This window comes from Lepidochelys olivacea (assembly GCF_965140295.1).
Source record: "Lepidochelys olivacea isolate rLepOli2 genome assembly, chromosome: 7".
Lineage (NCBI taxonomy): Eukaryota > Metazoa > Chordata > Testudines > Cheloniidae > Lepidochelys > Lepidochelys olivacea.
Genome location: NC_140417.1, coordinates 103,324,574 through 104,443,298, shown reverse-complemented (window position 1 = coordinate 104,443,298; position 1,118,725 = coordinate 103,324,574). Strand labels below are relative to the sequence as shown.

At 41.7% G+C, this 1,118,725-nt stretch overlaps 8 protein-coding genes and 1 long non-coding RNA gene across 19 annotated transcripts; 4 read left to right on the top strand and 5 right to left on the bottom strand.

The window, feature by feature from the left end:
• Positions 1 to 114,834: 114,834 nt before the first annotated feature.
• Positions 114,835 to 116,282, bottom strand: LOC311523251 (uncharacterized protein; the record flags this gene model as incomplete). The annotated part of the gene is made up of 2 exons (XM_084633023.1): positions 114,835 to 115,349; positions 115,919 to 116,282. 2 exons carry the CDS (start codon positions 116,280 to 116,282, stop codon positions 114,835 to 114,837), a joined length of 879 nt encoding a protein of 292 aa, XP_084489149.1.
• Positions 116,283 to 275,881: 159,599 nt separating this feature from the next.
• Positions 275,882 to 284,947, bottom strand: TEX36 (testis expressed 36). Its single transcript, XM_084632994.1, has 4 exons — positions 284,823 to 284,947; positions 282,162 to 282,293; positions 278,537 to 278,617; positions 275,882 to 276,384 (listed from the first exon to the last, which is right to left on the bottom strand). Exons 1-4 carry the CDS (start codon positions 284,871 to 284,873, stop codon positions 276,154 to 276,156), a joined length of 495 nt encoding a protein of 164 aa, XP_084489120.1. The 5' UTR covers positions 284,874 to 284,947; the 3' UTR covers positions 275,882 to 276,153.
• Positions 284,948 to 310,151: 25,204 nt separating this feature from the next.
• EDRF1 (erythroid differentiation regulatory factor 1) lies at positions 310,152 to 358,210 on the top strand. The gene is given in 26 exon segments (XM_084632953.1): positions 310,152 to 310,325; positions 314,789 to 314,997; positions 315,984 to 316,050; positions 321,127 to 321,252; positions 321,800 to 321,924; positions 322,375 to 322,534; positions 324,736 to 324,837; positions 325,143 to 325,264; positions 326,860 to 326,971; positions 328,488 to 328,635; positions 328,722 to 328,830; positions 329,201 to 329,312; positions 336,290 to 336,547; positions 338,289 to 338,360; positions 338,452 to 338,602; positions 340,796 to 340,984; positions 342,098 to 342,298; positions 342,764 to 342,982; positions 343,987 to 344,210; positions 346,453 to 346,611; positions 346,960 to 347,109; positions 351,362 to 351,515; positions 352,358 to 352,473; positions 353,785 to 353,951; positions 357,369 to 357,503; positions 357,505 to 358,210. Coding segments are annotated over 26 exon segments (3,738 nt in total). The 5' UTR covers positions 310,152 to 310,208; the 3' UTR covers positions 357,539 to 358,210.
• Positions 358,211 to 369,565: 11,355 nt separating this feature from the next.
• Positions 369,566 to 404,189, bottom strand: UROS (uroporphyrinogen III synthase). 3 transcript variants are annotated; one of them, XM_084633824.1, is made up of 10 exons: positions 404,051 to 404,189; positions 398,781 to 398,869; positions 397,191 to 397,274; positions 390,715 to 390,811; positions 386,043 to 386,117; positions 383,579 to 383,653; positions 377,550 to 377,633; positions 376,901 to 376,986; positions 374,500 to 374,598; positions 369,566 to 370,655 (listed from the first exon to the last, which is right to left on the bottom strand). In XM_084633824.1, exons 2-10 carry the CDS (start codon positions 398,841 to 398,843, stop codon positions 370,530 to 370,532), a joined length of 789 nt encoding a protein of 262 aa, XP_084489950.1. In that variant the 5' UTR covers positions 398,844 to 398,869; positions 404,051 to 404,189; the 3' UTR covers positions 369,566 to 370,529. The 3 variants fall into 3 exon arrangements, with proteins under 3 accessions (XP_084489950.1, XP_084489951.1, XP_084489952.1); XM_084633825.1 differs by lacking the exon at positions 404,051 to 404,189 and adding an exon at positions 399,825 to 399,899; XM_084633826.1 differs by lacking the exon at positions 404,051 to 404,189 and adding an exon at positions 399,241 to 399,440.
• On the top strand, positions 404,104 to 424,679 carry BCCIP (BRCA2 and CDKN1A interacting protein). Its single transcript, XM_084633823.1, has 7 exons — positions 404,104 to 404,289; positions 409,365 to 409,439; positions 410,264 to 410,344; positions 412,461 to 412,559; positions 414,555 to 414,742; positions 418,475 to 418,652; positions 423,996 to 424,679. Exons 1-7 carry the CDS (start codon positions 404,167 to 404,169, stop codon positions 424,164 to 424,166), a joined length of 915 nt encoding a protein of 304 aa, XP_084489949.1. The 5' UTR covers positions 404,104 to 404,166; the 3' UTR covers positions 424,167 to 424,679.
• Positions 424,680 to 469,156: 44,477 nt separating this feature from the next.
• On the top strand, positions 469,157 to 533,958 carry FANK1 (fibronectin type III and ankyrin repeat domains 1). Of its 5 annotated transcripts, XM_084634674.1 has the most exons (11): positions 469,157 to 469,357; positions 506,154 to 506,331; positions 508,703 to 508,827; positions 519,354 to 519,435; positions 524,919 to 524,993; positions 525,370 to 525,435; positions 529,243 to 529,408; positions 531,334 to 531,477; positions 532,182 to 532,259; positions 532,346 to 532,390; positions 532,493 to 533,958. In XM_084634674.1, the coding sequence occupies exons 1-11, from the start codon at positions 469,342 to 469,344 to the stop codon at positions 532,592 to 532,594; spliced, it is 1,077 nt and encodes a 358-aa protein (XP_084490800.1). In that variant the 5' UTR covers positions 469,157 to 469,341; the 3' UTR covers positions 532,595 to 533,958. The 5 variants fall into 5 exon arrangements, with proteins under 5 accessions (XP_084490800.1, XP_084490802.1, XP_084490804.1 ...); XM_084634676.1 differs by lacking the exon at positions 525,370 to 525,435; XM_084634678.1 differs by lacking the exon at positions 531,334 to 531,477.
• Positions 533,959 to 535,966: 2,008 nt separating this feature from the next.
• On the bottom strand, positions 535,967 to 882,279 carry ADAM12 (ADAM metallopeptidase domain 12). The gene is made up of 23 exons (XM_084634670.1): positions 881,951 to 882,279; positions 847,032 to 847,165; positions 777,715 to 777,788; positions 662,866 to 662,944; positions 657,436 to 657,512; positions 637,141 to 637,324; positions 628,423 to 628,488; positions 627,397 to 627,468; positions 625,383 to 625,552; positions 623,467 to 623,551; positions 616,973 to 617,121; positions 589,739 to 589,916; positions 586,049 to 586,138; positions 583,819 to 584,014; positions 574,030 to 574,138; positions 573,735 to 573,933; positions 570,441 to 570,518; positions 562,845 to 562,953; positions 557,767 to 557,902; positions 557,018 to 557,126; positions 556,350 to 556,532; positions 545,202 to 545,332; positions 535,967 to 542,244 (listed from the first exon to the last, which is right to left on the bottom strand). The coding sequence occupies exons 1-23, from the start codon at positions 882,066 to 882,068 to the stop codon at positions 542,187 to 542,189; spliced, it is 2,784 nt and encodes a 927-aa protein (XP_084490796.1). The 5' UTR covers positions 882,069 to 882,279; the 3' UTR covers positions 535,967 to 542,186.
• Positions 881,446 to 916,565, top strand: LOC311524005. Of its 3 annotated transcripts, XR_014712462.1 has the most exons (6): positions 881,446 to 881,682; positions 884,072 to 884,159; positions 885,522 to 885,592; positions 912,353 to 912,431; positions 913,177 to 913,345; positions 915,636 to 916,565. It is a non-coding gene; the product is annotated as an uncharacterized lncRNA (long non-coding RNA). The 3 variants fall into 3 exon arrangements; XR_014712461.1 differs by lacking the exon at positions 885,522 to 885,592; XR_014712460.1 differs by lacking the exons at positions 884,072 to 884,159; positions 885,522 to 885,592.
• On the bottom strand, positions 912,425 to 1,084,022 carry LOC311524003 ((E2-independent) E3 ubiquitin-conjugating enzyme FATS). 3 transcript variants are annotated; one of them, XM_084634673.1, is made up of 9 exons: positions 1,083,946 to 1,084,022; positions 964,642 to 964,736; positions 959,370 to 960,468; positions 938,394 to 938,687; positions 934,295 to 934,488; positions 932,836 to 933,037; positions 916,477 to 916,540; positions 914,263 to 914,362; positions 912,425 to 912,562 (listed from the first exon to the last, which is right to left on the bottom strand). In XM_084634673.1, the coding sequence occupies exons 3-9, from the start codon at positions 960,439 to 960,441 to the stop codon at positions 912,524 to 912,526; spliced, it is 1,965 nt and encodes a 654-aa protein (XP_084490799.1). In that variant the 5' UTR covers positions 960,442 to 960,468; positions 964,642 to 964,736; positions 1,083,946 to 1,084,022; the 3' UTR covers positions 912,425 to 912,523. The 3 variants fall into 3 exon arrangements, with proteins under 3 accessions (XP_084490799.1, XP_084490797.1, XP_084490798.1); XM_084634671.1 differs by lacking the exon at positions 1,083,946 to 1,084,022 and adding an exon at positions 1,008,717 to 1,008,950; XM_084634672.1 differs by lacking the exon at positions 1,083,946 to 1,084,022 and adding an exon at positions 998,615 to 998,691.
• Positions 1,084,023 to 1,118,725: the final 34,703 nt, after the last annotated feature.

The window sequence follows — 1,118,725 nt, the reverse complement described above, 5'->3', positions numbered from 1 at the left end:
ATTCTCGCCAGTAAATTGTAGGATTTTTCTAGGTTTTTACACCATACCCCTCATTGTGGTGTCTGAGCACTTGAAGTTGTGAATTGTGGCCTTGGCCCTACAAGTGCTTGAGTATCTGGAATTCAGTGGAATTACAAATGTACTAAGTGTTGGGGGGGGGGGAGGCTGTATTCATATGCAAATGACAATTCAATCTCCTTGTGAAAGAACGCAAAAAAAAAATCATACCATAAGCTAAAGATTCAAATTACACTGGATCCAACTGTGAACCTCTGAGTAGATTTGAAGTGAGCTACCAATCTTGCCCTAGTACCCAATCCAGCACTCTTTGCTCTGACCAAACTCCCACTGAAGAGAAGGCTCCAGCTCTTCAGAATGGAATTTCACAATGTGGACAACCTCAAGAACATAAATCCAAATACGTCTCAGGTTTTTCATCATTAACAACTTTGCTAATTATCAAAGATATTTGGGACAGATCTTCAGCTGGTGTAAATTGTGGCAAAATGAAGCTATAACAGTTTACACCAGCTGAGAATTGCCCACTGTGTTTAAACACCTATTTTTTTCATCCAGCATCACCATTTCTCCTTGCTTTATTGTACACTTAATTCACATGTGTTTGTATGCATTTGTAAAGTACTATCTCTGCAACCTATGGTGCTGTAGGAATCAACAATAATAAATAAAACTGAGTTTTTGACAAACACAGGAACATACATTGAGGTCATAAAGACAAAAAAGTGATTTTGCTAGAGGAGCAACTCAATGCTAGGTTTTAAGAGATACAACTGTTATGCAAACACGTTTTCAAAATTAGCAAGGGGAATATAGCAACTAGGGATGTAAAATAGTAAACGGTTAACCAGTAAGGATTAGTCTTACTGGTTAACTCAGCCTAACCGTTAACCCCCAGCCCTGGGTGGGCCGGAGCAGCCCCACCCCGTGGGCTGGCCAACCCCAGAAGCAGCCCCAGGCTGCGCCAGCCAACCCCAGCAGCAGCTCTGGCCCTGCACCCACTGGCTGGAGCAGCCTCAGTTCCTCTCCCTTTAATCGATTAACCAGTTAAACGATATAATTTTAATCGTTTAACCGGTTAACTTTTTAAACCATATTTACATCCCTAAGAGAAACCATCAGGGAAAGTCAATTGATTTTTCTATACAATATCTGTTCTTTCTATTAAACATTTTTCAGATTTTGCAACTGTGAAAGAATCTTTGTAATGAATCACTGGAGAAAGAGACGTATCTACAAAGCTCGAAATAAAAATGTCACAAATCAAATTCATCATCAGAGGAATGGTGAAGGAGTTGTGAGACTTTTTAACATAATTGTTTTGTGAAAGAAAATAGACTGGTGAAATACACTTAAGAATTACAAGTGTCGGTACTTACGGTGAGAATTACACAGAGTTTGGTGTGCAAGGTTTATTTAGAGTTCTCTTTTGACTGTCAAGCAGGGTTCACTTCACTTTCTGGAATAATGCTACACACTATAGCTGATAATGGGCCCTTGATATTCACTATTCTAGTCCAGTGTTGGGATTTAACTACTTACTAAGATCTAATAGAAAATCTGGAGTGACTATAGCGGTAATAGTTATATTTGATTAATTATAATTATTTTCAGTAAGTGATTACATGCCTCTCTTACAAATAACTTTGCTTTCTACTAACAGTGTATAGTATTCAGAAAGACCAGGATGTTCAAATATTGCTTCATGACCCATATGCTGGTTTCTAAGCAGCTGAATGCAAGTCACACAAGGCACCCCATCAGCTGGGTACACAATCACACTTTCCCTCTACACTTCATTGACATGTCAGTCTGAGTGCAGCACCTCCTGTTACATTGGTGCTTTTCAAAATCTTGCAAGTAACTTAAAAAAATACAATCTGTGTTTCTAAAAAGATGTTGATTTGCATACGCAAATATGGACCCTGTTTTTGCAAAGATTCAAGCACATGGTTAATTTTATACAGTGTGAGTAATCTTACTGATTTCAGTAGGACTACTCAGAGTGCATAAAGTTAAGCATGTGCATAAGTCTTTGTAGATTTGGCATCATGGTTTGTTGGATATTATAAACGACCTATTCTACTGCTGTGAACACCTATATAATTTGAGGATTCTAAATGTATGTATAAACAGTCTGACATAAATTCTTCATAGTCTCTAATGAGATGAAGATTTTGCCTGCTGCCACTGGAAAGGTAATTTACTTTAGATTTTCAGTGTAATCTTGAATTTAACCCATGATCTCAATATCACAATAATTTGGCCATTCTTAAAGAAACAAATACTTCTGGTAGCCTATAATGAACACACACAGTAGGATTAGAATATGTTTGGAAGAGATGCAAAAATTTACTTAGAAATTTGTGGTCATAACCATTTTTTTTCCCCATAAGAGGAATATTTGACTTTTTCCATGTTGATATGCAAACTCATATATGATTTGTGTTAAACTGTTTGTAAGTGCAGGGACAGTCAGCAGGAATGTGAATTAATCAAGGTATTTCCCTAAAGAAATTACTGTATGTAAATTTGGAGATCCGATAAATGAACTTAAATGTTTATTTATCCAACTAGGTAACCAATATTTAACTATAATTTAACAGATTTAACTTTTAAACATATTGGGCCAAATTCATCCTTCTATTCATAATTTCAGTGGATTTAAACCAAGGATGAATTTGTTCCATTAGATAAATATTTGGAAAACTATTCTAGAAGTGGTGTTGCTGTAACTGTGTTGGTTCTAGGATTTGAGAGACCAGAGGGGTGAGGTAATATCTTTTATTGGACCAACTTCCGTTGGTGAAGGAGACAAGCTTTCAAGCTCCACAAAGCTTTTCAGAAGAGTTTTATGGAGCCCAAAAAAATTGTCTCTTTCACCAGCAGAAACTGGTTCAATAAAAGACATTACCTTTACCCACCTGGTCTCTCTCTTACTCTAGATGTAGGCATTTAGAAGATTAATTATCTTTCCTATGATTTTGGTCTCGTTCCAGATTGACAGTGGTGTAGTAACCTCATTGATTTCAGTTACTTTTGATTTATTCTAGTGCAAGATCAGAATCCGGCCATTAATGTCAACATTAGTAACATTAGTGCAGCTTGTTTCACTAAATGTGCTAACAGGATGGTTCAGTCTTTATGCCATTTACCTTAAGCTTGTATCCTGTTCTGAAAGAGAGCCAGAGTGAGTAGGAAAATCTTTTTTTTACCAATAAGACACACTATATGCCATCTTATCCCATTAGCGATTTCCCCCTTTATTATTTAGTGTTGTGTCTGATTACCATAATGTCTCTGTTCACAAATCTAGGGCAAAACTCTTTACACATCTGGAGTTACATAACATATAAGCAACAACATTTAACTCAATATAAATAGATAATTATCATGTAAACAGTAAGTTACATAGTGGGAGTATGAGGATGGGAGACAAGAAATACGATAGATTTGAATAGATTTGTCTCTTTACTTTTTCAAAATCAAACTAAATTTTGGTCAGAATAGAGAAAGAACATGAAGGGAACATTGATAACTACTTTCAGCTACTTTCAATATTTGTTCTCCCCTCCTTCAATGGAGTTACGCAGAGCCAGTTTCTGGGGGTTAAATATTACTTAGTATGTTATGATGAAGAGAAACTGATATTTTAGAGGTGCTGGTAGGGCATTCCTTATAACGGCCCCTGGGTTCTGGAATGCTCTTCTGCACCTGGTCCAAAATAACCTAGATGTGTTGAGTTTCAGAGCACACTGAAGGACCCATTTGTTTCACCTGGCCTTTTAGGAGCGATATGTGGACCAAGGTGCAGGCCAGTGTATGCGGGGATAGTATTTGGTTATGTGCTGCTGCTTGGTAGAAATGATATGCTCATTGTATTGCATTCTGCTCTTGTACTTTCAAACAACAGGCAGCTCACTCAGCATATGTGTGGATGGATGTGTGACTCTAAATCAATAGAAAATAAAAATAAATTTTAATAATCACTATCTTGTAGCATAGTAATAATACATTACTAGCGACTTCCGCATAGTATGCATAAGGGATTATTGCACTAATTTTTCACCTCTGGGGACATGGGCTCATATCTGAGTGTGATCTTTGGTGAAATGAGGCTGGTGGTGTGCAATACTTCCTCAGTAGATACAACGTAAATTCCCTTCTCCCTTTTCAAGGCATATGATATGGTAAGCAGTAAAGGAGAGACTTAGGCATGGAATCACAGTGAGGTTGAAGGCAGGGGTCTGTATGGGGAAGTTTACATAGCAACTACTTACGCAAAGAGTTGCAATCCTTCAGTGTCATTAACACTGCAGCATTAAACACATTCTAAAAGCAATAAAATAAAAAAACCCTCACATATATTATAAATACAACAATTTCATTCAATAGTACGTTGGCCAATAAGCTAGCAGTTATTCTGTGAAATAATTCCGTTTTAATTATCATACTTATCACACTAGTTCAAGGACATCTGATATTTTTCAACAAATGTCCCTGTTATTTCCACTTGCCAAATTTATTCCCATTGAGAAAGAAAAATACTTGCATGCTGAGAACTATTGAATTGAATCAGTGGTTAGAGAGGCAGGCAACACATATTACTTCTGCCTTAACTACAAACATTGAGGTCTGCACTAGTGGAAAATTCTCAAAGCCATTCCCTTCTGTAAACATGAGTAAAAGGACTGTCACCACCTGAGAAATGTCTCTTTTGACAATCCTGGCTTTTTTTGGTTGTTGTTCAAACAGGTTTCTCTGCTTTGTCTTCCATTTGTCTTGTATTTTTGTGCAAGACAAGACACAATAAAGGTCTTATAAAATGCACACATACAGTTTGTGTAACCCTTCCATAAATTTTTTTAATTTGGTCATTGTGAGAGCAGATAGCCCTGAAATATCTAATGGTTCTGTTTAATCCTTCCAGGAAAATTATATGAATGGCTCCTGAGTCAATCTATTTGGTTTAAAGTTTAAAGGGCAATTGAATGTACGATTTTGATAAATGTGCCAGGTGTTTCTAAACAAACAGTTATAGATAAACAAATGTTCACGCCTCTGCCTCCATAAACTGTGGACTTCCTCAACTAGGTGATCACAGTGGTCCCTTCTGGCTTTGCAGTCTTTGAAACATTAAACTTTCCTTTGCACCAGCTTCCAACTAGTTAGGTAATAGAATGCTTTCGTTGTACTTTAATATCTTAACATGTTTATGCTCTGTAATCTCTAGTTCTGCCTTTGTGATTGTTTTATAAATTACTCACTGAGATATTTGTAGCTTGTTAATAATATAAAACCAATACAAAAAAATTTGATACAATGACAGCAACAAAAAACGGTGAACTGGGCCTTCCAAAGTAATTTGCAATTCACCAAGACACTGGTCTTAATGCATCATAGGTATTACTGATGGGTAAAATGCAACATTGGGACCATATTTTTCAGTGGAGTAAATTAGGCACGCTGGCCCTGATCCATCACTGCCCCATGCCAGTTGTTATTATTAATTATTTGAATTATGATAGTGCCTAGGGGCCCCAAATGAGATCAGGGCCTCATTGTGCTTGATGCTCTACATACCCCTAGTGACACATAGTCCCTGTTACGTAGAACTTAGTCTGAATAGAGAAGACTAGGTTTGCCAGTTTGGTTGGAGGTTTCATCACATGACATAATCTTTAATTAAAAATTAATCTTTTGTTCCTGGAGATTCCAGGACAATCCTGGAGGGTTGGCAACCCTAAAGGGCAGGAGGGAAAAAGAGGGGCATACAGAAGTGAAGTTATTTACTTAAGGTCTCAGAGCGGGTCACTGGCAGAGTTTGGTTTCACAAGTCTATTGTCCTATTCACTGGACCGTGTGTTTCTACAGTCTTTATGTCAGTGATGGAGTTCCACCAGTGATGCCAATAGTAAAGGCTGCCTACACTTTCCATTGTAAGACCCAGTTTTTGGTTGCTAATCATTGTTATTTATATTGTCGTAGCAGATAGAGGCCTCAAACAAGTCAAGGCCCCATTATATTGTGTTAGGCACTGTACACACATATAGTAAATGATAGACCCTGCATTATTTGCATTTGCCTTACTCCATTTTCAACCCACACTACCCTACCTAGTTCAGTGACTAGAGGGATTTAAGACATTGTCAATTAAATGCAACAGTGTCCAGTTTTTATCCATAAAGAGCCTGATTCAACCCCACATTACACCAGTTTTATGCCAGCGTAACTCATTCTTTCCAAATGCTGGTGGGCTGCTGGATTAAAATAAAGAATAAATAAAGAAATGTGTACAAAACCTGGGATATTTTACAAATGTGATAAAACAATCACATCAGTCACCGTCCCATGGGAAAGGATTTTTGGGATTAAAAGGCCTTTGTGCCCTTCAAAACTCAGTCTGTATGTCAGAAGGCATCTGTGCTGAGTAACAAGCAGCAGGTAGTTAGAATCAGCTTGCTCTGTCCCCAGCAATAACCACACCGCTTCCTTCTGAACAAACTGCGGGTGTCAGAAAGCCCAAAATAGAACGCACTGCAAGCGTCCAACCTTGGTGTCACAGAAGCATGTTCTATGGGTCTCAGAGTATGGTGCAGGAAGAAAAGCCACAGTCTGATGACATACATATGAGGGTAAAAGACTGAAACTGACACCTGATGATCAAGGACAATGCTAGCCTGCACACCACATTAACCTGATGAAGGAATTCCCCGTTGAAGATAGCAAGCCTAGGAAACTGCTACCTGAACTAGCTAATGTAATATCATATTTGCTGGAATTTAATCACAGCCAGTCAGTCACACATAAACAGTCTCTTTCTTAGGATGCAGTTAGAATCTGAAAAGGGACTATAAGAATCCCATAGCTGGATTTGATGTTTATGATTTCTCTCAGTGAATCCTTATAAAACATGCTCGGTTTGCCAGTAGAAAGATGTGGTGGCGTTTTTCTGACAGCTAGCCCTGCAAACTCACTGTGGGATCTGAAAGTCAAACTGTGTTATTTCTGGTTTATGTGTCATCACCAATAAAAAGATTATGCAGTAGAGCTGATTGGAGAATGACAATTCTGTTCTGTTGCAAATTTTGAGGCTTTGAAATTGGTTTTCATTCCAATGAGAAAAGAAAACAAAACCTTTTGTATGGGTTTTCAAAAATGGAATGGTGTTGGAATTAATTTGAAGACTGAAATCTCAGCTTTTCAAGTTGGGAAGAGGTTGTGTGTGTCCCACTCCTCTGGTGGTAAGGATACTGTCCTGGGATGTGGGAGACCCAGGTTCAAATCCCTGATCTGGAGCACTCTTTTTCATCCCAGATCACTTCTAATCAGGCAAAGCAGGGACTTGAACATGGGTCGGCTATTGCCCCTAACCACCAGGCTATAGAGCATGAAAGAGTCTGGCTATCCCCTCCACCTCCCACAACAGTTAACTACAACACCTCTCCACAAAAGAACATTTTTCAGAAAAATAAAAATTCATTGAAAATGATCCAACCAGGTCCATTATGCAGCTAGAGCTCAGGCCTTGTTGACACACTAAGGCTTAGTCTGAACTTACCAGTTAGATCAACATAGCTACATTTGGCAGGAATGTGAAAAAACACACCCTAGGCCAACTTTTAGTTATGCCAGCCTCACCCCCAAAATAAAAGCACCTGTGTTGACAGAAGAATGCTTCCGTCAATGTAGGTGCCGCTGTTTGGGGTAGTAGTGCTTCTACACCCATGGAAAAATCCCTTCCACTGCTACGGGCTGTGACTTTACTATGGGGTTATGCCAGCATAGTTGCAACAACATAGCTAGGCTGGTATAGTCTCTGTAGTGTGGACAGACCCTAAACGCTTTTACCATCTTGACAGAGGTAAAGTGGTGCAACCCTAGTGTGGACGCAGTTATACCAGTATAAATTATTCATGCCTGACAAGGGGAATAAGCTGTGCTAGTAGAAGGCACCACACTAGGGGTTGTCCTGGTATAATTATATTAGTAAGAAAACACACCCCTTACTGACATAATTAGACTGGGACAAAATCCGGGTGCATAGACCAGGCTTTAGTTAACCATTCTATTGTTGAGGGCAAGAGTCCAGCTCATTTCCCCACAGCTGCACTGGCCCCCAAAGACTAACAGGAATAAAACAGTAAAGTTTAAAAAAAAAAAAAAAAAAAGTGAGCTAGGATACACATGCCGTGCAGACAGGATGAATAAGAAGCAGTTTTGACACAGCCACTTTTCTGGCCATAATTGTGCTTTAAGCAAACCAGCTGAATCAGAGTCTGGGGATAGAGAAACGTAAGGCTGGGTATCAATGTGCATAACGGTAGTGATTTCACTGACACAGTTCCTCTCAAATTGCTCTCCTAAATGCAGCATATAGACACTGAAAAACTTTGGAGCTAGAAGCACCTCCTCGTGGAATATTATTTGTGGTCCCAGTACAGGCTGATGAGAATTCTCCTGAAATTAGTGATGACTAAGACTACTCTCTTAAGGTCTGATCTTATCCAAAGCATTTAAATTATCTTCTTTGCATTTCCGAATACTGCAACAATGAGATTCTCCAAGCACTACATTTCTTAGGGAGAGTTGAAGTCTTTTGGACAAAGTCCCAGATGGTTGGAGTCTTTTGGCCTTTCATTACACCTGGAATATGTGTTATATAATAATGCTCCCAAAGAGCATTGCATGTTATTTCTCATTGTTTAAATATTTTGCAAGTATTGTATAAACACTATATTTTACATTACCCTTCCTTTTACTCAAGGGTATGGCAGAAGCAGGAAACTCAGAAATAGGGTTGAGTTTTTGCACATTCAGCGATGAATTTGGTGTTAGCTTGACAGATGTTGGAGGAAATGGAACACCTCTTCTTTCCATCTGAGCCATCAGATTGACAGGCTACAATATTCATTTGTCATCAACATGCACCGAGATCCTGAGCAAGCTTCCTATGATGTCAGTAGAAAGGCTTCCATTGACTTTGTTGGGAGTTGGATCAGGCCCCATTTTCCATTTTCAATTATGTCTCAAACATGATATTTGTATACCAGCAATCAGCAAAGTGTGCAGAGTTTGCAGCTTTTTCACCCATATTTGGCTCTAGTCTGTATGGCTCAAGAATTATATAAATAGGACAAAATCATGGCCCAGTCTCCATAGTTTAATTAATTATGTATAGGTGTTCTCACAGCTAGAGTGTGTGTATATATAGAGAGAGAGAAAGAGAGAGAGAGAGAGAGACCTATAGTGGCAAGAGTGGCTTTAGGTAACATCATGCAAGAAGTTTATTTCTATGATTCACAAATCGAACAGGAAATTTAATGAAGCATTTGGACAGGAAGGACAAGTTACACGTGGTCTTCACTCTAAATTTTTTAGAAGGATTTTAACACAGTGACCACACATAGACACACAAAACTGTACATGCCTCACATTCTCATATATAATACTAAAGTTGTGACAGACTATTACAGTTAGGAATTATTACACACACAGTATGTTAAAAGAACTTTATTAAGTCAAGCACTGTATGAAACAGGGATCTGTGGAACAAATACTATTTGATCATATAAATGAAGACTGGTTCTGAGTGCCTAGACACAAAGGGGCAAAATTAAGGTTGCACAGGTAACTTTAATTCTGGCGTTTCCTAACTTCTGAGTGCTTGACTTTGCAACCTTAATAATATTCTTTTAACATAGTTGTTGTCTGTGTGAATGTAATTTCCTATGTTTTTAAAAAAGCAAACTGAAAAAAACAGAAATTCCATCATGTAGCTTCATATTGACCCCCATCATTAGTCATCAGCAGGGCTGGAACCTTTAAGTTCCCAGACTTCTGCAACTTAGTAACTGATAACAGTAGCACAGCGGGATCTGTGAGTCATGTCCGGGGCCACCGGCCTCGCTGATCAACTTCTCCCACTCCCTGTTCAGCGGCATGCAGGAGGCACTGGAAGGGAGGGGGAGGAGTTGGGATGGGCGCGCTCAGGGGAGGGGATGGAAAGAGGCAAGGAAGAGGAGGGGCAGGGGTGGACCAGGGGTGGGAAGAGGTGGGGTAGGAGTGGGGCCTTGGGGGAAGAGGTGGAATGGGGGTGGGGCCTGGGGCTGAGCACCCTCAGGGAAAATTAAAAGCCAGCTTGGGGTCCGCAAAATTTTTAAATGAAAATGGGGATCCTTGGCTTGCTAAAGTTTGATTGCCGTCATCTATGAGGACCAGCACTAGAGGGAGGATGGGACATTTTGCCAGAGAGTTTCACAGTTACTTGCTGACAGCTGAGGAATGATGAGATTTAGGAATCTTGGGGTTCCATTCCAGGCTCTGGAGGGGAGTGTGCTCCAGTAGGCCCAGACTTTTCTGCCCATTTCCCCTAACCATGACCCCTTCTGCCACATTCTCTCCAACCTATTCCAGTCCTGTCTCTTCCACATGTCTGGCTTCTTGTCCCAGCTCCATTCTCTTTACCTTGCTAATCACTCCTCAGGTTGCCTCTTGCCCAGACATTCCCAGTTCCCCCACTCCATCTCCTAGTTCCTTGTCCCAACTCTTTTTGACAAGCCAGTCCCATTTCTCCCCTTTCTAACTTTTCAGCCAATCTGACTTTCTCCCTCCTCCTGGCCTCTTCCTCCAATTGCTTTCCCCACCCGCTAGTTTCCAGTCACAATCTCCTTCCTTGGCTCCTTGTCCAGTCTCAATATGTCTTCCCCCAGTCCTAGTCCCAGAATCTTTCCCAGAAAATACCAGTTCATCCCCTGGACCCTGGCTCCTCATCAGATCTCTCTCTCCTCTCCCTCTCATTTCCTTCCCTGTGCCCCACTGATTCTCCATCCTAGTCTCCTGGCCCAGCCAATCCAAGTCTCCCCTATAGCTTCCAGTCTGAGTTTTCCCTCTTCTACTCCTCCCTGCCAGTATCCAGTCCCAGTTTCTGCCCCATCTCCCCTTGGTTCCTTGTCCTAATCTACTCCACAGGTCCAGCTCTCATCCCCTGTGCATTCACATCAGGCAGCTTCCTCCTCTGCATTCTCTGGACCCAGCAAAGGGCAGGACAGAGTCATTGAGAGCACAAGACAGACAGTCTCCCTGCTCTGAGTTCAGGAGCCTAGACCAAGCAAAATCCACAGCCGCTCATAGCTGCAATTGCAGGGAAAGTCCTTCTGAGCCCCGGGGAGGAGCATGCTCATTACAGACAAAATCATCAGTGAATTTAGCTGCTAAAATATAAAGAGGTCTCCACTGAGCATGTGCAAATAGAAATTTTTCAAAGACTTATAGTTTCACCAATTTGGGTGGATTTTCATAATGCAATCTTTTATAACTTTTATGTTAAAATATTCTCAATTAATATTATGTTGTTAAAGGCAATAACAACCCAACTTAGTTTCCAGGTTTGAGCCTCTTGATCGGTTACAGAAAATTTAGTAGAGGACCACTGGGTGATACTTGGAATGATACAACCAAACTTTAGTAAAAAGAAAAATGATTAATTAAGCAAACAGGTGTGCAATTACTATTTACACAAATGCTATTATTGGACTCACACGTAAAGATGAAATGGTGTATAAGTGGGGGCTCCATCCACTGACAACAGTACACCTTTATAATCCTGGAACCTAACAGTATCCTTTGGATGTTAATTGGAGCTCTCCTGAAATTTAGCAAGGCTACTGCTTTTATACCGCATTATAATACTAATTGACATTAAACTGCCCTTTACCGTAATTATATTTCTGCCACCTTCTTTATGACTCTTTACATTACACATGATTTAAATTAACGTCTGCACCAATGTCCTTCCCATATTATCAATATAGATAGCAAATTAATAAAACATTCGCAAAAACACTCATTGAAATCCTTGCTCACACAAGTTATGACCAAAACATAATGGCAACATAACCCTTGTTCATATTCTTGCTAACTCTTATTTTCTCATAACACTCTGTCTCCAACTTATCTTTAAATTTTCTCACACTAGCAATTTCAATTACCCATACTCCTCTACTCTTAGGCTAACTTAGGCCTAAAACCTAACTTCTACTTATTTCTTAACCCAAACCATCCTATAGGCTACAACAGGGACAGCAAAAGGTACGTCCCTGACAAAAATGGCAACCCCTCTGCCACATTTCAAGTCCCTGCCCCAAGGAAAGGGGTGCTAAATCACCAGAATTGTTTAATGCAGGCAAACAACATATTTTCTCCTAGCCTTGTTCTTGGAGACAACTGAATTGCCTTGGGTGAAACTGTCCAAAAATATTCATCCTGAAGCCGACACCCAACATGCAACATTTCATCTCAAATGGTTAAAGTTTGACAAAGTTATAAGAAACTGATAATACGGTCTTATAATGGGAAGTGTTGGGCAACCTTCATAATAGACAGAGCTGCTAGCCCTACCTATACTAACCTCAAGAAGGGTTTGGAGGAAAATTCACAAGAGAAAGAAGTCTGCTACCTGTAGCCAGAGCTTTGACCTTATCAGACCTCATAAATTAACCAGCGATTGGTCAGTACCTGGATGTGAGACTTCCACAGAAAATCCAGATGCTACAGGAAGTGGTATGGGTGATTCAGTAGGTGGTACCATTCCTGCTGAGTCAGTAATGAACTATGACTTAGCAGGTACTGTGCTTTTGGAATATCTGCCTTTTGGCTGTGATGCAATACCAAGGTCTTGACCATTGTGGTGATTAAAGACACCCCAGTGCTTTCCCACCAGAGTTAGGTGACTTGGCTTTGGTGTGGTGCCTGAGGAATTTGCGTAATTTTCTTCATCCCACTTCACCCTCTGTAGCTTCAGCTGGATTAATCCTGTCCTAAATCACTGTAAAGCATTGCAGTGTAGGATACAGCAGCAGTCTGCAGGAGCTATAGCAAGAAGCTCAAGATGGTTGAGGACTGAATGGAATAGGAGTGTAAAAAGAGGGAAGCACAGAAACCTGGGTGGTGTGTTAGTGGGAGGTGTGGGAAATAATGCAAGAATCCAGGGCAGGAAGGAGGGTTTGATGGAGGAGGACCTGGAGGCTGGGGAGAGTTCAAGTGGAGCAGGAAGTTGGAACAGGGTCAGGTGGAAGCAATTTGTAGGCCCTTTGTTAGCAGACTAGACTTTATATTGGGAAGACCAGTAAAAGGACAGGTCTCACTGTGAGAGACATCAAAGCCACTCACAGTTAATGGAAATATTACACAGTGACAGGAATTTCTGGAAAAAAATCTAGAAAAATCCAGTTTTACAAATCCCCGTGTTTTGAGTAAATATTGATTTAGCTATCTAACGAATTTGAACTAATCACAGCAGTTTCCTTTAATGTCTGCCATTCCAGATACGTGGTTTATTTACTGTAATGTAATACATCTTGAGGGAATGTTGTATGCAGATATTAGCAATTAACTCATTAATCTAAAAATCACAATTCTTGCAATTAATAGAGCATTACACAGTCACTCTAATTACAAACTCTGCACAAAAGGCCAGTCTCACAGGGAACATGTGGCCTCCTAATTAGCCAAGATTTCAAAGGCAGACAGAAAATTGAGATGTTGAGGGTGAGACAGGGAAAGACGTGAAGACACTGAGAGTGTATGTGATGGAGGGAGTGACAAACACTACATCTCAGAGAGAGTTTACTTGTTGACAGACTGTGGAGTAGATATTCATTCAGAATTGGACACATATGCCAACGTATACCATACGATTAAACAATCTATGGTTTTGGGGAACACAACAGGATAGAGTATGTCGCATAAGGGAGTTTCACTGTGCTTGTGTAGGCATATCCCTTAGCTTCTTTAGTTGGGGGCAGTTTAGCATGGCAAAATTGTCTGCAGACCACATGTTTACAAACTGAGAATGGTGGATGAGTTTAAAGCAGCCTGCACTACAGGGAGGCAATGTGTTCTAGTGGTAAGAGCAAAGGACTGGGGGGTCAGGATACCTGGAATCTGTTCCTGACTCTGGACTTGATCCCACGAGATGCTGAGCACTCTGGCTCTGATCCAGCAAAGCATTTATGCAGATGCTTAACTTTATGCAGATGAGTAGTCCCATTGATACTACTGACTTCAGTGGGACTACTCACATGCTTAAAATTAAGCACATGCTTAGGTGCTTTGCTGGATTGGTGTGAGAGAGCTCAGCATCTGGCAGGATTGAGCCCTTTGGCACTGAATTTCTATGTATCCTTGAGCAAGTCACTTAACCTCTCAATGCCTCAATCTCACATCTGTAAAATGGGAATAATCTCATTTTTGTAAAGTGCTTTAATAGCCATGGTAGGAAAGCACAATAAAGTCCCAGCTTTCCTATTAAACTATTATTGTTACTATTAGGACAGTGCTGTTCTACCCCTGTGTGATCTGCTCCTTAGGAATCAAGAGAGAACAAATAAAAATGTACATATGGTAGTCACAGGGAGCATGAGTTTCCTCTCACTTACACCAGCATAAATCAGAAATTACTTCACTGAAGTCAATGGAGTTGCACTGGTGTGAGTGAGAGAAGAATTACATCCAAGTTGTTATTGCAAAGGCTAGCAGGAGATGTAACTGAATTAATATGTAGATAATGTCCAAATTAAGACATTTAAATCACTAATATTTTAGCCAAACATACTGGAGGCAAGATAATGGAGTGGCTGATATGGGATTTGATTAATAAAGAACTAAAGGAGGGTAATGTAATTAATGCAAGTTTGGTTGATAAAGGTAATAGCATTGATGTAATACTGTTAGACTTCTATAAAGTGTTTGACTTGGTACTGTGTGATATTTTGATTAAAAAACTAGAACAATATAAAATTAACATGGCAGATTAAAAAACGGCTGATAAATCTCAAAATGTAACTGTAAACAGGAAATCATTATGGTGCACAGGTCTGTTTACAGTGGAGTCCCACAGCGGTTAGTTCTTGGCTCTATGCTATTTAACATCTTTATCAATGGCCTGGAAGAAAACATAAAATCATTACTGATAAAGTTTGCAGATGACACAAAAATTGCGGGAGTGATAAATAATGAAGAGGACAGGTCACTAATTCAGAGTTATCCAGTTTGCTTGGTAAACAGGGTGCAAGCAACCAATATGTATATTAATATGGCTAAAGGCAAATGTATACATCTGGGAACAAAGAATGTAGGCTATACTTGCAGGATGGGGGACTCTACCCTAGGAAGCAGTGAATCTGAAAAAGATTCGGGAGTCAGATTGGATTATGAGCTCCCAGTGTGATGCCATGGTCAAGAGAGCTAATGCAATCCTGGGACTCATAAACAGGGGAATCTCGAGTAGGAGTGGAGAGGTTATTTTACCTCTATACTTGGCACTGGTGTGACTGCTGGTGGATGACTGTGTCCAGTTCTGGTGTTCACAATTCAAGAAGGATGTTGATGAATTGGAGAGGTTTCAGCGAAGAGCCATGAAAATGATTAAAAGATTAGAAAACATCCCTTATAGTGATAGACTCAAAGAACTTGCCCTGTTTAGTTTAACAAAGAGAAGATGCGGGGATGACTTGATTACAGTCTATAACTATCTAAAAGGGGAACAAATATTTAATAATGGGCTCTTCAAGCTATCTGGGAAAGGTATAACAGAATCCAATGGCTAGAAGTTGAATTTAGACAATTCAGACTGGAAATAAGATGTAAATTTTTAACGGTGAGAGTAATCAACTATTGGACCAATTTATTAAGGGTTGTGGTAGATGTTCCATCACTGACAATTTTTAAATCAAGATCGGATGTTTTTCTAAAAGCCATAGTCTAGGAGTTATTTTGGGGAAGTTCTATGGCCTGTGTTATACAGAAGGTCAGACTGGATGATCACAATGGTCCCTTCTGGACTTGGAATTTATAAATCTATGAGTCTGTATTTAACGCACAGTGTGGCCACGCGTGTCAAACTCAGATTCCTACAGTTAGATCTTTATTGGTCTAAATGACATAAAACATACCAAGCTACCAACAACAGTATTCCTACATTAGCAAGGAGGGGCAAACAGGGGATTAAAATTTGGTAATATCATGTCTTCTTTGTGAGCCTTCTTGCAATGGGACATTTCATAGACTGGGCTGGCAAGGGCCAGCTTCCCTCTGACTAGTCTTTTAGGGCTTTCTTTGTTTGTGCTTGGCCTTCCTACCCATGCCCCTCTAAGAATGGCCAAGGAATTTAATAGTTGTGAGTGTCCTCTGCCATGACCATTTTGGCAGGGCTTTACTTCACTGTTCTAGATTGGGACAGGGCGTTTTAGTACTTGATGACCTTCAGCACTGCCTGTTCTGGTTTTTGAGACAGGAAATTAAGTTCTCTTTTCCTTGTTACAGTGGAGCCAGTTTGTGTGCCTGGGTTGCCAGTAGAAGCAACAGAGGATGTAAAAACAAGTAGAATCCAAGCCAGAAGCATTAGCAGCTACCATGTACTCTTCACAGGAGAGTCTGATGGGAAGTTTTCTTTCTGCTCAGCATCCTGCGAGATGCCTTTTGAATAGTGTTCCATTTCCATGCTTCCATCCTTGTGCTATTCCAACTTTTATCTTGCACCTTCTCCAACTGAAAGGTAATGTGACTCCATCGTCTCAAGCTTTTGTCATTAGCAGACCTAAAGATCTGCTGCATGGAGAAAGGCCTGCTGTGGCTTTAAAATGGATATATAAAAATGCGGATGATTTTTTTTCCTTTCTGTTTTGTGTTTCGTCTAGAGTCCATTGAGGATTCTAGCAGGCTGGCAATTTTAGTCTTGAAGAGCATATTTTTCCTTCATGTTTAGTGATGGTGTCTCCAGAGTAAACTCCTCGGATGATCAGAATTTTTTCAAGGGACACCTCTCACCATCCACTGTTACTGAGAAGATATTTTCAGATCAGAATGAGTGATTCCTAAAAGAACAATATTCTGACAAGAAGTTCTTTGGGGAAATTGCCAACAATGTGAAAATCTTCCAAGGGAATGTACATATACGTACAAAGGAACACGGTACCGTAACAAAAATAATATGTATACTTCTGAAACACTCAACAAATGAGAAGGGGACAGGTTGTAGCAGTCAAGCCACTGGTTGCCTTGAAGGTTCAGCCAATCACAGCTCCCACTAGCCGCAGTTTGCCGTTCCAGGCCAATGGGCGTTGCGAGAAGCGGGGGCCAGCACATCCCTTGGCCCATGCCGCTTCCCATGTTAGTCTGTATTCACAAAACCGTGTTAGTCTGTTAACCATGTTAGTCGTGTTAGTCTTTATCCACAAAAACAACAAGGAGTCCAGTGGCACCTTAAAGACTAACAGATTTATTTGAGCATAAGCTTTCATTCTAGAACCCACAAAAGCTTAGGTCCAAATAAATCTGTTAGTCTTTAAGGTGCCACCAGACTCCTTGTTGTTTTTGTGGATACAAACTAACACGGCTACCCCCTGATACTTGACACTATGCTAACTATGTTTGCAAAATCTCAGTTGGAACAATGTCAGCATTTAACTAGAAACGCCGTGGGATGCATAAGCCTCATTTACTCTTCTTTCTGCAAACCAGCCAGCTAAAAACATTTGCAGAAGAAATGAACTACAGCTGCTCATGTTCACTGTGCTCTACTCTATCCAAAAAGCTCATACAATTATCCCAGTGTCAGTATTGCCCTTAGAAGAACCTGTTTGCCTTGGTCAACAGCTTAGGCCCTGCTTCAGCAAGGTACTTAAACATGTGCCTAACTTTACACACAAGACTAGTCCCATTGGTTCTTGATGACTCCAGGCATCAAGCAGTACTTGCTAAAAGGGAGGAAAAATGGAATAGAAAAAGAATGAAGAATAATAGTCCAGAAAAAAAAAAGCCCCATGAATACCTACAGAGTTCCTTTTAGCTCGAAGTATTGTTATTGGTCTGCTGTTAATTGAACTACCAGCGATTTGTACCGCCGCCATGGGAAAAGGACCGGAGAGAGCCCCAGCACATGGAGTAAACTGAGGTTAGAAGCAGATGAAAGTTTCTCTTGGCAATGTGGAGCAACTGCCTTAAAATAAGTTTACAGCCTTACAATATAGCTGGATTATTGTTTTCCAAGAATTTGATATGTGGTTCTGATGTATTTTTTTAAATAACAGAGATTGTTGGACAAGGTGATAAGAAATTAATATAGTTCTTGTAATAACTAGCAAGTTTTGAGTTGTGAAAAAGGTGACTATTATGAAGTAAGCAATGTTTTGTAGTGCTTAGAGCAGGGGCACTGGGAGCACAGACATCTGGGTTTCATTCTCAGTTCTGCCCCTGCTCTCTCTGTGACCTTTGGCAACTGAGTTAACCTATCTGTACCTCAGGTTCCCCAGCAGTAAAATGGGGTTAATATTGCTTACCTAGCTGTCAGGCATGTTGAGAGCCTTTGATTAATGAATGTTTGTGGAGCACTTTGAGATCTCAGGATAAACGGTGCTATAGACGTGCAAGTATTATTAAGAAGGAACCTGAAAGTGTGTGGAAAAGCCAATTTTTCTTTTTCTTTTAAAAAATAATATTTTTGGTCCATTGCCAATGCAATTTCTTCTGCACAGCATCTTGATGCAACTTAGGGATAGTTATTCAAAGGGCAGGGAAACCTTTGTAAATCTTAAACTACCTCCATTACTGTCACATTATTAACTTTAGGCATATGCTAAATTTTACCAGGATTATCCCCACAAATGAATTATGGGAATAATAAGGTTTCAATATTGTTCATTCAGTAATTAATCTAATCTTTGCAGGCAAGAAATTTCATTTAAAGTGCTAGTAAAGTATATGTAAAATATTAATCAGTATGTTGAACTATTAGCAGATCGTTGGATGTGATCCAGTGAAGATGAAATATGAATACCTAACAATATGCAGCTCTAAAAGAATAAAAGAATTTTAGCCAGTCTTTTTAAAACCCCTAGTAAGTTATAAGTGCACTAACAGAAATCAGTCTCAGATTTAAGAATATAGCATTGCATTTCCTATTATATAAAAGAAATGAAGGAGAATATAATCTAAAATATAGTTTAAAGTTCAAATGGAGCATTCTGTCTTGGAAGAAAGAAAAGATGATAAAAAAGAGTTGATTAAGTCCAAGCTGGCAGTTATTAGACTAGCAAACACAAAGTATTTATTTACATAATGGTTTAAATTAGATTAAAAACCATAACTTATCTGGAAACACTGTATTTAGTATATTGGTGGTTAAATATGGTTCAGAGCAGCTCTTTCAATTAAATTGTTCTTCCCTCGCTCCAGTATAGTATATTAAATATAATTTCCTGAAATGTAACAAAAATCATTATTTTGTTTGCAAACGGCTACCGTTTTTTTTTTAAAGGGAAAACATTTTCAGTGATCCTTGTGTAGCACTGCATATTTTTTCATACTCATAGTCAGGATGCATAATGCAAACATGCCTACACCTTTTATGAACCTCTCTTGATAAGCTGGAAGTGTTTTATGGTAGGAGCCTGAGGTCTTGTCCATATTGAGGATTTGCGCCAGTGCAGACAGGCAATGCTGCTATTTGCAGCCTACTCCAACAGAGCCTACTCCACGTTGAAACGGTGGTTAACTACACTGGTGCAAACAGCAGCATTGCCTGCCTCGGTTAGGGGTTGCATAAGTGCAGCTACATAAACCCCTCCCCACTGATGTCTGTAACCAGAGCAAATCCTCAGTGTCTTAGCTTCTGAGCAAGGCCAGGGACTTTGAAGAGGGAAGGGTTAAAGCCTCTGCAAGAGAGGTCTCATTGCAGTTCTATTAGCCTCAATAAACAGTCACACTGGATGCTTTAGCTGGACTGACTTGCTTATGTAGTGGGTTTTTATATGGATCTGGTTAATAGGATGACCTTAGATTTATGATCAACTACTTGTTCCAGGTATTTTTAGTTTTGGGGGATTTTGTTTTTAATAAGTGTACCTATAATGAGAGTCAATACAGTAAACTTAATGCAAGAGTGAACATCAGATTCTTCTTGCTGCTGTAGAAGCAGATATAAATTCATAATTAGATCGAATACTCACATGTTTAAAGACTGACCTAGGAATGTGCAAGGGATTGTCTTCATTAGCAGCTGAATAGTCTGGGTCAGGTTCTGCACACATTTCCCTGTGTCAGTGAGGTTCTTTGCATCCCAGGGATTTCTATCATCACTCATCCTTCAGGTTTTCACCAGGGTAAGCAGGTTTAATTATCATCATGGATTCCATAAGAGTTGTGCATGGGAGCTGCTGTGGGGGGAAGCACTTAACCAGTGTGCTCCTCAATGGCCATGGCCAAACCTCCCACTTTGAGAACAATATTTCCCCATCAGCTGCCCAGTTGTAGTGAGGTTGCAGTGACTTCGTGTCAACTTTTCACCACTTGGACCCTCTGCCAAAGTTTACACTTGCATAAGCCACCATCAACTCCTTGTGAATACTCCCACTGTGCATATTGCCAGGTATTCTCCTTTTGAATGTAAATGGATAACATAGATGGATAATATAGGTTCCAATTTCTCTCGCCTCTTTGGTGGATGACTTTTCTAGCATGGAGGTGAAGTAAAAGAAAACAGACCATAGTTTAGAAATATATTCCAGGAGCAATATGGATGGTGAGCAGTGAACAGAGAGCAGTTAATATTTCTGTATGTTTAGGGGTAAACTCTGGAAGTGTTCCCTGGGGTTTTACCTCTGTGACTCCCATTGACCTTAATGAGAGTTGCTGGTCATCACCAAGCATATGCAAGGGACCCATGTTGACTTGTAAATACAGGCTCTTCTGTGCCCCACAGGGGCTGAGAATAATTCAGAGACAGTGTCATTTAGTCCTGATGGGCAGGCATCATCCCATCTTGTTCTGCAAGTGACTCTTCTGGCCAATTGAGGAAGAGAGAATGATGGATGTTAGAAGGAATCAGGTTAAATTCTCCTCAGCTGGAAGAAGGGTGGCTGAGTCATGGGACTTGTGAAGTTAAAAAAATGGGGAAGCTCCTCGGGGCTTCATTATGGAAGTGAAGAACCATTGTGGGATTAAAATATAAAGATGAGAACTGTCATCTATTTTTGGAAATATTTTGCTTGCAGGGACTATCTTCAAGGCTATTAATCAGTGTAACAAGAGGGGGAAGAGACTCTCAAAGATCAATTGCTCCTTACAAGAGAAGTAGTTCAAAATAACTGTATATGTGTTAGGGCTCTTTTTGGCATAATTGAACAGTACCAAAAGAGTCAAGTATATTTAAGGGATAATCTCTCCAGCTCTGTGGTATACAAAGCAATAAATGCCTGTTGAGATTGATTAATCACTGAGACAGTGCCAAAGAGTTTAATCCACCCTTTAGTACAAGTATCCTGCAAAGCAGCAAGGATTATTGCTGTTATTCAACAAACCATACAACAAGGAATGAAAAACCCAATCTCTTTTCTCCATAGCAAAATCTGAAAATACTGAGCTTCTATCCATAGGCGCCGACTTCTACAGGCGCTGGTGGGTACTTGACCCCCCTCTCTCCCTAACTCCACCCCTTCCGCAGCCCCTCCTGCCCCCCTTCCCCAAAGTCCCCACCCAAACTCCATCCCTTCCCACCCCCACTCCAACTTCTTCCCCAAATCCCTGCCCCGACCGCGCCTCTTCCCTGCCTCCTCCCCTGAGTGCGCCATGTTCCCGCTCCTCCTCCCTCCCTTCCGGAGCTCGCTACAGCTGTTTGGCAGTGGCAAGCTTTGGGAGGTAGGCAGAAGAGCGGGGACGCGGCGGGCTCAGGGGAGGAGTCGGAGGCGGAAGAGGAGGTAAGGTTGGGCAGGGCGGGGAGCTTGGCTGCCGGTGGGTGCAGAGCACCCACTAACTTTTCCCCGAGGGGGCTCCAGCCACGGAGTCAGCGCCTATGCTTCTACCTCCATCTCAAACCTACCCATAACACACAACATCTCGGCAGACAGACAAGGAGGGAGCAATTAAGTCCTTTGGCCCGATTTGCCACCATGTTGCTCCTGATATGGTTATTTACACCTTTGCAAAAGGAATGTAGAATGGTACCAAACAGAATGGAAACATTTTTCAGGACTTTGCACTCGCAGATGTAAATGACTGCACAAGGTGCAAGGCACTGGGAAATCGGGTACAAAGACTACAGACATCTGTCCCAGTCTGCACTGGGCTCAATAATAATAACCCTATGGATAGTCTTCACTTTGCTTGTTCCAAGTTCTCATCAGGAAACTGGATGGGATCTCCCCAGAATATTACGTGCACCCTACAGAACGTACTGTATTGGTCATCATGATTGTTTTAATGAAGTATGTGTCTAACAATGTACTGGTAAAACTGATTAGTGATAGGAATCATTAATGCACTGTATTTCCCACAATATGTTCTCTTTCCTGCCTTATTCCTCTCTGTAGTGCAGGAGGTAGATAGTAGAGCATTGATGGAAAAAGAAGGCATGGAAAAAGATCATTTATACTGGGGAATAGAACAGTATTCTTTTGAAAAAGCTTCAACAGGAAAGCCACATTCATTTCCTGTCAACCTGTACAAAACAACATCTGCCCCTTTCCCTCCGCACTAAACAAACAGTCTCCCTTGAGACCTATAGAGAAGGTCTTTCTAACATGCCACAAACACTGAACATGTGTGAATGAGCCTCCATCATTAAGTGAGAAAATGCAGGGGGAGCAACAAAGTTGAATTAAGAGAGAGACGCTAATAGAAGGAAACACACTGAGAATGAAATCAGATGTAGTGAAACCCCCTTTAATGGAGCTAAGCCACAGAGTTTGGCTAGAGATCCAAGCTTTTCACAAATTTCAGAGTCCTGATTAAGAGTTTGGTTTGGCCTGTTGGTGTCCAGATACCATGATGATGGGCACATTAGAGATACTCAGCTAGATGAACAGATTAGATATGAAACACTCAGGAGGTTCGGATTGGATCTGGATCATGTCTGTTTGGATGCTGGGACTTATCTCACTTAAAATGAGATGGGATGAAAGTTCAAAATTGTTTAAATGTGCAATTTTCAAGGCAGTTTAGTGTGAGGTTAATCATTGTGGGGGGACTTGCACAATAAGTATCAATCATTATTAACTTTACTTGTGAAACCTCACCTTCTGTACACAAAAACACAACACCACAATGCTCAGGGAAGGGAACAGCACACCGTACAATCAAATGAAAACAACATTACAATAAAACTTTACAAAACTCCCAAAAAGGTGTGGGAATGAAGAAAGAGACCGAGTTGGGAGAAGAGACTGAAAAGTTCTAAATAGGAGAATCAACACAGGTCATATGGGCAGCATCTCTGGGGAAGGTGTTGTGTAAAAGTGGGCGGATGAAGGTCAATTGGGAGCTTTCCACATCCTAATGCCAACCAAACCAATAGCACATTTCTTTGTCAACCTCTAACCCAGTGGTGACATAAGTGGTGTCAGAAGACACATATCTATTAGGATGGGGTTCAAGGAAGTAGTTTTCTTTCCAGTTTGACTGGAGATCTGCCCCCACAATTGCAATGCTGGGCAATGGCCCTAAATTTAATAAGTTTCTGTAATATACTAGGGTAATAGGCATAGACACTCATGCACACACATTCACACTCACAACATTGATAGAGTAAGTGGAAAGCTGATCAGGCTAGTGTCCTGTATGCAGAACTCCCACTGAAGTGCTGCACATTCATTTCTGCACATGAGACCTGGTCGAATGCTCACTGAAGTCAGTGGAAAGACCACCCCCTTGACATCAGGGGATACTGGAGGGGGTTTAGGGACAGTTTTCAAGATTGAGACCAAAATCGGCCAAAAACATGGATGACTGACTGGCCTAATATAAAAAATATGTTCTTTATTTCTTTTTACATCTCAACTCTCAAAAAACTACAAAACAATCTAATGAAGGCTGTTAAATGATTAAATATATATATATTACTTATAACTAGGGCTGTTGATTAATATCAGTTAACTCACGCGATTAACTCAAAAAAATTAATCACAATTAATCGCAGTTTTAAACAATAGAGTACCAGTTGAAATTTATTAAATATTTTTGTATGTTTTTCTACATTTTCCAATATATTGATTTCAATTACAACATAGAATACAAAGTGTACTCTGCTCACTTTATATTATTATTTTTATTACAAATATTTGCACTGTAAAAATGATATACAAAAGAAACAGTATTTTTCAATTCACATCATACAAGTACTGTAGTGCAATCTCTTTAACGTGAAAGTGCAACTTACAATGTAGATTTTTTTGTTGCACAACTGTACTCAAAAACAAAACAATGTAAAACTTTAGAGCCTACAAGTCTACTCAATCATACTTCTCATTCAGCCAATCGCTAAGATAAAAAAATGTGTTTACATTTACTGGAGATAATGCTGCCCACTTCTTATTTACAATGTCACCAGAAAGTGAGAACAGGCATTCGCATGGGACTTTTGTAGCTGGCATTGCAAGATATTTACATGCCAGATATGCTAAACATTCGTATGCCCCTTCATGCTTCGGCCACCATTCCAGAGGACATACTTCCATTTTGATGAGGCTCATTAAAAAAAATGCATTAATTAAATTTGTGACTGAACTCTTTGGGGGAGAATAGTATGTCTCCGCTTCTATTTTACCTGCATTCTGCCATATATTTTATGTTATAGCAGTCTCATATGATGACTCAGCACATGTTGTTCATTTTAAGAACACTTTCGCTGCAAATCTGACAAAACGCAAAGAAGGGACAAATGTGAGATTTCTAAAGATAGCTACAGCACTTGACCCAAAGGTTTAAGAATTTGAAGTGCCTTCCAAAATCTGAGAGGGATGAGATGTGGAGCATGCTTTCAAAAGTCTTAAAAGAGCAACACTCTGATGCAGAAACTACAGAACCCGAACCACCAAAAAAGAAAATCAACCTTCTGCTGGGAGCATCTGATTCAGATGATGAAAATGAACATCCATCGGTCCGCACTGCTTTGGATTGTTACCGAGCAGAACCCGTCATCAGCATGGACGTGTAAGTTTGAGTGAAAATTAACCAATCTTATGCCACTTTGAAGGTAAGCTTGCCTCATTATATTCCATCAATATGATTGAACAGTGTCTTGAATTAATATATTTTCCCCATTAATAAGGGATAATGATATATTAAGCATGAACCAACAGTGTGGTTATAGGAATATTATATTTACAACTTAAAAACAGAAGTATACTCCGAAGAGACTTGCAGTAAGTACATGTATTCACTGACATAATACAAAGTAAATTAAAATAGACTAATTAGATTGAAAGCTACCTCGGGGCTCAATCCTGTGCCATTAAAGTCTTTGTGGAGTTTGCTGCATTGACTTTAAAGGGAGCAGGATCAGACGCTAAGTGGATATCACTATATCTAACTTCTGATATCACTATATTTCAGCGTCTTACTTTACAGTGATGTTTGGTTGCTCATGTATATACTTTTCTTTCATAACATGAGGAAGGATAGTCTTCTGGTTAAGGTGTGGACTACATTCATAGACTTTAAGGTCAGAAGGTACCATCACGATCATCTAGTCTGACCTCCCGTACATTGCAGGCCACAGAACCTCACCCACCCACTTCTGTAATAGACCCCTAACCTGTGACTGACTTACTGAAGTCATCAAGACAGGTTTCAGAGTAACAGCCGTGTTAGTCTGTATTCGCAAAAAGAAAAGGAGTACTTGTGGCACCTTAGAGACTAACCAATTTATTTGAGCATGAGCTTTCGTGAAGTGAGCTGTAGCTCACGAAAGCTCATGCTCAAATAAATTGGTTAGTCTCTAAGGTGCCACAAGTACTCCTTTTTTTTTGAAGTCATCAAATAATCGTTTAAAGACTTCAAGTTACAGAGAATCCACCATTTACACTAGTTTAAACCTGCAAGTGACCCATGCTCCATGCTGCAGAGGAAGGTGAAAAAACCCCAGGGGTTTCTGTCAACTTGACCCAGGTGAAAATTCCTTCTTGACTCCAAATATGGTGATCAGTTAGCTCCTCAACATGTGTGCAAGACCTATCAGCCGGACACCTGGGAAAGAATTCACTGTAACTTGGAGCCCTCCCCATCTAGTGTCCCATCACCGGCTGTTAGAGATATTTCCTGCTAGCAGTCACAGATCAGCTATATGCTATTGTAGGCAGTCTCATCATACCATCCTCTCCATAAACTTATCTAGTTCTGTCTTAAAGCCAGTTAGGTTTTTTGCCCCCCACTGACCACCTTGGAAAGCTGTTCCAGATGGTTAGAAACCTCCTCTGATGGTTAGAAACCTTTGCCTAATTTCAAGCCTAAACTTGTTGATGGCCAGTTTATATCAATTTGTTCTTGTGTCCACATTGGTGCTTATCTTCTCTCCCTCCCTGGTATTTTTCCCTGTGATATATTAATAGAGACCAATCATATCTCCCCTCAGCCTCCTTTTGGTTAGGCTAAACAAGCCCAGCTCTTTGAGTCTCCTCTCATAAGGCACATTTTCCATTCCTTGCATCATCCTAGTAGCCCTTCTCTGCACCTGTTCCAGTTTGAATTAATCTTTCTTAAACATGCAAGACCAGAGTTGGACACAGTATTCCAGATGAGGTCTCATAAGTGCCTTGTATAGTGGTCCTAATACTTCCCTGTGTCAACTGGAAATACATTGCCTGATGGATCCTAGGATTGCATTAGCCTTTTCCATGGCATCTCACATTGGCAGCTCAAGCCATAAACCCAGGTCTTTCTCCTCCTCTGTCACTTAGAGCTGATACATCCCAAGCGAATAGCAAAAATTCTTGTTGTTAGTCCCTAAATGCAGGACCTTGCACTTTGCACTATTAAATTTCATCCCATTTCTATTACTCCAGTTTACAAGGTCTTTCACATCTTCTTGTATGATTAAGGTTAAGATTTTGTCTCGGTTGTATTTAGTAAAAGTCACAGACAGGTTGCAGGCAATAAATAAAAATTCACAGGAGCCCATGACCTGTCTGTGACCTTTACTAAAAATAACTTGGGGGGGAGGGCTGAGTGGGGAGGGAGGGGGAATAACAGCTGAAGCCCAATGGGAGGGGGGACTGACAGTCCAAGCCCCCCCTGCCACGGGGGAGGGAGGAGAGCACAGCCCCGGCTCCAGCCCCAGCCAAAGCCACGGGGTGGGTGGCACACAGCCCTGGCTCCGGCCAAAGCCATGGGGAAGTGTGAGGGGGCACACAGCCCCGGCTCCATCCACCAACATATTTGGTGAAGAAATCTATCAGATATCACATACAGGAAAATCTGGACCCTACTGTTATTAGTACCATTTGCCTGCCAATCTATAACTGGGAATTGAAAAAAGAAAAGGAGGACTTGTGGCACCTTAGAGACTAACCAAATTATTTGAGCATGAGCTTTCGTGAGCTACAGCTCACTTCATCGGATAAATTGGTTAGTCTCTAAGGTGCCACAAGTCCTCCTTTTCTTTTTGCGAATACAGACTAACACGGCTGTTACTCTGAAACCTGGGAATTGAAAGTCTCCCACAATCACACAATGTCCAGTAGTATTTATTTTGTTAAAAAACATTAAAGATCCTGGTGGTCTGTAGCACTCCCCCTGCACTATGTCAGGGGAACCTCTAGTAGCTTTCCCCCCAAAAGTGATTTTGCCCCAAGCACACTCACTCTTATCCATTCCATCACTTCTAATTTCTTTACAGTCTACCTCATCATTAATATACAACACTGCTTTACCACCTTTGCCTTCATTTCTGTCTTTTCTGAACAGCACATTTCCTTCAATACCTGTACTCCAGTCATGACTACTGTTCCACCATGTTTCTGTTATCCCTGTAATATCTGGTTTCAGTTCTTGCACCAGTAGTTCTAGTTTCTCCATTTAGTTACCCAGACTCCTTACATTAGTATACAAACATCTTAATGGTTGCTGCTTGGCTTTGCCCACATTCCTTCCTGATTGGGTACAGTCATTCTACTGTCAATATTGCCTATATGACTGGTATCAGCACTATTCTTCCTCTTGATGTCCATTCTCCTATCCACTGCTGTTCCTTTCTCCGTTGCTGTATCCTTTCTTACTTGATTTTCTTCCCTCTCAATGTCAAAATCAGGTGTGGAGATTACATGAGATCTCCCAACCGTTTCCCTGAGTTCCTAGTTTAAAGCTTTTTTAATTAGCTGTGCCAATCTCCATCCCAGAAATCTATTTCCCTCCCTACTCAGGTGTGTCCATCCCCTGAGAACTGTTCTCTGTCCATGAATGCCTCCCAGAGGCCAAACATCCCAGAGCCCTCTTCATAGCAACACTGCCTGGGCCATCTGTTGATCATTATAAACTTGTCTCATCTTCGTTCTCTTCCTCTAGGGACAGGCAGAACCCCACTACTCTGTTTGCTGGCGCTTGTGCCATGGCACCTGTGCCGCTGGCTGACTGGCTGCCCTTATAGGACTCCTAATCAGGGGAAACCCTGCCTCCTGATCAGGGAAGACCCACCCCATAATCAGGGCTTTGCTTCTCTCACAGCACACTGCCCCCTACCAGCCTCTACAAACTGTACAGGGAAAGAAAAAAACCACAAAACAGAAAAAATGAACAACAGCCCCCAAAAAACTCACTCACTGCCCCTGAGGACCTGGGGCTTGCCTCCTCCCTTCTTCTGCAACAGAATTCCCACTCAAACTCAGGTCTTTGCTGGCTCCTGTGCTGCTGTGCCTGTATCCCAAAGCCCTGCAACTAGACTCAAGAGATCTAGGTTCAGTTCTCATCTCTGCAGTAGACTTCCTGTGTGATCCTGGGCAAGTCACTTAACTCTGTGTCTCAGTTCTCCATCTGTAAAATGGAAATAATAATGCTTTCTTTCTCCCACCCTTTGTCTGTCTTGTCTAATTAGACTTAAAGCACTTCAGAGTAGGATGTATCTCTCAATAATAAGTGCTATGCAGCACCTTGCATAATGTGGCCTTGATCTTGGTTGGGGCCTTTGAAGCATCAGCGTAATAAAAATAATAATACAAGAACACCATTTTTGTAGTAGAAAAGATATTTTTTCACAATTAAATACCCTTTTAATTTAATGCCTACTTAATTGGATACCTCTCTGATATGCATCTGGGAAAGAAGCATTTCCATCTTTGTCAATCTAAAAATGCAGACATTTACTAAAAAATAATTACTATCAAAAGAAAAGTCTGAAAAATTATAGATTTGTCTTTTTTAATCATTTGTGTGTGTGTGAGTGTGAATGGGTGAGTTCTGCAGTAGATTTCAAATTCTCTTTCATTGAACACTTGGCAGTAATCTATATCAAAAGATTTTTTTCCTGTTAAATAGTCAGAAGTAATCAAATTGTAGGTAACATCTACATTTGGGATAAGCTCAAAATTAATATGAATACATTTGAAAAGGGTATTCTTTTTTCATCATGTCAGATTAATATAATATACTTCTAATTTGTATGTGAGGCCAATGAAAGACATCATCAGTGAATTCAACTCTCGCATAATTTTTGACTAGTCTATCTAGTTCATTTTTGTCTGAACAAAAACTAAAAATACCAAAGTATTTCACTATTTCATAAACAAGACATATATGGACCTTATCTTTTGTGGGGAAATATTGGAAAGTATTTAATTTTTCAACTCTCTAGACTTTATGTTTTTGTATTGGGAGCCAATTTTACTAAATGTAAGACAACTATCTCCCTGCAATGTATACTGCATATAGGCCCCAATGCAACTCCCAGTCAATGTAAAGACTCTAGCAACAGGAGTTGGATAAAGCCCATGATGAGGGACAATTATAAGGCCATAGTTTTGTTATCCTACTTTTTTAAAGTAACTATTTTTCTATTAAGAATAAAACATTAAAGAGTCCTTCAAGCTAAAGCGGAAGGAAAAACTTACTTATTGCCATTCCTCCAAGCAAATTATGGTCTTGAAACAGAGTGAGCTGGGCTTTTGAAAAGGGTTCATGTCCCAGATGCATGACCTGTGCCTGACTCGCAAGCTCTTTCCTCCCATTGAGAAAGTGCTGACACAGGGCTTCCCCCTCACCAGCAGCATTGTTCAATTTGTTCTCAGCCTAGTGACACCTGATCCCTGGGAACTACAAGTCCCAGAATTCCACTGATCTGGGAGGGAACTAGACACATGTCAGAGCCAGGACTTGAACACTTCTTAAAGACCCAGAACACTGTGGAACCTAATGCATTGCACAGTTAGTAGTGTTCCAATAAAAGAGCAATTATTCACATTTTTTTCACTGGCCACTTTTCTTGATCACCCAAATTGTCTTTATGAAGCCAAGCCCTGCTGTCTCCTCTCCACCTACAATCCTCTCCTTAAACCCTCTCCCTGTTCGTATGTATCCTTCTCTGCCCAGGATCTATGCAACTTCAACAATGGAAATGGCAACAGCTGACAAGATTTTCCTGTCCCCTCTCTTGGATTTTGCTTTTGACCCAAAGGTTTATTTTTTGCCTTCTGCTTCCAGCCCCTCAATCTGTCCCCTTCATGCCATCTGTGCCTCCTGCCAGCCAGCCTCCTTGTCTAATTCCCTCCTTATTTTTAATGTCCACTCTCCTCTGGCTTTCCCCTCTCTCCCTTCTTTCATGTTCTTGTATTCCTTATCTTTAACCCCACTACCAAATACCACTTACTTTTCTATCATTCTCATTTCCTTTCCCTTTGTCTTCAGGATCATGGGCTGCGCTCTTAACTCCTGTTGCACTGACTTCCTCTCCTCTATCTCTCTCCATCTCCTCAGTCTGGCTTCTGCTCTCTCAACTCCACCAAAAAGGCCCTCATACCAGGTACTGATGGCCTTCTTCTAGCCACATCTAAATGGCACTTCTCTCTCTTACTCCTCTTTGATGACATCATTGATCATTTCTCCCTGTTTCTGGTTTCTGAAGCTTTTGTCTTTTGCATCTCCTCCCTTACTGACCACTCTTCCAGCATCTTCTTTAATGGCTCGTTGTCTTCTCTTCTTCCCCCATCTGTTGGTGTCCCAAAACTTCTGTCTTTAGTTCCCTCCTTTTCTTGTGCTCTGCAGCTTTCTCATAATCCAGGGCATCAAATCTCTGGCCCTAACCTTTTACTCTCTGTCCAGATTGCTGCCTCTCTGACATCTCTTCTTGGATGTCAAGCCACCTTCTCCAGCTTAGTCTCTCCAAAACTGGAATTCTTGTCTTTCCTCAATCTCTCTTCTCCCCTTCCTGTCTCCCAACCCACAAGCTCAATGTAACCTCCCTCTCCATATAGCTACTCCTTTTCTTTTTAGTATCACCTACATTTGCCTTTTCCTTACTATCTCCACTGATTAAAAAAACCCCGTGTCTGTGCCCATTTTTCACTCTGATTATTATAACTTCCTCTTCTTTGGGATTCCCTTCTCTCCTGTTCTCACCAGTGTGTCCCAAATGCCAGAAACATTATTTATTATTATTAGTTGTATAGTAGTAATGCCTAGAGAGCCCAGCCTCTTTGTGCTAGGCACTATATAAACATATAGTCCATTCCCTGAAGATCTTCCAGGACATCTTCCTTCCTCCTTCCCCACTCAGACCTCTTCACCGCCTTACTGAGTCTTTCCATTGTTTTCTTGTCTCGTATCACATCAGATTATCCTTGGAACAATCTCCTGGCCCTTCGCTGTCAAGTACTCACCCCCCATCTTCCCTTACAACCCATCTCCCTTCTCATAATTAATAATCCTCACACTCTCCCTCTCTGCACCATTGTCTGTGTCTTACCTTATTTAGACTATAAGCTCTGAGGGAATGCGTCTTATCTATGTTTATAAAATGCCTTGTAAATTTATGATACTGGATACACGTTTCCTTTATTGATTATAATCACTAGCATGGAGGTGTTATTTACAAAAGAGTTCATAAAAAAAAGAATATATATTATTTTGGGAGTTTCCCTATAAGTATGTTCACGTCACTTCACAATTTCCCTAGTATTTTGGAAAGGAACATAACAGACTGGCGATCTCTCTTGCATATCAGCAGACCTACCTCCATATGCAGCAAATAAAGACCTATCTGTTAACCTCATGTTTGTCTTCATATTACCACAAACATATTAAGTGGTACCACTAAGTTAGGCTCACATTTCCTACATTTCAGCTTTTACAATTAGATCTGAATGTTGCATAACATCTTGTTAAGGCATTAATCTTTTACAGTGACAACAGTGCAGTCTGTTTATTGAGGTCTGCATTATATTCATTCATAATACCTCATCTGATGTAAGCCTTTTCACTATGCCATTCAAGTCTATCTTGTGAATGCATTTATCATTAGCTAAGGGCTTTATTCATCAGTATTTCATCTTGTGAACATATCTTTATTTTTATGGGATTCTCTTCAGTGTCTGAACAGAATTTAATCAGCAAAAAGTCCCAAGATCTACAATCATAATAATACTCAGCATTTTCATAGCATTTTCCAACTCAGTACCTTAAAGGACATTACATACGTTAATTAAACAGGGTCTACAAAATTCCTGTGAGATAGCTAAGGATCCTCCATGTTTGGCAAGTAAGGAAACCGAGACACAGTGGTTAAGTGATTTACGTAAAGTCAAGAGAAGGTCTGTGGCAGAGTGGGCAACAGAGCCTTCATCTCTTGAACTTTATCCACAGGACTATCCTTGACCTGTATAGCTGATGAACACACAGGTATTGAGGGACCCAGGATTTGGGCTACTGCCTATCTGAATATTTCTGTTTCAAGGTCATACGGTCTTCTATTTAGTACTGAAAAATAAAATATTTATACCTGCCTCAGTCCAAGAAAAACCTGGTTGGAAGGAAATAGAGTCAAGTCTCTGCTAGAAGGGATTCCTCTTCTTTTGATGACTATAAGTGTGCATTAACAATATCACATCAACAAAAGTCTGTCTGTGAATAGGGACAGCCTGCAAAATAGAACTCCAGAAATACAATTGGACTATAATCCTGTTTTTGGTTTTGTTCTATTTTGTTTTGTGCCACTTTCACTGTCCTAAAAGCTGCTGATTTCATTTCCTTTGTTAATGATATCGTTTTCCTGCCTTGGGTCATGAACTGTGGAGCACCATTCCTGGATTTGGACATGCCAAGGAAAGGAAAATCAATTTCAAGTCTCAAAATCTAGCACCATATGTGCAAATTGTGACTAAGTACCAGATCCGACACTCCAGGGCAGATATACCCAAACTTTGCACAACAGGGGAGTGCCCTGGCAACTTGCAAGTAGTCCAAGAGCTGATCTTAATTTGAATAAAATGGAACAGATTGCACTCTACCCATGTTTAACACAGACAGTGAAACTATTGGGTACATGGAAGAAACTGTACAAGAAAATGGCATCCTTGGCAAAAAATACTATAGATATAATCCTGCCAAGCTCAGTACAACCTTGGGTTATCAAGTGCCATATCTTAAGTTTGCCCAATGCTCTTCTTTCAAACATGAACCAAACTTTCTGACTCAGGTCTATTTTGTAAGGCCTTGTCTACACATAAAAGTTGTATTGTTTTAACAATACTGATATAGTTAAAGCAGTAGTTTTAATTCAGTTATACAAGTATTAATGTGCTTATACCAGTATAGCATATATCTGTATGGCAAGGGGAATAAGTTATCCCAGTATGAGGCACCTTTAAAAAAGTATAACTACACTGACACAAGGGGATGTTCTGATATAATTATATTGGTTAAAAAAAATTACAACCCTAACCTATGTAGTTATACTGGTAGAAAATCTTTTTGTAGACCAGGCCATAGCATAAACTGTGTCCAGAATCTCTCGTTACTGTGACTCCAGGCAATACCAATTCAGTGTCGGCATTGTTTTAAGAGATGGTTTGTACCTACCCTAACAACAATAATATCCAATTTTATATTCAGTAATAAATCATTATATACAAAAATGTTTGATTGCTTTGCAATACAAGGGTATTACAAACCTTTCCCAGCATGTAGCTTATAGGTTAAAAATGACAGCTGCTCAGCTGCAAACTGTCATGCTCAGCAAACAAAGTGGAAAACTATCCATGCAATACAATTGAAAAAGCTGCTGGCAACTCACTGCAAACTCTTTGGTCATGCCTCATGTGATAAATGAGAGGCGGGGTAGCTCTCTTTTGTGGGCACCCATCGAGCCAGTTAGCTACAGAATCCCTCTTGGTAGTTATTCTCTACTTGCTTTGCCTGTAAAGAGTTAAAAAGTCTCTCTGCATAGGTAACAGGAAGGGAGTGGGCACCTGACCAAAAGAGCAAATGGGAAGGCTAGAATTTTTAAAATTGGGGAAAAAAACTTCCTTTTGTCTGTCTGTTGTTGTTCTCCAGAGAGAGGGGACAGAGCAGAGACAGGGCTGGGACTATGCTGTAAAAAGCTTTTTGTCAGGTATGGAAATCATCAGATCATACCTAAAACCTACTCATTTGAAGCCCCAGATATGTAAGTAGATCAGAAAATGTCTAGAAAGATGCATTAGTTTTATCTCTGTTTCTTTCTTATTGGCTCAAAGACTCCTCTGGGTTAACCCAAATGCTTTTGTTTTGCTTGTAACCTTTAAGCTGGAACTCAGGAAAGTTATTCTTGATGTTTAATTTTTGTAAGTGGGTTTTTTAAATCTAGCAAAAGCCTAAGTTCCAGATGTAGTTTCTTTCTTTTTGTTTTTCATAACATTTACCTTTTTTAAGCACAGGATTGGATTTTTGGTGTCCTAAGAGGGTTTGTGCATATGTTATTTAATTAGCTGGTGGCAACAGCTGATTTCCTTTGTTTTCTTTCTCAGCTCTTTCCCGGAAAGGGGGGTGAAAGGGCTTGAGGATACCCCACAGGAAGAAATTCCCAAGTGTGCCTTCCTGGATTCCAAAAGGGGGTTTTTGCACTTAGGTGGTAGCAGCATCTACCCATCCAATGTCAGAGAGAAACTGTAATCTTAGGAGTTTAATACAAGCCTGGAGTGGTTAGTATTAATTTTCAGAATCCTTGCAAGCCCCCAACTTCTGCCCTTAAAGTGCCAGAGTGGGGATTCAGCCTCGACACCACACAGGAATTTTCTGCACTGGAAAATTACATCATGTTAGCACATATGCTAATTTGCATGATAAACATAATGTGTAGACACGGACTTAGTCATGTGTAACACTGTGCCAGCTGGTGGTGCATAACCTTAGGGTGGCCCTTTTCCCCTGCTGCCCTTTGTGAGCGGGAAAAGTTCCTACTCAAGATCTGTCAAACCCCCACACACATCTTTTCCTCCTTTAATTCCTCCTCAAAACTCACCTCTTCCATAATGCTAACAGTAAACTACAACCTAATAATGGATAGGCAAGTGGTAAACTGTGATCACTACAACTACCAGGTGGCAAAAACTGTGCACATCCAAATATATTTATTTGTTACCCTGTCTCCCCGACACAGCCTCGCTTACCTCTTTGTCTCGTCCATCTGTTATGTCTTGTCTGATTGTAAGCAGCTTGGGGCAAGGACTGTCATTCACTACATGTTTGTATAGCACCTTAGACAATAGGGCCCAACCTGGTTGAGGCCGCTAGGTGCTACCACAGTAGAAATGCTAACTAGTTATAACAGTATTCACAGTGGTATTAGGTAACACACAATCTAGCTCACAGTGATTTTTCTAGCATAGACAAGCCAACAAAGAGGCACTATGGAGCAGGGGACCCAAAGTCTGTTTACGCAGCCCCTCCACAGCCTGCCCCTGCCTCAACAGAACTGTGCTTAGGGTGGCAGCATTCGGTGACCTGCACTGAACCACAAAGAGTCACAGTCAGAACTATGATTAGGACTCAGGTGTTCCCGGCTTCCAGTCCTGGGCTTATATAATCCAGGGGTCAGTATGTGTTACATAGGAACATAAATACTAGATCAGATACCATAAATACCAGATAGTCTAGTATCTGATTTCTGACCGTGGCCAGCACCAGATGCCTCGGAGGAAGGTGTAAGAACCCCACAGTAGGCAGAGGTGGGGTAATCTACCCCAATATAAATCTCATCTTGATTTCTAATAGTTTAGAATGGTGTAGGCCCTGAAGCACAAGGTTTAAATATCTCTTCTGAATTTTTAATTGTCATTAATTATCTTAACTGGATAGTTTTGATATTCATGCACGTATGGATATGCATCCCCCCTCTGTTCCCAATTCCCAGAGGACAGACAAACGCTAACCAACAACTCTTTTCTTTTCATCGAGTTTTCTCTAAATTTGAGGCTATTCTGCACAACTCTCATTTATGCCAGTGGGAGTTACATATGTGTCTGAGAATAGAATTTGGCTGCTGAACAATATTTAACTACTAAATTTAACATATTGTATTGTGACATTTGCAATATTTCCCCTAAAAGCTCTTCTTAGATTGAAGGCAAGTCACTATCTGGAGCATGCTGGCCCTTTTTCCTTGTTGACTGACAGCTAAATGAAATCAGTTCATTGCTTATATGTTGTATGTGCTGATACTGGTAGATACCCAGTTGGCTTTCCTGGGGCTTCTTGCAGAGTAAGGTAAGGCTAGAATCATCGAAATGTAGGGCTGGAAGAGACCACAACAGGTCATATACTCCATCCCCCGGCAATGAGGCAGGATTAATACACTGAGACCATTCATGACAGGTGTCTTCCGAATCTGTTCTTAAAAACATCCAACAATAAGGATTCCACAACCTCCCTCGGTAACCTGTTCCAGGGCTTTATTACCCTCATAATTAGAAAGCTTTTCCCAATATCTAAGCTAAAATCTCCTTTGTTGCAAACTAAACCTACATGAGTAAAACTACAGAATTTGTCCCTGTGTTTAAATGAAAATCTTTGTCATTGCAGAAAGGTGGTGGGTTGGTTTTTTTTGTTTTTTACATCTAATTAGGCAACACTTATTCACTTGTGAAGCACAACAAAATTTGGCACAAAATCTGTTTGATTTGCAGTTGATTATTTTATAAGAATTCCCTTATAGTACCATACACCAATACCACACAAACTGTTCAAGCCATAAACAGATAGGAGATTAGTGATGGGGCAAACTAAAATTATGAGACATGGTCAAATAAGGAGTCAATGGGCAACATGCTCTCTGTCTCCAAAGTGTAAGTGATCATATCTCCTTCGGGCTGGAGAGAGGGCTGTAAATTTCAGGAGATCAGGTATTCTTGTGAGATTTCCAGTCCCTCCTGCTTTTCAGTGGGCCAGAGTAGATGTCCAGATGTCAAGTGCAGCAGTATTCAATATTTAACACCACCCCAACAAAAGTGAGACAAAATGTTTTTAAACCTCAAAAACAATTTTAAAAAATTGCATCCATTTCACTCCAGTTCTTGGTGAATGTTTAGATTGGGTTTTGTATTATCCAAACTGGCTCACTCATTGCTACAGTAAACCATTATAACAGTAAATTATTCCAGATCCAAACACCTACAAACTTTGGGTATGTTTTAAATCTACATTTAAATCTGCTTCCAGTTTTTGCAAATATCCTCTCCTGTGTCTTTAAAATGAACCAAACAGAATTGTTGGATCTGAACACCCTGAAACTTTGTGGTGTTGGAAAAGTGGATCCAAAATTTAATGGCTTTAGCTCGTTTCTGTATTTAGGTTTTAGTCAGACTGTTCTAAATCAGTGGATTATATTTGCTCCCTTCTAGAGAGGAAGGATGGCCCTGTGGTGGGGACTGAGACTTGTGAGACTGAGTTTCAGTTCCCTAATGCCATCGGCTTCCTTTGTGACCCTTGGTATGTCATTTAGGACAAGAGCCTTTAGTCATCTAACTCCCATTGATTTGAATTAGGTGCCTAACTACCTTTGAGGATGTGGGCCTTAGTCTTTCTTGGTAAACATTTCAAAAGTGCCCTACGACACAGGATCTTAAGTCCCATTTTTAAAAGTAACTTAAACACTTCACATCTCATTGAAAGTCAACAATACATATACTCATAAATGCTACTGAAAATGGGACATTGGTCAGTTAGGAACCTAAGTGCTTATGAAAATTTTACTCTTTGTGCCTCAGTTCTCCATCTGTAAAATGGGGATAATAGTACTTCCCTACCTCACAGTGGAGATGTGAGGATAAATACAGCAAAGTGTGTGAGGTGCTCAGATACTATGGTAGTGGTGGACCACGTAAATACCTCAGATAGATCCAAGGTGTATCAAATCCTCAATGCACACTCAGCAAACTCAGTATCTTAAAATACAGTTAATACCTACGGCAACTCAGAGATGTTAAAGGTAGTTTTAATGTAGGTATTGTAGTTTTAATGTCTATCAATGTAGCTCTCAAGAGAAAACTAATTAATAACAGTAGTACCGAACAGGCAAATAAAAATAAAATCCATTAAAATGGCTAAGGTATTTACTTGTTGTATTTACACCACTGAGTGCTATTCTGTAGATCAATAACTTCCCCTTCACAAGATAGAAGCAATTTGTGCAAACTGATCCCAGTTTTCTCATTAATATGTAAATGAGGCATGCCAGTTGTTAGGTTCGAAGAAAGCTGTCATGTTTATTGTGACAGATTTAATGGATGTGTTTGGATTGTGCAGTCAATGTGTTTTCAAGAGCATGTCTTATCTTTGTTTAGGCAGTAAATCAAACATGTAAACAACAATTCATTAGCATCTGCCAGAGGCTCAAAGCTACATTGTTATAGTTTAAAATCTCCCTAGAAGTGAAAAAAGTATATCTGACTTATTCCTGATTAGTCTGATTTTTTTCCCTTCTGTTTACTAACTTGTAAGCCATAAACGAACCACAGACTCACTACGTTCAGATAGCGCTAGGGGTCAGACATAAACCAACACAATGCCAGCTCTTTCAAAGCGAAGATGGAGACCCCAGGCTAAATATGAGGATGCATCTGCTTACCCAACGGTGAACATAACCCTCAGCTTGTCATAATGCTCATTTTTGTGACTGGCCTCTTTAATGTGCATGGTGATGAAGATCATTCAAGGCCTTGTCTAGAGTGAAGATTTGCCTTGATAACAGCCACCAGTGAAAATCAAGGTATAGTGTGGGTTTTCCTGCTACGGATTAGCACTAGTGCCGTCACACTTATGGATTCCCACCAGTGGTTGAAATCCCCAGTGTACAAAAGACCTAATGTTAGGAAATCCTAGTATAAGGGAAAATGGGTTGGGTGAAATATGAACACGTAATGGGTGGGAGAAGGAAGTTCTATGGATTTTACTTTGTATTACTACAGGACCTACTATCAGAGATCCCAATGTGCTTTAAGCCTCACAATAGCCCTGTGAAATAGGCAGGATCATACAGATTTTATAGGTAATTCCGATGAAGCACAGAGTTTAAGTGACTTGCCCAAGTCACAGTGATGACCTAGTTTCAGTCAGAAACAGAATGTGAGAAGGACATGGGCCTGCTCTGTAATGGATTTATGAATACTATATTAGGACTTGGTTATTGGAGTGTTTACTGTATGAATATGTGGCTATCATTTAATAGCAGGTGGTTGATAAAATAAGCAGGAAGCAGGACAATGGTTTAAGGCAGCTACCCCCTATGAACACTTAAGGGACAATGCAAGAGCCATTCTCTTTGACGTTCTAACTCTGACTCACAGCTGAGCCTTTGTGGTTTTGCAAGCGGGGAGGGGACAAGCCCAGAAAAATGAGACAGAATTTCTGGCTGGATTTAAAATCCCTCAGAACCTGGGGAGAGAGAGCTAAGGTAAACCCAGACTCCAGAGGTTGAGGTATCTGTGAAATTAGACCTCCTGAGGTCTCCATATTAGGATGGGTAGGACTCTAGGTAAGATAGCCATGCATGTAGACATTTTGTTGTTTGAAAATCCTTTTTCTTTAATGTTTTACTTTGAGCCTAGTGTTAAGATTAAACAATACTTTTGTTTAAGAAAGCTGCTGTAGGTGATAGTATTCTCCACTAGTCACAGGCTCCCAAAGGGAAGCACTACAGGTGCCCAGTCTAGTTGGACCTGCTGGACAAGCACAGTGGATCCACAGCATACTGTAGCCCAGGGCTCGGTTTAAGGGCTTGTCTACACTTGAAGTGTTACAGCGGCACTGCTTCAGCATAGACACTACCCCTCTGCCAAAAGAAACGGTTCTTCTGTCGGCATAGGCAATCCACCTCCCCGATAGGCAGTAGCTAGGCAACGGAAGAATTCTTCTGTCAACCTGGCACTGTCTGCATAGGGAGGTTAGGTCGGTTTAACGATGCTGCCCAGTGGTGTGGATTTTTCACACACCTGACCAACGTAGTTAAGCCAAACTAATTTTCTAGTGTAGACCAAGCCTCAGAGTGAAAGAATTATGTAATCCCACCCCAAAAAGGTAAAAATTACAAGGCATCTGAGGGGTGCACTCAGAGAGAGGTCAGAGGTGCAGCTAGCGCAATAACTGTGACAGAACCCATGAATCCTGGCTTCCACTGTTATGTGCTCACCACTTAAACTACACTCTCTCCCAAAAGAAAAGGAGGACTAGTGGCACCTTTGAGACTAACACATTTATTTGAGCATAAGCTTTCGTGAGCTACAGCTCACTTCATCGGATGCATGCAGTGGAAAATACAGTAGGGAGATCTATATACATAGAGAACATGAAACAATGGGTGTTACCATACACACTGTAACGAGAGTGATCAGGTAAGGTGAGCTATTACCAGCAGGAGAGCGGGGGGGGGGGGGGGGGGGCGGGGGGAAACCATTTGTAGTGATAATCAAGGTGGGCCATTTCCAGCAGTTGACAAGAACGTCTGAGGAACAGTATTCATGTATTTGTGAATACAGACTAACAGGAGTGCTACTCTGAAGTCTCCCAAAAGAGAGTACCAGCTTGAACTAATTTTGTTTATAGCTTTCGTTTCTTTGTGACTCATTGCTAATGCTAGGTTTAAAAGTTTCCCCAGTCTTTTAAAAGTGAAATGAATAGTCTGGAAGAGTTTGGTACTCAAGAGAATAGAATATTGGCTAGAGCCAGGCATTCTACAGGCAGATGCTGTGTAAGCAACACAACATAAAACACAAGACTCTTTCTTGGGCCTCTAGTTCTGTGCTCACCTAAACATAGGCTGCAAAGCATGCAGTGGCTTGTGCTGTGGACAAATGTCAGCTGGAGATTAGGTAGAAAACCGCAAGCTCATTTAAATATATGACTTTCAACTGAGCCTCCAGTGATGACTGCATTAACTCATTATATCACCCCCAGTTCCTGTGCAATTTAATAGAAATAATCATTTAGAAAATGGTACTTAAGAATCAGCAATTATAGTACATAAAATATTTATGATTTGCAACCAACCTGAAAATGTTCCCTTAGCTACAGAGAAAAAGTGTGATTTCTTTCAGTTAAGTCTTCAACCATTTTTTAAAAATTGGCAATGGGCACACAGTACTTCATGTATTAGCAATTTTACTGGGATGTGCCAACTGTCTTCATGATTTGGGGCATAACTGCTTTGCTACAGCTGAATGAGGAGATGTGCTTTAAAATACAAATGTCCAGTTCCACATGGACACTGCAGGTCAGCAGTGCTGCAGTGCAGGTGCTATCCCCACAGGAATCTGGGATGAAATCCTGGCCCCATAGAAGTCAATGGGAGCTTTGTCATTCAGTGGGGTCAGGATTTCACTTCTGATATATTAGGCAGCAGTGGTTTGGTTTCATTTGGAAGAAGTGATGAGAAATCTTGACCTACATTGTATAGCATGGGTGAGATTTCTTTTGCTATCCTATGTCCTCATGGGACTTAATCAATTATTATTATTTTAATATGGGTAACATAGTGAAAATGAGATATTGAAAGTACTGTCTAGAGATAGACATCAATCAGCAGGTGCTCTGTCATACTCATCTCATCGTTCCACTTGAAAAAGGAAATGTATGGCATTGTGTGTAAGGAAATGGATGCATGCACATGTATCAGTGATGGCATTGGTATTATTCTACTGCAGTAATTAAGAGTCAGACAGATAGACAGACAGACGCACAGAGTCTGTTAGGCTGGTGAGACGTGATTTTCCTTTATAAAAGCCGTGTTGATTCTTCCCCAACATATCATGTTTATCTATGTGTCTGATAATTTCGTTCTCTACTATAGTTTCAACCAATTTGCCTGGTATTAAAATTAGGTTTACCAGCCTGTAATTGCCAGGATCACCTCTGGAACCTTTTTTAAAAATTGGATTCACATTAGCTATCCTCCAGTCATCTGGTACAGAAGCTGATTTAGGAGATAGGTTATATACCATAGTTAGTAGTTCTGCAATTTCATATTTGAGTTCCTTCAGAACTCTTGAATGAACACCATCTGATTCTGGTGATTTATTACTGTTTAATCTATCAATTTGTTCCTAAACTTCCTCTATTGACACCTCAATCTGGGACTGTGCCTCAGATTTGCTACCTAAAAAAAATAACTCGGGTATGGGGAACTTCCTTACATCCTCTGCAGTGAAAACTGATGGATAGAATTAATTTAGCTTCTCCAGAGTGCTCCTTTAGCAGTTCAATCATCCAGTGGCCGCATTGACTATTTGGCAGGCTTCCTGCTTCTGATGTACTTGTAAAAATTGCTTTTAGTTTTTGTGTTCTTTGGTGGTTCTTCAAATTCTTTCTTGGCCTGCGTAATTATACTTTCCCACATGACTTGCCAGAATTTGTGCTCCTTTCTATTTTCCCCATTAGGATTTGACTTCCAATTTTTAAAGGATGTCTTTTTGCCTTTGGTTGCCTCTTTTACTCTGCTGTTTAGCCATGGTGGCATTTTTGATACTCTTATTTTTTATTTGAGGTATACATTTAGTTTGAGCCTATATTATGCTGTTTTTAAATAGCTTCCATGCAATTTTCAGGCATTTCACCCTTGAGACCATTCCTTTTAAGCTCTGTTAAACTAGCTTCCTCATTTTTGTGTAGTTCCCCTTTTTGAAGTTAAATGCTACTGTCATGAGTTTCTTTGGTATTTTTACTCCTACAAGGATGTTAAGTTTAATTACATTCTGGTCACTGTTATTGAGTGGTTCCACTATATTCACCTCTTGGACCAGATCCTGCATTCCACTAAACCAAGAATTGTGTCTCCCCTTGTGGGTTCCAGGACAAGCTGCCCAAGAAGCAGTCATTTAGTGTGGCCAGACACTTTATTTCTGCATCCCTTCTTGAGGTGATATATATCCAGTCAATATGAGGAAAGTTTAAATATCCCATTAATATTGCATTTTCTGCCTTTGTAGTCTCTCTAATCTCCCTGAGCATTTCGCACTCACAATCAATTAGTATTCTTTGAGGGAGTCAACAAGCATGTGCATAAGGGTGATCCAGTTAATATAGTGTACTTGGACTTTCAGAAAAACCTCTCATGGATCAGTAACTGATTAGAAGATAGGAAGCAAAGCGTGGTGACTTTTCACAATGGAGAGAGATGGGGTCTCTCAAGGATCTGTAGAAGTCCATAAAATCACGAATTGGGTGTAGAAAGTGAATAGGGAAGTGTTATTTAAGGCTTCACATAACACAAGAACTAGGAATCACCCAATGAAATTAATAGGCAGCAGGTTTAAAATAAACAAAAAAACTTCTTCATACAACGCAGTCAACCTGTGACACTCGTTGCCAGGGGATCTCGTGAAGGCCAAAAGTATAATTGGGTTAAAAAAAGAATTAGATAAATTAATGGAGGATAGATCCATTAATGGCTACTAGCCAACATGGTCAGGATACAACCCTCTGCTCCAGATGCCCCTAAAGGTCCGACTGCCAGAAGCTGGGACTGGATGACAGCCGGGGATGGATCACTCGAAATTGCCCAGTTCTGCTCATTCCCTTTGAAGCATCTGGTACTGGTCACTGTCAGAGACAGGATACTGGGCTAGATGGATCACTGGTCTGACCAGTATGGCCTTTCTTTTATATATAATTTTTTTTTGTAGAAGCCCCCAGAATACAACTGTGAGCTTTTCCTTATTGGATTTAGCCTCACTCTGAAAACAGTCTCATATTTTCCCCATCTTTTCATTATGAGGCCACCTTTTACCTCTTTAGATACATTAACTTCTTAGCATTGGCTTTTTATAGTACTTTACCAGAGGGAGGATCATTTCATGGTTAGGATGGACTTGTGATCAGGGCACTGGTCTGAGACTCAGGAGTTCTTGGTTCAACCCTTGGCTCTGCCACAGACTTTCTATGCGACCTTGGGCAATTCTCAATCTCTTTGTTCGTCAGTTTCCCATCTGTAAAATGGGGAAGATATTGCTTCCTACCTTCCACCCTTCGCCTGCCTTGCCTATTTAGCATGTGAGCTCTTCAGGGCAGGGACTGTCCCTTATTATGTGTCTGTTCAGTGCCTAGTACAATGGGATCCAATCTCAGGCAGTCTAGGCACTATGTAACACAAATAAATAGTATTGCCACCAGCTAGGAAAACTAGCAAATGGACTTTCTAAATCCACTGCCAAGGGACACTTAAGCACTATCTATTCATATACACTTGAGCCCACTTACATTCTGTTTATGATATGTCTGATCTTCACTTGTCCAGGAAGGAAAAGCCCTCAGGTCACAGCTGAACCTTAGCCTCCCACAAGACAGCATAATTCAGGCTCTCTAAGCCAGTTGGCCAACTCCAGCCTTACATTTATTTGAATTCCTTTTTTCCCAAGGAACTTACAATTCTATCACCAGAACTTCTTAACAGTACATGAATTCTAAATTGTAATAATTTGTTGCAACTAGCTGCAGGCTTTTCTCTCTGTTAGAAATATCTGTGTTATATCCTTCTTTTAAAATTTGGTTAAATAAAATAAAATAAACGTTTACAAATAATGTTTGCTGCTTAATGTTCTCAGCGAGAATATCTATCTGCAAAAATAGAAATCCTTCTTTCCAATTCATCTGAAGGAAGTGGTTTCAGTTTCTTATAAAGTAATAAAGAATGTACCACAGATAATGTTCTAATGGTGCAAATGAGTGCAAATATAATCAAAATGATAATGGTGGCTGTTGTACAGATGGGATAATAAAATCCATCCCAATTGGAAATCGTATCTCAAGGCAACATTCTCTCTTCTGACTTTTTATAATAATTGTACATGTAAGAACAGGGCACTAAGAAGTGGTAGAAAAAAGGTGCTTTTTTGTTTCATTAAACAGATATTGTTTTGATAGCCCATTGTGCCGGACCAAAAACCTCAATTTGATTTTAGGGAGGGATCAGCCCCTTGAAGGAGGAAAAATGAGTCAGAACTAGGGCCAGTTCAGACCTCAGCCTCTCCAGAGCTACGATTTATAATTAAGTCAAATTAGCTGTTTAGGTTTGCCTGACTAACATTCTCGTGCCATTGAAGCCACCACAATTCAGAAGATTAGATTAGATTAAATGCGGAGCTAGATATACACAGTTTTATATATTAAGTCCTGGAGCCTTTGGAAGAGGACCAAGGGAAAGCTTTCATATTTGTAAGTGCTAGAACCTGCTGGATAGCCTGCTTCTGTCATCACACCTCTTAGTGTTTAGCTGGAGTAATCTGTAAAACAAACCAACTCTAAAATAAAACCAAGCCTAAAGGGGAACCACGCAATTATTGCAATACACACTCAGATCACTCACCTCCACTCTCTGGTGGAGAGAACTAAAGGAGTGCAGTGGCAGGGCAGGGAGTGGGTGCATAGGTGCTGGAACTAGGGGTGCTGGGGGTGCAGTAGCACCCCCTGTCTTGAAGTGGTTTCCATTATATACAGGGTTTACAATTTGGTTCAATGGCTCTCAGCACCCCCACTACACAAACTGTTGCAGCACCCCTGACTGGGTGGAACAAGCAAAAGCCACCATCTATAGCTTCTATCCACACCAAACTCATGGAAGATTGCCCCATATAAGACAGAGATGACACTGTTACCCTCATCTTACACAAGCCCCAGTTTTGCACTCTCCACCCCCACCCAGCCCTATCAGAGGAGATCAGCCTACTTGCAGGGGTATCTGTGTTCCCCGAAGAAGGCCTGAGAAGTAGCATGGAGACAGTAGGTCTCACCACAAATGTAACCTTTTTAGGATGTCACCAATCTTCGGTCTAGATTGGGAGGACCACACCCCCTACTCAACTCCATGGAAGCCAAACTCTCCCTTTTCCCTCCATCCCTGAGGGGATGATTTGGAGGAAATTCCATGAGAGAGAACTCATGGAGTTTCCCAGATTTTTGTTGTCCATGTTTTTTCCATGGCAGCAGCATGATTTGCCCATAGGGTTTTTCTAACAAACCAAGTCACAAATGGATGAAAATGGTTTCACATAAGCTTGACCATTTCCAGATAATATTATTAAGTTTTTAAGTAATAGCCCTTCTCAGTGCTCCAATGCTGAGCCGTATTTACTCTGTCTTAGCCTATGTAATCAGACTGTGAATGTGGCAGCTTCCTATCTTTTATTATATTTAAGACTTCTTAAAAGCGTTGTTTCTAGTGATTGGAGTACCTTTTGCTATACATTACTTACCAGTTTTCAGAGTAACAGCCGTGTTAGTCTGTATTCACAAAAAGAAAAGGAGTACTTGTGGCACCTTAGAGACTAACCAATTTATTTGAGCATGAGCTTTCGTGAGCTAGCTGTAGCTCACGAAAGCTCATGCTCAAATAAATTGGTTAGTCTCTAAGGTGCCACAAGTACTCCTTTTCTTATTACTTACCAGTCTTTCTCCTCACTTCAGGTATAATTCCCGTCCTTTACAAGCTTATTTTAGTTTAATCTTTACCACTTTTTCGACACAGTATTTACGGATGGTGCATAAGTTGCTAACTGTTTGGAGCCCATTAGAATCTATGGTGTACATATATAATTACGGAATTTTAAAAACACAAATGACTACCTTTGGGGCCAATAGACACAGCAGTTACAATCTGTCATGTCATCTCTCATTCACTTCACTGCATTTTTTCTAAAAGGAAATTACCATGTAAAAACTATGCTTAAAGGAATAACATCAATAAGGATGTCTCCCTAATCAACAACAGCAAAAAGATCCAACAGGAGAAAAAATTATTTTGGGTTAAATAGCAAAGGCTAGCATCTGCCCTCAGGTGCTCAGATTACTTGGTGTTGCATAAATGTGTTCATGGACAGGAATTTGATCCCATATTTTTGAAAAGAAAAATTTCCTTATAATGTTCAAAGTGAAATATTTTTTCAATGTTGTTTTGTTTTTCATCATTTACACTGTTTACTTCTCCTTGCATGTTGATCCTGCAAGGCTGTACCAAATGGGCAGACCCAACACCGAAGCAAATCCTTGCTGACTTCACTGGAATCTTATGAGATGGCCACTCTCTTGGCTGATACTCTAAGGACTGAACTATGATGTGAGCTGGGTGAAATTTTCTAACCACAACATTTTGTTGGCAAAAAAATGCAGATTTCAGGTCAATTGAAACATTTTGCAAATTTGTGTCAACCTCCCCCAAGTTGTTTTGGTCAGAATAAATAATTCTGAGAAAATCAAAAGAGTTTCATTTTGACATTTTTGAAATGAAATATTTTGATTTTTTGATTCAAATGGACTTTTTTTTTAAAAAAAAGTTAAAATTTATAAGTTGCTCAAAACTGAAGCAAAATGTTTTGTTTCGGGTTGAATGAAACATTTCATTTGACCCCAAACATTTTTTGACTTTCCATTTCACTGAAAATTTGAAAATATTTCACTTTTAGTTTGACTCAAAACAATTTTTTGTTTTCAGTAGTGCCAGTGAACTGAAAAATCTATTATTCATCCACTTTACTGGGAACCTCCAGAACTGAAATTATCAGACTCTACACCGTGCGCCAGGCTTTGCAGGTAGGAGCTGTAACAGACTCATCCTTTGTGGATCACGCGCAGAAGGGGATGCGTAATACACACTGACCTGTGGACTATACGCAGGCACAGAGGTCCATCTCTGTAAAGCTCCTTGCAGGATTGGGGCCTTAGTCCGAATAGTAAAGCAAGACTGGTCTGTTTGTCTTATCAGCTTCATATTCCGATTCTCCTGCAGCAGCATAATGCTTTTCTGTTTGGGTTGCAAATGCTGCAGGAGAATGTTCAAATTAAAAAGAAACTTACTTAAAGGATTTAAAAAATAATTTTGATTCTCTGTTTTTCACCCAAAAGCAAATTGTGAAGCCATGTCCAGTCCATGTGACTATTCTGTTCTATTCTATTCTATTCTATTCTATATAGGTTCTTATACCACACCCTGTTGAATTCACATTCTTGTTCTCACTGTACTTTGTTATGAAGGAGTGTATATTTGATAATTGAGTTGTGTTATAGCATCACAATAATATTTCAGAATCCTCAGATGAGACGTGTCAGAGTACTTCAGAACACAGAATGACACCCTGTTCAGGCAATTTCATTCTGCTGAGCATTTCCTCCCATCCTCATCACTACTGAGACAACACATCATCCAGTCACAGTGGGGATTGCTAGCAGTGTTGTTAGCTGAGGAGCTAAGTTTGGTTGTGTCCAGTTGGAGTAAGCCATGGACCTGAGAATCTTTTCATTAACTTAATTGGGGCTTGCATCAGGCTCGATATTAGGGGCAGGAAGAATGGGGTGGCAGAATGAATTTTCTACTTGCCTGTAGGATGTGGGAAGACAAGCCCTCCAAGGACTTCCTTTGCTGGGGGGCAGAGGTCACTTAGTGTCAGTTCCTCACCACCATCAGATAGGTCACATGGTGGAGCTTCTGTTCCCTGACAAGTCCCTACTATTGTCCCATCCTCCTGTCTGGTCTCCCAAACGCGTATCTTGCCCCTCTTAGTTCTGACCATGTTAAATGCAGCCACTAAAGTCATCCTCCTTGCTCAAACTACCCTTCTTGAATCCCTTCACTGGCTCCCACCCATGATAGCATCCAGTTTAGTCTCTGGCCTTCCCTTGTGAAGCATCATGTGATCCCACCCTCTCCTCTCCACCAGTGTTTCCACCACTGTCCACCCATTTGTCGATCTCTCAGTCATCTTCGTGCCTCCTACCACACAGCCTGATGGCCATGTTCTGACCTTCCTGAACTCACCCACTTGCTCCTGCTGCTTTTAAATGCTTCTTAAAAATGGCCTTCTGTCATGCTGCCTATATTGAGTCTTGTTGATTTGTATATAAAGTATCTTTAGTTGTTCCCCTCCCATGGTCTCTGCATACCTGTCTGTCTGTCCACACTTAGATTTTGAGCTCCTTGGAACAGGGACTTTCCTGTATATCTGCAGAGCACCCAGCATTTCATGGATAAATACCCTGTCATCTGCAGCACCCCTCTGACCTGCCTCAGCTCACAGACATGCAAATGTTTTCCATGAACTTTCACTATCACTAGGGCTTGAATTCTTGAGAGCCATTAAGAAATAATTTTATTTTTTCCCTCGGGACTAAGATTTTTCCCCCTCCTTAATTGTATCATTTTATGGAAAGGTTCAGATAGCTCAGAGTAGGGTGATCTACCACCAAACCAGCCTTAAGAATAATTGAAGACAGTTGGCCTTTGACCTCATTCCTCGCACTGCATGCCAGGAGTGGTGTTATCAGGGTAAACCATCACACCTTGCCACTTGTCTGAATGCTTAATTTCAGACTAATTTGAAAACAAAAGCTAAATTAGATTGTGGTAAAAAGATGGCAAACGCTTGCAGGAACACTTGCTAAAAAGAAAAAGAATCAAAAATATAAAAGAATTAAGTTGTTAAGTCAGGATGAATCATTTGAAAGAGTAGAGAGAATTGTCCTATACAAAGGTAACTCCAGCCTAGAAATTAATCTTTTGTACAGGAAGAAATGAAAGTCATTAAATGTCTTTGTCTTATTTTAAAAGCAGCAATATCCAGTCTGATTGTAAGTACTTAAAGTGGGATGATTAAACGGAAACCTTATCTTCAATGTTCCAAGGTGAAAACTGGAGAGAAGTTATCCAATTATGGATAATAAAGAACAGGGAAAATCTGAGAGCAGAAATACTTGGTTGGGTAAGTTATATGAGAACACTTTGTAATCAGTCATACCTGACATACCAAATACAAACAAAAGGGAATCCAATACCACATTTGAGAAGTCTCTGAACTGTATAATTGTTTTGGATTTTAAAACTGTTCTAAGCTCTCTTCAAACCGTTATAAAGCAATGGCCTAAGGCACTTATAGAGACTGATATTCAGTTAAACATCTGGTTACTGTACAAGGGGATTGTCTTTATTTTCAAACAGGAGTTTACAAGCAGATTATCAACTGCTGGCTGATTTATTTTACAAGTGTGAGACCCTGATCATGCAATTCACTGTGTGCAGGCAAGCTGCTGTGCCTGCGTGGAGTCGCACGACAGGCAATGGGGCTCCAGGCAGCCACAGTGGTTCACACGGAGCTGACTGCAGGATCAGGACCTTCTATTTCTACTACAGGTTCTTACGTGGCCCCAATAAACTTGTTAGCCAAGCACCTCTCACACTTTAATGGGTTTATCCTCACAAACTTCCTATGAGTTAGGGAAGTGTTACTATCCCTTTTATCCCTTGTTTCAATGTACTTTCTCCTGAGATGCTTGCTCTTCACTGGTCGGTATCCTGGTCATGACCCCTCACATACAACTGCTTTGCAATGTCCACAAAAAAGACATGGTGGCTGGCCACAAGATTCCTTCCTGAGCAGACTCTTCTCCCCAGATGGCAATGAGATCCAGGGCCTCAGCATGGCTCCAACCAGCTGTGTGAGGCCTGTTGTGGGCCTTCTGCAATCATGGTTGTATCACCAGAATAATGATACACAGGGATCCTGGATCAAACAGGGAAAATTTGGCTCTGTACCATCTTTTAATGGGGGCAAAGGTCATCCTGGAAACTTGGTACCAGGGCAGGGAGGGCACACAAGTAAACAGACAGGTTGGTAACGGCCAACCTGCAAAGCTTTGTGGGATAGCCATTGGAAGCATGCAAAAGGTGGTACATGGCAATTACGTGCATACAAACAGAAGATTTGAACTTACTCAGCTGGAAGCAAACCGAGTCCACTTGGCAAGAAGATTTGCATTCCAGATAAATGTGGAGTTAATGCACAGTAATAGGTTGCGTCATATGTATGCAAGCATTTCAAACTGGATTAACTCAAGCTGATCCAGTTTAAAAACCCCATGAAAATAAGCTCTGAGATACATAAAATCATAGAACTGGAAGGGACCTTGAGAGGTCATCTAGTCCAGTCCCCTTCACTCGTGGCAGGACTAATTATCTAGATTGTTCCTGACAGGTGTTTGCCTCACCTGCTCTTAAAAATCTCCAATGATGGAGATTCCACAATCTCCCTAGGCAATTTATTCCAGTGCTTAACCACCTTGACATTTAGGAAGTTTTTCCTAATGTCCAACCTAAACTTCCCTTGTTGCAATTTAAGCCCATTGCTTCTTGTCCTATCTTCAGAGGTTAAGAAAAACAATTTTTCTTCCTCCTCCTTGTAACAACCTTTTACATACTTGAAAACTGTTATCATGTCCCCTCTCAGTCTTCTCTTTTCCAGACTAAACAAACCCAATTTTTTCAATCTTCCCTCATAGGTCATGTTTTCTAGACTTTTAATCATTTTTGTTGCTCTTCTCTGACCTCTCTCCAATTTGTCCACATCCTTCCTGAAATGTGGCACCCAGAACTGGACAAAATACTCCAGTTGAGGCCTGATCAGAGCGGAAGAATTACTTCTCGTGTCTTGCTTACAACACCCCTGCTAACACATCCCAAAACGATGTTTGCTTTTTTTGCAACAGTGTTACACTGTTGACTCATCTTTAGCTTGTGGTCCACTATGACCCCCAGATCCCTTTCCACAGTACTCCTTCCTTGGCAGTCATTTCCCATTTTGTATGTGTGCAACTGCTTGTTCCTTCCTAAATGGAGTACTTTGCATATATCCCTATTGAATTTCATCCTATTTACGTCAGACCATTTCTCCAGTTTGTCCAGATCATTTTGAATTTTAATCCTATCCTCCAAAGCACTTGCAACCCATCCCAGCTTGGCATTGTCCGCAAACTTTATAAGTGTAGTCTGTATGCCATTATCTAAATCATTAATGAAAATATTGAACAGAACCAGACCCAGAACTAATCCCTGTGGGACCCCACTCGTTATGCCCTTCCAGCATGACTGTCAACCATAGATAACTACATTCTGGGAACGGTTTTCCAACCAGTTTTGCACCCACCGTATAGTAGCTTCATCTAGGTTGCCTTTCCCTAGTTTGTTTATGAGAAGATCATGTGAGACAGTATCAAAAGCTTTACTAAAGTCAAGATAAGATATACCACATCTACCTCCTATCCACAAGGCTTGTTACCCTGTCAAAGAAAGCTATCAGGTTGGTTTGACATGATTTGTTTTTGACAAATCCATGCTGTTACTTATCACCTTATTATCTTCTAGATGTTTGCAAATTGATTGCTTAATTATTTGCTCCATAATCTTTCTGGGTACAGAAGTTAAGCTGACTGGTCTGTAATTATCTGGGTTATCCTTATTTCTCTTTCCATAGATGGGCACTATATTTGCCCTTTTCCAGTCTTCTGGAATCTCTCCCATCTTCCAGGACTTCTCAAAGATAATAGCTAATGGCTCAGATATCTCCTCAGTCAGCTCCTTGAGTATTCTAGGATGCATTTCACCAGGCCCTGGTGACTTGAAGACATCTAATTTGTCCATGTAATTTTTAACTTGTTCTTTCCCTATTTTAGCCTTTTCTGATCCTACCTCATTTTCACTGGCATTCCCTACGTTAGACGTCCAATCAACACCAACCTTCTTGGTGAAAACCGAAACAAAGAAGTCATTAAGCACCTCTGCCATTTCCACATTTTCTGTTATTATTTCCCTCCTCCCCGCATTGAGTAATGGGCCTACCCTGTCCTTGATCTTCCTCTTGCTTCTAAAATGTATATTACTAAAGAATCTCTTACAAGTTTGACTCTTGAAATTATTTGGCTTGTGTTTCCATCTTTTGAATCAGAGAGCATATAAAACATATTTTGGAGATTTAAAATGACAATCTGAGGGCAACCTAGAATTTGACTCCAGAAACCTGACATATTCTGGCCAGGTAAATGTGGCAACACAGGATTGCTGATTGGGGTGGGGAATGAGAGAAGGTGGGGCAACTGCTGCTGCATCCTGGATTGTATAGTGAAAGGAGGCCACAGCAGAGAAGCCATGTTTAAAAGTAATTAGGAAGTGCACATATAGCTAAGAGGGGATACGCTGCCCCACCTACAATGTTTCCTCATCTTCCTTATAGATTTGAAAATGATGCCTAATTACACTTAAAAATAAGTTCTAGGCAGGCAAACGCTACAAAAATAAAGTCCTGGACTTCTAGACCACTTCATCTCAACCTCCACCCCAATCAGCAATCCCATATGCCATTCATTTACATATCTGGGTGCTCCTTCAGATGGGAGATAAACGCCACCTAACATTTTTGGGACAACCACAATGGGTACTAGACTACAGCTGTTATACCAATAAAATAAAAAACAGCAGGATCTTATTAAAGGGGAAAAGGCAAAATGCCACATTTATTGTGAATACACAAAGAATCATAGTAAGCAGTTAGTTATAGCTATAACATTCCATTCAATTTCATATTTATTCATTCATACACACACACACACAGGCTCTGCAAGGTTGTTATCATAGTTACCAGCCTTAGAGTTGCTCATGCCAAGCCACTGGTCAGGCCAGCAGGGCCTTGTCAGATGCTCATCTGATGCTCCTGGAAGTTGGTTTGCAGAATCAGACCCCCAAGTTCTCACTTTCTAGAGTCCATTTTTATAGGAATTTCTTCCTATGCCAGTCTATGGGAATTGCTTCATCATGCTGTTGCTGAATCTATCAGCAGATGGCACATTCCTGACGGCTCTGTGCTGCCAGATGTTATCTTGTTCTTTGTTTCTCCCATTCTTGAGTCTGTTGGGTGGATTCCAGTCTGCCCTCCGGAGGTCCTCTGGTTATTTCCATTTGACGCCTTCTTCAGCCGATGGACACTGGATTCTTAGGCTGGCACCTCCCTGATGATTCAGTTATTATCCACACCAAGCATCCATCCACATACATCCTCTATCTCTATTTTAATCACAATTGTTAACAAAGTGAGATGAATACAACAAAAGGGCGGGGAGTCTCTGGGTGCTGTTTCTGAGTATTGATTTGAGTCTTTCTCTGTGTGAGTAGTTGTTGTTACATAGAATTGCTTTGCGAACAGACTCTGTCTTAGAATGTACTAACAGAATTAGCAGCTTGCAAGTTTCACACAGAGAGGGAGAGAAACAGTACCAAAAACCAAGAGACCTCTTAATTAGTAATACCCTGGAATTTAAACTATGGGGAATCAAACTCATTTGTGATTTTAATACAGAACTTCTTTAATATGATCCAACATAATCCCCTCTGTCTTTTCCTTTGCACAACCTTCTTATCTTCAGAAATCCTTTGAAAAATAATTTCTTATTGTTTTCTAGATTAAATGTCCATAAAAGACATGCTAATCTGATAAATCTTGGGACATCTGTTCTATAACCCTCTTGTTAAGATCACAGAGTTATGATTTCTGGACATAAATGTCTGCAGATTCATTTGCTGACTCTGGTGTGCTGCTACTGTGCACATTCTTGGGATATTTGCCAAGATGACAGCTGTCGAGAATCTTGAATCTTTTCTGTCTTCATGATTCTCAGGTTCAGACCTGACTTGTATATCTTCTCTTCTCTCTCTCACCCAATTATTCTGATCCTGGTACTGTTGAACTCAATAACAAAACATATGTATGTACATCTTGCTACACAATCAGCTGTTTAATCCCATTTCAAGGAATAAACTAGAGAATTCTTACCTGAAAATCATGTTTTGAAGAAAATTGCCCCTGGATCTATATAAAAAACTCAACTCATTGTCACATTCAGTAAATTCCTTAATAACACCACCAATCTTAAGAGTTTTAGGTCAAATTCTCAAGAGTGGTATGGAAACCTGCATGCCAAAAATAGTGCCCACATTTTTGGATGACCAGGTTTTTTGCCCCTAAAATCTTGGTGTTGTGTGTGCAATATTATGCCCGTGATTATTTGTGATTGATTCAATATCACTTGGACAGCTAAGTACATGGCCCTACCCATAGGCCAGGTGCTTTGAGGTCCAGGTGACCTTACCTGTATCTGCAAATAATTGCAAGTGGAAAAAAAACCAGGCTGAAAATGTAGCTCTTAGTATTAGCACAATGTACATTGATTGAAAGAGGCAGGCTGTCTTATAAACATATCGGTACTATGTCTGAATCTGTTTATACGTACACACACACACACACACACACACGCACAAAACAGGGCACTGCTTCAGCTGAGTCTGCTTCTGCTTCTCCAGCCTATGGGAAAGTTACTGCAGAGGGCTGTCTTGAGGCACAAGCAATTTTAGTGACCATTTGCAGGCCTTCATAATTTCAGGGCCCATGCAATTCTATACGGATTTAGGGCCAGATTTTGACTTGCGTCCCCATTCAGACCTGAAGGACAGATTGAAAATCCAACCACCGACATCTGGGATTGAAAGTTACCATTATCCAGGGTCCAGGACTTGATATATTAGATCCTGAATGAGTGCTAAAATAGTACTGCTGCTTTGAGGGACCAGTGACTATTGCAGCATCTTATAGTTCACCAGCCACCAGGGCTAGAAATTACTAGCCTTGGAGGTCTGTGAGGTATCCGACCTTGAAATCATTTAATTCAGAAGGTACTGTCTTGTCACTGACAAGTTCTACCTTGATTTTAGGGACACTAGTTTGGAAAATGTCACATAGACAATCAGAGAGTTTGAAAATCAGAAATCCCATTTTTCAAGATATAGTAAGCCTCTCTGTCTAACTCTGTGAATCAATGAGAATACTGGTTGCTAAAATCCTGCCAAAATTGGGAACTATGAGCCAGATCTTTAGCTGGTGTAACTTGCCATTGCTCTACTGAAGTCAATGGGGCTATGACAAGCTACACCAGCTGAGGATCTGTTCCATATATAGGTGCGCTTTTGCGGGGCATAGGAAGAAGGGTATGGAAGAAACAAGGACACAATCAAAATATCTGAAGGTGAAGCATGGTATCACCCAATAAATTACATTTTCAATACTTTTATTGTTATTGAAGGTTATCTATGTAAGATATGTAAGGAGTTAAACAAATCTAAGAGGGATACAGGCAACCAAATATTAACTACCAGCCAAGTCCCATGTCACTGCTTACTTTTACAAGCTGCTCCTGATCTCACATTGAAGAGGAGCAGTAAGTGGAGAAATATTAGACTTTCTTCCTTTTTTGTTTTTTAATCCTCCATTTTCTCTGCTTGATTTGATTGGGCTGTTGTATAGCTCCACCAAACAACGAAACAGGAATGACTTATAGTAGCAGCAGCATGAGACTCAAAGACTCTCAAACTTATTGGAGGTAGCAAAATGGAAGTACAAATATCCCCTCTCCTTTAAGCACTGTGAAACCATACAGACATGTTACCTGGCCACCATTCACTTAATAGAAACATCAAAAGAATGAACTGAATATATTAGCTGACACCCACTCTTTGTGGTTCAATTGTTTACAGCCTGACAGGGCCAGAAGCGCTTGCAACAGCACAAATATTTCAGGACGAGGACATTTGTCTAGACGTTGGTCCTGGCTATTGAAGGAACAAGGGACATACTCCGGCTCCCAATTTACTGAGGAGAGGCACTAACATGTCAAACCTAACGCTATTCTAGAAAATCACTCTCAGTGATGAGTAGGAACCTGAAAGGAGAACCCTGTTAAAAGAAGACAAGATCCTCCATCCTATCGTTGCTCTGGGATTTTGTTTCCATTTGGCCTTATTAAAGGGGAAGAACATGAATAGAGTTTATTCTGTTTATTCTTTTTGAGATTTGCGATTTGGAAAAAAAAATCCATTCTGAAATGGAATAAAATAAAATAAAAATGAAGTTTCCCATGAAATGAAATTCCAAAATTTTTGTTTCTGGTTGATCAAAACATTTCATTTAAATAAAATTAAAGCATTTCATTCTGATTTCAGCTTTTTGATTTTATATTTATGTAACACAAAATAAATGAATAAAGGAAAGAAAAGTCATCTCAAAATGGAAAATCCAAACATTACTGTCATGGCATGATCTCCTATGCATCCTTTCAGGCCTTAACTACAGACCACACTACTTAGGTCTTCTTCACCACTGCCTTTTAAAATTTTGTTATTTCACCAGGCCACGCCTATATATTTACATATATTTACAAGCCCCAGCCAGCTCCCCAGTTTGCTTCTGGGGAAGGGAAGGGAACTGAGCTAGGCTGCCACTGCCAGCCCTGCCTAACTCTACCTTCCTTCTGGCTCTCAGCTCCCTCCCTTCCCGGGCTTCCTTCCTCTATTACATGCTCGGAGCTGTGGGGTTGCTTGCCCCTCTAATTAGCCCCCCAGCTGTAGCTTTACTCAGCTGACTGACTTTCCAGTTAGGTCTCAATTAACCTAAATTGATGGCAATCTGAGTGACAGGATGTGCTGAGTCAGTGGCTGATTCAGCGCACCCTGTCACAATTACACTCCAAAAAGGCTGTTTTCCATTTCAGCCTTATCAAAATGCTTTTTTCCTCCCATTTTCTTTCAAAACAAACTTTCATGTGAACCAAAACAATTCCATAAAATATTCTGCCTTTGATGAATTGGCATTTTCTGAGAGAAAAATGTTCCATTGGAAAGTTTCTGACTAGCTCTAAACAGGAGAAAAAAAACAGAGAGAGCTACTCAATGTGAAGAGAAAAAAGGGACTTTTATGGCAAAATACCATAACGTATAATTCAAAATGATAACCTTTCTATAGTTTTTTAAACCATTCTACTGAACCTAACAGATAATTTTTTTATTTATAATATATAGTTTAGAATCCTATAGAAAAGATTTATTCTCTAATAAATTCTATGGGATTTTTTAGAGTCATTTCTATTGAACTGTATTAAATATGTACCAAGTCCTCTTGATTCCATCCCTATTAAATTCTAGATTACTCTTTCATAAGGGTAAACAAGTTGTTTTGGTTCCTTTTTACAAACAAACAAACAAACAAACCAAAAAACCCCTAACACCTTTATATCTCCTAGGGGATCATTTACATTGCTGGACCATAGAAAGCCTAAGCTGTAATTGTCCTGATGGTGTACTTGCAGCCACCATCCTTCTAGCTGAGGAAGACTGGATGGGACTCCTTTCACAGCTCCTTAATGCCTTTCCTTAATTTGTTATAGGAGCTACTGTTCAGCAATACAAAGCATTCTGTCCATCCTTCCTAACCCTAGGTGTTGCTTCAGAAACACTTTAATCCTCTGCCAACCCAATGAATGAAAGACCATGGCCAAGAAAGAATATGACCTGAGTCCCATATGCAAAGGTACCATTATCACAGCACAAAGGACAGCTTCCTCCTTTTCTTTTACCTTCATAACCCAGGTTATCTGCTCAAGTACGCACAGACTAAATGAGGTTGTTTGGTTTATGGACACAAATAGATCTCGCTTTTTTGACTTGCAAAATGAATTCCACTGTGACTTCAATAAAACTTAAGTATGCTAATGTTCAGTCAACCAGTTGTCTATTTATTTCTGTTTACGCCAGCAGATCCATTAGCAACTTTTTCTTGTTTTCTTTTAGAATATTAAATGGTTCAAACATATTCTAAAAATTAGTTGATTAGCTTGTTAGGGCACATTTCTACTGCTTGTTCCTTCTGTAGCAAAAGAGAAAATGAAGGTAATTTTGTTTGCAAGGAACGTCTGATTGGAAGCTGACTGTTGAAAGATGTGTCATGTCAATGTAATGAGGGAGTGTAATATCTTAGTTTGCATCAATATGGAAATAACTGTGCAGTTTGACAGACCTGATGCTAAAGGCAGCACCAGAGCACTCATTATGCATTCAGCCTCTGATTATGAAAAATAGTATGTTTTCTTTTAAAGAGGAATACACATTATCAATCAAACAGCACCAATTATTTCCAAAAGGGATCACAGCTAAACAGGCGTGGGGTCTCTTCAACTATAACTGCACCTGAGAAAACCGACAGATATCAAAGTACATGATAATTTAATTTTATGACAGTTGAATTAATTAGGCAGTCTAAAATCCTGTTTCCTGATTGGCCAGTGGCTGCTGTGCTCATTGCTAACATGACACCATGAATTGGAACTACTTTGCTTTACTGAATCACATCACCGTGCTGTGCCTCACGAGTCAACCATGAACAGAGGCCCTGCCCCCCCGCCCCACCTTCTTGGCGGAAGTTCCTGCCATCACAGGATTTCAGCATAGCTGTTTCAGAGCTCCCACTGCTAAATAGCCACTCCCTAAGGTTTGGGGTTCACCAGAACCATTTTTTCTTAGCCTTCTTATCTCCTAGTTCTTCCTTTCCCTTCCCAGCCTTCTCTTTCTGCTCTCTCCTTCCCCATCCAACATGGAGTACCTCTACCTCTGGGTGGGAGCTGTGCAGCTGGCTCCATCACACAGGAGAGCCTGAACTCTTGCCCAGCCATAAGGTCCAGGGACCGCCAAAACCTATTCTGTTCACAGGATCCAAGCTCTCACCCAGCCTTTCATGGACTGGGTGAGGAACACCACTCAGGAGAAGATAGGCCCACCACAAAAAGGAATCAGAGGCTCCTGAACAGTGACTCAGCTACCACAGAGCCAAAAACAGTGCCAAGTTCAGACCACTGTGGCAACACTTCACGTTTAGCAGCAGGGGGAGCCAGCACCTTTGCCACAGAAAGTGAAAGAAGTTCAGAAATCAGAGAAAAGCAGCTCCTCTGCTTCTGGTAAGGATAGAAGAGTAACAGACCCCATTCTCCACCTTCCCCAGTCCTGTTTCTACACCCCTGTCCCAGGTGCCTCATCTGTTGGGGGACAAAGAGGTCGCAGAGCCAGTGCAGTCAGCCAGATGGGGATTCCCATAGCTCTCTACCACCTCCAAAGCCACTGACTCAGGAGGCATTTCCAGGCATAAGGGGGTGTGGCCATAAACTCCTGTCTTCTAGCAATTGCCAGCTGTTGCAGTGACTTGTTAGCAGCCAGGTGCACTGTAGAGCAGCTCTAAGGCTCTGAGAGCAGAACTGGCTCGTGACAAGCCCCAGGATCAGGGGAATGCAAAGGTAGCATAAAGCCATATTTATCTCTCCATTAGCTTCTCTACTATGTACAGCTTACCCAGGCCCAAGAATTAGGAGTTACTTGGTTGCACAGATTATAAAGTCAGTAGGAACCATAGTGATCATCTAGTTTGACCTCCTGTATAACACGGGCCGTGGGACTTCCCTAAAAGTCCCATCATTCGGCCCTCACCACAGGCAAGATAAAGAGAACAGATGGGACTGCCTGGACATACAAAAATATAAACATTTATGTTAACAGAACTGAGCAATTCAGAAAAATCAAACTTGCTATTACTGTACATTAAACCTAGGTGCAGAGGACAGAGCACTCCCCTGGATCCTAGAGCTGCCTAGTTCCCCATGTGTGTAACTGAATTATATGAAGCCAGACAGTTTCATACAATCAGAGGTTATGCAGGCATTCTTCTCCAGAGCAACCAGTGCTTGCATGGCTAAACAGCCATCAACATTGGTAAAGCAGCTATCTGGTCCTTCAGACACACCTATAGGGATTATAAACTGGCCTTGCCATCATCAGCTGATGTTGTCTATGGCAGGATGGCACTCCACACTATGAGAAAACAGCATATCCTGTGCAAACACTGAACCAAAAGATGGACCCTGCCCCAAACATCTTACAATCTAAATGCCTTGCACCCCAACCCCACTTGAAGTCAATGGGAGCTCTGGATGCCAGCACCTTTGAATATTTAGTTCATTGTCAGTTATATGGTTATTAATATATATTGTTTGAGATCTTCGCTTTGGAAGGGTGGGACCTATGGACAAGGTCAACCTCTATTTGACAGCTTTAGTTGTATGTAGAGACTGCAAGAGAGGAATTCAAACCACACCCACAGACACACCTTTCTCAGAGAGGGAAAACTGACAAGTAGAAAAAATTGCTCTTTTTAAATTCAAAACAAACATATACAACTACTCTTTTTACAGGATTCACCCAGCTCTGGTCTAAAGCAGGCAAAACACACAAACCGCAAGAAATATACAATGAAAAAAAGCAGGTAAGAAAAATGATATTTTCCTTTAGATTTACATATTTCATTTATTTTAGTTGGTCTTATTTATTGTCATTTAAGAGCAGGAACAAGTTGGGTGAGGATGCATTACTTAGTACTGCCACAAATTATTTTATTGATTCTTCTTTCTTAGTGTATTCTTTGCAATAATATTTGTACTGTACTGCTTGATAATCTCCATAAAACACGGCAGGGTGTGTCCCCTGCTGCGATATATATAACCACTTCTCAGGTAGCTGTGGCCTTTGTCCTTGTCCTTACCCCAAAGCATGACAATATCCTTGCACAACACACACACCCTGTCTCATCTACTTCCTTCATTTCTTTGTTGAGCCAAAGTTGTTATATTTATCTCTGAGCTGTAGTAGTTCTTAGCTGAGATGTGATAAAGAAGATGCTTTCTCTTCTCTTTATTTGCAGCATCTGTATTAAAATGCAGAATTCAAGCTGGGAGACATCTTGACAAAATGGACACCCAGCTACTTATTACATGCAAAAGGAAGACAAGATGATAAGAGCAAAGTCACTAGAAAATGTGTATGAATGTAGGTAATTACCTGCAGTAAACAACATGAAGGAGGGCTAGAAATGCTAAAATCTTTTCTTATTTGAATGGTTTGGCTTTGTATGCTTTATGCAACAGGGGTTCAGAGACAAAAGGCTGAACATTAGAACTCTAAGAATGTGCTAATAACATTTATGTGTAATATCTCACAAAGGAAAAATCACAGCTATGTTTCAGGTTTTTAAGTCGGGAGCAGGCAATACTATATAAATTAGAAACTTTACTATCCCCTCTCACACCTCTACCCCCAACTCTATTTCCATTCCATTGATTTGTCCCTTAAGAGCTGCATAAATGAAAGCTGCATTTTCTGTAAATAGGAGAAGTCAGGTGATCATGTAGGATTTCAGTCTGCTTTTGCATTCTAAGGTCTCTAATGTCAAGTTGTCTGTAATTTGTACTGAACCAGAAGCAAAATACTGCTGTGCTGTCACTGGAGTGTCACTGACTTCTCTGCAAAACTGAATCTCTGTGACATTTACACATCCTAAAGACCTGTCTGAGCTTTGCATTCCACTGAGATGATGCAGGAATTAACAGTTACTTGAAGCTTCAAATCGAAGCTCTTCTGGCATTTTGCAGCTATAGCAAGGAATAAAAACGATAACTTGTAACTGACCTTCTGTTCTGCTTCCTGAGAACAGCATGTGCTGTAGATCTATACCTACAGGACTGCGCTGGAGATTTAAAGGCACTGCAAACATTTCTGAAGAAAATCTATTTTACGTAAATGAATTTTTGCCATTTATTTGGGGATAATGAGAGCTGTCTACTTTATAGTGAGGTGAGGTGTATAGATATTCCACATACAAATTGCCAAACATAGTGCTTCCTTGTTACCAAGGTGTCGCTCAACAGAGACTTAAAAAGGAAAGAACGCAAATCAAATTAACCTCAACTCCCACCAAGGAATCAGAGTAAAATTAGTACACAACTGGAGTATAGTGCTCTGTTCAAGCAACAAAGGGTCTCATTGTTTATAAGCATATTTGCATATATGGAAAACAATATCACCAAATAAACAAAAGGTTCAATAAATACCTTTTTAATTATATTGTTAGCATAATAATAATAGTTCACATTGCATTGCTGCAATACTGAATGTTTCCTCTTATCACCATCAATTATTGTAGACAGACCTGTTTAAATGAAAGTATTCCCCACCCCCATCATGGTCCATCTTGATCCCTCTCCATTCAATGAAGTTGCAGTCATTTACAGTACTCATGTATTGCAATAGTTTCTATGACAACAGATGATGATGTTAAGAGTAAAGAATTTTGACTTGGGTTTATGAATAGGAAGATAAAGGGAAATGGACTGCAGTGGAAAAGCTTTTCTTTCAAACTTTTAGCTGAAATATCTAAGCTATTAATATTTAACAACAAATAATTATAACTGCACGAAAAAGCAAACAAAATCAAACTGTTGTTTACCACAGATCTTTTTGTAGCAAGGAATATTTCTCTTCAAATCTTCACTTGGCTGAATTAGATTAGCTTTTGTGCCTCTCATGGGAAGAAATCTCATTGGAGAACAGGGGTCCCTCACAGATGATGCTCTGCTCAGGCCCAGAGGGAATAATATTCAAACACATTTTTACGATAATTTCATGAGCAAAATTCTGCCCTGATTTACCTCAGTGAAATTTGTCAGTGGAGATGCACAGAATGCAAGTTAGGGTAGAATCAGACTCATTACATTTATTATCTTATCCAGCTCTGTATTGCACTTTACATCCTGGGATTTGGCTTAGATAAGCTGGTTTAGGAGGAAGAAACCACAATTTCCCCTTAGCTATGACTGTCTGGTTAATATTATTGCTCTGATCTCTGACTCTGTTTACTAGTGATGCAAAATTTACTGACAGAAGAATTTTTATGAAAGTGAAACGAGACATGTCCAATTTTGTTATGGGATAATCTGTGCGAAAACATGTGCCAGCGTTTGTAACCTTTCTCATACTTGTTCTTTGTTTTCTATTAAATGTCAACTCTGATAGACTAGCTTTCTCATCTGAAAGGGCAGGTTTTTACTTCAATAAAAACAATACTTGTTAAAAAGAAAGACAGGACCTCAATAAAAAGCCCAAGCATGAATGAAATTTTCAGTCTTAATTGGTACAGCTACATTGCGCAGTTTTGTTGCTGGCATATGTTAGCAGAGAATATTTGTTGACAAGGGATTTTCAAGGTTATAAAAATCTTAAAGTTACTGGAGAGTGTGTAAATTAAGTCTGCTACAGGTAGATAATGGTCCCGTGATGCCAGAACTAAAAGTGCTGGAGCCTTCAGGTAAAACTTACAAGAGTATGGACTATGCACTGGGGGCCAGATTCTCAGCTGGTGTAAATCATTGGCTTCAATACAACAGTTTATTCTAGCTGAGGATTTGAATCTTGAGGTACAAATACAAATACAAATTGTATTGTACAAATACAAATCCAGACTTGTATTTAATATGTATAATACCCTTAAGTGCAGCAGGTAAGAAAAAAAAGGAATCAATAGTGTAGACTTTTAAATGTACAATTCCTCTCCAGACAAATGTTGTGCTACATTGAATGCCAAACTCCTTCCACTGGGCTGAACATTTGGCAGGGCACGCAATGCACACATTGCTCCAGCAGAGTCACACCTGAAAGTGATGTAGCCAAATGAACGGGGCTTCAGCTACAATAAATGTTCACACATGGAAATACTAAATGTTAAGTGGCATGTTATTTACTGGGCTTGGGGATCTGGAGGCAAAGAGATTCTTATCAAGCTCACTCCTTTAGCTATGATGAACGCAACAAGAGAAGTGTGCCTTGGGTCACTGTTGTGATAGGGATACCAAGTAAAATGAAAGCCAAACACACAGAACAGTATTATAATTCATATCTTTCTGTATTGAAAACCCAGCACTTGCCTCAGCCTGTTGTCTTGATGCTGAATTCGAAAACTTTTGTCTCTTTGTCTCCTCTCCAAGATGTTCTAGATCTTATTTGTCATTGTCCCTTTACATCAGGCTAACCATACTGCCTACCAGCTCCCTGTTAAACCTGAAATAGTGACCAGAGCTCCAAACTAGCAAAGTTGAACTGCAATGAAGTATGAAGCTCTGTACAATCTCCTCACTCTGCTGAGGAGCACAACCTGGATGAAAGGATCTGACAAGAGCCAACTAGCAATGGTGTCATTGGCAACAATGTAACAGTACTGAGGTAAGTGGGACTAGCTCTAGCTAACTTTTTGCCCCTGAAGTACCTCCATAGAAAAGCTGTCTGAAACAGATTTAGGAAAAGCTTGTAAAGCGTTTTAGCATGATGGAATTCTGCAACTTTAATGTAAATGTTATTCTGATTTAAAAGCTTTTGATTAGTATGTTATTAACATTAATATGGCTATGGGGAATGTTTAACTCTTCCCATGCCAAAGTAAAATGATCCCTTATTACTGAGTAAGGCATATTTACAAATATGGGAAAGTATAAAATCGCTACACTTGTATATTTCTGCCTGCTGTATTTTACAAATTTCAGTGCAATTAAATCCACCTGCTTTATAGGTTTTGTGGCTAGGCAAAATATCTTCTTCTGCGTTCATTTTTAAGCCAGCCTTACTATGCCTACCTCTTGGTCAGTGGCTATCTTAGCTTATTATTTCCTAAAATTTACCAGCCAGTTATATGTAATCAGTGAATCCCTGTGTTGTGTCTTTTGAATCATCTAGTGGTTGAAAAGGGCACTACAACATTTCTACACCAAGGACTGCAGTACCTGGTCATATGACTCTGGTGCTGCCTAAAAGATAGCTGTGGTTTTTTTGTTCATTTGTTATTTTGGAGGGTTGCGTTTCTGAGCAGGGATGAGTGAAGTGAACCCAACAGAGCTTGAGCTTTTGTGAATAACCTGCATTATCTTGAGGGTATGCAAAATTAGTTCACAGTTTGCAAAACTCTTCTTTTAATTTAAACCCATGGTTTTTGTTTGTTTGGTTTTTGAAGGGAGATTTAATTAAGGAAAAAGGTTTTTCTAGCTGAGCAGAGGCCTGTGCTAGGTATGTGAAATAGAAAAACTCTTCCACCACCATAAGTTAGGCTGGAACAACTAGGTACCAGAACAAGGTGCGTCATTTTCCACCTTCTCTACATCTCTCTTCTTTCTGTAGTGTCTTTCCTAAGTCAACTCAATAATGACAGAGTTGCATTTCCCAGTTTACAGTGTTAGTGTGTGTTCAAATAAAAAATTAGATGAAAAGAGTTAAACCAAACATTGTTCTGAGTTACAGGAAAACAAAAATATAGGGATGGTCAAAGCATTTCTTAAAAACTGGGTTTTTTTCAAACTTTATTGTTTGTTTTACTAGTGTCAGCTTTCCATTAAAAAAATTTATTTTCCATTGAAAAACTGTTTCCCAAAATCAAAAACTTTTGGTTTTCAGCCAGAAACCAAAATATTTTGGCCAAAACCGCAAACATTTTGATTCAGACATGCTGCCATGGTGCCTTATAGTTAAATTGCCTCATGCTCCCATTCTTCTCTATAGGCTACGTTCCCCAATTAGACTACATCTCCCATGATGCACAACCCCTACTCACCAAGAGGGGAGACAAAAGTGTGTCATGGGATATGTAGTCCAACTAGAAAACCTAGCCTATAGAGGAGAACAGGAGTCTGAGGCACACAAATTGTAACTCTCTTGAGATTTAGAGGTGGCATTTCTGAATCAAACTATTATAGTTTTCAACTGAAATATTTTGCGTTTTGATTTTTTGCCAAAAAGTTACACATTTTTAGTGTGGGGGGGAGGGAAGGTAGGGGGAGAAACAAAATTCCTTTCCCCATTTTCCAACCCACTCTACAAACACACTTATTTAAGTTGTTTATTTTTTCTATATTTAACCCAGACAATAGCATCTTTCTGTGCTTGCCTGATACTTGACAAGGTGAGGTTAGGGTACAATAGCTGTGCTTGCAGTTGGGGAAACTACTTTGACACTCATTTATTGAAACATTATCAAACACAGGCAAATACTTGTATTTCGATGCTTCTTGTCCTTTTCAGAACAACAGTGATCTGGAGGTAACTTTAGCACTGATTTCAAATTATAAACATTCTATCTACTGGAAACTGAAGACACTTGGCCACTGTAAACTAAACTACCAGACCAGGTGTTGGGCTTGCAGCCAACATGTCATGTTTTTTTCCCCACACTGTACTACAAAGAACCTCAGTGCTGATGGGAAAGATATACTTCCTTTAGGGATCAGAGATAGTTAATTCTTTATAGTTGCTCATTTATTACTACTGCACTATGCCAAATTTTGTATTTCTGTATACTTTAATAAAGTCCCTAACACACTGCTGGTGCTATGCAAATTACTATTTTCATTCATTAAGAATTGGGCCTTTAACTGACTTTTCAACTACTTTTTCAGGAGTGAGATGTTTGCCATTCTTAAGCATTTAGATTACATGCTTGTGTTTAGTTTCTAAATACTAACAGAATTATTATTGATATAAGGGAAGTTTTTAGATGACAGACAATAGAATGTCAACAAATGTGAAATCTACATTTTGCACAGAAATATCTCAGTATCAAGTTTAAAATCAGCTATGCTCTATTACGATGCCACAATTAAAAATAATAAATTTACAAATATATTAATAGCTTCTGCAACTCAATAATAGAGCACTTTTCATCCATGGAGCTCAAAGTGTTTTTACAAAGGAGGTCAGTATCATCATCTATATTTTACAGATAGAGAAACTGAGACAAACTGAAGTGACTTGCCCAGGGGCGGAGCCAATAATAAAACCAGGTCTCGTGAGTGTCAGTCTAGTGCTCTATCCACTAGGTCACACATTTGAACTGAGGCTTGCAAGATGCTGACAAACCTCAGCCCATGCTTGTGAACAATTGCCAAACATGAGGTTGTTTACACAAGATGAAACCCGCACACCCCTTTTCCACATCCCCAAATTCTCCTTGTCCACTCCTAAACAACTCTAGCATGCACACACCACCCTCTTCTTTCCCCTCTTACCTCAGTTGTCTTTCAGAGGGACTTGTTGAAGAGACCAAGGCATTCTTGGGAGAGCTAAAGAGAGACCCATGGAGGATGACTGGAGGCAGGAAGCAGCCAGCTGTGGTTGGGTTTCGCTTGCAGGTTCACATCAAAATGGTTGGTTCACATTTATATACCAATAAATGCCGCTTTTACATAGCAGTTTCAATACATGGTTCAGTTTGTTAAAGTTTCTGATCATCATTCTGTAGACATGACAGGACCACTGAAGCAAAATCTACAAAGATAAATATGCTTTCTCTCCAGCCATTTTTTTAACATATACCTTTTGGGGGATATTAAAAAGCTCTCCACAATCTACAGTTAGTGTGAAAAATAAAGCCTTTGTCCCTTTTATATCTCTTTTTTTAAAAACATCCCTTTAAAGGGCATTCAAGTTTAGCAGCATTGAATCTATCTTCATGAATTAACCCTCCTGAATTTGAAGAACATATTAGATCCCTAAAATGAGGTGATGCAATAATGCTAAGGTCACATCCAGGACAAAGGATCATTCAACTCTAGTTGCACAATGCTGCTGTGAGTTCTTACACAGCTACCAGGCTCCACTCTAAAAGTGGCTGCATTTCAGAGGTGGAAGGAGTGATTCTGATAGAAAGTGAGAGATTTGAATCAAATGTAAATTAGTTTATGAAACTTCTTGGGACCCCTTGGGCTGACATGCACTATAGAAATTGTTTCCTGGACAATCCTATAGCAGTCAACCATGGGTGCTGGTCTTCTTCATTACCACACAAATGCATGTGTCACAGGATTGCCTGGAGGTGACAGTAGGTGTCTCACAAAGTGAACTCAACTTAGTTTTACAGCAGTGAATTGATAGTTCACTCAAGATAGATGCCTGGGATTTAAATTCCATGACATAAAGCAGTCTGCTGGTTCAACCAAAAATGGGTACTCAGAGTTTGGCCTTTGATCAGGCCAGATTTCTTGGGTAAAGTCAGGGGAAATCCTCCCTTCCCTTTCCTAACTTCACCCAGAACTGCCCCTTGAAGAAGCAGCCAGCCCCTTTAATCTTACCTGTTGGTCCCTGATTGGTTTCTGCCTGCTCCTGGCCTTTCTAACTGCTAGAGGACCAATTCTTGTTGGTTCTGAGAAGCTGGTCATTGGAGGGCTCTCTAGGCAGCCCTTGGAGCTCTAAACTCACTGTTCTTTTTCTCCAAAGGACACTTTCTTTGGAGTTCTTTGTGGCAGCCTCTAGTAGGGGACAACAAATACCTGGTACACCCCATCCCATCTACCCTCTTCCTATAAGACCTGCCTCAAGAGGCTGGGTTCTTGCCATCTGAAATACTAGCCAGTACTAAAGGAGAATAAACCCTGTGTTCTGAAATAGATTACACAGTGGATCAATGCCCTCTTTGTCCCTCAAATTAGTATTTCCAGAGTCTTAATTATCTGAAAACTTAGTGTTTTCAACAGAACAGCTGATCACTTAGTTTATTCATTCAGTTTATTCTTTGCAACCAAGTGAAATAAAGATTTGCAGATTTGGCACTCAGTTCAAATACCTACGGAAATAATAATGAAAAGATAAGTGATGTTCACAGTGTTTGGGATTTGCCTATTAAAAACATAATCTTCCCAGATCCGTACTATGGGATTTTAATCTGGATTTCTGGCTGATAGCAATTAAAAGATGACAGCACAGAAGTATTTTATTTAAAAGAATAATTGTTCTGATGATATTCAATTGAAGCGCAGCCACCAGTTTGAAGCTGGTCACATGCATAAAGTGCAGGGACTAGCTTAGTTACATAAGATCACAAAGGGAGTTAATAGAACTGGGATACAAATCCAACATCTTTTTCATTCTCACTCTTTCATTCTCAGCTCTAACCATTAGTATACACTGACTCCCTTTGGTAAGATCCTTTGTATTTCCAATTTCTCAGAGTCTCATAAATGAAAGTCATGTACTTTTATCTACTCATTCCCTTTAATAAGCATCACAAACATTCAATGTGATTAACTGGTAACAAGAAAGAGACAAAGTAGGAATATTCATATTAGCATATTTTTCTTTGCTCAAAGAAATGCATTACATACGTATGCAGTACTTCAAATAATAGATTAAGCTGCTGAAAGTGTTAAAGCACAATTACATTAGAAAATACAGTGACAAGGCCAAATTTATCCTTGGTGTAACTCCCCTGAAGTCAATGGAGTTATACTGGAGATGAAATAGGCCCACTGTGTGTACATAAAACACACTGGTACATTTAGAGATTTTACTGTCAGAAGGGATCACGAAGATGGCATAAACATAGGTCACAGAATTTCACCCATTCCTTCCCCCGCCCCCAGCCAACACCCCCACACCCCTGTAAAGTCTTATTTGTTTTAATTCATTTGCAGCTGTAGGGGTGCTGCTGCATTCGTTCTGATCCTGTGAGGTGCTCAGCACTTTTACAAGGTACTTTTACAAGGCACCCTCGGCTCCCATTGACTCAGTGGGATTTCTCTCTAATCCATTCATATCACACTCATCACTGTAGTGTCTGGAAATAGGCAATGAAGGACATGGTAGAACATAGATCGAGAGGGATTCCACTTCAACTTTTACCTGTAACACAAACATTCTTTTTACCTACTCAGTGAGGTTGACATAGGGCTTGTCTACACAGACCAGCAGTGCAGACTGCACGGTAGTCCTGGCTCCGACTACATGAACATGAACTAGTTATTTTATTAGTCTGTGATAGCTGGGTCTACACAGGGCAGTTACAGCACAACACTTTAGTGTACACTGGAATACCACCCCTCCACGCCCTGTGGTCCACACTGTGGGGCTCTGCAGACAAGCTCGTAACCTGAGGCTTGAAGTACTGAGATTTGCTTTATTTTAAATTATTCTCCCTGTTATTGTCCTGTGGAATAAACTCCTTTTGAGTTAGGACACTGTTGGATAGATTTTGGGGGCAGATTGAATGGGGCATGTTCATGAAAGGAACTAATCTTCCGAGGAAAGGCAGAGAAGGAACAGGAGGCAGCTAATCCAGGTGACACTCAGAAGATACCTCCCTGACAGTGGCAGCAGCCATGTGGGAAAAGTCAGCTGACCACAAGGAGTGGCAGAAATATGAGAGCCAAGCGTAGAGCAGATATAACCTAAGATATCACTAAACATATTCCACAAAATATATAGGGTGTGCAATACAGCTGAGTTAGGCTCAAGTGTGCCCTGAGTAGTGGGCACTGCAATATGGCACTTGTCCAGGAGAGGCCAAGGAGGGATCATGCTTATAGAGCAAGCTCTCCCCCAGCTTTCCAGTGCATGGGAAGCTGCACCATCAGCTGGTGCTACTGTTCCTCAAGTACACCCAGGCTGTTCAATGGGCTGGTATGGAAGTGGGGATTGGAATAGAGGCCATGCTCCCACCTCCTCCCTGAAACCTTTGGGCAGCATTCAGCCCTGTGTACAGAGAACATATCTGTGTTTGTATGAGGCTCCTTGCACCTCTATCTCTGCCCACCCATGTACAAACTGCCCCTTAATATTTCTGTGGAAATTATGTTTGTATGGTTTGACTTAATTGCTCTTATGTAGCCTACTCCCTTGTATCGATGATGCTTAATTTCCTCCCATGAGTCTTAGTTACATCCCATAAATGTATTCCTAAAGCACCTTCCCTTCCAAGAGCACCTTGCCTTCGAGGCTCTCAAAGTGCTTTACCAAATGCATCTGAAGAAGGGGTTTTTTTTACCCACAAAAGCTTATGCCCAAATAAATCTGTTAGTCTTTAAGGTGCCACCGGACTCCTCATTATTTTTGTGGATACAGACTAACATGGCTACCCTGCTGATAAAGTGTTTTACATGCATTGATGAATTAAGCTTTAAAAAACAAGCTTGTGAGATGGTAAGAATTGTTATCCCCATTTTACAGGTGAGAAGCTAAGCACAGAGATGATTAGTGGCTCTTTCTACTGTTTGTGGAAAATCCAGGATTAGAATCTAGATCTTCTAACGCCCAGTCCTTTGCTTTAATCAAAAAAACAACCTTCCCTTCTTTTTGTACTGCTCCAAATCATCTCTCTCCTTCTATGCTATTTGGACCCCACAGCCACACAAGTTGGGGAGCAGCTGAAGAACACGTCATTCTTCTTACACATAGCTGTTTCTCTCTTCATAGTCCTGCATAAACATTAATTAATAAATCTTCACTAATTTATGAGAGATTATTTCCTCACCTATAAAATGGAGATAACACTGAGGCCACAGCACCACTCTAAACTCTCCTCCACCTCTAACCCACCCTCACTCACCTGGTTTGAAAACCAAACTATATTATACAACAGCATAGACCAGATATTTCCTAAACCCCAAAATCTCCTGATGTTGCTAAATCTGAGATTCCCAAAATAATCTGACCATACGCTCAGGAGACTGGTCTTTTTAAGGCAACCTTTCAGAGGGATTCTTATATTTGCAAGGTTATTTTGTGCCTCTGGTAGCAGAAATCTGAAACAGATAACTTGAAATGAGGTGCATCAACCATTTCAGCTCTGGGCCAGGTGGACGTATATGATCTAAAAGGACGTGTTTAGAAATATATTCTTTAGACAGATCTAATCTTCATTTGTGTATCCAGTTACTAACTGTTAATCACGTCTACTTCCTCCAAATTATCCAACCAAAAGGATACTTAGCAATTTGGGAACATTCCTATTAGATTACTAATACCAATATTAAGTGAAAGAGCTTGAAGAATGCCACATTAGTTTCTGATGTCTGCCTTCTGCCATACTTCTGGCCGGCAAACCTTGGCAGATGTGACACCATTCTGTCCAAATCTAATTCAGTGTTTAAGAATGCACTCACTTTCCTGGGACCATCTGTTTACTCTTCTGCTAAAGGAACTCCAACCTCTCTGGCAACCAATAAATCCTGAAATGTAGCAATTTTTTGGAGTATTTAGAATCTGAATGTCATCCAAATGGTTCATTATTGATATTAAAACCGATTTGTGCATCACCAACCGTTAAAGGAATGTACTAAATATCTCCATGAATGAGAAACCGAGTAGTCTATCAGAATACATTTATCAACACTAATGTTACCATTACATGAAAAACAGGTTCAGTAGCTGTGCCTGCTATTTTAAAGCCTCACCTCTGTCAGTAATTATTTATGTTGTTTTTTTTAAATTTTTGCAGCACCCAAAAGTATACTGGGTATGTTACAAAACAAGTAAAAGAAAACTCTCTGCCCCAAAACATTACTTGAGCCATACTGAGGCACAGGGAAGTCATATACAGTTGAATCTCAGAGTTATAGACACCTCGGGAATGGAGGTTGTCCGTAGCTCTGAAATGATCATAACTTTGAACAAAGTGCATTCAAGCTCCAGATCCAGCAGCTGACACTTCAGGCCAGGTTTCAGTAACAACTGAGCTCCCTACTCAGCATCAGCATGAGTTTGCAAGCTTGTCCCCATCCCAGTGGAGAGTGTGTGTGTGTGTGTGTGTGTGTATAAAAACAGCTTGTGGTGTGTGTGTGTGTGCCGGCTCTGCTGGTTGGAGTCTGTCTTGGGCGGGCAGCCCCAGCATCTTGCTATAAGTGGCTGCCTCACGCGTGGAGGGTGGGTGGACAGGCAGCCCAGATGTGTCTACCTTTAAGATTCAATTCAGGCACAGTACAGTGTTTGCTTTTATTTATTTATTTTTGTCTCTGCTTCTGCCTGATTGATTATTTCCGGTTTCACATCATGTCTGGTTGACCAGTCAGTCCATAACTCTGGTGGTCGTATCTTTGAGGTTCTACTGTAGTGTAGAATCAGGAGACCTAGGATCTACTCCTAGCTCTGCCTTTCATGACCAATATGGTAATTTCCTGAAGTACCCTTGGGAGACCTTATCGAATTAATTTTAAGTATCTTTGGGATCCGTTGTATTACATTAATTATTTATGTATTATTGTTGGCTGGGAATGTATGAAACCTCTTGAGGTGGGAGATGTGAGGATTCAAAAGAACTATATTGAATATTGTGCCAACTAAGAATGGACTTTTGGGACAAAAAAATGTCAAGTGGTTTTCTTGGGGAATCTAGGAGGAGATGAGTGCAAATTTCCCACCTCTGGTTAGGCAAAAACCCAGCCTTTTGCAACTACACCCTGAGGAGTGAACCATTGTCTACTGATACATAAGGCCAAGTTCTAAGACCCCAGCTGTATCAAGAAAAGACCAAACTATTCATGGTTGTTCTGGTTCTGAATCTGAGACGGTTTTGAATTTGTAATTTGGGGAAAACCCAGTTGTGAGTTTTGAAGGATTGACACTTGCCAGAGGTTGGAGCCTGGTAGGCTTTTTAGCATATGTGTAGGTTCTTTTATTGTTTTTAATATGTTTTCTCTGTAATGCTTAAAAATACCTTCAGAATAAATGTGCTTGCTTAGAAAGAACAGTGTGGTAACTTATAACTGTGAGCAATTATTCTGTTCATAGCCTCTGTGTCAAAAGCAGAATGCAGACGTTGGCCTGTTTAGGGAGTCTGGCTTACTGGGACTATCACAATGCAGCCTGGAAAAATCCTAATCAGGAGGGAGAGAAAGAGGCAAGTCTCTGCCGAAGGGAGGAGCTGGGAGCCTAGAATGGGTGCTCTTGAGGGACCACTAAAGGGGAATATGTGTGTAGCAGGCCCGAACTATAACACCATGGAGCTGCTGGGTAACCTTGGGCAAGTCACTTTGTCATCACTTTGTTTTTGTTTCCTCTTCCTACATTTGTCTATTAGACTGTCAACTCTTCAGGGTACTTTCCCATGTATTTGTGCAGTTCCTAGCCCAGAGGGGCTTTGATTTCAGTTGAAGGTTCTAGGTGACAGTGTATTTACAAATAATATATCATAAGTATGTACACACACACGCACAATTACCTTTGATCAAAAATATTCACTTTCTGGATAAGAAACTGGTGTATAACTAAATTCATAAGATACATTTTTAAGAACCACTTTGAAGATGGAATTTCACATATGAATCATAGGGTCTCTCTCTAACTAAGCTGCTATGCTCTCTACCACTAACAATTTTTGACATTCTAAATATTCATCTTGAGTTTCTCATGATGTTTTTCATGAACTCTCAGAAGGTTTGAAAAAGCCGTCATCAGATATCCCACATAAAAATTCTGATAATTTTCCATGAGGATAAATATTGGTAACATTGTCTTGCCAAAGCACAGTTATATCTGGACTCATTCTGAAATGTCTCCATCTTTCCTTGTGTCTTTCTGCTGCATTGACCATCTAAAAATTCTGACCTAAATGGTACCTTAGACATTAATGATGAAAAGCAGAAACCTCCTGCCTCCTGTGGCAACATGGCTAATAAACTGAACTATAGTCCTGTACAGACACATGTGACCTGACTTTGAATTCAAAGGCTATTTGCTTACTTATGAAAGGGCACCAGCCTGTTTGGCTTCATCTCTGCATACAGATTTTCCTAACACACAGGTGGATTACAAGATACCCTATGTTTGAAATACTTGTTGTTTTTAAATAAGCTATTCCCCTAATTAGTGTGTGGCATCAGCATTTAAAATACTTTCCTGCTGCCTCAATAGCATGCTCATCTTTTATACTTCTCATGTATACACACACACACACTTTTTTCCAGTTAATTTTGTGCTGGTGAAAGATTCCAGACTGATAACTCTGAAGACTGAACTCCTTTGTTATCTACAGAGAAGGTACGGCATGGGTAAAAGCAATACAAGTTTCCCCATGTGGCTCCACCATTATGGCACCTCCTAGTTTGAGGAGGAAACATCTCTAGGTTTGAGAAGCGAGTTTGGTTTCCATGCCATTTCTTCTCTGACTAAAAGGGTGCTAATGAGATAATGCCAACAGTGGCATTTAGGATGTTGCCACCTCTGTACTAGAAAATGGACTGAGGCTGCCAACATTTAGAGATCTCTCCATTAAAGAAACTGGCTAAATTACAAGGGGCATGGTACAGAGTCAGCAAAGAGCCATCCAATCTTAAGTCAGCTCACAAGCGCTTGTAAGGGAATGCATTAGCAATGTAACAATGGGAGGCAACGGGGTTATACTTTTAAGCATCTCTCTGTTCCTTCAGATAATCACTCTCTCTCCTCCTCTTCCTCTTCTTGTCATAGGCCCCTTCTTTTCATGCTCCCCACAACTGTGCAGCAATATACAGTAGATTTCCTAATGGTTCTGAGAAACCTGACTTTTCTTATCACCACCAGCTTTATCCATCATTAGGACTATCCTGGTTTGACATAATTTTCCTCAGCCTGTTAAGTGAGCAAGTGACTGAACCAACTGGTTTAGCTGGGATGTAATTAAACCTGACTTCCTGCTGTTTTCTGATCAACTGCTTTCACCTCCCGCCCGGGCCATGCAACTCCTGTAGCTCAACTCGCACCGCTCTTGTACAATAATTTCCTATTCCTCATGACACCCACAGACTTAAGACAAATGCCCATTTCTTGTGGCTCCCTGTGCCTTGTTGCAAATCTGAATTCCACACAAAATCAATGCAACAGAAACAGTTTTAAAAATAAATGAATCAATTAATAAGCAAATAAATAATCATTAAGGTTCAGATTCTATCCTCCCCCTTAAACATTTGTTACTCCAGGAATAGTCTTAGGGACTTCAATGTGACCCCCTTGCAGGTCAAGGTACTGCTCAGTGTTTTTCACCTCAGGGGTCTTAGTGGGTTTTATTATTTGCACAGTTCCGCTGGCCATTCATTTTGCTAACACATGAACAGGTCACTTTGCTAAGCATATTGGTGTTCTATGTCTCAATGAATGCACTTAACAAACTTAATGTAATGCAACAGACTCAGAGGGTGACCTTGTGGCTAAAGCATAGAACTAGGAGTCAAGAAGTCTTCATACTGTTTTCTCCTCTGCCATGGATTTCCTACATGATCTTGGGTAAGTCACTGTCTGTGCCTCACTTTCCTCATCTGTAAATTGGAGATATTAATTTTTACCCATCTCCCAGAAGTGTTGTGAAGCTTAATGAGGGCCAAATTCTGCCTAGCCAAGGATGGGTGAATTTGGGATTGGGGGCAGAGGGTATAAGAAGTCTTACCCCCTTGGAAAGGGACCAAGCAGAATCTTGGTTCCTGAGCTATATGAGTTCAACAGCCTGGGTGTTTCCAACACTGGTGGTGATACTAGAAATCCCAGATGGTGAGGAATGAATGCTGTAATATCATTGCGTGTCACCAGGTGGTACTATTATAGATAGCTCTCACAGCTAGTTCCCATGGGCATTAAGAACCCATACACCCACCACCTTCAGCTCCAAGTGCAAGGAACACTGGTACAAGCTGCCTTCTCTACTATGTACACACTACTGTGTGCACATTAAAACAAAACAAACACACAATTCTTCTCCTATGAGATTGGATTCATTTCTTCAGTGCGGCCTAAAAGGATGTACTGCACACCAACCAAAACATTACATGGTGTCAAAAGCATTGAACTTCAACAGCACCTTCTATCCGTAAAGTATTATTAATTTCTTATTTCATTTTTTTCCTGTCAAAATGACAATTAAAAGCAGCATGGAAATCCTTTTCTTTCTTCGAGACAAGAAAATAACAGATTTAAGACTATAATTTGTTGTGGAAGCTTGTGTGTAATTCACATTACCATTATTGGGAGCATTTACACATTGGGAGTAAAATATACAGTCTAAATCTCTAACAGCAAATACAGGAACCCAATGTAAATGATAGTTTGCAGGATTTTCAGGAAGGTCTCTCTTTTTTTCTTTTAAATGTGTTTTAAATGTTTCAGATAAAAGCACTTAAAAAAATATATTGATGAGCTACCTTCTACTCCTTTATTTCAAGATTTCCCCACCCACTGTATTAAACTTATAAATACGTATGACAGATATTGAAGTGGAATCAGACAATGTTATTTTAAAGGTATTCGATATATTTCCTTGGAAAATAGTAATCACAGTTGTCATAATGGTGACAACAACATGTGAACTTTAGATTGATGCTAAGCATTACTTGGATTATACAGAGGATATGTCTTATACACATTGGTTGAAAGAGGGGTTTTTCAGAGTATCAGAACAAAATTTAAAAACAAAAAGGTAAGCACTGGAATACTGATTTTTTTGTAATCTGGATGATCAGAGCAAGTGAACTGGGATTGCTTTCAAGGACAATGAAACCCCAGAAAGATAAAAGAGCTAAACATTATAGAGCATATCTTTTTTTAAATATCCAAACTTGATTTTAAAATTGTCAAGGATGGAGAATACACTGTGGCCCTTGGTAGACTCTTCCAATGGTTAATTTACCTAACTGTTTAAAAAATTTACACTTTATTTCCAGATTAAATCATCTAGCTTCATTTCCAGCCATTAGAACTTGTTATACCTAGGTCTGTTAGAATGAAGAGCACATTATCAAACATTTTCCCTGCCATGTAAGTATTTTAACTGTGATCAAGTCACCCCTGGACCTTCTCTTTGTTAATCTAAATAGATTGCGCTCCTTGAGTCTATCGCTATAAGGCATGTTTTCCAATGCTTTAATCATTCTTGTGGCTCTTCTCTGAACTCTTTCCAATTTATCAACATCCTTCTTGAATTGTGGACACTAGAACTGGACACTATTTCACAGCGCTGGCACCAGAGCAAAATACAGAAGTAAAAAACCTCTCTACTCCTACTCGAGATTTCCCTGTTTTTCATCCAAGGATTGCATTAGCCCTTGTGGTCCCAACATTGTCCTAGCAGCTCATGTTCAGCTGATTATCCACTCGAAGCCTCATATCTTTTTCAGAGTCACTGCTTCCCAGGATAGAGTCCCCCATCTTGTAAGTATGACCTATATTCTTTGTTCCTAGATGTATATGTTTACATTTAGCCATATTAAAACGGACGTTGTTTTCTTGCTTGATAAGCGGGGTGCATTCTAGATCATAGAATCATAGAATATCAGGGTTGGAAGGGACCCCAGAAGGTCATCTAGTCCAACCCCCTGCTCGAAGCAGGACCAATTCCCAGTTAAATCATCCCAGCCAGGGCTTTGTCAAGCCTGACCTTAAAAACCTCTAAGGAAGGAGATTCTACCACCTCCCTAGGTAACGCATTCCAGTGTTTCACCACCCTCTTAGTGAAAAAGTTTTTCCTAATATCCAATCTAAACCTCCCCCACTGCAACTTGAGACCATTACTCCTCGTTCTGTCATCTGCTACCATTGAGAACAGTCTAGAGCCATCCTCTTTGGAACCCCCTTTCAGGTAGTTGAAAGCAGCTATCAAATCCCCCCTCATTCTTCTCTTCCGTAGACTAAACAATCCCAGCTCCCTCAGCCTCTCCTCATAACTCATGTGTTCCAGTCCCCTAATCATTTTTGTTGCCCTTCGCTGGACTCTCTCCAATTTATCCACATCCTTCTTGAAGTGTGGGGCCCAAAACTGGACACAGTACTCCAGATGAGGCCTCACCAATGTCGAATAGAGGGGAACGATCACGTCCCTCGATCTGCTCGCTATGCCCCTACTTATACATCCCAAAATGCCATTGGCCTTCTTGGCAACAAGGGCACACTGCTGACTCATATCCAGCTTCTCGTCCACAGTCACCCCTAGGTCCTTTTCCGCAGAACTGCTGCCTAGCCATTCAGTCCCTAGTCCGTAGCTGTGCATTGGGTTCTTCCGTCCTAAGTGCAGGACCCTGCACTTATCCTTATTGAACCTCATCAGATTTCTTTTGGCCCAATCCTCCAATTTGTCTAGGTCCTTCTGTATCCTATCCCTCCCCTCCAGCATATCTACCACTCCTCCCAGTTTAGTATCATCCGCAAATTTGCTGAGAGTGCAATCCACACCATCCTCCAGATCATTTATGAAGATATTGAACAAAACCGGCCCCAGGACCGACCCTTGGGGCACTCCACTTGATACCGGCTGCCAACTAGACATGGAGCCATTGATCACTACCCGTTGAGCCCGACAATCTAGCCAGCTTTCTACCCACCTTATAGTGCATTCATCCAGCCCATACTTCCTTAACTTGCTGACAAGAATACTGTGGGAGACCGTGTCAAAAGCTTTGCTAAAGTCAAGAAACAATACATCCACTGCTTTCCCTTCATCCACAGAACCAGTAATCTCATCATAAAAGGCGATTAGATTAGTCAGGCATGACCTTCCCTTGGTGAATCCATGCTGGCTGTTCCTGATCACTTTCCTCTCATGCAAGTGCTTCAGGATTGATTCTTTGAGGACCTGCTCCATGATTTTTCCAGGGACTGAGGTGAGGCTGACTGGCCTGTAGTTCCCAGGATCCTCCTTCTTCCCTTTTTTAAAGATTGGCACTACATTTGCCTTTTTCCAGTCATCCGGGACTTCCCCGGTTTGCCACGAGTTTTCAAAGATAATGGCCAATGGCTCTGCAATCACAGCCGCCAATTCCTTCAGCACTCTCGGATGCAACTCGTCCGGCCCCATGGACTTGTGCACGTCCAGCTTTTCTAAATAGTCCCTAACCACCTCTATCTCCACAGAGGGCTGGCCATCTCTTCCCCACTTTGTGATGCCCAGCGCAGCAGTCTGGGAGCTGACCTTATTAGTGAAAACAGAGGCAAAAAAAGCATTGAGTACATTAGCTTTTTCCACATCCTCTGTCACTAGGTTGCCTCCCTCATTCAGTAAGGGGCCCACACATTCCTTGGCTTTCTTCTTGTTGCCAACATACCTGAAGAAACCCTTCTTGTTACTCTTGACATCTCTGGCTAGCTGCAGCTCCAGGTGCGATTTGGCCCTCCTGATATCATTCCTACATGCCCGAGCAATATTTTTATACTCTTCCCTGGTCATAAGTCCAACCTTCCACTTCTTGTAAGCTTCTTTTTTATATTTAAGATCCGCTAGGATTTCACCATTAAGCCAAGCTGGTCGCCTGCCATATTTACTATTCTTTCGACTCATCGGAATGGTTTGTCCCTGTAACCTCAACAGGGATTCCTTGAAATACAGCCAGCTCTCCTGGACTCCTTTCCCCTTCAAGTTAGTTCCCCAGGGGATCCTGGCCATCCGTTCCCTGAGGGAATCGAAGTCTGCTTTCCTGAAGTCCAGGGTCCGTATCCTGCTGCTTACCTTTCTTCCCTGCGTCAGGATCCTGAACTCAACCAACTCATGGTCACTGCCTCCCAGATTCCCATCCATTTTTGCTTCCCCCACTAATTCTACCCGGTTTGTGAGCAGCAGGTCAAGAAAAGCGCCCCCCCTAGTTGGCTCCTCTAGCACTTGCGCCAGGAAATTGTCCCCTACGCTTTCCAAAAACTTCCTGGATTGTCTATGCACTGCTGTATTGCTCTCCCAGCAGATATCAGGAAAATTAAAGTCACCCATGAGAATCAGGGCATGCGATCTAGTAGCTTCCGTGAGCTGCCGGAAGAAAGCCTCATCTACCTCATCCCCCTGGTCCGGTGGTCTATAGCAGACTCCTACCACTACATCACTCTTGTTGCACACACTTCTAAACTTAATCCAGAGACACTCAGGTTTTTCTGCAGTTTCGTACTGGAGCTCTGAGCAGTCATACTGCTCCCTTACATACAGTGCTACTCCCCCACCTTTTCTGCCCTGCCTGTCCTTCCTGAACAGTTTATACCCATCCGTGACAGTACTCCAGTCATGTGAGTTATCCCACCAAGTCTCTGTTATTCCGATCACGTCATAGTTCCTTGACATCACCAGGACCTCCAGTTCTCCCTGCTTGTTTCCAAGGCTTTGTGCATTTGTATATAAGCACTTGAGATAACCTGTTGATCGCCCCTCATTCCCAGTATGAGGCAGGAGCCCTCCCCTCACAGACATTCCTGCCTGTGCTTCCTCCCGGTATCCCGCTTTCCCACTTACCTCAGGGCTTTGGTCTCCTTCCCCCAGTGAACCTAGTTTAAAGCCCTCCTCACTAGGTTAGCCAGCCTGCTGGCAAAGATGCTCTTCCCTCTCTTCGTAAGATGGAGCCCGTCTCTGCCCAGCACTCCTCCTTCATGGAACACCATCCCATGGTCAAAGAAACCAAAGCCTTCTCTCCGACACCACCTGCATAGCCATTCGTTGACTTCCACGATTCGACGGTCCCTACCTAGGCCTTTTCCTTCCACGGGGAGGATGGACGAGAACACCACTTGCGCCTCCAACTCCTTTATCCTTCTTCCTAGAGCCACATAGTCCGCAGTGATCCGCTCAAGGTCATTCTTGGCAGTATCATTGGTGCCCACATGGAGAAGCAGGAAGGGGTAGCGATCCGAGGGCTTGATGAGTCTCGGCAGTCTCTCCGTCACATCACGAATCTTAGCCCCTGGCAAGCAGCAGACTTCTCGGTTTTCCCGGTCAGGGCGGCAGATAGATGACTCAGTCCCCCGGAGGAGAGAGTCCCCGACCACCACCACCCGCCTTCTCCTCTTGGGAGTGGTGGTCGTGGAACTCCCAACCTCAGGACATAGCATCTCATGCCTTCCAACCAGCGGAGTCTCCTTCTGCTTTCTCGCCCCAGACATATCATCTGGTCCACTCTCCGCAACGATACCTGTGGAGAGAACATGAAAGCGGTTAGTTACCTGTGTCTGTGTTACTGGAACCCGGACATTCCGCTTACCTCTTCTGGAGGTCACATGTTGCCAAGCTTCTTCACTGGCCTCTTGATCTCTCTGTGGCAGTGACCTGTCATCTCTGTTATTTATCGCTCCCCCAATCTTTGTGTCATCTAATCAGTGAGGATTTTATGTTTTCCTCTAGGTCCTTGGTAAAAGTGTTACATAGAACTGATCCCTGCAGACCCCATTAAAAACACATCCGCTCGATTCCTTGTTTACAATTACTAACTAAAGAACAATTTAAAACTCCCGTTTTCTTCAACAGCAGTTTTGCCTGAACCAATCTTGGGTAAGAATGTCAGCTTTTGGCTATAAGATATTATATGTACCTTCATTGTGGCCCTACTGTAATTAGAATAGCAGATGATTTAAAGTCAATCAAACCTAAAAGGGATGTGAACTAACCCATACTGATACCAAATTCTAAAATTACCTTTGATTAGCTATTAAGTTCCATGGGGCAGGGTCTCCTCTTCCTCTGTCTTTGCTACTGCACGAAGCACACTGACTTCACCTAATAGCAAATAATGGGTCAGATCCCCTACTGTTGTAAATGGTCATAGTTCCATTAGCTTCAAGACTTATATCAGTGGAGGATCTGGTCCAATGACTTGATATATATTTTATATATATTGGTAAATATAATTAACCCTTGATTTTATTACCATAGCTCAAGATATGTTAAACGATATGAGCTGCTTGCAAGTTTCTTTATTTTTAGTGTTGGGGTAGTGTCTAGGGGTCCCATACATGGTCCAGACAGATGGACAATCTAAGTGCAAGAGGAGATAACAAGTGGATACAAAGACAGACAGATAAGGGAGCACAAAAAGACAATACTGGTCAGCATGACAGGCACTGTATATAGTGAGTGCAGCAGTCATGTTATGTGCTCAGGTGACTGAACTGGGAACAGTGGTCCTATGTAGCTGCTTTATGCAACAGAAGTTGGTCCAATAGAAGATATTACCTGACCTACCTTACCTCTTTATGCATACATAAGCAATGCAAGCTTCCCTATACTCTTCCACTGATGTGCCTCATTCCTGACTTGAATGGACCACCTCCAAGGGCTAGGATGATAGTCCAATCTCCTTGTACTCCTTGAGTTCAATCTCCTCCTCATTCATCAGGGTACTCAAGCATGTACCTAACTTTAAACACTGAGCAGCTTCATTGATTTTGTGAAACTACACACTTGCTTATAGTAGGCATATACTTAAACACCTTACTAAGCCAGAGCCTTACAGAGAAAGCTCTGAAGATGTTATGAGTGAGGATACTGAGAAAATAATTGAGTTATCCTATAGATGATTCTGTCATACCTGGATTCTGTCAAACAATTTGATTGGGTAAGAGGTACAATTTTAATCTAATAGTAAGGCACCAATGTGATTCTGCTCTTGTATGTGTGATCTATAAAGTATTTGGAGATCCAACACTATGTAATTGCAAACTATTAGTAATAATCAGTTTGTGTTAATTTTATCACAGGCATAAACTTTGCTTTCAAACTGAATATAAAAACCAATATATAAGAGCTGGATAACTTACTACACAGACTGTAATATGGAAAGCAACTCCTCTTACAGATTTCTTTCCACTTATTTTTACTAAATTTGGAAAATACAAGTAAATTAACTTTTTCAATAGACAAAATACAGGAATCAGATAATAAATCACATGGAAGAAGAGGTTTGTTTTTAAAGAAGCATATCAAATCATGGTAAAGTCCACAAAATTGAGCCCACTAGAAACAGCAAAGTGGAAAGAATATTGAGCATATGTCAGCTTATCTTCTTTTAATAAAAAAAGTAATTCAGAGATTCTTACTATAATTAAATATAAAACCTTATCTAGTATTATGAAAAATAAAACATCACAAAATATTGACTTTAGGGAGCAAAGATTTCAACATTTCAGTACTTCACCTGTGAAAGGAGAGACCGGGGCTTTTATTAATTAATACAGTAAGACAACAAAAAGAGACTTTATATTCTCATAGTCAAAAACTTACATTACTTATCTTTAATTAAACGAAGTTTAGTGAGAAATAATACTGAGGTCTGGAAACACTAACAAGAGAATTTAATTGGAAAATTAATCTTTTATTATGTTGTATATCAATTGTTGCAGAGATCAGGAAAAAACTAAAATTTTATTTTTATCCAATAGTACATTACCCATTCATTTGCAAATCTCACTGATTAGCTATCGGTCACATGTCATCGTGACATTGACTAGAATAGTTGTAGTTAGCGTAGAAGTAGTTTTCAAAATACAGGACTTTTTTTGAGGCTGTAAGATATGATGCAAGTCAGCTCAGTCCTCACCTGCATCAACTATACATATTGTGTATCTGAGGAGAGTTGTGGGGAAGGTGACACTACGTCATTTTTTTGCTGCCCTGATCTTGAATTGGCTGGATGCCCCTTGTGTAACTAGAGCACCTACAGGGTTGCTTGAAGTCACACTGCCTGCAGTCAGAGGCTGTCAGCTGAGGAGTTAGTGGAATGCCAATATTCCCCTCCTTTCCCCATCCCAAACCTGGCATCCCCCCTTTTCACTCATCCCTGCCCTCCACGCTGAGGGAGGCAGTATTGGAAAGTCTGCAAATCTTTGCATCATCCAAAGGTTCCCCTGTTCCAGAGGAAAACCACAGATATCCCTTCAGGGCTGCTTTGCAGCTTGAGCTAGAGTCAGGACTGAAGCCACTGTTTTTAAAAGAGCATCAGCTGAAATCGGTGAAGTAAAACAACCCAAACAGTTGAAACCTTAAGTGACAGAGCCACAATAGAAAGATTCCATAATACCCCACATCTATTTGTAGATTTAACAAAATTTTCCATACATTCAAGCGTATAGTGAATGAGCACATTATTTTGGAGAAGTACTCCAGATAGCGCTTTAGTGCAATCATTCAGTATCAGAAAATCCTTCATCTCGTTACAAGCTTACGGCATTTTCCCTCTCTGTATATTGTAATATATTTTTCAATTTTATATGAAACCATCTAATTTAGACACGTGTGTCAAATTTAGTTTCAAGAGTTTTTATTGGAGAGAAGAATCTTCTCCAATGTAACTTCAGAAGTGGAATGTCGTGAAGAACTGGAATTAGATTTCTGTTCTGTTAAATTTAACTGCTTCTAAGCCAGAGACAGTAAAGCCAACCATGGAAATCTGCTCTGCCATTATTAGCTCCACTTAGGTTAGCAAGTGACTTCCGGTCACTGTGACCTCCGGACAGTGGAGTTCAAAAGTGTTGTCAGAAAGGTCATTCCTGAAGGGAAGGTTGCATTGTGGGATTGCAGCTGGAAGACTGCTGATTCCATTTCAGGTGTGTGTGCTCATGCTGCCCCTGTGTTGATGGAACTATAACGGGGCCGTTTATGCTGCTTTGAAAGAGGTAATAACTATGCCGGGGAAAATATGATGGGTTTTGTCAGTAAGAGACAAAGTAAGTGTTGAGACGTGCCAGCATGTGCCAAAAGAGGGAAATTTTGTCTGTGCAACTTTTTAGCATACACCAGGCATTAGATCAGTGGTAAGAAAATTATCCAAACCACCTCCCTCTTTCCCTTTCTGTGTCTTCTTTAGTGGCATAGTGACAAAGAAAAAAGTGTCCTGTCCTGTGCTGACGCTGGCCCTTTAAGAGGCAGAAGGACCAGTATCCCTGGAACTCATCAGCTGCCTCCTAATTGGTTTTAAGAGAAAGCACCTGGGGTGAGACAGTCTGTGCAGGATGAGAAAGGGAAGATGAGAGCACCCTGGGAGTGAGAGATCAGCAAGGAGAACTGCCAGAGCCCAGGACACTGTAGGAGGTCCTTGAAGGAAGCTGTAGGTGGTGCCTGGGGAAAGGATAAAGGCAGAGGAGCAGCAAAAAGGGTTTTCTGGCTGACCTCCCCAAACAGGAGAGCTGGATCCAAGGGCTAAGGGCAGGGTAGGGGCTTACCTGCTGACATTTCCATACTGGAGAGCTGGAAAAGGTTAATGGACCAAGGGCAGGTGCTCCTTGGGCGAGGGTGAACTCCTAGCAGAGAGGCTGGGTGTGTGTGTTCCAGCTGGAAGAGCTAGGGTGATTGTCATGGCAGAAGAGGACCCCAAAAGAGCCCATGTGTGGTGGAAGGCACCAGAGTGTGGTTTGTGGGCATCGTGGCATGGGATTTTAAGAACTATGTGCACTGAGAGAGATAAATGGACTGTTTGGGGACTTTTGTTACGAATTACAAGAAATATATTTTGCTACCAAATTGGCCCCAAGGAGGGGTATCATTGAGGCAAGAAAGCCTGCATAGAGTTACAGGGACACTGAAGGAGGGAAACTGATGCAGGTATGCCCATCATGCTGTGGCCTGCTATAGGACGGTACCCAAGACAGGGCTACCCTATAACACCCTCCCTTAAAGCCAAGAAGATTAATAGATTCAAACAGTTTAAGGCCAGCAGGGACCATTGCATCATCTAGTCTGACCTCCTGGGTATCACCCAGTGTGACAATCAAAGTCCAGATATCCCAAGGAAAGAACAGAAGAGGTTCCCCCACCTCAAAGACCCCCCGCCGAGTTAACCCTACTGATTGCACACTGGATTATTGAAATATAAATATATATTGAGTAAGTTTCCTTATGAAATCTTGAAATGCACTGAACTTAATAGTCATTATGAGATATGTAGACGGTTGTAGTTATGAATGTGTGTATGTATATACACATAGAGCATTGTAATGGTAACTGTGGTGAGGCTTCAACATCACCTCACACCATGGGGGTGAAGCAATCAGGAAGGGATGGGCTACCTCCCCAACCAGACAAGACTGGCTCCAGGCACCTAGCCATTGTCCAGGCCAGGAAAAAACAAACAATGAGGAACCACTGAAGCAAATGGAAATAGCTTGAAACTGAAAAGAAAACCCCAATCTCCAAAAACTAAGAAAGGAGGGAGTGTTCCCCACTTTCAATATCTATAGTGTTTGAGGGGGAAAAGCCCACTGCAAAACCTTTTAAAATAGACTCAGAGACTTTAAGGTCAGAAGGGACCATTGTGATCATCTAGTCCAGTGGTTCTCAGACTTTTGTGCTGGTGACCCCTTTCACATAACAAGCCTCTGAGTGCGACCCCCCCTTATAAATGAAAAACACTTTTTAATATATTTAACACCATTATAAATGCTGGAGGCAAAGCAGGGTTTGGGGTGGAGGCTGACAGCTCATGACCCCCCATGTAATAACCTTGCGACCCCCTGAGGTGTCCTGACCCCCCAGTTTGAGAATCCCTGGTCTAGTCTGACCTCCTGCACATTGCAGGCCACAGAACCTCACCCTCCCACTCCTAAAATAAACCCCTAATCTCTGGCTGAGTTACTGAAGTCCTAAAACCATGATTTAAAGACAAAGTTACAGAGAATCCACCATTTACACTAGTTTAAACCGGCAAGTGTCCTGTGCCCTATGCTGGAGAGGAAGGCAAAAATCACCTTAGGGTCTCTGACAATCTGACGTGGGGGAAATTCCTTCCCAACCCCAGATATGGTGATCAGTCAGACCCTGAACATGTGGACAAGACCCACCAGCCAGATACCCGGGAAAGAATTCTCTGTAGTAAGTCAGAGCCCGCCCCATCTAGAGCTCCATCTCTTGCCATTGGGGATTTTTGCTACGGGAAGTTGCCGATGGGCCACATACCATTGCAGGCAGTCCCATCACACCATCCCCTTCATAAACTTATCAAGCTCAGTCTTGAAGTCCCCACGGCTTCCTTTGGAAGGCTGTTTCAGAACTTCACTCCTCTGATGGTTAGAAACCTTCACCTAATTTCAAGCCTAAACTTGTTGATGGCCAGTTTATATCCATTTGTTCTTGTGTCCACATTGGCATCTAACTTAAATAACTCCTCCCAGTCTCTGGTGTTTATCCCACTGATGTTTTTTTAGAGAGCAATCATCTCTCCCCTCAACCTTTTTTTGGTTAGGCTAAACAAGCCAAGCCCTTTGGAAGGATTGTGAACTGAAGATATCCAGAAACTGAGAGACAGCATCTAGGGGGAAAGCTGTCTAGGAAATGCTGGAGCCTCCCTACAGTTAGGGGTATGCTGGGAAGCTAGGAGGTATGCTGGAAAACAGTTCAAAGGCAATAGGTAACTTGGATTAGAAAAAGGATTTCTATTGAATTTGAAAGTATAAAGACAGAGGTTGCATCTTTATGTTTATTTTCTGTGTTGTTTATATGTGTTTGCTTTCCTTGCTATTTCATCTTCCAAGCTGTGATTTTTCTATTAAATAAACGTCATCTATTTAACCCCGAGAGGTCTTTGGTGTGCAAAATCTGTGGAATGTTGTGCCAAAGCAAGCTGGTGTCTAGGGAGCTGGTCTCACCACGTCCAGGGATGACGAACCAGAGGGGGAAAGTCCAAGCATTTGATAATTAAGAACTCGGGGTAGATTAATTTGCGGAGACTCAAGACTGGAAGAGCTGTTGAGGTCACCCTGCAAGGAGTAAGTAGGCGGGGGGAAGTCAGCATGAGAACTTTATGCTTGTGGGCTGGCTGCTGGTGTCAGGGCTCTGACCCACAGCAGCACAGCATTAAGTCACCTAATATTACAGGGCAGGCAGTGTCGGAACCCCTTACTGGGCTGAGTGATCCCAAAACATCACAGCCAGTTACCCCTGCATCATTAAAAGGTTTATCATCTCCATGCAGTACTAGGCCTATACCATTACTAGGGCTTCTTTTGGTCCCAATATTTTTTTTAAAAAAAACCCTCCTTATTGCTCTTAGCTCTGCCTCCCATGGATTTTTCCCTGAAGTCTTTAGCTTCCATTATGAATTTTCTACACTTCATAACTTCTATTTGATATTGATTGCTATTTCCCCGTTTGTCCACATTTATTACATATTGTTTTATTCCTAAGCACTGCCTTCCCTTTGCCACCAAACCAGGACAGGCTTTTATCTAAAGCTGTCCACTTTCTTGAGTGTGGAATCACGGCTTTATGGCCATCTCATAAACTCTTCTTAAAAGAGCTACCAATTTTCATTCAAATTTTTCTGTCTAATTTTGTCCTCCCAGTCAATTATTCTCCATTTTTCTCAGTTGTTGAAAATTATCCTTCTGAAGCACCTATTACATATATATTACTGATTAGGGCTGTCCTCTGTTTATGATGGCTATCTGAACCCAAGTTAAAGAGTGTCTTCTGTTTGTGATATCAGCATAAGCACCTTAACAAGAATGCAACAGTTTCTGCCAAGATGTGCAGGAACTAATGGACACAGCATCCACAAAGGAGCTGTGGTTGGTGCTCGATGATATGAACGACCACACAGACCAACTGGAGGAGGTATGACTTGTGCTTAGGAAATTTCAGTTTAGGCATCATGAATAAGGAAGAGAAAGTGTTACTAGATATATGTACTGCCAATCAAGGGAGAGCCAATACATGGTTACAAATGATTCACCCTTTTTTGGCCACACATATAAGCAGAGTCTGAATGAGCTCTCCCCTGATATCTAGTGATGAGCTATGGGAGAGAAGTTCAGAAGCTGATCTCATTTGCATGGGCACACCCACCCTGCCTAGGTGCTCAGCATGATGGGATTGCTTGCCCAAACGATCACTTCTGGCTGCTGTTGGATCCCTAGTCTCCTTGTTATTGGAGCAAGAGTAATAAAGCATTGTTATCCTTGTTATGTGAATCAAGGGCAGTAGAACTGTACTTGGCATACCCCGATTGAGGGACTCACCCTCAACTAAATGGCACTCAGTAGGCAGGAGACATGGGTTCCAAAGCCCAGTGAGCTGAGAGAGTATGGGCCCTGCTTAAAGGTCTTAGATGCTATTTGGTCTGTCCTCTCTCCACTGTGTAAGAAAAGAGACTCAACTGAGAGTCCTGTTACACATTGCAGAGCTGAAATCACTGATACCTAGGTCTAAGCATTAGAACTGCTTTGGGGCAGTGTCTCGGATGCAAAAGATGCCTAGGTAGTGGTATGTAATTATCCCAGGTCACTGGGTGGGGGCTTGAGCTGGTTTTTGTGTTGTATTGTTGAAAAGGAACCCCTAGATACTGAAGCTCGCCCTTGTTGCTGCCAACTCTGACTGGCAGAAGGGGTACAGACACATCAGTGGTAGAAACATAAGCCAGACTGATATGATGTTGGTGAGGAAATCTCAAAGTCAAGCTATAGACTGTAAAGTGATACCTAGGGAGACAGTAACACTGCAACATGAGCCTCTTGTGGTAAAGATAGTGGTAGATAGTGTTGTGCAAGGAGGGAAAAAGCTCAAGGGAAACAAGGTTAAGACTAGGGGATATTAAGGGAAATGCAGAAAAGTTTGTGCAAGCAGAACAAGATAAGTATTGGGACACAGATTTGCCATTAGCTGAAGAAAAGTGGAAACACCTCAAATGAATGTGGATTGCAGTATTGGAAAAGGTTTGTGGGTGGTGCACAAGGGGGAAACTCAAAGAAGGACAGGAGAGGTGGTGGACCGATGAAGCGCAGGTAACAATCCAAAACAAGAAATTGATGCATAAAAAGAAGTTAACCCATCAAGTGCAAATGAAAGTGAATATAAAGAAGCAAAGTGAGCTGCCAAGCAGGCAGTGAAGAAGGCCAAAGAGTGCCCAAATGACCTGTATGCTGATCTTGTAAACTACCCACAGCTGGCTGGCAAAAAGATCTATAGAACTGCAAAAATGAGATGCAAAGGGAAGGAGGGTAGTATTGCAACACCATTTATAAATGACGACAAGGGAGACTATTAGTGACACTTGAAGAAGTGAAGGAGATCTGGAAACAATACTTTGTGGCTCTTAAAATGAGCAAACCCCTTTTGGGAAAGAATTGCCAACATGTGATCCTAATATGGTGTCTGAGTCTGACATAATGGCAGGAGAGGTGAGAAATTTAGTCCAGATAATGAATAATGGTAAGGCAGCCCAACATGATGAAGTGACAGTGGACCTGGTGAAAGGACCTGCATGAGAAAGGCATGAAATGGACGAGCAGAGTGGTTAAAGCCAAATGGTGAGACAGGAGAATTCCCAAAGACTGGTGCAAGTCTATCTTGGTCCCAGTACATAAGGGAAGCAAACATGAATGCAGAAATCATCAAGGGATAAAGTTATTGTCTCATGGAATAAACAAACTGAAATGCATCTTGGATTCTAGGATTAGTACAATGGCAAACCCCTCCTCGAACAGTCAGTTTTAGGAAACGACAAGAACCATAGATGCCATGTTTGTAATTTGGCAAGCGATAAAGAAGCCACTACAGTACCAACAGGATAGCTTCTGGGCTTTTGTAGCCCTAGAAAAGGCACATGATAAAGCATACAGAACAATGCTCACACCAGTGCTGAAAAACTATGAAGTGTCTGGGGATTTAATAATTATGGTGAATACACTATATAGATCAGTGATCCCAACAACATGTTTTAGAATGAGAAGCCCGTTTGAAGTGTATATCAAATTGCATCAGGAATTGGCCATTGGTCTGCTACTGTTTATCAAGGCCCCAATGGGAAAAGGTGAGAAGCTGCTTCTGACTCAGTTGTGACCCTAACAGCATTCCAATGCAAGAGGGCAAGGGGCTCATTGGTATCTGGGGGTGAGTTTCAGCTTGCCTGAGCAGTCTAGCCCAACTCATTAATACCATAACCAATATCAAAAGGTGTCATGTAAGATAGCAGAAAGCTAACAACACACAGATCATTAATATTGCATTGTGTATGTACGGATCACACACTCAAAATTACAAACATATTGGAAATTATCAAAGTGTGTCTTCCAAGCAGGTCTAAAGAGTTACTCCATCCTAGACAAAGGAAAATCTCCAAATACTTTAAAAGACAATGGGAATGCAAGTTACGTTTAATCTAAACCAACCCAGAGCTGTGTTTGATTTAAAGTGAATGTTAACTTCAGTTAATGTGTCAAGTTACTGACTATTGTACCTTTAAAAGAATGAATGAACCTAAATATCTCTCAGTGGTCTAGAAGAGGGATGGACATTGCAGTTCACATGGCTTGGGAAAATTTTGTGACTGGGGGTTATATTGCTAGGTGTAACCAGAGTGTGGCTGGGATGTAACAATCAGGCTGCTGGAATAAGAGCTCCTTTACCCATAGACACTCAGTGCAGACTTGTATGTGGGAGCATTCAGACAAGTGGCCGACCCTTTTGAGGCACTTTGGGTTACAGGGCAGGCAGTGACAAACACTCACTGGTCTGTATTGCACGTCAGAATATGACACTGCCATATGCAGATGACACAGTAATAAGAGTGTCATCAAAAGAAAACAGAAGCATCAGTAAACCAGTGGTATAACCAGCTAAGCAGGCATGGGATGAAAATTAACATGACTAAGATCGAGGTCATGTGGGTTAGCAGAGATAGCACAGAAAAACTGAACACAGAGATTAATGGATTACGACTGAACCAGACTGACCGTTTCAACTACCTTGGTGGCTGGCTATGAAAGACAATGATCTTGAACGTGAGACACGGTCCAGGCTAGGAAGTGCTGGAAGAGAGAGAGAGTGGAATACATCTCTCAGGTGTTGTGTATGACAAGCATATGCCATGGAAACTGAAAGTCCAACTGTATAGAACAATGGTTTACCCTGCATTGCTGTATGGTGCGGTATGGTTCAATGCCTACCGGTGTTTGAAATTAGATGTCTTTGCCGCAGAAGAGGAGTTACATATAGGAGCAGATTTTGAAATGAAAGCCAGTCTGTGGTGTGGCTGACAAAATCCAGGATGCAAAATTTTGCTAGTTCAAACAGAGAGGATCAATGAAGAGGCCAAAGAGTGCTCAAATGACTGCTGATCTTGTAAACTACCCACAGCTGGCTGGCAAAAAGATCAGAGGTTCTGGTGAAGATTGCATGGCAGGAGAGGGTGGTAGGAAAGAGACTCCACCAAAAGCTGAGGAAGCATTGGATGGATTGCACCCATGTACAGACACGCAAAGATGGCGGATGCTTGCCTGATGACCTAACCCCAGGTAATGGGATAAAAAGAAGAACACTGTCCTTTGTTTGCTAGTATTGAATATAATCAGGTCATGATTACTGATCCCTAGGCAAATACCATCTTCCAGTCCAGTGATGAATTTATGCATCATAATGAGCTCCAGAATAGAGCTACCTCATGCTGGTTGCACTACCTTTTGTGTTTAAAAACTGACAAATTTTACTGCTGACAGTATGCGCCCTCCAGCATGTGTCTCCCCAATTGGAATCCATTTTAAAAAATTTTCACGCATTACAGACAGATGCTTGAAGAGTAACTCAACCTGACAAGGTAATGGGATAGAGCAGGGTTCTGAAGCTTTTTCATAGGGTGGACCACATTTTAATAGGGAGATTGTGTCACCACTGACTAACCGCTATTAGTCGCAATAAAAGCTGACCCATACAGTAGCTGTTTGGTGGTCTCTGTTCTCGGTGCATAGCTCTCCACATCACATAGACAAACTCAGTTGGCACCCTTGCGGACAGTCTCAGCACATACCCCAAGCGTTAAATAGGCATAGAGTCTGAAGGCAATATTATTAGAACAGAATGAGAAGACTTGAAGCAGACCTAAATGGGTCTAGGAGCCAGGAACTACCGAGTGCCAAACTCAACTATGTCATGACCTTAGGAAGTAATTTCACCTCTCTATCCCAGGGCCTCACCCATGATCCCACAATTTGGTCCTGCTTCCATTTAATTCAATTTGGTCAGGGCCTGTCTCTTCCTCTTGTCCTTGTTCCCCCAAATGTCTTTCGCCTCTAAGTCAGCAAGGCTTCTCCACACAGTAACCTATGGAACTCTCAGCCTTAAGATGTCAGACATTATGTAGAAAGTTTAAAAACGACACAGATAATGGGAACATCCACAGTCACATTAGACAGGATAAAGAAATAGATGGGACATGTACCCTCATGCTTTAGGATATAAGCCAACCACTAATTGCCTAGGGTTCAGGAAGAAAATTCTCCTGTGGGTATACTATCTCATCACTGACCATTGTGTGACACGCTGAAGCACATTTGGTAGAAGCCACTGTCAGACAGGATACTGGACTAGATGGACTGCTGCTCTGATCCAGTCTAGCAATACCTATGTGTATTTGTGTTTGCATTGTTTGCATACACTTCTCCCTTGTTGCAATGTACATTGAATATACTGCAGTCTGGGACGATGTTTCACCCTTCATCAGTCTCACATTTCATAGTAGGGCTTTGAAATTTTTCATGAGAAGTGTGAATGTTTTTAAAATTCAGAATCATGACTCTTAAATGCTGCCTGTTAACTTTATATTAACAATATCTGGGCTAATAAACTCTAATGCTCTTGTGCTCTGTCTTTATTAGCCCAAGATATTTTTCTTATATATCATAAACTATCAAGTTATTACATTATAGCAATAACCTCATTTATTTTGAACTAGTGACCAGTTGTAGTCAATGGCCAGTTAACTGTGTCTAAGGCTATCCAATCATGTCTTCTTACTTTGCCCCTGCCTGGTTCAATGTAGGACAGGGTATGCGTCCCACAGCACATTTCCCATTTTACAGATGGGGAGCTGCAACAGAGATTAAGTGACTTGTGCAAGGTCTCACAGGAAGCATGTGGCAGAGCTAGCATGTGAGCCCATATCTCCAAGTTTTATCAAAGCCATCCTTCCCTTCCTTCCTCTAGGCTATTAAGACCAAGGAAACACCCTGCACCTCTGTCATTATGGCTTTTTACAAAAGAGGTTTTTAATGTTTAAAAACCATATTTGAATTAAAAATATATTGTACATGCCATTAACATTTCCTACAAAGTATTGAATTTACCAGGAAAATATTCTTATAGAGGCAAGATAAAATAAATGAAAAGACAGCTCTCCCTGTGTTTCACATTTCTTTTTTCTGAAGGGCTAATAGAAGATTAAAGAGGAAAACCTGATAGCTGCAGGAACAAGTATGAGCAGTCACTTGTCATTTATAGTTAGCACAAAAATATATTATAAAAAATATTACTTGTAAAATTTCCACTATAAGTATTTTATTCATTCTAAGGAACCCCAGTCCAGGTACTTGCCATGCTGCATTGTCAAAAACAATGTCCAGCATAAATCGTGTTTGAGAGCGTTCACAAAAATCAGAGATAACAAGTGCACTAACACCTTATGGGCCTTATAAACAGGGTAGGGGCATTTCTGGTCTCTCTTTAAAAGTGAAATACAAATATGGTTTAAGAACTACTTATATTTAACTATTACCAAGAAGTTAGTGATTCTTCGCTTATAGTTTTTTTTCCCCATTCTTAAAATTGCTGAGTGGATGTCAGGAAGAAAGAAAGTTTTTTTGTCTCCATTCTGTCTCTTGAGGGGCTATTAACCAAATGCTGAAAAAATGGCAATATGAATGAGTGCAAAAAGCTGCCATCTGCCCACAGGTGGGGAATTCTGGACCAGATCTACAGCTGGTGTAAGTCAACATGGTTCCACTGAAGTCACTGAGATAGTGACATCTCTGTAGTTGAGCTATGGTGATTTATACATAGAGCAGATCTGGCCCTATATTTCTATGTCAGGAATTTGTACATTTAGCAGAATAATTAGAAAAAAAAGTATGTGGGTACCAGAGCCAGATTGGCTGGTGCAAGGAAGCTAGCGAGTCCCACTGAACAGCCCACAAAATTCAGAGCTTGAATAGGGCCCTTTAATAATACATGGATACAGCTTTTGTTAATATTTTTGCATTACTATTCGTTGATAGTTTTTACATTACTTAGGTCCCCTTTGACCCTTTCTACAAGTGATAAGTGGACAAATAGACTGGGTGTTGCCTTCCCAGAGTCAAGATATGAGATGTCACTAAGACTGGATAGGCTTCTGAAGTAGACAGACAAGGATCTATTTGTGATGGTTCATATGAGCACTAAGGACAATGTGTCACAGAAGATCTTCAAGATAGCAGAAGACTTCAGGGAACTTGGAAACCTGCTGAAGAAGAATGTCCATGAAATCTTGAGATTCTTCCCGTCCCACAAGCAAAGTTACACCACCACTTAACTAGCCTGAGGTTAAGGTAGAAGGCTTTGGTTTTGTGGAACATTGATTCCCCTTCTACTGGGAAAGGTGCCCGTATAGTTTGGATGGCCTCCACCTCAGTAGAAAGGGAACCAATATCCTTGGGGACAGGCTGTCTAAAGTAATCAGGCAGGGGGTTAAATTAACAACAAAAGGGGCAGGGTGAAAAGAGGCAACAAATGACCAATCATTTAGAACAAAATTAATCAAGGAACCAAAGGACTTGGAGAAGGAATTCTTTAATTGCCCATACACCAATGCTAGGAGCCAGGGTAACAAAAAAGAGGAATGGGAATCGCTCATTTGTTAGCAAAAATTCAGTCTAATTGGTATTACTGAAACCTGGTGGGATGATTTGAATGTTAAAAAAATCAATGCTTATAAACCATTTAGGAAGGATCAAGGGAGCAAAAGGGGAAGGATGGGGAGGGACATTATCTCAAAAATGGCATTTGCTGTTTTCAAGTCACTGAAAATAATCTTGAATGATTATGGATCAATGTCCTAACAGATAAAGCACAAGATGATCAGCTCCTTATGAAAGATGATCAACTTGGAAAACAACACATGTAGTCATGTCAGACGGTGATAACACTCTTTCCATTCTACTAGTATCTCTGGAGGATATTCAACAACAACTACTAAAGTCAGACATTTTTAAAATCAGCAGGTCCAGATGTCTTGCATGCAAGATTTTTAAAATAGCCTGCTGAGCAGTTGACTGGACTGTTAATACTTACTTTAAATAAGTCTTGGAACACTGGAAAAATTCCAGAAGACTGGAAGAAAGCTAATGTTGTGCCAGTGTTTAAAAAGGGTAAAACAGGATGAGCTGGGTAATTATAGACATGTCAATCTGACACCGATCCTAGGCTAGTTAATAGAGCAGCTGACACAGGATTTGATTAATAAAGAATTGAAACAAGGTAATGTAATTAATGCCAATCAACATGGATTTATGGAAAACAGATCCTGTCAAACTAACTTAATTTTAAAAAATTAGATTACAAATTTGGTTAATAAAGGTAATAGTGTTGATATAATATTCTTAAACTGCAAAGTGTTTGACTTGGTACCAAAGCCACTTTGATTTGATATCACTCATTTTAAATCAAAATGGCACATGTGAAAAGCACTAAAAGCTGGCTAACTGATCCGTTTCAAAATGTAACTCTACATGGAGAATCACCATTGAGTGGATGTGTTTTGAGTGGGGTCCCACAGGGATTGGTTCTGGGCCTTACACCATTTAACCTTTTTATTGGTGACCTAGAAGAAAACAAAATCGTTGATAAAATTTGTAGATGACAAAAATTGGGGGAATGGAAAATAATGAAGAGGACAGGTCACTGATGATACAACAGAGCATTCTGGATTGCTTGGTAAGCTAGGCACAAGAAAACAATGTGCATTTTAATCTGACTAAAATGTGAATGTATACATCTAGGAACAAAGAATATAGGCCATGCTTAGAGAATGGGGAACTCTATCCTAGGAAGTTGGGACGCTGAGAAAGACGGGGCGGGGGGGATGATGTTGTGGCCAAAAGGACTAATGTGATCCTTGGATGCATATACAGGGGAATCAAGTAGGAACAGAGAGGTTATTTAACCTCTGCATTTGGCACTGGTTCTAATGTTGCTGGAATACTGCATCCAATTTTGGTGCCCACAATTCAAGAAGGATGTTGATAAATTGGAGAAGGTTTAGAGATGGGCCATGAGAATGATTACTGGATTAGAAAACCTGCCTTATGATTAATTGAACAGATTGAGCTCCTTAAGTCTAACAAAGAGAAGCTTAAGGGGTGACTTGATTACAGTCTTTATGTACCTACATGAGGAACAAATATTTGATAGTAGGCTTTTCAGTCTAACAGAAAAAGGTGTAACACAGTTCAATGTCTGGAAGCTGAAGCTAGACAAATTCAGCATGGAAATAAGGTGTAAATTTTTAAGAGAGAGTAATTGACCATTGAAACAATTTACAAGGATTCTGGTGGATTCTCCATCAGACGATTAAGTCCATATTGGATGTTTTTGAAAAGGTAGGAATTTTGGGGGAAGTTCTATGACCTGTGTTGTGCAGGAGATCAGATTAAATCACAATGGTCATTTCTGGCCTTGAAATCTATGCATTTGCTTTTGTGCTTCCTTCATTTTCCCCTCCTTTCACATACTTTTTATGCTGTACTCACTCTATCTCCCTTTACTGTCTTCCTCATGTCCTTTCTACTGCCTTGCACTCCCTTAACATCCCCACGCTCCCCAGTTAGAACAGCATGAGAACATCCTGTCCAGACCACCTCAGAGCATGGAGAGTGGAAATGGGATGAGAGAGATCACAGATTCCTAGAAGATTAGGGTTGGAGGAGGTCATCTAGTCCAACCCCTTGCTCAAAGCAGGACCAACCCCAACTAAATCATCCCAGATGCAGATAGATGCAGTGTGGATTAGCAGTGGGAAAGCTAAATGAATGTGTAGTTATATCAATATGGTGATGTGTCTACATTGGTCTTATACCCATATAACTCCTACCAAAAGAGAGTTACAAGCCAGCTCAAAAGTGGTTTAATTATTTTGATTTAAGTGGTGAGATGAATTGATGTAAGACAGTTAGGATATGGACAAGGCATCTTCTGCTAGAAAAAGTGATGTTTCACCAGTTCAACCTTCTGTTATAGGCACCCCCTCACTCTTTTGCTTTCTCTCCAGCTCTCTTTCTAACTCCCTCTCTCCAGATTTCATCTCTCCTCTTCCGCATCCATTCACACTGACTCTCCTTCCATTTTCCAAAGGAGTATGGTGGGGAGAAAAAGCATTGTCCCCCCACCTCACTCAGCAAGCTAAGCCCAGCCCCAGGTGGGAAAAGGCAGCATGGTTTCCTGCAGCACACCCTACCTTTTACCTCCAGTGTAATGAACAGCCTTGGGTAGTAAGGTATGTTCCCTTAGACCGAGGAGAGTTGACACCAGACTAGGGAGGTGGAAATTCTTCCACAGTCCAGTCATTTCTCTAGCTAGCAGAAGCAGAATGAGACAGGGTTCCTCTTTCCTCTACATTGTTCCAGTGTGGAGATCTAAGCTCAGCATAATATAGTATGCCTGGTCCCATCACGTCTTTATGCCAGAGTGTGATATCAATGTGGTCAACATGACTTTGGGATTGCTGTGTTAGTGGCAAATGAGTTAGGCAGGTCATCCGACAAAAGCAGCAATAAACCCTTTATGATACTTTGAATTGTCACATATCCTATGTACGACCGAAAATACAGAACCATTTTACAAATATTTGAATGAATTGGGATTATTTTTCACTCTCTCCACACTTGGAAAGCCTCCTGTCACAGTATCAAGAGACCACGTGCTAACTACAAGCCTCATCTGAAAAGAAAATTATATTTTTTAAAGAAATCTCTTAAAATGAACTAAAAATAGTTTATCTAAGAAAAGTAATGTCTGACTCCTCGGTCTTCAAGGACTAGAAGCAAGAGGTGCATCCTACTGGAAAGTTTGGATGCTTCCCCTTTTCCTTCCCCGTGGGAAAAAGCTGCCGCTTCTAGCGCTGAAGACTTGCAAGGTATCAGAACCTGGATTTGTGCAGGAAATGGCCCAACTTTATTATCATGCACATTGTGTAAAGAGTTGTCACTTTGGATGGGCTATCACCAGCAGGAGAGTGAATTTGTGTGGGGGGGTGGAGGGTGAGAAAACCTGGATTTGTGCTGGAAATGGCCCACCTGATGATCACTTTAGATAAGCTATTACCAGCAGGACAGTGGGGTGGGAGGAGGTATTTTTTCATATTCTCTGTGTATAAATAAAGCCTGCTGCAGTTTCCATGGCATGCATCCGATGAAGTGAGCTGTAGCTCATGAAAGCTCATGCTCAAATAAATTGGTTAGTCTCTAAGGTGCCACAAGTACTCCTTTTCTTTTTGCGAATACAGACTAACACGGCTGTTACTCTGAAACCGATCTTAAACATGTCTGTGATCTAGATCTGAATATTATTACTCCTGAGCATCAGACGGTGGCTGGGAAACACATATGGGCGAAAGAAGCAAACATTCCTCTGGTAGATGAATTTGGTGGTGGTGGGGTCGGGGGGAGTTAAAGTATAAGGACAGGCATTTGTAACTATGCTCAGAATTTTGGGAGATTAGAAATAGTCCTGGAAAAATTGGTAGGATGGAAGATAGTATATAAATATAAGCAGACATTAGAAATATCATATCTACTCTGGAGTTAGCATAATAAACCACTAGTGACAAATTGTGAGTTCTGATAGTTTGGTGCTGATTCCTGTAGTGCTCTCTCAAATAACACTTCCACTAAAGCCAGTGGGAATTTTGCTTGAGATACATAACTGTAATTGGGAAAACTTTATCAACAAGCAGAAATATAACTAATATTGCACCACATATACGATTAAAATTTCTAGACTGAGAGAATCGTAGGACTGGAAGGGACCTCGAGACATCATTTCTAGTCCAGTCCCCAGTGCTCATGACAGGACTAAGTATTTCAGCGTTTCTCACATGCGACCACTGTGGCCGCATGAGGCCACCAGAGGCTTTTCTTGTGGCCACAGCCTCCTGGGCTGTGACTGGGGGAGGGGGTCAAAGTAGCAGCCCTTCCCTCTCCCTGTTGCTCCTGGATGCACTGCCTTGATGTTGATGTTGGTTGCTAGGGCCACCAGCTAGGGTTGGGTCCTGCCCACCTCTGGAGACACCTGGGGCACAATGCGGGAGGACCAGGCAGCCAGTGAGTTCCCCACCTTCCCTGGGTCAGTGGGGCTCAAGCTTTGGGCTTCAGCCCTGGGGTGGTGGGATGGCAGGCTCTGGCCAAGTGGGAACTGATATACACCCCATGAAATCCCCTTTACATTTTAGAGAATTACCACCTACCAATGCATCCCAATAAGCCTAGCTGTATACAGTAGGAGTCTTCGAATTAGCACATCTGGCTCTGCAAAGAGATTGATACTTAGAAGCTGGAGAAGCTCTGATACCCCATTTTAAAAGGCTGACATGACAAATAGTTGCATGTGATCATCTCATGAGGTTAATAACAAAATTGAAGAGTTTCATGGAAATAGAATTTCTCTTTTCTCAAGGGAAGCAGAGAAGTACAAGTGAGTAGTGTGTGTAATTGCTCAGAGGGTACGCCGATGTAGCTGGGTTCAGAACTTTGTTGTGCAGTTAGTTTTGTTTTCTGCTGCTTGTCCATATTTGATATTATATCTAGGATCATGTAGCTTAGTGAATCAAGCACTGGACTGGGACTTATGTTCTATTTCCAATGGCCTGCTGAGTGACCTTGGGCAAGTCATGTCCCTCTCTGTGCCTCAGTTTCCTCCTCTGTAAAACAAGGGTGCTTTCTATCAGGTAGAGGATCTCATATTCTTGTTCACTTGCCATATTTTCAAGCTACAAGGCTGCTCTGGATAAGAAGTCAGCTATGGACATTTCAGTCCCTTTCTTGTAATATAAAGCTAGGTTGTAGCATTGCAGTTTAAATAGCATGCACTGAAGGTCCTTTGGAGATGCCAACAGTGGCTTTTAAAAATGCTCTCTAGTGGTTTATGGTTATGTTCCACTTGAATGCTTCCCCATCCATGAACATATCGGTGTAACATTTCATATGTAAATATTATTGCAATTTGGACTTATCTTTGTTCCACTCGTGATTGTGACCTTGATGCAAAACTCATGGCTGTCCTTGTAGGAATGATGACCCAAGCACTGTCTCACTAGCATGACATTGTATGGTTGTCTTTGTTCCTCATCATAGTATTTAAGATGGGATAGCTGGTCACCAGCTCCTTGATCTGTATGATGGTTGCATCATGTTGAAGTAATAACTGTGACCATCCTACATCTTTGTCTAGTAGACTTCTCAGGCTCACACACATCCAAGAGGCTTGGAAGAAATGTCAGTATTTACAAATCCTAACAGGCGCTGAACTGACTTGATATCTTTAGTATAGGCATTTACAATATTGCTTTTATCTTTTCGGTATCAAGTCATAGTCCTTGGGAGATCAGCAAGTGCCCCATGTACAGTACTGCAGTCAAACAACTTCATCTTTTTTTTACTTCATTTTAAAATTTATTTCTCTGGCTCTTTTTAGTAGACAGATAAGGTGTATATGAATTTTGGGGGAGGGGGTAAAAATGCTTTTGGACTGTTTCTAGGGTTTTACGTGAGTCCTCCAGCTCTTCTGCTGACATATCCAGATGTTGCTGTAGCATGTGGCGGCCTCTGCTCATTATAGCTAATAGTGTAGCTGCTCTTATTTTGATTTCCTTTTTTCCCCAGTCCCATTTCACTTTTGTAGTTTTTCCATTGTGATCTAAGGAATTTCCATTTGCTAAACATATCCCCTTTCATATCCATCAGCTGGGAGGAAGAATCTGGTATGGTGCCATTATGGTTGGCTCTGGTATTTTTGTTTGGAATGTTCTTAGTTTCTCATTTCATGTGCCTACAGGAAATGATTCACATCTGACACCATGATTAGGGTTCAAGCATAAAAAGCAAGAGCCAAGACCGTGCAACATTCGGGCTTTATTCCTTCCCCCACGTGTCCAGTCCTATCTCATCAAGCACTTCTTCAAAGTAGCATTCTGAGTTCTTAGCCACTACCCTGTACAAAAGCATTCTATAACCCCACTCTTAAGAAGTTATCTATCATAATATTGGGGGTGCTGCAGTGGTCTTAAGCTCTATATTGCAGATAGAGATGAGTGAGGGACTGAGGCTCTGCAGACCTCTTATGTTTAATTTAGCTCTAGAAGTCAAGGAAAGATATGGGGTGGGAGTGGTGCCCACTTTGTAAAGTCTCCCCCCCACACACACATGGAGTTTACGAAATTAAACAGACCCAAAAAAGCCCAACTTTGTTCCCTTTAATTTAAAGTTGCAAGTTTTCAATCAAGTGAAATCCTAGAAATAGAACACTGAAGATACCTAAAGCCAAAATTCTCAATTTGGGTGCTAAAGATCAGCATTTACATGTAGGGGCCCAGATTACCATCTCCTGTCATAAAATCCATGGAAGGAGATTCAAGCTGAGGAAATCTTCCTCTGACATCACCCTGTTAGGAGGTTGGGTTTTGCCCCCTCTCCTTAACCCCCACCCCAAAAAAATCTGGCAGATCCCAGGGGTCGATTCAGAGACCCTAGCCTCCACCTTGGCTCTGGCACCCATAAACCTACTGGCACAAAGTCCTCATAGGAGCCAAGTCACCAGGGACAACCCAAGCCATAGCTACCACTGGTATTAAGGAGTAACTGTGTGTGCTATTTGCATTGCCACCATCATTTTCTTAGCAGAAGTCATGACCCTTAAAACTGTTTCACAGATGATGGTGGGGTATCCAATAGTGCTATTGCCAATGGAGACAGAGCCCTTCAAAACTTTAATCTGCAAGGATAACTTTGAAACCCCTCAAGGTTCAAGTGGGTTCAAAATTGTTTTGAACGCATCTATGATCTGTTGAGGTTCCCAGAATTGTGAGTTACTGTGTTATCCATTTCAGCCTTTGCAAATGAGAGCTTTGCAGCTGCTAAGCTCCCTGACACACCAAGCAGTGAACCCCAGTTCCTCAGACATCTTTCTGCAGTGCACAGTTTCTTCTTACTATAAGATTGCAAAAGCTTATCAAGTTTGCTGCCCCTTTAAAGAGACAGTAAACAGCAACTTCTCACTTTAGCTAGTGTTAGGCTATCTCTCCACTACCACGGTAAGTCAACTTACACTACGCAACTCCAGCTATGTGAATACTGTAGCTGGAGCTGATGTACCTTAGGTTGAGTTATCACAGGGTCTACATCACGGGGGGTTGATACAAGAAAATCTCCTGTCGACTTACCTTACTCTTCTCATCGGGGATAGAGTACAGGAGTTGACTGGAGAGGGATCTGCAGTCAATTTGGCGGATCTTTACTAGACCCACTAAATTGACCGCTGGTGGATCAATCTCAGAGCGTCGATCCCAGCTGTAGTGTAGACCTGCCCTTAGACACTATTTCAATCAAAACACTAAGCTGGTTTAAAAGAGAAGTAAAGTAACCTTATTAATAAAGGATATAAGTTTTAGTCGTATAAGGTAAAGAATAAAGGTAGAAATGGTTATACACAAAAGTATAAATACGCTTCAATCTAACTTAAACTAGAGTCCTTTGTTCAAAGAAGTTCTCATCAGTCTTTCTTTGAACATGGCTGGCCAGTTTTTTTAGTAAGGACCCTTCACAGAGCTCAAAGTGCTTGGTTTCTTTGTTCCCTGAAGTAAAGGAGAATTTAGGGGTTTGCTCCACTTTTCTTTGTCGTCCAATAGCCTTTGAAATATTCTCTTCTAAAGTACATGACACCTGTTAGATACAAATTATGCCAACAGTGAGTTGGGGTACACTGAGCTGGTCATGCCAATGGAAACTCACTCCTAGATAATGGGGAGTCCCTTGCCTTCTGGCATAGGAATGCTAGTAGGGTCACAGTATCCCTTTGCTTGTGCAGAAATAAAACCCAATTAATGACTCAAAGGTTAATGGAAGATTGACTGAATGTATCTACAAATAGTTTACATTTTGTTACAATTGCTTTTCTTCCATGATTCATTGGGGAGTACTTTGTTCTTGAGTTCCCTGCCCCCGCCCCCTTATTCCCTTGCTTCTGCAGTACAAAAAAGAGTTGAACTGGCTACTTAAATAGCTAAATACATCACTTGAAGTGTTACATTTTAGAACTTCATTGTTTTTCCAAATTATTTTCACTTCAGAGTGGGAAAACAGCAACATTACTATAGGATTTGATTAAACTTCCCAGGTTAATGTGCTCATTGTCAGGAATGATCACCACAAGTATGCAGACAATGAATAGTCCATAAAGGTTCATTCCTTTCACAACATATTCTACTCTATGAACACATCAAAATATTTTCCTCAGTATAAAAAGGGAAAACAAGAGTATTTCCTCTTTTTAGAGTAAATGTTCCTGTCATTCCAAGTAGAGTGAATTCCTTAAATTACCAGTTTTTCATCTTTCCTTCAAGACCCAGAGGCAACTAGAAAAATCTTTCACTTGGCTTAACTTTGTTGAATTTATTTAACCAGTAAATTATTTGCCTTCCAAACTAGAAGAACCAATATACATTTATGTTCCAGGAATGGTTTGTTTTACTTTATGAGTGAGGACCACAATAGTAGCAAAGCCAAAGGACATTTAATTAAGTTATATTTGCTTTTTCATGATCTTTTAGCTCCAGATTATAAATCAAGAATCAATGAGTACTTAATTTTCTCTATTGCATTAGAAGTAATTGCTTCATAAATTTGCTTTAGTAATCCAAATATTTGCAGAGTACAGCACAAAAAAGTTGTTTCACTGATATTACTAACTTCCTTTATATTTCATTAATATAAAGGATTGGGCTATACTGAGTAAGTTCTATTTTAAGGTGCTGAACACCCTGAACACCCTACTCCAGTAAATGTCAATGGGAGTTTTGCTACTGATTGAACTCAGCACTTCCTAGGATCCACTCCTAGGTTCCAAACTTGCATGGAGAGTGAGGTGGGCAGACCTCTGTGCCTGTGCAGAGCCCCATAAGTCCTCACAGTCCTTTACATTTTTGTGGGAATGTACTTCTTAGAGCCTTATATGCTAGATTCTGTATTCTTGGACTTGAGTTTCAACATTATCAACAGAGCAGTGTAATGATTCCTACATCCCTTTCTTTGGAATGCACCCACTAACAGAGAACCAGGAGATACCTCTGCCTTTTTGTATTGGGTGCTGTGTAGTGACACTACACGTCCTTAGTTTAGAATATGTGTCCTTGGTTTCCCAAATATGCAATATTTGCTTGTTTGTACAGGATGTTGAAGAACTTGGACCATCAGAGAAAACAAGGAATCACAATAGTGCAATGATCCAACCCATGTGCAGCTGCACTACAGCATCGCTTTGATGAAGGGAGCTAGTCTGAACTAGAGAGGTTCTGGTGAAGTCTTCTAGTAGGAAGAACATCACCAGAAACTGCTGTTCTTGTTGCCACTGCCACCATCACCAGAAAAAGAACAGCCACAAATTCATTCTGAAAAGTATCAGCTCTTCCCGATTCCTGAAGAACCCAATCCAGTGCCTATTGAAGTCAATGGAAAGCCTCCCACTGACTTCTGTGGGATTTGAATTGAGTCCTAAGTTCCTGTAGTAGCATGGGTCAGAGTCAGTGAATGGGAATTGAGGATGTTCAGATTGGACTTGTGGGCAGATACTTGGCTTCAGATCATCCCTTTGGTTTGCATAAAAGGGATAGAGAGCTGTCTTCTTCGGATTTCCCTTGCCTTGGAGAGACCCTGGGTATTGAAAAGACAGTGTACACCACTGTCTCCTGGATCTCAGTTACACAGGAGGTTCTGGACTATCACTTCTTCCATAATTGATGCATCTACAATCTGAATTTGGGGCTCTTTCAAGTTAGACTTTCAGGGCCTTATTGTGGAGTCCTTATGAAGTCCTTTCCCAGGCAAAACTTGTGCTGAAGTCAATGGTGATCTTGTCTGATGAAGAACTTCAGGATAAAGCCTTCTATATCTTGAGTATGGGGTTGTGGTGGAAGAGGTGAGGTCAGAATTGTGATGGTCAAAATTCTCATGTGACTATCTCAGAGAAATCCTGATAAGGAAAACATTATTTCTTTAAGAGAAATGTGGGGAGGACTGAAGAGGACAAAGAGGCCTGAGGTCAGAAACAACTGTTATATTGGAGGAAGATCTCCTCTGGAGTGCAATGAAATAATCAAGATTTATTTATAAAATATTGCTATTAAATAAACATTACAGAAACTTTTGAATATCAAGCTTATTTATAGCTTAAGGCATGAAAACCCATATTAGTATGTTGAATTATATGAGTTCACTGTTGCCTGCTGGCTGACAACACATCAAATTATTTGCAAATATTTTCTGGAACAATAACCTTGAAGGATGCCAGCGCCATTCAGTATAACCTTATCACAAGACAGGAACCAAGCAATGAGGCGAGGTGTGAAGAAATAGAGTTTTTAGTACCAAGTGACCTCCAACCTTCTACTTAAAAACAGAATTCATAACCTACCTCCCTCAGCAGGAAAGGGTGCTTGTCTTTTTGATATTTGCACTGATTCTGTGCAGTGGTTTCGGAAGGTGTGAGTGATGTCTAGTTGAGAAACTGTGCTTTGGGCAGGAATTTGTGAGTACATTAGTCACATTTAAGTGGGTTTATCTCCTCCAGCCTGCAATACCAAGCTTCTGCAAAAATTATGTAATCATTTTAACAAAGTGTTCTGTAATTGACATGAAAAAGGCAAAGTAAAATAAAAATGAATTTCTCTGTAAGCAGAAAGGCTTATTCATTTTAACTGCAATTTGCAAGAGGGAAAAGGAGGGAAAATCACAAATACAGACTCTTTATGAAAATTGTGGCCTTGTTGAAATTATAAGCTTTATGCTATCTAAATGAGTAATGCTTCCTAACATAGACTATTTTCTCATTTAAGTGTCTGAGACATAATTTTATCCTTTTATTGTCTGCTGTATTTTAACTTCCAGCTGTCTGGCTAAATATTTTATTTTCTCTCCATCAAATAGTTGGTGCAACAAGCATTTGTTCAATTAAAAGACTAATTATATGCAGTGTGCTCTCTGCTTAAGTGCATAAGGCCATCTAGTCACATAAAAATCATATAGTACAAATACAGCCCCACTAGAATGCACAGGTTGCTACCCCAAATTTTTATAATCTAAGGACCGAACGGAGGAGTGTCCTAGTTGGGTGCATGAAAAGGGGGAGGATGTCAGGGGCCACAATCCTAGTTATTGCGTGCTGCTTTTGTGCACAAACCAGGAAAGTCTAGCCAAGCTGACAGCACTAGTCTTCCCGCAAGGAAGAGATGCAGGATTATGGCCATGGTCTACTTCCACGCCAGCCTGCTGAGCTGATTCAAGGCAGAGGACAACACACGCTGCATCCTATTACTGGGTGTTTACAATAGCCCTCGCTCTGTGATGCATTTCTCCAGTGTACCAGAAGGGCTTCTGGCATCTAGAATGCTTCTGGGCGCTGCCACTTGTGAAGAGCACCTCTGCACAACCCCCATCCTCATGCCCGCAGTTACAATGTAGCCTTTAGTTTGGAATACAACTATTTGCATTTTTGCCAACCCCAAGCATTCAAAGATCATGAGTCAGACCCCAAGAGGAACTAGTTTAAAAATAATGAGATTTCAGTAAAGTTTGGGAATCCTTTTCCTTTGCCTTCTGGTTTTTGAGTATTTATGAAGCATTTGGGTCACACTTCCAAGTTTTTATCTACAGTCATGAGGGCTAGAAACATCCTATTTTGTTGCTGCTGCTTAAATGAAAGCTGGGATTCTCATGAACTCACTTGGCACAGGAGCTGGGGCTTTACAAGAACACTAGATATCATGAGAGTTATGATAAAGTCATGAGAATGGGCACCAATGAGTGTAAGCTTGTAAGAGAATGTACCATGCCCTTTGAGACCCACTGCTGGAGGCCTTGTGGTCCTACCACATCCCACCCCAGGAAAGGAGCCATGAAGGTGCACAGAAGCAGCCAGAATATAGCAGGCTCAGTTAAAAGGAGATGCAGGGGCTGAGCAGGTCAGCTCCTGCATGGCAAGACCTGAGTGGCAAAGAAGGGTACTCTGCTCTGGCCAAAGTAGCCCAACAGATAACCAGAAGTTTAGATCTGGCTGCATTTTGCTTTCTGCAAAGATAGTGCAGACCTGAGAACAGTAACCCTAAGGGACTGAGTGGCAGGGAAGAGACTAGGGGGAACAAGTCTAGGGAAAAACAGTAGCAGCTAACTGAAAAACTTAAAGGGAACAGTGCTTGACTGCTGTTCATAGGGACCCTGGGTTGGGACCCAGAGTAGTGGGTGAGCCTGGATTTCCCCCATGAGCCATTGGAGAAGTAGCCTAAGCCCTGAAAAGGGAATAAGATTCGTTACTAAAAGTCTGAGAAAGGGACTGGAGTTTAAACAGGCCAAGATATGGGGCTGAAGACCCTGAGAGGGCCAACCATTTGTTGGTCTTTACAACCCCGGAAGGGGACTAAACTTAAGGGGAGAGCTGGAACAGTGAGAACTGGTGAAGATAAAGTCTCGAGGGAGAAATCCCCAGGGCAGTACTCTAACAGGGCAGGAATGAATTTAGCATAGAAGAGGCTGAGAACTGAGTCCAGAGTCAGGGCTAAAGACACGAACGAGGGCACAGCAATATGCTCTGTTGGAACTTTGTTACCCTGGAAGAGGTTCATCCATTGTTGACTGTTTGATTTAGCTGGAGGACTGAGCCACTGAAGACCCACCGGACAATGTCAACCATCTGCAAGAGGTTCCAGGAAAAAGAAAATAGCAGCACCACACCCAGCTGACAGGAGGCACTCACCTTCATCACAAAGCTATAGTAGATCTATTAAGGACATCTTTGTTAAGCAATAGGTACCATAGCAGTGAAAGATATTTGAGGACACACAACAGTTCTCAAAAATACAGTTAACCTTGACAAACAAGTGTGAAACAGCTGAAGGTCATCCTACAGGACCAAAAAGACAGACCTGGTCCATAACTGGGGCTCCTAGAGCTACTGCAAAACAAATAAAGACAATACAAGGGAAAATGTAAATGGTGAGGCTATGAATGACGTAAGAAGGTAGTGTTGCAGTGGTGAGCTGGAGCAGGTTCGCCCCGGTTCACGCAAACCGGTTGTTAAATTTTGAAGACAATTTAGAACCGGTTGTTAAAGGGGTGGGCAAACTCTGGCCCACGGGCCACATCTGGCCCACAGGACCATTCTGTCCAGCCCTCCTGAGCTTTCGGCTAGGGAGGCTCCCCTGAGAATCCCTTTTTAATTTTTTACTCACCTGGCAGCGCTCCGGGTCTTCGGTGGCACTTCAGCGGCGGGTCCTTCACTCACTCCAGTTCTTCGGCGGCACTTCGGCGGCAGGTCCTTCAGTGCCACTGAAGACCCTGACGACTGAAGGACCTGCTGCCGAAGACCCAGAGCGACTGAAGGAACCGGTTCTTCAGCTTTTGTCAGTTCATCACTGGCTCTGTGGCTACATAATCAAAAGTACATCTCTGGTACCCTAACAGCCTTGCTTTGAACCGTAACTGTTAGGCACCAAACTTGGTTAATGCACTTCTGCCAGTGTTGAACAAGTTGCTATCCTTGCTTCCTTGCTCTGGAATCTCGTTTAATTCACTAGACACAGTACCTGACTAATGTTGTTAGCTTGGTTTGTGTTTAATTGGTCACATATTGGCTTGACACAGTGGTGCTAAAGGATCTCTTGCTGCACGTCTGTTTCACTAACACCCGTCTGTTCGTTTTGCTGCATATTCACTGGGGTGTACCTCAGATTTGGAGGAAGTGAGGGATACTGCTTGCCTTTCGATTATTGCAGCATGTTGCTTAATGGTAGATCAATTTAGAGGCTGCTTGAAGTGTTGTTGCTTGTTGTGCTTATTTTTATTACTCCCAGCACAGTTTCACCTCTTACCTTGCTAACACATGAAAAAAATATGTTTGAATAGAACATCTTAAGAAACAGTACAAGTATGTGGTAAACATTGTGGTAAACATTGCCTTAAGAGACCACAGCTAGTTTTAATTCTTGCCTTTTGTTTTCTATTGTCTGTAGTCAAGGACAGATTGTAGACTTGATGGGCCAAATTCATCACTGATGTAAACTGATGTAAACTGATGTAAAAGAAGTTACATCAGGGATGCATTTGGCTCTGTTTACTCAAAAAACCCTAAACAGCTGGATACTTTTATGACCCCTAATTATGTTTGTTGCTATGCAAGTTAAGATAATGATAAGGGAACCTCATCTCATGCTTCGAGGCATATTTTCATCACCTGTAGATGTCAGGAAGGAATACACCCCCACACCCCCACCACCCATGTACAGCTCTGTGCAATTAGCTAGATATCATGGTGGTTTGTTTTCTATTTATTTTTCTCTTCCTCTGAAGCATCAATTATTAGCTGCAGCTAGAATCAGGATACCAGATTAGATTAGCCAATGGTCTGATCAAATAGGGGAATTCCTAGGTTCCTGCACTGGAAAGCAAAAATCAGCAGAGGAAGAATACTTATTCTTGTGCAATTTGGAAACAGACTGTGCAGTGTTTTAAATGACTGAATAGCCTGTCAGGTGCCAAAGGCTAGGATGAGGCAACACTGAGCTTTTAGCTACATGAAAACTGGCATTGAGAGTGTCCAAGTTTGAGCAACACATTGCACTTCTGCTTAAACTCTATGAGCAACATCTGCATTCTAGGTCTCCTGGGTCCTAAGGATTATATTTGTGGCCAACCATCATGTTATATTAGCATAGGCAGCATCAGCCAGGAAAGCAATTGAAAGGCACTGGAAATCTGCCTTGCTACCCACATCCAGGGACTAGCTCTCTGATAATCCTAATAGAGAAGATAATGTTTGCCAAGAAAATAGAAGATAGTCAACATTTTGTTTCATTCTCCCTCAACTCTTTCTGCTCTATACAAGACTTAATCAAAAGTTAACAAACATCAGTCTCTCTACACAACACAGCATTGTCATTCCAGTACTTAAGAGTATGTCTACACTATGAAATTAGGTAAAATTTGTAGAAGTCGGTTTTGTAGAAAGCATTTTTATACAGTCGATTGTGTGTGTCCCCACACAAATACTCTAAGTGCATGTAGTCGGCGGAGTGTGTCCACAGTACCGAGGAAACCATCGACTTCTGGAGCATTGCATTATAGGTAACTATCCCACAGTTCCCACAGTCTCCGCTGCCCATTTGAATTCTGGGTAGAAATCCCAGTGCCTGATGGGGCTAAAACATTGTCACGTGTGGTTCTGGGTACATATCGTCAGGCCCCCCCTTCCCTCCCTCCCTCTGTGAAAGCAAGGGCAGACAATAGTTTTGCGCCTTTTTTCTTGACTTACCTGTGCAGACGCCATACCACAGCAAGCATGGAGCTCGCTCAGCTAACCATCACTGTATGTCTCCTAGGTGCTGGCAGACATGGTACTGCATTGCTACACAGCAGCAGTTTATTGCCTTTTGGCAGTAGACACTGCAGTATGACTGGTAGCCATTGTCGATGTAATCCAGGGTGCTCTTTTAACCGATCTCGATGAGGTCGGGGTGCCTGGGCAAACATGGGAGTGATTCAGCCAAGTCATTTCCCTTTTAAGTTTCATTTCATGGTGATTCAGTCCTACCGGCAGTGCACTGTCTTTTAACCTGCAGCCAGCAGAAGACGATGGCCAGCAGTCATACTGCACCATCTTCTGCCGAGCACCCAGGAGATGATGATGGCTAGTGGTCGTACTGCACAGTCTGCTGCCAGCAAGATGTATAAAGATAGATGAAGTGGCTCAAAACAAGAAATAGACCAGAATTGTTTTGTATTCATTTTCTCCTCCCTCCCTCCGTGAAATCAACGTCCTGCTAAACCCAGTTTTGAGTTCTATCCTTGAGGGGGTCATTCTGTTTCTCGCAAAGCCACCCCTTTTGTTGATTTTAATTCCCTGTAAGCCAACCCTGTAAGCCATGTCGTCAGTCGCCCCTCCCTCCGTCAGAGCAATGGCAGACAATTGTTCCGCGCTTTTTTTCTGTGCAGACACCATACCATGGCAAGCATGGAAGCCGCTCAGATCACTTTGGGAATTAGGAGCACATTAAACACCACACGCATTATCCAGTAGTATATGCAGCACCAGAACCTGGCAAAGCGAAATCGGGCGCATAGGCGACATCAGCGCGGTGACGAGAGTGATGAGGACATGGACACAGACTTCTCTCAAAGCACGGGCCCTGGCAATGTGGGCATCATAGTGCTAATGGGGCAGGTTCATGCGGTGGAACGCCGATTCTGGGCTCGGGAAACAAGCACAGACTGGTAGGACTGCATAGTTTTGCAGGACTGGGACAATTCCCAGTGGCTGCGAAACTTTCACATGCGTAAGGGCACTTTCATGGAACTTTGTGACTTGCTTTCCCCTGCCCTGACGTGCAAGAATACCAAGATGAGAGCAGCCCCCACAGTTGAGAAGTGAGTGGCAATAGCTCTGTGGAAGCTTGCAACGCCAGACAGCTACCGGTCAGTTGGGAATCAATTTGGAGTAGGCAAATCTACTGTGGGGGCTGCTGTGATGCAAGTAGCCAAAGCAATCAAAGATCTGCTGATATCAAGGGTAGTGACCCTGGGAAATGTATAGGTCATAGTGGATAGCTTTGCTGCGATGGGATTCCCTAACTGTGGTGGGGCTATAGACGGAACCCATATCCCTATCTTGGCACCGGAGCACCAAGCCGGCGAGTACATAAACCGCAAGGGGTACTTTTCAGTAGTGCTGCAAGCAGTGGTGGATCACAAGGGACGTTTCACCAATATCAACGTGGGATGGCCGGGAAAGTTACATGATGCTCACATCTTCAGGATCTCTGGTCTGTTTCAAAAGCTGCAGGAAGGGACTTTATTCCCAGACCAGAAAATAACTGTTGGGGATGTTGAAATGCCTATAGGTACCCTTGGGGACCCAGCCTACCCCTTAATGCCATGGCTCATGAAGCCATATACAGGCAGCCTGGACAGTAGTCAGGAGCTGTTCAACTACAGGCTGAGCAAGCACAGAATGGTGGTAGAATGTGCATTTGGATGTTTAAAAGTGCGCTGGTGCAGTTTACTGACTCAGTTAGACCTCAGCGAAACCAATATTCCAACTGTTATTACTGTTTGCTGTGCGCTTCACAATATCTGTGAGAGTAAGGGGGAGACGTTTATGGTGGGGTGGGAGGTTGAGGCAAATCGCCTGGCCACTGGTTACGCACAGCCAGACACCATGGTGGTTAGAAGAGCACAGGAGGGCGTGGTGCACATCAGAGAAGCTTTGAAAACCAGTTTCATGACTGGCCAGGCTATGGTGTGAAAGTTCTGTTTGTTTCTCCTTGATGAAACCCCCCGCCCCTTGGTTCACTCTACTTCCCTGTAAGCTAACCACCCTCTCCTCCTCCCTTTGATCACTGCTTGCAGAGGCAATAGTCATTGTTGCTTCACATTCATGCATTCTTTATTAATTCATCACACAAATAGGGGGATAACTACCAAGGTAGCCCAGGAGGGGTGGTGGAGGAGAGAAGGAAAATGCCACACAGCACTTCAAAAGTTTAAAACTTTAAAACTTATTGAATGCCAGCCTTCTGCTGCTTGGGCAATCCTCTCGGGTGGAGTGGCTGGGTGGCCGGAGGTCCCCCCACCACATTCTTGGGCGTCTGGGTGAGGAGGCTATGGAACTTGGGGGAGGAGAGCGGTTGGTTACACAGGGGCTGTAGCGGCAGTCTGTGCTCCAGCTGCCTTTCCTGCAGCTCAACCATATGCTTGAGCATATTAGTTTGATCCTCCAGCAGCCTCAGCATTGAATCCTGCCTCCTCTCATCACGCTGCTGCCACCTTTCAGCTTCAGCCCTCTCTTTAACCCGCCACTTACTTTCTTCAGCCTGCCACCTCTCCTCCCGGTCATTTTGTGCTTTCCTGCACTCTGACATTGTCTGCCTCCACACATTCATCTGTGCTCCGTCAGTGTGGGAGGACAGCATGAGTTCAGAGAACATTTCATCACGAGTGCGTTTTTTTCGCCTTCTAATCTTTGCTAGCCTCTGGGAAGGAGAAGATCCTGTGATCCTTGAAACACATGCAGCTGGTGGAGAAAAAAAAGGGACCGTGGTATTTAAAAAGACACATTTTATGGAACAATGGGTACACTCTTTCACGGTAAACCTTGCTGTTAACATTACATACATAGCACACGTGCTTTCATTCCAAGGTCGCATTTTGCCTCCCCACCACGTGCCTAGCCCCTCCCCGTGGCTAACAGCAGGGAACATTTCTGTTCAGCTACAGGCAAACAGCCCAGCAGGAATGGGCACCTCTGAATGTCCCCTTAAGAAAGGCACCCTATTTCAACCAGGTGACCATGAATGATATCACTCTCCTGAGGATAACACAGAGAGATAAAGAACGGATGTTGTTTGAACACCAGCAAACATACACTGCAATGCTTTGATCTGCAATGATTCCCAAGTACATGCTACTGGCCTGGAGTGGTAAACTGTCCTACCTTGGTGGACGGAATAAGGCTGCCCTCCCCAGAAACCTTTTGCAAAGGCTTTGGGAGTACATCCAGGAGAGCCGCGAATGCCAGGGCAAATTAATCCTTTCACATGCTTGCTTTTAAACCATGTATAGTATTTTAAAAGGTACACTCACTAGAGGTCCCTTCTCCGTCTGCCAGGTCCAGGAGGCAGCCTTGGGTGGGTTCGGGGGGTACTGGCTCCAGGTCCAGGGTGAGAAACAGTTCCTGGCTGTCGGGAAAACTGGTTTCTCTGCTTGCTTGCTGTGAGCTATCTGCAACCTCATCATCATCATCATCTTCCTCATCCCCAAAACCTGCTTCCTTGTTGCCTCCATCTCCATTGAAGGAGCCAAACAACATGGCTGGGGTAGTGGTGGATGAACCCCCTAAAATGGCATGCAGCTCATCATAGAAGCAGCATGTTTGGGGCTCTGACCCGGAGTGGCCGTTTGCCTCTCTGGTTTTCTGGTAGGCTTGCCTCTGCTCCTTAAGTTTCATGTGGCACTGCTTCGGGTCCCTGTTATGGCCGCTGTTCTTCATGCCCTGGGAGATTTTGACAAATGTTTTGGCATTTCAAAAACTGGAACGTAGTTCTGATAGCACGGATTCCTCTCCCCATATAGCAATCAGATCCCGTACCTTCCGTTCGGTCCATGCTGGAGCTCTTTTGCGATTCTGGGACTCCATCATGGTCACTTCTGCTGATGAGCTCTGCATTATCACCTGCAGCTTGCCACGCTGGCCAAAGAGGAAATGAGATTCAAAAGTTCGCAGTTCTTTTCCTGTCTACCTGGCCAGTGCATCTGAGTTGAGAGTGCTGTCCAGAGCGGTCACAATGGAGCACTCTGGGATAGCTCCCGGAGGCCAATATCGTCTAATTGTGTCCACAGGACCCCAAATTCAACCCGGCAAGGCCAATTTCAGTGCTAATCCCCAGGTCGGGGGTGGAGTAAGGAAATTGATTTTAAGAGCCCTTTAAGTCGAAAAAAAGGGCTTCGTCGTGTGGATGGGTGCAGGATTAAATCGATTTAACACTGCTAACTTCGACCTCAACTCCTAGTGTAGACCAAGGTTAAGATAAATCCCAGTCTCTCTATGTTATTGACTTTGCCCATTTCCTTTTGTTTCATTTGCTCCCACCATTCCCTTTTCCCACCAGTGCTTCACTTTTATCTCAAGAAATGCAAGTCTGCCATCTAATTAATTGATTGGCCTCCACTTGAAGCAAAATCCAACTTACTCTCTATTAGAGCTATGAAAAGGATAGAAATTCTGCTTTGTGAAGGATTTTGACATTTCAGCATTTATCTTCATTCTGATCAGGAATGAAACCCAAACATTTAGAAATTCTCCTAGAAAGAAAATTAAAAAAAAAAAAGAGTCTGCATCAATCACAATGTTCCATTTTGATAAAAATGGATAGTTTGTTTCAATTTTGCCTTTATTTTAGAACAATCATGTCAACTTGAAAAATTTGAAACGTTTGCTCCAGAAGTGTCGAAACAGGGTGCTTTTACATTGTTGGACATCCTTGGTATTTCTCTACCAAAATTTTGGCAAAAAACAATTTTTCAAAGCATTTTGGTGAAGATACTTTCTCCAGTGGAAAATGGTTCCATCCGTTTTTCTGACCATCTTTACTGAGACAATTTATTGGTAATTGTACTTCATATCAGGGAGTTTCTACTCTAACGTTGTTAATGAGGGTGTGCGTGTGAGAGACAGACTATCAATTATACATGAGAGCTTTGACAAAGCACCTATTACAATATGTTTACTTTTTATTTTGCATTAAATCTACATATGAAACTTCAGAAAAATGTATACAGGATATTATTTATTACAGGGACAAAATGTGAGGTCCTTTCTCTCATTGATCACAACGGAAATTTGCCTGAATAAGCACAGAGTAAAAACTGGATCTCAAGAGCTGGCCCAACATTGTTTTCTGTTTTTTATACTACTACATGCGTGCTTTACAGACAAATGGAATGACTGGTCCTTGCTGCAAAGACAGATCACAAGGAATTCCATCCAGGATCCATTGTGTCCCCTATCTATAGACACCTGATGCCATCTACATCCATTCATGCAATTGCTAGGGGCCAGCAAAAATTCATTGCGTTTTTTAATCTTTCTTGATCTTTCATATTGAGATTTCCAAACTTAAGCACTTCCACACAAAGTAAAGAGGCAGACTGATTGGTGGTATGTTCACAATATAGAACCTAGACTGGACCTGCAAACTCTTATTCAAATAAGTAATCCCAATTCACATGGGCCTCAGTCCTAGGACATGCTGAGGTCCTGACTCTTTCAGAAGAGAATGGAAGTTGAAGGCTCTCACAATGTCAAAAGACTGCACAGCATCTTGCAGGACTGAGCCCCTAGAATGAAACCCTGCTCATTCTATTCACGCAGTCCCATTGTGCCTGTTACCGCTTTGAGGCACTGAGAATGTTATTGCCCTCAGTGGAAGCAGAAGCAGGTGAATAATTGACTGTGTTGGGACTACTTACGTGAGGTGAGCAGGATTTGTCCCCCGACTAGTCCCAGTAACTTCAGTGGGATTTCTTGCCTAAGTAAGGATAACACACATGTAATGCTCAGGGTTGTAATTTTTATAGGATTCAGGTTAAAGAACATACATATCAAACAAACATCATTTCACTGGTGATATAATTCCAGAGTCAGCATATGAAATATTTTACTTGTCTCCTTAGCAATTATTGATGAATGGAACAAAGCTGCAGGTGAACACAAAGGACTGGCTGTTCGTATTTCTGCCCTGCCAGCATGCCAGATTGTATAGTAAGCAAGTCATTGTGCCTGGAACTAGACCAACAGAATGCTGACTGATAGGTATTTGGGAAGTGAATTCCTGAAAATGAAAATAAGCTGTCACTGATTCGTGACCTGTTCTATTAATTACAATGTGATGTCTTTCTTCTCTAGCTGAATGCAGAGGACTGAATAAGAGATTTATTCAGGCAATATGGGTTTGATCATTTGAGGTGCTGAGCACCTGGAAAGATCAGGCACCTTGTGAAGTGTATGTTTGGGGGACTGACTGCAGGATAAAAGGACCATCTCCCACAATCAACTGTTTGATTGCAGGAGGTCAGAGCTAAATAACTTTGGCTGAATTTTTTTAAAGGGCTGTATAATTTTATGAGCAGTTTATAATATAGGTGGATGTTAAAAACAGTCACATCTCATGATTCAGGTTGATTGATGCCAGTATCAAGGAGGACATTTCTTCCTCACACATAGCCTGGCACAAGTGGCCTCATTCACTACGGTGGCTTTTCATTTTCTTCTGAAGCACAAGGTACTCGTTTGAATGGGATACCAGTCTACAACACTAAGCTCACCTTCATGCTTCGATGGAATTGCAGAGCTGTGTTTTTCTTCCCTCTTGTCTAGTTTGCTAAGTTTTTCTACATCACTCATGAGCATAGAATCTCAGCAATGAACTTACCTAGTTTTCCTAGAGCTCATCCTTTCCATTCATCAAAGGCTGCTTCTGAATACAGAAAGTCTTTCATTGCCTGTCGCTTGTGGCGCTGGCATGGCCTGGTGCTGCTATAATAGTGTTTCCCATTTGTGTGTTAAGACTCACTCTTTTTTTACTGCCACCTTCAGCACTAAGTCTAGGGAATATGCAAAGCTCAGAACATAGGTTATAAGTTGTGAGATCAATTGTGCCTGATAGCAACAGTCCTGCATTGGGAACGGTGCAGAGATGCACCGGTGCAGGTGAAATTCCAGGGGAATCCTCAGAGTTCCCAAGCACGTAATGGGAGCATGCTCTGCTGGTACCATGGAGAGGGTATGGATCCATAGGCCTGCCTCCTCCTGGCTTGCTCCTCCCAGGCAATAGGATGGAGCAGTTCTTGTGGAGGTACTGGGTACAATTTTGCAGAAGCATCTTTTCTAATAAATATTTAGTTCTCATTAAAGATGCTGGCTCCACAGTTTAGAAGACTGACAGCTGCTATTCAACCACTGTAAAAGGATAGCACAGGCAATGTCACCATAAGCTTTCCCACACTGACCTGCCAATGCACCTTCCTCCTTACCAGAGACCATCTCTTAGGGTAACATTGGCTTTGTCTTCACTAACTAGTTAACCTGTGTTTTCACTTAACTGTTGTCCCAACTTTACCCAGCCCTGGACCTCACTGCTGAGATTGTCAGAAATGAATGTCACTTAATGCAAGCTCTGGTGATCTTATGATGTGGACACTTGTCTGCCAGGAACTGGACCATCAAAATTATTTTGTACAGGTCACTGAACAGCCAACAGATAGTGACTATAACTCACTGCTATCGAGCTGGCCTGCATTCAATGAGACAATGTAGCAGCAAAAGACTTCCTTTCACCATGTCACTGCCAACCACCACAAAGCGTGCTTTACAAAACAGAGTAGGCAGTGTTCCTGAAGACAATGCAATCTGAAAGACACAGGACAATGGCTGGGACAACCCTTTAATTAATGAACAGTGTGGTGAGGAAAAACCTGGAAGAGGTTACTCACCTTGTGCAGAACCTGAGGTTCTTTGAGATGCGTGTCCCTATGGGTGCTTCATTGTTGGTGACTAAAAAGCAGTGCCCCAGTCAGAAGGCTGGGGCTTCGGGGTAGTATTTACTGCATATGATAGGACAGTATGTCCTAGGAGAATGTCTGCTATGGCATTGTGAGTAATAGCATAGTGACAGGCAAAAGTGTCTGTTGGTGTTCATGTGGCAGCTTTGCAAATGTCAGCAATGGGAACAATATTGAGAAAAGCAATGGAGGTGGAAAGCGAACAGGTGGAATGTGCTCTGATTGCAGTAGGAGGTTGTCTATTGTGTAGTTCATAGGAGAAATGTATACATTGTGAGATCCAAAAGGTGCAGTTTAGAGATGGCTGCACTCCGGGATCTTTCAGTCATTGAAAGGAATAAATGTGGTGATTTTGGAAAGGTTTAGTTCTGTCCAAGTAAAAAGCTAATGCTCGTCTAGGGTGTGCAGAGCTCCCTCCTGTTGGTTGCGGCAAGGTTTTGGAAAAAAGAAAGGAAGGTGAATTGGTTGATTGAGATGGAAAGATGATGGAACCTTGGGTAAAAATCTTGGATGTGGGTGCAGTGTAACTTTGGCTTTGTGAAATTATGTATGGGAGATATGCCATAAGGGCTGCAATTTCGCCGACTGTCAGGCTGAGGTGATGCTGACAAGAAAGGCAGTTTTAATTGATAAATGAATAAAAGATCATGTTGCCATTGGTTCAGATGGAGGTCTAGTCAGAGAACGTAGGACAAGGCCAAGGTCGGGTCTCGTATGTGGGGATAAAGATTTTGGAGACCCTTCAGAAAACATTTTGTGAGTGGGTGCGTGAAGATGGAATGGCCGTCTACGTGGGGAAAATGCACCGGAATGGAGCTGGTGGGTAGTCTTGATCGTTTAAGGTGTAATATGTAGTCCAGGATAAGTGGTAGTGGGAGCATGGATTGCGATTGGATGGGAGGCATACCAGTATTGGAATCTGGACCATTTCTGAAGGTAAGTGAGTCTAGTCGTGTTGCACCTGCTATTCAGAAGTATCTGTTTAACTGCATCTGAACAGGTTATTTCCAAATCCTGGAGCCATGGAGGACCCAGGCTTTGACTTGGAGCATTTGTGGATTGGGGTGGAGGACGCGCTTTGCATCCTGTGAAAGGCGCCATGGCATTGGATGGAGAGAGATCGGTCGACATACCATCATGCAAAGGAGGTAAGTATAACAGAACTGACGTTGCCATGTTGAAGCTATAAGGATGACATGAACTCAGTCCTCCTGTATCTTGCGGAGTACTCAGAACAGAAGGGTGAAGGGAGGGAAGGCATACGGTAGTGGGGCATCCCATGTGGTGAGGAATGCATCTCCCAGGAATTCATGTCCCAGTCTCACTGTCGAGCAGAACTGAAAGCAGCAGGCATTTTGTGGAGTAGCAAAAAGATCTACAGTGGGGAATCCCCAGTGATTGAAGATGAGCCGAAGGATTCACATATCCAGTTCCCACTCACAGTTGTGGGAGAATCTACTGCTTAATGAGCCCGCAGTGGTGTTTTGGTGTCCAGGGAGTTATACGGCTGAGATGGTGATGTGTTGGATACATCAGTTCCATAATTTCAGTGCCTCTGAGCATGAAGGAATGGGACCTTGCCCCGCCTTGTCTGTTGATGTAAAATATGCAGGCAATATTGTCTGTCATGCCTCTGATGATGTGATGTTCCAGTAGTGGGAGGAAATTATGGCAGGCATTGCGGACCACTTGGAGATTGTGGACCACTAGGAGATTGAGGTGTAGGGTGGATTTGTTAAGGACCATCTGCCCTGCACTGTATGATTATGAAGGTGTGTTCCCCAACTGATTTAGGAGAGGCATCGGTTGTGAGAATGATTGTCAGTTCCAGCTGAAGGAAAGGAACCCTGACACACAGACATTCTTGGGCTGTGTCCACCATAGTAGTGAGTCCTTGACCCTCATTGGCTTGGATACAATTTTGTGGAGGCTGTATTTGTGTGGGACATATACTATAAGGAACCATACCTGAAAACATCACATGTGTAACTATGCATGCTTTACACAATCATGGCTGCTGCCATGTGGCCTAGTAGCTGGAGACACATTCTGGCAGAGATCTGGGGGCAGGCTTATACCATGGATACAAGATCCTCTATAGTCAAGAATCTGTGAGGTGGAAGGCAGGCCCTGGCTTGTATGGCATCTAGTTGTGGGTCGATGAACTCTAGGTGTTGTATTGGTGCTAAAGAAGACGTGTCCATATTCATGTGGAGGTCTAGGTTCATGAAAAGGTCCACTGTCAATCGGCCAGTGTGAAGAGAGTCAGCTTCAGATGAGGCCTTGAGGAGACAGTCATCTAAGTATGGAAAGATGACGATGCCTTGTTTCTTGAGGTAGGCAGCGACTACCACAAGGACTTTGGAGAGTACATGTGGGGCTGTCAACAGTCTGAAAGGCAGTACCTTGTACTGATAGTGATCAGCACCCATGGTGAACCAGAGAAACCATCTGTGGGCAGGGTGTATTTTGATATGGAAATACATGTTTTGGAGATTGAGAGCTGTGAACCAGTCCCCCTGTTTCAGTGCTGGGATAATGGTGGAGAGGGTAACCATCTTGAAGAGTTGCAGTTTGATTAACTTGTTTACATTTTGAAGGTTCAGGAGGGGTTGCCAGCCACTGGATTTCTTCTGGATCAGAAAATAATGGGAGTAGAAATTCCATCCCCTGTGTTGGAAAGGGAATGGCTTGATGGTGCCCAATTGCAGAAGATGATTTATTTCTCCCCTTAGAACGGATTTGTGAGAGGGGTCCCTAAAGACAGACAGGGAGCAGGGGTGGCAGTGCAGAATAGATAGTCAGGGAAGGGTGCTCCATTCCCTTCCTATCTCTAGAACCCATTTTTCTGAGGAGATTAGTCTCCAAGGTGGAAGAAATTGAGCTAATCGGTTGCCAAACTGGTGGGATATTGAAGATGGTTCAAATGACTGGAAGAGGAGGAGACTTCTTGGGACTTTGACCATACCTTCAGAATTGTTGCTTGGCTGGGGGTGCATGAGAGGTAGCCCCTTGAGGAGTGAGCTGTCCATATTTGGCAGAGGGCCTTTGTCTTCGGCATTGGGTGTCATAGTGCCATTTAGGAGCGTACAGTGGTGGTTGGGATCATTGGGGGAGATACTTTCCCAGAGATCACTTGCTCAGCATTTAAACACCGGTGCCAAGGAGGAATCTTTAAGGGAGTGCAGGGAATTGGTATAAAGGGAAGTGTGAAATGAGTGCGAGAAGCAGGAAATGAAGTGGAGGTGAAAACAAGGAGACTGAATTTGCGGCAGAAGACAGGAAGTCAGGGAAGGATTTCAAGGAGTCGGAAGCCAACATGGCCAAAGTGGTAGGAGAAGTTGACTTTACCATCAACCTTTTGGATAGACTTGAGGAGAGAGAGCATTCAAGGACAGAACAAGGGTTGTGGCTTCAGAGGTAAGAGGAAAGGGCGGATGAATGAGGAGTTAGGGCAGGTCTACACCACCACTTAAGTCAATCTAACTTACGTTACTCAGGGGTGTGAAAAAAGACACACACACCCCGAGCGACGCAAGTTACAGTGACCTAAACATTGTCCACACTAGCTCTATGTTGGTGGGAGATGCTCTCCCATCAGCATAGAGTGTCTTCATCAGACGTGCTGCAGTTGCACCAATGTAGTGCTTCTAGTGTAGACCTGCCCTTAGATAAGGCGAAACTGAGGTTGCAAAAAATGTGAGATGGGGAGGTGGGACACTCTACATCCCAGGGGACCACGCTGTGACCCCCATATTCCTCATTTATATATAATTATGATATTTCATATAAAGCAGGCCCTGTGAGGTATCAGGTGAAAGGTTATGATCTGCTGAAAATCATTTTTCTATCTAAATATGTATATCATTAACGCATATGAAGTTATGAGAATGTGTCTTATGGTGGTCACTAAAATATGCTGTAGATATGTGAGGCACCCAGATACTAGCTCTCCAGAGACAATAACAAGGGAAGTAACCAACACCTAGGTGGGTGCTGAACAGACATCACCAGCTATTGTCCACCAGAGGAGTTAAAATTCAATGACTCACTCACAGGAGACACACTGGGGTATTGCTTCACCTTGGGATGCCGCAATGCCCACCAGACATGCCTAGACTTGTGTTCTCCAAGCACATGGACTAAGGGTATAAAATAGAACACAGGAGCCACATGCTGGGCCTTTCTCCTGCCCCCACCTATGCTGCAAGCATCAAGGACACTCAGAAGACTTCAACGGAGCAAACTGGCCCAGGTTTAAGCAACAAACCTGTATATTAAGGACTGCAATATCCAGTGGGGTGAGAAAAACTGTTTAATCTAGAGGTTTCCCAGTCTAATAGGGTTGAGAGTTTAGACTGTGTGTTTATATTTATTTTGGTAACCACTCAGACTTTTTGCCTATCACTTAAAATCTATCTTTTGTAGTCCATAAATTTGCTTAACTGTTTATCATTATCAGTTAGTTTGCCTAAAGTGTTTGGGAAGGGTGTTTGCTCAGGTTTACAAATGCTGGTATATATCCATTTTCCATTGATGAAGTGGTAGGCCAGTTAATAAATTTGCAGTGCTCATCTTGAACAGTGCAAGACAGTATATCCCAGAAGTACAAGGCTGGGAGCCAGGGGGATTTGGCTGGTACCTCTCTCTGAGTGATTCATGAGTGGCTCTGGGAGCATTCATGCAATCTAGCTGGGTGTGGGGCTCCATGTGCGGTTGTGCTGAGTGACAACAGTGCCCAGATGGGCTTGCTGCTTGTCACTAGCAAAGCATTGAGTGAGACAGCCTAGGCTGGAGAGTTAAGGGGGCACAGCATGTGACATTACACTCATATTCTTTATGGAAATATGCTTATGATATGGACATGACATAACTGATGTCCTTTATGCAAGATGACTCATGTAAGGGATAATTGGAAAGGTTATGATTTATGGAATGTGTTTATCCAATTTGTATGCATGTATCATTTTTGTATCTGAAGCTGGGAATATTGACCATGTCTCTGTATTTCAAATGTGCTACGTTGGATGAGGCCAAACAATGTTAGTGGCTTATTGAAGAAATGCACACAAGCATAAGGCTTACTGCAGGAACTGAGTGTAATACAAACCTCTCAGAGATAGCGCTACACAATGGGAACTGTTGACCCAGGTCAGATAGCTCTGTACAATGGGAACTGTTTGACCCAGGTCACAGCAAAAAAGCTTTCCAGCAAGTGTAGGGGGGAAGATATAAAAGAGGGACAATGACAACATGGGGGTCCTCGCTCTCCCTACAACAACACACCTGAAAACACCTGAGAACAAAGACAACTGTGAGAAGTGATGGTCCCAGGCTAAGATCTTTAGCCTGTCTATGAAAACCTGGGAAAGCCAAGGCAACTTTTGCCTTAAGAATCTGTTAGCCTGTTTATCACTCAGGGTGAGAATTTGCTAATTTGTATCCTACCTATCTAGTGTGTCAACCTCAGTTTGTGTGGTTTTTTTTTCACTTAGTAGTCTGCTTTGTTCTGTTTGCTATCCCTTGAACCACTTAAAGTCTGCCTTCTATAGTTAATAAAATTTGTTTTGTTTATTATTAAACCCAGTTTATGTAATTTCTAACTGAGGGGGGACAAGAAGTCGTGCCTCTCTCTCTTCACATTGAGGAAGAAGGCAGAATTTTATGAGCGTGTCCTGTACAGATATTTCTATACAGTGCAAGACAATATTATTTTGGGTTTTATCTCCCAAAAGGGGTGTGCATGTGAGTGCTGGCGGAGCCCTCTCACATAGAGCTGACTTCAGTCTGTGGCTGCAGCTGTGAGTGTGTGTGTGTTGCAAGAGGCCGGAGAAACAGGAAGTTCAGCAAAACAGGGAGTGGGAACTGAGGCTGGTGGAGTAGGAGAGGCTCAGTGAAATCCCAGTATATCAGGTGGCATCCCAGAATGGGGGTCCAACCCATCACACAACGGTCCCACAGTCCCAGGTTACACCCTGGGGATACCATCAGGAGGATGGTGATTTTATCAGTGAAAGACAAAGGAAGTAGTGGGTTTGAAAAAAAGGGGACCAGCTCTGTTCTGGAGAGAATTTAGACTGAGATAAGATATCTAGGAGAAGATGTCAGATTCATAGATTCATAGATTCATAGATATTTAGGTCAGAAGGGACCATTATGAGATTGAGAGAGAGAGCATGAGTGTGTGCTCTGGAGTGACAGAAGGAGAGAGGGACAAGTTGGGGGCTGCAAGGAAAGCTTCTCAACTTGTTGGCAATGAAGTAGTAACAGAAACCGTGAGAACGGACATAAATCACCTAAGCTGTCCAGTCTCCCATACATTAAAATTGAGGTGTTTTTTAAACTACAATGCAATGGATGGAGAATTGGAGTGAGGAGCATAGGAGGAAGTCTCCAATCCCCCTTGCCTAATAGTAAAGTAGCTAGGTTTGACCATTTATTTCTAGTTATTAGTCAACAAATATATGCAGCCATATGCTCAGTATTACATTATAGGCAACTGAAGAGCAAGTGAGGGCTGGGGAATCAACCTCATAATTTATACTGGCTACTGACCATCACTAGAAAGGTCAGTAGCAGATAGTTCATGGAGCACATTTTGTCATTCCAAAATTTTAGACCAGTTCTAATCACTAAAGCACCATAAGCATTTATAAGGCCATATTGTCCTTTACACTGTTCTGGCAACGTAAAGGAACCTTAAAACTTTTACACCTCTTTTATATTCTTGGGGAAATTCACAAAGATAATGGGAACAATTTACTAAGCAGGCAGGCTGCTACATTCCGCTCTGCCTGAAGGGACAGAGCCTGCCCCATGCCTACCTCCTCAGAAACATCCCAAAGCCCTGCCCCTCCATGCTAAGTGTGTCACAATAGCGAGCGAGAGGAACAGAGTGTGTGTCTCTCTCACATGTACGACTATCCAGCCCCCATCTCCTCCTGGCGGTGATTTACATCTCTACCAGCTGCTCCAGGTGCCCAAACCGACCTGCCTGTACTGCCAGGAAGGGGCGTGTAACCGCTCTTATGGCTTCCCTTTGCTTCCCCTTCATAAGTAATTTTTCTGCGGGGAAGCAAAGAAATCTGCAGGGGGACATGAATTCTGCGCATGCAGTGATGCAAAATTCACCCAGGAGTAATTGTTTTGAGGCTATAGTGACATCCGAAAGGATAGCCAGAAAGAAGAGATGAAGGCTTAGCTGTTTTGAGACCTGAAGAGCTCTGTGTATCTTGAAAACTTCTCTCTCTCTCACACACACACACAAGTTGGTCTAATAAAAGATATTACCTCACTTACCTTGTCTCTAGTATCCTGGGACCAACACAGCTACAACACTGAAAGCAAGACACAGAAGCTAGCAAAAAGCAGCAAGACATCCAGGCTGTGCATACCAGACAGCTCAAGCAAAGTAAAAAATACTCTGTTTACTGACTGCAGCGAACAAACATCTTAACAGAAGCTGGGAAAATAAGTTCTCTCTCTTACACAAGGAAAGCTGACAGTTGCACACAGTCAGACACCACTATAGAAACTGACATGCTAAATAGTGACTTATGTACTAGGTTTCTACACACACCCACATATTACATTCTGATGTTTAATGTTCACAAACGATTAGATACAACATGTATATTTATGGTTTGATAATCAGCTGTCATTAACAGATTAGTAAACAACATAATGTTCATGTTTAGGAGGACTATGCAAACTAAAGAGAAATTGCCAACTTCAAAGAACATTTTTCTCCACACTTAATGGGCTGGGGGTGGGGGTGGGGGTGGGGAGGAAGAAGGAGGAAATATTCTGTGTAAATTAATTATGAGAAATTGGCAATGCCTCCACTACTGTATAACTGTAATTATCTCATCTCGATGCGTGGGACTTTAGTCATGAACCCCCAGCTATTCACATCAATGAAAGTTAAAATATACATGGATGGGTATGTTCTTAACTCATTTTTACTTGTCCTCCTTTATCTGAACTGGGAAAACTTGTTCTTTTCACACAATGTTTTGCCAAGATAATCTGGCCCACTTCCCCCACTCTGCTCCTGTAAACAAAGTGTCTCTCAAACTTAATCTGGGGGGCAAAAGTGCTTCTCAGCATGGGAACCTCCAGTTAAAGTAAACTAGGCAGCTTGTTGAGTCAAATGTGGTTCACCTTTCAGTTTTCATACTTCTGTGCTAACATTCATTGAGGAAGGCTGGCAAAGACTAATAAAACAGATCCTAATCCTCATTGCTTTTAGAATAATATGGCTAATCATTTTAATGTTTCTATTGACTTAGAAGAGCTAGGTATTATGTAGTGCTTTCCATCAGTAGATCTCAAAACGTTTTACGAAAAGGACAATAATGTGCCAGTTTCAAGGCAGGTGCTGGAAAGAATCCAAGAACAGACCTTACAAAACAGAGATTTAGAAGTGCTCACATTCGTCATTCTGTCAAGATGACCAGACACCAAAGGAGAAGCCTCACCTGCCTCTCTAGATGACTGGAACTATCGAGACGAGCTGAATGGGCAAGATGCAGCAAAACGATAATACCTCATTCACTGAAAATAGAAATACTTCAAGAGCAAATCAGAGCCATTCTGGAATAGAACCCTTTATCTGGAAAGGCAGAGACCCAGTTTACTGGCCAAACAAGACCAAAGATATCTGAGACCTGGTGAGCAGATGTGATACATGTGGTGAAATACAAGCCAAACAGCAAGAAGAGACCATGAACTAACAGACCTTGGAGCAAAGTGGGAATGGACTTCTTCACTGCAAACCACTCATTACTGTCAATTATACAGAGTTCTGGGAACTACATGACCTGTGAGACACTACCGCAGTGACCGACAGACAAAACAATGAAGCACTTCAGCCGGTGCAGTATCCCAAAACTCTAATTTCAGACAATGGACCTCAGTTTACTTGCAGTGAGTCTATGAAATTTACCTAGGAATGAGAAGACAGTCATATTGCATCAACACCTTACCAGACAGTCAAATGGCAAAGCTACATCAGCAGCTCAGTGTGCTCGATATCAAGACACATGCATACCTTTGCCTTAACATTACTACAACCTGCCATGATGGAAGGAGTGGAATTTAAAAAAAGTAATACTCATGCCAAGGCCAAAGCCTACTATGACCAACAAGCTAAAGATCCCCCAGAATTACACCCTGGAGACACTGTCAAGATCAAATTATTTTCTCAGGACAAAATCATGTAACTTGCTTCTAAGTGCATGTGTTGAACAGTTAAAATTTTGTTCATATAACATAGAACTGGGTGGGCACATATTTCACCAAAACCACAGAATTCATTCATCCCCTAAGAACAGGACAAATAGGGACATGGAGGATGGTGAAATATGCACTTCTGAGACTTGATCAGCAGGACATGAAAGGAACACAGGCCAATGAACAACCAACAGATATTGGAAAATGCTCTCAAAACATCACTCCAGAGCAGAGGTGGGCAAACTACGGCCCGTGGGACCATCCTGCCTGGCCCCTGAGCTCCCAGCTGGGGAGGCTAGCCCCCGGCCCCTCCCCTTTTGTCCCCCTTCCCCCTCAGCCTCAACGCGCCATGCTGCCAGTGCTCTGGCCCGCTGCTCCTCCTGGGCAGCGCGGGCGGTGTGGCTGGCTCCGGCCGGGCAGCACGGCTGTGAGCTCCTGCTGCTCTGAGCAGCATGGTAAGGGGGTGGTTGGGTAAGGGGCAGGGGTCCTGGGGGCAGTCAGAGGACAGGAAGTAGGGGGGGTTGGATAGGCGTGGGAGTCCCGGGGGAGCTGTCAGGGGGTGGGGGTATGGATTGGGGTCGGGGCAGTCAGGGGACAGGGAGCAGGGGGGTTGGATGGGGGTGGGGTCCTGGGAGGTGGTTGGGGCAGGGATGTGGATAGGGGTCGGGGCAGTCAGGAGCAAAGGGAGGTTGGATGGGGCGGAGGTTCTGGGAGGGGTCGGGGGCGAAATGGGGGGCTTGGATGGGGGCATGGGCCAGGCTGTTTGGGGAAGCACAGCCTTCCCTACCTGGCCCTCCATACAGTTTCGGAACCCAACTTGGCCCTTGGGCCAAAAAGTTTGCCCACCCCTGCTCTAGAGGAACCAAGTGGAAGGAAATCTGCTGTCATCCCAAGAAAACCTCATACTTGCTCCAACATCAAACCATCTACTCAGAGGAAAAAAGAACTTAGTTCCCAAGCAAGTAGAGTTGGCAATAAAAATAAAAAGCTGGCATTAGGTAGTTTTATTTTATATATAACTACTCAAGGGAGTACAATAGAAGGGTAAATATGTAATCAGATTATAGCATTCATGTTTAATATTGCTATCTCAAATGTGAATGAAGGATGTTGAGAGATAGGCATTATAGTTCGATAGTACACTTATGTGTAGGGAAACATCTAATAATTTAGAGAACTCTATTTCAAGAAAGTGTTTGATAGGAGAAGATTGTGGAGGAAGGAATAAACCCTGAATGTTGCACTATCTTGGCTCTCTTTTCTTATGCTTGAATGCTGAGCAACCAGATCACATTCCTCTACAGAGCTTTGGAGATCTGTAGAGCATGTCCCACAGCTCATTAAGGATTCATCAGTTCTGTAGTGACTATGCATTCCATTTGTTCCTGTTTGCTTCATCTGCCTTCCAGGACACTGCAATGCTGCAGAGTAACCAGCTCCCCTTGTCTTGCACTCTATTACAGAGCTTAAAAGGTGTCAAGGTTCCTCCCCCACTCTGAACTCTAGGGTACAGATGTGGGGACCTGCATGAAAAAACCTCCTAAGCTTATCTTTACCAGCTTAGGTCAAAACTTCCCCAAGGTACAAAATATTACCCCCGTTATCCTTGGAATGGCCGCTACCACCACCAAACTAATACTGGTTACTGGGGAAGAGCTGTTTGGACGCGTCCTTCCCCCCAAAATACTTCCCAAAACCTTGCACCCCACTTCCTGGACAAGGTTTGGTAAAAAGCCTCACCAATTTGCCTAGGTGACTACAGACCCAGACCCTTGGATCTTAAGAACAATGAACAATCCTCCCAACACTTGCACTCCCCCTTTCCTGGGAAATGTTGGATAAAAAGCCTCACCAATTTGCATAGGTGACCACAAACCCAAACCCTTGGATCTGAGAACAATGAAAAAGCATTCAGTGTTTTACAAGAAGACTTTTAATAAAAAATAGAAGTAAATAGAAATAAAGAAATCCCCCCTGTAAAATCAGGATGGTATATATATCTTACAGGGTAATTAGATTCAAAAACATAGAGAACCCCTCTAGGCAAAACCTTAAGTTACAAAAAAGATACACAGACAGAAATAGTTATTCTATTCAGCACAATTCTTTTCTCAGCCATTTAAAGAAATCATAATCTAACACATACCTAGCTAGATTACTTACTAAAAGTTCTAAGACTCCATTCCTGTTCTGTCCCCGGCCAAGACGACTACAGACAGACACACAAACCCTTTGTTTCTCTCCCTCCTCCCAGCTTTTGAAAGTATCTTGTCTCCTCATTGGTCATTTTGGTCAGGTGCCAGCGAGGTTACCTTTAGCTTCTTAACCCTTTACAGGTGAGAGGAGCTTTCCCCTGGCCAGGAGGGATTTCAAAGGGGTTTACCCTTCCCTTTATATTTATGACAAAAGGTTTGCACAGTTCTTGTCCCTTGCCCCACAACTCTTTGCCACGCACACATTGATTAAAGCGTGATTGCTGTAAGACCAACAGACTTCCCAAACCAGATGGGGGCCATCCAAACTTTAAAAACATTAATAAAAGAATTTGCCTTTTCATTGGGTATAGTTCTTTTATATATTTTGCTTAGTATGGGCATTAAATTTCAATATTATTTCATTGTATGTAAAATGTCTCAGGTGTTACAATTAAGCCGCTCTTTTAATTTAGAGGATCCCAAAATAGATAGATGCTGAGTTAAATTACTAGAGTCATTTTTAGGCACCTACAACTCAAATATAAGAGTAATTTTATTCCAACATGAAAAGCAAAATTCTAGAACACCCGGAAAAGTATCCACATTCTTAGCTGAAAATGCTTGCTCCATGCCAAAGGTCTAAGGTGTGGAATGGCATCTTGGTTGCAACAATAACTATGGACTTGATATTAAGTGGCTCCATAATCAGAGAAATATTTTAAATGACTTATAACTCAAATCCAGTTTGACCAATTTTCTTGCTATTCTGCAGTGAATCCATTGCTACAAACACACATACATCTAACTAAACAAGCCACACACCCCTGAAGAGGCAGGACTTGTATCCTAGTCCTACAGCTCCAAAGAGACAAGCTAAAGGAGGCTGTCCACGGTCAGTTATAAGAATGCCCGTATGTTCTCTCTAAACTACAATCTCTGCAAGAGGGCAACGTGGTAATTGTGAACAGGTGTTTGTCTGCATGTCACCTTGAATGGAGCAGGACCATCCCCTTATCTTCAACATTCCTGTGAGGGAAGTTCGTTCATCATAGAAATGTAGGGCTTGAAGGGACCTTAGAGGTCACCTAGTCCAGCTCCCTGCACTGAGGCAGGGCCAAGTATATCTAGACCATCCCTGACAGGTGTTTGTCTAACCTGTTCCTAAAAACCTCTACTGATGGGGATTCCACAACAGCCCTTGGAAGCCTATTCCAGTATTTAATTACCCTTACAGATAGAATATCTAACCGAAGTCTCCCTTGCTGTAGATTAAGCCAATTATTTCTTTTTCTACCTTCAGTGGAAAAGGAGAACAATTGATCACCATCCCCTTTCTAACAGTCTTCAGATACATTAAGGGCAGTTATCAGGTCCCCTCTCGGTCTTCTTTTCTCAAGACTAAATGTGCCTAGGTTGTTTTTTTAAAACTTGCCTCTCAGATCAGGTTTTCTAAGCCTTTTAGGATTTTTGTTGCTGTCCTCTGGACTCTCTTCAATTTCTCCACATCTGTCTTAAAGGATGGCACCCAGAACTGGACACAATACTCCAGCTGAGGCCTAACCAGTCCTGAGTTCACTGGGACTGCGATGGGGTAGTCTGCCGCTGAAGGCAATAGTGACCTGTGGCCAGCCCACTCCACCATCTGGCATGGCCCGTTAAGGGTTTGGGAGGGTCCAGTAGATAGAGACCTAAGGGTCCTGGGAATGAATGGCATTTGGGAAAGGAATCTTGACACTGTAGTTTTAAGGTCCTGAAGCCTTGCAGAGAAGGCAGGGCAAGGCTCCTCTCTCACCCAGCCAACTGGGAAGGAGTTGGAAGAAGGGAACCAGCATAAAGGCTATCTCCTCCCTCACAGCAGATAGACACTGTTTGCAGAAGGCTGACCTGCTGAACTCTCTGGAGTAGAAGGCTAACTGGAAAGGATGTTCACCTGAATGGAATTGACAAAAGCTTTGCAGCTGATTTAAATCACAACCCCAGCTCCAGGAAGAGGGCTGGAGGAGGAATTCCTGCTTGAAGGAGGGAAAAATCTGATTATCCTAAAGAAAGAACCCTGAGACAATTCCCAGCCCCAGAAGGAGGGCTGAGGGGGAACTCCTGTCAGGAGGATGTTGACTGTTCAAAAGGTGAAAGACAAAGGGACCACTCACAATACAGCCCAGCTGCTGCAGAGGAAGGCTGGGAATGGTCTTTGAGAAGACACCTTCATAGCTGGTTAAGGAGAAGCTGTGAGGAATTACAGATCCAGACAGGGACAACAGAGCCCAGAGACCTGAGGAAGACAGGAGCAGCTCAAGCAAGTGGTGAAGGGATCAAAGAAACAGACTTTATCTATCTAAAACAGGGTCCGTTTGCTGGAACGCAGAGGAGAAAGTGGACCCAGGTTCTCCTACCTTTTCCCAGACCAAAAGGAAAGGTATGAGCACTAGATATGGAAGAGGCAGAGAACTGTGAGCCCCAGATGGGATTGAAGAACAGGTTTAAAAGGCCATTTGTCTTTACAGTCTCATTTTTTAGACTCAGTGTTAACTCCAAAAGGGGAATGAACTAAGACATACCCTGGCCAAAGGGCTAGGCCATGTACAACAGCAGACCATCGTGGCACCAAAGTGACGAGCTACACTGAGAAAATCCCTGTATCACACCCAGACACTAGAAGACACTCTACAGGTGAAAGGCGCAGCTACAGGAACATCTACCTCCTGTGACTTAGATATAACACTCCTGTTAATACACCACAGAATGATATTAGACTTTTGCAACTGTATCACATTGCTGACTCATTCAGTTTGTGATCCACTATAACCCCCAGATCCTTTTCAGCTGTACTACTGCCTAGCCAGTTATTCCCCAGTTTGTAACTGTGCATTTGACTTTTTTCCTCCTTCAGTGTAGTGCTTTGCACTTGTCTTTATTGAATTTCATTTTGTTAATTTCAGACCAATTCTCCAATTTGTCAAGGTAATTTTGCATTCTTATCCTGACCTCCGAAGTGCTTTCAACCCCTCCCAGCTTGTTGTCTTCCACAAGTTCTATAAGAATACTTGCCATTCCATTACCCAAGTCATTAGTAAAAATACTAATACTGGACTCAAGACAGAACCCTGTGGGACCCCACTAGATACATCCTCCCATTTTGATAGCAAACCATAACTACTCTTTGAGTATGGTCTGTCAGCCAGTTTTGCACCCACCTTATGGTAATTTCATCTAGACCATATCTTCCTAGTTTGCTTATGAGAATGTCATGTGACACTGTCATAAGCCTTACCAAAAAAACTCCCCCACAAGCCAAAAATCCCCAAGTTATAGTCTAAGTTCCCTGTAAGCTGCGCGGCCATGCAGCAGCCTATTTAGCGCCATGCAGGTGCTCAAAGAACCCACCCGGGGACTTGCTGGGCAAGGGGCGCCCCTCCCCTGGTCTCAAATCAGCCTGTGGCCCAGACCTGCCACAGCCGGATCAGGCCCAGGCATGGCACTAGTCCCCCATGAGTTCCCAAAGATAATTGCTAACAGTTCTAAGTTGCTTCAGCTAGTTCTTTAGTACCTTAGGGTGGATTTCATCAGGCACTGTCAAGCAGGCTGTCTACACGTAATGGCAGTGTGTAGCGTACATACACTGCACACAGCCCTAGCGTTGGTATAAATAGCAGTGTAGATGGCACTGCTTAGGTGAGTAAAGACATGCTAGCACCTTAGGTTATATACCTTACATGGCTCTCCACACACTCAAGCAGTACCTCCCATGTCTACTCTCCCATTTTTAGCAGTGTAATGTCCCACTGGCATTCCACTGCCAGAGCCTTTCCCTGCTGCCTCTCCCCTGCCGGAGTCCTTTCCTACCACATGTGGCTAAACATACCCTACATGCCACTGCCAGTGTAGACAAGGCCTAACTTATCTAAATAGTCTTTCAAATGTTCTGTCCCTGTTTTGGCTTGTGTTCCTTCCCCTTTGTTGTTAATATGATTTGCACTAAGTATCTGGTCACCATTAACCTTTTAAATGAAGACTGAAGCAAAATAGGCATTCAACACCTCAGTCTTCTTGATATTGCTTGTTATTACCTCTCCTTCCCCATTAAATAGAGAATCTGCACTTTCCTTAGTCTCTCTCTTGCTCCTAATTTATAGAACCTGTTCTTACTGCCTTTCATGTCCCTTGCTAGGTGTAACTCATTTTGTGCCTTAGCCTTTATGATTTTGTCCCTACATGCTTGTGCTGTTCTTTTGTATTCTTCTTAGCAATTTGTCCATCTTTCTCTGGGATTCCTTTTTGATTTTCTGATAATTAACGAGCACCTAATGGAGCATATTGTCCTCTTACTATTATTCCTGTCTTTCCTTTGCATAAGGATAGTTCGTGGTTGCACCTTTAATGTTGTCTCTGAGAAACTGCCAGCTCTCCTGAACTCTTTTTCCCCATAGATTTTCTTTCCATGAGACCACACCTACCAGTTTGGAGTTTGTTTAAAAAAAGAAGGAAAAAAAAACAGGCTTTAAGTCCATTATCCTTATTCTGCTGCTCTCACTCTTTCCTTCCCTTAGAATCATGAAGTCTATCATTTCATGATGATTTTCACTCAGATTCCCTCTACCTTCAGATTAAGAACCAATTTCTCCCTATTGGTCAGAATCAAGTTTAAAATGTCTGTCCCCCGGTTACTACTTTCACCTTCTGAAAGAATCATAGAATCATAGAATATCAGGGTTGGAAGAGACCTCAGGAGGTCATCTAGTCCACCCCCTGCTCAAAGCAGGACCAATCCCCAACTAACTCATCCCAGCCAGGGCTTTATCAAGCCTGACCTTAAAAACCTCAAAGGAAGGTTGTTGTCCCCTGTTTTTCCAACAGATTTCTGGGTAGTTAAAGCTCTCCCATTACTTAACAGATCTTATGTTTTGGATATTTATTCGTAGAAATCATCCACCTTGTGACAGAATGCTGGGAGCTAGCACCTATTGAATCCCGGGGACAGGCAGGTGGAAGCCCACCTGCGACTGAAAGCCCTCCCCCAGCCTAAGAGGAGGAGCTACTAGACCCAGGGTTCAAATGAAAGTGGGTAACAACAAATGATAAAACAGGAATGGGTGTAAGGATCATAGGTTCAAAATCAGAGGTCTGGAAGGGGACATCGAGGCTGAGAGCTAGCACCTATTGAAATTCTGGGGTGCCCCGCCTGTATCAGAAGTGCTCCCCCAGCCTAAGGGAGGGATCCACTAAACCCAGGTTTCAACTAATTCCAGGGGTCAACAAATGATTAAACAGGGTCAGGAGTGAGGGTCATAGGTACAAAAATCAGGTATCCATAGGGGGGACAGTGAGGCTGGGAGCTAGCACCTATTGAATTCTGGGAAGGTGTGGGCGCAAGCCTGCACGTATCAGAAGGCCCCTCCTCCAGCCTAAGGGAGGAGCCACTAAACCCAGGTTTCAACTAATTCCGGGGGACAATAAATTATTTAACAGGGACTGGAGTGAGTGTAGTAGGTACAAAATCAAGGATCTGGAGGGGGACACCAAGGCTGGGAGCTAGCATGTGAGCCAGCACTCTGATCACTCCAGCACTAATTGGTTCTGTCAGGGAGGTCTGACTGAGGAATAAACTGCAGTTATCTAATCAGACTGGCAGGCCTGGTTTAATTAGCACATTAATTAACTGAGGGTTGATAAAAAAGCACAAGCAGAAGTGCAGGGAGGGGAAGAGGGCTAGCTAGGTCCAGTCTCACAGAGATCTCAGGGAAGTGAGATTTCTCCCCCTCTCAGGCCCTGGGAAAAGGGCTGAAAGCACAAAGGACACCAGAAACAGCGTTGCTGCAAGAGACTAAAAAGGTCTTGTTGGAGGGAATGTAAATAAATGACATGGTGTAGATTCCCAACCAGTGGAGTCTGAGCAAGTTTTTGTGGTGTGAGGAGACACAAGTGGAGAGCGCTGTGCTATACACTTCCTCCTAATTTGGTGGTCTATGATAGACCCTTACCATGACATAATCCCTGTTTTTTCCCTTTTTATCTTCACCTAGAGACTTTCAACTGGTCTGCCTCTCACGTCCTTTTGGACCTGTTTCCGAAGGACGCATACTAACAGTGATGAGTGCCACAGAATAGCCTGTAAGGAAGCTAGTAATTCTGTACTCAGGGCAGGGTCTAGATCAATGGTGGGTAATCTGCAGCCTGCACATGGCCTGTCAGGGTAATCCGCTGGTGGGCGCCGAGACAGTTTCTTTACGTTGACCGTCAGCAGGCCACAGGGACATGCTGGCTGCTACTTCCTGCAGCTCCCATTGGCTGGGAATGGTGAACCACGGCCACTAGGAGCTGCGGGTGGCCGTGCCTATGGACGGTCAATGTAAATAAACTTGCGGCCTGCCAGCAGCTTACTCTGACTGACCTGCAGGCCGCAGGTTGCCCACCACTGGTCTAGCTGGTGTGCAGTAAGTAGGACCGAGGGCCACATGTTGAATGATGAAGTTAAGAATGAAAGCTGAATAGCCATCTATCCTGTACACTGAATGAGGTAAGGGTCCTGTGGAAAAAGTGGTATATGATCATGTAATTAAAGACTATATCATAATGTAGGTGTGCAAGGGAGCCAAATTATGGTCGCCTGAGTAACCTTAATTCTGGCATTTCCTAATTTCTGAGCGCTTGATTTTGCAACCTTAACATTCTTTTAATATAGCTTTTTTTGGATGTAATGACAACAGTAGTGTCTGCTGACCTGGCCTGGTTTTGTTTTTTATGCTTGTAACACTCTGAGATCTTGGGCTGGATTGTGCTCCAAACTACTTATTACATGGCAGCAACTCTGAGGGCTTGATCCAGAGACCATTGATGTCAATAGGAGTCTTTTTGTTGTCTGCAGTGGGCTCTGGATCAGGCCACAAGAGAGTAGCTGGGATACAGGTATGCAAAATGGGCAAGCATTAGTTCCCTGTTCCCTTCTTTCAGGTCAATTTCTTGCTACCATATCAACTAGTCTGTGTACTGAGTAGTTTAATCCACCAGCCTCTGTTTTAGCAATTCCCCCATCTTCTCTTAAAGTGCAGTTCATAACCCATGTTTTCTATGTTGCCCACAGCTAATGTAGCATCAGTCACTTGGCCACTCCAGGATGCAATATCATGCCAACCCTAACAACCTACCTGCGTCTCCTTGTCTATTGTCCCCACCTCACACCCTCTTATAGCACCAGTGCCCCTGTAGTAACTGCTTTCATTGTGAGACTGTGTGGATGATACTGTCTAACATTCATGTGCATTGTTGTATGAAAACTGGTTGCTTTGAAAATCATATACGTGGGAAGAGGGTAACTCTGGCTCAGGTCAATAGACAGCAGAAGTAGATGTGTTCTTAAAACTTGTTTACTACTGTCAAAGGGTCAAACTCAGAAGTGTGTAACATGCAGAACATAAAAGTGAAGTACACTATCTTAAAAAATTCCGAACATCAAGACTGTGCATATAATAAAATAGTATCTTAAAAAGGACTCCATAGATAAATGCTACCTATTTTCCTTTATCTGATAGTTAAACACAAAAGAGTAATAACAAAGATTTATGATAAAACAGATTGACAGCCTAGTCTGTGTATTGAGATAAGCACATGTGGGACCATACTACAAAGGCATCTAAGGCAAAGGGAAGCAAGTTACATCAAATTAGAAGAGAAGGAGGGGGCGGAAGATCACACTTAGGGGATACGTTAGTGACTTTACTTGTCATACAAGTGCTTGAATGGAGTGACAACAATTGAGTCTCTCCCTCTGGATGACTGAAATCTGCTTCTTGGGATAGGGCTGATTATATCTGTGACACTGTATGTACAATACAAAGGGTCACAAAAATCCAATTCCACTGCTTTTAATTCATTCCTATGACATGCAGCTGACTTTTTTTTTTTAAAACTACACTGGGGCTGAAAGGGTTCACTTTCATTTTTTGGAAAAGCTAGCTGTTCTACCTGGGAGGATAAATTCTCAAGCAGATGAATTCTCCAAATAGCTTAGTAAGTTAAGGTAAAAGAGATAAGAGCAGAATTGTTTCCCTGTAGGATGCAGGGGTCAGCCTTTAGATGGACTGGTGAAGTAGGAAGGGATGGCCAGGTCATCTGCTGATAGCATATAGATTGTCTAGATCCAAAATTCTATATTGAAGAGGGTGCAGGAGCCCAGAGGCTGTAATAGTATCTGCAGCTTGGCTGGCAGGGTGACCCAATCCCTATCTTAAGGACAAGGAGCAGGAGGATTCTGTCCTTTCAAATGCAGCATAAGGCTTTGCACAGAGGAACTTTAACTTCAGCTTTGTTGCCAGGACCAGGATTTGTCTCAAAGTTTATCCAATCCTTCTTAAGAAGACCATTAACAGCATGTAACAAAGATTTCATAGCATGGAGGAAATAACTGCTTTGAGCTTTCCCTTCTATGTGGTAGAGGACGGTCCAGTGATTAGGGCATTAGCATGGCACTTGGGAGACCCAAATTCAATTCCCTTACTGCACTACAGACTTCTTGTGAGACCTTGGATAAGTCACTTGTGTGTAGGCATGTCTGCGCTGTTAAGTTGACATACAGCCACTGCAGTTATTACTGTGATTTTTCATGTCTGTACTACCTGCCTGCTGTCAGTAGTCTGCATCCTCACCAAGAGCGCTTGCACTGACTTAAGAGGGGCACTATGAGAAGCTAAGAGCATGGAGCCCTACTGCAGCCCAGGCTCTCAGCTCCCCAGCTGCCAGACTCCAGCTGGTTAGCTCTGTGGGGAGCTGAGAGCCCTAGCGGTAGCCGGGATCACAGCTGGAACCCACCCCACACACATGGGCGGTGCATATAAGAGGCTTGGGGAGACTAAGCCTCCTCCAGAAAGGCTGGCTATGCAGGAGGGCAAATGCAATGGATGCAGCATGGGTCACCACCCTTTGGAGGTACATCAGCCTGCCACCTTTGGAGTGCTGGAAGCAAAGCTTCCTAGAAGTGGGGGAGACACCGGCGCCTGGTCCGTGGCCCCACCTGCGCTCCACCCGAGGCCCCGCCCCTGCTGAGCCTCTTCCCCTGAGGCCCACCCTTGCTGTGCCTCTTTCCCCTAGGCAACCCCCACCTGCCGCTCGCTCCTCTCCACTGCAGAGAATGGCGGGCGGGCCTCAAGGGAAAAGGTGGAGAGGAACAAGTGAGCAGGCAGGCCTTGGGGGAGGAGGTAAAGAGGAGCAAGTGGAGGGCCTTGGGGAGGGAGCGAGGGCAGGGCCTTGGGGAGGCAGGGCCACAGTTCGGGCACTGGTGGTCCCCCTCCCCACTTCTAGGGAGCTACTGGTTCTCGTGTGTAAGCCCCTCCAATGGAAGACTCACGTGCCACCTATGCCCCCACCCACCCTGGGGTGACAGCCTGAGCGGTGAGGCTGGCCTAGGGTTCACAGCACTGAGCCAACCAGCCTTTCTTGTCAATTTCACATATGGCTCAGGCTCTAATGGAGAGGCTTACAGCTGAAGCTGTGAAATTGACAAGAAAGGCTGGTAGGCTCCTGCTGTGAAATTGAGCCCGCACCAGGCTCACAGCTGGGGGAGTCACTCTGGAGTGGGGGACAAAGGCTCCAGCTATGAGCCCAGCGCCTGGCTGACAGCTGGCTGGAGCCAGCTGTGAGCCCCAGGCTCTGCTCAATTTCATAGTAGGGAGCTTACCAACCTTTCTTGTCAATTTCACAGCTCCAGCTATGAGCCCCCTTTTTAGAGCACAGCTGTGCAATTGGTAAGAGTGACAGCCAAGAGCCAATATAAGTAATGCAATGCCTACATGGACACTGCATCACCCTAACTACACCACCTCTCATGGAGGTGGAGTTATTATGTTGGCGTAGTATGGAACTTATATCGGCGAGAGCAAGCCTGTAGTGTAGATGCCGACATAAGACCGCTTATGTCAGCCTAATTCTGTAGTGTAGACCAGGCCTTTGGGTGCCAGTTCCCCATCTGCATAATGGGGATAACAGCGTTTCCCTACATCACGGGGTGCTGTGAGCATAATTCTTTAAGAATACAAGGCACTCAGACTACTGTGATGGGGACCATTGGAGTATGATAGCATCAGCTAATGTAGGTCAGTTGGCAGAATCCTATTTGCCCAGCACACACTCTGCCTGCAGCAAATCAATGTTAAAAATGCAGGATTACTGTTACACCATCGGATGGCAAAAATCCTTTCATTATTTTTTATTACCTGTGGGCCAACTCCGGGATGCCTTACTCAGTGAGGCCATGCTTCCAGGGAAGTCACATCACTCAAGAGTGCAAAGGTAGCAATTCCACAGTGTTGCCAACTTACGATTTAACCATGAGTCCTTTGATATCTGGTGTTTTTCTTAAACCCTCAGTTGCTGGAATCAAGCAGTTGCATAAGAATCTTAAGTTTCAATTAAAAAAAAAAGTTTCTAGCCTTTATTGTTATTGAGAAAAGCTTGCAAACATGAAGTGAGATCTAAAAGTTCAGAAACAAGAGCCAAAAAAAACCTGAAAAAAACCCCAAACCCCACAATTTAAGGGCACCTGACTCATGGTTTCAGAACATTTGGATTTGGCAGTGCTGATGAGCCAATTTCTGCCCTCAGTTATCCCTGTACAACCCCACTGGAATTGAGTTTGGCATGAACTTGGACTGTGTCAGAACTTCCGAATTCACCCTTGCATGCTTTGCTGTCTGAGTATAGTGTAGCATACAAAGCACTGCCCTCTGCCCACAAAACTATGTTGAATGTATTATTTCTTCCTGACACAAATCAGCATGACTAAACACTCAATATAATTAGCAATGATGATTGAAGGTTTGCAAGTGAAACCACACTAACAAGAGAAATAAAAGTGAGACAACTGATTCATAGGAATGGCAGCCTGCAGGGGCAAGATGAACAAGTGATGACTGGTGGAAGATTCGCCTACTTACCATATGTTGAATATTTACAGCTTTTTTTGAAGGAATGATCCTGAGAGACAAGTGCTAGCAGTCTTAAGTCTCACTAATGCCAGAACATGCTTGTTCAGAAGTATCAGTGCCCAAGGCAGCCTACAGACAAGTTGTTTGATAATGACCATCAAGACTATTGATAAAGCTGAGCTGTTCAGACTCCCCAAGTGAGATCAGGCTGAAAGCAAGTCTTAGGCCTGGTCTCTGGGAGGAATGGGGGGGGATCGATCTAAGTTATGCAACTTCAGCTACGTGAATAATGTAGCTGAAGTCGACATGCTTAGACCTACTCACCACAGTGTCTTCACTGCGGTGAGTCGACTGCTGCCACTCCCCTGTCAGCTCTGCCTGTGCCTCTCACGGCGGTGGAGTACAGGAGTCGATGGGAGAGCTAGACTAGATGCGATAAATCGACCCCTGCTGGATCGATCGCTGCCCGCTGATCCGGCGGGTAGTATAGACATACCTTTACATAGTATGGAGCACTTTTAAGAAAGCTATCAGAGTAGGCGACTTTGAGATCAACCTGGAGCACTCTTTGGGTGACCATTAGCCTGAAGGCAATACAATGAACTGTTCAGAAATGCTTACTTACAGAGTGAACCTGACAAACCAACAAGTGTTGAGAGATGGATTTCAGTGGAAATAGCAAAGGACTCTCCTGAATTGTATGTTAATAAAACATGCTTAAAACAGTAGGAGACATTACATGCAGCAGAGTACTGTCTGTTTCATGGTGAAACTCTGTCATCCATGCCCAAGACATAAAACTGGACATAGCTCTATACATAGTTCTACACATAAACCACAATCTTTTGTCGGAAAACAGTGATGAAAGCATGTGGAAAGCATTCAGAAAAGTGGTACTGGTTACAGTGGTGTGTCCTCCATGGTGAACTAGGGGTCCTGGGGATGCTGCAGCACCCCCTGACTTGAAGTTTACAGTTTGGTTCAATGGCTCTCAGCACCCCCCCATACACACTGTTCCAGCACCCCTGATGGTGAATGGACAATCAGTGAGACATGTACTGAGGTAATCCGTATATCCTCAGAGGTGCAAAGACAAACTGATACTGGCCATCTGCTATTTCAGCAATTAGATTGCAAGCATAGGCACTGACTTCATGGGTGCTCCAGTCCTGGAGCACCTACCAAAAAAAATGAGTGGGTGCTTAGCACCCACTGGCAGCCAGCTTCCACCCCCCCCCCAGCTCTGGGGGAAAGGGGGAAAAGCGAGGGCGTGGTGTGCTCGAGGGTGGGGTGGAACTGGGTGGGAAGAGGTGGGGTTGGGTGGGGGGGTTGGGGAAGAGGTCGGGTGGGGGCAGAGCGGGGGAGGGGGGTTGATTACCCCCAGGACCCCAGGAAGCCAGCACCTGTGATTGCAAGACAGAGAAATGATTCAGCATCAGCTCCTAAACCTCGACATGAAAAAGACAGGCTAGACTACAACTCCTTTGGCAGGCAATGGCTCCAGACAATTCAAATTTACTGTCATGAGAGCAAGACATTGGTTTAGGCACCCGTAAGCATTAGTGCAGTGCAGGATTGGAAGTAATTCTGTTGAATGAGAAACAAATATGGGACTATGAAAAAAATATTAAGGAGAGAATGACCATCCAACTGAATTGTTTAACACATAGCCTATTCTGTTTGCACTGCAAGAGAGAGGATGCTAAAACAGAATGGCGGGGCAGTATAGGAGTTATGTCTCCTACTGAAATTGGATGGATTCAACAGTAGGGCTGGCTGCAAGTTTTCCATTGAAGCGTCTTTGTGATAAATGGGGGGGGGGAGAGCTCCCTTTGATGGACACCCAGACAGCCGGTTAGCTGTAAAATCCCTCTTGGTAGCTGTTCTCTACTTACTTTACCTGTAAATGGTTAAAAAGTCCCCTAGGTAAAGAAAGGAAAAAAAGGGCATCTGACCAGAAGAGCCAATGGGAAGGCTAGAACTTTTTAAAATTGAGAAAGAAATTTTCCCTTTGTCTGTTGTTCTCCCTCGGCTGAAGAGACGGGCAGCAGGAATGCTGTGTAAAGTTTGAACCAGATATGAAAACCATCAGATCATATCTAGAACTACTTTTAACAACCCAAATATGTAAGTAAATTAGGAATGTTTAGGATGACGCGATTAGGTTTATTTCTGTTTATTTTTTAAGGCTGGTGGACTCCTCTGTGCTAACCCCAGATGCTTTTGTTTGCTTGTAACCTTTAAGCTGAACCCCCAAGAAAGCTATTTTAGGTGCTTAATTTTGGAGTTGCTCTTTTAAAATCTAGCAAAAGTCTAAGTTCCAGATGCACTTTCTTCCTTTTTGTTTTTAATAAAGTTTACCTTTTTTAAGAACAGAATTGGATTTTTGGTGTCCTAAAGGGTTTCTCCACGTTGTTTGATTAGCTGGTAGCAATAGCTAATTTCCTTTGTTTTCTTTCTCAGCTCATCCCCAGAGGGGGCGTGAAAGGGCTTGAGGGTACCCCACAGGGAGGAATTCCCAAGTGCTCCTTCCTGTGTCCAAGGGGGTTTTTTGCATTTGGGTGGTGGCAGCGTTTACCAAGCCAAGGTCAGAGAAAAGCTTGGGAGTTTAATTCAAGCCTGGAGTGGCAAGTATTAATTTTTAAAATCCTTGCTGGCCCCCACCTTCTGTACTCAAAGTGACAGAGTGGGGATTCAGCCATGACAGTCTTTTCAAAACAAAAACTTTCCCCTCTGGTTTAACTACCATGGGGCATCATGGAAATCATCTGGCTAGGGAGCCCTGCCCCAAAAGACAAATGGGGGCATAAGGCACACAAACTACCACCCCCAAGGCATAGCATAGCAGCTCAGGTGGACATATATTAATCCTGAACCAAGCTGAAATAAGTTTCAGCTCAACATACCAAAATGAAACCTAGATTCAGGAATGTTGGAAGAATTTGTTCTGATCAAAAATGTTGAAGTGGGTCATCTTCCATTCTGTCATATTTTGACTTTTGTCCTGATTTGGGATGAAAAATTTTGAAATGTCTGAAGTTCCTGTATTATGAAATTCGGATTTTGGACCAGCTTTACCCAGTTAGTGCCTCTCTGTCTAAGGGCTTGTCTACACTGGCACTTTACAGCGCTGCAACTTTTTCGCTCAGGGGTGTGAAAAAACACCCCGCTGAGTGCTGCAAGTTTCAGCGCTGTAACATACCAGTAGAAACAGTGCACCAGTGCTGGAAGCTGTGCTCCCAGCGCTGGTAGCTACGCCCCTTGTGGAGGTGGGTTTTTTAGAGGGCTGGGGGAGCTCTCTCCCAGTGCTGTGCCGCAACTACCATGGCAGCGCGTTAACGCTGTCAGTGTAGACAAGCCCTAAGTCTCAAAACTTCAAAGCCACAGCTTCTAAATCCCACGATATTCAGAACCTTGCAAGCTCTCACCAACGTCAGCGCGAGAGGATCAACAACATAGTGGGCCAAACTGTGCCCTTAGCTACACCACTGCAAATCTGGAATAATTCTATTCGCTTCATTCCTGATGGTGAAACAGAACAGAATGTAACTCTGTTTGTCAAACAGGGCAGCATCAGCAAGGAAACATTTTATTTTCCATCTTTTAAGAGGATTTTACAGATCAAGAAGCACAGGGTGTGAAACCGAAAGTGTCCTTTTAAAAAAAATAGGCATATTACCGAAGATACGATCTCTGAATAATTAAGTAGCATGGTGATCAGCAGCAGTGTTACCATTCTTAGCCAAACAACGAGATTTCATTACATCCCAATGCCCTATCGTCTTTAGGCTGCAGTGCTCATCAAATCACTACTTTTATCTCTATCAGGGCACTGTACATTTGTTTTGTTACACTTCTAATATCTCTAGAGAGCCTGTTTTACACAAAGAGAGTCATAGCCTGAGTACTTTGTTGTTATAATGAATTCCTCTGAAAGAGACGTAAAGCACTCAGAAAATTGCAAACTCCAGTTTTAGCCATCACGGTTTCTACCAGTTTTAATAAATGTTTAAAAATAACCAACAAAATCCACCCTGAAAGCAAACAAACAATTGTATTTATCACTTCAGCTGTAAAGATGTGCCTGCTCTTTAGGTAATCAATTTCTCTGAATTACTAATAACAGTTATAAAAGCAAGCAAGGCTCCCAGTCACAGCAATTCAACAGTTGTAAACAAGTTGTAATTTGCATTAAAAATAAAGTCAACTATCCCAGGATACTTGGATATTACTGGCTACAAAGTTAGCCTACCTAGGCTTATAGATATAGGATTCATGTGGCATCAAGCAGCCCATTTACAGGTCTATCAGCACTTCTCTTTTATATACCCCTATTTCTGAAGGGTTTATAACCACTGTTAAACTGGATGTAGCATAAAAGCTCTCAGAAGCACAGATATTATGTACAAATTGTTCCCTCTGTGGAGGAGAGAAACCTGGTGAACTAAACCTGGGAGACATGGTCAGACTAGAGGCAGTTCTGCAGCACATACCCCCAACCCCTTCCCCAGGCCCTGCAGAAATGTTTCTGTATGGCCATGGTCTGGGGAGGCTGTGACCCAGGGACCACTTGGTGCCACCTGGCAGAGGGCACGGGGTGCATAATGGTTACAGGGATCCCCTGGGTCTGGTAACTACATACTAGTTCAAAGAGTGTCATGTAAGGTCTAATAAAAGTTTGTCATACCGGTCCTCGATCATTGTGAAGTGTACATACAAATATGTATATATACACCCTGAAAATTATGTTCTTAAAGTCTATGACTTGGGGCTGGTCATCTGAAAAGGTGACAGAAAGATAAACATTTTTTGCCTGAAAGAAACGTATCTGTTAAATGTGTATTGTATGGTTCACAATAGGCACCCATTTGCAGTCTGAGCAAAATGCTAATCAAGTGACTGCAAAATCTCTAGCAGAGACCACATATAGGAAAACAAATTCTGGGGTTATCCTGTTTACAAGTGTAGAGAATAGATTTTTGGACTATAACTGCAGCAACTGAGAAACTACATCTTTCCACTGAAGAGGAAAGAGGACAGCGTGTTTTGTGAACTGGAGCTCTCTCCCGTCAGCTGAGAGTGTCTTCATTAAAGCACTACAGTGGCACAGCTGCACCAGTGCAGCATTTTAAGTGTAGACGTCCCTAAGTTAGTTCGTACAAAACGGGCCTACTGATATGGTTCCATGTTAAAATGATTGGTAAAAACAGAAGATTTGAAACCAGAAATTAATTACCCAAAAATTGGTATGTTGGATGAGGGGCCTAATTGGTGGACAAAATGAGGGAATGAACTGTGTCATCCACTTTCCACTTTGTGCGGTTCTTAAAAAGAGTCTTTGAAAAAATCTTAGCAGCTCTCATCTCACTTCCCTGACCCCAAGACAGAGGGAGCAAACCAGACTGAAACATTTTCTTCTCAAGAGGAAGGCCATCATGCCTTGTTCTTGTTTAAGGGACTTTGGTTTTGACCTTTAAGTCCTGAAAGTCATCATATCATCATGACTGCCAGTCCTCAGCCCATCAGTGGACACCCAGTTGTTAATACTGCAGAGCCATGGGAGTGCCTGTTTTTGTCTCCCTTCCCTTTTGTGTTATTTTCTGCTTCCGCTACTTTTTCCTCCTAACCTCTCTCACTTTATTCAATGGATCCCAAACCCAACTGCATTGCAGGCACTCCCACTTCCAGCCAGGCACTGTGTGGGGAGAATGGGCCCAACAGGATGTCATCTCTGACTGGAATGGGAGCCAGAGTCCATGCAGAGGTTCCGTGGCCAATCTGCTAACCTAAAGTATCCATCCATCCATCCGTTCAGTGTTCCGAGAACATCAACAAAAGCTGTATTTCCCCCTGTGACAGGTAGACCAGGTGCCAGCTCTTGCCAAGGCTTTAGGTGTCAGCTGAGCACTGATAAATTCATAGCTGGAAACCAGACAGCTCACCGGTATGTTAGCATCGTTCAAGATAGGTGTTAGACTTGTAAGGATGAGAAATGGACTCGAAGGTCCAAGACAACTTTGCAAGTTATTGCTGGATACATAATAGCTGCCACTACATCACAACTGTGGAATTCACTTCCCCTTAAAGAACTTTGAAATACCTTGAGAAATACCTTTCTAAGTCTTGGTTACAAAATTATGGCATAGTATGTAATAACTGCAGTTCATGGCTAGCCCTCAGAACACTGGAAATAGCTAATTATTCGTGAAGACAGATTTAAAATGGTTGTCATATTAGTACTAATAGGTGGCAACCTGAAGCTCTTACATTCTTTTCATTCTAAATGTATAGGTCTGCCACCTGCCACTCCTGCTGTCCCAAAACACTTATCAAATGCTACTTGGTTATGGAAGGCAGCGTAGCCTAGAACGAGGCTCTGTCTCGGAAGTCAGGAGACCTTGGTTCTATTCCTGACTGTGCAACTAACTGCCTGTGTAACTTTGGACAAGTCACTTCACCTCTCTGTACTGTTGTTTCCTCTGCCTGGTCTGTCTTGTCTATTTAGAGCAGAAGCTTTCAGGGGAGTGAGTGTCTTTTACAGAGGCCATGTCGACACTACCACTTAAGTCAGCAAAATGTATGTCTCTCAGGGGTGTGTTTTTTTCACACTCCTGAGTGACCTAAGTTATGCCAGAATAAGTGGCAGTGTGCACAGTGTTATGTTGGCATGAGAGTCGCTCGTTGGGGGTGGTTTAATTATGTCAAGGGGAGATCGCCCGTTGGCACACACTGGCTACACGAGAGATCTTACAGCAGCACAGCTGCATCGGTACAGCTTTGCTGCTGTGAGCTCTCTAGTGTAGACAGAACCTCTCTTCACGATCTGTAGTTGCAGCACCAGTGCTGGGAGAGAGCTCACCCAGCACTGTTGTCTAGGTTCCTTCCCCACTCTGACATCTAGGGTACAGATGTGGGGACCTGCATGAAAGACCCCCTAAGCTTATTCTTACCAGCTTAGGTTAAACGCTGCCACCACCAAAGTGTTACGCTGCCACCACCAAAGAACAGGGGAAGTGCCCACTTGGAAACGTCTCCCCCCCAAAATATCCCCCCAAGCACTACACCCCCTTTCCTGGGGAAGGCTTGATAAAAATCCTCACCAATTTGCATAGGTGAACACAGACCCAAACCCTTGGATCTTAAGAACAATGAAATGTAATCAGGTTCTTAAAAGAAGAATTTTAATTAAAGAAAAAATAAAAGAATCACCCCTGTAAAATCAGGATGGTAAATACCTTACAGGGTAATCAGATTCAGTACATAGAGAATCCCTCTAGGCAAAACCTTAAGTTACAAAAAGACACAAAAACAGAAATATACATCCCATTCAGCACAACCTATTTTATCAGCCATTTAAACAAAACAGAATCTAACGCATATCTAACTAGATTGCTTACTAACTCTTTACAGGAGTTCTGACCTGCATTCCTGCTCTGGTCCCGGCAAAAGCGTCACATAGACAGAGAGAACGCTTTGTTTCCCTCCGCCCTCCAGCTTTGAAAGTATCTTGTCTCCTTATTGGTCATTTTGGTCAGGTGCCAGCAAGGTTATCTTAGCTTCTTAACCCTTTACAGGTGAAAGGGTTTTTCCTCTGGCCAGGAGGGATTGAAAAGGTGTTTACCCTTTCCTTTATATTTATGACAACTATAAAAAATCCACCCCCACGAGGGGAGCGGCTCCCAGTGCTGGTGCACTGTCTACACTGCCACTTTACAGTGCTGAAACTTGCATCACTCAGGGGTGTGTTTTTTCACACCCCTGAGCGAGAAAGTTTCAGCGCTGTAAAGTGACAGTGTAGATTAGACCTAAATGTTTGCACACTGGGGGCCCTAGTTCTATTGTAACACAAATAAGAAAATGGGGATTTTTTTTTGGCCTTTTCCATTGTAGTTCCCCCCTGCCCAAGAGCGTTAGGCTCTTCTCTTGTTCCGGAATGGTTAATACGATGGTGTGCCACATTTATGGAAACAAATCAAACAACTCTACCAGAGAACAAATCAGAGCAGACACAAGCAAACAAAAAGAGGCAGACTTAGCACCCAGTCTACCAAGGTTAATTAGGGTTGTTAAGGTGGGAGTTTAAATTAATGGGTGTTGGCTGGATTGCAGGACTGTGCATAGGGGATTTCTTATGGGACCATCATCTAGGCTCATCTGCTAGGGAGATGAAAACACACAAATACATACACACACTCCCTCCCCTTATTCCTGAGCATTGAGTCATGAGAAAGCCGAACCCCTCTGATTTTTCATTGCCACAAACTATTTTCACAGGCACCACTTCTTATCAGACGCTGCTGCTGTTTTCATAACTCAGACAGTGTCTAGGAAAATGGAACATGCTGCTTGTTTTAGGGCCACCATTTATGTCACTCTGTCAATCAACCTTGATTACAGTATTCATAGTGCTCCATCATGGATCTGTGATTCTGGAATTGTAGGGTGTTGATACAGCCACAATGGGCCTGACCCAAAGCCCCTTGATGTAAAGGGGAGTGTTTTCATTGACTTCAAAGGCTTTTGGATCAGGCCCAATAACACATGTTTTCCTTTAGCATAATTTTTCTGTGCGGATTTCTTTGTTTTCAATGGAGCCACGCTTACATCCCTATTTAAGGCAGAAGGGTTGCATGGCAGTAACTGTATTTTACCAAAAAAAGGAACAGGAGTACTTTTTTTTGCGGACACAGACTAACATGGCTGCTACTCTGAAACCTGTACTTTACCAGATGGTCTGTCAAGTTTCCCTTCATCATGCCCAACTATATCCTCTTTTTCCTAGTGTGTGTCAACTTTGAGTGATAGACAGGTAGTCAGGATTTTGCAGTGTAACTGATTATTAGGAATAATTCATAGGATAAAAGCCTGTTGAACATGTTTTGTGTAAACTGTGCACTACACACAGAACTGGATTAAAACTTTTAAAATATATATAAATAAGGCTTTATATGTACTCACTGACTGCAATCAGAAGTGTCAATCTAAAAGTATTACAGGGAAGTTTGGGTATTTAAAAATGTGAAGAGACTTATGTATAAAGAAATAGTGTACAAATTTATACTTATGTATAAATTCATAAGTGTAGCCCTTTGTATAGTTGAAGGACTCTGCGTCTAGTTTGTTATTCCATACCGTATTCAATTTTTATAAGTTAGTAGTAAAAAATAAAGCTTCTAATACCTTTACCTGATTTTGCAAAGCTATCAATGTTATTCAGTAAATTGGACATGTTCACATTACTAAACCCTGTTTTCATTTTAAGTGTAAAAAATATAAAGTTATATATGCTAATTTATTTACACTAGATGTGTGCACATTATCTCTGCAATGGGAGTATTAGTAACACATGAACTAGACTCTATTTTCAGTGTTTAAATTTTCAACTCCAAATGATGCTCAAAGATTTAAAGCTCACAACACATTCAGTCCTTTTCATCATAAAACTCTTTTGCACTGATGATTTTACAGGCCTCAGCTTGTATGCAAGCACTTAGTGGAAGACCAACTGCATAACCTTTTCCCCTTACAAGCATTCCTGAGGCTAAATAAGACTTTACCAGCTGCAATAACACCCATCAGTTATCTTTGCGGTAGTGTAAACAATGAAATTCTTATTATGTACTCAGAATCCACAGAGCCATTTCCATGGTAACTCTGTTTTCATAGCATATCTTTAATGAATAGTAATGAAAGAAATACTGCATTTACAACTTCATTACTAGTAAAAAAAAAAAGTAGTAAATTTGAATTATTGTAGCTGTCATTTTTAGAACATGCTGAAGATCATGCAAGAATTTCAAGGCTGTCATTCTGAAGTGACAAAGTAAATACAAGCAGAAATATATACCAGGCACTGTTGTTCTTAATTTCACTCTTCAGTCTGCTATAATGGTAATAATTTTCTGATATAGAATAAAAGTCTGAGTAACAAAAAAAAGTCTTATTTGAAGTGAAGGGGCTTATGTACTTGGGAATAAGTTGGTTACGTGTGCCTATGAATTTTAATGACTTGATCCATCATATTTTAATTACATAAATCATTAAAGTGCTGACTTACATAGGTATTACTTCCAGGAGAGATAAAATGCATGGTGTATAGGAGATGATGGTTACCTGCAAGACAGGATATGCGGAGAAGGAGATCACAGCCAGACAGTTAGAGGAAAAATGCAGTATAATCTACAAAGATATTGCAGATATTACATCTAGTTACAACATGGAGTAAATCCTAATCCAATTAAAGCAGAAGTTTCCATCCTGACAAACTCACATTGTAGGGTAGGACTCAAGGGAAGGAAGAACTGCCGGAACACAAGACAAAAATGGAGATTTTCAGAGTTGTTGCAAAATAAGTTTCATTACTTGAAAATATCTCAGTGCTAATAACTGAAAGTGCCCTCACTCACCAGATTTTCACCACCCACCCAAAAGAAAATTTGAGCACATGCAATGTCACCAAAAGCCTCCTTTTGTCAGACACAGTAAAGATGCTGCATTCCAGGAGTCCTCTTCTATGCCAACAGTAACATGGCAGCTCCCACCAAGAATCTATTCTACCTTTCACAGTTATGGAGTTAAAAAACAGACTTCTCTGAGTATTGCCAGCCCTCATGATTTTAATCACAAATCTCTTGATATTTGGTTTTATTAAAGCTCCAGTTCTTGAAGTTGTGTGAATACATGAGAAGCTCAGTGTTTATTTTTTTAAAAAGCCCTCCCCCTTGGAGGTGGAGAAAGGCTTGAAAGGATGAGTGGAGCATGCCTCAAGGTTCAAAAAAGCAGCAGGCAAATAAAGAGGACCTGCCCCTTTGCCCCCCAAGATGTATTGTTTTAATAAAAAATTCATGATTTGAAAGCCAATCTCATGATGGGGGGGGGGGGCGGGGGCAGCCTTATTAATGATTTTTGCACAGTTGGAGTTGGTAGTAGTGTGATATTTCTAAAGTGTGTCTTGAATGTTTATTTTACTTTCCATGGACCGAATCTGAGTCCTGTCTGTTGTATAGATTTTGAACTCTCAGGGCACAGAATGTCATTACCTATCTATACAAGACCTAGCCCAATGGGGCTCTGATCCTCAACTAGGTTCCTAGGCATTTTCATAATACACATAATAAATACTCATGAGGTATTGAGTGCCTCATCTCTTATTGACATCACTGGGACTTGAGGGCACTTAATGCCTCAGAAGATCAAGTCCCAGACTCTGAGAGCTGCTGCGTGCCCTCAAGTCCCATTATATGACAGCACAGGAAACTCAATTCAACAGCTTTAGTGGTAGCTACAAAGCAGGCAAGTGACTCAGAGTCTTAGCCTGCACTATCAATGCTTCCCTTGGATCAGCCTGCCTGCTCCAAGAACTATTGGTCCTCATCAGGTCAATCTTCTCCCCACCTGAGCACAGGGACTACAACTGTGATTAGCCCTTATATAGACCATTGAGTAGGGGATGGCTCTTCACATTCCTTTTCCTGTGCACACTGGCGTGAGGGTCTGGCACAATCCAGCCCTTACGGTATAGTTAAGCCCCTTCATTTTCAGTTTAAGCCAATTTTTACAGGAAAAATCCTGGGTTTTACAAAAAGTATTATTCATTTTTTTTCCCGATTTTCACCCTACTTTTGTATCATTCAAATATATAAAAATAACTCGTTTTATTACAAAAATACAATACATTGCATGAGATATATGTATTATGATAATGTATTAGTCTGTGTGCATATGCAAAGCTGCCTGTTGAATTGAGGCTACCTGTATTAGTCTAGAAGATACACACAATAAACAAACAAGAACGCACACAAGCTCTGAAGTGCATGCACATCTGAACATACTGATGAATCTCATGCTCACCAGGTACACATTTCAAGCTGTTAGCAGATAAAGGTTTAAAGATCTGACACACTAAAATGGGAAGAAAATGAAAATCTGTAGCGGAATACATTTCAGAACACAAGGAAGTTTTAAAAAAACAAAAACAGGATAAAAGAATAAAGTTGAGTGTATGCGCTGCAAATGGTGTGGCCCAATTATTAAATGTAATATTTATAGGCTAATAGTTCTAACTGTTTATTCAAATGAAAAGTTTTACTTGGGGCTTAGAGATATATTGTTTTCTTAAACTCAGAGGTGGCATTGTGTTTTGAGTTGTTTTAGTTCTGTAGCAAACCACACTGAATTCCATTCATCAAAGCATTAATCTACTGAATACGTTTTCCCTGGTCCTTCTGGCTACCAAAATAAACCCCCATATTTACCCAGAAGAATTATTAATAGTTTTTTACCACCAATTTTCACCTGTTTTGGTTGTACAAATAAACAGATAAATTCCCAGGAAAAATTAAATTAAATAAAAAACCAAAAGGCCCTATGTATAGTTAAGCTTCAGTTTTCCCTGAATACAGACAATTAGGTCCTAGCTGTGGAAAAGGAACTCTCACATGGGCAGAAATTGCACCCACACAGTCAATGGGAGCAAGCAGATCTTGTTGAGGATTAGGGCCTTGTTCAATTATTTCCCAGTGTTTTTGTGGATCTACAGCAAGGCAACAAGAAAGAAAAGCATTTCTTAAAAAGTAAGGAAAATATAGCTGTAGAATGCAAATATTGGCAGAGAACTCAGGAGCAGGAGTAGCATTGGAAACTACTCAGTCCTTTTGGTTTTAAGATCAACTGTGCCCTTTTAAATGAAATCTTTTTAACAGGGCTATAATCCCAAGTGTGTTATCTGCTTCAGAAGAGTAGGCAGGGGATGCAGATGATAAAGGAGACTCTGTGTGTGTGTGTGTGTGAAGGGATGCAAATGATAAAGGAGACTGTGTGTGTGTGTCTGTGTGTGTGAGTGAGAGAGAGAGGATTTGTTAGTTCTTGAGAGTGCTGATTTGGGAGAAACTAGCAATGGTGAAAAGTCATTATGGAGGGAGGCTGGAGATGGCAGAGATTGAACTGGACACAGGGATATTTTATAGCCCACCTGACCAAAAACAAACAACTGGACTGTGAAATGATTGAGCAAATAAAAAAAGCAATAAAAAGGAAGAGTGATAGTAATGGGAGTTTTTTTAAATTACCAGAGCAGACGCTGGAGTACATTAAGAGGATGAAATAAGGCTGGAGGTATGTGTGACTCTGGATTTTTTATTTTTAAAAAATCATTAAATGCTCTAGTAATACTTATCTGAGTAAGAAACAACACAGAATATAAATGCCTCAGCAGTACTTAACTGGGTGTTAAAAGCTGCATGTAAAGAGCTGCGCACAAAAAGCCATTTGGAGTGCACCACAACAAAAAGTTTATTGGTCCCACAAAACCCAGGAACACCGGGGCATATTCCTGAGTGTCATCTATTATCACTTTGTCTATTAACTGATCATTAGCATATATACAGACATCTCTTTTCATAGAAAAAAGAACGAGGAGTACTTGTGGTGCCTTAGAGACTAACAAATTTATTTGGGCATAAGCTTTCATGGGCTAAAACCCACTTCATCGGATGCATGCATGCTTATACTCAAATAAATTTGTTAGTCTCTAAGATGCCACAAGTAGTCCTCATTCTTTTTGCTTATACAGACTAACACGGCTACCACGCTGAAACCTGTTTTCATAGAGCACTTCTGTAACAGATCTTACATAATGCCTCAGATTACTGAATAATTTAGAAGAAACAAATGGAAATCAGGGAAGTAGAGAAAGAGTATAATGTACCATTTAGGATTAAAACTAACAGAGTCAGACAAAGGCAAAGAACAACTAATGAAGTAAACTCAACCCCAGCATGTCCCCTTGTGTCTGAGTGCGATGTTAGCGGGGTTTTCCATCTCCTGAACCCCCTCCAAGCATTCTGTCTTTGTGCACCACTCAGCCCTCCAGCTGAGAAGCAGCTAGTCCAAAACCCTTCCAGGATAACAAGTGTCCAGTGTAGTCCAAAGTCCAAAAGAATCAACCTATCCTCCTGGCTTTATGCTCAACCCTTTCCTGGGACTTCATTGCCTTTCATCCCCAGCTCTGGTATCAAACACTGTCCTGTTCAACCAAAGTCTTCCTGAGCCTCCCACATCCTCTAGCACTTAACCTCGCACAGGAACCCACCTTCTCATCTACTGCCCATGGCTCCATCCCCCTGACTGAACTCTCTCAGCCTGTTTATAAGGCCCAGCTTCCAGCTGAGTTGTCACCTGATCCTTTTAGTTCCCCACCTCCATCTCTGGCTGACAAGTAAGTATCACATTACTTTCCACGTGAAGTAAGTGTAACTGTCTTTAACCCTTCCTCACCAGTGATGGGGGTTCCAGCCCATCACAATAAACACTTCCTTTTTCATTTTGAACGGTGATCATTGGCTTATGAATAATGGAGATTAAAAACACTCTGATTTGGGGAGAAAACAAGCAGCTTTCAGCAACAGAATGTCTAGCACGAAAACAGTTGTCCAACATCTCTTTCTCCACTGTCAGTACCTCAGCTGACAACAGTGCAGTGTGGGAACTGCCTGACAATGAGAGGACCTGCCCACCATACCCATCTTGTAGTTTCTTTCTTTCTTTATACATTGGATAGCTTGCAGACACATTCTAGTTTGTCACCTCAGAATTTAGAAGAGAAATAGGAGGGACAAATATGCAGATGCATTTTCACAGTATCAATATCAAACCCATTCATAGATTCATAGATACTAAGGTCAGAAGGGACCATTATGATCATCTAGTCCGACCTCCTGCACAACGCAGGCCACAGAATCTCACCCAGCCACTCCTGCGAAAAACAAACTGTTATGGACCAAACACTCACCTGAATGCACAAATGCAACTTCAGGGACGTTCTAATATGCACTAAACAGATAATGCCTCTCAAGGAGCCTCTCCAGGGGCCACAATCACCTCTTCTTATCCCTCCTATACCAAGAAACTATCTGATGAGGGGCAGGAGTGGCTGGCATAGCACAATGCAGCTGAGGCTTCCCTAGTCCTTGCCTTAAGGAACCTTCACATTCCCTTTGATGCTCTGGACTGATGCAGAGTGGACACAGGAGAGTCCAAGGATCTGGCCCATATAGATTAAAGTTGAAAACATTCCCAGTATGAGACCAATCCTCACCTTCATTGCCTCTAACATCCCAGGAAGAGGTGAAAAAACCCTCTGATTTTCTCCTCTGACTATGAAGAATTATTGGTTTTAAATGTTTGAGGTTCATGGAACTTGCCATTATAAATTTGTGGGAATTGGGAAAAGTGGTAACGTTTCACTTTCTGAAAATTGTTTTAACTTATTTTCTCAGTCCACTTGTAACTTAAAAATGCCTAGATGTAAAAGCATCAATCTTGGTTTAGTCACTAATCCTCACAGAGCTCTAGGGAATACAACTATTTTTCACTGGGGAGCAATGGAAACATTTTGAGTTAGAGGCGGAATTTTTAACATCTGGGAGCTATAAGAGGCTCTCTAACATGTTATAGCTTCCATGAGATGCCTGGCATGTGTTACAATCACCACTCTGCCTAGTCTAAGCTTCTATTTAAAGAGACACATTCACCTCTAGCCTTCTGTCATGCTAACAGATCCCTCAAAAATCTAAAGCTCTATGTTTATCATGGCAATTTCTACTAAATGGCAGGAATAATTCATAGTGATTTTTTCTTCTAAGGCAGGAGGGGGAAAAACATCAGTCCAACCCCATCTGTACTCTTGCCAACTGACCTCAGCTGCCAGATCTCCTACCTTGATTTCTTGCTCTTAGGGCCTGGCATTTTCACATATTCCCTCCCCATCTACCGCATGGGAGACAGGGGATGCTGTAATCTTCACACATACCCCACACTACTGCATTTGCTCTTAGCTACAGCACCATTGGAACATACTAATAATTCACTTGAGCAATCACCACTGCCCCTAACTCTAGCCCAGTTTAGATCATCTCCTTGATCATTACCTGGACTGCTCACTGCATGCTACTCTCTTTCCCTTGGTCTTTTGAGAGCCTCAGCTCTTCAGGGCAGGAACAGTCTCATGCTATATTTATGTACAGCTCCAAGCCTGATAGTTCCTCAGACCTGATTGTGGCCTCTAGGTGCTACAGCAAATGTAATACATAACAAAATGGAGTCCATATGAATAACATTTGTATGGAGAATGTCTCTAGGCACTGGGGAAAGTCTGCAGGGAGATGTCCCCCTATGCCATCATATTTGGTAAGTTGCTTTGGCCCCATCTCCATGCCCTGGGTGTGAGGCACCAAGCCTGTAATCCATCTCATCCCCATAGTGAGGTGATCTCAGTTGATGTCTCTGACATTGAGGAGTAGATGGTGTTGTTCTCCCACACCCATCTCTACAATACAGGCAGCAATGAGACCTGAGAAAACTAAGGAAGAAAAACCACCACAAAAAGTCATGAGCCCAAAAGGCCAGTCCTTGCTTACAGACAGCCCTCAAACCTGAAGCAAATACTCACCAGCAACCACACACCACACAACAAAACCACTAACCCAGGAACCTATCCTTGCAACAAAGCCCGTTGCCAACTGTGTCCACATATCTATTCAGGGGACACCTTCATAGGGCCTAATCACATCAGCCACATTATCAGAGGCTCGTTCACCTGCACATCCACCAATGTGATATATGCCATCATGTGTCAGCAATGCCCTTCTGCCATGGACATTGGCCAAACTGGACCGTCTCTACGTAAAAGAATAAATGGACACAAATCAGACATCAAGAATTATAACATTCAAAAACCAGTTGGAGAACACTTCAATCTCTTTGGTAACTCGATTACAGACCTAAAAGTGGCAATTCTTCAACAAAAAGCTTCAAAAACAGACTCCAACGAGAAACTGCTGAATTGGAATTAATTTGCAAACTGGATACAATTAACTTAGGCTTGAATAAAGACTGGGAGTGGATGGGTCATTACACAAAGTAACACTATTTCCCCATGTTTATTCCCCTCCACCCCCGCTGCACTGTTCCTCACACATTCTTGTCAACTGCTAGAAATGACCCACCTTGATTATCACTACAAAATGTTTCCCCCCACTCTCCTGCTGGTAATAGCTTATCTTACCTGATCACTCTTGTTACAGTGTGTATGGTAACACCCATTGTTTCATGTTCTCTGTGTATATAAATCTCCCCACTGTATTTTCCACTGCATGCATCCAATGAAGTGAGCTGTAGCTCACGAAAGCTTATGCTCTAATAAATTGGTTAGTCTCTAAGGTGCTGCAAGTCCTCCTAACATGGCTGCTACTTTGACACAAAAAGTCATGGAGCTTAAAGGAAAAGATGGGGAAAAATCATGGAATTTTCAATAGTACGGAGAAGGGTTGGTGCTCTGGTTAGTATTTGGTGGGGTGAGTCACTGCTATTTATGTGTAGTGTGGAGGGGACTCAAAAGGAGTTAGACCAGAGTAAAACTGGTAACAGTGGAGAATTAGGCCCCCTCAGCTTTTATTTAAAAAAAAATGTTGCTCCATTAACAAGGGGCTTCCAGCTGATCAGCTATGAAAGTGAGGGAACTTGGTTCTCACACACTTAACCTGGTATAACTCAGTGTACCTAAATTGTTACTTCTATTTTACCCTGCTTTAAGATAAGAGAATCGGGGCATGTGCGGGGAGGGAACTCCCACACTAGACAAATGGTAAATTAAAAAAATAAATAAATACATTAAAAACAAAGTTTTCAAAAACAAAAAAAAAACTTTGCTAAGTTGGCATTAAGAATGTGTAGACCCACTGGGACAGATATGGCAACTTCCTGCAATATCTGGGCGAGATCTAACTATGTTAAGTTCATGTATCATTGTGGGCCAGGATTGTATGGGGGAGGGTAACCACATCTCCTCCAGAAGGTAAGAACAGTGAAGGGTGATGAGGCAAAGTCACTCATGTTGTAACACCTCCATAGAGCTACCATCACCTGGAGAGGCTTGCCTATACTGTACTAATTCAGACTGGATTCTCCAGAGACCAAATGGACAAAGGATAAACTGCCTGAGTTTAAACTGTGATCCTCCAAATGGACCAACCTTCAGACGAGGAGGCCCCCCCAACTCTTAGGGAAATGTTAGAAGCACTGACACCTGCCAGAGCCCAAGGCTGGAATTGGGATGACTTTCAGTAAGCTTTTTAGTATCCATGTAGGTTCTTTTAGAGTTTAATGTGTTTTCTCTGTAATGTTTTCATTTTAAGTATAAGTGTGCTTGCCTAGAAAGAGCAGTTTGGTACCTTGTAACTGCAGGCAATTATTCAGTTCATAGCCTCTGGAGAGAAAAAGCAAAGTGCAGATGCTGCCCTGTTGAGGCAGTCTGGCTTGCTGGAAATATCAAATATAGGCAGGGAACCAGGCAGCATGGAAATATTGCTGGTCAGGAGGGAGAGAGACATGGGTCTCCACCCAAGAGAGTTGATGGCTGAGGAGCTGGGAGCCTAGAGTGGGTGTCCTTGGTGGACCATGGGGGGGAAGGTGGCAGGAAGTACTAAGGTGCCCTGAACTGTGACATATGGTGATAGCAGTGGGATGTCTACGACAGTGTGAATTGCCATAAATGCCAACAGCAGTGAAAGGAAGTACTGTAGAAGGGAAAGCACAAGGACTCCTTGGTTTTTTTGTTTTTTTTTTTGCTGATACAGACTAACATGGCTACCACTGAAACCTGTCACCATGCAAGGCAGAGAAAAGTCTGTGTCTTTTGGGTAAAGGAACAGTGAAGAGAGAGACAGGGGAAAATGAATTATGAACAGGTGAAGAGAAATCAGCTTGTTGAGCTATGCGAAGAAAGGCAGCTCAATGCAGGGGAGCTGACAAAGGTGCAGCTAGTTGACTTGCTGTATTCTGATGACCAGAAGAAAAAGAATAGTCCAGATCCACAGAGAACATCCAGCCCACTGGCAGAGGATCAGCGGATAGGGGAAATCTTGGAGCCAACTCCTTCGAGGGAAGCAGAGAAAAGGCTGACAGAGGCAGCAACTATGTGCCATTGGGATGCTGTACTCATCTACAGGTAGAACAAGAAAGGACACAGCTGGAGAGGGACTAACTGTGTCTGGAAAGGAGAAGCAGTGCCAGCCTGAGAGAGAAGAGAAGGAGAACCAGCACCACAGCACCAGCACAAGGAAAAAAAGAAGCACCACCCACTGCTAGCTCATGAGAGCAAGGAGGACAGGAAGCATCAATACCATCTTGAGATGGAGAGACTGCGCCAGCAGGACCCAAATCTAGTTTGTAAAGCCAAATTCCCATGTACCTGTTCCAGCGGGTGGCATGGATTCCAAGTTATTTCCTCAATTTAGGGAGGGGGTTGACAGGGATTTGTTTCTAAATGCTTCTGAAATGGAGTGTGATTGAACAAGGTGGGATAGGATGACACACAGAGGTGAAAGTAAGCCGGTACAGTCTGGTATGGCGTACGGCAAGAGCTGGTACACCGTGCTGGACCGGACTGGCTTCCCCAGGCTGGTAATTTAAAGGGCCCGGGGCTCCCTGCAGTGGCCAGAGCCCAGGGCCCTTTAAATTGCCTCCCAAGCCTCACTGCCGGAGCCCTGGGGTAGCGGTGGCAGGGCTCAAGTGGTGATTTAAAGGGCCCAAGGCTCCAGCCGCTGCGGGGAACCCCGGGTCCTTTAAAGCGCCCCTGAGCCCCAGGGCTCCCAGCAGCCTCTGCAGCTGGGAGCTCCAGGGCCTTTAAATCTTTAAAAGGCCCCACCTCTTCCGGTTGAGGCCACGCCTCTTCCGGTTGAGGCCACAGCCCCGCCCAGGACACCGGCATACCAGTAAGTCCTTTAAGTTACTTTAACCCCTGACAACACAGTACAGTATCTGGCTCCACTATTGTCCAAAAGCCTTTGTCCCTGGCATTTTCAATGTTATGGACAGGGAGGACTATACAGATTATGAGCAATGTAAACAAGCTTTGTTGCAAAAGTGTAAACTGACCTTTGCAGCACATAGGAGAAGGCTTCAGGGAGTTCAGAAGAGAGAGGACGTGAGCTATGCTGAAATTCCAACTCAACTTAGAGGTTATAGAAGAAAGCGGAGAGCTGGTTGGGGGGTTACCACAGCTGATAAGGCCTAAGAATTAATGAGTTTAGAATAGGGCTGTCAAGTGATTAAAAAAATTAATCATGATTAATCGTGCTGTTCAACAATAGTAGAATACAATTTATTTCAATATTTTTGGATGCTTTCTACATTTTCAAATATATTGATTTCAATTACAACACAGAATACAAAGTGTACAGTGCTCACTTTATATTTATTTTTGATTACAAATATTTGCACTGTAAAAAACAAAATAGTATTTTTCAATTCACCTAATTCACGTACTGTAGTACAATCTCTTTATCATGAAAGTTGAACTTACAAATGTAGAATTATGTATAAAAAAATCCTGCATTCAAAAACAAAACAATGTCAAACTTTAGAGCCTGCAAGTCCACTCAGTCTTAGTTCTTGTTCAGCCAATTGCTCAGACAAACAAGTTTGTTTACATTTGCAGAAGATAATGCTGCCTGCTTCTTGTTTACAATGTCACCAGAAGTGAGAACAGGCGTTTGCATGGCACTGTTGTAGCCGGCATCACAAGATATTTACACGCCAGATAAGCTAAAGATTCATATGTCCCTTGATGCTTCAACTGTCATTCCAGAGGACAGGCATCCATGCTGATGACTGGTTCTCCTCAATAATGATCCAAAGCAGCGCAGACCAACACATGTTCACTTTCATCATCTGAGTCAGTGTCACCAACAGAAGGTTGATTTTCTTTTTAGTTGGCTTGGGTTCTGTAGTTTCTATATCAGTGTGTTGCTCTTTTAAGACTTCTGAAAGCATGCTCTACACCTCATCCCTCTCAGATTTTGGAAGACACTTCAGTTTCTTAAATCTTGGGTCGAGTCCTGTAGCTATCTTTAAAAATGTACATTGGTATCTTCTTTGCATTTTGTCAAATTTGCAGTGAAAGTGTTCTTAAAATGAACAACATGTGCTGGGTTATCATCTGAGACTGCTGTAACATAAAATATATGGCAGAATACAGGTAAAACATCAGAGGACATACAATTTTGCCCCCTCCAAAGAGTTCAGTCACAAATGTAATTAATGCATTATTTTTTTAGTAAGCATCATCAGCACAGAAGCATGTCCTCTGGACTGACGGCCAAAGCATGAAGGGACACATGAATCTTTAGCGCATCTGGCACATAAATATCTTGCGATGCCAGCTACAACAGTGCCATGAGAACACCTGTTCTCACTTTCAGGTGACATTGTAATTAAGAAATGGGCAGCATTATCTCCCATAAATGTAAACAAATTTGTTTCTCTTAGTGATTGGCTGAACAAGAAGTAGAACTGAGTGGACTTGTAGGCTCTAAAGTTTTACATTAGTTTGTTTTTGAGCGCAGTTATGTAACAAAAAACCACATTCGTAAGTTGCACTTTCATGATAAAGAGATTGCACTACAGTACTTACATGAGGTGAATTGAAAAATACTATTTCTTTTATCATTTTTATAGTGCAAATATTTGTAATAAAAAATAATATAACATGAGCACTGTACACTTTGTATTCTGTGTTTTTATTGAAATAGACATATTTGAAAATGTAGAAAAACATCCAAAAATATTTATAAATTTCAATTGGTATTCTATTGTTTCACAGTGTGAGTAATCACAATTAATGTTTTAAATCGTGATTAATTTTTTTGAGTTAATCGCTTGAGTTAACTGTGATTAATCGACAGCCCTAGTGCAGTACCGAGACCCAATGCAGTACTCGAAAGGCCAGTTGCATTCTAGCCTCACAGAGTTAACTGTGTGACTGAATCTCCAGAAGGAGTCTCACATCCAGTCTGCCGATGGCATATAATGTTCATGCCAAGCCATTTACACCCCACACCACTACCCACATGGCATGCAGCACACTCCTGGGTGCAGGTCCATGGGCTCAGTAGTGGGAGCTGAAGGTGGTAGTCAATAGAGAGACACTCATTGGACGGAGAGATCCTGGGACTGCTAAAACTACAGTTAAGCCTCAGGTCGTGAAACCCCATCTGATGCTCCCAGAGTGTGAATCTGGGAGAAAGTTCCTGGTGTAAAAGCCTTCTCTCTGCCTATGGCACAGATTTCTATGCAGGCCCAGGAAGAGTCAGAGTGCTGGTTGTAGGTGTGTTGTCAGATATTCCATAGTCTTTGCTTTTGGGGAATGATATTATGACTTTGAAAACAGGAGGAGTGAATCAGACTCCCTCAGGTAGCTCCTGACTTGCTAGGGACTGTGAAGGCCAAAATGTAAATGGGTTGGCTGACAGGGTGTGTATCCTTCCTGCCAGTATCCAAAAGGAATCAAGGTACCTTCCCAATTTATGCAGACAAATACCTGTGGACAGGGAGGATGGGACAGTCTTTCTCCAGGGGAATGAAGAGACCTACTGACTTGAAGGGAAATTATCTGAGTCCTGAAGCCCGAGACAGAGAAATAAGCTCTCTGCCTACCCTTACCAGGGTACCAGAGGCAATACAAAGCATAGAATCGTATCACTATAGGGTGAGAAGGGACCGCAAGAGTCATCTAGTCTAACCCCCTTCTAAAATGCAGAATATGTTGTATCTAACCATCCAAGACAGATGGTTATTCAGCCCCCTTTTGAAAGCCTCCAGTGAAGGAGCTTCCACAACCTTCCTAGGCAGTCTGGTCCATGGTGATGTCAGTGTCTCCAGCCAGAACTAGGCACACTGAGGCAGGTGCAGTGTACTGCCAAATCTCCATGATCCCCACCCAAGTGCTGAAAATGCTCAACTAAGTGTATTACAGCTGCTTGGGAGATGATAAAGGTAACTACAGGGAAGAAGGAGAGGGAACTTCTTTCCACATTCTGCCTCGTGGTCTGTCAAAATGTAAAGCACCCTGTGCTGGGTGGGAGAGAAAGTTCTGCTCACCTTGACTCAGTATGTGGGGATCAGTACTCCTCTCCCTAGAGAAGCAGAGGTTAGGCCACTGAAGGAATTTGGCTATCGGGGAGGTTTGAAGAGTCTCCTTTGCCAGATTCCTCTGCTCTTAAAAGCAGTGCAAGGTTCAGAGCTGCTTCATAAGTGCGGGAGGCAGTCTTACCTTATTTCTCCCTTTGGTCCAAAGAATTTCTGCTTGTAACACTTCTGAGAGAGTAGGGAACTTCAACCCATCGCTGGGACAGCCGATCCCTTGGGGGACAAAGGGAAGCCACGCACAATCCCAAGACCCCGGATGGAAAGTGGGGTGGGAGAACCCGTTTTCAAGGTGTGAATGTGGGTGTGAACTTATGTTAAGCTTAAAAGATTCACACATGTAGTAGGAGACCACTTAAAATGAAGTGGGCAATTAATATTCGTGCAGTCATCGGACAAAGGAAGGTTAGTCAGTAACAGGGTATGGTACAAGTTGTGGTAATGGCCCATAAAACAGTGCCTGTTAAGTCCATGGTTTTAATATCCAGCAGAGTTATGAACTTAAGTCCCCAAGCTCCTCTTTTGAAGTGTTGTGCAGGTTTCCGTTGAGGATGAGGACTGAGAGATCAGATATGGAGTGGTCATTCTGGGAAAAGCATTTGTCCATGGGCGATAGGGTGGTTTTGTCTTATTGTTCTGTGAAAGTTCATTTGAGAGCATGGTGATTGTCTTTTCACCCATATAGTTGTTATTGGGGCATTTGATGAGGTTCAGCCGATGTTATGATAGGCAGGTGTAGGACCCATGGAAAGATATAGTGTGCGAGGTATTGATCATCACAACAGTGGAGATATGTCTGCAAGTTTGGCAGGGGCTGGTGCCACTTTGAGCTGGTGTATCCTGGTCTGTGGGGAGTTTGTTTCTGAAGGTGAGCTTGGCAAGGTTGGGATGGCGGGGCGGGGGGGAGGTGGGGGTTGTTTGAAGGCCAGAAGAGGGGGTTTGGGAAAGATTCTTTGGAAATCTGGTCCCCATTGAGTATGGATTGTAATTGTTTGATGATACCCCATATAGGTTCTAATGTGGGGTGGTAGGTGACAGCTAGGAGCGTGTGGTTGGTGTGGTATTTTTTACTGTACTGAAGGAGGATCTCCCGTGATATTTGGGTGGCCCGTTCCAGGATGTGATCTACTGCTCTGGAGGAGTGTCCTTGTTTGGTGAAGGCTGTTCTGAATGTGTTAAGGTGTGATTCCCAGACTCTTTCTTCAGAGCATACTTTACAGTATCTGAGGTGCCTGGCTATAGATAACAGATTTCTTGGTGTCTGGGGGAGTTATTGGATTTGTGGAGGTAAGTCCGGTGATCTGTAGATTTCTAGTAGATAGTTGGCTGTAGGGTTATCATCTGAATAGTTGAAGGGGAGATTATGAATGTTAATGGCAGAAATGCCATCTAGGGAATAAACCTGTAGGTTCTCCCAAAATGTCAGTCCAAGCACCCTTGTTAAACCAACTTCTTTAGAGCAGAGATGTGATGCCCACTAAACAACCATCTGAAAGAAAAGCTTTACAGAATATTGCAGGGTTAGGTTTTTTTAAAATCTCCCTAAACGTAGCCTGCCATCTGTGCATACGCAGAACTTACACTGACTTCAGTTGGAGTACCACATATAGCTTCTCTTGTGGTTAAATGCATTGGACTGGGACTCAGAAGTCCTGGGTTCCATTTTTCACCTTGCCACAGACATCCTCTCTGAACTTAAGACACAGAAGGCATGTCTATACTGCAATTAAAAACTTGCATCTGCTCCATGTCAGCTGACTCGGGCTTGCAGGGCTAGCGCTAAGGAGCGGTTTAATTGCAGTGTAGATGTTCAGGCTCGGCTGGAGCCCGGACTCTAGGACTCTGCAAGGGGAGAGCCCAAACCTCTTCCTTGCAATTAAACACCCCTTAGCACAAGCCCCAGGGCCAAGTCAGCTGGCACGGGCCAGCTGCAGGTGTCTAAGGTGACATTTATCTGCACCTTTAGGTACCTAAATACCTTTAAAAATCTAGCTCTTTGTCCGTCTCTACCTCAGTTCATAACTGTAAAATTAGGATAATTAATTTCTCCCACCTTTTTTATTATGTTACAGTCTGAGCGCTTCAGGGCAGGGATCGTCTCTTACTAAAGTTAGATTCAGTGTTTTGCTCAATGAGGTCCTGACAGTGGTTGGGGCCCTTAGGCCCTATTGTAATGCAAACAACAATGTAACACAACAGTAACATTCCCAGCCTCAAACCCCTTACCCCTGTCTGTTTTCTCCCCCTCCCTACTTGGGAGCTGCAGCCCCGCTCCTGGCCCTGGCTTTTTGGTGGGGGAGGGGGCACACGGACAGGGGTAAGGGTGGGCAAGACCTTGAAAAGTTTGGGACCACTGATCTAGGGGGATCAAAGCTAGATGATTCCAGTGTAGACATACCATAAGTTGACTAGCCGGGTCAACCAATACTCTACGCCACTGAAGTGGTACATGACTTTCTAGTGGTTCCCACTGAAATCTGTCATTTTGATGAAGTTGCAAATCTGTTTTGCAGAAAAGTAATAATTTTTGTACTCCACATTTCAATAACAGGGCACAGTAGCCTCCCCCACCCCTGAACAAAAATCAGATTGTCCACCCAGACTATCATAATACTGCGGTAAACATTGATCCTTCATTGCTGAGAGCAGAATAATGAACAGTAGCCAAGATTGCATGGCTACAAAAGATTTCATTCTCTATTTGTCAAAAAGCATTAAACATCAACTATTTATTCTGTAGCAGAGGAAAAGGGAACAGACTTCAGTGTATCCCTTCACTAGAGGTTGTCCCTAATTGTCATGCAGAAATTGCAACAGAGGTTACTGAGAGAAATTTGTTTGCATTTATTAATCAAAAGGAGTCAAAGGCACAAAGATATCATCAAGGCTCCCTTATGCTAGGGGAGGCAGACCACTAACATTCCTGATGAAGTGTTTGCAGAATGTTTGCAGTCTGTTCACAACCTTTTTACTTTGCAGGTGCAAGCCTTTCTATCTGTTACATCAAAGAAACAATTGAAAATTAAACATAGTAAACACTGCCGTACAGGTTTTAATCTTCCATTTTTAAAGGACAATGGGAGAGGTATAATTAATTTCAAAGCAACGTTTGGAGTTCTTTCAATATTCATTTGTGCGCATTAGCATGTCATTAACTGGGTTTTCAACACTGATCCTCATTCCCCCCCACACCCCCTTTTTTTGCCCCTTTTGTTAAAAAAAAAAAAAAAAAGTTGAGCTTCTCTGGAGATGTCTTTCCTACTAAGCATCCATGCATAGATAATTATCTTGTACAGTGAGATTGATTCGGAGAATAATGCATGGCTTTTGAGGGAAAGCCTCCCAATAGAAAATAGATTAAGAGTTCTTTTCAGTTTTGTTAGGAACTTATAGGGGCACAGATATTTTCACTGAGGTCTGCTATCATGCCTTGTGAATACTGTATTTTATTATATCCATTGTGGTTACCTTTTAATATGTTAACACTTCTAATAGCATTTTCTCCGTTCTTTTCTCTAGTTTTAAAACCCTCTCTTTTATTAAGATGCAACAAATGAAGATACAATCAATAGACTTATTTTGTTTGGTGACTAACTACTAAAAGGATTTCTTGTAGGTTTAATTTTAAGCATGGATCTGTTTGAATAATGTCTAGAGGATAATTTCAGCCTTCCGTCAGCAGCATTTCCTGTAGCATTTCCGATCTTGCTCCTAATAACATCCTCCCCTTAGGTATATTAATTTTATACATCCTGAATAGGAGATTGAACAGTTCTCAGACAGCTACACAAGGTCACTGACATTAACAAAAACAGAACCTTTCACAGTGCTTTTATCAAGTCACACTACAGTTTACATTAACATTTGTGGGCCTGAATGGCCAGTGTGCTTGCAGGGGCGTAATAATATACAGTTGTTTTCTAGAATTGTTCAACTTAATTTGTATTGAAAATGTTAGTTGGGTAAACAATGAGCCTTTCAGATGTTTTGGCTGCCTTTCAGCTAAAACATATAATTCTGATGTTTGCAGTGAAATGTGAAATGTGCTATAAATGTATGCAGGCTGTCAGTCAACAAAGAATGATAGCAGACTATGCTGTCAAGAATTATGCAAGGATAACTAAATAATTTGCTTCTGCTGCCTCTCATCCACTGGCAACCCCATCTCTAACAGCCTAAAGCTGAGTTGACTTTAACAGGCAATGGCTCAATCTCTAAAAAGTCTATTCCTCCTTGGACATCCAATACGACAAGCACCCCACTCCTCCTCCTGTTGGGCTCAATGGCAAAACTCCCACTGAGTCCAGTGCAAGCATGGAGCCCAATCAATCACTCTGTTTTTTCCAAGAGTATAAGTAGATATGATATTGGAGGGAAATCCCACAAGGATGTGACTGTCTGTGTGAACACATGGATCCCTGCTAACCCTTGAGATAGGGCAGTCAATTTGGTATCTCTGCTGCTTCTTGCTCACACACAGCTATTCACCACCTTCCCCTTCATCATTTCCAGAAACATTGGAAGATGCTAGTGAAGAACGATGATTCATTTTTTCTGCCTCATTAACATTAGTGCCTTCACATCATGAATCAATGCCTTGCATTTAAATAAAAATATTGTGCATGCACTGTCAAAGTGCTTCTCAATAATACTTTTGAGAACAGTCATAACAATAGTTAGTATGACTGATTCCTTAAAGTATAACCTAGTGCAAGGACAGATGACAGCTCACTAATGACAATACTGCAGAGCAGGCTGGCAAGTTTTAGTAGGGCAGCCAAAGGGAGATGCAGGTATCACATGATTAAGTAATCACCAGAACAGCTTATGTTTACCTAGGTCTTTTTGAAAGGTGTTAGGAAATGCACATGAAAATACTAATTAAGCTATAATGGAATAAGTGGAGGTGACTGATTATTACATGAGCCATGAGAAAATTTAACCCTTAAAGTCCTTCTGTGCTTTAGATATTTTGGGGGTTGAGAGGGGAAGAAGAGTAGTTAGAGACAGAAATGTTTATCTTACCAAATATTCAGGGTACTGATATATACTGTAATTATTCCCATCCTCACTGATGAAAGTATTGGATACTGAAATAAAAAACACTACTGTCTAGTTTACCCTCTTTGGGGAACTTCTAACCAACATCAAGGAGTTTCACTTAAAAAATATAGCTACGCACAAGTATTATCACTGCCATCTGCCTACCAAGGAAATTCCCAACATTACAGGTGCTACCGAGGTCTCAGTATTGTAGGTCTCTCTTCCTGTTTGATCACCACCAAGTACATGGAAGCCAAGGACAAAAGAAATAATCAGCTGAAGGCTGGGGTTGATTCTTCCTTGTATCTGAATTGGTTTGCCAACCCTCCTATGGGGGGCCAAGTGCAGCTGGGAATCTCAGTAAGAATCATTACAAGAAGAGAGAACCAGAGCTGGTCACTTTAAATGTTGCCTACACAGGTTAATCAGTCACTGAACTCTATTATTTTCTATTTAATCCCCTTACATTTTAAAGGGTTTTAAAAAAAGATCCTATTTAAACTAAGTAGTTCCACAGATTGAGGGTAAGATGTTGGGCTAACCTCTATTCAACTTCCTCATTCAGGTACTCCGAGTGAAGTCAGACTCTTAATATAAGCAAATAGAGTATGATTTGGCTAACGGTTTCCATCATTCATTGTTAAACTCCAATAGAAAACACTGTTTGAGGTTTCAGAGTAACAGCCGTGTTAGTCTGTATTCGCAAAAAGAAAAGGAGTACTTGTGGCACCTTAGAGACTAACCAATTTATTTGAGCATAAGCTTTTGTGAGCTACAGCTCACTTCATCAGATGCATACTGTGGAAAGTACAGAAGATCTCTTTATACACACAAACCATGAAAAAATGGGTGTTTACCACTACAGAAGGTTTTCTCTCCCCCCACCCCACTCTCCTGCTGGTAATAGCTTATCTAAAGTGATCACTCTCCTTACAATGTGTATGATAATCAAGGTGGGCCATTTCCAGCACAAATCCAGGTTTTCTCCCCACCCACACACACAAACCCACTCTCCTGTTGGTTTGAGGTGTGAGCTCAAAATAATTTTATAAAGAACATGACCCTGCAAGCCTCCCACAGAAAGGTTGCAGGATTGGGCCCCAGATCGATAACTAAGGTATTCAATACACTGTTCTCAGTTACCCCGTGCAACCCAGTATGATTGCAGCAGTGAGAGAAATTATTTGCACCAGGAGTCTACACTTCTTTTTAGTTGCTTAGAGTCTTGCAAGTGACCCTCATTGTGCTCCAGATTCAGATACTCATGCTGAATAGCACCTTCCTCCATGAATGGTCCCATTGATATCAATGGGATGACTTGCCTGAGTAATTGCTCACTGGCATGAGTATGGTCTCCACCATCTGGCCCTGTACAGAGCCCCCACTGGTGAGACACGTTGTGAAGGGCGATTTTCATTTATGAACATGCAGAAGTTAGTCTTTTTAAATTCCGAATTAGCTTCTCCATTCGGATTCAGTGCACATTTCACAGACATATTCCTTTCTTCCGATGTTGTGTTATGTGAGAGAACTTAATTACAAAATCTCAACTGGGCTTCATTTTCATACAGAGCAAAAGCAAATGAAATAATGAAATTGCCTTTTTTTTTTTTTTTTGGTCAATGGGGTGTCAGTATGATGAAATGAAATGAAATATGCCAGGATTTTAACAAAAACACTTGGTTCCTTCAAAACAAAAGGATTGTTTTAGCTTAAGGTGTTTAATTAGGTACAAACATCCTCAGAGACATCTTAACAAGTGGTTTTCACATCCACACATTTTAACATTCAAACTGTAAAAGAACTGATATAAGAATCTTCCATTTTAATTCACAAGAACCACCAAGCTTCTTATTACAAAAGAACTGATTTTGCAGCATGAACAAGCTCTAGAAAATCATGGCATTTTCTTCATAGGTTTAAATTTTCTCCCATGAACAGAAGAGAGTCCACTCCCCACTCCAATTTTTTTTTCTAGCTATTGGATCCAACTTCTGACTGCAGGTCCCATGTACTTATAAGGATTGCTACTTTAACAATTTACAGACACAAACGTGTCTCTTGTAACTGTATTTTGTTTAAACAAGTCAAATCGTTTCAGAAAGTTTCATTTGTAGTTCTCAAGAAGCAGTGTAATCTAGTGGATAGGCACCGGCCTGGTATCCAGGAGATGTGGGTTCTATTCCCTGTTCCACCACTGATCTGCTGTGTGACCTAGGCAGCTAATTGCACGAATGCAAGAACACATTCAGCACCAGAAAGAAATGTCAAAGTTTAAAGGATCTACAGGTTGGCAGCAAATGTTGAAGTACAGAGAAGACTCATTGATAGTAAATAAGCTCAAAAACACAGCTCAGCAAATAAAACCAGTTTAGTGGGGCAAATCTGTGAAAAAGCAATCAGACATGACAAAAGTTTAAGAAGGGCCATAAAACTAATGAGAGATTTAACCAAAGCAGTAGAGATGACTGGGGCTTGATGTCAAACACTCATCTGGTTAGCTCTCTCTTCGGTGTCCAGGAATTTAGGCAAAGGAACTCTTGGTGTTGCGTTTCATCTGTAACAAAGGAAACTGCCAATAGAGGGGAAGTGCTGAGGAGATGGACCCAATCCTTGTCCTGCTGATGTAAACCAGGAGTAAATTGAACTGAAGCCGAAAGAGAGAAAGACTATTGTAGCTGAGCAGAGTTCAGCCCAGTGATTTTTGTGGGCTACAAGCACATTCAAAGCTTCCCTGTACCTTATTTTCTGCAGTGGGAATTGTAATAGAAAAATGTTCAGTGTTTGCCTTCCCATAGCCCCTCTAGGCACGTTCTATTAGACAGCAGTTCTTTTAACAAATATGCAGAACAAATCCAACCCAACTCCCTTCTGTAGAACAGATAGAAGTTTAAGGAGCAAAAGAGACAGAAAGCTGCTCTCTTGTCAAGGTTCCTTCCCCACTCTGAACTCTAGGGTACAGATGTGGGGACCTGCATGAAAGACCCCCTAAGCTTATTCTTACCAGCGTAGGTTAAACGCTGCCACCACCAAAGTGTTACACAAAGAACAGGGGAAGTGCCCACTTGGAAACGTCTCCCCCCCCAAAATATCCCCCCAAGAACTACACCCCCTTTCCTGGGGAAGACTTGATAAAAATCCTCACCAATTTGCATAGGTGAGCACAGACCCAAACCCTTGGATCTCAAGAACAATGAAAAAGCAATCAGGTTCTTAAAAGAGAATTTTAATTAAAGAAAAAGTAAAAGAATCATCTCTGTAAAATCAGGATGGTAAATACCTTACAGGGTAATCAGATTCAAAACATAGACAATCCCTGTAGGCAACACCTAAAGTTAAAATAGACACAAAAACAGGAATATACATTCCATTCAGCACAATGTATTTTATCAGCCATTTAAACAAAACAGAATCTAATGTATATCTAACTAGATTGCTTACTAACTCTTTACAGGAGTTCTGACCTGCATTCCTGCTCTGGTCCAGGCAAAAGCAGCACACAGACAGAGAGAACCCTTTGTTTCCTCCCCCCCAGCTTTGAAAGTATCTTGTCTCCTAATTGGTCATTTTGGTCAGGTGCCAGCAAGGTTATCTTAGCTTCTTAACCCTTTACAGGTGAAAGGGTTTTTTCTCTGGCCAGGAGGGATTTAAAGGTGTTTACCCTTCCCTTTATATTTATGACATCTCTACACCTGTGGATTCCCTCAATGTGGGTGAAGATTGGCACACAGTCAGCTCCTATGCCATCTGCCTCTGTAGTCCACCAGGCCTATAGTCAGAACAATACAGCATTCCAGCTATTCTACTGGTCAACTACAACCCAGCTATTCTCTACTGATGAACTACAACTGGGTAGACGTTGCAAGCAGGCTTACTTTATATTAGCTTCTAGGCTGCTGTAAAAATGTGCCAGGACCTGGACTAGCATAGAACTAGCTCCTGCAAAAGTGAGCAACAACCGGTTTCTCTGTCACCCCATACTACACACATTGGATAATGGGCACAGCAGGAAATCTGGTTCCTTGGCCTCTAGTCTGTATCTAATTCTGGTCTCATTTACAGCTGTTTTTACCCTAACATAAGTTTGACTTTAGGGGAGTCACTCCAGTTTTAGACCAGCGTAACTCAGATCACAATCAATCCCTTTACTTAATTAGGGTTTGTGGCAAAGCAAACTGGGAAGATAATCTAGCCAATTACTCAGACAGGTAATGGTTGAACATTGCCAAGATTAAAATTTAGGACAATGAGGACAAACAAGTCCTCTGAAACATTATATAAATTCACGTAGTAGATTTCTGGAGCAAACGCGGATTACTGATGCTGGAGCCGGTACTATATGAAGATAATGTTATACACTGGTAAGTGCTTAAGGTTCCATCCCTGTAGAAAAGGTGCTTGTATTTGTGGAATGTTATTTACAATGTAATAAATGCTGCATAAATCCCATTGTGAAATCTATATTGTTCATTGTTTTAAGTCCTCTGACATGTCATGTAAGGAAAGTGGTGAATACATGACAATACAACACAAAGAAAGCCAGGAGAAAGAAGGCACAATAAAAGTAGTTTATAGTTTACTTCTTGATGCCAATAACTATTCTTCTTGCATTAATTTTTAGTTTTTATTACTACAAGATGCAGTTATTTTATAAGTGGATAAATGAGGAAGGTCTTCAAACAACATATGGTAATGATGCTGTCACATTGTAGTAATATTGATGAATGGATCTAATTTTATGTCCAAGTCCAAACATCAACAAATCTTTTTTAAAGGTATCATTTTGTTGATTTTTAAGACATACAATAGCTTATGGGATAAAGACAAAGGCAAGTCCAGTAAGTAGACTCATTGTGAAGTAAAATAAATAGATGTAATTACTATGACACAAACTGTTTATATAAGCCTTTCATGGCCGCACGTGAAGTCAGTAGGAATGACTTCAGTGGGAGCAGAATATGACTCATTAGGAGGAATGCTACAAAAATGTGATCAATGACTCTTCCTGTCAGAAAAAGAAGTTAGCATATATGGAGCATTAGCAGCCATACTATAGCAAACGATGAAATTAACTAAGGGGATGGATGAATTTGTTTAAAGCACTAAACTGGGACTCTGAACAGTTCCTGATTTTACCACAGACTTCCTGTGTGATCCTGGGCAAGTCACTTAATTTATCTGTGCCTCAGGCTATGTTTATACTGCACTTTCATTGTTAAAAAACTTTTGTTGCTCAGGGATGTAGAAAAACACACCTCTGAATGACAAAAGTTTTAATGAAAAGCATCGGTGTAGATAGCGCTTCATCAGTGGGAGACAGTCTTCCGGCGACGAAGGTACCACCCCTCACTGTGGGTGGCTTTATTTTGTCATGTCTCCCAGTGGCAAAAAGAGGCTACGCTGCACGCCTTACAATGGCCCAGCTGTAGCAGTACAGCTGTGCCGTTGTAAAGTCCATAGTGTAGACACAGCCTCAGTTCTCCATCTGCAAAATGGGCATAACATTTCTTTCATCTCATCTACTTAGCTTGTTGCTTCTTCCAGGCAAGAACTGTCTCTTACATACCTTTGTACAATCCCTAACACAATGGGGCTCCTATCTCAGTTGCAGCCTCTAAGAATTACTGTAATATAATGACAGGTTTCAGAGTAGCAGCCATGTTAGTCTGTATTCGCAAAAAGAAAAGGAGGACTTGTGGCACCTTAAAGACTAACAAATTTATTTGAGCATAAGCTTTCGTGAGCTACAGCTCACTTCATCGGATGCATTCAGTGGAAAATTCAATTGGTGGGAGTTTGTCAATCTTATTTAAACCACCGGTGATGGGACTGTGTGCCCTTAAAGGCAGTAGGGCTCAGCAGTCAGCCGACCCCACCATCTGGCATGGCCATTTAAGGATTTGAAAGGTCCAACAGAAATACTGGAGGATTTAAAGAGGGATAGACATGGAGAGGAAGAAGTCCCAAGAAGTAGTAGTGGTTGACAGAAAGGCGGGCACGGTTTCTTTAAGGACCTTGGACTAGGAGCCGGGCAGAGTGGGTGGGGCTAGGCTCTCCTCTTCCCCAGTCAGTCAGGGACTTGGATAAGGAGACCAGCATAGTCTGCCTCCTCTCTCAGAACAAGGCAGATACCAGCAGGGGAAGGTACCCTGCTGAAATCTCCAAAGTGGGAGAGTAATTAGGAAGGGTGCCCAGCTGAAGGAAGCTGGGAACAAGAGGAGATAGGTTACCCAAAGGCAAGAGGTTGGAGACAGCAGGAGACGCAAGCTAGCAAAGGCTAGCTTGAGAGCCTGAAAGCCTGGAGAATAATTAAAGAAAAGGACCCAAATGAGGGAGAAGCTGGTAAAGGCCTTACAGCTGGCGAAATTCCAACTCAGCTCCGGAGAGGAGAGCTGAGGGGCTCTAGAGAACTTGATTAACAGAGCACTTTACCTATGTTTATGACAACTATCAATAAATAAGACCTTTGGAAGAACGGGGTTCTTCATTAAAGAAACTGTCTGATAACCTATCTCCTCTTGTTCCCAGCTTCCTTCAGCTGGGCACCCTTCCTAATTACTCTCCCACTTTGGAGATTTCAGCAGGGTACCTTCCCCTGCTGGTATCTGCCTTGTTCTGAGAGAGGAGGCAGACTATGCTGGTCTCCTTATCCAAGTCCCTGACTGACTGGGGAAGAGGAGAGCCTAGCCCCACCCACTCTGCCCGGCTCCTAGTCCAAGGTCCTTAAAGAAACAGTGTCTGACCTTGTTTGTAACAGCTGAAGGCAAGTGGGGCACAGCCCACCTGCCACACTATGCCTAGCCAAAGGGGATTCTCTGGGATGACTGCCATTCATTCACACTGCCCCTTTGGGAACTATGGTAATACAGATAAACCACCAACAACTTAGTTTTCATTGTAAGCCTTATTCAAGCCTCCTCTCTAAAATCCCCCAAAAGAATAGTCTCTAGTCCAGTTAGATGCAGGATGGAGAAATTTTCTACAAACTCTGAAGTGACTCAAGGAAAGTGGTTCTGGAGTTATAAACAACCTACACAGAGCTGGTAAACACAGTTTCAAGACTCTTCTAGCTTTGTTTGCAGCTGCATAGCAAAAAATTGAAAGGAGAAACAGATTATATCTACTGCACTGGATCCCACTAGCTGAGGCCTGTAATTTTGTACAGTGACGTCACCCATCAAAATTAAGCTATTTAGTAATTTTTCCAGAAAAGTAAGCCTTTTCCAGAAGGCTTATTCTAAGACTAATGGAATATTATGGATCCACAGATAGTGACTCCAGAGTTCAGGATGCACTGAGATTTGCACAACTTTAAATCTTCCATTTCACATTTTAATGATTGCAGGGATTAGGGATGGGGAGAGGAGACGGCTGGGCACAGGTATGAGAGGAGAATGGGAAGGGCAGATAGGTTGGGCAAGGTTTAGTGAAACAGCTGATTTGAGCTGGAAAGTGTAGGGTGAGGGTAGGAGCCGGGGAGAAGAAGATCACGTGTTGGGGGAAGGAGAGGCCTGAGTTGAATGAGAGGTGTCTAAAATGAGGTATCAAGGGCTCTGTACAAGACTCCCCATCCCGATACACTCTCTCATGGCACAGAGTAGCACTGCAGCATCTCTGCTTCAGCTTCCCTTACTTCAGCTATAGATCTGACGTGGCCCATGGGCCAAGCCACTACAGACAGTTCCCCCTATCCCAGGGTAATGAGTTCTTTAGACAAATCCAACAAAAGCACAAAACTAATCTTCAGCCCAACCAGGCTCAGCTTCCAGCTCCTTTCTTTACAGGCAGGCCCCCAGCCATCTGGACTAGGCCCCACTCTCCTACAACGAGCTCAGGCTGAGCAGAGTCCTCAGACAGGTCCTGACTCCCAGCCAGGCTCCTTGCCCCCTGTAGGCACAGCCTGCCTGCTCTTCTTCCCAGTCACCTCCCAACTGCTGGACAATGGGGCTTTCCTCCTCCTAGGTGCAGTGCAGCAGATGTAGCAGGGCAGGCAGGACTAATTGAACAGGGTTGACTGGCTCCAGGCTTGCCAGCCCTGAAAGGGGCAGATCACCCTGTTGCAGGCTCCCTATGCTGCTGCTGGCTTGGTGTTTCAGGAATGGTTGATGCCCTATTGTCGTGAATCAGCGGCCCCCTTCCCCAACCCAGGCCTTCCAGAAAGCTCCAGTTCTCCCCCAGCTAAAACCCTCTTCACCCTACAAGTTCCTGCACATATTCAGTAGATATGAAGCTATGGAAGTGCAAACTAGGGCCATAATAAAATGAACATCATGGGCAGACAGAGCTTTTTCCATGTCCAAGAAAGGCACTTGGCCTCTCATTCTCTGTACATTAAGTTCCATTTCTTTTCTTCTAATCAGCCCTTGAAAGTCAGTGCTTCCAAGAAGCCTTCCATTGCTGATCTTGCTGGCTAACACACAAAACATACTGAGTAGAGTAAGTCCATGTATACCAGACTGCACTGCCAAAAATGGCTTCAGGGAGCATCTCCCTGAGTGATACAAAAAAGATTTTACAACAGGATTCTTTCTAAAATACAGGAAATGGTAACCTTCAAGTTGTGCATGAAATAGGGTCAGAAGCCGCTAAGGAATCATAAGAGACAAGTATTATATATAACCTGACCAGCAGAGAAATGGACAACTGGAATATAATAAGATTATGACATTGCAAATGTATCCTGCTAAGATAAGGGCATATTTTAATGACTGCTGTGAATCAATGTAGAAATGGTTAGCCAATCAACCTGAGTTTCTGGACCTTATGATTTGGGACATGCTGGGGATGCTTTGCTTTGAGCTTTTTGGAAAGTTCCATATTATCACGTGATTGAATGGAGATATAAAACTCTGAGCTTCATTTTAATTTCAATACAATTGACTTATTACAGTGTTACAATAGAAATATGCATGGAGCCCCCAAGCGTTTTTCTTTTCCTGCTAAAGAATGTTTCACTCACCGTTTGGACAGAACAGCTCTCTTGCTAAATTGTTCACGATGCAACTTATTACAGAATAGAGGTACCCTCTGGGTACGATTGAAATTTATATGCAAGGAATGCCAAGTGTACGGGATAAACCATAGGGAGGTGGCAGAAGGCAGATAAGCAACCTAGGAGGTTTAAGTTGCAAGATCTTAAGCGATAGAAAGATTCATTCTATAATTTACATTACAACCAGTTTCATTTTCAGAATAGATAATGAAGGGCTCATACAAATAAGTATTTGAGGCCCAGCCCTCAGAGGTGTTGAGCATCTTCTGGAAGGTGCTGAGCAACCTCAACCCCCTCTGAAGTCAATGGGATGGTTGGGCTATTTAAAATGATCTATCTTTGCAACACAAGGGGACTAAAATCACAGGTTAATAGCTATTACAGATAATCAGGAGAGGAGGGGAGAAGAGGAGACTTGAGTTCATAACATTGGTCCCATTTTGACAAAGTAACCTGGTACTTCACTGGGAATGTGAGTTTCAGTTATGTTATTTTAAAGGAAAACTGTATTTTAAAAATACAGATAACTTCATCTAGTGGCAATACTGTGGAAGCAAATATCTGAATTTTAAAAATCAAGTTAAGACACACTAATTTAACTTAAATTTATTCTAAAATCAATAGTTAAAATCAGTACAATCCCTTATACTGGTTTAGTTTAAATATGTCCCCAATGCGTGCTACACAGGGGTTTGCACTGGTTTAATGATATTGGTGTAAATTCACCGCTTAGATTATGCCAACGTAACTGTAACCCACACACCTCCTGGGTATGGTATTCTGTCCCATCTAGTGGGGAAGTGGGGGGGGGGTGGGAGAAGGGGAGGAGAGAGATCTCTCTCTTTATATATATACACACACACACTAAGCTCCAGAGGCCTCAGGTTTGATCCCGCCTGATGAGGACCGGGGTCTGTCGGTGTTACACAACTTTCTCCTGTAGACATGTCCTTAATCTGCTAAATGACACTACCTTTGTCACCAACTATGGGTCCAGTCCTGATCTTCCAAATGGGTCAAATTCACCCCCATGATAATAATTCCATAGCTGAAGTCTTGGTACAGTTGATAGAATTATAGCAAGGATGAATCTGGGTGATATAAAGCAATGGGAGTTTTGCTTGAGCTGAGGAATTCAGGATGGGGCCACAGTGGTGGCAGACTTGGCTTTCAGCAGGGAAATACTGCATCAGGAAGATGGCAGACATCAGCACTTGTCACATTTAAGGAGATATTAGAGATAGACTAAGATGGGGAGAGTCTAGTTATGAAAACTCCTCAGGTATCTTTTAGTTGGAGTCAAGTTCCATTTTATCCACACCAAACTGAAGTATTTGAACTAATCACTGCAGTTACCTTTAATTTTCCTAGCCCAGCAGCACTGCAAGAGGAGATAGAAGAGTAACAAAGAACTTCTTAAACAGCCCTGCTTGGAATTTAGTTAACCTACATGCTATGAAACAGGCAACAATATTTGAAAACATTCAGTACAATTTAAATCATCTGGACATTAAGGAATTCATTCTCTCCTCTTCAAACTCCAGCAACTCTCATAGAATGGAAAAATCAAAAGCATGCTGAAAAAGTGGGGGCTGCAAAAGGAAAGATATAAAACCTTCAACAGAAGCCCTGAACCTCCTAGCATAATAGAGGGCACAATATGTGGCAGAGAAGCTAGAAGGAAACATCAGGAGAGTGCGCAAGCAGTGAGCACAGTCCATAAAGCCACAATGAATGGTAATGACAGGCAATAAAATACCCTTTTAAAAATCCAGCAAAGGATAAAAAGACTGTAGTCTGTGGCGCTGACTGGCAATGCTGTAGCTGCAAAACATAAAGCATGGCAAGAAAGCACAACTAAAAATTATTCAATCATACCAAATGTTTGCAGTGAATCTAGGCCAAGCAAGCAATCAAAATCAAATAGAAACAAGGTATATATAATCCAGCAGTAAAAAGATTGAGAAACAATACTTGCCAAGACATTTTAATACTCCTTAAGCTCACAATTTTCAAAATCATTAATAGAACCATAAAAAAGTGAGGAAAGCATCACAGAACAGTTTAAACAAATGCATGGTTGTAATTCTACCCCTAACTTACCAATGTTTATGTAATTTCTCTCATGTTACACAAGAATCCTAGAGAGAGCATCGTAAAATACAGTGTATTTTCCTTACTGGCTTAAGTATCTTTCCATCTAATTATTCCTGATGCTTCAGTTATGGAAAGGAAATCCACACATCCAGGCAATATGAAGATATTTTTGCCCTTAAGGTGGAGTTCTATTTGGGCAAGTGCCACAGTCTTATTCCAAAGCCCTGTTCCTGGGTCATATCTACTCACCTCACTGATTAAAGCCTCAAGCTTTCAGACTACTCACAGTATCTAAAGTTAAGCACCTGCTTAAGTCTTTATAGGACCAGTACCTAAATACATGGTGGGTTTGTTGGGTTTTTTTTTTTTTTACTACCTTCTACTCCTTTTAGTTCTGTAGAGTCAACACAGCTATAGGAGAGCAAGTGGGAATATTACAACATGTGGGTATCAAGAATATTGTTAATTACATTCCTAATGCAAAATCTTTGTTCATGGTGATGTGAAAGAACACAAAATGACCTTCCTATTCCAGGTTGAGGTTGCAGGGGTAACAACTCGGGGAAAGTTGTTTGTCAACTCAGCAGTCTATTTAAAAAAAAAAAGCAGCCAGCCCGTAGTCTAAAAACTGCTCTACGACCTTTTTAATTTTATATGCCAGCAGTCTGGTTCCATTTTGGTTTAGGTGGAGCCTAGTCTTCCTGTATAGACTTCTCCTTTCCCCAAAGGTTCCCCAGTTCCTAATAAATCTAAAACCCTCCTCCCTACATCATCATCTCATACATGCACTGAGACCCTGCAGTTCTGCCTAACTGGCGCTTGGAGCTGGAAGCACTTCAGAGAATGCTACCATTGAGGTCCTGGATTTTAATCTCTTACTTAGCAGCCTAAATTTGGCCTTCAGCACCACTCTTCTATCTTTTCCTATGTCACTGGTATCTACATATACCACATCCACTGGCTCCTCCCAAGCACTGCACATAAGCCTGTCTAGATGTCTTGAGAGATCTGTAACCTTCTCACCCAGCACGCAATTCACGATGAGGTTCTCTCGGTCATCACAAATCAAGCTATCTATATTGCTAGTGATTTGAATCACCCATTACTATTACCTGTCTCTTCCTCATAACTGGGATTCCCTCCCTGGAGAGGTATCCTTAGGGAGAAGGTACGTCCCAACTATGACATCATTTCTTTCTGCTCCAGTTTGATATTCTCCTTCTCTGAGATTTTTATCCTCCTGGACAGCACACAGGCTGTCAGATTGGGGGTGTGTCCCCTCTCCTGTGTCCCAGAAAGTCTCATGGTGATGACAGAGATGAGATGAGGTATATTTGTTGACAGTCCCCCATTGCGGACTCTTGAGGACTAAGGCATCATGTTTTCAGTGCGGGGGTCCTTAGCTGTGACACTAACTCCCTCAGGTGGTCTGCCAGTGCCCTTCAGAGCTCAAGGCAAGGCACTTCTTTTGGATCAAGTATCTGACATGCTTGTTGCTGGAAAATTTTCATTTAGGGTGGCACAGTAGAAGGAAGGGGACTGTTTGTGCTATATAATGCGGGCAGTTTCATGTAATCCATTTTAGGAGTGCAAATGCCATAGCAATAGGTGTGGTAAAAAAAAGTCATTCAAATATGCATGAACAAGGGAGAGAAAGGAGGAAGTACACAAGCAGACAGCTTCTAAGAAGGCAGGGAAGTTTCAGAAGGAGGCAAGACATGCTTTTGTTTAGCTGTAAAGATGTAGACTTTTTCCTGTCTGGATCCATGCTCACTGTATGTATCCATGCTCATTGTATTTTCAATGTAGAAAATCAATTAAGACAATAACTAAATGGCAATCCCATTGAGAGATGTTTACTAAGTGATTAAATGTTTCAACCTCCTAATGTTTGCATGCTTTGGGATGGGGCTTTGAAAGAATATATGCACATAGAATTAATGTTCAAATAATTCCCCACTCTCTTGGAACCAATATGTAATTATGAAATACGGCAACGTTTTAGGTTTGAATATTTGTCTCAATTTTTCCTTGGCAAGATAAAACTGTATGCAGTTACTTGATTTCATACATTTGAATACAAATCATACGGCCAAGCAAAGGAACTCATCTCCCCCAACTGAGGAGAAAGCCCCTTCAGAGCACGTCTACAAAAATCCACTTTTTGCCCGGCCTTCATGCTAGGGCCTGCAGAAGGGTTACACTGCTCCTTGCACAGTGACACTACTCTGCCTCTGTCTTTGGGACAGGGAACAGGGTTTCTGCTCTTGCTACTTTATTCACTCAGTCACAATCTAGAGGTGGGCCATAAAGCCCCTAATCCAAATCCCAAGCCAAAGTAGCTAAGGCCCATCATGCTGTACTCATTAATGACTAGTAGTAGCTCCATCACCATGATATCTAGGTAACATTTCCTACCACAAATTTTTTCTGCCATCATAGACAGTGAAGTAGATGTGAACAAGAGCACAGCATGCAATACATATACATCTTAACCCACTGGACAAACAAGCCTCCTGGCAACTCTCAATGCTGCCAGCAAAGATTGGGAATAAATCCAGTCTTTAAATCAATCTCCCTCTACTAACTCAGCCCATTAGAGAAGAGAAATTCTCATGTCATTGCCCTCTGACTGGCCTACGGGTAGCTTTTGTGTACAACAGATAGAGTTCATTGCATTCTCCCTTGGATAGCAGTCTAATCAGAGAAGTGGTCTGAGAGGGAGAGATCCTGCATTCTACCCTCCATTTACATTGACTGTAGGCATTTAGGACCAGATTCACCAAAGCACTTCAGCATGTGCTTAACTTTAAAGTGCTATACATTCCTACTCCAGTTTCTTTCTGTAGTTTCTCCAATACCCCAGCTGGGAAACAGTGAGCAAATCCTGACTTTTAAGTGGAAGTCACTGAGTGCAAAATGCTGTTTTTGTAGGGAAAGACATTTTGTCTCAATACAGTCCATTGGGGAGGGAGGAATAGAGAAGAAAAATAGTGAATTCTCTCTCCCTCACCCCCCAGGTAATATATTGTGTTATGTATTTCAATGAGATTTGGGGAGATTGAATGGACTTCTAAACAACACCTACCCTAGACTCAAAAAAATGTAACTGGGACATTCTTTGCATGCATACGTAGTGGTGGCTATAGTTATGAAGAAGTTTACACAATTTCCAAGAAAACAAAGAAGTAGGGAATAGGGGAAAAAAACAAAACAAAACATTCCTCTTTACTATTCAAGGTCCATGAATGGAGTGGGGAATTTGCACTCTTCTTTATTCATTAAAATAGAAACTGCCATCACTTTAATGAACAGCCTGAGGGTGGACAAAGTGCCTTGAATAGCTACGTACCATAGAGTACTTGGCATCCTCTCACTGAAACATCATGTGGGATTGCAATTGTGGGGTTTTTCCAGTGAATAGGAAGTGATCAAAGATACCACTGCACCAAAAAGAATTAAAACAGGCAACATTGCATCAAGTTACAGCCAATGTCAATCATTATATGCCTGAATGCACAATATCCTTTAAATAACATTATAGACATGCTGTGGCATTCAAAATATTCACTGAATTTCAAATTAAAATGCAAAAAGCATGTGCCCCACTCCTCTGGCCAGAATAGTGAATTCTAGGCATTTCTTTCCAAATATATCTGCAATACAATGTCCTTCGTCAGCTCAAGAACATGCGTATTTTATGTGGGGCTGGATGATAGGAACCAGTAATACTAAATGGATGTCAATAGGCTACCTTTGGATTTTGACCTGATTGATGTGAAATGCTGAGCACTAAGTATAACTAGTAAAGATGAAGTTAAAGAAGGAGGGAGGGAGGGGAAAAACCTAATTATGGAGTGATCACCTTTACTACGGTGAAAGAAAACAAACAATGCAGGACTTGAATTCATTGTTGTGTAGATGAGAGTTCCTGGCATATAATGCCAGACAGATCTATTTACTGGGGAAAAGCGGTGCTTTATTTACATGCTAAACAGCACTACCTCCTAGCTTTGGTCTGTAGGGGGGTTGAGGGAGGAGCCGCAAAAGGTATTGCACATTACCCTGTTTCAACAAAGAAAGGGGAAAAACAAGATATACAATTAACAGGAGAAAATCCTCATAACATGCCATTCCACTAAGGTGAAATGCAGCAGATTCTCCCAAACATTATGGGGAGCCCTAAGTCATTTCTCCTTTTTTAACATCTCAGTGAAGACATAGCAGGGGGAAACTTTATGAGTCTAGAAATGGCAAGAGGAAAGGGGAGCACTTAACCTTGAAAACCTCTATGAAAACAGATTGCAATTCAATCTTAAGGGAAAAAGTAAAAATGTAACCTCTGGCACAGTCTACAGATACAAGACATGAGCAAGGTAATGTACGCAGCACACTGCACAATAGTTGGATGAAGGATGGAGAAGGCACGTTTAGAGTCAGTGAAAAAACAATTAATGTAGCCAAAGAAAAAAGGAAAGCTCATTCACTATCACTTTCATTTTGGAGCAAGTGGGCCAGTCCTGCTCTAACTCCCATCTTGCATAAACCAATGTTGCCAAAGTGTAGATCAGCCCAGAATCTGGCTCAGTACTTGCCTCAAATAACCTAAATCTGGAATAACCCACAGCAGTTGAACAAACGTTCCCATATCATAGTGATAAAGCCAGCATTCTGTTAAGCTTTGGAACCCAGTAGATCCTCTGGATGATTTTAAAGTGGAATGCTTTGGTCTCCAGGTTTATAGAACCTTTTTAGGTGTTGCTAAATATAGGGATACTTAACTTTTCTTATCAAACTCCCATACATTTTCCAAATCTGCAACTGATGTGTTATCTAGTCTCCCTAAATTACTTGTACTTACAGTAATATACCACCTATGGCTAATGCCCATTTATATGAAGTTCTTGTTTGCCACCATCCTCTATATGGACGTCTGATCTGAATGCAGATCTCCTCACAGACTTCTTCTTAACCAATGACTCTGTGTCTGGGACTATTTAAATTAGCCTAGTTTTGGCATTTCTTTTGCTACATTAAATGAATTTGATTTGTTTGCAGAGATAATCCACTCAATTGTTGTAAGAAGTCTGAATTTGCTCCTTGATTGAATTGTTTAGCTATAAAGCTTTTATTTAATATTTGCTTAGAGTCTGAAAAATACCACAGCCTTATATTATGTGTTCATCTTTCCTTAGAATTGAAGAATTAATTTTAAAACATCCAGTAAAAGATTAGCCCTATGAATAAGAAATGGAGAAGGAAGAAAGTGCTTAATAGAGTAAAACGTAGAACTGATTAAAGAGGTAGCATGGTCTAGAGGACTGAGAGCCAGGAATTTGTAAGTTCTACCTTCTAGCTCAGACAGTGACTCACTCTTTGCCTTGGGTAAGTTACTGAGCCCCTCTGCAATGGTTCAGTATCAGATTTTAAAATTTTATTAAATATAATTTTTTTAACATTAGCTAATACATAGGTCGGGAAAGAGTGTCTGTACATCTGGGTATAGTGCTTAGATTATCCACAAATATAAAGTTTGTTTTTCAAAGTCACTTGCCAGCCATATTTCACAGGGGAGTTATGAAAATTAAAATACATTTTTAAAGCATTTCACACAAGTACAATTCTCATCAAAGAGCAGCAGAGAATATAAGAGGGCCAAAGCAGCTATGGATGAAGTGCACCAAGCATCCCTTTGCATTTCCCAGTCCTGCTGCTACCTGTGGGGCCAGTCCCCTTGTACTGATATTAAATATTTGAGGGGAATTTGTATAAGAGCTTATAGAGCCCTCGAGGATCACACTTGCGCAGGGATCCAATATGCCAGTAAAGTATGCCAGCTTTAGAACCAGATTGGGTCAGTGATGCAGCTCGAGGCAGCCATGCCATATGGGAGAACATGCCCAAATTCTGCATTCTATACTGAGGCTAGCATTTCACAGAAGTGTTAATATAGGACCAATAGAGGGTTTCCAAAAGGGGCTAAGGGAGTTAGGCACTCAACTCCTTCCAGTGCTTTCAATATGAGTTGGGAACCTACTTGACTTAAGCACCTTTGAAAATCTCAGCCTGAGAGAGGAGAAACAAAAAAAAAAAAAAAATACAGGGTGGAATGTGGAAGACAGAGCTAAGAACATGGGGAGCAAAGAAAGAGAACAGAACAAGAGACCTAACATCAAGAAAATGGGAAGGAGTTTTCCCCCATAGATTATAACAACAGCTAGCTCTGGTAGCTAACTGAAATGGTGTATTTGATGTCTAGGACACAAACCATCGTAAAAGACAGTACACTGAGAAACAACTGATCAAATTCAGTTCTTGGGATCCTCCAAAATAAGGGAGAAAATACAGACTGCATGGACTTTTACTTTTTCCTTATGGACCACAAAAAGAACAAACACTAAACTATAATATAGGCAGTGCAGGTCCTTAATTTTATTCTCTAAATAATGGCTTTATATTTGAAAGCTTAGTGTGCCTTTACTGCACCCCAGGTCACAATTTAATCTCTCTTTAACCTTAATTTAATGCCCAATTTAATCTGAATATGACAGTTAATAATTAAGAGAATTCATGTGGTGCTGCTTAATGTTTGGTTGTGTTGGTCATGTACATCACGTATGGTACTGTATTTTTTTAGATCATGCAATGTAGGGCAAAGTCCTGCAAACTGCTGAGCATCCTAAACTTCCGTTTGAAGCACCTCAAAGATCTCTCATCCTCTCCAGGATTGGGCCTTAAATGAACTACATCATATGATGCATTTGCCTCAGACAAAAACTATAGTTTTAACACATCAAGAGAAAAATTCTCACTGGAAATAAGTAGTAAAAAAACTACTGAGGGGTGACAGTTTTAGGTTCCAGGTTAGAATTTGTCTAAATAGCAGATTTTCTATTAGAACATCTGTTCATTTTGCTCTTTGATAAACTTTATGTATACTGGCAATATCCACCAAGCAGACAAACTGACAGAAACCTGCAGACATATCTCCACTGCTACAGTGATCAATACTCCCCATAGCACACCTTTCAAGATTCCTGGGTCCTACATGAGCCTATCACATCATGTGGTGTATCTCATCCAGTGCACTAAATGCCCCAATAACAAGTATGTGGGTGAAACCAGACAATCACTAAGCTCTTGAATGAACCCACATAGAAAAATACCATGTAACCCATGGGCAAATACTTTTCACAAAACCATCACTCCATATCTGACCTCTCAGTCCTTGTCCTCAAAGGAAACCTACACACCTTCAAAAGACAAGCCTGGGAGCTTAAATTCACAACTTTGCTAAACACTAAAAACCATGGTCTTAATGAAGACACTGGACTTATGGCTTACTACAACAATCTGTAACCCACTCACCCCGCGTTTTTTGTCCTATGAACGGCAAAAGTGTTAATAGTCCACTTCACTTTGAATGGTCACTCACAATAGGCATGATCTACTTATGCTAAACAATCTGTTCCATCATGTGACACTGACTACCTTTCCCAGACCTGAAGGAGAGCTCTGTGTAGCTCAATCACTTATCTCTTTCCCCCAAAGAAGTTGGTCCAGTAAAAGATATTACCTCGCCCTCCTTGTCTCTCTAAACTGACACCGTCAGAAGTCCAATCTAAACTTATATGGTGCATTGCCTTCGTGTTACATGGGAATGTCCAGATTCATAGTCCATCTTGGCCAATAGCCTGTGTGAGTGGCTGTATCAGATACTTCAGAGGAAGGTGCACATTGGGATACTCTGCCTCCAGGGAATGTTCCTCCTTAGTTTTTCTACTTAACCCATTGGGTTGAAGTATTCTCTAGAGCAGCTGTGCAGGCACTGCACTGGGACTTAGGAGACCTGGGTTCTATTCCAGGCTCTGGCTCTGCCACTTGCCGAATGTCACCCAGCAGGCCAGTCACTTCATCCCCATGTGCCTCAGTTTCCCCATCTGTAAAATGGGACTAATAACACTGACCTTCTTTGTAAAGGTCTTTGAGATTGATAGATGAAAAGTGCTATCAGAACTAGTTAATATTATAATCTATGGGAGAAGATTCCTTCCTATTTTCTTATAGGCTATGTTGGCAGTGAGATAAAGCTAAGGCAGGTACCATACAGCCTCACTTTCCTTTCAGCTTTATAGGGCACCAAGCACCTCACTTGATTGGACTTAAGTTGTTAGCAAATTTTCCCACAATGGGTTTTTCCATTTATTCATTTTACTTTCATCCAGGGGGCAGATTCTGCTTTCAGTTATACTGGTATAAATCCAACATTGAAGTCAACAGATTTTCACCAATGTAAGTGAAGAGAACATCTGGCCTAAGGTGTATACTGCAGACTGACATGTGCAAGTGCTGTAGTTTGTATTTGGAAGCCACAGATGTGCATTTTGTGAGCAACATTTGCAAAGCGTCAAATAGTTTGACCATTGCATGTTGTCATAGGGTCCCACTCCATAGCAAGCCCCCTGTGCCCAGAAGCAACTCACCAGCTGGCACCCTCCTGTGGATAGATGTGGTGTTGCTTGTCCTTCCCCTGGGTCACCGCCTCCTGTTAGCTCTCTCTGTCTGGTCTTCTGCGGCCTAGCCCTCTAGCCAGATCACTTAAAAGTTCAGTCGCCCTCCAGGATATTCAAAGTCCAAAATACACACTCCCTCGTTAACACAAACAAAATGTCTTTCACCCCTCCTGAACTGAGCTCCTCTTATGGAACACTGGGCCCTCAGATGGCTTCCCTGGAGTGTGGGTAACTCAGGCAGCTATTGCCTCTGTCCTTAAGCCAGGACCCTCCAGCTCTCCTCCTGGAGCTAGGTGTACTTCAGATAGTCAGCAGCATCACCAGCCTTCCTGCTGGAGCTGAGTAATTTAGGCAATTAGTTCTTCCTTCCTCAAGCCAGGTGTCCCCAGCTCCTCCCAAATGGTGTCTTTTAGCCTGCTATGGGGCCTTAACTAGCTTCTCCCTCAGCTGGCCCTACTTACTCCTCAGGTTCAGCAGATTTGACAACCTTCTACTATGGGTGTCTGCCCTGTCACAGGTGCCGATTTTCCAAAGTGCCGGGGGGTGCTTGACCCCCAGCTCTGACCCAGGCCCCGCCCCCACTCCACCTCTTCCCCCAACACCCCCCCGCCTCTTCCCACCCTTCTCCACCGAGTGTCCTGCGTCCTCACTCCTCCCCCCTCCCTCCCAGTCTCCTGCCTGCATGCCACGAAACACCCGTTCGCGGCGGGCGGGAGGCACGGGGGGCGGGGGAGGGGAAAGGAAGAGCTGATGGGGGACTGCTGGTAGGTGCTCAGCACACACTATTTTTTCCCCTGTGAGTGCTCCAGCCCCACACCACCCACAGAGTTGGCGCCTTTGTGCCCTGGTATATGGCAATTGGCAGCACATATGCTATTTCCCATCTCATTCCCAAGTGGTTGGGTGAGAGGCAGGGTGACCATATTTCGCAAAGAGAAAATGGGACACTACGTGGGGCTAGCCTAAGGCCTCCCCGCTTCCCCCCATGGGCCTGGCCCAAGCTGCTCGCCCAAGCCCCCCTCCCTGCATGAGGCTCGGGCTGGCGTCGCTGCTCACCCAAGCCCTGCCTCCCCCCCGCGTGGGGCTGACATCACTGCTCGCCTCCTGCACTTTCCTCCGCACCCCATTATTGGCAAGAGCAAGTGGGACAAATGCCCACTTTTGCCAAAAAAGTCAGGCTGGCCGCGACAGGGCTTAAAAAAGGGACTGTCCCGGACAAAAGGGGATGTATGATCACCTTAGTGAGAGGGGATCCCTGCCCAGCCCTCTCTGCAAGGCTCCTGGAGCTGGGCCCTTAAAAATACAGTAACAGGGTTTCCTCCCAACCACCATTCATTCCCCTGACCACTTCCTCTCTATCCATATCCCTCATAGGTCCTTATATTGGACCTCTGAAACCTTTAAAGGGCCTTGAAACATGCTGGGATGGACTAACCACTAGGTACTCCTGCCTTGAAGGGGCAGATTGCCCCATCACACTTTTATTTATATTTGTACTCTTGCTTTGTAATGTACAGTAGGGAGGCTATTTAAAATATATATGTTTGTCTAAAACTTGTTCCTTAGCTTTGCACAGAGAAATACCATAGGCTGAAAAGCAGAATAAATAAAACTGCATTGTACTTAACAATCATGCCCTGCAGTGATTTATACATTAAAACTGTTTAATCTAAAACAAGATTAAAAATATTGCACCTCACTGAAATATTTTCCCTTAGTAGAAAGCACTCAGATGGAAAATTTCATACATTGCTACTGATTTTGTGCCTGAACAGTTTTCACATATTTTTCTAAAACTTAGTTGTGTCAAATGATTTATTCTCCTCTAATAATACAGTACAAGTAGCTAGGAAGATGCAAGTGCTGAAATGGTTGATGGCAGTTAGCCAACTAAGTGGTCTACTGTATTCAGATTTTTTGTGCTTACCCATACTAATCCTTTTTCTTTTTAAATGGACTAATGCTCTACACAGCAGGAAGTGTGTACTAGCTTGTGGTATGCCACAGTGAGAACTTCTAAAATGCACAGTTACATACTCAAATTTAGCCAAATGTGAACTGCAGGACATATCTACTAAGAATCCCGGATGAGGGCGAGAGAGGAAAAACCACCCTATACTCTTCCCCTTTTAAGGAATTAGGTATTCCAGGCAAGATGTCACATTGTGCCTTATTTAACAACCTATAAAAACACACCTGGTGCAAGGGGAAGACCACTGAGAGGAAAGGTATACTGCTTTACTGCCATCTAATGGTGATGGTACATTGCAATTAGCTAAAGATAAGTGGCAAGTTTTTATGCTTGTATAAAAAAAAAGTTATAGGCAGGAAATATTCAGTTTCACAGTGCATGAACTGATTCTGTTACGTATATGCTGCTGCTGGCTTCAGATTCTTCTGGCTTTACATTTTTTGCTGTTACACATATTGGCATCTGGTGATAATGAACCAATGGCAATACTAATATCAGAGCTTAATTTGTGCCAGGGCTCTTCCCAGGGCTAAGCCCCGACACCTCGAGGCTTGGCAGTTCATATCCCCAGCACCTCTGGGCTTGCTGCATCAGTCATGAATGTAAAAAAATTGCTTGAGCCCTGGCACCTCTTTCATTACAAATTAAGAATTGACTAATACACATGTTCAGAACACATTAATATTATAGGAGAGGAAGCAGCATGATTTCCTGTCAGAAGAAGCAAAAACGTAATACAAAATATGACCACCTACGCTTATTTCTAGAGTAGTAAAAAGAGTATCCTAAAAAGATATGGGTGAGGAAGAAGACATGCAGCCTCAGATATCACAACAATTTAGCATGATGTTAACACAAATGCAATGCTCAAGGGTAGACAGAGTTGGAGACTTGTGTAAATAGTAGAGCTCATTATAAAAACAGTAACATTTGGCAGGAATTTTTCAAACTTTTACTTGATTTTTAAATTTAAAAAATATATATATACCTATATTTTGTGATTTCAGTAAAACACTGGAATCATTGAAATATTTTTATCTGCTCTACAGATAAATAACTGAAAAGATTAATTGAAGGGGGAATTTCTTTGGTCAAACTCAAATTTTCAAAAAAAAAAAAATTATAAACTTAATATCCAGAGCATTGTCTGACACTAGTAATTACCTTGCAACTAGAGAGGAGACAAAGTGGTAGCACGACACAGGCCATTCAAGCTGCTGGCGGTCAGTAAAAAAGACAAAATACTGAAAAATATGTAGCATGGAAGCATCTTACAATGCAGTCCCTAGTTATGGTATGCATACTGTGTTAGCTACTTCTGCTTCCTTTGGAGTTATTGGGCATTTTGCCATTGGCCAACAATGGGAGCAAGATCAGGCTCTTAGTAATGGAGTATAATATTGAGTTCAAGGTATAAATGAAGGCACAACATTATTTTAACAGTAGCCATTGGAGCTAGTGAATACTAACCCCTGTTGTGGTGGGATATAACTTAGTATAATTTTGCCCCATGCCAGAGGCCAGGAAATAAAGATCTTACCAGCATTCCCGTGTGTCGCAACTTTATTGGAATTAATTTCGGAGAGCTACATCAGTCACAACAGGCAGCTGCTATTTTTCCAATGCAAAAATCTCGAGAAACACTGCTTGTTTGTTTTTAATCAGTTGGAGTGAAGACCAGGGGCAGCCAGAATTTATAGGCATCCTTGTCAATTTCAGCAGAAGGCCCTTAATTGCTACTCACAAGAACAGAGGTCATCTCCTCTGTGGCCAGTACATCAGGTGCCCCACTCTGGGCTATGACATCAGTTCAGGAACATGCATTTGTCTATATGGGATTTTTAAAAATTAAATAAAAAAAAGAAAAAACAATGTATCCAAAGTTGCTAAAAAAAAATAAAGGTTTGCGTATTATATCTCATGCTCCCAGTTTACTACACTTGTTTAAGGAAGTTTGAATTCTAAAACATTTGTTTAACAAATAAATGTACAACTGAATGGACCGCTTTTCTGGATATTTTTCAGAATTTAGGACCCAATCTTCAAAAATTACATAGGTGAATAATCCCATGAATTCAAACAGGATTAATCTGTTGAGTGAAGACTCTACAATAAACACAGATTTGCAGCGTTTGATGTATGCTCACTAGTTAAACTCTAGAAGTTTTTCTCCTCCATTGTAATTTGGAATAGTAGCCATGTGAAGTCCATGGCTGAAATGGACAGAACAACATGAGGTGCTACATTAAAATTCTGTGCTATTTCCCCGCTCCCCTCCCCCCAAATACAAATTAATATCTAGCAGTAAGTGAACTGTTTTTGGCAGGCTTATAAAAAGGTTGAGAAGCAGTCTGGCCAACTCATGATCTAATCACAAGTCTTGTGTTATTAAAGCCCAAACTCCTACAGTCATGTGAAGGTGTGAAAATTATGAAATGTTGAAACCTTTTTTCTTTCAAGAAAAACTGTGTTTCTAGCCCTCTTTGCAGTAGAGAAAGACAAGACTCTTAGCAGCTCAAAAACCAGAAAAGCAAATAAAACAATCCCACAATTATTACTTTTAAGTTAACTTCATGATTTTTGGGGGGGGGGAGGAGTGCTAACGTGTGATTTTTAAATCCTTAGGGTTGAAAATACTGAGGGAGTACATGCCAAATCTCACTCCCCTTGCATGTGAGTAATCCCACAGTCAATCATTTACAGTGTCTACACCAAGGATTTTAAGAGATTCTCCCATCATTGTTCCAACCCTGATGCAACTCCACTAGCAACGTTGAAAGCTCTAATGTAGACAGAGCTCAGGCTTTTTTACCACCATCTCATCTAACCCTGTCCTGAGTGGGTCTAGACAACACAGTGGTAAAAATGCCAGCAGCCAGTGTACATTAGTGCTTCCAACTACTACCAGTATTGGTGGTGGACTTGAACCACTGCTACAGCAAAGTTGGGAGAACTTCTGAAAATCCTCACTCCGGACAAGGCCAGAGGGACTGCTCCTGTAACGATGGTGGCATCTGTGCTCAATAATCCAAATCAGAGCTGGTGACTCACAATTTATTAGATAAATGTAATCTGTTTTTCTGTTCAAGTCCATTGTCCAGTTGTCCATACTCATCTTGAGTTTATCCTTATTCAAATGATCACTGAGTGCAACAGGAACAAGATTGGCTTAGCTTTTCACTACTAAGTATTCTATTATGATCATAACCCTGCCACAGTTACATGATGTACGTTACTAAATAAAAGGAGAGGTTTGAAATAAAGGCTTTGCATACAAATTATAATGAAGAAATAATTTCAGTTACTGCAATGATATCCTTGTTTTTAAATCCCTGAATGTCATTCAGCCAAAATTACATATTAGGAAAAAAATAGAGCCTCTAAAGAGGATTTATTAATTGTGTGTAATATGAGTACAGGCAGAATGGGAATAAAACTCAGATGACTGGACGCAGAGGAGGCTAATACTGATAATGACTATGTGCAATATAACTACTTTTTAGTCACACTCAAATGAAATTATTTTTCACAAATTATATTTATACAAAAACTGGGAAACGTACCACAATGCTCATAAGCATTGTAGATGCTGAAATCCTGGGGTGATCAATTTTTATGCTGACCAGACATTTTCTGCAAAATTCTTTCATATCACAAATTTTGACAATTGGGGACTCTATTGCTGAGCAGGTGGTAACACAGATGTTCATGTGGTTAATGGGATGAAAGCTTTTCCTTAAATTGATTGAAATCAGGGCCATATCAGCCATTTCCAGGGCAGAACCCACAGAGGAAGCCAAGGAAAGCAAGGAAGATTCCAGGAGATGTCCTCCATGGAGGATTTCCAATTAATGTTGTTTTAAGAGCTATACATCACTGCACAACACTAACCACTAACAAATGGAGTTTATTGTCCCTTATGGTGTTTCTTATACATTTCCTGTCTAGTACTGGCCACTGTCAGTAACAGGATGCTGGACTAGAGGACCTCTGCTCTGATCCAGTCTAGCAGTTCTTATGGTTCCCTGAAGAGGAGGCTCTCCCCGGAAGTAGAAGGAATAAATATTGGGTCAAAAGATGTGTGCGTGTCAGTTCAAGAGATTAGAACAGGGCCTCACATATTCAGCTATTTGCTAAAAGTTAGAGGCCTGATCTGAGAGGTGCTAAGCATGTGCAATTCCCATTGACTCCAATTAGAGATATAATGTAATTTTTAAAATTGATATACATATATATTCTGATCTACTGCATTGCCAGGCATATGTTACTGAACATTCTGACCTCGTGTTAGTATCCAAAAGTGCATGTTGTAGTGGGGATGGCAGCTGTGTGAAATGCCACTTGTAAAATCAATATCATATTATTTACTTACCTCACAGTTAGATTATATGACCATCCAAGATACATAGAAGACCAGTGACAGAACATCTTTGGTTGTTTTTTTTCTGATTCTATTAAAATATATTTTCTTTCTGCAGCAGGAATGAGGAATAACTAATGAACAGTTTCATACTATCAGTTAAACCTGAAAGAAAGCTCTCACTTTTTCAGCCTTAGATGTATGGGTGCCGGACTGTGTACTTGTGATTAGCTTGTTCTGGGAGGCAAAGGTGGAATAGAGACTGCAGACTTTTAGACAAGGACCTATTCTTAGTTACTATTGCAGCTATTCAAAGTAGCATCATCTTTCCTTTTACAATATCAGTTAAGCAATGTTGCCAAACACCACATCAGCTTCTCTGTCAAACATTTCATTCTTCAGTACTCAGTGGAAAGCTTGAAAGCTACAGTATGTTCTGCCAGGGTCCTCTAGAAAGCTGCTTTGCATTACTTTGCTTAAAAGGCTAAGAGGACTGCCAAACATAATTTGTTAAATATAGTTTTTGTAATTAATTTTTAAATTTTTTCCATTGTTTGGAAAACTTTCAGAGTCTGGAAAGGTTTCAGAGTAACAGCCGTGTTAGTCTGTATTCGCAAAAAGAAAAGGAGTACTTGTGGCACCTTAGAGACTAACCAATTTATTTGAGCATGAGCTTTCGTGAGCTACAGCTCACTTCATCGGATGCATACCGTGGAAACCGATGAAGTGAGCTGTAGCTCACGAAAGCTCATGCTCAAATAAATTGGTTAGTCTCTAAGGTGCCACAAGTACTCCTTTTCTTTTTGAGAGTCTGGAAAATGTTTTTTCTTTAACATTTTTGTCTTCAATCATTGGGCAAACACTGGGTTTTGCCCTTCCATCATTGAATAAGCCTGAATTTAGAGAAAGGCAGTTCCACTGGAAATTTTGAAACTGTTTCCTTGGGGTGGAAATTATTTTGTTTTTTGAATCCTGCAAAGCTACTGTGATATTTTAAAATTTTCATACTTCAGCAGCTAATTCCAGTTTGGTCTTCATCTTGGAAATTGGATGTGAATAAATAGTCTCTCATAAATAATATACATTGTTAATAAGAAGAAGTTAGAAATCTAAATCATCAGCAGACCATATACTCTCGAACATTTACATATATTCAGTGATCATTTAGTTCATGATCTTTAGTGACTATAAAGGAAACAGACAGAATATTATACCAAACAGATGTACCATGATGGAAAAATCCCAGGGAACTGAATAGAGATAAAATCTATAGAAATGTAATATGGCTCTATGGAAATTACTCTAAAAAATTGAATTGTAGAGTGTATGAGGGCCTTTCCATAGGTTTTTTTCCAACCAACCTACAGCAGGTATATTCTCTATTAAATTCTATTTGAATGTTGTTGTTTTTTTAAAGTGGCATAGAAAGATTATAACTGTCTATGAAATTATTTTCCACCATGCCGACTATGAACACTGTCAAAGTTTCAGTGTAACTACACCTATATTTTCCCCTCTGTGGTCCCTCAAGGGCACTCGCTTAAAGGTTCCCAGTTCACTGCTCCTGGGTGGGGATGCACATCTCTCTCCCTTTCTGACCAGGGGTTTAAGTCTGCATAGGTCCCTGAGCTATACTGGGATATCCCCAGCAAGCCCGTTTGCCTAAATTGCCAGCAACTGTGCTTTGCATTCTCTTCAAAGGCTATGACCAGTGTTCTGCCAGCCGTTGCAAGTTACCACACAGCTCCTTCTAAGCAAGTACATTTATTGTTAAGGTAAAACCATTATAGAAAAAGCATATAAAAACCAATATAAGAGACCCTACACACACACACAAATGCTTTCCAGAGGTCATCTGCAACTCCTGCATAGGATTCTGATAAGTGTCAGTCTCTCAAATGCCAAAACTGGGTTTTCCCCTGCTTACAGGTTCACACCAGTCTTTAGATCAGGAACCAGAATCAAGGCTGGGCAGATCAGCTATTTCTTTATACAGCTCGGGCCTTTGATCTCTAGTTTCTGAGAAGAGGTAATCACCAGTCAATGGCCTTCTCCTGTGGGCATAGCTTCTTTTGCATAAACTGAGTTGTGGGTTCCATTTAACAAGTATTGTCCCAAAAGTCCATGCTTGTCTAGCACATTTCAATATAGTCATTTGAACTCTTTACACCTCCCTAGTCTCATATTCAGAAACATTATTTTACAAAACTGGATCCATTCCATCCTCGTGACACATAAAATTGAGACCCTTGATGTTGCCATATATCATAAGACAGTCTTTTAAAAACACACACACAGTTGGACTCCAGTGAGTAAGTATTTATCAGCTCTTCAGAGGAAGCACCTTGTCTTCTTCCTATCTGCAAAAGCCACCGTTGGCATTACATAAATAAGTACAACAACATAACTGACTACTGGTATTTTATATCTGTATTTAGCAACTTAAAATATATACATTTATGAAAGATATGCACAGATCAGTCTTTGTTTCTCTGTGCCTCTCACACACGATATCCCCCCCCCACTGTATACTTCTCCCCATTTTCTATTTTATAAAATAATAAAAGCACTTAAAACTAGAAAACAGCTAACAATCATCAGCTTATTTTGGCCTTGATTCATGACAGATACTGTTGTCTGGTTGTTTATTTTCTTTCAAAACTCTCTAGGCAAAGCACATCCATTAAAAACTCAGTGGGCTAGATCTTCAGATAAACTGGCAACGCTCCACTAAAGTCAGTGGAGTTAGGTCAATATATACTAGCAGGGAAGCTGGCACAGTATCTAACATGATATTAAAAATGCTAAACTCCTACAAAAAGTTCCCCACTCCAGGACGAGTCCCCTTTCATCACCTCCCTCTTCACCCAATCATTTATCACACACTCATGCCCCTACTAGAATACCTGGGAGGACAGGACAGGAGAGCATTCCTGCATGTCCCAAAGCAAAACAAATCTGGGATCTGGCAGACCAAAAAGGAGGGAAGAAAGTACAAAGGACAAAGAGAATTCCAAAAGCCAAAGTCCCTCATGGAGAATACCCCCACCTGTTTCAACTGAGGGTATGTCTACACTTACAGAGTTTTTGCACTGTAAGTTCCACCGGTGATAAGGAACCGGTGAAAGTAAAGTGCTGGTTTATGTACTCACTCAATTCCTCAGGCATCAGAGAGAGTGTTCACACTCCCAGGTCTTCCAACGCAGATGAGAGCAGTGTTGTAGGGCAGCTATCTCACAGTGCAGCTCTCTCAACAGATCTTGGGGGGGGGGGGTAAGGGGGTGAGCGGAAGGCATTCTGGGTCCCTGCTCAGTGCCCCGTGCTGCTCTGCTTCATATCTCAGGAGCCCCATTACTTCCTGGTTTCTTCTGCAGCATTTTTTTTTTTTAAAACCTCCTGTTGTCTGGCTGTTTTCCCCACCACATCTACGAACAAAGGGAAAGGGAACTTCAAAACTTCCCAGGGCTCAGTGTTTTCCCCAGGAATTGAAATTTGGGGCTGGGTCAGGGCGAAGGTGGGCTGTATGGCACCATAGTAAAAACTGAAAAAATGTTTCATGACCATTTTATTAGATTTTAAAGTCATCACACAAATTGAAAGTTGGCTACTCAACCCTTCTATGAAGCACTAAGTCTACATCCTTCTTGGTTTCTTGTTATAATTTTGCACAACTCTGTTAATGAACTTCTTAAATGCAATGCATTCATCTTTGGTGGCTTCTTGTATGTCCGGTACGTCCATTCCTTCAGTTGATATGCTCATTAGTTCATTCACATGATCAGGCAGAAGGTGACTTCTTTCAAAACACAAAATTCTATTCAATGATGAAAAAGAACGCTCAGCTGTAGCTCTTGTGCTGGGAGGAGCAAGAGATGAATTCCTACTTCTTTCAGCCAAGGAAACATAGCATAAAGATCAGGTCGAGCCATCAGTGAGGATAAAAAAAGAAGTTGAAGTCAAATCTTCATTCATTCGTCGTATGATATTCCACTCTGTGTTCAAATTCTCTATTCTGTCCTGAGTACATTGCAGCCCCATTGCTGGTAATGCCTCACTCCACTCAACTGTTGGTGTTTTACAGGAATCTGTAAAAGCTACGTAGAGGTTGAGTAGAATCTAGAAATCACTACTGTAGATTTTTAAGAATCAAGTCTGTGTACTTTTTCAGTTGTCTTAAACACTTCTTGTCCTCTTCACTTAAGGATTCAATATAAATGCCTTCATTAGTCAACTTCTGGACTGAAGTCTTTGCTTCTTCCAGTATTTTTTCAATGGATAGCTCTCCGATTGATCCAAATGTAGCTTCTTTTGCTGGACAAAGATCTACTACCGTTGTAGCAGATGCCTGGATGGCATTGTTTAATGACCCAAGTGGTTTCAACAGTAGATTTACAAGAGAGAGAATGGCAATAGTCTTCTCTGAATGTAGTAGCAAAAGTAATCCACCAGCCTCACTACTTAGACCCATCCCATCTTGGCAGATACTTTCCAAAGCCAGTAATAATGGCTGGAGTAATTTTAAGACAATAGCCAAGGATTGCTCCTGAAAAAGCCAGAGGGTTTTCCCAGGTTGAACTAATTTGAATTTCAGGCCCGATGTATCTTCTATATTTTCCAAGATATTCAGTCTTTTTGGACTCTTACTGAAAAAAGAATATAATGAAGACATTAAATTGAGAGCTTTTTAAAATGTCTTTTGAAGAGTCTGCAGCTCGTACAAGCACTAGTTGGAGTAGATGGCCTCTGCAGTTTGTATAAGAGAGACTAGGGTTACACTTCTCCCTGAGCAAACTTGTGCTCCACCAGGTCTTCCAGAGAAGTTTGCAGCTCCATCAAATGCACACGCAGCCATCTGTTTGGGGTCCCATTGACAAGTGTTTAACTCTTCTAAGATGTGGGTTGTCACAGATGCAGCCAATCTGTCTTCTATAACTTGAACATCTAGAAATGCATCTACTGGCCTATCACTGACATCAGGATAATGTACACAATGACTTAACACTTGATGACCATTTGCATCGGTGCATTCATCAGCCATGTATGCAAATTTTTTGAATGTGGTGAGAGAGTTCTTCACTTTTTCAACTGTTGAGTCTTTCACTGTTGCACCACATGCGTCTAGCCAGTCAGTTGAGTTTCTTGCAGAAAGATAGTGAGCATTTCCTGGTCTTGTTCGGAACCAGTGTTCAACTTCAGGATGAACAAGTGACAGTGCACTTAACACTGGCCTCCCAGTTTGTAGTGTGTGGTATCTCTTGCTTAAATAGAAAGTATGATGCCACGGCCATGTTTGTTCACATGAACTGTGTTGTGTCTCCAACATTCTTAACAGCCTCATTAACACTCACTGGTGTTGTCCTTGGTCAGTGGAGACTCAGAGTTCAGAGGTGCTTTCACATGAGTTCATCTCCCAGGTGGGAGGCAAGAAGGCATCTTGCTCGTTCCTCCAGCTGCTCACTGTTCGCTCTGGCCACTGTTGTTCGTTGTGCCACCGTTCACTCCATCGCTCTGTTGACAATGGTCCTGCGCCGTCACCTTCTGCTGCCACCTGCCACTGTGACCTCTGCGAGTTGGTCTCTTGAGGTTTCACCCAGCTCTCAGTGATTTTAGCTGAGCTCTCAGTGTGGGAACCTCACTACTAGTGTAGACTGGGCTGTCTCTTCCACAGAAACACTGTCCCACAGTAGGTCTAAGCACTTAGACCTGATCATCAGTGATTTCAGCTGTAGTGATCACTTTACAAAACAAAGATGATCTATGGAGCCTAATAAGCTCTCTGTTTAAACAGTGGAGAGGAGCAGGTCTAATAGTACTTGTGACTCAGGCAGACCATCAAGCAAAACACCTGTCCCCACCCTCTTTCTCTCTCTCAATGCCCTCAATCAGCACAGGCTAAGTACAGTTCTACTGCCCTTTACTCATACAATAAGAACAACAACATTTCATTATACCTCTCCCCTCCCGCCCTCCACCTGCATTCAAGTGATTTGTAACCCAACCCTAGCCAAAATCTATCAATCACTTGGGTAACACAGCTCTGTTTGCTGGATACCTAGGTAGATTAGGTGTGAATGTAAATACAATCTGGTCCTGAAGCCTTTCCCCCCAGCCCATCACTAGCTGTCAGGGAGAGCTCATTTAGACTTTGCTTACAAATCATAATTTGAAATTATTAGGTTGGCAAGTAAGAAATGAATGCACTGACATGGTCATAAAAACAACAGCTGTATAAGGAAGCTAGTCTATGTTCATACTTCTCAAATCTATTATACTTTTTCAGATACATGTATTTTATCATACACTATATATGCTTTTAAAGTGTGTATTAATGTTTCAATTTCAATTCAAATTTCCAAAAAAAAAAAAATATCACTTAATTGGCAACACTGCATGTAACTAGTTCACAAAACTGGGGGGGGGGGAATGTGTATTGGGGAAATTCAGGGGGGTAAACACCCCCATGGGAGTGTGTAGGGAAATCCCAGTCTGGGCTTACAGAGGGAGGGGCGGACGTCCGTGCATCTGAGCAGCAGAGATGCTGGCCAGAGTGGTCATTTCTGGAACTGTGGGATATCTTCTGGATGCCAAAGGGTGTTTACACTGCTAGAACGTGTCTTCACTTTCACAGCAGAGCAAAAAGAACAGCGGTAAGAACTGTACACCTCTTGTGAAGATGGTTTTCTTTTTGCAGTGAAACTTCTGAGTTTCATCGCAAAAAGTCATTAACGAGTGTAGAAGCTCCTGCGGTTTTAGCGCAAAAAGGGGAATTTTTGCACTTTAAATGTAAGTGTAGACATACCCTGAGTAGTCAGTCCTTGTGGAAAAAATCCTGTAGAATTTAAAAGATAATTATGTCACTCTACTATAGAGTTCTGTAGGATAGTCCAAAAGTCATATAGAAAGGATCTTAAATGGTGAATGAGAGACTAATATGTATACAGCCTTATTGGTGTCATCCTAATTAAATTCTATAGAGCATTCCCACAAACGTGATATCAGGGGAAACCAAATCAGGATCTATCAGTCAAAAGCAAAGATCGTGGGCAGGGAAAAGATGTCTGCACTGTTGAAAATGTAAATACACCACAAAAGGTGGCTTGTTTTCTATTTTAAACCTTATTTTCTGTGCATGTGCCCCACACCCTGCCTTCTGCTCCCCACATACAAGCCCTTTAATTTAGGTTTTGTGCAGGGAACCAGAATTTTTACATTTATAAAGTCTGAGGAGTCAAGCTCTGGTGCAAGCTCAGATTAGCATGATTCTGATTTTTAACCAAAACATTCCCTATTGTTCACACCAAATCCTAGCCCAGTTGACTTCAGTGGCAAAATTCCCATCAAACTTCAGTGAGCCTGGATTTGGTCTACAGGGAATGGACAGGAGCGAAGCTTCTCACCTCAGGTCCCCAGAGATCTTCCCTGTGCAACTGTAATCAAAATAATTCATTAGCAGTTCTAAACCTCTGACGCATGACTGCTGAGAAAGAAGATTTGCAAAAGCTGTGACAAACTTACAGCTCAGCTTTAAAAAAAAACAAATTAAAATCTGCTGCTAGAATTTTTGCCAATTTTTTTTCTTTTAGCCTCTAATGCAGAGCAATCCATTTGACCATATAATTATTGCTGAGAGAAAAAAAACTAAGGAAATAAGTACAATTTATGGGGATGAATCAGGCTGCAAAACAGATGAGAAATGCAGCCAAAACACTGAAAGGAAAAAAAGACAGCAAAATCACCATATACTCGTGATAAAAATGAAGGCGTTAGAAAAGAATAGTTTTTATGTACACAGATTATGCTGCTAACCATTTTCTGCTGGAGCAAGAAAAATCTTGGTAATCAAGATTATCTGATAATTACCCTTCTTGATGCATTAAATTCACTCAGCTTCACCTTCAGGCATTTAACTGCAGAAAGTAATGACATACTTCCTCATCTTTAATGGTTAAACTCTATTTCCGAGAAATCGATTACACATGATGTCAAGTAGAATCCCAAACAATAAAGCATCTTTAGAAGATGTGACAATAGAAGAAAATGCTGTTTGGAAACATAAATAGCAGTTGTTTGCACAAAACACTTTAACTCGCAGCCTTTATTAACACAAATGAAAGTTCAGTTGTCTTTGTTAATTACCTCCCCTCCCCACCATTGTCAGGATTAGCTGCATGAACAAAAGTTCCCAAACCATCAACTCATAATACATTAGGCCAGTGGTTCTCAAACTTTTGTACTGGGGACCCCTTTCACATAGGAAGACTCTAAGTGTGACCCCCCCCTTATAAATTAAAAACACATTTTAATATATTTAACACCATTATAAATGCTGGAGGCAAAGCGGGGTTTGGCGTGGAGGCTGACAGCTCACGACCCCCCAGGTAATAACCTTGGAACTCCCAGGGGGTCCCGACCCCCAGTTTGAGAACCCTTACTTTGTTCTCAACAACTTTGAGCTTTGAACTTTGTTTTTAAAATGAATATTTTAAAGTGATTTTTATTATTTTAAATTATGCTAGTGCTTGAAAATTAGTTTGTTTAGTTACACCTACTAAATAATAAATCATCATCCTGATGCATGAGTATTTATATGTATAACTCCAACGAATGTTACTAACCTGACTGATGTACAACTAAACTCAGAGAGGGTGCCACAGGATTAGCCTATTCCCATGTGGAAGACACCCATACCACATGGAATTTACAATCTGCAGCTGGGTAGGGTGTCCCCTTGGGGCAGAAGGAGAACATTGTCCATTATCTTTGAAAACTCATGGCGATCCGGGGAAGTCCCGGAAGACTGGAAAAAGGCTAATGTAGTGCCCATCTTTGAAAAAGGGAAGAAGGAGGATCCTAGGAACTACAGGCCAGTCAGCCTCACTTCAGTCCCTGAAGAAATCATGGAGCAGGTCCTCAAGGAATCAATTCTGAAGCATTTAGAGGAGAGGAAAGTGATCAGGAACAGTCAGCATAAATTCATCAAGGGCAAGTCATGCCTGACTAATCTAATTGCCTTCTATGATGAGATAACTGGCTCTGTGGATGAAGGGAAAGCAGTGGACATGGTGTTCCTTGACTTTAGCAAAGCTTTTGACACTGTCTCCCACAGTATTCTTGCCAGCAAGTTAAAGTAGTATGGGTTGGATGAATGGACTATAAGGTGGATAGACAGCTGGCTAGACTGTCGGGTTCAACAGCTAGTGATCAATGGCTCTATGTCTAGTTGGCAGCCGGTCTCAAGTGCAGTGCCCCAAGGGTCGGTCCTGGGGCTGGTTTTGTTCAATATCTTCATTAATTATCTGGAGGATGGTGTGGATTGCACCCTCAGCAAGTTTGCAGACGACACTAAACTGGGAGGAGTGATAGATATGCTGGAGGGTAGGGATAGGATACAGAGGGACCTAGACAAATTGGAGGATTGGGCCAAAAGAAATCTGATGAGGTTCAACAAGGACAAGTGCAGAGTCCTGCACTTAGGACGGAAGAATCCCATGCACCGCTACAGACTAGGGACCGAATGGCTCGGCAGCAGTTCTGCAAAAAAGAACCTACGGGTTACAGAGGATGAGATGCTGGATATGAGTCAACAGTGTGCCCTTGTAGCCAAGAAGGCCAATGGCATTTTGGGATGTATAAGTAGGGGCATTGCCAGCAGATCAAGGGATGTGATCGTTCCCCTCTATTTGACATTGGTGAGGCCTTATCTGGAGTACTGTGTCCAGTTTTGGGCCCCACACTACAAGAAGGATGTGGAAAAATTGGAGAGAGTCCAGCGGAGGGCAACAAAAATGATTAGGGGACTGGAACACATGACTTATGAGGAGAGGCTGAGGGAACTGGGATTGTTTAGTCTACAGAAGAGAAGAATGAGGGGAGATTTGATAGCTGCTTTCAACAACCTGAAAGGTGATTCCAAAGGGGATGGATCTAGACTATTCTCAGTGGTAGCAGATGACAGGACAAGGAGTAATGGTCTCAAGTTGCAGTGGGGGAGATTTAGGTGGGATATTAGGAAAAAAATTTTCACTAGGAGGGTGGTGAAACACTGGAATGCGTCACCTAGGGAGGTGGTGGAATCTCCTTCCTTAAAAGTTTTTAAGGTCAGGCTTGACAAACCCCTAGCTGGGATGATTTAATTGGGGATCGGTCCTGCTTTGAGCAGGGGGTTGGACTAGATGACCTCCTGAGGTCCCTTCCAACCCTGATATTCTATGATTCTATGAACATCCATCACCTTCCTTGTTACACAAGCCCTGTAAAAAGCTAAATTCCTGATGGTGCCTTTAACCCACAGCACCCTGCTAGGTGCTGAGAAAAAGCCCCCTTAAAAGTGGGGGTATCTCATGGGAAAGTTTGACAGCACACCCCAATGGGGCCACACTAGCAGACAACGAGGGAAATTGTTAGGCTGGGTGAACACTATTGAATTATGTCAATCTAACTAGGTTGCTCAAACCCCACTGTAAACAGTACTATGTCTTGGGGAAGTGGATTACCTATGCCAATAAGAGAAGCTCTTCCATTGACAAAGGTAGCATATTCACTAAGCACTACAGGGATGCTGCTGCAGCGCTGTTGTCATAAATATAAAGGGAAGGGTAACCACCTTTCTGTATACAGTGCTATAAAATCCCTCCTGGTCAGAGGCAACATCCTGTTACCTGGAAAGGGTTAAGAAGCTCAGCTAACCTGGCTGGCACCTGACCCAAATAAGGGGACAAGATACTTTCAAATCTTGGGGGGGAGGGGGGGAGGGCTTTTGTTAGTGCTCTTTGTTTACCTGGTTGTATTTTCCATCCTGATTTTACAGATTTTGATTTTTACCTTTCCTTTTTTTTTCTTTTTTAAATAAAATCCTTCTTTTAAGAACCTGACTGATTTTTCCATTGTTCCAATATCCAGTGGTTTGGGTCTTTGATGTTTTTGTAACCAATTTGTTAGGATATTATTCTCAAGCCTCCCCAGAAAAGGTGTGTGTGTGTAGGGCTTTGGGGGGGGGGGGGGGGGGGAAGATGTCTACAAGTGGTCTCTTTCCCTGTTCTTTGTTTAAAACGCTTGGTGGTGGCAGCATACTGTTCAAGGACAAGGCAAAGTTTATACCTTGGGGAAGTTTTTAACCTAAACTGGTAAGAATAAGTTTAGGGGGTCTTTCATGCGGGTCCCCACATCTGTTCCCTAGAGTTCAGAGTGGGGAAAGGAACTCCGATAGCTGTAGGTATAGACAAGCCCTTAAGATCCTCTATGCCAGTCATTGGGCTCACTAACCTCCACTCAGAGGGTGTTGGCCAAATCCTAATCTCACAGGGATGTGTGTGGTGGGACAGCTGTCCAAAACAATACATAATTTGTAGAAGACTCCAGAGATTCCCCTGCCCCAACTCCCACCTACTAGTAATTCCATGTGAGTGGGTTATCTAGGCACCAGGTTTCTGTGTGTTGCATCAGCAGAAAGACAACTGACTGTATGTGTTTAAACTGAGAACTAGAGAATGACCCTTTGTCCCAGAAGTCTAATACTTTAAGTTTCTTCTACAACATATCCTGGCCCTTTCAGAGAACTGGAAGACCAAGAACTCTGTGAAAGTTTAACATTTCTCCAAATTTAGTTTGCACGACTCAGTCAAAACTCCAACCGACTTCCACAAAACTTTAACCTGAATAAAGACTTAGGCCAAATTCTGCTCTCAGTCACACTGGTGTGAATCCAGATCTACTTGGGACCTCAGTGGGAGCAGAAATGGGCCCATGTTATTTTTTAGCCCACAATGCAATCAAGTAAAATGTTTAATAAAGTTAAAACAAAAAAAATTGGAGTTCGAAAAAGAAATTAAGAACCCTGGGTCTGATTATTTTTCCTACCCCAGTGCAACTCCACGGAGTTCAATAGAGTTACTCCTTATTTAGGGCTCAATTCAGCAAAGCTCTTAAGTACATGCTTAAATCAATGAGATGAAAGTTAATGAGATCAAGGCACTTGCATAAAGTTAAGCATGGGGCGATAGGAGAGACTACATAGGGAAGTTGTGGAATTGTTTCAAAAAGAGGTTGGATAGCTGTCTGTCTTGGATGGGTTAGACACAACAAATCCTGCATCTTGGTTAGGATTAGGCTAGAGGACCCTTGTGGTCCCTTCTGACCCTATAGTTCTATGATTCTATGTACTTGCATGTGTGCTGAATCAGGGCAAGGGGGTGGAGTAAGGGAGGAGAATTGTTAGCTTTTTTATTATTTTATTTTTAAAGCATGTACTGTACACTATGAAACACAGGAGTATCAGCTGCTCCATATTCCGCTCTTCAGTTTTAAAAGCCGATTTAAAATTACCCCTATAAAGTAAAACAGTTACTTGCTTAATTCATTTTAATAAGCTTATGTCTACGCTACTGCTTATAGCAAGCAAAACTTGTGTCGCTCAGGGGTGTGAATATTCCACCCTCCTGAGCAACAGAAGTTACGCTCAGACACATGCTAGTGTGCACAGAGCTTCTCCCGCCAACACAGCTTATGCCACTCACGGGGATGGTTTTCTCACGTCGACGGGAGAGTTCTCTCCTGTCAGCATAGAGTGTCTTCACCAGACGTGCTGCAATGGCACGGCTGCGCTGCTGCACGTGTAGACATGGCCTTAGAGTTATTTGAAATTAATCCATGTATTTTTGGAAAGCCATCAATCCATTTTTAATTAGACAATAGAAATATTTATATGTAAATCAAACAACCATCCAGGAACTCCAGAAAATGAATAATTGAAATTGCTCTCATTTCCTAAACAGTACTGCAGATCACTTGTAGAATGGACAGATTGTGTTACTAGTGTGAATAGTGTCAGTTACTAATGTTAGGCTATTGTAAGTAAAGTTGTTATAGACTTGAGTTATTTTAATTGTTTATCAGGGTCTCCTGGTGCCCAGCGATTGAACGCTTCATTGGTGATTCAGAGCTGGATCCTGCCATATTGAAGTTGTTTCCCCAAGTGTTTGCTCATAGTCAGCACTGACATTACTACAAATTACTTGTAGAATGGAGCTGACACGCATGAATCAGATACATTTTGCTCGACTCAAAAAAGCAAAGTTTGGTCTGAGAGAGATTGTTTATCAACAGTACTCTACAGCATCTATATTAGTGACACGTCCCAATAGCTTTTCTTGAGCTCGAGGGTTGTGCAGGCAAGTAAACCTGGTCAGCACAGTTACTTCCAGTTTCTGATCACAAAGTAAAGTATATGCATATGTAGTGATATTCTCTCTCCCCTGTGCAGGATTCACAGAAAGGGCCATTAAGCAACTCTTTCAATTCCCTCAGATAGAATTTTTAGATTTAAGGCTAGATTCTGTTCACTTTATTCATTTACTCAAGTGCCAAGTTGCCTTACTCCTGATTTGGCCACTAAATTTGGCTTCCCTTCAGTCACTTTGCTCGTATAATCACAAAGCATATTTGCACCACATTTCTTTCCAATGGATGGAACAAAACTAGCTGTTCACACTATCTTTGCAACTGATCACAAGCTACATAGAAAGAGATTAATCCTTGGATTCCAAATACATTCTAGAAATCTGGCTGCAAAGTAGTAAACCTGGACAAGGCAAAAAAAGTACTGTAACTAGTATTATGTAGCAGAAATCACTATTTTATATGGATGAATTGTTCTGAAAGTATTAGCAAGGTTAATAAGTGCTTCATTGGCAAAATTAATGTCCTAGAATTGTTGCTATTCAGTTCTCACTTTGGTACCTCTGATTTGAGAAATTAAAGGTGGTTTGTGAATTTATTCTGTACGGTTTTGGTTTTTTTCCTTGCATTCTTTGGCCCTTTAATTCAACATAACCACGCACACATATTGGGTGACTATTCTGTCCCAATGCAGAGTGAATAATACATTGGTGATTAATATAAATTTGGATTATATTAAAAAGGGAGAACGACATGCCACCACTTTTCCATTTAATTTATGCAAAAGAAAATCAGAATTATGTGGGGGCGTAAGTCCAGGCTCCATACATTTCTGATTACAATTCTGATCTTACTGCTTTCTCACCTCATGAGTAAGTTAAAGATAATAAGTGAATGCTAAAGGACTAATATGAAATTATAATGTAGACTATAAAAACTTCCTAATTACTGCAAGGTATTTTAAAGAGGAATTAGACTACATTTACCTCTGGATTATGCACATGGTATCCTGTTTTATACCTTTGTTCACACAGTTGATGGGTGGCCTTGGTGCAGGAAACTGCAGCAGAGAGCTAGAACACGGCTGCCCAAAGCAGCTGCAATTTGACTTGTGAAGGGAGGGGTCCATTGGGAGCCAGCACAACACCCAAAGAGTGGTGCTGGGCCAAAAAACAAAAAGGTGTGCTGCTGCTGTGGACACTCCCCCATTAGGAATAAAAGTTGCTGCCCTCTGCTGGAAATTAATGGAAGATGAAGGCGGAGCCACTACAGATGGTGCCAGCTTTGCTGAATTTGGGCCATGGTATTTTAACCAGGATGCGGCAAGAGAAATCGTTTTCTCCACTCTGTACTTCATGTCACTTTTTTTTGCTATGATCCTTATGTTCAATTCATTTAACTTGCAAACCTATTTCAAATTAATTAAAAAAAAAGTACTTTCAGTCAAAAGTATTTTGTTTATGCTTTTTTAAAAAATTGCCGGAGTTGATAAAATTTACCGTGGTCAGTTGCACCTTTCAGAAGATGTGGGTGCATTGAACGTATTGGCAATATTTATTCATTCTGCCATCTGTCCCACTATCTCCATGTCTTAGGCCTGGAGAGGGCCAAAAATCACCTGAGCATCATAAAATTAGTCCACGGCTGTCAGTGTAACACATTGAGAACACAGCTGCTGTCCTGCTGCCTGATTTAATGAGGTTCCTAAAGTATGTGGACAAGTATTCAGTTCTCTTGGTTACTATGGAAACAGAAGAGGGAGCTTTGAGCAGGTGTCAGCAGCATTGCAATCAATATGAATCAGCTCATAGCCCATCATCTGTGGGGAAGTGTTGTCCAGGGTACTGCAAAGATATACTTAATTCAGTCCTCTTATTTGCCCACAGATATACCCTGTACCATACTATATAGCTTCACAACTTAATCCCAACTTTGCTTCACACAAATTGGACTGCAACTCAGTTTTTCAGTATATAAAAAGGAGGCTCTGAACTTTAATTATTACATCAAGATAAATGCACTATTCCTTCTGTTGATTTTACAGCCTCATTATTTTGTGAATCTGGTTTCCTTTATTCCAGATACATGCTCATCTTCCCAACACAATTTCCTCCCTCAGGTTATTCAAAGTTATTCAAAATCAAGGCCCATGAAGGAAAAAGATCATCCCTTGTTAGCTGGAACAAATGCAAACATCTCTGAATTTATCATTGCTTGTGGCCAAATTTCACAACTTAATTGTACTTGCGTACATAACATTTTGCATTTACATTTCTGAAGTCAAATGCTATTTTGCTGGTGCAATTCACACATTTTCATGGAGCAAATATTCCAGTGCAATCAGTAAATGTTTCGTAGAGAAGCATCAGTACTAGATGTACATTTCCTTACAGGAGCTACTTTTTAAAAAGTCAGAGTAGCACTACGCTAAGTGAAATAAAGCAAATATCTTATATTTCTCCTGTCATTCCAAATGATCCAGGAATGCTTTACATCCATAGATTTATACCACTGTAGCCAAGAGCAGAATTCGGCCCTACATATTAGAGGCCAAAATTATTAAAACGACCTACCTATGGTTAAGCTTATATGGGGTTTCTCTTCACATACAAGATGCTGGAAGGGATAATTTACTCGCTTAAGTATGTCTAAAATACCTAGACCCTGGAGGAACAAAGTTGACTTTGCCAACCATTCTTCCAAGAAACAGAAAGTTTGGCACCTGATTTCAATGGGAAGTTCAAGTCCCAAATTACCAACTATTTGTCAATTACATTAATCTTCAACTACAAGAGGAAACCGCTTTCTTCTCCCCCTCTGCCCTCACCTCCCTTATAGACATGTCCAGACATTATCTTTAAAACCAGAATATCCAGGACAAAAAAGGTACGTATAACAAGGATTAGTCACACATGTTTACATTACATTAGCTATTCATCCTAGCTTGAACTCAGATGGGTCTTAACAATAAAGCAAATAGTTACATTGTGTAACAGCCAAAGCGGGTAATCAAGACCATTGAACAAAAAGAGAGAAAAACAGAGGAAATTAAAGTGTTTTGTTTTGAGTGTAAGTAGACTAGTGAGCAGCACAGGATTTCATAGCAAGCTGATATAAATTGACATTTAGGAAAATATCAAATTGCTCCTCAAAAATAGTTACAAAAGCTTTTTTTTTTTTTGGCAAAGGGGAAAACCACTACATTATGATAATTGCAAATATCTTAATTTGCTCCAGAAAAAATCTTAGAAAATAGGGTCTACATTACAAGTAAGAAAGCACCATCCCATATGAAAAAAGGGGAAGTATCAAACCTGTGACTGACATGACATTTTATCACTCATTAAATTCCTCCCTTCCCCCAACAAGATAGAGAATGTCACCTAGGAAATTCATTGGAGTGGTAAGAATTTCTGACTGTAAAAACTAATGACATCTTTTTTTGCCACAGTTTTGAGCAGATGTTACAGCTTAAGATATTCAGAAAGATGATGTTTTCATCTGAGCCCTTAGGAGCTATTTTGCACAAAGTGATGTACGTTACACACCATTGTAGGTGTCACTTTGAGTCATGTCACTCACTTAAGTTGTGACATACTGTAAACACGACAGACAATTCTAAAATTCTAAGCATTTTTATTTACCACTGACAAATTTATTTTACACAATTTAACATAGTAATATTTAACATTAAAGAATATCGTTTTTGCTTGTTTTTTCTTTATTAAGGCATTTTGATAACTAATTTTAATTATGTAATCTTTTAGGTAAACGTTTTAAGCCATCCAGCTTGGTAGGGACCAAGACACATCCAAAGACTATTTAGTGACTTCAGTGAAATGAATCTTTGATCTTAGTCCAGTTCCAAGTAGCCAGTTGCCCACATAAAAACCCACCTGTCAGCTGACAGTAATTGACAGACATGATTAGTCAGCAGAGGAACTAAGGATGGAATTGGCATAAGACAGAAAAACCTTCTCATTCTTATGGGTTTTCTCGCCAGGTTAGTGCTGAGGCACATTAGCAATGCATCATGAGGAAGCTCATAGTGGCAATCCTGTTATGGATTTGTTGGCATGACTATCAACATGGCAGCTTTCATCAACACTTAGTAATTCTTTATTTTTAACAAAGTTTTGTTGTCTTCTGGCTAGTTTAAAGACCTGGGTGTGGATTAACCAGGAAAAGAGAACCTGCAAGTGGGAAACAATATTTAGGGCCAGATTGAGAAACCCTTAATCAAGGCTGGTAGTACCATACTACATAATTAGTCCCAGTGACTTCAACGGGGCAACACACGGAGTAAGGTAGTACTTTGTGCAAGTATCCCAGTCTGGCCCTTAAAGATTTAATGGAAAAAACTTTTGAATACAGCAAGCACCAGATCTGTCCACAATACAAAGATATAGTTGTCCCCAAAGGCAGGAATAGAGGATCAGTTAATATATCAACTGACCTAGTTATTAGGATTATTATTATTTAGACTGCCTTCACATCAAAATTTGATTTCCTTGGCTTAGGCCTCAGAACCTCTGTAGTGCTCGCATGAGGACTGGTCCTCATTTAAGAAAGAAAACAAAAACAAAAGGAGCTGTTCCTGCAGTCTTTACTTAAGCAAACTGCCATGGTCTTTTTTGCTTGAGTAAAGACTTCAAGATAGGCCTGGTGGAATTGCCCCAGTCACTCATCCAATGAAGTGAGCTGTAGCTCATGAAACCTTATGCTCAAATAAATTGGTTAGTCTCTAAGGTGCCACAAGTACTCCTTTTCTTTTTGCAAATACAGACTAACACGGCTGTTACTCTGAAATCAGTGTTTTAGGGGTCTATTGCTTTTAAAAGAAATTAACTGATTGATACCAAACTAGCAGGAGGCACTAAGCATCTTGCAGGATGGTAATTGTCTGAACTGCCAACTGTACTCCCTGCTGCCGTTTCAGTGCTTCTTGTAGATCTCTTAGCTGAGTATGGACTGGGTTAAGGTTCTCAGATGTGACACAAATCAGAACATGCACAGGCATGGCTGGAGATGGCTTCCTGTAACAAAATGCTAGCACAAATGAACCAATGGTACCTCTAAAAAACACATTATGGATTAGCTGCATTGATTCCAATAGAGAGTTCAGCTTAAAGCTTGATGATACAATGTGGCCCTCAGTTCTTTCCTCACTGGTAATTTCTGTCCCAAATATTTCCCCAACAGGTGAGTTGTCTAAATAAGTTCACAGTTCAATTTCTCTATCCCATGTGGAGTTGCACATGCACTAACTTTTAAAAAGTTACTAAACATTCATTTTATTTTGAAGTTGTTATAATATACAGAATTTAGATGTGTTATGGAAAATGAGACATCTGTTCCCATCCTCTGTATAAAGACACTATTCCAACATATCTCCCTGCTTGGATGTTAGAAGTTAACTTGACAGCTCTTCCTGAAATGGAGAAGTTTAATCTGGTCTCTTTCTTTGCAACTTTTAGGATAGTTTGTTTTACACTTCCTTCCCCCCACCATAGCTATTATCTCCTCTTTCAAGTTATTTGCTTTCTCTCTGTCTCATACACTCATTATACCCAATCAGAAAGCCTTGAAGAGCTCTCAGTCTGCCTAAAAGTTCTGGTGGTGCCTAGATTTGCTATAAAACATGCTGTAATTAGTTAAGTGATAAGATTCCCCAAACAGACATCACTGGGATCAGTCTCTATGACTCCATATTAAGGGAAGCATCAGCCCATAATAAGAACAAAGACAACAGGGAGTGATGTGATCAGATGATGTCCTACTGAAATACTTGTTCTTATGAAGTCCAAGAATACTACTTTTAAGTAATCTATTCTAGAGAGAGCACAAGACTTACAAACAGAAAGGGGAAAGAATACTCTGATTTCTTGAGCTGAGCTTTCAAGACCTCAGTGACTGCACACTAACTTATAATCTCCACTAATTTACTGGCTGCCCTAGAGACATACTTTGATCTTTGGGAAGATCTACTCTGTCTACTTGCAACAGGCAGTAAAAATGGTCTCCCCTTATACTCTCCAAATAGAGTGCTCATAACATCTAGCCACTAATTCATCAAGGAATGCCCCACCTTCCCCTCTACATTCATGGAATAATAATTATTCACCACCAAAGTGGGGAGACAGAGTTGAGTATACTAGATTTTACAATAAACCTCCTCCTGCTGTCAGCATGTGCCCTTTTAAAATGAGGGTCTATATATTTGTCTTCCTGAATTAAGGCCACATCTTGCGCTTATGATGGGAAATAAACATATCCTACTTCTAACAGCTGGCTGTGTGATTAGTCTTGTCATCTCAATGAAAAGAGGATTACTGTTAACCAGGCTTCATAAAACTATAGCTTTATATACGCAGGAGAACCTATTTATTTATTTATTCCATATACATTTCTAAAATAAAAAGTCTCCCGGATATTACCGCCCCTTCATTATGGTTTCACCTCCTAGCCAGAGTTAGAACAGTGAAACATTTGCAGCAGAATGAATCACACCGCTCAGCTAATCAGATCACTTGGGTAGATGAGCATTCCATAATCAGACACAAGAGAACTGGATTGTACCATAGCCAGATGAAGTACTGAACTATTTTTTAAACATATGGGATTTCACAAATAGACACATTTAAAGTAACCGTGGTGCTAGTCAGCTTGGTCTGTACTGCTAATGCTCTGTGCTTCAGCATCTCCTCATCCCACCATATCCATGTTTAACATGAAAGGATAAAGGTAAAACAAGGTATAGCGAGCTACAGAAACTATATACTTCCTAGTTACACTGCTCCAAAACAGATTGCTGGGTTACCATCCCAAACTGAAGAACAAGACTTTGCACTTTATTTTATTATTTACATGTATTGTGACAGACCTAGTCAAGGGCCAGGATCCAACAGTGCTAGGTACTGTACAAAGACAACAAAAAGACAGTCTCTGCCCCAAGGAGCTGACAATCCATATATAAACCCAAAAGGTGAATACAGACGGGGATAGCACCAGGAAACAAACAAATATTGGTCAGCCTGACAAGTAGCAACCTGAGCATGCCAGTTGCCCGAATACGGTTGATCCTCCAGTGAAAGATCCTAGAGCTTTACTAGCATTATTTAAGTTTTGCAAACCCCCTGCAAGATAGGTAAGATAGAAAGTGCTGTATCCACCACTGGAATGTAGCCATTTGGGAATGAAAGGTAGCAGCTGTTTAACAGTGAGTAGTTACAGTAGGTTAGGAAAGAGAGTGTAGATGAATCCTTTCTCTTATTGAAGGTGCAGGGATTTAGGTAGACAAAATGTAGTTATTCAGGATGGAATTTGGCCAGGGTAACACCCATTCGTTTGTGAAAAGTTGCATGGCACTTCTATAACAACCACACATAGCCATTTAACATTTCATTCAAAAGAAAGTACATCCAGCTGCACAGTAGCCAGTGCAGCTTACTCGTATTTTCACTCAGCACTAGCGGTACAATCCAGCAAGGTACTGAGTGCCCTCATCTTCCATTAACGTCAATGGAAGGTGAAAGTGCTCAGCATCTCCGGAAAAAAAAAAAAAATCAGGCTTTAGGTATCCCAAGTTGGGCTCCCCAAAAAAGTGAGGCCTCCGAATTAGAAGACAATTTGGAAAAGGTTGGCTTAAATAATGAGTAAAACTCTCAGACAAACATCATTAAGATTAGACAAAATTAGGAATGTTACAAGACTGTAAGGCAATAAAATCAAAACCAAACTTAACAGCATTATTTAGCATATAGTACAGATCCAAGCCGGATGATGAAATAATACAAAGAGCGGAATTGTTCCCCATTATAGCTCCTGAATTTGTAAGGCATGATGAATTTTAAGCACATCAAGTGCAGAGAATAGTAGAAAGAAGTGAAGGGAAAGAGAAATCAGCTATTTAGGTTGTAAGAAGTCCCATAGAAGGCACGTCCCAGTGTTTCTAAACTTGATTCCTCTAGAAGAAAATGAATAAAATGTTTTGGAGCTTTAGTGATAAGGCATAAAGTAATCAGGACTCAGATGCTTCCTCTGTATTAGCTTTGTGTAACCCAATGCTATTTATCCTTGAACAGCAAACCAGCCCAGAGAATCATAGAAGATTAGGGTTGGAAGAGATCTCAGGAGGTCATCTAGTCCAAACCTCTGCTCAAAGCAGGTCCAACACAAACTAAATCATCCCAGCCAGGGCTTTGTCAAGTCCGGCCTTAAAAATCTCCTTAGGTGGTGCTGGATTTATGATGGGACATTCATCTAAGCACAGGCTTGCAAGATCAGGATTGACAGCTATTCCAATGTACCCATCGGGGAATCACTTGCTTAACAAAACACTAATGCACATACATGGTGTCCTGGCTGGCTGCTCTCAAACAGTCTATTAGGGTGACATGCTGCCCATTCACAAGCTGGTCAGTACCAAGGGGAGAGGTGCCAGGTAAAGATGAATTTAAATTGGCATCTTTTGTAACACCGCAGGTGTCTTTTTCCACCACATGCCTCTTTATACTTGATCACACCTGTTGACATTTGCACATAGAGAACACATACAGGAAAGGAAAGGAAGGGGAAAATTAATGGGCACATCCGCATGTCAGAAAGCTTTTATCGGAGAGGGTTTCTTGCAAACCTTCTGAGAGTACCCTCCTCCTGCTGACTGGCCAAATACATATAACTGGGGTATACCACTGGTACAGTAGGCAGTCCAATGGCAGTTTGTTGCTCAAGGGGGCAAACTGAAATACAGTGGCAATCATGCAAGAGGAAGAGCACAAGTTCTGCACGTCCCAAAAAGTGAACATCTCCTGGAAGGGGCTTAACAAGAAGTGGTGAACTCTGATGTTTGTGAAAGTAAAGAGAAGTCTGTTGACATATGAACATCAGCCTGAGAAAAAACATTGACTGTTGAATGCAGAAATAAAAACTTGATAAAGATTACTCAGCCACCTCTGAGCTGTCAGCCCATGAACAGTACTAGACAGCTGCAGCCATTGTTGATCATTCAAAATATCCTCCAAACACAGCTCATTGTCGAGGATCTGCAAAGTGTCCAGGAGAGGGTGACAGCATTCCCAGGGGATTTATGTCATGTTATTTAAAAACCAAAACAGACCCCTATGCACTCACTTTCCATGACAGTCACTACACAGCTGAGATTCACCCTACCCCACTATGTAGCATCTGAGAATTCATCGGTCTGGTCCTTTGTGTCCCTATATTTATTGATCTTCAGCTCCTGCTCTCTGTTAGCGTCCCAAGCCAACCACTAGGAACAAACATTACTGCAGCTGCAGATTTCCCTGGAATTCTCCCATCCAGGTGTCAACAAAGGCCCACTGCACACAGCTCATCAAGGCCTTTGTGTTCAGGCATAAGCAGCAAGAAAGTAAAGCCAATGCAACATTCAGGCTTTATTCCTTCCAGGTACTGGCCTCATCAAGCATTTATTGAATGAAAAATTCTCTATGTTCCTAGATATTACCCTATACATCAGCATACTATAGCAACCCTTTGTTGGTGAGCTCTCTCTTGTAACACCCTAGACAGCACTGCTCCCATAAAAGCTATGCAGACAAGAGTTTCCCTAACTGAAATGGTGGGTACCATGGTACAGAGTGGGAAACTGCACGGGCAGCATCCCAAGCCTGCAGTAATTGCCACCTGTCATTACCATGTATTTGGGTGTGGAAAGCCACCTGCCTTGACTACCAGCAGATCTGGACCACTGAAGAGCTGTCACAAAGTAGCTTCTGTGGGCTGTTGTCAAGCTGGATTTCCATGCCTCCTGCTGCCAGATATGAGTTAACTGGCAGAAGCAGAAGGGAACATGGGGCCCTATAAATTCTTGTGGGATAATAAAAAGCATCTGGGTTACATTTAAGAAACAAGTTAAACAAGTTTACATGTGAAAACTCAGTTTAGGCATGAGCAAGGGGAACAGCCTACTTACCCAGGTCATAATAAGAGAGGAGGAAGGAAACTTTCCTCCTGGACGGGGGAAAGTGAAGAAATATTTGTATAGCAATAGTGCCTAAGAGCCAGAGCCCAAAACCCCACTGCGCAAAGCGGACATGGTGAAACACAGCAACTCTTTAACAATACCCGGTAACACCAGCAGAGTTTAGGAATAGAAGAACAATTTAGCTAACTGAAAGGGCAAAAGAAACAAACATTTAATTATAATCACAAAAGACATGTACATAAACAGAAGATGAGATAATATATTTTGCAGGTCAGATTACTGAGACAAAAGTCAGTGTCTGTGTGTGCTAACTATTAGAGGTAAATGGTGTGATTTTGCTGTAAACATAACGTATTCACCTCCGGAATACCACGGATCCTCAACACCCTGACAGGCTTTAAGTACTGGGGCTCTATCCTGCTCTCTGTTACTTTGGTGTAAACCCTGAGTAATGCCAATCAACTCACTGGAGTTACTGTGGATTATACTGATGGAACACAGCAGAATTTGCCCTGTATTTTGGCACGTATGGGTGAAATATTATTCAGTCTTGACATTGCATTGCTGTAGATTGTCTGTTGATGCAGGGCCAGACTTCAGTGAAGTTGACATGATTAAGAAGAGTGGGATTTAGCCCATTGTGTGTAACTGATCATTTGTAAAATTATTTAATATCTTATCAAATTTTAATAAGTTATTTAATAAGCCATTCGGTCTCTGGAATTTTTAATATCTTAACTTTCATAATGACCTTTGTTTTGGGGGGAAAATAGAGAGGTGAGTGCATCTAGGTACCCATGCTAGGACAAGCACAGGGAGTGAGGGGAGAAAGCTCACTCCTCCCCAATTCTGAGGGGCCAGAGTGGCCCCCAGAGTAGGTCCCTCAGGGCTGTCCTTAGCGGTACTCTGACCTCTATGGGCTTGGCAACAGTCAGGGAATAGCTAGCACACAAAACTGTCCTGATTATGCCTCCTCGCACCCACCATGGCCTCATTCCCTGTCTATCCCATTCTGAACTCATCCCAGAATGCTTACATTGTAGTGGACTCTGTAAGGATCATGCAAAGCTATGCTCTGGCCCCCTCCATCAGGCATTGTAGCACGGGCTGTTCACCAGGGGGTAGCAACAGTGCAATCCTGATTCACACTCGGCATAAGTGGGGTGGAAAAATCATATATTGTTTGTGCTGTTTTCAGAACAAAAACCAAAACATTTTCATAGAGTTGCAGCTTTGACCGTCCATTGTAGGAAGTATTCATATTTGCCATGTTAGACATTTTCTAGTTCTGCCTTGCTGCACTAGATTGCCTTTCTGCAGCTGTAAACACCTCTGGTGTGAAATTTAATCTCTTCACTGAAAGGCTGGGAAAGAGAGAAGTTATATACCATTTGCAGAAACTGGTTTCACACCAAACGAGTGTGTGGAATATACTTCTTCCACATAAGAGAAACTCGTGTTAATGAACGGTTGTGTATTTGGAGCTGACACAAAGCTCAACACAACAGAAAGTAAGAACAAACATTACTGGGAGGATGAAATTACGGTAGCAGTCATGCTAGGAGTCAGTAGAAATGGCACTAACTGGTATGGTATTAAGTGATGTTACTGAATAAGGACAACTTTTAGAAAATGTTGCCAGCAGTTCTTATCCTAAATGGACAGTTACATTTAATTGGGTTTAGGAGAAAATATGGCAACAGAGTCTCATACCACAGAGCAGAGTACTGTTAATTTTGTCTGCCTTTTGAATTTTCAATGAGCTTTCTACTATAAATACCATTTTGCCTTTGTAAACGGTGAGGACAACTATCTTACTAATGCCCCCTTGTGGAATATTCCAATCATCATGCTGATCAGGGGTATTTTAGAAAGGTAGCATTAAATATCGTATTAATGGATTACATACATTTATCTGCTTGACAGACTACACCACATGGATTAAAAAAGGAGTTCACTTTTTACACATAAATCATGACTATATTAAACTCACAGACTAGTATTATTGAGCATCTGCCACCCAAAAAACAGTAAACAAAGCCAATTATTTGTGTTCATTTGTTTTTCCTGACCACTTTGATAATTTGTTTCAAAACTACATTGACTTTTCACTATGGTGTCGAGTTTCATTTAACAAACAGCAGCTAGCAAGAATTAATGATCCAAAAATGTCACTATTTTAAGCTTATTGGCCCAAATAATCATTTTAAACTATGTAATTAACTGTTTTGTTTTATAGTTCTACACAAGTGCAAAATCTGAAGATTATAGCTGCTCTCTGTGACAGACAACATTCCAGCTTCTAAGTAGATCTGTGGTATCCTCAACACTCATGCAGCACACCCTGTAAGTGTTTACTACTTGACAGGTTACTGCTCACATGTGACTTACAACTCATTCCTTCTCCCTCCTTCCACCCCTGGTTGTCCATTAAGTAATACCTGTCCTCCTTCTAGGACTATATCAAGGAATAAACAACAGTAATAATAATTTTAAAAAAATCATACCAAACTCAGCAATATTTCTGCTGGGAGATATTGGGGAAGGAAAACCACACCTAATAGTAGGAGAACCTCAAGAGTTCAGTGTTTCCAAAGGCCTGGACATTTACCTGTAGAGTACCAAAAGTTATGGTGGTAGCCTTATCAGACCATGCAACCGTCTCTTCTTAAACAGAGACTCTTCTTACATCTTCTTAACAGATGGCCCCCTAACCCTAACCCTCCATCTCCCCCTCCCCACACCCAGCATCTTCTGAAGTGGATGGTAGGCCCACTCTCCCTCTCATACTGGGGTTTCTTTAGCTTCTTCCATCAGGCAATGGGGAAGTGGCAGTCTTTATGTCCCATTCCCATTGGAGAACAGGTGGGATCTACCATCTTCTACAATAGTAGAGACATGTCTTCATAGTACTCCTAGCTCTGCCGAAGGCTGTCATGAGAAGGAGAGAATTTGGACAAATCACTCCAGTTCAGAGTAGAGTAGGAGTGACTGCTCAATTCAGAACTAGAAGAGATCTGAACAAGAATGGATCCTAGGACTTTTGGTCTAATCCCTCAGTTAAGTTTGGATTCAGGGCTCAAAATCTAACCCCAACCCAAAGAGTTTCAGACACACTCAGATTTTGGGGTCCCATTTTATATTGCTCCTTATAGGACAATTTTTCTTCTACTGGGGAAAAAATCATTACAGGTACCACTTTAAAAAAAATGACTGAAGAACATGCTGTATGAGCACTTTAATAGCTAGAAAAGTAATGCTGGGAGTGAAACATAAATGGACAACAAAGGGCACAGTATTATTGAGATCTCAGGAAGAGGCACTCATAGATCTGCATTTCTAGCAATGAATTGAAGTTTGCCTCTTTTTAAAAAAAATTACAAAAATATTTTGAAACTTGAATTAAATCATTCACACCATTAGTTGGCTTTGATCTTTAAATTCTTATTGGCTTTTCTGACTCTCTCTCCCCTCCCTCCAGCAAAATAAGATAATTAGACAGAAGCAAATAAGATGTAGATAGAAAATAGAACAGACTGACATGTGCAGTACATGCCGTCAGCCATATGGCATTCCAGATATATTGTTACAGATGAAAATTGTACCACATGCTGTGCTGTACATTATCACTGGAACGGTATACGGTAATTCATGTGCAGAAACTGATACTATCCTCTGTGTTGGCTAGTAGATTTCTGAAGTTTTCCACCCAGCATTTTATTTTAAATGACAGTGTTTTCTATTAATGAGTGGGCACTGTCAGTTTCTTGACCCTGGTCGGGAAGGATGTCTTTTTGTTCAAATGGCAGCCATCATTTCTGTGAAGCGATGCATGTAAAAAAGCCAGTAAATGCAATTCACCTCACACGAGGCTGTCACTCAATTTGACATCTACATGTTGGAGTATTTTCTCAAAGTTTTCTGCATGTGACCTGCAAGTTAAAGATCAGGGAGGTTACCTTCATCCTGCCCATCCATGTGTCAATCATCCCCACCTAAAAATGAAAGTTACAAATAAGCTGCAGCTACTATTTATACTCTGCTGCCTGTCTCATCTTTTTCATGTCAGTCTTGCGGTTTCTCATTATAACTACATCATGCTTCCTCCCCTCCTCCATCCCCACCCTGTATATCACTGATTAAGTTCCTTTGTCTTTCTATTATTATGCACCCTGCTGCTCTGCCAGGTTTTGTAAAGTTCCTAATGCCTTAGCAATTTTATTTCCTCTAGTCACATTCAAAGGAAATGCTGAAAGATATTAAACACCGTCTTCCATGGTTAAGGGTCAAATGCATAGTCCCTATTGGCATACAAGGTGTGGAGTACAGTGGAACCACTTTGGCTCTGTTGTAGCCGAGTATTGGCCACAGAGATGCCTGTGAGACCTAATATCTCTGTCCATGGCAGAATAGAATGGAGGGACAGCAGGTGATGGCATGGTGAGCCAGGAGATATGCCACAACACAGAACCAGGAGTTTGAACTCCCTTTGTAAGGTGTACTCCCAGGCCTCATATGCTATAGCAGTCCATAGCCTGTACCAGGGGACGTGAAACTGTTGTAGAGGCATTTAGTGCCAAATCACTGTATTCCTCCTCCTCCCTGCCCCACCAGGGCTTTGTCAACAAAGGAGTTGGGGCTGGGAGGTGAGACAAGGAAAGGGAGAGGGACATAATTTGGCCTAAAGTACAAAAAGAAATCAGCTCCTTCACTTGAGGTTCTTGTGGTAGAAGTATCCTGCACCATGAGGTCCTAAGATGCTATTTCATTTCCTTCATCATCAATGTGCCATTGTTCCTTAGGAATATATCATTTTGTGCATGCAAAAAAGTTACAGGGGGATGATGATGAGGACAAAAATCAAGGACAAGATTGCCATAGGCCATCTCATCCTCCTCTAGCCAGCATAAGAGCCTCCCTACAGTACATTGTACAGAGGTTTGTCCAGTCTCAGTCCAATGATTCAGTATTGATGAAGCTCCCTCCCTTCCTTATGTGAAGATATCCCAGGTTATTAGCCATTACTACTGGAGAAATTCCTCCCACTACTCAGCCATCTCTCTTTAATATTAAAGAATCACCAACTCCCAACAGCACTCTACTGTTCTGTTACTTCCCATCCTGCTTACCACACCCCTGCCATCAACCATCATAGCTTGTTGTAAGACACTGGCAGTAGGCAATGTGACCTAGTGGCCTGAACAGGAGTCTTGCTAGTGGTTGGAGCAGAACCAAAAAGTCATGGTCAGGAGACAAGCCACTGGTCAGAGCCAGGAGTTCTGAGGAAGGTTGAGACTAGGGCTGATACAGGAGCTTGGAACAATGGCCAGTACAGGAAGCAGGTCTTGTGTAGCAGCAGGCACAGAATACACTGAGCAGCCGGTGTGCTGCTGTTGCTACCAAGCCTAAGTGGGGAGCAGCTGGGTCCAGTCAGGGAGCACAATCCCATAGTGAGAGTTTATTGAGCCCAGCCAAGCTCACTGGGTGGGTAGGTGGGTGCACTTGGAGCCAGCTGAGTTTCTAACACTCATGCACAAACTGAATTTTGCCTGATTTGGCTCCCTCTGTGAATAAAGATCACTGGAGAGGCGAGAATGAGGAGAACAGCCGAGATTCTTCTTGCACTGTGGAAAGAGGTTATGGAACTATGGCTTGGGCCCAACCTCATTTCAAAGATCCATGGGGGGGAAAAAAAAAAAAAACCACATTCTGCACTGAGTCAGGAGCCATCTTTTAGGCTCATCTGCTGCTCTGGTGGCCTTCCTGCCATTCTGGCAGCTGCTCTGCTTTTTGCTGGGTCCCCCACAACTGGACAGAGTGGTGATGGCGGGGACCCAGAGGCAGCCAATACTGAGTTCTGTTACTTCCCATCCTGCTTTCTGCATAGATGCTTGAGAGCAGAGGGCCAATGCAGAAGACATGAGTACTCCTTCTCTGACCCCTATCACCTTCCTTCATTCTAGAGTCCACAGAGCTCCAGCCACTTGGACCCTCACAGAGAAGTACCTACAAGGATATGGACTGAGTAAAAGATCACAGGGGGACTCTGCTGCAAAGGGAGAGAGCAGATCCACACAAAGGGCCTCTTCTATGTGGGCATCAACATGCAGCCTTCCAGCCCTTTGTAATTAAAATTATTCCCAGGCTAAGACCATAGCTGTAAAATGTTGCAAACAGTTTATGAACCTCAGTATATGTGGGTATATACTTGAGTATGTACAGATATGTGGTTTTCCTATACTAGTGCTTTAAAAAAAAAAAAGCCAGAACGCTTTGCAGCACACATTGAGAGTGTATCATTGGGGTATTTTGCAGGAACGAGGGATATTTAGACAAACATTAATGCAGACAGAGCCCTTACACAGTAGCACCTGCCTCCTCTGGAGCTGGCAACAGGCAGCACAACACACCAGTAGCACACTTTGTATTGATTTCCATGCTGTCTCTCAATCCACACCCACCTGCAAATGCTACAGTGGGATGAGGAAGCCCATTGCAACACATTCCTTCTATTACTATAGGACAAATTTAGTTCATTTTCAAGGACTAATCCTGGAAGTGTACATGGCTCATTGAAATTGTGTTTTTAATAATTATATAAACACTTAATCTGTAAATGTCCACACACTTTATAAAAGTAGATAGGCAAACTGAGGCACACAGAGGCTAACTTGACCATCACACAGCAAGTAACTAGCAGACCCAAAATTAGAAACTAGGTATCCCCACTGCCAGTCTCTTCCCCTATCCACTGATGCTATGAATAAAAGATGATTAGCGCTGGAATGAGATTATTAGTTAGATTTGAGCTCAGGGCAGTATTATGGCACAATCTGTTATCTCAGTGCTTTATATACACGTTCTTAGAATTAGTGTCATACAAGCTGTTAGCTATGCTATTCATGTTTGAAAATGCACTTTGATGATAACGTTCTATTTTCCAGCTGCTTGAAACTTTCACGAGAAATTTCTGCTAAAAAGGTGCGTCCTAAGGAAGAAATGGACTTTTTGGAAAATTGGTAACATTCCTCTTAAGCCATTTCTGAATTATAGGAAGAAGAAAGGTACTTTTCACGCATGTGTGCTTTTTTAATGTGCTGAGTTGCACTATTCTGGTTTTACACACAATCATATCTTATCTGGAACATCACACATTGAAACAGAGATTTGCATTTATTTCAGCAATTACACATTCAAGTAAAGGACAGCTTAAAAAAAAAGTCCAATCACACGTAACCTCTCTTTGATGCACCTGGCATTCCACAGCTTAGAGGAATTATATTGAGATATCAGATCTGACAGATATCCTGAGATGTGTGCAGATGCTTTGAGGCAATTCCTTGTGCATACACTGATTCTGGTATCTAGAGGCATTTGCACAGTCCCTCAAAATGCTGATTTTGTATATTATCAACATTATTGATCACTTAACTCAAACACCACATACTAGAACATCTGAATTCCCTTTTTTATTTCCTCAGAAAGATAAATTCAATAAAGAGAATCATCTGAGTACAAAATTCTGGTTGGAGTTAATGTGCAAAACACTGGAAAATACAGTGTAAAGAAGATTCCAAAAGAGATGCATAAGATCTCTGTATGTACTAGCTAAAATATACATATTAATTCATGAAAATACTGAACAGCTTCCCACCTAAGTTAAATGGATCACCCTACGCAAGAACTGATTAAATCCTGATGAAAAAAAATCTGGTCATGCTAATCAACACAAGGCCTTTATTCTGGACAAATGGCTACCTTTATTGGTGGGGAAATGTGTTGCAGTTAAGGTATTGGACTGGGTGGGATGCAGTAGATCCAAGTTCAATTCTTGCTTCTGTCTGACTTTTTGTGTGGCCTTGGGCAAATCTCTTTCTCTCTGTGTGACTTTGTAACCCTCTTTTAAAATGAGGATGAAGATTTCTCTAGCTCACAGGCATATAGCGTGGATAAATCTGTTCATATCTGTGAGACACTCATACTAAGCTGATAAGAACCATGTAGAGACCAAAAGAAGTGGCAGATTGACTTGTTTCAAAACGGAAACAAAAATTACTACTACTTACTACATGATGTATCAGCTTATTTGACATTATATACCTAAGTTATACACATAATGATGTTTCTTCTGTCTTAACACATTAACTTAACGGATATTTATATGCATTGATAATCAGAAAAAATGTAAACCATGACATCCAAAATTAAAGCTTTTGCAACAAACAAAACAGGTTACTTTGTTTATAGTATACAGTGTTGGCTTTAATACCTAACAACACTACCCATGCACAAGGGGCTAAGTTAAAAATGTTGTAGGAAACAACTTTATATTTCCATGTTTAAATATCAGCCATATCATTTTTAGAATGTAGTTTTCTGCATGTAACTGAATCTACATTAAGTGACAGAACATTTTATGTTCATATTTTAATAGATGTTCTTTTACTACATAGTTGCTATTTTAAAGACAAGTTTATGCTAGATGAGCTAAATTCTGCAGTCCTTGATCAAACAAAGCTCCCATTGTAGTAAATCGGAACTTCGATCTGTTAAGAACCACAAAATTAGAGCCTATATTTCCAGTTCATATTTACTGATTAAAGAGTCTAAGCACCAATCAGTTCCCCAGAGAATTTATGTACAAAACTCTCTAGCCCAGTAGTTATCCCAGTCAGTTGCTTGTGAATCAGCTGGAGCAGAGTGATGAATTGAGAAATAGAAGGAGTAAAATATTGCAGTGAACTTTTAAACTAAAATAGCAATAAAGAGTTAGATAATTAAATGGGAAACAGACCCAAATGTCAAATAAGAAAGAAGACATCAAAGAGAAAGCAGCAATCTCTGATAAAGATCAAGAGAGAAAAACTAAAAAAATTTTGGTATATGCTGACAAATGACTGTAGTAAAATATAACAAAGTAATTTGATTTAGCAATATTCCTACAGATTGTCTGAACTACACTGCTGCAGAGATCAAAGGCTAGAGTCAGAAACAAAATACCAAAAGAAATGACACACATTCTTCTGCCTCCCCCTCCCCCCAGTTCTTTTTTTGTAATTCATATTTCAAACCATAGACACAGAGGTTGAAAATGTATAAGAGTGTCTGGAGAGGTCACTCCAACAACTGAGCAACCAGGAACTTTTCGTTTGGAATTTATTTTTGTATTTTTTTTCCCATTAAGAAGGTGGTCAGAAGAAATGCCTAGCCGGTATCTAACTCAGATCTTCTTTAGGCTGAATACAAGATTGCTCTCCAGGATGCATGGTTCTCCTTTGGATTTTCAAGTGTAACATGATCAAGTGGATACGGTTTTCTGTATTTTTTGAACAATGTTTCCTTGTTGTTAATGGAAGTTTTCTTCCACAGGCAAGTTGAACATAGTCCTCATTATGTGCAGATTAATTTGCTAGCTCTGATGACTGAACTCCTCTATCAACAGTTGCACTTCATCTGTATTCGCTCTTATGTTTATTCTTTCTGCTCTGCAGATTTTACCATTATATTAATGCATATTCCTTCTGAATATCTTTTGACAATCAAGGCTTTTTTTTTTTTTTTTTTTTTTCAAGCACTGTTAGTAAACGGAACATTTATAGCTGATTTAAAGCAAGAGTGCACAAAGCAGAAAAATAGCTCCTCCAATTGTGTGTGGGTTTTTTTTTTTTTTTTAAATAAGCTTAAAAGTAGCAGGAAAAAAGATTAAAAATAAACCACCACCAAAATGAGCCTATTCCCTTGGTTGGTTGATATCCAGCCCTCAAGCCAGGCTTTTGATGCTGTAGGAAAAGTGGCTAGCAGTTCTAGAATAATATAACTGATTATATTCTCCTCCTACATAAGACCAAAGAGGATTTGTATAAAGTGCAATTCATACTCTTCCCTTTAAATAGAGAAGACAAGTTACTGGGCTCGATACAGGGGTGAGTGGGTGAAATTCTAAGGCCTGTGTTGTACAGGAGGACCTGTATACAGGATGATCTAATGGTCACTTCTAGCCTTAACCATTTGAAAAGTTTAAGTGTGTGTACAGACAGCATAACATGGTACTGACATGTTACTTTTGAGAAACAGACTACGTGATCTGCATTTTTGAAATAGTCTCCTGTGACACAGTGTTCCTGATCTGTCCTGAAACACAGTTCGATGGGCCACATTCTTTCTGCAAATCCATTACAGACTGGAAGTTGCACACATATCTGAGGGTGCAAAATTTGTCCCTTCAAATTGAAACTAAATGTTGCCAGCTAACGTAGCTTAGCCATTTTGGAAGCTTCACTAATATAAGATGACTCAGACAGTTGTTAAAGGCCTAAACTATAGACAAACATTTTCCATGGCAACATAAGACTGTGCAAATTCCTGGCCACATTGAAGTCAATGGTAAAATGCCCACTGACTTCAGCAGAGTCAGTATTTCACCCTCTCTATGGAGGGCAAGTAGGGAATGTCACATCCACTCATAGAAACCCCCAAGAGTAACATAGTTCGAGACTGAAGACAGCTTCCAGGGTCAAACTCCTTCCAGTAGGAAAATGATGTTAATCTTCATCTAAACCACCTCTGTTTGCAAGTGGGATACATTATATGTAACTGGATTCAAGATAAACATTTAGCTGCTCACATTAAAGGGGCTGGAACAAGCATAGGTTTTAATTGCTGCAATTTAGGAAATGTATGTATTGTGAAAGTAGAGGCAATAAGCTGCACTGGGGAAAATTGACCACAGTAGTTGCTGATTGTTAGCATCTGACAATACTGAAGTTTAATAGAGAATTACCTAGAATTATTTAACTTACACATTCGTACTGAACATGGGTCTGTAGATCTGGCTCTCTTGGTTTGAAAGGTATTGCTTTAAAATTAAGAAAAAGTTATAGGTATTTCTTCCACCACTGAATTAACCTTCACTGTTCATTAGTCCTCTGTGATGTCTTTCCTTGGTGCTTTCCCTCCCAATATTTTCAAATTCGTTGTTTCATTTTCTTTCCCCATTTAGGCAGAAGACCAAAATCCAACATATGGAGTAAGCAGACACAATGTACAGTAAGACAAAATTCCCATTGACTTCAATGAGGCTTTTGCCTAAGGACTGGTCCCTCTCCCTCCCTGCTTCCAATGGCTGTCAAGTGAGATTTTTACTTTAAGACTATACAAAAATCCATTGTTGTTCTCCAGTCTTCTCTATTAGATATAACATTTTATTTTCCATCCTCTGCAACTTCAAGCATACAGTTTTGTCTTGTGAAATAGTGTTTGGTTTGGTTTTGTGCACATATTGCCTTGAATTTATTTAGGGAGAGGAGAGGGATGGTACCAAAATGCAGTATTACAGCATGTTGGATAGATAAATTGATCTAAAATACCTGCCTGTGTCTTCAAAGAATATATTTTTTACTTCATTCCTACATCTAACAAGGAGTTTAGTATATGTATTGTGTTACAGAAGGATAAGGTGGTGGGAAATTGTTGCTTAATGGTAGTAATTAAGTCTCCAGTTTAGAAGGCAACTGATTATTAAGTGTTGATTGTTTCAGGTGAAAGAATGAATACAGCATTGTATGTGACAGTTCAGAACTTGAAGTTCTAATAACGTAAGAAGATAAGACAAAGTAGAACAGAGAAATCTCTTCCAGCTTTTCTGGTGGAAACATTAGGACAGATTCTGAACTCAGACTGGTATAGATACCTTCAGTAAAGTTTATTCCAGTATAATTAAGATCAGAATCTGGGCCTTGAACTTTGCTTCCTCACAAAGCTGAGAGCCAGTTTTTTCCAAATTACATACTTCCTAGTATGACTCATCATCTATCAGTGATATAGACCCAGTTCAACCTTACCAACTGCTATGCTATTGTCATTTTTGAAGTGGAAACAAATTGCTTTTGAAGTCTCTCTCACAGATTGGCCATTGTTTGGTTAGGCCAGGATTCACTGTTTCATTTCTCACCTCCTTTAGCAACAGTTCAAAATATTTTTTCATAACAATGGCTATGTAGGTTTCTGGAGTCTCTTTTCAGGCACATTACAACTTGGGTTGTATGAAGTTGTAAGAGAAAAGCAACTATTTAATGAACATTCTAGCTATTTGGGGGAGGAGGGGAAAATCACAACTTTGTTTTGGGTGATTGCTATGGGGCTGTAACAGGGTAGCTGGCCCCTTAAATAAAATTGGGGTCAGTGCTCTTTTTCCAGTCCATCTGCATCCTAGTCTGGTGTAATGAGAAGTGGGTGGCTGCCCCAGGGAGTTACAAGTGACAGCATCTCTTAAGAAGAGAGAGTTCAGAACCCTTAGAGTGAGAGTTTAGAACAGGAGACATTCTAGAGTCCTGAAAGTGATGAAGCACTGCAAGGAAGAGCTGGGCTGGGAGCTTCATAAAGGGAATACCCCTGAAGGAGGGAGCAGTGAGAGTTCCCTAGCTGAGCAGCGGAGCCAGATCAGACTGATGAAAATAGGTAGTCAGGGGATAACTGCAAATTTCACCAGGTCAGACAGCTATGTCTGGAAAGGGCTGAAGAACAATGGAAAGGTAAGCTCACTGATATCGCCAGACAAAAGCTGGAGCCATACCTGGTGAGCCGACAGGGCAGAGAAACAACCCTAGCTAAGGAAGATGGGGTGGAGTCAGGTGTGGGGAGAGGCACGGGATGGGACAAATGTATGGTTTGGACTGGACTGGACTCTGGTTTATGGTAGTAGGACTTTGGGTAATAGCCCTTTTTCTGGGGTAAGTTTATTTCTATACTTTGAAGAATTGAGGGAAACTGAAGTGAAGGGGGTCACTTAGAGGGTTTCCCTGAAGCCACAAGGGTGGGTGGTGGTGACCAGGAGGAGGCCACACATTTACAGAGGCATAAGTGGTACTGAGAATTTTGTGTTGTCCCTCTGTGGTATTGGTGAAGCTTCCTCTAGAGGGCCAGTGCAAATGGAAACAGACCTGTCAAGTTATACTAGTAGGAATAGCATCATCCAAGTGAGTTATGTTAACTTAAAAAAAATGCAACCGCTATAAATAACCAAGGGCATGTAAAGGCAGGGTTCCTGACATCTCTAAAATGAAGCCTAGTATTTAGTTCTACTTAGCACTAGGGCTTTCAAGCGATTAAAAAAAAAAGTTGCGAGAAGTTGCTCTGGTAAACAATAGAATACCATTTAAATAGTTTTGGGGCATTTTCTACATTTTCAAATATATTGATTTCAGTTACAATACAGTATACAAAGTGTACAGTGCTCATTTTATATTTTTATTACAACTATTTGCATTGTAAAAATCCAAAATAGTATTTTTCAATTCACTTAGTTCAAGTACTGTAGGGCAATCTCTTTCTCATGAAAGTTGAATTTACAAATTTAGAATGGTGTACAAAAAACTGCACTCAAAAACAAAACTATGTAAAATTTTAGAGCCTGCAAGTCCACTCAGTCCTACTTCTTGGTCAGCCAATCGCTCAGACAAACAAGTTTGCTTACATTTGCAGGAGATAATGCTGCCTGCTTCTTGTATACAATGTCACCTGAAAGAGAGAACAGGATTCTCATGGCACTGTTGTAGCCAACGTCAGAAGATATTTATGTGCCAGATGCGCTAAAATTCATGTGTCTCTTCATGCTTCAACCAACATTCCAGGGGGCATGTGTCCATGCTGATGACAGGTTCTGCTCGATAATGCAAGCAGTATGGACCGACGCATGTTCATTTTCATCATCTGCATCAGATGCCACCAGCAGAAGGTGGATTTTCTTTTTCGGTGGTTTGGGTTCTGTAGTTTCCACATCGGAGTGTTGCTCTTTTAAGACTTCTGAAAGCATGCTCCACACCTCATCCCTCTCAGATTTTGGAAGGCACTTCAGATTCTTAAATCTTAGTTTGAGTGTGGTAGCTATCTTTAGAAATCTCACATTGGTACCTTCTTTGTGTTATGTCAGATCTGCAGTGAAAGTGTTCTTAAAATGAAGAACATGTGCTGGGTCATCATCTGAGACTGCTATAACATGAAATATATGGCAGAATGCAGGTAAAACAGAGCAGGGGACATATAATTCTCCCCCAAGGAGTTCAGTCCCAAATTAAATTAACACTTTTTAATGAGCGTCATCAACATGAAAGCATGTCCATTGGAATAGTGGCCGAAGCATGAAGGGGCATACACATGTTTAGCATATCTGGCACCTTGCAATGCCATCTACAAAAGTGTCATACAAATGCCTGTTCTCACTTTCTGGTGATATTATAAATAAGAAGAGGGCAGCATTATTTCCTGTAAATGTTAACAAACTTGTTTGTCTTAGCAATTGGCTGAACAAGAAGTAGGACTGAGTGGACTTGTAGGCTCTGAAGTTTTTTTTTTTTAAAAAACAGTTTTGTTTGAGTGCAGTTATGTAACAAAAAAATAAAATCTACATTTGTAAGTTCCCCTTTCATAACAAAGATTGCACTATAATACTTGTATGAGGTGAATTGAAAAATACTATTTCTTTTATCATTTTTACAGCACAAATATTTACCAAAATATACACTTTGATTTCAATTAACACACAGAATACAATATATGAAAATGTAGAAAAACATTCAAAATATTCAATTTCAATTGGTATTCTATTGTTTAACAGTGCAATTAAAACCACAATTAATCATGATTAATTTTTTTTAGCTCATCATATGAGTTAAGTAGGCTGTCAATTAATTGCAGTTGTCACTTCTGCAAACTGGAGAATAAAGTGACTCCCTTAAGTTATAGTGTGTTTTTCCACCATCTTGGCCAACAGCAGATATTGAACCAGGGACCTCCAGAGCCAGAAGCATCAGTTTCTGCAGCTCGAGTAAAAGAGCCAGGCTCTGTAACAAATTCATATCCGGAGTGGATCAGACACAGAGCAGGACCACAACATACACTGAACAGAAAGTTAAGGTAGCACACCCTGCTGAAGTGGATCCCTAAATACGAGACCATAAACTCAGGCCGTGCTATGCCTCTTATAGCATAATATCTTGGCATCTTGTTTCCCAGACAGGCAGGCTGCCCCTTCATACGGCCCTCCCATCACAGGTCAGAGACCCAAATAATGGGGTTTGAGGAATTTTGACCATTTATAACACTTGTGGTTATTCAAGCAAATAATAAGCATCAGATCTCATGTTCTGGACTGTAAGAGGATTGCCTATAGGTCTCAGAAAAGAATTTTTCCCCACAGCCATGCACAGAGCTGCTGAATAGTCTGAACATTATAGTTTGTTTGGGTTTTGTTTTCCCTTACTCTGAAGCATCAGATATTAGCCTCTGCCAGAAGCAAGATATGAACAGAATGGACCTATGGTCTATTCCATTGCAGCCACTGTAGATCTGTGCTAAGGTAGATATTTAGTATGACAGCTGATGCTAGCTATGCTAAAAGCAACTTCTTATTTCAGTGCTGGTGCAGGCAGCCATAGAGGAGTTGGTCTCTGTTAATTAATCCAGTGACTTGGTAAACTCAGCATGTTGGGAAGCAAGCATACTCTGGCACTAAAGAACTATGACTAATTCCTGGCAACCAACATCAGAACAGGAACCGCCAAACTAGAAATAATTCTGTGTGAGGGACTTAATCTCTTGTTTTCCCTCCTCAGGGCCAAAAAAGTATGTTATGCACACAGAGCAGAATATGTCTGAGCCACTATCTATTGGAGATGCACTAAAATAGTCTCAGTATTGCCAACCTCAAGCATTGAAGACTCATAATTCAAAACCCCACAAAATTATGGGACAATTAAAAAAAATACGATTTATATATTTGGGGTTGGTTTTCCTTTCTAGTCTTTGAACCTTTGGAGCACATTCAGGAAACATTTTCAAGCTTTTCCCCCACAACCATGAGGATTGGGCACTTATTTAAAATGAAAGCTGATATTCTCAAATAGCATGAATCCAGGAGCTAGGACTTTCAGAAAACACCAAATACTACAAGGCACATAAGGCAACCCCCCTTTTTTTTTTTTGGCAGAACACGAAGGCACCAACCTGTTGTTCAGTGAAGGGGGCACCGAGACAACCTGAAAGAACCTATTCCCTCTGGAAAACAAACCAACCAACCAAAAACCTTTAACAAGGCAATATTTACTGCTGAGAACTTAAATTCAACTTTAAAATAAACAAACAAACAAACAAACAAAAAGGGATCAGGAGCTGGAAGGGAGGATCAAATTTACAGGAAAATATAATGTACAGTAGCATTATAGGCTTTTAACTCTGCTTCTTACCACAGGTAATTATTGCGATTAGACAATATCCCTTTTACTACTAGTCACTTGCCAGTTGTGATAAGAGTGCAACAAAAAACATTATGTTAATTTTGACACCAGGAAAGCAGCAGAGATATCTTAACCACAATGAGGGAAAGTGTCTCACTTTCAAGCAGCCTCAGGAAGTAGGTATTAGCAGAGTTCACAGGCTACTGTTAATAACTGTAGTATTATTCATGCTTTCCCTCCCCTTTCTCAATGCCCTTTATTCCAGCCAAATGAAAATAAAAAAGTCCTCCTTCTCTGAGAGAGCTCCTATGCATCCTGAAGCACACCAGAACCAACCAACTCACCATCAGGACTGAACCAGAAACACTTTCATTTCCAGCCCAAACTCCTTTTAGTAAGCTTACTACTCTGTCTCACAAGAGTCTGCCGGAACCTAAAGTCCCCAGGTGTCTACCATCCTTCCAAATTGTTAATTGGGTTAAAATCTAAACACCCGCCCTCAGTTAATAGCAGAAAATTAACATATAGCAATCGCTCAATTCAGGGGCTTGCTACAAATGCCTGGTTTGGAATTCCTTACCACACGGGCTCCTAGTAAAGACAAAAACCCCATCTACTGAAAATAAATATACAGTAGCAGCTTGCAGATAAATGCACAAATTGTGATTTCCCCGGATAAGTTATGGTAAATATCTGATTTTAGGATTATTAGCACCTGATTCTATATTTCCAACATCTCTACCAAGCCAGAGAAACTCAGTGTATAGTTGTCTTTCAGTTGGTCCCTACTTTCCCCAGTAGGGGCTACCCTGAAGTGGCTATATGCTAGCTTGGACTGCCTTTGAGTGCCCTGAAGATGATGGGAGAGTGTGAGCCCAGCTCTTGGGGAAAGCTGTCTGTGCAGCACCAGCTGGAGATGATGGAGCTTGGTTTGTACTTAAATCAAGCCAACTTCTTTGTGATGTCACTGTGACTCTGGAACACTCTGTTTCCAAAACATAACACAACACCTTAGAGGTTTCAGCCCACTTCTGCCACAGATTGGCAAAAGAATGGCAAGTGGCCTTGTTCTACACCCTTTGACTTTAGTGGAAGATGGTTAGGCCAATACTTAGCTCTTCTGAAAGTCTGATTCTTAAGTCTTTGAATGTTCTGTTGTTCTTCCTAATCCTTCTTTCTGGCCACCTTAAAGTATGGTTCAGCTCTCTAATAATGACATTGTGTGGCTCTGTGTTTGTGTGACTATGATTTCTGTATCAAATGTGCTCTGTTTGCAAGTTCAACAATGATTTCTCTGTCATCCCTGCAAACCAAGCCTGGAATCTGAAACTCATATTAAATTATTTCCATCTTGTTCACGGCCACCAGTAATAGATTCTCGGTGACACCTGTGCAACCTTATTGCTTTGAAATGATGACCTAGGTGTCACCTGGATAAAGCCATTGCCTTCATGGTGGGGTATGCATGCATGGGTGTAATGGATTGCAGCATAGGAAGTAATTCTTTTGAAAATGTACAAGACATAGGCCCAGATCCTCAAAGGTATTTAGCTACCTAACTCCCTTTTAAATCAACAGGAGTTGGGTACCTGAATACCTTGGAGCATCTGGGCCATAGAATACAGCCCACTCTCTCCTAGGGCTTATTTTTGCTGCATTGTTAAATCAAGCTATAACTCAAGTTTTGTCCTTAACCCAGTTCCCATCCAAATCTCTAGCTTGAATTAAGTGCTGCTTTATGCTCAAGATAGCTGGCCTGTCAGGGATGGGTGGGTAGGAAGGGAAGTTTGAAGCTCAGCTTCTACAGATGGTTAGGCTAATAATGCAATGGGGATGCAACAGCATGAGTTACAACTCATTGCTGTGAATCCAGTCACTCTGTGTGGCTCAAGTGTTTTGTGATGTGGTTGCTGTCACTCAGTTGGCTTGAGAGGAGTGAGTGTACTGATTTGGGCTAACTCTTGCAGTGAAGGCAACCCCTAGCTGTATTGCCTTTGCAAGCCTAAAAGGAATCAAAAGCAGTAAAAATCCTGCAAGTTATTCTGCATAGGTGGATCTCTGCTTTTAGGATGATAATGGGGCTCTGCATGGACACATGAATCTGCCCCTGTGAGTATCTTGCAGGATCAGAACCTTAGCCAGTCACAGCAGAAAACATGCTGTGGGCTCTCATGGCTATTTTTATTTTTGTTGTCTTACTGAAACTTGAATATCTAACTTCCCAATGAAAGTCTGCATTTCACAGTGTGTGTGTGAAAACTTAAGCACAATTGCTTCCTCCTGGTCTTGCTCCACCAATAATAATGTTCCAAAGGATAATGTTCCAAAGGATCTAGCATGATTGAACTAATTTAATCAAAACAGAGGAGTTTTAGGCCAGGGAATGCATTCTAAGTGCACAACAGGGTGAGTCTAGCTCAGGGATGGGTAAAATTTTGGCCTGAGGGCCACATCAGGGAATAGAAATTGTATGGCAAGCCATGAATGCTCACAAAATTGGGGTGGGGGTATGGGAGGGGACGAGGGCTCTGGTTGGGGGTGCAGGCTCTGGAGTGGGGCTGGGGATGAGGGGTTTGAGTAGCAGGAGGATGCTCTGTTCTGGGATTGAGGGGTTTGGAGAGCAGGAGGGGGATCAGGGCTCAGGCAGAGGGTTGGGGTGTGGGGAGAGGCTCAGGGATGCAGGCTCTGAGTGGCGCTTACCTCAAGCGTCTCCCGGAAGCAGTGGCATGTCCCTTCTCCAGCTCTTATGCGTGAAGTGGCCCTCAGCGCGGGGCCATGCCGTGGCTTCCAGGAGCCGTGTGGTGCGGCCCCCGACCCGGCGACCCGGCTGGAGCACTGGAGCAGGGCCAAGTTGTGTGGTGCGGTCCCTGACAAGCTGGGGTGCCGGAGCAGGGCTGAGCCGCGTGGTGTGGCCCTGGATCCAGCTCCCCAGTGGGAGCTCGTGAGCCAGTTTAAAACGGCTTGCGGGCCAGATCCAGTCCATGGGCTGTAGTTTGCCCATCCCTGGTCTAGCTGCTTTCTTGGAATTAAAGTGGAAGTCATTGCTTTAGGTGTATCCATCCATACAAAATGTTAATCAAAGCAGCCCAATAAACTATCTCTGTTTAAATTAGAGAGGAAGGGATGCAAAATAATGTTGATCTAATTGCCTTGCTAGTGGATTTGATTAATCTGGCCTCAGTGGACCGCTCCAGGGTGAGGTGGGAGTGTAGTGCAGTTCCTGAGAGGAGGTTTGTTTAGTGATGCATGATGGGTAACAAGCACGATTTGTTTAAAATACAACTGTAGTGATAACTTCCTCTCCAAAGATGGCTTCCGTCTGATGCAGGGGATTTTTTAATCTGCATAAACTTGTTTTTCACTTCAGTTTAGGTGCTCTCTACATTTGTGGCTCTAAACCCTACTACATGTGAGGCTTCTAGGAGTGACAGGGTCTTGTACTCCCCATAGGTCTGAGCTAAAATTCCTATTGATTACATTGGAAAAGATTTGTCTATTTATAGTAAAGTTCAATTCTTCAAATAGGACTTTATAAAAACTTTCATACTTCCCCATTACTCAGGTGGCCAATGTACAGATTATTACAATATTGAAAGGAAAAGTACTCAGGAAAGAACTTGACTTTCTAGATCCATCATACCTGTTTCTTTTTCTTAATCTAATCACACAACAGATGTCAGTAACTAAATTTAGAGATTACAAAGGACTATTATAAGCATAGATATCTTCCTAGCTCTCTAGGCTTTTATACTGTGCTTATCACCATGGTATGTGAGCACCTTTACAAATTCATTAAAGGGAGCTCACACAGTTCTAATGCCTGGTCTGGGGGGATTATTTGTATTGATTTGGTGAGTTTTGACGGTCAATGAAGTAGGTCTTACATTTCACTCTGAGGGCATCAAGGTTCACGTTCATTCTGATCTTTCTGGGGAATAAGTGCCAGAGGCATGGCTGGGCCATTAGCTAGATCAGCTTTATTACATTGTCCTATCACCACTTCGTAGCCTACATAGTTAAGCTGAAGGAGCCCAAATTACTCTCTGCCATATTCCTTAACAAGTAGGATAAATTGTTCTGGAATATCCGGAAATGTGAAAGCCCCTTTGGGTAACATTTGGTAAGCAAGGACTCATGTTTTTAGCCTATGCATAAATTTCTATGGGCAGCCCTCCCTTCCCTGTCCAGGGATGATTTGCATATTGAGTCATGCAAAAGTTTACAGCAGCACCATCTACTGGGGAGCTCACTGAAATATTTTTATTACATTGAGTTTCCTTTGTAAACTTAAAACTTTCAGCACACGTTTTTTAAGTCGAATGTTGTGCACTGAGGTCACTGATATGCAACCTGTGGCTCTCAGGAAGTCCATGCAACAGAAAGGAGCCACTTTCCTCTCTGTGTAGTGTCAGATGAGGCTGCAGAGGGAGCACTGGCTAAACAAACTGGATGACTCCTCAGCCCTCCAACCTGCCAGCAAGGAAACTAGAGAAATGCATTCTTCTTTCCCTGGAGGCAAATGGAGGTAGGGATAGGGGAAGAAGGATAGTTCTGAGTTTAAAGCACAGAAGCAGGGGTGCTGGAACACTCTATAGAGTGCAGGTGCTGAAAGCCATTGAACAAAACTGTAAACCCTGTATAAGATGGAAACCACTTGGAATCAGGGAGTGCTGCTGCACCCCCAGCACCTCTAGTGCCAGCACCTATGCACAGGAGTAATGGGGTTTCTGTTTCTAGTTCTGCCACAGACTTCATGTGAACTGAGGCAAGACACCTAATCTGATCTTTTTTCAGAAGCACTGAGCATCTGCAGCTCCTGTTGAAGATACTGTGATCTTTTGGTGGTTAGCAGCTCTGAGACTTGGGCTATTAAACTCCTTGTTCCGCAGTTTTCCCCTCTGTAAAATGGAGATAATACCTATTTTCCTCAAAAGGAGTAAGGTATTAATATTTGTAAGACATTATGAGATCATCAGATGGAAGGAGGTCTAGTGGATAGGGCATGACAGTGTGATTCAGAAAACTTGGGTTGTATTCTCAGCTATTCCCTGGACTCATTGCTTGACCTTGGATAAGTCATTTAAGTTCTTTGCCTCAGATTTACCATCTGTAAAGGGAAAAAGATACTACTTGCAAGTCCCCCAACATATTCAAACCTCACAACTCAACCAGAGAAAGCAGGGCATTTATAAAGTCTTGCACTGATACTGGACTAAATATTAATGACAGGACTTGTGTGTGTATATGGATATATAATAGGAGAGACAAAAATCAATTCTAATTATTTATACCTACAAACACACTGATTAAATGAAGGGACCTAACTGTTGAAAATGCACTTGCATCCTTCTAGGGACCAATTCTGCTCCCATTGGAGTACCTAGAATTTTACCACTGATTTCAAAAGCAGCAGGATTGGGCTCTTAAACAGCTGCCCATGTCCCCAGGCCCACCCACTTTATTTCTCTGTTCTTATATAGCTGCATAAGCCCAGCCCGCTGAAAACTTTGACTTGTGTGCAAGTATAGCAGCAAGCCTGTCTTACTTGTGTATGTGCCCCTCTTTCACAATGTAGCCACAATTGCCCCTTCTACCCACACTCTAAAGGAATTACCTGAATTAATTTGGACACTGTTCCTGTCACCAAAGGAGTAAGTTCTTACTGAAATAGGAGTTGGGCTAATCCATCTTTTGGTTCCTAAGAAGTAAATTTGCAGGAAAATTGCCACTCTCATTTAGAACAAAAGACAGTTTAGTAATGTCAATATATAACAAAATGGGCTGAAGTGCTAAAATGACTGCTACTGTGTAATTAAGACTAAAGATTTAAGGGTTATAAAACAGATATACCTGTGTTCCACTGAGGCTTATTCACTAGGCGGTCTAATTATTTCTTAAGAACAATGGCAAACCATGTCAGATGTCTTCCTGCTGATCTTAATAACATTAAGCTTCTAAGGGACACCTTCTATCTTTCAGTTAAATCAGAAATGGCAAACAGAGTACTTAAAGGGGGAAAATTGCAGCTGTTTATTTTCTCTCACAATCACCTCAAAGCACATAACACAACCTGCAAAGTATTAAAGACTCAAACTGAAGAGCTTTAAATAAATAAACAAGAAAATCTCATTATGAAGATTATATGATTCTCTTACTGAATTTACAACTTTTTTTTAATTATTTCAATGTTTCTGGTTAACTTGATATTATGTGTTTGGTTTTTTTGTTACTCCAATTTCTGTAGAAGCCTTCCCATGGGTCTAATAATGTATCCGTTCTATTTCTGCTATAGCTTCTTTGAAGCAGGTTGATCAGAATCAAGCAAAGGAATTCAGGTGATGCTATACATGGAATTTCTATAATGGCTATATAACATTTTTAGTATTTTTCTAAACAATTCTTTATACAGCCTAACATTTGCTTTACTTTTTTTTTTTTTTTGACTGCTTGTGCTCACTGAGTAGAGGTTTTCCATTAAGATTCTCACAGAGACCACAGATCTTTGTCCTGAGGGGCTGCATTTAATTTAGAACCTGTCAATGTGTCTGAGTAGTTCAGATGTTTCCTTTCAGTATTCATTAATGTGTTTTGTCAATGCTGAATTTCATCTGCCATCATGGTGGCTATACACCTAACTACCCTGGGTCCCTTGGAAGTCCCTACATCTTCTCTAGTCTTGACTTGCTAAGTAACCTGGTGTCACTGGCAAACTTTGCCACCTCATTGTTCACTTGTTTGCAGGGCGGGGGAAAAGCAGGGGGGTGGGTGGAAACTCCCTCTGAATGCGGGTGGTGGAGAGATAGGAGGTAGAGTGAGGGGGACTATCCCACTAGTGGTTCCCACAGCAGTTCCTTGGTGGCTCGTGCCCAGTGGTAGTTCCCTGGGCAGCAGCATCAGCTGAGGTGAAAGTAAGCTGGTACGGTCCAGTATGGCATATGGCAAGAGCCGGTACGCCGTGCCAGACTAAACCGGCTTCCCCAGGCTGATGCTTTAAAGGACCCAGGGCTCCCTGCAGTGGTCAGAGCCCCGGGCCCTTTAAATTGCCCCGGGGCTCCCAGCCACCTCTGCAGCTAGGAGCTCCAGGGGTAATTTAAAGGCCCTGGGACTCCCAGTCGCAGCCGGAGCCCCGGAGCCTTTAAATCTTTAAAGGCCCCACCTCTTCCAGTTGAGACCACGCCTCTTACATTTGAGGCCACGCCCCCGCCCAGGACGCCAGTGTACTAGTAAGTCCTTTAAGTTACTTTCACCCCTGGGTAGCAGGCGCCTTATGCCTTTATGTTCCTCCTACCAGCTTCCCAGCAGCAGGCCCAATGTTGTACCCTGCAGCAGCCACTCTAGACTCTCCTCTGGATCCTGTTCTCATCTCTACCCTCTGCACATGCATAGATTTGCCCCCCTGATATTTCTGTTGGGGGGGTGTTAGGCCCTCATCCCCTGAACCCTGGTTCCACTATCCTTGCCCCTTTGTCAGATCCTTAATAAACATAGTATGCCAAAAATTGACCCTTTTTCTGAGATGTTGTTTTCTGTCTCTTAACCAGTTTCTAATCCATGACAGAACTTCGCTTCTTCCCCATAACAATTTTAGCTTTCTTAATCATCTTTCAAATGCTTTTGAAAAGTCCAAATGAACTACATCAGCTGGTTCTCTGGTATCCAAAAGAATTCTAGTGAACTAGAGAGGCATGATTGTCCTTTAAAGAGGCTGTACTGGTTTGCCCCAACATTATATGAACTTGATACAGGTGTCCTATAATTCTGTTATCACTAGAGCTGATTGGAAAAGGGGATATTTCTGTGGAAATCTTTCATCAAAATAGGGAACACTTCCAGCTGAAAAAGAAAAATACGGGTTTTTTCAGAACTGTGTCTTTTTTGTTTTTGAGAAAAAAAGTGTTTTCTATGGAAAACTGTTTTTTCCCCACAAAAAAACTAATGTTTCTGTTTAATAACCCAATTTTCCATCCAACTCGATTTTTATGGAAAATTTTGGCCCACCATAATTATCATTTCAAACAATTATTCTGATACCAAAGTAACACACTCTAGATCACCCCCAGTACCATATTTAAAGATAGATACATTTGCTACCCTCCAATACTTTGGCATGCTAGCTAATTTTAATGAAAGGTTGCATATTTTTGGTAGCAGCTCAGCCATTTTATTTTAAAATACCTTCAGATGTGACAGGGTCAGGCCAGATGGCTACAGGAGAGCAATCCTATTGGGATCCGGGCCACAGGAGAGTAATCCTTTTGGGATTCCACTGCTAAAGGATCCGCCCCCAGCCTAAGAGGGGGATCCACAGGACCTGGACATGAAATAAATACGGGAGACAACTAATGAAATAACAGGGACAGGAGTGCGGACAAAGGGTCAAACGAAGGGAACCGGACGGGGACACCGAGCAGAGAACCCCGGACAGCACCTACTGCTCCTCAAAGGTGTCAAGGGAGTCAGTGGACGCCACCCAGAGGAACTCTGCCCAGATACATAAACGGACCGAGGATCGGAAATAGGCCCCACAGTCACAGGAGATTCCATCAGCCAACCTCCTCACTCTGGTTTTATAGATGGCCATTTTAGCTAGGGCCAGGAGGAGGTTGACCAGGAGATCCCGTGACTTTGTGGGGCCACAGATAGGGAGTGTATAAATAAGAAGGTGAGGGGAAAAGTGCAACCAAAAGCGTAATAAAATATTGGTGAGGAGCCGTAATAGGGGCTGCAGCCTGGCACACTCCAAATATATGTGTGCCAGAGTTTCCCTCACGCCACAAAAGGGGCAGGTATCTGGGACGGGGTGAACCACACCAAGTACATGCCCGTGCTAATGGCTCTGTGAGGGAGCCACCAACTGATATCCCCGGCAGGACTTGGGACCAAGGTGGAATATAGGCTGACCCACTGGGGCTCCTCACCCTCCAAAGGTGGCAGGAGGTCCCGCCATTTTGTATCGGGGCAGGACAGAAGGGTGAGGGTGTGAAGGGTATGGAGCACGAGCGTGTATAGATGTTTCCTTGGCACAGTTTGGAAGCAGCCACCTCACGGTGAAGAGGTAGGGGGGGGTCGGTTGGGTCCACGGGGCAGGGTTTTTTCAGATGAAAAGGTCCTGCGGGCCTGGGGTGGAGGGTGGGCGGGGCATGCCCTTGTGCAGGACCCGGTCGAGGTAAACCCGAGCAGCGGGCGGCAAAGTGGCCCTCACCTCCTGAAGTACGTGCTGGGGAGTACGAGGTCTGGAGAGCCCCATGTGCTGAGCGAGTGTCAAGGGATCCAGCCAGTCTCCCTGGTCGTAGTCCAGGAGGTCTCCGACTCTTGTGACTTCTGCCAGGACCAACCTCTGGCGCACCGAGGGGGACTCCGCCATCTGCACACGAAGCTGGGGGTTGTGTAGCAGGGGCTCCGCGAGGAGATCTGCCCCCTCGGTGGCCGCCACAGACCTGGTCGTTGAAAGCAGTTTCCAGGTCTGGAGGAGGTCCTGGTAGAAGACCGGCAGCCCGCAGAGGTCTTGCGGAAGACCTCTCGGATGGAGATAAAGGAGCTGCCGGTCATATTGGAGCCCTCGGAAGCGGTGCAGGAAGGCGTGTGCCAGTATGCTCCATGCTGGACTACCTGCACCATAAAGGAGCCTCTGCAGGGCCTGTAGGTGGAAGACATGGACCCGAGTGTGCAGACACTTCAGGCCCTGCACTCCATCCTCCAGGGGTAGATGGAGAACCCCTGGAGGGACCCAGTGCAGTCCTGACCAAAAGAATTCCAGAATTGACATCCAGAAGTTGGCCAGGAAACCCGGGGCTGGGACCAGGGTGTTGAGCCAGTACCAGAGCATGGACAGGACTAGTTGATTAAGCACCAGCGCTCTTCCTCGAAGGGAGAGGCACCGGAGTAGCCCTGTCCATTTCCGGAGCTGCTCTATCACCCCACCCTCTAAATTGTGCCAGTTCTCTGGTGGAGAGGGATGCGTGGCAGAAAGGTAAATGCCGAGATAGAGCAGCGGACCTGCGCTCCACTGGATGGCCTGAAGTGTGGGTGGGAGGGAGCTTGCCTGCCAGCCGTCCCCGATCACCAGATCAGAGCTCTTGACCCAGTTGACCCGTGCGGAAGAGGCTGCCGAATAGATGGCCTGGCAAGCCTCCACCTGCGCCAAGTTGCCCGGGTCCTGGACCACGAGGAGCATGTTGTCGGCGTACGCTGACAGGACCAGCTGCAGCTCCGGCTCCCGCAGCACCAACCCCATCAACCTCCTGTGGAGGAAACAGAGGAAGGGCTCGATCGCCAGAGCATACAGCTGGCCTGAGAGGGGGCACCCCTGCCGTACTCCTCGCCCGAAGCTGACTGGTTCGGTCAGGGTCCAGTTGAGCCTGACCAGACACTCTGTGGAGGTGTACAGCACCCGGAGAAAACCCATAAACTGGTGTCCAAAGCAAAACACTTGTAGAGTGCTTAGGAGATACCCATGGTCCACCCTGTCGAACGCCTTCTCCTGATCTAAGGACAGGAGGGCGAACAATAGACCATCCCTACACCCAAGTTCCAAAAGGTCCCGGACTAGATATAGGTTGTCAAAGATGCCGCGGCCCGGGACGGTGTAGGTCTGGTCTGGGTGGACCACGTCCGCCAGCACGGAGCCTAGCCGCAGCGAGATTGCTTTTGCCACGACTTTGTAGTCCGTGCTGAGGAGTGAGACGGGATGCCAATTCCGTAAATCGCAGAGGTCCCCCTTCTTCGGAAATAAGGCAAGCACGGCTCGCCTGCACGAAAGAGGGAGGAACCCACTCTGCAAAGATTCGGCCCAGATGGTAACTAGGTCTGGGCCGAGGACGTCCCAGAACACGTGGTAGAACTCCACGGTCAGCCCGTCCATGCCCGGAGATTTATTGGTGGGCATGCGACAGAGGGCTTTCAAGAACTCGGCCAGAGTGAGAGGCAGCTCTAGCCGGTCTCGGTCGCCCTCGCTGACTGTAGGGAGCTCCTCCCAGAGCACTCTGCAAGCGTTAGGATCGGTTGGATCAGGGGAGAAAAGGCTTGCGTAGAAGGCTCTCACCCTCCCGCATATCTCCACCGGATCCATGAGAGGGGTGCCATCTTCTGCCAGAAGGCAGGTGACGTGTTTCTTGGCCCCCCTCCTTTTCTCCACGGTGTAGAAGAAGCAGGAGCCACGATCCATCTCCCAAAGGAGATGGATGCGGGATAGAACAAAGGCACCCCGGGCGTGATGGTCCTCGAGGGCCCGGAGCTCCTCCCACTTCTCCCGGCACACTCCGCAGAGGGGCAGATCCTTGGCGCTGGCAGCCAGACACCTCTCCAGCTCTAAGACCTCCTGTTCCAACTCCTCTATCGCCGCATCCCTTCGTCAGCTGGTGCCCTGGGTGTAGTCACGGCAGAAGAGCTGGGCACACACCTTCCCCAGGTCCCACCACCATTGCGCTGAGGGAAAGGCACACCGCTGCCCTCGCCAGGCCAGCCAGAACTCCCGGAAGGACATCATGAAGCCCACATCCTCCAACAAGCTATTGTTGAAATGCCAATAGGCCAGCCCCGGCCTCTCCACGCAGAGGGAGTCCGTCATGGTGACTAAATGATGGTCAGAAAATAGGGCCAGCCGGATGCTGGAGGAGTGGGCTCGTGAAAAGTGGAAGCGTGATAATTAAATGCGGTCCAACCGGGAGTGGCACGACCGATGGGCCTCCACCCGGACAAAGGTGAATGTGGAAATGTCATCCAGGTGGTGATCGCGCCAGACGTCCACCAGGGAGTGGTGTTCAACTATCTCCCAGAGGACGTCCACGGTGGCTGGGCACTGCTCGGTCCCCGAGTGGTCCCGCTCCTCGAGGGTGGTGTTAAAGTCTCCACCCAGGACCAGGCACTCATGAGGATCCAAGGTGCAAAGGAAGGCGGATGCCTGCTGATAGAATTGCAGCCGCTCCGGGCCCGATGTCGGGGCATAGACGTTAACAAGCCCCTCCAGACGGACCTGGATGTGCAGCAGATAGCCCGGCACAGCCTCGGCGACCCCCAGCACCTCAGGCCGTAGGTCGGGGAGAACAGGATCGCCACTCCAGCCGTATGAACTGTGAGATAGCTAAAGTAGACCCTGTCCCCCCATTCCAGCTGCCAGCTGTCTTTGGAGGCCGGATCCATGTGGGTCTCCTGCAGGAAAACCGCAGAGTACCCCCCTCCCAAAGGAAGGAGAGCACCTGGCACCTGCGGAGACCCATCCTACAGCCTCGGGTGTTCAACATTGTGACGGTGAGAGGTGCCATGAGGAGGGCTGGGGGGGATTCTCGCTGGCAGGGACGCTCGCGGCTCCCAACGGGCTGCGCAACAGTCTGTGACCTACCCCGTGGGTGAGTAAGGCATCATGGAAGAGGCGGACCCGCTGGTAGGCCACGGCAGCCTGTTTCCCAGTCCTTTTACCCTCCCCCATGAAGGCCCTCGTGGCCCGGAGGATTTGATGGAAGTCCCCCCATTGCTGGAGAGCGAGCTGCACCTTGTTACGGGAGCCACAGACGTCCTCAAGGAACTCCCACAGCTCCTCTCGCAGCATATGGGGGGCCGGGGTCACTAGCCCCCTGCTTTCCTCCGGAGGGACCACTGACACAGCCCTGTGGCCCACTGAGACAGGCAGGCAAGGGTGCCCAATGGGCTGGTACCATGCGGCCTCCCTCAAACCCCGGCTCAATTGGGGGCAGCGGAGGGAAGATAGCAGCCCCTGATGAGTCGGGACAGGGAAGGGGGCCCTCCGTGATGCCGGGCTCTGGCTCCATGGCCAGTGCAATAGCCACGGCATTGAAAGGTGGACAGCCTTCAGTGGGGTCCCCGCCGGGGAAGGAGGTTGGTTGCCCCACGCCCATGAGGGACATCCCATTGGGCTTGGGTCCCAGCCGCATGGCACCGGCCGTCTCCTCAGTGGGCTCGGTGGCCGTCAGCAGGGTGCCACCCATGGCCGGGCAGATGGAGGAGCCCAGGGAACCCTCAGAGGCGGGAGCAGAAACAGCGGTTAGGGGGAGGGAGCATGGAGAAGGGGGGGCCTGGGTGAGGTCGCTCAGATCAAGGCCCACTGGCAGAGGGTCATCCTCCCCCTGGGTGACCGGGGTCAGACCCAGGGCCTCAATCTCCTCATAGATGGAAGGGAGCTCTCCTTCCACCATTCCAGAGTTCTCCCCGCCGTGCCTGAAGCGACACCCGCCTCGGGGCTCACAGGGGCTCCAGATGGTAACGGGGCAGGAGGGGCTCCATCAGGGGCCTTGGAGGGAAGGGACTACAATGGAGGGGCGGTACTGCCCTCCCGTGCTGCCACATCTTCCCCAGCTGGTATCAATTGATGGAATGCACCCGCAGGCAAGGCAGAAGGCTCGGCATCAGTGCCCCCCTTTCTTGTCTTCCGGGGGGCTTCCACATCGGTGGAAAGGAGCGGAGCTCAAGCCTTCCGCTTGCCCCGTTTCCCCTGGACTAGGGCCCAGCCCTCCATGGCATCATCTGGGGGCCGGTTAACAGGGGTCGGGTCGGGGGGCAGGGGCGATGGCTCAGGAACTGTGGGAGGCAGCGGTGGGGCGGCATGAGGGAGGGAAGATTCCCCCTGGGGCGGGACCTCTCCTATGTTTGGTGGTATCCCTGCTGCACCCTCCTCTAGGGGCCCCGCCGGATTGCAGGCAGCAGAGGCGGGGCTCTCCCACTCATCTGGGCGCGCTGGGGGAAGTACCCCTTGGGCCCGAGTGGGAGCACTGGTGGACAGAGGAGGAGGAAGGGTGGCTCTGGGCGCCGGGCAGCCAGGGGCACCGGCAATGACGGGGCTGGCATCCTGGCGGGGCTCGGGGGTCCCGGATGCCCCTCCTTGCTGGGCCAGGGGTCAGTCCCTCCTGACATGCCCCCTCGCCTGGCAGAGGTAGCACCGGGCCTCCCCTGTGGAATAATGCACCTGGTAATGGGCCCCCTGCTAGGGGACCAGGAATGACCCCTCGAGCACCTCTCCGTCACGTGACACCGGCGGCAGCTGAAGCTGCACTTGCTGGCGGAACGAGAGGATGTGACGGAGCGATATTGGTCCTAGGTTAAGCAGGTTCCTTTTCCCTGGGTAAGGGAACAGGGAAGGTTCCAGCAGAATCAAGAACCTTCTGGAGACAATTAAGACAGGCTGATTAGAACACCTGCAGCCAATCAAGAAGCTGTTAGAATCAATTAAGGCAGGCTAATCAGGGCACCTGGGTTTAAAAAGGCGCTCACTTCAGTTTGTGGTGTGCCTGTAAGGAGCTGGGAGCAAGAAGTGTTAGGAGCTGAGAGTGAGAATGCATACTGTTGGAGCAAATCTGCCAATAAGCGCAAGACCCACAAGGTAGAGGAGGAACTTTATCACAAAGATACCATTTGGTCTAGGTGGCTTGTTCTTTAGTTTCAGTTCCAGCCTTTCCTCTCTTTGTACATAGGTATGTTATGCTGCCTCACCTTGATCAATTACCTCTGAACTACTGTTGTCTGGCATCTTCCCAACATCCTTAATGGTGAAAACTGATTGAAAGAAACCATTTAGCTTCTCTGACATATCCTTATCTTCCTTAACTGTTCCATTATCTCTCTGGTAGTCCAGCAGACTTGAAGACTCATAATCTTTCTGCTTTTGGTATACTTGAAAGAATTTCTTTTTTTTCTCTCTGGTAATTTGATCTTTAAATTCCCTCTTAACCCCACTTAATTTTCCTCTTATTTCTGCTGGCCCTAGTTTTATTTTCTACTGGCTCAATTTGGGCTGGATTTCCATTTCCTGAAGAATCCTTGTTTGGCTTGAATAACCTTTTACTCTTTGCCAGTAGGGGGAAAATCTGTTATTCTGCTCTGATTGGGCAATTAAGATTTTTCAGGGCAAGCTAATCAAAGTACACTGACAAGTGACTGACTTATGGCCTTTTCAAAAAGTGTCACCAGAAATCTGGCTAAGTAAATTCAGTAACATCAGATTTTTCTTCTAAGCCCCATTAGCCAAGTCTGAGCTAGTCTGAACTTCTCATCAGGTCACTTGGGTTCTCTGAATAGTCCCTATGTGACTACTGAGATGAGCACCAGAACTCTGAAGCAATGAACTTTCCAGTGGGTTCACTCACTTTCTTATCTCCCTGGGCTGGAATACCAGGGAAGGAGAACAGCACAGTCCTAACAAGCATGCTAGCTGGATGTAGAATAAGTACTGAGAAACTTTTTTTAGTCTGAATATGTCCACAACCCTGGCCTTATACTAACTATTAACAAAAACTACATCCACTCAGTTTAATATTAATCTTAGCCCTATTTGTGTATATCGTGTTATCACTGAGGAAGTGCTGGCTTTCCCAGTTCCTTGCAGTGCAGTTTATTGGTGTTTCTACATTACTGTGTGTCAGCTTGTACTATGCAGCGTTAGATTATTTTTTCAGGGGCTTCTTTAAAAAAAAAAAAAAAAAAAAGTACATGTCCACAGGGAACAGAGAACTAAAATAAACATACCATACACTGGAGATCCAGTGTTTAGATAAATATACCATGACAATTATTCCTTACCTTTGGCTTAAAAGTTACATTTTGGTATATGACCAAGCTCTTGTTCTTACTGCACAATAGCAAATGTTGGCATTATTAATTGAAAAATCATTGGGCCTAAATATCATTAATGTAACTCTTCTAAATTTAGTAAGCTTGCACCAGGAATGAATTTAGCCCAATATAGTTTGTTTGACAAGAGAGCTGACTGTTTAATGTAACTAATATGTAACTAGCCAGTTTGGCCTAGGATAGAGTTCCTTCTATATAACTGATATGGGACAAATTCTGCTCTGACTTACACACCTGAAATTCTGATGATCTCAGTGCAGATGCGGGGCTAGGGGTGTAAATAAGCACAGAATATGGCCCCGTTGATTCTGAATTATACAGCAACTGTTACAGATTTATTTCCATCTTTACATGTTGTCATTTAGAATTTAAGATGATTCTTTCTCAGGTCCATTTTTACTCCATTATGAAATTTTATTTGCCATAGAGGGTGTGAATAGTAATAGGGTTTGTAACTTTGTCACCTAACTTGAAATAATTTAACATACAACAAACTGAAAACTCAAAAGGTACTATACACAACTATGTAGAAATGGAGAGGAAATGTTTTATTTCCCGCAAAAGTTTCCAAGAATTCTTCATTGTTATAAGACCATTAACCAGTAATAGGCCTGAATCTACAATCCTTACTCAGGAAAAATTCCCATTTACATCAGTCAAATTCAGTTTCAAGAAAAATCAGGTAGGCTTTCTTGAAGTCTCACCATTTATACTCTTAGGTCACAAGACTGAGCAAAAGGACAATAAAGGGCTAGAAATATCCTCCCAAATCATTATTCTTGTGAGTGAGGCTTGGTGGGCGCGTCTTGAAAAGGTAACTTACCTTTAGTTGGTTGGCAATATAAAGCATGCTGCATCCTTAAGTAGAGGTGGTCTGAAGCTACAGAGTGTGGATCCAATTTTGGAACCTCCCTTTTCCAAAGTTTGAAGGTGTTCAGATGTGGGTTGTTGGCTCAGCCCTTTACTTTGGCCAGCTGCTAATTTGGCATCTGAGACTATCACAAACTTCATCACCTTCTGCTCCAAACGCAAGGCTCATCTCTTCGATTTGCCTTCTCCAATATAAACACAGAACAGTGTGTACATTTTTAAAAAACAAAAGTCCTCATGCCAAAACACTACACTGCACACACAAATCTACCTCTGGGGAGAGGAGGAGAGAAAATAAAAAGACTCAGACTCAAAGGCCCAAAGGGACCATCGTGATCATCTAGTCTGACCACATGCATATTGTAGGCCACAGAAGATGCATAACCTCTCGCTGAGTTACTGAAGTCCTCAAATCATGATTTAAAGACATCAAGTTACAGAGAATCCACCATTTACTGTAGTTTATACCAGCAAGTGACACATGTCCCATGCTGCAGAAGAAAGCAAAAAACCCCAGGGTTCCTGCCAATCTGACCTGAGGGAAAATTCCTTCCAGACCCCAAACATGGTGATCAATTAGATCCTGAGCATGTGGGCAAGATCCACCAGCCAGGCATCTGGGAAAGAATTCTCTGTAGTAACTTGTGCCCTCCCCATCTAGTGCCCCATCTCCTGCCATTGGGGATTTTTGCTACTGGCAGTCACAGGTAAGCTACATGCCACTGTAGGCAGTAGGGTGACCAGATGTCCTCATTTTATAGGGACTGTCCCGATATTTGGGTTTTTTTCCTTATATAGGCTCCTATTTCCCCCCCCCCATCCCAATTTTTCACACTTGCTATCTGGTCACCCTAGTAGGCAGTCTCATCATACCATCCCCTCCATAACCTTATCAAGCTCAGTCTTGAAGCCAGTTAGGTTTTTTGCCCCCACTGCTCTCCTTGGAAGGCTGTCCCAGAACTTCAATCCTCTGGTTAGAAAGCATAAACTTGACAATGGCCAGTTATCCTTTTGTTCTTGTGTCAACATTGGCACTTCACTTAAATAACTCCTCTCCCTCCCTGATATTTATCTCTCTGATGTATTTATAGAGTAATCATATCTCTCCTCAGCCTTTGTTTGGTTAGGCTAAACAAGCCAAGCCATAGGGTGGGTGCTGAGCACCCACCGGCAGCTCCACATCAGCACCTTCCCCTCCCCCCAGTGCCTCCTGCCCGCTGGCAAGCCCAGCCAATCAGCGCCTTCCTCTCCCTCTCTGTGCCTCCTGCCCACCGCACTCAGCTGTTTCGCAGCATGCAGGAGGCTGGAGAGAGAGGGGGGAAGATCGAGGGTGTGGCGCACTCGGGGGAGGGGGCGTGAAGAAGCAGGGCAGGGGTGGAGTGGGGGTGGGAATAGGTGGGGTGGGGGAGGGGCAGGGTGTGGCCTTGAGGGAGGGGTGGAGTGGGGTGGGGCCTAGAGCAGTGCCAGGGAATAATGGGAAATTGGCACCTGTGAGCCAAACTTCTTGAGTCTCCTCTGGTAAGGTAGGTTTTCCATTCCTCTGATCAACCTAGTAATCATTCTTTGTACTTGTTCCACTTTGAATTATCTGTCTTAAACATAGGAGACCAGAACTGCACACAGTATTCCCGATGAGGTCTCACCAGTGCCTTGTATAGTGGCAAATAACACTTCTCTATCTCTACTGGAACTACATCACCTGATGCATCCTAGGATTGCATTAGCCTTTTCAACAGCCTCCTTACATTGGTGGTTCATAGTCATACTGTCATCCACCCATACACCTATGTCTTTCTCCTCCTCTGTCACTTCCAACTGATACATCCCCAGCTTACAGCAAAAATTCTTGTTGTTAGTCCCTCAGTTCATGACCTTGCACTCTCCACTGTTTAATTTCATCCCATTTCTAGTTTTCAAGATCCTCCAGATCTTCTTGTTTGATAGTCCAGTCCTCCTCCATATTGGCAATACCTCCCAACTTTATCATCTGCCAAGTTTATTAGCACACTCCCACTTTTTGTGCTGAGGTCACGAATAAAATTATTAAATAAGATTGGTCCCAAAACCGCTCCCTGGGGAACTCCACTAGTAACCTCTCTCTAGCCTGACAGTTCACCTTTCAGTATGACCTGTTGTAGTCTCCCCTTTAACCAGTTCCTTATCCACCTTTCATTTCTTATATTAATCCCTATCTTCTCAAATAGAACTAATAATTTCCCATGTAGACCTGTATGAAAGGCCTTACTGAAATCTAGGTAGATTAGACCTACTGCATTTCCTTTGTCTAAAAAATCAGTTATCTTCTCAAAGAAGGAGATCAGGTTGGTCTGGCATGATCGAGGGATTTTGTAAAAACCATGTTGTATTTTATCCCAATTACTGTTTACCTCTATATCCTTAACTACTTTCTCTCAAAATTTGTTTCAAGATCTTGCACTGAATTGAGGTCAGACTAACAGGTCTGTAGCTTCCTGGATCACTCTTTCCCCTTTCTTAAAAAATAGGTACTATATTAGCAAGTCATAGGGTATGACCCCTGAGTTTATGGATTCATTAAAAATCCTTGTTATTGGACTTGCAATATCCTGTGTCAGTTCTTTTAATATTTTGGATGGAGATTATCTGGGCCCCTTGATTTGGTCCCACTAAACTGTTTGAATTTGACTTCCACCTCAGACATGGAAATTTCTATTTCCATATCTTCATTTTCATTAGCCACCCTGCCACTACCCCTAAGCTCCTCATTATTCATTAAAAACCAAGGCAAAGTATTTATTTACGTGTTGGCACATGCCTAGGTTATCTTTAATCTCCATTCCATCCACAGTGTTTAGCAGTCCCCCTTCTTCTTTCCTGACTTTCTTTTTATTTATATGGTTATAGAACCTTTAGCTCTTGGTTTTAATACCCTTTGCAAGTTCCAATTCTGCTTGGCTTTTGGCAGTTCTCACTCTTCCCATATGTTTTCTGACTTCCAAGAGGTAGATTTCCTTGCTGATCCTTCCCATTCCTTATAGGCTTTCTGCTTTCTCTTAATAACTTGTCTGAGATGACTTGCTCATCCAGTTTGCTCTGCAACCCTTCCCTGTGATTTTTTCCCCCTTGCGTGTGATGCATGCTTCAGATTCTTTAAGTCAAAGTTGCAGGTGCTAATTTCAAGCCACCACCACATTCAGCTCCTTGAGTTCTTCAGTACAATCCATTTCCCTGACTAATTTCCTTAATTTTTAAAAAGTTTGCCCTTTTGAAATCAAGGACCTTAGTTGCAGACCTATTTTTGTTTTCCTTCCATTTAATTTAAACTGAACAAGCTCATGATCACTCAAACCAAGGCTGTCCTCTACAAGGCAGCTCTTCTATGAGGTCCTTGCTTCTTACTAATACTAAATGTAAAATGACATCACCTCTTCTTGTTTTGGTGATGAAATCCTGTCACATCCAGGAATATCTGGGCCTTACCATTATTAGCAGCACTTGTCTTGCAATCTATATTTATGTGATTACGGGAGACTAATTTCCCAATTCCCAGTATTGTTTAATTTAATTAAAAATATTAGATCTCTATCCATATCCAAATTGGATCCCAGGGGGCTGTAGCAGACCCCAAGCACTATCCCAATGGAGCCTCTGTTATCTTTCTTCCCCAAAGTGATTCTGTTTTATCCATTCCATCACTTCTAATATCTGTACAGTCTACCTCGTCATTAATATACAATGCTACTCCACCACCTTTCGTGTTGTTCAGGTAAGACCAAAATATACTCTTCAATATCTGTGCTTCAGTCATGACTACTATTCCACCATGTTTCTGTTATCCCTATAATATCTGGTTTCACTTCCTGCACCAGTAGTTCTAGTTCCTCCATTTTGTTACCCAGGATCCTTGCATTGGGGTACAGACATCTTAGTAGTTTTTGCCCAGATTCCTTGCCTAATTAGGTACAGTCATTCTACTCCCAGTATTGCCTACCCAGCTGTTAGTGTCATTGGTATTGGCACTATCTTTCCTCTTGTTGTCCATTCTCCTACCCTCTGTTACAGTAAATGGAGAAAGTATCATCTCTACTTGATTTTATCCTCCTGCTCAATGTTGGAATCAGGTGTGGAGATTACATGAAAATCTCCCAACTGTTTCCTCGAAATTCCTAGTTTAAAGCTATTTCTTAATAAGTTGTCCTCCATCCCAGAAATCTATTTCCCTCCCTATTCAGGTGGAGTCCATCCCATAAGAACAGCCCTTTGTTCATGAATGCCTCCCAGTGGTCAAACATCCTAAAGCCCTCCTTATAGCACCACTGCCTGAGCCATCTGTTGATCATCATAAACTTGTCTTGCCTTTGTTCTCCTCCTCTAGGGACAGGTAGAAGCCCACTGAAGATCACCTGAGCTTCCATTTCCCTCAGCATTTTTCTCAGCCTGGCATAGTCTCCCTTGATGTGTTCCAGTGAGAATCTAGCTGTGTCAGTCCTTCCCCCATGAAGGACAATCAATGGATTCTTTTCTGCTCCCATTAGGATCCTCCTCAGGTCCACATTTTATATCTTTGTTCCCAACAGACAGCACATCCTTCTGTTGACTGGCTTAGCTCCGGTGACAGGCCTATCTGTTCTTCTTAGTACGGATTCCGCAGCCACATAGACCTGACTCTTCCTGGTGTTGGTGCAATTCTCCAGACTTCCCCCTTCTGTTCTTTTGGGCTGCAAGTCCTCTTGTCTTTTGTTCTTCCTTGCAATCTTCTGCGAGTCATCCTTTAGAGCTCTAAACTCTGGCTATCTCCATTGACTCTTCCCTTCTTCTTGTAGGACTAGCTGCTCTTAACATAAGAATGGCCATACTGGGTTAGACCAAAGGTCAGTCTAGCCCAGTATCCTGTCTTCTGACTGGCCAATGCCAGGTGCCCCAGAAGGAATGAACAGAACTGGTAATCATCAAGTGATCCATCCCCGTTGCCCATTCCCAGTTTCTGACAGAGGCTAGGGACACCATTACTGCCCATCCTGGCTAATAGCCATTGATGGACCTATCCTCCATGAATTTATCTAGTTCTTTTTTGAACCCTGTGATAGTCTTAGCCTTCACGACATCCTCTGGCAAGGAGTTCCACAGTTGACTGTGCATTGTGTGAAAAAATACTTCCTTTAGTTTGTTTTAAATCTGCTGCCTATTAATTTCATTTGGTGACCCCTAGCTCTTGTGTTATGAGAAGGAATAAATAACACTTCCTTATTTACTTTCTCCACACCAGTCATGATTTTATAGACCTCTATCATATCCCCCCTTAGTCCTCTCTTTTCCAAGCTGAAAAGTCCCAGTCTTACTAGTCTCTTCTCATATGGAAGCCATTCCATACCCCTAATAATTTTTGTTGCCCTTTTCTGAACCTTTTTCAATTCCAAAATACCTTTTTTGAGATGAGGTGACCACATCTGCATGCAGTATTGAGATGTGGGCATACCATGGATTTATATAGAGGCAATATGATATTTTCTGTCTTATTATCTATCCTTTTCTTAATGATTCCCAACATTCTGTTCACTTTTTTGACTGCTGCTGCTTATTGAGTGGATATTTTCAGAGAACTAACCACAATGACTCCAAGATCTTTCTTCAGTGGTAACAGCTAATTTAGGCCCCATCATTTTATATGTATAGTTGGGATTACGTTTTCCAATGTGCATTACTTTGCATTTATCAATATTGAATTTCATCTGCCATTTTGTTGCCCAGTTAGCCAGTTTTGTGATATCCTTCTGTAGCTCTTCCCAGTCGGCCTGGGACTTAACTATCTTGATTAGTTTTGTATCATCTGCAAATTTTGCCACCTCACTGTTTACCCCTTTTTCTAGATCACTTAAGAATATGTTGAATATGACTGGTCACAGTACAGACCCCTGGGGGACACCACTATTTAACTCTTTCCATTCTGAAAACTGACCATTTATTCCTACACTTTATTTCCTATCTTTTACCAGTTACCAATCCATGAGAGAACCTTCCCTCTTATCCCATTCTTGCTTTCCTACCTTCTGTTACTGCCTGCTGTGGCCCTTAATTTTCCAACTCAGCAAACCTGTTTCTCAGCTCTATTTCTCCTTCACTAGCAGGTCTTCTCCCCCCGCCCCGCCCCGCCCCGCAGCCTGGTTCTTGTAGTCACATATTTCTACTGGCCACTTTTCTCAGTCAGCAGTCTCCCCTTAGAGTTCTCCAGTTCACCTTGCATCTGCAAGTCTTGGGTTTTCCCATCAGTTTTCCCCCACATACATGTCAGATGTTAATCACATCACTTAATGCACTACTGGAAAGTGCTCAGATACTACAGTGATGAAGGCAGTATAAGCATCTCTATGGAATAGAAAAGAAAATATAATTCTCTACCTTTTATTCAAATGAATATTTCAAACCTTGCATTCTGGCAAGTCTCTTTTCCTATTTTAAAAAAAAATCTAGAATTTCTCTCTGCTCACATTTTTAAGAGAAGTGTCCTCCTCCTGCGCCCACCCTCAACTCCACCCCCAACTCCACTGTTCTGGATGAAAAGACTTGAAACTATTCCTAACTACATGAACTGATATTTGTTTCATTTTTCAGTGTTCTGGTTTACAGAAATATCTGTAAGATTATAGATTTAAGATAACAACCCAATGAAAATCTTTGCTAGAAGTCTGTAGAAAGATCCATTTTTTGTCAGTACTGTACTCTTAATAGTTGTTTAAAGTGTTCAAGATACATAGACTTAACCCTGCAAAATACATATTTGGAATTAATCTAACAAGTGGCTGTCACTACTGCTTCACATTTAACTGATAAGTTACCAGTTATGAGGAAGCCAGAAAGATGCCTTTCTATGAAGGCAGTTAGCAGATAGCAAGGCGAGAAGGAATACTTATAAAGCCAGGGATAGGGGCTTTGGCTTGGAAGAAGCTATAGTGTACACAAGAAATGAAAATCCTCATTTTACATTCATGCTGCTTCTGCAAGAGGGGCCTGCTCCCCTGGTGCTTAAACAAAATCAAACCCCTCCCCCCACACTTGTATATCTTTCATGAAATACTCCTTCCGCTGATATCAGGGGGTAGCCATGTTAGTCTGTATCCACAAAAACAAGGAGTCTGGTGGCACCTTAAAGACTAACAGATTTATTTGGGCATAAGCTTTTGTGGGTAAAGCACGACTTCTTCAGATGCATGGAGTCCTTCCTCTGAGAAATCTAGTTGAAACCTAAAGAAAACAGCATCACCTTTTTGACCTGCCGTGCTCAGAGTGAGGAATGGAGGCAACCTGGCAAAAACAACAACTAGGAGCGACATCCTAGAGGGGATTTCTTTTGTTACTATCACACTACAGTATTTGAAATAATTCCAGGATTCAGGCTAAGATCCTTGATGTGAGAATATCTGTAATTCTGAGTTAAAACATCAAACCAAACTATAGCATGATTTTTTTTTTAAATCACACATCCTTCTTCTGTAGAGTTTCTAGATGGGTCTGTCAGAAAAAATCCAAAAGCTTTTCTGAACCTCAAACAGGTTCAAGGTGTGCTTGATATTCAAATTCTAGTGCAAGCCTTTTTATTCACGACATCTTCACTATTTCACTTTTGTTCTCTTTATGTACCTGCATGGTACTTTTAAGTTTTGCTAATACAGTTGAACAAATTCTTCAAACCAATGCAGCATTTCTTTCTTGTGAAAGCAAAGCTCGTCAGCTACCAGTCATGTGCTATTGAAGATAGCCAGCAGGCTACTCGTGACTCTAGTAGACACTCACTCTGCTTTTAGGCCAACAGGAACGTTATGGACTACTTTCTCCATCTGTTCCTAAAGCAAATGCCAAGATGATCAAGGTATTAACATATGCCCCCGAAAACAAGATCAAAGGATTGACTTGAACTGTGGTGCCAGAACTGGAGTTCTTGAGTTACAAAATTTGGATAAATAAAATACGAACAAATGTCTTCTAGATTTTTTTAGTTTCAATTAAAATCTTTATTTTGTTTGCATTTAAACACTTTCCTGTGGTATTTGCAACCCAACCATTGCAGCAGTATGTTACTAAACCAGAAAGTGAAATTAAGGGCTTGTATACATAGTGTGTCAATGGGGGTATAATTGGAGAGTTCTCTAAAATGTTGCACTGTACCTGACCCATGTACTCTTCTTATGTGTTCTAAAAGGTTGCTAGAGCACAATAACATAGTACCATTTCAAATCAGTGTGCACTAGGTACCATTTAGAGTGCATCAACAGGGTCTGTATGGGGCAGTTAGTGCTATGCTATAGACCACTCTACAATTTACAGTGCTTTGGTAACCATTGCTGCACTGTGTCAATAAGCCCTAACTCAAAACAAAAGCTAAACTGATTTGTCCACATACTATGTACAGGCAAATGCAACAGTTAGACAGCCTCAATGATGAAAAGTAAATTTAGGTTTAAAAATATTCTTCCCATTTTGTTATTACTTACATTGTGGTAGCACCCAAGGGCCTCAGTCAAGGTAGAGACCCCATTGTGCTAGGCCCTGTACATAAGGTGGTCAACTTTCTCATTTGTGAAAACTGGACACTGAGCACCAGAACCTCCCCTATCCCCTGCTCTGCCTCTTTCCCCAAGGCCCCGCCCCTTGCTCCAACTCTTTCTTTCAAGGTCCTGCCCCCCGTTCCTCTTCCCCCACAACGTCACTCACTGCTCTCTCCACCACCCTCCCCCTGCCAGCTGAGCAGGGCTCTAGGGGTGGAGGGATGACTGGGGCAGGACATTGGAGAGAGAGCCAGCCTCCGGGGGTGAGTAACTGGGACAAGATGAGAGAGGGAGAGCCAGGCTCTGGGGACGGGGTGGGATGACTGGGGCAGGATGGGGGAGGAAGAGCTGCGCTCCGGGTTGGGGGGTGACTGGGGCAGGGCGGGGGAGGGAGGGAGAGCTGTGCTCCGGGAGTGGAGGGTGACTGGGGCAAGGAGAGCCGCACTTGGGACGGGACTAAGGTGACCAGATGTCCCGATTTTATAGGGACAGTCTCGATTTTTGGGTCTTTTTCTTATATAGGCTCCTATTACCCCCCCACCCTCTGTCCCAATTTTTCACACTTGCTGTCTGGTCACCCTAGGCAGGATGGGGAGCTGCTGGTATCTCTCTTCTCTGGAGCCATTCCTGAGTGCTCCACTGCTCATCCAGGCTCCAGCCGCGGTTGCCGCTCTTCCTGCCTTCCGATGGTGGAGGCCTCTTACTGCAGGTAACGGGACTTTCAGTGTTCGGTCAGCATTGCTGAGCAGACACAGCCAAGTTCCCTTTTTGACTGGACTTTCCAGTCAAAAACCAGACACTTGGCAACCCTACCTATACAGATATCTAAAACTGCACCTTCTCTGAATAACATACAACCTAAATAGATTAACCCCTACCCCCAAACAAAAGGTTAGGGAAAGGGGATAAACATCAGGGGGATAAGCTCAGGTTAGTTACGTTATTAATATGTATCAGCTCTATTCAGTTGCCTTCTTTTTAGCTACTGTTGGTCCCTTTTTAAAATTGTACCTATTAGCCCATTGTCTACTTGTTTTTAATCTGACACAATGGCCCCAGCTATCACACATCAGGCCTTGCTGGACAAACTAAAAAAAAACAACCTTTAAAAATACAATTTTCCCAGAGGCTGGGAGAAGATGCACAGAAAGGCAGGTTGTCTGAATAGGGGGAACATCAGACACAGAATCTGAGAGGAGACAAGGACTGGAAAACATAAGGAGGCTGCAAGAGAGGTGGGTTGGCAGGCCAGGAGGCAGCATGAAGAGGTAAGGAAGTCCTCTGAGGGTGTTGGAGCAGCCATTAGAAAGCAGGCAGGAGTCCAGTTTAAGTCCCAGATGGGCTCAGGACATTACTCAGAGGCTGGAGGAAACTTTGTCTGGAGCAGGAACATGCATGCCTAGAAATGAGATACAGGAGGGGAGAGAACACCAACCCGTACCCACACATATCCATTCCCCTAATGTCTGTGGGAGGGAGCTGCTTCTCAGCTCTGAGAGGTTCCAATTTCTGGGCAAGCCCTAGACGGGATTGAGGGTCAGGTGAGGCTCAGTGTAGGGAACTCATCATGCTCATTCCTAACATGCCACATGGAGGAATGTGGAACTGAGCAAGCAGGAGCCAAAGTCTCTCTCTGCCTCCTTGTGAGACCCTCTTCCAGCCTAGGGCACCCTTGACTGCTGTCTTTCAAACAGCCAGAACATGTCCTGCCTTTGAAGTCTGGTGCCCAAGAAGGAACAACAGCAGCTGGAGGGAGGGGGGATTTGCCAAGTGTGGATTCCTGGTGTGTATGTGTGACAATGTCTTATGGGAGCAAGTTTTCAATCATTTTTCTTCTGCAACTAAATATAGTCAGAGGATGCCAGTGGTTTCAAAACTTATATTACAATGTAAAGCACTACATCTCCTTGACTGACCAGAATAGGCTGTTTCTGTGCAAAAGTCTTGTGTATTCCACCAATCCAGTGCACAAACAGTTTAACCTTTATCCCAAGGCATGTACACCATTTTACTCCTAGAAGGATGAATTCATGTTAAGCAGTCAAATCAGTAACAACCTGACCTTTAAACACATCAGTGTTTCTTGGAAAAATATTATGGCTGTGATGCCTACTGTGGTAAACAATATTAGCTGCTCCAACCCATTGTTGAGTCATGCTGTGCAGCGGCTTATCAAAATAAGGGGTTGGAAATCAGCAGGGACCAGAGATCTTCTGACAAACTCCACAGGATATGAAGAACAATGTAAATGCAACAGTGCTGGCAGATATATTTCTATATTACTGTTCCAGAGATAACCACTAAGGTGAATCATTTCCCACAACCTACAGTACCAAATTATTTCAAAATCTGAAGGGACAGTATTTATTTCATTGGTAGCTAGCAATTTGCTTAGCTGAAGATCATTATATTTATGTGTCTGTGAAATCTTCACAATAATTATACATTTGAGCTGTCTCAGAAGTGCTATATATATTCTCATTAGTCATGTGCTTCCAAGGATATTATCATTTTTTCTCCAACAACCTTTGCAATGTGAATGTAAAGTACTGTACTGTATATGAACCTGGATTCTTATAGTTTTCTTAAATTTCAGTTTAATCAAACAGCAGGGTGGCCTATATTCAGATGCAAATGCTTAAAAAGTGCTATGAAATATCTTAATTTCCTTAAATGACTTTACTGTTGAGCTTATTTAAAACAAACCACAGTGTGCAGTAGGGAGAGGAGCAAAAAGGTTTGCTGTTCCATACTGCTTAATTAAAATTGTTCCAAAAGAGGTCACAGAATTGTTCACATGGGGGTAAGGTGATAAAAGCAAGGGAATTCCTAGGTTCTATTCCCACTTCTGCCAAATAGCTGAGTTAATACTTCATGGGGTGCTGAGAGGCTTAATTATTGTTTGCAAAAGCACTTTGAGATCCTCATAAAAAGTATTATAGAAATGCAAAGCATTATTGTAAAGGTTTAACTACACAGACAATGTGTGATATTGAGAGATAAATAAACCCAATGAGTCTGATTCATTAGAGTCACATTAGGGGCTTTATGCTGGAATTCACAACCCCCTTGCCTGGAAGGGAAGATCTCCCTGGTTATAGCTCTCTACAATGGTTTTTGATCTTACCAGGGTGTAGGTTAGTTCTCTTCTTGTTCTCTTCTCTTTTTAATGTAATGGTCATAGAAGGTGCCAGACCGACAGTCCTGGAAACAGAAATCCTTTGCTTATGATTAATAATGCTGTGCACTTAGATCTTTTCATCCAAAGATTTCAAAGTGCTTTAAAAACATTAATCACTGTCACCATCCTCCCCCCCCCCACGCTCTATTCTTACTCACTGTATCTGAGCAGCTCCCATGAGTAATAATAAAATAGCAGTGATAACTTTCTCTTCCTTCCCTGCCAGAAACAAACAGGCTTGATGGTAATTTTTTGGGGGGGTTGATAGATTTTTTCCCCCTCTTTCTCCTGTTATTTGGACATATGTAAACATGAAAGCGAGGGTATTGCTTGGAGAAGGAAAAGTAACACTATACCCATTTTACAGATGGGGAACCAAGGCACAGAGGTTGTGACCTATTCAAGGTTACCTAGCAAGTCAGTAGAGGATGAGAGAATAGAATCCATGAGTCCTGAGACTCCTGCTGTAAACATTACAACTCCCTCCTCCTTTCCCAGCCCATGGAACAGATACAGCACAGTATAAGCAACAGCTGTAGAACCTTCCCCTTGCTCCCTCCATGTGCTTTTATGGGTGTCAAGGTTCCTCCCCCACTCTGAACTCTAGGGTACAGATGTGGGGACCTGCATGAAAAACCTCCTAAGCTTATCTTTACCAGCTTAGGTCAAAACTTCCCCAAGGTACAAAATATTCCACCCGTCATCCTTGGATTGGCCACTACCACCACCAAACTAATACTGGTTACTGGGGAAGAGCTGTTTGGACGCATATTTCCCCCCAAAATACTTCCCAAAACCTTGCACCCCACTTCCTGGACAAGGTTTGGTAAAAAGCCTCACCAATTTGCCTAGGTGACTACAGACCCAGACCCTTGGATCTTAAGAACAATGAACAATCCTCCCAACACTTGCACCCCCCCTTTCCTGGGAAATGTTGGATAAAAAGCCTCACCAATTTGCATAGGTGACCACAGACCCAAACTCTTGGATCTGAGAACAATGAAAAAGCATTCAGTTTTCTTACAAGAAGACTTTTAATAAAAATAGAAGTAAATAGAAATAAAGAAATCCCCCCTGTAAAATCAGGATGGTAGATATCTTACAGGGTAATTAGATTCAAAAACATAGAGAACCCCTCTAGGCAAAACCTTAAGTTACAAAAAAGATACACAGACAGAAATAGTTATTCTATTCAGCACAATTCTTTTCTCAGCCATTTAAAGAAATCATAATCTAACACGTACCTAGCGAGATTACTTACTAAAAGTTCTAAGACTCCATTCCTGGTCTATCCCCAACAAAGACAGACTATAGACAGACACACAGACCCTTTGTTTCTCTCCCTCCTCCCAGCTTTTGAAAGTATCTTGTCTCCTCATTGGTCATTTTGGTCAGGTGCCAGCGAGGTTACCTTCAGCTTCTTAACCCTTTACAGGTGAGAGGAGCTTTCCCCTGGCCAGGAGGGATTTCAAAGGGGTTTACCCTTCCCTTTATATTTATGACAATGGGGAAGAAACTTCAGAGGTCCATCCTGAGACTGGATCAGTCTCCATTCCATTTATGGTGTCTCTGAATTTGGCAACTGTGAGGAGGATGTTTTTTTTTGTGAAGGCTTGAAAGCAATTCACCTAAAGTAGGTTTGCAAAAATGTGCAGAGAAGCTAGTATCTTCCCCATCCTGTACTTTAATTACTGCATTAGTGTGATCTTTGCCTTTGTGTGGAAGGTAGCAATGGCACACAAAGCAGCTGAAGTGTATGTAAAGACTAGGATTATTACATGGATTAGTACATGTTGTTAGTGGCTCCTTGGGTGAGACACTGTATTGATGCAGACTTATTACAATGGCACCTGGATCCTGTTTGTGGACTCTATAACACAAGTAATAAATATATAAGTAACATAAATCATTGCTTGTACCTGCACTATTTAATAGGATAATGGCTTGTGGATCCCCACCAGTGATGGAGAGGTGAAAAGGACTCTGTATCCTATTACCAAACCCTTGAACCATCCAGACCCTATAACATTCAGACCTGATTTTTGTCATGTGTCTTACACTGATGAGAGTTAATACTAACCTCAGTGACAATATGAGAGATGGAAAAATGGGGGCTATGGAGAAGCTGCATGCACAAAAGCATGAGGGGGCCAAATTCCAGTGGACACCCATAGGATTGCAATGAGAATAGCGGAGATCCTAACCTGTGTAGGAGGCAAGCAGCTCCATTCTTTGCAAACCTGAGCTTTCAGGGGGTCATAGAAGGTATCCTGAACAGAGTGGATTTTAAAGCTAACATCTTCTGTTTGGCATTTTTCATGTACCGAGTGCTCATTGCCTATTGAATTAGTGCTGTCAGTTTTCAGACTATTCATTAAAGGCCCATTCTTTCAATGGAAGTTGAGGTTGCATGAAAGTCACCATCTTAGTTGACAGTTCAGGGATTGAACCAGCAACCTTCAGAACTAAAACTATCAGCTGCTACAGCTTGAACTAAAAACACAACTCTCTTTACGTAGCGCTGTAACAGGCTCATATCCTTTGTTGTTCAAGCGCAGAGGAGGACCTGTAACAGGCTCATTTTTGGGTTATGGGTGCTTGGCACTTTGCAGGATCAGGTCGTATTTTTTTGCCTTTTGAGCAACAAGGGTAGTTGTACCATCTTTCCATCCCCTTCCATAGCCAATATCGCCTTTGCATTTAATACCTAAATCATGCATTTGTATACAAAGGCCCATATCTCAGACATGGGGACAGGTTTCTCTCACACTCAGCATGATTGTTACTGTTGGGTGTTGGATTGTGAAGTCAAATATCTTTATCTGCTGCTTATATGAACTATTACAAAGCTCATTTTTAGTGTTTACTTTGTTTTGTTTCTTTGTCAGGGGCACCAAGATGGCTGGAAAGACACACAAGAATAAAAAGAGGTATGTCCTTAGAAAACAATAATATATCTCCTATAGCATATTGTGTGTGCATGGTGGGCGGTCTAAGAATACACAGAACAGTACTACAATATATTGCAATAATCATGATCTGATAATTTTTGACTTTGTGTAATGGAAAACCATCTCCTGAACATTTTACAGTAATTAATCCATATCCCATCTGAACATTGCCCCTGCTTAGGTGACTAATTAATGTAAGGTTTCAGAGTAGCAGCCGTGTTAGTCTGTATTCGCAAAAAGAAAAGGAGGACTTGTGGCACCTTAGAGACTAACCGATTTATTAGAGCATAAGCTTTCGTGAGCTACAGCTCACTTCCTCAGATGCATATCGTGGAAACTGCAGCAGGCTTTATATATACACAGAGAATATGCAGGAAATAGCCCAGCTTGATTGTCATGCACATTGTGTAAAGAGTTGTCACTTTGGATGGGCTATCACCAGCAGGAGAGTGAATTTGTGTGGGGGGGTGGAGGGTGAGAAAACCTGGATTTGTGCTGGAAATCACTTTAGATAAGCTATTACCAGCAGGACAGTGGGGTGGGAATAGGTATTGTTTCATATTCTCTGTGTATATATAAAGCCTGCTGCAGTTTCCACGATATGCATCTGAGGAAGTGAGCTGTAGCTCACAAAAGCTTATGCTCTAATAAATCGGTTAGTCTCTAAGGTGCCACAAGTCCTCCTTTTCTTTTTTTAATTAATGTAAGTTCACTCATTTGGGTGCATCAAGGACATAACTGTGTCTTGGTAGAGTATCAACTTCATCACCTCACAATTTAACAGGCATTTGTGATTAGCTCTGTGCCATGCAGCTGGTGATCAAATGACTGAATTTCACTGATCAACCAACTGCTGGTATTGGGATAGCCTTGATCCTCCAATTGATAGCATGTACACAGGTGAAGCAATCCCCTTTCCAATTGCAGGATTTGGGCCGTTGTGATCTATTTGTTATTGGCCTTTCAGAATCCATAACCTGTCTTTAAAGTTAGTCAAGAAAAGAAATCTATTAAGTGAACCATCTAACAAATATATTTTAACTAGTTATTTGATACATGATTTCATGTTTATATTGTTTGTGCACCAGTGCATGAAATATTAAAATTAAAAGACATAGGGACTGCTGAGAGGAAAAAGAACAAAACAACTTTAGACTCAGAAAATTTTCATCAATATGTAGTACATTTGCATACTGGAATCAGAAGGAGCCTGATTATGCATGTTATTGATTCTGGGTTTTTTTTTTTTCATGATAAAACTGACAGATATGTAGAGAAGGAGAAAGGCTTGGCAGAGCTTAAAATATGAAAGGTTTATATTCTTAGAAATCTCAGTTATGCAAATATGGGGTTATTCATATGGATTTTACTAGACCATGGTTGTAACAAAGCCCTAGAAACATTCTGTTATATACTCAGGATAATTTGGTAGCATGTTTAATAAAAGAATTCTGCATAATAATGACTTTTTCTTCATTATGAATGATTTCCACTATATCATCTTGAACAAAAGAACAAGCTTAAATTCCCACTGCATCTAATTTATTATTACAGCTGTAGATATTGTTTTGTGTCAGAGTGCATAAAATATTTCTAGAAACATATTGCAAAAAACCTACAGGGGAAAAATAGCAAAATATAGCTGGTTTTAGAAGTTATTTCATTTTTATAATCAGCATGTTAGCTCTGGAGTAAAGCTGTTTAGGAAAACGTAATGGAAGTTTTCATTAGCAAAGGTTTTCACAAGTACACTTTATACATTCTCTGCACTTTTGATGCAGAACAAATATGTTAAGATAAGCTTGATATGGGGGTAGAATATTTTGGAGGATGTCAGTAGTCGTGACATACATTTTTTCACGTTGTAAGTACTAGTGTACAGATCACAGAGTGGTGAGCAAGTTTTAGGGTTACCAGACAGCAAGTGTGAAAAATCGGGACAGGGGTGGGGGGTAATAGGCGCCTATAGAAGAAAATGCCCCAAATATCGGGACTGTCCCTATAAAATAGGGACATCCAGTCACCCTAGCAAGTTTGGGACTGTTGAAATCAATGGAAGATAGGCACCTAAATATACTTGTGGATCTGGGCCTACATTTTTATATTTTGGCAACGAGATCAGAGTCTAGACATTTTTAAATTTAAGAACAAGATGAAATAAACTAGATAATTCAGGTGAAGAGACTGTTTCCACTGCTGACCTAATTCACAAATGGCTTTTAGCAGAATTTGGTAGTCCTAGACTGTATCATGATACAATGACCTAGAATGGTATCACCCCCTCCACCAAGGAGGGTGACCATGATTCTGGTGACAAAGGAGGAAGTGGGGGTGTCTCCTTGCCATATCTCAGCAGAGTCTCTCTTTTGTGGTACTTTGAGGGTAGAGCCAGTAGCAGGGAAGGGGTAGAATGTCATTCTGCTGAATCACACCCCATGAATACCCACTTACATAGCTGCTCAGGAGTTAAGGCTGCACTAACTCTGCATAGCTGGGTAGGGAATCAGCCAATATAGAACTGTACTCTCAGGAGGGGAAAGGCAGAGCCAGCAGAACAGCAAGGACCCCAGTCCTTCACACAGATGCTTCTGTATCTGGGAAACTAGGGTTTGTCTTCAATGTAGATCTTTCAAATCCTCAAGGTTGGGAGGCAGTGTAGCTCTTACTGTCTTCACTCCCCTAACACTCCCCTTCCACCTGAGGGACTTAATTACTTGAGATCTTGGCAAGGGTCATCTTATTCTTTTGATCCTTCCCCCAACCCCCCCCCCTTTTTTTTTTTTAAAAAAAAAGGTTTTATTCTCTTGTGGAGTTACCCAGCTAACAAAGACCCTGATTCTGGAATTGAATCCATATCGACAGAGCATGTGAAGCCCAATTGACTTCAGTGAGGCTGTACATGGGAGGTAAGGGTCTCCCCACATGGACCCAGTTGCAGATCAATGCTTAGGTTTTCATACTGGCATCCATCTCCATAGTATGCACATTTCTCTGTGAGAGGGGATCATATAGCCCATGAATATGCATAGATATTTTTTTCTAAATAAAGAAGTACAAAACCAGAATTAAAGCAAAAAAGACTCTAGTTTTCTTGCTTGTTTGTGAAAAGGAAAATGATGCTTAACAAGAATTCCAAATTTCACAGGTAGTTAGTTAACCCTTGACTTAAAATAGGGTATTTAGATACTTTAGAAAGTCTATAATCTGTAATATAAAGACACACTGTAGCAGCTTTAGACGCGTAATGTTTTACTGAACCCATATGGAAATCAAAAATTTAAGCTAACACTGAAATTGGAGTTATTATCCATAGCTTTCTCCAAAAATCAATATGTGTATGTTCTAAAGGGGATCCTATTAGTTCCCATGGTTAGCGCACATCCAAAACTTGCAGAAACATAATTTAATGTTGAATTAAAACTAAATTCATAGGTAACTTATTTTAAATGTTATCTACTTTATAGGATTTTCTCATTCTGATTCAGTTAAATAGATGGGGCCGGGTTACAGAGCTTCATAAAGACAAAAGAGAAACAATAGCGAAATGAAAGATTTTGAACCCTGTAACAACATGAAAACTCAATTTAAAAACACCTTAAAGTCTATAAGTCTCTTAATCTGAGTCTGAATCAATTTACTTGCATTCCTAGTCTGATTTACACCAATGTAAACCAGGACTAACTCCACTGGCAACAGTGGAAGTTACACTAACGTACAACTGGTGTGAGACTCAAATCAAGCTCTTCTTTCCTTATTACTTAGAACTGTGGTATGTACAGCTATTTGTCTTCTTGTGGTATGTAACTATTACCAGCTACAAAATATTTTTAAGATGACCGTTTAAGGATATGGTGCTTTGTCTACTCTTACTTTTGTTATTAGCTTTAGACACCTTTGATAAAAGGTTTTGCTCAGTAATACTACAGTCTTGTTAAAAATTAGTCTTTAAACCTGGTACTTAACCCGAAGCATGAAATATTATGCAATATGTTGATCATGCTGCTTTTTAATTTCTCCTCCACTGAAGAATCATTGTTAAAGAACCACTGTATCCTATGAGAATCAGGAAATTAAACTTTATTGTCTTTTGACTTTCCCCATAAATGGATACAGCCATACACCATCTGACTACCATGTAAGGGAAAGCCCAGAATGAAAAAAAAGCACTGCCAAAGTGCCACTGGGGCATTGATTAATCATCCAATAAGATGAGAAGCTCTGTGTATAGGGCCATTAATGCATGCCTATGATGCCTTTCGAGGTATGAATGACCTGCAACTGTTATAGAACCAATCCTCCAACCATTCACTAGTGTTGGACTTGGAGTTGCCACCTCTGAGCTATGAAAAATCAGGGCATCTGAGAAGATCCTGTGCCCATAAAACTGGACAGCTGAAAGTGTATAATAAGCACCCTTACAGATCTTCTCAGCACAGCTACCTCAAAAAGGGATAATCTTGCAAAAACCTGGACAGGTGGCAAGCCTAGCTGCACTGCTCACAGTAGCAGGCCCTGTGCTCTATGGCAGTTATGGTTTGTCAGTCTGGACCCATAACACAGATCTTTATTTCTGATTTTTTTAAAATGAAAAAATTAAACAGTATTTACTTTCACCTAAGGAAATAGCAAGTTTGCACTTGTAAAAACTGCCTTGCATTTTTAGAGAATATTAAAGGGGACGATGAACATTTGCTATTTCTAGAAATATCATTGCTGGAGAAAAGCATTACAAGATATCACTTACAATATGGAGCAGAAATAACTGGCATTGTTTAGAAGGATGCACAATACTACTTCAGTTCAGTGCTGCCAAACTTTTAGCGAGGGGTACCCCCAAAAGCTTTCCATCTCAGTTAGCAGTATGTCTCCCACAGGTAGAAAAGGAAGAGAGAGGGGCCTACATAGCAGGCTGGATTCACCTTACCCAACCTGTTTGCACCTCTCCCAAAGATGGTGTAATGACAAGTTGATTTCACCCTATGGGCTTAAGTGGAACCTAGAGATTTGGGGCTCTTTTGCATTGGAATGGAATTCTCCCCCAAACCAAAAAATATTCTCTTGATATTTTCTCATTTGAAATCTCACTGCTCAGCATACTCAAGAATTTTTAAATATAAACTAGAAATTTCACTTACAAATCTGTATTACTCAGATATAAGAAATTTAGAAAACATTGATCGGAGGAAAGATAGAGTTGACCACCTCTGCTGACTTGTCATAAATATTACACAGCTGCCTGAATGAATCATAAGCTGGGTATTTTTTTATGCTTCATCCACACCCACAATTGCCATGCATCCAAATTAAGGTCAGGCAGGATTACTACCCTGATGAATAGATTTCCCTTTAATTAGATGTTCTAGAGATAAAGCATTGGAACATCTCACTATTTTAATACTTTGTAGGGAAGGTAGGAATAAAATAACAAATCTGGGAGGAGGTAACTGTATGGACTCCTTTCTTGCTCCACAGTAGAATGGTTTTCCACAATTTGCCAGCTAGTGCTTCCTGGGCAATGCAGCAGACAGGGAGTGTCTGAACAACAAGAGAAAGTTCACAGGTAGCTCAGGTGTAAACACACAAATACTTTCTCTGAGGTTTCTACTTATTTTAGGAATTCTGACTTGACCAAACTAATACTAACTTGGTCCAAGGCCTGAGCTACACACATATCTTGCACTGGTATAACTGTGTCACTTAGGGATGTGAGAGAGAGATTTTAAAATAAAAAAATACCAGTACAAACCCTAGTGTGGACACAGCCATACCAGTGTAGAAGTGTCTTATACTGGGAATAAGCTATATTAATATTAACCACATTTATAACTGCATCCAGGCTAAATTCATCCAGAATGCAGGAGACCTCAGTTCAATTCCTCCCACAGCTTGATGAGAAGGGATTTGAACAGTGAGTTCCCTATTTCAGGGGTTTGTGGATTGCAGTACCACCTACAATTGGTTGTTAGATACCTAAATCCCTTTGCGGATCTGGTCTCAGAAGACCAAACATTCCAATAGATTGGGCTTCTCACCAGTCATTTAAAAATTACATATAGTTGCATATATTGTCTCATCTATAAACATATAAACATGTTCTTTAGAGTATCAGTGGGAGTTGGGAAATCACCTGTTTTACTCAGCCCAACTAAGACCATTTAAATTCCAGTTTGGATAGAGAACATGTTTCCTCCACTTTTTCCTCTGGCATCTATTACAATCCTGTTTGAGAACTTACTGACACACTAAACTACTTTTTTTTTTTAAACAGTTTAAATCAAAATTTAAGCAAAGCAAAAATAAGTTAGAGAAACAAATTTGAAATCTTTTGATTGTTGGAGAAAAGCATATCAACCCAGAGACTCATTTCACTATATTCATTTGTAATAGTAAACCACAGATACACATTCTTTCTGTATTTGTAATGTTTTTCTTCCTTCTGGTGAAGGCCTGAGATTACCCCTCTTGGGTAACAGTGTGGGGTACTTCTCATATCATATAATTGGCATGTACATTGGCTTTGAATCAGTTTGGGGGTGAAATTTGTTGGCTAAAGCTTTGGAAAATCTGATTTTAGAGCTGTCAGACTGGTTCTATTCACTCTGAAACAAACAAACAAAATTATTCTTTTTTAATGACCCTATGTTACTTGGCCTTTTATCTGTTTTTTTCCTATGGTTTAATGATATTTTGTATTTCAAAATGTTGTGCAGTACCTCAGTAGGGGGGCACTTTAGAAATAAAATCATTATTATATTATTATTTATTTCAACATGTGCTAAGGAAATTACTACATGCTTCTGGAAATCTTCCAATATAATATATTTTGATGTGATGTGAGGAGATTGTCCATTGCATGTTGGCATCCATAGATCAAAAATAACTCTTGTTGCATCTTTCCAACTCAGTGAATTCAAGGTGGAAATAAATGTATTTAGTAGTCAAGTCAACCTTTCCTAGAAGTTTGTGCTTTAGTTGCCTGTTTTTCACTATTTTGCATGGTGATGTGTTTGTTTACAGATTGTTCAAAGATGTGTACATTTTGGTTTTGGAACGATGATTTATGAGTTAAATATATGAGTTAAAATGCTCTGCAGAAGGAAAGCATGTTGTTTTTGGAACTAATCTTACAATTCTTCCACACGTTGCAATCCATAGGAGGTCCTTGTGCAGAAGGCTTGTAGGATCAGCTTTTAGTTTATTTTGCTGGTGGTGGTGTTTAACCATAAGAAGAGTTCTTTCCAGACCCCATCCATGCTAAGCTCTATAAAAGCCTTCACACAGCTTACCATTCTAAACCTTTTCCTAAATTATGTGGTCCTTGTCCTACTGGCCACTGTTGGAAGACAGGATACTGGGCTAGATGGACCTTTGGTCTGACCCAGTAGGGTCATTCTTATGTACCACTATCAATGTTATATGTATTCACATACACACATTGTGACATCCCTTTCTGTCCATCTCCTTCTTTGTTATGCTTACACTTATTTTACACCATAATATAGACTTCAGTTGCTTTATTACATAGTTTCTCTCATGGGCCATATCCACCATAATTAAAACCTGGGCGGAGGTGTGTGTGTTGCGGGGAAAGTAAAGAAAGGAATCCCCCTTTCACACCCATGATACAACACAGCAAAGTTCATCTGCATGTCTGAAACTACAGTGCATAATCCTGACATGGTTCCTGTGTGGGGGTGGGTCCCAAGAATCCAGCTTCATTGTACCCACCAGACTGCCCAGCTCCCATCAGCTCCTGCACATTGTCCCCAGGGCCGTCCCTACCCATACGCAAAGTATGCAGCTGTGTAGGGCACCAGGAAATTTGGGGCATCACATTTCCTGGTGCCCTGCACAGCTGCATGCTGCTCCGGCCTCTGCTCTGCCTCTTCCCCCCGGCCTCCGCCCCAGCCCTGCCCCCACTCCCCTGAGGACTGCTGCAGGGGTCAGGCCTGCACTCACCACGCGGTAAGTGGAGCGCCCCAGCCCCAGCCTGATCCACTCCTCTGGCTCCCAGCCTTGGGAGTGCTGGGGGGGGGGAGAACCTCCCCCCAGCACTCACCGGCAGCAGGGCTGGGAGCCAGAGGAGTGGAGCAGGCTGTGGGCTGGGGCCAGAGGGTGGTTTCCTCTGGGGCCAGAGGGTGGTTTCCAGAGGGTGGGGCCAGTGGGGGGGGGCTGCGTAGGGCACAAAAATGGCTGGGGACAGCCCTGATTGCCCCCTATGTTACTGGTTCCATTGCTGGAGGAGCTTCTGCAGCAGCAGAGACAGGGACCATGATTTGTGCCCAAAAGGCATAAATCAATTTCAAATTATACTGTACAAGTATATTTACTGTGGCCCATATCCACAAAAGGACTTAGGCACCTAACTCCACTTTAGGCACCTACGTCCAAAATTTAGGCACCAGAGAACCTCAAAACCCCTGCTTGGCTGCTGCCTAACCCAGTAGGTGCCTAAAATCCCTCAGTGCCTAAATTTTTTCCCCTTGGTGCCTACGTTTCTGCCTTACACCCTAGCCATCTGAGTGAATATCTCATGCCTAAGCCCCAGATGATCCTCAAACCAGGTGAAGATAGGTGGAGGGAAGCCTATCTCGACCAATCTGGTAGGTGAGCTCAGAGCAACATTTAAGTCCCCTTGTGGTTCTGGGCCTGCCTCTCTTCTTCCAATATTGCTATTTTAAAAAATATAACTATACAAAGACAGCTATATTTTACCTCCCAATGTTGTGATTCATTACTTTATTGTGACTTATGTTTCATAGTAATTTTAGTTTCCAGCAAAACTGAAGAATTTTCAAACAGCAAGATAATTGCTAATTTCAATGAACCTGCCAACTGTAAATATTTGCAACATGTTCCGCAGTATCCATTTTACATAGATATTTATTCCATCGTGTGTTTGAGGGGTAAGAATAGTTCAGACCCAGAGAAAGGATATTGATCAGTCTCAGTAGTTACTAAATAAGGAGTTCTGCAATTAACATGGTGGTTTGACTACATGTGTTTTTCATTCTCAGGAATAGATGTATAAGTGTAGCACATTTTCAAGTGCTGTTTTGGATATCGTCTACAAAAAGGACGTCTGGTATCTTGATCACCTATGAATGATGTTTGATAAATGGTAAAACCATCATGACTGCTAGGAATGTACTCATGTGCCCATAGACAGAAGTTTTGTGAATTCTGTTGCCTTCTTTCTGGTTCAACCTTCTTTCGTCCTACGTTCTAGGAAAAAGATTGAAGGAAAAACTGATGAAAATGTACATTTCAGGATCACAGTTTCACTGTTAAAGTTTGGAATGTTAGGAAAGAAATCCTCTACTTTGTCATGGAGCAGTTAAAAATTAAAGAAGCACTTACCAAAGTGATTATGAGAACCACTACTGATCTGCTGCAAGCAGTTAGGTTATAAATAATATTCTCAGACGTACCAATATATACCTTTCTGGTAGCATGATTAACTATGCTGGTGCACAGACAAAGGAAAACCAGAAACAGACATCTTGACTTTTGATCTATTATTATGAATAAAATAATAATTATTTACATTCCTATAGCACTTTATCTATTCAAAGTGCAGTACTAAATCAATGAATCCTCATAACAGCCCACTGAGTCAGGTAAATAACATTATTTCTGGCTTACAGATAAACATACAAAGTGTAAAACCAAGTTTTTCAAAAGTGTCCCTTACTTTTGTGTGCCAAACTTGAGACCAGAGAGTCTGATTCTTCTTATGTGATGAACCCACAACTCACACTGAACTCCCACTAGAGTTCCTTGTGATCAGCGTCTCTGAAAATTATCAGGCATTGATTATAGCACACTGGGCAAAAGAATTAAAGATTTTCAACATTAATGAATGCTTTTGGAAATCTGGGCCAAAGAGTTGCCGAAGCTCACAACTTCAGTAATTTCAGTAGCAGAGCAGGAATCAGAACACAGGAGTTTCTGACTCCCTACTCTGTACACTATCTAGTAGATCATGCTGTCTTTTTTGTTGTCATAGAAACATATCAACATTCCAAAAAGGAAAAAAAATCAAAATTAAAATTATTACACATGCAAACATAAAAGAAAAAAGAGGAAACTTTAAAAATTCACTCAGAATGGTGGTTCCCTTAACACAGTGGTTCTCAACCATGGGTACGCAGAGGTCTTCCAGGGGGTACATTAACTCATCTAGATATTTGCTTAGTTTTACAGCAGGCTACATAAAAAGCACGAATGAAGTCAGTACAAACTACAATTTCATAGAAACAAAATGAGAAAGTAAGCCATTTTGCTGTGACACTTTGTATTGTTATGTCTGATTTTGTAAACAAGTAGCTTTTTAAGTGAGATGAAACTTGGGGTATGCAAGACAAATCAGACCCCTGAAAGGTCAGAACCACTGCCTTAAGATACCTTTAAACACATATCCTATAAGCTTCTCTAGTCTACTAAACTTCCAGGCAGAGCAGCTACATAGAGGCCCCTATAACTCTTGCTCACCACAGAGGTAAGCTCCATGTTAGCTCCAAATAAGCTGGGAGAAATGGGGTTGTGCCAGAGGGGCACATGATCTATGCTTGTGCAGATCTAGAGTCTGGAATAGCAAAGCAGCCTTTATTACAGCCCCACAGACTGTAACAAGGTATGCTACTATCAAAGCAGAGTACATTAAAACACAATATGGAACTTTTAGTGCATGGTAGCAGGGTCCACATGGACAGTTAGTGCATAGCAGGCTAGTGCGCTGTAGATTTACACCCTAGCTTGCCATGCACTAACTGTTCGTATAGACATGTCCAGAGAGGCTGTGCTGCAGTCCTGAAGCTTGTTCATAGGTTGTTTCTTACAATCCCTGCTTAATTGCCTACAAAAAGACCATTTATTCTAACTTTTTGTGAGAAGAGATGAATTTCACCAACACAGCAGTGTGAGAATACTTCCAAAACTCTTGCTTCCAAAACAGAATGCCAGATTTGCATTTGCACACCAAGCAATCACTGTGTCCAGATTAAAAATCAGTATAAAAACACTTTTGCAAGTGGTTAACTCATAAACCTGTAGACTAAGAGAAAGTGACATGATTTGGGCTGCTATGCTCCACAAGAAGTCAATTATGTATGTATCACTCCGGCCAGATACATGTTATTCCGGGTATCTGTAAATGTCATATTATATTGTTATGAGGATTCAGAAGACATACCCATATGTCATTACACATAAGAAGTTATGTCCCAACAATCTGTGCATGTTATCATTGGTGTTTACTGTGCATTTTCTGTCTTCACCTTTTTGAGCATCCATGAATTTTGCAAGAATATTGTGTTTAATCTCTGGCAGGTTGAGAGATATGAACTTGCTGATTTTCTCAGTGCTGGATACTCACAAAATCAAAGTACTCTCCCACATTCTGTAAACAATTCCTGTTGTCATGGGTTGAAAATGGAAAGTGATTTTTTACAGCTTTCTGAAAAAGAGATAAAGAAAAGATAAGTTATAATATACCTTATGCCATCTGTGTGTGCTATAATCTTAGTTCGCATTTTCTGACAGATGCAAAAATTATGTTTTTATTAACAAAGGCATTATCTGTTAAATCTTCTTCCACATGGCTTTATTCCTGCAAAACTGGCTCTCTGTATTTTTCTCCAAAATATCAGAATTTAATATTCTGAACATGCACACGATTAATTGCAAACTTCCAAATCAGAGAAACCATATTCTCTATAGAAGCATCAAGATATTACAGAAATGTAAAAACTTTTTTGTGTGGCTCATTAGTGAGCCCACAATAAATGAAAGTTGAACTACACAAGGGAACTCAAAACTGAGTTAATCTGAGATTTATGTGTTGAATGTCATCCAGTAACCAGGCTCTGGGAGCCCATTAAACACAGAATTAGTTTTTAAACTCACCTTTTGCGCATACTTTTTATCCATTTTGTAAACCACTACAAAAAAAAAACGACTAAAAAAGCATCTGAAAATGCATGAACAGAATTGTAGGAAAGTAATAAATTTAATAATTTACAAATTAATTGTGCATTATATAAAGTTTCAGTCATATGTGTATAAAATGGTTAAAATATGAAATTCCAAAAACTATTCTGGACTACTAGACTTGTCCTTTTTGTTTCCCTAAGCACCATCTTTCGGTTTTGTGTTGGTAACTTTCTGTTCATTTTTACAACTTCTCTAATGATTTTTACACTTAATACGGAGGCAGGAATATTCCAGTTTATAACTGTAGATCTTCATCTCCAGAGGGCGTATCGAGTTTTACTGTGCTATAATACAAAAGCTATTTGAAATAAATTGTGGTTTGTAACAGAAAATATAAATCAATTATAAAGAAAAATATAATTATGGTCCCAATCTTGAAGAACAGGCAGATGCCAGAGTCTACCTGCATGGAATCAGCTGCAGGATCAGAGCCTAGATTATAACTGAAGATCTCCATTTGGTACACTTTATAGATCTTGGTTTGGTCTTGTGCTGTGTGCCTCATGACCATATAATCTCTTATATAAATTCAACTAGTCTGTAGCCACACATGCTTTTTGCTTAATTATAGATCTATAGTACTTTTCAAGGGTCCAATTCTATAGCTACTCCATGCATAGAACTCCTAGTGAAGTCAATGGGATTTTCATAAACAGATCAGCTACACCATGAATATCCCTCTAAGCCCCAATTTTGCAAATAGTTATGCACCGGAGTTGTGTTATGCCTGTGAGTACTCCCACTGAGTTCAGTGGGACTACTCACGTGTACTTGCTTACAGGATCAGGGCCCTAGGTAATGTCTCCTGGATGGATAAAATGCACAGAGCTACCACTGAAACACATCAGTGTGGTTAAGACCCAGTCATTTACACCTTTACAAAGGAATAGTGAGTTTATTTATAGTTTTTATATGGTGTGGGAAAATTGAAAAACAAAAGATACATATATATTGAATAATGTCTCTGGGAACTATTTAACAAATTAACTACAGCAAAAAAAAGCTATAGTAAAAATAGTTTTAAGATTACAGCAAAGTAAGAACAATGAATAATATAATCTAAGTACGAACTGTATTCCTGCCTCTGAAAAAAGTAATTAACCTCACAGCCAGGAAGTTCCCTTACACAGAGAGATTAGAGACAGTCAGCTCTGGCACACAGTGACCTTCCAACTCCTTTCAAACTGAAACAGTTTTCATCTGCAGGGTTTTTTTTAAAAGTCAAAGCAACACAAACTTTCTCAAACTGTGTTTTTATGACTTCACATTCCAGTCTCTTTAATATATCTTTCTACTGACATTGTTCTAATCCATCATAAATGGATGAAAGGGCCATCATTAATTCTTCGGGACAGTGAAAACAGCTACACAAAATAAATGGATGTCACAACAACATATGAAAGGTCATATGAGTATGGACCAATGGCCCAGCTATCCTGGTATTCTTTCTCCAACAGTAGCCAATGCCAGATGCTCCAGAGAAAGGTATAAAATCCCCATAATGCACTGTAACCTTCTAGTCCTCTCCTCACTATTCCCAAACTCCCCTCCTAACTACTCCCTTTTAGTCAAATTCTGCTCTTAATACACTGAGGTCAGTGAAGTTACTCTGGTTTTAAACAAGTATAAATGAAGTAGAATTTGGCCTCTGGTCTCATGTAATATGAAGATGCCACCTCCTCAGGGAGGACAAGAGAAATCATCAAGAAAACTACAGAGTTGTTCGGTGGAGGGGAAGGAATTTTGCCCTACGGAGAGCCAGAGACAAACTGATGACAAACTGCAACAAAGGATGCAGTTGGTTGTCTCTCTCAGATTAAATATGCCAGCTTCCAAAAAAGCATACTGGATAAACCCAAACAGTGGTGTTCAATGAAACCAAGACATTCAACGCTTTAGGAAAGTGGGCTAAGTTCCCTACTTTCTGAGGGACAGGGATCTGAGTATAAGACAGCCTGCCTTCTAGAACTGGAGCCCAGTGTGCTATGTATGCTGCAGATTCTGAAACTTTACACTAAGTAGAACATTAGTCTAGTTGAGGAGTAAAGTTATCCAAAACTGGCACTATGTGAGCTAATTATGGCTTTCTTTTGCTTTAGTATGATATCTTGTTAAAATGATAACATTCACCAGATATTAAGAGCAATCTATAAATAATTAATATGAACACAACTACCATTAATTCTGCCTTTATGGACTCAGAAATCAGGACATTCTAAAAATTAAGATTGTTGACACAAAGTAAATGTGGCCCCAAAGCACATTCTATATATTTTATGGTATGTACTAAGTGTTGCCCTTACAAAAAGCATAAACAGAAAATACTCTACATGAGCAATGTCGCACAATTAATGTTGTGGGTACAACTTTAACTTTGAAATTTCCTGCATTTGGAGTGCATTCAGGTTCCACTGGTCTTTTAAAAGAAGGGAAAAAAGCAAGGGTCTGCATGCATGGATTCAATTGTAGGATCATGTGCATGCATGAAACTGTCACCTTTAAATGTTCATAACTTGAAAAACATTGCACTGATTATTTTGAAACTTGGTTTGATTTCTTACTCTCAGTGAAGTATTTTAAAAAAATAAGTCAAGTTTGAAATTTCTGGCTTTAAGGGTTTCAGTTAGCAAAACAAACTTCCTCAAGGGAATACATATTTCCTACACAATTCAAAATTGCTTACCAGATTTCAATCAAACCTTCATCCATACATATTTTATCCACATTTGTTGGACTGAGACCAATTATAGTACATTTCAGCACATAAAGAATTTGTTTCAGAAAGTTATCATCACTAACAAAAATAGCAATAATTTGAACAACAGTATATCTTGGGATAAATTTTTCCTTATCACAAATGACAAACAACTTATTCCCTTAAGCATGAAGACTGAAAGCCATTACACTTTTTATGTTAGTTCTTATTCAGATAATTTAGTAAGCATTTACTCAATAACATCCCGCAGCAAGGAGTTCCATAAGTCAATTATATATCCACAATAACTAACCTGCTCCCGAATTTTGTATACTAGTGGCAATCTCTTCTCAATATACTGAACCTCTTCTGGATTTTGTACCTGTTTTAGCATATAGTCTGTGATCGATTCGGGTTGACTATGGAATAATCCAAGGTGCGGGAACTAGAAAATATAAATGTTTTGATCCAGAAAACAAACACATCAGCATCAGAGAAGCAGTTATTTTTATTATTTTTATTTTCATTTATTTTTATTATTTGTATTAAGTAGCACTTGGGGCCCCAGTCAGGATCGGGATCCCACTGTGCTACCACCATACAAAACACAGAAGAGAGCACAATCCTTGCCTTGAGGAGCTTCTGATGTAGATACATAAAATAGATGAAGGAAGGAGAAAGGGATGTAACATACAAAGAGCATATTTAGAATGATGGGTTGCAAACATCCTGTTAGTTCTGCAGGGGTTTTTCTGAAAGTCGATTATGTAGTGGTAGTTAATGTTGCAGGAGCATCCTTTACACAGCCACAGCTGCAAGGTTGTTATCTTTACTATTACTGCTGCTCTTGCTGCTATATGGAAAGATACTGGACATGATGGCACTAAGCACCTTGCAGGAGATACTAGCACATTATAGGTTCAGGATCTTAGAACCTGCATGAGGAAGCAAAGCACTCGTGGAAAGTGTGTGTACATACATTCACAGTGCTGAGGAGCCTAGACCTCAGCAACAGTAAGATCAAGCTGCTGCTGCTGCTCCTCTTGTGTAACCTATAATTGAGACAAGTATAAGGTAGAATTCTCCTGGAGGAGAAATAGAAAATTACCTATAAGTAAAAAGAAAGATGAGGATTCAAGGCAGCTTAGAAACATGGAAAAAAATCTGTTGAAAATGTGCTCTGAACGTAGAGATTTTTTGTGAAAGTCTAAGAAAGTTGCAAAGGAAAAATGGATCTAGGTTTATAAAGTGATGTTTAGTATGTCTTTACAGATTGATTTCTAAACCCATATGGAACAGCACACCAGAGGGTGATGAGATTGTGATATTAAAAGTTATTCAATCAATTTCAATAACTGTAAAATTAATCTCACTTCTTTCTATGTTGCTGTCCTATTCATGAAAATGTTGCAAAAAGCTTCCAGTGGGAAAGGGGAAGCACTTTTAAAAAATGTTTCATGTGGATTTAACATCAACAGCTCCAGCATGTAACTTGATAATACCCTTGTCATCACAAACTAATTACAAATAGAAATTAATAATAATCATAGAATATCAGGGTTGGAAGGGACCTCAGGAAGTCATCTAGTCCAACCCCCTGCTCAAAGCAGTACCAATCCCCAATTTTTGGCCCAGATCCCTAAATGGCCCCCTCACAAATTGAACACTCAACCCTGGGTTTAGCAGGCTAATGCTCAAACCACGGAGCTATCCCTCCTTTCCAAATCACTTCACTTTGGGGCAACTTTTTGAAAATGTAAACTAATTAATCCACATGCTGTGATGTAAGGAAATAATCATGATTATCTCCATTCAGAGAAGTGGAAAGAGAGAGATTAAAGGTGCTCTATAAAGAAAACACTGGTGTTGTGTTTCTTTCTGTTTCTTTATCACCTATAAAAAAGATCTGAGCACACCAGAAATATCAGTAATGTCAAGACTTCCCAGACTCTTCCTTTTTTGGTTGAAAAATTTGTTTGACTCTGAAATGTATACTGTTAGCTGTCTTGGTCCTTAGTAGGAGTAGAGGAATTGAATCCTCCAATATCTTTTTCATTGAAAAGTTTCAGTTAAACAAGTATTAACAAAAACAAAGTTAGAGATAGGGCACAATTTTAGTCAAACTAACTCAAGTAACTAGGTTTCCTTTTCTTGGTATTGGTAATGTCAATATCTCAGACCACAGAGTAGGTTTGGTTGAAAAATTCTCAACAAAACTGTTTTTTAAATGGAATAAAATAAAACATTTTGCATTCTTTCCAAAGAAGATTTTGTTTTATCATTCAAATATTTTGGCCAAAACCTTTTGGTTAGTGAGTTTTCTGCTGAAAACTGGAAAATTCCAGGGGATCTGTCAAAGAAAACGAAAGGCTTGTTTTTGTTTGCTTCCATCAAAAATTGTCAGGGGGTGGACAGGAGGGGACATAGTCGGACCAGTTTTAACAGATGCCTGCCAGGGTAGACAAGGCCTGGATGGATTTCTATAAAGGACAAAGACAAAAGCAGCCTCACAGGCCTTCTTCCCCTGTCCCAGGGAGAACGCAGCCTCACCGCCACGCTTCCTCTTTGCGGGGCCCGGTTAAGAAACGTGCCCACGGCCGCCGAGCTGCTCAGGGGCAGGGAGGCCGGTGGGGCTCAGGGCCGTGAGCCAGCCGGATGCTGGCCCGCGCTCTTTAAAGCCAGCACGCTGGCTGACCGGGGCCAAACCCTCCCGCCCGCTGATGGGGCGCTCTGCCAGCCCCGGGGCTGCTGCGAGCCTGGAGCAACCGGGGCGGTTGCTCGCCCGCTTCCCAGCGATGAGCTGCCCCCGCCGGGACCAGCGCGTGCCGCTGCTGGTGCCACGGCACCGGGCTGGGCTCTGCGCCCGCTCCCCACGGGCGGTTATTCCTGCCCGGCGCGAAGGGGGCTGGTTCGGGTCCTGCTTGGCCGGGGACAGACGCCGGGTCGCCCCCGCGCCCCCCCGCCGGTCTCTCACCCAAGCGCCGTCCCGCGCAGTGCTGGGATTGGCCAACCTGCCTTTGGGCATCGCTGGGCCCGGGCTGCCGCCGCTCCCCGCAGTGCTGCGCCGCCAGCCTGCGGCCTCAGCCGCCGGACAGTGGTTGCCATAGACACCGGCCCGCCCCGCGACCCCTGGAACTCCGGGGGCCCGCAGTTCCCCCGCCAGCGGAACGCCCCCCCCGCGGGCTGAGCGAGACCCCCCATGTTAAAGGCTGGGGAGGCCCTGCTACGGGGGAAGGAAAACGCCCTGGATTAGGGGGACCCCACGCCTTAAAAGGGACGGAGGAGATCCCCAGCGGATGAGAGAGGTTCCCATTTAAGGGGATTGAGGAAGCCCTGCATCAGGGGATGGGGGCGACTCTCACTTATAGACCATAAGTGACAGCCTCCCCCATAATCGTAAGTTATGGTTGGGGAGACCTCAGGGAGGAGGTGGAGATCCTTGTGGGTGCAGGAGACCCCCCTCCCTCATTCTGGCACAGGGAGAGAGACCCCTTTTATGGTTGGTGAGACCTTGCTATTCATCACCTGTAGGACCCCTTATTCTGAGGGGGGGGTACCTGTGGGGGTGAAGACTCCATCTTCTGGGGGTAGGAGAGACCCCCCCCCCATTGTGTGGATGCCTTCCCCAAAGTGAAGGATCAGGGAGAATGGGGGGGCTTATCCCCATACAAGGAGGATACATTTGTTCTAAAATCCTCTCCTTTGGGAAAGGAAAGGTCCTATACCTTATTTAAAGGAAGCTATTTTAAAATTCAGGAATCAGCTAAGAAAACATCAGTGGGGTCATTTTCCTTTGTCCTTCTATGTACTTTGTGATATGAGTCTGTGCAACACTTTAAGTGCTTCAGGCTGTATGTACACCAAGAAGCTTTGTGTAACATCAACCAAGTTATATTATGAATCTCCTGCATGTTCATTTATGTAAATCAAGCTGTCATGGGGTTCTGATATTTCAGTGAGGTCCAGGTCAACACACAAGTGAAGACAAAACCATTTTTTCCTGTGTTCCAACGCAGCTGCACAAAAATGAGATAAAAAAACAAAATCTTGGACAGTCTCTTGAAAAAGGCAATAGAGACTCTGAAACATGTTTAATTTGTTTAGAACCAATAAAGTATTTTAAAACAAGCATTTCAATAACATTTTACAATCTGGATGATAATATCTGTAGAAAAAAGAAAGAATTCTAACCCTAAAAACAAGGACACTTGAAAGCAGTATGGCTGTCACAATGTTAGGATACCATGTTAGTCATCCTGTGGAACTCCTTGCCTGAGGAGGTTGTGAGGGCTAGGACTATAACAGACTTTAAAAGAGAACTGGATAAATTCATGGAGGTTAAGTCTATTAATGGCTATTAGCCCGGATGGGTAAGGAATGGTGTCCCTAGCCTCTGTTTGTCAGAGGGTGGAGATGGATGGCAGGAGAGAGATCACTTTACCATTACCTGTTAAGGTTCACTCCCTCTGGGGCACCTGGCATTGGCCAGTGTCAGTAGACAGGATACTGGGCTGGATGGACCTTTGGTCTGACCCAGTATGGCCATTCTAATGACTGAAACAGAAACAATACAAAAATTCCAATCAGATAAAATATTACTTGATTTAGAAAAAATATAGCTATAACAGTGATTAATGTTAAAAAGTCAACATCTAGCTTTTTTATAAGTAAAAATTATTTATAAGCAGAACATTAGCCGTGGAAATAAGCTCTCTCTCCCTGCCTTTTTTTTCTTGCTATTTTTTCCCCCTATGAGAGTGTTTGTGCACTCAGCTGTGGCTACTTCCACAATTAAACTTTGTTATACTAATTGTTGCCATAGGATAGTGCTGTGTATAAAACAGGTGCTGTTTTCTCACCAATGTATTGTCTGTGAGATAAATTTCTGTGTACTTATATTGAATTGTTTTAGACTTACACACATCTTAATTGAATACATTGTATACAGTGTTCATTTTAAAAAATCTCAGTTTCTTAGATGTGCAAAAAAAATGGAAAACCAGTTTATAATGCAGATGAATATGCAAGGCTACTTGCTGGAAAAAAAAGCAAGAGATTAAGGAAGTGTAAAAGATGACCTACCAAATTTCAGTATTAACAGAAGTGAAGGAAAATATTACATACTACAGCCCCAATTCTGCAAGAATTTATGCACATGCTTAACTTAATGCACTGTGAGTAGTCTGATAAAGTTCAGTGGGACAACTCCAGCATCACCAAATCCAAGTGTTCAAAAATCATGAGTAAGGTCCAAAAAAAAATCATGGTATTGACTTAAAATAAATCACAAGATTTAAAAAAATAATAAATTTAAGGGCCTTGTATTTATTTACCTTCTAGCTTTGAGCCTGTAAAGTTAACATTTTCAATCTTTTCTCTGTAACTATGAGGGCTAGAAACTTATTTTTTTAAATAAATAAATAAAATAAAAGCTGAGAGTTTCAAAAAATAACAGGACTCCAAGAGCTGGTATTTTAAGAAAGGCATCAAATATCACAAATCTTGTGATTAAAATAGTGAGATTATGTCATTGTGCATAGTCAAGCATGTGCATACATTTTTGCAAGATCAGGACCTAAATAAATACTCAGCACCCAGTAAGGACGTTTTCATCATACTCAACATCTTACCAGTTCAAGTGAATAGGAAGGAAGTAAACAATATTTTGAACCACCACTGCTTTTAGAACAATTTTAGGGAAAGTTTTCAAGTTAGATTATAAATGTCCATATGAACAATGGCATAATTAAGTTATGAACCTAACAATTAAGTTAAGTGCAGGTGAGCAGATAAACAGAGATCCACACTGTGAAAATTAACATTAATAGGATTTTAGTGATTTTGAGATAACTATTATTATAACCATGAGTCAGATGGGGAGATGCAGCTTTATCTTATTTAGATGACATCACATCTTTGATCTGAAAATTTTCTTTGACTGTTCTCCAACAACACTTGTTTATGTATGTGAAGATTTATTTACTGTTTAACCATCTGTTTAAAAGATTTATCTAAACATTCTCCCATTTATTTGTAACTTTTAAGAATACTTTATGCACCACAAATTTAAACCTTCCCCAATCTACTTTCCTATTTTCTTTTTCATTAGTGCAAATTTATTTAAAATAGATCTGCAATGTACAAACACATCTTGTTTTCCACCATTGATTTTGACAGAATGAAATTTTATTGTGCTTTTCATAAAACTTAATTTATGTGATACATAGTTTTAAAGTTATAGTCAAAATACAATATCCTTTCATTACTGTATGACATTTGTTCCTTAGTTAACATATTAGCCTGCCATTCTATGTTGAAAGCTATAACAAACAATTGCATTACTTCTTGTGAATATGTACCTTGGTAATGTTGCTAAAAGTGTAGAAAAAAACCTGCTGAAATGGTAAAAGAACTTAACAATAGTAGGCAATGATTGGCTTCCCCATCCAGTCCGTAGTTCCACCACGCAATGTGAGTCCTTGAAGCAAACTCTACCATGGATGACTCAGGATGTCCTGATTAGCTCATTATTTCTGTTTAGGCAACTTGAGGCTGGCATCCCAAAAATCCATAGGTCCATATCATGCCATCTGCTTTTAAACCTGTGATTCAAAACAAAAGCCTGCAGCTGCCTTTAAAATGTCACTCAATTTACTAGAAAACTACAACTCTGGCAAAGCTGGTCTGCCCATGATTAAGTTATATACTCATTACAAAACTCACCCCAGAGATGGCACCCTTGTGACAATGCCAGTCTTGGAGGCTAAGGATAATCAACGAACACTCATCACTAGTAATCTATGAAAAATAGGGTTGTGGCACATTACTACCACTGCCTGTGCTGTATGTGTTAAAAGTGGAAACAGAAAGGACCTCAGTTTCTTGTCCTTTTGGAACGAAACCTTTCATGGGCACTATATTTACTTTTAAAAACAAATTATTCATCTCATATAGCAGAATTTATGCAACATGAAGCTCCCTCTTGTGAAATTGGTGATTTTTGGCACCAACACCTTCAATTCTAAAATTATACTCTAAAGGAAAATCCTTCATAATTAGAGATGTAAATGTACACAAAGGGTCCAGTTCAGTCCTCAAATACATCTGTGTAACTCTCACTGAAGTCAATAATCAAATCTTGAGAGTTTGCTGTTAGCATTAAGGAGCCCAGGATTTGGCACACAGAGAATTATATGTGACTCGCTGATGGCAGAATATGGTCCAAACATTATAACAACTACAATGCAAGGTAACAGGTAAATAAGAATTCTATATTGGATGTACATCTTTCATCAGTCTTTTAAATTATTGAATTATTATGTTACTAAATACAGAGAGAAAGAAAATAGTGGTGTGTTAGGTGATCGTATCTAAGTTTAGACCATATTCCAACTAAAACCAAAGAAATTAAATGAAAAAACCTATATGATTTTAATTAAACTGGTGTAATTTGGGTGTGGCTCTACTGATTTTAAGGTAGCTACTCCAGAGTTACGCTGGAGTACCTGAGATCTGAATATCATCTTTTGCCTTTTCTCTTCTTCTTACCATGACATTTTTATGCTGCGCACCACAGCTAGACCAGCTTATGACATCCTTTGTATCACACAATACCCTCTTTCTTTGAGTTCTCTTTTGCTTAGCTTTCTTTACTACTCTCCTTCCAAATGTTGTCAAGGCCTATCCATGAGCTGGGTTATTTTATTGTTATTATATTGGTCTGAATGAAGCTTCTTATATTTCATAAAGTCTACCAAGGGATCTTTTGGAAGGCAAACTAGCAAGTAGAAATCAAAACCATTTGTGATGAATCAAGCATTTCCCTTTTGTACGTTGATTTGTCTCTTTTCTATCATTTTGTTGTTGCAGATTATGACATTAATTTTTCCATTTAGTACTTTGAAGGGGTGTGCATACAATTTGTGCCAGACCACTCTTACAGTTTTATTGCTAAAGTTTAAATCATGTTTTGTTTTGTTTTAAGGGAGCTGGGGTTGGACTTTCCACTCAGTCCTTTAGGACAGGGGCAGGCAAACTTTTTGGCTTGAGAGCTGCATCGGGTTTCTGAAATTGTATGGAGGGCCGGTAAGGGGAGGCTGTGCCCCCGGGGACCCCTGCTGCATCCACCTCCCCCCCTGCTCTCAGTCCCCTGACCGCCCCCGGACCCTCTGCCCCTAACTGCTCCCCGTGGCCCCATCTAACCCCCCTTCTTCCTGACTGCCCCCCGGGATCCCTGCCCCATCCAACCACCCCTTCTCCCTGACCACCCCCAGATCCCCTGCCCCTAACTGCCCCTCATCACCCCATCCAACCCCCCTCTCCTTCCTGATTGCCCCCCCGGGGACCCCTGCCCCATCCACCCCCCTTGCTCCCCGTTTCCTAACCGCCACCCGCCGCCCCATCCAACCCCTCCTCTCCTTCCTGACTGCCTCCCCGGGACCCCTGCCCCATCCAACCATCCCTTCTCCCTGACTGCCCCAGACCCTCTGCTCCTAACTGCCCCCCCACCCCATCCAATCCCTTCTCTCCTTCCTGACTGCCCCCCCAGACTCCTGCCCCCATTGAACCCCCCTGTTCCCCGCCCTCTGACCGCCCCAACCCATATCCACACCCCTGACCACCCCCCAAACTCCCCTGCCCTCTATCCAACCCCCACTGCCCCCTGCCCCCTTACCGAGCTGCCTGGAGCACTGGTGGCTGGCAGCGCAGCTGCACCAGGACAGGCAGCCGTGCAGCGCAGCACAGAGCACTGGGTCAGTCCGGGCTCTGCATCCCCCCCGCCCAGAGCATTGCGCCGGTGGTGTGGTGAGGTGAGGCTGTGGGGGAGGGGGCACAGCAGAGGATAGGGCTAGCCTCCCGGACCAGGAGCTCAGGGGCCAGGCAGGATGGTCCCGCAGGCCAGATGTGGCCTGCGGGCCGTAGTTTGCCCACCTCTGCTTTAGAACATTAGAAATTGTTTCTCCTATATTCCTTCACACTGTGCCTATAGTGGATTTGCTTGTGCTCAAACCATAGGCTTGTTCCTCCTCTCAATCACATCTGATTTACACTAGTGTAATTCCATTAACTTCAGTAGAGTCACTCTCAATTTACCTGGGTGTAAATAAGAGAACTGGCCCCATATCTTCAGGCTGTTCTAGGGTTTTGACAGCTCTTTCCCTGCTCCATGCTTCTATTGCAGCAGTTAATGTAAGAACGAAGAAGAAGCTGTTAAAAATCATTTGGCTAGTTTAGCCAGTAAGTGTGATTCTATTATATTTATAGTGTCTAAGGAGACATGATAACACCATTTCTATATTAATGCTTCTTTCTCTATCTTCTTGTTACCACACACTGGCACAGCAAGATTTAGATTTTGTAGATAGGGGGCTTGAATGTTGAAGGATGAATGTTGGGAAACATTGTGGTTTATATTATAGGAAATATAAATAATAGTAATAAAGAAAACAGAGTCAGGGAAGGCTCTACACTATAGCTGTGGATGAGATTTTCAGTCTTAATAGGTCTAAGTTCACTTATGTTGTCTCAGTATCTTTCTGAAATATTTGTAATACTTGTTTAGCTCTATCCTTTATAGGGGAGCAATTAGAGTTCACTTATCCATTAGTGCTGTATTATTGGTAACACATTACACATTAGACACAGTATGTCATGAAAACAAGACACTGAGCAAGGAAATAAATTGGAGAGAGTTCAGAGAAGAGCTACGAGAATGATTAAAGGATTAGAAAACATGCTGCACACCGTGATAGTCTCGAAGAGCTCTTTCTAATTAGTTTAACAAAGAGAAGGTTAAGGGGTGACTTGATTACAGTCTAAAAGAATCTAGACTTCTTTTAGATATTTAATAATGTACTCTTCAGTCTCGAAGAAAAAGGTATAACATGATCCAATGGCTGGATGTTGAAGCTAGACAAATTCAGACTGGAAATAAGGTGTAAATTTTTGACAGTGAGGGTAATTAATAACTGGAACAATTTACCAAGGGTTATGATAGATTCTCTATCATTGACAATTGTCATAAATATAAAGGGAAGGGTAATCACCTTTAAATCCCTCCTGGCCAGAGGAAAAATCCTTTCACCTGTAAAGGGTTAAGAAGCTAAAGGTAACCTCGCTGGCACCTGACCAAAATGACCAATGAGGAGACAAGATACTTTCAAAAGCTGGGAGGAGGGAGAAAAACAAAGGGTCTGGGTCCGCCTGTGTGATGCTTTTGCCAGGGACAGAACAGGAATGGAGTCTCAGAATTTAGTAAGTAATCTAGCTAGATGTGTGTTAGATTATGATTTCTTTAAATGGCTGAGAAAATAGCGTTGAATAGAATGAATATTCCTGTCTGTGTGTCTTTTTTGTAACTTAAGGTTTTGCCTAGAGGGATTCTCTATGTTTTGAATCTAATTACCCTGTAAGGTATTTACCATCCTGATTTTACAGAGGTGATTCTTTTTACTGTTTCTTCTATTAAAATGTTTCTTTTCAAGAACTGAATGCTTTTTTTATTATTCTAAGATCCAAGAGTTTGGGTCTGTGGTCACCTATGCAAATTGGTGAGGATTTTTACCAAATCTTCCCCAAGAAGTAGGGTAAACGGTTGGGAGGATTTTTGGGGGGAAAGACGTTTCCAAACAACGCTTTCTCAGGAACCCAGAGAAACGTTTGGTGATGGCAGTGGAAAACCAAGGGTAAAATAGTTTGTATATTGGGGAAGTTTTAACCTAAGCTGCTAAAAGTAAGCTTAGGAGGTTTTCATGCAGGTCCCCACATTTGTACTTTAGAGTTCAGAGTGGGGAAAGAACCTTGACAACAATATTTAAATCAAGACTGGATGTTTTTCTCAAAGATATTCTCTAGGAATTCAGAAGTTCTATGGTCTGTGTTGTACAGGAGGGCAGATTAGATGATCACAATGGTCCCTTCTGGCTTTAGAATCCATGAATCGCTGAAATCAGGAAAACTATATTTTTAAGTAGGGCTAGCAAGCGATTAAAAAAATTAATCGCAATTAATCACAGGATTAAAAAAATTAATCGTGATTAATCGCGCTGTTAATAATAGAACAGAATTTAATTAAATATTTTTAGATGTTTTCTACATTTTCAAATATATTGATTTCAATTATAACACAGAATACAAAATGTACAGTGCTCACTTTCTATTTATTTTTATTACAAATATTTTCACTGTAAAAAACAAAAGAAATAGTATTTTTCAATTCACCTCATACAAGTACTATAGTGCAATCTCTTTATCATGGAAGTTGAACTTAAAACTGTAGAATTATGTGCAAACAGATAACTGCATTCAAAAATAAAACAATACAAAACTTTAGAGCCTACAAATCCACTCAGTCCTACTTCTCGTTCAGCCAATTGCTCAGACAAACAAGTGTGGTTACAATTGGCAGGCGATAATGCTGCCCGCTTCTTGTTTACAACATCACCTGAGAGTGAGAATAGGCGTTCACATGGCACTGTTGTAGCCAGCATCGCAAGATATTTACATGCTAGATGCGCTAAAGATTCATATGTCCCTTCATGCTTCAACCACCATTCCCGAGGACATGCGTCCATGCTCGATACTGATCCAAATCAGTGTGGACTGATGCATGTTCATTTTCATCATCTGAATCAGATGCCACCAGCAGAAGGTTGATTTTCTTTTTTGGTGGTTCAGATTCTGTAGTTTCTGCAACAGAGTGTTGCTCTTTTAAGATTTCCGAAAGCATGCTCCATCCACACCTCGTCCTTCTCAGATTTTGGATGGCACTTCAGATTCTTAAACCTTGGGTCGAGTGCTACAGCTATTTTTAGAAATCTCACATTGGTACCTTCTTTGCGTTTTGTCAAATCTGCAGCAAAAGTGTTCTTAAAAAGAACATGTGCTGGGTCATCATCCGAGACTGCTATAACATGAAATATATGGCAAAATTATGCTCTTGTTCCTTGAAGTTGTGTTGATGAGGGTGGTACTTTGAGAAATTCTGTCTACACAAGACAAATGCAGTCAGGATGACTCAAACAGCACAGCTTATGCCTGCTGCAGAACAGTGCAATGTGGGCTCCTTTCTACACCTGTCTCCAGGCACACAAGGGAGGTTGACCTCACCAATTTACGGGCCTTGGAGGTTCATTAAGTGCACTAGCCACATTTCCTTTTGTACTCAGGAAGCACTATCAGCAACACGGTCCTTTTGTCATACATATGAATGTACTGTGGGAAAATAGGCTTAAATAGAGACTGGGAGTGGCTAAGTCATTATGCAAGGTAGCCTATTTCCCCTTGTTTTTTCCTACCCCCCACCCCCCCAGACGTTCTGGTTAAACTTGGATTTATGCTGGAAATGGCCCACCTTGATTATCATACACATTGTAAGGAGAGTGGTCAGTTTGGATGAGCTATTACCAGCAGGAGAGTGAGTGTGTGTGTGTGTGTGGGGGGGGGGGGGGTGAGAAAACCTGGATTTGTGCTGGAAATGGCCCACCTTGATTTTCATACACATTGTAAGGAGAGTGGTCACTTTGGATAAGCTATTACCAGCAGGAGAGTGGGGTGGGAGGAGGTATTGTTTCATGGTCTCTGTATATATGTCTTCTGCAGTTTCCACAGTATGCATCCGATGAAGTGAGCTGTAGCTCATGAAAGCTTATGCTCAAATAAATTGGTTAGTCTCTAAGCTGCCACAAGTACTCCTCTTCTTTTTACTGTGGGGAAAAGACTCCCTATTTCCTCATATAGTTCTAATACACTCACAAAAGACTATCAAGAATCTATCCCCAGACTCAACATAAAGAACTCTCTAGCTTATTGAACTCATTCACTCTAGCTTGACAATGCCATATAATTCCATAAGGGCCAACTCCAATACCCAATGAAGTCAACAGAAAGACTACCATTGACTTAATTGGGCTTTGGATCAAGCCCTAATATTCTCCACCTCTACAGCAATCAGTCAGTGGGCCCTGTGTAAAACCTAGCAGAGATATCTTAAGGCCTGTTTATTCTTTGTACCCTCCCCCCGCCAGCATCCTAGTTATGGATACGGAGGCTTCTTTCTAAACTTTACAGGCCTCCCCTAAGCAGAGACTGCAGATGTGCTCAATTATGATTTCATTATGCTGACAAATGTCTACTCTGAGAAACAAGGAGATCACAAAAGTCAATTACACACAATCTAAAAGCAATACAATGCAGGTCGCTGCAGGAGAAAAGCTAGTATATTAATTTAATATGAATAATAATTTCATTTTCATTAATAAACTCACTGTACTCAAACGTATTTAAACAATGCTATTTTTGAGTATTCAGTTAAAATACATATCTTTTCCAGAAAACATCTAACCAAACATAGAGCAATATTTCCTCACACGCTTCACAATGACCCATCATTTCTCTAACCTCTCTCCCTGTGTCCCCATGTATTTTGTAACCTCTGAGATGACCACATTAGCACAAAAGGAAGGAGAGGCCAACAAAATTACGTTTGTGTATGAAATGCAATTTCTGTGAAGTTAAACCTAAACTGTATAAAATGAGCAAACAAGTTACAATATTGTTTTTATGTGAAGCTATTCACGATACAATTTTAAATTACATTTTGAGCTTAAACTGTGTCAGTTTGCACCACCTACTGGTATTTATTGCTTACACTCAATCTTGAAACATCTGTCCATGAAAAACCTTCTAAGAAGCTAGTTACATTTGACAGATCTTAAATAATCCTTAGGATCCCAACCATTTCCTAAAACAAGCTGGTTGGAAGCCAGTTCATCTAACAAAATTAGTATATTGTACAGCTCGCTTCTGAAATACAGGAATGATTAAAACAATAGTGCCAGCCAATGAGATACAAATGTAGGTTTTCAAAGGCACTTATTCTGGGCGTAATTCTGCTCCCATTTAAATCAGATTTTAATGGGAGTGTGTTAGGCCAATGCTGAGCACCACCTGTGTATTAAAAGGAATACAGGAATCAATATATATTATCAGTTGTTAAAGTAAAAGATTCAACTAGGCAACCAGAAAATTACAAGAATCCTAAGAAAACAAGATAATAAGTTTAACATGTTCCACAGCAGTTAAAAAAAGAGAAATCACCCATTGAAAATATGATAGTTTTATATTAATAATCATCATGTCATTAATGTCCTAGGGATGGGGGTTCCACGACCACCGCTCCCAAGAGAAGGAGGCAGGTAGTGGTGGTTGGGGACTCTATCCTCAGGGGGACTGAGTCATCTATCTGCCGCCCCGACCAGGAAAACCGAGAAGTCTGCTGTTTGCCAGGAGCTAGGATTCATGAAGTGACGGAGAGACTGCCGAGACTCATCAAGCCCCTGGATCGCTACCCCTTCCTGCTTCTCCATGCGGGCCCCAATGATACTGCCAAGAATGACCTTGAGCAGATCACTGCAGACTATGTGGCTCTGGGAAGAAGGATAAAGGAGTTTGAGGAGCAAGTGGTGTTCTCGTCCATCCTCCCTGTGGAAAGAAAAGGCCTGGGTAAAGACCGTCGAATTATGGAAGTCAACGAATGGCTACGCAGGTGGTGTCGGAGAGAAGGCTTTGGATTCTTTGACCATGGAATGGTGTTCCAAGAAGGAGGAGTGCTAGGCAGAGACAGGCTCCACCTAACGAACAGAGGGAAGAGCATCTTCGCAAGCAGGCTGGCTAACCTAGTGAGGAGGGCTTTAAACTAGGTTCACCGGGGGAAGGAGACCAAAGCCCTGAGGTAAGTGGGGACGTGGGATACGGGGAGGAAGCACAAGCAGAAGAGCGCGAGAGGGGAGGGCTCCTGCCTCATACTGAGAAAGAGGGACGATCAGCGAGTTATCTCAAGTGCCTATACACAAATGCAAGAAGCCTGGGAAACAAGCAGGGAGAAATGGAAGTCCTGGCACAGTCAAGGAATTATGATGTGATTGGAATAACAGAGACTTGGTGGGATAACTCACATGACTGGACTACTGTCATGGATGGATATAAACTGTTCAGGAAGGACAGGCAGGGCAGAAAAGGTGGGGGAGTTGCATTGTATGTAAGAGAGCAGTATGACTGCTCAGAGCTCCGGTACAAAACTGCAGAAAAACCTGAGAGTCTCTGGATTAAGTTTAGAAGTGTGAGCAACAAGGGTGATGTCGTGGTGGGAGTCTGCTATAGACCACCGGACCAGGGGGATGAGGTGGACGATGCTTTCTTCCAGCGACTAACGGAAGTTACTAGATCGCAGGCCCTGGTTCTCATGGGAGACTTCAATCACCCTGATATCTGCTGGGAGAGCAATACAGCGGTGCACAGACAATCCAGGAAGTTTTTGGAAAGTGTAGGGGACAATTTCCTGGTGCAAGTGCTGGAGGAACCAACTAGGGGCAGAGCTCTTCTTGACCTGCTGCTCACAAACCGGGAAGAATTAGTAGGGGAAGCTAAAGTAGATGGGAACCTGGGAGGCAGTTGCCATGAGATGGTTGAGTTCAGGATCCTGACACAAGGAAGAAAGGAGAGCTTTGACGGACCCTGGACTTCAGAAAAGCAGACTTTGACTCCCTCAGGGAACTGATGGGCAGGATCTCCTGGGAGAATAATATGAAGGAGAAAGGAGTCCAGGAGAGCTGGCTGTATTTTAAAGAATCCTTATTGAGGTTACAGGGACAAACCATTCCGACGTGTAGAAAGAATAGTAAATATGGCAGGCGACCAGCGTGGCTTAACAGTGAAATCCTTGCTGATCTTAAACACAAAAAAGAAGCTTACAAGAAGTGGAAGATTGGACAAATGACCAGGGAAGAGTATAAAAATATTGCTCAGGCATGCAGGAGTGAAATCAGGAAGGCCAAATCACACCTGGAGTTGCAGCTAGCAAGAGACGTTAAGACTAACAAGAAGGGTTTCTTCAGGTATGTTAGCAACAAGAAGAAAGTCAAGGAAAGTGCGGGCCCCTTACTGAATGAGGGAGGCAACCTAGTGACAGAGGATGTGGAAAAAGCTAATGTACTTAATGCTTTTTTTGCCTCTGTCTTCACAAACAAGGTCAGCTCCCAGACTGCTGCACTAGGAAGCACAGCATGGGGAGGAGGTGGCCAGCCCTCTGTGGAGAAAGAAGTGGTTTGGGACTATTTAGAAAAGCTGGACGAGCCCAAGTCCATGAGGCTGGATGCACTGCATCGGAGAGTTGGTGGATGTGATTGCAGAGCCACTGGCCATTATCTTTGAAAACTCATGGTGACTGGGGGAGGTCCTGGATGACTGGAAAAAGGCTAATGTAGTACCCATCTTTAAAAAAGGGAAGGAGGAGGATCTGGGGAACTACGGGCCAGTCAGCCTCACCTCAGTCCCTGGAAAAATCATGGAGCAGGTCCTCAAGGAATCAATTCTGAAGCACTTAGAGGAGAGGAAAGTGATCAGGAACAGTCAGCATGGATTCACCAGGGGCAAGTCATGCGTGACTAATTTAATTGCCTTCTATGACGAGATAACTGGCTCTGTGGATGAGGGGAAAGCGGTGGACATGTTATTCCTTGACTTTAGCAAAGCTTTTGACAGTCTCCCACAGTATTCTTTTCAGCAAGTTAAAGTAGTATGGGTTGGATGAATGGACTATAAGGTGGATAGACAGCTGGCTAGACTGTCGGGTTCAACAGCTAGTGATCAATGGCTCCATGTCTAGTTGGCAGCCGGTCTCAAGTGCAGTGCCCCAAGGGTTGGTCCTGGGGCTGGTTTTGTTCAATATCTTCATTAATGATCTGGAGGATGGCATGGATTGCACCCTTAGCAAGTTTGCAGGTGACACTAAACTGGGAAGAGAGGTAGATACGCTGGAGGGTAGGGATAGAATACAGAGGGCCCTAGACAAATTAGAGGATTGGGCCAAAAGAAATCTGATGAGGTTCAACAAGGACAAGTGCAGAGTCCTGCACTTAGGACGGAAGAATCCCATGCACCGCTACAGACTAGGGACCGAATGGCTCGGCAGCAGTTCTGCAGAAAAGGACCTAGGGGTTACAGAGGATGAGATGCTGGATATGAGTCAACAGTGTGCCCTTGTTGCCAAGAAGGCCAATGGCATTTTGGGATGTATATGTAGGGCCATTGCCAGCAGATCGAGGGACGTGATTGTTCCCCTCTATTCGACATTGGTGAGGCCTCATCTGGAGTACTGTGTCCAGTTTTGGGCCCCACACTACAAGAAGGATGTGAAAAAATCAGAAAACATCCAGTGGAGCGCAACAAAAATAATTAGGGGACTGGAACACATGACTTATGAGGAGAGGCTGTGGGAACTGGGATTGTTTAGTCTGCAGAAGAGAAGAATGAGGGGGGATTTGATAGCTGCTTTCAACTACCTGAAAGGGGGTTCCAAAGAGGATGGATCTAGACTGTTCTCAGTGGTAGCTGATGACAGAACAAGCAGTAATGGTCTTAAGTTGCAGTGGGGGAGGTTTAGCTTGGATATTAGGAAAAACTTTTTCACTAGGAGGGTGGTGAAGCACTGGAATGCGTTACCTAGGAAGGTGGTGGAATCTCCTTCCTTAGGAGTTTTTAAGGTCAGGCTTGACAAAGCCCTGGCTGGGATGATTTAGTTGGGGATTGGTCCTGCTTTGAGCAGGGGGTTGGACTAGAGGACCTCCTGAGGTCCCTTCCAACCCTGATATTCTAGGATTCTATGATTATCATCATTAACATGCCTTAATTCCAGCCAGGTAATGGAAACACAAGATATTCATTTAGGTTCTTTTCCATTGCAAAATAAATACATACATTAAAATAAATTTCCTACATGTCATAGCCAAAAAAAAGCAAAAAATACATTTGCCCAACTGTAGTGAGAATACTGAAGGCAGGACTGTTGCTGGCCTGCACAGGTGCACAAAGAGTGGATGGGTGAAAGGAACCTTCTCCCTGCTGCTCACAACCTTGATGGATGGTGTGAGTTACAATCTCAGTCTCTGCACCCGTGCAAGGACAAGAAACGTCTACTGGCAGCAGTATTAGACCGTCAAAGATGTAGGGAACACAAGGGTGTATCACGGGCGTGCCTATTCAGTAACACCAGCTAAGGGAGCTGAACCAGAGTTGGGAGGAAAACACATGGCCCCCTGTTAAAGGTTAACACAGATCCTGCTGTGTACTCTCCCACCAGTAATCTGGCAGAGGCAGTAAGAATGCTCTCCCTATCTAGATAACTTATACTGGCTCCATCTTGCCAGTATCTGAGCACCTCCCAAACACTAATGAATTTATCCTTACAATCCCAATGAAGCAAAGAAGTATTTTCTCCCATTTTACAAATGGGGCAGTGAAGCACAGTAGTGAGTGCTAGATCTGCTCCTCTTATTCTTGTTGAGTAGCACCTTGAATAAGGATAGCAGAATCTTCCCCTAAGGCAGGGGTTTCAAACTCAATTTACCTTAGGACCAGTGCCAGTCCTCAGATCCTCCCAGCAGGCCAATAATGTCACTCATGCCACCCAGAACCCGCCCCCCCAAACTCTGCCCCACACTTGCCCAAGGCTCTGCGAGGGAGTTTGGATGGGGGAGGAGGTCTGGGGTACGGGATTGGGGTGCAGGCTCTGGGATGGAGTTTGGGTGTTGGGTGCAGGCTCTGGGCTGGGGCAGGAAGTGGGGGCGCAGGAGGAGGGGGTGGGTTGCGGGCTCTGGGAGGGAGGAGGGGGACAGGTGCAGGCTTTGGGAGGGAGTTTGGGGGTGGGAGGGAGTGTGTCGGAAAGGGGGGGGTGCAGGCTCTGGGAGTTTGAGCGGGAGAGGGTGCAGGCTCTGGGAGGGACTTAGGGGGCAGGAGTGGGTATGTGGGAAGGGGGATGCTGGCTCTGGGAGTTTGGGGGTTTGGAAGAGGTGTGTGGGAAGGGGTGCAGGCTCTGAGAGGGAGGTTGGGGGGCGTGGGGAGGGGGCGCAGGCTCTGGGAAGGAGTTTGGGGCAGGAGGGAGTATGTGGGGAGGAGGTGGGGGTGCAGGCTCTGGGAGGGAGTTTGGGGGCTGGGGGGTGTGGGTAGGGGTGCAGGCTCTTGGAGGGGGTGGGGATACAGTGCTTACCTGGGGCTCCAAAGAGGGGCGGGCCGGGGGGGCCTCCGTGCGCTGTGGCCCCCAGGCACCGCCCCCGCAGCTTCCCACTGGCTGCAGGGGCGCTCGGGGCGGGGGCAGAGCGGGGAAGCACAGTCCTGCCCCACCCCGGAGCCACAGGGAGGAGCTGGCAGCCAGTGGAGCGAGCAGGCAGATGCTGCTCTGCTCCCCTGTGCTGCTAGCAGGCAGATGCTGCTCTGCTCCCCTGTGCTGCTGGGGCCCCTGGGGTGGGGAGTGCTGGGGGCGGCAGGTGGGGCCAAGGGAGAGAGGTGGCCCCAAAATTGCTGGAGCCCTGCGGGCCACATTGGGGAGGTTTGCGGGCCGTAGATGGCCCACGGGCCGCGAGTTTGAAACCCCTGCCCTAAGGGTATGTCTACACAACATTTGGAGTAAGCCTCCCAGATGGAAGGCTAAAAGATTTGGGTTAGTGGGCTTGCGTTAGCTCTCTGAAAATAGCTATATAGACAGCACTTTGAAGTTGCAGCCTGGGCTACATTCTGATTCTGCTGCAGAATGTCTGATCATTAAAGATAATTAACTAAGTCTGTGGCAGAGCCAGGAATTGATCCTAGTTTGGTGCCGTAGCCACAAAACTAACCTTCCTCCACATTTTCCATTTGGCACTGAGCTCCTCTGAACCACTTCTTTCCCTTTCCCCTCCTCCTCTCCCTCCCCTCCCCCATGTGTGAAGGTTTACATATATATACCCCATAATATGTTCAAGGGTTCCCATAACATGAAATCCGTAATATCTTCTTGACCTAATTAAATTGCTTTAGATGAGCTGAAGAAGGGAGTGATCATGGAGTGGTAAAATTTGCAAATATAAAATCATTTAGGTTAGTCAAGGCTAGAGATGATGCCACAGAAACTGTAGCGAGACCTAATAAAACTGGGTGAATGGGGAATATCAGGATTTGCCCTCTGAACTATGTAACTAGAAACTGTGCCTATCATATAAGGTCTATATGCAAGATTCATCCTGGAATTAATTTTTATGGCAAATATTTTATATGCATTCAAGATGGGACTTACAGTGGAAGGGCTGACAGAACCTCACAAATAGTGGAGCAACTGTTGTTAACATTAGATATGATAAACAGTCTCTAAAACTAACAATAAATAAATGCTTTGTTTAAAATTCTCATTTTTATAAATAATTAAAATTTCCATTATTTTTATTTTAAATGAAGAACACTAGTTCCCCAAGCAATTAAACATCTAATTAGGTAAAGAGATATCAAGATAGGTATTAGATATTTCTTTCTTTCACTAATACTTCAGAAGTCTATTAAATCCTCCCCAGTAAATCCTTGGGGAATTGTACTAGTGAACAAATGTAGCAAACTTGTCACTAGTTGGCTCTGTCTGCTGAAAATAGCCCCATGAGATCACAGGGCACAAATCAGGCTACAAGGAAAGAGCTGTCAATGAGAAATTCAAGGTAACAAATGGTGAAATTGTCAGATGACAGTGGGATATAATCTGCAACATCTCTCTCTGGAAGGAATCTGTAAACAGTGGGATCACTTCATCTGAGGTGGACATGGCAGCCATTTTCTTTTTTTAGCAACACTTCACAAACATTTTTGTGAAGGTAAGTGAAGAGTAACAGTCAACGGAATACTAGGGCTGCTTTGCCCATTTTACAGACAGAGAAAGGAGGCATAGAGAGGTGAAGTATTTACTAAAGGTCCCACAGTGAGTCTTGGCACTACTGTAGGTAGAACCCAAAAGTCCTGACTAATCTAGAGACTAAACAACACTTGTCTTTATCTTCTTATAAACTGTTCAGAGAATGACATTTGCGTTTTAGATGATGCTGGCTTGTTTTATAAAATGTGGATGGGTTAGTCTAACTTTAAAGGGAACCAAATGCCATAGTGGAAAATGCAGCAAGAAAAAACTGACACTAAATATGAATGGTTTGGAGCATTGCAAGCCATTTACTGCAGGCAAGTACAAATGTCCAGCTCCTCAAAGGTATTTATACGGCTAACTACCATTTATTTTAATGAGAGTTGCGTGCCTTTGAGATTCTGGGCCAAAGCTCCTGGTGTTTTAATATTCTACATCTCATCTTACTAATTAGCTAACAAAAGAACACACATGGATAGTGAGATCTGTGAATGACAACTGCATTAACTAAAAAGAAAATGTAAATAAAAGTGCAAAGATCTGTCATGTGTAGGTAACTACCTAACCTCATCCAGGTGTCAAGAAGCTGTCATTCAATTTTAAATTATACTACCCAATATACCTCCAGGCTTTAGTTCCCAACACAAGCTAAACTGACTAGTCAGAGTGCTGTAACTTCTGTAAGCATCAGCTAAAGAATGTCTGGTAATTACAGATCAAAGCAATAATTTGGATGCCATTAGTCTTAATATTAAGGAAGCTCATGGAGATCGCTTACTGTAAGAACACAAGAATAATTATATTGGGTCAGATCAATAGACCAACTATCCCAATATCCTGTCTTCCAGGAGTAGCCAGTGCCCGATGTTTCATAGCCCTGGTCTACACTAGGACTTTAGGTCGAATTTAGCAGCGTTAAATCGATTTAAACCTGCACCCGTCCACACAGTGAAGCCCTTTATTTCAACTTAAAGGGCTCTTAAAATCGATTTCCTTACTCCACCCCTGACAAGTGGATTAGCGCTTAAATCGACGTTCCCGGCTCAAATTTGGGGTACTGTGGACACAATTTGATGGTATTGGCCTCCGGGAGCTATCCCAGAGTGCTCCATTCTGATCGCTCTGGACAGCACTCTCAACTCAGATGCACTGGCCAGGTAGACAGGAAAAGAACCGCAAACTTTTGAATCTCATTTCCTGTTTGGCCAGCGTGGCAAGCTGCAGGTGACCATGCAGAGCTCATCAGCACAGGTGACCATGATGGAGTCCCAGAATCGCAAAAGAGCTCCAGCATGGACCGAACGGGAGGTACGGGATCTGATCGCTGTTTGGGGAGAGGAATCCGTGCTATCAGAACTCCGTTCCAGTTTTCGAAATGCCAAAACCTTTGTGAAAATCTCCCAGGGCATGAAGGACAGAGGCCATAACAGGGACCCGAAGCAGTGCCGCGTGAAACTGAAGGAGCTGAGGCAAGCCTACCAGAAAACCAGAGAGGCGAACAGCCGCTCTGGGTCAGAGCCCCAAACATGCCGCTTCTATGATGAGCTGCATGCCATTTTAGGGGGTTCAGCCACCACTACCCCAGCCGTGTTGTTTGACTCCTTCAATGGAGATGGAGGCAATACGGAAGCAGGTTTTGGGGACAAAGAAGATGAGGAGGAGGAGGAGGTTGTAGATAGCTCACAGCAAGCAAGCGGAGAAACCGGTTTTCCCGACAGCCAGGAACTGTTTCTCACCCTAGACCTGGAGCCAGTACCCCCCGAACCCACCCAAGGCTGCCTCCTGGACCCAGCAGGCGGAGAAGGGACCTCTGGTGAGTGTACCTTTTAAAATGCTATACATGGTTTAAAAGCAAGCATGTGAAAGGATTACTTTGCCCTGGCATTTGCGGTTCTCCTAGATGTAGTCCTAAAGCCTTTGCAAAAGGTTTCTGGGGAGGGCAGCCTTATTTCGTCCTTCATGGTAGGACACTTTACCACTCCAGGCCAGTAACACGTACTCGGGAATCACTGTAGAACAAAGCATTGCAGTGTATGTTTGCTGGCATTCAACCAAAATCCGTTCTTTATCTCTCTGTGTTATCCTCAGGAGAGTGAGATATAATTCATGGTCACCTGGTTGAAATAGAGTGCTTTTCTTCAGGGGACACTCAGAGGAGCCCATTCCTGCTGGGCTGTTTGCCTGTGGCTAAACAGAAATGTTCCCCGCTGTTAGCCACAGGGAGGGGGGAAGGTTGAGGGGGTAGTCACGCGGTGGGAGGAGGCAAAATGCGACCTTGTAACGAAAGCACATGTGCTATGTATGTAATGTTAACAGCAAGGTTTACCCTGAAAGAGTGTAGCGACTGTTTTATAAAATGTGTCTTTTTAAATACCGCTGTCCCTTTTTTTTTCTCCACCAGCTGCATGTGTTTCAATGATCACAGGATCTTCTCCTTCCCAGAGGCTAGTGAAGCTTAGAAAGAAAAAAAAAAACGCACTCGCGATGAAATGTTCTCCGAGCTCATGCTGTCCTCCCACACTGACAGAGCACAGACGAATGCATGGAGGCAAATAATGTCAGAGTGCAGGAAAGCACAAAATGACCGGGAGGAGAGGTGGAGGGCTGAAGAGAGTAAGTGGCGGGCTGAAGACAGGGCTGAAGCTCAAATGTGGCGGCAGCGTGATGAGAGGAGGCAGGATTCAATGCTGAGGCTGCTGCAGGACCAAACCAGTATGCTCCAGTGTATGGTTGAGCTGCAGCAAAGGCAGCTGGAGCACAGACTGCCACTGCTGCCCCTCTGTAACCAACCGCCCTCCTCCCCAAGTTCCATAGCCTCCACACCCAGACGCCCAAGAACGCGGTGGGGGGCCTCCGGCCAACCAGCCACTCCACCACAGAGGATTGCCCAAAAAAAAGAAGGCTGTCATTCAATAAATTTTAAAGTTGTAAACTTTTAAAGTGCTGTGCGGCATTTTCCTTCCCTCCTCCACCACCCCTCCTGGGATACCTTGGTAGTCATCTCCCTATTTGTGTGATGAATGAATAACGAATGCATGACTGTGAAGCAGCAATGACTTTATTGCCTCTGCAAGCGGTGATTAAAGGGAGGAGGGGAGGGTGGTTAGCTTACAGGGAAGTAGAGTGAACCAAGGGGCGGGGGGTTTCATCAAGGAGAAACAAACAGAACTTTCACACCGTAGCCTGGCCAGTCATGAAACTGGTTTTCAAAGCTTCTCTGATGCGTACCGCGCCCTCCTGTGCTCTTCTAACCACCCTGGTGTCTGGCTGCGCGTAACCAGCAGCTAGGCGATTTGCCTCAGCCTCCCACCCCGCCATAAACGTCTCCCCCTTACTCTCACAGATATTGTGGAGCACACAGCAAGCAGTAATAACAGTGGGAATATTGGTTTCGCTGAGGTCTAAGCGAGTCAGTAAACTGCGCCAGCGCGCCTTTAAACGTCCAAATGCACATTCTACCACCATTCTGCACTTGCTCAGCCTGTAGTTGAACAGCTCCTGACTACTGTCCAGGCTGCCTGTGTACGGCTTCATGAGCCATGGCATTAAGGGGTAGGCTGGGTCCCCAAGGATACATATAGGCATTTCAACATCCCCAACAGTTATTTTCTGGTCTGGGAATAAAGTCCCTTCCTGCAGCTTTTGAAACAGACCAGAGTTCCTGAAGATGCGAGCATCATGCACCTTTCCCGGCCGTTGGTGAAACGTCCCTTGTGATCCACCAGAGCTTGCAGCTCTATCGAAAAGTACCCCTTGCGGTTTATGTACTCGGCGGCTTGGTGCTCCGGTGCCAAGATAGGGATATGGGTTCCGTCTATAGCCCCACCACAGTTAGGGAATCCCATTGCAGCAAAGCCATCCACTATGACCTGCACATTTCCCAGGGTCACTACCCTTGATATCAGCAGATCTTTGATTGCGTGAGCTACTTGCATAACAGCAGCCTCCACAGTAGATTTGCCCACTCCAAATTGATTCCCAACTGACCGGTAGCTGTCTGGCGTTGCAAGCTTCCACAGGGCTATCGCCACTCGCTTCTCAACTGTGAGGGCTGCTCTCATCCTGGTATTCATGCGCTTCAGGGCAGGGGAAAGCAAGTCACAAAGTTCCATGAAAGTGCCCTTACGCATGCGAAAGTTTTGCAGCCACTGGGAATCGTCCCAGACCTGCAACACTATGCGGTCCCACCAGTCTGTGCTTGTTTCCCGAGCCCAGAATCGGCTTTCCACAGCATGAACCTGCCCCATTAGCACCATGATGCATGCATTGTCAGGGCCCATGCTTTCAGAGAAATCTGTGTCCATGTCCTGATCACTCACGGGACCGCGCTGACGTCGCCTCCTCGCCCGGTATCGCGTTGCCATGTTCTGGTGCTGCATATACTGCTGGATAATGCGTGTGGTGGTTAATGTGCTCCTAATTGCCAAAATGAGCTCAGCGGCCTCCATGCTTGCCTTGGTATGGCGTCCGCACAGAAAAAAGGCGCGGAACGATTGTCTGCCGTTGCTCTGACGGAGGGAGGGGCGACTGACGACACGGCTTACAGGGTTGGCTTCAGGGAGCTAAAATCAACAAAGGGTGTGCCTGCACATCAAGGAGTATTTCAGGCAGGACTGCACGGAGGGTTCCAATAAGAAATGGTGCACCTAAGTTATCGTTGTTATTGGAACAAGGAGGTTAGCCTGGCCTCTGATTGATACATGGCTAGATTTACCTCGCTGCACCTTCTCTGTGAGTGACTGCAGTGTGATCTAGACAGGGGAGGAGGCAAATGAGTACAAAACAAATCTGGTCTATTTCTTGTTCTGACCCACTCCATCTATCTTTTCCCTCTTTGGCTGGCAGCAGACGGTGCAGAAGGACTGCATGCCATCCACATCTCATGGCTGCTTGGCAGAAGATGGTACAGTACGACTGCTAGCCATCTTCATCTCTTGCCTGCCTGGCATAAGATGGTACAATACGACTGCTAGCAATCCTCATCTCTTGCCTGCCTGGCAGAAGATGGTACAGTACGACTGCTAGCAGTCCGTATCGCCTGCCCGCTCACCATAAGACGGTTCAATAGGACTGCAGGACTAAAGAGAATGACCTGGTCTAGTCACTCCAAATTTAGTCCCTGCGCCCATGTCTGCCCAGGCGCTCCCAGCCGACGTGGCCAGGAGCACCTCGGACACGACGAGGACGACTACCAATCGTATTGCACCGTCTGCTGCCAGAAGGCAATGGGTTGCTGCTACTGTGCAGCAAAGCCGTACCGCGTCTGCCAGCACCCAGGAGACATAGGGTGACGGTTACCTGAGCTGGCTCCATGCTTGCCGTGGTATGGTGTCTGCACAGGTAACTCATGAAAAAAGGCGCGAAACGATTGTCTGCCCTTGCTTTCACGGAGGGAGGGAGGGAACGGGGGCCTGACGACACGTACCCAGAACCACCCGCAACAATGTTTTAGCCCCATCAGAGTGCTCCATTGTGAGTGCTCTGGACAGCACTCTCAGATGCCCGATTGTTTGCCATTGCTCTGACGCTGGGAGGGGCGCTTACAGGGTTGGCTTCAGGGAGCTAAAATCAACAAAGGGGGTGGCTTTACATCAAGGAGTATTTCAGGCAGGACTTCACGGAGGGTTCCAATAAGAAATGGTGCACCTAAGTTATTGTCCTTATTGGAACAAGAAGGTTAGCCTGGCCTCTGATTGATACATGGCTAGATTTACCTCGCTGCACCTTCTCTGTAAGTGACTGCAGTGTGATCTAGAAGAATGAGTCCCCTAGACAGGGGAGGGGGGGAAGCAAATGAGTACAAAACAAATCTGGTCTATTTCTTGTTTTGATCCACTCCATCTATCTTTTACATCTTTGGCTGGCAGCAGACGGTGCAGAAGAACTGCATGCCATCCACATCTCATGGCTGCTCGGCAGAAGATGGTACAGTACGACTGCTAGCAGTCCGTATCGCCTGCCCGCTCACCATAAGACGGTTCAATAGGACTGACTGCAGGACTAAAGAGAATGACCTGCTCAAGTCACTCCAAATTTAGTCCCTGCGCCCATGTCTGCCCAGGCGCTCCTGATTGACCTCACAGAGGCGACCAGGAGCACCTCAGACATGACGATGACGGCTACCAGTCGTACTGTACCATCTGCTGCCACAAGGCAAGGGGTTGCTGCTACTGTGTAGCAATGCCGTACCGCGTCTGCCAGCACCCAGGAGACATAGGGTGACGGTTACCTGAGCGGGCTCCATGCTTGCCGTGGTATGGCGTCTGCACAGGTAACTCAGGAAAAAAGGCGCGAAATGATTGTCTGCCTTTGCTTTCATGGAGGGAGGGAGGGAACGGGGGCCTGACGATATGTACCCAGAACCACCCGCGACAATGTTTTAGCCCCATCAGGCATTGGGATCTCAACCCAGAATTCCAATGGGCAGCGGAGACTGCGGGAACTGTGGGATAGCTACCCACAGTGCAACGCTCCGGAAGTCGACGCTTGCCTAGGTACTGTGGAAGCGCTCCGCCGAGTTAATGCACTTAATGCACTTAGAGCATTTTCTGTGGGGACACACACACTCGAATATATAAAACCGATTTCTAAAAAACCGACTTCTATAAATTCGACCTAATTTCATAGTGTAGACATACCCATAGGGAATGAACTGAACAGGGCAATTATCAAATGATCCATCCCCTGTTGTCCAGTCCCTGCTGCTGGCAGCCAGAGGTTTAGGAAGACTCAGAGCATGGGGTTGTATCTCTAACCATCCTGGCTAGTAGCCATTGATGGACCTACCCTCCATTAACTTATCTAATTCTTTTTTTGAACCCCAAAACAAGGAGTCTGGTGGCACCCTGTTGTTTTTGTAGATACAGACTAACATGGCTACCCAATACTTGATTTTTTGAACCCAGTTATACTTTTGGCTTTCACAACACCCCCATCAATGAGTTCAAGAAGTACTTTTTGTTTGTTTTAAACCTGCTGCCTATTAATTTTATTGGGTGACACCTTGTTCTTGTGATATGCAAAGAGGTAAAAAAACAATTCCCTATTCACTTTCTCCACACCCGTCATGACTGCATAGCCATCATACCCCCCCTTAGTCACCTCTTTCCTAAACTGAACAGTCCCAGTCTTTTTAAACTCACCTCACACAGAAGCTGTTCCATACCCCAATCATTTGTCTAGCCCCTCTCTCTACTTGTCGCAGTTCTAATATAGCTCTTTCTAGATGGGGCGACCAGAACGCCACACAGTAGTCAAGGTGTGGGCATACCATGGATTTATGGCATTATGATATCCTCTTACTGGCTGCTGCGCTTTGCACACACGGGCGCCACTTCCGCGCACTCCAACATGCAACGGACTCGTTGCTGTTACTTTTATGAGGGCCACAGGCACGGACACGAAACAAGCCCCTCCCCACAGTGCAGCCTTCGCTGACGCCTCAGCGCCCGGCGCGCGCCCAGACCCGGCCAAAGACGCACGTGCCGAAGCACATTTGCGAGCCGCGAGCGTACGCAAGGGCTGCACCGGCAGCCAGCCGCGCTCGGCAAGTCCCGCGAGAAGAAGCCTTCTCCGCGAGATTTCCGTTCCTCCTTCCCCTCCGCCTCCGGTTCTGCCCCCGCCGGGGCTGGGCTGGCTGTGAGGACAGAGCCAATGGAGGGCACAGGAGCTCCCCCGCCGTGGGGAGCCTGCGCTGAAGCGGGCCCCGCCGCGGAAAGCGACTTAGGGGGGCCCGTCGCGCTGAAGGGAGACCCTGAGGAGCTCAAGCAGGTGAGCGGCAGCCTCCCCCGGTGCTCCGAGTCTGCAGCTCGCGGTTCGCTGCGGCCCGGTCCGCTTGTGGGCTCCGCTCCCTCACCCGATGTCCTGGACCCGGGGCGCCCGCTCCTTTCCCCCGTCTACACACACGCCGGGGTGTCTGCCCTGCGGACTCGCACCGGTGTCCGTAGCCGGGGTACCGTCCACGGTTTCCCCCGGAGGTGCGGGGCAGGGGGTGTCAGCAAGCCAGGGGGCCTGGGCACCCGCTCCGCACCGGTGGGATTACCAGGTGTCACTCCGGCACGCTGACAGGGTGGCAGTTTCCCGTTGCCTCGGCGTCAGCCTTCATCGCCCAGACTTATAGTTAGAAAGAGAGCGCCCTGAGGTGGCTGCCCCGCCCCGTCCCGCCGGTTTCTTTGGACAGGTGGAGTGGGCTGCCGCTTCGGGATAGTGTACGCCAGGGGTGGCCAACCTGCGGCTCCCGAGCCACATGGGGCTCTTCAGAAGTTAATATGCAGCTCCTTGTATAGGCTCCGACTGCAGGGATGGAGCTACAGGTGCCAACTTTCCAATGTGCTGGGGGGTGCTCACTGCTCAACCCCTGGCTCTGCCACAGGCCCTTCCCCTCTTCAAGACAGGAAAACAAGAGTGGTTAAGTCTGTTTCCCAAAGTCAGAGGGTCAGTGTCTAGAATGAATTTGAGTGTGCTCAGACTATGCTCCTCTTCCCTACTTTGCACTTAGGGCTCATACACACTACCACTTATGTTGATATAATTTATGGCCCGCAGGAGTGTGAATAAGCCACCCCTCTCCTGTCTTGAAGAGGGGAAACAAATATAGGCCTACTCCAGAGGAGCTGCTGGGAATATATTTCTCTAGGATGAGGGAGAGCTTGTAAAGTACTTCCATAAAATGTGCTAAATTTAGATAAAATAGACATCTATTTATCTTGTCAACGTTGCACCTTGCGATGATCACTACTGAGTTCAATTTCTTTCATTGGATTCTGCTTCATAGAGGTGACCTGGTTTCAGGGTAAACATGTAAAGGTGACCTTTTAAATATTGGCAGTTATTAATAAGCGTCCTCTATGCAATTAGGGTTCATTAGCCATCCTCTTTCAACAAAACTTATAATACCACACATCTAGCTTCACTTTCTCTTCTATCACAGTAAGAATGGCTTCTAGAGAACACCCATTAGGTACAGTTTCGTCAGTTTAGTAGGTGGGGTGCATTGCTGCCTACACTGCAGTTTGACATCTGTTCCACCTTGTATTTAGCTGTGATACTCTGAGTGCCTTTTCCAGACCCGTAAAGAGCTCTGTATAGCTTGAAAGCTTGTCTCTTTCACCAACAGAGGTTGAGCCAATAAAAGATATTACCTCACCTCCTTGTGTCCTTGGACTAACACAGCTAAAACAACAGTGCAAACATGTAGTAAACTGACATACCCTGTGAGGATAATAATGAACTGCTACTGTTATACCAATAAAATAAAACCCAGCAGGATCTTATTAAAGGGAAAAAGGCAAAATACCACATTTATTGTGAATACAGAAAGAATCATAGTAAGCAGTTAGTTATAACATTCCATTCAATCTCATATTTATTCACACATTCATTCATACAAACACACACACACAGAGGTTCTGCAAGGTTGTTATCATAGTTACCAGCCTTAGAGTTGCTCATGCCAAGCCACTGGCCAGGTGGTCTGGACATGAGGAGGGAGCAGGGCCTTGTCAGATGCTCATCTGATGCTCCTGGAAGTTGGTTTGCAGAATCAGACCCCAAAGTTCTCACTTTTTAGAGGCTATTTTTATAGGAATTTCTTCCTATGCCAGTCTGGGAATTGCTTCATCATGCTGTTGCTGAATCAATCAGCAGATAGCACATTCCTGATGGCTCCAAGATGTTATCTTGTTCTTTGGTTCTCCTATTCTTGAGGCTGTTGGGTGGATTCCAGTCTGCCCTCCGGGGGGTCCTCTGGTTATTTCCACTTGACGCCTTCTTCAGCCGATGGACACTGGATTCTTAGGCTGGCACCTCCCTGATCATTCAGTTATTATCCACACCAAGCATCCATCCACATACATCCTCTATCTCTATTTTAATCACAATTGTTAATACAACAAAAGGGTGGGGAGTCTCTGGGTGCTGTTTCTGTTGTTAGAGTATTGCTTTGAGTCTCTCTCTCTGTGAATTGCTTTGAGAACAGACTCTGTCTTAGAATGTACTAAGGCAATTAGCAGCTTGCAAGTTTCACACACAGAGGGAGAGAAACAGTACCAAAAACCAAGAGACCTCTTAATTAGTAATACCCTGGAATTTAAACTCTGGGGAATCAAACTCATTTGTGATTTTAATACAGAACTTCTTTAATATGATCCAACACTACCACAGTGCAAACTTCCTAGTATGCCAAATTACTCTGTGTAGTGGTGTGGTGCCTGAGCTGCAGGGGAAAGAAGAGGAGCTCTCCAAAGCCACCATTTGGATGTTTTTCAATGAAGAAATCAGCATAGCTTTAAATTCTCTCCCTCCCTCCCCACCCCCTCAAACCGTTTCCCCTTCTTGCCTGTCTTCCTTCTCCTCACTCTGCCTTTCCCTCTTCCTCCCCCCACGCTCCCCAAATCCTACTCTCCTTAATATTTCTTTGGAATTTTAATGCAGTAGCCAAAACTAGGGTTTGGGGCATGGCTATTGAATCTTTGTTGTGTTTAGCCATAGTGTAACTGTTGGTATCTATGCTTGTGTGCCCCATTGGGTTGCAAAGCCTAGCCCTCTGAAAATAGTCATTAGAAATGAAATATAGGAGTCCCTCTGGTCTCACTAAACTCAGGGTTGCTAACCTTTCTAATAAAAAGGAATATTACAAATGATTGGTTCTACAGGGTAATCAGTTTTTATTATTTATTTGCTGTGCACTGACAGAGTATTTGGTTCTGTACAAGACAGACAAAAATAGCCTTGTTAAATTAGGATGTCAGCTTCTAGTATAGCTTCATTGGTGCAGATCCTTAGTGTAGATCTGATCTGGGGAAGTTCGCTTCAGTTTCAAATTAAAGTAAACTGTACCAGTATAAATTGTCTAGAGTAGGGATTTGCATGGTGTAGTTACACTAAGGGCTTGTCTACACTTACATTTTATAGTGCTGTAACTTGCTGGCTTAAGGGTGTGAAAAATCACCCCCCTGAGCGCAGCAAGTCTGAGCGCTTTAAAGTGCTAGTGTAGGCAGGCTCCAAGTGCTGGGAGCTAATTCCCTCATGGAGGTGGATTACCAGGAGTGCTGGGAGAGCTCTCCCAGCGCTCGCGCGCGACCACACTCTCACTTCTTCAAAGCGCTGCTGTGGGAGCATTCCCGCAACAGCGCTTTGAAGTTTCCAGTGTAGCTATGTCCAGAGTGTCAGAAATCCTAGTGTAGACCAGATGAAGCTGCCCTAAGGCATTCGTCTAAAAGAATTTGCATGTTTGTTGTCATATAAGAGAGTACTGGTTACTTTTGCTATGCATGACTGTTGCATATTCAGACTTTACACCTATTGTATGCAGCGTTGGGAAACCAGAAGTTCTAGTAAAGAGACCCTGGATAGGCCCCACTTCAGGTCTTTGGGGGTCTGCCTGGGCTTACGGATCTGTTCACTCAGATTCATTTGCAGAATCAGGACCTTTCCTACACACAGCGTGCACATTACTGCTACAAAGCAGTAACCTCTGGGGTAGAAAATGAGCAACTGGCACATTGCAAAACAGCTGAACACCAGAATGAGGGCTTGTTTCAGTTTTCTACGTGGTAATACTTAAAATGCATTTATGTTGCTGTTTGTTCTTCTGATGTTCAGATGTTCTGTGATATGCTGATACAGGTTGGTTATTACTAATCTTATGGGAATGATACATATTCTGAATATAGATATAAAACTCTTTGGGAGGCTTAAAATGAAAGGCGCTAGTTTAAGCAGAGCACATAGCAGCACATGTAGTTAAGGTTGTCTGACATGTAATACCCTGTCTTCAATTGTGTTAGTAATTGTATATTTACACCAGGACTGAGGTATGCTAGTTAAAAATGTAATTATGAACCCTTATTTCTGTCAGCACATAATAGTGAAAAGCATTATACTTAATCTGTAATGAGACCAGTGTTCTGCAGTATGTTTTCTTAGTCTAAATCATACAAAGATTTATAAAGCATGTGCTTCATTTTATGCCCTGTGGTAAGTTCTACTGACTTAAGTAGTGTTTCTCACAGTACATAAAGTTAAGCATAAGCTTAAGAATACTACTGAAGTCAGTGGAACTCATCACAATGTGGGAAGTTAAACGTGTTAATCTTTACAGGATTAGGCCTTAATTAAATTGTATTCCTAGTATCGTCAGTTAATGGAATTGAATTGACATCAAGTAAAGTCTAATAACTTTTTAAGAAACTAATTTATGAATGAAGGACTCTAATTTCTGTTCTGCAAACTAGGGATCGGTGTTATTTCTTGGCGGCAATGAAGTAAAAAGCAGTGCTGTGGTGAAATATTCATCTGCCCCACCACAAGCAGCATTTGCCCGTCTTCAAGAGAAGACTGATTTGAAACTTCCACCTGCCAATTGGTTACGTGAAAGCGCCAAACTGGGGCCAGCAGGAACAACCATTCTTGGCAACAGCAAGAAAAGCAAACTATTTTCAAGGTAACACTGACATCACTACAAATTGTCCTATTCTCTGTTATCCCTTCTGTTTCTCCTTCTTTCTCTGTCTTTGCACTCTCCCTTGCCTTCCCTCACCCAGTATGCTTTAATCCCGTCTTGCTTAGAAGGTGATTAAGAATTCCAGTTATGATGGTAGCTTTTGCGATGTGTATGCTGGCAAATGGACTGAGACAATCAAACTCACTTCATGTTGACTACCTGCAATTGGATGGCATCAGTTGGTCAGGCTAGATTGACTGAGGTAGTAATAGGAATTCTGCTCTTTGATCATATAAGGAAATGGAATAGTATTCTGAAACAAATCTGTAGCCTACTTACTGTTAGTCTGGAATTGGCTGCGGGCTTGGAAATTCAGGAATAAGAATGGACACGTTTATGGAAATTTTCTTGCAGTGCCTACAATAAATGTATGTTTTAAAAATAAAAATAGGTGGCAAATACCTAAGGAAAATAATTAGTAAAACGTGGTGGTTTGATATTTTGGAAATTGGACAAGGAAAGTTCAGCAATGAAAAAAGGCATCTCTGGTATCACAGCCAGTGTCAAGTCTGGGATGATCTGCTGAATGTGTGCAAATCACTCAAAGCAGATTGGCATCTGGGATGAAAATCACTATGCACAGGGCTTACACCTCTTAAATTGCCAAATTAGGGCTGAAGTGGCACATTACTCTTGTGGACCCTGTGCGCAGCAGGGAATTTTTAAAAAAAACATTAAACAGTGGGCAGAATTAATACATGTGTTTTAATTAGGTAGGTTAGTGAATTCCTGTTTTTACTTTCTCTGCCTTTTTTTTTATTTTGGAATTGTTCACAGATGGAAATGCACAAACTCTTTTTTTTTTTTTTTTTTTTAATGAAAGAATGGGTTTTCTTAAAGAGGCACTAAGTTCTTTGAGGAACAAGCAGTTATGTTTTAAATGTCAAAATGCAATGGTTTAAACTTCTAATATTTTTTTAAAATAGCTTTGGCATGGCATATGACTTCATTGACTCAGTTGGAAATGATGTGGATGTTGTGTCTGATTCTGAGGTATGTGCCGTTTATAGTTCAATAATTCTTCAGTTTTGTGATGGTATCTTGATTAAGAAAATGGCTTATGCTACCGTGATTTTGTTTTACTAACCTTTTATTAAATTATTTAAGAAAACTTCATTTCACTTTGGCTATTTGCTTATAGTTCAAAGGAAGTTGTGACAACTGAATGAATAAAGTACAAATAGCGTCGAGTTTTTATTTGCAGTGTAGACATACCCAAAGATACAGATAGACAGAAGAGCACTGAGGAAAAGTGAGAAACAAAGAGGATGGAAAAAGAAAATTGGGGCACCCCAAATAATTTTACATTTGGGGAAAAAATTGAAATGGTGAGCTGCTAAAATCAAGCATTCATGATATTGTCTCCATAAAGTCAGTCGGAGTTTTGCTATTGACCTGAATGAGAGCATGATGAGGACCACTTCAGTAGCCTATTTGAATGCATTACAGTAAATTTTACTATATCTAACTCACGTTAGCAATAGGGGAAGAGCATTCTAGTAGCTTATACCCACGCCTAGTCAAATATTAGTATCTAGGTTATAGTTGTGAGGAAGACCCATTGCCAAGCTGTTCCCTGACTTGCTGTCTCAAAGCTCCTACAAGAGGTCTGTTCCCTAATACTCTTATTTGGAACTCAGTAGGTCAGTAATGGTATGGGGACTACCGTTTATCTGCTATGCCAACGACCCTCCAACAAAATAATTGCATCTAAGTGAGGCGTTTTATACCCAAAACACTATCAGTGGAATAACATTGTTATGGGACCAACCTTTCCTGCTTTAAAAATAGAGCCTCCTGTTTTACCTTGATAATTAAACATTCTGGTAAATACTCAAACATTTACTGTTTGCTTAACAGATAAGATAGCTGTCATATATACTCTCAAAAGTATTGGCATAAGATGACCATTATCTCCAAATAAAGATATTTGTAGGGCTTGCAGAAATACAATATTTTGGTATAACTTCTTGAGGGGGGGAGGGGTTGGGTTTCTTTTTTGCTTTGAAAATCTCTTGTATTAAATTCAAGCATTTAAAACATTTCTTTTCATAATTAATATTCTATAACCTTGTATTTTCTGTGGTGGCATTATGCAATAACATTTAAACATGAATCCACAATTTCTCTTTAATGTTTTCATTATGAGAATTTGGTTTACTGTAGCATATTCAACATCTACCTTATGTTTTCAACTTCTTTCCTCTACTTTCATTTTCATGATCCTGAGTAACAAGAACTCTATCAACTTGCTGTCACCATATTTGTACAAACTTTTTTCACTTAAAAATCCCTCTCTTGTTTTAAAAGCGTTGGAGGTTTTCTTTTCAGTTAACATCAACTAAAAGGGACTTATGTGAGCTCTAAGTTAGCACATGCTAATTGAAATAGCTCTATAATATTTAATCCATTTGCAATAATTTGCTAATGGATGAAACTTAGACAAATTGGGAAACCCACAAGTCCTTTGCAAGTGCTGTTTAGGAATATTTTTATTTTTGTGTAAGATTCCCACTAGGAAATCTGGGGAGCGAATTGGAAGAGAATCCCATGTCTGTAGTCTCAGCCACCTTTTTGCCATCTTGTCTCCGCTTCTCTCCATACAGGATCTTGTAAATTTAGTCAAAAAGAAAATTGACAAAATAAATGATCTTTCTCCTACTCAGCTTGCCTTCCATTCCTTTTCAATAACTCTCTTCTCTTCCTTCCCGATCACAGACACAGAAGATTCTTGTCTGCGCTGCTCCTCTAACATTCCAGTGGCCCTATTCCATCTGCTGATCTCCCTTGTGCCTACTCTCATCTCCTCCCTTACTCTTTGCCTGAACTTCGCACTCTCCTCTGGCTCTTTCCCCTCACAATACAAGCATGCTTTAGTCTCTTCCATCTTCAAAACCAAACAAAACAGGAAAAAAACACCCCCTCCCTTTGATCCTATTTGCATCTCCAACTACCACCCTCTTCCTTTCATCTCAAAGCTCATTGAATACATTGTTTACGATTGCAGTCTGGCGTTCCTCTCTTCCAGTTCCAGCCTAGATCCTCTCCAATCTGGTTTCCCCCTCTTGCACTCAACAAAACATAAGAATGACCATACTGGGTCACACCAATGGTCAATCTAGCCTAGTATCCTGTCTTCCGACAGTGGCCAATGCCAGATCTTTCAAAGGGAATTAATAGAATAGGGCAATATCAAGTGATCCATCCCCTGTTATCCGCTCCCAGCTTCTGGCAGTCAGAGATTTAGGGACACCCAGAGCATAGGGTTGCATCCCTAATAATCTTGGCTAATAGCCATTGATGGACCTATCTTTCATGAACTTATCTAATTCATTTTTGAATCCAGTTATAGTTTTGGCCTTCACAACAACCGCTGGCAAGGAGTTCCACAGGTTGCCTGTGCATTGTGTGAAGAATTACTTCATTTTGTTGGTCTTAAACCTGTTGCCTATTAATTTCATTGTGTGACCACTCACTGAAACTGTCCTTGCCAAAGTCATTAATTGTTGTGTGCATTGTAATTGTAGCTGTGTTGGTCTCAGAATATTAGAGAGACAAGGTGGGTGAGGGAATACCTTTTATTGGACCACCTTGTGTGTCTCAAGTCACTGTTGGCCTTTTTCTTAGCCAAAGCAGTACTGCATCCTCAAGCTCCTTGACCTGTCAGCCACCTTCAGCATTGTCAACCATGCTCCTCTTCTTGAAATCTTGTCTTTTGTGATTCTGTCCTCTCATGGTTCTATTCCTACTTCTCGCATTACTCCTTTAGCATGTCCTCTCCCCCCAACAACTTTCTATGGGGGTTCCACAGGGATCCATCCTTGGTCCCCTTCTCTTCTCTTTCTACACCTTATCTCTGGGTAATCTCATCTGCAAACAAATTCAACTGCCATCTCTATGTTGACAATTCTGAGATCTACCTCCGTACTCCAGACCTGTCTCCTTCTGTCCAATCTAAAATCTTGGTGTCTCTCTGACATCTCCTTATGGATGTCTAGCTGTGGGCTCAAGTTCAAAGCAGCTAAAACAGAGTTCTTAAACTCCCCCTTTCCAACTATCTCATTTTTCAATCACCGTGGACATCATCTCCATTCTGCCTATCATTTAGGCTCTTAAACTGGGTGTCCGCTTCTACTCGGGCCTCCCTCCCTCACATCTAGGCTATGTCTAAATCTTAGAGATGTCAGACTGAAAAAATATGCAATGTACAGACTCTCCTATCCATCTACAATTAAATTCTGGTCTAGGTTCTCATGATGTCAGTTAATTCATCATCCTTCTCTCTGGTCTTGCTCATATCCATTCAGAGTGCTGCTGCAAAGATAATTTTCCTATCCACCATGCTTTGACCATGTCATCCCTTCACTGGCTCCTGTTTCTCTATCAAATCAGACATAAGCTGCTTCTCTTCGCTTTCAGGGCCTTTCATGGCCTATCCCCCCCTGCTTATCTCTCATTCACTCCTGAGATGTTGACTCCAGCCTCTGATGGGCCCCATGGTGCCATCATCTCTCATTTGCTAAAGTTTCAAACAAGCATCTTTCTCCCAACCATGGAGGAGGTGCATGGGAGATAGCTACTTGTAAACATCTAGAAAACTAATACATCAACATCCTTCAAAACCCTACTTTAAACTTTCCGTTTCTGTGAAGTCTACTAAACGCTTGATGATGGCTAGATTGCTGAGACCACTGCTCATCATGCTACCAATTTTGTCTCATTTCTTCCTTTTACTCCTCTGTCTATTGGTTTGTATCCATCGGTTGTCTCTTGTCCTATACCTAGATTGTAAGCGTCTTAGTGCAGGTACTGTCTTTTTTTGTTTTGTTTGTACAGCACTTAGCACAATGGGACCAAGACTAGGACCCTTAGGCCCTGTGGTAATACACATAATAAGTAGAATCTCTGCAGTTTAAGTAGTAGCATACTGAGTGGTAATCTCTTGAGCGCTGACAACTGATATCAAAGGCTTGGGTTTTTTTGTTTTTTTTCCAGATATACTTCTATAGGATTGGGCTCTGCTTAGACTAATGATGAGAACATACATTTGATTTAACTTCATAGACAAGCAATCCTGATCTCTTGTGCTTAATAACTAAGGCTGCAAGTTTGTCATGGAAGTCACAGATGCTGTGACTTCTTCAGCAGCTGGTATGGCTGGCCTGGGGGCTCCCTGAGCAACTCAAGCAGCCCCTGGGCCAGCTGCACCCGACAGCAGCAGGAGTTTGGGTATGGGAGGAGATGAGGGCTCTGGGTGGCGCTTATATCCGGGAGGCTCCTCGGAAGCGGTGACATCCCTCGGCTCCTAGGTGAAGGCATGGCCAGTGGCTCTGCGTGCTGCTTCCCGCCTGCAGGCATCACCCCCACAGCTCCTATTGGCCGTGGTTTCTGGCCAATGGGAGCTGCGGAGCACTCTGGGTGGAGGCAGTGCACAGAGCTGCCTGGCCATGCCTCTGCCTGAGGCCCCCAAGCACCCACGGCACCCTGGGCTGCCCCCACTCCCTAAGATTTAGTTGAGTGTATAGTACAAGTCATGGACAGGTCACGGGTCGTGAATAATTGTTTACTGCCTGTGTCCTGTACATGTCTTTGACTAAAAATACCCAGGACTAAAACGTAGCCTTATTGATAACCCATTGGGGCAGCATGGTGTACTCCCTCAGAGGGGACTATTAGAACTACAGCTAAAATCAAAAGCAGCAAGGCTTGGCCAGAGGAGCAAGAGGAAGGGGAGGAAAGCCAGAGGGCGAAACACAGAACGTGGAAAACAGGTGGAGATACAAGATGGTCTTTTTGCTGTCATAAATGGTGCCTTTTGTGATTGTCAGATGAGAAACGAAGCTTTCTGAAAACCTAGTTGAGGCATACTTGGTTCAGGAGTATTAGATGGCTGAATGAAGATATTTAAAAAAAAAAAAGTGACTAGTCCTTTTAAAAAAAAAATGTACTATTTTTTTTTTCACTCATGATAGATTCTTTCATTTCTGAACATTCTAATTAGTAAATCTTCTCTTTATAATTCAGTGTAATTGTGGGGAATATAACTTTTCTGTTTTGTCTTTTTGCAAGAACATTAAAAAACTTCTGAAGATACCTTACAGCAAGTCACATGTGAGCATGGCAGTACACCGTATTGGACGAACCCTTTTACTGGATGAGCTAGATATTCAGGAGCTCTTCATGAGATCATCTCAGGTTAACCATTTGTTTTGTTAATGTCTTTGGCCACCTGGCATATGTATTTCAAGTGCAGTGTTATCAGCACAAAGGTATAGCAAATGTAGCAAAATTGTTGAGAATTGTATACAAAGGCGAAAAAGGGGTTCACAAAGCACTTAGTTATCGTGGATTCTCTCTAGTTCCTATAGAACTACAGGTTGCACTAATAGATCAGGCATCTTTTTAACTGAGGGTATTGTATGCTTAAAATACCTTCTCACCTTTTCATTTAATGTCTTTGATATTGCTGGACAGTTTTACAAATCTATTACTCAGTCTTTTAACACTGCATGAAACTATAATCTGTTTTTTGAAGAGTCGATTTCACTGAAATATGTTAAGTATAACTGATTTCAGAGTTCAGATGTCAAGGCACTGTTGTAAAAACTTATCTTTTAACATTTTATTTTATTTTGTGCCATTTCATGTGGGATGGGTATATTGTATCTGCTAAATGCTTAACACATGAACAAAAGAATCTAAGTTATTTCACATTAATTTCATGCTTATTTATGCTGCTTAGACGGGGGACTGGACGTGGCTTAAAGAGTTCTATCAAAGACTAATAGATCAGAAGTGGCAAAGAAAGAAGAAGAGTAAAGAACACTGGTACCAGAAGGCTATACTTTCCAAGTTTTTGTATTACAGGTAGTTTGATTATATATTTTTATTTGCATAACTTGTGAGTTCTACCCCAATTTACTTTTCTCTGGTTCATTATATTGAAATAAAAGTTAAAGATATGAAACTGTCTCTTTATCCTAAAACAAAATCCAGAGGATGTAGTTTTAAGAACATAACGCTGATACAAGTAAGTTCTTTATTTAAAATATTTTAGTATTGGAGCATGATTTAGTTGAAAACACGTTGCAGTACTGCTCTCTCGGAAAAACACGTAATTTTCAAGGATTTTTAACATGATCCTGGACACCTGTCTTTCTGCTCTAACTGATGAATTTACAAGATGGGTGTTGCTGAGTAGTTTTTAACTAAATCCGCATTTGTGTCTCTTTTGTGAAAATAAAATGCGTTAATATCGGTTAGGCATTAAATATAACAATCTCAAATTCAGTCTCTTTGAATGTGTCTTTCTGTCAGCATTAATGGTGATGGAGCGGCTCAGCCAGTGTCTTCCACTGCAGAACAGCATCATGAAGATCCACTTCCTGATGAGAGTGATGAAGTAGGAAGGGCTTCCTGGCCAGCCCCTTTTGAAATGCCTTCGTCAGTATCTGAAGATCCAGGTTCTTCTAACCAGGTTAGTATGGATTAAATCTTAACAGACCTTTAATTTTTATAGGAGAGAGGTATTTGGTGTCTGATATAAGCTATAAAAATGTAGTAGTCAAGAGTCCTCCTTTTAGCTAAAGAAGCAGAATCTAACGTATTGAAGAAGCCTTGCTCAACTAGACTCTAAAAGCACCATTTTTGGCTTTCCTTGAGCAGTAATATATGGTACCTAATGCTTTATGAGCTGTATACAGATAGACATCAGAAACTAATTTTGCTTATAATTGATTTTCCTTAAATAGGATTAATGTGTTTTCTATATATAATTCTAATGTTGGGTTTCATTCCAGAATGAGCCATTGCCTTCCATTTGTGGCTCCATTTTAGTATACTTGGTCATAAAAAAACTGGAATAAAAATATAGCCATATAAATGTAACTTGAATGTCCTGCCTGCTCCTAGAACACGAAAGTATGGGAGGGTCTGAGAAAAGTGATTTTTTCATACATTGTGTTGCAATACTGAATTAGTGTGAAAAATCGTATTTGCACATTTTTGCTCTTTGTTGGTTTGTCAATCGCAATCTTAAAGGAAAATACACTGTATTTTGACAATTTGTTTCTTCAACAGTCGTACTGAAAAAAGATGACTCTTTCCTTATTCTGTTTCCTGTGTTGATTCCACTGAGCTTCTATTTTAGCCTTTTTTCTGGTACTGTGAGGATGTGCTAAGGCGTGGTGATCATCATCTTTTGTAGCATTGACATGGGCTGAAATGGATGAACCTGAAATCTGGAAGAATTTCAGAATACTTTCTTTCCACAGTGCATGTTAATATTATTCCAATATTTATTGATGTTGAAGCAACCATCCAGACTTACTGAAGCAAAATCTTGGTCAAACTGTATTTATGTTTAAGATGCTCACCAAAAGAGTGTCTGTAGACAGGTAGTTAGTTTTTAAATCAGTCATTCAGAATGTATTTTTTGAACATACCTGGAATTTTCTTCATTATGGTCATGAATTTATTAAGTGTAATAGATTTTACACTAATGAAGGAGAGAAAGTTAAGCAAATATCTATTTTGTGATTATATATCAAAGTAAGCAGAGATCATATGGTATCTGCTACCCTGAGTAGAATAGGTACCACTGAACTCATACAATATAATACAAGCAATTGCGTGTGCATTTTGATTGGTTAGTATTGCTCCAGACCTCAGTATAAATGCTTACAAAGGGGCCAAAAGAGATTGACTTGTGGCTGAAAATATGCATAGGAGCCAGGTTTTTCTTTCTTTATCTTATCAGACAGTAGAGGTGAATATTAAGGTTTTCTGAAGTTAAAGGGACTTTGTACAACATTTTAAGAGTTCAGTCTGTGCAATGGATGTTTAAATACATTATGAAAAGTAGTATTTCTTGTGCATGTAGAGTAGCCTCCTAATTAATGTAAGTTTAATACATTTAAACTCCAGCATTCTATTTACATTTAGATGGTAATGATCACCCACCTTTGTGAAGACTCTACCATTAATAGGGACACTAGATGACTCAGATTGATAAAGGATTATGAAGATTCTCTGCTCTAGATCACCACATAGAATCTAGATTGCATTGGTAAAGTTGTAACAATTCTATGTGCTTTGAGGTGGAACCATAAATGCCATTCTTTCACAGCAGAAAGCCACCTCGATGCCTGATTAGGCATGGAGAAAGAAAGAGAAAACTGCTGCTCTCTCTCCTCCACGGAGGCACTGTTTCCAAGTTGTGATTCAGGTGTGTTGCAAGGTGGTGCAGAAAACCTTGCACTGCTGCGGCACATTCTGTGCTTTTACTGTGGATAAATAAAACTTCAGGATAGAAAATTTAAATCTCCAGGATTGTGAATGTGTTACTTTTCTTGGATACCAAATTATTATTTTTTTAATTCTCTTCACTTTCCTATTGTATTTAATTTTGCAAAGTTTGAGAAATTAAACTATTTTTATATGTAAATGAAGACTGACTTTGAACAAATCATACTAGAATTCCAATGCAGTAGCTACAGTAAGAAAGAATTGAGGTAAGCCACTGGCTGAAGAAAGTTGTATACATTAAACAAAATAAGGATGGAATTAAGGTTTTCACTTTTTATGCTTCTGCTGTTCAGGATATATATACACTTTTGAAAATGGCCTGACTTTACCTCAGCAATAGAATCACTCCTTATGTCCTTGTGCTTTTCACAGGGAAGTGTGCCTCTTGAACCCTCATATGTAGTGGGGCATGTGGCCTCAGCCCCCAAAGAACAAAACCTGAGTACTTTGTTCAATGACGGGGAAAACAGTCAGGTATGCTTTTTGTGGAATCTGAGCGGAAACAACAATCCCCAGTTTAACAAATCATTTTAAATTTGGTCTAAATTGGATTCGGGTTGGTGGCGAGGGGAGAAAAATTAAATCCTTCTGTAGCAATAGCTCTTGTGACATCAGTGATCTTGGTCTTTTAAGTTACTGTGAACGCATAGCATAGTCTTTATGTGCTGTCCTTTATTTGCCTTTTTTGCATCTTGCTTTCTCATAGTAATTCTGCAGATTGTGATGGAGAAAAAATTAACAGAGTGGATTATTTAGACACTTTCTTTTTTTAAACAAAGGGACTTAAAAATGACTTTGTTCGGAACATCTTGTGGACCTTTGAAGACATTCACATGTTAGTAGGATCAAATATGCCTATATTTGGAGGTGGAAGATACCCTGCTGTGAGCTTGCGTCTCAGGTGAATTCTTAAACTAATGTGATGTGTATCCCAAACCTGGCTCTTTTGTTGCTTCAGTTTCATATTCAGTTTTGTGTATATATAAGTTTGTAGGATAATTTAATTCTTAATCTGCATTTAAAGATTAATTTTATACTCTAGTATTGAAGTGGTAATGATTTCATGAAGTAGTAGAAGGGTATTTTTTGTGATTAAGGCACTGGATTTGGACTCAGGATGTCTTGGTTCTCTTTCTGGCTCTTCCTCAGACTTCTGGTGTAACTGTTGGCAAAACACTTAGGGCCTGATGGTTGGAGGTGCCAACTATCTGCAACCCATTGCCTTTGGAGTTGTAGGTGTTCAACACTTCTGAAAATTAGGGCCCTTAATCTCTGTTCTAATCCCCAATTTGTAGAATGGGAGTATCACGTCTCTGCTTTGCACAGATGTTGTAAGGATAAATACATTAATATTCGTGAGATGCTCAAATGCTAGTATTGGATGCCATGTAAAATACAGTTACGGATTACTGTCCATATATAACTGAAAATGTGTACTTGATGTTGTGGTTACTCTGTTCTCTGACTCTTTTGTTCTTGCTGTGGGGGGTTCTTGCCCATGCAGAGGTGAAGGAGCCTGGTCTCCCACAGCAAGGGTGGGAGGAAAGACCAGTATGCCTTTCATAGGGTGGGAAAGATGGAGGCAAACTTAAAAAGTTGAAGTCAGCTTGGCATACTGGGCCATCTTTGCTCAAAAGACACTCAAGGTTCACGTAGCTGGGCACTGTAAATGCAGCCCAGAACTGAGGTGCCTTTGGAAGAACTGTGTAAGAAAGTTTGCAATATGCTTGGTTCCAGCTAATTCTATTAATCCCTTAATTTTTCCCTTAAAAAGTGTTTAGAAAACTATGGGTGATCTCAGTAATAATGTGGGCTGTAATTTTAAAGTGGTGAGGGCAGTAATAGCATGCATTCCATTAGCAGTAACAGATGCTAATATCATAAAAAGAAAAGGAGTACTTGTGGCACCTTAGACTAACCAATTTATTTGGGCATAAGCTTTCGTGAGCTACAGCTCACTTCATCGGATGCATACTGTGGAAACTGCAGAAGACATTATATACACAGAGACCATGAAAGGAGGTATTGTTTCAAACAAGAGACCATGAAAGGAGGTATTGTTTCATGGTCTCTGTGTATATAATGTCTTCTGCAGTTTCCACAGTATGCATCCGATGAAGTGAGCTGTAGCTCACGAAAGCTTATGCCCAAATAAATTGGTTAGTCTCTAAGGTGCCACAAGTACTCCTTTTCTTTTTGCGAATACAGACTAACACGGCTGTTACTCTGAAACTTGATATCATCATAGTGGTTAGTATAGCTCCCCACATGTGCTAGTTTAAAATATAACCTTAGTCACAAATGAAAGCTTTTTTTTACCTCAATTTTAAGGTTGCTCTGTTCTCCTCGTACTGACACACACATAGCTAAAGTCTCAACAGACATTTATTGTAAGTGGCAATTTAAAAAAAACAAACAAAACCTCTACTAGATGTACCCTGATGACTTAAATATCTTTATTTGCTCCAAGCAATACCAAAAATATTTTTGTTGTAGGGATAACAACAAGCCAATAAACGTGCTAACAGGAATTGACTATTGGTTGGACAACTTAATATGTAACGTCCCAGAGCTTGTGATGTGTTTTCATGTTAATGGAATTGTTCAGGTAAGTCCTGACGTCTTACATTTATGTCCACTTTACCAATTCTTTGATTAATTACCAACTTCACCATTATGAATGGTTATGTGGGAACTGGTAGCAACATTGCACTAGAAAAGTTCTTATAAACCTTTTTTTGAGAAACTCTTAATACTTCCATTGTTTGTCCCTGCCTTATTTTCAAACAAAGTCCTGGGGCTAGAGATGTCACTCTTGTTAGTTCCATGAAATTCTGTTCAGATGTGGCTGAACTGATGAACAATTTAAAAAGAGCCCCCTCTTCCCCCCCCCCCCCCGCCACCCGAAAATGGGTTAACAGCCACGTCCTGCTGCTAGCTAATGTACATACTTCTACCATTTGAAATACAGGACTGTGTGGTTTAGTGCTGAAGGTATTCAGAATTCAAGCCCTGCTGAAGATGCATGAAGGGGACATTTAGTTCGCTTTGTTTCCTTACAAATACAGAAACCTAGGAAATTACAAATCAGACATTAAAAGAATGTTATCAATGTTGAAAAGTCAAGCACTTGTAAATCTGGAATGTCCTAACTTTCAGGTGAAACCTTAATATTCTCTCTCCTTGTGTATTGTGATAGTGTCTTTAATTACATGATTGCATATGTAGTTTGTTTCCACAGGACTCCTGCCTCATTTAGTGTACAACTGGATGCACAAGGAGGTAGAATTAAGGATGCCTGGGCAACTGTAACTCTTGGATTTTTTTTTTTTTTTTTTTTTTTACTTTTGAGTGCTTGATTTTTGTAATCTAAACAATGTTCTTTTAACATAATCTTTGTATTTAGGATATATATTGTGGTAGCACCTAGAAGCAAGCTAGGTGGAAGCCTGTTGTGTGAAGTGCTCTGTAAACATGAAAGGGCCCAGTGTCAGCATTTCCATTTTGAACTATCATTTGTTGATATTTATAGGTGTATCTTGTAACTCCCTCCAAATTTTAAGAAGTGTACAATTCTAAACTCACTGTAAACTTAATTTTGCAGATTTGAAAAATCTTAAATTATATAGCAGTCTTGAAATTTGTAAAGAAAATACAGAAATGTGGTTATAAACTAGTGTGTAGTAAAAGTCTGTACTGACTGGAGGGCAGATCCATACTTTATTTAAATTTATTAATATATACTGAGACAACAGAGTTGTTAATTAACTGTAAACCATATAGTTTAAGCCAATCTGTTCAGCATAACCACATTCATTCTGCATCATTTTATTGAAATTACTGTATGTGTTAAATGCCAGTCTACAGAATTTCGCTTTAAGTTTGGCTCTGATGAGTCCTTATATTAAAACAAAGGGGTATGAGCGGTAAAATTACACAAACATAATTGGATGCAGCACTAAATTCATAACTCACAATTTTGAGGGCTTTCAGTATTAATAAACATTAATAATGGAACTCCTGTTTTCAATTTAATGGATGATGAAAGGCTTCTCTGTTTGTATAGCCAACCTCAGTATATATTATGAGGATTTTTCAATATGTTTAAAATACATTCTATACAGAAATATGAAATGATCAAGACTGAAGATATTCCCAATTTGGAAAACTCCAATTTTTCTACCAAAGTGATAAAGGATATTGCTCAAAATATCTTATCTTTTCTGAAATCTAACTGCACCAAAGAAGGGCATACTTACTGGTTATTTAAAGGTAAGCAATTCCTTGGTTGGGTTAATAAATGATGTTTGAGACCTATATATTGTCAGATTGGCTAATGGAAAAATCTTCTCTTTCAGCAAGTGGAAGCGATATAGTAAAGCTCTATGACCTCACCACTCTTTGTGAAGAAACTGAAGATAAATACCAAAACCCTTTCACAATGCCTGTGGCAATTCTCTTGTACAAGTAAGCGTGTCTTACAGAAGCAAAACTGTTGCAATATTTAATTTACTTAGATTTAAATGTAAGACATTAAATGTCTGACTTGGGTACTAGGTACTCTGGCCACCAGTTAAAAATGCAATCCAAAAATCATAAAACCAAAACATCACCACATTCCCCTTATACGTACAACAATCAGCCAACCAAATCATGATATTAACTGAATCAGTCTCTCCATTCCTCACATTTCTCTGTCACCTGAGTGCTTCCCTAGAAGCCTACTCAAAAAGATGGGCTTTGCAGAATGCTTAGATGTGCAGGAAATAATAAGAAAAAAATGGTAATAGACACTTCAATGACATTTCTATGTCTATTCTGATCAACTTTTTTTTAGAGTTGCCTGCAATATGATGATGAAAAAAAACCAGAACAAGAAACACTATGGCACTATCAGAACATTACTCCTTAATTGTGTTAAGTTATTGGACAAAGCCAGACATCCACAAGTAAGAATTCTATTTTAATACATTTTTTTACTACAGAGAGATGTGTAGCTTGTATATAATGAAAATACGGATATTGATGATGTACCTTCAACTAAAAGCACCAATAAGGTAACCAAATGCTATATTAATTACAGTGTGATTGCAACATGTTAGTGAGCTAATCTCATCCTCTTATGCAGTGGCAGTGGATCTTGGTTATAAAAGTTCCCTGGACTGAAAAGTGACAATTCAAATGTCCCTGCATGAGCGTGCTTTTTTTTTTTTTTTTTTTTGGCAGAACCTCACTTTTCTTATTTTGAAGCTCAAATCACCAGTATGGGTCTAAAATCCCTCCTTATGATTAAATTAAAACTTCACATGAACTTTTCCTTGGGGGAAGTTCTGTAACCGAGATCAAGGCTCTTTCATGCTTAACGCTTTACAAACACACATTAAGAAACCAGACTCTGTACTGAAGAGCATCCAATCTAAATAGACAAGACAGCCAGAAGGTAGGAGGGAGAATCGGACTTGAATGGCAGGTCAGTGACAGGGCCAGGAATAGAACCAAAATCTCTTGACTTCTATACACTAGACTGTGATGCCTCCCAAGTTACTGATTTGGCATCTTGCATATCCAGCAGCAGTACGAAAGGCAGTAGAAATGTCTAAAGCAGTGGTTCCCTAACTTAAACAACCTGTGAACCCCTTTCAATAAAATGTCAAGTCTCGCAAACCCCCTCCTAAAAATGAATATTTCCAGGGATTTTCTCCTTAACCTGAGTGTCAATTTATAAAAGCAGTGATCCTGGAAATTTGTTTTTTATGACATGCTTATTACACACTATTATTATTATTTATCATTACAGGTGGTTTCCTAACCTAGATTTAAAACATTTTCTTCAGACTGTTACTGTTGTCAACTGAAAACTGATTCCATATATGTGAAAGGCAGATCATGAAACAACCAAATGGTGGTTGTCATCTGGACTCGGTGTATAGCTTAGAACATACTGAATTAAATTATCAGTAGGATGCTCTGGATCAGAGTTGTGAAGTGACATAAAAATAATCTTAAAATATAGTATTACAGCTCATGGATCACTTTTTAAATGGTGTATTACCATGGTAAAGACCATAATGTTAGCTTTCACTGTCTACTTCATTACATCTGTATTTTGGTATTAAACATTGTGTTGTGGGGGGCGGTAAGGGAAGGGATCCTGAACTGTCTTCCATTCCTTACCTAATCTAAGGTAATCCTTACCATGCCTGACTAATCTAATCACCTTCTATGATGAGATTACTGGTTCTGTGGATGAAGGGAAAGCAGTGTATGTATTGTTTCTTGACTTTAGCAAAGCTTTTGACACGGTCTCCCACAGTATTCTTGTCAGCAAGTTAAAGAAGTATGGGCTGGATGAATGCACTATAAGGTGGGTAGAAAGTTGGCTAGATTGTCGGGCTCAACGGGTAGTGATCAATGGCTCCATGTCTAGTTGGCAGCCGGTGTCAAGTGGAGTGCCCCAGGGGTCGGTCCTGGGGCCAGTTTTGTTCAATATCTTCATAAATGATCTGGAGGATGGTGTGAATTGCACTCTCAGCAAATTCCCAGATGATACTAAACTGGGAGGAGTGGTAGATACGCTGGAGGGCAGGTATAGGATACAGAGGGACCTAGACAAATTGGAGGATTGGGCCAAAAGAAATCTGATGAGGTTCAATAAGGATAAGTGCAGGGTCCTGCACTTAGGACGGAAGAACCCAATGCACAGCTACAGACTAGGGACCGAATGGCTAGGCAGCAGTTCTGCGGAAAAGGACCTAGGGGTGACAGTGAACGAGAACCTGGATATGAGTCAACAGTGTGCTCTTGTTGCCAAGAAGGCCAATGGCATTTTGGGATGTATAAGTAGGGGCATAGCGAGCAGATCGAGGGACGTGATCGTACCCTTCTATTCGACGTTGGTGAGGCCTCATCTGGAGTACTGTGTCCAGTTTTGGGCCCCACACTACAAGAAGGATGTGGATAAATTGGAGAGAGTCCAGCGAAGGGCAACAAAAATGATTAGGGGACTGGAACACATGACTTATGAGGAGAGGCTGAGGGAACTGGGATTTTTAGTCTACAGAAGAGAAGAATGAGGGGGGATTTGATAGCTGCTTTCAACTACCTGAGAGGTGGTTCCAGAGAGGATGGTTCTAGACTATTCTCAGTGGTAGAAGAGGAGAGGACAAGGAGTAATGGTCTCAAGTTGCAGTGGGGGAGATTTAGGTTGGATATTAGGAAAAACTTTCACTAGGAGGGTGGTAAAACACTGGAATGCGTTACCTAGGGAGGTGGTAGAATCTCCTTCTTTAGAAGTTTTTAAGGTCAGGCTTGACAAAGCCCTGGCTGGGATGATTTAATTGGGGATTGGCCCTGCTTTGAGCAGGGGGTTGGACTAGATGACCTCCTGAGGTCCCTTCCAACCCTGATATTCTATGATTCTATAATCACTAATCTAGTGACTTCTAGTTCCAAATGTATTGTTGCTCCTCCTTGCACCTAGGTGGTGACCACCTCCACCTCCTGGTTCTCATCACTGGTTGCTCTTATTCATGCATTGTGACCTCAAAACAGCTACTGCTATTTCCTGAAGTACCTGTTTCATAGATACATAGAGGGCTTCAGTTTTCAAAGACGTCCACTAAATACAAAGCCTTCCTTGAACAGTAAAAAAATTTATGGTGGGGGTGGGAGAAGAGCAGAAAAAGTAGATATAATAGGTGAGACTTTCAGACTGTTTTTCACAAGAGACTTCATAGCAGTGGTGTTAATGACTTTTTTTACAGTCTTCCTCCAAATGAGGAGTTTAGACTGCTGAACAGACAAAATACAACTAAAGACCAAAATATAATAAACCATAGGAGCTGATATAAGCTTTTTGCATGAACACTCACTGGCTTTTAAAAAATGTTTTTTTTAAATCGAGATAACTAACAGTACATACATACATCACCTCAAAAATAACTTGTAGTCTATCTCTCTCTGGTTTTATACTACCATCCACCACAGTAGTTTGCAGCTGACTTATGCCAATATGTGAAATGAACTTTTATAAAGCCAGATGGTTAGCCAAAAAGTTCATTGATTTATCCAGAGGTTTGCCTCACCATAGTCATGGACTTATTTACATGCCTGAGAAAATCTGGATATACTGTGTGTGGAATTGTATTAAACTAATCTTCAAGTGTGGCTATGATCAGAAAACCTTTTTTTAAACAGAAGGTTAAATAAGAGAGAAGACAAATGTAGTATTTTATTATTTATTTGTAGTATTCTACAAAGAATCCCTGTCGTGAACCTGTTAGGCACTGCAAAAAACACAGAACAAGAAGCCAGTCCCTGTCCCAAAAAGCTTACAATCTACGTATAAGACAAGAGACAATAGATGGATAGAGACAGACCGATGGAATATAATGGAACAATGAGATAGTAGTAGTAAATATAATAGACTGTGTTCTCAGCACACTAGCCATCTAGATCACACAGGAAAGGAGGGTTTTGAAGGAGGATAATGATTTCATGGGGAGCGTCTCCTAAGCACGAGGGCAGCATAGCAAAAAGAATGAAGGTGCCAGTATGAAATATTAACAAGTGCGGAATGGGCCAACTGGAGGTGAGAATTGACCTTTCAATACTGAATGTGAGATAGATCGGGTGGGAATAGATCATGATGGGCCTTGAAAGTGAAGACAGGTAGTTTGTTTCATATGATAAAGAAGGTGCCATAGAAGGTACCCAAAGAAAGGGATGACATAGTCAAAGCTACAGGCTAAGAAAATTATCTTTGCAGCTGCATGCCAAATGGGTATCAGTGGGGCACAATTACGTTTGTCAGGCCCACAAAGAAGGGTGTTGCAGTAATCAAGATATGAGATGAGGAGAGCCTGGACACGAGTCTTAGCTGTGTGGATGGTTAAGAGAGAACATATTGTTGGGCATGTCTACACGAAACTTCCTGCATATGAAACTGTGCTCTAAATCTATAGCACTCCACTGTGTTATGCCCTGACCGTGAGGATGCTACTCCTGTGCACTAAAGGGTCCCTAGTATGTCCCTATTAGAGGGCTGTAGATTAACACTTCACCTTGCCATGCAGTACATGTTTCTGTAGATATGCAGTATTGTGAGCTCCTGTGATATTTTTTTTTATCGCAACTCTAGCAATGTTGAGAGTTTTTAACCTGTCTCATGAAAACATGAGAGGCTGCCAATTCATGAATTTTCTCTTATTCAAAATGGCTACCATCTCTGTTGTCAATGGGGCTGAAACCGGTAAGATGGCCTCTATTTCCCTACAGTCTATCTACATGTGGAAGTGCCCTTAATGAAGTTGGTTGATACCTGGCACTGTTCTCAGTGAGGCTGAAGCTGCACTGAGAGGCAAAATGGCTGACACGCTATGGTTCAGGAGGGCTAGACAGGACACCGGGACTATGAGATCAGCTGAGACACTGTGCAAGATGGATGAAACAGAATGAGTAGGAGTGGGATGCTAGGGGGCCCAAGAGGCAGATTTTGGAATTATAAGGGAATGGGGAGCAGGGGCTGTGGCAGCATATGGGAGGCAGAATGGGGGTTCAGAGAACAGCAATGGGGTGGGAGACAAAGACCATAGAATGGGAGCCCCCTCAGCCTGGCGTTAGTGGTGGGTGTGGGCAGTCCTGTCTGAGCAGCCAGGGGAAGGCAGTGCTGTGTTGCCAGCTCTTGCAAATAGATCACGAGTCATGAGATTTTTGGCAGCTGCAGGAGGAGCTCTCACAATGATGCAAGCAGCTCCTCTGATCCTGTGATTTTTTTTTCAGGGCTGAGCACATGGGCAAAGCTTTGTGAGAGCCTTGGAGCACAGGACACAGATGGGTCTTGCCACTGAGCTCTGCCTTGAATGGCCCTATAGCAGAGAGGATGGTCCTTGGAGAGATGTGGAGCGGGAAGTCAGGGGAAAGTCCGGACCCAGCAGCTACGCTTTCTTGTCTCCCACTGCCTGGGATGACTTCTCTACTTGCGATCCAGACTGAGGAGAAGGGAGTGTCAAGATAGGAAAATATATGGCAGTTTCCCTGTTATCCTCTGCTCACTCCTAAGATAGTAAGTGGTGTCTCCATCTGAGCAGCCAAGTCGAGGCATGCATTTTTGTGTGCATTAAAGGTTGACTTTTCACCTAAAATTCACACACTCACAGAAGAATAAAGGGAAGTTAAGTCAAGAAGTACCAAAATACGTGGCATGATGATATCCTCATGCTGTCTGGGGCCAATCTCATGATTTTGGGGGATCTGGTTTGTGATTTTTTTTTTTTTTTTTTTTGGATAACTTCAGGCTGGCAATACTGAATATAGCCTGCGTGTGAGGACCCAGAAAATGGGCCGACTTGAAGATAACACCCAGGTTACAGGTCTGAATAACCGGTAGAATGATGATCATGTCCACAGTCGTTGAGAAAGGAGGTAGCAGGGAAGGTTTGGAGAGGCAAGATTAAGAGCTCTGTTTAGCTATATTGAGCTCAAGCTGATGGTTAGATATCCACAAGGAGCTGTTGGAGAAAGAGAATGAGACTGTAGTTTGAACAGAAAGAGATGGGTCTGGAGTAGAGAGGTAGAAGTAAAGGCCTGCAGCCTGAAGCTAGCTTTGAAACTCTGTAGAAGTGTAGTGCTGTTTTGCTGGTAGTCAGGCTTGATCTCAAATGACCGAGTTACTTTCTGTGTCAAGAAATGTGGCAAGACGGATACAAAGTAATATGGAGAGGATCGCCAGGAACAGTCTACTTAGGAGGGAGCTGAAGCTAAAGTTTGTTACTACATTCCTACCTCAGGGGTTTTGTTACTTTATAAAGAATAAAGGCAAACCTCCAAAATGGGATAAATTTTGACCACAACCTGTTATATGTGCATTGCATTGAGAGTAGGGTTGGGATCTTGACCCTTTATAGGGTTGTAACTTCTTAGTTTCCTGTAAGTTGTTTTTGTCACGCATATCTGCAGAGCCAGTTTCTGCTTTGTGCACCAGTGGTGTGTTTATCTTTAAAATTCTAATTTCAAGTTTTAGTGTTCGCAGTGATGGATGTATTTGAGCTTGATTTTTCTTGATAATGGAGCTAAGGTTGGAGGATGTTCTTGTAAATTTAAGCAGATTTAAACTTATTCTTCATTAGTAACCTTCACATTGATGAATAATACCTTTGGATAATCAGAATATAATACCTTGTATATCAATAGTGCCTTTCATCCAAGTATTTGAAAGCTTGTGACCATATTAATTAACCTTTTCAAATATATTATGCCTGTTTTTGTAGATGAATAAACTGAGACCTTGAGCTGAACGCTATCGTGCAGCTAATCTGAAGCAGTCAGAAATAAAATCCAGAAGTCCTCTTCTCCCCCTCCCTCCTACTCCCCCACACCCCCCCGCAGACACTGCTCTGATCAGCTGTTCGTCTTGCTACCTTTCAATTGTAGAGTCACTTCTTAACCTAACGTTAAATGTTCCATTACAGGACTTCTACAGTGCAAAAGGTGTAACATCCATATCTGTACAGTCCATGTGGACTGTATCTTAGTAGAAGTCAAATACTATTAAAAATGACTAAAAGTTGTTAAGGGAGAGTGATCCTGGAAGAGCAGTTTAGTTTTGACCACTAAACAGCTGTAAATTTAAATGTATTAATACACTTTAAAAAACCCCACAGACCATTATTCTTTTACTGTAGTGGCAGTCTTTTTTTAAATTGGCTATGACATTTTAAGCATATTAATATCTATTTGCATGCACTGGTTAGGGATTTTGCAGGTACCTGTACAGTCTTGTGTGTGCATTTATTGGACCCTTTTCTAAACTTGTTCTTTGTCTCAGAGTGGAAAGATGCAAACTTCTATTTGAGTAGCCTATTTAAAAACTTGTTAGTAACTTGTAGTAGTGGGGTACACTAAAACACTTTTTTTTTTTTTAAATAAGATTATTGCTTCAGCAAATTACATGCTCTCAGAACTCTTCCAGTTAGATGAGCCTAAAAAAGAAGGTGCAGAGTTTCCTTTAAATGGGAACTCTGATGAAAGTTATAGTGAAGAGGAAGAAGAAATGCCGGATAGTGATGAAAATGGTTCCTACAGCACCAGCTCCGATCCACCAGATGACAATAAAGCAGTAGCTGTAATCAAATCTGTTGGAGAGTTATCAGTACCAGAAAAATATAAATCTATTCACCAAATACGGGTAAGTTACTAACAAGCTGTGCTGAATTTAAGAGGGTGGGAGGGGGAAACTTGAAATGAACATAGTGCGACTTGTATTGTCAAAATATAGTTAACTGGGAGCAGTTCCTTTTATTAAAAAAGGAACTGTCTAAAGACCTTTATGCCACCAGTTATTTGTGTACCTCAGATGAATTGGAATATTGGCAGAAAGGAAATAAAAACTTTGGGCCGAATTGTGGCTCTCTGAGTTTTATCCTATTGCAGATGCAAATGAATATTGTTTTTGTTTTATTATCTTGTGTGTGTATTCTACTTGCCTGTTAATTTCTGCATAGCCACCTATAGAGAAATTACTCATCCTTGTTGTAGGAATATTCTGAATATGGAATGGTACTTAACAGCTGTTGAGAATTAAGGGCGGTCCATACTAAAACATGTGGTTTACCAGCATATCTCTGGAATGTACCTTAACAGCTTGACATGCAGAGAATCTGAGTGTTACCTCCCCACAAAACCATGGAGTTACTCCTCAGCTCCCTCCTTGTCCGCTCTCAGAATTTAGGAATCTTTGTTTAAAAGTTTGGTTGTGTTGAAGCCATTCTGAGGGAAGAAATCTTACCTTGTGCCCCACTTACGGGTATGAAAAGATGAATTAGGCAGCGTTAGTGTAAGCCATAATGCTGTCTGCATGCACCTCAGTCATAAATTTTCCAAAAACTTGTCTGGTATATGCTTCCATAATATGTAGATGAACAAAAATATAATGCAATTACCATCTGTCAGACTTCACCAAAGCCGCTTTTCATTAGTACAATATCTAAAACAACCAAATAATGTGAAACTGAGTTTTGTCATTTAGCTCCCAAATGTTAACAAGGTTTCACTTTGCCTCTTGACAGTTAATTAAGCCATATCTGTGGCAGTGAAGCGCTTGATTGCCTCATGCTTAGTTATCCTTCTGCAACATGTATATCATATCAAAAAGGTTGACTTTTCTTACAAGTCCCTATGCCAAATAACCGAAAGAGACTGATATTCTGCAAAATCAATCACCCATGGTGGTTGATATGCTGCAAGCTTTAGTACTTCAAGGCCCCACTGCTGAAAATGTAGCACCCTGTTGGTGGTAGAAGCCCTACACTGATTTTTCTTCTTAAAACTCAGATTCATAACTGGAGAGTACTGCACTTCTATTTGCAGGGTTTGGATTGATATTACACTGGCAGGATTTCATCTTTCTCCCATACTAAAAGTTGGTCAATGAAGATTGTTCCTGTCATTTAGAAAAGATGGTTAGGGTGAAATTCATCCCTCGTTGCACAGTTAGAGTAATGGGTTATGTGGAAGGAAATAGAATTTACACACCTGCCCGCCTGCTCCCTCCCTTACCTCCTTCTAGGGTGTGGGGCTTCATTGCAGTCACTGTATGGCTGCTTTTCTGGAAAAAGGCTGCTTTCCTTCTGTGGCCCTTATTTTAGGATTTTGGGTCACTAAAACAAACTGGTTATGAATTTTGGTCAGTTTTGGTAAATCTAGTTAAACCCTACAATGACAGTATCTTCAGTTCCTGAAGTAAAGGAAAGAAATGTTGAGGTCTAGATATAGTATGAAGTTTAACATATTTCATGAATGGCCTTCATTATAGTTTAACATATCCCAATAAACTGGATTTTGCTGTCTATCTTTTAAAGCTTCGTAGTTAGTTTGCTTGTATTTTTTTTAAGTAGCTCTGCCTTCCTAAAATTTTTTTTTTAATTAAGCCTAGTTGTGCATTTCCTGTTTGCCATGACACTGAGGAACGGTGTAGACTTGTGCTCAGCTATGTTCTAGAGGTAAGTTTCCTAATGCTGTTGTGTTTTGGTATGTTTATATTTAGTTCACCTTCCAAGTAAATACTTAATGAAAGGCTTTTTCTTTTTAAAGGGCTTGAAATCTGTTGACAGCAGCATTAAAAAAGATGGTGACCTCCCTGCAGCCGACCCCACCACCCCAATCCCATTAAAATACGAAGATGAATCCACGAGTGGTGGTCCTGAGTGTCTGGAAAAACAGATGGCTTTGTTTTTAGACAAAAGTAAGCTGAATTGTTTTGCAAATAGGACCTTTTCAATGGCACAGCACACTGCTGCTATTTTATTTTGATCGTCTAAACAATGTACTTGTAAATCATCAATTACGCCATGCACTGAAAAAGCAAAAAAGGATATTGCACACAAACAGAAGTGGAGAATATAGGCCTCTCCTTTTAAATATGAAAAGAAACAGGACAGTAGGGATTCTTTTAGCATATTAAAGATCCTTTTATAGTAAGTACATAAGGTTACTGCATTTTATTTAGATGTGGCTTGCCACTGGCTTCCATAAAGATTTCATTTTGTTCATAGATTGTGATGTAGTGCCCCCTTTAGATTTTTTTTTTGGCAGCTTTAGGTTTTGTCACTTAGATATTATCTTTATAAGACTATGGATTTTGGCAATAATTTTAGTGTCAACATCGTGCTCATTGCTGTGCTACACATGCGCATGTTGCCAACGTATAAAACATTAACAAGGATATTATTTGCTTGCCTTGCAGTTATAATTCTGCCTTTTATGCAAGAACTGTAGGAAATATTTGAATAAAAATGTCTTAGTTGAGTGTGTTTTAAATCACTAAAGCTGCAATAGCCTGCATTTACTGCTTCACCATAGTATCGGAGCACCTTACTATAGTGTTCTGGCTCTATGTAAAAGAGCAATAAGACACAGTTGTCCTATAACTATAATTCAAAAAACAAATGTAGGGGTTCTTAGATGTGTAATTAAAATTTAACTTTTAGTTGGAGTTTCCTTCCATTAATCCAGTAGTTTAGTTGAAAGCTGAATTGGCTGCTAAATTTTTTTTTCTGGGAGCTGAAAATGACAAGGTATTTAAGAGTTAACTTTTTAGAATATATATTAAACATTGAAATCTAGCTTTAAATACCTATATTGTGGTAGATGAAATACTAAGAAGATTATTGCCATGAAGGTAGGTAGTGACTATTGCTTCCAAGATATAAAATAATACTGCTATGCTTTGCCAACTCTCAAACCAAAAATGTATAATAAAATTTCCCAAGTCTTTCTTAATGAATAATCACGGGAAAGGTCTACTATTTCTCCTCCAACTTTAATTTACAGCCGATGGTGTCACTTGGAAGTCGGTGACTTGTAGATCTGCAAAGGACATAGTGAGCGGTTTTTTCCCCATAATCGGTCCAGAATTTAAGACTAAATATACCACCAAATAGCTGCATTACAATCTGAGCTAGGATAAACACCTAAGCAGTACCTCTGATTTAAGTCTCCCTTTTCAACTTTTGATAGCAGCAAAAGGAACTGACTCAAGTCTTTCAGAGTACCAGCTAGTGTTTGGATAATAGAGATTGAATTTAAACTAGACCAAGAAATTTCGAAGATATGTGAGAAACAAAGTTTCTCCCTTTATTGTACCTATGCTTTTGTTGTGCAAAACGTGTAGTATCATGCTCCTCCTGAAATCTTTCCCATACATGAAGAAAGAGTTGGGGGAGGCAGGATTAACAGTAGTTTTCCCTCAAATTTAATGTTTTAAAAAGAACCTTTGCTGACACCCACTGCACTGTGTCTGACTGTTTAGGTTGTCTGTATGATGTATCATACTTGTCCAGAAAGAGAGGTGTGCTCTTCTCCAGGCTGACTTAACGATGTGATCCTATAAGCCAGACCCTGGGGTCTGCCTTCCTGTACAGAAATGAGTCTCTGGCCTGAATATTGTAGAACTTTATCTGCTTCAAAGCCCCCTGAACTGGTGCGGCAGAAGCCTTTGGTGCGAGGACCAGGGCCTTTGGCCCAAAGCAGTGGCGCATTCGGTCTGGTAGCAGGGCTACTCCAGCATCAAGGAAACAGACTCTTCTGATGAGGCTAAGGATGTCCTGGCACTAACAGGGTGGAAGATTTCAACAGTTCCTTCTTCCAGGCTGAAATTGGACAGTACAGTTTGTCGATTCTGAGCTAATATTAGGGTTGCAAGGATTCAGTACAAACCAAAAAAGTCACATTTGTGGATCTCGCTGCAGCCCCAGCTGTGGGGCAGGGCGCACAGTCCCAGCTCCATTCCCTGCTTCAGCAGTTGTCAACTGAAGCCAAAGAAGTCACTGAGGTTCTAGTCAAGTCATGGAATCCGTGACTGCCGTGACCTCTCTGACTAAATCGTATTCCTATGGATTAGATTTAAGATTTACTTATTTTATTTTTGTATTTATAGTGGGCTCATTTCAAAAGGATAAACATTCCAGTCAATCAGGAATGATTCCTGGATCCTGGCAGTATAAAATGAAACTCCAGCTGATTCTGAAGTCATCGAAGGCTTATTATGTTCTATCTGATGCTGCTATGAGTCTTCAGAAATACGGAAGAGCATTACGATACATTAAGTTAGCTTTACAGTGCCATGGTAAGTAATTGGAGTTCTTAAACAGTGCACATAGACAATGGCAAATACTTCTGCCGCACATTGAAAAAGTCTGTGGCATCGGAGGACTGAATTAGGCACATAAATCCCATGCTTTTAACAAATATATTATAATAAAGAACTGGCTTGGGCTAGTTGGACGCAGGGAAGCCTTTTAGTTTAGATCATAGGTTTCTTCTGTCTCATTCCCTTTGTCCCCATTACAAAATGATAACAATTTGCACAAGTGGCAGTTTCACTTTGAAGGCAGAGGGGCAGGAATCAGCGTATAGACTGGGACTTGAAGTCTGGTGCCTGGAATGTGTAGAAAGGCTAAAATAGCACCTTTATTCATTATATTTGGCTTGAGCTATTCTTACATATTCCTCATTTTCAGAAGTGCTATATTCACTCAGAAACTTTAAGTAGATACCCATAGAGTGGAGTGCGTTTCCAACTAATACTGAGACTTTGAGTAGAATGATGGAGAATATTCCGATTCTGTTTCCTGGTTATAACACTGAGAGTTTGAATAATCAGAAAATATAATAGCTTTAAAGTGAAATTCTATTCTGTTTTTAAAAAAAAAAAAAGTGCATTGTGCTTTGCCAAATTCATTGTTGTTCAGTGAATTGAGATCAAGCTCTATTTGTTAGTAAAAATATGTGAGAGGAATAGTTTCTCATTGTCATCCCTAGAAAATCAGTCTGAGATTTGAAAGTCAAACTCTTCTTCCTCGTACATCATCGTTAGTAATAAAAAATTCTGTAGGCCAAATCCTGCCTTCAGTTATACGTGTGAAAATCCTATTGTCTTCAGTGGTTTTACACAGTTATAACTGAGGGCAGGTTTAGACCTTGCATTTGTAGGTTAGTTAACAGTTCTGTGTGAGCAGGGATAGAATTCAGTCTATCCTCCTTATCTGTAATTGCTGTGCAGTTGTAACAGGGATAAAAAGTAGTACCTGACTCAAACTACACATACAGGGATCAGAACTGTTGTGTAAGATGTCACCAGTCTTACATGGTCACTCTTCTACGAATAGTAAAATTTGGGTTCTACATGTCTCAAATATCTTAGTGCTTAATTTTGCTTTCTTGGGTTCCCCCCCACCAGATACTTACTGCTGCCTCTGCACCAATATGCCTGCTGAAGTGCTACTGTTTCTTTGTCAATGTTTAACCCTTTGTGGTGATATCCAGCTAATGCTTGCCCAGAATGCAAACAACAGAGCTGCGTATCTTGAAGAATATAACTACCAAACAAAAGAAGATCACGAAATATTGCACAGTCTTCATAGAGAATCCAGCTGTCAAGGTATAACATCAAAATAATAATATATTTGGCTGAATTAGTGTGGTCCTATCTGCCAATACTTATCCCACAGTGTTTCCTCAGATTTTGGCAAAACAGTATAGTATATCACTCCTGAGGGTGGGGGAACCTTATGGTGCTTTGGTGCTGTTTCTTTCTTGTCAAAAAGAAAGCTGAACATAGAAATTAAAATAGCTTTTTAGGCATATGGCTTTTCTGGAGAGTATATGATAAAATCATGTACTTTAAATATATCTAGAGTTTAAAAAAAATTCTTCACATCTTTCAAGTAATGGCCAAATTCTGCCTTTCTTTAGGCTCTGTGGAACCCCTTTGATTTTTGGGCACAACTCAGTCATTTTTATCAAACCTTTACTATTACACTTTTTTCATAGTCCCTAAAATAAATAACATTTGTTTAGAAAGAATTTATAATTGACATGCAGTTTTTGCTGTTTGTTTTTCCAGTATTTGCATGGGCCACTGACTTGTCTACAGACTTGGAATGTCAGCTTTCGGTTAGCTGCAAGTGCTATGAGGCAGCTAATGAAATCTTGCTTTTTAGTAACTTAAAAAAACAAAATCCAGAGCAGCATACACAAGTACTGAAGAGGATGGGTAACATCAGAAATGAAATTGGAGTATTTTACATGAACCAGGCTGCTGCAGTGCAGACTGAGAGAGTGGGCAAGTATTTTTTTTTTCACTTGTTATACACTATTCTATTCAGGGGTTTACATCAAACAGTGTAACAGTAATTATCTTCAGCAACAGTATTTGAGAGATGTCACCTGAATTCTTTATTCCAGGAAGAAAGGGAATTTCAAAGAACTTCTTTGTAACAGATGCGCTCTCCTGTAGTTAATGGCATATTAGTGCTTCCATTATAAGCAGTGTTTTTCAGGGTACTCCACCTTACACGTGAACACCTTAGTCTGTACTAAAATATGGAATATAAGACTCTGGAGAAACTTTATAGTAGTTATAATTCCCTGGAAAAAATATGAATACTAGCACAATTGTCCTCACAAAAATGCCCAATTATAGTCAGGCTATTACTATAGGTAGGATATTATTGCCAAATTTCTGATTTGATGATTATTTTGCTGTCCTTTCTTTTTCTTTAACAAAATAATATTTAGCTGAAATCGAACCTTAATGTTAAACTGTAAGCAACTGGTTATTTAAACAAATTACTCATGGTTACTTCATAGCATAGTATCTGAGTTATTTCTGTCTACTTACAGTAGGAAAGAAGTGGTATCTGAGTACTTTGAGATAGCTGAGAAAATTGTCTTTTTAATGGTCATTGTCTTACCAGGTCTTTGTTAACTTTCAGTGGTTTTCGACTTAATGTTATCAGAAGGCACTGACTGTTTTCAGCAAGGCAGTACAGGGTAGCATCTGTTGACTTATTCAGAATTTCAACCACTTTGTGACACTAACCACAAAGCCTACATCATTGCTAGTTGCCAAAAGATAATGGATTAAGTTTTCCTTTGCTCTGGCCAAGACCGAGCCCTCTTGGTGAACTATTAAGTCTTCAGTCTTGACTTGTATGCTTTTCTGGAATTTAACACTATAGAAACATGAGAACAATAATTTAATATAGATGTTGATGGTTTAAAAATCTTTAAGAAGCTTGAATGAAATTGTAAGACCTTTTGCCCCCTCCCCCTCTTTTGATCTAGTGAGCAAAAGTGTATCTACAGCAGAGCAGCAACTGTGGAAGAAAAGCTTCTCTTGCTTTGAAGAAGGGATTCATAACTTTGAATCAATTGATGATGCAACCAATTCTGCCCTTCTTTTATGTAACACTGGAAGACTGATGCGAATTTGTGCTCAAGCACATTGTGCTGCCGGAGGAGATTTTAAGCGAGAATTTTCCCCAGAAGAGGCCCTTTACTATAATAAGGTAAAAGGCTTGTTGATCAGCTCGCAGTTCCTCGCTTAAAAGAATGGGCCTTGCTATTTTGCAGTGATTTCCTACTAAGCATGTGCGTAAAATAGATTTCTCTGGATGGATCATTTTCTGTAGTTCAGCATTTTCAAACTAATCTTTATTGTGGGGGAGTGGTGGATTGGCCTCTGGGTCAACTAGCAGACACATTATGACTATTTCAGGTGAAGCTTTAAATGTAGAAACTAAAAATATTTTGTGTATTGATTTCATATTAATTGAAAGTGTATAGGAAAATACCAAGAATAAACATAACTATGTAAAAATGCTCACTATGAAAAATAACAGGTATGTGTTTTGTCAGTTACAAAAAGTAAAGTTGATTGATTTTTTTTTTTTTTCCCCCTTCCCCTGACAAGCAGGGAGTTGCTCTCACAAATGCACACTTAATTTGTGAGAGCAATTTCTGTGAAGCAATGTGCCGATTTCAGTATATGCATACAGTCACTTACGCATAGACATTTACATTTGCAGTTACGCATTCAAATTAAGCATGAAGAGGCATGTCCGAGTTTAGAAAATCAGGCCCGTAGTATTTTGATTAGTAGTACTTTTTCCAGATCTGATCATCTTTAAAAAGATTGCCGTTTCCTTGCTTACCTTACGTTATACACACAATTTATCAGAGGTAAATAATTTTGATATTTCTTAACATATGTATTTCTGTTTGTCCTAGGCCTACAATGCCCCTTGTGCAGTGTTTTTGAATTATTACATGCAGCAGTAGTATTGGGACTTGGAAAGTGGTATTTAACAGATGACCTTAAACTAACATTTAACTCTTTTCAGAGTAACAGCCGTGTTAGTCTGTATTTGCAAAAAGAAAAGGAGTACTTGTGGCACCTTGGAGACTAACCAATTTATTTGAGCATAAGCTTTCGTGAGTTGCATCCGATGAAGTGAGCTGTAGCTCACGAAAGCTTATGCTCAAATAAATTGGTTAGTCTCTAAGGTGCCACAAGTACTCCTTTTCTTTTTATTTAACTCTTTAAACTACTTTTTTTTTCCTCTTTTTAGGAACCAAAAATTTTATATTTTAAACATTCAAAAAATGCATTCAAAATTGAGTTTTCAGATTAGCTATAAAACAGTCCTTAATGGATTTTAGGACCTCAGTGAAAGGAGAGCAAAAATTGTGAACATATCTGATGGAAACACTATAACCAATGAACTTAAAGATCACCCTTGCTATAGTTAAATATTGTCCTTTTTAGATTTTGCATCATTCATTTAATGATTGGACAGATCCCGAAGCTACTAGGAGAAGCTGGGGACATTCAGTCTTCTCCATCTCATTGCTAACTGATTGGTAAAGATCTCAGAAGAAAATATCTTAAGTAGCACTTTTAATTCAAAAGGATTCTCAGGGCTTCCTAAAGTACATAGAAGACCACTGATATACTGTTAAAGTAGAACTTGACAGCACTTTTTAAGATAGAGGGACCTTTTTGTCCTGAACACTGGGACTGAACCCTCCAACTCTTGTGAATAATGCTATGGAATCTTTAGTATCTGTATAAACAAGTCCTCAGTGTGTTAGGTCTTGGGCAGAAATCCTCCTGGCCTCAGAGCTCAAAATATCTGAACTGGACAGTTCATTTTTGCAGGAAAAAGAGCTGGATAGCCTTTGCAGCCTCCTGTACATAAAGCTTGGCTCTGAAGCAGTGTCTTTGCAGTATCATGTTGGAGGTAGGCTTATGGGTGGACAGGGAAGCTGGATGGACCATGACTAGGGAGTGTCTAAAGTACACCACATGTCCCATGTTTGTGGGGGCTAGTTGCTCATTGTATAATGTACTCTGCTTCCAGGATTGGGTGGATTCTGTCCCTTCCCGTGTGTAGCTACCTTGTACCAAGGCCTCCCTTCTACACAGGAGATAAGGATTTCATCCTTATTGCTTAATTTTGCTTCCATTTCCATACCTGCACACTGTAATGTAAACGTAATTTGTGTTGTGTATATTTTTAGTCTGAATTAAACTCCAATTTTGTATTTGCATGGTATTGCCCGTTGTTAGATGTAGGAGATGCATGATTTAAATAGATTACAAAAATGGTTCTGAGGAAAATGCTAAGAAAATGTCCAGATGAGTTGTGAAATGCTTCCGTATTAGAATGAATAAAGCATACTGGATTGTTGCCACTCACTATACTATAAACCCATGTCAATAACTACTACTTTACAACATGTTTATAGGCTATTGATTACTATCTGAAGGCTTTAAGATCACTGGGCAAAAGAGAGATGCATCCAGCAGTTTGGGATTCTGTGAACTGGGAACTGTCCACTACCCATTTTACTATGGCAACTTTGCAGCAGGATTATGCACCATTATCTAGAAAGGCTCAGGAACAGGTAATGAAGGAGGATTTGTAACAACATCCACTGAAACAAACCATTCTTCAGTTTTTTGTGGAGAACAAGCAGAATGGTAGAGAACTCCTGCTCTGAGCCAAAGTAGATACATAACTTGTAAATCTTCATATGATTAAAAACTGTTGTGTAGCAGTTATTGCTAACAGAATATGGCACATTAAGAAGAGTACACTGTAAAATGGTTATATTGTCGTATCTTTTTTTTCTTTTGTAGAAACTAAAATATAAAGTGCTATGTAAACATCTACAACCTGTTCTTTTATATTGGGTCTTCATGATTTCAAAGTAAATGTTTTGACACTGCATCGTGAAATCTTGTTTTTGTAGATAGAGAAGGAAGTTAGTGAGGCCATGATGAAATCTTTGAAATACTGTGATGTTGATACAGAGTCTGCACGACAACCCCTCTGCCAGTATCGGGCTGCAACTATTCACCACAGACTGGCTTCCATGTATCACAGTTGCTTGAGAAACCAGGTAATAGTCCAGAATATTGAGTTGCATTATAGATTTTTTTTTTTCTTGTATGCTGTAATTTATGCTCTGTATCTTCTTAGCATATGCGCAACATGTCTCAGGTGGCACATGACCAGGAGTCGTCATCAGATTTGGTCCACTCATTAGCTTCCCCGGCTTAGGCTGGGTACTGACTAGGAGTGCTGTGTGTGTGTGTGTACACAAATATAAATACAGTGTGTCCATTATACTCCTGTTTATCTGAAACCCTATTATCCAAACATCTGCATTATCAAATCCCTTCCTTGTTCATCATGTATCTCATGCTGGGGGACAAGGAAGGGATTTGGATAATGCAGCATTTCGGATAATAGAGCAGAAACCCCTGGCCAGGACCAAGAGGAGGACGGTGAACCTGGCCATGAGGGAGGCCCCCTGCTGCTGAATGGCTCCTGCAGCAGTGCAGAGAGCGCTCTGCAGCCCCTGTCATAGGAGTGTCAGCAGGGGCATGACAGCAGAGCTGTAGAGGGCTTCGTGTCCTGCCACAGGGCTAGTGATAGCTAAGATGCGGTAGGGGGAAGCTGTGGTCTTGGAAGGGAGAGCAGAGTCCTGGCTGGGGGTAGGAGAATTCTGTTCTGCCCACATCTGATGAATGTAGGGATCTCGTGACAGTGCAGGGATCCCTCTGCAGCCATGCTGTTATGGAAGTGAGTGAGCTGGGTAGAGCAGAAAATCCAGGGTAAGACTGCAAGGAGGAGGATGAGCCCCTGGTTACAGGGAAGGCCGCCTCGCTGCTGAATGGCTCCTGCTCTCTCGATTATCTGAACACCTGATTAACCTAATAATCCGTGCCCTCCATGCTAGTCAGATAATGGAGAGTATGCAGTGTGTGTGTGTGTATATATACATGTGTGTGATATTTTTAATGATTGTAATCTGAAGTGGATTTTTGTTTACAAATCCTGACCTATGACATTTACTAGCTCTTTGAAGCAAGGGCTGTCACGGTGTTTGCATGCTGCCTAATTCAATGAGGCCCAACCTGGTCATGGCCTCTAGCATTACCACGGTATAAAAGTTTAATAAGACACATTCTGATCTCTTTGAAGACTGGCAGTTTCTTTGCCTTCTATGGCATTTATCCAATTTTATTTATTTACTTATTTTTGCTGAAGGTTGGTATTCATAGCAGTGGGTTGTTTTGCTTATCACATAAAGAAATGGTGGTTTAAAAAGTGCTTGTTGCTTTCTAACTTTATTTTGCTTTTGCACACACACTACACTGTTTTACATATGGATTCAAATTGTGGTTACATAAAGCAGTAGATTCAGAGATTAATTTAGGATTGTACACATAAATCTTCAGTGGACATACTAATATATAATTATAATGTTAAACATGGGAATGTCTGTATACTTTTGGTTTGATGTTTTCTCAAAGAAGTTAAATGTCATGACTCATTTCAGTTTTTCAATATTATATAAAGAAAAGCCAATTTCATTATATGAAAACAACAACAACGCAGAGTTGTAGGCTTGAAACATTAAGCAGTCAGAAGCATGCAGAGTTGCAGACTACTAGTCCAGGTCCGTTTTGCCACGCAGCATTCTGGAGCAGAAGACCAACTCTGGTGTAGTGGATAGACCAAACCTATTGCTCAGTTTTGAATGAATGTATCCAAAGTTTGAAAAGATTTGTCCTAAACTAGTGCTATGAAGTCAGATGGATTATCATCATTCTTCAGATTTTTCCACCTTTGTTACAGCGGAAACTTTTTTCCTTGATAATGGGTGAGAACATTTGTTTTTGGATTCAGAGCTTCTACTTTAATTCAAGTAAAGGGAGAAAGTTATAATTTTTGTTGAGCAGCCACTGCTTTGCAATTTCTTCTTGTTCAGCTGAGCATTTCTTTCCTGTGTGTATTGGATGAAGGAGGATGGGCAAGATGTGTGGAGGAGTAATTGCCTCATGCAATCTCTTGTACTTTTGCTTTGTGTGGTGCAAGATCTTCATTCATCAGTAGATCAATCATTGTTCACATACAACAGCAATTGTTGATATGTCTCTTTGGGATGTGTCAAGTGCCACAGCAACTGGTTTCAATTGACCGAGGTCTTTGCTTCTTGGTAAATTCCTTAATTATTAATTATACTGTCCACTTTGTCTTCACGGTCTGCCTCATAATCACTCCTAATCCTGAAATAATGCAGCCAGTTTTTAATGTGTTTCCAGGCATGTCGTTTGACTGTTTCATCATGTGTCACCAGGAATTTGGGGTTTTACAGATGCTTGGCCTTTTAACTAGGCTACAGGCTGATGGTGATTACAGATTTTTATTTTTTTGTAAATCTACAACATTTACACCAAATGATTTGATGAGTCTTGTCCAAGTGGATTTAGCCATTGTGATGCACATCAGTACGTAACCCATATGTCTTGTTCCAAATCGCTTCCCATACTTTGCATCTTTTTCTGTGTCTGTCAAGTAGCTCTTTGCATCACAATCATGCAGTCATTTGTTAATGCCTTGGCTTCTCTTGTCAGTGTCGCACAGTACTTCCCAGTCTTATTGCTTCCACTATCAACCACTGATGCAGAAACCACAGTATTCCCTATCTGCACACAGTTAGCTATCACCGGGTCATTGTGAACATTACTCCAGCTATCTTGTAATAATGTAACTGCTTTTTCATGTATTTCATTGAGTGTTTCCACACTCAAGTTGTCAGTAACTGCGTCTAACCGTTCATCTACTACCTGCTTTCAATTGAGTGCTTTGTAGCCTGGCCTGAGACAGCTGATCATTCCTTGAAAACAGAAAAGGTCAGTAACAGAAAAGGAAATATTACAGTGTGATAGAGTGCTGGGCGCTAGCAGATAAGCCAGCACTCTGATCGCTTTGGCACCCATTAATGTGGGGAAGCATGGGGGAGCTAAAGAATTAATTAGCACACCAGCTAAAGATTGATAAAAAGAGACAGGAAGGAAATGCTAAGGGGTGGGGGAGGGAGAGGAGAGGAACAGGGATTGCCATCAGTCTAGGCTCAGCTATCTCAGAGAAGTTGGATGTCTGCTCCTCTCAGACCCTGAGGTAAGGGATTAAGATACAAAGGACATTGTAAATAGCATTGCTGCATGGAACTGTAAAGGTATTGCTGGAGGGAACATGAACATAAACTACATAATATTGCTACCTAACTGGCAGAGTCTGAGCAGGTTTCTGTGTTACCAGAGAGCAGGAGCGGAGCGTTTCCTGTTTTATTTATATAGCCGTAAAAATAGATAGATAAATGATTCTCCCCCCCCCAAGTTTCTTTCTGTTTTGGTTCTGAAAGAGTTTTTTGTTTTTAAAATCACATATGGATATGTTTGAGAAGTGATACTTCACCCTCATTGTCTTTGGGCGACGTGGATCTGGTTTTCTTTTGATGTACTTGGCAATGGCAGTGTAGTAGTAGTTGTACTTTCATCCTCAGTCTGATTCTGATACTCGCATACGTTTCAGCCAAAGTCAGTGGTTCTGGTGTCTTTATTCTTTCAACTGCATTTTGCTATAACATTTCTTCATATTGTCTGCCTTTCCACACACTTTTCCTTTTAATTTCTGTATCTAAGACTCTTTTTGCCATCTTCATGAACTTTCTCAGAATAGCCATGAATTGGGTCAAGTGGTCTTCCATCTTTGCTCCTGTTGGAATATTCTGACTTGAGTCCTCACTGAGTTCAGGTGAAGTAGTTGCACTCCAGCCAGCCAGATCAAGAGGCAGAGTACTAGACTGGGCAGTTTATCTCAAACAGAAACTGAAATTTCTGAATCTGGGAATTTCCCTTCTTAATTTGCTAAACAAACACATAATTTTCATTGCCGGACAAAGAAGGGGAATTCCCAGATTCAGAAGTTTTTCTTTGAGGTAGCAAAGATAATAGCATCAATCTAAAGTTGTATGCTATTTGTTTTATTTCCTTTAATTGAAATTACAGACTCTGTTACTGCAAAACTGTTATCAAATGGCTAAGTATTTTTCAGTAATTTTCATTAGTATATTCTAAGATTTTTTCCCTAGTTTAAATGAGTATTTACCAGCACACTCTCTTAAACTAGCTTTTCCTGGGAAATTGCCAACCCTGTATTTTTTTTTTCTTCCAAATTTCATAATTGTGGATTGAGCAGGGGAATGATTGTGGCTGTGATCTGCCCCCATAAGCAGTTTTTTCACTGCATCTGTTACCTGAATGCCTAAACACTTACTACATAATGTACTTCTGTTACAGGTTGGCGATGAGCATCAAAGGAAACAGCATCGAGTACTAGCTGAACTTCATTACAGTAAAGCAGTAAAGCTTTTTCAACTCCTAAAGGATGCACCCTGTGAGCTCCTTCGTGTGCAGTTGGAAAGAGTAGCATTTGCAGAGTTTCAGATGGCAAGTAAGTTGGACTACAAATAAAGAATCTCTGTGGGAGAATCTCAAAAAAGAGTAAAATTGTTACTGAGACAAGGTGGGTAATGTAATATCTTTTGCTGGACCATCTTCTGTTGGTGAAGGAGACAAGCTTTCAAGCCCAGACCTGAAGGAAGACCTCTGTGTAAGCTCGAAAGCTTATCTCTTTCACCAATAGAAGATGGTCCAGTAAAAGATATTCCTTAACTATCTTTTCTTTCTAATATCCTGGGACAAACATGGCCACAACAACACTAAAATTGTTACTGTCCACTTCTCCATTTTTTTGAGAAAGTAATAATCTTCCACTGCTTTGGGACACAACCACATTCTGGGAAAGACCTATTTTAGTCCATTACCCACTTGTGAAATTTTCAAGCAAGCACCTTTGTGCTTTCTCCTATGTTGTCCCCACCCATTTGCGAGGCACTCCCCATAAGTATTAGCCACCTTTTAAAATGCCTCCTTAGCAGTCTCCTCTTTCCACAATGCCTGCCCAAAAAAAAAAAAAAAAACTCAATCTTGACAACAGCTAGGCTGCTGGAGTGCTGAGACCGCTGCCTGTCATGCTGACCAGTCTTGTTATATTGTGTACTTGTACTCCCCTGTCTGTATCCATCTGTTGTCTCTTGTCTTATACTTCGGACTGTAAGCTCCTTTGAGCAGGGGCTGTCTGTATTGTGTGTGTACAATGCCTGGGACCCTGGTTAATGACTAGGGCTCCTAGGCACCACAGTAATACAAATAGTAATACCTTTGTAAGACACTCTGAAATCCTTGCATGAATTTAGCTGTATTAGTCCAGAGCTCATGTCTTTCTAATTTTAGGTCAAAACAGTAGTGCTGGAAAACTAAAGACTCTGTTTGGGGCTCTAGACATATTGATAAAGACCCAGTGTGCATTCCAGCTGATCAGAAAGGAGCTTTTAGCTGAATGTGAACAGGTAAGCAAAAGGACAAGTGATCTGATTGTCTATTGCTTTGAACCTTGTGTAGTCACTTATACCTGTTCATTTGGGAATAAAATACTGGTTTTGAAATTGTAATTGAACTATTCTTTAAATATTAAGTTATTACAGTTCATCTTCAGGTTTTTGTTAAATTCTCTTCATTGTGTCTGGATAAGCATATATATGCCAGAAATACTCCTCTCTGACCAGTTCTAATTGATGTTTCCTTCTATGGGCACAAAGAGAAGGCAAAAGTTAAACTATCTTATGTTTTGAAGCTAAACCCATTCTAGAATCCTGTCAAGTTCTGCCTTGTCAGACAGCACCGGAATAGTTGGAGATCTAAGTAGAAGTGAAGTTCTGCATTAAAATGTTGAGGACAAAAATAGTATATGCAAACATCATTATATATTATTAGCGTGACATATTGTAACTCGGCCAGATGAATTCAAGTTTATAAGACAAGTTTTAATGTAATCCTAGTAATACTGGACGTAACTGTAGTTTTATTAAAGCTAATTGCCAAAATTTCAAAGAGAAATGTAGTTCTGAATTCTCATAGTTCTGCAGAGATTGATTAGGACCAATGTATTTCTGTATAATGGGACGTGTTTTTCCTTTCCAGTAGTAGTAGTCGTCGTCTATAGTACACTTATGGATCCCCTGAAGTCTCTGAGAGTTGCATGTACACTTCTTTTGAACAAGGCTGATATTTGTCCACTAAGATTCACCATGTCACTGAAGTATTAAAAATTTGGAAGGTCATTTGCAGTTAAGCCCTATCACAGGGATCCTGATGGTAGCATAAGCAGCAATATTTACTTATTCAGAGATACGTTTGTCATGCTCAGATTGCCAGTGCCATCTGACAACCAGTTACCAAAATCCATGCTTTCCCATTATTTTCATAACTAAATTTGATGGAGTACATAGAACATATTAAAGCAACTTTGAAAAATTTCACAGCCAGCCTTATGTAACTGGTGAACAATGCTGAATGCATCCGATGAAGTGAGCTGTAGTTCACAAAAGCTTATGCTCAAATAAATTTGTTAGTCTCTAAGGTGCCACAAGTATTCCTTTTCTTTTTGCGAATACAGACTAACACGGCTGCTACTCTGAAACCTGTCAGTGCTGATATAAGTTATTACCAAAACAATTTCCATAAACAGCATGGAATAATAGTCTTGACATTAACATTGTATATTTTAACAAGTGAATTAAATTGAAATTGTACTATTTGAACCTGATTTAAAAAATATAGTTTGCTAGCTGGGTGAGGTGAAATGCCTTTCTGTTTTTTAGATAAATGAGGATGTCAAAAGTAGTGATCAGAAGACACCACCTGGTGACTCCTCTTCTAACCTTAATAAAGATGAAGTAATAAAACTTCTCACTATATATGAATCTCGATTGTCATTCCTCCTCCTCCAATCAATTAAATTGCTAACATCAACAAAAAAGAAAATTGGGTAAGTCGAGACTTGTTAACCTTTGGTAAAATGCAAAATTACAATGTATATAATCCAGGATGCATCTATACATATTATATACACACAAGAAAATGCAATTGTATATGCAATTTGTATTTTTTGGAAAGAGTGTGTGTGTGTGTGTGTGTGTGTGTAAATGATCAAGCTACATGTCAACTCTGACCTACTCTTCTGAGAATTTACTGTTTTGTGATTTGTGTAACTGAGGGAATGACAAAAAACTTGTCTGCTCCTTGTGTATGGGCAGCTTCTTGTATCTGTTATTTCCAAAGAGCTGTGTAAGATTTTGAGAAGAGAAAATAAAGGCCATAACAAAAAGAAAAATGATCAAAACTTTATATTGTCCCTGGCAGATTATGAAACATGGTGAAACAGACATTCCTTCTGTCTGCCCCTCATCCCGAGCTGTGTGTTTTGTGTGTGCAGGGGGGAGGGAGGGATGTGCATACACATGTACAGAGATCATCTCTAACTTGCACAGCAATCAGCTGTTGGCAGGTAGCCTAAAATCTCTCCGACTTTGGCATCATCTTTCTATAGTGATATATTGTTTGTGCCGCAAGTTGGGTGGATGTGTTTTCCTTTGACATGGGTGGGTCTACCTTACGTTTCCACCTATGACCGAACGTTGCGAACAGACACTGGGAGACCCACTGCAAATTACTGAACTTAGCAGATGACTATGTAGTTTGAAGTATGACATTTAGGGTATGCTGAAGTTCCCACTATAGCTAAAAAATTATGAAGTGATGTTTTTATGTGCAAATTTTGGGCTAATGCTTAGTAAGGTTGAACTGTAATATTTTCTAAAATACGTATTGGTGTGGCAGCCTAAAGGATTATCTTTTTTTTGTGTAAGCATTTCCTTATGTTCTCAAACAGTATCTAACTGCTAGGATTTAATTCAAAACAAAAACATGGCCTCTTTCTTTTTTTTTCTTTTTCTTTTTGTGTTGACCTTCAAGGGCTCTCTTGAATAGAGTCATGGCAGTGTAATAATTGCCGACACCAGTATCACTCCTCTTGGATGTAATTATTTTTAATTTTTCCTAGGGGGACCCAGAAAATACATTTTATCTCATCAGCTGCAAATATGTGGTGACCCCATCAGCTGAGACTATGTAGATACTATGGCAGCTTGTAGAGCATCAGAAATAGCATAAATAGCAAAAATCACCTTTTTGGAGTCATGTTTACAAAACCTTTTCTTCTAGCTAGTTCCAGGGTCATGTACATTGACAGTTTTTTTTCTTTATTGCTGAATGCTGTATTAGCTGCACAGTTGGCATTAAGATCGAAGTACAGTTGTCTGTATTTTCACATTGGAATACAGTCGCTGGCCAGGTTTTAAGCAGCTGACGTACTATTATGTTGGATGCTGTTTGGCTAAATGCCATTTAGAGAAGCATCCATCCTCCTGTATACAAGGATCATAAAGCAGAGGGGAGAAAGAGGGGTGGGTGGGTGGGTGTGTGGAAGGACAAAAGACTAGAAAAGAGTCTGACTTTTTCTTGTGTAGCAGCAGTAAGGTGCCTTTAATTTTTAAAAAAGCTTCCACAGGGTGGCAGTGTAAATATACAAAATGCCAAGGACCAGAGTATAATCAATCTTTTTTTAAACAAATTGACATGTATGGTAATTGACTAACACTAGTAATTGTGTTGGTTTTGTGCGATCATACTTCATAGCCTTGAAGAGGGTGTGATGTCAGAGTAGAATATTTAGACTTTCTTTTCCCATCTACCGTTCTAATCACTAATATTCTGTTTAAATTAATAGGCTATATATGATACATACACTTCAATTTAATTATGTTATAGTGTTTAATTTTTCAAGGTCTGCAAAATAAAAGCAGAATGCTATTGTCATACAAACTTAATACAGCTAATGTGTGTCATTCAAAAACTGTAGAAGTGCATTGAGGGTAAGTTAAATTCACTTCTCTCTAACCGTTTTACATGTAATGTGCAAATAGTATATGCCCAGTTCATTTTCTGTCTATAGGGTTGGGGGGAATGCCTACCCTCCCCCATGCCTCCACAGCAATGGTTAGCTTGGTCAGAGTGGGAATTGAGTAATTCCTCTTGCTGATCCATGGTTATTGATGCAGTCATTCAAGGAGAATGCAGAAGGGAAATTTTTACCCCATCTTTGAAATTGCAGTGCTCAAGCCACAAAAGTTACAATCTGGCTATAAACCTGCATAAAAGCAAGACTTCTTTAAAAATTAAGTGCTTAAGCAGAACTGAATTTGGCTGTGTAAAATTGTAAGCAGGGGAATAGTAATTCAAAGTGATGTTTTGTCCCAGACATTTTTGTAATTTATCCTGGCAATAGCTTGCATTTCAGTGGCTTTTTTTATTGTATACCTGTTCTCTGTGTTAAATAAACCTTCCACCGCTTTGTGCCAAATGTTATGAACTAATTGCTGCTTTGTTTCTTAGCAATTTTTGATGGATTTACAATTAAACCAACTAGTCACATATATTACCTGTAATATCAGTGGCAACATTGTTATTTTTCTGAGATTTTAAAAACTGGCTTTTGGAGTTTTATTTCCTAAAGTGGCATAAATGTACTGGAGAAGGGGAAGCCAGTTTAGGAATTCAGAGAGAAAGGTAATACAGTTGAAGCGATGAGCCAGCAAAATTACCTTCGCATCAATGTTTTGAATGGATAAGTGGGGCAAGATGGCAGTTGTCAAGGCTGGAAAGGAGAAGGCTGCTGTAGCCAAGACACAAGATGACAAGGGACTGAATGACACATTTAGCTGTGTATGGAGAGGAAAGGCAAGATTCTAAAGATGTTATGCAGGAAAAATCTGCAAGATTTAGACATTTCTTAGGTGTGAGCTAGAGAAAGGGCCAGGTCAAAGATGATGCCCAGATAACAGTGACAGGGAGAATGGTGGTGGTGCCCACGGTGACAGAGAAAGCAGAAGGGCTTGTGTAGGGAAAGACTGAGTTTTGTGTTGGCCCCATTGAGCTTAAACTGGTGGCTCAATAGTCATGAAGAGCTGTCAGAAAGGCAGGCTGAGATTTCAATTTGGAGACCGGTATAGCATGGAGAAATAGCTCTGGGAGTTAACATAGAGATGGTACTTTGAAGTCATGTTTGTGCATATGCTGCCCAGAAACTGTAAAGGAAGATGACAGGGTGAGGCTCAGGGCCCCATAGGACTCTTTCTGAAAGCTGGAGTTAGGGGTGAGGTGGATACTTGGAATGAAACACTGAAGGAGTGATTAGAGAGGTAGTGGGAGAACCAGGAGTCATGGAATCCCAGGGACAAGAAGATTTTTGATGGGTAGTCACTGTTTTAATCAGTATTTGCACAATGTAATTGTTTATGCTTTGATACAATGTAATAGTTCAGGATACCTATGGTTCCTTTTTCAGTGGCAGTAATGAAGAGGAGGAAGTTCTTAAGACCAACAAGCAAGTTTACTCCCTTTTATTGCGTGCAACTGCCAACAAAAGTGTGACTCTGCTAGCAAGAATAGAAGTCATTTTAAATTTGCTGGAGCAGCTGACTCAACAGTGAAGCTGATAAGACAGGAATTCGGTGACTTGCTAAATATAAAACTGCTACAGATTGCAGAAATATCAGTGCCTTGTTAAACATGGGGGTCAGTAGCTTTGTCCCATGTGGTGCTTAGTTTTATTGAAGTTGAGGTAAGCATTGCCTATTTATAACATAGTACAGCTGGGGAAAAAACAGGAGTTCATTGCTATCCCATGACAACTCCATTATGATTTGGTTATTAATGTTTTTACATTTGTGAAGTGCTAAAATGGAAATCTATAGGTAAAACTTCCAATCTTTTACATTTAAGAAATACAGTTGATTTCTCTGAAAAGCCGTGGGCTTTGCAGTGATGCAAAATAAAATATTTAGCATAAAAATGTAATCTGTTACAGTTGGATCAGTTTGATATTTTTGTATAAAATGTTATTTCATAAGCAAAGCGGTATTGGAAGACTTTTTCCAGTAATGTTAACTGAAACTGTATAAAGAAATTTCCCTTATATGCAAACATATTTCCTTTTTAACTACAGTTAATACCATGCATAAATATAAATGTGTGCCTTTTTAGCTTCAATACAAGACTTTCCATGGATATTAGCCTTTGCTGGAATGTCATTTTCACCACAGAGTGAAATGGAGTTAGCTGTATTTTGATTTTTTTATCAGGAATAGTATTATCCTCTCTTCAAACTTGAAACTGTGAATAAATAATAAAGCATATTTTAAATAAATTTTATTTATTAAAACTAGAACATACAAATCTAAGTTTTTTTTTTTTTTAAATTTTTGCTATCATTTAATGTTTCTGTCCAAGAGACACAAACTGCCCAATCACATTGAAAACAGGTTTAAAAACCACAGGCCTCGTTTTCATATGTGCTGAGCATCCACAGCTCTAATTAATTTCACTCGGAAATCTGAAAATCAGGCTTTAGTCTCATCTCAATATGTTAGCTACATGTTTTAAGTCCTATCTCTCCCCAAGTGTCAGTGAGGAATTCAGAAGCATGAGATATGAAGTCTTTTTACTAGTGTTGCTCTAAAAATTAGAAGTATTACAACTATGTATGTACAACAATGATCTGTCATCTGATTTGTCAGAAGTTCTTAAATGCAAGTTTTTATTTTGGTGAATAGCTATCCTGTTCCTAACTCTCCTGAATCAAAATAGGATTGGAAGCCACAAGTTAAACAGTACTATATATGTGTTCGTCACTAATCTGGATTCCCTGCAATCTATCTACTAGTGGTGTTAGTCTTGGGCAGCACCTTCCATTACTATTTTTAATTGTCTGCTCCATATTCACATCAAGCAAGAAATTGTGTCTGAAGTTGTTTAGAAATTCTCTGAATACTAGTGCAAAATCAAAGCAGTGTTTTGTGCTTAAGACTGGTACATATTTCATTGCCTTTCTTTTGAGAACTGGGGAGGGTAAGGGAGAGAGTTGAACAGTATTTATTCTGGAAGATCCTATATTAGGGGGGAAAAAAGTAGGTCTCATCATGAAATCCTGATTATCATCATGTTAGATTGTAGTTCTACTCTGAAAAGTGATATGAAAAGCCATATAATTTTTTAGAGTATCTCGCTGCTTTTAATATTAAATTTGCTCGTATTATGAATGACATTTTTTTTCATCAGCCCTGCAAACCTGACCTGGACTCAGCAGGTCAAGGTAGATCTTTTTCATTAGACATCAGGACCCATCAATTGAACAAACCAAATGTATCACCAAAGGAACATCCTTTTACAGCCTCCTTGTCTTCAAATCATACCTATTATTATGCAGCCACCCAAGTGTTTCTGGAATTGTCATGGCTCACTTTGGACCTTGCCATTTAATCAGAGGTGCATGCATATGAATAATATGTTGAATCTAGATTTCTGCTAGGATGGCCATACAATTGCTTGGAAAGTATCAACTGAGGACGATTAGCAACGTCAGTGTTTTGTTTTGGGTTTTTTTTAATTTTCCTGTTTACATCAAAAGCAAACATCTGTGAAGTAAGAAAGGGTAAGATTCTTCTGGAGTTTTTGGTTTTTTTCTTTTTTAAGAGCTATAGTTAGAGAGCCAAAAAGTAAACTAGGAGACTAAAGACTTCTAATCTAATCCTTTGAGTTTGCTTCCCTATAAAAATGGTAACTTCTGAAGTTTCTTAATGGCTAATCATGATACAATTCCACACTGCAGTGGAAACTAGATTGGAAAACAGAAGTTCTTCTTTGACGTGTTCACCAGGCATTTGTGGTTAGCAAGCTACAACTTTTTCCTCAAGCATGAAAACTCATCTTCTGTGAAGTGCTGGGAAACAACTTTGTCTTGCTGCAGTCAGAGTTTGGAATAATAATCCCATTGATATACATAACCTCATCTGTTAACATCCCTATTCTGTGGGCGTCATCGTGACTTGCTCACTGCCTCACCTTTTGGATATCTAATCTTTCATGATCCTATCTTTAATACTGAATAGCTGATGAGAGAAAAAAAAAACCCACATAGCTATCATTTCATCTGTGTACAATCTCTAACTATGCAAATAAATGCATAGTAATGTGAACAAGCTTTTCTTTGGCTCCTCAACTGGTGCTGATACTGGAATGCCAGGAAATGCGCTCACAACCATCCATTGATGACCAAGTATAAAACTTTGAAACTAATGGCCAGTTGTCGTTGGTTGTTGCATTGGTCTCTAACTGCTAGAAGCCCAATCTAGTACTGTAAACTAATGCAATTTTTAAAAAGTTTTAAATATTTGCAGAATTTATAAGAGCAGGGTCAGGTATTTTCAGCTATTTAGCAACTGGTTGAGCTTATCGCTTTGATTTTTGACTATCTCAACTGGAATTTCAGCAGGGCATCAGGATTTAAATCCACCTCCCAGTACTTGTGCAATAGTTGCTACAAGTGGTTGAGATCTCATTTTTAAGCCTTGATCTGCAAGGCAGCATGGTACACTCTAACACGAGGCCATTAATTCAGTACTAATTTGGGTCCTGATCCAACAAAAAATTATGCATAAATAGCATCCCTAGGAGTTCACAGGTATGAAGTTATTCATGTGTGTAAGTCTTTGCAGGATCAGGACCTCCACCATAACAGTACTAACTGCTGAATCATAAGCACCAGCTCCTCCACATGTTCCCAGGAAGTCTCCTATCCAGGTGTGACCCACCCTGACCCTGTTTAGCTTGCACCAGCTAATTAGAACATAGCACAGTGGATATGGCCATATGAGTCCTCTACGTGAAGATGTTAAATCCATAAAGCCAGCCCATTCCCTTCCTAATGCATGTTCTAACAATGTTTGATGAGGCAATGTTTCTTTTGGGGTTTACGCCTTCACCGATGTGTCTGTCACAGTTTGAGGGGTAACTGCACATATATTCCCCTTCCATTATCCACTCCAGGAGTGCCCAGTAGGGTTTCAGGAGTCCAGCCATCACCTGTCTCTTGGCAGGGATTTGTGTCCTACTCCTTTCTGGCCAGAGGTTTTTAAGGCTGCACATTTCCTGCTGTACATTGTGATATCCCAGCAAGCCAGTTTGTCTAATGACAGCAGCTAAGCTGTGCTTTCTCTGAGGACAATGACATTTGTATCAATAATCCATACTGCTTTCTCAGCAAGCATGTTTATTCTTAAGGCAAAAGCATTAGAGGGAAAACCTATTTGAAAAAAAGTTCCTATACACTTACTAATAAACATCAGAAATTGCCCATCAGTCTTTCAGACCTTGGTAGGCCAATGCCTTCCAACTCTTCCCTCCAGGTTGGGGGTTTCCCTAGGACCAACTCCTGTCTGTTTGTTGAATCAAAAGGAAGACCTCATGTCATTTAGTTCATCCTTTTATACCATAAGCCCTTTCTTTGATTCGTAGTGTCTGGAACACCCAGCCTGAATGAGTACATGCAAACCATTCCAGCAGGTGGTTTTGCTCTAGATCCGTTTACAATCCCAGGGTATTCACACCCACCCCCACACACTGTTTTCAGTTCTCAGAGGAGTTGTGATAACCCTCCCTCATGAAGTAGAACACAGTTCATACAGAAAACATTAACGAATATAATACAGTGGTTCCAAGAGATAATGTGCAGGGTTGCAATATGTGTCACAATATCCCTAATGATTATTGTTGTTTTTTTCCCTTCAAATTACAAAATGCGGTATGGCTAACCTGAACCAGTCGAAAGTCAGGCAGCTACAAAATCATGCAGTAAAAGAATAACTGTTTTTGTCTTCTAGTTTTTGTGTATTTAGGGTTCATGTCTGCAAGCTGTTCTCTGAACCCATGAAAGGTAGAAACTTAGGCCTTGTCTACATTACAGGGGAAATTCGATCTCCGCTACACAATTTGAGTTAGGTGAATAGCGTAACTCAAATCGACGTAGCTTAGATCTACTTACTGCGGGGCCCACACTATGCAATGTCGACAGGAGAGCGTCTCCCATCGATAACGCGTAGTGTGGACCCCACAGTAAGTAGGGTCCTCAGTCAGGTGGAATACAGGAGTCAATGGGAGAGCTATCTGCGGTCGATTTAGCGGGTCTTCACTAGACCTGCTAAATCAGGGGTGGGCAAACTATGGCCCAGCCATTTTAAGCCGGCCCTCGAGCTCCCGCTGGGGAGCAGAGTTGGGGGCCGCTCCATGCGCCTCCCGGAAGCAGTGGCATGGCCCCCCCTCCAGCTCCTACACACTCCAATGGCCCCCTCAGATGCTCCAATGGAAGCTGCAGGGGTGGTGCCTGTGGACAGGGCGGTGCCTGTGGATGGGGGCAGTGTGTAGAGCCACCTGGCCATGCCTCCGCATAGGAGCTGGAGAAGGGAGCTGCTTCTGGGAGCCACTTGAGGTAAGTGCCGCCCGGAACCTGCACCCATGCCTCAACCCCACCGCCCCAGGCCTGATCCCCCTCCTGCCCTCCAAATCCCTCAATCCCTGCCCGGAGCACCCTCCTGCTACTCAAACCCCTCATCCCCGGCCCCATCCCAGAGCCTGCACTCACAGCCAGAGTCTGCACCCCTTCCTGCACCCCAGTCCACTGCCCCAGCCCTGCTCCCCCTCCTGCCCTCAGTCCCAGCCCAGAGCACCCTCCTACACCCCAAACTCCTCATCCCCATCCCCACCCCAGAGCCCCCACCCCCAGCTGGAGCCCTCATTCCCCCCCTGCACCCCACTCCCCTACCCCAGCCCAGAGCCCCCTCCCACACCCTGAACTCCTCATTTCTAGCCCCACCCTGGAGCCTGCACCCCCAACCACAGCCCTCAACCCCTCCCGCACCCAACCCTAAGTTTGTGAGCATTCATGGCCCGCCATACAATTTCTATTCCCAGATGTGGCCCTCAGGCCAAAAAGTTTGCCCACTCCAGCGCTAAATCGACCACCACTGGTCAATCCCTCAGTAACTGTAGACAAGCCCTTACTTTAAATGAAAGCTGAGTGTCTTAAGTATAATGTGACTCTAGGAACTCGGCCTTTAAGAAAAGCACCAAATACGATATTCATGTTAAAACAGTGAGCATTGGCAACACTGCAAAATTCTCCTTTGTTCCTTGAAGTGGACACTTATTCCTTTATTTTTCTGTGTATCCAGACATGCACAAAGGCACCAGTGTCATGCTGCGATTCCATGTTGCTATTTTGGCTAGAGTTGGGCCACTTCAGAGTGTTCTGTGATTGTAGTTCTCATGAAGCCAGTACCAACTGCCACAAAAGAAGTAAATATTAAATCTCTAACTCCCCGTATCACCTTTTCTTTCCTGGAGAATAATGTTGCAGGCTGTCCGCTAAAGCACCTTTCTACATCTAGCATCTTTAGATACTTGAATTCTTTTAAATCAGAATTAATAACACTTGAAATTAAAGCCAGGCTGACTGCTTGCTGTGCTCAGATTTTGTTTGCTGTAAACAAGGAAGCTGGGCAACAGCCGAGGAACCGATTTTTGGCTGACTCTTGTTAGCCCACATAAATGAAAATTGGAATGACAACCCCCATCAGTTGTACCTTAGAACCCCCAAAACTTGAAGGTCACTTTGCCATAAGATGTCAGTTGGAACAGGAGCAAGCCCAAATTGTTCTGCGGCATTTGGGGTTTTTCAGAAGCGGGTGTTGGCCACTCTTTGGGCACGGAGAGATGAATGAAACTTGGAGCAAAGCACTATGCATGTGGCTCGATGCCTCTAGAAAAAGCGCCTGTGACTTTTTCTCCTTGTTGTTTATCGCAATAGCAGATGACGTGGTTAGGTTACCTGTTGTTGTCAGACCAGGTTACTGTAATGGGGCCTGTGTTTCATCTCATTACCACTCTTCCCCCAAGTGAGGTTAGTGGAATCCATCACTAACCCAACTGCCATTCCAATGTATGGGTCTCTATTTTTGTCATTTTAATTAAATTAGTACGTCCTGTGAGCATTCTCCCTTAGTAAATTATAGATGGCTGTTGCAGGAATATAAACATAACTTAAGCCATGTATTTTTGCCTGTTGGGATAGGGACCAACTTCCTCCATCAAGGTCTGATTCACGTGGTTTATGTGGACACTGTTGGTCATGTGGACCAGTCATTGTAAAAACAGCTGAATGGCTATAGTACCTATAACTCTGTTCCCTGTGTTTTATAAGCAGCAATTCACTCTCTTGTCTTCTCACAGTTAATGCACTTCGGCATCTGAGCAAAATTACACAGCAGGGACTGTCAGGACACAAGCCAGAATGCTAAATAACCTGGGTGATGTACCTTGTCTTTTGCTCTGTAGTGAGGTGGCCAGGCAGCTCATCTCTTGTCTGAGGCTTAGGAGCAGCTACTAATGGACTGGTAGCTGGGTAGTATGGTCTTGGTGCAATTCAAAGTACAGACTTAGGGAAGTTAAGTGAAACATTTCTCCTCTGTGAAATAATAAGCATTTTTTATGAGGAACCTCCACATTGATACCTGATCTCTCAGACTCCCTTGTCACGCCGTTTCTGTACTTTATTTCTAAAATACACTTCAAACGCCATCTAACGGGGAATATATTCAAGCAGTGCTCCAGCTAGGCAACAATTCTAGGACATGAACTGCTCTCACCAAGCTGAACTCAAATTAACCAGCATTAGCTCAGTTTTTAGATGCCTTCCCATTAATAGATACAGAAATATTTTGACTCTTTCAATGCCTGAGATTTTATGAATACATGGGGGCGGGGCGGGGCGGCGGTGGGAACCAAATGTTCTCGGCTTAGGCTAAGTAAATTTTCCCTCGTAACTCACCCAGTGCTCAAAAAAAGTGCCAGAAACCAAGCATGTATAAACCCCTGAGCTGTTGATCCAGTGTACTTCACAAGTACAACCCAAGTTCTGACCTAAACAGAGCAGAAACTAATCTTATTGTACTAAGTATTGCAGGGGGTCGGAGGGAAGGTGGGAGGAAGGGTGACAGGTGTATTAAGCATCTTTTTTTCAACACATAGGGGCTAAATTTTCATAATTGGCCTCTAATTTGAAATGCCTAAATGAATAAAGATGTGTTATTTACCCCTTTACAAAACACACGAACCAGAGGTCACCTAATAAAATTATAAGCAGCAGGTTTAAACCAAAAGGCAGTATTTCTTTACACAATGCACAATCTGTGGAACTCGTTGCCAGGAAATGTTGTGGAGGCCCAAAGTATAACTGGATACAAATAATAATTGGATAAGTTTCTGAAGGATAGGGCCTTCAATGGCTATTAGTCAGGATGGCCAGGGCTGCAACTCTATACTCTGCTGTCCTGAAATTCCAACTGCTAGAATCTGGGACAGGATGACTCAATAAATTACCCTGTTCTGTTTACTCCTCTGAAGCATCTGGCACCAGTCATTGTTGGAAGTCGGGATACTGGCCTAGGTGGACCATTGGTCTGATCTAGTATCGCCGACCTTATGTTTTTATGAGTTACAGAAAAAGGCAGGAGAAAAATGGGGAAAAATGGAAGTCAATAAAAAAAATCCTGCCTGGAGTAAAAGCAAGGGATAATGGAGTACGACTACTGCAACTCAGTAACGATGCCTCTTTCTGAGCAGTTTCCAGCAGTCTTAGAGCAGGGGGTGACGGCATTAATACTTAAGGAGGCCTCTGTGTGGTAGTGGTGTGGTTTGTGGTATTTCTAACGTAAATATAATTTAATGTTTGTGAAGCACAGACAGATTCTTGCAGAAAGCACTACAGGACTGGCCCTGTAATGTGGACCCAGCAGCCTCTGGAGTGAAGAGACGCTGCAGCAGGGTTGCATGGAAAGGCAGCTAGTAAATGACCTCTCCCATCCCACACAGCCAGGCTTTTAGGAGTATACAGCCTCAGCAGTTCCAAATATCTCAATAAGTGCTTCATTGTTGTTAATTAGTAATAGCCCTGAACCTTGTCCCCAATACAGGAATGGTACCAGTCTGAGAAGCACCAGCCTCTACTTTAGAGGGATCCCTGTCACTTTCACACCCAAGAGCACACCTGTCAAGTTTGGTAATTCTGTGAGAGCTCTGGGGAAGACAGTGACATGGTTATCAGCTGGGAGACGGAATTCGCCCTTGGATTAGCTTTCATGGCTGTGGAAGACCAGAGGTGGGGTGAGGTGCTTCTGTGCCCCAGAAGCTGAGAAGGCAAGTTTGGCTGAATTGATCCCTTTGAAACTAAAAAAAAAATAGCTGAAGTGCTTCATGTTAGACTGGTGGGAGGTTTTATGAAGACAAAAAGGTGTGATTTCCTCTTACCTGGACAGAATAGGATTCAATAACAACAGAAATCTCCATTGCTGAGATCTCACCCGAGGAAAAGTTGGTTAGACCACCCCTAGCTGGGACTTGTAAGCCAGCAGAGTCTGCTGGAAGAGAGGCTAATCCATCTGCTGCAGTACTTCTTCCCTTAGTGGTGACCAGATGATCCATGTGCTTCATGCACATCTGAGTGTGCCCTGCTAGTGCCATGTTACTGACTTGCAACATCGACCCTGTCAGACCATGCACCCGCAAACAGGCCTTCAAATAAGGATTCGCAAAATACTTTTCAGCAAAAGCTAAAGTGTGCTGACCAGCCCTTGATAAAGTTCCAGACTACCCAGTTCCCTTGTTTTAGGCACCATTGTCATGACACTAAACACAAGGTTACAACCATGTTAAGAAATCCCAGAAACTAGGAGGAGAGTGCATCATCCCCCACTAGTCCTACAGGGAGCAAGATAACTTAGCCCCAGACTGCTGTCTTTCCATAGTGTCCTCCCTCCAATGCTGGGGACCTCAGAGCAGCTGCTGATTGCAGCAGCCCTGATAAGCAAGGCCATGGCTACATAACTCGTAAAAGGTGCAGGGCCTCCATGCTGATGACCCCTGGCCTGCTGATTTCCTGTGATCCACAGGGCTTGGAGGTCAACTCTAGGGCTTGAACAATGGGGAGAGCAAATCCCCTAACAGAATGACTGAGGACAAACTTCCTTGAGGAGAATCTGGTAGTGTTTACATCCCTGGGTTTTCTTGCAGGAAGGTGTAATTGAGTCCTAAGTTACTTGCCAATAGACAATTAAAGGGTTATTTTGTAAATTATTAGGTGCTTGTTGTCTTTGGAGTATAAGATCCTCAAGAACAGAACCTGTTTCAGTTTTATTCATTGTCTTTTTAAAAGGTATCCTGCAACAAACATCATGCAGTAGCATTAATAACTGTAGTATACAGGATGCAACTTTAAGTGATTCGGTCAGTATTTCCTGTTTATCAGCAAGCAATGGATGATGTTTCTGGACTACACTCCCCCTACTTCTTTTATACCATTGTGTACGCTAAATATGTTACTCAGATTGGATTATAGACGTTGGTGTCTGCCAGAAAGACAAATAGTTTAAAAGAGGGGTCTAAATTTAGTAACTGGCAAATAGTTGAATTCATCTTATACTAATGCTGTCGAGGGAATAAACGCAACCATCAGAGAAACTTATGCTCATCTCTCTATTCCCAGTCGATTTTTCTGCCTTTTCCCCCCTTGAACAGTAAGTTTCATATAAATCTGCTTTCAGATGTCTGACATATTTCACACTACGAACGTGCTGAAAGTTTAAAGCTTTCTGAGTGGTATACTGCAGGGAACCTGAGCAGATTTCCAAATCCTCAAGCAGCCGTAGTTTTATTTTTGAAAGAAGGAACGAGCTGAACTGCATATTTTCTATGGCATAATGATATTACATAGTTGAATCTGAACGCTATACAGCTTGGCTTAGTGTATACTCAATCATGCTAGAGAAAATTGTGACAGAGAAGGTCAACAATTGTTTTCTAATCATTCTCTTCCACTTTTCCTTTGGGACATGTCTATACACAGTCTTGCACCTACATCCAAAGAGCACAGCAACACCAGAGAGTTTTAGCATATTTTTATGATGAAGTTCTGCTACCAGCATTGACCACTATTCTTGAGAAGAGTAATTAAAGATTTCACCTTGTGAGGATTTTCAATGCACTTAAGCAAAAACTGATACAAAGTAATTCCCTCAGCTGTTATACTTCTGCAAGTCTATCTCAGACTAAGGAGTCAAGCCACTATGGACCCTGTGACAGGGTCAGGCCAGATGGCTACAGGAGAGTGATAGAAGGCAGATATACTAGCCCCAGGTTGAGTAGGTCCCTTTCCCTGGGTAAGGTAACAGGGAAGTTTCCAGAACAATCAAGAACTTTCTGGAAACAATTAAGGCAGACAGGCTGCTTAGAACACCTGCAGCCAATCAAGAAGCTGCTAGAATCAATTAAGGCAGGCTAATCAGGGCACCTGGGTTTAAAAAGGAGCTCACTTCAGTTTGTGGCATGTGTGTGAGGAGCTGGGAGCAAGAGGCGCAAGAAGCTGAGAGTGAGAAGGCGTACTGCTGGAAGACTGAGAAGTACAAGCATTATCAGACATCAGGAGGAAGGTCCTATGGTGAGAATAAAGAAGGTGTTGGGAGGAGGCCATGGGGAAGTACCCCAGGGAGTTGTAGCTGTCATGCAGCTGTTACAGGAGCCACTGTAGACAGCTGCAATCCACAAGGCCCTAGGCTGGAACCCAGAGTAGAGGGTGGGCCCAGGTTCCCCCCATTCCCTCCCCCAACTCCCTACTTGATACCAGAGGAGTTGAACTAGACTGTGGGTTCCACCAGAGGTGAAGGTCTCTGGCCTGTTCCCTGATCCACTAGGTGGATCAGCAGAGACTGTGGGGATTGTTGTTCTTCCTTTCCCCATGCTGGCCAGTGATGAGGCTAACTGAGTGAACGGCAGATTTGAGCCACGAAAGTGGCCAAACTGAGGGTTGCCATGAACCTCTGAGGCGAGCAAATCCGTCAATAAGCGCAGATCCCACCAAGGCGGAGGAGGAACTTTGTCACAACCCTTATATGTTTACTGGGCTGAGTCATAGTGACATACATATGTACAACGTCCATTGACCCAAATGAATTGTAGAGCAGAATTGGAATCTGATTTTAACTACTATTTTGGGTAAGGAATTTCTTGTTTAAATAATGTCATTCAGTTCAGACACTTTGAATTAAATCAACAGAAACATAAATCAAATGAGACATTTATGTGGTGTGCTGTGATGTCATGTCCCCTTACCCGCATTAAAGATTAATTACTTAAATCTTAATCATGAGGATTATAATTGGGCACATCTTGATTTAAATTTTCTTTGAAAAAGAATGTATGTTAACATCAGCTGAAAGTACCTATAGTGCTACATTTTCTCCTGCCTCAGATAAACTATAAACCCTATCTAACATGGACAACTATATAACCACAGGAGTATCTTTATAATGTTTCTTCATTAACACTAATAAACTAGTATTTCTTATTACAAATAAACCTCCTTTCTTTGAAGGACAGAAACCAAAAAATTTAGATCTGGTGACATAGGAGTCGAAAGGTACAGCATGAAAATTGTATATAGTAGCACGGATTATTCTACTTTTAGCTCCATGACTGCTACAATTTTTGCAATATTTATTTATATAAATGCTTCATAATATTTTACTACCATGCTCTTCAACCATTATCTAAGCAAATATTTGTGCTTATTGAGGTAAAGAGGCAACAGAATTGCAAAGCAACCTTCACAACAGATTGTTTTTATTGTAATTACAATTATTTACCATGATCTGTTTTAAACCCCAAAACGTGCTCACAAACAACATGACATTGAAGCCAAAGCATAAAACGCTGTTTTATATGCTATCGGCTACCCAATGTGGTTTTGTGTGTGCACGCACGCAAGTAAGTCCAATACTAGCCTTTCACAACTTGTAAACAACTGACTTTTAAGGACTTTAATGGATACCAAATTATCCATACTCCAGCCCTGGTTGAAATTAAAGGGAAAAAAACCTAACTTGTTTCATGCTACCTATGTGGCCAAATTCTGCTTTCAGCTACTAAAGTGCAGCTCTTATTATTTCCAATGAGAGTGTGCGTATGAGGGTGGAATCTGACCCGTGAAGTTTTAGATGCAGCCGTTCTTGAGTATTGAAGAAAGAGGCAATTTAGAATACAAAAGTGTCCTCTATAAACCTGACCACTGACTGAATGAAACAATTTCACTTATTCCAAGTCACTCTGAGCCATATTTTTGAAAGATATTATGCCATAATGTAAAAGTATATCTTGAATATGAAAGATAGCAGATATAACACTACCCAAATACTTGTTTAATAATCTGATTTCTTAAACATGCTGGGTGGTATTAGTTACTGACTTCTTACATTTTGGACTTCTGCTGGCTGACGTATGGTGAAAATCACGGTCTTTTCTTAATGACCATTATTACAATGGGTCATCAAAATTAGCCATATATTTGATCTGGACTGATCAATCTAGCTTTTCCATTCCCACCACACAGTGCTGTTAGTAGATGGATAGTCAAGGAAGGCTTGAATGATAAGGCAGAGAGCATGACTTTTTTAAAAAAATCCAAATGAATGTTAGTATCGTGGTTAAACACTGATGAATTGTCTTAAATTTCTGGAGGACTATTACAGCAACATGTGTGGTGCTTCTACTCAGGTAAATGGCAATTCTACAGGTGAAGGGCTTTTTTGATACCAGCAGCGAGATCTTGGGGAGTAGGGTTCTCTGCGGTGCAGCTCACTGGGATTCCTTCAGCTTCCATTGCTTCAGCTGTTGTTGGACCTATAGCAGCAAACTGAAATGACAAATAACATTTCTACTCTAATATGATCAGATGTGGTATTAGCATCAGCTCTTGCTACATTACCTCAGTGTCTTCTATCATTCTGCCCTGCCTCTAATCAAACTTAATGAACACGACCAAATTTAGCTGCTTTGTAATGACTTAGTAAAGCTTATGGCTTAGTTCACTGGTCCAAACAGTTAAAAATCCTATTGTTTTCATACTCAAAGAAGATAGATTTGAACATGCATCAGCCTTGTCAGTGCCAATTCAAGCAGGCACTTATTCTTGGCTTATAATAATCATGAGAAAATCAAATTCTATCCAAAGGAGGAAATGGATTGGGGAAGTCAGAAAAAAACACCTCCTTCTCAGGAAAAATGTCCCTGCAAAGGCTACATCACCCTAATTCATGTTAGGTGATCCTGTTGCAGGTGCTTGGCTTACCAGTAAGATGCAACAAGTCAGTATCAGTCAATCAGAGGGAAGAAGGACAACGCTGATTGTAGTAATGTTGGGTAGTTATACAGGAATGCTTGGGTACAGATTGCTGCTTCTGAATCATTTACAACTTTGTGTTTGTCCCACACACACCCATAAGGAGAATCCTACTATATGCTGAGTAACTCACTTTGTGCATACATTCCAGAATGCTGTAAACTTTGCTAGAGAGAAAGTTATGGGGCCCTTTTGAGCAAGTTCAAGTTTCTCCTAGATATACTGAATCATCAAGTCAGTCATTCACCAACAAATCCCTAAGGTACATCTTCAGAAACTGCCAGCGCCAGCTTTAGTAGAATCTTCACTGAATGCAAAGAAAAATTTAAAATCTCAACAGGGAGCACAGAGTTTAAGGTTATATGTAAGAGTATTTGTACTTCCTTAAATTTAAAGCCCAGAAACCCTGTAAGTAATTTTGTAGTTACTAACTCCAAGTCCAGCAGCACCTAGAGTTCATCTAATGTATCTCTCGTCGTCTTCATGCCACAATAAGAAATGTGTTGATATATTCACAACAATAATGCACATGAGATGCTGAAAGAATTGTTTACTTCACGCTGGTTTCCCCTTCAGTTGCTTTTTAAATTCATAATTTCATCTGTTTATTGGTGGATGATTTATTTCCACATTCCCTGGAAACTCTGTAGTAATTCCCAGCAACTGATATGATACATAAAAATGATGATCCAGTGCATACTTCCCTGCTGTTGAACTCATCCCACAAGCTGCTTCTGATCCCGGGATACAGCCTACTGATTCTTTTAGCCTACACAAATATGAATTCCTATCCCTCTTACTCTCTGCTAAATGCAAATACCACCACCTAACACCATGAAAGAGTGTACAAAGGTTTGTCTCCCTGAAGAGGAAAAACAATACAGCAAACAACTTAATTTTCACTGTCAAATTTCACATGGTATGATTTTGTTAGTCCGCACTGCAAGCGTGGCAACACTAGAGATATGTTGGGGCCTGTGACAGGGTATATAAGACCCTCTGAGGCCCCTTGCTGGAGGCCTCGTGGCCCTGCCACACCTTGCCCCAGTAAAGGGCAGTGGAGAGGGTCCTCCGAGCTGTCTAGCGTGGCTGTGTGGGACACAGCCAATCAGTGCACACCAGGTCAACATAGAATCATAGAATATCAGGGTTGGAAGGGACCCCAGAAGGTCATCTAGTCCAACCCCCTGCTCAAAGCAGGACCAATTCCCAGTTAAATCATCCCAGCCAGGGCTTTGTCAAGCCTGACCTTAAAAACCTCTAAGGAAGGAGATTCTACCACCTCCCTAGGTAACGCATTCCAGTGTTTCACCACCCTCTTAGTGAAAAAGTTTTTCCTAATATCCAATCTAAACCTCCCCCACTGCAACTTGAGACCATTACTCCTCGTTCTGTCATCTGCTACCATTGAGAACAGTCTAGAGCCATCCTCTTTGGAACCCCCTTTCAGGTAGTTGAAAGCAGCTATCAAATCCCCCCTCATTCTTCTCTTCTGCAGGCTAAACAATCCCAGCTCCCTCAGCCTCTCCTCATAAGTCATGTGTTCCAGACCCCTAATCATTTTTGTTGCCCTTCGCTGGACTCTCTCCAATTTATCCACATCCTTCTTGTAGTGTGGGGCCCAAAACTGGACACAGTACTCCAGATGAGGCCTCACCAATGTCGAATAGAGGGGAACGATCACGTCCCTCCATCTGCTCGCTATGCCCCTACTTATACATCCCAAAATGCCATTGGCCTTCTTGGCAACAAGGGCACACTGCTGACTCATATCCTGCTTCTCGTCCACTGTCACCCCTAGGTCCTTTTCCGCAGAACTGCTGCCTAGCCATTCGGTCCCTAGTCTGTAGCTGTGCATTGGGTTCTTCTGTCCTAAGTGCAGGACCCTGCACTTATCCTTATTGAACCTCATCAGATTTCTTTTTTTCGTTTTTTTTCTTTTTTTCATAAGAAGAGCTGCAGGGCCAGAGTAAATTCCAGTTCTTTGCTAGAGTTAGAGGAGCGTGGATGGTGTGTGGTTGGCTGAGGGACCTTGCAGGACCTCTGATGAGGTAGTGCTGCCAGAAGCAGGAAGAGTGAGAAGGAGCCCTGGTGCTGTCGACCACAGTCCTCAGCCTGGAGCTTTGGACTTTGAAGTTACTAGTTTATCTTTTGGACCATAAAAGTATGTGTACCCAGAATCAGGACTTAGGCCAAAGTCTTTCTATATGGTCAAGTAGATTTATTTCTTTAGTTATAAAAGGTCTAAACTAGAGGGTAATCCAAATCCAAACAGCCCCCACTTTTGGCAAACTATGACTCCAGATCCAACCTCTATAGCTGGTCCCTGTTTGAATAATGAGCTGATTCAAACCCCATACATTTTGGAAAAGTTCGTATTCTGATCTGAACTTTACAGCTCATCTCTAGTGTGAATGTAAATTCCTATAGGAAGACATTTCTTGTGTCATGAGGAAAAACTATATGAGAATTTGGGGGACTGAAGAAAAGATACACTTGAGCTGAAGGGAAATTTTCACCTTAGGTCAGAAAGTGGACCAGAAAAGTATGTATCCCTGTTTGTCAATTATCATCCTGAATGTGAGGAAATGATTCATTTGATAATAGATTACCACAGAGAGGCAGCTCAAATTCATATTGCAGCAAGTCAAACAGAAGTAGCTTTATCTTTGTAGTCAGTTGCACTTCATTTCTCCCTAACCCCATGATGGAGGACCATCTCCATAATAGGTGCACCTTGCGACCATTTCCATTATTTTCTGAAGGTACCAACCTTATGTAGTTTATACTCTAAGAACGGACCTATGTTGTACAGTTAGTTTAATTTGTGCAATGATCTTAAATGCATAAAGGAAATGTGATGGTAGAACTTTTAATTTTTTTTTAAAAGAAGACAAAAAAACCCTAATTCATTATCATTCACTTAAAGTGCTGTGGTAGAAGGAATTTTCAAACTGAAGAGGTCAAAGTTTAAAAATCTATTAATGAATTACTCATTTCTAATACTGTTAAATACACAGATTTCAACAAGGGATTTACAAAAGAAAGAGGTAAACAACTCATTTTAACTCGCACAAGGAATCTAAGATATTTTAAAAAAAAGAAACATTGTCTTTGCACTAATTAGCCACTTTCAATGTAAGATCTCAAAGCCCTTTACAATGGCCAGTAAACATTATAATCTGTATTTTACAGACAGGTAAACACAGGCAGAAAAGCGTGGTGACTTGTCCAAGGTCCCAGAGTAATCGAGTGGTAGGAAGGAATAGAATTTACCTCTTCTGATTCCCAATCCCCTGATCTAACCACTAAACCACATGCCTCCCCACTATGTTTTAACACTTATTGGATACTTTACCTTAATTTGATTAATAAGATCACCAGAAAACTTCTGAATGTGCTGGAGACAAAATCTGACACCCGATGGACTGAAGAATGTGATGCTTGCTGGAATACCCTGTATAAAAGTAAAGAAGGAACAGCAGCTTGGAACATGTTTCTCTTGACTCTAGCTGCATATCATAACATGTTTTCATATCAATCTCTTCAGCAGTCTCTCTATGTAGGCACCATGCTGTCAGCTGAGAAGTGCTGAAGTCAGCCAACAGGAGAGATTTACTGAAGACAGTCTGTGGTGCCTGACCTGATGCTGATAGTCTGCCAAAACTGCACTACACAATGGACCAACTGAAATTCAAGTGTTGTGTGTTCGTTTGTTTTTTTTTTAAACCATCCATTTTCCAAGGTCATGAGACGATTGTGAGCTCTTTGGTGATAACAATACGGGGATCAGGATGTTTCTTTCTTTATTAATGACCCAGATAGGGCACCCTTTGGATTCTCTTACTCCCGTTAAACAGAAAACTTTGATACGTTATTCTCCTAACTCCCTTCACAAACATGTCCGTTCTGGACATATTCCTGATGCCTCCCACCCTGCATGTCCTCCCTGTTCACCCTAAACTCTCCCAGTCACTCATTTTCTCTCTCACGACCAACAAACTGGAATAGCTTCAACAGGAGAGATTGAGAGAGACCCACCCTAGAATATCTATAGCCCAGTGGTTAGGGCACTCTCCTGGAAGGTGTGACCACTGGGCTACTGCTATAAGGAGACTACCACCTCCTCTATTTTTCATGCAGAAGGGCTGACTTGGCTTAGGTGCTTAACTCCAGAGAAGAGTTCACAGCTGTGAATCCTGAGCACAGATAGACACCTAATTCCCTTTGAGGGGTGGGGCTTAGGCCACACCCCTCTCCTCAGCATTTCCTATTTACTAGCGTAGGCAACTCCCCATTCAGCATGCTGACTTCAGTGAATTCCTTATTAGGCATTTAACTCTCCCCATGTATTGCATAGGGAGCCTGGATGCCTAACTCAGGGTTTTGAACTCCAGTAAGAGGCAGAGAGCCTAAAAATTAGGCATCACAATGCCTAAGTCCCCTTTGTACACTTTGGGATAGAGTCCCACCACCACCACCTTATATTTATGCAGGGCACTGCACATTTAACCACAATAGAAATATCAAAATTTAGGAGCTAGAAGCTTATAATAAACATTGTATTAGCTTAGCCTTGAATGACCAGAATGAACACCTCTAATTGCAACAGGAAATGAATTCCATAACAAGGATACAAAATTACAAGATGTCCTGGCTGCTACTTACTCACATTTATGACCTGTAGAAACCATATGATTTGATAATTATGACTTTAATATTCATCTGGAACATATAATTAGCACAACATAGCAGCAAGGCTGGGGGGACCACAGCCATTCAGGACTTTGAATGTAAGAAGAATTTCAAAATCAATATGTAATTTAACAGGAAGTCAATGCAAATAACGTGCTCAGGCAAGCGAGTGTCTATAAGGATGCAAGGCTGCATTCAAAATATGCTGAATCATAGATATAATGCAGGTTCCTGCAAATAAAAACATTCCAATAATCTAATCTTGAGAAAACAAAAATGTGTATCAGTGGCTCCAAATCTATTTTGCTATCCACTGATCTCAACCTAATCACCTTTATTAGATGGCAAAAAGAAGCTTTAGTATGGATTTTAAGAAACAGATCTATGTGAGGATAGGGTATCATCCAAAATTTTTACACTTAAAATGGAATCAGTAACACATTCTCAAATAGAATAATCAGCGTACGAACATGGCTCAGCCACCATGGAGAGCTGATAATTAGTGCTGAATTCAGATTCATAAAAAGTTGTAGCAAACACATTCAGTGACAGAGATCGTATATCTATGGCCATAAGTAAGTAAATCATTAAATACCGTTAGTAAATTTGTCTCTGATGTGACATGATCTAAAACCAGACTTTTTCAAAATTTCAGTTTTATTAAGCAGATCAAAAAGAACAAGGTGAATATGTAATTGTTTATAAAATAGTTTTCCCCAGTAATACTGATACAAAATATAGCTTGGAAACTGGGCAAAAATTTGAAAGGTCCATCAAAGGTTGTTGTATTTTTTCCCTCCCACAGAGGCATTATTATCTATATATTTTAGGACTTTCTATAATGTCTGTTACCATAGTATTTAAGTGCCATTGTATTTACTGAAATTTTCTGGGTTATTTCTCCAAATTTAAGGACCGATTCACTATATTCAAAAGATTAAAGCTATAGCCAAGGGATATCTCGTACAGATAACTGAGGGAGAAAGTAGTACGTTTTTCATCAGGTTTCATATATATATCAGAAAGCTTTACATTTACACTGGTGACCACTGACTGTGCCATACCTGTTGTGAGAAATAATTCTTCAAGGATTCTTGGAGACTGGGATGTTGAGCAGTTTGATAAACGGTAAGGCTTTCCAGTGAAATACCTGTAATTAGAAGAGAGAAAATACATCAGCAACTAAACAGGATTTTAATAGCTCCCATTATTCCAATACAACACTATTATAATATTGATTGCATTAAAATATATTACTTTAAAGCCTAAGATGTAGGAATATTTCTTTTAAAAAATTCCTGGGCACTTCGTGTTACAAGATGCAACTACAGTACTTTACATGTCTAGAGCATTTTTAATCTGAGGATCTCAAAGCACTTTACAAACACCATTTAAGCCTTGCAACGTCACTGTGAATAAAATAAACATAGTAATTGCCATTTTACTAATGGGGCACTGAGCTAAAAAGAAGGATCAAATTAGCTTCCCAATGTCAGAGATGGACTCAATAGCATTGCTGGAAGGAGAACTGAGATCTCCTGATTCTCAGTCCTGTCCTCTAATCTCCAGACAGTACAAATCCAATATATACAAATCCATGGATGGTTCACAATAAAGAATAAGCCTTTAATCTTTTACTATTACTTTGAGGAAGGGTGGGGGTTTCCACAATAAGTTAACAAATTAAAATAAAGCTCTAAAGGCTGCAACAACCTTTTTCTTTGAGTATTGTTGGAAGAACTTCTCTTTTGAGAGATCCACAAGGAAAAAGAAGAGGTGATGAATTAGGTGTTTCCCCTGTAAACAAGCACATTAGCAAATTTAAATCATGGTTACATTTTTAACAGTTGGCACAAATGACACTTTAAAATGTCAAATTTTGAATATATACTGAAAATGCAGTATGCTTCATCATAAGTGCATACAAAACTAAGATCACTGAAAACATTTGTAGTTCAAGCCACGTCTGCAATTCAGAAGGCAGAGGCTATTTAGCATGTAAATTAAAAATGATTCCATTGCTGTAGTGTGAATACATTGGCTAAAAAGATCTGGCGAAAAGATAAATTGCATTCCTATATTCTATTTCCTTTGCCTTTCAATAGAGAATACCAAGTAAAATCTAAGTTATCTCCTTCTCGACAGTCACTCCCCAATTTTCAGAAATATACTTGATTTGCTATTCAAAGGCTTAATCCAACAGAATGTAGCTGCAGCCATCTGAGCCGTGGATAACTCCATGATAGGTCATGCTATGTAGAGGATAGAACAGGCAATCGAAGAAAGAGACAGAATGCTTTGCAAAGGCATTCCAAAACTACCTCTAGCAACTCCTACTCCCTTTACCATGGTGTCTCAAAGGAGTCTCCCCAACCATCCTTACCCTTTGAGGTGGAGGGCCCCCATCCCTAATTGTTGCTATGCTGGGAAGAGCTTGCTTACATCAGTTGAAAGAGCAGGAAGGCTGGTCTTTCCTGGTTGATTTTTGGAAAGGGGACAATCTTTGATTTGTATGTTTCTGATGCTTGCTTCTTCATGACTGATCAGTTAAATGAAGACATCAGCTCAAAAGGAGATGATACATTTGGACTACAATCTCTCTAAGATCGTTACCCACACATCTATAAGATCCTATAAGGCACTATCAGATGGTTTTTCAGATCTCTATGTTGGCATTTTTAACGGTCTATTACTGGAATCTATGTACCCACAAACTCTATCTGATATGGCAGGCATGAAAGTGAAGACTCATTCCAACAAGAATGACGGCAGTGTTTGTGAATAGAAGCTCCCCACTGGATGGGAATGAGATAACATTAATTTAATTAATTTAAATTTAGGTCATTGCTTCAGAAAACTGTTGCTGTTTATTGCAAGTGGATTGTGTACTTATAAAAAAGAGGTGAAAGATAACAGAGGAAGGAGGGATATGATTATATTTCTCTGTAAAATGGTAGCGTGCAGAAGCCCGAATCAAGATCAGGGCCTCACTGAGCTAGATGCTGGGGGAAAAGTAAGTAAGTAAGTGTGTATGTGTGTTTGTGCGTGTGTGTGTAAAAAATCTGGATCACTATTTATTTCAAGGTTCACCAGAAGGCCAGGTGTATATGGGCAGTCTTCCCAGTCTTTTTCTATGCTACTGCCCATCACTGCTTTCTGCTTAAAACAAGACAGTGGTTTGGCGGGCGTTTGGTTAACATTTTGAGTGCTTTTAACAAAAGTAGTAACATAGCTCCCTCCACCATATTACGACTTGAAATACTACACCATACTCGATATTCTAACCAAACTTCCTGTAGTATCTGTTTCTAAATAATGGTTTTGCAATTGTTATTTTTACCGCTGAAAAGAGATCCCAATTGGGGAATTAATATTTTAATGAAATGGGGGTCCATGTCAGAAGCAAATGAAACTATGGAAATTACCCATCTTCCTTTTTTCCTAAATGGAACAACAAACTCCTTGTGATTTTTTTCAGCACTAAACAACATCTGAGCAGTGGACATATTCTAATAAAGATTGTGCACACATTTGCTTTTTTATAGGATACTTAGTGTAAAAAATATACTGAGGCACACAACGGTCTGAGGCAAAATTCTGCACAACTACATTACTCTTTTTTAAATAAGTGAGGTCCTTAAAGAGAATTTTCTTCAGGAGTCTATCAGAACAATAAACCACAGATTGGGTTGTTTATTTTAAGCACTGAAAGGAGATTCTTGGTTTTCAGCATTAAGCACCAGAGTTGCCTCTGGGGAAAAAACAGACACCATAGTAAAAATCAAATCGAAGGACCTTATTAGCAGTCAACACAGATTGATCTGAATATCCTAATTGAAAACTGAAGTTTTATTAGGACCCAGAGACATGTTTGTAATAAATTACAGGAAGCAAAAAATTGAGATGAAATGCAGAAGAGTATTCTGTGAGATAAAGGCAAAATACATTAATATCACTCCAACCAAAGCTCATGTCAGTTAATTGAAATGCCAATGTGATATCTGTAAAGTAACACTAATCCTTTTTGACTTGTGTTTACAAAGCAAAGAATAATAGTTCGATAGCTCTGTATCAATATACAATGTAACAAACACTGGCCCCAGAAGCATCCTCTAACTTACATAATCAACACTACAAAGACATTAAATTCTAATAAAGCTAAAAAGATTTGTCTTGAAAACAGACTGAAACTACCTATTTAATTAAGGAGCCATTTGATCTATTCTCCTGATTAGCTAAGCCAAAGTCAGCACCAAAGACATAGAAAGTGAATAACAAAAGAAATGTAACCACTTCAGAGGTTTTTTTTCTGAGCTGACAGCATATATTTATGACATACAATCTTCTGCTCTATCTAGATTTAGTCTTCTCAATTAATTCCTTATTTGTAATTTTATGTATAAGCAAAAAGAAATAGTTGACTAATAAGTGCATAATGGAAAACATTGATTCAGGACATTATTATAATTTAACTCTTACCTCAGAGGTTGTTATAAACAATTTAATAAATTGATTGCCCCTATTTATACCCAACCTGATAAGACTGAGTTTGGTTATGTTTACATCAGCAACAGGAGTCCCCACTGATTGAAATTTTCTATATTGTTACGATACATTCAGGATTGCATTTCTTGCAAGTGTACTGAGAGTCCTGCAATTTTGTAGTATTCTAAAATGTTGCTTGTGATTTAACAAGAAGCTGCCCTCAGCCCAGGAATTTTTCCCAAATTGGTGTAAAAGGTGCAGTTCCTGCTTTCCTGCTGGTGGCTTCCAGAGGCTGCTGTTGGTTCTGGAGGTAGTTCACTTGCTCTCACCAGAAGGTACTGTTTTGTATCTGGCTGCCTCTATCAGTACCAGCTCCCTGCTCTGCACTGCCCAAGTGTGTGCAGAACAGGGAAGCAGCTGCCGGGCCAAGAAGAGTGAACAATAAGCTGGGATAAGTGTATCAGCAGAGCAATCCACTGTCCCTCCAACCCACAGAGAACACACGGGGAGGAAGAGAAGGGGCTTACAGAGGGGGGAGTGAGACAAAGTCTATTGGGGAGAGGGCAGTGCTTTTAATGGACACACCCAGGTGGGGGCAGGTTATCTTCCTAAAAGTAAATATAAGCAGCAGCCAAACCAAAAATCTCTTTAGATTTAATTTAAAACAAAGGTCTAGTTTGCCCTCCCTCCTTTTCATCACTTTTGAACCAGCATGGTAGTCAATCTTCTATTTTTTCCAGGGCTGCTGTTGTACTCATTGCAATGGTACAGTCATTTATTGGGGTCAGATAAAGACTTCCTTTTCTGTAATACAGCACTGTCTTGGAGCAATCAATAGAGCTCTTAAAGGTCATTTTTCTTTTGTGCAGTTCAGGTCTTTTCTTATTATTGGATTTCCTAAAAATGTCACAATTCCAGGCACTGGAGAGTAATCTGTGGTATTACAGATCTTTTTTTTTTTCTTATCTTGCATATATCCTAAATCTATGATTTTTTCCCACATTCTCAGATCACATGGCCCAGACATCTGTCCTCAATTCTTTCAAATTCTCTTCAAAATGCACCTTTTCTGCAAAATCCACAAATACTAACCTATAATCCAAAATTACAGTTACCCACACATTTTAAAAAAATAATCTCAGAGAAAACCTTAAATAAAAATAGAAAACCTATTGCATGATCTTTAGGACAGGGACCATGAGTTGTTCTTTTATGCCTTGTGCAGTCTTGTATAGGCCAAAATATTACTACATTTTTCATTTCCAGAATTTTTTTTATTTAAGTCCACAGCTATTTTTCTTGATTATTAAGATGATTCAATTTATTTAAAAAGCTGCTTATGCAATTTAACAAAAATATTGTAGCCTCTCTGTAAATAAAAGTTTGACAGCTCTAATCCCACTTTTTCATTTAGCTACATAAATTTCTGTTGTGCATGAAAGACTGTACTAATAACCCTCCACCCACAACAAATGTTATGTCCAATGGCCAAAAAATAATCTGTCTAGGTTCTGACCCCGTGTCCATCACTACAGTATTGTAGCACCTCGCTAGAAGATACATGTAGTCAGCAGGATGATAAGGTGTGGTCAAGTAATGAAGTATTTAAGACAGCAGCTACAGTAATTCACCTAACAGCTAGAATAACTGCACTAATCACCATCTGTGTTTCTGCATCTGGCTGCCCAAAGGTGGACCATTTTCATTTTATTGGTTAGATAAAATGACACTTCAAAGCCTGGGTCATTCTCAGTTCTATTGATGGATGCTGCCTGTGTACCGAAACCAATGTTTTCTCCCCTCTCCCACAATGTTTGGAGCAGAAAGCTCTCATCTCCCTGGCCTGTAAAAAGCAATTCTTCAGCTGAATGGCTATCTCCCCCAATCTTCAATTTCACTATCTCTTTGAGACTCTGCAGTGCAGTTTCCTTAACTCCCTGATACCTTGCATTGCCGGCAGAGGGACAAACTCAGTATTCAGTGGACTTAGGGTACAGAGCACCTAGACACTGGGTGTACAACCTTATAGAGCTTCTACAGCTGGCGCACACACACAGAGCTCAATTTAGCAATAAATCTCAAAGCCTTTTTAACATTAATTCCTGCCTAAATCTGTTGATCTTCTTTTGTTAAGTATCTCATCAAGCAGATATCAATCTGAATTTGCACACACTTTAAAGTCAGTATGAACATCAATTATGAACTCTCCTAAACACTATATTATCAGAAGTTCTGATGCCAGTCTCACTTCCTTAGCAATTATCTCTTATGGCATAGGTTTCTCCTAAGTCTAGAATCCCAGCTGTTTGATCATGAAACATCTCTGTACAGCTTGTAGTTGTTCTATCTTACAGCTGCCCAATAAACAATAATCAGCCACCAGGCCTAAACATGTTTCTCAAAAACACTACTACAGGGAAAATTGATACTTTAAATTTCTGATTATGGAGCTGGTTGGTTCCCCACTATTTGTGCATACAATACATAACAATTTAACATCATGGCTATATGCAATGCAGGTCAGTATAACAAAAACTAATAAACACAATACCTAAGCTTTCTAAATTAGCATTTTGCACTGGCTTTTGCACCAGCTGTCTTGAAATCACATAGAACAGACAAGAGTTTGATACTGTTAGAAGTAGTTAGTAGTCCCGCATTACAGCTTTCACCATAACAAAAGCGAAGTTCAACTTTCCATTGGAACCTTCCTCCCATCCCGGCTTTCATAACTTTCTCAAAACAATTCTCGTTTGGGACTTGTCTGGTTAATTGTGAGGGAGAAAGGGTTATCCCTTTATCTACTTTTGAATCATTGGACAATGGGGTGAGGGGCGGAATGCCAGCCGCATTTGGTTTGGGGTAATGTCTAATTCTGCAGCAAGGAAAGTCAGTATCAAGGGGACATGGAATACCAGTTGCACCAAGATACATAAACAGGCGACATCTGCAGCTCTGCCTTTCATTATGTTATGAAAGTCATGGCTAATAGGGTCAGTAAATGCCACTTTATCTGTTGGACCATAAAATATTTTATAATTATTATTACCATTTACTTCCTATAAACTAATATACTGATTGGATTCTGTATAGCACAAACCTATTTCTCCAAAACATGTTGGGGACATCTGAAGCATTCCAACAAATGGTGTTTCAGGATTCTACTGAACACCTCTACACAGACTATGTGCAGTACTTTAAAACAAATTTAAATAAGTTTAAAATAAATTTGCCTTAATTGAAATATTTCTGCATACTTGCGCAAATGTATCCAGCTAGTTTTTCAGCATTTCCACACTTTTCTCCTTGTGGAGCAAGGCCAATCTCCTCCACTGTAAGAAAAGTAACAAAGAAATATATTGTTTGACAGAATGTGACAACCAATCTGAATTTATTTTCAGAAACACTTGAATGGAAAAAGGAGATCCAACTTGATCCATCTTTTTCTGAACTTCCTTTAGATTTTCTTGAATCATTTTTTTAAGTAACATACCACCTAAGGATTTGATCCTTGATCACACAGAGGGAACTGCTTTAGGAGAGCAACATGGGGGATTATTGAGTATCTAAACTTCACTCTGGAGCCTGTTTGTGGGTAAAGCTGCAAGTCTATCATGGAGGTCACGGAAGGAATCTTGACAAAGGTATTTTTAGTAAGTCATGGACAGATCACAGGCCGTGAATTTTTGTTTAGTGCCCGTGACCTGTCCATGACTTTTACTAAAAATACCTGTGACTAAAACGTACCCTTAATCATGGTCCCCAAATTTACAGAGGGCAAAGGTGCCCATGTTGGCTTGCTGCACAAAACAGAGTGCACTCCCTGTGATTGCACCTGTGCTCCTGCGGAGCATATAGACATAGCTCATCAGGTGTGTAGCTCCCCTCTGCAATGCAGGATAAAAAACTGAAAACCAAGAGTACAATATGTCTCTTATTTACCATAAAGGCATATATGGTGGAAATCCCAAATTAACTAAAAAGGGTCAGATGCGACTGGCTCAAGCTTCCTTTCGGTCCATATTATTTTCTTTATCTTGACTGGTACTGTGAACTGTGACCTTCTATGTGCAGTTAAATTAATTTCTTCTGCACTTCTAGAAATTAAATCCAGATTAGCCCCATGCTAAGCAGCCATTCAGGATCAGATTGAATCAGTCTTTTTATTTAATCCATATATGCTAAATATCACTAAACATTTTAGGTCTCTTGCACAAAAGCAAAACATCTGATGCAAAGCTAAGCTATCTTTTGTCTCCTTGAGGCTCTCATATACATCCTGGTAGACTTAGTGAGATTTATACAGTCATACTGAGGGGAATGAAACCCCGTATCTAGCTTTGGAGTCTTGCTTGTCCTCATGGGCATGCGATTATAAGATATTTTTTGCAGGGAACTGAACAATTGCTCAGGCTATGTACTTAAACCAAATTGAGGTGGTATAGGCAATGAGATAGGTGCAAGCAATCACATCACATAGCTATTGACACCTGCTAATGAAGAACATCATGCAACTTGTAACAAAACAGTTGCCATATAAATTCATCTTCTAATTCAAACAACAAAATGTCATCTAGCACACTGAAGTTTACAAGCAGACCGGGTTTAAATGAAATTAACATATCATTTAAAATGTGCCAAACTAACAGGAGGAAAAAAACCCACAGTCCTGTACACTTTAAATAACACAATATTGATTTATCCAGCAGTACCCCAGCTAAATGTCAAATGTTCTACACTTTCTGATTTAGACTTTGGTTACCCATAACACTAAAAACCACACACACAATAACTAACAGTAGCAGAAAAAACTGAGAATCAAACTGTGCTGCTTGTCTCTTTATAGGCCTATGTTGCATCTTGTTTACCTATGTGATGTAGTATCTTAATAGAAGAAATGTAGAACTTGCATGGGACACCGAGGTCAGACTTAAACATAAACACTGAGTTAAAGAGTTATAACCAACGTATCAGGCCAACGAACAAACAGTGAATCTACACATTAGATAAAGTGGTTAAAATTAATTCAGCTAACCGTATACTGAATAAGTCATTTATAAAATAAAGATAAAGTAAATAAATAAAACTGATATTAATAAAACTGAAAAAGTGCAGTAAACTCCAATTAAGAGAACTATATAATAGCTGATTTGTGCTACCAGCCTACCGCTGCTTTGAAATGCTCTCAAAACAAAAACAAAAGGCAAACAACTTAGCTATCAATTAATAGGATTTCAACATATGGTAGAAGGATTCTTTGTCCACAGCATGAGTTATTTGTACAACATAATTAAAACAATGTATACAATTTCTTTAAACTCTCTGATGGTGGATCACAACATAGAAACAATGGGTGAAATCCTACCCCCTTGAAGTCAATGAGAATTCTGTCACTGATTTCAATGGCACCAGCATTTCATCCATACAAAATATATATATAAATTCAATACCTGTTTTTTTTTTGACTAATCTTTTAAATCACCGTTAATGTAATCGCAATTGCATTATAATAGGGAAAATAACGTGCACCCCAGGGCCATATCCTTAGCTGGTGTTGTTCTGATGATATGTATAAAGCTGACTTTTTAGAAACTTTCACTTGTTAATGAAAAGGAGCTTCTCATGCCTTTGTTCTGTGCAACCTTGAGCTAAGGTTAATGCTTCAAGAATTGTACTGAAGAGGTTGCTTTGTATAAGGGTTTCTTCTTTAATCTGGCTTACCTAGAGAAGCTGTAGCTTTTCCTACAACATACACTGATTTGGTATTCCATTTTTCTTGTAGAGAATTTCTCCAGGCTGTAAAACATTACATTATGTGTAAGCATTTGGCAATACAGCATAAACACTAGAGTATTTGGACTTCTGCCCAAAAGATTGCTTATTTATCTTGAGAAATCTGTGAGCACACCAAAATACTAATAACCAATACTACACTATAAATGTCAGCAATTCTACGTGTACAAAATAAAGATTTTAAATCAGATATATGGTTCACTCTAAAAACAGTCTATAACATGCTTCAAAAAGCTTTGGTTGAACAAAAACTGTTTTCAATTACTTGTGTTAAGTAGTATTTTTAATGGATACTTGCATGGTACCAGATCAACTGTAACTTGTAATGCTCATTTATATTTTGACATTAACTAGGAATAAAAACTCAGTTAAACTTGCAGAAGAAAAAGAATTCCAAAGCAAAAAGTGCATGATAAACTGATGAATTTCAAATTGCGCAATAAGGATATCCAGTATAGATTCGGTCATAAAACTGAAAGCTTAGACATAGAATAAATCGAAGATTTCATGCCAACAAATCAAAGAATGGTAAATAAATCCCATATTCATGCACTGGAATACTTCAGTATACAGCTCTATTATTTTATAAAAATAAGACGACAAATGTATACGCTGATTGTGCTTTGAATAAAAAGAAAAAGAGATCTATCAATATGGAAAAAAAATATCCTAGAGAAGCAGACCCCAAAATAAAGTGGCTAGGAAATAGCTTTTCTTTCTAAATATGTTAGTTAAATTATAGCTTCACACTGAGCAATGTTGTTCGGCTCCAGCCTCCTCTTCCCAATTCCTGAAAAACTGATTGAGCAGAGATAGATCTGATAGGTCTCCTATTATAATGCCTTATATAAAACAACAGTACAGACTCACATGAAATATATTGAGTTCATTTCTGCCCTTCAGTTTTTTTAAAAAATGGCTTAATAGAAATAGAAAAGATCCAGAGAGAGTTGTGCAAAAAAAAAATAATAATAATAATCAGAAGAAAGGAAAGCCTTCCATATAAGGTGATATTGAAAAGATTGAGACTGATTAGCTTACACGGGAGTCCGAATAAAAGGAGACATGTTTGATGCTACACACCTTGTATTCAGACCCTACACACTATTGTAACAATCTTTGTACAAATATCTTTGTGAGGTTTCATTTCAAAACTAATAACACATTGATCATTAACATTTTTGCATGATGTATGCACAGAGTGTGTACAAAAAGTTATGAATATATGCTGGAAATATGACTAAAGTGTGTTTAAACCAAGTATGTCGAGGGAGATGGTAAACAGGTCTGCCTTAGACAAAGGAATGTGTATTTGATTCTCTGACCAGCCTGTTCTTCAGGCAAAGACAATGAAGGTCCACTTTTACATATTAGGTAAACAAAGCTGTTAAACTAACAAGACGGGGAAGAAAGAGCATGGAGCTTCCTTTATGACCAGACTTCATGTTGCCTTCCTTGTAGTTTGAAAAAACTTTATTTTGAGGGGTAACCCTCAGAAGAATTCATTTAAAAGGTTTATTAGTCTATCAAGACAGGGGTCTGAACCTCAAGTGATAAGCAATTGAATTAACTGATTGTATACAATATTACTATATTATAAAAGTGTATAGAGTGAGGTCTTTTTATGAAACCCCATGACACAACAGTGATTAATATCAATGTGAACTGTACGTGTTAACAGTACAAAAGAAATTATGGATACTCATTGATATTAGGCTTTCCTGTCTGTGACCAAAGGGAGAAACATCCTTTCCCCCAGATAGGAATGCAGACAGCTGTCTACCTGTCTCCAATTAAATTATGCAAGGTGTGACCAGATATACTGGAAGTTCTATTTACCTAGATATCAGCAAGAGGAAGGGAAGACCACAGGAAAGGAAAAACAGCATGAGGTCATCCTGCCTCTTGAAACAAGTTAATTGAATTTAGGAAAATATAAGCAAGGGCAGAAGTCATCTTTGGCATCCATCACTAGACAGACAGAAGGGAACAGCGCTCCTGCAAGCTGAGAACATGGATCCTTCCACCAAAGACGGGGGGTGGGAGGAAGGAAGGGTGGAAGTCTCTGGAAACTGAATATAGGTGAGAAACCATGTTGAACAAGGCCTGTACCTTTCTAGATTAAGTTTTAGACTTTTAGCTGTGTGTTTTCACTTTTATTTGCTTGTAACCCTTTCTAACTTTATTCATTTACTTGGCATCACTTGGCCTACGTCCTATGTTAATAAATTTGTTTTATTTTTACTATAAACCAACTTAAGTGTTGCGTTTAAATGGAAAGGTGTATTTACCTCATTTAAGTAAATAAGCTGTGATGTGATTTTGTGTCTTCAAAGAAATAAGAAAGTTTGTTTGTTCCTCTAAATTGTCCAGGAGAGGGCAGGACAGTGCACAGCACATGGGTCTGGGAAAATTTGGGATTGGAAGTGTGTTGGGGTCACATTGCTGGTTGTAACCAAGGCTGGTGGAAGCCAGAGAGGGGCTGTAATCAGGCTGCTGGGATCAGAGCTGCTGAACCAGGGCTGTCTAGAACACAGACACTTCAGGGTGTGACCTGCATTCTTGTAGGCTGGCTGCGAGTATACCAGACTGGGAGCTACAGTAGTAAAGCATTGTAAGACGCACAGTTTGCAGGGCAAATAGTGATACAACCCCCTCACTTCTCTGGACTGCACCCTGACCGATAACATGATAGAGGTATATGTAATTATTTAAAATATGTATGTATTCCAGTAGTGCTCAAAAGCCCGAATCAGAATTGGGGCCCAACTGTAATAAGTATTGTACAAATACAAATAAAGATATGGTCTTTTCCCAAAAAACCTTAAAATCTAAGATGCTAATCCTGCAAACATTTAAACACAGGAACAGTTTCACTGAGCTGGTACTACTTACATGTGTAAAATTACTCATGTTTGCATGATCAAAGCCTAAATATGGAGAAGGTCAGGTGTTTCTAATTACCCTTGCTCATAATACAAAAACAAGGGGGATATAATTTGAAATGAAAAGATAAATACATTTAAAACTTGTGAAAGGAAATACTTTTTAAACAATACATACTTAACCTGTGGAACTCATTGCCAGAAGATAAAACATTGAGTTCTAGAGTTTAGTATGATTTTAAAAAAGGATAAGATTGTTCTCATTAACTATAAAACTATCAGAGTTATGTTAATGGGAAGGGATGTCCACTCCACACAAGGCCTGAAGGGGTTAAGGTGGCGAGGTGGGCCAATTAAACACATAGGCGGCACCTGAAGGAGGTGGCAAGGACTAATTAGAAATGAGGCTGAGCTGGACAGGAACAGACTGGGTCTGTATAAAGCCCAGAAGCTGAGGGCAGATGGGGGATATAGAGAGTGAGGCGACAGTCACTCTCAGGGTAGGGTAAGGTAGGATGTAGCCCAGGGATACAGCAGTAAGGTTCAGGACTGTGCAGACCTTGACAGCTTGTTGTAGGGTCCCTGGGCTGGAACCCAGTATAGAGGGAGGGCCTGGGTTCCCCTACCAGCCGCTGGAGAAGTGGCACTGTTAAGGGGTAGTGAATGGGAAGACTGCCTGGGACAGTGAGACCAGAGAGACTCTGATACCCGGGAAGGGGAATACTAAAGTGACCTGGCTGGAGGGCCAAGCCACAAAGGGAGAGCAGTTGAGTCCTGAGAGACTGAGGCACAGAGAGAGTGATAGAGTGACACTGCAGGAAGGGGAGTTGGCCTGGCAGAGCTAATCTGCAGGAGTGAGTAGAGCACCCCAGGACAGTTAGATAAAAATATTAAAGGGTATATATCCTTGTTCTATGGAGAGTAAACCAATTATTAACTGTCTGGGAATAGAAAGAAACTCTCTCTATATGCAGGCTATTCAATAATTGTCCATTTATATGCTTTCTTGCACCTTCCTCTGAAGCACCTTGTACTAGCCACTGTTAAAGCCAGAATACCCAACTAGACAGACTATTGATCTAATCTGGTATGACAATTTCTATATAATGTTCCACAAGACTTTTCCACCCAACCTGGTACATTGCTGTTTATTCATTATCATTTGTTCACTGTCTTTTTGCTACTTTTCAATCCACATGACAGATTTTATATTCAAGATTTGAAAAAACTGTTTCAAGTAAGATTTCATGAGAATCATACATGCATGATGATGGGATGGCCAGTTTCTAGTGGGCTAGAGAGTTTTCAGCAAACTCCTATGTACAGTCCCAGAATATACCTTTATATATTAAAAACTGAAACAGATTCCTTAGTTGGTGCTTACTACTGTCCTAGCATTACTAAGAAGAATAACTTTCATTCACTTCATGGGAAAAAATGAAGTCTAATTAGAGTTATTTGCACTCAGTTATTTTTGTTATAATAACTAGAAAAATATTATTATGGGGGGGAACAAACAAACAATCTCTACATGTGAAAGCTCACCTAAGCATAAAGCAGCGTGGTGCCTTTAAATATTCAAAGTCAATTATTAGATAATTTTTTTTTTAAATATACCCATACATGCACACTAAGTAGCTTCTGGTGGGCGAGAGAATGAAATTTATAAAACTTCATTTAAAAAGACAGAACCAAAGATATAAATCTGCACTTACCTTCATTTTTACTATTCTCTCCCAAACATAACTTGGCAGCTTCTACTGCTCTTGGACTGGTAAAAATTAAACCCTCATAACTATCTGGATGAGAGAGCTACCAAAAAACAATTTAGAAAATATATTTAGATAAACTCTGGGAAGTTCAAAAAACATACAGTGAATGTTACAATTTTACAATATGAAAATTACAGTCCAAAGTGTCAAATATTTTGATCACTTAATAAAAGTAGCAGAAATATTAATGAGATTTATAACACTGAATTCAGGTTAACTCAAACTTTCACACAAGACAACGTTAATTCTGAAATCTGAATATAGGAACAGACATAAATTCTTCTCACCAGACTGGAATGTGAGAAAAGTATATGATGGATTTAAAATTCTTACAGGGGAAGCTAATAATTATTGTTAGCAGTAACTCAGAAAGTATCATGAGGGCAGGTGCTTGCCTCACTGCCAGGGTGAAGAATAGTTCAGATTACTGACTGTCTATGCAAAAAACAACACCAACCAAAAAATTTCTGGTGGACCCTAATAATTGTAGGCCTTGTCTGAACAAAGTAACAGATTACAAATTTAAACTCAGCATTTAAGTAAATATCCCTGGATATTTGTAAGAACAAGGAAAACACAAAACTATGTATCTCAAATTTTAAACAAAATAATTTTTAAAATGGTAGAGAGAACATCAAGTGTGCAATTTTGTGGGTGCAGCACAAAATTTGAAGCCCAGGGCAAGACAGCTGTTAAAGACACTTTTTCCCCCTTCTGGTTCTAGCGTAATGGGGGGCTGAAAAGTACTGAGCACTTTTGAAAATCTCACTTCTTTATTTAGGTTCCTGCATGGGAGCTTTTGGGTGCTGAGCTCTTTTCAAAACCTGGCATTAAAAGTGTAAAATACTCATCTTATATAGGAGTACAGGGCAATTGTTTAAGATATGTTTTAACAACTAAGCGCCCAATCCTGAAAATGGCTCTGTATGGAACCTACTGCAGGTGTATAACCCTAATATAGAACACACAAATAACGAATATTCAAATAATGTGGGAAAACTTCTTTAGCATAAATAGCATTTTCTATCATCTCAGTTATATGATTTCTTTACAGATGATAAAATAAAAATTAGGACTGTCGGATGTCTGAGGCTTATAGATAAATTTGGGTTAGCAATCAGAGATCATATAAAGATCTACAACACAAAATACTAATAACAAACGCATGTATATTGCATACTCTGAGAATAAAAAGGGATAGGATTTAAAGTAGGGTTAAATACTGGCCCCACTAAAGTCCATGGCAAAACTCCCATTTACTTCAGTGAAACCAGGATTTCACAAAAGCTGTTTGTTTCATTTAACCCCCTCATAAAGTGTATTTAATATTACTGAAGCTGCAAAGAAAGCACTAGCTTAGGGCTTTTTCAAGTAGAATATAACTGGGATCACCCATGCCTCATAACCCTGGCTGTGTATATTAGATTCATAACTGGCCAACTCATTCACTGCTAATTAGTTTGTATCATAGTAAGGGGTTTGTTTTTTTCAAGTCTTTAGTTCTGCAGCTGCAGGATATGGTAAAGTATGTGTAAGTGCAGAACTTGTGCTAATGAGCTGCCCCACAGTAACTTCCATAAACATTTAGAAAACACACTGTGCATGTACAGCAAGCATTTGGAACGAGAGGTGCTGCAGCCTCAATATGTTCATGGACAGTAAGATCACTTGCCTGGCGCTAGAGAAATTCTCACACAGCTAGGGATGACCCTCAGCAACCTGGTTTCCCAAACTTTAAAACAATTGTAATTTAAAAATATCTTTGCCTCCAGCCCAGGGGCAGAGGAGAGGGAAGGAGAAATCCCCCTTGTCAAATTGAGAGCTATATAACCAGAACATCCATCACGAGTCTCCTTTCATTGTTTTCTTTGAACCAGCTAGCATTTAAAGCTCTCTTCAGCTGACTAACAGGCCCTGCCAGAGTTCAGATGGGGAACAGATGTGAATACTGTCTAAGCCTGAGCATGATTTCTCAAAGCACATTGAAAGAGCTATTCTATAGAAAAAGGCTCTGTATTTAATGCATTCACTAAGACTTAAGTGACAGTAACATAATGTATACAGGACCAATACACTCCTTCTATATGGTTTTTCATCATTTTCAACTCTGCTGCTCAGTTTAAGCTACTCACTCTACTGCAACTTTATACATTTGTGACAGGGTGCAGCCTGGGACTGTGGGACCCCTGTGCCCCCTTAACTCTCAAGCCTGGGCTATCCCTCACAGTGCTTTGCTAGTGACAACCAGCAAACCCCTCCAGGCACTATCACTCAGCACAACCACATGTGGAGCCCCACACCCAGCTAGATTGCATGAATGCTCCCAGAGCCACTCATGAATCACAAAGAGAAAGGCACCTGGCAAATCCCCCCCAGCTCCCAGCCTTGTACCCCAGGAATATACCGTCTTGCACTGTTTACACCCTTTCTTGAGCAATGTAAGTGTATTAATTGGTTCACCACTTCATCAATGGAAAGTGGAAATACATCAGCCTGTAAACCTGTGCCGATTTATCAAGCACTTCAGGCAAACTCAATGGTAAAGATAAACAGTAAAACAAGTTTATTAATTATAAAAGATTATAAGTGATAGGCAAAAAGTCAGAGTGGTTACCATAAGAAAAGAAAATACAAGCACGTAATCTAAACTCTCAACTCTATTAGACTGGGCAACATCTAGATTAAGCAGTTTTTCTCACCTTACTGGATATTACAGTTCATATGACAAAGGTTTCACCCTTGAAACCTAGGCCAGTTTCCTCTGTTGGAATCTTCAGTCTTCTGAGTGTCTTTCCTTGCTGCTTGCAGCATAGGTGCAGGGAGGAGAGAGGGCAAAGCATGGGGCCCCTGTGTTCTGTTTTATACCCTTAATCCATGTGCTTGAAGAACACTAATCCAGCCATGTCGGTGGGCATTGCTGAGTCCCCAGGCAAGGTTAAGTAATTCCCCTGGTGTGGCCTTGTGCAAGTGAGCCATTGAATTGTAACTGCCTTGCCTGACAATGGCTGTTGATGGTTGTTGGATACCCGCCTGGGCTTTGGTTATCCCCTCCTTGTCTTTGGGGAGCTAGTATCTGGACGCTTCCCAAACCCACAGCATATTTTAGTGACAATCATACAACACAATTCTCATAACTTCATATGCATTGATGATATACATATTTAGATGCAACAGTGGGTTTCAGAAGATCATAACCTTTCCTCTGATACCTCACGTGGCATGCTTTATATGCAATATCACAATTATATATAGATGATGAATCTGCGGGCTACAGGGTGCTCCTCGAGGTACAGAGTGTCACAACATTTTAGATGTAAACTCTCATAATGTATAAGTCTAAATCCAGCATCAGGTTGGAAAACTATGAAGCCGTATTTCAAAGTTTCAGGGTAACTGCAGCTACATTTCTCCACCATGCTCCCTCAAGAGTTTCTGGCTTCCAGCCATCACCTCTCCTGGATGGAAACCAGTGTCTCACTCCTTTCTGACCTGGGGGTTTTAAGGCTGAACAGCTCCCAGCTTTATATTGCAATACCTCAGTAAGCCAGTCTGCCTAAAAGGTCAGTGCCTGTCCTTTGCTTCCTCTTTGAGGGATATGGCCAGTGTACTGCCAGCACTTACAAATTACCCCACAGCTCCTTCTAAGCCAGTACATTTATTATTAAGGTAAAATCATCAAAAAGAAAGCATATAAAAACAACAACAAAAAAAACGTACACACATGCTATAAAGTTTACCAGGGTCACCCCCAATTTCAACATAGGTCACTGGTAATGTCAGTCTTTCAAACCTGACAACTAGGTTTTCCACATGGGTGCAAATTCAGTCTTTAGATCAAGAACCAGAATGAAGGCCCTGAGTTATTTTAAGATGGGGCTGTTTATCCAAAAGTACTTTCTTGTCTGTTGGCCTCTGGAAAATCCAGTTAGAACCAGAATATGCAAGCCTCCCTTGGTGGTAGTACCTTTCTGGAGGTGTTATAAACTGAATGATTTGTGCTCATCATCCCTTACTGATTTCAGTTCCTGAAGGAGCCGTGGTAACCCTCACCTCTCGGAAAGCATACAATCTCTGGCCCAGAGAGGTACCATTCATACATTTAATACAAAAGGGTCTCCCAAAGATATTGCAGAAAGTTGCCTATCTGCCTCAAGTATATTGAAAAGTGGATTGCTTCTGCATGAGATGATCCTCTAATTTAACAAATGCATTCTAAGGGGAGTCTTCCTCTGTGGGATGAACAGCTCTTCCAATGTGTTTCAGAACTCATGCCCAGATGTTTTTCACTTTATTTTTATCCATTCCTCAAGAACTTTCCCCTTAAGTACTTCACCACAGCCAGAACTTAACCAACTTTACAGAATAAAGTAAAAGACTGAGTTTTAGCTCTAGGTTTTGAAAACTTTTTGGCTGTCATTAGGGATTAAGGGGCTTTGTTACAAAGAGGTGGTTTCCATTACAGTTTAATTAAAAAGTTTATATTTGTTTTTTAGTTTTAATAATCATGTAACAGGCCCAGGTGCTTGGCAACTGACTCAATAAGAATTTCTAAACAAACATAAGAGTAGAGGGTTTAAAAAAAATACCGGAAAGAAAATCCATTTTATGAGAATGAACTGAAAATTTTGAAGTTGTTTCTAGCTTGCAGGGTTCAAACTGGATCCATTTCTCACTTCCCTCCCCACAAATTTTCAGGAAATACCTTTTAAAAATGTCTGAATATTTGTTTTCCTCCTCTCACTTTTTGCCACCAGGTGCCATAAAATAAATTATGTGCATTTGTCATTAACTTTTCTTCTTTCCTAACCTTTGAAAAGTTGTAAAATAGCGAAAGAAAAAATGAAACTAATTCTGCCACAGTAATTACTCAAACGTCTCCAGTTTTTGAAGAGTCTGAATTTTCATTTTTCCTTTTGCCACTCTAGCTTCTCCAAGATAAAGAAGTTTTAAAAAGTTAGAGTGGCTAAGAGAAAAATGAAAAAGTGACACTCTCCCTCCCCCAAAAACCTAGCTATGATTAATTTAATGACAAAATGGAGGGGCAAGAGGGAGCAACAATGAATAATTAAAATTTTTGAAACTTTCAATTTCAACAAAAAAATAAAGTAAAACGGAAAATCTTAAAAAAACCCAAAAGCTTTTTGTGAAAGTTTTCAGTTTAGGAAAAGGACCATCTTTTGTCCGCAAAATGTTTCAAAACGAAAAATGTCAACCAGCCCTACTAAACACATTTCTTTTCTGTTTCTTTCTCCAGCTCACATGGTCCTTCCCTCCTCTCTCAAGTCCATAAAATCCCCATTATTTAGAGCATTCTGTGGAACACACCATTGGGCACCCGTCAGGTAGGGAAACTAGAACAGAAAACACTGTCCTTAGAATCTAGGCGACAGGTGGTTCATATCATACAAACAAGTTCTTACGAAGGCCTATCTTTTTCTTGCATAAATCCACCTTCCTACATATACCTTCCTTTATGTAAATCCTGGTGTTACAGCACACTATGCCGTAGGCAGGAGCATAGAAGAAAGCACAGTCAGATCTTAACAAACAGAGGTCACTGATGAGCAGCTCAAACCACTAAGTGTGCCATCTCCTTGCCCAATGGTTTTCATCCAGGGGCCAGGGTGTCCTGGGGGGCCCGCAAGCTGGTTTCAGGGGGTCCACCAAGCAGGGCCGGCATTAGACTTGCTGGGACCCAGGGCAGAAAGCCAAAGACCCACCACATGGGGCTGAAGCCCGGGGCCCCAAGTCCCACAACCCAGGGCTGAAGCCGAAGCCGGAGCAACTTAGCTTTGTAGGGCCGAAGGCAACTGACCTGCTTGTTACCCCCTAATGCTGGTCCTGGCTTTTACATACAGTAAAATAGTTGTTGTGGGCCATGGAGTTTTTATAGCATGTTGGGGTGGAGGCTCAGAAAGAAAAAGGTTGAGAACCCCTGTCCTAGCCCCCACTCGTTTGGAGAGCAAGAAAGAGAGTTCTAAATTCAAGCCTGTTTTCTAACTAGGCAGCAGATACACTTCCATGGCAAAGTTTTCTAGGCAACTGACCTAGTATTATAGTCACTGCAAGACTGGATATAGCTCATCCCAGCTGAATCTGTCAGGTTAGTTACAAGAGAAGGGACTACATCATCTAAGGATGTCAGGGAGACAAGTTTGGTATGCTCAGTGAAGTTCTTCACCATCGTTAGTAGCAGCTTTTTGGTCCAATTAGGCAATGAGGGATGAGACTAACAAGGTATATACCTAAGGAGGGGACTGGAGTTGTGGAAAAGTTCTTTAACTCCCTATCAATTCAGGAGAGAAACAGCAATACAGAAAGCAGTGAGAAGGTATTATTGAATCAGGATTAGTCTTTGTAGCTTGGCAGTCATAGGGCATAATTTCTCCAACAGGACTACTACAAGGTTGAAAGCTTACCTTTTCAAAGAAAGTCTGAAGAGACACAAATTCAAATGACAAAACAGGGATTAAAGCTGCTTCAAATCCGTATAATCCTAATTCCTATGGATAAAAAGTATATCTAGTCATTGGAATGCATCACAAATAGTGTCTATTTATATTTATAAGAATGGGCTATTTGGCAACAGAACTATTCAACTACTTTTCTGAACTAAAATCCAAAACTATCTATGGAATTTTTGGTTTTTTTGTTGTTGATTAATTTAGTGCTGCTGAAAGATATTGTACTTACAGCCCTGGAGACTGAGGCCCTCTATTTATCCATTAAACAGGTACAATATAAGCCAGGGATGGGCAAACTTTTTGGCCTGAGGGCCACATCTGGGAATAGAAATTGTATGGTGGGCTATGAATGCTGACAAAATTGGGGTTGGAGTGTGGGAGGGGGTGAGGGCTCTGGGGTGGGGCCAAAAATGAGGAGTTCAGGGTGCGGGAGAGGGCTCTGGATTGGGGTGGGGGGTTGGGGTGCGGACAGGGGTGCAGACTCTGGTTGGGGTGTGGGATCTGGGGTGGGGCTCGGAATGAGGAGTTTGGGGTGTAGTAGGGTGCTATGGGCTAGGACTGAGGGGTTCAGAGGGTGGGAGGGGGATCGGGCAGGGGGTTGGGAAGAGGCTCAGGAGTGCAGGCTCCAGGCAGCACTTACCTCAAGCAGCTCCCAGAAGCAGCAGCATGTCCCTGATCCAGCTCCTATGCCGAGGCACAGCCAGGCAGCTCTGCATGTTGCCCCATCCGCAGGCACCACCCCTGCAGCTCCCATTGGAGCACCGGAGGGGGCCATTGGAACCGGGCCATTGGAACAGGGCCATTGGAGCATGTAGGAGCCAGAGAGGGGCCATGCCGCTACTTCCGGGAGCCACATGGAGCGGCCCCGACCCTCCTGCAGCACTGAAGCGGGGAAAGCCCCAGACCCCAGTTTCCAGCGGGAGCTTGAGGGCCAGTTTAAAATGGCTGATGGGCTGGATCCAGCCGGCGGGCCGTAGTTTGCCCACCCCTGATATAAGCGGTCTCTCACTACCGATGTGCCTTACTACTAAGGGCCCAATCCTGCAAATTGTTACATGTATATGAAGTTCATTAAAGCCAGTGGGACTATCTGCACAAGTAAGAACTGCCCACATGAATATGGTTTGCAGAGATAAGGCCAATTATAGGGGTAAAAGGTATTTAAGTATCCATTTATGTTCTTGGACTCTCACTGGAGACTGCTAACAATTGTTTGTAACAATTACAAAATACTGTAATCCTAATTCTGATCTATATGAAAGCAAACTGATATTTAGTCATTTACGCAGTTTAAAACTAACTTCAATAACAATGGATTATTACTTAGCTAAGAACATTAACTGTCATATCTAAAACTACTCTTTGTAATAGTGCAAATTACACTGGAAAGTTAGTTTTCTCAATGGATACTAACATTTGAAACACTTTTTCCTAGTTTTGTAACACCCAATCACATTAATCTTGTTTAATTGGTAATTATTATTATTATTAATTTAATAATGAAACAAGGCAAAGGATAGCTTCCCCCACCCTTATGTTACTTACTTGAATATATGGATCTGGTCCTGAGTCTCTGTCTTTGGGATCCTTCAGTAACAGAACTTTCATTGTTTACCAAAACTGGCCACAGATCACTGAAACACAACAAAGGAATATCTAAATTAGATCTAGAGGACTTCTCCCTGTACAATGCCAGTAAAAGTTATGCATCACAAGAAACAGGATAATTGACAGATGCACTACCGTTTACACAATGAGTAAGCAATTAACGAACATTCTCTGGGAGTGAACACCCACCCTGATAAGGCCAGCAAAAAGCATGTTGGTTTTTAATGATACCACTTACAGAGAAACAAACGACAATGAAAACCAACAAAAAGAAAGAACTTTGAAAGAAAACACTTTTAAAAAGGAATAATGATTTCAGTAACATATTAACATAGTAATATAATGAGCATCCTCTGACAGCTTTGCTATTCTATTCTATATTGGTTCTTATACTGACCTCATCACATGGTATTTGAGCCCCTCCTCTGGGCTTGCAAGTAGAGGCTGGGCCCTGTCCCACTCTGGAGCCACAAACACAGGAGGAGCTGACAGCCGGTGCGAGTTCCCCACCTTCCCACGGGCAGTGGGACTCAGGCTTCCAGCTTCAGCCCCGGGTGGCAGGCAGCAAGCTTCGGCCACATGGCGGCAGCGTCTGGAAACTGGGGTTCAGGCTCACCACCTGCCTCATTGCCTCTGGCCCCCGCTGCCTCTCTCGGCCCCTGACCCATCCACCCCATCACCCCTGGCCCCCAATGCCTCACTACCCACCATCCTATCCAAGGCTTAATTTGTCCCCTGGCTTGCCAAGGCTGTGTAAGTCTGCTGTGAAAAGTGATATTTGTATGTTTGTTAATATCACTTTTCACTGCTTCACAGCTGGCTAACAAGTCTGCTGCTGTGAAAAGTGATATTAACAAACATACAAATATAATTTTTCACAGAAGCAGACTTACTAGCTAGCAATTCTATTCAAAAGAAAAAAACAGAAACAAAAAAAGCAAAAGCAACAACTACGAAAAAAGACAAGAACATGCAGAGCACCTTATTTGTGTTTCTATTCTGTTTAGGTCCAGTAAAGAACTGTACATTGTTGTTGTTCCTGAATCTGCAAAAAACCCAACAACCCTACATAAATACATTACAATGATTTGGACAGGTATGTGTGCATATTTATTTCTTTTTCCTGAAGTTAATTAAGTTTTTCGGAAAAATTGTCATAGTGGCCGTCAGCAAGAGTTGGTGGCCACACTCTGAGGACTCCAAAAAATGTGTTGTGAGAACCCCTGCACTAAGTTACATAACTAACATCTGTCACATTTATTCTTTCATCCTCTCCCCAGGAAGAAAAGTGTATGTAGTAGTGTTTTATCTTGGAATTTATTTTTATAATATGTGTATTTCAGAGCACACACTTCCAAATGAAGTCAACAGAAGCTATGGGAGCTCAATGTCTGAAAATCAGACCCCATTGAAGTCAATGAGACCAGCTAGTCGTGCTTAAATGTAGGCATGAGCTTAGATACTTTGCTGAATTGGGGCCTAAGTGATTCTCTCCTACAGGAGGATTCAATATCAGAGCCATGACTGGAACTCATAATAACACTTCCTATTGTTTAGGTGCTAATCATGTCTCCTGAGATAAGGTTGTGATGACAGTTGCATGATAAGAAGTCTAATTTTGACACACACATCCTTTTAACTTTTCATAGGAAGAAGGTATTCCCATGAACATTTTTATGCTTAATTTAGAGGAGAGAGCAAATATTTTGGGGAGTGTCAAACACAGAACTTTTTTTCTTGAAAAATAAGTGTTCTTGTGATTTTTCATCCATATATAACTTTGAAAAAAAATTCCATAAACCCCAAAGTCAAAATAAACAAAGTTTTGTATACCCCTCTGCAGAGTATAGGTTATTAGAATTTTGATTTTGAAACTAAAGGCATTAACAATCTTTCCTGCTATTGACTCGATCTCCACTAGCCACCCCACCATAAAAAATTTAAGCATTTCAAAACTTCAACCAGTTACAGATTAACACTTAATAATAATGAACTTAAAGCACTGCAATGCAGTGTGAAACTGGCAGAGTTGTTAAAGTTCCCTGAAGGAGAATCCATTTTTGGAATAATTTATTAAATTTCCTATAGCACAGCTCTCCTCTTGCAGACATTAGCAAGTCCACAGGAGGCAGTATATCAGGGGAAGATCTAAGCCCAAGTTCGCTGACAGACCAAATAAGATACACAGGAGAACAGCTCTGCTCCAAATTCTCTTACATAGACTAATGAAGTAGGTCTCAACTTTGGCAGACTTCATCAAGCCCTCGGGAGGGTATGTGCCTCTCTGTCTGTCTGTGAGTATACATGTTGCTGGGTTTTTCTTTCATATTTCTTTTTTTTTTAAACATAGGAAATACACACACAAAATCTTTAACTTACTCTTAAAAGTTGTTCCAGTAGTTACTACAACTGTTATATAAATTACATAAAAAGAACATTACAATTAAAAAATCCAACAGTCTAAGCCTTAGAGAGTATTGAAATATTTATTAAGGAAATACATATGTACTCCAATATCCTTACAGTTCACACATTCTCTTAACAATAGTGACACACACACTTCATAAATTACCTAAACTCTGACCACAATATGAACTTACAAACTTTTCCAAAATATACATCACTAATTACATACTTTAAATAATAGATGACATACATACAATGACATTTTAAAAAATCCTTTCACCTCTTTGAAGACATAATGTTTAATAATACTAAGAATGAAATCATCAAAAATGTAAATCTAAGAAAAAATGAAAATCCTCCCAAGGCAATAATTCTACTAGGAAAGAGTAAAAAAGCCAAACTAGAGCTATAAAACCCCAGAATGAAATCATAAAGTTGATTCAGGTGCATTCTGGAAGGAGGGGAGTTGTCACTGATGTTTTGGATGTAGTCAAAACCAAATTATCTCCCTGTCATGTAGCCTGTTGTCTGTCAAATACCGAATAATAATAAACAGGTAAGCATCCATACTTATAAGCTTATTACAGGCTTCCAACTATCAAATGAATTCCACTGTTTAGTTCTTGTGGGCAAAATATATATTAAAACTATAGAAAAATTATTGGGAAAAGTCTTATATCACAAACTACTCTAATATGCAATTAGCTGAATGCCCACTTTACACAGAAAACACACAACTTATGTTTTGGACTCAGCCACCTGGTTTACTTTGAGTAAGCCTGCTTGCTCCTGATACCAAGAATGTCTTTGGCTTGCTTTAATTTCTGCCAGAAAGCAGCTACTTTATTGACTTCAAAGGGATTGCAAAGTGTGTGACTGAAAACAGAATTTGCGCAAGAGTTGCTGCGGCTTTGTGCACTCCTGTAATATTTGTCATGCCATGCTAGTGTCCTTTGAGGGGCTTTAGTGCATCTGCTGTAAAAGCAGCTACAAACCTCTCTGAACCTTGTGTCGTCTTTTCTTTCACAGTTCAGGCAGGTTTATTTGGCAAATATATTGACATGTATGATAAAATATGAAGTGATATAATACACCAGTATGGCAATGCTCTCTCGCAGCAGGGATGTCCCATAGAAGAGACAAACCTTGCATTGTTTTGGATACAGCCTATCCAAACTCATTTTTCTTAGCAATTATGCCCTAGGACAACTGACATCACCATAAGTGTAGGCACAATGCCACCGTAACAGATGGGGATGAGTATAGACAGCCAAGAAGCTGAATGTGGGCAAATATGCATGTTGAACATGGTATTCCCAAACCAGAAATGTTGAAACAGCTGTTATTGCTGAAGTTGTAGTCCCATGACTAAGGGAATATACCATCAGTACTTAAACTATAAATTGGGATTTTCTTTAGAAATAATACTTTTTAAAAGTAACATCTTTTGCGGCTTATTACAATGTGTTATAGGTGCCACAGACACAGGAATAATAATCTGTATTTATAATGGAATCTTCAAGCCCTTGAGACTCTGAGAAGGAGCCCTTGAAATTGGCTAATGAATTATTATTCTGAACTGCTGGATTCCTGCTGAATAAACTGAAAAAGTATAGAACCCCATGAGACATTTCTGGTGTATAGAAGAGTCCTATGTACCCTAGAAATGGTGGAAATACATGAATAATACACACAACTTCCTTGGCAATATATTCAGTCTGTTCCCACATATACTTAAACATTACGCTCCTTTACATATTTCTCAAGAGATATACACAAACTTGTGACCAACATTAAAAAAAGTTTCTGTAAAGAAGAATCAATGGAAAATGAAGTCCATTTACTCAGCAGCTGTTGATTTACATCTGGAAATCGGAAATGAAGCAGAAAGGTTCCCACTGCCAATTCTTTGCCTAAAAGTCAAATGCTTAAAACAGACCGTGGGCCAAATCTGGACTGCCAGATGCTTTTTGAACAGACTCCAAAATCTTTTTATTTACTTATTTTTTTTTGTTATTTTCTCTGGAGTCTGGACCTTGATCAAGAAATTTGGACCTTGACAAAAAGTAGTTGACTACCCCTGCCTTAAAACAAGTAACTAAAGCCAATCTTCCAAAATGCCATCATTACAATGATTGTCTTTCAGTGCTAATGTAAATTGTATAAGGTGATCTGCAAAGGAAGGGGCTTTTGCCCCCCCCCCCTTTTTTTTTTTTTTTTTGCTTCTTTATGATGTATAAAGGAGGCCTAAAAAGCGAAGGATAGGAGGGTTCTGCTTGATTTTTACATTAGAAATTCAGGTTTTATCTACCATGTAAGATGCCACGTATCACTAGAAACCTCCCAGGATTACGAAATTACAGAAACAAACACAAAGGAGAGCTGGTTTTTTTTTTTAACTCATACCCTTTAAACCCCTTTGGTTTTGCAAACACCGGGGAACAGAGTGGCTGCTGTTCAGACTCTGCACAGGGAGGCCGGGCTCTTCTGCGGAGTCCACCTGCTGTCAAGCTCCTGGGCGTCACACAAAGACGCAGAGCCGGTATTTTTCCTGCCGTGTCCCGCAGACCGTGCCCTCGCCCCCACCCTGCCATGTTTCCGTGCTCCGAGGCCCTGTGCACCAGGAGCCCCGGCCACCCCATCTCCACGTCCCTCGGCCGCCCCCGGCTCTGGGCCCCGCCGCGGCCCCAGGCCGCGCTCACACAGGCGGCGGCGGCGGCGGCTGCAGCGCACGGCTCCCCGGCCCGCTCTCAGTCACAGCCCCCAGGCTGGGCAGCGGCCGGGCCCCTCCCGCCGCTCACCTGCGTGCGGGGGACCCGCGGGGGCCGCCCCGGCCCTTTGCCCGCTCCTCCTCCGCGCTGCGGCCTTCCGGCTCCGGGGCGCCTGCGCGCGGCGGCGGCAGCGGCGGGACGGCGGCATGGCTACCCGGGCCAAGCGGAGGGCGCCGGGGCCGCCCGAGCGGCGGGAGCCGGACGGGGAAGAGCAGGACTCGGACTCGGAGCAGGGGGATTCGGCCTCCGAGGAGGAAGAGATCAACAAGGTGACTGGAGAGAGGGCCGGAGGCCCCGGTCCAGCTAGAGCCGCGTGGGCAGCGGGGCCCGCTCTGCCTTCCCCTCCCGCTGGTCCCGGAGCCCTTCTCCCCTTCTGTCCCCTTGCCAGGGCCCCTGCCGCCCCCTCCTGCGGGTGGCCGCCCTCCCTCTTGCTGCGCCTCTCTTCCCCCTTGCCCCCGCTTCTTACAGCACCGGGGCTACGCCTTTCTTCTCCCGGTCCCCTTCGTAATGTCAGCCCCTTATTCCCAGTTACACTCTTCACCAGCCTGTGCCTCAGTTTCCTGGGCTGTAAACATGGGGGGTGCTACATTTAAGTCCTCTGGAAAGTGCGTTGAGATCTGCAGGTGAAAGTACTACATGGCAGCTAGGAGGCTGTGTGTTCCTCTTATATTGTCTCACCCTTCCTTTCTCCAGTCTATCTTTCTACATGTTCATCTCCTCCCCGTTTTTGTTTCCCGAAGAGTAACTTTTGATTTATTATCTCTGCCCTTCCTGGAAAAAAAAACAAAACAAAAGCACTCCTAGACTCAGAATTAAATGCAGTTTTCAGGCAACATACAGTATTTTTAGGCTAATATTTTTGTTGGAGCAAAGCAAAGTTAATTGAGCAAAACTAGAAAATCAAGAAAGGCCAGCTAACAGGCTCAAGTGCTTATGCCCAGAGAGGGTGATGTCAGTGTTGATACTAATAATGTACTAGTATTTTCTCTATATTTGATGTACTGATTTTTACAGAATTAAAATAACACTAATCGTGAAAGCTTAAATGCAAAGTTAAAGTTAAAAAATTGAACAGTTCAAAGTTAGGAAATGTAAGCCATCTCATCATAATATTAAGATTATAGTACCAACATTTGTTTGCCCTTGTGGCATATACTGGGTCTTATTGCACCCAATTCAAGAAAACACCTGTTTTCTGTGGCCCCAAACCTGCAATGTAGAACAAGCTGTAGTCTCAAGGAGGCCTCCTTTAGGACCTCTATATTAAAGTATACATTTAACAGCCTAAATAGCAATGCACAATGCAATGTGTGTATAATGAGTTGGTTACTGCTAGAGCCTTAACTTCTGTATATTTTTACTTTTTAATGTTTATATTGCCAAACCTGCAATCAGTTCCACATGGGCAAACCCCTACACATATATGGAGCCTGTTGAAACCATGTAGGAATAAGGGTCTGCCTAGGTGGATTCAAATTGTAGGACCATTGATGACAACTTGTTGAGAAAAGAATTTCTTCAGTCCTGGAAGAAACAGGGAAGAGAGAAAACCACACAGGATACCAGAAAATTTATTATTTCTGCAGTGATTGCAGTGTGTACCTCCAGAGCTGTGTGAAGTTGACAGTGTGCTCACTGAACACCATAGTGAAAATACACTTCTTGTCTTCAGTAGGGAAAAAAGGTGTTTTTAACTAAAGCTAATTAACTCAAAGTAAAATCCTAGAAGACAAAGCAGCTTGTAGTTTTCATGTGAGTTAGTAGGTCAGGTTACAGAGAAGACTCCCCTTAAGTCTTCAGCTAGACCTGCTAAAGTAATGCCAACAGACCCTGGTCGTCAGTGGGTGGGATTGAACCTGGGATCTCAGGAACTAAATACATGAGCTAAAAGCCATATTGCTGTCAGCTCAGGCTGTAGAGCAGACTAATTAATTTCTCTCTAAGTGGTCTCGGTGCCACTAGATGGGACAGAACACCACACCCAGAAGGTGTGTGGGTTACATACTTCCCCTAGCTGAAGAAGCACATCCCAAGCTTTAAAGACTTCTCAGTTGAAATCCTGGATGAGCCCCCACTTGTAACGCTGACAGACCCTGGTTGTCAGCAGGCAGGATTGAACCTGGGACTTCTGGAGCTAAATACGTGAAACTCTACTGCATGAGCTAAAAGCCATATCGCTGTTAGCTAAGGCTGTAGAGCAGACTCATTATCTCTCTCTAAGGCCTGGTCTACGCTGGGAGAGGGGAGGTTCGATCCAAGTTACGCAACTTCAGCTACGTGAATAACATAGCTGAAGTTGATGTACTCAGATCTCCTTACCACAGTGTCTTCACTGCAGTAAGTCGACTGCTAACGCTCCCACATTGACTCCACCTGTGCCTCTCGCTCCGGTGGAGTACCAGAGTCGACAGGAGAGCGCTCAGCGGTAGATTTATCGCATTTTCACTAGACGCAATAAATTGACCCCTGCTGGATCAATTGCTCCGCAGGGAAGCGTAGACATGCCCTAAGTGGTCTTGATGCCACTAGATGGGACAAAACACCACACTTAGAAGGTGTGTGGGTGACACTAATGCATGTGAAAACTACGAACTGCCTTGACTTCTGGGATTTTACTTCCAGTTAAGAACACACCCGTTTTCCTGGTGAAGACACAGCCTAACGCCCTGTTTTGGTTGGGGGGGGAGAAGTATGTTTCAATCGTGGCAGAGTGGATAAAAATAATTATTTAAAAAAAAAAACGGATTTTTTTAATTTAAATAGGTTTTTTGCTCAAAAAGCATTTTATCAAAAAAAAATCAAATCTAAAGATAGTTTTAATTAAGATACATTATAGTTTAAAGATATCTCATCATGGAATAGGGTTTATAAATTCTAATTCTATAGTATGAGACAATATATTCATGTAATGTTTAAGAAAAGTTTTGTAAATGAGTTCCAATAGTTCATGGATTAGGGATCCAATTTTATGGAGTTCCAGGGGCTTCTGTATAGATTATTTAGGTTAATCTTTCTATCTACCCAATAGGGCTCAGTTTAGAAGATACCATCAGAAATGCTTAGTTTTGCAGTTCTCAAACTGTGGATTTGTTTTTCGAGAAATAACATGCTTGTTAACAGCAAAAATATTTTAAAATAAATAAATATATAGAGGTGAGAAATAACAGATCTCAACCCTATTGTCCCTCTGCAAATTTGTGTACACAGAGTCAATCCCTTACCTCTCTCTAAAAGTGCAAAGTTTCCAAAAGCTCAATGAATAGAAAATTGTTGGGGGTGGACTAGATCTGGACAAGGAGAAGTCTGGAGATAAATGTGAGAAGGGAGGGATAGGCAGTAGAAACAGAAGTGAAACTGTTTGAGCAACATATTCCAGAAGCTTTGAGGTCTTTGAGTGTAGCCTTCATTGATTTGAGATCTACTATACCGTTCTCTCACTAGAAGGGAAAACCTATAATGGCAGCAGGCTGTAAAAGACCCCCAGTTTGAGAATAAGAACCGTTCAAGAAATATATGTTTGATGATGATGTTTTAAGGAAAGTCACACCAGTGAACTGGTGGAAGTCACTTAAGCACTTGGATTCAGAGACTGCTGAAGTGATAATCCTGAAAAAGCAGGAAAGCTTGTTTTTCTTTTCCAAATTATGAACAAACAGGAAAATGAAGGTGAAGATGACTGAGTTAGCTGCAGAAGCCAATATTTTAAGTTTCTCAGATTGACCTGGCTGACATAGTCAATTTAGTTTTTTTTTTAAAATATTTCATTAACTATTTGAGTTTAAAACAATTTAAAAAAACCAAACAAACCTGATTTTAAAAAACTTGAATGTTTAACTAAATTAAAAAAATCATATGCTTCTTTTTTTTTAAAATATTATATGTTTGCTGCTGAAGAAAAAAATCCAGAATACATAACGTTGTTGTTTTAGTTAAATAAAACAATGTAAATGTCTGTCTGGTGATGTTCTCCTCCTAATACATCATGACAAGAAAATCCTTCAAATATTAATGATTAACCTGTTGAATTGGAGATAGTTCACCTCCCAATGACTTCATAAATATCTGCTTCAATTACCTTTGGTAAATGAGAGACCCAATCATTCATTTTCTGATATAGCTATAAAACTAATCTCAAAAGTTTTCAAAATAAATCACTTTAAAATGTATAGTATGTACCTTCTAAAAATGAAATCTATATCTCTGAGTTGTGAAGAATATGTATTAAAGGTTATAATAACCTACAAGAATGCACTTTTATGTAGAAATCCATCATTAAATCGAATCTTCCTGACTAGTGATTTAAATCAAATCCACCCTGAATCATGGTAACACTGAGTTAGCTTTACATGATGGTATAGACCTCTTGGGTATATCTACACTGCCAAAAAAAAAAGAAAAGAAATCCCTGCGGCAGCAAGTCTCAGAGACCAGGTCTACAGACTTGTGCTTGTGGGGCCTTCACTAAGTATTAAAAATAGCAGTGTAGATGTTCCCACTTGTGCTCTGAGACCCACTCCTCTCTCCGGGTTTCAAAATCTGACCTCCAGCCCAAGCAGGAATGTCTACACTGTTATTTTTAACACCATAGTACAAGACAGAGTCTGTAAACCTGGGCTCTCAGGCTCACTGAGGTCTTTTTTTTTTCTTTTCTGTGTAGACATACTCTTAATCCTCATTAAGATTCAGGCTAATGTATTCAAAATTATGTCATACACAGCCTGGTGGTTGTGAAATCTGAGGGGAGCCTAGTAATATAAATGTTTTAATCTTGTTTTTAAATACCAGTGAGGAATTTTTTTTTTTAACTGGTAGGTGGACTTCCATAGAGTTGGCAAAATAAACATTAAAGCATTTTGCTAGTGGGTGGGCACTAACAGTAGTCTTTGTTTTATTTTATAAGCTGAATTAAGTATAAAAAAGAGCAAAAGTGGAGGAAAAATAGACTTTGAACTTGTCATTTAAAAAAATTAGACTCCTATCTGATCCATACAGGTGAACTCCTAAAGCTACATGGAGCCCAGCTCTGTATGGCTGTAGTAGTGCACCTGTGTGGACCAGATTACAGGATCAAGGCTTTAAGGTGGTGCTGGCAACACAAACATGGAAAATAGTTTGTCTCAAAATGTTAACTTGACAAAGTCTCTCTGAATTTTACAAAAAAGCATTTGTAAAAATGCTTCAAAAATGGCTGATATCAATGAGTGATAGAAATAAAACTTTAGATTAAGCTGGTTGACTTTTTTTCTCTACTTCATGTCATACAGTTTTGCTTTAACTTTGTTTTAAGATATATTCCGCTTGCCAACCATATGTGTGATACTTGCTGTCTTCTGCTTATTCACAGGAAGTGAATGTTGAATTTGAAGCACATTCGATATCAGATAATGACTACGATGGGATAAAGAAATTACTGCAACAGGTAGACTCAGAATATTCTTTCTTGCTCCTATCCGGATTTCTTCCATTAAGAAATAGCTTCTACAGCCTTAAACTGTCATCAGTCACCATTACTAGTATTGATTTAATGTTTTACTATGCCTCAGTAGATGACGACATGAATAATTACAGCTACAACATGCACTTGACTAAATGCAGTGGTTCCAACCTGTGACCCCAATGCACACCCAGATAGACCATAGTCCCTTCTTTCTCATTATTCTCAATCGTCAAGCAGTGGTGGTTCCTGAGATTTGTATCCCAGTGCATTGGGTTTCTAGAGGTTTTTTGACCAACTGCAACTTTAAAAAGTACCTATCTGCAGCCTGTTTGGCTGCTTCATGCCTCTCTTGATCAGTGGTTTCTCTTTTTTCAAATTCCGTGTCAAACAAAGTTGCAGACTCTGCCACAATTGGAAAATACAGAAGAGGACAAACCAAATGCAAAGTACTTTGGAGACATTAGTGTAGTTGGTGCTGCAGGCAGCTACAGGAGATTAGGTTTATTAGTGCTTGAAGTCCTACACCCAGGGTCAGGAAATAAACGATAAATGTACTGAATGGGAGTGGGGGTTAAGAGCATGGTACAAGAATCTAAATAGATTATTTTAAAGAGAATATATTTTGATCTTGTCTTCTTAATGCTGTCCTAACATTTTCATGTAACTGAGCACTATAGCTGCCTGAGAAAATATGTGGGAGCAGGCTGGGAGGAGGTTCACAGGAGGATCCAAGTTTTAACAAGTAGTTCACAACAGGAAAATTTTAGACTGTTTTCACAGTACTTGTTCTTTTTAATTTTTTGTAGCTGTTTCTAAAAGCTCCAGTTGACACTGCTGAGTTAACTGACATATTAATACAACAGAATCATATTGGGAGTGTTATCAAGGTAAGGGCTTCCATTCTTCCTAATTCAGCACAGTATAATTTTAAATTGGAATGGAATAATTGAGGTCCCCTTCGTAATATACATGTAACTAAGAGTTCTAGAGCTCAGGCTGTTGCAACATAAAGCACTTGGATGTCACTTGTATTTTCATGTTCTAATCCCCTCTTTAGAGCAGTGGTTCTCAACCTGCGGCCCAGGTCCCAGCCCTGCGCATGGCAGGGTCTGGCCAGGGCCCAGGGCTCTGCTTTTGGCCGTGCGCTGTGGAGGGGTCTCTGGGCAGGGAGCACTGGGCATAGGAGTCCGGGGTGGGAGTGGGGGAGAGGGGGTTAGCAGGGTCAGTACTGTGGTTTTCAACCTGCGGCCCACAATTATAAATAGGTTGAGAACCACTGCTTTCAGAGGGCAAAGTGGAGTTTTTGGGTCACCTCAGCTCTTGATATAGTAAGTTAAATCTTATTTCCTTTATCGAGTCTGAGCTGAAGTCAAACTGTTGCAGACTATCTATGTTCCTGTGTCTCTGTGAGTAACTGACTAGAAGAGTTGTGGTGGTGGTATAGCACTTACAGTAGCGAACATTATTTATCATATCCTATTACAAATCCCTCTTTTCTCTTCTTTATAACGTTGTTAAAAATTCTCCTTTTGAGGCTGAAATTTTCCATTCTTCATTTCAAACAAATGAGGAGGTTTTTTGTTTTGGGGTTATTTTTTGGCGGGGAGAGGTTAGGATATTGAGGGATATTCTGGAGTAGCTTAGAAATAGTGTTAAGTAAGTGGGGTAGAAGAGAGAGCTTTAATTTAAAAATTTTTTGTCGTCTCCCCCCGCCCCCCACCGAATTTAAAATTGGCTAAATCTCCGAACCCAACAAATTTCTGTCTTGAGTTTCTGTTTGGAAGAAAATGATTATAAGCAAGTGAAAAATGGTTTCTGTGCACATTCATTGGACATCTCCTAAGAACTTAGCATAGCTTAATGAAAACCCATCCCCTAACCCACTTGTGAGATGATGTAACGGGCAGAGAGAATTGCGTATTCTTTCTTCCTATCCAGACTAGAGGGTTGGGTATGGATAAATGCTTCTGTTTGGACTACTTGGGTTAGGGAGAATGTAAATGGCTCACTGAAACACATTAACAATTTCCAAAATAAAATAAATTGCCCAAAAATGCCCTGCTCCCTGCAAAAACACTTTGATTTTTATGGTCTGCATTCTGCTATGTTCTTCTAAATCTAAATAATATACTTTTTAAAACATTTCTATTTCTAGTGCAGACCGGGATTACTACTACTTTTATCTTTGACCCTGCCTTGCAAAGCTGTCTCATGTCAGGCAAATGGTAACATGAAAACTTGCCCCTCCCCAACCCATAAAACTCCAAGCATGAACTGTGGTATCTCCTTAGACCATTACAATACATGGTTATGTCATACCAACATATTTTTAGTCCTGTGGTTCCTTCCTCCAAGAAACTGCTAGCTGTCTATTAGATTTTGTTTCTTAATGATTTAAATCTAGAGCCTTGTAATTTGTAGTTGGTTAATCTGCCCACCCCATAATTCACACCCCCCCAAGTCTCTCTCCAGTGCTCAGGAGAGTTTTAATAGTAGATAACTGTCAGATGGTCTCATTTCAAAGACTTCATTACTTTTACAAAATACGTCCCAGAACATTTATTATTATTACTATTTATTATTGTGAAGTATTATGAATAAAACTAAATTACTCTGGTCAGATAAATAAAGTACCTAGATTATGCATGTTCTTGCTTTCTTAAAATTTGTTTTTACACAACAATTCCATTGCAAGTAGCTGAATATGGAAGTCTCCCAGTTATTGGTGTGAATTAGTGAGGTTCTTCTTGGAAGTAAGTAAAAATTGGAGGTTGTAACATATTCTTATAAAGGTTTAACAGAATAAATTATTTAGACAACCTACAATTTTTCACCCTTTTAATGTTCTTGTCTCTTAAGCAGTTCCATAGACTTGCAGAATGGCTTTTAGATGTGCGTAAAACATCCTGGACATTGAATAATGGCTATGGGGGTTTTTTTTGTTTGTTTGTTTTTTAAAAAGCAGCTTGGTATTAGTTGTCCTTTTTAACTTTTGTTAAATAGCAAGGCGAAGTTCAAGAAGAAAGTGGTGGTGATGATGATGATGATGAAGAAGATGAAGTCTTTGGCTTCATAAGCCTCTTAAACTTAACTGAAAGGAAGGTCAGTAATACAGGTTAACTTCTGGATGGTAATTTCTAGAAATTAAAACACTCTATTCATCCTGTCTTGCTGAAAATTACATTGTAGACATTAAGGCAAGTGCCAGATGGTTGTCCCTCTTTTTTTCCCTGTCACAGTCTACTCAAATGCCTTTTATACTACGAATAATGTAATTGTTCTGACATTGTGTTCTGCATCTATAAGGTTACACTGTAAAGTATCTGAACATTGTGTGGCCAAGCAGTTAGGTTGCATTTTTATGGTAATAATGGACAGGCACTGCAGTAGCATAGCTAGTGGGGGAGCGGGGCAGCGGCCGCTCCCCCACCGAGCAGAAGTGGCACCTTTTAAATTCTTTGGCGCCTTTTAAATTTTTACTCACCCGGCGGCGCTCCGGGTCTTGGGCGGCGGGTCAGGCGGCTCTCCAGGTCTTCAGCAGCACTTTGGCATCAGGTCCTTCACTCGCTCTGGTCTTCGGTGGCATTGCAGTGCGGGTGGGGTGGGGGGGGTCCTTCAGTGCGAGTGAAGGACCCGACGCCGAAGGGCTGCTGAAGAACCAGAGCACGGCCTGACCCGCCACCTAAGACCCAGAGCGCGCCGGGTGAGTACTAGCGGGTGGCGCCTTTTTTTAATCTCCACTCCCCTTGGTTTTTCCACTTGGCTACGCCACTGAAGCACTGTATGTTTTAGACAGGCCACTAAGAATTTGTAAATAAAGCTCATATTTCTGTTAGACCTTACCATTGTGCAGGTCATGTCACAATGCAGTACAGTCTTCTAAAAATGTATTTAATGCATTTGTAAGGCAACTAGAAAGGCATTCATGTCACCTGTACCATAAAATAAAAGTTACCATGTCAAATATACAGACAACCTGAACTAGATCTGGTACAATGACTTACCCATGATTCTCTGGCAAACTTCACCACCAGTCAAAAGGGATAAAATATGTGCAGAGAATAGGGATGAAGAGAGGCCAGTAAATACAAAATCCTGTGTTTAATATTTCCAGCTATATTCCCTTCATTATTCTATAAACTCATCTTAGGTTTTGGATTAATCTAATTTCGTGATTTATATCACTAGTTTGTTTTAGTGCTTTGAATTAAATTTTTTTTGCTAACTTGATACTTTTGCATATAGAATTTATTAAAATATTTAGGTGAAAATGGTAATGAAAGCCACGGTGTAAGTGCTTATGGGGCCCCCATTAGCATGGTATCTGAGTGCCCCATGGTCTTTAGTGTGGCTGCTATGTTAGGTAGGGAACTGTTATTCCCATTTTACAGATGGAGAACTGGGTGTTTGCCTACATTACCCGCTGGATCGACGGGCAGCGATCAATCCAGCGGGGGTTGATTTATCGCGTCTACTGTAGACATGATAAATTGACCTCTGAGCGCTCTCCCGTCAACTCCGGTACTCCACTGGAGCGAGAGGCAAAGGCAGAGTCAACGGGGGAGCGTCAGCAGTCGACTCACCACAGTAAGACACCGCGGTGAGTAGATCTAAGTACATCAACTTCAGCTATGTTATTCATGTAGTTGAAGTTGCGTAACTTAGATCGATTTCCCCCACAGTGTAGACCAGACATTAGAGACTAAATGACTTGCCCAAAGTCACACATGAAGTCTGTGATGGAATAGGAAATTCAGTCCAGGTCACTCAACTGCCAGGCTAGTGCCCTAGCAACTGGGCCATCCGTCATCTCATGTTTCATGTTTCTCAGTTGCTGGGGTTGTACCCTGTTTTTGTGGTTATTATGAAGAGTGGAGTTGTAACTCATAGCTGCATTGTTATCATTTAGGAACCTCAGCCTGCCATCATCTTGAGGATTGGTGAATATAACTATCAAACAAATACTACAATACTTTAGAGACCATTGCAGGAAATTGCCCACAGGCCTGTTGAATACTCTCTTGAAGTTCACTTTCAGGTTTTCTTATGTAAATAATCGTTCTGGAATGTAAAGAAAATGTACCCTTTGATTCCTAGGGTACTCAATGTGCTGAACAAATAAAAGAGCTGATTCTAAGCCTGTGTGAGAAGAACTGTGAACAGAATATGGTTGAACAGCTGGATAAGCTCCTAAATGACACCACCAAGCCTGTGGGCTTCCTACTAAACGAAAGATTCATTAACGTACCACCACAGATCGCTCTGCCCATGCACCAGCAGCTTCAGTAAGAAAGTCATTCTAAACATGATTTTGAACAGTAACTTTTTCCCTTCAGATGTCTTCAGAAACCTTATTTAAATGGAAATGTGTTGAAGGAGAGGGAATGAAACCACAGATTTAAGTAAGAAATAGATTAAAAGAAAAAATACAATTGTTTTATATAAGGTCCTTGAATTGACTTTTAATTTCTTTATTTGATATTACTTCCTTATGCATTAAAATTCCTAATCATTGTCTCTTGGAGAAATAGGAAGTCACTTTAAAATTATGCCACATACTACTAGAACAGGATAAGTGCATGACTTGTAGTTGATCTTTGTTTTGAAAATTGAGCAAGCTTATTAAAAATTAAACAACTTACAGCATTTTAATAATGGCTATCTGAGGTATTCTTGCTTATTGTGCTTAACTCAGGCTTTGGGATGGAAATCTTGGCTTCAGCAGATTTGTAAGTGCATGATCTCTGGATGAGCCATTGAAATATTTTTTAAATCAGTGTCTGAAATGAGTGTAGAGGGTTAGGCACTACTTTGTCTCCCAACCGGGTTCAGTGTTAAGGCCCTGTCAGGGATATCAAGATAGATGATTTGGAAAGACATGAGCAAAGAAAGAGTAAGCAGAGATGTCAAGGAAGGGAATGTAAATTTGCTTGTGGCTTTGACTGAAATAGGGTGTAGAAAGATGAGAGAGAGGACAGGAAATCCTTTCAGGTTTCGTGTGTGTGGGGTTTGTTTTTTTTTAAACAACTTTCTGGTAATCTGGTAGTATTTTAATGGGAAAATGGACACCCTTTGCTCTTCTGTTTTTTTCCTCTCTTCCTATTACAGGTCACATCACTTGCTGGCCCTTCTAATTTGTCCACTTCCAAATGCCAAATTAGGTTTTCTTTGAAGCATTGCCTTCTAGTCCTATTAAATACTATCTAATCTCCCACAGGGATGGGTTTTCTCTCATTGAGGTTTGCCTTTCCATTCCTATTTGTCTCATCTCCTCCTCTTATTACTCAGGAGAGAATTTTTTTTTTTTGTTCTAGGACACTTTGGAGTTTCAGTGCTTTTCCCCCTTTCCCTTTGGAGTTTCTCATTCCTTATTAATAACCCCTTTGAAGTCTGCAGGAATTAATTTCTACTGCTCCTCTGGCTTGGAGTTATCATGATCTGGAGCAGACACTTCAGCAGAGGCACTGGAGCTTGTGGGAAAAGATTGTAAGAAGTGTTTGAAGAAAGTGTGTTTTTTGTGTCTTCTGGCCTTTGGACTTTCTTTTTCTTATGCCTTTTGAGAGAGGATGATTATCCCCACGATGGGGGTTCTGGTCTCTCTACTCTTCATTGTGTCTCTCTTTTTGGCGGGATTTATCTCAGGAGATTGGTAGGTCTTTAACCCCTGTGTTCTTTATTTTCCACTATGTGACAGGGGAGGAAGAGTTAGGAGTATGTCCTTGAATGAGCCAAGATCTATCTTGGGAAGAAAAGGAGATGTAAAAGATGCCTAGCCAGATAGCTCTCTTGCCCACTTCAGAACCTGAGGGGAGATCTTTGAGCTTTTTCTCCTGAGATGGATTGGTGGGTTTGTGGGGATATTATTGGACTTACCCCTGATTGGTGGGAGTGGCCCAACATATTGAGTCCCAAGTGCTTAAGAGGACTTTGTCGGGCTGCCTCTGAAGGATTTAAGACGTGTGTTGGGATGGATGGGGATGCACCACCAGACTATCCAGACACTGAGCCCCTTCCCTTGGCAGAATTAAGTGTCCTTGATCTGGGAGTATAGAGTTCCTATCTCTGGATCCTGAGAAGGTCTCCTCACAGAAGAAACTCTCCTGGCCTTCTGCTTGGTCTACTCTGCTCTGAATTGGGAGGGGGAAACCGAAAGTAAGAGATCAGCTGGTTAGTCTCTTAATCCGATGTATCAAATTGGGAGAGAATTGAGGATTCCAAAAGTTTACACTGGTTTAGACCCCACTTTATTTTCACCCTATAGTTTTAATTTTTAGCTATAGAATTAATTTTTAACACCAAATGTGGGATCCAAGTATTTTGAGTAGAATAGAATAGTGATTATGCTAGGGATACATGTAGTTAAGAGCCAGGAAACATGAGCTTTATGTCAGTGAGAATGTAAAAGGGGAGAGCCTCACAATGAAGGTGCAGTATCTACTTTGTTTTTTCCTTATTACTCTATAACAAACTGAGAAATACAAATTCTCAGCCATCACTGTTCCATTACTGGTTTAGTGGCTCAATTGCAGCTAATTGTGCATTAGTGGAGATCGTTCTTGCAAACATCAAGCATTCAGAAATTATAAGTTTGGCTTAAAAATCATGGGGCTTTTAACAATAGATTTGGGGTTCTTTTTGTTTGCCTTCTAGTATTTGAGCATTTATAGTTCATATTTTCTAGCTTTTATCTGCAAACATAAAGGCTAGACACATACCTTTTTTTAAATGAAGGATGAGATGCTCAGACATGGCTTCATGAGCTGGGTCTTTAGGTAATGTTGAGTGACTTTCAGTAAAATAATGAGATTTATAAGAAGATGAAGGTTTGCAGGACTTGAAAATTAGCAGTGGTCAGAGCCTCTTCCTCTCCCCACCTTCGCTAAGACTAGTCAGAAATAGTCAGTTTCCTGAATAGTAGATGGAACCACACATTTATTCTTCCATCAGTGGAAGAGGAATTTACACAAGTGAATCCATGCCCTACTGAAGAGGGAATAATCAATAGACTATTAACACATCCAGAATTAAGCAGGTAGGATTAATAAATCCTAGCTCTAGGTTAGGAGGGGTCTTTGAACCCACGGAGGCTGAATATGCTGGGGTGCACTGACATAGAGTGCTATTGCCCACACTGGGGACTAGGGAGCACAGTGTGACTTTACAGGTTCAGGAGCTAGGGGAACTATGAGCACGCTTGTAAAGGAAGGGGCCTTTCATTTGTTTGGATTGAAAGAAGCAGGGAATTTGTTTGACTTGGATCCAGGCCTCATTTAATCTTAATCTGCCATTGCTGTTAGGGAGCTTTCATCTGCTCTTTTATGTAGTAATATCGATCTCTAAGAAATGAATACTTTGGGATAGGATAAAACCTAAACTGTCTCTGCTTTTTTGTTTGATAAACTTTTAAATGGCTTGTCAGAGGAGGGGCTGGGGGAGATTTGAGGTTTATTTCCAGTGGAACGTGACACACACAGTCAGAATTCGGGTCTTGGGCTTTTTTACTGGATGGGGCTTGCAGCACTGCAGTGGCAACACACTCAACTGAAGGGAGGGATGAGAGCATCCAGTCTTCTTTGCCAGACAGAAGTTTGTCATTTTTAAGGGCTTCTGGAAAGGGGCAATAAATAAATAAAACCCAGGGTAAAAGAAATGAGCTAGTTTTTGGCTGGGGAGGAAGCCGGTCCTATGAATGGTAGTTAATGGTGAGTGTTTAATTGGGTTCTAAGCATTTACAACCCCAAGAACATAGTGTGTCCTTAGTGAGGGTTCCATAACAGGAGAAGTGTATTATGAGGAGTAGGGAATTGGTTTTGTTGGTGGTGATTTGAAGAGTAACTGACTGCAGAGAACTCTTCAAAGAAAATTACTGCCATAAATGCATATACAAAGTCAATATTGCTATTTGAGTGACAACTATGAAGACTGGGCAAAGCATCAGTATGTTATTGCATTATGAGATTTGTGTGCATTTGATGGGGCGTTAAAATATTCTTTATGTAAATAATATTTGTCTTTAGGAAAGAATTGGCTGAAACTCAAAGAACAAATAAGCCATGTGGAAAGTGCTACTACTACCTTCTCATCAGCAAGACCTTTACAGAGACAGCAAAGCGCAGCTCTAAGAAGAGAGGAGAGAGCAGACAGCAGAAAGAGGAATTAATGTTTGCAAATGCAGAGGAAGAATTCTTTTATGAGGTAACAGACTTCTGATACCGTTAAATCCAATTGTTTGATTCTTTTTTTATAGAGCAGGGAAATGAAGGTTCTGACTCTACTTTTTTTTCATAATAACAATGGCCTTTCTTACTGAGCCACTTTAGAAATCTGACTTGCAGTGATTATGAAAAGGTGGTAAAATGATCTTTTTATTTAAATCCAGCTGTTTTTTGTGTAATTACTATTGAAAAATGCACAAACAATCAATTTTTGCTATTGTAGAATATTTATACTCACTCACTCTTGACGAAAGTAAACAATGTTTTGCCTTGGGGGAACTCCTGAGAGCTGCACTACTACAGATGCAGAGTATAAAACGGCACTTGGCTTTTTTGTAGTAGTTTCTTGATATTATTTACAGCAAGTCTCAGTGGCATGCTGATGAAAGCACGGGCATGTGCCTAGCCTCTGTTTTCAGTAGCCCTCCCACTATTGCTACCACCATTGGAGCTGCACCAGTGGCCGTGCAATCATAGAGTCCTAGACTTTAAGGCCAGAAGGGACCATTATGATCGTCTAGTCCGACCTCCTGCACAACGCAGGCCACGGAATCTCACCCAGCCACTCCTGCGACAAACCCCTAACTTGTGCCTGAGCTATAGAAATCCTCAAATCATAGTTTAAAGACGGGTGGGAGACTTCCCAAAAATGCCTGATGTAGACTTACCTTCAGTGTCTTGGTCACAAAGAATTAACTGGTTATCTTGAGGGTAATGCTGAAGGGATTTAACAAAGGATTCGGAACTAAGTGAGACATCTGGTTGAGGGTCTGTGAATGAAATTTCCAAGGTTTTGAAAAAAGTGGACTGAAGAGAGCAGAAGCACAGAGTTTAACCGTATGAATTGGCCCTTCAAGGTTTTTAATCCTAGGGGTGGAAAAAACCCTCTTAGTTCAGAGGCAGTTGTACCCTCTCTCTAGTCTTCTATTTGAATCTGCATAAAAAGTTATAACTATTTGGCAGAACATGATTCAAAGAATCAGAGCAATTGCATCTTTCAGGCTTCTAGGAAAAAATAAATCTGTGGTGTTATGAAGGACCAAATCAAATTGCTGCATGCATGATTCATATAAAACATAAATATTTTCCCCTCTGAATCCCCAAAAAATAAATCACCTTCTCACAAACGGGCATCAAATTTATGCTCTGAGAATTCTTCCCAAGAAACTTGGCAGATTTAAAGCTCTGAATCTGTGCTGCTTTTGGTGTTGTACTCTTCCCCGAACTGTCCATTATTTTTTGTTCTTTTTATTTAAAAGGACTGTTCAGAACAAATCTTCTGAAGAGCCAAATGTACGGATGTCATTATCCCATTGTTTTGTATGTTCTATCTGGGACAAGTACATTAATAAAAAGCACTAAAATAGTGAACTGGAACTATTACTTATAATTTCCTGAGGGAACCCTGCCACTCAGTTCTGCTGGTCCCAATCCATATAGAAGGGGGAGGATGCAGAAAATTAAATTTAAAATATAATTTGAAATGCATGGAATTTTTCAGCGTTCTTTAATTTTTTCAGAGCTTTAAAAACATTATTCCACAGCACTGCTGCTATATCAAGAGCTCCCTGTTCTTCCTCTCTGATGGCAGTGCACACAGGGTAAAATGTTGGCATGTGACACCTCTCCCTAGTGCAGTCTATGAAATGGCTATCATTCTAATAGTGGTCATTTAAGAAGAGGAAAACTTTAAATTCAAAGTCTGGGCACATTCATTATGAGCCTGCAAGAAATACTGCTGTGGGATGTAAAAGTAACAAGGAGCTAAGGGTTTTTCTTTTTATGTTTTTGTAGCAGGGGCTCCAGCACCTGAATTTGAACTCTGTGCACACCAAATGACCAAAAACCAGCATGTAGTAAAGGGACTTTCAATTCCAAGTTGGGGTCACCATGGGTCTTGTGTTCTAAAAGGGCTTTTTGTACACTCAAATGTTCTGTCATTTTAAATTGCATTTTTTCAAGACTTAGTAATTGTGTTTGTTCCAAATTATAATTGTTTTGAACGTCTCAATCATAGAATATCAGGGTTGGAAGGGACCTCAGGAGGTCATCTAGTCCAACCCCCTGCTCAAAGCAGGACCAATCCCCAATTTTTGCCCCAGATCCCTAAATGGTCCCCTCAAGGATTAAACTCACAACCCTGGGTTTAACAGGCCAATGCTCAAACCACTGAGCTATCCGTCCCCCCAGTCAGGACACACTATTTGCTTGTAAACTAGTCTTTCTGGCATTTGTTATACAAGTGTCATTTTAAGTAAGATCAGGAAAGTTACATTAACTTAGATGCATTTAATAATGTATATGCACAAAATAAATAGTCTGAGTATGTATCCTTCCCTGATCACACATAATGTTAGGTTTCAGATTGCTACAAACTACTGTTAAGTATAATGAGCGGCTGAGAATTTAATAAGTATGGAGGAGCCAACCCCCAGTCATCAACTCACTGTGCTACATTGTGGTCCTTAAAATGTAACTGAGGGAGTGGAAGAAAAGCTATACCCAGACTTAGAATCAATTAAACGTTTAGGCCCCCATTCTTCACTGTGTTCATTCTTGAACATCATCTCTGGATTAGTTATATGGCTCTCCCACAGTGGAAATTTACATTCTTGAGACATGTGTGCTACATAGGAAATCTGTAGGAAGCCATGGGAAATTAGATTGTTTTTCCCCTAAGTGGTTTAGGATAGTACTTCTCTAATTTGTGTGAGCTCTGGGGAAGAAAAATTAAGGCTGCATTTTCTGTAAAAGCACACTACTCTGTGATATATATTACATACAAATTGAGTCAATAAATAGAAATAGAAACATTATGAAAACCTAATTACAGTATTTGGAAAAAGTGTCCTCTATAAATAACTTGCACTTCCAGGATTTCTCAGGGCTCTATGAAGATTCTGTCCATGTAAGGTGTATGTAAGGTTTTTATTTAGTGCCTCTCACCTTGGTATCTAGGTATTTTAACATAAAGATTCCTAATGCCACTGTGGCCTGGTCTGCACGGGGGGGAATCGATCTAAGATACGCAACTTCCGCTACAAGAATAGCGTAGCTGAAGTCGATGTATCTTAGATCGACTTAGAATCACTTACTTTGCGTCCTCGCAGCGCGGGATTGACGGCCGCCGTTTCCCCGTTGACTCCGCTTCCGCCTCTCGCTCTGGTGGAGTTCCGGAGTTGACGGCAGAGCGATCGGGGATCGACTTATTGCGTCTACACTAGACGCGATAAATCGATCCCCGATAGATCGATCACTACCTGCCGATCCTGCGGGTAGTGTACGTGGCCTTAGAGAAAGGGAATTACTACATCTTTTTTTAAACCTGCGTATATTGGGTCACAAAGATGTTAACCTTTGAACCGGTAAGGCTGCGAATGAAATGATGCTTTAGCAGTGATTGGAGAAGAGTATACTTTGCTACAGTCCCTCCACACACTAGGCCCCCACCCCACCCAGCACCGCCCCCCTCCCGGGATCAAGCTGACATCCTTGCACTGTTGGCCCTGCATCCCCATACAGAGCCTCTCCGGGATGCATGCCAGCTCCCCTTGCCCTGCTTCAGCTCTTGTTAGGAGTCAACTTCTTCCCCCCATGCCTAGGGTCTGCTGCTTTCTGGCTTTAGGGAGCTAGGGGTTCACTAGCAAGCAGTGGGTAGTATTCTTGGCAGGAGACTGAACGTGTCCTTCCCATCACGGGCCAGAAATCCCCACTCCCTGCCACAGTATCTCCTAAGAGCCTGGCTATAATACCTGATTGTAACACCTGAGGAATTATCTGTGATTTTAAAAACTAAGTAATTTGTCCAAGGCCATCCACAACTAGTGACTGGTAGACCAAGGAGTCATTCTTCTTTGTTTCATGCTCTCATTTGTCCCCCTACATTAATGATAATGCACATTACTCAATGAATTCAGTTTGTTTTGAATTTATAATATGAAATGCTAAGTGTTGGCTTGTGAAACAGGATACTGAAAACTAGTGATACTGAAAACTATTTTATAATTTAAATAGTGATACTGAAACTATTTTAGTTTTCATTGGATTTTTCATTGGGATTTTTTCTGTTTAACCTGCACTTCCACAAAACAAAATTTTCTCTTTTTACTTCAATTAAAATGATATGCATAGTAGCTTAAAACTGATTTTTGAAACATAATTCGTAGAATCATTGAAATGTAGGGCTGGAGGGACCTTGCGAGGTCAGCAAGTCTTTTCCCCTATGCTAGGCAGGACCAAGTAAACTGAGACCATCACTGACTAGTATTTGTCCAACCTGTTCTTAAAAATCTCCAGTGATGGGGATTCCACAATCTCCCTGGTAGCATATCCCAGAGCATAACTACCCTTATAGTTAGAAAGGTTTTCCTCATATCTAAACTAAATCTCCCTTGTTGCAGATTAAGTCCATTACTTCTTGTCCTGTCTCCAGTGGACATGGAGAACAATTTATCAGTGTCCTTTTTATAACAGCCCTTAACATATTTGAAGATTTATCTGGTCTTCCCTCAGTTTTCTTTTCTCAGCTTTAAATATGCCCAGTTTTTTTAACCTTTTCCCTTAGGTCAGGTTTTCTAAACCTTCTATCATTTTTGTTGCTCTTCTCTGGACTCTCTCTAGTTTATCCACATGTTTCCTAAAGTGTGGTGTCCAGAATTAGACAGTACTCCAACTGAGGCCTCACCAGAGCTGAGAAGAGTGGGGCAGCTCCCTTCCAGGTCCTACATATGATATTCCTGTTAATACACCCCAGAATATTAGCCTTTTTCACAACTGCATCACATTGTTGACTTATATTCAATTTGTGATCTACTGTGTTCTTCAGATCCTTTTCAGCAGTACTATCACTTAGCCAGTTATTCCGTATTTTGTATTTGTGCATTTGATTTTTCTTTCCTAAGTGAAATACTTTGTGCTTATCTTAATTGTATTTCATCTTGTTGACTTCAGACCAATTCTGTAATTTGTTAAGCTTGGTTTGAATTCTAATCCTGTCCTCCGAAGTGCTTGCAACCTTTCCCAGCTTTGCGTCATCTACAAATTTTGTAAGGATACTCTTCCCTCCATTATCTAAGTCATTAACGAAAATATTAAATAGTACCAGACCCAGGAGTGACCCCTGTGGGACCCCACTAGATAAGTCCTCCCAGTTTGTCAGAGAACCATTAATAACTACTCTTTGAGTATGGTCTTTCAACCAGTTGTGCACTCACCATATAGTAGTTTCATCTAAAACACATTTTCCCAGTTTATTTATGAGAATGTCATGTGGGACTGTGTCAGAAGCCTTACTAAAATCAAGATTTATTTATTTCTATTGTAGAAAGCCCTTCTGAAGTTCAGCTATTCTGTGCAAGAGGAGTGTGACACGTGTTTGGGAGGCAGATGGTCCTTTGATGACGTACCAATGAAACCTTTGCGAACTGTTATGTTGATTCCATCTGAAAGGATGAATGCAATCATGGATAAACTGAAAGAATATCTCTCAGTCTAGACAGTTTCCTTGGATAATGTTTTTATAAAGCAACCATGCAAAACTATATGCCTTTTGAATAGCTTCCCAAAAGTTTTATTATGTCATCAGTTTTATGTTCCTCAGGTATCACCTTTGTATTCTGGTGAAACGTCTAGGTTGTACAACTAACAATGTCAATCATACTGTTACTATAAATACTATATCCTAGTAGACTTTGGAGTCACCATTAAGAATGCAATAAAAAATTCCTACATCCCTAAGACTTCTAAAGAAGTTAATTTTTCTTCTCTTTCCTGTTAAATACCTGTATACTTCAAGTTGAAAAAACATTGAATGGATTAATTTTGGGACATATTGCACATACTGGTTCTGTTTGGTTGAAAGTAGTTGGATATAAAAGTCACTGAATAATTCATCTTTGTTCAGCAGGAGTTCGGGGATATTTTTCATATTCTTTGTCTTACTGTTTTATTCAGTGTTCCTCTTTCATTGTTGAAACAGGTAATAAATGATTGATTACTTCCTGCAGAATCTCCTTGCTTTCACTATGAGGCAGATTGCTAAAATATTATTGAGGTGCCAGTTTAAAAAAATATATTTTTTAAAAGGTGAATCTTTAAATGCTTTATATATAGACTTCATGGCTTGTGCAAAAAAGTGCTTGAAGCCAGTGATATGTGCAACTGCATATTTAACTCATCAACAGTTAGTATTAGGTTTAGTTCAAAAAGAAGAACTTCCACCAAAATGTAGCTGTATGTTTGTGCTCTAAGCAGACTTGCAAATTAACATGCTCAGCTTGCACTTGGCGTGATTGGGTTCAGTTCCCAGTGCTGCAAATCACATTAAATATTAATTACGGAGTTTTTCTGTATTTGAGTGCACAGCATGCTCAACAAAATACAGAGAAAGGGTGCATTCTGTAGAGCCCTGGGAAGAAGTCAGAGGGAAACTTTCCTGGTGAAATGTGTATGCCCAGTACAGAGCAGATGTCAGAACAGGCAGAGGTGTTTGTAGATGCAGGTAGTTGTATGAGATGATTCGGTTGCATAGGCATATTAAAAAAAGCATTTGCTGGAAGTGTCTTTTGGGGGGAAAAAACTGGTTAACTTTCTCTATTAAATTATTTTACTAGAGGAATCTTGCTGCTTTAGCTCCCCTTTGGTCTTAATGCTAAAATACATTTTCGGTTTTTAGAAATGCATGTTTAATCATTTTAGGAACATTCTTTTTTAAATGGATTGAGTACAATTACAATGACAGACTTGGAGATGTATTGAATGTACAGGAAGGTGCAGTGTGGCTTACAGAATGTACACTCTGATTTAGGGAATGTACAGTCTGATTTCCTGTATTATTTTTTTTTAGTGAAAAACATAATAAAAGGTTGGTATACATACAATATACCGTACCGTGTTATGGAAAGACACAGCATAGACCAGTAAATATAAACAAAACAGAACTGGGCCCAGAAAAAGCTGAAAATTCCAAGCACTTTCACATATGTTCGTAAACAGATTATGAAATCTGAGTGAAAATAACTCCTCACCATGCCAGTATTGTCCCACTACGTGAACTTATGCACGCAGTTTGTCCTCTCCTTTCATGACCATCTTCACACTTTTTCACACCACCAAGAGGGGCACTGGTTATGCTTGGACCCCTCTCTCAAACAAAACCATAAGGAAAGCAGGCAGAAATATTTCTGATTAAATTTTCTTTTGTTGAAAAATGCTATTTTATCAAAACCAAAATGTTTTGGAAACTTCCGTTTTGACATCTTTTTAGTCAGGAAGGTTTCTGAAGTCCAGGATGGATTCTTGGGTCAGAACAAGAGAGCAGGAGTTGACTGTCTCTTGTAATCTGGTTGTTGGGATGTGGGAGATCCAGGTTCCGGTCTCTGCTCCTAATAAATGCAGATCAGGAACTTTGAACCTGCATCTCCAGACCAGTGACTTAACTACCAGGCTATAGAGTCTGGTCCTTCCTCCCCTGTGCATCAGAACAAAAACAAACTGAAACCTCATATGGTGAGATCCTTTCTCCTCCTCCTGAAAACCCATTTCTATCATAAATCCCTGAAAGAAACTACCCAAGTACTACTGGCTAGGTCAAGGACCATTTTAAATTAACTTTTTTCCCCTTCTATAAATATCAGCTGACTGTTTTGTCTTTCATCCAACCCTTTGTTTATTGTTTGCCTTTTTAGATCATGAACTCAGAGTGGTAGGAGTTGGTTTACCAATACTGTATAGCTGAACAGGATCTAGTGCATACTAGGAAAGCTACTGTCATAGAAATAATTGTAGACCATTGTCCAGATCCTAACTTTCTTGCACTACTGTCAAAGTATTCTGCCTCATCTCTTCATGTGCATTGTATGTAGTTAATGCACAGCTTGAAGGGGTGCTTTTAATTCAGTTTATCAGCTTCATTCATTGTATCTGTCCTGCCTCAATGCAGGGGACTGAATTAGAGGAGCTACCAAGGTCCTTTCCAGGCCTATATTTCTATGATTCTATGAGCTTCTGTCAGATGTTGCCTTCACTTTCTGATTTGGCATGTCTGGGTTTGGAGAGCAAGGTGGGGAAGGTTCCTGAGCTGATAGGCCCAGTGGGACAGGCTTAAAGGTAGAGTACCATCTACTTGATAGAACACTTCACTTCCCCTCCACATGCACGTGCTCTGCCATCCTTCAAGGATCCAGCTCAAGAGAGGTACAGGTCAGAGTCCCAGCAGTTGATTTGGTGATTGGGGAGTGGTATGGATGCAGATGGACATAGTTTGGAATTGGGGCTGGCTACCATGGATTAGGGACGGTTAAGAGGTAGTCTTGATAAGCAGTGTGAGTGAGGGAGTCATTTCTTGCTAGAAAGCAATGCTATGCTGACAGGAAGACCAGAGCGGTCAGAGAAGAACAAATGTTTTGAAGGGGGATATAAAAATAGCCCTACCAAATTCACGGCCATGGAAAAACACATCACGGACTGTGAAATCTGGTCTCCGTCCGTGAAATCTGGGGGTTTTTTTGGTGTGCTTTTACCCTATACTATACAGATTTCATAGAGAGACCAGTGTTTCTCAAATTGGGGTTCCTGACCCAAAAGGGAGTTGCAGGGCGGGGGTCACAAGGTTATTTTAGGGGCGTTGAGTTATTGCCACACTTACTTCTGCGCTGCCTTCAGAGCTGGGCAGCTGGAGAGCAGCGCCTGCTGACTGAGGGCCCAGCTCTGCATGCAGTAGGGCAGAAATAAGGGTGGCAATACCATACTGTGCCATCCTTACTTCTGCGCTGTTGCTGGCAAGGCACCTGCCTTCAGAACTGAGCTCCCGGCCAGCAGCTGCCACACTCCAGCTGCCTAGCTCTGAAGGCAGTGCTGTTGCCAGCAGCAGCGCAGAAGTAAGGACAGCAGTACTTTCTTCCTGCAATAACCTTGTGACCACCCCCACTCCTTTTTGGGTCAGGATCCCTTCAATTACAACACTGAAATTTCAGATTTAAATAGCTGAAATCATGAAATTTACGATTCTTCACTGAAATGGACCATGAATTTGGTAGGGGCCCAGATATAAGCCACTCTCCGTCTTGTTTTTTCTGTAGCTAAACTGAGAATGATTCCTCTAGTTTACAATAGGAGGAATGTAAATCTAAAAATGTTCAACAAACTGCTGCTTTTGTGTTGTCTTTCTGTTGTAAATTTGGTTGGAATTAAGATTATTCTTTGGGTAATTTCACACAGACAACCCCAAAGAGAAAACAACCCTGTAACGAGAGGTGCTGAAGGGTAACACGTTTCTGGAAGCCTACACCACCTCTCAGCCTCTAACATGGATGTATGGACAGAGGTTCCCTTTCCTAGCGAGCCTTCAGGCTGTGGTAGATGAATACCAGAGGAGGAGGCTAGAGTATGTGGGAGTATTGGTCACATCATCTAAAGAATTAATGGCGTACAAATGTTTCCAGTACAGTGGGTAGAAAAATTTAAAAAATATACTAATTAATGACAGCTTTGTAACAAAAGTGAACTTGGCTGACACTATAAGAGAAATTTGTTGTATAAATCATAAGTATTTGAATAAATGGAAGAAAAGTGTACCAGTAATCCTTTGCAGGAATCAAGGGAATACCATTATCTGTTTTAATTTCGAGATCTCTAAAATCAATTTGTTTAACTTAAATACTGTGCTGTCTTTTATTCATATCTATTGAATTAAACTAAACCATATTTTTTCCTTACTTGTATAAAGTAACCAGATAAGAGAGCTTTCTTTATGCTTAACGTGTTTTCTTTTGATTCAAAGTCAGGTTCTGAAATGGTAAGTTCAATACATTTCACAATCTCTGCCAGTTCAGCTCTGATAACTTCTGCCCTCCTCAGTGCAGAACAGCTTAAGAAATAAACATGACACCATTTCTCAACATCGTAGTCTGAGGGAGAAGAAGTGACAGCATGTTGCACGGGTGGCCAAACTGTGGCTCACGAGCCACATGCGGCTTTTTTACCATTAAAGTGCGGCTTGCTGAGCCCCCCGCGCCTCCCCATTCTCCCCCTACTAGACTGGCGGGGAGGGAAGCTCAGGAACTCTGCTTTGCAGCAGGGAAGTGGGGAGGTGGGTCTTGGGGCTTCAGTCCTGCGGGTGCACCTGCCAGTACTTAGGGCTTCAGCAGGAGTGGGGCTGAAGCCCTGAGCCCTGTCAGGTACCTCCCGTGGGGCTGGAGCCCCAGCTCCCAGCAGGTGTGCCCCAGCTCTCGAACTTCTGAAGATTGTGGTATGTGGCTCAGAGGTCCAGTAAGTTTAGCCACCCCTGGCATATTGCTTTGCTATGACGTACAATTCAGATTCGGGGTAGGAAGTACATTAATGTGATGTAGCAGAATAAGTAGATGATCCCTTTGGCACTTGCTCTTACCCGCAGAGACATAGCTCCAGGATAAAATACTGTTCTATCTGTGCAAGAGCTTGAAAGAAGAGTGGGGATGAGCAGCTGTCTCTGACAGAACTGCCCAAATTTTGAGGCCAAGAGCCACGTGGAAAACTTATCCTCATTTAGCTTGCATCTAAAGTACATAGTGGGCCAACTCCTGAGTCTTTACTTAGTGTTTTATATATTTTTTTATTTTATAGAATTTTTCAGTTACATCTTCCAAAATGAAAGTTACTCAGAACAGAAAATCCAAATATCCAGATCTATTGTTCAAAAGATATCTATAAAATTATCCTGAATTTAGCCTGCTGAGGCTGCCTAACCATTTCAGGTTTGTGTCTCTTTACAATTAGATGGCACAAACTCACATATAGACTAAATACTGAAGACTAGGGTAAAACAGAGGCCACAAAAAATAATAAAGGGGGAAAAATTGATAAGTACCCATTAAATCCCTCTCCCGCATTCAGTGACCAGATCATTCCTTTAGTCCTTAATTATAACAAAATAACCCCCAGCATAAAATATGCATCAACATTTTTAGAATCTAACTGCCACCTAGATTGGGCTGTGTGGGTTTGTGAGGGAGGCACGCCTCTCTTTGCATCCCTCCACTGGTTCCCTTTTCTCTATCACATCAAACATTAACTGCTGGGCTTCACTTTTCAGGCCCTTCACAGTCTATCCCTACCCTACCTATCATCTCACATTCACTATTGAAATGTCAACTCCAGCTTCCAATTGGCCAGTTATTACTGATTTGCTAAAATTCAAACAAGCACTTTCATACTTTCTCCCATGCTGTCCCTCATGCTTGGAAGGAGCTCAGGGGTTGCTGCAAGAAGAGAAATGCCAAAGGCTATGTCTCGATGCTAGGTTGGAGCTTGCAGAAACCGAGAAGAGCTATGTCAAAGAACACGTACGTAAAGAAGCTGAGCAGAACAAAGGCCTGGAAAAGGAGATTGTTCCTCTGGAGGACAGATAGAAGGAAGCAAGATATCTGTTCATGCTACAGAAGAATAGTCTTCCCTTGCCACCCCCCAATCCCATCCCACTACAAGAAGAAATCGGAACAGGCCATAGCTGGAGTTAGGGATGATTCAGCGTACCCTTCAGCAACAGGTTGCTGAGTTGGCCAGTGAGGTTGGTAGAAGACACATATTTGCAGAAGCACATGGGGCATTGAGAAAACAACTCCAGAACCTAATAGAAATACACAACCATGGCACTGAAAAGCTTGTAGAAATGTGTGACAAGGAACCAAGCACAGGGACGACAGAGCAAGAAACTTGTGTTAACACATGCAAATTAATTAGCAAGGAATATTGCTAAACAGGGTCCCTGGGCTAGAATCCTTATCACTTCCCCCAGACCAATAGGGGAAGTACAGGCATCAAGAGTAAAAAAAGTCAAGAACTATGAGTTCCAAACAGAAGCCAAGGAATGGGCTTAGAGGCCATTAGACTTTTGGGTTTTCTTGTTTTGGACTTTTCTGCTAACCCTGGAAGCAAAATGAATTGAGAGGTGACCTGGTTGGAGGATGGATAAAGGGGGCCTTAGACTGAAAGAACACCTGCAACACCCTATCTTGACAGGAGGGTTGCTCTGGAGGTGAGAGGCTCAACTGCACTCCTTCAAAACCCTCCTTTGCTGTGAGGTCTACAAAAAAAGTGACAACAGTTAAGTCACTGATGCTCTGGTACCTTGTATTCTTGCATCTCAGTGTCTATCTATCTGTTATCCCTTGCCTTATACTTAGATTGTAAGCTGCTTTGGGCAGAGACAGTCTTTTAGTTCTGTGTTTGTACAGAGCCATGGTGCATGATGGAGGCTCTTAGGTGCAATGGTAGTACAAATTAATTATTATTGTGCTAGTGCCTAGAAAGCTCAGTCAGAATGAGATAATTTGTCCTGGCTTCTGTACAAACAAATAGACCTTACAAGCTAAAATTGTCAAATCTACCTACTATGGGTCATTTTTTAATTTTTTACTCCCCTGTGGATTGAAATGGGTCTAACAACAACTTGAAAGAATTATTCACAAATACTCTAGAATGAACCAACCTTTAGCAGTGAATTTTGTGTCTCTTTGTGACCTATGCTGTATTTTTGTGTGGTGTACACATTTACATTGGCTTGTGGAGTTTGTGCTCGTTTCTTTGTAGGCCTTGTAGACATTGGTAAGAGTATAGTGATCTCCTGTGCGGTGGAAGATTTTTTGCCAGCAGGTAAGAGTAACCTCCTCTGTTCCAGGGGATGGATGTTAGGTGCTTTTAGAAAAGGGGAAAACAAATCAAGCCAACAATCATCCAAACCACTAGGTGCCTGTCACAATGTACAGTGGGCAACAAGTCCATTAACTTTTTTCTGATAGTACCCTTGTCATAAATATAAAGGGAAGGGTAAACCCCTTTGAAATCCCTCCTGGCCAGGGGAAAGCTCCTCTCACCTGTAAAGGGTTAAGAAGCTAAAGGTAACCTCGCTGGCACCTGACCAAAATGACCAATGAGGAGACAAGATACTTTCAAAAGCTGGGAGGAGGGAGAGAAAAAAAGGGTCTGTGTCTGTCTGTAGTCGTCTTGGCCAGGGACAGAACAGGAATGGAGTCTTAGAACTTTTAGTAAGTAATCTAGCTAGGTATGTGTTAGATTATGATTTCTTTAAATGGCTGAGAAAAGAATTGTGCTGAATAGAATAACTATTTCTGTCTGTGTATCTTTTTTGTAACGTAAGGTTTTGCCTAGAGGGGTTCTCTATGTTTTTGAATCTAATTACCCTGTAAGATATCTACCATCCTGATTTTACAGGGGGGATTTCTTTATTTCTATTTACTTCTATTTTTTATTAAAAGTCTTCTTGTAAAACACTGAATGCTTTTTCATTGTTCTCAGATCCAAGGGTTTGGGTCTGTGGTCACCTATGCAAATTGGTGAGGCTTTTTATCCAACATTTCCCAGGAAAGGGGGGGTGCAAGTGTTGGGAGGATTGTTCATTGTTCTTAAGATCCAAGGGTCTGGGTCTGTAGTCACCTAGGCAAATTGGTGAGGCTTTTTACCAAACCTTGTCCAGGAAGTGGGGTGCAAGGTTTTGGGAAGTATTTTGGGGGGAAGAACGCGTCCAAACAGCTCTTCCCCAGTAACCAGTATTAGTTTGGTGGTGGTAGCGGCCAGTCCAAGGATAACGGGTGTAATATTTTGTACCTTGGGGAAGTTTTGACCTAAGCTGGTAAAGATAAGCTTAGGAGGTTTTTCATGCAGGTCCCCACATCTGTACCCTAGAGTTCAGAGTGGGGGAGGAACCTTGACAACCCTCCACACTGGCCTCCAGTCTGGGACCTCTTGTGGTGCCTGACAGTGAAGAGAGGAATAGGAATATTCCTTCACCCCTTCATTCATGTTTTGCTTGCTTCCTTTTCAGTGGAAGTGGACAAAAGATACTGGGACGATTCCAAGAAGAGGATTGAATGCAGGGAGAAGACAACGAAGAGGAAAGCCAAGGGCAAGCTCTTACAGAGCTGCCAACTTTTCCAGTTTTTTTGTGAACCTTGTGATTGTATTTGTTTTTTTAATAACTGCTCAAGTGTCGAAAGAACTATTAGGATGATCTTACGCTCACCAAAAATGGCCGCCCTTCCCTATTGTTTCCACAGACCTGAAGCACAGGTTGCTCTCACCACAGACAGCTGCCATCTCCCTATAGCCTTTGCAGGTGGGAGTGAGGCTGTTTCTAGTAAAGATAGTCACGGACTCCCATTGTTTTCAAGATAGCCATTCCCTATTTATTATGTTTGACCTAGGCAGGAGGCAATGTGGGAACAGGGGAATGTGTAGAGACAGGATATGTGCAGGGTAGGGAGGATGACTAGTGGGTCAGAGGAATGTAAGATACAGAAAGCTGAGGGGGAAAAGGAGGGAGAATATGGCAGGAGACTGTGGGTAGCAGGGAGTGACATGGGCTGGGGTAGGAACTGAGTTAGAAGAAAGGGAGAGGGGAGTGGAGGAGACTGAGGCGAAGGGCTGGTTGGATAGGGAGAGAGTCAGAACAATGGTAGGTGAGGGGGATGGAGACTAGAATGGCAGTTTCCTCACCCCAGGGGTTAGAAGAGAGTAAGCTGAGTTCCCGCCATGAGCAGTCATTTGGGAGGTCTATGTTTGGGTGCGCATTTGACACTGGATTTTAAAGCTGAAATGATCACATGTATTTTCACCTAAATACTTACACGGTCTGAAGAAAGAATTGCTATGGTGTATGGCCTCCATTAGTGGCTCACTAAAATCCTTTCATAACATGATTTATTGACAGGAGGGTAGGACTCCACCACTGCCAGCAAAAGCATACTCAGCAAAATGCCTTTCTATTTCAAGGATGGAGGTAGCTGAGAGTATCACCCTCAAGATTGTACCTTCATTAAACACTTCTGAATAGACTTCAAATCCAGAGCCAGATTTTAGGCATAAGGTAATCCAATCTATCTCTCAAGTAAGATCACCTTCTGACTTAGCATATTATTTGCACTAGCTGTTCTGATAATTCTGCTTGGATGGGAGTAGATGATGATCATTTCACTGATGAAGGAGTTTGTCAGAGACCATTCTCTTTTCCCATCATGTATCCCTCTCATAGTTTCATAGATTTTGAGATCAAAAGGGAACCATTATGATCATCTAGTCTGACCTTCTGCATAGCACAGGCCATTGAACCTCACACAGTGACTCCTGCAACAAGCCCATAATTGCTATTTGAGTTATAGTGTATCTTTTAGAAACACATCCAGTCTAGATGTAAAGACTTCAAGTGATCCTCTTCTCCTTAACTCTGTCCTCATGGGTTTCTGCTTCCAAACTACCTAACTGGGTGGGAAGTGAAGTCAGTCTATATGTATACCATAGGTCTTTCACTGATATTGTGTTTTTTGCTTCCTGTAGATTATGCCATAATAAGTAGCTATTCTGATTCCTGCAACTGGAGAACAGGAATTACTCTGTCAACAAATGCAGGTACTGGTGAGTACATTTCTGTTACATTTTTCAAAATCTGATAACCAGGTTATAAGAAGTCTTGTCAACCACAATTTTTCTCAGTGAAAAATTGAGTCGTAACTCAGACTTTTATCACATTAGATGGTGGTTCCATCCTTCAGGTGACATGCTAAGGAAACATGACTCAAAGACGACAGGTAAGAACTTAAATTCAGTAAACGAAAATGAAAAGCTGGGAATCCCCCTAGTAGGGGTGAAGTTCAATACCCTCGAGTAAAGCACGAGTAAATAGGCTTTGGATGTACTTCATCTGCATTCACCTTCCCTGAATGCAATGGAATTGCCACGATTCCACTATGCCAGGTACCTTCCACTGCCTCTTTTCTGCTGGGTGAACTCATTTTATTTCTCATTTGTTGTTAGAGGTGTTGCTAGAACAAAGTTTTTTCTATGCACCTCAGACCATATGCAGAATCTGTCTATGAACAACTTAAAAATTGATTGATTTGATGAACTCTATAACTCTAACCCTCAATGTGTATTAAATTAGCAATTTGCTGACAGGGACCATATCATATATCACACACCCAATTTGGAAGCAGCTGCAGGACAATCAAAGAATTTGTTAACTTGGAATGACTTTGCCTTGACAATACAAACGAGACTGGCCAGACCAGCAGGAAACTGGGTTTTTTCTTGAGAGTGTTTTCAGATTGTAAACATAGTACCTATGTTTAAAAAGGAGAGCAAAGAGGATTTGGAGAATTATAGACCAGTCAGCCTAACTTCAATACTGGGAAAGATACTGGAACAAATTCGTAAACAATCAGTTTGTAAGCACCCAGAGGGTAATAGGATAATAAGTAATAGCCAACATGGATTTGTCAAGAACAGATCATGCCAAACCAATCTAATTTCTTCTTTGACAAGGTTACTGGCCTAGTGGATGGTGGCAAGCTTATAGATATATCTTGATTTTAATAAGGCTTTTGACACAGTCCTATATGACATTCTCATAAGCTAACAAGGGAAATGTGGTCTAGATGAAATTATTATAAGGTGGGTGCATAACTGGTTGAAAGACGATGTGCAAAGAATAGTTATCAATGGTTCACTGTCAGACTGGAAACAGATATCTAGTGGGGTGCTGCAGGGGGCTGTCCTGGATCCAGTACTATTCAGTATTTTCTTTAATGATTGGATAATGAAGTTGAGACTATGCTTATAAAATTTGCAAATAACAGCAAACTGGAAAGGGTCAGAATTATTTTGTAGGACAGGATTAGAGAGCAAAATTACCTTTGCAAATTCGAGAGTTGGTCAAAAATCAACAAGATGAAATTCAATAAAGGCGGGTGCAAAGTACTACACGTAGGAAGGAAAAAATCAAATGCCCTAATATAAAATGGGGAATAACTGACTAGGCAATAGCACTGCAGAAAATGCACTTGGGGTTATAGTGGATCACAAATTAAATATGAGACAACAATGTGACGCAGTTTCAAAGAAGCTTAATATTCTGGGTTGTTGTTTTTTTAACAGGTGTTTCATATGTGAGACACAGGAGGTAACTGCCCCACGCTTCTCAGCATTGGTGAGACATCAGCTAGAGTTCTGGGTGCCATACTTTAAGAAAGAATTGGAGAGAGTTCAGTGGATAGCAACGAAAAAGGTTTAGAAAACCTGACCTATGAGGAAAGATTAAGAAAACTGAGTCTGTTTAGTCTTCAGAAAAGAAAGATCTAGGCTGTGCCAATATGTCTTTCCGACTTCCAGATCATTCAAATTCACAATTGTTCTATTATCATCACAACAATATACTCATCTTTCAAATCTGAGAGCCTTTGATTCTCTGTGTCTTTCAGGTACTGGACTAAATCTTGGTCCCATTGAAGTCAGTGGCAAATCCCACTGAATTCAGCAGGAACAGAATTTGGCCCTCTTTCCTCATTGTGGAAACTACAAGACAACAGTGGCTGTACTGACAACTTTCCAGGTGTCCAAGGCCTGCTCCCAATTTGCATACAAATTTCCATGAATCACTTAATCAGAAATAAATGCACACATACATAATCCTAGAGTCATAGAATCCTAGAAGATTAGGGTTGGAAGAGACCTCAGGAGGTCATCTAGTCCAATCCCCTGCTCAAAACAGGACCAACATGAACTAAATCATCCCAGCCAGGGCTTTGTCAAGCTGGGCCTTAAAAACCTCCTAGGATGGAGATTCCACCGCCTCCCTACGTAACCCATTCCAGTGTTTTACCACCCTCCTAGTGAAATAGCGTTTCCTTATATCCAACCTAGACCTCCACCACTGCAACTTGAGTCCATTGCTCCTTGTTCTGTCATCTGCTACCATTGAGAACAGCTGAGCTCCATCCCCTTTGGAACCCCACTTCAGGTAGTTGAAGACTGCTATCAAATCTCCCCTTACTCTTCTCTTCTGCAGACTAAACAAGCCCCATTCCCTCAACCTCTCCTCGAAAGTCATATGCCCCAGTCCCCTCATCATTTTCATTGCCCTGTGCTGGACTCTCTCCAATTTGTCCATATCCTTTTTGTAGTGGGGGCCCCAAAACTGGACACAATACTCCAGATGTGGCCTCACCAGTGCCGAGTACTTACATCTTCCCTGATAGATGACTAAAAATCACTTGCAACACTGCTTCTGATCCACCAACTGAGCCAGGAGGAAGAAACAGAAAAGTTTTATTTGTTTACATTGATGGTTCATATAGTGCAACCATGCTAACAGTGGACTCTGAACAGAGAGGAGCCGGCTGCAATGAGTCAAAGAAAATAAATTAGTAAAATAGAAAGCAAGTTAAAAAAGGTCTATTTTTAAGTCTTCATTGATTATTAATTCTCCTTACTTTTCCTTTTACAAGGCTCACCCAGAAATAATGTGATGCATAACTTCACCATAGTGTTGTGCCCATAGTTAAATTAAAAGCATGAACAGCATTTTATTGCAAATGAACAACTTTATTCCACTCAGCTGCTATGTGTTTATGTAGAGAGCAGTATTTTGGATCTGTTTTGTATTTAATATTAGAATTCACATCCCTGCCTGTACAATATTAAAGATTTCTAGTATTAGGGAGCATTTATTACTGGGCATACAAGATTTAACATGATAATAGATGAGACCTTGAGAAAGTCAAAGCATCTGAGAAGAAAATAGGTTGGATATATAATAAGGAAAAAAAGTTTGAGTTTTACCACTGAGCCATGAAATGAAAAGTAATAGCTGATGAACAGGGAGGAGAACAAGAGTCAGTGACAGAAAATACTGACACAAGATTAAAAAGATCAGGCGGGGAATAGCTATTCAGACTTAAAGTAATTACCGGGGAATCATGGAAAAACTAATTTCTATAAATCAAAAAAGCAGTTTGCATTATAAGAAACAAAATATATGGCTGACATCCTTATAAGCATCTGGGTTGTCAGCCAATTTCAGTCCCTGGATAGTCTTAAGTGCTTTGCATTTTTATGCCACAGAGTTAGTTGCCATGAAGTTTAGAAGCAGGAATGGCTTTGTGATTTTGCTAGCAGTGTTATAGAAACAAAAACCGAAAAAAATATTATATTAGAAAGGGCAAGTTAATAAATGCAGATTATTCAGGTGAAGGAACAGTAATACAATAAAAAATTGAAGGGATTTTTAGATATTAGTTTGAATTTTCAGACACAAATGCAGCTAATAAAAAAGCCATTGTAAAAATGGCAAATGTTCATTTGAGAATTCTTTATGGCATTGTTCCTATTAAATACAACCCATCATAAATAAGGCAAACAAGAGCAGCATAAATGCTTATATTTGAAAGGCTTTCTTTAAAGGAATAGGGATCTGCATTGTTTTATAAAAAAGATTTTTAACACTGAGAAAAATGTCATTATCAGGGCTGCCTGCCAAAGCTAGTTCTATTGCTATCCTAAAGGCAAACTTGCGAGGCTTTGTGACTCAACTTCTACTTCTACAAAAACAAATCTAAAAGGAAACTTGAGACTTCTGTAGTTGTTTACATATTTTTCCTTGTTAAATCTCTGGAAGTTTGAAAATGCAAAGTGTTTCCTTATCAGATATTTTTCTTCTATTGCCTGTGCACATTAACTACTTCATACTGAATTGGTCATAGATCATTTTTAAAGGAAAAACAGGAAGGAAGCAGTTGTTTTGGAAAATAATGTATAAGTAAGTAGGTGGACTTTGCAACCTAAAAATGTAATTATGTATAATGCTTAGCATTTCAATAGCACCTTCTATGTGAGGATTTCAAAGTGCTTCACAAGCATTATGGGCTAGATATCCACAAAGGTACTTAGGCTCCTTAGTTAGGTGCCTAATCTCCCTTTTTCAGTGCAATGGTGGGGCGGGGGTTAGGCAGCTAAGAATGGGACCCAAAAAGCCAGCATGCTCCAGGGGGAGCTGCCTAAGCTACTCTATGTGAAAAGCTGAGGAGACAGGTGTGACCTAAGCCCCACCCCTCAAAGACAGTTAGGTGTCTATCTCCACTTGGGATACAGAGCCATGAACCTCCTGGAGCTAAGCATCTGTGTCCTTTCTCACACAAAAGTGAGGAGGAGTAGGTGCTCCCCTCCCCATTTATAACTTTTAGTCCAGTGGTTTGGCATTCCCCAGGGTGTGGGAGACCTGAGTTCTAGTTCTCTCTCTCTGCTTTGTGTAAGCACTGGGCTGTGGGGTTTTCTAGGGCAGGTCTCTCTCAATCTCTCCCATTAAAGTGGTTCTACTGTTTATAAATACATAAATATTCATTAGGCACATTCTAATGCCTCTGTGCCAATGCATATTTATTTTATTTATACACAGTGGAACTGCTTCAAGAGAGACTGAGAAAGCCTGCTCCCTAGAACTCCCCATAGTCCTTTGGTTAGGACTCTCTTTCAGGGGGAGACCAAAGTGCACATCCCTTCTCCAGATCAGCCAGAGGTGGGAGGAGAGCTGAACCTGGGTCTACCAAGTCCTGGTTGAGTCTTCTAACCACTGGGCTAAAAGTTAAAAGGAGGTGAGAGGTGGCAGCACCTCCTCCATCAGTGGCTCTTTTGTGTTGGTTTAGGCATGCTCTGAGCATCCTACCAAATTGGACCCTGCAAGTGTGAGAGTGGGGGAATGCCTCATTTGAGGACACCAGTAGGGCTTAGGCCTGAGATAGGCACCTGGATGCCTTTACTGAGGTGGCTGTGCACATGCTCACTGGCAGATTTTTAGGCACCTAGGGGACTTCAGGCAGCAGCTGAGTGTGAGTTTTGAGGATCCTGATGGTGCCTAGATAGTGCACCTAAGATGGCAGTTAAGTGTTTGTGTTCTTTTGTTGATCTAACCCTACGTCCCTTGTCTTACAAAGATTTATACATGTGCTTAACTTTATTGACTTCAGCTGAACTAACTCACATATCTAAAGTGAACCTACACACCTCAAGTAGTATTCAGGTATATCACGTATACCTAAAATGTATAAGTCTTTGCAGCATCATGGCCTAAATGATTGAACATCACAACCTTCCTATGAGGTAGAAAAGTATGATTATTTCTGTTTCATAGATGGTGAAACTGAGACAAATAGGTTAAGTGATTTACCTGAGGTTACATAGTAAATAAGTATCAGCGCTGGGAATGAAAGCTAGGTCTCTCAATTCCAGTCCACCAGTTTTAATTGCTGCCTATTTAGAGGATCAGATTTGACAGTACCGATTTCAGTTTCACAATGCTGGGTCCTGTTCTTTCTTCCCATGTTTTGAAAATTTCTGAGGTGCATATACAATACCTGTTCCTTGGTAGAGCTTTTACTTCTGCAAAAGTACCTATAATCGTTTTAGAGCCGATAGGAGCTTTTGGTGGAGGGACATGGGTTTTGAACAGAGATAAGCAGCTGGGGTTTGCCAGACAATGAATCAAAACATTGCTTTGGTAACCCACACACTTTCTGGGTGTGATGTTCTGTCCTGTGTAGTGGCACTGAGACCACTTAGAGAGAGAGAGATTAATGAGTCTGCTCTACAGCCTTAGCTAACAGGCATGAGGCTTTTAGCTTATGCAGTAGAGGCTCATGCATTAAACTCCGGAGGTCCCAGGTTCAATCTCACCCACCGATGACCAGGGTCTGTCGGTGTTACACTTTACCTTAGCAATTTTTTCAGTAATGTAGAACTGCTAGACTAATCATAGTTCCAGAACATGAGGTTTTTCTACACTACTTCTTGTGTAGGAAACTAAAGCCACAGAGATGCTACATGTGTTTGAAAGCTTTTTTGTTTTGTTTTGTTTTTTAAGCCAAGTTACTCTGGGATCCTCCTTTCTCTGGACCGTTTGTCTCAGTTCCCTCAGTCTGCTACTCATTTCTCTCCATCCCCTTATCACCCTTCTAGTGGGTGTTTTTTTATGTGTACGTCATGCTCCAGTGCTACCAGTACCAAAACTATTAATTTAAAATTTAAATTATAATAGATTATTTACATTTAGGCTCAGTCCTCAGTTGCAGACAAATGCTGCACTTGAGAGGAGTGGGAACCACTGGATGTTCTGCGTGGTATTTGGCGTAGCCAAGTCCACAGTGGTGGAAACCTTCTGTGGGTTCATACTGATCCCATCAGGTGACATGACATAAACCAGGAAATCAGTGGTGGTGTGGTTGAACTCACATTTTTCCTTCAGCATTCCAGCACTTGTAGATGTGCTGGTTATGCAAAGTCTAGTTTTCTGAGAAGATGAGAATGTCATCTAAGTGGATCAGAATGAACTGGTCTAGGATATTTTCGAAGATATCATTCATGAAATATTGAAATGTGGCCAAGGCACCGGTGATATCGAAGGGCATAACCAGGTACTCATAGTGGCTATCTCTTGTGTGGACAGCTGTCTTCCACTCATCAACTTCCAGGATATGGACCAAGTTATAAGCACCGCGCAGATTGACTTTTGTGAAGACTGTTGCTTCACCAACCCATTCTAGAAACTCATTGATCAGAGGGAGAAGGCATTTGTTCTTGATGGTAATACTACTCAAGGCCTGATCATCACCACAGAGGCGCAATGTTCCATCCTCCTTTTTAACTAACAGGATAGAGGGTCCAGCAGAGGATTTGGAGGGCCAAAGTTCTTAGCCAGATTCTCATCCAGGTAATCTCATAGGGTCATCCAGGTAATCTCAAGGAATCATTATCAAGTGGGTGCATTCCTAGAGGGGTCCTGCAGGGAGCTGTTCTTGTCCCTATGCTATTTAACATTTTTTATCAGTGACCTGGGAGAAAACATAAAATCATGGATGATAGTTCACAGATGACCCAAAAATTGGGGGAGTGGTAAATAATGAAGAGGACAGGTCACTAATACCGAGCTACCTGGATTCCTTGGTAAACTGGGTGCAGGCAAACAACGTGTTTTCTAATATGGCTAAATGTAAATGTGTATATCAAGGAACAAAGCATGTAGGCCATACTTACAGGATGGGGGACTATCCTGGGAAGCAGTAACTGAAAAATATTTGGGGTTGGTGGCAGATAATGAGCTGAACATGAACTCCCAGTGCAATGCTGTGGCCAAAAGGGCTAATGCAATCCCGGGATGCATAAACAGGGGATTCTCACATAGAGGTAGACAGGTTATTTTACCTCTTTATTTGGCACTTGAGCAACTGCTGTTGGAATACTGTTTGCAGTTCTGGTATCATCAAAAAAGGATGTTGATAAATTTGAGAGGGTTCAGAGAAGAGTCATGAATATGGTTAAAGGATTAGTAAACCTGCCTTTATAATGAAAGATTCAAAGAGATTAAATAATTTATCTTAACAAAGAAAAGGTGAAGAGGTGACTGGATCATAGTCTATAAGTACCTACATGGGGAACAAATATTTGATAGTGGTTTCTTCAATTAGCAGAGAACGATCTAACAATATCCAATGGTTGGATGTAGAAGCTAGACAAATTCAGACTGGAGCTAATTTTTAATATTGAGAGAAAAATTTACCAAGGGTTGTGGTAGAGTCTCCATCACTGACAATTTTTAAATCAAGATTGAATGTTCTTCTATAAAATATGCTCTGGGAATTATTTTGGGGAAGTTCTATGGTTTGTGTTATACACTAGGTCACGCTACATGATCGTAGTGGCCTGGGAATCTATAAATCTCTTCTTTTATTTACTCCACAGTTTTTATTTGTTCCACAGTCTTGTTTCCCACTCCCCACCCCCAAAAATGCCTCAAACTCTTCTTTACCCTGAGTTTACACACTTGTGTTCTCTTAGCTGGCAGTAGCTATCTTGTATCTGACCTTATCCCAAATAGCCTTGAAACACCTAGTCTCTGTTTATTTCACAATCTTGTAAATATTAGCAAAATTCCCTTTTTATCTTCTATCTTTCCATAAACACAGACCAAATTTTTCTCTCAATTCCTATATGGAAGATCCTAAAATCCCTATAGCATTTTATTTAGCCAGAGATGTCAAGAGTAACAAGAAGGGTTTCTTCAGGTATGTTGGCAACAAGAAGAAAGCCAAGGAATGTGTGGGCCCCTTACTGAATGAGGGAGGCAACCTAGTGACAGAGGATGTGGAAAAAGCTAATGTACTCAATGCTTTTTTTGCCTCTGTTTTCACTAACAAGGTCAGCTCTCAGACTGCTGCGCTGGGCATCACAAAATGCGGAAGAGATGGCCAGCCCTCTGTGGAGATAGAGGCGGTTAGGGACTATTTAGAAAAGCTGGACGTGCACAAGTCCATGGGGCCGGACGAGTTGCATCCGAGAGTGCTGAAGGAATTGGCGGCTGTGATTGCAGAGCCACTGGCCATTATCTTTGAAAACTCGTGGCGAACCGGGGAAGTCCCGGATGACTGGAAAAAGGCTAATGTAGTGCCAATCTTTAAAAAAGGGAAGAAGGAAGATCCTGGGAACTACAGGCCAGTCAGCCTCACCTCAGTCCCTGGAAAAATCATGGAGCAGGTCCTCAAAGAATCAATCCTGAAGCACTTGCATGAGAGGAAAGTGATCAGGAACAGCCAGCATGGATTCACCAAGGGAAGGTCATGCCTGACTAATCTAATCGCCTTTTATGATGAGATTACTGGTTCTGTGGATGAAGGGAAAGCAGTGGATGTATTGTTTCTTGACTTTAGCAAAGCTTTTGACACGGTCTCCCATAGTATTCTTGTCAGCAAGTTAAGGAAGTATGGGCTGGATGAATGCACTATAAGGTGGGTAGAAAGCTGGCTAGATTGTCGGGCTCAACGGGTAGTGATCAATGGCTCCATGTCTAGTTGGCAGCCGGTATCAAGTGGAGTGCCCCAAGGGTCGGTCCTGGGGCCGGTTTTATTCAATATCTTCATAAATGATCTGGAGGATGGTGTGGATTGCACTCTCAGCAAATTTGCGGATGATACTAAACTGGGAGGAGTGGTAGATACGCTGGAGGGGAGGGATAGGATACAGAAGGACCTAGACCAATTGGAAGATTGGGCCAAAAGGAATCTGATGAGGTTCAATAAGGATAAGTGCAGGGTCCTGCACTTAGGACGGAAGAACCCAATGCACAGCTACAGACTAGGGACCGAATGGCTAGGCAGCAGTTCTGCGGAAAAGGACCTAGGGGTGACAGTGGACGAGAAGCTGGATATGAGTCAGCAGTGTGCCCTTGTTGCCAAGAAGGCCAATGGCATTTTGGGATGTATAAGTAGGGGCATAGCGAGCAGATCGAGGGACATGATCGTTCCCCTCTATTCGACATTGGTGAGGCCTCATCTGGAGTACTGTGTCCAGTTTTGGGCCCCACACTTCAAGAAGGATGTGGATAAATTGGAGAGAGTCCAGCGAAGGGCAACAAAAATGATTAGGGGACTGGAACACATGAGTTATGAGGAGAGGCTGAGGGAGCTGGGATTGTTTAGCCTGCAGAAGAGAAGAATGAGGGGGGATTTGATAGCTGCTTTCAACTACCTGAAAGGGGGTTCCAAAGAGGATGGCTCTAGACTGTTCTCAATGGTAGCAGATGGCAGAACGAGGAGTAATGGTCTCAAGTTGCAGTGGGGGAGGTTTAGATTGGATATTAGGAAAAACTTTTTCACTAAGAGGGTGGTGAAACACTGGAATGCGTTACCTAGGGAGGTGGTAGAATCTCCTTCCTTAGAGGTTTTTAAGGTCAGGCTTGACAAAGCCCTGGCTGGGATGATTTAACTGGGAATTGGTCCTGCTTTGAGCAGGGGGTTGGACTAGATGACCTTCTGGGGTCCCTTCCAACCCTGATATTCTATGATTCTATGATTCTATTCTATGATTCTATGATTCATCCTTGATAACCTCTCCATTTCTATAATGCTACTTTTATACTAGGTCTAGCAGTACAGAGCATTTTCCCTAATATAACTCTACTGATTCCACCTACTGCACAAGCATAACTTCTTTTGCATTCACACAAGGCCTAGAATTATCCTATAATTTTCTTTTTACTAGAATGTGCCTAAACTGAGGGATGGAAGCTAAGTATACTCAGTGACTACTTCTGTCAAACAAGGTATTCTGGATTGTGTGTCAGATGATTCCCCTCAAGAGCCCAGGAGCTTTATGCTTCTCATCTACCACCAAACTGGCCCCACTTTCTCACATTGCTGTTAATGTGCTACTTCCTCCTGCCTGAGCCTCTGACTGCCCCATGTGCCTTGCTTCTGTCAGGCAGGTATCTAGTAGGGGGGAAATGGGATGCTATTGCATGCATGAGACCTAATCCACTCTCAGCAGACAAATTCTTTCTGCTCCCCATGATAGCACCCAACAGTGAGAATTAACCACTATTCTGTGGGATAAGCACTGAGTAGATGCGTGGCTAGTGAATTGTAATTGAATGTATAGAAGGGACAAAATCTTTCCCCTTTTTGCTCAGAAATTAGCACAGAAGTAGATTTAAAAAGTTAATGTTTAAAATCAAATGTACACAAGCTAAGAAGGAAGGTACTCTACATTTGGGGTCAGGCTTGGGTTATGAGGGATTACAAGTGTCGGTTACAGGGTTCATAAGATATATACATAGCACATAACCAGCATAGACCCAGATTGCGGGGCGGGAGTTTTTAAGACATCAGTGGATAAGTGATCTCTGGTACACCACCCATAGAATGTATTTAGAGTCCAACTCAGTATTGGCGTAGCGAATAAGTACATGAGTGGGGTGCGTCCCTTGGTTCATCAGGGAAGGAATGAAGTGGATTATTTCCCTGACCAGCATTCTCAGTTTAGTACCAGAGGACCTAATCCAAAATTCATTGCTGTGAAAAGGATCCTATTGGTGTCAGTGGGCTTTTGATCAGGCCCAGAATGAGCACTAAGGAATTCAGACTGTTTGGGAGTTTGATACTGAAGGAAGCAAGCTGTTAGTGCAATAAACTAAAATCTGTATAATAAAGTAAATAGCTTATTTATTTTCTAACTCTAAAAACACAATGGAGGTCAAGCTACTATACATTAAGAGAGTAAAAACTCCAGTATAACTAATGGGGAAAAAAACAGCCAGCAGCACATTAGTTAGGGTCAAGGGCTACCTTGTTTACTGCAAAGTACAGAAGAATTACTTATAGAGACAACATAAAAGCACATTGTAGAGCACGTTGAGTGACTTGCCGTCTGACAGACAGATGAGGTTGATCATTTCACAGTGAGGACTTTCCTTCAAGAGATTAGGTTACAGTAGTGAGTTACCAAAATCTCATGAAATTAGCTGAGATCTTCACTATTTGCTAAAGTCCCCTGAGAATAATTTATGAAACTGCAGTGCTGTCAGCTTTGAACTTGAACTCCAGACCCTGCTTTGAACCTTGTGTGGGTCAAAAGCCAAACACTAGCTCACCTCAGTCCAGTTCTAGTGAGAGCTGACCATTTGTTCTGGTATCTGGAAAGATATTAGGTTCCTCAGGGTAGCATGGGTTGGCATTAAAAACTTGTGCCTATAGCAAAACCCCCTCTCATCTAGGGACTGATCTTGTCCATTTGAAGAAAATACCTGAAGAAGCCCCAGTCATTGAAAGGGGAACCAATGGGAGTCCCTTAAAATATTTTGAGGGTATGGTCCTATATTTCTAAAATGACTGGCTGTGGAAATGATGAGAGGACAGGTGTGAAAATATAATAGTGTTAACGCTGCACTGTTACCATGCTCTTTCCTCTGCAGCTGACTTGCTGATCTTTAAAATGAAAGAGACAAAATTCCTTCTGTATTACCCTAGTAGGTACTGAAGAAAGATATAACTCCAGAATAAGTGAACTAAATAAATGTTGAAAGTAGCGGGCAGTGATCGATCCCACTGGGGTTGATTTATCACATCTAGTATAGACATGATAAATCAACCACTGAGCGCTCCTCCGTCGACTCCGGTACTCCATCAGAACAAGGAGCACAAGCAGAGTCAACGGGAGAGTGTCAGCTGTCAATTTACCACAGTGAAGACACCGCGGTAAGTAGATCTAAGTACGTCGACTTCAGCTGTGCTATTCACGTAGCTGAAGTTGCGTATCTTAGATCGACCCCACGTGGTAGTGTAGACAAGCCCTAAGCAATGTCCTTTCATGCATCACAGAGCTAAGGACAAAACTGATCACCTGAAAATGTACCCATTAATTAACGTATTTGTCTATTTAAACTGTAAACTCTTGGGGTTAAGGAGTGAATCTTGCTATGCCTTTGCAGTGCCTAGCACAAGGGAACCCCAAGCTTTGTTGGGGCCTCTCATCCCTACTTAGTACAAATACTGAAGAACCCCAGATAGGATGTTTTTGAATATTGATTTTGAGTTGATTATGCCATTCATTCTGTTTTTCTGAGATTTTATTCTCTTTCTTGGAGCAAGCAATTCACCAACCACAACTATTTATAAATGAAAGTATCACAGTGTTTTAGTTCTAAAGGCAAATTGCTCCATAAAATTATATCTTCAGTAGCAGAGATGGGGAACTCCTATTTGTTAAATCAGCTTTGTGAATAACAGTGAAAAATAAAATTAATCTTAAGGAAAATGCAATAGCCTATGTAATAAGACGTGTAAAGAAAATTGGTATGTAAGGTATAACCTGGCCTCTTTATGAAGCCGATGGCCTAAGCCTGCTAAATCCATCCTCTTCAGAAAAAGAACCATGATTTGATTCCAGTATTCCAGCTGAGAGGCATGATTTCATTTCCTTGTATGTAAATTATCCAGGGTACAGGCAGAAGAGTTTGCCTGTAAGAGATTTCAGAAAATTCTCTTGCTTTTTATAGTATTGTATATATTAATTTTATTATTTAATTTTGTGTCAGTGATTCTCTCTGATGAAGACGTGCCCAGAATTTGCTTGCACATATCTTCTTGGCTTTTATTGGTAGAGCAGACTCTCTTGTAATGCAGCCTGATTCTAGGACTGCATACCTTTGAAGTGAAAGAGAGACATTCAGTATTCAATAAATGAAGACTCTACAAATACTAAACGGGTTTGCACTGAAATTTTGTTTGGTAGTTTTTTCATAAAATACTTTGCTATAGATTCTTTTCCTGGACACACTATTGTCTCATTGCTCTTAAAATGAGACCTGCAAGCACTTCGATGAGAATTGACAGTGTCTCAAACAATTTATTTTCTGTTGGCATTTCTGTATTCTCTGCTAAAATAAATCTCATTTATTGATGAAATGCACCTTACTAAAGCACAAAACATATCCTTATGCCATATAATGGAAAGGCATTCTCAGAGGAGTATTTTTCCACCTTTTTTCCAATGATAGAATCACAACATTGTTAGATAATGTTCTGCTCCATTGCAACTCTATGTCTTTGGCTCACTGATAACAATCAGTGCAGCATGTGTGTGTAGACTGAAAAAAAAAAAGTGGATACGGTACCGTTTAAAAAAAAAAAAAAGTCTGTTCCCTTCACTTTGGTCAAATAAGAAGCTGATTGGGCTTCCTGTATGACCAGTCAGGGCTATCCAACAGCTTTCATAGCATATGGTAGGACATATTAAAATCTGAATTAAGCAACTTTAGTCATATTTTGCATGGCCCTTCCTTTAGTCCTTTGACTTAAGTCAGAATTTTAACCAGTAAGGTGAAATTTGTAAGTTAGTTGTAAGTTGTTACCAGAGTTCCAGAGTTAAATTAAGTAGGTTGAGTTAGAAATTGATTAATACTTTCACTAAAGTGATTTTCTCAAAATGCTTTTAGATTCTGAAGATAATGGAACACTGCTTTACAATTTTGTTGTACTTATTTTCCATTGTAAATGTGATAATATAGTTTCAATATTTATTAGAATTTTTTCTTTTATCAGTTAAAAAGATTACGTACCTTTCTGGGACAATTCATATACAACTAGGTTTATTTACAGAACTTAATTTGAAATTAAGTAATTATCACTTTTTATTTATAATTTTGAGGTCGTCTTCTTCCTGGAATGGATTATTTACTACAATTATCTGAAGCCAAATGGAAGGCCCTCACCAGGAACAGCTCTAATGTTGCTGGATCAAGAATAGAGGGGTCACTCTTCCCTCCTCTCTAGAAACCAGTTCTGTCACTTCTGTAATATCCTAATCTGTTTTAAGACAAGAAATTCCCAAACCTGCCTTTCAGTTCATGTGCCTACAACTCTTGACCATTTAACAGATTCAGTATCTTAACATTTATTCAGGCAGATAATTTCTGTTTAGTATGCAGTTCAGTTGCCAGTAACCAGACAGCTAGTAAGCAAGAGATGGTTTGCTGGTATAACTTTTACAGTATAAATACTAGATTGTATGCTCATTTTATATTATGTACTATACATGTTAAATACAGAGTGTATTCTTCTCTTCCCCAGTGGTGTTCTAAGTACTGTCTTTCTTCCCATTATCAACAGGAGACAGTGGTGTGTACAAGCAGACAGCAATGCGGCTGGCACTACATGTAGCTGATGAGATGGATGTCAATACTTGCCATGAAGTGGGTTATGTTGTCCCATTTGAGAGCTGCTCTACCCCTAAGGGTATGTCTACACTACGAAATTAGGTCGAATTTATAGAAGTCGGTTTTTTTGAAATCGGTTTTATATATTCGAGTGTGTGTGTCCCCACAGAAAATGCTCTAAGTGCATTAAGTGCATTAACTCGGCGGAGCGCTTCCACAGTACCGAGGCAAGCGTCGACTTCCGGAGCGTTGCACTGTGGGTAGCTATCCCACAGTTCCCGCAGTCTCCGCTGCCCATTGGAATTCTGGGTTGATATCCCAATGCCTGATGGGGCTAAAACATTGTCGCGGGTGGTTCTGGGTACATATCGTCAGGACCCCGTTCCCACCCTCCCTCCCCCCGTGAAAGCAAGGGCAGACAATCATTTCGCGCCTTTTTTGTCTGCTGCCAGCCAAAGATGTAAAGGATAGATGGAGTGGGTCAGAACAAGAAATAGACCAGATTTGTTTTGGACTCATTTTCCTCCTCCCCTGTCTAGATCACACTGCAGTCAGTCACAGAGAAGGCGCAGCGAGGTTAATCTAGCCATGTATCAATCAGAGGCCAGGCTAACCTCCTTGTTCCAATAACAACGATAACTTTGGTGCACCATTTCTTATTGGAACCCTCCGTGCAGTCCTGCCTGAAATACTCCTTGATGTACAGGCACACCCTTTGTTGATTTTAGCTCCCTGAAGCCAACCCTGTAAGCCGTGTCGTCAGTCGCCCCTCCCTCCGTCAGAGCAACGGCAGACAATCGGTCCGCGCCTTTTTTCTGTGCGGACGCCATACCAAGGCAAGCATGGAGGCCGCTGAGCTCATTTTGGCAATTAGGAGCACATCAACCACCACACGCATTATCCAGCAGTATATGCAGCACCAGAACATGGCAACGCGATACCGGGCGAGGAGGCGACGTCAGCGCGGTCCCGTGAGTGATCAGGACATGGACACAGATTTCTCTGAAAGCATGGGCCCTGCCAATGCATGCATCATGGTGCTAATGGGGCAGGTTCATGCTGTGGAACGCCGATTCTGGGCTCGGGAAACAAGCACAGACTGGTGGGACCGCATAGTGTTGCAGGTCTGGGACGATTCCCAGTGGCTGCAAAACTTTCGCATGCGTAAGGGCACTTTCATGGAACTTTGTGACTTGCTTTCCCCTGCCCTGAAGCGCATGAATACCAGGATGAGAGCAGCCCTCACAGTTGAGAAGCGAGTGGCGATAGCCCTGTGGAAGCTTGCAACGCCAGACAGCTACCGGTCAGTTGGGAATCAATTTGGAGTGGGCAAATCTACTGTGGGGGCTGCTGTGATGCAAGTAGCTCACGCAATCAAAGATCTGCTGATATCAAGGGTAGTGACCCTGGGAAATGTGCTGGTCATAGTGGATGGCTTTGCTGCAATGGGATTCCCTAACTGTGGTGGGGCTATAGACAGAACCCATATCCCTATCTTGGCACCAGAGCACCAAGCCGGCGAGTACATAAACCGCAAGGGGTACTTTTCGATAGTGCTGCAAGCTCTGGTGGATCACAAGGGACGTTTCACCAACATCAACGTGGGATGGCCGGGAAAGGTGCATGATGCTCGCATCTTCAGGAACTCTGGTCTGTTTCAAAAGCTGCAGGAAGGGACTTTCTTCCCAGACCAGAAAATAACTGTTGGGGATGTTGAAATGCCTATATGTATCCTTGGGGACCCAGCCTACCCCTTAATGCCATGGCTCATGAAGCCGTACACAGGCAGCCTGGACAGTGGTCAGGAGCTGTTCAACTACAGGCTGAGCAAGTGCAGAATGGTGGTAGAATGTGCATTTGGACGTTTAAAGGCGCGCTGGCGCAGTTTACTGACTCACTTAGACCTCAGCGAAACCAATATTCCCACTGTTATTACTGCTTGCTGTGTGCTCCACAATATCTGTGAGAGTAAGGGGGAGACGTTTATGGCGGGGTGGGAGGCTGAGGCAAATCGCCTAGCTGCTGGTTACGCGCAGCCAGACACCAGGGCGGTTAGAAGAGCTCAGGAGGGCGCGGTACGCATCAGAGAAGCTTTGAAAACCAGTTTCATGACTGGCCAGGCTACAGTGTGAAAGTTCTGTTTGTTTCTCCTTGATGAAACCCCCCCGCCCCTTGGTTCACTCTACTTCCCTGTAAGCTAACCACCCTCCCCTCCTCCCTTTAATCACCGCTTGCAGAGGCAATAAAGTCATTGCTGCTTCACAGTCATGCATTCGTTATTCATTCATCACACAAATAGGGAGATGACTACCAAGGTATCCCAGGAGGGGTGGTGGAGGAGGGAAGGAAAATGCCACACAGCACTTTAAGCACAGCACTTCAAAAGTTTACAACTTTAAAATTTATTGAATGACAGCCTTCTTTTTTTTGGGCAATCCTCTGTTGTGGGGTGGCTGGTTGGCCGGAGGCCCCCCCACCGCGTTCTTGGGCGTCTGGGTGTGGAGGCTATGGAACTTGGGGAGGAGGGCGGTTGGTTACAGAGGGGCAGCAGTGGCAGTCTGTGCTCCAGCTGCCTTTGCTGCAGCTCAACCATACACTGGAGCATTCTGGTTTGGTCCTGCAGCAGCCTCAGCATTGAATCCTGCCTCCTCTCATCACGCTGCCACCACATTTGAGCTTCAGCCCTGTCTTCAGCCCGCCACTTACTCTCTTCAGCCCGCCACTTACTCTCTTCAGCCCTCCACCTCTCCTCCCGGTCATTTTGTGCTTTCCTGCACTCTGACATTATTTGCCTCCACGCATTTGTCTGTGCTCTGTCAGTGTGGGAGGACAGCATGAGCTCGGAGAACATTTCATCGCGAGTGCGTTTTTTTTTCTTTCTAAGCTTCACTAGCCTCTGGGAAGGAGAAGATCCTGTGATCATTGAAACACATGCAGCTGGTGGAGAAAAAAAAAGGGACAGCGGTATTTAAAAAGACACATTGTATAAAACAGTGGCTACACTCTTTCAGGGTAAACCTTGCTGTTAACATTACATACATAGCACATGTGCTTTCGTTACAAGGTCGCATTTTGCCTCCTCCCACCGCGTGACTACCCCCTCAACCTTCCCCCCTCCCTGTGGCTAACAGCGGGGAACATTTCTGTTCAGCCACAGGCAAACAGCCCAGCAGGAATGGGCTATACTGAGTGTCCCTGAAGAAAAGCACCCTATTTCAACCAGGTGACCATGAATTATATCTCACTCTCCTGAGGATAACACAGAGAGAGAAAGAACGGATTTTGGTTGAATGCCAGCAAACATACACTGCAATGCTTTGTTCTACAGTGATTCCCGAGTATGTGTTACTGGCCTGGAGTGATAAAGTGTCCTACCATGAAGGACGAAATAAGGCTGCCCTCCCCAGAAACCTTTTGCAAAGGCTTTAGGACTACATCTAGGAGAACCGCAAATGCCAGGGCAAAGTAATCCTTTCACATGCTTGCTTTTAAACCATGTATAGCATTTTAAAAGGTACACTCACCAGAGGTCCCTTCTCCGCCTGCTGGGTCCAGGAGGCAGCCTTGGGTGGGTTCGGGGGGTACTGGCTCCAGGTCTAGGGTGAGAAACAGTTCCTGGCTGTCGGGAAAACCGGTTTCTCCGCTTGCTTGCTGTGAGCTATCTACAACCTCCTCCTCCTCATCATCTTCTTCGTCCCCAAAACCTGCTTCCGTATTGCCTCCATCTCCATTGAAGGAGTCAAACAACACGGCTGGGGTAGTGGTGGCTGAACCCCCTAAAATGGCATGCAGCTCATCATAGAAGCGGCATGTTTGGGGCTCTGACCCAGAGCGGCTGTTCGCCTCTCTGGTTTTCTGGTAGGCTTGCCTCAGCTCCTTCAGTTTCACGCGGCACTGCTTCGGGTCCCTGTTATGGCCTCTGTCCTTCATGCCCTGGGAGATTTTCACAAAGGTTTTGGCATTTCGAAAACTGGAACGGAGTTCTGAAAGCACGGATTCCTCTCCCCAAACAGCGATCAGATCCCGTACCTCCCGTTCGGTCCATGCTGGAGCTCTTTTGCGATTCTGGGACTCCATCATGGTCACCTGTGCTGATGAGCTCTGCATGGTCACCTGCAGCTTGCCACGCTGGCCAAACAGGAAATGAGATTCAAAAGTTCGCGGTTCTTTTCCTGTCTACCTGGCCAGTGCATCTGAGTTGAGAGTGCTGTCCAGAGCGGTCAGAATGGAGCACTCTGGGATAGCTCCCGGAGGCCAATACCATCGAATTGTGTCCACAGTACCCCAAATTCGAGCTGGGAATGTCGATTTAAGCGCTAATCCACTTGTCAGGGGTGGAGTAAGGAAATCGATTTTAAGAGCCCTTTAAGTCGAAATAGAGGGCTTCACTGTGTGGACGGGTGCAGGTTTAAATCGATTTAACGTTGCTAAATTCGACCTAAAGTCCTAGTGTAGACCAGGGCTGAAACAGTTCAGAGGTCTGAGGATTTGTCTTTAATCCCTCTAACATTGTATGAATGTCATTCCTTGAAATGAAGCACTAGACGTAGGTAAATGGCAGCTCTGGTATCCTTTGCCAATCACTGAACTGTAGCACAACTCCCCAAAACAAAAACAAAATAAAATAAAAAAAAACCCAAAACCCACACACAATCCAAACACCCCCCACACCCTCAACAACTAGGGATGAAATTGACCATTGGTGTGTGGAAAAAATTGTATTTTGAAATATTTTTACTGTATCCTTTGAAAGTGAATAAGAATATGTATCACACAATATCATGGTTTTAGCAAGTAAAATATTTCCAATATTTCAAATTAGTTGAGATTTCATGATTAATTAGTAACCTATGAAAGACAGAGGGCCATAGTCTGAGTCTGTGCTGAATTATAGTACATTCCATGCAAACTCATTGATTTAAGTAGGGTTATTTTAGGTGTCAGTTCAAAATTGTGTCTGAAATCTCAATATTTGTATACTAAAGGGTTATTGGTTGTGGGGGGAGGGCATTTTTTAATTTCCTTTCTTTTTCTCCTTGTTCTCCAACCTGAAATTCTATTTTTTTGTGATGGAGACCCAGACTTTGGAAATGGACATAAAACGGAACACATTTTATTCCACAAAGCAATATTTGTACAAAAGTGCCACATCATGCTTGGAAGAGAGATATGGTCAATTAAAGTGAATCATTTATGGATGTAGTTTCAGCAATGCTTGTAGAGGCAGGAAAAGGAAAAATTCTATACAAAGATGGAGTAGAGCAAAGGAAATAAAGTTGAAAATTAAAAAGCAGTGAAGATTGCATCCTAGTCAAAATGAGAAAAAAAAAAAGAAGGTTAGCAAGGGAGGCAGTCAGTAGGGAGAAACCGGAGTTGGATTTAGGAGTTAATTTTAAGATTGAGAAAACAAGAAAATATTAAGTGTAGATAGGCCTCGGCAATAAAATTTAGATTCAGATTTTGAACAAAACCACCATTTGGGAAGGTTCAGAACAGGGGGCTTACTCTGGTTCTTTAAAGAGATAGGAACAAGCCTCAAATTTCAGATCTTGGTTCAGATTTTCAATCACCACAGCTCCCATTGACTTCAGTTGGAGTTGGGGTCCTCAGCACTTCTAAAAATCAGTCCCAGTGGGACTAGTACTTACCTCTTAATTTGGAGGCCCCTTCCCCGGATATGTAATTGTGCAATATTCCCTCCATTTTATAGCACACCTTTCAGTGGCTTGATAGGCAGGATGCTCAGTGCCTCTCCCTGGAGAGGATAAGACAGAGTTGGCTCCTAGCCCTGAAGTTCACGCACAAAACATTTGTAAAAATCTGGTCCAAGAAAAGAGAGAGAGAAAGAGAGAGAGAGAGAGTCTACTGAACTGTGGCATAATTAAAAATAATATTGAAAAAAAGAGTTTTTGAGTAATAGAAAAAAATAACTAAATACAATGACAAGCTACAAGCCCTAACTGGCTGTGTGGACTCTGCTACCACACACTAACAGTTCCTTAATGTGCTTTGACATATTAGTGCGTGGTTGCAGGGTCCACACAGCCAGTTAGCGTGTGGCATTCTAATAGACTGTAGTTCACACCCTGGGTTGCCGTGCAGTAACTAGAGTAGACAAGTCTCAGAGTGTGATACAATCTGAGTAATACACTGGGAATAAGTTGTGCTCTAAGCTGGGCTCTGAGATGGACTCAGTCTCAATGACCTCATCTAAAATGTGGGTAGTATCTTACCTGCCTCACAAAGATATTGTGATAATTACTGTAATGTATATTTAAAAATTTGAAATTGAAAAGCAATAAGTATTCTGATCTTATATTACACAAAGTATTCCTCTTTTTGTCCACCACATCTCTTTTCAGAGAAGTTTAACTATGTATTACAGTTTACTTTAAGTGATTTCCAAGATTTATCCTTTTTTAATTAGATCTGGAAACATGTTCTATGTTACAGCCTCACAGGGACTATAATTACCAAATAGATGTGTTACATTAAGTTTCTTCTTTACCAATTTTTTTCTTGTCAGCATGTAAGGATTCTGCTGTCACCAGGACCATGAAATAATTTCTTATAGATAGTGAAGTCTATATATTCACCAAAGATAAATTTTGTATAGCGAGTTTTCTGTGTTTGTGTGTTACAGATATTGTACACATGATATACTACAGAGAGAAATGACGTCCACCGTTCTTCTGAGCTGCTATGGAGTCATCTTAGATGAAGCGCATGAAAGAACAGTTGCAACTGATATATTACTTGGAGTTCTTAAAGATGTTTTCATATCAATACCAGGACTGAAGCTGGTAATAGTTATATCTCTTCACATGTCCAGCAAATGTCAGACTTATGGTAGCATCCCCCTCATAAGAGTGGAAAACAAACACTGTGCAGAAGTTGTATACACCTGCAGCATTCAAAAAGACCATTTCCTGTTTGCTTTAAGATTGCTCTTTGAGATACATCATACAAAAGAGAGGGATGATATTGTGATCTCTCCAGCATGTGAACAGAGAAGAAATCAGAGATGGTTGATTCAATCTATAATCCATTTTTCTAGGCCTTTACATGAATTATAAGCATACTGTTACCATGATTTAGCTGAGGCATTGAACATTCCCACACTGCATTTACCATTACAGCTCCCCTCCTCCCCCATATCATGTTCCTACAGATAAGCTTGGCTGCACCTGCTGCTATACTCTATAGGCAGCATAGACAAGCACACGAAGTATCATTTATTGTGAATAGCCATACATGCCCCTCTGCTATGTTGCATGGAGCGTAGCAAAAAGTGGCACACTAGGGCCCAAGACCACAGCTGCATAGGAGTGGATACTGCAGAGGCCTTACTGTTGCCACTCCATATAACATCAGCTTTGTAGCAGGGATGGCTGGGGATGGAGGTAGGAAATAGCTGCTTTCTACGGCATGTTTCCTGATCTGCATTGATTTCTAGCTGAAGTCTTCCTGGAAGTTATTTCTGGTTGCACTTCCCTTTATGGTTGAAAACTCTCTAAGTCTGGTCAGTGAACCCACTGACACAAACCATATGGCATGATAGATGAGGTCATCTTGGCCATCTGCATGGATATACCTGTTCTCTGAGTGATTGACATCTGTGCAGCTATCATGACATCTATGAGTTTGGCCTAAAAGCTCTTGCTAGTTAGGGTGCAGAAAATCTGGACATCCAAACAAAATGATTTGGAAGAAATTGCATAAATGGAAACTTGCTGAGTTACCTGCCACTCACTCAGACTTTTCCCACAAAAGGGAAGTATATTGCCCTTGAAGATGAACCATTTTGAAGTTTTAAAGGGACTGAATATCTTCTCGGACTCATTCTTGCCTTCAGAGAAGATCTGTCCAGCTGGTGATGAAAATGCTCCTATTTCAGTCTTAAATATAGAATCCGTTTTTGAATCCCTGAAAATGTGTTTCTTAAAACAATACTTACTTTTGCTTTGAAGTGGCTGCTGATGAATAGAAAGCTGCTCTAATTTAAACAGAAAGCATAATAGAAAGTCCTATTGACTGGGTGATCTACCTCCAGTAACGTTTTAGAATCTCTTCATATTTTTAGATTTTGTTCACTTCCCCAAAGCAACTTATAAAACAGAGAGTCAAAATGGCACAAAAGGGATATGTATCCTTTACCAAATTCATTGTATAGATTTTATAAACTAATGAAAACTAATGATTAGTGTCCAAAGGTGTGGTTGGTGCTTCACAACAGTTTGTATTAAGTTCATTTAAAAAAAACAACTCATGGACTTTTTCAAAGTTGCATTTGACTTCGTCCTGCTATTTATAAATATATGGATTGGATATAGAATAACACTTTTTTCACATTAAAAAGACTGAACTATTTCTGAACAGGGGTTAAGGCATCAGTCTGTTTGGCAATTCCCTTTAGCACACACTCATGTTTTTGATCATCTAATTTCCTTTCATCTCTGCTAATACCCACAGCAAAACTCTAGAATCCATGTCAGGACGTCACGCCTCTGCCAGGAATGTCTAACAGTGTTCAGTTGTTGTAGCCACAGCGGTCCCAGGATATAAGAGAGACAAGGTGGGTGAGGTGATATCTTTTATTGGACCAACTTCCATTGGTGAGAGAGACACGCTTTTGAGCTACATCAGTACCTGGTTTCAAGTTAAACCAGACAATCACTATGTTCTCAAATGAACTCACTCAGGAAAATAATGAAAGATAAAAAACCACCCTGTCACCTGTGAGCGAACACTTCACAAACCGATCGCTCTATATCTAACAAATCAGTCCTCATTGTCAAAGGAAACCTGCACAACACTTTTGAAAGATAAGCCTGGGAGCTTAAATACATAACTTTGCTAGACACTAAAATGTATGGCCTTATTAAAGACAATGGATTTAGGGCTCATTACAACAATATATAAACATTTTGTCCCTTAGAATATGTGCTAACTACTTATGCTAAACTATCTGTTCAATCTTGTATTTAGCTGCAGCACTCTTAGTATCTTTCCCAGACCTGAAAAAGAGCTCTATGTAGGTCAAAAGCTTGTCCTTCACACCAACAGAAGTTGGTCCAATAAAAGATATTACCTCACACACCTTGTCTCTCTAACAGTACCCAGTATATCCAGCAGACCTCTCAATAAAAGCTGCATATTAGACAAACCGAACTGGTTGTCTGTTTCCAAGGAACCAATATTTCAGGATGATTATTTTAAAAGAAATTAAGTAAATAAAAATAAACTATTCTTCCTGCTGATCAGCACCATCCTCCTACTATGTATCACTAATTCCGCTTATAGGAGTTGATTTCTGTGGTAGCTGCAGCAAAGGGAACTGAATTCACCATTGCATTCAATATATTGTCTTCGCGTAGAAGATAAATATATATAAGCCACCCTACTAGTATTATTTTTAGGGCTGTCGATTAATCACAGTTAACTCACGCGATTAACTAAAAAAATTAATCGCAATTAATCACAGTTTTAATCGCACTGTTAAACAATAGAATACCAATTGAAATTTATTAAATATTTTGGATGATTTTCTACATTTTCATATATATTGTATTCTGTGTTGTAATTGAAATCAGTGTATATTTGCACTGTAAAAATTATAAACAAAATAAATAGTATTTTTCAATTCACCTCATACAAGTACTGTAGTGCAATCTCTTTGTCGTGAAAGTGCAACTTACAAATGTAGAATTTTTTTGTTACATAACTGCACTCAAAAACAAAACAATGTAAAACTTCAGAGCCTATAAGTCCACTCAGTCCTACTTCTTGTTCAGCCAATCCCGCTAAGACAAACAACTTTGTTTACATTTACAGGAGACAATGCTGCCCTCTTTTTATTTACAATGTCACACAGAAAGTGAGAACAGGCATTTGCATGGCACTTTTATAGCTGGCATTGCAATGTATTTACGTGTCAGATATGCTAAACATTTCTATACCTCTTCATACTTCAACCATCATTCCAGAGGACATGCTTCCATGCTGACGACTCTCATTAAAAAATGCATTAATTAAATTTGTGATTGAACTCCTTGCGGGGAGAATTGTATGTCCCATGCTCGGTTTTACCAGCATTCTGCCATATATTTGATGTTATAGCAGTCTCAGATGATGACTCAGCACATGTTGTTCACTTTAAGAACACTTTCACTGCAGATTTGACAAAACACAAGGAAGGTACCAATGTGAGATTTCTAAAGATTGGTCAAGTGCTGTAGCTAAGGTTTAAGAATCTGCGGTGCCTTCCAAAATCTGAGAGTGACGAGGTGTGGAGCATGCTCTCAGAAGTCTTAAAAGAGCAACACTCTGATGCAGAAACTACAGAACCCAAACCACCAAAAAAGAAGGCTGCTTTGGATTGTTAATTAGCAGAACTCATCATCAGCATGACCCTTGGAATGGTGGTTGAAGAATGAAGGGACATATGAATCTTTAGTGCATCTGGCATGTAAATATCTTGCTACACCGGTGTGACACTCTGTACCTCGGGGTAACGCCCTGCACTCCCATGTTCATCCTTATAATACGATTGTGTGGCATCCAATGCAAAGTTTATCATGTCAGGTGTCTTTGGAAGGCTCACGATGCACTGAGCATTGTTGTTATAGTCATGTTATAGGTTTAATTTCATGCATATAGTTATGAGGCTCAAAATGTGTCCTCATAGCTTAAAACAAGCCCAGGCAAAACGCTCCAGGAGCAGAGGGGCAGTTCACACCTCATCAGGGCATGTATGGGACAAACCCAGCCCAGCCTCACAGCAACAAAGGATCTGTTGGACTCTCGAGTGAGTCACCCCCCTTCCCTTTGTCAGTCTGGGACTATGATGGGGTAATGCTCACCTGATTCCGAAGTGGGAGGCAAAGCCAAGAGGGAAGAAAGAACATGATAAAAGGGAGAGATGGTTGCCATACTCTCTCTCTTCCACCTCCATGTACAGACACCACCACGAAGAGACTGAAGCGCTGATCAAAGGGGAGAACCTTGCTGATAGGCAACCAGCCAGCCTGTGGTGAGAAGCATCTAAGTTTGTAAGGGCACTGAAAGTATTAAGGTCAGTTTAGAATGAGTTTTGCTTTTATTTCATTTGACCAAATCTGACTTGTTGTGCTTTGACTTATAATCACTTAAAATCTTTCTTTTGTTTGTTTGTTGTTTTGTTTGTTTATTCTACCTGAAGCAGTGTGTTTGGTTTGAAGCATGTCAGAGATTCCCATTGGGATAGGCCTGGTACATATCAATTTCTTTGTTAAATTGATGAACTCATACAAGCTTGCAGCATCCAGTGGGCATAACTGGACACTGCAAGACGGAGGTTCCTAGGGTTGTGTCTGAAACTGATCATATTGGCTAGTATCATTTGGTTGCACAATCCAAGCAGTGGCTGGCCGAAAGTGCTCACTCACATAGCTGGGAGCAGCTTACGTGCCAGAGGCTGTGTGTGAACAGGCCAGGATTGGGAGTTCTCACAGCAAAGCAGGGTAACGCTGGCTCCCAGAGTCAAGGATTGGAGCAACCTAGCAGATCACCGGTCCAGATAACACCAGGGGAATGTCACAACCAGCTACAAGAGTGCCATGAAAATGCCTGTTATCACTTTCAGGTGACACTGTAAACAAGAAGTGTGCAGCGTTATCTCCTGCAAATGTAAACAAACTTGTTTGTCCGAGCAATTGGCTGAAGTAGGACTGAAGAAGGACTGAAGTAGGACTGAAGAAGTAGGACTGAATGAACTTCAAGGCTCTAAAGTTTTACATTGTTTTATTTTCGAATACCGTTATTTTTTGTACATAATTCTACATTTGTAACTTCAACTTTCATGATAAAGAGATTGCGCTATAGTACTTGTATTAGGTGAATTGAAAAATACTATTTCTTTTGTTTTTTACCGTGCAAATATTTGTAATAAAATATAAATATAAAGTGAGCACTGTACACTTTATATTCTGTGTTGTAATTGAAATCAATATATTTGAAAATGTAGAAAACATCCAAAAATATTTAAATAAATGGTATTCTATTATTGTTTAACAGTGTGATTAATTGCGATTAATTTTTTTAATCGCTTGACAGCCCTAATTATTTTTCATGCTATATACAGAAAGACATGGCTATGTAATTTTGTTAATAATGATGATACTTAGCTTTTACAGAATGCTTTATATCTTCAAAGTGATTTACAAACATTAATGAATCCTTCCAATGCATGTATCAATGCCTGCATTGAAAAATATATAAAATCAGAGAAAAGCATAAACTTTTCAGTGTTTATGGAGGGGGGGTGGAGGAGCTTGCATACTGGTGTGATAATTCCTTCCTAATTGAAAAGAGATCACTTAATCTTCACCTTCACACTGAACACCACATCTAGCATGAATTATTACACCATAACTCACATTCCATTGTAGGTTTTATTGGTTAATTAAAGTTTAAGATTTGGTGTATGGTTCCTTAACAATTAAGCAGGGGGAGGGATAGCTCAGTGGTTTGAGCATTGGCCTGATAAGCCTAGGGTTGTGAGTTCAATCCTTGAGGGGGCCATTTAGGGATCTGGGCAAAAATTGGGGATTGGTCCTGCTTCAAGCAGGGGGTTGGACTAGATGGCCTCCTGAGGTCCCTTCCAACCCTAACCTTCTATGATTCTAAGTGTCTTTTAACCTGAACATAAACATAGAATAAGTTAAGAGGAAAAGTTTAGCTTTTATGGTGTATCCGGCCAAGTTGCTAAACTAGCCTCAAAATGTCAACTTAGATGCCATTGGAGCACCTTCAAGGAGACATTTTGTCAACACTGTTACCCTGACTCTGCTTTGTGTTTTGAGCTTTAGGGGTATAACTTCATAGTGATTTGCATACATATTTTATGTATATATATATGCACATACATACACACACACGCAATACTTGGGTAATTTCCTGCACACTAAAGTGAAAATATACCACCCTAGACCTAAATTCTCTTGCTCTTGTAAGCACTTTGACTGTAAGCAGAGACCGAGCAGGCTGCATTTAGTGGTTCAAAGTTCAAGGCCAGACATAAAATTTGTAACTGGATTTGTATTATAAACTAGTCCAATATTTTAGCTCTCAAGGAAGTACTTTAAGAAAGTAGGAGTGAAATAAGGATTTAAACAGAATAGCTCTTTCACACCTGTATTAGATAGAATGGCTCTTTCAAACTGATGGTTGATATCACTCAGTGTCACATAGAAACCAGGAAGTGCAGATCAGATCTCTCAGGATTTTAAGAATGTAATAATTGTCAGGGTTTTTTTAAAACACACAGCACTAAAGACATTTTAAAACAATATCTATATACTCGCTTAAAAATATCTTGCAAGCAGACTTTTTGTGGAAGTGAAAGGAGATTGCTTGATTAAAAGAATCCCCTCTATCCCGAAAACCTTTGCAGTTCACCTTTAACTTTTGGACTTTTATGCATTTAAATTCTTAACTTTAATGTGCCAACAACATAGCTTTTTAGCATTTCATTATTTTAGTTCCCTTCACAGAGTCTGACACTGGATAAAGTGACCATACATTCCGTTTTAGCTAGGACAGTTCCTTTTTTAAGCTCTATCTCGGCTATCCTGTCTTTTTTTGACAAATGCCCACTTTTGCCAAAAAAGTGGGGCATGCACCTCTAGCAGACTGCAGAGGAACATGTGGGGGGGAGCCAAGTGGTGACATCAGCCCCACGTGGAAGGGTAGGCAGAGTTTGGGTGAGTGGCAATGCCAGCCCCGTGCGCGGGGGGAGGGAAGAGGGGCAGGGAACAGACCAGCCCTACATGCAGGGAAATATGATTACCCTAACACTGGAGGGGAAAAAACCTCAATAAATAAATTTAAAATGTCCATGCCTCTTTCAATATAATAGTTATAAATAGGAAGGAAGCTTTTTAAATAGACACAATTCATGACATTTTTAATATTTTAAATTCTAACTGGGCTAAGATCATAATAGTAAGTTCCAAAGTGACTTAGATAGTGAACCTGCTAATTTCATCCTTACTATAACTATTTCATCCCTATATGAACACTGATATGTAAAGTCTAAGTGGCTGTCTCATAATTTTTCTGTATTGCTATTTCAGTAGCATGTTGATATATTGTAATGGAGATTAGAGTAACTACTTTCACCCAGAGATTGGTTCAGATATGCTTAACCGTCAGGCTGGAGAAATGTGCTTGGAAATTACATGAAAGAAAAGTACATTAAAAAAGCACAACTGTTCCTGGACTAGAGGGAAACAAATGTCCTCAGATACTATGCTTATCAGTGTTTACAGTGTGTTAAACTCTCTCATATAATTCAGTTCTATTTTCTTTCCTCCTTTAATCAATATCATCCACATGATAAGTATATGTCACTATTTTTTATAATTAAAATCCATTTAAAAATAATCATTAGATCCAAAATTAGCAAATTGAGTTTATTTTAATACTCATGAAAAAGGTCTCCAAATAGAGGAAATTTTAAAAAGCCTATCTGACATGAGGGATCTAATTTAGTAAGTTAGTCAGGTCACTGTTTGCCTGACTTGATGCCCTGTGGTCTGATTTGCGGAAGTGCTGAGCACTTACAGCTGCAACTGAAGTTAATGGGAGCTGTGCTTTGAACATATGACGGGCTTTATAAAGCCAAGTACCTGGAAGAATCAGGTCCTAGTTGTCTGAAATTGAGCATCCAAAATTAGTGGAAACTTTTGACCTTAATCTTTGACCTTAGTTCCATAAAATGGGTATTATAACACCTCCTCATCTCATAGGGTTGTTGTGAAGATTAATTATTTAATGTTTATAAAGCACTCATATACTAAAGCTATGAGTGCCATGGAGCAGTGGTTCTCAACAAGGAGTCCGGGGCTGCCAAGCATGGCTGACATTAGACTTGGTAGGGCCCAGTGCAGAAAGCCGAAGCCCCACCACACAGGACTGCAACAAGGGGCCCCGAGCTCCACCACCCAGGGCTGAAGCTGAAGCCTGAGCAATTTAGCTTCATTGTGCTCCCTGTGGCATGGTGCCCCAGGCAGTTGCCCCACTTGCCACGCCGTAACGCTGGCCCTGGCTTTTATATGCAGTTGTTTTGGCACACCTGGGCCATGGAGCTTTTATAGTATGTTGAGGGGAAGGGGCTCAGACCCTGACTACAATATAAGTTTTGAGACCACCATATTTTCTTGTTGCTCATTCAAATTTGAAAGTCAGGTTTTGCCTTGGCAAGTAAATTAAAAAAAATTCTATCATTAAAAGGCAACAGTAAGTTTAAACAAGTTTCCAGATCTCTTGAATAATGGTTTAAAAAGCCAGAAAAATTTGAAAATGAAATATTAATTAAATAATAATTGTTATGACTGTTAAGCCTTTAATAAAACAAGGCGACAATCAGTTTACATTCTCTTTCTTTACTAATTCCACAAGTCATTAATTTTTTTAGCAAGATGGCCATCTTTATACTAGGCTCAGAAACATTGACTGGGTATCCTTTAAAATTAGTATAGAACAGAACCTCACTAGTTTAAATAAATGAATGGAAGATCCATTGCAGATGAGTGACAAATTAGAGCCTGCTCCTGTTCCCATTGGTGTCAATGCAAGTTTTGCTACTGGCTTGAACTATTAATAAATATAATGTGAAAAGGTCCATTCAGAAAACCTTATTGTAGAAAAGTAACAGCTAACAGCACCTTTGGGAACCTTTTGGAATTTCACCATGAATTTTCACCCACTGCCGGCTGGTGATGAAAGCAAACCTCTCACAGAGCAGGAACTCCAGACAGTCTGTTATGTTCCAGGACAGAGCATACTTATTTGGGCTGCCTTTTTATCTTATGAGCCCCATCCATTCCAGTTGCCAAAATAGCTCCTTAGCATACACAGATGGCTCTCCTCTGCTGGCCTGGACCAGAAGTTCACGGTTCCACTTGGGGACCTCCAGAATATCAATGTTCTCCAGAGCTTGCCTGCTTAACATGAACGAACAGTCATGGCTTGTAACTAGACCACTCATAAGTTCCACACCTCCAATAAACTTCCTTCCCCCCAAAAAGAGGGTATAGAAATAATTTTAATTTAATTTTCTATGTGTTTCTTACCATGATGTCTGGTTTTCAATGTTGCTCCAAAGATGTCTGAAGTGGATGCTGGTTTTTGTGTGAATAGAATAGAATACAGCCCACTGATAAAAAGTATAATCTTTTGACCTTGTATTAATGGCACCCCTTTCATAAACTGTAAAATGTATTTTATACCATGCTCAGACAATAACGTTCTCTGTCTCCCTCCTTTTGAGGTCCTTTCATCTCCACAGGGCAAGCACATGGCCTGGATGTGCAGACCATCCTACTGCAGAGGAAGAAAAAAGAGAGTCTCAGATGAACTGAAGGGAGACCTGTTTGATAAAACAAATTGGCAGATCCAATTCCAGAAAGCCCAGCTCAGCTACCAAAAGGATAAGGATGACCACTGGGTGGAGAAAAAAACAGGCTGGACACTGTGAGGAGAAACTGGCAGACAGATTCATGAAGCATGACCACCAGGTTGAGGGAGGAAAACAGCATAGCAGAAGTAGACGTTTGAGCAATTTCTGGAGCTGATGGCTACCGGACTGCAGGCTCCAGTGCAAGCTTCATCTCCTGCTCCTGACCCAGGACCTCAGTCCCCTCACCACTATCAAGTCCTGCAGAGCATCCATTCTTTGGACAACTCAGGGGGTGGCTGGAGCATATCACAGGCAAACACTAGTACGTGGACTGGACAAATGTACCCTGTGCGTTAATTCACTCTGGTCCAGGTATGGCTTGTATGTGCAAAACTTGCCAGCAAGGCTGAGGGCAATATGGACCTTTGACTATTTTTTTTTTTTGGATTGTTAGTTTATATTATTGCACTGCATGCCATGATGGCAGCTGGTCTTCATTATTGGTTATGACAATATATAATTACCTCTGTAAAATAAAATGTTGGATTTGCACATCAGGGTACAATAACAAATTTTATTATATGTAATCATCAAAGTGGCACCAACTTTAATGAAGGTCATTCCATGCCGAATGTCAACCTTACAGAATAAAAATTTACGAACTGTCATCACACTATTCCAGAAACTGTAAATGGCAGTACATTGCCAGGATGGATAAAATACATAACACATCCCCATACATTTCATGAAAGTGTTTGCAGATTTCATGATGCACGATACCTACACATTTACAAAAATTTCACACACAGAACAACCTCGTATGCAATTTCATTCCTCCTCGTGCATGAGATTGTGCAAATTCATTATGTGGGCTCCCAAAGCATCCCTGATTTGTGTGTCTGAATCTAGCACCAGTCTGGACAGGTGTGTGGTCTGGCTCTGTGTACCAGTTCAGATATTTAGCAGTGTCCCGAGTCCACTCCTGGTGAAAAGGTTCCCCCTTCTCCTTGCAGGCATTGTGCAGAGCAAAGCAAGCCCCAGTAATGTAGACTGTGTTAATGACACTGGCATCCAAATAGTTTTGAAAGTAGTGCCAATGGGATTTCAATCTACCAAATAAACATTTTACCCCTGTCCTACAGCTACTGAGTGTGTAGTTGAACCTTCTTTTGGCAGATCCTCTGAAATCAGGGTACAGTTTCATAAGCCATAGCAACAGGAAAAGCAGGGACCTATAGAATAACAGTGGTAGGGTGACCAGATGTCGCGATTTTATAGAGACAGTCCCCATATTTGGGGCTTTGTCTTATATAGGTGCCTATATCCCCCCCCCAACACACACACACCCTGTCCCAATTTTTCACACGTGCTGTCTGGTCACCCTAAACCAGGGGTGGGCAAACTTTTTGGCTCGAGGGTCACGTCGGGTTGTGAAACTGTATGGAGGGCCGGGTAGGGAAGGCAGTGCCCCCCCAAACAGCCTGGCCCCTGCCCCTATCTGACCCCTCCCACTTCCTGCCCCCTGACTGCCCCCCTCAGAACATCCCATCCATCCAACCACCCCGCCCCCGTCCCCTGATCACCCCTGGGACTTCCAACACTAACCGCCTCCTGGGACCCCACCGCCTACCTAGCCCCCTCCCGTTCCCCATTCCCTGACCACCACCCCGCAGAACCTCTGCCCCATCCAACTGCTCCCTGTCTCCTGCCTGCCCCCTGGGACCCCCAGCCCCCTTACCATGCCGCTCAGAGCAGCATGTCTGGCAGCTGCGCTGCCCAGCCGGAGCCAAACACGCTGCTGCACTGCCCTGCATGAGTGCGCAACCCTGCCGCCCAGAGCGCTGCCTGCATGGTGGCATGGCTGCGGGGGAGGGGCCGGGGCTAGCCTCCCTAGCCAGGAGCTCAGGGGCTGGGCAGGATGGTCCTGAGGGCCAGATGTGGCTCGCGGGCCATAGTTTGCCCGCATACTGTATGTAATTGATTCCATTTATCCAATTCTAGCTCTCATCAATATTTCTTTTTTTTTTATGCATAAACCTTTAGATTTTATTTTCTAAAGGATTGGCAACAGTGTAATTTGTGGGTAAGATCTGACTTGTATATTGACCTGGATCTGGGGCTTGGCTCTTTGGGATCAGGAGAACCTCTTTTTCTTTTACTGGGATATTGGTTTTCATAATCATTCATCCATATACTGAGTGGCGCTGGTGGTGATACTGGGAAACTGGAGTGTCTAAGGGAATTGCTTGTATGATTTATTGGTTGGCCAGTGGGGTAAAACCAAAGTCCTCTCTGTTTGGCTGGTTTGGTGTGCAAAGGACCCCAGCCTTGGGCTGTAATTGCCCTGCTCTAAGCAATTTGTCCTGAATTGGTACTCTCAGAAGTGTCCCACCAAAGGCAGCATCGTTACAGTATTATACGATATACCAGTGATTTGAGAATCACTGAAACAGGAAGATCAAACAGTGTGTTGTATAACATATTTATTAGTATGCCCTATGTGTATATGTTTTGGTATGTTTATGTACATATATGTTAAATAAAACAGGTCTCAAAATGAGACTACATGCAGTGATGTGATGTACTAGCACCTGTCCCCAGGTGTTCAGTTAGCAGTAATATGAGTTTTAGGCCCATTTTGGAAAATATTCTAGAAGATCCACATGGAAAAACTATCTGACTGAGAAACAACAGTGGGAGTTAAGATCAACTCAAGACTGAAACAGTGAAGGTGGGACAGCTGCAGTTGGACCCTGATGCCCTGAATTAGGCCTGCTCTATGTTAGTAAAGTTGTCCTTGTATAACTATTTAGGTTTGGGGGGCTGATGTTTTAACAATACAGTTATACCAGCATAAGCTCTTCTGTGGACACGGTTATACTGGTTTAACTTATTTCACTTCTTGAACTGGAATAAGCTATACTGGTATAAGCACTTCTATACCGGTATAAATGCATCCACACTATAGGGGTATAGTTTGTAGCAGACTATTAATTTATACTTGTATAAACTAGGCACGATGGTATAACTGAAGTGTCAAAACTTTTTAGTGCAGACAAGTCCATAGCGTTCTGAAAAAGGAAGTATGCAATTTCAGCAGTCTATAAATCCTGGTAAACCCCAGAAGGGACACTTATCCAGAGTGAAGACCCTGAGAAAGCATCTGCAGACCTAACAGTAGGAGGGAAAAATCCATGTAGCCTCCAGGTGTGCCTTATGGGTTACAGAGAAACATCTTTATGACATCAGCACTTCCCCCTCCTACTCACCAGGGGAAACAGGAACTCTTAGCCTTTCCCAGGAACATAAAGACCCCTCTCCATTAGGGACAGCGAATCCTTCCATAGGGAGCAACTCACACCCTGTAGCCACCTCCTCTCAGAGTCACTGAGAACCTGCACCCAACAGGTGTTAACCACTGGACCCAAAGGGCCCATAGCTAGTATGTAACCCTTCATCAAGGAGGAGTGGAGGGATACAGGGCTGGGCAGCAGCCTTGAGACCATTAGCAAACACATTCAGGGTGGGTAAAGGGGACCGATGAGGTGTGCGGGTCAGGGGGCTGGGGCACTGCTGGTTGATGGGGACCTACGACAGAACCCTATTGTGGGTGATGGCTCTTTGGAGGCGCCTGGCGCATGGACATACACTGGGTGGGTCAGCCGGCCAGGAAGTTCGGTTCTAGAAGTAGCGGGCGGAGGGATACCCGTAGTTCGAAAGCTTTTCGCTCTCTCTCTGTCGGCGGGCTAAGCCGCGGGAGCAGGCGCACTGCCGCGCCCCATCGATGTGTGAGGAGCCCTCTGGGCCTGTCTCCGCTTAGCTGTGGGCCGACCAGCCCCGCCTCAGCGTTGCCGTGGAGACGGGACGCCGCGCTCCGCCCAGAAGTGAACAGAGGCGGCGTAAGAGATCCTAGGGCAGCCGCCGCCCGCCATGGAGTCGAGCAAGGGTGAGCGAGCTTGGAGAGGAAGAGCCGGGACAAGAGCCGTGGAAGAGGGGGCGCGGGGGGCGGGCAAGTGGTGGAGTGCCTGGGGGCGCTGGGGAGTGACCTGAGCGGGGGGCTGGCAGAGGTGAAGTGGTGGGGTGGCTGGGAGTGATGGGGTTGGGGGGCTGGCAGAGGTGGGGTGGCTGGGGGTGCTGGGGAGTGATGGGTTTGGGGGCTGGCAGAGGTGGGGTGGCTGGGGGCGCTGGGGAGTGATGGGGTTGGGGGCTGGCAGAGGTGAAGTGGTGGGGTGGCTGGGGAGTGATGGGGTTGGGGGGCTGGCAGAGGTGGGGTGGCTGGGGGTGCTGGGGAGTGATGGGTTTGGGGGCTGGCAGAGGTGGGGTGGCTGGGGGCGCTGGGGAGTGATGGGGTTGGGGGCTGGCAGAGGTGAAGTGGTGGGGTGGCTGGGAAGTGATGGGTTTGGGGGCTGGCAGAGGTGAAGTGTTGGGGTGGCTGGGGGCACTGGGGAGTGATGGGGTTGGGGGCTGGCAGAGGTGAAGTGGTGGGGTGGCTGGGGGCGCTGGGGAGTGATGGGTTTGGGGGCTGGCAGAGGTGGGGTGGCTGGGGGCGCTGGGGAGTGATGGAGTTGGGGGCTGGCAGAGGTGAAGTGGTGGGGTGGCTGGGGAGTGATGGGGTTGGGGGGCTGGCAGAGGTGGGGTGGCTGGGGGTGCTGGGGAGTGATGGGTTTGGGGGCTGGCAGAGGTGGGGTGGCTGGGGGCGCTGGGGAGTGATGGGGTTGGGGGCTGGCAGAGGTGAAGTGGTGGGGTGGCTGGGGAGTGATGGGGTTGGGGGCTGGCAGAGGTGAAGTGGTGGGGTGGCTGGGGAGTGATGGGGTTTGGGGGCTGGCAGAGGTGGGGTGGCTGGGGGTGCTGGGGAGTGATGGGTTTGGGGGCTGGCAGAGGTGGGGTGGCTGGGGGCGCTGGGGAGTGATGGGTTTGGGGGCTGTCAGAGGTGAAGTGGTGGGGTGGCTGGGGGCGCTGGGAGTGATGGGGTTGGGGGCTGGCAGAGGTGAAGTGTTGGTGTGGCTGGGGGCGCTGGGGAGTGATGGGTTTGGGGGCTGTCAGAGGTGAAGTAGTGGGGTGGCTGGGGGCGCTGGGGAGTGATGGGGTTGGGGGCTGGCAGAGGTGAAGTGGTGGGGTGGCTGGGGGCGCCGGGAGTGATGGGGTTGGGGGCTGGCAGAGGTGAAGTGTTGGGGTGGCTGGGGGCGCTGGGGAGTGATGGGGTTGGGGGGCTGGCAGAGGTGGGGTGGCTGGGGGCGCTGGGGAGTGATGGGTTTGGGGGCTGTCAGAGGTGAAGTGGTGGGGTGGCTGGGGGCGCTGGGGAGTGATGGGGTTGGGGGCTGGCAGAGGTGAAGTGGTGGGGTGGCTGGGGGTGCCGGGGAGTGATGGGGTTGGGGGCTGGCAGAGGTGAAGTGGTGGGGTGGCTGAGGAGTGATGGGGTTGGGGGCTGGCAGAGGTGGGGTGGCTGGGGGCGCTGGGGAGTGATGGGTTTGGGGGCTGTCAGAGGTGAAGTGGTGGGGTGGCTGGGGGCGCTGGGGAGTGATGCGGTTGGGGGGCTGGCAGAGGTGAAGTGGTGGGGTGGCTGGGGGCGCTGGGGAGTGACCTGAGCGGGGGGCTGGCAGAGGTGAAGTGGTGGGGTGGCTGGGGAGTGATGGGGTTGGGGGCTGGCAGAGGTGAAGTGGTGGGGTGGCTGGGGAGTGATGGGGTTGGGGGCTGGCAGAGGTGAAGTGGTGGGGTGGCTGGGGAGTGATGGGGTTGGGGGGCTGGCAGAGGTGGGGTGGCTGGGGGTGCTGGGGAGTGATGGGTTTGGGGGCTGGCAGAGGTGGGGTGGCTGGGGGCGCTGGGGAGTGATGGGGTTGGGGGCTGGCAGAGGTGAAGTGGTGGGGTGGCTGGGGAGTGATGGGTTTGGGGGCTGGCAGAGGTGAAGTGGTGGGGTGGCTGGGGAGTGATGGGGTTGGGGGGCTGGCAGAGGTGAAGTGGTGGGGTGGCTGGGGGCGCTGGGGAGTGATGGGGTTGGGGGGCTGGCAGAGGTGAAGTGGTGGGGTGGCTGAGGAGTGATGGGGTTGGGGGCTGGCAGAGGTGAAGTGTTGGGGTGTCTGGGGGCACTGGGGAGTGATGGGTTTCGGGGCTGTCAGAGGTGAAGTGGTGGGGTGGCTGGGGGCGCTGGGGAGTGATGGGTTTGGGGGCTGGCAGAGGTGGGGTGGCTGGGGGCGCTGGGGAGTGATGGGGTTGGGGGCTGGCAGAGGTGAAGTGGTGGGGTGGCTGGGGAGTGATGGGGTTGGGGGGCTGGCAGAGGTGGGGTGGCTGGGGGTGCTGGGGAGTGATGGGTTTGGGGGCTGGCAGAGGTGGGGTGGCTGGGGGCGCTGGGGAGTGATGGGGTTGGGGGCTGGCAGAGGTGAAGTGGTGGGGTGGCTGGGGAGTGATGGGGTTGGGGGCTGGCAGAGGTGAAGTGGTGGGGTGGCTGGGGAGTGATGGGGTTTGGGGGCTGGCAGAGGTGGGGTGGCTGGGGGTGCTGGGGAGTGATGGGTTTGGGGGCTGGCAGAGGTGGGGTGGCTGGGGGCGCTGGGGAGTGATGGGGTTGGGGGCTGGCAGAGGTGAAGTGGTGGGGTGGCTGGGGAGTGATGGGGTTGGGGGCTGGCAGAGGTGAAGTGGTGGGGTGGCTGGGGAGTGATGGGGTTTGGGGGCTGGCAGAGGTGGGGTGGCTGGGGGTGCTGGGGAGTGATGGGTTTGGGGGCTGGCAGAGGTGGGGTGGCTGGGGGCGCTGGGGAGTGATGGGTTTGGGGGCTGTCAGAGGTGAAGTGGTGGGGTGGCTGGGGGCGCTGGGAGTGATGGGGTTGGGGGCTGGCAGAGGTGAAGTGTTGGTGTGGCTGGGGGCGCTGGGGAGTGATGGGTTTGGGGGCTGTCAGAGGTGAAGTAGTGGGGTGGCTGGGGGCGCTGGGGAGTGATGGGGTTGGGGGCTGGCAGAGGTGAAGTGGTGGGGTGGCTGGGGGCGCCGGGAGTGATGGGGTTGGGGGCTGGCAGAGGTGAAGTGTTGGGGTGGCTGGGGGCGCTGGGGAGTGATGGGGTTGGGGGGCTGGCAGAGGTGGGGTGGCTGGGGGCGCTGGGGAGTGATGGGTTTGGGGGCTGTCAGAGGTGAAGTGGTGGGGTGGCTGGGGGCGCTGGGGAGTGATGGGGTTGGGGGCTGGCAGAGGTGAAGTGGTGGGGTGGCTGGGGGTGCCGGGGAGTGATGGGGTTGGGGGCTGGCAGAGGTGAAGTGGTGGGGTGGCTGAGGAGTGATGGGGTTGGGGGCTGGCAGAGGTGGGGTGGCTGGGGGCGCTGGGGAGTGATGGGTTTGGGGGCTGTCAGAGGTGAAGTGGTGGGGTGGCTGGGGGCGCTGGGGAGTGATGCGGTTGGGGGGCTGGCAGAGGTGAAGTGGTGGGGTGGCTGGGGGCGCTGGGGAGTGACCTGAGCGGGGGGCTGGCAGAGGTGAAGTGGTGGGGTGGCTGGGGAGTGATGGGGTTGGGGGCTGGCAGAGGTGAAGTGGTGGGGTGGCTGGGGAGTGATGGGGTTGGGGGCTGGCAGAGGTGAAGTGGTGGGGTGGCTGGGGAGTGATGGGGTTGGGGGGCTGGCAGAGGTGGGGTGGCTGGGGGTGCTGGGGAGTGATGGGTTTGGGGGCTGGCAGAGGTGGGGTGGCTGGGGGCGCTGGGGAGTGATGGGGTTGGGGGCTGGCAGAGGTGAAGTGGTGGGGTGGCTGGGGAGTGATGAGTTTGGGGGCTGGCAGAGGTGAAGTGGTGGGGTGGCTGGGGAGTGATGGGGTTGGGGGGCTGGCAGAGGTGAAGTGGTGGGGTGGCTGGGGGCGCTGGGGAGTGATGGGGTTGGGGGGCTGGCAGAGGTGAAGTGGTGGGGTGGCTGAGGAGTGATGGGGTTGGGGGCTGGCAGAGGTGAAGTGTTGGGGTGTCTGGGGGCACTGGGGAGTGATGGGTTTCGGGGCTGTCAGAGGTGAAGTGGTGGGGTGGCTGGGGGCGCTGGGGAGTGATGGGTTTGGGGGCTGGCAGAGGTGGGGTGGCTGGGGGCGCTGGGGAGTGATGGGGTTGGGGGCTGGCAGAGGTGAAGTGGTGGGGTGGCTGGGGAGTGATGGGGTTGGGGGGCTGGCAGAGGTGGGGTGGCTGGGGGTGCTGGGGAGTGATGGGTTTGGGGGCTGGCAGAGGTGGGGTGGCTGGGGGCGCTGGGGAGTGATGGGGTTGGGGGCTGGCAGAGGTGAAGTGGTGGGGTGGCTGGGGAGTGATGGGGTTGGGGGCTGGCAGAGGTGAAGTGGTGGGGTGGCTGGGGAGTGATGGGGTTTGGGGGCTGGCAGAGGTGGGGTGGCTGGGGGTGCTGGGGAGTGATGGGTTTGGGGGCTGGCAGAGGTGGGGTGGCTGGGGGCGCTGGGGAGTGATGGGTTTGGGGGCTGGCAGAGGTGAAGTGGTGGGGTGGCTGGGGGCGCTGGGAGTGATGGGGTTGGGGGCTGGCAGAGGTGAAGTGTTGGTGTGGCTGGGGGCGCTGGGGAGTGATGGGTTTGGGGGCTGTCAGAGGTGAAGTAGTGGGGTGGCTGGGGGCGCTGGGGAGTGATGGGGTTGGGGGCTGGCAGAGGTGAAGTGGTGGGGTGGCTGGGGGCGCCGGGAGTGATGGGGTTGGGGGCTGGCAGAGGTGAAGTGTTGGGGTGGCTGGGGGCGCTGGGGAGTGATGGGGTTGGGGGGCTGGCAGAGGTGGGGTGGCTGGGGGCGCTGGGGAGTGATGGGTTTGGGGGCTGTCAGAGGTGAAGTGGTGGGGTGGCTGGGGGCGCTGGGGAGTGATGGGGTTGGGGGCTGGCAGAGGTGAAGTGGTGGGGTGGCTGGGGGTGCCGGGGAGTGATGGGGTTGGGGGCTGGCAGAGGTGAAGTGGTGGGGTGGCTGAGGAGTGATGGGGTTGGGGGCTGGCAGAGGTGGGGTGGCTGGGGGCGCTGGGGAGTGATGGGTTTGGGGGCTGTCAGAGGTGAAGTGGTGGGGTGGCTGGGGGCGCTGGGGAGTGATGCGGTTGGGGGGCTGGCAGAGGTGAAGTGGTGGGGTGGCTGGGGGCGCTGGGGAGTGACCTGAGCGGGGGGCTGGCAGAGGTGAAGTGGTGGGGTGGCTGGGAGTGATGGGGTTGGGGGCTGGCAGAGGTGAAGTGGTGGGGTGGCTGGGGAGTGATGGGGTTGGGGGGCTGGCAGAGGTGAAGTGGTGGGGTGGCTGGGGGCGCTGGGGAGTGATGGGGTTGGGGGGCTGGCAGAGGTGAAGTGGTGGGGTGGCTGAGGAGTGATGGGGTTGGGGGCTGGCAGAGGTGAAGTGTTGGGGTGGCTGGGGGCGCTGGGGAGTGATGGGGTTGGGGGCTGGCAGAGGTGAAGTGTTGGGGTGTCTGGGGGCACTGGGGAGTGATGGGTTTGGGGGCTGTCAGAGGTGAAGTGGTGGGGTGGCTGGGGGCGCTGGGGAGTGATGGGTTTGGGGGCTGGCAGAGGTGGGGTGGCTGGGGGCGCTGGGGAGTGATGGGGTTGGGGGCTGGCAGAGGTGAAGTGGTGGGGTGGCTGGGGAGTGATGGGGTTGGGGGCTGGCAGAGGTGAAGTGGTGGGGTGGCTGGGGAGTGATGGGGTTGGGGGGCTGGCAGAGGTGGGGTGGCTGGGGGTGCTGGGGAGTGATGGGTTTGGGGGCTGGCAGAGGTGGGGTGGCTGGGGGCGCTGGGGAGTGATGGGGTTGGGGGCTGGCAGAGGTGAAGTGGTGGGGTGGCTGGGGAGTGATGGGGTTGGGGGCTGGCAGAGGTGAAGTGGTGGGGTGGCTGGGGAGTGATGGGGGTGCGGGGCTGGCAGAGGTGGGGTGGCTGGGAGTGCTGGGGAGTGATGGGTTTGGGGGCTGGCAGAGGTGGGGTGGCTGGGGGCGCTGGGGGGTGATGGGTTTGGGGGCTGGCAGAGGTGAAGTGGTGGGGTGGCTGGGGGCGCTGGGAGTGATGGGGTTGGGGGCTGGCAGAGGTGAAGTAGTGGGGTGGCTGGGGGCGCTGGGGAGTGATGGGGTTGGGGGTGGCAGAGGTGAAGTGGTGGGGTGGCTGGGGAGTGATGGGGTTGGGGGCTGGCAGAGGTGGGGTGGCTGGGGGCGCTGGGGAGTGATGGGTTTGGGGGCTGTCAGAGGTGAAGTAGTGGGGTGGCTGGGGGCGCTGGGGAGTGATGGGGTTGGGGGCTGGCAGAGGTGAAGTGGTGGGGTGGCTGGGGGCGCCGGGAGTGATGGGGTTGGGGGCTGGCAGAGGTGAAGTGTTGGGGTGTCTGGGGGCACTGGGGAGTGATGGGGTTGGGGGCTGGTAGAGGTGAAGTGTTGGGGTGGCTGGGGGCGCTGGGGAGTGATGGGGTTGGGGGGCTGGCAGAGGTGGGGTGGCTGGGGGCGCTGGGGAGTGATGGGTTTGGGGGCTGTCAGAGGTGAAGTGGTGGGGTGGCTGGGGGTGCTGGGGAGTGATGGGGTTGGGGGCTGGCAGAGGTGAAGTGGTGGGGTGGCTGAGGAGTGATGGGGTTGGGGGCTGGCAGAGGTGGGGTGGCTGGGGGCGCTGGGGAGTGATGGGTTTGGGGGCTGTCAGAGGTGAAGTGGTGGGGTGGCTGGGGGCGCTGGGGAGTGATGCGGTTGGGGGGCTGGCAGAGGTGAAGTGGTGGGGTGGCTGGGGGCGCTGGGGAGTGATGGGGTTGGGGGCTGGCAGAGGTGAAGTGTTGGGGTGGCTGGGGGCGCTGGGGAGTGATGGGGTTGGGGGCTGGCAGAGGTGAAGTGGTGGGGTGGCTGGGGGTGCTGGGGAGTGATGGGGTTGGGGGCTGGCAGAGGTGAAGTGGTGGGGTGGCTGAGGAGTGATGGGGTTGGGGGCTGGCAGAGGTGGGGTGGCTGGGGGCGCTGGGGAGTGATGGGTTTGGGGGCTGTCAGAGGTGAAGTGGTGGGGTGGCTGGGGGCGCTGGGGAGTGATGCGGTTGGGGGGCTGGCAGAGGTGAAGTGGTGGGGTGGCTGGGGAGTGATGGGGTTGGGGGCTGGCAGAGGTGAAGTGGTGGGGTGGCTGGGGAGTGATGGGGTTGGGGGCTGGCAGAGGTGAAGTGGTGGGGTGGCTGGGGAGTGATGGGGTTTGGGGGCTGGCAGAGGTGAAGTGGTGGGGTGGCTGGGGAGTGATGGGGTTGGGGGCTGGCAGAGGTGAAGTGGTGGGGTGGCTGGGGAGTGATGGGGTTGGGGGCTGGCAGAGGTGGGGTGGCTGGGGGCACTGGGGAGTGATGGGTTTGGGGGCTGTCAGAGGTGAAGTGGTGGGGTGGCTGGGGGCGCTAGGGAGTGATGCGGTTGGGGGGCTGGCAGAGGTGAAGTGGTGGGGTGGCTGGGGGCGCCGGGAGTGATGGGGTTGGGGGGCTGGCAGAGGTGAAGTGGTGGGGTGGCTGGAGAGTGACGGGGTTGGGGGGCTGGCAGAGGTGGGGTGGCTGGGGGCGCTGGGGAGTGATGGGGTTGGGGGCTGGCAGAGGTGAAGTGGTGGGGTGGCTGGGGAGTGATGCGGTTGGGGGGCTGGCAGAGGTGAAGTGGTGGGGTGGCTGGGGAGTGATGGGGTTGGGGGCTGGCAGAGGTGAAGTGGTGGGGTGGCTGGGGAGTGATGGGGTTGGGGGCTGGCAGAGGTGAAGTGGTGGGGTGGCTGGGGGCGCTGGGGAGTGATTGGTTTGGGGGCTGGCAGAGGTGAAGTGGTGGGGTGGCTGGGGGCGCTGGGGAGTGACAGGGAGGCTCGTAGAGGTAAAGTAGGGGGATGGCTCAGGGCACTGGGGAGTTACCGGCGGGGGGGCTGGCAGAGGTGAAATAATGGGGTAACAGGGTGCTGTGAGTGACCAGGAGGGGTCTGGCAGAGGTGAAGTAGTGAGATGGCAGGGGGTGCTGGGGAGTGACCCTGGAGAGAGGAAGGGGGTGGTAGCAAGGGGGTGGAGTAGTGGGATGGCAGAAGGTACTGGGGATCTGACCCTGGCAGAGAGAGGTGGGTGCTGGCTGTGATTGAAGTAGTGGGATGGCAGGGGTCCTGGGGATGTGATCCTGGAGAGAGGATGCGGGGGCTTGCAAGGGTGCTGGGGAATGGCCCAGGAGGGTGCAGGGACTGTCAGGGGGTGAAGTAGTGGGGTGGTAGGGGGTGCTGGAGAGTGATTTGGAGAGAGGTGGAGGGGGCTGTCAGGGATGAAGTAGTGGGATGGCAGGGGCTGCTGAGGATTGACCCTGGAGAGAGGAGGGGAGTTGTAGAAAGGGATGGAGTAGTGGTATGGCAGGAGATACTGGGGATGTGACTCTGGTGGAGAGAGGAGGGTGCTGGCGGTGGTTGAAGTAGTGGGATGGCAGTTTGCACTGGGGATGTGACCCCTGAGAGAGAAAAGGGTGCTGGTGGGGGGTGAGGTAGTGGGGTGGCAGAGGGCACTGGGGATGTGAGGACGGTGTGTTTGTGTGTGTAAAAGAAGTGAGAGAAGGAACATTGGCATTGAAACTCTTTAAAGAGGCCTCAGTCACTGGAGGTCTATCTTTCAATGCTTAAATGAGCCAGAGAATTCAAAATGGAGCCTGGTGACAGGTTGGTGTAAATCCTATAGTAAACCCCCAGTTCAGAGCCTTTCAGCGACATTGGATTCATGCATTCCAGGGAGCTAAAAATCTTCTTGTTTATTTTTCTACATAGAACAGGGACAGAAATAATAATTCATACTTGTAAAAAGAATGTACTTGATCATAGGTGAAGACTTTGGGTTCTGTGAGTGGAGCCTCTCAAGTTTAAAAAAACATTTAAATTATTTGTGGAGCATTGTTACTGTATAGTCTGAAAAAGGACATTGTAATATTTTTCTCTCTCGTTTTAATCTTTTTCTTTGTTGCAATTTTGTGAAAATGGTGGAGTTTTGGCCTGATATTTGGTCTGCAAACAGCATATAAATATTATGAGTGAAATCCTGCCCCTTTAAGGTCAGTGGGAGCTTTGCCAATGGGAGTTTTGCAGTGAAGCGAGGATTTCACTCCATGTATGTTATAACTACATAAGCATATGTTGTAACTATGTGTCGGTTTGAATGGTGAGGCACAAACTGCATTTCCACTATGTAAGTTGTATAGCAATATACAAAAACTATAATTTCAAGTATGTAATTTTCCACATTGTTTTGTTAATTAATAAAATATTTCTATTAGAATATTGCTCTTCTTAGAATGTATTTTAGATATATTAGCGGAAAGAATGCTGCTATCCACCTGTTTCAAAAGGTCACTAGTATACGGAATTTTAATAATTTACATGATTTAAAAAAACAATTCAAAGTGTTGACTGATCTTCTTTGTTGTATATCTATACCATCACAATAGTGTTCATAACATGTGTCGGTTGTCTGATTTATTAAATAAGCCACCTATAACTTGCACTGTGGCAGCCATATAGCAGCAACATGCAAATTGGCTGTCCAGGCACCGTTTACCACTGTGATGAAGATTTGGCCATCACAAATATTTTTGTCTTGGTTGAGTAGAATTTCAAAGTCGGACTGTAGAATGCCTGTTAGTCCTGTCTAACTGTCCACACGTTGAGATAATTGATGGTAGAAAGGTGAAGTGCGCCCCTGATAAATCTGTTGCTTGTTCTGTTTGTTAGAAAACACAAGACCTCCTTTTTCTGTTCCGTAGTCAATAATATAACTGAGTTTTTATGTAGTCATTCATACATACTGATTCCCAAACATTTTGGAGTGTTAACGTGTTAACCCAACCACAGAGATTAACCAACAGCAGGACAAGAGAGAAATTGAAGTACCCTGTAGGCAAGGGAGAAAAGATACACTTTCGGTTGAGATTTGAAATTAGATGGAGAGTCAGTTAGACAGTGTTAGTACAATCTGTACCAGATGGAAGAAGCTGCAGATGAGAAGGTTGGGTGGGGACCAGAAAGTCTAATGGGATAGTGAGAAGGCTAATGGTAAATGAGCGGACAGACACCAGATCTGTGAGCTCAGCTGAATAAAGCCCAAGCTTAAAGAAGGAGGTGCCAGTTTTGAAAAGGATCCTGAAATAAATGGGGAGCCAGTTGAATTGTGTGGGGTGATGTGATCATGCTTCTGTCTTCTCACTTGTAGGAAGAAGTGTTTCTCTCATGCTGGAATTTGTGTTGCTAGGAATTGCTGGGGGAGGGGGCCGTCGAGGGAGGCAAGAAAATATAGAAGGGACTGGCAACAGTCAGAGGGAGGAGTGTAGCATAGATGAGGATTTCAACAGAGGTGGCAGTGAGGCACTTGTCTACATGGATAGTGGTACAGAGAGGTTATGTTAGATTTGCAGACCCAGGAGTTGTTGGAGGAAATGAAATATGGAATTCTGACCCTGTTGAAGTCAATGGGCATTTAGCCATTAATATCAATGGAGCCAGGATTTCATCCACAGAGCTTGAAAGGCAAAGTTGACACTACAGTTACAGACAGTGCAAACAAATTGGAAGTCAGAGTTAAGAAAGGTGGTAGAGGCGATGGAGTTATACTGACTTCTCATTGGTTTTTCAAATTAGAGTTATATAGTCCAAATGAAGAAAATATTCTCTCTACAGCTGCAGAAGAGGTTACTGCAAACAAAAAACATTTGCCACTTTAACAAACAGTGTGTCTAAGTAGTTGACAAACAGCTCTATTAAATCACTACTTTAGTTTTCTTTAGGATTTTAGCAGCAAATATACAACTTTGCAATAATTATTGTGGATGTGAAAAGTGAATGATGATTGGGTGCCAGAGTTGTAATAATTTCTGCAGTTCAGTGTCTCTCCACAATTCTGATACACATGGGCTACTCCATTCCTGTCTGCAGTTTCCAGAGGCAGTTCAAAGTTGTAGCACAGCCTGTGCTAATCTTATCCCCTTTGCGGCTTGTTGCCAGACCTTCTGCCTTTGCAGCAGCAAAGTGGCAGTTCACTTTGCTCCTGACTTTTCTTTTCCATCTTACTATTTAAACTATTTTGTGTGTATGTTTGACAGTAGTGAGCTGCCTTTATTTCTTCTCCCTGTCTTGGATTGGGTATCAGGTAGTGGGGTATGGACTCAGCACTGCAGTGCCTACCTACCAGACGCTTTTGCTACCCCCACAGCCCTCTTACCTCCGGAAGAGCTGTTGCAGAAACACCAACATGAATCCAAGTGGTGCTCTATCTATGAAACAGCTTTTACAGGCTCTTCAGAGGGTGAATTGTGCCCTGCCTGTTCTCAGTCAGCCAGTCCTTGCATTGATAGGCATGGTCCACTATCAGTGCCAAACATTTTTTGTTGGCCCTCAAGGTCTTTACCAAGTTTCTGGTGGCAATATCAGCCAGACTCGGATGTGTATCTCTTCCTGATGACATCTTCATCAGCGCTCTGACCCAGGCAGTGTCACACCGTGCCACAGTCAGGATGCTGGATCTGCTTCAAGCACACAGATTTGTGATAAACACCAAGAAGAGCTCTTTGACTCCCTTAACAAAGACAGTTCATGTGGTAGTGGAAATAGTCACATGTGTTGCAATGGTCTACGCATCACTGGATATATTCCACAAGATCCAGAACCTAATATCCATGTTGGTAAAGTATGCGAGGCTGACCCTAGCTCAAGTCTATTTCTACTGAGCCTCCTGGTTTTGTCTATAGGACTCACCCCATGGGTGAGGTCCCATATCAGGTGCCTTCGGGCCTGTCTCCTGAAAGTATGGAACCGTTCCCCAGAACACTTGCAGGATCAGGTACTGGTTCTGAACTCTCTAACATGATGGACAAACACATAAAATGTCTGCAAGGGTCTTCCCATATGCCTGTTAGACCCACAGGTACTCACAGTTGATGCCAGCCTAATGGGATGGGGAGCGCATCTTGGGCACAGGAATGTGCAAGGCACCTGGAAATCCAAGGAAAGGAGTCTGAGCATCAACCTATTGGAGGTCAGAGCTGTCAAGTTATCTGAACAAAGGTTCCAGAGCTACCTAGAGGGAGAATGTGTTCTGGTTCAGTGAGACAACTCAGCCACTGTGATGTATATCAACAACCAAGGGGTAAGAAGGAGGGTAATTCTACATGCAGATGTGGAAGAGATAATGGAATGGGAAGAGATGCGCATAAAATGCACATAATGCACATAAAAGGAGAGCTCAACCAAAAGACTGGCTTAGCAGATACATAGTGAACAACTCAGAATGGTGCCTGAAGCAGAAAGTCTTCACTCTAAAGTTTGACTTCCCAGCAGTTGACCTGTTTCCAGTTGCAAGAACAAAATGTGGCTGAAGTCCTTCACCAAAGAAACTCCTGAAATTCCTGGGAACAGATGTTCTGGGGCACAAAATGGCCATATGCATTCCGACCCTTTCTGAGTCTAGGAAAGGTCATGCAGCAGATCAGGCGAGAAGACGCAAAGGTGACAGTGCTAGTCCCCCGAGGGACAAGGAGACCATGGTTCTCCAATCTGATAGAACTGAAATTGGAACCACCTTTGCAGCTATCAGTGAGTCCAGACATCCTTTACAAGGGCCGTTCCTCCATCTGGACTCAGACTGTCTACAACCGACAGCCTGGCTATTGACAGAAATGTTAACTGCACTAGGACTGTCCCACAAAGTGACTGGAACTCTCCTTTACTCAGAAGAGCCTGCAAATAGGATGCTATTTATAGCTGGTACCTGCTGCTAGTACAAGACTGAAGTCCCTTGTCTACACCTTTCTGATGAAAGTCCAGAATATCTGGAATGTCCAGGTTTCTTGGAATTTTTGTTGTGTTCTTGACACCAAGTTCTCCAAATGGAGAGGTAGGCCTTTAGTGTTGAAGCTCGCCTGGAGGAATCTGGATACCTGAGGGTCCTCTGTCAAGGAACCAGAACAGTCAGACTGCCTAATCTTGTGGCACTTAAGTGGGACTTACCATGGGTGTTAAAAACCCTAACTATACACCCTTTTGAGCCACTGAAATGCATCCGATGAAGTGAGCTGTAGCTCACAAAAGCTTATGCTTAAATAAATTTGTTAGTCTCTAAGGTGCCACAAGTACTCCTTTTCTTTTGACATCAGTACAGTATCTCCATTCTATGTATTCATCCAAACCTGTTTTCTTGTATTCATTCATCTGCTAGATGAGTTTCTGAACTGGCAGCTTTGTACATGCAGAACCCTGCTGTGTGTTCCATGATGACCAGGTGCTGCTAAGAATCCCAGAATTGTTTGTCTAAGGTGAAATCATCTTTCCATGCCTTACAGGAGATCACTTTACATTCATTCTGTCCAGAGCATCAGCACTCAACAGAAAAGCTGTAGCATGCTTTCGAAATTTGAAGAGCACTAAAGATTTATATCAAACACACCAAATTGACAAGAAGGTCAGGCTCCTTGTTTGTCTCTTTTCATTTGAAGTGCCAAGCACGCAGAGTATCCAAGCTATCACTAGCTAGATGGATCAAACTGTGCATCATCGAGGTATGCAAGGTGTCAGGTGCTCCTATTTCATGTGGTATAAAACCCCTCTACATTTATTTATGGTGACTTTGTGGGGTGGAAAGAGCTTGTGCTACTACCACAGAAATCTACAACATGGTAATCAGTTAACACCTTTATTAGCTACTATAGAATGGACATTCAGTCCTCTGCCAAGGCCTCATTTAGCAGGAAGTTGCTGCAGGTGGTGGCCCGGTAATAGCATTACCATTTTGGGTGTGTGTGTCTTTCCTTCTTATTTTGTTTTTCTTATTCCTCCTTACTTCTGTTCACTGCCTGCTACTTCCCACGCTGTGCTGCAGAATGGTAAATTTCTTACCTGATGATGATTTCCTTTCTGATAGCAGTCTCTCCCACAATTCTACCCTCTCTGCATGGCTTCCTAGCCGAGGGACAGTATTCCATTTTGATAGGCTATGGGCCTACAAGCATACTGTACATAGTTTATTGGTTGGTACTGAAGGTATTGTTGTTAATCCTATTCTGTGAGTTTTTTTACACAGCTTGGAATGAAACATCTGATAGCAGAGTGGGGTAGGCTAGCACTGGGCTGCTTTGAACTGCTTCTGGAAACTGCAGACAGGAGGGAAATAGCCCATATGTATCAGAATTGTGGGAGACACTGTTAGTGGAAAGGAAATTTGTCAGGTAAGAAACATCAATCTGTATAGAACTTCCTGTTTTAATGACCAAATTTCAATAGGGGTATTCCAACCTCTCCATCTAGTGTTAATTGAAGAGATTATTTTTCATGTCTCATCCAGCAAAATCAAATCCCAGTGTTGCTCATGTAGAATAGGTGCCACATTCCTCTCCATAGGTGTCTATTCTTTCTGAATAGGGGTTGAGTAATCTCTATAACAGTGGTCACCAACCGGTCGATCCAGGAGACTCTTCCGGTTGATTGTGATCTCTGGCAGTGCAGTGGGGTAGCAGCTAAGGCAGGCTCCATGCTTGCTCCAGACCCATGCCCCTCCCGGAAGCGGCGAGCACGCCCCAGTGGCTCAGGAGGGCGGGGGAGGGTATGGGTCTCTGCGTGCTGCTCCTGCCTGCAAGCATGGCCACCGCAGCTCCCATTGGCTGGAAACTGGGAACTGTGGACAATGGGAGCTGTGGGGGCAGTGCTTGCAGGGAGGGGAAATGCGTGGCGCTACGTGCCCCCCCAGGCGCCGCAGGGGCACTTTGGCCCCTTCTGGGAGTGGTGTGGGGCCGGGGCAGGCAGTGAGCCTGCCTTAGTCCTGCTGTGCCGCCAACCAGGAGCCACCCGATGTAAGTGTCTCCTGACAGGAGCCTGCACCCCAACCCCCTGTCCCAGGCTCAGCAGGAACCCCCTCCCACACTGCAAACCCGTCTGCCCTAGCCCAGAGCCTGTACCCTGTCCTGAACCCCAACCCTCTGCCCCAGCCCAGTGAAAGTGAGTGAGGGTGCGGGAGAGCGAGCAACAGGGGGTGGGCATGGAGTGAGCAGGGTGGGGCTTTGGGGAAGGGGCAGGGCCTTGGGGAAGGGGCGGGGTAGGTCCTGGGTTTCCCTTAAATTCAGAAAGTGATCTTGGGCGTAAAAAGGTTGGAGACCACTGCTTTATAAAGTTTGTAAATGGCTAGTAAAGTTTTGGATCTTCCAGAATGAAAGGTATATACATGTGATGGTTATTTGATTTATCTCTTAGTTTTATGTATCAAGAGATGAAAAATAATTTATTTTCAACTAATACAAAAATATTCAGGCTTCATTGGTTTTGTGTAAAGTTACTAGATAGTGTGTGTGTGTGTGCGCGCGTGCGGGGGCGGGGTACCATGGGGGATGAACCCTGTGCTCTAAAATAGTTTAGAAAAGAAAAAAATGATTAAAATGCTTTAAAGCAGGTATTTTAAATTTGGATTCAAACAACTGATTTAAATTGCTTTCTATTAAATTAACCTACCCTGCAATCAGATATTTGAAAAAAAAGTCAAATTATTTAATTGCTTTTAAAATGTTTTTCTCTTTATTGTTTGTAATCTTCTGGGAAGCACACAAGTAAAATATTTTCTCTCACCAGTTAGTCCTTTTTTGTTTGGCACTATTTCCCTTGTGATTTGACTGCAGCTGAAATTGTCATGGTTGGTTTCCTTTAATCACAGTTACTGTAACTGAATGTGGTCAATGTCTTATGCTTTGAAAAGAAGTCTTAGTTTTGCTTTGGCAGCAGGAGACTGTTATCTTGGGACAATGTTCTAGTATACTGACTTTCAACTACATTTGGACAGTGTTGTATTTCTTTACAATGGTATTACTTTAATGATGTGGTAGCCTGTTGGAACCCAGAAAATCCCACCTTTACTACAGCCACCATTTTGGATTAATTTTTGAACACTTGGGCCTGGGCTACACTAGGGGAGGGTTCGAACTAAGATATGCAACTTCCGCTATGCTATTCGTGTAACTGAAGTCAAAGTATCTTAGTTCGAGTTACCTGGCTGTCCTCACAGCGGCAAGTCGACCGCGGTGGCTCCCCCGTCGACTCCGCTTACTCCTCCTGCTGAGGTGGAGTACAGGCGTTGATTCGGGGATCGATTTATCATGTCTAGATGAGACACGATAAATCGATCCCCAATAGATCTATCACTCTCGGCTGAGCCGGCGGGTAGTGAAGACGAACCCTTGGACTTAAATCATGGCCCCACTGAAGTCAGTGAGATCTTTGCTATTGACATTAGTGTGGCCAGGATTTCACCCTTGTGGCCTTATCCACACCGAACTTTTAGAGAAGTTGATTATTATTTGTATGATTATACTGCATAGGAGCCCAGTTGTGGAGTGAGATCCCATTGTGCTAGGCACAAACACAGAACAAAAAGACAATTCCTGCCCCAAGGAATTTACAATCCAAGTATAAAACAGGGCATATACGATATAGGCAGACGGGAGAGTACAAGGAAACAATGAGACTATATTGGTCAGCATATTAGGCAGTGATGTGCAGAGTCAGGCCCTCTTTGTTTTAAATTTTTAACAATTTGTGTAGATGATATTCAGTATAAAGAAATGGCTATCTTCTCAAATTGAAATTTCTAATTAATAACAAAAACAGAGTGAAATCTTGGCCCCGTTGAAGTCAATGGGAGTTTTACCGTTTCAAATAAGCCAAGTTTTCACCCAGAAAGTGTAATTAAAATGTCTATAGAAAATTTATGGCTAAAAGTTTTGCAGAAGTATAGTTATATTTAGTAGAATTTTTGGTTAAGAAGATAATTTATTATAATCTAGGGGGTCAAATCTGGTAGTTGCTTTTAGGTGCTACTGCAGTGTAAATGTTAAATAATAAAATAATATTCTTGGCTTTTAATAATAGTGTTCTTGAGTGTACACTTTTTCATTCTTTATATAGTTCTGTTCACCTCTGTTAGAGAAACATCAACCACTACCTAGAAATTTTAGATATTAAAAATGGAAAATACCTATTTGGTAATTTTGTCATTCTGACATCCCCAAGGTGGTTAGAATTGTACTCTCTGATATATTAGCAAATGCTTTTTTTTCCCATTATAAATCTGAAAGACTCCAGAAATGGGACGGTTTCCACTTCCTTTAGGAGACTGTTAAAACAGACCTCAATGTATGGAACCATTTCATAGTATATGTTAGTAAACATTTGTAATGTTATTAAAATAATCAAATCTGGTATATATTAAAGAACAGTTGTTTTAAAATGAAAATGTATTTTTTCTTATTTAACAAAGCTTTAATTTACATGGCTCCAGAGTACGAAGTAAATATAGTATCTTTGGCCTGTTTAGGTGATTGCAAATGTTTTTTTACAAGCACAGTACTGTAACAGGAAGTTGATTAATCTGAGTATGCTATAAGTTTTTAAAAATTTAACATATTGTACAATACCATGAAATAATTAGAAATAGTATTCAAATCAGGCTGATCCATCAATTCCGCATATTTAGTTTTCTATTCCTTTTAGGCATAACCTTTGTTAACTAAATCGTTAAAAAATACACACAAATTGTGCAAAGTCTGACAGCTAATCAGGGCACTAGCAATGTATAATGTGTAGAACCAGTTGCACAATATGATGTCTAGGATAAACTGTGTCCTCAATCCTGTGAAGACTTATGCATATTCTTGCTCTTGAGCATGTGGGTAGCCCCACTGGTTTATTATTGAAGTCAATGGAAGTACTCCAATGCCTAGAATTAAATACATGAATAAGTCTTTGCAGGATCAGGGCTATAGTGTTGAGTGAAATGACATTTCAAATCTCTCTCTCTCTTTCTACTTTGGCAGCGGTCCCATTGAAATACCACAGGATGTGGCCTATACATTGTGCAGTGATTTGAGATGAATATAAGAAAGATCTCATCTCTCCTAGAAGTCAGATATACCATTGAAATGTTATGGTGTCAGCTGAAAACCTGAGCTGATAAATAATAGTGTAGTGATGGTATACATGTTATCTCTGGTTCATCCTGGATGGAAAAGTCAGTGGAAAGTTAGATTTGGCAAACAGCTTCACAGCCTCACCAATCTGCTCTGGCCATGTGTGACACGGAGCAGGAACAATGTTAAAGATGCCTTTGTCTTGTGCTTGGCTGAAAATAGCTAGTATGCCTCAAGCCGAATTAGTAACTTCAAGAGAGTTCTACAACACAAAAGCTTGTGTATCTTTTCAGATGAACAGAGTTCATACAGTGGTGATAATAAAATACACACACATTTTATTGTTCTTGTTTAAATGTTGCCTGTAATTTTGTAACTAAAGTATGTCCTAGATTTTTGTGGTGATTCCCCATTGTGAATTATGCTGGAAGTCACTTCAGATGTTTAAGGTCACAGCAAATCATAATCCTCCCACAGCTTCTACAAAAACGACTTGTGTGTTTGCTTTGTTTTTGACTGTGCTTTTGGTATTTATTTTTTTAATTGTTTGCTTGTCATGGCTGCTGCTAATTGTAAATGAGTCTGTAAATAACATGATGCATTATTAGTGTGGACATTTTTTGTGCAAAAAAAGAGATTAACTTGTTAGCAAACTTCCCTAAGGTAGCAAGAATAAAGCCCTCCTAAGGCTCTGTCTCCTGCAGTCCGGGCCAAGCAACTGTAATGTATGCCTTGCCTGCTTAATGAGGAGCAATATATAACTAGATAAATACCCTTTTATAAAATGGGAATTACTCCCAAAATATTTGAACATTACGTCAATAGTATTTTTATTATCAATATCTGAAAACAATTAATGAAAAATTGACCTGCTATTGGTTTTTTTTGTGATTCAGTTAGATTCTAATAACTTTTCAGTTTATGAAGATAGCTTTCTAAGGTCTTACATTTTCAAATTTAGCCCTTTTCAGATTTATTTATATTAGCTATAACTTTTGTTTGAGAGAGGTGCTGGATTGACAGTATGGGAAACTGAAATTCCCTGTATATTTACAGAACAGGTATAGGGACAAAGGAACTTCTGATTTGTAATGAGATTGGAGCAACAATATTTGAAGAATATTATTTCTAATTTGTTTTGGGTCCTTGGATATGGAATCAAGGAGCCAATTCAGAGTTGTACACGAATGAGTAAGTAATATGTCTAACCTGATTTGCCATATTTTCCTTTGTGCTCATTATTCAGTGGATTTAAACTGTAAAAAATTCAGGGAAGCTGTGTGTTATCTGTGAAAAACGTGATTTTTTTCTTCTTAATTTAAAGGACAGTTTTCCTTGTACATACTGATTTTTAGTAACAAGTGCAAATGTTGTGTTATGGTTAATATTGGCAGAGGTTGAGTAAATGCTTTGCTTCTCTATGTGACTAATGGACACAGTAGCCATAAATTGTTACAGTCGTGATAGACAATATCTCAGCATGGACTTATTTCCTATGATATTCTATTGACCTGAGGCAACTGGAATGATACTGAGATTGTACAGACCACATTTAAACTTGCAGACCTTGGGGAATCATCTGAAGGTATTTATTCTGAGCTCCTTCTGTAGGTAACTGGGATTTAAACTGTCATTATCAACAGGATCTGCCTAATCAATACAAAGAAAATTCGTTGTGCGTCAGCACTGATTTTAAGGCATTTTTTTCAGATTGCAAATAGAGTGACAATGCAAATTTAAAAAAAAAAAACCCAGCATGGTGCTGTTTATGTGGCACATGGTGAACCTAAAGTAGCTGGACATTCTTACATGAGAACACCCAATATGTAAAAGGAATCTATGCTAGTGTAAAGCTGGTGGAGGCAGCTCTGTTTCTTCCTGTGCAGGAACCCAAGTTAGTGTAATGAGGGAGAGAAATGAGGTGAAGGGAGCATGGACAAGCATGGACTATGCCTGATTTTCTCCACTCGTGTATGTCAGTGGCATACGTTAAAGTTGTCCCTCGGCAGCTTTAATTTGCACTGCAGCCTGGTGAATAAGCATCAAGGAGACGTGGCCAGCTCCCTTACAACCCACTTCTCCACATGGAAGTGCTTGGACACAATGGAGAATCAAGGCTTTATTTTTACTACAAGTGATTTGTGTTTACAAGTTTTAATGATAGAAATAAACCTTGGAAATGTCCCACAAGATCCTAGTCTGAAGTCCTGGAAGGGGATAGCCAAACTAATTATTGCCGGATCGTCAAGTTTAAATATGTTTATATAAATGTTAGGAATAAAATTACTAAACTAATTTGTTTTGGGTGGGAAAAATCTTCCATGATCTGTAATGCAGTATTTTTATAGTTTTCCTAAACTGCATGTGCTCCTCCTTGTCATTCTTTCTTGTTAGAATCTTCATCTACTTCAGCTTCATCAGCAGTGATTTTAGTATTAGCGTGATTAGTGAACTGTTTGCAAGATGACTTAATTGTGCATCCAGAATTAGATAATAACTCTCACTGCCATAGTCTGAATTTGGGAAGGAAAAAAACAAGCCAGAAAATGGCAATTCCTGAAGCAAATGCAAATAGTTATGGTGTGATGGGAACAGTGGGAGATGTGAATGTAGTGCAAAAAGCAGTTCCAATTGTTTCCTGGAAAATATAATTCACTTCTAGAACTAACTATGTTAACAATCAGTTAATGAAAGAAAGTAAATATTGTGTAAAATCTAGTAAATATTATGCTCTTGATCTGTTGTTTATCTGCTGTTTTGTATTGTTAAAGGAGCATATGCTTCCTTTTCATTGAAGGGTTTGAAATGCAACAGTTGTGGCTCCATTGTACAAAGTGAGGCCCTCTTATGTTAGACTACCCCTCCCCCAACTCTGCATGTGCTTCCTTTTTTTTTTGTGCAGAGGGGTTTGTGGGCTGTCACTGTGCGGATTCTCTGGTCTTTTTCTCTTCTTCTGCATCCCTGTGGAGGGATGTGGCTTAAATTTACAGGTTACAGCTGCTCTGCTATTATTCGGTGCTTGGGAGAAAGGATATTCCTTGTGACCCAGCTCATCTTCAGTCTTGATTCAGCCATTAGCGGGGAGCGTGGATCAGTCACATATGTGAAATTACAATATTCCTGTGAAAACAGTTGTTCTAAATTAATATTTTCCCAGCAGTATTTGCAGCCCAAGCATTGAAAACTTGAAAGTTTAAACTGAAACAAAATTGAAAATTACTTAATTTATTTTCATTGCCTAAATTGAGAGAAATACAGGAAATAATATACAGCAAAGTGAAAAGTGGATGGATTTTAAAATGTTCTAAATGTCAATAAGCTAGTGTATTGGTAACATAGTAAGGAGATTTTGTTTAAAAGATGCATTTTAAAGGCCCTTTAAGAAAAGAAAAGGAAAAGAAATTGAATGCTAATTGCAATGGAGGAATTTCTATTAAGCAAAAAACTTCTAGCACTAGGGCCCAGATCCTCAAAACTATTTAGGTGCCAAAGACCTGGGCCTAAGGGCTCACTTGTGAGCCCTCATTTGTGCATACACAGAGGGAGTTGGGTTGTGTGCATGGAACCACCTTGCTTCCCTGTGTGGGGTATCCACATTGCTGGAGCCTGCACAGGAATGAGAACAGCCATTTCTGGGCTGTTATTCCCCATTCTGTGTAGGTGGGCAGGGGGGGTGGAGCTTTGGTTTACCCCTTAACACACCAGCCAATGCATCAGAGCCAGTGCAAGGGGGAAAATATTTTTCACCCACAAAAAAGTAAAATAAGCCTGAGTGTAGCCACAGATATGAGACAACCTGTTGAGAATTAGTGAAAGCAAATCTTATTGTTCATTAAATGGAAAACATTGGGTTGTGTGTGTATATACATATATTTCAGACTAGTTCTCCATTTTGAGACATTGAAACTTAGCTTAACTTTTCAGGAGAAGTGCCTGACTCTTTTCAGGAAAATGTAGCAGTTCCTAATTGTAGCATAACTGTAGAGAGTGTATATTCCTATGAAGGGAGAATCCTTTTTTTTTTTTTTTTTGCATTTGGGCGATGGGAAATTTTCTACAAACACATCTTATTAAGTGTGATGGGGAATTTTAAAAGTTTCAGTAAGTAGTTGTATTTCTGAGTTCTTTTTGGATAGTAATCTAAATAAAGATCCTAGTTAATTAGATTGGTAGCCAAAGAAACTCAATACCATAAAATAGGAATTAGCGCCTGTATTTTCCTACTACTTCCTCGAGTGAAGAACTCAGTGGTGACCAGCTCTGTGTGTGAGACCAGAGATTACCTGTGAGAAACAGAGTATGGAAAATGTGGAGAAGAGGTTTTCAGGCACTGTATCAGATGTTGGCAGCTTGGAAATTTTGTCACCATGTTAAAACAGTATCCCAGACAGCTCCTTTAAGAGAGCCTATTTTTTAAGGACATCTCTTAGGAAGCACAGGAAATCAGCAATCCCTAGTATGTGGGCATAATGAATGAAATTAAAGGAGAGTTGTCAGTGTCGTCTGAGTCTTGGAAGACAGTATAGAAAATAAGCTTAAACTCTAACTGAACAAAAACTCTAATGTATTTAGAAAGACTCTCGTCCTTTTAAGATGACATTCTTTAATTTAGTTATTTATGCCTTGGTTGTAAATAGATGTCCACAACAAATCCATGGTGATTGGAGCTGTTGTCTAAAGCTGCAAAACATTTTTTAAATGTTGTCTTTTCTTGACCTTCCAGACTTGTCTCATCTCTTGCTTTAATATCCATGTTAACTATGAAGATAATCCAAAATAATTATATGATCTTTTTATTTTTATAAAATGTATCTGTGTATATTTATATAAAACATACACAGATAGATAAATCTGCTGAGTTGTAAATCTAAAAATCTTTGCTTCCCTTCTTCATGTGGTAAAAGATGCATCTCACTGGCTCTGGGGCATACCTGTTATGGCTGAAATTTAAGAAGTCTGGAGATTTAATGCAAAGAACCAGTAACCTAATTTGCATAGGTAAATATGCATTTCTTTATTTCAATAAATTGCAGCAAATATAACACTGTGATAAGGCTGCAGTATGGCCTGACTTTTACTAACAGAAATTTCTATGTTACTGGCTGGGAGCTGCAGGCGGCTGTGCAAATGTAAACAGTCTGGCGGCCTGCCAGCGGCTTGCTCTAATGGGCTGCGTGCGGCCTGCAGGTTGCCTACTACTGGCATGGAGTATTTCCTCACCTCTTCACATCAGGAGCTTTAAGCAGGTAGGCAGCAATTGTGCAGAAAACAGCTAAGGCTTGTTTTGTGCTGCAAAGTTATATCAGCATAGCTATGTTGGTCAGGGGTATAAAAAAGCGCACCCTTGACTGACATAGTTCTGCCAATGAAACCCCCAGTGTAGGCACAGCTATGTTGATGGAAGAGTGCTTTTGTCTTGAAAAACAAATGGATTTTTTTGGTGAAGGCTGTGTCTACGCTAGGTGGCTATGCCAATAGAGCCTCTGAAGTGTAGACACAGCCTCAAACGGGAGTCTCCTAACCAATCAGGAAACTTCACAGGTCTGATGAAGCTTATAGAACTGATTGATAATTTTCATGTTAATAAATATATTCCAACCTTGGATTTCCGAATGCAATCTGTGATGTAAAAGTTTTTACTGTTGTCCCCCAGCTGGTCTTGGTGCTATGGTTGAGACATCCTGTGACTTAAAACAGAAAAAACTTGCAACAGGAAAACTACCCCGGGGGAATTCTGTGCCACTGTGCGTGCATAATTAATGAGCTGTGCATATTTTTAATGTTTTGTGCAGAAAAGAGTTTCTGCTGGAAAGTTGCTGCAGTTCCACCTTTTGCCCACTAGAAGGCACTATGGTGCTAGAACAGAGGAGCAGCTAGGGAAGAGAAACAGGCTGCCTTTTTCACAACATCTGTCGGGCCAGGTCAGGAGACAGGGGATATGGGAAGACAGACAGCGTGGGGCTAGTGGGGGGGTCAGACGGGCTCATAAGGGCTAGTGGGGAAGGACAAACTGGAGCAGGGGATGAATGGGGGAGGCAGGTGCAGGGCCACATGGGGATGCGGGCGGGGGTGCAGGGCCACATAGGAATGGGAGGTGGCTGAGTGGGTGCACAGAGTCATGGGGAGGGGGTGCAGGGCTACATGGGGATGGGTGGAGTGGGTGTCTGAGTGGGAGTGGAGGGACACATGGACAGTGGGTGCAAAGACATATGGGGTACAGGGACACATGGGGACAGGAACAGATGTGCTTGACTGAATGGGAGTGTCTAGGGATCAGCCAGGTCTGCATGGGGGGAAGCTCCCTCACAATCTCTCCCCACCCCCCCAAAAAACCCTGTTCCATACTTTTCCCACCCATACCTAACAACCCTCCAATTTCACACCCAGGCTCCTTCCCAGCAATTACTTTCCTCTCCCTCAGCTCTTCTGTTATTCCTGACTCCCCCAAGCCTTTGCAGTGCTTCTGAGGGGTGTGGAAAATACGGTTCTGTATTGTAATTTAAATTAATTATTACTTGGATGTTCTGTATTAATATGCCTAGTAAGGAATCTATTTATTTGTCAGACATTTCCTGAATCTTTTTTGTTGTCTGTATTCTTACAGACATACTTGCTGACAGGTTTTTCTAAATAAATGACCAAAAATAATTGAAGCTGGTGTGATTATATTGTGTGATTTTGACAAATAAAATGTGCAGAATTTTGCAGAATTTGAAAATACTGTGTGCAGAATTTTTAGGTGCAGAATTCCCTCAGGAGTAGCAAACTGAAGCAGCACATTTACCCCAAAAATAAATTTTTCAGTATATGAACAAAACTGTTTCCTCTTGGGTCAAAACGGTTACTCTAGAGGGCAACAATGCTTTCAGCACCTGCAGCTTTGAACTTTTTATTCCAGAATACATCACTTTTTTTTTTAAACTGTGGGAATAGTTTTCTGTTCTAGAAATATTTTTTCTGTATAAGTATGTGTTTGTATATATAGGAATTTAAGGTTAAACCCTTCATATGAATATCTTTTTTTTATTCTTATCACTTTTCATGATTTTATTCTTTTAGGGCCAAATTCTGGCTCCCTTACTTGCAATGTGTATCACAATACTCTGCAAGAGTCCCATTGAAATTAGCTTGAGTAAGGATGGCAGAAATTTGCCACAGTAAGTAAGTATAGGAAAGTCTAGCCCTTAATCTTGATTTTTTTCCCCCTCTTATTTTTCCTTTCCTGATTCAGATATCAGATTCAAAGAAGGAATAACTGATAATGCAAAGCAAGGAAATCCTTAAACGTTGAGTATTCTGCTAAAGTAGTTTAAGTAATTAAAAAGATTTACACTAAAAGGGAGGCTCACGTCTATTTTATTTTAGGTTATTTATGAGTTTCAGCTGTCTCCAGAGAAGTTAAAGTAAACTCCAAAATTGAATTTGTAGCAAGGGATTATAAGAGTGAGTAACTTTAGATTCTGGCTGACAGATTTAAAAAATATCTTTTAAAAAGCTGATCTGATGCTTCCTAGTACAGCTCTCCCTAGCAAATACAGTGTTTCATAAGGTCTGTTGTTTCTGTCTTTTTGTCGTTCACAGTATGTGTCTGAGGAAATTGAGAGAATTTAGTAACTTTTTGTTAAAGCAACTTCCATCTGAGGATTTAAGAAAACTCCTATGTGGAGTAGGTTTCTAGTTTAGTTTCTGCTTGTGGCCTAGAAAATCCTACTTCAAGTTTCTGTGGCAGTAGTATTCGTGACACACACACAAAGACCTAAAAAATAAATTTAAACCAAGAGATTGAGTTTTGTATTAATTGTGTAAGGCTGTTTGGTCTTTCTGGCCTCTGGCTGGCTGACCTACTGTACAACGCATCTAATGTTCATGAAGATGAGATACGTATTTATATGCATAACTATATATATGTCTGTGTATTTTTATTATATGTGTGTATATATATGTATATAAAAATAGAAACATATCATCAGGTGTTAAATGAGCCCAAAGTAAATCAGTATATGGAGAATAACTGTATTGTAGATTGTACTTTATCCATGGAAGTGATAAGCATTTAACAAATCAGTACTTGTCATGCATATTACAAATCCTGTTTCTGGCTGAGCTCCTCATTCAATATAGATTTCTCAAAAGATGGGACAGTAAAACTTAGATTATATTACCGTTTATTTGGCTTGAGATTTTTTTAAATATTCCAACAAATCCATCCAGTGAAACTATAGTATCACTTGCTGTCATACTGACAGATAATGTTCTTTTAGGCAGCAAATAAGCAATAAAGTTGCTTTTGTTAGTTGCCAATGGTAATTTCACAGGACTAATTTGAAACTTTTACATGGCACGCCCAGGATCAATGGCCAGTATTTGCTCCATGCCAAGTTGCTACTAGACTGAAACAAGAATAATGTTTTAACTGTTCGTAATTTGAAAATAGGCATAGCTCTTCAAAGACAATAGAGTATAAAATGTTTGGTATGCTAACTTTGAGCTCCCTGATAGACAACATTTTGTACAGTTTCATCGAATAGAGCGAAAGAGTTTTGTGTTATCAAGTATTTTTATTACATTAAACCTTGTGCAGAATTACTTTGTTCAGAGGATATGGATAGCTGGATTGGGATTGTTACTGAAAGAAGTGAGAGGAGATAAATTGTCTTTCAGAATGTCAAACTTTTTCTAAGTTTCTGTACCAGATTCTTAGGGTGAAAATGTATAAGATTCAGTTTTAGTCAAAACAATTTATTTGAGCAAGAAATAATGGCTTCTTCTTTATGATTCTGTACTATTTGATGAAGGTGCCTAGCTACCTTTCTTTCTTAACATTTGCTGATAGGTTAGAGAAATAGTAGTTGTGAATATGGGGAAGAACTGCTTGCTTCCCACCCCTCTTACTTTTACCGGCTTGTAAAATATCTAATTACAGCCTGGGTTTCTTTTTATTCTGTATTAATTTTAAAACAAATGTTTCATTAAATGTTTCATTTGTTTCATTTAAAACAAATAGTTTCATTAAAACTAGCATTCTAGTTACCATATCATCATTTTAAACTGAGATAGTCTGGAATTAACATTTACTGATTGTGAAAATATTCTGAGAGAAGTAGTTTAATTAATTGATACAATTTAAAAAGGCTTGTATAAAAAGAGTGCAAGGGTATAATGTAGTCTTCCCTTGATTTGTATGTGTAATTCTTGTTGAACTTAATGAGTTATGTTTACTCATCGAATAAAGAAAGGAATCCTATTCTTTATTCCTTTACTATGGTGCCATATGAATGACTGTCAGAAAATGGTACTTATTTTCTGATCATTGTTTCATAACCACAAGAATATCTCACAACATTGAAAATATAAATGAAAATTGATTTTAATTTTGGGCTAGCTTCATAAAGCTATGTGCCTAAACTGTTGAATCAATATTTCATATGAAATGTATTTATTTACAACCAGTCTCTTACAGACTGACATATTGACCAAACAGTAAATGATTCATTGCCTCGGTAAACCCCAAACTCTTAAATCACCTTCCACTGTTTGTACAGAGCTCGAATAAACAAATTAGTGCAAACACTGTGGAAATTATTCTCCAACAAAGGAAAATATAAGCAAAGACAAGCTTTAAGGCCTAAAAGTGCTTTTGCTCTGTAAAATGAGACATGCAAACCTTTTTCTTGGAAAATTAACAAATAGAAATTTAATGTGAAAAGCAATAGGTCACTGGATTTTTGTATCCCCTAATCTTGTGTTTGGCCTGAGCATTGTAACCAACTGCCTTACTACACTGAAACCATATATATATTTTTTTTTGTGGGGGGAAAATAATCCACCCTGTTTTTCCCCATGTGTATTTCTACTGTACTTCTAATATGTGGATGATATGGCCTGTGTAGTCCATAAATTGTATTAATGGATATTTAGACAGCACCGACAAAAGTGAACATATGTTATACCACTAACTGTGAGTTACCATTTTTAGAGTGTTTTTTTTTAAACTACACAAAATAAGTTCATTTTTTTTAGTGTTAAATTTCTAACTTACAGAAGCATAAACAATGACACACAGTCCTAAAGAAACCACAACTGGTGATACTTTCTGTTCTGGCACATGGCATCAGCCTGAAGTATTCAGGCTGAGTTTCTATGGGAGAAGATCCATAAACTGGTGGATATGTTCCAGCTATTGGCTCCTGGGGAAGTTGCTTTTCCTATAAATGAAGGAATACTAGAACTTGCTAAATCTGTATGGGATACCCCAGCTTTGTTAAAGCCCACAGCAAAGCATACTATGTGCCAGTGCAGGGTTTTGAGTCCTTTTTTTTTTTCTCTCATCCAGCTCCAAATTCCCTGGTTGTGACAGTGGCAAATGAGCAAGCAAGACAGGGAAGATATAAATCTGCGCCTAAAGAAAAGGAGTTCAAAAGGCTAGATATAATGGGAAGAAAGGTTTACTTGATTTTCTCCTTGCAGATGTGCTTTGCAAGCCAGCAAGCTCTGTTATTGAAATAGGATTTTGTGAACTGGATGCCACGTCCAAATTTGTGAACCAGAGGAAATTATGGCCTTTGTTATGGAAGGCCATTTAGCGCTCAAGACATCCTTATAGTTAGCCCTGGTTATAGCAGATGCTTCATCCAGGCTCATGGCCTTGACTGTAATAATGAGAGGAATCTCATGGTCCCAGAATTCAGCATAGCTCCTGAGATCTAGGGAAGCATAGAGGGCTTGCCATTTGATTGCCTCCTATTCACAGGGAAAACTGAGGAGACATTACATTCTTTCATCCCAGGTCACCTTATGCTCATCGGGGATTTATACACAAGCCATAAAGAGATTGTATTGTGTGAACCAACAGCAGTAGTATCCTCAGTGATAATTCCATCAATCCTCCTACTCTGTGAGGCAGCAAGATTTCCCCAGAAAGGGGCACAAATCATGCGGAAGGAAATCTTCTGTGTCTAGTTTTAGTCCAATGGCCTGTCCTCCTCCTCCTGCTTCTGCTAGACAGTCTGTTTGATGATCATTTCGAGAGCAGCACTGTAGTTGTCAGTGTCATATCCATGCACCAGCTATTTGGGAACAGGCTGTCTTGCTTCTATGGTGCTTGGGAGACAATAACTATAGACAGATGGGTCCTAAGTACCATGGGGTTGGATTATGCCATTCCATTCCTACCCATTCCTCACTCCCATCCCCCTACCCTATTAGGCCCTCTTCAGGCACTCCTCTCATGAGTCACTGCTTTTGCAGGTGGTATAGACGCTGGGTACTCTGGGGACTATAGAGGAGGTTCCTCATCACCTTTGTGGAAAGAAGTTTTATTTCTGCTACTTCCTGATCCCAAAATCCAAGGGAAGAATAAGACTCATCCTCTATCTCTGCACTCAATACTTTAAGCATATGAGATTCCACATTGTTACCCTGGCTACTGTTCTCCCCGCTTTGAAACACAGCAGTTGGTTTGCTGCTCTTAATTTCCAGGATGCTTATTTTCATGTGACAATCTTCTCAGGCCACAGGAAGTTCCTCAGATTCATCGTCATCGGCCACCATTAACGCTCCTCTCCTTTGGCCTGTCATCAGCCCCATGTCTTTACCATGTGTATGCCAGTGGTGGCTGGAGAAGGGGAATTCATGTTTTCCCATACCTGGACAATTGGCTACTGAGAGGCTCATCCAAGAAATGAGTTCTCAGTCATGTCAAGTTCATGCTAGACGTTTTTTGATCAACTAGGTCTAATCTTAAACGGGGGCAAATCAACTTTATGCAGCCAACTCAAAAAATAGAGTTCATTGGGTCCCTGATAGGCCCTCGAATTTGTAGAGTCTTTCTTCCATATGAACAGTTCCAGATAATTCAGAAATTTTGTCAGGGCCTCCATTTGCACCCTTTGACCACAATCTGTGTATGCTTGAGGTTACTGGGCCATATGGTCGCATGCATGTACATAGTGCAGTATGCGAGATTGTGCCTTCGCCTTCTTCTGTAGTGGCTGAAGTTAGTCTATTGCCCGAGTTGCCAGCTACTGAACACCCTTGTTTCGGTGTCCAGAGAAACTGTATTATTTACAGTGGTGGATGGAATACAACAATGTGTGTCAGGATGTCTCCTTTTCCCACCTTCCACCAACCAAAACAGTGGTTACTGATGCCTCCACGATAGGTTGGGAGAACATCTGGGAACATTAAAAATTCAGAGCTTGTGGTCAGAAGCTTATATCAGCCTGCTGGAATTTTGAGTAATATACAATGCCTGTTGGTTTTTTTAGGATCACATCTAGGGAATGGCAATCCATATTCTCACTGATGATACCACTGCAGTGTATTACGTGAACAAGAAGGAGGGTGCCTATTCTAATCAGCTTTGTCAGGTAGCAATAAAGATGTTGCATCTCTGCACCAAGGAAGATGAGATACCCACTTGGCAGGTTGTTTTCGATCAACCACAAGTGGTCTCTAAAGAACAGTTTATTTAAGTCCATTTGTCTATGATGGGACATCCCTTCCATAGACTTGTTTTCAACAGAGGGCCAAAGAAAATGTCATCAGTTCTGTCCTAAAGTAGGACTAAGCCATGGTGGCCACCCTGAGCCTGAGAAGGAGCCAGAATTTACCAATGTACATTGCCAAAGAGCCACAGTAATACATCGGCAGCCCCCCATCATCTTCCCTGCTCCCAGCACCTCCCACCCACCGGCAGTCCCGCCGATCAGTGTCTTCCCCTCCCTCCCGATCAGCTGTTTTGTGGTGTGCAGGAGGCTCTGGAGGGGAGGAGCGAGGGCACGGCAGGCTCAGGGGTGGGGGTGGGAAGAGGTGGAGTGGGGACAGGGCCTATTGCAGAGCTAGGGGTTGAGCAGTGAGCACCCCCCGGCACATTGGAAAGCTGGCATCTGTAGCTCCAGCCCCAGAGTCGGTGCCTATACAAGGAGCCGCATATTAACTTCTGAAGAGCCGCATGTGGCTCTGGAGCCACAGGTTGGCCACCCTTGGACTAAGCTCTGGGTCTTTTACCAGTGCCATCCATCTGAACTGGGAAGGGAGCCTGATATATGCCGTCCCTCCACCCCCCATTCCTCTCAGGTTACCCTCAAGCTCAAATTGGATCATGCCAAACTAATTCTGATTTCGCCAACATGGTCAAGACAATGTTGGTTTTTCAGCCTCCTCTGTCTATTGGCTCAACTTCCCAAGCCTCTCCCTCTTCTTCGTGATCTACTCACTCAACATCATCGCTTTGAGCAGTCTGTACCTCAGTGTCTGGATGCTGCATGGCTAGATGAAGAGGAGCAGTTCTTGGAAACAGAATTATTCTCCTTAATAGTAGAAAACCGGCCACGAGAGCCACCTGCTTGTCTAAGGAAATCTTTTTTGATTTGGGCAACGTCTAAGCAAATTCAGGCCATGTTAGCGTGGATTTAGGACAGTTTGGATTGTTAGCTGCTTTTGAAAACTTCAGGCCTTACTCTGAGCTCCTTGAGGGTTCACTTGGTGGCAGTCTCTGCTTTTCACCCTCCCATTCAAAGGATGTTGGTATTCTCAAGCCCTTTGATGGTGAGGTTTTTCAAGGGGATTATCCATCTTTTTCCACCAGTGAAGGAAATGGTGCAATCAAGGGACCTTAATACAGTTTTAGGAGCACTGATAGGACCACTGGTTGAGCCAATTGTGACATGTTCATGGGCTCTCCTAATTCAAGATAGCCTTCCTTTTGGTTGTAACATCTACAAGAAGAATTAGGGAATTGTAGGCCTTAATGGGAGATCCTTCTTGCACTCAGTTCTTCAAGGACAAGGTGGCTTTAAAACCACACTCAAATTTTTTTGTCCAAAGTGGTATCTTAGTTTCACCTTAACCAGGTTATTTACTTATCTGTATGTTTTCCCAAACCACATTCAAGTGCAGAGGAGCAGCTCTTACATAATTTAGATGTGAGGTGATGTTTAGCATTTTATTTAGAAAGGACCAAGTTGTTTTGTTCGTCACCTTGACTCTGAGTCCTACACTGAGTGGATGAAGGGACAACCTGTCTCTGTTCAGACCATTTCCAAATGGATAACCGCCTCTATTACCATGTCTTATGGAGTGGCTTAGCTGATACCTCCACAGTCATTGCAGGCTTATTGAACGAGAGCTCAGGCAACATCAGCTGCATACCTTAGCGATGTCTCCATAGCAGATATCTGCAGGGCTGCAATGTGGTCCTCTGTGCTAGACATTATGCTGTCACCATAACATGAAGATCGGATGCAAACCTTGGGAAGGCAGTCCTGCACTCACTGTTCAAATAGACCTAAGCCCACCTCCTGCTGGAACTGCTTGTGCACCTGAGTGGAATGCATGTCTGCAACCACTCTAAGAAAAGATTGTTACTTACCTGTATTGTAACTGCTGTTCTTTTATATGTGGTACAGACATATACTCTGTGATCCACCCTCTGTCCCTTTGCATTAGAGTCTCCAGCTGGGGATTTCGGTGCAAAGGAACTGGGGGGGTGGGGGACAGCTCCACCGTTATATAGCCAAGGTATTGGCACATACACTGCCTGTATGGGTACTGCTTGGCAAAATTCTCTGACTTTGGTGTGCTGGGAACACACACACCTAAGTGGAATACTTGTGTGCACCCACATCTTGAAGAACAACAGTTACAGTACAGGTAAGTAACTGTCTCTTTTTTTGTCAAAAGACCTCACACATAATTTTCTACAAGAGTTTTGACACTGAGAACATCATCAATGTGTAGGCTTTTTATAAACTTTTTGCTATTGACTTCTGTGATGTACATTTATTAATGGCTAAGAGTGAGAATTTTTTCCATTTTATTTTATAAATAAAGTATTATATGCACAATAATTTACATGCAGAATTCATGTCCCCTGCAGATTTCTTTGCTTCCCTGCAGAAAAATGACTTTCTGACAGGGAAGCAAAAGGAATCTGCAAGAGCAGTCACGCACCACTCCCTAGTTGCGCAGGTACATCATTTCAGGCACCTGGAGCAGCCATGGAGAGATAAATAACTGCAGGGCTGAGGACACCCCCAGCCAGTGGCTCCTACCCTGGGATTAGCTGCCAGTCCTGGCTGGGCTGGAGGCAGGAGAGGATGGGATTTCCATTTCCCCTGCAAGGAGTGGCTGGGGCTGTCAGAACCACCACAAGAAACCTCCCCCAGCTGCAGGAAGCTCAGCATCCTCCCCTGCTTCCTGCCCCCATCGCTTCTTATATGTGGGGGAGGGGTCACTGTATGGGGAGCTGCTCCCCCATCTGCCCAGGCCCCATGCATCTGGACCTCCGGTACCCAGACACCCTCGGCAAGCCTCACCCAGTACATCCAGAACCCACCTCGACCCTCCATATCTGAACCCCACCCCATTGAACCTCAGCCCCTGCATCTGGAGCCCCCTGCACCCAGACCCCCTGCCTTCTGACCCACACCGTTGCACCCAGACCACGCCCACTGAGCTCCAGTCAAAACCTCCACCCTGAAAAGCCCCAACCTCCTGCACCCCTCGATCCCCTAGATCCATTTTAGCTGTTTAACTCCAAAAGTGTCTCTCTGAATTTCCTTCAGATTTAGTGGAAAAAACTGTTACAGCCTGGGACTTACCCTACATAACAGAGTCTTGAATTTTAAGAGTAATGCATATGAAAATCACCTTATTGTAATGAAATTCTGTTTGCAGTCTTAGTTATGGAGAAACTATTTGTTCATAATGGTGGTATTGAAAATATTCCAAGAAAATCTCATGCTGAAGTTGAGTTCATTTCACATTCATAATTGCCAGCATATTAATATTTTTGCTAGGAACAATTTCCATATAGCTGGTCCCTAAGCTACTAGAGGGTCAAGTGTGTATTCTGGTGAATACGGGTTTTAAAAATAAAAATATTTTGTCATTTAAAACTTCAAAACTAATACAGTTTTCTTAAAGAGCTGCTCTTCTACCAAGGCAGAAATCCACTAAATCTTACACTGAATGTATGTAGACTTTTGATATTGCCTCAGTGTGTGTTGTTTCATCACAGTGATATACTGCTGGCACTATAGACTTTGACATTCATATAGCACATGTAAAACTACTGTTGGGAGAACTTCAAAAGTTCTGAGATGAAATAAACATTCCAAAATGTGAATCTGAATCCATAGATTCCCCCTAATATTTTGTGATCATCTCCCACAAAATCACCTTTCCCCGTTTAGGCCTTAACTTACTGGGGAAAAACCTAGCAACCTGCTATCCTATCTAGTGTGATTGGGGCAGCCAATAACTTTTGCTCTCTCATTTTGGCAACTTTATGGGGGCGCTAATCACCTCCCTCTCCCAAATTATCCCACAGTATAGTTTTTCCCTCTTTTCACTCTCCCTCTGCCACCTTTGCTGGGTCCCCTTTTATCTTTGCCTATCCCCAGTATAATGTTCATCTTCTCTCCCTGTTTTTCGCCCTCCTCCCGTCTCCGAATCCTGTTGTCCTCTTTCCTCCTCCACACAGGGTTTAACTGTTCCCCCTTTTCTCCCATTTCGCTGAGGAATCTCATTGTCGTTCTCCACATTGTGGGATACGTGATACGATTACAGCTCCGTTAATGTGGAGGCTAGCTGAAGCTGCTGCTGTTTGTAGCTGTCTCCGGCTTATGGAAAGCAATGAGGAGGGCAATGACAGTAGCAAAATGGAACTCTCTGGTTGCTCAGCTGGAGCAGTGATTGCTGGTGGTCAGAGGCAAGGACTTGAACCAGTTTTATTTTGTATTTTTAGTCTCGGGTACCAGGTCCTTATCTCTTAAATATCCCACATTTCAAGGGATGTCATTCATTTTAGATCCAGGATCACCTATGATCTGCACAAATTTAGTGTCCCTCATCTTTATTTTTGGAAATTATCTTCATCAAAACCAAATAATTAAGAAACAGGTGATAAACTCATTTACAGTAAAGGAATGAATCCCACGTAATTTTAAGTTTCCTGCATAAATAATTTTTATGTACCTTTGGTTCTTTGTTATACATTGCTTCCCACAGTTGGGCTAGGTTCAGATGTATGACTAAAATAGTCTCAAGCCCCCATCTCTCTCTCTCTCTCTCTTTTTGCTGCAGCTAGTCTCTCTTCAGGACAAGAACCTACCTTTACACAACTGAAAAACTCAAAACTTGAGAAAAAACTGGTATTGGTTTATTCAGCAGTTGCTTACTCATAGTGCTGAAGAGATGATTGACATTGTGATGCTAGTAGACCAGGTCATGCCAGAGTGTAATCAGGTCAATTCACTTGTGTATTAGTATAGATCAAAGTAATTGTTAAATGTATAAAAAGAGTGTATTTGGTGTTTAAACTACATGAAAACTAATGGGATCTTTCATGTATTGTTTTGCTTGTATGTCATGTTATAATGTAATAGCAAACATTTACATTGCAAGTATCCCTATAACTGAATAAATCGTCAGACAAGAAAGAAGCCTTATGAAATGCAGATAAAGAACTTTAACAGCAAAAAGGCTAATTTCAAAGCAAGTGGCCATGGTGTGTGATGACTGAAGGTCAGAGACTCAAAGTGCTTTCTTCACTCACTGTCATCAAAGGAAAAGCCCATGTGGGGAGAGACACTGTCAGCTTGCGTTCTGTCAGAAGGAACTTTAAATATGGATTCGAGGAAATCGAAATATGGATATGAAATATGGATTTGTATTCTAACAGGGCAGGAAAACTGAACAAGAAGACAGAGATTCCCAGAGTTATTCTGGGTAGCCTTGAAAGATTTTTGGGAGTCTGGCAGTTATAATGTCACTGCCACCATTTGGAATCTCAAACTGTGACTCACCTTTTATATATATATTTTACCTGCTTTAACCTCTAAATAACTCTCACTTCCTTTTCTTAGCTAATAAACCTTCAGTTAGTTAACTGTAAAATTGGCTACCAGTGTTGTCTTTTGTGTAAGATCTGGGGAAGTGATTGGTCTCTTGAGACTGGGAGCAGCCTGATGTGGTTTGATTTTTGGTTTAAGTAAACTTTTATCACAAAGTTCAGTTTGCTTGGCAAGATAGACTGTAGAGTCTAAGTCTGTGACTCCATGATAAAACTGGTATAGTGACCCAGGAATTCATATTTGTTACTGGTTTGATGAAATCTAATTATAGAACATACCAGCTTGGGGTGTCTACCCTGTTTTCTGACCGTCTGCCCTGAGATAGGCACTCACAGTTTTGAGCCACTCCAGACAGAATGAGAGACATCATCCCTTGAACATTTAATAAACAATTTGAAATAGTATCAGTATGTTCCTTAGACTATATATGTGACGGGCATTTAAAATGGAACAGAAACAAATTATAAGGGCACTTTCACTGATTAGTTTAACTGAGCATAATGTTAACTAAAAGTATGTAACTTCTGAAATCTTAGCCTAATTATTGATTATTATATTTTTATTCCTAGACTTTTTTGTTTTGTGACTTGGGAAACTTCACTATTGATAAACTGTAACATTGTAGGCTTCCTAAAATGTGTTCCAGAACTTGTGGCATCTTGGATGTTGTAGAGAACTCTCCTTCTTGAGTTTATTTTCATGTACAAACTGTAGTGTACTTAAAACACGTTCAGTACACACTTCAAACTACACATATGTCCACTGCACCAACTCAGCATTATGTTTCTAAAATAATCTTTGCACAATAATTGTGTATTATTTCCCTGTCAAGTGATGAATTAAAATATGATCTTACTTGCAAGATGAAGGGATGCAAAATTTAAGAGTGTTTTTCTCTATATATGAGTGTGTACTCTTGGGTAATTGGATATATGTCAAAAATATTTGAAAAATGCAAGATCTTAATCAAAATAGAAATAACAAAACTAATCAATGAACACCTGAAACGAAGTTTCACACATATGAAGATCTTTTTACATTCTATGTTGTAGAAATAACATTTTGAAATATTTTTTAGGAAAACGTACTATCCCAAAACCACATCCTCCAGTTGTAGGTGAGGTGACCCATCACAGCATTCAACTCTCTTGGGATTTGGAAAATATAACACAAAGAAAAGGACCTCAAGAGCAATGGCTAAAGATGTCAATTGAAGAAGAGGACCCCAAATTACATACCTATGGTACCATTTATACGTAGGTGAAATGTTAATGAAGTTTTATCTTAATAAGTTATGGGTTGCAAAGCATTTTGAAGATGAAAAGTGGTGAAGAAATGCTAAATATTTATTATGGTGGCAATGTTGGTTTTGTTATGTTCTGAAAACTATTACATTTTTCATTCAATTTTTAAAATATAATTTCTTTTGAATTAAATTACTTAATATAAGCACAATTTTTGAGGTAATACCACTTATGACCTATAATTTTTTGTAAAAAAAGGGTATGTTGTTACTCTGCTCCACCTTGCTTTGATCATGAGGGGTGCATACCTGAAGCAACTGAGTAACACCTACATGGCTGTTAATTTGTACAGGGCAGGTACAAATTGCTGGAGGATTCACTGCTCCTTGAAGTCTTTAAACCATGATTTGAGGACTTCAATAGCTCAGACATAGGTGAGGTTTTTTCGCAGAAGTGGGTGGGTGAGATTCTGTGGCCTGCGTTGTGCAGGAGGTCAGACTAGATTATCATAATGGTCCCTTCTGACCTTAGTATCTATGAATCTATGAATTTCCATTCACTTCCCTTGGTCACAATTAGTGACTGTCCCCTTAACTGCTATATATGGCTGTCAGTATGTTAGGTGATGTCCAGAGACAATGGTTGAAATCCTGGCCCCCCGTGAAGTCAGTGGCAAAACTTCCATTGGCTCCACTGGGGCCAGAATTTCACGTTGTGTGTGTGTTTGAGAGGTGTGGATTCTGCTTGGCTGACTAATAGCTGAAATAAAACTAAACCTACCGTGCAACCTGCTGGCTGACAGCTCCAAAGTGGTGCAATCATCTGGGAGAAGATGGCCAATGCCCATGAGACTATATTTAATATTATTAGGGATGACCTCTTTTTTCTTTTCTTTCCTTGGGTTATGGTCTGTATAGGCAAAATGTGGGAGAGCGGGGCACTAGCCACCTCCCAAAAGTGGCTTCATACCCTACTCCCACAAAATGAGCACTGAATCCCTTTATTTCCCTTCCACATTGCACCTAACTTGAATAATGATTAGTTAGCAAACTGCAGAACTTGCCTCTATAGGAGTAAGGGGCTAAGATGATGCTAAGAGTGATTAGGGATGTTAGGGTTAGAGGGCAGAGGACGTAGGAGCTGCTCCATCCCTTCACTTTTGCTCATATTTGTATATCAATGGACACCAACATAAGATCTGTAAGATGAGCAGCTTGTTTGTAAAGCAGTCCAAGGACTGATGTTTTGTGCTGCTCTTCACAGTACAACTTGCCTTCCCCTAAAGCCCCAGGAGATTAAACTTCTTAAGATTAGTCACTTCTTAACTCAAGCCTGTTGCATTGCACTGTTGTATGGCATGCTGCACTGACTCCAGATTCTTCAGTGACATATAATATAGTTCCCAATCTTTAGAAAACTTTGCGGTGTAAGATTTGTCACTAGGTGGCAGAATTAGACTGTGTTAATACTGACCTTTTATGCTCCGCTGAAGCAGTTTCTTTCATATTTAAAATGTTTTTAAGACACTGGGTTTTGGGAAAAAAATTCTAATAATTATAGCATTTTTTAGAAGTAGAAATTTTGCATCTTGGATGCAGTAGGTGTCAAAGGGCAGACTCTCTAGAATTCTTGTGAATAGTTAATTAGCACTTTCACTTTGTATTTGTTATGTAAAAGAAACTTATTAGACACCTGTTTTTTTCCATTGGGGTATTACTGCTGCAAAATGTATTTAAGCTATAAATGATGACAAAACTGTATATATTCAGTGTCTGGCTTTTAAAGATGCACACAGATCTGTGCCTAATTTTCGGATACAATTGCAGCAACTGCGTGCACAGGTTAGGCATTTGTATAGGCAAATGGCTGTTTATGCTTCTAATGAGCAGTTTCCATCTGAAAATATCTAATTTACATGTGCACTTAACCTTAAGTGGGTGTATAAATTAGGCTTTTGTCAACATGGGAAAGTTTTACCAGTTATATTGATATAGTTCTATAGGTGTAGTCATCCCCTGTGTGGATGCTTTTGGTCCAGGATAAGAGTGTTTTTTTTCAGTTTAGCTTAAATCCTTTCCCAAGTGACATAAAATAAACTGAAAAAAGTCATTCTTATCCTGGAATAAGTGGATCCTCACTGGATTTATATCAGTATAACTTTATTGGTTTAAATTCACAACTTAGCTTATACTGCAAAAACTTTCCCTATGTAGACACAGCCATAAGGTCTAGATCCTGTAGATAGATCAGCATGGGAGCAGTGGTGTAAAATTGTATGTGCATTTTTGCTTGAGCAGTTATGCATCAGGACATTATGCTTAAATGTTGTTTGCCAAAATGTTTGAAAAATACTATCTGAATTATTATATAAGAAATTTTTTAGGGGATATGCTAGACAACATGTCGTGGAAGGTCTTGAGCCGAGAACAACCTACAGATTTCGACTAAAGATCACTAGTCCTACAGGGGAGTGTGTTTATAGTCCAGCTGTCTCTGTATCCACTATTAGTAAGTATAGACTTTAATTTATTATAAAGTGACAAAAATTAAAAAATTTCTTACTATTTTTTTAAAAATTGATATAAAATAGCTGTTGAATTGAAAACTGTATTAGGAATTCACAAAAATTGAAATGTATATTTTGTAAACATAAATATATTGCATATGTTTACTACTTATTCTAAGAGTATTATGGGTTATGAGTCACCTACAGGCTGAGTAGTTCTGTATTTTCTAAAATAGTAGTGTCATTTTACAAAATATAGTGGGCTATTTCAATTTTCTCTTCATGTTATTCAGACCCCAACTGTTGGAGTAGAGAATAGGCCAGAAGTGTTACTAGTTCCACCAAATGCTACTGTGATTTCTTTTTTTACTCACTTCAATTAAATTCGAAACAAAGCTTATTCTCAAACTGAAATAAAGGTCTGTCCCTTAAAGAGGAAGAACAGAAAATACGTCTGAGTCTGTCAGCCACATGTTTCAAGAAAGGCTAGAGAATCTTTCTGTGCCAGAGAGAGTGGGTCATGGGACTCTGTGGTTTGGATTGTCTCATTGGGGAGTAGCACAAGGGAAAGAATCGGCAGGAGGAGGGTTTTGTGTGGGAGAGCTGACTCAAGGATGGAAGGATATAGGTGGCTTGGGGTTCTGTTTAAGAGAGGGTGGTATAAGTAGGTATCTCAAGTGGTGAGTTTGAAGTTCAGTGTGGAGGAGGTATGGTCACAGGGGATGGCCTTAAGAGCAGAGATGGTATGAATTGTGGTTTGAAATGGGGAGAGTAGATCTGGAGATTTGAAAGACGGTTTAATGGGAGAAGGGACAGCAAACACTCATGACATAATCTATCTCTTGTTTTCTGTGTTTAGAAAAAAAACATGTCACTGAGTGTGATATCAAAAATACTTTAATCAGTGAAAGATGTCTTCCAAATTTGTGAGTGACAGAGACAGAGCCACAAGTGGTACATGCTCACTTAACCTATTTTCCATTAACTCATTTATAAAATAGGCTGTGCACATGAAAACAGACTGTCTCTACGTTTCTAATTTGCTTTCAGTTGTATAGTGGTTTAATAAATCAGAAAAGCAACTACTCTGTTTGAATAAAAGGGTGTTCTGCCTTTTTTTTTTCCTCCAGGAAAAATACAAGAAAATACTGCTTAAATGAGGCATGCAATTTTAATCAATTGGGCCCTAAAAAAAGAGAAACAAACAGCTGCTGCTTGTTAATTGGTGAATGTCTTCACCAATGAGCTCATCATTTATTCACTACTTTCAATGGAGCCTTAAATTCCATAAATAAAGGTGTTATCACCACATTATGGTATGACTGCCTGCACATCTGTAACCAAATGACTCATTTATAATACAGGAAGGATTCATTTAAAAAGAGAAATTTATGACTTTCACCTGTGCAGATTCATTGTGCTTGTGTAATTATTATGTTTTATAGTGAGTGGACAGAACTTTCATATGAAAGCACAGGCATGCATGCTTAAATTCACCGTATGAAATGTTAATTTTTAAAAATATTGACATTAAATTTTGGAACAGCACTAAAAAATTTCCTTAATTTCACTTTTATTTCCCCTGACTCTTACTTTGGCCCCCTGCACAACCAGATAACTGTTCTTTTCCAAATAAATTACCCCTGAAGAGTCACATTGTGGTTACTTTGGGAACTAGATGCCCTGCCATGTGGCTATGTAACCTTGACAGGGAGGTTTTGCAGTGGCAATGCTCAGGAAGAATTTAGAGTTTTGAAGATTATTTTAAAATATGTATGTTTCAGTAGTGTGGACCGGATATTTGCAATGATGAATCCAGGTAGACAACATTAATGGTAGTTAATTCTCCAGTTATTTATGCCAGTTATGCAAGACTGTAAATAATTAGATTTATGTTTATATCTTTGTTTTATTAGACATTAATATGCATAATTAACCACGTTCATATTTTTTCAGGAAATCTAAGTGGAAAAAGGGCATAAGAATTCTGTACCCCTGCAAACACTCATTCCAAATTATGGATTAAAATATATTTGAACGTTCCCACTATTTGATTATTTACTGGTCAAAATTATATATTATTTTTAATATATTTCATTTTAATATGCAATTTAGAAACTTTATCTTATTTTTAATTGAAGTAGAGTGTCCTGAAAATGTTTGTGATATATGTTGTTTGTAGACTAAATAACTCTCACTGTATTGTTGGCGTACATACTAATGGATAACTGGTGCTTTGGTCTTGAAATTCAGGGAGAAATTACCTGCTACTATGGCATACCATTTTAAAAATTCCTGACCTTTTATCTTTGTTCTGTGGTTAACTATAATGTCATAGAAATTGAGGTCTGGAAGGGACCTTGAGAAGTCATCTAGTCCAGCCCCACTGGGCAGAGGCAGGGACAAGTATACCTAGATCATCCCTGAAAGGTGTTTGTCTAACCTGTTCTTAAAAACCTTCAATGACAGGGATTCCACAACCTCTCTTGGAAGTCTATTTCAGTCTTTAATTATCTGTATAGTTAGGTAGTTTTTCCTAATATTTAACATAAATTTTTCTTGCTACAGATTAAGCTGATTACTACTTGTTCTACCTTAGCGGACAAGAACAATTGATCACTGTTCTCTTCTAACAGCCTTTAACATATTTGAAGAGTATTATCAGTTCCCCCCTCAGTCATCTTTTGTCAGGACTAAACATGTCCAGTTCTTTTTAATCTTTCCTCATAGGTTAGGTTTTCTGAACTTTTTGTCATTTTTTATTGTTGTCCTATGAACTTTCTCCAGTTTGTCCATGTCTTTCATGAAGTGTGGCATCAAGAACTGGACACCGTCCGTCTGAGGCCTCCCCAGTGCAGATTACAGCAGGACAGCTATCTCTCTCATATCTTACGTATGAACTCTTGTCCATACACCCCAGAGTGATGTTAGTCCTTTTCATAACTACATCACTTCATTGACTCATATTCAATTTGTGACCCACTGTAACCCCTGGATCCTTTTCAGTCCTTAGTCAGTTATTCCCCATTTTGTAGTTGTGCATTTGATTTTTTTTTCTTTCTAATTGTAGTACTTTGCATTATTTTTGTTGAATTTCATGTAGATGATTTCAGTTCTCTAATTTGTCGAGGTTATTTTGAATCTTGTCCTCCAAGCACTAGCAATCCCTCTGTTTGGTGTCATCTGCAGATTTTATAAGTGTACTCACCACTCCATTTTCCAAGTCATTAATGAAAGTAACTAATAGTACTGAACCCAAGACAGACACCTGTGGAATCCCTCTAGATAACGTCCCTCCAGTTTGACAGTGAACAACTGATACCTGCTTTTTGGATATGGTCTTTCAACCGGGTGTGCACATAGAATGTAGTGGTAGCAGAAAATCATTAATAATAATAATAATAATATATCAGGAAGGAAAATGTATGAACAAAGTGCAATTGCTATTCATCAATGCATGTAACAAAAACTATAAATATTTGTGATAAATTGCTTGTTGTTCGGAGACTTGTCTAAGGTTAGGGTAACTCCTGCCTTGCAGTCTCCCCTTGCAATTGCTTGAAATAAAAATTGTCTCTGACTTACTGCATCCAAACAGAGAGAGACTGTCATAAATATAAAGGGAAGGGTAAACCCCTTTGAAATCCCTCCTGGTCAGGGGAAAGCTCCTGTCACCTGTAAAGGGTTAAGAAGCTAAAGGTAACCTCGCTGGCACCTGACCAAAATGACCAATGAGGAGACAAGATACTTTCAAAAGCTGGGAGGAGGGAGAGAAACAAAGGGTCTGTGTCTGTCTGTATGCTGCTTTTGCTGGGGATAGACCAGGAATGGAGTCTTAGAACTTTAGTAAGTAATCTAGCTAGGTATGTGTTAGATTATGATTTCTTTAAATGGCTGAGAAAAGAACTGTGCTGAATAGAATGACTATTTCTGTCTGTGTGTCTTTTTTGTAACTTAAGGTTTTGCCTAGAGGGATTCTCTATGTTTTGAATCTAATTACCCTGTAAGGTATCTACCATCCTGATTTTACAGGGGTGATTCCTTTACTTCTATGTACTTCTATTTCTATTAAAATTCTTTTTGTAAGAAAACTGAATGCTTTTTCATTGTTCTTGGATCCCAGGGTTTGGGTCTGTGGTCACCTATGCAAATTGGTGAGGATTTTTACCCCAGGAAGTGGGGTGCAAGGGTTGGGAGGATTTTAGGGGGTAAGACGTGTCCAAACTACGTTTCCCAGTAAACCCAGTTAGAGTTTGGTAGTGGCAGTGGATATTCCAAGGACAAAGGATAAAATTAATTTGTACCTTGGGGAAGTTTTAACCTAAGCTGGTAAAAGTAAGCTTTGGAGGTTTTCATGCAGGTCCGCACATCTGTACCCTAGAGTTCAGAGTGGGGGAGGAACCTTGACAGAGAGGATTTGATTTCTTCTACAAGACCACATTTCCCTAATTTGCTTATGCGAATGTCATGTGGGATGGTGTAAAAAGCCTTACTAAAATCAAGGTATATCAAGTGTGCAGCACCCCCGCCCCCATTCCCTAGGGCAGTTACCATGTCAAAGAAGAAAATTAGTTTGGTTTGGCATGATTTGTTCTTGACAATTCCATATTTGCTATTACTTATTACCCTACTGTAGGTGCTTGTCCAAACTGATGGTTTAGTAATTTGTTCCAGTATTTTTCTAGATATTGAAGTTAGGCTGACTGGTATATAATTCCCTGTAATTCTACTTTTGTTTCCCTTTTTAAAGAGAGGTACTATGTTTGCCCTTCTCCAGTCCTCTGGGACTTCACCCCTCCTACATGACTTCTCAGAGATAATCATTGACCGTTCTGAGATTACTTCAGCTAGTTTCTTAAGAACCCTAGGGTGAATTTCAACAGGCCCTGTCAACGTGAATATATCTATCTTATCTCTCAGGCTTATTGACTTTAAGGCCAGAAGGGACCATCGTGATCATCTAGTCTGGCCTTCTGCACATTGCAGGCCACAGAACCTCACCCAGCTACTCCTGTAATAGACCCATAACCTCTGCCTGAGGTTGTTTCCCTATTTTGGCTTGCGTTTCTTCCCCCTTAATATTGTTGTTAATATTGTGCTAAGTATCTGATTACTATTAGCTTTTTTAGTGAAGACTGAAGCAACATAGGCATTAAAAGCTTCAGCTTTCTTGGTGTCATCCGTTATTAGCTCTCCTTCCACGCCAAGCAGAGGACCTACAGTTTCTTTCATCTTTCTCTTTCTCCTAATGAATTTATAGAACCTCTTCTTATTGCCTTTTATGTCCCTTGCTAGATGTAACTCATTTTATGCTTTAGCCTTTCTGATGTTTTCCCTACATGTGTGTGGTATACTTTTGTATTCATCCTTAGCAATTTGCCCATGTTTGCACTTTTTGATTTTCAGGTCTTTAGTGATCTCCTGATGCAGCCATATCTGTCTCTCCTTTGCACTGAGATTGTTCGCTGTTGCACCTATATTGTCTCTTTGAGAAACTGCCAACTCTCCTGAACGACTTGTTCCCTTAGATTGTCTTCCTATAGGACCTTACCTACCAGTTCTCTGTGTTTTGTTTTTTCTGTTTTATTTAAATCCATTGTCCTGTTTTGCTGCTCTAACTCCTTCCTTTCCTTAGAATCATGAAATCATCATTTCATGGTTACTTTCACCCAAATTGCCTTCAATCTTCAGATTTGCAACCAATTTCTTTCTGTTCATTAGAATCATGTCTAGAATGGTTGCCCTGCTGGTTACTTCCTTCTAAAAGAAAAAGTTGTTCCCAATACAGTCCAAGAACTTACTGGACATTTTGTGTTTTGCCATATTACTTTTCCAACAGATGTGTGGGTAGTTAAAGTCCCCAATTACTATTGGGTCTTTTGTTTCGGATATGTCTGTTTATCATCAGTCATCATCAACAATATCCTGCCATCACTTTCATTTCCTTTCTTAGTAACTGTTAAAGCTTGGAAGGTCTAGAAATTTGGAGCTTTTATGCAAATTATATTTTGCTTAAATTTGCATATTTCAGGATGGTGCAGTTCCCCTTCACTGTCAACTCCTTCAGTTTTTCCCCAAGCCATCAACTTGTACCAATTCTCCTCTTCCAAGTCATCCATCAATTCCCTTGAGGTTTTTCCCAGTCTCTCCTTCTGTATCTGTCTTCCATATCCCATACCCTGCCCTAAGTATTCCCCCAGCCCTTCTTCTCTCTGGTTTCCCTCTGCCTTCCCCTTTCCCTTGAGTTTAGATGTCCTCCTATCTTTCTCTTCTTGAGGTTCCTATCCCGCTTCTGTTTGATTTTTCCCTTGGGCTTTTCCCAGGTCCCTCCCTTTCTAAGGCTTCCCCTTCCTCTCTTGAGTATGCTTGTCCCCCCGCCCCGCATTTTTGCCCCTCTCTCCCCTGGCTGAAGTGCTTTTCCCCCCTGAATGCTAGAGGAACCCAAGGAACTGTTTAAAGAAAAGGAGTACTTGTGATAGCTTAGAGACTAACAAATTTATTTGAGCATAAGCTTTCGTGAGCTACAGCTCACTTCATCGGATGCATGCAGTGGGAAATACAGTGGGGAGATTTTATATACACAGAGAATGTGAAACAATGGGTGTTACCATACACGCTGTAATGAGAGTGATCGGGTAAGGTGAGCTATTACCAGCAGGAGAGAAAAAAAACCTTTTGTAGTGATAATCAAGGTGGGCCATTTCCAGCAGTTGACAAGAACATGTGAGGAACAGTTGGGGGGGGGGGGAATAAACATGGGGAAAGAGTTTTACTTTGTGTAATGACACATCCACTCCCAGTCTTTATTCAAGCCTAATTTAATGGTGTCCAGTTTGCAAATTAATTCCAATTCAGCAGTCTCTCGTTGGAGTCTGTTTTTGAAGTTTTTTTGTTGAAGAATTGCAACTTTTAGGTCTGTAATCGAGTGACCAGAGAGATTGAAGTGTTCTCCGACTGGTTTTTGAATGTTATAATTCCTGACGTCTGATTTGTGTCCATTTATTTTTTTACGTAGAGACTGTCTAGTTTGGCCAATGTCCATGGCAGAGGGGCATTGCTGGCACATGATGGCATACATCACATTGGTAGATGTGCAGGTGAACGAGCCCCTGATAGTGTGGCTGATGTGATTAGGCCCTATGATGGTGTCCCCTGAATAGATATGTGGATACAGTTGGCAATGGGCTTTGTTGCAAGGATAGGTTCCTGGGTTTGTGTTTTTGTTGTGTGGTGTGTGGTTGCTGGTGAGTATTTGCTTCAGGTTGGGGGGCTGTCTGTAAGCAAGGCCTGTCTCCCAAGATCTGTGAGAGTGATGGGTTGTCCTTCAGGATAGGTTGTAGATCCTTGATGATGCGTTGGAGAGGTTTTAGTTGGGGGCTGAAGGTGATGACTAGTGGCATTCTGTTATTTTCTTTGTTGGGCCTGTCCTATAGTAGGTGACATCTGGGTACTCTTCTGGTTCTGTCAATCTGTTGGTTATGTGCTGGAAAGGGACAGACTGCTAAGAAAGTTTCCTCCCTAAATCCCGGTCTGGGTTGTAGCCTGTTGCTCCTTTTGCTGCATCTGCAAAGCTGCCTTTATTTGTGTTGCTGAACAGCAATTCAACACCTGCTCAATGGGTATGCAGGGAGAGATGAGTGGAGAGCACAGAGCCTCTGAGCTGATGTCAGGCACATTTGCATGGCCTCCCAAGAAGCTGCCTGAAAAATAGGAGATTCAGGCAGCCAACCAAGAACCCAAGAGAGAGAATCTGAAGTATACCAGGGAAACTTCTTCCTCACAATGCCACTCTACAGGAGTGGTATGTCTCTTCACTACCCATAATGCAGGGTTGTGGCTAAATGTCACACTCTATCCCTAATAGAACTGTGAAGTGTTTTCCAAAGAAGTACAGTGAAATGTAGGAAGTAAAATGCATGAATTAAATCTGACTCACCAACATGCTATTATGTCTTTTCCTCTTTATCTTTATCTTCTTTTGATTTCTCCTTTTTCTTTCTAATTTTTTCTTTTTCTCTCTTGTTCCCTTGGCTCCTTTTCTTTCATGGTAAACTGTTTTAGCAGCTACAACAGCATCACTCCCTTTTTGTAGTGTCCTCTCTCTTTGCTTTTGTTTGGTCTTCCTGATGCAATGGCTGACTTTAGAGTCTTGTTGAATGACTTGTGGTACTTTTCAAATATAGATGCCCTGCCCTAAAAAGTACCATCTTTGGGATACCTAGCTAATAAGAACTTCAAACAATATAAACATTGCAGAATTAAGATTTAAAGTAGTATGCCAAATTCTATAATTTTTATTGAAGCTGGTTCTCAGGCAAATAAAATAAGCATATTCTGGCAATTGAAAAATGTTAACAAATGTCTCCTACAAGCAAGTTAAGTCATCAACTCTGTAGCTATCTTGTAAAATCTCAAAGGATGACAACTGCAGTATTTTCACATGAACCCTCCACATTTTCTTTCTTTAAATACTTCCACACTCTCTCATTAGAATAATTTTAATCTTGCTTTGAGTCAATACTGCATTTTAACATGTAGTTTCCAAAAATGCAGAGGCATACAGGTTCTAGAAAATATGCAGTCTGAAGCTTCTTAAACTGAAATGTGGCTAACCACTAGTTGCTTGTTTTGCAACAGGATTTGCCTCACTTGGCATGCTGTCATCAGGTGCCTATCCAATAATCAAATTAAGATCTTCCACTTTTTGAAGTTTATTTCCACAACACGGGCTTTACATGCCCTTTTCATCCTTGCCCTTACTTTTTCAGAGCACAACCAGATATTTCAAGGGTTAATTTTCATGAGAGAGACCTGCAACACTTTGTGCTGGACCTAGAGACTGAGCAGTCAAATCTATTTGCTGTGTTCTACTCATCGTCTTTCGTATGGCTTGGGTAGATAGCAACAACTACAACTGTAGCTGTGTTCTCTGTAAATAGGAAAAAGATCATTCTGCATCCAAAAGAAGGTTGTTATTTTTTGGTTCATTAATGCCCATGTTCATCATTAGACTAACACACAAGATGTGGCATATGGACTAGAAATGTGGTCGTTACCAATGGCCACAGGAACTGATGTGTTTTAGAGATGGCCCACTGAAACTGGGAACATTTATGGGCACGAGGAACAATAAATTTGATTTGTTTAGGAAATACCATTTTACAACTGGCTTTTGTTATGAGAGAAGATATCTAGAACAGCTGTTAATCCAGTTCTGGGCAGTGTCTGGTTCTTATTTTTATTTTGGCAAAGGGCTGTAGGAAAATATCTTAGTGAGTAAAGGTAGGCTAATCATAGTCCAAACCCTAGTCAGGAGGGAGTCATGGTCAGACACAGCAGTTTTGCCCTTCAAGACAAAATGAAGAGAGAACTGGAAGCCAGATCTCTCCCAATCACCACAGCATTCAAGGGACCATACTATGTTGACTGAGCAGTAGGTCCTGCTCATGTTTAATCTCTAACATGATAGTTCCCAGATACAGGCTCACCTCCAGTACAGAAGTATATAAAGGGATTAGTCTTCCACCAAAATAATTGATTTTTAAAAATGGTAATGAAAAAAGACAAAGATTTAGTAATGAGCATACTGTATTGTGAGAATGATACCAGTGAGTGTAACCACACTTCAAGAGTCACCTCTTAAATAAAAACTATGTAACAATGATACAGATTCTGTTGTTTAATTTAGTAATCTAGAAAATATCCAGAAAGTGGTACTGAAAAATATGAAAGCTAATCATTTATTTGCAGTATTTCAATACTTGCCAACACTACTAGAATGAATCTTTGAACTTTTTTGCAAATACAGTAACTCCTTACTTAACATTGTAGTTATGTTCCTGAAGAATGCACCTTTAAGTGAAACGATGTTAAACTAATCCAATTTTCCCATAAGATTTAATGTAAATGTGGGGGGTTAGGTTCCAAGGAAATTTTTTTGGGGCAGACAAAAGGCATTATATACTATACAATACCGTACTGTACTGTGGTTGGGAAGTGCCCCTGGCTTACCCCACACAGGCACAGCCCACTGCAGGCAAGGACGCTAGGAAGCACCTTTGCAGCAGCAGTGGCAGCTTACCTGGAGAAGAACAGGCGCCGACTTTGTCGGGGGATGCTCCAGGCCCCCCTCTTCCTGTCCCCGCTCCACTTCAGGCCCACCTCTTCCCACCCCCACTCCACCTCCTTTCTGGAGCACGCCGCATCCCCATTCCTTCCTCCCCCCCCACCCCCAGAAAGTCCTAAGTGCCGCCAAACAGCTGTTTGGTGGTGGGGGGAAGCGCTGGGAGGGAGGGAGAGGAGGTGGAGAAGAGGAACTTGTGCAGTGCTCCCTTGTAAAGTTGCTGCTCTTCCACAAAATCTTACAAGCAGTGGACAGAGCAGGCAGCCAAACGACGTTATAAGGGAGCATTGCACAACTTTAAATGAGGCTGTTCCCTAATTGAGCAGCAAGGTAACTTTGAAACAACGTTAAGTGGGAGGATGTTAAGTGAGGAGTTACTGTACTTCCCTATTTTGTTTTCTACAGGAGAGCCGATGAGTGGAGAACAACTTCATCGAGCTGTCAGTATGAATGATGTAGAGGCAGTTCTTAACATTCTTCAGGGAGGGTGAGAAAATATTCTGATTATAAAATATCTGTAAAGTATTACAGTGGACATGAAATCATGTAAACTGCCTGATGCTATTGTGTTTTGTTTCAATGAGCTAGTTTCCCCATGTCCTAAAAATTAGATTTTACATTTTATGATAAAGTGACAAATTACAAATTTGCTTTGTGTAATATCATTTTACAAATTGAATGTGCTATTTGGTTTTGGTCATTCTTCCTTAAAAAGTGTATATCAGAAATAGATGGGATCCAAATACAGGCAATGGGAATGATCAGAAGCATGGAAACACTTCCATGTGAAATGAAATTGAAGAAACTGGTAGTGTTTATTTTACAGAGTTGACAAATAAGGCAGAGGGGATATCATAAAAGGGTACAAAATAAAGAAAATGGGCACCTATATTCATCCCTTCTCATAACACAAGAAAGAGGGGACTTCTGATGAAACAGAAAGGTAGAGCAGGGGTTCTCAAACTTCATTGCACCATGACCCCCTTCTGACAAGAAAAATTACTACGTGACCCCAGGAGGGGGATCGAAGCCTAAGCTCACCTTCACCCCCCAAGTCCCGCCACCCCAGGTGGGGCGGCCAAAGCCCGAGTCTCCCAGCAGGGAGGGGTCCAAAGCCAAAGCCCAAGGGCTTCAGATCCAGGCAGGGGGCCTGTAATCTGTGTCCCGCTACCCAGGGCTGAAGCCCTCGGGCTTCTGCTTTGATCCTAGGCTATGGGGCTTAGGCTTTGACCATGGGCCACAGCAAGTCTAACGCCAGCCCTGGCAACCCCATTAAAATGGGGTCGTGACTCACTTTGGGGTCCCGACCCACAGTTTGAGATCCGCTGAGGTAGAGCATTCAAAACGAATGAAAGGAAATACTCTTTTCTCACAATGCACAGTTAGCTTGTGGAACTCATTGACCCAAGCTATCACTGAGACCAAGAGTTTAGCAGAATTCAAAAAAGATAATCTTTATGGATAATCAGAATATCCAGAGATTCAAAAATAAAATTCCTGAATTTTGGAAAGAATATAAATTCTAATGATTTATGCATAAGCCAACCATTATCTTTTTGGTATTCTAAAAGGTCTTGAATGTCTATAGTAGCCATTGTCACAGACCGAATACTGGCTAGAATGACCACTGATCTGATCTAGTGTGTCAATTCTGTGTTCTAATATATGATGTAAAGTTCTAAGTAATTACTATACTTACATGAAAAAATATTGTTTAGTTCATTTTTATTTCATAATATAGTCTGTCTTCAAATCTTTATCTATTCTTTTATGAAAAAGAATTTGCAAGATACTGCCCAGATGGAACACAATGCCAAATATTCTGTAATGCTAAGCAGAAATGAAGAAACTCTTCTAACTCCAGATTTACTGTGTTAGAGGGCCACCCTGGTCACTTCACTGATACATTTTAAATTAGCATTAAACTATATATTTGTTTTTTCTTTTTCCCTCTGTCAACTATCTAGGGAAAAAAGTATCTTTTCCCTGAAATTTATTATGTATATTCCATTGCCAGAAGATATATTTTTCTCCAAAATTTTGAAGCTAATTGGACAAGACATATTGGAAGAATGAGATATGGAAAAAATAGAGGTTTCTTTTTACTTTTGGAAAAGTTTTCTCATTTACTTTGGAATGTTATATTTCAAATATTAGGTTGGTCTATAAATTCTAAATTTATTTTAGTATATTGTCCTTGAGAACTAATGTTTTTAGAAGGGCCAGGTGGTAAATTTTGGGGTTAACTGATATGAAACTTAGAGCTTTTGGAAAAATTCCATCTGTGCCTGGTGAAGTTGGGCATCAGGAGTAATCTAAACTGTTATAACAATGAGGAGTCCTTGTGGCACCTTAGAGACTAACACATTTATTTGGGCATAAGCTTTCATGGGCTATAATCCACTTCATGAGATGCATGTAGTGGAAAATACAGTAAGCGGGTTGTCAGGGTTCCCTCCCCACTCTGAACTCTGGGGTACAGATTTGGGGACCTGCATGAAAGTCCCTCTAAACTTATTTCTACCAGCTTAGGTTAAAAACTTCCCCAAGGCACAAATCCTGTTTCCACAAAATATCCCCCCAAGCTCCTTCACCCCCTTTCCTGGGGAGGCTTGAGAATAATATATCAATCAAATCGGTAAACAAGCTGAGCACACTAAAAACCAATCAGGTTCTTAAAAGCAGAATTTTATTATAAAGAAAAAAGTAAAAGAAACACCTCTGTAAAATCAGGATTGAAGGTAATTTTACAGAATAATAAGATTTAAAACACAGAGGATTCCCCTCTAAGCAAAACTTCAAAGTTACAAAAACAGGAATAAACCTTCCTCTTAGCACAGGGGAAATTCACAAGCTAAAACAAAAGATAATCTAATGCATTCCCTTGCTATTACTTACAATTTGTAATCTTAGATGCTTATTTCAGGTAGGGTTTTAGGAGATGTTTTTCCTGCCTTGGTCTCTCTCTGTCCCGGAGAGAATAACCAAGAGAGCAGAAAAACAAAACCTCCCCCCACAGATTTGAAAGGATCTTCTTCCCTTATTGGTCCTTTTGGTGAGGTGCCAACCATGTTATTTGAGCTTCTTAACCCCTTACAGGTAAAGGAGGGATTTTATGCTACCCTCAGCTGTATGTTTATGAAACAGGTATAAATATACAGCATGTGAAAAAGATGGGAGTTGCCTTACCAAGTAGGGGGAAAGGGGTCAATGCTAATGAGGACAATTCAATTAGGGTGGAAGTGGCCCATTCCCAACAGTTGACAAGGGGTGACACTAACCCCCCAGTTGGTAAGGCAACTCCCATCTTTTCAGGTGCTATATATTTATACTTGCTTACTGTATTTTCCACTCCATGCATCTGATGAAGTGGGTTATATCCCACGAAAGCTTATGCCCAAATACATTTGTTAGTCTCTAAGGTGCCACAAGGACTCCTAATTGTTTTTACTGATATAGACTAACACGGCTATCTCTCTGAAACCTAAATTGTTATGTTTTGGGGTGTGTCTTCCCCCCACCCCTTTAAAGTAATTACTGTGAGAGTTTGAAAGCTCTTCAGCTGAACTAATTAGATCCAAGGAACTTATGAAATTGAAACAAAATAACCAACTACATCAAGTAGGCGCATATCAATATTCTAAATATTATATTTGAAAAGGAAATACCTAGACAAAACCTTTTTGTTAAGATAGAGTTAAGCTTTTAAATACATATAAAATTCATTATTAAAACTTTTAGATGTGAAATATTCTAAATATTTTAAAGCTAGGAACTGTAGTATTCAGATTCTGAAGACAATCTGAACTTTAAACCCAGATCAACTTCTGTCTGCTACCCTTATCCATGACAAACTTTCATGCTCATTTGCATTTCCAGTAGTAACCACAACCTTCACCTTACCATCTATATATATAGAACTAAGACTGTTGCCTCCTCCCTATACTAGATGGTGGATTGTGGCTCTCACCTGGTAAGTAGGGAATGGCCCTCATGGGGTGTGATGTGGCGGAGCCAGGGCACTCTTTCTGCTGGCTGCACTCCTCACATGCATAGCTGGGACCATAGGTGTTTATCACTCTCTACTTAGCGCCTGAGAAACTTGGTTTGTTTTAGGTGGTGTCATAAATACAAAGGGAAGGGTAAACCCCTTTAAAATCCCTCGTGAACAGAGGAAAAATCTTCTTACCTGTAAAGGGTTAAGAAGCTAAAGGTAACCTTCGCTGGCACCTGACCAAAATGACCAATGAGGAGACAAGATACTTTCAAAAGCTGGGAGGAGGGAGAGAAACAAAGGGTCTGTGTCTGTCTGTATGCTGCTTTTGCTGGGGATAGACCAGGAATGGAGTTTTAGAACTTTAGTAAGTAATCTAGCTAGGTATGTGTTAGATTATGATTTCATTAAATGGCTGAGAAAAGAACTGTGTTGAATAGAATGACTATTCCTGTCTGTGTGTCCTTTTTGTAACTTAAGGTTTTGCCTAGAGGGATTCTCTATGTTTTGAATCTAATTACTCTGTAAGGTATCTACCATCCTGATTTTACAGAGGTGATGTCTTTACTTCTATTAAAAGTCTTCTTGTAAGAAAACTGAATGCTTTTTCATTGTTCTCCGATCCAAGGGTTTGGGTCTGTGGTCACCTATGCAAATTGGTGAGGATTTTTACCAAACCTTCCCCAGGAAGTGGGGTGCAAGGGTTTGGAGGATTTTGGGGGGAAAGACTTGTCCAAACTACGTTTCCCAGTAAACCCAGTTAGAATTTGGTGGTGGCAGTGGAGATCCAAGGACAAAGGATAAAATTAATTTGTATCTTTGGGGAAGTTTAACCTAAGCTGGTGAAAGTAAGCTTAGGAGGTTTTCATGCAGGTCCCCACATCTGTACCCTAGAGTTCAGAGTGGGGGAGGAACCTTGACAGGGGGTGTTAGTAATTAGCTGTTTAAAGTGCTGTTGTACCACTTTTGGCAGGTGTGCAGGGTAGAAAGTATAGGATGTATCAGCAGGAGCAAAGTTTTTTTGGGAAAACTGAGAGATAAGGCCAGAATTTGGTGGCCTGAACCTACTGTATCTCACAGAGGAAGGGAAAGGCTCGTCTTTAAGGTGCCACAAGTACTTCTTTTCTTTTTGTGGATACAGACTAACATGGCTGCTACTCTGATTCCAGGATTTAGCTCCACAGCTCTTTGCATGTACAGAGATACCATCCCAGTTTAACAGACCAGTAAGAGTAAAGGAATCCATTATACTTCACCTTTTGTATCAACCTCATCCATCCTCCCCATATGATAGGCACATCTCTCTTGTCTGTTCGTCACAAATTGACCACAGATGTCATAGAGTAACATAATCATAGAGATGCACACAGACTCATTAAGTTATTTATATAAAACTGTATATATTTTAATCACTAGCAAGTTACCATCCCATTCAGTTGCAGTTGGTAACATGCAATTTCTAGTTGCTTTCATTTGTATAATAGATTAGTATCCTAGTTAAGTCAACAGGGTTAGAATAAGCTTGTTGTGAAACTGTCCAATTTTCCTGATTTTTTTCAAATGTTTATTAGAATATTCTAGTTATTATTTTGACTGCCATTATATTTCCAACCTCAACTCTGAGATGGTGAAGTTCTTTTTTCCCTAAAAATATCATTTTACCTAGGCAGCTATAATTTTTTAAGTAGCTTATTTTTCTTGGAAAAATGAAACTTGAAAAGTATTTGTAAATGAATTTCTATGGAAAAAAACAATAAAAAACAAACTAATAGAAATCAGCAAGAATAGTAGTCAGAATTTTTGATAAAACGATCAATGTTTTTTACTTTCACGCTGTTGGCAAAATTAATCAGTGATTACAATGCTTTGAATTTATAAGACACTCTTTAGAAATATGTTATGGAAAGATTTATAGTTGTCTCTGAAAATATTTGAGATACACTAGTTTGTAACATTTTCTTTTCTCCTTCTGTAAGACATGTGAAGGTGGATGTTCCTGATAAACTAGGCTTTACTGCTCTGATGGTTGCTTCTCAGAAAGGATATGATAGGTATTACTGCTTTTATTTTACCTCTTTGTTGTGTAGGATTGATTTTTACACTTGTTTAATATATTTGGAGCACAATAATAGACGGTCAGTTTAGGAAAAGTAGAATATTATTGATGTTTTGCTTTTTTGTAATATAAAGGCAACTTTGACAATTTATAAAATTCATCCAGAGTGTTTATTTTATTCTTCTGTGTACTTATTGTTGAAAATCAAAGAAGTCCCTTTTTAGGATTATTATTTATTTATTTTTTCACTATCAGTAATAGACTGTGTGTGCAAAACAAAGTTTTTATTTACTCTTTCAGAGTTTCTATTTTAATGAGAAATGTTAGTTTACTGGGCATTGTTCTTGATGAAAATATTTATTGCTATGTAGGCTTGCGAAAATATTGGTACAGAATGGAACAGATGTAAATCAGAAGAATGGAAGTGGAAAGGACAGGTACTGCACAGATATATTGCTTCACCAGAGGTTTTGGGGAACTGGTATTATGCATTATTGCATCATTATTTTTTCAGTTCTGGAAACTGATATTCAAATTCTAGTTTTGGTCACAACTGAAAATGAGTTTTATTGATTTAATCTTAGTTTCCATTTGATCACATCATAAAATTGCTACGAAATTCAGTAAACTGGCAATCTTTGTTCAGAAAGAACACAGGACTTCATTAGAAAAGAGAATTGTAGATCAGGAGTCAGCTGTATTAGCAGAGGTCTGAAGAGGAAGCTTACACAGTATTTACTCTCACTGCTTGGCTCTAATCTCTAAATTCACTCATTTTTATTTGTCTCTTTTCTTTACAAATATATCTTCAAGGAACAACCCTCTCTTCAAATAAACACTAGAACAGACTGTAGTAAGATAAGAGAAGTGGCTGATAACTATGATATATATGTAGTTAGGCACCGTATGCTGTTCTATATTAGAGCCGCTATACAAAATTCATATTCAGCTGAAAGTTGATCCCATCTAGTGACTCTTTGGTGGCCCCTATATGAGATAAATTTGGTGTGTGTCTGCTCCCACATCACAAAGTCACCACAACGCTGTATAATAATGGGCAGTCTCAACAGAGATACTGATAAGTGCATGGGCTATGGAGGCTGCTGCTGCCCTCGAGGTAAACAGAAGGTATCATTTACCAGGACTATCATGACAGTGCCTTTAGTCATCACTAATTTCGCACACAATTTTTAAAAACAAGTTTATGGTAATAAGCAAATTTTAAATATGCAAATTAGTCAATTAATTGATTTGCATAAGGCAGTGCTTCCTAAAATCTAGGTAAGCCTGCTAGGTCTTTCTGTTTCTGCTGGACCTTGTCTTTATCTGGGCTACTATCTTGATGCTGTCTGGGCTCCTTCTAGTCTGGCCTCATGGCATTTTACATAAACGTCTTCCTTTGAACTTGGCTTCCCCAGTGATTTCCTTCTGGTATATTCTTTACTGTGCCTGTCCCTTTGCTTGCAGCTGTCACCCTACTTCCTTCTCTGATGAGACTGCTACCAATCTGCTGGAATCCCTTACAGCTGTCATCCCTGAAGCATTCAGGAAGCCCAGTCCATTTGTAGCTACTTGAGTTTCTAGTGTAGTCACTCTGATTTCCCCATTGCATTCTTAGCTCCAGGCAGCCCTTTCTGGCAGTTCCGTTATCCTGCTTGTCCTCTCCATCATAACTAGGTTACTCTGTTTGGTACTTAGTAAATCAGACAATGAGAGGTAGAGTTACCTGGTTCCATACGTTATCCAAAAGATAGATGCTCCCAGTGATGAACCTTTTCAAGTGTCCCAGGATATTTGTCCATCTGCTTCTCTATTTGTTAGATCACGAATCTGTTTCCCTGCCCCCTTGGATGATCAGTGGCCCAGTTATGGCTTTCTGGGGTTGTAGCATGCACGCATACATGTGTTTTGCCTGGTAATGAACTGGCAGGCTCAATACTTTTCTTATACACAGAGCATCAGTATTCAATTAACTTTATTCCACATGCTCCAAATAAATGTATTTGTCTTGTTTTCCTGTGCATTGGTAAAGTGTGTTTCCATCTCTATCCATGCACACATTTGATGCCAGGGGTCATGGTTTTGGGAAAATCTGAAGACTGTCGGATATCATCTGAGATTAACAAGTGTATATACACAACATTGTGATATAAATTAGATTCTTTCCAATTTAAAAGTACTGTAAAGGGAAAACTTTGATAATTGGTCACTGCTTCATGTTTCTTGTGAGATTAACATAGAACAATTTTATTTTGGTTGACAATGAATTTAAGGGCTCAAAAATTAAATGTGTGATTTCATTTTGTGTACTTGAGTAGCTCCCTTGTGACAGGTGCTATTCAAAAATAAAATAAGTCCTTGTCTTGATAGTTTACAGTCTAAATAGGGACAAGACAGGACAGGTGGGTATAGAACCAAATTTTGTGGGAGGGAAAAGACAAGGATAATAGAAATACAAAGTGTGAGTATATTAGCTGAATGTACAGTTTGATAGCTACATATTTATTTTATTTAAAAGAGATTAGTGAGAAAGAGATATTAATCACTAATGAGACAATTGTACAGACATTATCTAGGCAGGTGGCCAGTTAAAATATCATCATAGTATTATTATTATTTATTACAGGCTAATCTTGTTTTAATTTTAATACTCTGATTAAAAACATATTTATATTTTCATTTCACCTTAAAGATTCAGTTAAGGCTTTAAGAGCCGGAACTGTGTTAGTGTAGGAAATGCCTCACCTCAGTGACAGCGTTATTGTATGTGGTGTAGTTGTAGCTGTGTCAGTCTCAGGGTATTAGAGAGACAAAGTGGATGAGGTAATATCTTATTAGTAAAAGATATTACCTCACCCACCTTATCACTTTGACAGTGTTATTGTTGTTAATATTACAGTAGCGCCTGCATGCCCCAGCCAACATCAGGGGCCCCATTGCACAGGTGCCGATTTTCCAAAGTACTGGGGGGGGGTTTGACCCCTGTCTCCATCCCAGGGCCCACCCCCACTCCACCCCTTCCCACCCCTGCTCCACCCCTGCCCCGCCTCTTCCCACCCGGTTTCACCTCCCTCCCCCGAGCACGCTGCTTCCTTGCTTCTCCCCACCTCCCTCCCAGATTCCTGCATGCTGCAAAACAGCTGTTTGCGATGGGTGGGAGACGCAGGGGGGTGGGGAGGCACTGATCCATGGGTCCGCCGGTGGGTGGGAGGCACTGTGGGGAGGGCCAGTTCTGATAGGGGGGTTGCCAGTGCGTGCTCAGCACCCACCATCTTTTCCCTGTGGGTGCTCCAACCCTGGAGCACCTACGGAGTTGGCGCCTATGCCCCATTGTACTAGGTGGTGGTAAAATATAGGAAGAGACCATTCCTGCCCTGAACAGCTTACAGTCTAAATAGACAAGACAGAAAGGTGAAGTGATTTGCTCAGTGTCACTCAGTAGGGCAGTGGTAGAGCAGGGACTAGAAGCCATATTCCATGACTCCTAGTCCAGTGCTCCCATCCACTAGATCAGAATTTCACAGTGGGGATCATGAATGGCAGTCAGGGTGATCACAAGGCATTGAAAATTATATTACTATCTAAAGCAAAGAAAAAAATCTTCTCCCTCACTTTCTGTACACCCTTACGGTCTTAAGGTCTAGTATTCTCGGTTAGCGTCTCAAAGATACACAGATTAATAGGATTATTAATGATACTTTTTTTACTGTAACATTTATGGTAAATGTAAAGGAGTTTCAAACATTTTTGACTTTGAATAAGGGGTTGCCAACCTGAGAGAGGCTGAGAAACATACTGCCTCTTATGCCTGTGTAGGGCTGGAGAAGGCATAATGCTTCCAGTGTCGCTGTCTGAAGATGAACTCATTGATGGCCATTTCTACACCCTGACCTCCACTCGCTTGTGAGCATGCAGGAAGATGCCACTATGGTGTTCAGTACTAGCAGCTCTCTCCTCTGTAGTTTGGGTTATGCTGGCTCTAGCATTATGGTTCTCTTCTGTTTTGGAGCACTGGAGGCAAAGTGGGGTGCAGCAAGGTACGTGAAGGGTCTTGTGCCTTTCTTTCACCCTTTCCCAGGGACAGCTACAGCTTAGCTGTACATTAAATATCAGTAAAGTTGGTGGTTGTTAGCTCGAAATTAATAGTTGATGAGAAAAGGCTGCCCAAATTAAAGTACATCATCAATGTAAGTAAAATAATGATGTCCCGTTCTTCCAGCAAAATAATTCTCTTTATGTTACAGCCTAATGTTAGCGTGTTTTGCTGGTCACCTGGATATTGTTAAATACCTCAGAGAACAAGGAGCTTCTTGGGAAGTCAGAGATCTGGGAGGTTGTTCAGCTTTGCACTGGGCTGTGGATGGAGGACATTGTGATGTTATTGAATGGATGATTAATGATGGCTGTCAGGTATGCATTTTATCTGTGTGCTTTTAAGAGAAAACAGCATTTTTATGGGACATAAAGAGGTTGTCTGATAACCTGGTGATACTTTGGGAATGTTAGTGCTCTCTAAGTATATCTCTGAGCCCCTTAGGATAAAGGAGTGCATCTTATTGCTGGGTGGAAAGCCCTTGGCTGGAAGGATAGTGACCATGACATAGGTCCTGAACATCTAGGAATTGTGAAACTGAATTAAAAATGGGGAAAGTGCAGGTCATCAGAGTTCTGATGGGAACATTGAGAATCTGCTATAGGAGGCTGGGGAAAGTGCTACCTTTTAGCTCTGTTGTTTTTTTATAATTAAATTACTATACTTTGGTAATTGTTTTGTAGATAGACCCTGAAATTGAAGGTTTTATAGTTTTAATAAAAATCTGGCATTCTGTTTTGCTCCCAAGCCACCATGAAATTGAAGACAGGCAGTCTTGCCTACTATTGATTTCGCACCATCTGGAGACACAAACTTGCATTAGCAAACAAAATGGGATATGCTTAGTAACAGCTCAGCAAATATTAGCAAATTGATGGATATAATTTAATCAAGTGGTTGCAGTTGATAAGATGCTCGAAAGCTCTGGTTCAAGACTGCAGGAAGGCTAAATGAAAAGTTAAAGATATGGAGATAAAGATTGATGGGTATAATGTTATTCTAATTGAGAATACAAGAACTGTAAAGAATTGAGAAATGACCTGTAAAACAAATTCAGATTAAGAAAAGTCATGTTGATAGAGGCTCCTGCAAGAGTGCAAAGTGAGAGAGAAGGAGATTATGTGCTAGATAGGTCAAAATTAAACCTCACATTATAACTTTATTGTCGCATAGCATTCTTAGCCCAGTGAGTAGGGTAGTAGAGGTTACTGATAACTGAAAAATCTGCAAATCTTGGAGTGAAGTTTGGTCCTGTTGCATTCCACAATGACTTCAACCTAAAGGAAAATGAGTTGTATATTTTCAGGACCTAAACTTGCATATTGCAGTCTGAAAAATATGAATATTGACATAGAAATGACATGTTTCTATTTTTCAGATTTAAAATAATTTTATCTAGGTTATTACCATGTTCTTCTTTGGCATAAAATATCTTTTTTTATTTCACCATAAAAGAGTATGGACTTGGAATACTTAAATTATCAGATATCCAGCCATATTCAGGTTTACTGCTGGAGCAGTAGTACAAAGGTTCTGAAATCAAGGAGTAGAAAGGAGATTTTTTTTGTAGGGGACTTGGTAGAAGAGGTCTTATTTAAGTGATTGGCATACTGCTGAGGTTTTGTTGTAATATTAATTATATGTTTAGGGTGCCTAATGCTTTGCATTTTTGTTATTTTAAATTGCAATAAATAATAAATACATAATGATGTTATGATTCTTTTGGATGAGGAAGAAATTTATTCTCAATGCACAAGCTTCAAAGGCCTGAAAACATACAGGAGTCACTTCCAATATCTTCTTTCTTAAAGCAGTTACCATGTAACTTGGGTGCAGAGCAAGGAATACATTGCCTCCTCTTAAAGGAGCATGCACTCACTGGAGCTTGTAGGAGAAACTTTCTGGGGTTCCAGTTAAAATATGTACCCAAAGTACTACTACTAATATCCTCTGGGAGGCTGGCCACAATCTTAACTCCTATGGGCTTCATCCAGCAAGGAAGGTACTGAGTACTGTAGCCCTGATCCAGCAAAGCTCTTCAGCATATAATTTATTTTAAATATGTGAGTTAGTTCCCCTTAGGTTTATGGCACAATTTGATTTCACATTATAAAAATATGGCATCCTCAGAGAGGTTGTGAGTTGTTCAACTCGGCAATTGCTCAGCAATGTGAAAAATCTTTGTTTAGTTAAATAGGGATTTTTTTTTCAAGTATAAGAAATGTCTTCCTTTCTACAATAGGTAGATACTAAAGATACAGTCTTAGAATGGACACCATTGATGAGAGTTTCTGCAGTAACAGGGAATAAGGATGTGGCATCTCTTTTAATTGAAGCAGGAGCAGATGTGAATATGAAAGATAAAGATGGCAAAACACCTTTAATGGTATGCCTTTTTCTATAACCAGTTTAGTTGTGTACTTGCAATTAAGGTCAGGAATTTGACTGCAATTAGAAAATCCTTGTTAACTCAGATGTGCAGTAGGATAGCAATGGTTATGCATTCACTCCCAGAGGGCTTTTATTCAAGGGAAAAAACTACCACTATTCCTCTACTAATACATTAAAAAAACTCTTGGTTTGGTTTGTAAAATAACAGTACTTAGTTGGAGAAGACTTCAGAGGCTCAAATGTATTTTTATTAGGATGAGTCCTCTGATTATCTCAGCCTTTCAGAATTTATCTTTCTGAAGTACTGTATTCATATGTTCTATAAAGATGATAAAATGCTATCTATATCATGTTATCATTTCAGTCATCACAGAGGAACGTAGCCTGTACATTTTAAATTCATAACATTTAGAAATACGTGTACGTGATATTTTGATCTTTGTAAGTCTACATATTATTGCAGAGCCCTCTCTGCTGTCTAAAACCCAGATCCTGCCTCAGATTCAGCTAGTGATGATCTCTGCTCTCATTTGGAATCTCAGTGAAGCCAGTGGAACTCTGCATGGGCACTGGAGTCCACATTAGCAGATCCCGGTATAAGACTTAGGCCTGTGTAATGTAACATACATACACTAACTTGTGGCAGATAACAACACTGTAATATGAGGCTATGTATTCTAGTATTGTATTATATTGCAGGTGGCAGTATTAAATAATCATGAAGAGTTGATTCAGTTGCTGCTGGATAAAGGAGCAGACTCTACTGTTAAAAATGAGGTAGCTAAAAACAATTATATTATTTAAAAAAAAAGATTTAAAAAATATTTAAAAGATTTTGAATATGCCATTGTTTTGTCTTTCAGTATGGCAAAGGTCTCCTAGAAATGGCTAGAGGTTTTCACAGACATGTATGAATAATTATTTTACATATTGATTTCCTGGTTTCTACTGGTTTTGCTTTTTAAAACCCTTCCCTTTCCCTTAATCTTTCTGCTTTTTTTTTGGTTTAGAGCGTGGTCATTTTGTTAGAAGAAAATAAGAGAAAATTAACTGAGAAAAACAATTTTCCTCCACCAGCTCTTGGCTCTCAGTCACGTGAGGTAACTAAATAAAAGAAAAGGAGTGCTTTTTCTACCAGTAAGGTGAAAACATGAAGACTGGCCCTCAGTTAAGCACTAGAATTTGCTTGTTTTACTTTATACTGTTCAGTTGTTACAGATTCTTGGATGCTCATTAAAATGTGTAGCTCAGCTTCTTCTTGAGGATGTTGTCTTGTATTTAAATGTATATGTATGTTGTACTGTCATTGTTCCCTAATGCTACTTTATATTCACTTGCATTTAGAGTTAGATGTAAAACAAAATAATGTTGTCATAAATGCAGTTTTTATATCATTCCCCTCCCTGTTCTAAGCCCTTCTTAGAGCTCATGACAAAGATTGTTTTTCACATATTTTTTATTACTTCCCTCTTTTTCTTTTCCTTTTTGTCCTAGTCCTGTCCCTCTGGCTAAAGAATGTTCAGTAACTCCCACTGATGCCTATTGTCACTCTTAAAATAGCCAGGAAGTCCCTTCTTTCTCCCGAGGAAATGAGCATCTTGCTTGCGCAGCATGCCCAGACTCAGCCATAGGAGTGAAGGACTAAGTTTAAGTCTTAAGAACTGTAATATCCTTCCAGGATAATGTGTTAGGTTAGGAAGGTGTATGTAATAAATTAAGTTGAAATGTGGATTTCAGGGTGGAAGCTGAATTGTGACATTAACTGTAACTATTATCTGATGTAAATAATCAGGGACCTCCTCATACACTGTCTTGCAGCATCAAGGGGCAACTAACATGCATGCACAACCTATCCTGCAGTAGAAACGCAATGAAGTCCAAGCACTTAAGTTTTATCACAAGATAAACTGCCTTATACTCACTTCAAGGGGTTGACCTCACCAAGTTCACTTTGTGGTAAAAATAAAGTGCCTGGTCTTCTCTGTGTTTTTACCTTGGGATAGCTCATGTGTGTTAGTTACCTTTTTCAGTAGAGAAGACAAGGCCTATACTGGGGAGGTAAGAGGAAATCGTCACTTAAAGGTACAGTCTACTCGTCACTAAAGGTACAGTCTAACAGCTTTTTGGAGTTCAAAGCTAAAGAATTCCAAAGCATTAATGTAACATTTAACCTGGCCTGGTCACCAAATAATGTTTTATTATTTTAAAAATTGCTTGTAACTCTTGCATTCACAATATAGTGTACAAGGTATTAGAAAACCCAGAAATGGGTAATTGGAGCTAAATAGTGATAAGCTTTAAACATTAATAATAAAAATTAAAAATCAACACAATTTTAGTAGCAGCCAATGTAAACTGTACAAATAATGAGATAAATGTTGATTTACTATCAACAGTGAGCAAACAAGTAACAGAGTTATATACAATTTGAATGCTTTAAATTTGCACAATGGGAAGACCATTGAAATGTAATTAAAGTACTCTTAAATTTGTAGAGGGGAGAGTGCACATCAATACTATTTACTGACAATTACCATATTTCATATGGTAATTATAGTTGACATTTTTTATATAAAACACATCCACTTTTAAAATATACACTGATTGACATTAAAATGTAGATGCTTTCCTTTATCATGATACGTTGCAATACTTTCCTTTCTACAATGAAATATTGCAATGGGGCACATCAGTTCTCTTAGGTGTAAATGTTTACTTTTAAGTGTCAATCATTGTACTTTCTGTCCTGTTGATAATGCTATCATATGTTTTAAAGCATAAGCTGGACTTGCTTTCAATTTACCTTTATATAGAAACACAAAGTATGCTTCCACAAGAAGTGACTTTCATTTTGTGGGGTGGGCTAGACTGTTTTTTTTGTTTTGTTTTTTTACCTTTTAAGGTACCAAGACTGCCATTGTCGATTTCCCCCCACCCCAAATGCCGCCAACATTCCTATCCTTGATGCTATGTTGTTTTAAGCAGTCCAGTTGCCCAGCAGCACAGCCAATATGGATGCAATTTACTAAAATTCAAAAAATAAATGTACGCTAAAATTCTATTAATTGGAAAAAAAAATAAACCTCAGTATCTTGAAATTCCTGCAAGAAGAAGATTGATAACAAAGAGACTGCACAGGCATGGCAATTAACTAACAAATAATTGATTGTTTTTATGTTTATCCTCTGCATCTACATTTTTTCCAAGGATGGGCTCTTTACACACCTGCCATCTAACACAGGATGTTTTTATCTCTCACTTTGTGCTGGAGGGAAACTAGGCTATTTCTTACTCTTCTGTCATTTTATATTTTATTTGACAATCTTCCTTCACTTTATAATGAATTTACTCAAATATCAGGGATCTATGAGGTGAATCTAAAGGTTCCAACCCTGCTGAAGAACAACATGGAATTTCAGGGGGAGAAGGTGTTAAATTTTTTTGCTTGTTTTTAGTTCGCTTTTTTAAAAATTTAGGAAATTACACACAAAAGTGTTAGAAGAATGTTTCTCAAGTTGCAAACAGAAGCACTGAAAAAGAAATACCAGAATTAAAGTTGCTTGTGCAACCTTAATTCAGCCCTCTTATCCATATGAATTAGGAAACGTCTTTAATTACATTTACATACTGTTTTCTCCACAGTACCCCCTATATAATGTTCAAAACAAGTATAGCAGTAATGTATATATTAGATGTACAGGTCTACTTACAGAGCAAGGTGTGCAACTGGGTTGCTTTGCAGCTGGGAGGGAGTTGGAAGCTTCTTAAACTAATGACAAACTCACATAATGCTGAAACACAAGTTTTTTAAGGAAATTTCAGGATACCCAAAGGTATGACACCAAAAGTAGCTATCTAGCCTGCCTAAAGCTGCTCATAACCTTTGATAATAGAAAAGCAGATAAACTGCTCCTTCAATATTAACGTAATTTCTGTTCTGCAAACGCTTTAGCAAGGAATGTTGTATGAGAAATTAAGCTTATGTTAGACATCTATGTTTCCTTCATATGCTCAGTAAGCTATGTCAAATGCAGCTCTAAAAATGGGAGCTTGTAGCTCTGCGACTCCCAATGGCTAAAGAAAACACTATTTGTAAACAAGTTTTTTCCATTAGTTTATCATATATAAAGATGGTAGTTCAAACTCCTATAAATTTTTTTCAAATTTTTAAGTACATATTTAGAAAATATCTGCATACATGTATAACAAAAAAGTGCCTGTGATATGCTGATTTATAAGAAAAATAATACTGTTGCATGGTGAAATTTTACAGTTATTTAGAGTATCAAAATAAAATATTGACATACCTAGCAAAGAAAGATGCTATCGTACTGATTTCTTAGGTAGTATCTTATATTTTTTTTCTTGATGTGGTGCTTGCATTTTTTTTTCAATCAATTTTGGTAATTACATAAGACAAAACAAAACAAATGTGTTTATTGTTTATTGAATATAGTATTCTTAACAATGAATAGAGTGTCCTGCTATTGCAACATTACATTGTGTCCACTTGTAATACCTTAAAATAACAAATTCTATAAGAAATGTGTACAAAAGTAACACAAACTGTTATATAGCTAAGTGTGTGAAAAAGTAAGCACACTTAAGTTTAACTGAAGCATGATAAATGAATGGTTCATAAAAAGTAATGTGCTGGTTTATGTAGGTTTAATCTCAGATCATACTGTGCTAAATGGTCTGCAGTTTAAACAGTTAAAATTACTGATCAGTTGCTACATTTTTTTTTTTAAAGAACAATAGCACCTTTTTTTCCAGAGTCTAACCAAATGAAAACATGCCTTGTATTTTTATATATCCTGCCTTAAAGGGCTTTTAAAAATATTTTTCTGTGACTGCTCTGTTAATGACTGTTTACAGTCACTGGTCACACTTTTTAATGCTTTGTTTAAAAGCCTAAATTAATACATACAAAAGTCTTGTGGTGTTTTGAAATAGATGTGAATGTATGTTGGAAAGGCATATTCAGGCATGTTGGAGAAGCAAACACCATGCAGAAGAGAGTATGTGAAAGCAGGAATTTGACAGCGAGATGAAAGTTTATGAGGTGACTTAGATAACGTGTAGCACTTCAATGGTTTTTACAGTGCTTTATCAATACTAATTAAGCTTCAAAACCACCCTATGAATTGGGTAATTAAGTGTTACTGTATCCATTTCACGGATTGGGAAAACTGATGCTGAGAAGTTAAGTAACTTGTTCAAGATGAAAAGAGAAATCTGTATCAAGAGAAGGATGCAAATTCAGGATCTCCCAATTCCTACTCCCATATTTAAACCATTAGACCCCACACTCTCTTAAATCTGTAGTAGATTAGTATTTTATTTTGTTTACTATTAGCTAAATTTATATTTAGCTATATTTTGCGAAATGTGATGATGATCCATAGGGGCATAATCTCTTGTGGATAGATTTATTTAGTTGCTGTTCAGAAGGGATAATCTGTATGTAGAATGAGTTCTGGCACTAAAGAGTTTACAAAAGTAAATTTCCTAGTGTACTAAAAGATAATTAACGAATGAATCTTCCTTCAACCTTATTGTAAATGTCTAAATGCATTAAAAACAAACTATAACTAGTAACATTTATTGGGCATTAGCAAATAGCGCAATAACATTACATTTTCAAATAATCAGAACCAAACAGAACTGATGCTAAAAAAAGTAACTGCCAGGGAAATAAAGCCATGTACAGCAGCTTTGAACTAACTAGGCATTTAAAAGAAGACGCTCAGGTGGAAAAATCACACTTTTATCTATATAAAAGCAATACCTATGATTACTAAAACTGAAAGACATTAGATGGGAAAATCTCATATCTGTCTCTGTTTTATACAGTTTTTGTACTTCGCATATTTAGTAATTTTCACTAGTTTGTTGATGGTCATTTATACTTCCAGTCCCATGCACTAACATAATGCAACTTCATGCATTGCTCTGTGAAGAGCCCATGTACGACGTGCTCTTTCCTAGGAGAGTGTTGTTTACCAGTAACAGGAGCAACAACGCTTTAAGTTTTTACCTCTCTAGAATGAGGGAATGCTTTCAAAGGGTCCAGATCTCTCTGGCATTCCCCAACCAGGACATGAGTCAGCAAGTTTCAAGTAGGTCATACATACTTCTATCATAGCCTTTAACTGTAAAATTAATCTCAAAATTATTATGTGTTCTTGAGCTGTTTTGCTTTAAGAAGTTTAAATGTTTCATAACTGTTGATATATGGCCCCCTGTTTAGTCAGCTGTTTTAAGTAGTTGTAAATTTTTAATTTACAAGTTGGTTAAAGGTGTTTTTCAGAGATTTCTCATGCAGACTTAAGATGAACCCTAGGATAGCAAGTGTTGTCTTATTAGTAATGATGCATCATCTCACTATAGGTCATATAAGCAAAACGCATGATCATATGGAGGTCAATCTTAAAGTATCGAGACTTAACTGTTATGGTTCAGATTAGTTTTAACCCATCTATGATCTTTGTAAATCTGTTTTGTCAGCATGGGTGTTAACTGAGGCTCTGATCCTGTAATAAGAGCCATACACACAACCTCACTGGATTCATGAAGCATTTGTAGATTTGGCATTGCAATATTTATGCTAGGAATTCCAGCTTGTTAAAGGGGTATTGCTTAGAAATGCTGGTTACACTTTAAGGTTCCATTTATAAATAGTTTTTAAAAGGTTAATGGGTGATTAACAGATGCTTTGATACATGGTTAATCAATTGTTATAGAATCCAACAGGTTAATAGGTTACTTGTGGCTTACAACCATCTATTGATGTGCCTATAACCACCTGTAATATATGCAAGTGTAACCCATACACCTTCTGGGTGTGGTGTTCTGTCCCATCTAGTGGCACTGAGACCACTTAGAGAGAAATTAATGAGTCTGCGCTACAGCCTTAGCTAATAACCATATGGCTTTTAGCTCATACAGTAGAGGATCATGTACTAAGCTCCTAGAGGTCCCAAGTTCGAAACTGGGGTCTGTTGGTGTTACTCAAGCATATTCAAAACATGAGTAGTAACATCTATAATACCACATGCAAACGGAACCTTTTTTAAGTCCACGTTATTTAAGAAGTGCACCTTTGTGTTTAAACACATTGATGATGATGAGGGGAAGTTGATCTGGTTTAAAAAACTTTCAGACCAGTCATTCAACTTCTATTCCTCTATATCATGTTAAACTGTTCTTGCTAATACATCTTTCACAAAAGTAGACTTAAAGAATCATACATGTATCTACCTAATAAGCCTTAGCACCACTAAAGAGTACCAGTTCAAATGATTAGGTTCCTTGCAGCAGTTTGATTTTTACAGTGTGTGCCACTTGTCACAAAATTTTGCCAGTTACTAAAACTAAAGGCCATTGTCTGTTGTTTCACAATGCCCAATAGGCATAAAAGGGTTCCCTCTGTAAGTAGCCATTATTTTCTTATATTTTGTTGATTGTGTGGTTCATGTGATGGTGAACTTGAAGAAATTTAGATTATAAGGCAGTGTACACTCTTCACTCTGTTTATATATTTTGACAAAGAATCGTTTTTTATATAGTAGCCAAAAATCCTCCTTGGTGCATCTGCATGGAATTACACCAGGAAGAATTTGTCTCCTGGTGCTTCTTAGTCTTGAAATACCTTATTTTCAGAAAGAATTAAGTTATACATTTTAGTTGCGGGCACTGGAAAATTAGCCTCTCAGCTCTTGAGACCACTATTATATAGGCCCATAATTTGACCCATTCACAATCTGTGAAGTATAACCTTTTCATTGAGAAATCAAGAAAGAGTTGCAAAAACAAAACAAAAAAATCCCAATCCCCTCAAAAACCCCTTTATCGGGCTTACAGCTATAATTTTTAGTACTCGCCATGCTTCCTTTGCAGGGTCTGAAGCAGCAACTAAACAGTATTTCCATCACTGCACACAATTATGCAGGGAAGCTAATACATAAATAAGGAAATAGACAGGAAAGCCATATTATCTTCTGTTGTATAAGAAACATGGGGAAAGTTTAATATTTGCAAAAGGGTAACGAAGAAAAAATATTTACTTTCAAATGATGTGGTTGTTGGGATTTTCTAAAACTATAACACTTTCATAGAATACATGTGCAAAGCTATGCAAAAATATTGAATACTTTCCTACCTCAGAAGGGTATTATCACAAAGAAAAAGATACAGAAGATTTTGTGTCCTTTTAATATTAATAGAAGTTTTAGGACTAAGTCCCTGCTTATCATACTGAAAACTTCCTCCAGTATAATCTGAGGGTTCAGGTCCCAAGATGCTGTAAATTATTACAGCTCCATTGAAGTCAACAAAGTTGCTCTGATGTGCACCAGCTGAGAAGCTAACCCTTAGGTAAAATTCTAACCCCACTAAAGTCAGTGGGAGTGTTGCCATTGACTTCCATGTGGCCAGAGTTTCACACATAGTCTTTAAATGTTATCAGAAATACAGAAATATTTTGACACAGTATAGTCAATGGGAGCCTAACAAAGGACTATGAAAGGAATGACGTGTCCATATGAAACCTAGTGTGTTTTAAAAGTGATGTATTTTCCTAATTCTGGCAACAGAACAAGATGCCACTGAGGAATTGAGGCTTTTAAAAACAAAAATTCCCATCCAAAATTCATAAAAAGGTTGTTTAAATAGCCACAACAGCACCTGGTTTTGGTGTTTGCCAAATCCAATATAAAAAAAAAAAAGTAGAGTGCCACCATGTCTCCATGTTTATCATAAATATTTTGTTTGCATTATTCAGAATGTCTTATAAATTAAAGCACTGGTAATTTTATTAAACATGCATGTTTTAGGAACTGAAATGTCTTCAAGGAGGATTCTGTTTTGGTTTATTTGTTTTGTTGGTAATGTGGATTTAGCTAGCTAGTACATCCATAAATCTGGCTGCTATATTGTTGTCTTGATACAGTGGAGACTAAAAAAGTTAGAGTTACACTCACTGAAATGAGAACCAAAGGCCTCTGTACATTTCTTTCTGCTTGAAGACTCCAAAACTATGAACAGGAAACTAACCCATTTTTAACAATAATGTTAGTAATGGCTCCCACTTAGTCTTTTTCAACTTGTATTGAAAAGAAAAGTTTGTTGATAGTGTAGCTGAAACAAACTATTTTTAGCAGTGTTACAGAAAGAGTGTGGAAGGGACCGCACACACTCAAGTTTCCTGTAGCAGTGTTGAAAATGAATTTGTTGCATCTACGCTCACAGTGGAAGTGTTTACAACATTAGTTGGGCTAGGTCAGGGTGGTGGAAAAGGTAGGGAGGAGCTGTCACTGAGCCTTTGCCGCAAAATGGCCATTTTCCTAATATAATTTAACCCACATGTGGAGCAATGGTCAGTAGTAGCTTGATTGTTTATCACTGTAAAAGAGATGATCCACCACATGGTGATTTGAGGGAACTAAAGCGGGAGTTAAAATATTCCTCTAACAATTTCAGCCGTGTGAATTAAGAAATAAAATCAGAAAGCTATTGATTTCCGATCTCTGCTTTTTGATGAAGATTAGATATACAGATGAAGGGCAAAAGTAGCTTTTCTTTTTACACTGAATGGTACTCAAGAGATATGAAGATCCTGTCCATGTTTTCAGATACATCATGTCTTTATACTAAAGTATGTCTTTTTAACACTTCGTTCACAGGAGTATGAGTATTTTGGAGATTAAAAAGGGGGAAAAAATCCATCAGAGAAGACAATAACATTTTAGAAGTTAGATACAAAACAGTAGTAAATATGAAAAATACAGTTGATAAGCAGAAGTGAGGCAGCAGAAATGCATATAATCTATTTTTAAAACAATTATTTGTAAATATAGCATCTTAGTGTTTTCAATGTATTTGACTGTATAGCTGTATTGCATAGTAAGATGTCACTATCTTATATGATATTGAATGTATCTAATTACCAAAGCATCAAAAAATGTAATTATATTGGAAGGCCTGAATCTGCATTGATATGGAATGATTGTGTTGTGTTTGATAAAACCGTGAGCTAAAAATACAATTTTATGATATATAGTATTTGTCCAAAACCAATATGCTCCCTTTAAGTACAGATTTCCTGACAATTTCCAACAGTGATACCAGGCCTCTTGAAATTACAGTACAACTAGTAACAGTTATTTTGGTTAAACAGATATGGTATACATTTGTGTGCAGATATCGGGCATTTCACTGGATTCCAGAAAACATGGCTCACCCTGATGTAATCGTTCAAAGGTTTGTTATAAACCATTGAAATCACTAGAGTTGTTTATTCATTGATTTATCCATGAGTATCAATACTCTATAAAGAATAGATCAAACCTAAACACTCTACATAAGACACAAAGCAGAATGTTTCAAGTTCACTAAAATATTATAAAAAAGGCTTCCTTCCTAGGAAAACTCAGCTATGGTAAAAAAAATATCTACTACAGTGCACTGCACTGTAATAAATATTAATCATAAATTAATAATTTACAAGTACCTGAGCAAGTACACGAGCACCATAGCACAGCACAGCACCAAAAGCAGTAGCTCAGAGTTCTTAAAAATAATGGTGTTTTAAACATTAAAAATTCTAAGTATTGTTATATTTTTAAACCCACTCTAGTTGGAGTTTAAAGATAGTGCAAACTTCTGTCTTCACTTTTTTCAGAAAGGTGTCAGATTTTCTTGTCATTTCACATAGGCAGTGTTGCTGGATCTGGGCACTTGTGGATGTTTAGGTGCAGGTCTGTTTAAAAAAAGATGAGAAATATATAAATGAAAATGTAAAATTGTTAAACTTCTTCTGTTTTTTAATTTTGGCATTAGGATGTATAGCTTAATTCATTCAGCAATAAAGGGGTTTACCAATTTTATCTTCATTTTGTGGAGAAGAAGCACAGAACTTTTATGTTGGAAAAAGATAGGACGTCCAACTTCTTTTGAAGCCACCATCAGATTTGCTCTCATGACAGAAGCAGATTCCTTGTGTGACCCTCATACAAGTCCCTTCAGCTGTTAAAACATTTTCCTCTGACCAGTGGCAGAACTAGGCTTAAGTTTTACGTGTGTGTTCTAACCTTCCTTATCTCCCTATGGGGTCACTTAATTTAGGACACTTTTAAAAAATGCTTCTTAGTCCTGTACTGTAGCTACCAGTTCAAAGATGCCACTTTGAAGTACTGTTACTGCTTCTTAGGAGCATCTTACCGGGACGCAATACAGGGTCTTAGAAGAACTCCTCTCTCCCTCCCATGGATCTTCCACGTGGAAGAGTAATACTGGTAAGTTAAGAGCTATGCATAACATACAGAATTATTAGGAAAGTAAAATGTTATTTTGGTTTTATTTTTCAGTTTTCTGAGCTGAGCATCACACTAGGTGCCTCAGGGTAGAACTGCTATGTACTTCCAACGCCATTATTTTTATTTCTTTGAGACTTTTTTTTTTTAAAGCGTAGAAGATTTAAACTTTAGGGTTAGATGATACAATAATAAAATGGAAATTTGGAAGTTAATGGAGCCTTATTTATACTAGATCCCCCACTGGTGCTACCATTGGTGGAGATGAACTGGTGTTAACATGGGTGAGAATTTCTAGATAAAGGGTGATAAAACTTCCTAGTGAAGATAAGGTCTAAGAGGTACCCTTTAAAATACCACCTAAAAGGATTAAATGTTTGTGTGTGGAGGAGGTATGGGGTTCAGATGGCTCAGGGAGGAATATAATGAAGATTCTCAGTGTACATTTCCAATATACAGGGCTACACTAGTTAAAAAAAACCCCACCTTTCTATCAAATATGAGTCTCTGTTAAATTGCTATCATCTTTCAAAAGGGTGGCAATGCTATCATCCCCAGTTCTAGTTGTCTGCAGCAGTACTGTGCTGTCTAAAAAGGCTAGCTACTGGATTCTTTCGAAGCAGCTGCTGTAAGAGACATCTCTCTTGTGCTACTGAAAAATTTTCACAATCTCAGTTTGTGCTGCAACATCACTATCTGCTTGTTTGTTCACTTTTTTGGCGGGAGGCAGGGGTGTGTAAAAACAAACACTTATCTTGCCACACAGTTTTCCTAATGAAAAGTAACTGCAATGCCCTGATTTTGAAAGAAAAACTGTATTTGCTTTTTTTTAATGGGCACAGCTTAAATCGTGTGTTGACACAGAAACCACAAAGCAAAGCACTGAAGCTTCAAAACAGTTTTCTGTATCTACAGTATGGATGATTTTACTGCAAATCTTTGCTATGCCTGTTTGAACTTATTTGCTTGTATGTTTTTAGTTTTATTCTGTTTTATTCACCAGGAATTCTTCCCAAGTAATGTAATGAAATCCTCGCATCCTTTGTGACACTAAATTTCTGAACCACTGCCAACTACATTACTTTCTGGTAATGCTGAAACTATAAAATAATGGCATGCTTCCTTATAGGAGGTGCCTGCCAATAAAGCATTGTTGATCCAGAAGAATATCATCTCAATGTGCAAAGTTATTGCATGTGGTCTTTCATACATTATATAAGATCAAATAGCTCTTGCATGAGTTTTGCCTTTGAGGGCTGTAGAGTAAGGCTCTCTATCTTTTTCTTGTGCTCCTTGCCACAGTCTTTCTTCATCATTCCTTGCAGGCGGTCAGACTAGATGATCACAATAGGAAGCAGTGGGGGCAAAAGACCTATATGGCTTCAAGATTAAACTCGATAAGTTTATGGAGGAGATGGTATGATAGGATAACATGATTTTGGCAATTAATTGATCTTTGGGCCTATTTACCATGAATATTTAATGTCCTGCGATGGGATGTTAGATGGGGTGCGATCTGAGTTACTACAGAGAATTCTTTCCTGGGTATCTGGCTGGTGAATCTTGCCCATATGCTCAGGGTTCAGCTGATCGCCATATTTGGGGTCGGGAAGGCATTTTTCTCCAGGGCAGATTGGAAGAGGCCCTGGGGGTTTTTCACCTTCCTCTGTAGCATGGGGCCCGGGTCAATTGCTGGAGGATTCTCTGTACCTTGAAGTCTTTAAACCATGATTTGAGGACTTCAATAGCTCAGACATAGGTGAGAGGTTTATTGCAGGAGTGGGTGGGTGAGATTCTGTGGCCTGCATTGTGCAGGAGGTCAGACTAGATGATCATAATGGTCCCTTCTGACCTTAGAGTCTGAGTAATGTACAATATGAAATTACCATTACATAAGAGTTTAAAAAATAAATTGAATTAGATGTTTAAAGACAGATCCTGAGCTGGGATAAAATGGCATACCTCCATTGAAAAAAAAATGAGCTACATTTATTTATAGTAGCTGAGAATCTGGCCCTATCTTTCACATATTTGGTAAACAGAGAGAAAATGATTGCTATGTATCTTGGTAATAAATAAAGGTGCTATACAATGGTATTTTATGTGCAGTTAGAATATAACTTACTATGGTATAATATCTCACTGCTATATAATAGATGTCTTCATTTTTGATCTCCTCTGTGATATACTTGTTTACTACCGAGTAAGATACAAACACAATGCTAATATATTTATCTAGGTAAAGGAGGTGCAGGGAACCTTATATGATGACAGATCATTTAAATGGAGAGGATGGTGGTTTTTCCAAAAATATGGTAAGTCAGCTCCAAGTAAGGGAGAGTCTACAAGTTCCAGTAAAGAATTTGCTACAGGTTATAAAAACATTTTGATTAGCAAAACTAACCTTACAGGAGTAATGTGAGGCACAAGTTTCTGATGTCCAAGTATTGGGCTGGAGGCATTGTTAAGCCGAGCGGTTTTGTTCAGAGGATTTGCTGGCAAAGGCTTTTGAGGAGGGTTTGGTTTGAGAGTTTCCTATAAAAAGATATCAGACCATGTAATCTTTGTAAACAAAATGAAAAAATAAACATAAATTTTAAATGGAGTTGCTTTAGACTATTTTATATGCAGTAGATAGAACACATGGAACACTAAGGTTTGTTGTCGTTTTATTTTTTTAAATGCTCATCGGAGAGGTGCATTTTAAGCCTACAGCATATCACACAATGTCCAAATTACAGAATGTAATTTTTACACTTCAGATGTAATTGATGTAAGTTTTTCAAATCTTTTATATTGCATATTTTCAGAACTATGGTGTACTTAGACCAAACGACCTTTTTAGATAAAACTCACTCTTAACTTTCCTACTGCAAATGTGGTAATTCCATAATTCATGTTTTGGACTGTGGGACATATTCTGCCCTCAATTATGCTCAGGCCATACAAAAGAAAGTAGCAAATCAAAGGAGGGTGGGTAACAAAAATGCAATTAGATCAAGGATGAATTTAGTCCATTGTGTCCACATATGTTTATAAGGTTGATCTGTAAAGTATGTTTTTTTTTAAATAAATGAACTTCTACTATTTTTTATTGTCTTATGATATATAAAGAGGGCTGCAAAGGATTTCTTTTTAGTCTCTTTCCTTCTCTTTGTTTTTATTTTAGAAATATTGTGAATAACAAATCTGATCTTCACTACCTTTGTGGGAGAACCTCTGATGGGTCTCATTGCATGTGTATTGTGACTTCACTCCTTTATTGAAGAAGCAGTGGTGTTAAAAAGACATCTTTTGTCCAAAATTTTAATTAATCATTGAAAGTTAGCAGGTGTTAATGTAAAACTAAACAAAACAAACAGTTTTAAACAACTAGAGTAAACATCCCCTCCTTTTTCAGTTGCTCAATTTTAATTTGTTTAACTCATGTGATGTCATAATTTCACTAGTTAGTGTCTTTCAGGGTCTGAATTTCTACCATTTTTAAAATATTTAAAAAAGCAAACAATTTTTAGTTATCTAAAGAAACCCTTTCAGGTCATCTTTATACATTACAAGGAGCAAAAAAAAAAAGCGCAAGCTCAACTTTTATTTTCTTACAACCCTCTCCCTCTGCAAATCTAGATGCAGCTGCATTCCAATAGCACATCCAGGTCTCCAGAATGAGTTTCCATCATCCATTGTTTCCTCGGGCAGTGTTTTTGGCCTGGTTAATTTACAATTAGTAAACACATACAAGGTTTCCTGCAGGAGATGACAAGAGTGGAAATGACTTCAAAATGCAAATTTTGGATGACCCTAGAATCAACCTGTCTGATTCCAGTTTGACTGGTGAGCATTCATGGAATTGTTATAAATGCAGCTGCAATTTATTTCAGCCAAAAGAACTGAGGAATTAAGTAGTTCATTAGTGGAGAACAATAGTAATCTTGCTGCAAGGCATGAATTAATGTCATTACTGTGTGGTCCTCAAACTGCTGCAAACATGGTAACATTGTTTCACTGGTCTTAGAGAGAAGGATGTTTTGTTGATCAGTTTGTGATCCAAAAAACTACCACCATTTAATATTGTTTGCAATTTGGCATGTGTGCAGCTCAGCAAAAAAAGGTTTCTGAACACCAAATTTCAAGAGTTATTCCAGAATCTGAAACTTCCAACAATGATTTTTAGTTAATGGAAACTTAATGGATCTGTGCAATCTAGGCTTCAACTGTACAAACTAATTCACTAAACGTTTGTTTAATCTAGAAAAATTAACGCGTGTTAAAAATAGCTATGTGACTATCGACCTCATTAGTGAGCATCTGAGCATCTGCCAAATAATGAATTTATGTGTGCATCTCCCCAATTTACAGATAGATTAAATGAGTTGTTCAAGGTGTCACAGGACATTTTTGAGTCAGAAAATGGACTCGGCTCTTCTTAACCAAAAGGCCATCCTTCCTCTTCAAAATCCCCCAAATTCTTTATTTAAAGAATCTGAAAGTTACATCATCTAACTCCCCACTACTAAAAATTAGGGCGGAATAAAGGTGCAGTTGATGAAAAAGAAAAAGAGCAGCTTAAAGGGGTACTATAAGTAGGAAAACAATGAGCGATTTGACAAAGAACAACTAAGTACATTAATTACTCTTTCAGAAAGAGGTATCTGTTTAAGCATCTCATTTTCAACATAAGCATTACACTTTCAAAGGGAAATGGGGAATGACCACTACTAAATCTGCTGATCACAAAGAAGTAAAAAGCTGGACTTTAGGTAAACTTTGGATTCAGTCAGCTCAAGTTTAGAACAGTTTCAATTTTTAAAACTAGAGTTTTGTGTCCCTCCTCTCCTTGCTTGCAGTCACTGCATAACTTGTACTAATGCTGTGTGTAAGTGGGGAATGGCAACATGAAATAAAATTCTTTTTCTGTTTATTTTAACTTATCATAGTAGCCAATCTCTGACTCCATAAAAGTCAATCTTGCCCATCATCCAAAAGAATTTTGAGCTCTTATCAACTTCCTCCTTTAAAATAAAGGAATAAACATTTTTCTTATCAGTGCTGTTTTGTGTGTATAGAATAGACTTCATACAAGGAAAATATGAGGGATATTGCAAATAGTAATGAAGTAATCAGCCATGGTGGAGAAAAAACAGCAATTTCTTGTAAATATCTTTCTATGTGATGGGAATATAATGATGATGCTTATGAAGTCAATTATAGATACTAGCAAATGAAATTGTTCAAAATTTGGTAATTTTCAGTGGATATAAAATGGACAACCTGAAATCTGCAAGAGAGAAGCAGCCTTTCTATTCCAAGAAACCAGATGTGCTAGATTTCTTGAGGAATAAAACTTGCATGTATGCATCTATGTAGAATTGCTTCTTACTGAAATATTTTATGTTCCCTAACGTAATGATGGTGGTGTTTTGGTGTTTTTTTTAAACCACCTTTCAATATGGTTGGCACATGAGAGATTCTGTGCAATTTTATTATATCATATTTGGTTGCAGTTGGTCTTTCTTTGCCAAAGAGTTAATGACCAAATAAATAAAAATCAGTATTACAGCGATGGCAAGAAATTAGAAGGAAATAAGTCTTCTTGCATCATAAAACCTTTGTTCCATTGACTGCCTACAATAATATGAAAGTGACCTGCTTCTGCAAGTATTTACTTAGGCATGTGAGTAGCTTTACTCAGATGAGCATTCTAACTCAAAGTAAAGTAACAAGTAAAGTTACTTATTCACTTGTGTTTGCAGGATCAGGCCTTAATGAAAATTCTTTTACTCTTATTTATTTGTATTATGGCACTATCTAGATGCCCACGATGAAGATGGGGACCTGAATGGAGTAGGCACGCTAAAAAAAAAAAAATAGGCCCTGGTCTGAAGATCTTACAGACAAGATCAACAAAGTGCAGGAATGTTACTTTCTCCATTTTACCTATCCTAAATGGTAGATAGCTACTATTTCATAGCTTCTCTCCCATGGCTCTCTGCTAGTAGCACCTTCCTTTCCCCAAGCCCATTAGTAGGAAATGGAACTGCTTACTGTGTAGCTGAGAGGCACAGAACAAGGAAGCGTCAGCACCTTGGTTACAGATCATTAGCATTTGGACTTGCCTCCATGGGGAAATTATTCAAGAATAGCCATTCCACTGAAGTGTCTTTTTGGGGGTCCTGAGGGGCCGGATCCAGCCCGCGGGCTGTAGTTTGCCCATCCCTGAGATAGAGCTTAATGGGAAAATTTGAAAGTGGAGGGAGCTGCACTGGAAGGAACATGCACATTAGGAGCTATTTGGGAATAGCTATTTCACTTGAAATTCACACCCTCTGTCATTCTGGAATATCTTCCACAGGGAGACAAGCATGGTATTAGCAGCGTGCAATGAAGTAGATGGACAAAGGAAAAATGGGGACGGGCAGGGGGTGGTAATTATGGCAGTTGGGAAAACAGAATGGAGAAGAGGAGAAAAATGAGGAGCGCAAGGAGGGGCACAGGAAAAAGGTGAGACTGGCGGTAGAGGCAGATGATTGAAGGAGGGAGTTACAGAGGATGAGGTGACAAAGAATGGACTGGAAAACAGTGATGTGATAGGAGAGAGAGGCCGAAGAAGAAATCACCTAACTGGGAGAAAATGCAATACGAAAACAGTGGCCCTCAGAAGGAGCGAAATGCATGTTTGAGAGAACAGAAAACAAAAAAGATGCATCTTTACAGCTGTGTTTCATATTCTCAGCGTATCACAGGGAATACAAATTGACACAAGCCATGTCAATTTATGGAAATGAACATGGAAATTAGTTGTAACCCTAGAGCTCCTGGCAACTTGCTAGTATGGCCCTCAGTACTGAAAAGGTGGTGCTTCTCTGCTCAGGTTATCTCTGCTAATAAGGCCCTTTCCCTGACCCTGTTTCCCCCACTACAGAGCCTCAGCTAAAAGTGTTTATGGACAGATTTATTTCTCCAGTTTTATATCAGTAACCTGGAGTCGAGTTCAGCATGTCGGGTTTTCATCTATATTTGGAGAAAGGGCTGTTTTCAATAATGGCACTAGCTCTTGTTACAGCTGTGCTTAGGAGGGGAAAAAAGTGTATTTCTTATATATTAGGCAGCTATAAACAATGCATATCAACTCTAATTTGCTCCTTTGGTATGTTCTGACCAAAGCTCTTTTGGTATGCTTATGGAAGAGTTTTCTAATCTAAAATGCAATGTGAGAAAGAGGGGCCTTGAAGAAGGTGCTTCAATGGATTCTGTATCCGGGAGCTGACTGTAAACCCAGTTTGAGATGACTGTGGCAGAACATGCAGACAGTAAGTACAGGTCTGGTGCCTTACCAACTATATCCTACAGCAGGGGTTCTCAGACTGGCAGTCGGGACCCATCAGTGGGTTGTGAGCTGTCAGCCTCCACCCCACCCCCAAGCCCCACTTTGCCTCCAGCATTTAAAATGTGTTTTTAATTTATAATTAAATAAATTATACTTGCTCAGAGTCTTGCTGTGTGAAAGGGATTACCAATACAAACATTTGAGAACCACTGTCCTACAGTAAGGACATCCTATAACAAGTTGATTTAGATGAGATTGTGGTGTGGCAAAACAGCAATAGCATGCAACTGATTACAGAATAACCAGGAAAAACATACATGAACTTAACCTAAATTATGGACTGGATCCACTAAGTGCTATAACTTTATGCTGATTTACATCAGCTGAAGATCTAACTTATGGATAATCAAACTGTTTCATGAAGACTTCTGTACAAAATAAAATTTTGTATTGGACACAGACTTTTAACTATTACACTTGACAAACATTTAGAAGAAGAGGTTACTGACCAGTAACTGGAGGTTCTTTGAGATATGTGGTCCCTATTTGTATTCCAAACACTGGTGCACAGGCGTGCCATGTGCCTGAGTTGGAAGCTTTTTCACCAGCAGTGTCTGTTGACCCGCATGGTCTCCTTATGACGCCACATGCGCTGTGTGAGGTTATAAGAGGCTGTGTGGGGTGACACACCCTCAGTCTCCCTCTTACCGCAGCATAGAGTCTCCGCAGCAGAGGGGACGGTGGGCAGGTACTGGAATACAAATAGGGACCACACACCTTGAAGAACCTCCAGTTACTGGTAAGTAACCTCCTCCTCTTCTTCAGGTGATGGTACCTATATGTATTCCAAATGTGGATGAGTATGGAGTAATGATCAGCTTGGAGGTGGGTGTGAGGACATAATGGAGAAAACCTGCTGTAGGACAGCGTGTCTTATATTGGGTTCTGCGGCCGCCTACTAGTCAACGGCATAGTGTGCTGTGAAAGTGTGGACAGAGCACCACGTTGCCGCATGGCAGATCTCATGCCAAGGGACATCTGCCAGGGAGGCAGAGATAGTCGCATGTGCCTGCATGAAGTGTGCCATGATTCTGCCAGGTGGCGTTGCTTTGGAGTGTGTATAGCATTCTGTAATGCACTTAGAGATCCAATTGGACATACGCTGAGAGGGTTTGCCCTCTCAACCATCCCACTGTGCCAGAGGTGGGCAAACTATGACCCACGGGCCACCTCCGGACCGCGGGACCCTCCTGCAAGGCCCCTGAGCTCCTGGCCCAGGAGTCCAGCCCCTGGCCCCTCCCACTCTGTTCTCCCTCCCCTGCAGCCTCAGCTCCCTGCCCCGCCGGCACAATGCTCTGCGTGGCGGGGCTGTGAGGTCTTGCCAGGTAGTGCAGCTGCAGAGCCATGCCCTGACCCGGTGCTCTGTGCTGTGCGGTAGCGTGGCGGGCTCCAGCTGGGTGGTGCGGCTGCCTGTCCTGGTGCTCTGGGCGGCATGGCTGTAGCACCACCAGTGCTAGAGGCAGCAGGATAAGGGAGCAGGGAGGGTTGGATAGAGGACAGGGGAATTCATGGTGGTGGGCAGGGGCAGGGTTGTGGATAGGGGTCGGGGCAGTCAGAGGGCAGTGAACGGGGGGGTTGAATGGGGGCAGGGATCCCAGGGGGGCAGTCAGGCAGGAGAGCGGGGTTGGATGGGATGGCGGGGGGCAGTCAGGGAGAAGGGGTGGTTGGATGGGGCAGTCAGGATTGAGGGGCTGGATTGGATGTGGCAGTGGGGGGGCAGTCAGGGGCGGAGGGTCCGGGGGTGGTGGTCAGGGGACAGGGAATGGGGGGGTTGGATTGGCCAGGAGTCCCGGGGGGGGGTTTCGGGGGTGAGACGCAGGGGGGGTCGGATAGGGGCCGGGGGCCTGGCCATGCCTGGCTGTTTGGGGAGGCACAGCCTCCCCTAACTGGCCCTCCATATAATTTCAGAAACCTCATATGGCCCTCAGGCCAAAAAGTTTGCCCACCCCTGCACAATGCCTACAAAGAGGTGTGGGGAGGCGTGACAGGCGCGAGTCCTATCCCAGTAGAAGGCCAGTGCCCTGCAGATGTCCACGGAGTGCAGTATCCTGTCCACGGGAGTGGCGTGCTGTTTAGGATGGAAGACTGGGAGATGGATAGATTGGTTGAGTGAAAACTTGGAGACGACCTGTGGTTGGAACTTAGGATGAAGGCGTAAGGAGACTTTCTCTTTATGGAAAACTGTATTGGGGATGGGGGGAGAAGAGAGCGGGTCAGCCACCATGGCTGCTAGTTTGCTGACCCTCCAGGCAGAGGTGATGGCCACCAGGAAGAGGACTTTCATGAATAGATGGGCCAGGGTGCATGTGGTCAGGGGTTTGAATGGAGGCTGGGTGAGCTCAGGCAGACAACATAAGGTTGAGGTACCAGGAGGGAGTAGGGGTAAGGACTGGTGGGAAGCAGTTTGTTAGGCCTCTCAGAAACCAGGTAGTAGTAAGATGGGTAAATATATTGACCAGCCATCCCTGGGAGGGAGGGAGGAAGGTGCTGAGTGCCACAAGCTGGATGCGGACTGAGCTGAGTGTGAGGCCTGAGTTCTTGAGCTCCAGGAGATAGTCTAGGATGATGAATACAGAGACAGTGGAGGGGAGGTCCCGGTGGTGCACCCAGGAGGTGAAGAACTTACATTTTGTGGTATAGCATGCCCTCATAGATTCCTGCCTACTGCGTATAAGCATACGGCAGACGGGTGATGAACAGGCACTGTCTGTGCATTAGCCCCATCCAAAAATCAGACCGTCAGTTGGAACAGGCCCGGGTTGGCAAACCCTATGGTGGTCCTGTGTGAGAAGGTCCAGCCTGTTGGGGAGGTTGATCAGTGGGCAGGCTCACAGCTGAATAGCTCGGGAAATCAGAACTGCTGGGGCCAGCACAGGGCTATCAGGATGACCCTGGCCAGATCTTGGTAGGTCCTGTGGAGGGAATGGGGGAAAAGAGTACAGAAGGTTGCTATGCTATGGAAGAAGGAGGGTGTCACCTTGGAGTCCTGACCCCTGGCCCTCCCTGGAGAATTAGAGGGGGAACTTGCAAAGAGATCCCAGAGGGGGGTGCCCCAGGCCTAGCACATGGGTGCAGAGCATAGGGTTCTGGCGCTCCCACTTGTGGTTGAGGTACCAAGTTCTGCTTAGTGCATCCACCTGGGAGTTCTGTGTCCCCAGGAGTCACGCCTCATGGGACACAATGTTGTGGCAGAGACAACAGTTCCAGAGGTGGACAGCCTCCATGCAAAGTGACAGGAATCTGGTGCTACCCTGTCTGTTTGCCATGGTGGTGGTGGTGTCTGAGAAGATCTGAATGTGTCGGTCGCGGAGAAGAGGCAAGAACACGTGGCAAACCTGGAGGACTGCATGCAACTCCAGTGTGTTGATGTGCACATGCGCTTCCCTGGCAGTCAACCTCCCCTGTGCATTGCAGCCCCCCCCCCCAAATATGTGCCCCACCCTGCGAAGGCGGCATCCAGGGTGAGGGTGGCAAAAGGAGTGCCTCCAAGCACCTGGGTAGGATCGGTCCACCAAGTGAGTGATGCACAGACCCAGATAGTTGTGATGTTGCACCCCATAATGCTTTATAGAAATATGCTTATGAATGTAAATATGACATAACTGGAATATGTTTTACGCTAGATATGCCATGTAACATATCTTTGCAAAGGTTATGTTCTACTGCATGTATTCATCCTATTAGTATGCATATATCATTTTTATATCTGAAGTTATGAGTGTTGGCTCTATGCTTGTATTTAAAATGTTTGCTGTAGAAGGCACCTAAGGCAGATTTGATCAACATAGTGTGAGGGGTTTATTCAAGTAAATGGAAGTACTTGGTGAACAAGGGACCTTGATAGACACCAATCCACATCTGAGCTTTCCTGGGAATGTCCCTGCCCATGTGACTCCAAGACTCCATCTTGTAGCTGGGATTCTACACAGGGGGAGAGAGGGTTTTCCACCCACAAGAGTGAAACTATATAAAGTCCTGGGACACCCCTCCATTTTGTCTTCAGCTGGCTCAAGAGGCCTCTCCACCCACAAAGGATACCTGAAAGAAACTGGAACAAAGGACAGTAACCACAGGGGTGTGAGTGATAGCTGGACCCAGACTAGAAGGAGACTAGTCTGTAAAAGAAGCTTACTGGAACATCTCTGAGGGTGAGATCTCATCTATAATCACTTTCTTACTGTAGTAGGCTTAGACTTACATGTTTTATTTTATTTTGCTTGGTAATTCACTTTGTTCTGTCTGTTATTACTTGGAACCACTTAAATCCTACTTTTTGTATTTAATAAAATCACTTTTTTACTTATTAATTAACCCACAGTATGTATTAATACCGGGGGGGGGGGGGGCAAACAGCTGTGCATACCTTTCTATCAGTGTTTTTGAGGGCAAACAATTTATGACTTTACCCTGTATAAACTTTATACAGGGTAAAATGGATTTATTTGGGGTTTGGACCCCATTGGGAGTTGGGTATCTGAGTGCTGGAGACAGGAGCACTTCTTAAGCTGTTTTCAGTTAAGCCTGCAGCTTTTGGGGGATGTGGTTCAGACCTGGGTCTGTGTTTTAGCAGGCTAGTGTGTCTGGCACAATCAGTCAGGGTTCTGCAGTCCCAAGCTGCCAGGTAAAACTGGCTCAGAGGTAGTCTCAGCATATCAGGTGGCAGTCCCAAGGGGGTTTCTGTGATCCAACCCATCACAATGGGAATGGTCAAGGCTGACTCCAGGTGGTCTTAATGGAGCCTGTAGACAGAGATGAGCCACAGTTGTAGGCAGCATATATGGAGACACGTGTGCGACGTCACATAGGTGTAGGCCACCATGTGGTTGAGGAGGCAGAGACAACCGCCCACCATTGTGCATTGGTTGCAGCGCAAGATCTTCATGAGGGCCAGGAAGGTGGCAAAGCAGTATGTCGGAAGGAAGTCTAGGCGCACTCCAAGGAAGTGGATTGTCTGCATTGGGAGGAGCACGGATTTCTCCATGTTGACACACATGCTCAGTGGGGTCAGAAGCAAGCAGAGGGCTGTGACCACTGTCGCCATCTCTTGTGGTATGTCTTCATTGCAGAGTTAAATCAGGATCTTACTCAGGTGTTGCCCTTGTTCCCTTTCTGTTCACATACAAAACTTTGTATCATTTAAGTTTCGTGGTGCTTCAGCCTGAGCTAACTGGCTTATCTGGGGCTGCAGGCTAAAACTCAAGTGAAGCTTTCACTCGGGCTAGTAACCTGCCCACTTTGCAGTTAGGACAAAGGCTAAATCACTTGAGTGCTGACACTTTTCCAGTGCCTTCCCACAATTCCTTGTGTATCAGTGCAGAAGGACAGAAAAATTCTTCCAGAATTCACCAGGAAAGAATCAGAGTGGTTCAGTTAACCTCAGTACAAAGAACTATCAAAGGATATGTCCTGAGAAGTTGTCACACTATATATAGGTGAGTACAGCGCCAGGGAGCACACAGTAATTCATCTGGAGATTTGCAGTGCGGCTGCACACACCCAGGCTAGGCTAACCTGGATGGTGGTCATGCAAATTAACTCTGCAGAGAAGAGGTACCTTTGATTCTCAGTCTTGCACTTCAGCCACAAGATGATCTCCTCTCACATGATTAATGATAAAAAGGATCTTTACTTATAGGAAGGAGCAGCAATAATGATGGTCACTTGGCCAACATTCCCTTGTTTAAAGTCCCTTTCATCAACACATATAACCAAGAAAGGGAAACCAGTTACAACACAGAGGAAAACTCCACTGCAAATTTTAGTGTTGACAAGTATGCTAAACTGGAAAATACCAGTTACAGAAAGGTTCCATGGTAAAGTTCCCACCTGTACTATATATTGCAACCATGTTCTAAGTTGGTCTTTTAATTGGCTGAAGTACAAGGAATAGTTAAGGCCAAATCCTCATTCAGAATAATCAGAACAGCTCCATTTACTTAATTGGAGCTACACCACTTTACACAAGCTCAGGAGTGAAGCCATAATGACTGCTGTCTGGCTATCCACTCACTACACAATCAATGACACAGGAAATGCTGTGGGAGAAGCCATATATGAAAAGTGATAAAACATTTTATTCTGATTGATTATATGCCGTTATTCATACTGCAGTCTGTAGCCTGACATCACTATCTGTAAATACCAGAAAAAAAGAAAATGTAGCTTTACCTGAGCAAGCCTAAGAGCTGGGTTAGCTGGCAGTGGTCGTGCAGGTACAGTCTGATGACAGGATAGCTGATGAAGGGGTGGTAGGACTCGCTGGGGTGTTTTTAACCTCAGCACATCAGATGTCTTTACAGGGTTACTGATATCAGTAGTCTGATATGGTAGCAATCTTCTCGTACCATCTCTCTATAGAGCCATAAAATAATAACATTTGTAATTTTAAAAATTCCCAATGAATATTATGGATACAAACAATATTGTTTGAAACACTGTAATCTTCCTTGTTCTGCACTTGCTTTCCCCTTCTTTCCCTCCCTGCTTTACCGTACCCCTAAACTCCTTTTCTGTAGCCAGAGAACAAACAATTAACAACTTCCAGAAGCCTATTCAAATACTAGTCCTTGGCTGTTCAGAAGGTAGCGCTTCTGTCTGAGATGGCTGGCTGTATCCCAGAGACTAATTATATTTCCTTTCAACGTTTGAAGTCTCCATCTGTTTGGAACTTGGAAGCCAAAGTGCATTTTGGGCCCACCTTTTCTGCTCTTGTTTAACTTGTTCATAGTTTTATATAATTTTAATGCTTATTATCATTAAGTGTCATAATTACTTCAAACATACAGGAAATGTATATAAAATTCTAGTAATGATATTTTGACTGTTTAATAACCCACCTGATGTATGTTTAAATTTTGTGGCTTTATGACTAGATTTTTACTGAGAGTTGTGGTATGAACATGGTTAGGCTCAAATGAACTGGAAGGCCTTGCTGGACTCACAGACCTGCAATACAAGTATACACTTATTGAATGCAACTTTGTTCTTACAACTTTACTTTTTTCACAGTATCTTTCTCAGAATAACACTTTGAAAGGGCTTTCTTATTTTTTCTCTCTATGGAAAACAAGGAAATGTAAAAATTTTCTAAAAATCTTGCAAGAATAAAAATATAGATTTTTTTGAAGCCACTAGTCTGTTAAATTAGCTCTTGCAATCTGTGGAAATGCAGCTTTATAGCTCCCAAGAGACTGTTCTAATGAGTCTAACATTTAAGTAGTAATGACCTCAGATACGGAAGTTTTAGCTCACTTGACTGAGTTTAGATAAAAGGCCAAACCAGATAATGAAAATATTTCAAGCAATCCAAAAATCAAGGCAAAGTTTCCTTTACTTTTTAATTGCTGATCATGGAAAGCATAATAAAAAGGCATATGGTCAAACCCCATTTTATTTACTGACGTCAATGAAGTTGAAGTGAAGAAAGAACATTTCTGAAAAACTCAATTAATGAATGAATGAACTTTTAGTAAACTTGACTCAATGTCTCATATACACATCACAAGTATTGAGAAATGGAATGAGTACAGTCAATTTCTACTGAAGTTTATAAAAATGAGTGAGTAGTTAAGGAAAATCATCATACCTTAGTTTCTCTATTGTTGTCTTTTTATTTGTAAATAGCAGTCTAATCAAAGTCTTCCTTTTGAGATACATGATTAAACCAGCAACAATAAGGCACAGAATGGTTACGAGTATTCCTATGGTTAAACTTCTATTATCTGAAATAAAACACATTTTTTTTACTTCTGGTAGGGGTCAGTTATGATGAAATTTGTGTGATATCAAGAGCGGGATATTGCTGGCTAGGCCTACTTTCTAGCAACATACAAAATGAAATTAGTAAATAATTTATTACTATTTCTGCTATGATTATGCTTGAACTTAATTCTCACATCATTTGTTTCTGTCAACTCCAAAACCAAAATGGTTAAATACACGCTGATAGACTCAGTCCATTCCTCAACTGTATAAATATCCAAAGCAGAAAACTGGAAAAAAAATAAAGAGGGTGCAATAAAAGATGGAAGAGGCAATTAAATATCACTCTCAGTGATACAGATACTAAAAACGTTGATATTCTGTTAGCTTCAATTTGAGATTATGACTCAAAACTCAACAGCTGATAGCAAAATGGTTGTGTCTCAATTTACTAAAGTTTTCTCCCCTTCAAATGGATATTAGTGAAAGTGTAAAAATCAGTTGTCTTATGGTGGAAAAACATAATTCTTACCATTTAAGGGTCAAATGAAGTAATAAGACTACTCGTGGTTGTATTTATTTAAGACACTACAGAATGGCAATTTCTTTACCAGATTCACTGTATTCCAGTGGCCCACTTCACAGTGTTATTTGGATTGCATTACTCTGGATTTTACAGTCCAAATGTCAGCCCTTTACATTACAGGTTGGCAACTGCTGTGACAATGGTTATGCTCCTTGAGCTCAGTAACAACAGATGGATTGGAATAATGGGCGGCCTTTGCTCTAAATACAGTAATATGCAATAATGAATAATGCTGGCAGCTTCTGCTCTTCCAAAACCAGAACATGATCTAATCAAAGATTCCATCCAACCCAATCTGGAGAAAACCCTGCCAGGAGCGCGCACTCTCTCTCTCTCTTTTATACTAATGGGGAGCTCCAGCTCAAGGTTCTCTGCTAACTGCAGCTGTGGCATTATGACAGGGGGGGTGGGAAGGTCTCAAGCCCTTAGAGCTTTATACGTCAAAGCCAACATCTCAATTTGGAAATCAAGGAGTAAGCAATGTAAGAATCTGGTATCATGTGCTTGTGATGAGACACACCATTTAATGTGCAGGCTGCTGCCTTCTACACTGCCTTAGGTTTCCAGAATGATTTAAAGTGCAGTTTTGCACAGAGTACATTGCAATAGTCTAATCTAAAGGTAACAAAGACATGAATCAATCATGCCTGCAAGGTTTGCAACTAAAAAAACCCCCAAAATCAGTCACAGTCTTGTGGTCGGGAAGAGATGGGAAAAAACTCTGGTAGATAGGTCTGCTATATGATCATCTACCAGCAGCTGGAGATGCAATAATACTCTAGAACTGCAAACTTTAACAATGTATGGAATTTCTCACCCTCAGTAAAAGGTACAGTTATAATGCTTATAATGGCAACCTACCAGCATTATCTCAGTCTTATCCTGACTGAATTTCAGCCAGCTAGATTTTTAACGTACCCCAACCTCAACTAGACATTGGCCAATGCAATTGACAGTATTGATTGCATTGACTGACAGTGACACAGAGCCCTTTAGCTCAGAGTAACAGTAATAAATCTCTTTCCAGTCCTAAAAGCTAAATAAAAATGAGTAAACTGAGTATAGGCAATTACATTTAATTTATCTTTACATAATGATTCTGTTAAATATTTAGTGCTGCTATTTAATAAAGATATAGTGTGCTGAGTACACGGATGTAGTAAAAGTTAGCTGGGTGAAATCAGTTACTAAAGACAAATCAGGCCGTGTGTCTCATTTAACTAAGGTAAATGACTGTTTGTTTCTTTTTTTATTGAGTTAATCCTTCTACCGTTTGATTTACAGATGTGCAAACTATTCAGGTCATAATCCGAACCTTGTATCAACTGCTCATATTTAAATCACAAGTGTCAGGGAAGAAAAATTAGCTCCCCTAGCAATTTCTATATTTGTTTATTCCTAGTACTACTGAGTATAGCATGGGCATTGAAAATAGATGGCAAAAGTATCATGATATATAAAACTGCAGAAAACTAATTTTAAAAGTAACATTAAAGGGCATCCTTTCAAAGTAGAGAATTGAATTATTGAAGACACCCTATATTTGCCTTCTGTGTATTGCAGCACATTCTACATGATATGTACAGTCAGATTTTGTAGTTCCCTGAACTACTTAGCCATAGCAAGGTAAGTTTAAGAAGGACTTATGTTAGAGCACACCTGGAAAAATGAGAATATTTACACATTAATAACTGTACTTGCTCACTTCTTGAGCTCAGTTTCTTTACTGTTTTGTCGGAAGTTTGGTGTTTAAATAAAATCTTTCTCCCTCAGAACCTTCCTTCTGCTATGTCCTGCAGTGAAATCATGTTGTTGCCATGGAAATGATTGTGAGGTCACTAGTTCAGCATTACAATTCACTGCAGGATCCAGTATGTAGAGAATACAATCCAATTTATTTTTGAATAGCATTATTCATGAAAAGAGCTCAGATTACTTCCCAGGAAATCATAGGCCACATATGCAAATGTGAGTAGACTATGGGCCTAATTCTCCTGTCACTGATATAAATTAGAACTCCATTGAAATCACTAACGTTATGGTACTCTGAAATGTAACATGTATCTAAGGATTATCAACACATATCGAAAAAATCTGTGTCTGGCTAGAGGAGAAATAGGATGCGACGGCCAGTATTTCAGGGATTGCTCATAGGGAAATTGAAGGCACAGGGTACAGGAAATATATATATCTTCCATTAGCATCAAATTTTCAAAATATGTGAAAGTTAAATGGATTTATGTTTGTGACATATTCAGAAGTTTCCCCCACTATAAAAGCCACCATATGACAGTTACTTATTTTTCTGGATTTGTCATATTCTGAGGTTCCGATTTTTAAAAGTGCATGCATGCAAATCAGTTAATAGCATGCATGAATGTCTGGTCATATGAGTGCACAAATTCCCGATTTGCACTTGTAATGACAGTAATTTCAGACTTACATTAGGCACACAATTGTGGGTGTGGCTTTGCATGCACAAACTGTACAAATATATCATTGAAAATCAGTCTCATAATTCATAGAGTATAAAGCTAGAAGGACCACTGTAACCATCTAGTCTGCCTTCCTATATAACACAGGCCAAAGAACTTCCTTGAATTATTTTCTTTTTGAATTAGAGAATATCTTTCAGAAAAACATCCAATCTTGTTTTAAAAAATTGCTAGTGATAGAGAATCCACCACGATCCTTGCTAAATTGTTCCAGGGGTTAATTATCCTCACTGTCAAAAATCTGCACTTTATCTGTAGTCTGAATTTGTCTAGTTTAAACTTCCAGCCTTTAGATCTTGTTATATCCTTGGTCTGCTAGATTGAAAAGCACATTGTCAATTTTTTGTTCCTCACATAGGCACTTACAAACTGTGACCAAGTCATCTGTTATCCTTCTGTTTGTTAAATAGATTGAGCTCCTTGAGTCCATCACTGTAAGACATGTTTTCCAATCCACTAATCATTCTTGTGGATCTGTTCTTAACCCTCTCCAATTTATCATCAACATCCTTCTTGAATTGTAAACCCCAGAACTGGACACAGTATTCCAACAGCAGTTACACCAATGCCATATACTGAGGTAATATCCTTAATACTACTCAAGATTTTTTGTTTATGCATCCAAGGATTACATTAGCCCTTTTGGTCAAAGTATCACACAAGGAGCTCATGTAGAGCGGATTATCTACCATAACCTCCAAGTCTATTTCCAGGTCAGAGTCCCGCATTCTGTAAGTTTTGCCTGCATTCTTTGTTTACATTTGACCATATTAAAATACACATGGTTTGCAAGTAATCCAGTTTGTTCTGTATCCATGACCTGTCACCTTCATTACTTACCACTCCCACAGTCTGTGTGTCATAAGTGAATATTAAGTTTTCTTCGAGGTCATTGATAAAAATGTTAGATAGCGTCAAACCAAGAAACAATCCCCAAAACCCACTAGAAACACACCCGATCAATGATGATTCCCTGTTTGCAGTTACATTTTCAGACCTCTCCGTTAGCCAATTTGTAATTCATTTAACGTGTGTGATGATAATTCTTTATTCTAGTTTTTTAATCAAAATGTTGTGTGGTATCAAGTCAAATGCCTTACAGAAGTCTAAGTAAATTACATCAACACTGTTACCTTTATCATCCAAACTTGTAATCTCATCCGGAAAAGATATCAAGTTAGTCTGAGAAGATTTATTTTCCATAAACCCATGCTGATACAGTGATGCTGTAGGCAATGGAGGGTGTTCTGGAGTTTGATGTATCTCAAGGTAGATCAGAAACACTCTCTCTCTCTCTTATTTATTGAGTCTCTTATCATATTACCATATATGTGAAAAGAACAGGAGTACTTGTGGCACCTTAGAGACTAACAAATTTATTAGAGCATTTGTTAGTCTCTAAGGTGCCACAAGTACTCCTGTTCTTTTTGTGGTTACAGACTAACACGGCTGCTACTCTGAAACCAATAAATACGTGGGAACTGTTACAGGGTACCCTGTAAGCCCTTACAGCAGTTGAAAAGTTAAGTTACTTGCTCATGTCCACCACTGAGTTAGGGTTAAAACTTGAGTTCCTGGTTCGTAATCTTGTGCTCACACCAATATACCATCACCCCACATCCCAGAACTACCTAACTGGATAATGTACTCTTAAAAACAAACAAAATCTCTGCGTTGTTGTGTTCTTAATTATGCAGTAACATTGCTACAATCAACTGGCAGTGTTTTTTGCTTCATTAAATTTTAATTAGTGCCAATTCATTTGGACTAGCTTGCCCAATTTATTGACAGTTTTGCAGTCTCAGTACCTATTTCAATAAAACCCATTTGGATTTTCCCTTTCTACCATGGAATGGCAGGAAAGCATCAGCTATTACTAACCTGCTTGTCTGGTTGGTCCACTGTCCATGCTGCCGCCAAACCCTGGCTTGTCACAATGGGGAGGGGCCCAGTCAGCTTCGCAGTGACAATTTTTTTTATTGTTACAGACCTTCAAAATAAAATGACGACAAATGAAGTAATATGAAAAGTTATTCCAGGCAGCTTAGATTGACTCTTATCAGACTATAGGAGCTTTCACTCAGGCAGGGGTAGATGCATGGGGATTAAAGCTCATGTCACAACAGGAACACATCCAAATCAGCCTGCTGCCACCACCTCGATTAAATACAATTGCTTACACATTTTTCAAAATGTGTATATCCTAATAGCAATGTGGAACCTAAATCACTATTTTTGTATTGATAACTTGAACTGTAAGTGCCATATAGTACCTCTATTGGAACTATAAACCTCAGAGCATCAAAGAGGAGTAGTGTTCATCTTCAGTCATCCAAAATAACACTCAGTACAGTCGTCTTTAGTGTCTCCCTTTCTCCTCTCCAGCAGGAGCCCCACTTTCTCACAACTCCTGTTCTTTCTCCCTTGTAAGGAACAAGATTCCTCTCACCTTCCTAATGCCGCAACAATGCCTGAGCAGCTTGCTTCCTGGTCCCAGTCCTAATCTATCTGGGCTGGACTGCCGACTGATACTGCCACTTCTCAGGCCTCAGCTCTAAGGGTGACCAACATTCTCAGTCAAAGGGAGGGGACAGGGAACTGGAAGCAGGACACTGGGTATGCAGGTTGGACGAAGAGGGATCTTGACAGATGAGAAGGATGGTGCAAGGTGGGCACCTCCGAACAGACCTGACCTGCCCCAGGTTCCTGTGACTAAAACTTTTCTTCTTGACACTAGATTTGCATGACCTGCAGCATGAGGGAGCACCAAGGGACAGACCCAATAGGGTAATAACAACCTGTTTCCATTGCACAAGGGAGAATGAACTAACAGGATCCCAGTGATTTATTCTTGAGAGATACTAAAAAGAAAAAAAAAAAGAAATCTTCAGCTCTCCAACGAAGGGCTAGCTCTTCAGTTCTCGCCCAGGGGAAGACCCTCTCCTCCCATCCAAATGAGGTGCTGCCGGGATTTTAAGCAGCGGCTAATGATGCACCCTTGCCATTATGGTACGATTGAACAAGATAAACATTGTGCTGCATAGGACTAAGCAAGGCAGAGTTACACTTGTATCACTCTCACACTCTTGCACTTATGGCAAGGTGCCAAGGGGGTCCTTAGTCCTACTAACATTGATCATCACTGCTCTGCAGGAACCTTTGCCATGGGAAAACTTGACAACAGATTGATCAGTAGAATCCTGCTTCAGACAATCTAGTTAGGTCAAATAACCTCTCAAGATGCTTTTTCTGAGGAAGCCAATTTGCATGCTTTCAGTAAGGCCGTATTTTGGGGAATCTGCATAGTTCAATAAAAATAATCATTTACTCAGCCTTCGCTTCCTCTCACAGTACTTTTAAAGGAAATGTTCCAGAGTCATATAAAACATTACAACTGATTTGTTTTCAACATACAGGAGGACAGTTAAAAATATTATGTAGGCTACAGTAATTTATAAATTACAACTCTACAAGGATTACCATCTACAACTCTGCAAATTCTTGTTTTGCTTCTTAGAAGTCACCATGTGTTCTCCATAGCACTGGCGTACAAATGCCAATCTGTAAGTTGATGCTTATTTCCGCACATTGACAAAAAACAGTTACTTACCTTTCGTAACTTGTTCTTTGAGATGTGTTGCTCATGTCCATTAGATTCTAGGTGTGTGTGTGTGCGCCCACGTGCACGGTCATCAGAAATTTTTGCCTTAGCGATATCCATACAGTCGGCAGTGGCGCCCTCTGGAGTGCCGCGCTCATGTGTTGGTATATTAGGCGCCACTGGCCCTACACCCTTTCAATTCCTTTTTGCCAGCAACTCTGACAGAGGAGTAAGAGGGCAAGTAATGGAATGGACATGAGCAACCCATCTCGAAGAACAACAGTTACGAAAGCTAAGTAACCGTTTTTTCTTCTTCGAGTGCTTGCCCATGTAGATTCCATTCTAGGTCACTCACAAGCAGTATCCATGGAGGTACGGCTTGTAGCACTGCTCTACTGAAGACAGCATCATCTCAGGCCTGCTGCGTAAGTGCATAATGAGACGTGAAAGTGTGAATGGATGACCAGGTAGCAGCCCTGCAGATACCTTGAATCGGCACTTGGGACAGGAAGGCCACCAACGAGGCTTGCACCCTTGTTGTCTGGGTGGTTACAATCGCCAGTGGAGGCACTTTCGCCAGATCATAGCAAAACAGATGCAGGAGGGGATCCATGATGAATTCTTCTGGGAAGACACTGGAAGACCTTTCATCCTGTCCGCCATCATGACAGACAAGTGCATCGACTTATGGAATGGCTTGATCCTTTTGATGTAAAAGGCTATATTCTCCTGCCATCCAGAGAGCGTAATTTACGCTCTTCATCTGACTTAGGAGGCTTTAGAAAGAAGACAGGTAAGTATATGTCCTGGGTTGTATGAAACTGTGAAACAACCTTGGACAGGAAAGCCAGGTGCAGTTGTAGCTGGACCTTGTCCTTGTAAAATGGAATTTGACCTTCCAGGAGAGTAGAAGAAGGGAGCAGGAAGTCAGAGGTTCAAAAGGGGGACCCATGAGCCGCGTCAACACGAGATTCAGGTCCCAAGGAGGGACAGGGTCATGAACATGGGGATAGAGTTGCTCCAGACCTTTCAAAAACCTGACCGTCATGTTGTTAGCGAAGACTGACCTGCCCTGGAATGGAGGCTGGAAGGCTGAAATAGTGCCAAGTGGACCTTAATTGAGGAAAGAGACAGGCCCTGGAGCTTGAGGTGCAGAAGGTACTCCAAGATCAATCACAGTGAAGCCTGCTTGCACGGGATACCCCGGTCAGGGCAAGATTAACTCTCCTTGGACCCGGGACTATTAGATTTTGTGGGGCCCCTGAATACAAGTCTTTTTCCTAATTTAAAACAAAATGATCACAATTATGGCATTGAGGCTATTAACACTATATTAAACTTGCCTTTTAATTAACATAAAGCCCTTCTGTGGTTACATTTCAATCTGAAAACATGTAAAATATAGTTAAGTTAATTCAAAATAGCCTACTACTTACCTTAGAACAGCTGTTATAGTAGTTTCTTTCTGGGAGGGAGTTTGGGTGCAGGAAGGGGTCCAGGCTGGGGCAGAGTGTTGGGGTGCAGGAGAGGGTGAGGGGTGCAGGCTCTGGGAGGGAGTTTGGTGCAGAAGGGCATTTGGCTCAAGTGTCCTTAAGTCCATGCAGCCTTGCATCTGTCTGCTCGGAGAAGAGACCGCTCCCATCGAATGGGAGGTCCTGGGTGGAGGACTGCATCTCCTGGGACAGACCTGCAGATTGAAGCCAGGAACTGCACCTCATTACCATGGCCGAGGCACTGACCCTGGCTGCCAAATCGGCTGCGTCCCAGGCCATCTGGAGGGAGGTCCTTGCCACTGTGGTACCCTCCTCCAAATTGGCGGTGAATTCTTGGGCCAAGCCCTGGGGTAGCGAGTCTTTACGCTTTTTGAGGGAGTCCCACAGATTAAAATTGTATCTCCCCAATAAAGCCTGGTGATTTGACACCCTAAACTGAAGGCTGGCTGTCAAATAAACTTTCAAAAGCACGGTGAATCAAGTATCAGGCTGCTCTGCCATTTCTTCCACCTCCAGGCCCAAGTTCGAAGCCACTCTTCTGAGCAAGGCTTGGTGCTCCTTAAAGTCATCAGGAGGTGTGGCGCTTGAGGGCCTGCTACTGCCTTGTCTGGTGACAAGGATGAGGATTAGACCACTGCAGGGAGGGCCTGGGACATTGTCCCCCGTGGGGGAAGGTTCTTTTGGAGTGGGTGCCCGCTCCTCTACTGCAGAATTGGATTCTGCTCTGAGCACCGGGCCCGGTGCCATCGGTGCTGTGGGTTGCTTCTCTGAGACAGCAAGGGAGGAGTGATGCGAGAAGGGCATTGGCATAATTGGCATGCCCGACATGTTCCAATATGACCACTGCGCCTGCCATTGGCCCTGCTGCCAGGTTGGCACTGTGGAAGCCGAGGTGGTCTCGGGTGGCCACAAGGGCTGCTGCTGTCATGGCGAGGGGCTGAAGTCCTGTTCTGATCTGGACGAGTCCCTTTCCGGGGACCAGGGTGGGGCCGTAGAAGCTTGTGTCTGGCAGTTGACCGGAGCCGTGGAAGACTGATGCCTCGAATTGAAGGACCGGTGCCACTCCAAAGACCAGTACTGGCGGCAGGGAAATCAGTGCCATGCCAATGACTGATCCCATTTCCGAGGGGAACGATGCACCGATGGAGATCTACGCCGAGAGGTAGGCTGGCAGGAGGATGATCTGTGTCAGATGTACGGAGACCACGTCTCACCATAGGCACATCAATTGTGATCGCAAGCGCAGTGCTAGCAACCTGGGTGGTAAGACAGGAGACCTAGGTTGTGGAGTCAGGGATCCCAGCCACAGGCATGGGGAATGCTGCATCTGCTCTGGGGACCAACAGCGTTTGGCTTCCCTCTGAGGAGGTCTCATGGTTGGCTTACCCCTTCGGGAAACCTTAGCTGGATCCAACACCATGCACTGCACTGGCGGCGCTGGGAGAGCTCTCTGATCCCTGGCCACCGGGAGGGCCTCAGACGTCAACGGCCCTGCCAAGTGCCTGGGTGCCCTACCACTCCCGGGAATTGGTGGTGGATCCCTAAGGGGGACTGGGGCATCCAGCCAGAGAGGTACCCCCTTGTGGCTACGGCGTGGGCAGGTGGCCTGAACTGGGTCCTTTGCCCAACAAGGGTTCCCTTGACCCTTCTTGCTCAGTGCTGGGGAGTCTCGTTTCTTCAGATGCTTCTTGGGCACCGGCGAAGGGGAGCAGGGCCAGGCAGAGCCCAGTGTTGGCGGTGCACTGTGCACCAGGGTGAAGGTGCTGGTCGTAGAGTCAGAGTGGGAAGGTGCTGATGCCGGGCGAAGTGCAGCCTCCATGAGGAAGGCCCTTAGACAAATGTTGTGCTGCTTTTGAGTTCGAGGACAAAAGTTCTTGCAAATGTGACATTTGTACTTCATGTGCGACAGCTGGTATGGGGGTCACTAACAGGAATAGGCCTATTGCAGGCAGAACCAGGTTTAAAGCCTGAGGACTGGGGCATACCCCGCCCTGGGGCTAAATCCCCTCTGGGACTCTAACTTACTAAGTAACACTACTTAACACTTACCTACTGTAAAGAAACAATATACAAAGCTAACAACAATGAGAGTTAGAGAGAACCGCTATCCACTTGCAAGGCAAGGGGAAGGCACTCCGACCAACCATCATGGCCGGTAAGAAGGAACTGAGAGGCATAGGGCTTGCAGTGCCTAATATATCGACACATGAGCACAGCACTCCAGAGGGCGCCACTGCTGACCCTACAGATACCGCTAAGGCAAAAATCTCTGACAAGTGTGCATGTGGGCACTCACACACCTAGAACAGAATCGACATGAGCAAGCACTTGAAGAAGAACTTATATTATCATTGACTCTGCAAACATTCTCAAAACACAAGCTATTATCTATTAATTATAAAAAGGGATTTTTAGTTCCTATAGTTCTTGAAGCATGATTTCTGTTGGCACAGGCTTTCACAGAAACAAATGAACCAATCATGCAGAAAATCAAGATTAAAATGATGTAGTTTGAAATAATTAACACTTTCATGAAAAATATAAATTGTGTTTAAAAACATTTATGTGCTCTTTATCACTAAAACGTTTTGTGATCTGAAATAGATTTAGATTTAAACAAGTTATGATAATCTCTCTCATGTAACTTTCATAGAATTGTATGACTGGAAGGGATCTCAGAAGGTCATCTAGTCCAGTCGTCTGCACCCACGACACGACTGAACATTATCTAGACTATCCCTGACAGGTGTTTGTGTAATCTGCTCTTAAAAATGTCCAGTGATGGAGCTTCCACAACCTCCCTCGGTGATTTATTCCAGTGCTTAGCCACCCTGACAGGCAATTTTTCTTAATGTCCAACCTAAACCTCCTTTGTTGCAATTTAAGCCCATTTCTCCTTGTCCTATCCTCAGAGTTTAAGGAGAACAATTTTTCCTCCTTGTAACAACCTTTTATGTACTTGAAAACTGTTATGTCCCCTCTCAATTTTTTCAGTCTTCCCTCACAGGTCATATTTTCTAGACCTTAGTTGCTCTTCTCTGTACTTTCTCCAATTAGTTCACATCTTTCCTGAAATGTGGCGCTCAGAACTGGATACTCTGGTTGAGGCCTAATCAGCATGGAGTAGGGCAGAAGAATTACTTCTCATGTCTTACTTAATAACACTCCTGTTAATACATTCCAGTAGGATGTTTGCTGTTTTTGCAACAGTGTTACACTGTTGACTCATATTTAGCTTGTCATCCTCTAGGACCCCCAGATCCCTTTCTGCAGTTCTCCTTCCTAAGCAGTCATTTCCCATTTTGTATGTGCGCAGCTGATTGTTTCTTCCTAATTGGAGCACTTTGCATTTGTTCTTATTGAATTTCATCCTATTTTCTTCAGACAATTTCTCCAGTTTGTCCAGATCATTTTGAATTTTAATCCTATCCTCCAAAGCACTTGCAAACTTTGTAAGTGTCCTCTCTCTGCCATTCACTAAATCATTGATGAAGATATTGAACAGAACCAGACCCAGAATTGATCCCTGTGGGACCCCATTTAATTTGCCCTTCCAGCTTGCCTATGAACCACTGACAGCTACTATGTGGGAACAGGTTTCCAACCAGTTATGCACCCACCTAGCTCCATCTAGGTTTTATTTCCCTAGTTGTTTATGAGAAGGTCATGCGAGACGGTATCAAAAGCCTTACTGAAGTCAAGATATACCACGTCTACCGCTTCCCCCCATCCACAAGACTTGTTACTCTGTCAGAAAAAGCTATTAGGTTGGTTTGACATAATTTGTTCTTGACAAATCCAGGCTGACTATTACTTATAGCCTTATTATCTTCTTGGTTGTTCACAAATTGATTTGCTTAATTATTTGCTCCATTATCTTTCTGGGTACTGAAGTTAAGGTGACTGGTCTGTAATTCCCCTGTAATTCATACACTGCTGTCAGCATGGTTTTGCTTTTTTTTTTTTTAATTTTAATCCTTTTTGAAGTGCTTTTTGAAAAATCTCAATTCAGATGCATACTATAACTCACTGTGGGACCACAGAGAAAGAACTTGTTTGAAATGTTAATAGGAAATTCTTCATGAAGGAAGGGTAGGTTTAAAATCACTTTGAAGATGACACAATTCCTTTTCATCACAGAATGTTAATTTAAAAAAAGATTAATTACTACTGGATCAATTTTTTTTTGTTAAATAAAAATCACATTTAATTTCTCGCAGTGTATAAAGGGCACTGAAAATTAATATCTTTAGAGTGAAATGTTGAAAAGACTTTGGCTGATATATTACAAAGAATCATAGATTCCAGAGCTGTTACAAATGAATGATTTATTGCTCAGCTGGGTATTGACTGACTGCAAAAAATTGTTTCTGTAATACTTACTCCACGTCCATGGCATTTTGTTACACATTCATGAACACCAAATATACTAATATTTTGGCACCGGCGATTAAGACAGATCTGCAAAATGAGAAAGAACAGCTTTAATGTTGCTGAAAAAAACATACCTAGGGTGCACACAGTGAACTATTATATCCTTACAGCTACATTTGTTCATCTATCACCTTTCCAGTAGCAATTGTACTGATTTGCCTATGCAGCAACTGATTTCACACCAGTGGCATTATCCCTGATTTACAGCAATGTAAGGGAGATCAGAATCAGAACCTATGGCCCAGGTTTTTAAAGATATTTAGGTGTTGCACTCAGTGTTGAAATGTGTAACTGGTTCAGGAGCCTAAGTTTCATTTTCAAAAGGAATTTAGGCACTTATGCGCCATGCATGGCAGTCAATGGGCTTTGGGCTTCTACATGCCTAAATCACTTTTGAAAACAAGACTTAGCTTCCTAAATCAGTTAGGCATTGTGACACTGAGCGCAGCAATGTCTAAATACATTTTAAAAGTATGTCCTTTATATTATCATCCTTGTAAATCCTTGGGGTTAAAATCCACTTCAATCCCAGGTCAGGGTAAAGGTTGGTATCACTCTTGACTAGCATGCAGGGTATTGCAAGATTGAATTTCAGATATATCTGATATCGAAGGCTATATCCTGAGCTAGTGTTAATCTGCATAGTTCCATTGACTTCAATGGAGCTACACCAGTTTATACTAGGTGAGGATTTGTCTCTTAGTTTTTGAAAATTAACAACTACTAAAATACTTTATTATTTACGTAATTGTGTTCTTATTCTTCCAGAATTATGAACATGCCAAACTGGATTCTTTCATGTACTTGAACTGGCTATATTAGAATTCTCACAAGCCAACAGACAACTTCCTGAATTAAAAGATCGGATCCTCTGCTGGTATAAACTGACATAGCTCAATTTACACCAGTACGTGGAGCTATGTTGATTTACACCAGTGGAGGAGATGGCCTGGGATGTCTGGAAATTCTTGAATATTTTCAAAAGAATACTGATCAATGCGGGGGGGGGGACGCGGCTAATTTAATCTCATCTGATAAATCTAAACCTTTCTAACTGAATTTTTTCAAGAGAAATTATTTTTTAAATCAACTATAAATAGAGTTGCAGATTAGGTAAAATAATCATCTCACAGGAAATTACAAATTAGCATTAGCCTAGGGGAAGAGCTTTTACCCTTCTGTTAAATAGAAATTAACAAATATAGAGTGTCATATATAATCACATGCAAAGTTCTTTGTTTTGCAATCATTACGGAGAGTTAACTTCACTCTTCCCACACAGTTGAAGGTTGGGATAAAGCAAGATTAGCACCATTTAATAAAAACACCAACCAATACAAATTGAAATGACTGATGTAACTGATGGTAATGAAAAGTTATCCAATTCAAGCTGAAACAAATATTACAATTGGAATGACTGTTACTATACTAACTCAACAATAAAAACCACAGTTATAAATTCTGCTCTCCTTTAACTCTGTAGTTCAAAGTTTAGTAGGATTACAAGGCAGTCACAATAATTAGCAGCAGGCTGGGTAAAAGTGATGGTAGTAGACAAAAGGGATGTCTAATCAGGGAAGTTATCCTCTGGGGGAATAACTGATTACAGCAGTATTCACAATTCAGATATTCAGAGTACACTGTCACAGAGAATTCTGAGCCCATTAAAATGGCTGCATTTCAAACTGTATATCTTTAGCACAAAAAAAAATCAAGAATATTTAAATTCATATTCTGAATCTGTAATACAATGTGGTAATGCCTTCAAAGTAAAACATACAATTTCATAAGTATTAGGCTGTATATTCGATAGTTTGTGTATATGTATACGATTAGACAGATTAGAAAGATTAAATACTCACTACAGAACTTGAATGGGGGGATTTTATACCACTGGATTCCTCACTAGTTTTCTCTTTGAAAAGCCATTTTATAGACCATTTTATAACAGAATTACTTGAAAACATTTTTGGAGGGTAGTGCGTTTTCTTATAATATAGTTTTTGTAGTCATGATTAGGACATGTTTTAAATTGGTTGCCAATATGCCTAACAAATTATGATAACTCAGCAAAACTCAAGCATTTGGATATATGAATGGTTTTGTTTTAACTTACCTAAACTTTTCTAGGCTCTTCCCCTTTTTCCTTTCTGCCCACAATCCTCCAATAGCATGACTGCCCCCTGCTCCTCAGTAGTTCCGGGACACCATTCTTCCCTCCCCCAATAAATTCATAGCACTCCAGTGTCCACAGGGCTCTTCTGTCTCCCATTACCCCCTCTGCTCTTTTCCTCTGCAGCCAAAACTATGGATGTGGTGCCAAGATGGAAACTGTACTACAAATGTGCAAAACAATTAGCAATGCCTGCAAAATGTGTGTGTGTGTGTGTGCACGTGCAAAAATCTGCTTTGGTGGCAGCACAACACTTGGTTTATGTTTCCCTTTGAAGTGAAAGGCCATTCTTTGCAGGCAGAAGCTGCCTTTCTTCTTAGCAATTGCCTCAATTTCAATAAACAGCTTTTTCTGAAAGTGAAAAATGGAAGTGTGAGCAATGATTAGCAAAAACTGATGAACACATTACGAAGCTGGTGTGAGGCTAATCAGAATTTTGAAAAAATACCAAGAAACCTCATGGACTCTGAAAGTTTTGGATATTGGTATGAAAATTCAGGAACATTTATATTTTGAATCTTATGTTTCATTAAACACAAACTGGTTGCTCTGAATGGGTCTAAAGGACATTTAGGAAGTACTGGGTACCCTGTGTATGGAAATCTTTTGACCTAACAAATGAATTCTGTTCAACAGTGTAAACAACAAATCTTGAATCAAGACAACATGCAGACCTGATTAATTACAATCCTAATGTCCAGGTGTAGCTCCCATCAATAAATATACTTAGCCAGATTTTCAATAATTGGCCTTTATTTTGGCTTCTGGAATTATTTTGCAGGAGGTAAAATCTCTGCTATGTGTACAAAAAGTACTTGTCTGTGCTCATAAATCACATGTCTAAGTGATTTACATTCTACTTGCAAAACTGTGGGTTCAAAAACAGAAGCAAAGTGAAGGAGTAGGTAAAAATCTGGCACAGTATGAGGGTATGGAAGACAGTGAGATATAATAATAAAATAAAAAAGTGACACTTGTCTTAGTACACAGAGATTTGAAACACAAGGATGGTAAAGTTCCACTTTTATACATTGAGAATTGGCTGCTTGGAGAGTATTTTTGAATCTTACTTTTTCATCTTCACATTTTGTGCCTGCCAGAACGAGACCAGGATCAGGCATATCATCTCCCAAGTACACATGGGTACCACGACACAGAATCTTGCCTCCTTCCTGCAGCGGGATATTTGTTTCTATGGAAACAGCATTGGTACCAATTACAGGTCGATTTGCTCCCCCTTGACACTGAATTTTTCCACATTTAGCATCTCTGAAGGGAAAAATGATTTAAATAATTTTAAAGATATCCAAAACCTGAGGCTTGTGTTGCAATGTCAGTTGTTCTGAGTGCAAAGAGAGACCCTACCTGGGTTCACATTTAGCAAAGGAACTTTTGGAGTCTTTGCCACAGTTGCCATAAGGATCGCCTGCAGAATTGACTCTCTCAAAGCAGATCCCAGGGGCGGGTTTAGCACCTGAAACAAAAACAAATCAAGACTTTCATCTGATGCAGTGTTTTTAATAATTGTCTTTGAGCTCCATGGGTTTTTTAGGTGAAGGTAAGATGTAGCCTGCCTACAGACAAAGCACAGCAAAACACTTGTGCTTGCTCAGCCTGCTAATTGAGCAACCTGAATGTGTGGGTTGTCCGCAGTTGGTGGTCTCTCTTGGCTAGGCTAACTGATAAGCATGGCAGGCTTAGTTCTCCTTTAAGATGCCTAGATGGTGTCCCTCATGTATCCTCCGAGGACATAACAATTGTAACTAGTTTGGCTAAGAAAGATATTGAATACTTTGCCAGTTGGCTTCCTTCCCTTCAGAGTAGCTAAGTGAGAACTTAAGAGCTAAAGAATAGCTAAAGAGAACTGCTAGGTCACTGAGCGAAATGGGGAGAAAGGGATATGTAAAGAGCTCATAAAACACATGCAGTTCTTCAAAATTCCAAACAAGAGGAAGGACTGGTTTGAGGGAAGGGTAATTCTCTAATGAAGTGGCTGAGCTAGGAGACCATTAAGCTATATGACACCTGCACGTTATTTACACTAGCCTTTTTAATGTAAATATTTCCCAACACCAGTGCAGCTTCTTTGGCTACAGCAAAGGTGGGAATGCTTGTACAGACAGGTCACAGATACATTGATTTTAAAGCCAGATTGGAGCTTTAGATCATCTAGTCTGACCTCCTGTATAACACAGACCATAGAATTTAATCTAGTTGCTTCTGTACTGAGCCCAATAACTTGTATTTGACTAAAGCATTATCTTCTAGAAAAGCACCCAAGATTTGATGTATAGACTTCAAGAGATGGAGAATCCACCACTGCCCTGGGTAGGTTGTTGCAATGGTGATTGCTCTCACTGTTAGACATTCACACTTTATACCTAATTTGAATGCACAGCTGTAACTTCCAGCCATTTGGTTCTTGTTACACCTTTATCTGCTAGTAAACAGGTTTAGTCACTGATATTTTCTCCCCATGGAGGTACTTATACACCATGTGCAAGCAATGTTCCCTCTAATTTTTGGCAGGCCCTGTGCGCAAAAAATTTCTTCTGTGCAAATTTTTGTGCTTCTGTGCAAATTTTTGTGCAGGCGGTGTTTCGCCATGTGCACGAGGTTTAGGATCTGTGTGTGCACGCACACGTGCACAGTTTAGAGGGAACAGTGTGTGCAAGTCATCACTGGCATTCCAAGCGCCATGACTTGCTCTGAGAAGAGTTAGATGGCACAGTGGTTAAAGTTTAAGCAGATGCCTGGACCTCTGCTTGTACCAGCACTCACACCATTGATAGCATTGATGTAGCTATGCCAGTGGCTGTTAACAAAAAAAGCCCTCGTGTAGAATACAGCCAACAAGCATTGGACTTTTGTCCGGATCAGGAAAATGAAAGAACAAAACAAAATGATTTGAAAACCTGCAGGCTGAGAATATTACAATTTTAGCACATTATGTCCCTACTCCTTAACAACAGAAACAGAATATCCTAGTGAGCATTACAATTGCCAAATGTTTTGTGCTGTTTCCAAGTGTGTGTATATAGTAAAAAGTCTGCAGTTTGGGGGAAAAACTTTTAAAAGAGGGAGGTTAAAAAAGAGTTTCATACTCTTGGAGAATAAAATTAAACATGCTGAAAAGAGTTACAGTTAGTATGAATCTTTTCACTAATAATCCAAAGATTAAAGCCTCAATTAATTATCTACATTTCACAGTCAGAAGCTTGACTAATAGAATATCCTTAACTGAACAGCAAGGTAATGCTACAATGGACAAAATTTGCAATCTTAAAGATAGGTTTTAGATGGCTTCCCCACCTTCCTCTAACTTTTTACATATTTAAACTGGAAAACCCAGAAAATAGGGCATAGGGGGAACAAAATATGAGCTGCTGCTCTCCTGGAGAGAAGGACAAGAGACTGAAATCTTTGAATGATTACTAACAAGCTTGCTGAGTTCAGGATACTTCTCAAATCTGAGACTATTAAAAAGGTCTCACATGGAATCCTTGCACTTTTTTCAGAAAACCACAGGCAATAATTGTGAATTGACTGAAGCATCTAGAAAAATAAACTAGCCAGATGAAAGCCAAAATGCGACTTTCATTTTCTATGAGATTTCCTTCTTGACTTTCCATTTCAGGGCCAATGGCTATTCAATATCAGACTAACATTAAAACGTGCACAGGCTATGACTGGTTTTTGAGAGGGAAAGTGGGATGGGGAAGAAGGGGAGATAAGTTAAAAAATCAAGTATACCTAATTCCGTTTCCTCTTACATCTGCACAGACCTAATTATTTAGCCCCAGCTTTCATAACTGACCAAAGGAATGCAACACTAAATAGTTCTTGTGCACCTGATTCTGGTCTCTTCTTCTCATCTGGGAAACCTCTTACGTAGTATGTTATATTACTACAGTAATGAACACTTCCCCTGAGAGTGTATCAAGAGAATGCTTCACTCTGGCAGTCCAAAGCACAGATATGTTTGCACCAGAATGATATGTGGGTTCAGCAGAGTAAAAGCATTGCTTGCATACATGCACCTGCATTGCCTCAAGACCAGCAATCAGGGTTCAATAAGGCAATGGCCATTCCTTGGATAAGGATCTGGATGAAGAAGAAGAGCAGATTGGGGTATATTTTTATTTTCTGACTGAACCTTTAGAGTGGGACACCCACCTATATTTTTTAATGTGGAAGCAGCCAGCATGTTAAAGATGACAAAAGAGGCCTTGCTGGACAGGGAACACATCTGTCTCTTCTAGCACAACAGGAACATTCAACTCAAACTGATGTTACTTATTAAGAGAATAGACCTTTAGAGAACAGAAAGTCCATTCCTACCAGGCTCTGAATACTCTGCGTGTAAAAGCACCTGACTCCCACTGGTCAACTGTGGTCTGAAAACCAAATCCTAGCTCTAAATTTCTGTCTCCTAATTGAAAGCACAACATTCATTGGCTTGGGATTCAGATGGCTGAAGCCTTCTCCAGACTGGTCTTTTTACCAGCTTTGGATTTATTGTAGTTGCAAACATATAAATGTGTGAGGAAAGTGAACAGATGGAGTTACTGGGTTAAAAGAAAGATTTCAAAGGACACTTATGGAAGAAAATCATAATGGTGTGTTTCTTGAAGAAGCCCATTTATCACAATTTCAGCACATAAACTGAAGCAGAAAGAGCTGTCTTTCTCTATTTTGCTACTTCAAGAGGAAGAAACAAAATGATTTGTGAAAATATTTCCAGTGGATATTAAGCTCCTTGATCTGGATGAGCGGAGTTTATTTCACTTTGCTATTGATAATTATAGCATTGCAACCCTATAATTAAGGTCCTATCAGCCCTTCCTGTCCAAATCTTTTTTTCAAGGAATTAAATCAGACATCTGAAATCACATCACGTGCAAACATGCCATTAAAGTGGTCAGCCTGGATAGATTTTTTTTTTCAGATGGGCAAATTGATAAATTCATTTCTTTAGTTATAATACAGAAACAGAGAAATGTTGTGTGGTTTCAGATGCTTCCATGACCGGCTTTAATTAAAAAATAGCTTAAAGAGTACAGTCCAGGCGAAGAAGGAGGGTTCGAATCTGGGAAGGCGAGAAAGTTCTGATAGCAGAGGAGGGTACAAACACAGAAGTACCAGGTGCTGGAATGAAAAACAGACAGGAGAGGAGGGATGGTCTTGTTAAGAGACTAGACTGGGACTCAAGAAATGTAGGTTCAATTCTCAATGTTGACACAAACTTCCTGTGGGACCTTGGGCATGATGTTTAATCTCTCTGTGTCTTTGTGCCTGGTCTCTCAAATGGGGAAAATAACCCCATAGGGTGAGTGGGAGACCTGAAGCTCAGACACTACACTAATGAGTATCAAACATGTAACCGTGTATAAATAAATACAAGAAAGACACGCAGGAATCCTAAATTTTGCAGGCTAAAGCCGTGATTCTCCATCCTGTTAAGTCTGCTTTGTGCTGTTTCGGTGGTGCAAAGCAGACCTCAACCTGCTTTCTCTGGCCAATGGAGAAGTCTCTTTGTATAGGGGGAATAGTCTGGTGGTGCAGAGCTAGTATAGTGCCTGCATCACTGGCCCTTAACTGTCCATCTGGGTGGGCTCTGGTGGGCTGCTGGCAGTCTGTGTAAGACAGCCCAATTTTTAAGCTGCTCGGCTTTGCACTGGGGAACATGCTGGGTCCCAACGAGTCCCAGTCTGTGCTTGATACTAACTTTGTAGCTCTAGCTGGACTGGAGGAACTGGGCCTAAATTTGTGGTAATCACGTTTTATCATGTTCAAGTACTTGTGAATTTGGGTATATAAAGTTCATTTGTATTTACTGGTCATGCAGATAGATACAAATCAATTTAAAGCTTGGTTAGACCAGAGTTCCAGGTAAAATGATTTAACCATAGTTTAAACAGACAGTTTGGATGGGGGCAACCTGTATTATAATGTCCTAATTTATCTTGATTTACTGCTGTAGGTTTTTTGTTTTCTTAAGAGCTTCTGCCTTGAGCATAGGTACCCACAGCAAACACACACATACAAGCAGAAGAACGCTTCCTAAACAAATGACCATGGCTGTTCAAACAGCCACATAACAAAATCAGCTGCCCACTAATTATTAAAAAGCCAGTGCCTGCAATTGGCTCCCCAAAGCCCTCATTTACACCATGCCTGGAAAAGGCCGGGAAGAAGATGAGCACCGCAGTATGTCCTGAAGCACCAGCATGTTGTAGAGTCACAGACTCTTCATAGGGAATGAATGGTCATCTAGCAGAGCCCTCTCTTCTCTCATACTAACGGGGTACTAGCTCAGATGATAATCCCTGTTACTTGCAACGGCTGGCTATAGCACCAGCAGACAGACTCCATCCAACAAGAATGCCATGTGTCACTCGGCTGCACAATCTGCCCCACATTACTCACACAGGAACAAAACACACACACACACACCCTTCCTAAAGATTCATTTGCCTGTCAGTGTAAAAAATGCCAGCAGTCTAAAGGTTAACATTTCCTCCACTCCCAGGAAATCAATAATTTGTCTCTTTCTAATAGTTTTATCTGCATATCTAGCTTTTCCAGAAAATGCCGATGGAGCAGCAGACATTATACAAAGGCATTTACGATTGATGTATCCTTCAGTCATATTACTGTCAATAGGTCAAATCAATGGCAATATGACTTTTTAGAATTAAAAAGGTTTCAAGTAGAAGCATTTTACCCTTTTAATATTAAAAATGACACACATGCAAAAGTATGCAGTGTTGCTGTCGCTGTGTGGGTCCGAGGATATTAGAGACATGGTGGGTGAGGTAATATCTTTTATTGGACCAACTTATGTTGATGAGAGAGACAAGCTTTTGAGCTACACAGAGATCTTCTGAAGATACTACCTCACCCACCTGGTCACTTACACATGCAAGAGTGAAATAGGAAAAAATATTCTGCGTACAGGGGGCAGAGCACAATGTGGATGCTCTTTAACAAGTTTACTGTTATTTTTAGAGACAGTTCCCTGTGTATGCTTTTATTCCACCAGCAGCAGTGTTTTCTGTCCAGCCAAAGGCTTGGTGAAACACACAATGTATGTTTTGTAAGTGGCCTTGATCTAGGACCAAACTCTAGCTGTGGAGGCCTTTGAGCATCCAAGAGGTTATGCACTTTTCCCAAGTGTGTCTAGGTGTGGGGTAGGAGGCTGCTTGCGCTTCTCTTTCCTACACTCAGATTATTTAACATCACTGCAGTCTTCGGCTGCAACTGACTGAATGAAGAGAAGGCCAGAAGTTACATGTTAGTCCATGATCTGTGCTCCTGTGGGCAAAAGACTGAGTGAAGGAAGTGGTTTGGGGGTCTCAATGAGTATTGCAAAACTCCTTCCCACGCTGTATCTTCCAAACAAGCCCTTACTTTCTTTGTTTGGTAGCTCTAATGCTAAATTGTCATTCAGGTGCTGTCTTAGGCTATGTCTACACTATGCAGCTACAAGGCATGCAGTGTTGCCGCTGTATGTCGGAAGGAGAGAGCTCTCCCGCCAACAAAAAAAATTCCACCCCCAATGAGTGGCAATAGTGCTCCTGCCGACAAAGTGCTGTTCACAGTGGTGCCTTCCCTTTTTGGGGTGGGGGGTGATTTAACACCTCTGAATGACAAAAGTTTTGTCGTTCACTTGCCAGTGTAGACAAAGCCTTACTCAAGATGAGCCACACAGTTTCCCCTGTCAGGGAATGGTCAGTCATGTAAGCACTAAATAATGTCCTGAAGATAAGTGCAAGGTTCTGTGACACCTAGGCAGCTCTTGAGGGCTCCACTGTGTGGATATACACAGTGGACTAGGATTTGGTCTTGAGTTACTTAATTTACAAAGATTAAATGGACTCTGGAAAAACATGCCAAATTATTTTAAGAAAGATGATATCCTGGTATGCTCAACCCTAAAATACTGCTGGTTTTATTGGGTGGCAGGGTCATGAAAAGTACTTCTCCATGCAAACTGGCCTTATCTGCTTGAAGCATTGAAGGAACATGATACAGTGTAGTTCTTCTGTTCCTGAAACAGATTCTCATTGCTCTCCCTAATTTAAACAAACTCATATCTCTCATGGCTTTTCTTTAACTAGATCTACATAGGATCAACATTTATCATGGAGGTGGGGGTACTGGGCCTTTGTAAATAAACATGTACAAAGGACACCCAGACCAAGGACTTGAATATATTTATACAGGAAACCTTACTGTGCTTTATCCCACACAACTTCCTGCTATTCTAACTTGCTTATTGGGAAGAAAAAGAAGAGCAGGTGATGTGTGCAAGTGAGAGAGTGAACCAGGGTCTGTGTTTCTCTCTGGCTACAGTAGGTTTTTTTTTAATAATTATAACAATTTGGGTTCAAACGTGAAATTTATACATTGTAAGGTGCTGTTAATATTATAAAGACGTGGCTAAGAAAAGCATCGTAGAATGTTCAGGCTCTCTTTTTGCTTTACAGGAAGTATTTTTATGATTCCCACATTACTGCAGTATAAAAAGAACAATAGAAAACACTGGGCTTGTCTACACTTGAAACATTACAGCCGCATAGCCGCAGCACTGCAGCTATGCTGTTGTAGCACTTCAGTGTAGACACTACCTATGCTGATGGGAGAGGTTCTCCCATTAAGATTCACCCCTCTGAGAAGGGTAGCTAGTCGACAGAAGAATTCTTCCATCAACCTAGTGCTGTTTACACTGGGGTTAGGTTCGGTTTAATTACGCCGCTGTGTGGTGTGGATTTTTCACACCTCTGAGTGAGATAGCTGGGTCAACCTAAAGTTTTTGTGTAGACGAGGCCACTGAAACTTCATTCTTACATGGCATTGAATTAAAGTGGGAAAAATTGCTCTCAACTCACACATCTGAGATCTATTGGCACCAGCTGGGAGTTTTGCTGTACAATCAAGTGTAAAATCTGTTTTTTCTATAAAAGAGTCAAGCTACACATCTGTTGTTTTAAGGTTAATATAAAAATGTTAGGCTCTAAGAGAGACTGTTTTGTGCCAGCATTACATTACTGCTATTTATAATGGTAAATGGTAAATATCTCCAGCTCTGCTATAATTCTTCACTGATTAACATCCTTGCTTGATTCAGAGTAGCAGCCATGTTAGTCTGTGTCCGCAAAAAGAAAAGGAGTACTTGTGGCACCTTAGAGACCAACAAATTTATTTGAGCATAAGCTTTCATGAGCTACAGCTCACTTCAAGTACCTAGAATATACAGTATTCTGGTTAACCATACTCCAGTTTTCATTGATGCTTATTATGAATCACTGCTCTTTGCCCAAAATGTGCCTCTCTAGTGTAGTTAAGTGGGGTCTAGTTGGAAGCTAGTCCACATATCCAGCCCTCAAACTCACCATAGTGGTTTTGTATTTTGTTTTACTCCCAGCTGCTGTACTTTTTTTCTTTCCTTCAGTGTTGGAGTTTTATTCAACAATTATTTAAAAGCCTTGGGCCAGCTGGTATAAACTGGGGTAGATCCTGTGAAATCAATGAAGCTTTATCATTTTATACCAACTGAGGATCTCGCCCTGATTCTCACAAACACGACTGTATTCAGGAGTAGGTACAGGCCTTGTGCCTTAAAAATAACACAGCTATTGAAGCCACAACCATACCAGGTATCTGTAATTTCATTTAGGAAGAAAGACTCAGGCTGTTTGACATATTCTAATGGGATACAGGAGGCAGAATCTGATTTTACTTGGAGAGGATTTAAACCAGTGTAACTCTGTGACTTCAGCGGAGTTATTTCTGATTTACAAAGGTGTTAGTGAGATCAGAATCAGACCCCTCGATTTGGGGTTGGCAACAGTGTAACGTCACAAATGCTAAAAGTCTCAAGGGGTTTTATCACCATGCCATAAAAACCTTATACTGTTACTCCCTCCTGTTTAGCTGCACCATTTCTGGCTGTTGCTGTAATTCAGAGAATCATTGTTCTAGTGCAAATGAGACAAATGAGGTAATTCCAGGTAAGGTTTTTCATGACCAACCGGGCTCAACAAGATCTTGGACCGTTTTCCCAATAAATGTGCCCTAATAGCTCCTCTGTGCTGTAGGCTTGTGACGCAGCACAGCCCACATTACACAGAATTTTTTAAAGACGGTAGTGAGAAAATGGACATTGAGCACCGGAGCTTCCAGAGGAACCTCTTCCTCAGGAAATGAAGATGGCAATGGAGCCCTGGGAATTCAGCTTCCTGACCTTCAGCTGGATTTATCTCAGTGACAGGAATTACTAACAATTCAACTGAGTAACGTTCCATTGTATAGAAAACTGTTTTACAAAGTGTTTTTGTTTTGTACATGAGACAACTTCCTGTATCCATGGGATTTAAAAGTGGATTTCATCACCGAGTATGTCTATGGTTTGCAAGTAAGGCTGCTAGCGTACTGGTGGATTTGATGGAGTAGTTCAGATGCAACTTTTGTGTGGGACTGTGTATGTACACACAACAAACACACAAATCAGGCTGTAAACTCCTGAGGTCTTAATGCCTTGTTTCCATTTGCATTAATGACTTCAACGAGAGTTGAGAGTGCTCAGCATCTTACAGGATGACAAGAGGCCCCAGTTCAGCAAAGCATTCAAGCACGTGCTTAACTTTAAATATGTGTTTAAGTCCCAGTGAAGTCATGGCAGAATCAGGGCCTAAGTACAGTAATTTGCCTCAAGTCACATAGCCAGTTAGTAGTAGCCAGGAACATTGTTTTCAGTCTCCTGCTATAACCACTAGACACCACTCTGAACAAAAGGGGAAAACAAATCCTAAAACTGTTCCATCGGAACAAAAAATACTGTGGCCCAGATCCTCAGAGTGTAAATTGGAGTAACTCTATTGGCTTCAATGAAGTTATGTTGCTTTACATCAGCTGAGGATCTGGCCCTAAACCCCTAAAACTAAACTTCTTTACTTATCTGAACTTTATTAATACAGAGGTCTTAAAATCTATTAATATGTTTGTGAACAAAAAACTGGCACATCTTCAAGTGTATTTCTGATCACAATGGGTACTTCTTGCACATCCTTCCAGTCATATGATATTTGTTATTTTATTAAAAATTGACATAATACCTAGAATACCCAGCTCTTTGTACTCTGAACTTACCTTGTCCCCAGAGTGTGACACATTGTTGTTCATGAGTCTGACATATGCCATTATAACAATACCCATCTACTCTGTAGCATGGATGTCCATCGTGCAAATATACATTAGCTGGGCAGTGAGGATTGGCTCCAGTGCAGAACTCCGGAAGATCACAGGAATTACTTGAATCTCTGCAAGAAATCCCTGCTGGCTTCAACTGAAGGAAGAAAAAAGCTGCTGTAATTCCAATCAATAAAAGATATCCGGTGGTATAATTTATGCTACACATTAATGTTTTATTTCAGTAGCTCTGCACCAACTGACCATTAAGCACAGCATAAAGACAATAGAGCACTTTATATATAATTTATTTAACATATTGTTTAAAGGTTTTTGGCACATTTTCAAAGCAAGGGCACAACTCTGCTCTTAGATGAAAGTGTATGGATCATGTAGTACACCTCAGAGTAGAATTTGGCCTTTAGTTACCTTCACAGTGGTTTGGTTTTTAAATAGACAGAGAAAGAATTAGCATCAATTTTTCAAGGGGCCTCCTTAATTGCTCTTGCAGACATAAAAGCATGTGGTGTTTTATGGCAAACGGCAACTGTACGTGCGGATCAAAAGTGAGGCTGAAAATATTTTGAGTGGTTCACTGTCGATATTGGGTCTACATTACATGCTCAAGGTGATAGTAATGACATAACTATTGAGTCAGCAAACTAACCATGTAACATTACACGTTCTGGCCTTAATTAATACAGCTAACTCAGGAACAGGTTATCCTCTCCCCCTTTCCTGCATACTGAACTGCGTGGCCTGTTTCTCATAAAAGATGCTTCTCTTTACATGTTTCAAATCTCCCCACCCTCCACAAGAGTATAGCCAGTCCAGATAGCTGCTCCTGTCCTTGCATTGCTTAACAGAATGACTTCATTCTCTTCAGAGCTGAAAGCAATTAATCAGTAACTGGGGACCTAGCCATTCTGAGTACTTACTTATCAACAAGATGACAATGGTTATGTACTGGAGTCGAGCTAAATTTTTAACTGCATCAACAAGGTATTCTAGACAACAGACAGAATGGCTTCAGTACTGACTCTGATAAACTGTATGCATGAGAAAAGCATCTAAGCAGGCTTAAAACAGTGCCTGCTAGCCTCATTGAAACCCCGCCTAGATACCTTACTAGCTCAAACTCAAAAGCTGTTTTGAGGACTTAGGAATTAATAATTTTATTAAGATAATGTTGAAATAAGAAACGGTACAGAGTTCAAGTATAGAAGTTTCTGGTTGTCAGGGGATAAGGTACAGATTATCAAGGGGTACGAAATTCGATTTAGGAGCTGGTGGAGTAAGGATTACATAATAATCTGCCATCTCCACGACTGGGCGTAAAAGTTTAACCGGTCAGAGTACAGACATTGAGCTATAGGGGTAAGTTATCCACATAACGGCTATGTTCAGGTGCGGAGTATAGTGAGTGAATACGATGGTGGGGATGGGTCTACCCTCATTTGGTGGGATTTAATCTTCAGTGGGTTTATGGTTCCAGTTCATACGGTCCAATGGGGAAAGCCTCTCAGTCTTTTTCCCACAGTGGGTGCACAATGTCGTACCGGCTCACTCCTCCTGGTACTGTCGGTGGCCGGTGATGTACTCGATGTAGATGTCTCTGGACCATCGGATGGTGTCCGAGACCATGAGGCGCCGCATGAGCCGTGCGTAGCGTCGACCAATCCTGTGTATTACTGTCTGTGGCAACCCTGCCTGGGTGCTCATAACCGTAGCCACAAGGCTAAGATTTGCTGCCATTTGTGACTTGCCAACAAAAAAGTTTGTTTTAATAGAATTCATTAACATTCATCCTCCTTAAGAACCCCTCCAGATACAGCATATGAAGCATGTCCAGCATACCTTGATTGCCTGCCATGGCATAGCATCCAGAAGTGTCTGCAAAAATCTGCATGCAGAAGTTCATACAAATGCAGGGATTTTGCATGCACGAGTGGAAACAGCCACAAATACTGCAGACACGATTAAGGTGGGCCTATTGATTTGACCCTGTATCTTCAGCTGCTGCTTCTGGCTGATTTTTTTTTTTTTAACTGCTTACATGAAACACCACAAGTGTCTTAATGCTTAATGATACCAATTTGTTTGTTCTGCCTCCTTGTTTACTAATCTGCAATTAAGAGGATTATGGAATTCTGCCACTCCACAGAAATAAGAAACCTTTCTACAAATTCACCTTGCAGTCTTTACAGCAAAGTCCATGTGCGCACACTGCTTCTTCTTTCAAAGTGCAGGTCGTAGCATTGCAGCAACGGTTTGTACATTCCTAGATGGAGAGTAAATTATAATTGGACAACTTTAAATAAAAACTGGCTATAAAGCAAGAGTCAACATTTTTCTAAAAAGCTTGCTGTAGCTCAAACAGAAGTTATGGGTTCGATGCAAGAAATACTGTGAAATTATACGTAGGTGTTCAAATTAGTTGACCTTTTGGCCTTGAAATCTATGACCCCATAAGTAACTGTAGTAAACCAGCAAGGGTCATAGAGCTATGCCTATTTACTGACCATCAGGCCCCATATATTATTAACATGTACAATATATACATGTAAGATTCACCAGTGGTTATAGTTCCACTGAAATCAATGGAGTTCCATTAGTATGAAGCTGGAGGAATGTAGTGGTGAATTAGGCCCAAATCCTCATTGCCAAATTCTGTCCTCAGCTATGTGTGGGCAGTGACACTGTTGTCAATGAGGCTGCACAGGATCACTGATAACCGAATCTAACCCTAAAGATATGACAGTCTCCAAGACATTATAAGAAAAAAAAATGAATCTAGCCAATCCTAATTGTCAGTTATTCCTAGATAGAATAAGAAAAAAATGAACCTAACCCACCTTAATTGTTAGTTATTTCTTGTTAAAATACTGAACAGATATTGCACTTGTTTAGAGAGTAACTAGAGGCCAAATCCTCAGCTGTGTAAATCAGCATAGTTTCACTGACTTCAGTGGAGCGGTATTGATTTACCTCAGCTGAGAATCTGACACATGGGCTCTATGGTGTCATTAAACATGAGCATTACAGTCCTCCCTTTTAAGAAAGTATCTAATCAGAATTCTGTACTGCAAGGGGATTGGTGGCTGTTATAAAGACTGAGATAATTATATTGTTCAATACTGCTGAGAATGCAAGTGCAATAGTCTTATATCAGAGCTATTCTGATAATAGGGCTTTGTAGAAAATATGAACGGCACTATCACTAACTGATACATTCTCAGTTCATGTTGGTGCATTAGATTGTGGCACTTCCCATGTATGTGGGTTTTTACAAACTTTATTGTCTTAGACTGAAACAATAAAAACTTTAAGAAACTAGTGGATTTGCTTCTGAGATTATAGTCATGAGTTGCAAGCTAAATCACTAGCACTTGAATCACATCTGTCTCAGATCTAAAATAGCAGCAGATGAAACTGCTGTTCAGCAGTGTTAAGTCAGCCTGCCATCTATCCATGCTACAGAATATTCAAAAGTAGGATAGAGGCTATGAATGACATTCCAACCAAAAATCAAAATCCCTCTTGCTAAATTCTAATCACTCACTCCCCTGTTACTCATCATGGTAAAGGGCAGGCGAACAGGTTTTGTGTCTGGGCTGGTAAATTGTCATAACTGTGGTGTTGTCTTTTAAATGCTGGCAAGAGAGTTTTGTGATGGAGGAGAGATGGGAAGTCACAAGCCTGGGCTGCTACTTCAAAATACTTCTTGTTCACAGGAACAGAAAAGCATAGGACTTGGGTTTCTTGGAGTAGGTTTCCTGGCCTATGACAGCATTTCAGCCAAACAAATTACAACTCCTGCATTCCACAAGAGATGTTAGTTACTGATAATACAGACCATCTTGTTATCACAAGGCACCAACATCTCTCATAATTTCTTCCATTGTCTCCAGGACGTGGGGTTTACAATGAACCTCTCTGCTGCCCAAAAGATGTTACAGTACTTTACACGTTTTCTGTGGTCTGTTTCAAAATTGTTTAATTTTTAAAATAAAAGAAGGAAGCAGGCGCTGCAGAATACGCCTGCAGCACATCCTTCAGCTCTCTTTGTACATAAAGCTTTAATGTGGGCCACAACGGGAATGCTGAACGTAACTGGTGTTTTGCATTGACATCAGTCTTAATCAGGATTTCACATCTTGTCTTAATTGTGGTAACGTAGCAAGGGCTGTAATCAGCTACCCTTAGCTGACCCTTATACTGAGATGCATACTTCTCAATGACCCAATGAATAAGGGTCTCAGAACTTGACCCTAATGTCTTGGTTAACAGGTCCTGCAGAGCCAAAAACTCAAGGTCATTGTGTGATCATCACATAGCGCACAAACTTCTTAAACCTGGACATTAAATACACCTCTACTCCTGGGTAAAGCTTTTATGAGCAGAGCAAAGAAAATTGTAGTATGTGATTCTAACTCATTGGACAAACCACTTGTTGTACATAAATATGTTTGCAATGATATTTAATCTTGAAAGTTGATAAAAACAACTAGAATGTGCAGCATGCGACAGTCTCATATCCAGAGGTGCACTGTGACTGGTGCCATATAGTATTGCATTAGCACTGGTGTACTGACACTGCTCTAAACGACTTGATAAGTGAAACATTAACTAATGTAACAGATTTGCTGGTACCTCTCAGACTATCGTGGGAGACTGCAAGTTCAATCCATTGTACCTGAGTCACAGTTTTCTAACATATTTAAGAAAACAAAGAAAGAAGAGGCAGATCAAGGTACTATTCAATGGCATTAAGTGGCTTCGACTCTAAAAAGGTGTCACTAACACTCAAGTAAAAATGAGAAAGATAACTGGATTAGAAAGCTATTTGCAAGCTATTGACACTCTAGAGGAGTTAAACAAGAAGATAAGCCTACTTCTTCAATCCTGTTACCCCAAAGAATGAGTGAGCTGTCAGGAAACCCTTATGGGCTGTACAAATTCAATAGACTGTATGGAAAGGCTACAGCGGTCGTTTGCTATTTTAACTGCCCTGGGTCTATTTTGTCAGCAGTTCCATATTTATCAGAGGAGACAAATGCCTCATCTGCTGATGTGTTCAATTCAGTTAGTCTGGGAGAAGTTCAATATGACCAATGAATATTGAGGCCAAAAGAAGTACGGATGTCTGATCAGATATCATTTTAATCCTGGTTTTCTGCATCATCTCTCCTGATTCGAGCAGTCCTTTGACACATACACTAAATTAAATTGAATCAGCTTTGAAGTAGCAGTAACCTTTTTGTAAGTAGTGTAGGTTATTTCTATTAGTAAGGCAACTGAATCAAATGGCAGCAAAGAAAAAATTCAAACCAAAGTGGGAAATGTATTGTGCATAACAATGGAAGCAGGTTTTCCTGGGAGCAATGTTTTATGATATTATTTAGTTTATAAAAGCAAGTAGCTCCAAATCCAAGGAAATAAATCTCCAGCTAATATATGGTATCTTGAGAAATCTTAGTAATTTTAACTAATTTGTGTTGGTTTCAGGTCATTAAGTAGTACTGAAAGGGATTCCCAAGTTGCAAATCCCAATAGGAACATGGTTAAAGTTCTCCGGCACTAATCTTTTAAGAGATACAGGTAGTTTGTAAAACCACACTAATATGACACTTAGGCCTGCCTATTGCACTGCAATCAGACACAATGAAAAGCGGAGTCTAACAGCTATTTTGGGGAGTTTAATTAAGGTTTGAGATTGAGAAATGGAGGAGGAGGAGGAAGGAGAATTTTATTTAATACCCATCAGTCTCAAAAAAGTACTTTGACTAATTTGCAAGCACTCTTGCCCTCTTCTCCATAAAAGATTGGTAGCAAGGAGAAAAGCAGTAATTCTAAGAGACAGAGAGAGAGACAGCCTTACTTCGGGTTCCCCACAGTCACACTCCTCTCCATCTTCCACATAGCCATTCCCACACTTCCGTCCACCAAATGATTCCTTAACTTCAGGCAGGTTAAAGAGACACATCCCCACTCCTTTTTCCAGGCTGTTTTCCAGGTCCTTTTTACTGCAGCTGCTGAACATCATGGGGAATGGATAGCTGGGAGAGAAAAAGATTGAAAAAGAGGAAGATTAGCATTTTCAGATGACCCCCCTGTACCTCTATACACAAACAAGCACCAGGCTTTCCATTATTCACCATTCCACACAGAATTCATAGTAGGTTGAACCATTCCAAGAAACATTTTGAGACTAGACTCAATTATTTCCAAGAGAATTTCCATGCTTAACCACCTAACTTATGGATGCAAACAAGACTTCTGCCTGCAAATCAGGAGCTGGATGTCTACATAGCTGACTATGCATGCAAAATTTTGAGTGCTAGTTTAGGCCATCCTGCACCGTCCACAAGTGCAGAATCGTCGGCAGGGCCTTAGGAGCTAGTTTAAGGCCCCTTTGAAAATTTGGCCCAAAATTATAGATTTCACTCTCATTTTAAAGTTACCACGTTTTATTAGAGAGAAGTTGTAGGCCCCTTTGCCTTCATCTTGGTAGACTCATGGTTTTCTTAGGGAAATCAAGTGAGAAAAATACCAAGTTATTTAAATACCAAGCCCACTCCTGCAATCCCCAGGCAAGCAAAACTTGCCTTGAAGTCAAGGCCTAGGGACCATGGATCTGAGGCAAATTCTGTTCTCATTTTATACCAGGATGGATCCAAAGTAAATACTGAAGCCACCCATATTATGGATTTACACAGGTGCAAAAGCAGAATTTGACTCCCCTGATTACTGGTCATGGGCATGAATATTTTAACTTCCTTTTTAAGATGCTCAAAGGGTGTTAGCACCAAGTCTACAGACATGCTCTGCAATGCTCTGTGCTTTTACTGCAGAGGATTCAAGTCTGCACCCACTGTTGTCAATGGATGTTTATCACTTGATTCAAAGAGAACAGGCCCAGGCCCCCAAGGCCCACTGACTTCAGTAGTACTTGGATCTGGTCACTGGTACATTACTGTGGAAATCATGCTATCACCCTGTAAAGAATGCCAAAGCTCCCTTTCTCCACTGGGACATGTGTATGGTTACATTAGATCTGGATCGCAACCAGCTGGCAAATAACATGCAAGCTGTCTTATTTCCCTGAAGACTTTGGACACTATTCACCACCACTCTGCAGTCAGGCAGTAATTCAACATCATGGCAGCACAGGAAGCCAGACTGATGATGACTGGGCTTTGTTCCCTAAATGCTTTCTATCAGTCACATATTATTAAGAACAGGGTATAATCTTAACAGGCAAATAAGATAATAAATGAAAGTCCTATGCTGTTGATTTACAGAATTTAATGAATCAATTGTTATTTCTAATAATGGAGAGTAGAAAGTGTTCTCAGAGCCTGTGAGACCATGCCCAGAGACAGCAGAGAAAGGATCCTTTCTAGTTAAAGAAAAAAACCCAGACTGCAACAGTTGTAAATGTAATGGAGGTTTAAGTTCCTATGTTGATTTAGAAAGGTTAATTAGGATCTTACAGTAAGGTGGAGAGTACCTTATGCAAAGAATTAATTTGCTCCTATTTAAAATTACCTTTTCACAGATTCTTCTGAAATAAAATAATCAGCTCTCTAGCACAGGATGCAGATGTGCTTCTGAAGAAGAAAATAATTTTCACCGAACACTTATGGGGCTTGACTTGCTAAACTAAACAATGCTGTGGTTCACTGAAACATGACTCTAATAAGCTAACAGGAATCTTCACTTAAGGAATTGGTTTCTGGAAAATGTTAATGTTTAGTAGGATGACAGTGCTGAAGAGAAACTATCAATGTTCAGAGGAGCATGAGAGAGGAGTCAGGCTACTTTTCAGAAGCCTTGGGCTCTTAGGGGAAACAGGGAAGGGATCTGGGGATAATGGGGAAGGAAATGAAGGGAATTTGAGAAACCTTCCTACCTACCCTTGTATAGAACCAGGGGAGATTAGCATAACTGTGGACTCTTGATTGTATGCAGTGTAGTTGTAGCCCTGTGGGTCCCAGGATATGAGAGAAACAAGGTGGGTGAGGTAATATCTTTTATTGGACTGACTTCTGTTTGTGAGAGAGACAAGCTTTTGAGCCACACACAGCTCTCTCAATTGGTGATTCCTGACAACTCTTGGTTTGATGGGAGAAAGTTGCACAGAACATTCTGTGTATGTGAATGCGAACAGGTAGGCAGACATACAGCATTTTCAAATTCTGGCATAAATGCAAGCATCATACATATGCACGATTCACAGATTCTGTATGGACCACGTCTAGTTGGCAGCCGGTATCAAGTGGAGTGCCCCAAGCGTCGGTCCTCGGGCCGATTTTGTTCAATATCTTCATAAATGATCTGGAGGATGGTGTGGATTGCACCCTCAGAAAGTTTGCAGATGACACTAAACTGGGAGGAGTGGTAGATACGCTGGAGGGGAGGGATAGGATACAGAGGGCCCTAGACAAATTAGAGGATTGGGCCAAAAAAAATCTGATGAGGTTCAACAAGGACAAGGGCAGAGTCCTGCACTTAGGATGGAAGAATCCCATGCGCCGCTACAGACTAGGGACCGAATGGCTCAGCAGCAGTTCTGCAGAAAAGGACCTAGGGGTGACAGTGGATGAGAAGCTAGATATGAGTCAACAATATGCCCTTGTTGCCAAGAAGGCCAGTGGCATTTTGGGATGTATAAGTAGGGACATTGTCAGCAGATTGAGGGACGTGATCGTTCCCCTCTATTCGACATTGGTGAGGCCTCATCTGGAGTACTGTGTCCAGTTTTGGGCCCCACACTACAAGAAGGACGTGGAAAAATTGGAAAACGTCCAGCGGAGGGCAACAAAAATGATTAGGGGGCTGGAACACATGACTTATGAGGAGAGGCTGAGGGAACTGGGATTGTTTAGTCTGCGGAAGAGAAGAATGAGGGGGGATTTGATAGTTGCTTTCAACTACCTGAAAGGGGGTTCCGAAGAGGATGGATCTAGACTGTTCTCAGTAGTAGCAGATGACAGAATGAGGAATAACGGTCTTAAGTTGCAGTGGGGGAGGTTTAGGTTGGATGTTAGGAAAACCTTTTTCACAGGAGGGTGGTGAAACACTGGAATGCATTACCTAGGGAGGTGGTGGAATCTCCTTCCTTAGAAGTTTTTAAGGTCAGGCTTGACAAAGCCCTGGCTGGGATGATTTAGTTGGGGATTGGTCCTGCTTTGAGCAGGGTGTTGGACTAAATGACCTCCTGAGGTCCCTTCCAACCCTAATATTCTAGGATTCTATGATTTAACTAGGCATGATTCTTGCCTCAAGCTGTGAATATCTGAATACTTGATCCTGTAGTTTTTTGGTAAGCGTTTATTTGAAACCCACCAACGTGAAGAGAGACATAAAGACATATATGTTCAGTCAAAATTTGTTGTGGGAACATAGATAATACATTTTATTTCCTTCTCTGCTGTTTTTGTAAACAGTTTCAACAGCTCAGTAAATTTGCTACAGCAGCATGCTGGTCAAAACTCTGAATATTTAGGGTTATATCTTTCCCTTTATGAATGCCCAGAATTGTTCATATGAATGGAAGGTGCATGTGTCCACCACTGGGAGAACAGAACCCTTATTCTGTACCAGTGACAAAATAATGTCATTGTTATTGAATGAGATTTCTTTTCCCCCCCGCCACCCCCGAAAAGTAACTTCAAGCTGTTTCCTATTTTTAAGTAAGAGGCCCATTCATCTTCTGGCTTTTCCTGCTCTTGACACTGATTTCCTCAGCTGACATCAGTAGAGCACGTGTTATTTACAAAAGAAAAGACTAACTTTTTGAAAATATTTGTTCTTCAACCAAGCAATCAAAAAATAAACAAACAATGAGAAGAGCACAGCAACTGGAAACAAGCATTTGAAAAGTGAATTCACCCACGAAGGGGAGGATCCTACATCCACTGAAGCCACTGGGAATTTTCTGTGGAAGCAGGACTGGTCTCTGACATCACTGACATTCTGATGTTAAGATTTTTCCCATTTCTTTGATGTTACCTCCCCACATGACAGTCATATCATTTGATATTTCTGCTTTTAGGCTATGATGTTTTGGTTCTGTTATTTTTATGCTGTTTCAGCAGCACCATGAGCTACTTGGTGGGGAGGGGGATGGAGCAATAACTATCATATGTCAACAGCATTAGGCATGTTATCAGTTTAAACAAATTTAGAGCTTGTGAAAGTTGGTGGGGTAGTCATCATGTGGACTGAAGTCCTCCAGAGAACAGATACAGCAAGCTTCCTCACACTGCTCTGCCAAAATGCTTCAAACCTGACCTAGAGCAACCACTTCTAGACATGAGAAGGTAGTTTGGTCTCCACCTTCCATGCAGTCCTTTATCTGTCTCCTGAAACTTTCAACACAGGTGCCAAATGGGGGTGGTGACAGCTTGTATGGTATCGCAGGCCCTCCCTTTGTAGGAATTCACTTCAGACCATTAGCTCATTTCACAGAGGGCACTAAAGAACTTTCAGAAGGTAACAGCTTTCATAACTACCGTCCTGTGGCAGATTCAGGTTATTGACCTACAGCTAGTAAAATACACCATATAGCTCATTATCCATCACTGAAGCCACTATCATTATATGTTTCTTATATATCTTATTTCACCGCTGTGCAGAGGCCCAGCACAAGGCCAGTTTAAGCACTACTTGAGTCCAACTTATTTTGAGATCCTAAGTGGCATGTAAATGGTGCACAGATTTTCTGCATAAGGGTAAATTTTACCCACCATGGATAATTTCAATTCAAACATGCCTGCTGAAGATATACACCCATAGCACCAAAATCATCCCTGGTACACCACCACTGGCTTCAGTGGGCTTACGGCAGGGACAAGTTCGGCCCACGACATCTAGCTTTCTTGAATTACCAGCATTCTGTAACAACATCACCCATGTTCCTTTAATACTGAAACTTGGGTGCAGAGTCTCATGAAATTAATGCTCTAGTTCCCATCAGAAGCAAGATGCTATTGTTCACATCTACAAATGAGGCATTCATTTTAGCAAGATGATGCCATTAGTAGTAAGTGATGTGACAGCGCCTGGTTTTGTTCCATTCAGAACATTTTCCATTCATTATTATTTCAAATATTTAAGCCATGTAAATGCCAGCTCTTTTTCTATACATCTGCTTTTACGTTTAGTCCTTGTTGACCTGTTCTTTTCATTAAGTACGTGAAGTGGCATCATTGAGAGTGCCCTTTAAGAAACTCAGAATCCTCTGTTAATGCTACCACTGCAGCACACACTATTGCCCTGTACACTCTAGCAGTTAAGAGTCTTTTGCATGAACTCAGAGGTTAACTTGTCCTCTCAATTTCAGGGGTGGACCTGCTAGAACAGGGCTGAGGAATATTGTGGTAGGCACTGTACACAAATACAGTAAGAGAGACTGTCCCTCCCCACAGAGCTTACTGTCTGAATAGATAAAAAAGACAAAAGGTGAAAGAGAAACCAAAAGGTGAAGCAACTCATACCAGGTCACACAGCAGGTCAGTTGCAGAGCTGGGAGCAGAATCCAGACAGCTTCACTCCTAGTCATGTCCAGTCCACCAGACCACACTGCCTCTCAGATTGTCCACACCAATGAATACCACAAGAGGCAGTATGGCCTAATGGATAGAGCACTGGACTGGGACTCAGGAGACCTCTGTTTTATTCTGAGCTCTGCCACCAGCCTGCTGGGTGATCTTAGGCAAGTCACTTCAGGGAATCAAGGTGCTTTTGAAAATCACACTAGATGCCTATATACATCTTTAGACACATAAATACTTTGAAAACTCTGGTTCTTCTCCATATGCTTCTGTTTCCCCATTGTAAAACGAGGATAATGATACCTCCTTTGTAAACTGTTTTTAAATAAATCGCTAAAAAGTGCCATATGAGATACTATTATTAAAATATCTTGTAATTCATAGCATGTTGCATAGGAGAAGAAACCCCTGGCTCATGATGACCTGAAGATGATTATTCTTATTCTTTTTTACACTGCCAACCAGCCTTGTAGGACCTCCCTGAGAGATCCTGGCTCCATACAATTTACATTCACAATAAAGATAAGGGAGACCACACCCCAAAAGAGTGGGTAAGGGGAGAGGAAGGCAAGAGTTCCAATGACAGGATCATGAGTTTGTTCTGGTGGTTCTAGGGCCAGGCTGGACCTCAATTCATACCCTCAGAAATCATACCCTCATACCCTCAGATTTTCACCACTGAGTCCACCTGAGCTTGGCTGCTCCAGTCCAGACAGCAGAACTTGAGTCCCTTTTCAATCCGTGGCACTCCTAAGCCACCCTCCTGAGGATTGTCCCTGGTAGCTAGTTTCTCACAGACGGGCTCTGCCCAGGGAACATCATGAAGGAGACAGTGGAGACTCCTAGCAAACCTCCCTTGTGTGACCTGCCTCTTGTTACCCATATGGCTCGGGTCCCTCTTAAATCTCCCAGACTGGAGGATGCTGTGAAAAAGCTGCTGAGAGAAAGGCAGGTAGAAGAGCTGCACCAGCATGACCAGTCTTCACTCATCCCTGCCTGACTCCCAACACCATGGCCCATCAGGAGCGGTGTCTCAGAGTCCTGCTTGGGTTGTTGCTAAAGGTTAGATTGGTTAGTGATTCTGTTATATTCTAATCAAACCCACATCCTCCCAAATTCCAAGTCTCTATCTTCCCCAACCTTTTCCTAGTTAATGTGCCACCTCATTTGAGAAATAATCTCCCTAATCCTGCACCTAGTTTATATTTCTCAGACATTTCCAGGAAGATACACCTGGTGCTAGTGAAGGATCAAACCAAGGGATCAGTTACACCAAGGCAGTTATCAACCCATGATGTGACACCTTGAGTATCCGAGCGGCAGCATATGTATGCATTAGTCACACATTTCTAGAAAAAATTGTCACAGTTCAGCCCAGGTGTTACTCTGTTGACTCCACACCTATTTGAGGTCATCAGAGTTATCCCAAGATGGCATTTGACCCCATGACTATGGGCTTGATCCTGCCAGGTACCACAATGGTGCTGAACACCCTTGATTCCCACTGACTTCACTGTAAGTACAGGATGCTCAGCATCTCAAAGAATCATTTTTCACCTTCCAGGATCAAGCCCCATCTCGCCTCAGATTCTCTTGGCTTCTCATTTCAGTAAAATGTGATTTTATTTTCCTGTCTTCCTAATCACCAGTGCCCTTAAACTCATGTACTAGTCTGTAACATTTTGAACTTTAGCTGGTTTCCTTTTCAGCAATTTGATGTTAAACAGCTGCACTTGTTCTGAGCAGATTTTTTCCTGTGCTCCATTTATTCTTACAAACCTCCAATCCCCATTACAGGAACATTCAGATTATTATGACTATCACTGCTTAGAATCATATTCTGCAGTGTTTTTATTTCCAGGAATTTTAGAACATTGCCATAACAGTTTTCCTCACCACAATTCCAGTACCTCTATGCTGCTTTTATTCCAGCCCTCTCTCCATCCTCATTGATGTCCACTGTTCTAACAATATTTATACAGAACCTTTCAGGCAGGGACATGAAGTATTTTACAAACAAACAATCAATTAAAATGTACATCAGCCCTGTGAAGGTGGCTTAAATATCACCACCCCCTTTGCAGAGAACAAGCTGAGGAACGATCCTGAGGTTAATTTAGGCCTAAGGGTCAGATTTTTTAAGGTATTTAGATACCTAGCTCCTATTGAAATCAATGGAAGCTAGGTCTTAAATACCTTTAATAATCTATCCCTAAGCGACTTGCCCAAGATCACATAGCAAAAATCAATGTCAGAGATAGAAACAGAATTCAGGATTACGAGGGGCAGATCCTCAGCTGGCATAAAGTGTCCTCGTGCCACTGACTGCAGTAGGGTGTTGATTTCAATGGAGTTATGACAACTTAAACTGGCTGAGGACCCGCTTCCAAACACGCAAACTCCTGACCCACTACACAACATTCCCTTTCAGTAAAACAATCATCCGCTTGGGTTTGGTTTAGCTTTCAAGACATTAATGTTCTTTTAATCTTTCCAAACTAACTTTTTAAGGCCTCCTTTGAGATGTCTAAACATAGCAAATACAGTTTCATCCTGCTATTACACAGCATCTCTCAGACTCCAAGTGTCCTGTATAGCATCTTATGGTAATGAATTAAATAAGCACAGGGAATGTAGCAGCCATCATGCACTAAGCAGCCGGTAAAACCCAACCTTATCTGATATCTAAACAGGTGTTTAAATACTATAGATTTTCATCATTGACATTACATCTGCCTTTGTATAACTCAAGTTTTCACAGAAATTGTCTCAAGTTAGACAAGTGCCAGATGGGGGATGTTATGTCTCAGTCTTCCATTTAAATGATGGATCCATTTATGTATTTTTAAAAGAAATCAGAATCATTTAATTAAAGTAGATCCCACAAGTCTAATGCAAGCAAACAGCTTGAAGATTAGGGGCCGGATCCTGCTGGGTATTAAGGCAGCTTTATGTGGCTCAAGCAGTGTAGAGCATTCCTAAAGAGGCATACCTGGACGCTGGAGAAGCATGCGGTTCTGCAGAGCCCCCCTCCTATACAATCTCACTGCCCGTGACAGGCAAAGGGGACGTGGCTGGGAAAAGGGGGATAGCTGGAGCATGCCTGCACTCCACTAATTCCTGGCTGCTGCAATGGCCCCTTGAGGCTATTGACAAGTGGCATAAATTAGAACAACCTGCTGGGGACTGACCCAGCAGTCAACCAATCCCAGGAGTGGTTGGGGATAGGAGGCATCTTTCCACTATCCCTCTTCAGCTGAATGGAGAGGATTTGGCTAAAGGAATAGAGCTTTTTCTATTATATAGTATTAAAATATAAATTTTGCTTCAAAAGAAACCCAATGTGTGACAACTCACACTTATTTTCTAGCCTATTTTTTTACTCTTTCTCTCCTTTATAGTTTTAATCCCTAGAGCATCAATAAAGTAGAGCACGAAATTGGGCCATGTTGTTACACATGATATCAAAGCTCTCACTTGTATAGTTCATGGTCAGTGGTTTAAAAGCAAGCCTAGATTTCTTATATAGCTTTTGGCATGTTCTTTACAATGTAGCTTTTACACTCCCAATATGTAATTGTGAAGGTCAGGCTAGTGGCTAATTGAATTGCTATGTGGCGATAACAGCTTGTTGTGTTACAATGAAATTTCCAGGATTATAAAAAGAAAGCCTTTTCACCGAAATGTTTAAATTTCACATATAAATGCTTTAGGTTTATTTGAATTGGGCCCTGGTAATTCTGAAGATTCCCAGTCTACATTCAAATAATATTCACCTCAGGTGCCTAGACTGGATTGCCAGAACCTCTGGTAGATTTGTCCTCTGCTGAAATACTCAGGGTGAGAATTTAACTACCAGAAATATTCTGAAGGGCAGATTTAGAATGCTGAATGCAAGACTTCAGTGTAGAAAGTAGTAATGAAACATGGTTCGATGATTCTGAAAAATACTTTCGGCAGAGGAACAACACTTATGGTTTTGTACAGTATACACTCTCACGGCTTAATATTTTTGCAGTCACAAAACTGCCAAGTAAAACATTATTAGAAGTTACTTTTACTTTGACAAATGTACAGTCAGAAAAGTTTTTTCTTGTTGAGAGGCCTATTGTGATTTTCATTCCTGTATTCCGGAGGTGAAGCAATACTAACCAATTTATCAATCTTGACAGTATTCTAACTGTATTCTGGAGTTATCTGCCTTGCAAAAGCTCTACGGGAATTGTGCTTAAACAACTGTTTTTCCTGTTGGAAACCAGACAGCCAGGGAAAGTAGCTATAATCAGTTTGAATTCACCTCTGACTCATCATTTGCTCTGTTTCCTTTTAGCCTGCTACCACATTAATAAAAATTTACCAGATTGCTGAGAGTTCAGGTTACACAGTTTACTATTTAGTAGTTGATGTTAATCCAATGCTGACTACAGAAAAAAATAAAGAGGGAACAAATACTAGAGAAAGGGATGAAAAGGCCAGACCAATGGTGATGCTAGGGTAAGGAGAAACATGGTAGTAGTTACATTGTGCCCTGTAGTGATTACCAGCATCTGAGGAAATTGTAGATAAGAAGCGAAACTAGATTATTCTCTGTTTAAATTTGTGGCACAAAACGGAACATCCTCCGCAAGTGATAAGTGAATAAAGATACATGACTAATGCTGCTGTTCAAAATACACAGCTTACATTCTGTTTCCTACTGATTTTTTGGTTAGATTACAGGGACCCTGTCTGGAATGGCTTACAAGTGTCTCAGAGAAGTACCAGGTCTGTATTGCCTGATGATGGAATTTCATTAGCTCATGACATGATTTCAGGACTCTGACTTTTTAAAAAATACATTTATAATGTGGTTTTGTCCTTTGATGGACTATGGAAATGATTTTTTAATAGCAGATAGTGGGAGCAGATTGGGTACCAAGGCAAAATTGAATGTAGGGAGCTGGGGATCACTAATTGATTACGTCAGCCCCCAGAAAGGCTGATCAGGGATGGACCCAGGATGATACAGTAGAATCGCCAAACAGTGGGATTACCAAACCCAGTTAATTGCCAACAAACCAAAATAAATTCATGAAATTTATACCCAAACATAAATATATTCATTCCCTGTTTCCAGTCCTTTATGTGTATACTGTAGTATCACTGCTAAAAGCTTATTTTGTTAGCTGTTAGCAGTTATGCAACTCAGCCCCATAGCTTTAAAGAATTTGAAGTGGCCCTTACTTTTGACCTTAAAATGATGGAGGAGTGCTTCCAGAAATGGTGCCTGAGACCAAATCTGGACAAATCGGTAGTCTCTGCTTTCCACCTTGACATTAGAATTGCACAGTACATTCTATCGAGTTTTGTGGTGAAACTGTGCGTTATGACCCAAAGCTAACATATCTCGGTGTCATTCTTGACCGCACATTGACCTTTCATGATCACTTCAAGAAAGTAGCCTCTAAAGTGAAGTCTCACATCAAATTATTCAAAAGTTAGTGGGGAAAAAAGCTGAGGATCAATGGCTCTGTCCTATGAATACTGGCCTTGGCTCTGGGTGTAGTCAGTTGCAGAGTACTGTGCACTAGTGTGGACAAGAAATTGCCATAATCAACATGTGGACAGGCAGCTGCACCAGACCATGTGAATCATCATGGGAAGTTTAAAATCAACACCTCTACCGTGAGTTTCTGTATTAGCAAACATCAAACCTCCATCTACCCATCAAGATATAGCTAATTCACAAGAATTTAAACATACCAAAGACTACCCTGAACTTCCCTTCTGGCAGGTTATGGATAATGTACCTCAACAACACCTGAAATCACGAAAACCACTGTGGGCCACACACAACCAGCTCATGTCTCTGTGTCTGACCAGGGAATGGCCAAAGTGTCTGAACCTCATCTACCATTCCAAATTAGCACATTATTACTGACCCACCAAGCCATCTTCCTGGTTTTGACCTGACATGCAGATTTTGGAGCACACTGAACTACATCAGAACAAACCCTGGAAGATGCAGCTACCTGATGCACAAGTTGAAAATCAAAGCTCCGCTTTGTGCAACTGCGGTGAGAACATCCAAACCATTGAACCCATCATAACACAGTGTTCCAAATAAGCACTCAGAGGTGAACTGGATGATACCCACAACATCACAGAGGAGGTATTGAAATGGCTTGTGGCAACTGCATCTGTAGAATGTTGCTCTGCAGATGCCATATGTGGGTCCACGTGAGAGACTGCTAATAGTACTGGGTTCTGAAAAGCATAGGAAACTTCAAAGATCATGCCGGATGACTGATGTTGATTGATTGATGTTGCTAGTTAGACTCAAGGGTTAAGTTCAGAAGAAATTACTATGGCCATCTAGTCTGCATAAGGGAAGCCACAGTATTTCTCTAAGTAATTCCTGCATCAAGCCCATTTCTTCTGGTTGAGCTTGAGCAAATGTCCCTAAAAGAGAGAGATGTACATTCTACTGATAGCACCAAATGCAAGAGAGGGCTACTTCAAACTCAGTCCTGAGAAAGGACTGGTTGGTTGATGTTTTTGGGCTTGAGCCTGGCCTTTGGATCAGTTGATCATCTGATAGCCTGAGGGGACAGGGAAGGGGCAGGACTTCCTGAAGAGGGAACCTGCTCCATCCGTGAAGAGAAGGAGAGAGACCTGCTGTCATAAATATAAAGGGAAGGGTAAACCCCTTTGAAATCCCTCCTGGCCAGGGGAAAGCTCCTCTCACCTGTAAAGGGTTAAGAAGCTAAAGGTAACCTCGCTGGCACCTGACCAAAATGACCAATGAGGAGACAAGATACTTTCAAAAGCTGGGAGGAGGGAGAGAAAAAAAGGGTCTGTGTGTCTGTCTATATTCTGTCTTTGCCGGGGATAGACCAGGAATGGAGTCTTAGAACTTTTAGTAAGTAATCTAGCTAGGTATGTGTTAGATTATGATTTCTTTAAATGGCTGAGAAAAGAACTGTGCTGAATAGAATAACTATTTCTGTCTGTGTATCTTTTTTGTAACTTAAGGTTTTGCCTAGAGGGGTTCTCTATGTTTTGAATCTAATTACCCTGTAAGGTATCTACCATCCTGATTTTACAGGGGGGATTTCTTTATTTCTATTTACTTCTATTTTTATTAAAAGTCTTCTCGTAAGAAAACTGAATGCTTTTTCATTGTTCTCAGATCCAAGGGTTTGGGTCTGTGGTCACCTATGCAAATTGGTGAGGCTTTTTATCCAACATTTCCCAGGAAAGGGGGGGTGCAAGTGTTGGGAGGATTGTTCATTGTTCTTAAGATCCAAGGGTCTGGGTCTGTAGTCACCTAGGCAAATTGGTGAGGCTTTTTACCAAACCTTGTCCAGGAAGTGGGGTGCAAGGTTTTGGGAAGTATTTTGGGGGGAAAGACGTGTCCAAACAGCTCTTCCCCAGTAACCAGTATTAGTTTGGTGGTGGTATCGGCCAATCCAAGGACGACGGGTGGAATATTTTGTACCTTGGGGAAGTTTTGACCTAAGCTGGTAAAGATAAGCTTAGGAGGTTTTTCATGCAGGTCCCCACATCTGTACCCTAGAGTTCAGAGTGGGGGAGGAACCTTGACACCTGCTGTGAATTTAAAGAAAATCTATGGACAGAGAGGACCGGGGAAGGACATCTCAACACAAGGCAGATGAAAAAGCCTGGTTGAAGTTACCTGCAGTGAGAGACAGGAACAGAAGCCTTAAGAGGAAGAGGCTTGAGGACATGCCAGTCAGCAGGACCTGGGTTTTGGGAAGGAATTCTTGAGCCCAGCCAGGGGCTGAACAAATTGTAGAGTAGAAGGAAGACTTGTTTTCAGTTGACACTTGAACTACAATGTTCTCTTAATAAACCAGACCCCAAGAAGGCACGTTATTTGACTAGCAAATGACTTCATACAGTTTTTGAGAAGATCAAGAAGGGGAAAATAAGAGAGCAGCAGTAGGAGATACGAGACCGGGTCAAGTTAGCAGCAACCAACTTACCTCCAGAGTGAGCTCTCTCTCTCTGTGTGCGCAGAATGGGAGGCTGCATGGACAAGCTCTGCCTGCCCAGTACCATGGGTACATACTTGAGCAGTTAGATCAAAGCTAGTTTAGGTATGTCCACACATGCTACAATCAACCCTCCCCATTTCAGTGCAGATGTACCTTAAGAGGAGAAGAGTGAACCCAGTTGAGATCAATCCCATCAGGGTCCTCAGGCAGGCCAACAAAACCTTGCATTCAAAAGGAATCCAATGCTGCTGACAGATCTAAAGAGGATCTGTATGGACACCTGGGGTGAAATCTTGATCTCACTGGAGACAAGGTGAGTTTTGTTATTGACTTCAGTGGAGCCAGGATTTCACACCTGGACGTTTATCCATTGCCAAGAGGATATTACTGACCAAGATTAGTGCAGTCTTCACAGTAAAAGAGATCAGGGAAACCTGAGGATTCTATTGGATGCCAGAGTTGTTTTGCCACTGTATTCTCAGTAGTTTTGTCCAAAAAGGGGAGGTCATTTTTATTCTGTACCATCCATTTAAATAGCTGAAATGGAAAACTCTCACATTTCTGCAATTAGTAAACTACTGTAAGTGCACACTGAGTTCGACAATACTTTGCCATTAGAAAAGAAAAAGACCCTTGTGCTACTTTGCAGGCTGTAATTGTTTGGGTAAAACAAACATCTCTCTCAAATTTTTCAAGTTTTTGTCCCATCCCTCCCAGACATGATGGACTCTGATTCTCACGACAGCTGTAGCAAAAATGCAGCCTTAAGCATCATTTAATTATAGTGGTTCAGACATCCAAGTCAACATCAACTCCTTAAGTGATTCAGGGCATACAGCATATGCCCAACAAAGGAGCATTCAAGTGACCTTAGGATATAACCTTTAGGGTAAATATCCACTGACACATAGGGAATTTGGCATTCATCAACCAATTAACAATAGAAATTGTGTGCTTAATTCTCCATGTACTTCACTGCATATTTACCCCTGCAGACTGAAATGTTCAACTGATGAAATGTAAAGCCAAGACGAAGGTAAATGGAAATGTCTTTAGATAAGCTATTACCAGCAGGAGAGTGAATTTGTGTGTGTATGGGGGGGGAGGGTGAGAAAACCTGGATTTGTGCTGGAAATGGCGCACCTTGATTATCATGCACATTGTAGGGAGAGTGGTCACTTTGGATAAGCTATTACCAGCAGGAGAGTGAGTTTGTGTGTGTGGTTTTTGGAGGGGGTGAGGGAGTGAGAGAACCTGGATTTGTCCAGGAAATGGCCCACCTTGATTATCATACACATTGTGAAGAGAGTGGTCACTTTGGATGGGCTATTACCAGCAGGAGAGTGAGTTTGTATGTGTGGGGGGGGGGGGGGCGGAGGGTGAGAAAACCTGGATTTGTGCTGGAAATGGCCCAACTTGATGATTACTTTAGATAAGCTATTACCAGCAGGACAGTGGGGTGGGAGGAGGTATTGTTTCATGATCTCTGTGTGTATATAATGTCTTCTGCAGTTTCCATGGTATGCATCCGATGAAGTGAGCTGTAGCTCATGAAAGCTCATGCTCAAATAAATTGGTTAGTCTCTAAGGTGCCACAAGTACTCCTTTTCTTTATATGATTTGTTCATATGGGTCACAGCACTAGGGGAAAAAGTGTTCCTAACAGAGCTATATTCTGTATTTACACTATATTCACAAGACAAAATGTAGTTATACTCTTACATACAAGTGTCTCTGCTAGCAAAACAGTACAGATTTGGTTACATTAGGGTGACCAGATGTCCCTAAATTATCAGGAATGTCCCGATATTAGGGGCTTTGTCTTATATACGCAACTTAACCCCCCATCCCCTGTTAAAAAGAGTTCTGATTTTTTACACTTGCTATCTTGTCACCCTAGGTTATATTCATGAGGTGGACAACATGATTTGTTCTTAAACATTTCTTGTAAACAACTAGTACAAAATAAAATGTGTTTTCATTCGAAAAGTAATGTTTGTCCATGTCAAGGCAATTCTAGAAAATGGCTGCTGTAAATCTGAATATGATCTGGTTCTGGATAAATCTGGTTCTGATCAGGAATGCACCACAAAAGTAACATACTAGGGTCTCTAGAGGCACAAATTTTGTCTACTGAACTGTTTAAAAAAAACATATCAACAACACAGCACTGTGTTTTAATTGTTAATAGTGACAAACTGCTGAGGAGGGCTGGAAAATTTACAACCTGTTATAACTAATGCTACTAACACTTGAACTGTGATCTTTCTCCCCCCTCAGAACAATTAAATGTATCTATAATATATCTGAATTATTAAAAAAGGATGCCACATGAGCACTGATAGTCTCCTAGTTGCACACAGGGATTTTCTGGAAGCTAAATGAAATGCTGACATATGTCTGTTCTGTAATCTCATGGTTGTTTCCTACTAAAGGAAGAACTGGAATGCAATGTACTAAATTACTAGGGCATAAGGATATGTTGCTTAGGTTTTTAAAAAAGCAGTTGTACTGCTGGCAAAACAGAGCTAGTTCTGTCACAAGCAATTTATTACATCAGTAATTCAACTTTTTTTTTTTTTAAATAAAGTCTGCCTCTGTGCAGAGCTCAGCTAGCACTGGGCTGGAGACAAACACCTCCAGAGTTTAATTAGGGTCTGTTTACATCTACAAGATAATTTCATTTTCTTCAAATGGTTAAAGATATCATTCCAGATGGGTCCGCTGACTCTGCAATTTAACATCCTTTTGACCTTAGAGTCTATGAGTCTGTAAACAGCAGGTTTGAGAAATGCAAAGCAAAGTCTGTTCAACTGAAAGCAATCCAAGGGAGGTCAGGAAATTCAGAGTTAACTCAGTGTTTGACTTGCCCTATGGTGACTAGGTTCTAAAAGGTCTCTGGAATAAGGAGGGGAGAATCAATTTGCATAAAATAAAAAATCCTCCCTACCGACCCCCATACTCCCTGATCTCTGTCCCACTTCCATCATGACTCTTTGCTTGTTTTAGCACTAAACTTCAGACCAACTTTTTTTTTTTTTTTAAACTTTTCTGTAGTGTTGGGATAAATGGTTTTTTACTTCCAGATTCAAGCTGAGATTGGTACCAAAGCCAAAACACTGTTCTCATGGCACATCTGGCTGAGACCAGGAGCCAGCTTGCTGGAAATCTCATGAGAGAGAATGTTTTCACAGCTCAGAAATGGGATTGTGTTGGAACACCTAATATATATAACGGTTAAGCATAGGCTTAAGCTTTTCTAGATTGTTGTTAATGGGTTTTAATTTAAATGTTTTATTGTTATTAGTGTACTTTTTGGATTTAATTTCTTTTGATCTATGTCAGTCATAAAAACAAAAGCAAAACAAAAAACAGATGACAAAATAACAAAGCTCCCTAAACTTTTGTGAGGTTTGACACTACTGAGCAGAATGGATCCTCCAGAGACCTTAATCAACCATTTATCATGCAAATATATATTTAGATGAGTTATAAAATCTGTATTATTACCAGACTTCCTTTGATATGCATTCTTAAACTCATTAACACTAATAGGCAATACACAAGAGGTGGGAACAGACCCCTCTCCCAACACATTATCGAAAAAAGAGAAAACAAAAAGAAATTCACACAATGACAGTGAATTTGACATTCAGATAGTTCATCTGGCAGACATGCAGCCTTTATAATTCACATTACTAAGACGGTCCATGGCATTGTTTTTAAGAGAACAAGTGTAATAATTAGCAATGTGAAGCCTTAGTGACCATGGCTGGAATTTTCAAAAGGGCTCACCTTCCATTTAAGAATCTAAATAAATGGCCAGAAAAGGTCAGCAAAGTAGGTGCATGTTGGGTGCTGAGCTCTTTTGAAAATATGGTCCTAAGTGTCATTATGGGAGCTACTGGGTTCAGAGAACTTTTGCAAATCTGGCCCCAATGGCAGGTATTGAGCACTTTCAAATCTGGCTTTTAATAAAAGCATAGGATGACCCAGTTTAAAAAAAGAGAACAAAAAGTATGAGAATTATCAGTGTAAAAATGTGGGAAGGTTTGAAAAAAAAAGTGAAAGTAAATTATTAAAAATTGCAAGTCAGAGGCGCCCAGAAAACATTACAACAAACTGCACTAGTAATCAGCTTGCTAGAATGTAGGCTAGATGTATGCACATCAACCACAACCAATTTCTCCTCAGTAGCAGCAATACAGACATGCAACTAATGGTAAAAAAGAAAGATAATATAGGGCCCAATGTTCAAACTTGGACACCCAAGTTAAGGCATCTAAAGAGGCATTGCGATCCCTCTGTGCTATAGCAGCTTAACTCAACTGTTTTTCAGTCATATGGGAACTGCCCCTTGACAAACAAAACAAAACAAAAAAATCCCACTCTTTCAAAATGCACAAAAGGGTTACATTTTCAAAACAACTCTACTTCTAAGCCAGAGCAAATTTTTCTAGATCTAATACAACTTGGACAATTGGGTTGATGGTATAAAGAAATCACAGATAGTATGTTGCAAATGGGAAACTGTATTCATGAAATCTTCATAGCAAAGTCTCTTTTAGCCTCTCATGGGGAAAAAAAAAAAAAAAGGAGTTGTGGACACCTGGCAGTATCAACACAGAAATGCAATTATGTTTTCACGTTAAAATTTTATTTAGCCTTAATTGTAACTAATGTACCCCACCTCTGAGTGAGGAACATCCAATTGTGCCTAGAGAAAATTAGAACATACTTTGTAAAAGTAATGCTCTTTTGAAACAGCATTTTAAAGAATCCCTCGATAGCTTTCTCTTTTCTTTTAACAAAATCGAGACTGAGCCAATTAAATTAATTTGGGAGGGTAGCTAAATAGATTCTAACCAGGTAATATTTTTATCTTGTCCAGGTTACACCATCTGCTCCTTCCCCTTAGTCATTTTCTTTCTCTTCTAACTGCAAAAGGTTTCAATTTTAGTTAAAAATGTGTTGACGATGGGGGGGGATGCTTTTATGATTTTTCTAAAAAGTTTTCTCCAAACCTCAGCAGTAAATGAATGTGCAATCAACATATTTTTTCCAACCTCAGGTAGAATTTCTACTGCGTGCTAACTTGTTTCATATTCTCCATATTCTTGTCCTCCTCCCCCCGCACAAAAGTCAATAATTAAAGTGAGATGAAAGGCAATTAATCAAAATTAGTCATTTCCTACTGAGAGGAATAATCCTGCTAAAATCCTGTAAACTAATTGACAATAGCCAAGAGGTTAATGAAGAGTTGGTTCCAATTCCATTTTCCTTTTTTTCTTCACTGAGTTTATGACCACGGCACAAGTAACCAGATTCCCTAGGCCACAACCCATTTAATACAGCAATGTGCCCAGCCAACACTCAACAGTATACTGACATCAGAGAATCATAGTGTCTGAGTCTCCACTTCCTTGTACCTTGTGTAGTCATCTAGATCCACACCAAGTGGCTTTACAATGTTACCATATAAGAAAGGTAGCATTTTCCACCCAGTTTACATTCTCTCTGTAAAGGTGCAAATGAGCTATAAAGAATCAGACTTTTGGAGAGAAATTCACGGTATTGCTACTGCCACTTTATACTGCCCACAGGTGGCATAATTAACTCTCTACCCCCTTCAAAGGTGCTCCCCCACTGCAGGGGTGTGCCAGAGGAGCATCATGGTGGGAAATGAGGCTGGGGCAGCTATTTCCTAGTGGTGCAACCCTAGGTAGTACATTGGCCTCCATATGGGCACAGGCATGAACAGTGCCTGGAACAGAAAGAGGGAAAAGGCCTGTTAAGGATATCCAGTCCAATTCCCTGCTAATGCAGAATTGTTTCCTACAGCATATTTAACAGTGTTTTGTCCCATTTTCTTTTCTTCAAATTTCCAAAATCTGGGGATTCACGCAGTCCCATTGGGAGACAAAGCCATAGATGCATACAGCTCATTGATTGCCCCCTTTCTTAATTTCATCTTTTTCTCCTTGCTATACACTTATGTACAACCGTAAAGCATCCCTGGACCTCTTTGACATTATACCATTCAGATAGGTGTGTGGTGTGCACTTATTTCCCATTAGCCAGGCTACATATACATACCCCCTTCAACTCTTCCTCCTCCTCACAAGCCAATCACTCCAGCCTCCTGATCATCTTCATTGCTCTTCTCTGAGTCACTTCCTAGCATTTATTTATTAAGTAAAGCTCAGCTCATAACACAGAGGAGCTGATTAAAACTTGGTTCATTGATTTTCAGGATTCAGCACCAGACAGTGGCAGTAGCTCCCCTGAAAATTCTCTAGCACAACTCTTTCCTCCCACTGTGGCTACTATTGTACAGGGCAGGTACAAATTGCTGGAGGATTCTCTGCTCCTTGAAGTCTTTAAACCATGATTTGAGGACTTCAATAGATCAGACACAGGTGAGGTTTTTCGCAGGAGTGGGTGGGTGAGATTCTGTGGCCTGCGTTGTGCAGGAGGTCAGACTAGATGATCATAATGGTCGCTTCTGACCTTAGTATCTATGAATCTATGAAACTGATAAACTAAATAGTAATAAGTTACCACGACCAGATAGTATTCACCCAAGAGTTCTGAAGGAACTCAAATGTGAAACTGCAGAACTACTAACTGTACTCTGTAATCCATTATTTAAATCAGCTTCTGTACCATATGACTGGAGGATAGCTAATCTGATGCCAATTTTTAAAAAGGTCTCCATAGGTGATCCCGGCATTTACAGGCCAGTAAGCCCGACTTCAGTACTGGGCAAACTGGTTGAAATTATAATAAAGAACAAAATTGTAAGACACATACATGAACATAATTTGTTGGGGAAGAGTCAACATAGTTTTTGTAAAGGGAAATCATGCCTCACCAATCTACTAGAATTCTTCAAGGGGGTCAACAAACATGTGGACAAGGGGATCCAGTGGATATAGGGTACTCAGATTTGCAGAAAGCCTTTGATAATGTCCCTCACCAAAGGCTCTTAAGCAAAATAAGATGTCATGGGATAAGAGGGAAGGTCTTCTCATGGATTGGTAACTGGTTAAAAGATAGGAAACAAGGGTAGTAATAAATGATCAGTTTTCAGAATGGAGAGAGGTAAATAGTGGTGTCCCCCAGGGGTCTGTACTGGGCCCAGTCCTATTCAACATATTCATAAATGATCTGGAAAAAGGGACAAACAGTGAGGCGGTAAAATTTGCAGATGATACAAAACTACTCAAGACAGTTAAGTCCCAGACAGACTGCAAAGAGCTACAAAAGAATCTCTCAAAACTGGGTGACTGGGGAACAAAATTGCAGATGAAATTCAATGTTGATAAATGCAAAGTAATGCACATGGGAAAACATAATCTGAACTACACATATAAAATGATGGGAGCTAAATTAGCTGTTACTACTCAAGAAAGAGATCTTGGAGTCATTGTGGATAGTTCTCTGAAAACATCCACTCAATGTACAGCGGCAGTCAAAAAAGTGAACAGAATGTTGGGAATCATGAAGAAAGGGATAGATAATAAGATAGAAAATATCATGTTGCCTCTATATAAATCCATGGTACGCCCACATCTCGAATACTGTGGGCTGATGTGGTCACCCCATCTCAAAAAAGATGTATTGGAATTGGAAAAGGTTCAGAAAAGGGCAACAAAAATGATTAGGGGTATGGAACGGCTTCCATATGAGAAGAGACTAGTAAGAGTGGGACTTTTCAGCTTTGAAGAGACAACTCAGGGGGGATATGATTGAGGTCTATAAAATCATGACTGGTGTGAAGAAAGTAAATAAGGAAGTGTTATTTACTCCTTCTCATAACACAAGAACTAAGGGCCACCAAATGAAAATTAATAGGCAGCAGGTTTAAAACAAACAAAAGGAAGTATTTCTTCACATAATGCACAGTCAACCTATGGAACTCTTTGCCAGAGGATGTTGTGAAGGCCAAGATTATAACATGGTTAAAAAAAGAACTAGTTATATTCATGAAGGATAGGTCCATCAATGGCTATTAGCCAGAATGGGCAGGGATGGTGTCCCTAGCATGTTTGCCAGAAGCTGCGAATGGGCAACAGGGGAAGGATCACTTGATGATTACCTGTTCTGTTTATTCCCTCTGGGGCACCTGGCATTGGCCACTGTGGGAAGACAGGTTACTGGGTTAGATGGACCTTTGGTCTGACCCAGTATGGCCGTTCTTATGTATTAATCAGCTGCATGAAGGTTCTCAATTCCCACCTGTACGCTCTGTGGTGAATGCAGGAATGCAGTAAGGTTAATACAGATTGCTGAAGTGGCTAGTTTGCTGCGCATGCCAGCTTTCTTTGCCAGCTGTAAAGGCTGTTTATGCCTTATTCTTGATGCTCAAGACATTTCTAGGAGAATAGGACTTATTTTGTCGTAAAGTTACTTGGATAGGAAATAAAGTACACGGTGGGCTGGGGGGCAGACTTTAAGGAGATCTTTACCTCTTCTACAGCAGAACACGAAGAGGACTGGATCATAGCCTCGAAGGCGGCCACTTTTTAGACCCCCCCCTTTTGTCATTGAAATGTTACCACAGTGACCCCCTCCTTCTGTATCAAGGAGAAAGGTGGGTCTGCTGCATAAGGCCAAACACAGACACATCAAGGAATATGAACTATAAAATGCTTTTCTCTTCAAACTGATACTTATGCCTCTGGGATTAAAGTTAAGAAGATAAAATGTACATGGAATACAAGAATGGCCCCACAGTTAGTTCTATGCCTTTGGCTCCAGCTCATTCTTGTTATGTCCAGCACTCATTAAGACTCTAGATCTGACATGTGGGCTTTTCACCATTCTTCCTCTCTCAAAAAGAGTTTAAATTCAAAAGAACTAAAAGAGGCAAAAAAAGTATAATTAAAAGACAAGCTTAGAAAGGAAATTGTGCCTTATTAAACACTTTTTTGTTGATACAATTTATTTATCACAAAAGCCCCACTCTTGTACTGGGATGTATGTTTTTGCTAGATGATATTTGAAACTCTGGAGCAGCAGAGAGACCATGTTGCTCTTTTGATCCATAATTCTATATGAAATATTATGCCAAATATACTTTGCTAAAGTGTTTGACTCTTTAAAGCATTTCTTGCCCATACAAAAGTGGCATACACGTCTTTCAGGTACCTTTTAAGACTAAAAGCTACAGGAACCTCATTAATGGATAGATCCAACAGAGTTTAGGTTCCTGATCCCAGGAGGCTGCTTCCACTAAGTAATAATTTCCAAGACAAGTTTTTAATGTTAAATTCTTCAAAGAAAGAAGATGGCAATAATTAATGAAATCACTTTAAAATGAAAAAACCTCAAAACGTTTTCCTTCATTACAGAACCACATTAGTGACTACAAAATTAAGGCTGCAGGAGCCTGTCCATTCCAACCTATGTTTTTCCGACCCTTTATAGATCTTGAATAAAGACTTCTTCAGGGCTGATCCTATTTTAAAGCTTAATCTCAACCTGAGGGAGTTTTTTCTTCTTTTATAGTTTTGTAACACCCTGCTTAAACTAACAGAAATTAGGGGGCATGGATGGGAAGAGAATACATATACTGGAAGCAGAGACTGCCTATGTATTGGGGCTTCTTTATATCCTCTTTCTTTTGATGTTTCTACTGTTCCAAGAATGTTTTCCAGGTAGGGAACATTCACCTAGCATTTTCTGAACTGATCACACTCTTAGCTTCCAAGCCTGCAAACATTTCAGGGTTCAGCGAGTAACCTACATATAAGAATAGTCCCAGAGATTATATATTTTGGTAAATATTCAGATTGGTAATTTTAGACTAACAAAATATTGTTCGAATTCTTTTATAAGAGTGCAAAGTATATCTCCTGGAATGTTTATTACAGACAGGCAGCAGCTACTTCGTAGTTAAGCTTGAAGGTAAAGACAGAGGCTAAAAATTCCCATTGTAAGTCAATAACCTTTCACCAAAAGAAACTGATCTCCCTGGAGCAAGCTCCTGGCTAAGTGGTAAGGCACTCTGGTCGTTTGGGCCTGTAGACTATAAGGTGCAGTGCCCAGACAAATAAAAACAAAGACATATTTTTCATATTAATTTGCAAAAACCCTGGAGGGCTCAGCAGGGTGTTTTCATTCCCTCAGAGGATGGTGCGGAGGATTTAGGACCCAGATTCCTGAACCTGTGAGTGTTGAGAATGTAGCTCTAGGGCTGCAGCTAACTATGGCACAGTGAGGGAAAATGGATAAACTCCGGAAGGTATTTAAGGACATATTCTCATTGCTACAAGGGTGGACTTCCCTTATAGTAAGAGGAGCCAAGCTGGCACAGAAATCCTACTGAATATCATAAGGGGTAAAGAAGGTACTGATTCGGGAAGTTGAATTAATGTTGAGACTGGGGGTAATCAAGGAATCGTTTAGTCCTGCTCCTGAAACTCTAGGGAGGCATCTGTTTCTGTGTGGACTTCAGACAGGTAAATGCCATTTCCTGCTTTGATATCTTCCCTATGCTGCGGGTGAATGATTTACTAGAGTGTCTTAGCCAGACCCCATATATTACTATTTTAGATCTGACCAAATTCCTCTTAGATCTGGCAGATTCCTCTTTCCTCCTCACTCTCAGGAAAACACAACTTTTGCTATCTCAATAGGCTTGTTCCACTTTGTCCACTTTCCACCATGACTTTGGGTTACATGGGGCCCAGCCATCTTCCAGAAGTTGATAGAGCAGGTATTACGATCTCACCATTGTTATGCAGTGGCATTTCTAGATGATGTTGTGGTCTACCGCCAAGAGTGGCTTATTCACCTCTAAAATCTGGCTGCAATACTGCAGTCCTCCATGAGGTCAATCTCACAGTAAATCCCGAAAAAGTGCCAGGTGGGCAAGCAAGAAACCAAGGTAGAGACAATGGGTAGTACTCCCATCCCAAAGACTAAAAACAGTGGTGTGGTCCTTTTTAGTCATAGCCAGCTACTAAGATGATTTTTTCTGGAACTTCACTGTAGTGCCCCTCACAGATCTTGCCAAGACATCAATCTTTCGGCAGGTCACCAATGTGACTGGGCCTTCCAGGGAAAAAGTAAACCGTTTCCGCTCGGATTTCTGAATGTCACATCTCTTCCTAGGGTTGAGTTTGTGTGTACTTTGGTTTCTGACAATTGTTCTCAATTTTCCTCCTCTCTCTCCTAACTCCAAAATGCCTTGTTTTAGAAACATGCACTTAGTCCTCCAGGGACTTAGAAATCAGAATGTTATTACTATTAAAAGCCTTTGGGCCAGCTCCTCGGAGAAGCATGGAGGAAAGGGGGTTGTGATCCATGTCTGGTTGGCCATCGTTGCTGGCATAATTTAGAACTGAAGTATGGTTGGAGAAACTAGCCTCTGGATGGCCTCAAGATTAGGGTTGCAGAAAGGTGGCTCTGAGACACCTATTCTCTACATGGTCCGTGACCTGACCTTTTACCATGTCATAGCATGGTTATATGGTGTCTAAAGAGACCTTTCACTTCACTGAGTGCTTATCATGCATCCTGGGAAAAACAAATGAAAGAAGCTGGATGAATAAAAAAAGAAGGTTTTAGTAGTTTAAATAATCTGGCTCTTCTCTAATTTTCAACCTCCCATAGTCTCCCTCTGAACAGACCCCCAAGGAGAGCCCTTCAGAGGTTGGAGATCCATGGAGGGCCAGGAGGTGGATGGGGAGAAGCATAAAAGCCAGTGAAAAGCTAATGCAGCTTGAGGCTATGTTAACTGTTTCCCAACCGGCTCTGTTTTGGGTGAACCATCATTGAGGGCAGGTGAGGCCCAGAACTTGTGGTTGCTAGGGGAAACCCTAGCAGTTAATGGACCTGAGCTGTCAGCGAGCCCATAGGGGCAGACAGCTGCAGAGCCAATGTAGAGACACAGGGGTTTTGTGCGGATTTACGGAATTCTGTGCATAGCACTGCTTCCTAATCCACAGAGGTAGGGCAAACTGACAGAATAACTTGGGGAAAACTTCATGAGGTTTCCTCCCGCAGGGCCCTCTTGTGGTTTCTTCTGAAGCTGTGGGGTGACCAGGTGCACAAGTACGAATTCGGCTGATGGTTAAAGGTTGTGTATATCATTCAGGCACTAAGATATAAAATCTGTCTGCCCATTGCTGATATGAAGTCAGGAGTTACCAATCACATTACCATTCCTTGTGGTCAAGTTACCAATTTCAGTTTGTTTTTCTAGTCTGTGTAATAGCTGTGATGTGCTGCTGAACAGAATTCTGCAAGGATATTTATTACCTATCGTTTTAGAAAAGCCAAGCTATTTTTCTTATGCAAACTTTAGAAATCGCTCACTTTCCCCCACAAACACACCAATCTCTTTTCATTGTTTGTCCCCTAGCTTGCTATGACTGGCCACTGGCCAGCACCTTTTTCTTTTCTTAACACGAATGACAGTTTGCCTTTGAAGCAGATGCCAAAGCTGCTGTTTGGCTGATCAGCAGGGAGCTCTCCTGCATGACACTCCCTCTCCTCTCCTACCTCCTTTCCAAGAAACATGCAGTCACTGCACCAGCAGAGACGAAAGAGCCCTGAGCATGTTCACAAATCCTAAGACTGAAAAGCTTCGTAACTGACAGAGTAAAATATACAAAAAAGCCCATGTATACGTAATATGGATGACACAACATATGCACATCCAAGGTGGTGTGTTTCAGTTTCTAATATTGTAGAACAGACTGAAATTAGTGAACTGGGCCTGAAGTCCAAGACCTCTTTTAGAAAACACCATTGTATCTTTAATGTCCATAAAAGGTCAGGCTGTCAGCAGCAGCCTCCTAATACCATGCTTGAGTATCCACTCAGTATTGACTCAGAAAGAAGAGCGTCACCTATTGATTCGTCACCATAACTTCCTAGATTGCCTTGTTTTTCCCCTCGGAAGACTCCCATCCAAATAGTGAATAGGCCTGACTCTGCTTAGCTTATGAGATCTGATTTGTTCACAGCTCATGCTGGTATAGTTGCAAAAAATAAGAGCAAAGTTCATCCCTCACCCCATGCAAAGCCTACAAAGCATTCACATCCCATTTCAGACTTCTTCAAAACAGGGTGAAGTTGGGACTTATGTGGTGCATCATGCTTGTGCTGATCTGCACAGGAATGAACTTCACCAAAAGTGAAATAACAGAAAACCTAGCACTTTATTTCCTACATACTAATTTTGGTCATGGGCTTTATTCTGGTCATTTACCCTTATGATTGTTTGTGATGTCACACTGGCAAGATAACAGCATTGGAAGTTCTGATACAAACGCCTGCACTGTATTATAACAGGGGTTGTTCAAAATGACAAACAATTCATTGCTTCTTATGGCGTTTTTCTCTCTTCCACACCAGAGAACTCAACATGGCAAATTTTGCTCTACTAACAAGTTTTATTGTTTCTACTTCTGGAGGGATTTTTGTGGGAAGCTTTGACTGGCCTCACTGTGTAAACTTTTGCTCAAAAGCTTCCCAAGATAACAAACTACAGCATAATTTCCTCCCCACCAACTAACGCTAACTAATATTTGCACTTACCCAGTAGAGGGGTTCATGATACAGCCACCTTTATCAGTAGATGCTTTGCAGGTACAGCCCCTCTCCAGCGTATCATGATTCATCCCAAAGTTGTGGCCCAGCTCATGAGCCAGGGTTACTGCTGCACCAAGAGGGCTGTCTGAATGATCCTCAAAGAAAAAAAATGAATTGTGAAGCCCATGTACAAGAAGGAATGATGGATAAAAGAATACATGTTTGCTATGGATCCATCCTCAGTATCCTAAATTGTTTTATAAGCCTCTCCATTATAATTGCAGCTACTCGATTGCTGTTAAATGGATAAAATTACAAATTATCAGCATCCCCTCTTCCCTCAACAAGCCATTTAGGTTGGGATTATCAAAGTAGCCTGTGGCATCGGGACACTCAATTCCTCATGGCAACTACGCATTCAGATAGCTGAGGCAGCTTTGACTATCTTCGTAGTCTCTCTTCTACAGCTAGAAATTCTCTCGTAACCCCTGCTCATTTTATGTCCAAGAATTTGGATATTGCATTAACAGCAGAAAATGATTTGCACATGTCCTAAAGGATGGGGATGGCAGTGGCATAAGAGAAGGGAATGGGTGAAAGAGGGCAGGACATCCTGCACTTTAGGAGCTCAATCCCCACAGTGCAGTGAAGAGGTTTGACTTTGTCTCTAACATCCACTACGAAGCTGAAGCAGAAATTATAGCAGCTGTGAGCTCAAGCAACCATTTTACAGGACCTCATTTTTAATTAAAAAAGTAAAAAAGACACAGTCCTCACGTGGCCTCTAGTTAATTCCTGTAAGTGTTTTACTTGGTGAAAAAGTAAAAAAATAGAAACATTGGCATTGATCCTTGTGGGAATGTTGTTTTCCCAAACAAATGTTTCTGAGAAATGCACTGTGTGGTTTGATTAGGGGCTACTGATCAGATTAATGTTTTGGCCTGGCCGTGAATAAAAGAGATCTTTCCATAAAAGCTCTGTATGACATCAATCACTTTCCTTGGGAAAAAAACCATCTTTCTTATAAAAACTCTCCCAAAAGGCATAAAACATGTAATAGAAATGCATGATTTACGTTTTATCAGTCAGTAAATGGAATTAGTATGTACTGCTGCCTGTTTTAAAAGCATAAATGAATATATTCAGCTTAAATAACTTCTGTTATTGTCTTAGCCAGCCTTAGGACTAAAAAAAAGTGAAAGGCAAAAAAGTGTCTAAAATTTCAGCCTTATATAAGAGAAACCCTTAATAAATTATTTGTTTTAGATTTTATAGATTCCTTTTTCAACTCTCTAATATTTTAAGTAAATCAATCAATTCTCAAGTAGAAAACACATTTGAAAAAAGAATGTAATCATTTCAGACGACAAATGGCCACTGTTATTTGGCTCATGGAGTAAATTCAAGGAATTTTATCTTCAAAACAAACAATCACAAAGTGCTCTCATTTCAGGATCTCCTGAATCTTGCAATATTTAATACAAAAATGTTGTTTCTAAAATTCCACTTATGCTTGAGCTGTGTGTGTATCGTATTTTAAAATGGATGTTTTCGGGGAAGCTGAACAGCAATTTTTTTGTTGTTATTATGGCAAACTGCAGTGTGCACATGTACATTTATAATGTTTTTAAAAAATGTTCTCTCATGACACTTAGTTACACACCAAGATGTCTTAATATCTAGTTTGATTGATCTCTGTGGGTGCATGCACTGAATTTCCCAAATATTTAATCAATAGCTGTAATTACACCTGACTACACAGAAGAACCAAAAGTAAAACAGGGCTGCGGATTGACAGGACAATGATGTAATGTCCCCCACATTTTAACAAAGCAGCACAGAAAGTCATGCCTTTAAATTAGGGATCTGTAGCAGCCGCATTCACTTTTAGATGTGTTCAACATTTAGAACTTTCTTCAAATCCTGAACAATTTAGAGAGACAATAAACTGAGCCTGTAACAGGGTGGCTTGCCTCATGAGCTGGAAACCCTGTGGCTAAGCCAGCTCTGATTAGAGCATGAGCCCCGCTAGAGAGGGATCAGGTGTTTCTCCTATAAAGAGCAGCTGGAAGCTGCAGTGAAGATGGGGGAGATGTTCAGGGAGAGTAGAGATTGTTGGGTTTTGGGACAGACTCTAGCCAGGAAGGGCTGGGAGTAGCCTGTTAAGTCAGGAGAGACCCTGAGCAAGCAGGGGAGAGAGTGCAAAAGTTCTCCAGGCCGGGAGGCCTAGGAGTAGGAAGAGAAACATTTGTCTGTTGGATGTCAATTTGGGAGTTTGAATTTCATTTTGAATTATTTTCTGTGAATAAACCCAGACTTGCAAGGAGGGGTTCTTTGACCACAGAAAAAGTGTGGAGAGCCTGTGTAAGAGGCCCTCAATAAGGGGAAACAGAGGCAGGGTTCTGAAGAGTGACCCCTCACCACGAGGGGGTTCTCAGTAAGGGGCAACCCTATTACAGCTGTTACTTTCATGCTCACAGCCATTTCTCTGCACAAACAGTGAGATTCTTCTTATTTCAACATCTCCTAAGATAATAATTTTTAAAATAATGATTTGCACAGTCCATGACAAAATTAGAGCAAGAAATGATCGGAAATGTAATTATTACAGCACATGCGGTTCTCATTACTTGCTTGGATCACTCTGAATGCTATCAGGTTTCTAGAGTGGGTTTTTAAAGACAAAGAATGTGATGTCTCAGCAAAAGAGGTTATTGGAAGACAGCATAAATTAAGACTATCCAAACAAACAGTAATATGCCCAGTTTGATAGCAAGACCATTTAAGCTCAGCAGCACTTGAGAAATGAATAGACTTACAAGGAATGAGGCTTTGATTTATTCCTCTACATTTTTTTAAGTTAAGTTCAGTAGTAAAAGTCATTAGCAAACAGTTTCACAATCGCCAAACAGGAAATCTTCTCCTGTTGAACACGTTATAGGCTGTTATACCAAATATGCAGTTGCTTTCAACTGAACTCTGCTGCATTCCACTGAGATTCAGCTTGAACATTAATAATAGAATAACTTTGTCTAATGCTGCTGCAAACTAGCACCTCAGTCCTAGAACTAACTCCAGGCAGGCTCATTAAGTTGTAAACTGGGACATTTACAAAAAAACACTTTCCACTGAGGTGTTTCTTAAGTTAAATAAATCTCAGTGGCTCAGTTCTGTACTTCTCACTAAAGCTAACCTCCCATGAGAGTAAAAAGTTTTTGCCTGAATGTGTGCAGCAGAATATGTCTGAGCAAGAAAGCAACATTTTACCTTTACACTTAACTTGCATTAATATTCATGGAAAATATGAGCCTCATTTATCACAAAGAGAATCAAACCACCTAGAATGTATATAGCAGGACAGGTGCTCAGAGAGGCATGATAAAAGAACCAAGATAGATTAGATATTAGATTTGAATAAGAGTGCAGACAGAAAAATCAGACCAGACAAGGATAATAACTTTCTTTGACAGGGTAACAAGCCTTGTGGATGGTGGAAAACGGAAGATCTTGACTTTAGTAAAGCTTTTGATCCTGCCTCGCGTGACCTTCTCAGAAACAAACTAGGGAAATGTAACCTAGATGGAGCTACTATAAGATGGGTGCGTAACTAGTTGGAAAACCATTCCCAGAGAGTAGTTATCAGTGGTTCACAGTCATGCTGGAAGGGCATAATGAGTGGTGTCCCTCAGGGATCGGTTCTGGGTCTGGTTCTGTTCAATATCTTCATCAATGATTTAGTGAATGGCAGAGAGAGGACACTTACAAAGTTTGCAGATGATATCAAACTGGGAGGGGTTGCAAGTGCTTTGGAGGATAGGATTAAAATTCAAAATGATCTGGACAAACTGGAGAGATGGTCTGAAGTAAATAGGATGAAATTCAATAAGAACAAATGCAAAGCACTGCACTTAGGAAGGAACAATCAATTGCACACATACAAAATGGGAAATGACTGCCAAGGAAGGAGTACTGTGGAAAGGGATCTGGGTGTCACAGAGGACCACGAGCTAAATATGAGTCAACAGTGTAACACTGTTGCAAAAAAAGTGAACATCATTCTGGGATATATGAGCAGGAGTTGTTGTAAGCAAGACACGAGAAATAATGCTTCTGCTCTACTCCATGCTGCTGAGGCCTCAGGTAGAGTATTGTGTCCAGTTCTGGGTGCCACATTTCAGGAAAGATGTGGACAAATTGGAGAAAGTCCAGAGAAGAGCAACAAAAATGATTAAAGGTCTAGAAAACATGACCTATGAGGGAAGATTGAAAAAATTGGGTTTGTTCAGTCTGGAAAAGAGAAGACTGAGAGGAGACATGATAACAATTTTCAAGTACATAAAAGGTTGTTAACAAGGAAGAAGGAGAAAAATTGTTCTTCTTAACCTCTGAGGATAGGACAAGAAGCAATGGACTTAAATTGCAGCAAGGGAGGTTTAGATTGGATGAAACTTCCTAACTGTCAGGATGGTTAAACACTGGAATAAATTGCCTAGGGAGGTTATGGAATCTCCATCATTGGAGATTTTTAAGAGCAGGTTAGACAAACACCTGTCACGGATGGTCTAGATAATACCTAGTCTTGCCATGAGTTCAAGGGACTGGACTAGATGACCTCTCGAGGTCCCTTCCAATCCTAGGATTCTGTGATCCTTCCCCCTTTTGATATTCACAGATTATTTGGTATATAGTGACTTCCACGACCTCTGTGCTTAGAAATGCACTTCCAGAGTGGTGGGAGCTCTTTTGGAGTAGGGTGTGTAGCATTTTGAAGAGCATGTACATGAATATGTGCCATGTGTTGGAGGGTTTGAGCGCTGTAGACTCTAGGGTTAGAAACCAGTGATTAATTCACCTACATATCCTTCTTTCTGAAGTGTTGTTTTTTGTGTATTTCATTTTTATACAGGAATTAAATTTCAGTGCTTGTGATTTGGTTTGGTTGTAGGTTTTTGTTTTGTTTTGGGTCAACTGTCTGTTTTTCAGAAAGATTTAGCTAAAAAATTAGAAAAGCACTTAGGGCCAAGATTGTGCAAGCATTACATTATGTAAGGCCTTAAGTGCTTCCATTTATTTCAATGGGACTTCTTAAGAAGTAGGGAACTACTCAATGTGAATAAAGCTGCACAAGCTGGCCCATGGTTTCTAGAGCTCTTTGTATAGTTCTAGAAAACATAAAGCATTATTTATCAGCCTAATATCCATAACCCCGAAAACATTTTAAAGAGACATTCATTTTTGTAATATGACCAGTTGAATAAAGTAATTTAGTTTTTGTTTATAGAGTGAACTTTTGTAGTGAACAAGGTAAAACTTTGCATTAAAATACAAAGTAACACAGTATAGGAATACTGGGTGTGAGATAGTTTAAAAGGAAGAAATCAAGGAATTCTACTGTGGATGGTCCTCCAGGTTAACAGCTCCTACTATACAATATTTTGAGGACTTTCAATGCATGTAACTTTCAGTGAAATCAACAATAGTTCTTTATGCCAGTCCAGAACCTGCTGTATATGCCAAGCATGGTAAATAAAACAATATTTTATTTTAAGATCCTTAAATAACTCAACACAACAGGGGATGTTATGAGCTGAGTAGCTAGCTTAAGTCAGGTTTCAGAGTAGCAGCCGTGTTAGTCTGTATCTGCAAAAAGAAAAGGAGTACTTGTGGCACCTTAGAGATGCATCTGATGAAGTGAGCTGTAGCTCACGAAAGCTTATGCTCAAATAAATTTGTTAGTCTCGAAGGTGCCACAAGTACTCCTTTTCTTTTAGCATAAGTCAGAATTTCAATGTTTATATTGGTTTCAGTGCATCTTTTCTTTATTTGGACATGTAATTATGTTGCATTTATCACCAGTGACAAGTTCTGATAAAGGCCAAAATGTTCTAACTCATAGATTATGTGTATTAGTCACATGGCTGGACGCTGACAACAAAAGCAACAGTAATACCCTTTGTGAGAGAAATGTAGTTAACATGAATGCTGCCACTGTTGCTAGTGTAGATTGTGCTTGAAGTCTGACAATTACAGTAAAACCACTTTATTAGAAACACGGAAAATAAACTATTACACTGGAGGCTTTGTAAATGTATGTCCTTGGTACATGGTAAATGCAGTATTTCAAAATGTTATTTCTTATCAAAGATTTATGAGAGGCTTTCATTGCACATAGCACTGATATCCATATGTGCACAGCAAACTTGCGCATTTTGATCCTAATCTTGAAAATGCTCAGAACCCTGTGAATACTCCCACTGATTTAAAGGATTTCTATAAAGATGCTTAACTATATTTTAATGCAAGGTATTATTTCATTCACTAGGAAATATGATACTTAAAACAATTACACATACACTGTATGTAGATATAGACAAAGCAAGAGTTTAGATTGAAAACAGTACTAAAAAGCAGACTTTCCATGACAAGATACAGTATTATATAACATGAAAACTTTTTGCACAAGATGGACCAAATTCAACTTTTGTGCTCCCCATACTTACCATAACAACTCCTCCAGATTGCTCTGCAGTGCACATGCTCATTATAGGTGCCATGCCGATGGTAGTCCCTTGGAAGTACACCCCACTGAAGGAGGGGAGAGGAAGACAAACCACATAATCACCATTTAATACAAAATGAGAGAATCCTAATATTTTATAACTTCTTTTTCCTGCCAATCTTAGGCAACAATCCCACTTTCAAAATGCCAGCTCCAGACATTGAAAGTTGAAAACAATGAGGATCAGAAATTAGTCATGCAAATCTGTGGAACTGACAATGACAGAATCCCTGCTATAAGAAAGATGCATTTGAGCATCCTCTGGAGTTTCTGCTGCAGTAGGATTTTTTTTTTTTTTTTTTTGGAATACAATATATTACAACCATGCCAACAATTGAAAACTGCCATTGCTATTTAACTTGGGAAATGCATATAGACATGCTTGCAGCTCATGCAAGTGTCAGTACAACACAGTGCAAATTTATAATGTATTCGCTATAAAGTGTACCCTAAAATTTATTAATCCAACTGAAATATTTTTGTATTTACAGAGCAATGAATGATATTGCAACAATTTGGAAGACCTCCTCCTGTACTTTAAGTAAGATACTGAATGTCTCAATACATTTTTGTTTTAATTTCTAAGAGTCATTGCACAGTGAACGTTTGATCTTTCAACTTATTATTGTCTACTGAATTAAAATAATTAAGAGAAAACATATACTAGCTCTGGTCAAGTATAAATATTCTCTATAAAAATATACTTTCTTGATCTGATTGTCATTGTGACCAGTGGAAGATTTTGTAATTATACCTACGAACACTTGCCTGTAGAAAATAAATCAATCTAAGCCATATAATTTTTGCAGTGTTGTTGTAGCCGTGTAGGTCCCAGGATATTATCTCATCCACTTTGCCTCTCTTTGTTAAGCTATACAATGACAGGTTTCTTACTTTATTTAGGTCACAAATACAGTAGAATCCTTACACTATGAACTGAGGAGTTCTTAAAGACTGAAAAGTTCATAAAATTGAACATCTCAAAATTACAATAGGAATGGTGCATAAGTTGAGGAATAGTGGACTGCATCACTTTCTTATGGCTTTCAGACCACTTACAAAGCAACTTCCAATGCATTGAAGGCAATGGAATGTGAAGGGATATCAGCTTGTTCTTTGTAGACAACACTTTTGTTATGGGATATTTTTTTCCATCTGCAAAAATGGTTAGTATAACTGGTCCTTCACAAGACTGGTGTTTATAAAATCAAGGTTCTACTGTAAAAATGAACATGCCAATCTCAATCTAGGTCTGTGGGGACAGGGAAATGTCTTTTTGTTCTGTGTTTGTACAGTGCCTGGGACAGTAGGGTCCTGATCCATGACTAGGGCTTCTTGGTGCTACAATAATAACATAATAATAATTAATAACAAATAAGAGAAGTCTTTAATTGAGTTCAACAGGCTTTGGATCAAGACTCTTGTCTGTTAAAATGGATAAAACTAGGCACCAGTCCTGCGAACATTTACACACAAGCTTAATTGTAAGCATGTAAGTGGTCCCATTAACTTCAGTGAGATTACTCACATGCTTAACATTAGGCACGTGAGTAAGTGTTTGTGTGACTGTGCCCTAGGCACAATTCTACACAGACGCTGCTCAGAGGAGACCCATGAGTAATAGTTTTTTGCAGAACTGTGTGAGGAAGCGGACATAGCATCTTCTCACACCAATGCAGCGTCCTGGGAAGAAATTGTGAGCTTGTGAGGATGGAGGGCTGCTTTTTCCTTTCAAAAACACAATCACCCAAACATTTTAAGAAAAAAAAAAAGTAACAGAACTTTGTGTGATTTTTCTCAGTTCCTGGAAACCCGAGCTAATAGTCATGCAAATATTAAATACACTGCTGGCTATACCTCACTAGTTGTGCATTGTCATGGGGTTTACGAGGTAGTAGTTTCAGCTTTCTCCAATCCAGAAACTCATGGAGGCTGGTGAAGGGGTCTTGTGTTATAGAGCATTTATCCATGTCATTCCACACCTCCACTCCAACCAGGGCTACTCGAATATTTAATGGCCTGTAGAACTAGTGAGGCAAACAAATGAATCTTTCTATATTCTGTTTTAGAGGAATGTGTTAAATCAATGCATGTTAACAAAATCATAATGTTCACACAATCCTCCCAGAAATCTATTTGGTCCCAGAAAAAACCTTTTCTCTTAGGATGAAAGAGGATGGTACAATGTCTCTCCACATAAATGAACACCTGAAATCACTGGCATCAGATAGAACATTTGCCTTGACCCAGAGAAAGATCTGACCATGGCTAACTATCTAGGAAATGTTCAGGAAAAACATTAAAACTCTCGGCAGGCCTCGTGGTAAAATCTCCATGTCCTGGCCAGGGTTGGTACTTTCCTAAAAGGTGCAACAGGGCAATGGCTTCCACACCCAATAAAATTCCAAACAAATTCATTGCAAGTCCAAGTGACCCCTAAAATTTCCCTTTGTTGCTACCACCAGTGCAGCACAACTGGTGGGAGTGCTAGTAAAGACTTGTAACTAAAATGTCAGTTGCCAGAGCCATCTAATCCTGCTCAAAGCAGGTCTAGATGACAAAGTGGTTCTAATATCAATGACCATTGATAAACTTGCACTAGTGCCAGCAATGGCAGGAAATTTTAGGAAAATAAGTCTAGTATGGAGAATACCTAGTAGGCAGCAACCATTCTAGCAGTGTTATGGCTTACAGTCCAAACAAAACCAGGCATATAGAGCATCTTTGTCTGATTTGTATGCTTTGCAGTCATTTGGGTGGCAGTGCAATTTACTGAGAACATAAACTGAAGCCAAAATGACTATAACATGCAAAATTAGTTTCAAACAGGTAGCAAATAAACTCCCTCCTTTCTTTAATAAGTCAGCAACACAGTTACAGAACAAGCCAAATTCAGTCCAGCACCTTGTTTTTAATCTAAAATTGCCTAACCTTGAGTAAGAGTCTTTGAGATACCAGCTGATAAGTTCTCAGTTAAATCAGACTCAGTCACAATTCCATTTCTGGACTCTCCTAGATTTTCTGAACATATGGTGCAGTACTGTAAGATTTAATCCCATTTTACATGGTGGTTGGTTTGTGTTCTAGAAGCTCTTATTAACAACACTGAACATTATACAATTCCTTTCATCCTGAAGAATCCTGGTGTATATAGTATTTTAAAAAAACCCACATTAAATACAAGAAGTCTAGCTCTACATCTACATCTATGTCTACACTAGCATTGCAACAGTACAATGTGACACAGTGGTGGATCATATAGTGCACAGCCTTGCTCAGAGCAAGGACAGTCACAGTAGTGGGGTGCATTTTTGCACAGTGTTGCAGGCACTTCTGTTTATGGACATGTGGTATGTAACAGGCATGCAGAGGGGTTGCAATGGTGCTGGCAACATACAAATGTTCTAGTTAAATAGAAAAGGCCTCAGAATGCAACAAACTTTCATCGCAGCCACTGGAATGCCCAAGTTGGTCATTACCTAAATAAAGTATCTTTGTCTAAGTTAGGTCTGTGGTTCTTCTCTTGCACTTAGAAAGAAATTTGTCAGGTCTAGGTTAATGTTTGCCTCAAAAATTGCATTAACAGAACCGTAGTCATCCCATTGCCACATGCACAGCACCCCCAAACTGTTCCATGGTTGTCGTAGTAAAAAATCTGCAGTGCTGGAAATCTAGGTCTTGCCATTCTTACTGGCTGACACATTCTCACTGAGAAGCCATTTTCTTGTCTTTGCAGGAATGGTGTGTAATAATTTTTGAATTTCAGAATGTTTTTCCTTCCCAATAAGCCTAGATGGCATAGATTTCACAGCAATACCCCTTGGAAATATTTGTGAGGCTTGAGAAAATTAAATATTTTTGATGCTCTTACCTTATCGACATAGTTTGCAATTTCTATCAGCCTCTGCTTAACTTTTTCCACATCCTTGCCCTGTCTCTGAAACTTAGAATGTAAAAGAGTAATGCATAATTAGCATTAGTATTGTCACATTTGCTGCAAAAATCACCTACCATTGTCAGACTGACATTAACATTGACATTTGGGGTTTAAATGCATAAAAGGCCAAAGACCCATTGACTTCCACAGGTCTCAAAATGGCACAAAATTTGGCACAAATTGCGCTAAGTGATTTTGTTTTCAGAAAAGATTCTAAAATCCCTTACACTGCTATGCAGAATCTCCCTAGGATTGTTTTTATTAAAGAAATGGAAAGGTTCTTCTTTTAGCTGTCTTTGCTATTGCAAGAAAATGATTTTTGCTATTTAACCAGCAAGGTTCAAGAAGAGGAATCTGTCACATTTTGAAAGAAAAAATGTAAATTGGAAAATAGTTCGTACCAAGATTTCACATCTTTGGTTTCACTCCAGCCCGTTGAGATATTTTTAACAGTGTCTCTTTTTTATTTGTTTTGAAACCCACTTTGCAAACTCTGCATACAGTCTTGCTTAATTCAGCATAATTGCTAAACTACAGCTGAAGAACCAACAACACTGAATTCTGCTGTTTACTCTAGACAGTAATGGTCTCCAGAGGTCAGAGTTAAATAGTGCAATGGGGGCTCAACCACCTCACTGGGTCATGGCCAGTGAATACTTACAGGCGCCCATTTAAATTACTGCAAGAGGCCCCAGATGTTTGTGAGCACTACATTCCTTCCGAAGTGTTGCAAGGAACATTTTAGCCTTGGAACAAATACTTGTCACTCTTACACTGTTTTTAAATAGTCCTTTCTGTTACTATAGCCCTACTTAGATGACAAATATTGTTGTTTTTGCAATGCACGGTATTGTTCTCTTAAGCACAGTTGTTTGCAGCACCATGAAAACTGAACTAAACAATCACTTTCCCTCGAATACTCCCTATACCAACTGCATCTTTTCTTTAAAACTTTCTTACCTCTCGATTATCTGCAACAATAACAAGCTCCACATATTTTGTTATCTTCAGAGTCTCCCTTTTGTGCTGCCAAAACAAATAGAAATTTGTTTTTGCATCAAATGACCCTGAACACCTGAGTATCAGCTCTTGCTCACCCCAGCAAAGACATTGTCAAAGATAGTAAAAATTTCCTTCTCAAGCTTCATGCCACTCAATTCTTGGTCTCTTTTCTCCTCCTTACATAACCCTCTCCCTCTTCAATAAAAGGAGAGGATGTTTACATGACACTCACCCAATCATCAAGAAAGCTGGGCAGTACATGTAGGCAAATGGCCTTTCTGTAATTTGTAACCTTCCACCTTTCTCTATTTGAAATGCTCAGGTGACCCTTGCACAATGAAAATCTTTTTTTGTGGAAAGATCTCAGCTGTTTCTTGCAATACCTTCAGAGATGCACTGTGGTAACAACTTGTAATATTTCACATAATGGTCAACTAACCACTTAGCACAAAATCGAGATGTTGAGATGAAAATTAGTCAAGGGACCAAATGACATAAGAAGTAGAAATTCTTGAATTGACTGTACACCACTTCTAGGAGCCTGGGTAACAAATAAGAGCAATTGGAATTGCTCATTTATCAGCATAAATTTGATCTGGTAGGTATTACTGAAACTTGGTGGGATGATTCACAAAACTGGAATGTCAAAAACAATGGTTTTAACCTATTTAGTAAGGATCGAGTGAGGAAAAGGGAGCAGGAATGGTGCTCTATGTTAAAAATGACATTACCTGTTTTCAAGTCACTAATAACTCAGAAGAAAATGAGCTTGAATGCTTATGGATCAATGTCCTAACAAATAAGGCACAAGATGGGGTACAAGTTGGTGCCTGCTATAGACCACCAAATCACAGGAACAGGATAACTGCCTTCTTACACAGCTATCTATAATGTGTAGGGAAAAAGAACCGAGTGATCATGAGGGACTTCAATTTGAGTGACATATGCTGAAGGTCTTATGCTGCTGGCACTAAAACGCCCTTCGAATTTCAAAACTTTATAGATGACAATTTCCTAATTCAAAAAGTGTTGCAGTCAGCATGGGGGAAATCTATATTAGACCTTGTCCTAACAGATAAAGAGGAACTTCCAACAGAACTAAAAATCAATGGTCGCTTATGTACATGTGATCATAACTTGATTACATTTATAATGTGCAAGCAGAATAAAGTCCAGACCAGTGATATACATGTTTGGTGCTTTAATAGAGTCAGTTTCACAAAGCTGAAAATATTTATGAGCCAAATCTTTGGGAGAAAAAAATGTAATCAGAAAAATGTGAATGATAATTGGGAATAATTTAAGAACATCTTCCTACATGCTCAAAAAAGCAACAATCCCACAGCAGAGCAAGAAGGCTATACTGGTTAAAAAGCCAACCTGATTTAGATGGAAAGTGAAGGCAGCTGTATAAAATAATATATAAGAAAAGGAAGAAAGGAGAAGCTGAGAGTGAAGTATATAAATCAGAAGTTAGGAATTGTAGAAAACTGATAAGAGAAGCCAAGGGAGGCAAGAAGAAATCTATGGCCTGTAGAGTTAAGGACAATAAGAGGGAGTTTGTTAAATATAATAGATGGAAATGGTAGAATTATCAATAATACTGCAGAAAAGACAGAAGTGTTCACTAAATGTTTCTGTTCTGTATTTGGGGGAAAAAGGGTTGATGCAGTCTCATCATATCGTGATGACACACGTCCCATTCCATTAGTATCTCTGAAGGATGTTAAACAGAAGCTATTAAAGTTAAACATTTTAAAATCAGCAAGTCCAGATAACTTGCATTCAAGAGTTTTAAGACAGCAGGCCAAACAACTTGCTGGATTGTTAATGTTGATTTTCAATAAATCTTGGAGGACTGAGGAAGTTCCAGAAGCCAGGAAGAAAGCTAATGCTGTGCCAGTGTTTAAAAAGGGTAAACAGGATGAGCTGGGTAATTATAGCTTTGTCAACCTGACGTCGATCCCAGGCAAGATAATGGAGCAGCTGATATGGGACTTGATTAATAAAGAACTAAAGGAGAGTAATATAATTAATACAAATCAACGTGAGTTTATGGAAAATAAATCCTGTCAAACTAATCTTATTTTTTTATGAGATTACAAGTTTGGTTGATAAAGGTAATAGTGTTGCTGTAATATATTTAGGACTCCTGTAAGTCATTTGTCTTGATACCACAAAATGTTTTCATTATAAAACTAGAATGATATAAAATAAACATAGCACACATTAAATGGATTAAAAACTGGCTAACTGATAGGTCTCAAAATGTAGCTGTAAATGGGAAATATGTTCTTGGCCCTACACTATTTAACATCTTTATCAATAACCTGGGAGAAAACATAAAATCATCCCTGATAAAGTTTGCAGAAAACACAAAATTTGGGGTAGTGGTAAATAATGAAGAGGATAGGTCACCGTTTAGAGCAATCTGGATTGCTTGGTAAACTGGGTGCAAGAAAACAATATGCATTTTAATATGACAAAATGTAAATTTATACATCTGCAAACAAAGAATGTAGGTCATACTTACAGGATGGGGGTGTGATGTTATATGATTAAAATATGACCAAGTACATCATTGTTGCTACCACTGTTATAAAACTGCAACAAATGTTACACAAAGTATGTCATGTAACATGTCAATGGAAAAGTTATGATTTGCTGAATATGATTATCCTGTTTGTATGTGTATCATCTTTGTATCTGAAGTTACGAATATTGACTATGTACCAATGTTTCAAATGCGTTTGCTTCTGGGGTGACACCCACCAGGTAGTTTACATCCAATCTAGCCAGCCGATTGTGAATGGATCATTCAAGTTGCTGACCCATTAATGAGCACAATGGGTCACAGAAGAAGCTTATTCCCACCTGATGGGTCTTCCTGTGGACATTTTAGCCAAAATATGGGTAATGACTGCTTCTATGATTCATTGAAGCATGCAAGGGCATGTGACACTAGACTCAATCTTGTGCCTGTACTTTTCCACAAACTGTGCTGGGGGCTTTGCTTGGGACAATGAGTTTCCCTCCACATGGGAGAAAGTATAAAAAAGCCTGGAAAGAGCCATTTTGCCTCTTTCCTGCTCTGATCTCTGTACTATGGACCTATACTAATGGGAGCATTCTAACCAAGGGTCTGAGGACCTTCCAAGCTTTTGGACGTTACCAGAGACATTATAAGCCAGCAGTTTATTCCATCATTGCTTCAAACCTGCTACAAGAACTTTACAATTATTGTATGTATTTGATTTCCTTTGACCAGTTAAACTCTCACCTCTTTCTTTTCTCTTATAAATAAACCTTTAGATATTAGATACTAAAGGATTGGCAACAGCATGATTATTGGGCCAGATCTGAGTTATATATTGACCTGGGTATGCGACTAGTCCTTTGGGATCAGTGGAACCCTTTGGTTGATGAAATTGGTTTTAAATAACCACTCATCATTAAGTCTCGCATCTGGGGGTTGAAACAAGGATTATGATACCTAAGGAGACTACATTTCTGACTTCTTATTAGCCAATGTGGTGAGAAAGAAGTTTACTTTTGTTATTGCTATAGTATATCTTATGGAAGAAGAACCACCAGTTTGGGGCTAGTCTGCTACAGTTCTCAGCAGTTTGTCCTGAATCTGGTATTCTCAGTTGTGATCCACTGAGGCACAGTGACAGGGGGACTCTATGCTAGGAAGCAGTAACTCTGAAAGAGATTTTGGGGTCATGGTGGATAATCGGTTGAACATGAGCTCTCAGTGTGATGCTGTGGCCAAAAGAGCTAATGAGATCCTGTGATGCATAAACAGAGGAATCTTGAGTAGGAATAAAGAAGTTATTTTACTTCTGTATTTGGCACCAGTGCAACCACCGCTGGAATACTGTGTCCAGTTCTGGTTTTCACAATTCAAGAAGGATGTTGATAAATTGGAGAGGGTTCAGAGAAGAGCCATGATAAAGACTAAAGCATTAGAAAATGGGTTTTATAGTGATAGTCTCAGGGATTTCAATCTATTTAGTTTAACAAAGAGACTGTTAAGGAATGACGCAATTACAGTCGACAACGGCTCTTCAGTCAAGCAGAGAAAGCTGTAACATGACCCTGTGGCTTGAGGTTGAAGCTAGACAAACTCAGAGTGGAAATGAGGCATATATTTTTTTAACAGTGAGGGTAATTAACCCTTTGAATAATTTACAAAGGTTTATGGTGAATTCTCCATCACGGGCAATTTTAAAATGAAAATTGAATATTTTTCTAAAAGATCTGCTCTAGGAATTATTTTGGGGATGTTCTATGGCTTGTGCACTCTAGGAGGTCAGATCAGATGATCACAGTGGTCGCTTCTGGCCTTAGAGCCTATGACTCTACGCCCGCTAAGAAACACTTGTGAGGAGGGAATGGGGAGTGAAATAGGGGAGATATGAAGAGGGGAATCAATGAATGACATAAATATGGGAAGCTACAGAGGAGCATGAACTACTGGACAAAACGGGTGAGTGGAAGTGATGGATGGAGAAGAAAGACTGTTGAGGCAAAACTGGGAAGGGGAGTAAGATTAGGTCTGGACAGACTCCGGGAGAAGGGAGAAAATGGGAAAGGAAAAAGAAAGGTAATCAAAAGTGGACAAAGGTAAGGATTGAGAAAGAAAACGCAGAGATACAAACTTCATCCTGGAGGCTGCAAAATGTTGCTAAATTCATCAACTTTTGGTGTCCCACGAAGACTTAGAGGAGGAGGGCAAAAAATTACTGGCAATTGTAATTTCAATAACCTTATAACTCTGAAGTGGTACATGTTCTTTTATAAGCAGATTTATTCATTCTGTAACATTTAAACCACAGTACCTGTATAATAATCAAAGTACGGGTGGAGCAAATGCTCTGAACTGGCTGGGCTGGAGAAATCTATGGCTAAGTGCACCATTGCTGTGAAGTCATGGATTTGCATGACTAAGCATCTTGATTTACCTTCCTTTTAAAATCTCTGTCCACAAATACTGGGCATGGGTGAAACGCTACATTACTGAAATAAACAAATGACTACACATTCCTACGTGTGGCAGAGTTGGTTTCTCTGCCACTGTAGTTTTTAATAGATGTCTGAGACTTAGTCTGAGCTGTTATTCAGAAAACTGCAGATTTGTGAGATGCTTTGGTTTTCCCCCAAAGCTAATATTAAGACCATAGAAGACAGCATAGATGTAAACATGTTAGAAATGCTTGAGCATGCCTAGGGTGACCAGATGTCCCATTTTTAATGGAACAGTCCCGTATTTAAGCCCTCCTGTAGGTGTCCTGACCTTTTCTTTAAAATGGGCAAATTGTCCTGTATTTTCTGCCTTTCTCCCCACCTTCATCAGTACCGGCAGGTCCTGCTGCTGGCTGGATCCCTGCTCACCAGCCTGCCCGCCAGCAGTGAGTGGGGTGGTCCAATGGCCCACAATGGGGGTGGGTGTGCAAGGCTGGTGGCGGGACAAAGCTGCAGCATGCAGGTCCAGGCCTCTCCCCCTGCCAGTCCGTCAGTGCAGCTCCGGTTGTGTGAGGGCTCTGGAGTGGGAGGAGGAATGATTTCCAGCCTGTTCCCACCCCAAACCTGCAAGCTCCACAGCAGCCCCCCCGGTCAGGGATTTAGCACGCTCTTCACCACCCACTCCCACTCTGGCTCCTGGCCCCAGGGGACACTGCGCTGCTCTGTCCCCAGGCACCCTCCCCTACTGAGCCACCTCTGTGACTGGGTTTGCTGAAGCCCCTGCCCTCAGGTTCCCTGGGCCTTGGTGCACAATGCATCATTAGGGCTTAACCCCTTCCTGCCCGCACTGTAGCCAAGGGGACAAGAGGCGGCTGGGTTATGTTGGTGGCCAGCAGCAGCTTGGAGGTGTTAGCTGCCTTTCGACACTGCGCAGGCAGGAAGGGACAAGCCGTCTCCAGCCCCGTGGTGGTGGTTGGGGGGAGGCGGAGAAGAGATGAGCTCTGCAAAGACATGGGCCAGGTCATCCCTTCCCCCGCTCCTTCTCCCTTGAGGATGGAAGTAGCTCCCATCCCTTCCTCCTGCACAGTGCTGAAAGGCTGCTGCTGGCCACATTCTGATGTGAATGCTGGCAGAAATCTGAGGAGGGGGAGCCTGTGACCCTGCATGCCCCCCCCATTGCCTTGGGAAGATACAGCGCCAGGTACCGGGAGAGGCGGGTCCATCCTGCAGGCCCAGCCAGGCATGAAAGATGGAGCGCGCTGGACAGAGAGGGTCGGTCACCTCCCCATGTGAGAGCGATGTACAGGAATGTGTCTATGTCACCTCTCCCCATGTGTGTGTATGGGGGGGGGTAGGGGCGTGTGTGTCACCCCCCCGTGTGAACCCTAAAGCCTTAAAGATAAGAAGGTAAAATAAAAAGACTCCAATGCAGTATTTCTTTTTAATAGGGGCTCAGTCAACTTAATGTTAATTTGAATGTTTGTACTGCATAGTTCTGATTGATTGCCGTTGAACTTGCTTGAATACAAGTAATTTTACCAGGTGTCCTGTATTCAGCATAAATATGGTCACCCTAGGCATGCCAATCAATTTAACCCATCCCAAAGTAACACTGCTTGGAACAGGGAAGATTTAGAAATTGAACAGTTGACTGCAGGAGCATAATCATGTGAGCCTGTGGTGACATATTAGTATATTGAATCTATTCCCGCGACTTGGCCAGAGGCTGTGTGTGTTCCTCAGGTACAATATTTATTTATTTATAAAAAGTACTTAATTATCACTTCTTTCAGCTTGTCTTCTGCAGTTAATTGCATTGTGGTGCAGTCTATGTTCTGACTTATCCATACTTACAGCATTATTAAAAGAAACAGCAACATATCTACAGCAAATGTACATGCATTTGGAGAAAAAGAAATTTGGAAATGTAATGTTTAATGTTCCTGCAAGGCAAATGAATTTGTTCCAGTACATAAACAACATCCCTTGATGCCCTTTAAGCTGTTTTCCTTAACGCTGAACTTAATGTAAAGACTAAATGAACTAGGTAGGCAGTGTGGCTATAAACACTAATATTTCTCATTTAATAAAACCTGTGCACAGATTTGTGCTACTATGTTACTCTTGAACATCTCAAACATTCCCTTCTACAATCCCAATCCAAGATGCACATGAATTTGTGGCAGTATTTTTTCCATCTGGTTCGAAAGTCATTTATTTTATACAATTTCCATTAGCTAGTTGCATTGCAAGTCAAGTACATTTCCTCCTACATAAAAACAATTACAAATGATATATCCCTAGAATAAAATGCTGAGAACATGTTCGGGGTGCATAAAATACTTTCCTATTACAATGTAAAAGTTTGTTTAAATTTCAACATGTATTATTAGAAAAGTAACATGGCTATAACGTTCTCCTTTCCTCCTTGTGTGGGCCAAAAGCTATTTAGACATTGTCAGCTGCTTTCTTTAAGATTGAATTGCAAGTGGCACAGGAATCAAAATATATTACCAAAATTTGTAATCTGCCTACAATTCTGCACCACCCCATTAATGAAAACAGGGAGGAATTAAAATATGAGCAAAAAAAATGATTAAAGGCCTTGATTTAGCAAAGCACTTAAGCACATGTTTAACTTCAAACACATGCTTATGTTCCATTGTTTTTAAGAGACCTTACCATGTGGTTAAATGCTTTGATGAATAGAAGCCTAAGACACTGGAGAGATTAACTCATGGACAAAGTGTAAAAGAACTAAACAAGTTTGATTGCCAAAGCAGTAAGATTCAGATTGTGAGTGGCCCCTGTGCAGGGCTGGAAGGATGCGCAAAAAGTTCCCCAGGGCTCACTCATAATCTGAGCAGCATAAGGCCTGCTTGCTCCTGCTATTCCCAGGGGAGCAGGATGTTGAAGGCAGGGTTGTGACTGCATCTCTTCCCTCTACGTCAGTCAATGGAGCAGGGCGGGCACACCACAGGGAAACTTCTGCCTAATGCAAGGAACAAACTGCTCCTGCTGTGCACAGGGAGCAGCAGCAAGAGACTGCACAATTTCCCCAATGCCTCTCCTTGGAAAAAGCCACATTTTGACCTAAGTATGGGAGGAGAAGTGATAGCCTCCTAAACCAGTGGTTTTCAATCTGTGGTCCGCAGATCCCTGGCGGGGTCCACAGACTATATCTAAGATTTCCAAAGAGGTATGCACCTTCATTTGAAATTTTTAGGCATCTGCAAATGAAAAGAGGTTGAAAACCGCTGTCCTAAACCACATGTCCAGGTAGATCCAGAGAGGTATAATACCAGAAGTCATGATGAAATTTAGAAATGGGAAAATCTCTCTATATAAAAATGGAATCTCAATCCCAAGAGAAATGGCAGAAGCTCCATTTGCTGGGCTGTTTAGAACTAGGCTGAGCTAATCATCTGATATTGTAGTGTAGGGAACCATCCAGCAAGCAAAGAAGAGAGAATTTAGCTGGGTCTTCTCCAATTATCTCTATTTTACTTGATTTCATGATGGTCACCACCTCAAGGTGAAATCTTGGCCCCACTCAATGGAGCCTTGATGTCCCCATCCATGCATTACTTCAAATGATACACATGTAGTGCAGCAATTAAGTTTGATCTGGATATTTCACCAATTTCTGGAAATTAGCATAAAGAGATGATCAACAATTCCAAAACATAAAACTATCTTTCCACCTACCCTGCTAATGAATGCTTGAGAAGACTGTGGTATGTCATCAATAGTGATGCCAGAGACGTTGAATTGGTTGCCACAAGATCCGGAAGCTATTTTCAGGTTCTCTGCTTGGTAGATCTTGTGTTCACTTGTAGCATTTTCCAATGGCTCCAGAATGTAGGTTTTATTTTCAAATAAAATAAGTCCCCTGTTTTATAAAAGATCAGAAAATGACACATTGCTTTTAAGTGCTGATGTGTGTTTGTTTTCAGCCAACCTACAGGTTTTAATAATGATGATGAAATATGAAACAGTAAAGTACTGATTTATAATGTCAAAACCTACTGGGGTCTTAGACATCAGTGATGTATGTGTCATCTAGGCATACTGTACTTTACAAGAAGCAAAGGCAGAGAGAAAATATTCCTCCTCTGAAATGTTGTGCTGTAGAGCAAAATTACATTTGTGTTTGATGTGTTTTCCATTCTTCCCGTGATGCATTACCACTGCATCTGCTTGGAAGGACTCCTAGCAAATATTAATGAACAAGAATGTGGTGAAATACTTTTATAAGAAAAAATACAGAATTCATTATGATCAGCAATATGTATTATAACTTTTTAAGTGCATGCTGCTGCAAGCAGCAAATCTGCCTGTTCAAAGATGCACCTCAGTATCAGAATGAGTTATCGGATACTGTATGATAGGGAATTATAATGAAGCCCAGATGCATTAACCACTGGATTTCTGTTTAATACAATCAACCCCAAGAATAATAATATGTACTGCAATATTACCTGCCACCTAAGGATCTCAAAGAGCTTTACACACATTAATAAAGTAACCCTTGCTAAACACCTGAGATCTGTTGTATGTAATGGAGAGATAGTGGCTCAGAAAACAAGTAACTTGATGAAAGTCCCACAAGAAGTCTGTGGAAGAGCCTGGAACAGAACTCATATTTCCAAGCTTCTAGTCCTGTGCTCTGGCCAGAGAACCACTCTCCTTTTACACTTCTTACAGCTCACATAAAAAGGCTTATCACATTGGATACCGTCCTGCCACATTCACAGCCGCATACAGCAAATTCCCCTTACCTAAGGGAACCCCCTCTGGTGTCAGAGTGCTACCACAGTGCTCTTACACCAACTTCAACTTACTCCCCACTGCATAGGGAGCGTGACCAGAGTGTGCCGATGCCCCAGCAATCCCTAGTTGCTGGAACAGCCCCTCAGGGGCTATTGGTGGCTAGCGTAAAGTACAATAGACTCATAGTATGATAATATCATTTGAGTAGATAGTTAAAGCTGCCCATGTAAGGTTGCAGAATCAAAAGATTGCTCTAATTTATATCATGGACCAGACTGGCATGAAACTGGCACAGATGGGCATAAAGGTGGTTTAGAAGCCAGGACTCCAGCTCCAAGGTGGAATTTAAAGTAGGAAGAGAGAGTATGGCATTTAGCTATTTTTCATATTGGATGGTATTGCAAAGAGCTTTACAATGAGTTGCATCCTTAGTGCAATAACTACATAACGGTAAGCAGAGGATAAAAGAACCAACGGAATTCAAAGCTTTGGCTATTAGCACCTGCTCTTATTGAGAAAGGTGATGCTGGGCAGGACACTGGAGACAGTTTCTTCCTTTCTCAGGCCCCTTTGCTAATTAAGGGTTACAGAAGGGGAAAACCTGTCAGGCAGTATCAAAAGGCAGCAGAGAGATTGTTGAAGAGTTATGGCACATGACATCAGTAGATCGGGCTTTACTGGGTTACAGTGTAACAAAAGCAAATCAGCTCCCTACAGCTGTTTCTCCTTCTGTAAAATGGGGACAACATTTACCTAGCTAACAAGCCTGTTGTGACGATTAATTAATTAGCACCTCAGCTGAAAAGCACTACAAAAATGCATAGTATAATTAATTTTTACCATATCTGTAAAATAAGGAGTTTTAATCCCTGAACACTGGCAAAGTTGCAGCAGAGGTAATTGCATTCTGCCTGCCTAAAATTCCTGTGAAAGCTGGAACTGACTATGACATTCTTCTTTAATTCCTGCCCTAATCTGCTGTGTACTGTCCATGTGTGCTGTGAAACAGCTGACATTTTTCAGCCCAGAGCTGGCTTTATTTCAGTGGTGTATATGTATCCTTGTGTATATGAAGTGTATACTCTTAATACGTCTGTGCTTGTGATAAAGATGCTCCGTAAGTATAAGATATTATACTTATTATTATGGCACCATGGATCTCTGTATGCTTCCTGGGGCAGTGAGTGAAAAGTGTCCCAGAAGACTGATGAACACCATAAACACAGACTTTAAGAAATAATAATAAAAACCAGAATTATTAGGAAAAAAGCAATACAGCTGTGTAGCGAGGTGGTAACCCCACTCCTGCCGGAAGTGGATAAAGCAGCCCTGGAGAGGGCTGCAGGGCAGAAAGCTGGGCTAATTGGGGAAGCAGCCACAGCTGTAGCCAGTGCAATCAGGGCCCAGCTAACCCTTATAAGAGGGCAATGGGCCAGAAGAACTCAGACTCGCTCTCTGGCCCTAGAGAGGGAAGGACCTGGCTGCCTGGGAAGCTGAAAAGGGTACCTAGGGTGGAGAAGTGCTGGGAAAGGGCAGAGGGAGCCGGGAGCTCCAGCCTAGCAAAACCCCAGGCTGTAGGACTTGTTAGGGTAAAGCAGTGCTGGGGAAGGGCAGAGGGAGCTCCAGCCTAGCACACCTGCAGGCTGAGTTAAGGGCCCACAAAGGGTACTGGGGCTGAGGAGGGGCAGCCCCGAGACAGGCAGAGGTAGCAGGTCCAAACCCCCCCTTGCTAATGATGAGTGGCCTTTACAAACTGCAGTCAGCCCCAGTGAGCGGGGACTAGATGGTGACTGACAGTAGCTGGTGAGGTGGGGATTTGGGGGCTCCCCTGAATGGGGAGACCCAGATTGTGGGTTGCTGTGGTGGCAGAATCCCTGGGTAAAGGGCACTGGGGTCCAGGAGGGACATCAGCTGGCAGAGGGCGTTCCAGGGCTGGTAAGAGCCAATTCCCTGAACAACCAGCAGGAGGCGCCACACCAGTGAGTTGCTGCCCCACCATGAGCTGGAATTAAAAGAAAAAAAATGAAGTAGATCAAAGCCCATGTCTCATAACCAATTAAATAAAATTTGGTGCTAAGCTGACATACAGTTTTAGGATAAAACAACTATGCTTCAGCCTGGTCAACCAAGGTTCATTTCTGTTAACACTAATGATCTTTACTTTGAGGATGAAGATTGGGTTTTTCCACCATATTAAAAAGTCTGTGTAATATCCACAAGAAGATCTTTACGAGAGAGAGAGGCATAATTTACTGCTCTGAACAAAACAAGGGCCCAATAAATTCTTCATTTGCCACTCCCTCGGTAGCCTTTGGCCAGTCACTTGAGACTCTTATTTACCCACCACACAGGCATGTTTTGTGGACTGTTAAACCTTTATAAAAACATCTTGAAGATTAAGAGCATCAGATATGGGTATTAGATTTCTACAGCAACCCATATAGCTGAGGCTGAGGTGCACTGTTTTGGAGCATTTATAATTCAGTGATAACCATTATTCTCTCCCTCCCCTCCGTCCCAGAGCTTTACATCTAGTGTAGACCAGCTAAAACAGAGAGTAAGTGTTTTCACTAGCTTAAAAAGAGACTAAAACAGAAAGTCCAAATGAAGAGTAATGTGGGAAGGGACAGAACAAGCAAGGTCTAAGAGAGAAGTGTCAATTTTAGTGTGGTATTTCCTGACTTTAGTAAATTTAAACATCAAAACCTTAATGAGCCACTGATCTTGGATTTTTGCATTAAATGTTATATTACTTTCATTCATGTGCCAAAATGGAACAGTGCAAATGTAGAGCAGGATGAAGTATAAAAGGCCAGGGACAAATTAACCAACCATTATGAGTCACTGGAAAACTTCTGTACAGCGTAATTCAAATGAATAGTTCTCCACTTTTGTTTAGTCTTTAGTCACCCACAAAAAGGCTAAGAGGTTAGGAAACTTGGGCAACATTCCCTTTGCTCCCATAATTGGCAACTCTACAACACAACTTAAAGAATTGTTGTAGCCTCTCTGGTGTAACTAATCATTTAACTCTGAAGGCTGCTAGAGACAACAACGAAAGCAGAATTCCATGCTTCATTGTCCAAGATGGGCAATTCTGACATTCTTACAGCATTGACAGCTACATAACACTAAATACTACACAACATTTAGGTGTTTCTTAAACTATACAGATTACTAAAATACATGTTATATTTTGTATTTAAACTTACACAAAGTCCTTATTTGTTCTGTACAATTGGTTAAAAACCTCTCACTTCTCCATCAGCGTCATGATCACAGGGGTTTATAGAACAAATTGCTCACGCTGTACAATGCACAAGTTGCAAGTGGTAGTATCATTACTATAGCTTTCCCAGTGTATCATTTTGTAATCCCAACCATTGTCCAAAGTCACTCAATAAGCATTATTTCCCTTCCATTGTATTTTCCCCAGGAGCAGGAAATGTGGATGCAAGAGAAGAGGAGACACCTAATTGAGTGACTAATCTCATTCTCCAACTAAAGTAGTGAGAATGGGACCCTCAATTCAGTGTGCCTCTTGAATGAGAATACCACCTTTTAAGAACAGCTCTACCTTTGCATACAGGCCATCATGCTGTACAAAAATCTGCAAATTCAACATAAAGGAAAAATATAACTTTCAGTTTAATGTATTGTTATTCTTTGAGTGCTGCCTACAGGATATCAACACCTGGTTTTGACCATTTGTAATAAGATAATGAATATCAAATATGTATTATCTTGGCTGGCTCTCTGTTTTCTCACTAATTTTCTTTTCCTACAAATGCATTTTTTCCAATAATCAGTGCCAAATACAGCACCTTAAAAATGTAGTTAGCTGAAAACTTCTACATCTTTCCTTCTTTTGGTGGGGGATGAAAATAATTGAACCTTACAGCCTTTCAGTGTTCAGAATCCGATGCAAATCAAATAAATCCTAAATTACTCTTTTCTTTGCACATTTCTGTCGCAGATTTTTCAGAGGTTTGATTACTCCCACACTGCTTTTGCCTCTTCCTCAAGAGCATGGGTTTCTCTCGCTCCTGCATAGTGTACACATTCTCAAAGGCCAAGACAGGATATGGCTCAGCTGGGATGTTCTCTTCCGAAGCAGAATAGTCAGCAGTTGGGATTTTCTGCTGAATACCTTTTTGTTTTAAAGAATAAAAACTAGTCAATGCTGGGAGACATTTATTGATTTTACCACCACTGCATTGTATATTACTAGTTTTTACCAAGAACCATTCCAATTTTGGAAAACAGCTGGGGAAGAATTATTATTATTATTATTATAGGCCAGTTATCTAAAATATTCCACATTTTTATTACTTCGTATTAGAATATGAACCCCTCCATAACCTAGGCTCTATTTACCAGAGAGAATACCTCCTACCCTATGCTCCTGCCCAGCAGTTATGATATAATGGGGTGAGCTGGCTTTTTGTATTTAATCCAGTGCCTGCTGAAGTTAATAGGCAGAATTTAATTGACTTCAGTGAGTTTTGTGTCAGGGCCTTTGTATCGGAGTTCAGCCAAGAGTAGTTTTCTCAGTTCACAGTCCTCTCTGGCAGTCCTCTCTCCTGGAGGTCCTTTCTGGCTGCATTTACAACATGATGTCAAATAATAATTAAATTATTTAGTTCTTTTCATCTGTAGAGCTTTACAAAGGAGGTCAGTACGTATACCCCCGTTTTACAGATGGGGAAACTGAGGCACAAGGAAGTTATGACTCCTCAAGATTAGTCACCAACCCAGTGACAGAACTGGGAATAAAACCCAAATCTCCTGCATTCCAGACCCATGCTCTATCCACAGGTCCTTGCTGATGTAAAGTTCATTGACTGCAGTAATCTTTAGCCTGGGCCATTTTTAGGTTTCCTCCATTATTTTTCATTTTTCTATTTCTTTCTAGGCTACAGCAATCTTTTTTGTTCCAGAAATTTTGTGTTGACTGGGAATGTTCCTGTTTCCTTGGTGGTGTAGTTGTTGGATTTGTCCTGGGTTCTGGATGGTGGTCTGTTTGGAGCTTTATTTTTTATTTTAGGCCCCAGTACTGATATTACTGTACAGGGCTACGATGCCAGATGGAAATTATACAGTATTCTATGTTTTGTTCTCCATTTCCCAGCCAGCACTAATGCTCATTGATCCATGCCTTACAAATGCAGTAAGTACATAATGTACAGAACATGTACCTGAGCAAATATGACAAGAGGAGTCATTAAAGGATTCAAGTGACATTGTGCAACATGAGTGTTCAATTTTGGTGCAGTTCTTTAAACTTTCCTTTGAGATTGTAAATAGTTAATGGCCAGCTCCTGTGCCCAGTGAAGCCCGTGGGAATTTTGCCATTTTAATGGAAACAAAATTGGGTAATGAATTTGAAAATGGAAAGGGGTACCTATTGTCTTGGCAGCGTCTTAAGATCCATCTACAGTTACAGCAGCATGAAGAGTACAGACACTGCATGCCTCCCTAGTGCAGGTATAAATATCAGGGTAGACAGTGAGGCACTGCTATGTTGAGTAGAGTTGACGTGCCAGAACCCTTAGACTATATACCCTACATGGCTTTCTGCATGCCCAAGCAGTGCCTCCCACACCTACTCTGCCGAAAAATATCAGAGTAGTGTCCTGCTGCCAAAACCTCTCTCTGCTGCAGTGAAAGAGTCCAGCAGCAGGGAAAATCTATGGGCAGCAAAGTGGCAGCAGGGAAAGGTTCTGGCAATTGCCCACTGCCGGAGCTTTCACTGCATCAAGGAAAGGCTGTGGAGGGGGACAGAGGAAGGGGGCAGCAGGAAAAGGCTCCAACAGTGGGCAACTGCCACTGCCTCTCCTGACAGAGCCTTTTACTCCTCTGTGTAGCTACCTGTATCCTACACGCTGCCACAAGTGTAGACAAGGCATAGGTATTCATAAAAGGTGCCTAAATGTAACGAAGCAACAACTCACCGGTGCAGCACCTCCTGCTGATCGTCCTGGGAATTAGCTCTTTTCCAGCTTCGGAGTGCCCTCTGCAGGCCAGTGTCGCTCCCGGACCCCAGTGCCCTTCTACGTCAGCATTAGAGACTGAAGTATCAAAAAGGGAGAGCTCAAAGAGCTGATGGGGATCCATCATGGATCTCCCGAGATCTACCAAAGGCTTGTGCTATCTGCACACAGGCCCTGTGCCTCTTCATTTCTCCCCAGTCCTTCCAGCTGGTGATGGGTCATGAAGTTGGAAGAAACCTGTGAAGGAGCATGGAGGGAACTGGAAGAAGCTGTGCTTGGTGGGAAGGAGTTTGCCTACCGAAAGGACTCCCTCTTGAATAGCTGAGTGACAACAAAAGCAAAATTCGGAATCCCTCATCACCAGAGTACCTGAGCACCTTCCAGTATTGCCTTAAGTGACATGACTAGCATCTGTCACAGGGGTACGGTCTCTTGCTCATATCTTCACCTCCTCCTCCTATCTCTGTCCTCAAAGCCCCATCACACTTTCTCCATTTCATCTTCCTGCTCAGTCACCTCCATACTCCCACTCCTTCCTACAGAAAAGAAGGGGTTCCTTGGCCTCACAGTTAACTCCTTCCCCTTCTCCTGCCCACAAGAGAAACAATCCCTTGCCCACATCCCCAAATAGGAGGAATTTGAGCCCCGTAAGCCTTCACTACTGCCTTGACAAGGCAAACAAGGCTGCAGAGGATTGATCCCTCCTCAGGATGGGCAGATCCCCCTCGTCTGTGGAGTGGGAGGGAACACAACATGGAATTCTCTCTCCATCCCACTGAAAGGAAACTTAAAACATAAAATAACAAATGCAGTTATTAATTGCTGGTTAACTTGCCAGGAACCTCCTGAGGGGAAGTGTAATTAGAGGGAATAACTCAACTTATTTAATATGACAAAGTGAAATGGTCTATTCCCTTCCTTTTTTTAAAAAACAAAACCTAATGCAAAGCCAGTAATATTTCATAAATCAACAGGCTTTTGGAAATCTTAAAATACAAAAGGGATTTTTCTTTTCCAACCTGTCAGCAGAAGAGTGGGCCCTGCCAATATAAACCATTGATGCATACTTGTCTGAGAAATTGAGATACTAAAGGAAAACTTGGCTAGGGCAGCATTATCCGAAGCTATGATATATTATTCTGCTGCATTGCAAGTGGAGAGTTAAGTAAATCAATAAATCTGATACTCATGAATGCAATTAAACATTTGGTTTTAATGAAGCTCAAAGTTATGCTCATTTCTAAATAAAAACAATAAAAAATCCTATTATCATTGGAAGAAGAATGTATATGTAATTTGCCTTACTACATAAGAAATGTACTGAAATAGAAGACTGTTTCATTTGTATATATTATGTATTCATTTTGGGTGAAATTCACCTCTATACAGAGGCTCAATGCAAGGCCTATTTATCAGTGAAGTTCCACTTAAGTCTAAGGGAGTTAAGTTTTGAGAATATCTCATGCTGCCCCTCTGCTCAGCAGTGAAGTTAACTAATTATGAATCTTGTAGCTTCAGTAGTTCATGCTCATTGCCTATTCCCCATGCCCACACATCATTCTGGTTCTGGAAACTTTACTGCCATTAGTTAATGTCTCTCTGTATTTCCTCTGTATAACTGTTCTCAAAGGTTCATAACTCTGCAGACAAGCTCAGCTGGAAAGAGTCTTCTAAAATTGTTTCAGCTCCTTTTCAGTTATACTTGTAGGGGAAAATGTTCTGCCAGCCTCCATTTTATGAGCACTGGGAACCCCTCAAGAGTGCAAGCCACTCAGGTAAGTGTGCAGACAATTACACAGCGGAAATGTGCAATTGCCCATGTGGGTGCACAAATGTGGCGTTTGCTCAAGTTTTGGATGAGCATGGAATGAAGGCCGTCTGAAAGGAAAAGGAAACATAGCCTTTATTGTGTTGATATGTACCAATTTTCCAAATGTAGAGGCCAATCTACATTATATTGTCTTCAATGAGAATTTTGCCTGAGTAAGTAGTCCAAGATTTGACCTACCTTGCCTTAAGAGCATTATTTCCTTCCCCTTTGTAACATAATGGCCTACTGGATATAGCGCAGGATTGGGACTCAAGAGACCATGGTTCTATTCCAGGTTCTACCGCCAGCCTGCTGGATGACCCTTGGTAATTCACTTCATCTCACTGAAGTAATGAAACTTCCCTTCTTTGTACAGAGCTATAAGTTCTACTGATGAACAGCACAATATAGGAGCTTATTATTACATACATCAGAACTTAAAGGTCTGACTCAAAACAACAACAGAGAAATTCAAAGCGACCACTAAAACAATGGCTGTGTTGTTTTCAGGTACTGCAGCACAATAAGGGAGTTCTCATTTAGATATGCCCCACAGTCACATGAACCTGCTTTATGCTAGCAAAATGGCCTTCATCAATCTGAAAATCTATTCCATAGTACAGTATATAAAAATTACCCATGTACAGAGACCGTTGTAACACGTAGTTAGGCAGGTTAATCCTTTCACATTGCAAGTCAGATTTATCCAGTGTCACTGCTTATTGGTCTGAAATCGTTGTGCCCAGAATTCAAGGATGGAGTTACACAGAGTGACAATAGAATTTAATGTCCTGTACTTGGGAGTCAAGGTACAGTAACTGTATTATCAGATAAAGTGTTATGAGTGAGCTTTACCATTAGAATGGCAAGACAGACCAGGGAAGATAGCAAAGGAACTAGAGGAACAATGCCATTTTAGTGTGTTATTTTGTAGAACTATATAATAAATAATATAGGAAAACAGTAAAGAGACACTGAAGTCAAACTTGGCCCCGGATTTGGAGTCGATAAAGAGGGGATTTTAAATACCGTAGGACCTACAGAAAAGATTGTACTTTCTATTTGTTGTTTTTGTGCAGTGACTAAAAATTTCATGTTTCAGAGTAGCAGCCGTGTTAGTCTGTATCCACAAAAAGAACAGGAGTACTTGTGGCACCTTAGAGACTAACCAATTTATTTGAGCATAAGCTTTCGTGAGCTTACAGTGTATTTTCCACTGCATGCATCCGATGAAGTGAGCTGTAGCTCACGAAAGCTTATGCTCAAATAAATTTGTTCGTCTCTCAGGTGCCACAAGGACTCCTTTTCTTTTTTAAAAATGTCATGTATGTATGACTCTGTTGTGCTTATTATTTAGCAAATATGCTGCACCTGGGCACATGGGGTAAGGTTTTCAAAGTACATAAGCAACCCAGGAGCAAAAGTTCCACTGACTTTCAATGAGACACACGCTCCTACATCACGGAGGCACTTTTTAAAATCCCACCTAGGGTCTGCTGATCAGTGAGATCTCAACATGGCTTCCTCTAGTGTATGCACGTGTACCTGTATATGAGCTTTTCCAGCACTTGCTCCTGTGTATTCAGGTAAAGGGGTTTGTGCATGCAAATCTTCTTCAGACAAATAGGTTTTATGTGTGTATATTCTATACCCTGCATGCAAAAGGTTTGCAGATGTGCAAATATATCCCCAGAAGACTCACGTATTTGCTACTAAACTGGAGGGCCCCTTTTCCTGGGAAAGAAAGAAGAGTATTTTGGATGGCAAAATGACCTTCAAACCCCCTTCCCCCTGCATGAGCAACATGTGCTTTTCAAATCCAGCTTAATTTTCACATTTCACACTATTCCTTATGCAATACTGGATAGGCAATCAAATGCCATATATAAGCTAATAATTTGTCTTAAATGCTTAGCCCCATGGTTGCATTGTATATGTAAGCTTCACAGCTTTCTAAAATGCGTAACCTTCTCTTTTGGGTCAGTTTCATGCCTTTTAATGCATTTTCTTGGTCTATGGGAAAGGCACGTGTCTTTCTCCAGTATCGATGGAAAAGTGTCCAAGATGGACTGCTAGTTTCAGATGGCAAGATGACGGCATCCTGAAATTTAAATGAAATAATTATAATAGTTTGTGCGTCCTTTCATCAAGGGATCACATGGTATTTAAACTTTAAGGCTCATGCAACACTCATGGGAGGGAGATAAGAATTATTATCTACATTTTACAGATGGAAAAACTGAGGCACAGAAGTGACTTGTCCGAATTCACGCAACTGTGTGGCAGAGCCAGAAACAGAATCTTGGAGCATTAAGCAAGGCTGCCCTCTTTAACCCATGACTGCATCCCAGTACTTTCTTGTGAAACTCCGTGTGGAGCTAGGATTCCTGGAACTATATGAGATCAAACCAGAGCCCTGGAGGGAAAAGCAACATAAACAAGGAAACTGCAGCATGTTAGCTTTCTAATGTAACACATTAGACATTAATTTCTACAATACTCGGGCACAATGGAATGTGTTAAGGACCAAAGTGGTTGCTTTAGCTCTGAATTTCCTGTACTGTTTTAAACTATTTTTTGTGCATACTAGTAAAACATTCATATTAATAATATGCATTTTAACGTTTCTGACTAAAGAGATTATTAAAAATGTTTTTGTGAGAGAGGTATTGTGTGAATGGTGGGCCCAAATCTGTGAGGTACTCAGTGCCCTTACGACTTCACAGCAGGCCCTTAGTATTTTGCATCATCTGGCCTTTTATTCCTAACTTATCTTAATGAGGGGAAGTGGATGGTTCAGGGAACTGATATTGCAATATGTAGTCTTTCAACTGTATGTTTCTGTTCAAGCTCAGATACTGACAAAGTTATTATCTGTTACCAGGCTGTGAAATGAGTTTTGGGGTCTAAGTCAACAGGTGTTCTTATCACAAAACCGCTATCACTCATGGGCACTCATATGGCCAGTCCCAAGAGAGAATGCAGCGGTTAAATGGATATTGAGATATATCCTCACCCTAGATGTTCTCCCTGCATGCTAAGGTTGAACCACATTAGCAGGGAAATGGGAAAGCCTGCCCTGGCAAAGAAGATGCTACACCAATAAGGGGCCCGTTAACCACCAACCTGCCCTGTATGTAGTTACTTGCACCAGTGCAATTTGAGTGAAAAATGTTTCTATTCTGACTGGATAAGGCTTTACATCCACTTTGTACTGGTATAAATGACTGTGTAAGGAGCTGGGAAACAATGACTGGACTCAAAGAGAGGATTAGGTTTGTCAGTCAGTTGTGAGCACAAAATTCACCAAAAGTGAAAGAGAGAATGAATCAGAGAAAAGAGAGAAACCACATTTAACATACAGCCGAACTGTTCTTGTTAGCTTTTTTCTTTGTAAATAGCTCTGGAGTGCAGGACTAATACGATCTTTTATTTTCCCCACAAAGGGCAATTTTTCCCTAGCTGCAGTAGACTCCTAGCACTGCTCTCACTGTAATCATGCAATTCTTTAAAATATTTAAGGGGCACTAAATTATTTTTTACCTGCCATGACAATGGTTTATATTTGACTAATGCTCTTTAAAATACCACAAACGTAATAGGTTAACTAGAATAAAATTTAGTGGCAATGCCAGATAGATGGAAAAGCACCCGTAAAAAATGTTTTCTTGCTGGAAGACAACAGTGGAATCCTACTAACTATGGCCAAGGTTGCCCTTTTAATAAGGAAAAGAATTTTGGTAACAAATTGCTTGTTTACTCTATGTTTTCTTCCTCCTCTGCTCCTAAGATCTCCAAGGCTATAATATAAAAGCCTTGACAATACCACCACCATACAGAATGCAAAACAGAGGAGGGAAAGGCTCAAATAGTCATGCTGTTCGTAGATAAATTAAACAAATTCAGAAAAGTCTGAGACAGCTGGAAATTTGACAGGAAAACTGGTTTTCCAGGGAGAACACTAGAGCCAGCTTACAGTTACTTACTGTGATTTGGAACTGCTCTGTGAGTAAATACCATTCTGTGATTGACCGACTAAGAAGGGTAATTGGTTCCTGAATTGTGTCTATGGTGTATTTAAAAACTACCATCAGTCAGTACCTTTCTGAAAGTTGACTGAGAAATTATTAAATTGGTTAATTTAATTTTTTTCTTGACGTGTGTCTCTCTCACTCTTTTTTTTTTTTTTTTTTGGTGTGTGTTAACATTAGCATCTAAACTACTTGCTACATGGTATATCTTTCACCACAACAATTTATTGAGCTTCATAGCCACATTAGGAAGCAAATTCTCAGAACTACTGGGCTCTTGGAAGCTGTAGGAGTTCACAGCAGTACAGCAGTTCTTGTCATTGCTAGTGTATACCATTGCTCACTACCCCAGGGGGACATGTTTGAGGACTCCACAGCGAAACAAGGACTGGAAGGCAACCAGGTTCTGTCACAGTTTGATAGATGCCAACCAGTGTACTGTCAGAATAAAATATAGCATCACCTCGGCACAACTGCCATGGGAAAATGGCAATCATATAGACTCCCCAAAATTCTACTATCCTGTTGATGTCTCCCTTGATGCAGCTGCAGGGAATATGCATTCTCCATTAAAAGAGAATTAAGGGCAGGAACATGCATTTATGGAAAACAGTTTTTGTCACACAAACCTGATTTTGTTATCTGAGGACATTACAAGTTTGGTTGACAGAAGTAACTGTGTAGATGTAGTATCATACGTTTGTAAGGTTTTTGACTTAGTACTGCATGACATTCTGATTAAAAACATAGCATTGTACAATATCGATAAAGCACACATTAAATGGATTAAGAACTGACTAACTGACAGATCTCAAAACATAGCTGTCAATGGAGAACCCGCTCCCTACACTGGATTACCAGAGAATTTTGAATCGAGTTCAAGGTCTAGGTCCTTATCTTCAAAGCACTCCAAAGTCTGGGCCCAGGATATCTAACAAAATCATCTAAAGCTCTGAGACAAAGTCGCCGTCCCCCCAGGAACAAAGGACCATCACAAACCTCACCACTTTCTGCTCCAAGCGCAAGTCTGCCCTAGAGTCACAGATTTGGGAATCCCAGCAACTATGGACAAACGGAAATTCTTGTCAGTTTCCCCTCACAAGTATGTCAATTCAATCAGCAGCTTCTGGTCCAGGGAGCATATTTTGTTTAGGAAACACCATGTGGCTGTGTTTCTGAAATGAAGTTTTTTCAGGTTTTCTAGGAACCAAATTTCAAAAAGTCAACGTTTCTCATAAACCAGCAATCCTGAATTTCAGCCAGCTCTATGGATGAGACTGATACTGGAATACTGTGTATAGATCTGGTATCTGTATTTTTAGAAGGATGTTTGAAAAATTGGAGAAAGGACTGGAAAAATTATTCATGGGCTAGAGAAAATGCCTTATAGTGAGAGACTTAAAGAACTCAACCTGTTTACCTTATCAAAAAGAAGAGTGAGAGGTGACTGGATTAGTGCATTAAGTGCTTCATGGGGAGAAAATACTGGGTTTAAAAGGGATCTTTAATCTAGTGGAGAAAGGTACAATAAGAAATAAAAGTTATTTATTTTTTACAGTAACTACAGTTCTTCAACATGTGTGGTCCCTATCTGTATTCCACTTTGGGCGTGCCTTGCCTCTATGTGCCTGAGACCAGAAGTTTTTTGCTAACAGTGTCCGTTGGTCTGTTCCTGCACCCTTCTCCTCCTCATGTGCCGAACCAAGGGTATAAAGGGTGGTGTGGACCACCTGCCTCTTCAGTTCCATCTCTACCATGAACCATGCATCAAGGATCAGAAACAAAGGGGAAGGAGGGCAGATAGTGGAAGACAGATAGGGACCACATATCTCAAAGAACTCCAGTTACCATACACTATAAGAACCCTTCTTTCTCCTTCAAGTGATAGTCCCTATGTGTTTTCCACTGTGGGTGACTGACAAGCAGTATTAATTGAGAAAGAAGATGCAAGAATCTCTGTGGTACCAATGACTGGAGTACTGCTGTGCTGAAAGGTGCGTCAGCTGGAGAAGCTTGTACCAGAGTGTAATGTCTATTACAGGTATGGACAGAACCCCAGGTTGCTGCCTTATAGTTTTCAGTGAGAAGAACATCCCAAAGCGAGGCTACTGATGGGGTCTTGGCCCTAGTAGAGTGGACTCTCAGACCTTGGGGAGGAGGGGTGTTTGTTAACTCATAACATGCAGAATGAAACTCATTTGGAAAGTCTCCACTTTCCATGTCCCTCTCATTGTATGCTCATCTAGATGAGTGCCCCATCCTAACAAGGAGATGTCTGTGATCAATGTCTTCTCGGGGGGTGAGGGGGGGGAATGAAGAAAACTCCCACACACACTTGCTCCCTGTTCTCCCAAGAGATTTGTGGGAGAGAGAGACTAGTTTTTCCATATTGTGTCTCCTTGGCACGTATACCGTCTGGAGCCAAGCTTGCAGGCAATGAAGCAAAGTCTTGCAAAGGGAGTAACATAGGTGCAGGGGGTCATATGACCTAGAAGGATGACAAATGAACAGACTGAACAGGCTCATCTGGAGCTGAATACTATGGTTGATTGGAATCTGATCTGAGGAAGGTATGCTTTGACACTGACAGAGTCCAGTGTTGCCCCAATTAACTCTATGGTCCGTATGGGAACTAAAACAGACTTTTCTATGTTTACACCAAGTCCCAGTAAGCACAGAAGGTTAAGCAGAGATGAGATCACTGTCAGAATCTCCTGACGAGAGCTCCCTAGCAATACCCAGTCTTCGAAGTAAGGGAAAAGTGATGATCTGTGGCAGTGCAAATAGGCTACCACAACTGATAACACCTCTGTGAATATTCTTGGCACTGTTGTGAGGCCAAAGGGGAACACTCTGTAATGACAATAGTTGAAACCTACAGTGAACTCCGGAATCTTCTGTGCGTGGGGTATATGTCTATGTGAATACAGGCATCCTTCATGTCAAGAGCTGTGAACCAGCTGCAGAGGGGGAATTACTGATGCCACGGTTACTGTCCTGTACCTCAATTTGCAGATAAAGGCATCAAGCTGCCTGCGATATTGATGGGTCTCCATTCTTCCTTCTTTTTGGGAATGAGGAAATATTCTGAGTAAGACCCCTCTCCCCAGTGTTGGTGATGTCCCAGTTCTGTGGGTCCCTGTTGAAGAAGGGAGTCTACTTTCTGAATGAGCATCCTCTCATGGGAGTGGTCCCTGAAGACAGATGCAGTTGGGGGTTTTGGAGTGGAAGAGAGGAACGCTATAGTTTAGAGGATATCAGTGATCCATTTTTCTGTTATCATTTGCTAGGCTTGGGAGAAATGAACTAGATGGTCACCAAATTGGGTTTCTGAATGTTGGGTAGTTAGATTGGCAACTGGTTTGATTCAGATCTCTCGAAAGTGTTTCTTAGTGCGAAGCTGGGGTTTGAAGGAGGAAGAGAGGAGAACATTGTACTTGTTCCCCTGCATCCTCTGCCATTTTTGTAGTGGTTCATAGCCCCTTTGATGGAAAAAGGGTTGAGGTGTTGGTTATGAGACTGTGGTCTATAGAATTTCCTCCTTGGTGGAATGTAGATTCCCATGGAGTGGAGGGTTGTCTTTGAGTCCTCCAATGAGCATAATGAATCATCCATATTCTCACTGAACAGGCTGTTCCCTTAGAAGGGCAAGTCCTTCACTGTAGATTGGATTTCCCTGGGGAATCCAGAGGATTGAGGCCACAACAGTCTATGCATGAAAAAAAGCCATAGCCATTGACTAGGATGCTGTGTCAAGTGAAGCTTGAAGGGATTATCTGGCAATCATTGTACCTATCTCAATAAATGCTTGGAATGGCACTTAATCCTGTTGCATGAGTTTGTCAGTGAATTCCATGAACTTGGAATAATGAATGAAACCATATTTAGACATTAATGCATGACAGTTTGATGTGGAATTGCAGGCTGGTTGTTGTAAAAACCTTCATTCCAAATAGGTCCAAATATTTAGCTTCCAAGATCCATCCCTTCTGTAAGGATGACATTGCCTGTTTATTTCAGTGGCAGCCTGGATTTCTGAGGAATTCAGGAAAAGGGGTATGAATTAAAACTCTGCTCTCTTGTCTGGTATGAAGTACACCTCTACCCCAATATAACATGACCCGATATAACACAAATTCGGATATAACGTGGTAAAGCAGCACGTCAGCATGTCTGACTCCGACACGCTGCTCTGAGCGGCGTATTAAGGGTGCCGGGCCGGGGCTGAGGGGTTGGATAAGGGGCAGAGGGTCTCGGGGCCAGTCAGGGGACAGGAAGCAGGGGGGGTTGGATGGTTCAGAGGTTCTGGGGGCGGGACGGTCAGAGGACGGGGGTGTTGGATAGGATGTGGGAATCCCGGGGGGGCTGTCAGGGGGCAGGGGTGTGGATAGGGGTCGGGGCAGTCAGGGGACAGGGAGTGGGGGTTTTTGGATGGGTCGGGGGTTCTGAGGGGTCAGTCAGGGGGCGGGAAGTGACTATTAATAACGGAAATGCTCGAGGCCAAAGCAAGTTCGATATAATGCGGTTTCACCTATAGCGCGGTAAGATTTTTTGGCTCCCAAGGACCGTGTTATATTGGGGTAGAAGTGTATTTCTTTTCTGTACTTTTTGGCATAGGAGTGCATGTAACTGAGGTATGCCAGACCATGCTGGCAGTCTGCAAAATGGGAAGCACCACCTTCCTGGCCCACACTCTGTAGGATACCCAGGAATTAATGAAATATCTCTTGCACTTCCTCTGGGGAATCTGGAGTACGTCTGCCACCCTCTTTAGCAAGCCTTGGAATTGCTTGCAATCATCAGGTGGAGAAGGCAAGGCTGGTGCCACTCTCTAATCAGGGGATGAAGATGAGAACAGACCCATCAGAGCAGGCGTTTCCATTGATGTTGGTTCTTCACTCCTCATCCATTTCCTGTGGGGGTTCCATCTCCTCCCTGTGAGAAGAAGAATGACACGATTCTCAAAAACATCTTACTAACTCGGAATAGTTCTTGTATGGGTCCCATGACCCCCAATAAGGCAGGTAAGTGGGAACAAAAGGTGGCTGGATTGGTCTTGATGACATTGTGTGCCACTGGTACCACGTTTAGCACACTGTCTTATGAGATTGCATGGGGGGAGCCCCAGGAGACTCTGGATCCACTATCCAGCTAGATCTCCTCTTTCAGCAGTAATGCTGTCTTGATAATATTTGATTCAGCTAAGGAGGAAAAAGTAGGCTCTGATTCCATGGGTTTTGTTGTCAGTACAGACTTTGTGATGCCCTAATGGCAGAAGGTACCAGAGAGCAGCTCACGTGCTCTCTTGTGCCATCCTTGGACCATTGGCGTCAGGATCTCTCTTGAGATGATTGGATCTGAAAGGATGGCAGACTTGGGATCTGGGAAGGATGATTATGTCCTCAGGTGTAATGTATTTCTCCCCAGACAAGGGCTGTGGGGAGTGAGGATGCCTATTCTTGCTTACAGGCAAAGTCACTCTGGCCAGAATTCTAGGTGCTGACGAGTCCTTATCAGAGCGCAGTGGTACCGCCTGTGCAGGGGGGCATGATGCTTTTCCTTTGTTGGTACCAGAGATGGTCCTGCTCCTGTGGGTGGTGGCAGCCTCAAAACACTCTTATTTTTAGGATCTTGGAGACTGGCACCATGCCTCTTTTGACCTCCTTAGCCTCCTGTACTGGGGTGCAGACATAGATGGTGTTGGTGAACAAATCTTCTTTTTAGAGGTGTATCTGGAGGAAGATTTCCCTCATCTATTATGACTAACTAACTAAGCTAAACTAAGAACTAAGATGCCATCTACAACTATCTAAAGACTATAGACAATTATTTACAGGTAATTACTGAATAAAGCAAATGCTGCTGTAGCAAACACTGTGGACACTGAAGGATTCCATCTTGGACCATGGGTGGTAGAAAGGAACTGTAGAATCAGTCAGTCTGCATCACCCCTTATACCCTTGGTTTGGAGCATGAAGAGGAGAAAGACAAAGGCACAGACCAACAGAACCGCTAGCAAAAATCTTCCAGTCTCTGGTGCATGGGGCGTATGTGCACCCACAGTAGAATACAAATAGAGGCCATCACCTGAAGAAGAAACAATGGCTGGAAGCCGAATACAGACAAATTCGAAGTAGAAATAAGGCTTTTTTATTTTTTAAAGGAAGGTATGTAACCATTGGAATAAATCACCAAGGGAAGTGGTGGATTATCCATCTCCTAATGTCTTCAAATCATGTCAGTATGCCTTTCCTGTTAATATGCTTTTACCAAAACCAAGTTATTGGGCTCAATACAGGGATAACTGGGTGAAATGTAATGGTCGAAGACGGGGTGACCAACCTGAGCTTGAGAAGGAGCCAGAATTTACCAATGTACATTGCCAAAGAGCCCCAGTAATACGTCAGCAGCCCCCCATCAGCTCCCCCACTGCTCACAGCGCCTCCCACCCACCAGCAGCCCCGCCAATGAGCGCCTCCCCTTCCCTCCCCAACAGCTGTTTCGTGGCGTGCAGGAGGCTGTGGGGGTAGGGGGAGGAGCGAGGGCACAGCAGGCTCAGGGGAGGCGGCGGGAAGGGGTGGAGTGGGGGCAGGGTCTGTGGCAGGACCAGGGGTTGAGCAGTGAGCGCCTCCTCGGCACATTGGAAAGTTGGCGCCTGTAGCTCCAGCCGCGGAGTTGGTGCCTAGACAAGGAGCCGCATATGAACGTCTGAAGAGCCGGATGTGGCTCCGGAGCCGCAGGTTGGCCACCCCTGGTCTAAGATATACAGGAGGTCGGACTATATGATCTAATGATCCCTCCTCGTCTTAAATTCTATGAATTCTCATTCCCAGTCCCCACGTTCAGCTTTAATATTTGGGTTGCACAAATCATGCACAAACCATGACCTTCTGTACATCACAGGCCACTAAATTTCAATCACATTCCCATATATTGAGCTCAGAGACTCTAGTTAGAGACAACAGCACGTCAGTCATCAAGGACTAAACTGTCTGCCGCAGCCAGAGAACAGGAGAGACTCAGGTGCCAAGAGACCAAACTCCAAGGTCCCTCCAAATGTGATCTGGAGGAAAATTCTTTACCCCAAATCTAGAGCGCAGTATGACCCTGAGCAAGACACACCAATCAAGCATCTAGAAAAAGGATTTTTGTTACCACCTCAGAACACTGGTCCACCCTGTCTGGTGTCGCAACTCCAGGTTTGGCCTAGCTTTGGTATTTCAGAGGAAGATAGAAAAAACATCAATCCAGAATACATCTAGCCAATTATTTATTGCGGGGAAAAATCCTTCTTGACTCCTGCAGGCAACCAACTGAAGCCTTGAAGCATGGGATTTGATTGTAGTGATTATATGTGTTTTTAGATGTCCAAGATGTCTTGGGAAAGCTCACTTACCTAAGTCCAGAGCAGGTACTGAGACTGACTGCAGAATCAGGATACCCTTGCACAGTACCATGGTAATAGCAGTGACCCTAATTGCAAAAAGGAAGGAAGGAGCAAACATTTAGGTAATCATAAATTCTATTTAGTGCCTCGTTTTTATAAGGTTCTCCCTTAATTTCTATCTAAAAACCTCGTCTGATTTCAGGCGACAGCATCCAGTATCCCACTGATAGCAATCATTCTGCCTCCATGAAATATTGTAATGAGCATTCTCAAGGTTTAATGTTGGACCAAAGGAGTCCACACAAGTACCTGTGACATCCCTAATTGCTAAAAGACAATCAAGAGTGTATTTAAAATGTGACAAGTTTTTTCTCCTTGATTATGTTATCTGAAAGCTATGATATGGGGCATTTTATAAAATTAAGCAGCTGAACAAATCACATTGACATCAACATTTTGCTTAGATGTAAGTTTTCTTTAGTAATAGGATGTAAATTCATAGGAGGTAATTAAGCATACTGTGAGATGTACTAAAACTAGTCTCAAATCTATGGCTTGAGAAACTCACAGAGCAAATGAAAAGTGGGTTGGAAAGGAAGCATTTTATTAAATGAACTAGCCGGGTAGCAGCACACTATTACGAACAAACAAAAATAAGAGGGTCTTATTCTATTTTGAAAGGCAACAATCCTTTTTCATTTTGTGGCTGGGTTATTGTATTTCTTTAATAATCCATCCGCTTGCAAAAGACAACCACAACAAAGCTACTGACTCTCGCTGCAATCAAAATTAATTTTATTGTTGACTAAAGGTTATACTACATCCCCAATTATGTGACTGGCTGGAAAGTAATGATTGTGTCACGTTCAGCATTTCTTTTTTTCACAGCTCCTTTAAATGCTATCTGGAAGCTGAAAATACTATTCTAAAAGGTTGCTATCTTATTAGTTCAAAAGAAAGTTATCACTCATGTTTCAACTGACAGTCATCTCACTATGCCTTTTTATTACTTGGTTCATTCACATCTAGCTGCATTAATTAACCTTTTCAGTGTCAGGGAATGGTTTTCAATTACACAGCCGCTCACAGCACACTTCTAAAGCCCACCTTGATTTCTTAAAGAAAGCAATAATCTAGAGAAAGACCAGGGTAAAATGAAATAGCTCAGATATGAATCCTAAGCAAACTAGTTTCCCTCATAAGAAAATATTTATTTGGAGCATTTTTTTTAACGTGAGAATGTAACAAAATTCAGAACAGTGGGTTATAATCTGAATTGAATTTATATGCAAAAACAAAGAGGAGTCCTTGTGGCACCTTAGAGACTAACAAATTTATTTGGGCATAAGTTTTCGTGGGCTAGAACCCACTTCATCAGATGCATGGAGTGGAAAATACAGGAGCAGGTATAAATACATGAAAAGATGGGAGTTGCCTTACCAAGTGTGAGGTCAGTCTAAAGAGACAATTCAATTAACAGTAGGATACCAAGGGAGGAAAAATAACTTTTGTAGTGGCAATGAGAGTGGACCATTGCAAATAATTGACAAGAAGGTGTGAGTAACAGTAGGGGAAAATTAGTATGGGGGAAATTAGGTTTAGGTTTGTAATGACCTAACCATTCCCAGTCTTTATTCAGGCCTAATGTGATGGTGTCCTGGGAGATTGAAGTGTTCTCCGACTGTTTTTTTAATGTTATAATTCCTGATGTCAGATTTGTGTCCATTTATTCTATTGCGTAGAGACTGTCCGGTTTGGCCAATGTACATGGCAGAAGGACACTGCTGGCACATGATGGTATATATCACATTGGTAGATGTGCAGGTGAATGAGCCCCTGATGGTGTGGCTGATGTGGTTAGGTCCTATGATGGTGTCCCTTGAATAGATATGTGGACAGAGTTGGCATCGGGCTTTGTTGCAGAGTTTGGTTCCTGAGTTGGTGTTTTTGTTGTGTGGTGTGTAGTTGCTGGTGAGTATTTGCTTTAGGTTGGGGGGCTGTCTGTAAGTGAGGACTGGCCTGTCTCCCAAGGTCTGTGAGAGTGAAGGATCATCCTTCAGGATAGGTTGTAGATCCTTGATGATGCACTGGAGAGGTTTTAGTTGGGGGGGTGTAGATGACGGCTAGTGATGTTCTGTTATTTTCTTTGTTGGACCTGTCTAGTAGTAGGTGACTTCTGGGTACCCTTCTGGCTCTGTCAATCTGTTTCTTCACTTCACCAGGTGGGTATTGTAGTTTTAAGAATGCTTGATAGAGATCCTGTAGGGGTTTGTCTCTGTCTGAGGGATCGGAGCACATGCGGTTGTATCTTAGAGCTTGGCTGTAGACAATGGATCATGTGGTGTGTCCTGGATGGAAGCTGGAGGCATGTAGGTAAGTATAGCGGTCAGTAGGTTTTCCAGTATATGGTGGTGTTTATGTGACCATTGCTTATTAGCACAGTAGTGTTCAGGAAATGGACCGCTTGTGTGGATTGGTCTAGGCTGAGGTTGATGGTGGGATGGAAATTGTTGAAATCATGGTGGAATTCCTCAAGGGCTTCTTTTCCATGGGTTATAAACCAATTACTTTCTTGAGTAGAAAAGAAAGTTATATTCTTCTGCTGAAAGTGCTGAAGGATATAGGGCCTTATCCTCCTCTCACACTGGCTTTACACCAGCATATCTCCATTGATTACCACTACAAAAAAGTTATTTTTCCTCCCTTGGTATCCTACTGTTAATTGAATTGTCTCGTTAGACTGACCTCACACTTGGTAAGGCAACTCCCATCTTTTCATGTATTTATACCTGCTCCTGTATTTTCCACTCTGTGCATCTGAAGAAGTGGGTTCTAGCCCACGAAAGCTTATGCCCGAATAAATTTGTTAGTCTCTAAGGTGCCATAAGGACTCCTCATTGTTTTTGCTGATACAGACTAACATGGCTACCACTCTGAAACCTGAATTTATATGGTTTGCCATAGTTAAAGCAATGAGAAAAATGGTGTGTCAGTAACTTATTATTAGTGTGTCTTCATTGTCTGCCTCAGTAAAGTGCTAGTAACACTCCGATGAGAAAGAAAATCACAAAGGGGAGCAATTCCACACACTGAATTCTCTCTAAAGGTTTGCTTTTCTCACAGCTAAGGGCATGTAGCTGTTAAGCATGGCCACAATATTTCTGCTTGACATTGAGACAGCCTGGTTACATAAACATCCACTAAAAGTCATAAGGGTTAGTAGTCTGGAGTCTCAGGCAGGAGCACAATTTATAACTAGTGCTGCTCATGGAAGCCAGATATCTGTGTGCTCTAGCTGTATGCAGCAAACTCCTGGACTACACTACAGACCTATATCGGTAGAACTATGTCACACTCAGGGGTGTGGATTTTTCACACCCAAGTGATGTAGTTATACTGACCTAACCCTTTGTGTAGACAGCCTTATGTCAGCAGGAGAGCTTCTCCCATTAACATAGCTACTTGGGGAGATGGATTAAGTGCGCTGATGGGAGAGCTCTCTCCCATTGGCTTAGACCATCCTCATTAAAGTGCTACAGCGGCACTGATGCAGCCTTTTAACTGTAGACTTGCCTGGTCTGTGAAAGTGTCTGGTGAAAGAGGAAGGGGATGATGATTCCCAGGCTCATACAGCCTGCACCTAAAGTATAACTGACATTATCGAAGAGTGTATTATGGAAAAGGTTCTTACTCCTTCCCACTCCACGCATGCAACTAGATATTTCATTAACTTTGAACTTGTCTATTCATTTCATAACTTCTTCAAGATCCACATGCTGCAAGAAGGTAAGGTTCCTTTAAGTTCAATATTGAAAACGGTAAACCTATCAGATCATATCCTGTGATTGGACTGGTGGAAAATTGGTTTCTAGCTCAGTAATTCAGCTGAGTTACAGAATTTTTCACCCACCAAAGGAAGACTTTTGCTGTTTTAAATTACTGAATGAAATAGATGATCCCCCCCAAAAAACGAATAGTCACTACAGTTAGCTGATTTGTTGTATTTAAAGCTGTGCTCTGGCTTTATTGCAGACCATTAACTAATAAAGCAGTGGTTAACTTTGAGACTGACAGATTTTGGGGGGGGGGCTATTTAGTTTTTAGTCTAAATGTGAAGAGAATACAACAGCAACATCTGCACCAAGCAAATGCTCAGACCTGCAAATAGCACAGGGACCAAAACCTGATTTCATTTCCACAGCCAGGTAACTATAAATCAGTAACTTGATTTAGTTTAGAGTGCACCATTCAAGCACTTTAGGAATACTGAATGAAAAAAGATGTAAAATCAAATTATAGAACCTCAGGAAGACATTTCTTTTAAACAATATTGCAGTTGCTCTTGATCAAAAATGTGTTGTACTGGTCTCTTCAAACTATTTTTGGCAGCAAACTGCACCGTTAGTACTATTTATTTAGGGTCTTTCTGCCATCGTCACTGTACCAAAGTACATTGCCTACTTAAAACTTTTCTTTCAAATGTATTTGTAAAGAGGAAACTTTCTACAGTCAGCCATACACATAGCTGAGATTAGTTTGCTTCAATAGTGAACCACAAAAAGTTGTATATTCTTTCCTCATTTGAATATTAAGAATTTTAAAACCATTTTGAAATTTTTCATTTACTTGCCTTTTCGCTGTTTACTTATAGCACAGACTGTACAGCCCTCCTTTAATAAAGTTAGCTCATGGGATAGCTATTGATGTTATACAATAAATGAAGAAATAGTCCATCTGAGCTGGATCTACTAAGCCAGATAAAAGATAAACTTCATAATTAAAATCAATTGCTGCACTGTTTTTAATTAAGGAATTCATATTTTCCATCAGAGGACAAAAATGTGAGTGCCTTAAAACAGTACTTTATTTATAAAATGCATTTTTTAAAAGAGAAAAAAGGGCATTTTGTGCTAATTTTAATGAAGAGCAAGTTAGCCAGATATATTTTTTGTAAATATCTTAAGGCCTGATTCAATAAAAACAAAAAATAAAAGATACATCTTTCTTTTGCATTGTGGAAACCCACGCAGACCTTGGAATGCCTTTATGTGACCTTCGGCACTGGCCTGCGGAAGCCAGCTTTTTAGGGCTTTCTTTTTAATTCAATCAGGCCTTCACTCCTCATTTGTGCAACAATGGCTGTTTGTGGCCTACTAGAAAACTCTAACAAGTGCATTTTCAAAGAGCTGTGTAAGGCTTTAACAGCAAAAATCTTAAGGCTTCAATGACAGTCATTGGTGAAACTCCCCACGCCTCACTTTGAAAATTTCCCCCTCAAAATTCTTGCTTAGGTACACAGGGACAAGCAGTTGCCAACGACAACACTCTAAAAAGAATACCCAGCTAGCTATTTTATTTCACCCCCCTATCCTGGCAACTCTCCCGTGGTGGGTGTTTTAATGATGAAGCATCATCTATTCCCCAAGACACAAACCTTACCGTGTAATTGCGTGTGACAATGACATCAGTGCCATCTTTCAAATAGTGCGTTTCTGTGAAGCTATCAGCTAAGAGGCCTCTGAAAAAACAAAACAAAACAAAACAAAATGACACATCTGTCATATTAAGATCAAATAATCATGACTTTTGTTCTTCCATGGTTCCATTTGAGATAGAATAAGAAGTTTAAAATTAACAAGCCTGGAAACAGAAAGCCTCATAATAGGTCACCGTGACTAGAGCATGAACTAGTGCAGAACTGTGCACGAGATTAGGAAAAAAATGTGACGGGTAATCACTCGAAACAGCAAAGAAACCTAGTAGGTTAGTAGGCTGGAACATAAAAAGTTCCTCCATTAATAATAAAAAGTCTTTGTTCTGATTGATATTTACTACAAGCTGCTAGATGTCCTTTCTTCCAAATGAAGATTAAAAATAAGCATAGCTCAATATTGAACCCCTCATGTCATTTTTAGTATCTTTCCAATCAAACTGGAAATCTAGACGTTTGGAATATTTTAAAAGTAATTCAGTCATGGTAAAATTGCTGAAAAAATGACACACAGTGGAAAAAAGGTAATGTGTCCCACATTCTATCCATCACTTTGCTGTCTAATGCACTGTGTACATCAGCCACTGGCTAGCCACTGCTGCCACATTTACATGCTCACAAAAATGTAAAACATTGGTTTTGAAAAATACCATGGATTTATTGGCCTGGTGTATTTGGGTAACAGGGAGGTGGGAGAAATGAGGTCACTGGAATATCATCAGTGGGATTTTCAAGAATGCTCAGCTCTAGTGTAATTCTGCTCCCTGAGAAGTCAATGGTACTCTCATTGGATTCAACCGGAGCAGAGTCAGGCCAATGACGAGTTCTTCTGAAAATTTTACCCCACAACTTCAAGGAGCACAAACCTTCAAACTTCAAATATTTCAAGCAGGTAGGGGAAGAGGATTATATGTTTGTATCTCCTGGGCTCTGTCAGTGCCCATTTAATTTTTGTTACATTCCAGAACGTAACAACTGAAGCATCTTGTGATTATACAGCAACTGACAGTATTAAGCTTAGCATCACTGACCATTGCTACTCTAGTGCCAGGGCAATATCAGCTGTCTTTGAAATTCAGAGACACCTACTTTCTAACACTATTCAGCTCCTGCCATCAGAGATTCCCTAAGGATAAGGTTTTATCTTTAAGATTAAAAATTGTAATAATAAGTAATAAACACATCCCAACATTGTCATTATTTTTTCATGGTGCAAGCAGCTCTGTTCTATGGAAGGGGTATATTTTATGCCATAATAAAGTGACTTACTCATCAAGGCATCACTGTGCCTTCTAGCCAAAGTATTAGAGGGCTCTCCTCCTGTGATGGTAGGATAATTGATTATTTTAGACAAAAGCAACATGATCTCCTGGCACTAAGGTTAGTTTACATGAGAGTAAAATAAACAAACTTGTTCGATTGATAGAAAGGGTTTGAGAGAATCCAGGAGGAGATGAAAGAATTCCTCCTAATAAACTGGATTACCACACACAGCAGTCAATAACTTGCAAGGATACATCAAAAGGAGAACATGTTCACAATGGGATTCTTTTTTCCCCACAGCAACTTATCAGAAGTACCTAAGCAACATAAGGGTACAAGCCTCATTTATTTTTATTGAATCTTGAGCTTTTAAGTCATTTTGGCACTTTTGAAAAATCTACCGTTACTGAATATGATGTCTGTGAGGTGGGCCTCCATTTGTTAGAGACTCAGACAACACCTTTATAATTTACCCAAGTAAACAAAGGGGAACAAGAAATTCACTGCTATGGAAATAAGTTTCTAATGTAAAATAAAAGCTATTTGGGCAGTTCACTTTTCAAGAAAAAAGTATATGAAAAGCAGTTTGGGATGAGGAGAGAGAGATTGGCTCCACTAGACTGGCAGTTGCATTGGACTAGTTTTCAATAAATGAGAGGGATGCTTCACAGAATTAACCTTTTTGTCCCCAGAATATTAAAAAAAAAAATCGGAAGGTTCTACTATGGGTACCCATAAAACTATTTCTTGAAGAAAGAGTTGTTATTAATAAAAGACTTTCCACTTCTGACTCAAGTTCTCAGGAAGATTTATAATCATGGCACTTAAAGGTTCCTGGACAAAGGAATGTCAGCAAGGAAATGTAAGTGGTCTAAGGTGTTTTGGAAAAGAATTTCCAAACCTTGTAAGTGTTCAGTGCTAACTGTACCTTCTTTTAAACCACACCGAGAACAAAGATCTTGGCACATATTTTTGGAGTCCATAACTGCAGTTTTGTATATAAAGTTGCTCCTTGCGAAAAGCCCAGGGAATAGGGAAGCATTACTTTTGAGTGCAATCTCTGCTCAGGGACTTTATTCCTTCCAGTCAAGGTATTGACTGTTTTTCAATATTTCATCTAGAAAGCATTTCTAACAAGGTCAGAAGGAAGAATATATATTTACATTGGCTCTCAACATAGGTGAAAAAATACCATCTGTGAGTGTTTGAGGTTTTGACAAACATTTTAGTGAAATATAAAAGCTCCAGACAGATGATGATATCAAAACTAAATGTCAATATCATCTGCGCACCTGCAATGGACCAGAGAATTCAGATTACAGAATATATCTTTGGCATAGAGTTTTGAAATGTTCTGCTTTCTTCCAAAAATGTGGTTTTTGTTTGGGAAGTTCATTTGCCCAAACTGGTCCACCTCTTTATATTGCAAAGTATGGACTGAATTGTTCTTGAAATTAATACATATTTTCCAAAATTGGTCATGTTTGCATCTTCGTTAACGCACCTTTTTTTCAGCTTGTACACATGTTAACATCTCTGGTAGACTAATATTTTTATTATTAATTATTATTATTAGTGTTATGGTAGTGCCTAAATGCCCAATCAAGATCAGGGACCCATTGCACTAGAAGGGTTCACTGTACAAACACTTTTTAAAAAACGAAGTCCCTGTTCCAAAAACCTTACAACCTAGATGAGAGTAGAAAATGACAAGTGGAGGAATCAAGCAAATGAGGAGAAAAGGAGGATGAAGTAACACTAAAGAAAGCAGCACAAGCTTTAATCATGGATCTCATCCCAAATTTCAGCATGTGTGGGGTACTTTTCTTTGTATAGTCATATTTTATGTTAAAATCCAGCAAAATTTTTCAGTGGTTCACTGGGTTGCACAAGAGGCAATTTGGGTAGTAGCAAAGCAGCAGATATTATCACCACACCAAGGTATGTCTACACTGCAATTAGACTCCTGCAGCTGGTCAGTGCCAGCTGACTCAGGCTCATGGGGCTCGGGCGAAGGGGCTGTTTAATTGTGGTATTCTTAATGTTCTTAAGACCTCCCACCTTGCAGGATCCTAGAGCCTGAGCTCAAATGTTTACCCTGCAATTAAACAGCCCCTTAGCCCATGCCCCAGAAGCCTGAGTCAACTCACATGGGCCAGCCGCAGGTTTTTTATTGCAGTGTAGACATACCCCAGGCATTTACAGTCTCTGGAATGGCTGCTAATTTAAGAGAAAGTATAGTTAAGGTTGCCAACTTTCTAATTGCACAAACCCGAACACCCTTACCCCCCCGTCCCTGCCCCACCCCTTTCCCAAGGCCTCGCCCCGCACTCATTCCATCCCCCCTCCCTCTGTTGCTCGCTCTCCCCCACCGTCACTCACTTGCTCATTTTCATCAGGCTGGGGCAGGGAGTTGGGTGCAGGAGAGGGTGAGGGCTCTGGCTGAGGGTGCAGGCTCCGGGGTGGGGCCAGAAACGAGGGGTTCAGAGTGCGGGAGGGGGCAGAGGGTTGGGGGCTCTGGGGTGGGGGGGGTGGATGAGGAGTTTGGGGTGCAGGAGGGGACTCTGAGCTGGGGGTGTGGAGACAAGGGATTCAGAGTATGGGAGGGGGCTCTGGGCTGAGGCAGGGGGTTAGGGTGTGGAGGGGGTACAGACTCTGGGCTGGGGGTACAGGTTCTGGGGTGGGACCAGAAATGAGGAGTTCAGGGTGCAGAAGGGGGCTCAGGGCTGGGGCAGGAGTGTGGGAAGGGGTGCAGGATCCAGGCAAAGCTTACCTCGGGAGGCTCCCAGGAAGCAGCAACATGTCCCTCTGTCTCCTAGGCGGAGGCGTGGCCAGGCAGCTCTGCACAGTAAACATTGCTTCTGTCCACAGGAACCGCCCCTGCAGCTCCCATTGGCTGTGGTTCCTGGCCAATGGGAGCTGTAGAACTGGTGCATGGGGCGGGGGCAGCGCACAGAGCCCCCCTGGTCGTCCCTCTGCCTAGGAGCCAGAGGGATGTTGCTGCTTCCAGGAGCTACGCAGAGCCAGGTAGGGAGCCTGCCAGCCCTGCCAACCAGACTTTTAACGGCCCGGTCAGCATTGCTGCTGGGGAAGCTGCCAGGGTCCCTTTTCGACCGGACATTCCAGTCGAAAACCAGACACCTGGCAACCCTAAGTATCTAGAGTCCCTTACTGCCAATGTTTCTGAAAGCATCATCATAAAGACCAGCTGTTTTATTAATTAGTGTTATCATATATATATAGCAACACTGGTCAGCATTGTGTTGTACAGACATGTAAGGACAAAGAGTAAAATCCTGTTCCCATTGAAATTTATGAGAGTTTTGCCACTGACTGCAATGGGGCCAGGATTTCACCCAAGATGCCTGCACCAGAGGGTTTACTATTTAAACAGACAAAATACTGACATTGGACAGAGTAAAAGATGTAACACAGAGGCAAAGTGACTGAACAGTACTCTTGGCATGTGCCCTGTTATTCTCAAGGGTTTCACAATAATGTAGTGATCTAATGAGATGAGAGATGGATACAGGGGAGGTGACTCAGTGCTGGAGTGCTAGACTGAAGAAGGGAATTTTAAGGAAGAGACTGGAGAGGAAAGCTCATTTCCTTGGGTACTGGAGGAGGGAGACTGTTGATGTTGATATCATCATTACGAAGATCAAAAACTGAGAATAATAACAATGGGAACGATGACTAGGGTGAACTCCACCGCCGAGAGAGGGCTCAGGAAAGGCTATATGGGTTTTAATGCCAGAAAGGACCATTGTGATCACATGTGGAAAATCCACACCTTTGAGCAACGTAGTTTTACTGACCTAACCCTTGCTGTAGACAATGCTACATCAGTGGGAGTGATTCTCCCTTTGACATAGCTACTGCCTCTTGTGGAGGTGGTGTATCTATGCCGATGGGAGAAGTTCTCCCATTGGCATAGGTAGCATCTTTACTAAGTGCTACAGTGGCACTGTAAGTATAGATAAGCCCTTAGTCTGACCTCTTACATAACACAGGCCATGGACTTCCTTGAATTAATTCCTGCTTCGAATCCAATAGCTGTGGTTGATGTAGAGTATTTCTTCTAGAAAAAATATCCCATCTTGATTTAATAATTTCCAGTGACGGAAAATCCACCACAACCCTTCACATGTTGTTCCAATGGTTAACTACCTTCACTGTCAAAAAAGTGTCTTTTATTTCTAGACTGAATTTGTCTAGCTTCAACTTCCAGACACTGGATCTTATTCACTGGCATCATTGGTTTCATTTCTCTTGTGTCTTTCCTGGAAAGTTCCAGCTCCTGAATTAAGAAAGTTTACCAAGCAAAACAAACTCCCAAAGGTGCTACTATCAATCCTTGGCAGGCTTCTTTCTTCAGAGCCTTTTGGCTCAGTAGCCTGATACTAGTCTGTTGAGAAAGTCGATTGAACTGTAAGGCTGAATAGTCTAAGAGTGGTAAAGGGTCAGCAAAAATCCTGTGGCAATAGAAGTCCACCAGCAGACTTTCCCAAAGGAAGATAATCAGGTGAAATGATCTGCTCCTAATGCAGCAGCTGAAGATCTGCACATTTCCTGTACAGGTCATAGGCCTGCTCAGGACGATTCTACTTTTAAAAGTGTGAGAGGGTGCAGCGGGGTGGTCACCCCGTTTCAGCCCTGAAGGAGTTAAAAGCAGCCCTGGAGAGAGCTGCAGCTGGGGAAAAGGGGTTAAAAGCAGCCAAGCTAGGCTGATTGGGGAAGCAGCCACAGCTGTGGCCAGCTTAATTAGGGCCCAGCTAGCCCTTATAAGAGGGCTGGGGGCCAGGAGCTGGGGAAGTCTCACTCCAGCCTGGGAGCGGGAAGGGCTAGCTGCCTGGGAGCAAGGTACCTGAAGTGGAGCAGTGCTGGGGAAGGGCAAAGGGAGCTGGAGAGCTCCAGCCTGGTAAACCTGCAGGCCTTGGTAAAGGCCCAGAAAGGTACTGGGACTGCAGAGGGGCAACCTGGGAATAGGCAGAGGCAGCGGCAGCTGGTCCTAACCCCTTGCCTGTGATGAGTGGCAATTACAGACTGCAGTCTGCTCCAGTGAGTGGGGGCTAGATGACAGGCAGTAGCCACTGAGGCAATGTGGGTTTAGAGGGGTGGGGGTTCCCCAGGGAGGGGAGATCTGGAGTGTGGGGGTACTGCTGGGGCAGAACCCCAGGGTAAAGGGCACCAGGGTCTGGGAGGGACAGTGGGCCAGGAGCAGGCGAGATGCTGGTCTGCAGAGGGTGCGCTGAAGGCTAGAGAGCTTATTCCAGAGACAACCAGCAGGAGGTGCTGCACCAGTGAGTCGTTGCCTCGCTTCAGAGGGTTTCAGTAATAATATTAGTCATTAAAAAAGCTTTTTGAGTAGCTCTGAGTCTAGTTACTAAAGCTGGAATTGAAATTTCTCTGCTTAAGACCTCTCCTTTTGCTCTTTTGCCATGTACTGTGGCACATGAATATTAATTTGATAGTAAGACAGACAGATTTTCCTTATGATGTAAAGGATGGCGACTGTATAATGCATGCCCTGTTGTGAAAATTGGGCCTACAAATTTACCTTAATTGCGAGGTCAACTATAAAAAGTAAGTTCATAAAATGGTACAATAAATGTTAGTGGAAAAACATACAAAAGGGAGACAACAAATTAAATTAGTCCAAAATAAAAGGCCCAGTGATATAATTCAAGGACTTTAAGATCATGCCTAGTAAACACACAGTATGAGAAGCAAAATTAAAATTAATGAACCAAAATTAGTGTCAGAAATTAGGTCTATGGGTGAGAAAACAACCGGATGGGCTACTCCACCCATCACTCCCTTTTAGGGTCCTTAAAGAGACATATGGAGAAAAATTGTTTATCAAAGCGAGCTTCCCTATCCTACCACCCACCCCCACTGTCTCCTGGGAACCTGGGTCTTTGTCATCCTGAACCTGAGAGATGTTCTGACCAGACTGGGCCAGAAGGAAGGAGCAAGATGACATTTGCCAACTGTACTGGTTCCTGCTAATACCTGAATACCACCTAGGATGTAAAACTTACCCCTCTCTCGCGCGCACACACACACAAGTGGCCTTGTTCTGCTCCATCTTATTTCTGCTGTTTCCTATCCCTTTCCTTTTTCTACCTCTTTAATAAGAGTCTAGCTTAGCCAGCCAAGACTGCATGTTTTGCAACATTGCTGTGAGCCTGTGTCCAGAAAGGGACAAATAAAGCAATGCCCTAAACAGCCCAATGCTGGTATGAGTTTGCCTGATAAGACCATGTGCTGTGTTTTTTTAGCAATCAGGTTGCAAGTGAAAGTCAAACACCAGAAACAGATGCTGCATTTTCTATCTTTGCTGTTATTTTTCTCTCCCCCTTTTTGTGTTCATTTTGTTTTATGCAGTGTTGTAGCTGTGTCGGTTTGAGGCTATCTCAGAGCTTCTCTCTTACCAACAGAAGTTGGTCCAATAAAAGATATTTCCTCACCCACCTTGTGTCTCCATTTTGTTTTGTCTTCTAGGAAATGGGATCAGACTTCAGCAGCAGCAACAATGACAGCTCCTGTCCATCTCTACTTCTGCTCTTTTCCCACAAACAGTGGTTTTCAACCTGTGGTCCACAGACCCTTGGGAGTCTGCAAACTATGTCTAAGGGGTCCACGAAAGGTTGTCGGTAACCATAAAACAATGGTTTTCAACCTGTGGTCCATGTACCCTCTGGGGTTCTGAAAATTATGCCTAAGATTTCCAAAGGGGTCCGTGCCTCCATTTGAATTTTTTTAGGAGTCCGCAAATGAAAAAAGGTTGAAAACCACTGCCCCAAAAGGATAGTTATTATCATCTTTAATGCCACCTAAAAGACTGTCAACCAAGGTATTTTTTCCTTCTAAAAACTCTCTTCAGCTAAAGGGATGTTGTTAAGCCTTATTTAATAATTTACATTTCAAATGCTTTAACTGTTCTTTTCTGTATTTTTAATAAAAGGTTAAAATGATTTTTAGTCATGTTTGCACCATGGTACTAAGCAAGCTAAGGTCTCACTACACCAAACCTTGTTTAATGTTGGACAGGGCCTGGGTTACGTTAACACCTTTGGACCATATATTCCATCTAACTTAATACAACAGCCCATAGGGTAGCCAATATTTTTTTGGCAGGCAAAGCTGTTAACCCCTCTTTCAAAACATCTAATGCCTTAAAAGCTGTCTAGTAGAATAAGCATTTAGCATGAGTATCAAGAGACTAAGTCCTGTAAGGGCATTTCTTGAAAGCTTATAAAAAATGTATAACAAGCACTCAAGTTCAGCAATCAGGAAAGGTGTGCTTGAACTTTCCATTATGGCACTAATATTAAACAACAAATCTAACATATATATCCCTTAGGTAATTTAATTGCTTCCCTCAGAAAGAGATATAATTCACTAAATTAATTTACATCTCCCTTTTCTGACTCATAGCAAAGGAGATTAATACAGGAAAGTAAATCAATTTAGATGGCAAGCTACTTAACCTAATTGGATCAATGTAATTCAGAAAGAACATGGATCAAAATAACATTAATACATCATAGTGCAGGAGCTCTGGTTTAGTCCATGCCTACATCTGAAGTTCCAAACACCATCAGTCCACAATGTTCAATGGTGCCAAATGATCAATTTTTTGCACTGCACGAAGAAGTGGAAACAAGGGAAATAGTATCAGGAACCGCATTACTTGCTGGGCATATGAGAGAGAAAGAAAACTAATGGAACACCAGAGCTTCCTGATTAATTCTTTGTAGATGAGAAACATGCTCCTCCTGAGTTAAATTGCTTAGTCAATGACAGTGTCATGAAACAGCTCTTCCTTTTCTGTCTCTCTGAACAAACAAGTGGAAGCTTCTCAGGGCAGGGCAGGACAAGCTTTGCCTGCCCTGAGCTAAGTCAAATATAGTGCAGTTGTAAATTAGTTCTAAACTTACCTATCAGATTTTCCTACAAACTTTCAGGTGTTAGCTACCTCCATTGGTCTAAGGCCCAGAGTACATAATGGACATAATTTAACAAAAAAGTTAATGACCCAGAAACTTGAGCTGTTGATTTTTCAAAAATGCTAATCTTGCATTCAAATACACAAACAGGATCTTTTTTCAATCCACTCACTAACAGATCTGATAGCGCAACACAACTTAGCCTCTTATCTCCAAAACAAGAAAACCACACTGTGTTTCCCCCCAGCAGCAATATATTATTTCCAAAGGTCATAAGGATCCTTCCATAAGTTTGGGAATGTCAAAGAGATATAGAATCAGAGAAGTCAGAGATGGAACAGATCTACTAGATCAAACAGACAAATCTCTCTGCAAACGCAAGATGTTGTACAGCAACTAATTTTTGCCTCACCTAGTTTCAAATGTCACAAGCAATACAGCCTCCACTGCATTGCAGAGGTGACTGTCATGATTTGTTTCCTGATATTCAGCATAGATTTTCCCTGTTTTAATTTCTCCTTGTTATACCCCTTTTACTAGCTTAAATAATTCCTCTCCTTTTTGGTGCATACATCCTTCAAATGGGTGTAGACCGTTACCATGTCCTCTCTGAACCATTACTTAACCAAGTAATACTCCCATGAGGATATGGAAGTGCCAAGAATCTTGCACATTTCACACTCCTGCTACTTGGGCAATGAGTGGCAACAGCAGTGGCAGACAATGGAATAATTCTTGGGGAGGAAGGTACTGGCGGCAGGGACAGAGCAGCAGTGATCTCTTTCTACATCCTTTCGAAGCAAAGAGGGGGAGACTAAGAGACCCTCCCTCTCCCAGCAGCCAGTAGCCCATGGAGTAGAGCAAGCAGGCTGATTTTTTTTGTTGAACAAAACATGGCTTTTGTCTAAAACTAAACTTTAATTTTGGTTCACCTGTCCCCCCCTTTGCAGAGGGGAGCGGGGTGTTGAGCAAAAATTTGGGGGCCCATAAAAATGTTCAGGTTTTCCAAACCAGAAAATGTGGACAAAAGTTTTTTGAAAAACATTCTTTGTTTGAATTTTGTATCAAATACATACCTATAAAGAAACAGTCTTGAAAATTCCTGTGGAAAATTAGCAATTTCCAACCAGCCTTATCCTGGAGGGGTAAGCAGAGACAGAAAGTTCATTCTCTCTCCAGCAGCTGAGGTGGGAGGGGAGAGTTTTAAACAAATAAAAAGACCCACTAGTCAGATACGAAAGGTGGAAATCTCAAGCAATTTCCAGGGAGAGCAGCCTGATAGAAAGACTAGCCACCATCCTCCTTCCCAGCAGCTTGGGTAGCAGTGGAGATGGGCATCACAGATGGACCTTGCTGGTGGGCCTCTTCATAGCTACCTGTGGCTAGTCCTCTAGATAACTGGTCTCTGGTAGATTTTCCAAGCCATCCCTGGTACATTTCTTTACTCTACTTTTGTTCTGTCTCTTTACACCTTTTTTTCCTGACAGTCTTTTAGGCAGTTCTCTGTCAGTGTTCATATCCAAGCCAATCTGTATTAATTTTGAGAATAAGATCTCATAAAACACTATATCAAATGCTTTACTAAAATGCAAATATATTACAATACAGCTTTGACTCCGTCATCCACTATTTGTACTTAACGCTCCACTTCATGGGCCACAGGTTGCTCTTGATCCGTGCTCCAAAAATGTATATATAGCGAAAAGTGTTGAGGATGATGGCACCGATGGATCATGTTCCGGTACCAGTGAAGCTCAATGTTTATGGATTTTCTTGTCAAGCCTCTGGGACTTAAGACATACGAAGTCCTCTTGGGACAATGTGCTGGGCTTGCTGCAAGTCACATCTGATTTCTTCTAAGTGAGTTTTGAGGAAGACTTAGACTCCTGCATATGAGAGTGTTTCCTGGGTTCCTCAGACGATCTTGTCAGAGGGCCTCTGGGGGCAGATTCTCTAGCACCAGTGTCAGACATAGCAGAAGGAGGCTGACACATCGCTGAATCAGGCCGATGTACCGGAGAGTGACTCACAAGCAGTATCCTCGGAGGTGGGCTCAGAGCTCACGATCTTGCAATTTGCAACACTGCTCTACCAAAATCAGCATCGTCCCGGGCTTGCTGAATAAACGCATAATGGGATGTGAACGTGTGGACGGATGACCATGTGGCTGCCTTGCAGATGTCCTGGATAGGCACTTGGGCTAGGAAAGCTGCCGACGAGGCTTGCACTTAGGTTGAATGGGCAGTCATGATCACTGGAGGTGGCATCCTTGACTGACTGTAGCAGCAGTGAATGCAGGCAGCGATCCAAAAAGAAATGATTTGAGTGGATACTGGATGACCTTTCATCATGTCGGCCACCACGACGAACAATTGTGTCGACTTGCGGAATGGCTTGGTCCTTTCAATGTCGAAGGCCACCGCCCTCCTGATGTCTGGGGAATGCAGTCTATGCTCCTCCTCCTCCAACTTATGCAGCTTTGGGAAAAAAAACAGGTAAGTAAATGTCCTGGTCCGTATGAAACTATGAGACCACCTTGGGCAGGAAAGCAGGGTGCAGCCACAGCTGGACCTTGTCTTGGTAGAAGACCATAAAAGGTGGTTACAAGGTAAGAGCCCTAATCTCAGAGACCCGGTGGGAAGATGTTATTGCAACCAAGAATGCAACCTTCCAGGAAAGGAGAAGGAGAGCGCAGGAATCCAGAGGCTTGAAGGGAGGTCCCATGAGCCTTCACAGCACAAGATTCAGGTCCCACGGAGGGATGGGGTCCATGATGTGTGGGTAGAGGCGCTCAAGGCCCTTGAGGAACCTGGCAGTCATGTCCTGGGTGAAAACCGACCTACCCTGGAGCAGCAGATGAAAGGCCAATATAGCAGACAACTGGACCTTGACAGTTGAAAAGGACAGGCCTTGGAGCTCGAGATGCAAAAGGTAGACCAGGATTAACTGCAGCAAGGCCCACTCGGGCCGAATGCCTTTCTCCAAGCTTACCAATTCCATTTGGGCAGGTAGGTTGCTCTGGTGGCAGTCTTTCTGCTGCCCAACAGGACCTCTTGAACAGCGTCCGAGCACTCCTGCTCTGCTGCATTTAGCCATGCAGCAGTCAAGCCATCAGGTGCAGCGCCACCAGATTCGGATGCAGAAGGCTGCCATGGCTCTGGGACAGCAGGTCCGATTGAAGCAGTAGCTGTAATGGAGCAGCCGCCGAGAGGTCCAGCAGCGTGCCGAACCAGTGTTGGCGTGGCCAAGCTAGCGCTATGTGGATCATCTTCACCCTGTCCTGCTTGATCTTCAGGAGGACTCTGTGGATCAACAGAACTGAGGGGAAGGCATACATTAGAGACCCCGACCACAGGAGCAGGGAAGAGTCTACCCCCGAAAGGAGCAGAAACCATGGCATTTCCTGTTTTGCCTGAACATGAACAGGTCCACCCAGGGAGTACTCCTCCTCTGGAAGATGATGCTGACCACCTCTGGATGGAGAGGCCACTCATGGTGAGATGAGAATATCCTGCTGAGGCGATCTACCAAAGTTTTCCTGGCCCTGGGTAGGAGTGCAGCTATGAGATGGATGTTGTGTTGTATAAAGAAGTCTCATAGCCTGAGGGCTTCTTGGCAAAGGGCAGATGACCTGGCTCTGCCTTGCTTGTTGATGTAGAATATAGCTGCTGTATTGTCCGTCAGGACATGGATCACCCTGCACTTTAGGTGTGGTAGGAAGGCATGGTTCTAAGCTCCCTGACATTGATGTGCAGGGAACAACTGAGAGGGGACCAACAACCTTGCGTGCTGAGATTGCTCAGGTGGGCTCCCAATCCCAGGTCCAAAGCATCGGAGACCAGGGTAACCGATGGGGGGGGGGCACAAATGGAACGTCCTCCAACACTGCTGCAGGATTTTGTCGCCATGCAAGTGACAACAGGACGTGGTCTGGGACCTTGACCACACAGATATTCTGCTCCTTCTGAGTTCAAGGGCAAACGTTTTTGCAGATCCTGCACTTGTCCTTTCTGTGGGACTCCCCCAAACATTTCAAACAGCTCTTGTGGGGTCACTAATGGGCATCAGCCAGCTGCACAATGAGCATTGCTTAAAGCCTGGAGAATGGGGTCTGCCCTGCTCTGAGGCGAAGTCCAGCCTGGACTCTAAACTACTACATTACTACTTAAATATTTAACTTAATGGTTAAACCAAGTACCTATCAACTAAATACAAGGGAGACAGAACAATGGACTGTAAGAACCGCTAACACTCTTGCGATGCAAGACAAGGCACTTTGACCAACCACCATGGGTGGAAAGAAGAAACTGAGGGCATAGATTTGATGGCGCCTAATATACCAACACATAAGCATGGCACTCAAGGGGCACCACAGCTGACCCTAAGGATACTGCTAAGGCCAAAGTCTCCGACGACTATGCACGTGGGCGCGCACACACCTAGAATGGAATTGACATGAGCAAGTACTCAAAGAACAGATCATGTCACACCAACCTAATAGCTTTCTTTGACAGGGTAACAAGCCTTGTGGATGTGGGGGAAGTGATAAAGTTGATAAATCTTGACTTTACTAAGCCTTTTGATACTGTTTCACATGACCATCTCCTAAACAAACTAGAAAATTGTAGCCTAGATGGAGCTACTATCAGGTGGGAGCACAACTGATTGGAAAACCATTCCCAGAGAGTATTTATCGGTGGTTAACAGTCAACCTGGAAGGGCATATTGAGTGGGATCCTGCAGGGATCAGTCCTGGGTTCAGTTTTGTTCAATATCGTTATCAATATTTTAGATAATGCCATAGACCGTATGCTTATAAAGTTTGCAGCTGACACTTAGCTGGGAGGGGTTGCAAGTGCTTTGGAGGACAAGATTAAAATTCAAAATGATCTAGACAAACTGGAGAAATGGCCTAAACCAGTGGTTCTCAAACTTATTTGATCGGGTTCCCCTTCTTTGTGTCTGTAATTGTTTACACCCCTCCACACACTCCAGCTCTGAAGGCAGAGTGGAGAGCAGCAGCTGCTGGCCGGGCATCCTGCTCTGAAGGCAATGCTGTACTAGCAGCAATGCAGAAGTAAGAGTGGCAATGTGAAAAGTGATATTTGTCATCACTTTTCACTGCAGACTGAGCACCCCAATTGCCACCCTTCTGCATTGCTGTTGCCACCCTGGGGCTGACAGTCAGAGCCCTGCCACCCCCAGGCGAGGGACTGGAGGGAGGAAGGAGAGTCTGAGCCTTGTCTGCCTCCAGGTGAAGGATTGAGATGGGGTGGGGGAAGAAGAGCCTGAGCCAGAGTGGCAGGGCTCCAGCTATCAGCCCTGAGGTGGCAGGGCTCTGGCTGTCTCTTTTATTCTCACCTCCTGGGTATGCACAGCCCTTCTGCATGAGCCCCAGCTACCCAGGGCTGACAGCCAGAAGTCTTCAAAAACAAGCAAACAAAACAAACCCACACACACCTCATGCCTCACTTGACACATTCCCGCGCCTCCCTTGTGAGGCCTGTCCCATAGTTTGAGAACCACTGGTCAAAACTAAATGAAACAGGATGAAATTCCATGAGGACAAATGAAAAGTACTCCACTTAGGAAGGAACAATTAATTGCATGCATACAAAATGGGAAATGACTGCCTATGAAGGAGTACTGTGGAAAGGGATCTGGGGGTTATAGCAGATCACAAACTAAGTATGAGTCAACAATGTAACACTGTTGCAAAAAAAGTGAACAGCATTCTGGGATATATTAGCAGAAGTGTTGTAAGCAAGACACTAGAAGTAATTCTTCCACTCTACTCTGAGCTGATAGGGCCTCAGCTGGAGGATTGCGTCTAGCTCTGGGCACCATATTTCAGGAAAGATGTGGACAAATTGGAAAAAGTCCAGAGGAGAACAACAAAAATAATAAAATGTCTAGAAAACATGACCTAGAGAGGGAAGATTGAAAAAACTGGATTTGTTTAGCCTGGAGAAGAGAAGACTGAGGGGAGACATAACAGTATTTTCAAATACATACATGGATTTTACAAGAAGGAAGGTGGAAAACTGTTCTCATTAACCTCTGAAGATAGAACAAGAAGCAATGGGCTTAAATTGCAGCAAGGGAGGTTTAGGTTGGACATTAGAAAAAGCTTTCTGTCAAGGTAGTTAAGCACTGGAACAAATTGCCTAGGGAGGTTGTAGAATCTCCATCATTGGAGGTTTTTAAGAACAGGTTAGACAAACAGCTGTCAGGAGTGGTCTAGTTATTACTTAGTTCTCCCTTGAGTGAGGGGAGTCGACTAGATGGCCTACCGATGTCCTTTGCAGTCCTACACTTCTGTCATTCTATGGCCTGGGACATGTTTCACTTCTAAGTTATGGGTTCAAATCTGCCTCAGTTTGCTAGTGTCCAAAAGTCAATCACAACTGATTCAATGGGCTACTTGAGACATGGTTGTGGGCTCCATTCAACCCCAATGGATAAGAGTCCTCATTACAAAAAACAGCTAATACTATTGGCACTAAGTCATGCCTGCCTGATAAATTTCAGCAGGTAGATGTCCTCTGGAACAGGACTAATTGGCATGGCAGTACGATGATGCTTCCACTGCTACAATCCGTACAGTATCAGTTTGGTGGGGTTTTCTAAAGTTGGGAGGAATAGTAGCTTATGGGAAAGAGGGATGAGAAGTTTTTAAAACAACTAACCCATATACTGGTCTGCTTCTGGCAGCACTATATAACAGCCTGCATTCAAAAGCAATGTTGGGAGTCTGGGTTTCCGTTCTCTGAAATGCGCATTGTGGCACACCGCATAGGCTGGCTGAAAACAACATGGAGTATTTGTGATCAGTCATTCTCAGGTTAGTTCCATTAAGAATTATATCAGAACTCTGAGATGTGGTGAAGTGAAGCAGGAACTGAAGGAATAGGAGAAATCCCACATTTGTCCTAAAATAGAAATTCTCTAAGCAATTCCCCAAACCTCTTTAAAAGCTGCTCTTAAAAATAAATAAATAAATAAATTCTCCAGTGGGTGGAAAGTAACCAGAAAAGCTGAGACATAACCCCTCCTCCACTGCATACACATCCATCTTTGACAGTCACTTTGATTTTGAGGGCTGACAGGTCTGGGAATAGGGCTTGGAGATGCAGCATATAGATTTCATTAATCTAAGAACAGTGAGATGTAGGATCTGTTTCTGATTTCTTCTGCAATGCTCCCACCTCCAGCACTCAACCCCACTGCAAGGGGTTTGGAAATGCAGCCCATTAGCTTCATTTTATATACCTAATTAAATCCTGCTATATCAATGATCTCCTTTATTTTCTTATTTTTAATTCTAACTCTGTAACTAATGCCCTACATTGCCAGCCCCAAGCATACAAGACTCACGAACCCCCCAAATCATGAGATTGACTTAAAATAGTATATTTGGGGTTCTTTTTATTTGCCTCCTGATTTTTGAGCCTTTAGGGCTCATGTTTTTAAGCTTTTCTCTGCAACTTACTTCTTTGTTTTTAAACGAAAGCAGATTCTTCTGTAATCACATGACTCTAGGACCTGGGGCCTTAAGAACACCACCAGATATCATAAGACTCATGATTAAATCATGAGAGTTAGCAACACTCTTTTGTGTTCTAACTATTCTGTGAGAGCAATGCATCATTTTAAGGCTCAGTTTCCAGATCTCTGGACCATCATCTAACCATTCAAGCATAAAACAGCTGGAGAGCTGCCCTACAGGGGTTGCTCCCGGTTTTGGGGAGTCCCTGGGTAGTGTAAACCTGGCATATCTGGTTTATGTGACCTACTCCTCCAATTCTCAGTAAAGGGGCATGTCATGGGCAGTGAAAGGAGGGGATGGTCCAAAACACCTTCCACTGTGGCCATCTTTGGCTGACAAAACAGCGTCTGAGGCTGTTCTAATTTATTCCAGGAGCTGAAATCGCCTTGAGACAGCACTGGCAAGGCGCCTTAGAGCCATCTTCCACCTTCCCTTCTGATGTGCTGCCAGAGCTTTACTGCAGTTAGGGAGCTGGCCCTTTGTCTTTATTTAACTTTGCTACTCCTGCCCCTCCCTCAGATAAAGTTTCTGAACGATAAAGTGTCCGTTCGTTTTCCCTGTCTTGCTCTCAATCTCAGTTGCAAGAATTCTTATTAAAAATTCTTGATATATATTTTGAAATCTTGACTGTAAATATTGGGGGGGGACGGAAACAGGGGCGCAGGGAGATGTACTAAAAAATTATTACTTAAAATGTCATCCATTAATGCTGCAGCATCTCAGTCCTGGTTATCTTGACCTTTACATTGGAATTAGTTATTTCTCAAATGGTAACCATTTGGATTACCATATGCATTCAGTGAAATAAACAAGTCTATTAAAGCCGTTGTCCTTTTGCAGCCGTGGTCTCAGTGAAAATATCTTCAAATATTCAGCTGGGCTAGCTTGGCAGTGGCGTTTTTCAACTTTTGTTTTTCATTACAATATACAGGATGAATGAAGCATGGTAATGAGTTTCCCACGCTCATGCATCTAACATCACCCTAGTCGTACAATCACTACATATTCTTTAAACACACCATATTCTTTCCCCCCTGTTTAATTATCTTAAGTGATTTGGAATGCTTTTGGACATTTTTCCACTGAATATATCCACTTCATAATATCCTATCTGCTATACTCCAGGGTGTTGCTATGGCAGAACTGCAATGTCATAATTAAAGACCCCGAGAGACTGAAACTTACCATGCTTAATTAGCACCGTGATTCTCAGGGAAAAAGAGGCATAAAATAGAACTAGGAAAACAATCAAGCATTCAAAATTTCAATACTGTATGTATGGTAGTAGCCACTCCCTTATTTCTTACACAGCCAACAGGTAACACTTTTGAGTCAATCATGATCAGCATTTGGAAAATAGGCCTCTGTATTTCTACCTGCTACACTGTGTACACAGAGGGCGTGACCCAACATCCACTGCAGTCAATGTTAAAGCTCCCCATTGACTGTAGTGGCGCATGGTCAGGCACAAACTCAGCAGTATTTTGTTTAAGCACCCAATTTACACACACGAATTTTTAAGACCAATGTAGAAGCCTGGTGAAGTTTGACTCCAGACAGTATGTTTAAACAAAATATTTTCAATGATTTCTTATTTCTTATAACCCTGAGAAAAATAGACAGGAGACATATGCATACTTATTTAAGAATGGCATACTGGAAAAGTCCAATGGTCCATCTACGACAGTAACCTTCCTTCAGAAGTAGTCTCTATCTAATGTTTGAGACAAAAGCAAAGCAAAGCAAGTAATATTCTACCCAGCCAATTGTGCATTACTATAGGGAAAAATCCTTTCTAACTACAGCTGATGATCAGTGGATGATTTTGAATCTAAGGATAACTGTTTCCCAGCTCCCATCTCACCAAGGAAATTTCAGAATTGTAGATAATGACAAAAAAAACCTACAGAGAAGCAGCAGCAAATACGTTATCTTTCATCCCAGAGACTCAAATCTAAGTTATGCAAAGTCTTAAAACAAACAACAGGGCTATTTTGTACATTCCTATGATGTACTGGTTAGGGACTGATTAACTAAAAAACATCTACAGTCTTCCATTCTGATTAAAGCTCTGTGCCAAATATCTTGGTTCTATGGCTGTTAAGCCATTTAGAAGAAAGTGTGACAACTGTAGCAGACACTTTTCATCCCAATTCCAAATCAGTGATGAGGTGATCTACTGATAATTGATAGTGTGGCAAAAATGACTTTTTCCATCATGAGTTACCCTTCCCCACACACACCTCAGCCTAATCTTTCCTAAATGCTTAGAAATGGCCAAACAAGTTCTCTTTAAAATGACCTAGGCCCTTCAAATTGGCCTTCATCAATCTTCTTCTTTTTTATCTGTTTCAAACATTCTGAGAGATAAAATGGGATGTCATTAGTGAGCATATGCCTGACATAGCCATTAAGGAAAGGACAAGGGGAAACCCAAAAGATCTGTTGAGTGGGCTATGAAGCAACGAAAGAAATGTCAGAAATGGTCTTCTCTGTATTGTAGTCAATTTGAGAATGTGTCTGGTGAATAATAGCCTGTGCAGATGACAAATCGTGGAAACCTGAAAATACTAATATCTGCTGAAAGAAGCCATGAGGCTTTACAGGTGTATGACAATGACTAACTGCCCATAATCCACGATAATTAATGGAGATTTGTCCCATGGCCATAACAGCAAGAGACATTTTAAGATCCTGAGGAATCTTCATAATGAATACGACTGTTACTCAATTTCAAATAAAAGCGGACATGTTTGAATTTCCAACAGCATAATCACTGCAGCCAGTGAGACCTGGAACTCCCATTCCTCTATTACCACTCCACAGCAGACTTTTATGGTGAAAATCAGCTCCCAAACTAATTCCTACAAGTTGAACCGCTACTGAATAGGTGGCTGAGATTAATTTATATTTGAAAAAAGGAAAGGAGCACTTGTGGCACCTTAGAGACTAACCAATTTATTTGAGCATAAGCTTTCGTGAGCTACAGCTCACTTCATCGGATGCATACTGTGGAAACTGCAGAAGACATTATATACACAGAGACCATGAAACAATACCTCCTCCCACCCCACTCTCCTGCTGGTAATAGCTTATCCAAAGTGACCACTCTCCTTACAATGAAACCTGTCATTTATATTTGAGTAGATTTTACATTTGCAATTCTACAATACTTATGTGAATGCAACATTTTTGCACAAACATGTTCCTCTTCCGTATCTACATGAAACGACTTGTAGAGGTAATGAGACCTCTCCAAACAGAGAGTGAGCAGCCCTGCTTACATCCATGTCTGGTCAAGATAGTCTACGTAGGAGTGGAAGGACATTCTTCATCTCCTTACCTGCTTGCATGATCACATAGCTCAAGTCAGAATTTCTCTCTCAGCATCTATTCTGTGTTAACATTTCATAGATGCCCTAAAACATTTTCTTCATTCTAATTCAAATGCCCCAGATTTCAAGACAAGTTAAAGAATCTGGTAGTTAATTTTCAGTCTCTCTCTAGTAGCCAACTATCCTATACAAACTGCTTGGAATATTTTATGAAGCCTCCATGGTCTTCCCACTGTAGCAGTAAAATATAAACCACCTTATCAGTTTAGCTAAGTAATAGAATATTATGCTATGCCATGAAAAGCAGAAATCTTCAGTAAGGGCTACAGAACACCACTGGCCACAGATTGTAATATTAGTTAAAAAGAATGTCAGGGATTATTAACTAATTCAAATGTGATTGAAAATATAATTCCATATATTTAGGCAAGCCCTGCAGTCACACTGCTTTCACATTATTTTATTATATTAGTTGCATTAAATTATTTTTTAAAATTTAGCATAATGGCAGTGACTGTGAAATTCTGAAGGAAACTGCAAAAAGTTAAAACATTATGCTAGAAATAACTACTACACCATTACATCACTGAGGTATCCAAGGCACAGAGCAAAAAGTAATGTGCATTGCTGTAATGTACATTGAAACCAGACAAATTTACACAATCCAGAGTATTACTTCATTTCTCTGAATTGGCTTTGGCTAGACTAAAGACTAACACAAGTCTAAAACTTCTGGCTCACCTGCCATGGATCGGTGGATCTATTCCTCAGATGACAACCCTGTGGTTTCATATGAAATGCATACTTCCTATTATAAAACATCTACTAAAACCCACACAAATAATCTAATGACTTCATTCAACATACTCATCTGGCGTGCAGAATTCAAGATAGAATTACATATACATGGTACTCAGACAATACTACACAGTGACGACTCAAAAACAGATAATCAAAAAATGTTCAGATGTTTCAACATGTTTTAAAAGATGGCAATATTATCGGGGCAAAAGTAATATTTTCATGTGTGCTTTTTTAACATCACTAGTATTGACCTTCTTTATAAACATCTCCTTATTGTAACAGTGTGATGTTTCTAGGATGAATTATTTTCATTGAACAGCAAGATGGGAGATACTGGACTGAAAAGATGACAAACTAGACTTGAAAAATTTCATTCAATTAAAGATGTCGTTTTTGTCCAAATAAAATTATGCTGCTGAAGAGACATCATCTGACAAGTGTGACAAAGTTCCTCCTCTACCTGGGTGGGCCTTGCGCTTATTGGCGGATTTGCTCACCTGGGAGCTTCATGGCAGCCCTCAGCTTGGCTGTTTTTCTGAATTCACAGTCCAGGTCGACTCCTCCTGTGTCTGACCAGGAGTTGGGAGGATTCGGGGGGAACCCGGGCCCGCCCTCTACTCCGGGTTCCAGCCCAGGGCCCTGTGGAATGCAGCTGTCTAGAGTGCCTCCTGGAACAGCTGTGCGACAGCTACAACTCCCTGGGCTACTTCCCCATGGCCTCCTCCCAACACCTTCTTTATCCTCACCATAGGACCTTTCTCCTGCTGTCTGATAATGCTTGTACACCTCAGTCCTCCAACAGTCTGCGTTCTCACTCTCAGCTCCTAGTGCCTCTTGCTCCCAGCTCCTCACACACACACCACAAACTGAAGTGAGCTCCTTTTTAAAACCCAGGAGCCCTGATTAGCCTGCCTTAATTGATTCTAGCAGCTTCTTGATTGGCTGCAGGTGTTCTAATCAGCCTGTCTTAATTGTCTCCAGAAGGTTCCTGATTGTTCTGGAACCTTCCCTGTTACCTTACCCAGGGAAAAGGGACCTAGTTAGCCTGGGGCTAATATATCTGCCTTCTATTAGTCTCCTATAGCCATCTAGCCCGACCCCGTCACACAAGATAAACTTCAGCTTCATCTGCATGCTTCCAGAATAGCACAGAACTCCATTTAAAGGGTCAATGAAAACTAGCCATAACATGGAAAAAAATCTATAAAACAGAAATTTAAGTAACTCCAATGAAGAAATTTATAGTTATTAAAAAATAACTAACAGAACTTAAACAATACTATAGGGTTACAAAAGGCACTACCCCTGTATTTTTAATGCTCTGTGCTTTTAAGATTAGAGATTGATTGAAAAATCAATGGGACTTGGGTGCTAACTCTCCTACAGCCGCATTGAAAATGCCACCCTTAATTCCTACTTTTTATGTGTGAGCACTTCATATGAAGCTGTCAGTCACATGAACTAAAAATAATATTTTAGTCTTATTTTTCTAAATCCACAAATTCTCCTTCTGGCACAAGAATGAACTATATGACATGACCTTTCAGTGTTCATATTTTACTTGTAAAATGTTGCTAGTTTGTGCAGTTATGTCCCTGGTTTTCTTTACTGTCTTTCTTGCTCACTTTTCACATCCTACCTAAAAGCATAAGGTTAAGAACAGAGAGATGTGTGCAGGGAAAACTCTGTGCAGAGACCAAGGCATGAGCATCACTTCTGGCACCCACCCTTGAAAAATCTTAAATTAGGCCCCAATTCTTCAAAGATTTATGCACATATTCGTTTAAAGTTAAGCACACATGGAAGCCTTTGTAGGGCTAGAGTCTTATGGCTGGAACTAGAACCAAGAGAGCTTTCCCAGTTTCTTCTTACAATTTTCTTTTCCAGTTAAAACAAAGAATTCCATGCAAATCCATCAATCTGGCTCCACAGCAAAATTTCAGCTGTGATTTAAGAATATATATTGAAACTAAAGGCAACACCTATAGTTAAGGTTGTGAGTTTGTCACGGAGGACACAGAAGTCACAGATTCCATGACTTTCCGTGACCTCCATGACTTCTGCAGCGGCTGGTCCTGGCTCAGGGACTGCCCGACTCGGGGACACAGGCCCCACCCCCGCAGCGCCCATTGGCTGTGGTTCCCGGCCGATGGGAGCTGTGGCAGCCAATGCTTGTGCCCCTCCACCGCCTAGGAGCTTCAGAGATGCAGAGCCGGTAGGAGCCGGTGATCCCGGGCCACTCACCTCAGCCCAGCTCTCCCCACCCAGCATCAGCAGGGGTCCCGGGCCAGCTCCCCCAGCACCCACAGTGCCCCTGGACTGCCCCCACCCCCGCAGCCCCCCGCCCAAGTTTTAGTCACAGGTATTTTTAGTAAAAGTCATGGACAGGTCGCAGGTCATGAACTTTTCTTTACTGCCCATGACTTGTTCTTGACTTTTACTAAAAATACCTGTGACTAAAACATAGCCTTACGTATAGTTACTGGGAGCTGTAGGGTGAAGTCCTGGTCCCATGGAAATCAATTACAAATTCTTATTGAATTCAACATGACCATGATTTCAGTGTTTTAGGCAACAATTCCAGCGCAGCAGAGTAACAGACAGAAGGATCCCCATTATCACATGTCTACAGTGCAATTAAAATCTCGCGGCTGGTCCCTGCCAGCTGACTCATTCTTGTGGGGTTCAGGTTGACAGGCTGTTTAACTGCAGTGTTAAAGTTCAGGCTTGGGCTGGAGCCCAGGCTCTAGAACTCTGCAAGGTGGGAAGGTCCCAGAGCTCAGGCTGCAGCTGGAACCCGAACATCTACTTCGCAATTAAACAGCCTCTTAGCCAGAGCCCCTTTGCCCAAGTCAGCTGGCACCAGCCAGCCGCTGGTGTCTAATTGTACTGTAGACATACCCTAAGTGCACTTTATTCTGAGTGGGGGCAAGGCTCCTGTAGTTTTCAAGTGAGTAAGGGTTCCTCTTTACAGAGTGAAATCACAGAATTTTAAAATTTTTCTCCAGTCCAACAAAAATTGGATTATTTTCTGGTTTCACTAGTGGCATCAGCTTTTGCGCACAGCTCTAACTGCAAATTTCCTGACACCTCTGCTGAAGTTCACCACACCTTTCAGCCGCCAATGCTTCAGAATCTGGAAATCCCAAATTGTTCACTTACCCACTCCCTCTCTACCCACTGCAATTTATCCAACCAGCTGTGTCAGCCTTTTGCAAAGCACATTTCAAATGGCTAAGGAGAAATCACTTGTGGCTTTCCAGTTACTATGCTTCATTCTAAGAAGATGATGGCTAGTTTTCCACTAACTCTGATTAAATATTTAACTTGAAACTGGAACAATGCAATATTAATATATGCAAACAAAAGCACTGTTAAAGACCAGAGACTTCATGCAACCATCCTAAAAGGGCACACCATCTTACTGTTATATACAACCTGACAAATTCCATCAAGTGCCTGTCTCCTTTCACTCTCTTCCCCATCCTCATTCCCTCACCCTATATTTCTTGCACTTTTTCCTCTCCATTCTTTACTTTCTTCCCATTCTTCTTCCTTCCCATTTGTACCCTGACTTTACATTTTTCACCATTTTCCCCATGCCCTCATTAGAAAACATTAAAATCCTTTTAATGCCTTCTGCCTCAATATTCTGCCATTATTCTGGCTATACAGTCTGCCCTATTAGAAAGGTATAAAATCAGCCACAGAAAGATCCCAACTACTGGGACTTCCCTTCAGAGCTCACTGGATTTTGGGGTGCCACTATCCAGGGAAAGCCTGGCCCTGCAGTACTGCTGATCTCTCAGATACCACTTGACAGGCAGAGATGGCCGCTTTGGAGGCAAAATGGCCTGGAAGGCACTACAAAAATCTTATTCGGAGAGGGGTGGGGGGCAGTTAAGGAGAAAGGTCAAGGAAAGAGGTATTAGGGTGTGGGGGCAGGCAGCAAAAGAGGCAGCATTTGGGCTGGGGTGTTAAATGCAGACTGATGCTCCCTCCCAGGGGAAAAACATACAGCCTTTCTAACTGCAGGGTTCAGAAAAGTTGACATGAAGATGTTGTTTAGACAGGGTTGGTCTGAGAACCAAGAGGTAGTTGGCACTTGTCTCTGATACAACTTTAAACAGATGAACATCTAGGAAAAATATATATATGCAGAATACTAAGTTAGCTTCTTAATTATACTGGGTGAAATTCTAGTTCCATTGAAATCAATGGGAGTTTTGCCATTAACTTCAGTGGAGTCAGGATTTCACTCATTCAGGGTTTTGGACTGAGCAAAGCTCCAGGCCCTCAAGGACCAATACTCCCTCTCATAGTGTGCTATATCAGGAATAATTTCACTGAAATCAATAGAGATGCACTGGTGTAAAGCCAGTGTGAGAGGCGGATTAGGCCCTATATTCTTCAGTACTTTCAGCAGAAGAATATAATTTTCTTTTCTACTCAAGAAAGTAATTGGTTTATAACCCATGGAAAAGAAGCCCTTGAGGAATTCCACCATGATTTCAACAATTTCCATCCCACCATCAACCTCAGCCTAGACCAATCCACACAAGCGGTCCATTTCCTGAACACTACTGTGCTAATAAGCAATGGTCACATAAACACCACCCTATACTGGAAAACCTACTGACCGCTATACTTACCTACATGCCTCCAGCTTCCATCCAGGACACACCACACGATCCATTGTCTACAGCCAAGCTCTAAGATACAACCGCATATGCTCTGATCCCTCAGACAGAGACAAACCCCTACAGGATCTCTATCAAGCATTCTTAAAACTACAATACCCACCTGGTGAAGTAAAGAAACAGATTGACAGAGCCAGAAGGGTACCCAGAAGTCACCTACTACAAGACAGGTCCAACAAAGAAAATAACAGAACATCACTAGCCGTCATCTACACGCCCCCAACTAAAACCTCTCCAGTGCATCATCAAGGATCTACAACCTATCCTGAAGGATGATCCTTCACTCTCACAGACCTTGGGAGACAGGCCAGTCCTCACTTACAGACAGCCCCCCAACCTAAAGCAAATACTCACCAGCAACTACACACCACACAACAAAAACACCAACTCAGGAACCAAACTCTGCAACAAAGCCCGATGCCAACTCTGTCCACATATTTATTCAAGTGACACCATCATAGGACCCAATCACATTAGCCATGCTATCAGGGGCTTGTTCACCTGCACATCTACCAGTGTGATACGTGCCAGCAATTACCCTCTGCATTGGCCAAACCGGACAGTCTCTATGCAAAAGAATAAATGGACACAAATCTGACATCAGGAATTATAACATTAAAAAACCAGTTGGAGAAGATTTTAACCTCTCTGGCCTCTCAGTAAAAGACTTAAGGGTGGCAATTCTGCAACAGAAAAGCTTCAGAAACAAACTCCAATGAGAAGCTGCTGAGCTTGAATTAATATGCAAGCTAGATACCATTAACTTGGGTTTGAATAAAGACTGGGAGTGGCTGGGTCATTACACATATTGAATCTATTTTCTTAAGTTAAGTATCCTCACACCTTCTTGTGAACTGTCTAAATGGGCCATCTTGATTATCACTACAAGTTTTTTTCTCCTGCTGATAATAGCTCATCTTAATTAATTAGCCTCTTACAGTTTTTGTATGGCAACTTCCACCTTCTCTGTATGCATATATATATATCTTCTTACTATATGTTCCATTCTATGCATCCGATGAAGTGAGCTGTAGCCCACGAAAGCTTATGCTCTAATAAATTTGTTAGTCTCTAAGGTGCCACAAGTACACCTGTTCATTTAACATATAGTCACTGACACAGATGAGAGTTATCTTACATAAGTCATTTTAATAATTTCTGGTTAGCAGTTGCTCAAAAATATGGTGTATTCTGAACTAACAATGCATTTTCCGGCACTTTTGGTTCTATTTCAGCTTGAAGAATTGATGCCTAGAGCATTTTGCATTTATCAAGCTCATTATATATTTCATCCAAATTACTACAGATAATTAAAAGTATGCTTCATTTTGATTGTAATGGTTTTTCCCTAACACAGCAAAGTGAGTCACTGTTCAGAGTCTTAAAAAGTTGTGTTGACTCATCTGTCAGAAAATACAGTTTCAATAAATCGTATATAATCAGGGGTTCTCAAACTGAGGGTCGGGACCCCTCAGAGGTCGCAAAATTATTACATGGCGTATCGTGAGCTATCAGGCCCCACTCTAAACCCCGCTTTGCCTCCAGCATTTATAATGATGTTAAATATATTAAAAGGTGTTTTTCATTTATAAGGGGGGGTTGCACTCGGAGGCGTGCTATGTGAAAGGGGTCACCAGTATACAAGTTTGAGAACCACTGGTTTATATTCTCTCACACTCATAACACACACATTCTCACACACACACACACACACACACACACACACACACACACACACACACACACACACACAGAGTGTGTGTATACACATGGCCAAGATATTCAAAAGTGACAGTGATTTTGGAAGCCCAGCTTGAGACACCTTAAGGGGGCCTGCTTTTTAGAAAGTATTGAATGCCCACCTTCTGAAAGTCAGGCCCCTTTAAGTTGTCTCAGTTGGGCATCCAAAATCACTAGTGACTTGAAAATCTTGGTCATGGGTATTTTTAGGTAGGTGTTTATAATAAAGTATATATGCATCTGATTCCCCACTACCTACCATCACATGCAGCCATTCACAACTGTGCAAAGCAGGTGTAACAATACTACTGCTAACATGAGTAGCAAAACCTAATCTGGTAGCTTATTACCTCACTTTTTACAAGTGTAAATAACTACACAAGATACAATGCAGTGAAGAGCCATGCCTATATATGAAAAGCCACCTGGACGCAATTATACAGTGTCATTCTGACTGAACTAAATTTTAAATTATTTATACTGAAACCTCTTTTGAGCTGTAAAATCCATTTCAGAAGACCTCTGAACTAATTTAGATTTCCCAGCATCAGGACCTAGATGATTTGTAGTAAGAAAAAGCTTCCCTTGAATATAAATTTAAGCCATAAATTTCTACAGGAAACCATTGAATTAACAGCCTGAATTTAAAAACAGCAGGGTTAGCAATCATGCATATTGTCTTCTACTGTTTCTATGCAATTATAAGTCAAGGATACTGGAATTTATATAAAATTATTTGTAAAACGTTTACAAGGGTCAAAGTTAAGGTAACATTTATTAGCCAACAGAGAGTCCTGAGATTCAGGTTGTCTCTAGAGTTTCTAAGATTGGTTTGCAGCAGTAGAAAATCTCATGTGGAGGTCTGCTCAATTTTGGAGCACTTAACTGTATTTCAACTAGAGAAGACTGTGTCTCATAAATGATCCCCGACTCTGAAGTATCATCAGATTCTTATATTTTTACAAGACTTTCCATGTTACTTTAAAACTAAAAGTAAATAGAGATGACATTAAAAAACATTCCATATATATGCCTTTTTCATGCCCCCATTATAATCCACATTCTAGTTACACAGAGAGATGTTGTTTAATGACTGTGTGTATGGATATAATTCCAATGATTTAGCATTAGTACACAAAGGCTACATCAGTAACAAGGGATAGGAGAAACATGCCTGAGTCAGATAAGAGAAGAAAAGAAAAAAATAAAATCACAGTTGGTAGAATCTGCCCCAGAATCTGAGAGTTGACAAATATTAGGGAACAGATCAATATTTTAAAGACAGTTTTATATGTCAATTCAGTCTGGAAACTGGATAATTAATAAAAGACAGAATGATTACACATAGGTTTCCTCCCACCCCAAGGAATAAAGTCAGTGAGAGAGAACCCTTCTCCATTCTGCATTTATTTGAATACTTCACATGTAGATTGCTATTTTATTTTAAAAATAGTTTTTTCACAGAGCTCTGGCAGCTACATAAAAATACTCCTACACCTACTGGTATCAATCAAGGAAACTATTTGTCACTAAGGAATCAGAAAAGCAAGCAGGACAAAGAGAAGGATGTTGTCTAATTCCAGGGATTAGACAGTGGCAGTTTACCTAGCTTTCAGGAAAGATAAGACAATTGCATTCTTTCAAATTTGACTCCTCATACAACAGAAAGAAGAAGAGACTTCTGGGGTAGGCCAGGCACAAGGGATGTATAGCTATAGATTCCCTGGACAGTTCACCTGTATATATGGTCTGAAACTGTCACAATCCTGGAGAAAGCTTCCACAGATTCAAACTATGTTTGAGCAACAGTGACATTCATCTTAAATATATAAAGTGACAACAAAAGTACTTTAATAATTACAGAGAGGTGCCCCTGTGACTGATGGATTCAATTATTACTAGAAGAATCTGATAGTAGGAACAAAGTTGTCTTCTCATAATCAAGGATCTCTAAGTCTGAAGGAGGGGATTACTGGGAATTTAGAAGCAGTAGTAAACTAAGGGAGGGAGGAGTTTAGAAGAACAGAGGAATAAAGGAATTTCTAGCCTCGTATCCATGGATGGGGTTAAGTCCCTTGATTTCAGATTGTCAATAGTCTGTTTTCGAAACAGATAATTACTGATTTATTTTTCTCAGACATTTTAGGCACAAAACATATGACATTTAAATATGCTTACTAAAATTATTGACATTTACATATTAAAAATATAGATACCTGCCAAAAAGAACTCCCAAAACCCCCAAACAACAATAAAATCCCACTTAAATTTTCCCAAAACCAAGAATAGCAACCCACCATCCGCTAAAAATATATATATATATAAACCATGTGCAAACCATACTGCAGTAATTCTACCTATTGCTATAGCACTTCAAATTTACAAAGAGCTTCCCTGACATTAGTTAATCCTCACAACAGACCTGCAAAGGCATAAGGTCTATGTCCAAAAGTAAAGCTTGCAACCTGAAGATCCAGATTAACAAAAAGCAGGCATATCCTTCAGCTGAAAGCTAGATACCATCTCCACTCTCTTTCTTCTCGTTGTTTCCCTCAGACCTTACACATTTCCTTTGTTTTATTTCCGTCGACCTCCTGCCAGCTAGTTTTTCTCGCTCCATGTGTTGACATTGGATGAGCCAAGAAACTACCCATCCAAAGAAAAATTAGAAGAGAAACCCAACTCCATAGTCTCTTCAATAGAAATAAATAACTTTGTGTGATACTCTGAGAGCTTAGTGTCACAGACTGAGGATTCCTTTTCAATTTGGTGTTCAAGGAAACAGATATGCAATTTGTATTGTTGTCAACATAGGAGCTTTGTGTTTACTTCTTCACAAACACTGCTGAACATTTATTCCTTATAGCAACATTCAAGAGAATACACAGTATATTTTATTTTTAGAGTCCCAGACTCTGAATAAGGGGCACCCTTTATTTAAGCAAGAGTCTGGCAGCTAAGTTAAAAGACTGATATGGATTCCATGGTGTAGCCAATTAATTCATTTTATCATCTATTTATCATTGTATTACATGATGTTATGGTCAATTTATATGCTATTTCATATATAATCAATGTATACTAGATAGATTTAAATTTTAGGATTACAGAAGTATAGGACTGATAAGTATTTAGGAGTGATGAGTGTGTATTAGGTATATAAGTAAAACATGGCTGGAACGCAAGGCCTACAGGCTGAGAGCTGTAAGATTCAGTTTAGTCATATTAGGCCATAGAACACTTGATATGAGTGAGTGACCTAGGAAAAACCCTATACCCAAAGGTCAGAAGGTTAGTGCATGAGATGTGCCAATAGGTGAGGTTATGGAAAAATGGACTGCAATAGACCGTAATGTATTGTCCAAGACCATGAAACACCTGACTGTAACATCTTTGAACATCTGTCTTGACCGCAGGGTACATGTCATGCGTAGATGCTAATGAGAATCAGAGGCACTACAAACAACCTATGAAAAATGGAGCACTCCAATATTCATGGAGTTGTGGAATTGCAGAAAAGGAAAAAGAGGGTTGACACCTTCATGCAAATGCATAAGGTGTTAGGCGTAGTCAGAATTACAATATAAAAGAGGGTTCCTTGGTTGGGTAGAGTGGGAAGACTCTAGAGTGGGAAGACATGGGAAAACCCTGAGGAAACTATCCCGATGATCGTCTGTGGAGAAGTCCATCAGAGCCCAGAATATCTTTGATGATGTGAGTATGATTATAGTTATAATTATTGTATAGGTTTCTGTAGGATTTCTATACGCATGGGTAATTGTAACTTTACTTATTGCTTTAATAAAAAACTTGTGGTACAGATAAGTCTTTGTACTTGTGATTGAGTCTGTGGTCATTATCCTTGAATTTCGTGTGTTCGTAGAGCCTCCAAATCTGAGAAAAGCACCAGCAGCACTTTCGTTCTGTTGAGCTTGAAACTGTAGCAACTGAAGCCGAACCCATGGTGGCTTAATACAATATCACTAGATGCACTTTAAATACAATAAAAGGCTACAATGGCCATGTCTTGTTTGATCATTGGTGTGCCACAGTGCTGCACAACAGGAATAACCATAGCGAAGTACAGGATAGGATTTTATCAATATCTTCCCAGGTGCCCAAACAACTAAACGCATAGTAAAGGGAGGGGAGGGGTTTTACTCCTACTGTGTCTGTTTGACATTTGTACATGTCAACACTGGCATTGTAGAAAAAGATTAAGAGAGAAGACACACTATAAAAATAGATGCCATCTTGCAAAGGAGGTAGAGACACAATTAACAGAAAAAGTTTTATCCCATGTTCAGATAGGTGAAGAAAGAGAAGATACTATCAGAGTTAAAGCTGCAGATGAAAACTAGTGGTTTGGAGGACTGGTAATGGTATACTGAGCTTTTCATCTCTGCATCTCTTGTTTGAATTAGGTCTTTGTCTGTATAAATGAAAAGTTTTCTAGCATCAGATAGCTGCAGTGTAGTCTCTGACAAATGGATTTCTGGTCTGAGCTGAGAAAAGGATACAAAACCAACAAATTTTTCAAAATGCAAGCACTAAGTTAGAGCATTTACGTCAAGGCCATGGCCTGGGCCTGTGTGAGCCCCTGAGGTGCTCCTCCTCTGTCCCAGTGTCAGCTCTGCTCCTGACCAAAAGCAGACAAGTCTTTTTAACTGGCCTGCTGGTTCTTGATTGGTCAGTATTTCCTCCTGGCCCTTCTATGCCTCCCGGAGGGCTGTCTTGTTGATCATCTACCTGGTCTGGGTATATTTTCCTTGGATGGGGAATGTCAGGGCGCTGATGTCTCCACTAAGGGGTCAAAGAAGGCTGAATAAGGACCCGTCACAGTAAGTCAGAGCTGAGGCACATTAACAGGACAATGTGAAGAGGCTTGCACTGAAGCTGAACTATGCTCTATCTGTTCTGTAGATGAACAGAGCTCTTTCATTTCCAGGGCTGTTAGTCCAGCATATACAGCAACCAACAATGCAATTAAATAAATTCAAGAAAAAAAATCAAGTCAGAAAGATTTCAATACTGCCACAGCAACAAGCAGTAGGCACTTTATATGGCTCTAACGTACTGAACAATTCATCTTCTGGTTTGACGTTTTTTTCCTTTTTTCCCCTCTTTATTTATTTTGCGTATCAAGTGGTTGGCTTTTCCTAATGTCTCTCTCACTGCAGAAAAAGGAACCCACTCATCTCCATTTTATTCTCATTTTGGTCTAATTTTCCACCTGGGAGCCAGCTCCTAAGCTTCACCAAGAGACTTAACAAACTTTTTGTTTTTTAATGAAGAAGGGAGGGTTGTATAGAAAACACCGTTATCCATAGCTTGTCTCCTCCAGACTGAACTACAGATATTTACTCTACTTGAGACTGCAGTTGAAGGTAACTTGGAAACTTCCAACTGTTGCTGAACTGCACTTATCCACTTTGTGTTGTTTCAAACAGCATGAATATTCCAACTGTGCTCCAGAAACGGCAGTGGCTTCCAGATAGTTTAAAAAAACCAACAAAAACCAAATTGGGCCCGTTGTCTTTTTGAGGCAGACTGCCTCTTCACACTGTAACTTGACAATTGAAATCAGTGGTAGCAATCAAGCTGATGCTTTCTAGCCTTAGACTGTGAGAAGTCCTTCTCAGAAGATGGACCTCTGTTTAACAGCTGTTTCTTTGCCTTGATCCGAAAGAGCTTGCTTGTTATTTTAATACAAATACCATTGATCTATTAGGCACATTGCGTGGTCTTTTTATTGACTTAGACTTTCCTTGGGATGATTCAAATGTGTGTGTTTGGTAAGGTAGGTAAGGATGTGTGCATGACTGTGTGTGTTTAGGGGAATAGGGTTTAATTGTCATTAGCTGATAATGACTCAACTGACGACTATATGTATTTGGTTTCAGAGATATTTTTGTACACGTGCTCAGTGACCCAGTACACATTATAAACTCTAAGCCAGATCCTCAGCTGGGGTAAATCAGCATAGCTCCTTTATTAGCTCCTGAGCTACACCATTTCACACAGCTGAAGATATAGTCCTGAAAAAAAAACAACAACACACAAAAGGGTCTGTTCTTTGAATTAAAACCAGGCAGCAAACAAAACGATTGAGTTGTTGAAAACAACACAAGACAGTAATCTTAGCTTGTGAATGAGGGGGGAAAAAAGCCAAGGTATTGTGGAATTCCTGAAATTTGCTATCCTTGGAGGAAATTTCTCTTATCCTCTCAGAAGGATGAAAGGCTTAGTGTACAATGTCACTGAAACAGCAAAATGAGTGAAGCTACAGGGAGCCAAATCTGCCAAGCTACAGAATGGCCTGCCAAAAACAACACATTTTAAACATTAACAAGATGTGACCAGAGAGTATTTGGCCTGTCTCAGCTTCCTGATGGTTAAAAGTTGGAAAGGTAAAGGTGTCCTGGCTAATACATCTTGAAAGCCCAGGTGGCAGAAAAACAGCAGGGTAGGAGGAAACAGGGAGGAGACACACATTTATGTCAGTTTTCAACAGTGTTTGGCATCTGGAACATTTGCTACTGTCTTTATTTTAAGGCACTGTTTTCTTGAAAAGCTCTCTAAGTTGGCCCAGTGTATAACACACCAATCGGTCTGTGGCACTGAGCTTTAGCAAAAGAAAGGCAACAAAAATCTCTCTTCATCTCAGACAACTCTGATCTTGTTTCCGCTCTTATTTCCTCATGTGCTTTTTGGTTTTGAAGGGCTGGAAGCAAAGAAGTCTAATAGGTGTAATTAGCTCCAGAATGGAAGAGGTGACCAAGTAGTGTAATAAAGGTTCCACAAAAAGGTTACATGTGTTGGCCGGTATTTGGAGAAAAGCCTTGGCTGCATCTAGATTGGTGAATACTGCATGCAGCTGCCAAAATCCATTACCTCTAACAAGTTGCCTAAAAACATGATACTGAAGTTTGTAATGTTCCAAAGTATCAGTAGATTGCATGAGTAAAGTGATATCATGCTTGCCAACAGCTGCCATAAATAGTATAGATTCATCTTGTTATTGGACTCAAAACTGTCTTTCTTTTCCACTTTTTACTTCTACACATCTTCAGCTGTCACAACAGATATGTCAAGAAACTTCACCATCCCAACAGTATCAGTCCAAATTACTTCCCAACATGTTTCTCTTTTGACTTCTGGAAGGCATGAATACATTTCCTCAATCAAAGTCGATGTACTAGGATAGAACTAACATACCGCACACCAATATTCTATGTACTTTTCCCATTCATCACCAAATTTAAGATGGATCAGCCCAAGGAGCAGTCCAAAACTGCTGTTACACTGCACTGGTTGGGGAGGATCTGTGGTAAGTAGCCAAACCAGGGGTACAATTCATTCCCCCAGCTTCTGAAGCCAGATACAAATGAACTAGCAGAAAGAGGGAGGGAAACTTGACTTACTCCTTTAACATGATTCTAAATATCATTGTCTCAGACATAGATTTGCATGAAATCTTTAGATAAATAGTTATATAATGCATACTGACATTCTGTCTCCATACTTTTGCACAATACTGGCAAATCTAGAATGTATCAGTGAGTCTTTTAAGGTCTATTGTTTTCCCATAAGGATGTTATTCTGTCCTATGAATCACAGATGGGAGGAAATCTTAGAGAGATTCTCAACAGAACAAACAATCTTACAAGTTGTATAGGTTTATAGGTTCCTATCAAAACAATCTAAAAATGTGTGTAGCAAGGTATGTAAATAGCAAGGGAAGATATGAAGTTCTATATAGTACAGAATCAGAGCAGTGGATACTTGTAATATATACATTACATGTTGGTCAACATTCACTGATGCAGCTTTTCTTGGATATTCTGGACTCTGCTAGTATTTCCTTTGCAATTGTCCATGTCTGGGAATTAGCCCTCGTCTACATTACGAGTTTAGGTCAAATTTAGCAGCATTAGATCAATTTAACCTTGCACCCGTCCACACAACGAAGCCATTTTTGTCAACTTAATGAGCTCTTAAAATCGATTTCTGTACTCCTCCCCAACGAGGGGATTAGCGCTGAAATAGACATCGCCGGGTGGAATTTGGGTTAGTGTGGACGCAATTCAACAGTATTGGCCTCCGGGAGCTATCCCACAGTGCTCCATTCTGACTGCTCTGGACAGCACTCTGAACTCGGATGCACTGGCCAGGTAGACAGGAAAAGCCCCGCGAACTTTTGAATTTCATTTCCTGTTTGGCCAGTGTGGAGAGCTCATCAGCAGAGGTGACCATGGAGTCCCAGAATCGCAAAAAGCTCCAGCATGGACTGAATGGGAGGTACTGGATCTGATCGCTGTATGGGGAGATGAATCTGTGCTATCAGAATTCCATTCCAAAAGACGAAATGCCAAAATATTTGAAAAAATCTCCAAGGGCATGAAGGACAGAGGCTATCACAGGGACCCACAGTAGTTCCACATGAAACTTAAGGAGCTTAGGCAAGCCTACCAAAAAACCCAAGAGGCAAATGCCCGCTCAGGATCAGAGCCCCATACATGCTGCTTCTATGATGAGCTGCATGCAATTCCAGGGGGTCACCCTTCCACTGCCCCACCCCTGTACGTGGACTCCTGAGGAGGAGGAGGTTGAAGATAGCGCACACCAGGCAAGCGGAGAAACCGTTCTCCCCAACAGCCAGGAACTGTTTATCACCCTGGAGCCTATACCCTCACAACCCAGACTCCCGGACCTTGAAGGCGGAGAAGTCAGCTCTGGTGAGTGTACCTTTGTAAATATAATACACAGTTTAAAAGCAAGCGTGTTTAATGATTAATTTGCCCTGAAGACTTGGGATGCATTAGCGGCCAGTACAGCTACTGGAAAAATCTGTTAACGTGTCTGGGGATGGGGCAGAAATCCTCCAGGGACATCTCAGTGAAGCTGTCCTGGAGGTACTCCCAAAGCCTTTGCAAAAAGTTTCTGGGGAGGGCAGCCTTATTGCATCCTCCATGGTAGGACATTTTACCACGGCAGGCCAGTAGCACATAGTCTGGAATCATTGCATAAGAAAGCATGGCAGCATGTGGTTCCGGTGTTTCCTGGCATTCAAGCAACAGCTGTTCTTTATCTCTCTGTGTTATCCTCAGGAGAGTGATATCATTCATGGTCACCTGGTTGAAATAGGGGAATTTTATTAAGGGGACATCAGAGGTGGTCGTTCCTGTTGGGCTGTTTGCCTATGGCTGAAAAGAAATCATCCCTGCTGTTAGCCACACAGTTGGGGGAGGGGTGAAGCGATCATCCCAGTGAATTGCGTGTGTGTGTGGGGGGGGGGGTTAATTGGGTTTGTGCTGCACGTTAACCCGAAAACATCAGCCCCTTCTTTTAAATGACCAATGTGTCTTTTTCAATTTTAATCTTCCTTTTTCTCCTCCCGCAGCTGCAAATGTTTCAACGCTGTGACTAGCATCTTTGTCCCAGAGGCGAGCGCAGATAAGAAGGCGAAAAAAATGCACTCGTGATGAAATGTCCTCTGAACTCATGCAGTCCACCCAAACTGAAAGAGCCCAGCAGAATGCATGGAGGCAGACAATGGCACAGTCCAGGAAAGCACAAAATGAACATGAGGACAGGAGGGACGTGCGAGAGGATAGATGGCTGGAGCAACAGGAGACATGGCGGAATCAAGAGGAAAGGTGGTGGCAGCATGATGAGAGGAGGCAGGATGCAATTCTGAGGCTACTGGAGGATCAAACGGATATGCTCCAGCATATGGTTGAGGTGCAGGAAAGGCACAGACCGCTACTGCAGCCCCTGTGTAACCAACCACCCTCCTCCCCAAGTTCCATAGTCTCCTCACCCAGATGCCCAACAACATGGGGTGGGGGTGGCTCCAGGCACCCAACCACTCCACCCCAGAGGACTGCCCAAGCAACAGAAGGCTGGCATTCAATAAGTTTTAAAGTGCAGTGTGGCCTTGTCCTTCCCTCCTCCCCTCATCCACCACCCCACCAGGTGCTTCCCTCCTCCCACACCACTCCCGGGCTACCTTGGCAGTTATCCCCCTGTTTGTGTGATGAATTAATAAAGACTGCATGAATTGAAACAACAATGACTTTATTGCCTCTGCAAGTGGTGATCGAAGAGGGGAGAGGAGGGCGGTTGGCTTATAGGGAAGTAGAGTGAACCAAAGGGGTGGGTTTTCATCAAGGAGAAACAAACAGAACTGTCACACCGTACCCTGGTCAGCCATGAAACTGGTTTCCAAAGCTTCTCTGATGCACAGCTCACCCTGCTGTGCTCTTCTAACCACCCTGCTGTCTGGCTGCGTGTAATCAGCGGCCAAGCGATTTGCCTCAACTTCCCACCCACCATAAACATCTCCCCCTTACTCTCACAGATATTGTGGAGCACCCAGCAAGCTGTAATAACAGTGGGAATATTGGTTTCGTTGAGGTCTAACCAAGTCAGTAAATTGCGCCAGTGCGCTTTTAAACATCCATATGCACATTCTACCACCATTCTGCACTTGCTCAGCCTATAGATGAACAGCTCCTGACTACTATCCAGGGTGCCTGTGTATGGCTTCATGAGCCATGGCATTAAGGGGTAGGCTGGGTCCCCAAGGATAACTATAGGCATTTCAGCATCCCCAACGGTTATTTTCTGGTCTGGAAAGTAAGTCCCTTCCTGCAGCTGTTCGTACAGACCAGAGTTCCTGAAGATGCAAGCATCATGTACCTTTCCCGGCCATCCCACGCTGATGTTGGTGAAATGTACCTTGTGATCAACCACCGCTTGCAGCACCATTGAAAAGTACCCCTTGCGGCTTATGTACTGGAATCAATTCTGAAGAACTTAGACGAGAGGAAAGTGATCACGAACAGTCAGCATGGATTCACCAAGGGAAAGTCATGCCTGACTAATCTAATTGCTTTCTATGATGAGATAACTGGTTCTGTGGATGAAGGGAAAGCAGTGGACGTGTTATTCCTTGACTTTAGCAAAGCTTTTGACATGGTCTCCCACAGTATTTGTGTCAGCAAGTTAAAGAAGTATGGGCTGGATGGATGCACTATAAGGTGGGTAGAAAGTTGGCTAGATTGTTGGGCTCAACGGGTAGTGATCAATGGCTCCATGTCTAGTTGGCAGCTGGTATCCAGCAGAGTGCCCCAAGGGTCGGTCCTGGGGCCGGTTTTGTTCAATATCTTCATTAATGATCTGGAGGATGGTGTGCATTGCACCCTCAGCAAGTTTGCGGATGACACTAAACTGGGAGGAGTGGTAGATACGCTGGAGGGTAGGGATGGGATACAGAGGGACCTAGACAAATTGGAGGATTGGGCCAAAAGAAATCTGATGAGGTTCAACAAGGACAAGGGCAGAGTCCTGCACTTAGGATGGAAGAATCCAATGCACTGCTACAGAATAGGGACCGAATGGCTAGGCAGCAGTTCTGCTGAGAAGGACCTAGGGGTGACAGTGGATGAGAAGCTGGATATGAGTCAACAGTGTGCCCTTGTTGCCAAGAAGGCCAATGGCATTTTGGGGTGTATAAGTAGGGACATTGCCAGCAGATCGAGGGACGTGATCGTTCCCCTCTATTCGACATTGGTGAGGCCTCATCTGGAGTACTGTGTCCAGTTTTGGGCCCCACACTACAAGAAGGATGTGGAGAAATTGGAGAGAGTCCAGCGAAGGGCAACAAAAATGATTAGGGGTCTAGAACACATGACTTATGAGGAGAGGCTGAGGGAACTGGGATTGCTTAGTCTACGGAAGAGTGAGGGGGGATTTGATAGCTGCTTTTAACTACCTGAAAGGTGGATCCAAAGAGGATGGATCTAGACTATTCTCAGTGATAGCAGATGACAGGACAAGAAGTAATGGTGTCAAGTTGCAGTGGGGGAGATTTAGGTTGGATATTAGGAAAAACTTTTTCACTAGGAGGGTGGTGAAACACTGGAATGCGTTACCTAGGGAGGTGGTGGAATCCCCTTCCTTAGAAGTTTTTAAGGTCAGGCTTGACAAAGCCCTGGCTGGGATGTTTTAGTTGGGGATTTGTCCTGCTCTGGGCAGGGGGGTTGGTCTAGATGACCTCCAGAGGTCTCTTCCAACTCTGATATCCTATGATTCTATGATTCTACTGGCTGCCAAGGTGGTCCAGTCCCAAGATAGGGATATGGGTTCCATCTATCGCCCCACCACAGTTAGGGAATCCCATTGCAGCAAAGCCATCCACTATGACCTGCACATTTTCCAGAGTCACTACCCTTGATAGCAACAGCTCAGTGATTGCATTCACTACTTGGATCACAGCAGCCCCCACAGTAGATTTGCCCACTCCAAATTGATTCCCAACTGACCAGTAGCTGTCTGGCGTTGCAAGCTTCCAAAGGGCTATCACCACTCGCTTGTGAACTGTGAGGGCTGCTCTCATCTTGGTATTCTTGTGCTTCATGGCAGGGGAAAGCAAGTCACGAAGTTCCATGAAAGTGCCCTTACGCATGCGAAAGTTTTGCAGCCACTGGGAATCATCCCAGACCGCAACACTATGCGGTCCCACCAGTCTGTGCTTGTTTCCTGGGCCCAGAATCGCCATTCCACGACATGAGCCTGCCCCATTGCCACCAGGATGTCCAAATTGCTGGGGCCCATGCTTTGATAGAAGTCTGTGTCCATGTCCTCATCACTCTCATCACCGCGCTGCCATCCCCTCCTCACCTGCTTTTGCAGGTTCTGGTTCTGCATATACTGTATGATAACGTGCAAGGTGTTTACAATGCTCATAACTGCCACAGTGATCTGAGCGGGCTCCATGCTTGCCATGGTATGGCGTCTGCAGGAGAGCAGGGTTGCAGGGGAAGCGGTGGTTGGATGACCAGTTTTGCGACCTACTGCACTGTCTACTGCCAGGACACAACAGCTGAGCAGGCTGCACGCTTGCCGTGGTATGGTAAGACAAGAGCAGCCAAGCAAAGTTGCAGCAGAAGCAGCCCTGCAAGACCACCAGGAGAGCAGAGTATCAGTGGAAGCGATGGATGACGATGATGACGGTTAGCAGTCCTACTGCACCATCTGCTGCCAGGACACAACAGCTGAGTGGGCTGCACGCTTGCCGTGGTATGGTGAGACAAGAGCAGCTGAGCAGAGTTGCAGTGGAAGCGGTCCTGCGAGACCACCAGGAGAGCAGAGTGCCAGCAGAAGTGGTGGATGACGATGGTCATAAAGAGGACCTGCGAGGTGGATTCATAGTATCAGAAGAGCAGGAGAGCAGAGTGGCAGTGGAAGCGGTTGATGACAATGACGACGGTTAGCAGTCCTACCGCACCGTCTGCTGATAGCAGTATGGTGCCCGCACTGAAAAAAGGCATGAAACGACTGTCTGCCGTTGCTTTCACGGAAGGAGGGGCAACTGATGACATGTACCCAAAACCACCTGCGACAATGTTTTTGCCCCATCAGGCATTGGGAGCTTAACCCAGAATTCAAATGGGCGGCGGAGACTGCGTGAACTGTGGGATAATTACCCACAGTGCAACGCTCTGAAAGTTGACGCTAGCATCGGTCCTGTGGACACACTCCGCCGACTTAATGCGCTTAGTGCATTAGTGTGGGGGGACACACAATCGACTGTATAAAATCACTTTCTAAAAAATCGACTTCTATAAATTCGACCTAATTTCGTAGTGCAGACATAGCCTTAGTGTCTTCCATAAGAGGTGCAGCTCTTATTACAGCAGAACCTTGAAACTAATATATAGTTATTATAAAATGCCAATTGTGGCAATACTGAAGACAAAAGGTAGACAAATCCCTTTCCTATGCTCTACATCTCTTTCTTAAAAACCAGGCATACCATAGTATGATTAATTTTATTTCCAGAGAGATATTATTCTTCTCCTCATCAGAAGCTGGTAGCAGTTTTGCTCCTCTGATTACTTATTCTACCCTGCAGTTGGTTCTGCAATTGGTTTGATTAGGATGTTTTTCTACCACTCTTGGGAGAAATCCTGACCTGGCAAAACTCCCATCTATTTCAATGGAGCCAGGACTTCACCCACAATACTTTAATAAGAAAAGTTAATTAACTAATAGCTGGACAGAGCAAGAAGGTAGAATTCAGTAGAAGATATTTATTCATGGGTGTATGTAACAGGACAACACATAGGAGAGGGAGAGGCAGAGCTATGCAATATCTGCAAAGAGGCAGGTATGCATAGAACATCCCACTAATCACTGCTGTAATGAACTTGAAATCTAGTCAATTTAAAACACATAGTTAAAAGCAGTTTCAAGTATGCTCGTGCCTCTTTGCTCCTCTGCCACTTTTCTGTAATTTTACAATTACATTGATTTATTTTTTTTAAATGTCCCCCCTCTTGTAACTGAGTGATAGACCCACCTAAACAAAAGAAAACTGACTGACTCAGGTCCTCATTCAGCAAAGCACTTCACCACCTGTTTAAGTTAAAGCATGTGCCTAAGTCCAACACTATTCAGCAAAATACTTAGGCATATGCTTAAGTTACAAAGGCTCCTGCGAACTGCCCATAACATTGGTTGATGAGACAGAATTATTGCCATAAAAACAGACCTTTGGTTTGATGCCCACAATGTAAGAAGGGCTTTTATGCTATGGAAACGCTTTTGCAAATGTATCACTGTTTCATAAAAGTGATGCAAGTCACCTACTAGCAGCCTTTCATTTTGTGAGTTGCACCAGGATTGTACCTTACAGAATAAAGGTGAATGAGTGTAGTTGTCTTAGCTGAAGAATGCTAGGAAAGTGCTTCCTTAGCTGAAGAAAATTGAAACACATATCTTTTGGCATAATTATCCATCCCTTCTGAGGACTGGGTGTATTGGGAAATGCTGGGGTTGCCTGATCTCTTTTACCTCTTTAGTCAAGATAAGTTAGCATATACCATACCTGAAATGCACAATAAATTGCTGCCTGAATATGGAGCACAACAGGGTGAAAAAATAACATACTTGATCTATAAAAGACTGGTTGAATCTGAAGCATGTGAAATAACAGTTGACAGTACATAGCATAATACTAGAAGGGGATATGGGAAAAAAGGATTAAGCACAGAAATGGGTGTCAAGAATTCTTGACTTCTGTTCCCGTTCTGCCACTGAGGTGCCTTAGATAAATCCCTTACCCTATCTGAGCCTCAATTTCCTCATCTGTAAAATGGAGATATTTATGTGCCTCAGAGTGACAAGGAAGTTGTGAAGATTAACTACAGTGGTAACCATAAGCCTATGCCATCTGCATAGGTTGCCCTGCACTACACATACACCCAACCCCCAACCAGAACGCTGTAATCAGTTTCACATTCATAATCTCATCAGAATTTAGTGCTCATAGGGCATGGATGACATTAACTTTCCTGTAACCCATCCCTGTCCCTGCCCCAAAAGTTGGGTTTTAGCGCCACCACGTAGATCTCTGGGCCAGCAATGATGGGGTTGGGAAGAATAACCAGACGTGATAATTCGCTACCAACAGATGAGATTTGCAGTAAAATAAAGATGGTTGAAGATGGGAGGCACTGTGGGTACAAAGGTGAGGCGGCCCAGTCAGAGATGGGGAGGGAGCTGTCTGGGGCCTCACATGTCACTCACATAGAACCATGCACAACCTACAGCTGACCTTGATTAGATAATGTCTGTACAGTGCTTTAAAGACACAAAGTGCTAGATGAGTCGAATGAATCATTACTATTAAGTATCAGCACAAAATACACTATTAGTAGCAAAAATATTTTCGGAACATTACTCGGGATCTTACAGCTTTCACAACTTCAAGAAATAGAAGGAAATGTTATGAGGCATCAGAACCACGTGGCAGGGGTGCTGGAACTAGGGGTCCTGGGGATGCGACAGCATTTCCTGGCTTGAAGTGGTTTCCATCATATACAGGGTTGACAGTTTTGTTCAATGGCTTTTGGCTCCCCCACTATGAAAATTGTTCCAATGCCACGGCCAGATGGTGAGAAAAAGTAATGGGAAAATGGAAAAGGATAAATTATTGCCTCAATAAGTACTCATAGGTATATTTGTAATTGTCTAAAATACAATTACCGGGTTGTTTTTATTTATATAAATTCTTTTACTGTTAACTGTTTTTAAGATTGCATCAGTAAAGTCTACTCCATAACCTTCTTTGACTTTTGTCTTCAAACATTATAATGTACAATGTTCTGCTGTCAGGCATTCACGCTACAGTGACTTTAGACAATTCCTTTAGGGCTATGATATTCTATTTAAATACTTAGCAGCTATTACCTTTAAGAAAAGTCATCTAGCCAATATGAAAACAGTAGCTGGAACAGTGTGAGCTGGAACAGACACATAGCCTGTATTTTATTTTCAGTAGCTGGTGAGCTCCAAGCAACTCTTTGAGGACATTATTATTTCACTTACATTCTCAAATACCCTCTTTGTCCCATTTTATACAAAGAAAAGACTCTGATTCACAGGATGAGTTACCAGGAGAAAGTGTTGATATTTATTCTAAGTGTAAAAAATATTTAATACCATAAAATATCATAAGAAAGAAGACCTTTCGAAGTAATTTACTTCTTCAAAGAGATGTTCCCCAAATTACGTATTGTAATTTTAACATAGTTTGCTGAACCAGTTAACACATTAACTTAAAACTATAACTTGCCTTGACTACAATAGGATTTTAACAAGTTAAACAACAAGCTAACAAATGTTTTAACAACTTAACAAACATTAAAGATACACCTTTCTCTAGTGAAGACAAGGCCTTAGTATGGTTCACACAATGCAGAGTACAGCCAAAGAAATGCAAAGCATACTCAACATAGACTTAGGTTCCCACAAGTCTTCCAGGAAAATCCATCTAATGACTGTTTCGATGGTGCTACATTTTGCCATCTTTATCTTCTGAATATAACATTGCCTGTTCTTGTAATCACCAATTTGCGAAACCCTTCACCTTACTTATACCTTTTCAGTACAGATACTTCTTCAACCTCCTACTTAGTGGCTCTCATTACTGCTCTCTTCCACAAACCTATATTTTGCCCATATAAATAATGATATTTCACTTTATTTATATAGTAGGCGGATGGAATTTTCAGAAGTATTAAGCGTCAACCTACCTTCTCCCATTGAAGCAAATGGGAACAGAGTTAGGCTAACCACTGAGTACTTTTGAAAAGCACACCCTTGATGTTTGATAATCTAACAATTTCCCCACAAAATCACAGGGGCATTGCTCAATGTATTAAAAGCCATTATAATACAACACAAATCATTTCAAATTCAAATAAAAATAAATCAGCTCCGGTGGAATGGAAACAACTTCAATGGCTGGAAGTTGAAGCTAGACAAATTCAGACTGGAAATAAGGTATACATTTTTAACAGTGGGGGTAGTTAACCACTGGAATGATTTACCAAGAATCAGTATGGATTCTTCATTACTAACTCTAATTTTTAAATCAAGATTGGCATTTTTTTTAAAGATATACTTTAGTTTAAAATGAATTATTTTGGGGGGAGTTCTTTGCCCTGTGTTATATAGAAGGTCAGACTAGATAATCACAATGGTCCCTTCTGACTTTGGAATCTATGAATCTATACAATCAACTTAAATTCAAGTAAAAATAAAATAGATGTTGATGGGTCTGATCCAGGAGAAGAAGTAAAAGGTTGCTGTGATGATGCTAAATGTCCCTAGCACCTATATCTATTTTTTATTTACAGATTATTCCTTAAGGCAATATTACAGTCACAGGTTTGTGGCTTGAGACATTTGTTTTCAGTGTGCATTTCACACAATTCTCTTGTGCCATCAGCCCCCCTTTTTCCACTTACGAGCTGACTGCTGGAGGCAAAGAATATTGAGTTTGACTTCAAACTCACGTTTCCCTGCTAGCTGAACACCACCCTATCATTATATCCTCAGGCTTTTCACTACAAGTTGCTCTCCCTATCCAGGATCAAATATACATGTCAGTGCATAACCTTGTTGATTCAGGAAAAAAGAAACTGAATTGACATTATAAAAAACTGGATTATTTTTTTAAAAAATGATAGGCAGGGGAAGTTTTGTATTTTAATAAATGAACCCTAAGCATACCTTCGCTCGCAGAATCATACATGGCTTCAGTTTCAGGACACTGTTAAGGTGCAATTTTCAGAAGTGCTCCCATTGTCTTCAACAGTAGCAGAATTAGGCCAAAACAGTGCCCTAGAGTGGCCCTCGTGGCACTCAATATATGACCCTGCCGACCCGACCCCCCTTCAGTTCCTTCTTGCCGGTGTGACAAAATTCCTGCTCTACCTGGGTGGGTCTTGCGCTTATTGGCGGATTTGCTCACCTGGGAGCTTCATGGCAGCCCTCAGCTTGGCCGTTTTTCTGAATTTACAGTCCAGGTCGACTCCTCCTGTGTCTGACCAGGAGCTGGGAGGATTTGGGGGGAACCCGGGCCCGCCCTCTACTCCGGGTTCCAGCCCAGGGCCCTGTGGAATGCAGCTGTCTAGAGTGCCTCCTGGAACAGCTGTGCGACAGCTACAACTCCCTGGGCTACTTCCCCATGACCTCCTCCCAACACCTTCTTTATCCTCACCATAGGACCTTTCTCCTGCTGTCTGATAATGCTTGTACACCTCAGTCCTCCAACAGTCTGCGTTCTCACTCTCAGCTCCTAGTGCCTCTTGCTCCCAGCTCCTCACACGCAGACCACAAACTGAAGTGAGCTCCTTTTTAAAACCCAGGAGCCCTGATTAGCCTGCCTTAATTGATTCTAGCAGCTTCTTAATTGGCTGCAGGTGTTCTAATCACCGTGTCTTAATTGTCTCCAGGAGGTTCCTGATTGTTCTGGAACCTTCCCTGTTACCTTACCCAGGGAAAAGGGACTTAGTTAGTCTGGGGCTAATATATCTGCCTTCTATCACTCTCCTATAGCCATCTGGCCCGACCCTGTCACACCGGCTACTCTGACAGAGGGGAAGGAGGATGGGAATTGGAATGGACGTGAATACCTCTCAAAGAACAACAGTTATAAGAAGGTGAGTAACTGTCTTTTCTTCTTTGAGTATTTGTTCACGTTAATTCCAATGAGGTGACTCCCCAGCTCTCCCCATGGGGGCAGGGTCGGAGTTACATAAGAACATAAGAACGTCCATACTGGGTCAGACCAAAGGTCCATCAAGCCCAGTATCTTGTCCTCTGATAGTGGCCAATGGCAGGTGCCCCAAAGGGAATGAACAGACAGGTTATCATCAAGTGATCCACGCCCTGTCACCCACTCCCAGAGGCTAGGGACACCAGAGGCTAGGGACACCATTCCTGCCCCTCCTGGCTAATAGCCATTAGGAATCACTGACTAGAGCACTGCTTTACTGAGAGCTGTGTCGTCTCTAGCATGCTGAGTGATGGCCTAGTGGGTGGCAAACATGTGCACTGAGGACCAGGTCACCACTCTGCAGATCTCCTGGATGGGAACCTGGGCCAGGAAAGTGGTGGACGAGGCTTGAGCTCTTGTTGAGTGGGCCACAATAGCTGGGGCTGGGACCTTGGCGAGGTCATAGCAGGTATGGATGCAGTCCATAATCCAGGAAGGGATGCATTGTGAGGAGACTGGAAGCCCTTTCATCCGGTCTGCCACTACTACAAAGAGCTGGTTTGACTTCCTGAAAGGCTTTGTGCACTCAGTGTAGAATGCTAGCACTCTCCACACATCTAGTGAGTGAAACCTCTGCTCCTGTGCATTGGCACGTGGCTTGCGATAGAAGACTGGTAGAAAAAAAGACTGGTCCTGGCTGAGGTGGAATTGGGATACCACCTAGGGCAGGAAAGCTGAGTGTGGTCTGAGTTGTACCTTATCCTTGTGGAAGACTCTGTGTGTGTTTGTGGGGAGGGGAGGTCAGAGGTTAGTGCTTTTAACTCCAACACCCTCCTGGCCAATGGGATGACAAGCAGAAAGGCCACCTTCCATGAGAGATATAGAAGAGGCCATGTAGCCAGTGGCTCGATTGGGGCTCCCATTAGTCTAGCTAGGACCAGGTGGAGGTCCCAAGTCAGTACTGGTGGGCGGGACTGGGGATATAGGCATTCCATGCCCTTAAGGAAATGGCCCACCATAGGGCTGGTGAAGACTGAATGCCCCAACTCTCCCAGGTGCAACTCTGAGATGGCCATGACGTGTACCTTGATGGATGATCTGGCCAGGCCTTGCAGCTTCAGGTGTAGTAGATAGTCCAGGATGAATGGTATAGATTCCTGAAGTGGGGATACATGACTGCGATCGCACCAGCATGAGAATCTTTTCTCTTTGGCCAGGTAGGTGGCTCTGGTGGAAGGTTTCCTGCTCCCCAGCAGCAGCTCCCTTTCCGATTCTGTGCATTTGAGCTCCCTTGGGTTTAACCATGAAGCTTCCAGGCTGTGAGATGGAGAAACTGGAGGTCCAGGTGAAGCAGGCAGCCATGGTCCTGTGTAACCAGATCGGGAGGAGCGGCAGCGCGATCGGGGTGCCCACGGACAACTCCAGAAGCCAATACCAATGTTGGCATGGCCACTTGGGAGCCAGCAGAATTACCTCTGCCTTGTCCCTGCAGATCTTGAGGAGAACCTTGTGGATGAGTGGTATCAGATGGAAGGCATACAGTAGACAGTTCCCCCCAGTGCATTGTGAACATATCCAAGATGGAGCCTGGACTGTGCTTCTCGAAGGAGTAAAGCATTGGACACTTCCTGTTGCTCCTGGTGGCGAATAGGTCTATCCACCTTTGGAAGATGGAATGTCTGATGTCCAGGTGGATGGACGACTCTTGACTGCGGAATGACCTGCTGAGGTGGTCCACACACTCTGTCCCTGTTCCCAGGAGTTAGGATGCCTCCAGGTGAATGGAGTGGGCTATACAAAACTCCCAGAGGTGGAGAGCCTCCTGACAGAGAGGGAAGCCGCAACCACGGACATGCACTTGGTGAACACCTGGGGGCTGTTGATAACCCAAATGGGAGCACTGTGAACTGATAACGTATGCAGTTGACAACGAACCTCAGGAAACGTCTGTGGACCAGGCAAATGGCTATATGAAAGTACATGTCTTTCATGTTGAGGGCAGCATTCCAGTCCCCTGGATCCAGGGAGGGAATAATTGTGCTTAGGGAGACCATGCGGAACTTCAACTTTACAATGAACTGATTGAGTCCTCGCAGGTCTATAATGGGTCTGAGACTCCCCTTTGCTTTGGGGATTAGGAAATAATGGGAATAGAATCCCTTACTCCTTAGCTCTTGAGGAACCTCCTCCACTGCCCCTATGGCAAGGAGCGATTGCACCTCCTGGATAAGGAGTTGCTCGTGAGAGGGGTCCCTGAAGAGGGACGGGGAAGGAGGGGGGGGAGGGAGGAGAGGAGCAGAATTGGAGAGAATATCCCACCTCTACTGTGTGAAGAACCCAGTGGTCCAATGCTATATGGGACCAAGCACGGTAGAAGTGGGATAGATGGTTCAGAAAGCGGGGGGAAGTATCCGGGATAGTGGCTGGTACGCCATCCTTGGGCATCCCTTCAAAACCCTAGCTTGGATCCCAACAATGGCTTGGTCAGGCCCTGCCCTTGGCCTGAGGGAGGATTGGAGGGTCTACGCCTGGAATTCCTGCCCCTAAGGCAGTATGTTTCCTGCCTTGGGTGAGACTGATATTGCCTCTGCTGCTGTAGTGGCTGAGGCTTGAAGGGCTTTCTCTGGGTAGTAGGTGTGTGCAACCCCAGAGATTTCATAGTCGCCCTCGAGTCATTTTGGCTGTGGAGCCTCGAATCTGTCTGGTCTGAAAACAGCCCTGCGCCCTCAAAGGGAAGGTCCTGCAGGGTTTGCCAAACTTCCGGTGGAAGCCTAGAAAATTGAAGCCATGTAGTTCTCCTCATGACCACCTCCGAGGAGACATTATGTGCCACAGAGTCAGCCGAGTCGAGTGAGGCCTGCAGGGATGACCTGGCCACTGTCTTCCCCTCCTCGACCAGAGCCGAGAACTCAGCTTTCGACTCAGTGGGGAGTAACTCCTTATAGTTGGATATGGAGTCCCACAAATTAAAATTATATCTGATGAGGATAGCTTGCTGGTTAGCTATCCTCAGCTGTAGACCCCCCACGGCATAAATTTTCCTGCCAAAGAGGTCCATATGTTCAGCCTCTTTGGCCTTGGGAGCCGGCACCTGCTGTCTCTGGTGTTCCTTCTCATTTACCGCTGAGATTACCGGGGAGCAAGGGTGTGGATGGGAGAACAAGAATTCATAAACCTTGGAGGGAACAAAGTATTTCCTTTCCACACCCCTGATGGTGGGCAGAATGGAGGCTGGAGTATGCCATAGGGTATTATAATTGTTGCAAATAGTTTTAATGACTGGCAAAACCACTCTGGAAGGACCTTCTGGAGCAAGAATGTCCACCACAAAGTCCTCTGACTCGATGACTTCCTCCACCTGTAGGCCCATGTTACGGGCAATGCGGCAGAGCAGGTCCTGGTGAGCCCTGGGGTCAATGGGCGGAGGACCTGAAACTGACGTTCCAGCCACTGCCTCATCAGGCGAAGATGACGAGGAGGCCAATGGAGGTACAGAGTTGTCATGGCCCACTATGTGCCCAGGTTGGTCCTGGGTAGCATTGGTGTCAAGTGGTTCAGCATGGTCAGATGTGACCTGGGTGGTGGGTGGGCCGGTTCCGATGTGCCCTCTGTAGTATGAAGGGTCGGTCTGGATAGGGTCACCTCTGTAGTACGAGGGGTGGGTCTATCTGCCGGTGACCGTGCAGGATGATGCCCTGATGTCACGGACCTAGAAACCCTGGATGGGTTACTCTGGGCCTGATGGTAAGCCCGGGGGTCCAAAAGGGCCATTGTGCAGCGAGTGGCCACTGTGGCTGCCAGGTCGGCTTAGCATGTCTCCGGTGCATATCCGACTTGTGCCTACTGTGCCACGAGTAGCAGGAGTCGGCCTCAGAGTCCAAGGATCCAAAGGGCAATGACCATGGTGGTGCTGACGATCCCTGAGCCAGCGTTCGGTGCCAAGAAGAGGAAGCTGGAGATCAGAGCCGCGACGATCATGAGGAGGATCAGTGCCAGCTGTCCCGTGAATTAGACCGCTGGCGCGAGTCCAGTGCCAGAGAATGGCTCCTGTGTTCCAGTGCCGTATCTCGGTGCCAGCCAATAGAGGGTGACTGCGAACGGTGCCAACCCCTCGGTGCTGGAGACACTGAACATTGCGCTCCCTGTCCCAGTGCTGGGAGGTGTTGCAGTGATGAAGACCCTGAACCGTGCAGTGAACCGTGCCAATCTGGTGAGGAAGAGGGCCTCATCATTGCAGGTTTGCCTCTAGATGGCACTTGTCTAGGTGATGCCGGAGGCTTCTCTCAAACAGCAAGAGGCTAAGGCACAGTACTTTCCATAAGCTCTTTTGCAGCCTTAAAAGTATCTGGGGTGGAGGGGGGTTCCAACTCCTCCACCAAGCATTGCCCTGCCAGAGAGTCACCGAGTGCTGGACTCAACGGTGCCAACTGGGGCGCCGGAGTCGACGGCACAATGTCTTGCTGTTTGGAAGTTGAATCCTTCCTCTGAGGCAGCAAAGTCTCCCCGGATGGTCTCACTCTCTGAGGCAAGCGCCCTCTGTCAGCCTTCTTATGGTGCTTATGTTGATGCTTCTGGCAGGGATGTTGACCGGTGCCAGTATCTCCGGTACTGAGGGTCTCTAGAACCAGAGTCCTTCCTCGGTACTGGTTTGCGGACCAACGCCAGGGTGCTCCGCACCAAGCTCGGGCCCGGGACTTGGTGGTCAGGTACCACTGGATGGAGTGCAGCTTCCATGAATAGCTGCTTCAAACGGAAGTCGCGTTCTTTCCTAGTCCTGGGCTTGAAAGCCTTACAGATCTTCCAGAGCTCGGACTGCTGCGCCTCCCCTAGACACCTCAGGCATGAGTCATGAGGGTCGCTATTGGGCAAAGGCTTTAGGCTTTATTGGGCAAGATTTAAATCCTTGGGCTTGAGGCATGCCCCAAAGCCCAAGGCGGGATGAGGGAGAATGACCCACTCACCAGGACTATCCTAACTACCGAACAGTAAACTAACTACAAAACAAAACAAAAAGAAAACTGTGTAGAACTAAGTAATAGCTAAGGGAATACTTGTAAGCAAGTGAAACACAATTCCAACACTGCCACGGACGGTAAGAAGGAACTAAAGGAGGGTCGTGTCTGGCAGGGTCATATATTGAGCGCCATGCAGCCACCACTCTAGGGGGCTCCCTGGACGATCCGATGGGAGCTGCTAAGGGAAAAAGTTTCCAACAACCGTGCACGTGGCGCGCATAAACCTGATTGGAATCGACGTGAACAATCACTCGAAGAAGAATCCCATCTGACTGTAAAGATTTTACTGTGAATGAATTGCAGCTGACAAGACCAGCACTCCAGCGTTCATTTTATTTTACCTAACTAGTTGTTGCTATAGTTTAGTTCTATCTTCTTATTACATCATTGTGGTACAAAGATTTCACATTTCACCACATTTATATTTGTCTAACAAGATGGCAGGGTATATATAGTTACGTTACCACATAAAAGATAATTTTAAAAAGATAATTTAGCACTAATATAATAGAATGTAAAGCTTTTAACATAGTAGACAATTGCTAATACAACAGAATGACACCCTAGGGAAATCTCACTTAGCTTACCCTTCCTTTCATCCAGATCATTTTCACTTTTTATCAATACACACTGGAGAACAGCAGGATGAGCAGCAGCGTGAAATCTGAAAGGGAACTGCAGTATCCGAGCCTGCTGCTACATTAGATGCACTTTTGCTGTTTCAGGGGATTCAGAGGGCCAATTTCAAAACTGGCGTAAGCGGGTGAAGCTCCAGTGAAGCCAGTGACGGTGCACCCAGTAGAGAATTTGTCCCATTTGGATGTATATGTACCAGCCACTTGCTATACAGAATTTGCAATTCTTTCATAACAGGACATAGGCCTGGCAAGACAAAATAAAACCCCACCTCTCACCCCAAACTGCAAATGTTAATAAAAACATTCAAGTCTTTTAAAAACTTTCCTGGTGGACTCAAACCAAACTGGATGAGACACATTAGTTGTTGCCTTCTAGTAAGAGGATCAGTATGAAATAACAAACAATACCAACATTAAAATTGTCATAATTATGCCTGAGAGTTAACAAACAGTTAAGATGAATGAAGGCAATTCAGAGCTACTGTTAGTCTGTCAGCCTCAATACTCAGTAAAACAACACTGCATCTGCTCACTTATGGAGTTTGTCTTTGTAAGACAACAGACTACATTATAAACTTATTTTTTGTAAATGAAAACTTAAATTATGAAGAAAAACACTCTAAACACGCAGAAAATCCCCAAACCCATACTTTAACATGGAATTTGCATTGCACATGTTTCTAGCATGTTCAGATATACGGCAATGACAAGTTCAAGACCCAGATCACTCTGAAATATCACAGCAAGATACAGTGTGTCTTTCCTAAGTTCCAAAGCAGGGATGCTTCCATGGACAGATAACTAAGAAACAAAGAAAAGTCACTCAACTAATGACATGTACCTTACTTTAGTAATGGATGACACTTCAAGTAAATGCAAAGCAGGGCTTTTTTGTACTGTGAATAATCCAGAACTAGGCTGGCTGTTGCTACTTACTTGGAGGACAGCAAAATAAAATATTTTTTTAAAAGAGGGAATAAGTGGAATAAAGGAAATAGTTTTTCCAACCCATTAGACTTTGCTACAAAAATTTACATACAGGCAAAATTTACATAATTTATTACCTAACAACTATAGTTCACAGTTAGTCAGTAGGTGTTCAAACCTTTAATGTGATAATATTAACAGCGATAATAGTATCAGTGTCAAATAAATCTCACAGGAAAAGATGTAGAAACCAATTTCCAGACTATATTTTTCTTATTTCTTTACTGTTTCAAGTGAGATGCTGAAGCAGAAGGAAAAAATAAAACCCTACAGAAAATATGCTAATTTTCCCCTTAATTTAAAAATGTTTCATAGAATCATAGAATATTAGGTTTGGAAGAGACCTCAGGAGGTCATTTAGTCCAATCCCCTGCTCAAAACAGGACCAACACCAACTAAATCATCCCAGCCAGGGCTTTGTCAAGCCAGGCCTTAAAAACCTCTAAGGATGGAGATTCTACCACCTCCCTCAGTAACCCATTCCAGTGCTTCACCACCCTCCTACTGAAATAGTGTTTACTAATACCCAACCTAGACCTCCCCCCTGCAACGTGAGACCATTGCTCCTTGTTCTATCATCTGCCACCACTGAGAACAACCAAGCTCCATCCTCTTTGGAACCCCCCTTCAGGTAGTTGAAGGCTGCTATCAAATCCCCCCCACCCTTCTCTTCTGCAGACTAAATAACCCCAGTTTCCTCAGTCTCTCCTCATAAGTCATGTGCCCCTGCCCCCTAATAATTTTCATTGCCCTCCGCTGCTCTCTCTCCAATTTGTCCACATCCCTTCTGTAGTAGGGGGCCCAACCTGGACACAACACTCCAGGTTTCAGAGTAGCAGCCGTGTTAGTCTGTATCCGCAAAAAGAAAAGGAGGACTTGTGGCACCATAGAGACTTAACAAATTTATTTGAGTATAAGCTTTCATGAGCTACAGCTCACTTCACCGGATGCATTCAGTGGAAAATACAGTGGGGAGATTTATATACACAGAGAACATGAAACAATGGGTGTTACCATACACACTGTAACGAGAGTGATCAGGTAAGGTGAGCTATTACCACCAGGTGTTGCCTCACCTCTGCTAAATTCAGGGGAAAAATCACTTCTCTCGATCTGCTGGCAATGCTCCTACTAATGCAGCCCAATACGCCGTTAGCCTTCTTGGCAACAAGGGCACACTGCTGACCCATATCCAGCTTCTCATCCACTGTAATCCCCAGGTCCTTTTCTGCAGAAATGCTGCTTAGCCAGTCAGTCCCCAGCCTGTAGCAGTGTATGGGATTTTTCCTTCCTAAGTGCAGGACTCTGCATTTGTCCTTGTTCAACCTGATCAGATTTCTTTTGGCCCAATCCTCCAATTTGTCTACGTCAGTGGTTCCCAAACTTGTTCCACTGCTTGTGCAGAGAAAGCCCCTGCCAGGCGGTTTGTTTACCTGCCGTGTCCGCAGGTTCGGCCGATCGCGGCTCCCAGTGGCCGCGGTTCACTGCTCCAGGCCAATGGGACCTGCTGGAAGCGGCGCGGGCCAAGGGACGTACTGGCCGCTGCTTCCAGCAGGTCCCATTGGCCTGGAGCAGCGAACCGCGGCCACTGGGAGCCGCGATCGGCCGAACCTGCGGACGCAGCAGGTAAACAAGCCGGCCTGGACCAGCAGGGGCTTTCCCTGCACAAGCGGCGGAACAAGTTTGGGAACCACTGGTCTAGGTCACTCTGGACCCTATCCCTACCCTCCAGCATAACTACCTCTCCCCGCAGCTTAGTGTCATCTGTGAACTTGCTGAGGATGCATCATCATCATCCCATCATCCAGATCATTAATAAAGATGTTGAACAAGACTGGCCCCAGGACTGACCCCTAGGGCACTCTGTTTGATACCGGCTGCCACCTAAACATCAAGCAATTGATCACTACCCGTTGAGCCCGACAATCTAGCCAGCTTTCCATCCACCTTATTTGGTGGTACAGCTAACAATAAAAATCAAAACATAACTTAGCCAGTTCAATGGTGTACTGTTAACACTAGAAGTGCAGTTTTGATTTAAAACTCTTACTTAATATTAGCTAATCAAGCTAATGGTTCTGTTTCATAAGAAATTTGAAGATACAAATTAAGCATCTCTTTATACAATAGCTCTGGCTTTCAGTCATAACAGATGCCTGTGATGAGGCACAGACTCTTGCAGACATGAATGAAACACTGGCAAGCTTGTATTAATATAATTTACAAATAGTGGCTGAAGATACATTTAGTTGCTGTTGACAGATGCCACATGAAATACCATGTTAACAAATATATTTCAAAGACAATCTCTGCCCTGCTACAAATGAGAATAAGTAAAAACTGTCTGGAGAATGGCCTGATGAAGTGTTAGAATGCAAAATGAATAAAACCAGGCATGTGGCCAGAAGGGCTCACCTAAAGGCCTTAGTCTGTATCATTTCCCCCCATTCCTGCAAGGAAGACATCGGGGTGGCCAGATGTTCCCACTAGTTTCACTGGCTCTTTCAGTGAAATACTTGCCACCTGGTTTGTTGAGGTGAAATTAGTGGATAAAAAAACCCAGGCTTCCTCCTGGAATGTTAAATGTGTTGCTTCTGTAGGAGAGTATTTAGACCAAAGATGTTTCACCAAAGTCAGTGGATATGAAATAGCTTGAACTGTCTTGGTATAGGACCCTGTTTGTTCCTTTAAACAACTATTCAATTGTTAACACCTTTTGAATAGCAGGAACGTGCTATAGCTGAAGAAATCTAATGATATCTAACATTCAACCATTTAAAGCAAAAGTTTTATATGCTGGTAATGGCTCACAATTTTTGTCTCAAGGTATGTATGCTTACCCTTTACAATGTGCCCTTTCAATTCTGTAAAGTTTTCCCCCCACATTTCATGTATATTTATGAATATACTATTACTGCCAAATTCCTGGCTTAGCTATCGTTCCCATACTTAATACATATTCAAAAGTCACAGCCCTGGCTAGAAAAAGATGAGCCCTTTTTGTAGAAAACAATTCCTCCCACAAATTAAAATGTAGAGCACTATTACTTGTCATATGCCTATTAAACCAGATTTTTTTTAAAAATTATATTTATGTGGAAAATGCATTATAGTCCAGAAGACTCACACATTTGCAGCCCATACTTGTTTAAAGAGAGATTTACTTCCATTATGAAATTCTAAGGGAATTTAAAACAATGCCGGTAGCATTTGGCATTCTAAAAAAATGTCTGGTAAACTAACAGGAACACTAACATTTTGTTAGGATGGAGGGTTGATGGCTCCTGATAACTATAATGCCTGTGACAGTTACTACTGTTATGGTAGCTCTTGGAAATTGCTGTTTAAGTGACTCACGAATAAGGATAAAGGATGACAACTCAAATAGATTTAAACCATAATAAAAATCCCCTTGTGTACCTCCGGTATTTACTTGCACTTTATAAATTTTAGAAAAAGCTGTCTTCACCGAGAAAGAAAAACAAAGAAATTCACTGAAAACCTTTTGTATTTAACTAAAGGAATCACTTTTTTAACCACATTCCATTAAAAAATGTGACTATTGAAGCCGTTGCAAATCTCTGTTATGTCTGACATGACTCACAGCTAGAGTGAAACAATATGAATGCTGGCCCCTTAGTAATGGTCCCACACAAAGGAAGGATATAAAGAGCTATTATTCTAAAGGATTAAGTAGCTTCCTGTTACATGCCATAATTAGATACTAATATACTAAGCAAGGTTCATAAGGATGAAAAGTACATATAAGCAGTATAATTTATGTTAGCAACTTCCATTCAATAAAATCTAGGTTCAAGCCTACATTTAAATACAGAATTGTATGTGGTCCTGGAATACAGCATCTCTCCTAACCTGTTAAACTATAATAGTACAATCTATATAATCTCCAAGAGGACAAATCCTTACCCAGGCATGTAGTCCCACTGACATCAGTGAGACTACTCAGGGGAGGAAGGTGAACAAGATTGTACCGACTATTCAATTAGGGCCAAATTTACACATTTAGACCTTTAATGGGTCAAATGAATGGGAGTCAGGTATCTAAATACTTTTAAGAATTTGTCCCTTAGTGCCTGGGTCCAGTGCTCATTCAAGTTAATGGAAAAACTCTCATTCACCTCAATCGGGATTGGCTAAGACCCTTTGAACTTGTCTAGATTAGGATAAAAGATATATTTAAAAAATGCATTACCAAAAACAATTTCAACAACATGTTTTAAAACCCAAGTGCAGACAGGACAATTAACATTTTAGTGGATGTTAGTTCATAAAGGTGAAGCCTTAAAGGAGACCCCAGAGGTCACATTGACCAAGTAGCATGTATTAAAATACAACTCGTCCTGTCTGTATCAGACTTTTAAAACATCATCGTTCAAACATTTTAGCTACTACATTTGAAATATATACCTTTATCATAGTCTAGACAAGTCTGTAGTGTACAGTAACTTTTAAGCAAAAGCTATTTGATACAGCAAGAGATGCAAGAAGTAGAACATCTGGAGAACAATGTGAATGAAGTATATATTGCAAGTCATCAATGTTTTGCATATTAGTACCATTAGTTTACAAACGTGTCCCTCTCCAGAGCATGGATTTTCCCTATATCATTTATCTGTTTAGTCAGCTGTAGTGTGTCTTAACCATCTGCATATGTGGGACATAGATTTTAAAGTAATTATTTTTATAGTATTCTGAGTTGCTATTCCATACAACAGCATATATTTTTCAGCTAAATAGCCGGAGGTTACATAAGTCATAAAATACACAGGACAATATGTGTTTATTTTAGTTTAGCTGTTGTGTAACTAACATGAAATTTCAAACCAGAAGATAGTGTTTAGATTTTTGGCTCACAAAAACACTAACCGGTTGGTTTATAGTTTTAAGGTTCCCTCCTGGTGATAACATCTGCAAAGGACTTCTTGTGTTTTATTTTCTTATCTTCAGGAACATAAACAGGGTAATGTCTATCATGATTGTTATTTGATGAGGTTTAATTTTAGGAGCAATTATTAAGAGTTTTTATTGTTGTTGTTTTAGGTCATCTAATTTTTTTCTGACATCTTCCCCTCTTTTTGCCTGTTCCAGCCATATGACCCATTGTTGGCTTATAATGGAAAAATTATAATGTCTACAACACTCATTGAGGTCTAAAAATGGCCTTTTTCATTATAAAACACTCTACCCTATAATCCAAGAACAAGCAAAATAAGAAACATAATGGGTTTCTGAAATCATTACAAATAAGGGTACTTTAAGCAGAATTATAATTATAGCAGAGATGGGCTTACTTCAAAGACTAACTTTCAAAAGGCAGATTTATGACAAATAAAATTAAAGTTGCAGTTAAACCTTCATAGCAAAAGCCTCAACTGAAAACACAAGTTCAGTCTCACATGAATGTTACATTTTGTATGTGCCAAAAGACAAAAGCATTTTTCTTCAAGATTTTTGTTATCCCAGAAAGAGCTGTACAGGACTCATCTGACGTCAAAGTTGTATGAGGTCCCAAACTGCTTCACATTTGCTAGGCGAGGCCTCTTTGAAATGATTCTCTGTAATTATTCAAAAGGTCAGAATGAGACTCAAAACCTCAAACCACTGAGAAGAAAAACCATATTTAATCTCAGTGCTGCCATTTTATTTTGTTTTTTTGTTTGAGTGAAGAGTGCTGGGATTTTACTTCCTAAAAGAAAGTTCAATACAAGGGCTATAGAGGGTCCTCTGTTGACTCTTGCAAAATTCTAGTCGCCAGTTTGCCTGAAGTGAGCAATTTTTTTTTTTTGATGGATACATAGCAACATCATCATGTTAAGGATGGGTGGGTAAGTTCCATTCCTAAGCAGGTACATTTACATGATTATTTTGCAGGCTTTGGCAAGTTTTCTATATTGAGTCAGGTCTTCTGTTTTAACAGGTACACTTTTCACAACTGTCTCTAGTCACAATATTGGAATAGGAAAAAATAAAATAAATTAAAATAAAAGATGACATTTCAGCATCTTAGTTGTAAAAAAGGTAGAAAAGATAAAGCAACACCAAATACTTCTGAAGTTTGATGGTCTCTTAACCAAACCATCCCAGATTTAGCACCTGCAGAGAGCTGTAAATGTGATCTATAATGGTAACAACAGTAGCAGGGATTTCCTGCTGGTGAATTTTTAATCAGACTTTTAGTGTTTTGTCTTTAAGCATCCATTTAACAGAATAACACACTTACAGAAATACAAAACCCCCAAAACCACAACTCAAATCACAGCTAAATTCACATTTAATGAAAATACTGAGAGAGACACTTTTTACTTCTTTTTTTTTTTAAAGCCACTGCACATGGGCACTGGAACAATTTTTATAGTGGGGGTGCTGAGAGCCACAGAACCAAACTGTAAACCTTGTATATGATGGAAACCTTCAAGCCAGGGGGTCCTGCCGCACCCTCAGCACCCCTGGTTCCCGCACCTATGACACTGCAGTGGAATTCCTCTATAGAACATACACACCCCTGCCAAGAAAGTTATGTTTTGCAGATTTCAGATCCTTTTCACCAATAGGTAAGTGTATACACACACACACACACACACACACAGAGGTAACTATCAAGAACCCAGCATCCATGTGCCCCCCTATATTTACAACACCTCTGATACCTTTCTATAATTAGACTAACACAGTGAGTCTGTACAACATTAGTGTTTCATGGGTCACTCAGTGGTGGTCTGTACAGAGTGGTACAGTCTCATGATGCTGACTCTACTCCTTATTTCCAACTCACAAATCACATTAAAAGAGGTTACATAATTTCCTAAAATGACTTCTCCATGGAGCTCTCACAGGGAGGTTAGGTCATCATGAGCTGAAGAGAAGGCAGTCCATGCTTTTAAGACTGCAATGGCAGATGGTCAATGAGGCAAACACTCTATTAAATTGTGGCCTATGCTATGGTAATGTTTGAGAACTCCTGGATTAGGAGATACCAAGGTACAGATGGGAAAATGTTGAGTTTTTAATGTTTCCTGCTCTATAGAGTTGAGATTCAAGTTAGTGTTATTATTATTTATATTTGTATTGTGATATCCTAGAAGATAGAAGACTCAGTTACAGACCAGAACCCAGTTGTGCTAAATGCTCTACAGATACAGAACAGAAAGATGGTCCCCTGCCTCACATCAACTTACTGTCATCAGAGGGGTAGCCGTGTTAGTCTGTATCCACAAAAACAATGAGGAGTCCAGTGACACCTTAAAGACTAACAGATTTATTTGGGCATAAGCTTTTGTGGGTAAAAAAACCCACTTCTTCAGATGCATCTGAAGAAGTGGGGTTTTTTACCCACAAAAGCTTATGCCCAAATAAATCTGTTAGAACTTACAATGTACATCACTCTTAGGGTGACCAGATGTCCTGATTTTATAGGGACAGTCCCAATTTTGGAGTCTTTTTTCTTATATAGGCTCCTATTACCCCTCACCCCCCGTCCCGATTTTTCACACTTGCTGTCTGGTCACCCTAATCACTGTGCTTTGTTTCAAGATGTGTAAATAAACCCTCCTCTCAGATATTGTCATGGAGAAGACTCCCATTAGAAAAGAGGATGACTGTGGTCACTAATGGAGGCTTCCATTCTGTATTTTATTATATATTAGAACTCAAGATCTTTTAAAAAAAAATTCTTCCAAAAGCATCAAGGTAGCTCCATCACTTACTGTGAAGTTCAGACCCAAGTTATGTTTACTTAAGTACATGTACTAAGTCTTCTATTAAACAGCTAATGCCTACCAGTGCACTCTCTGATCTACTCTGCAACCACGGCTTTGCAATAAACAGAACACTATTGTGAAAATCATAGGAGCATTGAAACAACATGTGAACATCCGTGCTTGAGATTTTGAAAAAATGTCTGTTAAGAAATTGCTGCCATAGTAGCACATTTTGGCCAGATTGCAAATCTATTATCGAAGGGTAAGTGTTGAAGTCTCCGTAAGCTAAAGTCCCTTTGTACTTTCTCCCATTTAAAAAAAAAAAAGAGATCTAAAAAGGGGTTAAAAAAAAGAAAGCTGGTGATGCCAGTTGACAGCTTTGTTATGTGTCACTCCAGATAGTTATGTGGGACTGCAGAATGGACTGTTACTACTGTTTATTAAATCAGCATCTAACTAAATGTCAGCTGTTCGCAATATGATCGTTTATTTTACATGCAAAAAAGATTCTCCTTCCCATTTCTTTAGGCAGGTCCCTACATGCAGTGTGATTTGTTGAACAATACAAATGGACACACAACTCATTTTTTGCTCAAGCTACAGCTTAAATCCCTGTTTATATCGCACAGATCAACAAAATGCTGCCTCCTGCACTTGAGGGTCTCATTGAGTTTTTCTGCTTTCTGGACCCTGGTCAGTTTTTCTTTTTCTTCTGGGATTTTCCCCAAAAAGAGAAAACTGAGGGGATTCCTGCATCCACTCCCTCACTGCTGCATTTAAAACAACAGAGCAGAGCACAGTGAGAAGGAGCTCCTTCCCCACTTAGAACAGCAGCAATGACAAGCAATAGGCAGCCTGTCCAAGCCTCCTCTCAGGGTTCTGTGTAGGTACTGGAAGGAGTGGTCTGCTAGGATTTACCATTTGTGCCAGGGTGAGATGAGCCATCTTTAAACACTGCTCCCCTCCTGCAGCTCCACAAGACTGAAGGCACTGTGGCCAGGTGGAGGAGTTGAGAAGGAGGGCCTGAAGTGACTGCTGAGTTTGTAGGCTTAGGAGAGGCTTGCTGAATATGATGGCTGCCATGCAGCCTTCTCTCTGAACATACCTACGCTCCATTCATTTCATTACTCTCTCAACCTTGCACAATACAACACCATCTCCAAACACAAACAGCAGCAAATGTGAACAGCCTCTCTGCTCCCTGTATGCTCTCAAGTGAAACATGAACGTCAGAAGGTGACCCCTAATTATCTCACTACAGTGCCCATTCACCTCAACTGTGTTCCCAACCCTCAGCATTAAAAAAAAAAATAAAATCACAAGTCAGGCAACCCAAAATAATAAGATTGCCTTTAAAATCCGTCCCATTCTAGGTGTGTACACACCCACGTGCACAGTCATCAGAGATTTTTGCCTTAGCTGTATCCGTAGGGTCAGCTGTAGCACGCACTGGAGTGCTGTGTTCATGCGTTGTATATTACACGCTGCCAACCCTACGCCCTCTTAGTTCCTTCTTGCCAGCAACTCCGACAGAGGGGTAGGGGGGCAGGTAATGGAATGGACATGAGCAACCCATGTCAAAGAACAACAGTTATGAAAAGGTAGGTAACTGTTTTTTCTTCTTCAAGTGCTTGCTCATGACTATTCCATTCTAGGTGACTCAGAAGCAGTATCCTCAGAGGTGGGCTCAGAGTTCACAGTCTAGCAGCTTGCAGTACTGCTTTACCAAAGTCAGCATCGTCCCGGGCCTGCTGGGGTAAGTGCGTAATGGATGGACATGTGGGCGGATGACCAGGTGGCCACCCCACAGATGTCCTGGATAGGCACTTGGGCTAGGAAAGCTGCCAAGGAGGCTTGCACCCTGGTTGAATGCGTGGTTACGATCGCTTGTCTGATTGTAACAGCAGTGAATGCAGGCAGTGATCCAAGAAGAAATTCTTTGAGTGGACACTGGACGACCTTTCATCATGTTGGCCACCGCAATGAATAATTGCGTTGACTTGTGGAATAGTTTGGTCCTTTCAATGTAAAAGGCTAGCGCCCTCCTGAAGTCGAGGGAATGCAATGCATGATCCTCCTCTGACTTACGTGGCTTTGGAAAAAAGACAGGTAAGTAAATGTCCTGGCCCATATAAAACTGCAAGACCACCTTAAGCCACAGCTGAACCTTGTCTTGGTGGAAGACCATATAGGGTGGTTCTGAGGTAAGTGCCCTAATCTTGGAGACCTGGTGGGTGGATGTTATAGCAACTAGGAATGTGACCTTCCAGGACAGGAGGAGAAGAGAGCATGAAGCCAGGGGCTCAAAGGTGGGTCCTCTGAGCTATGACAGCACCCAATCACGAACAGGATCCCTGATGTGTGGGTAGAGGCACTCAAGGCCTTTGAGGAACCTGGCAGCCACGTACTGGGCGAAAACCGACCTATCCTCGAGCGGCAGACAGAAATCCAAAATAGTGGCCAAATGGACCTTGATAGTTGAAAGGGACAGGCCTTGGAGCTTGAGATGCAGAAGGTAGTTCAGGATCAACTGTAGCAAAGTCCACTCATGCCAGATACCTTTATCTGAGGTCCAACAAGTGAAACACTTCCATTTGGCCAGGTAGGTCGCTCTGGTGGAGGGCTTTCTGCTGCCTCACAGGATCTGCTGGACAGCGGCCGAGCACTCCTGCTCCACTGCATTTAACCATGCAGCAGCCATGCCATCAGGTGCAGAGCCGCCAGGTTTGGTTGCCATGGTTTTGGGACAGCAGGTCCAACCTGAGTGGTAGATGTAACGGAGCAGCCACTGAGAGGTACAGCACTGTGCCAAACCAGTGCTGGTGAGGCCAACCTGCGCCTTCACCCTGTCTTGCTTGATTTTCATTAGGACTCTGTGAATCAGCAGCACCGGAGGGAAGACGTATAACAGAGCCCCTGACCCTGGGATCAAAAAAGCATCTGACAGGGAATCTTTGTTGATCCCCCAAATCGAGCAGAAAATGTGGCATTTCCTCTTCTGCCTGGACGCAGACAGGTCCACCCGGGGAGTTCCCCACCTCTGGAAGATGAATCTGGCCATTTCCGGATGGAGGGGCCATTTGTGGTGAGACGAGAAGGTCCTGCCGAGGCAATCTGCCAAAGAGTTCCTGGCCCCAGGGAGGTGTGCAGCTAAGAGATGGATGCCGTGTTGTACAAAGAAATTCCAGAGCTTGAAGGCTTCCTGGTAAAGGGCAGGGCTTCCTGGCCCTGCCTTGCTTGTTGTTATAGAACAGGGCTTCTCAAACTGGGGGTTGGGACCCCTCAGGGTGTCGTGAGGTTATTATGTGGGTGGTCATGAGCTGTCAGCCTTCAACCCAAACCCGCTTTGCCTCCCGCATTTATAATGGTGTTAAATATATAAAAAACTGTTTTTAATTCATAAGGGGGTTGCACACATAGGCTTGCTATGTGAAAGGGGTCATCAGTACAAAAGTTTGAGAATCACTGTTATAGAATATAGCTGCTGTATTGTCTGTCAAGACCTGGACCACCCTGCTTTTTATGTGAGGTAGGAAGGCTCAACAGAGCAAACTGCTCTGAGCTCCCTGATGTTGATGTGTAGGAGTGATCGTGACGCGACCAAAGACCTTGAGTGCTGGTATCACCTAGGTGGGCTCCCCACCCCAGGTTCGAGGCAGCGGAGATGAGCATCTCCGACAGGGATGGAGCTGCGAAGGGAACCCCCTCCAATACCGATGCAGGGTTCCGCCACCATGTGAGTGAGGACAGTACGTGTTCCAGGACCCTGACCACACAGTCCATGCTGTGTCTGTTGGGGACATAGACCGATGCCAGCCACGCCTGTAGGGGCCTGAGGCTGAGCCGCACATGCTGGACCATGTAAGTGCAGGCTGCCATGTGGCCCAACAATCATAGGCACGTGTGAGCAGTGGTGAGAGGATGGGCTTGTATGCATGAGATCAAGTCCACCATGGCTTGGAACTAAGCTTCGGGGAAAAAGGCTCTGGCCTGAGTAGAGTTGAGGACCACTCCAATGAACTCTGTGCATTGTATAGGCATTAAGGGCAATTTTTTCTTGTTTATCAACAGCCGCAGGTTGCACCAGGTGGAGTAAACCAGATCGAGATGTTACCACAACTGATCCCAGGACTGGCCTTTTATTAGCCAGACGTCGAGGTACGGATAAATTTGCACCCCTCAGCACCTCAGGTAAGCAGCCACAGGTGCTATGCACTTTGTAAACAATCTTGGCGCTGACAAGAGACCAAAGGACAGTGCCATGAATTGAAAATGGCGGTGGCCCAACACAAAACAGAGGAAATGTCTATGCCTCGGGAAAATAGAAATGTGGAAATATTTGTCCTTCAAGTCGATGGTGGCATACCAGTCTCCTGGATCCAGAGAGGGAATAATGGAGGCCAGAGAGACCATGCAAAACTTTAACTTCTTGAGAGACTTGTTGAGGCAATGCAGGTCCAGAATGGGTCTGAGGCTCCCTTTTGCCTTTGGGATTAGAAAATAGACTTCTCCTGAAGTCTGGAGGGACCTCCTCTACTGCCCCCAGGCATAGGAGGTGCTCAACTTCCTGAACAAGGAGTTGTTCATGAGACGTGTCCCTGAAGAGGGATGGGGAAGGGGTGGATGGGAGTGAGGGTCAGCCATGAATTGTAGGGTGTAGCCCGAAGATGATATGTCAAGCACCCAATGATCCAAGGTCAGCCACAACTAGGCAGACCTGAAGGGGCACAGGTGGTTGAGGAAAGAGCAAGAGGGTGGATCCTGGGAAATGACTGGGGCACCATCCTCGGGTGCATCCTCAAAATGCCTGCTTCTGGCTTCCTTGGCCTCTGGAAGAAACAGGCTGGGTGGAGGAACAGGAAGATAAAGGGTGATGCCATTTAAATCCTTTGTCTCTGTCCTTCTTTCTTTAGGAGCTGGACTAGGGTACACCCCAGGACCTGGACAGAGGCAGAGGAGGCAGATGACTGAACAGCTTTCTAGCCTGCTGAGGGGTGTGAAGGCCCAAGGAACAAAGGGTGGCACGGGAGTATTTAAGGCTGTGGAGCCATGTGTCAGTAACCTCTGAAAAGAGCCCTGCTCCCTCACATGGAAGCTCCTGAATTGTAGTCTGCATCTCCTGGGAGAGCCGAGAGGACTGTAACCAGGAGCTGTGCCTCAGAACCACCGCAGAGGTGACTACCTTGGCCACCAAGTCTGTAGCGTCCCATGCCATTTGGAGGGCACCTCTCATCACCACTTTCCTCTCGTCCACCAAGGTAGCAAACTCCTGGGCTCGGTCCTGTGGAAGGCCCTTATTGAACTTGCTGATGGAGTCCCACAGGTTGAAATTGTACCTGCCTAGTAGGGCCTGATGCTTAGACACTCGAAATTGCAGGCTGGCTGTCAAATAAATTTTCCTGCCAAAAAAGTCCAGCCTCTTGGCATCTTTATTTTTCAGTGTGCCACTAACCTGTCCCTGCCTGTCCCTTTTGTTGATGGCGGACACAACCCCACTGGAGGGTGGGTGTACAGGTACTCAAATCCCTTTGCAAGGACATAGTATGTATCTTCCACCTTCCTGGAAGTAGGTGGAATGGAAGAGGGGGGTCTGCAACACAGACTTGGCAATTTTAAGGACCTCTGGTTGGACGGGCAATGTGACCTGGGCCATGGCGGAAGACGGTATAACATTAAAGAGGTTGGACTCCTCCGCTAGCTCCTCGACCTCCAAGTTCAGGTTGGCAGCCACCCTTTTGAGCAGGGCCTGGTTCTCCTTGAAGTCTTGGGGGGGTTGCTCATTTGCGAGAGGCCCACCACAGCTTCGTCCAGCGACAATTAAGATGACTGCACAGCAGGGGGAGTGGCTGCTTCCCCTTGCTCATCCGGCAACAGCTCCTTGGGCATTGGCGCCCCAAGTGCCGTGTCAGATTTGGCACTGTGCTCTGACGCGGGTGCCGGGGGCAGCTTGTCTGATGCGGCCTGGGAGGAATGGGACCAGCATAACCGGTACACCACATGGGTTCCAGTATTGCCACTGAGCGGACCATTGCTCCTGCCACCATGCTGCCGCCGCAGTAGCTATGCCAGTCTCACGAGCAGGTGGTGATTCGCCCCCTCACAAACTTCTAGCTGGAATCAATACAGTAACTTTATAGGTGAGGGGTTGAACCCCCCTTCAGGCTCAGACCATTGCCCTTCCGGTGACCAGGGCAGAGCCAATAATGCCTCAGTCTGCTGACTAACCATCATCGGTGACCAGTAACAAGAAGGCGAGGACCGGTGCCTGCCCGAAGAGTGGTACTGGGGAGCCGGAGACCGGTGCTGCAACCAGGAATGATCCCACGCAGGGGAGGACTGATGCCTGGGAGACCTCCTAGGCGATGGTGATCTGCACCGTGGTGAACTCTGGCAGGAGGCCCGACGGTACCATGGTCACGGGGATTAGCGTCATGACTAGGTGTCCCATGCCTTGCAGCAGAGACCTTGGCGTCAGGGACCTGGGTCTTCTAATCAGGGACCGAGGCTGCAGTGCCAGGGTCTGAGGCCACGATGATGGGGACCAGCGCCTGCAGTCTGGGAATCGGGGACGCTCTGCTACTTTAGGGGGCAGTCCCATAACCGGCTTGCCCATAGATGCCGGGGTCTTGGCCGGGTCAGTCGCCTGGCTTGGCATTTGTGGTGCCAGTCGATCTACTTGCTCTTTGGCCACTGGGCCTGAAACCTCCTTTTTCTGCGGTGCTGGCAGGCACATCGACTTCGATCGCTTCTTAGGCACTGGGGAGGAAGACTGGTGCTGGGTGTGTTCCGGTGGTGTGCTGCACGCTGACGCCAAGGTGCTAGGTGTGGAGTCTGACTGAGAGGGCTCCAAGGCAGGATGAAGCGCAGCCTCCATGAGGAGGGCCCTCAAGTGGATATCCTGCTTCTTCTGAGTTCAAGGGCGAAAGTTTTTGCAGATCCTGCACTTGTCCTTTCTGTGGGACTCCTCCAAACACTTCAAACAGCTCTTGTGGGGGCCACTAATGGGCACTGGCTGGCTGCATGATCATGGCTTAAAGCCTGGGAACGGGGCATGTCCCACTCCGAGGCGAAGTCCCATCCAGGGCTCTAACTCTGAAACAACTACTCTAACACTTAACTTAAAGGTCTAACTCAGTACCTATAAACTAACAACAAAGGAGACAGAACAATAGACTGTAAGAACCACTAACGCTCTTGCGATGCAAGACAAGGTGTTCCGACCAACCATCATGGGCGGTAAGAACGAACTGAGGGGGCATAGGGTCGGCAGCAACTAATATACCACCACATGAATGTGGTACTCCAGAGTGCACCACAGGGATACCGCTAAGGCAAAAATCTCGGACGACTGTGACCGTGGGCGCACACACACACCTAGAATGGATTTGACACGAGCAAGCACTCGAAGAAGAATACATTTTTATTTGCCTGTTGGCTTCTGGGCCTTGGCGGTGCAGTTGGGTCACATTTTCCAATTTTTCTCCACAACCACAAGGGCTAGAAACTTACTCTAAAAAAGAAAAATAAGTAAATAAATTTGAGATTTCCAGGGAGATTTAAGATCACACACCAAACTTAATGAGACTCTCAATAAACTCATGAGAGTTGGCAACACTGCCTCGCTGAGCAATAAATCCAAAGATAACTCTAAGTGCTGCTAGAAACACTGACTCTCAAACCCTCACAAACTTCTGGCTGGAGTCAATACAATAACTAATTTACTGCACACATATGGGCAGGAGAACTTGTCACTGAATGGTGTTTCAACTTGTCCACTGTGGAAATGCCAGGAAATCTTTATTCCACTGCTCTCCTACAATGCTGATAACAACATACATTTGTTCTGTTTTCACTTTGGGATATAATTTGGGAAGTGTTTCAATAAACTGAAAGCTATAGAATGATTGTGTAATTAACTAACATAACCACATAATTCAGTGCACGCCTGCCACATAAATTATTGGGACTAGCTGCATAATTTAAATCTAATCTATGAGACACTACAGGGGGCTTTGCCTGAATGCAAATCGGTGAATAAATTTCCACTTATACATAGATATTCCCCCAGAAAGGACATTGTGATTATATATGCACAAACTAATTCAGTCTTCATCATGTTTGTTTTATTCTACAAGCCAAACAATTTTGTAAATGTGCACAGGGATCTAGAAAGTTTACCTCGTTGTGCATTTTACTGCCAATTTCATATTGAATGTAAGATAATGGAGAAGCAGTTACTTTTCACTAGTAAGTTAGATGCACAACTCTACATGTAGAATCTGTACTCTTCATCAATGGCCTATTTATCAGATGGCTTATTTATCAGAGGTTGGTGGCAAACCATGAACAAAATTCTGTCACTTATTTACCACTGGTTAATGATAATCCTTTATGGGCAAGATTTCCTCTCAGATTTGTATGATGGATCTTGGCTCTGATATCACGTTCTTCTCTTTCATACTGAACTTGGGAAGAACGGAGCTGAGATCTGTTACATGATCTTAGGAGATAATTTTACCCATTTTGCTGTCATTACACGGGCTCTGCGTCAGACTCCCAACTCTGTAATTCCTGCTGCTGTTGCAGCTCCTTCTGTAACCGGAGGGCATGCTGTTGCTTTGACATTAGGCTTTCAGATCAGCTCACCACACATTTTTTGGATAACTGATCTTTTTCCTTTGAAAAATAAGATTTTATCATACAATCTACCTGAATGCACAAGTCGCCTCCTTTATGTGTCTTTCTTTGATGGCCTATTTGTGTAAAACTACTTTCTGTGTAGTTTTCCCTGCACCTTAATTACGCATTGACATAAAAGCATTCATTTTAAAATATTGCTTTGCTTTTGGTCTCAATTTTCAATTTTCATTTAGACCCAACCCAAAATCCTGGACCCTTACCAACAGAAAAATTTGGATTTGGACCTGCACAACTTGAAGATCAGTTTATGTTGCTTATTCTGCATCTTGTTAAGATATTTGGAGTGAAATCTTGACTCTATCAATGTCAACAGCAAAAGTCACACTGACTTCAGTGGGGCCAGAATTTTACCACTGAAGGAAGTAATCATTCTTCATGTTTTTATTCATTTGACATGTCTTTCTCAGGCCTATGCAATCAAATATACAGTGTGGAATGCTTACCATTTTAGAAGGTGTAAGTTACAAAAGAACGAATGAGACGAATCCTACTAAATATTTCAATGTGACATCATAACACTAATACTAATTTAATGTATTGTGATCAGCGTTCCTTGAATGACTGCAAAACAAATTACTACTGATGCTATTTACATGTTAACCGTAAGTGTTAGTAGCAGCCCTTTAAACCTGCTCAAACCCTATTTCTCACTGCAAACTAGATATTCAATATTATAGCTTTAGAATCTGGTGTTGAGACCATAATGTTACCATTGGTGACTAAGGACATAACAGAAAACTAAAGACCCAGTAAATGTTACCAAAAATGGCTTCAGTCAACACCTAAGCTGTACTCCCAAGTGAACAATAAAACAAGTTTGATTAATTGGTTTATTTTACAATTATATGGTAAAATATGAGAAAGTAGGTGATTTTTCAGTAACAGTGTGCTGTGACATATTTGTATTTTTATGTTTGATTTTGTCAGCAAAAAAAAAAAAATGGGGAGGGGGGGAATAATAGTCTGGAAAGGTTGAGAACCACTAGAGGACCACTGAGGAGCTCCGATCTGAGCTTGCATCTTGCTTGTGGCCAAGTACAGAATTAATAAATACACGGATCAATCTACGATATTTTGTTTAGATTACTCATTCAAGGTCAACATGAATCTAAAATGTTCATGGCTGACATGAAAATACAATTACCCCTCTCCTCTCACCATCACCCCATTTGTTTTGTGGTGGTTTTTTGTTTTTGTTTTTTTGTTTTTTGTTAGAAAAATGAGTTAGATTTAAACACTACATCATATTGTATATTTTGGATATTGCATGTCCTTCCATCAAGGACTAGGTGAAGATTTGATCTCTCCTATACTTAAAAATTCTAGGTGCATTGACTAGAACATGTAATTTGATCTGAACCTGGAAATGAAAACATGAACCTCCTGAATGAGTTTCCTTTGAAACATGTTTCAGAAAATCAAATAAACAATCATTTTAAATATTCCAGTCTCCTGTATTCCAAATTCATACTACTGAAATGAAAAAGGCTGCTCAAGAACTTTTAGGGCTTACCTACAAGGGAGGTTTTTTTTCCAGTTATACTGCTATAATTATACTGATATTGTTCAACCACTACAGTTATACCACTACAATTCCCTATGTGGACACGCTTATTGTAGTATACAAGAGGCTTTTTTTCACTTAACTTAAACTGTTCCAAAATGACATAAGCTATCCTGGAAAAAGGCACTCTTATTCGGAAAAAGACTGACCTACAGGTGAGTTATACCGATACAACTATAGCAGTTTAAATTCACATCCTGTGTTATACTGGTATAACTTTCCCATGTAGACAAGTCCTTCGATAGAGAAGAAATTTCTAATAGGACAAAGACTTAAATGACACATTACCACATCATTGTTAGCATAAATAGTTCTTATGATTCTTCCAAGAAGAAAGAAAACATGCACACCTGACTGAATAAAATTTAATGAATCATACAGGCTTCAGAAACTATAACAACTAAAGGGGGCAATTCAGGTTGGCTGGATTAAATTAGTGCAGTACGAATATCCTTTGACTCTTTCTTTACAGCTTTGACACATAAAAAGTTTAAGTGACAAGAGCCTGCTTGAATAATTTTACATTTCCTGCAGAGTTTCAACATAAAGCACTTACTATTCTTAGAAACATGAATTATTACTAGTGTGAGGGAAATGGGCTTATCTGAGTAAAACCTAGTCTATACATCTCAATTTTCTTGAAACTCTTAATTTTTCTTTAGCTTATGTAAGGTTTATATTAATAGAGTCTAAGACAGAACATTTGCTAGGAGATGACCCTTCACCCAGTCAGGCTATGAACATTTAGAACACCAATTCTTTGCCAGTAAAAGGCCCAAAATATTTTAAGAAATGCAGAAAATGAAATATGGATGAGTGGAAGTATCAATGAAGTATTAATAATAGACTTATTAGGGAAATTGATCACATCCAGAATGTGTAGCGGCCTAGAGAAACTTCACCCATCTGTACCCTTTAACCTCTATCACAGAGGAGGGGTCTGAAACTGCACCCACGGAGTCATCTTCTGTTAATCCCATGCTCTCCATATTTGTGAAGTACATCTGGTTACAGAAATGCCCAGAAGAGATGGGACTGTCCAGACTGACCAAAATTCAAGTGTGCCCGCCTTCAATCTGGATTTGACCACATTATTGGGATCAGGATCATCTGATTTGCTTAGAACGATCTCAAGGGAGGTATCATTGGGTGGAGCAAGCTAGAATTGCAATCTTAAAGAGCCAGGGAAATGCAGAAAGTGGTGTGATCCTCCGAGGCCACCACAACACCAAGAAGGGCTGCTAACCTCCACCTGTCCCCAGGAAGGACGAGACCAAGACTCTACAGGCTATCCCAGCTTGACCAGCCAAGTGCTGAGAGGGTGCCTGTTGACCAGCATAAAGCACAAACAATAGATGACATCACTTGGTTCCCTGAACTGTAGTCCTCACTCTGATGTTCCAAAGACCCACAAGCTCAAGAGTTAACAGTTTCCTCTTAAAATAACTTCTTCTCTTTTTCCTATCTTATGGCTTGGCTGGGGTGTCTGTCACTCACAATAATTTTTTCTCTAACACTTTTTAAGGGGTGTGAGTGAGTGAGTGAGTGAGTGAGTGAGTGAGTGAGTGAGTGAGAGAGAAAGAAATTGGACAGGCGCATCCATATTCTAAATAAATCCTATCTTAAATTACTCTTACCCTAGGTTGCAAAAATGTGTGTGCAGAAATCACTCTGCTCTCACAAGGGAAATTATGGGTTCTTAATCATTCTGTATTATAGCAGACATAAATTAATCAGAGAAAGTCAACTGTGGACATCATCTAGTAAACAGCAACCTTGAAGGAGTCTAGAGACTGCTAACAAGGGCTGAGAAGTAGACTGAGTCTCCTTAGGTTTCCAGGATAGAATGTGTCATGTTAACTTCATTATTTAAATCTTGATTGTGTTCATCCAATAATTTGGTCAATTGTTGATTACATTTCACAGTATTTCCCATTCACGGATTTATTAATTCAATTCTAATACTGATTTGATAACTCTGTTGTTTAATTCTTAATTAGCTACTAAAAATTATAATAGTTTGAGCATGAAGTCTAATGGATTTTAAGTAGGGCTATCGATTAGTCACAATTAACTCATGCGATTAACTCAACAACATTATTCGTGATTAAAAAAATTAATTGTGATTAATCACAGTTTTAATTGCACGGTTAAACAAAAGACTACCAATTGAAATTTATTAAATATTTATTAATATAAATTTATAAATTTATATTATATTTTTATATTTATAAATTTATTATATATTTATTAAAATTTATTAAATATTTATTAAAATTATTAAATTTATTAAATGTCTTTCTACATTTACAATTATATCTTGCATTCTGTGTTGTAACTGAAATCAAAGTGTATATTTTGATTACAAATATTTGCATTGTAAAAATGATAAACAGAAGAAATAGTATTTTTCAATTCACCTCATACAAGTACTGTAGCGCAATCTCTTTGTTCTGAAAGTGCAACTTACAAATGTAGATTTTTTATTACATAATTGCACTCAAAAACAAAACAATGTAAAACTTCAGAGGCCACAACTCCACTCAGTCTTACTTCTTGTTCAGCTAATCGCTACGACAAACAAGTTTGTTTACATGTTCAAGGAAATAACGCTGCCCTCTTCTTATTTACAATATCACCAGAAAGTGAAAACAGGCATTTGCATGGCACTTTTGAAGCCAATACTGCAAGGTATTTATGTTCCAGATATGCTAAAAATTCATATGCCTCTTCATGTTTCAGCCAAGATTCCAGAGGACATGCATCCATGCTGATGACACTCGTTAAAAAAATAATGCATTAATTAAATTTGTGACTGAACTGCTTGGGGAGAATTGTATGTCCCCTGTTCTGTTTTACCTGCATTCTGCCATATATTTCATGTTACGGCAGTCTCAGTTGATGACCCAGCACATGTTGTTGTTTGTTTTAAGAACACTTTCACCGCAGATTTGACAAAACTCAGAGAAGGTACCAATGTGAGATTTGTAAAGATAGCTATAGCACTCGACCCAAGATTTAAAAATCTGAAGTGCCTTCCAAAATCTGAGAGGGATGAGGTAGGGAGCATGCTTTCAGCAGTCTTAAAAAAGCAAAACTCCGATGCGGAAACTACAGAACTCGAACTACCAAAAAAAAAAAAATAAATAAAACATCAACCTTCTGCTGGTGACATCCGACTCAGATAATGAAAATGAACATGTGTCGGTCCGCACTGCTTTGGTTTTCGAGCAGAACCTGGCATCAACATGGATTCATGCCCCCTGGAACGGTAGTTGAAGCATGCGCATCTGGCAGGTAAATATCTTGTGATGCCAGATACAACAGTGCCATGAGAATGCCTGTTTTTACTTTCAGGTGACATTGTGAACAAAAAGAGTGCAGCATTATCTCTTGCAAATATAAACAAACTTGGCTGAACAAAAAGTAGGACTGAGTGGACTTGCAAGCTCTAAATTTTTACATTGTTTTATTTTTGAATGCAGTATTTTTGTACATAATTCTATATTTGTAAGTTCAACTTTCATGGTAAAGAGACTGCATTACAGTACTTGTATTAGGTGAATTGAAAAATACTATTTCTTTTGTCTTTTTACAGTGTAAACACTTGTAATAAAAAAAATATAAAGTGAGCACTGTACACTTTGTATTCTGTGTTGTACTTGAAATCAATATATTTGAAAGTGTAGAAAAATCCAAAAATATTTAAATAAATGGTAGTCTATTATTAACAGTGTGATTAATCGTGCGATTCATCATGATTAATTATTTTAATCACTTGACAGCCCTAATTTTAAGTTTGCCTTTTTATTGATTTGTAATAAAATCTATAAAAAATAACTAATTTTCTTTAGTATTACAAAGGAATTACAATTTCTTTCAAAATTGCAACCAGGGTCACACTACTATGCCTGAAGACAAATGTCATTCAAGTAAAGTATTTCAGAGATACTTGGCTCTGTTCCTAAATTAACATCTATGTGCCTCACAGTAGGGATGGCTGGAGAGGTGTGAATGAAATACGTGCCTTCCCTACTCCAATGAAAATCATCCAGATAACCACCACAAACCAAATCTTCATTTGAGGTTTGATAAATGGCTCCACTTTGCCAACATCTCCGGGGGGGGGGGGGGTGTCTCAAAACTGCCTCTGTGCTTTCCCATCCACTTCCTGTGAAGTAAGCACTTCACTTAAAATCAAGACTTTCAGAGGCAAAAGGTTCCAGTGGTTAGGCTGCCAGCCTAGAACTTAGGAGACCAGAGATCTAGACCCTGCTCTGCTACAGATTTCTCATGTGACTCTGAGCAAGTTATTTAGCCTCTCTGTGCCTCAGTTCAACACCTGTACAATAGAGATAATAGCCCTGTCCTACCTCACAAGGACATAGTATGGTTACGCTTATGAAGACTGAGATGCCCAGTACTATAGTAATGGGGGCCGTACAAGTACCACAGACAGATCATCCTATTGTAGTCTGGGCCATGTCCATTCCAATTTGTTGTAATGTTAAGTGACAAGCAGTTGTGGGACCCAGAACAGTCTTTCTGAGGTAGAACGGGGAAGTGAAGGCAAAGAGAGAGCTGTCCCCATTGTCCCAAGTGATCACGCACACAAGGACAAACTTTTTTCCTGGGGGAACTGTACAATGCTTTATTTTCTCTTGATATAAATGATTTTTTAAAGTCTGTTAATGCTTATACTGGAGTTTATAACCCATTCTACATCTGCTGTATCAGCTGCATCCTGCCAATAGCTGGAAAAGGCTGACACACAATGTACCATACCGTACATAGAAAGTGTTCTCAGCAACAGAGGGAATCCGGAAAATAATCTTACAAAGCAAGTTCCATACCCCTGCACACAATTTAATTTGATTCCTGGACCTCGTAATATTGAATTTATACAACCATGTTTTCAAAGTCATCCACTTTGCCCATTTAAGCTCCAGACCAGCGAGTGACAGGTTCCCCCCAGGGGTGCTACCTGGAATTGGGGTAACACTGAGCTCTCTGACTCACCAGCCTGGGCTCCCTCTCACACTGTGCTGCTGTGACAAGTTGCAAAGCTCTCCAAGCTTGCACTTTCACCAGCATTCACACAGATAGGGACACAGTACCCAGCTGCATTTACATGCAGGCTCTCTAACCACCAGCCCCCCATTTTGGGACCCCAGAACTGTCCTGCCCTGGTCAAATCTGGCCAGTATATGGGTTTATTACCCAGCCTGCCTCTCTCTCAATGTGAAGAGGACCATACACACTTGTGGTAACTACGCTGAGATTTTCCCCACACACCTTAGTCAAACGCACACTGGTTTGGATTAAAACATAAAATAAGTTTATTAACTACAAAAGATAAATTTTAAGTAATTATAAATGATAGCAAACAGATAAAGGAGATTACCGAGTAAATAAACAAAAATGCAAACTGAGCTTCACATACTAGATAGGTAAGATATGAATTAGCAAATTCTCACCCCGAGTGATAAACAGGCTGGCAGATTCTTAAGGCACAAGCTGCCCTTACTTTGCAGCTTGGGTTTCTCAAGTTTTCATACACAGGCTAGAAATCCCTTTAGCCTGGGACCATCACTTCCCACAGTTCAGTCTTTGTTCCTCAGGTGTTTTCAGGTGTGTTGTGTAGGGAAAGTGAAGTACCATAATGATGTCATTTCTCCCTTTTATATCTTCTTCCCACTTGCTGGAAGGCTCTTTTGCTGTAACCTGGGTCAAACAGTTCCCATTGTGTAGCGCTATCTCTGAGAGGTTTCTATTGTACACAGTTCCTGGAGTAATCCTTGTGCTTGTGTGCAATCAGACATTAACTTGTTTGGCCTTTTTACTGTTGTACCTGAAAGGCTGCTTGTGGGTGTTTTCTATCTCACAACATGTTTCAGTAACACAAACATAGCCAAATTTCATAACTTCACATACGATGACAGCACCTACAATCCAATGAGATATTAATGTCTAGCAGATCAAGACTCTTAGAGTGATACCTCACAAGGCATACTTTATGCATTACATATCCTAATTGTATGACAGTGGTGAATAAGGGGTGCCAGGGTGTCACACAGCGGACGTTCAAAACCTGTAGAGCAGAATGTGGGCTGATTTGACCAGCTATATGCTCTCATGTTCAGATACAAATATTGGTAGGATTCCCCTTTCGTTAACCATATCAAAGAACTGCACAAACTTCAACCCTGACTGAGTACGTTACCTTTTAATTACGAACACCAAATCAGCTCTTACAGGGACTGTAGAGAGCAGAAGTTGGCTGGTTTCACAGTTGAGGGTGGAAAATGGACTCTAAGTCATCTTCTTGTGCTCATGGTACCGATGCTGCCACTCTGAAAGCTCTACAAGATGGTGTCCAACCTATAGCCCGAGAGACATGTGACCACTGAGCCTACAAATTGTGACTGGGCAAACAAGAAAATTTATATTTGCTTATGAATTGAAAATTTGTCTCCTGATCTGCACCCTGCAACTCCGACTTGAACTGTTTGACAGAAAAAGGCACTGTTTCCCCCTCCAGGAACAGCTCTGGCAAAAGAAAGGAGCTCCTGTTCCTTCTCTGCTCCAGCTGCATAGCAGCTCCCCCCCTTGTGATGAAGCAGGTGGCCAATGAAGACAGAACAGAGTAATTCTGGCTGGATCCATTATCTGCTTCTCTGCCAGGCCGTAACAGCCCCAAGGAAAGTAGTTTGATTGGCTTTTACTGAGCTTAGGGGCAGCTGTACCCAAGTGTGTGTCCCCCTCCACTCCTACTCAGCCTACTAGAGAATCCCAGCTAAGGCAGGGGGGAGGAGGAGGAGGAGAAGCTGAGAACAAAACTAGTTACAGCTCCCTGATCTTCTTCACTTGTACCAGCTGCCCATGGTAACACTACTCTGGTAGCTAGAGATAGCTGCAGCATGGCATGTGCCAGCCACCTCCTGTCCCTATCTTTGTCATGCTCCTCCTGCTCCGGAGGCTGTAGCGAGCCAGATTCACTGGGGGAATGACCAGCAGGGGACTTATGGGAGGTTTCTGCTCCCTTCATCACTGCCAGAATAATGCAAATGCCAGATAATCTGTCCTAATATACTGATTGTGGCTCCTTGATCTTCTAGAAATAATCTGTTTGACCCTTGGGCTTGCATACTACTTCTTCAAAAACTACTGGATGGGATTTTCAGTAGCACACAGTACTGGACTAAGACTGCTTCCAGTAGAAGCAATGGTAAAACTCTAACTGACTTCAATGGAAGATGAGTTACTTGAGTGCTGAATACTTTGGAAATACTCACCCACCATGTCAGTGGTTTCTTTTGGGCCTCAGTAAAAGGAGCACATTCTGAATGTTCATAGGTAAGGCTAAGATCTTGTCATGGTTATTTTTAGTAAAAGTCACAGACAGGTCATGGGCAATAAACAAAAATTCACAGAAGCCGTGACCGTCTGTGACTTTTGCTGCAGTGGCTCCATGGTTTCCCCTACCACCGTGATAGCTGGGAGCTGTGGGGTTCCCCTTCTGCCCACAGCAGCTGGAAGCTGCAGGGTGACTATATTTCCCAAATCGAAAATGGGACACCCTCAGCCGCTCACCCGAGGCATCCCCCTCCCACAGCACGAGGTTGCCCATCACTGGAAGCCCGAGGAGGGCCCCCTCAGGAGTCTGTCACTTGTCGCTGGAACCTTGCAGGGGGCCCCCTGTCACTGCTGTTGCCTGCTGCTGGAACCCTGCCAGGGCCCCGCTGGCTGCCAGCTCCAGAGTCCCGCAGCCCCAGGGGCGGAAGTAGAGATTGTTATGGAGGTCTCTGGAAGTCATGGATTCTGTGACTTCCATGACCTCTGTGACATAAACGTAGCCATGTTCATAGGCCAAACTGAGGACTGTCCATTTTGCTGCTGCAAACAAGGATCTACTCCTGAGGAGATCATTAAACATTAGCATTTCCCTTACAGCATAGGTTTCCTGACTGGCATTTATTTACAGTTTTGGAAGAGTTCCAAACTAATGGTTTATCCTATACCCTGTGTCCTTCTTACTTCAGCATATTATAACATGTTTCCTCAAAATCAAATAATCAATTATAGTTAGAGAATTTCAGAGGTATTTTATCATGCAATACACTGAGTAATAGAACCTGCCCGGATGACATTATATATGAGGTATCAGCAATTTCAGCTGAATCTCCAAATGGATCAATTCTTAATTCCCTGAAGACAAACCAGATTATAAACACAGAGCATGTTATTCAAACATAGTTCTCTCAGCTCCCTTTACAATCTCGGTCTGTCTAGGTCTAGAATCTTTTTGTTACCAAATGCTACAGCACTGTCAGCCCCAAACCTGAATGCTTTCTTTATTAATCTGATATTTATTCCCTCTGTAGGCAAATGAAAGGATACAGAACTAATGATTTCTGACTGGGTACTGAACAGTCAAATTGTCTTTCAAGTCTTCTCAGTTCATGTTATATTTCCATACATGCTCTCTCATTCATCTTTTCAACAGAGAAGTTTAAAAGCACTAAAATCCAAAACATTTGAGGTTAAGCAACCATGAAAAACTGTTAAATTACAAATAAACCATTACCAAAGGCTATATTTCATTAAACCAAAGCCAAACTCTTCTGCAGATTAGATCCAGGCTTCCAAAGCTTTCAGAGGAACTCTGTTACATTTTGGCCTGCAATATCACCTCATTAACAGGCAATGACATCCAGCTCTATATCTCCTTTCCATAGAATCAGATACTGTGGTTTCTGCGCTCTCAACCTACAATTCACCAGTGTAGAGGGCCAGGTACAAGACCTATGCACAACTTAATGCATCAAGGTAAAGAAATGAATGGGTGCAAAATAGATCAGGCTGTAGTAGTGGGTGGGGACTGTGAGCATGCATCCTATTTAGAGGTGTCAGTCCTGGTCTGCAGTTTTAAGATTAAACCGGGTCCATTACTGTTATTGGAGTGTAGCACATAGTAACATTTCCCAACTGTGGTTGGCCTAAAGACTGTTGTCACGGTGAATTAAGCTTTATTAATCTCAAGTCTATATTGCCGTAATATACTCCACTTGGGGCTATCCTTGAAAAATAGCCAGTATATTAAGTAGGGCAAAATATAACAGCGTGTCCCACACTGAGCACACAACACAAATGATCTTTGTACTTTGTACTGGCTAGCTATTCAAGGTGTTGGTTACAAGCAAAGGCCTTATTGGCTCAAGAACTAGTTATCTGAGAGATTGCCCTCTCTCCCTCTCTCTTCTTGCAGAAGTTAAATCGGCTTTGTTGCTCCAGTTGCCAGTTCTTGGGATCAAATTGCTGTGCTTGCTCATAGGCTATTCTCAGTGGAGACCACATAAAATATAAATCTTAACTGTTGGATCAAGCTTTTGACCCATCTGTGGTCTAACGTAATAGACATTATACGATTTTTGGTTTGGAATAGGAGGTTCTTTGTTTGACATTTTAAGCTGAAAGACTTATATTTTGATTTTTGCTAATGCCTGTTTTGAATGGATGCAAGGCATTCATATGCTTGGCAATGGACGCTGATATACATTTCAAAATAACTAGCTGGCAAATCAATATATGAAGGGGCAAACAGGCCTCTTAGAGTGCTGCTGTTCTCATATATGGGTTAAAAAACTTATAATCTCTTTAATTTTAAAAAGTAGAAATTTCTACTTGTTTCTCCGTGTTTGCCCAAACACCACAAAATGCTGGTGCAAAGCTACATGTTTCTGCTGACGTTGTTCTGATCACTGTGTTGCCAATGAACTTCACATTGCTCTACAGAAAATCCATGTGTGCCTGCAGTTATGCAAAACTATAGCCAGTTATTTGACAACAGTCTTGTAGTGTTACCAAAAAGTCTGCTGTCATGATCAGCCCAATTGGTCACTTATTAAAACTGAGAAAAAGGAAACTTGACATGTTTGCAAGTTCTGTTTTAAAAAGCAAAACTGATTAGGGTTCAAAACATCTAGCCTTAAAACAGTGAGGAAAAGCATAGCAGAACATCTAAATTTCACTGGAAATCGACTAAATATGACTAATTATTAAGCAAAAGTATTATGACAGTAAGTTGAACAATGAGAGGCCAATTATTTCTGTCAAATAAGGCTGCCGGCAAATGTTATTGACGTATTGGCTCACATAGATACATATTCTAGGAAACTGACCCAGTATTTTATATTCACAGATTTTTTTTCCCCTGCAGACATCTTTGTGTTGCTGCATACAAAAACTTGCATAGGCACAAAAAAAGGAAAATTTAACATTTATTCTGAAATCCTTGTGTGCTGACTGCAAAAGTACTGATCAATACTGCAACTGCCAACCCAAACTCACATACACATTGTTTGTCAGTGTGAGCTTAGTACTTAAATATTATTCTGAAAAGTTAAGTGCAAGACAAACCTTTGGAACAAAATATGAGTAGTTTATATATTATAGCAGTATTGACTCTCTAATGGACATTTATCTGATTTTACACTAAGGTACTGTGTCAGTTTCCATTTAGTAGAAAAAGCCTACTAGTTCCTTACTAAAAATGCCTGCGGCTGGGATTTTCAAGGAGGCCTAAAGGATTTGTGTGTTTAAATCTCATTGAGCTTCAGTAGCAGTTGGGTACTTAACTCCTTTGGGCTTATTTTAAAATCTCTCCCTCAAACAGTTAGGTTCCACTCTTACAAGGAGAAAACATGGTATGTGGCACTTTCTAGTCCCATTTTATTGTACAGCAAAATTTGTTATATAAACCCATGTGACTTCTTTCCTACAAGTTCTTGCTACACCCAAGATGACCTAATAAAAGTATAGCCTCATTGTTTACTCAGTCATCATGCAAAACTCCCAATGACTTTAATGGAAGGGCCACAGATTCCAAGATTCAAAGGCCAGAAGGGTCCGCTGTGATCATGTAATCTGGCCTCATGTATAAACACAGGCCAGAGAACTTCCTAAAATAATTTCTCAAACAGATCTTTTAGAAGAAACATCCTATCTTGATTTAAAACTTATCCGTGATAGAGAATCCACCCTCACCCTTGGTAAATTGTTCCAATAGTTAATTCTGGATACAAAACTTCCAAAGCCATTTGCATGATCAGGCCCACAGTAACTATAAGCAACTACTGATGTCTGTTAAGGTTAAAGTTAATCTGTGTTTACCATAGATAGAGATATTTACATATAGGAACAATAAATCCTGATATTTCACTCAGATTGTGAACTCTTTACTCCCATTGGTGAAGAGTTATTCACAAGGGCAGTCCCAGTGATTGCAGTGAAACTACTCATGTGAGTAATGTCTCACCGATGGGAATAAAAGGTTCACAGTCTGACACTAAAACACAAATGTGATGCATTTATTTGGATTTCTAAATTAATGAGTGGTGCTTATCAGAACGCTAGGCACTTCTGATAATCTTTTAAAAATGCATCAGATTTGCATAGTCAAAATAAATAGCATCTCCACAACAAACAGTACTGAAAAGCCATGCAGTAAAAAAACAGTCCCCAACCCACACCCCATATACCCCCCCATTTTCCCTATACATCACTCCAGAACAATATTCACTTCTTTAGTAGCCCTCTTAAAGTGATGAGCCCTGCACCATGAGCATGTTGTGAAGCTTCAGGCTCTTTTGGATCAAGGTTTTGTTATCTATCATTAGATGTTACAAAAGAATTCAGGATATTTTCATCCAAACTTTTCTAGAAATCTCTCCATTACAACCATTAGTTTCTTAAGTGCAAAATGCTTTACTCTAGTGTAGATCGTTCTAGTATTTTGAAGAAGAGGTGAACAATGTGGTCCTAAAAATCCCTCTAATGAGCAAATCATGATGCAGAGAACTGCATGTGTGATCAAACTGCTAGCAGCATGCATTCAGGGAAAGCTATTATTCTCTGGCATGCCAGTGAGGATGGCTCTGCTTAACATTTTCCCAGGTTGTAATATGGAGGTCATAATATTGACTCAATACATGCATAACTGACCCAAGGCATGCATCAGTTCAGCCAGTCATGAGCCTGAATGTTCTTCAGAATGGGCCATTTCCCTCTAGCAAATATCTGCTGGAGGATATCTGCTTGCTTTTGCCTAGGTTTATTTTAACATATATTGGGCCAGATCCTCAGTTAGTGTAAATCAGCACAGCTCAATTCAAGTCAATCAAGCTACACTGATTAACACCAACTAAAGATCTGGCCCAGAGTCAGCATCCTTCTCACATTTTATCAGCTTTGCCTAAATTAAGGTTTTGTTGGTAAATCCTTTCTGTGTCTATGAATAACAAACAAAACCCTACAAAGTGCTATTTAGTGTCAGTCTACAAAGGTAGCATGGTATGGCATGTAAAGTATCTGATATACTGTTCTCTCCCTAATGCAGTGTTGCACTGGCATGGCTTAGTATACATTAAGACACAGCAAGAGTAAAAAGATCATATCTTCTAAAGATGGTGCTGGCAGCTGTACATTTGTCAGCTGTATTCGGAATAATAAATAGCGTTCTTCAGGGATTACACATCAAAACACCATTTTCAATAATTGATATAAAAACAACACGCAAAGTCAGGAATGTTAGCCAAGGGTGATAACACAAATATTTTTTTTATTAGCAATACATCAGTTTAATTTTTTCTGGCTAAAACCATTACTGCTTGCATTCTTTCAAGACATCTGAATCTGTATTGTAGTCCCAGATGTTACTCCACCCTCAAGAAGTAAGAGCTTCCTAGAATATAAATTGTCCCTTTCTCCCCTTCAGCATATCTGTTTTAGATGCTGGAAGCAGGAACACCCCACTTTTACATAAAATCCTGCATCTGGAAGGTGCCCGCTTGAAGAACTCATCTAACCATGTCAAACCGCAGTTTATGCATGTTAAAAATGCATCCCAACTTTTCCTGCAAGGGTTACACAAAAATCCAAAGAAACAATGGAGTACTGCAATATGGATCACAGAAAATTAAAGTAATGACCTCTTGTAAAAGATAAAGAAAATGGAGATTTGATATTAAAATCAATTGACTTTGATCTAGTAATATATCTCTGAAGTATTATTCCATTATCATCACATTCTAAGTCTTTGCTTCTAACAAGACGTGGGCTGCCAGAGCTTCCGACATAACTCACACTTTATATAAGAGAACATCCTTAATTTGATGGATGTGAATGGCTCTAGTAAAATACTCATTGCCTCCACTATCATAAATCTTTAACTTCTTCCACTATTACATGAAATATACAGCTGGACAATAGACTAAATACTCTTATTGTACATTACTAAAGGCTTGTCTACACAGAGAAGTTAACTAGGATTAAGTTAGTGTGTGAATTTAAAGGAGAGTAACTATGGATCAGTACATGCAAGTGAATGAATGACAGACACCTGGGATGGATTTAAATGGCAGTCCACAACTTTGATGATTTAACACTGAGAAGGGCATTGTGTGCCCTGCTTTCTCCTACCAGGTATTTAACTGGATCCAGTGCGGTGTTCAGCACTCCAACCATACAACCAATAGAATCATAGAATCATAGAATATCAGGGTTGGAAGGGACCCCAGAAGGTCATCTAGTCCAACCCCCTGCTCGAAGCAGGACCAATTCCCAGTTAAATCATGCCACGTGGAAGTGAATTTTACAATCTGGAGTAGAGCCACAGGGGCTCACCCCCAGGAATCATCTCACTTCTGAATCTTCCTCCCTCAAGAACCAGGACAGGAGAGGTTCCTAAGGGAAGTCCTCAGTCTGTGAAGAATTCAGGTCTCTCCTTTTCTAATTGGCAAAATGACCACCAGCACAATTACAGGGATCATTTGCTTCTGGTAATTGTACTGTTTTTTCCTTATCTGCACTGGACACTGGACACAAGCTGCAACAAGCTAAAGAGTTAATTTTCCCAAAGTTAGTCCTTTTAAAATCACAGTGTTGTAACCCAGCTGTCTCTTCTGCTGCTGAAAGGAAGGCGAAAAAGCCCACCTCACATTTTGCCAATTTGGTTTAATGGGGAAAATTCCATCCTGATTCAAAACAGGCAATTGGTAAGACAGCCAACATCATAAACAACACAGTACTGACTCCATACCAATAGGAGGGAGGGTGAGGTAGCTGGCCAGAACAAGAGACTTTTGACGAATAGGCAAAGGGAGAGCCCTTGAAGCCAATTAATCAGTTAGCCCACTGTCACTTCTCCAGCCAATGGGAAGCCAGCAGGCGCCCTCCTCTCCTAGCAATACACGCTCTCTCGCATTGGCTCCCCCCCAACACATGCACACACTTGAGTGCCGTGTCCTTTTCCTTCCCCTACAGTTGATCAAACTTCCTCTCCGATGGTTGTGGAGGCAGGCCATTTCAGGTTCACTCCCTGTGTGGATGTTTTTATTATGGCATAGAATCTCCTTCCTTAGAGGTTTTTAAGGTCAGGCTTGACAAAGCCCTGGCTGGGATGATTTAACTGGGAATTGGTCCTGCTTCGAGCAGGGGGTTGGACTAGATGACCTTCAGGGGTCCCTTCCAACCCTGATATTCTATGATTCGATGATTCTATGAAAAGTACCTTATTCTGAATTAGCTTAATCCACTTAAAAATGAATTAAATTAATTTGGAATACCGCACTCTTATTCTGGAGCATCCCCACAGGCAGTTAATCAGGACTAGCTATTCCAGAATAACTGCCCATGTAGATAAATCCTTGGGCCTCAATCCTATCGTACACTGCACATGGGCCCGTGTGGGCACAGAAGTCCATCCTTGCACAGCACATGGCAGTACTGGCACCCACGTATGTAATTCAGTTTTTACAGTCTCATTAAATTATTTATTGTTGTGTTGGCTTCTAATTTTAAATAGGAATAGACACAAACCAAAGCAACAGTTTCAAGTACTCCCAAACTTTAGCAGCATGCTCAAAATCCAAATCTGGATCCAGATACCAACTTTTCAAATGCCCCGTCCTTTTTAACAGGCCAAACCCAACACTTCAGGCTCAAACATGCCCAAAACTTTGAGGTGTTTAAAATCTACATCTAAATTTTACAGTCTGAGTCCATCTCTGTTTTTTAGATATATCAACGTAATGCATCTTAGATTCAGCCCTAATAATAATGACCAAAGGCTAAAAGTCATTTGGCTAAGAAGTATCCTGAGGAAACATATGGGGGACAGGGCAACGAAAGAAAGGCCATTGAGAGGGGAAACCAGAGGTGGCTGAGAGGAAAAATACTCATTGTTCATCAGGGGAACGATCAAGTGAAAACGACTCGCAAACCCAAGAAACTGACATACTAGGGAAAATCTGCATTTTGGCAGCATTGTAAGACACATTACCTCCCGTTGTTTTGTATCAATTAAATAACAAAATGATGTAAGCTTTAAATTGTAACTTGGCAGATGCTCAACAGCACTTGTCAACAGCTCAACTGGATTTGTACCCTAATTTGTATGTAGCACATACAAATTAGATTTATTATTTAATTTATATCACAGGTAGGAGTCAGTGCATCACTAAATGTTGTACTGTCATATTTGCTTTCAGAAGTAAAAAATTTCTAACACAATGTGATGGCTGATCAATCCCAGAATGGGGAACGGAACAGTGGAGTGGCAGAGTGAAGTGGTAGATGTTTGTAGGTTATTAGTGCCAGTTCCTCAAGAATTACATGCAAAGATAGAAGTAAAATATTATGTGAACACTTTTTCCCCTCTCTTTTCTAGGTATCTTAAAATCTAAAGTTATGTGGCATGCTTATGGTACGGAAGGAATCCTGTGTATCATTATATTATTTTCCTCAGACAGAAACTCATGCAAGCATAAGCAAAGTCCACCTCATCTTTCTGAAGAATTTCCCTCCCTATTTCCTAATTCCACTTCTCTACCAGTTGCCAACTGCATTGCCACCCCTGAACCACTTATCCTTGTGGAATCTGCAGTGTTCTTGGAGAAAATTAAACAAAACCTAATGAAACAGTATCTGCCAGTCAGATGAAATCATTTGATGCAGATGCATTTGATTCAGAATTGAAATATTTAGGTTTTCAGCTGAAATATTTTGGATTTCAATTTTTCATCAAAAAATTAAAGTTTTCTGTGGGAATGCAAAAAACAACAGAAAACCAAAAAACACATTTGTGGCCAGTTCTATTAAACCCCCTCTTTCATACACTGGTCAAGAGAGGTAACAGAATGAAATCCCATCTGAGTGACAATTCAGTACAAGTGAGCAGTTGCCCAGTATTCTGCCAGGAAGTTAACAGATGTTGCTGGGAGAATGAAAAGAGAAAGTGAAAGAGAGCAAAAGATGTACATGCATGGAAAAGGGAGAAGGGGCAAGAAAATCAAATGCAAATGGAATGTAGACTTTGCTGTTTTCTAAGGTACTCTGATACCACGGTTATAAGTACAGAATAAATACAGAAATTAGATCAGTGTGTTTCAGGTAGTTGGATGGATTGGGTTAGATGGACAAAACACATTCAATTAGATAATAGAAAAATGCTAGTATGTGAAAGGGTTCACTGTTGTCACTTTTCTGTCATCTAACTATATATTAATGATGTAAAAATACTAAATCAAGACTGAGCTAAAACAAAAGATTTTGTATGACAATTCAGATTTCATAGTAAGTTGCCAACTCTCCAAGAGTGTCCATAATTTTGGCAGATTCCTCACTAATGCATAGTCTTAAAGATTCAGTATTTAAAGTCATTTGTTCCTCAGGTGAAAAAGTCTGATTACTGAGGTCAGGCTATCAATTTCTGAAATGAAGCCAGCTCAAAATGTATTGTAACATTGCAGCTAGGTCACAGACATAAAAAAATAAATGGAAGCATGATGCACTCTGAATTTAAATGAAATATCAAGCAACCACTACCTAGCTATTTATGCTATCAAGAATTCGAGTGACAGTTCAAACCAAACAGTAGATAATCTCATTTCCTACAGATACAGAGACTGATTCTCCATAATGACTATATGTGGAATTCCCATGGCCTGCATCGAATATCATTATCTTGCAAATGATATTTTGAATTGTAAACATGTTTTATTTATTGTGGCTGGTATTTCCAAAGGCATTTACAGGAGTCAAGCTCCCAGTTGAATTTCAATGTGATATGGGCACCTAAAGCCCTTCAGGCCTTTTAAAAACCCCAGCTCCAATGCTTGCTTTGAAATCTCCCCACAGTTAACAAAATTGGGAATGAAAGTCAACATACTAGATTTTACGTGTGTGTGTGTGTGTGTGTGTGTGTGTGTGTACGTACGTGCAGTGAAGTACTTTGGGTCATGATCACATAAAATGGAGTAGGCTATATGAGTTCACTGCTATTTTACAAGGGAATGCATAACCATTATAGATGAGTCATTTCTTGGAAATAAACAAACAGTTTATTGTCAAAAGAAGAAGAGAGCTCTGTGGAAGAAATGAATAATATTAAGAGATTCTTCAGATACAGTGGAATGGAAGCAAAATACAACCAGATTCACTTCCCTGAACAACAACATCTAGATTGTGATGAATAAACAGCTGGTGACGAATTAATGAAAACATAGGTAATGTTACAGAGTGCACCTCTCTCAGACATATCAGGGAGATTTTTTTTCTCCCCACCCCAAAAAGGAGCTTCTCTCAACTGCCTATGGAAGCCTTCATTTCAGAATCAGAATGGTGACAGTGCTCATATGTATTTAGGACACTGCCACTCAAAATACCTTTGAGAGTGTAAATACGGCAATCAATTTTAGAATTAATCTTTTACACAGATGATAGAGGTATCACATGGAGTGGCCGTGTCCTAGCAACAACAAACTCTTGCTAAGCTGAAGCAAACAAATAAAATCAGTCAAATTCAGACACAGTTAAGATTAAATGTCATAACTGACAGGATGTGAAAAATAATAAGCTTTTGGTTTTGGTTTTTGTTTTAAAAAATCCTCCCAGCACTTCCTACTTTTTGCAATGATTAATACACTGACACTGATAATACATGGAAGTCAGGATAGACTTTTGTTAAAATACATTTTAATGTGTTTCAAACCATATTTACTCTGCGTTAAATTCCAGTAAGCTGCAATATCACCATATTTTCTATAAGACTCTATCCACAGAGGGAAGTATTGGTTAGCTGTGAGAACAGTGTCACTAGGAGTCCGGTCTCCTGGGTTCTATTCCTGGTTCTGCCCCATTTTTCTCAATAATGCTGGACAAGTCACTTCACCTTTGTCTCTCTTTGTCCATCTTAAAGTAGGTATAAAACTTATCTGCCTCATAGGGATGCAGTGAAGCTTAAATACTGCAACTAAAATGTTTACAGCACATTTTGTAATTTTTCCTTAGAGAAAAAAAATGTATAGTGTTTAAGACGGATGAAGGAAAAGATTTTCAAAAGGCACAAACGAGAGTTTAGGTGCCCAACTGCCCTTTTTGCATTTGAACATTTTCTCCAAAACTAATGGGTAATATAGAAATTATTTGAAAAACGCACCATGCAGTTCATAGCCTTTATATCACGTTTAATCCAACCTATAGGATTCAGTAGCAAATGATGTGTCTTTTATTTCACTTCTAAGATTGTTTTAAAAATGATATAGAAAAGACATTCCTCATTACATTTTTCCAGGGTTTATATGAAAGAAATATCCTTTACTTTTCATTTTCTCTTGATACAAGTCTGTTTGGGGTGAATTTTGATGAACAAACAAAATAAAATAAAAATAAAAACATATATTATAAACAACACTGACAAAAGCTGTGGAAATAAACATCAGCTTAAGCCTCCCTACAATGTTTTACACATAATTTGGAGCAGTTCAAATCTATTAGATTGAAAAGGGACAATAAAATATATGAAGGTGAAATCCTGGCTTCACTGAAGTCAATAGGAGTTTTGTCATTGATTTAAATAGGGCCAAAATTTCACTTTGAGTGCCTCCATTTAATATATTCCAATAGAACACTATCTAAATACTAAAGTAGCTCTCATCTAGTTGTACAATGATCACTATTTTTCATTGAAGTCCAGTAAGTGGAGTTCCCACTTTGCTCTGAACAGGGGAGGCCAAACTGTAACTCATGAGCCACATGCGGCTCTTTTACCTTTAAAGTGCTGCTTGCGGAGCCCCGCACAGCACCCCCCATTCTCCACCTACCAGACTGGGCAGAGGGGAGCTCAGGACCTCTGCCTTGCAGTGAGGTGGTGGGGTAGGGGCTTCTGCCTAATGGGGAGGGGGTCTTGGGGCTTCTGCCCCATGGGGCGCACCTGCTGGAGCTCAGGGCTTCATCAGGAGTGGGGCTGAAACCCTGGCAGACCCCTCCCATGGAGCTGAAGCCCTGAGCTCCGGCAGCCCTCGAACTCGAAGAAAGTTGTATGCGACTCGGAGGGTCAGTAAGTTTGGCCGCCCCTGGAATATACAATAAATGTATAGAATACAGTCAGTATCCTCTCCAAACTTACCTACTTCTTGAAGTTTGGCTTCATTAATAGTTAAAGCAACAATAGCACATCATAAACCTCAGACTACTCCTTTTTTCCCAGTGCTTGGATGTTCCCAATGCTTCCTTGCAAAAACCTCTCTCCCCCGCAAGACCCTCATTCTCTTTTTTCTCCTTTACAGCCTGCTGAAATTAATATGACACACTTGTCACAATAAGTCAGCAGAATTTACTCAGTAGCTTTTTCCAGGGCTCTAACACTTGTTAATGGAGTGGGTCAACAGGGGAACCTTGCCGCCCTGTTACAAACACCTACACTCATGTCCTGTTAGAATATACTGTGCATCTCACACACAAAACCAGACTTGCCTCTTGTCTTATAGGGGCTCTAACAGGCAAACCTACTAGGTTTCATTTAGTTTTTCTGATATATGTGCCTACTGCATATCCTCCAATTGTGTTTTTATGTTACCTAGGGTTTGTAAGCTAACAGATTCTGTCCCATGGTCATCTCTCTTATTACCATCTATGGTCTTCTTCATGAGTTATGCTTCCACATGACTGAGCATCCTTCCTGTACAGCTTGTAGTCAGGAATCATCATTTCAGGTTGATTTCATCTCATCACATGCCTGGGAAATTATGTCAATCTCCTTAGGAAATTATGTCATTTATGACAGGTTTCAGAGTAGCAGCCGTGTTAGTCTGTATTCGCAAAAAGAAAAGGAGTACTTGTGGCACCTTAGGGACTAACAAATTTATTTGAGCATAAGCTTTCGTGAGTTACAGCTCACTTCATCGGATGCATTGAAGTGAGCTGTAACTCACGAAAGCTTATGCTCAATAAATTTGTTAGTCTCTAAGGTGCCACAAGTACTCCTTTTCTTTACATCATTTATGTCAATCTCCTCTTCCAAAACTAGGCAGACATTCTTACCTTGTTTTGGTCTGCAACATTCAGCATAAAGATATTTTGCACATTGTGGTCCAAACAATACCTCCATTACCACTAGCCTTATTTAGATGACATTCTACTTTTTCTTGGACTGATGTATAAAATTCATTGTCCTCTTCCCCCCCCACGCCCCCTTTCTGCAGGAATGTGAGACACCCTACCAAATTCCTTCCAAAAGACCCCTCAGGATACCACATAGTTAACAAGATTTTTTTGCAGTCTGGCTGAGTGTATCACATGATGACATGTCTTCTAATTGCCCCTGGCAAGACCTCTAATCTATTAATCATTCAGACTTCTGGGTTGCCTTCAGCTCTCTTGTGCACTCTTTGATTTCCCTACCCTCCATCAATTCTATAATGGCATTCTTTTTTCTACGGTCCTCTCTGCCCCTTTAATGTTAAACCTGAGCCAGGTCTCCCCTCACCTTCATTTCTTCTCCTCAGCATTAACAGTATACAGAGCAAGTCCTACTCCTACTCACATGCAGTCTTTTTCTGCCACAAAACCCACAGAGATTTGTTTTTTTTTTTTCTGTCAGCTTTGCTTTTTCTCCCCAGCTAAATACAACTTCCTCCTCCATAGACTCCTCTGCTTTTAGTCCTCAATATCAAGTCTCTATCTGTGATTCTTTCCTTAGAGTGGTTATTAAAAACATATTCTAATGATACCATCTCATTTAACGGATCTGATCTTTGTAAGTCTGCTTAGTCAGACCTGCTTAATATATTGACAAAAATAAGTTTTTACCATTTTTCACTTCTGAAAGCAATGCAGAGCCAATACTGAACTGTACTCTGAGCTTCACTGTTAACTCACATACTTGAGAATATTGCAAGTTTGTTTGATAATATATGCTATTTAGACTTCTATGATGTTTGACTTAGTACCATGTGACACTGATTAAAAAGATAGCACTATACAATATCAATAAAGCACACGTTAAGTGAATTAAGAACTGGCTAACTGACAGATCTCAAGAAGTATGTCAATGGGGAATCCCTGAATGTAGATGTTTCTCCTGTGATTCTGCAGGAATTGTTACTAGGCCTGACCCTATTCAATATTTTCATCAATGATCTGGAAGTAAATATGAAAGCACTGCTGATAAAGTTTGCAGATGACACAAAGATTGGTGGAATGGTACATAATGATGAGGACTGGGCTGTCACACAGCGCTGGATTCACTGTGGCCAATTAAACGCCCCACCCCCGACCTCTGTGGTTTAACACAGCCAATGCAAAGACATAAACCTAGAAATGAGCAGTGCTGGACATACATATAGAATGGGGGGCTGTACCCTGGAAAGCAGTGACTCTGGAAAGGATCTAGGGGGTCATAGTGGACAATCAACTCAAGGTGAGCTTCAAGTGCAATGCTGTGGCACCCAATGCACTCCTCAGCTGTATGAACAGGAGAATAATGAGTAGAAGTATGGAAGTGATTTTTCCTTTCTCTACAACATTAGTGGTATCAATACTGGAATACGGCATCAAGTTTAAAAAGCATGTTGAAAAATTGCAGAGGGTCCAAGAAAAAGCCATAAAATGATTCAAGGGCTAGAGAAAATGTCTTACAGAGAGAGATTTAAAGCGCTCAGTCTATTTAGTTTATCAAAAAGAAGTTTGAGAGGTGACTTGTGAGACAGATATGGCAATTTCCTACCATATTTTGGAAGCTCTTGCTGTATTAAGTTTATGAAACATTGTGGTAAAGGAACTGTGTGTAATTCCATGAAGGAGGGTAACCACAGGTCCTCTGGTAACTAAGATCAGTGGGAGGTGATTAGGCAAATTCACTCAGGTTGTAACACCTCCAGAAAGGCACCTCTCTTGGGGATGTTTGCATACACAGGTTCAAACTGGATTTTCTAGAGACCAGACAAACAAAGTAAGGGTATTTCGGTAAATAGCCTGACTTTAAACAGACTCAGGGCCTTCCTTCTGATCTGTCAAATGGACAAGACCTTCTCTCCAAGCATAAGGCCCCGTCCTTACGGAAGGGTTGGATGGACTGACACTGACCACAGCCCTTGTGGAGTTGGGAGGGGGAGATCCTGATAAGCTTATTAGCACTTTTGTTTTTAATGTTTTCTCTGTAATGCTTTTACATTAAGAATATATGTGCTCGCTCAGAAAGGCCTGTAATTGTAAAACCAGAGGCAATTAACATAGCCTCTGAGGAGAAAGCAAAGCCATTTGGGCAGTGTGGCTTGCTGGGAATCACAATGTAGGCAGGGAACTGTGCAGCCTGGAAAAATCCTGGTCAGGAGGGAGAAACGTGTCTCCACCCAGAAGAGGCCACAGCTGGGGAGCCAAATGCCTAGAGTAGTTGCCCTTTCTGACCACAGAGGAGGAATACAGATGTAGTTGCCCTGAACTGTAACATCTTGATTACAGTGAACAAGTACCTTCATGGGGCACAAATACGGGTACTGAAGGACTCTTTAATCTAGCACAGGAAGAAAGAAAATGGCAGAGAGGAGCCAGCCAAGACACTAGCTGGTAGGAGCAGAAAACAACCAAAGAAGGGGCTGCTGCACTGGAGGAAGGAGGCAAAATGGGGCCCAGACAGGGCTAAACCCATCCCCAGCACCTCCCTGGTCCCAGTGTTATGCAGGAACACACACACACACTGGGGGTATTAGGACCCAAGTGGTGCCTCTTCTCCTCCCACCATATACCCTTGGGGGGAAAGTCCAAAGAAGAGCCAGACAGATAGTCAGCTAGTAGGAGCACAAGTTGCGAAAGCAGGAACCTCTGGATATCCAGAGAGCTCTCTTCAGTTTTAAGTGGATTTTCTCTGCCCTGTACTGCTTAACCATTTGCTCCAAACCCTGTCCTTCCTCCTCCCTCGCAGTCTTCTCTTCCTTCACAGGATTCATTTAAGCTGTCATGGGATAAAAGGGAAGGTGCTCATATGGATTGGTAAAAGATAGGAAACAAACGATAGGAATAAATGGTCAGTTTTCAGAATGGAGAGAGGTAAATAGTGGTGTCCCCCACAGGTCAGTACTGGGACCAGTCCTGTTCAACACATTCATAAATGATCTGGAAAAAGGGGTAAACAGTGAGGTGGCAAAATTTGAAGATGATACAAAACTACTAAAGATAGTTAAGTCCCAGGCAGACTCTGAAGAACAACAAAAGGATCTCTCAAAACCGGGTGACTAGGCAACAAAATGGCAGATGAAATTCAATGTTGATAAATGCAAAGTAATGCACATGGCAAAACATAATCCCAACTATACATATAAAATGATGGGGTCTAAAGTAGCTGTTATCACTCAAGAAAGAGATCTTGGAGTCATTGTGGATAGTTCTCTGAAAACATCCACTCAATGTGCAGCAGCAGTCAAAGAATGTTGGGAATCATTAAGAAAAGGATAGATAATAAAACAGAAAATATCATATTGCCTCTATATAAATCCACGGTACACCCACATCTTGGATACTGAGGGCAGATGTGGTTCCCTCATCTCAAAAAAGGTATATTGGAATTGGAAAAGGTTTAGAAAAGGACAACAAATATAATTAGGGGTATGGAATGGCTGCCATAAGAGGAGAAATTAATAAGACTGGGACTTTTCAGCTTGGAAAAGAGACAACTTCGGGGAGATATGATAGAGGTCTATAAAATCTTGACTGGTGTGGAGAAAGTAAATAAGGAAGTGTTATTTACTCCTTTTCATAACACAAGAACTAGGGGTCACCAAACGAAATTAATAGGCAGCAGGTTTAAATCAAACAATGCTCAGTTAACCTGTGGAACTCCTTGCCAGAGGATGTTGTGAAGACCAAGACTATAACAGGGTTCAAAAAAGAAAGAGAGAAATTCATGAAGGATAGGTCAATCTATTAGCCAGAATGGACAGGGATGGTGTCCCTAGCCTCTGTTTGCCAGGGGCTGGGAATGGGCAACAGGGGATGGATCACTTGATGATTACCTGTTCTGTTCATTCCCTCTGTGGCACCTAGCATTGGCCACTGTCGGATAACAGGATACTGGACTAGATGGACCCTTGGTCTGACCCAGTATGGCTGTTCTTATGTTAATTCCACACCTGCCACTCTTACGCTCTTCTCCCCTCCACTTCTGAGTTTTTTCCATTTAGCTTATCTCCTTTTACATAAACCCAACAAAAATTATGGAACTAACATGACACCAACATAGCATGCTTCTGTGTTACAAGCCTTTCCCCACTGTTTGTGTGTCTTGTCTATTTAGATGGTAAGCTCTTGGGGCAAGAACTGTCTGCTACTCTGCCCCTACTCAACTACCAAGAGAAATGGTGGATTTTCCATTTCTTGATGTCTTCAAATGAAGACTAAATGTCTTTCTGGTACTTATGCTTTATTCAAACACAAATTATTGGCTCAATACAGGAGTAACAGGGTGAAATTTAAGGGCAGACTAGATGATCTAATGCTTCCTTCTGGCCTTAAATTCTGTCCATCAATAACCTCCTCCAACACACTTCTACAGTATACACCAGTGTCATGACATTCTTTACAATCTCACAAGAGCACTAAAACATGGCACAAAAGATCAGTGTCATAAGCAATAATTTACTCTTCTGGTTGACTGAATTAAAACAAACGGGCTAGGGAGCAGGAATGAAGATCTAGGTCAGGTTTAGGCTACATTTCATGTTTGAGGCCCAGCTTAGCAAGGTTTCAGGTTCAGGTTCAGTAACACTGAAGCCCCAAAAGCATCTCAAGAAACATTTCAGCCCAAAGTGCTGGAAATCTTGTGGGATTTGCTGCTCTCATGAGATTTCTACCTGTGTGTGTGGAATTCTTATAGGCGCATCAGCTCTCACAAGATTTTCAGAAAATATGCCCCATACATTTTTATTTAACACAAGACCAAAATCATAGAGGTGGTCCAAATCTGGGAATCTAATCTTCCCATAGAACATGTAGTGGTCCAGATTGAAGGTTCTAGTTTTAGTGCATCTTTAAATTAAAATGCAGACATTGCTAAACCAAAAAAACCTGAAAATGCAGAACGCTCATATTGATCTCCTGAAACACGGCAATGTACAAAAACAGTCACCTGACAACACCACTCAAGGGGAGGGAGACGTCATGATTTCAACCTTCTTGCTGAGCATGATAAAATTATCTTCTCCGTCTTGGGGGCTCAAAAGTTCTTATAAACAGGGTAACATTCACCCCAGTGCAGAGGGCCCATGCAAGGTACTCCACAACACACAAAGTCTGAATGAGCAGCTTAAAGGTTGCATATGATTTTGGACAGGTCCCCTTGCTGCTGGACTGACTTTCATCCTATCTCAACTTTCTACAAAGATATGAGCAAAAGAGCAAGAAAATCCATTTACCCTGAGAAAAGCAATCAAGTTAGTATGGCTAAATATATATGGCCTTGCCAGCCCTTCCTCTGTTCGCATGTAAAGGACATTCGCAACAAGCTCTTGAGACAGTTGACATAAGACAATGCCTTTATCTACATACCTCTATACTGTGTGAATAGTTTTCAAGGGCAAGGTTAACAACCCTGTAGTACTTACTTTTATCTGTATGCATCCCCACCCCCTCTTTTCTTTTCTTTTTTTTCTCCCAGAAGAGGATTCACATTTGAAAATAAGCAGAAAGTGAATTATTCATACCAGGAGAGATAAAAGGGAGAACATTTCGTAGACTAAAATATTTAGACCCCTAGCTCTGAGTTTGATCACACATGCTAACTCGGCATCTTGAGAACTGAAATGTACCTAAATTAAGTGGTATAAAAGTATACATATAAAATAGTGAACATTAATCAGAAAAGAAACCTCTAGCAGTAATATCAACATCAGTGTTTTACCTGTAATACAGAATTAGTTCAAATACAATTAAATGCACATGCAATTAATCAACATTCTTATGTTGTCCTACTTAACAACATCTAAACAGCCCATGTGAAATCCCTACATAAAATAGGCTCCATGCAGAAATGTGCCATATGTCAATATTCAATTAAACAGTGTTAATAAAACAATTAAAAAAGAACTAAGAGGGGCATGGATATGAAGTACTCCTGCCATACACTAGTTGATCTTTAAACATTTTCTAAAGAAATGCAATAAAAAACTATTAAAATATTTATGTCATGTTTGCATTAGTTCTATTTCATGTACTCAGTAGAAATCCTACTAGTGGTTTAAAATGCAAAACTACTTAATATTACATAAAAAGAACAGGAGTACTTGTGGCATCTTAGAGACTAACAAATTTATTAGAGCATAAGTTTTCGTGGGCTACAGCCCACTTCATCGGATGCATAGAATGGAACATATAGTAAGAAGATATATATATATATATATATATATATATATATATATATATATATACAGAGAAGATGTAAGTTGCCATACAAACTGTAAGAGGCTGATTAATTATGATTAGCTATTATCAGCAGGAGAAAAAAAATATTACATAGTTGTTCTTTGGTTATGTTAAAAAAACATTCCCAGTTTTAGAATTTCTAAGCTGTCTAATGCCTTCTACTATTTTGGTGGGGAGAGAAGAGCTACTTCCCCTCTTTAACTGAGAACAAGACCAACGACATTCATTTGTTTCTAAGTAATTGTGCTTTCAACTACTTATCTACGAGGTAACACTACCGTTAGTGTACCATAGTGGGGACTGTGGCTGAAGCAATATTAACCTTGAATTAGATTCTGCCACCCTTCCTCATATAGTAGTCCCAAATAGGGTGACCAGATGTCCCAATTTTATAGGGACGGTCCCGATTTTTGGGTCTTTTTCTTATATAGGCTCCTATTATCCCCCACCTCATCCCGATTTTTCACATTTGCTGTCTGGTCACCCTAGTCCCAAATGAATCACAATCTCACCCAAAATCATTACTTGTGGAGCTACACAGTAACCTTAAAATTTGCCCTGAATAAGGCTGGCATGTAGCTGCACTACCCCAGGTGCTGAACAAAGAATGAATTGAGAGTGACTCAGAGAATCACGAAGCCTCCCCTGCTCCCTCATTTGCTTTGTGGAGCAGCTTGCTCTGTTGTGTGAACCTGGCCAGGCTGCTGTAGGTTATGAATAAAGGGGTGGAGCCAGGGCTCACAATGAAGAATGACAGGTGAGTAGCTCCTGATCTCCTCACCGTCATGGGAGTCACACTCTGAGCAGGGACTAGCAGGGGAGCTTTATTCCCTGAACAACTGAGTCAGGCTGTGGCAATCAATTAATCAATTTCATTATGACTGCCCTTCTCTCCCTTCCAGGCACTAGTTCTCCAGGCACTAGCTGAGGGAAAGAGTTTCAGGACCCAGCTCATGATCTCTCCCACTCAGCCCCCAAGGGGGAGATGAAACTGTCTGCAACATTAGTGGCTCCCCTTGCACTCAGGGACCTTGCACTCAGCCCTTGCACTCAGGGACCACTGAGGCTTCTGGGCTCTCTCTCCTTGCATATCCAAACACAGCAAACATAGCTTGCCCATTGAAGTAGAAACAGCTTATACATAGTGAGGGCTGGATTCTGATACTGTAGTGCATTACTCCCTAGGAAGCCCCACTGATGCCAGCAGGGGTATTTGGGAAGAAAGGTGCTATTCAGCATGAGCAAGGCTATTGGAATCCAGCCCTTCATGGAGAGCTTACACAAGAGAGAGGGATTATTACTTTGTTCCAAAACATTGTGCTGGTGCAGCAGTTCTTTTGATTTGTGTGGGCTCCTCCTCTCCCCAGTGCATACCAGAGAAGCCTTTTATCACTTGATAAGTAAACCAATGTAATCAAGTCCAATTCTGTGCTATCTGCATGGGAATTGGAAAAATCTAACATGAAATCTTTCCCATGTACATGAACAAAACATGGCTCAGGTCACCATATGAACTGCACACTAGGGATTTAAAAGGCTTATAAGTAAGATGTGAAAGACATTCACATTAATGCATTCAACAATTCAGTCTCTTCTCTGCCCTTTCCTACTAAGTGAATTCATTACCTATCAAAAGTTATTGCTGGTCCTTTTTTATTCCATTTACTTCCACTACCAGTCACTGACACACATGTTCAAACTAATTGCTCCAGGGTGTACCTACTTTATTTGGGGTGCATGCCAATTGTGGGGGTAGAGAAGCATCTCTGACTTCCTCAAGGCAGTGACACATTCTTAGATAATTTCAGTGAGGGGCGGGGAGAAGATAAAAATGTCACATCCCCTCATTCTGGGCTTTTTTTTTTTTTTAAATTAGCATGACTCCTTTGGTTCACAGCAGCTGCATTCACTGCAGCCAGGAGGAAGGCATCTTCTGAGACTGTGACTTTAATCCATAGTCAATTGCTGCATATTGCAATGCAGGTGAACTCCTCCCCCCCTGAAAACAAAGTAGCATATTCCCCTGCCTCCAACCAGACTGAAGTGCCATAGTCCTGACGTTGCCAAGAGAATGTGCATGTATTTTTTTTCTAAGAATTGTCAGGTTGAGCAACCAACATTTCTGTCTCTGATAATACCACTCCAACAAACTTTCCTAATACAAAGCCATTTTCATGTCCACGCATTTGTGATCTTCTTAGAAGAATTCACTTGCAATTCTGATGGAAATGGCTCCAAATATGTACACAACCACGTCTCTTCTGAAAATAACACCAATTATTCTTAAATAGATCAGAAAGTGGCTGCTAGCCGAAACCCTTTCAGTAACAACTATGAAAAGCCATTTCAAATAAGCCTTATTATTACACTAAATCAATATACCTGTGAGTTTAAAGGAAATCAAGTGCATTTCTTATTGAAGCATTACTTTCTTTTGTGATACTTCAGAAAAACACTAAAATTGGACACTAGGGCAAGATACTAGCTTTTCTCCCCTTTTCCTTTCACTAAATGCAGCGACAGATTCTCAAAAGTTGATTCATCGTCTTCTTTCTAAATAAACAAAAACAGCAATGTAGTATATTTATTAGAGTATTAGTGTCCAATAAAACAGTGTCACTACTACAAACAACACTACAGGCAACATTATCCAGTAGACAGGATATTGGACTGAGAATCAGGAGACCTGGGTTATACTCCCATCTAGGGCAATAACCTTCCCCCTTCACGTCTCATTTTCTCCATCTGTAAAATAGGGATACTGCTACCTACCTTGGTTTGTAAAGTACTTTGAGATACACAGATGAAATAAGAGTTTATTATTATTCATCAAAGTAGCACAGACTAGCAATGATCTACTTATACTTTTAACAAATTAAACATTTTTCTGGTATTTATTTAAAGTACTGTTTTTCATTTTAACTAACAATTCGAGTCATTGATCAAGTCAGGGCAAATTTTAACCATCAACTCCCTGCTCACCCTTCCAAAACAAAATATTATCCAGTACATGCTATATTAAAAAGCTATAGCTGATTAACATTTCATTACAGTTTATAAGTCACCTTTTGAATGTCCAGAAACTATGTAATAGACACATCACATTTTAGGGGTTGCAACATTGCACCTTAGTTTGGCAGGTGAATGAGTCTTTGGAAACAGTAGATGCTTACATTTCACATTCATTTTCATAAGAAACCCGCATCATCCCACTCCTCCGCAATTTCTCACACACATACAAAACTCTGTTTCAGAGGTGTTTTCTATCATAATTATTGCCAGCATTTATGTTGACCTTACTGCAAACCCCTACTAATGGTGCCATTTAGTGTGGCTTTTTAATATTTTATCTGGTTTTATCGGATCTGTATTAGGATAATTTGAGATATATTCTGTTTTAATTCCTTGTGTAGCACCCTGAGTACTTTGGCAGTTCATAAATAAATAAAGTTATTAATTCTTATTATTATTAGTCCAACTGAAACAAGAGAAAGCACCAATAAGGTCTATCAAACCAGCCATCCTATCATCACCCCCACCATGACAAAATGCAGTTAGATCTATTTGAAAACGTAGATCAAATTTCAACACACACTCACACATGTACGCACACATTCACGCTGGAGCACCAGATCCATAATAGAAAATTTTGCTTATTAACAGGTACACTTAATGCCCTGTTTCCAGCAGAACATAGTGGGTTTTAAACACTGTTATTCCAACTTTTGATGTGGTTACTAAATTATGGTGTTAAACTCATCTTTGCAGCCAATAATTTCAAAAGTGTTTCTTCAAAACCAACACCCAACTAGGGGTCCTGTCTAATACAGGAAATGTTGTTTCATCAAACTTGACATTTACTGCAAAGAAACAAAATGCATACATAGAATTTATGAGTCGCCATGATATATTTATTAACATTAGATTGTGCTTTTACAACTGGTCTTCAAAGATTTTTCATCTCTTAGCCAAAGTGTCATCTTTTCTAATGACTCATAATGAAGACACATTCCATTTAGCTTAATTTTACTGGCTCATCAGTCTTTTATTCCCAAGCGAATAAGTTGTTCTTTTTAGCATGTTCACCCCCACATAAGAGTGGCCATTAACTATCCATTTTCATTATGTAAAAATCAGCTAATCAGGACTGTCCAAGAAATAAATGATGTTATGATTAACGAGAGAGAAACATCTGCTTAGAATTATCCAGACTGCTGTTTCAGGACTGATAAGGCATTTATTGCCACAGTATTAAATTACAACAAGCATAAACTGTGTTTTTTGGGGAAATGTAGGACCTGCTTTACCTAAAGGGGAGAGGAGAAAAACGTAGCCTTGGAGCATGTTCTATCCTGAGTTAATGCAGAACCATCCCCACTGCCAACTACAATCCCTGAAAACTGTGTTGACAAAACTAACAGTGAAGGAAAATAGAATGAAATCCCGAGCCTTATGCAAAGAACTGTGGTAGTGTGATAAAATTGCATCTTTGAAACCATGGAAGAAGCCGCACTTCTGGTAAGACTATGATAAAAAATAAACACATGCACCTTTCAAAAATCACAACATTCAAAGGGTTGGAATTCTCTTTCAGCCCCAGACATAAACTTTCCATTTATTTTATAACAAATGGAAGCACTGTAACAGTCATAGAGAATAATATGGACCATATCCAGCTCACGTGAATGCACACCATTCCCACTGAAAATGTGTGTGTATCTATTATTAAAATTTGACTTTACAAAACCCCTGTAAAATTCAGTTCAAGTTTAACTTGTCTAGACAGGGGACTGTTATTTTGTTAGGAGAGCCTGACACATACCATTCCAATGTCACATGTTTTAGAAACTTGTTTTATTGACATTTGAACATCATTTTAAAAACAACAATGAAAGTTTAGAAAAATATCACCTGTCACAGCCATCAGGTAAAATACCACATCAAAGCTGCCCTGCATGCTAAATGTCCTAACTTGGTTTTCTTAGACACAAAATAGAATATCATGTAGGAATAGGGCAGTGTGCCCCTTATCTATAACTAAAGAACATTAAGACAGCGTAAATATGTGGATCAGGGCAAGGAACAGGCAATCCCTGCTCTGATCCAGTGAGGTCTGAGAAAAAATAAATTGCTAGGAACAATCCCATTCAAAGACAGAATGAATTTTTCCAGCCCTCGTGATTGTGGAGACAAACTTGAAAACATGAACCCTAAAGCTCAAAACCGAGAAGGCACTAAAAAAAACTCAATGTGTGTTATTTTTTTTAAAAAAACCTCATCATTTTTAAAGCAATCTTGTGATGTTGGGGGTCTGACTCAATTTTTGAACAGCTTGGAGTTGGCAATAAGTCATGTGTTTTTATTACTGTAGCTCTTGTCCTTCCTCACCCTATCCTCTCCCTTCTGTGGTGTTACCTCCACTTGGTTCCTCAAATCCAAAATGTATTTTAAGCTTTGAAGCAAGGGAACGTGACTTCTTATTGGAAACAAACAGATCTAGAATACTTATGGATGTTGTAGCCAGAGCCATTCCTAGGGTACGGCAAATTGGGGTGACAGCCCTGGGCCCCCTGGCACTTATGTCCAGGGCCCTGCACCCCCTTAGGGACAGCTCTGGTTGTAGCCATACTATTATGATAAAATAAATGGCTTGAACCACATATTAAAATATGCAGCTTTAGGAAGACTATAAAGTTCACTACCTATTTACAGAAATCTTTGATGTGCTACTCCTAAAATACATGAGTTGTGCTTTATTTTGTTTTTTAGGTGGGACATATCCTATAGCACATGTACTATACTCCATCGATATTTAAAATGACGTACAATCTAGACCATAACTCTGGCTAAATTAACATACATATGACAAATAATGAATGGTAGTTGGGGAAGAAAGGTATGTGGAAGAGCAAGTACATCCAGTCAGTCTTAAGCAACTCAACCCAAGAAATCAGCAACAGCAAATCCCTTGCTGACAGTGGTGGGTCTATTGAAATCAGACATTGACAAAAAGACCAACAACTAATGCTACTAGAAAATTATATCTTGTAGTTTCCAGTTAGGTCCTGCATTAGCTACAGTGAAAGCTTAGTGTAGTTTAACTGCAGGCTAAAAAATCCTGTTGCCCTCCTGGGCCCGAGAGTGAACTTGCATTTAGTTTCCAGAGAAACTAACTGAAGTCCCACACATGGTGTAGCAGTAGCTTGGGTTCCAGAAGAAGGACCAGGGAGTGAATTGAATTGTTCTTTTTGATTCCTTCAATCTCTAGGTCAGTGGTTCTTAACCTGGGGTGCATTTACACCCTGGGGATGCGAGATGCCCTTTCTGGAGGTGCGAGACATACCAGAATTTTTTTAGAAGGTAAATCATCGAAAACACAAATTAAGCACAGGCACGTAAGTACAACTACTTTGTTTCATCAAACCTATGTATTTATTAACATTATACATTTTTTAACGATTACTGTAATATACAAACAAAAAATATATCCAGGTTTAAATAACTGACCTACTTCAACGGTTTTTGATAAGGGGTGCGAGAACATATTTTGATAACCAAAGGGGTGCAGGCTGGAGTAAAGGTTAAGAACCACTGCTCTAGATGTTACATAAAATAATGGGAAAATCGCCTTGATGGACTGCTCTTCAGTGCATTCTATATTCACTAACACCTTTAAAATACATATACAAAATTCAACAGAGAATAATAAAAGATCATTAATAAGCTGGCATTTTTCCCTATAAAACTCTTTATCAAAGCAACAAGTTAATTTTTTTTCTGCAGAACTTTTGGAAGAGACTAAAAATTCTGAGAAATTGAATACAAGCCCAGGGAGTGTCACTAGGAGCAAAGAGAAGATAAATTCTAGAGGTCACTGGACTTACTGTCATCTCTCAGTCTCAGGAATCTAAATAAGAAATGAGCATCAAAATGAAAATACCTAGCAGAAAATTCATTAAAAGAATGTTTTCAAAATCAGGGCTGAACGTTTACAATTTTCTTTGTCTTTTCAGAGCAAGAATGTAGTACCTGCCAACTTTTCTGCGAAGGGAAGCAGATGCCTCTTCGTTTCAGCATAGCATTTTAACGCATCAGACAGTGCAAGACAAAGTCACCACCTAACTTTCAGTGCCACTAAAACATTGAACACCGAAGGAAAAACAGCATGCTTTTTCCAAAGTATTTCCACTTTAATCCAAATGGTTGCAAACTCTGAGATCTACCTGGTTGGGAGATGGGAACATTGTGGGGGAATAATCAAGAAGTCATCTGAGAGCTTTTCAAACAATGTGTGGGGTTAGTTGGAAACATTAATGTGTCAACTGCCAAAATGAAAAATGACTTGGTGGCATCTGAGAGGCCTTCATTTAAGTTCTGATGCTCATGTGCCACATGTGCTGGAACATAATATTTAGTTGGGTGTTTATAAGATTTATGTAAAGATATTTTTCTCCCTTCCTCTTTGCTAATTATTTATTTTGAAGCCATGGATTATTATATTTTGTCTGTGTTTTTATTAACATCGCCATCAGTACTGTTTCTTGCCACAGGAGAGGGAGTAGACATTCCTCCTGCATTATTACAGCTGAGTCTCTTCTCTAGCCTCCCTACCAAGTGATGTTAGAATACAGTTATCTGAAAACATGACATTAAAGACAGGAAGTAAGAATTTAAAGCTAACATTCCTTTATCTTGTTAAGTACACTAGCAAGTATGTTCTCCTAACACTTTTTATAAAGCTCATTAGCAGATACAACTGTTTGCTTTACTCTGATGCTAGTGACAGAGAAACTTTACATGAGAAAATACCTTGTGTTCTCTTGATTCAAGGCTATTACCAGGTTGCAGCATCTAAAACTAATGTTCTTAGTGAATCACACGTCTTCAGTTCCCAGCTGGCTCCACAATCTTTTGACCTCGGGGTGGTATAAACATGTTCTTCCATAACTTCATTGTGTGACACAGAACAGCTATTTCCCAGGACATTGGAGGACATGAGATAAAGAGGGCATGGACATGTTCATGACACGGTGACATGCAATCACCATGGTGGTCACAATAGCGGCTCTAGAACAGCAGTTTGGTTCTTTTCTCCTTCCCATTCTAAGTGTTATATTAATATAAATATTTATAATTCATCTTTTCCCCAACCTGCCTTTTTGTGGGTTTAAAAAAAAAGGCAGGGTGGGAGACAGATCAAACCATCAAAGCTCTCTCTCCTGATTTCATTGGGTACTTCCATTTTGACATAACCCAAAACTGGTACAACAATGGAACTAGACAGCAGAGTAGCAGCCAAATCCACATGCACATAACTAACATTTCTATTACCAATTTACAATATTACTTACAGGACTGTGGAATAATCTGGCCATGCAACTGGAGGAAATTTCAAATTGTGAATGTGTAAATTCCATGTTACTTGGAACCCCGTTACTTATTATTTCACTGTTTGCACAAACTGGCCTGGAGACAAGTCCTAGGTGAAGACTGGCTGCCTGTGAAGTTTCAGCTTGTAAAATCCAGCCACTGTTATGTTGTATGGGGTGAAATGTCTTAACACTAGGAGTAGTAGTATATATATTTTCTTCCCCATAAAACAAAAATTGGTAAGTAGATTTTGCTCAAACCTTCCAAAAATATAATCTTTGGTCTGAGATCAAGCATGAACAATTTAATTAAAAAGATTTTTTTTTCAGAAAGTTGAGAGACTGTGAATACAGAGCATTATATGGGAAGTCTCACTCTGTCCTTAACAATAGCTTTTGCCTACAATTGGTAAATTGCTTGCCAGTTCTAATGCAAGATAATGTTGGTAATTATCCTATAAAATTATCAAAGTTACTAATGAGACTAGCGAAATTTGTAATCATCACTAGCCATCTGATCAGGAAAGATACCTCTCTTTTTTCCCCCCTCAAACACAGAATATTCCTTTTTATTTAAAAAAAAAACTTGCCAAAAGATCAAAGCACACACATTTTAACACTAATGAATAATTGCTGACTTTAGAAAACAATACCATGGTTTACTTTTAGCAAAGATATGACAGTTTACAATACTTAGCAGTATTCAATTCTATGTATAAAACATGCAATCCTTATACAACCAAAAAACTGTTGCAAGTGATCTTATTGGGGGCATGAATTGGTGTTCATGTTGCACTCCCCATCAGTACCCAACTCGGGCCAAGGAAGCTAATGATCCAACAACTAGGCCAAATTTGGTGATGAATCCTGGTCACATGCCACTTGAGGCACGTTGTGCATATGCTAAGCAGAAGAAGTGACCTTACTTCATTTTTTCAAAATTAATAAAACAATGGTATGAACTCTACCCTTTCCCACTAACTGTTAATAACTGACTCCCAATATCTCAATGCAGTGCACACATTTAGACTGGTACCAATGTGGAAGTCAATTGCATTTTTGACTTTCAGAACAACTTTTTACTGCCACTAAAGTGTAACTACAATTGTTAGCTTGCTCTGAAACACTGCAGTATGGCTCCTGTACTTGCAGATAAAATAGTCAGGGAGTTACAGTCTCCTTGACCAAATTACAGCAGTGAATTACAACAGTAAGTATATTCTGGGAGGCCCTATTTCTCCATTTAATAATTTTGTTTGTTTTGACTCGTTTTCTTTATCCACATTTCAAGCCAATGATTATATACAAATATGTCAATTAATTAACAAATATTGTCAGTTATTTTCTTTGGCAGTAGAAGTCCTTTATTTCCTTTTAAATCATGCCAGCTAAAGCATCATCAACAGGCCAGTCATGATTCCTATTCAGAAAGAACAGGTTGGGAGGAACATCGGGATTTTTTTTCCCTACAGAAGCATGCACAAAGTATTTTTATGATTAAGAAAAGATTCGATGAATGGTTTAGGCCAAAATTTCAAATGTGAGTGCCTAAAGTTAAAGGCTTAAGGCCTGATCCAACTCCTAGTTAAATCAAGAGGAGGAGTCTTTCCACTTACTTGAATGGGAATTGGATCAGATGCCATAATTAGGTCTTTAAATAAAATGTTCTGATTTTCAGAGGCGGTGAGCACCAACATCTTTCACTGTCTTAAATGGGAGCTGCATATGCTCATCCCCTTTGAAGATCAGATCATTTTTATTTATGGGCCTAAATATGGATTTAGATGCCTAGCTTTAGTCATCCTAATATGCAAATCTACCACGGGGGTATTTCATTTCTGTTTTAGTCATCTCCTTCCTTCCCAAATGTGCCATTTTATAGATGAGGAAACGTAGGCAAAGTAAAGGTCAGTGATTTGCCCAAGGTCACGCAGGAAGTCTATGGCCTATCCACAGGCTCTCAGGCCTGTATTTTAACCATAAAAGCACCCACATGCAAATAGTAATGGCATACATTGTACAATAAATCTCAGGGAGAGAGTGTGCCCCTGAGCTGGGCATGGAGAGGATCAACTCCTTCCCGCCTGTGTAAGAGGTAGCCTCTACAACCCCACTTAATCCAGGCTTCTAGAACACCTCTCTGCTGGTTTGGATATCCACCCTTGGGAAGAAGACAAATTGGGGCAGGAGTAGACAGGTCAAAATGATGATAAATTATAATAATAATGGTGACATACACATCGTCCTCTTTCCAGCCACCAGGAGCTGACAGGGAAAAAGTTAACACATACCAGGGTTGAATTGTCTTTTCCATGAGAAACTTCTGCTTTTGGATTCACTTTTCAAGAGGACCCTTGTGGTATTCACAGCCAGAGGAATCCCTGGTATTGTGCCTCCACCATAGCATTACTGCTAGAACATAGTGCCGCTGCATAGTCAGACATGACCCTTGACTTGTGGACATCTACACTTGCAAGGGATCTGCAGGGTTAGATGATTGGTCTCTTCTGTAGTGGGGCAGACTATGCCCCAGCAAGAGAAAGGCATGGGGAAATTTGCAAGGGGAACAGGAGAGGATCATCTTTTTCTGTTCTTTATTTCTTTATTCAAATACATTATAAATTGGACTTAACACAACACAAACTTGAAGGGAAATGGGCAGTGAAATCCATGTGTTCTATATCTCCATTTAGATATGCCATATTACTCTTCTCAGGTTAGGGAGAATTATTATTTCCATAATAAGTGAGATGCTCAAGGTCATGTTGGAAGTCTGTGGTAAAGCTGGGAACAGGCCCCAGATTTTCTGAGTCTCAAGGAAGGGCCCTCAGAACAAAGCCATCCTTCTTCCCCACTCTTCCCTCAGATGCTGTCTAATTTATTATGAAATTACCACCCTATTTTAACCTTCCATCTTTGTCTGATTGACCCTTTTACATCCATGTGATTCAAAGTTAAAAACGGCTAACATCTGTTCAAAGATGTGTTTCTTAATCATTGCCCACCCTAGCAAAGCATTTAAGTATACAATTAACTGTGAGTGAGAAATTTAATTCACTTCAACTGGATTACTCACATGCTTCAAATTAAGCATGTGCTTAAATGCTTTGCTGAATAGATGCCTATTTTTGCATCGGTATACAGTATGTTTCTGCTATCAGTATACAATTGCACCTAGAAAACAGTTACAGATTTGCCACATACCACTCCACTGACAAACTCAGATTTAATGTTAATTTTTTTTCTGGTTTCATTTACCATATTAAATCTGCTCTCCCTTTAAACCACATGCATAACTCCCATTAACTTTAATGGAATTTGCAAGCACAAAAATTATTGTAGCTTGCACAATAAAACTGCATCGGTATTATTTCATGTAATGCAGTATAATACAGTGAGGGCTACTTCGAATGAAATTTTATTTTGTAGCTGGTAGATGATTTGCTGATTTTGAAAGTCTCTTCAGATGACAAGTGTTTCTAAAACATTTTGAGGTATTGAAGAACTTCAAGGCACCCAGAAGTGCAATCGTATTCTGGAACTAAATCATAAATGTGCCTGCAACATACATTCCCAAGATAGTCCTCTAAGACAGACAAATGGAATTTATTGCAAATAATTCTGCTTTTACCAAATATGACTTCTGTCTGGTCACTAAAATAAAAGTTCTCAAACACTGAGCAAAAATTTATGTAGGGAGATTTAAAGTATGCTTAATAGTTGAAGAACTTCAAGAAAACCTGAAATCTATGTATGTGTCTGAGTATGTATTTACATAATCCTTCCCAGTGCCAACTATAAATGCTGCATAAAAACAAAACATGAACACATCTTCTGATCCTAAAAATCAACAAACTATTTAATTCACATTAAATATTCCCACAGATAACAGATGGTTTAACACACCATTCCCCAATTGGGTCAGCTAATGCATCTGAAATCATTTCTTGAAATACAACTCTAGCTTTGGAAAATCTCTACAGTTTTCAGTAAATGGGTTTTAACGTGAAGGCTACTCAGAGCAGCTGTTTCTGCTAAGTCTGGAAAACTGTACCCAGTTTTTGCATAACCCAATGCAGAATTTATGTCATTTAGGTTTTTGCCCCCCGATTCCTCAAGGGATAACATATTTTACATGAAACAATCAGCAGTAACATTACAGAGCATGCATGTCAGAACTTTGTCATCACTTATTTAAGGACAAATTGTAAAGGTATTTGTACTTAGTATTCCACTTTATTTCAAGCACACTGACAATAGTTTTTTCCAACACTCATCTTTGTAATAGGCAGTTTGTGTTTCATATGTTAAACTGCATTCTCCAAAAGGTTAATTTTGGTACTTTCTACTTTGTGTTACTTTAGTGCCGCTAAGCTGAGGATTTCAAAAGGCTTTACACAAATTAATCAATTAAGCCTTCAATGCCTGTGTGAAGCAAGTGGCTTTATCTCCATATTGCAAATGGAAAGCAGAGAGGTTAAGTGATTTAATCACCATCAGAGCGAGTGAGATTGTGGCACAGCTGGGAATAGAATCCACCCAACTCCCAGTCCCCAGCAGCTATAATCTCTAGGGGGCATATCATGCCCTCCATATTCACAAGTAGAGGTTACAGGGATACAGCATATCCCAGCATGGAGGAGAGTTGAAAGGAACAGTGTTGCTGCGTTGAATTATTCCCCACCTCCTATTGTGAGCCCGCAGAAACCCTTCTACTGGATATGGGCTGTGCTACTAGAAAGGGGATGGAAGGAGTCAAGGACATCATGTTCCACAAACACATATACCTCAGGGATGATGAGGTTTCAGCCCTGGAGGCTGAAATTCCCTTTCAGGGAGATCCCAGGGCAGTGTAGGATTTCTTAACAGCATAGCATGTGCTGTCAGGGAACTGGAATGCATGTGGTGCGGGTAGAGGGGAGACCGATCAAGTATAGCAGCTTCATTTTGCCTTAGTGGATCCTCAGGGGAGACTTATGAGATGAAATCCAAACCAGCTCTGTGGAGATGGGTGGGGACACTCTTCCTCACAAAATAATTCTAATGGAAATAATCTGCCTACGGAATGATCTGGCCCTAGTTAAGCATCCTGCCTATTCTATTCTTTTCTTCTGAAGGCTTCTCATCATAATTCTGAGAACCCAGCCACAACGACCTTCCAAAGTTCTTGGAAACAAAGGAAATCATAGTGCTGCTTCTAAACAATACAAATTTCAAGAGCGTGTTCTCTCCGACCATTCTCATACCCCATCATTCTATAGCTACATATTGCAACACAGGGCCTGCCTCTACATATGCCATTGACACCACTGGAATGTAGCCACTGATTTCTGTGGGAAAAACATCAAGTCCTTAGATTGTAAACTCAGTGAAGCATAGATTATTTCTTCTTATACATCAGCATACTCCCATGAACGTCAACAGTAATAATGAATAGCACACAGATATTCATCCAGTACGCACTGTGAAGCAATGTACACAAAACTGGTGTTCACCAATGTGTACCTTAACCAAGTTATTGATGTTGCTGCACTAATTTTGCTGTTGGATTCAAAACTGATGGTAGGATTTGATGGACAGAGGCATTATGACAATGTCACAGGTAATTGACAATTGTAAATTTAAACCATTTGTAGATCATCAGCAATAATTTGGCTTGCTCTGCTCCGGAGCATGGAAATAGCTCCAGTTAAAGCTTTTACTTATGATTGTATTTGGACCAGATGCATTGGGAGCTCCAGAACTACATATTTTGGAGGAAATTTCTTGATTTACTCAGCCAGTGGTATCCTTCTACAATTTTCTGGCCCCAAAATCTCTGCCAAAGATTGATAATTTGAGAGTTGTTTAGAATAGAAATTTGGATGGACAACTATCTCCGACCTAAGGGAAAACAATTATATCTAATGTTGAAAAAATAACTTTAGACCTGAGGCTATGGTTATTAATAAAAAAATACTTGTTCTAACATACTGGTCCCCACATAGGCTAATGGTAATGGACCTCATAAATTCTGACCACTGCTGATGCTAAATTATCTCATATGTTTTGGGAATGGCCCTGTATCGAGAATTTTTGATAAGAGGTGGGGAGGAAGACCAATTTGATATTGGATGCTAAACTGATGCCCTCCCACTTAAGTTTCATTTCGGGATACATCCTTGGTACCTGGAGATTATCTGACAAGGCAATGTGGTTCCAATGTGCAGCTTTGGTCACTAAAAAATTTATCCTGCAAAAATGGAAAAGTCAGTCCCCACCAAATACTGATGCCTGGCTCAGTGATATGGCTGACCTCGCAGCAAGCAAATGACTGGCATTCCACAAAAAAGGAATGCCCAAAATGCAAAGCAATTAGGGATGACTTTTTAGAGCTCTAGGATTAACATAGACCCTGAAGATAGGTATGTCACTTCTCCTCCCTTCCCTTTACCCTAACTCTCTTTATTTACATTGTGTATTATGATAAATCTGGTATATTAGTATATTTGTTGTATTTAGAAAAATTAATAAAAAATATAAATTAAAAAATCACATTTTGATCCCGAAAAACTTAATGGATAGTAAGTAAAGATAATTTGTAAATAAAGGATTTTTTTAAAAAGTAAACCCCCGTATTCCCAAATTGATGCATGATATCATCATTCCTGTTAATCAAGCAGATGCTTGAGTTCTCACATTAGCTGATCTGCAGTCCTTTCATGTGCTTTTTATCGCTTAAAGTCAGCACAACTTGCAGGCCTAAAGACATCTAAATCCAGTTGTTGACTGCAGGTAAAACAGGATTTAATATGTTTACTAATGTCAATATTAGTGGTTTTATGTTCTTTTAAATCTTTGATAGAGAATATGAATAGCTTCCTCAATTGTGGCATATTCTACATTCAGGAAACTAGGCATCCCCTTTGTCAAAGATTAAAAGAATATAAAACTAATACCATACTAAGCAAATTCAGTCTTCTTTTAGCTGCAATGAACAATTGGAACTGAATAATCTCAGAATGCTGCAATCTGTATCTTGTTTCAGACAGAGGAAATGAACTACTAAGAAGCACTGAAAATCAGCAACCATTGTGATTTGGGTATAACACCGACTGGGAGAGTGAAGTGGACACTGTGCCACAGAGGGATGATGTTCGGATCATCCGACTGAATGGTAATAAAAAGCATTATTCCTGGTTTTACCATGAAGTAGTCGAGAGGTGCCCTCACTGAGGTCCACACTGGTTACTTGTCACGAGCTTGAGTGCAGCACGTTTCATACTGTGAACATTTGTTTTCATCCCCCACTCTAACCCCCTCCCCCCCCAAGTTTATACAGTACTACCATTGTATGTCTGTGCTTGCAGCTTCGCTGACAGATGAAAAGAAGCATTTATTGCTAGAGTTCACCAGCTAGAAAACCTGCAGAAAATCCTTTTCGCTATTCTATAGTTTTAGGAAAATGTGATCATAGAACGTATCTGAGACTGGATCTGCAATGTAACACACACTGTATAGTATTTTGTATGAAACACACAGGTCATTTTCTGTTAACTTAGATGGTTCCACCTCTGTCTGCTTCCGAGAATGTGGTTGGTACTGTTGGCATGAGAACTTAGGCCTAAAGAGGAAGGATGACCTCATGGTTAAGTCAAAGGACTAAAACTTGGGTGGTCTGTGTTCAATTACTGGCCCTGACACAGTCTTCCTCAGTGACCCTGGGCAAGCCACTTAATTTCTCTGTACCTCTGTTCCTCACCCCTTGTCTGTCTTGTCTAACTGGACTGTAAATTCTTCACGACATGGACCCTTTGTTTCTATGTGTATGTATAGAGCCTAGTACCAGGGGGCCCTGACCTCAGTCTCATAATAATGGACCAAACTAGTGGTACCAAAGAGAAATACACAGTTCTGTCCTGCCTACCTATGGGCATATCATACAGTACCAGCAAGGGCAGCTGAAACTTGCACAAAACCCAGTCCATGTGGCCGGTAAGTGCAGATTTAGAGAGAACAGAGCTGAACAGGAATTGTTCACCACCCGCACAGAGGCTCTACTGCATGAACACCACACAGCTGGGGCTTTGCAGTTTGGGAGTATCATCTTTCCAGGGATGGTGGGACCAAGACAGATGATAACTGCTTTATGTGGCATCATTTTCCCTCCCCCTCCAAGAAACCCATGGAACCTCCACTGAAAATTCCAGCAGGGGACTAATACTGACTGACTCATGCTCTACATCTCAGGGGCAGGGTGTGTGTGCACAGGCAGTCAGCCAATGGCAGCAGGGAGTATCAGGGAAGAACAGACCCTCCAGGAAGATGCTCCAGGACCCACAGGGTTTCCCTCAATATGTAAACAGAGGAAGTTACCACTGGAAAAACAAAAGGCTGATAACATGGAAAACACAGGGGGAATGGTTTTCTTTTCAATGTCTTATATAGAGATACTAGATTCTTACAACATGGTAACGAGAATTATAAGAGCCAAAATACAACCTGGAATGAAACACTATTGGCAGGAGTTTGTTTCCATAAGCGCTAGGAAGTAGACTTTCCCACAGATCCAAGCATTACACACCCCATCAGTTTTAAGACTATAATCCCTCCACTAGCACCTCTTGTGTGCAAGGAATATGAATCAGCTCTACTTACTCATTTCTCTCCAGACTGATGACTAGTTGTTTACTTTCAGTTTGTATTAGAAACTTCAGCAGTGCTGGGTGACTCTGAAAAATGAAAAAGAGGACAACTAAGTTCAATGCTAATAATATTCTCTTAGGGACTGATGCTGCAATGTGCTCAGCACCCAAATCCCACTGTATACAATGGCAACTCAGGGAACCTGGCACGATAGGGCCCTTGTTCCTAGAAGGGAGAACGTAATGTTGAGAGAACATTAACTCTTCGCAATGCAACAGCTTATAAGCAATATTTCTCTGTTAATAAATAAGAGAGAATGGCAGTACGGGTATCAACTGGGTATCACACTTGCTTCATAAAGACAGATGAAAGACTCTATACATGTTAAGGAATTATATCACTTGCACTCTTCCTGAGATCAGACTGTGGCAGGAATATAGCTCTGATTCAGTTTATAAGACAGAACCACAGCTGTACATTACAAATCAGTTTCAGGAGGCCTTCTGGAACGTCCCCAATACAATTTTGAAACAATCTTTTTCTTCAAATGCTGGTGTAATGACATCTTGCCACTAATGCCTCATGAAAGCTCTCGCTCACTGTTGAGCTTTTAAAATGAGCTGAATCAGCCTTAGGCCTTGTGGGGCAGTTTGCAATTAAGATGTTCATAGTCACATCCAGTTCCCTCCTCACCTGTAACCAAATCTGCGGTGTTGAGATTGGGGAGTCAGCTATATGGCTCCAGTCAAAATAGTCATGTACTTGAAGCTTGTGCTTAAGTACTTTGCTGAATCAGGACCTACAATGTAGACCCCCTGGGTAGCACAGACCTATGACCATCATTGGAACTTCGGTGGGAAAGGCACCACTGCTGAATTAATTTATTTTTCCCTAGGAATATCTGTAAATTTTAACAGGTATTTTTATAAGCTTTCTATAAAACAAAACAAAACCCAAACAAAAACATACCAAACCCAACCTCTCCCTCCCAAGGTTTTTAACTTAAAAAAAAAACAACCACCACCACTGCCATTCCAGGCAGAGTGATCAGAAATAAAGAAAATAATAATCACAACAATCTCTGTGAAAACAGACAAACTATTTGATCTCTCTAGGTCACAGTTAGAGCACCATTAAGAATGCACAAATATTTAAGAGGAGGACTTTCTATACCAGATGTCAACTGGAGAACAGCACCAAAAAAATTAAAAATCCCACTCAGGACTTCTAGATTTTATTTCCAACTTTGACACAATTTCTGGGAGATACTGGGCAAGATATTCAATTCTCTGTTCCCCACTTTCCCAATAATAATTCTTCCCTATATTAAGGAGGTGTGAAGCTCCATTCATTAAATAAGAGATACTCAGAGAGAAGGTTAAAGGCCTGAAACAAACTATTGTAAGATTCTAAGAGTGTGGAGGAGTGGGCATTAAAATACTACGGTAATGTTGCACTCTATATGATTTTATGAAAATATGCTAATGAGTGTGAATATAATATAAGTGCAATATGCTTCATGCAAAAGGTCCCCTGTAAGGTATCATTACAAAGCTTATAATCTACTGAGTGTAGTCATCCAATTTGTATAAATGTATCATTCTTGTATCTGCAACTAGAAATATGAAATATAACTGAGGTCCTATTGTAATTAGACAAAGTGTGGCTCATTAATGGTGGCTTGGAATCTTGATGGCTCCCATTAACCAATGCAATTGGTTGTAAATGGCTCTGTTTACTTGTTAGTCTTCCTGTATACCTGTGAGCTGGCAAGTGGATAATGAAGTCTTACAGTGACATGTGATCATGTCATCTGAACTGGAATCCATCTTTAACTTGATGCTTTTCCATTTAGAAAGAGGAGTAGGAACCCAGAGGGGGACAAAGGATTCCTGCCTTGTACAAAAGATATATAAGAGGGTGGAACAGAACAAAGGGGGCTGCAGTCATGAGAAATCCCCTAGCTACCACCTGAGCTGGAACAAAGACTGTACGATTGGAAAGGATTGGGACCAGACTAGAAAGGAGTCTAGTCTGTGAAAGAAGCTTATTGGAACATCTTTGACGGTGAGATTTCATCTGTTCGTACTGTATTAGGCTTAGACTTGCGTGATTTTATTTTATTTTGCTTGGTAATTTACTTTGTTCTGTCTGTTATTACTTGGAACCACTTAAATACTACTTTTTATATTTAATAAAATCACTTTTTATTAATTGACCCAGAGCAAATAATTAATACCTGGGGGAGCAAACAGATGTGCATCTCTCTCTATCAGTGTTATAGAGGGCGGACAATTTATGAGTTTACCCTGTATACGCTTTATACAGAGTAAAACAGATTTATTTGGGGTTTGGATCCCATTGGGAACTGGGTGTCTGGGTGCTAGAGACACAAGCACTTCTTAAGCTGTTTCCAGTTAAGTCTGCAGCTTGTGGGAAACGTGGTTCAGATCTGGGTCTGTGTTTGCAGCAGATTGGAGTGTCTAATTCAATAAGACAGGGTACTGAAGTCCCAGGCTAGCTGGGAAAACTCAGAGGTAGTCTCAGCATATCAGGTGGCAGTCCCAAGGGGGTCTCTGTGACCCAACCCATCACAACTACTTTGCCTAGTGAGCCAATAACCATCCAGTAATTCTTGAATACTGCACTTGAATGCTGAATTACAGTTTACATGTGCAAAGTCAGTCCTAATACAAAGCCCACATTTATACTAAGGACCATGTGATCATCTCGCTTGGGGGGAGTGTTGCCTACTGGTCAGGGGACTAGGCCCTATGACATGCAGAGGGGGGCTTTGGTAGGGGAGCCCAGGGCCTCCCACTCCACCGGACTCCAGCCCAGGGTCCTGTGCAGGCGACCAAAGGGATTGACACCCAGGAGCGCCTTAGGGCTGCCCTCCCTGGGCCACTTCCTACCACCCATCTAATGTCCAAAGTTTACAGCCTGTAACGGGAAGGTGTGAAGGGGATCAGCTCATCGCTTGGCGCCTCTTCGCAGCTGGTGGTGGCGTGGCAGCTCTCTCCCTCTTGGGGTGGCCAGGTCTGTTCTAAGACTCTCCCCTTCCAGAGTAGTCCACATACAAAACAAGGCAAACTAACGCAACAAACAGAGTCAGTTTGCAAGAGCGGGAAATGCCTCCCTCTCAGGGTAAAACGGAAGCAGGTCCTCCCTTCACTCAGATCTTTCCTCAGAAGCTGCAAGATAGAGGTCCTTTCTCTTCCCTTCTCTGCCTGCAAGTGAATTGTTCTGCTCCCTTTTACCTCCTCCTCCAGGCTGTGTGTCTCTTACAGGTGCAATGGGGCAGAGCTGGCTAAGCCCAGAGCAGTTCCTTAACCCCTTGTTGCCAAGTGTCGGGTTGGTATATCCATCACAGACCATTTATGCTCAGTTTGCACCTTAACAAATAAGTTTCATTGAATTGTTAGAAAAGACTTTCTTGTTTTGACATTGTTTGTAGTTTAAGAGAGTCAGTGGATCTCCTGTACATTTAATTTACTTTTTGAAAAAACTATCTAAATTTAGGTCAGCCAATCAGAGCTGAAATACTTGAATTTTAGTGATTTAGCATTTCACTGATTTATAGAGAAATGTTTCTGAATTTCTGATTTATGGACCAAAGAGTCTGTATTACCTCAGATTGACTGAATGACAGCATGTCTTTGAAGTATGATTAATTATAAGTGATTTAGAAAAATCACAACCCTTTATTAAAATTGAAATAATTATGGCAAGATTGCTATGTGTGTGTATATGGGAGCTTGAGGCAGAATTACAAATTCACTATATTAAAAACCTGGCAAAACTCAAGCCATCTCAAACACACCATGAAGCACAGACTGGACTTTTAAAGAGAGATAGTTACTTCCATCTTAAATCATTTGTTTCAAACGTCACCAGTGCAGATTCACACTCAGCTTCCCGCCCTGCCCCCCACTAGCAAAACAGTAACAACATTAAAATACAGTGTCCTAGTGTACTTTGCAATAACTAGAACCCTCTACAACAGTGGTTCTCAACCAGGGGTTTGGGGCCCCCGGGAGCTGCAAGAAGGTTTCAGGGGGTCCACCAAGAATGGCTGGCATTAGACTCACTAGGGCCCAGGGCAGAAAGCCAAAGTCCCGCCACATGGGACTGATGACCAGGGCCCCGAGCCCCACCACCCAGGGCCTGAGCAACTTAGCTTCGCAGTCCCCCTGTGGTGTGATGGGTCCTGGGCAATTGCCTTCCTATCCCCTAACACTAGCCCTGGTTTTTATATGCAGAAAAATAGTTGTGGCAGAGCTGGGCCTTGGAGTTTTTATAGCATGTCGGGGGCGGGGCCTCAAAAAGAAAAAGGTTGAGAACCCCTGCTCTACAATACCAAATAAATGCTTCTAACTGCAGCCTTGGCATTCACCAGACACATGGGAGTCATTTATTTGCATGAATATTTAGAGTTAATTTTGATTACAACTTTAATATTAGTGCACGGATTCCAAAGCCCAGGAGATATGCACACCATAGAATTTAAGAGGACAAAACAGAATTAACTATAATGTTACACAGTAAAGAATTAAGATATTGCAGAAGCATAATGGGTTCTCCTAGCCTTAAGGCCCTTTAGTTAATATGTAAATGATGAATATGTTTATTCATGAATTCATAATAAAATTTCGTTGACAGTCAATTAACACTACAAGGCTGTGATATAAAAATGATGCAGAGGAGAACGTGCCATCAAAAGATAAAACTGTCACTCTTCAAAAGGTGCACAGGTAATTTAAAATAATATTTCATCCATAATAGTGAGTCCTTCTGTCACTGCTAGAGAAGGATGGTCCAGCGGTGTGGGTTCTAGCCTAGGCCATGAAAGATCCAAGTTCTACTCCCTGCTCCTCCATAGACTCCCTGTGTGTCCTAAGTGACTTATGGCCTTGCTCCTGATCTGGAAAATAAATGGGAATAGTAGCACTTCCCTATTTCACAGGGATGTTGAGAGGATAACTACACTGAAGATTGTGAGGTGCTCAGATGTTGTGATAACAGAGGCCATGTAAGCACCTTACAGAGATATATTTCAAATGTGCAAGAGAATCAGGGATTATTCTGAAGAAGTTGGGTTTTAATGTATAAACCTCTGAAACACGCTGAACGTTATTATTTCATAGGAAGTTATGTTAATGTTCCTCCAAACTGTTAGGGCATTTGTTTTTGCAAGTCTTTCAAAACGGTATATGTTTCTTGCAAAGTATAATAATTTCCACTTTGAGACAACTTTTTGAAAATGAGTTGCAAGATTCAATAAAAATCCCACTCGCGATAAACGCTGATGTCAGTTAAATGGTTTATGTTTTCTGCTTAGAATAACCAAAAAAAAACCCCACCACATCATTGTGGTATGTAAAAAGTGTTATGTACAGTCTCTTTTAGAAAGAACCAAACAATGTTTGCACTCATTTGTTGTAAGACACAAGCAAAAAATAATGAGGGACATAGACCATTAATTTCCATGCTGATACCACTTATTCCATGTGCAAGATCCTTCAATATTACAAAATGTGAAACTAAAATGCTTTTATTAAAACAACATTACTTACACGACAACAAAACACTACAGATGTGCCAAGTCTATAACGGCCTTTCCAAGTAGCCTATTGCTTTCTGACCTATTCTATTGGGATATCCCACCAATCCACTGTTTTTTCCAGTACGCAACTAGTACTTATATGAGACCAGAGAATGGTTTGTGTGTTAAGAAACAGTCCTGACCCTAAGACGTTTAAAGTATTCTGTTGTTTTCCTCACTTCTCTCCTAATTCAGAGTACCTAAATTCATTTCCTTATGCACTCTCCCATGACATAATTCTAAGGCACATACTTCTGTTAGCTTGTACTGGAATTTTTTTTTAAAAGTGTGCGCAAATTTACAGTCCATTGTTTTATTTTGGTTTTTGGTGTTTGTTTTTTTCTTTAGGTTTGAATTAGGATTAGTGCAATTTATTTAGTAATCTGAGAAAAAAATATTGAAACACTGAATAAACTGTACACAATTTGAATTCGACCTTCAGTTGAGGCCAAGCAGGAATTACTCTGACAAACCCCCTAAAAATAGATAAAACAAATAATAGACAATTTAAATCATCTCTTGTGAATGAGATGCTAGGCTACTGTTGACAGAAACAGACCAAAAGAGAAAAAAATATGACATATCCAAGAGCCAACTGGCAGGGAAGAAGCCCTCTCATTTCTTATAATGGAACTAGAATCATTATGCATGTCTACCTGATAAGTAGAGTAGCCAATGACTTTAGATTTATTGCTTGTCTGGAATATGAATGATTGAGAAATACAAGCGCAATATTGTGCCAAATGAAAATGTAAGTTGACTAGGAAACATCATTTGTTCCATAAAAAAAATCCTGGCTTCAAAAATTCCATGCTCCTGATTGGCTAAAAGCAGCTGCAACTTCTGATGATATCCATCATTGGCTGGAACTGTTTTTGTAAACAACTGCTTCCTGGTCTGGACTTATTCCCTGGCAGTGAAGCTGCCTTCAGGAGAGCTCTCCTGTGGTCATTCTGCACTTAACTTTCCTCTTTGAATTTAAATTGAAAACTGCAGGCAGAAGAATTTTGAAGTAAAACAATTAATTAAATATTGTTTTTAGAAATCACTATTAAGTTAAAAAAGAATCACAGGAAAGCTCTCCAGGCCTTCTGCTGTGAGAAAGCTCACAGCTCAGGGTCAGAGCCAAGGGCTATGGCTTTCTGATTTTTGCTCTGAGTAACCGCACAAGGGGCCGGAGATTCAGGGGGTGGGATTCTAGGTCATTTCCCAACAAGACAGCTATTGGTATTTTGGTAAAAAGTTAGATGACAGCAAGGATAGTCTTGTGGCTAAAGCATTAGATTGGGTTTCAGGAGACCCAAGTTCAGATCCCAACTTGGCCACAGATGTCCTGTGTGAGACAGACTAACATGTTTAGGGTACACCTACACTGCAGCTGGGATCAAGCCTCTAATCCGGGTATACAGACTTGTGCTAGTGAGCTAGCATGCTAAAAATAGCAGTGTGGACATTGAGGTTTAGGCTCTCAAGCCCACCTGGCTCCCTGTATCTAACCTTGAGTGGCTAGGCCAAGTCTCCCCAACATCCACACTGCTCTCAGAAACCTCCTTCCCTAGGTTTCAGCACTCAAGCTGCAGCCTGAGACCCAAACTTCAAAGTAATGTCTACAAAGCTATTTTTAGAGTCTGTCAACCTGGGCTGGGAAGCTTGCTCTGCAGACTCCCAAATGCTGTGGAGACATACTCTATAAGTACAGCAGTTAGCATAATGCATCCCCTATTTTGATTGGGATTTCTAGGCAGTTCTGGAATACAAATAATAAAAATAATGATTAGTATGTATATTTTTCTATATTCACTGGCACTTGTTTTCGTCTTATGCCTCAAAGTGAACCCAATGTTGATTTGTTAACAACAGATCCTTGAACCTGTCCCTGTCTTGATGGATGGACTAAGCAGCAAAGATGTTACTATAGCAATAGCCATACAATCATCTTCAGCTTTCATGTGTGAAAATATTAATGGAGTAGATTTATTCAGCATGTTTGTTGCATCCATACTGCAAGTTTAATTACAAAGGGCATTGCACAGAGCATATTTTTGTTGCAAAGTAATCTACAAAAAAGTATTATTCATAGCTGGACTACACCTTGCTTTAGGCTGCATATTTGGCATTTACTGTAATCATGCTGCAGTGCTGTTAGCTTTCCCCTTGTTACTAGCTGTCAAGATCAGGATAGAAAACTTCTAAATAATGTTATATTACATCTGAAGGAAAAGGAAGCTGATGGAGTGGCCACTCCTAAGTTATAAGACTCTGTACTTTTCTCACTATCAAAGGATTCAACATTTTTACTGGATTAAGATAAATGAGTTATGCTGGGACTCCCCTATCTAAAAAAAATGTTTTATTAGCATTTATATATAAAAATAAAACAATGTCTAAATAAAAAGACTAGAGAAATAGCACAAAAACAACTTGAAAGTTGAAATGTCTTCTATAACATTTCAGGTATCAGTGTTAATAAATTTGTGAAGTCCAAATTTAAATTGTATAAAATGTCAAATCCCATAGTTGAGTGCACAAATCAGAGTGTACACAGCATGTAGACACATAGGTTTCTCTTGTATTCACCCAAGTGCCAAATTAATGACAATATGTGGTATATGGATATAATAATCAGGTACCTTTTGTCTAAAAAAATACCACGAGTAAACATGGATCCAAAATAGACAGGAAAACTTTGCAACAACAAAAATGAGCTCATAGACCTTCACATTCAATGATTAATTGCATGGGCTCTACTTCAGGGAAGGAGAAATCACCTTGTAAGACACAAGCACATGAAACTAGGTTTGGGGGGGATGTTTCAGCAGTGTGCAAAGCTTAGGTCAAATATACATATTACTAGATTTGCCCAAAGCTGCCTGAATGTGATTTCCCCACAGAATGCACCAAGCACCTGTAAATGTGGAAGATTAATGTCATTTATTTTGACAGAGTTGGTTAGAGCCAAGCAAGTCTGGTGGTTGTCATGTACAATATTTGTAATACAGCAACATGAGTTGGGGAAAAGGCAAAATAATGTGTGCTTAATGGAAGTTAAGAAATAAGAAGAGAGGGGAAGCAAAAATCTTAGGAAGATAAATAAACTAGAATAAAACTCTAAATGGAACCAATAATCTTCAGAATGAAACCAAATAGATATATCATTTAAATTTCAGTCAGTAATTAATTTCTGACTGATGCATAAATCACTCAAGACAATATTTAGAAATTGGCTCTGCTTCTGTGATTTGCAGACATCTCTTTGGTTTTGTCATGGTCTCTCTAACACTCATCTAGTGCATGTTTAACTCAGTCTTTCCTGTTTTGAGTTGAAAGTGGTTTATATCCCTAACTCACCACAAGAACCTGCCAATCACCCCAATATGGTAAAAAACACTTACTTTTTCCCCAAGTTTGACCTTAGTGGAAATCAAGTGATGTAGTTCTTAGGAGAATTAAGATATTGGGCATTTACTTTCAATAAGAGTTGGGGGCTTAACTTCATCAGGATCCTCTGAAAATACTAACCTAAAGTTCTGTGGGCCTGATTCAAAATGGAAAATTGCTGTTGACTCTGAATCAAATCTTATAGCTCTCATCCAGCAAAGCAGTTAGATGCCTGCTAAGTACTTTGAAGGAAGCAGGTGCCTATGTGTTTGCTGGATAGAGCCTGTATGCCTAGAACAAGAATGTGCAACAATCCCCAAACACCACCCTATGAGAATACCTCCAACCCGACCTGTGGGACCACCTCTATGGGTGAATAACTAGTTCAACATCTGTGCCTATTCTCTGGAACTCTGCTGAGATTGCCAGTAACAGTGACAATTTTTGTCAACTTTAACATGGACATTTGTCGACTAGGAACTGGACTGAGACCCCCGTTCCATATCAACTATGACAGGTCACCAAATGGTCACTATTTTCAGCAAGTACTTACCAAGGTCACATTCTAATTGATAATCTGGTGGTCAAAGTAAAGTATTGTACAACAGGGTAGTTTGAGGTTGAGGGGGTAAGCACTGTGATGGGTTTTACAAACCTCACACTGACCTGTAAAAGGTCAGTGAGCTGCTGTGAGCTCCATCAGCCCCAACTACTACACCTGAAGTGGATGTCAGGCCTGAAGGACAAGGCTAAAAAGGGGACAGCCTGCTTAGTTGGGAGCTGGCAGGGAAAGGGAGCAGACCAACAGCTCTAACTTGGGGAGAGAAGCCAGGCTGGGGCCAGGAACTGATAAAATTCCTGCCGGTCATTGCCTACATGGAAGGAAGGTAGGCTCTGACATGGGACTCTGTGTGTCCCTGGACCTGTCAGCTGTTAAGCAGGATTCAGCAGGGTGTGATCCACTGGAAGGGAAGTAAGGGGACAAACACCACCAGAAGGGCTCCAGAATTAAGTCCACCTAGGACAAAGACTCCATTAGTTTGTGTTTCTTTTGGACTATGGCGCTGGACTCTGCTACCCCAGAAGGGGGATGAATTTTTGTTGTGACCAAGCTGGCAGGCAGACCCACAAACGACCAGAGCAGGCTAGAAACTCCATTTGAGAAACTGAGGTACCGCAGCTGCAGTGTTTTGCTCCACTACAAAGCAGCACATCGGGAGTGTGGTGATGCAATGACAACCTAGTGGAGAACATGGACACTCGATAGATCCCTGGAATCAAGGGGCTATTAGAACAAATATGGAAGAGCCAGTGATAGAAGGAAGATAACTAGGAAGTATTTTCTGTTGTCCTTCCCTTCTTTTTATGGAGGGTGGGGTGGTATTTATGAATGAAAAATGGAAGCCATTCTATGCCTGATGGCAGTAGGCCAGCAACACAGGAACAGCAGAGCAGACCCAGCCCATCCACCTATAAACTTCTAGAAAACCTGCAGGAGACACAGCTTGCTGCTGAGCAGCAATGGCAGAGGGCACAGCACCAGGAGAAGCTCCTAAAAAGCTGGAGAAATAGGCTCTAAGAAATCTGATGATCAGGAAAGGGTAGCTCAGGCAGGCCTGTAGCTGGATCAGCAAAGCTGGGTCCAGAAGATGACACTGAGGCCTTCCTCTGCACATCTGTGCAGGTGGCCAGCTGGGAGGAGTCATCTTGGGTAGCCACAGGATCCTCTGAGTGCAGTGGCCCAGGCAGCATATCAGGCTGAATAATGAACAGATGGGCTGATATGCAGCTATTTTGGGCTGGCTGGGCTTGACTCAGAAGAGGTATCAGCAAAAGTTCCTGGTCAAACTATTCCCACAGGGAGTATGGCCATGGATAATAGCCCAACAGTTTTGGGACCTCATGAGCTGTTGGCTGGCTCCAGAGACAAACTCCACAGAAAAAAATCATGGACCTAGTGGTCCTGGAGCAATTCCTGTATATTCTGCCTGTGGGAGTCCAAAGTTGGGTCAAGTGGTTCTGGCCAGTGCTGGTGAGGCGGTGGAGAAAACAGATACCTATTTGGAGGCCGAGCTGCCTCAGCAGTGGGCCAGACCAAAGGATGCCCTCTCAGAAAAGGCAAAGAAAAGGAAGACATCCAAGTGCGTGTGTGTAAGACACATATGTGGGGTGGTAGGGGTCTCGGGAGAAACTAGTAAAGACAGTGTGTCTCCTGGGTAACCTTAAACCAAGGGTAATAGAAGAATTAACAGGGCCCCAGTCAGTTCCAGATCTGACCGTTCCCTTGAGGACATTTAGGGAAGCTCAATGGTATGCTTCTGATGTGGGCATCCTGGCACACATTAGTTTTTTGATTTCTGTAAGAAGTACAAACATTCACTGTAAGGGTAGGATCATGTTTATTTTCTCCTCTAAGCTCCTGAAAAAAATTAAACACAAATAAGCAAGATCAGACACATGCATTACCTCACAGGCCTACCTCTCAAATATCCCTCATTTGTGGAGACACCAAAATTAACTACCGGTATGTTCCACACAAATATGGGTTTCTCTCTCTTTTTCAATCAGGAATTCAGAACCAAGGAACTCATGTTATAGGAAGTCTTACACTACAGGGCCTAAATTTCACGTCATTTTAAGTTTTCTGTACAAGGGACATCTGTATCCCTTATTTGTCACACATTGATGTTCTACATTGGGACCCTGGAAGGTTGAAAAGTATGTTTACAGGTGTCAGACTTCTACGTTGGCATTACATACCTCACAACATATGGTAGCACCTACCTAAAAGAGAGAGGTGTAAGGAGATCCATCAGAACCAAGACTACCTGATGGGGAATCAGAGTGATAACTAAAATGCAACCCAACAAACACCAGTTCTCCAACAAGCATATCTATTTAAGACAATTACTACAGAGTATTACAAATGGTTTGCACTACTTTCCATGCTCGGACTATTTCTCTCTCCTATTAAAAACTTCTTTCTAAACTAAAACCATAGGAAATGAAACAAACACTGGCAGAGTACACTCTGTACAAACACCTATAGAACCAAATGATATTTCATGCAGACAAAGAGAATAAATATTTAGATGTAGTTGATACTGTTTTACAAGTTCCTCAGGGTAGGGAACTCTACTGTGTTTTGTAAAGCGCGATGCCCTCATCCCTCTGGAAGTAAATAACTAAAAGCTAAAGAGAACACAGCATTTTTAAACAGAACTCATTTTTTAAGGAAGCAGCAAAGAACCACAGTCCTTTAACGCTTTGACATGGGTGAGTTCAATGTAGGAACCTGAAGAAATTCTTCACAACACAACACACACACACACACAGGAGATTTTCTTTCTGAGACATCAAAAATACTTGCAATTCCAACCTTTATTTATGGGATGATAAATGTGCATAAACATGCACAGTAAAAAGTTTGCACCATTTTTTTTTCTTAATGTCTGGAAAGGCAACATATCCAATGTAGGACTTTCTCCTCTCCTATTATACTTAGGCAATCTGAAGTCCACAAACATTCATAACTTTTCCCCTTCCATTTCTACTTCCCAAACTGTAAGTCTGCCATAAACACAGCTAAGGGTTGTTCACAAATGGTGGGCCACATGCTATCCCTTTGCTGGGTGATGTACACAGTACCATATTGGGCCCAAAGCAGTGAGGGTGGGGAAAGCAGCAACTCTGATGCCTTTCCTCTTGCTTTTCAGCCACCACAGTAGGAGTTGGGGTTCCATGATTCAGGAGGGGAGAGTGAGTGGAACCAGGAAAGAGCTGCTGAATGTGTCTTACTTCACCTCAGATTTCCAACCAAAATTCCATTCGTCAGCAGTCCCTCTATACATCTGCAATCCCAGCCCCCCCCCCCCCCAGGATTGTCCTGGCGTCTCTAGGAATTAAAGATTAATCTCTAATTAAAGAATATGTCATGTGATGAAACCTTCAGGAATACGTCCAGCCAAAACTGGCAACCCTACCCCCAGGTGACAGGTTTCATTGTAGCCAGTTGGCTCCACTTGGATGAGGATCCAAAGGGATCCACTGAAGATGTTCTGGCTCTCTATAGGCGTCCCAAGATCCATAGAATCATAGAATCATAGAATATCAGGGTTGGAAGGGACCCCAGAAGGTCATCTAGTCCAACCCCCTGCTCAAAGCAGGACCAATTCCCAGTTAAATCATCCCAGCCAGGGCTTTGTCAAGCCTGACCTTAAAAACCTCTAAGGAAGGAGATTCTACCACCTCCCTAGGTAACGCATTCCAGTGTTTCACCACCCTCTTAGTGAAAAAGTTTTTCCTAATATCCAATCTAAACCTCCCCCACTGCAACTTGAGACCATTACTCCTCGTTCTGTCATCTACTATCATTGAGAACAGTCTAGAGCCATCCTCTTTGGAACCCCCTTTCAGGTAGTTGAAAGCAGCTATCAAATCCCCCCTCATTCTTCTCTTCTGCAGGCTAAACAATCCCAGCTCCGTCAGCCTCTCCTCATAACTCATGTGTTCCAGTCCCCTAATCATTTTTGTTGCCCTTCGCTGGACTCTCTCCAATTTATCCACATCCTTCTTGAAGTGTGGGGCCCAAAACTGGACACAGTACTCCAGATGAGGCCTCACCAATGTCGAATAGAAATAAAATCCATGTTTAGGTTTAAAGGGTGGAGCACCACACAAATTCTTACGTAGGCAGGGCAGGCAAATCCCCCTACCTGGGAGGAAACTTCTGTCTGTCCCAGTGGAGTTCTCTCTCATGAAGTCAATGGAGCCATGACAATTTACACCAGCTGAGGGTCTGGACTAAGGTTTCATGACCTCTGTGCAGGAAAACATATGAGGGCACCATGCCTATTCTGGGGAAAGCCTGCTGACAGGTTTATTACATCCTTTTCGAGAGGCATCCTTCTTAATCTTTTCAAAATAAATATTAACTATCTGAAACAGACAATCAAAACAGTATGAATTAATTTGGGTCTTGAAAACAGAATTAGAGCTAGGGAGCATGATTTCCCATTCACATTGATTTTACACTGTTGTAACTCTACTGAGTTGCTGGTGTAAGAGAAGAATCGGGCCCAAAGATTTAATTCAACAGTCAAACTAACTGTGATCATCCCATGAGGAACTAGACTAAACCATATCAAAGTGCTTCTGGACAAGCATACAGGAATCCACAGAAACTTCAGAAAGTTAAACTTTTAAACTGTCAAGTGTTTTCATTTTTTTGTTTTGTTTATTAATATTCAACTGAGCAGCGATCCCAACCTCATTCCTAAAATGGCTATCCCATTAAGGTAAAGCCTAAGTATAAAAGCTAAAAATAGGTAAATCAATACCCTATTTTCACAGCAAGCTTTGAGATAAAAAATCATTCAGGGATATCTAAAAAACAAGTTGTTGGAGTAAGACTAATGAAATACAAAAGAGGGACCCAATACTGCGAACACTTAGACTAATAACCACGATGATTAGGAATAAGTGTTCACCTTCCATAGGGCAGGGCCCAATCCTATGACTTGCTGTAATGACATGAAACATCCTGTCAGAAATAAGGGAAACCCCACCTGTATCCCTGCAATAAGTATAAACATAATCCATTGCTCAGTGTGTACCAACTGTCCCTCTCTGTGCCTGAACTACAATGAGTCCACATATCTATTCAGGGGACAACATCATAGGGCCTAATCACATCAGCCACATTATCAGACGCTCATTCACCTGCACATCTACCAATGATATATGCCATCATGTGCCAGCATTGCCCCTCTGTCATGGACATTGGCCAAACTGGACAGTCTCTACGTAAAAGAATAAATGGACACAAATCAGACGTCAAGAATTATAACATTCAAAAACCAGTCGGAGAACACTTCAATCTCTCTGGTCACTTGATTACAGACCTAAAAGTGGCAATTCTTCAACAAAAAAACGTCAAAAACAGACTCCAACAAGAGAGACTGAATTAGAATTAATTTGCAAACTGGATACAATTAACTTAGGCTTGAATAAAAAATGGGAGTGGATGGGTCATTACACAAAGTAAAACTATTTCCCCATGTTTATTTTCCCCCTCCTCTCCCCCCCTGCACTGTTCCTCAGACATTCTTATCAACTGCTGGAAATGGCCCACCTTGATTATCACTACAAAAGGCTTTCCCCCCCCCCGCTCTCCCGCTGATAATAGCTCACCTTACCTGATCACTCTCGTTACAGTGTGTATGGTAACACCCATTGTTTCATGTTCTCTGTGTATATAAATCTCCCCACTGTATTTTCCACTGAATGCATCCGATGAAGTGAGCTGTAACTCACGAAAGCTTATGCTCAAATAAATTGGTTAGTCTCTATGGTGCCACAAGTCCTCCTTTTCTTTTTGTGGATACAGACTAACACGCTGCCACTCTGAAATGAGTCTTCTGTAGCTTCCATGCTGCAAAGTTCTTTTCCCACTGATGATCAAAAAAGACAAGTTATAGACATTTACCTTTACTAGGGACCATTTAAAAGAAATTATCTCTAGAATAAAGAGAGTTAGACTTACTTATTTTGTGACAAAACTTTAGGCTTCTGTGAACAGCTAAAGATATTCCTCCACAATGTTCATTTGGTTGTAAAAACAGAAAAATGACAATAGTTTATGTGCTGCAGTGGAAATGAAGCCTCCCAAAGAGGATGATAAAGCTGCAATGGTTATCTCAAGATGCAAGGGAAATAACCCAATGTCATCTACAAGATCATCTTTCATTTTAGTTTATTTCTTCCAAGTTCTCTTACTCCCTGATTGTTATGGTCCCAGTGGCCAGTGCTAAAGAGCATAAGCAACAGAGGACAGAACACATTTGGAGAAAAATATAGTGCACTGCATTCATTTTCAATAGACATCTACTTCAAAGATGAATTGCACAAGAGTTTTATGGAGAAGACAATTCAGGTTTGCCAAGAGAGGAAAAAAATGATATACTTGTGACAGAGAAGGATGGGTCTGCATCAAATTGTGAACTCCATTTTGTCCTGTAACCTCCACTTAGTTCTATGTGCTGAACATAGGTACCACAGTCTATTGCAATGTAGGGAAAATGTTTGTTGCCTCATTGAAGGACTATCACTGAGAAGCCACCACAACCCAATGTAGGGCCATTTGTCCCTCAACCGCTGAACAAACCCCATGGAACAATGGATTTTCTAAGAAGGGCAGTAGCATGACTGATGAATATGCGACTTCTCAGCCTGCACACATGGAAAAAGGAGAGAGACTATACTGAAGGCGGAAGGTTAAGTCTCTGAGCAGTGGGACAATCATTGCCACATGGAAGCTGAAAGTGTGAGAGAGAGAGAGCAGAAGGCACTGTGCCCAGTTTGAATGCTGACAAACCTCAGCCTTATGTGTAAGAGGTGAAATTAGCCACAGGGAGGGGCTTCTCAAGACTTTTATTTTCAAAGATCTGTAACTCTCAAATGCTTTTAAGTGTAAAGTGAATGTGGTTAAGACATTCTTTTGGTAAGCTTGTGTTCCTTGCTTTCATGTCATGTTGTCCCCAAAAGAAGTTAAACTAGAAGCCAGAGTTCCCACAGCTAGGTGGGATTCGGTAGCGGGAGGCGGAGGGTGGGTATGTAAGCAACTGGGAGCTTCAGGAGGTCTGAGACACTGGTTTTGGGGTCTAAGGTGCTGAACTGCAGAATCCCACATCCCAAGGAAGGACTCAAACAAGAGGTTCTAGCCTGGGAGTGTGACATATAGACCCATAACTAGGAACAGCCTGGTTAGAAGCACATGGAATCCAGCAGTCAGGTCTACTCACAACAGACTGGTGGCTGTATGGTGAATGCCCTATGCCAGGAATCATGTACTAACCTGACACTTCACTAACAGGTGACATTAAGAGCAGCAAACAGCGCAGCAGCTAACAGAAGGCGTTTGCCTGGGATCTGCCTGAGAGGAGATACACTAAGAATCTGAGTGTTTGTTTGCTGTGAGTATCTGAGTGTTTGTTGTGAGGACAGTTTGACCGTGTGCTTGATTGGTTGTTTGAAAAGGGCGGGAACTGGGAGTGCTTTGTTCCAGGTGAGCCTTACATGGGCCTGACTGTATAAAAAGCCAGTCAGCTGTGAACCAGCTGAGCAGCGAACAGCACAGCAGCTAACAGAAGGAGTTTGCCTGGGGAGAGCCCATTGAGGCTTACATCTTGCCGAAGTCTCTGAGTAATTACTACAACTCCTGAAAAAGCTCGTAGAAGAAAGGTAATATGGATGGGGGGTGTTCAGCTGTTGTGACTTGCACTGGATGTGCTATGTTTGTCTTTCTTCCACAGGACAGAAGCGACTTTGTCTGTACAAAGTGCAAGCTGGTCGCCATATTGGAAGAGAAGGTTCAAGGTCTGGAGCAACAGGTATCAACCCTGCGTTGCATAAGAGAAACTGAAGATTTCCTGGACAGAAGTCAGGATATGCTTCTACAGGCACAAGGTTCTGAAGATTCAGAGCAGGCTGCACATCGGGGACAGGACGATGGTGAAGAAATTTGGCATCATGTGACCTCCAGAAGGAAAAAGGGGAACGTCCATGTACCAGCAACGCACATACAGGTAAGTAACCGTTCTCTCCACAGGTACTAATGCGGAGAGTGGACCAGATGATACGTCTGAGGGAAGGGAGCAGCAGACTCCGCCGATTGGAAGGCATGAGATGCACTGTCCTAGGGTTGGGGGTTCCACGACCACCACTCCCAAGAGAAGGAGGTGGGTGGTGGTGGTCGGGGACTCTCTCCTCAGGGGGACTGAGTCATCTATCTGCTGCCCCGACCGGGAAAACCGAGAAGTCTGCTGCTTGCCAGGAGCTAAGATTCGCGATGTGAAGGAGAGACTACCGAGACTCATCAAGCCCTCGGATCGCTACCCCTTCCTGCTTCTCCACGTGGGCACCAATGATACTGCCAAGAATGACCTTGAGTGGATCACTGCAGACTACGTGGCTCTGGGAAGAAGGATAAAGGAGTTTGAGGCGCAAGTGGTGTTCTTGTCCATCCTCCCCATGGAAGGAAAAGGCCTGGGTAGAGACCATCGAATCGTGGAAGTCAACGAATGGCTACGCAGGTGGTGTCGGAGAGAAGACTTTGGATTCTTTGACCACGGGATGGTGTTCCAAGAAGGAGAAGTGCTAGGCAGAGACGGGCTCCACCTAACGAAGAGAGGGAAGAGCATCTTCGCAAGCAGGCTGGCTAACCTAGTGAGGAAGGCTTTAAACTAGGTTCACCGGGGGAAGGAGACCAAAGCCCTGAGGTAAGTGGGGAAGTGGGATACCGGGAGGAAGCATGAGCAGAAGCGCGTGAGAGGGGAGGGCTCCTGCCTCATACTGAGAAAGAGGGGCAATCAGCGAGTTATCTCAAGTGCCTATACACAAATGCACGAAGCCTGGGAAACAAGCAGGGAGAACTGGAAGTCCTGGTACAGTCAAGGAATTTTGATGTGATTGGAATAACAGACTTGGTGGGATAACTCACATGACTGGCGTACTGTCATGGATGGCTATAAGCTGTTCAGGAAAGACAGGCAGGGCAGAAAAGGTGGGGGAGTTGCACTGTATGTAAGAGATCAGTATGACTGCTCAGAGCTCAAGTACGAAACTGCAGAAAAACCTGAGGGTCTCTGGATTAAGTTTAGAAGTGTGAGCAACAAGGGTGATGTCGTGGTGGGAGTCTACTATAGACCACCGGACCAGGGGGATGAAGTGGACGAGGCTTTCTTCCGGCAACTCGCAGGAGTTACTAGATTGCACACCCTGGTTCTCATGGGAGACTTCAATCACCCTGATGTCTGCTGGGAGAGCAATACAGCAGTGCACAGACAATCCAGGAAGTTTTTGGAAAATGTAGGGGACAATTTCCTGTGCAAGTGCTGGAGGAACCAACTACGGGCAGAGCTCTTCTTGACCTGCTGCTCACAAACCAGAAAGAATTAGTAGGGGAAGCTAAAGTGGATGGGAACCTGGGAGGCAGTGACCATGAGATGGTCGAGTTCAGGATCCTGACACAAGGAAGAAAGGAAAGCAGCATAATACGGACCCTGGACTTCAGAAAAGCAGACTTTGACTCCCTCAGGAAACTGATGGCCAAGATCCCCTGGGAGAATAACATGAGGGGGAAAGGAGTCCAGGAGAGCTGGCTGTATTTTCAAGAATCCTTATTGGGGTTACAGGGACAAACCATCCCGATGTGTAGAAAGAATAGTAAATACGGCAGGCGACCAGCTTGGCTTAACAGTGAAATCCTTGCTGATCTTAAATACAAAAAAGAAGCTTACAAGAAGTGGAAGATTGGACAAATGACCAGGGATGAGTATAAAAATATTGCTTGGGCATGCAGGAGTGATATCAGGAAGGCCAAATCACACCTGGAGTTGCAGCTAGCAAGAGATGTTAAAAGTAACAAGAAGGGTTTCTTCAGGTATGTTAGCAACAAGAAGAAAGTCAAGGAAAGTGTGGGCCACTTACTGAATGAGGGAGGCAACCTAGTGACAGAGGATGTGGAAAAAGCTAATGTACTCAATGTTTTTTTTGCCTCTGTCTTCACGAACAAGGTCAGCTTCCAGACTACTGCACTGGGCAGCACAGCATTGGGAGGAGGTAACCAGCCCTCTGTGGAGAAAGAAGTGGTTTGGGACTATTTAGAAAAGCTGGATGAGCACAAGTCCATGGGGCCAGATGCACTGCATCCGAGAGTGCTAAAGGAGTTGGCGGATGTGATTGCAGAGCCATTGGCCATTATCTTTGAAAACTCATGGCAATCGGGGGAAGTTCCGGACGACTGGAAAAAGGCTAATGTAGTGCCCATCTTTAAAAAAGGGAAGAAGGAGGATCCTGGGAACTATACGCCAGTCAGCCTCACCTCAGTCCCTGGAAAAATCATGGAGCAGGTCCTCAAGGAATCAATTCTGAAGCACTTAGAGGAGAGGAAAGTGATCAGGAACAGTCAGCATGGATTCACCAAGGGCAAGTCATGCCTGACTAATCTAATTGCCTTCTATGATGAGATAACTGGTTCTGTGGATGAAGGGAAAGCAGTGGACGTGTTGTTCCTTGACTTTAGCAAAGCTTTTGACACTGTCTCCCACAGTATTCTTGCCAGCAAGTTAAAGAAGTATGGGCTGGATGAATGGACTATAAGGTGGATAGAAAGCTGGCTAGATTGTCGGGCTCAACGGGTAATGATCAATGTGTCCATGTCTAGTTGGCAGCCGGTCTCAAGTGCAGTGCCCCAAGGGTCGGTCCTGGGGCCGGTTTTGTTCAATATCTTCATAAATGATCTGAAGGATGGTGTGGATTGCACCCTCAGCAAGTTTGCAGATGACACTAAACTGGGAGGAGAGGTCGATACGCTGGAGGGTAGGGATAGGATACAGAGGGACCTAGACAAATTGGAGGATTGGGCCAAAAGAAATCTGATGAGGTTCAACAAGGACAAGTGCAGAGTCCTGCACTTAGGATGGAAGAATCCCATGCACTGCTACAGACTAGGGACCGAATGGCTAGGTAGCAGTTCTGCGGAAAAGGACCTAGGGGTGACAGTGGACGAGAAGCTGGATATGAGTCAGCAGTGTGCCCTTGTTGCCAAGAAGGCCCATGGCATTTTGGGATGTATAAGTAGGGGCATTGCCAGCAGATTGAGGGATGTGATCGTTCCCCTCTATTCCACATTGGTGAGGCCTCATCTGGAGTACTGTGTCCAGTTTTGGGCCCCACACTACAAGAAGGATGTGGAAAAATTGGAAAGAGTCCAGCGGAGGGCAACAAAAATGATTAGGGGACTGGAACACATGAGTTATGAGGAGAGGCTGAGGGAACTGGGGATGTTTAGTCTATGGAAGAGAAGAATGAGGGGGGATTTGATAGTTGCTTTCAACTACCTGAAAGGGGGTTCCAAAGAGGATGGCTCTAGACTGTTCTCAGTGGTAGCAGATGACAGAACAAGGAGTAATGGTCTTAAGTTGCAGTGGGGGAGGTTTAGGTTGGATATTAGGAAAAACTTTTTCACTAGGAGGGTGGTGAAGCACTGGAATGCGTTACCTAGGGAGGTGGTGGAATCTCCTTCCTTAGAAGTTTTTAAGGTCAGGCTTGACAAAGCCCAGGCTGGGATGATTTAATTGGGGATTGGTCCTGCTTTGAGCAGGGGGTTGGACTAGATGACCTCCTGAGGTCCCTTCCAACCCTGATATTCTATGATTCTATGATTCTAAGATGAAATAGAGTAGATTTTGTTATAAGTAAAATTCATAGTTATTATACAGTATTTATACTTCAGGTTTGATTCACACCTGTTCACTTTGCTATCAAACAGACAAATGAAGAATACATCATTCTTGAAACACATTTTGCTCTGCTTATGCAATGCTTTGCCTAAGCCTCTGCAGGGAAAACAAGTATGTTATTTTACAGTGAAGTCTTACAACACAAAAACTTAACAGAGCAGGCAGTGAGAAAGCAATAGCTTTCTGTCTGGATAGTCTTAGTTATTAAACAGAACTTTTTACAGAAGATCCTCTGCAATCTGAGTAACTGTAATGGGAACAAGCAGCTGATGATAACCACCAATTTAAAATCTAGGCAAACTTCTTTGATAAACTCTCTCATATAAAGATTCACATTTAGTAGATGATCCATCATGCATAGTGTTAAAAGTAAAGTTCAATTCCCCTCTCTAGTGACAGAGTATACTATGATCCATTTTAATGCTGCCTTCTGCACTAAGAAGGATCACCATACTGTAAAAAATGAACACAGTAAATCAAATTCAAACACTGACTAGGTAAGTCAAGGGCTATGTGCAGCAGCTTCTAACACCATGCCAATTGTATGCACCACACATCTTGCAATATATTTTCCCAACAGCCAAATCCTTTAGCACACTCCACCACCCCTAGACCCCATCTCCAGGACTCCAGCGCACTTCCCCAAACCTGTAACTGAATAATGAACCTGACAATAATGTCAGCACCCTAAAAGTGTCTCCTCTCCACCTCTCTGAAGGTTGCTTATTATTGCACACATTTAGAAGGCACCCATCCCTTTAGCATCTGGGCATGAGGATGGAAAAGGTTTACAATGAAAATTACACTCCTTGAAGGTTCACATTTATAAGAACTAAACAACTCCTTGTTCGTTTCTCAAAGTGCTGAGTTCTTGTCTGCCTGTCCTGTCCTGAGAGAGGAGTACCTGTCCCCCCCTTGCCATACAACCCATATGCTGTGTTGTGAGAGGGGGAAGAAGAAACCACAAACAGATGGGAGATAGCAGAGCATCAAAATAAATGAGTTTCTGTGGGGCCCTGGCAGTAGTGGGGAATTGGTTTGGGAGAAGGGGGATGTACAGGTGTGCTTAGGTCAATGGATGAATATGTGGGGCAAATCGGAGGGTTGGGATCAGTAAACTGTGAAGTCAACTCTGAAATCTGTCCACCTGTCATCGGCCCCCTGATCCTCAGACTCTTCTGTCTCAGCATGGCAGTTTCCCCACCCAAGGAGGGAGAACCAAAGCGGTTGGAAGGAACTACTCCTGGGGGAATTCTGCACCACTGCATGTGTGCAGAATTCATGTCACCTGCAGATTTCTTTGCTTTCCCACAGAAAAATTACTTTCTGACAGGGAAGCAAAGGGAAGCTGCAAGAGTAGTCACACATCACTCCTTAGCTGCGCAGGTATATCATTTCAGGGGCCCAGAACAGATGGCAGAAAGGTAAATCACTGCAGGGCTGGGGACACCCCAGCCAGTGGCTCCTACCCTGAGCTGCTAGTCCCAGCTGGGGGGGAGGCAGGAGAGGGCAGGACTATCTCTTCCCCTGCAAGCAGTGTCTGTGGCTGTGTCAGAACCACCCCCAGAAACCTCCCTTAGCTGCAGGAAGCTCAGCACCCTCCCCTAGTTCCTGCTTCCATCACTCCTCAACTGTAAGGGGAGGGGTCACTGTACAGGGAGCTGCTCCCCCATCCACCCAACCCCCATACCCAGACATCCCTGCCAAGCCTCACCAGGTACATCCAGAACCCCCCTAGCCCCCTATATACCTAAACCTCACCCCACAGAACCTCAACTCCTGCATCTGGAGCTCCCCTGTACCCAGATGCCCTGCCTCTGAATGCCCATCCCTGCACCCAGACGCCCTGCCTCTGAATGCCCACCCCTGCACCCAGACCACCCCGCACTGAACTCCCTACACTCAAACCCCCACCCTGATGCCCCACCTCCTGCAACAGCCTGATCCTGCACATCCAGACCCCCATACCAGTGACCCCCAACTAGCTGCACCCAGAACTTCACCCCACCAATCCCCACTCCCCCAGTACCCAGACCCCCCCGAACTGAGACCCCCACACCCAGACCTTTGGCTGAGCCCCAGCCACCTTCACCTGGAAACCCCTGCAGAGTCCCATTGCCCCTGCATGTGGAACTCCTCACAGAGCCTCTGGGCATCCAGATCCCCACACTGAGCTGCCTGAATCCAGATTGTCCTATACAAAATCGTCTCAACCCACAATGAGCCCCTCCACACTTGGATCCTGCCTTGTTGAGCTGCCTACCCCACATCTGGTATGACTGGAGCAGAGGGGCAGGGCTCCAGGGTGTTTCTGGGGCAGGCCCAGGCCTTGTGCTGTGTCAGGGTCAGGTGCAGCCTCACCACTGAGTCCATGTCTTGGGAGTGGGAGGTGTGGGGGCTGCAGGGTGATCCCCCACCTTCAGCAAGCCAGTGGCCTATGTTTCCCACTACCATGCTGGATCCACTGCATTTATTTATTGACAAATAAAACTTACATACTTTTAAAATATTGTGTGCAGAATTTTTAATTTTTTGGCGCATAATTTTAAATTTTTTGGTGCAGAATGCCTTCAGGAGTAGGGAAGGTGGAGTCAGAAGCACAGAACACATTTTGATAAAAATGATCAATCAGCTCTAGCTGCTAATTAGTGATGCTATGATGATTACTGCAGCATTACTGCACATGTCTGTTAAGAACTGAACTGAAGCCCTCTGCTCATTTCACTGAAGTAGAAGAGCACTAAAGATCCATACAGAATGCTTCAAAAGACCAACATAACTTATTTTTTACCACTGAAGTAGGATTTCAGATACTTTGTTGCCTCTCCCATCAACACAAAATCTAGGTGGGCTCAGAAGCCTGTGTGAAATACACACATCTCCTTCAAGCCACATTTCATGCTCTCCAAATATCATTCTCTAAATTAGGTTCTTTCATATTTCTCAAAATATATGGTTTCTAATTAGGAAGGAGTTCCAATCTTGCCATTTGCATTAATTCACTGTAGCTAATCTCTTTATATAATAATTTAATGTGTTATCTATTGTTGTGGTTAATTCATATGTAATCAATGTGTGATGAATAAATTTACGTGGTAGGTATAAGTGTAGGAATATGTAGTATACCATTATAGGGGTATAGGATTGATAAGGATATATTATTGGTAAGGGATATAAGTAAGGCTGTAAAGCAAGCTTGAGGCCTGTCAAATTTCAGCTGACCCATATCAGACATTATGTCAACTGCTTTCAGGTCTAAGTAGTTGACCCAGAGGTAACTTTGTACCAGCAAAGTTGCAAGATTATCATAAAAGATGTATTAATGTTTTGGAAAATATGTTACAATGTGCCTGTCACTACCACAAGATGCCCGAATATAACAACATGGGAAATCCTGAAATCCTTATCATGGGGACTTATTGACCTAAATGTTAACGAAGACATAAGGAACAAAAAGGATAGCCAATGAGAAGCAGGGCACGCCAACATTTTTGGGAAGTCCAGAAAACAGGTTTCAACCCTTGTGCATAAGGGTTATGGGCATAGGTGTAACAGAATAAAAGGGGTACTCACCAGCATGAATAGGGAGGAAGAATCCATCAGGAAAACCACCTTGTGGAGAGATAACTCTCAAGGTTGCCCAGATGAATCCTTAAATTGCTTAATTATTTGGCTTAATTTGCATGTTGTTCTCTCCTTTTGGATCGTCCATGCTCCAGACCAGTCACTGTTTCACTACACCAGTTGTGTGCAAAAATCCCTTAATTCAGACTTTATGCTCTTTAAACATCCCTCTATAACAGTGGTTCCCAAACTTGTTCTGCCGCTTGTGCAGGGAAAGACCCTGGCAGGCTGGGCCGGTTTGTTTACCTGCCGCGTCTGCAGGTTTGGCCAATCACGGCTCCCAGTGGCCGCGGTTCACTGTTCCAGGCCAATGGGAGCTGCTGGAAGCAGCGCGGGCCAAGGGACGTACTGGCCGCCACTTCCAGCAGCTCCCATTGGCCTGGAGCAGTGAACCGCGGCCACTGGGAGCCATGATCGGCCGAACCTGTGGACGCGGCACGTAAACAAACCAGCCCGGCCCGGCAGTGGCCTTCCCTGCACAAGCAGTGGAACAAATTTGGGAACCACTGCTCCATAATATGTGGCTCAGATTAAATCTTCTTTGTTTATTTGTTATTGCAATCACACATGTGCTTCTGGATTAATGTTCTCTTTTGCGTGAGAAATAATGGAATACGAGCCAGAAGAGAAGAGTCAGTATCTAATTTCTCTTCCTTTAAACTGCAATTTGTCTTTGATGATCTTTTGAAGGCGATAAACTAGTTACTACAAAAAAAATAACGTATTTTTTATAAACTAATGGAAGAGGAGATTTCACCTCTCCTCTCAGACTACTCAGGATACTTCAAGGAACTTTCCAAAGCTCCATTCCTAAGACCAATGAATCATTTTTATATCCTGGACTGTGCTCTACTTAAAATAAAGATCTGTAGCTTTTCTAGGAAAATGAATGACTGTACCAATCCATGAACTGTATTCCCACATTTTTCTGAGAAATCAGAAATGGGATTCATTTCCAAATACCTCATCTGTACATCTTCATTCTTGTACAAAATGAATCACTGACAGTAACTAGCCAAGAAAGCTCAGAAACTGTTGTCCAAAAAAGCATTCCTTAGGATAAAAGGACACCGTTTAGATTCTTTGGGTAGAGAAAACAAACAATGTTCTCTTCTGAGCAATACCCCATACCTCAAAATATTAGTGGCCATCAAGGGAGAATTATGGCCTTTCAATGTGTTTTCACAAAAGATCTGGATGCACACGTTGGTAACATTCTGTATTTACTTTCTTTTGACAGTTTGTGGGTCTTCTAGTCACTAATAACTTTATGAGCTGGGCAAAACCCTGTTATGGGTCTACTTAAAACCTTGGTGAAATTGATGGATGGGAATGCACCCTTCGGTTAACATAATTAAGAATAAATTATGCACAAGCCCCCGCCGAAGACCACAGGAATCCAGCCAGGAGATTTTTGTGTGCGTGTGCGGACAGGGGATTGTGCTGCATGTAAAAAGACAGACCACAGAGGGACCCAGGAGACACTCAGCCTGAAGGAGCAGCTGAAAGGATGGTATATGACCCTGGAAGAAACCTGGGGAAAGGTTTTTGGGTCATGGATGCAGGCTGACAAGAGTGCTCTTGGTACTGTGAGCAAAAGAAGTTGTTTCCCTTCTCTGTTCATAGACACAAAACTTTGTAGACTCTTTGTAAATAAACCAAACTGCATTGAATTTTTGGCTAGCCACATGGGTCAAATGAGGGGTAACATATGATCTATGAGGAGGGGAGCTTATGTAGAAGAGTGATACATAAATACTTTTGCTGTAGAGAAGTTCCCAACATATTTTAAATTGGTAAATAAGCTAGTAAAAGAGAACCTGAGAGTTCTTTTCATTATAAATTCATTTCTATCCCACAGAAGGGACACCACTTTATCATGAGGCCACGTCTACGCTACAAACTTACATTGGTATAACTACGTCACTCAGGGGTGTGGATTTTTCACGCTCCTGAGCAATGCAACTATACAGACCTAACCCCCAGAGTAGACAGTGCTATGTTGATAGAATCATAGAATATTAGGGTTGGAAGAGATCTCAGGAGGTCATCTAGTCCAATCCCTTTCTCAAAGCAGGACCAACACAAACTAAATCATCCCGGCCAAGGCTTTGCCAAGCCAGGCCTTAAATACCTCTAAGGAGGGAGATTCCACTATTTCCCTAGGTAACCCATTCCAGTGCTTCACCACCCCCCTAGTGAAATAGTGTTTCCTAATATCCAACCTAGACCTCCCCCACTGCAACTTGAGACCATTGCTTCTTGTTCTGATGGGAGGGCTTCTCCTGTCGACATAGCTGCCGCCTCTTGTGGAGGATAATTAACTATGCTGATGGGAGAAGCTCTCCCGTCGGCATAGTAGCATCTTTTCTGAAGCGCTGCAGCTGCACTGGTGCAGCTGCGTTGCTGCAGCATTTTAACTAGAGATCTGCTTAACCATTGTACAATATCAGTACATCAGAAAGTGCTACATTGCAATAAATATCTTCCTAACAAGTTTTTAAAAAGAGGTTACCTTTAAAAAATATTTTAACGTAGACCACAAAGCTCAAACACAAAAACCTACAAAATAGTATTTTCTAGGACAAGCTCTCTCACATGATATACCAGAAAAGTTTGTGCATTAAAAAAAAAAGAATAAGGTTACACAAATTAATATATTGTAGATCAGCAAAGAGCCCTTCATGCTAAACCAACTAGAAATATCACATCCTTCCTCCATTTGAAGGGCATGAGGGAAAATAACCAACAAGGAGGTAACAATCAATTATCAGAGCTGGCTTCAGGGTCATTGCTGAAAACTTTTAGCCCCTTAGAGAAAAAACAAAAATCAATATACTACAGCAGCCTGAGATAACAGAAGGAAAAATATCTCAAAAGTCATTTGCAACCATGCTATAAAAGTTCAGTCACCTTCCTACAGCTCTACCCCATGATGTAAACGAATAAAATAAATTTCTTGTTTGTTAAACTGTGCAGAGTACAAAAGGGAAATTCTGCAGGAGGCTCATAAAGCACTTTCATTACCTGACCTCAGTTCCAGGGAGTAGAATGAATGAGACTATTTTTCAGCAAACTCTGTAGATGCTGGGGTCTTGTACCCAACAGAATTGTGGGAAAATACAATAATTTAAACACCTGAAAATCAATCATGGGATTACAGAAGATGAAGAGCTAATGGAATAACTCACCATAAACATTACTTCAATTTTCCTTTCTCCAAGATGAACGTTTACTCTGGGATGCACAGGGAGGTGAAATCCCCGTTTCCTCAAAAGCTTCATGGACAATAATCAATATTCATTGGTGTCTCATGTGATACTTTTGGTGGGTGAAGGTATAAACAATTTTTGGTTTACATTATAAATATAACAGATGTTAACAGCATGATCCACAACAGCTGAAGGGGCAGGAAGACAAAGGTGACTTTAAGCTACCTTTGCATCTCCCCCAGTACCAGTGCAGGCCCTCTGATAAACCAGTCTTCGGAAACCAATGTGTCCTAGTTGATAGAACACTGAGTCTTTCTGGCTCTGCCCTTGGCCTACTCAGCAACACTGGGCAAAATGAGTTCTGTTCTCTGTGTTTCCCCATCTGTAAAAAGGGGATAATGATACTGACGTTCTTTATAACGTACTCTGAGATCTACTGACAGAAAGTGCTACACAAGAACGAGGTGTTATTTTAGTTAGAGCAGCCACAGGGCTGCTCTAATTTATGCAAATTGGAACTGCCCCTTAGGGACTTCTTTTGCTAGCTAGGAACTGCTAGAGTTCAGCACACTGACGATGCCCCACCTGGCCTACCTCCATACCCAAAAGGAGAGGGGAGCAGCATGGAACTGGCTACGCATGCTTTTTGCCACCAGAGTATTCCTTTATGATAGGGGAATAGCCAACTGCTTCTTCAGGACAGCTTTAAATCCCCTTGTGCCAACCTAACTTGAGTTAAAGAGTTGGCCTAAATTAAATGTTATGGATTTTTCCATTTTCTCAGAGCTCATTCTTAGTTTCTCATACCCCATCTGTTGTGTCTGATAGAAGTAATACAAGACACTGGTATACCATATGACAAAGTTTCTCCTCTGCTTTGGTGGGTCCTGTGCTTATTGGCGGATTTGGTTGCCTCAGAGATTCATGGCAGCCCTCAGTTTGGCCACTTTTCTTAGTGGCTCAAACCTGCCCTTTATTCAGCTAACCTCATCACTGGCCAGCATGGGGAAAGGGAGGAGAACAATACCCGCAGTCTCTGCTGACCCACCTAGTGGGTCGGGGGACAGGCCAGGGACCTTCTCCTCTGGTGGGACCCACAGTCCAGCTCACCTCCTCTTGCCTCAAATTGGGAGTTGAGGGGGGATGGGGAGAACCCAGGCCCACCCTCTACTCCAGGTTCCAGCCCAGGGCCCTGTGGATTGCAGCTGTCTATAGTGTCTCCCGTAACAGCTGTGTGGCAGCTACAACTCCCTGGGCTACTTCCCCATGGCCTCCTCCCAATACCTTCTTTGTCCTCACCACCGGAGCTTCCTCCTGATGTCTGATAACGCTTGTATTTCTCAGTCCTCCAGCAATACGCCTACTCACTCTCAGCTTCTTGCACACCTCTTCTCCCAGCTCCTCACACTTGCCTCACTAACTAAAATGAGGTCCTTTTTAAAACCAGGTACCCTGATTAGCCTGCCTGTCCTAATTGATTCTGGTAGCTTCTTAATTGGCTCCAGGTGTCCTAATTAGCCTGCCTTAATTGGTTCCAGCAATTTCCTGATTGTTCTGGAACAACCCATGATCTTCCTCAGGGAAAAGGGACCTGCTTAATCTGGGGCTTTTATATCTATCTTCTATCACTTTCCTGTAGCCATCTGGTCTCACCCTGTCACAACCAATACAGGTCTACAAAAAGGTTAAGATCATCAGAGACAGATATGCCTATTTTATGTATCATTTTGTTTAAACAAATGTATTAGCTCTTTCACAGTTTAAACAACATGACTTAACCATTGCTTATCTTCTCAATCAGAAAGTTCTGGATTACATATTTAAAGAATGGAGAATACTTTACATATTAAAACCAAATGAAAAATGAAACCAGATTTGAAAAAAAGTCTCCAAAGATTAGACTTTGATGGCATCCATCTGCAAGGAGCTGACCCTGAGAAGTAGGGATTATATACCAGTGAAGTATCTAGGCTATTTATAGTAGAGGCACCTACTATATTGAATGCTGCTGACTTTCCATCAGCAATGGGCCTGCACTCTGTCCAAGGGTAAATCCCCACTATTTGAAGAGTTCTCTTCCTTGCCTGTTTTAGAAACCTCATTAGAACAATCTGGAATTATAAACTGAGTAGCCCTCAGTAGAAATAAAAGAGAAATGGAATAGGTAGAAAACCAAAAACCCACTCCACAACATTTTCCAGTTTAACATTAGGAAGAGCTGGCAGCCTTTTACAAATTACACTGAAGAAACAAGACAGTGTTTAGTGAAAATCTGCTGAACATCTGAAAAATTTTAGTAAGAGGACCACCACCACCTCAGTCACAAAATATTTCAGTACTCCACAGTGTGCTGCCTGTATCAGAGGTACCAATGGTAAAATGTAGCAACCACATGCTGCAAAAAAAATTAAAAAGGCCCTGAAAGCAAATTCAGGCAGAACACCTCTCTGTGTGAGCATTTCACATCAAATTAAACTAGAAAAAGCTCCCACATTTCAGCTCATTGCTAATTGAAAATAAAACAGTTCAGGGACATAGCCTGTGTGATTTACCAGAAGGCCTATATAGCCCAAATGTCCCAGCATGTGTTTTGAATTACCCTGTGCTCACTGTAAACAGTCAAATTGTCATTTTAGGATTTTGTGTATTTTTGTGGCACAGCAGTTAAACCCTCTTGCCCTCACCCTACCCTTCCTGAAGAGATTTCAGAGCTTTCATGGTTCTCATAATACGTGACAGAAATACTGCTCTGTCACTGCCATCCAACATGGCTTATGGCCATTATACTCCTAGAAAAGCCACAGAATACTTCTGGTCAACAGTGATGATTTTTGTGTAACAATTTCTCTATGAAATCACTGTGGAGTTACAAAGCAGATTTCAGTTGCTTTCATTAGATTAATCTGTGCACGTAATTTGTGTTCATTGCACTGCAAAGTAACTAGTTTAAGAAGGGAGACAGAGGAAAATGGTGTAAGAACATATACTGTGGGAACTGGTGTCAATAAGATATGGAAGTAAGAGACTATTCATATCCTGTCTATGTGGGTTTAGGAAATGAGAGGTGCCTTTACATTGCTGTACATTTTTTGAACCCCCATGGCCCAGGAGCTGCCATTTCCTCATGCTGGCTGTTATTATTGGCTATGACTATATCGCTCTTCCATACTTTATATAGCCTTGTAATATCAGAGCCCTGCATAATGTTTTATGAATTTATCCTTGAAACACCCTTGTGAAGTAGAGGGGTGCTATTATCCCCATTTTATAGATGGAGAACTGAACAGGGGCGGCGAGTTGTATGGGCCCATGGTGCCCGGGCTCCAGCAATATGCAGGATCCCAGGACCTGGCTCCACCAATGTTCAGGGCCGGGTTTCTCCCCTGGCCCCCTGCTGCCCCCGCGCCTCCCCTGAGTGTCCCCTGGCCCCCACTTGCTGCCCCAGCACACCTTCCTGGGGCCCCCAGAGCAGAGTGTCCTTGCCTCTTCCATGCAGCTCTATGCTACCTCCCTGCATCAACTGCTGACGCAGGGTCCTAGTGCTCAAATCCCCTACTGCTGGGGCAGACTGACCCTGAGCCTGCCCTTCCCCTTCAGACCCTTTCATTTTCCAGCAGGACCCTCCATCAGCACAGGAGGCCCCCTCGCCCGCAGTCACCGCTCCTGCCCCATGCTGGACAAGTGGCAGCCCCACCCCCAGTGAGGCTACAGTGAGGGGCGGCAGCAGGGGAAGAGGCACACATGTGATGGCCACCCCCCACCCCCGTGGCACCCACTGCAGGAGAGGCGAGGGGGCTTCCTGTACTTGAGAGAGGCCCTAGGAGCACGTGCAGTGAGAGTGGTGCAAGGTGAGTGTGGTGCAGGGGAGAAGTGGAGGGGCCCTCTCCCGGAGCTCACTGCTGCCTGCGTGGAGAGGGCTGGGGGGAATCCTCCTCTCTGGCCCTTGCCCCGGGGCAGCCTGTCTGCACCCAAACTCCTCATCCCCAGCCCTGCCCCACCCAAGAGCCCACACCCCCAGCCAGAGCCCTCACCCCCTGCCCCAGCCCTGAGCCCCTCCCACACCCCAAACCCCTCATCCCCAGCCCCACCCCGAGCCCTCACCCTTGCACCCCAACCCTCTGCCCTAGCCTTGAGCCCCCTCCCACACCCCTGCACCCCTCATCTACAGCCCTGACCCCTGCACCCCAACCCTCTTCCTGAGCCCCTCCCACACCCCAAGCCCATCACCAGCCCCACCCCAGAGCCCTCACATTTTTACATTATTTTAAAAAATATACAGTAACTCCTTGCTTAACGTTGTAGTTATGTTCCTGAAAAATGCGACTTTAAGTGAAACGATGTTAAGCAAATCCAATTTCCCCATAAGAATTAATGTAATGGGGGGGTTAGGTTCCAAAGAACTTTTTTTGCCAGACAAAAGACTATATATATACACACACACACACAGGATAAGTTTTAAACAAACAATTTAATACTGTACACAGCAATGATGATTGTGAAACTTGGTTGAGGTGGTGAAGTCAGCGGGTGGAAGAGGGTGGGACATTTCCCAGGGAATGCCTTACTGCCAAATGATGAACTAGCATTCGGCTGAGCCCTCAAGGGTTAACACATTGTTGTTAATGTAGCTTCACACTCTACAAGGCAGCACGAATGGAGAGAGGGGAGACAGCATGGCAGACAGAGACAGAGAGACACACCCCGCCTGTGAGAGAGAGACGTTGAGATAGCAGCTGCTGCCAGCAAGCTCCCTCCATTCTGAGCCCTATCGTGTCCCCCACTGCTCTGTGAAGGGGGGGGACAGGAGCAGGGGAGGGGGACACCCTGACATCAGCACCTCTCTTCCCCGCCTGCCCCCACACAGCAAGCAGGAGGCTCCAGGGAGTAGTTCCAAGGCAGAGGGCAGGCGCAGCACACGGCAGTGAGAGGGAGGGACACCTGAAGAGCCCACACCCCTGCAATTGATAGTCCTCTGGGCGGCAGCCGCACAGGGAACTTAGGGGAGCTGACTTGGGGGCTGTTGGCCCACCCTGGTTCCAAGCCCCCACCAGCTAGCTTCAACGGGCTGCTCTTCCTGCAAGCAGTGGACAAAGCAGGCGGCTGCCAAACAACATTATAAGGGAGCATTGCGCAACTTTAAACGAGCATGGTCTCTAATTCAGAGGTTCTCAAACTGTGGTCCACGGACAGTTCAAGTGGCTCCATTCAAGTGGTCCGCGGATAGTTCCCTCTAAGGAGTGCAGCCACACGCAAGAGAATGAAGGGCCACCCACCTAATTAGTGGAGCTGTGCAGGCGAGGCTCCACTAATTAGGTGCCTGGCCCCTGGAGAAGATGGACGTGTAAGGTGAGGTGGTGGCCTTGTGGGGAATAGGGAGTAGGTGGGAGGGGACAGTGGTGTGAGAAGAGGGGGTGGGGGGAATTTTGGACGTGCAGGGTTACAGAGACCAGAGAAAGAGGCAACTTTCCCCAGCTCCAGGGACCCCACCACCACTCCTTCCCAGCCCCAGCTTGGGGGTTGCTGCGGTGGGGGAGAGAGGGCACATCCATCACATTAGAAAGGTTAAGACTACTGATATTAAAATATGAGTTGTGTGCTTTTATGTGGAACAAAAAATGTTAATTATGACTAAGGGTTTTTTTTATATAGCACTTCCATCGAAAGCACTTTGCAATAGTTAGCTAATGGTACAAACAACATTTGGATAGGTCATTAAGTGGTCCGCCAAGACTCCGCAATTTTCAAGTGATCCGCGGAAAAAAAAGTTTGACAGCCACTGCTGTAATTGATCAGCAACGTAACAAAAAACAACATTAACCGGGACAACTTTAAGTGAGTTACTGTATATTGGCTTACGGGGCGGGGAGGATGGGGCGGCAGGACTTGGACCTGTTCCGGGCACCACCAATAATTATACAAACCTGCCACCCCTGGCACTGAGGTACAGGGAGGTAAGTGATTTGCTCAAGTTAATACAGGAAATCTCGGGCAGAACAGGGACTTGAACTGAAGTCTCCCAAGTTTCTGGCTACTGCCCTAACCACTGCACTGGTCTTCCTCTCCATTCTGGAAGTTTAAAATCCAAATTTCTATAAATATTGAGGCTGCTCAGTGCTGAAGTAGACGAAACCTGTAAGTTGCCAGTAGCCTGCCAGGTGTACCACAGCACAGAGGCAAGCACTGTAGCTGCTTCTGCAGCTAAGACTCGTTAGCATTAGCCCTGGTGGGTCCCAGTAACCATTCAGACACATGGCTAAGGGAAAGGGTATTTTAGTAGGGCTGACAGGAAAGGGAAAGGTTGCAAATATCCTTGGTACAGAGACTTAACAGTTACAGTTCAAAGTGAGCAATAGTGGTAAATGTTTGGGTCCCTGGGACAATCCAATAAAGAGTCACAGCTCTTCAAGCCTAGCGCACAGAGTGTCCTCTCCAGTCTCTATCCAAGCAAGTAGGAGTTTGCAGGTTTGCAAGCGAGGCTCAATTAATGTCTCTCACTGAGGCCACCTTCTCCACTGGTTCCCTGGCCAGCCACTGCTGCCCCCCTCATAAATCCCACCTAGATCTGCCTCCAGCTATAATGTTCAGCTGTTCCAGCCCATTCCACACACAGCTCTGCATATGATTCCTGGCACAGAGATGCCTTATGGGGGGCCACATGGGGTCACATGCCCCTCCCCAGATTTTTGCCAGGGTTTATATGCCCTGCCCTGAACCCCTCTGCATACCGCCAGAACCTTTCAGTTGTGCCCCCTTCCCCATCAACAGTTATGCAGTGCCTCTGCCTGGGGAATCTTTTCTGTCTCCAGCTTCCCTGCAGCTCCTGCTTTCCCAGAGCTTGGCTGCTTCTTGATTCAGGACCTTTCTCCTTACCTGGCCAGGAGGAAGGGGGATGTACAGTGGAGAGGGGCTAATGAAAGTTGTAATCCCCTGTATGGCATTCTAACCTGCTTGCAGAGTTTAGGCTGCTTGTCTTTAGATCAAAGAAAAACACTGACTTCTGTTAAACTTCATCTCAAAATAAAGGGGAGATAAAAACCATGTTTTCTGTTCCACAACTCTGAAAAACATCAGGACAAGGGAATGACAAAGATGCTCCCTATAAAAAGCATCACAACTCAGAACAAACTAGGTGGGCAGACACCAAAACATGTCACCAAGGTGGGGTAGACAAGACTGCCAAACCTGCAGCAGCAGGCTCATAGTCATAAAGCTGCATGCCAGCAGGGACTGGTCTAAATGCTAGCATGTTATATATATGGTACGGTGCCCTGTGGCAAGATGGACAAGCTGCTTTGTAGTATCTGAAGACTCTAGCTTGAGTCCCCAGCAAAATCAGAATGTCTACCTCTTTTTAACACAGACCTGGATGGGGACACCTCTCTCTAACAAATCTCTAAACACCATTCCCAGCATACCCCATATTCCCTGTTGACTTCCCCTGCTCCCCTTGTTTCCCTGAGAGTGGACCCTCCTAACTGGCATAGCACAGCAATCTGAGACAGACAGCAGGACAGGTTCACACTGAGTCTTGGGCCTTTTAGGAGGGAAGGGGGCTCAACTGAAGGGTTCAGCAGGGAAGCCCATAGCAACGTGTATTGGGCTCTGGCTATACTATAACTTTCCAATTAACATTCTCCATGATACTTAAGAACTGTCTATAAAATAAACTGTTCCATAATTTAATAGTGAACTACTTGCATGCAACACAATGCACACAGCACACACCAAATTCTTCAGACACACAAGTGAACACATCCCTGGAGCACACAGTTTTCCCTGTCCTTTCAAAAAAACACACCTCATTTCCCCAACCCTGAAAGATATTTCTATTTCCCCAAAACTGTAACATATTACTGGCCACCTCAATCTTCTACACACAAAAAATAATAATACGGTTTCATAATACTTTTAATCTTAAAAGCCATTTACAAACATTAATTTGCACAGAACTCCATGGAAGCAAGTAAATGAAATCCCAATTTTGCAACTGGAAAATTGGAGGGAAAGAGATTGTGGAGGGAAATTTCAAAGTCACAGATGGGAGTTAGGTGCCCAATTTCAACATCAGTGGAATTTGGGTACCCAACTCCCATCTGTGCCTTTGAAAATCCCCTTCTGTGACTTGTCCAAATCCACAGCTCTTTAACAGGGCACAGCACTTGCCATTCCTAAAATCCAGATACCTAATTCAGAACAGGAAAGGGTAAAATATTTTACCCTTTCCTTTTCTTAAACTGCCCTTCATGGGGTTGATCCCTTAGAGGGTGGGAGGGGAACTGTCTTTTATGGACAGCTTTCACAATCTGGGCCTAAACCATTCCAGCAATAAACTCTCAAGCATGCATTTTGCTCAATATCAACACATCTTGGCTCTGAGGAAATACTACACTGTGCTTTAAGCTTCACAGCTCATATGTCTTTGTTGCTCTTATTGGTTAAACTTAAACTGGGGAAATGAAGGTCAATATGGTGTAACATTAATATCTTTATACTGTACAATAATACTTGTTACAATTCAGTATACTAAAAAGCATGTACATTTATAAAGGGGTGACAGGGATCCAGGAGCTGCTCTGATATTCGTATGCATTAGCAAGAGGAAAACTCAAATGCCATGTCAGAACCAATAATAAAAAACAAAAACACATTACCCTAGTGTTCTGAGTCCTTTGATTGCTTCACCAGTAACTTGCCCTGTGTAACTTCTTGTCACATAAACTCCCTGAACTACCCTGTCTCTCCCTGCCCCCATGGAACTTGCTAGAATACAACTTGGTTATTCAGGTTTTGTACTGAAAACAGAAGTTTGCGCATAGTAAACAGAAAACAGGGAGCTGCATGAGTGAGATCAGAGAATAGCTATCCCAGAAAAATAATTTGAGGAACACACTTGCTCTGGTTTTCTTCTAATTTTCAAGAAAATATGAGTCTCTAATACTCATCCAAATATCTCAAATTAAGTATAAATGAAAGATTTTATTTCCCTGGAAAGGATGCATCCCTACTTCTTAGTTATATTCGACATTTCCACTGCTGATGTCATCCCCCGTACTCCAGCAGCTGCGGCGCTAGTCTGAAGTCCCAACCTCTTGGCAATAAATGGTTAAAATCCACTTTGGCCTGACTGCAAAAGAGTTTTCTTTGCAAGCTAATCAATATAATCGGCTGGTTTGAATACAATTCGATGGGCTGTTTGTTGAGCCATTTTGAATCTGAGGACATGAGCAGTTGTTTACTGTTATGGTTTCAGTGAAAAAACGTACATTTGTTGTGTTTCAGGAATTTAACTTAAAAATAAGTACATTTACACAGCTTCTGGATATTTATTTTACAGAAAAATATCTTCAAAGCTTTTCCAGCTTATTTCCATCTGCCAACTTTCCTTGCCAACTCTTCCTCAGTAATGTCCATAAATGCCAAAAAAAAAAAAGACTTTTATACAATGTTTCTGTATGTTGTAACCAGCAAAATGGTATTCGGTTATGATATTTGATTTAAGTATACCACTCCTGTCCTCTCTAACAAAAATGTACATGACCGTGTCAATGTAAGTGGAGGATGCAGTATTAGAAACAGGAATTTAATTGTATGGAACTCAAAAGGAGGATAGAATTATGCTGCTCCTATTAGTGGCTTTTCCTGTGACAGACTGATTTCCAGAAACTCCTTCCCAGTTTGAAAAAGGGAGAGGTTCAATACCTGGCAATGAAAAACAGCCCCTTTAAGCGGGAAATGTTGCTAAGGCTATTTCGGTTGATGAACGTAAGAACTTTTGTCTCATTCTTATTTGTCAAACTTTGAAGAAATTCTCAATATTATTTATTCGATGCAATGTGCACTTAATGCTACAGTGCACAGAGAAAGATGATGGGACAAACTAACTTCAGCTGAGGAATCTAACTTCATTGACTTCAATGGAGCTATGCCAATTTGTACCAGTTTAGAATATGGTCTGCATTCTCAGCCGCAGAAGACCTTGCAATCCCACACAGATTCACAAGAAAAAGAATTGTCCAACTTTGGTTGATGAAGTTAGGCACCTAAATAAAGGGCTGATCTTGCACCCATGAAATCAACGGCAGTTTTGCCATTGCCTTAAAGGTGTACAGGATCAAGCCCTTTAAGGATATGTCTAGACTGCAATTAAAAACCCTTAGCTGGCCAATGCCAGCTGACTCAGTCTCAGGGGGCTTAGGCTGCAGGGCTGCTTATCTAAAGCGTAGACGTCCAGGTTTGGGCCGGAACCCAGGCTCTAGGACTCTTCAAGGTGAGAGTCCCAGAGCTGAGGCTGCAGCCCAAGACAGAACATCTACACTGCAATTAAACAGCCCTGCAGCCCGAGCCTAAGCCAGGTGGCACAGGCCAGCTGCAGGTGTCTAAATGCAGTGTAGACATACCCTTTAGGGGCCTGCCCTTTTGAGGTACCGTACACTTGTAATAAGTGGACCTACAGCTTTACCCTAGTTGTGAGCTCAACTGTGGGGAAGTAGATAAAAGTTTACAAAAAAGTTCCAGTCAAATATGAAGATAAATGTTACTGGGAAAAGATGCAAAAGGGAGATAGTAACTGAATTAGTCCAAACAAAAAGGCCTACTGATATAACTCAAGGACTATGTTAGGATCGTGCTTGGTAAATAAGAGAATTGTGGTATCAGAAATCAGTGAACAGGAATTGGTGCCTTGGCTATGAGGCCAAATTGATGGACCAAATAATAAGAGGGCAGGCTATTCCACACATCATTCCTTTCTCGGGTCCTTAAAATAAAGGATTTTGGGGGAAAATTAGGAAAGAAGCAGATACTGGTTGACTGAAAAATGAGAGAATGGGAAGGAGCGAGCTGCCACCCCCATCTCCTGGAGCCCAGGGATCCACTGTGACATCACTGAGGTTTTGTCGTTCTAATCATGAGAGATGTCCTTACCAGACCAAGCCAAAGAGAGGGACCCAGATGGCACTATCACCTCCACCAGGTCCAGCCAAATCCTGAACACCATCCGGGATGTTGGGCTTTGTCCTCCCACTCCCCACACCCGTGTGTTCCCACCTTACTTCTTGTCTTTCCTATGCCTCTCCTTTTTCCTTCTGCCCTAATAGGAGTTAGGGCATCTGAACCTTCTGCAACACGTCTGTGAGCCCGTGACCAGAAAAGGCAGCTAAAAGTAATACCCTAAAACAGCCCGGTGCGGATATAAAAGTTTGCCAGGTCTTAGAGCAATTGTTAAAACTGTGAGGAGTTTGTGTTTTTCCAGGTGTCAGACTGCAAGTGCTAGTCAACGTACCAAAAACAGAAGTTGCATTTTCTATCTTTGCTGTTCTCTTCTTTCCCCTTTTGTGTGCATGTGTCTTGTTTTGTCCTCTAGGAAACAGGATTGGACTTTAACTGTAGCTCTGGTCCATCTCAACTAACTTTTTTCTTCTCCCCCCCACCCCCCAAAAGGACAGTTACCATCATTTTTAATACAATCTAAAAGAGTGTCAAATCAGCAGGATAGGGTTAGGGATGTTCCTTTTAAAAACCTCTGTCCTGCTAGTGAGAAAGGAAACACGGGATGTTGTTAAAATGAAAGCCTTACTTAACAGTTTACATTTCAAATGCTTTAACCTTTTCCCCTTCTGTTCTATATCTTCAATAAAAGGTTAAAAGGATTTTAATGGTGTGTTTGCCATGGTACTAAGCAGAGGCTCAGTATACCAACCCCAAACATTGTTTAAAACTGTTTAATGTTGGGCAGTGACAGGGTCATGTTAATACCTTTGACTCTTTGGGCCCATATATTCCATCTAAATTAAATTAACCACCCACAGCTCTCATGAACATCAAGAAATATGGGGGCAGGTGCCTAACTTTAAACCCTGTTTCAAAATGCTGCCACTAATTCATTGAGATGGGATTAGGCCAAATCAAAGTGGGATTAATTCAACATTTTAATTAATATCAGTAACAGGACTATAATAAGCATCACCAAATAGCATCTGCCTGGATGAGAACCTCTGTAAATTGGAGTCCGACACATCTTCTCTAACATTTTACACACTGGCAAAAGCAAAACAAGTGTACATATAAATATCACAATCACATGCAGTCCTAACCCTGGGATTTTGCTTAGTAAATGGATATTGGTAGTGCCCTTGTCCATAACGAAAGTGTCCTAAAACAAGAAGATAAAAAACCATCAGCAATATTAGATTAAATGGAAGTTACCTACTTATATCTCAAGAACCTACCCCATTGGCTTCATCTGAAACTCAAGGAGGGGAATAGGTTGGGAATTTAAAGTAGAATGGATATATTCCTTTGCTCTAGGTAAAAACCTATTCCTTCCTCGTTTACGAAGACCAAGTTAATGTAGTGGGTGGAAATCAAGGGAATAAGTGACTGAAGGGCCAAAATCCACGTGCTGCTTATGTAAACATCTAATATAGGCTGTTACCTTATTTATTTATTTATTTATTTTACAGGCCCAAAGTCCAGATTTGGCCAAGAGGCCCAGTAAAAACAGTGAACAATATTAGCTAAGAGAAGCAAAAACAAACAAAAGACAACCTTGCTTTTTACTAAAATAAGCTTGGTCAGCAAAATGCCAGGTGGGGAGCAATAACTGGCGCTTTTATCTGAAGCTGCAAACAGACCAAAGAAGCCCATTATGTTTGTGTCCAGTCCTCAGGCAGAGGAGGTAACCATGAGTTTATGAAAGAGGTTCAAGCATACCAGTATGAGATATGGCTTTCTCCTCCTCACCCCCCACGATACCAGTGTCTGCCTTCAGAAGCAGAAATAAGCAACTTGAAAGACAATTTCTAGTGCCATATACTTTTCACTGTTTTTCTGCTTTAACCCCCAGGTACATAGCTGTTGGACAATCAAAGGAGCTACTTTATTCCTGTGAACCTGAATTTAACACAGTTTATACATTGTTTAAAGTACTAACTGTATGTTACTTGTTAACCTGAAACCATGGGTGGAGACATTATGTAATCTTTAACTATTGGCTACTGTGCTTATCTTGTCTTGCTGCTAAACCTATCCAGGTGTTTGGGACTATCTACCCAGTCATTTCTGTCCACCCATGGAAAATCCATATAATCCTCTGTAATTAATGGTTTGGCAGTGTCTCTGAGCCTAATTAGCAAGGTAACATTCCGCCAGTGCTGTGAGCAATAAACCCATGTGCTTGATTCTACATGGTGTCCATTTTGTTCCTTTAGTGACATTTCTCCCCAAAATCAAAAATTATTTTAAGATTCAAGAATTCAAGGTTTATTTAGTTTAAATGTACAATTTGCCATCTATTGTATATTAGATCTCATCTTGACGAATAAAGACAAACTAATCACAGAATTAATGATAACTGAGGTACAAGTGATCATGATTTGTTCACATTTATTATGTACAAACAGAATACAGTCCAAAGCATTGATTCATATTACATATATTTGGTGTTTTAAAAAGGGACAATTTCACAAAGCTGAAAACAATGTTGAGACAGATCAGCTTGGAGGAACAATTTAAGCAAAAAAAAGTGAATTGTAAAAAGTGAAAAGTAAATTGAGAATAGTTTAAGAATACTGTACTGGATGCCAAAAAGCCACGATCGAGGAAAGATATTGGTTAACAAAATAACCTGGTTTAGAGGCAAAGTAAAAGCAGCTATAAAAACAAAAATATAATAGTATTTAACAAAAATGGAAGAAAGGAGAAGGTGATAGTAATTAATATAAATCAGAAGCTAGGCATTGTAGAAAATAGATAAGGGAAGCAAAGGGACAAGAATAAATCTATGGCCAGCAGAGTTACGGACAATAAAAGATTTTTTAAGTATACAAGGAAGACAAAAAAACATAACAATGATATTGGTCCATTAACAGATGGAAATGGTAGCATTATCAATAATAATGCAAAAAAGGCAGATATGTTCATTAATATTTCTGTTGTTTATTTGGGAAAAAACAGATGATGTAGTCATATAATATGGTGATAACACTCTTTCCATTCCCTTAGTGTCTTAGGAGGATGTTAAAACAGCAGCTACTAAACTTGAACATTTTTAAATCCGCAAGTCCTGATAATCCAAGAATTCTAAAAGACTTCATTCTACCATTTATGTTGATTTTAGAACACTGAGGAAATTCCAGAAGGCTGGAAGAAAGGTAACGTTGTGCCAGTATTTAAGAAGAGTAAACAGGATGATCTGGGCAAGATAATAAATCAGGTGATGCAGGACTCAATTAGTAATGAATTAAAGGAGGGAAATATAATTAATGCTAATCAATGTGGGTTTATGAAAATAGATCCAGTCAAACTAACTTGCAATCTCACCAAAAGAAGATAAGAAGTTTTGTTTATAAAAGTAATAGTGTTGATGTAATATGCTTAGACTTCTGTAAGGCACTTGACTTGCTATCACATGACATTTTGTTTAAAAATCTAAAAAAAAAAAACACACAAAAACTAACATGGCACATATTAAATGGATTAAAATCTGGCTAAACTATAGGTCTCAAAATGAAACTTTAAACAAGGAACCATCAAGCAAGTGTGTCTCTAGTGAGGTCCCACAGGGATCCGTTCTTGGTCCCATGCTATGTAACATTTTTCTCAATGATATGAAAGAAAACATTAGATTGGGGTGGGCAAACTTTTTGGCCTGAAGGCCACATCTGGAAATGGAAATTGTATGGTAGGCCATGAATGCTCACAAAATTGAGGGTTGGGGTGCGGGAGGGGGTGTGGGCTCTGGGGTGGGGCCAGAAATTAGGAGTTCAGAGTGTGGGAAGGAGCTCTGGTCTGGGGGCAGGGTGTTGGGGGGCAGGGCAGTGAGGGCTCCAGATGTGGGTACAGGCTCTGAGGTAGGGCTGGAGATGAAGGGTTGGGGTGCAGAAAGGTGCTCTGGGCTGGAACCAAGGGGTTTGGAGGGCAGGAGTGGGATCAACGCTGCGGGAAGGGGTTGGGGAATGGGAGGGAGCAGGGGTGCAGGCTCCAGGCGGCGATTACCTCAAGCAGCTCCCAGAAGCAGCAGCATGTCCCCCCCCCCCTCCAGCTCCTATGCAGAGGCGCAGCCAGGCGGCTCAGCACACTGCCCCGTCTGCAGGTGCCACCCTTGCAACTCCCATTGGCTGTGGTTTCCCCTGGCTGTCCCTACACTTAGGAGCCAGAGACGGGACATGCTGCTGCTTCCGGGAGCCGTACAGAGCCACAGCACACACAGAGCGGGGCAAGCCCCCAGCTGGAGCACCAGAGCAGGGCAAGCCCTGGACCCTGCTCCCTGGCGGGAGCTCGAGGACCAGATTAAAACTTCTAAAGGGCCAGATGTTGTCCCCGGGACGTAGTTCGCCCACCCCTGCATTAGATCAACACTGGTAAAGTTTGCAGATGACACAAAAATCGTGGGAGTGATAAATAATCAAGAGGACAAGTCACTGATATCGAAAGATCTGGATTGCTTGGTAAATTGGGCTCAAGCAAAGAATGTGTGTTTTAATATGGCTAAATATAAATGTATACATCTAGGAACAAAGAATGTAGGCCGTGCTTACATGATGGGGGGAGACTCCATTCTGGGAACCAGTGGCTCTGAAAAATATTTGAGGGTTGCAGTGGATAATCAGGTGAACACAAAGCCCCATTGCAGCTCTAGAGCCAAAAGGGCCTTGGATACATAAAGAGGAGAATCTGGAGTAGGAGTAGAAAGGTTATTTTACCTCTGTATTTGCAGGGTTCATGGAAGAGCTACAGGAATAATTAAAGGATTAGAAAACCTGCCTTATATTGACTCAAAGAGGTCCATCTATTTAGTTTCACAAAGAGAAAGTTAAAAGGTGACTTGATTACAATCCGTAACTACCAACCTGGGGAACAACTGTTTGGTAACAGGCTCTTCAATTTAGCAGAGAAAAGTAACATGATCCAGTGGCTGGAATTTGAAACTAGACAAATTCAGACTGGAAATAAGGTGCAAATTATTAACAGTGATGGTGCGGACTAGTGAGGCCTTGGAATCTATGAAAGTAAGTAGCAAAACGGATTTTGTAAGTGAAATAAGGCAAAAGTATAAAAAACCCAAAATACCTAAGTCTTTATTATTATTAACTTGTATTCTATAACCATGTTTTATGTTCACTTAGCTTCATTGCCTCACAGAATCTACTGTATTTGCAACAGTTTGAGTTTTTAAAGCTTAACTATATTCTGAAATTACATCCTTGGGGAGAAAAAAAAGGGGGGGACTCAGAATTTATTTAAGGCAGAAATTGAATAAAATTAACAGTGCCCTCTCCCCGCACCCCTCAACACATGAAACACCACCTCTAAACCATGTATATAAAAAGATTACTAATTTTGTTAGCAGCTTCCTTGAGATCAGTTTGCAAAATGAGTTTCCGGTAGAAAAGTTTTTATACAATTTAAATACTTGACCAAGATTGTGTTATAAAAATGACTCTCAAATGACTCTAGGATCTAGACTATATTATGGAGTTTTAAGCCATTTTATAACATAGTTCAGACTTGTCTACAAACTGAGCGCTAAATCCTTGCCTGCCTTATTTATGCAAATGGTCGCACTGACTTCAATGAAACTATTCAAGCGCGCTGGGATCTAGCTATGTGTCAGTAGCATCTTTCTTGTTAAGACTCTTACTTTCAAACAAAACACCTAAATAAACAAATATAGTCTGTAGAAAGGTGCCAATTGCTAAAGCTGTCTGAAAACTCTTCATAGGTAAGGCCCTTGATATTAGTGCTGCATTAAAAACGGAGTATAGTAAAGCCTTGATTTTACGAACGCCAGTTTTGCAAACGACCAGTTATACAAACCAGACATCACATTTACAATAGCTGGATTTACTGAAGCTACAGGTTCAGTTCAGCCCTTCATCCTTCAAAGACAGTAAGCTGCATTGTACTCAGTTTAATCTGTGGAATGCTATGAGATAAGGGTCTGATTCTGTGAGATGTATACTACTCTCAGCTGCGACGGAGCTCAGGGCACTCATCACCTTTAAGGTTTATTATTACAGGAGAGAACCTTACACAGCAGTTAGAATGTATTCAACTTTACTAGAGGCAGCCCATGTGCTTTATTATTACCAAGCACTAAAAGTATGTTACGATGAAAGCGTATGAACATCGGAGACATTCCTTTTTGCCTATAGAGGAAAGATCACATTTTCACAGCTGGAATAAAATAAGACTTTACTTTCCAGCATCGAAATTCATACTTTATGCTTGCAGAGTCTGTTACAAGAAAGAAATAGCCAACAATGGGCTAAATTAATTCAATATGAAAATGTCTCAGTACAAGCATTTTACACACACACACACACACACACTCTCTAAAATACAACAAAATTGCAGCAAATTAGCTGAAGCTTTTAATATGATTAAAGGGTTACTGGGTTACAGGCATTAACTGTATTCCTAAGTAAGAGCAAAATTACTTTTTCCCTTTATGATGGAAAATATGATTTGGGGATTTTTTAATACCAGTCTGAAAATTCACATTAAAGAACATCACATTAGACTACATCATGTAACACAGGAATGTATTAACAGATTCTGGGCCCGAAGTCTGAGACGCTACCTCATCGTTGGTGGGTCAGAGGCAACAAATGTGACAAAGAACCGCTGAGGAGCACCATTAGATACAACAATCTCTGGCAAGTTCAACTAGGGTAGTAGGATCAGTGGGAAAACTGAGTTGGCCAAGACCATCACACATCATACTGCCAACCTTCACTGGCCAAGTAGGACTAAGTTCCAGCCAAACTTCTCAGCATGACATATGCTTATGGAAGAGATTTTAACCCTGCAGGGGACTCCAAAATGTTGACGAAGAGGCTGATAAATTATCTAATATAACCCTGCCCCCCATTTTCTGTATATTGAAGCAGCAATGCCTCTTAATAACAAGGTCCTTTTATATAGAGCTTAAGCATCCCGTAGAACTTTACAAACTTAACACATTGCACCATATTCTAGGATGAAACACACCAATGCTTTAACACCTCTCAGTGCCCAAGTAGTTTAGAGGCAGGAAATGAACACTATATCCAGTTGAAACTGGGGCATCGGTTCAGTACTGACTAATGGAAAACAACATCCCCTACTGAATTACCCACACCACTTCTTAATAGTCGTCTGAGATCTCCAATCCAAGAACTCAAGTCTAACACTCCCTAGCTTGGTAGATCTAAGAGGATTCTAGCACGTAGGTACTAAAGGATGCTTTTTTTTTTTTGCAATTTAATATGGGAAGTACTGCATTAGGCACTTTTTAAAAGTGGATTATACTCTTATATTGCACTTTTAATCAGTAGATAACAAAATGCTGTGCAAAGGAGATCCAGTATCATTATTCCATTTTACGGAGGAGAAACTGAGGTATGGCGAGAATGGTCATCAAAAAGGCCAGTGGCAAAACCAGGAAGAGCATCCAGTCCACTGCTCAATCCACTAGGCCAAAGTGGCTCCTCTATTAGTTCTGAAGTTTGATACTGACTCACTTTCATTATGGGACATAAGCAGCTCTTACTTGATTTGCAAATATGGGTTTGAGACATAGCAGGGTACAATCCAAACTAATGAATAGTTGTGTCACTCCTGTCCTTTAACCTGGGATGCCCTTTACAATGTATTGCTGCTGTAGCCTCCAGCCTGGATTGCTCACAAACAGCTTCCAGCACGCAAGTCACTCCCAGCTATATCTGTTCCTGTGCTGCTGCCACTCAGCCACACGGCGGCTCTACCAGTCTGGGTTATACTGCAGGGTGACCCCATTGCACTCCCAAGCTTAGGTTTTTCCTCAGAAATGTATGCCTTGTATTGCCCAGCCCTGTCCTAGACAAGACAAAGTTTATATGAAATCAGTTATTTCTTTAATAGATGTAATAGGCACACAATTTACCACCCCAAATGAAGTTTCCCAAAGACTTCAATTTAAACACACTGGATTAGATAAAACAATACAACAAGTTTATTAACTAAAAAAAGAGATACATTTTAAGTGAGTACAAGTAATGAGGCATAATAATCAGAAATTGTTACAAGAAAATAAAGTTAAAATGCTACTGGTGGGCCTAACTTAAAACTATAACAGATTCAGGCAAAGTTTCTCACCATATTCTTTCAACAGTCTTACTGACCAAACCCTTTAGGTCAGGACCCCTTTTTCCAGAATCCAGTGAAGGCGTCCTTTGTTGCTTCAGGTATAGAGAATGCCATGGATGGGGAGGAGCAGGGTATCATGAGGTGTTTTCCCTTTTTATAGTTTCAGTACCCTTCTTGAAAAATATTTCCAGCTGGGTACCAGGAGACAAAACATCAATGGGGAAGGATGTTCCCTGCAGCTTTTTACTCACTTGTTTGAGTTTCCATTGTTTCCCTTCCTGCTTGATGACTCTGTTTACTGCTTAAATGCAAATTAAGCAGAGCACACATTCCTTTGTTTGAGACCAACCTGAGTGCCAATCTCAGTTTGGAACATGTGTTAATAACATCATACAGTGAAATCTTATAACTTCACATACAATGTAAACACATACATTTTATCAGGATGATACTGATCAGCAAATTATGAGTTTCCAAATGATACTTTATAAGGCATACTTTGTACAAAGGTATTACAATAGTGTATAAGGTGCAAATACAGGGGTACATTCTGTAACAGGGTTTAATAGACTGTAATGAATATCTATTTTATTAAAATGGCTGCTATTCCAACACTAAATGCTAAAAAGAAAGCAGAGTGATTACCTTTAAAAAGGTCAATTGTCTTGGTAACTTAATATAATCATTGTTGCATTTTCTCTACTAAAGATGTGGAATGCTACAAATACAATGAAAGCAAAGTTTTTAAAGAAACAACCTTTGTTGTAAATGAAAAAAAAAGTAAGTACACATATAAAATTAAGTAAATACTTATTTTCAGTTTTTTTAGGGCTCGTTGTAGCAGGAATAAGTGATCAGTTTTCAGAATGGAGAGAGGCAAATAGTGGCGTTCCCTAGGAATTTGTACTGGGACCAGTGCTGTTCAACATATTCATAAACAATCTGGAAAAAGGGGCAAACAATGAGGTGGCAAGATTTGCAGTTGATACAAAATTACTCAAGATAGTTAAGTCCAAAGCAGAATGTGAAGAGTTACAAAGGGATCTCACAAAACTGGATGACTGGGGAACAAAACGGAAGATGAAATTCAGTGTTGATAAATGCAAAGTAATATAACATATTATTATTATAAAGTAATATAACATTATATTGCTGTGGTGCTCTGTGCCTCGATGGAACACCCCACACTCCATGTTCATCCTTATAAAATGATTGTGTGGTATCCAATGCAAAATTTGTCATGTTGGGTGTCTTCAGAAGGTTCCTGATGCACTGAACATTGTTGTTATAGTAATGTTATAGGTTATAATTTCATGTACATAGTTATGAGGCTGAAAATGTGTCCTCATGGCTTAAAACAGGCCCAGGCAAAACTCTCCAAGAGCAGAGGGGCAGTTCACACTTCATCAGGACATGTATGGGACAAACCAAGCCCAGCCTCACTCGTTATGCCCTTCCAGCATGACTGTAAACCACTAATAACTACTTTCTGGGAACAAAAAGAAAAGGAGTACTTGTGGCACCTTAGAGACTAACCAATTTATTTGAGCATGAGCTTTCGTGAGCTACAGCTCACTTCATCGGATGCATGCCATGGAAAAAGTGAGCTGTAGCTCACGAAAGCTCATGCTCAAATAAATTGGTTAGTCTCTAAGGTGCCACAAGTACTCCTTTTCTTTTTGCGAATACAGACTAACACGGCTGTTACTCTGAAACCTGTCATTTCTGGGAACAGTTTTCCAACCAGTTTTGCAGCCACCTTATAGTAGCTCCATCTAGATTGCATTTCCCAATTCGTTTATGAGAAGGTCATGTGAGATAGTATCAAAAGCTTTACTAAAAAGTCAATATATACCACGTCTACTGCTTCCCCCCATCCACAAGGCTTGTTACCCCATCAAAGAAAGCTATCAGGTAGGTTTTACATCATTTTTTCTTGACAAATCCATGGTGACTGTTACTTATCACATTATTATCTTCTAGAAAATAATTGCTAATGGCTCAGATATCCTATTTACTGGTATCTCCTCTAAAGTATGCAGCATCACAAATGGGAACACTGTCCCCTAAGTTTTCAAAGAGTTGCTTAGATTGAGCTGCATAAACTCCATTGACACAACTCCAAGTCTAAGCTTTGTAAATTACTTTACCTCAGAAGGAGCAGCATGGGGCCTGTACAACACAGTCCCAGAGCGCCACCTCATGACAGAATGGGGTGTTTCTGCAGCTCTGCCTCAATTTCCCTTTTGTCAGCTTGTGACCTGCTTATGTCATAGCAGTGATTTGACCCTCCAGTTAAGTTTCCTGAGAATGTTAAACCACTTCCAGGGTAATAGAGTCCACCTGATACAGTCCAATAAAACAAAATGTAGCAGCAAGTGATTCTTCTGTGCCCAGCCCTCTACAAAGGTGGCCTCTGTCCTTAGCTATTGAACTCCCCTCTCCAGTCAGCCACTCCCAGATCCTCCTAACTGCAGTCTTTCCCTTCCTTGCCAGGCCACTCCCACCCATACCTAGCTGAAGTCTTTTCTCCCCTTGTGTCTCAGGGACTCCTGCAGGAGTCTATCCACTCTCTGCTACCCTTGCCACCCTCTACTGCTGGGCTTTCTTCCTTTTAAGTCCCATAGCCTGTCCAGGTGAAGCACGGTGGGACTAACTGAACAGGGCTGACTTAAAGGGGCAGATCATCTTCTTTCACAGCTCTTCTGAAGCAAATGAAAACAATTATCTCTTACCTGAGGGCTATACTCTGTATGAAAAACTTCTGTGGGACTTCTCCTGTAAGGATGGGTTTTAGGCTCAAATCCTAAATTAATGGTACATTATAACAACAAATAAAAATTCAGAGTTTCTCTGATTTGGGATCACCTTGCATAATTATTGTGACCTGTTAACTTGCATTCCCCCATTTCAGTGTTACTTCACATTCCTCCGTCAACCCTCCACTGGGGCCCAACTGAGCTACCATTTCTGTCAGTGGACAATTTCCCATTCATTTCTACAGGCAATGGATTGGGCCCTCACAGTGGAGATGAACATTGAAGCAGGCAAAAAGGACAACCCAACTTTTTTACTCAAACCTCAACCTGAAACAACCTGTGAAATAGCATCACATCCTCTGACAACTCTTAATTACATTCAAGGCTATCCTGATTACATGCAGATCATCAAGAATGTAGTATGTGTTAATCAGAGTAATTCATAAAGAACTGAATGACTGAGGCAAGGAAAAATACAAAAACTATTTCTTCCTAAACTCAACCAAGTGAAATACACACTAAGGGCTTGGCTTCACTTGCAAGTTAGAGTGCATTAAATCAGCCCCAAGCGCCCTAACTCCTGAGGTGTCCACACTTACAGCGCCTGGACTCTGCAGCTGGAGCACTCCTGGTAATCTACCTCCACGAGAAGCATAAATCTTGCTGGCTGAAATGCCCGGGTGTCAGTGTGGATGACGTGTTGCATTACTGCGCTGTGACTGGCCTCTGGAAATGTCCCATAATCCCCTGAAGTCAAGTGGCCACTCTTGTCATTGTTTTGAACTCGGCTGCAGGCATGTAGATATCCCCTTTCAAAACTCCGTTTCTGACAGCCCAGCTGGCATGCTTATCTGCTCCGGGACAAATAAACCATTACTGTGGAATGCTGCTGCCCCCAAGGCAGGCGTGTGTGCGGAGGGGGGGGGCGGGGGGGAGGAGGAGGAGGCTGATGTCGGGGTTTCCCCCTGCTGCTATCTGAACTTACAAGGGCTTGGCTACACTCACAAATGTAGAGCGCTGGGAGTTAAACTAGCCTTTGGAGAGTGTAGCAGGGAAAACACTGCCGTGTTTACACAGTCAGCTGCAAGCGCAGTGGAGTGGCCACATTAGCAGCTCTTGCAAAGCCACAGAGAGCAGTGCTTATGGTAGCTATCCCAGTGTGCAAGTGGCTGCAGCATGCTTTTCAAATGGGGGGGAGTGGAGTGTGACAGGGAGTGTGTGTGTGTGGGGGGGGAGAGAGTGTGTCAGCATGCTGTCTTGTAAGTTCAGACAGCAGCAGGGGGAAACCCCGACATCAGCCCCCACCCTCTCTCTCACACACGCCTGTCTTCGGGGCAGCAGCATTCCATGGTAATGGGTTGCTTTTTCCCGGAGCAGATAAGCATGCTGGCTGAGTTGTCAGAAACGGAGCTTTGAAAGGGGATATCCGCATGTCTGCAGCTGAGTTCAAAACAATGACAAGAGTGGCTGCTTGACTTCAGGGGATTAGGGATCATTTCTGGAGGCCAATCACAACACAGTAATGCAACATGTCGTCCACACTGACACTCGGGCGTTTCAGCCAGGGGGCAGCAAGCTTTGTGCTTCTTGTGCAGGTGGATTACCAGGAGTGCTCCAGCTGCAGAGTCCAGGCGCTCTATGTGCCTTGCCAGTGTGGACACCTCAGGAGTTTGGGCACCTGGGGCTGATTTAATGCGCTCTAACTTGCAAGTGTATCCAAGCCCTAAGCAATAGAAAATGACGATATTCTTGCCAATTTATATGCACAACCGATTGAGGTAGGACACCAATATAGTTAAAGAATAGAAGAAATATGGCTTAACTACATATTTATAGCTGGTCTTCATCTTCGCAGTTTGGAGCTGGAGTTTCTGTTCAAGTATAATTTAACACCAGGAAAAAATATAAGAAAGTTTCTATGAGAAATGAAACTCAATTTTTATGATTTCCAAGTATTTTCTCTCAGATTTTGTTTTGCAAGTTTGAGGGCCTTATCTTCAACTGGTGTAAATCAGCTCAAGACAATGGAGCTACACTGATTTATACCAGCTGAGGATCTGGCCTTGAGAGTTTAAAACTTGGTTAGTCACTTAACAACACACAAAATCACTTTTTCTAGTCATAATGAATTTTTTGTATATTTGGATTTTCAAGTCAGCAGTACTGGAGTCATAATCACAGTACAGCATTCTAATAGAGTTAGAAGATTCTCTATTTTTAATAAAGCCCTAGATAAAATATGTTAGAGAAAGTAATTTTTGTCCAACATTTTTTGCCAATTTCTTTTGTATTGAAAATGTTTCCAATGTATGTCCAAATCTATCTGCTGACTCTTCCTCCCCCCGCATTTTGAGCAAAGAGTTTTAGCCCTGGTCTACACTAGGACTTTAGGTCAAATTTAGCAGCATTAAATCGATTTAAACCTGCACCCGTCCACACGATGAAGCCCTTTATTTCGACTTAAAGGGCTCTTAAAATCCATTTCCTTACTCCACCCCTGACAAGTGGATTAGCACTTAAATCGGCCTTGCCAGCTCGAATTTGGGGTACTGTGGACACAATTCGATGGTATTGGCCTCCGGGAGCTATCCCAGAGTGCTCCATTGTGACGGCTCTGGACAGCACTCTCAACTCAGATGCACTGGCCAGGTAGACAGGAAAAGAACCACGAACTTTTAAATCTCATTCCCTGTTTAGCCAGCGTGGCAAGCTGCAGGTGACCATGCAGAGCTCATCAGCAGAGGTGACCATGATGGAGTCCCAGAATCGCAAAAGAGCTCCAGCATGGACCGAACGGGAGGTACGGGATCTGATCGCTGTATGGGGAGAGGAATCCGTGCTATCAGAACTCCGTTCCAGTTTTCGAAATGCCAAAACCTTTGTCAAAATCTCCCAGGGCATGAAGGACAGAGGCCATAACAGGGACCCGAAGCAGTGCCGCGTGAAAATGAAGGAGCTGCGGCAAGCCTACCAGAAAACCAGAGAGGCGAACGGCCGCTCCGGGTCAGAGCCCCAAACATGCCGCTTCTATGATGAACTGCATGCCATTTTAGGGGGTTCAGCCACCACTATCCCAGCCGTGTTGTTTGACTCCTTCAATGGAGATGGAGGCAATACGGAAGCAGGTTTTGGGGACGAAGAAGATGATGAGGAGGAGGAGGTTGTAGATAGCTCACAGCAAGCAAGCGGAGAAACCGGTTTTCCCGACAGCCAGGAACTGTTTCTCACCCTAGACCTGGAGCCAGTACCCCCCGAACCCACCCAAGGCTGCCTCCTGGACCCAGCAGGCGGAGAAGGGACCTCTGGTGAGTGTACCTTTTAAAATACTATACATGGTTTAAAAGCAAGCATGTGAAAGGATTACTTTGCCCTGGCATTCGCGGTTCTCCTAGATTTCAGAGTAACAGCCGTGTTAGTCTGTATTTGCAAAAAGAAAAGGAGTACTTGTGGCACCTTAGAGACTAACCAATTTATTTGAGCATGAGCTTTCGTGAGCTACAGCTCACTTCATCGGATGCATACCGTGGAAACTGCAGCAGACTTTATATACACACATAAAGTCTGCTGCAGTTTCCACGGTATGCATCCGATGAAGTGAGCTGTAGCTCACGAAAGCTCATGCTCAAATAAATTGGTTAGTCTCTAAGGTGCCACAAGTACTCCTTGGTTCTCCTAGATGTACTCCTAAAGCCTTTGCAAAAGGTTTCTGGGGAGGGCAGCCTTATTGCATCCTTCATAGTAGGACACTTTACCACTCCAGGCCAGTAACACGTACTCGGGAATCATTGTAGAACAAAGCATTGCAGTGTATGTTTGCTGGCATTCAAACAACATCCGTTCTTTATCTCTCTGTGTTATCCTCAGGAGAGTGAGATATAATTCATGGTCACCTGGTTGAAATAGAGTGTATTTCTTCAGGGGACACTTAGAGGAGCCCATTCCTACTGGGCTGTTTGCCTGTGGCTAAACAGAAATGTTCTCCGCTGTTAGCCACAGGGAGGGGGGAAGGTTGAGGGGGTAGCCACGCGGTGGGGGGAGGCAAAATGCGACCTTGTAACGAAAGCACATGTGCTATGTATGTAATGTTAACAGCAAGGTTTACCCTGAAAGACTGTAGCCACTGTTTTATAAAATGTGTCTTTTTAAATACCGCTGTCACTTTTTTTTTCTCCACCAGCTGCATGTGTTTCAATGATCACAGGATCTTCTCCTTCCCAGAGGCTAGTGAAGCTTAGAAAGAAAAAATAACGCACTCGCGATGAAATGTTCTCCGAGCTCATGCTGTCCTCCCACACTGACAGAGCACAGACGAATGCGTGGAGGCAAATAATGTCAGAGTGCAGAAAAGCACAAAATGACCGGGAGGAGAGGTGGTGGGCTGAAGAGAGTAAGTGGCGGGCTGAAGAGATTAAGTGGCGGGCTGAAGCTCAAATGTGGCGGCAGCGTGATGAGAGGAGGCAGGATTCAATGCTGAGGCTGCTGGAGGACCAAACCAGTATGCTCCAGTGCATGGTTGAGCTGCAGCAAAGGCAGCTGGAGCACAGACTGCCACTACAGCCCCTGTGTAACCAACTGCCCTCCTCCCCAAGTTCCATAGCCTCCACACCCAGACTCCCAAGAACGCAGTGGGGGGCCTCCGGCCAACCAGCCACTCCACCACAGAGGATTGCCCAAAAAAAAGAAGGCTGGCATTCAATAAATTTTAAAGTTGTAAACTTTTAAAGTGCTGTGCTTAAAGTGCTGTGTGGCATTTTCCTTCCCTCCTCCACCACCCCTCCTATTCCCTATTCATCCCCCTATTTGTGTGATGAATGAATAAAGAATGCATAAATGTGAAGCAACAATGACTTTATTGCCTCTGCAAGCAGTGACTGAAGGGAGGAGGGGCGGGTGGTTAGCTTACAGGGAAGTAGAGTGAATCAAGGGGCGGGGGGTTTCATCAAGGAGAAACAAACAGAACTTTCACACCGTAGCCTGGCCAGTCATGAAACTGGTTTTCAAAGCTTCTCTGATGCGTACCGCGCCCTCCTGTGCTCTTCTAACTGCCCTGGTGTCTGGCTGCGCGTAACCAGCAGCCAGGCGATTTGCCTCAACCTCCCACCCCGCCATAAACGTCTCCCCCTTACTCTCACAGATATTGTGGAGCACACAGCAAGCAGTAATAACAGTGGGAATATTGGTTTCGCTGAGGTCTAAGCGAGTCAGTAAACTGCGCCAGCGCGCCTTTAAACATCCAAATGCACATTCTACCACCATTCTGCACTTGCTCAGCCTGTAGTTGAACAGCTCCTGACTACTGTCCAGGCTGCCTGTGTACGGCTTCATGAGAATGGCATTAAGGGGTAGGCTGGGTCCCCAAGGATACATATAGGCATTTCAACATCCCCAACAGTTATTTTCTGGTCTGGGAATAAAGTCCCTTCCTGCAGCTTTTGAAACAGACCAGAGTTCCTGAAGATGAGAGCGTCATGTACCTTTCCCGGCCATCCCACATTGATGTTGGTGAAACGTTCCTTGTGATCCACCAGAGCTTGCAGCACTATCGAAAAGTACCCTTTGCGGTTTATGTACTCGGCAACTTGGTGCTCCGGTGCCAAGATAGGGATATGGGTTCCGTCTATGGCCCCACCACAGTTAGGGAATCCCATTGCAGCAAAGCCATCCACTATGACCTGCACATTTCCCAGGGTCACTACCCTTGATATCAGCAGATCTTTGATTGCGTGGGCTACTTGCATCACAGCAGCCCCCACAGTAGATTTGCCCACTCCAAATTGATTCCCAACTGACCGGTAGCTGTCTGGCGTTGCAAGCTTCCACAGGGCTATCACCACTCGCTTCTCAACTGTGAGAGCTGCTCTCATCTTGGTATTCATGCGCCTCAGGGCAGGGAAAGCAAGCCACAAAGTTCCATGAAAGTGCCCTTACGCATGCAAAAGTTTCGCAGCCACTTGGAATCGTCCCAGACCTGCAACCCTGGTGGTCCCACCAGTCTGTGCTTGTTTCCCGAGCCCAGAATCGGCGTTCAACAGCATGAACCTGCCCCATTAGCACCATGATGCATGCATTGGCAGGGCCCATGCTTTCAGAGAAATCTGTGTCCATGTCCTGATCACTCACGTGACCGCGCTGACGTCGCCTCCTCGCCCGGTATCACTTTGCCAGGTTATGGTGCTGCATATACTGCTGGATAATGCGTGTGGTGTCTAATGTGCTCCTAATTGCCAAAGTGAGCTGAGCGGCCTCCATGCTTGCCTTGGTATGGCATCCACATAGAAAAAAGGCGCGGAATGATTGTCTGTCGTTGCTCTGATGGAGGGAGGGGCGACTGACAACACGGCTTACAGGGTTGGCTTCAGGGAGCTAAAATCAACAAAGGGGGTGGCTTTACATCAAGGAGTATTTCAGGCAGGACTTCACAGAGGGTTCCAATAAGAAATGGTGCACCTAAGTCATTGTTCTTATTGGAACAAGGAGGTTAGCCTGGCCTCTGATTGATACATGGCTAGATTTACCTCACTGTACCTTCTCTGTGAGTGACTGCAGTGTGACCTAGAGGAATGAGTCCCCTAGACAGGGGAGGAGGCAAATGAGTACAAAACAAATCTGGTCTATTTCTTGTTTTGATCCACTCCATCTATCTTTTACATCTTTGGCTGGCAGCAGACGGTGCAGAAGGACTGCATGCCATCCACATCTCATGGCTGCTCGGCAGAAGATGGTACAGTACGACTGCTAGCCATCCTCATCTCTTGCCTGCCTGGCAGAAGATGATGCAATAGGACGGCTAGCAATCCGTATCGCCTGCCTGCTCACCATAAGACAGTTCAATAGGACTGACTGCAGGACTAAAGAGAATGACCTGCTCAAGTCACTCCAAATTTAGTCCCTGCGCCCATGTCTGTCCAGGCACTCCCAGCTGACATGGCCAGGAGCACCTCGGACATGACGATGACGGCTACCAGTCGTACTGTACCGTCTGCTGCCACAAGGCAAGGGGTTGCTGCTACTGTGTAGCAAAGCCGTACCGCGTCTGCCAGCACCCAGGAGACATAGGGTGACGGTTACCTGAGCGGGCTCCACGCTTGCCGTGGTATGGCATCTGCACAGGTAACTCAGGAAAAAAGGCGCGAAACGATTGTCTGCCCTTGCTTTCACGGAGGGAGGGAGGAAACGGGGGCCTGACGATATGTACCCAGAACCACCCACGACAATGTTTTAGCCCCATCAGGCATTGGGATCTCAACCCAGAATTCCAATGGGCAGCAGAGACTGCGGGAACTGTGGGATAGCTATCCACAATGCAACGCTCCGGAAGTCAACTCTAGCCTCGGTACTGTGGAAGCACTCCGCCGAGTTAATGCACTTAATGCACTTAGAGCATTTTCTGTGGGGACACACACACTCGAATATATAAAACCGATTTCTAAAAAACCAACTTCTATAAATTCGACCTTATTCTGTAGTGTAGACATACCCTTAGAACCATATTTGTCCCTGTAAGAAGCTGTGTGGAGGCAGTGGGGATGCACACAAATGACCATGCCTTCTGCCTGGATTCCAAGAGCCAAAGGATCTTCCTGCAGATTTCAGGATCTGTGTGTGTTTGGTGGGTCTCACCTCTGCCTGCTATGCTGCAGAGCTAAGCCCTCCACACACCATAGAGAGAACAGAAACTCCACCTGAGCTTCCTCCTAACTGTGAGTCCAATTTTCCCATCCTTATGCACACTAAAGGAACACCTTACTTCTCAAGTAGTTCCTTTTGTTCACTGAAATCGCTGGCACTACTCAAAACAGTAATACTCAATGTGCCTAAAGCAGGCAGAATTAGGCCCATAGTCTGTGGAAGCTTGTTATGTGTGTCTAGCTATTTATGACCACTCACACCATTTAATAAGAAACCAGGGACAAATTTCTCTCTTATCCTTTGTGTGTGTCCCAAATTATAGCCTTACAAACTATTTTCTCTTCATCCATGGATGCGCCCTATGTTGACAGATTATGTAAATATATCAGAGCTTCTTGAAACACAGCAGTGAGGCTTAGGCTGATTACCCGTAATAAAGACAAACCACAGCCACTTGACAGGAAAACAGGCACTGACAGTTGAAAGGCTCAGGTCAAAGAAAGCTTGAGTGTGAAAAGTTAACAGAAAGGTGCCATGGGACCATACAAAAACACTACAGGAAGGAGGAACTTTTCTCCAAGGAGGACACCAGGGAAAAAAAACATTTGGAATAGTCTAATATTCCACCTCTAAAGACTAGGGGGCAGATTTACAGTGGTATCTGGGTACAAAAAGATTTAAATAGGCACATAGTGAGATTTACAAAAACACCTAAGCAGGCCAAGCACTTAACTCCCATTGCCTTCCATTCTGACACCAATGGGAATTAGGCACCCAGCCTACTTAGGCAGTTGTATAAATCCCACTAGGCACCTAAATACATTTGTAAATCTTGATCCTGTTGCAGTCTTCACATGTGCCTATTTCCCCAAAATGCCAGTGGGGTGCCTTATGAATGCCATAAAGAATGAGAAAGGGAAAACCAGCATTTGAATGCCTCACGTGCTATGCCACAAAATTGGGGGGGAAAGTAGCCCACATTTTTTAAGAGTATATACCCAAGGTATATACTCATTTAGTAAGACATGGGGACTATTTCATGTGTTCATATGCACACTTAAAATGCCTTTCATCTCCAAGGATCCCGAAGTGCTTTAAGAACTGAACCAAATTCTGGCCAAATGACAAAAAGCCAGGAGCATCAGCAGGTGTCTGTTTACTAACAGAAATCCTGTCGGCAGAGGGTAGGATTCTATATTGGGACAGCCTAATGTGTTGCAGGGCACATGTTCTTTCATCTCTGTTCTGGATGGTGATTTGCACATACTATGGCAGTGTGAAGATAGCTGGTATTTTGGCCTGGCTATGCCTTTTTTCACACCCTCCCATTTGTGTTTTGTCCACAGCCAGAAGCATTAGCCACATGCGCTTCCGTGTGCACCTCTGTGGTGTAGTACTGTAGGATGTGCAAGAAGTTACTGATCTGTACAGTAACTGGAATTCAAGATGTTTTGTCCCTATCGAGGCTCAAGGTCTGCATGATCATGGTCTCATGAACTCAGCTTTTTGTCAGCACGGTCCACAGATCCGCACCTATGCCCTATACATTTTCATGTTGGTATGCAGGTATATGGGAAGGGGCAGACGCACTGCCGCTCCAGTTCCTTCTCAAACACAAAGTCCAGAGGCAAGGACTCTGGATCAGAGGGGAAGGAGAGCGGGTGGTTGAGCACCCATAGGACAAAACATCTTGAAGAACTCCAGTTACTGTACATGTAAGAAAAACTGCTTCTTTGAGTTATTGTCCCTACAGATACTCCATGCCAGGAGTCTCTCAAGCAGTTCCTCAATACAGAGGAGGGTGCTGGGGAGATGCATTCAGTGTAGATAGGATCACAAAAGACTGCATCCTCTCCGGAAGCAGGCATGATAGCATAGTGCTGGGAAAATGTGTGAACAGATGGCTAGGTGGCAGCCCTGAAAATGTCTGTGATGGGTATGTTCTTAAGTCGGGCTATGGAGGTGGATTGGGCCTTAGCGGAATGGGCAGTCAACCTTAGCTGGGTGGTGAGCTGCAGAAGCTTAGCAGCATGTCAAAATGCATCCTGAAACCCATTATGATAGTCTGCATGTGGAACTCCGTCACCTCTTCATTCTTTCTGCAAAGGAGACAAAGCCCTTCATTCTTTCTGCAAAGGAGAAGCCCTGAAGGGTTTAGTCCTATCAAGATAGATGGCAAGAGCCCTTCTTACATCCAGAATATCAAGACTGGCTTTCTCTTTCAAAGAGTGAGGCTTGAGGTAAAATACTGACAGCTGAATATCCTGATTGATGTGGAATTCCGATGAGCCCTTAGGTAGAAATGAGAATGGGGATGTAAAGTCACTTGATCGTGGTAGACCAGGGGTCGGCAACCTTTCAGAAGTGGTGTGCCGATTCTTCATTTATTCACTCTAATTTAAGGTTTCATGTGCTGGTAATACATTTTATTGTTTTTAGAAGGTCTTGCTCTATAAGTCTATATTATATAACTAAACTATTGTTGTATGTAAAGTAAACAAGGTTTTTAAAATGTTTAAGAAGCTTCATTTAAAATTAAATTAAAATGCTGATCTTATCAGTTTAGTGCAGTGGTTTTTAACCTGGGGTGCATGTACCCCATGGGGGTGCAAGATGCCCTTTCTGGGGGTGCGAGACATGAGATTTTTTCAGAAGGTAAATCATCGAAAACACAAATTAAGCACAGGCACATAAGTACAACTACTTTGTTTCATCAAACCTATGTATTTATTAACAATATACATTTTTTAACAATTACCATAATATATAAAGTTTTTAAGTTTTCAAGTTTTTAAGCTAATTGTAGTGTAATTTTTTGATAAGGGCTGCAGAGGGCTGGGCCCAGGCTGGGAGCAGAACCCTGGGCTGGCTGCCAGTACCCCAAGCTGGCAGGGGGCTGGGCGACTGGAACCCCAGACCAGCAGCGAGGATAGCAGGGCTGGCGGCTGGTATCCCAGGCCGGCAGCAAGCTGAGTGGGGCCGATGGCCAGGACCCCAGCTGGCAAGGAGCCGGTAGCCAGAACCCCAGACCGTCAGTGGGCTGAGCTGGGTGGCGGACAGAATCCTAGACCAGCAGTGGCTCACCCACTGCTGGTCTGGGGTTCTGCCGACTCCTGCCAGCCGTGATCCCAGCCACCGGCCCCACTCACCCTGCTGCTGGCCAGGGGTTCCGTTCACCCAGGCCGACAGTGGGCTGAGCAGAGCCGATGGCTGGGACCCCAGCTAGCAAGGGGCCAGCGGCTGGAACTCCAGACCGTCCGAGGGCTGAGCAGGGCCAGTGGACAGAACCCCAGACCGGTGGCAGGCTGAGCGGCTCAGCCCACTGCCGGTCTGGAGTTCCGTCCACCAGCTCCTGACAGCCAGGGTCCTGGCCGCTGGCCCCGCTCAGCCCACTGCCTGCCTGGGGTTCCGTTCACCCAGGCAGGCAGCGGGCTGAGTGGGGCCGGCAGCCGGGACCCCGGCTGGCAGCAGCGTGCCAGTAAAAATGGGCACGCGTGCCACAGGTTGTCAACCCCTGTGGTAGACTATCATGTACAGTGGGTCAGCCATAAGCACCCCTAGTTCTCCAACCATTCTGGATGAGATTATGGCTACAAGAAACAAAGTTTTGAAGGATACATGAAGAAATGAACAGCTTCACATAGGTTTGAATAAGGGTTTTCTTAAGGCACTAACGTCTCAAGGGGGAGTAGATGAGGAAGATTAGACTAACCCTTAAGGAATCTACCAGTGGTAATGTGTCTGAAAATTGAATTAACAGAGTTCAGTGACAACCCTGGTGTTTTTAAAATTTAGCAGCTAATTGAGTATGCTCGTAAGGAGAGAGTCAGAAGGAGACATGGACCGAAGAGCCCACAAGGCATGGAAACACTTCCACTTTTGGAGTACTTTTCCTCTTGGTGCATTTTCTGCTATTAAGCAGGACTCTGTAGCTCAAGAGCACAGTTTCATTCTATGCCTACCATCCATCAAGGAGCCAGGTCTCGGGATGCAGCAAAGAGAAGTTGAGGTGGATTATGGTGCCCAATTCCTGGGTAAGAAGATCCGCTGCCCAAGGAATGAGAAAAGGCAGTTGGAGAGAGAGGAAAAACAGATCCAGGAACCGTACCTGCCTCAGCCATGAGAGCACTATAAAGGATGGTTTCTGCTCTCTCTTGTTTTAATTTGTTCAGAACCTGGAGGAGAAATGGTGTCGGAGGATAAGTGTATGGCAGAATGTGAGGCCAAGGGTTAGGAAGACATGTCCCCATTGAGTGGTAATCACGCCCTCCCCTCAACCAGAAACATCGGCACTTCATGTTGGACAATGCTGCGAAGAGCTCTCTCTCTGGAAGACCCTGGGATTGACAAATCTCCTGAAAAACCCCAATTGCTAAGTTCCCTCGATGGTCCTAAAGGAAACGTCTGCTCAGGGAGTCGGCTATGATGTTTTGCAGACGCAGCAGATAAAAGGCTGAGATTTCTATATGGTGGGATATGCACCAGTTCCATAGCTTTCTGACTCTGCACATAAGGACTGGGATCTTGCTCTTCCTTGGTAATTTATATAGTACACGGCTGCTCTGTTGTCCAACATCACTTTGACGAGTGGCCCTGACGTTATGTAGGAAGTGTTGACAAGCGTAGCGGACTGCCCTGAGTTTGAGAAAATTGATATGGAGGGATGACTCCTGGGGAGTCCATTTGCACTGAGCTGTGAAGTCCTAGAGGTGGACACCCTAATCCAGCAGAAAGACACCTCTGGTGGGGGAGGGCACAAAAATCTTGCAAGGCTCCTTCCACCAGTTCAGGCATTCAAGAACCTTGAGGTATAGTCACACATTTGAAAAGTTTGTGCTTGTTATGAGTGTAAACAGACCTGATCCAGATTTCAGGACACAGAGAATGCAGTCTTGCATGGGCTGTTATGAATGTACAGGCTGCCATGGGGTCCAGTAGTTGAAGCCAAGCCCTTTCTGTGGTTTGTGGGTTCTGTTGTAGCCTGGAAATGAGGCTAGATATTGTGGTGAACTTGTCTACGGGCAAATACACTCTGTCAGTTGAGCTGTCCAGAATGGTTCTGATTAAGTCTACGTATTTTACAGATGTCCGGGTATAGACTTTTCCACATTGAGACGAAGGTCCAGGGAATGGAAGAGGGTTAGGGCCTGGTTGGTACCTGACTGCACCTCGAGAAAGGAACAACTCTTGAGCAGCCAGTTATTCAGATACGGAAAGATGGGATAACATGATTTTGGTAATTAATTGATCTTTAAATATTCATGGTAAATAGGCCTAATGGCCTGTGATGGGATGGAATCTGAGTTACCCAGGAAAGAATTTTCTGTAGTATCTGGCTGGTGAATCTTAGCCATATTTGGGGTCAGGGAGGAATTTTCCTCCAGGGCAGATTGGAAGAGACCCTGGAGGTTTTTCACCTTCCTCTGTAGCATGGGGCACAGGTCACTTGCTGGAGGATTCTCTGTACCTTGAAGTCTTTGAACCATGATTTGAGGACTTCAGTAGCTCAGACATAGGTGAGAGGTTTTTCGCATGAGTGGGTGGGTGAGATTCTGTGGCCTGCGTTGTGCAGGAGGTCAGACTTGATGATCATAATGGTCCCTTCTGACCTTAGTATCTATGAATCTATGTACTGCAATGACCACAAGGACCTTTGTGAACATTCTTGGGGCGGTCAAAAGGCCAAAGGGAAGATACTGGTAATGATCCATGCCAATGAGATGGGTGCATAGCTATATGAAAGTATGCACCCTGGAGGACTGGGCGAACCAGTAGCCCGGATCTAAAGATGGAATTAGTGTTACATAAAGGTTCAGGATGGTAACTTTGGCAAGGATAAAGGTATTCAGAGTGCTGAGGTCTCCAGCTTCCTTTTATTTTGGGATCCAAGAAGTACCAGAAGCAGAACCCTTTTCTGATCGGGTTGGGGAGAATGGCTTCAATTACTTCCAGAAGCAGGAAAGATTTACCCTCTGCCTTAGGAGACCCTTGTGAGAAGGGTCCCTAAATAGGAACAGAGGGAGGGAAGGAGGGGGTATGCAGCTGAATTGGATGGAATATCCCTTCTAGGATCCATCTGTCTGAAGTAATGAGCTCTCAGGTAGGTAGGAAATGGGAGAAACTATTTCCATAGGGTGGAAGGAGGGTGGTTGTGTGCAGCATGAGATCCAGATTCATAACCCCCAACCAACAGGTCAAAATCATCATTGACTGGGAGGTGACTGTAGATGAGGTCCCCTTACTAGGAATTTGGACCTCTTTCTGGGTGGTCCTACTGGCCTCACAGAGGTTTGGTGTTGGAATTGGCAAGATCATTGTGCCATATGTAACTTGCTATAATTTCATGTTGAACAATGTTCAGGAAAGCATCAAGCAGAACCAGAGATGGTAGAGAAGAATCTTCTCTTATACTCTTTGTGACCAGGACCCAAGGAAGATGGTACCAAAGCCTGGGTCAAAGGTAATTTCTCTGAGGAGCGCTTGAAGTCCTTGTGCTTGCAGGGCTCTGATCCTGGCACCAACAACAGTGCCATGCAGTCCTGCTTGCCAGAAGACTTTTCAGTGTGAAGCATGGCAGACATCTTTTTTGCAAGTACTGGTATCTCAGCACTAGGCACCAGGATGCAAGGTCTCCTTGTTCCCTGGCCATAGAGGTGGGTTTTTTCCCTTCTTTTAGAGTCTCCCTCTAGGAAATTGGGTCTTTTCCTTTTAGGAGACTTTGAAGTGTCTGAAGCTGCCCCATGGCCTCTGCTTACCAGGGCTGGAGAAATCATTGGAGTACTATGAGTGGCTGAGGCCAATATACCAGAGAGTTAGGTGGTGATGGACCCAGCAGGTCTTAGGGAACATTCCATAAGAAGTGGCTTGAATCTATATTCCCTCAGCTTTGTAAATCTGCTCTTGAAACTGGAACTTAGATGGGATGTGGGGCTCTCCAAGGCAGCTGGAATGCCTGTCACTAAGGGAAGAAGACCCGCTGTTAAACCCAGGGATTTTGGCATAACCTGTGCCGGAAAGGCTGCAAACAAAACAGGGACCAAGGGCAAGGAGGACCTGACGGCACAGAAAAGGGGTGGGGAGGGGGGAAAGCTCCTAAAAGCACAAGCTTCTGCTAAAAAACAAAAAGCAATAAAACTAAACAAAAAGGAATACTAGTAAATAAAAGAATAAAGCAAAGTAAGCCGTGTAGCTAACTCGCAGACACCACAATACTCTGTCTTGAGCTGCAGAGGGAGGGGTCCACTCCTCCCTCTATACCAGTGGTTCTCAACCTATTTACCATTGTGTAGGCCACATCCAATACTACTTGAAGAGCCCTGAGACTGTCACATGGGCAGCAGCTGTGTACTGATTGGGCCGTAAGCGACCCATGGGCCGCAGGTTGAGAACCACTGCTCTATACCCTCATTCCAGAGTCGGAGGATGCATTGGGCACAGGTGTAGACCCAGGACACTGCTGACCAAAAAAAAAAAAAATCTCTGATCCAGAAGCCCGGTGTATGCACATCCTGATGTGGACCACCCATACAAACAAAACCATGAAGAACCACTCACAATACTACCTGTTCATGCACTTTGCCTTCTTTACATTCATTCTGTTCCCACTAGTTAGGGCTTTTTCCTTCCCACCACCCACTTGCACCTTACTGGCTTTGGAGATTTACATGATCCACTTGCTTCAGCAGCAGAGCTAGTAAACTAGCCTGACGATGGCCTGGCAATTCTCTCCCCTGTGGTAATGATAGGCTCGGCAGGCTCCTGACCCTTGCTCTGGCCCCGGCCCCAGCTCCAATTAGAGCCATTTTTAACTCAGGCATAATTACCTGACTTTCTCAATTCCTTGAGTGATTGAGTGATCTGGCCTACATACTTAACCGGTAGAGTGTTATTACCCCAGGTATAGGACTGAAGGTTGAGGCCAAGCAGATGGTCCCTTAACATTCTTATTTTAAAAGTCCTACTGTGCACTATAAAGTTATTGGCCCAACTTTCATCAAAATTGGCTTGATTTTTAAGTCTCAAAATGGATTTGAAGAAAAAATTCAGCCTGGAGCAACTGGGGAAAGAGTATTTTTTTCTTCACTTGAATAACAAAAGCGCCTGAAATGATTTTGCTAACACCTTGGGTTGAGACCAAGCATGGAAAATGTCAGCACTAAAATGGATTTGTTAGGGAAAGTTATGAACAAGTAAAAACGGGGAGTTCGAACGGAAGCTGGAATTCAGCCTTACAATATAATACCACTATCAGCACCTTCTTTAATACACACATATTTAGGAATAATTTCACTAAACACTAAAAAGCAGCCATATCTCAGTGTAATGTGGCAGCTGCTTAAAAGCACACAGCAATGCCACACAACTGTTTAGGAGCCTGATTCTGCAAGCACACACATGAATAACCTTACTCATAAGTAGTTCCACTGAAGACAACTGGATTACTCACAATAGTAGACACTACTCCTGGGAGTAAAGTGTTTGCAGGACTGGGTCCTAGGGCAGCACAAGAAATTAAATACTATATCTACTTAAAACTAAGAAAGGAATTTAGTTGGGCATAATTAAACACCCAAACTGGAGGTTAGTCAGAACACTGGGGCTGACAACTCTACTCTTACCAAAAATGCCTTGTGAATCTTTAGAGACACAAAGTGGGTGAGGTAATATCTTTTATTGGACTAACTTCAGAAGTTGGTCCAATAAAAGATATTACCTCACCCACCTTGTCTCTCTAATATCTTGGGATCAACACAGCTACAACAATACTGCAAACAACATTGCGGCTCTCTAACAATCACAAATATAGAGTTGTATATTCACAATCACAGATATACGTCTCTCTATAACTTATGTTAAAGATGCCTAGGTTATTTTTTTAAATATAAAGTGATAAGTTAGCTTGTGGGTGTGGATATGTATGTTTAATATATATACATACACACATATTTTACAGAGAAGCAGTACCGTTTCCATAGTAATGTTCCAACTTCCACTATAAAGATTCTTCTTTGTTTCTGCACAGTTTGAAAAAAAAAATCACTGGACTAATTCTGAATTATAGGTCATTTCAAATTATCCTGATTTGAAATTTTTGTTTTTTCCCCTACCACTTATTTTAATCCCCTCTTGCTTGAAAATGGCTGGTAATTTCTCCCTGAACTTCCCATATTGTTAAGTATCCTTGAAAGTTCATGCGTCAGTTATGTTTATAAAAAATAGGCTGCAATTAAGAAGGTTAACAATTTTGGTTGCTGAGAGTTTGAGTCCCAATCCTACTACCGTCAATGACAGAGTAACTGATTTCAGTTAAGCAAGACTGGGCACTATTGCCCCACTTCTGCTGGTTATTCTGCATGGGTGGACCCTTGCATGAGACACTGCTTCAGTATTAATTCAGGACCAGATTCTGATCTCAGATACTCCAATGTAAATCAGGCGTAGCTCCACCAAGCACTGGAATAATTGAGAAGAGAATCTTCCTTGAGGGGGCAGAGCTACTGTGATCTACTGAATGACCAACACAATTCTGTGTGTTTAATTCAATGGTCTCCCATACAAGTGATAAGCAGGATCAACCTACCTTAAAGTTTTTGAGATCAAAGTAGATTACTGCCTGGGTGAATAGAGTGGAGTGTAATTATCTATTTTGAAGTACGTACCCAAGTAACTAATACATCAGCATTACACACACGCAATGACTGAATTGTTTACCTTTCTATATTTTCTACAACAGTGTAACTCCCCTGGTTACCTCTCACTTAGCATATACAGTAAAACAAAACAAAAATGGTGGCACACTTTCAAAAGAAGTAAAGAACAAAGGATCTTATTTAACTTCCAACACATTGTTTAACTTTCCTGCTTTTGATCAATAACATGAAAAGCTCTTCATAATTTTTCTCCCTCAACCAGCATAACATTGTTGTTCTTCCCACAGCTTGATCTGCACTTATGTATTTAATTTATAACAGTTTCCATGGAAGAGAAATATTTTTAAGAAGTGCTGACACAGCAAATGGATCTGTCTACCAAACCACAAATCTTTTCTAATGTTCATCTTAAACTGCAAGCAAATCTGGGAAACAAATTAATGATATAAATCATTATCATTACTTACATAAAAGGTACTCAATTGTAACCCTTTCAGAAAACTACAGCAGCCTAAAGTATTCTACAAGGAGAACATCTGCTTCCAATTAAATGTTCTAAAAATAGACTTGCACATACATTTAGGACAAAGCCATCCCAGTTCTCTCTCATAATATTTCACATGTTTTTACAGATTCACAACATCATCAGTCTTGTCAGAACAGACATTCAAATTCAAAAACGATACGACTATTCTTTCTTTCCAATTTAGGGGGTAAAAAAAAGGAAGCAAAATTTAAATATGAATTTTTTTTTAAAAGAAGTCTAGTCCATTGCTTTAAAATCTCTTCACAGCCACTTCTGTCAATTGCTAGTTAGCACAACTCAAAAGCAGTATCCCTCAAAAGGAGAACTCTTAAGGTAATTTAATACCATTTCGCTGTAAAAGGTTTTTAAATTACAAGACAACTCTGCTTTTTTTGTGTGCTAAGCTTCTGTTTAATTTTACACATTTTTTTCATACATGACTTTTGGAATAATTCAAAAAGTGAACTGGAACAAAACAAAAATTTGCATACAAAAGTTAGGGAGCAAGCTGGGCACTTGATCTATATGCTCATGCAGAAGACTAAGGGAGCATAAAAATGTCCTCTTACTCCTTTGTGTAGTCCAACATCACCAACATGTGCATGAGAGGGGAGAGAAAGCTCAGTGGGGCTGGTCCTCCTCCACCATGTAGGGGAGTGAAATTGGGTGGGGCTGGGAATGGGTAGTTGCTTGGCTCCACCTTCCTCTACAGTGCTGACCACCAGATCTAAGCCACCACTAAGGGGGAAGCAATCTAACTGGTTATAGCCAGTTGCAGATTTCCCCCCTGAAGCAAGGCAGGAAAGCAGGGAGCAACTGTGACTCAGGTCAGAATTCCTTCCCTTAGCTGCTCCTTGAGCAGCATGACTAGGTGGAAATTTCTCTATGGGCGATACGCAATGTCTTGAGCTAGCTCTAACAAGCAACATTATGGTAAGCAACAGGGAGCAGTCCTTGTCACAGAGTAGCTACATATATGTTCTAAGTTACTCCAGGGGTAAATGGTCTCAGGATTTGTAAGGGAGCGGGTGCGTAAAAGTAGCATATAGTCAGTTGCATACACTGACTTTTTACTAAGCCCAGTCTTGCCTTTTACAAAAAAATCTTCCCTAACCTTCCTAAAATCTTCCATTTCCCTAAGCGACCTTTCAAACTCCTTCCCTTCCAAAGTTATCCCTGTGCTTTCTTTCCCAGATTCCTATCTGAAGAACAAAAAACCCACAAATGTTTGTCAAAACTTGTCAATAGATTTCAAGCAATTAATGTTAGCCACAGTATTCTGAGAGAGGTTTCTTGAAATTTAACTTTTTTCTATCAAAAATAAAATGTCACTTTGAATTGAGGCAAATGTTCATTTTAACCACTCAAAGATCTCACTTTTTTTTTTTTTTTTAAAGATTTCATTCAAATCAGGCAAATAATCATGTCTAGCTGGCAGACATTTTATTGGTGACGTATATAGTCATTTGATTTCATGTAAAGTCTTTCAGTCATTGCACAATGTTGTCCTATAATAGTTAGAAAAATGAAAACTAACCTTTGAATCAGTGCCATTTATTGGTTTCCATTGTTCTCCATTCAAAATGTAGGGAATTATTATCTCATAATGTTCTGACTGGGTCTTTGACATCTGTTGCCTGGAGGATTCCAATTTACTGGCCACATTCTCTCCTGGGATAGGAAAAAAAAGTTTTCAAAACACAGTAAGTTCAAGGAAGAATGAAATATGAAAACATAACAGGCAGATGCTTCTTTCCATTGAAATCAATGGCAAAATCCTCATAGAATTCTAAGAGAACAGGAGACAGAACCCTCTGGCTGTTAAGGCTATTTCTACTTTTCAGCAAACTTTGCACTTCTGTAAAAAATGCAATGAAAATAGAGGCTGGATGGGAGAGTGAAAAGGAGGACTCAGTGGCTCGAGGTAGCAGAACAAGAGCAACAGTAGCTTGTGAGCAGTTGAATACCCCCCCAATCTTAAAACGAGATGTGTAGCCCTGGTGCCATACCATAATATTTGCACCCCTACTCCATACTGCAAAGTAGAGTATTAATTAATAACAGTAGCCTCTATTTAATATGACACAGAGGTAGTATAGTAAATATTTGTATTACGGTAGCGTTCAAAGCTCCTGATCAGTTTTGAGGCCCTGTTGTGCTGGATGTCGTACAAACACAGAAAAGAGACAATCCCTTCCCTAAAAGGCTTACAGTCTAAAGACACAGACAAAGGGCAGGACATGGAGATACAACATGAGGAGCAATGAACCTGGTAAAGAATTGACCCTGTTTTGTTAGTTACTTATATTGTACTTATTTTTTGTGTCTTTAAATTTGGGGTAGGAGAAGGAAAGAAGGGCAAGTGAAATAGCTGGTCTGTCTAGCCACAATCAACAAATTGGGTTCTGCAGACCTCATGGCTAAGGGGAGCCTTAAAGAGGGACGTGAAAGAGGATGAGCTAGTATAGCTCAGATTTTATCAGGATTATTATTCCATATTCAAGGTAAGAAGTTAACAGGGAGATGGATCATTGCCCTTCAGCTGCATGTTCGCATGATCAGACCTACCGTGTACATAAAAATGTAGATAGGGTTTCTCTTCTGTGTAACCAGATCCCCGATTTCTCTTGGGTAATTTAAGCTTCCTACTATGCTTGTTACATAGTATTAGTTCCTAAAAGATAGATGATGATCACAGATTTCCTCTTATGTTCTTTCCATTTCTTTGGCTGAGTCAGTTGGTCCTCATAGTTTGAGCATTTGAGTCATTGCACAGACATAATGATACAGTTTTACGTTACTGAAGCCTCCAAGTTTATTGTGCATAAAGGGTTTAGCAATTTTAATCCTAGACTTTTTATTATTCCCCAAATACCTTTTAATCTACCCCATGTTATCCTTCTCCATGTGGAAATCTGCAGTTGTGCTCCACTTAACAAGTTAATATGAAATTTGTTCACCAAAAGCCTTAATACTCACTTATCTTAGCGGTCTCAAACTCCTCTATCTAGACACGCAAGCAAGTTACAAAGTATTTAGAATCCCTACATGTCCAGGATGCACATCAGTGAAGAAAATATCAGAGAGAGAGAACATAAGCCCTAACTGAGTTAATGCTCTACCTACACAGTCAGATTACTTAGGTTCATATTACAGTGTCAAAAAATAAAAAAAGCCATCTGCATGTAACATAATTTACTGGGCATTTTTCTATCCAAAAATACTAATGGTATTATGCTTGTCAAAGAGAACAGCTCTAAAAATCCCTGTCACAGGCTCTGGATTGGTGTTAAAAATAAATCTTAATTTATATAGGATGGGATGGTTCCCAAGTGGCATGGGTGGGGGGGAGGGAAGAAAGTCAAGGTTCTTATTACACTCCTGCCTCACACCATCCAGCCATGCCCCCTCTTTAGGATATGGAGCACCTCTAGCTGCAGTATCATTTCTCTGTACTTTGCAAAGTCTCTAAAATTTGGTCTATCCTTTACACAGCTGCATACAGGTGAAGGAAGAGAAACAGCTACCTTTGTCCCTCACAAGTAGTTCCTATTCTTGAAATATTGTACAAAACAGAGTACACCTGTCAATGCAATGCTTTCACTACAAATCTACATACCCACTCATTGCTCAGTGGTACAGCAGTGTATAACTGACAAAAAATGTAAACACTCCAGGAAATAAAAGTTAAGTAGGCTGCAGGCTAAAAAGAGAAAGAGTTAAAATGAGACTTTGACTGCAATGCTTTAAAGTATGACCTGGAGAGACAAAAAAAGGATAATGAAGAAAATAGAGAGAGAGGAGGTATTAATATGATGAGAAAAGGTGTGGATATGAAAAGGAGCTATGGTGCCTATTCTGAATAAAGGGATATAGATATATGGTAGGGTGTCTGGTGGAGAGATAAGTAAAGAAATTAAAATAGAGTCCATAACAATCCAATTAAAAAGGGGGAATGCAAACAGAAGTCAAGCAGTCAAAAGAAGCCTGAAAGAAAGGGTGTCTAGAGTCAATGAACAGAAGGAAAAGGAACACAGAAATACAGCTTCGAACGGTGGACCCTATTTCGCCCTCAGACACAGCCATGCAATCCCATATCAGTGTCCAGCCTGAGTCGCTGAGCTGGACACTGGACAGATATGCTGGTGGTGAAGCAGAGCTAATTGGAGGAAGCATTAGATGGCTGAAGCAGTTCTCCTCCCTCAGCCTCCACCATAGTAATGAACACCAGGGAATCCTCACCACATAGAATGAGGCCCACCAGTATGGGACCCCAGAATCCTGCCTACATTCTTCCACAGTAGAACCCCCCTGATTCCACTGCGAGGGCTCCCTCCAGGGTATCTGAAATAAAGGCAATGAGCCATGATTTTCCTCCTAAAGGGAAAAGGCGGCCCAATGTGTATTTGAATCACAGAATCATAGAATATTAGGGTTGGAAGAGACCTCAGGAGGTCATCTAGTCCAATCCGCTGCTCAAAGCGGGAACACCACCAACTAAATCAATTTGAGCTCAATTAACATTTGGTGCTGATTTCACCATGAGTGGACTAATTAGAGAATCTGTGTATAAGAGTAACAAAAGTCATTAGCCAGCTTGAATAGAAAAAAAATTTCATGAGACGTGTCTGGTTTTTATGGATTTACCTGCTTTTCTCCTTAATCTATTAATTGCCTTCTCAACCCACACATATTGAGCCTGGTTTTACTGCCATGTTGTCAGGTTAAAACAGAAGTTAACTCAAGTGCGGGAAAATGATTTTATGATTAAGGTACTGGAATGAGACTCAGGAGACTGCTAAACACAGAGGATGGGGTGAAGATTAAAGAGAATCTAGGCATGGCTCAACATGGGATGATACCAGGGTTGCTAAGTGGAACGAGGAGGATATGGAAGTAGAAATTACCACATCAGAGGTGGAAACTCAAACAGCTTAATGGGACTAAAACGGGGGGCCCAGATCATCTCCAGCCAAGAATATTAAAGGAACTGGCACATTAAATTGCAAGCTTAATAGGGTGAATCTTTAATAAATCTATAAACTTGTGGTTTTTATTACTATACCCTATGACTGGAGAATTGCCAATACGGTTCCTATTTTTAAGAAAGGGAAAAAGGGTGATCCACAAAACTACAGGCTTGTTAGTTTGACTTCAATTGTATGCAAGGCCTTGAAACAAATTTTGAAAGGGAAAGTAGTTAAGGACATAGAGGTAAACAGTAATTATGGGTAAAAAACAACATGGTTTTATAAAAGGTAGATTGTACCAGACCTAATCTCTCCTTCTTTGAGAAGATACCTGATTTTTTTAGACAAAGGAAATGCAGTAGATCTAATCTATCTGGATTTCAGTGAGTCATTTCATATAGTTTCACATGGGAAATTAGCAGCTAAATTGGAGAAGATGGGGATTAATAGGAGAACTGAAAGGTGGATAAGGAACTGGTTAAAGGGGAGACTACAACTGGTCATACTGAAAGGTGAACTGTTCGGCTGGAGAGAGATTACTAGTGGAATTCCTAAAGGATCTTTCTTGGGAACAGTCTCATTTAACATTTTCATTAGTGACCTTGGCATAAAAAGTGAGACTCTGCTAATAAAATTTGAGAATGACACAAAATTGGGATATATAGCCAATACAGAGGAGGACCGCAATAAATACAAGAAGATCTGGAGGACCTTGAAAACTGGAGTAATAGAAACAGGATGAAATTTAGAACTGCAAAGTCATGCACTTAGGGACTAACAAGAATTTTTGGTGTAAGCTGGGGATTTATGTGACAGAGGAGGAGAAAGACTTGGGTATATGGGTTGATCACAGGATGCTTATGAGCCACCAATGTGAGGCAGCTGTGAAAAAGACTAAGTTGCCTAAGTACTAGGATGCATCAGGCAAGGTATTTCCACTAAAGGTAGAAAACAATACACTCCGGATCTTAATCCAGCCAACACAAAACCAGAACCTGTAACAGTTCTAGACAAAGGACTGTATTCTTCTCTCCCAACATCAGTGGAGTTAAACTGGTGGATGGGTCATGAAGATCAGGCCTATAGTATTTTATAGACTCCAACACAGGTTATTTTTATATAGAATCATTCATATAAAGTTATCCCAGAACATTTCACAGCCAAATCCAGCCTTCGCATACAGATCTGAGCAAGGTGATTAGAATGTGGAAAAAATTCACAAATGTAGTATGCATTGATGTAATAGAGCCCTGGTAAGGACTCCAGCATGGAGCCATGAAATTGATATGAATGACAGCCAACAACCCATGTAAGTAACACAGTGTCTACATGGACACTGCGTCACCCTAACTATACCGACATAAGCCCTATGCCTCTTGTGGAGGCAGAGTTATTATAACAGTGTAGTAGGGCACTTACGCTGGCGGGAGCAAGGCTGTGGTGTGTACACCGAAACAGTTAGGTCGACATAAGCTGCCTTATGTCCACCTAACTATGGAGTGCGGACCAGGGCTAAGTCTCAAGTCCTCTACTTCTTTCACATTCTACTGAAGTGCTGTTGATCACATATGCTTTTAGAACACCTTGTTTTCCTTTTGCTTCTGTAATCCAGTCCCCTCACTGTTTTCTCTCTCTCTCTACTTCTCTTACCTCTTTTACTGCTTCCTTTGCTAACTTTTCCTCATCTTCCCTCTCCTTTCTCCATAAAAGTAATACAGGGTTCTCTCCCTGCTTCTTCCTTTTCCCCACTCTACATCTTACTCCTTGGAGACTTCACCTGCTCCCATGGTTTCTACTATAGTGAGCTGTCAACATAGAGATAAAAGTCTACCTCTCTGAGCCTGTCCTGTTCTTCTGCACTCAGAGCCACACCTCTCTAACAGGTATTACCTTGGACAGCCACTGTCAGCGCATGCGCAATATGACCAAAATGCAACTTACTTTTATTCCCAATCCCTGTCACCACCATCCTCCTTGTCTCTTAGGCTCACAAACACAGCGTCATCTTTGACCTCTCCCTCGTCTCACACATGCATGAATATTGTTGCTACTTTTTCCACAATATTCCTTTCCACACTCAAAGGTAAAACACTGGTCCACCCTCCATGTCATCTCCCACTTGACTACTGCAACCTCTCTCTCTCTTGCCTCCCAGATACCAAGTTCACTCTCCTCCAACACTTCAAAATGTTACAAACAAAACCATGTCCTTGTCTATCAGTTACACCTTGTCACTCCTCCCACAGTTTAAATTGCTTCACTGGATTCCCCTTGACCATGAGAAGAAATTTTAAATTTCTTGCCCTCACCTTCATGGTCCTTCACAACTCAGCCCAGCCTGCTCTACATGTCTGGCTTGGTCTCCAGTTATGTTCCCTATCCTATTGGCTCTCCAGGGCTGACAAGTGAAGAAACTAGTAAAATGTTATTTTAATCACAGAAGTGAGCAGATATGATCCTGAATACACAAGGGAAAAAGTTCTGATTAGTAAAGAGGAGCCATTTTTATACAGTCACCTTTCAGAATAGAGTCACCCTTTGTCATAAATATAAAGGGAAGGGTAAACCCCTTTGAAATCCCTCCTGGCCAGGGGAAAGCTCCTCTCATCTGTAAAGGGTTAAGAAGCTAAAGGTAACCTCGCTGGCACCTGACCAAAATGACCAATGAGGAGACAAGATACTTTCAAAAGCTGGGAGGAGGGAGAGAAACAAAGGGTCTGTGTGTCTGTCTATATTCTGTCTTTGCCGGGGATAGACCAGGAATGGAGTCTTAGAACTTTTAGTAAGTAATCTAGCTAGGTATGTGTTAGATTATGATTTCTTTAAATGGCTGAGAAAAGAACTGTGCTGAATAGAATAACTATTTCTGTCTGTGTATCTTTTTTGTAACTTAAGGTTTTGCCTAGAGGGGTTCTCTATGTTTTGAATCTAATTACCCTGTAAGGTATCTACCATCCTGATTTTACAGGGGGATTTCTTTATTTCTATTTACTTCTATTTCTATTAAAAGTCTTCTTGTAAGAAAACTGAATGTTTTTTCATTGTTCTCAGATCCAAGGGTTTGGGTCTGTGGTCACCTATGCAAATTGGTGAGGTTTTTTATCTAACATTTCCCAGGAAAGGGGGGGTGCCAGTGTTGGGAGGATTGTTCACTGTTCTTAAGATCCAAGGGTCTGGGTCTGTAGTCACCTAGGCAAATTGGTGAGGCTTTTTACCAAACCTTGTCCAGGAAGTGGGGTGCAAAGTTCTGGGAAGTATTTTGGGGGGAAAGGTGTGTCCAAACAGCTCTTCCCCAGTAACCAGTATTACTTTGGTGGTGGTAGCGGCCAATCCAAGGACAAAGGGTGGAATATTTTGTACCTTGGGGAAGTTTTGACCTAAGCTGGTAAAGATAAGCTTAGGAGGTCTTTCATGCAGGTCCCCACATCTGTACCCCAGAGTTCAGAGTGGGGGAGGAACCTTGACATGGTGTTAGCGGTGGGATAATCATCATAGACTGCAAAAGTCCACGTTCCTGACCAGCCCTTGTACTGGACAGGCAACTTGGCTGTAGGCAAATCGAAAGAGTTGGACTTGAAGGGTTGAATCGTCACTTGGATCTCTTGGTTGATTAAATTGGGGTCCACTAAGGAAGCATGGATAGCTGACACTTGTGCTCCGGTGTCCCTCCACGCGGTGACCTTCTTCCCGCCCACACTCACAGTTTCCCTCCGCTCCAAGGGTATCTGGGACGTATCTGGGCCTGCAGACCTCTGGTGTGATTCTGGTGCAATGAACTGTAATCTGTTGGGGTTCTTGGGGCAGTTGGCCTTTACATGCCCCAGCTCGTTACATTTAAAACATCGTCCAGCTGACGGGTCACTGGGGCGAGGTGGGTTGCTGGAGAATGGGGTGGTGGGACGATAAGGGGTCTGGAGGGTTCTTTGGGAGGTAGGTGGGGCTTTGGGCGGCCCCCAGTAATAGGGTGTGGTCTGGGGTTGTCCCTTCTGGTCTCCACTCCAACTGCGACCAGTTTTCTTCTTCTCTGCCACCTCCACCCATCTGGCTCCAATCTCTCCTGCCTCGATTACAGTTTTGGGCTTCCCATCTAGGATGTATCTTTCTATTTCCTCAGGAACCCCCTCTAAGAATTGTTCCATTTGCATTAGGAAGGGCAAATTTACTGGAGATTCAACACTTGCTCCTGATATCCAGGCATCCCAATGTTTCACAATGTGGTAGGCATGTCGGGTAAATGACACGTCTGGTTTCCACCTTAGGGCTCTGAACCTCCGACGAGACTGCTCGGGTGTTATCCCCATTCTGACTCTCGCCTTGGATTTAAACAGTTCATACTTGTTCATGTGTTCTTTAGGCATTTCAGCTGCCACCTCAGCTAAGGGTCCACTGAGCTGCGGCCTCAGCTCTACCATGTATTGGTCAGTAGAGATGTTGTACCCAAGGCAGGCCCTTTCGAAGTTTTCTAGGAAGGCCTCAGTATCATTGCCTGCCTTGTAGGTGGGGAACTTTCTGGGATGGGAAGTGGTACTTGGAGAAGGATTACTAGGGTTTGTTGGGATATTCTGCTGAGCCTTTATCTTCTCCATCTCCGCCACATACTTCCTCTCTTTTTCCTTCTCCTCCAGTTCTTTGTCCCTTGCTTCCATAGCTCTCCTGTGAGCAGCCGCTTGGTGTTGTTCTGCCTCTCTCGCTGCCTCCCTTTCTTGTTCCTTCTCCTCCTTCTTCAGCCGCATGAGTTCTATCTGTCTTTCATGTTCCCTTTGTGTTTCCGCAGCCTGAAATCTGGCTAATTCCAGCTTGTGTCGAGCCGTGGATTTTGTCATTCTAACCTCTCTGTTTTAACTAACCTTACACCCAAGGTTTAGAAATAAACAAAACTTGGCTGTAAAATTTTGCTGTGCTGGAATAGAATACCTATTCTCTGACAATGATTGTCAGCCTACAGAAAAAGACAATTCCCTTGTCTCTGCTCTGGGCCCAAATCAAAGCAAAAAACCTCCAACTACTTGGAAACCTGCTTACCAGCAGCCCAAAGGAAAAAAAAAATTTCCTTTTCAAACCTGTGCTCCTTGTAAAACAAAAAAATCAAAATCCTAAAAAAAAAAAAAAACCTTGCCACTTTTGTCTCCAGGCAAATGGGTAGAACACCCCCCTCCCTATTCACTTTTAGGGGAAAAAAAAAAAAGTCTGGGTTGGAAGACTGTGAATTTCCCTGCAGGAGTTAAGTACCCTGCCTCCAGGCAAAGAAAACCTGCAATTCACAAAGATAATCCCCTTTTGTCTCAGCTCTGGCTCCAAAGCAGAGAGAAAACAAGCTGCTTTTCTAGCAGCTCCAAAGGAAAAAAAAAATCTGTATTTAAAATCTGTATTTCTAGTTCAAAAAATCTCAAATTGATCTCAAAATGATTTCAGGTTAATCCCACCACTATGCCACCATGTCAAGCTTCCTCCCCCACTCTGAACTCTAGGGTACAGATGTGGGGACCTGCATGAAAAACCTCCTAAGCTTATCTTTACCAGCTTAGGTCAAAACTTCCCCAAGGTACAAAAATATTCCACCCTTTGTCCTTGGATTGGCCGCTACCACCACCAAACTAATACTGGTTACTGGGAAAGAGCTGTTTGGACACACCTTTCCCCCCAAAATACTTCCCAGAACTTTGCACCCCACTTCCTGGACAAGGTTTGGTAAAAAGCCTCACCAATTTGCCTAGGTGACTACAGACCCAGACCTTTGGATCTTAAGAACAACGAACAATCCTCCCAACACTGGCACCCCCCCTTTCCTGGGAAATGTTGGATAAAAAGCCTCACCAATTTGCATAGGTGACCACAGACCCAAACCCTTGGATCTGAGAACAATGAAAAAACATTCAGTTTTCTTACAAGAAGACTTTTAATAGAAATAGAAGTAAATAGAAATAAAGAAACCCCCCTGTAAAATCAGGGTAGATACCTTACAGGGTAATTAGATTCAAAACATAGAGAACCCCCAAAACCTTAAGTTACAAAAAAGATACACAGACAGAAATAGTTATTCTATTCAGCACAGTTCTTTTCTCAGCCATTTAAAGAAATCATAATCTAACACGTACCTAGCTAGATTACTTACTAAAAGTTCTAAGACTCCATTCCTGGTCTATCCCCGGCAAAGACAGAATATAGACAGACACACAGACCCTTTGTTTCTCTCCCTCCTCCCAGCTTCTGAAAGTATCTTGTCTCCTCATTGGTCATTTTGGTCAGGTGCCAGCGAGGTTACCTTTAGCTTCTTAACCCTTTACAGGTGAGAGGAGCTTTCCCCTGGCCAGGAGGGATTTCAAAGGGGTTTACCCTTCCCTTTATATTTATGACACCCTTTGATAATTAAGAGCCTGATTCTGATCTCACTTGCACTGCTTATAACTTCACTGACTTCAATGGAATTGCACAGTTTATTCTGGTGAGATCAGAATAAGGTCCTTATGGTTTTTGTGCTTGAGAAGATGACTCAGCCTTTTCATATTCGCTGTGTAGATTTTATGCTTTCCTGATATTAAGGTAGAACACAGTCCATGGTACATAAGAAAGGACTCGGCACCAGGATTTGTGATCACAACGTTACTATTAGCACTATGCTTAGTAAAATGTTGTGCCATTTGTAAAATATCCCTAAGTCATAGAGTGCATTAAGTGTATATACATAAAAATTTCACTGTGTCTTGAAATAAGAACCAAAAGGTCACCATGACAGATATGAAGAGTATTTTATAGATCAGCTTCAAAGGCTCTGAGAGAGAGGATCCACTGGACACTATTTTGTTGTACTGTATTGTAAGAATTCTTGCGCATATTTGTCTTGGCCGGTTTCAGAGGCACAAGTAAGAGTCAAATGATTGGTAGTTTGGCTTGGATTACAACTCATCTAGTATTTTGTTCTAACCACCAGCCCAATCACACACTGTTTTCCTGGCTCAAACAATAGAGACCTACCAGTCTGCTGAGGTACTTCCCATTACCCTACTAACAGTACTCAGACACATTAAAAATAATCCCATCTACTACACACAGAATTGTATTAACTTGTAAAATTCTCTCACCCGTTCCCCAAGGCATTTAAGCATTGCAAACAAACAACTCTTTCCTTCCCCCTGCAAAATAACTACTTTTGTATAAAATTTTGAAGAAGAGGGGGAAAAAAGTCAAACGCCTTTGATGAGCCTGAGGACAAGCAGTAGAGAGATGGACTCCATGCACTTCTGAATTTAATTTTCTGTTCCTTCTGCTTCTAATCAAAAAAGATCCTCTCTCTAAGTTGACAGGTCTGCCAACTTTGAACTAAGCTGCGTATGGTTTTGTAGCATGTCCACTTGATCTTTCACACTGCTCAGTTTCATGAGATTTGACTGCTCAGATGAGAAATAGGAGTTTAAGTCTTACTGATCCCTTTAAATAAGCAGCATTAAAAACGTACCCTTCAATATTTCAGTTTTCTAATTCTAAGAACTATTTCATGTCACCACTTGCTCTTCCTAAATTTAACTTTTGTTAATGAAATAGTCTGCAAAAGAGAACAGCCTCCAAAACAGTCCCATAAATTTTGTGGAAAATATATGTTAAAAAAATTAACATGAACATGGGAATGAAAGCTTTAAAGTATGCTACTCTTCTAAGCTGAAGGTCACTGTGGTCAGTGTCACTGACAAGCCAGCTGAACAAACCAGTGACAGTTTAAAAGAGGGGGGGGGGGAAATATCCTTACACAAAAATAAAATGTTCATTGTGGAACATGCCCCCTAAGACATTGGATCATCTTAATCTCCCAGCTTCTGTAATACAACAGTTGGAAGGCTCCAAGACTGTGCACAATAAAGTGCTTTATTCAGGGAACCATATGACTCCATCAGTCATTCAAGCACATGTTTGGCACAGACTGAAAGTGAAAAGCATAGTTAAGTCAAATATTTCAAAACTGAACTTGTCTTTCTAACACATATGGTTTATATATTGGTGTAATAGCTATATAACTTTTCAGTTCTCGTATCATGTCATTAAATTACAAAATGATCTCTCTTGCACGAGATTGCATGAAACTTTTTCGAAGTTAACACATGCCAAAAAATTAGGGCTGTCGATTAATCGCAGTTAATTCACGCAATTAACTCAAAAGAAATAATTGCAATTAATTGCAGTTTTAATCGCACTGTTAAACAGTAGAATACCAATTGATATTAAATATTTTGGATGTTTTTCTACATTTTCAAACATATTGATTTCAATTACAACACAGTGTACCGTGTTCACTTTATATTATTTTTATTACAAATATTTGTACTGTAAAAATGATAAAAGAAATTGTATATTTCAATTCACCTCATACAAGTACTACAGTACAATCCCTTTATGCTTCGGCCACCACTCCAGAGGACATGTTTCCATGCTGGTGACGCTCGTTAAAAAAAATAATGTTTTAATTAAATTTGTGACTGAACTTCTGGGGGGAGAAACTGTATGTCTCCTGCTCTGTTTTATACCTGCATTCTGCAATGTATTTCATGTTATAGCAGTCTTGGATGATGAGCCAGCATGTTGTTCATTTTAAGAACACTTTCACTGCAAATTTGACAAAACACAAAGAAGGTACCGATGTGAGATTTCTAAAGATAGCTGCAGCACTCAACCCAAGGTTTAAGAATCTGAAGTGCTTTCCAAAATCTGAGAGGGACGAGGCATGGTGCATGCTTTCAGAAGTCTTAAAAGAGCAACACTCCAATGAGGAAACTATAGAACTCAAACCACCAAAAAGGAAAATCAAACTTCTGCTGGTAGCATCTGATTCATGATGATGAAAATGAACATGCATCCGTCTACACTACTTTGAATCGTTATAGAGCATCAGCATGGACGCCTGTCCTTTGGAATGGTGGTTGAAGCACGAAGGGACATTCAAATCTTTACTGCATCTGGCACGTAAATATCTTGCGACTCCAGCTACAACAGTGCCATGAGAATGTCTGTTTTCACTTTCAGGTGACCTTGTAAACAAGAAGTGGGCAGCATTATTTCCCATATATGTAAACAAACTTGTTTGTCTTAGCGATTGGCTGAACAAGAAGTAGGACTGAGTGGACTTGTAGGTTCTAAAGTTTTACATTGTTTTGTTTTTGAGTGCAGTTATGGAACAAAAAAAAACTTCAATTTGTAAATTGCGCTTTCATGAAAAAGATTGCACTACAGTACTTTTATGAAGTGAATTGAAAAATACTTTTTTTGTTTTTTTAGAGTGCAAATATTTGTAATCACAAATAAATATAAAGTGAGCACTGTACACTTTGTATTCTGTGTTGTAATTGAAATCAATATATTTGAAAATATAGAAAACATCCAAAATATTTAAATAAATGGTATTCTATTATTGTTTAATAGCATGATTAATCAGCAGATACATTTTTTTAACCTTCCAATTAATTACTTTTTTAACAACTTTAATAACAACTTTTGTTCACCCTACTGTCCCGATTCTGGAAAGTCTATTTGTTCCTCAAATCACAGTGCTGTAACATGGCTAATATTCAAATTTTGGTTCTCTGCTAGATGGCTCTATACTAAAACCAGGACAATTCTTAACTCTCAAGTTTCAGTTTTATACATGCTCATGGCACTGACTCTCTGCCTTGTTCTCAGACCAAACCCTCCTCGCCTTATACAATTAGTCCCACAGACTTCAGTATGATTAAATAAGGCAAACATGAGTGTTTGGGGTGATTAAAACAAAAGTAATGTGAGCCTGATTTGTATGCAGAATGGATACTGAAATGCACAAGAATCCTACTCTAATGCACTCAGACAGGAGTCTTGTATATTTCAATATCCTGCCTGTTCACCACAATGAACTGTGACAAGTGGAGTTTTGAAAATAAAATTTTGCCATTGATTTTTTTGGGGTCAGAAGTGTTATAGTGCATTTTAACAAGTAGGATCTATGCTTAGTTTCCTTGTATGGAATACACACATTTTATTTCTATATTTTTAAATAAATAAAATGTGTGTATTCCATACAATATAAATATATTCTGATGAGGAAAGTGTTGCCCATTCCTGTTTGCAGTTTGTTTGTGATTGACAAAGGAATTCTGAATCAGGGTCAGTGAAAGAACAGAATTCTGGTTCTTTTTGGATTGAGCATTTCAGAATTCAGCGAGAGGGAAAGACTATAAAAAATTTGAAATTGAATACTTTTCAGTAAACCAAGCTATATTGTTTGTTAAGTATTCCACATGTGCACAGTGCTTCCCATGACATGGAAAAAGTTAAGAGCCCAGCCTCCTGGAGTTCAGTCTGTCTCAGATGAATTTGAAGTACAAGATTCAAAACCAAGAAGGCTTGCAAAGAAAGCAGCATATGGCATCTTAGGCCTGGTCTACACTAAGAGTTTATGTCGGATTTAGCAGCCTTAAATCTGAATTAACCCTGCACCCGTCCACACAACAAAGCCATTTTTTCGATATAAAGGGCTCTTAAAACTGATTTCTGTACTCCTCCCCAGTGAGGGGATTAGCACTGAAGTTGACATCGCCAGGTCGAATTTGAGGTAGTGTGGACGCAATTCGAAGGTATTGGCCTCTGGGAGCTGTCCCACAGTGCACCATTGTGGCCGCTCTGGACAGCACTCTGAACTCGGATGCACTAGCCAAGTGTACAGGAAAAGCCCCGGGAGCTTTTGAATCTCATTTCCTGTTTCGCCAGGCGAGCTCATCAGCACAGGTGACCATGCAGTCCCAGAATCAAAAAAGAGCCCCAGCATGGACCAAACGGGAGGTACTGGATCTGATTGCTGTATGGGGAGAGGAATCCATGCTATCAGAACTACATTCCAAAAGACGAAATGCCAAAACATTTCAAAAAATCTCAGACGCCATGAGGGACTGAGGCTACATCAGGGATGCAACACAGTGCTGGGTGAAACTTAAGGAGCTCAGACAAGCGTACTAGAAAACCAAAGAATCAAACGGATGCTCCGGGACAGAGCGCCAGACATGCTGCTTCTACGCTGAGCTGCATGCAATTCTAGGGGGGGCCACCACCACTACCCCACCCCTGTCCGTGGTCTCTGATGATGGGGTACTCTCTGCCATGGCTGAGAATTTTGCAGATGGGGAAGATGAGGATGAGGAGGAGCTTGGAGAGAGCACACAGCACACCATTCTCCCCGACAGCCAGGATCTTTTTATCACCTTGACTGAAATACCCTCCCAACCCAACAAAGCCAGAGAAGGGACCTCTGGTGAGTGTACCTTTTAAAATATAATACATGTTGTTATAAAAGCAAGCATTTTTTAATGATTAAGTAGCCCTGAGGACTTGGGATGCATTCGTGGCCAGTACTGCTACTGGAGAAGTCTGTTAACGTGTCTGGGGATGGAGCAGAAATCCTCCAGGGGCATCTCCATGAAGCTCTCCTGGAGGTACTCTAAAAGCCTTTGCAGAAGGTTTCTGGGGAGAGCAGCCTTATTCCGTCCTGCATGGTAGGACACTTTACCATGCCATGCTAGTAGCAAGTAATCTGGTACATTACATGACAAAACCTGGCAGCGTATGGTCCCGGTGTTTGCTGGCATTCAAGCAACATCCGTTTTTTATCTCTCTCCGTTATCTTCAGGAGAGTGATATCGTTCATGGTAACCTGGTTGAAATAGGGGAATTTGATTAAGGGGACATTCAGAGGTGCCCGTTCCTACTGGGCTGTTTGCCTGTGGCTGAAAAGAAATCCTCCCTGCAGTTAGCCACGCGGTGGGGTGGGGGTGCTATTGGCGCTGAGCTGTTTGCGTTTGGCTAGCAGGGATCTTCCCTGATACCAGCCAGGCAGTGGGGTGAGGGGAAAAGTGGTCATCCCAGAAAATTGGATGAAGGGAGGAGGTTAGTTTGGTTTCTGCTGTTGCACGTCAACAGGAAAACTGCAGCACTAAATGGCCAACTCAACAGGCTTTGCTTGGTATTGGAAAGGAGGGGGCTGCTGTTATGAAGGTTGCAGAAGCTGAAAGACTACAACTTACCATGGCCGCCTGCAAGCCAAATTTTGTTGTCTGGCCCTGCTTGTATGATCTCTAACACCAAAGCCGCAAGCACTCAATATTAGATGCAAAATGCGACCTTGTACCAAAATCACATGTGCTATGTAATGTGAATAGCGTTGTTCACTGTGAAAGAGTATAGCCATTGTTCTGTAAAATATATCTTTTTAAATACTTCACTCCCTTTTTTTCCTCCAGAGGCTACAAATGTTTCAAGCCTCCCTCCTCCGTCCCAAAGGCTATCTCAGATAAGGCACGAAAAAAACACATGCGTGATAAAACGTTCTCTGAGCTCATGCAGTCGTCCGGCACTGACAGAGCTGTGTGGAGGGACACAATATCAGAGTACAGGATGGTGGCCGATGAACATGAGGAGAGGTGGCAGCAGGAAGATCAGAGGAGGCATGAGGAAACGCTGGGGCTACTGCGGGATAAAATGGACATGCTCTGGCGTCTGGTGGAGGTTCATGAACGGCAGCAGGATCACAAACTGCCACTGCAGCCTCTGCTTAACTACCCTCCGTCCTCCCCAAGTTCCATAGCCTCCTCACCCAGACGCCCAAGAACGCGGGGTGCGGGGGGGTAGGCTCCGGGCACCCAGCCACTCCACTCCAGTGGACAGCCCAAGCGACAGAAGGCTGAAATTCAACAAGTTTTAAAGTAGCCTTTCCCTTCCCTCCTACCCTCCTCCCACACCCCACCCGGGCTACCTTGTGAGTTATCTCCCTATTTTTATAATCAATTAATAAAGAATACATTTTTTTAAATGATAGTGACTTTATTTCCTTTGCAAGCAAGCTGTGATCGAAGGCAGGAGGGCAGGTGGCTTACAGAGAATTAGGGTCAACCAAGAGGCTGGGTTTTCATCAAGGAGAAACAAACAGAAGTGTCACATAGTACCCTGGCCAGTCATGAAACTGGTTTTCAAAGCTTCTCTGATGCGCACTGCTTCCTGCTGTGCTCTTCTAACTGCCCTGGTGTCAGGCTGCACATATTCAGCGGCCAGGCGATTTGCATCAACCTCCCACCCCGCCATAAACGTCTCCCCCTTACTCTCACAGAGATTGTGGAGCACACAGTGAGCAGCAATAACAACGGGAATATTGGTTTTGCTGAGGTCTGAGCGAATCAGTAAACTGCGCCAGCGACCCTTTAAACGTCCAAATGCACACTCTACCACCATTCTGCACTTGCTCTGTCCTATAGTTGAACAGCTCCTTACTACTATCCAGGTTGCCTGTGTACGGTTTCATGAGCCAGGGCATTAGGGGGTAGGCTGGGTCCCCAAGAATAACTATAGGCATTACCCCAGACCAGAAAATAACTGTTGGGGATATTAAGTAAATCCCTTCCTGCAGCTGTTTAAACAGACCAGAGTTCCTGAAGACGGGAGCGTCATGAACCTTTCCCGGCCATCCCACATTGATGTCGGTGAAACGTTCCTTGTGATCCACCTCTGCTTGCAGCACCATTGAAAAGTACCCCTTGCGGTTTATGTACTGGCTGCCCTGGTGGTCCGGTCTCAAGATAGGGATATGCGTTCTGTCTATAGCCCCATCACAGTTAGGGAATCCCATTGCAGCAAAGCCATCTAGTATGACCTGCACATTTCCCAGAGTCACTAGCTTTGATAGCAGCAGCTCAATGACTGCATTGGCTACTTGCATTACAGCAACCCCCACGGTAGATTTGCCCACTCCAAATTGCTCTCATCTTGGTATTCTTGCGCTTCAGGGCAGGGGAAAGCATGTCACAAAAGTTCCATGAAAGTGCCCTTATGCATGCAAAAGTTTCACAGCCACTGGGAATCATCCCAGACCTGCAACACTATGCGGTCCCACCACGCTGTGCTTGTTTCCCGGGCCCAGAATCAGTGGTCCATGGCATGAGCCTGCTCCATTAACACCATGATCTCCAAATTGCGGGGGAACGTGGTTTTAGAGAAAAGTGTGTTCATGCCCTCATCACTGGGCTGCTGTCGCCTCCTTGCCTGGTTTTTTGGGTGCTGCTTCTGCATACACTGCACGATAATGTGCGAGGTGTTTACAATGGTCATAACTGCTGCGGTGAGCTGAACAGTCTCCATGCTTGCTGTACTATGGCGTCTGCTCCTGCTTGGGCAATCCAGGGAAAAGGGCGCAAAACGATTGTTTGCCATTGCTCTGGCAGAGGGAGGGGCGACTGACAACATGGCTTACAGAGTTGACTTACAGGGAATTAAAATCAACAAAGGGGGTGGCTTTGCGAGAAACAGAATGGCCCCCTCAATGATAGAACTCAAAACCTCAAGGATAGAACTCAAAACTGGGTTGAGCAGGCTGTTGATTTCACGGAGGGAGGGAGGAGAAAATGAATACAAAACAAATATGGTCTATTTCTTGTTTTGATCCACTTCATCTATCTTTATACATCTTACTGGCAGCAGACTGTGCAGTACGACCGCTAGCCATCGTCATCTTTTGGGTGTTCGGCAGAAGATGGTGCAGCATGACTGCTGGCCATCATCTTCTGCTGGCTGCAGATTAAAAGACTATCCCACAGTGCTCCATTGTGCACTGCCGGTAGGACTGAATCGCCATGAGACGAAACTTAAAAGCGAAATGACCTGGCTGAGTCACTCCCACGTTTGCCCAGGCGCCCCTGACCTCATCGGGATCGGTTAAAAGAGCATCCTGGACTATGTCGACGACGGCTGCCAGTCATACTGCACTGTCTGCTGCCAAAAGGCAATAAACTGCTGCTGTGTAGCAATGCAGTACAGCATCTGCCAGCACCCCGGAGACATACGGTGACGGTTAGCTGAGCGGGCTCCATGCTTGCTGTGGTATGGCATCTGCACAGGTAACTGAAGAAAAAAGGCACAAAACAATTGTCTGCCCTTGCTTTCACAGAGGGAGGGAGGGAGGGAGGGAGGGAAGAGAGGCCTGACAATATGTACTCAGAACCACCCGTGACAATGTTTTAGCTCCATCAGGCACTGGGATTTCTACCCAGAATTCAAATGGGCGGCGGAGACTGCTGGAACTGTGGGATAGCTACCCACAGTGCAACGCTCCAGAAGTCGACGCTCTCCTCAGTCCTGTGGACGCACTCCGCCGACTACATGCATTTAGAGCATTTTTGTGGGGACACACACAATTGACTGTATAAAAACACTTTCTACAAAACAAACTTCTATAAATTCGACCTAATTTTGTAGTGTAGACAAGGCTTTAGAAAAAAAGTGAGTTGAAGACAGGATTTGACATAGGGGCAGGAGTGCTTCACACACACACACACACACACACAACGTGGACTACAATAATAACGTTCCCAGATGTCCCAGCCAATGAAAAAACTAGCAGGAAAAAGCTAAAGGGGAGGAAATCTCAGTGAGATTTTCCGTGAACGATACTGCCCTCTTCCCCAACTGCTTTGCTGGATGGAGGAAGTGAAGAGTTAGCCCACTCTCATGAAACCGGCCATGGGATTGCCACCTAAACCAGGCCCGTAGGAGGCCAAGGCCAAGTGTAGGGGGTGCTGTGTCCCTACACCAGCACTGGGTCTCCAGCAGCCTCACTCCCTGGCAACATGATTCCAACCCTCACGGTTATGGGAAGCCACTGAAAGATACTACTGCCTAAGACTGTGTTGTCTTTTCCCCCTGAACTCTGAGGGTGGAGAACAATCCCACCTCACTTACCCCCACCCATACCCTATTCAGGCACATCTGTTTCTTCTACTTCAAATGCTCCCTCTCCGTAAGAAAATCCAAGCCTTCCTTCCGATTGCAGGCTCCATCCATCTCACAATCAAATCAATGGAAAGCAGCTCATTGATCTCAAAGGGGGTTTGATAGCATCCAACAGGAGGAACACTTACAGGGAAGAGAAATACCAAGTATCTTTTCAAAAAGAAAAGGAGTACTTGTGGCACCTTAGAGACTAACAAATTTATTTGAGCATAAGCTTTCATGAGCTACAGCTCACTTCATCGGATGTAGCTCACAAAAGCTTATGCTCAAATAAATTTGTTAGTCTCTAAGGTGCCACAGTCCTCCTTTTCTTTTTGCAAACACAGACTAACATGACTGCTACTTTGAAACAAGTATCTTTTGTGATCAGTTAATCAGAAGTAATCCATACAGCTCCAACATTAAATAGCAAGCATCAAATATACTTAGATTTTTTTTGTGATCAATCTACAGAATTAGAAAAAGAAAAATCAAACACCAAATAAATCAGAGAGGGTCTATGAGCAGAAAAAGCAGTGAAGTGTGTCAAGTAAAATATTAGCAGTAAATTATTTGCCCAGCCACAATAACCATAAAGCTTATTATATTAAACCACAAGTCTCATTCTGCTACTATTATACCAACAGAAATCTGAAGTAATTCCATTTTAAATTAGTGACAGCATTTCCCACCTCCCCCTTGCAGGTGCTGAGATCCACGCAGAAGGAAAACATTAAAACTTTTCCTTTCTGGACCCTCAGAAAGAGACTGCTCAAAGATTTATTGGCTGGGTGCAGAGCTCAAATTTAAATGTTCTCTCAATCCTAGTTGTAGAAGTTGCAGTGAGATCATTTTCTGGATTATTCAATAGCCTCTGAGCCAGGGCTCTGGTGAGGGAAGTAGGAAACCCAGACCTCCGCTGTGTCAGGTAGTATTCCATCCCATATACCACTAGAAGTAAGGAATACCTTGAGTGTGAACTTCAAATGTGCTTTTCACATACATTCGTGTGCATGAAAGTCATTTGTTCCAATGTTCCCAGAAAGCACATAGAAAGGAGGAGAGAATGTGACTGAAGCACATTCCAGCATTACTTCAAGTCAATGTTAAAAAGAAGCATTTTGTGGCATTTACCCATGTCTGGTGAATAGGATTCTAAGATGGGTAGTTATGTCCATAATGCACCTTTGTTTTTATGGCTATAGCTGCTACTGGTGCTACATGATAGAAACAGAAAATTTACTTCACCTGTACTAATAAAGTTACCAGTTAAGTCTTTTTGTTAAATTTATATATATAAGTCAAAAGTAAGGGTAACATTTCTGGTATAAAAGATTCTTTGACGCCTGGTGTCCTATCCGTGGATTTACATAGGGTCGGCCAAATCAATGGAGCTATGCCAATCTGCACCAGCTGGGGATCTGGCCCATTAATACACAAAATCCTCTCTTCTGTAACCTGAAAGGTACAGCAATGATTCTATTAGCACACCTAAAATGCATGCATTCGCCTCGGGGCTCTCCCCTTAGTGGGACTCAAAGGAACTGTGAAATACACTGATCTCCATTCAATCTTTTCCTATTTTATTTATACATTCTTTCAAAGATAACAAACGTTCCAGCCAAGAGAGATATCCGTCCTGTCCTCTAGGTGCCCTGGCAAAAATACAAGAAAAGAAAGATTCATTTGGAGGTCATAAATATGACCTCCAGTTCATAGAGAAGCACCAGTTACAAATGACATGGCTCAATACTTCTCAGTAGACTATATCTGAGGTCAAATTCTGCTCTCATCTACAGGTGTGCAATCTTAGCAGTTTTAATGGGTGAAACCAGTGACAGAATTTAGTCTCAGATAATGTAGATTAAATAATATTTGTCACGATACTCACTTTTTTTAATGAACTAGCAGGAGTACCTCAGAGAGTTAGGCACATTAAGAAATTAGTAAAAAGAACAGGAGTACTTGCGGCAAAAATAAATTTGTTAAGTCTCTAAGGTGCCACAAGTACTCCTGTTCTTTTTGCGGATACAGACTAACATGGCTGCTACTCTGAAACCTAAGAAATTAGTGGATGCCCAGGAGCACACTTCTGTGACTAATGATGAATAATAGTACTCAGATGATGCCCAGCCCCACATCTATTTCTGTGTGTATGTTCATTTCACTTGTTTAATGTGGCGTTAATACAAGGGAGCTGGAGGATTTTTCATGATTGTATTAAAAAAAAAAGGCACATCAACATTTGGGCCCAGGGAAGTTCATACCTAAATCTTTCAAGGATAGGCTGTCACATGACCTTTTTCCCCTCCCGCTCCCCCTCCTCAATCAGCAGTTCTCTCTCTACAGAGTAACAAGAGATTTTAAAAACACACAGAAAATAGCAAACTGCTATCATATTGTCAGAAAAGACTTTTTCTCTTAATGTGTACACATAACTACAACATACTTTTAACGATGACAAATGTTAACTGTTAACAAATATCTTGTGGAATAAACGAGCTGATGACCCTTTTTTTTGCCAAGTTCTGCATCCAGCTTTTTTATGCCTCATTGTAGAATAGCCAGCATGGTTAACAGGCCATGAAATGTTCCATTGTTGCCATATTAGATCATATATTTGGTACAAGAAAGAATGCATTTATCCAGTCTATGGATTCGTCATGTTGAACTTCTGGATGGGCAAACAAACAAAATCAACCCACAGCTTTCTCATATTTATTCAAGTTCCAAACCAGGGAGGGCACTTAAATTAAGTCATTTTTATGCATTTCTTGGCTTTGGAATTACTTGGAAAATTGGTCAAGGTTGCTTAAAGATTTTAAGTGAAACAGTGGACATAGTTTTTACAGACTGGATTCTGAAGTTGCTAAGTCACTCACTGAACCATTGACACTAATACTTCACATTACATAGCAACGTGTTTTCAAAGAGATGTGCAAACATTAGACAATTAGTTCTGACAACAGTCCTCCATGATAAGTATTACTGTGCTCATTTCACAAATGAGAAGCTGAGGCTAAAGTTAAGTGACTTAACTAAGGCCACAAAAGAAAGCAATGGCAGAGCAAGAATTAGAACTCCACCACTCGACTCCCATGATAACATTCGTTCCACTGGCAATGCTCTCTGTCAAATAAATGGCTTTCTTGTGCTGTATAATGCAGACACTTACTGCAAAGTTTACCTGATGATTCTCAAAGTGATTTGTTATCTCTTTTCCAACCTCCTTAGGACCCTGATCCTGAAAGTACCAGCAAATGATTGTGTAGGGGCAAACCATTTTGTCAGATAAGTGTAATTATTTCTTACATTTATTTAACAAAAAAAAAGAAACTACTACTAAAAATTAAAACTATGTCAAGTAACGTAAAAGTTGAGTTATCTGTACTAGAGTTTTTACCTCAAGTTACTTCACTAAAAGTTACCACATTTACAAAGGCTAGTCTGGAAACTGCCCAAATGGTTGTGGTTTATCCTGAGATTAATCTAGAGTAAACTACAAGCATTTGTTGTCTGGAACAGAAGTTTCTGGAATGGCAGACTAGCCTTTACTGATGTTAACTACTCTAGTCAATGGGAAGATAACTGAAAGTAAAGACTCTAGTGAAGGAAAACCCTTAACCTCCATCTGACTGATGACTTTAGTTACTAGGCCAAAATGATCTCCTAAGATTGAGTACAAACATTAAAATTGAACCCTATAATTAAACGGGACCCTAAGAGAGAAGAAAGCCCAAACTTCAGTTTTTACCCTGTGACTAATAGAGGAGAAACTTGCTATTAGCCACACAAACAGGATTCCTATCAATTAACACTTTCTGCCTGAACAATAATTTTAGCACTCAGTAGAATTATATGACCTTTCTCCACCAACAGAAAGATGCTTCACTTGTTACTTCCAATGAATAGTCCTAGAGTACCAGCCTATCACACAGCCCAATTCTTCACAGTAGATAAAAATTGCACAGGTCGGGTCCTAGAGTACCAGCCTATCACACAGCCCAATTCTTCACAGTAGATAAAAATCGCACAGGTCGGGTCCTACCAAATTCACAACCATGAAAACACACATCACAGATTGTGAAATCTGGTCTTCCCCTGTGAAATCTGGTCTTCTACGTGCTTTTACCCTATACTATATAGATTTCATTGGGGACACCAGCGTTTCTCAAATTGGGAGTCTTAACCCAAAAAGGAGTTGCAGAGGGGGTTACAAGGTTATTTTAGGAGGAGGTCATGGCATTGCCACCCTTACTTCTGCGCTGCCTTGAGAGCTGGGTGGCCGGAGAGTGGCGGCTGTTGGCCAAGTGCCAAGCTCTTGTCCAACAGTGCCCTGCTAGCAGCTGCACAGAAGTAAGGGTGGCAATACCATGCCACTCTTACTTCTGAGCTGCTGCCTTCAGAACTGGGTGACCGGAGAGTGCCAGCTGGTGACTGAGGGCTGATACCAGTCACCTCTGTGTTCTTGGAGAACCAGGGCGCAGTATCTAGCCTGTCTGACTCATGAAAGACGCCCCCGCCCCCAGCCCCAGCTTCTGTTTAAACCAAAACCCATCAGAGAAAAGACTTAGAGAGAGCAATGAAGGGTGGATGGGAGACACACCTAGACCCCTCTTGACAAGGATGACAAGATTAAGACATCTTCATTAGCATACAGAATGGAAAACAGAGATAACTCCCCTAGCCTCCTCTGCATGAAAGATGGGACAGGGAGACATTTCAATTTGCATACAGAATGGAGAACAGAGAACCACACTGAACTCCGGGATCAGAAAAGCAGGGAAGCACGGCATCCTGGGGGCTCTCTGCTCCAGATATTAATGAACCTACACCTGCACACACCCAGCTCAGCAATTATCAGACCAATTCTAGTATAAATCCGCAATTGATATCCAAAATACTGAAGCAGCCTAGTTGAATTGTGAACTCCCTGGAAGAAAACACCACCCATAGCCAAGAGTGATCAGCTCCTATTGTCTAGCCTAAAGAAAACCCTTAAGTCATCAGTTTACTCATAAACAATTCTAGCATTCTCCCTTGAACCATTGTGTTTTTTCTACAAAAACCCCTACCTATGCCCAAGTAAATATTCTGATGCTTAGATCCAAACTATGCATCAGTTCCACTGGGACTCTATCTTCTCCTGACTGATTGTGCTGGGGGTTCTGCCTGTCTCCAGCACTCAGGACCCTGAACTACCACCATCACCTGGGGACCCCAACCAGTTCAAGCCTCATGGAGTTGGTGAGATCCCCTACTCATAGGGATAAAGACTAAGGCCCACATCCTCAAAAGGTATTGAGGTACTTAACTCCGATTGATTTAAATGGGAGTTTGGCACCTAATGGCTTTGAGGATCTGGACCTAAGTGCATCTCTGTCTCAGCAGCTGGTCCTGGACCTTGTCTGTGGTGGGTTTTAACTGCTGGTGTAAATTTCAAATATCTACAAGGAACCAGTCCTCAGCCAGTTTAAATTGTGCTTACATCACAATTTACAGGTTACATCATTAGAACTATGTTAATTCAGACCAGATGAGGATCTGGCCCATGATTTACATTGTTGCAACTTATCTCTGTTTGAAGCCTGAGTAAACTGCACCTGGACAATTCATGCCAGGCATATTTAATCCTAATTTAGCGCCAGGGCAAGGAGAGGGAAATGGACTAGATGATCTTGAGGTCCCTTCCTGCCCTACAGTAATATGGTTTTATATTAATTTAGTGTAAATCATATGTACATTAGGGTTTGCCCCAATACAGGTACACGGATCGTTACAAACCAAGTGTAGATTCACAGATTTTAAAGGCAGAAGGAACTACTGTGACCATCTAATCTAATTTCCTACAGAAAACAGGATATAGGATTTCCAATAATTCTGGCCCAAACTCAATTTAAGGTTGAGCTACACAAGGGCCCAGTCATCACAAGAAATGCTTATCAGCTAGCCTACCACACAAGATGATCACAAGCATTAGAACCTTCAAATAGCCATCACGAGAGTCTACAACTTCCAAGGGCTTTAATGCCCTTTTCAGTAATCTTTAATTTTTGTCATTATGAAATGCAGCTACTGCAGAGAAGAAAGGTATTCTGTTTCTGCTTATGATCAGGACAGATGCATTAATTATCACAATTACAGATATCACCAAACTGTTATATGCAGGACATTTTGCAGCTCAACTTCCTTGGTCAGTTTTCCTAAATGGAATCTGGGTCAACAACCCTGACCAACAGATTTGGATTCTCCTGAGAGAAGACGGCATTTTCCTAATTCCTTGTTGTCTTTTAAACAAAAGTTAATAATAATTAGTAACCAGCTATATTACACATAGGCTAGGAGCTAATCAGCATTCTATGCTTTAATCAGTTAATGCATCTGTAGCACTAAGGACTGACAGTTTCTAGGGAGACAGAATTACACTTTATTAAAAACCATTGAGTACGTGACACTGGTTTCTGAAAATGCAGTCTGGAAATAAATATAGCTGAAAGCTATATATTTATACGTGACACTGAGTGTATTTCCATTACCACCAGTACATCTCAGTTTCTACTTAAGGCCAGACTGTGGCCAGTCTCTGTCTGGGGGAGAAAGGAGCATACCTTTCCCACATTGTCACAACCACAATCTTTGCTCTCCTTTGGCCACTACAGCTAGCTGCACAAAGAAAGGAGTGCATGTTGCAACTTATTACAAGGCTGTACTACTCAACATACAGTAATCTGCCTGCACGCTTGTGGCACAATGTACCTAGTCCAAAATCCATTGAAGTCAATGGCAACACTCTCAGTGACTTCAGTAGGCTACAGTTTTGATGCAACACCTCCAATGTTGGAGGCTAACGGTATGTCTACGCTACAAAATTAGGTCAATATTATAGAAATTTTTTAGAAATTGATTTTATACAGTCGATTGTGTATGTCCACACTAAGCGCATTAGTCCACCGTGGCTAGCATCGACTTACGGAGCGGTGCACTGTGGGCAGCTATCCCACAGCTCCCGCAGTCTCCACAACCCATTGGAATTCTGGGTTAAGCTCCCAGTGCTTGATGGGGCAAAAACATTGTCGCAGGTGGTTTTGGGTACATGTTGTCAGTCGCCCCTCCCTCTGGGAAAGCAGTGGAAGACAATCGTTTCACACCTTTTTTCCGTGCGGATGCCATACTGCTTTCAGCAGACCGCTTTTGCTGCAACTCTGCTCTGCTGCTCTTGTCTCAATAGTGAATTTCTCCATATTGTCTATCATGGGCTCCCAGGTATATGCGTTCTTCCTTGGGAAATGTGCGATGCTAACGGTCATCATCCACCGCTTCCGCTGCAACTCTGCTCTCATGAATCCACCTTGCAAGTCCTCTCATCATTCTCTATAAAGATCTATTCTCGCGGCATCCATCATCAGCCACCACTTCCACTGAAACTCTGCTCTCCTGCAGACGCCATGCCATGGCAAGCATGGAGCCTGCTCAGATCACCGCAGCAGTTATGAGCATTGTAAACACCTTGCACATTATTCTGCAGTAGGTGCAGAATCAGAACCTGTAAAAGCAGGTGAGGAGGCGACAGCAGCATAGTGACGAGAGTGATGAGGACATGGACATAGACTTCTATCAAAGTATGGGCCCCAGCAATATGGACATCTTGGTGGCAATGGGGCAGTCTCATGTCATGGAATGCCGATTCTTGGCCCGGGAAACAAGCACAGACTGGTGGGACTGCATAGTGTTGCAGTCTGGGATGATTCCCAGTGGCTGCAAAACTTTTGCATACGTAAGGACACTTTCATGCAACTTTGTGACTTGCCTTCCCCTGCCCTGAAGCGCAAGAATACCAAGATGAGAGCAGCCCTCACAGTTCACAAGCGAGTGGCAATAGCCCTCTGGCAGCTTGCAACACCAGACAGCTACCAATCAGTCGGTAATCAATTTGGAGTGAGCAAATCTACTGTGGGGGCTGCTGTGATCCAAGTAGCGAATGCAATCACTGAGCTGCTGCTATCAAGGGTAGTGACTCTGGGAAATGTGCAGGTCATACTAGATGGCTTTGCTGCAATGGGATTCCCTAACTGTGGTGGGGCGATAGACGGAACGCATATCCCTATCTTGGGACTGGACCACCTTGGCAGCCAGTACATAAACTGCAAGGGGTACTTCTCAATGGTGCTGCAAGCAGTGGTGGATCACAAGGGACGTTTCACCGACATCAACGTGGGATGGACGGGAAAGATACACGACACTCACATCGTCAGGAACTCTGGTCTGTTTGAACAGCTGCAGGAAGGGACTTACTTCCCAGACTAGAAAATAAGCACTGGGGATGTTGAAATGCCTATAGTTATCCTAGGGGACCCAGCCTACCCCTTGCTCCCATGGCACCTTACACGGGCAACCTGGACAGTAGTAAGGGGTAGTTCAACTATAGGCTGAGCAAGTGCAGAATGGTGGTAGAATGTGCATTTGGATGTTTAAAAGCTCACTGGCACTGTTTGCTGACTAGGTCAGACCTCAGTGAAACCAATATTCCCATTGTTACTGCTGCTTGCTGTGTGCTCCACAATATCTGTGAGAGTAAGGGGAAAGACATTTATGGCAGGGTGGGAGGTTGAGGCAAATCGCCTGGCTGCTGATTACGCGCAGCCAGACACCAGGGCGATTAGAAGAGCACAGCAGGACGCGTTGTGCATCAAAGAAGCTTTGAAAACCAGTTTCATGACTGACCAGGCTATGGTGTGACAGTTTTGTTTCTTTCTCCTTGATGAAAACCAGCCCCCTTGGTTCACTCTACTTCCCTGTAAGCCAACCGTCCTTCCCCCTTTGATCACCACTTGCAGAGGCAATAAAGTCATTGTTGTTTTAAAATCATGTATTCTTTATTAATTCATCACACAAATAGGGGGACAACTGCCAAGGTAGCCTGGGAGGGGTGGGGGAGGAGGAAAGCACCAAGTGGGTGGTGGATGAGGGGAGGAGGGAAGGACAAGGCCACAGTGTACTTCAAAACCTATTGAATGTCAGCCTTCTGTTGCTTGGGCAGTCTTCTGGGGTGGAGTGGTTGGGTGCTCGGAGCCCCCCCACCGTGTTCTTGGGTATCTGGGTGAGGAGGCTATGGAACTTGGGGAAGAGGACGGGCAGTTACACAGAGGCTGCAGCAGCGGTCCGTGCTCCTACTGCCTTTCCTGTAGCTCCATCAGATGCCCGAGGAGATCAGTTTGATCCCCCAGTAGCCTCAGCATTGCATCCTGCCTTCTCTCATCATGCTGCCACCACTTCTCCTCTTGCTCCCACAACCTCTCACCTCGCTCTCCCCTCCTGTCCTCGCGTTCATTTTCTGCTTTCCTGGACTCTGCCTCCACGCATACTGCATGAGCTCAGAGAACATTTCATCGCGAGTGCATTTTTTCTGCCTTCATATCTGCGCTAGCCAGTGGAATGGAGATGATGGGGGAGCGTTGAAACATTTGAAGCTGCGGGAGGAAAAAAAGGGAGAGTAGTATTTAAAAAGACACATTTTAGAGAACAATGGGTAGACTCGTTCACAGTGAACCAAGCTGCTAACATTACACAGCACATGTGCTTTCGGTACAAGGTCGCATTTTGCCTCTTATATTGAGGGCCTGCCCGTTTGGTGTGAGAGATCACGCACGCAGGGCTGGGCAACAGAATTCAGCTTGCAGGCAGCCATGGTAAGCCACAGTTTTTCGGCTTCTTCAACCTTCATAACATGTGAGAATGATTTCAAACAGCAGCACCCTTCTTTCCCATGCCAAGCGCCCACTGGGTTGGCCATTTAAAAGGAGGGGCTGTGGTTTTCGGGTTAACGTGCTGCACAAATCCAACTAACCCCCCCCCCACACACACACACACCCAGTTCTCTGGGATGATCGCTTCACCCCTCCTCCCACCATGTAACTAGTATCAGGGAAGATCCCTGCCAGTCAAACACAAACAGTTCTGCGTGAACAGCCTCCCCACCCCCGCGTGGCTAAAAGCGGGGATGATTTCTTTTCAGCCACAGGCAAACAGCGCAGCAGGAATGGCCACCTCTGAATGTCCCCTTAGTAATGTCCCTGGAGGATTTCCACTCCATCCCCAGACACATTAACAGACTTTTCCAGGAGCTGTACTGGCCCGCGAATGCATCCCAAGTCTTCAGGGCAAATCGATCATTAAACATGCTTGCTTTTAAACCATGTATTATATTTACAAAGGTATACTCACCAGAGGTGCCTTCTCCTGCTTCATGGTCCAGGAGCCCATCTTGGGAGAGTATTGGCTCCAGGGTGATAAACAGTTCCTGGCTGTTGGGGAGAACAGTTTCTCTGCTTGCCTGTTATGTACTATCCTCCTCCTCATCTTCCTCGTCCCCAAAATCCTCATCCCTGTTGCATGAGACTCCCTTCTTGAAGGTGTCCATGGACAGGGGTGGGGTAGTGCTAGGGGCACCCCCTAGAATTACATGCAGCTCATCATAGAAGCAGCATGTCTGGGGCTCTGATCCGGAGCGGGCATTTGCCTCTTTGGTCGGCTTGCCTGAGCTCCTTAATTTTCACGTGGCACTGCTGCGGGTCCCTGTTATAGCCTCTGTCCATCATGCCCTTGGAGATTTTTTCAAATATATTGGCATTTTGTCTTTTGGAACAGAGTTCTGATAGAATGGATTCATCTCCCCATACAGCGATCAGATCCAGTACCTCCCGTTCAGTCCATGCTGGAGCTCTTTTGCTATTCTGGGACTACATGGTCTCCTGTGCTGATGAGCTCGCCACACTGGCCAAACAGGAAATGAAATTCAAAAGTTCCTGGTGCTTTTCCTGTATATCTGGCCTGTGCATCTGAGTTGAAAGTGCTGTCCAGAGCGGTCACAATGGAGCACTGTGGGATAGCTCCCGGAGGCCAATACCATCGAATTGCATCTACACTACCCCAAATTCGACCCGGCGATGTCGATTTCAGTGCTAATCTCCTCATCAGGGAGGAGTACACAAATCGATTTTAAGAGCCCTTTAAGTCGACAAAAATGGCTTCATCACGTGGACAGGTGCAGGGTTAAATTGATCTAACACTACTAAATTTGACCTAGTGCCCCAAATGAAAGTTTCTGCCTAGCAGGCACAATTCAGACCTTACTTAGTTCTTTTCATATTAGAGATTTCCTGTGATCAAGATTCCTTGTCATATGAATTTTAGAGATGTTGAATGTGATTTGAATGATACACCGCAACGTATAATGTATGTGTTTATATATGGTTGAATGTTAAACTTAAAAAAACCCAATATTTGAGGTAGCCTTCAGGAAAAAACGCGAAAACAGAATGAGAGAAAAATGGAAATGGAAAAGGGGATCAGAGCAAACAAGAGATCCCTCCAAAATGAATACCAACAAGAGAGTCATACCTTCTGAGCAGAATTGGTTATTGCAGGAGATAGAGAGCCAAGGAAAGTTTGCCCATGTAAACGGAGCGTGGCCTTGTAAACATTAGAATATTTCAAACCTAAACTGAACACACCCCTAAAAATGGCATTTTCCAGTTTATGACACCTTTCGCTGTGAAGAGCCAAGAACAAAATAATTCTCTCAGCCTGTAAGGGCCACAGGCTCTAATAATTAGATTCTCAGAACTCAGATGCAAGGCTTGGCAACAACAACAAGCAGCTCTGGGTTTTTCAGAGATACACATGTGCACATTGCTCCATTGCCCCTAGGGGCTCTGAACTAGCAGAAGATTGAAAGTGACACACGATCTGCTTGAAAAATAGATCTCACGGTTGTCAATTTGCATGTTACAATGAAGCCCTTTACTAGAAATGATACTGCCCAAAAGGAAGCATATGAATACTGAATAAAATGAAACCCTGGCAGGATCCATGGACAATTTACACTGGCAATTTGAGAAATGTTAGAAGCATAAGGGCCACTAGTGATAAAACTGTCAGGATTAGGAAATGTGAGATCTGAACCAGGCTGGTGAAGATCCAGATAAACTATTACAGGAATTCAGACTTTTTAAAACAGAATTTCATGATCAATAGTGTGTCAACTCCAGCTGACAGTTTCAGTAGGAATAACAGATAAACATAACCCTGATTTGTTACAGTCACTCACAGATCATTAGAGAGCTGCTATCAGGGCAGTCTCAGTGCAGTGAGCAGGATGACAAGTAGTCTGAAATGTATGCAGTAGATCATTACTTAGAAGTTGCTCTTCATAGCTAGGTAGCAACATTTCCAACAACCTTCAAGGGAAAAGGGAGATTAGAAACTTGGCAAAAACAAACAAATTGAATACCTCCCCCTGCAGGCAGGGGAAACAGACAAGATCAGCTGGAACAGAGCATTTTCAGGGCGGGGACAGAAGAGGTACATCCTTAGCTGGTGTAAGCTGGCACAGTTCCATCAAAGACAACGGAGCCACGCCTATGTACAGCAGTTACATATTTTACCCAGAGTGTCCAAAATATCTGTAGGAAAGTCAGTTTGGTCAACAGTCAAACAAGCTTAGACTCTGTACAACCATGTGCTCATCTCCCTCAACCTCAGCAACAGTTTCAAAATGACACTAAAAAGAGCTTTGAGAGTTACATGGGAATCAAGTAGGGCTCAATCTATTGACTCCAAAAAAACTCCAGAGGGAGCAATATGACAAAGTAACAGTGTTTAATTTTGCAGGTTGACTAAGGATGAAATCTATTCCTGTGCTGAGGACCAACACAAAAGGTAAATTTCATCCAAAGGTATCAGCAAGGAAGATGACATGACAAAAGAGAAGAGAAGAGAATGGGGGGGGGCAAGAGGGGAAAAAAGAGAAGGACACGTTCAACGGCAACTGTAAGAAAGGCAGGAGACTGGGAATTGTAAGAACTAATAGTTATTAACATAGAAGGTTTAGGATTGGAAATAGGAAGACACAAAGAAAGAGCCAAATCCAATAAGTGGCTCTTGACAGATGGTTGCCTCTTAAGAGAAGTTATAATTATCCATGATCTTAAACTCTCAGAGCCATTAACATTCATTGTATAAATATTTAGGCACTTAAACTCTCAAACTGTCCATGTGAAGTACTACTATGCAAGCACAGAAACCACTATATATGGTTTAATATCTCAGATGTATAAATCTTTCCATCTTCAAAATACAAAAATCAAGCAGATTATATTATGAACCCCGCATAGCAAGTTTTCAGGCCAGCTGCAACACTGCAGCTGCAAGTCATTGAAGAAGCTCTAGACATGCTTTGATCCCACAAGCTCATATGCATCGTCGTCCCCTGGGCCCACACAGAGTTCTACTGAAGACAAGGATTAGTTCTCACATCTGATGGGTTTGTATGCTACTAGTTGACCATGACCAGTTGATGTCTTCCTAGCTCACTATCTGGGGATGTCAGCTGACTAAAATAATGACCCCAGTTCACTCAGACACAATTACATAGAATATGCATGTTCTCAAATCAAGTGGATCATGAAGCTCTATTTGTGATAGGACTATGGCTCCATCTTCACTAGGAAAATGATAATGGTATGTTAACTAACACGGGTTAACCCTTGTTAACTAGTGTGTTCATAAAGGTATGTTTTCTTAACCCGTTAGTTAACATGGGTTAATCCATGTTAGTAACCATAACGTTAATTTTCCTAACAAAGACAAAACAATAATCCCAGCGTAAATCTCCTGTGCATAAATTTAGGGACTAAACAAAAGCTAAATTTCAAATTGGAATAGTAGACACATGCAATCAGGTCTGTAGGAACAGGTACTTCTTTCATTGCTGTGCTATATATTTATGCAATTTAACAACTCTCTCTCTCTCTCTCTCTCTCATAAATTATACAGCGTCAGCTACTCGTTAAAGCAGGGGACAGATTCAGACCTCTGTGTTTGATTCCTGACTCTGTCACTAACTTGCTGAGTGAACTGCTGACAAGATGACTCCAAATATATCTGTGAAACTGACATAACAGAGCTAAGCCAATAATGTTAAACATTTTAAGCAAATATTTATTCAAATATTTAAATAAATTCTCTGTGTTCCCTTAGCATGAATATTCTAGCTAGAAAATAAAGCTTTCACTAATGAGGGGAAAAAAACAGATGTTAAACCCGAATTGCCCAGATACTCATCTAAAGTGGATTATGACTCACATCTGACTAACAGTTCAGATTTCAAATTCTGCACCAACATGTAATTCAAAATTCTTACTGTTGGTGGTTACTTACAGAAATTATCCACTCAGAGACCAGAAACAATACCACATGACCCAGGAAACTAATCAGCAAAGTACAAATATTCACTTTCAAATATTCATGTGGAACTGTCCTCCACTGAGTCTACAGACTCAGGATTAATAGCTGTATTCACAAGTGATTTTGAATGATACATCCATTTTCCCCAATTTATGTACAGAAAATTCATAAACAGAGAAGCAAAGCGTTTTTAATATATTACTCATTGTAAATTGTTGGCCCTTCCATAAATAGTTCTTACCAAATTCACTGGGGTGTTGTAAGGCTAAATTTTCCCTAAAGTTCTTTGGAATCTTCAACTGAACAATAAAGATATGCAAGCGTTTATTGTAAAATAAACAGGAACCAGGTGAATAGCCCAAAGCAACAGGTTTAAGGGGCAGGAGGGAGGGAACAGTTGAAGATTCCCTACATACTGGAACAGGACCCAAAAGAAAGGCTATGGTGTGAATACTCTTTAGTCCTTGAGCTATTTATGCAGGTCTCAGAGCAGCAGCCGTGTTAGTCTGTATTCGCAAAAAGAAAAGGAGTACTTGTGGCACCTTAGAGACTAACCAATTTATTAGAGCATAAGCTTTCCTGAGCTACAGCTCACTTCATCGGATGCAGGTCTGCATTTCAAGTTGCTAGGACAATGTAAATGATGTGAGATTTCAAAGCAATCTCGAGTGTAATTGGTATCTCGTTGAAACACATTACAAAATCCTTCATTCCTAAGAAAATAGAGAAACTTTAGAAAAAGGTCTCCCACGCTCCTTCAACCCCAAATGGGTGAGACTAGGTCTGATTTGTGCAATGAGCGGACAGATTTTGTCAAGGCAAAACTCGAAAGTAAAGACAACTTTTGTATGGCGTGTGTCCCTCCGTCCCCTGCATCAGCAACGAGAATCGCCTGTCACATTGCCCCGGCTGGGGAGGGGGAGCGCGGGGGGGGGGGGTCGGGAGGAGGCATGAGAAGCATCAGTGCAATGCAAGCTTGGGTGCTTTGCGGCTGGAGAGCTGGCCCTGCAGCTAAGCGGGCAGCAATCCTCCAGCCCGGCTCAGTGGGCTGCAATGAGCAGCCGACGCAGCGTGAATGCTTTCACTCCCAGGCGACAGCTAACTCCCCCTTACACGCAAACACAGCGGCGCAACCAGAGCGAAAGAGGAGCCGGGGAGGCTGGGGGACGCGGTGCGGCTGAACTGGATTTGCAGAGCAGATGGGACGGCACGGTAACTGGAAGAGGAGGGCTGCAACGTTTGCAAAGCAGCCAGGAGAGGAGGGGAAGTTTGTTTGTTCTTTTTTTGTTTTGTTTTGGGGGGGGGGAGGGAAATGCAAATATGCAGAAGCCCCAGGGTGGTGGGGAAATGCCAAGGGAAACTCTGCTTCTTTCTAACCGCGTCGGCGCGGGTGAAGGGGTCCAAACTTGGCCATATGCTGGCTTGTGACCTGGCAGTGTGTGTGTGTGTGTGTATATATATAAAAGCATAATCAACTTACCTTGAGCCCTGGATGATGCTATAAAGAACCAGCTTAGGCTCAACAGCAGCATGAATATCTGGGCTGGGGGGTGAGGAGGAGGGAAGAGCCGCTGCTCTGCATGAAGACGCTTTGACATCTTAGCCCAGACTGAAAGAGACAAACTTTCATCAGCTAGGTCTGGAGAATAGCACCATAATATACAGTTACAGAGAGGAGCGAGCTGGGACTCAGGATGTGAGAGATTTCCTGCATGCAGTTAACTCCCAAACCCCTCCTGCTCCTGCATGGACTGCTGATGAGCTGGGCTTTGCTTTTATATATATAAATAACAAAAAAAAAAAAAGTTGTTTGGGGTTTGGCTTTTTTTTTTTTTTTTTTTGGCAAGAACTATCTGTTGACCGTTGCAATAAATGAGCAGACTGTCCGTGTTGGCTAGCAGGAGGCACTAAAGATCGTTGGTGAAAGAAGGCAGGCCTGCCTGGGAAATCTGCCCCTTGCCAACATTTACAGTTCTCATTACAATGGAACAAATTATTGTCCTCCTGCCTCGCCTCAGGGCGTCTCCGCGGGGTCCTACAGCCCTCCACTCCCGCTGTGCACACGGTAACAGTTACTCTGTTGAGGAGAGGTTACTCAGGCACGGTGGTATGTTCCTGCAAAGACACATCACCCCCATTCTCAGACCTGCCAAGTCTCCTTCAGTTGGAAGGAGACTCCCTCCTGTAGGATTAATTTTAAGGTTGGCTTTCAAATATCCCCCTCTTTTGCTGGTGTGATTGGTCTATGTGTTAGAAGTCTCCCCCTCTAGTGATAAGTGATCTGGATGAAGCTTCTCCTTGCTCATGGAGGGTTGTATAGTGTGTGTGCTAGTGATTTCTGTTACACACAGGGTGGTGGTGGCTTATTCTGAAAAAGAACTTGAATGTGTAATAAGAGTAGAGAAATTCTTTATTGGTTTCATAATATTGCAGGTTATTTCTGATGCTCAGGGCTATTACTTTACAGTGTTTAAAAGATTAACGAACAAAATTGGTTTTGTTTTTTTTTAAAAAAGATATCTTCCTCATTCACATTGTCAACAGTTGTCTGGGAAACAAAAAAAACCCCACACAGTACATTATGCCCATCAAACCCCTGGCCTGCCACTGAAATACATATAAATGCAGCAATGGATGCATCTTAGGGCTTCTCCCAGGGAAGGGAGAAAGAAAGGCCCTGATCCTGGAAACACAAAGCTGCCTGCATTTTACACACACACTTCTATTGAAATCAGGGGGAATACTCATAGGCATAAAGTAACTCGTATGTGTCAGGCCCTAATTCTGCAACTTTTTCCACTCACGATTCTTCTTCCATGGAACTATTTTCAGGATCAGGGCCTAAGCTTGGGCCTTTGCCAACAAAAAACAAAGACAAAACCACACTCACAAACCACACAGAGCTGTGCGAATTTGTAAATAGTGACTGTTCTAGTGCAGGGGTTCCCAACCTTTTGCTTTTGAGGCCCTCCCTGCCCCTCCCCCCCGACATGCTATAAAAAGTCCATGGCCCCCTGTGGTATAACAACTGCTTTTGTACATATAAAAGCCAGGGCCTGCGTTAGGAGATAGCAAGCCGGCCAATTGGCTGGGGAGCACTGCAAAGCTAAGTTGCTCAGGCTTCAGCCCTAAGTGGTGCAGCTTTAGCTTTCTGCCCTGGGCCCTAGTGAGTCTAATGTTGGCCATGCTTTGCAGACCCCCTGAACCCTGCTCACAGCCTCCCCACCCCCCAGGGGACTCTGCACTCCTGGTTGAGAGCCACTCTTCTTGAGGGTTTAAAGACAGTAGTTACATCATGAAGTAGGGGGACCAGATAGCAACTGTGAAAAAAACAGAACGGGGGTGGGGGGGCAGTAGGCACCTATATAATAAAAAGTCCCCCAAAATGGGACTGTCCCTTTAAAAACAGGACATCTGGTCACCCTACCATGAAGGGTATCTTCAGATCACATATGGGTTTGAAAGATTTATACAGTCTGACTTGGAATGGGATAGGACAAATCCTTTTCGCCTCCTGCCTCTCCTCAGACTTAAGATATTCCCCCACCTCCACCAAAAGGTGTCAAAACATTCTCAGAACTCTGTTTCTCTCATTTCTCAGAGTTTTGATTTGCATTTCTCACCCCCACTAAAAAATTCTATGAACTGAGCTCTGTGGAGGACACACAGACAAGGAGAGCGTCTGAGAGGTGAGCAAGGATATGTTTCTGATAAAATTTCACCAAATGGTAATATGGTTTCATTTTATCCAGGTTTCACCTGCACAAAAGGAAGAAATGGACAAGTTTTAGATGAATCTAAACTGTATGTCTTTAATGGATACCTTATTCCAAGTTATACAGCTAGATAAAGCCCTTTGGGCAGGGTCTCTCATTTTTGTGTACTGTACAGCACAAAGCACACTGAATGAGTTAATCCCAATAAGAGCAAAACAATTTTTTGAATTTGCAAATGATCACACTCCAAAATAGCCAGATTTTGTCTGGAAGCTGCTATCCAAAATGTAGGTCATCTCTAATGTAGAATGATTCATGCAGGGTTGTTTAAATGAAGTAGTAATTGGGAGAAAATGTATCCTAAAAACAGAGAAAACTTCTGATTGGAAATAACTCATTCTCTACCCTGCCTACATACAACTATAATTCTCAGACAGGTGTTATGATTTTCCAGTATAACTTTAAATTGGTTTATGCTAGGATTATTCCTGATCCCACAGATCTGTTTTTTGGAACAGTTAAGTGTCAAGGTGTAAGGTTGCCAGTGCTCATTTTTATTGACCCACATAATTTCAACTTTTTAATTTTAAAATCTAGTCAGTGATGTCACTGACTTTTTTTAAGGGGTGATTTATTGTATGTATCCCAATACCTTCAACATGAAGGTTAAAAACAATCACCCGTTTGCGTCCAAAGAGCCAGAAGATTCTTCAGTAATGCCCCTTGATAATACCCAACTAAGTCAGGAGAGGCTGTCGCTTTTCTGGCCTTTGAAGGTCTATTTTCTTAAAACATAGGGTAAAAAATTAAAAAGCAACGAATGCTTTTAGACAGCTCCTCTTTATGCTCATGTAGACTACTGGCAATGCATTTCAATGTTGTGATTTGTATTAATTAAGTATTCACCAGTTGCCCTATTTTTTGTTAATTCACCAAGTCTGCCGGGGGGGGGGGAAGGGGGAAGAGACCTGTGGATTTGCCCCCCCACCCAAAGCACACAAGTGAGGGAACCGAGAATACTATCATTCCTGTCCTACTACTTGGACTATATAATTCAAGTTATTTTCATGGGGTTTAAAGTGAATCTATTAACAGAGTTTTTATCACCAACGAATCCAGAGTGCTTTGTTAACCATCTCAGGGTAGAGGACAGCGGCAAACTCTCAAAAATGCGGGATATACAATTCTGGCCAAAGATCTAAAACAAAACTCTCATTCATTAAAAACTAACTCATTACTGACCACGTAAAACAAAACAACCCTTGATTTCCTAAGGACTCATACTAAAAAACCGTCTTGCAATAAATTTTATGAAACTTAACTTATCTACCTTAGATGAATGAAAGAGTGAGTTGCTCCTGCAGCAAATCAAACTGCTGTTGCTAGGCGCCCTGGATATTTCAAAGGTAGGCCCTGGTCCTCCAGATTTTTCCATATAAGCAAATGCCTGGCTAGTCATTTTTTTAATTTTTAAAAATCTTATCCACTTAAAGGTATCAGTGTTTTTTCTTGTTTGTGGTCCTTTATCAGTCATGTTTTATTCTTTCACCCCGATTTTACTCTCTCACCCTTCCCCCCCACCCATTTTTGCCCCCCTTGCTTCCAATACTACTTATGTTTGGGACCCACACCCCTTCTATCTGGGGCACATGACATCCTGTGACAGTAGCAGCTCTTCAGGCAACTGCTGCTCGTGCAGCCCCTTGGTTTTCTCCTCCTGACAGTTGGGCCACTACTTCTCTTGTGCTGTGAGATGGGGGAGGGAAGAAGAGGAGACAGAAGGTAGGTAGCTGGTCTCCATGGCGTGTGGTAACATGACAGTAATCTGCATTAACACAATCACTAACTCACAACTGAATTGACAATTCAGCCTCATTTGGTGTCAAGCCTCAGATAGCTGCCCTGTCTCACTGGTATAATATGGACATTCTTGGATGGAATCTTCTAGACTGGTGTGACATTTTGACCCACCTGAGAGGCACTGTGAGCTAGAAAAAACAAAAACAGTGAAGGCTTAAGAGTCAAATGCTTCTGAGAGGTAATCTTGGCTCTGTTTTGGAAAAATCATGGAGCAGGTCCTCAAGGAAACCATTTTGAAGCACTTGGAGGAGAGGAAGGTGATCAGGAACAGTCAACATGGATTCATCAAGGGCAAGTCATGCCTGACCAACCTGACTGCCTTCTATGATGAAATAACTGGCTCTGTGGATATGGGAAAAGCAGTGGATAGGATATATCTTGACTTTAGCAAGGCTTTTGATATGGTCTCCCACAGTATACTTGCCAGCAAGTTAAAAAAAAATGGATTGGATGAATGGACTATAAGGTGGATAGAAAGCTAGCTAGCTAGATTGTCAGGTTCAATGGGTAGTGCTCAATGGCTCAATGTCTAGTTGGCAGCCGGTATCAAGCGGAGTGCCCCAGGGGTCAGTTTTGTTCAACATCTTTATTAATGATCTGGATGACAGGATGGATTGCACCTTCAGCAAGTTCACAGATGACACTAAGCTGGGGGGAGAGGTAGATACACTGGAGGGTAGGGATAGGGTCCAGAGTGACCTAGACAAATTGGAGGATTGGGCCAAAAGAAATCTGATGAGGTTCAACAAGGACAAGTGCAGAGTCCTGCACTTAGGACAGAAGAATCCCATGCAACGCTACAGGCTGGGGACCGACTGGCTAAGCAGCAATTCTGTAGAAAAGGACCTGGGGATTACAGTGGACCAGAAACTGGATATAAGTCAGTAGGGCGCCCTTGTTGCCAAGAAGGCTAACAGCACACTGGGCTGCAGTAGTAGAAGTATTGCCAGCAGATCAAGGGAAGTGATTAGTCCCCTCTATTCGGCACTGGTGATGCCATATCTGGAGTACTGCATCCAGTTTTGGGCCCTCCACTACAGAAATTATGTGGGCAAATTGGAGACAGTCCAGCAGAGGGCAACGAAAATGATCGGCGGCTGGGGCACATGCCTTACAAGGCAAGGCGGAGGGAACTGGGCTTGTTTAGTTTGCAGAAAAGAAGAGTGGGGTGGGGGATTTGATAGCAGCTTTCAACTACCTGAAGGGGAGTTCCAAAGAGGATGGAGCTCGGCTTTTCTCAATGGTGACAGATGACAGAACAAGGAGCAATGGTCTCAGGTTCAGCGTGGGAGGGCTAGATTGGATATTAGGAAACACTATTTCACTAGGAGGGTGGTAAAGCACTGGAATGTGTTACCTAAGGAGGTGGTGGAATCTCCATCCTTAGAAGTTTTTAAGGCCCAGCTTGACAAAGCCCAGGCTGGGATGATTTAGTTGGTGTTGATCCTGTTTTGAGCAGGGGGTTGGACTAGATGACCTCCTGAGATCTCTTCCAACCCTAATCTTATATGATTGAGGTGAAGAAGTGAGGGGACTTGCCCAATCTTCACAATCTGTAAATTGGAGACGAATTCTTCCTCACAGAATTTTGAGAGAGTTCATTAGTTAACATCTGTACAGCACTTCAAAAAGGCTAAATCCGATATAAGTGCTTAGTATCATAATTTATTTCCATTAATGCATTGGGGCCAGGAAAGTGTGCTTTGTTCTCCAGCTTCCCAACCACCTCTTACTGTATTGCATAGAACTGCCTATTACTGTATCAAATGAAAATTGACAGAGCTTTAGTGTCCTCTGCTTTCAGATAAATTTGTTTTTAAATAAACACAGCTGCTAAAATATTTCTGAGTGCAGTGTTAAACCTGTGAAAGAGGATTTGTTTGTGGAATTAGTCCCTGTTCCTTGGCCTGGGCCTGATCTCTTTACTGAAAGAGAACTTAGGGTGACTGAGTGAAAACTTGGCCCAAGGAAGGTGTGCACTGTCACTATGACTGATTAATATACCAGTGGTTGAAAATAAGGCACAATGAAAAAATAAGCAGCACATCAGCTGTAACAGTAGGAACCTGAGAGGTTAAGAGATGCTTGTAACAACAGGGAGTATTACATTCAAGCCACAAGAACAGCACATGCTGTCATTCACAGCTGCAGACAACCTGTCTGTACCAGACAAGCATGTCCAGGGGACACTTGGTCTGAAATTTTATTCACGTATCAGTATAGGTCCACGTTGATTACCAGAATCCAAGCTAATTGAAATGCTTGGTTATCCAAAAGTTTGCATGTATTATTTTATAATAAATGCAACATGTTTGTATGTTCAGAAGCAGAAAAGGTAGATTTGAGAGTAGGCAGCAGAAAGATGCAAAGTGTGGCAGAAGTCACCCAAAGACAAGCATGGCCTAAAGAAAGCAGTGCACAAGGAATAGGTTATACTCATTAAGTGCTGTGATATCCTTAGATGGAAGGCACTATAATATGACTAGATCAAGCCTTACAACATCTGTGCAGTAGACAAGTATTATGCCCATTTGACAGATGAGGAGAGTGAGAAAAAGAGGGATTAAAATGACTTTTCCAGGGTCACAAGGAAGAAAAACTGACGCAGACAGGATTCAGAATTAGAAAAAAAGAAAAAGAAAAAGAAAAGTTTCTTGCAAGCTGACACTCTCATCATAGATCTCTCCTCCACCATTGCAGCTGCTAAATAACAGCCTTCTTATCTATTGCAAACCACACCATTTCTGAAGTTTCTCCAGTAGGCAATGGAGAAGGACTATGAAATTAGGATATTTGCTTCCTTTGTAGAGTGCTTTGCAATCTGCTGATGAAAAGCATTGTGTCAGAGCTAAGCAATATTATACGTTGAGTCATGTTGGTCGACCTCTCCATGGAATTGGATATAGTCGCCTGTGCAATCTGTGCATCTCATCACAGATATACGGCAAGAGTTAGCACAATTGTGCTTGAGATCATGTCAATCATTCCTCTAAGGCTACACCCAAAGAGTCTTGATGACACTAACTCCTCGGCCTCCAGAATGCCCACCTGTGGGGTCCTACAGGAATTCATCATCCTCTCCTGCATTCCGCTCAACATCTGTGCAAAGCCACTAAGGTGGATTGTGAAACATTGATAGCAATATATAGGTGGTACCCAGCCCTACATCCCCTTCACATCAGATAGAAATGAACACCTGGGAAATGGTTCTACGTGTCTGGCTGAGATCAGCAACTGGAATAAGGGCGGCTGGCTGAACCTGAATTCCAGAAAGACAAAAGGTTTCTGGTGGAGAGATGGCACCTCCATAATAATACCCAACTCTTGTGTAGCATTTTTCATTCATAGATTTCAAACCACTTCACAAAAGGTAGTCAGTATCATCATCCCTAGTTTACAGATGGGGAAAAAGGACACACAGGGAGAGAAGTGACTAGCCCAAGGTTATAACATTGTCTTCCACTGAGGATGCTCTCAGATCATTAAGGATCAAACATAGACTTTGTTCTCCTAGATCCTCAACTTCTTCTAAATACCCGTAACAGCCCAAGGGACAAAAAAATACCGCTGCCCATCTGTGTTTGGCAAGAAGTCCACATCCGTGCTTCTCACATTTTGACTGTTTCCACAGGCATCTGTGTATTCATGGCCTAAAGGATTGACGATTAAGATTCTCTGTATTTTGGAATGAAATGCTTGTCCTTTATATAAAGCTTGACTCAATTCAGAACTCAAGCCAATGAGAGATCATGTCTCCCTATGAAATCAGGGATCCGTCAGATTGTTTTGCAATGTGTAGAATGTAAGTACAGTGGTAAAAAGAAAAGGAGTACTTGTGGCACCTTAGACACTAACCAATTTATTTGAGCATGAGCTTTCATGAGCTACAGCTCACTTCATGGGATGCATACCGTGGAAACTGCAGAAGACATTATATACACACAGAGACCATGAAACAATACCTCCTCCCACCCCACTGTCCTGCTGGTAATAGCTTATCTAAAGTGATCATCAAGTTGGGCCATTTCCAGCACAAATCCAGGTTTTCTCACCCCCCCACCCCCATACACACACAAACTCACTCTCCTGCTGGTAATAGCTTATCTAAAGTGATCACCAAGTTGGGCCTCTGGTCACGCAATCACAGACATGAAGGTTGCTATCTTACAACAAAAAAAAATTCAAATCCAGACTCAATGATCTCTTCTTGCCTTATGATCTATGAATTACGCATGTGTTTGTCGTTATTGTAAAAAGCCTTGCTACTCCCAAGAGATCCTATATGATTAATATTTTCTTCAAGTCTCTAATGAATTTATTGTGCCAAATTCACATTCACTACTAGACATTGTATGTCCTCCACATTAGAGTGACTGGACTGTTAAGTATTTAAAAAAACCACCCGATTATTATTGTGGGTTGTTTTTTTTTAGGAGACAACAGCATTCTCAGCTTCAGAGGGGAAATGTGCCAGGCCATAGTTTCTTATTAAAATCATAAAGCACTGTAAAATTATTTTCACATATAAATAAAACAGAGCCATCCTGAAGTTATTTATGCATTTATAACAAAATGAGATGCAGCAATTTTAATCTTTTGGTAGCAGCCTGTCTCAAAGCTAAGGCTTACTCTGAAAGAATAAACACCTTTCATTAAACAGCACTTATAAGTTGCTACCAAGCATAATTTCAAATCAGAACAGCCAGGACATGAGGTATAGCTCTTATAATACCTCATTCCCATCCCCCAAAAAAGTTGTTGAGCTTGATACTTCTTGCCTTTTCTCTAGGCTAACTCACCTTTAGCTATGAAGCAACACAATAAGCTAAATTTCTTAAAGCAGTTCTGATAAAGCTCTGTATGTTACCTAACAGGGAGGATATGTTAGAATTGTTATAGCTGAATGGAACAGAACCAGAGTCTGAGAAGCTGAAGAGAGAGTTTGCAGGAAACTATATTCTAACATAAGCAAACAAATAAACCCACCTCACTAGGACTTCAAAGCTATTTAAAACCAAAACAAAGAGACACCATGAGTTTTTCATATAATTAAAACACAAATCCAAACCTCACAAAATCTCTAACCACATCCTTTTCTTGTCGCATAAACCCTCACTCATAAAAAAAAAAAACACAGACATAAACAAGCCAGCACTTTTACCTCTAAAATTCCCTGCCACAGCCCCTAAACAACAACTCCTTTCTCTTCTCTATTACAGCAACCCAGTCTCTTAATACAATTCTGAGCCTAACTAGTTTCAGCTGCACCTAATCACTTCCCTGCTGAGAATTCTTCCTTGAGAAGACTGAAAAGCCCAGTGGGGATTTGACTCTCCCCTCCCTCCCAGCCCTGTAAAAAGCCCCAGTTTAGTAGTACCTCTTGCTAGGAGCACTCATGGGAGAGGGTGTATTGTAACTCCACAGTCCCTTAGCAGAGGTATCAAAAGACGCATACTCCTTCCTTGTCACAGTATCACTTTTACTCCAAGGAGTTGGGTATTTTATCATTCTCACAAGCTTAGCTACCAGCAGTGTAAGCCTGGAATCTTGGAGCCATTTTCCCCCATCAAGAAAAGGAGTACTTGTGGCACCTTAGAGACTAACCAATTTATTTGAGCATGAGCTTTCGTCTCACACTGTCTCTGCTGCCCTGTTCCACCTGGATATCTCTAACTACTGGACTTTAAATCACTGCTGATCCTTCAAGTACAGCTCTCAATTTCATTATGTACACAATTAAAATCTTTGCAATATCACTTCCTTTCCTCTTCCAGCCTCTTGTGAAAAAGCAACAGATTTGTTTCAAAACATTTATACTGTCTTCTGTTTTAATATCCTGCTACACATCTGTATATTTATCTCCATAAATCTTTTGTCTCTCAAAGCCTATAAGGTGTCTCAATAAAATACTTATATGCTTCTCTAAATTCCCATCATTTTTTTCTTGTACTGCCATTTTCTTAATCAAATCTGTTATAATAATTGATAGACTCTCTTTTCAGCACAGTAGCCATGACATATGAGATACTGGGTAAATTCTGTCTCATCAGATTTGTCATAGTATTCTGGAAAATTGTTTGTTGCTTTGTATAACTTTATACTCTCTCAGACCTGTCCCTCTATTATACTGATGAGGGAAGACTGGTTTGCAGGAAGGAAGAAAAATTATGATTGCTTTGTCCATAACCTGCTACAAAACTGTATTTAGAAAAAAATCCAAAGGGCTGTGTTTTGGCCAGAGAATCATGGGTTTTGACCTACCTACCTGTTCCTTTCTCTTTGCAGCTCCTTCCCCTCCAGTCAATCAAACAAACAAATCAGACCCACCTGAAGAGTTGCTAGTTATCCTCCTGCAGGAAAAGAGAGCCAGAAAACAGCACAGCTTGAACCCTGCTTTGCTTGCTGGAAGAGAGAGAACTGGGAGTTGTTAGGACAGGAAGTTAAGGAGGACACAGCATCGAACTGGCCCTGTTTCTAGAGTGGGCTGTTGCAGACAATAGGGTTATGCAACAGCCCAGCTCCCCCAGCCCTGATCACAATCTTCTCTGCCATGCAAAAGTTTGGCTTTAGTCCCCGCCTGCTATAGATTAGCTCCTCCTCTGTCCTATACCAAATTACCACTGCTAAAGAAAGCAGTGACTCCCCCAAACCAAGGTTCTGTGGAGAAATGGGCTGGACCCTGAATGGATCAGGCCTGTCAATTTGTCTTCATCTGTTTTCTACTCTGTTTTCACACCAGTGCACTAATGTGGATTTTAAAACATGCAAGAATTATTTCCAACTCACACTATTAGTCCTAAACCAGGATCCCAAGTGTGTTTCCTCGACCTAGCCCCAGGGCTTTTGCAGCTTCTCCACTGCCTCCTTGGTTCCCTCAGTGCTTTGTTCCACCCCAGTGCTTTTCTGTCCTGGGATGGAGAAGCCCATGAAACTTGTTGCCATGGGTCAGGAACAGACTGTACTCACCACATAGTACCCCACTGGGGCAGTAGTGTCTGGTGGATAAAGCACTGGATTGTTACTCAGAAGTCTTGGGTTCTATTCCCACCTCTGTCATTGGATTGCTGGGAGACCTTAGACAAGTCACAGCATTGCCCTGTGCCTCAGTTTCCCTATCTGTAAAGTGGGGATAATAAGGCTGACCTTCTTGGTAAAGTGCTTTGAGATCTATAGATGAAAAAAGGCTATAAGAACTAGATATTATTATTTACTTTTATTAGACTGGCAGGGCAACAAATGTGCAGTTTGAGCCTATTGGGGTGCTGGGGAGAAGCGCTTTAAATTTTCCTATCCACTTGACAAGCCTACCTATCTAGAGGGAGGATGTTCTTCTCCAGGAGCCCTTTATTCAGACATTTCACTTTCAGATGCTTGCTGGTCCCCAAATAAGTAAGTCTCCTTATTTGACACCATTTAAAATTTTTTTAAAATTTTCCTTCCTTTAATCAGACTTTAAAAATTAACACTTTTAGTCTCTGTTATTTCCGCTCATTTTAATGTTACTGTGTCTCTGATGATTTAAATAAAATTACTTTTTTTAAAGCTTTCTCAGGATAAGAGACAGTAGTATTCAGCCAGGTCAAAAGTATAATTAAAATCAGATTTTTTTTCTACTGTGCTCATGTAATCCTCTGCAGTGTACCATCAGAAAGCAATACAATAATTCATAACATGACCAAAAATTGGGACAATGAACAATGTTTTTCTAAAAATATTAAATCCCCTAGAGAAATTTGTCACTATAATGAAAAAGAAGAAATTACCCTTCATGCAGTACTCAGTAAAAAGCATTGCTGTGTATGTGATGTGAGTGTTAAGAAAAATGTCTGTATCTCCGGTTAGGGATGAAGTGAAGAGTAGGGTATCATTGTTTTTATTTTTGGTGGTATTAGTGGTTTCCTGATGATTACTATCTGAATCAAACCTTTCTCTCACATCCTTCAGACCATAGACAAAACAAGTGAAATATGCAAAACTAAAAGCTGGAAAGTAAAAAGTTGGCTTTTTTGTAACATCAGCTGATAATATTTGATAGAACATTTAACCCATAATTGTATATCTTCCATGGCTTTAACATGTGCCATTATATAATTACATTTAAGACCAGCTAGTACTCAAAATAATATTTTTACACAGTAACAAATACAAAAATTATATATGTGCTCTCAGTAGCATTACAAGTTAAGTATGTATTTGGCAACACTTTACACTAAGTGGGTATTCATTACTAATTCCTTTCGTATGCATTGTAATAACATTAGTCATGAAGAACTAATGTGGATATAATATTTAAATACTGGTTTATTTCTTTGTAAATCGTCAACAGAGAACACACTGGTAATTCCCTTTCACTGACATCTTTGGAAGGCTGTAAAACCTCCCTGAGCTCAATGGGGGGGTGGTAAGAATATCCTGTATTTTTAACACGAGTGAAAGGGTAATACCTTTTTAGTGATATCAGGCACAATACAATTTCAATTATTTCAGTGCACTAAAAAGTCTAAAAGGTAAGAACAGCAAAGCCAAATGTGAAATAAAGCTATAAAATTGCAACTTTCTCCCCATTCTTTGCCCGCGTGGTTATTTATTAAGCATGGACTTCAAAATAAATCTTCAGAGCTTTTCTCTTAAAAAGCATTACATATCATTACAACATTAGAGGGCCTAAGAAAGAATATAAGACTAAAATTCATTCAACAGACACATTGCCATTTTGTATTAGAGCTCTCTAAAGTGAATTGTAGCATTATATTAAATCCAGGGCCATTTATTAGCATCTCTGTAATATCTGAATGCATAGGAATTATTTTTCAATTTCACATTAATGTCCAGTTGTTGTAAAATGTTGACAATAAAAGAATTGTAAAATATTTAAAAGATGAAGTTTCTTCATATAAATGTGTCTTAATTTATAAACTGAAAAAGGCCTCTGTAATTAGTGGATTCATTTTTTCTTGTTCCTATAAGGGAAACAGTGATATGAACAAGTAATTTATTTTGCTTCTCTAGTTACAGTAAAAGCTGTGTTATCCTTTACCAACCGGAAAACTCTAGAAACTGGTATTTCTGATATCTCCCAATACAAATCTTCAATAGGGTTGCCAGGTGTGTCTGACTTTCGATTGGAACGCCCAGTCAAAAAGGGACCCTGGCAGCTCTGGTCAGCACCACTGACCGGGCCATTAAAAGTCCAGTTAGCACGGCCAGTGGGAGCTGCCGGGGTGGCGCCTGTGGGCGGAGGCAGTGCACAGAGCCACCTGACTGCACCTCTGCCTAGGAGCAGCAGAAACATGTCGCCGCTTGCACGGAGCTGCCGGAGGTGAGCGCTGCCCAGATCTGGCACCCCAAAACCCTTCCTGCACCCCAACCCCCTACTCCAAGCCCCCTCTCCCAAACCCCCTCCCGCACCCAAACTCCCTCCCAGAGCCTGTGCCCCGCACCCCCTCTCACACCCAAACTCCCTCCCTACATTTGTAAGTATAACTCTTAGTTCACTGGAATTTTTGACTAACCCCCCATTCCACCAACATGCCGGATAACAAAGCTTTTACTATACTAACCTTAGAACAATTCTGTTTAGTGTTTTATATTGCATGTACGATGAGCACAGTGGCACATTTCCTTCTTCTCTTCTCATTCATCATCTGGTAGGCAGATGATACACATCATTATCTGATTTTGTAGGATATCGAAAATGGATATCAAGCAATTTTACCTCCTACAGCTTTGGTAAAGAGCCAAACAGAACTAGTGAAAAAGAGATTCAAGATTCTTGAGAAATAGGATTTGTTATTCCTCCAAAATAGAACAAGAGATGGTTCTACTTGGTATACTTCTTTCAACAGCCTTGTCATAGCCAAGCAGGTGTGAGCTGGAGGCTGGAGTCATGATCTCCTAAAACATGGAATATTTCCAGTAGGTTTGGTGGGTAAAGGATTTTCACTTACAAAATGGAATCAAATATGATTCTATTGTCAGCTAGTATTGCTGCCATGACAGACAACCAAAATAGGCTTCTCTCTTTTAGAAAGAACGTCAAGGCTATACAAAAAGGCAAGGTTGTGTTATGAAGCGAAATCCTATCGTCTCTTATGCACCATACTCTAAAAATATTTTGCAGGACTCATAGAAACAATTATTTCAATATTAAATATGTATATTCTCCCATCAATATGAAGGCTATTTGTACAAGTGACACTCTTTGGGCTAAATCATACTCTCAGGGACATGGATGCACTGAGGCTTCACTGAGAGCAGAATTTGGCCTGGTAACACTAACCAGGAGTAGTGGCATGTGACAATCCCTTGCCCATCAGGAAAATAGTCCCGTATGGCCAAATTTCAGAATTATAGGGTCAGAAGGAACTACAAGGGTCATCTAGTCTAACCTCCTGTCAAGATGCAGAATTTGTTGCATCTAAAACTATCCAAGACAGATGGCTATCCAGCCTCCTTTTGAAAACCTCCAGTGAACAAGCTTTCACAATCTCCTGAGTCGGTCTGTTCTATTGTGCTATCGTTCTTACAGTTAGGAAGTTTTTCATGAGATTTAATCTAAATCTGCTATGCTGTAGTTTGAACCCGTTGCTGCTTGTCCTGCCCTCTGTGGCAAAAGAGAACAACTTTACTCTTATCTTTTTTTAAGGCAGCCTTTCAAGTGTTTGAAGACTGCTATCATGTCCCCACTTAATCTCCTCTTTTCCAAACTAAACATCCCCAGTTCCTTCAGCCTTTGCTCATATGACTTTCATTCCATCCCTTTGATCATTTTTGTTGCTTGCCTCCGGATCCTTTCCAGTTTCTCTACATCCTTTCTGTACATTAGTGACCAAAATTGGACACAGTACTCCAGCTGAGGCCTAACGGGTGCTGAATAGAGCAGTACTATCACCTCCCGTGACTTGCATGCTATGCCTCTGTTAATGCAACCTAAAATTGCATTTGCTTTTTTTGCAACAGCATTGCTTTGCTGACTCATGTTGAGGCTGTGATCCACCACAACTCCCAGATCCTTCTCAGCAGTGCTGCTGCCAAGCCAGTTTTCCGCCATTCTGTATTTGTGCATTTGGTTTTTCTTCCTTAAGTGTAGCTCCTTACATTTGTCTTTGTTGAATTTAATTTTGTTGTCTATAGCCCAGTTCTCCAATTTATCAAGATTCCTCTAAATTTTAGCTCTATTCTCCACAGTATTGGCAACCCTACCCTAGCTTTATCTCATTTGAAAACTTGATCAGTAACCTCTCTATACCTATATCCAGGTCATTAATAAAGATGTTAAACAACACCAGACATAGAACAGCTCCCTGTGGAACCCCACTTGAGACCTCCCTCCAATCCGACATCATTCCATTAATAGTTACTCTTTGTTTGCAGTTGTTTAACCAATTATGTATCCGCTCATTGGTAGCTCTGTCAAGCCCGCATTTCTCCAGCTTACTTATCAGAATGGCCAATGGGACTGTGTCAAAAGCCTTGGTGAAGTCCAGGTATACTATGTCTACTGCATTCCCCAATCCACCAAATCAGTTACCCCATCAAAGAAGGAAATCAAGCTGGTTTGGCATGATTTGTTCTTGGTAAATCCATGCTGGCTGCTAGCAATCACCCCTTCATCCTCCACGTATTCACAAATTGAATGTTTTATTCATTGCTCTAGTAGCTTTCCAGGTATGGAAGTCAGGCAGACTAGTCTATAGTTCCCCAGCTCCTCCTTTCCCCCCTTTTTAAAGATGGACACTATGGTCGCTCTTTTCCAGTCTTTTGGGACCTCTCATATCATCCATGAGTTTGTAAATATTATTGCCAGAGTCTCTGAGATTTCTTCAGCTAATTCCTTCTGTACCCTTAGGGGAATAGCATCCAGTCCTGCTGATTTGAATTCATTCAAATTGGTCAGAAGATCTCTGACATGTTTTTTACTTATCCCAATCTGCATCCCTTCCCCTTTATTGTCGATGGTAACTTCACTAGTTATCCAGTTATATGTTATTTTTTGTGAGAAGACTGAAACAAAGAAGAATTGAGCAGTTCTGCTTTCCTACCATCCTCTGTTACCAGTTCACCTTCTCCCTTGAGCAGCAGACTCACAACATCCTTGATCTTTCTTTTTCTCTGACATATTTGAAGAACCTAGGGTTGCCAACCCCGTTTTGCTGGGAGTCTCCCGGAATCAGCCTTATTTCCTGGAGGCTACTGCAGCCAAACCAGGAGATTTTGGGCGCTAACAGTCTAGCAGCCCAGCAGAGCTAAGGCAGACTTCCTGCCTGCCCTTGCCCGTGCCACTCCCATAAGTAGCTGGCACCATCCCTGCAGCCCCTGTGGGGGGACCAAGGAATCTCCATGTGCTTCCCCCACCCCGAGCGCTGCCTCCACAGCTCCCATTAGCCAGGAACTGCAGCCAATGGGAGCTGCGGAGGCTGTGCCTGCGGGCAGGGGCAATGTGCGGCGCTCCCTCGCCCCTCCCGCCCACCTAGGAACCGGTGCCAGTCGCTTTTGGGAGCCACCCAAGGTAAGCACCACCCACCCTCACCCTCTTCTGCACCCCAACCCCCTGCACCCAAACTCCCTCCCAGAGCCCACACCCCCTCCTGCACTCCAACCACCTGCCCCAGGCTCAACCCGGAGCCCCCTCCCACATTCAAACTCCATCCCAAAGCCCAGAGCCCCTCCTGAACCCCAACCCCCTTCCCTGGGCTTATTCCAGAGCCACCTTCTACACTCCGAATCCCTCAGCCCCACCCTCCAGCCCACACCGCAACCTCCTACCCCAGTCTGGTTAAAGTGTATGAGGGTAGGGGAGAGCGAGAGGTGGAGGGAGTGGAACTGGAGTGAGCGGGGACAGGGCCTGGGAGAAGGGGCAGGGCAGGGGCAGGGCTAGGGTGTTTGGGTTTGTGCCATTAGAAAGTTGGCAACCCTAGAGGAACCCCTTCATCTTGTCTCTAACATTTCTTGCCAGCTGTAACTCATTCCATGCCCTGGCTTTCCTGATTTTGTCCCCACACACTCACGCTATTCCCATGTATACTTCCTTGGTGACATACTCCTCCTTTCATTTCCTGTATGTATCCCTTTTGTTTTTTAGATAGCTAAAAAGCTCTTTGTGCAGACACATTGGCCTCCTGTGGCTCTTCTTATCTTTCCTCTATGTCGAAATAGCATGATTTAGAGCCTATAGCATTACATCTTTTAAGAACTGCCAGTCCCCTTCTACGCCTTTTTTCCCTAATTGGTCTTTCTGTGGGCCGTTGCCTACTATTTCTCTGAGCCATTTGAAATCTGCCTTTCTGAAGTGAGGTGTCCTTGTTTTGCTGTTCTCATGTCCTCCTTTCCATTGGATCTTTAATTCTATCAGATTATGATGATTTCCTCCCAAGTTCCCAACTACGTTTATATTTGCAACTAATTCATCCCTGTTGATCAAAGCCAGATCCAAAATGGATGACCCTATAGTTGTTTCCTCAACTTTCTCAATCAGCTCCCAGTAATTTTAATGATAGTTGCATATTTATGTCAAAGGGCAGAATTTGGATTCTTAGTTTTTGCTTGTCCATAAATAGGAATATAGCTGACAGATTTTGCATGTCTAATTTTATGTTGATTTTTTCCCTTGTACCAAACACTAAAGCATAGCTCTTGCATCTTATTTTGTCAGTTTTCAAACTGAAGAATGCCAAATGTGACAATAGCATTTAATATTTAAACCAATCACTTCTAAGGGTGGCTGCTATCTGAGAAACCTCCTGGTCTGTTTATAAATCACAAACAAGTCAAGACAGAGAGCAACAGAGGAAAAAACCCACCTCAAAAGCATTCAATCTGCCTGAAGAGAAGTCAACAAAAAGCTTATTGAGTAGTGAACGATGCAGGCTTATTTGCAGTGTTGTTGTAGCCGTGTTGGTCGCAGGATATGAGAGGGACAAGGTGAATGAGGCAATATCTTTTAACGAACCAATCTTGTCTCTCTTATATAGACTCATGTCACATAACTTGATACATTACATGAGAGATGACGTATTGTACATTGAGATACGTGTGTAACTATCTATTCTACCAGTGAACAAGTAGGTGGGAAATCCATTTGAACACACGATTACCCACTCTATCAGAATAAGTGGAAGGTTTTATTTGTTATTGAAGTCATAGAGGTCAAACATCTTTATGCAAGCTTGCTGATCTTCAGCCCTGGTGTTCCTGTGACTACTGATGATGTAGCATGGAACAGCTTGCTATGAACAGAGTCACCAGAAAGATTCTCCCCCTTTGCCATTTTGTTTTGCTTGTAAATTGATTCCATAGCAGAATTCATTAGACTAATGTAACCAAATCGCAGATACTCAAGTAAGCAACAAAATTAATAGCAAGTCCTTTTATGCAGAGAGTCTACTGGTATATCAGACCAGCTAAGTAAATTCTAGTAAGTAACTATTGTCTTGCACAGACACATACAAGAAATTATTAGTTTAAAATACATGCCCAGAATACCATAACCCTTGGTGTCCTGTGGTGTCATGATTTTGGCCCTTACTGATGTATTCTTTTCAGATAAAACTGTTGGTGCCAACATCATTGAGAGCCTTTATATCCTGCAAACCTAAAACATCGTGCAGCCTTAATTTTGTCCCCTTTCTGAATAATGTGAAAATTAAAAACCAGTGGAAAGTGGTCTGTTAAGACTCTGAGCTTCCTATTGAATAGGTAAGACCTTACATGCCTGATGGACCACACAAGTGCATAGCATTCTCTTTCTATTGTAGAGTAATGTTGTTCAGTGGGAATCACTTTTTTTTTACTTAAGAAAGCAATAGGATGCTTTTTATTGCCTTTGCCTGCTTGCATTAACATGGCCCCCAGGCCTGCTTTAGAGGCACTAGTACAGAGTTCAAATACCTTATCAAAGTTTGGACTGCCTAGGACCAGTTTCTCTGACAGAATTCTTTTCACTTTATTAAAGCCCCCCCAACAGGCTGTAGACCAAACCATCTGTCAGGATTCCCTTCCCACTCTGAACTCTAGGGTACAGATGTGGGGACCTGCATGAAAGATGCACTAATCTTATTTCTACCAGATTAGGTTAAAAACTTCCCCAAGGCATAAATCCTTCCTTATCCTTGGATGGGTACTGTTGCCACCACCAAGTGAGTTAGACAAAGATTCAGGAAAAGGACCACTTGGAGTTCCTGTTCCCTAAAATATCCTCCCCCAAGCCCCTTCACCCCCTTTCCTGGGGAGGCTTGAGAATAATATACCAACCAGTTAGGTAAACCAGATTCTTAAAAAAAAACAGAACTTTATTATAAAGAAAAAAAATTAAAAGAAGCACCTCTGTAAAATCAGGATGGAAGGTAACTTTATAGGGTAATCAGATTCAAAACACAGAGGATTCCCCTCTAGACAAAACTTTAAAGTTGCAAAAAACAGGGATAAACTTGCCTCTTAGCACAGGGAAAATTCACAAGCTAAAAACAAAAGATAATCTAACATGCCTTGCCTTATTTACTTACTCTTTTTGCAATATTCAGACTCATTTTAGAATGATTTTAGAAGAAGGAGTTTTCTGCTCTGATGCTTCTCTGCTTCCCCAGAGAACACACAAAGAGCACAAACAAAGCCTTCCCTCTGCCCAGATTTGAAAGTATCTTCTTTCCCCATTGGTCCTTTTGGTCAGGTGCCAACCAGGTTATTTGAGCTTCTTAACCCCTTACAGGTAAGGAGGAATTCTAGGCTACCCTTAGCTGTACGGTTATGACACCACCTTTGTCAGAAGATCTTTTTGAAGAGGGCTTCTAATGGTGTCTACAAACCCCAAACTGAGCATAGACAGAAGGGGGAGGAAAGCCTCTCCTGTTTACAGACCACACCTCCATACAGCTGCCAAGCAAGGAGGCAGGCACCCACAGCTGCAGCCAATAGAGGAAAGGAGGCCTGCTCTAAAGGAGAGAGTTCAGCAAAGGAAGAGAAGGCAGAAATGCTCAGGATAGCAAAGACTGGATTTGCACTTTGGTTGGGGGTACAGACTAGTTAACAGTGGATTCTACTTTCAGTGGATCTGGGCAAATCTAGCTTCTTCCTACCCAGTGACATAGATTAAGGAGTTTTCCCTCCTATTTACACTTACTCTATTTCTGAGTCTCGTTGGTTCCATCTCCACATGATCCTTCTGATCTTGCCAGGCACTGCTAAAGATTACAATATCATCAATGCTGGCCTGAACAAAGTCCTATAACCTGACTAATATTTGATTAACCAGCCTCTGAAATGTATCTCCTGCATTAATTAATCCAAAAGGTAACACTTTAAACTCAAAGCATTGAATTAGTAATGAAGGTGGATTATTTTTTTGTGCTTCACTGTCTAAGGGGATTTCTAATACCCTTTTATTAAATCCAGGGTGCTTAGGAACTTTGCCCTGCCTAAAGCATCTAGCACATAATTGATTCTGGACATAAGGTATGCATCAGGAACTGTGCCAATGTTAAGCTTTCTGTAATTAATACAAAATCTTATGGTCCTGTCCTTTTTGGGGACTATAGCTACTGGAGAAACCCTGGGATTGTTTTGACTCTGTAATTATTCTCATGTCCAGCATGCTTGCTATTTCCTTACAAACTTGCTGCATCATTTTATCAGTTGTTTGGTGTGCTTTTCTGGGTGCAAAGGCTGTAAGCCGGAAATGTTATGGACCATTTAGGATTATTTTGTGAGCCTGACCTGCTGGAAAATATCTAAGGGTGACTTTTCAGCACAGCCATCATCTCTCTCCTCAGTCCAGGTTAACATTTCATATAAATCCATGCTCTCTACGGGGGTATCATTATGACATTCAGTCATCAAATCAATAGAAGGGGCTGACTCTGTCCTCTGCTCAGCATATCCTGTTTAAATGGCTTTCCCCTCTGCTTCAGTGCCACCCTCCCAGGAGTCCCTTAAGCAATTCAGGAGACTTCTGACCTTTCTCCCATAGAGGATGCGAAATGGGGCAAAACTGGTGGACTCTTGGAGCACCTCCCAGTAAGCAAACAACAGATAGGGTAACATTATATCCCAGTCACTTCCCCTCTTGCTTGCATGCATTCTCAGCAGAAATGTTAGGGTCCAATTGAACATCTCAAATAATCTATTTCTTTCTGGGTGATATAGGACAGATTTTACCCTCCACAACTCACTAAATAGCTGAAATGTGACATTTGACCCACAATCCGATAAGATCTCCTTTGGAAAACCTACCGTGCTGAATATAGAAAAAGGTGCTTTAACAACTGTTTCCGCTTCCACGTTTGACAGAGAAACGGCCTCTGGATATCTGTTGGAAAAATCCACCACCTCTAATATAAATCTTTTTCCTCTTTGGGCTGGCCTGGGTAATGGCCTATGATATCCATAGCAACCCTGATAAATGCTTCCTTGACTAATAGTAAAGGATGCAAAGGAGCCTTGCAGAGACCTATATACTTTTTTTGCTTTTGACATAAGTTACAAGGCTTGCAGTATTCCTTTACCTCATTTTGAATATTGGGCCAACATACATCTTTCTTTAGCCTTTCATATGCCCTCTTCATCCCCAAGTGACCAGCAAAAGGGCTAGTATCATTAACTCAGCATGAAGCTTCTGTTCTTCCAAACCAGGAGCTCCATGTAAATCCTTCCCTCATCTGTAAAGAACCTCCCCTTGTGGTATCTTTCTCCGAGGCATTGCTGGGGTAGCCTCCCTTATGCTCTCCAAGGAGGTGTCTGCACTTTGTTCTGAAGCAAACTCCATTTGGCTTTTGCTTGTGCTGAGAGCTGTCTCAAGTAAGGGGGCCACCGCCTCCTTCGTCTCTTATTGCCGCTTTCTGTTGATAAAGTTGCAGAGGACTCCTCTCCTCTTGCAGCTGCCTCTTTCTCCCCAGACCTTACTTCTGGGAAGTTTTGGACATATTCCCTCTTGCTATGGGTCACAATGCTAACAGCTCTGGGGACTGAAGTCATTTCCCATCAATATATCACATGATAAATTCTTAAGAATCTCCACATTCAAAGTACCCCTTAAATCTTCCGACTCTAATTCAATGCTGCCTGAAAGCACCATGGTTCAAAATTGCCCCACGCAAAGGAGTTTTACCTCTTCCCTTGGGAGCATATCAATCTCATTAATCACCTCTCTCGACTAGAGATCTGCGCATCAGTGTGTCTCCACCCCAGGCACACTTTACCATTTACCTTGGCCTCTTTGATAAATTCTACCTCCAGGAGGTCAACTAAGCCCTCTCTGCCATCACTGAAGTCTTTGACTCAAGGTTAGCTACATTAACCTCAATGGATAGGGCATTGTATTTGCATACCCCATACCTAGGACATTGTTTCTTCATGTGGTCAAGGGACCCACATAATAAGCACTTTCTTGGGCCCTCCCCAGGGACTGCAGTCTGATAATTAGGGTTACCAGTAAGGAATTGGTATTGGAGTGGTGTGCTCTTAGTCCCCTCCCCTTCCTCCTTTTCCCCAAGAACAAACCAGGGACACCCTTTTCTGCCAAGGTTTTTCTCTTCTCTTTGGGACCTGCACTCTATGAATGGTCTCACTTGCAGGTATAAGTCAGTGGTATCAACTGCCTCTTCCACAGTTGTGAGGACTTTCCCTACACTGTTGTTCTCACCTCATCAGAGCAGACATCAAAGAACTGCTCCTGGAGCAAACAGATCGACCAACTTGTCAAAATTTTCTGCTTCTTTACTTTGTATCTCTTTTCTCAAATAATCCCCCATTTTATAAACCTATTTTCCTGTGACTAATCAAGTGTTTTTTTTAAGTTTCTAAATGTCAGGCAATATGTCTCTGAAATAATTTGAAACCTTTTTAACACAGACCCCTTAAACAGATCACACAACATAGCATAATTTATATCCATGTCATGAAACACTTGTAAAGTTTTACCAGTCAGTTTTGAAGTAAGACAGTCATTCTCTGGTCATCAGGGATTGTGTATATCCTGCATACGCTTTTAAAGGTGGTCAGATATTCATTGATGCAATACATCTCCCTTTCTTGGGCTTCTGCCACCACATTCACTCCTCTGATTCAAGATTTCATTTTTCTTCAGGCTTTGAACTTTCAGTCTTCCAGTTCCAGTAATCCTTGATAGGCCTCCTCTTGCATTGCTTTCTCTGCCTCCCACTTTTTACTTCTCCGCTAGCATCTCCCTTTTCTGGGCTTTCTCTTTTGCTTCCTGCTCTCTACCTCTCTCCACAATTTCCAGATTTTGGAGCTGAATTCTGCCCAACTCTAACCGCATGGCTGCAGCATTGGAATCTATACCAGGCTAGTTTCCTGAGCCTGCATCCTCTTCGGCCTCCGATACTACCAGTAGATTAAACAGGTTTTTTCCTGATGCTCATCATAGTCTATGAGTAATGCTCTGATCCCCTCTCCCATTTCCCCTGAAGTTTCCAAGCCACAGTCTATATAGTTTTTCCAAATGCAATTTGGTATATATTTAGCACAGGTCTCCAGCTTACTCATCCTGTCCTTTCCTTGTTTTATTTCCCTTACCCAAAATAAACAGAAAATAACAAATCATCATCTTTTTCTTTTCCTGTTTCCAGCCTTCTCACGTTTGAATCTATATCTATCTTATTGGGTAGATAAGTTCTTGGAGCGTGACCCTTGGTTAACCGGCAAATGGGGTTCAGGTACTGCAAACGCCACTGTGACACTTCCTAGGGGTACCCACTCTTGTGAGACACTGCACTACCACCTGCCCTTAGTGTGAGGAAGCCTTGTCCGTATCTCCTGGGGGTCAACTCCCCAACTCCACCAGCCATGGGCAACGCAAGCCCTTCCCTCTAGGTCTGTGCAGGCGCCACTGTCTCGCTACAGGTTAGCAATAGGTACACACCAACTCCCAAGCCCTCTGAGGGTCTCCCTGGAACGTCCGGCCCCTGGTCCACTGGACACTAACAGTATTGACAGATTCACTCTTTCCAAAGAAAAGGTACACCGTAGCTTACCAGTTCCACCTCAGCTCACCACTTCGCTTACCGCGCTGCACTTAATAAAATCAAACATAGGGTTATTTAACAAAGCATAGAGATTCAAGTAATAGCAAGCAGAAGTAATGGAAACAGTTACATATAAAATCATAACATGCATTCTGGAGCCTTGACTTAATTAACAAGGTACAGTCATGTCAAATAAAGTAGTGCTCACCAGTGCTTTACAGCCATTGTGTGGACCCTCTTTTCATGAGACAACCATGCTATCAGCATGCTTCCTCAATAGGGTTGCCAGGTGTCCAGTGTTTGACCAGAACACCCAGTTGAAAACCAACCCTGGCGGCTCTAGTCAGCACCGCTGACAGGGCTGTTAAAGGTCCAGTTGGCGGTGCAGCGGGGTTAAGGCAGGCTCTCTGCCTGCCATGGTTCCGCAAGGCTCCTGGAAGCAGCGGCATGTCGTCCCTCCAGCTCCTACGTGTGGGGCATCCAGGGGGCTTCGCGCGCTGCCCCCACCCCAAGCACCAGCTCTGCAGCTCCCATTGCCCAAACCATAGCCAATGGGAGCTGCGGGGGTGGCGCCTGCGGACAGGGCAGCACACAGAGCCGCCTGGACGTGCCTTCCTGTAGGAACAAGAGAGGGGACATGCCCCGACTTCCTGGAGCCGCCTGCATGGAGCCTGCACTCCTTACCCCCTGCCTCAGCCCTGATTTCCCCCTCCTGCCCTCCGAACACACCAGCCCAGAGCACCCTCCTTCACCCCAAACTCCCCATCCCAAACCCCCTCCTGAGCCCAAACCCCCAGCAGGAGCACTCTCACACCCCTGCACCCTAACCCCCTTCCCCAGCCCGGAGCCACCTCCCAGACTCCAAACCCCTCAATCCCAGCATGGAGCACCCTCCTAAACCCTCATCCCCAGCTGGCACCCTCATCCCTCCCCCACACCACAACCCCCTACCCCAGCCCGGAGCTCCCTCCTGCACTCCAAATCCCGCACCCACAGCCGGAGCCCACACCCCAACTCTCTGCCCCATCCCAGAACCTACACCCACTGCCCATACCCCTTGCCTCAGCCCAGAGCCCCCTCCCATGCTCCAAAATGCTTCAGATCCACCCTCCAGCCCAGAACCCCCTCCTACACCCCAAATTCTTCATTCTTGGCTGTGCCCCCAGCCGGAGCCCTCACCCCCCCACACACACCCCAAGCCCCTGAGTCAGCCCAGTGAAAATCAGTGAGTGAGGGTGGGGAGAGCAAGCGACAGAGGGAGGGGGGATAGAGTGAGCAGGGGTGGGGCCTCGGAGAAGGGGGGGGGGCAGATCCAGGACAAGGGTGTTCATTTTTGTGTGAGTAGGAAGTTGACAACCCTATTTAATCCTCAGTGAAGGATAAAATCTTGTCCTCCCTCTTTTTTAAAAATAAAAAATAAAAAAAAAATGCAATTACATACTATTGTTTCTTACCTCAGGAGGTCCGCTCTTCAAAGACTTACCCTTGTGGTTCCTTTGTCTCTGTAAATCCTCTGGCCCATACTTGTCCCAGCCTATAAGCATAGCCTGTCTCCACAGATGTCCATTGTTCTGTGTGCTGACTGAGTTAGCCCTCATGCTTGCCTCAATTTAGGTGACAAACTTTACTTCAACAGTTTTGGAACATAATATTTTGCATATCTCAAACTATTTCTTGTACAAACATCTTGCAATAATTATGATGACCAGTGGAACTCTGGCTTGTGGTAGGAACATCACATGCCACCCTTTGGTGAACTATTATGTAGATATCAGACCCTGGGGATCCCTGTAAAACTCTATGCATCAACTGTGAACCAGGGACTTCTATCTGCCAACTGGCAGAGGGCACAATATTGTTCTGCTGGAGCTCACATATTAGGACTAAAAAGATGGATTAAGTTATACACAGAAATTGGTCTGGCCTAGTCAAAACTGAGGAACAAATCGTAATATCTAATATTCAGCGATGAAATGAGTGTCCTTACTTAAGTTATAAGGGTTTGGGCATACAGACTTAGGCACCGGTGTGACTGGGTTAATTCTATTTAAGTCAGTGGAACTATAGTAGTATATAACTACTGACATCAGAATCAGGCCTGTGAATTTTCCATGTTGAATAATATCAAATGGCAAAATTTCTCTTTTATTGTAAAGCAGGTGCAAATTTAAAATGGAATTGTGCAAACTTTGGCAGTAATTCTAAACTTTATTCTTTGGTTACAAAGACTCTAAACCTATACAGCTTTTTCAGGTGGTTTGAAATTTTATCAAGTAGCATTTTTCCCTGAAGGCCTATGACTTATTACAATAACCTGACTGTAAAACTGAAATGAGTGTCAGAACTGTTTGGATATAATGTAGGATATTCTGTTCTCACAAGATTAGAATGAGAAATTAGGTCTGCCACAGAGAGAATTTTTGTTGTCTTAAAGCACGGCTTCATATCATAGAATCATAGAATATCAGGGTTGGAAGGGACCTCAGGAGGTCATCTCGTTCAACCCCCTGCTCAAAGCAGGACCAATCCCCAACTAAATCATCCCAGCCAGGGCTTTGTCAAGCCTGACCTTAAAAATATCTAAGGAAGGAGATTCCACCACCTCCTTAGGTAACACATTCCAGTGTTTCACCACCCTCCTAGTGAAAAGTTTTTCCTAATATCCAACCTAAACCTCCCCCACTGCAACTTGAGACCATTACTCCTTGTTCTGTCATCAGCTACCACTGAGAACAGTCTAGATCCATCCTCTTTGGAACCCCCTTTCAGGTAGTTGAAAACAGCTATCAAATCCCCCCTCATTCTTCTCTTCTGCAGACTAAAAAATCCCAGTTCCCTCAGCCTCCCCTCATAAGTCATATGTTCCAGTCCCCTAATCATTTTTGTTGCCCTTCACTGGACTCTTTCCAATTTTTCCACATCCTTCTTGTAGTGTGTGGCCCAAAACTGGACACAGTACTCCAAATGAGGCCTCACCAATGGCGAATAGAGGGGAATGATCAAGTCCCTCGATCTGCTGGCAATGCCCCTACTTATACACCCCAAAATGCCATTGGCCTTCTTGGCAACAAGGGCACACTGTTGACTCATATCCAGCTTTTCGTCCACTGTCACCCCTAGGTCCTTCTCTGCAGAACTGCTGCCGAGCCATTCAGTCCCTAGTCTGTAGCGGTGCATAGGATTCTTCCGTCCTAAGTACAGGACTCTGCACTTGTCCTTGCACTCATCAGATTTCTTTTGGCCCAATCCTCTAATTTGTCTAGGGCCCTCTGCATCCTATCCCTACCCTCCAGCGTATCTATCTCTCCTCCCAGTTTAGTGTCATCTGCAAACTTGCTGAGGCTGCAATCCACACCATCCTCCAAATCATTTATGAAGATATTGAACAAAACGGGCCCGAGGACCGACCCTTGGGCGCTCCACTTGATACCGGCTGCCAACTAGACATGGAGCCATTGATCACTACCCGTTGAGTCCGACAATCTAGCCAACTTTCTACCCACCTTATCGTCCATTCATCCAGCCCATACTTCTTTAACTTGCTGGCAAGAATACTGTGGGAGACCGTGTCAAAAACTTTGCTAAAGTCAAGGAACAACACGTCCACTGCTTTCCCCTCATCCACAGAGCCAGTTATCTCATCATAGAAGGTAATTAGATTAGTCAGGTATGACTTGCCCTTGGTGAATCCATGCTGACTGTTCCTGATCACTTTCCTCTCCTCTAAGTGCTTCAGAATTGATTCCTTGAGGACCTGCTCCATGATTTTTCTAGGGACTGAGATGAGGCTGACTGGCCTGTAGTTCCCAGGATCCTCCTTCTTCCCTTTTTTAAAGATGGGCACTACATTAGCCTTTTTCCAGTCATCCGGAACTTCCCCCGATCGCCATGAGTTTTCAGAGATAATGGCCAATGGCTCTGCAATCACATCCTCCAACTCCTTTAGCACTCTCGGCAGCATCCTTTAGCACACTGCAGTGCATCCAGCCCCATGGACTTGTGCTCGTCCAGCTTTTCTAAATAGTCCCGAACCACTTCTTTCTCCACAGAGGGCTGGTCACCTCCTCCCTATGCTGTGCTGCCGAGTGCAGTAGTCTGGGAGCTGACCTTGTTCGTGAAGACAGAGGCAAAAAAAGCATTGAGTACATTAGCTTTTTCCACATCCTCTGTCACTAGGTTGCCTCCCTCATTCAGTAAGGGGCCCACACTTTCCTTGACTTTCTTCTTGTTGCTAACATACCTGAAGAAACCCTTCTTGTTACTCTTAAGATATCTTGCTAGCTGCAACTCCAGGTGTGATTTGGCCTTCCTGATTTCACTCCTGCATGCCCGAGCAATATTTTTATACTCTTCCCTGGTCATTTGTCCAATTTTCCACTTCTTGTAAGCTTTTTTTTGTGTTCAAGATCAGCAAGGATTTCACTGTTAAGCCAAGCTGGTCGCCTGCCATATTTACTATTCTTTCTACACATCGGGATGGTTTGTCCCTGTAACCTCAATAAGGATTCTTTAAAATACAGCCAGCTCTCCTGGACTCCTTTCCCCCTCATGTTATTCTCCCAGGGGATCCTGCTCATCAGTTACCTGAGGGAGTCAAAGTCTGCTTTTCTGAAGTCCAGGGTCTGTATTCTGCTGCTCTCCTTTCTTCCCTGTGTCAGGATCCTGAACTCGACCATCTCATGGTCACTGCCTCCCAGGTTCCCATCCACTTTAGCTTCCCCTACTAATTCTTCCCTGTTTGGGAGCAGCAGGGCGAGAACAGCTCTGCCCCTAGTTGGTTCCTCCAGCACTTGCACCAGGAAATTGTCCCCTAAACTTTCCAAAAACTTCCTGGATTGTCTGTGTACCGCTGTATTGCTCTCCCAGCGGATATCAGGGTGATTGAAGTCTCCCATGAGAACCAGGGCAAATATAACTCCATGGTGGGGGGGCACAAAGTCAAACCAAGAAATCACAGAGCAGTGTATTTAAGACTGTATGATCATAAGGGTGAAAAATAATAGGATCGGAATTTCAAACCTAGAAAGTTAATGGAAATTTTGCCATTGACTTCAATACGATTAGGATTTCATCCTTGGAAACTCCCTGAATGGAATTGACCTGAGAAAACTAGGAAAGAACAATTTTGAAAGATATTTTATGTGGGATTCAGTCAGTGGGAGACCAAGCACATGGGTGCATTGAAGACCAGATTCCTTTACCCTTTCTCACAATGAGTAGTAACTTACTTCAGTTAGTTCCATAGATTGCAATGAGACTGCTTGTGAACTAATTTACTATTGTTCCACATGAGCAAGGCTGGAGGATATCTAAATGGCCTATACAAATAAATGCTCTTGCGAAAAGGGAGGATGCTTTTTAAAAAAATCTAGTCCTAAATCTCAATCTAAATTAGGAGTTTAGAAGCTAAGGGTCAAATTCTGATCTCCTTCACATGAATACAAATCAGCAATTTACTCCACTGAGGTTAATGGAGTTACTTCTGATTTACATTGGTATACATAAAATGAGAATTTTGCCCAATGTATAATAATCCTATTATATAGTTTGTTCTCACAGTAGAATTTATGGCACAATGAAGACTTCTTTATTAATACTAAGCCATGATTTTATAAATGCTCTGAAATAAGAATATAAAAATCGCATTTGGATTATTATATTTGTTTATTCCATTTGATTTGAAAATTGGTAGATTTGACTTCCAAAATGTACAAATAAAGATTTAAATATTGTTGGAGGAAACATTACAGATGTTTTTAATTATGTAATCTTTACACACACTTATTTCTTGGTGGAAAACATTGCCTGGGTCTGCGCCACTTCTTAATATGCTATTTCTTTAAATACTTTATGCTCATATAAGCAAGCAGAATTATATGTAATAGTGAAGAACATGTAAAAAGTATTATTACTGAGGTTCTAAATATTGCTTTCTACAAGGTAACCCTGCTATTTGGGTTCACTACATAAACAGGAATGAACTCCCTTCAGAGCACTAAAATATTGGTCCCTTTTGGTACGTTAACCATTAATTTAAAACTGCTACTCATATGACTGTGGTAACGCCATTTCAGCTAGTTTCTACGCATAACAAATAATGATATTCATTTTTCTAGGATTTTACTCCCAGGAAATCAATGAGTAGAATACTTTGGAAACATAATTTTCCTAGGTCTTGTAAACCCAGTTCTATTGCTAAAAGGGTATATATATTTAAAAGGTGAAAATAAATACCATTGTAATCCAATGTTTGCATAAAAGTTTCTTAAAATTATTTTCCCTGGGTAAACCAACTATAAGATGATAGTCCTAAAGCAGTTTTCTCATTTATAGGTTCTCTCTTGGTTATTTGGAACTTTCATTCAAATCCTACTGAAGAACAAATGATCTTCCTTTACATAGAGAGTTAAAGGTAAGAAAGATGTTTCCAGGTAATTAAGATAATGCTAAATTTTATGTCTTATCTAATAGTCAAAGACATTAAAGATCCAATGGCCTCCTTTGTCACTCCGTATTTCTTTGAAGAAGCTGGTCCAGTAGTTGCTAGAGGGTAAAAATAAGAACAAACCCTTAGGTCACAATTTGGATGCATGGTTGGGACGCATAGCAGAAGCCACAGTCACCACTATAATTAAGGGTTGCATTAACAGTTTCCATTCTAACCTACTGACCTCAGTCACTCAAAACTATCTGAAACTTTCACCCTTCAGCCACATATGTTCCTGGTTTGGTCTCTCCTCAACAGGGTGTGTGTGTGTGTGTGTGTGTGTGTGTGTGTGTGTGTGTGTGTGTGTAAAACTGTTGATATTTGAGTATGACAGCAGTGAATAAACAATACCTTCCTATTATAAAAAAAATTATTGTGACTCCATGTTTGAAAAGTTGTAGTGTCAAAATAGTTAGGGGTAGAGAACTGAAAGATACAACTGTGCACATCATCTGTACGAACCATCTCATCTCTGGTTCTCCCATTGCACCATGTCCACATGCAGCAGTGCTCACAAACATTTTAGGGCTTTCGGAGTGTTGCATCTATCTATCCCACAGTTCCCAGCAAAGCTCCCTGGAACAGGTTGGGATGTCTATGGCATATAATCTCTATTTGCACCTGCTGATATTTTTTCATTTCTTCCATTGGATACTTGATCTCTCTGCAGGACAGAGGCATCACACGAACCATGAGGCTATACCCTGCTAAATCCTTGGTTTTGCAAATTCATGGCAGAGAGTCACCAGTTTCCCCATAAACACCTGCCAGAGCAACTCTGAATCTGGAGGTTTGGGGATCATGAACTCTGACATCTTTGACTAGTGGCTCTTGAGGAGGTAAGGAATTTGGATTCATTATTTCATAAATTTACTCATTTTATTATCATTTAACATGTATATTGCATTGTTTTAGTTTTGTTTTTTCTTCCTCTTTTTCTTTGTTTTGTAACCTCACTAATTTTTCCTCCTCTCTTGCATTTCCTTCTACTAGCCAGAGATGGGAGCCAGATGCTCTGGACCTGGGTGTAGAGACAGGGTTTCCCTTTGAGCCCACCATCCAGGGGAGAAAAGGGTGTGACCAGTAGTATTGGAATACAATGGTGAAATGGAATGGTCCAGTGGTTAGGGAACTGGCATGGGACTCAGACCCAGATTCACGTCCATGTGTGACCTTGGGCAAGTCACTTAAACCCAGGTCTTCAAAATGTATTTAGAAGCCTAACTCCCATTGATTTCTCCTTTGAGGATCTGGGTCTTAGTCTCTCCGGCAATGTTTACCTACACTGCAGTAAAACACCTGTGACTGTCCTTTGTCAGCTGACTCGGGTTTGGGCTGCAAGGTTATAAAACCACAATGTAAATGTTCAGGCTCAGGGTGGAGCCTGGGCTCCTGGACTCACCCCTCACAGAGTCCCTGAGCCCAAACATCTACACTACAATTTTATAGGCCTGTAGCCTGAGCCGTACAAGCCTGAGGTGAGTGACATGGTCCTGCCATGTGTGTTTTGTTGCAGTGTAGACATAACCACTGTGCTTCCATTCCCTGTCCATATAATGGAAATAATAGCACTTCCCTACCTCACAAAGGTGTTATGAGGATAAATACATTAAAGACTGTGAGGTGCTTACTATAGAAATGCATAAGATAGATAGGTGAGTGGGGTTTCTTGGAGGTTATGGGACCAGAGGTATGATTTTAATGCAGTAGGGCACAGTTATAACCAAATTATGCATATTCACAATGGAACCATTACCTTTTTGAAGACCTCCACACGTAGTCTGTTGCTTTGTATGATTATTCGTTTCTGTTTTTCTTCTTCTTTCTTTTTCACTTCAGGCAAGTTGTTATAAATCCTGGCATAAATTCAGAATATAAAGTTATGATCATTCTACGGTGTCACCACTAACTTAATTTTTGAAAGTGGAAAAAATTCTTCTAGGTGATCACTGGTGGTATTATGCATTTGTAAATATCTGAATTTGATTTCATACAGGTATATATTAGCAATAACACTGGTATCACAATGAAAGATTTTGAACTGAGAAACTTGAGAAATGGTCTTTATTCTGAAATGATTAACTGAAAGTAGAGGGCCAGGTTATCTCAGTGATGTCTGTGCAATTCTGGAGTAATTTCACTGAGCTCAATGGAGATAATCTAGATTTATAGCAGTGTAATTGAGACAAGAATCTGTCCCATAAGCTTCTTGTAGGTATATCACAATACAGATTCCAAGCAATAACCTTCAGTGATTGCTCAAAAATGTGTAAGAAAAATAAAATGATAATTATATTAACTGATAAGATTTTTCTCACTGTCACTGTGACCCTTTCACCAGAAAACAAAATAGTCAATTCTTAATGTAATTGCAGTTCTTGGTTACAATCATAAAAATAACTTTGGGTCTGATCTTTTTACCATCGCAGTCAATAGCAAAATTCCCACTGACTCAAGTGGGAGCAGGATTAGGCTCTCTGTAACAAATATCTTCCTACTCAACAATTCTGCTCTTTGTGTATATTCTGATCTAAATCACAAGTATTCAGACTTAATTAGTTTAGTGGACTATAAAACTTTCCTTTCCCCCCAACCTATTTTGCACTACAGAGTCCATATAGCAGTCTATTCTGACTTATACATTATGAGAAGTGTTTTATTTTTAAGGACAGTGGGACAGATTCTGATCTCTGTGACATTAGGTTACATTCAGAAAAACTCCTTGACATCACTTTTTGCATTTTTTGTTGTTGTAAATGACTATATAAGGTGCAAGGCAATGGAGGATCAGACCCCGAAGTATCTAATAAATTGCAGTCTTTGCTGGGATATGTGCTGTGGTCAAGATTTTACAAAATTAGTGACTCTGCCTTCAACTTTTGGGTGCACAACTTAATACACCTTAAAGAGGCCTAGTTTTCACAGGATGAATAAGTGAAAATCAGGTACTTTTAAGGTGCCTCAAATTGGGCCTCCAAAATCACTAGTCACTATTAAATCTTGACCTATACTCCTCTGCAGAAAGACAGTTCTCACTACTGGAGAAAAAAGATTCCTTATTCACATTCAATGCTTATCTAAGAAGTTAACTTCTGCTAACAAGAAAATGCACTGGATTTTTTATGGTAGATGAATAACAACAAGTATGGCAGAAGATGGAGAAAACAGCCTGCAGAATAAGAGCCCTCAAAGGAATATTCGGAAGGATGTGGTGCAAACTTCATTGTGATTTTGGACTTTCCACATAGGTGGGATTGTGAGAAGTGAAATTATGTATTACAGAGCTGAAACTTCTGGTATATTTTGAGGGCTACAATTAACGCACAATATTATCACAAATCTCTAAAATGTTGTTAATGAATAGATTGGAAGAAATAACATGTAGTAAATTACTAAAGATCGATACATGTAAGAGCAAGTGGAGCATTATGGGCCACAAAACGAAGACAGAAGCCTCCCAAATTATACCCCTCCACAGAGGCCAGCCATAAATGCACCCCCTGTGCTCTCTGAGTGCAGGGATGCTCCCTGCCATCACCCCCAGGGCACTAGATACCCCAAAAAGGGGTGTGAGGAGGCAGAACCAAGACCTACACACACTGGGCAGAAGAACTGGTGTCCATCCAAGGCAATGTAAGCTGCACTCCATAAAGGGGGATAATAGGGGGTGTGTTCTCTCTTCCCTCTCCCTCAGTGCTCATAACAGCCCCCGGAAGCATTGTTTCTCCCTGCAGGGGAGAGCCTCCTGTTGCTTCTGCTAGGACAATACAGCTCCAGACCATTCACTAAGTAGGGCTACAGCCCCTATTCACTCAAGTCATTTTAGGGGGAAGAACATTGTCCATGTTTGTGCATATTGCACAAGGCATGATGTACCACAAACTCAATATTATGATGCTAATTAGGAAGTGCAAAGTCTTGGCACTGGATCCCAGGGAATCAGTGAATTCTAAACTGAAATGTGTTGTACCTTTTAGATCTCATGTGCATCTCCTTCTCCGAAATGAACCTTTCCTTTGGTTTGAACAGGTTATCTCAATAAAAGAAACATATAGTTAATTTCTGAGGAATCTTTATTTAGCATGTTTTAATGAAACAATAACAGCACTGCTTTCCCTAAATTAATTCACATGGTGGTATTTCTGATTAAATCATTGCTGACCTACTGCCTGATCCAGCTTGCATTGAAGTCTAAGGAAAGACTCCTGATGACTTCACCTGGAGTTGAATCAGACCCTTAAGCTGCCCTTTAGAGTGGGAAGGATGGATAAGACCTCTTGCCACCAGTCTCATTACATGGTTCATTTATTTTAAATGCATATAACTTTTGTCACTGTCACAAGCAGCAGTGCATACCTCCAATTCAAGCCATGAACCAGCTGATGATTAGTCTGGCATAAGATGACCTATTTTTCTGTCATTCTTTCCTGCTATTGGAGAGCACAAGTGACTGATTCTCCACTGCCTTGCATCTTCTGTAGTAAATAACATTTTTGCAAAGTGGGTGAGATCCTCTGCCAGTGTCAACTGATTTACACCTGCAGAAACTTGGCCCAGTGGGTGCAATTCTGATTTGACAGAATTTTACACCCACTTTGCACAGGTGTAAATAACTGCACAAGGCAGTGGAGAATCAGGCTCAGTAGTCTTTGCTGACAAGATATGAGGAGACTCTCACAACAACCTCAGCCAGCACTTCCTTGGCCAAGGGGAAATAATTATGGATCAAAATGGTTAGTTTGATTCCTAAGATAGGTAATTTTTATATTCTTCTTTCATAAATTCTTATTAATGCAAAGTAAATGTAGACAATTTAACCCAGACATGTTGCCGGCCCCAGTGTTCCCAACAGACACCTTCCCTGCTCCTGAGTCCTGCCGGTTGAAAGCAACTTTAAATTCTGCCCTGTTGTACATATGTGTTACAATTTTATAATAACTCTGCTATCACCTAGGCTTTTAGTAGCAGGGTGGATGAGTAGTCATCCCACTTGTATCAGGAATTGGTTCATGATTTGAGGGTGAAGACCTTACACCTGTTGCAGGAGTGTGAATGTGTTTACAGGGGAATGAGAGGAAGGACTGCAGTGGGAATGCATTTTAAGGATTGTATTGGAAGAGTGGATGGGTCAGGAGAAAAGGCAAACATTACACAAGACTATTATAAAAGTACAGGACACAGTAAACAAAGCAGAGTATAATCCAAATAATTGGTTAAAATTGAAAACCCAATATTTTACAAATTATCATCAGAAAACATTGCTACATATCACTGAAAAGCTGGGTCCTCATATCATGAGTTTCTAGATCCTCACTGGGCCTTGGACCCATGTGTTTTTTTGTTTGTTTTTTTAAAAAAAGACCATCATAGGGTATTTACTAGCAAGGTCATGGCAGGTGGATTTGATTTAAATCACTAGTCAGGAAGACTCAATTAATCATGGTTTTCTACATAAAAGTGCATTCTTGTTGGTTGTTATAGCCTTTAATACATATTCTTCACAACTCAGAGACAGATGTAGGTTTCATTTTTAGAAGGTGTACACTATACATTTTTAAACAGTGATTCATTTTGAAAACTTTTTTCAGATTAGTTTTACAGCTATATCAGAAAATGAATGATTGTTTGGTTATTTCATTTACCAAAGGTAATTGAAGCAGATATTTATGAAGTCATTGGGAAGTGAACTATCTCCCTCCAATTAAACAGGTTAATAATTAATATTTGGAGGATTTTCTTGCCATGCTGTATTAGAAGGAGAACATCAGCAGACATTTAAATTGTTTTATTTAACTAAAACAACAGTGTTAAGTATTCTGGATTTTTTTTCTTCAACAGCAAACATATAATATTTTAACAAAACAAGCATATGTCCCTCGCTTCTCACATTTATCTCCAGATTTCTTCTCCTTGTCCAGATCTATTCCATCCCCAACAATCTTCTACTCATTTAACTTTTTGAAACTTTGCATTTTTAGAAAGAGGTAAGGGATTGACTCTCTGTACACAAATTTGCAGAGGGACAATAGAGTTGAGGTCTGTTATTTCTCACCGCTCTATTATTTTAAAACATTTTTGCTGTTAACAAGCACGTTACCTCTGGAGCCACACATCCACAGTCTGACAACTGCAAAACTAAGCATCTCTGATGGTATCTTCTTGACTGAGCACTGAGTCCCAGTGGTCAGATAGAAAGATTAACCTAAATAATCTATACAGAAGCCTGTGGACCCCCATAAGATTGAGTCCCTAATCCATGAACTATTGGAACTCATTTACAAAACTTTTCTTAAACATTACATGAATATATTGTCTCATACTATAGAATTGGAATTTATAATCCATATTCCATGATGAGATATCTTTGAGCAATAATGTATCTTAATTAAAACTATCTTTAGGTTTTTTTTCCTCAAAAAGCATTTTATCAAAAAAATCCACTATAAATAAAAAAATCACTGATTTTTATCCACCCTGGGTCAGAGTGGTTTCAGTAATGCAAGTTTACTGGACCACTTAGAGGGATACGGATCCAGGGGCCCTATGTTCTCAGTGTTTTGTCATCAAAGCTAGCTTTATTTTTTATGATAAACACATGCATATTACTTAATACCACTGCATATCAAAGGAATGTAGAAGACATTATATTTCACAGTAAGTGACAAATGTGCCTCTCTTTTGTCTCACTACAAATAAGAGAAAATAATACTGAAGATGAAGAAATAAATATTAAGTTCCAGAACTACTTGACACACAGGTCAGCTCAGAGCTGAGCCTGTATCCACTGCCCGGAGTACAGACCTTCCCCCTTCACATTCTGCTCCTAGCTTTTTAAGACACCACATATGTTTCACTGGTATTTATGGAGGTTGCCCCTGGCAACCAAACAGCCTAGAGCCATTTAAAGGGGCCACACCCAGCATCTCAATTACACTCAGTTTACTGAGGAAAAAAGGAACTTGTCTTTAAGAACACTGTCATTCACATATTTGAGTTACAATGGATGGAACCGTTCAGCAATTTCCCTCCTGAGCTGATACAGTTTTCAGAATGAAAGCTGTGCAAAAAGAAACTCCTCTATGCTTGAGGATTAACCCTTTTTCAAATGCTTTATAACTGGCAAAGAAACCTATAATTTAGCCAAATTTTAACTAAACTTAATCATATTGTATTACAAATTTTAAACAAACAATATCCCCCCATACATATGAGGACACATTGTCTGGTATGACCAAGCAAAGCTTGGCACAGGATGGAGGCTGCAAAGTTAAGTGGGGCCACTTCGGCTCCTCATGTACCTTAGAGCTGCCTCACTGATGCTCTAAAATGCATCCAGCTGCCTAAGGTCACAAGAGGCCAGTTCTGGCAGCCAGGGATCCCTAAAGCTGCCTCTCCTCCTTTCCCTAAGCCACATCCTCTAACCTGCAGAAGGTCACATGAATCCTCTGGGGTCTTGTTAAGTCAGCTTAACAGCCCCTTTGCAATGGAAGGGTGCAAAGGAACACAGCAGAACTAAGAATTTGGCTGATCAGATATTTAAAAATAAAGGACAAACTCCCCTCCTCTGTGGTTGCACAGAACTAAGATGTGGGGATCCAGTATATAGGAATCATACCCCTGCCCAGCATAGAGTCCAGCTCCAGGAGTATTCCTTCCACATTCCTGTGCAGAGCAGGAGACAGCCGGGGAGGAGTGAGGGTGAGCCAGTAGCCCCTGCAGTGGCCTTGATTGTCCTACACTGAGCCTTCCTGAACTCAAATTCAGCTTGGGGCAAGCAGTGGATTTGGACGGATAAGATGAATAATGTAATTTGTGTGCACAGAGCATTTGCTCACATAACTCCCTATACATCAAGATTAACATTTGCGGAAACCTCTAATTTTTTGTCTGGAGAGCAGTGATTTTTTCACAGCTGGGACAAAAATAATCTCTTAAAAGGTTTTACTTTTTTAATAAAAAGCTATGTTGGTGACATTTCCAGCCAGCAAGCTGGAAAGGCTTCCCTCCAGATTCCCACTCATGGAACACAGTGAAGAAACGTCAGCTGGCTTCAGACTAATCAGACTCCTGCCACAAGCTTTGGGCTCCCCGCCCTGGAGTGCAGTGAAGACAACAGCAGCTGGCTTCATCTCTTCCGAAAGCAGTTAATCTCCAGGTAGGTTTCACCTGAGGACTAGCTAATTTCCAAGGGGTGGTTGGTCAATAATTGCAAGAAGAGGAAGGAGAATTTCCTGCAGCTGGGAAATGAGGTTAGGCTGGGACTCATATTTATGTGTCTAGTCCAGCCATACATGTCCCCCAGCCTACATAAGATTTCTCCGCAAATGCTATTTACATACTATTCCCTCTGGTTATGAAATGGCAGAAGAGCTGCAGCTTGAACTGGAGGTCAAGCCAGCACCAAGCTGCTTCTTTGCAGAGAAGCAGGGCCACCAGCAGGGCAGAGATGGACATGGAGAATAAGGCTGCCCACCTGCTCAAATAGTGGGGGATAAGACATCTCCTTCAGGGACTCTTGAGGAAAGGAGTAAACTATTCCTCAGTGCCTCAGCACATAATGCTGGGAATAAACAGGGTACAAGAGGGTGTGCTCTGAAATGCAGGGCCATGACTTTTCTGTGACTTCTTAATAATAGGTTGAGACTATTCTCTAATTTTACCACAAGTCAATGTGACAAAATGGCCTCCATGTTTGAATTACAGAGAATTACCACAGAGGCAGGAAGCAGGATGCATATGCCTTCTATTGCTCTAGAGCAATAATTCCAGCTGACCTAGGAGCTGTCTTGAAGGGCACTGGAACAAGACACAGCCAGCACACCTTGGCAGGAAAGAGAGGTTGCCATGGTAGAGGCTTCTAGAGGAAAAATAAAAGGGTGAATCCTGAAAAATCTTCCCTGGAAAATTAATAAAAAAAAAATCTTGCTTATAAAAATATCTGCTGTATAAAAGAACAGCCGTAAGACTTATAATTCAATGTCATAGGCAAACCATGCAATACCCAGTCACATAGCATCTCTCAACTAACTCTCAGGGCAATACTCAAGATAAAAGAATAACTTAAAATATGGCTTTACAAAAAGGTGAAACCTTGGGGGATTGCACCAGGAGAAAATCTTAAAATCGTTTAAAAAGGAAATGAAAAGCCAATGCAAATTATAGAGTAAAAATAATATGTGCATAGTACTTAATTATTGTTAACATCCAAGCAGCAAAATACAGTTCCAAGTGGAAGTCAGCCATGCTGGCTCTTCAAAAGGGCCACCATGCTAAGAATTATAATAGCGGACCAAATGCATAATCAAAACCTGAATTAACATCCCTATTGAGCGAAGATCAGACTAAGGCATAAAGTAGACAATGCACCAAGATGACAATAGCCCAACTTCTAAATTACATTTGTTAGATTATTACAATTCAGCATCAAATTCATAGCTTTGATTTTTAATGTGAAAAATATTTGAAGCAGGGAAAAGTACTGAGTTCTAAGATTGACAGCTACTCAGGGTTTTTGCTGAGAAATTCCACAGAAAAAAAAGTTACTATGAGATGTTTCATCCATGTTTTATTCAAATCCTGTAAGGCTGCTGAGATACTGGTATTTATAACAATACCATGCATAGCAGTGATTTATTTGTGACATTCCTTTAATGGGGTGAGGAAGCCACACCAAGGTCTTGAAGTTGCTAACCAAGATAAATAGCTCATCATCATCAATATATTTTTAACACATGCTAATGCTAACCCCAGAGATGGTTTAGAAGAAAAATACATTTCCTGGCTGGAAAGCTATTAAATGTTTAGACAGAGGACAGATAGCTTAGGAATGAGAAGAGTAGGAATAGGTTCCTTGGCTTCCAACGTAGAAATAAATCACGGAGCCACTGAAATAAAGAGAGACAAAATGTACGGTGGGCTAGTTTCTGCCAACTGGTACATGGATGTGCCTTCCACTTATGAGTGGGAGCCCTAAAAATGGGAACACAGCTAGAACGTGACCCTGCATTGTATCTTGCCAGCCACGAGAAAGAGAAGCACTTGCACTTTTGGTGTTGCACTTGCAGGTAGTTATACTCATGGGCTTCTCTCCCGTTCAACTAAAACAGGAATCCACCAAAAGCACAAACTGACTGACAAATTAGCCAATTACTTCCCCCAGTTCAGTGGTTTGACTTTCTTTAAAACTTCAGCAGCAAACATGCACTGCAGAATATTTGTTTTAATGTCTGGCACTGCACTATGCTGTCTATTGCAGAGATGCCGTTGAGTACATACAGACTTCATGGCTACTGCATTTTTAAATCATTAGTCTGTGTGTCCATTTTAAAAAGAAAATTAACCCTGAACATAAACTGAATACATGGGCCAAATTCTGCTTAGTGACACCCATGCCACGCTGCTAACTGAGGGAAGAATTTTTCCCTGTGATGTTTTCAGAGTAGCCAAATTCAGATGTGCTGTATGTTATATGCCGGTCAGCTGTACAAGGGAGTTAAAGGGTTTTTTCTTGACCAGGATTTAAAGGAGTGTTGTTAGTTAATGCATGCTAACTAACACATTCTAAAGGTCTAGTGTGGACAACATGGTGGATACATTAACATGAGCTCCTGCTTAAGTTTCAACTCAACCAGCTACCTCATGTTTAAGTCTACACTGCCTAGTGTATACTACACCCTTAGAACACATTCTACCAGCACACTTTTTATCCTAGTCAAAACAAACCCTAAAGAAGTAGAAGAGAGTCTAAGGGCCTGATTATCCTCTGTTGTGCAGCCTGTGTGGTCATTTACATCAGTGCAGAATGGATGAAGTGTAGGAGTAACATGCTACCATTTTGATCTGGTGACAGTGGAGAATCTGTCCTAAATTGGTGTAACTTATATGGCAAAGGGCCAGAAGAAGGTGTAAGTTAAAGTGTGTAAGCCTGATTCTCTGCTTCTTCACCCCTTGTTAATCATTTCCCCCTGTACAAATTTGATCTGTGCTCTGGATATCCATCCTCACGGGCCTTTCTTAACATGACAGGTCCAACAATGGGAGACTTCACCAGTTATCCCATAAAACCTAAAAAGAAAAGGAGTACTAGTGGCACCTTAGCGACTAACCAATTTATTTGAGCATAAGCTTTCGTGATGCATCCGATGAAGTGAGCGGTAGCTCATGAAACCTTATGCTCAAATAAATTGGTTAGTCTCTAAGGTGCCACTTGTACTCCTTTTCTTTTTGCGAATACAGACTAACGCGGCTGCTACTCTGAAACCTATAAAACCTGACAAGTTTGTTTATGAAATCCAGATAGTGCCAGTGTAAGGCTAAAAGCTTCTGGACCAAATTCATCCCTAGTGTAACTTCAGTGAAGTCACACCAGGGATGAATTCAGTCCCTTGTCCAAATTTACTTTTCTGTCATTCAAGATCTTCTGGAGGGCTTAGCCCATAGGTCAGAAAACTTTGGAATAACAATTGTCTTGTACAGTATAGCACTCTGGGGCACTAGGACCCAAGCATGTCTCTCTCCTCCTCCCCCCATGTGGGGCTGAGGAGAAACTGCAGAGAGGAACAAGCCAGAAGGAGCCAAAGCAGGGATCTTTGGACATTCAGAGAACTTTCTACAGTTTTGACTGGACTTTCTCTGACCTGTGCTGATTGGCTGTTTGCTCCAACCCTCTCCCTTCCCCTCCCTCACAGCCTTTTCACCTTAGCTTCACTGCCCATCTGCCCCTCTTACTCTCATCTCCCCTGCCCTGTCCCTCTCACCCACTCCCTTCAATCCCCTCTACCTTCACTTGTCTTTTCATGTAGCTTATCCCCTCTTCCCTCCCCCAAATGTGGAACTAACGTGTGTCACCATCCCATTGTTCACTCTGCTTGTGTGTTCTACCCCCTCCCGTGCTCTGTGTCTGCCTTGTCTATTTACATTGTTAGCTCTTGGGGGCTGTGTTTGTACAGTGCCTAGCACAATGGAGCCCTAGTCTTGCTTGGCCCACAGGCATTACCATAATAAACATGGTTAATAAAATAATAACAGAAATAGGTGGCTGCTGTTCTCAATTAGATTTTCCTGAGCATACCCTCATCTGTATTCATCACTTTTGGCTCCAAACTACTAGCAAGGTGCCAACAGTGTGAGTGATGCTGTTGCTAGCAATGAATAATGTCTGGGGGGAAAAAATCAGAGTCTTGTCAAAATGAGAGTAATATACAACTTGCAATGGAAATGTGGCTGCAAACATTTAATCAACCACCAAGGCCACCTGAAGGCAGGCAGGCTGCATTATAACAGCTGTGTAATTGCTTGGTTGTGGGTTTGTTTGTTTTCTGGTCCATATTCTCTGATTGCCATTGTCCACATTCCCTATTAAACCTATAATCTAAACGAGAATCAGGTCTACACAGTTCTTCTCAGAACAGCCCAAAGGAAAAAGCCTGTTTTCTACAGTCACTTTGAACACAGTTCAGGAGGTGTTCCATGCATTTGCTTCCAAAATACTTTTGAAGATAGAGAATTTGAGGCTGACTGCTGGATATTAATATACATCAGGAGAAATCAGCAGACATCTATTGAAAGGGTGGATGGTAACTTTATGATTTCCTATATTGCTGTTTCCAGTAAACAGTCTTCCAAAAGGAAAGGAAAATAGAGGGTATACAAATATGTTCTTGTGAATTAAAAAAAAAAAACCTCTAAAAGTGCTTATGTACACTATGATCACAAAGCTGTTCATTAGGAGGATTTAAAGGCCTATAAACAGCTGGTCGTCTAGTCACTAAAGTAATTACATCATGGTTTTTGAGATTTAAATCCAGTTATTTGAACATTGTTTCCATTCAGTTCATCACAGTGGGATCTCTAATTTGTTTGACATAGTCAACAGCAGAATAGTGTTTCTTGGAATAATTAGCACTCGAGAAATTTAACAGTACACAGTGCACAGTACACAGGCTAGTAAAAGAGTTGTAGGTTGTTTGCCTCAGAAATGTACTTGTAATGATAAAATCTTCTGATGGATAAACATTCGCATTTTTGTAACATTACTTCGGGCATTTTGTGAAATTCTGTTCATGAATTACAATTAGAAATCGTAAACAACTTGTTTTTGAAGATGAGAAGGTACAGGGAAGCTGCACAGATGTTAGTATTTATATGGAAATGATATTGGATACCAATTATCTTTCTCCTTTGCGAGAAACAGTAAAGTTATAACAACCTGGGCAAAATGGTTTGAAGATTACGTGTGATCTAACAATCCTATATTCTCAATAAACACACTTCATTCTGTTAAAGTGATGTTAAAGAGCGGTCTCTAAATGCCCATGTTTCTTTTTCACAGTAACATTAAGATAAAAAGTATGTGTTCTTCATGATGAAATAGGTGTAGACCCTGCTTATCTAGGAGCAATTTCAGTGCAACAGCATACAGATTTGTTCAAGCCAACAGGACAAACAGCATCTCAATCACAGTTTTTAAAACCTTTCTGATAAAATCATCTGTCAAATTACTAGAAGCTAGATGTGAATTAGAAGGAGAAAAAAAGATTGATGAAGTAGTGGCTGCTGGGATTTGCAGTGGATAGACTAAAGAGACTCACAGACTTTAGGGACAGAATGGACCATCATGATCATCTAGTCTGACCTCCAGTAACACAGTATTCCACACAAGGTCTCACTAGTGCCTTGTATAATATGACTAACCCTGGAAATATCTCTCCTGATGCACCCTACGTTTGCATTAGCCTTTTTCATGGCGCCTCAGCTTGGCAGCTCGTAGTTATCCTGTGATCAGCCAATACACCCAGGTCTTTTTCCTCCTCTGTCACTTCCAACTGATAAGTTCCCAGCTTAGAGCAAAAATTCTTGTTGTTGGTCCTTAAGTGCAAGACTTTGCACTATTACATTTCATCCCATTTCTATTACTCCAGTTTACAAGGTCACCCAGATCTTCTTCTATGATATTCCAGTCCTCCTCTGTACTGGCTATACCTCCCAACTTTGTGCCATCCTCAAATTTTATTAGCACACTCCCACTTTTTGTTCCAAGGTCATTAATAAAAATGTTAAATAAGGTTGATCCCAAGACAAATCCTTGTGGAATTCTACTACAGCATGACAGTTCACCTTTCAATAGGACCCGTTGTAGTCTCCCCTTTAACCAGTTCCTTATCCACCTTTCAATTCTCCTATTAATCCTCATCTTCTCCAATTTCACTAATAATTTCCCATGCAGAACTGTATCAAATGCCTTACTGAAATCCAGGTAGATTAGACCTACTGCATTTCCTTTGTCTAAAAAAAAATCAGTTATCTCAAAGGAGGTGGTTAGGTTGGTCTGGCATCATCTACCTTTTGTAAAATGATGATGTATTTTTTCCCAATTACCTCTATGTCCTTAACTACTTTCTCTTTCAAAATTTGTTCCAAAACCTTGCATACAACCGAGAGCAAACTAACAGGCCTGTAATTTCCCGCATCACTTTTCCCCCTTTCTTAAAAATAGGAACTATGCTAACAATTCTCCAGTCATAGGGTAACACCTGCAAGTTTACTCACTGTAAGTAGCCCAGGAGTATAATAAGGATGCTGTGCTGCCCAGCCAGAGAGAGTTTCAGAACCTATCCCCGGGGTCACTTATGTCCTGGCCAGTGGAAGTCATGCCTGCTAGTCAAGTTGCCCTTACAAAAACTGTTGCTGGCAAATGCATGAATTACCATTGATGATATGCTGAAAAGAAGCTGTGTGTTTGACATGGTTACAAAGACCCCAGGAAAGGAGGAAAGAGTGTAAATCATCATTCTCAGACTAAAGAGGCAATCAAAAGACCATACTCTGAAGCCTATGGACCCTATTAAAAAAATACAGTATATGCTTTAACCTGGTTTCCATCTCATCATTCTATTCTCTAGGGTTCTCTGTTTTTCTAATGCTGTTTTTATGTCTATTGTTTTGAAAGAACATACTGTTCCCCAGAGACCAAGAAACGTGCGGACAAGCTGGATTTGGCAGAGTCCCTGCAGTTTTCCCTCAGCTGTTGCGAAAATGGCCCCAGAAGATGCTAGTTTAGAGGTTAAGAATTAGCTGTTTAACCCTTGCCATGTTATTTTCTTTATTCCAATAGTTCTTAGTGTTTGATAATGGCACTGCTCTTGCTAAGTGCCCTGTGGACTTCAGGGTAATGAACACTTGCATGGATACTAATGTAACCTGTTTCACAGTTCAGGTATACCAAGGTCTGGAATTTTTGCAGCAGGATATTCATTCTCATCTCCAGTGATACGGGGAGAAGAAGCTTAAAGGCTGTAGCATTCCTTTTAGATCAGCAGAGAGAATGGAAGTGAGGTTACAAGGCTACTGCCTTTGCAAACCTAATGGAGCAGCCAGTGCTAATATAAAAGAACGGAGCAGCCGTCCAAAGGACTTGTGCACTAAAAAGGAAATTCAGTGCATTTGTTAAAAAAAAAAAAAAGACAAACAAAAAAACACTTTAACGTCCCAGCTTTTTAACAGAATATATCAGATTAGACTAAGAAATTTTTGAAGTCAAAATCTCAGTTAAGTGCACAATTCCCATTAACTTTTAATGACCATTGGGCACATAATTGTCATTTTTGCCTTTTAAAATCTCTCCCACAGAATCAGACTTTCAAAGAACTTAGCACTTTTGAAAATATGGCCCATAAATAACAAGTAATAATAATAAATAATAAACTAACAGTTATATTGTGATAGTGCAGAGAGGCCTCAAAGCAGGTTAGGTTCCTATGGTGGCGGGGGCCATACAAAGATGTAACAACGAGGAGTCCTTGTGGCACCGAATGAAGTGGGTTCTAGCCCACGAAAGCTTATGCCCAAATAAATTTGTTAGTCTCTAAGGTACCACAAGGACTCCTCGTTGTTTTTGCTGATACAGACTAACAGAGCTACCACTCTGAAACCATACAAAGATATAGTAAATGACCATCCTTGCCCCCAATGAGCTTACAACCCTAAAATGAGTTTACAATCTGAAACAAGCACACTTACATTTTAATACAAAATAATTGGAAAATTTTTCTTCCCTTACTTACCTGTCAAGACCTAAGTTCACAATAAATATTCCCATTGCTAGGGTATATTATTCTTTACGTAGGATCAGATTTCTGCATGATGCTTTGCAGGTAACTAAGATGACTTAGTGTTATCTGAGCAGCTTGCATTTTGGGTTGGCCTCAGGCTCATGAGCACGTAAAGGGGAAAGCCAGCTTTATGTATTAGTCATACGATGTCACCTTTTCTGAACTGACTGACTTCCAGGCATTCTGTTGCAAAGTGACATCATTTGAGCACACTGTACTAGTAGCATGAGAGAACTGTGTTGGAGACTACAGCTGGGATTTCTGAAGCTACCTAGGGGATACAGATGCCATTTCCCACTAAAATGAATGTGAATTGGTTGAAATCCCCAAACCAGCCTATGGATCCATCTCCATTCTATTTTAATATTGTATTAAATATCTTTAAAAAGCCTCAAATTGTTTTAAAAGCAAACCTTTAAACTTTCATATACATCTGCTAGGTTATATAGTATTAATGCAGGGCAATAACTCTTCCACAACCTTCTAAATAAGGATCCTGCACTCAAAGGCTACTCAAGACAAGCTGATGCACTATGCAAAACTTCAGTGTGCTGCTCCTCTGCCTACCGCAGACTATCAAATCTTATTGCAGCACAGCCATGGAACAGAAGTGTGGAATGGAACCAGGCATGCACGCGTGTGCACACACACACACAAATGCACTCCGACAGGCTGCTGGAATCTGGGGCCATTTGTTACCAGTGCAGCCTGCACTCCGTAGTCATTTGTTACCAATGCGGTCTCACTGAGAGGCTCCTCTCCCATGCTCGGGAGCGTACAGCTGGCTTAGCCCTTCAGCACAAGTGTACTTAATTCTGAGTCAAGTTGTTCTATAATTTATCAGCAGGGATACGCACCGCAGGCGGCTCCCACATAGAACAATTGGCCCATGCTCCTGTGCGGGGTACAAAGAGGCAGCCATTTCTGCCCAACACTGGACCTAGGACTGAGTGGAGGGCTGGAGTGATCAGAATTTGGGGGCTCTGCCAAATGACAGTGGAGCTGAAGACTTTGAGCCAGGCTGACCCCCTTATTGCCTGCTTTGAGAAACAGTTCACCAGCAGGGATCACACTCCCGCCCTCTGGTGGTTTAGGCTCAGTGGGGTCAGGATTCAGCACTGAGACGCACTGCCCTGCACAGCCCCTCCACCCAACTCCTGGACCACCCGCCTTCCCCTGGTAGCCCTAGGTCTTTCCCTCCCAACCCCCCAGATAGCCTGCTTTGCCCTGCCCTTTGTCTCTGCCTGCTATATATACCCCGTGTAGTTGGGCAGGTCCTGGAGATGCCTTACCTGCCCCAGTCACCCACTCCAGTCAGCTCAGCTGGTCACCAATTCACGCTCAGGCTGAGGGCAGGGACAGACTAGCCCTCAACACACTGGTGGCCATGCCCACACTTCCAGGCTCTGATGACAGTCAGCCTTAACTTTCTGCTTGTTCCACAGTTGGCCCTTGGCAGCCTGGGCTCCATGCCTTGGGAACACTGGCCTGCCTGGTTGGCAGTACGTTTGATTCTAGGGGGTATGAGGTGCTGTGCAAGCATTTGCCTGCTGCGGAGCTGGCAGCACCAGCCAACTGGGATGAATGGGTGAGCAAGGAATGATCACAAGGTGAGGAACGAGGGGCTGGAGGTGACAGGAGAGAGGCAGGGGAAGAAAGAGAAGTATAGGGAAGTTGCAAGGCAAAAGGGGTAGGTGGAAAAGCTGGAAGGGGAGCTGGCGGGTTCCTAGCTGGCGGGCTCTGTCTCATGCAGCATTCAGTGCTCAGCCATAGTCACCAGGAATTAAAATATTTATTCTTAAATAAAATATTCATTGGTGGGGCCCTGGCAGTATGGAGTCAGCAAGAGTCCCAAGTCCACATGGGGGACAGTTCCCCACCTCCCTTGGCCACCTGCCCAGGGCATTTGCCTTTGGATGGATTTGGTGCTACCATTTCAATTTACTTTTACACACACACACACACGTGCCTGAACACAAACAAACTTGCACACACATTCATCTTCATTTTCAGACACACACCCCACTACCCTCCAGGCAATGAATCACTCCTGAGTAACAGGTGTCACCACCTCAGGGTTTAGTCTTTTGCATCTGCGGCCATTGGTGGGAACCCTGCTCCCTGTTACTCCCCTCCACTGGGACCCGCTGTCCCTCCCAGCCAGTGGTATGAGGAGCTTGGTGCTTGCAAACAGGTAGCAAACTGTGGAGCTTAAACTGAGCTCAGGGGTTTCACAGTAGCAGCCGTGTTAGTCTGTATCCGCAAAAAGAAAAGGAGGACTTGTGGCACCTTAGAGACTAACACATTTATTTGAGCATAAGCTTTTGTGAGCTACAGCTCACTTCATCGAAAGCTTACAAGTACTCCTTTTCTTTTTGAGCTAAGGGGGTTAGTCAGCAGCTCTCTCCTCTCCTGCCAATAGGAGCAAGATTGGGTCTCCTATGATACCCCAGAGTCAGACTGCTGCAGGACTCCCCTTTTCCTCTCTGCTCCAGGTCACCCCAGCTCCGGGGGGGCATGTTTTGTCATTTTAGCCTATCATTTAAAGGCCTGGTCCCAGGCTCCCCCATTTGACTCGAGCGCATCAGAACCTCCCTTTCTTCCCATCCCCAGATGGATGGTAATTTACAGCTCCAGACAGCTGCCTGCTTTTTTCAACATTTGAGTACAGAACAGTACTCAGATTTGTGTCCAGAAGCAAAAAGGGGAAAGGGGAGATGATAGGATCAGGGAGAGGTGAGAGACACAGTGCCACACTGGCCGCTTTGTGCTACAGTTTTCCAGCCCCTGTACTTCTCACCCAGAGGCCCCTCTTGCTATAGGCAAACTAAGTAGCTATTTCCTAAGGAGGCAACTGCCTAGAGGCAGGGTCTGTGGGGGTGTGAATTGCAAAGCACTCTAATGTGTACTGCTCTAACTGGCCTATGTGTACCATGCTGCAGTGAACTAAAAGGTATCTAGTACACATTGATATAGTCCTGTGGACTATATGAGCAGGCAGTAGGTACCTTTTAGTTAGTGCCAGCCAGGTCCACACAGACCAGTTAGATCGTTCTGCAATTCACTCCACCCTAATCTATCTCCTCCAATAAACCAGAACCAGAACTTGCCATCTCTTCCAAGGCCTCTCATTCATAAACAATTGGGAGGAAACGTCTAATTTCCTCCCTGTCACACCATTTGAGTATCAAGCATGTCATTCCTGGAATGAGTTTGGTATTCAGTAGCTGGGGAGCAGAGGACTGGAGGTTACATACCTGAGCCTCTGCTGGCCCAGCGCAGAGCACTGCTGCCAACATACTGGTCCAACTATAACTTTAAAAGAAAACAGAGTCCCTTTCAAAACAGTGGCATGAACACTACAGTAAGAGATCATTCAAGCATGTGGTCTACTAGCTAATTTAGCATGTAAGAAAAACAACTGCATTTTTGCTTTTTAATGCTTTGTCAGCAGAATAGCTGAGGACAAGCTTCTTATTGTGTACTTGTTTGATGAGGCCTTCCATTGTTTTGGTTTTTTGGTACAAACCTGTGGTTTCAGAAGCCTGCAGATTTAACTGAACTTAAAAATATAAAGAGGAATGCTATCCATGTAAATAAATCTGAAATTTAAGCACACACTTTTCTTTTGTAAATGGTATTAATAAAGAAAAACATGGATGATGAAGCTAAGAAAGTCCACAAGTAAAAGTTTTACATAATGTGGTTTGGTGTCATTTATCTGGACACCTCTGTGATCTGAGCAATGAGGTTTATCAGGCGTACAGCTACTGCACACACCAAAACAATTCAGTATGTTACTCACTAGGGCTAAGAACCTCTCCACTTCTCTTGCATATCCAGGTTTATTCATAGGAAAGTGGCCAGTTTTAAGGTGCATTGATCCACCAGTCTGTCTCCCATGTGCTCATCTCTGTAGCATCTGAGTAGCACCATGGTATAACCTCATAACTGGCTAATTTCCAAGGTTTTGATAAGGCCACGGGTGATTTCAATGGGAGTCAGGTGCCTAAATAATCTGTGTAACTGTCCCTAAAACTGTTCTCTCTCTCCCTCTGCATCCTAGCACAGCTTCTGTTTAGAACATTAGAATAGAGGTTGGCGTGTTGACAGTTGTGTCTGATTCTCACCAAAGTAAATGTAGAAATACTGCATTCATGCTGAGATTTCAAATCTAGTTACAAACCTGATGTTGATGCAACAATCACAATTCATCTTACCACTGAGAGGGTGAGGAATGGTATATTGCTTCTTTTTGTTAGAAATGGATGCTGAGGAAAGTTTGCGAGGAAGAAGAGCTCCTTCTTGCTTTTCTGGAGTGTCACTCTGCTGGGTTTTCCTCAGTTGTGCCATGTGTTCAAGTTTTTTCAACCGTTCTTGTGAACGAGAAATAAACTGAGGTTTATGGACTTCCAGAGCCTCCTAAAAAAAACAGTCAAAACATTTCATTTTAGAATATGGAATACAAAACATTGAGATGCTCATCAAATATGATTTAGTAAAGGATTATCATGGAGAAGTCCATGCATCTCAACAGTTAAGGTAACAACCTTGTATTTGCTCCCCTCTAACTTCAGCTTGGAAAACTGATTTGGCTTGAATATTGCCAGATTTATTCTAAAGGCAAAGGGGAATATTGCTGCCAAATTTGAAGTAAGTGTATTAAACTGTTTTTGAGTTTCAGATTTTTATGAAATTATCCTGATTTAAGATTCTGACTTTTTGTTCAATGTTTCTCAAAAAAAACAACAGCTCAGAAACAGCTTGTCACTAGCAGCTCACAAACTTTCCATATATTTAAATCTTCTTGAAAACTCATTCACAGATGGAAAAGGAGTACTTCCTTTTCTTTTTGCGAATGCAGACTAACACGGCTGTTACTCTGAAACCTTTCACAGATGATACACGAAGAAAATAAACTGCTGTCAGTGACATGTTTAGGAAGCACCATAGCCTAAGCAGCCCTGCTCAACCAATGAGACTGAGTCATGGGGGAAAAAGGGGGCTGGTGTAGCTTATTGCAATAGATGAGACAGTTTTCAGGGCCTGGTGGGAGTCTGGGCAGGAGTTCACTCCCTGTTACCCTTCCTGCCATGGCTGCTGCCTCTGCCCAAGCACTGCATCTTCCTGAATGCCAATAAGAATTTACATTACAGCTAGCATGTACTAATAATTACTGCTAAGAGTTGTGCTTGAGTAGTGTCATTATAGGATTTGTGTAAATTATGCCCAGGCTCATTGAGGGTTGAGGAGCAGATCTAGAGCATATGGAAACTAGCTGTAGCTCACGAAAGCTTATGCTCTAATAAATTGGTTAGTCTCTAAGGTGCCACAAGTACTCCTTTTCTTTTTGCGAATACAGGCTAACACGGCTGTTACTCTGAAACCTGTCTCTTTATGAACACTGAGCTCCCAGCTCTTATCATCACTCCATTGGCTTCTGAAGCAGTGGAGATGGCATTTGTTCTAGAGGCAAACAGTTGTACTGCGTATCTTTTGCAGTCAGACAAGATGGTCCTGTGAATAATTCAACAGCAGATGCAAGTGACAAACACTTAAGTGAAAAAGAAACACAGAACAAATGGTGAACTTCTGCCCTTGGTGAGTTCCCAGGAAGGAACCAGCATTCATGAAAAATCAGTCCCAGAATTAACAGTAGAGAAACATTTGATATTTTACCCTTAGAGACAGTAGGCTGGATGGAATTTTCTCAGGCACAGCACAGATTTCTGGCTGTGTGAATGCTTCTTGTTTCTCATGAGTAACATCTGGTGAGTGAGCTGCAGAGGTTGTTACCCTGCTGGCCGTCTCTTGTTTGTCGCTCTTCTTACAATCCTTTATTTTGTCAACTGAACCACAGAATTTGTAATCACCTTAGAGAGATTTAAAAGTTCATTAAGGGTGCGTGGTTAATTTTTGATTGGATTCCGTACATCATTAGAAATGGAGGACAATTTCTGAAATAAGAATGCCAAGGTGTTAATAATAGGCCTCATTAATCATAGGTGCTAGTCACTGCCCTGTGACACAGAAGTATCTTTCATATTAAGCAAGTCTTCACAATTAAGTGTAAATGTACCATTTTGATATTTAGATCCGTTTGGTGTTTGCTTCCTGAAAAGCAAGATACCTCCATAACACACTGACTTTATATGAAGCAATATTATTGCACTGCAATTCACAGACTTTGAGATCGTTTAAAATTATTGCACTGACAATGGAAAATAATAAACTGCTATGGAACTTAATCACATATCACTTCTCTCTGACCAAACTGAGGCTTTAATGAGAATTGGTATTGTTTTTTAATTTCTAATATATTGGTTTTCCTTCTTTGTATTGTTCCTGGGCATTCATTAGGCCTATTTTGGTGTGATTATATGAAATGCTAATAAAGAAAAGGTAAAACACATTACAGCAATTCATTATAACTGGACTTAATCCAATAGGTCATGTAATCAGACTTTTAAAAAGATTTTCCTCATTTATGATCATGCTCTATTGCTCTTTTATAATCAATATTTCCTGCATAATGTAGATCCAAAAGAAGACCTGTGCCCAAAATGTAAAAGACACCTTTTCAAAATAGTTCACATGCCTCTGATTTAAAATGTAAATTAGTCCAGACTAACAAATTAACTTCTGAACAATCCCCATATGCACTGCTCTAAAACAGCAACACTAACTGCATCTCTCATGCCAAACAGTACGATTTCTGAGATTTTTATATCTGGAAATAAAGCCCATTGCTGTTTGCTTCAATTGATTGGTTGCAGTAAACTGAAAATATTTTCCCTCGTGACATACTATAAACATTATGCTGTACTTGAAAAAAAAATCAAAATTATCTAAATTATTTGACACGTCTTAAAAAAGTTTCTGATACATTTCCCCTCTCATATTAGTGGTTTGCTTTATTTCTTTTGGGCAAAGTTTTAAAACTGATATACCTGAAGTTAAACCCCTAAATAAAGGGGTCTTATTTTCAAAGATGCTAATTGCCTATTGCTTCAATGGGATTTGTGAATATTCAGCAAATCTGCAAAATCAGGTCACTTTTAGTCGGTGGATTAAAATAGATTTAACTTTAGGTACTGATATTTGAAAATTGTGTCCTCTGTCAGTTAAACAGGTGTTATATACTATAGTTTTATTCAGTCATAAATTATAAGGAAAAATAGGTTGAATTGCTACTATCATAGCAAAACCAGTATATTTCTTCATAGTGCCTTGGGCCAAATTGTCCCTGGAGTAATTTCTTAGAAACCAATAGATATTACAGCCAAATTCAACTCTGACAGGTTTCAGAGTAACAGCCGTCTTAGTCTGTATTCGCAAAAAGAAAAGGAGTACTTGTGGCACCTTAGAGACTAACCAATTTATTTGAGCATGAGCTTTCGTGAGCTACAGCTCACTTCATCGGATGCATACCGTGGAAACGGCAGAAGACATTATATACACGGAGACCATGAAACAATACCTCCTACCACCCCACTCTCCTGCTGGTAATAGCTTATCTAAAGTGATCATCAAGTTGGGCCATTTCCAGCACAAATCCAGGTTTTCTCACCCTCCGCCCCCCCCACACACAAACTCATTCTCCTGCTGCAGGAGATGTCTTCTGCCGTTTCCACGGTATGCATCCGATGAAGTGAGCTGTAGCTCACGAAAGCTCATGCTCAAATAAATTGGTTAGTCTTTAAGGTGCCACAAGTACTCCTTTTCTTTTTGCAAATTCAACTCTGGTGTCTCTCCTAGGGTGATTTTGGCCCCTTGGGGTCATCTCAGTTATAGATATATGAATGTGTATGGAGGTAAAACCTTTGTGCGGGAACTGAACCCTAAGAAAATATGTGTTTTAATATAATGACATGAAAAAGATGTATTTACATTTTGAAAAACAGAAAATACATAGATATATTCTGTAAGATGGCAGTATTTTAGGCATGGCATGTAGTGCTGCATATCGTTAAGGTTGCCTATCACTTCCCACTATAAAACCCTGTTTTCAGTTTCTTATACCTTTTGCCAGACTTAGAAACATAGAATATTAGGATTGGAAGAGTCTCAGGAGGTCATCTCGTCCAATCCCCTGCTCAAAGCAGGACCAACACCAACTAAATCATCCCAGCCTGGGCCTTAAAAACCTCTAAGAATAGAGATTCCACCACCTCCTTAGGTAACCCATTCCAGTGCTTTACCTCCCTCCCAGCAAAATAGTGCTTCCTAATATCCAACCTAGACCTCCCCCACAGCAACGTGAGACCATTGCTCCTTGTTCTGTCATCTGCCACCACTGTGAACAGCCGAGCTCCATCCTCTTTGGAACCCCCGCTTCAGGTAGTTGAAGGCTGCTATCAAATCCCCCCTCACTCTTCTCTTCTGCACACTAAATAACCCCAGTTCCCTCAACCTCGTCTTGTAAGTCATATGCCCAGCCCCCTAATCATTTTCGTTGCCCTCCGCTAGACTCTCTCCAGTTTGTCCACATCCTTTCTGTAGCGGGGGGTCCAAAACTGGATGCAATACACCAGATGTGGCCTCACCAGTGCCGAATAGAGGGGACTAATCACTTCCCTCGATCTGCTGGCAATGCTCCTACTAATGCAGCCCAATATGCCATTAGCCTTCTTGGCAACAAGGGCACATCCCTGACTCATATCCAGCTTCTGGTCCACTGTAATCCCCAGGTCCTTTTCTGCAGAACTGCTGCTTAGCCAGTTGGTCCCCAGCCTGTAGCGGTGCATGGGATTCTTCTGTCCTAAGTGCAGGACTTTGCACTCGTCCTTGTTGAACCTCATCAGATTTCTTTTGGCCCAATCCTCCAATTTGTCTAGGTCACTCTGGACCCTATCCCTACCCTCCAGCATATCTACCTCTTCCACCAGCTTAGTGTCATCTGTGAACTTGCTGAGGGTGCAATCCATCGCATCATCCAGATCATTAAAAAAAGATGTTGAACAAAAGTGGCCCCAGGACTGACCCTTGGGGCACTCCGCTTGATACCGGCCTAGCTTGAGAACAGTCTAGCTCCTTCCTCTTTGGAACCCCCCTTCAGGTAGTTGAAGGTGGCTATCAAATCCCCCCTCACTCTTCTCTTCTGCAGACTAAATAACCCAAGTTCCCTCAGCCTCTCCTCGTAAATCATGTGCCCCAGCCCCCTAATCATTTTCGTTGCCCTCCGCTGGACTCTCTCCAATTTGTCCACATCTCTTCTGTACTGTGGGGACCAAAACTGGACACAATACTCCAGGTGTGGCCTCACCAGTGCCGAATACAGGGAAATAATCACTTCCCTTGATCTGCTGGCAATGTTCCTACTTCAGCTACTTGGGCTGAAATTTTCTAGGCAGTGTTTCCATGCTGAGATTGCATACTGAATGAGGCCAGGGTCCTGTGGAAAAAACAGTATGTGACCATGTAATTAAAACAAGGGGGCCAAATCAAGATTGCAAGGACAACCTGAATTCTGGCATTTCCTTTTCAGTGCTTGACTCTACGATTGTAACATTTTTAAGGTAGTTATTTGTGTGTGTAATCTATTTATAAAGGCACTGGCTTTTCCTTTTCCTTTTTGGTCTCTGTAGACCTCAGCAATGTACAGTGTTTATACAGATCAATTATGTGAAGTGACCTGTCACCAAATAACTCTTATACAGTTTTGAAAACTAGACAACTATGGATAGACTTTGTATTATTTCACTTATACCTTTAAGTCTCACCTGGTTTGAACACTGAAATTGCATTCCTAAGATCCAAGACAAGATTTACAGCTTACCTTTTGGGAACTGATTTTTCCTGTGGATATCATTTTCTTCCAGTGCAGTTTTTGATAAGGCCTTTATATCACATACACAATCAGACACAGAGATTTTTGGTTTCAGAAAGCTTTGTGCTCGACTCTCTTTGGACTTTGAAGTGCCTTTGGATGGATCTCTGTCTTTCAAAGAGCCATCAACATCAGCCCTGAATTCATCTTTGGGAGCTCGCTCCATAAGGGAAGCAGGAGCAGTTGCATTGTACTTGTCTTTAGTGTACTGCCTCCTGCGGTTTCCAGAAAAAGTTTGCATTCCTATAAAAAAATGAAATAAAAGCAAATGGAAGAAGCACCTGGGGAAAAGAGCCCATTTCACACTAACAGCTACTGAAAACAATATTTTTGCGAGCTTCTTTTTAATGCAGTTTGCTACTTCACAAGTAATGTTTTCATCAAATTAATAATTCATTAATTAATAATATAATAATTAACATCACCATATAACTTTGCAACAGGGATGATGTACCACAGCCATAAGAAAGCAGTGTGTGAGATCATTAGCTTCCTCAGTTCCCTGTTCCATAAATTGCATTTCAGCATGTTATCCTTATTCCTAATACAACTGCCTGCAATTATAAATTAGAAACTTCAGATCTGATACAAATACCAATGCATTACTGCCACTGGGATGCAGATTGTTTGGAATGCAATGTTATCTGTGTCTTAAAAAAAACTGTGAAGAAAAATTATTGCAAAGGCTATTCTCCATAACGGATAGACTGTTGATCTAAATCACACATATATTCTACTGAGATATTTTGGAAGGGGTCAGTGTAAGGCTACTCCACACACACAGCTGCTATTTGACTTTTTCCTGCTTCTTTCTCTCACTGCTAATGGATTTTTGGGCTGGGCAGAACTGTTCAAGAGAGATTGTTGAATGCATAGTCATAGCAAGGACCACAGCAGCAATGGTAGTGATAATGAGATGTGAGATCCATGATGACTGGCATAGCCTAAGTAGTTAGGAGTTTAGGACCAGAACTTCAATTGCCTCAGTACTGCCCTATATAGTTGGGCTATTACCTTGGAAGTCCCAGAATTAAAGGGAAATTGCCATGTTCCATCACCACACAAAGCTGCAGCAGGACCAGTAGCAGAGAGCGTAACTTGCATACGGTGCATTTTCCATTTTGACGCTCTCCAACCTCAAACTGCTGCTGCCAGAAGCACAGCCATTGCAGTAGCAGAAGCCTGTTGCAGCAGCAGTAGAAGCATGAGTCAGTCCAGCATTATTATTTATTGACTACTGACAATGTGTTCTGTCTTGTACAAAATTGCAGGGATGTAATGGTCCCTGACACCGAGATCTTACAGTCTAAGCAGACAAACAATATATGTGTATAGAAACACACACTTTACAGAACAACAGTGTAAATCTCACATGAGAAGAGTGCTCTGAGGAGAAATTTGAATGAGGAGAGAGAAGAATTCCAAGCATTAGCAGCAGCATGGAAAAAGGGCATCAAGATCAGAGGGAGAGAGAGAAAGAAAGATATAAAGGGGATCAGTTAGGTGAGATTTATTTTAAGTCCCCATGAACCGGTCCCTATATTCCTGTGAGGTGTGCAGTTGCACCGCCGTGCATCCATCAGCATGGTTCTGGCCTTATATTGTTAGTGATGTGCATATATTGCCTGCTGGTGATCCGTAACAGGAAGTTGGCCCAGGACCTGAGGATTTGAGGGGGATGAAAATGACCTGGATTCATCTAGTATTTGGAGAACAAATCTGAGAGAGAAGGAAGACTGGAGACTTAGGTGGTGTGGGGCAGGAACGGGAGAGAAAAACCTGACTCAGGCCAAAAGTAAGAGACAGGAATTTTATTGTCTTCTATCTGCAACAAATAGAAGTACATTTAACAAGCTACTGATGTGTCGTGGAAATCACATTTAGAAATACTGGCCATGTGACCCTCTGTCTTTCCAGCCCCAATACTTCCCTGAAGAGGAGACACAAATGACAGGATTAATTTTCCCCTCCACTCCATCCCTGAATAAAATCTGCCACGAAGTAAGAGATGACTGATCAGGGACATGTTTGGCTCTCCCCCACCTCTGACAGATTACGGATAAGTGAAGGTTTGGGGTGAGGTGGTAGTCTTAGGTTTCCAAACCACGCACTGCCCCGGCCCAGCCCCCACTCCACCCCCATTCCAACCCCCTCCCTGCCCCTATTCCAACTCCTTCCCCAAATCCCCGCCCCAGCCTCACCTCTTCCCTGCCTCTTCCCCTGAGCGTGCCACGTTCTCGGTCCTACCCCCCGCCCCCCTGGAGCCTGCTAACCCTGCCAAACAGCTGTTTGGTGGCAGCCAGGCGGGAAACGCTGGAAGGTAGGCGGAGGAGCGGGGATGTGGCGCTCTCAGAGGAGGAGAAGGTGGAGCTAGCGGTGAGGGGAGCTTGGCTGCCGGTGGGTACAGCGCACCCACTAATTTTTCCAGCCCCAGAGCACCCACGTGCTGCAAACTCCCCTTCCCTCTGCTTTCTGAACCCATTGCTTCTCAGCTGCATGGGGAGGGATCCCTGTACAGGGAGCTGCACCTCCATTTGCTCAACCCCCATGCATCCAGACCTCCTGATATCCAGACCCTTCTGCCGAGCCTCACCCCCCCACACTCGGAACCCCCTGATAAGCCCCACTCCCCCTGCATCTGGACCACCCTAGTGAGCCCCCCACTCAGACCCCCCTGCCGAGCTCTATCTCCCCTAGACCCCCCCCAAACTGAGCCCCAACCACCTTCACCTGGACCCCCCTGCAGAGTCCCATTACCGTTGCACCCAGAACCCCCAACAGCCCCTGTAAATCCATATTCCCTTGCACCCAGATTTTTTCTCAGTACTTGTATAAATGTAAATATCTAAATATGATAACTCCCAGTGAGACTCACAGTGGGCATTTCTGTAATTCAGGACAATGGACCTTGATATACCTTGTTCTTGGCTCACACATAAAGCCAAGGTTAAAAACAGAGCCAATCTGGCAAATCCCTCTCCCCACCTTATGAATTAGCTAGTCTTTCAATTCAAAAGATGCAGCCAAACCCAGCCCTTCCCTAGAAAAAAAGCAGACACAGACTCAGAAGATGGAAAAAAAAACTCAAACAAGCTGTCAATAATTTTAGCTAATGTATGCAGATGAAATAATGCATTAAAAAAAGAAAAAGGCAAAGATGCTTAAAACTGAAATCACAGAGTCTCACTCTTCACATTCTGGGTACATTTTCCACGTACTGTGTGGGGAATTAAGCATGTAACTCTCATTAAGTCTATCTGGAGTTGTATATCTAACTCCCCAAGCAACAAACTGGAGATATATATACCCCTCTGAGAACAGCTAGAATCGCCACTGGCTGAGTAGAGGGATGTTTTTTCTATTATCCCAGCTGAAGAAAGACTTTAAAACCAATGAACAAAGACATGAAAGTGTAATGCTTTGGGAAACAAAGGAGAACAAAGCCCACAGAAAGAGAAAGCAGAATGACTGCCGTTAATAAAATTTGCTAAAAATATTTATCCTAGTTGTAAAAAGTTGAACTAAAAAAGAAAAAGCAAGAGCAATTAATTAAACTGGAAGAAAAGTTATTTCTGCCTCCTGATGCACGAAGCAGAATACAGCAGATCATTTTCCAAATAAGCACTTGATGAAAGTACCACTCCAAAACCCAGCCTTGTAACAAAAAGAGGAAAAAGGTTAGAACAGTTCTGTAAAATTGATGGTAGGTTTTCAAATGTGACTAGTTTCTTGATGACAGTAAAATGCAAATATTTTTCACTGTCATGTGTGCTTTTTAATTTTATTTGCTGAGTATTTGCTTGGAACTAAAAGAAAGTGACTTTGTCCTGCACTAGAATAGATTAAACTGCATCATCCCAAAAATATTGTCCAGTCTATGCAAAAATATACTTCTTTTGCCATTGTCTCTTAATATTCCTCCTTGCTTTACTGCATTATAAGGAGGCTTTTAGGCTGCTTCCTCTTATTTCATTTCAGGGATTTTTACAACTCACGACAAAATAACTCTGAAATTGATCAAAGATCATTTTAACAGCTGTATGGAACTATGAATTAGCAATGATCAGCAAACAAGCCTGACAGGATAAGATCAGAGAAAGAGATGCATAAGTTGTTTCTCTCTGTGTAATCACTAAAGTCAGACGATCACACCACTGATCTTCTTTCTAGGCCACCGGCCATTTTATATAATGGTCCAATCCAGCTAGGTGCTGAACACTTCCTGCAAGATAGTGGGAACTGATGGTGCTCAGCAACTCAAGCTCTGACAGAACCATAGGGTAGCAATTAAAAACTTATGTTTTGAGAAATATTACTGGTTCCAATAGTTTGTCCCATTTTAAGTAGAGGCACTCTCAGGCTGTGTCTACACTATGAGTGCTTTACTAGTACAGGAGTACCAATATACTACAAAGGCAAATCTCTCCTAGGGCAGATCTACACTTAGCATGCTGCAGCTGGGTTGCTGTAGCACTTCAGTGAAGATGCTACTATGCTAACGGGACAGCTTATCTCATCGGCATAGTTAATCCTCTTTCTCCATCGCTGGAAAGAGTCTTGCTAGAATCTTACTGAATTACCTGCTCCCTCTTGCAAAGGAAGTACTTCCAGAGTCCCAGTGCGGCTTCATACCATCACAAGGCACCACCGACATGATTTTCGCAGCCAGGCAGATCCAGCAAAAATGTCAAGAACAACACCAGGAGCTCTATATGGTCTTTATCAATCTGACCAAAGCCTTCGACTCTGTCAACCATGAGGCTCTGTGGAAAATCATGTTAAAGTTTGGCTGCCCAAGCAAATTTATCACCATTGTAAGACTCCGCCACGACCAGATGACTGCCTCCATCCTGGGCAGTGGCTCTACCGCTGAGCCCTTTGTCATCCCAACTGGCGTAAAACAAGGTTCTGTGCTGGCACCCAGCCTTTTCTCCATTTTCTTAGCAGCTATGAAAACATTAACCCAAGACTGTCTCCCACAGGGCATTGGCATCCAATATCGGACTGACAGCCACCTCTTCAACCTTTCTCGTCTCCGTGCCAGAACTAAAGTAATATTGGCAACAATAACCAAACTCCAGTACGCAGATGATTGTGCTGTAGTTGCACACTCAAAGGAGGATCTACAAACAGCCCTTCATTGCTTCTCTGAAGATAACAAAAGCCTACGGCTAACTCTGAACTTCAGCAAAACAAAAAATTCTCCACCAGCCAGTGCCCGGTCATTCAGCAGATCCAGCAAGGAAGATCTACATCGACAAAGAAGAGCTGGAAAATGTAGAATACTTTGCCTATCTTGGCAGCCATCTTTCACAGAGGGCAGACACAGACGTCGAGATTCAGCACAGACTCTGCTGTGCCAGCCTTGCCTTTGGCAGACTGTCTTGCCAGGTGTTCAACAATCACAACATCAGACCACATACTAGACTTTTCGTTTATAAAGCAGTGGTCATCCCAACTCTTCTCTACAGCTGTGAGACTTGGGTGACCTATAGAAAACACCCGAAAAACCTGGAACGCCAGCACCAGCATGTTCTTCGGAAGATTCTCAACATACAGTGGGAGGATCGTTGCACTCATGTCAGTGTCCTCACAGAGGCCGACATCTTCAGTGTAGAGGCCCTGATAATCCAGCACCAGCAGAGCTGGAGCGAGCACTATGTGCACATACCTGATGTACACTTACCAAAACAACTGCTGTATGCCCAACCCCACAAAGGAGAAAGGAAACGGGGAGGCCAAAAGAAACTCTTTAAAGACACCCTCAAGGTAAACATCAAGACATGTGGCATCAAAACCACACACTGGGAGACAGCAGCCCAGGATAGGGATAACTGGCAAAGACTTGTCAGAGAGGGAACGTCCACTTTTGAGGAAAATCACTTTGCCCTGGTCGCAGAAAAACACCAGAAAAGAAAGGAAAGACAACTGTCATGCAGCAATCGGGGCCCAACCCTGACTTCCAACACCACCTGCAACATATGCCAATGAGCCTGTGGCTCAAGGATTGGACTCCTCAGTCACCAAAGGACCCATACAAAATAAAACCTGTGACAAAGATCATCCTCAACCTCGAGGGATCGCCGACAAATCCACCTTTGTGAGAGGCAGTAGCTATGTCAATGGGAGAAACCCTTTTGTCAATATAGTGCTGTCTACCCCAGGGATTAGGTCGATATCACTGTGTCACTCAGGGGTGTGGATTTTTCACACCCCTGTGCGACAGTTATATCCATGTACGTTTGTAGTATAGACCTGACCCTAGCGTGGACACAGGTATACCAGCAAAGCTCCTCTTTGTACCAGTATAGTAAAACCACCAATTCCTGTCCCCTGAAATGAAGCAAGCTAGACTGGTAAAAAGACAGCTTTGCTCACATAGCTGCATCTACACTAGGGACTTCTTCCAATTAGGGATCACACCTCTTCATGTACCTGACCAACATAGCTATGGTGGCAGATGTCTACTGTAGACATAGTCTCTTTCTCAAACCCACATGGTCTCTCAAACTGGAAAGGAACCGTTTAAGTGCAGTCACTGTATATAATAACACAGTGTTTTAAAAATCCTAAAACATTCTGGATAGTTTATATTTTGTACAAAGCTCAAATTGGGGCCATATGCGCTTATATGCTGTATAACCTCTTCCCCCAAGCTGGCAACTTCTGCTCCAGAATCAAAGCTTTCATTTAAAGCAAAAACATAAGTCTCAAACTCTTATGATTGCAAACAAAACCTTCAAAACATGAATCTAGCAGTACACAAAGAGCTTGAAACAATAGTTCTGAAAGGTGGGAACTGCCCCAGAGGTGATCTTAATGGGGTGTTAATTCAGATGCCCAGTTATGTTACTATAAATGTCAATATTGTTAACTATTTCACTGTTATTCAAAGCATGTAAAAGAATAGTGGCAAACATATTGTGAAGATCTGTACAATCTACTGCGGGTGATCCTTGGAACAATATCATCACTTTTTTTTACCCAGTCAAGAAGAAATCAAGCCCAAGTTGTTTAGCAGAGACTAGCCGGACATTTGAGTCCCACTGCCTGGCACTCAAGCCAAAATATCTCGTTAGCTGCCTTTCAAAGTTAATTTTTCAATATAAATGAATGAATGGGTTGTGGGGTGGCAGGGTATGCCATTTAGAATTTTCACCTCTGGAAACCTACTACAGATTCAACAAAGCCTCGTTTGACTTCCAATCAAAGATGTATTTCGTGACCCCCATCCATCTCACTCCTCATTTATACACATCACAAACCACCACAAAATTCATCCAAACTGGCCAGTTTTGCTCAAGGCCTAGAACAAGTTTAATAAGAGCATTTTAGGTCACAAATAAAGAGGAATACTTGAGAGGCATCATGGTCCAGTGGGCAGAGCACTGGATAGAGAGTCAGGAAACCTCTGTTCTGTTCCCAGCTTTCTGCCCTGCTGTGACATCTTGGCCAAGTCACTACAGCCCTGTCTGTCTTTGTTTCCTCTCTCACATTTTTCTGGCTTGTTTAATTAGAGTTTAGCTCTTCAGGCAAGGGACTGACTCTTACTACATGTACATATAATGCTTAGTACAATGGGACCCAGATCTTGGTTGGGCTCTCTAGACACTACTATAATACCAATAATAAATAATAGCAACAATAATAAAAGGCACGAGTAGAACTCTGCATGAAGCTTGTGGCACATCTGCCTGAACTATTAGCTTACAAATAATCACACCACTTTGTGTGGGTGTACACGAGCCTTCTTACTCTGAAAATAAATGGTTTTTCAAAAAATGCTGTAGAAGCTGAATCTATTGCATTGCTTATTTTGTAGTTAAAATGGAAAAATGACAGTGGTGCTCTAGGAATCACATATTTTCAGTTTCTAGGACAAAAATGGCTTGCTTTTGTGAAAACTAACATTTGATTATGAAAAGTTGTATTTGCGAAACAGCAATACAAAGGTTGACGTAGGCGTTGTCCCTTGAGGTTCCAGCCCTGAAACTGGAGCTGAATGGATGGAGGCCCATTGATTTCAGTGCACAGCGGAGGTAGAGGGCTCCACCTGCATACAGCTTATTGCAGGTTTGGGGTTTAAGCAATACCTGATGTTTCATAGGAAGGTGAAAATAATCCCATAATGTATCTAAACAACTGGCTAATAATGCTTCACATAGTAATAAGCACTCCATAGTGCCTTCCAATTTAAGATCTCAAAAGCACTTAATTAATGAAGCCTCTCAGCACTATTTTGTGATAGATAAAGGAATCACACTCAACACTAGTGTACTTATACAGATACTATATAAGAGCACTGCAGTTTAGGAAGGACATGATGTACTGATCTAGCCCAATGCTGCTCAATTGAGAGATTTGATGAAATAAGAGCACAATGTGGAACAACTGCATCAGAATGAAGGGGAATAATTCTGCCTAACACATGCACCTGCAGGAGATCATCTTATGCCTTGAATCATTAGATTTGACCATAAGGTATCTTATGTTGAACAGCTACAGAATATTTTAGTGGCCATGAAGTAATCCACTAATGTTATTTGATTCATCCTCTTGCATCAATGAGTTCTGCAATTAATTCTACACTGCATAAACCAGATTTCTTTTATTTAGTCTATATTTACTGTGGTTATAGTTTTGAGTCCTCCCCCTTCTTCTTGTAATTAGGGGCAGGATAAAAGGGGGAACTGTTCAGTTTTCATTAACCCCTTCATAATTCTAAATACCTCAATCAAGCCCCTGTTAATTATTCTTCTTTCCATCATAATTAATCCTAAAACCATACCTCGACCCATCTTTGTTGCCTTTCTTGTGGTGTCCTTTTGGTCATGCTGTAGCAAAGCAATATCTTTTACAAACCAAACATTTCCAGGTAGCTGGTCCTTAGGCTGAGTGGGTCTCTGTTGATATTTTTAAGAAGAATTATGAAAATGGTTATTATTAAGAAAATTATTCAAATTGGCTGATGCATTTGTGAGCCTTTTTCATAACATTTTAATATGCTCTCTAGATTAGACATTCATATTCACATCATAATGATGTCCTACTAGAAGATGTTACACTATATCGTAGTGGCTGAGAAGGTATTTTTTGTGCTAATTTTTATAAAAAAATGTCAGTGTGACTCAATACAGTGAAATGGCTCATGGGATTTTAAAGTGACAAGAGAGATACCCTTAATATGCTTTGATTAGAATACCATGTGGCCAGTGTATCTTGTTATTCATCAACTATTTCTGGTAATTTGCTATAGACAGACTGAGCCAGATTCTCATCTCATTTCCAATAGTGTGGCTCTGTTAGGGAGATTTTGACAGCCCAACAAAATTCCTAGGTCAGTACAGGAATATTGATTATTATGCTTATTGGCAAACACATCTAAGTTACTAGGCCTTTGTAGCAGCCTTAGCATAACTAGGCAAGCCAGAGGGGAGCAGTTTGAGTGACCATGAGAAGTGAGCATGACCCTGCTGCCTTCCTAGTTAGGCTCTCTTTTGAAATTGCTGAAGTCTGTCTCTTTAAAAAAAACAGGAAGTCTAGTTATATCTTTGGACTGTTCTTGTATGGAAATACAGTTGCTGGACTAACAGATTAAAAGTGCTTGCTTAATGGTTTTTGTTTTGTTTTGTTTTTGATTGACATGTTGCTGATATAATTTTAGCAGTTACTAACATAAAAGGGGTAGACAGGTCTGAGGAATTTGGATCTGACCTTCGGGACAGCTCTTGGAATCCCCAGTGACAGGCGGATAGCTGGCCACTTGAATCTTGTCGTTTGACCACTCAAGACCCTTCCAGACCATGGGTAACTATTGCTTGGGGGCACTCTAACACTTTTGCTTATGTGTGTGTGCTGAAGAGCTAATAAAACAGTAATTTTGGATAAAAGCAATTTGGGTTTGTGCCAATCTTTAACCAGATGGACAGGCTGTGTCCCCAGTGATTTATCTCCTGACACCATCTCACAAAAAGTAAAGTTACCAAGAGCTTTGGGTAGAGAGAACCCCAGGTAACAGCTCCATTGACTTCAGTGAAGTTACTATTGATTTACACTAGTGTAAGTGAGAGGAGAATTGGGTCCACTGACTCCATCAAAGAAGCATACAGTTAGCGACACCACATAGCTCACTTCAAAACATTATTCTAATTACCTAAAAATGCTATCTTGTCCTCCACTATTTGTCCTGAAAGTGTCAATGAATGCCTGAGGTTACCTTAGCATCATCCACAGCTTTGCATAGCATTTTACATCTGAACAAAGTGTAGGCAGATCAGAACCATGGTATTTTTCACTCACTTTGAACAAGTGCAAATGAATGAAAAAGTAGGAAGACAGGAAACAATCAGTCCCTCGATTTTCACATGCCAAAATGAGAACAGTCTATATTTTAACTTTTGTCCCTACCAGACAAGCTGTTCTCCTTTTAAATAAAAGATCAATTAGCACAATCAGTTTCATTTATGGAAAATTAAAAGAGGCTCCTTGGAAAATTCCAGGAACTTAGAATACAATCTTGTACTGGATTAATGCCTAGAATAGCATAAATGGGGCAGAAAGGAATTCCAGACACAAATGAATGTGATTTTTCTTTCATCATCAAGAGAAAATAATGGAGCCTGCATCGTGCATGTTAATGAGAGCTTTGTCATTCACTCCAGTGAGTGTAGGACTGGGCCTAATGTTTGTTGCAGGATAAAAGCTTGATTGTACAAGGAGCTTCCCAGTCAATTTACAAGTTACTGCAGGATTGGGCCCTAAAATGAGTGGGATGAGAGGGACTCCATGGCTAATGTGAAGGGCTCTGTATAGTCTTATACAGTGGAGAAATTGTTTGTGAACAATTAGTTCCATGTGAAAATATTATGGTTGTGATTACAGCCAAGGTCACAGAAGCATCTAATGACCTGCTGCGGAAGTACTAATCATGTAACTGAAAGCAGATCTAGGGGCTGCTTTGGTTTATGCAATTGGGAGTATATTCTCCCCTTCATGTATATGTTTATCTCCCATGACCTCTAATGTGAGCTATATATCAACAAGGAGTGGGGTTGGGGCAAGACAAGATGTTCTTTGATTCCCACATTTTCTCCAAATAAATAATTAACCAAATTAAATTCATGCAAGTTCTGTTAAAAAAAAACAACTTGAGCTATTCCCTCATTTTCCTTTTAGACATAATGAGCCTCATCCTCTCACTTCACCCCACCAGATTCTGGGATGACAGGGAAATTGATAATCATAGTTTCAATGAGAGAGCAAAACTATAGGGTTTAATACTCTGGCTATTTAAAGCAATTAAAAGGATTGCCCTGAGATTAGGGGACATTCTATATTGAAAAGCATAAGGGGAGAGAAGAGGGAACCAAGAATAAGGGATTCCTTGACATTGCTGACTACAAGTTATACAGCTAGGCCTCCATCTTGCAAGTGGTAAGTGACTCCTAGAGTCAATGGAAATTGAGGGTGCTTAGTACTTACAAAAGTTACTCAGTAGATTACAGGATTGGGACATTTTCCTAAAATTGTTAAACTAAAATAATCTAATGTGAAATATACACAATGACACGAAACATTTAGATCTAGAGAAAACTGACAAGCTCCCTCTTTTTAAATGTATAACGGCTGAAGTAAAACATCAAAGTACTCCTTTTAATATGTTTTTGGGCATGTGATCCTCGGCTCTGAACAAGTCAGCACCAGTTACTACTTCCATAAAGCCCCATTATGAACATTTTGGGCCAGATCCTCAGCTCAGATAAATCAGCATAGCTCCACTGAAGTCAACAGATATATGCTGATTTGCACCATGTGGGGATCTAGTCCCTCATGTTTAGCAAGTGTACACTAAAGTGAAATCTTCTGCGTCATACTTCACATTCTGCTGTCTTCACCGCCACTACCGCTACACTCATACTAATACTTGAGAACAAATTGGCACCAGCTGCAGCTACTCGAGTTGCTGAACAATAAATTCCATATTGTAATTAATGGTTCTCATGTAATATTTTAAACACCAAATCATTTTTTCTTCTAATCTTAAATTCTAGGCCTTTGTGTGGTGACTTCCTCAAGGGCAGATGATCAAAAAAACCTTCAGAAGCTCACTTTTTTTTTTTTCACTGTAACCTTTCCAACATATTCAGTAACTGAAAATAAATACAATGCTAACACTACTTTCCACTCCTATGCCTTAGTAACAGACTAGGTTAGCTTGCTAACCATGAGCTCCCTTTAGTTTAAAGGTGACAAATACATATTTCAATAAAAATGAAGAAATTTTATCTTTATGTGCTGAATGCTCCAATATCCAGGAGAGTTCAATGTATAACTATTTTTTAAACAGACTTTTTTTGCATTTCAGGTACCCCAAAGATACGTCAGCTTCTCTGGAATCTAGCTCAGCATTTTTACCACACTCACTGAATGTGGTAGTTGAGTGCACATAACATCCCAGAATTATGCATTCTGGGATGTCACAGGTGTTTGTCCTTTAATGGTCTATGAGACCAGGACACGGGAGTTCAGGCAAATGACAAGCTTTTTTTTTTGTTATACGGTGAAGTTTTAAATAACATTTTAATAATTATTTTATAGCCCAAATACAAATATTAAATATTTTTAAACAAATAACAAGACACATACTTAAATATGGGATCTTGAAATAAAATAATTGAAAACCAGTTCTCTTCCCCTTTAACTAAGAAGACTTGTGATCAGATATCTATGTTGTCCACGCAAGAGCTGTTGGAACTCTTCAAGTTCAAGTACTAGTTGATAGGACTCTTTTTGCTCCAGCATTTGCTGAAGGAACTCTTTTGCTCAAGAATGAAGCAAGTTTACAGTGTGTTGGGAGACATTTAGCTTTCCACAAGATCAGCTCCTTTCCTAGCTTTCCTCATCCAGTTTCTTAGGCTGCCTTGATCAAGTAAACTTGTGCTTTCATTTCAACAGTCCTTCAACTAAATGACTGACAGTCAGAAACACTCCTCTTAGGTCTATGACACCATCTCTCTGCTCTGTACCCTTCATTAATTCACACCTTCCATTTACTATCTCCATGTGTAACATGGGTGTCATCCTTGATCCTGAACACTCCTCTCCCAACCCTTATGTCTGCCTATCCCCAATTCTGCAGAGTTATTTATGCATGTGCCACCTCACTTGACTTAGCTCTGACTGAAGCTTCATCTGCAGAATGCCTTTGCCACATCCCGTCTCCATTATCGCTGCTTCCTTCTCTGTGCTCTTCACCAGTCTCAACTCCCTAGATTCCAGCATGTACAGAATTCTGATGCCTACCTTTTTGCCCACACTAATAAGGGTGACCATAACACCTCCGTCTTCAAACATCACCAATGGCTCCCTATTCATTCCATAACCCTATTCAAAATTGCTTCTCCTGTTTCAAGTGTCTTTCATGGATTAGTTCCAACCTTCATCACAACAGAACTTGCCCATCTCCACTTTCCTCTCTGCTCTCCTCACTTATCTAGCACTGGCTCTTTCTCTGGCTTCACTTATCCTCATGACTAGGGTTGCCAACCCTCCAGGATTGTCCTGGAGTCTCCAGGAATTAAATATTAATCTTTAATTAAAGATTATGTTATGTGATGAAACCTCCAGGAGTATGTCCAGCCAAAATTGGTAACCCTACTCACCACTCTTAGTGTGAGAGCATTCTCTGCTGCTTCTACCATCTGAATTAGATTTCCTGTATCCCTGTGTCTTATTGAAATTATATTGCATATCACAGTTTGCGCTCTGTATTCCTTTCCCACACCTCAGTTTCTGTTCTGCTCAAATTAACCCAGTTTAAATTATAGATATGACCACCAGAGACTCATGAAGTCACCCTACAGGACCAAGATTGATATATCAGTATTAATAATCTGCATTAGTTTAAAAAAGACTTTTATTTCATTCAAAGGTTAAAAAGAACTTTTAAAACAGTTTAATTTATTTCTCTTTGCTCCTTTTAAAGATTCAGTCTGCACAACCAAATAGGACATGTAAAATTTATATATTATTGTGAGCCAAGGATGACAACTGACAGAGGGCACAAGGGGCATACAGGTTACAGGAATCCTGTGGGTACGGTATTTACATTCTAGTTCACCAAAGAGAGTCATGTAGGGTTTCTACTGAAAGCCTGTGTGACACTGATCATCATAGTCTTTGCGAAATATGTGTGTAGACAATATACAGTGAGATATACGTATTGGAAAATACGTTCTTAAGGCCTTGACATTAAAAGTGGGTCACTCAGAAGTAGCACCTTGAAGCAGACTTCTCCATTCAGGAGATGGGAGAAACTCAACTCCCTGGCTGACCACTGTGTTATGTGTCTTACCACAGAAGTCTATTCACATACTGAGTCCAATGCTAATTAAGAGCTCCAAGGGACTTCAGAAGGAAATTACCAGGAAAGGGTAAACAGCAGGGGGAGAGGGGAAAGGTGGGAGAGGGGGCACCCTGTTTTAGAGGTGAACACCAATGGACTAGTCTGGTATATCTGGAGGTGAAGAGAGACACTTTGGCATCCTTCACCTAGGTAAGGCAATCTGCCAGCAGTCTTGACCTCATGAAAGAAGGATCTCAGTAATCCTGGTTGACAAATGCTGTGAGAAAGACTTTGGGGTATGTAGTGTCTTATCAGATAAGAGTGCATCTTTTTAGTTGAGTGTAGATTCTACAATGCATGTTATGATTTTATTGTATACATAGCAAACAGAAATATTGGAAACAAAGGGTTATCATACAAATCCCTATGCTTTGCTAAACTTAGATTGGTTTATAGTGAAAGCAAGTATAAGTGCTATCTGTTAAGTGGAGCTGTGTACCAAGGTGTGACTAGTAAGCTGCCATGTACTGTTCCTTTGGGAACAGGAGGCCTGGAAATTCTATGAGTATCTAGTAGATAAGGGGAGAGATATTGGATACTAGATATGACATGGACACTCAGGGGACTTGAGGATTGGAGCACCTGTTGCTAGCCTGCAAGAGGGGCAATAAAGCCCACATGGGCTGAGAGGGGAATGCTTGTGTGGCTTGTGGCAGGTGGCGCAGGGACCTGACACCTGGCAGGCACAGACAAGGCTCCTTCATGTTAAGGGCACGTGGTAGTGAGATGGCTCATAACCATGTGTAAACCCCGGAAGCGTCAGAATTACACACACACACACACCCCTCTGCAAGATCCCATGTTATTCTTCTTGCAAGCTAGGGTATGAAATTAAGACTTAAAAAGATCTTTATACTCCTGTCTTGAGTTGAAATAAGACAAATTATTTTTGTATTTTTAAACTTACCTTGTATTTATGAGACATCAGGTAAGATACATGATACCACACAGCTTGCAATGAAAGTTTAAGTTAATTTAAAAAGGTTAAGGCAATATCTCATTAAAAGTTATGACCAGACTCAGACTAGCAAACATTTAATTGCTGAGGGCTCAGATTATGACCTCAAATGGTCCTGATGTCAACATGATCACTATGAGAATGAAGCTGACGTGGTTTGTGATATCATCCGGAACTTGAGGAGTGTATGTAGCGTCAGTTAGGCTCAGTCTGTGTTGTAGTTTATGTATGGGGATGGAGTCTACCGATTTTAACAAGAAAACTATTTTGTATTAAATGCACATACAGACTGAGACTTTGAAAGCTGCCTAAAAGATTTAGATGTCCAATTCTCATTAAAATTAATAAGAATTAGGTGCCCAAAGGCCTTTAGGAAGCTTCAGAAATCCCACCTCTGATGTTCTAGCTTGTTTTTACATGTAACACATGGATTTGAGGCACTTACAGTACAGCTCTTTGATGGATACAGGAGCTGCAGCTTCACAAGTGACTAAGCCCCTATAGACACCCTTTATTTTCATTTATTTAAATTCTACAATGCGATTAATTAAAATACAAAGTCAACTGAGGTGAAACCACAGCTCTAAAACAAGGCTTTTGAATGTCACAACCATGAAACATGTCTTTGTGCACTAGCTGATAATGAGCTTTGGTTTACTAGGGAGAATTAGCATCTATAAACATATTCCAGATTTTCACCCCAAAATATGCTATAGAAAAAATACATTCATGGTATGATATACACAAAAAATTTCAATAACTTGAGATCAGTCATTTCACATTTACATCAAAAGCAAACAGGCCTATTGCTAGCTGACAGTTCTTTAGATGCCACCCACTATTAAACTCAGCTGTTGAAATCCAAGTCAAACTCTATTTGCAACATGAACAACTTACTGTCAGGAAGCCTGACAATAAAATTTAAATGTAAAACACTGAATGAGATGAAGCTGTGTGAATACTGGGCTAGATCCTCTCTGTTGCCCTGCATCTTCTATAGTCACCTGTGCCATTGCAAAGTGAGTGTAACACATTACCAATTCAGAATGTTAATGATTTACCCCATTTCGAGCACTTTGCACTGGTGTAAATTTTAATACACAAGGCAAGGAACAGTGGAGGATCAGGTCACCTGCCTATGGAAAAGGAAGATACCTTCCCATTCCACAAGATGGATGTTCCTGATGCACAATTCACTTACCCAATCCAAACTGTGGTCTAGGCACCCTGGGTGGTCCATGGAGACCTGTCTGGTGATGTGGTACTGGCTCTCCTGCTGGTTTACAGCTTCCAAATTGCATTACAAGGCAGCTAAACACACATCAAATAATTTTCTAATTTTTTTCCCCATGTAAGCAATTGCTGTAGTTGAACAGGTGACTGTGATATGTGATCACAAATTGGAAGAGGCTCACCAGACATTTTATTAACATGAGGCCCACACTAACATAAACATTTTAGCACTTCTGAATTAGATTATGTTTTTAGAATGATTTAAACATAAAAAGTGCTAAGGGAGTTGTTAACTATTGCTTGATGAATATACGCGATCAGGTCACATGAAAACTGAATTTGTTTTAATATGCCAAAATTTTAGAAGCCAAAATAAAAGTTCACTTATTGACTTTCTCTTTCCTTTTCCTGGTAAGGATATTATCCACCTACTGCCCTTCCCACATTCCCCAGAAAGCTATTGGCTAACTATGTAGTGCTCCAAATTGATATAAGTTCAAATGTTTTAAGTTGCTGTGAACTCAGCTGGCAAGCCAGCTAATGTTGTAATGCACTGTATGGTGGCATGGGTTGCTTGTCAAATGGTTTGATCCTGCATTCCTTGCACAGCCCTAACTGAAGCATCGGATAAAGTGCAGTTTGACATGGCCATCTTCAAACCAAACCAGTCAATATTATAAGAGGGGACGAAGAAAATGAGTGTTGGCCTTGGAAATTTTAACTCTGTAATTTAGGTATTTTAGTGGGTGCAGTTAAAAAGGCTTTCCATTTTAATCAGAAAGGGCAAAAATAAATAAAACTTTATCTACTGTATAGAGTATCAGTCACTGTAATAGATAGGCACTACATATGGTAGAATAAAAGTGGTATACGAGTATAAAATGAAGGAACTCCACTTGTATTTCTTGGGCTCAGTCATTTATACTGGGAATATTACTATTTCTTCCTCTTCATCATTCCTTTTCTTTCTTTGTTTCTCTCATCCTCCTCTTCTCTTGTTCCTTCCTTCTACATATTACCCTCATACTAAAATGTTATTCTCAGCTATCATAATGTGAGTAGGCTTGTTACATACCCCATGACCCAACACTGAAGAAACACTGACACCAGCTCTCAGTAGTTTCACCCCAGGCTTAGATAGTTTCTATCTCTCCAATGGTCTCAGAGCATCAAGAACAGAAAGGCTATCATTAAGGTAGCCCAGTTCAAGCCCATTAAAAGTTGTAGAAATCAGGATCAGGTTCCTGATTTGGACCCAGTAACATATCAATAACAACATATCATATCATAACATAATGGATACTGCATTTGGAAGACTGTGAATAACATGGAAACTAATAGTTCTGAATGACATCAAGCACCTCAACATAAAATGGGAAGATTTGGAGAGAAGGGCAGTTGACAGGCCAGGATGGCAAATGTGGGTAGCCCAATGTGCAACAAAGCACAGGATGGACTAAGGTCTAAGGTAAGTATATGGTGAGCCAATGGAAAACTGGGTATGGGACAATATGCTTCCTGCAGCTAGTCATCCTCAAGAGGCAGGCTGCCACATATTACACCACCTGGAGTCTCTTGTTAACCTTGACTGATAGCACTAGATAAAGAAAGTTTTCATAGTCTAGGCCTGAAATGAAGAATGTATGAATCACAGTTGCTAGTCCTCTTCAGAGGTATAGGCAGAATCTTCTAGTTAGCGTTAGCTGTAAGAAGACATTTCTTGCAACTGGACCTATCTGGGTCTAGGAGACACATCTAGTAGTACTCAGACTCCAACATAGACAAATTCAAGCTAGTACATTTTGGGAGAAAGACACTTGGAAAGCAGTAATTATGAAAAATACTTAGAGATGACAGTGGATAGTTGATTAGTTTTACTTACAACGTGATATGGCATCTAAAAAGGCTCCTGCAATTTTGGCTACATACACAGAGGTGTCACATCATGAAACAGGAAGGTATGGCTTCATCACTTGAGATATTTAAAACTAGTTTAGACAAAAGCCTAGATAAATGGCACGAACATACTGCACTTGCGGTGGAATGGACTAGTCAACCTAATAGATCTTCTCCATCTCTCATTGTGATGATTCTATGAACTCAAAAGAGCTCTATTTTTCATTTTCTCACAAGTGAAAAAAATCAAACCAATTTCCTTTCATTTTAATGAGCAGTTTACATGACTCATGACTTTTGCTAGGTTTCCTAAGATTTGTCACAGTTAAAGTCTGACAATATTTGAGTGCTCATTAATTTTTGGATCCTAACAAGAAAGACCATGCCCTTTTGGAGGCATTATATCAGTTGTATTTAAAAATCTCACATAGGAAAGCTGTAGTAAGGTGATAAAACATCTTGTTATGTATTATACAGAAACATATACATTTGCATATTACATTGTCATGTGTATAAACAGTGTAAGCCATTTAAAAAGACAACACTTCCCACCTGGTTACCACAGTTATTTCCTCTTAAAGTATAGGTGGATAAATTGTGATAATCTCACACCTCATTTTCTAATAACTTCTGGCAAATGCTGACTTTTTTAATGGAAACCACTGTTTCTCTTGACCCCTGAGTAGTCTCAAAAAGTATTCTAGGTAACCACTTCTAGCGTAAATCACATGCAGCATCTAAACTATGTGCAGCAGAGCCTTGCATGCATAGCATTTGCCTGTCAAAATACCAACAGAACATTTGTTCTTCAAAGTAAACTTGCAAATGCCTCAGATATACAGGTATCATGGCTAAGCAGAGAAGTGAAAGAGTCAATAGCATCAGTCAGAGAGGATGCTCCTCCTATGTTCTTCTTGCCCCTCCCCATTTCCCTTATCCTCCTTACTATGGTTTGTCATTTCTGTGACTTCCAATGGCAAGAGGTTTGTGTCTAATAACTATTCGTGTTCAAATTGTGTTAAACACTCTGCCACTGGGAACCTAGCACCTTTGCAAATCCAGCTACTGATTTAGTGCCTAAATATGGATTTAGAAACCAAACCTTGTCCTCTGTTTTGAAAATCTTGTCCTCACTGATCCATCCTGCAGAAAGTTCCCATTGATAAGTTACCTGGGATGTACAGCAGCAGCTTTTCTGTATAGAATATCTGCTATTTAATCATTTTGCCTTAATAAATAAAATGAAATAAATAATAAATAATAATATTAATTATAACAGTAAAGGTTACTGTTACACATTTCAGAGATGGGCAGCTCCTGAGTCTAGTGGCAACGACAGGGGACGAGGAAACATGTCCACCTGGATTCTATGCCTTGCTCTGCCACTGAGCCAGTGTGTGACTTTGAACAAAATCCTTTTGTGTCTCATTTTTCCCCTCATCCGTAAATGGAAAAAACGCAATGGTTGTTGTGAGGTTTAATTAATTAATGTTCATACTGTGATCAAAGGCAAAGTACTTCAGATGGGATGTAATCAAGGTTCTGCACACCTACGATCACTACTACATCGGATGGTATTGTTCACAAGAGAAAGTGTGCTAGCTTTGGTGGCTTTGCCAAATTCCAACTCATCTGAATATGTTTGCCTCTCTGCATTCTCTCCCTGCATGGTCAATATTTTTCTTGCCCTAAACTGATCCATAGTTTTTGCTTGTGCACTGTAAAACAGCTGCTGCGTTCCACTCCAGTGGAGGTTACGCTTCAGCGGTGACTAAAGCAATCCCTACAACATCTACTTCTCACCTAACTCACAGATGTGAGGATTAATTTTATATTTGTCAAATGCTTTGAGATATTTGGAAGAAATATTTTAAAGCCTTGCAAAACATTGCTGGGGATGAAGCCGCAGCCTTTACACGTGGAAAATTGCCATCTATTTTAGTTGCCAGATCACTGGTCTTATTATTTTATTTTATTATGGCCTTCCAAATTAAAGCTAGAAACAATCTTTTTTTAATCATAAAGAGCACAAACCAGGCTGAATCCATTCATTTCTTATTTTCCACAATCTCTATTTTAAAAGTGAATCCTTAAGAACAAAGACTTCGTTGAAATTCTCTTTTGGGCTTAGAGCTTATATGATATTTGGAACAAATATATCAGAGTTACAGACGCTTAAAGATAGGGGCTTTATGCTGTAAACATAGGTACCACTTTATCTTATATTATGGCAGGTGGCATCCATCACTGGTATGGTAAACGTTATATCCACAGCAATCCTAAAATTTAAAATGTCCAGTTTGCACTCAGACTCATCATGGATTTATTCTTGCAGAAGCAAAGATTTGTATTACCTGCTTACATAATAATGCTATGATGGGTCTGTTCCAGTCTGAATCTCTGAAACAGACTCAAGTTTATGCAAATTACTCACCTGCCTCATAACTCCACTTAGGAACTTGAATGGACAATTTGATGTCATTGCCAGTACACTGTTTATCAGAATTATCTTCTTTTTGCTTTGTGACTATTAAAGTATTAATTCCTTTGGCTGTATCCACAAATGCTGGACATTCAGAGGGAGATGTACCTTTCCAAGGGCATGTAGTACCCAAATATTCCTTTTCTGCTGTCTGTTTTTTATCTACATTATTTTCTTTTAAATCTGCATTTGAATTTGCTCTGAGTGGAGTCTTGTTTTCTCCTGGGAGCTTCGTTTTAAGTATCTCTGCTATTGACTCTCCATTAGCTATGCCATCTGCTCCATCTGGTGTTAATCTGGGTGAACTGCAATTTATATTGAAGGACAATATTGATCTATGAATTTTTTGGCTTTTAATTTGAAGTTGGTCAATACATACAGAAAGTGACTTGTTGAAGTAATAGATTGTATTTGGACAATCCTGGGAAATTTTGAAGTGAACAGATGAAGTGAATGAAACTGGTGCTTTTTTCCTGTGATTGCTGCCTGGAGGAAATATTCTTTTTTCTTTGTTTTCAATGTTAAAAATCCAGTCTCCGTGCCCTTCGCATACTTGTGAATAAGATTCAGAAACCTTTAATCTGGTGGCATATCGGTTTATATAAGATTCTTGATTATGCAAAGGTTTGCAGTGCTGAGCTCGTCCTGCATTGTTTGAAGTAGCAGTAGTGTTCATTAGTACATCACCTCCCCAGCATTTCAAATACAGAGAATCAGTAACAGCTATTTGCACTGGGTTGTTAAAAGGTGGAACAACCCGTCTAGTGGTAACTGTTATGGATGTGAATCCTTTTTTACGAGAGTTTGTTCTAGATACGTTGTCATCGAAAGATGCCTGAATTCCTAATCTGCTGGAAAGTAACATGAATGCTTTATTAATGTTGACTGAACTATGATTAGCCAGAGATTGCTTCGTATGATAAGCATTAGGCTGAGTGATCACAGACTGCATCGGCAAAGCAGACCCATTTTCTTTTGATTTAGTCTCATCAATCAACTGTGAAATGACTATGGATGAAATCATTTTTGTGTTTTGTGATGCCACAGACTCCTGCAAATGAAAAAGACCCATATTATTAAAATATTCTATTGTCAAACATACAACTATTTCTCCTTCAGAGTCTATAATAGGGTTTGGTCAAGGTTTCTTGTTAAATTTCTTTTTAACAAAATTTCAGTTTGCTTTCTGTCATTTCAAAGACATGTTCGTAAAATCAATTCAGAATTGTCTAGAAAAGTTCAGCAAAAATTGGATCCATTTTACACAAAAATTAAACATTCGGAAACCATTAGTGTGAATGATTAACTAATTCTCTCAGTTGGAGTATCTGGTCCTATGTTTGTCTAACAATATATGTGTCAATGGTGATTGTCAATTTCAGATAATAACCTGCTCTTTCATGCTGATCTACTGAAATATTAAAAGTGCTTTAAGCACTTACTACCTGTACAAAATGAACAACGTAGGTGTACTGTGATTTTCTGTGGAGTGTTTATGTGGGAGTTGGGTCAGTGCTGCTGCACAAAAGCATCAAATATGACCAAGGGGGAAATTCCTCCATGTTCTCTCCAATAAAAGATATGCACAGATTTCTGTAAGTGCTTTGGATACCATTTAATTCACGAGCTTAACATTTGCTGGATGCACAAAATGACAGGGTAAGGAGGCATTTGCCCAAGATTGATTGACAGCAGTCCAGACTCATTTTTCTAACCACAACAATCACCATCTATCTTCACATAATGTTCCTGATGTCCTTAGATGTGACAAAGAGTGTGGTATTGTATTAAGATTTATCTGATACATGTAAGCATGAAGTTTAACTCTACCTACAATTATTATCTAGATGACTGGTTACACAATGTTTATTTCATGCAGCGTATATGGCCCAAATTCTCTGCTGCTGTGAATTGTTACATCTCCACTGAGGTCAATATTAGCTGCATCAATTTATACCAGCAGGGAATTTGGCCGTATGATCTGAGCATCCTCAGTCCTCACTTAGTCAAAGTTCACACTGAGTCACAAAGTAAATTCTACATGATTGGGACCATGGTGAATTCTCATCTGAATGACTCATTTTTTTATTTAAGTGGTTTATGGGAGATATTTTATTGCTCATGAAGTTAGCCAGATTGATAGCCCTGGAAACTCAACTGAAAGTGATACCACTGTCAACCACCATCCAAACTTCTCTAAAACAGTTTCACTAGTACACCTCAACCTTGTTCTTGAGGGACAATCTTTTGGGGTAAGCAGGATTTCTTTATTTCCCTTCTGTCCTTAATTTTTCTGCGGTGTGTGCTATTCAGGCAGCCAACTGAGGTGATGGGTTGTGTGATGTAAACACATGTCTACCAGGAACTATGCTGAAGTATAAATCCATGTCATGTATGGCACCAAACAATTGGTCAAAATCACTGATCATTACCAATATGGCTAAAGGCAAGCCTGTGACCATTAAGTCAAAGGCTCCATAGCCCATTACCCAATCCCCTCATCTTACCCAAGCCAGCCATCATCTCAGAGTTACAAACACCAGAGTTTTACAAACTGACCGGTCAACCACACACCTCATTTGGAACCAGAAATATGCAATCAGGCAACAGCTGAGATGCCCCCCGCCAAAAAAGGCAAATACAGTCAGGTACTGTGTTCAAGTTAAACTACTAAAGAAATGAAGGGAAATATTAAGAAAAAATATTTGACAAGGTTTGACAGAAAACTATTTCTGTGCTTGTTTAATTTAAATTAAGAGGGTTAAAAGCAGCATTTTTTTCTTCTGCATAGTAAAGTTTCAAAGCTGTATTAAGTCAATGTTCAGTTGTAAACTTTTGAAAGAACAACCATTACATTTTGTTCAGAGTTATGAACAACCTCCATTCCTGAGGTGTTCATAACTCTGAAGCTCTACTGCAATTGTATATTCAGAGACACACAGCTATTATCTGACTTGAACATGAGAGTATTCAGGATGTACATTTGCACATAGTTAGATAAATATATATTCAGATATACACACCAAAATGTTCAATTTAGATAACCACAGTTATGAATATCTGGAGTAAAGTACAGGACATCTTTATATATTAGAAAATGCACAGTCGTTTAATACACATTTTGTTTATATTACAAAAATAAAACACCCATATAGTTTGACTTCATAGCCACAAAATGCTACTCTAATTTCCCTCAATTTATGAGAACCATCCCTGTGTATTTGTAATTGTACCAGGTATTAGATGACACATTACACACAGAAGGTCACAAGGTTCTGCTAAATCATAAGTAGGGACAGGACTATGGCAGAAATTTATGGCCTTCTTAAAGTCTTTGCTGAGGCTACTTGCTCTTATCAGATTGGTCATAACAAGAAAGGGGAAAGGTGGCTTGCTCACCTGCTTACAAAGATCATCTGCCCCCATCCCTCCCATCATAGCCAAGCTGCAAGTAACAACAAGTGTAGTAAGCTTTGGTATCCAGTTAATTATGCAAAGCTTTGGAATTTGTTAGGTAGATGAGGAGAATATGAATATAAAGGGGATGATGAAAGATGGAAGAATGTTTTATTTTTTTAGAAGGACTGTGTGTTTGCATGAGTTTAGGTGGTATTCAATACTCTATTCTTATACCACACCTGTCACAATGGTATTTGAGCACCCAAGACTTCAATGATAAAACAATCATTTTATATAAATATTGACTAATTTGGACAGCAACCACTGTAAAATATAGCCTGAGAGGGAGAAAATATTCTCCTGAGGTTTAATATTTTTCTTGAAGGCTGACAGCAATCTATTCCATCCAAGTGAACTATGTTCACTTCAGAAATTTGTTTATTTCTCTTGTTTCTGGCCCTGGAGTCAAGTTGTACTTGCTTTGCTATTTCTGTTGAAATTTTCCCTGTGTCATCTCAGACGCTCCACACTTCTAAACTCCTTCTCTCCTGTCTCTCTCCCTCCACACTTCTAAACTCCTTCTCTTGACATTATTATTTATTTCTACGACAGTAGCACCAGCTCCAGAGCCTCATACCAGAGCACTGAAATCTCAGGTGATCACAGGGCCTCCTGCTGTTAGTGTTCTGAGATGGGAGGCTCAGAGTGATAAGTCTGAGGTCCATGGGGTATCTCCTGTGGAGGAATCCATGTTGAAGACCATCACACTCCGTACAAACTACTCCCCTGTTTACTCTGGTATTGCCATAACAGGAAAATAGCACAGAATACTGTCTTTTAAATAATCCTCAGATTAAGGTTTCAGGAAAGTAGATTTTTGGGACTTAAACAGCAGAGCAAATCCAGAGCAAATCCAGGGAAATTTTCCCTGTCTTCTAAACTAACTGTTTGTGACTCTGACAATTCAATATCTTCCCAGCTCCAGGGAATGTGTTTTTTCCCTTCCCTAATTTTTTTCATGGCTTGAATAATATTTTCTTCATATTGTATTGTACTACATTTACCTCAACCTGCATCTTTAAGACCTTTGCATGGCTTCCAATCTTCTCAATCTCCCTTCGATTTTTACAGATCAATAAGGATAAATGTTCTTTGAAATGCATTATTTTGTATATCTTTCATGTGCTCCAGCAATTAACATGAAAATTACTTAATTTCTTTTAAGTACAAAACTGATGGAAATCGCACATAATGGTCCAAATGCAAGTCAGAAATGCTTCTGATTAGTTTCAGCTCATGTAACGGTATTTTGAATGAGTAAATTATAAAAATAAATAGCAAATAATGTCTCCTCCCAATGTTCTGAAATGGTAATGAGTCTCTCTGAGCTGGCCCTACATTCTTTTGGGAGTTTCCAAGCTTCATAGTCTTAATGCAAAAGGAAAGAGAATTCTGGTGAATTGCAAATCCATGGCTTTATTTTCAGGGGATCAGAGGATGGGAGTATCCCACACATTGCTTAGCTCACTTATATCGTTGGTTGAGCCTGCCTGGGATATTTCTCAAAAACTTACTTTTCTCCAAAATATGCCTTTTATTTTTCTTCAGCAAGAATATAGATAAAAAGATGAATTACATCTACTGCAAACAGAATCATGACCACTTAGCCATCACTTTATTTGGTGTTTCTGTTGCCTAAGTTGAGTGTGACTAAAAAAAAACAACTGTAAACACACTATATGGAGACAGGGTGATCATTTTTTAAACCTGAATGAATTCTGCTGACTACTATGAAAGCTCAATGGTGGGATTTTTTTGTTTTTACCTTAGTGGAGTCCGAATCTCTCTCTGCAGCATTGTCGTGCTGATGGCTTTTGAGTTCTTTTGGATCGTTAGCACCACACTGTTTTTCTCTGATTCCTGGGGGGAGGAAAGAAGGTAGAAACGTTACTGTCAACTTCATGATGGTAGAGCTAAAATGGGGTATAAAACCGAGTATAAATATAAGGCAAAAGGGTATTACTAACTGATTCTGAATGGTCTGGGATCCACTTATCTGAGAGATCACATTTCCCTGTTTCCAGTGGTTGCACTTTAAACCACACTGTGAGGCTGCTCCCAGGATTGGTTCCAGGACAGTCTCACACTGTACTGAGGCCTGATCAAAAGTCCATGGAAGACAATGGAAGGTTTCCCATTGTTTTGGAGTACAGGCCTTCACAAATTGACTGTCTTTTGCAGCCTACAGAATCGGAGACTAGTGTCTGATACAAGACATTATGGTCCTTGTTTTTATTTCAACTAAGAACATTATAAACTACCCTGGCAGTGCAAAGGGGCCTTAAACTGGTCATAAATCACATTAGTAAATATCAGTATATTTATCTGGTCTAACTTTTGTTTATTTTGTTTGGTTGTTGGTTTGAGGGGTTTTTTAGTTTTCTGGGTAGCATGGTGTCTGGGATTGCTGTAACTGGGCATTCTTTAACACCACACCTTGTGATTCATTTTACATAAATTATGTTTCTTTGCTTCTCAGTGCTCATTTCAAAATGTAATCTGTAAAGTAATAAAATAAGTATTTAAATGGCATAAAATTCCTTCACTCTTCTGCCCAACCAACTCTACAGTAAAAATTTGTCGGAACACAGACTTTAGTTTTCGCAACACACTGCACAAGGCTGCAGTTTTTACTACATGTAATTTCATTTTACATACATTGTTGTATTAGCAGAGGAATAGAAGTCAGATCCTCTTACTGTAGAAACTGCTTATTAAACCTCATCTGCAATAGCAGGTTTGATTCCTTCCCACTGGTGCAGAGTTCAGGGGTGGGGGTACTGTTTGACTCCATCTGCTTCAGTGAGAACTGCTCTTCTGAGAGTTCCATTGTGGAAAGGCAGCTGCAAGTTGCAGCTGGGGCTCTAGGCCCTAGGAGGCCTGCTAGCAGAGGCTGCCCAGAAGGATTCAGTGATACAGAATATCTCTTGGAGTGCCCCTAGTTCACTTTGAGAGCAGTGCTGACTGGCTGCAGACCTCTTCGCACTGCTTCTTATGGGCACAGTTTCCACCACGGGGGCTCGGCTGACATCACTCTGTGGTGGATCAATCTCACTATGTACAGAACTAGTCACCATATTAAAGGAAGTCTGTTGTTGCCATGGAAAGTGCACAGTCATGGAGCCACAGAGAAGATACCAAGGCTGAAGAATCCAGCAATGAGGAGGGGGATGAAGGGAGTCAGGAAGGAGTGGGTTTGATGGGAGCCAACGGAAGTTCTTACAAAGGTGAAAGACAAAGGTCATGTTTTACACCAGTAAAAGCTCCAAGAAGTAGGGTATAAATAGGCAGAGAACTGAGGATTGATGTTTGGAATAAGATTCTTTCAGAATTACTTAGCAACACAGGATTCCTGGTGACAAATTAACCCTTCTCAGGTGCCACATAAATAGTAATAACGGCTTCATTCCACCACTAATGAATGCTCTGGAGCTGCCACTTCCTTGGTTTAAAACACCCGGAGCTGCTGGCACGGAAGTGACTAGGAGGGGTCCTCAGCTTTGAAACTCCCCTTTGTCTGAAAGAGGCCAAACAAATCTGCTGACCTGCAGAGGAAGCTGCAAAACCTACAGATGTCCACAACTGTTTGGGAAAGGGGAAGTACAATGTGGGTTGGTGTTTATAGGGAGAAAGGGATGCTTCCAGTGATAAATTAAATGTGGATATTTCAATGAAGAGAGACTGTTGCATGTGTTCATTTACTTGTATTATTTGTCAAATGTGACTCTCCTCTGTGCTTTTTAAATATTAATTTTAATAAATAAATGTGGGATAAGTGGCCAAGGTAGGTCATGAAAGCAAAATGTAAGAATTAGTTCAGGAGAAAATCAGAGGTTTGCCAAATGCAATGGTAGTAACTGAAAAGTCATTAACCTACAGTTTTCAGTTGTTTCCTATTATAAGTAAAGTGGGAAAACTGCAGTTCTCTTAGATAGCTCTGTGAGGCAACTGTGGGTAAATACTGACTTTTTAATGCTAATCACAGCGTATAAGGAAAGCTGGAAGGCTGGATAAAGATAAACCAAAACTGAGCAAGCATGCTGTACCAGATGTTTTTTTTCCCCTGTGTTTCTCTCAGATGACTTGTATTCAAAGTCCAAGAGAAAGAAGAAACACTACACGGTCAAACAAGGATAAGATGTCAAAGTCTACAGAGAAATATGTAAGATGTAAATTACTGCTTTCAAGGTAACCTCTCCTAGAGTATGTTTTCACAGCAAAAAAACATGTGTCCTCAACTTAACTTAGCTAATTCAAGTCCAGCCCTAGGCTCACTTGCAGGCTTTAACTTGAGCTGCTAACCCAAGTTCCCATGTCTTCCCTGATATTTTAACTTGAGTCAGCTAACCTGAATTAAATACACCCCTTTTTTTCCACAGTGAAAACATATCCATAGACAGCTGTGGCTACAGTCCACAGATTCAACCTCTTCACTCCACACAGATCTCCTTGGTGTAAGTTTGTTCAGCCATTTTGTAGTCGGAGAAAGTTAGAAGAGAAGTGGGAAGTGAATGTTTCTCCTGTCTGCTAAAACATTCAGTTTGTTTTTTTGCATAGTATCCTGGGTAATGACAGTCATATGCTACCATGGGAATCCCAGTGTTGGCAGATATTTTTGGCAAACAATTTAACAATTGCTGTAATGGATTAATAAAAGTAGTGAATAAACCTCCACCAACTTCCCTGCTATTATTCAAATACCTATTCTTGGAAGCCTCACGTTTGTTAATTCATGTGAACAGTAAAAACACCAATACTGACCTTATGAAAAGAGCTTGAAGCTCCTCATTTAAAATGAGGACACTGCATGAAATAACAGCAGCTTAGATTAGAAGTAAATGTCAGGCTCAGAGCACCCATACAGGTTCTTGTTGCTGACAAAGTGTTTTGTGCTATAACAATTATCTTTCAACAAAATATAAAGTTCAATATTTCCCTGACACACAGCTATGGGAGTCATGGCATTTCAAGTACTTCCTATCAGTGTGGGGAGAAAAGAAAGCTTGTTCCTGCCTGATATGAAGTCCTGAGGAGTTCTGTTTTATCCTATTCCATTTGTAACCCATTTTCACAGACCCTGTCTTTAAGGCTGAGGAAGACTTTTCTGGTCCCTCAGTACTTCCAACAGTATCCTCAGGCTCTGTAGATGGCTGCATGCTGAATGTACAGTCCAGTTCGTGAAAATGGGGGAGGCAGCTGTTGGCATCCTATCCCTTGCTATCTAAATTGCACCTTTAGCCCTTTTATTTTCTCACAGCCCTGTTTGTGGGCCAAATGATACACTCCTTGGTATCTGGACACCAGAGCACACACAGCCTGTGGTGTTCATAATTACAGAGTGGAGCTGGAACTGAATCTTCAACTCACAAATGCCTGGATATCTGCCTTGGGCCAACTGGCAGCACACTCAGGTGATGTCTGAAACTGGCTTGTTAAAACACAGAGATTACAAAGATGGGTATGCTGGTGAGAAACAGTATGTTATGAATCTAAGGTGTACACAGCACAATTTGTATAGGAAGGGACTCTGTAGAAAGCTTGATAGAAACTCAACCAGACAGGCCACCGTTGCAACTATGCCACCAGAACTTCTGGTCTTGGCTGGCACTACACTTGTGTAAATGGGCATGCTGCAGAATGACATGGTGTCATAAATATAAAGGGAAGGGTAACCACCTTTCTGTATACAGTGCATAAAATCCCTCCTGGCCAGAGGCAAAATCCTTTCACCTGTAAAGGGTTAAGAAGCTAAGGTAACCCTTCTGGCACCTGACCCAAAATGGTTAATGAGAAGACAAGATTCTTTCAAATCTGGAGGGGGGGGGACAAAGGGTTTGGTCTGTCTGTGTGATGCTTTTGCCAGGAACAGATCAGGAATGCAGCCTTACAACTCCTGTAAAGTTAGTAAATAATCTAGCTAGAAAATGCGTTAGATTTTCTTTTGTTTAATGGCTGGTAAAATAAGCTGTGCTGGATGGAATGTATATTCCTGTTTTTGTGTCTTTTGTAACTGAAGGTTTTGCCTAGACGGATTCTCTATGTTTTGAATCTGATTATCCTGTAAGGTATTTACCATCCTGATTTTACAGAGGTGATTCTTTTACCTTTTCTTTAATTAAAATTCTTCTTTTAGGAACTTGATTGATTTTTCATTGTTCTTAGGATCCAAGGGTTTGGGTCTGTGTTCACCTGTACAAATTGGTGAGGATTCTTATCAAGCCTTTCCCAGGAAAAGGGGTGTAGGGCTTGGGGGGATATTTTGGGGGAAGACGTCTCCAAGTGGGCTCTTTCCCTGTTCTTTGTTTAAAACGCTTGGTGGTGGCAGCATACAGTTCAAGGACAAGGCAAAGTTTGTACCTTGGGGAAGTTTTTAACCTAAGCTGGTAAGAATAAGCTTAGGGGGTCTTTCATGCAGGTCCCCACATCTGTACCCTAGAGTTCAGAGTGGAGAAGGAACCTTGACACATGGTATACCTCGCTCAGAGCAAGTGCAGTCAAAGCAGTGGGGTGAATGCCTGTCATTGGAAGAAATTGTGTGTGGGGGCACCAAAAGGCATTTAGCACCCCTATTTTTAGTAGTGCAAGTTGCACACTTTCATTCAGGTGACAACATTAATCTCTTTTGACAACTTTCAAACTTACTTCCCCACTACCCTCTGATCTCTTCCTCTCTCTTCAAACTCCCATCCATGCTATCACTCTGTGGGCACCTCTTCGTGTCATGACACAGTGTTGCATGGGTTCTTCCTCTCTAGCTCCCCACTGTAGGTAGTTTGCCTTTACGTGCCACTCAGCCCTCCGGCTGACAAGCGATTAGTTAACAAAATGTTCAATGTAGTCCAAAGTCCCAGAGAATCAACCGGTCTTCTGAGCTTAATCCCCTACTGGGATTAATCCACTGTATTTTCCTGCCTCTGGTACTGAGCACTGTGCTGCCCAGTCAAAGTATTTCTGAGGCCTCTAGCCTCCCACAGTCTTTGGCATTTCAGCTCTTCACAGAGGGAGCAAGTGAACAAACTAGTGAACAAGCAAGCAAGCAACCCTGCCTGCTCCCTGTGGCTCCTTCCCTCTTTACTGAACTCTCAGCCTATTTATAAGTCCCAGGGGTCTGCTGAGTTTTCACCTGATCCTTTCAGTCCCACCTTGTCTGGCTGACAGGTAACTACGTAATGACCACTGTGGTGAAGTGAATTTGTCTAACTGGGCCTTTAGCTCTTTCTTGCTTGTTCAGCCTATCCCATATACTTTATGCCCTGACTTGACCTGTGTTGCCTTCATCTGACCTCCATCTTTAAGTCTCTCCTCAGAACAAACTTCTCAGAGTCCTTCAACTGTAGTTCTCTCTTAAATAAGGGTTTAGTAGAGAAATGTTGGAACACACACAAGTTGGAACTAACAAGAAAGCTGATAAACATCTCCACTCAATCATCTACTTTTTGTTGATCCAGGAGCCTTATCCTATATCTCCAAATTGTCTGTTTAAAAGTAAGTATTCAAGGACAGGGACTTTTTTTTTGGCTGTCTGTAAAATACTTAGAACTATACAAATAATTTCTAGCACTATATAAATAATATTAGAAAGAGAAAATTCACCTTCATTGATCATATTTAACTAAAGATTTAGAAACCATACAAGGTCTTTTATCAGCTGATAAATGTTATGTTCAAGTAGCACAAAACCGACAGTTTAAGATCCAAAAATATCTCAGAGGCAAGTCAGGCTCCCAGCATTCCACTTCTGTGGCTAAAGAGTTTCACAAAGTTCTAAATTGTACCCAAGTCACTGGAATGTTTATACTGTTTGTTACTAGGACAGTTATATTAGGATTCCATCTTCAAAACTTTTGTGGTAATTAACAGAAGTTGTTTTGATTTGACATTGATGTTTGAAGATGCTTGTAACTTATACATTAAAAACCAAAATGAGCTCAGGTATAATTTAAAACTTTTGTTTAAGGCATTTTATCTATAGATAAGAGAGCCATGCAACTCTCCCATCCCAAGCTATATGCATATATTTATATATAGCATCATTCAAAGACATGTAAGGAGTTTTATTTATACTGTTTAAAACAGTTTGGGTTTTTGTTGTTTTTCTTAATACTATTTAACTCAAAAACCTGAAAAATACTTGGGGGAAAAGATGCAATCATCAAAGATTCAGTACCCCAGCCTCCACAATGAAAGGCTAAGAAAGCTCCCAGTGCACATCTCAGATCTGCAGTGAGTCATCCAGCAAAACCAGGGAAGACCAGGGAAGACCAGATTTGACATTCCTGATATTTCTAAGCCCTGTTCTATGCTGAAAATTGTGAAGTTCTGCCAGCATAGCTATGTCAGTTAAGAATGTGAAACAAGTCAGTAACTAACCAACATTGCTGTGCCAGCAAAAGCCCTAGCATAAAGGCTGTTATACTGGCAAAAAGTTCTTTAGCGAGTACAGCTTATTTTATATGTTGAACTGGTATAAGCTATACCAGCCATCACCTGCAGGGGTCAAGAAGGGATTCCCTTCCTCCTCCTAGCTCAGCAAATCCTTTCTAATGTAGAAAAAGGCCGAAGGTAAAAGCCAAACTTACTCAGCACTTTTCAGGTTTCTTTATATTTCATCAAGAAGCAAATAAAATTGCATTTTTCTTCAATTGCAGGACATCTTTATTAACACAAAAATGTACAACCAAGCTGAGGTCAACATTTAAAATGGGAATAGAGGTAGGCAAATGGTGAATATTTTTGAAAATCCCATCCTGCATATATAAACCCTGTATTCCCCACCTGGGGTTTACCCCAAGCAACTACATTGAGTTGAAAACCACCTGTGCCGTATCTCCACTAAACAAAAAAAACACACCTATTTTTTACAGTTAGTCATAGTGTTAATGAGCATTAAGAGAGCTTTTCAATTGAATTAACAGGGCCAGAGAGAGAGAGAAGGCATCAGCACTGCTATTGTATCTCTTTCAGCATCTCTACACAGAGCAACAGACAAAAGTTTGTAATGTGGGTCAGAGTGAAGTATTGGTTTAATTGGGGAATATAATAACAGCCATCTCCTTCCTTTGATTCCTTTTTGCAAACTGATCCACTCTTTGCCGAGAAAAGAATTTAAAAATCAAAACCAAAACCCAACCACCCCAAAACGAAGTGCTTCAAGTCTGTGCTAAAGAAGTATCAACACTTTAATACAGCTTCATTGGGGAAGTTTTTCAAAACAGAGTAAACAAAACAAGCTGAAGTCAGTCCTCTCCGCAAGAGGATTCATTGTGTAAACAACGTAGAAAATTATTTTCTTAAGATGTCAGGATAAATTTACTTTTATTACAAGGAGCATCATGAGATTTGTTAACTGAATTATCTTTCACTGCTTGCACATCTTGAAGCAGTAGTTGACTGCCTGCAGAGATGATTACAGGATCTGCCATGAAACGGACGAATGAGTTCTGGTCTGCTATCAGAAAGCCAAAAGTCGTAAATCTCTCATTATATGTGCTATTAGAAGCAAGGCTCTCATCAGGGGGCTAGCAAGAGTGCCATTGGCATAGGACCTATATTGTGAAGTCTGCTTTCATTCTACATTGCTATTATTTTGTATCCCTACTTAACAAAATAAAGTGCCCTCTTTATGGAATTACCTGCAGCTTATCAGCCATCCAGAGTTATTTTAACAAGGTAGTCCCTTTTTAAAAAATTTCTATTTGTGTAGGGAAGAACCCAAGCATGTGCTTCGCTTTGCAGTACTGGGATATGCTAACAGATCTTCTCAGCTCCCTCAAGTAGTGACGAACTCTCCTCACCTGCTGAGCCCATCTACTCTCTGAGTATAATGCAGGACAATGATTCCAACCGAGGGATGCAAAGAAGATATTACAGCAAGATTTTAAATAGTATGGAAAAGATGTCTTTAGCTCTTATAACATTGTCCATCACAGCTCCCTCAGGCCGCTTTTCTGACATGCTTAATTTACAATCATGAAAGCTAGATAGGCATGCGGCAGAGGCTTGCTTAGGTCTAAAAGATAAAATACCTGAGACACATGCAGAGGTGGGAGGTTCAGTCTGGATAGTGTTATATAGTCGGTTCATTTGGCATTGTTATTTTTCCTCAGTGCTTGAATTGTAGGGCTGGGATAAAAGGTGATTATGTCACACACATCCAGTTCTGACTGCGGCTGTCAGAGAGCTGAGATAAAGTGGGAGCGCTTCACAACTACACTCTTACTTTTTTCTTCAGTTCAAGTTCCACCCATTGTCATCCATATACCCCCTTCCTTCCATCAGTTGAGCTGTACCCAGCCTACAGCAACAGTGAGGGGAACCAGAAGAATGGCGCATGCTAATCTCCACCCTTCTGAATGAAACATCCTACCCACCACAGTCTCTTCTGAGCCAAGGGGCTTAAAGCCACTCCGCTTTTCCCACTCAGTAACTCACAGACCTAAGTAACATGCAACTGATGTGTCTGGTCTTGGGAATCTATTTTTCCAATTCCACTGCAACAGGTTAAGAAACACAGATGATTGCCAAGATTAAAACAAAATGCAATCATATAAAAATAAAACAGAACATAAGCCGATTTTGTGCTTATCTCTAGTTTCAACAAAAGATAGCTGGTAATTGGTTTTTTTTATCACTGAAACTTTAAATTTAAAAGTGGTAGTGAGTGTAGAAAAGCTTGATATTATGGCTTAAATATTAAGGCCCCAGCTCTTTAATTTTCTATTCTTTTAGAAAATACTAGTAGTTAAATAACCCCTGTAGAATTTAACTTAAAAAAAATCACAAGCAGCAGAGGAAATCACAAAGAATGACATCTGAGTTACCAAAGAATTATATTTCATTTTGGAGCTGTTACCAGAATTAAAATGAGTAAAAGTTCTCAATTGTTAGCAGTTCTACCTGTTACCTCTATCTAAGCAGGGTAGTTCATACCAGGCAATGACTCTGTAGCATTTTCAAGAAGCAAGAAGCTAGTTGCCTAGCAACAAACCAAAATCTCATGCAAACCTAAAACCTCAGACCCCAAATTGACACGTTCAACAGCAAAATAAGCAGCAAAGAAAATGAGATTATACTTTTTATCTCCTAAAGGACTTTCCTATTCTGCAATGTGACATCTTCTCATGAGCATTAAAACATATGGATTTGAGGCCAATACTGCCAACATTTACATATGCAAGTAACTTGACTCACAACTGGCCAGAAGTCATTCCCATGCATAAGTATTTTCATGACTGGTCTTTTAAAGAGTGACTGTTGGGTTAAACATCACCGGCTACATTCTCTGCTGGCATCAGTGCACTGAAACCAGTAGAGTTATGCTAGCAGAGAATTTGTCACTGTGTATTTTAAAAAAAGATGATTTTTTCCCCCTTATTACCGATGCACTATTCAAACTGAAAGAATTTTACAAATCTAATTTACCATTTACACTGTGCTTTCTCCGTTGGCTTTTTGCATTTCTTTCTGCCTGGGTACATTTTTTCTTGTCAGCTTATTCTTCATCCTTTATGTTCTCATGTAATAATATTTTCATGCTAAGGCTGAAAACACTGCAATGCATACTTTTAAAAATATCTGTATCTATTAGGACATTAAAAATCATGGTAATATTTGTATTGATGTTACAAATGTCAAATTTTGTCTTGTACAATTTTAAGGGAGGATTTTCAAAACACAAAAGTGAGTTAGGTGCTTAAGTTTGACTCAATAGCATCTCTCTAGTAGTTTGCCCTCACTATTGTTTTACCTTTGTTTTGATTAATTATGCTGAATTAGGGTGACCAGCTGTTCTTTTTAGGGGGGACTTTTTCTTATATAGGCGCCTATTACCCCCCACCCCCATCCCGTTTTTTCACAGTTGCTATCTTGTCACCCTATGCTGAATATATGTCACATGTACAATCACTTATTAAGTGACTACTGTAGTGGTCACCCTTAAAAACTTGTCAGCTATTCTTTACAATGCATTGGAGAATGAAATTTTTTTTACCTCAGGTTGCATTATTTTAAGTATTTCCTATAGCAACTAGTGCACAGTTTAGATAATGTTAATCCTGTAAGTGCTAAGGTAACCATATATATTCGTCTAAGAAAGCAAAAACAGAATGTTTTTAAGGGTGGCCATTGTACAGTTAGCCCACTGGTTCCTATTTTAAGTACATGTATTAATCAAAGCTTGGAAGTTTCACTGATTCTCTCTATGGAGAATTATGGACTAAGCACCCATAGAGCCTAAGTGTATCACATTCTGAAAAGTGATTTGTATTCTGTCAATCCCAACTTCCACTCAAAGTCAAATTCTGGTCCCATTCAATTCAATGACAGTTTTCCACTGGCTTCAATGGGACCAGAATTTAGCTGAGAGTCTCAAGCCATAACATAACTTTATGACAACTAGTTAAAGCAGGTATACTCTGCTTAGGAAATTTCTTAAGTCATTATGGTGGTTTTCTGAAAGGATAACTAGTGGCAAATTCACTGATTAAGAACCATGGAAAGTCTTCAGGCCAATATACAGTATTTAAAAGATTGACATGGAGTACAAGTACTGTAGGCTGATGACCCAGTCTTGGAAATAATTACTGCTGAGTATAATGCTTACATGGGATTGTAATCATTAGCAGATATGCTGGAGAATCAGGCCCTCGGGTATTGGTGAGGGAGTGACTTCTGCAGCAGTTAAGCTGAGCCTTAGGCTGGAATAATTTTAGAACATGAATAGTTTCTATGATCACAAGGTGAAGATTTTCAGGCTCATATGAGCCAAAGGGATAGCTGATTGATATGCTCCTTTATATGAAGCCTCTCAGATGTATTTAAAGATAAAAAAGAGAAAAGAGGAGAGAAAAAGGGTTCGTTCTGCCTACCATTTTTCAAAAAAAATTATTGCTGTGTGTGAAGTCAAGACCTATGAATTTTGCACTGTGGGAAAAAAAATCACCCCTGTTTAGAGAGCCAGCACAAAGTTTATGCACTGAATCCTACTTAAGTCTCTTTTCAACAGCCAAAATTTGATTTTGGTGCTATTTTCTGTCAGGAAAATCTGACTGCAACACTTCAGTTTGGCTTGGCATTAATCTCTACGTCTACTTGAGCTGTTGTGCTTCTCATGGGAGCTGTAGTTCTGGGTCCCTCATGTCCTCATTCTACATCCATGATGTATCACATTCGGTCCTTGTGGCTGAGCTGCCAGGTTTCCTCGTGGGAAACATGCGCCATAGGAGATCAAGCAGATGCAGAGATGAATGTCAACTTGAAACAAACCATTTCAAATGGGGAAGGTTGAAACATTTTGTTTTGATCCAAAATGTCAATACAAAGCATTGCAACATTTCCAAATAAAAATTCTTCTGAACTTTTTGTTTTGTGAAAAATTTCAATATTTTGACTTCTTGTCCCAATTCAGGAAGAAAATAAATGTCAAAATATCAGAATTTTGCACAGGATAGTATTCTGACTTTTGATCAGCTCTCGTGACTACATCTTGGATTTGTCCCCATAGACATGGGAGTATCACCCTATAGGTGGTGCACAGAGCCTCAGATCAATTGGGAATAACTGCAAGTGCCTTTACACAACGTCAGGTTATTTAGAAAACTAAACACCATCCTTGGGTTAACAGAGCATTTTGTTTGAGATATTATAAAAGCCTGAATGATTGATGGGCTTTGCTGCAGTTCAGTAACATTATATCAGAGGAAGAGAAAGTTTTAAAATGGAGAGTCTTCTAATGAGTGAAGTATATTTGAAAGATAAATCTACAACAATAATTTTGCAATGACAGTATTAATTGAGTACGGCATTGAAAATCTGTAACAAACAGAACACATGTAGAAGGTATTCATTACATTTTTTGTGTGTCATGTATGTATCAGCCTATGCTGCTGCATAACAAAACAATTATTTTTCATAATTTCAAAAACCTGGAAAGATCTGCTGTTCTTTCCATTAGTTTGCATAGTTGACATGTTTTCCACACAGTCAAAAAGCTTATCTGTGGATAATCTCACAGACCTCCCATACAGCAGGAAAAAAATGGAGAACAACATGATCCCAGCTGGTGAAGTTATAAGCATGGGATCAGAGCACCCTCTGATGGCCAGCCCATAGAGAAGATAAAATACATCAAGTGACAACCAACATTATTTTAGGTCAAAGTGACATGTAGAGGCCTGTTTTTTCCTTTTAGAGCTCAAAGTTCTTGTTTTCTTTTCTCCATGCCACAAGTCTGCTGTTTGGCTGGCAAGGATGGTGTTGGTACATATGCAGACACTGATTCATTACAAATTATTGCAATACTAGAAGAGCTGAGGATATAGTGCTGACTTTTACTATGGTAGAATTTATTGTAAATTAGAATTTTACTAATTAAAATAATCTTTAATAGATTAACCTGAGGTTCATACATTACTTTAGCTTTAATTAATCACAAAGACTAAGTTCAAATAATGTCAAGGGTCTGAGAAACCAAGGAGTATAAGAAAATATTCTCTTGCACAATTCTTTATACGTTCTGTTGTTACCAGTCTTTACAGCACGTACTGAAGTTATGTAAGGTCACACACTGTTCAAAGCCAACTATAATAATAGACATAACTGGGTGAATTAAGTGCTGTATCTTAGTCATAATGGAATTGCTTGGTTTCTGGAGGTTGTTACCTCATTTAACAGATTGAAATATAGGGTTTTTATGGATCTGTTTCATTTTTTTAAAACAGTCTTATTTTAAAACATCTGTGAAATAAGCGAAAATGTAATTAATGTGAATAAGTATTTGGTCAATTTTAAAATTGGGTATTATACATCTATCGTGTAAGGTCAAACCATTCTTAAGCACTTTGATTTTAAAGGGTTAATTTTTTGACACCCAAGTGCATAAATGCTTCTTTGGAGGAACAATATAGATCCGTAACTTGTTACCACATTTATTCAGTATCACATTACTGCATAGGATGCATTACTGCATTAGCGATAGTACGTTTGATACAGACACTTGACCAGTATTTTTAAAGCTGAATAGGCACCTAAACACAGACTAATCCACCTCGTTTGGTATATATGGACAATCTATGCACCTATGGCATTTTTAAATAGGTGACTGAGGACCAGGTGTGGCTGTGCCTTGGGAGTAGGTGCAGGTTTTTTAGATATGGTGTGTGGGTTTAGGAGCTTTACAGAGATTTTCAGACTATCAGTTTATTTCAAAGAGAGTTGCCTTTTTTAGTTATGCCATTTCTTTTAAAAGGTAATGGCCCTGATCCTCAGCTAGGGTAAATCAGTATAGCTATATTAACTTCAGTGGAGCTACACTAATTTCAGCAGCTGAGGATAAGACCCAATATCATAAAATAATAATACCTAGCTCTCATAGAGCTCCTCTCATCTGTAGAGCTGAACATATTTTACAAATGAGGTCAGTATCATTATCCCCATTTTGCAGATGTGGAGACTGAGATACAGAAAGAAGAAGTGACTTATCTGAGGTCACCCAAAAGGCCAGTGGCAGAGTGGAGAATACAGCCCAGGTCTCCTGAGTGCCAGTCCAGTGCTCTACCTACGAGGCCATGCTTCCTTCTGAATTGTCCTACCTTATTACTGGGGCCCTTTTGAAAGTAATGGGAATTACTTGTATCATACTGACAGGGCTGGATTAAAGTAGAAACTAGGGCTGTCAAGCAATTAAAAAAAATTATTGTGATTAATTGCACTGTTAAGCAATAATAGAATACCATTTATTTAAATATTTTGGATGCTTTCTACAGTTTCAAATATATTGATTTCAATTACAACACAGAATACAAAGTATACAGTGTTCACTTTATATTTATTTTTATTACAAATATTTGCACTGTAAGAAACAAAAGAAATAGTATTTTTCAATTCATCTAATACAGGTACTTTAGTGCAACCTCTTTATCATGAAAGTTGAAATTACAAATGTAGAATTATGTACAACCCTCCTCCCCCCGCATTCAAAAATAAAACAATGTAAAAATTTAGAGCCTACAAGTCCACTCAGTACTATTTCTTGTTCAGCAAACGCTAAGACAAACAAGTTTGGTTAGAATTTACAGGAGATCATGCTGATCACTTCTTATTTAAAATGTCACCTGAAAGTGAGAACAGGCGTTCGCATGGCACTGTTGTAGCCGGCGTCGCAAGATATTTATGTGCCAGATGCGCTAAAGAGATATGTTAAACATGTGTATGCCCCTTCATGCTTCCACCACCATTCCAGAGGACATGCGTCCATGCTGATGATCTTAAAATCATATATTTTAAAATGTAGAAAAGCATCCAAAAATATTTAATACATTTCAATTGGCATTCTTTTGTTTAACAGTGCAATTAATCGTGATTAATTTTTTTGAGTTAATCGTGTGAGTTAACTGCGATTAATCAACAGCCCTAGTAGAAACGCTAGAGGCTAACGCTTACTTCCCAAGTTCCTAGAGCCAGATGATTACTTCTGAGTTTAAGCTTTCATTTAAAAGAAAAAGTAAGTTCCTGCCCTCTGGCTAGGGAGAAGATCTTGGAAATGTGACCTGAATGTAACCGATATAGTATCAGACAGCCTGAAGAAACAGCCCTTAGATGTCTGTACTGCCCCAGGTATCTCAGTGAAGTGGTAAGGATCTGGAGGATGGGACCATGTGGAAGATGTCACAAAGGCAGGGCCGCAGTGCAGGAGTGGGACTCTGAAGGCACAGCAATTGTGAGGGAAGCATGTCACTGTGTGACTAGGGCAGTCATGCCCAAACTTTTCATCTCACTCCCCAACACCAGCAACAGAACATGTCCTCACCCCCTGGGCTGGGAGTGGAGTCGTGGCTGGGCCTGGGGCTGGGGCCAGAGCTGAGTCCAGGGAGACATGGACGGGGTGGGGGGTCAGAAGCAGAGCTATGACCGGAGACCAGGAGTGGGGGCTGAGCCATGACCAGGAGCAGGGGCCAGGGGCCAAGAGTGGGGGGCCAAGGGCCAGCGGTTGAGCCACAGCCAGGAGAGGGGGCAGGAGAGGAGCCGGGGCACAGCTGCGGCTGGGGGCTGAGGCTGGGGTAGAGCAGGGCTGGGTGGCGCTATCTGCCCACACCCTGTGGGAGCTGGCGTAGGCCCTGCTGAAGCCCCATAAAGTTCTTCCATGCCTCCCTAGGGAGTCATGCCCCACAGTTTGGGGACCACTGGCCTTGGGCCATGGATTGCTTTCAGTTCAGCTCTGGATGCTGAGGGGAAGAGGATGTTCCCTTAAATGAAATTGGGCCCAGCTCTCCTGTTCCAGTCCAGGTGCTCCCAAGGCTGGTGTAATGAGAATGTCGGAGCTTCCCCTGGGAGTTGTAAATGAGAGACAGCCCAAAAGCAAAGAAGTTCAAAACCCAGAAGAAAAGACGCCAGAGGGATCAGAGAGTTCAGCACCCAAAGCCCCAAAAGAAGTAGAGAGACTTCAGAAGAAGAGCAGAGGCTGGGGTCAGATCTTCATGGAGGAAACACTCCTCAGAGAGTGTTTATAATTCCCTAAAAAGAAAAGGAGTACTTGTGGCACCTTAGAGACTAACAAATTTATTTGAGCATAAGCTTTCGTGAGCTACAGCTCACTTCATTGGATGCATTCAGTGGAAAATACAGTGGGGAGATTTATATACATAGAGAACATTAAACAATGGGTGTTACCATACACACTGTAACCAATTCCCTAGTGAGCAGTGGAGCCAGATCAGACTGCTGAAAGCTGAAGGCAGGGAGGCATTGGGGGTGGGGGGAGAGAGGGGGAAAGGGCTGGTCACCTACAAATTTCCCCAGGCCAGACAACCATGGCTAGAAAAGGCTGGAGAGAGCTGAAGGCTGAGAGGCTGGCTCTCTGAGCTGGAGAGTTGAAACCAGAGGTTCAGAAAGGACTGAAGGCTGGGGAATGATGGAACGGTGAGCCTGCTGATGTCTTCAAACAAGAGCTAGAACCATACATGTTAAGAAAAACAGGGCAGAGAAGCACCCCAGATACAAGGGCGGGTGGGGTATGGTGAGAGACACCAGAGCCATACTGGAATGCCAAGCCCTTGTGAGAGATGCCAGAACTGTACTTGGTGTGATGACTGATATAATATTTGAACTGTGCTGGGGAACTCTGGATTATGGTTTTTGGACTTTTGTTATGATTTTCATGCATGGCACTCTTGTAATAAATTTACCCAGCAAAGGGCTTTATATTTGGAAAGACTGTGTGAAGTTCTAAGGGGCTCTGAAGAGGGGAAACAGAGTGTAGCTAACTATATCATGTTAGCGATTTTGTAGGAGTAGGAGGTAGAGGAATACATGAATAAGCATGTATCAAAGGCTGGAATCAGCATAACTTATTATAGAAGTTGTCACCTGGCCTGCGTGCCATGTGAGATGCATTGGGACATTCCAGACTGATGTACACCTGATGATCACCCCACCTATTCTGGGTTTCTACCACCAGAAGACATAAGTGATGAATATACAAGTGCTGGACATGTTGTACTATCTCTCTCTCTATAGGGTACGTCATCTCTTATATTATAGGGAGATGAAAAAACCAGTGGGCACTGAGTTTCAGGCTATGTCTACACTACATTATTTTCAGTGGCACAGCTGAACTGATGCAGCTATGCCACTGTAGCGCTTCTGGTGAAGCCACTCTAAGCCGACAGGAGAGAGCTCTCCCACTGGCTTAATAACTCCTGCTTCCACGATAGGCAGTAGCTGTGTCAGCGGGAGAAACAGTGTAGACACAGCCTCAGAGCTCACTAGGCTCAGGCTTTGGGGCGAAAAACTGCAGTGTAGACATTCAGACTATAGCCCAGGCTCTGAAACCCTCCCCTGTCATGGAGCCTCAGAGCCCAGACTCCAGCCCAACCCTGAATGTCTACCTTCAGAGCCCCACAGCCCGAGCCCCACGAGCCTCAGTCAGCTGACCCAGGCTAGCCGCAGCCATGTGGTGGGTAGTTCGTAGCAGTGAAGACGTACCCAGAATATTCTTGGCAGTAGCTATTTGGAAAATAAACATATTAATAAACACAAGTATAATTACTTCAAGTTATTTCTCTTGTGCTCATCAAGTCTCTCACTCTGATGATAATCAGAATACTGTAGCTGACTTAATGGCTGAACCCCTTGACATCACTGTGCTCTAAAAGGTTAATCAATAATATACCAATCACTCAATTAGGATATGAGGCAGACTGCTGCAGAGCCACCCCTGGCCACAGGGGGTGCTTGTGTGGCGTCCGCTCTTCCACAAGCCTCTATGGTAGCCTCAGTGTGGCTAAGTTGGTGGAAAATTGGTGGAAGGGAAAGAAACCTACATAATATCAAGCAGTGTTATAATAAAATTGATTTCTGTCAACGAACAACCTGCCAGTAACTCAGCCCAGAGTGTTTCTGGTTAAGGCCATTTCTCTGTGTGAGGAAATAAATGGCTAATACTACTGACTTCCACCATGTATGGCACTGAAATCACAAATGTAGTTATTTGGTCCTTTTTAGATGTTCACTCCTTCTCAGTGCTTGAAAGAGCTGACTCAATGGCGGGCTAATACTAGATTAGACTTCCAACACCTTCAGGAATTAAAGACTCTAAAATACAATATTCCTTTTGGGAGGGGAAAATGCTGAGTCATTCATTTTAAAGAACGATGAAGGTCATTGCACATGAAAGACAGAATGATGGTTCAAGCCAGGGCTAAATATAATGGAGCCAACCTACTGTTGTCACCTAACTCCCTGAGTAAAGGCTTGAGTCACTAAGAAATATTTACACTTCTGCTATGTCAATTTGCACTCACTCCGTTCTTTACTTACATCATTTTTACCAGACACACAATACCTGCTCATTTGATATAATAATGCAGATTAATAAAGACTCATCTGATGGAAATGTGAGCCAGAAATAATTATGATTTAAAATGCAAATGATTGGCAGAAAGGGCATGTCATTTGTAAAATTCAGTCCATTTTACGATGAAGTGTCCTATATATTACAGTAGAGGATAATTTGGCAGCTACAAATTCATAAAATACAACCTCATCAATGAGTAAGACCATCACATAGGGGCTAATCTCTTCTAAAATCATCAGTTAAGCAGTAGACTCCATCTGGGAACATTTTGTAATGATGCCTCAGAGAGAGGTAGGATGGGACCTTTAACTTATGTGATTTGGAAGGGACTAAGACATAATTAAATTTGAAAAGATGCAATAACTATTGTAAAAGAAATCTTAAATAAAGGACACATTTATTTTTTCTAAACCAGGTGCATTACACTTCTGGAATAGTAAAATAATGTATCAAAATACAGTAAGGAAATGGCTACTCTAAAATGTATGGTTGCCAAATACCAGATGATAAAATTATCCAAGAACGTTAAGGAGTTTCTCTGGGACAAATTATTTTTCATGACTCAAATATGCAAAAGATGCCATCATTTTTCATCTTTTACAAAAGAGCTGATGTACTGCTGCCTGTGTAGATATTACAGCAGACACTAATTACCTTACAGAAAACAAATGCTAATTTTTTTGCCAAAAAGGTAATGTAAAATTTAGCTCCTTTCTCTTTAAATGTTATTCATTACAAAAAGCAGTCTGACAGCTCTTTGAAAGTGGAGCTTACAGAGCCATTACATTTTGCCATTTAATTCCAAAAAGTACTTCCCATATTTCAGCATCTTTAAAAGTGTTAGGGGCATTTCCCTTCATCATACATTTCTGTATTAGAGACAACACAATCTAAATAAATTACCTTCTCAGCAGTGATTTGTCTTGTTTACATTATTGCACCTTCCCACTAAATGACTTAAGAGGGAAATGATACCATATGGTCCAGTCTCTCTAATCTGCACTTCATTTCTTAACAGACAGTTTGACCTGAGGTTGACGAAAATTTGCAGGTGAAATGGAGCAGATTTTGAAGGCAAAAAATAAACAAAGCAATTTTCATTGACAGCAACATAAAGCTCAGAGAAAAACAGTACCAATGTAACATGTTTAAAATTACACATCTTCATCACAAAGTTTAAAAGAAGCTAATTAAACTGCACCAAACTCGTATTTAGTTCAGTGTGAAATGAAATTAGCATTAACCAGAAACGCAGATCTCTCTCTCTCTCTACTTGAATAGTTAATAAGGTTTAGGAAGTTACCCAATCCTCATAAATATGAGAAACAAATAATTTTTTTCAATAAAGTTCATCTCCACCTGAGTCAATTTAACATATTAATCTATCATAAAAACTTGTGAAATATTTCTGAATGCCTGTAAAATTGTGAACTGAGTAATCCATATTATAGCCAGAACTGGTGAAGGGATGTCAAGATCACCCTATAGCCATAAATAAATCTCTACTAATATTATATCCGTTCCAATATACCCACAACAAATTGTGCAGCAGCGAACGACACATTGCCAATATGGTGACCAAAGTGACCCAGACTTCTTACTTGCTCAAGTGCACAAACCAACCAATATACCATCACATTGTATTAATTGCAGTGTACAGATCAACCACAGTTAAAGTGACACCACATTACTTATCTTATATAAATAACTGCAAAGTATTCAGCATAAAGTCTATCAGAAACTGTCACTCAACTATTTATTTTTATATACTTTTAATACATTTTATCAATTAAGTTCTTCTGCACATTAGTTCCCTACACTGTCTAGTCCAATCCATGAGCCATTTTTGTGGACATCTACCTGTACAAAATGCACCTGCAACAACATATAGCTATGATTCTCTCTTTACAGAGATAGGCAAATATAACCGCTTATTTTGTTTAGATTACACTCTCTTCTAATGAGCTAGTTCATTGATTTCAGATATGCAGTCAATATTAGCGGGCATCTAGATGCTCAAGTATTTCAAGCCTGCAGGTGACCTTTCAAAGAGATACAAAAGGACCCTAGGTGGGAAATCTATTAGGAAGAAAAGCTATGGATTTTGGTAATGCACCTTATATCTCAATACCTTGCTAAAATGAATCAATATGAAAGAGCATTACTAGGACAAGTATCAGGGGGCAGCTGTGTTCGTCTGTGTCCACAAAAACAATGAGGAGTTTGGTGGCACCTTAAAGACTAACAGATTTATTTGGGCATAAGCTTTTGTGGGTAAAAAACCCACTTTTTCAGATGCATGGAGTGAAAATTACAGATGCAGGCATTATGTAAGGTAACTCCCTTCTCTTCATGTGTCAGTATAATAATGCCTGCATCTGTAATTTTCACTCCATGCATCTCAAGAAGTGGGTTTTTTACACACAAAAGCTTATGCCCAAATAAATCTGCTAGTCTTTAAGGTGCCACCTGACTCCTCGTTGTTATTACTAAGACAGTGGCCTGAAGATATGTGGATGCTAAGAAAATACCACATCCTATGTGCAATATACACTGTGGCCATTGTATAAATCTTCTTTGAGCTATGGGCTCGAAGACAAGAAAACATGAGAATATAACATGAAGGATTTATATATTAACTGACTGAGTAGCTGCTGTCAATGATACTATGCAAAGCCTGTATCCACTAATAAATTCCTCTTCAGAGGCAAGCACTACACTGCAAATATTTACTGTATAGGGAACCACAAAGCTTTGTTCCTATTAGCCCTGGTCTACACTAGGACTTTAGGTCAAATTTAGCAGCATTAAATTGATGTAAACCTGCACCCATCCACCCGATGAAGCCCTTTATTTCCACTTAAAGGGCTCTTAAAATCCATTTCCTTACTCCACCCCTGACAAGTGGATTAGCGCTTAAATCGGCCTTGCCAGCTCGAATTTGGGATACGGTGGACACAATTCAATGGTATTGGCCTCCGGGAGCTATCCCAGAGTGCTCCATTCTGACCGCTCTGGACAGCACTCTCAACTCAGATGCACTGGCCAGGTAGACAGGAAAAGAACCGTGAACTTTTGAATCTCATTTCCTGTTTGGCCAGCGTGGCAAGCTGCAGGTGACCATGCAGAGCTCATCAGCACAGGTGACCATGATGGAGTCCCAGAATCGCAAAAGAGCTCCAGCATGGACCGAACGGGAGGTATGGGATCTGATCGCTGTATGGGGAGAGGAATCCGTGCTATCAGAACTCCGTTCCAGTTTTCGAAAAGCCAAAACCTTTGTCAAAATCTCCCAGGGCATGAAGGACAGAGGCCATAATAGGGACCCGAAGCAGTGCTGCGTGAAACTGAAGGAGCTGAGGCAAGCCTACCAGAAAACCAGAGAGACGAACGGATGCTCCAGGTCAGAGCCCCAAACATGCCGCTTCTATGATGAGCTGCATGCCATTTTAGGGGGTTCAGCCACCACTACCCCAGCCGTGTTGTTTGACTCCTTCAATGGAGATGGAGGCAATACGGAAGCAGGTTTTGGGGACGAAGAAGATGATGATGATAATGAGGTTGTAGATAGCTCACAGCAAGCAAGCAGAGAAACCGGTTTTCCCGACAGCCAGGAACTGTTTCTCACCCTGGACCTGGAGCCAGTACCCCCCAAACCCACCCAAGGCTGCCTCCTGGACCCAGCAGGTGGAGAAGGGACCTCCGGTCAGTGTACCTTTTAAAATACTATACGTGGTTTAAAAGTAAGCATGTGAAAGGATTACTTTGCCCTGGTATTCGCGGCTCTCCTGGATATACTCCCAAAGCCTTTGCAAAAGGTTTCTGGGGAGGGCAGCCTTATTGCGTCCTTCATGGTAGGACACTTTACCACTCCAGGCCAGTAACATGTACTCGGGAATCATTGTACAACAAAGCATTGCAGTGTATGTTTGCTGGCGTTCAAACAACATCCGTTCTTTATCTCTCTGTGTTATCCTCAGGAGAGTGAGATATAATTCATGGTCACCTGGTTGAAATAGAGTGCTTTTCTTCAGGGGACACTTTGAGGAGCCCATTCCTGCTGGGCTGTTTGCCTGTGGCTAAACAGAAATGTTCCCCGCTGTTCGCCACAGGGAGGCGGGAGGGTTGAGGGGGTAGCCACGCAGTGGGGGGAGGCAAAATGCGAACTTGTAACGAAAGCACATGTGCTATGTATGTAATGTTAACAGCAAGGTTTACCCTGAAAGAGTGTAGCCACTGTTTTATACAATGTGTCTTTTTAAATACCGCTGTCCCTTTTTTTTTCTCCACCAGCTGCATGTGTTTCAATGATCACAGGATCTTCTCCTTCCCAGAGGCTAGTGAAGATTAGAAAGAAAAAAAAACGCACTCGAGATGAAATGTTGTCCGAGCTCATGCTGTCCTCCCACACTGACAAAGCACAGATGAATGCGTGGAGGCAAATAATGTCAGAGTGCAGGAAAGCACAAAATAACCGGGAGGAGAGGTGGCGGGCTGAAGAGAGTAAGTGGCGGGCTGAAGACAGGGCTGAAGCTCAAATGTGGCGGCAGCATGATGAGAGGAGGCAGGATTCAATGCTGAGGCTGCTGGAGGACCAAACCAGTATGCTCCAGTGTATGGCTGAGCTGCAGCAAAGGCAGCTGGAGCACAGACTGCCACTACAGCCCCTGTGTAACCAACCGCCCTCCTCCCCAAGTTCCATAGCCTCCACACCCAGACGCCCAAGAACGCGGTGCGGGGGCCACCGGCCAACCAGCCACTCCACCACAGAGGATTGCCCAAAAAAAAAGAAGGTTGGCATTCAATAAATTTTAAAGTTGTAAAGTTTTAAAGTGCTGTGTGGCATTTTCCTTCCCTCCTCCACCACCCCTCCTGGGCTACCTTGGTATTCACCCCCCTATTTGTGTGATGAATGAATAAAGAATGCATGAATGTGAAGCAACAATGACTTTATTGCCTCTGCAAGCAGTGATCGAAGGGAGGAGGGGAGGATGGTTAGCTTACAGGGAAGTAGAGTGAACCAAGGGGCGGGGGGTTTCATCAAGGAGAAACAAACAGAACTTTCACACCGTAGCCTGGCCAGTCATGAAACTGGTTTTCAAAGTTTCTCTGATGTGTACCGCGCCCTCCTGTGCTCTTCTAACTGCCCTGGTGTCTGGCTGCGCGTAACCAGCAGCCAGGCGATTTGCCTCAACCTCCCACCCCGCCATAAATGTCTCCCCCTTACTCTTACAGATATTGTGGAGCACACAGCAAGCTGTAATAACAGTGGGAATATTGGTTTCACTGAGGTCTAAGCGAGTCAGTAAACTGCGCCAGCGCGCCTTTAAATGTCCAAATGCACATTCTACCACCATTCTGCACTTGCTCAGCCTGTAGTTGAACAGCTCCTGACTACTGTCCAGGCTGCCTGTGTACGGCTTCATGAGCCATGGCATTAAGGGGTAGGCTGGGTCCCCAAGGATACATATAGGCATTTCAACATCCCCAACAGTTATTTTCTGGTCTGGGAATAAAGTCTCTTCCTGCAGCTTTTGAAACAGACCAGAGTTCCTGAAGATGAGAGCGTCATGTACCTTTCCCGGCCATCCCACGTTGATGTTGGTGAAACGTCCCTTGTGATCCACCAGAGCTTGCAGCACTATCGAAAAGTACCCCTTGCGGTTTATGTACTCGGCAGCTTGGTGCTCCGGTGCCAAGATAGGGATATGGGTTCCGTCTATGGCCCCACCACAGTTAGGGAATCCCATTGCAGCAAAGCCATCCACTATGATCTGCACATTTCCCAGGGTCACTACCCTTGATATCAGCAGATCTTTGATTGCATGGGCTACTTGCATCACAGCAGCACCTACAGTAGATTTACCCACTCTAAATTGATTCCCAACTGACCGGTAGCTGTCTGGCGTTGTAAGCTTCCACAGGGCTATCACCACTCGCTTCTCAACTGTGAGGGCTGGTCTCATCTTGGTATTCATGCGCTACACGGCAGGCGAAACCAAGTCACAAAGTTCATGAAAGTGTCCTTACGCATGCGAAAGTTTCACAGCCACTGCGAATCATCCCAGAGCTGCAACACTATGCGGTCCCACCAGTCTGTGCTTGTTTCCCGAGCCCAGAATCGGCATTCAACAGCATGAACCTGCCCCATTAGCACCATGATGCATGCATTGGCAGGGCCCATGCTTTCAGAGAAATCTGTGTCCATGTCCTGATCACTCACGTGACCGCGCTAACGTCGCCTCCTCGCCCGGTATCGCTTTGCCAGGTTCTGGTGCTGCATATACTGCTGGATAATGCGTGTGGTGTTTAATGTGCTCCTAATTGCCAAAGTGAGCTGAGCGGCCTCCATGCTTGCCTTGGTATAGCGTCCACACAGAAAAAAGGAGCGGAACGATTGTCTGCCGTTGCTCTGATGGAGGGAGGGGCGACTGACGACACGGCTTACAGGGTTGGCTTCAGGGAGCTAAAATCAACAAAGGGGGTGGCTTTACATCAAGGAGTATTTCAGGCAGGACTTCATGGAGGGTTCCAATAAGAAATGGTGCACCTAAGTTATCGTTCTTATTGGAACAAGGAGGTTAGCCTGTCCTCTGATTGATACATGGCTAGATTTACCTCACTGTACCTTCTCTGTGAGTGACTGCAGTGTGACCTAGAGGAATGAGTCCCCTAGACAGGGGAGGAGGCAAATGAGTATAAAACAAATCTGGTCTATTTCTTGTTTTGATCCACTCCATCTATCTTTTACATCTTTGGCTAGCAGCAGATGGTGCAGAAGGACTGCATGCCATCCACATCTCATGGCTGCTCAGCAGAAGATGGTGCAGTAGGACTGCTAGCCATCCTCATCTCTTGTCTGCCCGGCAGAAGATGATGCAATAGGACGGCTAGCAATCCGTATCGCCTGCCTGCTCACCATAAGACAGTTCAATAGGACTGACTGCAGGACTAAAGAGAATGACCTGGTCAAGTCACTCCAAATTTAGTCCCTGCGCCCATGTCTGCCCAGGCGCTCCCAGCCGACGTGGCCAGGAGCACCTCGGACATGACGATGACGGCTACCAGTCGTACTGTACCGTCTGCTGCCACAAGGCAACGGGTTGCTGCTACTGTGCAGCAATGCCATACCGCGTCTGCCAGCACCCAGGAGACATACGGTGACGGTTACCTGAGCGGGCTCCATGCTTGCTGTGGTATGGCGTCTGCACAGGTAACTCAGGAAAAAAGGCGCAAACTGATTGTCTGCCCTTGCTTTCACAGAGGGAGGGAGGAAACGGGGGCCTGACAATATGTACCCAGAACCACCCACGACAATGTTTTAGCCCCATCAGAGTGCTCCATTGTGACTGCTCTGGACAGCACTCTCAACTCAGATGCATGATTGTTTGCCGTTGCTCTGATGCAGGGAGGGGCGACTGAGGACACGGCTTACAGGGTTGGCTTCAGGGAGCTAAAATCAACAAATGGGGTGGCTTTACATCAAGGAGTATTTCAGGCAGGACTTCACGGAGGGTTCCAATAAGAAATGGTGCACCTAAGTTATTGTTCTTATTGGAACAAGGAGGTTAGCCTGGCCTCTGATTGATACATGGCTAGATTTACCTCGCTGCACCTTCTCTGTGAGTGACTGCAGTGTGACATAGAGGAATGAGTCCCCTAGACAGGGGAGGGGGGGAAGCAAATGAGTACAAAACAAATCTGGTCTACTTCTTGTTTTGATCCACTCCATCTATCTTTTACATCTTTGGCTGGCAGCAGATGGTGCAGAAGGACTGCATGCCATCCACATCTCATGGCTGCTCGGCAGAAGATGGTATAGTACGACTGCTAGCCATCCTCATCTCTTGCCTGCCCGGCAGAAGATGGTACAGTACAACTGCTAGCAATCCGTATCGCCTGCCTGCTCACCATAAGATGGTTCAATAGGACTGACTGCAGGACTAAAGAGAATGACTTGGTCAAGTCACTCCAAATTTAGTCCCTGCGCCCATGTCTGCCCAGGCGCTCCCAGCCGACGTGGCCAGGAGCACCTCGGACACGACGAGGACGACTACCAGTCGTACTGCACCGTCTGCTGCCACAAGGCAAAGGGTTGCTGCTACTGTGTAGTAATGCCGTACCGCGTCTGCCAGCACCCAGGAGACATACGGTGACGGTTACCTGAGCGGGCTCCATGCTTGCCGTGGTATGGCGTCTGCACAGGTAACTCAGGAAAAAAGGCACGAAATGATTGTCTGCCCTTGCTTTCACGGAGGGAGGGAGGGAAGGGGGGCCTGACGATATGTACCCAGAACCACCCGCGACAATGTTTTAGCCCCATCAGGCATTGGGATCTCAACCCAGAATTCCAATGAGCAGCGGAGACTGCGGGAACTGTGGGATAGCTATCCACAGTGCAGCTCTCCGGAAGTCGACTCTAGCACTCCGCCAAGTTAATGCACTTAATGCACTTAGAGCATTTTCTGTGGGGACACACACACTCGAATATATAAAACCAATTTCTAAAAAACTGACTTCTATAAATTCGACCTTATTCCGTAGTGTAGACATACCCTTAGAAATCTCTACAATGCCAAGCGGTTTACACCCATTATCCCCTGAAAGACACCTTGTAGGAAACCCCTATACAGTCTCACTATAGCTATTTCACAATTACACTGCCCAATTAAGAGCTTCATATTTTAGTTATTTTACTCTCCAACACACTGTAAAAGAAACAATTGATGTAATTTATAATAGCTATTCTCTTTTGTCTCTACTTGCTATAATATGAGCATTCAATAAATTCATATTAATTATGAAACAGATACTGGCTTGGAAATTCCACTTTCTTTTAGTATCAGCTAAATGCAGGTACATTGAGCCTACCAGGAGTTCCCTGTTTTATAAATAAGAGGTAAACTGCTTACTGTAAAGTGAAGGGATACTGAACCTATTCCCATGCCTTTGTCCACCCTCATATTTATGGGATGACATTTTAGAAAATGTGGTCATAAATTATGTTTTCTGTACTGTGGTCAGAAATCCAGAGAGATTTATTGTAAACATAAAATGTGTGAATAATATCAATGAAATTAGTATGCACTGATACATAGCAAGTGACTACTTACATCCATTTATTACAATGGTGCAGGCTAGACATTTCCCTATCCAATTCTTTAGCTGGAAAAAGCACGTATTTACCTTGTAAATTTGTAAATCAGCATCAACATTCAGCTAATTGGAGGTTTACTGTCATTAATTTAGCTAATGTACTTCTTCGTACAAGAATAACTTCCAGTTGCCTCTCTAACTTAACCTTTCTTTCAGCCCTCTTTTTTTGCTGTCACACAACCAGCAATTCAGAGCTCACAAATGACCTTCAGTGCCCCAATCATGGCAGAGGCATCTGTGGTAGAAACTTCATAGACTAGATTAAATACTGCAGTGTTCTCTTTGATGAGTTTGCAGGATTCTCTGCTTTTAGTTACTGACAAGCTTAAGCTTTGTTTTTTAGCTTTATGCACTTTATGTTACTTTGTGTTACAGAAAGAATAAGCGACACACATGAAGATTAGTAGATTTCTTCATACATAGACATACAGTAGAAAGAGCCACACTGACAACTGTAGTAGGGCATACTGGCTTTTTAAGATTCAAGAGAGGAACTGTCTTGTGCCAGTGCTCCCCATTGTTTCATTAGTGAAGAGCAAAGCTGAATGCAGGTTAAGTTGAACAAGTGGAATTTTATTAAATCCTGTGGACTGCTCTGACCATGTGGCTGAGTTGCTTCCAGCCTAACTCCTATCTCCATCAGTTCCCAGAGTCCATAACACTCCCTTCAGGGAGCATGGGCCCTTTGACTCCAGTTCCACTACTCGCACAATCATAGAAATTGTAGGTATGGAAGGAACCTTGAGAAGCCATCACATCCAGTCCCCTGCACCCGGGCAGGACCAAGTAAAACAGGTTGGACAACCTCCAATTATGGAGATTCCACAATCTCCCTGGGAAGCCTGTTCCACAGCTTAAATACCTTTATAGTTTGAAGGTTTCTAACCTAAACCTCCTTTGTTGCAGATTAAGACCATTACTTCTTATGCTACCTTCAGTGGACATGGAGAATAACTGATTGCTGTCCTCTTTATAACAACAGCCCTTAACATAGTTGAAGACGGTTAGTAGGTTCCCCGACAACCCCCACCCCCCGCCAGCTGTCTTCTCTCAAGACTAAACTTGCTCAGTTTTTTTAACCTTTCCTCATAGGTCAGGTTTTCTAAACCTTTTTTCATTTTTGTTGCTTTCCTCTGGACTCTCCAATTTTTCAACATCTTTCCTAACATGTGGCGACCAGAATTGTACACGGTACTCCAGCAGAAGCCTCATCAGTGATGACTACAGTAGGACAATTACCTCCTGTGTTTTACATACAATATTTTTGTTAATACACCCCAGAACGATATTAGCATTTTTGCAACTGCATCACATTGTTGACTCATATTCAATTTGTGATCCACTATAATCCCTAGATCCTTTTCAGCAGTACTACGACGTAGCCAGTTATTCCCCAGTTTGAGCTGTGCATTCAACTTTTCCTTCCTAACTGAAGTACTTTGTACTTGTCTTCATTGAATTTCATCTTGTTGATTTCGGACCAATTTTCCAGTTTATCATGGTCATTTTGAATTCTAATCCTGTCCTCCAAGGTGCCTGCAACCCTTCCCAGTGTGGTATCATCCACAAATGTTATAAGCATATGCTACTACATTATCATGATACACCCATTACTTGAACAATATGGAGTGGCAGTGGGGCACTGAGATAGAGGATGTGGTCTTGGGGCAACAGTTCAGCTGTTGGGAAAAATCAAACTACTAACAGGGTTATTTGGGATTGAGACTGATCTGCTAAGAACAAAGTAGGCTCCCCTTTCTCCTGTCTGGTCAGAGAGAAAGCGGACCCATTGTGGCTCCAGCCTGCACCTCTCTCCCACACCTCCCAAAGAGCAAGGCAGGCTTAAAATCGCAGTTCCCAGGACAGTAATTACTATCATTGCAAAGGGGCAAGGTTATGGGTCTTTAACCCTGCTCTCCTTTGCACCAACAAGCTCACATGGGCCAGCACAAGGTGGTGAACTCTCCGTGGTATCATGCTTTCTTCCGAGCCTCAAGAAGAATTCTGGAGGAGTCAGCTGGAGTTCCTCCTCAGGTTCCAGTTACAGTGTGGCTCCTTCTCCTCCAATTCAGGTTGTGGCTTAAAGTAATAATCCAGCCCAGAGCAAGAAATTTGCAAGTAAAGTTTAGGGTTGTTGCCTTTATGACAACATGATTATACCTGTGACAGAGTATATAAACCCCACACTGGAACTGAAGGGGTTAAAGAACAAGTCTGGCCACAGGAGACCCCGCCCAGCCACACCTGCAGAGCAAGCTGCAGCTGGACGTGATGCTTAAAAAGGGAGCTAGGCAGTGCAGAAGGGCCTGACAGGACAGGGAGAGAGACCTTTCCTAAGAGCTCCTGGGGAAGGGTGCTGCAGAAACCTTTTTCCAGAGATCAAGAACTTGCCTGCTGAGCTCATAGTTTGCTGAAGGTTCAGCTATTATCTTTTCCTTTACTACCGTGAGGCAAACTATAAGACTTTGGCAAGACAGTGGGTGGTAGGAAGAGGGCCAGGGAGGCAGCTACAAAGCTGGGTGCTGGACATTGGTACCTCTTACAGTGCTCTGGGCTTGAGCCTGGTGGAGTGGGATGAAAAGAGTGGCATGAAAACTCTTGATTCTAAACCAGGGATCAGCAACCTTTGGCCCATTAGGGTAAGCTCCCTGGCAGGCTAGACTGGTTTGTTTACCTGCCGCGTCTGCAGGTTTGGCCAATCGTGGCTCTCACCATCTGCGGTTCGTCGCTCCAGGCCAGTGGAGGCTGTGGGAAGTGGTGGCCAGCACATCCCTCGGTCCTCACCTCTTCCCACAGCCCCTATTGGCCTGGAGCGGCGAACTGTGGCCAGTGGGAGCCACGATTGGCCGAACCTGCGGACGTGGCAGGTAAACAAATTGGCCTGCTCCGCCAGGGGGCTTACCCTGGCGGGCCATGTGCCAAAGGTTGCCAATTGCTGTTCTAAACTCTCCTTCCTTGCAGGAAAGAAGGGAAAGGTATAAACCCTTGGAAACCCCTGGCTTGAACTGGACACCCACATGGGTCAATAGATGAACCCATATCTTCCTGGGAACCCAATCATCATGGGGAGAAATAAGACTGATTGGTGACCTGACTGGAGGGTATGGTCATCTTCCATCAAAAGACAGACAACTACAGGGCAGGATGATAGCCTAGGGGAAAGATGAGAGTCATGGCAAACAGAGGCCTAACCTCTTAACCAGTATGCAATGCCACCAGCAAACACCGTCCATCACAACATCATGTTGCGCTTCATTGACTTTGTGTTATACTATTATACTTTGCCAAGCCCAAAGAGATTTGGAGTCTGTTTTAAAATAGAGTTTGTAGGATGGCAGATACCCAGACAACAGTTCTGCCCAGGTACAAAGTGCAGAAAAATAGGCTGGGAAAATAAACACTGTAGACAAAACCCCAAGACATCCTGTTTAATTGTGTTTTTAGGAAGAGAAGGGAAAACTAATTTTCCAAACTGAAACTACACTCTAAGAACTTTTTAACATATAGAACAGCAAGAATATTTGGAAACCTTGACAGTGTGTATGTTACATGATACTTTGCTAAACTTACACTATGTAAATCATGTACGCATGGGTTGATGTCATCTTCCATGCATATCTGATTTCTCATCTTAAAGATCTCCACAGTGTTTTACAAACAAACAGATATAGAAATTATACAGAAGGGTCACATTATCCACCACCAAACGCCTCAAACATGGCAGCTGCAAATCTACCCTACACAACAATTTGTGGCCGAATATTATACCAAACGGAAAACACTGGAGGAATTCAAGAAAATAAACTGTAATGGCTTGAGTTGATCTTTGGCCAGGACAGCAGCATTAGCACTCTTATTTACTGCAAAATAAATAAATAAATAAATAAATAACAATTAAAGAAAAAAAAACAGATTCTTTAATTGTGCACATGTGGTCAGGACCTTAATTTTATATGTCCTCCAGAAACAGCACCTATAGCTTTAATGAGCACCCTGAATACAATGCTGAAGCAATGGCTCAGCTATGACTATGAGGAATAAGCACCAGCAACATGTCCTGAAGCACCCACCGCAAGTGCATTTTGGTGGTCTCCCCATCCATATATGAATCCAGCCCGACTGTGTTTAGTTTACCAGAGCTGAAGGAATCATATCACAAGGTATTGTGGCTGTAGGCCAAGCAGGAATTTTTGACTTAGGTAGGCCCTGCAGGATAAGTCATTTAGGGTATGTGAGTCATTTTGAAAATGTATAACGCATATTAGGTTACAAGTTCTCCACAGATTTGGTTCTAGACTTTTTTTTAAAAAATCTTCTAAGCAACTGCTACTCTTGGGGAAGTCATCTGCCATCTGATCAGTATAAGAAACCAGATATAACTGGGGAAGTACCGGAAATTTCTGCCTTTTATAGAATAACATATATATTTCAATTTTATATCAAACCCACATGCTACAGTAATCGGTGCTCTAGAAAGGCATAAATACCAGAAGCTGCCATTGACTTCAGTGCAGCTGCTTAGGTGCTTAACACGTTTAAAAATCAGGCCAAATATTTAGGTGTGTAAATATGGATTTAGGAGCCTAACCTGAAGTACCTACTCTTGAAAATATTTAATGTACCCCTGATCACCATAGTATCTGAGCACCTTACAGTATTTAATGTATTTATTCTCACAACTCCCCAGTGAAGTAGGGAAGTTCTGTTTTCTCCAAACGTTGAAGAGAGGCACAGAGAGAACAAGTGACTTGCCCAAGGTCACAGAGGAAGTCTGCAATAGAGGAGGGAACTGAATCCAGGTCTTTTTATGCTCCAGTTAGCACCCTAACTATTGATCATCCTTCCCCTCCTTGTCTTGCCTAAGAAAACATAATACCAAAACCAGGTGATAATGTGTTTAGTATTCAATAGGTCATTGTTTGGTGGACCATTTCTTGTACAGGGGAATGGATTCTATCTCCTAACAGGTGTTTATCTCCAACTACTGTACTATTGTCCTTTCTGGTAAATCATAGGGAAAGTATTTGTGGTATGTGCTAATCAGGAGACTCCCTCTGTCAGGTCAAATATTTCAAATTACTTTGTAAAAGTAACCTGTTACAGCTGAATGCTGCATATCCCTCCAAGAATGCCATCCCTGTACCCCACCAACTACAGTATAAAATCAAATTTCCCCGAACAGTTACATATGACAAATAATACTCTGATCATATTACCCCACTCTTTTCTGATGACAAAATCACAAGCTTGCAGGGTGAACAAAGCAACTGTCTGTCAGATCAGTACAGACTTTGACTGTCAGTGGGCTACCTTTTTAAGTCCACGGGACCACCAGCTCCTGCAGCTAGACTAGAAGAACTCTATTAGCACTGTACTCCTGGCGCCAGTAGATTCCTAGTCAGTTTCACTCTGCAGGTGGCTCTGATGGGAAAGCACTTGTTCTTAGAAGCCCAGCACTAACAGAATTCTTTTGCAGTTGCCAGCTGGTTCAAAGGCAAACTTAAAAGAAGCAACAGAGAGCTAAAAAAGAGAAATAAACAGAGGACAGTCATCAGAAAGTGAGTGAGGGGGAAACAAAGCAGAGGGTAGATGTAGAAATGAAAGGAAAAACAAATAAAGAGGAGGAAAAAGACAAACTTGGAGAACAGTAAGTAGATACAAATAAGGAGAAAAACTATAAATGGTCAGGTGAGAGGTATACAGAAGAAGGATACAGGAGTAGACAATGGTACTTGGACAAGAACTTTTTTCTTCTTCTTTACTTATCTTAGTACCCAACAAAATATTTATTCTGAAAATTATATGGGCTACCAAAGAATATTGGAGATCAACTAAATTTTCACTTTTGGCAGCCATTAGGCTCTCAAGTGCTGGTAACTTTACACAGAAAATTCTTCTGTGTAAGGGAGGGGAGAAAAATAAGAATGGAGGAAGGGGAATAGGCTGGTGCAAAGATAAAATAAAATAAAAACCCGGGGAAGGGAAATTTGGAAGGATGAAGGGCAACCAGAACTTGAATATTTTCTATTAATTCCCAAATTCTGGACTCTAAAAAATTATGAAAAAGAGGAGAGGAGAAAAATATGGAGAGGAGGAAGTAGGGGACCCCGCCCCCCAACAATCAATTGAAATCCTGATAAATAAACAAGTAGGGTGGCCATGAATCTTTCACCTCTCTGGAATTCAAGTTCTTCCTTGACTGTGAACAAAGGGAAAATAATGACATGAGCAATCCACACAAACTAGAGCCAAGATTTTAACTCCAGGATTCTGAATAGCTTAGTAAGAATGAACCAAAGCTACCATGCCCCAACAGAAGCGTGATGATTCATTATGATTCATGCTGGCAGCATAAAACAACAAATAAAACAAAAAAGGATGAGGAAATAAAAGAGGAATGGTCTTTTAAAAGCCTCAAAATTATGGGGCAAATTTTTTGTTGACTTCAAGTATGCTGTCTTTTGATTGAAGTAGTTCCCTATTCATTATAGTTATCCTCACGACTTCTCTGACGTTTCCTTTTGGTTTGGCTGGTCTCTCCTGGCCAAATACATACAGAGATGTGGTGACATGCTGCTTAGAGCTGGAACTAAGAATTTCAGATGACAATTTAAATTGGATACCAGCTTGGTTTCCTGTGCTGTTTGCTGTTAATTTATAAACCCTTCAATACTGCTGCATAATCAATAAAAATATAACAAATGCAAAGTTGGATGCCTCATGCAGAACTGACCTGGTTATGAATTTGGTGCTATTAGCAGTGATCTTTCCATGATGCGCAGTTTAAGTCTATCCTACTGGACACACAGATATTTTCAGGCTTTTGTTTTGTTTTTTGTATCTTTGACAACCAAGGGTGAAATCCTGGCCCCAGTGAAGACACTGGAAATGTTGCCACTGATTTCAAAGATGACAGTATTTCACTCAAAGTCTTGACAACACCTATCTACCAAGCCACAGTTTTATTATTTTTTTCTCCATCCAAAATTTATTCTGTACTTTGAAATTGTAGAACTATCCCATTCCCCAGCTCTGATCTCAAGCATCCATTTTGCTTTGGGATTTGTTTCCTTGCAGTTTCACTCTGTTTGAGCTTGCTAAAGGAGACTTCAGTTATAACAGCCCACAGTTACATTTTGTTCTGTTTTAACTGAGCATAAAAGAGAACCCAGGATGTTTCTTACAGACATATAGCTTTTTTTCTCTTCTCTGAACTTCCAGTATTTATATTTCCCTGCACCACTTTCTCCTATATACAAGCACTGCTTACAAAATGCATTCCATTTAAAAAGACTTTTTATACTGTCCATGAATGTTACACTTCCAACAATTAATGGAACCTGAATATTACAGATGGATCCAAGCCTCAACATTTGGATCTGAAACTTCCTCAAAGTTTATAGGTGTTCAGAATGAGGGTTTTTGGTTCAGCAAGCAGAGATACAAGATCAATTTTTGATTTCAGCTCTGCTTGCATAACCAAACTGCTCCAAACTTTGGAATGGTATTAGAGTAGAGCAAGTCAGATGTGGGGAGAAAGAAAATCACATAATGAATGATGAAAAATAATCAGGTGTCAATGTAAACAGCTCAGTGGAAGACTTTGCTCAGGATGCAACAGCAGTAAAAAAAGCAAACCACATATTAGAGTGCATAAACAATGGGATGGAAAATGCTAAAAATGTAATCGTGTCTATATATAAACTGATAGTATGTTAGAATACTGTGTCCAGTCCTGGTCCTCTGGGTAAAATTTTCACAAGTGCCTAAAACACCTAGGTGCTTTTGAAATGTTTACCTTCTATCTCTAAAGGGATTTCAATAGAGATAGTTCAGAGATGGACAGTTACTAGGAGCATGGAAAGACGTCCATATGGAGAGAGAATGTAAAGAGTAGGCCTATTTACTTTAGAGAGATGGGGAACAATAAGGGGCATGACAGGGTTATACAAAACAATGAATTGAGGAGAGAAGGAGAATCATGTGCACCTCTTCACCCCTCCTAATAATCCAATAACAATAGGATAATCACTGAAACTGAAAGGTAGTAAATTTGATGAAAGGAGATGCTATTTTTTTACATAATGCAGCATTCTCCTATCAAACTCATTCCCACAAGATATCATTGAGGCCAAGAGCACAGTAGGATTCACAAAAGGATTAGACACTTCTATGGGTAATGGGAACATCCACAGTTGCATAAGGAAAAGGAACACAAATAAACCCTTGTGCTTTAGGGCATAAGCCTACCTCTAACTTAGAAGAGATAGGAAGAAACTTCCCCTTCATTGTCTACTAAGAGGTTTCTTGCACTTTCCTCTTGAGCTTCTGACTGTGGTCACTTTCTGAGCAAAAACACTGGATTACGTGGATCACCATTCTAACCCACTATGTAAATTCCTCTATTCCTATGAATAACGGTGACGTTTGTTAAATAACATATTTGATGAAATCTCAACCAACTCCACATCTGAGCTTTGGGTTCTGTTCTATTTCTACTGTTATTAATCATTTTAAGTGTTAGCAGTTTGGATTTCCCCAGATCTTTTCCCTACTATATTAAGACGTGGACAAGGAACTAGGTTCCAAGTTCTATTAACAACAATGGTAGGTTTGGAAGAAGCACTTGAATTCAGGATTCTAATCACAAATAGAAGTGTAGGTGGCAGAGGTCTCATGTAAAACTCATTGTTCGAACTCCAGCTGATGCTCCATAGGCGGAGGTAAGATTCAGAATATTTGGATGATTGTCTATATTATACTTGGCCGCTGAGCCTCTTGAGATTTGCAAATCACTATTTTTTGATCCTTCCATCTCTGTTACTCTAATAAACAGTAACAGAAGTGTTGCATAGCTAATTGCCCATGTCATGCTGAAAATTCATCCCACAATTTATATTCAAGGTATTAAAAAGTCTTGAATTCCTCAGCAAGTGAGTGATTCCATGGTGACGAAATTGTGAAAAGCTGAGGTTCCGGGAATTTTGTAGTCAACCAAGTATCCTGTGTGTGTGTGTGAAATTGTAGGCAATTATATTTGATCATGGCTGCAAAAGTTGTTGCTGAACATATTCGAATTTGCTGTAGAAATTGGCCTGAAGTATTACAAAATTCCAAGGGCCCTGATTAAAGCAAATTGTGTCTACAATCTGTAGCACTGCAGAAAGAGTCTTGAGTCCAGTGAGAGTTGTGCATGATTAGGAAACGTCAAACACCAGAACAACAAGCAACAACAAATTAAAGAAATAAAATGTCTCAGAAAATATTACTTTTGAATTCCAAAACAATCCAAAAGGGAGTAGCTAACAGGAGGGCAGAAAGGAAAAGAAAAACATTAGAACTAATAAAGCAGAACCCAATGTGACTAGCAGGCAAGCTAGCACATTCAAAATCCAGACAGGTAGAAAACATCCAGGATCAAACCTTAATGATTTTGCAATGTTGATAACCTGCCAAGCTCAACTGCAATCTACCTGGAACAGGGTTCCCATCCTTTCCTAGCACAGCACACACATGATAAGCTTTTGTCCAAACTCCCTCCTTTTCCTTAGAGACAAATCTTGAGTAGTGAAGTGCTGAGGCAGTACTGTATTTACAGACAGCTCAACCTAGACTGCAACATGAACTTTGTCCCACGTTAGTTATTCCTTGGCTTTCTCCCTGCAGGAATTCACTCTGGCTCTTTCTTACCTACTTCTCTCTCTGAGTTGGAGGTCTCTTCCTTACCTTTTTAATCTCCCTGAGCTGGAGATAATGAGACCTACTCTGGTTTAACTGCCAGGATAAGTCAGCAAAATAGTTCTTCACTTCCACAAAGGTGCCAAAAGCTTGACATTCGCAGTACTCTTTCCATAGACTGTATTTGCCTGTATACTCTATGCACACACATTTATTGAAGAGGAGTTTCTTGTGGCAGAGTGTAATTTATATGTTGTAGCCTTGCCAATAAATCCAGAATCAGCCAAATTCTGGAATCTCAGTCACAGAGAACAGAGTACCTCTCACAGGATCATTCCAAGCAGAGTGGATAGAGTGTAGCAAAAGAACAGGGGATATGGGAGCTTCTGGGTCCTCTTTCACATGAAGATGAGAAGGAGCGCAACATAGACTCTCCCTACAACTGACAGAGCCTATGAAAGATATATGGGAAGGAAAGAGTGATGATGATGACTAAATCTTCCTTTGTGGTATCATGTTGCTAGTATAGGTGTGACTATGGTATTGATAAGATGATGTAATCATAGAAGCACCAGTCATAAATCCATATTAAGGTTGAGTTTTGCCCTTGAAGAAAGGATTCAACCTCTCTGTATGGATGAAGAATATAGTGTCTTCTCCCCAAATATACACGACTTACTCTTTGAGTAGAGAATTAATTTTCTAAGATTTTACAGGTAAATCTGTTTCTGAGTTAAAATGACCGGTTTCAGAGTAACAGCCGTGTTAGTCTGTATTCGCAAAAAGAAAAGGAGGACTTGTGGCACCGTAGAGACTAACCAATTTATTTGAGCATAAGCTTTCGTGAGCTACGGCTAGAGTTGCATCCGATGAAGTGAGCTGTAGCTCATGAAAGCTCATGCTCAAATAAATTGGTTAGTCTCTACGGTGCCACAAGTCCTCCTTTTCTTTTTGAGTTAAAATGAAAATTTAAATGGATCCTGTAAGAAATTTAGCACTTCTTGGGGCTTTTACTGTCCCTAATAATCTCAGTAATTGAAGTTATGGTACCCAGATGATTTTACCTCTCTTCTGTGATGGTGCCATGAAGTAAATAATAAACTAATCTAATCAGTTTAGCCTAATCTGGATCAACAAACACTGAACTATTGTACTTGTATAGTTATTACAGAGTGTCTCCAATGAAGTGAGCTGTAGCTCACAAAAGCTTATGCTCAAATAAATTTGTTAGTATCTAAGGTGCCACAAGTCCTCCTTTTCTTTTTGCGGATACAGACTAACACGGCTGCTACTCTGAAATCTACAGGGTAGAGTTAAGTTTGTTTGGATGCCCTAATTGTGCATTTCCATATGTTTACATAAGTTTAACCGTAACTTTGAATGATCTGTTGTAGAAATGCTTATAGCTGGAATAATTAAAACATTCCTGTGATTTTTTTAACCCTTAAATTGCTTATATGTACTCTCAACTTTAACTCCAGTTTACTGTAGGGTTTGGTTTCAGGTTTTTTTGGTCTGACATATTAGCATGAGAGTATCTGTATTAAGTTTATATGGCCTCTTCCCTGTATTACTAGAGTACCTTTAGCCCACCATGCTATGAGATCATTTCTCTAGGTATATTATTTCAGTATTTACCCATCCTGGAACAAAATGGCATTTTATTTACTAACAAAATACAACTGGATAGTACACCAAATCTGACTTTGATAAAATAAGACAGTGGTAATATGACTACTCTGCGAATAACATGTGGCACTATCTACAGTAAATTTAATGAAGGATAACAAATAACATTTTTAAGTATGTACATATCTCTTGCCTTTTCTCCCAAAGGCTTAAAAGTGCTTTACAAACTGTGTACACACAGCACCTCTGAAGTGCATCCCCCTTTGGGGTGACTGGAGGCAACCACAAAAGTAACCAGCCCATTTCACCATGGGGAGCAAGGAGTGGGGGAGATATTAGTTTAGGAGAACAAGACAAACCTCTGCTCATAGGAGAAGTCCTGTGGGATAGTTAGAACACATTGCTTGCAGGCAGACTGGTTTGTAAGCAGAAAGCTGCTGAAGAGAATGTTTTGGTTCAGATTACATTTTCTGTTTGGAGCCCATCTCTGTATTTAAGGTCCCATCTGATAGGCCAGCGTGTCAAACTGCACAATACAGTACTTACCATATCTATCTGGGGAAGATGAAGTGCTGTTTATACTGCCAGAGTCTGAACTTGTGACTCCAAGAAATATCTCACATAATCCAAACCTGATGCCTTGATTACTAAGCTACAATCTCCACCTAGTGCACACATGCCTATAGGTGCTGAGTATCTTCAACTCCTGTTGACTCCAATGGGAATTGCATACATTATTTAATATTCTTTCTGTGGTAGTAGCTAGAGGACAAAGCCAGGTTTTAGGCACTGTACAAATTTATAGTAAATTGCAGTTCCTACCCCAAAGAGCTCACCGCTGAGAGGACAAACAAGAAATAAAGGATGGATGAGACAAACAAGCAGAAGAGGACAGAGTACCAAAACAATAGGGGTTTAGCACAGAGGAGTTTTGTGCTCAACTCTTAACCAGTCAGTAGCAATAATCTCAGCTCACCACCTGCCTATTTATAATCAGATGGCAGTTTTCTGTATGTGCTAATGGCAGAGTTGAGTTTTAAGGCAGGATTTGAAGGAGGGGAAGATGATGGATGCATCAAACTTAGGACATGCAGCACATAGCAGGAGTGCTCAGCACCTCATAGGATCAGCCTCAACATAAAAGCCTCACACACACTGTCATAAATATAAAGGGAAGGGTAAACCCCTTTGAAATCCCTCCTGGCCAGGGGAAAGCTCCTCTCACCTGTAAAGGGTTAAGAAGCTAAAGGTAACCTCGCTGGCACCTGACCAAAATGACCAATGAGGAGACAAGATACTTTCAAAAGCTGGGAGGAGGAAGAGAAACAAAGGGTCTGTGTCTGTCTGTAGTCGTCTTGGCCGGGGATAGACCAGGAATGGAGTCTTAGAACTTTTAGTAAGTAATCTAGCTAGGTATGTGTTAGATTATGATTTCAGGTTAATCCCACCGCTGCCACCATGTCAAGGTTCCTCCCCCACTCTGAACTCTAGGGTACAGATGTGGGGACCTGCATGAAAAAACCTCCTAAGCTTATCTTTACCAGCTTAGGTCAAAACTTCCCCAAGGTACAAAATATTCCCCCCGTTGTCCTTGGACTGGCCGCTACCACCACCAAACTAATACTGGTTACTGGGGAAGAGCTGTTTGGACGCGTCTTTCCCCCCAAAATACTTCCCAAAACCCTGCACCCCACTTCCTGGACAAGGTTTGGTAAAAAGCCTCACCAATTTGCCTAGGTGACTACAGACCCAGACCCTTGGATCTTAAGAACAATGAACAATCCTCCCAACACTTGCACCCCCACTTTCCTGGGAAATGTTGGATAAAAAGCCTCACCAATTTGCATAGGTGAGCACAGACCCAAACCCTTGGATCTGAGAACAATGAAAAAGCATTCAGTTTTTTACAAGAAGACTTTTAATAAAAAATAGAAGTAAATAGAAATAAAGAAATCCCCCCTGTAAAATCAGGATGGTAGATATCTTACAGGGTAATTAGATTCAAAAACATAGAGAACCCCTCTAGGCAAAACCTTAAGTTACAACAAAGATACACAGACAGAAATAGTTATTCTATTCAGCACAATTCTTTTCTCAGCCATTTAAAGAAATCATAATCTAACACATACCTAGCTAGATTACTTACTAAAAGTTCTAAGACTCCATTCCTGGTCTATCCCCGGCCAAGACGACTACAGACAGACACAGACCCTTTGTTTCTCTCCCTCCTCCCAGCTTTTGAAAGTATCTTGTCTCCTCATTGGTCATTTTGGTCAGGTGCCAGCGAGGTTACCTTTAGCTTCTTAACCCTTTACAGGTGAGAGGAGCTTTCCCCTGGCCAGGAGGGATTTCAAAGGGGTTTACCCTTCCCTTTATATTTATGACACACACCCACCAACTTATGCTGTACGTGTTTAGTCACATTATTATCCTTACTGAGTTATTGCAAAAATTTAAAACTATTGATTTGTTTTATTTTAAAAATTTTAAACAAACTGAAGCAAAGAGAAATGAGGAACACTAGAAGACAAGGATGCAACAAATCTGCATGAGTGGGTAAAAATAATATAACAAAACTCAGCACTTAGAAAACAAGAGAATTATTTTCATGTAACAGATCAAAAATTAGAGAATTAGTCAAGCTGTTGTTTTCTATCTAATGCAAACACCATTACAAAAGGCAACAGGTGTTTCATATCATCTGCAAATGATACATTATCATCCAGAACTATGATTTTATGATATTCATAGTATTGCTCTTCCATTTTGTTCTTGTCCTTCCAAAGTACACAGAAGAATGTTTCCACAACGTGAATGTTTTATCACTGCAGCTATTGGCATGTTTACATTTCAACAGCAACAGCTCTATTATCACAGCTACCATATAGGTTGAGGGTACCAAGAGCGTCTAAGGACTGTTTGTTCTTATTGTTATCATCATACAGAGTTTCTCAATGATGAATTTTCACAATCTCCCACTGTAATGTTTACTGGTTAATGCACAGAGGGTGTATGTGTTCCCTGCCCTCTGCTGGATGGAATGGCACACCTCCTCAAGTGTATGTGATCACATCTGCTCAAGTTACCTACCTGCAGTGTATATAAGCACCAATACACCATGCGATAGGTTACAAGTGCATATGGAAACTTGCATTTCTTTGCGCATCCAGGTCTGAGAGACAGAACAATCTTAGCACCAGTCTACACCTAAAACTTACGTTGACTTAGCTATATTGCTCAGTGGGGTATGAAAAATTCACACCCCATGAGACGTAGCTAAGCCAGCCCCAGCTCTCATCTAGACACTGCTAGGCTGACAGAAGAATTCTTCCATTGACCTAGCTACCACTTCTGGAGTGAGCAGATCTACTACAGTGAGAGAAAAACCTCTTCCATCGCTATAGCAAGTGTCTACGCTACAGCAGCAACGCTGCAGGTGTGCCGCTGTAGTGCAACTATACCCTTAGTCACCATGCACCCCTGGGGGGTTTATTCACCCCCAAAGGGAAGGCTGTAGGCCTCCTCTCTGTATTGTTTCATGGACAAAGAAGCAAGTTTGTTTCAGAGGGAAGGTGCAGTGTTACCACACCTCTGGGACCCGGGAGAGATCAGTGAGCCCCAAAGGCACCACTTTTCCCTGAGCTACCCATGGGTCAACATGGTTCCACATCATCACTAAGGCAGGCCAACAGCTCCAGTTCACAATCTGATGTAAGCCCTAGTACTAATACAGCTAATAGACCCTTTCCTTTTGCCCAAGTGATAGGAACTTCGGTGCCAGGAACACAGGTTCCAGAGTTCTATTTCCACTAATAACTATGAAGTCTTGGCAGGCATGGAGTCATTACATTTCACGAGGGAGAGGCACCAATTCTACTTGTGTTATAGTCCAGTGCTTAAAGTAGCTTGAGATGGTGTCATTGTGTTCTCTATGCTAAATGATGCACCCTCACCAGTGTAAAGCAAGGTAAAGTTTGCATGCTTCATGTACTGAAAATTAATCTCTTTTACAAATAAAATAAATTGAGGTGAGTAGTGCTGTTCCACCGGTAGCACATCTCTACAATAAATCATGTGCGTCTTGTATTTTGTTACTGACACATCTAATATATGGTCCCATTTTTATTTTTTGTACTTTTAAAAACAAAAAAAGACATTCTGTAAACTCTAATTTAATCATAATACTTTAAGGCATTTAAACACATCACTAAAAAACCGTGCTGCTCAAATTACATTGCACAACAGCCACATAAGACAGTCAGTTATTTCCTGGTAAAACATGGGCCCTCTGCTACAATCCTTACTGATGTGAGTAACTCTGTTGAAGACAATAGTGTCTACTTATTTGCATACTCCTGTGAGTAAGAGTTACTAGGTCACACCCCATATTTGTGTAGCCCTGTCTACATATCCTTATTTTCCCCACTTTTTGCATAAAATTTACCTAGCAATTTGCTTTAGTACATTGCCTTAATACATGCTCTTTTCAACTCTTATAAATATGATTCTTCTGGACATGAAATAAAAAGATTGTTTTCTTCACTTTGACAGTTATCGCAATGTACATCAAAAGCAGAATATACACCAAAACAATCAATATTTTCACAAGACAGTTAACAACATTTTGGCCTCACATCTTAGACACTGATTATTTATTTCCAATTCTTTTTATGATGAAAAATTCTACTTAGTCAGTTGACTTGTGAATTCTATTGGAATCGTGTAAACACTAAGATTTTTTTCATTGCTCAATCAAGACTATGGAAAATTTTACAGTTGTAGTGGTGTTGACTAACAAATAAAAACTTTCAGATGCTTTTCTTCCTTACGCTAATGGAAACAGACACCAAACACTGCTTCCCCACTGTTATGTGTTTTACATGCACAGCATCTGTCATTTCTTTATTTAGAAAAATAAGATTCATTACTTACTTTGCTTTCAACTAATTTATGCTACATCAGTATAGTTTATGTAACCTATAAGAATGTTACACTGTTCTCTATTTCTATGCCCAGATCAATCAAAAATGTGTTTTACTGCACAAAGCAGCAACCATACAAAGTGTACATAAATATGCAACTTAAAGCAGAGAACCAAAATACCTTCTGCAGAGTACTATTCAGATTTCTTTTGGCCTCTCTAGTTTGATACTATGTTGCATTAGTCTTTCTTTTGCTTGCAAGAAACCAGATATTGGATCAAAGATTTATTTCTTTGTTTAAATCTTATTAGGATTTGATTGTCAGGGAATATTTATTTAATAATGCAGACCAATTTTTAGAAGTTTTGATTTTAACTTTTAAAGGCAATTGCTGTTACATCTTTTCTAGGGTTAAAACAATGTGCAGAATTGTGTGTCATCACTCTTACCATTTGTATGCTTTTTAAAATCTATTTTGAAATTAAAAAAAGGCAAGCTATTCAATATTCCTTTGCAAGACACAGAAAAACATTGCACGTTACATTTGCCATGAAATATAAAACAGTTTCCAACTCATTTGGAAAAGCTCAACTTGTACAAACTTACCAGAGCAACATTCTTTCTCCAAAGAAGAGTTGTTTATGGTAAAGTAAATTTGAGACACAAAAGGCTTCATTTCCTGGGTCCATTTTGCATAAGGTTTAGCTTTTAAATCCATCTGAATGTGTTCTGTACAGTTCAGGAACATGGGTTTCCTTTCTCCAGAAGGCATACTTGGGATCTCTAGTCTGTTTCAGTTGAAATGTTTTATGGCCTTGTTCTGACTAGGCCAGCGGCCACTTGTTGCAATGGTAACAGGAAAAGCCAGGATCTGCCTTCTCAGTCCTGACAGGCATGAATAATTCATGTATTCTCACCTCCCATCATTAGCATTCCATGCAAGCAACACAAATGAAGCGATTCATTGCTTCTTTTGTCTTCAGGAAAAGCTCACTGGGCTAATGAGGGTTATCTGTGAAGATAAAACCTGGATCTGCTGATTTATTTAGTCTGATTAGTTAGTATGTGTGTCTCGAAATGCAGGCTTTATTGACAACACTACATTGTCAATGCTTTTCCAACCTCATTCAGGCAGGCTATCTGGCTGCAGCACATGAATGTTGCATTTTCTTGACGTTAATATTTAAACTGGTGTTCTTTGTTCCTGAGTGCCTTCTTGAGCAAAATTAAGAACAGATCTAGAGGCATAATGCTTGCACATGTTTCTCTAATGATCTCTTGGTTTGTTAGAGAACACTTGTTTTCAAAATCTTCCCGTTATCAATAGAAATGAGTGAAAAAAATTGCAAAGAAAAAATATCAGCTTTCAACAAGTGATATTTTGGAGGTCATTTATTCCATTTTGACAATTTCATTTTCATCTAAAATTTCAATGATAAAATAATACTAACATTGATGTTTGTCAATCATTCCAGTAAACAAGAGAAGTTACCTATCACTGCTCTCTGGGTCCTGTTCAAGAGATTGATTAGGGAAATTGCAATGTAATCCATCTACTTCACCTATATAATATTTGTGGGTCAGCAGCAGCTTCTGCATTATTGTGTTTGAAAGCTGCAGAGATGCTGAGTAGCATCAGCATTAAGATATGACCCCTATACCCATTGCTTTGAGGACGTCATCTTTTACGGCCACTAGTGCTGTTGACAGTTCAATAGCTAATTCTTTACATTGCAACTATTGTATTATTGTCAATACATTATTCACTCAGACTGGTACCTTCTCTACAAAATCAAAGCAAAACACACACATAGCCTTCCTGATACTTTAAACAACAAGGATGACACAGGATTAACCTATGGTATATTCACAAATGTTTTCCTTCCTATCAGACGTATTGGAGCATGAGCTTTTGTGGGTGGATACCCACTTCGTCGGATGCATGTAGCCTACATGCATCCGAGGAAGTGGGTATCCACCCACGAAAGCTCATGCTCCAATTCGTCTGTTAGTCTATAAGGTGCCACAGGACTCTTTGCCGCTTTTACAGATCCAGACTAACACGGCTACCCCTCTGAAGCTTCCTTCCTATCAGAAATCATATTAGCAATCTAAAGGAGTTTGTAGGTAAAATCTCATGGGAAGCAAGTCTAAGGGGGAAAACAGTTCAAGAGAGTTAGCAGTTTTTCAAAGAGACATTATTAAGGGCACAAGAGCAAACTATCCCACTGTGTAGGAAAGATGGACAGTATGGCAAGAGACCACCCTGTCTTAGCAAGGAGATCTTCAATGGTCTGAAACTCAAAAAGGAGCTCTACAAAAAGTGGAAACTAGGTCAAATTTCACAGGATGAATATACACAATTAACATAAGTACGTAGGAATAAAATTTGAAAGGCCAAGGCAAAAAATGAGATTCAACTAGAGACATAAAGGGTAACAAGAAAATATTCTATAATTACACTGGAAACAAGAGGAAGACCAAGGACAGAGTGGGCCCATTATTTAATGAGGGGGAACAATAACAGAAAATGTGGAAATGGCAGAAGTGGTAAATGACTTTTTGTTCTAGTTTTCACCAAAAAGGTGAATAGCAATTGGACTTTCTAACATAGTGAATGCTAGTGAAAATGAGGTCTGATCAGCGGCTAAAATAGGGAAAGAACAAATTAAAAATTACTTAGACAAGTTAGATGTCTTCAAGGCACCAGTGCCTGATGGAATACATCCTAGAATACTCCAGGAGCTGACTGAGGAGGTATCTGAGCCATTAGCGATTATCTTCGAAAAGTTATGGAAGATGGGAGAGATTCCATAGGACTGGAAATGGGCAAATATAGTACCCGTCTATAAAAAGGAAAATAAGGACAATGTAGGGAATTACAGACCAATCAGTTTAACTTCAGAACCCGGAAAGATAATGGAGTAAATAATTAAGCAATCAATTTGCAAACTCTTAGAAAATAATAAGGTGATAAGTAACAGTCAGCATGGATTTGTCATGAACAAATCACATCAAACCAACTTAATAGCTTTCTTCAACAGGATAACAAGCCTTATGAATAGGTATGAAGGTTTGGTAGATTTGATATATCTTGACTTGAGTGAGGCTTTTGATACTATCTCAGATGACCTGGTCATAAACAAACTAGAGAAATACAACCTACATGGAGCTACTATAAGGTGGGTGTATAAATGAGTGGAAAACCATTCCCAGAGAGTAGTTATCAGTGGTTCACAGTCATGCTGGAAGGGCATTACAAGTGGGGTCCCACAGGGATCAGTTCTGGGTCTGATACGGTTCAATATCTTCATCAGCGATTTAGAAAATGGCAGAAAGAGTACAGTTATAAAGTGTGCGGACAATACCAAGCTGGGAGGGGTTGGAGGTGCTATGGAGGATAGAATTAAAATTCAAAATGATCTGGACAAACTGGAGAAATGGTCTGAAGTAAATAGGATGAAATTCAATATGGACAAATGCAAAGTACTCCACTTAGGAAGGAACAATCAGTTGCACACATACAAAATGGGAAATGACTGCCTAGGAAGGAGTACTGCGGAAAGGGATCTGGGGGTCAATAGTGGATCACAAGCTAAATATGAGTGAACAGTGTAACACTATTGCAAAAAAAGCAAACATCATTCTGGGATATATTGTGTTGTAAGCAAGACATGAGATGTAATTCTTCTGCTCTACTCCGTGTTGATTAGGCCGCAACTGGAATATTGTTTCCAGTTCTGGGTGCCACGTTTCAGGAAAGATGTGGACAAACCGGAGAAAGTCCAGAGAAGAACAACAAAAATGATTAAAGGTCTAGAAACCATGACCTATTAGGGAAGATTGAAAAAACTGGATTTGTTTAGTCTGGAGAAGAGAAGACTGAGGGGCGACATGATAACAGTTTTCAAGTACATAAAAGATTGTTACACGGAGGAGAGAGAAAAATGATTCTCCTTATCCTCTGAAGACAGGACAAGAAGCAATGGACTTAAATTTCAGCAAGACAGTTTAGGTTGGACATTAGGAAAAACTTCTTAACTGTCAGGGTGGTTAAGCACTGGAATAAATTGCCTAGGAGGTTGTGGAATCTCCATGACTGGAGATTTTTAAAAGCAGGTTAGACAAACATCTGTCAGGCATGATCTAGATCCCCTACCACGAGTGCAGGGGACTGGACTGGATGACCTCTCGGGGTCCCTGCCAGTCCTACAGTTCTATGATTCTATACTGAAAAGATCACAAAAATGCTACCCCCTCCAAGGATTTCGCTAAGATCTAAGAGATAGTATTCAGTACAAAACAAAGATATGTACTGTTATACTGTATAGTTCATAAATTGTATTTGTACAAATGTATCAATCACCAAAATTCACATACTTCAGTTTTACCATATTAAAATTGTAACCCATATAGATATTTATTTCTAGAGTATATCTAGAACATATTAAGTGTGACGGGGCAAGGCCAGATGGCTACAGAAAAGTAGTGGGAGATAGAATATTAGCTCCAGGCTAAACAAATCCCTGGGACCAGGATAAGTGAAATGGCAGCTGCTCCAGGTCAATTAAGACACCTAGGGCCAATTACGAACTTTCCAGAAGGCAGGGAGAATGCTAGGTTGATTGGGACACCTGAAGCCAATCAGGGGCTGGCTGAAACTAGTTAAAAGCCTCTCAGTTAGTGAGGTGGGTGTGCATGTCAGGAGCTGTGGGAGGAAGTTGCGCTGTTGGAGAGACTGAGTAGTACACACCATATCAGGCACAAGGAAGGAGGCCCTGAGGTCAGGGTGAAGAGGAGCTTGAGGAAGTGAGGGCTGCTGTGGGGGAAGTAGCCCAGGGAATTGTACATGTCATGTTTCTAAAAGGTCAGCTACCACAGCTGATACTATTAGGGTCCCTGGGCTGGAGCCCGGAGTAGGGGGTGGGCCCAGGTTCCCCCCCACTTTGCCCCCTGATTAATCACTGAGACTGGGAGACAATAGAGACTGTGCAAGGAAGGATAACTTCTCCTCACCTCCCTTGCTGGCTTATGATGAAAATGGCTCAGTAGACTGTGACCCTTGTCTCTAGAGAGAGAAGGGTTACGTGGACGGTCACAGCGAGCCTCTGAGGCTAGTGAAATCTGCCAGGAAACGTGGGACCCACGGAGGCGAGGATGGAGCTTTGTCACATAAGTTATAGCATAGAATTTGAAATGGTTTGTACATGTTCCAGATTTTTCATAGTTGAATATATATTTTATATAATTGTACCTAGAGAAAATATATTTTGTGTTTATGGAGAGAAAGGGTGATCATTTAACTACAGAACAGGTTTGGGAGTGAGGAGATCTGGGACCAAATGTCTACTGGTATCTCCAAAGTAGCTATCACTATAGTATCTAGTTGCTGCAGTTCAATTGCAGAAAATCAGTGAGTCAGTCAGTCAATCAATCAATTCTCCATCCTACCCTCTGGTTTACCCATCATTGCTATCTGTCTTTCAACGTGTGGCCTGTTTTTTATCCCTTACTTCGCTGGTTCTGTGACAAAGCCATAGACTTCATTGTTGAAAAAGCCCTACCAACAGTTCCCTCAGGTCTCTGACTAAGTGAGCTTCAGAATAACAAACTAGCTGATTATAGATATTGCGATGAGTTGTGGTAGTGAGATAGTACAGGCGTATCCCTTTAAGGCTTTGTAGATCAGTAGCAGTGCAAAGCCTTGATTTACAATGGAGTTATTCATTCTACTCGGAAAGCAACCGATGAAGTGAGCTGTAGCTCACAAAAGCTTATGCTCAAATAAATTTGTTAGTCTCTAAGGTGCCACAAGTACTCCTTTTCTTTTTGCAAATACAGACTAATACGGTTGCTACTCTGAAACCTGTCATTCTACTGTGACACTGTTTCCCATTTGTATTTTTAAAATTCCAGAAAAAACAAAGTATTTTTAAAGTGTCAAGCTGTGAAACAAATGACAAAAGCTAGAAAATTCAAAGATAATGCTGATTCCTTAACTCGAGCCATTAACTCAGGAGCAGGTCTTAAGCCTAGAATGGCAGCATTTAATGGAACTTCCAAGCTTTTGTTGGTTTGTATCTTGCCTAAACATTCTGAACATTTAGGAGGCACACATTGATACATTATTTTGTAAGCTGGTGGGCACATACACCACCCAAGGAAGGTAAAATAAAGCCCAAACTGTAGTTCAGTCCAAGGCTCTTTGCTCAGATCTGGTTTACTACAAAAGGATTCAAAGAAAGAGCAAAGAAACTCAGAATACTTGATTCTAGCCAGCAGAGGTATTTCCATCTTTTTCCAGACTAGGAAAGGAGAGGACACACCCTCCCGGGGTGTCCTACCTGGTCCCCATGGAGGGGCTTCCTTCAGGGTCTTACCTGAACACTCAACTTCACAAGACCGAGTCAACAGTATTCCTTTATAGAGTTTCCATCAGGCAGACACATGACTCAGTCAGCTCACTGCCATCATCCTGTGCCTATTCTGGAGACTACAGTTCCCACTGACCCCCATGCTTAAAGGGGCTGTTTTCCCACAACAAACTCACTGACTGTGCCTAGACTTACTGTTAGGGGGCTTATTCCTTCACCCACTTACTTCCCTGGTCCTTCTCGCATGAACAGAGAGCAACAATACCCGAAGTCCAAAGGTGCAAACAATTCGATGTTTATTGGGGTGAACTTCCAGCAAGCATGATTCCAGTTTCCTTCCTTAGTATCCTCCTTCCCAGCTCTGACACCACAAAGCCTTACACCTGTGTCCCTGTTCCCATTCCTGCCCTTAGCCAAACATGATTCCAACTTCCTTACTCCCATTCCCTGTTCCCATCTCCCCCTTTAGCAAAACATGATTCCAATTTTCTTACCCCCATTCCCTGTTCCCATCTCCCCCTTTAGCAAAACATGATTCCAATTTTCTTACCCCCATTCCCTGTTCCCATCTCACACACCCACATGCCCACCCCCAACCACACCCCCTCACTTCCTCATTGACTACAGATTATATAGTAAAACTTGAGTTCTGCTTAGCTATACCTTAACCAATCATTTTCCTGAAATTTAACTAACCAATCCTAACATATTGTAACATGATTATGTAACCAATTATATCCCACCACCTCAATTAGTTTACACCCAGCAAAATTAATTATACAGCAGAAAGGAACAATCACAGAACCAGACAGAGATTATACAGACAAACAACAGCAAAGTGGGAACTATAATGACAAAACAATACAGAAGTGAGGATTTCACATCCCAGCTATTGATAAGTGAGTTCTTGCCAGACAGGATGCTATCAAACTAAGTTTCCTTTTACATTTTCTAGGCACTTCCCTTTCTCTGGAGGTGATAGGAATACAATCCTGTCCTGATAGTGCCTAACAGCCCAATAGCACCTTATTTCAATGTGACTAGTTTGGAATGTGAGGATGTGACCGGTCACTTCCCAGCTTATGGCTGCCTCTGCTGCTTAGCCAAAGGCCTTAGCCTAAGAACAGGGCCTCAGACTGTCACAGTAAGAGAAGGCCCTTACACCAGCAGACAGTGATCTTGATTCTTTCTTTTATACCTCTATCACTAGCCAAGTGATAAGAATACACCTAAAATATATAGATACACAAATTTTGCAGCAACAAGTTATTTACCCCTTAGAGTGAAAAGCCTCTTTTGGTTAGATGATAGATGGGTTTAGTAGCATCACCTTGGGGACTTGTACGATACTTCCTATTATAAGACTCTGTTTTCAATTGCTTCTAACTTTGCCAAACTTTAAGCCTTTGAGCTGAAGTTTTCCATGTCACGTGGCTGCCTCAGGTTGAATTTTTGGGGGGGAAATTTCAGCAAAACTGGCTCAGCTGTTTCTAAGAATGAGTTTAGCAAAAGATCCATCATTATGCCCAAGTTAAAAAATTCTGGAAACTATTTCCTTCAGAAGCTCTAGCGCCCCCCATGCTCTGGAGCAAGTACTTGAAATTGGCATGGAGTCACTGTTGTGCCAGGTATGCGCCTTTTGCTCTCCATGGCAAAAGTCAGCCAAACTTTAGCCAAGTCATAAGCCTTTGAAAAAGTCAGTTCACATGTAGCCAGTAGAAACTTGCTGCAGATTTACAGCTAAAGTCCCTGAAGATTCCATCTGCAGAAGCAACCTTAATTCTGGAATTTCTTAACTTTTGAGTGATTGATTTTACAGACTTAATAATGTTCTTTTAACGTGTGTTTTTCTGTGTAATATGTTTATAGGCACTTTCAAAAGAGCCATGAAGCAAGTAGCTTTGCCTACACATTAATACAATAAAACCCTTTGCATAGTAGTTTTTTGTGAAGAAAAAGATCGTATGAATACACAAAATGCATTTGTCTTATTTCTGCTCCATTGTTTGAGACATATAATTACTGCATTGTATAAATCAGTACAATGAGAAAAAAATAACCTTAAGATAGGTTGCAAAGACAGACACAGATAGTTGCAGCAGTATAGATATTTGGGCTACAGATATAGTATGCTGGCTTATTTCTTCTATGCATTAAATAAAGCAACTAAATATTCACTTGGAGTATAATTAACCTTCTATCTTTCCTTTTTAGGAGAAGATTTTACAAGGTGCTGAGCATTTTCAGTTGCAATAGAAGTCAATGGGAGATGAGAGGACCCAGCACTTTCTACGCCACACTCATTTAGGCCACAGTCTGGTAACTGACTTTATGAGCACAGAGCCCTGCATCCATATCAAACCTCTTTGATTTCAGATGGTCTCTGCATGGATCCAGACTCGCTGTTTGTGGATCTGATTGTAGGAGTGGGGCACAAATTTCCATTTCCTATAAGTATCTAAAAGATGGTGCAGTTTCTCAAGTTGTCAACAGTTGAGCCAAAATTTTAGTAATTTTTCTGGCTTTACAATTTGGCATTTCTATTGCTAAAAAGTCATCAGCAACAATTTTACAGTAAAACATAAGTGGAAAGCTTTCACACACGAAAAGGGAATTGAACCAAATGCCATTTGCCCTCAACAATTTAACTGCTATTGTCCCACAATATTCTCTCTGATTCTCCATGAAAACTACTTTTCTAAACTTCATTTAGATGTTTTCCCCCAAATTTCTTGGCTTTTTTCCCATTAGAGGAGTGCAAAAATATCTGAAATTACAAAATATCTTTCTTTCATAATCTTGTAATTTAAAAATTGGCAGATTAGTTCATTTCAGTTTTGACTACCAATGATGTTCCCCTAGATCTTGCATAATACTGGTGAAATCCTGGCCCTACTGAAATCAGTCGGCATTTTGCCATTGACGTCATTGAGGACAGGATTTCACTCTAAATCTTTCTTGTTTGTTTCACCCACTTATTGCATCTGGTCTGTCATTTAGATTTTGAGGCCTCTGGGACAGGGACTGTCTCTCTGTTACATATATCTACAGTGCGTAGCTAGTATTATGGGGCGCTGATCCTTGTTTGAGGTTCCTAGATGCTATCTTAATACAAATAAATAATCATCTTAGCTGACAGACTTCATTGGAAAAAATAATATAACCTTAAGTATACTGCAGCATGAATGCTAATGTTATAACACAGCATTTGATATTAAAGGTTTGCAACCAGATTCACTAACACAGATCCCTATGGTCATGGAAAGTCCCATTGTTTCAATTGCAGGACTGGGACCTAAAAAGACATAAAAGCACCCTGGAAAGGTTCATATCAAAATTATAATAAATTATGTTAACAGAGAATCTCTTTATTCAGGCAGGGCCCTGGTGCAAAGGGTATTTAAAACTTAGACCTGTATCCTTCCTAATTTTGAGGAATTAAAAATAGATGCAGTCTGTAAATTCTTCATCTTAATTTAGCAGAAAAGGGTATTTATGAATCATTTTCTGTATTACCAGGAATCTGTGACATAGAGATCAAGCTAAACAGAACAACTATTTCTATAAACAGACATGCCTACTGCTTAATGATTATGTTCAAGAGCAATTTGTACAAAGGAGAAGCATTTGCTTTTTGCATTATCTTAGTTCCCATAATAAACAGAAAAATACGTTGAGTCAATTTTATTGTTTAAACTGACAATGCACTTGAAATGGCCTGTACTTATTAAATTAGTTCTCTCCTGAAGACCTTACAATTTAACACGAGCTATTTCATTGCCTAGTAAATATTTGTTTTTAATTGTGCTCATAGCACTTAAATAAATATATACGGTAGCTGACAACACTGTACACCTAGCATAAATACTACAACCTCTGGACATGGGACACAGGTTGATCTTTGCAGCATCCCTGTATTTATTAACAAATAATATTTGTTTACCCTCAACTTAAATTTTTTAGTTTGCATTTACAGTGGAAACATGTCAACCAAGGAATGTTACCATAAAAAAATCTTAAACATGTAAATGAAAATTATGGGAATGGATATAAATGTACAATCTCTTCAATAAATGATCTTGTCTAATATATTGCCTGCCAAAGGCCCCTGCTTCACAGTAACACTAAGAGCAGAGTTTGTGAAGAGAGGGGCCATGTCATCAAATGGCATAATTTGGTGTAGCTCCATAGAATTTAGTCCATAATCTTGCTCCTTCTTCCTGCACATCTCCTCTAAGATAGATCTCATCTTTCCTCTCCATCCACACAGCTAAAACCCTTGCCAGGCCCTCATAATCTTTTGTCTTGGCTACCACAACCTCCTCCTCTCTGACCTTGAGAAATCTCTTCCTGCCCCATTTATATCCTTGCGGCTACAATGGTTGTTTTTCTAGCTCCTCACTTAAACCACATCACTTCTCCATTGGTTCCCCCTTGTCTGCAGCATCAAACAAACTACTGGTCTTCACTTTAAAGGCCCTTCATGGCCTATTTCCACCTTTTCTATCATCTCTCCTATGCTACTGAAGTGTTGATTCCTCCATCCAGTCTGCCAACAGTGCCAGCGTTCATTGCCATATTTTCCAACAAACACCTTTGTTCTGTGTCCGAGGCCAGCCATTATGGCTGCATGGAACATTTGGCAAAGCCACCTAATTTTCTTCTTTCAAATCCTTCCTTAAAACTCACCTCTGCCATGACTCCTAAAAAACACTTGACAATGGTAAGGCAACTAGTATCCTGTGACTGTTGCTTATCCCACTCATAGACTTTAAGGTCAGAAGGGACCATCGTGATCATCTAGTCTGACCTCTGCATAGTGTTAAACACTGATCATCATAGTCTCACTGTTATCTTGTGCTCTCCTTGTCATATGGTTGCAGTCACCTGTTGTCTCAGTATTTACTTAGATTGTAAAATTCTTTGGGGGCAGGCACCATCTTATTATGCGTTTGTACAGTACCTAGCACAACAAAGCTGCTAAGTGCTACTACAATACAAAGAATATTCATCATCTGTCCCAGGAACTTCACAGAACCACAAGTAGTAGCATTAGCAAGCTGTCTTTTGGTAATGTTCATACACTGTTCAATAAAACCAATTAGCTCTGGAGTACTAGGTCATCTCCTTGTCACTGTGTAACAAGGAGAGTGTATAATTTGATGCTGAAACGTGAAGTTTTTCCATTTAAAATCCACCTTTGGCATAATTCCACTCTAAAGCAGAGTTGGCTATTTTGGATGTCCCTGTTGAAATGCTGTGTGGCCAATACATCTAGTGTATATTCCAGGATATACGACGAGTGAGTGAGAGAGAGAAGCCATTCATGGCCTATTTCAAATACCTGGAATAGAGCCTCATTAAGGTTCTCTTCTTTATTTGTAATTTCCCATGACATAGCACCACAGTCAAGAATGAGACAACAGGAATCCTCTATGAGAGACCCTCAGGTTTAGAACTCACTGCTAGGCCCCTGGTCTGTCAGAGCCCAGTATGCCTTCTAGAAATGGTGAAAAGCACATCTTTCCCCACCCGACCAGCCCTATCTTTTTTATAAAGCTATTGTTTATGGACCATCTTTCCGAATTATTGTGATTTAGTTTATAGACTAAGCACCCAGATCACGAGGTGGTCATCTCTAGTTACATTTTAGAAATCGGAAGAAATAAATATGATTTGTGTTAAAGAACTCAGAAAATGAAAGTGTGCTAATAGAGTAGATCACTGAAATGTGATGCCACATTTTTAGGGCTAGATTCAGTTCTCATATATCAATATAAGTCAAGAGTAACTGACATCAATGGAATTAAACTGGTGCATTTGAGATCAGAATCAGGTCTTAAAATGTTTGTAAAATTTGCCAGTTGATTCTAAGGAAACTGGCCTCTCCACAGCACTGATCAATAAATCTAGCTCATTCATTCTGAAACAGATGTACGTACACACACACCAACACACAACTCCTCAGCCTGTGAAAGTCTACCATTACTTCTGAAAAAATAACTATGTGGCAGCAAGCAAGACAGAGCAAGAGGAAAGTACCATGGGTGTCTTTTAAAATTTTCAATTGTCTTTGATAATTAAATAACCTTACCTAAGTATTTTCAGTTCTTCCTGTTCTTAGTTAGTTAATCATTAGATCTTCTAATAAATTTAAAAGAACAAAAAACAAAAACAAAAACACTCAGTAAGCTAACATGATGTGCCTGAGCAACCTATTATGTTATTCTGTGGTTCTCAACTGGTTTACCATTGTGGGCCGCATCCAATACTACCTGTATGGCCCTGAGGATGTCACATGGGCTGCAGCTCTGTGCTGACTGGGCCGCAAGCGGACAACGGGCCACAGGTTGAGAATCACTGTTCCATTTATCTTTCTCTGTTGCATTTCCCCCAGTCAGTTTGGATTGTAAACTCTTCAAGATTCTGGAAGAAATCTTGGCCACATTGAAGCCAATGGCAAAATTCCCACAGACTTTAATGGGACCAGTATTTCATCCTGTCTTTGCTTGCCTTGTAAAGTACTATACATCTCTTTGGTGCATACTTAGATTGCTTTGTTATTTGCTGATATTGTGCTTTATGTTAAGTGAAATGTACAGGCATGACAACCTATATGACCAAGAACAATTGGCTACAAGGAGTAACTCCATCATTCACTGTATGAAGTTTCACAGTTCCCTTTGGCCATGATCCTATTTCCTAACTCTACTAATTACATTATTACCCTGATGCAAACTTATGAAAATTAACCTTCACTAAAAAGGTTCACTAGCCCTTTTGCCTGGTCAGCTGAGAAACCACTGACCTCTTCAAATAATTCAAAGGGGGGAATGCAACTAGGAGATAAAGGTTTGTCTGGTATTTCAAAGGATGCTAGGCAGGATGTAGCTTCCCAGGGAGTTCAAATGAATGAGAGGTCTGAGGTAAATTAAAACCTAAAACAGGTCACTTAGGTTGACTGACAAGATTATGTGCTAAGATTTAGGAAAACAATTAGAGGATAATGCAAATGCTATTCCCACTCCTATATGACTAATTTAGATGTCTGCATGGAATGTGAGTGGAGGGTTCCACGTAATAAAAATAAAGCATGTGCAAAGAATGCGGATGTCTCTCTATATTTTTCAAAGTCAAAGAAATTAGAGGTGCAAAAGACAGTTAGATCAAGCAGCCCCATCACCCAATACATATTACAATTTCAGTACGTGTAATCAAGAACAGAATTTTGTCCCAGGTCAGAAAATTAGATGTGATTGAACTGAATTTCTTGCCTGAACAATAATGGGGAGTGTGAATGGGGTACATTAGGCTTTCATCTCGTAGTGGGATGATAAGTGGCAGCAGTGACAGTGTGCCAAGTGTAAGATGTGAGCTGCTGCCCATAATAGGAGAGCAAGGAGTGGAAGGGTCTCTAGTCACTAAGTAGTAGGCGCAGTAACAAGCAAATTTTTTCTGTGGTGTTGCCGGCACCCAGTGCCGAGAGGCTGAACAACAGCTTGAGTTGATTCGTTACCCGGTGTGCTGCACCCAATAATCACAACGGGGTGGAGAAGCAGAAAAGTTTATTTGAAGCTTTAAAAAGGTACAGGGAGATTTGAATTTCAAATCCTGTACAACAGAGCAGGAAGTTATACAGGCTTTTATACATTCTTTTTTTTAGCATACTTATTTAATAGCAAGCTGCTTTAAGTATCCATATAGCCAGCCAATTCAGTTTTCAGCTAGTTCCCTGATTTTTTGTATTATTTGTTAAACTATATATAAAGCTGCTTTATTTAGCATTGTTTTTCCATATCTCCCCTGTTTGGCCTTGCTTAGTTTCAGGCAGTCTGACTCTGCAACATAGTGTTGCAGATTTTTAGCATAACTGCTGTGTGTGCCTTCAGGCGGGGGGGCCAAGGACACTTGGGCCTAGCACGCAGAGCTGCTGCGAGTGCCTCCAGGCAGGGGGGGGGGGGCCAAGGACACCGGGGCCTAGTGCGAGGGGGCTTCATCGACACTCGTGGTCTTCCATCCCCTCGAGTTACCTAGTGGCCATGCCCCAGTGTTTCCAACAACTCCCCCCTTTGAGAATACTCAACAGCCTTGGCTCTGAGTTTTCTTACTTGGGCTATTTATTTTTTTACAATATGATTTTGCATAAGCATTTTGTGATAGCCCTGAAGAGAATGACTTATTAACTTTTGCAAAAGGGCCCTGACACATGATACTGCACAGCATAATACCAGTAATACAAGCAGTACAGGAAAGAGAAATTTCAATAGCAGGCTAAATAAACCACCAAGCCAAGACGACAAACCCCAGCCTGAAAACAAGGTTTGCAACCAATTGTTCTTTGGGGCAGTATAGGCAACCTGTGCTCCGGCTCGGGCATGGGCCTTAGCCTGTACCATTTTTTTATAGATTTTATAACTGCTATTATTTATATATACACAACATTGGGGCCCGATGAGGGCACAAATCCCTTCTTGGGATGCCAAGAGATAGTCCAAAGCCAGCCTGTTTTGGAGGGAAAACGTTTTGAGCTGCTGTACCTTTTTATTTAATGTTTTTATTGCTGACCCTAAATTACTAACCGAGTCCTTTAACTTTAAGGCTATTTTTTTAAGTACCATTTGCAGCCTTACAGTATAGCGGCCTATGCATGCCAGGGCTGGCCCAGTAAACAGTGGTGCTATTTTTAGTACAGAGCACCCTACCAGCTTCTTGGTTGTGAGGGGATTTTTTATATTGCCCGCCAATGCTTTAGTCAGTCGCCGCAGGGTCTTTTTTTGTGACTTAACAGAGGTGTCTTGGGCATTTTTAATTTTTTTTTTGGGCAGTGTGGCAGTTATGGAAAGATGAGGAACTTCATGAGCTATATAACAGCTACCTGTTTAGTTGGCTGGCAGCACCTTGTAAGCCTTTCGGCCACATACAAAATAGTGACCCTGTAGGGCCCAATAAGGACTGTTTCTTAAGGGGATTTCTGGGATATTTAAGGCTGCTTTTTTAAACAGTTCATATGCCCCTAGGGGGGCATCCCATTCTCCTGATTGGGTACAAGTGGGGGCATTTTTAATTGTGCTGTTTAAATTACACTTGCCATAGGGACCACTACAAACCCACCATTGGCTTGCTACATTGGAGATATTAACTGGACGGCAAGTTACATTTCCAAACCTTTTTTTTGTGGTAAGATTATTTGTAAGTGTTTCCCTAAAAGGGGAGGAACCATTACACCCACACCTTTGGCCTTCCCTGTTGGTCTTTATTCAATACCCATTAGCCCACTGTGTAATAACACAGGAGCTCTTTTCCACAGGATGCCCATAGGGATTAGATTGGTTTTGGGTAAAATATAACACTCCTTCAGTGAGTACTGCAACTGAATACTTTTGGTTCTGATAGGTGGCTTGCTGTAAAGAGGTCTTGTTTCAGAACGGTGAGTCCGTTCTTTCCTGCTCTTTGGTGGTGGCTAATTCTGCTAGGGTCAAGGGCAGCATGTCAAGAGGCATTTCCGTTTTGGGGGACAGTGGAGTTGGAGCACATACCCAGCAATCAGTCTGGTTTGTTAAAGTAGCAACATGGTGTGCAAGCAAAACAAAGGAGTTATGCTCCCGATATGCACAGTTTGGAAATACCAATACAAAGAATAACAATGTTACCCAATTAATTATTACCAGAGTCTTCCCAACCCAGGGTCTCCAGTACCTGGGTGGGCCCATTTTAGCATTAAGGTGCCCGCTATTTGTGTCTTTTAAACAGTAGCTTTAGCCTGAGATTGTCACTAGATGAGGAGTCAGCAGGTTGGACAGTCCACTGTTCTGCTGACGAGGGGGCAGGTACTGCCTTCAGACGAGAGTGATGGATCCAGTTCTTGTGTCCCTTGATTTTTACCGCTGTATGGGAGATCAGCAGGACGGTATAGGGTCCTTTCTACTTTTTTTGGAGAGGCTCGTCTTTCCAGGTGCGAACAAGCACAGAGTCACCAGGCTGTAAGGAGTGAACGGGAGAGTCCAAGGGGAGAGGCTGGGAATCCTTGGTATACCTGTGAAGAGACAAGAGAACAGCAGACAGGGAACACATATACTGTGACAAAAAAACATTACCCAACTCCCATTCCCCTGACAGAACCGGGGTGCCATTCATGGGCCATGCCCTTCCAAATATAATTTTAAAGGGACTTAGCCCTAATTTATCCTTTGGGAGAACGCGGATACGGAGTAGGACGAGGGGCAAAGCATCAGGCCATCGCAGTGAGGCTTCTTGGCACACTTTCGAGAGATGCCGTTTAAGGGTCTGATTGGTACGCTCCACTACACCACTGGCTGGCGGTCTCCAGGGCGTATGGAGTTTCCAGGGGATCTGTAAGGCATGTGAGATGCTTTGAATGATTTTTGACGTGAAGTGTGTCTTATTGTCAGATTCTATTTACAGGGGGAGTCCAAAGCGAGGAATGATCTTCTTAACAAACTTGAGGGCCACTGTCCTGGCAGTGCAGTTACGGCATGGGAAGGCTTTTGGCCATCCGCTGAACCGATCCACTATAACAAGGAGATATTTGAACCCTTGAGTCCGGGGAAACTCAGTAAAGTCTATTTGCCACACTTGTCTGGGGCCCAGAGTGGGTTCTAGGGCAGCTGGTGGCACAGGATGTCCCGGTCGGGGGTTATTTTTTTGGCAGACTAAGCAGTCCTCTTGTACCTGGGCAGCCAGGGGTCGGAGTCCGGAAGTGATAAAGTATTTTTCCATTAGCTGGATAAGTGCTTTTCTGCCAGCATGAGTGGTTTGATGTAGTTTCTGCAGCACTGGCCGGATTAGGCCCTTTGGTAAGAGGACCTTTTCTTCTGGGGAATGGAGCCATTCCTTTTTTTTCCGGAGACTGAGTTTGTCAGTTAGCTGTTTTTTTTTTTTAGAGTACTGAGGGGTTGGAAGCTCCCCTACTGATGGGATAAGGGCATGCATATGGGCGTTCTCAGCCTGAGGGGATGGCAGGGTGGCAGCATGCTTAGCCTCTCTATCTGCCCGGGCGTTACCTCTGGCCACATCTTGATCCTCCCTTTGATGGGCTTTACAGTGTACCACCGCCACTTCCGAGGGGAGTTGTACGGCTTCTAGGAGCCGGAGGATTTGGGGCCCGTACTTGACTGGGGAGCCTTGGGCTGTCAGCATTCCCCTTTGCTTTCATAGGCCAGCATGAGCATGCAGCACACCAAAAGCATACTTTGAATCAGTAAAAATGTTGACCCGCTTTCCTTTTGACAGTTCAAGTGCACGGGTCAGGGCTATTAGTTCGGCAAGCTGGGCAGAGGTCCCAGCAGGCAAACCTTCAGCTTCCACAGTGTCATGGAGGGTCACAACAGCATAACCCGCCCTTCTTTGCCCATTTATTACAGTACTGCTACCATCAGTGTACCATTTATAATTTGCATTTGGGAGAGGTACATTCTTTAAATCCGGATGGCTGGAGTACTGGACATTTATGATTTTTAAACAGTCATGTTTTTGTTCCTCTGTTTCTGGCAAGAGAGTGGCTGGGTTAAGGGAGGGGCAAGGCTGTAGGGTGACTTCAGAGTTCTCTAACAGCTTAGCCTGGTACCGAGCAATCCGAGCCTGGGTGAGCCAAAGCCCTCCCTTTGCATTTAATAAGGCTCGGACCATATGGGGAGTATAGATTTGCATAACCCCTTCCAATGTTAGCTTCTCGGCTTTCTTAAGCAATAGGGCAGTAGCTGCGACCGCCCGTAAACATGCCGGCCAACCCTTTGCAACCTGATTTAATTGCTTAGAAAAATAAGCCACAGGACGCTTCTATGCTTCTAACAGCTGTGTAAGCACTCCTAGGGCCACCCCCCTTCGTTCATGTACATATAACTGAAACGGCTTAGAGAGATCCGGCAGGTCCAGAGCCGGGGCTTCCATTAATTTTTTTTTTAGGATTTTAAATGCCCTGTCAGCCTCTGGGGTCCAATAGAAGGGGTTATGATTTGCTTTTTTTACACAGTTGTACAGGGGTTTAGCCCACAGTCCAAACTTTGGGATTCATATTTTGCAAAAGCCTGCCATACCCAGAAATGCCCTGAGCCGCTTACGGTTACTTGGGGTAGGAACTTGACAGATAGATTTTTTTTTTTTTGAAAGCTGACCCTCCCCTTGCCTTAGCTGTAACCTGATTCCTCTCCACCTCAGACAACAGGGTTTTCAGGAGGACGTTACAATTATTCCAGTCCGGCTTGTGACTACTGAGGCACCCCTCAAAGACTGAAATAAACCTGCTTGCGTTCGTTGAGAATTCCCCAGCCTGTGTTTTGAAAGCTGCTAAGTCTATTGGATTAAAGGGCACATGAGTATAAACCTGCATAGTTGTGGCAGGACGCCTGTCCGATCCAGACCGGGCGACTTTAGTTTTGGTGATTAAGGGGTATAGGCCAACCACTGGGGACTTACAAGGTGTGGGTGTAGGGGCCGAAGGGAACACCGGCTCTGCCATTACAGTGGGGGTGGGGGTCTGGGGACTAACATTAGCTGCTACCAAACCAGTTGGAGTTAGATAACAGCGCTGTAAAATATCTGGTCGAGTACATAAAGTCAGAAACAAATGCGCATACATATGTTTATTCCATTTCCTTGTTTTTTGACAGAACAGGAGTAACTGAAGGATCGTGTTGTAATTAATTGACCCTTCTGGTGGCCACCACTCCTGGTCCTCTAGTTGATATTGAGGCCAGTCAACTGTACAGAATTGTTTTAATTGGCTTTTAGTTATTGGATTCGCACCAAATACCTTCCAGTTTGCTAGAATGCACTCTAGGGGCGTACACCGTGCCCTAACCTCTGAGCTTTGTCCCTGTCCCATACCTACAGGGTAACTCTGGGCGTCCCCAGGTTCCAACAGAGCATATAATCCGGATTTTAAAAGGTTCCTACCTTATCCAAGGGACCGGTTCTTCACCGCCGTTCTGCAGCTGCTCCTCCCCCACGTCTAAGGGACCGGTTCTTCACCGCCGTCCACAACAGCTTCTCCACTATATGAGTGCGTTGCACCATTGTGCCCTCTGGGGTCGATCAAATTGCGTCTCCTCCGAGGCCCCCGATGAACTCACCGGTGCGCGCTGGGCGTCGGTTTTCGCCGCAATCCTTGACCTCCAGGAGGGGTCCGGGCAAGGCTAAATTGCAGCCTCTAGCCCACCCAGGGACGCCAAAAGCTGTTGCCGGCACCCAGTGCCGAGAGGCTGAACAACAGCTTGAGTTGGTTCGTTACCCGGTGTGCTGCACCCAATAATCACAACGGGGTGGAGAAGCAGAAAAGTTTATTTGAAGCTTCAAAAAGGTACAGGGAGATTTGAATCTCAAATCCTGTACAACAGAGCAGGAAGTTATACAGGCTTTTATACATTCTTTTTTTTAGCATACTTATTTAATAGCAAGCTGCTTTAAGTATCCATATAGCCAGCCAATCCAGTTCCCAGCTAGTTCCCTGATTCTTTGTATTATTTGTTAAACTATACATAAAGCTGCTTTATTTAGCATTGTTTTTCCATATCTCCCCTGTTTGGCCTTGCTTAGTTTCAGGCAGTCTGACTCTGCAACATACTGTTGCAGATTTTTAGCATAACTGCTGTGTGTGCCTTCAGGCAGGGGGGCCAAGGACACTTGGGCCTAGCACGCAGAGCTGCTGCGAGTGCCTCCAGGCAGGGGGGGGGGCGCCAAGGACACCGGGGCCTAGTGCGAGGGGGCTTCATCGACACTCGTGGTCTTCCATCCCCTCGAGTTACCTAGTGGCCATGCCCCAGTGTTCCCAACAGTGGGATAGAGGTGATTTATGGTAGATGGGGCTATGTGGTTAAGGATAGTGAGGCAGACTTAAGGAGGATGTAGGAAAGTTAGAAGAAGTTCATTGGGGGGTGGCTGAACTATACAGAGCACAGGTCAGAAAATTGTGTACAAAGGTGGATGTATAATTATACTATGAAATATTAACATGTGGCTCAGGAGTGGTCATACTTAAACTTAGTAGACTGGTGGTTATATTACAAAGCTTAGAAGCTTTGTTGCACTGCATTGGAGATTAATAACATCATAGTGCTGAATACAGAATTTAGGAGCTCTGTAACTTCTAATGGCTGCATCTTTGTCCACAGTCATTAAACTCTACAGTAGTCAACATAGAGCTCATAAAGCCCACAGACTGCACTTGTGGGCCTTGCAAATTCAGCAGGAATAAACACAGAATTAATGATCTACACAAACACTGACTAGAATTTAAAATATTGGTGGAAAATTAAGAAAGCAACAAATGAAAAAGGAACTCCAAAAAATAGTAAAATGAGGCACAGGCACTGGTTTACTTTGAGAATAAAAGTGTAAAATATGTTTGAAGTCTTTTGACCAATCTCTTCATGAGTTGTGCTGGGACACACTCACACACACACAGCCCTAGACCAGTCATCAAAAAGTTAAAAACTTGAGGCCTGATTCCCCTTTCACATTACTTTTGTCCCAATGTAATTCCATTATGTTCAATGGTGTTACTCTTGATTTACACCAAAGAAAGTGAGAGGAGAATTGAGCCCTTTCATTTTTTTCTAAAAACAAGCAATCTAAAAACATCCTTCTTAACTAACCTGACATTTCCCACTCCCACTGTCAAAACAAATTTCTATTGGAACATGACTAAGGCCCTAATCTTGTAAACAGATAAACACATGATTAAGTTTACACATATGGGCAATCCCTAACTGTTTGCAAAATTAGAACCTAGAGTATGTAAATATTAAGGATGAACCAATATTTTTGCAAAAATTAAAGGTGTGATCAAGTTTGGGCTAGAACAGAATCTGTTTTACAACCTTAACTATTGAATCACAGCCATGCTCCTTAAAATATATAAGTGAAAAACCCCTTCGTTTTATTATTTTTAAAAATATCATCAGGAATGTTACACATTTTGCCATTGCCTGCTTTTATAACAGTTATTTAATTAAGTGGTTCTTTTCAGTGTGCTGTTTCAGTTGCTGTTGGCATGTGACCAAGTCCCTCAAAAGGAAGCAATCATAAACTTTTAGATGGGTTTATTCAGCTGTGGCATTTCTAAGCTGATTTAAGCAGTATGTCAAAATTGAGTAAAATTAATTAGCTTACTAGAGCTTTACCATTCCCGATATTCAGTAAAAAGTAATACAAACTAGTGGGAATCAGATCTACATCATTCAATTTTTTTTTAAGACAAACTACAGAGGAATTACATAAAAACAAAACCAAACTATTGTTACTTATCACCATTTTAGAATATTGAAAATCATCTGCTGATGTAAATTGTCATAGACCCATTGATGAGCTACTCCCAGTATATTATATTCATGCATGCATTTGTGTATTGATATATATACATATATATCTAATATAATCTATAACTAAAAACAAAAAAGAGAATATGCTTTTTGCCGGAAAAAATACACACCTGCTTAATTTGTGCCTGATTCTGTTCCCATTGGAGCAAAACTCCCATTGGCCTCAATGGTACAAGAGAAGACCCTTACACTCTAATTTCAGCTGTCTCCTTGTAAGAGCTCCCACAAAAACTATACAGTGGATTTTATGAGCCTTAGTAGCTAGCCAAATTATCACGTTTTGGAAGTCAAAATTATAAGATTGTCAAGTTGTCCAAGGGATGGAAGAAATATTGGAAGGAAAGAGTAAGAGACAGCAGTTGGATTATGTCCACATCCACTCCTCTGAGATGCTAGAGCAGACAATTGCCTTCTGGTTCTTACTAAAGCTTTTTAAGGTTTAAGTGCTTCAGTGGTAGCTTGGTACACAATTATAGGTGGATTAGAGAAACTGGTAATAGGAGATTTTTGCTATAATCTTTCAATTGTTAATATTAATTACTGTACTTTTTTCTTGTCATTATGCAATAAACATGAACCACATCTTTAAAGGAGCATTTTATCTTACTAGCTAACTTGTGCTGCCTTTTTCTTTATAAGAGTTATACAGAATACAGATTTCAGAGTAGCAGCCGTGTTAGTCTATATCCGCAAAAAAAAAAAGGAGGACTTGTGGCACCTTAGAGACTAACAAATTTATTTGAGCATAAGCTTTCATGAGCTAAAGTGAGCTGTAGCTCACGGAAGCTAATGCTCAAATAAATTTGTTAGTCTCTAAGGTGCCACAAGTCCTCCTTTTCTTTTTACAGAATACAGAGAGGCTTGTGAGCGCAGGAGACAAAACACTGACAGGAACTGCACTAAGACAACAAAACTCAGTACCAGAACAGATAAGAATGACCAATGACCTAATCACATTAATAATTTAATGCAAAACCCATCTCTGATGTAGCTTTCCCCCAATAAATTTGTCAAACTCACACATGACAGACAGAAAACACACCCACACACAAAAACTGCAAACTGATCAGGCTACTTTGCCCAGGCTGGAAAGATGGGAGAGATTGTTATTTGTCCTTCTATTTTTAAACACTTTGGGAAGTGCTCAAATACTCTCTGATGGAGGCCATAAGTACCTAGAGGAGTCAGAGAAAGTTAAGTATTATTGTGGATACAGTGTGTATTGATAAAAACCAATTAGCTTTCACCACCAAAATTTTCCAACCACTTTGCATAATAACAGATCTGATTATTTATTATGTGAAACAAAGTTTTGACTATGCTTTCTAAGTTCTTGGCACAGAGTAGGTAACTTCAGTAAATTCTTTCAAGGATATGCTTGTGTTGGGGGGGGAAGTACAAACAGATAATATCCAGAATCACCTATCTACTCATACTGGCTGAGAAAAACATAAAGTAACTCCAGCAACAAGCAAACAAGAATCTTTTTAGATCATATTAGTAAAATAAAACATCTTATTGCATTTATAAAGAAGGCACTTATCTTTATGCCGGATCCTACAACACTTATTACTGAGCATGAGCTTGCTACCAGAAGTAATTCCATTGGAAGCACTGAACTCTGATGTGAGAATTTATAGGACAAGGCCCTTCAGCAGCTAATTTTTAATCAAATAATTATATTTGTACACTCTTATATGTGGGTCTATGTTATGTCCATGGCATATATAGAGACAAGTGAGATAAAAATCATGCTGGAAGATTACAGAGAAACTCTATTTTATTCTTAGAACTCCAGAACAATAATACACAGTAATCAAAAACAGAAAGACACAAAGCAGGCTGCTCCTGAAGGCATCTTTAGGCTGATTCTTTCCAGAGTCCAGACTAACTGCTGATCACACACTTCACTACAGAGTCCCCTAGCCTGCAAGCAGGACAAGGACCTTCCCTTCTCTCCTTCCGCAAACAAACCCTGTTGAAGTGATAGCTTGCAATTCCAACAAAGTCTTCAGTATTTCACTGTCTATGTGCCAGGGAATGTGTGGAGGCCAACTATAGTGCGTGGCTGGGGATACAAAACTATGCAACCGATACAACTGCTAGCATTCCATTTGAAGCATCAGTCTTCCATATTCGTTTCTTTTTCTGCTATTCAAGTACCACCAGAGATTTTTAAATCATGAATTCCTTCTCATCTGATCATAAATTGTTGCTGTCTTTTAGCAGGAAGATATGTTGCACTCTGTTACACCAGTATCCGCAGGGGCCCAACATTCTGAGGAGTGAGTATTGTTATAAGGAGCTTAATTATAACAGGATTTATCGAGAATTAAAGTACTGTAGTTAGATAACAGGAAACTTATCCTGAGCACGTGAAGTATATTTGCAATGGATTCCCTTCCAACAGTAACATTTTTGGTTCATGTTGCGACAAATTAACTGTAGAAGATTCATGTCCCTCCAAACATGGACTCAGGACCACTCTTAAATTTAATCATTTATATATGCCTCAGGAGAGACCATCTATGTAATACCTGTAAAAACTGTAATTTGTATAAAGCTAGAGCCACAGTTTTCACCGGCAGCTAGGCAACAGTGTCAAGTCTACAGGGTTTGATGATCCATGATGAGTTTCTTCTGATGATATATTGCTTTAATAGACAGATGCAGTAGTTTTAGTGGATGGAGCTTTTATGGAACCAGAAGAAACTAGAAATTTCCCTCTTTAGCCTGCTTGTGAAGTTTCATTTAAATTAATGTCTTCCTCTTAATAAAATCAGTTATTTTCCGAAATAGCCATTAGGAAATTTTGCTTCTTTAACAGCTGTTACTCCAAATTTTTTCAGCTCTGCCCAAATAATCATCCCATCATCACAGGAATAGTCCTTCTGATGAAAGTCAGAGGTATTGCATCGCATTATGTTCTCTGGCCTTCCTTTTCCAGTATTACTGCATAGGAATTCCCATAGAGCATATATTGCTGCATGAATAAGTCACAGCAAATAATTTTCTTAATGAATTCAGCCTCTTTCTGCTTCCAGACATTCTCTGAGTAGATTGCTATTTACTCCTAGTTATTTATTATTCAAATGCACTTGATAGATTGATTCATGGATATTTGTGTATGTGGAGGTAGGGGTTGTGCTTTGTTTGTGTTTTTACAAACTTGCTTCTCCACAGGCAAGTGCTGAGAGGCTAACCTTCATTAAAACAAAACACACCTGCATCCATGCAATTACAGAACATTCTTGCCAGCTGTTTCATTTTGGCCTGGACTGCCCAGGGTTTTCAAATACACTCCTGAATCTCTTCAGTCCCAGTCCCAGTCCAATTCCAGGCAGCTGTCACAGCAAGTAAGTATATTTCCCTGCCACTAGAAGGTGCAGTGCAAAGCAGAAGCAAAGCATCCTGCAGCAATATTCCTTCCACCTCAGCTTCTCTGGGCACTTAGACATCAGCTAGCAAAGGCTCAAGCAGGTACCAGAGGAGCACTCAGCTCTCAGCCTTCACCTCACTGCTGCTCAAGGCCATGAAAGCATCAGCTCCCTTTTCCGTATGCTGTAGTGAAGGGAAGGAAGGAAAGAGACACAAAAAGGGCAAAGGCACATACAAGGGGGCCAAAACAGAGAGAACACAAAAAAAGGGAGAACTCAGAAAAGGAAACGGGAGACAAATATGAGATAGGCAAAGTAAGGGAAGACAAGGGGCACAAATGAGAGGAAGGACTGACAAATAACATGCAGGGGACAGAGACAGATACAGCCATAGACATAGATAGTTGGAAAAAATAGGATTGTATGGTGGGGGGAATGAGGAAGAGAGGCACATAAGTTCTCCCCTCCAAGGTGGGAGGAAGAGAGCAGAAAATGTCAGGAGATAGAGAGTGAATTGAGCCCTATAGCTCATTCCACACAGAAAGACTGAGTGGGGGGAAGAGAACAGCTCAGTCATTCAGAAGTTGTCAAACCCAATGATTTCTAAAATATATAGGATGTGGCTATCCCCTGTCTATTAAGGTGAGGAGCAGAGACAGTCCTGGAGTACAAGACAGGGATCAGAATATGGATCCTGGATACCATATCTCTTTATTTCTGGGGGTTTTGAGCAGACCTAAATGAGTTATTAGTAAAGCAGAATCTGAACTTTCTCAAAGTGAAAGGTGTCTGGTCCTGGCCTGGCTCCATTTTATAGAGTTGGGATTGTACCATGCAGGTTATGTTAGTCCCAAAATTTCCCCACATTCATCCACTGTTAGGGTTTGGGCTCCCTCTACAGTTAGGAAAGTCTCAAAGGATTTTAGAGTGGTAGCCATGTTAATCTGTATCAGCAAAAACAACGAGGAGTCCTTGTGGCACCTTAGAGACTAACAAATGTATTTAGTCTCTAAGGTGTCACAAGGACTCCTCGTTGTTTTTTCAAAGGATTTTGCCTATTAAAAGGTTATCTACCAAATTGGAATATTTATCTTTAGAGAGTAAACATCCATCTCCTCTTCCTCATCCTCCTTTTCTCTTCACTCATCTTCATTGTCTCTGCAGTTCAGTGTCAATCCCACCTCTAATCTCCTATTCTTTTTGTACATCTTAATTTCTAAAGGCCTCTAACCTTGCCCATTAGGTTCCATCTGTCTGCAGCATGACCTCATTTTACTGCTGGCCTGCCACAAGATCATCTAATATTGCCTGTATGCTGTCCAAACACCTGATGTGTGTTCCCATTCCACTGAATCTGCATTTTGCTTCCCTTCTGTTATTCTCTGCCGCTCCAGCCTTATGTGCTAACACTTTCTTCCTAATTTTTTTAATTCCCTCTGCTCCATTTCCACTCTCCCTCACCCCCACCTTAATGAAGGCACTCTGCCACTGATTCCCAGGCTCAAACTCATTTAAATTTGTGTGTCTGGATTTTGCATCAGTGCCCATTTGTGCACGCCAGTTGGGTAGTTAGATATATTACCTGATTTGTGTATGTTAATGCTTCTTTGTATAGCCAGAGGTGGGTGTTGCAATTTCAGTTAAACGCAGAATTATCCATTCCTGAAAAACTGGCAGTTGAGAAGGAAACAGATCTTGAGAAAACAAAGAAGTTAATGAAATTGAGTCATGTGAGCCTATGCTTCACAAAAACCATATAGAAAAAAATCAGTGTCTGCCAAACCAAGAGGCTACTTGGGTGTTTTGACTTGCTCAGGTATTAGATGTAGACTTGGCAATGGGGTGTGAGGGAGGGAGAGTCACACATTGTTCCATTTCCAGCCACAAGGAAACTACTTCCAGACACATGGAAATTAGTCAGGAAAGACAGCCTTGCCTAGGGCTGTATTATCTTTTCTGTGGACCTCCATTTAAGGGGAAAGGGAGGTACTAGGAAATTTGCTGCCAGGAAGCTAGGGCTGGTGTTGAGGCACAGGGCATCCATGAGTTTCCCAGGATATTTGTCAAATTTGGGGTTAGATTATTTTCTTTAGGGGGCACAAATCTCAATTCTCTGACAAGTGTGTGTGTGTTTCTGTCCATTTTCATGAAGGGATACTCAGAGGTTTCCAAGCCTCTTCTATGGAATATTTGAGAGCAAGACCTTGTGGGCTGAATATTTAAAGCTCTAGAAAAAATACTGTAGAGCAATGCCTACGGTAGCAGGCATTTTGACAAGATGGCTTAATTGGTCTTTACCAAATCCAGTTCCTGTTATGTCTTTCAAAAGATGTAGCACAGTTTTGTGATGACATGTTCATTCTCTTTCATCTTCAATTCCAGCTGAATACTAGAAGGGCTTTAAAAATAAAAAAGCTTAAGTTCAAATCAGACCTATAATTACAAACGTTCCAGAATCCATCAGCACACTGGGTCACCCCTGAATGTCAAAACAAAGAGTTTGAGCCTGCGCTTAATAATTTTCCTAGAGTTCCATTGTCCAGGAGAGAAAGCTGCCTTCCATATTTCAAATACTTCTAAGTGAAAGGTGAAGTATTTACTGAATTGCTTGGTGTAATAGCTTAAACTAAGCTCAGCATCACTGGCTGCTTAATTTCAAGTCAGATCTTAGGTTTAGATTTTCCTTTAGATCTGCATATCAGAGTCTTACTGCTTTTATAATATAATTTTGCCCTGGCTTTAAAGATATCTTCTAACCTAAGTAAGGATTACTCCATCTTTGATATCAGAATTAAAATGGATCAGGAGGGAGAAATAATGACTGATCATGAACCATTAACTGATCCGTTAAACGTGCTGACTTATGCCTCTGAGCAAAAATACTGAATCACAAGGATCAATGATCAGAGCTATAGTGGTGCAACTCCTGCAGGCTGCACGGTTAGACGGCACTGGCAATTAAAGAAACGGGGCTGAGTTGACAACCACTTCAACAGAAGCCCTGTAACCTTGATTCTTCTTATGTGAAAGCGTAACTGTCCTTGGCATTGCAAAAAGAGGCGAAACTAGTCTGTGGCCATCTGCAAGGATAGGGCAAAAATACCTTTTATGTTTAGTAACTGCTTAGATCTGTGACATATGCACCTTCACTTTAATTTAATGTATGTAAAGTAACTTCTCTCTGAATTTAACAGCTTATATCTATTGTTTAGAGGTGGTTTTACTACCACTGAGAAATTACTCTGCATGTTTGATGTAGCATGTCAACAATTTAAAATACATATGAATCTAATAGTTCTGGTAGTTCAAAAGATGTGAGTGTGCCTATTAGCAATCACAACAGATTTTGTGAGAACTTCCTAAGTCTCCTCTTCTGCACTAGCCTGTGCCCTAAATAATGCTGATGTTGGGTTACCATATATGGTAAATGCTTAGTTTTTTGTTTATTTTGGTTTTTTTTTAACTCAGTGCTCACCCACTTGGAGTTCTTGAAGTACAATTAAATGCTTGGCTGACCTACTACTAAAAAGACTAGTCATGATCTAAAGAGACTCATCCTAGAGAGATTAAAGAAACCTACTACTAAAGAGACTAACGAGAGTAGTCACGGCTAAAAGGAAGCAACTGAGGAGAGAGGGGGCAAATGCATTTCAATGGAGGGAGTTACACATGCAAAACTAGTCAGAAAAGTCTGGTGTGCTGACCCCAACCAGATTATCTTGCATGACTAGCATTACAGAGAAGAAGTTCAGAGTTCCCATGAGTCAGACCAAGTGCTTTTCAGTCATTTCTGATACAGTTCAATATTTAATTGCAGCTCTATTTAATTGACTTGACAGTTCTGCTAACCTAGCTTTCCTATGAAGAAAACTATTAGTTTAGACTTATCATCTCAGAACTAGTTATTCCTTTCCATAGATAGGGCAATAACCAGAGTCCTCTTGGAAGACCTTTAATAAGACTTACTTTACAAATGAATATAAAGGCAAAGTATCTGCAACGCAAATAGCTCTGGCTGGACTTTACCTTAGGGCTAAAGCACAGAGCTAGGAGTCAGGGGATGTGGATTCTGTGGTTGGATATGCCATGGATATATATACTCTGTGATGCAGAGCAAGCTGCCTAACTTCTCTTTGATTCATTTCTCCCCTATGAAACATGAGAACACCACTTCCCTACTGGACATGGACATTAATATTTGTACAGCTCTCTGAGACCCTTGTGTAGCAATATGAAAGCGCACAGTATTTGTATTATATTGAAAATGGCCATTCAGGATAATACAGTATTTTATCCCTTTTCAAAATGTACTTAGTAGAAGCCTAGTAAAAGCCAGTGGGTTTTAGCATCTGCTGGTTGTGGGTTGAGTTGCTGCCTTCCTCTCAGAATTTCTATTGGATGGAGTTTCTATCTCTCTGCTTATATATCATCTTACTGGTGATTATAATAATAATTGGTTTTAAATCTGTTTTGTATCTGAAATGAAGATTTCCCCCAAACAATCCATCATTTAAAAAATAAAGACTTCCAATTTTCTGCTAATACAGTGAACTATTTATCATGGTAGTTGAAGATGCTGTATATAAATGTACATCTGTAAGGCTATGTCTACACTGAAAACACTACAGTGATACAATTGCAGCCTTCCTCTTCAGTGTACACATTTAAATCAATGGGAGAACCTCTCCCATCTCTCTAATAGGTAAATCACCTCCCTGAGAGACAGTAACTAGGTTGAGAGATTTCTTCTGTCAACATAGCGCTGTCTATATGGGTGGTTAGGTCCATTTAACTATGTCTCCTAGTGTGTGAATTTTTCGCACCCCTGATATGTGAGGCTACGCTAATGTAACTTTTTCAAAAAGATCAGCCCTAACCCATTAGTTCTCTCTCATTGGTACTTTTGCATGATTACCCATTCTGCATGTCAGAATTTATTTCATTATAATAGCTGGAAAACAGATCATCCTTCTGGCTGTGACATAGAGCTATGTGTTCCTGGAGAAGCGCACCAATTTCAGGGCACAGACTCATCTGATTCAATAATCATAATTCCATTAAGTTCAACTGAGTTATGACATTTTAAACCAGCTGAGGCTTTGTGCCCAATCCCCTTTGTGCCCAATCCTACTCTCATTACAGTCAATGGAAAGAGTCTCATTGACTTCAATAGAAGTTGGACCAGGACCTTACATTTTACTGTCTCATTCTCTGGCCCAGCGTCAGTTGAGAATACAGCTTAAAAATCCTGGGGCTGATTCTGCTACAACAGCAACCCCACACCCACTCAAGAGCGTATCATTAAAAGCATGGGTCTGGCAAAAGCTGCCTTTCCTTGTCCTGTATCTGGAAGAGATAGGGAAATTCTGGGAAAGGTGAAACTGTCTTGGGTGAAGGGCAAATACTCTGATCCATTAATGGGTGTAAGAAAGAAAACGGAACACCTTTATATGGAGTTTGGTGAGAACCCAGTGACTGCCCCAATCTGAGCCTATTTATTGCCTCAGTTAGTAGTAGGAAATATAACCATGTGCAGCTGGACTTTGTCAGGCACAGGGAAAACTGAACCCGGGGCATCAGAAGCCAGTTCTAACTCATTGCATTTGAAAGGCTGGTCCTTAAGAATTTTAAGATTTCCAGGCATGGATGAGAGAGTCCACGGTTCACTGCCAATGAGAGAAATCTTTTAGAGGAATATTAAAACCATTTCATTTAATCTGGGCTCAGATGGTTTTCAGTCCTGATTTTAGACTCTATTTAATCTGAGGCTGTGGGGGTGGAGCTGCTCAGGGGAAACTAGCAGATGAGTTTGCAACTGTCAAAACAGCCATTATGATGAGGGGTGTGGATTCCTAGGTAGCAGTAGCAGCAAGGGTACAAGGGGCTACCAGGACTCCCCTCCCCTCTACCAGAGGTGAAATCAGTCTTGGGAGCCCACAGACTGAGTGGGCAGCATGAGTTGAGAAGTACGAAAGGCCCCAAACACCTCTGACATGAGCGGTGAACTACTACTTTTTCCCATCTATCTTTTTAGGTGATCTAAAAAGGGACAGGGACTGTGTCTTCCTCAGTTTTTGCAAAGCACCTGTGAATTTGAACACTGCCACAATCTACATAATAGATGCAATCCCTTACAGTTTTTTATTTGAAAAAGCCATTCATTGTCACTGAGACACATTTTCAAAATGGGCTCCAAATGGCACATAAAATTCTACAAACTTGTCCCTTATTGCATGTTTCTGCAAATTCACAGCTGGGGTTTGCACAAGTAAATTGATTTGTCAGGTATTTCCCTATTTTGCATGTGCAAATCACTTTTACCCATCCAAAATTCAAGCCTGTCAAAAATGTAGGTGTGAGAGACTGTGTGTTCAACATTACATGCTGCTTTTGAACTTTTCTCCCATTATAGCCTTCATAAAGACTTTAAATAATATAACAAACATGATTCTATAGATCCTTCATATTACCAAAAGTTTTATACAGTTCATTACTATTACAGATATATTAATTGCTAAGCAGAACCTGTTGCTACTAAGCATTAACTATTCTGAAATGGGAACATATACAACTCCTCGTAATAGAATGGATATTTTAATATTGTAGATTCATCTGAGGAAAACATTTTTCAGCTGACCCAAGAGCCAATTCAGTTTAGTGGCTTCTATCATATTACCCTTGGCAGGCTTTCCTTTTTGTATCAGGAGGACAATATAGAATTGTTGGTGCGTTAAATAAAAACAAATAGCTGATGAATAATTATCATCTATCAGCACAAGTTAACATATCGTTTTGTTCCATGGTTGTTTCAATCCACACACTATTTATTTTAAAATAATAATATGCTAAATGATCATTTTGGCATAAGTGTCACAAAAATACACAAACATTACCTCGTTATCAACTCTTTCCATCCACTGCTATATTAATAACATTTCACTAAGACAAGCAATCAAGCAGCAAACAGCAGGATTTGGTAATGACTCATGTACAGTAATTGCCTGAAAATTTTTTTGTATGAATGAATCAGTTACTTTTGAAGCTTAGTCACCATAAATATTTTTTTCCGGAGCATTCTTCACATATATGCAGTATTAAATCAGATAGGGGAACCCAGGGGAATTGTATTTTTCACCCACAGATATCAGAATTATGCTTAAAATTAAATGGTACCTTTCATCCAAGGATTTCAAGTCACTTTACGAACACTAATGTTTGCAATAGCCCTTGGTAAGCCATGGCAGAGTTTGGAAATTCTACAGAAGGGTAAACTGAGCTACATAGTAATTGGGATACTTGGTTAATAGCAGAGCTGGGAACAGATCCCAAGAGTTCAAATGACCAGACCCCTACTCAAACCAAACAGACAAATCTGCCAACAGGAAGTCTATCATTAGCAAAAAAAAAAAAACGAACAAAAAATACTCTGAGGATGACTTACTGCTTTGGAAGAGTAACAGATGATGCAGTGCATGGGGATAGCCTAGAAGAGGAAGATTATTTCACCTTCAAAACTACTGCCCTCAATCCTGCAAATCCAATGCCTACAATGCTGCTTTGGCTCACAAAAGTGAGAAAAAGGACCCCAAATGATCAGAATTCTTCCTTATACTTATTCTGTTTGGAGCACCACTATGGACTGTAGTCTATGGAAAATATAGCGTCATTTCTATGTAACATAACACAGTAAGTTTGCAGATCACAGAAAGATTGGGGGAGTGATGAAAAATGAAGAGAAGAGGTCACTGATATAGAATGATCTGGATCGTTTGGTAAGCTGGATGCAAACAAGCAATGTGTTTTTATATGGCTAAATGTGAATATATACATCTAGGAACAAAATGCAGGCCATACTTATAGGATGGGGGGATTATCTTGGGAAGCAGTTAATCCAAAAGAGATTTGGGGGTCAGGGTGGATATATCATCAGCCCCAGTGTGATGTACATGAGCTCCCAGTGTGATGCGGTGACTAAAAAGGCTAATATAATCCTTGGATGCATAAAAAGGAGACTCTCAAGTAGGAATAGAGAGATTATTTTACCTCTGTATTTAGCACTGGTGCCACTTCTGCCATCCAGTTCTGGTGTCTACAATTCAAGAAGAGTGTTGAGAAATGGGAGAGGGTTCAGAGCCACGAAAATGATTGAAGGATTTAAAAACTTGCCTCATAGTGGTAGATTCAAGGAGCAAAATCTATTTAAATGATCAAAAAGAAAGTTAAGGGGTGATTTGATTACATCCTTTAAGTACCTACATGGGAATAAATATTTAATAGTGGGCTCTTCAGGCTAGCAGAGAAAGGGATAACATGATCCAATGGCTGGAAATTGAAACTAGACACATTGAGACTGCGAATAAGGAATACAAAAAAATAACCCCTAAGAGTAAGTGTAATTAATCAAGGGTTTCAATGCATTCTCCATCAATGGCGATTTTTCAATTGAGATTGGATGTTCTTCTAGAAGATATGCTTTAGGAATTTTTTCATGTAGGTTCTATGGCCTATGCTATACAGGAGGCCAGACTACATGATCACTCTTCCCATAAAGAGTTGTCTACTTGGGGCTGCAAGGGAAACTTGTCAAGAGTTTGAGCGCTGCATCTAATTTGCATTAATTTTGGAGTAAATTTACATCAGTTTTGAAGTAATAAGGCAAAACAACAGAAGCCCTTGAATATTCGTTGCTGTCTGAAAAATTGCTTGTCTAGCTGTCAAATAAAAAGCTGAAACTGATCAGCATTAGCATCAGCCAGTACCAGTGTTAGACTACATTTTGGGCCATAGCAAATCACTAGACACAAGTATATGATAAAATGGAATACCATTCCTTAGCTCATCGCCACAGACACAACCTCCTCCTAAAAACACAGTCAAGGGGAGAAACCCAACCATCCAAAATCTTAACCTCTGGCTTTGGAAAAATGTAGAAGAAACAAGAAGCTAAACAGATACAAGAATTACTGAGGAAAGCATGATGTTTATACAGTACATTATTTCATGATACACTGTTTACAATATGTAACACCTCTCTTGGTATTTGAATGTCCTTGCATGATTAGTTTGAGACAAACCAAGAAGATGGCAAGGAAAAATTCTTTTTCACCTAAGCTGAGAGTACGACACAGAGGGAATTGTACATGTATCTCCTATTATTGCTAAGGGAACCTAATGGCATAAACCTCTCCCAAATCCTCCACACACAACTCACGTACCTGGGCAGATGCAATGGGAGGAAAACTAATCTTCCGAGCAGGCCACAAAGCAACAATAAAGCAGATGCAGATTTCAGCTCAAAGACTGAAGCAGCACTTCTTGGACCCTTCTTTCCTTCCCTCCAGTGGGAGACTGGCCATATCATCCCCTCAGTAACACCTCTCTTTGGGAAGCAGAACTGCACCAGGTCTACTGACAAGGGATCTTTTGAGGCACCAAAGAAGAGGGCAGGATTTGCTTCCAAGTGAACAGAACTCTGGGTTTTCCTTGAAGGTCCTATTTCCAGCTACTAGCCAGTCCCTTTGTTAATGAGACCCTAACCCAAGATGATCACACAAAGTTGTTTATATTGGAGATTCTACAAAAACAAGGTGCCAGGTATATATGTCCAGATAGACAAGAGAAACCGGAGGTTCCGTGAACAGCGCCAACTAATAAGCTATAATTTAGATACCTTCAAAGGCCATTCTAGCATGAGAAAAATGGTTTTAGAATATGTTTATTGATATTGCCATTAAACTATATAAGTGAAGGAGACAGGCAGCCAATCTATATGAGCAGTCTGCACAGCTGAGTCAGGCAGCATATGTATTAAAAAGCACCACACCCCTGATCCTACTCTCTGGCATCAGGAGGCACATGCAATGAGAACTCTGCTGGTTGATAGCTGTGTCCCACAGTTCTCCTTCCATTCAACTCATTTCTTACATATACAGAAGAGGCAGCCTGAAATTGGTCCATAGTGTGTTTTTTTTCACCCCAACTCTGTGGATGGAATGCCCTTTTCATCCTGGTTTGCCAAGCCACTAATGGCCTAGAACTCTTGGGAATTCACTAGGCTTTGGTTTGCTTTCCCTTCAGATGGCAGTTGGAATTCAGTGACTAAGGGAATTTCTGACATCCTCCAAGACTATTATTTGGATGTTGTTCATTCCTGCCCTCAACCTCAGATATTTTGCATCAGACTTTTGGAATTCTGAGCTTGGATCCCCCTCACAGCAATCCTACCTGATAGTAGCAGAGATCCTTTGCTAAGTTCTGTGACAACTGGACATGGAGAACATGGAATTGGTCACTTTCCACTTCTAACAGCACTTACCATATCTGATTTTTCTCCCAGCAGCACCCATCGAGTTGGCTCTGGAGGCCTCCCCTGGAGTTGCACCTTCATGGCGGTGTATATAGGTCCATGCTGACCCACCGCGTCTGAAATTTCTTCTTGCCAGAATACTCTGACAGAAGGACAGGTGGGTGGGTCTTGGAATGGACATGAAAAATATATCTCAAAGAACAAAGGTTAAGAGGAGGTAGATAACCGGTTTTTCTTCTTTGAAATGCTGCATCATCTTTGGCCTGCTGTGTAATGGAGTAGTGTGATGTAAACGTATGAATTGATACCCATGTTTCTGCCCTGCAGATGTCTTGGATGAGACTTGTGCCAGAAACACCGTCAAGGACGTCTGCACCCTTGTGGAGTGTGCTGTCAGTGTGGGGGCAGGTAAATTTGCCAGGTCGTAGCATGTCCTAATACAGGCCATGATCCAGGAGGAGATTCTTTGGGATGACACGGGGAGTCCCTTCATTCATTCCACAACTGAAACAAAGAGTTGAGTTGATTTCCAAAATGACTTTGTTCATTTAATGTAAAAACCAATGCTTGTCTGACATCCAGGGGGTGGAGCATTTGTTCCCAGTTGCTAGCGTGCAGCTTAGGGCAGAACACTGAAAGAAATATGTCCTGGTTCGCATGGAATTGCGAAACTACCTTTGGGAGAAAAGCCAGGTGTGGCCACAACTGTACCTTCTCCTTATAAAAAATGGTATGGAGGACTCAGCAGTCAAGGCCACAAGCTCAGACACCCTCCTGGCTGAAGTTATAGCCACCAAAAACGTTACTTTCCAGGAGAGGTAGAGGAGAGAGCATGTTGCTAGGGGCTCAAAGGGAGGGCCCATCAGCCTTGAGAGCACCAGGTTGAGATCCCGTGCGGGGATTGGTTGTCTTATTTGAGGGTACAGTCTATCTAGTCCTTTGAGGAATCGGCCAACCATGGGGATAGCGAAAACTGACTGGCTGGCTGACCCTGGATGGAAAGCTGAGATGGCAGCCAGGTGCACCTTTATTGATGACACTGACAAGCCTTGCTGTTTCAGGTGTAATAGATAGTCCAGGATAAGAGGAATTGATGTCTGTAAAGGATGAGTGACCTTTGGTAATGACCAAATTGAGAATCTCTTCCACTTAGCCAAATAAGTGGCCCTGGTAGATGGTTTCCTGCTGCCAAGGAGAACCTCCCTAACAGAATTTGAGCATGAGAGCTCTGAAGTGTTTAGCCATGGAGCTTCCATGCTGTGAGATGGTGAGACTCCAGATTGGGGTGCTAGAGGCTGCTGTGGTCCTGAGTGATCAAGTCTGGGACCAGCGGCAGTGTTATAGGGATGTCCACCGAAAGGTCAAAAAGTGTGGTGAACCAGTGTTGACATGGCCACTCTGGTGCTATTAAGATCATTGATACTGCCTCTCTTCTGACCTTCAGCAGGACCTTGTGTATGAGCAGGAAGGACAGGAATGCATACACCAGGTGCCCCTTCCAAGGGAGGAGAAAGGGATCTGCGAGCGAACCCGGGCTGTGATTCAGGAAGGAACAGAACTGGTGACATTTCCTGTTGTTCCATGTTGCAAAGAAGTCTATCTGGGAAATCCTCCACCTTTGGAAGAGGTTGATCACGACATCCAGGTGGAGGGACCATTCATGGTTGTGAAAGGACCTGCTGAGATGATCAGCCAGCTCGTTTCGAGAGCCTGGAAGGTATAATGCCTCTAGATGTATTGAGTGGGCAATGCAGAAGTCCCACAGCTTGAGGGCTTCCCAGACTAGGGGAGAGGAGCAAGCACCACCCTGTCTGTTTATACAGAACATCACTGTTGTGTTGTCGGTCAATACCAATAAACATCTGCCCTCCAGATGGGCTTGAAACATCTGCCAAACGAGGCGAATCGCTCTCAGCTCCCAGACGCTGATGTGCAGCGAAAGTTCTGTCTGGGACCAGAGACCCTGAGTCTGCTTAGGTGCACTTGCAGTAGCAAGAGAAGAGAGCAGCTCCTACTGTCCTTGGCGGTAAGAAGAGGTGGCGGGTTGGCAGGGAACTATATACACCGCCATGAAGGCATGACGCCAGGGGGCTCCACAGTCAACCCAACAGGTACCACTAGGGGAAAACCTTCCGACGACTGTGCACATGCAGCGCGCACACCTACTTGGAATCAACATGAGCAAGCATTCCAAAAAGAAGAAACTTTCTCAGCTGAGAGTGGGGTACAAAAGTCTCATCTGAAATACCAACTTTGATCCCACGCCCCAGTTGATCATAGGTATCATTTTTATGCATGAAAGAGAAATTCCTTTTCTGAGGTAGGCCACCAATCTGTTACTTAGGAGAATTGGAAATGAAACTGGGACTGCTATTTTAATAAATCCTACTTTCCTGCCCTACCGTATTCTTTCTGTATTTATTCTTGCTGCAGTCTCTGAACTGAAACATTCCATTAACCTAACAGCAATAAGTGAATACACATTAGACAGTTTGGCCCCCACATAGAGAACTGATCTCATCAAAGAAATAAAGCTTGATTTGCAAACAATTTACATTGACACACTCACTTGTGTGGTTGCAATTTAGTGACACCACATTAGGGGTACCATTATTACATTAAACATGATTTATAAAAAAGGGGTTTTTATCTACATTTAAAATGCATCATGCATGAAAAAATGTGCTGTATGTTCCATTAATCATGCTATATGGCATACTGCAATATGGCTGGTACAAACCTGGGCTAATTAGCAATCTTCTCATAATCCCAAAAGTCAAATCAACAAGTTTTCTTTTGCATTTCTTTTCCTCTAATAAATTGGTTAGTCTCTAAGGTGCCACAAGTCCTCCTTTTCTTTTTGTTTTTATTTAGAAATTCAAATCTGCCTCACATCTTGTCCTTACCATTGCACTGTATTTTTATATTTGTGGCTAGCCTGTACTTCAAAGATAATGTATCATTATTTATTACTAATTAGTAAATGAAGTGGTAAATAAATGCTCCACCGAATATTCCTATAGCCTGAAAACAGTTTTCTTTGTCTGTATAAGAAAGACTTTAATTTCTGATCCATAGACAGTGATCTTTTTGAGATGAGAACAATCTGTACTGATCAAATAAAAACAAAACTCTCACTCTTGCACATACTTGTGTTACAAGATATATAATCTTAAAATCGTTAATACCAGTATAAAAATAAGCAAAAACAGTATCCTAGAGCATTTTAGCATTTTCGGACTAAGGGTAGGAATTTTGCTTGATTAAGGACTCCAAAGAGGCAGTTAGCTGTGGAATCATACTCATGTATTTCTTCTTTTCCCCCTGAGCTAATTCTAACAGAAAACGAAGCTGGGATATGGATGACTTCAAAGAAACAGCAAAGACTAAACAACAAGCCATGATCAACCTACACACTTAAATACCCTCTGATAAAGATTATGCTATGTTATAGAGGAGAGAAAAACATATTTTAAGTCTCTGGTATTTTTCTATAGGGTATAATGAGTTAGTAATGGTGTGTACATATATAATACTGAAGACAACAACGTTGGAGAGGTGGGGCCATGTTATTTCCATTTTTCTTGATGTAATTATCAGCTATTTAGAAGATGTTCTGTTTAATTTAGAATCCAGTTCACTGTGGGTGGTGGCTGCAGGATTGTCAGAGTGAACTATTGGCTTAAACAGCCCCCAGTGGTTACCGGACTTCTGTTTATTATTTGTATTACAGTAGCACCTAGAGGGCCCCAGCCATGAATTGTTCTCTTGTGCTAAGGCTGTACAAACATGTAGTAAGATACCTTTTATCAGACTGAATTCCCTTATGCCATTTGCATCAATTCAGTAATATTTAATTAATATATTTTATGAGGATCTGTCTTTTATCTAGTTAGAAATTAAATGGAAAGATCTAATCAAATGATAAATTCTATTTAGTGACTCTGTAACTGTTCCCTTAAAGAAGTTTAACACCAGCAGGTGTCTGAAACCACAGGACATTTGCTTAGCTGTGTGTCTTTATATGAATTGTATGCAATTTTGTTTTCTACTTAATTAAGAACATCTTCAAAGGAATCCTTTAAAAAAGAAAGTAGGGTTATCTGGTTAGGAATATAAAATGGAACAGTGTTTTGAGCAATACAATTGAACTGGAGAGATCTGAAGCCCACTCCAAGCTGTGTTCTTTTCCCCAGACATTTACAAACCATGTGTGAGGAGAGATTGAGCTCTGCTATAGCCACACAACATTCTATCGCCATTCAGCCAGTCAGTATTAGAATGGGGCCAAAACTCCTAAAACAATCTTCAGACTCCCTCACTGTTGTTGTAAGTGAGGCCGAACTGCTTTGGGATGTCATGGAAGAGCTGGCAGCTCATCTAGAAGAAGGGGTCATGTGGATGATAATACATCATCTCTTGTGGCATCAGCCAATTGTATTAGTGTATAATATGCCTGACAGATGTTCTGGGATTGGGTTTCTCAAACTTTTTTTCCTGGACAACTTACCCTCGTATTCCGAACGAGGCAACTAGTTGCCCTCCCATTGACCATCTGTGGCAACTGTAGCAATTGCTCACCAGAAAAAGTAATTAGGTATGAAGTGTAATTAGGTATTGATAGTGCCAATTGTCACCATCAATATATACAGTAAGTTAATGAACCAAGGATAATCTTAAATAGGTCATTACAAGGCAACTGTTTCAATCTTTTCCTGTCGTAAATGATGTGTGATATATGTAAGTTAATATCAACTATAGAAGTAACTCACATTTGAGATTAGCACTTGATGTACATCTAGAGACAAGCACCAAATATAAATTGCCTGTTTTGCTCCCACTGTAAAGACAGAGTGAGTTGTGTTGCACAAACATGAAATACAAAATATTCTAGCCACTGCATCTGATTTTTAATAAAACATTATCACTAAAAATGTAAGTATATTAAATATATGGAGAAAGTGCCCCAAGACACTACCAGATGAGAGGAAGCAACGTTTTTTGCCTCACCAACTATATTCCCAAGTGAATTTCTTACAGATAAACTGCAACATGGTAAGCCCCACTCTATCAACAAAACACTCTCTTGTCCTGGAAAAGAAGTCACTTTCTATCAACATTGGCTGCTCCTAGTTATGCCCACTGTGACCAGTGGACTGTTGGTTGTTGTGAGGTTCTCCTCAGGCTGCCCAGAACCAGGAACCACTGTGTTACCCCTCTCCCTCAGCAAGACAGAGCTTTGCAGGAGCTTAAATTGTGTCTCAACTGCCTACCACACGAGGTTCTGACTCCCTGGGTAGGGCAGAGCAACAAGCCATCTTTAGCCTGAGCCTTCCCGCTGAAGCAGGCAGTAACTACAGTCTGGGCTCTAACCCTCTGGGCAAGGCAGAGCAGTAAGCAATTAAGCAGTCTTTAGCCGAGCCTCTTGGCTAAGGCAGACACCAAACATAGTCTAAGGGCCTGCAGTCTTCTGGTTGAGGCAAGCCACAAGCAAAGCACAGGCCTTCTGCTTACGGTGAGTAGGCTGCTACCCCAGGGTTGGGGTTGGTGGCAGGGGAATCGGGAGACCCAGGCCCATCCTACACTACTGGGTCCCAGCCCAGGGCCCTAAGAGTGGCAGGGAGTCCTGCCACTGGGTCAGCAGGATCCTGCTGAAACACACTGGCTTGTATTGCAACTGCACAACATGACTAATGTCTGGTTCCCCTGAGCTACTTCCTACCCCAGTCCATTGGTGCGACTCCATAGTCTTCAGGTCCTTAGTCTCCTTGGTGGTAAGTGGCAGACAGTGCCTAGGGAGGTGGTGGAATCTCCTTCCTTAGAAGTTTTTAAGGTCAGGCTTGACAAAGCCCTGGCTGGGATGATTTAATTGGGTATGGGTCCTGCTTTTGAGCAGGGGGTTGGACTAGATGACCTCCTGAGGTCCCTTCCAACCCTGATATTCTATGATTCTATGACAGCAGTCACAGCAGCTCTTCCCCACTCTTAGTCTCCCCTGGGAGCAGAGTGTCACATGGCTCAGGGGCTAGTCCAGAGTCCTGTAGCAGGCTGGAGACATCTGCCTCCTTCACTGGCTCCAGCTTCCACTGAGCTGAAGGGCCCACCTCTTATACTTCCTGTCCCACCCCTCTGCTTCCGGCACAGGGGGCAAGGCTGGCTTGGCTCCACCCACCGGGGAGAGCATAGTGGTCCCTCTGCCTCACGTCCAGAGGGAGGCCACTCTGCCTCACTACAAGACCACAGACTTAAATGATTATAAGCAGAGGTAACAGAAACGGGTATGGGTACAAACAAAACACACTTTCTAGTGCCAAAACTTAACTTTAGCAAGCTACAATCTTAACCTAAACAGCTTTCTCATTTACATCAAGCTACAAGCACCTCCAGTCTTTCTGGAAGGAGGATTCAACATTCACAGCATCGGAGGATGCTGTCCTCTTTAGCCCTTAAGAGATGAATAATTAAGGGGTTCTCTTCTCTTATTTTTAAAGTCCAGTATACCTTAGAAATGTATTCTTTTGAATTGTATGCCCCAGATAAAGTTTTTCCTCCCTTGTTGTTTGTCTTTTTCCACTGACTTCCCATCTCCCTGCTGACTTGTATATCTGGCATCAACTTGCTCAATTTACACTGGAGACACACATAACCAGGAAAAACCACATACCTTTGTCTAGGATAAATGTTTATCAGGAATGCCCCCAAAAACATGTTTTAGGAACATATTTCCAGCACACACACATAACTCTTTACATACTAACTGTATATACATCACACAATAATATTAATGACCAGAGGGTCACCATCTTTCATAAAAAACCTTACTAATGCACTTTTATAATACAATAATGTTGTATAGAATCAGTTGATTCAATTACTTAGTCTTTGGGGTTCAGACCCTATATTCTCCTATACGGTGTATGGATGCTCTTTCACACAGTTGTCCAGAGAGAAATGGCTGGTTATAGGGAGTTGGTTTTTCCTTTCCTTAGCTGCCGAATTGCAGCTAAAAACACACTACTTATCTAATCACTTTTTTGTGTGCCTCTCATTCATTTCAACATGATATGCAAACATGCACAGATGAAGACAGAATTGGGTGTTCTTAAGCACATACTGCCTGCATTACCAAGCTCTGTGGGTGAAGTTTACCCATTTGTCATACATCCATCTATGGGTGTAAGTGGTTCTGATGGCTCTTTGTGGACAGCCTGCATAGAACTGAATTTTTTGTTCCATCACAATAGTCATTTCACCCTTCTGCTGATAGCATAAATCTTTGATGGTTAACCTAGACCAAACTGATCTATGTTAGCATATCATGTTGACAATTGATCTCTTACATTTTCTTCTGCAGCAGTAATTAAGTATTGGAGAAGCTTATGGATCAACTTATTTTAGTTAATGCAAATCTGAACCTATACCATGAAACAGAAATTTATCACTCTGCAGTTATTCTCTTTTCATGCTTCATCAATTCATGTTTACAGCTGGTTTAACTTTTTCTAATCTAAAATAAATCAGCATGAAAAAGCATTAGATTTTTCATTTAGATTCTCAATTGCCTTTTATTACAGAGATAATATCCCTTGTCTGATTTTAAATGGTAGCTTATTCCCTTGTTTGGATATGAATAAAAATGCTATGGTTCCACAATCCAAATGAGCCTCATTTTTATTTTGCCTTAAAAAATGTTGTACTAGACTGAGATGAATTGGCTTAGTTGTGCATGGACATCTCTGAACCTACCCCAAATTGACACAGAATACTCATTTATTATAGGTGAGTGCTTTTATAACAATAAACTAACAATGGTTTGACATCTTTTATGAACAAAATTCACCTTGGTGTAGACACCCTATGGATCACGTAAGCCATTTAAATAGGATTTTACTGCATAGGCGCTTTTATGGGATGTATACAGTGGGCTGAATTTCACCCAGCATTGCTGTACTCATGTTTAATTTCCCTGTTGGCCTAACACCACTGACTTCTGTAGAGTTAGGCCAGCAGAGAATTGGGACGTAGGAATTTAAAAGGCGTAGTAAAAAACTTTTGATATGACTTTAGAGGTCTGTACTTCCCCTACAAATGTGATAACGTTACCAACACCTACAGCAGAGCAGGGAGCTGCATTCTGTATACTACTTCAGGACTTTGCAACATCTTCAACAGTAAATGGAGAAACACTGTGCTGGGTCTAACCAAGTTAATAAATGTGGTACCAATTTTCAAATATTTTGTTTTAAAAATTAGAAATCAATGTGTTTTCAGTCTGCACAGATTCCATTAATGAATTTCTACCTTAAATAGTTTTGTGAATTTAAAAAATATTTGTATAAATAGATTACTTAAATTCATCTGTATCAACCTGATCTGGCAATAAACTACCCCTGTGCTTGTGTTTTGCAGGTGTGATCTGTGACTACTCACAATTGTTCTGTTGTGTTAGTGGGTGTCTCATTGCAATTACACTCTTTTTCATATAAACTAATTTACAATATTCCCCTGCATGGTAGGCAGTCCAAAATGCTCATTGTATGATGCACCAACCTCTTTACAGAGGAATTGTTTCCTGCCACTGCCTTCTTTTCCTTGGTTGTGTTTCTGAGCAGTCTGAAATATATCCAGATCTAATATGGTTGCCATGACTTTGAGCATGGAAGTATTCAGAATGCATTCATTCACTAGACCACTATGACTAAAGATAAGATTCTGTCATGGATATCACAGATTCCAGGACTTTTTGGGACCTCTGGGACTTCTTCTGGGGCCGCCAGAGCAGCTGTTATCCCTGGCGTGCCAAATATAGAGGTAAAATAATCTCTCTATTCCTACTCAAGGTTCCCCTGTTTATGCATCCCAGGATTGCATTAGCCCTTTTGGCCACAGCATTGCATTGGAAGCTCATGTTCAGTTGATTGTCCACCAAAACCACATTTTTTTCCAGAGTCATTGCTTCCCAAGATAATGTTCCCATCGCATAAGTATGGCCTACATTATTTGTTCCCAGATGTATACAATTAGAATCATAGAAGATTAGGGATGGAAGAGATCTCAGGAGGTCATCACGTCCAACCCCCTGCTCAAAGTAGGACCAACTCTAACTAAATCATCCTAGTCAGGGCTTTTCAAGCTGGGCCTTAAAAACCTCTAAGGATGTAGATTCCGCCACATCTCCAGGTAACCCATTCTAGTGCTTCACCACCCTCCTAGTGAAATAGCTTTTCCTAAAATCCAATCTAGACCTCCCACACTGTAAATTGAGACCATTGCTCCTTGTTCTGTCATCTGCCACCCCTGAGAGCAGCCAAGCTCCATCCTCTTTGGAACCCCCCTTCAGGTAGCTGAAGGCTGCTAACAAATCCCCCCTCACTCTTCTCTTTTGCAGACTAAATAAGCCACGTTCCCTCGGCCTCTCCTCATAAGTCATATGCCCCAGCTCCCTAATCATTTTCATTGCCCTCCGCTGTACTCTCTCCAATTTGTTCACATCCAAATATTGGCGGGCCCAAAACCGGATGCAGTATTCCATATATGGCCTCACCAGTGCCAAATAGAGGGGAATAATCACTTCCCATCGATCTGCTGGCAATGCTTCTGATAATGCAGCCCAATACGGTGTTAGCCTTCTTGGCAACAAGGGCACACTGTTGACTCATATCCAGTTTCTGGTCTACTGTGATCCCCAAGTCCTTTTCTGCAGAACTGCTGCTTAGCCAGTCGGTCCCCAACCTGCAGCAATGCATGGGCTTCTTCTGTCCTAAGTGCAAGACTCTGCACTTGTCCTTGTTGAACCTCATCAAATTTCTTTTGGCCCAATCCTCCAATTTGTCTAGGTCACTCTGGACCTTATCCCTACCCTCCAGCATATCTACCTCTCCCCCCAGCTTAGTGTCATCTACAAACTTGCTGAGTGTGCAATCCATCCCATCATCCAGATCATTAATGGAGATCTTTAGCCACATTAAATCTCCCCCCAAAAAGTTGCTGTTTGATGGTGAAGGACCTCTCTATTTGATTTTGAAGAGGCCTACTTTTTGGTGCTGGGCCAATATGATGTTGACAAAGAGTCTGTGAAGTTCTTTAAGATTATTTGTGGCACACATTACTTTATAAGCATTATTTTGCAGTACTGAGTTTTCAGTGTGGGAGGCTGCATTCTAGCATACAGGGTGGTTTTATAAAATATTTCACATACACATGTGAAAAATAAGCTGATCTAGGTATACTTAATTCTCCCTCAGTACGGGGGGTGAGGGATAGATTAGATGACATCTTAAGTTCCCTTCCAGCCCTAAATTATATGAAACCAGAATTTTCTCCAAATATGTCATTTTTGGCACAACTCTAAGGGCTGGATTCTAATTTCCAGTGTTCAGCAAGGATCATGGAGCATCTCTCCAAGAGGCAGGGCAGTCAAGCAGATTGCATAATGTCACCAGGTGCCAAGAAAACCGAAGTCTAATCTGAGAGCTGCCTCTGACTCACTGTGTGGGCCTAGGCAAACCACTTCACCTCTGAGTGTCTCAGCCTTTCCACCCATAAAGTGACAATAATTCTCAGTTCCCTCTTCTCCTGGGACTGGTATGAAACTTGTTTTGTATAGAATTTTGGAAAAATGAAGTTCTACATAAGTGGTAAATGCTATTATCTAGAATATCCTGCACCTTTGCATACTGAATACACAGATCTCAACCTGAAATTTCTGTATTCCTAGTCAATACTGCAGTCACCAGGTAAATATAAAGACATGAAGAGCATTCTCCTATGGAAACTGGTGAATTTGCTATTTGAGTCCTTTCTTTCCTTTGACCTTATCTGAACAGTTTGTAGGGTTTTTTTTATAACCTATTCATCCAAAACCCAGTGTAAATCCTACATTGTATTGATTTTATTCTTTTCAGAAAGTGCTGACTGAAGAGACAGAATAAAACTCTTCTCCCATGTGATTTTTTTTTGGTTTCTGAAGGTTCATAAAGGTCAGATTAAAATGCTGGTTCACATTCTTCAAGTGCATGATTGCTTGGGAGCTATGTGAATGATTTTTAGATTGTTTGGTACATCAACAACTACAGTTTAAGTAGTTTAAAGATTTTTAAAGGAGAGAGAATGGCAGGACTAGTGAATGCAGGTCTTGGTCTTTGATTTTACCGTTTTCCCGTGAAATATTTTTATCCCAATTCAATAGCACATCCTCTGCATCAGTCTTCACTACTACTACCTCCTGATCTATGCAGGTCAATTTCCAAGAGGAAATTTTAATTTAAGACCATCTACTGGATGACATATGCAGTGTGCATAACCACAATGAAATCAATGAGAGTTTTGTAAGTAGAAGAACTGTAGGAATGGGTGAGACGGTAGGGTATACTATGAAGTACTAATTATTGTGTACATAAATAATTATATAACTACCATAATGACATTATCGTAATCAAAGTTTGGGCTGTAAGTTAGCACATTCTGGGGTGCAGTCCAAACTAGTGAGGACTTGCATCCCCACCTGCCCTGCAATCTTGGGTGCCTCGCAATGCTTTGCTGCTGTATCTCCCAACTTGGGCCCCTCACAAACAATCAAACAGCATGCAGGTCACACCCTGATTGCCTGTGTATAGCTGCAGCCTGCCAGCAACATTCCAGTCACACTCCAGTTTCCAACAGTTTTGGATGACACTTGCAGGGCAACCCCAACACACTGCCAAGCCTTCAAATTTCCCCCAAAAAACTTGTGTTCTGCACTGTCCACCCCTCTCCTGGACAGTTGAGATATTATAGGCCTGTTGCCCATGTAAGGGGTCAGTATCCAACAGTTTGCCACTTCAACTGGAGTTACCCAAACAGTACAGTTTAAACACAACAGTGGATTAGTTTTGATTAAAAATAAGATAAATGTATAACTACAAAGTGCTATACTTGCACTCACTTAAAATCTAAGGTATTAAAGTCAGAAATGGTTACAAGAGAAATAAATATAAAATGTATTCTAGTAACTAAAACTTAAAAAGATAGAGTTGGTTCAAGGTAAAATCCTTACCATCCATTCTCAGAAATAGCGCTGACCAAATTCTCAGGTCATAACCCTTCACAAAGTCCAAAGACTGGTTCCTTTGTCATCTTAGGTGAAAGAGAAAGAAAAAAGAGGGAGAGAAAGAAAGAGAACCTGAGGTGTTTTGCCCCTCACTTTTATAGTCCAGTCCCCCTGTGAAATGCATTTTCCCGAGGTAGATAAAGTTTTCCTACATAAAGTTCCTTCCTGCTGTGAGGATGGAGACAGTCTCATGGTGAAAGAGGTTCTATGTTGTTGTTTGTTAAAATGCAAATTGACCTGTTCCTGCCCCCCCCCACATGCCAAAGAATGGCCACCTGACTGGTAATTGCCAATCAATTTTGATGACACATAGCTAGAAGCATCAGCTTGTCCTTTCTCTTTGAGAAACATGTTTACCTGCTCCTCAGACTTATATGGGTAACACATTTCAGTCAATTTCAGCTTATGTTCAGAACTTTACATATAACGTTGCTACACACATTTAACCAAGATATTATTGACCGGCAACTTATTTTTTTTCAAATGATACCTCACAAGGCATATTTTGTATAAACATTATTATAATGGTGTGTAGGGTGTGAATACAGGGAAGCATTCAGTCACAGTTGTATTCTGAGAGTTATCCTAGACCAAGGCACATTAATGACAATTCCTTATTTATTTCAGTACACTTACCAATCTCAAAAATGGACTATTAAAATCACAAGAGAACTGAAAACAGAAACTTCATCTCAGCTTCCTCCAGCTAAAAATCTAAGACAAGAGCCACTTTGGGGGAAAGAGAGCTTTCTCAATACAGTTCTGAGAACCAAACTGTGCCATTTAAGCACTATCCACTGGAGCTCAGTTGCTCCCTATTGTGTGGCGGGAACATGCACAATGTACCATTGTTTCAATCCCGTTGCATATCCAACCAATCCCAATGTACTGTGCAGAGGAAACAAGGGCCTGTGTTCATGTCTGTTCTCCACATCTTGGGGATGATCTGCTCCTCCCCAGAACCTGCTGTTGTAATGTTGTAAATGACCCTTTCTTCCTTGCCTATATCTTCAAACTCCTCTTGATTTGTTAAACTCTAGAGTGCTACTGGTTAACTCTACAAAGTGTACTGACTTACATTTTTCATGGAAGAAGCTATAAAATTTATTCTATTCTATTTTTTTCATAAATCAATACATGCTGACCATTTTAGTCTGGAGGCAAGGGCTAAATTTAGAGACACCTTTAAAAGTTGTGGAAAACTGACAGCCCATTCTGCTTTAGTTTACTCAATTTCTGTAGTACTGAATAATTTCTAATGAAGTAGGCCACAGATTTACAGAGCTGTGCAAGTACATGATCTGACTTTCTTTTTTTTAAATATGAAGTTGTTCTTACTGATTTGATGGGTTTTTGACCCCCCTCCCAAAATGGCTTAAGGAACACATTTGCTATTATACCACATTTACAATGTTAATATTCGCAAAAAGAAAAGGAGGACTTGTGGCACCTTAGAGACTAACCAATTTATTTGAGCATAAGCTTTCGTGAGCTACGTAGCTCACGAAAGCTTATGCTCAAATAAATTGGTTAGTCTCTAAGCCCTGGTCTACACTAGGACTTTAGGTCGAATTTAGCAGTGTTAAATCGATGTAAACCTGCACCCGTCCACAAAATGAAGCCCTTTATTTCGACTTAAAGGGCTCTTAAAATCGATTTCCTTACTCCACCCCTGACAAGTGGATTAGCGCTTAAATCGACGTTGCCGGCTCGAATTTGGGGTACTGTGGACACAATTCGATGGTATTGGCCTCCGGGAGCTATCCCAGAGCGCTCCATTATGACCGCTCTGGACAGCACTCTCAACTCAGATGCACTGGCCAGGTAGACAGGAAAAGAACCGCGAACTTTTGAATCTCATTTCCTGTTTGGCCAGCGTGGCAAGCTGCAGGTGACCATGCAGAGCTCATCAGCACAGGTGACCATGATGGAGTCCCAGAATCGCAAAAGAGCTCCAGCATGGACCGAACGGGAGGTACGGCATCTGATCGCTGTTTGGGGAGAGGAATCCTTGCTATCAGAACTCCGTTCCAGTTTTCGAAATGCCAAAACCTTTGTCAAAATCTCCCAGGGCATGAAGGACAGAGGCCATAACAGGGACCCGAAGCAGTGCCGCGTGAAACTGAAGGATCTGAGGCAAACCTACCAGAAAACCAGAGAGGCGAACAGCCACTCTGGGTCAGAGCCCCAAACATGCCGCTTCTATGATGAGCTGCATGCCATTTTAGGGGGTTCAGCCACCACTACCCTAGCCGTGTTGTTTGACTCCTTCAATGGAGATGGAGGCAATACGGAAGCAGGTTTTGGGGACGAAGAAGATGATGATGAGGAGGAGGTTGTAGATAGCTCACAGCAAGCAAGCGGAGAAACCGGTTTTCCCGACAGCCAGGAACTGTTTCTCACCCTAGACCTGGAGCCAGTACCCCCCGAACCCACCCAAGGCTGCCTCCTGGACCCAGCAGGCGGAGAAGGGACCTCTGGTGAGTGTACCTTTTAAAATACTATACATGGTTTAAAAGCAAGCGTGTGAAAGGATTACTTTGCCCTGGTATTCGCGGCTCTCCTGGATATACTCCCAAAGCCTTCGCAAAAGGTTTCTGGGGAGGGCAGCCTTATTGCGTCCTTCATGGTAGGACACTTTACCACTCCAGGCCAGTAACACGTACTCGGGAATCATTGAAGAAGAAAGCATTGCAGTGTATGTTTGCTGGCATTCAAACAACATCCGTTCTTTATCTCTCTGTGTTATCCTCAGGACAGTGAGATATAATTCATGGTCGCCTGGTTGAAATAGAGTGCTTTTCTTCAGGGGACACTCAGAGGAGCCCATTCCTGCTGGGCTGTTTGCCTGTGGCTAAACAGAAATGTTCCCCGCTGTTAGACACAGGGAGGGGGGAAGGTTGAGGGGGTAGTCACGTGGTGGGAGGAGGCAAAATGCGACCTTGTAACGAAAGCACATGTGCTATGTATGTAATGTTAACAGCAAGGTTTACCCTGAAAGAGTGTAGCCACTGTTTTATAAAATGTGTCTTTTTAAATACCGCTGTCCCTTTTTTTTTCTCCACCAGCTGCATGTGTTTCAATGATCACAGGATCTTCTCCTTCCCAGAGGCTAGTGAAGATTAGAAAGAAAAAAAAATGCACTCGCGACGAAATGTTCTCCGAGCTCATGTTGTCCTCCCACACTGACAGAGCACAGATGAATGCGTGGAGGCAAATAATGTCAGAGTGCAGGAAAGCACAAAATGACCGGGAGGAGAGGTGGCGGGCTGAAGAGAGTAAGTGGCGGGCTGAAGACAGGGTGAAGCTCAAATGTGGCGGCAGCGTGATGAGAGGAGGCAGGATTCAATGCTGAGGCTGCTGCAGGACCAAACCAGTATGCTCCAGTGTATGGTTGAGCTGCAGCAAAGGCAACTGGAGCACAGACTGCCACTGCAGCCCCTCTGTAACCAACTGCCCTCCTCCCCAAGTTCCATAGCCTCCACACCCAGACGCCCAAGAACGCGGTGGGGGGGCCTCCGGCCAACCAGCCACTCCACCACAGAGGATTGCCCAAAAAAAAGAAGGCTGTCATTCAATAAATTTTGAAGTTGTAAACTTTTAAAGTGCTGTGCTTAAAGTGCTGTGTGGCATTTTCCTTCCCTCCTCCACCACCCCTCCTGAGCTACCTTGGTAGTCATCCCCCTATTTGTGTGATGAATGAATAAAGAATGCATGAATGTGAAGCAACAATGACTTTATTGCCTCTGCAAGCGGTGATTGAAGGGAGGAGGGGCGGGTGGTTAGCTTACAGGGAAGTAGAGTGAACCAAGGGGCGGGGGGTTTCATCAAGGAGAAACAAACAGAACTTTCACACCGTAGCCTGGCCAGTCATGAAACTGGTTTTCAAAGCTTCTCTGATGCGTACCGCGCCCTCCTGTGCTCTTCTAACTGCCCTGGTGTCTGGCTGCGCGTAACCAGCAGCCAGGCGATTTGCCTCAACCTCCCACCCCGCCATAAACGTCTCCCCCTTACTCTCACAGATATTGTGGAGCACACAGCAAGCAGTAATAACAGTGGGAATATTGGTTTCGCTGAGGTCTAAGCGAGTCAGTAAACTGCGCCAGCGCGCCTTTAAACGTCCAAATGCACATTCTACCACCATTCTGCACTTGCTCAGCCTGTAGTTGAACAGCTCCTGACTACTGTCCAGGCTGCCTGTGTACGGCTTCATGAGCCATGGCATTAAGGGGTAGGCTGGGTCCCCCAGGATACATATAGGCATTTCAACATCCCCAACAGTTATTTTCTGGTCTGGGAATAAAGTCCCATCCTGCAGCTTTTGAAACAGACCAGAGTTCCTGAAGATGAGAGCATCATGCACCTTTCCCGGCCATCCCATGTTGATGTTGGTGAAACGTCCCTTGTGATCCACCAGAGCTTGCAGTACTATCGAAAAGTACCCCTTGCGGTTTATGTACTCGGCGGCTTGGTGCTCCGGTGCCAAGATAGGGATATGGGTTCCGTCTATGGCCCCACCACAGTTAGGGAATCCCATTGCAGCAAAGCCATCCACTATGACCTGCACATTTCCCAGGGTCACTACCCTTGATATCAGCAGATCTTTGATTGCGTGGGCTACTTGCATCACAGCAGCCCCCACAGTAGATTTGCCCACTCCAAATTGATTCCCAACTGACCAGTAGCTGTCTGGCGTTGCAAGCTTCCACAGGGCTATCGCCACTCGCTTCTCAACTGTGAGGGCTGCTCTCATCTTGGTATTCATGCGCCTCAGGGCAGGGTTCCATGAAAGTTCCATAAAGTTCCATGAAAGTGCCCTTACGCATGCGAAAGTTTCGCAGCCACTGGGAATCGTCCCAGAGCTGCAACACTATGCGGTCCCACCAGTCTGTGCTTGTTTCCCGAGCCCAGAATCGGCGTTCCACAGCATGAACCTGCCCCATTAGCACCATGATGCATGCATTGGCAGGGCCCATGCTTTCAGAGAAATCTGTGTCCATGTCCTGATCACTCACGTGACCGCGCTGATGTCGCCTCCTCGCCCGGTATCACTTTGCCAGGTTCTGGTGCTGCATATACTGCTGGATAATGCGTGTGGTGTTTAATGTGCTCCTAATTGCCAAAGTGAGCTGAGCGGCCTCCATGCTTGCCTTGGTATGGCGTCCACACAGAAAAAAGGCGTGGAACGATTGTCTGCCGTTGCTCTGACGGAGGGAGGGGCGACTGACAACACGGCTTACAGGGTTGGCTTCAGGGAGCTAAAATCAACAAAGGGGGTGCCTGTACACCAAGGAGTATTTCAGGCAGGACTTCACGGAGGGTTCCAATAAGAAATGGTGCACCTAAGTTATCGTTCTTATTGGAACAAGGAGGTTAGCCTGGCCTCTGATTGATACATGGCTAGATTTACCTCGCTGCACCTTCTCTGTGAGTGACTGCAGTGTGACCTAGAGGAATGAGTCCCCTAGACAGGGGAGGAGGCAAATGAGTACAAAACAAGTCTGGTCTATTTCTTGTTTTGACCCACTCCATCTATCTTTTACATCTTTGGCTGGCAGCAGACGGTGCAGAAGGACTGCATGCCATCCACATCTCATGGCTGCTTGGCAGAAGATGGTACAGTACGACTGCTAGCCATCCTCATCTCTTGCTTGCCTGGCAGAAGATGGTACAATACGACTACTAGCAATCCTCATCTCTTGCCTGCCTGGCAGAAGATGGTACAGTACGACTGCTAGCAGTCCGTATCGCCTGCCCGCTCACCATAAGACGATTCAATAGGACTGACTGCAGGACTAAAGAGAATGACCTGGTCAAGTCACTCCAAATTTAGTCCCTGCGCCCACGTCTGCCCAGGCGCTCCCAGCCGACGTGGCCAGGAGCACCTCGGACACGACGAGGACGACTACCAGTCATATTGCACCGTCTGCTGCCAGAAGGCAATGGGTTGCTGCTACTGTGCAGCAAAGCCGTACCGCATCTGCCAGCACCCAGGAGACATAGGGTAACGGTTACCTGAGCAGGCTCCATGCTTGCCGTGGTATGGCGTCTGCACAGGTAACTCAGGAAAAAAGGCGCGAAATGATTGTCTGCCCTTGCTTTCACGGAGGGAGGGAGGGAACGGGGGCCTGACGATACATACCCAGAACCACCCGCGACAATGTTTTAGCCCCATCAGGCATTGGGATCTCAACCCAGAATTCCAATGGGCAGCGGAGACTGCGGGAACTGTGGAATAGCTACCTACAGTGCAACGCTCCGGAAGTCGACTCTAGCCTCGGTACTGTGGAAGCGCTCCGCCGAGTTAATGCACTTAATGCACTTAGAGCATTTTCTGTGGAGACACACACACTCGAATATATAAAACCGATTTCTAAAAAACCGACTTCTATAAATTCGACCTTATTCCATAGTGTAGACATAAGGTGCCACAAGTCCTCCTTTTCTTTTTGCGAATACAGACTAACACAGCTGCTACTCTGAAAAATGTTAATATTGTGGATGAAGCCAACTCACACGGGTTCTCTAACTGCATGACTGATTTTCACATCCTGACAGTCATTGCTGACATTCATGTTCTTCAAGAGTTTTGATGATCAGAATTGTAGTGATAGCTGCCGTGGAGGAGGCAGTAAGTTCCTGTAAGTCAGATTGGACTGATGACCCAGAAGAACCTGCAGAGCCTATGAGAGCTCTGCCAATTACGATCCTTCTTTTTGATTTCACTATGTTGATTTTGTTTGAGATTATCTGAAACTTGATTTCATTAAAACTAGTAGCCTTTGGCTAGTGGGAGATTTCAGAGTCGTGAGCTCTGGAGAGGAAGGATGGTCCAGTGCTTAGAGCACTACCATGAGACTCTAAAAGATCTGGATTCAGCTTCTTGTTCTGCCAGTTTCCCTGGACAAGTCACGTGGTGCCTAAAGATGCAGACAGGTGGTTAATGTGGGATGTTAAAAAGCACATAAGTCCCACTGAAATATATTTAAAACTCTGAGCCCGTCTTTCTGTGCCTCAGTTCTCCATCTGTAAAATGGACTAATAGCACTTCCCCAACTCACAGGAGTGTTGCAAGGATAAACACGCTAGACAGATTATGAAGGTCTCAGATACTTTGATAACCAGGACCGTATAAGTACCGCAGACAGACAATGGGCTCAGCAGCTGACACTTCATGCCCAAGGTAGGGAAACACAGAGACACTTTTCCATCCCAGCAGCCAGCAAATAATTTCACTAATGAGCAATTTTTCACCATCACACAAGTCCTAAACCCATCAAATAAACTGTACATTTAACTGAAAATATTTAGTTTTCAAATGTTTTACCAAGTCAAGGGTTTATTAGGATGATTTTGCTAATTAGTCTAAAATTTGGCACAAAGATTCCAGAAAAATAGCAAGTCTGTTTAATTGTTCTTTACTCTCAGATCCCTTTTTGGCCCAACTTCTTGCATGGATAATAAAATTCTTTAAAAATTTCTCAGACAGAGATTGACAGACACCAGGAATTAATCCCGCTGGCTGCAATCTTTTGGCACTATTAAACAGCATTGCCATGTCTCACCAGTTTATAGGTTTTTCTTAAAGCCCTAGCTCCTAGAGGTAAAGACTTATGGATCATATTTTAAAAGTGAAAGTATGTTCCTCAGTCTCCGAGTTTGCAAAAAAGCCAGAAAATGTCAACTAAATCTACCTTACATGTTCAAAAATCAGAAGGCAAATAAAATTCCATTTTTAAAAAAGTCTCATGTTTTGAATGTTTAGTTTGACAATACTGCTATTAGCCTGCACACTGAGCATACAGTCCACTAACTACAATTGTACTGTGATGTGAGGGAAGTGAGAGAACAACCTTTCATCATTAATCCAATGCTCTGGAGCAGATGATGCCTGTCACGCAATCACTGACCATCAGGTATGCCTGAAAAATGAGAGCAAGAATTTTATGTGGGCAGTAGCTTCCAAGACCTTTCAGCAATCATATGTGCTGAATTATTTCTATTCCAGTTTGGGCACAGAGGCACTGAGCAGCTCGCCTGGATGGGGTTTACTCTTGCTGCTGTCTCAGTTTCCCCTCTTGGGCTCCTCAGTAACTCATAAAGGCTTTCATGTGGCCTTTTAGAACACCTTTTCTTGGGGGCTGTTTTGAACTTTAAAAAAACAACTCTCTGGCTGAAGCTTTTCATTCAGCTCACATGTTCCCGTTCTCCAGCCCTGCTGCTGGTACTACCTCCTGTCCAGGACCCTAGGAGCTAAGAATAATCTGTGTGGGGGACTGATCATGCCAACTTTCTCCCTATCAAGGAGCAACTCCCAAACTTCTTATCTGGAGTCTCCTTTTCAAAAGGACACAGGACATTCTCTGTCTTATAGTCTCCACAGGCCTCTCTTATCTATCCCCAGAGACCTGATTTATCTACATGACTCACATGTCACATGACATTACTCATTCTCTCCACCTTGGCAAGGGAATTGGGTGTACCACAGGCTGGGCTGGGACCCATCTTCCCTTGAAGAGGCCAGCCACCTTGCAAAAGGTAGCCAGGTGGAAAGTATACCAGAGTGGTGGCAGGTAAGATGGTGCTCTCTCTTTCACAAATTATAGAGAAATGCACAGACCTTCAAATCTAAAGTATTTTTTATTTAGACTAAAAGCTCTCTGGGGGCAGGGATTCTCTCTTACTATGTGTGTACATTGCTTAGCCCAGTAATCATCATCAAATATGCATAGTTTACTGAGGACCATTGGACCAGCCAGAATGTCCACAGTTGATGGTGTCACACCAGGCATTGTGGAGTGAAGTTCCCAGATCTGGCTCAATTCTGCAACTCTATGAATCTCTTGGGCAGCTCCACAGGCAATGCCAGGAAGGGTCAGGTCAGGTACCCTTTGGGCATCAGTGAAGCATCTGTGTGTGGTGTGCTGGGGTGTGGTGGGGTCTGCATGAAAGAGAATCCAGGTTCTGAACCATATAGCAATACAGGTAATACACAGGTTGGGCAGATCCTGAGCTTTGTCTGAGTGAAGATGTTTTTGTGTCCATAAACAAGACATGACCTTTATGCAGGGAGTGAGGAGACTTATTTATCAAAGAATGTCTGGTTTGCCGCAACCATTTGGACTCTGCTTGCAGCCTAGGTTGACAACCTGTCAACACTGCATTGTACTTGACCCCACCTCTTGGCTGCCTCTTGGCCTTAAAATATGATTTCTTTCACTTTTTCCTTAGTATTTCTCTAGTAAGGATTTTGAACTTACCAAAATAAAAAACCTATAATATGCCTCTGATGCAGTTTCCTGGCTGTCTTTTCTCTTTGCAGGAAAAAATAACTTTTGCAAACTTATTTCCACAATCAGACCATCACACACAATGTAGAAATTCACTGTCATTTATCAGCAAGCTTTCTATAACCATTTCTCAAAGTTCTCGAGACACAGCTGCATAGTTCCTCTAATATATCAAACCAAAGGTTTTAAAAGAAACAACCTATGGTTACATACTCTCTTGTAGGACACATATGTAACAATCACTTTTGACAAGATCTTCAAAAGTGACTACTTTAGTTGTTTAGTTGTTTGAGTTTTTAGTTGTTGATTTTAGTTGTTTGAGTTACGTTAGTTGTTGATTTTAGTTGTTTGAGTTTTTGAGTGCCTAACTTGAGAGACACTTGAAGGGAACTGATTTTCTGAGAGTGGGCTCATCACTTTCTCAAATGTCAGGCTCATTTAAGGTGTCTCAAATGGGGCATCCAAAAATTGGGGCATCCAAAATCACTAGTCACTCTTGAAGATCTTGACCATTCTCTCAATCAGATCTGAATGAACTGTATTATCTTGCAACACCAAAAGAACTATTAAATGGTTCCTGTTAATTACTGGTGAATAAGCAGTATCTTCCCATCAAGCACCAATTGGTTGTATTCTAATTGCCCATCTTCCACACTGGATAATTGCAATATTGTGAATAACACTTTGCTGTGTTACTATTATTGCAATTATTTGATCTCCTTAAATCTTTGATATTTAGATGGGAATTCACATAAGACACTGGACTCTGAAGAAACTACATTTGTAGAATACTGAGCAAGTCGTTCCTGTGTAGGAGACTTGCTTTCTTCCACAGGGTGAAAGAAAGGTCTTTGACTGCCCGTCAGATTTCAGAACAGCAGCATCAATATGCAAGAAGGTTAATGTCTCACAAAGTACTGGGAAGCTGCATATTACATTTATCAAAAGATGTGTAAATGAGCTATATAGGAGTCTATTACAATGTCTTGCCTAATTTATTCCATGTACAATAAAAAGCTGATCAGATTTCATGCATGTTTACTTTCTGAAAGATAAATTGCCTGCGTGTTTGAACTAGCTGGAGAATACAAATATGTTTCAAAGTAATGTGTTTATCTCCCTGACATTTTAATCTTTAAAACTTTCTTATCCTTGTTATTTTCACATAGCAGTTCTCTTTTATAAGAGAATAATCTCTCCCGAACATGAGATGAGTTATATTGTTTGAAACATTCAGTATATATAAAGACCATTCAGGTGTATTACATATGCCTAAATTAAACAATAGAAACATATCAAAAAAACTAACCAGATTTTTTTCCCCTAGAATTTTAAAGGCTAAGAAAATTAATTACTTTCAACGGACTCTTAAATTGATACTATTATAAGTTTGTGTAATTTAGAGTTGGTCATCTTATATCTAAATTTATAATGTAAAAGACCTGATGGTACAATCACTTACTCGAGCAAGTAATTCTTACTTGAACAAGCAATCCAATTGCAAGATCAGACCCTTATTCATCAGCCTTTTCTGTATTAAGAACATTATAATAGCCAGTAATGCACATTGTAAGGGCATATGTATGGTTTCTGTTCTAAACTGAAAAATCAGATAAATAAATTAAACATGTAGTTTAATGTATACATCCATTTTTGGCATTTCCATGACATCCGTCACCATATTATCTTAAAAGTTTTTATTACTATGTAATAATTTCCACTAAATATACAGATGGACATTTTCCTATAGTTAAGTAGTCTTGTACAAACCTCGTGCTCTCTATTTTGTCAGAAAGTGTAGATGAAACACATTTGAGCTTTGCTGTGTCTGGAAAACCAGTTACTTTCACCAAAATCCATTGTTATTGCATTTTTTTTTTTTTAGTTTTGTACATTAGGTTTTTATTGGACATTTCCTGGCCACACTTTCTATGTCCCTTGAAGAATATTTCTTGCAACAGTTGTGAATACAGATTCCAGAATACTGCATGTTATTGACAATATTGTTGCTGTTGTTAAGAAGTCTGGTAGATGAACGGGACTTTTTGTTTAGAGTTCAGGTACTGAAAATCTCTTGAAAAGGCACTGCTATTAAACTAACTTGTTACACTTCCAAAAAATGTACAAACTGAGTAGTTAAATTTTCAAGCTTGTTATTTCCAAAGATCAAGAAAGAGAATTTGAATGCAAAAGTCTCACCTGTGGCCTTACACTGTCCTAGTAAGCCCCTTCACACCATTTGATATTTTATATTTCATCTGCTTGCTTGCAGGGTAGCTCCACTGCTCCATGATTATCACTTAACTTTAAGTTCTTCTCTGATTTCAAAGGAGCAGTTTTATTTCACATTATGGTAAAGTATTCTGAACCAATGATTTTATCCACTTGCAAAGCAAGATGCTGTATTTTTCAGACCAAAACCCCTGGATCCAAATAATTTTAAAAGGCCTTCATAAGAGAGTCTCCAGCAATTATATGAATTCTGCAAAAGCTTTTTTTTTTTAAATGTGACTGGTAATTGAGCATATACTATATAATAGGCATAGTGAATGTCCTCGGTAAGGAAAGAGACAAAATACACGTTTGAGTAGGAAACAAAACTTCCTACATAGAGAAAATAATTCCAGCAATCATTCTGTAATGAAAGAACTTCATTTATAATGAAGCTGCAGTGACAAATTATGCACTGATTTGCACAAAATTAGGCCAGTTATGTCTTTACAAATCTACAACTCTAGATTATTAGATATATTTTGCAAACTCCTTACTTTAAAAAAACCTCTTATATTATGTTTATTATGGTATTTCCTAGCGGCCCCACTCCCATTGTGCAAGGCACTGTATAAACACATAACAAAGGGATGGTCCCAGTATGGAAGAGTTTACTTAAAATGAACCCATTACCAAAGTCTATTGGCCCCAGTACAGAATGGAAAGCTGTAAGTAAGTCGGTGGAGCTTTTTACAATCGTCTTCCAGCAACTTTTTGTCTAGGATGAAATTAAAAAAGCCATGCACTTCATCAGATTCTGCCACATATAGAGACCCATTGACCTGAACCATAATTCCATCATAAACAAATTATTGATTGGAAGGAGATCATGGGACTTTGCTCTAGCTCATCAGGGAACTGAGGTTCTAAAGCTCCCTCTACAAGGGCAGCCTAAGGCTACAGTGTTATGTACCAACGAAAGGGAGGGACACAACAAAAAGGAAAAACAAAACATTGGGTGAAATCCGGCCCCTATTGATGTCAATGACAAAAAACTCTCTAACGTCAGTGGGGCCAGAATTTCACCCATTGTCTCTTTGGGTGAGTCTACACTTCAAGTTATTCCCAGCCCAAGGAGACCTACTTGCACTAACTCTCATTGAGCTAGTGTGCTAAAAATAGCATACATGTGCCTAGGATCTCAGATAATGTGTGTAGGCATGGGGCAGCTAGCTGCAGCTACATTCTATTTTTAGCACACTAGCTGGCTTTAAGCATGGAGCCCCTCTGCACTGGACAACTTCCACAGTGAGGCCAAGGCTTTCTTCAGCTTGGCCCAAAGGGGAGAGTCCATTGTCTAATGTAGGCAGCCTTGCTTCAGCCAGGGGAAACCAAAATAAAGATGAAATAAACAGCCATACCTTAAATTGTCTGGCAAAAAATGCAGTCCCCCTACTGTGAATAAGTTAGTCAGTTTCTCAAGTTCTCCTTGCTTTGTGGCTAGGGCTTGGTCTGGAATCTCCTGACCCAATTACATCCCCGAACTAGGAGTTGTGACAAAGTTCCTCCTCTACCTTGGTGGGTCTTGTGCTTATTGGCGGATTTGCTTCCCTTGGAGCTTCACGGTAGCCCGCAGTTTGGCCGTTTTCGTGAACCCACAGCAGCCAAACCCATTTTCGTGAACCCACAGCAGCCAAATGGTAATGGGTGGGGGGGAGGCTAGCACAGCCAAAATAGAAATATGAAAACTCATATACCCCCAGGGGAAGTGGAGGTGAGAACAGGACCCAGAGGGGCTGAAGCAGCCATAGCAGCAACCAGGATACGATGGGGGAGCAGGGAATGGGAACCAGAGGGGCTGGAATGGGCCTAGGACCAGATAGAATCCCCAGACTCTCTTTTGCAGCCAGCTCTACTCCCTCTTCCATTGAGCCTTAGTGCCTCCCCTCACTCGCCCCTCTATCCTCCCATTTGCAGAGAACTTTCATCCCTCCTTTGACTCTGTAGCCTCATGTGTAGAGCACTCACTTGAGAGATGGCAAATCCCGGTTCAAATTCCTTCTCCTCAGGCAGAGTGGGGACTTGAACCAGTGGTCTCCCATATCCTGGTTCAGTGCTCTAATCGTTGGACTAAACATTATGAGGGAGATCCTCTTTCCCCAGCTGTTTTGTGCCGAGCTAGGCAGCCTCTGACCTCTACATTTGGTTTGTTTAGGATTTCTGAGGGGAAAACCCCAGAAAATATTTCACAACATTGCAACAAGTAAAAATACAATATTTTATCCATCTCTGATTAGGGAGCCATTCATGGCTGGTGTTTCCAGGGTGAGTCCTCTTCTCTCTAGTCTCTGAAGAAACCAGCCAAGTCCTAATACCAAATAAAAGCCAGGTGTATAAATCAATCTATGAATTTCTTCAGCTTCCTACACTAGGGGACAGATTGTGCCTTTAAGACACAGCCCTATGCCAGAAGGCTATCAAGGGAGTGACACTGTAGTGGCAGTCCTAGGAGGAGGACTCCACCAGCATTCCTCCTGGAGCTCAGCAGGACCATGGTGTAGGCAGGAGATAGCTGTCCTTTGCTGGGTATAGTATGCATTCCTCTCTGTGCTCACCAAGCTCTAAGTAAGGTATAGAAGGGGATAGGAACATGCCTCAGCCTTTCCTCTGACCTTTTCTCTTTGGGAGGCTGCTGTTACCAATGATGCTAGTGCAGGGACTACATTCCTTTGCTACATAATGGCTGCCAACTGTACAGAGATAGAGGTGATAGGGAAGCCTCATTGTACTAACCCCTACTCCTGCATTTGCACAAGACCAAAGTCAGCCTACTCCTAAATTTCTTCTAAACTGAATCCTTAGTGCTATCTGTAAAAGCATAGCAGTGCTACCAATTGTATTTCATTGGCAGGACAAATGGAAAGTACTCTATTCAGGAAGGAACAAACAGTTGTACACATACAAAATGAGAAATGACTGCCTAGAAAGGAGTATTGAGGAAAGAGATATGGGGGTCATAGTGGACAACAACCTAAATATGAGTCAAGAGTGTAACACTGTTGCAAAAAAAGTGAACATCATTCAGGATGTATTAGCGGGAGTGTGGTAAGCAAGACACGAGAAAAGAAAAGGAGTACTTGTGGCACCTTAGAGACTTACCAATTTACTTGAGCATAAGCTCATACGAAAGCTTATGCTCAAATAAATTGGTTAGTCTCTAAGGTGCCACAAGTACTCCTTTTCTTTTTGCAAATACAGACTAACACGGCTGTTACTCTAAGACACAAGAAGTAATTCTTCCACTCTAATCTGTGCTGATTAGGTCTCAACTAGAGTATTGTATCCAGCTCTGGGTGCCACATTTCAGGAAAGATGTGGACAAATTGGAGAATGTCCAGAGAAGAACAACAAAAATGATTAAAGGTCTAGAAAACATGACCTATGAGGGAAGATTGAAAAAATTGGCTTTGTTTAGTCTGGAAAAGAGAAGACTGAGAGGAGACATGATAACAGTTTTCAAGTACATAAAAGGTTGTTACAAGGAGGAGGGAGAAAAATTGTTCTTCTTAACCGCTGAGGATAGGACTAGAAGCAATGGGCTTAAATTGTAGCAAGGGAGGTTTAGGTTGGACATTAGGAAAACCTTCCTAACTGTCAGGGTGGGTAAGCACTGGAATAAATTGCCTAGGGAGGTTATGGAATCTCCAGGGAGATTTTTAAGAGCAAGTTAGACAAACACCTGTCAGGGATGGTCTAGATAATACTTAGTCCTGCCATGAGCGCAGGGGATTGGACTACATGACCTCTCGAGATCCCTTCCAGTCCTATGATTCTATGATAAATGAGCTCCAATGACTATTTTAACACATATGGGATTAATCTGTTCTTCCTTGCTTGTAATGAAAAGGGATATGCAGAATCTGACACGAATTTAAGTATTTTAAAATTCTTCAAAAAGAAAAGAAACCACAGGTATAGCATGCCAGAAATTCATGTCTGTGGATTCTTAATATGTTTTACAGTGAGATCAGCATTTACAGCTATGAAAGATGTTCCAATGTAGGTAGCATTTCTGAGCTTATCTGCAGAGGGCTGAACAGATCCAACAAGCCATTAAGTAGCAATAAAAACAGATTACCATGAATTCATGAATGGGTAATTTAGTTTCTTTTGAGGGGATATGGTGTTATTTTTTTACTTCTGGGCATTTCATTGACTACTCAGCTCAGTGGATTCATGTTCCTGCCTTCTTCATGAAACAAGAGCCCTTATTAAAAGAATTCAAACAAATGCCCTCTTTACATTGAGCCCATATACCATGGATGGTCTCCATCCATCATAGTTAGTTTGGTGTTGCATCAAGTAAAAGTAAATCAGGTTGAGAACAATTATTCAGTTTATTTAAAATAGTCACAACATGAATGCCTTGCGCCAACATGCCACATCCCTAGACTATATCGTGACTGGTACAGAGAGAGAAAATATATCCAGGCAGAGGACATGACAAAATTCTTCCTTACCTGATGAGACTTATGCATGAATGAAATCCCCATGCAGCATGTAAATAATGGATCCTTGTCAGATAGCAGAAGTATGAACATCATAGTGTATGGTGACTGTAAAATGAGAACCAGTTCTATGTTTACTGGTGTGCACTTTCCTCTTAAGGAAACAAATATTTCTATACTTTTGATGCCCTTGGCATTTTGAATAAAACATGTGGGGATTTTATTCTCCAGAGAAGATCAGTTGTAAACATTCAAGCTACTTATCAATTTTTTTTAAAGGAACATCACTTTTGCTTATCTATCACTAACTCTTCAGTGAATTCAGTGAAAATAATTATTATATTTAAGAGCTTTTCTGTCTTCTTGTAATTGAAAACTTTTTGTAACCCTGATCGGTGTTTTGCCTGAAAAGCTTTGTAAAACTATTTGCCTGATTTAGATCCCATCACAATGTTTACCCTTTTCTAAAAGAATTTACAGAATATTATTAACCCTAATATGAACAGTGACTGTGTTCTTCCTTCAGCGAACAAAGGACAGCTCTGTTGCAGTGTAAGAGAGAGCTGTGCAGATGGAATTAGCAGAGGACTATTGTTTCTTTACAAAAACAAAAAAGTGCTGATATCATTAGTATCTTGTTCTATTTTTGATCTTTGGGGAAAACACTGGATACAGAAATTCAAATACAACTTCTCCCACTTACGTTAGCTTGCTCTGAACTAATGTGGTTTCTTCTTGATTTTAAAATTGAATTTAGTGCTCATGAAATGTACCAAATTGCGCAGCCTTGGAGATTCAAGTCAAGTCAATTCACAGAACAAGCAACAATTGGATTTAATGATGCAAATTGCCTTGACAAAATGTTTTAACCTAATTCACTTAACTTTATGAAGGATGTCAGAGTTCAGTTGTCATCACCCCATTCAGTCTTTAGCCTCTTTACTAATAAGGGTGCAAATTACTCTGATAATTTTAGTGGTGTGGACACCTACCCAGTAGAAACTGTATTGCTTGTGCATAATCCAAGTAATTATCAAAGGATAATAAGTGGTGGTGTATAGAAACAGATAAACCTCTGACCTGTAGAGGTGAAAGACTCCAAATCCCATAACTTTTGATACCAGCTCACTGAGTCACATCACATTAAATACAGATAATTAAAAGAGCACTGTTCAAATATTTACATCCCCAAATTTTATTAATCATTAAAGGTATGTCGAATATTGTACAGTAACTGAAAGTGTGCATCTCAATTAAAAAATCCAGCATCTAAACCAAGAAGTTATAACATAAGAATATGCATGTTTTCAACAGATGGAATGAAATTCACTCCATGCAGCGGACCAGTACATGTCCTAGACTTCATTTTAGTCTTACGTAAACCCTCAAAATGGCACTTAAGTGGTACCTATGCCTTCTTCTAGCCCCTGTATATGACAGACTGCACCTAGGCAAATTTCTTACATGTAAGAGGATTTATCTCAAATTCCATGTTTAAACACATCAAACCGGCAACAATTTGTTTACTGTAATAAAACACTAGTATAGAACATATAACACATCTTTATACTAAACTAATCATTTTAAATGTGGGGCAAGTGGTTCATTCTGTTGAAAATATATACTCATGACACCATATTTTGACTTAAACTAGAGTCCTGCGTGACACCATCTTTTTAATCCTGCTCCCATCCTGCCCCCCAATATGCACTCCCTCATTGTTCTCCGACTCCCACCTGCAAAAACCTTAGTTTTGTATTGTCCCACAAGTCCTGCAAGAGAGACAGATTCCCCTAGATTACTAAAAAAAAAAAAGCTGTTATATATAAAATTTTATATATACAAAATATAATAAATATATATACACACATACACACAAACTGGAATTCAGACTTTAGATCAGGTGCACTGCTCATATGTATTCTAGGACTGGATGGGGAGGGTTGGGATTGGGAGGAGTCTTGGCTCCAGCTATCAGTGCACCAGACCATGCAGACCCACCAACACAGGGGTGGGTTGTAATTTGCTGCTTGTGTAGGCTAGCCACCCGCAAAGCAAAGGGGAAGAAGGATGGGAATGATGCCTCAGCCTCTTCTGGGGCTACTCTAGGGATGGCTCAGTTTCCGCTGCATCTCTACGTATGAACTGTGCATAATGGTATAAATTAGCCCTTAGCATGTTGAAAGTAATGGCGATTCTATCAGCAGCAAACCAGATCCCAAGTTTTTCATTACTCATTAATTTAATTTTGTAAATTTCTTTAAATGTTACTGGATTTCTGACTTTATTATGAAATAGAAATGTTCACTGAGTCAAAGACTTGCTGCAGTGAACAACAATGTATATTATTATAGGTGAAAAGTAAGTAATATAGGCTTTGCTGGAGGCCTAGGCTTAACTAGCAGTGTGAACCAAAGGCTGTGAACCAAAAAGGCCTGGCTTGGCAGAACAGTAACACACTGGTTATCAGCTAACCAGGTAAGCACATTCCTGACCAGAGAGTTATGGTACAAAAACACACAGATCTCTCAAGTAACTACATAAACGCATTCCTAAGAGATGGTACAAGACCATACCAACCCCTCACAAAGACAAGGAGGGCATGACAGGATAATGGATAAGGATGTTTTGTTTGAACTAGCAGTTATGAGGACTAGGGTGGTAACTAACAACATCTGGAGCATAATACCTAACTTGTTGGTATCAGTGTATTAAAGGAGAAGTCATAGGAGGGGCATCTTTGAGCTGGTCTAGGGCAGTGATTCTCAACCAGGGGTCTGGGGTCCCCTGGCGGGCCATGAGCAGGTTTCAAGGGGGCTGCAAAGCAGGGCCAGTGTTAGCCTTGCTGGGGCCCAGGGCAGAAAGCAAAGTCCCATCGCATGGGACTGAAGCCTGGGGCTCTGAGTCCCACCACCCAGAGCTGAAGCCGAAGCCTGAGCAATGTAGCTTCGCCGGGGCCCCTATGGCGTGGGGCCACAGGCAATTGCCCTGCTTGCTACCCCCAAACACTGGCCCTGCCTTTTATAAGCAGAAAACCAATTGTTGTGGCACAGGTGGGCTGTGGAGTTTTTATAGCATGTCGGGGGCGGGGCCTCAGAAAGAAAAAGGTTGAGAACCCCTGCTATAGGGTACTAGTATCATGCTTTGTCAGCAATAAACCTGGCCAAGCACCTTCGCCGCCAAACCAAACCTGTGGTCTGGCTTTCTGAATAATATTGAGGTCTGTTGAATCAGCATGCTGCACTCCCTGCTCAAGCAGCTAACACCAGAGATCCAAGAAAAGCAGCATGAGCAGCATTAACAACTTAGCAGCCTTAACAACACTCCTCAGCACTAAAAAGTTCCAGCAAGCAAGGGTCAAAAAGGCTGGATTCTTCCCCTTCCCCTCCTCCCCAACCTTATATATGTTGTTCAGTCTTTGCACTAAATGTGCACTGCCTTCTCCAATCAGTCTGGGGGAAGAGGGTCATGTCTCTTGCCTACCTCAAGAGCAAGGAATAGTTATTAAAGTTAACAACTGGTGATAGTCCTATAATTAAAACATAGAAAATAATAGCTCTCACGATAGAAGAGGAACGCAGAACAAAATCAGAGATGTAAAGACTGTGGGGCAGGTGCATAAAGCACGTCTGCATACTTAGCTGCCACTTTCAGAATGGTTTGAGCATGTTAGTCTGAGGGCCAGTGAACAACTGCATGATAAAAGAGGGTAGGAAGTAATCAGCAATATTGTGTAGGAGGATTAGGGACTGCACATTAATCCTAATCTATTTCTGGTGTAAATCAGGACCTACCTAAAGACTGCACTTTTCTCCTTTTACAAATATTTTTAATAGGTACATGAGTGGGATCACTTGACTTAGGGAATCTTTTTTCCCCACCAAAAATGACAAACAAATGCCTCAGAATGTTCTGTGGTAATAAAATAGGACATTGCAAACTGGGTTGAGTTTCAGGTTCATAAACAAAAAAACCCAGCTCATGACAGTTTTGTCTGATTTCAAGTTCTGTTACAAATGCTATGCACAGCTATACTACAGATCTGCATTTAGCTTTTACCCTATGTTATTTGTGGTCTCATATGTCTCTAACACTGCAACACAACAATGTTTTGGCTCAGAAAGAATCTTTCTAAGCTGAAGTTATCATTGAACAAAGTAAGCCCTGTCATGTTCAGCTCTGTTCAGAACAGGCCCAGAAAAGTCAATGGGCCGTCACTTTTTAAGTGAAACTCTCTATTGGTCCAATGACATTGACTAAACATTAAAAGGCAAAAGTGGCCAGGAAAAAAAATATTCCTTTTTCTAGGATCCAAAGGAAGAGTTACAATGGTTAAAAAAAAACAGAAAACAAATACATTAAGCACTGGCTACACAAACATAAAAGGTGGATCATAGAATCATAGAATATCAGGGTTGGAAGGGACCTCAGGAGGTTATCTAGTCCAACCCCCTGCTCAAAGCAGGACCAATCCCCAACTAAATCATCCCAGCCAGGGTCTTGTCAAGCCTGACCTTAAAAACTTCTAAGGAAGGAGATTCCACCACCTCCCTAGGTAACGCATTCCAGTGTTTCACCACTGGAAAAAGCTTTTCCTAATATCCAACTTAAACCTCCCCCACTGCAACTTGAGACCATTACTCCTTGTTCTGTCATCTGCTACCACTGAGAACAGTCTAGATCCATCCTCTTTGGAACCCCCTTTCAGGTAGTTGAAAGCAGCTATCAAATCCCCTCTCATTCTTCTCTTCTGCAGACTAAACAATCCCAGTTCCCTCAGCCTCTCCTCATAAGTCATGTGTTCCAGCCCCCTAATCATTTTTGTTGCCTTCCGCTGGACGGTTTCCAATTTTTCCACATCCTTCTTGTAGTGTGGGGCCCAAAACTGGACACAGTACTCCAGATGAGGCCTCACCAATGTCGAATAGAGGGGAATGATCACGTCCCTCGATCTGCTGGCAATGCCCCTACTTATACATCCCAAAATGCCATTGGCCTTCTTGGCAACAACGGCACACTGTTGACTCATATCCAGCTTCTCGTCCACTGTAACCCCTAGGTCCTTTTCTGCAGAACTGCTGCCTAGCCATTCGCTCCCTAGTCTGTAGCGGTGCATGGGATTCTTCCATCCTAAGTGCAGGACTCTGCACTTGTCCTTGTTGAACCTCATCAGATTTCTTTTGGCCCAATCCTCTAATTTGTCTAGGTCCCTCTGTATCCTATCCCTACCCTCTAGCGTAGCTACCTCTCCTCCCAGTTTAGTGTCATCTGAAAACTTGCTGAGGGTGCAATCCACACCATCCTCCAGATCATTTATGAAGATATTGAACAAAACCGGCCTGAGGACCGACCCTTGGGGCACTCCACTTGATACCGGCTGCCAACTAGACATGGACACATTGATCACTACCCGCTGAGCCCAACAATCTAGCCAACTTTCTATCCACCTTATAGTCCATTCATCCAGCCCACACTTCTTTAACTTGCTGGCAAGAATACTGTGGAAGACCGTGTCAAAAGCTTTGCTAAAGTCAAGGAACAACACGTCCACTGCTTTCCCCTCATCCACAGAGCCAGTTATCTCATCACAGAAGGCAATTAGATTAGTCAGGCATGACTTGCCCTTGGTGAATCTATGCTGACTGTTCCTGATCACTTTCCTCTCCTCTAAGTGCTTCAGAATTGATTCCTTGAGGACCTGCTCCATGATTTTTCTAGGGACTGAGGTGAGGCTGACTAGCCTGTAGTTCCCAGGATCCTCCTTCTTCCCTTTTTAAAAGATGGGCACTACATTAGCCTTTTTCCAGTCGTCCGGGACTTCCCCCAATTGCCATGAGTTTTCAAAGATAATGGTCAATGGCTCTGCAATCACAGCCGCCAACTCCTTTAGCACTCTCGGATGCAGTGCATCCGGCCCCATGGACTTGTGTTCGTCCAGCTTCTCAATAGTCCCGAACCACTTCTTTCTCCACAGAGGGCTGGTCACCTCCTCCCCATGCTGTGCTGCCCAGCGCAGTAGTCTGGGAGCTGACCTTGTTCGTGAAGACAGAGGCAAGTATTGAGTACATTAGCTTTTCCACATCCTCTGTCACTAGGTTGCCTCCCTCATTCAGTAAGGGGCCCACACTTTCCTTGACTTTCTTCTTGTTGCTAACATACCTAAAGAAACCCTTCTTGTTACTCTTAACATCTCTTGCTAGCTGCAACTCCAGGTGTGTTTTGGCCTTTCTGATTTCACTCCTGCATGCCCGAGCAATATTTTTATACTCTTCCCTGGTCATTTGTCCAATCTTCCACTTCTTGTAAGCTTCTTTTTTGTGTTTAAGATCAGCAAGGATTTCACTGTTAAGCCAAGCTGGTCGCCTGCCATATTTACTATTCTTTCTACACATCGGGATGGTTTGTCCCTGTAACCTCAATAAGGATTCTTTAAAATACAGCCAGCTCTCCTGGACTCCTTTCCCCCTCATGTTATTCTCCCAGGGGATCCTGCCCATCAGTTCCCTGAGGGAGTCAAAGTCTGCTTTTCTGAAGTCCAGGGTCCATATTCTGCTGCTCTCCTTTCTTCCTTGTGTCAGGATCCTGAACTCGACCATCTCATGGTCACTGCCTCCCAGGTTCCCATCCACTTTAGCTTCCCCTACTGATTCTTCCCAGTTTGTGAGCAGCAGGTCAAGAAGAGCTCTGCCCCTAGTTGGTTCCTCCAGCACTTGCACCAGGAAATTGTCCCCTAAACTTTCCAAGAACTTCCTGGATTGTCTGTGCACCGCTGTATTGCTCTCCCAGCAGATATCAGGGTGACTGAAGTCTCCCATGAGAACCAGGGCCTGCGATCTGGTAACTTCCGTGAGTTGCTGGAAGAAAGCCTCATCCACCTCATCTCCCTGGCCCGGTGGTCTATAGGAGACTCCCACCACGACATCACCATACATTATATCTTATGTATGACAAATTATAAACACAATGTAATAAAAACATAAGAGATTAAGTAAAAGATAGATTACCTTAGTCTCAGGTCTGCAATGACGCCCTTGTGCCACTCTGTATATTCCAGGGGCTGTAAAGCTGGTTTAAATAGCCAAATGATGATTGTCCTGATGTGGGGGAACCGCAGGTGTCCATTAAGCCAGGTGTACTGGCTCAGTACCAACTCCACCTCCTAATCCCCAGCATATTATTGCCTTAATTATTATTAATTATTTATATTGTGTTTGCCCCTAGAAGGCAGGACACCATTGTGCTAGGTGCTGTACACACATAATGAAAAGGTGGTCCCTGCCTCAAAGAAGTTGCAGTCTCTGGCTGGAATGCAGCTATAATCCAACTATTCCCCAGCTGACAGAATGACCTGTTAGGGTTGTTGCCAGGCAGATGCAATTTAGAACCACTGTAAACTGCTCTAAAATGTGGGGGGAGCCCAGCTGGCCCCCAGCCAATCCCAGAATTGAGGGAATGAGAAGGTAAGAGGGCATAAAACTACCTTTATTCCTCCTCTTCCTCAGGTCCTGCACCAAGTACAGATCAATGGAATCTGAGAATTGGTCCCAGAGTGTGTAAGTGGTGACAAAGAAAAGGGGACGCGATACCAAGAAGGGCTTAAAAAATATCTACCCCTGCAGCTGAACAGGGAGAATGTTCTGTATTACTGAAAAATGAATGGCTGGTGTAATCTATATTAAATATAATATAGGATGAACTTTTAGTTGGCATATTGAACTAGAAAGGGCTGCCAGGTCTGGTTATAGACATTTAGCTTGATCTTGCAAGAGCAATTTAATTAAAAATTAATTTGTTTTTTCTTGTCGTAACATTAATCATGACAACTTTATTTAGTATAAAGCTGGATGTGAATATTAAATCCATTTTAGTTTCATTGTAATTTAACAATGAAATAAAACACCAACATTTAAAACTTTTTTGTATTTATGATTGTGCATTAATATAAAATTATACATGACATATTTAAATAAAGAGAAAATGAAACATACAGCCTGTCAAGGTTCCTTCCCCACTCTGAACTCTAGGGTACAGATGTGGGGACCTGCATGAAAGACCCCCTAAGCTCATTCTTACTAGCTTAGGTTAAAAACTTCCCCAAGGTACAAACTTTGCCTTGTCCTTGAACTGTATACTGCCACCACCAAGCGTTTTAAACAAAGAATAGGGAAAGAGCCCACTTGGAGACATCTTCTCCCAAAATATCCCCCCCAATCTCTATACCCCCTTTCCTGGAGAAGGCTTGATAATAATCCTCACCAATTTGTACAGGTGAACACAGACCCAAACCCTTGGATCTTAAGAACAATGAAAAATCAATCAGGTTCTTAAAAGAATAATATTAATTAAAGAAAAGGTAAAAGAATCACCTCTGTAAAATCAGGATGGTAAATACCTCACAAAGTAATCAGATTCAAAACATAGAGAATCCCTCTAGGCAAAACCTTCAGTTAAAAAAGACACAAAAACAGGAATATACATTCCATCCAGCACAGCTTATTTTACCAGCCATTAAACAAAAGGAAATCTAACGCATTTCTGGCTAGATTACTTACTAACTTAACAGGAGTTGGAAGGCTGCATTCCTGATCTATTCCCGGCAAAAGCATCACACAGACAGACGAACCCTTTGTTCCCCCCGCTCCAGATTTGAAAGTATCTTGTCCCCTCTTTGGTCATTTTGGGTCAGGTGCCAGTGAGATTATTTTAGCTTCTTAACCCTTTACAGGTGAAAGGGTTTTGCCTCTGGCCTGGAAGGATTTTATAGCACTGTATACAGAAAGGTGGTTACCCCTCCCTTATTTTTATGACACAGCCATTAGAGCATGCACCCTGATTTGACATCTCCAATGTATATTTTACCATCATAAGACACTATTTAAAGTTATGATTTAACCATTGTCATCTAAGACCCAGTTTATGCTTCCGTGTGTCCATTTTATACTAAGAAAGTTTGATACAAATGCTTCTACAAAAAGCTTTTATACTCTTCATTGACAAGACTCAAATTTTCTGTCATGTCTACTATAGGACACATAGTTGGCCTAAGTGTGCATTATGGAGCAACTGCATTTGCACATATGGGGTTACTCAGACACAAATGAAGGGAGAATTAGCCCACTGTGTTTACGAATGTATTTTTGAAATATGCTGCTGATATCTTGTTTAAATAGTTTTTAAAACATTTGGATATCCACTTAATCCTTAAAAGAAAATAAGATGCAAAGAGGAGTCGGAATAACAAATGACAGAAGGAAGTAATGTGGAGAGGGATAAGCTATTGTATGTTAAGCTATCTTACTTTAAGTTACTCAATTGATAGAAGGAAAGCAGGAGTTAGACAAGATAATATAAATGTGATGCTTGAACCCATTAATCAGTTTAAATAACATGAGGAGCACCAAAGACCCTAAGGCTGAAAGAGTAAAACATCAAACATGTAGCTGGAAATTGGACTACAACAGTGGGTAGTTATGGGGGGGCAGAATCAATGATTCAAGAACATATTGTAGAAATCACATAAGGCACTGGCAGTGGCAGCTTTAGAGACCCAAGAGAGCAATGACCCTAGGGGTAAACATGCTTCACCCCTTCAGAACATATGGTACTTGTTCAACATTCAAGCTGCATTTCCCAACTGATAGGCAGTGAATAACCCCACTTTCCATTGAGGTTTGTGATGCCGGGGGCACCACACCCCACTTTGGAGACACGCAGGTTCAAAGTGTGCTATCCATGCTTACATTGGCATTTTGTGTGATGCAACAGGTTAGATCTCAATCCTTTAGTTGATAGATGATGAGATTACTGCTGAGCCTGCACAGGATCCCACTGAGTTCAGGGTGGCTCCCCGCAGGACCAGCAGTCTGCTCAACACACTCTCAGTTACAGGATTGGGACATTAGTATGCCTCACTCCAGGAAACACATTTAGCTGCTGGGGTAAGTCCTGCACCATGACTAACTTAAACAAGCATCAGAAAGGATTTTTCTATTTGAACACAATAATAAAAGTAGCCTCTGTAGAGATGGATCCAAGTCACACACTTGGCTTCTAGATCCCAAATGCCCAAAATCTAGGGGGGCATTTGGAACCATTATTGTAGTTCAGGCCCATCTCCAATTGTCTGGGGAGTCGCACACTTGCAAACAACCTCTTTTTAAAAAATTTGATTTCATTCACTGCTGGGTTGCATTATACTATTATTAGCTCACAGCTAAGGATGTGCTTATGTCATAATATATTTTACAATGTAATTCATATACTGCATGTAGGTTTTTTTAAACCTCTAAAGACATTTACAGTTGGAGTTTGTGTGTGGGTGGGTAACTGGCTGAGGAAATAAGAATGATTAGACTTCACCTATCTCTTCTCTGAGACAAAACCCAATTCATATGTTTAACAGTTTGAAAATTAGGTTAATATTTTTGGTTTTAATGTTCAGCTCCTGAACGTGTTTCTGCTTTTTTATTTCTACCTCTGAGTGAGCCAGAACTCTGAAGTGTTTGGAATGGGTTGAAATGATGATGAAGATAAAATTATTTTCTATCATTTTTAAAAACAGTGGCACTCATTGCCACATGATATCATCTTGAAGCCAAGAGTTTTCTAAAATCTAGATTATCAAGAGAATTATTTAGATAATCAAGATACCTTGATTAGCTCTATATCAAATTATTAAGAATAATGGGGGATATTTAAAAAGGCACAAAGGGGAGTTAATTTCCTATTATGCCTTTTGCTCTTTATACAAACATAATATTAGGAACCATATTGGCATGCTGGGGTTCAAACAACTTGTGTTTACTGAATATAAACTGGTTGGGTTCACTTCTAGCAATGAGCTAAACACAGAACACAGTGAACACCGCTAGCAGACTCAACTATTTAAAGGGATACTACCCTATTCCTATACAGTATATTCAACTCCCCTTTAGGGTATGTCTACACTACAGCTGCCTGAGCTAGTGTGCTAAAAACAGCAGTGCTGCTCTGGTGGTATGGGCAGTGGTTTGTGCTAGATGATGGAGTATAATCTTGCCTGGCTGGGTACGTACTTAGGTGGCTAGCCTGAGCTGCAGTGGCCACACTGCTATTTTGCTATTTTTAGTGCTCGAACTCAGTTAGCACATGTCTGTCTATCCATGCTGGGAATCATCATCACAGCTGCAGTGTCAACATACCCTGAATTAATGTAAAGGACAAAAAAGTTACAAATGCCTCACTCTCAAAATTACTATTACTAACCATACAACATGCTACAAATTAAGCCTGAGAAGTGCTTTACTACCCTATACACTACACTACAGCACCTGACTCCCACTGGCATACAGTTAGGCACCTAACTTCCATTGACATCACTCTCCTTCGAGCCCTTGAAAATCTCCCCCATATCAAAATCACATATCTGAAATACTGCACAGTAGTAAGGCTCCAGTCCCGCAACTTGATCCACACAGACAGATCTGTGCACAGGCAGGGAGCCCCATTGACTTCAATGCAGGCAGAATTGGAGCCTAAATTTGTACTAGGAAAAATAAAAGGGAAGGTAAGCATGAGCTGGTCATTATCATTGGTATGTTTCAAATGCCAAACTGTTTTTTACTGTCCTGGATCCCAAGTGGCTTGTTATTATAGATATTATTGTCCACAGATTTCATTTTTATACAAAATTCATTCTTTATCTACAGCACAGCAATATGACTCCACCACCAAACTAGTGCTAGCTAATGAGGACCATCCAGCAGAGCTCATATATACAGGGCAGAAGAGAGGCCTATGATAGCGGCAGTGAGCACTTCACTCCCAGAGCAATGCTGCACATATGTAAACAGCCCTGACAGAATAATGTTCATAAGAAGATCTGTGATATAAATCATTTCCACTTTTGAAATGTATATTCCACACTCGAAGGAATCATAAAAACTCATTATGAAAAATTCACCCACTTAATTACATGCATTCCCAAATTAAGCTACACGCTGTCAGGGAAAATACACACATACTAACATTACAGCTTTGCAGTATTATTGTGAAGAATCCACAATCAAAAAGATCAAGCAGCAATGGGATAAATATTTGCTATCTCTTTTTAAGAAGTGAAATGCAAAAAATTAAAAACAAAAAATAAAATCAAGAAGTGATCTGACTTATAAAACAGAAGCCCTTAAATATGCATGTCTTTAGTACTGACAGTTTTGTCCTATTTCCTTGAAGCTGCATTAGAAAGGTGGAATGTACATATAACTGCAATCAGTATTTCCACTTAACTGTAACATGCTAATGTTTTAATTGGAAAGACTATGATTATACATCTAATTTTCTTCTATAGAATGAGCAAAGTAATTACCTCTGCCTACATCACTTCCGTCATACCCTCTGAGAATGAGCTCTCCATGCGACCTTCAAGTGCCAAAAATGGCCTTTAGCCACAATCCAGTTATTCCACTTCTCTTAACATTTTTAGAGCAGTCTCATTTCTGCATAGTGTCTCTTAAAAGTATATCTTACATAAAATTGACCTACTGTCTTCCTTGTCCTGGAAAAAAAATTAAAGTAAATTATTTTCGTTCAGAAGAAGAGCAGCTCAGGTTATCTGAATAAACTCAAAAAGGAAATACGGTTAATCAGATTAATGCACAAAAGCCAGTCATGCAGCCAAAATGTTCATGAGTTGTTTAATAATTAACTGGATTTTTAAAAGCTGGCTGATGTTTTTAGATCAAGAGCTTGTGCTTATTATGAGGAGTACAGTTTAGTCAGTTAGTTTATTTAGAAGTGTTTTACCAGATGGAAAGCAAACAAGGATACAATCTTTCACTATTTCATTTTATTCTTCTCTCAAAACTAAGTATTCAAATACTTAATGGTCCTATAGTGCTTCACAATTAAATACAGAAATAAAGACTCTGTGCCTCATTCTCCATTGCCTTGTACTTTGTGTAGTCATTTCCACCTGGACAAAGGGAGGGTAAAATGGCTGTAAAATCATTCTGGTTTGGTGACGTCTCATGTTGCACTCACATTGCACTGGTGTAAACAATGACAGCACAAGTGAAGAATCAGGATCAAAGGGTTAAGTTTTGAAACCATAGGGACATCTTACTGATTACCCAGAACAATACTATTACTTCACCCTACCGACCTCCTTACTCCATCACCACAACTTCCCTCCCCAACTAAAAACAAACGAGCCTCATATATTACATTCTCTCTCTCTCTCTCTCTCTGTCACACACACACACACACACACACACACGGACAATGCAGTAGTTTACTATAACTGAAATTAACTTCTTTAGGTTTCAGAGTAGCAGCTGTGTTAGTCTGTATCTGCAAAAAGAAAAGGAGTACTTGTGGCACCTTAGAGACTAACAAATTTATTTGAGCATAAGCTTTTGTGAGCTACAGCTCACTTAATCGGATGCATACAGTGGAAAATATAGTGGGGAGATTTTATATACACAGAGAACATGAAACAATGGGTGTTACCATACAGACTGTAACAAGAGTGATCAGGAAAGGTGAGCTATTAACTTCTTTAGCTCAAGGATGTACTCTACGGAGATTACCATTGACATTAAGGCAAGCAGCATTTGGACTATGTACTTGTTTAAAAGTTTCAGTGTTACTGGTTAATCTGAAATTCTGATTATAGAATATCTGATTTCCTTTCAATTCCCCATTTTAACTAGGATTTATTTCCTTGAAATCTTTTTAACCTTCTGTGAGCTTCTAGCACTTCAAGAAAATTGCAGTACTCAACCTAACCTCCTGACTGGATTCCAGTGCTCTGAGAGTGAAATTCACCCATATGCAGATGGCCAGCAAGAGGACTGTATACCATTTAAAGTAAGGCTTAAGTGGGATTTAAGAATTTAAGTAGGATTTATGAAGACTTGCAATTAAAGCTGGTCAAAAAAATTCTTTCTAAACTATTTTTGGATGGAAAATTGAGTTTCCAACTAAATGAATTTTTCATGAAGAAGTATCTGCTTTTTGGCAAAAACCAAAAACACTCTGATGCCTTCAGCCAAAATATTTTGATTAGGAAATGCTGCCATGGTGCCTCATGGGAGTTGTGGTTTAGTTGCCTCATGTCCTCTATGAGCTGAAGTCCCTGGCTAGATCACGCTCTCCTTCAAATCTCTTCTTAAAATTCTATTCTTCCACAAAGACTACCAATGCTAGTCCTTCATTTCAAGATGATTTACTCATTTATATATTTATGCAAATATGTATAAAAATTAATAGAGTAACTAGAGAAAAAAATCTGTGATGCAACTTTTATTTGTCCATGGGGAAATGTGCTTCTTAAACACCCAGTTTTTTTCTCTCACCTTTCTGTGTCGGTTTGCCTTTCATTGTGTTTTCAGTTTAACTTTAGCTGTTGGGTCAGGGATTTGGGTCTTGATTATTCCATCGCCTGTATCTCTCCCTGTGGGATACTTCAGTAACTGAGATCAGCTGAGGTGCCTGAATTAACAGCCCCCTGATTTAATTACCAGGGACTGGAGGCAGGTGGTTTTCAGTGAAAAGTCTTGGAATGTAGAATTTATTTCTCTCATTAGCTACCAGACGCTGAACTTGATTCACTTTCAGGTCATATTCCAAGACCCATATGTTGTCCTGGGCTTTTGCAGGCTGGGCAACAAGTAGATAACCAGGGTGGTGAGAAAGAGTGAGGTTTTCATTAGAAGAAGAGTTCAAGCCAAGACTGGGTGTTTCTGAAAATCCACCTTTAAGTTTTAAATTATGGAGACCTAACAGGGTGTTGGTTTCTGGGAAACTGGATCCTTTTTGTTATCTGTATTTTTATAAAGATTTTACATGTTTTCTGAGCATTGGATGAGGACATTTTCAGAAGCTGAGATAAATGAACAAGCATTTGCCAATTTAGCAGCATGCACACCTGTGGTGCTATTTAAAAAATTAAAAATAAATGATGAGAAAAACAACATTCCATGCTCTGATGGCATGGGCCTCATGCTAACAGAAAGCAGATTCATTATAATGGAGTTTTACCCACTTATGCCATTAGCAAAGTTGGCCCAAATCTCTACCCAGAGCTTTATCCATCTTCCCAATTATATTTTTAATATATGAAAACAAAAATACACTTTGAATTAAGAACCATACAAATGAAAATAAGAGCCATGTTGATCTAGATTAATATGAACATTTTAAAAACTGAACAGCTAGAAGGAGGTCTTATTTTTTTTAAATTAAGAATGTTCTTGGTGGAATAATTCATTCATAAAACACCTTAAAGGAAGCAAAGAAACTAAAGAAAATGTTTCGCTAACTGTTGAATGAGATTTCAAAAGCTTAATTCAGAGTGAATTGTACTTATGATCAGTGTGACTCATTAAACCTTTGACAGGGAAGGTTTCCATCTTCTGTAAAAAATATTGTTGGAGATGAAAAGAGAGTGTTGAATGTTCATACACAAAGACACTATTCAAAAAGTATCTGAGCACTGAGCCTTATCCTTAGAAGTGCAACTGATGTGGGACATCAGAATGCTGACATCTGCAAAAAGGAATGGATTCACAGCCACTCTGATATATTTAGGACAGCTGCTATGTGTAGGGAAATTCACATGCTCTTGTGGATAGGGCACTGGACTGAGTCAGGAGACCTGAAGTGAAATACTGGTCCCATTGAAGTCAATGGCAATGCTTCCACTGACTTCAGTGGGGCCAGGATTTCACGCCTAGTTTTTATTTCTGGCTTTCCAACTGACCTGCCATCCTTCATCTGCTGCCCTTGATCTTGGAGTAATCACTTCACTTCTCCGTGTCTTAGATTTCCGTCTGTAAAATGAGTCTAATGATACTTTGTAAAGTGCTTTGAAATGTATGGATGAAAGTTATTATAGAAGATTACCATATCTTATAGAGTTCCTTATTGAGATTCTAATTTCTAAAAGGAAATACCTCCAAATTTCAACACTGGTTTACGGAATAAGAAGTTGGAGTTGAATTATTCCAGTCATAACAGCCTTGCTTATCTCAGGTCCTTTTTAAACAGGTTTGGCAGAATTCAATTTTAATTTTTTTTATAGTTTTGACAGATAAAAAAGTATTTTAAAATAAACATTAATATTGATTTAAGTTTTCACAGTCCTGGGAAATTATGGAGTAGGGTGGTGTTTCAGGCAATTATTTAATGATAGTGGACTGAGATTCAGGAAGTTAAAACCTTAACTGTTAAAACATGAATACTCTGCATCTCATGTCCAAATATACAAAGTATCCTTAAATCAAGCTCTAAAGTTCTCAAGCAGCATTTTTCGTACTTTATCTGTCTGTAAACTTCTATTATCATCAATGGAAATATTTTTTCATTGGTTTTTGTGTGGGTATGGTGAAATAGATGTTTACTGACAATAAAAATCTAATCCTTCCAAGCCTCTTTTTAAATTTTTTGCTATTTTTCCTTTATTTAACCATCTAAAATTTTATAAATCTCAATAACTGTGTTTAATCAAGATAGTAGACTTGATTTAATAAAGTAACATTATATTTATATATAGGGCCAATACTTTACAATGGCAAAAGAAATAAAGCTTGTGAGAAGAAAGATTATTTTATTACTCTAAAGAGGAAGTGATTTGTAGGATTTGATAGAGATGGCCCAAACTGGAACCTCACCCAAACTCAATCATACTTTGGAGGAATTTGAATCTAAATCTGGTCAGAATTTTGCAGCTTACCTACATATCTATTTGAGGAAATATTTTCTTACAGATCAATCAGAGGAGGTGGAAGAATGTCAATACTTGTAGAGACAATGACCATTTGCAAAATTATGAACTGAATCTGGATTTTAATCACTTAAAAGTTCAGGAATATTCAGGTCAAGGACTGTAGTTTGGATCCAACCTTGATTTTCAGCTCACCTGATAATGCTGGTTGCAGTCAATGACAAGTATCCCAGTTTGAATCTTGGCTCCAGTCAGCTAATGGGGACTACACCAACTGATTAACTAGTCTCTAGTGTTGGAGACCATTTGACTCAATTTTAGCCTAACTGGAGCTGGCAAAAGTTAAACTATCACGTCATAAAGCTATTTTCTGAAAGTCTTCCCAAAACTTGGATGGAGGCTGAAAACCAGACAAACACTGTGCTATTAAGTCATTCCAGGACTTCTTGGGTGATAGGACAAAGTCTGCCAATCCATGACAATGTGTGATATCAGTGTGACTGTGACTTTTTCATCTGTTGTGGCTGTAATGTTTGATATTGACTGTTTGTTGAAAGAAGGAAGAAAATAAATTGCTGTCAAAACTAGTGTGGAATGTGTTATTCTGAAATGCACAGAGTGAAGTGTGATTTGAAAGTGTCAGGGGTGATATGAAATGATAGAATGAATGTGTGTTCTTTCAAGAGAGTGTGCCATGGGGACAGAGAGGAAAATTATGAATCTGCTGCTTCAAGAATTTTCTTGAATACCACTTTGCATTTACAAAAGAATCCATGTGGAGGGGGGCAAAGGCAAGTGGAATTTTTGTCCTGGCAGTACTTTTTCTTTTAGTTTAAACAAGGAGAGAACGGTGCAATGTGTATCCTGCAGAAATTATATAAGTATTTTTCATAATGAAAAAGATGCCTTCAAAAGCTCAAAATTGAATCTCACACATAATTGCATGCTCACTGAACCTCATACTTATGTACTGTTGACACACATCTGCATAAGAATTCAATTTCTTACTCACATGTGGGAGATCCACAGCAACAATGTACTCAACTTACATACATACAAATGTAAAAACCTCTGTGAAACTGCAAACAAAACCATTGCCAAATGATCTGTAGCATTACTCAGGTTCCTCACCTTCTCTCAAGGGTGTCATGGCAGCTTCTCATGCCAGCTGCGAAATCCATTGCAGCTGTCCTGTTTTAATTTCATTTACAGTACATTGTGCATATGAGGAAGAGTTGAAAATATAAACTATGTGTGAAAAGCTATGGACTCTACAATAAATGATGGGAATGGCAGCTAATTGAACTGTGATTTTTAAAGTACTGTAATGGGAGTTTCTGAAACATTGGAATATTCATCTCCGGAAAAAAAAGAAAAGGCTTTAGCTAAATAAATTAGACCTAGAAACAGATTTGGGGCTAGTGGTGTTCAAGAATTCAGTGGGTCATACAGGCATACATGCTGATCCACTGAGTCACTTCCTCTCTTCGTGTGCCTCGTTGCCAAGAAGGCTAACAGCATATTGGGCTGCATTAGTAGAAGCATTGCCAGAAGATTGAGGGGAGTGATTATTCCCCTCTATTCAGCACTGGTAAGGCCACATCTGGAGTATTGCATCCAGTTTTGGGCCCCCCACTATAGAAAAGATGTGGACAAATTGGAGAGAGTCCAACGGAGGGCAACAAAAATGATTAGGGGGCTGTGGCACATGATGTACAAGGAGCGGCTGAGGGAAATGGGCTTATTTAGTCTGCAGACGAGAAGAGTGGGGGGGATTTGATAGCAGCCTTCAACTACCTGAAGCGGGGGTTCCAAAGAAGATGGAGCTCATCTGTTCTCAGTGGTGGCAGATGACAGAACAAGGAGCAATGGTCTCAAGTTGCAGTGGGGGAGGTTTAGGTTGGATATTAGGAAAAACTATTTCACTAGGAGGGAGGTGAAGCACTGGAATGGGTTCCCTAGGGAGGTGGTAGAATGTCCATCCTTAGAGATTTTTAAGGCCCGGCTTGACAATGCCCTGGCTGGGATGATTTAGTTGGGGTTGGTCCTGCTTTGGGCAGGAGGTTGGACTAGATGACCTCCTGAGGTCTCTTCCAATCCTAATCTTCTATGATTCTATGTCTCACCTTAAACCTATCCTGTTCAGTTTAGCCTATGTCCGATACTAAATTTCCCTCATATTTCCCTTCCTCCAGCAATACCTACTTCTATTCTCCTGTCTCTGTAGCTTGCCTCCAGAAATAATTGCATCTCTATAGTTTTAAGGCTAGGTTGCACCTTATTCTAATGTAGCTGCACAAGGAACTTACCCCATTTTTAACTGTGAGCAAGGCCAAATTACAGTCCTTGGGTTCCCTGGTGTTCAAGGACTGCATGAAGCTCGTGCCGCTAGTCACCTCAGGGGATGCAGTGGGGCAAAGAAGGAGGAAGGGCTATGACACACCCTGATCAGGAGAACATATTGCACTTTCTTATGGTTGGCACAGCTGCTGTGTTTCTCCACCTACATGCCAGACACAATGCCCCCTGGAGCACTTGCTGGGGCAATCCTTTTCTGCACCACAGCCAACATGCAGAAGTGCCTGTGAGGCACAATCCATCTCTTAAAAGTAAACTCTCTCTTTCCCTTCTTTATATAACTATTCCACATCTCTTTCTGCTTGTACAAGTTACTTTATCCTGGTCTGAAAGATACCCAGCCTGATTCTGTAAAACATTTCTAAATACTTTAGGTGAAGGACATTATATAAAAATAAATTGTGTTGTTATATTATTATATTCTGACTCTTTTCTTTTCAAAGAAAGAAAGCTCAGTTAAAAAGACAGAGTCCCCATCTTCAGACTTGAAAAGAAGAATAATTTTTAAAGTAAGGTAAATGAATACTAGGGCCTTACAACTTGACCATGTCCTTTTAAACCTCGGATAGTCTTGCAGTGAAGTATTTTAAATGTCAAAAGGGTAGAATGTTTGGCAAAGACTTGACACTCCATGTACAAGAGACCCCTAATCAGAGGCTATTCTTAAACTCCATAATAGAATACAACAAATAGCACTTTATGAAACTGCTCATGTTTGCTGTCCTTTTAAAAAAAAATTATCTGCTGCATTTTAAGCCCAGGTGAACAAGATCTGGGTTTTACCTGAGCTGTACAATTAACACTTGTTCAGTGGTCATCTTCTATATTATTTAAATCTCCTGAACTTATTATACCACTGCTTTGCCTTCACTGATTGCTAGTGCAGGTAAGCAAAGCTTCTCTATAAGTTAACTAGCCTCCAGTCTTGATTATTATTAGATAATCAGTAACTTAGCACTAATTATACCCAATGGGTAAAGCATTGCCTGCGTTATTCTAATATTTATCCCCATTTCACAAGGCATTCTTAAGACAGCAATTGAGTATACCATGGAAAAACATGCACTCCTCTGTATGCTCATCCATCATGGATGAATGAATGCGCCTTAGGCCTACCTCTTTTTCCTTTGAGGTACAATACTCCAGCAAAGCATGTAAGAATCCTGTAAAATTAAGTGACTAATTGTTCTGAATTTTATTCAGCAGGCTTTTGCCTTCATGACAGAGCATATAAGTGTCTTGACACAAGTCACTGCTCAGGAACAGTATTAAAAACATACTCTATGGTGCCAATTGCCCATCAGCTTTTGTTCATTAAGATGTTAGTGCCCTCTGGTGGTAGATATTTTTCTGCATTTAGATCATTTTAAGATCAGCTGTTTTACCCCAAGAAGGGTTTATTGCTACAAATTCTTGTAATTTATCAAAAAAGCTGTTTACACAAAGTTCTTGCCATGCACTTATAAGAGCATTTTCTATTACAAATGAAAATAATGCAACCACCAGAAAAAAAAAGAAAAATCACAGATCAGATCTGAGAGTCTGAATACTAACATATAACAACTTAATAGTAGAAAAAAACAGGTTTTTAGTGTCCCTATTTTCTTTTCTTCCTCTCAGATCTGGAAAAATATTATGGTGTTTTACTGCAAATGTAGGTGAGATTCAACTAGGAAAAAATTTGTATTGATATGTTATGTTTCTCCAGTTAGAGACATTACATGACAGAAAATACTTTTTTAGAAAACAAATTTGTGGATCTGATTTACCAAAATATTTTGTACCATTTGCTTTAAAAATAAATACATAAATGAAAGAAATGTGTACCCAGAGATGTTCTGCAACTTTTCTGCTTCTGATTTTTTACTGTAGATCAGCTGTGTCCTCTAAAATGTAAGGGGTCTAAACTTATATGTAGCCTGCTTTAATGAGTGGTTTAGACTTTTGAAAAAGCAAAAGCTCTAGAATGTTCTCCCACTGCAGAAATTTCAGGAGTGTTGGCTGACTAAACATTTGACAAACAACTAAGGTCTTCCTCTCCTAATCCTTTAAAGTGAGAAGAAATCTTCACAGTAAAGGAAGACATTGCTCACAATGTGATACTTGGAAACATCTGCCATCTCCTGAGGGCTTGAGAAGAAATAGAAAAGAAGCTTATGAAATACAAAATCACCATGGAATACATATTAATGAATACAGCTTGTTTTGCAGTAGAGTCCACTGTGTTGCTTCACAGATACACTGCTGCTTGCTCCTCTTCTTTGTACTCAGAAAGCGAAGAAAAGCCAAGAAAACATGGAGTAGCACAATTGCTTGTCTTTTACAAGAGTAAGGTCAGTAGCCTGGGAACCTCTGAAAAAATATTGAGTTTATTGCATGGAGTTTGTATAGCACATGGCAGCCTGTGACCGCTATATAAACATCACTATGTAAATATCACAATGCAAAATACTAAAGAGAGCAAAGATAGGAAGACCCTGGTTGTTTTCAAATACTTAGACTATATCTGTCCCCTAGCAACTTTCACATCTGAAGCTTTCCAGTGGGAGTGCACAGTGTTTCTCAAGCTGGAGGCTCATTTTCTCATATTGCGTGGCATCTTTGGGAGAGTTCCTACCTCTCTCAAAGGAGACTCAAAGAAGCTCAGGAGAAATGAAAAAGCTAATACATTTTCTTCTTGTTTTATCTTTTTTCTTGAAAGAATCCACAGAAATGGAGCGGTATGTCCTAGACAAAACATCCAGGATTCTGCTTTTCCTAGGCCAAATTCTTCCCCAGGAGATGTCTGTGCAACCCTAGTTAAAGCTGTATAAATGCAAAGGAGGTAGAAACTGGCCTTTGAGCCATAAGTGAAAATGAGTGATAAAAATCAGCAGGCTATCCCAATTTATTTGTTCAAATGATGACTAAATTTAGGAACAGATTTTAGGTCCAGCTGTACTTGGTGAAACTCAGAATAGAGAAGATGCAAAAGGTGGGATACAGCTCACTTTTACACTCCCCCAAACTTGAGCCTGTGTTGCTGCTTGTCTAGACCCCAGACATAAATCAGAACAGCCTTATGGTGGCTGTCAAAATCTCGGTCACAGGATGAGCTGGCCATTTTAAGAGGGCCCTGGGCCCAACTGCATCTGTAACAGACCTGGCAAGCCTTCCCCCAGGTGGAGGAGATGCTGAATAGTCTGGTGACTAAATCAGGTAATAGGCTGAGGCGCACCTGTGCTCATAAAAAGTCATGAAGAGCTTAAATGAGTGGAAGAACTCAGCTAGCTTTTCACAGAAACCCCTGGGTTAGGGGAGAGGATTGGGGGTGGGCTCAAGAACAGCTGTAAGAGTCAGTGCTCTATTAAAGAGTGGGAGAAACTGAGTCGAGCCCTTATAATATGTGTGTTTGTTCAGACTCTAATGCCCTAGAAGGTTAGGACTTGTACATAACTCTGCTGGAGGACTAAGTCACTTCAGCAACTGAAAGCTGGTAATTGAATGTGCTGAAAGCTGAGAGAGTTGGTGGTGAAGATTCAGGAAAGAAATTGAGGTAGGGTGGCTCTGGTAGCATGCCATACCACACGGGGATGTGTTCATAGCAGCCTGCTACATGCTCTAATGGCTGATCAGTGGATTAGGAATCCACCCATACCCCCTTCACGCTGGCTAAACCACCTACACTAGTAGCAAGGAAGGTGGTGATGTAGGTGCTGCTATGCTGGCTGAATGCCGTCAGCAGCTTCCCCTGTACTGGGGTAACACTCCTGCAGCTGGTTATGCCAGCTCCACAGCCAGGTTTTGTCAGTGGGTGGTGCAGAGTGATTGCATGGCACTTTGGGATCCAGCCCACTATTTCCTTCTATGCTAGCCCCTCTTCTCCAAAAGTGAAAAGCATTCTGGGAAGAAGATATTTCCATCAACCAGTTTTCAGTTTACAGATTAAGTTTTTGTGATTGAGGCACTAGAGTGTGTCCCAGGAGACCGATGTTAAATTCTTAGCACTCAGACTTCCTGTGCGACTTGGGGCAAGTCACTTTAGACCAGGATTTTCAGAAATAGCTAAAGATATGTGGGTGCTCAAATTGAAATACCATAAAATAACTTGATTTGCAGAGGGTGCTCACCATCTGCCCTATGAGAATCAGGACCCTTGAAGGTGTTGTAAGGTGAGCACTCAAACAACCCCTCCCGCAAAAAAAATACAAAGCATCCAAAAATGACTGGGCATTTTTGCAAGTCTTTTCCTCTCTTTCTGGCTCAATTCCTCATCTGCAAAATGGGGATGATAGTGTTCGTCTCACATTCCTTGTGATCCAGAAGAGGCTCAGCTTCCTAAACTAGATGAACCGAATCCCAAATCAAAACTTTATCAGCACTGCAATGACTGGGGTAAGAGAGAGGTTGGCAAAGGAAAATCCCTCCTGCTTCACATTCTCCAGGGCCAGACTCAAGAAACACTTGGCTGTCAGCCAGTGCTTGGCATCTGTACTCCAGCTGAGACCCTGCTATATGTGTTTGGCCCTGCATAGTCTAGTTCAAACAGGAATTAATTCAGGGAAGCGTTATTGCCTGTGTTATATAGGAGGACAGACTAAATTATCACAATGGTCCCTTCTGCCTTTATAATTATGACTTAAAAATTTCTCATTCAAATAAACTGCAGAACACACTTAGTTTCATTCAATTAGGGGCAAATCCTATCACTGCTTGCAAGTCACAGAATGCCCCAAGTAGTAAAACCAGATCCCCTCTGTGTGAGGTGTATTAACTTGGATGCCATGCCCTGGCAAACTCAATCACTGCTCTCTACGCTGTTGTATACAGAGTTAGCGCAGAGACACTTTTGCTGGTGGCTCTCCTGTGCATCACCACTGTAAGGCTTAAGTGGTGAGGAGACCCTCGCACTGGCCTGTGCACCATGGGAGAATCCTAAAAGAATTTTGGCTCCTGAATCTAACATCAAAGTTGCCCTGCATCATTTTTTTCCTCTATAAACTACTAACTATTTATTTTAGAATGAACAGCAATAAAGAGCTTACTCACATCAAAATTAGCAAAAATTCATTTTGGAAAATTATCCCCATATGCCAATGCACTATGGGTTTACTTGGAGAATACAAATTCCCTTATTTCACATCTCATCAATAATTGACAAGTGTTCTATTTCCCTGGTAAAGACTGGGAAAGCATGAAATCCACCAGCTTCTTTAAAAAAAAAAATCCCAAGGGGGGAGTCCAAATTATTTTTTCTGTGACTTTAGTGTGAAAACTCTGCAGTAAAATTCAAAAAACACTCTTCTAGATCCTTTCGCTTGGCTTAAGTACCTAGCTGACTGATGGGAGATGTGATTTTCATGTTTTAAAATGGCTGCTGAAGACTCAGTTATAGGATAATTGAAACAGAATGTTAAACTAATAGATTCTTTCCAAAAGCAATGGCTGCACAAAGAGAAACTATCATGTAATAATCATAAATTATCAGACAAATAAATATAATTTACTCATTGCTGTACTAATTATGTAGTATTCCCTCCCTATCACCACCAGTTTTTAGCTATCTTTTCTTTGGTTTCCTGGATCCAGACTAATCAACAGAACCCTCTCAATAAATTGGCACCTCCTGCCCTGAAGCAAAAGGGCAAGTGACTCATGCAAATCCTAGCTGATTCTGGATGTAAGCTCTCTTATGCTTCACTGAAGACTAAAAAATTATTCCTTTAAAAAAGTGTCCTGGGACACGGCAGTTTAAAACAAAATCATTTTTCATTTTCAGACAAACCAGTCCTCACAACATATTGCACACAAACATGGGACCAGCGTGCAAACCTTTGGATGTTGTTATACCCACGTTAAAGCTGTGATGGAGTCACTTTCAAATTCTTCTGCTGTATTTTTTTCCAAGGTCAATGAATGAATCCTTTACTTAAATCCTATTTCTGTATGAATATCTCATAGTGGGTGATTGGGAAGAAAGTTTCAACAAGTTGTGCGTTTGCACAAGCGAATAGCTAAAAGTGCACACCGAGTAAAACTCTAAAGCTAATCACAGGCTATATCTACACTACATGGGTGTAGGTGGGTAGGGTACATGTAGCTACACAAGCCGGGAAACACAGGCTGCATCTACGCATGTCAGTGACAGACTCTGGCATGGGGGGGAGGCAGCAGGAAAAGGCTTCGGCTGCTCCCTTCTGCCTAAGTCTTTCCCTGAGGGAGGAAAGGGCTCCAGCAGTGGGGAGCTGGGAGAGATTTTTCCCCTGCCAGAGTCTTTCCCTACGGGGAGCTGTGTGAGGTGGAGAAGGGATCCAGCAGCATAAATGGGGAGGCACAGCTTGGGCTAGTAGAAAGCCATGTAGGGTGTGTATTGGCATATAAACCTACACTCTCCAGGTATGTCTTCACTCTAGTCTCTATTTATACCTATGCTATGGAGGACTACCTGTGCATGCACTCCACACCACCAAAAGAAGCATGTGATGTAGACATATACATAGTGGTAAGTGATATTAGTTCCTTCTTTCTGTATTCTGTAGCAGCAATATCACCCACAAAATCATTGAAACGTTTTTCAGCTGAAGCTGGAAACCACAAGTTAAAGGAAAGTGGTCACTGGTTGTGGGTTGGGTTTTGATTTTAAAGAATCTTAAGTTGAGTAACCTTTCTGATTGGACCAAGTCAGTGGCTTTCTGCTCTCTTTTGATGTGGGAAGCCATTAGTTACCACATCCCACTGAAAATCTTATGGGGCCTGATTCAATCATCTGCGATTTCAGTGAGGTTCCACGGGTATTACAGAGGGCAAAGGGTGTCACAGAGGGTACTGTTTTAGGCTAACTCATGTTCTGCCTCTATCTTCAATGTCTGCATGGCATATCTTTGTGTGAAGGACTGGTGTGGCAGATTGTAAGGAACCTGAGCTCAAAATGAAACTGCGTAGCTGTTTGGTAACATTTGTAATAGTAACTTGCCATTCCTTAAACTCTGAAAAACATCCAGATATATTTGACTGTTGAAACCCACACTTCTGCAGGGAGTCTCAGGTGCTCATATTAAGAGTTAAGATAGGTAAAAGGAGCCTGTGGTCTGAAAGAGAAGACTACAACTTGAGAAGCTGTACATTTTTAAAAAGCAGGGGCAAACATTTTTGCAGTTTTGCTTTCTAACTAACTCTAGTTTTGACAAAAGAAAAGGAGTACGTGTGGCACCTTAGAGACTAACCAATTTATTTGAGCATAAGCTATAACTCACGAAAGCTTATGCTCAAATAAATTGGTTAGTCTCTAAGGTGCCACAAGTACTCCTTTTCTTTTTGCGAATACAGACTAACACGGCTGTTACTCTGAAATCTAGTTTTGACATTACTGTTAACATCATATTCTTACAAAAAGGGTGCTCGGACTAAAGCCATTGCACATCATTTTTACACAACTTTCATAACAGGAAAAATACATTTTTTTTTGTTTGCAACAGTGTTGCAGGGTAGAATTTGGTGTGAGTGCCCAGCAGGAGAAGAGACTGTAAAACATCACAATGCAATCACAAAGAAGGACGGCTAATAGATCATTAAAATAATTCCACTGCCTCCCACACCTCACACTCAGACTTTTTTCAACTCTCTCTCATCCCTTTGGGAAATTATTCCTGCTTCATTGCCCTCCCCCTCTCAATGCCTGAAGGCCCTTCTATTAGACTTTGTGAATTGATGGGGCCAGATGGATCTTAATTCACTGTGTTAATATTAAAAATCTTTATCATCCTTTTCCCTGGATGAAACATCAGATTCATGAACATGAGGAAGACTGAAAAGTAGTTAAGCTGTTCCTAACTATTGGAAGCCTTGTTTATAAAGAGACCTTCAGATGATGAGGGAGGAGGGGAGTACAAAAGAGGGTTAACAAGGTTCACACTTATGAGGATAAACTTCAGGAGCTAAAACATGTTCATTCTTACTGAAATCTGATGGACTAGTAGACCACAATTAGGTCACAAGTATCTAAGAAGCTTATCAAGGCAAGATTTAATCCCACTGCAAGGAAGAAGAACAATACATTGTCACATTTTGAATAGAAGAAGAAAGTAATAAATAGTTAGGGCATCCCTGAGAAACCTTTCACCAAGGTTATCAATATGTGGCATAAAGCTTTAGTGCAGCTTGATAGAGTCAAATGACCATGGCAAGTAGCATGGAGGGATTTAAAGACATTTTAGGAAGATACGATAACTGGAATCACATCCAGAGAAGCAGACCGCAAATGTTGGAGAGCAGCGGAATGGACTGGGTAGGTCTTTTGGTTTCACCAATCCAAAAAAAAAAATCTTTATTCTGAAAAGCATCTTCATTTTTGGATAACTTGTGATTATTTTGTACATCATTCCAAACATATTTCTGAATCATACAAGTGTCAGAAAAAACAGAGGAAAATCTAGCCATTGACTCAGATTTATCTGATCTCAAAACTTAAGTTACCCTTTCACTGATAAAAGAAAGTTTGCTGTTTCTTGAACACAGCCCTATATAAAGGCATTATTAATTATTTAAAAATACATTAAGTTGAAGCACTTCTCCATGCCCCTTCATAGGTCATTTCTGTTATGTTAGAGAGAGAGTACACAGAACAAGATACATTGAAATTTCTCCATTGAAATTGCTTCCTTTCTAATTGAAGTAGCTTTCTTTTTCTAAAATATAAATTGCCAGTTCTCACATCCACTCACTCTTTCTATTTTGGGAAATCCTCTTTTGATTAAAGACTTAAAATGCAGGCAAAAATGTCACATGGACCACTTTGTTTTTTGTTTAGATTTCAGCAAACACAAATCTTTAAACTTCTTGAAAAGAGAAGCAACCAATTTATATGGAATAATAATATTAGAAAATTTATTCTACTGCTGAACTTAAAACTTAACCCAGAATACCAGAGGGAACAGATGTAGTATTTTGGAAATACCTAGGGAGCAAGGCCAGGCCTTGAACATCTGCTGATGGTTTCCAACAAACCACACATCACACTTCACTTCATAGCTCTTTTGCTCATGTTCCCCCACACAGCACAGCCTATACCAGCAGGTTAAGGTATTTCCTACATCCAGTGTTCAAATTATATATCTCAGTTAGGTGTATGGGTGGTTATTGGGTTTGACAGTGTTTAGTGAGTTGGATGAGAATGCAATAGAGATGGAAATCACCAACATACTGAAAAGACCAGAACCAGTGACTCTTTGCAAACCTACCTACTGGCCCCATGTACACCTTGAAAAAGATGAAACCACATATAACAACACAAGTGTCCTCATTTGTATTCCTCAGTCCTTTGGAATTCCCAAGTACTTTGGTACATCTTTATGAATCTTCACATACCATTGTAGCTACATTGTTGAAAGCTAATTTATGCATCCGTAGTTAGGTTCAGTTATAGAAGGTGAGTTATTTAGGATAGCAAGAAGGGATGTGATGAGGAGTAACTGGATTTAATGAAGAAAGGGAACATTTAGGCTGCATATCAGGACAAACTTCCCGACAATGGGATTCATTAGGATGTCTCTCAGGGAAATGCTGGGTGCTGTGTTGTATGGACATAGACAGTTAAATTAAACATTTATTTAAGGAAATTGAATGGATAATCTAGTAGAGATTTTCCGTTTCTAAATTCTATAATTCTGAAGCAACAGTCACTAGTCAGTTCAGATACCAGACAAATCTTAATAGCTATTATCTCGAAACTAATTATGGGCCTGATTCTGAAAAGCACTTAAATACATGAATAACCATATCCCTTACTTAAACTTTGCTTTAAATTCAACAGGACTTATGCATATACAGTTAAACATGTGCTGAAGTGCTTTCTAAACAAGCAAGTGCTTAAATTGGGGGGCATAATTAGTTTCTGCTATCTTGAATATAGATGCTTTCATTAATTGAGCATCTGAATTCGATGGGCATTGTATTGGACCCCATTTGAGGAAGGATTCTAGTTCACAAGCCAGAACAAATACATATCCAAAACATGGTAGTGATGGCAGAATTCAACTACCCAGACAAAATATGGCAAACACACAAAATGTTGAATAAGTTCTTGGAATGTGCTAGGAACAAGTTCTTGTTTCAGATAGTGAAGGAAGTAACCAGAGTGGCAGATTTTAGACTTGATTCTGACAATCAGGGAAGAATTAGTTGTGAACCTAAGGCAACTTGATCAAAGTGATCATGAAATGATGACTTTATGATTCCAAGGAAAGCCAGGATTGAAAGCAGCAGAATAAGGATGATGGATTTCAAAAAAAACAGACTTCAACAGACTTAGAGAACTGGCTGGTAAGATCCCATGGGAAGAAATATCTAAGGGGAAATCTTGTTCAGGAGAGCTGGCAGTTTCTCAGAGAAACAATATTAAAGGTAAAACAGCAAACTTCCATCCCTACATTTCTAAAATTTTATGATAAGATCTTCCCTTTTTAACCTGATCCCCCAAAAGAAACAGCAAATATAGAATTAGGAAAAAACAACTGTATATCAGATTGAGAAACAACAAGGATGACTTGAAATATTAAAACTCAAAGTAAGTGTTTTTCCCCTCTTCCAAAGAATTTACATTAATGTGCCAATTACTCATTCCTCTCCACTGAGATTAATATAGGTGACATTAGCTTAGGTTAAGATGTTGCTTCCTTACAAGTAAAGAAACAAACCAACCAAAAACTAGAGTGAGTTCACAAAGGGAAAAAAAAGATTAAAATTCTATAGATCCTTTGACTAGAGCTGGTCACTAATATCTCCATTAATTGTCAATGCCCCAACAGTCTGTTCCAATCTGGTGGCCCTTTCTAGGAGTCTATTGCATTCAGTACCTTTAGTAGTAGCCAGCAGTTCTGTTCCTTTAGAGGACTTGAATTTAGTGGGAAAATCATTCATATTTCATCAGAACTTAATCTTAGAACTAGTTCATATTTGAACAATTCCCTCTCCCAGCACTATTCTACTTTTTTGTCATCTTGTCTCTTATTTCAAGACATTTAAGAAAGAAAATGCCAGAATATGGTTTTCTTCCTATCTTTTCTCCTTTTGGGTCAACTTTCTCATATGGAATCATTGTAATTCCATTTCTGCTAGAGTCTGGCCACTTCTCCCTTCAGTGGATCAGGACAAACCTCTGTGCTTCAAAGAAATTCTCTCCTATTGTGCTGAACATGTGACTTCCATCCAGAAAGGAGAGTTTTAGGGAGGAGCTTTAAGAGGAGACAATCAGGCCTAAAAAATATTGGGGGATTTAAGTCTTCTCCTGTTCTTTCATATTAGACTTGTCTATGTAAGTAGACTCCAGATTTGTCTGATTAAGGGAGAAAGAAATGTATTAGCCTGATTTATTGATTGTCCAGCAGACTATACATTCCATTTCCTTTTGTCTCATTCACATCAAGTAATTGTGAGTACATGCACAGTCCTAGTTAGAGTCAGGAGTTTAAGGTCAGAAAGGACCATTAGATCATCTCCTGTATATCACAGACCACCAACACCCCCTAGCACTTGTACACTAAATGCAGCAATGGAAATGAGACCAAAGTAAATGACACCCACAGGAGACTAGAGTATTACATGCCAGAGGGAGAGATTAGGGCGTTCTGAGATGCACTAATGTTTGAAGCCCCTGCAATGGAAAGGAAATGATTAAGTGGGATATAATCAGATAATCCTGGCACATGACTTGCACCAACACACGGAAGAGAAAGGCAAAACCCCCAACAGTCACTGCCAATCTGACCTAGGGGAAAATTCCTTCCTTACCCCACATATGGCAAATCAGTTAAACCCAGAACATGTGAGCAAGAACCAGCCAGTCAAACACCTGAGAGAGAGAGAGAGAGAGAGAGAGAGAGAGAGCTCAGTGCCACCTCAGAGCCCTGGATCAACTTGCCTCGTGTCCCATCTCCAGTCCAGGCCATCCTGATGCTTCAGAGGAAGGAGATTAAAAATAACCCCATAATATATTGAGGGAAAAATAATCCCTTCCTGACGCCTGCCAGTGACTGAAAATATAATTGTGTTTATACATTTGAAAAGTCTATCTAGAACTGAACATTGACCCAAAAAACTGAATATTTAATTTGAAAATATTCATGAAATTCACCAGAGAAGTTATATTATGACTATATTGATTAATTATTCACTTCCATTCCCAACTACATACCTCTTGCCCTAGTTACATGAGCTGGGTGAATATGGGAAGGGGAACTAATGGAATAAGTTATGGCAAAAAACATCAAAACACATATCCAGTCAGTTTTAGTCCTGGTAAAAAATATATTTAACAGACGAAAGGCGAGAGTGTGAGAAGAATGGAGGGCGTGTTGTGATCAAGTCAGTCTTAACGACAGCTGAAGACTGATCGATCCAGGTGATCCATATAAGAGTAGTAGTGGAACTTATACCTGTTCAAAAACATGTCAAATATACAGGATAAAAACTTCCCTTTATAACAAGAAAAAATGCGGACACAAATAGTACATAAGTAGTAAATGATTTTTTTAGCAGGCAAGGATCACTGTTTAAGGAAATACAGGGATTTATGACCAAGTTGAGACAATGATAAATTAATACAATATAACCCTGGGTGGGCTTCCTAGTGGCTCACAGGATACACAAGCCACAGAGTTCTGCCCTTTGCTGGGTTTAACTTTGTTCCTCCTGTGCAGGTTGGAAACAGTCAGGACAGTGCACTTGCACTCTCCCTCTCCCCTCAGATTAGGACCAGGATCACCACCAACTGCTCCTTTCCTACTCCTCAGAACAGGGTCTTCTAGTTTAAAGAGTCCCTACTGAATCGGCCTTCAGCCATTTAACTCTTGCTGGCCTTGTTTGCTCTCCCAAAGACTGCCAGGAAAATTGCTTTGTAGGTTTTGGCCCCAGCTGCACAACTCTAGTAAAACTGTCTGGGGGTTTCTTGGGACCTGGATGTATTCCCATCACATATCCTTTTTACCTGTAATACACAGTTCTATAATTGTTTTGCAGGCTGAATCAAAAGACATTAAAAAATCCCTACTCAAAGACAAAGTACTGTTTGCATGTATTTGTAATGGTTAGTGGGACATATGATAACAGACAAGAAGTGCAGTATTTAAATGTACTTTTGTGCCTGATCTTGCCTTACCCAAGCACAAGAGTCAACTGAAGTCAACGGGAGTCTTTGCCTGATGATTGGATCCTTTATGTGTGTTCATGGATGCATTGTATTAATATCCCTTTTGTACAATATATATATTCAGTACAATTAGTGCAATTGTATTGTGTCTCGATTTCTTATGCTGTAATTACCTTTAACTTCTCTCTACCTTTGAGTGTTTTCAATGCACTGTACCATTAAAATGTTGTATTCTGTTAGTTTTATTATTAGTGGACTGCCAACAGTGTGCTTTGCACCATGCACCAAAGAGTTTTCAATGCAAACAACACTTGCATGACATTGCTGTAGGGAAAATTTTTCACAGTCACTCTATAATCCCTGATGATGGATGTTTTAGTAGGAACAATGACACAGATCCTTAGCTACAGTGCTGAAAACAGCACCACTGTATATTAAAAATAAAAGCAGAATGGGGTTCTTGCCAGAAAGGTTTTGATTTTCTGTGAGCATTCTTCCCTTAAATATGCTTGAATTTACACCCGGCAGGGTTTAAACAAAGAAGATAATTAAATAGATCCTTCAAAGCAAAGACCAACTGGTGTGATAGAAACTGATAGTTAGCACATGTTTTTATTTGAAAACTTTCACTTCCCACACAAATAGTTTTCTATTATTTTTTTTTGCCCATCCTTTATGCTTGTGGAGTTATGATGTGCTGATGGCTGCTAATTTAATTTTGAACATGAAATAAGATGTATACTATAATATAAAAGACATTATTAATGATAACAAGGTTTGCAGTCCCAACATATAAACTACCCTAACAATATAAAAAAAACCTTCCTGATCCTGAAAACCTTTTATCACAGCTCTCTACTAAAATGAGAGTGCTGCAGCTGTGTTTAAACTCCAGCTTCTCTGCTGGGTGATATACCAATAACAAACCCAATGCAAATACTCAATGCTGCTTGTGGAGATGAATCTTGATGAATATACTAATCTAGTCCATCCAACTACTTCCTATCTATGAACAACCAGGCTTCCAAAATTTGCACCAGTTCTGATGCAGGGTTATTGAACAAAAAACAAAAGAAAGGAATAGCTAAATACAAGGTAATTTAGCATAAGTAGTAATCAAATGATATACCTGAGATCCATCGATGATATTTTCATCCTCTGGACAAACGACTTAAACTCCCTCAGATTTCCACCACAGCTTCAACTACCACCATTCATACATTAAACTCTCTCTGGAACACTCCCACACTAGCATGAATTTCCTGGACACCACGATAAGCTTCAACAATGGAACCCTACAAACAACAATATACAAGAAACCAAATGCCAAAAAAATTAAAAATCAAAAGTTACTTAATGAAGCCCATCAATTTATGCATAAAAATAATAATAATAAAAAGCTAAAGCAAGTAGCAAAATAAAAGTATATAAAAAATGTTAAAACATAGGTCCGAAATCGTGTGTGCTGCATTCAGGACAAGGCTCGTCTCCCGCACTGGCAACCCGTAATGCACCAACAAAGGCTTGGGCCATAGCACAGGGTTCAAATTAATTGTATTAATAAATTGCCAAAAAAATTTAAAAATCAAATATTAATTGGTAATAATTACAGGTAATTCCTTTTCAAAATGTGTGGAAGTATTTCCTACTAAAAATAATAGCACCAGGGTAGTAGCCAAAAAGTTCTTTAATAAGGTAGTATGCAAATATGGCACCCCTAAAATAATTAATTCTAACAATAAAAAAGCCTTTATAAAAAAAACCTTTATAACAATAAATTCTAACAATAATACAAGCCTTAAAAATTAAACAAAAGCTCCATATACCATACCGGCCTCAGTCCTCAGGCCAAGTAGAGCGCATAAATCACACTATTAAAAAAGCACTCCAAAAAGTAGTAAATCACGCCAAAAAAAACCTGGCCAAATAAACTGCCTCTAATTTTGGCTGCCATCCGCAGCAATAATAAACTAAAGACAAAAATTCAACCCTTTCAAATTCCGTTTGAACATTCAGTGCACCTAATAATCCTAATTACCTGATAGAAAATTTTAAAAAGGGCTCTAATATAACCCAGCATAATTATTTTCAATGGCTCAAACAATTACAAAAAAATAAAACCACCCTCCAGTATAGAGTTATCAGGCCATCAAACACATAATCAATAAAATTCAAAAACAAAGGCCCACAAAGGCAACCCTATAAAAAACAAAAAACCAAATCATATACCTTAAAATAAAAAAAAAAAATCACTCACTAAAATAAAAATAAATAGGCCCTTACTCCATAAAAAACCGCCTTAGCCCATTAATATGCCATATTAAAAAAAACTAAAATAAGTATATATTTCACAAATTAAATTGTTTACATGAATAATAATGATAAAATTCTTTGCAAAAAAAAAAATCCCAAAACCTAAGCACAAAGCGCTACTTAACCACTACAATTTTAATCCACAAAAAATAAAACTCCAGTGTAAATTCTAGCTTTACCTGCTACTAAAAACTTTTAGTGACCAAATAATTAAAGAAATCATGGGAAAAAAAATTCAGCCCTCCTTAAGCCAATATTTAAAAGATAATTCACTCCCTGCCAACCAATCATAAATTTCTACCCATAATCCAGTAATCCACATAAAATGGTACAATAAAAATATTAGCCAAATCTTAAAACCCTTAAAAAATACCAATGTGTATGCCTTTAAAAAATAAAACAAAACAAAAAACTTAAAATTCACCTTATAAACACCAAAAAAATACCAAGCCACTAAAAAATAAAAATTAAGCCTATTAAAACAAAAACAATACTAACAATTATTGTGGGGTACTATCCAATAGTCCATAATAAATTAAACCTATGGTTCCCAAACACATGCACCAAAACCTAAACCAAAACTATGCATTCAAAAAAACAAACAAACCTCAATTAAAATAAAAAAACAAAATTGTTTATAACTCACAATAATCCAATAATTTTTTATTAAATCCACTATTAATAAAAATAAAAATTAGCATAAAATTAAACTTAATTAAACATGTCTAAATTAAAACCCAAATGTTCACCCTACTCCCTTCCTATTATAACAGCCTAAATAAAAACACATCAACACTACAAAAGCCAAACAAAACAAAATATAATAAACACCATATTAAAAAAAATCAGTTTTAAAGTAAAAATGATAAATAGTATAATTCTAAAAATAATTAAAAATAAATTAAGTTCCTTATCACAACTGCAAAATAGTCTCATTCACAAGCAAGCAAATACTACTATAAACTTAATACAAATAAAACTGCCTTAGCCATAAAATGTACTAAAATGCAAATTCTTGGTTTAGCTTCACTTAATCACAAAATGTTCTGGGTAAAAATATTCAGGTATTAACGCATCTTTTAAAACAACAAAAAAGGTCTTTGTTTAACACTTACAAACATAAATACATGCAATATGTTTCCATCATGGTTAATCCTAATTTGTTATTAAGTAAAATGATTATTAAAGTTGCTCACCAACAATCTATAAAAACAAAAATATAAAAAATAAGCCCGCTCCCAAAATTAACCATAAAATCCTTTTGGGTTATCCCGGGTTATGAGTCAGTGGGCTAAAAAAAATAAATTATTAAACACCCAAAGGTATACAGAGTAAAGCCCTCAAAAATGGGTGTGCTTGTCCCTACCTATCACCACAAAACCATGCAGCAAAAACACATAATTAAAAACATATATATAAAATAAACTAAAAAATGTAACGTGTTTTGTACAACAAACAATATGTATGTGTTACATCCTAAAAAACAATATTTAAAAAAAATGCAAGTATTAGCCAATCCCCAGTAAATAAATGTAAATATACTGCCCATATATTATATACTAGCAATCACACATACTATTTATCAAAAATTAAAAAAGCACAAAGCACTATACCTGCCACCCCGGTTAATTTCTCTGTTACTCTTGACCTAAATTGGCACACTCACTAATCATGTGTGAAAAACAAAAATGTTTTTACAACAAAGACAAAAAAAATATAAAAAGTGTGTCATTCAAAGATTACATGCAAATAAAAACATGCTAAAATTGCTAGATCTAAAAAAAAAAAATCAGTCTATCACTGTTTGTTTTTTTACAGGCTCATCCCCAACCTCTAAGGGCATATTATCTATTATGTTTCACCCATTACTAGTTATGTTAGTATTGTCCTGTGTTTGCTTGCTAAAAATGTGTTGCATGTACTATTAAACAAAAAAAAAAGTTTGTTAAATTACAATCACAAGCTTAAATTGCCTATGAGTATATTGCTATGAAACAGTTGTATAAAATATGACCCACTCAAGAATTGTTCTTGAGGGGTCAAAAGGGGGACATGTAGTAGTAGGATTTTATGTTTGTATTTTGTTTAATTTAGAATTAAGAATAAAAAATAATAAAATAATAATGTAGCATGTATTAAATGTGTTAATGTATGATTTGACCATATCCTGCCAGCCGCACTTTTTAGACAGCAGAAAGAAATGGCCTAATGTGCCACTGGTAGAGTTGCATCAACCAGAATCTGTGTCTGGGCTGATTTCAAGGCAGTAACAGACCTTTTAGAGTCACCACTTTGTTGTAGGTTTAGCATTTTAAAATAAGTAAAAGAATGCCATGATTGTTTTTCTTTTGCATTGCAACTTGATGTCCCTGTTCAAAATGTTTTGTGTAAATCAGTTCTATTTTGTGTGTGAATGAGGAATGTGTGTGTTAAGAGATAAGTGTGAAGGCCATCACTGAACCAGATGTTCTTGGGAGGAACCAAAAACAAACGCAAGGGCGCCAGGAGGCTGCAATATGCCCCTTTTGAAATGTCAAAGGAGGGCAGATTAACAACTCTAAAACTAAGACAGGCGCCTGTCAATGGGGACAAACTAGCTGTGATCAAAACCACCATGTGATAACTCTATAAAAAACTTAATAAAAAAACAAGCACTTGTTAAACAACAATTAATTACAGCATAACAATGCAAAATTCATTGGTCCCAATGAAGGAAAATCACTATATAAACAGGCTGCCTTGCCATGAAACTTTGGGTTCGTCCTGCCAAGACTTCCCCAGAGCATTTTGTCATGACCGACAGACTCCGGCTCCTCCCTACTCCTCCCTGGCCACTAGATTGATCTGGACTGGTAACTATAACATCGACTGGTGGGACAATTGTGTGTGTGTGTGATTGAATGCATATGCTAATTGTTGTATTTTCAATAAACATGGTATATTGCCTTCTCCCCTGAAAAAGACCCAGTTTGCTTCTTATAAGCATAACAGCCTCTCAGACACCACCAAGTATGAATGGTTGGAAGGGGCCCCCAGTACCGGGGAAAGCCCCCAGAGGTTCCAGTACTGCCACTGCATTTGCTAGTGGCTCAGTGGCCAAGCGCTGGCTGCAGGGCTGGTATCGAAGTCCGGTGCGTAGGTCGGGTGCCAATACTTCTTCAACAGGGTGAAGGATTCCCCTTTGCACCGTGAAGAGGATTCTTCACACAGAGACCTGGTGGTGTAGTACCTGCTTCTACCTCCAGGGGGTGCCAGGGAACTGGTGACTTATGACAGGTTGGAGACCATTGCAATGGGACCAAGGAGGGCTTTCCTCTTGACAGTACTGGGATGGTCGGTGCTGTGATGGAGCTCACTGCCCCTTGATCCCTTCTATCCCTGGTAACCCTCTGGAGCTGAAGGGGGCTGCAGGCGTGAGGTCCCATGACCACTCCTGGGAGTCAGAGGTAGGTCCCGGACTGTACTCGGTGCTCTCAGCGGAGTCACCAGAGCCAACAGTGGCTCTGGGGAGGATGAGTGGCTCGGCACGGATTTCACTGCACTAGTCTTTCCCTGCTTGTCCCTCTTCAGCACCAGAGAGTGCCCTCTCTTGGCTCATTGTTTCTTATGCTTCTTCCTTGGCACCATGGAGGGAGAACAGTGCAGGGAAGAGCATGGTGCTCGTGGAGCACTTCGCATGTAAGCCAAAGTGCTCGGTACTGATTCAGAGCAACTCAGCTTCCAGGCCAGTCTGAGCACTGCCTCCATGAGCAAGGCCCTCAGAAAAATGTCTTTTTGAGTGGGTGGTCTATAGTCCCTGCAGATCTGGCACTTCTCTCTATACTTGAGTTTCCCCAAGGCACTTTAGACAGAGTGCGGTCACTCACTGGCCTGGGCTTGCGGCAGGAAATTGTGTATCAGGAACATGATTAAATATAGCGTAGAGATCCATTCGAATGTATATTGACATCTTAGCCCTGGTCTACGCTACAAACTTATGGCAGTAAACTGCATTGCTCAGGGGTATGGTAAATTCACACCCCTGAGCAACGCAGTTATAATGACCTAACTCCTGGTGTAGACAGTGCTATGACGACGGAGAGCTTCTCCCATCAACATAGCTATCACCTCTTGAGGGGTGGGGCAGGGGGTGAGTACCTATGGCAATGGGAGATACTTCCTCAACTGCATAGGTAACGTCTTCACTAAGCGCGACAGCACCATAGCTGCATTGGCGCTACAGCGCCATAAGTGTAGACAAGCCCCTAGGTAACAGATGAAGGAAATCTCCAAACATGCTGAAATTGGTTATTTATTTATACTGTTGTATTCAGGATAAACTCTGACTTATGATCCAGAGAGCAGCCATGACCTCAGATCTTAGACGAGGCAGAGTCAGGAGTGAGGTTTTAGCCTAGATACTCCATCAGAGGTGCAAGAATTATTGGGCCTATTCCAAAAAGGTGCTGTCCTGAGGCTGGCTGCACTCAGTTTGAGCATTGGGAGAGTTTAAAGACTTTGAGGTTGTTAGATACAGACACAACATTCAAACAGCAAGGGCCACATTTTTAAAAAGGAAGCCTGAAGTCTGCGTGTAATTGCACTCTCACATGGGCAGCGGGTATCATAGGCTGGGGGAGGAGGAGCCTCCCCAAACAGCCAGACATGGCCCTGCCCACAGTCCACTCCCAGGACCCAGGCCCCCTCCAGCTTCCCATTGTCTGCAGCTCTTCCCCTGTGCCATTGCCTGGGCTGGAGCTGAGGCCACGGGTGCTTCGGGACTGGGGCCATGCCACCCACCCAGCACTCTGGGGCTGAGGCTGTGGGGGCTAGGGCCATTCCACCCAGTGCTCTGCGGTGGGAGGCAGGTGGCTGCAGTGGGGGATTCTGGGCTCTGGTAGTGGGGGACAGAAGAGGTGGGACTCAGGGCTAGCCTCTCCCAACCAGTGGTTCACACGCCACCCATGCACTCTCAGGTTTACATGCATAAGTACTGTGACTATGTATTTGGACTGGGAAAGTGCACACACAAATACTGAGCTAGGTACTTTATTATATACTCTCATGATCCCATTTTAAACAAAAATATTTCCAAGAAACAGTACCCCTTAAAATACTTCTTGTATTTTGGTCTTTTATAAAACATGCGAGGAGTAATGGTCTCAAGTTGCAGTGGGGGAGGTTTAGATTGGATATTAGGAAAAACTTTTTCACTATGAGGGTGGTGAAGCACTGGAATGTGTTACCTAGGGAGGTGGTAGAATCTCCTTCCTTAGAGGTTTTTAAGGTCAGGCTTGACAAAGCCCTGGCTGGGATGATTTAACTGGGAATTGGTCCTGCTTCGAGCAGGGGGTTGGACTAGATGACCTTCTGGGGTCCCTTCCAACCCTGATATTCTATGATTCTATGCACAAATATTCCGCATAGAACATTTCTTTGAGTGCTAGAGAAGCAGAGAGACAAGGTGGGTGAGGTAACAGTTTATATTGGACCAACTTTTAGTGGTGAGAAACAAGCTTTTGAGGTTACAGAGCTCTTCTTCAGGTCTAGGAAATGTACTTTCGGGGGGGGGGGGGGGAAGGGGATCCCAGAGCTCAGGTTCCAGCCCAAGCCCAAATGTCTACATTGCAATTAAACATCTCCTTAGCCTGAGTCCTGCGAGCCTCAGTCAGCTAGCACAGGCCAGATGCCAGTGTGGCCAGATGTCAGTGTTTAGGTGCAGTATAAACATACACTGTGGAACATATTGTTTAGCATAAGTAGTTAACACATATTTCAGGGAACCATTCAAGGTGAAATGGCCATCTTTCCAGTCACAGCGGGGAAAGGAGGGGAAAAAGCTGAGGGAGGGAGGGATAGTGGGTTACAGATTGTTGTAATAAGCCATAAATCCAGTGTCTCTATTCAGTCCAGGAATTTTAGTGTCTAGCAAAGAGCAGCAGAGAACCACTCTGTTCCCATTGTCACTCTTTTTTATATTCTTGTTCACTTTTTTTTTTTTTTTTTAAACAAAGCTGGTAAATTATGCACTTCAAGACAGTCATGGAGACCAAGTGTAGAAGACTGGCTGACTAGTGATTATGTCTTGAAGATGAAAGATTATTTTTCAATAATGATTTATCCAGCTGATCTTTTGTATTTGGGAACTCCTGCCATGAGAAGAAAGCTAGGCCTCATTACTCCCTTGTGAGGATTATGTAGTAAAAAGTACTGCCATCTTGTTCTCTGTAAAATCTCATCAGAAGAGTCATTTCTGAGCAATTTTAGTAAAGACAGCGCTTGAGAATAAGTTCTCAATAATAGAATTTTTTTCATTTTAAATAAAAACAGCTATGCAGCAGTTTTTGACCACTTTGAAATGGGAAACCTCACTGTTTGCTGGTGTCACAAGTATTTAAGAACCAACTCCAGTGATTCTTTCCGAGCTTTCTGTGTACAAAAGAAATACTGTATAAGAATCTCAGCTTCCACTCCCAAAGGTTCCCTTTGAACTCTGACATGATAACTCTTGCATTTCCAAATGAATTCTAAAGTCTTTTTATTAAGCATTTTTGGATGTACCCTATTAGAAGGGAGTCTCCTAATGGGATATGGGAATGTTATAGAAAGTCTGAAAAAAATGAGAGAATCCATCAAATGTGAAATAGATTGAGGAAAAATAGAATAAGGCTGTGCAGTCTCTGGAAGCTATCAAGGAGGTTTCCCAAACACACAATCCACTGTACGATTTTGAAGATAAAGGCTAAAATGTTACTTTAATTTTTACATGTGAACAAAAAATGCCATATTTTGCAAGGAGATTTATGAGTTTTCTTAGGTTACCAGTGGCTCTGGAACATTTATATGTATGTTATGCATACTCATGAAGATGTGCTGAACACATCACTGTACATGATTAAAAAACACTATTTTTTTTATCTTGAGTCAGAAATTTTGCAAAAATGACCTATTCATTCACATCATCTCACATTTTGACAGAATTCAAGTCAACTTAGTCATATAATTGCAATAGAAGGGAAAAAAACATGAAAATTATAGAAAAGTTAAAGAAAAGCAAACGCAGAAATATATATGTAAAACATATACAATAGGAAGAGGAACTGATATTTGAAGAGACATGGGAAGTAACATGAAGAAAGAAATATCAAAGTAAAAAGTGAAAAGAAAAAATAATGAAGTAAAGAACTTAAGAAAGGAGACAATGAAAACACGATATAAAGAAAAGGGAATTGCAAAAGGAAAAGAACATTGAGTGAACAAGGTATCAAATAAATGCAAACATGTAAAAGCACATTATGTTATTTAGGATGCTAATTCCTGACTGTGATTGGCTTTGGATCATTTTTTTATTACACATAACTATTTGATTTTTTGAAAAAACAAAAAGGACATCATGGGTGATGGGGTATTCACTCCACACCAGCCTGGAAAGGTTTAAGGAAGGCGAGTAAGAGCCAATTAGTGTGATAGGCCACACATGAAGGGTTTAGGTTGGAGAAGCAACCCCTGAATGGAGGATGAAGCTCAGATAAGCAGGTGTGGGCTGGGCTAATATAAAGCCAGGAAGCTGGCAACAGAAATGGAGACAGTGCACCTACCCTCTGTGTATTATAGAGGGATGGAGGCAGTGCTTCATTTGTAATGAAAGAGATGTAGAACTCAAGCAATTTTTTTACTTTTATAACTGATGTGGCAAGCCAAGAGGTGCTGGAGCTATGGATTGCCAAGCCCAGAGTGCTGGGGCTCAGCCCTGGCACAAATCAAGTACTGGAAGGAGGGAACCTCTGAAATGAGTAGAATCCCTAGGAGCCTGCCCCTGAGGAAAGGGTATACCCTGAACAGACCACAGTGGAGAAGAGAACCTGTGGGAGGTAGTGTAGGAAGCAGCCCAGGAGATAGCAGCAAGGATGGGGACTAAGCAGACCTTGGCTGTGTGTTGATGGAGTTGCATTGCCTGGACAGAGTGTCCAGTGATACTCTCTACCCCAGAAGGAGAAACCACACCATCACCTGACTGGAGGGCTAACTTACACAGTGGAAGCTGTAGCTTCTGGAGTGAGAGAAGGGCTGCGGAGTGAGAAAGAGGACAATGGTGGGAAAGACCACAAGGGGAGGTGTTGGACCTGAAAGAGCTAATTCTCCAAACAGCCAGGAGGCAGTGCTACCTATGGTGAGAGAGAGCACCCTGTGACAGGGATATATCCTTCCCTGATGTAAAAGGGCATAGTTTCATGAAGCCAGTCGAGCTGTATCAATTTTCGCCATCTGAAGACTGGGCCCTCACAATGAACAGTATAACAAGACACTGATTAACTGTAATACAATGGCAACTGACTTATACTGGATTTAATAAATCAGAATTGTGCTAATTATGATCCATAGTCATGGAAATTATGGTAGCACAAAACCCAAAGAAATGCCAGCTGTGACAAAAGAGAATTATATCCCATCCAATTATTTCTCCCACCTATTTTCATTTTTCCCCTTTAGTTCCACATTTAACTAATCATGGTAAATGGGTGGGCATTGATCAGTTTTTCAAAAAGAAAGAAGTTACCTCTGATCATAAAATTTGAATCCTTTGTTTTTTCTAAGAAGCTATTTAAGGGACCAAGTCTATAGGATGAAAAATCTCAGGAGAAAGTCTTATTCTAGATAACACTTAGTCTTGCCACGAGTGCAGGGCACTGGACTAGATAACCTTTCGAGGTCCCTGCCAATCCTATGATTCTGCTTTAAGGCAAAAAAAAAAAAAAAAAAAGGAGGGGGGCGGGGAAATGATTTGTGGTGCGAAAGCATAAATCAGTCTATCACATAAAAATACCAGAATGTGTTACTATGCAAGAAGCAGCAGTATTCTGTAGAGACTTCTGCCGGTGTTAATAAATTCAGGTAAAATTCTGCTTTGAGAAATGACCATGGACTTCATACAAGTATATGATGTTTGGCGAACTTGAGGTCCAAAAACAGACTATTTCAAAATCATTTTGTAGCCATAATCCTCCCTGCTGCAACAAGGATCAATTCAAATCGCTGCATGCCCTCCATGTTTGTACTGTCTCATACCCAAAAGAGGCAAAGAGAGTTCCAAGTTTGTCCAGTGTGATTCTTTAAGTGCTACTGGAACTGTGGGCTTTGGCGTGAAAGTAGGCCTAATGAGTCATGACCCTCTCGGCTAGTGACGGTAAACAGAGAGATACTGGGACCATTGCTGTGGTTGATTGCTAATGCTTTCTTCAGGCGGGAAAGATCCCAGCTGCTTAAAAAGAAACAATTTTTAGAGCATTCCTAAAAACATCTCTTGATATTGACGATTGATATTGAAGTTTTATAGATTGTAACATTGTATTGAGTTGTCTCTTGTTTGGTGAAGATTGGGAGTGGGGATGGAAATTGATTTGGGACAGCTCCATGCTATCCAGAGTCTTCAGGTCTCCTTGACTGATTATGTTTTTGGCACAGACCTACCTCCTCTTGGTAAAGGATGAAGTCAGGGAACCTTGGTATTTTCTGTAGGGAGCACACTTCATCTGGTCTCCATGAACTTCACTGGCTAAAAAATTATTTCAGGGTGAAGTTTATGGTCTTTTTTTGACCTATTAGACATTGCATTGAAAACCCTCATGGAAGGCTAACTAATAAATGTAGGAAGAAAACCTGGATCACCTTTTGAGGAAAATTCAGAACGGAAACAAAACTGCTTTGGATATAAGTCCACACTACAAACCTGTGTACCACATATGCCCACTGTTTTAGACCTTGTTCAAAACATCTTATTTTGGTTAACTTTCCATCATTGATCTCCCCCTGGCCTTCATTCCAGACACGGTCCCCAATATTTAATAAATGAAAAAGGTATTAACAAGACAAGAATCTAACAATGAGCATAATTCATGAAGTATCATTACTGTATAACCCTCACACTTCTACACCTCCTCCTGTTTCCTATGATCTCCATAAAGATCTTGCTGTGTTAAGTATCTTAGACTGTGAATCCCTTGTATAGTACCATGAACACCTATGGAGTTGTATAAATAAGACTATAATGCAATCAAATGCTTAAGGCTTCAGACTCATTTAGTCCTAAATTATTTGTTAGTATGACCAGAGAGATTTAAATGCAAGACTAATTCTTACGAAGTCTGTTAATAGTATCTATTAACTAAAGTGTATATTATTAATTGTAGATATTAACCCTGCGGATGCTAAAAAAAGAAAAACCTAATTGGACACAGGAGATTCATTTCTTGAAAGAGAGCAGAAAGATTTAACATCTTGTTGGACTGCTCTGGACGACAGGAAGACTGGCATACACAATGAATTGAAAATACTAAACATGTATCAGACTCCAATATATATTTTGCAGATTCCTGTTAGTACAAGTGATCGGTGCATATTTAACTTTTCCATTAATTTTTAATATGCTATATTGTTTTTAAAATGCATGTAAGTAATGCATAAAAACTCCATGAGTGCTCCTCTGGAGAGTCCAATTTATCAAAAAGGCTAAAGACAAATAACTAGAGAGGAAAAGGCTCTAATCAGCAGGAAGAGATGCGTACTACTCCAAATGTGCAAAAAACAGTTATAAAACATGTTCTATCAATGAGGAAATTTCTCATCAAAAGTCAACAGCAATACCCTGGACAAATATAGGCTCTTTATATTCCAAATATAGGCACTTTCTGTCTATTTGAATAGAATCTCTCAGAAATATATTCTGTTTTTCCCAGATTAAGAACTGACCTTCTCTTGAAGGACTAACTGAAAACTACTCTCCAAGTCCCAATTTAAGGCCTTTTACTTTCCCTATTTTGTCACTGCAACTCTGCGATTCATGTCTGTTATTCTCTCTTGCGTGCTATGAGTATACCATACATAAATGAGGATTAAGCACCAAACATTAAAAAGTTTCAGTACTAGTTAAATTGTAACTTTCACCAGATGTACCTTAATCATACACAACATCTCATTATGGTATTTAATGATTCAAGGGAAACATGGAATTCTTTAGAAGAGGTGCACAATCTCCATTTTTTAGCAAATACTGAATACAGCTCCCCAGACCTAATTACCCATGGCTGTAACAATGCATTGCTCAGTATTGGTGTTCATTCACTCAGGAGCTAAGAACTCAAGATATGCATCTCTAAGAACACTTCTACCACTTCAGTATCAAACACCGAGGCAATTACATTAGGTATTTAAAAAGATATCATAAAAAAGATATCTTAAAAAGATATCCAATGACAAACTGCCGAGCTTGAATTAATACGCAAACTAGATACCATTAACTTGGGTTTGAATAGAGACTGGGAGTGGCTGGGTCATTACACATATTGCATCTATTTCCTTAAGTTAACTGTCCTCACACCTTCTTGTCAACTGTCTAAATGGGCCATCTTGATTATCACTTCAAAAGTTCTTTTCTCCTGCTGATAATAGCTCATCTTAACTAATTCGCCTCTCACAGTTTGTATGGTAACTTCCAACTTATCTGTATGTGTGTGTGTGTATATATGTTCCATTCTATGCATCCGATGAAGTGGGCTATAGCCCACAAAAGCTTATGCTCTAATAAATTTGTTAGTCTCTAAGGTGCCACAAGTACTCCTTATTCTTTTTGCGGATACAGACTAACACGGCTGCTACTCTGAAACCTATCATGTAAACTAATCAGTTGGGGGACCTAATTTTTGGATCTGGCTGAGTGGGTACCTCCCATCCTAAGGGCAAACAAGACCGGTTTGGACTCCAGAGTAGTTAAAAAAGGCATAAAGCTGCTCTAATTTGAGGAAGCAGTAGCGGCTCCCTTAAGTTGATCCTCCATCCTATAATTGCTGGTATGCAGTCTGCTCTGGCCAAGCTCTCTTCTCCTCTCTTTGTTGCTCTGCTCTCCACAGGAACAGGTGATGTAGAGCCAGTTTCATGTTACTCAAGGGATTCACCTTTGTCACTCAAGGTTATCCCCTTTGTTCCACCAGCCTGGTGCAAATGGCACACAGTGATGTCCAGGGTCTGGCCCTTGGGATGTAAATACTGAGAAGATGTAAGTTGCACGGTACAAGCGTTCAGAAGCATGAGAGTCTGAAATCTACCTAGACACCTAAATGTAGGGTGAGGGAGTAAATCTGGAGTTTGCAGATGGAAAATAAGGTATGGTAAATTTAAATAAGTATGTAGCTAAGGGCACATGGCTATGGCTGATTGAACCTGCATGAAGTGAAGTGTCTAACTACCCCAATATCTGCTTTAACAGTGTCAGAAACAGACAAAGTAGAGTTCCCTGTCCAAATCTATCCTGCCAAGTATAGGTTACTGCTGGATTATAACTTCCCCCAAACTTGGATAAAGTCCTAGTGAGGCAACCATTCAGACCTTTTAGAAGAATACACATCTTTCTAGGGGCCTACAGCCCAGGTTCCATCTTGTACTGGTTACTGCATTTTTTTTTTTTGATCCATCATTTCTGCCACATTGAGAGGATTTATTGGGAAATGTTTAGAGCCCTCTATCACCAGATTGCTCCCCTCTGTGGTGCTGTACTCTGAGCAATTAGAACGAACCAGCTTTCATTCCTGCCCATTAACATGTTCCAGTTATCAAGCAGCTGACTTGGGGAATAATTGGCTAGGCAGTCATATTTCTGAA

What these genes read in the sequence shown, in the direction of transcription:
- TEX36 (XM_084632994.1), bottom strand. Translation starts at nt 284,873, where the DNA reads ATGCCCAAAGGCAGGTTGGCCAATCCCAGCACTGCGCGGGACGGCGCT. An exon ending in TATACAAAATTCGGGAGCAG is followed by an intron (nt 278,618 to 282,161) that starts GTTAGTTATTGT and finishes TCTCTTTTTCAG; the next exon opens with AAAGCTGTAAAAAATCACTT. An exon ending in TGGGAGAGTACTTTGATTTT is followed by an intron (nt 276,385 to 278,536) that starts GTGAGTATCCAG and finishes TCTTTTTCCTAG; the next exon opens with AACGTAGGACGAAAGAAGGT.
- UROS (XM_084633824.1), bottom strand. Translation starts at nt 398,843, where the DNA reads ATGAAAGTTCTGTTACTGAAGGATCCCAAAGACAGAGACTCAGGACCA. An exon ending in TTCAGACTTTCTTTGAAAAG is followed by an intron (nt 390,812 to 397,190) that starts GTAAGCTTTCAA and finishes GTTTTTTGGTAG; the next exon opens with CTCTCTCATCCAGATAGTTA. An exon ending in AGAATTATTTCTCACAACAG is followed by an intron (nt 374,599 to 376,900) that starts GTATGGCACAGT and finishes ACTTTTATACAG; the next exon opens with GGTATTCCAGCAAGCATCAC.
- BCCIP (XM_084633823.1), top strand. Translation starts at nt 404,167, where the DNA reads ATGGCTACCCGGGCCAAGCGGAGGGCGCCGGGGCCGCCCGAGCGGCGG. An exon ending in TAAAGAAATTACTGCAACAG is followed by an intron (nt 409,440 to 410,263) that starts GTAGACTCAGAA and finishes AATTTTTTGTAG; the next exon opens with CTGTTTCTAAAAGCTCCAGT. An exon ending in CCCATGCACCAGCAGCTTCA is followed by an intron (nt 414,743 to 418,474) that starts GTAAGAAAGTCA and finishes ATTTGTCTTTAG; the next exon opens with GAAAGAATTGGCTGAAACTC.
- FANK1 (XM_084634674.1), top strand. An exon ending in ACCTATGGTACCATTTATAC is followed by an intron (nt 506,332 to 508,702) that starts GTAGGTGAAATG and finishes GAAATTTTTTAG; the next exon opens with GGGATATGCTAGACAACATG. An exon ending in AATGGAAGTGGAAAGGACAG is followed by an intron (nt 525,436 to 529,242) that starts GTACTGCACAGA and finishes TTTATGTTACAG; the next exon opens with CCTAATGTTAGCGTGTTTTG.
- ADAM12 (XM_084634670.1), bottom strand. Translation starts at nt 882,068, where the DNA reads ATGTCAAAGCGTCTTCATGCAGAGCAGCGGCTCTTCCCTCCTCCTCAC. An exon ending in CTCAAGCATTCATTAGCAGG is followed by an intron (nt 628,489 to 637,140) that starts GTAGGTGGAAAG and finishes TTGTTTTGGCAG; the next exon opens with CACAAAAGGGAGACTCTGAA. An exon ending in TTGTTGCAGATAATCGAGAG is followed by an intron (nt 627,469 to 628,422) that starts GTAAGAAAGTTT and finishes TTACATTCTAAG; the next exon opens with TTTCAGAGACAGGGCAAGGA.
- LOC311524003 (XM_084634671.1), bottom strand. Translation starts at nt 1,008,882, where the DNA reads ATGCCTTCTGGAGAAAGGAAACCCATGTTCCTGAACTGTACAGAACAC. An exon ending in GAGATTCGGACTCCACTAAG is followed by an intron (nt 960,469 to 964,641) that starts GTAAAAACAAAA and finishes TTTCATTTGCAG; the next exon opens with GAGTCTGTGGCATCACAAAA. An exon ending in GTGTGGAGGTCTTCAAAAAG is followed by an intron (nt 912,563 to 914,262) that starts GTAATGGTTCCA and finishes TTTACCCTCTAG; the next exon opens with CAACTACTGGACCAGCTTCT.